The sequence below is a fragment of the Natator depressus genome, chromosome 17 (assembly GCF_965152275.1).
Source record: "Natator depressus isolate rNatDep1 chromosome 17, rNatDep2.hap1, whole genome shotgun sequence".
In the NCBI taxonomy this organism is placed as follows: Eukaryota; Metazoa; Chordata; order Testudines; family Cheloniidae; genus Natator; species Natator depressus.
In genome coordinates, this window is record NC_134250.1 from 4,475,821 (window position 1) to 5,554,583 (window position 1,078,763).

Below are 1,078,763 nucleotides of genomic sequence, written 5' to 3' on the forward strand. Positions count from 1 at the left end.
CCACTTTCTTGGGGATCTTTTCTTCTGGAGTGCCCAGGAGGATACAGTTAATAAAAGGAGCAGTAATTATCATTCAGGGCGGGAAATAGTGAAATGGAAAATATAGCAAACATTTCTGTTAATCTCACCAAACCCTTTGCTTATTTTCAGCTTTATTGCCAACAGAGCTCACAGTTTCCTGCCTGCTGGTAACGCTTAGCACGTACAGAGCGCTTTACAAATGTTAACTGAGCTTCCCAAGCACCTCTTTGAGGTAGGTGAATGTTGTGTCAATTTTACAGAGGGGGAAGGAGAGGTAGGTACCAAAATCTTGTGACCTGTTCAAGACCACCCAGTGAGTCAGTATAACACAGAGGAGTTTGTGGCTCCTGGCTCCGTGCTGAGATGTCACTAGACCACAGTGCTTTCTTCATGTTGGTTAAAAAGGGGCCATATTAGGCAGCAAACAGAAGTGAACCTGTTGGGTGCCGTGAGGAACTAGATCCAATTGCTAAGGGGAAGAGTGAGCCACCTGCCAGAATCCCAGCTGCTACCAGCAACTGAGAGTGGAAGAGGAGTGCATCCTCCAACACTGGGTTTAACGTGTTTGGAAAGGTGCTCCACCCCAGCATGACACAGCAATGATTCTGTGCTGTGCAGCAGAGGGAACTGCTGGAAACTGATCAGGACTTCTAATAACCAGAATTACATGCAGTCGATGTTCATGAATTTAGTCTGCATCCCAGTGAAACAAACATTTATAGAGCACATGTTAAATCACCTGCCTTGAAGTTTAACTGAGTGTGATTCAAGCACCTTATGTTTTCACAGACCATGCTGGGGTGAGAAGCCTGGAATTTCCCATTGTTTGGAAATGATTTTTCCATCATTATCAAATAACTCAGATTGCTCCTGTTGTGTTTTCTCTCTCATTGATTTCTCCTCTGGACCAACATCAGTGTAGCTATTGTGTGATGACTGATTAAGCTCAGAAAGCTGGGCCTGTGTGGAAAGTCCCCTGTGGAACAAGGGTCCTGATAAATTACTTGTATCCTGGATGCATGCAGGCATCAGTGGAGACAAATGAGATGGGCAAACAAGCTGTTACTTACACACACTGGCAAAGATTTTCAAAAGACTAGTGATTTTGGGTGCCCACCTTGAGATGCCTTAAAGGGGCCAGGCTTTCAGGAGGGGCTGAGAGTGTGGGCTCCTTTAAGGGATCTCACAATGGGCATCTAAAATCACTAGTCACTTTTGAAAATAATTTCCCTCCCATCTTACATGGAGCGACAGGAGCATTTGTGACCCACACTGGAATTGCACACTGCACCCACGGTCTCACAAACCTCTTCCTCTTTGGTTGAAGTTGAGCAGTAACTTGGTGCTGTGTCCCATCAGCTCTCAGTGCTGGGCTGGGTCAGCCCTTGGATGGGAAACGTTCAAAGACAACCAAGGCACTTGATGAAGGAGGGGATAGTGATTCAGGAGATGTGCTCTGAGTCAGTCCTGAAGCCAGACCCCCCATATAGCACTTTGGTGTCTTTCAGATGAGGGGTAAAACCTAGAACCTGGTGACTTGTAGTTATTAAAGTTCCCATGACACTTTTCATAAGAGAGGGTTCTTTAACTTGCATTATCAGTTGGGTTTGATGTTCTTTACCGTCCGTTCTAAGTTAGAACGTAACATTGCTGTGCACTGTCTAACAGTTGCCACATTGCAGTGGTAGGTGAATGGTCCCCGAATGCAGCTTGTAGAAGTGCTTTGGGATTCTTCAGGGTAAAAGGTGCAATATGAACATGAGAGACTCTTGCTCCAGGCTGTCAAATCAGGTTTAGCATTTGATTTAGTGGACTTCAGTAAAGAGAAGGCAATAAACACAGGACACTGAACTCTTTGGCTTTCTGCAAGGAGTGAAGGCTCTTGGGACCATGACACTGGTGCTTTTACTACAGCTGTACAGAAAGGAGCAATCTAGTGTGTTCCTGCCTCATCTCCAGTTTAGCTCTTTATGGAAGTGTTGGCCTCTACTGAATGGACCAAAGTTCTAAATGAAATAAATCCATCATCTCTCGGCAGTTTTAGCATGTTGTAAATTCAGACTTCTTGATAGTGGAAATCTAGCTTCCCCCCACTCCACCCCTATTACATTTCTCTAACTGCATTATCGGCTGAGTGGCCTCTGATCTGAGGAGCTTGGTGGCAACTCTGAAATAATAATCGTGTTAGCTTGGACATGGCTCCTTGAGCCTTTCGGGGCCTCTCATTTCATAAAGGGTTTTTGATGGGAGATTTGGAAGTTAAAGGTGATCTGCTTTCCCAGTGTTAGAGAGACCAAAATGTCCGGCCTTGGGTGTATTTAAAACAAAAGCAACAAACCACCTGTCCAGCACTTTTGCTCTGACTCTGCTGATTTGATTCAGGTTTTTAATGTACTTTTTTTTAAATCCACATTTTTCAGTGAAGACAAACAACCTAATAGCATTTCTTCAAAGGAATGTAAATTCCTTTAGGAATAAGTATCCGGAGTTCCCAGCAGTACATAGCTGCAAACCACAGACGCCTCTGGCTGAAGGCTCTGTTCTGGTTTTAATTTGGGGGTAGCAGAGGAATTCTTTTGAAGGGTTTGGGTTCACTTGTGCTGGGCCCATCAGGCTAGATTGTGTGTTACTGTACAGCAATATGTTTGCTTTGGCTGCCAGCAAAGCTTTTCTTTCCCCTAGAGGAGTCTTCCCCATCAAATCTGATGATGCTGCATGATTATTTAATTAGGATTTTCCAAAAGCCATTCCATTAGCCTTCCTAGTACTACAGGAATCTGGAGACCTTTCCCTCCGATCCTCTGCACCCCCATCAACTCTGCCTCAGTAGCAGTGGCCGTTCAGAAATTCAATTAACCAGAAAAGTGCTATTTATATGGGGCAAAATCATAAGTGGAAGTTTGCCTTGGAAAGGACTGTGGCCTATACACAAAGTTGCATCGCTTTAATAAAAAGTGTGCCTTTAAACTGAATTAGTGCAACTTTGGTGTGGACTCATTCATATCAGTTTAAACCTGGTTTATAGTGGTGTAGCTTGCCCTTGTAAATTTACAAGGGCAGGCTAAGCTGCTAGACAAAATGTATTTAAGACAATATAAGTGTGCCCACAAAGGGGTTTGCACCAGATTAACTAAATCATTTTTAAATAGCATCTTTAAGGCCTGGCCTACACCTAAAACTTTAGGTCGACCTAGTTGCATCACTCGGCTTGTAAAATTTTCACACCCTGAGCTCCATAGTTAGGTCGACCTAACACCCTGCTGTACATGGAAGGATTCCATCGACCTAGCTACCTTCTCCCAGAGAGGTAAATTAACTAAACTGAGAGAAAAAACCTTCTGTCAGTGTAGGAAGCGTCTACACCATTGCGCTGGTGCAACTTCTGTGTGCAGGCAAAGCCCTACTGGGCCTTGGTCCCACAAACCCTTAACACAAGTGCCTAACATCATGTGTGTGACTCCAGTGGGACTACTCCCAGGAGTAAAGTTAAGCATGTTCAGAAGAGTTTGCAGGACAGAAACCTGAATAAGGAGCTCAGGTTTTAGGCTCTGGGAATGCGCACTGCTGGCTGCTCTGAATAAACACAGGGACATTGCCAGAGGATCTCGGAGGTTGCTGAAATTAAAGGAAATCATATCCACTTGACTCCTTATAAATAAACACCCACCCACCCACCCCCTGGGCTCTGATTGAATTATGTAGCCAGACCTTTTCCCCGGCAATTCTAGATGGAGTAACAGCACAGCCATATTTTCCCCCTCCCTCCCAAGCAGTGACAATCAGGTGCTCAGAAAGCTCTGACTTCGACCATGGCTTCTTAGAACTCCTCCCGTGTGTGCTAGGGCAGGGGAAATGTAAATCTAGCTCAGGGTTTGCTGCTCTGAACTACCTTGGCAGGGTGGTTTCATGTTCCATGTGGCTGCGTTTTTCATGGTTCTTCTGTGGTCGTTGAGATTTTTCTCCAGGGTGAATATAAACAGTTTAAAGCTGGAAGGAGGGTCTAGGGCAGCAGCCTGTCTTCAGACCACCTCTGGAGTACAGTACACACATGCCCTAGCTAGGTACCAAGCCTCTGTTTTACGATCTGCCTTTATGAGTTTAAAAAATGCAGTGACACCAAAGATAAATAATCCCTCAGCAGTTATATTTCACACTTGCACATGGTTTCAGTAAATAAGCTGCTCCCCTGGAGTCACAAGATCTGAAATATATAGCTAAATGAGTGCTCGGCTGTTTGCGTTAATAACTAAACCTACTTCCAAGCTGATAAAATCAGGGGAGTGACTTTGTACAGGGACAATGCAGAAGGGTGTCACTCCTGGGTTCAAAACTGTGACTCAGCCCTCTCTTGGGGTGTGCAGGCTGTAGTCATGCACCGTGGGACTGGACAGGAGTGAATTTGAGTTAAATGAGGGGATGTGAAGATGTTTACACCATAAATTATGCAGGTTGCATTTGGCCCAATTTGAAACCGTTGGAGGCAGGGAGTGCTGGCTGCTGGAATGTGACTACAGTGAAGTAGGGGCCACTAGCCCTTTGGATCCCCAGTAGGCCAGTGTAGGAAAATCCATTTGTTTCCTCCTCTGAGGGAGACCGCAGGCAGATAAATAACGCCCTGGATTAACAGTACCTTCATTCAGGCAGGCAGAAGGGTTAGTGTCCAGCTCTGGAAGGGCGGGCAGGGCTGTGACCCTGATGGCTGCCTGGCTTGTGTAGACAGGAACAGCACTAGATCTTACTCCTCTTCATAACAAAAGCCAGGACAGACTCATGGAGTGGTACTGACAGGCAGCTGCATCAGCACAGGATCTCCACTTCCACTACTGTACGGATTTGCTGTCTCTCTCAGCTCAGCTCTCTAGAAGTACTGACCCAGTGACTGGTGGGTGGAGATGCTCTGGGTGAAATTCCGGCTCCGTTGAAGTCACTGGGAGCTTTGCCATTGACTTCGGTGGGGCCAGGGTTTCACCCCTTATTCCTAAAGTCCAGTCAAGCAGAATTCCTTGCAAATTTAATAACATATAACAATCTGAGAGTCACAGAGCAGAGTGGTGTCTTAGCTCAGCTGGAGTGGGACAGAGGAGAGCTGGGTGCTACAGAGTAGTACGCATGAGTCTCGACCACTGGTCTGCTGGGTAACCTAGGGCAAGTGACTCTGCCGGTCCGTGCCTCCGTTTCCCTACCTGTGAAAGGTGGTAATGCTACGTCCCTGCTGTTGTGAGGCTTAAAGTAGGTTTGTGACCTGCTCTGAGAACCTTACCTGCAAGGCGCTAGAGAAGGGAGAGCGCTGTTTAGCCCATAATAGGGCCCCCTCAATAACTGGCATTTTTGTCTCCATGTGCTGCCCCGGAGACACGTAAAGCAGAGGCGAAGCAGGCTCGCTGTAGGACCGAAACAACCAGAACCTCAGGGCTGGGTGAGAACCCCCCCGCCCCAGTGCTGGCGTGTTCTGGAGGCTGCGTGCGGCGCCTGGGGATTTCAGAGGGGCAGCGTCCCCCGCCCCCTTCCCAGGCTGGTGCCCCAGCCCTCTCCTTACAGCGGGACGGGGCGGAGGGGTGGGACTCCCGGGCCCCGCCCGCTCCAATCCCCGCGCCCGGGGGCGGGCCCTGCTGCCCAGGAGCCGGCGGGCCGGGAGCGCGGCCAGTGCTGCCGGGCCGGGCCATGGTGGGGACGCTGGCGCTGCCCGAGGGGCCCGAGCCGCTGGACAGGAAGCGGCGCGGCGAGCGGGTGCTGGACAGCCCCGACTCCGGCCTGCCGCCCAGCCCCAGCCACTGGCTGCTGGCCGCCGGCCCCGAGCGCGCTGCGCCCCCCGGGCTGCCCGAGCCGGACGCCGCGGGCCAGGCGCCGCCGGTGAGTATTGCACGGTCCGGGGCAGTGCCGCTCGGGGCGCTGGGCGTGCACTGAGTTGGGGGTGCATGGCTGCATGCACAGGGCAGCGGGACTCGGGGCTGCCCGGGCAGGCATCTTTGCTGGGGGTCGCCGAGGCGTATCGGTGCATGCCCGGGGTTGTGCTGGGGGTGCTAGTTTCGGGCTGTGAAGTTTCCCTTCCGGATGATCGTGCATCCCCAGCAGGGCTCGTCCCTGCTTCACCCTTCGCAGTGGCTGCACCTCCCGGTGTGACCGAATGTGGGTGAGGGCAGCACAAAAAGTGGCTGGCTCTGGGGATCCCTGTGCGCACACCTTCCCCCTCCGCCTGTCCCCTCTCCGCAAAGATGCGGGTCCTACCTGCGGAGCGATGCAATTCTTTGGCTCTCCTGCTCGGCAGAGTAGACAGAAACACAGGCGAGCTCACAAATCCTCTTGTGTCTCGTCTGCTTGTGGTGTGCAGAGATGCCCTCGGCCAGTTCTCTCCCCTCTGGCTGGCGGCGCAGCAGCTGCTGGAAAGCGTGATCCCTTTGCTGACAGTCAGCGCCTCTCCGCGGATCGGTTTGCGCATCTTTTGGTAACGTCTCCCGAAGCCAGAGGGCAGGGGGCAGGTGTCTGCCATGAATAAATTGTAAAGGGAAGGCTGGGTTGTTTAGCTGGCTGTAGATTGTTTTTATTTAGATTTTCGTCTCAAATCACACAAGACGGCATCCATCCAAACCCTGAGCGTACATTTAAAAACCCAGTCGCATCAGCGTTACAGTTAGAACTGGTACAGATTTTCACCTGGAAGAATGCACCTGGACAAGAGAGAGGTCGAAAACAACTGACCTGACTTCCCCTCCCCTTCACCCAGAACTGCTGCTGCTTTACTGTTTAATTTATCTGTGCAGGGGCTGTACCCACAAAGTGCCCAGCACACTCTTGGCATGATGGAAGTACAGACATCAATAACAGTGGCTGGTGGCGGAACTGTAGAATCATGAAACTGAGTTATTCATTTACAACACCTCCCAGCTTTCTGCCTGTGACAGGAATTCCATACGGCCTGTCACTCTTGCACTCAGACTGTCTGGAGTTGTTTTCCACCAGGCCTTTTTAAAGGCCTGTCACACGCTCGGGTCTTGCCGGAGTGAAAGCCGCAAAGTGGCATCAGCAGGATAGTGCCCTTAGAATACCAGCCTGGACTCTGGGGGCTGAATTCTGGGGGCTGATTTTTTTTCAAAGGTGCTGAGTACCCGCATCTCACTAATTTCACTTGGAGTTCGGGGTGCTCAGTACCTCTGAAAATCAGGCCTTTTATTCTAGATAACGGATACCTCACTGGCTTACCTAGATCAAAGATGTGTTTGTTAAGATGGGAAAAGGGAGAACAGCTTAGACATGCCAAAGATCAAACAATAAGATTCTTGTAACGTCCAGGGGTCTTAAAGGAGCATTTCCAAAGCTGTATTAAAGAAAAGCAGAATTTGCCTGCTTGGAGGTGCTGTGCTAGCCTCAGCATGTGACCGTTCTCCTCCTTCCCAGCTGGGGGGCCTTGGCAGAAGGGAAAGCGTCTCACAGTTCATATGGTCCCATAAGGGACCAGACGTGGGACTTCTTCATTCCTGAGAAACCCCAAGCTAGAAAGAGTTCCCCCTTTCCTGCAGTGCACGTACATACTGGATGCAGCTGAGCTTGGGAAATAGGAAGCTGGGAAGGCTCTTCGGAAGTTCATGCAATTTAATAACCCATGAAGGTTTCCGTTGCAATTTATGTACAGAATTGACGGATGAATCCAGTGCTGAGAGGTTTCATACACACTTTTCAAAATATTAATGATAAAAAAAACCCAAACATAAATCCCCGAAGCAGTGACATCATACTATCCATGGAGGATGTACTGACTCCAGCCCCTCATGGTGGGGAAGGACTTTCTCTGTATGAATGCCCCAGAAGTACCAGGCAAACCTATTGTGTAAATCTGTGGGTCTCCATGGAAGTCCATGGAACTGTCAGTCATTTACAGATATGTCTGTTTTGGGTAATGTTAACCTTGTCCTTGACTTAGGGGGTGACTAAATAAACATCCCCTCTTGGGATTGTACCGAATTGCTATATTAAAGGCGCTCTCTTTGCACTTTTGCAGAATGCTGTGTTCTCCCCCAACCCTCTGCTCTCCAGCTGCCCTGCGAGGTTATGCCCTTTATCCTTTGGCGAAGGAGTTGAGTTTGACCCTCTGCCACCAAAGGAAATAAGGTAAATACAGTGTTACAATCAGTTAGTGTTTAAACTTCCCCTTCCCAGGGGCATAGGAAGCAGTAAAGGTTTAACAGAGGTACTGTGCAAAGGAGCAATAGGATTTATCAATTTGTGCCCGAGATTCAAGCTCAGTTCCACCCTGCCAGTACATTCCTCCACTTCTGCCTTCAACCAGCCCTTTGCAAAGGAATGTTCTGTTTCCTTTAACCACCTCCTAGAAGAATTTTCAAGGGAAGGCTTCCCGTGTCTCTTTATTATGCTTCTTAGTTCATTGTACAGCTGCTAAATCGTGGGTTCTGTTTAATCACTTGAAAGGTAATCAGGAGCAAAGATCTTCAAAGGGAGTAGCTTTCTAAAGGGTTGTTTTATTAGCAGAAAGGAATTCCACTTTCTTAAGCTGATGGTTTTATAGCAGAAGGTTCTAACTTATCAGCAAGAGGTAATCCTGTGAACTGGAGGGAAAAACTAATATTTTGAGATGTGGAATTTTTTTAATACACTGCCTTAGTTCATAGCATGTGAATTGTTCCTTTGGACATAATTTTGCAGTAAAAAGGAACAAAGTTTCCCTTTCTATAGGCATAAGTAGAACAATTGTATCGCTCAAACAGCATGCTGATAGATAGAGGATTTAAAAAATTTTCACTAGTGTTGACAAAGGACCCAATCCTGAGGTTGGAATGGATGCTTGGTACCATGCAGGATCAGGCCTGGTGTGTAGCAGAGGGAAAAATCTTTTTCGGTACACACAGGCTTCAAGTTCCATCTCATATGACAAACCCAGACATTCCTGATATTAATTTCCATATCAGAAATGCTCAATACACTAATTGTATTATTTTCTGCCAGTCGAGTCCATGGTGGGTTTTCTCATGGAGACAAGTGGGTATAATTGCATTTGCCTTGGCTGATGACCCCAAGGATGGGGAAGGATAAAGAACTCCCACAAGACCCGTGATGGATAAGAATACAGAAAACAGCATCTGCTTCCATGGAAGCTCCAAGGGGTCGACAATTATGAAAATCAGGCCACAGGGAGTCTAAATATGGATCTAGGTGCCTGGCTGTGCTGCCAGAGTCTGAAAATGGTTGTCTAGGCCCCACCAGGCTAAGAAGATGGTTAAACTGATGGCATTTCTGGAAATTCCAATAGAAAAGGAGATCCTGCCTAGAGATTGTGCTTGGACAAACAATGAAAACGCCAGGCGTGCTACAAACAGAAGGTGGTTTTCCTCTTCCCCTAAATGGAAAGAGATATCAGTGGGAAGATGTGTATATTTTAAATAAAAAAGCCTTTGGACTAGGAATCCTAGTGTTTATCCGGCACTTTTCATCCATGGATCTCAAAGCACTTGACAAAGGAGATCAGGATTGTCAGCCCCATTTTACAGATGAGGAAACTGAGGCCCGGAGAGAGGAAGTGGCTAGCCTGAGGTCATATTGCAGAGCTGGGAATGGAACCCATCGAGTTCTAGTCCAGTGCCCTAGCTAGGAGATCACCCTGCCTCCCGTAGTGTCTTTGGCTAGCTACATCTCCCAGTGAGCACTGGCTGCTGGAGCAAAGTGAGATTCACACTAGGGTCTCTCTTCTGTGTTTCAGGTACACCTCCTCAGTGAAGTATGACTCAGACAAGCACTTCATCGATGATGTCTATATGCCGGTGGGGTTAGGCGTTTCCTCGTGCAGCCAAACGGTCGTCTGCATCCCTGATTGCACATGGCGCAGTTACAAAGTCGAGGTCCACTTTGAGCCTCGGAACAAGCCTCTGCGTTTCACCAGCACCACCATTGTCTACCCAAAGCACACCAAAACTGTGTACACCACCACTCTGGATTACAACTGCAGGAAGTCCATGCGGCGGTTCTTGTCCAGCATAGAGCTGGAGTCTGCAGAATACCGTGGGAACGATTACCTCCTGGATGGCTGCTGACTGACATCTGTCTCTCTTGCTATGATCCATCCTAGTCCCTTTCTACTGTACTGTACTAACTCTCCACTAGCTAAAGTGGGTAAAAAAAAACCCTAATTGCCCAGTCACTCTAAGGGAAACTTACCTGTCGCTACCTCTGTCCTAGCTCATAAATTCAAAATGGCCTGCATTTAATTTTCTATGGGAATTTAGCTTTTCAAGATATCAGTTTATCCTCCTTTAGAGCTGCTGACTTCCTTCCCTGCTCCCACATTGCAGTATTCAGGTGAAAATAAGGGAAATGTTTCCAAAGAGGAAAAGTTAATTGCTCTTTCACAGATAAGGGAGAGTCTGGGACAGTGGAAAAATGTAAGATTCTTCATGCTGATGTGTAAAACCAATGACAATTCTCTTGCTGCAGAAAATTTAGCAGATAATTCAGCGACTTGTAAACAGAGAGCCATAATTAATGTCAGCTTTGGTCACAGGACCTTGGTAAAGCAGAAAGTGCTGACATCCTTTGGCATAGGCTAGCTGATGGGAAATCCAGAATTTTATATTTAAACAGATGTTTTTTAATCTAATTCATGCCTGTTTTTAAAGATGTTCCTTTAAGGCGGGGGGCGGGGAGGAGTTTTGATTAGAGCAAGAGTTAAATTGCATTTGGTTAGGCATAGAAGGAACTGGGTTATCTTTCTTCAGGCTCCCCTAATCTTACAGAAGATCTTGTATACTTTTCAGTTAGTTAACCCAGCCTCAAACTTGTGCAACTATTTGTCAGTGCAGCAGATACTAGAATTTGCCCGCACTGTACTGTAACTTGTGAAGACTATTACGCAGAAAATTATCTCTGAGGGGTAATTAATTTTGGAAATCCAAGTGTAGACATCCGCTAGTTTCAAACCACTAGTATCTGGTATGTGCTAATGCTGGCACTGTTTCTCACTCAAGGGGAGCTGCAACAGTGGAAAAATGTTAGGAAATCCACAGGGTGGAAGTCATAAGGTGGAAGCAGAAACCTGGGAATCCAGCAGCATCACCTAGGGGTATGTGGGAGTGACTTGCCAAGGAAGGCATTGCGACAAAGGGAATGCAAAACTGTCAACTGGCTAGATCCACAGCTATGCCTGTTTTTTCCCTGTTGGACTTCACAAAGATCATTATTCTGTCTAAGTTTTCGATCTGATGGTGTTGATGATTCCACTGGGGCAAGGGAGGTCTTCCATACCCGGAGCTTCCTGAGTAGCCCTGCAGTAACAAATCAGAGTGCATTTCAACTGAAGATCACTGGGGGTTGGGGAGTGGGCAGGAGAGAGGTGGTGAAAATAATCACTTCAGAATAACCTGCACCTTAACATTGTCTTTGTCTATCATGCACTTTGACCAACCAGAACGTGTGGCTTTCTAAATCTCCAGAATTGTTGTTTCTTTGTTGAAAGAGAGGAGATCAGCATGGAAAGTGGGTGCTTTTGAAGATGTGGCTTATACTCTTTGTTGGTGTAGTACTGGTATTGTGGATGTTCCATAGAAGCTGGCTCTTGTCTTTTTTTATATATATCTCCCCAAACTCACATGGGACAAAATTCATCCCCTGTAGAGCAACAGCCCAAGACCACTTCTCAAAAGGGGACTTATGCAGGGCATAGGGACAAGGGAAAATGTCATCAGTGGAGAGCAAGGAATGTAGAATGTGTTCTAGCTGGAGATTATTATTGGGACTGCAGTAAAATAGATCCGGCAGGTGTTACAAATGGCCTGTGTAGAGGTATATTCTGCAATGTGGTACTAGTGTGAGCTGAAATGATTCAAGAGACTGAAAGTGTAATGGAAGAGGGGATTTTTTGGGTTTTTTTGTACCTGTTTATTCCCTTGAATCAGTAGTTTCTTTGTTTCCTGCCCACAAACCCAGATGTGCTAAAACATTTCCAAGGGAGACTTGGAATGCTGAGTTTAAATAGCCAACCCCGTACGAGACTATGGGTCCTGGAATTCTGACAAGACCTTTGACCCCACTGAAGCTATTGGAACTGCCTGGGATGTGAATCAGGGCCAGAACTACCAACATGAGTAGCATAGCCTAGTACCAATGCATTGAATCTAGTCTGTACTATTTAAGAAATGCTCATTACATTCCCACTAAGACCATTCCTTAACGTTTGCCAAAAGTGCACTTATGACAGGGCATAAGCCACCCTCTGTGTGTAGGGGTTTCAAACATAACTTCTCTGTTGGATAGGTTATTCCATTATTGCTAGTTTGTACTTTCCTCCTGCCACTGTAGGAGACACAATACTGGACTAGAATGGATGCCTGGTTTACTCCACTATCACTTTTCCCCTGAGTTCATGACAAGATTTTGGAGAGAAGTTTTATTTTAAAATTGTAACCATGACCTGTTCCGAGTTAACTCTTACACTATGGTCTAGGACACAACACATGCTTTAAAAATACAGATTTATTGATGTTCCTCTTTAAAAAGATGGTAACTGATAGAAGATGCTTTTTAAAAAATTCAGGTCACTATATTGCAACACCTTGGTTCTCACTGTGCAAGATCCAATATGTTCTGCTCTCTGTGACATGATTCCTCCCCCAAAAAAACAAAGTTTCAATTTGCTTTTTCTCATTTAACTAGTAATAAATTATATGAAAACCATAATTGTAGGGAAGTCTCTTTTTAATTCAAGCCTTATTGGTGGTTGTTTGGTCTTGAATGCAAACTAGAGTCACAAATGGCTGGTTCATCTCTACTGCATTAACTCTGGCTGGCTGGGAGTTATTACTGAAATTAGTGGGTAAGTACTATGTGGAAGAGTTAGATATCATTTATTACATGATTTACTGAGAACTAAAGACTTAATATATTCAACTGATCTTAGATCTTCTGTTTCTTTTATCAGACTTGATTGTTGCTAAATTCTCTAATAAGCCATATCAAGTATAAAATTCCCTATAAAAATATAATACAAATGCTATGGCTTCATTAGTTTAGTAAGACACTTGAAGAAGTGCTTTTAAGACCATTGGAAATCCTCTCCACGGCATGTATTTCACATCTGGTACCATTTTATTCCTAATGAGCTAGTTCTGGTTTCTGATATGTATTTTGGCACATACTGCAAACAAAGCAGTTGTTGTTTTCAAATGAACTGAGTATTTAAACAGACAAAACTCTCTTTTGATTGTGGATTTAAAAGTGGGGGGGAGAGTTCAGGTGCTCAGATGCCACAGTGATGGGCACGGTATATAAAAAGTTATTAGAATTTATTATATATTAAAAAAAATTTTTTGATTTGTGACAAGCTGTTCTTGTCAGAGAACTTATGTGTCTGGATGCCTACTGTCTTGTTAAATACTTCTGAATTTCCAGGCTTATAGATTTTATTTTTAATATCAATAGAAGGGTAGGAACTGATGCAACAAAATACCAATTCTTTAATTCCTAATAGAGTTTTTTGTTTACTTTTTTTGCTGCTCATTTGTCCACCCCTTTGCAAAAGCGCTTGGTTTTCAAATAATGACGTTGGAATCTAGTCTTGAAACGGAATATATTTATAAAGAACCAACCTGCCATTGCAAAAGTGCCAGTGGCATGCAGCCAATTAAAGGCAATAGGATTAGAAGATCATTCAGTGATAAAATATTACAGAAAACAGAGGAGTCCTATGCATATAAGACAATAGTTGTTAGAAAAGACCAATGCATTCAAACAGGGTTTAAGAAGTGTTTTAAAATCAAAGGAACATATTTCTGAGCAGGTGGAGGGAAGTTACGAGAACTTCTTGTCTCTCTCCTTTCAGATGCTTGGTCTTTTTTTCCCCAGAACATCTCCTTTTGTCTGCCCTTGGCTATTTTAAAATATTCTAATATTGTAAAAGTATTCTGAGGGAGTTTGTATGAAAGACATTACTGTGTGTGATGAAAAGCAAGGGCATCTGAGAGGCTGATGGATTGGGCAGGGAAGCCTATTAAGTGAAAGACTAATTTTTTTTTTTTTTAGTTCATTTTTGTCACCGATGCACGTTGCTGCAGCAATCATGATACTGACAAGGACAATCCTGTCACTTGAGAAAAGGGCACTTTTCAATTTAGTACACTTTGCTTCTGATTTAAATCTCCAAGTTCACGGAACAATACAATACGTTTTTGTAACAGAAGAAAGTAGTATTGTCTAGCAGTTAGAGAGCAAACCAGGCACTGAGACCTGGATTTTAATCCTGATTCTGCACTGTATGTGACCTTAGGTAAGCCTATCTGCATGTCGCTTACCCTCTATGCACAGTATCAAATCACTTAGCTACTTACTGCCTCAGTTTCCCCATCTGCAACATGGGCTAACACCTGCCCACTTCACTGAGGTACTGTGAGGTTTAATGCATTCATGTTTGAAAAGCAATGAGATAATCCAGTAGGACACTACTATTTATGAATAACATATAAGCAGTAAGAGGGTACTTGAGGGCAGAGTTGTAGGATGTAGAGAACCTTTAATAAAACCATCAAAATAATTGTTTTATTGTCCACTTTCTATGTAGTGTTTTATAAAAGGTCTGGCAGAAGTAAACAGAATACCCTGTTAGTATGGGGAATTAATCCCACTAACAACGTGGCCGTGAACAAAGGTATATACAAAGTTTAAAAGTAATGGTTTTGTTGCCGTTACTGTTTTAAATACAGATATAAAATAGAGAACAATACTGGTTTACACAACTTCCTGAGAAATATTTGGTAATGCTGCTGGTTGCAGTTCTGACACTTTTGTAGCTAGCTCAGCATTCATGACCTCTTCATCTTTATTTTCCTGAAAATAAGGACTGGAGCGATCCTTTTGACATGCTGTCTGACCACTATTTGTGTATGGATCTTTGTTTTGAAGTAATGGGAAATGCTTGACAGTCAGACGTGGCTCTGTGGGTAGCTGTTGCTGGACATATAACCCATAGCGTTTCCTTCTGTTCAGTTTATAGATACGCAGTCTTTCTTCCTCAGCGGCAGGATCTTCAAGAATCCCATCCCATCGAAGGCTCTCATTGATCTGATCAGAAATGTCCTGCTCTGTTTGGGTAGAGCCTGAAGTAGTGGAAGCTGATAATAAAAGCTTATTAATTTCTGCATCAATGTGAATCCCCTTTACAGCACCTTGTGCTGGGTCACGATCGTTCCTGAGGCTTAGTATTTCAAGTAACTGAGCAGAGAGGGTCTGATGCTTCTTGCTTTTGCTGTGATGTTTATCTGTTGCAATGATAAATATTATATTAGCAGAGAGCTTATATGGCATCACTGTCACCTCTGGCTTTACTGTTCACATGGTAATGAGAAAGTTACAGATAAAAAAATCCTTAAACATAGCACAGACTCACTGTCAAGAAACCAGATTTGTTAACAAAATATCTATCACATAAAAGCTCATTGTTGAGGGGAAATATGTATTTAGCTCAATGACTGATGCCATTTATAGAACAACTGTACTCATATAAAATGTACTTAGGAATACGTACTCATAACACTTTGATACAAGCATCATGTCCATTAGACCAGTATGACTATTGCGTTTTTGTAAAGTAGTTGTGTGCACTTTAGTGTTGTGTTTTTTCCAATGTGAATGTTAAACATTTGAGTTAAAAGAATGGCAGAAATTGAAATGAGAAATTCTGGCCATTATTTGAACACCACCTCAGGCTTTTAATGCTCTGCCAACCAGGGAAATGAGATGGTCCCTGTACCAAAAAGTTTACAGTCCTAAACGAGAGAAAGTTTTCATAAATCCTCCCTCAAAAAATCAGATTGAGAGTTTGTTACCTGCTACAACTAGGATTAATTTCAGTTTTAATTTGTCTCTCCAGTTAAAGAGCTAGTGAAATGATACCACTGAGAAAAATTTTCTCTTGCAATCTGTGCTGGAGCTATTTTTTAAAGTCTTGCTCCATTTAGGCCTCAGCTTCCACCAATGGTTATACTAACTAACTTTTGTCATTGTAATAAATTAATCCTGCTCCCTTCTAAAGTTTAACTTCACAAAACAGTCAGATTTTTTTTAAATCCCTGATGTTTTAATAGTGTGAGTAATGTTATTTTAATAAGATGCCTGACATAATTTTAACAGGCGTTCTACAATTGTACTGAACTGAATAGTTCTGTTTCTTTACATGATTGAAGAAAACCTCCCCAGTTAAGAAGTTTTGAAATTAACCTCCACTCTGTTGATGTACCAGCAAGCCAAATACTGTTCGTTAGAGGTCAGATAAATTTTGACTTGCATCAATTAAATGTTGAACATTCAACCAACTGCAGTTCAGCTCTGTGAAAGAAAATCTAAAATATATCCAGCTACCTCAAATCTTGCTACAGTTTTGTGAAACTACCTACTCTCAGACAGATGTCCTACACCTCCTACAGTCCACATGAGGGAGCTACGTGTACTTCCAATAAACCAAAAAGAAAAGGAGTACTTGTGGCACCTTAGAGACTAACAAATTGATTTGAGCTCAAATAAATTTGTTAGTCTCTAAGGTGCCACAAGTCCTCCTTTTCTTTTTGCAAATACAGACTAACACGGCTGCTACTCTGAAACCTTCCAATAAACCATTTGTTTAAAAAAATAAAAGCAAAGGTTACAGCAAGAAGTACTAACAGACTATAATTCTAGGTGGAGGTTCTAAAATGCACAAGATTCCTTCTCACCAAAAGCCCAGATTTATTTCCTGGGATCTACAGCAGCCAATCTCTTCTTTTTTTCCTATGATTGCACTGTAGTGAAAAAGGATGTCTAATTATCCCAGTATAATAGTAGTTTTCTACACTATGAACAGGTACGTAAATAGAGCCAATCTCAGCTCAAGACTGTGTGTGCTTCTATATTTATAGCTACCCATTCCAAAAAGTACGCACCAAAAGTGGTGTTATCTGGACTGATGATCTGCTGGGTCACTCCAATCCTCGACTCTGGGAGCCAGCGTTACCCTACTCTGCTGTGAGAACCCCCACTCCTGGGCTGTTCACGCACAGCCTCTGGCACATAAACTGCTTGGATTGTGCAACTGAATGACACTAGCCAATATCTCCGGTCCCAGACACAACCCTAGGAATCTCCGTCTTGCAGTGTCCAGTTATGCCTGCTGGACGCTGCAAACTTATATGAGTTCATCAATTTAACAAAGAAATTGATATGTACCAGGCTTGTTATCCCAAGGGGAGTTTCTGACATGCTTCAAACCAAACACACACTTTCAGGTAGAATAAACAAACACATTTATTAACTACAAAGAGAGATTTTCAGTGATTATAAGTTAAAGTACAAGAAGTCAGATTTGATCAAATGAAATAAAAGCAGAATGCATTCTAAGCAGATCTTAACACTTTCAGTGCCCTTACAAACTTAGATGCTTCTCAGCACAGGCTGCCTGGTTGCTCTTCAGCCAGGCTTTCCACTTTGATCAGTGCTTCAGCGCTTGGTGGTGATGTCTGTAGATGGAGGAGGAAGAGCATGGCAAACATCTCCCTTTTATCATGTTCTTTCTTCCCTCTTGGCTTTGCCCCCTCCCTTCAGGGTCAGGTGAGCATTACCTCATTGTAGTCCCAAACTGACCAAGGGAAGCGGGGTTACGCACTCAAGAGTCCAACAGGTCCTTTGTTGTTTCTTAGGCCAGTGTCCTTTGTTCCTGTGAGGCTAGGCTGGGTTTCTCCCTTACATGCCATGATGAGGTGTGAACTGCCTCTCTGTTCCTGGAGAGTTTTGCCTGGGCTTGTTTTAAGCCATGAGGACACATTTTCAACCTCATAGCTATATACATGAAATTACAACCTATAACATTACTATAACAACAATGCTCAGTGCATCATAAGCCTTCCGAAGACACCCGACATGACAAACTTTGCGTTGGATACCACACAATCATATTATAAGGATGAACATGGGGGTGTAGGGTGTTTCCCCGAGATTCAGAGCCTCACACCCTCCAACATACGCACATGGGTATAGCAGGCAATCTGTACGTATGCTGGCTGATAGGTAAGCACAGTCAGTAACTATACCCATAACTTCTAAAGGTGATAGTGCACTTCCCTCACAAACAGCAGGGACAGCGAAGTGGAGACAGACTCGATTCTCCACTACCTTACCCTTTGTGTGGTCACGTGCACCGGGCAAAGAGGGCATAAATCTGCCATTCTCATTTGGTAGCATGTTCCGTTCACTGTGCTGGTGTAAGTGATGGTCCAAGGCACTGGAGCACTAGGCCCACTGGAGCACTGGGCCCACTGGAGCTAGCAATATGTTATGCAAAAGCCAACCTGGCCATAGCCAGAAGCAGTGTGGCCTTTGAGCAGTGACAGCTGCTTTCCACCATGCACACCTGCATCCCATCCACTTCTTGCAGGCTGTGCCCCCATCCCTCAGGTGCTGTGCCCACTGGCACCCATTGCTATAACACAGCTTTGCTAACCTGTCTCCTCAGAGGTGGAGGGGCTGCTGCCATGCCCGCTGCTCCTGGAGTTACTGTCATCCTGGTCTGCTTTCTTTTTCTTCTTCTTTGGCTTCTTCTTGCATGTGGCCTGTGGTGGGGATGAGGATAGCATAGGGGTTAGGAACCCCTTAGCCAGCTTCTTGCTGCTGGCCTTGCCTCTCTTCTTGTCAGGCAGCAATTTCTGCACCCCTTTGCATCCTGGGCTCTTCTGCATGGGGCACACCCTGGCTGTCACACCGAGCTACTGCTGAGCCTGCAAATAGGGGGAAAGACTTGTTGAAGGGCCTTTCGGTGCCCCCTTCATCTGCTGCACAGTCCACCATCTTCCTAGCAGAGGGCCCACACAGCCCCCCTCAGAGGCTCCCCCCCCCGCACCTAGTCCACTCAGTTCATCTCCTCCCGCATCACCCTTCCCCCAAGTCTGTCCTCCTGCATCTTACTCCCCAGAGCCCCCAGGACCTGATGCCAGAGGCCCCCCTGCAGAGTCCTCAGTCCCTGCCCTGTGGACCCTACGCCCCAGAGCCCTCAGTCCCCCCAATCCCTGCCCCCTTGATCCTACTCTCTAGTGATCTCTCCTATATCTCTACCCCCCAGGCATCTGCCCCCAGAGACCCCTGTTCTCCCCAGGCCCTACCCCCTGGATTCAACTCCCCAGAGAGCCCCCAGCCCCCCACTCCCCAGAGTCCCTCCCCCCGACCCCTATTCTCCAGAGAGCCCCAGAGACCCTGCCCTCGACCCTACTCCCCCATAGCCCCCCCGTCCCTGCTGGCCCCTGCTCCCCAGACCCCTAGTCCGGCCCTCACAGCGCTCCCCCCCCCCCGGGGTGCCGGAGATCACCTTCCCCCCCAGAACCACCGCCTCTCCCCAGGGCCCGGTCCGCGCCGCCGGCTCCCCCCCCTCCCCTCCGGACGCGTCTCCATGGCAGCGACTCAGCGCCAGCGCCCGCGCCCTCCGCGAGAACAAATAGTCCGTGTGTCCCCGACCCCCGCCTCGAGCGCCGGGCCCCGCCCCGAGCCGGGCGCTGACCCCGCGCAGCAGGCGGGGGCGGGCGGCAGCGGCTGGTCAAGGGGCTGTTCCGTCTCCAAGGCGACGGACCTGCCGCCCTGCCCACCACAGCCCCCAGGGGCCCGGGTCGGGGCCCGCCACCCCGCCAGCCCTGACGGGTGTGTCCCGCGCCCTACCTCAGCGCCAGAGCCCATTGCACGGCCCAGGGCGAGCCTGGCCTTTGTTACCGAGCTTGTCCGAGCTGGCTGGTGACCGCTTCGTGTCACAGGCCACTTGCCATCCTTCTCTGTGGGCGCGGCGCCTGCTCCGAAGGCACGTAAGGGGCTCTCCAGTAATGCCCTGCTTTTGCTCGGGTCCCTGGTTAGCCCTCGGCAGAGCAGACGGGGCCTGCGCTCTGCTGGCTAGTGTCCGTGTCTCCTGTACAAACGGTAAATGGGAGCAGTCGTGACATTGCTACAATTAGTCTCCCCTGGCTCCAAGGCAGAATCCTGGTTTTTCTTTCCTTTTAACAGATTTAATAATTGTATTGAGATGACGTTGAAGTGGAAAGAAAACGGGACAGAGTTTAAGCATAGAAGTTTCTGGTTATCAGGGAATAAGGTACAGATTATCAAGGGGTGCGAAATTCGGTTTAGGAACGGGTGGCCTACGGAATACATAATCTGCAATATCCCCGATTGGGGGTAAAAGGTTAACGGGTCAAAGTACGGACACTGAGATATGGGGGTATGTTGTTCATATAATGGCTATGTTCAGGTGTGGAGTATAATGAGTGGATACGATGATGAGGATGGATTTACCCCCATTTGGTGGGATTTAATGTTCAGGGAGTTTATGGTCAGTACTCCATAGGGATGACGCTCAAACACTGTAATTCCTCGTGTTAACTGGAGTTCATAGACTTTGGTGATGGGTGTGGTAGAAGAACCTGAATAGAGTCTCTGTTGGTGGCCCTGATCCTGCAGAGATTTGCACGTGGGCTTAATTTTATGCTCTGTGAGTGTGGAAAGGTCACCACATGCTCATACCGGGTGTAAATTGAAGCCTGTGCCTAAGTCTTTGTAGGATCAGGGACTAACTAACTCTGTTATTATAGTTTGCTGCCTGTCACCCTGCAGCTACCTGTCCCATTTGCAAAGATCTCCTGCAGCCTTTGCCCAATCGCCTGGTGTTTTCAACCTTTTATGCCTGTTACAAAATCATGATTCTATTTTCATATACCCGAGTTAGTTAAACCTCAGCCTCTCTTAACCACTGCCACACCCCCTTGCCCTGTAGTGACCCTGTAGCTCTGCTTCTCTATGCCCCATCATTCCCTTCACCTACTTGGACTTTTGCTACACAAATTCCCCTCCCGTCCAGGGCTCTTGGGCCAAGGTCCTCCTGGTCCATGTAGTCACAGTGTCCAAACGCGAATGCTGGAGGCAATCCTAGCAGATGTATAGTGACCAGGGGCAAGCTTGGCAGGCTTTCAGGCACTCACTCTCTCCTACGTGTGGCCTGCCTGCTCCTCTGCTGCTAACAGGCGCTTTGAGAAGGCTGTTTTGTCTCCCCTCTGCTGAGTAATTGGTTGGATGGGAGGGAGGAGAAGAGCCTGTTTGCAGCAGCCTGTCAGCAAGAGGGATGATTTATGCAATGTGGAGAAGTCGGGAGGTGACACAAGTTGCCATGTGAGCCAGAAATTCATCTCCATAAAGGTCTGTAAATGATGCATGATTCCTGATGTCCTAAGAGAGTAAATGATCCTCCTCTCTATAACTCATTACCTAACATGGGTTTTCTCCCTGAGAATCTCGGGCTAAGCCACATGAATTTAGGTCTTACTCAGTTTTTTCTTCCCTTGCAAATACGAGTAGAATTGGACCAATAATCATGTGTTGCAATGATGTGTTTAGTGCACCGTGTTACTGTAGAGTATTATTTTGAACTAGTCTCTGTGCCTCAGTTTCTTCACCTGTCAAAAGAAGAGAATAAAGCCTTGCCTTCTGGGGGAAAGGAGAGTGATGAAGAGGCTTGTGGGGGGCTTAGTTAACTAGTGTGTATGCTGGCAGGCACTGAGTGTTGGTCCCTAGCATTTGGAAAGTGACAGAAGTGTTTACCAGTCACTCTTGGAGCTCTCAGCAGGAAGGGCTGAAGCATTGTTAGTGTTACAAGAGAGAGGTATTGTCAGTACTAAACAGAAGTGTGTTAGTAGGGTATTGTAGCCAGAGACAGAGGCCACTCAATGAGTCAGTGGCAGAGGTGGAAAGAGAAGTGCTGATGGCCAGACAGCCCTGTGCTCAGTCCACTACTCCAACCTCACAGGAGTTAGCTGGAGAAAGGAAGTGGGGCCTGTTAGGGAATGACCCCTATGCAGTATTGCCAGTTTTCACCAGGTTATCAAAAATCTTGCGACGTGGGTTTTTTTGGTCTTACCTGTCTCCTGAAAACCTGCTGAAAAGTGCCAGCCTACGAATGTTTGCTTTCTCCTGTTACTGTCAAGGGGGCTGACACCAGCAACATGGCCGCTGTTTTCCTGCAGTCGAGCCACGTGTGGAAGTCAGGCTGCCCTTAGTAAAGCTGGCTGCTGCCTCCCCCTGTTTTCAGTGAGACTAAAGCCAGCCTACAGGCGAAATGGGTGCCGCTCCATCATCCGTGGCTCAGGGGACTGGATGCAGGAGCTGGGAGGAGCAACAGGGACACTGTGAGAAGGGGCAGGGAGAGAGAGGGGGGAGCAGGAGACAGATTTATGGGGTGTGGAAGAATGGAGGGCAGGAGGGAGACTAAGGAGGGTGCTGAGTGTTCAGATGGCAGCTCTGCCAGCCAAGGGGGAGAAGCAGCCATTGTTGCTGTGTTGCCAACTCTCCTGGGCTGGCTGTGGGCCATGGGATTTTGTCGCCAGCAGGAGGAGCTGTTGTGATGAGTTTTTCCCTTCCTGCAGATTGCAAGGCTGGGTAGGGGTGGGCAGAGCTCTTTGTGAGAGCCTGGGGGCCTAAGGTCGTAGACCAGCCCTGCCACTGATCACTCCCTTTATGTATGATCCTAGAGCAGAGAGGAGATCTGGGGCAATGGGAGCTGGGGACTTGGTGCTGCTGGGACCCAGGGATAGGTGAATTCCCAGGTGGGAGAGTCAGGGAAGTGCTGCTTTTGACTCCTAGGTAGAGATGTCCCCGGGCAGCAGGACGCAGAGACGTGTTGCTGCTCGGGCAAGAGAGTCACAGGGAATGGCTGGCAGTTCCCCTGCCTTAGAGCTGAGAAGGGTCAGTGGAGACTGTCTGAGCAGCCAGGGATAGGCAGGCATTTCTGTGCGCATTAAATGTTGACTTTTCAACAAGAAATTCTCATACACCCATTGGCAGGGGAGTTCAAGGTAAAAGACAGACTGAAAAACATGATTGAAAAAAAATCATATTTTGTGTTGAATGTTATTGTTTTGGGTGTCAGACTCACCCAATACTGCCTATTTCTCTTCTCCCCCCCATCTCAAAGCAAAGGGTTTCAGTGATGGTTTGTGGAGTGAGGGAAGAAATGTGTAGCACACCTAAGCAAATAAATATGAGATGTTTTTGTGATGTGAATGCTTGTGCCTTAGGAACAGGACTGAGACCACGTTCCAGCCATCCGCCAGTGATGGTCAAAACTCCGTCTGGTTCAGGGACTGCCAGCAGGCTCTGCATCCCTCCTTATTACTGAGCAAGCAGCAGCACCAATGCCATTGCATGGGGCTGGCAGAGCTGGGCTGAGTCTCCTTTGCAAGGAGATCCCTTCAGCGGCACTGGCATGTGAGGAGTGGGGGAAACAGGCAACACTGGTCCCAGTCTGACTCCTTGGGAAGGACTTAAAAGCAGATTTCCAGCAGATGAAGCACTTTGCAAAAGGTTCGAATTATCATGCAAAGTCTCCCATGTCCCTTCTTTTCAAGTGTCCCAACTTGAGAAAACCAAGCAAGTAAGGCAGACTATGACCAACTCAGCCAGCACTGGCGTTTCTCTGCAAGCGAGCCATGGCTCAGCTCCGCATGCAATTTCCAGTGCTGACACTGCTGCATGCACCTTGCAAGCAGGTGAGGCTTTGCCCAGGGCTGCAATCTGCACCTCGTAATGCTCTTGCAGCAGTGTGTGACGCCTGGGCCCAACTCTGCACGCACGGTGACAGTTAACGCCTGGGCTCGTGCTTCCAGCTCCGCACAGCCCTTGGGCTGCCTCCTGCTGGGATGCTCTGATTGGCTGGGCAGGAGCCGGGGCTGGCGTGATCTCGCTGCTTCCCGACTCCCGCTTCCTTGCAGTTGTCGCTAGAGGGCAACGAGGGTGCATGGAAAGGGAGCAGCAACCAACGTGTATGCACGGTAAGAGGGTCGGGGGACGTGGTTACTTGCAGCCTCCAATTAAGCAATCAGTGAGCGCCAAACACAACAGAGAGCGTGCCTGGTTGTGAGGATTAGCAGCATCTCCTGTTAGATGTGGTCACGGGGTGCGGGCATTTTTCAAACAACCCCCTCTCCCCCACAAAAGAGGAGCTTGCTGAGGAGGGGGAATGTGGTTGTATTTAAATCTACCAGTGCAAAGTGCTCGTTGTTATGGGGTGACTGTGAGCGGCTCGGGCTCAAGCCGCTTTTGCAGGAAGTTTTTGTACTTCGCAATTCAGAAAAGAAAACAAAATAACCCTGGGCAATAATCGCTGAGGGTGTGCCAGCCTCCTGGGACAGTGTCACTCTCTGCAGCAAGCAGGGTGGGTGGGGTGGGACAGCGGTTTAGTTTAGGACGGTGGAGCAAAACCAGAGACAGGCTGCGGGGCGATTTTTATTTTTTTTTCATGGTCTGTGTGTATAAAAACATCTGTATTTTCCACAGTATGCATCCGATGAAGTGAGCTGTAACTCACGAAAGCTCATGCTCAAATAAATTGGTTAGTCTCTAAGGTGCCACAAGTACTCCTTTTCTTTTTATGCACTATGTTAACGTGGATATAAGCAAAAGGGTGAATCGACCTTTCCCACCCTCCTCCCAAAAAGGAATCAACAAGCAGTTCAGGATTAGAGGTGATGAGGATCCGTCTGTTAAAAGGCTTCTAACCCTGGCGATAAATCACTACATATACTCTGGAGTTGGTTCAATGCTAGATCTCTCTGCATTTGGTTTTATGGCATATGAACTGTTTGCAGGGAGAGCGGGGGGTGGGTTTTTTTTGTGTTTTTTTTTTTTTTGGTTGTTTTTTTTTTAAAGCTGAACTGCTTGTGTCTCTAATCCAGAGGTGAACCTGGGTGAAAAGCATTTACAATGTAGTTACTGAAGCAAAAGCAAAATGTTCTCTCACTTCCTTGACATGAAGGGGGATTGAGTTGCATTCTGCTGACTTCTCTCTCTTTCCCCCACTTCCGGAGATTGAGAGGCTTCAATGCAGAGCTGATGCTAGCCCATTTGGGGGCCTTAAACAGGAATATTTTGCCCCCCCATACTAATAGTTAATAGGGGGCCCCCCTGAGCTGCTCAGGGCTCTAAGCAATTATGCCTATTCCCAGCTCTGTTTAGATGCAAAGTTTGGCAACAAGCGTTGTGCTCAGGCAAGTTGTTATGAAATCAGACTCCCAGGAGCTTTCTCCTAAAACAGACCTCGAGCTACAGGCAGCTGTTCTCTGACAACAGTTAATAGTTTTGTTCTAGTTTCAAAATGTCAGTAGCAGGGATTTCTTGATGATGGGTATTCCTGATGCTGCACAATAGCTAATAGTTCCCTGTGGGATGGGGGGGGGGGGAGAAGGGGAATGGAAAACAGGAGCAACTGCAGTGATCTGATATAAAATAACTGAGAATATAAGAGTTTTGTGGACTGTGTGGCCTACAGAGAACTGGCTATTGCTGTTATGCTTGATGTGCATTACAATAAGGTCTGGGGACTCCAACTAGGAGCAGGGCTCTGTTGTGCTTGGTGCTGTAGGCACACACAGCAAGATTACGGTTCATCTTTCTGACAACTTTCATTTATTATGAGACTGATGAAGCCGCAGGCAGAGTACATAAGAACACAAGAACGGCCACACTGGGACAGACCAAAGGTCCATCTAGCCCAGTATTCTGTCTTCCTGTCAGTCCATCTGTTCCCTGCCATCTTAGGGCTGGTCTATGTTAGAAAGTTAGGTCAACTGAGCTACATCACTCAGAGGTGTGAAAAATTTAAACCCCTGAGAGACATGGTTAAGCCGACCTAAGCCCTAGTGTAGACAGCAGTAGGTTGACAGCAGAATTCTTCCATTGACCTAGCTACTGCCAGTCGGAGAGGTGGATTTACTACCGTGATGGAAGAAGCCCTTCCATTGCTGTAGGGAGTGTCTAAGCGACAGTAGTGCTGCTGCAGCTGTCCCATTGTAGCGTTTCTAGTATAGACAAACCCTTGGTATGTATTTGCACTGTGCTATCAATATACACTCCTAAGCAGTGTGTGGGGGGGGAAATGGTTAAAATGTTTATTATTTTGGTTAAAGTTTGGGGGAGAAGCTTTCAGAGCTTATAATGATGATAAAGATTGTGGGGCGAATGGACTGTGGGAGATACAGAATGCACTATAAGGTGGGTAGAAAGCTGGCTAGATTGTCAGGCTCAACGGGTAGTGATAAATGGCTCCATGTCTAGTTGGCAGCCGGTGTCAAGTGGAGTGCCCCAGGGGTCGGTCCTGGGGCCGGTTTTGTTCAATATCTTCATAAATGATCTGGAGGATGGTGTGGATTGCACTCTCAGCAAATTTGCAGATGATACTAAACTGGGAGGAGTGGTAGATACGCTGGAGGGGAGGGATAGGATACAGAAGGACCTAGACAAATTGGAGGATTGGGCCAAAAGAAATCTGATGAGGTTCAATAAGGATAAGTGCAGGGTCCTGCACTTAGGATGGAAGAATCCAATGCACCGCTACAGACTAGGGACCGAATGGCTAGGCAGCAGTTCTGCGGAAAAGGACCTAGGGGTGACAGTGGACGAGAAGCTGGATATGAGTCAACAGTGTGCCCTTGTTGCCAAGAAGGCCAATGGCATTTTGGGATGTATAAGTAGGGGCATAGCGAGCAGATCGAGGGACGTGATCGTTCCCCTCTATTCGACACTGGTGAGGCCTCATCTGGAGTACTGTGTCCAGTTTTGGGCCCCCCACTACAAGAAGGATGTGGATAAATTGGAGAGAGTCCAGCGAAGGGCAACAAAAATGATTAGGGGTCTAGAGCACATGACTTATGAGGAGAGGCTGAGGGAGCTGGGATTGTTTAGTCTGCAGAAGAGAAGAATGAGGGGGGATTTGATAGCTGCTTTCAACTACCTGAAAGGGGGTTCCAAAGAGGATGGCTCTAGACTGTTCTCAATGGTAGCAGATGACAGAACGAGGAGTAATGGTCTCAAGTTGCAATGGGGGAGGTTTAGATTGGATATTAGGAAAAACTTTTTCACTAAGAGGGTGGTGAAACACTGGAATGCGTTACCTAGGGAGGTGGTAGAATCTCCTTCCTTAGAGGTTTTTAAGGTCAGGCTTGACAAAGCCCTGGCTGGGATGATTTAACTGGGAATTGGTCCTGCTTCGAGCAGGGGGTTGGACTAGATGACCTTCTGGGGTCCCTTCCAACCCTGATATTCTATGATTCTATGATTCTATGAAAGTTGGGGAGGCTGCTTTCAGTCATTTTGGGGGAAATGACTACTGTATTATTATACTGTACTTCTAGACTTGCTAGGAATTACTTAAGCAAAGCAAGCAGTCATGGGATAAGAGTGAAGGTCCTCTCTTGGATTGGTAACTGGTTAAAAGATAGGAAACAAAGGTTTGGAATAAATGGTCAGTTTTCAGAATGGAGAGGTAAATAGTGGTGTTCCCCAGGGGTCTGTATGGGGACCAGTCCTGTTCAGCATATTCATAAATGATCTGGAAAAAGGGGTAAACAGTGAGGTGGCTAAATTTGCAAATGACACAAAATTAGTCAACATAGTTAAGTCCCAAGCAGACTGCGAAGAGCTACAAAAGGATCTTTCAAAACTAGGTGACTGGGCAACAAAATGGCAGATGAAATTCAATGTTGAATAATGCAGAGAAATGCACATTGGAAAACATCATCCCAACTATACATATAAAATGATTGGCTAAATTAGCTGTTACCAATCAAGAAAGAGATCTTGGAGTCGTGGATAGTTCTTTGAAAACATCCACTCAATGTGGAGTCGCAGTCCAAAAAAGTGAAGAAAATGTTGGGCATCATTAAGAAAGGGATAGATAATAAGACCGAAAATATCATATTGCCTCTATATAAATCCATGGTACGCCCACATCTTGAAAACTGCATGCAGATGTGGTCGCCCCATCTCAAAAGAGAGACATTGGAATTGGAAAAGGTTCAGAAAAGGGCAACAAAAATGATTAGGGGTATGGAACAGCTTCCATATGAGGAGAGATTAATAAAACGGACTTTTCAGCTTGGAAAAGAGACGATATTAAGGGGGGATGTGTTTGAGGTCTGTAAAATCATGACTGGTGTGGAGAAAGTAAATAAGGAAGTGTTATTTACTATTTCTCATAACACAAGAACTAGGGGTCACCAAATGAAATTAATAGGCACCAGGTTTAAAACAAACAAAAGAAAGTATTTCTTCACACAGTGAACCTGTGGAGCTCTGCCTGAGGATGTTGTGAAGGCCAAAACTATAACAGGGTTCAAAAAAAGAGTTAGATAAATTCATGGAGGATAGGTCCATGAATGGCTGTTAGCCAGGATGGGCAGGGGTAGTATCCCTAGCCTCTCTTTGCCAGAAGCTGGGAATGAGCAACAGGGAAAGGGATCACTTGATGGTTACCTGTTCTGTTCATTCCCTCTGGGGCACCTGGCATTGGCCACTGTTGGAAGACAGGATACTGGGCTAGATGGACCTTTGGTCTGACCCAGTGTGGCCATTCTTGTGTTCTTATGTACTCTGCCTGCGGTTTCATCAGTCTCATAATAAATGTAAATGTCATAGGATTGACTCATGAGTAAGGTAGTGGATTTTGACTCTGGAGAAATGGGCTCAGTTCCCATGCTGCCTTTGATACTTCTGTTGAATTTCTGCTTGTAAATGGGAATAATGGTACCCCTTTCCCCCATCTGTTGTCTGTCTTGTGTACTTCAGGCCCTGTTCCATTCAGTAGGGCTTCATGCAGGTGCAGTGATCGGCTTCAGCCTGGATGCTGGAATCATTCAGAATCAGGTCCTTTGATTGTAAACTGTGAGAGGCTCTGCCACTGAATTGCTGGGTGACCTTGGACAAGTCCTTTCTTCTCTCTGTACCTCTGTTTCCCTCCCGCTCACTCTGAATCTTCCTTGCCTGTTTAAACTGTAAGCTTTTTGATGCAGGCAATGTCTCTTAGTATGAGTATATACAGCACCCTGCCCAGTGGGGCTCGATCTCAGTGGGCCTCTATGCACTGCAATAATACAGATAATAAATGTTCCTTAATCCTCGGAGGGTTTCAGCATGTATGGGTCCTCTTGAATACTCATTTCCCAGGGTAGATCTATAAAATGTTGCTGAGTACAGAAAGAATGCACTGCTGTAATATTTTTTTGATCACTCGGTATCCAAGACAGATATGAAGATGGTCTGGCAGATACAGTGTAAAACCCAGATTAATTAACCAGCTGCTCATCCCATGTTTTCCATGTATTCATTGAGTGTTGGGTTGTTTAGCTAAAAGACAAACTAACATTTCTATAAATGGATGTTGATTATATTAATCAAAATGAAATATGAAAATAAAAAAAATACCAGTGATAGAAAAATAAAGTTGGTTCTATAAGAGAGTTTGCAGGGTTTAAGTGAATGCATTTAACAAAGAGTGTTAAAATTTACCAAGGTGTTATGAATCAAATCCCAGTAAATCCAAGTTTTATTGTAAACTCATTCTAATCTTCTGTTCTGGAGCAGTGCCAATATGGAATTATGGATCCTTAATACTGGTCCACTCCTTTATCAATATAAGGGTAATTTCACTGTAACTAATCTATCAGTACTATTTGTAATATGCTTATCGGTATATGTGTATGTAATAAATATTCAGGTTGTGTATATTTTACATGGAGGCATAAACGTTTTTAATAATATAAGATTTTAAAATACTACAATTTAAGATAAAGGCCCATTCCTTAAACCTTGCTCTCATGAGTAGAATCACTCAAATCAGCTGGAGGACTAATGGGAGTAAGCATTACTAGATCAAGCCTTAAATTTGCTTAACTGTTCCCACTGTCTCCTTTAATCTTAGCTGCCTGCATTATTAATGTAAAATGAAGTAAAGGTAGCAATGTACTTGTCCTCTTTGAAATAGGGTTGTCATGACGACCTACAGTTCAGTATGAAATCTGATGAATGCAACAGGCCGGCACCTCTGACTGTGGAGGTTTGTGATTAATTCCCATATCCTGATCGTTTGTAAAATTAGTAGTTTTTCTGCCCACTAGAATTGTTGCTGCTAGGGAGAAAAAATTGCAGGCCCTTCATCCACAGCAGAGTGGAAGTACAATTTGGCTTTGAAAAGTGACTCCTCACAGAGACCATGTATGTGTGTGTGGATGTTTTATTAGTCCATCGAATCAGTGACTTGGGCGAAGGCCCAACTATTTTAAGCAAGTTTCAGAGTAAGTGTGTAGAATATTTAATGTAAACTGGTGCGTGGATGGTGATGTTTGCTGAGATCTAAGTATAGTAGTATTTCTGCGACCAGTAAGGAAAAACCATTCCAATTACTCGGCAACAACAGCACAGTCTCTCATTGCCTTAGTTAGATTTGCTGCATTAGGGTTCCTGTGGTAGCTGAAGTCAGTGGCAAAATTCCCAGTGGCTTTAATGGGATGGGGATCAGCCCTTTAATATATTGTAGTAGCCAAATCAGACTTCATGGTTGTTGCTATGACCATTTGGTCCTTCACAGGAGCTGCAGGTCTTACTGCTCTAAAAACAAGGGTTCTGAACAAATGAGATCCAAGAGAATCTCTGCTCACAGTACAGGGCATATGACACATTTGAGCAGTTCTTGTATCTGTCCAGTAGACGACGGTTGGTAGGGCAGTGAAATGCAGCCTTGCAGAACTGGATGCTTGCTAAATGGCATCCCAGTTGATGTCCTGGTATTGAATTGTGGTGGTGATGTTGCGTTGTTGTGATCTGATGTATTAGTGTGTTTACTGAGCATCGCAATGCAGTGGGCCAAAGTGTGATCCAATGGGCAGAATTTCACCCTTTCTTAATGCAGGAAGTCAATGTACTTCTCAGCTTTAGATACACCCATGCAGAGAAGTCACTTTTGGATTTCTCCTAAGGGTCCAATTCAAACCAAAATAGGTCTGACTTCTGTACTGCAAAAGTGTGGGAGCTGGACTTAGTGTTATCAAAATGAGCCCATAGAAAATCACCCTATGAAATGTTTAAAATGCCACTAGAGACCAATCCAGATTATGGAGGGGAACATGAAGACTGCGATAGCTGGAACTGAAACACATGTAACGAAAACAGTGGATCAGAGTGGAGAGTTGGTTTTTTCAGGTGGTGAAAAGGGAGATTTGTTGGCCAGGAAACCTAATTGCTTTTTTAAAAATTGTTTTGGTGTTATTACATTTTCCGGTGGGCAGGATGAGTTTCTTTCAGGTTAGCGACTGAACTATCTATCTCTTTATGAAAAAAAAAACAAAACACAGTTCTCGGGAAGAGTAAAAACTGACTGGCTGACAGCTGAAAGGATCAGAGTAACATTTTTGTAAAAGGGCTGTTTATGTGCTATAAAGCAATTAGCTTAGAAGGGATGGATCACATTAGGAAGGGGAATGGAAGTTCAGAATGACTGTGGCTTATAGCAGCATTCACCAGTTCTGACCCTCACGCTTTGTAGAAAGTTCCCAGTTTGTCCTTTGGTCGATGATCAGTGTAAATTGGGGAGAATTAATTGTCTCCCGTTATTATTTGTGTTATAGCAGTTCCTTCTGAGTTCTCTGGTGCCACTGACTCCCTGTGTGACCTTGGGCAAGTCACTGCACCCTTCTGAGCACTAATTCATGTTTGTCTGGCACTTTTGAATTGTAAAGCGAAGTGTGTGTATTGCAATGACCTGCTAGGGAGTGGAGACAAAGCAACAGAAATAGATAGTATAAAAGGAACCATTCTCAGCTTTTGCAGACCTGTGAAACAGACCAGCTGAGTTAATATTGGCCTGTCATGTACACGTACTTTGGGCATGAAACTTTACCTGGTTTACAGCCCTTCACACAAACAAGGGCTCCTATTGACGTGCAAAAGCTGTAGGCCAGGCCTTTTATAGCATCAGTAGGATCCAAATATTCTTTTACTCTGTTGCCAACAATCCAGGACAGGAGGCAAATCTCCCCTGTGCTTTCATCTGTGTAGTAACTGCACTTTGAAAACTCCAACTGCTCCTGCATGGGAAGAATTCTGTTTTTTAGAATGGGGCCCTCTGTTGTTCAGTGGCTAATTTGCTGGTTGAAATATTTTTTTCTTGTTATCCAAGGATTTCCAAGTATTTTACAAATGTAACTGAGTTCTCACAGCCTACAAGTGGCTATTTGACAGAGATACAAAAATGACCTGTGCAGAGTCATGCAGGACGGCAGCAACTGAGTTGGAAATAGAACCCAGGAGTCCTGAGTAGCAGTCCCCTGCTTTAAAATCTAGATCTCCCAGAGCTGGAACTAGAACTTACAGGTCATCCTGACTCCTCATGCTTTATTTAACTTCTAGATCAGGGCTTCTCAACCTTTTTCTTTCTGAGGCCCCCCTCAACATGCTGTAAAAACTCCAGGGTCCAATGGTGGGCGGGGACTCAGGACCCAGGCCCGGTGGTGGGCCCTCGGGCATAGAGATAGTTTGACTTCTATTTTCGGGGGGGGGCAGGGGCCAGTGCGTTTTGGACCAGCTCTTCACAGCAGTGTCCAGGAAGGCAGCGCCACCTCCACCCCCTGAATCACCTCAGCAGACCACCCAGTCTGTCTGGGTTGTGTGTGGTGGGGGTTCAGCTCAAAAAGTTTGAAAACTGCCCAGGATGTAGGGAGGGTTTAGCTAGGGGCTGTGTGGGGGCAGGGTGCAGCTAGGGGCTGTGTGTGAGCAGGGGGTAGCTTAGGGTGCAGGGAGAAGGTAGCTGGGGCTGTGTGCGAGCAGGGGGATAGATCTGCATTGTCTGCCTGCCAAAAATTATACTATGGATCCAAAGTATAGTCCTGTGCCACCTGTTGCTGCTGTTCCATAGAACGGTCATCTCTGACGTACTGTCTGAGGGTCTTAGCTATTTCAGAAAAGGGGCGTCTTGACTGTAGCCCTCATTTTTTTATGTGGCCTTAAGATGAAATCATGAAGTAAGCTGTACTGATGGTTGCCTGCATGCAGGAATGCAGCCAGGGCCCTGGCTTCACACCTAATCGCCTGGGGAGCAATGCCCGCTGGGACCGAAAGGTTGGAGGCTGGCATTGTTCAGGTCGCACCGGTGATGATACGAAGGGCGGAGTCCGTCACTGAGTCCAGCTTGCCACATTGATGGCTGGGTCCTATGCTGCCGCAAGGCATTTAGCAGGTGCAGGAATTAGGGCATTGGTAGATGTCCATAGAGTTGTGTGCTGGTGCCCCGTGAGTGGCCAGCAGTCTTGGAGAGGAGTCCAACTCTCGACTGGATTTTAGCATGGGTCTTCTTGATGTGTTGTCAGAAGGACAGAGTGCTCTCTGTCAAGTTTTATCCGCAAGTATGTAGGGGGCACAGTTAAAAAATGATTGGCTGTTATAGTAACTTAATGTTATTAAAGGGTGGTTTTTGCTTTCGTTTCATTCTGTTGTTGTATTACAGTGGTGCCATGGGATCCCAACTAAGATCAGGGCCCCACTGTGCTAGGTGCTGTGTACACAGGTAATAAGAGACGGTCCCTGCCCTAAAGAGCTTAGCGTTGAAATAGACAAGACAGACAAAGGGGGGGTCTTTCTTTCTCTCTGTAACCTTCTCCCCATTAAAGCAGAGTGTACGTAAACCAAGCCAGCTCACTCGCTCTCTGTATCGGAGCGGTCTCTTGCCTTGCGTGTTTGTTTGACCACTGCCTTCTGTTCGTGGTTGATTCGTTAATATCAGTATCTGATGTTATGGAAAAATCTTTAAAATGACCAATCGAAAATGTCTGTGCTGTGTGTGTTTTTTCTGGTCACCTGGAAACCTGGGCTGCAGCGTATTAAATCTTCAGCTGTGTGCTTGGACCTTTTACCCTGCGTGGTTGCTGGCTGGCCTTGGGTGATTGGCGGGACGACACAGAGCTGCAAAGTAATGGGATGCAGGGACTGCTAATAAAGGGCTGACGAGACCAACAGAATACATAGGATCCGGTCAGTCAGTACTGGGTACAGTGGGCCATTAGACCATGGGGGTGAGGGGGAGAGTAATTTTGGTCCCATCAGTGCCTCTTAGAGAATTGTCAGGTGTGACTGCCTGCCTTCTGATGAATGAAATCATCAGAGGAGAGGGGGTTCCCTCCGAGGGAGGGAGGGTCTCCCCGTGCCGAGCACTGGAGAGAAATGCCCCTCCGCTTTCTGCTCGACACGCAGTTCTTGTACCAGTATAACCATTTCAGTGAGGAGTGGGGTGGGGTTTTTTTTAATGGATATCATTATACCAGTGCAGATGCGGTTATACCAGTGTAAAGGTGCTTTAGCGGGGTAAAGCGATTCCTTTACTAGCTTTGAGATCAGCACCTTGATAGCAGTGCACTTGCGCCTATGCTTGGGGTTGGGGAGGAGGGGTTTGTACTGGTTTCACTGTACTGGTATAGTTAAAAGAAAAGGAGTACTTGTGGCACCTTAGAGACTAGCCAGTTTATTTGAGCATAAGCTTTCGTGAGCTACAGCTCACTGCATCCGATGAAGTGAGCTGTAGCTCACGAAAGCTTATGCTCAAATAAATTGGTTAGTCTCTAAGGTGCCACAAGTACTCCTTTTCTTTTAGCCAATACAGACTAACACGGCTGTTACTCTGAAACCTGGTATAGTTAAGGCGGTACAACTGCTGTATGTAGACAAGACCTTAATGACTCCTGATTAGTATCCGTAGTCCAGCTCCACCGTAGCTGCAAATCCAGGCCTTTGTTTAGCTCCAGCTGTACAGTTCACTGATTGCTGCCACATATTTATTTAAGGGCTGAGTAATGCAAGTTGTCTAGAATGCACCTCATGTTGCCCGGGAGTACACAACAGCTGCCTCCTCCGACAGATGAGGACGCTGTCCCTGCCTGCGGGAGCTGGCAGCTAAGGAGCCGTGTGACCATCTCGGTGGGCATGGTGAGTCTCACCGTGGGTCTTCTCATTCTGAGTTGGCCACTCTTTACTTGTGTGTGCAGAAAGAAGATTTTAGTTAGAAATCCAAACAGCCTGCTTTGCTCTTTGTTGTTTCCCCGTGGGCTCTCCCGAAAGGCCTGTTGTTTCCTGTTGGCTCCCCTGAATATCTGAGCATGTTCTTCTACACAGAAAACCACACAGTGTAGCCCTGTTACTAGTGCTACTGTTAATGGGAAGCATACTGCTGTGCACAGTGAAATAGCACGGACGCTTTCAAAGCCCTGCTGACAGTGGGATAGAGCTGCACACTGGAGTAGCTCATTTCCTGGTGGGTTTTGATCCCTTGGCCATGCCTCCCATGTGAGCGTGAGAGTTTGTAATGGAGCAAAACAAGCAGAGATGGTCTGCAAAGTGTGTGGTAGGAAATGCAGTAGCAGAGGGAGAAGTCTGGAGCTGCTCACAACTTCCATGTTGCTCCACGGATTTTCCCGAGTGATTTATTATTCTTTGTCCCATATTTGTTCAAAATGTAAAGAAGCAAAGATCTGTCACCAACAATAAAATCCAAAGCAGTGCAGCAGAGCTTGGTGCTGCAGGGAGCTGAGCACTCTGGACCTGATCCAGCAGAGCCCTTGAGCATGTTCTTAACTTTAAACGCGTCATTAACTCCATTGGGTCTCGTGCTCAAGTCTTCTTGCTGAACTGGAGACGTAGGATCGACCCCTGAAAGAAGGAAAAATGGAACTTCTGATGGATCTTGTATATGTTGTTTTGTGTGTGTTCATATGGCTCAGGCCTGGAGCCTGCAGCCACTAGAGTGGCTTTGTTGAAGTTGCCTGTGTGAGTAAGATCTTCTCCCAGGAGCATGACTTACAGGATTGGGTCCTTGATCAGCGGCATCATCCAGGCTTCTTCTGCCAGCTTCTCTTGACATGAAGAGTAGAATTTCTTGGCTCTGTAGTTCACCAAAGCAGGCGACCGGAGCTTGAAAGGTCATGTTACCTATTGTCGAATGAAAAGCTCTAGCCAAAGCTGGGAATTTCAATATCAGCTACAGACTTTGAATGTTTAAAACTAACTAGTTATCTTAGGCTGTCCACTTCCCTCCATCCTCAGGGCTGCTCATAGTATAGCATTTCAGTGAGAGCATAGTAGGGAAATCCTAGAGCAGAAGCAGAGCCCGCTGCATGTACATTACACTGTAAGGTCCTGACTTCCAAAACTCAGCCAGGCAGGTCCCTCAGCTGTCGTAGGCTGTCGTTGCTCCATAATGGAGCAATGATGATTTACACTAGTTGTGGATCTGGCCTGGGAGGCTAAGATCCCATGTAAAATGTGTGTAGTTAATTTGCACTGACAGCTATCATGGTTGAACACGAATTGGATATTTGCAGGCCCAAAGAACAATTTAATTATTTGTTTCACTGTGTGCAAACACCTCATCTGCATGCGCGGTCATAGCAACTGCAGTTGCATGCACATTTTTGACTTCTGCCTTGGACTCCTGGAGTTTAAATGTTTATTAATTAGACTTTTACCATTCACATCACATGCTCTAGGCTTGTAAACTGCGAGTCACACCAAAGCCAAGCAGATTGGTTACTTAGCAAAGCTCTTTTACCGTGTCTAGGTGAACTTGGCAGTTTGGGCGTAATGATCACCAAGTGTGGAACTGGCCTGTAGTGAGATTTCCAGATCCTTGTGTTAAAGAAACAAATAGTCCTCAGTTCCAAAAGGAAGAAACAGGACCCGAAAAGCAGATCAGCCTGTGATCAACTTGGCTGTGATCACTTCATCAGTCCTACAGCTATTTTCCTCCATAGCTTATTCAGAATTAATTTAAAGTAGGCCAGGTGTGATGGCTGATCCCCATTAATGGGTTTGTATATTTGCTATATAAAGCTTCAACTCCTTTCCGTATGAATTCATCCTCTGCCCCCAGCAGTATTTCATGCAACCCTTTTGTGTCTTTGAGAGATACTTGTTTCCATTCCTGGTCCCATTCAGCTGACACGCTTTGCATGGGGGCAGAGCATGCTGACTTTCTAAAATTCAGAGGACTCTTACTTGGTTTTGGAGTCTGATGTGTTCCCCGCTGGTTACTTAAGGGGGGCTGCAGTATACAGCATGATGCTCAAGTGACCAAGACCTGTGACTAATTAAAACATTACTGAAAATGTTCCAGTAATGCTGCAAGGTGAATTGCATCAGGCTGAGCTTGTTTTCTGGCTGCTTAGATGGATCTTAGCTTAATTAAATTAACTGAACACAAATGAGAGGATTTGGAACAACTGCATGAAAAATAATAAGTAAGGGGTCAAAAATGGCACAAGTAATCTGAATGTTGGCGAATGTGGCATGTTCCCCAGGGCTCTTGTACCCAGTCATTCTGAGCCGTTTTGACACTGTATGGATGAGTGTGTATCATGGAGGAGCCATTTAGGGCACATCTGCACTGCACACTAAGCCCGAACTCTGACTCGGGTCTAAGGCCCACTTCTGTCCACACACAAATTGGTCTGAGTCGGGTCAGCAAGTATCCAGGTTCTAGGACCCTGTGGGGGCCTGGGTCAGAGCCTGAGTCTTGTGGTTACTCAGGTCCAAGCCGTGTCATTTTGCAGTGTGGATGCAACTCAAGCCACAGACCCAAATCAGAAGGTCTGCATAGGGCAGTATGGCTGTGAGACCCAGGTCTAGCAATTGTAAACCCAGATTTATGATGCAGTGTGGATGCTCAAACATGGGGTTGGAAACACTGGGGGTACATCTGCACTGCAATAAAAATCTCCCCGCGAGAGGGGTGGGTCTTAAAGCCTGGGCTCCATCCTGATCCCAAACATCTACTCTCCAATTTTATAGCCCCACAGCCTGAGCCCCGCGAGACTGAGTCAGCTAACCTAGGCCAGCCGCAACTGTGCTGTGGGACTTTTATTGCAGCCTAGACATACCCTGAGTCCACAAGCCTGGGTCCCACAGACCCAGGTTTACAGTGAAGTGTAGAGATAGCCTTAGAGCCAGTGGAGCCTTGCTAAGGGTTCCCAGAAACTGTAGTGATGGGCAGCTTTTAAATGTGTGGAGCAATAGCTTGCACTGCACTCAGCCACAGACTTTAGTCCAGGATAGCCCAGGTTTCTCCATCAGCGCATGCTGCAAAGCTCTTGACCATAAAGAGGTGGGTGATGGGTGATGTGTAGCCATGTGTGTGAGAATTAAACGTTGTTGCTGGGGTCTCAGGGTAGCTGATGGATCTGTTGGTTTAGTGCATGTTTGAAAGATCACCAAGGGAGCCCCAAGGTTCTCATGTAGAGTAGAAATAATCCAAATCAGTAATTCATTCCCCAGATTGCCCATGTCTCATCAAAGACCTAACAGCCAAGTGGTGTTGTGAGGTCTAATTACAAACCCTAGGGTTCTGAAAGGTGCTGGAGATGGTTCATCCTTGGCTGGGCTTGAAGTTAAACTACTAGGTGCTGGTTCATGCGGGCCTGCTGTCAGTAATGGACGTGCTCTTCCTGGTTTAGACAAGGCTCCAGGTGAAATAAAGACCCCGTGAGCGCTCCCAGCCAGCAGATTTCTGGACAAGGCCAGCCTATTGTGCACACTCCTGCACTGGTCCAACTCTTTCTCAGAAACTCGAAGCTAGTCTGCAGCCTGGTCAGTGGGTTCTGCTGATCTCCCACAACCCAAGGGCCCCTTGGATTCATTAACATATCAAAACAGGGACAGGTATCTAACTGGAAGTTTATAGGCTAATTGGCATCTCCTGAGCCTTCCCCAGAGAAGCCTGTTCACCGGACATGTGACTGGGAAGAGCAGAGCGTGATGCATTTGTGAATGATTTACTTAGCACGAATACACCTGGCCACAGTGAAGCAGGGCCAAAGTCTGAGAGGTGAGCTTAGTAGGGACAAGTCCTGGGTAGGGTGGAACATCGCAGCACCTCTCCTTCTCCTTGAACCCCAGGGATGTCCTGTAAGGACCCTTCTGTTTGGCTAATGGAATGTTCTTTACAGCGTGACCTTGTTGGTACTAACAGAAAAGCTGTACGGACGTGTCTACTGCTTTCCCAGTGGAGCTCATTGCTCCTTGGCTCCGATGAGATCCTTGTGTGTGATTTTGCCCCTCTCCTTGGAAAGTCATGCTCAGTATGAGGACATCAATCAATGGCTTTGACCCTGTTGGCATGCTGTAGAGAGTGAAACCCCTGACACTCTCAAAGAGAGTGACCCTGGGCTCCATTTGACATCAGGGGCGTTTCTGCTTCCGGTTGGACATGTGAAACTCTTTATTTTGAAGTGTGAATCAGCCCCAGGGTAACAGACGCTGCAGGGATCATGTGGAAAAACGAACACCAATGCCGTGTAGCCAGAGAGTAGCATGAATTGTGTGTCTGTTAGGTGGCGCCTCGCATCATCAGATTGAATCCATTTTAGGCATTTGGTTCTGAGCAGTTAGATTACTAAAGAACAATCCAGGCTCCATTAATGTTCAGATAATCTGGGTATCAATAGGGGACTAGATACCTTGGAATTCTTGGTACTTCTCTGTGTGTGGAAGTCCAGTAGTAAATCATTTGATAATGAAAATAGAATCCCACCCACCTAGCAATGGGTGATCCAGGTGGCTCCCTGTGGCAGCTCTGGTAAAGGGACATGCTAGAATTGAACCCGCTCATGATATGTGATGTGTCCCAGGTGCTGCACTGCAGCCCTTTATCCTCCAGCTGGGACAGAGGATGCTGGGTTGTCAAATCCAGTCTTCAGTGTGGAGTGGTACCAACCTTTTTCCATCCAACTCACCTGGGTCTGGCAAATCCCAGTGCATTTAGCTCAGTTTTGTTTGATGTTCTTGGGTTCATTTTGAGCTTGGAACTAGAGCTGGACCCAACTCAGCCCCTGGATTCAAAGATCCTCTGAACTTTGCATGTATTTGCACGTTACCTAGGGAGGTGGTAGAATCTCCTTCCTTAGAAGTTTTTAAGGTCAGGCCTGACAAAGCCCTGGGTGGGATGATTTAATTGGGGATTGGTCCTGCTTTGAGCAGGGGGTTGGACTAGATGACCTCCTGAGGTCCCTTCCAACCCTGATATTCTATGATTCTGTTTGCTGTAGACCCAAACGTCATAGCTGACCAGTAACTGCAGTGGGGCAAACCAACCCACATGCGCCCCTCTCCTCTCCCAGATCCAAACTTGTCCAAAGTTTAGGGAAGTTTGCATCTGATCTCTGCAGTCTGGACCCATCTCAACTCAGAGCTGAAGGTCAAGCTCAGCTCTTGTGACCCCAAACCCATGGGCTCTGTGTATTTCTTAGGTGGTGCCCTGCACAACGCAGATCCTTTGATTTAAAACCCTCTTGAATGTCCTAGTGGGAAAATATCTCTGACCAGGAATGAAGTGTCGTGTAAGCTAGCAGATGATGATTGTCGGAATTTCCTCTGTGCACCTCCTGTGCCACTTATCTTCAGCCTGATATGCTTGGCCACCCACTTGGGTATTGCCTATATAAATGCACCGCCTCTACCGACGCAGCAGATCTGAGGGAACCGAGACATAGTACGGTTTCCTGGCACTGTGGGTTTGTTTTCACAGCCTGGGGTTGGGAGTTCTTTGCAAAGCTGCTAGCTCGGAGATGAGTGATGGCAAAGAGGCCTGCTTTTATCATGCTGTGTCAGGTTCATTTAATATCTCTACTGTGTTCAGTGTACAGTTGGGGCCAGTTGTACAAACCGGCTCTTGGTGTTCAGACCATGGTGGCTGGCAAATTTTTGAGCCAGCTCTAGCTGTACATTTTGACTCTGGATTCCCATCCCCCCTTCTTTGTGGAAGTATTTGTAAAACTGCATTTAAAATAAAATAATTCTTGTTCATGTTGCACAGCTTCCATACAAGGGATGGAGGAGCCAGAACAATCATATACTGTTCTTCATATTTAGTGCTTACCATCCATAGATCTCAAAGCAATGTGCAGAGGAAGGTGAGTATCATTATCTCTGTTTTACAGGTGGGGAAACAGAGGTACAGAGCAAGGCAGTAACTTAACCAAGGTTGCCCGGCAGTCCAGTGGCAGAAGCAGAAATAAACACAGGCCCCCAGTCTGGTGTACATTTGTCTGGCCCATGCTGCCTCAGCTTGTTTTGCCGTTAAGACCAGGATCTTGTTTCCTGTGGAAGTGCTGCGGTTCTGAGTCAGGCCTGTAGAGTTAATTAGGTGAGTGCTTGGTTTATGGAGTTAATCGTGCATGGAAGTAGAGGTCTGTAAAGCCTTCTTGTTATTAGGTTTTACAGATCTTGGCAGTGTGGGTTACTCCAAGCGTGTAACTTCCAAAGGGCACCAGCACCGCAGCCTCCTAGCTACATTTGAAACTTCTCAGAACCAGCGTGACACGTGAGGAGTTAGGGTAGCTGCGTGCTCGTATCTGGTTCTAAGTGTAACCCAAATGACAGCCGGTGCTAGGATGCAGTAGTATCGCACAGGGCTGTGAGTTACATTGAAGCAGCTGAGCTGTGGCACGTGCTGTGCCCTGCTGACGTGCAGGAGGGATTGCTCTGGAGATGTGAGGGCACAATGGTTATCTGGTTTGATTGCTTTGGAGACAGCTGCTAGCTGTGTTCTGTAAACCAACTTTTGCCTGCCAAGTAAGGTAGTGGGAGGTGGGGTTTGGCATGTGGGAGGGGCTGTGGGGCCTGCCCTTTTAATACGATGATTGTCTCACAGCAGGCAAGGCATGGAAGAGTTGTTATGAGGCTCAGAGGAGCGATAATGAAAAATCAGCCCACTGCTGGAATAGCTGCAGCTGATGTTCAGAGAGATCCTGGTCATGTCATTCTGTATGGATGCAAAGAGTGGGGTGACTTGTTGTCTGATGAAGGTTCAAAACCATGTACACACACCCTGTGAGTGCAGGGAGGGGGCACAGGGGCTCAGCTTATAACGGGAGGGTTTGCAAGTAAATGAAAGAAAAACCTTAACTGGGGCTGCTTAAATCAAGTCATCATTGTGGGAGGGGCTTTGAGGAGTTTAATTTGACAGTGGTTTTCTAATGGGATTGACTCAAACTTGGTGAGGCTTCCATGGAGGTTCATTGGTCCGGCGTCTGGCTGCACAGCTCTCATTCTCTGCTGACTGAAAAATGGAGTGTGAGTGTGTCCTAACCCAAAAGCACCTGCATAATGTTAGGGAAATGGTCACGGCTTGCACTAGCACTGGGGATATTGTTGATAGGTACTTACCGTCATGGAGGCCAGCTGCGTGGCCAAACAGAAGAGAGACGGGCCCATTTAAGCCAATCCTGCCTGCCCCGCTGCCCCTCACAATGGTGCATTCTGACATTATGGAACTTCATCTAATCTGACTGCTTGATTGGCTTGAATGTCCCTGGCTCTCCTGCGAGCTAAGAGGGCACTTCCTGCTGTTGTTGGGCTGTTCCGAACTCCTGTCAGCTTGTCGTGCGACTGCTTGCAAGCTGCTTAACCCCAGGCTGGCTTATTTGTAAAATATGGACACTTGCCTGTTTCCCTGGGGGTTGGGCTGAGATTGTGTGTGTGTGTGTCAAGTGAGATCCTGGGGTGTGAGTTGTTGTATTAGACCCTGGCTCAGTCAGGTACTTATGCACCTTGGGGCCTGGGATTTAAGCACGTCCTTAAAGATCAGCTTTGGTGGAGTGCACTGTCATTAGGCACACTTGCAGTTTTAAGAATTTGGGATTAATCTATTGTTGCAAAGGCCCTGAATTTGGAAATACTGCTGCGACGCTAGGAGGGGAGAGACCCCGGTCTGCAATACACGCTGTCAGTGCTGGGAGAGAACAGGAGGCAAGGATGTGGTTTAACCTTTTCTTTCTTTACTAGTCATTTACTTTCTGTTATAGCAACTTAATGAATGTTTGTTCTTGTTGCTAAGGTTTCCTCGGGATAATGGGTGCTGGTGTGTGGCCTCAGAGACTAATTACACAGCATCATTGAGCGAGTAGCAGCTAAAGGAAAACCAGGGTAGAACTGCACATGAGCTGAGCTGGTGGTCCTGGGGGAAGCAGGGCATCCCCCATAGGTAGCTTGCTGAGCAGGAGGCCTGTTAATTGCATTAGCAGGGCAGATGCTGCAGACCAAGAACTTGGCTCAGGCTGGCCCCTCGTGTCTTTTAAAAAAATAAATTATGAATTGCCTAACTAATTCACAAATTTGATATAGGTGTGAGACTGGTTAGCTAAGCTGATTAGCAAATCAAAGCCCATCAGAGATCTCCTGCAGCTCGCTTGTATGGCCATATAGGACATTTCTATATGAATTGGCCTGCTAGGATTCATGCTGTGTTGGCCAAACTACATGTGAATTAGTTCCCCCTGAAGGCCGGCTCAGGCTATGTCTTCACTGCAAAGGACGGTCTGTTTCTACATTAAGGTAGCTATCTCAATGTAAAGTCCTAGTGGAAAGAAGGCCCAGGTAGGTTGGACCTCCATGTGCTTAACTGAGGTCAACCTCAGATGTGGAGCGGTATGGGACTGACCTGGACCAGAGACTGAAAACTACAGTGTCTTGTCTCCGGTTGGGTTTACATTGAGCCAGCTGCCACCTTGTAAAAACACACCTTTCTTTGCAGTGAAGACACAGCCTTCGCCCTTCTGTGAAGGGCCCGGTGTCCAAGGCTATATCATTGTACATTGCCTATAGCTGCATCCCGCACCATGAGGTATGAAGGTGGTGACACATGCCCCCTGCATTCCCAGCTGTCATTGGTAAGTAACACGTTGGTTCGTCAGAACACATTTCAGGAGCTGTCTCCAAGTGCCTAACCCACGTAAGTGATTCCAAAGCCACAGCGTTATGCTGAATGGGGGACATATGTAATGCTTTAGAACAGCCTGGACTAATTGCCTGCATTTAGGAATAAAGAGGGCAAAAATCTCTCTCTGTAGAATAAACAGGCCGTGACAGAGGAGTGAAGTACTAAGCTGATTCCTCTTGAAGGCTAGAGGCCTGTGACACTTAACATGATCACTATTAGTTGTAAACTGAGAGATGGCTTCGTTCTCTACCAGCACTGCCAGGAACAGAGAGAACTATTCTCTCCCCCCACATCCCGTCACAATATCTATCTGCAGCGGTGGCCTGAAATCGCGGTCGTAGAGCTTCCATCTGCCCTTTGTATTCTGGGCCAGCCTCTTTGCGTTTTGCAGGTGAATTGCTTGGAGTAGAGGGGAAGCAACAGGCCAGTGTGTGCTTAACGCCCAGAGGTTCACTGGCCAAGCTGATCGGAGTGGAGGGCGTCTGCGCACTGAGTCCTTTGTGACCATTAGCCCTATCCACTAGCGATAGGACCTGCTTCTAACAGATGCTGCAGTGTTAGCGAGGATCATTAGCTCAAAGAAAGATTCCAAGCCAAACCCCTTGAATACAACATTCTCCTCCTTTGTTTCCTGAGCCTTGTGATTCTGCTTTTTCTCTAGTAGCATAGGCCCACATCCTTAAAGGTATTTAGGTGTCTAATTCCACACTGAAACCATTGGGAGTTAGGCACCTAAATACCTTTGTGGATCTGGGCCATAGTCCTTGCCAGGCTGGATCCAAGCCAAAGCCAATTTGGTTCGGTCTCCAGTCTTTCACAGTGGCCTCGGAGGAAAAGCGTATGAACCCCACGGTAGGCAGGTGTGGGTGTCATGGTTCCAGGGCTGACTGCACCATCCATTGTGGTCTCTTTGAATGCACCCCCTCTGGTGTCAGGCCTCATGCCTTCACCTCTTCTGGGGCAGAATGCCACCATTTTGCCACTCCTACACCAGGCCTTGGGTTCAGTGCCCTGGGTGCGTATCAGTTGTGCTTACGCAGCAGGTCTGCCTGGATGCAACACCTGGCATTGCTCTCTTTGGCAGTCTGTGATCAGAAGATACAGCGACCGGGCAGCCTCCTTAAACCAAAGGATGGATTTATTCAACAGCAGGGGTGGAACATAGACAGAAAAAGGGTTTTAAACCCCTGCCCATCTCTCTTACCCAAAGGTTTACCATCCCCTGATGAGAGCCTTGGCCAGGCCTGGCTTTTCCAGATGTCCTACCAGGTCCTGGGGGGTCAGCCGTGTCCCTACAAACATGTCCTTTCCCTCTTGAGAGAGGGATCCCTTTGAATGTCAGTTTTTGGGCTTTTGCCATGCACAGCCAAACCAATTTGGTAAATTGGCTGGATCCAGGAGCTAGAATCTGCAGAGCTTATTGCTGGGGCAGGGTCTCTTAACAACCCTGAAGTGTTTACCAAGGCATGGCTTATTCTGAGCTATTGCTTTCCTTCTTGCTTACAGCCCCCTAATACTAAGCCAATATGTTCATGCAGTAAACATCCCAGCAACCCGATCAACATACCGTATCCATATGACACTAGAGAGCAATTCCAGTTTTGTCGCGGGGATAATCTGCCCTCTGCGCAGGTTTCTTCCCATTGCTCAGAGATTGGTCTGTGCCCTAAAGGCGGCCACTCTCTTCACAGACACAGCCGCTGCCCCACAGAGCTTACAGTTGAAACTAACAAGACACCCACAGGGTGGGAGACAGGTGATATTCCTGCTAGTTTCCTATTGAGGTTCTGCATAGGTAACTTCTCTTAATAGGTTTACATTGAGAGGGCCCAGGAGACATTTAATAGCCTCCCCCTAGCCACCTTTCTCTAGTTGCTCCCCGCTTCCCGACAAGCAGCATGTTTTATGTTTACCTACAAAACCGAAAACCTTTTCCTCCCTGCCTGAGTGAGATCCTACCTTCTGCCATGTCACATCTAGCTGCTCAGCGTGGCCCTGTGGTTTGTCTTGTCATACGCAGGCTTTCCCCAGGCTCTGCCTGCTCCTGCAGAGATGCATGTCACCTGCACAGCACCTCACCATGGTGCGTGAGATTTGTTTGCACCGTGACAGTCATCGGAAGGGTCTATGTGTTGCCGGGGATCCCTTCCTGTCGAAGGTCTGCTCCCTTCCCCTGTTTCCGATGGAGGCTTCTGTGGCTCATCTTTGGAGAGGCATGTGCAGAGTTACATAGAAGTCTCTTCTAATCTAGACTTGGTTGATTGAAGCGCCCTGTGCAGTCTCTCGCATGAGTGACTGCCTTAGCAGGGTGTTGTCTTCACGTGGCCTCCTGTATCTCTCTGCTTTGGGCTGTCCTTGAGAGGCTTGGCTAATTGAAAAGAATCTTTGGCTCTTTGCCATCTGATGGGTGTTCTGCAGGGAGTTCATCTGAAGTACAGATTTTTAGCACTGTGCGGTGTTGCTCACTGATGCATGTGACTCATCTGGAGCTGTTCCCCACTCCTACACACACGCACATGCACGCGCACCCTGGGTCCAGCCCGATTTGTGCTCTCTAGGCATCTTATCCTGTTGCCAGCTGCGCCGGCCATGCCTGCTCACCGAGGAGCAGCATCTCGCTGGTGGCTCTGTAGGTGGAAAAGGGCTTGGATCATACATACATAGTGCATTCCCAAGAGATTCACAGAGAGGAACCAGATTTAAGGAAGTGAAATTGTACTATAGGCAGAATGAAGTTTCACCATGTAAGGAGCAGGGCCCATTTACACAATGCATGAGTTCTCTCCTGGCTCTCAGTGTGGTCTTACCTGACCGTGTTCCTGATGAGCAGGCTCTGTTGTACACCCTTTTGTGCTGAGATACTTGGGACACTACTCAGATCTAACACCTCATGGCTTCCCAGAGCTAATCCTGTCTCTATGGCAGCGTACAAACCTGAGGATGTGTAAGATACCAGACTAAGTTCTCTCCATGCTCCCTTGCTTCGCTGCTGGAAATAGCTGTGTCAAACCATGTGAGGTCCGTCGTGGATCTGATTTCTCAGAGGGAGAGATGTTGAGCCACCCACAACTCCAGGTGAAGTTAGTGGGAGGACTAGATTCTTGGTACCAGTGAAAAGCCAGCAGAAATAATGAATCCACTGCAACTAGTGTATAGAATAATCCATCTAAAGACTAGTCCTGGGTCTTGGTGAGTCCCCTGAGCCATGTCCCTACTCCCCCCCCCCCCCCCCCCGCAGGCAGTGTTCAGAGAACTGTGGGGAGCCAGACGAGCGTTCCGGGTAATGAGAAGCAAAAGAGCGTGATGCTATGTGTTTTGATCAGTCATGCTGGGAGAACATTCCTTATTTTCTCTGGTGTGTCTAGAGAACATGCTCAGATCTGTCCTGATGAAAGCCTTGATCGAATGCTGCTTTATTCCAGCCCGTCATCATCAATACCAAAGGAGCTAAAGCTCCAAAGATAAGGGGCTTATGGGCCTCTCCACCCTATGGAAAATACAACTGCCAGCAAAGCAGGCTTCTCTGTCCCACCAGGAAGGACTGAATCCCAGGTCTGAAGGGCATTATGCTCTTATGGGCTCAAGAGTTGGTCACTGCATATCAGTGTTTCGTGAAATCAGTGGAATTACACCGGGGTGAAGTTGGTCCCCTGTGTCTAACAAAACTTGCCCCCTTAGATCTCTTATTCTGAGTGTGAGTATAAAAGGCCTGGGAAGCGAGATCCAATAGGCAGCTGCTGCGTGTATCCTCAATCTGCACCTCCGTGGTTGACCCAGCAGCCGGCATAGGGGAAATGTGGGTGAACTCCACCAGACGCCAGCGCTCTGCCTTTAAACCTGTCACAGCCCGAGGGTTGGCTCTAAAACAGGATGTTTTTCTGCTGAGAACAATTGTCATGTGAGCTGCAAAAGGACGTGGCCAGCTTTTAGAAGCAAGGGAGCAGCAGCTCTAGTCTCTGCAGCAGTGTCAAGTTCAGTAGGTTAATGCAACAGTGATGCAAGTTGCCCTGGTCTGTGTATTTACACAGAACTCCTGTGAATGCAGAAAGGGAGGTGACACTGGTTTGGATTTTAGAAGAAACCAGCTAAGGTGGTTTTCTCCCGTTGCTGCAATGTGCATGCTTGTTACTTCACTTGGTCTGCACAAGACCTGATGGTGGGAGTGAAGTTGCTTTTAAACTTCCCCGAATGTACGACAAACCCTTACGGAGTAATCACATTACTGACTTCTTCAGGCATCCCTGTCTGAAATCAATTGGCCAGCACAAAGTGGAATAATAAATCTCAGATTTAGTTTCTAATTCTTATCCCACAATACTTTAAATGTTCACTTCAAATTCTTAAATTTTATTGCACCGTCGGTTGCACACGTGGGAATAAAGAGGCAGGCTGAGGTTTTCAAAGCTGTCTAGGGAATTTGGACACCCCATTCCCACTTGTGTCTAAATCCCCTAGGCAGCTGCAGAAAACTCATGCTGGATTTGGAAGACTCAGTCGCTGCAGTTGGCTGGCCTGCGTTTGGATGATCTCTAGGGCAGCAGATCAGATAGTTATAAGAATGTAGCAGGGGAGGAGGAGTTGACGCATTTCCTTACTTTCTGCTCCCTTTCACCATGCAGGGAACATTTGACAGAGATAAGTTGCGTCACTGACCCAGTGCATATGCGGCATCTGATTTATGATCCAGCTAAGGGGCTGTAAGTTCCCTGAATGAGCCAAATCCAAGCTCTAGAGTCTAGTGTGTTGAATGGTATATTAATGAAGCCTCCTCTCACTCATCACGCTACTCATGATGCTGCTGGCTCTGATATTTTTTTTTCATGTGTTTCATGTAAGTGTAGCATATCAGGATACTGCGAGCAAATGGAAGAGCATCTAGCTGTCGTTGCTGGGAGTTCAGGGACTAAGTCTGATCTCTGTTATGCTGGTGTTAATCTACCGTCTCCAGATTTGCACCAGCGTAGCCCTGGTTCAAAGCTGGCATGCAGGCCCTGATTGAGCAAAGCATTCAGCAAAGCACGGAAGCAGGTGACTTCAGTGGGACTTAAGCGTGTGCTCTAAGTGTTTTGCTGAATTTGGACCGGAACGATTAGATTTGGAGCCAGTGATCTACAACAAAGCAATTCCTGGGGAGTTCTATGGCTTGTCTGAGAGGGCTTCTTGGCTTTAGTTACCACCTTTTGGCTACGTGGGCACCCGTTTGTTCAGGGCCCCTCCTGCAGCTGTGGCCAGATGGATCAGCCCAGGGTCTGATACCCTTGATCTGAATAGAATAAGACAATGGTTTTGTCCCAGGCTCAATAGCATTGTTTTGGACCAGAGCATGCATACAAAATAACATCAGCCAATAAACATCTGCTGCAGCATCTGCCGACAAGGGCATGTGATGCCCTTCATAACATCACCGTGGGACTGTCGCAAAACAGCTGGTTCTCAGACTGATTCCAGCCGTGACGTGCTGAAGTGGCATTGGGGTTATTTTCTGGTAAATGTAGATGCAAATCAGTCTTGACTATTCTAGACTTCTGCCTGGCTTGGGTGGCTTTGCAGTACGTTGGGGCTATGGGAGCCGAATCCATGTATCTCGCATGTTGGGGTCAGTCTGGAGCCCTCAGTATTAGCCTAAAAATATTTGCATGTTTCTGTAGCACCTTGAACTGATCAGACTTACACCAGTGGGAATCGGATGTCTGGGCTGTGTTATCTTTCAGGTGTGTAGAAATGTAGGGAGTACATGTGGTGTGTCTGGAAAGCTGTTTAAAGTGTGTGCCTAAGGGAGACAAAGCATGCACACGATACCTCTCGGTGTATGTAATCCTTTAAAGATGTGTCCTAATCTTGGAAAACATCTCCACTCTTCAAAGCCAGGGGTTCTGTAACCCTGATTTAAAATTGCAGCTTCTGTTTGCTTCCCCACTCCAGGGATTCTAGGTGTAGAAGGTTTGACCGCCCCCTTTGCGTGAGCAGGCCAAGTATTAAAAGTATACAAGGCCCTGCTCACCAGGCCCTCCAGGGTCATTAAGAGCTGTAAAAGAAATGCAAGTGTTACCCTGATTGTTTTGTAAGTGACCATGCAGGGAAAGTGCCCAGTGATATGAACTTTAAGATTAGAGCGCTCATCTTTGTCCTATCATCTCAGATACCAGGATTTCATCTAGTAAATATCACCTGTTTGTTTTTTTTAACTGGGTCATCTTTTTGATTAGTGTAATGTAATGAATAAAATCGCACAGCATTTTTCTCTGTCTTCCCTTCCTGGCTCGACTTCCTGAGGTCCAATCTCGCAGCTGAATAATTGTTGCAGTACCTCTCCCACTGCTGGCTGTGCCGTGGGATCAGACGCAGCTGATGAGCGTTATGCTGTGTTGGTATAGCCTTCACCCTGCTGTCCCACTCACTGAGCTTTTCCTAAACATCTCCTTTCTCCGGCACCAGCAAAAATCCATTCTTTTCATCCCTTCTTGTTCCTACACTTGTACTGTTGGGTAACGAGTCCCAGCTCAGCTCTGGCAAGGAGGAGAGAATCCACTGGTTGACTTGAGTCCTTATTGTTTAGGTTCGCAAAGCTCAAGGAGAGTTTGGAACAAAATAAGTGTTCTGTCGCGTGGCTGGTATTCCTGTGCCTCGAGGTGGGAGTGCTGTGAAGTGCATGAAATACTCAGCCAGTGCTGCACTGGTGAGCTCAGTGCAGGGGAGCGATCTGTTTGCTCAAACTGTGTGCTTTTCTGTGGAAAAGGGCCAAGGCCATGCTGCTTGTGGCGCATCTGTGCCTTGCATGGAGACAGCAAGCTGTGTGTATCAGCAGCAGAAAGGGAGCGTAGGCTCAGCCAACTGAACAGCAGCGTGTCAGGGTAAGTGCGCTGTCTATGGAGACTGGAACATGTGTTTTCTTGGGTTTGCTGCACTTTTTGTCGGTGATGTGACTTGTTTGGTATTAACAAATGGCAGATGAGTATTTGCCCATTGTTCATACATTTAAATAGCCAGGTTATCTCTGCCCAGCAGGTACAGTTTTAATGCTAGGAAATGTCGCCACCAGGGCAGGTAAATATTGATATGTGTGAATCTATATACTTAATATTAGTGCTTATGCAACAGCTGCTTTGCTGGAGAGACCTGACCACAGGCAGCTCAGTACAGCAGGTCTGACTTTGTGTCCGCCAAAGCTTTTTCTGCTGTTCAGTCCCTCTGTGCTTTCGGCTGAAGAGGCACAAGGTTGCTTAGCTGCAAAGAGGCCTCCAGAAGTGCGATGAAGTGGAGACCTTCTCTTCCTGTTGTGGTGGTGGCACATTGTGATCTGCGTACAATCTTATTGTAACTGAACAGCAGGAGCCCCTGGCGTGGTCATACTGGTACAGGACAGGGGCACTAGAAGTTCTGTTGACAGATGCTATGGCATCAAACATCAGACATTGTAAACAAGATGATTTCCCTTGGTTGGGGGTGGTTAATATCATCTTAGATAATTAACATGGAGAGCGTTTTGCAGAACCAATAGTCTTGGTCCTGTTTATGCTGACGGTTTTAATTTTTGCATCTCAGGACTGTGAAAACCATCAATGTCTGTTTTATTTTTCTTTGTAGACAGTCAGCTTGGCAGGGCTGCAATGCTAGCATTGCAAACACGATAGGGCATTTTTGTTCAAAACGAACTGGATTAGAAGAAAAAGTCATGGTAAAAATTACTAGCATCTGTGGGGTTTTCTTAGTTTTTATAAAATCAAAACTTCAAGCCACATCTTAAAATGGAGGGTGTTTATTGAAGGGTTGGGTTTTGAAGTGGAGACCTGTAACGTTTTTATTGCCAGGTGCAACTGGAAATCTCACAGTGACACACACAATTTGTGGTATGTTTATTGTTGTGGAGATTAGCACACAGCGGGTGAAATCTGGGCCCCATTTCAGCCAGAGGTAAAACTCCCAGTGTGCTTTTCACGTCTCATCCCTATGTAGCTGAGGTAACTGGTGTGTTGGCAATGTGATTGCTCGTTAATGCAATTATTCCCCAAAGGGGAAGCAACCTGTAATACAGCTAGCAGTTGCTTGAAGTGCTACCGCATTTTGTATCGTATTGAAGGTCATGTGCTTTGCACCATATCCTGTATTAATCCAGGCAATAAAGTGTTAACTTGCACGCACATGAGTTCAACTGGAGTGAATCTGACTCCTGAGTTGCTGTCTGTTTAGAAGCCTGTGGCATTATTGCAAAGTGTAAGTGGTTTGATGCTCTTTGAGCCCTGCCCAGATTGTACAGGCAGCCTGGCTACAAAGCTGCTAGTTTCTAGGCTGGTCAGACCACAGAGCAGTAAGGTAATCCACTGGGGTGCTTTGCAGTTCTTCAGTGTGAAGCATAAGTTGTGCTTTGTCCCATTGCTTACCTACACAACAGAGTAGGAATTCTGCAATTGATACAAAGAAGAAAAGGTCTACTGGATATGGATACTTACTTGTGATCTCTCAAACAGCTGGTGATTTGGGTGGATTTTTACTGTAGCCAACCTGGCTTGGTTCTCCTAGCCCTGGTCCTTCCTTGCTAGCATCTAGCTGGGGATAGGCAAGTCTGACTATTCCGCTGGAGACGTGTGTGGGGGAATGGAGATGGAGAGGGGTCACAGCTTCTTGCTCAGACATTTTTTGACTATAGAAAGGGCATATGTTCCTGGCTGGGTGAGATGAACTATGAGACAAGTGACGATGCAGTAATGACATGAAACACCTGACAGTGCTCCAGCTCGTTACCTTTGGGGTCTCTGTTTCCCATGCCATTCTACAGGGTGATGTGCAGCCTTCTGAGCTTGCTCTGAGTCACCCTGTGAATTATCTAGGTAGGTTGAGCAAGTGTGATTCCGTGCTTCTTCCTGTCCTTCCGCAGCCATTATGCTGCCTCTCATGTGGCATTGCTCTGTAGGAGCAGAAGACGACATACTCCCAGCTGCTGAACCAGGGACAATAAACTTGAAAGCTGTAGGTTTTGGCCAGTGGAAATGAGCGTGACTGCCCTACTTACGTGCATCATTGTGAGTCTTCCCAGGTGATGAGGGTAGATGTACCCTCTGTGCCCACCTCTGAAAATGCAGGCTACAGACCCTGCAGACTACATTGGCTTCTCTATAGGCCTAGATGTCTGTCTTTCCATCCCTCTCATATGGGGCCTATCTAGGTTAGACGTGAGAAGCGGGCTGATTCCAATGCAGAGGGAAATATTCTCTCCCCACTTAAGCAACGGACATTCCACAAACTCTAGTGAAAGTTCCCACATGTAGCCTCCCTGCTTCCCTGGTGCGGGGTGCCTTCGGCTGTGCTGTGCACGGGGCATCGCTAGGCACACATGTCATGTTTACTTTGATTTACCACTTAGAGCAGTCTGTGGCTTTTCTGCCAGCCCTACTGGGATGCGAAGGTGAATTCCCTGTCAGTCACTGACACCCAAAGCCGAGCATAAATGCTGAACCCAGAACTTGCTGCTATCAAGCAGCTAGCACAAGGAGCCTGCGCAGGTACTACTGCTTTGCAGTTCAACCTCAACTGTTAATATGCATAGCAGTGGAGACCCTGCCTTCCAGAGTGCTGGTGCGCTCTGCAGCATGCTTGGTCTGTGAGCAGATTCCACACCTGCTGTGCAGTAGTTCTTCCAAGGATCGCACCCCGGAATGCACTCACCCCAAGATTTATATCTCGCTTTAAAACTCGTTTTAGGGTTTAGAAGTTTACAGCAAATGATTGCAAACTCTCTTCCCATAGTCCATATTTCCAGTGAGAACGTGGACCCATGAGACAGGACTCCTGATTGTTCAGTTCCCCTCTCTCTACCTCAGCTTATGTGTCAGTAAAATGGGGTGATGATATTCACCTCCTTCACCAGGTGGGGGGAGTTGTGAAGCCTAACTAATATTTGCACAGAGCTTTGAGCTCACCTGATGGGAAGTGCCACTGTATGTACACTATATACTGTCCAAATAACACCTCCCTCCCCCCTTGGGTCTCTGCAGCAGCTGGGATCAAGCTAACCGTCCCCAGATGCAAACATCTGCACACACATTCTCAGGGGAAGCCCCTTGACTCTGCTGGTCTGATAGAGCAGGAGTATATTGCATTGAAGGTGTAGTGCAAAGTTGGGACGATCCAGATGGAGTCAGAGAGTGGGTTTTTTTGTTTGAACACTGTTTATAAAATCCAGTGCATTAAATGAAGCATGCACTCACTGAGCTACTGGCATCAGGCATATTTTGTAAATTAAAAAATAAATGGACCCGATAACTCTTAAGTGCCAAGCGGTTTTCGCTTCAGCAGGAACTGCAAAAACCTACCGGCACTTTTACAGCATTTTGCTGGGGATCCAGGAGAGCAAACAGCTACGCGCTCTTGCTCTGAAACTGCTGCTTGGGGAATGTCTCGTGTCGTCTGGCTGAGAGCACTTGGATGATAGACAAGCTTGGTGAAAAGACTTGGGAGCTTTTATTGACTGTAGACAATGTACTTTGATCAAGAGTCTTTCAATGTTTTTCTTTCTTGTCCCAGCTGGAATCAAAACTATATAGATCAAGCCAGGAGGGACATAGAGCCAGCAGCTGTTCACATTTCCTCCCCTCTCATTGATTACCCTGGTGTTCCTGAAATGTTAGAAAACCAGTTCAAGCTTAAATCACTTCTTATGAAAGAGTTTGTCTGTATGCTTCCCTGGCCAAAGCAACAAAGTTTTGCAATATGATAAGCGAGCCCCTGTGTATAAAATCCTCAGCATCCACAAAGCACAGGCTTCTGATGAGAGCTGTAGGTGAAAGCAAGTAAATTACAGCTGGAGAAAGCTGTTCAGTGCAGCATGTTCACCTGTTAGCCAACCTGCCATCTTGATTAAATACATTTCCTTATGTAGATCAGCTTAAAGCCTCAATTGTTTTTTTGCCCAGAACATCTACAGGCCTATAGCAGCTGTTGAAGACAAATAATTTCCTCCCCTGGAGCAGCAGATAGAGACTAGAGTTAACTAGTATTGTCTCTGTGTGGATGCATTGGTCTGGAATTAAACAGTGATCACTGATTATGGAATGATCTGCAGTTCATCGCTGGCTATTCCATTGGAAGGCTGTAATGGGTACACAGAGATGGTCTGGCATGTACAGGGTTTGTGTCTAAAGCGATCACATGCTGGTGTTTTGAGCGGCAGCCAGCGTTCATTTTGTGGAAGGACAAAGAGGCCACGATTCTTGCAGCACAGATCAGTGTGGCAAGAAAGTTTGGTGTAGATGGTTTTCCTGGCTTCATGCTTTTAGGACCATCAAAATGCAACTTACTCAGTCGTGCAGAATCTGTCACCAGCCCTTTGCTGGCCTTGGGCAATAAGAGTCCAGGCACAAAAACAGAACGCATGTCTCCTGCATGGCGGGGCAGAGCACTAGCCTCCTGGGCCTGCCCATTCCCAGGTTCAGGTCCCAGCTCTCCAATGCGCTGCTCTGAGGAGTGAGTTTCTCCTGAGACCTTGAGTCTTGCTGTGCAAAGGTACATGAGCGCTGCCCTTGGTTAGTGCCCTGATGTGTTCAGACCACGAGCCAAGCTCTGCCCTTGGATCTGAATGCTGAAGCTCTGCTCCCATGTTCTGTCGTCTGCTGCTGAGAGTAGCACATGGAGCTGGGCTCTGAGCAGAGCCCTGGGCTGTGCTCACTCTAGGCAGGTGTTGGTTAATGACTGACTTAGTGTTTGGTGCTGTTTTCTTTTCTTACAGGTGTGATTCCTGCGGCCTTCTCTCCAGTTTCCTGCCATGGCTGATACTATCTTTGGCAACGGCAGTGATCAGTGGGTGTGTCCCAATGACCGGCAGCTGGCGCTGAGAGCCAAGTGAGTGCTTCCTGCTGTTCCCCCTCTCTCTGTTAACAGCAGTGGCCACAGAGCGTGATCTCTTACAGCGTTTACTCTAGCCCCCAGGCTGATTCTCAGGCTGTGGGTCTGGGGCAGAAGGGGCGGTGCTAGTTGCCTGTGAGGCAAGGCCCCTGGATCTCAGAGCATCCAAACTGCAAAGACAAAGCCTGTAAGTGGGGAGGAAGGATTTCCCAGTGGTTAGAGCAGTGGTCTGGGGCTTGGGAGCCCTGGGTTCAATTCCTGGCTCTCCCACAAGCTTCCTGTGTATTCTGAGGCAAGCGAGAGGGATGTTGTAAGGATACATACATTAAAGGCTATCCGGCACTCAGATGCTACGGTGCATATAAGTACCCACATAGATAGGCCAAAACCCAGTTTATTATTGGCCATGCGAGAGGAAACCAATGGAAACCCCCCCCCCCCCCAAATCCATCCCTCCAAACTGGCTTCCCTTGCCAGGCCTGGGAGGTTTTTCCTTCACCAGACTGACTTCCACCCTGCCCAGGGCTGGTCCACACACAAACTGGAACCGTTTTATGTTCTCCCCATGCAAGTCTGAGTGTGGGATTAGCACATGAAAACCAGAGCCATTCAGTGGACATAGGACGCTTCCATTCTGAACAGCTGCTGCCCACGGACACACTTGCAGCCAAGTAGGTAATGGGGCGGATCAAAACCCAGTTAGTTACTTTCTTTCTGGTTTGTGGGTAGTCCAAGCCCTAGCTCTCATTCCAGACCTTGGAGAGGGTTCCCAGCCTGCCCTGCTCATGATAGGGTCATGCCCTGTCTCTTTGCCTGATCTAAAGACTAGGGGAGAGCTGGGTCTCTCCACACCCACGGCTGTGGCTGCTTTTCAGACCCAGCTTGGGCAGGAGTAGGAGGGGAGAGGTCTCTCCTGCTCCCCGTGAGACCTGAGCTTCCTCGGAGTTGGTGGCTTTGCTCCTGTGCTGAGGAGGGCAGGTGCGTAATAACATCCTGCATCGCTGCTATCGCTCCTCCCTGCCTAAAGGGATTGAACGTGCTCTAAAATCTGAAACTGATACACAAGCTGTGCAATGATCAGTGTGTCACTGCAGTGCAGCCCCCCCCCCTTGGGCCAAATGTGGACCAGCTAGTGGCTTGCCCGCCCCACTGAGAGCAGTACCTACCTGCCCCAGCCAGTCTCCCATCCAAGTAATGACCTGACCTTGCTTAGCTTGTGAAATCTGCCAGGACCCCTAGTGCTGCCCTGCTCCAGGTGTTTATAGTGTCAATGCAGCTGCCTTGTGGAGGCCGACTATGTCATTTGGCTTCCCTGAGGGCAGCCACAGGAATCGCTGCTCGGATGCCTCTTGAGGCACAGCCCTGTGCTTGGGTGCTGTGTGGAGTTTCCTTCCTGCGCAATAGCTTGCAACCCTCACCCTCCTTTGAGTTCCCACCACCGACCCTATATTTAATAAGCAAAGTTGGTGGATGCAAAAGCCAGTCCTAGCTGCGCCCCATCTATAATTCATGGCCTCCCCCAGCTGGTGCCTGCTCTTTTGTTTGGAGGCACATGTCATTTGATCTTGTTTTGTCCCTCAAGTCAGATTGCTGGTGGGGAGGGGACTGGGATAAGTCAGTGGCTTGAATTGTATTTGTTCTAGCTGCTTTCCTCTGGCAGCAGCCTGCGCCCTGTTGCCCCCAGTCTTGCTCCCAGCTGAACCTCCTGAGGGTCAGCTTCAAATGGCTTAAAAATGTAACAGTGCCCAGCTGGACAGGACTGTGGCTGTAAGCGTTGTATGGGCGGGACAGAGCCTCCTGCAGTCTCTGCTGTGGAGCTCCCCTTAGGGTCGGCTATCTGGCACTGAGGCGCATGTTATCATGGGACTCTGTGCTGCTCGAGCATATCTAAGGTCATTTAGTGGTCTCAGAATCCTTTACTGAGATGCTAGTGAGTTAGGCCTGTAAGCCTGTGAGGGGTAGGAGAATTAAATCATTGGACAGAGAGGAGGGACAGTGACATTCCGCAGGTCAGTGGCTGAGCTGGGGATGAACTCCCAGGCCTGTGGTTCCAAAAGTGCCTAATAATGTTGGATGCCCAGCATGAGATGCCTTAAAGGGGCCTGTCAGTGTGTGTGTGTGTGTGGCAGGGGCACTCAGCGCTTCTGGAAATCAGGATCCTCTAAGACAGTGGCTCTCAACCTTTCCAGACTACTGTACCCCTTTCAGGAGCCTGATTTGTCTTGCGTACCCCCAAGTTTCACCTCACGTAAAAACCACTTGCTTACAAAATCAGACATAAAAATACAAAAGTGTCACAGCACGCTATTACTGAACAATTGCTGACTTTCTGATTTTTACCCTATAGTTATAAAATAAATCAATTGGAATATAAATATTGTACTTACATTTCAGTGCATAGTACAGGTTGAACCTCTCTAATCCGGCACTCCCTGCTACAGCATCCCCCACTCCTTCTTCCTGCGCCTCTAGAGACCCGCTGGCACTCTGCATTGACCTCCTGTGGGTCGGCAAATTCTCTGGTTTGACACCAGTCAGGTCCCAAGGGTGCCAGACTAGAGAGATTCAACCTGTATATAGAGCAGTGTAAACAATCATTGTCTGTATGAAATTTTAGTTTGTACTGACTTCGCTAGGGCTTTTTCTGTAGCCTGTTGTAAAACTAGGCAAATATCTAGATGAGTTGATGTGCCCCCAGGAGACCTCTGTGTACCCCTAAGGTTACGCATACCCCTGGTTGAGAACCACTGCTCTAAGGTGTCTTGGGGCAGTGGAAAATGGAGGTATTTAAAATCACTGGTCATCTTGGAAAGTTCAGGCCCAGACCCCTGCTTTAACCACTAGACAATGCTTCCTTCTCCTGCTGACACCCCACCTGGGGTAATGACACTCAGGTGTAAAATAAAAACTAGACCTGCTCAAAAGAAGGGGAATCCAAGGGCGGGAGGAATTAGGTTAGTGGCAGGAGATCGGTTCTCAGCCCTATGGGGAGGGTGAAGTGCAGGACGTGAAACAGTCATGTCGATAGATTCCTGCTTGGGACCCAGCATCTCTGCAGGCAAGTCGATGGCTGTGGTTTTCTAGGCTCCCAGACTCAGCACCTGGGCGTGGCAGAGGCTTTCTGTGCTGTTCCAGCCTTCAGTGTGACACTGCCCACCCTGCAGGCTCCAAACTGGCTGGTCGGTGCACACAAACCAGACTGACAAGCAGAGGAAAACGCAGGTGCTGAACCCGAAGGAGCTGGAGGTCATCCTGGAGGTCATCCGCAGGGCAGAGAAGCTGGACCTTGTTGAGCAGCAGCGAATCGGGTACGGTCGCCCCTCCCAGCTAAGGACTTGCTGTTTATTTCTCCCTGGAGGAGGGCATAGGATCCATCCTAGGAGGGTGGCTCTCCGGTCCTGCTGTGGTCCAATCACCACACAGGCTGAGCATCAGTTCGGTCAGTGGCTCCCTCACCCAGTCTGTCTAGCTCTGGTTTGGGCTGGGCGAAAGGCAGGACAGGGGCTCTCTTCTCACTCCCATACTTGGGTATTGTCTAGACCAGGGGTTTGCTCTGACTACAGCCACTGGGGCAACACCTCGTGTAGCTGGGGGTGAGCTTGGCCTGGCTGCGTTAGCCACATGCATGGCTCTGGCCAAGGCCTTAGGAACCAGACTGAGCTGCACAGCTGCCGTTGGGGCTGCAGTCAGAACTCCCGGGTGACCGTCTCTGGCTGCCCAGGAATTCTCTGGGGTTGTTTGCTCGGAGCAGTGAGTGTGGAGTGTTCTGGCTGGCTGACTCCTTGGGAACGGTTTGTTAGCCGGAGTCATTAATTCACTGGCACCATCCTTGTCTGTTGGTATCTTCGCCGCGCCACGTTTCATTTGACTTTTGGCTAAGCTGAAGGACTGGCCTGGCAGACGGGACAGTGTTAACCCTGCACCTGACTGTATCAAAGCATGCGAGTCGCCCAGCAGGAAGCCACTGGGGGCTTGTTGTTAAAGGGTGAGGAGAAAGGAAGACCCCTGGATTAGGCACAGCTTGTGCAAAATTCCCCCAACGCGTCAGAACCTTTCCCTGGAAACTGACGTGCCCGGACCTCGGGGAGGGTGCTATTTAGTGCTAGCCACGGTGGTGTTTTGTGAGAGTGTGGTGTAAGCCCCATCATATGTGAAAGCTACTGTGCAAGCATCAGATGGTAACCGCTCCCACTTGGCTGGTGAGCTAAGGGTGGAAAGCCCTAGGTCCCTCTAAGCACCAGCCCCTTGCTTGTTAAAGCCCTCGCTGAAGTTCTTCTACTAACTCTTTAAAGTTCTGTTATGTGGAGGCCACGGGTCACAAAATCAGCAGCGATGGCTCCTTATGGCTCTGCTGTCTGGCCCAACCTCCTCACTATAAGGTGTGCACCCCTTCCAAACAGACCTTGCTTTCCCATCAGTGCCTGGCTTGCTTTATGAGGCTCTGGTCCTAGTGAGAACGTAGGTGGGTAAAAAATGGCCTCGCCTTTTCTCCCTTAGTGCACCCACATGCGCGGCTGCTGCTGGTTTCTGCCTTTGATAAACTGCATTATTATTGTTTTGCTCCATGTATAAATAGAAGCAGTGCTGGTGAGCTAGCGCCATAATCCTAGCTCTGTACGCCATGCACGTTCTGTAGTCAAGTTGACAGCCCCTGCATTCCCACTCCAGCTGCTGTGGAACCCTCACAAGCAGACTTTTGCTTTTTTTGCATGGAAAGCAGCCTATTTATTAATGCAAAGGCTCGCTGGTGTTCCCCATCCCGCTTGGGGTCCTGTGGCCTCAGAGTTTGGGCTTCCTACCTCAGAGCCAGGCATAGGGTGGTGTCTCCATAGCTTGCACCCTGCACTGGCAGCCCATGGTAATGTCCTAGAACCTGAGCTGTTGCCAGTGGGGATTACCCAGCTTCCTCTGTGCCCTTCATTTTGGGCTGGGTTGTTTTCCTGTAGGAGCCCTGCTTTCTGACATACGCATTTAAAGCCCATCTGGGTCCCAAAGGCGCGAAGCCTTTGCTCCGTGCTGCAAGCTGAAGGCCATACAACTCGTGTGAAGCTACCCTATTAGCCACCCTTCGTTAGAATGCTGAAACATCCCCTGCATGCACTGTGAACATAACTTCTCTGCTCTGCACTCACGGGTCGAGCCAGGGATATAACATGGCTGTCCCCGGTTTGATTATATTATGTTAGCTGGGTGTTGTTATTCCCATTTTGCAGGTGGGTAAACCGAGTCACGAGGATTAAGTGATTTGCTCAAAGCCTCACGAAGAGGGATGGGGGGCCAGGAACAGAACCCAGGTGTCCAGATCTAACCACTAGCCCATGCTCCTCCCTACAGAGTCTGCCTCACTGCAGTAATTCCAAAGTCGTCATCTCTAATCTCTGCTCCCCTACAGGCGCCTGGTGGAGCGGCTGGAAAACATGAGGAAGAACGTGATGGGGAATGGGCTGTCTCAGTGCTTACTCTGTGGTGAGCTGCTGGGGCTGCTGGGGACCACATCAGTCTTCTGTCAGGACTGCAAAAAGGTGAGCTTCCTGGCATCTTGTTTTCCGATAAATACACAGGAGGCTAATCCAGCTCGGGTTCATCTTGCGGGGGTGAGGGTGGTAGTTGATTGAATAGCGTTTAACTGTGGGGTGCTTTGTCATAAAAACCCAAAGTATCTGGTCCCTGTCCAGTCCTTAATATCTCTCATTTCCGTCAAGATCCCAAAAGAGCTTTACAAGCCCTGTGTCTAGAACCTCAATGAACTGCAGCTAGATCTCGGGTGGAAGACATCAGTTAGGTAAACAGTGAGGGGAAGGGGCAGCAATTATGCTCAATGGGGAACTCTCACAGCAAACTCCATGCGCCTCATTATCGAGGTCTCATCCGAACGTCCGCCCTGTAACTGCAAGGTGCTCAGTTTGTCTACTTCAAATCCATCCATTTTGGAACTACAGCTATTTCAGGGCTAATATGTAGTCCCCTGAGCCATCCCCCTGGCTGGTACATGGTTAAACCTTTGCTGCAAGCTTACAGCATGTTGCTCTCCCAGTGACATCCGTGGTGTTGAAATAGATGGTGGGCTTCAGTTTGCAGGGTTTTTGCTGCAGTGCAATACTTGGATGGGAGACCACTGCTTGTCCGGACTCCAGCAACCAAGGGGTTAAGCCGGAGAGCTGCGGAGATGACGATCTCCAAGGCAACCACCACATCGTCTGAGAGCCTCTGCTGGGATGTTGCTTTTTTCATACACTTGAAACCCATCTTGCCCTGGGAGAAATCTGCCTTTTCCATAGTTCTGCCTCAGTGACATGCACAGGGAAGCATGAGCATAGGTACCTGGCTTGGAGCAGCTGTCTATTCAAGGCCCAGCTCAGCCTTGCAAGCAGGCTGAAGGGAGCCACCCATATTGGCAATATCCCCTCTAGGTAGCAGTGGCTAAAGTGAGGCCTGTGTGGCAGCTGGAGCTGCCCCATGGACCCCAGTCCCACCACCACAGGGGAGGTGGCCACATGGAGCCCACAGCATGCAACCCATCCAGCGGTCCTCTCGGTCTTCCTTTGGCCTGGGTAGGTTCCAGCGCTGTCTCTCTGGTCCCACTGGCGCACCCCTGGGCACAGACTCTGTTACCCCTTCATGGAAGTGGGACCTCACAGTCCAGCTGCCCGAGGCCCCAGGACCAGTGCAGACCCCCTAAGACATCCCAATAGCTTAAGCAGATCCTGCTGCAGAGCTCCAGCCTTGTGGGTGCCCTGGGTTACTGTTCCTCTCTCCAGGAACATGTGATAATTGAAGCACAGGACACACAGGCTTTGCAAAGGCTTCCAGAACAGTTACTCTTTTCTTTAGACTGCAAACAGGCTATGCCAAGTTATACCGCAAGCCCTTCCCTGCCTCAGTTTCCTCACCACTCCTAAGCATCCTTTGGGATTCGATCCCCCTCCCACACATGCCTTCTCCTCCAAAAGTGCACCCGACAAAGTCCCCTGCTAGGCAAGCTGTTGCTTAGTTACCAGCCCAACTGGACAGAACTCCTTTTCCTATTTTGGCCATCTTCTTTAACATATCCATTGTATTGCACTGTTAGATCTAGGCCGAATGTCAATAGTCCACTCACCCAACCCAGGTGCCACTGCTCTGCCTCCTTAGCACAAGAACTCAGTGAAGTTCTAAGACATAAGGAAGGATACAGACAGTTAATAAAATCAAACTGGAATTCAGAAGGTGTATGTAGATTGATTTCCCAACTGTTCGCAGCAGTGCTGGGGTGAGTGTGTGCCAATATGTGAACCACAAGGCCCAGATTATTTCAGAGAGATCCTCAACTCAGAAGACAGGCGGAAGGAAGGAGATAATCCCCCTAGAAGATGTAACGAAGGAGGCACCTGCACGGTGGAGGTGGTCCTTGAGCTGAGAAGGCCTGGTCACATAGATCCTGGGCACAGAGATGGGGCAAACTGGGTCATCTGAGCAACTGTCCTTGGTGGAGCAGAGGGCAAAGGTCACTCGGGTAGCTTGGGCACAAATCCTGCAACTCTCTGTTGCTCATAGGGAGATAAGGGCCAGTGGACGGGAGACTGCTATTTATTTCCTTCATTTCAAGTGAGGAGAATAACAGGACATGCCGGGCTCCCCACCCTCTTCCCCTGGAAAATCCTGCTTTCAGCACATCCACAACCAGCTAGCTTAGAACTGCAGGGAAACATCTATTTACTGGGGCATTTTCTGGTCCACCTTCCAGTGAGTCCCACGTGCTGAGGATGGGGCAGAGGGTTGCATGAACTGTCCCTCAGCTACCCCCTCTGTGAAACAGGGATAATAACTTTACCTTCACTGCAGGGCACATGGGTGTGTTGGGAACCCTAAAGCACCTTGAGAACCTTGCATGGTAGGCCTGTCCAAGGGCAAAGTTATTTGTTTTTTCCAGACGATTCCCCTTTAGTCAGGAATTCACGGGACACCGATCAGAAAAGGTCAGCTGGAATTCAGGGAAGAACTCTAGTGAATTTCACAGCAACTGTATGGTGATAGGAACCTCTTGCTGTGAGGATTCCTGAGGCTTTGAGCGCACTCGATGCCACTTGTTTGAGGGCTTATGGTTGGTTTCTTTTACTTCATTTTCAGCAGCGTGGTGGGGGTGGGTAGTGACCAGGCATAATGTACTGCAGACTCTTAAGCCTCAGCAGGTAGAAAGATGTAACATAACTTCATGCTCCCTCCCCTAAGGAGAGCTCTGTCACTTGTTCCATGTTTTGTGCAGTAAGCAGTGACTTGTCAGGAGATTATGGATTTCTGAAGTTCATAAATTTCTGGCTAATGCTGCCATCTCATTGGAATCCCAACACCCTCCACATGTAGATCAATAACAGGAATTTTGGTAATGAATGCAACATAATGCATACGAAACAGAGCAATGAATACATCTTAAGTGAGTTGCCGCTGCAAAATATAGAGGCTTCCAGCCCTTTGAATCCTGTGGGTTTTCTCAGTCCTACCTTCTGGTTTAGAATTTGTTTCTTTTCAATATTAAAGAGTTTTTATTATTTCAGAAATAAATACAACACAACAAGTGTGAAATCAGCATAGCATTTAAATGCATAGTCTACATGCAGCAATAACAGCAATGACACCCAGTCTGATATTCCACGTACTGAGGATGTGTCAATAATGACTATCGTAAACATATCATAAATATAAACCTGTAATAGGTGAAGAAGAGGAGTCTGGCATTTCAGCTAATGAATGACAGGGTTTATTTTTAAGTATCTGCAAATCCACATACCTATTTATTTGAGGCTTCTTCAGAACCTGACAGTGAGGTTTTTGGGTTAAGATTCCAGTTTTCCAGCAAGTCTGAGAAAAACAAAACACAAAAACAAAAACCCCAAACTCCCAGTGTGTTAAAATATGGAGTTAAAATTGAATAAAAGTTCTGCAAATCTCCACTAGGGGGAGCATTTGAATGCATTATGCCATGTGGCATTTTAAATTTGCCAGTGTATTAAAGGCTGAGTTTCTGAGTCAGTCTTCAGAGAGAGGAGGAGGTTGGGGTGCAGTGAAATGGGCGACGGGTAATGACTGCACCCTCTGCTGCTTAAATCTACTGTCCCTGTCAGTTTGTGCGGCAAGACATTGAGTCCTGACAGCCCCATTCCAAGTGGGGACAGCCAGTTGCTAGTTATTTCACAGCAGAGGGGAGGAATGAGAATTGGGGAGAAACAAAGAACAGTATCTCTGTGGAATTGTTTAGTGCTTCCTCCAGTTAATCTCCCCCCACCACCACCCCCAGCCGCCGCCATGTCGGCTGGCTGGCCAGCCATGCAGAGCACAGTGTACAGGGCACAGTTGTTTGTTCCCTCCATTGTGGGCGGCTCCGGTACCTTGTTCTGGAACCGTGGAGTGGAGTTTGGTCTCTCGGGCCCGTTTGTCCTCAGCTGACTCTGCCCACAAGGGGCTGCATTTGCATGCTGGTTGGGTGATGCTGCTGGAGTGATGCCGGCAGAGCTGCCTCCAGCCTGTATTATGAGCCATATAGTGAACGGAAGGGGGCTCAGAGAAGAGGGGGACGTGGCCATGCTGTTTTCATCCACCTGAAGTGTCAGAGATGCCCTGTCCCAAACTAGGTGGGAGCGAGATCGGAGTCCTGGGCCAAGGGTAAGATAGGACTGTCAGCAATGTTCCCATCACCTGATGCACTGCAGGGCTCTTCGTCAGCCTCTTGGATTATTTTTTACCACTCTGGTATCAATCGTGGAGTTGGGCCCCTTAGCTCCAGTGGCAGAGGCTCATGTTCAAGCCCCACTTGTGGCTGGAATAAGGGTAAGTTACATTACCGGCTCATTGCCAATTTAGACCCTGTCAAGGTTCCTTCCCACTCTGGACTCTAGGGTACAGATGTGGGGACCTGCATGAAAACCCCCTAAGCTTATTTTTACCAGCTTAGGTTAAAACTTCCCCAAGGTACAAACTATTTTACCTTTTGCCCTTGGACTTTATTGCTGCCACCACCAAGTGTCTAACAGATATATAACCAGGAAAGAGCCCGCTTGGAAACGTCTTTCCCCCCAAAATCCTCCCCAAACCCTACACCCCCTTTCCTGGGGAAGGCTTGATAAAAATCCTCACCAATTTGCATAGGTGAACACAGACCCAAACCCTTGGATCTTAAGAACAATGAAAAAGCAATCAGGTTCTTAAAAGAAGAATTTTAATTGAAGAAAAAAAGTAAAAGAATCACGTCTGTAAAATCAGGATGGTAAATACCTTACAGGGTCATCAGATTCAAAACATAGAGAGTCCCTCTAGGCAAAACCTTAAGTTACAAAAAGACACAAAAACAGGAATATACATTCCATTCAGCACAGCTATTTTATCACCCATTTAAACAAAACAGAATCGAACGCATATCTAGCTAGATTACTTACTAAGTTCTAAGACTCCATTCCTTTTCTGTTCCTGGCAAAAGCATCACACAGATGGAGAGAACCTTTGTTTCTCCCCCCCCTCCACCTTTAAAAGTATTTTGTCTCCTCATTGGTCATTTTGGTCAGGTGCCAGGGAGGTTATCCTAGCTTCTTAACCCTTTACAGGTGAAAGGGTTTTTCCTCTGGCCAGGAGGGATTTTAAAGGTGTTTACCCTTCCCTTTATATTTATGACAGACCCCAAGGTAAAAGATTCCATATCCCCATCCCCGGCCAGGCTATCTGCTCTCCCCGTCAGTGGCTCGCACCTATGGCAGAAAGCTGTGGCTCTGCATGTTCTCCTTGAAATCCCAACTCGGGAAGGAAGAACCAGTTGGGGTTGTTTTGTGTAAACTAATAGAGTGGATTTATTATCTCTATTACAGTAGCTGGGTCCCATTGTGTCAGGTGCTGTGCAGACACATAGAGTGCCTGCCCCAAAGAGCTTACGGGTATATGGACAACAGATGGGAAGGAAAACCAAGCCGCAGACCAGGGCTTGAGGCAGAGCAGAGGAATATGTAAAATCCCAACTGGGGGTTTAATTTGCATTGCTGTAAACAAGATTTTGCTCTCCTAGGCCCTTGGGTGAGTGGCTTTTGCTGTGATGTCCAAAGAGGCTCAAAGGCTCCGTCCCATTCCTCATTTAAACTGTAGACCAAGATTGAGGTGCATCAGCTTTGTTAGAGAATATTAGATGATTCATGCTATAAATGACTTGTTATGCCAGTGGAGACATGCAAGTTCCCTTGTGCAGAAACAGATTCCATAAAATGCTATTCAGGTGTTGTCTCCAGGAAATACACCTGTTTGTATGGTCTACTCCATTTCCAAATCAGCAGAGAATCAATAACTGCCCAGCCACTTTCTGAAAGGGAGACTGTCAGGTTAAAAATCACATAGAGAGGGTGGGGTTCTTTTACCTGACTTACTCAAATTGAAAGAATTTTAAAACTCTAACAGTTTTTCCCTGTTTAACTTTTATATTGCAGTGAAAATGGATGAGATCATTTCATTTGTGTTTCTTGTCAGTTTCAGTGCTGCTATGTTTGGGTCTTAGAGTTTGTAGGGAAATGATTACTTCATTTGGGGATCATTTAAAAAAAAGCCCAACTTGGGAAATATTTCTGAGGGTCTCAGGTTTTGTTTAAATCAGGAGTAACACAACTGGAGGCAGTGGGGCAGATTCTCCTCTCACTGATTCCAGTGTAGATCAGGAGTGACTCCTCTGGGATCACTAGTTACGCTGGTGTAAATGAAGGGAGAATCAAAATAATTGTTTAGGCAGAACCTAAATTCTGGGGGGAAACTTGCCTTCAGAGTGGCATTGTGAGGAGTTGGAGCTATTGACTTTGTTTTGTGTCCTTCTCTTTCTCTCTCCTTATTTTCAGAAAGTCTGCACCAAATGTGGAATTGAAAGTCTTGGGACCCAGAAACGCCCTCTGTGGCTGTGCAAAATCTGCAGTGAACAAAGAGAGGTAAAGAGCCACAAGGGAGAGCGGTGCCTTTCCCCAACATAAATCTGCGTAAGAAATAAATGCCTGGTGCCAGAACCTCATGTGCTGTGTCTCCGAGAGAGGGGGAGGGAGTGTGGGGTGGACTTGCGATACTAAGCTCATGGTCAGGTTAGCCTGACAGAGGCACACTGAGGCAAGAGGTCTAGCTTCTGAGGGAGACGGGAGGAGTAGTGGTGGTGGATCTCTTAATGCTTCCTTTCTGGTGAGTCATTGGCCATAGGGGACACCTAGCACGGTCTGGTGGGTAGGGCACCGGACTGGGAGTCCTGTGATGTGGGTTCTGTTCCCTGCCCTTCCGCTGGTTTTCCGTAGGCAGTGTAAACAAGACTACCACTTTGCACAGTGCTGGCCCTTACATAGTGGTAGAGAAAACCTATCACATAGCTGCAGTGGTATTTGTCCTACTTGTTCCAGAGCAAAAGCACTGTATTTCCACCTTGGGGCTTTGTGTTGCAGAGTCCTAGATTGCTTCCACGATTATTTAATGTCTGACATCCCCCAACCATGGACCTCACCCAGAGCCCATTGAAGTTTATGGGACTCTTTCCATTGGCTTCAGATCTGACTCTCTGTCTGTCAAGTGCCTTTCACTGTGGTATCTAAGCGTCTACACCTATGAAACCCACACACTGTCCCAGTCCCATTTGAACTCTAAAGCCCAGCCAGTGCTTCCCTTCTTGTCATCTGCTTAGCACTCCGGGGTGTCTACACTGCAGTCAGAGGTGTGGTTGCAGAATGTGTAGACATACCCAAGCTAAGCTATGATCTAGCTAGTTCCAGTAATAGCAGTGAAGCTGCAGCAGGGTAGGATAGTCGCTCAAATACATACCCAGGGTCCCAGGTGGGCATGTACAGCTAACCCTGCCGCCCCTTGGCTGCTATGATTATTTGTGCTAGCTGGATTGAAGCTAACTCAGCTGTGTCTATTCATGCTCCAGTCACCTCTCTGCAGTGTAGATATCCCCTTAGTTGTATGGCAGTTTCAGAAGAATCAAACTGCATCTAGTTCTTGGGGGATCTTTGCCCCAGCCATCTCTAGAATCTGTTTGGCTCTGAGTGAGGCGTTTGGGGTGCAAAGTCTCTGCAGACAGCTCTTCCAGAGGTTGCTTTGGTTGCATAGATCAGAATAGGGCCTCTTAAACTGCAAAAACTAACCCCAAAAAGTGTAGATGAAATTTTGAAACATGGAACTGTGTCCGATAGGTGAAGATGCCCCCGTGTGGCAAATTGCAGAACTAACTTGGCCCAAGAAAACTCTTCTTGCAGTCATTTGGCAGCTGCGTAACTCCGTGTACCTAGATTTTAAATGGAAAAGTTGTTTCTGTGCGGGTGTAATTGGCAAGCTCACATTTAGCTCTAGCTCAGTGTCCGTGGACGCCTTGTGTGTATAATTCTGGGTTCACAACAGGAAGGCCGTGCTGGGTGATGAGGCTCTAGTGATCTCCAGGGAGGTAATTCTCAAGCTAGTGAGCCATCCACATGTTCTGTTCCCCAGACTCAGGTCCAGGTTTGTAACGTAAGTCAAGGCATGCTTTGTGCTCTACAGAGAGCTGGGTGCTGGAGCTGAACTGAAATCAGTCTCTGGCTTTACTCTCTCTCTTTCCCATGCATTATCTTTTCCCATCTTGGTTTAACTGCCTTTTTAAAAAGTCTTTATATAAAAATAATAAAAGCCATGATCACTAGACAGAAAAGAACATTAAAATGTCCAGTAATAAGTGTTATATGTGCCCAGCATGCCAGGTGACGATAACCTTCAGAGCTTTCTCTGTAGCTGAAACCACAGCTCCAACCAAAGTGCTTCTCTGTCTAATGAAAACTGATGGAACCTTTCTTCTTTAGACAAACAGTAAAATGGCCTTATTTCCTCCTCTCTCCCCCTCCCCCCCCCATTCTGTCTCTTCGGTTTCTTTTCGTGTTGCTCTCCAGTGAAAAGTAATGGCTTGGGCAACCTTGGACAGCAAAGTGCCAGAACAGATAGTGACACAGCAAAGAGCACTGGAGGGGGACTCGGGAGCTCTGGGTTCTATTCCCAATGCTGCTGCTGAGTGATCTCGGGCAAATCACATCACTGTTCTCTGCCTCAGTTTCCCTGTCTGTAAAATGGGGACGATGATACTGACCTTTGTAAAAGCGCTTTGAGATCTACTGATGAAAAGTGCTATGTAAGAGCTGGTGTTCTGTATTATACGATTCCTCTGCCCCTGGTGACATGCCTTGGGCTACCAACCCATTTTGCGATGTTCCTCCCCTGCCTCAAAAAGCAAAGGAATTAGGGAAAAATCTAATGCCCAGAAAACAAGTCTTTCTTCCCTGCTTTATTGGTACTGCAGTGAGAGTGGCGCTGTGGCAAGCAGGCTCCTGCAGTTGGCAGTGCTGGGGTTGTGCCTAGTATGTGCCATGCTGGAGCCAGTCCTAGAAGGTGGCTCAGGGGCTGTGATATCATGGAGCTGAGAGCTACTGTAGCCTTTTGCAAACAACAGTGAATTTCTACAGTCCCCTGGTGTGGGAGGGAACTATAGATCCCTGTTTGACAAGTTGGGAGCAGGCAAAGAACTTAAGGCAGCTTCAGCAATGTACTTAAGCATGTGCTTATCTCACTGAGTCAGCTGGAATTAAGCACGTGTTTAACTTTAATGTCACGCTTAAGTGTTTGCTGCATTGGGACTTAGGTGACTTGCCGAAGGCCCTGGAGAGTTGGTCTCAGAACTGCAATCAAAACTCCTGGCTTCCAGTCCTGTGCTCAGACCACTCCCCATTCAATCCCTGTCTTAGCAGACCCAAGGGTGGGTGGCCTGTAATTATTACACCACTCTGTGGCATTCAGGAGACGTGCCCCCAGCAGACACACTCCATATGTGATGCCTCCATCTGGCCAGCTCTCGGCACCTCATCAACACTCTGGTGTCAGCCAGAGCCATGGCTCAGAAAATTACTGGCTATCTGTGCATGATATTTATGGAGTTCTTAACCTCATTGTGCTATGCTGACAAGTGAGAGGGGGAAAGAATTTGGATCCACTGTGGGGAACCTTTATGGACTAAATAGCACAGAAGCCGATTTACTAAATCTTATAAACCTGGGCTCTCTTCCCTGCCAAACAAAATTTTCCCTTCAGCAGCCTCTGCGTGCAGAGTGAGGGATTCTCCGTTAATTGCCATGTGCTTCCATGCTCAGGATGCTGCCTGTGTCATCGTTGATGTTGCGCAGGTGTCCATCACAACAGCACCTGAGTATGCCCTCCCCAGCCTCAGACAGAGCCACAGCCCAGCACTGGCCACATAGGGAGAGATCTTGCACACACCCAGTGACTGGTAGGGCTGCAACTCAGCTGAGTCCTTCCGCAGGCTTGGGCATCTGCTCCCTCCTTTCCAGTTCCCAGGAGTTCCTCGCTGGGGGCTGCTGGTTTCCACTTCCATGGCGGAGAGCCTATAGAGAGCCCATCTCTGAGATAGCTGGGGCCCTGCCAGGCAGCACCTTCAAGGTCAGCCCCGGGATTTAGAGCTGGGCCAGCTCTTAGACTGGCATGCAGAGCTCTGGTGCAGCATCTTATCTATCTGGATGCCTGGCCTGACTGGTGCTTACCCAGCAGGGGTGTCACTGTGGCCTCCATGGAGGAATGCAAATTGAGTGAATTGCAGTACTCTGTCTGTCTGACTAGTGTAACGAGGAACAAGAGAGATACTGGACAGCGAGCTGTGTGTGTTGTTGAAAGGGCTCCATGGAGCTCATTTTGCTGCCTTTTGTTTTGTTTTGCTGACTCCCTGCTCCTTTGCTGGATTCTCTACGTATCCTTGCCCTCGTGTACTGATGAGCTCTGATGGGGCCCTGCCCTACCACCTCTACTGAACACTGGCCCCCGTTTAGGCGTGGTGGGAGCATTAGCTCTGGTCTACACTCAGCATAGCCCCCAGACAGCTGTTGGTGTAGCAGCACCAGCACTGGCCCCGTGTGTAGACCATGGCAAGCCGGGGTTTGCATTAACTCAGTCAGTGCATGTCTTCGTCTACGCTGAAGGGACAGCTCCAGAATAGCTGCACTGATTGCTCATCTGGAGGTGTAGCATAACCTTGGCATAGACAAGGTGCCTTTGGCTGCCTGTGTTTTAGCACTGTGTTGTCTGGTGCTGCTATCAAAGCAGGACCAATCCCAACTAAATCATCCCAGCCAGGGCTTTAAGTTGGGCCTTAAAAACCTCTAAGGATGGAGATTCTACCACCTCCCTAGGTAACCCATCCAGCACTTCACCACCCTCCTAGTGAATAGTGTTTCCTAATATCCAACCTACACCTCCCCCACTACAACTTGAGACCATTGCTCCTTGTCCTGTCATCTGCCACCACTGAGAACAGCCGAGCTCCATCCTCTTTGGAACCCCCCTTCAGGTAGTTGAAGGCTGCTATCAAATTCCCAGTCACTCTTCTCTTCTGCAGACTAGATAACCCCAGTTCCCTCAGCCTCTCCTTATACGTCATGTGCCCTAGCCCCCTAATCATTTTTGTTGACCTCCGCTGGACTCTCCCCAATTTGTCCACATCCTTTTTGTAGTGGGGGCCCCAAAACCGGATGCAGTACTTCAGATGTGGCCTCACCACTGCCGAATAGAGGGGAATAATCACTTCCCTCGATCTGCTGGCAGTGCTCCTAGTAATGCAGCCCAATGTGCCATTAGCTTTCTTGGCAACAAGGGCACACTGTTGACTCATATCCAGCTTCTCGTCCACTGTAATCCCCAGGTCCCTTTCTGCAGTACTGCCGCTTAGCCAGTAGGTCCCCAGCCTGTAGCAGTGCATGGGATTTTTCCGTCCTAAGTGCAGGACTCTGCACTTGTCCTTGTAGAACCTCATCAGATTTCTTTTAGCCCAATCCTCCAGTTTGTGTCAGTCACTCTGGACCCTATCCCTACTCTCCAGCATATCTACCTCCCCCCCGCCCCCGCCCGCCCCAGCTAAGTGTCATCTGCAAACTTGCTGAGGGTGCAATCCATCCCATCATCCAGATCATTAATGAAGTGTTGAACAAAACTGGCCCCACGACAGACCCCTCGGGCACTCCGCTTGATACCGGCTGCCAGCTAGACATCGAGCCGTCGATCGCTATCCGTTGAGCCTGACGATCTAGCCAGCTTTCTATCCACCTTATAGTCCATTCATCCAATCCATACTTTTTAAACTTGCTGGCAAGAATACTATGGGAGACCATATCAAAAGCTTTGCTAAAGTCAAGATATATCACATCCACCGCTTTCCCCATATCCACAGAGCCAGTTATCTCATCATAGAAGGCAATCAGGGTGGTCATGCATGACTTGCCCTTGGTGAATCCATGCTGACTGTTCCTCATCACCACCTTCTCCTCCAAGTGTTTCAAAATGCATTCCTTGAGGACCTGCTCCATGATTTTTCCAGGGACTGACATGAGGCTATAGTTCCCTGGATTCTCCTTCTTCCCTTTTTTAAAGATGGGCACTATATTTGCCTTTTCCAATCTTCTGGGACTTCCCCCGATTGCCTTGACTTTTCAGAGATAATGGCCAATGGCTCTGCAGTCACATCAGCCAACTCCCTCAGCACCCTTGGATGCATTAGATCCGGCCCCATGGACTTGTGCATGTCCAACTTTTCTAAATAGTCCTTAAGCTGTTCTTTTACTATTGAGGGCTGTCACCTCCTCCCCATACTGTGCTGCCCAATGCAGCAGTCTGGGAGCTGATCTTGTCTGTGAAGACAGAGGCAAAAAAAGTATTGAGTACTTCAGCTTTTTCCACATTGTCTCTCACTAGGTTGCCTCCCCCATTCAGTAAAATGTCCTGGTCGTAAAAACAGTGACGCCCTCTTGACGCTAGCTCTTCCACTGGTGGAGCTACTTTGATGCTAGTACAGTGGTGGGAAAATGCTGGCACAAGCAAAGCCTGTGGTTCAAACCAGGGCCGTTTTGAATCACGTGCTTAACTTGCAGCATGCCCAGAAATCCCAGTTTAATTACTTCCCCAAAGTGGGCGTGCTTTCCTGACTTGGGGCTGAGTTTGGGAGTAACCACATAGCCTTTTTATGTCGGTCTGACCCAGAAGCTGCATAAATCACCTTGATCTTGTATAAAGCACTCTACCCCCTCTTGCCCAGTCATGTGTTCTAAGTGACAGCAGGACAAAACCATAACTCCAGGCATCCCAAATGTTCCCCTTCCTGCTTTTCTCCCTCCACTGCCTTACCATTTAAAAGCCCGCTAGTGCATTAGGCTGGAGTGGTGGGTTGCAGAGAAAATGAATTATTTTACCATTGTTCTCTTTTAGAAATGCACAATGATTGCTGTGTGTATCTGTGCAGAGGAGGGGACTTTCAGTCATTCCTTGCTTAGCAGAGTTCTGTTCTTAAGGCGTTTTTGTGTGTTTTGCAGCTTGAGAGACGCACACCGTTTACCCCGAGTTCTGTTCTCTGAGCAATCGGTTATTTGTGTAGGTGGGATTGGGAGGTGCAATGGCATGTGCCTCTCTGCCGCTATGCTTGGGAGGACGGTGTCTATCAGCCTGTGGTGACTGAAAATGTCTTTGTTTTAAATCCCTTGTGAAACGTCTTGGAGCATGAGATGTACAGAATGAACTGCAGCACAGCCCTCAAGGAATATGCTTCCTTGAGAAAACAACGAGCCTCTGTACTTTTATGCCAGTCTCTTCAGCCAAGCTCTTTCCCAGCATCGATCAGTGTCCACTCTGAACCCCCCACCGCCTGGCAAAGTGGGCAGGTTCTGTCACCCCATTTTACAGACTGATGTCCTCGGGAGACTAAACTGTTGTGTGTGCCACCGGCAGAGAACAAGAGAGACTGAGATGGCACGGATGCCCCTGCAATGGCAGGAAATCGATTAGGTGGGCTATGCCCGGTCGATGACCCACGCCCCATTCTGCAGCGGAAAGGGCGCACACACACAAACTCACACACCATGTCTATGCCAATCTGATCTAGGGGAATATTCCTTCCGAAGGGATCGGTAGCAAGGCTGGGACAGGAGCGTGCTGCTGGGCAAGTGATGACACAGTGTTCTTAGCCATCTGCCTAATAATTGAACAGCGAGAGATTGGAGGGCTCGGGGGACAAAGGGAGGTTTTTGCTTCCAGGTCATTCTAAAGCTGCTTCCTTTTCCTAATGGCTAGTGCTCAACACAGCACATCTTCACACCTCCCTCCCTGCTTAGCCCATTGAGAATCCTACAGATTTTTTGACGTGTGCTTGGAAACGGGTTGCTTTTAAACAAAAGTCACTGGCCCAGTAAGGATATGAAGCTTAGTTTTGTTTATTAGCAGCATGTGGTGCTGTCATGTCAGCTGAGTGCTTGTTTTGGGGGTGTGGTGGTGTGTTAATTTAACGCATGTGGCATAGCAGTGCATTGCTTCCTATATGTACAACATCGGTGCTTTCACGCCCATTGCCTGTGTCACGGTTCACCAAGGCAGGTCTCGGTTCACCAAGGCAGGTCTGTAAATCCCCCCTTAAGATTCAGTGGTTGAAGGAGAGCCAGGGGTCTGCACATTCAGCCCCACGTTTTGATCCGCCTTTGAACAGTGGCTCTGGAATAAGAGCATTAACGTGGCCTTTCATGTACCCATGCTGGTTGAAGGCCAGAGCTATGGAATTAGCAGTGGGTCCAAAGCTGAATTCCAAATGGATGCTTGCCATGCACAGAGGTGGGTTCCACAGAAGGCTTTTTGCTGTAACTGAGCAGCAGGCATTGAGAAGCTAATGGGAATGGAAGCTTTGCTCTCTGCTGCTGATTGCTTCCAAGGTAATACACGGAAGTGTCCAAATTATCCATCCAGAAAGCCAACAGTGCCGCCTTGGGTGCATGTCCTCACTACACGTGTGGCATAACGCAGGCAAATAGTTTCCCGTAAACCATCACCTGGTCCCAGACATGCCATAGTAACACACAGGAGAATGGCTCTTGTGGCCCAGTGGTGGGCACGGTATTTCGGCAGTGGCGCAGCACTGCTTGCTCAGGGCAGGAGCATGACTGTGCAGCTCTGCACTTTGAGTCTGCCTCAGACTCGCGAGAAGTAGTACCGGGGCTTGTGTGCGCCCACGATGGTTTGCCTCACTGCATGCTAGTACTGGATACCTGCCCTTGCGTTAGCAGCCAGGTGATATGGTGAGCCACTGGGAATGCCCTTGCAGAAGGGCGTGGAGGCTGGGGAGGAGGGGGACACTGTCAGTCGGGACATCTGGGACGGACAGCAGCAGACTGGGAGTCGGTGCCCCTGGTTCTGTTCCTCGCCCTGCCACTGACTTGCTGGGTCACGTCACTTTGTCCTGGGCATTACTGGAATCACACTCAGAGGACAGGTTACCTCAAGTCAGATCTCCTGTACTAAGAAGACCGAGCTCCCCTGGCTGCCTGGAAAACGTCCCTTTTCTATCAGAACGAGCCTGCTCTGGCTGGCTGCTGGAATGGAGAAGCAGAACAGGTTAATTCGGTCTCTGACTCTGATGATTTGGCCTAGAGAGCATCCTCCTGCTGCACTGAGGAGGCCGTGTAGTTCTGCAATGGTACCTGTTCTGTCTCACTATCTCCTTCCTTTCCTTCACGCACTGGAGCCATTCACAATGCAGGGGAGATGGTATCTGCACTGCCACGACTGCAGTTAGCTCCCCAATGGGCCTGGGCCAAAAACAAGGCCCAAATAACAAAGGCTGGTATTTACATTGACTTTTAATGGGAGTTAAGTGCCCAACTCCCCTAGGCCCCTTTGGAAATCTCAGACACAGTCATTCAGAGTCCTCATTGCTCTGTTTCCTTGAAGCATCTGCTGAGCAGGCTGCTTTGAATAGCAATAAGGAACAAGTTCCTCTGACACAGTGTCTTATTTCTGGAGAGCTGCGGTGATTAATGGTTTCTGCCTGCGGCTGGTGCCCCAGCTATCCAGAAGCAAAACACCATGTTCAGCAGTGCTTATTTTACTAAGTGTTGTGTGCAGACATAGCACGCATGCACGCACCCACCCATGAGCGAAAGTGGTGCTGAGCAATAACACGGGCAGGTAAACTGGATGGAGCCTGGATACAGTTCCTGATCAAAGATCAGCTGTGCAATCCGCATTCCCGCCCTGCCATGGAAGGAGAGGGTTTGTGTCTCTTGCCGTGAAATGCGTTGATCTGATCTGCATTAGGCTACGACTGTTCTCTTGGTGACACACAAGCAGCCCCAGCTGTGCCACTGCCCCCCTCCCCGGTGTTGTTTACTGTAGCTTAGCACTTGTGATAAAGGCACTGTTCTTTCTGGGCAAGTTTTCCTAACAGATGCATCCAAGGCTACAGATGGATTTTAAATGGGACCTGGATGATGTGTACAGCCCACAGTGCCATCTGTAGCAATGCGGGCTCAGAGAAAGGCAGGCCAATCTCATGTTCCAGAGGCCGAGCTCATCACTGTGGGGATCTGAAAGCAAGTCTTACCCTTCACCCCTGCACCATGTGCAGCATCACAGAACTGGCAAGGAGCATTAGCCGGAGTTACATCTAACCTGCTTCTGAGGAGTCCCCAGACAGGAGACTGGACAGGACAGGCCCATGGACTGATCCAGTCTAGCAAATTTCTCTCCGTAAACAAGCATGTAATCTAGCTATCTCCATCGCCTGGCTTGATAGGGCAGCTCTCCCTCTTCCATCCAGACTGGTGTCTGCAAGGGGGTTGTAACAAGCCAATTGCTAACCTGGCTGAGGTTGGTAAAGCGGTAAGCCACTCTCAAGGATGCCGGGGTAGTGCAGATGCACAGCTGGCACTGTTGGTTCACTGGCAGAGGCACAAGTGGAACTTGTGACAGCTATCAGTGGAATAAGGCCCAGGTCTTGAGGGCTCTAATCAGGGCATTTGTGGCAGCAGGTGTGGTTCCCAGAAGCCTGTGCTGTGACAACTCAAGTTGCCTGGAGGCCATCCTCCATTGCTGGAAGACAGTTTGGTGTGAGAATGAGAATCTTCACCTTGTGATTCCTTGTACCCACAGTTCTGTGGGTCTCACGATTTCCCACCCAGGGCAGGGCCAGGGGCTGTCTATCAACTGGCATGAAATGTCCATCTTGATGTGTGGGGGAGAGGCTGCCCCAACTCAGCACGGTGCCTTTCCATGCCTGTGCTGGTGGGCAAACGGCCTTCCTTCCTGTTATTTTTCTGAGTCCTGCATGGCCCATTAGCGCTGTACTTTGGCTGGCTTTGACTGATCCTGCCAGGTTCTACCAAGCGCCTTCCTGAATTACCACTTACTTTATATCTCTCTATATTTATATATCAATAATTAGTGATGCTATCATCATAATTAAAATCCTCTTGGAAGCGTTCATGCACATTTACATCTGAATTGACACAGCCATATTCTCAGTGATAACGAAAACAACTTAAGTGGGGGCAAAGGGGGAAATCTTTTAAAAAAAAAAAAAAAAAAAAGCCCAGCCATTCAATCTCAAGGAGAATGAAACGCCATCAGGAACCTACCAAAAGCTCCATCCTGCCTTCATCAACCCCCTCTGTTTTTTTACCTCTCTTTGCTAAATGACGTTTTCAAGGCTGGCTGCATCTCTTGGTTTATCACAGTAAAACCACACATAGGTGGAATTTTGCTGCTCTGGAAGAACATATTTCATCTCCTCCCAGGCTCATTATAAATGGCCATAGCTAAGGGTTATGCCTTTCCCGGGGTGGTTTCTGGCAAAATACCCCGCTAACAGAGGATCATTTATTTTGGGTTACTCTGGATCCAGTCCAAGGGCCACGCACCTGTTTGCTATTGGTGAACTCCTTTGAAATACAGAGATACTATTTTGGGGGCTGAGAGTGAATGTATAGAATTAAAATAACATCCTCCATCACAGACCCATGACATAATGGAGACCTGGTTGAGGGTGCAATGCAGAATAATTGAAGCCCAGCAGCCACTGCATTGTAGCAAATGCTTGGGTCAGAGATGCGATTGATTTTGCTATTCAATAAGTGATGGCAGAATGGCGGTTTCGCTGCCCTTCAGTTTGCTTGTCCTCCAATGCCTAAAGGTAGGAGTAAAGACAGCTGGGTGTAAATAATGGAATTGGAAATCTCCGCGTTACGGAAGAGCAGATGAAGGCAAACAATGAAACTAAAGAGTGCTCGCTTGTGTAGCTTATCCTCCTGGTGCCGGGCCGTAGGGTTGGATTGAAATGAGTGTTCAGGCACATCCCACACATGGGCATCAATAATAAATGTTATCCCAGTGCAGTGTAATACAAGAGCTCGCATTTACATAAGGCTTTGCAACTTCCGAGAGTACCACAGATGCTAATTAAGAAACCACTGCCATCTTTGTTTTACGCATAGGCAAATTGAAGCCAGGAGGCCCAGAGATGCTCAAGGCCAGCAAAGGAATCTGCATAAGAGCTGGGACTAAAACGCAGGTGTTGCTGCCATCCTTAGAGCAGAAGAATGTGTGCATTAGGTACAGATACACCCTCTTCTATTGCAGCTTGGTCCCTCCTCTCTGTCCCCAGGGTAATTGTGCTCTACCAGGCAGTGCACTCTAACGAGAGATGGCCTGTCTAGAAACCTGGCTCTTTCTCTTCACCTCCTAACAAACCCCGGCACTGGCACTGGCGGGTAGGTGGCCTCTGGAAGGCTGCATCAGTGGGCTGCATCAGTGGGTTGCAGCTTGGCTGCCCCAGCAACTCTGTGCTCCTTGGTTGGAGCAGCTGCTGAGACCAGGAGCCAAGGATTCCTCCTTGTCCCTTCCCCACCCCATAGGAATCTAGTGCCAGTTGTTCTGTTCCAGAAGAGGAAGGGGGTGGTGCTGGCCTTGGGATACCAGGGTGGAGAGTCATTGCCCCCAGCTTTGAGTGGATCCCCACCACATGGTCCTGCTGTCGCAGCAGTCTAGGCAATCACACTCCATCTCTGGACAGTTCTGTGTAATGTGCCCAGGCTGGGTACACCTTAAGCATACCACATGGCTTCCCTTCTGCAGGCACAGCCTGACCCAATCACACCCTTCTCCCTCCTCTTGCTCTCTGGAAGCCCTTTGCAGGTCCAGGTGTAGCACCCCAGCCCCCTTGAATTGGCTGGGTTGGGATTGCTTCTCCACCTCGAGTCGCTTCCAAGTTTCCCAGCTGAAGCTAAATTGACTTGGATAAAATAGACATTTGTCTCCAACTACCTGGTTGCAACTCTCCTCCTTGTAACGTGAACAAGTACTTGATGCAACTGCAATGGGAATAGCAGCAGAGCTATAAAATCACAGTGAATGTTCTGGGCTCGTTGCAGACATGGCTGTTTAAATCGTTTTCCATAATGAACAGCTGAATCTGCTGTCCAGTATTTTAACTTGGTTAGGGTGAACAAAATCTCCCCAGAGGCAGGTCTACCTGAGCCCAAATAGGGCCAGTGTCATTGTTCAACATCAGCTTCATCCTTCGTGCGTCTGCCCACAGAAACACAAAGCCATTTCTCTTACAATACTGTGGCCCACAAGCAAAGCCTGAGAGTTCAGGGGCAGGGAGGTAGAGCAACCCACAGGATAGTGAACTGGACTGTGGGAGGCAGGCAGCCTGGGTTCTCTTCCTGCTGGCTGGGTGATCTTGGGAAGTCCCATCCCATCTCTGTGCCTCTGTTTCCTTAGCTTTACAATGGTGATGAGATTTACCCTCCTTTTTAAGCGCTTTGAGAGCTGTGGATAAAAATAGCAATGTACGAGCTCAGTGCTATTATATATTGAACAGTTTCGCTATCTATCTCTCCTGATAAGCAGTCCTATGGTGAAATCCAGATCCCACTGAAACGCTCATTGACGTCAGTGGGGCTAGGAGTTCCCTCCGAATGTTTGTGTAACCAGCGAGAGTAAACACTGCTTTCCTTGGAAAGCATAAAGCTCAGTATTAAAAGACCCAAACTGAAGGATTATATGCTGTCTTTTATTTTTGAAGCATCACTGCAGGTGTGTTTTATTTAAAGTTAATCAAGAGTCATGCTCTTTCATCTTCATCGATTGCACTGCTGGCCTGTTTGCTGTGTCCATGATTTTGATTCATGGCCACTAGAGCTAAACGTCATGTGTCCTGGCTCGAAAAGAATATAAAGCATAGACTATTTCAGACATTGTGCCTGCCAGTAACACAGCTGAATGTATGGAATTAATAGTGGATAAACTCTCTTGTCTTCATTCTGTGTTGGGATTGGTCTAAACACAGGTTTTTGTACTGCTATAACTAGGTTTGTGTGTGTGTGTGTAATCCATGGCGTGTTGTACCTATTCAGTTTCTAAGCCAGTCTAGTTATAACAGGACAAAAACCTATGCGTAGATCCACCTTTACTTACTATGATCCTTTCAGTGTGTACTTCAGTGGGGGTGCACTTGGGACTGTACGTTGCTTGAAGGTATTGGCTCCCCTTGCTATTGGGTATTTTACAGAGACCTGGCATATTCAGAGCTGAATGAATAAAGAGGAAAGCGGAGTACTTCTGTCTCCCACAACAGATACATGGAAGCACTCTGTATCATCAGTCCCAGCTGTTTGAAAATCATGAGATTGGCTTAGGAACCATCAGGTTTTTTTATTTAAAAGAAAATTGGGGCTCTGTATATTTGATCTCTGAGCCTGTAGGAGACACCCTAGAGTGAGCGCAGGTTCCATTTTCATACTTTTTTTTTTTTTTTTTACAGCTATGAGAACTAGAAACTTCTTTTAAAAAAAAGAAAGAGAGAAAGCTGGGGTTGTTGCATAATCACCTGACTCCAGGAGCTGGGGCTTTAACTTAAACATCAGATGAAACTTGCGATAAAATCATGAGAGTTTAGGCTATGTCCACACTGCAATCAGAGTGTGGGATCGCAGTATGTGTAGACATAATTGAGCTAGCTTTGATAACAATATCAGTGACCTCTTCAGCACGGACTGGAGTGTGGGCTAGCCACCAGAATAGTTATCCAGGGTCCCTGGCTTCCCCTGAATCCCTTGCTGCCACGGCTTTGCTGCTCCTGGTGGTCTTGCTAGCTAGATTAAAGCTAGCTAGCTGTGGGTATGCCTGCACTTGTAGTGTAGAGGCACCATGGAAAGAGAGTGTGGGCTGTTGCTTTATGTTAGGTCATAGCCCCTAATACAGGTGAGGGGCACATTCTTCGTAGGCTGGACCTCAGAGGCAGCTCCGCCCTTTTGCAGCCAGCTGGGGAGGCTTTCCGCAGACTCGGCTTCCGCTGCGTGAAACTGTATCCACTCTGACTTTAGGCCCATGTCTGAGGCCAGGTCTACACCACAGACTTGCATCGCTATAACTGTGTCCCTTAGGGGTGTGAAAAATCCATACCCTTGAGCGACATAGTTCTATCAGCCTAACCTCCGGTGTGCACAGCACTATGTCAGCGGGAGAGCGTGCTCTCGATGCTGGCAGCCCAAATGCTAGCTCCCTCAAAAAGTCTCCACTCCCTCTTATATTTATCAGCAGAGACAATGTTGTAGGAGCAATGTGAAATGACAAACATGTTCTTTATTAGCTAGCAAGTGAGGGGCGGGTGTCAGAGATTTGGCTGTCTGGAGCATAACTCTGCTTAATTGCTATTGTTTTTGTCGCTATGCTGGGGAAGGAATTGGGAACCACAGTTCTTTAGCCCCTGCCCTCTCAGAATCCACCTCTTCTTATGGAGGTGCACAGTGGCTCAGCTCACGACTCAACCCAGGGTCAGTCACGCTTCAGAAGGGGGTTTCTGGTCCAGTCACTGGCGGCTGTTTGCTCTTGTGGTTCATGTTCAGCCCTCAAATCTTTTCACATTCAAGCATGTTAGAGGCCTATGCAGCTGGCTTACTAAAAATAATCAGCGCTACGCCGGGGCTGACCTGGTGCAGCAGCATGGATCAGCGCAGAGGACACTGGATTGAGAATCAATAAACTTGGGATTTGTTCCCCACTTGGCCTCTAACCTACCATCAGACCGTGGGTAAATCACTTCACTTCTGTGCCTCAGTTTCCCCATCTGTGAAACAGGGATGATGCTGATTCTTCCCTGCATGTAAAAAGTCCTCTAGCAATGCTAAACACTGTTATCATCATCGAGCATTTCAAGCACCCCTTGATTATGCCCTGTTGTAAAAATGCAAGTTGCAGAATCCCTGGTGAAATTAAGTGTGCCCACTATTGCATCTCTGTTTGTATTGAGACCCACATTTGCAAAGTGTTTTGAGAACGCCGGACGAAAAGTTCAGTTAGAACCACCAAGCATGTCTATTTCCTCTGTCAGCTGCACCAGCTCCAAGCAGAACTGCAAGATTCACATTCTGCATGAAATATTTAAGTATTTGATCTGTACTTGATTTGAACAAGTACTTGATGCAACTGCAGTGGGAATATATCTGTAATATATTCACATTTTCTTGGACAGCGTGTCTCGTTAGTTCATTATTCTGTGTGCTGGGAGGCACAAATGAAATTGCATTTTCCGGTATTTATTCTTCTTCTCTGCTGCGTATCTCCTCTGAATCCCCACACTTTATGTTAAATATGTTTAACATGGTTGCTTCATCACAATGTTGGTATTAAAAACTAAGTTGGAGAGAGATTACAGGTTACTGCCCTTTCCATGCCAGCAGCACATTTGAATTGTCTGAGCTTTCTCCTCTTTTAACACTGCTGAGCCTGCAGTAAACCGATGCCAACGAGTGACCCCCACAACTCAAGTCTGAAGTGTGTATGGAGGAGGCACACCAGACAGAAAGGTGCAAGATCTACACGGCTTTCCGCCCCAGGACAAAAAAGATTTCCGACGTAAGCAATTGCTCGTGGAATCTGCTCTTTGTCCCCAGTCTGCTGAGGACCACCAGGGCCCGGCACCGAGCGCGTCCATACGGATTGCCCCGGCATCGGTACTTGACACGGTGCCGAGGAAGGACTCTGGTATAAGAGACCCTCGGCACTAATGCGCTCTGGCACCGCACACTGAGGAGACAACCCGGCACCACTTGCACTCACTGATGCCATACAAGCAGCATAGAAAAGCCAAGAGGGGGCGCTCCCCGGTGCCGAAAACAGCGGGACCAGCAAGCACCACACTAGTGCGTCCCTTGAAGGAGCACCCAAGCAGCAAGAGTTGGCACTGTCGACTTCGGTTCCCCCAAGAGGACCGTCGAGTCTGGTGCCCAGCAACTCACTGGAGGGGCGGTGCCAGGTGGAGGAGTTAGAGCTACCCTCCACCCCAGACACTTTTGAAGCTGCCAGAGATTTGATTGCCATGATGGCTCCTCAGCCCCCGGCGGTCAAAGATAAGCCTCGGCACCGTCGCAACTGGCACCATCTAGAAGCAAGCCGAGCATGATGCAGCAGTCACCCTCCCCTGCCCGGCACCATTTGCCTGGGCACTGCTCCAGATCACCATCACCAAGACACCAGGCTCCGGCACCGGATTCCATGCTGGGTTCCCGACACCAGTGGGACGTTGCTTCTCTTCCCTGGCACAGAGGACGGAGCGGCACCAATCCCTGGCTCTGAGAGAGAACCGGCACGGGCCCCTCGACACCAGTCCTCTGCATCATCAGCTCAGCACCGGTGCCTGGCACAGTACCCTTCGAGTACCAGTTGAGATCTGTCTCATCAGACTTGGATGGTGACTCCTTCTATTCCCATAGCAGCCGACACAGATCTGACAGGCGATTGGAGGGAAGAACCAATGGCTTGGCACTTCCAGTGGCAGCCTCCGGCACAATGGCCCTTTTGGACCCCCTGGGCTTACCATCAGGCCCAGAGCTCCTTTTCCAGGGGCTCCCACTCGGTGGCCTCTGAGCACCAACCACCCCAGCCAGCCAAGGACTGACCTATGCCCTGGGGATCCGAGGTGACTTTGGCACAAGCCCCACCGCTGACCCACGTCGCCACTGAAGTGACTCCAAGGCAAGACCCATTGCAAGGCTGGGCTACTGCCACCATGGCTACGGTCGCCACAGAGACCGCAGACTCTGTCCACGGGAAGGTCAGGGAGCCCAAGGGCCAGGAGAACCCCGTTCCACCTCTGGCCTCCTCATCTTTGTCCCCAGACAAGGCGGTGGCAGGAGCTTCAATCTCCAGTTGATCATAGGGCCCACCAGGACCTTCTCCAGAGGATTGCCCACAACATGGGGTTACAGGCAGAGGACCCGAGGACCCCATGGTCGACATCCTCGTGTCAGAGGGTCCATCCCATGTAGCTCTGCCACTAATAAAGACGATCCAGAACAATATTAAGACTTTGTGGCAGATCCCTGCTTCAATCCCACCTATAGCCGGGGGTGTTGAGTGCAAGTACTTTGTCCCCTCTAAGGGGTACGAGTATCTGTTCTCTCACATGCAACTATGCTCTTTGGTAGTGTTGGCAGTTAATGAGAAAGAGAGATGGGGGCAGCAGGGGCCAGCCCCTAAATCCAGAGAGTCGAAAACGATGGACCTTTTTGGCAGGAAGGTGCACACAATTGGTGGCCTGCAGCTGAGGATCGCTAACCTGCAAGCTAGCCTCAGTAGATATAACTTCAACTTCTGGGACTTCATGTTGAAGTGTAAGGAACTAATTCCACCAGACTCCAGAGCCGAATTCTCCGCTGTTGTTGATGAGGGGAAGGCAGTGGCGTGGACCTCTTTGCAGGCTTTGTTAGACGCAGCAGACTCGGCCACCCACGCTCTTTCCTCAGGAATAGCCATGAGGAGGAGCTCATGCCTACAGGTGTCTGGGTTGCCCCGGAGCTGCAGCAAACTCTGCAGGAACTACCATTTGACGGCATAGGGTTATTTTGGAGCAAACAGACTCCAAGCTGCACAGCTTAAAGGACTCCCGGGCAACTATGAGATTGTTGGGCATGCACACGCCGGCAACCCAACGAAAACATTTCAAGCTCCAACTGCAGCAGCAGCACCCATATCCTCCTCAGCCGAGGCAGGATTTTTATAGACAAAGGGGCAGAAACGGCAGACGTAAATCTTCCAATCCCCCTTCTGGGCAGGGCCGAGGTCCGACCAACCTTCATTGGGCTCTAAGCAGGCCTTTTGAAGGGGTGCCTGAAGACAGCACACCTGCCACGACACCGGATCCTTTCCCCTTGTTTTATGAATCGTCTATTCCATTTCTTCTGTGCTTGATTCCAAATAACATTGGCCCGCTGGGTCCTTCACGTGATAGAAGTGGGATATTCTCTCCAATTCTGCTCCTCCACTCCCTCCCACTCCCCCTTTCCGTCCCTCTTCAGGGACCCTTCTCACGAGCAACTCCTTATTCAGGAGGTGCAGGTGCTCTTTGCCATAGGAGCAGTGGAGGAGGTTCCTTAGGAGCTCAGGGGCGAGGGATTCTACTCCCATTATTTCCTAATCCCCAAGGCAAAGGGGGGTCTCAGTCCCATCCTAGACCTGCGAGGACTCAACGAATTCATGGTGAAGTTATCCCTTCCCTGGTTCCGGGAGACTGGTATGCCGCCCTTGACATGAAATACGCATACTTTCACATATCCATTCAGCCTGCGCACAGATGATTCCTACGGTTTGTGGTCAACCACAAACATTATCAGTTCACGGTCCTCCCATTCGGTCTATCAACGGCTCCCAGAGTGTTCACCAAGTGCATGTCAGTTGTAGCAGCCTTCCTCCAGAGGAGGCAGGTGCAGGTATACCCTTGCTAAATGGTCTCAGCTGGAATCCCTCTTTAAGATGAACGTTAAGCCCCCACAATGCAGCACCAAAAGCCAGTTGTTACTACTGCAGAAATATTGTTGCTTGCATCCATTTTATATTGGGGTTTGTTAGCATTGTCCCTTAGGACTCAAAAGCAAAGTGGTCCTGATGCAGCAACACTCTTTGGCCATTTATTACTTTAAGCGCATGAGTAGCTGTGTTGGAAGCTAATGGAACTTGCCCGTTTGAGCCGAGCATGCTCTTTCAGATCTATTTGTTGCAGGAGGTTTGTGTCTTGTCATAGATTTTTGAGGCCACAAGGGACCAGTAGACTATCTAGTGAGAGCATGTGTACAGATAGGGGATATCCCAGACTAGGTACTGGTAGGGGCTTCCATTTGTTGTACTCAGCAGCAAGAAAGAGCGAGTGGAGGTGGGGCAAAGGGATGGGAGGTTCGTTGGAAAGAAACGTGGCCCCACCTGACAGATAGCAGTTTGTCCTCCTCCTGGCCTGGTGGGAAGAGAGCTTGGGGTATAAATTTTGGGCATAGGATTTCATCCTGTTAATCCTGGAGTTTATTTGACTAAAGCACGTCCCAGGAAGGCATCCACCATGATTTGAAGACCTCAAGAGACAGAGTATCCACGGCTTCCCCTGCTAGCTGGTTGCAGTAGCTAATCAGCTAACCTGACCTCACTGTTATAAAGTTGTGCCCTATTTCTAATGTGAATTTATTTGGTTTATTGAAATCTCTGATAATCTGTTGCTGCCATGTGGGGGAGGTTGTTCATTGCAGGGGGCACCCCGGGGGTCACCAAGTTCTTGCAGTGGGTCTGACTGGCAATCCTTGCAAAGCTTGCTGAGTCTGCTCCAGATGAGCCTTTTGAACTCTCCTTCCTTTGGTGTTTGTCTTGGGAGGAGAGAGATGGAGCTTCAGAGGAGGCCTGGGGAGAGGAATGTTGTTCTGGCAGTGATAAGCGTTATCCCCACAGGGATGTCCTGATGGTCACACAATAACTTGCTCGAGGGAACTGGTGTTACTCTGTCACTACAGGTCTCAGTTGGGCGGGGGCTAGCCAGCCAAAGCCTGCTGGCCTAGCACAGTCGATGGGGCAGTCTCTGAGCCCACATGCTCCCGCTATGAACGCACACTGGCTGATGGGTAAACACGTCTCTGTCTCTGAACAGGTTTGGAAGAGGTCCGGTGCATGGTTCTACAAAGGGCTGCCTAAGTACATCTTGCCTTTGAAAACCACCAAAGCCAACGAACTGCACCTGCGGCCTCGACAAGCCGAGCCAGATGTGCAAGAAGTGAAGGGCGTCGGGACCAACCGCTCCTACACCTGGGCCAGAGGGAGAGGTCAGTCGTTAATTTCTTCCCTGTGTTTTCCTGTCTCGGGAGGACGGGGAGCGAGTCAGTGGTGCAGTAGTGCGTGTTTCCTAGTGATTAGCATATGGAACTGGGAGCTCTTGGTTTCTGCCACTCGCGCAATGTGTGACCCAAATCCTTTCCCCAAACTCCGTGCCTCAGTTTCCCCCCTGTAGCTAGGGGATAATGATACTGCCCCACCTCCCACAAGGGGTTATTAGTGTGTGCAAGGCAAAGCACTGCTCATCTCAGCCGCCCCCTGCCCCCCCACCCCCGCAATCCTTGCTAATAATGATTGATTACAGGACTGAGAGAGAGGCCAGACGGGGCGTGGCTGCTCTGTACATGTGGTGTGCACATTGCATTTATTACAGGCAGGAGAGCTCGCTGTCGGAGGCAGATGAGTGGGATCATTCACTGATAAGAGATGCCTGCTTTTCCAAACGGGAGAGGCTGGCTTCTGTTTTTTGAGACCCTGTATCCTTCTCTCTTCCATGCCGAAGTGATCTAGATGAAGTTAAGGGCTGTTCTGCTAGGGTTAGAGGGGTGTTCAAACCTCTGTGGTCTCTCCCAGCGTTTTTCACCCTTTCTGATAACCAGGGACCGGCTTGCTGCCTTCATAAACTGCATCAGGAAAGTCTCAGGGACCGGCGCCTGAGAACCGCTGGGCTATTCCATCCTTGAGCCCTCTGCCGAGGCTGCAAATAGAAGGATTGGTTGTGATGTAGCACCTATCTGCTGAGACCTAGCCTGCGGCATCCCATCCGTTCCACCAGCTCATTTAACTTTTCCCACTGATTAGCTGGTAGACGGTGACCATGTTCAGTGTCTGCTAATTTAGCCCCATGTCCAGAGGCAGAAGGCTCTGCGGATCCTCCCAAGCCATCTGCACCTGCTCGTGTTTGGGCAGGATAGTAACTGCTGCTGGAGTGTGGCACGGGTTGACAAAGGTTTCCAGCAGACGGCTCAGAGAGGAGTTGAACGAACTGTCTCAGGCTGGGTGAAATGAAGCTGTTGGCCTTCATTCCCCTGGACCTCGTGTGCGTCGGTGGAGTGCAGAAGGGGTTCACAGCACAAACGGATAGGTATGAAAGTACACTCCTCCCCAGCCCTGGGATAGCAACCGACAAAGAGCTTGGGATTTCTGCCGTCCTCTGAAGCATTGGTCATTGCAGAAGCAGATAAAGTAGACGGATCAATGTTCTTATCTGGCCTGGAGGCTCCTATGCTTTAGTGTGGGTGGCTCTAGCAAGGCCCACACAACAAAGAAAATAACAGAATGCCATTAGCTATCACCTTCAGCCCCCAACTAAAACCTCTCCAACGCATCATCAAGGATCTACAACCTATCCTGAAGGACGACCCATCACTCTCACAGATCTTGGGACAGGCCAGTCCTTGCTTACAGACAGCCCCCCAACCTGAAGCAAATACTCACCAGCAACCAGAACCACTAACCCAGGAACCTATCCTTGCAACAAAGCCTGTTGCCAACTGTGTCCACATATCTATTCAGGGGACACCATCATAGGGCCTAATCACATCAGCCACACTATCAGAGGCTCGTTCATCTGCACATCTACCAATGTGATATATGCCATCTTGTGCCAGCAATGCCCCCCCGCCATGTATGTTGGTCAAACTGGACAGTCTCTACGTAAAAGAATCAGTGGACACAAATCAGATGTCAAGAATTATAATATTCAAAAACCAGTCGGAGAACACTTCAATCTCTTTGGCCACTCGATTACAGACCTAAAAGTTGCAATTCTTCAACAAAAAAAATTTCAAAAACAGACTCCAACGAGAGACTGCTGAATTGGAATTAATTTGCAAACTGGATACATTAACTTAGGCTTGAATAGAGACTGGGAGTGGATGGGTCATTACACAAAGTAAAACTATTTCTCCATGTTTATTCCCCCCCCCCCCCCACCCGCCACTGTTCCTCAGACGTTCTTGTCAACTGCTGGAAATGGCCCACCTTGATTATCACTACAAAAGGTTCCCCCCCCGTCCCCTGCTCTCCTGCTGGTAATAGCTCACCTTAAGTGATCACTCTCGTTACAATGTGTATGATAATACCCATTGTTTCATGTTCTCTATGTATATAAATCTTCCCACTGTATTTTCCACATCGCATCCGATGAAGTGAGCTGTAGCTCATGAAAGCTTATGTTCAAATAAATTTGTTAGTCTCTAAGGTGCCACAAGTACTCCTTTTCTTTTTAGGTAAAATGAAAGACTCACTTTCTCTCTCCAGCAAAACTTAACAGGTACTGAATAAGGCCTTGTCCACATTGGGGAATTACTGATATAATTATACTACTATAGTTATACAGGAATACCTTCCCTTGTGGAAGCTCATATTCCAGCAGAAGGGAGCATTTTTCCAAGTTTACCTTATATTGCCTTGGAAGTGGTATAAAACCCTCTTCTGAGGGAATAGGAGAGGAGCTGGAGTCACCGGTAGTCAAGGGGAATCCAGGTCCAGGCTGCCTATGCCAAGCTAATGACAGGGCAATAAGCCCCTGTGGGTAGTTCATTGAATAACAAGCACCTGGGCCTGCTAAAAAGCCATCAGGGCTCAGTTTCAGGGTAGTCCTCAGAGAGAGAAGCTCTTCTAAGGGAGAGAAGCTCCCACAGACCTCAGGTCTCAAAGAGGAGGGCTGGGCATCTCATCAGCCCAAGGGGTCAGACTTTATTTCATGTTTAGTTGGCTTTAATAAAGTGGAACCCCAACAGGGGGATAGTCTTACACCTCTTCGGATTGTGTGGAATTCTCAAAGGGCCCTGAGAGAAGAGAAACTGAGGCAGGAAGGGGCGTGCCTGCCCTGTCGCGGCCCCCCAGCACTGCCATCCCAGCATATTGGGGGCAGTGGGCCTTCTCATCTGGTGAGTGGCAAGGAGGTGTCAGGGCCTCAAGCGGTAGTCCTGCCCAGAAATGGGCCCCAGGCATGTCTCAGTCTGGCCCTGAGGCCATCAGCAAATAGGATGTGTGCTGTGCTGTTCCCCTCTGAACGAGTGTCTGGATGTGGTAGCTGTGGGGCAGAAGCGCCTCTCTCAAGGCTGCAGAGCACACATTCCAGCACTATAACGCTTCCCCTGTCCCCCTCGCATCCTCCACGTACGCAGACGATCCCCAGTCGCTGCCTTTGCTGTGTCGAGCCGCCGCTTTTGCTTGGTCACACCCAGCTCTGCTGTTAATCACAGCCGCAGCGGAACTTGGTTTCCCTAGTGTCATCGGGGTGACAAACAATTGGGCGGCTTTGGAGAGCCAAGCTGCCGGGTTCGTTTGTGGACCGGCTGATCAATGCTGCAGAACTAAAGCACCACCATGTTGTGTTGGTTCCTCTCTGTTTCTTTCCAGTGCAGATTAGCAGAATTGCCTGCTCTCACTGTCCCTCTGTCTCTTACCATTAAGCCTTCCAAATCAGGGGAACTTTGAAGTGTTCTTAGTACTCTTTCTCTCATGCTTGGGGCTAAATCTCATCAGTGTTGATGCAGGAAATAGCGTTTTTAATAATGAGTCTTGGGAGTTTGATATTGCTAACATCATATTAAGGCCCAGGCTAAGGTAGCGCTCCCAGCCCCTACTGAAATTTTCCTAATTAAAGACAAAATTGATCAAGAGCGGCCGGTTGTGTTTTCACCCAGGAGAGGGTTAGAGGAGGTTGTCTTGGCAAATGGACCAAGTGATGTATTTAAGGACGCCGAGTACCTCAACTAAAATGTTCTTCCTTTAAGAGGTTGGCTGATCCAAAGCTTATTGAATTTGGTGGGAGTCTTACCATTGACTTTAGCAGGTTTTGGATTGAGCCCAGGGTGCCTAAAACCAGTACCCTGGAAGCTTATTCTTGTACCAGGTGTCTTGTCCTGGATTGTAGCAGATAGGATACGGGAACTAAAAAGGTTATATTTGTCCTAATGAAATAGTAAGCAGGCAGGGTTCTACCCTATTACACTAGTGTAAATCTGGAGGGGCTCTGTTGCTGCTAATGGGGCTACCATGGAATTATGCCAGAGTAACTGAGAGCAAAATTTGGCCCAGTGACTTTTCAAATGATCCCTTTGGGTACATCTACACTACACAACAAAACCAAACCCATGGCCACAAGTCTCTGGGTCAGCTGACTGGGACTCATGAGTCTTGTGCTACGGGACTAAAAATAGCTGTGTGGACATTCCTGCTGGAGCTGGAGCCCAGGCTCCAAAATCCTCTCCATGTTTCAGAGCTTGGGCTCCAGCCCTCGCAGGAATTTCTACACTGTTCTCTTTGGTCCCATAGCACAAGCCCTGTGAGCCTGAGTCTGTTGACTCAGGTGGACAGGGGTCCCACCCCCCCACCCCCCTTGCAGTATAGACATACCTATAGGCTCTGGTCCTTCTCCCATTGGAGTCAGTGACAAAATCTCTCCTTGGTTTCAGTGCAAGGGAGATCAGACCTCTAATGAATTTAGGCTTCCCTCTTCTGAATGTTGTTCACAGTGAAGATATAGATGGCTTCCTTGGGGGTACCCATCCTGTCCATCTCTGTGCCAAAGCCTTTGGCACGATCAGCATTTCTCTCTTTTTGAGGTGCGTAGAAGGTGCATGTGAAACGAGAGGTGGAAAGCCACACATTGGTGAAGTAGAGGAATCAGCCCAAATGAGCTACTCATCATTTATTTCTTTAAAGAGAGCTGTGATCTGAGCACAGAACTGTGAGTCAGTGGCACTGACTCTGTCTGCGAGCCAGTGGCTTAGTCATGATGCCTCAGTTTCCCCATCTGTTAAATGGAGGCAAAATGGTGTTGGGAGTCATTTTTCGCAAGGATGCTGGGTACAGTTATTGGCCTTTCTCCAGAAAAAATAATTGCAAGTGTAAACAAAATTACTAATATGTATTTGCTTACCGCTGTCATCGTCCGTGCATATTGTGCAGAAACCATTACAAAGACCCTACCCCAAAGAGTTTTCAGTCTAAGAGATGCAACCAGTGTAATAAAATCCTACCCAAACATACTCCATCCTTCCTACATTCAGACTGATTCTACAGGCTGATACTTATTAGTACATTTCTGAAGCCCACTGCTGTCAGCGAAGGCCTTTCTGTTTCAAATGCTGGTAGAAACGTCAGAAGAGAGGCAGGGATGCTCAAGTTGGACGTTGCTCTCAGAGTAGGCTGGCTAGTTTGTTTTGAATAAGGAGCTCCAATAAATACCATACAGGCACCAGCAGCAGTGAAGAAGCAGCCCAGGAATAACAAAGCCACTTTGATAAACCGGGTCCCTTCACTGATCCAAGCGGGGCTGTTCCTTTCTTGTGTGCTTACAGATCTATGGTTTGTTGTGATTTATGGGAGAAATAATCTCAAACTGGTCCTTACCGCATTTAATATCCTGTCACTTTCTTCCCTTGTTCTTCTCTGACATGCCTCTAGTGTTGTGGTTGCCACAAAATCACCATCTCCAGTGTGGGTACAACCTTCCTTTCCCTGATGCAGGCTGGATCTTGCTGGGGATCTGCTTCCCCTGGCCCCCTTCCCATGTGTCGTATGGTAGCTGCCCTCCCCAGCTGTAACAGACAGTCCCCCCACCCCTAGGATGCTGGCCGCTGTACAAGCACACAGGGAGAGGGAGTCCCTGCCCCTAAAAGCTGCTAGTCTAATTAGACTAGGCAGACAAAGGGGATGAGCAAGGAAGGGTCATTACTCCTGTTTTACAGGTGAGGAGCTGAGGCCCAGGTAGAGGAAGTTCTCCAGGTCAATGAGTTGAGCCATAAATCATTTGCACTCTGATTTCCCGCCCCTCTGGTGCCCACACGTTAGCACTCTGTCCCTCTCTTCTCCTGTCGCCAGGCCCCTCTTGCTCAGATGTTTAACCCGCTCCCTTCGGCTCTGCCTGCCTCTTTCAGTGCAGCCTTTTCAGATAATCAGGCTGCTAGGCCCTGTGCTGAGCTGGCATCCGCTAGGCACCCAGCCATGAGCTGCAGTTATGTCTCCAGCATGCATTGAAAGCCACACCTCGTCTGGGCTAGGGTATGGAAGGTGCTAGGTAACACATGTTAACAGCCTGCTTTAGACAAGACAATGCCATTGGCACATGTTCAGCTGGCAAACTCGACCAGTTTAACACGTTAGTGGCACATGTCTTACCGCTACCAGGTGGTTAACGTGTGTTAACCAACACCTTCCAAAGCTTGGGCACACAAGACCAGTACGGCCGCCATATAAAATCCCACCTCTATTGAGCAGATGTGCTCAGAAAGGAATCGTGGCATTAATGTACCTGCCTCTCTAGCAAAACCAGAGAGGTTAACTTCTGAGGCTGCTCCTAATGGGCTTTTTGTTCCCTTGGGCGACAGTAAGGGGAAGATCTTTGGTTTAAGGCAGACAAATGCCTCTTGTGAGGCTTTGCAGTGACCTCAGTCGTCCAGGCTTTTGAAGAGCTGAAGCAAAGTACAGGAGACATGGGATCAAGCCTTGGCATCAAGGTGAATTAAAAGAAAAACCTGCTTGGCAGCAGGAGCATAATTAACCTGCTCCCGTAGCTGGGTAGTTTGACAGCTCAGGTGTATGCAGCAGCAAGTCCGGAAGCTGAAATCTCTGTCATATCCCAGCAGAAGGGGCTCCTCATCCTGGCTGTCAGACTGAGGTGAACATTTGTCACATCATATTTTACATACCACAGAGGAAGGTTTCTATTGGTGATTCTAGCTGTGTATGTTCCAATACTCGGGTAAAGGCCCCTGCAGCAGAACACACCAGGCAGTTGCTGTGGCTGCTGAATAACATCACATGGGGATTAGGTCGGCTGGCTGATTTTTGAGTCCCATGCGCTGATCCAAGGGGAAGGATGATCCAGTGGGTCTCTGGAAACCTGGGTTCAATTCCAGGCTCTTCCACAGACTTGTTCCACAGTGTTATGTGGAGCAAGTCACTCGGTCTCTCTGCATCTCAGCTCTCCATCTGTAAAAGAGGGATAATAGCCTTGCCCTACCTCACAGGGGCGTTGAGGGAGATGCAGTAGAGGCCGAGCTGCTCAGATACTACAGCAGTGGGGCCACAGAAGGACCTAGGTAGAGCAAGCTCCCGCCTGTCAATGTGATCAATCCCCAAGCAATGACTTGTTCTTGCACTGTGACTGCTGAGGGGTGAGGGGATGGCTCAATGGTTTAAGTATCACGAGTGAATCCTTAGGCTTGGTGGAACCACTCATGTGAATTCCAGCAACGTGGACCTGTTAGCTGTGCATGTGGCTTTTCAAGGAAGAGTTTAAAACCCCATGTCCAGCCTGCTCTACATGGGCATTATAGGCATGTTTCAGAAGATCAGGGGTTTGTCCACGTATCCTTGGCCAACATCTGCATTCAGTGCCAGTCGGCTGCTGAGCCTCGGCCCAGAGCAGGCTGCATTTTGGCAGTGCTGGGTGTATGAACCTTGGGATAAAGGGCACTGTGTAAATGTGAAATATTGCAACATGTGACCCATGTTTACCAGCTCTGACGGCCCAGCTGAATTGTGAACAAGTCCGTCCAACACCCCAGGACTTGAAATGTTCCTTTTAACACAAAAATAATTCTAGCCTTCCTGGCTATGAAGAAACTTTCCCTGCGTGTGACCCTTTGTCCTGCCCTCTGAAACAGTAGCTCAGACAGGAGCAAGCTACCCCCGTGCTCACACTTCAGGGACTCTGAAGCCACGTTAAAGCCTTTGCTTCCCCTAACAGACGCATGCAGCTGTTTTGGGACAGTGAGTGAAGCTTACTTCAGTGTGTGGAGTTCGGGATCATGGGCGGAGCATAACTAAAATGCCATTCCTCATTTCCCCCCCCCCCCCCCCAACTCCATAAGGGATCTGTGTAGGATCCTGGTAACTGTATATTGTGTCCTGTGCCCATCTATGAAGACCTGGGGTGGGAAGGAGAGAGCCAACCAGAAATGGACCTCTGTTTGGGGCATTAAGCTGAAGGGGGTGGTGGGGTGAGGGAGGTACAAAGCCATTGAAACTGGCTTGGTCACTGCTCACGGCCTGACACCTGCGAATATGCTTAGTGGAAGAAAAGCAAGAGTTTGTGCACACCCATTCTCCCTCGCTGACACCAGGATTTGTCGTTGTTTTGTGCACACCCATTCTCCCTCGCTGACACCAGGATTTGCTGTTGCCTTTAGTCTTTCTGTAATAAACAAGCAGTTGGCGTGAGAACTCTGCTATTATTTAAGTCACAAATATGTATAGTCACCATGAGAATGGCAGGCACGTTTCCTGTCCTCGAGGACAGCTCTGCTAGCTATGATGGAGTGTTTGGGTGTTTGCAATGGGAAAGGAGGGGCCTGGGCAGTTAGGGGAGAGGTGCCAAATTAATAGCAGACGCTTTCTTCAGGCACCTTTGAAGCCTGCAGGAGAAAAATTAAAGGAGTCCAAAATAAGGGTCTGGTCCCTAAGCAGTGGCATCGTGTGTGGTATCAGAATTTCACACAGCCATGTTCTCCAGCTCTTGTCTCTTCTAACAATGGGCACAAGTCCTGTTGCCATGGGCCGTGCTGATGTGTCAGTCACTCTGCAGGCAGCACAGAGCAGCTGTGGGCCCAGACAATGCAGCTTAGTGTCCTGCAGCGTCTTTGCGCAGGAATTATATCCCCAGGTTGTGGCGCTCAATTAATGCGTGTTATGCTCAATTAAAGAGTGAAAAATCATTTATTATCAACAGGACTTAACTCCCCCAGAACATCCCTTTTCCCCTCAGTCACCACACCACTCTTTTGCCATCCCCCCCGTCAAACCCTCTACCTGTCCCCTCCTTTCATTCCACCTCTTCCTGTCCCCTCTCCATCCAGGTACTGATATGGCCTCCATCACTGTAGTACCCACTGCCTGTGGCACACAGATCAAATGGCTTCCTAAGGCCCCATGGGGGAGTTGAGAGTTGAACAACAATCTCCAGAGGCCTGATTTGGTGATTAGGGCACTAGCCTGGGATGCTGGAGACCCAGGGTCAGTTCCCTGCTCTGGCACAGATACGCTGTGTGACCTTGGGGAAGTCGCTTAGCCTCTCCGTGCCTAACAGCCCTGCCCTGCCTCACAGAGAAGCTGTGAGGAGAAATACATTAAAGATTGGGAGGGCCATGGAAGTGCCTTAGATTGACTTACCCCAAGATCAGCTTCCCTGCCTCCCTCTCCAGTGCCTGCCACCTTTGCCTCTTTCCAAAGAAAACATCCCTCCTGTCCTTTGCAGTCACAGCACCATAACTGCACTGTGCACAAAGGAACCTGGGGTCTAACAATGGCACAGGGCACCTTGCATGGCCCTGCACCCCTGAACGTGTCACTCGTCAGGGTTGCCCCCAGTGGCACTTGCAGTTTGTAGTTGGTCTTTTCCTGTGAGTGTGAGCTGAGCAGGTGTTTTCTCTGCGCCTTTCCCCTGATATTTTATGGAGATTTGTTGTTGTTAGACACTTCTCCTCCCCCACAGTACCTGGAGCTGATTGCTCCAGGAGAAAGAGCTCAGAAAGTGCTCTTTAAAAACATGATGTCAACACTCAGCTGTACTCGACTGGTAAACACAGCTCGAATGCGTGGGACTTGGTGCCCACCTCCGCTGTGAAGGATTTGCTTGGTAAGACCATCCTGTTGCAGGCAAGAGGGTACAAAAGCAGTCAGGGATTTGTCTGATTTATCTCTCTGAGACTACAAAACCTTGTGCTGTCCTCCCAGGCCAAGCAGGGTCTGCTGGGTCAGCACTTGTTTGAGAAAGCATCCGGGAATGGTGTGGTACTGGTGAATCAGCAGGAGGCATTCTGCTCTTCCCACTCAGTCAGATTTCACAGTGGGCTCAGAGGGCGCTGTGCCTCTGACAGCAGCCAGGAGACAGAAGGCCAAGCTCCTGATCACCTGTTGTCTGCTGCTTTTTCTTAAGAGTAATGGTGTTGACTCTGCTGTCTTTGTCAAATTTCAACTGGCTTCTGGTCTGTCTACTAAAATCCTCCTGCAGTTTTAATTAGAGTATAGTATTCTTCTTCATTTCCTGACCTGTTGTGTAGTGTTGCTGTAAGCTGTTAAAAGAGCCATTGTGTTCTGCTCCAGATGTGGCTGCAGGAGAAGTAATCCCTATATTTATCCCTTTTTAACAGTATGTTGTCTTAGTTACTTAATGTTTGTAAAGCTCTTTAAGACCTTTCGGTGACAGGTGTTATCCAAGTGTCAGGTATTATCTTTAATAAGAGCTTATTCACAGGGCTATCGAAGGGAAGGGGCATGTTGACTTTTCATAAATGTCTATCTGGGTTCTCCAACCTCCCCAAAATCCCTCCTGATTTCTCTTTCTTCACCCCAGATTCAGATGTCCTGGTGCCCAGGAGAGTGTGGATAGGAGTCAGTCTTTCAGATCAGTAGACAGCAACAGAAACTGTTGGTTTATTATGTTGGCACCTAGAGACCCCACACAGCTGAGATCCGGGCCCCATTCTGATAGGCTCACAGTCTAAACAAGACAAACACGGGGTTGGAGGGGAAACGGAACCAGAGAGAGCTCACCCAGGTAACTTGCCCAAGGTCACACAGCAGAGCTGGGAGTGGAACCAGAGTCCCTCTTCATTGCCTTATATGCTGGGCTGGGCTGCTGCTCCCTTTTAATTTGACTTCCAGATGCTGAGCATCTGTGCCTTGTGACGCCTCTTCGCTGTCTTGCTTGGCCCCAGCCCTCGCTCTTTACAGGCAATCTTGGAGTTCTAGCCCAGGGATTACCTCGGATGATTTATTGCTGTTTGCAGCATTTCTGAAGCCAGCAGTGACTCTCCTCTCCTGTCGTGCTGGGAAGGCTTCATTCAGGCCTTTTACATTTTGTCACGTTACAGCCAGATAGCTTAGCCTGCACTCATCTGTTTTCATGCATCAACATGAGCCACAACCAATTATCAAAGGAAAACCAGCTAGCAGCCCTCTGCATCTGCCAGGGCTCTACCCAGCACTCACGGGGAAGGCTCTCGGCTTCCTTGGGGGGGGGGTGTTTGTCATGGATCCCCACACAAGTACTTTTGGAAAATGGGACATGAAAAGCACTTAGTACAGGCCTTTGGTGGACCATAAATAGAAAGAATTGCTTTTGCCTCATTGAGACATAAAGCTAGTTTTGGCTTTGTGTTCAGTTACAAGTAAATCCTAGGGAAGGACGGATTTCAAACTCTCGTTCTCCTAAGTTTTCAAAATTCTGTCTCTCCGGGCAGACATGTACGTGTACTCACCGGACCCTGCACCTACTTTAGAACTGTGCAGAAAGAGCGAGGGCTAGTGTACGCTTGAAACTCTACAGTGCATCAGTGTAGACACTCACTACAGCGACAGGAGGGGTTCTTCCATAAGTGCAGGTAATCCATCTTCCATCAACCTTCCGCCCTGGGTGTAGACCAGTGGTTCTCAAAGTGTGGGTTGGGACCCCGTTTTAAAGGGGTTGCCAGGGCTGGCATTAGACTTGCTGGGGTCCGGGGCTGAAGCCAAAGTCTGAGCCCCACCCCCAGGGCAGCGGAGCTTTGGTCCCCCTTCCTGGGGTCATGTAGTATTTTTTATTGTCAGAAGGATGTCATGGTTCAATGAAGTTCGAGAAACCCCTTGGTGTAGACAGCGCTAGGTCAGCTTAACTACGTTACTCAGGGTGTGGATTTTTCAGACCCTTGAGCAACGTAGCTGGGTCAACTTAACTTTTGAGCATAGACTTGGCCTAAGATGTAATCTGGTCCTGAACTATTGGAATCCCTGCTACACCCTCAATACCTAAAACCAGCTTGGATGCTCTTGATAATGTAAAGACCGTCTGCTGGGATCAGGAGCAGCATCTGAACTCAGGACTATAAAACACCACAGCACACATCTCTATCACAGGAGTTAAAGGAGTAACTCCATGAGCTGGCAGCAGTAGTAGGCTATTATCCTCCATGTAGACAACTCACTAGGAATGTATGGAACATCACACACTTCACAAGCGTGTTGAAGCAACAGTTCCTAGCTGTGGGGTATTATGTATTCTCTTCTGTATAGGTTCTTATATTGCTTTCCAGTGTCTGAGCGCTTCCAGTCGGGCATTCAGCAATGTAACCAACATCTGTCATGTGTTCGTTCTCTCATCCTCTCTCTGGGTGTCCAGTGCAGTAGGGTTTTAGGTTTTGTTTTCTGAAATATACATGTGTTAATGTTAGAGACGGCAGGTCAAAGAATTGTGCCTGGCAATTGGAGTGGGAGGTGGAGAGGTTTGGGATGGTCTTTAGTTCCCAGAGGAGTTAATTGCTCCATCCCAGGCTACCCCCTGAGAATGCCATGTCTCCCACGCAGATGAGCTTCACCCTTTTTTGTAGAGAGTTCCATTGTGCCAGAGGAGTGAAGTTGTTTACTACGGCCTTCATCCCCAGAGCTTTTGGCATGGAGCACCTGCAAGATTTTACTGACTCTTAGAACTTGATTGTCAGCGGAGGCGGCTCTGCTCTGCAGTACGGTTCTCCTGTTTGGGTGGCGAAGCCAGGATTTGTTGAGTTTCAGAGTAACAGCCGTGTTAGTCTGTATTCGCAAAAAGAAAAGGAGGACTTGCAGCACCTTAGAGACTAACCAATTTATTTGAGCATGAGCTTTCGTGAAAGCTTATGCTCAAATAAATTGGTTAGTCTCTAAGGTGCCACAAGTACTCCTTTTCTTTTTGAGGATTTGTTGAGTTTCAGTACATGCTACAAGGCCCTTCTGGGCTCTCTACTCAGGCTTCTGCATGGGAGGCATTTAGTGAAGAGGGAAAAATTGGAGGTCCCAGAGTCTTTTTATTGCCAAAACTTTCCCTGCCAGCCAGAAGACAGCACCTGCCGATCAGAGGGCAGTAGGGGAGATGCTAGTTCTGGGGGCTACAGCTCTAGTGTTCACAGATTTCCTAAGCATCTGAAATGCATGCGGCTCTTGTTGGTTTCATGATTGGTCACAGGGTTTGAACAGGCTCTGTAAAACTGACCCAGGTCTGCTCAGGGGGGAGGCTACGAACCCGAAGATCCTGGAAGTGGAGCAGAGGGATAGAGGAGAGTGGAAGATGGCAGAGGCTGCTAGATGGGACACTGATGGAGATCTTTAATTACCAAAAGCAGATTAGGAGCTGGGTGTCCATTCTCATTCGAAAGGCAGCAGAGGCCAAATCTAAAGGATTGCTTAAAAACACAATCTCAGTCTGAACGAGATGATGAAGGACAAAGATAGCTATCACATGCTCTGAAAATACAGCCACCCCGAAGACTCCTAATGATATATCAGCATCTGCTTGAGCGCCAGATTTATGTTGTCTGGGCACTGCAATGCTCCAGCAACAAGCCAAGCAGCCTTGGGAGAAAAATTACTTCTAAAAAGAAACATCAGCACTATGGGTAATATCTACACTAACAGCAGCAGTGGAAACTAGAGCAGAGTGGGCTGCTCCTGCCATCAGTGGTGTCTTGCAATCATTAATATCTGTCTCATCCCAAGCAATCCCTCTCTGGAGCATTTAAAGCCAAACAGGGTGGCAAGATAAAACCATCTCCCCTTGATTCATCAGTGGGCCCTCCTTAACAGTCACCTCTTCATCGTGCAAGACATAAAGGAGACCTCTCCCAAATAACCCCCCACCCGCTTTTCTTTTTAAGTGGCTGTAGGAGGCAGGAGCAGAGATGGAAGAATTTGTTAATCTAAACACCTTGTTAATAGACCTCAAAGGGTCCGCTTACTTTTCAGCATGGGGGAGGGGATTTAAGCTACGTATTAGGATAAGCTTCCTGACTTGAAGGGTATTTAAGCTCTGGAACAGGCTTCCAGGAGAGGTTGAAGAATCCTGTCATTGGAAGTTTTAAAGAACAGGTTAGACTAACACCTGTCACAGGGATGCTGTTGGTTTATTTGGTTCTGCCTCAGTGCGGATGGCTGGACTAGGTGACCTCTCAAGGTCCCTTCCAGCCTGACATTTCTGTGATTATAAAAACCAAGCAGTAGAATCTGGAGAGTGGGGTGCCTGAGGGAGTTAGGTGACTGTCAGTGGGAACTGCATGCCTAAATCCCATGGGCTTCTGTGAAACTCCCCACCGGAGGCAATAGAATAGGAATGGACAATTAGCTGAGGCCCGTGGTTTATAGTGACTGACCTGCGATTTTTCATTCCTGGTTGATTCTTGGTAATGACTTTTCTTAACAAAATAAGCCCCCTTGTTTTAAGGCTCTTGGACAGAAGATCCATGCCTGCTGGTACATTCCCATTTGTAATGCAGTTGTGGTCTCTGCTATGCATGGCTCTTTTCTCAGCAGAATTTATTAAAGCAGATGAGAGGTGCGACTGACTTCTGACAGCACGGTTAGACAGCTGAAGTCTGGGCCAGTCCGGGAGGGTGAATCGTAAACACAATAAGAGTTGCTGCAATTGAGGAACAAGCTGATTGGAGTGAGAAAATTGGCTGGCGGGCTGCACTCGCTCTTCAGCTCCACAGAGACATTCCGATCAAGATTGCCCTGTGAAGATAGCTGGCAGCGAGGTCAATTTCTATAGCCTTCCAATAATGCCAGCAGCCAGGTTTAATATACTCAGAGATGATAACTCAAGAAATGCTTTATTTTAGATATTAAAATTTTTGTAGTAAAAAAAAAATTCATGTCCTACAGCGAGCTGCCTGTACGCGATAATGCTCGCAGAGGACCTTGGTGGAACAGTTCAACAGCCTGCCTGCATGCGGGGAAATATACTAGCCCTTGTCCTGCCTCTGTCCCATACAATGTAAATCAGTGTGTAACTTTGCAAAGCACGTGTGTTAATCTGAGTGCTGGTGAAAGGTGACAACCCTGTTTTAGGTACTTTATATCATCCATTGCCATAATATCTGAGCATCTCACAGTCTCTGAAGCACTTATCTTTCCAATATCCCAGTGAGGCAGGGTATTTCCACTGTCTCCATTGTACAGGTGGGGAACTGTGGCCACGGACCAAGTGACTTGCCCAGGGTTATAGAGAGACTCAGTGGCAGAGTAGGGAATTGAATCCCAGACTAGCACCCTGACCACTGGGCTCTTCTTCCTCTCTGCAATGGGCAAAAATGTCCTTTCCTGATCTGGAGAATAACTACAGTGCACAGTTTGGCAGCAAGGCAAGCTTCTTCCCCCAAAGACCTGGGGGAGGGGGAAGCTCCATTTACCCTCCATTATATATTTAGTCCTTTCTGTACCCTCCAGACAGCTGAACTTTTCCTTGTGCTGGGACAGGGCTTGGGGTGAAATTCCCCCCTGCGCAGAGGGTCAGGCCGTGGACCCATCCGTGGGATTGAACTGCTGCATAGATGTAGTGCTGGTTCTCGGCACAGGGCTGAAAGCCACCCACTGTATGCTTTGTTTTCTGGGCTCACTTGGGTTTCTGGTGAGGGGCAGGAGGCTCTGGAGGAACTTGCCCCCGCGAGGACCTGTCTGGGTGTTGCTCTTTCTCGCCCACGCTGTCCGAGCGTAGCTAGCTTACCAAGAGCCTGATCCAGCAAAGCACAGAGCACCCTTACCTCCCTTTGATTTCAAAGGCGCTTGGCCCGTTGTGAGGCCCCAGGCCCAAAACCTGTGGCTCATTAATATTCTTCCTTAGGCTGGACACATAACTTGTGTCCAGTTCCTTGTGCTGGAGTTCTGTAGTCACCTTGCTGGTACCGGGATTGAGGGACTGGGATCCAGCAGCCCTGGATTCTGCCACCAACTTCTTGGGTGATCGTGGGCCAGTTACTTAATCTGCGTGCCTCTGTTTTCCTGCCTCTCGCTGGGGATAATGATAATTTCTTACCTCGCAGGGGTGACTCCCTGCATGTTTGGCAAGATGATCAGATATTATGGTGATAGAAAAGCTTATCAGAGAGTGTTTGTTTTCTTTATGGGGATGTTTCAGCTTGTCACTTTGACTCTCTTAAGGCTGAGATGAGCTAACTTCACACTTGCCACAAGGAATTTTGAACCATATTTGAGAATGAGACAATGGTTATTGGGCTGCAGATATACCTGCCTGAATCAAATGAGCAAAAGCCACCCAACCAGTCCAGGAGACAAATCCATCCCAAAGTCTCTGGGCTGGGGTGAGCCAGGAAGGCTGTCCTTTGCAACAGCTCCTTTCTCACTTGACATAAAGCAGCTGGCAGCTACAATGGATTTTCTTATGGGACTGAAGGAGCAGAAGTGCTTGCGTATTCCAGCTGGAAAGTGGGAACGCTTTACCCCTTCAAGGAGCGCCCTTTACAAATAGAGGCTTTCTCAATGGAGCTTGCGAAACACTGGGGAATGAAAGCAGCCTTGAATGGAGCCACGTTTCGCTCTGTCCCTCGGGTCAGGGATGCCCTTGCTGTCCAGCCATGGATTAGCCTCTCACGGAAAGTACGAGGAACCCCATTGGGTAGATATCTAGAGGCAGGATAGGCAGAGTGCCAGAACAGACATTGCAGGGAGCACTCCTGCCCTGGGCAGGGGATGGGCAAACAGGTCTCGTCCAGCGACAATTTCTGTGAACCTGTCAGTAAGTTGAACCTGAGCAAGCATGACTGAGGTGACGCTGGCAGGCAGAGGGAAGCGTTCTGAAGAGCGTGCTGCCATGGTTCAGTCTCCACTGGTTGAAGATACACACGCACAATTGATCCGTGCAGGCTGTAGTCTAGGAGTGCTCTTGGATTCCTCCCTGATGCTGAGCTCTCACATGATGGCATCCGTGAGCAATGCTTTGTAACATCTCTGCTTGCCTCAGAAATGCCATCCCATCCCGGTGACCCAGACCTGGCCTCAGTGATTCACGTTGTTGTCACTACTTGGCTGGAGTACAGCCATGTGATATACCTGGCACAAAGGCAGCCGCACTTAGAAAACCCCAACTAGTGCAGAAAGCTGCGGCGTGTTTCCCCAGCAGCACGGGCTACTAGGAACGTGCCAGTCTGTCGTTCGCTCTCTACACTGGCTTTCCACAGACTCAAATTAAGGTCAGGGTCTTGTGCCTTCTCTTCAAGGAGCTCCCTGGAGCGCTCAGGGCATCTAAAAGGTCATTAAAGCTCTGTGATGAAAACCACGGGCAACTGCTGTGGTCCTCTGGCCCAATGGAACTCTGAACAATAAGGGTGAAGCTCACCGGTGCAGGAGACAGAACCTGCTTTGTGGGTGGGCTGAGCCGATGGAACGAACTCCCCCGGGAACGAAGGACCATCCCAAACCTCCCCACTTTCCATTCCAAGTCGCGTTTCTTTGATGTTGCCTTCTCTGATATAAATACACAGCAACAGGTTCAACCAACCAACCACACCTGCCAAAACAAGACACTCCTCTGCACACAATTTTTCTTCTGGGGAGAGGATGAGAGAATAGACGGCATGTGATAGATTAAGGTGGCTGAATGCATGACTGGAATGTGCTCGGATCAGATACTACCATGATGAGCATGGGAAACCCTGTATAGAATAGAAGCAAATGTGATTGACATTGTAATACTGAGGATTTAACTGGCACTTTTCATCATAGATTCACAAAGGAGAGTTAGGGCTCGTCTACATGTGGAAGCTAACTCGAATGGAGGTAGGGTGTGAATTGAAAGCATTGCAGCTGTTCCAGAATAGTTCCCTATGTGGACACTCCTATTCTGGAATAAGAGTGTCCACACTCAGAGTCATTCAGGAACAACTCCATGTGAAGACAAGTTCTTGGTATCATCGTCCCCACTTCACGCATGGGGAACTGGAGAACAGAGAGAGGAAGATTCTCACAGGAGCAAGTCAAATGGGACTAGAACCAGCTCTCCTGGCTCCCTAGCCTGGTCACCACTCTGCCTGCTAGACTGTGCCGCCTCCTCGGGTGCTTATGCAGCACTTCCATCGCTGTTCATGAGCAAAGCACTCCATAAATAGTAACCGTGGCCCACACTATGATCCGCCGAGTGGCACGTCACTCCATTGAAACCAGGGCGGCTGCTTGTGTTGTCAGTGCGGGTCAGCATGAGGACAGGCTGTGGCCGCGTGGCCCTGTATGTAATCTGTGCAGCCGTGCTGCAAACCAGTGGCAGGGGGCGGGAGGAGTGCTAAGTGACTGGGCCAGTACTTGAACTGAGTCTGTAAAACCCCTACACTGCCCTGAATCGTAAAACCCCTATAGAAAGGAAAGCCCAACCGAGTGTGAATAGCTGCGTGGGAGCTACAGGTGAATCGCACCTTGGAGAAGGACGCAGCTACTACTGCAGCTATGCCAGTGTAAGGTCTCCTGTGTAGCCGCCCTACGCCAGGAGGAGAGAGCTCTCCCGCCAGCACAATTAAACCACCCCTAACGAGCGGCAGTAGCTGTGGCAGCAGGAGAGCATCTCCCACTGACATACCACTGTCCACACCGGCGCTTTTGTGTTGTTGTCACACCCCTGACCAACAAAAATGTTATTGACAGACGTGCTAGTGTAGACAAAGCCTTCAAGTCATTATGTTCCTGTGTTGTCTTTTGGCTCCATCTGGCCCTCTGCGGTAAGGACTGTGAACGCTGGGAATGGCTCTGACTCCCCTCCCTCTCTGTCTCTTGCAGTGGTTTCTAGTGACAGCGAGAGTGACTCAGAATTCAGCTCCTCTAGTCTGGATGACAAGTCCTTGCCTGGGGGGTCCAAGGGCTTGAAGATCAGGAAGCATCAGGCGGAATCAGGTGAGGAATCGGCTGTTACCCCTGAATGTGGGCACGGAAATGGGTGATGGAAATGTAGCGTAGGGTGACAGTTGTTACTGTGCACCCTGGACCAACTCCTCAGCTGCTGTAAATTGGCATCATTCTGCTGGCTTCACTTTACATCAGTTGAGGGTCTGGCTACCCCAGAAATTACGGGCTAGTGCTGAAGTTGAGAGCCTGCTTGGGGAAGGACAGAGTCTCCATCATGTGTGTTTGCAGAGTGTATGGCACAGCCGTACCCTGAGCCCAGCTGGGGACCTTGAGTGTGACTGGACTAGAGTGGTTAATTAATAATAATGGGAGACAGGATGGCTCGGCAGGACTGGCGATGGGAAGGGTCGTCCCACCGTGGTGAGGTTGCTGGTTTGCTAAAGGGACCAGCCTCCTGCCACTCCAATCCCTGCAGCCACGAAGCCTTTCAGCTCTCACTCCCCACCCATATGTGGGAGTGTGTTGCAAACCTGTGGTGTATGGTCTCACATCAAAACAGTGGCACTGCTTTGGTGTTGGCCTCTCCACCCCTGAAGCTGGGTGCGTGGCTGCCTGTTGGGTGGTGAGCTCCGTGGGGTAGCATATCACGCCAGACTAGGGCAGGCCTGGCGCCAGCAAATATGAAAGAGCGATTTGACCCAGGAGTCCCTCCCGCCCGGGCTGGCAGTGAGGGAATGTGAGTGGTTCCCATCTGAGGGTGGGTTGGGCACCTGCAGAGCTCAGTCTGGTTGCTCGTGCACATGACTCCACAGTAATCAGAATTACCACTGGAGCAGGGTGGCCAGGGAGACTGAGCTCCTGGCGATGGGCCCTGCCCGGGTCAGGAGGAGGCATGCTGGCAGGGTGGGTGTGGGAAGCTGGCCTCGTGTCTGCTCTGTGGATGTCTAGGGCCAGCAACACAGCCCCTTGCACACCCATAAACCCCAGCAGCTCCCCCAGATTGAGACAGCCCTGCAGCAAACCTCTCCCCTGTGTCTCTGCAGTGGCTGGCAGCGACTCCCCCAGGACTCCCAGCGGGAGCACCCACTCCAACGCCTTCTCGGAAAGCCGCAGCAGCCTGGGCAGCGAGCGCAGGGGAGGCCCAAGTGCTACCGAGAGCTGCCAGAATGACCTGCTGGCAGAGGAGTACGACAGCGATGCCAGCAGAAGTGCCCGCGGTGAGTGAAAGGCATCAGTGCCCCCAGGCTGGCTTTCTCTCTAGAAGCACATGGCACAGCACCCCTCCTGAACCCCCCAGGCAGGCAGCCCAGCCCACTGAGCTGAGAGAAGGCTGCTGAGAAAACCCCCATGCGCTTCTAATTGGAGTCCATGCCCAGCATTGTCAGAGAGGCGCGTGTGGCCATTGCGTGAGGTCAGAGAAGCCCGGGGTTTAGTGGCCAGATGCTGGGTGGTGGTGGTGGCCTGTGATATAGAGGAAGTCAGACCGGATTATCCGGTGGTCACTTCTGGCCTTGAACTCTATGATTCTAAGCATCTTGTCCAAGGTCATGGCTGACTTTCAGGCTCTGTTCGTCACACTAGACTTTCCCCCAGTGATGGGACTTCCCCAAAGACTCCTACATTTGCACATTAAATCCCAGCGTTTGCACCTAACCTGCAGCAGCATGGATCTGAACTTTGTTGAAGCAAAGTGCAAATGCAGGTGTTTTCTGGGGGAATAAAATGCTTCGTATATGTCCGGCTGGCTCGTAAATTAAAACATGTCACTTCCCAACCCTCTGCAGTGTAAACTCGACCTCCCCACTCCATCCCCAGCAAGCTCAGCGGAATTAGCTGAGTGTGACAGCAGATCTCCACGCTGCTTTCACTTCTGATCTGGAGCAGCTGGAAGCAACGCATATATTTTCTCTCTGCAGTTCACATTTATATACACAGTAACCCCGGAGGTTGTCATTTAACACCTTTCCCTCCCAGCTGTTCCTGTCACCCTTCTGGCAACCGTTCCTTTTGGTTCTTGAGTCAGTTTCATGGCTTGTGTGTCAAGGTATAAATTAGATTTGAGAGAATAGTGAAGAGGTTGATCACTCAGTGAAACAATAATTCCTGTGCCACCTCCTTCCCACACTTGGCCTGCTGGGGGTCATCAGCTTAAAAATCCTCCCTCCCTGCTGTATAAAATCGGACCCCGAAATGCGGGGGTTAACCTCTCGCAGTCAGGTCCTGCACTGCCTGGCAAATGAATGTTCAGGGTGACATATGGCATGTATCTAGGACTGCGACTTTCTCTGGGCTACTAAAGCGTGTGCCCCGCTAAAATAGCCGCCTAAGGTGTAGGTGGGATCCTGGCTCAGAGGAGGGGCAGTCAGGCTTGCATGGCCAACTAGAAAACGTTTTCAAAGTACCTTCTTTTTGGCCTGGGGTCGTTCACCTCCGATTCCTGCCGCAGAACCGTGCGTACTGGAATTCTTTCATTCAGACGCTGGTTCTTTTGGTGGATGAGTTCTTTGCTGTGACTTGCATAACCCTGGCGATGGCAGGGCGGGGGAGGAGCAGTAGCCGTTTCTGCCCAAGTATGTTTGATTTTTGTGCCTGATTTGGTTGTGGACAGCTGACCTCAGGCTGGTGGCCCTGTTGGGAGCAGAATGCAGCATCTCACGCCAGTGTGGGAGCCTTGTGAGCCACAAAGCATCCACCTCGTCCCGTGCACTGGATTGTAGGGGTTAAATTAGACAGGCCATCTAAGCAGTGACCTGTGCCCCTCGGCATGGCATTTGGAGGACTACTTCCACCATCAGGGCTAATTATACCAGGGATCCCTGCTCACCCTGGCTCCACTGCCGTGTGTAGGGGCACAGCAGAGGCGCTGCCAGGTGTGCCCAAAGCAAGCCTAATCCAAACGGTATGTGCCCTTGGCAGCACTTGGGTGTGTAGACACATATAGTGTTACAGGCATGCTGGGGGATCCTGCCCCAACGAGCACATCAGCTGTGTCTAGAGCGAACGGGCTCGGGCTCCGGCTCCATTTCTGTCCTGCACTCATGCAGATACCTCAGCGATCCCAGCCATGTACTAAACTATTCAGCTGCTTCTGTTGATTGCAAGAGACAGTCGGTCTGGCATGTGTATGGTCTGTTTCCTTGGCTGAGTACTTTATCCTCACACCCCCTGCCGGGCCTCTCTCATTTGAAGGCATTATATAAAGCACAATCTGCAGGTTTGGGAAAGGGTTTTTGCTTTAATTTTTAAAGCTCTGTTTTCCTTCCAAAACAATTCTGGGCTCCAACCCTCCAAAAACAATTTTCTCCACTGTGCACAGATGACATGATCCTAAAATGAATGGCTCTGCAAGCCATTAACATGACGGTAGCATTCCCAAAACTAGGGAGATGCTGCAGCAATGTGGTGTGTGCAGAGTTTAATGGCAATCATGGTACATTATGCATGAACACAGCTGTCAGTAATATACTGTCGTACACATATGATGTCCTTGTGTTCTGTACAACACCTTCATGAGTAGTTTAAATCGTACATTCCATAGTCCACAATAATAAATGCACAAGCCCCACCACCTCGCCAACCATGTGGTGTAAGTCAGTGGTTCTCAACCTTTCCTGACTACTGTGGCCCTTTCAGGAGTCTAAAGCCCAAGCCTCACCTCCCAGGGCTGAAGCATGTAACTTACCTTCATGGGACCCCCTGTGGCATGGTTCCCTGGGCAGTTGCCCTGCTTGCCACCTCCTAATGTTGGCCCTGCACTTCTGACCCACAACCCATCCTGTGACACCCCTGCCCCTGAGGGTCACGACCTGCAAGTTGAGAAACAACACTGATCTAGATGAGTTGACCTACCCCCGAAAGACCTCGGCATACCCCCAGGGGTACATGTAAGAGAATCACCGGTACCTGGTAAACAAAGAGAAAAGGAGAGAGACACCAATACAATGCTCTATAACACTCTAACGGTACCAACTTGTGTCTCATAGCAGTAGCTTAAGTGTTGTTCTTTTTTTATTTTATTTTTAATGCAGATCTCATTCTCGCCTCTTCTCTAATTCTGTACCAAAGTGCAACTCTCAGCTGCCTTTCGCATCCTAAGAACAAATCCTGAGTCGCTATCTTGCTGAAGAGTTCCTGTGATGATTCCAAAGCAATTTTACCCTGACAGTCTGTAGCTCTCCCACTCCGGCTCTGGGAAGGGGGAGGCGAGAGGGCTGGGAAGGGGGCATGGCCAAGGGTCTGGTTGTAGGGGAAGACAAGGGACTGGTGAAAAAGGCCAGGAACTTCCAGTGTATTTGTAACATTTGTGGCTGAACTTTTTCAAGCCACATCATTTGACTGCCTGATTCCCATTAAAATGACTGAGTGTCCAGATCCCCTCCGCAGCTTTGAGAATCTGTGCCTAGGTCTCTAAACACAGGGGTCTACATCTTCAGAAGCGATGAGTGAATTTGGACACTGCGGTTTTGGGGCATCCAATTTGAGATGCCATAAAGACGCCTGGACTTCAGAGAATGGGTGCTCAGCACTTTGTGAAAATCAGGCTCCTTTGAGGCATCTCCAGTTGGGCACCCCAAAACTTACAAGCGGCTCTTGAAAAGTGTGGCCATTACCTGTATTTCTCTCTACTCTATGGAGTGAGCGTGGTGACATCTGTGGAGGCTGCTGTTAACAGAACGAGGAGGGGATGGGCGCGTAAGACAAGTGTCGAAGAACTGCATGTAGGGGAGAAAGGAGGTGTTCTGTCTCTGTGGCCAATCCAGTCCTCGATTTCTCTGCTGGGAGTGGCAGCAAAGGGTACATCTTAGCTGGGATTGTGAGCTGGACGCTAGCCCAGCAGGATGTGATCTTGGACCTTAGGCTGCCTGGTGCCTGCTGGGTGGGCCCTGCTGCCATTCCCAAAGGTCTCGCAGAGCCGCCTAAATCAGTGGGCTTTTGCTGCTGCAAGTGCATCTTGAAGCGATTTATTCCAACAGGTTTGTTTAGCTAGCAGGAGGCTGAGCGAGCAACTGGCTCCACCAGCAGTCCTCCTGCGACAACCATGGCAGACACTTCAGCGGGGCGGTGCTTGCTGCCAAAGCTTCACAGAGAGAGTGCCCCACTCTATTAGCCAGAGGCAGTTCTGTGCAATTCACGGCCAGCCAGTGGGAATGCATTACACCAGCCAATGCACGGGCTTCCTTAGTGCACCGGCTGCTGACCTTGGGAAGCGCAAGCTAAAGAGGAGGGGCAGCTGTGAGGTAGTGCTCACAAGCCCCAGGAGAGGAAGGGCAGCTGCCCTCTGCTTCTAGCAGGATGTGTGCTGCACTTTGCCCTGCTGCCCCTTCTTGCAGGGCTTCGGTTCTGGCTAGCAGGGTCAGTCTGTCTATCCCTCTGCGTGATTTGCCATTCCAGTCAAGGTCACTGAGACAGTGGGCGGTAATGGAGTCTGATCCTGAGAACCGCCGAGACCCACAATCCCTTTGGGAGCTACAGGTGCTTTTCAGCCCATCTGGAAATCTGGCCCCTAGTGTCCTCTGGGGCTAGGGCTGGGTGTGGTCTGTGCTCAGAGGTTCGGGCGAGGGGAGCCCCATAAGTACATGGGGACAGAGGAGGCTCCAGTTCCCACTGCCCTGGCACAGTAGGTTGTGGAGGCTTGGGGCTCCTTTTCTCTAGGAAGTGTAACGGTGGTTTAACAATCAGGTTAGCTGGCCCCAGGCTGCCCACGGCTGTGGGGGCAGGGCAGACAGGACATGCCATGTTCAGCATCACCCAGCTCAGTGGGCTTGGGATAACTTTCCCCCAGGGATGGCTTCCTTCTAAAACTGCCTGCTGCGGGGTTCATCTGGTGCAGGCTGCAGTCAGAGACAGGTTGCTGGGCTATAGGGATCTTGGTCCGACCCAGGCTGGCATTTCCTCTGCTTCTAGTCCTGAGTGAACGCTGGCTGGCCAACGACTTGACGCTGAGTGTAACTTGTTTGCACTGACCAGTCAGCGGCGTGCTGCCTGGCTCAGGTTGCAAATGGTCAAGTTTAGATGTGATTAAATCTCGTGAGGATGCTGCCTGTTAGGGCCCAGTGCTAGGCCCTTTGTCTTCCCAGAGGAGGATCAGGGTGGCCTGAGTTCTGGGGAGTGATGACTGGGGTGGGGGGGTTAGGTTCTGCAGATGCACCCTGAGCCGTGGCATGTATTTTATAAATGAAGGGGAGGAAAAAAGCCGCAGTCCAAGCGCGACCCATAGGGAATCTGGCTGTTCTGTGCCAGCCCTGGCTCTGTGGTGCCCTGGGGTTTGCTGATCACCAGAAGGAGGTTCCCCCTGCAGAGAGTGGGTTGTGCAGGGCTCCACTGGGTTTGTTTCGTGATTCCCATTTTGTCCCCAGCCCTCCAGGAGGGCTAAATTCTATCTTGGCAGGATCCAATACATGGACGGCTCATATCATAGGGTGGGGGAGGCTGGGCCTCCCCAAGCAGCCCGGCGTGGCCCCACGCACGCTCCACCCTGAGGCAACTCCTGCTTGCCCTTGGCCCCAGTCCAGGTGGGCTGCTCATCTTCCATGAAGCCGGCTTGGGGCTGGGGCTAGGGCTAGGGCAGCCACCACTGGCCTGCGGCTGGGACTTGCAGTGGCTGGGGCCACCCACCGATGGGGGGCCCCCGGGTGCTGGGGCCATGCCACCTGGCACTTGGCCGTGGGGGGCTGCCCACCCTGATATCTGCTGGGAGAACAATACAGCGGTGCACAGACAATCCAGGAAGTTTTTTGGAAAGTGTAGGGGACAATTTCCTGGTGCAAGTGCTAGAGGAACCAACTAGGGGCAGAGCTCTTCTTGACCTGCTGCTCACAAACTGGGAAGAATTAGCAGGGGAAGCAAAAGTGGATGGGAACCTGGGAGGCGGTGACCATGAGATGGTCGAGTTCAGGATCCTGATACAAGGAAGAAAGGAGAGCAGCAGAATACAGACCCTGGACTTCAGAAAAGCAGACTTTGATTCCCTCAGGGAACTGATGGGCAGGATCCCCTGGGAGAATAACATGAGGGGGAAAGGAGTCCAGGAGAGCTGGCTGTATTATAAAGAATCCTTATTGAGGTTACAGGGACAAATCATCCCGATGTGTAGAAAGAATAGTAAATATGGCAGGCAACCAGCTTGGCTTAACAATGAAATCCTTACTGATCTTAAACTCAAAAAAGAAGCTTACAGGAAGTGGAAGATTGGACAGATGGCCAGGGAAGAGTATAAAAATACTGCTCAGGCATGCAGGAGTGAAATCAGGAAGGCCAAATCACATTTGGAGTTGCAGCTAGCAAGAGATGTTAAGAGTAACAAGAAGGGTTTCTTCAGGTATGTTAGCAACAAGAAGAAAGTCAAGAAAGTGTCGGCCCCCATACTGAATGAGGGAGGCAACCTAGTGACAGAGGATGTGGAAAAAGCTAATGTACTCAATGCTTTTTTTGCCTCTGTCTTCGTGAATAAGGTCAGCTCCCAGACTGCTGCACTGGGCAGCACAGCATGGGGAGGAGGTGACCAGCCCTCTGTGGAGAAAGAAGTGGTTCAGGACTATTTAGAAAAGCTGGACGAGCACAAGTCCATGGGGCCGGATGCGCTCCACCCAAGAGTGCTAAAGGAGTTGGCGGATGTGATTGCAGAGCCATTGGCCATTATCTTTGAAAACTCATGGCAATTGGGGGAGGACACGGACGACTGGAAAAAGGCTAATGTAGTGCCCATCTTTAAAAAAGGGAAGAAGGAGGATCCGGGGAACTACAGGCCAGTCAGCCTCACACCTCAGTCCCTGGAAAAATCATGGAGCAGGTCCTCAAGGAATCAATTCTGAAGCACTTAGAGGAGAGGAAAGTGATCAGGAACAGTCAGCATGGATTCACCAAGGGCAAGTCATGTCTGACTAATCTAATTGCCTTCTATGACGAGATAACTGGCTCTGTGGATGAGGGGAAAGCAGTGGACGTGTTATTCCTTGACTTTAGCAAAACTTTTGACATGGTCTCCCACAGTATTCTTGCCAACAAGTTAAAGAAGTATGGGCTGGATGAATGGACTGTAAGGTGGATAGAAAGCTGGCTATATTGTCGGGCTCAACAGGTAGTGATCAATGGCTCCATGGCTAGTTGGCAGCCGGTATCAAGTGGAGTGCCCCAAGGGTCGGTCCTGGGGCTGGTTTTGTTCAATATCTTCATTAATGATCTGGAGGATGGCGAGGATTGCACCCTCAGCAAGTTTGCAGGTGACACTAAACTGGGAGGAGAGGTAGATACGCTGGAGGGTAGGGATAGGATACAGAGGGACCTAGACAAATTAGAGGATTGGGCCAAAAGAAATTTGATGAGGTTCAACAAGGACAAGTGCAGAGTCCTGCATTTAGGATGAAAGAATCCTATGCACCACTACAGACTAGGGACTGAATGGCTCGGCAGCAGTTCTGCAGAAAAGGACCTAGGGGTGACAGTGGATGAGAAGCTGGACATGAGTCAACAGTGTGCCCTTGTTGCCAAGAAGGCCAATGGCATTTTGGGATGTATATGTAGGGGCATTGCCAGCAGATTGAGGGACATGATTGTTCCCCTCTATTCGACATTGGTGAGGCCTCATCTGGAGTACTGTGTCCACTTTTGAGCCCCACACTACAAGAAGGATGTGAAAAAATTGGAAAGAGTCCAGCGGAGATCAAGAAAAATGATTAGGGGACTGGAACACATGACTTATGAGGAGAGGCTGAGGGAACTGGGATTGTTTAGTCTGCGGCAGAGAAGAATGAGGGGGGATTTGATAGCTGCTTTCAACTACCTGAAAGGGGGTTCCAAAGAGGATGGATCTAGACTGTTCTCAGTGGTAGCAGATGACAGAACAAGGAGTAATGGTCTCAAGTTGCAGTGGGGGAGGTTTAGGTTGGATATTAGGAAAAACTTTTTCACTAGGAGGGTGGTGAAGCACTGGAATGCATTACCTAGGGAGGTGGTGGAATCTCCTTCCTTAGAAGTTTTTAAGGTCAGGCTTGACAAAGCCCTGGCTGGGATGATTTAGTTGGGGATTGGTCCTGCTTTGACAGGGGGTTGGACTAGATGACCTCCTGAGGTCCCTTCCAACCTTGATATTCTATGATTCTATGCTCGGGAGGGACTGGGGGGGCCACACCTCTCACGCAGAGCTCGGGGATTAGGGGGGCCATGTGCCGGCGGGGGGGGCTTGGGCTTTGGGGTCCAGCAGGGGAAGGGGAAGCGCTCTCAGTGCTGTGGCTAACAGGGGTATTGTGGTCCTTGGATGTGTAAAAGGGACTATCAAGCAGAGGCAGGAAGTGATCTCCTTACACAGCATTGGTTAGGCCACTACTGGGATACTGTTCCCAGTCTGGGGTCTTGAAGTAGGATGTGGAAATACTGGAGAGAGTTCAGAGGAGTGCCACAAAGATGATCTGAGGGCTGGAAATCAAGCCGTACGACATGAAGCTTAAGGAGCTCAATTTATTCAGTTTATCAAAGAGAAGGGTGAGAGGTGGTTTGCTCACCCTGTGTAGGTGCTTGCGCATGGAGAAGAGATCTGATCATTGGGGTTTTTCAGCCTTGCTGACAAAGGCATAACAAGATTCAGTGGCTGGAAGCTGAAGTCAGAGGCATTCAACCTTGAAATAAGATGCAGTCTCCTAGCTGTGAGGATAATTAAACATTGGAACAGCTTACCAGGGGAGGGGGCGGACTCCCTGTGGCTTGGAGTCTTTAAGATGGAGCTCTTTAATCCAACTTCTAGGAGAAGGTCCAAGGCAGGGGATGGTCGGGCTGGGTGGTTGCAGTGGTCCCTTCTGGCTGTGGAGTCTGTGAATCCCTCTGTTCATTCCCTTCATCCCTGAGCCTTAGAGAGAACCAAATTGACTGATTAAGACAGTAACTATAATCAAAGCTCATGCTTCAGGGCTTGAGCCAGTTGCCTGTAAGGGTCAGGAAGGATTTTTTCCCCAGTGCACAATTAGCTAGATGTAATCTGCTGGAGGTATGGGTGGGTCGCTTTCCTTTGATGCGTCAGGGTGCAGCCACAGCTGGAGATGGGACACTGCTGGCATGGGCCAATGTGAGGTGGTACAGAACGTCCTCTTTCTTAGATGTCAGGCTGATGTCTCTTGCTTACGTCCTCAGGGTCAAAATGATCACCAGATGTGGGGCCGGGAAGGAATCTCCCCTGCCCCCCCCCATCAGATTGGCAGGGATCTTGGCGTGGGGGTTCAACTTCCTCTGCAGTGTGGGGCAAGTCGCCTGCTAGCATCCTCTGGGTACATCTCATCTAATCAATTTCATGCCATCACAGGGGCCTGAGGGAACCTCAGTTTCTCCTGTGGCACACACAGTAGCTTACTCTCCTGAGGACTGAAATGCTTTAGTCTTAACTGAAGTCACATGGCTCAATGTAATGGTATGTGGGTAAAATTTAATGGCCTGTGATATGCTGGAAATCAGACTACATGAGGTAATGATCCCTTCTGGCCATAAACGCTGTGAATGTATGAAAGTGCTGGTCATCGTAAATTCCTTTTGAAACCCTGGGAGTTGAGGCTCGGCACCTCCCAGGAGTTCAGTGAAGAAGGCAGCTCAACCAATTCTCCTGTTCCATGAGCAACCCTTCTGTTTTCTTTCTTTCTCACCCATTCTCTCCTTCCTCAGCTCTGCTTCCGTTAATAAAGTTTAATGGGGCTAGACTGCTGATGCAGCCCCCCATAATGATCCACAGTCATTCTCATCACTGCTATTCCTAGCGAGCTTTTCAAATGACGCCGAGGAGGTGAAAGCAACACAAAATAATTGTGTCAAGCTGCTCCTCCTCCCACAGCCTACCAAATCTTTGTCTTTATTTATTTCAAAGGCAAACGACGCATCCACCCGAGTCCCTGGTGTTGATGGGAGTCGATGTCTCACTGCTTCACCTGGATCCAGCACGCTTGTCTGACACATCCAGTCTTGTACTCTTCACACGGATGGAGCGAACCCCAGCATTCTGTGGCTTCTGAGTCGCCATGATTCCACGCAGACCTTAATTTACTTGCCGTTGGCTGGAAAGAGACATTGCTGTCCACTCAGCGTAGTTTGTCCTGCTTTTGTTTTTGCCTCCTGCAGGCTGCAGGAGAATGGGAAACGTTTGTGTTGGAGGGATGCTCTTCTGAATGAGGAAGGGAGCAGGTGACACCATGGTAACCAGCCAGCTGTGTATTAGTATTTCTGCTGAGATTCATTTCTCCAAACCCCACCCCGTACAATGGAGAGCCCAACACTTACCCACCTTGGTAAGGACATCTCAGTGCAGCGTGGTGAGAGCACTGAACTAGGGTCAAGATGCTTGTGTTGTATTCCTGGGCCACTGAGTGACCTTGAGCAAATCACGTTGTGCATCTCTGTGCCTGAGATTCCTCGCCTGTAAATGGTTTCTGCAAAAGAGTTCTGCCTGCTTTTTGTGAAGTGCTTTGAGATCCACAGGTGAACAGCACTACGTGAGATTCACGCACCCCCCCCACAGGCCTGCATGTCACTGACCCCCCAGGAAAGTCCTTGAAATAGAGCGTGTGAGTGATACGTAGCTTTGTGCTGCTTCTCTGCACGGGGTGAACTTCCCTAAGAGGGGAGGGTGAAATCCTGGCTCTCTTGAAGTCAATGAGAATTTTGCTACCAACTTCCGTGGGGCCAGGTTTCCATCCCGAATATTATCATCACAGTCATTGCTGGGTTTATTACTGTTTTAATTGGGGATCCCCATTAGCTGGTGTGATGACACTCCATCCTCCTCCCTTCCAAGGGACCTTCTTAACATGGCTGCCTGCTGGGGATGGTTGTTTATTTAGAGAGGAAGGGAGCTGTGGAAGAGGATGGCTGGTGCGATTCCTTTAATCTCTGGTAGGATGTTTCCTCTCCTTTCCGGTCTCTGGTGTGTTGTGTTGTGAGCAGCCTCTCTCTGTGCTGCCAACTGTGTGTGTTTTACCTTTTAGTGGGAGACTCCTACTCATGCCCTGCTGGCACCTGGATGGCACTGGGCAGTCAGCTCAGCCATGTGTTCTAAAAAGAAAGCTACTTTCCCTTGTGAAGGTGGAAGGAGCCAGGTCTGTGTTTTCTCCTTGCTGTCCCCAGATCTCATACATCTGTCTGGCTGCAATTTCTTACACGGTAATATTTGGGTCTTTGGCATTGATCTAACCTGGAGAGAGCTGCTAGTCTGGTGCCATCCCCACCTCTTCTCTGAGCTATACACTCTTCCCCAATGTCTGGCAGATGCCTAGAGGCCAAGCCCATGACTCCTATAAAGTGATCAAGCATTTTAAGGCCTGAGCCAAAGCCCAGAGATGAATGGGAGTCCTTCAGTTGACTTCAGAGGGCTTTGTATGAGGCACATATTCTGCGAAGGGACCCAGAGACTCCAAAGAGTGCTGTCCAGGGACGACTGATCACTTCAAAAGCAATTCACTGCCACTAGTGAGTCACCTTCCCCTTTGTAAACTGGCCACTCTGATCAGTTTAAACAATTTCTCCCCCCCCTTCCCAGCTCACTAATTGATTGTAGAGTTATTAGAAAAAAAAAATATATATATATCAGTTTGTTTTTGTAGGGTTGCTCCTGAGGAGCAGACTTGCAGAAATTGGGGTATTTATATGAGGTTGGGGTGGTGGGGGAATATTTGTTTTTAATAGGAAAATACCCTGCAATGTACATATACACGCATTGGATTTTACAAATGACTATAGTATAAAGATAAATGAGATCAGGTACTGGGGCTCCCAACCCCAAGTGGTTTTGCATCCAACCAAGCACCCTGCTGTTGCTGTTTGTGCTGCCTGTTGGGGTGATGTGCTACAGGACGGGCATTTTAACTTTTGGTCTGGGTTATGAGACTAAGACATGTAGGGCCAGATTTTCAAAGGTATTTAGGTACCTAAAGATGTAGATAGATGCCTAGGTGCCAAATGGGATTTTCAAAAGCGCCTATCTCCATCTTCTTGTGCCTAAATACCTTTGAAAATCTGGCCTTACGTGCCTACGTTACTTCTGAAAATGGGACTTAAGCATCTAAGTCTCTTGGGCACTTTTGAAACTATTACCCCAGATTTTTAGAACCCAGTTTCCTTCTCTGTCTTATTTACCACCACTTTGCCTTAGTAAGGCAGAAACAAATTTTCCTTTTCACCATCCATCCTGTTTGTTTCCTTGTTATACTTCACTCAGCTTGGACAATGAAAACGGCTGAGTCACTTTTGTTGTGTTTCACAGCCACTTTTGCTCTTTGGTTCTTGTTCACCAGCACATATAAATTGCCAGCACTACAGGGTGGATGTTTTACTCCTGACATACTCCTCACTGGTTTGTTGGGTTGCTTTAAATCCTGAAAATGCTTCAGTTAACATTGTTTTGTGAAACACTCTTGCTTAAGCACAGACGTGGGGCTGATACTGTCCCAAAACCCTATTCACCCCCCTTGCTCACACCTGTGTAATTCTGTTGACTTCAACAGAGTTGTCCCTGATTCAGAGTCGGATCTGGAACCTGTTGAAGTGGATACTGGATCCAGGCCCCAAGTGAGAGAAGACCCAGGCCCAATCCATGTCGATTGTCGATATGTCTACACTTGGAGCTGGAAAGTGTAAATTTCAGCTCAAGGAGATATACCTGCACTAACTCTCATCAAGCTAGCATGCTAAAAGTAGAGGATAGCTGCTGCAGCGCCAGTCTGCGATCCCACATACATGCTCAGGGCAACTGTCCCACAACTGTGAGTATGCTCTATTTTTAGCATGCTCCTTGAACTGGAATTTACACCTTCAGCTTGAAGTGTAGACATCCACCCATGCAAATGCGGTATGCAGACATGCACAACTCCGTGCTAATACTTTTCACGATCGAGATTTTTCATCTCAAAGGTGTACTTCACCCTAATGTGTGTTTACATGTCTTCAACCAGGTCTTTATCTTCTTTGTAACCTGTAACAGATGCCTGTGTTTTTAGTTGGGGGGTGGGGAGGGAAGGAAAGGGAATGTGAATGGGTCTCCATTTAATAGGATGTTGTGTGTGTCCCTCCCTTCCCTCATCGTGTTGTGTAACATTTCAGAATTGGAAATAATAAAGCTTTGACGCTGCACCAACTGCCTGGCCTTCCTGAAATAATACAAAATTTCTCTTTTCCCAAGTTGCAAATATTCTTCAAATCTTCAGGCTGCTTCCAGCAGGGAGCTAATTCCACCACCGGGCTCGTGAATCACAGGTAATTAACAAGAATGCTGAACCTCAAGGTCCTGTTTTCTGTATTCCCACCTCTTAGATATCTAAATGTGGCAATGGAAGCTGATCCACAGGTACATTTTTAGCCTTTTTGTAGAGTTTCTTTCTCTGCTGAAAGCACTAAGCATAATACAGCAGTAATTGCCAGTCTGCAAAGAGTCGTCATTCTTGGCCTTGTGAAGCTTGTCACTCGTCTGGCAATTAGGGTCTATTTAATATTCTCCACCAAGAAACATCTACAGTATTGTTGAATAAAGCTATATAGCTAGATATACACATGTGTGTTTTTTGTCCCACCGTGCATTTAATTTCAAGGTTTCAAATGGCTTTTTAATACCTGTTTTGCTTTTCCGTTTTAAACTCATCTTGCAAATTGCTGTTGCAATTGTTCTGACGATGGTGCCTGGGCGCTGTCGTTGGCTTGAGGATGCAGCTTGTCAAGTACTATGCAGCTCCTACAATTCTCCCCTCCTCCCTCACCCTCCTCTCACCATGAGGTCAAGTATAGAGGGGTGTCAGTTCTGCCATCTTTGAGGTGGGAAAATGCTGGCCGTGAACTACCAAACTTAAGTGTTTCCCTCGTTGTTCATTTTAAAGCAGTGAAGCTTCAGGATCTAATCTGGTTGAAAAAAATCCCCACGTATATATTATAGTTACTTAACATGCTGAAGCAAATGGGCTGCCAACTAGGATTGCTAATTTTGGTTGAATGTCTTTCTAGAGGTTTCATCACATGACATAATCTTTAATGAACGATTAATCTTTAATTCCTGGAGACACCAGGATAATCCTGGAGGGTTGGCAACCCTAAAGCTTATTTTGTGAGTGCTCATTAATAAAGACGACAGGCTGACAATCAGAGCTTTTTGACTATTCCATTTTAACACATACAGGTGGTGGTGATTACCATTATTGCCTTAAAATGGCAGATAGTCTCTGGGTAGCTTTTATAGTTCATTTGTAAATTGAAGTCCCAGTATTAACTCTGCAAATGAGATCATTTCTCAATCACAGTAGCAGAGTGTGAAGTGTCGGTCACCATCCCAGGCCCTGGCATTTCTTGTAAGGTTCCTCTTCTCTTCCTTTACATGCAGCCTTTCCTTTCAGTTTCTATCCAATGCTTCCATCAGTTGCTTCGATTCCAGTATGGAAAACGTTCTTCTGATGACACTCCTCGTCTCCATAGGTATGTGCGGTAGAAAGCGTGCTAGGCAGTGGGTTTGACTGACTGGCTGCTGAGGACATTACTTACATTGCAGTTAGAGGCAAGGTGGGTGAAATAATATCTTTTATGGGACCAACTTCTACAGTTGAAAGAGAGTCTCGAGCTTACACAGAGCTCGTCTTCAGAGTGTTACAGCTAAATACAAGGTGGGACCAATAAGAAGTTAACACAAGAGCCCAGTCAAAGTGAAGTGGGCAGTTAACAGCTGTGACACTGAGTACCTTCCCCAGACCTGAAGACGAGCTCTGTGTAGCTAAGCTTGTCTCTTTCTCCAACAGAATTTGATCCACTGAAAGATGTTACTCCACCTACCTGTGTGTCTAATATCCTGGGACCAAAGTGGCTACGCCAGCGCTGCAAACAAGAATTGCAGTTAAATGCAGGTAAAACAGCAGGGGCTGGCTGGCACGTGGTGTTAGTAATGGCTTATGTGGAACTCCTTGCTAGAGGATGTTGTGAAGGCCAAGACTATAACAGGGTTCAAAAAAGAACTAGATAAATTCATGGAGGATAGGTCTATTAATGGCTATTAGCCAGGATGGGCAGGGATGGTGTCCCTCGCCTCTGCCAGAAGCTGGGAATGGGCGACAGGGGATGGATCACTTGATTATCTGTGGTGGTCATTCCCTCTGAAGCACCTGGCATTGGCCGCTGTTGGAAAACAGGATACTGGGCTAGATGGACCTTTGGTCTGACCCAGTGTGGCCGTTCTTACGTTATCTGCACTTGGTCACAGATTCAAAGGCAGCCCAGATCATCATCATTGTTAGTAGCATTTAAAATTTAAATCACACCATAAATGTTCATGGTACTTTTTGAGGAAAAAGATGCAGCCTTTACTCTGAAGATTGACTAACAAAGGGAATCTCCTACAGATTTCTGTGGCCCCCATCATTACAGTATCTGAGCACCTCACAACCTTTTAATGTATTTATCAGGGCACTGCTATTATCCCCATTGCACAGATGAGGAACTGAGGGACAGGGAAACCAAGGCCCAAATCCTCAGTGGGAGTTAGGCACCTAAATACCTTTGATTACAGTGGAACTCAGGGGCTTAAATGCCTTTGAGAAATTGAGCTGAAGTGACGTGCTTGGGCCAGCCAGCCCTGTGCAATTAACCCTAGGTCAGTGCACCTATGCACTGTGTGAGACTTAAAAGGAGGAAGAGGAAGCTTGGAGGCAGGGTCCCGGGCAGGGAAACCCTGTCAGAATCCCCAGCAGGGAAGAGGCAGGCTAGACTAGCTGGGGAAGAGCAGGAGATTTCTTGTGGCTGCAGCTAGTCTGAGGAGAGAGGGCAGCCAGAGAAGAAAAAAGGATGAACAGCTGGGGGTGGACTAAGAGGAGGGAAGCCCAGGGGTTGGGGGTGAGCGCACAGGATCTTCTGAGGTGAGGCAAGAAGCCAGGTTGGAGCTCAGAAGTGGTTGAGAGCTATGCCCTGACAGATGCCCTGAGGGGAAGGGTAGACCGGGCTCCATCCCAAATGGTTGGAACCCAGGCACCAGTGGTTAGGCTGTTGCCGCTGGGAGCCTGCCTGTAAAGAAGGGTCTGAAAGCTGAGTCCTGCAGGGCTCAAGGTTTGCTCTGATGTTTGTAACAGATCACTGGCCTTCAGAGCAAGAGGCCCTTTAGCTGGCTCCATGGTTCCAGGGAGGCAGATTAAGGCTGGGAAATAACTGAAGCAGTTGTTGGAGCAGTCGGCCTCTGGGAGAGGGAAGCCATGGGGCTACCCCTTTCCCCCCATTGTTGCTTTATGGGCCTGGGGCCTTGTAGAGTGGATGGGGCCCAGCCAGTGCACATAAGTGTAGGGGGGTAATTAGGCCCACCTGGGAAGGATTAAGAGACTGATTAGCTGACAGGGCAAGTGAATCAAAAGGAGGCTCCCCGCCCAGAGTTTCTGAGGGAGCCATCTTGCCAGCCTGGGAGGAAGAACTCAGCTGGGACACAGCCCCCAGGAGCAGGGCTGTGAAACTCTGAACTGAAGAGGGGCCAAAGGGCCTCTCTTGGGAGGCGGCTCCTGTTTAGAGTCCAGGAAAAGGGGGATGATATTTTAAAGACTGCAGCTGTGAGTTATTTTTGGAAATTGAGGCAAGGTGCCTGCAGGGCCACCCAAGCCCATGAGTGGGCACCCTGGGCCACACCTTTCCACAATACTGTGTTTGACTTGGACTAAGGGACTCTGTTACCCTGGAAGGGGTTGGATGCTTTAAAGTGATTTGACTGGCAGAGGCTGAAGATCAGAGTGGGGACACAGAGGCAGAAGTGCTGCAACACTGGGTCTGACCAGAAGGGGGTGCTCCAGAATGGTGAGTCATGTAACATGCTGGTATAAGTTCAGGTGTGAATTTAAACCGCTGTAGCCAAACTGATGCTAAAGGCAGTATGGACAGAGTTGTTCCAGTATGAGAGTGGCTTATTTTGGTTTTGCTGAAGCTGATTAGGAACAGGCTTAACTGAACCAAAACAAGCCATTCTTATACTGCAACAAGAGGGTCCACGTAACCCTTTGGCAACGGTTTAACTTCATAAAGTGTAAATTTAATCCCAAGTTCTGCCAGTCCCCCTGCCTTGTGTAGACACAGTCTGGTGCTAGACTGTGTGAAATCTCCTCCTCCCTGTGCGTCTTAACTCTAATTTATCCAAGTAAGTCTTCTCCTAGTTTAGCACGCAGATCATTTCCAGCTGCCATTGGACTCTGCACTGTGTGAATAACCCAGTTGTCCTTGATTTGACCCAAAACTCATGGCTTTGAGGGGGAATCTGGGGTTGATAATAGGGGAACTGATTGTCACTTGGCTCAAGTTTCCCAGTTTGGACTTGTCCTCAACATGAGGCTCCACCTTTTGATTACATGGAGGGGCTATTAGGAATGTCATGGGGGAAACAGGAGGAGAACTTAGATCTTTCTGTTCCAAAAGCGCAGGCTCCTCCTGCTTCAGCTAAAGGAGACTCTCCAGTATTAACTGCAGAGGCCATATGACACACAGTTGAGCAATTCCATCCATTAGAAGGCAGGTGGGACTCTAGGACACACAGTGAGTTCCTTAGGGTGAATTTTCAGGAGGGTGACAGTTTTTTGGTTTTTTTTTTTTTTTTTTTTTTAAAGGGTGAGTCTTGAATGATGCAGTCGCATAAACCCGAAATCCTGATTCCCATGGAGCCATGCTGCAGTTTAAGGATTAGAACACCAAGATGTGTGTCTGCCAGTGAAGCTTAGCATCAGAGACATGCGCACAAATATTTATACACATCCCACTCCGCCTCTTTCATGGGAGAAATATTTCTTCTTATCTTAATGGTAAAAATCCAAAGCTAATGTACTGTAATGCTGCTTTTTTAACATTTCCATCTCCTGAGCTGCTTTTCCATGTGTCCCTTGGAGAATATTATGTAGCATGAAAAGTTGGCGCTCTGCTCCAGTTTGACTGCAAGTTGCATCTTGGAGTAAATTAATTCAAATCCCCTGGAGAAGGAGGTTAGGTGCTCATGTGTTGGAGCTTTGCAGAGGTTCTGTGGATTTATTTGCATTCATCAATAGCATTTTTTTCTTTGCCCTCTTTCTGTGTGACATATAAAGCTGTTCAGATAATCATGGATGGATAATGGTGCTTGCTTTTTACTCAGGAGTGGGTGGCGTTTTGTATTTATGTGGGGGGTTGGAAGAAGCAAGTTGCATTTGAAAGACATTTTGATTGTCGTTACGTTTATCTTGTGCACAATGAACAGCCTTCATTAATTCCACTTCTCTCTTCCCACACACCCTGCACCTGTAAGCATTTTGTGGCATTCTCTGTAGTCCCTTTAATCAATAGATCAATTTCTTTCTGATTAAAAATAGAAAGGCTAAGTTCACTTGGTTTCCATCTTTGTGGCTCATCCTACCAGGTGCTGGGCATTGTGACCCCAGTCCAACAGAGCACTTAATACACATGCTTGTCTTTTGGCACTGATTTCGGTGGGGCTAGTCATGTTGTGCTTAAGTGTTCTGCTGGTTTGGGGCTGGAGGGCTCAGCTCCTTGCAGTATGCAGAAAGAAACTCTTGCTGAAAAACGACTAGCATCAGCACTATACACTACCAGGTCTGAAGGGCCAAATTCTACTATTACAGCCGTGTAAATCTGAAGCAATTTACCCGAAATTAACAGACTCCAGTGAAATGGAGATGGGAATCTGGCCCTCTGGTACTTTATTGCTGGAAATATTTGTATTTTCGAATTCCTGAAGCTGTCTTAGTTCAGCAGGGCAGAGTTGATCCTGAACTAGCCAAGCCTAATATGCAAGTCACTCCTTGTATGCTCTGATTTTAGGCTAAATAATTAAGTTAATCTGGTCACATTCTCCGTTGATAATGTAAAGGGATGAATAAATAAAGGCCTTAGTTGCTAAGTGTGGGGTTTGTACCCAGGGCCCAAATTCTGTTCTCTCAGATACTGGTGGAAATGCACTGGATTATTCTGCATTGAAGAAGTGGGGTTTTTACCACTTCTTAGATTATGCTCAAATAAATCTGTTAGTCTTTAAGGTGCCACCGGACTCCTTGTTGTTTTTGTGGAAACAGACTAACACGGCTACCCCCGATACTCAATAATGCCTTTGACTCCTATGGAGTCACGCCAGATCTACAGCAACCAAGAGCAGCAGGTGGCCCCTCTGTGTGCAAACCATTCTTAGCCGGTTTGTAACTTATTCTTGGAAATTGATTAAGCCTAATGTAAATGGTCTATTTAATACCATTTTATGACAGAACAGAATTTTGCTCTGTCTACATCTGCTGCAGCCCCTGATAACTTCAGTGGACTTTGTATCCTCTGTAACTGACAGCAGACTTCTTACTAAATCCATTTAAGTTCCAGAGAGGATGGATGTGTCTAGCATCCTTTTGCATCACAGGGCATTATGGACCTCTTACTAACAGGCGCATATGGGGTGGATGCATAAGAGGAACTATTAACCCTTTAAGTAAAGGTTAGATTGTAAGTTAGTATGTGTTGTAGTAGTGGAAAGAGCAGGGGTCTGGGAGTTTGGACTCCTGGGTTCTATTCCCTGATCTGCCCCCAATTTACAGTGTAATCTAGGTGCAGCCAATAAACCTCACTTGCCCAGTCTGGTAATGCCTAAGGCTAAGATTTTGTCATGGATATTTTTAGTAAAAGTCACGGACAGGTCAAGGGCAATAAAGAAAATATCCGTGACAAAACAGGGAGCTCAGCTCTGGGGTCTTTTCCCCCCACCTGCCTGCTCAGAGCTCCAGGGGATCCTGCAGCTCCCAGCTGCTGCAGGCTGAAGTTACGGAGGTCTCAGGAGTCACGGATCCGTGCCTTCCGTGACCTCTGTGATAAGATCGTAGCCTTACTAATACCGTTTGTCTGGGTCTATTCCTTAATACGGTGGTTCTCAGCCTTTAACAGATCTGGATCTCCCTCCTATATAGCAGGGCTCCAACTGGGGAGGAGGGTTTAGCAACACAGGATGGTCTAGCTGCTGGTCGAGACAGTCTGACTTAATGACTGTTTGCTCTCAAGGTATCCTCATTAGAATACCCTGTGCCTCTGCCCTGGAATAAAGCTGTGGAGGCAGATTAGCTTTTAGAAACACTGGCTGTGACTTGTTCGGGGGGCAGAGGGGAACCTGTTTTCCCTTTGCTGGTTCCTTTGCTCCCCTGATATCTCTCTCCCATCTAGCCTGTGATGCTTCTCTCCTTCCCTTCCAGGGTTCCCCTGCCCCCCTTGTTCCCACCCCCCACACACACACACATTTCCGCTGCTGCAGAGTTGAGTGTAGCACACTGCAGCAGTTCAGCACACCTCTAGCAAACACCTGCGGCCTGGACCACGCAGTCCCCAAGCTGCTGGCGTCTGTGCCGAGGCTCCAGGGCGAAGAAGTGACAGTACGGGGGAGAAGTGGCGGCATCAAGTAGCAGGAAAGGGCTCTAGTTTATTGTCAGTGATAGCACAACATAAACGGGGGCTGGATTTGCTGCTGGTGGAATGAAGCCAGTGGCGTTACCTGAGTAACTGGACAGCAGCTCCATTAACCCTCCCAGCCATGGGGCAGATTCTGTTCAACTGCCTTCAAAACGCAGAACTTAGGTTTGTGGCTGTGGAGAGTGTGGTTGGTGCTAGCTGGTGATGTCAGCTGAGCAGAGGCTCTTGCATCCAGCCCATGCGTGGAGGCAGCCTGTCGCCCTACATCTTCCCTCAAGGCGTTTTACAGTTTTATAAGTGAGCGCTTCGATACTATGATGGGTGTGGCAGGCAGAAGGATGGTCCAGGGCTTAGGGCACTAGCCTGGGACCCAGGTTTTATTCCCTGCTCTGCAACAGACTTCCTGTGTGACCTTGGGTGAGTTACTTACTCTCTGTGCCCCGTTCTGTAAATGGGGGTAATGCAGTGCTTCTGTTCCTTACAGGGATGTTGTGAGAATAAGTACAAAGACGGTGAAGTGCTCAGATATTACAGTGGTTGGGGGAGGGGCACGATAAGCACCTGTGATAGCTAGGTCTGCAGAGATCTAATTGTAGAGGTCCCTACAGAGTCCCAAACTAGCCTGAACCCTCTGGCTCACAGGCTCATGTCCTCAGGGAAGTGGGGGGTTCTACGCTCAGTTGGGTGGATATCCAGGGCTCCAGACCACGATCCCTTTTCATGACAATATTTTCTAACTCCCTTCCTCCCACATGATGCACTGTACAGCTTTGTCAAGGTGCCAACACACTGCTCACCTCCGAAAGGCCTGCATCAGAGCTGTACAAACTGTACAGGGCTCTAGCCTGAGGCTCTGATCAGACTGATTCCCTGTGGGCTGAATGGCAGCGATGTTTTCTTTTGTATTCCTACTAGTCTCTTGCACATCGAGAGAACCATTATTGCAGATCCCTTCAGAAAGCAGCCTGCCCCTTCCATACACTCAAGCAAATCAGAGGGGCTGTCATTGCCCAGCCTGCCCTTCTCTGCTCCTGCCTTTTATTCTCAGTGGTGTGGCCAATGGTAAAAATCCCACCCATAACTGAGATGGAAGAAGCTGATGCCATAGCAGCCATTTTACATTGCAGAATTTGTTTGCCATTTGACTTTGCCATTAAAGCGAAGCCTTTCATTCCAGACCCTAAAAGAAGAAAACCTGTCAACAGGGAGCTTCCTAGACCTGCTGAAAGATTTTGCTCAGACTTCCTGATCTTGAATCTCTGAAGCCCCCTACAAACATAGATTTAAGAGAGCATGTTTGTCTCAGGGTTACAGCGTAGGACTGACAGGCAGGACTCCTGCATACTGTTCCTCGTTCTGCCACTGACTTGCTGTTTGACCTGGGGAGAGTCACTTGATTTCTCTGTGCTGCAGCTTCTCCATATGTGAAATGTTGGTACCCATCTTGCCAGAGTGTTTGAGACTTAATCAGTGTTTGTAAAGAGCAGGGAGATCAAGATCATTGGACAGTGCATAATATTAATTAGCTACCCCCAACAATAGCCCAGTACCATTGGACTATAGGATGTGACCTTTTCTTGGCTTCAGGATTCCTAGAGCTGACTTCTGCCTTCACCTATAAAAGTCCAACTCCTGTTGGGAGCGGTGGTGTAGTTTAAAACTCCCTTCAGTTGTATCTCAGCTGGTCCACTAGCTGCATCTCCAGCTGCCACAAACTATAGAGAGTTGTGGATGCTCAAGTTGTGCAGTCAGGCAGCCAGCAAAACACCGAGCTTGTTCCCCTGCATGCGCAAATAACTGCATGGGTAGAAATGGGCTGTACAAAATCAGAAGCTGCTTGGGAAGGGAATTCTTTCACCCTGACCTTGAGAGGCTGGAAAATCTGTGCATGTGGGTCTGATCTTTCTACCTCTTGCAAAAAATATAACCAAGCCTGTACTTTAAGCTTGCCTACTAAATAGCAATGGCCCACGAAGAATGGCGAGTCACCTGGGGAAATGGGCTGCAAAGAGCTGTCATTCTCCTCTGCCTTTCAGACACTTTAACTAGCTTTAACATCTGGTTTGGGAAAATAAAATATTGATGCTCTTATGGAAACAGTTCTGCATCTGCAAGTCTTGGGTGCTGGGCGGAGGCCTAACCATTGCTAAGCTCGGTGCAGATTCTCCTAGTTGCCCATGTATGCAGAGGACTGATCTCTGCTTTTAGCACCTGCTAACCCTGACAGTCAGATGCCCCCGCCCCAGCTCTCCAGCTCCATCATTTTTGCTGGAGTCTAGTTGCCCCAGGGGAGGAATGTGTTGTAAATATTCTAATACTAAAAGCCTTATAGCCAGAATGTTCCCTGAGACACAGAGACAGCCGAAGATCAGGATGGCTGCTTAATATTAGCCGCAAGGTTTAAAGACAAAAATCTGTGTCTGTGGTTTGTAGGGTAGAATGATAATGAGTCATCAGTTTGCATCAGCCTGGGCTGGAGAGTCTGCCTAGGAATTGCAGGCTAAAGCGCCATGGTCCACTCAAGTCAAATCTCTAGCATCACATGTTACCAGGCCGGCCTGCCAGTTTCCTACCTTCACCCGTGATCCCCTCCTTTCATGACGGCTGAACGCCATCTCACGCTGGTGAAAGGTGCCAGATTGATGGTCCTGGAGAAGGAAGCCCATGCTTGATGCCTGATTCTCTGCTCACGCTGGTTTAATACCGCTGCCATTCTGACTCCAGAGAGAAGGTTCAGGATCTTTCCCCAGAAAAGGACAGGCACCAGTGGTGCAAGCTGCTCCTGCTGCTGCCCAAGTGCTGCAGCCCCTCACCTGGAGGGATCACTGCTAAGGGCCATGGGTGGGGAGGAAGGAGAATCCATTGGCCTCCCTAATGAGACTTCCAAAAGGCATCTAGCTGGTGCCACTTGTAGCAGTGGATCTGGGACGTGGCTACATGTGATGACCAGGAACTGGAATGAGAGCTGCCAGGCTTGTCTTGTAGGCCACAAAACAGCCCTCTGTGATAACACGGTTCAGTCACTGCTGGCCTGGGCTCCCTTTGAACCGGTGGCCTGCAGGTGAGAGGCTGCGCTAACTCAGTGTGCTTTCATGTTGCCCTGTAGCTTTTGCTCTACTGGGGTGTGGGGTGTCTTTCCTGTCAGGGCTCCAAGCTGTTTATTAAGGTTAATCAGTGTAAATAGCTATTATGTTGTGTTTGAGACTTTTTTCTATTAATTACATCCTCATTAGAGCTGTTTTTAGTGAAGGGGATGGGGAGGAGGGGAGAGATGAGGTTTTGTGCTCTCAAGGCTCCGTTGCCTGCTACTTATTGGGATAGTTCAGTGTAATTAGCCCAGTACTGCTGCCAGATGAAATTCCTTTTAATCATCAGTGGCCTCCCACTTCCCATCAGAGCAGCCTCGTTTCCCAGCAGGGGCTGCTCTCGGAACTGCCTTCTAGACGCTGAGATTCTTGCTGATTAAACTGGAAGCCGGGGAGGAAGGATGAGAATTAGCTGCTTTGTGGCTGGTGCCCGCCCCAAGGTGCTGCCTTGCTTTGTAATGACTTCGCTTGCTTGTGCAATGCTCATAGTGGCACTCTTGAGTAGTCCCTGTGCCACGTCTCTAAACACACTTGTCTTTACCCTCCAGAATCCAGACTAATATACAGGATACCCCCCTGATTTAAGCAGCTGTCGGACCATAGAGAGAGTCGAATCCCACCATTTACTTTGTGTTCTCCTGGTCAAGGAGCCAAGCTCATGAAGCCCAGCAGGGCCTATCTGAGCTTTAGTGAGGGGGAATTGAAACCACCTTTCCCAATGGGACGTCTGTGCCCCATAGACGGGTAGCTGCATCCTGGAGCCCAGCAGAGCCTGAGTGTGCATTTAAACACCATGGGTGGGTGGCCCTGCAGAACCTTTGAACCTTGGCACAATCTGCCATCTCACTTCGGCGTTTCGAGGGGATGGAGCTAATATTGTGGGTGAAGCATGGAAGAGTACCACCACCTTTCCACCCCCACCCCCAGTGCGAGATAGCAAGGCAAAGGGACACTAGCTGCATACGCTAATGGACAAGCCCATTGCTTTGCCATCTCTGCATTCTCTGTCTCATCCACAAGATGGAATCTTCTCAGGGGCAGGTTCTGGAAAGTCCGCTTGCATTCGGGCCCTGGTTTAAATGCTCCCGAGGGCAGCAAGGGGACCTAGTGTCATTTCTAGATCGCTTTCAGGCAGCCAGTCTCGCCCAGAATGATGTGCTGCCAAGCAGTCATGAAACAGCCATTATGGCAGTGCCTTGGGGGAAGGAAAATAAGCTTAAAAAGTGCAAATGAAGAGTATCCATCTTTCTAACTCCACCTGTGAGGGATCTGCATGATTCACATCACTGGGGAGCCTTGGCGTAAAAGGTACTAAATAGGAAACTTGGTTAAGCCTAGATTTTGACCCCAAATGGCTCCTATTTCAATTGGCTCCCCACCACCTTGGCATTTTCCCTTATTCCTCACTATTGCAGGATTGCCTGGTCGTGGGTGGCGTGAAGAGTAAGCTGCTGAAGCTTGAGCTTGTTCGATGTTACTTCTTTATGTGGGAGCAGCCGGCTGGCTCAGGCTAGTCTGGGGTGGTGATTGCTCCTGCTGCAGTTTTCAGAATCTGGGATCCTGGGCCATCAGGAAGGGACTATTTGCTCTCCACAGCACGTTATAAGGTTGCCACCCATCCGGGATTTGACTTCTGTGTCTGCGTACCATTTAGGGTTGCCAGGTGCCTGGTTTTTGACCAGAAAGTCCGGTTTAAAAGGGGACCAGGCAGTGTCCTGTCAGATGTACTGGCCGGATACCAAAAGTCTGGTTATTGTGGGAGGCAGGAGGTGCCTGGTCATTAACCCATGCCAGCCCCTGCTCAGCAGGCTCTTTGTCAGGCTGCAGCAGCTCCCATCCCAGCCCCAGAGCAGAGGGAGCCTAGCTAGGGTGGGTGGGAGATGGACACTATCCAGCGTGGGGGGAGGAGTGAGCAATGGAGGCGGGGCCTTGGGGAAAGAGGCAGGGCAGGGGCAGGGTCTTGGGGGTCCAGTTACCAGCAAGCAGAGAGGTGGCAACCCTACCCAAAGACAGCCTGGGCAATGACACACACTGCTCCACCTATGGTATTACTGCTGAACCGAGCATCCCCAGTCATGGACCAACACTGGGCTAGGCACTGTACAAACACAGAACACAGTGCCTCAGCCCTGTTCTGATGGCATCTCTTCTAAGACTAGGAGGGGTGTTTAGTCTGCCTTGTCCTCTTGGACAATTATAGTGGTGTGGGTCTACCTGTTTTTGGTTTTTTTTGATGAGGGCATTCCTTCCTTAGGAAGCGAGCTGAGAATTACCCAAGTCATTAGATGAGGCAGGGATGGTCCTGTACTGTTTTGTACAGCACCTAGCGCTATGTGGGCACTGGCTGAGGCTTTCAAGCACTACTACAATATAAATATGTTAAATAATACATGTGGGTCACCAAACAATTGGCCAAAGCTGGATTTGAACTAGTAAGCTCGAGGCTCGGTCTCACTTACCAATTGTTGTACCGTCGCAATGGTTTATAGGCTGTTTTATTATTCTGCAGGCAGTTGCACAATGATATTCATCTGATCGCTACTCCCAATCTGTCCCTGCTTGAGGCTGCGGGGTTGGAATGATGAGTGTTTTATAAAGAGAAACAACAACAACTGTGCTACACTGGTACAGCCTGAATGATGCCTTTTTTTGTTGGCTTGCCATTGAAGTGTAATAAGACCAGTGAAGATAATTTGTGTGTTCTCACAAACAGTCTCCCCCCCCCCCCCCCCATGTTTTACCAGCTGCGGAGCAATTGAGAAGGCAGAGTTGCACACTCTCTTGCATGGCTATGAACCCCGGCAGCTGTTTTGCTAAGATGGGAAGTGAGAGCAAAAGGGTTGGAGGACGAGAAATCCTGCAATCTTGACTCCCACCCATTCAGCTTTAACTGCTAAATATTGCATCATTTCCTTCCACGTGCTCCCATGCAGAACCGTCATGCTGTTTAACCCACACAGACCAGGTAACTTACACACAATATAGTTTAATACATCAGAGGGAGCCATTCAACAAATGAGCCAAGGAGTCCATGCAACAACATCCCATTCCATCCCTTCCCTCTGATCCCGAGGTTCTGTTCGTGGCTCTGCCATTGATTTCCCTGTGTGACCTAGAGGTTAAGTCACTTTCTTCTCTCTGTGTGTGCCTCAGTTTCTCCATGTGAAAAATGGCAGTTTCCAATGTGAAAAATGGGTTTGATAACAAACTTGCCTACCTCCCAGAAGGAGCAAAGTGATTAGCACTCTTGGCTAAATGCAGTGTGCTGTTATAAACTCATCTCATGCTGTACCCTCTTTGATCCATTTACAGATCCCTCCTCAACACTGCCACAAGACACCCATCATGGCTACTTTACTCCCCCCGCAAATCTATCCACCAAACTCTGCTGCAGTTTGCACTGCTGGAAATAAAAATCCCCATCTGGGCTTGGCCTCCATTTCTAATGTGCATTACTGACCTTGGCCCATCCACATCCTGGGGTATTAATAGCCATAGGCTTTAATGACTTTCAGCTTCACTTTCAACCAGCAGCCCTGCCAGCTGGTCATTAAACCCCAGAAAATGCCTTGGGCCTTCATTATTCAACCTTAATTACAGTAGATTCTGCTTAATAGCAACCGAGATATTGACAACTTCAGGTTAATAGCAACATTTTGCCAGGAACCAATCCCGTCCCATCCACTTTAATTTGAATGGAATTTGGATACTGGCATGCCCCTTCTTAACACCACTTTTTGGAAGGAAGGGCCTAGCTGCAGGCAGGTTTGTGAGGCTGCAGCCAAGGAAGGACGTGCTGGGACATCCTTCCCTAGATGCAGATCTGCAAACCTCCCTGAGCCCAGGGACAGCACAGCAGGTCAGGGGCTGCGGGCTGGGCAGAGTGGGGCTGCAACCCAGAGGCCAGAGCTGCCCTCTCCAGGCTGCACCCAGGGGAGGAAGCACTGGGATGTGCTGAGGGAGAGGTCCTGTGCAATCCTACCGGGCCCCTGCTCCCCATAGAAAGCCCTGGCATCTGGGCTCCAGAGCCTTTCCCTGCTGCTGCCGTGCCTGCAGGCAAACGTGGGACTGCAGCCAGGGAAGGCACATCCCAAAGATTCCTTCCCTGACTGCAGCCCCACAAACCTGCCTTCCACTTTTTAGCAACTGCTGGATAATGGCAACTTTTTGCTGGCATCTGAGGCATTATTAATAAGCAAAATCTACTGTATATGTTTATTTAACACTTAATCAAGGCTCCAACTGGCTGGCTTAGTGCTGAATGCTCCCCAGGTGGCATGCTGCCAGAATCAGATGCTCTATCTGTATGGCTGTCAGGCTTACGAGTAATGCTGCTGATCAGTTCCTCTGTGCGCAATGAAAGACTGATGCGTTTACGAGGCTTGCTTTTTATTTGGGTGTGTTCTGCCTTTGAAAGCTGCAGTGCAGGACGAAAAGGAAAACAAACCCCGAGTGTGGGTGCTGCCTGTGGGAGACTGAAAGCCAGTGAGCGGGGTGGGGGTGAGGGTGGGGGAAGGATGTGATCTCTTGGAAGAGATTCATGACTTACACGAAGGGTCTGCCCGCCCAAGGCTGGACTGGGAAGACACAACAGCCAGTGTTGAATGAGAGCACCAGAAAGGCCTGGGACTGGCAGACAGAGCTGCTCTGTTCAGACTAACCCATGCAACCCAGCAGATGCACCTAAAATGACAGAAGGGGGCAGCGGAGAGAGAGAGAGGCTACATGCACCCTCTGAAGGTCACTGGGGTTACTTGCACTGCGGGTGAAGCTGCTGTATTTCAATAATCTCTAGTGTGGAATAAACTGAGTGGGTCTCAGGTCCAATTCCCAATGGACGAGTGTTGCCTTGTTTCCAACGGCACTGCCTTGGCTCCGTTACTGTCTCCATGGGACCTGCGTACTGAGCTGCCTTTCTCTCACCCTCACAAACGGGACTGGGCAGCCAGTGTGGGGGAAGATTGCATAACCACACAAGGAGAGGATGGGCTCTTTGTCCTCGTAAGAGATCGAAGAGCACTGCAGTGGCTAGGGACTGAATCTTTCAGCGCCAGAGGCTCCTGCAGAGAGCACTGTGGGTCCCGAGTTCAAACCCTGCTGTTAGAAAGTCTGGGACCCTTCTGCTATTGCTGCCCTGTAGATAGATGGAGAGGTCAGAGGAAAGGGCTGGGGTGGCAGAGAAGAGCTGGCACAGGGGAATCCGGAGCTGCATCTGAATGGTAAGCGCAGGGGCTGGAGTCTCCAGGGAGGCAGGTTCTCCTGGTGTTAGCTAGTCACAAAGGCTGTTGTAGAAATCTGCATAAGGTTAATTACTTTGGCAGAGATGCTTGTATTTCGCCAGCCACGCTGTGTGCACTTTAATCTGCAAATGTATTTTGTCAATGCTTTCATTTCCCTTTTCTTGTTTGTAAAATAATTCAGCAAAATGGGATCAGCGTCTTCTGTCCTCCAGATAGTGCAGGGCGTTTGTCCCCATTCCTCACACTCCAGTTTGTTCTGAATGGCAAATGCAGCTTGTGTTTGAGTAGTAGAGCAGGCATTCAGAAGAACAGAGGCCAGTTGTTCGTCCAAGCGGCAGTCTAGTCGCTATGTGTGAAACATTTCCTAGCTTAAAAACCAAAAGCTGGCTGGCTTCCTACACCACAGGGCTTCACAGAGCCTTCTGTAGCCTGGACCACATCTTCACAGAGAGACCATCTCATGAACACTTCCCCTCCTATACACAATTCTGGGCACTAGCGCCCTCTTGAGGTTGGGTTTCTCTGACTTATCCTGTGCTTATATTTTTTTTTGTTTCTTTTGATTTGAAGGTCTGAAATGCAGCTAATGCATGTATTACACAATAGTTTTATACTTTGTTACATTAAATATAAATATGTGAACCAATAAGTCACTGATGATCCATGGTGCTTCTCAGTCACTCTCTGTCCAAGGACCTCACCATGCTTTCCAACCACTACCATGCTATCCGCCTATGGGGTAAGTAAATATTCTTCCCCATTTAACTGACTGGGAACAGGATAAGTGAATGGCTCTAAAGTCACTCAGGGAGTCAGTGACCGAGATGGGAAAAGAACACGGCTCTCCTAACTCCTATGTTTGTGCCTTTACTATAAGACTCTGTTCCCTGTCCCTCTGCTGATACTTCGTGCTGTGAGGTTTTGGGGGAGGGGGATGTTGATGTTGATCTTGCACATCCAACTGCTTGCATCTGTAAAATTGGGTACGTGGTCACTGGACTGGCTTGAGATTGGCTAGCTGAACGTGTGGGTTCTTTGTGTCCATTATGAAGAATAATCTCTCTGCTTTTCCTAGATCTAAGAGGTGGGAAAGGACCCAGTCAGCCACTCTGATCCTTGCCTAGGCAGACTTGGTCTCTACAGCATGCTTTGTGGTGGTTTGGGTTTGTTTTTGTTTTTAACTTCCCTAAACTTCGTAATGTGCAGGAAACAGATGCTGGTGGAGGGGTGGGGATGGAGAGGAATCAAGGACATGTCGGTTTAATTGGATGGACAGATGCTCAGGTGTCAGACTATCTGGTTTGAGCTCTGGCTTGCTTTCAATGGAAAAATCTTTTGTTTGCACTGATGAAGAGGCACATTCTGACAAACTTCCCTTTATGAGTCTCTTCTCCCTCTGCTGCTCCTGCTTATCTTGGGCATCTCTAAAGCATAGGGATAGTGCAGCATGGACAAAGCAGAGTAGCCATCTGGGTCACGCAGGCCAAGAGCTAGCAACAAGTCTCTACAATTTGCAGCAAAGCTTTCAGTGGCTTAAAAGATTTTCCTGGTGTGAATCTCTGGAGATAGTTGGGACTTCGGCATGATCCTTTGTCCGTCTTTTATGTCTGCATTTGCGAATAACGTGTTAAGAAAATATGGGCCATTTATATAAGTGGAGATGTCTGGAGAATGAGTACAAACCTGGGCACACCTGACACGATCGTTAGGGCCTGGCCTGCCAAAGGGCTCTGCAAATGGTCTGTGCAGTGTTCTATTAAAAAGCACTTAGGGACATTTAGTCAATCAGACAGCTGCTCTGTGGCTGGTTAAATGCTCCTAGCCGTGTAATTTTGCAGGTGGGCTGTAGGACTTTCTACTCTATTACCGTTGTTCCATTTTAATAGTGGAATGGCTTTATCTGAAGGTTACACTGTGAGTCAGGGGGAGAAGGAGCCCACTTAATTTTTATGGTAGCATAAATCTGATGCTGCCGCTGTATTACTGCAGTGTGATTTCAGGGCTTTATTGTGCCCAATCCTGGTCCCATGTCAGGGATCCCGTCCGTGGGATGATGTCCTCAGTCAGGGGCTGCGGAGCATCATTTAAAATGGGGGGGGGGGGATAGATTTGCCTTCTGACCCCAGACCCATGAGTTCCCTTCCCCATCCCCTCCAAATCTGAGTGCATGGCACTGCAATTCAGCACACAAGGTTGCGGTGCCTCTCAGGTTTGGCCTGGCCAAAAATTAGTTGGGCCATGGCCTGGCTGATCCCCCTGGCTCCACAGCCTGTGACCTCAGTATTGCCAAACCCACGTGTGAGGAATCAGGCCCCCCAAATCATGAGATTGGGATGAAAACTATGAGATTTAAAAAAAAAATCCATGTTGGGTTCTCTTTGCTTGCTGGCTTCTGAGCCTTTGGGGAGCTCTTGAGTCCCATTTTCCAGCTTTTCTCCTCAACCACGCATCCTTAATAATTGAGGAGATGGAGCTAGAAAGCTGATACCTGACTGAAGGGGAGGCTTGCTCACTGCCTCAGGACCTGCGGAACCCAGCTTTAAACCGTGCTGGGAAGTGCCAGCCGGGAGTTTTGTCTCACCAAAAGGGCCTGACGAGCTTGACAGGATGAAAACAGCATCCCAGCCCGAGTTCTTCGCCCTCCCCGTCTGATATGCTCTTCTCATTTCTCTGCCTTCCTGCTTCCCCTCAGTGCGCTCTGCCTTCCAGACCACCCTCTGAGACGTTGAGTCTGGGAATAGGTTTTCATCTCTGCTTAAACTGGTGTGAATCTGGAGTCACTCCTTGTCTGCAGAGCAGCGGCTGGATTCCTTGGACTCCTCAGCATGTCAGGTGTTGTCTGGGGTTCTGTGTTGGGTGTCCCGTCACTAACCCTATGGCCTGCACCCCATCCCTTTTTTGTTCATTTATTTTTGTCCCCCATACATATTTCCTGTAGCCCCTCCCTCCTCCTAAGGCATGACCTTCCTTTGCTTACTTTGGGCTCCACCTATCAGCCCCAGGACTTAATAGGCTGTGTTCATACAGCTGTGGCTAAGATCCAGGATCTGCCCTCTGCCCTTTCCCACTTGGCATGTGCTGACTGGTATCTTCCTGCAGCTGGAAAGCAGCAGAACCTGTCCCAGGCTGCTTTATGCGTGTCTTCACTTGGGTGGCTGGGAGAGTTGCTGAGAACACGCACAGCTCTGGGAGCTCTGCTTGTGTAGGAACTGCTTCATCTGGGGTAGTGATTTTTCAGTCTGGTCCGCAGACCCTGGGGGTCATGTCTAAGATTTCCAAAGGGGTCTGCATGGCCATTTGAGATTTTGTAGGGGTCCTCAAAGGTGGAAAGGCTGAGAACCACTGGAGCATGCCCATTGCTTCCCGTGAGCTGAACCCACCTGGTAGCTGTTGTGTACCTTAATATACTTAGTGGTGAGAATGGTAAGCAATCTGGGGAGATTTTGAAGGGATTTAGTAGCCCCGCCCTCAGGCGTTCACTAGGACCTGTGCTCCCAAGGCCACTCAGTCAATGGAAAATGTCCCTGTGAAGTGTGCGTGGATGCAGAGGAAGTTAGAGCAGTAGGCTGGGACTCAGCAGACCTTGGTTCAATTCCCTGCTCCACCCCAGGCTTCTTTGGTGACCTTAGCTGAATCTCTTAGTCTCTCTGGGCCTCAGCTCCCCATCTGTAAAACGGAGAAACTAGCCCTTGCCAGGGCAGTGGAGGATAAATGTATTAGAGCTGGAGGTGCTCAGATGTGATGTGATAGGGGTCATGTAGGTACAGGGAGATGTGTATCTACCTCCCTCGGTTGGGGGATTAGGGCAGGAGGCTTCCATTCCCCAGCAACCTCCTGTTGTACAAGCCCCCTCCAAAGCATACCCCACATTCTGTGCCACCGTCGTCTGACCGCTTCTGTCCAGTTCCTGGGCTTTTGTCAGTTCCCTGAGTGCTCCCTTGAGCTAGGATTCGCAGATGATGATTTACATAGCATTGTACATTGAGCGTAACACGTGGAGGAATGTGCTGAACCCTCCAGTCCAGCTTTTCTTTATGGCTTGATAGAATGTGTCTTTCTGCGGTACCGGGAGGTTAGCACTGCATAGACGGGTTGAACGCTCAGTGGTTGGTTCGGATTTATCCTATGGGAGGGCCTAGGAACCCCTCTCTGTGCTGGGCACTGTGTACGTGAATAATGGAGGAGACAGTCCCTGGCCCAGAGAACAGACGCTCGGCAGGCAGGAGGCACCAGAGAATCAAAGCAGGCAAATGGAGAGGGGAGTAGCAGGATATGGTAACTAGCAGAGTTTAGCAGGAGTCCAGCTGGCCGCTTGCCTAGATGCTGCCACGCTGTCGTGATTTGTGTCCTTATTAGCTCTCAGTGCCACTGTGCACAGAACAGATAGGAAGAGGGAGGGTTCTTCCTACCCTGCACAAACACCCAAGCAGGGTTGCTCCAGCTCTGGGAGCATGTCTATTCCCTCTGCCTAGCCGTGACTGTGTTTGCATAGGGAGTGGACATCACCGCTGGAGCTTCGATACCCAGTAGCCCATGGGCAGCACTCTGATTGGAGCTGCATTGTGTGACAATGTGTCATGTGTCCCTGGTAGCAAAAGGTCTCTGAGTTCAGCAGTTTCCATAGAGTGGGGTTGGGAGGGTCTGTGCAGCACCATTTGGAAGAGAGAGGTGCCTTGTTTTGTGGAAACTCCTGGAGCTGCCGCGTCACTCCTGATACCCACTTGAGCCCTTCAGTGCATGGCAGGTAGCTGGATTGATTTTCAGTTGTGAAGCAAGTGCCGACCTGCGGTGGGTGTCGTTGTGAGCCAGGCCTCCGGCTGGGAGGAGGGTAAAGCTCCACCAGGGACAGCTGGAGGCAATATGCCGGCAGAGGTCAGGACTGGGCATAATGTCTCCAGGAATGCACCTCTCCTCCAGCCCGCCATGCCCCCCACAACCCGACTGCTGCCCCATGGCTGCTACGCAGTGGAGGATGCTAGGGTTAGCCACAGCCCGCACCTAGTCAGCCATGGACCAGGTCCCCACTGGAGCCTACAGCATTGCTGGCTTTGCTAGCCTGTCTCCTCCAGTAGCCAGACACAGTGGAGGGGAGGGGTACCCAGGCACTGTTTCCCCTCTTATGTACCCCAGCCAGGATTGGGGCCTCTGTCTGTACCATGCACAGCAGGACACTGTTGGACTCGACAGGGGCTGGATATAGGTGTGTTGGTGGCTTTCCATACATGTGAGTAAGGGAAATGGGTGCATGTGCGGGCAATCTGATCTCGTGCTTCAGGGCAGTAACCTTCTCAGTGGGCTGGATTCTGCTCAGTCTCACAGGAGTCACTGGGGATCTACACCATTGACGTGCCTGGAGCAGTGGTTGCTACAGCAGCACTGCATTTCGCTTATGCTTAAGGATGCTGTCGTTCTGCCTGATGCCCACCCTGGACATAGAGTACCAGTCTCCAGCAGTTAAGCAGAGCAGGACAATGGTAACCAGCTGAAAAAGACAAGAGCCCTTGTTTATTCCACCCTTATTGTGTCCTGATGCGAGCTATTGCATCAGTGGGCATGGGCAAGGCGAGAAGTAGGAAGGGGTAGCGGTCCGAGGGCTTGATCAGTCTTGGCAGACGCTCCGTCACATCCTGAATTCTAGCTCCAGGCAAGCAGCACACTTGGGAGTGGTAGTCGTGGAACCCCTATCCCTAGTACTAGGCATCCCATGCCTTCTGGTCAATGGTGTCTCCTTCTGATCCCTTCCCTCAGATGACTCTTCCAAACCATTCTCCACCGTAGTACCTGTGCTGAGAGCCTGAAAACAGTTTCTTACCTCTATCTGCATTGGGGATACATGGGTTCTCCTCTTTCTTCCTTTTGGAGATCATATGCTGCCAATTTTCTTCCCCGTTCTGCACTGCCTTCTCTGATTCTTCAGCATGCTGTGCCTGCAGTACCAAACACTAACTTCTATCCAGAAAGTCTATAAGGTGGATAGAAAGCTGGCTAGATTGTCTGGCTCAACGGGTAGTGATCAACGGCTCAATGTCTAGTTGGCAGCCGGTATCAAGCGGAGTGCCCCAGGGGTCTGTTGTGGGGCCAGTTTTGTTCAACACTTCATTAATGATCTGGATGATGGGATGGATTGCACCCTGAGCAAATTCGTGTATGACACTAAGCTGGGGGGAGAGGTGGATACACTGGAGGGTACGGATAGGGTCCAGAGTGACCTAGACAAGTAGGAGGATTAGGCTAAAATAAATCTGATGAGGCTCAACGAAGACAAGTGCAGAGTCTTGCAGTTAGGACGGAAGAATCCCATGCACTGCTACAGGCTAGGGACCGACTGGCTAAGCGATAGTTCTGCAGAAAAGGACCTAGGGATTACAGTGGATGAGAAGCTGGATATGGTCAACAGTGTGTCTGTTGCCAAGAAGGCTAACTGCATATTGGGCTGCATTAGTAGGCGCATTGCCAGCAGATCGAGGGAAGTGATTATTCCCCTCTATTTGGCACTGGTGAGGCCACATCTGGAGTATTGCATCCAGTTTTGGGCCCTCCACTACAGAAAGGATGTGGACAAATTGGAGAGAGTCCAGCGGAGGGCAATGAAAACTATTAGGGAGCTGGGGCTCATGACTTATGAGGAGAGGCTGAAGGAACTGGGCTCGTTTAGTCTGCAGAAGAGAAGAGTGAGGGGGGATTTGATAGCAGCCTTCAACTACCTGAAGGGGGGGTTCCAAAGAGGATGGAGCTCAGCTGTTCTCAGTGGTGGCAGATGATAGAACAAGAAGCAATGGTCTCAAGTTGCAGTGGGGGAGGTCTAGGTTGGATTTGGGGCGGGGGAAAACTATTTCACTAGGAGGATGGTGAAGCGCTGGAATGGGTTACCCAGGGAGGTGGTGGAATCTCCATCCTTAGAGGTTTTTAAGGCCCGGCTTGACAAAGCCCTGGCTGGGATGATTTAGTTGGTGTTGGTCCTGCTTTGAGCGGGGGTTTGGATCAGATGACCTCCTGACATCTCTTCCAAACCTAATCTTCTATGATTCTAAGGCTAGCTCTTCTGGAGTCCATGCACTATGAGGTCCTGGGGTTGATTGTCTATCTGTAAAAGAGAACTGTCTGAGTGGGGACAAAGCTCTCTTTGTTGAGACTGAGAGCTGCTCTGTGCTGGGAACTTACATTGTCATAGCTGCATCTCTCGGGGTGTGACAAATCCTCACTCCTGGGGGATGTGGCTATGCCAACCTAACCCCTGGCATAGACAGCACTAAGGCAACAGAAGAATTCTTCTGTAAACCTAGCTACCGCCTCCTGGGCTTAGGTGATCCACCTCCCCCTGTCAGCGTAGGTCGTCTCTACACTGACGTGCTGTAGCATCACAGCTGTGCCACTGTAATGGCTTAAGTGAAGCCATAGCTTGAGGTTTGGTCTTTCATTAGTGACTCACACCAACTAGCCATTAGCGTTTTGTTTTGTTTAAAATAAAACATTTATTGTAGATTCTTAGGGTTATTTGAGTTGTGCATGTTGGATTTTTTTTTTCCTCCTTGAGTGAACACTAGCACCAAACCAAGCAGTGAAGGAAACCAAGCCCACAGCTCTGTTGCAATGCTGCCTGCCAATGCCAGTAATAAATAGCCAGATGAATGTTCAGGGTTGCCCTGTGGTGAGGGGTGCCCCTACCTACCAAGGGCATCCGTATTCCAGAGGTGGGTGCTCACATCTGCATGGACTTGTCTGAACACCCTCTCAATATCCGTGTAACCTCCAGGCTTGACAACTCGGTGGGAGTTTGCATTGCTGCTTTTGGTGCTGCATGTGTTCTGTAGGATTTTGTGCCCACCCCGAGCTCATTCCACCAGCTTTCAGGTCGACTAAGGTACTAGCCACCTGTGAGGACGGGATCTGGATCAGAACTTACCCCAGCTCGAGGTGGGTTTGGGCCTGCTCTGGCTCATGAATAATAAAGGAGAAGAACTTGCTACTTTTTTTTCTTTTTTTGAATAGAAAATGCATCATGGTGGTTGTTACGCTAAGCCCCATTGCTTAGCAGAGCAGCAGCCACAGTCTCTGGAAATAGCGTATTCCCTAATATCTCCACCTGCCGCTTGTTCTAAGAGCGTGTTTAGACGCAGCCACCAGGTGACTTGCATTCTCATTCACCTCCTCTTGAACTCGCTGGCCAACTGAATTCCTTGTTCTGCCCCTGAGCTATCTGGTTCACTGGCAGCAAGGCAGGTGTGACCTGTTGTGTTAATAGCAGCCAGGTGGCAGCTGGAGCACTGGTTTACTTTGCCAGCCCAGTTCCGTTCCCCTGTAAATCTCTGTTCTGACAGTGGGTGCAGGGGATGGAGGGCTGCACATGCGGACACCAACGGGAGCAAAGAGCAATGACCCTCACCCTCCTGTGTCACCTTTGCCATCTGCCTGAGCTCGGTTACAATAACACTGTACAGCTTAGCCCACCCTAGCCCACAGTGTGAGCGAGACCCACAAGCAGCTATCAAGGTTAACCCTTTCATGTCCAGGGGTTCCCTGAATGCAGGAAGGATGGTCCAGTGGTTAGGGTCCTGACCTGGGACTTGAGGCCTGGGTTAAATTCCCTGATGTACCACAAAATGTTTGTGTCCTTGGGCAAGTCATTTAATCTCTCTGTGCTTCCATTCCCTATTGGAACAGTGAGGGGCTTGGCTGCTACAATAGTGACTTATACCCAAGACAGACGTAGTGTGCCTTTAGCACTAACAGCTAGTGCACTAGCTCACAAAGCCCAGGAGTGAAATGATCGAACAGCATAAGGCTTTATGGACCCTCCAGTCCCTAGCACCTTAAGGTGCCACGCAGTGCTAAAGCCCACCAATTTAGGGCACAAAGCACTGTCCTGCAATTGGGATTGCCTTAAATTGCTTACTTCTGTTCTACTCCTAACAAAGGTTTGTTCTTTGGCCCTCCCAGTGTAACGGCTCCTCTTGGGACCATCAGATCCAGCAGGTAACTGCTCCTTAGTTGAGTATTATCTTGCACACAGCAGAGTAACAAGCTGTTTTTCTGGGCCATCATCCCCATGCAAAGAAACCACTCTTAGATTAACTCTGTCCACCCTGGAGTAATTGTTCCTAACTGAGTCATCCCTTCCCACTCCCGCCCCCTGCGTAATTGTTCCTAGTAAAGTTCTATCCACTCCTACTTGAGCCATCTCTTTCCCACCCCACTGCATCATTGCTACAAATGAGCCATGTCCCTCCATCTCCGCTACATCCACAGCTTTCCTTGCAGCCCTGGCTGAATCAGGGCCTGTGACCTTGCCTGGCTTTGAAGAAGCACAAGGGTCCCTGCAGAATGCCTGTTTGGATTCCCGGTGGAAAAACTGTGATAGAGATCATGACCCTCCAGCTTAACAGTAGTGGCCCAGGCAGTGGCATTTACAAGTGCTTGCGAAAAGCACATTCACCATTACTAGCCATGCCCTAATAGGAGAGCAGCTTTACCTAGTTAGTCCTGCTATGGCTGAGCTGGAATTAAAACCACTCAGGACTTTGCAGCCTGTAAAAAGGGATGGTAAGTGTGCAATGACAGGGAGATTAATCAGCCCTAGCTCAGCCTGTATTTCCGTAGCAATAATTCCTGATGAGGAAATGCAGGAATCATTGGGGAAATTTCCAAGCGCTCAGCAGAGGAGGCGGGGAAAAGGAGAATGAAAATGTCCCTGGATTTGGCTGCCTCCACGTGAGTGCTGCTCAGTCTTGGAACAGATGCTGTAGTGCTGTGTAAGTGGGGAGGGGAGAAAGCAATCAGGGCCTCCCCTGCTTAGCAATCGGGGCCTTCCCCACTAGCCTATATATGCCCACGTCATTCCCACAGAAGTTGGTGGGCGTTTTGCTTGCTTAAACCTGCCAGATTGGGCGCTTTGGATGGTGTCTCATCCAGTGGCTGCCCTCACTGGTGAGCGAAATTCACCCCTGCACAGAGGCCTATGCACCACCTAAGTACTTGTGTTGAGAATGAAGGGGTGCTTGAGCCTTGCGCGGCTCCCCTGCATGGTGGGTTTCATTCTACACATAGCTATGCTGCATGTGGGGACTGGCACCTCCAGGAGCGTCCGCACTGGTTTTGCTGGGTGAACTGACAGAATGGAACATCTCGGAGCCACGCTGAGCTAGCCTGAGCTGGGCAATCAGAGACCTGCCAACCTTGCGTGTTCCTTGTGTATCCCATCAAGGGAAACAAGGGGAAGGCGCTTCCGAGACTACTGATTAGGTTCTGCCCTTACTCAGGCCGAGTAGTGATGGATAGGTCTGAGCTAACCCCAAGTGAAATCCCTGGGGGAGGCTCTGCCTTGGAGTAGTTTGACTTGAATGGTGGTAATGTAGGTGGGCAAGGCAGGCAGGTTTGTGCCCCCAACAATTAAATGACTGAAGGGGAGTAAAGAGATGTGTAATGTCCCTTTTATCCTGACACGCAGAGGGCTGGTCTGGGGCAATTTAGGATACTGACACTAGATGTCTACTCAGGCCTAATTTTGAAGCCTAGCCCAGACCCGAACGCAAGCCGAGCCTAGCTGACCGAACCCAACCCACGAGTGTCAAGTCATCTTCAGACCCAACCTGAACCGGACACGTCCCCTGGAACCTGTCAGTGCTGCTGTCTCATCCTTAGGGCTCAGCCTGGTGGGGGCTTCTCGCTCCCCATGTCCATTGCCCATCTCTGTCGGCCTTCTCCTTTTTTTGTTTTGAGAGAGTGCAGCAAAGGGGGGATGGCCAACAGAAGCAATACATGCAGCTGCTGCCACTGAGTCGACCCCCTGGGTAGGAGGTGCTCAGAGACCATCTCGGCCTGCGTGGCTCAGGCTCTTTTCAGATCCACCCTGGCCTGAATGTGACACTTATAGTTGGGTCCCGTCCAGTTCAGGATGGGTCTCGAGGCTGTAACTGACAGCATCCCACTCTGTCTGCTTAATGGCCCATATGTTGGCCTGGCTGGGCATAAGTACAAGCTTCTAAAATTGCACCCAGCCAGCCCAACATACAGGCCAGTCGCCATCCAGCTGGAGAAAACAGGGAAGGAGCTGCTGGATCCGCACTGGAGAGGCGATATGCTGCTGGGGCTGATGGTTTGTAGCAGACCATCCTGGCCGGTGACACAACAAGACCTGAGCTGCCTTCTCCGCTCCCAAACAAATGGTTCTGGCTGGGTGCGTAGTCCTAGAGGCTGGCATGTGCCACGCTGGGCTAGTCACATTGACAACAGGACTGTGTGGAAAAACTGCAGGGCTGTAGTTCTGCAGACAGCATGTCACCAGGCGGCTGTCAGAGGGCCAGGGATATGTGCAGCTTCTGCTCTCTCCTCTCAGCTCAGACACTGAGAAATGAACTCTTCTTCCTTGCAGGCTCCTGATGGCCCCCACGCCATGTGCGGGAATTGCACAATCTTCAGACTAAGGATGATGCATGTGATTGGCACGTCGACCCCCAGGCTAGTCATGAAAACACTGGTCTCTGCTAACCATGTGGCAAACAGCTGTGGCTCGTTCTCCTTGCTGCCCCTGGAGAGGTGCCACTGGTGGATGATCTTATCGGCCAACACACCCCTGCAAGTGAGCCCATACATCCGTGACTGGTACCCAGGCTACAAAACGCCCCAATTTCAGCTCTCCCTGGGTAACAGGTATGGAAAATTCTTGGGGGTGGGGTGCAGCTCCTGACTCTGAGTGGATATTGTGCCATGTTGACTCACTGTGGTTGACACAAGATAACAGATCTAAATATATTGTAGATCTAATCGGAAATGGAATGGGCTCAGTGCCCAGCCAGCATCGCTTCTGAGGGTGACTCACTGAACCTGGGAGGTAGGATAACTGGAGCATGACTTTAGGGCCGGGTAGAGAATTTCTCACCACTGGCTAAAATCCTCCAGCTTAGAGGTTCTCAAGCCCTGGTCTGTGGAGCAGGCAAGTCACATGGTGCTGGCTCATCATCTTTTCTAGCTGCTAAACTGCATTAAAAGAAACTACAAAGCCATTAGCCATTTTCCCATGGAAGCAATCCTGTGGCTGCTGCGTGATGATGGCCAATGGGAGGGGAGGTGGCTCAGAGCTTTTGTGAATGGGAGGGGGAGGTAGGTATGAGATGACCTCTCTGATGAGATGTGATCTATGCTCTGAGTTAGTCAGAGACCCCTCCTCTGGCTCACCCCCCTTCTGGGATAGAAACAGCAGAGCTAGAAAAAATGGAGTTTGTCATTTAAACTTAGGGTGACCAGATGTCCTGATTTTATAGGGACAGGCCCGATATTCAGGGCTTTGTCTTAAATAGGTGGCTATTACCCCCATCCCGATTTTTCTCACTTGCCATCTGGTCACCCTATTTAAAGTTACCCTTCCAGGTGGCTTGTCAATGACTGACTATGCAAGGCTGTGCTCTGAGGCAGGGGCTGGATTTGCAGTGCGGGAGGAGGTGGGCTTCTCCAGGGAGGGGAGCTGCCTATATTTTGGATGGAATTAAAGCTCTTAGTGTTGGCCTAACTGTTCTCCCATTGAAGTCCGTGATCAAATGCACATTCACTACACCAGGAGCAGAGTTAGACGCATGGTGAAAACCCTGCTCTTTGGGCAAGAGGGAGGTAAGATTGCTCCAGACACGGAGCATGTTCAATGGCAGCACTTACAGCTGCTCTAGTCCACGTGGACTGGGAGAGTGGGGGCATAGAGATGCCCCTCCCTGCCCAGCTGTACCCTCACAGGACCTGGAACTCTGCCAGTAACACAGGCCAGCCTCCCTAGCCCATGCTTCAGGGGCTGTGCTGCGGGTAGGGCTCACTCCAGTCTCCAGCTCCCTTGCCCAGGGCAGCTATAATAGTTGATGTAACAGAGTCAGGTAGTGAAACAGGTTTGGTAGTGAAACCCACTCCGTCCCTCCTCTTTAACCCCCTTGTGATATGAAAAAAAGGGGACCATGAGCTTGTCCCAAGTTAATTTACATGTATGTTCATCCTGTGAAACTCATGGCCACATGATACTAACAGATCAAACGGTTTTAAACAGGGAGATGAGATTTTAAGCTACTAATATGGCCTGTTCTTCTGCAAGGTGTAAGTGTAATCTTGGAGGCAGAAGGTGATAGTGTGCCGGGGTCGGGAAGGATTTGAGCTAAGTGTCTAAGGTGAGGGTTTCACTTTATACTGAAGCATGCGGTACAGGCTACCACCAGAGTCAAGACCCCAGATGTGAGGGGCTAAGGATCCTATCCTGAAAGGCAAACCCTATGAAGGAAACCTCAGTCTGAATAATAATGTTTTGTCCTTATCCATTGATCTCAAAGCACTTTAGCAAGGAAGCCAGTTATCTTTTTACACATGGGGAAACTGAGGCACAGAGCACATGCACACAGCAGGTAAGTGGGAGAGCCTGCACTGGAACTCTGCTCTCCTGACTCCTAGCCTGGATCCCTAGCCAGGGGCCTATACTGCCTCCCTTTTACAGTGCTTTGAAAAAAGCCAACTCACAGTGGGATTATTCCCAGCCACGTGCTAACTTCATGTCCGGGGCAGGTTACGATGTCAACTCTCAAGCGCAGCCGCAGCTTGGTGTCTTTGCCATAGAATGCGATGAAGAATCGCTCTAACTCCCTTTCCTCATTAAGTCTAGGATGGCTGCTCCTGCTCGTAGTCTTTCCTCTTTCCGTGCTGTCGGGCTCCGCTCACCTTGGGCAAGGTCACTTCTTCAGGGCTTGCCTGTCTGCCTCTGACAGAAGCCATTTATCAGCGGGGTGTATTGGCAGCCTCATGCCGGTAGATAGCAGTGAAGAGTGCAGAGCTGTTGGCCAAAGAAGGCAGGGAGGGGAAAAAGCCGAGGGCCAGCTCCCTGTGGTACATTTCCTATTCCTAGTGTTTATTTTCAGCTAAGCAATGGGTCTTCCTCCTCCTGCTCCTTGGGGAGGACTCCCTCATCTATGGCCTAATGTAGTAGAGCTTGCTGCCAGGAAGTTTCTGTTGTACATTTTCTCTCCTTCTACTTACCGTCTCCAAAACCTACAACAGAGGGAGAAGTGTATCTCTGTCCTGCCATTCTCTCTAATCACGAGGGGCCAGATCCAAAGCTGGTATCAAGCAATTTACACCAGCTGAGGAGCCAGATTAGTGTATGAAAAGCATTCCAGATTTACACCACTGGATCTGGGAGCAGAATTTGGTCCCTTCTTCTTAGCAGCTCACAGGTTTTTAATATGGAGATACACCTATCTCATAGAGCTGGAAGGAGCCTTAAAAGGTCATCAAGTCCAGTCTCCTGCCTTCACAGGAGGACCAAGTACCGTCCCTTATTTTTGCCCCAGATCCCTAAATGGCCCTCTCAAGGATTGAACTCACAACCCTGGGTTTAGCAGGCCAGTGTTCAAACCACTGACCTATCCCTCCCCCCTGACAGTTGCTTGTGTCATGTCACTCCTCCCAATAGGTGACATGGGGCATGAAAACGGTATTTTCAGAGTGGTTTTGCATGAAAAAATCCAGTGTGAGGCGTTCCCTTGCCACGCACCCCAGCAGCTTCCACATGGGAAGGGCTCACTCAAGCACAGCCAGGATTTGCCACCACTCAGCTAGTCGATGTGTGTTTACAGCTTCCTTGTGACGAAGGCAGCAGGACAATTACCCTCCTGCCTGGCAGGGCCTGGGGAGAAGTGGGTAGGGAAGCACTAAGGTTGGAGGTGTGCAAACGTTTTCAAGGCAGTGACAAGCACATCTACAGTAATAAGTAGCAGTTAGCATGTAAGCAAAGTTTTGCTTGGATTGCTTTTGACAGGACGTCATTAGTCTGATGTATATGTGGCTGAGGAGTATTTATAACGTGCTCTCAATGCAGCCAAATTGCTCTTTAATTTGGTGAAACCAATAAGTTGTTTTTATGAATCCCCATAGCTCAGCATGTGCATTTTCGTACTACAGGAGCATTGATGGTCTTTTCTCTGCAGCTGTGTCTATGCCCTGACAACTCAGTGAGGCGTGTGCGGGACAGGCGTTTGTCTCCCTTGTAGTGTGTGTATTCTTAGTGCTTGTGTCTGCTAAGGGGGCTGATCCAAATCAGGGAAAAGATTCCCTTTGACTTCAATGGGCTTTGGATCAAGCCTGGAATTGGTGCTAATGTGGCTTGGCTCAGCTCGGGTTTTTACTCTGGGTTTCCATATGTCCTACTAGCAAGCTGTACCACAATCACGGACACAGAAGGGTCTGATGGAAGCTGTGTCCCCTGCCAGGACTTTCTGGTGGCACCAACAGATTCTGCACACTTTAAACATATGTTTAAAAATGAAAATTGGACCAACACCTTCCAGAGTAGTCACTAGTTTGGGGTGCATCAGTTTTGGGGTGTCCAGCTTGAAACCAAGGGGCTGTGTTTTTTTTTTTGTTTTGTTTTGTTTTTTTTTTTTTGGTTTTTTTAGAAAGTGCTGAGCACCTGCAGCTGCCATGGATGGAGTTGTGGGTGTTCAGCATCTCGGCAAATCGGAGCCAAGAGACAGACTTTTCAATTGCTGAAACCTCCCAGCTGGGGCCAGATTTTGCAAGGAGCTCTTCTGAAAATCTGGTCTAGTGGCTCGAGTGCTGATTGGCACCCAGGATACATTGGTTCTGTTCCTGGCTCTGCCATGGATCTGCTGAGTGATCTTGGGCAAGGCGCTGCCCCTCTCTGTGCCTCAGTTTCCCTATCTGTAAAATGGGGATAATGACCTCTTTTGTAAAACACTTTGAAAAGTACTGATGAAAAGTGCAATATAAGAGCATGATGGTAGTGTTGATTATTCTGGGGGAGGAGGCTCAATCCAGTAAAGCATTTAAACATACATTTACGTTCCATTAAAGCCAATGATGCTTGAAGTTAAGCATACGGTTAAGCGCTGTGGTGAATGGAGGGGCATGATGCCTTCATGGGAACTGGGCTTTTGGGGGAATCTGGTCCCAATTTGTGGAGCCAAGCACTTGAAAATGTGGCCCAAGAGTCTAATGTTCAGATCTCCCAAAACGTCAGGTTTCTAAAATCTGAGGCCATTATGGAAAATTTCAGCTTTCCTTTCCAGCCCTGCCAGAAGTGGTGGACACCCTTCTCAATGTGACCCAGTGCTGGTCAATTTGAGTCTGGAAACAAACAGAAAGAATTGATCTCAGAGGGATAAATTGACTTCATGCCCCCATTCAGCTCAATGGGTGTTGACTCTTGAAATCTAATGATAATCACATAAGGCCCTGGTCTTCCATGGCTGCAGGGCCAAGCCCTAAATGTCATTGTTAACTCTTTGGTTGCTGGACATCCAGCAATTCTGGACATTTGGCCGTACCCACAATGCTATGCTATGTTTTATGGTACTACTGTATCACTTCCCAATCTGACCTCTGGGCCCTATGCACCTGTATAAAGACCCTGCTCCTTCCAGAGTGCTGCTATTTATCTGACCCACACCCTGTGGGTGGTATTGATTCCAGAGTAAATGTGGGGTTTCTATCCCTCCTGCCAGCAAAAAAATGAAAAATGGTGCTGTCATCCTCCTGGAGTGAGAGCGAGAGGGGAAGGCTGGAGGATAAGAGGGAAATACAGGAAAAAACCTGCTCAGGGAAGTCAGCTGGATAATCTCACTGAATGCTGACTCGGGCTGGCTGATGCACTCAGAGCAGATGAAATTAGCCTAGCAGGAATTGATGCTATGCAGTACTCTCACCCCACCCTTGGACACACCAGGTTTACTCTGCAGTTTAGTTTACAGTTCCATAAGGAAAGGAGACACAACAACTAAAAAGAGTGAAGCAGACAGACTCTGACAGCAGTTCTGGCCAGCAAAGCCATTGCTAAGGATCTAGGGTCAGGGTAGGGTATAACTGAGGGGGACACAATGAATTGAAATGGGAACAAGAGGATGGCTATTAGGAAAATATTCCTACCACTGAAGATCAATTATTAGACATGGAACAGTCTTCAATGGAAGACATTTCTTGGGCCATTTAAAATTGGGCTGGACAAAGGGAACCATTGTGCATTGACTGAGAGCTGGATTAGCTGATGAGAGGCAGTGTGGTCCAGTGGGTAGCCACTGGAGTGGGAGCTGCCAGGAATCCGAGTTCTATGCTTGGCTTTGACACTGACCTGCTGAGTGACCTAAGACTTCCCTCTCTGTGCTTCTGTTTCCCATTTCATCTGTCTTGTGCGTTTGGATTGTAAGCTGTGGGGCAGAGACTCTTCTACCTAGCGCAATGAACCTTTTGGATACAAATAATAAGGTGGGGAGGAATGCTCTCTCTCATTCTTTTTAGAGATACACCTGAACAAAATCCCTGATCTGATCAGTCTCTTCTGGTCTCTAAACTGATTTAGCTACCATCAGTGTTGTAGTGGATAGGAATAGGGTAATGTCCCTTTAAATAGTTAGTGAGGCTTGTAGAAGACAGTGAGAGCTACTCCGTGTTAGAAACCTCCAGAATCCTGCCAGAGCAGCAGTGTGTACGTAACCAGCCTGGCATGTTTGTGTATAGATAGGTAACATGGGTACTTGGGACCTGGTTGTGCCGTTGGGGTTCCTTCATGTTGTTTTTGTTGTGTAAAGAGCAAAAAATCCAACAGCTGCTCTCAGCAAACTTGGAGCCTTCCCAGACAGTTCCCTGGGCATCTTGGTATGAAACTACTTTGAAGGTACCATCTTGATGTCCTCTTTGCCATGAGCTTCCTCCAGCCTGCCCTCATGATCGATTTCTCTTGGCTTTAACCTTCTCTGTGACGAGCAATGCATGCAAGCCCGTAAGAATCAAGGGCCAGCACACACACTCCCCTCCTCTGTACTGCAAACCAGTGAGGCAGTGTTTAATTAAGACTTCATTGCCATTTCTCCTGAGCTCTTCAGCACTGATAATTTGCATGTCATAATCCAGCCTGTCTCAGACTGAAATGGCTGGGCAACTAAAATCTTAACAAGGAAACTTCTTCCTGAAACACTCTCTCAGACCTTCAGCTGCAGCAAAGCTTCCAGATCTTGTCGTCCACACACATGTAATAGTGCCACTGATGTCAGTAACACACGCACACAGGCTGGAGCCTGTCCTCTGAGAACCTTCCTTCCGCCTCCCGGCCCTGTATACATGATAACCTGAGGCACCTTCTGACTATTGACAAATAAGCACTAAAATTCAATACATCCATCTCTTTGAAGCTCCCTGGCTGCATGCCTCCAGTCCAGAAAAGCAAGATAAGGATGTTTGTTGGCTTGTGGGAAAGGAACTCATTGAGAGCTGAGATGGTATCTAGCTGGGAGGTGATGGAGCACCCACTGTCACTAGGGGAGCTAGGGCATACGTGGTTGCCTATTCACATACTAACTAAACCCACCCCACTTAGTTTTTGAGCAACGCTGTGATCATATGCTCGGAGGGGGGACTTGAGTCAGGAGTTGGGTTTCATTGCAGAAGGATTCCTACATGAAGGAGGCGGTATTAAACTGGCAGAACGTGTGCTGAGTATTGCCAGCTCTGAGCATTCAAAAATCAGGAGTGGCTTAAAAATTATTAGGTTTTACAGAATCTTTGGGTTCTTTATCATTGTCTTTTGGTTTTTGAGCCATGAGGGTAAAATTGGGTCACAGTTTCAAGCTTCTCTCTGTAATCAGGAGGGCTAAAAACTTAATTTTTAAATGGAGAGCTGAGATTCTCATGTAATCACTGGATTCCAGATGCTCCCACTTTAAGAAAAGTACCAAATATTGCGAGATTCGCAATAAAACTGCGAGAGTTGGCAACACTGCCATTAACCATATGGTCATAGTGAGTCACAGGCTAATCTGGGATCATCCCAAATTGCACTGAAAATGCAGAAACCAGCATGTCCTCATGCTTTTTCCCATGTCCTTGCTGATGGATCTGGTGGTAGGAAAGCAGAAAAAAATCCTCCATCCATTCCCATGTTTATGAATCTTAAGCAGTGATAAAGAGAGCAAAGAGGGCTCTTTCTTGCAGCAGTTTGCATTGTGACTGGCTTTTCAAAAGGGTTTTGTTTGTGTCTGTTTTGCAAAGGCGTGTGGGCTGTATTTTACCACAGTGTTCACAGCCAGTAATTACTGGTTAAATCTGGTCAAATGATGGTGTTTAGCTGGACTTGCTTGAGAATGGATAACCTTGTGTATTACTTGCACAGAATAACAGCGGAGGCCAGGATGTGCCATGTATACAATGTTGCTGAGGAGCCTGAATCTGCCCAGCCTGTAGTAAGCCTCTTGGGATGATTTAACCAAGTTTCCTACTTGCTCTTACTGCTTTATTTAGCAAATGCAATGAGTGTTTAACCAGGTAGGATATGTGCCGTGCATGTAAGGGGCTCCGTCAAGATACCATTGTAGTGGATGGCCGAACTCTCATTGACTTCAGTGGAAGTAGGTTCATTCCCAACAGCTGAGCATCCACTAGGAAGTAGTGCACCATAGTCAGTCATGGAGGAAGGTGCACACTGGCTTTCAGCTCACCGCACCCCCCACCCCCACACACTGTAGTGAAGCTCACTAGAAGGAAAAAACAAATTATGCTCATGTCTAACAGCAGGGCTGGATTAAGGCAGGATTAAGGCACCTAGTCACACCACAGCACCCAGGGTCTCACCCCACCTTCCCCCAGGAGTGGCAGGGGTCCCCTCCCCCACACAGGGCTAGTGGGGTGCCTTCCCCAAACCCTGCAATGGCAGGAGGGGTCCCCCTCCCCTGGAGAGTAGTGGGGCAGCAGCTAGGGTGGATCTGATTGGGAGGGTGGGTCAGGCTCACTGCACTCTTCTCTTCTGTCCAATTGAATCCTCTTTTGGGTTGGCATCTCCAGAGCAGTGGATCTTGGTGTTAGTGCCCTCTGCAATACGCTGTGAAGTTCACACATTTCAGAGATATTATTTCAGGGGCTCTGCGGACTCAGGCAGACAATATTGCAGCAGGTGTGCTTGGATCACGTTTTCAAGATTTTTCTTTGCAACCACAAGAGCTAGACACTCTTTTAAGGAAAGATGAAATTCTAATGTTACCACCTGGCTCCAGGAGCCACTGGCCTAAAGTGCCTATGCCTTAATCCAGCCCTGGAAGTGGTTAGAGCAGGGGAGTGGGATATAGGACTTGCTAGGTTCTGTTCTCAAGTTCTGACACTGACTCACTGCATGATCTTGGGCAAGTCATGTCACCAGTCTGTGCATCAGTTTTCCCAGCTGTAAAATGAGGCGAATGCTACTTCCTTGTCTCACAAGTGTGCAGTGAGCTCTCCTTGACAATTATGTTTCAATGTGCTTTTGAGATCCTTGGATGGAACGTAAATTATTATTTGTAGTGATGTCTTATGGTAAACTTTAACATGGGATCAGTTTTGAGCAAATCATTCTAACCATGTGTGACCTTGACTAGCCCTGTCAAGCACAGCAAGAAGGTGGTTTCTTGGTGTGTATGGTTTTGTTCTTCACCAGAGAAGCTGATACCCAGAGCTTATGTCTAATGCAACCATAAATAAAGATCCCTTAGAAATGCTACTACCTCTCATCTCCACTGTAAGTGGTAGGATCATTTGTAAATGCCATAACAAAGAAATTAGTGGACTAGATTCCACAATCAGTTTCACTGGTGTAAATCTGGAGTAACCGAGCAGAAATTGGCCCTACTTTTTGACTGAGAAGATTAGTTTGAAATTTGCCACAGAGATATTCTTCATTTAGGAAGCAGGCTTCAAATGAAGTTTGTTCCCTCTTTGGAGCAGGGATGGTCTTGGCTCTGTGTTTGTATAGAGCCTAGCACAGTACGGTCCCAGTCAATCACTGGGGCTCCCGTGTGCTACAGCAATACCTTACAAGGCTGCTGTTGTTCTTATTTGTATTTCCAATACTTTTCAGATGAGGAAACTCAGCCCTGGTCTACACCAGGAGTTGAGGTCCGATTTAACCCTGCACCCGTCCACACGACAAAGCCTTTTTTTTTCGACTTAAAGGGCTCTTAAAATTGATTTCCTTACTCCACCCCCAACAAGGGGATTAGCGCTGAAATCGGCCTTGCTGGGTCGAATTTGGGGTACTGTGGACGCAATTAGATGGTATTGGCCTCTGGGAGCTATCCCAGAGTGCTCCATTGTGACCGCTCTGGACAGCACTCTCAACTTGGATGCACTGGCCAGGTAGACAGGAAAAGGCCTGCGAACTTTTGAATTTCAATTTCCTGTTTGGCCAGCGTGGCAAGCTGCAGGTGACCATGCAGAGCTCATCAGCAGAGTGATGGAGTCCCATGATGGAGTCCCAGAATCACAAAAGAGCTCCAGCATGGACTGAACGGGAGGTACGGGATCTGATCGCTGTATGGGGAGAGGAATCCGTGCTATCAGAACTCCGTTCCAGTTTTCAAAATGCCAAAACCTTTGTCAAAATCTCCCAGGGCATGAAGGACAGAGGCCATAACAGGGACCCGAAGCAATGCCGCGTGAAACTTAAGGAGCTGAGGCAAGCCTACCAGAAAACCAGAGAGGCGAACGACCGCTCTGGGTCAGAGCCCCAAACATGCCGCTTCTATGATGAGCTGCATGCCATTTTAGGGGGTTCAGCCACCACTACCCCAGCCATGTTGTTTGACTCCTTCAGTGGAGATGGAGGCAACACGGAGGCAGGTTTTGGGGACGAGGAAGATGATAGCTCACAGCAAGCAAGCGGAGAAACCGATTTTCCCGGCAGCCAGGAACTGTTTCTCACCCTGGACCTGAAGCCAGTACCCCCCGAACCCACCCAAGGCTTTCTCCTGGACCCGCCAGGTGGAGAAGGGACCTCCGGTGAGTGTACCTTTTTAAAATACTATACATGGTTTAAAAGCAAGCATGTTTAATGATTAATTTGCCCTGGCATTCGTGGCTGTCCTGGATATACTCCCAAAGCCTTTGCAAAAGGTTTCTGGGGAGGGCAGCCTTATTGCGTCCTCCATGATAGGACTCTTTACCACTCCAGGCCAGTAACACGTACTCAGGAATCATTGTACAACAAAGCATTGCAGTGTATGTTTCCTGGCGTTCAAACAACATCTGTTCTTTATCTCTCTGTGATATCACTCTCCTGAGGATAACATTCATGGTCGCCTGGTTGAAATAGGCTGCTTTTCTTAAGGGGACATTCAGAGGTGCCCATTCCTGCTGGGCTGTTTGCCTGTGGCTGAACAGAAATGTTCCCCGCTGTTAGCCACGGGGAGGGGCTAGCCACGCACTGTGGGGAGGCAAAATGCAACCTTGGAACGAAAGCACATGTGCTATGTATGTAATGTTAACAGCAAGGTTTACCGTGAAAGAGTGTACCCATTGTTCTATAAAATGTGTCTTTTTAAATACCACTGTCCCTTTCTTTTTCTCCACCAGCTGCATGTGTTTCAAGGATCACAGGATCTTCTCCTTCCCAGAGGCTAGTGAAGATTAGAAGGCGAAAAAAATGCACTCGCGATGAAATGTTCTCTAAGCTCATGCTGTCCTCCCACACTGACAGAGCACAGACGAATGCGTGGAGGCAGACAATGTCAGAGTGCAGGAAAGCACAAAATGACCAGGAGGAGAGGTGGCGGGCTGAAGAGAGTAAGTGGCGGGCTGAAGAGGGGGCTGAAGCTCAAATGTGGCGGCAGTGTGATGAGAGGAGGCAGGATTCAATGCTGAGGCTGCTGAAGGATCAAACTAATATGCTCCAGAGTATGGTTGAGCTGCAGGAAAGGCAGCAGGAGCACAGACTGCCGCTACAGCCCCTGTGTAACCAACCACCCTCCTCCCCAAGTTCCATAGCCTAGACGCCCAAGAACGATTGCCCAAGCAACAGAAGGCTGGCATTCAGTAAGTTTTAAAGTGCTGTGTGGCCTTGTCCTTCCCTCCTCCACCACCCCTCCTGGTGCTTCTCTCCTCCACCACCCCTCCTGGGCTACCTTGGTAGTTATCCCCCTATTTGTGTGATGAATTAATAAAGGATGCATGAATGTGAAGCAACAATGACTTTATTGCCTCTGCAAGCGGTGATCGAAGGGAGGAGGGGAGGGCGGTTAGCTTACAGGGAAGTAGAATGAACCAAGGGGCAGGGGGTTTCATCAAGGAGAAACAAACAGAACTTTCACACCGTAGCCTGGCCAGGCATGAAACTGGTTTTCAGAGCTTCTCTGATGCACACCGCGCCCTCCTGTGCTCTTCTAACCGCCCTGGTGTCTGGCTGTCCATAACCAGCAGCCAGGCGATTTGCCTCAACCTCCCACCCCGCCATAAACGTCTCCCCCTTGCTCTCACAGATATTGTGGAGCGCACAGCAAGCAGTAATAACAGTGGGAATATTGATTTCACTGAGGTCTAACCGAGTCAGTAAACTGTGCCAGCGTGCTTTTAAACGTCCAAATGCACATTCTACCACCATTCTGCACTTGCTCAGCCTGTAGTTGAACAGCTCCTGACTACTGTCCAGGCTGCCTGTGCACGGCTTCATGAGCCATGGCATTAAGGGGTAGGCTGGGTCCCCAAGGATAACTGTAGGCATTTCAACATCCCCAACAGTTATTTTCTGGTCTGGGAATAAAGTCCCTTTTTGAAGCTTTTGAAACAGACCAGAGTTCCTGAAGATGCGAGCGTCATGTACCTTTCCCGGCCATCCCACGTTGATGTTGGTGAAATGTCCCTTGTGATCCACCAGAGCTTGCAGCACTATTGAAAAGTACCCCTTGCGGTTTATGTACTCGCCGGCTTGGTGCTCCGGTGCCAAGATAGGGATATGGGTTCCGTCTATGGCCCCACCACGGTTAGGGAATCCCATTGCAGCAAAGCCATCCACTAGGACCTGCATATTTCCCAGGGTCACTACCCTTGATATCAGCAGCTCTTTGATTGCGTTGGCTACTTGCATCACAGCAGCCCCCACAGTAGATTTGCCCACTCCAAATTGATTCCCGACTGACCGGTAGCTGTCTGGTGTTGCAAGCTTCCACAGGGCTATTGCCACTCGCTTCTCAACTGTGAGGGCTGCTCTCATCTTGGTATTCTTGTGCGTCAGGGCAGGGGAAAGCAAGTCACAAAGTTCCATGAAAGTTTCGCAGCTACTGGGAATCGTCCCAGACCCACAATACTATGCGGTCCCACCAATCTGCTTGTTTCCTGGGCCCAGAATCGGTGTTCCACCGCATGAACCTGGCCCAATAGCACCATGATGCCCGCATTGCCAGGGCCCCTGCTTTGAGAGAAGTCTGTGTCCATGTCCTCATCACCACGCTGACATCGCCTACTCGCCCGGTTTCGCTTTGCCAGGTTCTGGTGCTGCATATACTGCTGGATAATGCGTGTGGTGTTTAATGTGCTCCTAATTGCCAAAGTGATCTGAGCGGACTCCATGCTTGCCGTGGTATGGCGTCTGCACAGAAAAAAGGCGCGGAACGATTGTCTGCCGTTGCCCTGACGGAGGGAGGGGCAACTGACGACATGGCTTACAGGGAATTAAAATCAACAAAGGGGGTGGCTTTGCGAGAAAATGAATGGCCCCCTCAAGGATAGAACTCAAAACTGGGTTTAGCAGGCTGTTGATTTCACAGAGGGAGGGAGGGAGGAGAAAATGAATACAAAAGAAATCTGGTCTATTTCTTGTTTTGAGCCACTTCATCTATCTTTATACATCTTGCTGGCAGCAGACTGTGCAGTACGACCACTAGCCGTCATCATCTCCTGGGTGCTCGGCAGAAGACGGTGCAGTATGATGACTGGCCATTGTCTTCTGCTAGCTGCAGATTAAAAGACAGTGCTCTGCCGGTAGGACTCAATCGCCACAAGATGAAACAAGGGAAATGACCTGGCTCAGTCACTCCCATGTTTGCCCAGGCGCCCGGTTAAAAGAGCACCCAGGACTACGTCAACGATGGCTACCAGTCATACTGCACTGTCTGCTGCCAAAAGGCAATTAACTGCTGCTGTGTAGCAATGCAGTACCGCGTCTGCCAGCACCCAGGAGACATACGGTGACGGTTAGCTGAGTGGGCTCCATGCTTGCCGTGGTATGGCGTCTGCACAGGTAACTTAAGAAAAAAGGCGCAAAACAATTGTCTGCCATTGCTTTCACGGAGGGAGGGAGGGAAGGGGGGCCTGACGATATGTACCCAGAACCACCCGCGACAATGTTTTAGCCCCATCAGACATTGGGATTTCTACCCAGAATTCAGATGGGCGGTGGAGACTGCAGGAACTGTGGGATAGCTCTGGAAGTCGACGGTTGCCTCGGTACTGTGGACACACTCCGCCAACTACATGCACTTAGAGCATTTGTGTGGGGACACAAACAATCGAGTGTACAAAAACGCTTTCTACAAAACTGACTTCTATAAGTTCGACCTAATTTCGTAGTGTAGACATACCCTAAGGTACAGAGATGTTAAGAGACTTGTCCAAGATCACAGACTGAGCTAGTGGCAGAGGCTTTGATTTGGGATTTAAGCACATGTGCTTTCCATCTCCGTTCAGGATAACACTTCACTTTAACGTTAAGCATATGCTGAATTGCTTTCCTGAATCGGTGCCAGAGTTGGAGAGATGACTGACTCCCAGTCCTCTGCTTACTAGAGGACCTCTTTGCTTTGGATGTCAGCACATCGATCAATGCCTTGATCTGAAATTAGTTGCTGAACCTTGCTTTTGCTTAGTGTCACTCTGAGGAGCAACACAAGTTGCTGACCTGCAAGACTGTGTGTAGTGAGCTGGTGCTGTAATTGCCAACAATATACAGCTGTACATTAGGGTTGATGTACTTACTTGGCCATCATGGGGTTACAGCTTTGATGTCAATTTAGCTTTAGTCAATTTCACCTTCTCAAAGGGATAAAGGTCCCCCTCCCCCACTCTTCCCAGGATAGGATCTCTCAGTGCAATAGCAGCAGGGAGGGTCTGTGCTGAGAGTCTCTTCCTTTCACTGTAGAGTTGTCAGGCTGCTGAAGACCGCTCTGTAATATTTAAATGATCACGTATCTTTCTCCCTTTCATTAGGAAGGGAACATTCACCCCTCTCAGTAAAGAGGGAACGTCCGTGCAGTACGGTAGCAGTGAATCATGCTGCTGGAGCTAGGGGTCAAATAATGTTACTTTCCAGGCATTAGACAGATGGTGGGAATTAAAAGCTTTACCTGGAAACTGGTTCTCTATCCCAAAGCCTGCTTTTGTCTCCTGGCCCAATTAATACCTCTCACTATTTTTGTGTCTCTACCTACTGTATTGTTGGCTTGTCAGCATGTGTGTAGGTCAGGTCTGCTACCTGATTATGTAGCAAGCCTAATCCACACTCAAAGAAGCACATGGCAAATCTGGTTGAGTACAGTATTCCAGTATAATCCTGTACGTTGTGGCCTGGAGATTCCAGCCTGCGTAAGTGTGGGCAAGGGAGTGAAATGCTAGGGGATGAGTTGGTTGGTAGGAAGAGTTTATTGTAAATAATCCTATACTTTAGTTTCCAGGTCATAAGGTCTGATCCTAAGCACATTAAGATCAATGAAAAGACTCCCATTGACTTCAACAGGCTTTGGATCAGTCCCATAGACTATAAAGCTATTAGGTTATCTAGGCAGTTTCCAGTAAGAGATTTTTCTAATACTTTGTCCAGCCCAGTTCTAAAGGCCCCCAGGACAGGGCTCCCATCTCTTCCTTCTGGAAGATAATCCCATAATTTAGTAGAGCTGGGACTAGTTAACCTAAACTTCCCTTTTCTAAATTTGATCCCACTCCTACTTCCACCCTCTTTGTAGAACCCTATCCTGACCTTGGTGCTGTTCATACCCTTCCAATCATGGTGGGTAGTGACAGTCCTATCATGCCTTAGGGCCTGATGCTGACAACCTCCTCTGAGTTTCTGAGCACCTGCTGCTGCACCTGGGAGCCCCCCATTTAGCCCCTGATCCTGGCTTTGCCAAGTTGGTTAGATTTCCAAGAATCATAAATTTAGTACTCTAGGTTACATGGAGATACAGGATGGCCTCCTGGTTAAGGTTAAACCAGGTTGGGCTAGTCATTCACCTCTGTGTGTCTGTTCCCCATTTGTAAAATCCTCCCTTTCTTGTCTATTTGGAAGGTAACCTCTGTGACGAATCACTGAGAATAAGGGGGCATTAGTAATACAAATAATGATTATTTGGGCTATATATATAATGAATGAGAGAATAGCTGCATTTTCTGGACATCAGGCCTAATTCTGTCTGAAGTCCAAAAGCAGCCCCTATGCTGCACCCAGAAATGGGCACTGGATAAATGAATACATACTGCCAGAACCAAGCCTAGGAGCAACTCCCCTCCCTTCCTGCTGTTTGTAATGTTCCTGTCATTTGACCTTGTCTGTTTGGCCCCTAACCATAGGGGGTCTCAGTCTAAATCCCCTAAACATGAAGTATATATCTGAGGCTTCCATGTGGACAGTGACCAAAATGAAAATGTTCTGAGTCTCATAGCAGTGCAGAAACAGCAGTTGCAGCCCAGGCTGTTGGGTAGGGCCCAAAGGGCAGCACGAATTTCTTTACGCTGAAACCACAAACCATCTCTGTGCAGCAAGCCAGAACAGCCTTGAAGAGGACCCCCCCCCCCGAGCAGGAGATGGGGGTAAGGAGAGGATCGCCTGTTTTCATGTTCTGATATTCATCCCCAAAGCATCAGCTAGGTGGGAACAAGGGCAAGTTTGGTTGTTGCAGGCGAGGAATATGCTCAAACGTGTAGCAGGTCAATTCGGCTTCGTGGGCGTGGTGTTTGCCCTGTGACTCCAGGACACTCATGAACGCTTCTCAACAGCTGCCTGAAAGCTGAATTGTTCATTAGGCAAAAAGGTCGAGTCGTTTCACTAGGTTTCCAGGGCACTTGCCCTGCAAAGCTTCTCCGAAGGCGCGTATAGGAGCCCAAAAGGCCATTAGTGATCCCAGCCCAGGACCGGGAACTGAGTGCTAGGCCTGCCTGGACCACACTCCCTCTGGGGCTTTGGGGGCAAAAAAGGGCTTCTCTGTCTCAGCTTCCCTGGCTGGACCCTTGGGCTGATCTGCGGTTTCTCTGCAAGGAAACCTAGTTTCCCTTCGGGCCTCCCTACCTTGCCCAGGTGCTGGGGGGACGCTCAGGGCAGGCTGGGGGCAAGAGGAGCGCGAAGGGTCCTTGCTCCCTTGCTGCGGTGCGCTGCCCAAGACCCGCTCCGGAGCGGGGCTCCGTGTGAACGCTCCCCCCAGTGCGGGGCGAACGCTCCCCCCGTTGGGCGCTGCAGCCCACCTGGGCCGAAGTCCCCCTGCGTCTTCTCAGCCCCGCTCCCCCAGGCTGCAGGGGAAGGCGAGGCAGGACTGCTCCAGCCCGGGCACCAGCGGGCGGGCGGCCCCACCCCCCACCGGAGGAAGCCGCGAGCTCCGCGCCACGCGGGAAGGGGCGATCCTCGCCGCCGCGCTAAGGCTGGCCGTGTGGGGCAGGGGAGCGGGAGCCGGTGCCCTGCCCCTGGGGGGCGGGGCGCGGGGCGGGAGCGGCCCCGCCCGGGCACGGCGATGGGGGGGCCCCAAGCCGCACACCTGCCCCGGCCGCATTCCGGTGCAGCGCTTGGCGGCGAGCCGGTGACATCACCCGCGTGCCGCCCCCCCCCTTCGCCGCCCCCCCAGCCGCCTCGGAGCCGGCCCCCTCTCCCCCCGCGCGCGCACTGTCTGCCAGGGCGGCCGGCGGCAGCGGCGGTGCGCGGCGAGGCTGGCAGGGGCGAGAGCGCCCGTCCGAGCTGCCCCCGGGAGCCCGCCCGCCTCGCCTCTCCTCAGCCGCCGCCGCCGCCGCCGGGGGGGCGCGTCCCGCCCGCAGCCGCCTGCATGACACTCCGCAAGGGGGAGAGAGCGACCATCAGCATCCAGGAGCACATGGCCATCGACGTCTGCCCCGGCCCCATCAAGCCCATCAAGCAGATCTCCGACTACTTCCCCCGCTTCCCGCGCGGCCTGCCCGCCGCCGCCAGCCGCCCCGCCAGCCGCCCGCCCCTCAGCCCCGCCGAGCCGCCCCGCGAGGAGGACGAGGACGTGGACCGGCTCTTCGGGGCGTACGGCGCCAGCGGCCCCGCCGAGCAGCCGGCCCCGCGCCCGGCCGAGGAGGAGGCGGCGGACGCTGAGGGCTACGAGTCCGACGACTGCAGTAAGTTGCCAAGTCCCCCCGTCCCCCCCCCGGTCCCTGGCCGGAGCTCCCCGCCCCACGGCCCGGGTCTCCGAGCCCGCCCGCGGCGCTCCCCGGCCGGCCGGGCCCTGGGCTCGAAGCTCGCCTGGAGAGCCCCCCCCCAGCAGCGCACGTAGGGCTGGAGGGGGGCCCGCGCCTCCGGTGCCCTGGTCCCCGGCTGCGAAGAGCCACCAGTTGCCGCGGCTCTGCCTGGTCGGGGCGGGGGCTCCGCGGCTCAGCTCGCTGGGGGGTGTCGGGCTCTCCAGGCTCGCGGACCGGGGCTCTTTAAGGGGCCGCTGCCCAGCAAGTCTCCAACCAACCCCCCTCGGGCAACTCCGGAGCGGGAGCCGCACGGGCTGAGCATGTTAAGTGTTTCCCTTGCAGAAGGCACCGTTTTGTTACATGCGGGTGTTTGCGACTAGATTTAACCCCTCCCCACCCGCAATGTCCTTCCCGCCCGGTGTTAGAGCCTTGGATGTCTGGCTGCGTTGAACAGGGTGGCTGGATCAGCAGCTGCCTGTAGTTAATGAAGAGGGGCCCGATCCTGTCAGGCGTTGATGCCTATGGGAGTTGAGGGTGCTTGGCTCCTTTCAGACTCAAAGTTTGAAACAAAGAGATGACTAGGGAAGGAGACCAGTTAAGAGCCGACATTGCCCGGAGGTGCTGAGCCTCACTTGGAGGAAAAGAGGACCCCCCAGGAAGCTACAGATGCTCTTTAGGGTCCTGCATTGAGAAGGGTGTAGTCTTCTCTTTGAGAAATGTCATAGCCGTCTATTGTTGCTTCTATGCTTCCTTGCCAGTAGCCGGCTAAACTCAGGCTGCAGACGTGAGCCAGATCCTGATCACCCTGGAGTAACTCCCTTAAAGTCACTGTAGTTACCCTGGAAATTGTACAGCGATCTCTGAGATCAGAATCTGCCTAGTATGAATCAAGTGGTCCAAACTGCTGGCAAAGTGGCAGAATTTGGCCTTTGGTGACTCTGAGCAAGTGTGAACCCCAAACTACTCTTTTCTGTGTTCATGGCCTTGTAACCCGGGTTTGGTGGCACATGCCTTCTGCTTGGGAGCTGTCTTGCTGAACCATTCCGGTCTGCAAGTGATGAAAGTGCAATGTTAAGCTGAACTCCCAGCCAAACTGTTAATAACAACTTTAGCCGGATTTGAGTTATTTGCTACTCTAATTATTGGATCATCTTTGTTCATCCTGACAATAGAAATTGGAGCATTTAGTGGTGGGGGCAGAGATGCATGCAGAAGCAAAGTGCTAAGGGGCTCTGCATCTCTTTTCTTGGCTACTGGAAGATCAGCTGCTAGGATTTCAGGATGTTCGGCTTTGGGCTCTAAAACCCACTTCCCACCCCCCACTAAGTAGTCATTTGGAAGGACTAAGGGCGTCCTGGTCCTTCTCATTGACACCATGGAATCAATTAAACTGGTTTCCAGTGGGCCAGCTGGTGTTTGTCTCGTTGCAGCTAAAGTTAAAAATATGTTTCTTACAGTATAACAGGTGGCAGCAAAACTGCTGATGCTGGTTTGCCAGATGTGGTTATTTTTCCACTAGTAAAGATGCAAGAACTAATAAGCTCTTCCTGCTGGTGACAGAGCAGTTAATGCTTGGTGGTTATTTGTATGACAGCAGCACCTAACCGTCCCAACCGAGTTCGGGGCCGCATTGTGCTAGGCACTCTACATACACATAGTAAGGAACAGCTCCTCCTCCTCAGAGTTTACAATCTAAATAGAAAAGACAGGTGAAGGAAGGATTATTATCCCTATTTTAGGGATTGGAAACTGAGGTACAGTGAGGTTGAGGGACTGGCCCAAGGTCCCACAGGAAGTCAGTGTCAGAGCTGGGATTTGGACACAGATCTCCTAGGTCTAAGTCCAGTACCTTAACCTCACATCTTCACTGACTGATGCATGAATCTGGAATGCCCTTGAACACCTAGATTAATGTCTTGGCATAGAAATAACAGTGATGATTTAGAAGTGTTGGTGCCTTTACTCCTGGAGCAGTAAGTGCTGTGAGCAAAGTGTCTGTGCAAGATACAATACAGGGACCTTCTGGGGTTCCAAAGGTCAGAACACTTCCTAGCTGATTGGACTCTCTACACGCTTTTCCAGGGAAATAACATTACCACTGAGACAGCATCTCGCCAAGCCCTGGATGATCTGAGTGAAGAGACGTCAGGCATCATCTGCTCAGCCCAGAGGAGCAAGGTCACTGCCCCACATGGGCCTCAGTGTCAAAAGCTTCCCTCCTGGCTTGTGAGATTCCTTGCTGACCATGACAAAGCAATGCTAGTGATGCATCAGGTAGATACAGGCTGCTGATCACATCTTGCACTCAGCCTCTCTTGTTGAAATGCAAGTCTTGCCCTGCAGGAATGCTGCAGGAACTCAGGGAAACGTCTATTACTAGATATTATCTCCCACAGAGAGGATTCACAGAGCTCTCCCTATGGCTGCACTTCTCACCTAGCTCCAAGGAGATGCTCCCAGTGATGGGTAACAGCATTCAGCCTTCGCTGGGGATGAACTGTGGGTATTGGCACAGCCTGGAGGGGAAGGATGATGCTGTGGATAAAGTCTGGTCAGGTGATGTGGCTCCAATTCTTGGCTTGGCCAGTGATTCACTGAGTGATTTTAGGCAAGTTACTTCACCAATCCATGCCTCAGTTTCCCTACCTGTAAAATGGGAATAATGAAATTTACCCACCCTTCAGGGGGTAGTAACTTCTGTTCGGAAGGCCCTTTGGGATTATCAGGCAGCCTTGTTCTGGAGTAGCCCAGAGTCTCCTTTCCAGCTCGGTTTACTTCTCTAGCCTGATGTTATTTCATCACCACCTTTCTTTTTTGCTCTTCTCAGTTTGACCGTTCCCCTTTGACACTGGGGTGTTTCCCAACCCTGCTCCCCAATAGTTCCAGAGGTAGCAGGAGGGGGATTGGAGATGGCAGGAGGTGGCCAAGTGGACCAGCAAGCTGCGGCCCCCCACTGAGATCTCTGTTGAAGAATCAGTTCAGACAGAAGAGAGAAATGGAACAGACCTGTTCAGCCTTCTGGCCTGCCCCCCAACCCTGCCACCCATATAGGAATGTCTCCAGTGTAATCATAGAAAGAGACATTCTAGAAGGACCTGCCAGGTCCCCTCTGGTCCATTCTCTGGACAGTATGGGTTTGCTCCTTACAGTGGAGGTTCCAGCCCTCAGTCCAATCCCATTTTAAAACGCCATCAGTAATCTACTCTAACCTATCTCCTAGACACCCCCTTCAAACCATCTGCTTCTCTAGCAAGCAACTCCCCTCCTTCCAGAGGAGTGCAGCCCACAGGCAAACTCTTACTGAGGTTGGGGGGAGTTTTTTGCCTGAGCAAGAAGGGAAGAAAGACTGAGTAAGGACTCCACCGGGGTTTCACCCCAGGAGGCAGAAGCCTTCAGTTACATCTTGTCTCCTTCCTAGAGATTCTTCTAAATTTCCAAAGGCTTAGAGAATGCAGGGAGAAAACCCGCTGTCTGCATCATTGCTTTTAAGAGCAGAACTGTGTGTTTAATTCTGGTGCTTTGCTAAATCAAAATCGTAAGGAGCAAAGAGGAACGAGGATTCCTTCAAGGGAGTGATGCGGACACAAGGCTTAGGGGTGCAGAGAGAAACCACTGGGACTGGAATTTCCAGCTGCCGGAGATGGTGCATACCGGACAGGACCTGCTGCACTGGGTCTTCTCCACCAGGAGAGAGGGGCCCAAGGCTCAGCCTGGGCTTTGCCCTGACTGGCAGAGAGCAAGGAGGAATAGACCAGGGAGAGAGCCCCCAGAGGAGGGAGCAGACGCAGATTGCAGTGAAGGGGAATAGAACAGTGGCCTGGTTACAGCAGCTCTTCAGGGAGCTGTGGAAGATTTCGGAGGAGCTGAGGAAAACAACTCCAGTCCCCACAGACCAACGAAGGAGAGGCAATAATCAGCCTGTTGAATGCCGGCTGCGAGAGCTGCAGTGAGCGAGCAGGCCTGGAGGGGCCCAGTGGAGCGGATAATGAGGGGGAAATGTCAGGAAGGCTCCGGGAGAGATGGGAGTAGCATGGAGCGAGCCCTTACCATCACATACACAATGGACATGCTGGTCAGGGCAGGGGGCACTTGCAAGGTCCTTTATCATACTATAATGACACTTGGTCCTTCTGCAATACCGGTTATCCCTGGATCACCAAGTACTTTGCGAACTGGGGTGAAAGAAGCCTCACAAACCACTGACAGGCAAGTGGGCATGATCCCTGGCTTACAGGTGGGGATGCTGAGAAACAGAAGAAGGGAACAGCAAAGCCCAGACCATGTCTCCTGGCCCCTTGCCCTGTACTCTGGCCACAGGGAAAGGTTGATGCAAAGGCAGGAGAAGCCAGTGAAGTAGCTGTGACTGAGGAATAAAGTCCCTGATGGATCAAAGGGGTGAAGCTAGAAAGTTAAGGCCAAAGGAGAAATCTCTCCCAATGGGGTAGTTTGTGGCACACCAGGCAAGCTGGAGGGAGGAATAGCACTAGACAATTATACTCTGAGGGCCACAGAATTATTATTATTTATTATTAATTGCGTTATTATAGCCTGTAGGAGCCCCAGTCATGGATGGACCATGACCCCATTTTGCAATGCAAGGGGCTGTACAAACACAGAACACACAGACGGTCTCTGCCCCAGACAGCTTACAATCTAAGTATAAGACAAGAGTTGGAAACAGACAGGGAAGCAATTGAAAACATTGAGACAACGTTGGTCAGCATGCTCAGCAGTGGTCTCAGCACACCAACAGCCTAACATTGTCAAGAAGTGGGCTTTAAGCCTCAAGTGAAAATGCTGATTGTCATCAGTGGCCCTTGCAATCAATGTCTGTCAGCCTAGGGGTGGAAGGGAGCCCTGAACTAGGACTCAGACAAGATTCTTTGGTTTTATCACTGCTCTGAATTTCCCTGAGACCTTGGATAAGTCACTCCCCCTCCTTGTGCCTAAAGTGTTTTGTAGAGATAATGACACTTCCCAGATGAGCTTGTGCATGTTTAGGAGGTGCTGTGTCCCTCTCTCTCTGTGGGGTCTCGGTGCCAATGGAACATGCCGGATTTTTATTCCTGTACTCAGGTTGCTTGCTATACATGATTCAAAATCTGGCTGAGACTTTGAGACGTACTACCCTTTGTTCCATTGAGTTTATTTTCATCAGATGGTTTTCATTGTTCATAATTGAGCTGCTAATGAGGTGTCAAAGCACTTATACCAACTGAGGAGAAGAGAGTGTTAGGGGGTGGTGACTGGAGGGGAGAAAAAAAAGCAAACACCCAAAAAATCACAGTTTGGGGCATTTTATCAGATCAGAAGTAATTGTAACATAATGTCTTTTTGACAGTGGGGAAGGAACTCACTATAGATTTATTGGAACATCATAGTTCTCTCATCTACTTCCCAGTAGCCTGCAACCTTCCAGTGAAACAAGTCTGTGTATTGCACCCATTACCATGGTGTCTGGGCACCAACATAAGTACAGAAAGCAAAACAGATTGAAAAACTGTCTTCTATGGTGTTTCCTTTATAATACACTGCAAAGAGTGCATGTGCATGGATTTTATTATCAGTTATTAATTATTGCTATAGTATTTGCTGTTCTTAGGGAAATTATGCCAGATCATCTTTCAGGGCTGCATTCACATTGTTACAGCTGTTGCTCATGTTTCCTTTTGCTGCACAATCAGCTCGCTAGTCCAGAGTAATTGGTTATTCCCAGACGGTCTGTCAAACACTAATGATATCTTTGTTTACATATAAAGTAAGCCAATCTTAGCAGCATGGCGTCGTGTTTGGGGCATAGGGCTGGGAGCCAGGGAAACTGGGTTCTGTTTGTGACACCATCACTGACTGACTGTGAATTTTGGCAAGTCCCTTATCCTCTGCTGCAGTTCCCTACCTGTAAAACAAACATGATAATATCTAGCTACCTTAGTAAAGTGCTTTGGGATCCTCTGATGAAAAGTGCCATATGAATGCAGTATAGGTAGGCATTATAGGAACACTGTAACTCTCAGAATTGTTAAGGCAGGAGTCACCGGAGGGCACTGTTACACATACTTTAATAATTCTTTTTCACTGTGTGTGAGTGAGCTTTTAGTTTTTGAAGAAGGGCTGCGTTGTTGTTCGTGATACGCTGGTCTTTGCCAGAGAGAAGCTGTGGCAGATACCGCAGAGTTTGCTCAGTACTTTATTTTTGAAGGCAGTTCTTGCGACGAGGTAGTTTCTTGGGAACATGGGCATTGGCAGGTGGGTTGAGATTTCTGAAAGAGGAGACTGCTGATGCTACTTGTGCCTGCCTCTGTCTCATGGTGGGTGTGTATGTGTAATCGAAGGAAATTACATTTAGAATATACCCAAACTCCTCCGACAGGAAGCTGACCTGCAAGGCCCTGCAGAAGAATTTTGCTTCCACGCAGCTCAGCCATGATAGTGTTATAAATATCAGCTGTAGAAAATATTATTTCTAGCCCAGATCGCAGGCCTATCCTGATGTATTGCATCTTGTGACATCTGCTACAAGTGATTCACTGAGAGAGGTTTCTTAGGAAGACACTTATTTTGGGTGAAGAAAATCATTAAGCAGCCAAGTCATAATGAAGATATTAACTACCAGCTGTTTAAAGGTGGTGATAAGAACAAAAGTAGCAAGGGATGCAGAATCTACAGATGACATGGCAATGTTAGCAGACAACACAGAGTTGCTAACAAAGATGCTGAGAATAAGCAAGGGGGAGAGAAAACAGTTTGGAAATTATCAGGATATTTACATCCTCAAAGCAGCTCCTTAGCATATGTTGCTGCTGCTATTAATAACCTTTCATTTGTCTCTGCGATCCAGATTATGCAAAAAGAATATTTTTACTACACAAATTGCCATTGATTTCAACAGGTGTCTGGATAATATTATAGTAATTTTATTGACACTGTATCAAGTCCAACTTGCCAGCAGCCCATAAAGGCAATGGAAGTGTTTTATACACACAAGTGAGATGTTAAATCCAAGGTTTAAGTGCATTAAAGAGCTTGTGACCCTTTTTGCAAGTAGAGAGGTGTTAAACCTAGGGGGTTGGCCAGCTTCCAGCTTGAGTAATGAACCAATCAGACCTGGAAGTCCTCTTGCAGTTTCACTTGAGATATTTTACTGATTGAAAGGCATTTATATGGGATAAATATATATCTTCTTTACTACATACCCTGAGACATAGTGCAGTGTTGCTGCATATTGTTGAAAAGCTGCCATGTTCCACACTAAGTGGTGGCTGCATTTCAGTGGTGGGGAATGTGATCTGTGTACATGTATAATGACAGGTTTCAGAGTAGCAGCCGTGTTAGTCTGTATTCGCAAAAAGAAGAGGAGGACTTGTGGCACCTTAGAGACTAACACATCTATTTGAGCATAAGCTTTCGTGAGCTACAGCTAACTTCATCGGATGCCTTGTGGCACCTTAGAGACTAACAAATAGCTCACGAAAGCTTATGCTCAAATAAATGTGTTAGTCTCTAAGGTGCCACAAGTACTCCTTTTCTTTTTGTGTACATGTAGTTCACCAAGAGCTCCGGTACCCTTTGGGCTCAGAGCTTTTCTTTGGGAGTAGGGCATCGTTCCTTTCTGAGGTGTTTTTGCTGCAGTTTTCAGGGGGCACTTGTTGGTACTGTAGCTACTGTGAGAAGCATTCAACAAAACAGCTCAGAGGTGAATGGATTTTGTCTAAGCTAATCAGACTCTTTCCTGGTAGAGAACTGTTAGGCTGGGACCAGGCTGGAATTCCCATCTATCTGAGGTGCTTATTTGGCCCCCATTATCTTTGTGTCTGAGCACCTCACAATCTTTAATTCATTTCTCCTCACAACACCCCATAAGGTAGGACAGTATTATTATCTCCAGTGTATAGAAGGGAACTGAGGCAGAGAGAGACTTGAGCCTGGTCCACACCTAAAACTTAGGTCGACCTAGCAATATCAGTCAGGGCTGTGGAAAAATTTACACCCTTTGTGATGTAGTTAAGTCAACCTAAACTGCACTGTAGATGCAGGTAGGTTGTTGAAAGAATTATTCCGTCAGCCTAGTTACCCCCTCTCAGAGGAGAAAAACCCCTTCCGTCGACATAGACATACCCTTGCCAAAGGTCGCTCAGGAAGTTTGTGGTGGGCAAGGACTTGAACCTGGGTCTCCTAAGTCATAGGCTAGTGCTTTAATCAGTAGACTGTTCTTCCTCTCTACATACCAGCTACGTCTTCTGTCCTGACATGTCCCCAGCTGTTTTACAGTCCGTGAGCCAAACTCAGCCCCCAGAGAAACCAGGTGCTATTACCATGTAAGACTGTGGGAGTTGCCTCCACTTACACCAGGGTTGAATTTGCCCCAGGACATCTTCTGTGTGAGCTAAGGGTGGCATATAGGAAAGCTTGATGTTATCTGCCTCCACAAAGCGGCAGGGGTCGGGGATCAATCTAGCTTGTGTTCTGTCTCCTCAATCCTCCTCCTGGGACCCCAGGAGGGGAGACTCAGGTAGGATCTCCGGGGGCAGTCTGCACACAGTGCTCATGTCTGTCCAGGTGTCCATCTTCGTCCTCCTGTCTGCAGTGAAGATCTGAGCACAGGCCTGCCACAGAAAGGAACCATTTTGCCAGTAGCCTCAAGCAGTTCAGGCTAATGAGTGGACCATGTGGAATCATCTTAATAATAGGCCTAATTTTGAGTGGGCTGGCTCTTCCCACCCCCTGCAGTGTGCCATTTGTTAACCTTTTCATCCCATCTCCTTCAGAGCAGGCTGTGTAGGAGATCAACACTCCAAACAAGCTCCTTTCCAAGGCAATTGTTAGTAGCAAAATAGGCAGCCATGGATCAGAAGGGATTCTGTAACCAAACTTGCTGACTGGAGATAATCATCTCCCAAGCCATGGATTTTACTCCCATTGGCCATGAGCCAAAGCAGAGTGGATAAAAATCAATGATTTTAAAAAAAATCAAATTTTTTTTATTTAAATCGGATTTTTTTGGTTAAAATGCTTTTTGAGGAAAAAACCTATGTAAAGATAGTTTTAATTAAGGTAATTTGTAGCTCAAAGATGTCTCATCATGGAATAGGGATTATAAATTCTAATTCTATAGTATGAGACAATATATTCATGTAATATTTAAGAAAAGCTTTGTAAATGCGTTCCAATAGTTCATGGATTAGGGACCCAATCTTATGGGGTTCCAGGGGCTTCTGTATAGTTTATTTAGGTTAATCTTTCTATCTACCCAATGGAACTCAGTGCTAAGTCTAGAAGATACCATCAGAGATGCTTAGTTTTGCAGTTCTCAAACTGTGGGGTTGTGTCTCCAGAGATAACATGCTTGTTAACAGCAAAAATGTTTTAAAATAAATAAATGTATAGCGGTGAGAAATAACAGACCACAACCTCAAATTGTCCCTCTGCAAATTTGTGTACACAGAGTCCATCCCTTACCTCGCTCTAAAAGTGCAAAGTTTCAAAAAGTTCAATGAATAGAAGATTGTTGGGGGTGGAATAGATCTGGACAAGGAGAAGAAGTCTGGAGATAAATGTGAGACGGGAGGGACAGGCAGTAGAAACAAAAGTGAAACTGTTTGAGCAGCATATTCCAGAAGTCTTGAGGTCTTTCTGAGTGTAGCCTTCATTGATTTGAGATGATCTACCATACCATTCTCTCACTAGACACCAGTTTGGGTCTCATCTATCTCTGAGTTGTGAAGAATATGAATTAAGGTTATAACAATCAACGAGAATGCACTTTTATGTAGAAATCCATAATTAAATAGTCTTCCTGACTAGTGATTTAAATCATGATTTAAATCAAATCCACCCTGAGCCAAAGCCTACTGGAGTCAATGGAAGATTCTTGCCAACTTCAAGAAGCTTTCAGGCAGGCCCAGGTAATGCAGCTTCCTCCTTTCCCCCTTCTCAGCTTTTTGCACGTGCTCCTGGGCACAGCATCTTCGTTAAGCATGTCTGCAGCGATGGCATGGGTGATCATCAAGGATAGTGCTGTATTTTATTAGTCCACCAAAAATAGCTATTAAATTGCATCTGTGTACAGTGAGACCACTACTGCGCTGCCAGCAAGAGACTTCCCAAGGATATGGTCTTCCAAAATGTGCCATAGGTCCAGTGCTGAAAAGCAAAATGCCCAGGGTAGCAGGATGTGCGCACAGGAAGGAGAGTCACAGTTGTGACTGCAGCTGCCTGATGACCCTGAAGAGAGATGGAGTTAATGGGAGTTGAGGGCATTGCAGGAACAGGCCCTGTGGGCTGCCAGGTGCTGAGTGCCCTCAACTCTCATTTGGCTTGTAGAGACTGAATTTCCACAGGCAGCTCCTGGAAGACCAGTCACTTGGTTTTGGTTTGTATGAGCTTGTAGCTATCAAAGATTTCCTCCTCCCTACATTTCTGCAGGATAATTTTCTGTCCTTTGCAGTTATTCTCTTGTTGCTCAGCAGTCAAACGCCATGGAAGGTAGGGCTTTAAAAGCATCTCCTCTCAGTGTGGCTCTTAATGCTGAGAAGAGGTCAGTGACCCCTGTGCATGGTGGTGAGCCTCTCCTCTGGCCCCTTAGTACAACAGCAGTGCTGCTGCTGTGTTGGTGAGTCACATTGCATGTGTGCAGGGACCTCCTCTTACCAGCCGCTCCATGACTGATCTGTTCACTCATCGCTCAGATATTCCAAAGCCCAAGTGCTTGCTAAGTTCTTCATCTTTATATTTAACACTAAAGGCAATATTTTTGGTTGTTAATTGCAATGCTGAATTTCATTAAAAAAAGAGAGCGAGAGAGAGAGATTTGAAGGCCATTTCTAAATTGAAATTGCTGAAAGTGTAATTGCTCATGACATCAGGGACCATTTAGTACTGTAAAACATAATTGCATCTCTGAACTGTTCTGAGGAGATAAGTGAACGCTCCTAGTTTGAGAAGATAGAAGACCTATGAGCACTCCATCATCTGGCTACACAAAGAATGGGCTCAGCAGGCGGGAGCCTGTCAGAGGTTCGACACTATCTTGGTCCGTAACCTCTGGAAAATGGAGAAGTAGTCATTAAGCCTGTAGGCTTAAGCTTTTTTTGGGGAAAACAAACAAACAAAAATCTTCTGAGAAGGTGGAAGCTTGAAGAGTTTTGTTACTTTCTCACTCCTGATTCCACTGAAGTCAACAGAAAAAATGTCCTTTGTGGCTGAAAGGAGTAGAATCCGTTCCCACAGGCAGGAAAGGACCCCTGCCTTGTGCAGTAAATGCTGCTCTCTCCTGTTTGCTTGAAGGCATGCACTGTCTGAATTGAAATGTTTTCTCCTGTGTCCCAGAGAGCCTGTAGCCAGCCCACCTTGGGCTCTGACCTTACCAGAGCTCACCAGCTCAGTGGAGTAAACCAGGGGCAATCCAGGGATGGGAGACTTGCATGGAAAAATCAGGTGTTGCAGCAAAGGGAGGTTGGTAATCCAGTGGAGGGTCCTGTCCTCTGAATCTGTGCTGAACCCATTCCCAAGGATAGTGCTAGCATGCCTCTTGGATAGTCTGAAGGGCAGGATTTTCAAAAGCACTCAGTTTCAGCCTAACTTTTCCCCCCCCCGCCCCCCATTTGGAGTCAATGCTAAAACTCACATTGACTTCAACAGGAGCAGTTAGACCAATGATAAGTCCCACCTTAAAGCCCTGACTGCTTATGGTCATTGAGGTCTAGAGGTGTTGTGGGCACACTCCACACCTTGCAGGATCTGTCCCCAGAAGTCCTTTGAAACTTTTCACCAAGGTAGACATGTTAGTTGCAGTGTCATATGCAAACTGTTCTCGCTCCCTAGTAGCTTCAGCTCCCTTACCCACCACGGACCCACAGCGAGTGCTGTGAGACCATGCAGCGGTCACTTTTGGGCTGGAGAGATCTCCCTGTATACTTTAGTCTGGAAAGGGCCTGGGGTTCCTGTCTGGATGAGAAGCTCTATAGATGTAGAGGGTGTTACTGTTCTGACTGTAATCACAGCTGCTGTGGAGAAAGCAGTCAGCTCTTCCGTCATCCCTAGTAAACTGCTGGGCTGGATTACACAGTGTAACTCCATTAACTCCCATGGATTTGTTCCTGATTTACACCAGTGCAAGCCAGGGCGAATCAGGCTTTGCAGCTTTAAAAAAAACCCTGTGGATGTGCAACAGATACACGAATGCACCTACATGTCAGCTCGCAGCATGCAGTTGATTCAGAATGTAGCATTATCTCACCCCCCAAAAGCCCTTGACGAGCTGTAATTAGATTACAAACAGAGGCAAGAGCGCCTGAGCCTCTACCTGCTGAAGAGATCTTGGGTAATACTTGGCTGAAATTGCAGTAAATTATCTCCATTCCTTCTGAGGAGTCATGTACTGACATTTGCATGGGGCTCTAAATTCACAGCTTTACTTGTTGCTTTTTGGGGCCTTAAAAATTAGTTCCAATGCGGGGAGGAATTAAAGCAGCAGCAGAACAGGGACCTATCTTTTATAGTGCATTTTAAAAACCCAGTTTCTGAAGAAGGTTACTGAACCTGTGCTTTCTCTGAGGGCGAGCTAATCCAGCCAATCCCCTGGCAGTCTTTTCATGGCTCCTCTGATCTGCCTGGCACAAAATCCATGAGCAGATTATTTTGGGAGCAGTATTGCTGATAAGTATAGGGACTTAAAGCTTACAGACTCCCTTGTAATTAGTTCTATAGCATTTTTTGGTACACACCTCCCTTCTCTCCACCACACAACCTTGTGGGTTTTTTCCCCAATAATCGTTAGTCCCTGAAATGTAAAACTTAATAGGAATGGCAGGGGGGAACCCCTCTCAAGTCATAAATTCCTTCCCCTTTAGTTGGAGTAAGACTGTTCCTACAATTACTTTGCTAAGTTTGGTCCAGTTATCCAAACAATAGGGCTTCGTCCGCATCCCACCAGGGAACTATTCCACAGCTGAATAGATCTCACCATCAGGAACATTTCACCTTTGCTGAATAGCCTCCCATTTGGGGGGAGGGATAGCTCAGTGGTTTGAGCATTGGCCTGCTAAACCCAGGGTTGTGAGTTCAATCCTTGAGGGGGCCATTTGGGGCAAAAAAATTGGGGATTGGTCCTGCTTTGAGCAGGGGGTTGGACTAGATGACCTCCTGAGGTCCCTTCCAACCCTGATATTCTATGACATAATGTCAGCACCTTGCACTGGGCTAAATAATTCTTCTTCCTTTGTGTCATGGACACCCTGCAGATAGTCTGAGATGGTTCTAATATCCTCCTGCTGGTTGCTGCTTAAGCCAGGTAACACCTATGCAAGTTCTTTCCATCTTTCCTAGGCAGTCAAGCCCTGTAGCCCTTTAATTGTTTCATTTGCTCTTCTCTGAATTCCCTTGTCTCTCTGGTAATGAGATGCCCAGAACCAAACCCAGTATGATGCCTATCCATGTCCAGCTGGATGGCCAAGGTTAGACAGTCAGTTCTGCCCTACGCGGTCCTGGTTAGCTGCTGTTTATCCTTGAGAAGGTTGAACCACGATGCCGCCAGTTGAGCATGTAAAACATTTTGTTTGCATTGTTGTTGTTGTGTTGGTCCGAGGGTATCGGAGACACAAGGTGGTGGGTGAAGTAATACCTTTTATTGGACCAACTTCTGTTGGTGAAAGAGACAAGCTTTTGTGCTGCACTGAGTTCTTCTTTGGCATTATACAGCAAGAGGGCACCTACTTATATTGCAAGGGAAGCATTTTGGTCCCAAGATGATAGAGGGCCTGTTTTATGTCTAGACTGAGGTGGATCAGAATCGTTGTCCCTTTCCCTTGGGATGCTCAAGATCCAAATCTCAATTCTGTGGCAATCTCTAGCTTTAATTGATTCTGGCAATATTCCAGCGCCCTTGCACCTTTCTGACCTGTTGGTCAGTGAAAGCTGTCTGAAAGAGCCCATGCATTCTATCATCCCTTATAAACTGAGGCCCTAATAGTTTAGGAGACAAATAGAGATTTATCGTACTTGCCTGTTATTCAGAGGGTATAAATAGAAGCCGCCTGCCTCAGCCTCTCAGTCACCCAGCGTGTTGATAGGAAATGCCAGCAGTAAACAGTTTATCTGGACTTTGCCAGTAATAGCCATACAAACTGCCACTCCTTGACACCTCATTGGCTGGTAGGTTCCAAAACAGATGAGAGGTATCTCAAGGCCAGGTTCTGAGATGTATCAGCATTTTATTCCACCCTGTAAATTATTTTGTGGCCTGTTGAATTAATCCTAATGTCCAAGGACTGGCAATAAAAGAGACCACGTTCCTGTACACATCAGATTTATCTCCCTTTTAAATCCTGTGTTAAATGCCAAACTTGGCTAGCACCTTCCCATCAATCTTTCATAGTTTATAGATGGAAAAAGGATCAAAACCTGCTAATGAGTTCAGGTCTCCTAATGGTTATTTTATCATAGGAGCAGAATTATAATGTAATAATGTATCCTGGCTATTGTCTTGAGATTTCTATGTGGCAGTTTTATAATTCCTTATGGAGGCCTGTTTTATTTTATTTTATTTTTTTTTTTATTTGCAATCTGTATGATTAAAGGTCAGTGCCAGGAATAGCCCAGAACTTTCTAAAATATGTCTAGTAAGCAGTGTTTCCGGTCTAATTGCTGTCCTTTCATCTTTGAGAAACTTGCTTCTCAAAAGCACCATCCTAGTTTTCAACTCAAATGTGACGTTTGGTAAGAATCGGGGGGCGGAAAATAACAAAGCAAGCAAGAATTCTGCTTAGCTTCATTAACGGCCCCATTCAAAGCCTACATAGCCATTGGGAGTCTTTCCATTAGAGTTGATAAGCTTTGGACTCTAATTCTGTCCTCTAATAGAGGAATCCTGCTGCAGGTCCTGATATATGAAGGCCCATCACTTAAAGGTGACTTGAAAAAAAGGGGTGGAAGTACTGAGGTTGAGTGCACGTTGTGGATTACCTGCTGCTTGTCTGTGGTATACGTATTTTGGCTGTGAATGTTTGCACCATCTGCTTCCATTGCTGGGTTGGGGATATTATATTCCCTCAAGTGCATTTGCTGTCTCTTGGCTTTGAATAGTTTGAATGCAGAGGCATCTCAATTGCATTCTCTCGCGTGAGATCTAAATTTGATGGCATCTTCTAAGTCCTTATCAGAAATGCCAGCTATGATTTTGTCCCAAATGTGCTCACTTTTACTGGCCTCAAATTCCCAGTGTTCCTCTTACTCCTAATAGACTTCTAACACGTGCTTTGACTGGTTCTCCGGGCTCTGTACTGCACTGGTGAAAGTCCTTTCCTGGATGACTGTATGTTTCGGCTGACAAAGCAACCATCAGACTTCCTAAGGACTGTGTCTCAGTCCCTCAGATGTGTTTGTTCCTCCAGCACATAAGTGCTGAAAACATACTCAGCTTCTCTACACAATGTATAAATGAGAGAGCTCACCTGGAAGCCACCTTTCTCTCTTCTGAGCTTGATGGTCACCTGAAAGCATGTGTCACGCTGCTTCCATTCTGGCCATTCTGCGAGTCTGGTAAAGTTTAGATGCTCCAGCTCAATAAATTTAGGCATCTTGTTTACAGTCATGAACACTCAGTCTTTCACAGGTTTACTTCTGGCACCAGGTCATGATATATGGAATCCACATGTTTTCTGAAACAGTAGGTATTTATTTAAAAAAAAACAGCTACAGACACAATCAAACAGATACCCCCGTAGCTTGAGTTCCAGCTTTTTCTCCTTTGTTTACCACACCCTGCTTGGAACTCTGTACAGCACACAGAGACCTCTAGTGGCTGAATAATATACTGCAAGTAAACATATAATTACAGGAACTGTCATCCTATCCACTATAAAGCCCTTTTCTCAGAGATTGCCATTATAATTTTCTGCCAGGTGGGTTGCTGAGGGTGGAGGCATTAAGGAGTCTTTCACAGAGTCCTTCTCATGTGCACCTTTTAGAGCTGCACAGTCAAACCCTTTCATGGGAATGGTCTGCATACAGGGGGTAGGGTCTGGATCCTCAGCGTCACGTTCTGACCTAGAGAGGGGAGTTTGACTTTTACCCCTCTGCACTCCCAAAATGTGGGGGCTGTGCTCCAGTCTGAGCCCCTCTCTAGATGAAGACTGATGTGTTATTCCAGACTTTGTGCTATGTTACCCTCATAGAAACCCCAGTAAAAAGGGGAAAATAGCCATCCAAAGACTAAACACATGCCTCATGGAGGGTCCTTTAAATTAATTACTCCAAAATGCTTTGGGGTCAGGCATATAAAATTCAGTAATTTCCTGTGGGTATACTAGCTCTTTGTGTCTTGACATGTGAGACAAGATGATAATGCATTTGTGCTCCTCTGTTAAGAGCCCAAAACAAATACAGCTGGATGTCACCCGATAGACCTATTGCCACAGCCAGTGAAAAAGGATAACTATCTTTAATCTTCCAGGAACTTCTTTATGGTGGGTCCTTTTTTTTTCTCCCCTTCCAACAAAGAGGATGCTGTATACATGAGAGTTCTGGAAAGTGAGGCTGGCTCTGTGGACTGCTCCAGACCTTTAACTTTGAGTCGCTGGGTAAAGGAGGCTTTGCAGTGAGTGGAAAGGGCTGTGGGAACCCCAGAGGAAACAACTGATTCAGCACCTGATATCAGGGAAGCTGAGCTAGACAAATTGGGTATGGATGGGGAAGGAACACACAGACAGCTGATGCTAATAAGGTGAGCGGTATCTTGTGAATGCTTAAATACATTAGGTGGAGCAGGTGAGCTGGATCTGTCGGGATGAATGATTCTCACAGAAGGCAGAGAACTAGTGTAGTCCAGTGGGTCGCGTATTGGGTTGGCAGAGGGGAGACGTGGGTTCTATTCCCAGCTCCACCACTTACCTGCTGCATCCTGGGGCATGTCATTTCAACTCCCTTTGCCGCTGTTTCCCCTTCCACTCTTAGCCTGGCTTGTCTGTGTACGCTGTAAGTTATTCCTGGGTGTCTGGGCAGCTCAATGGGATGCAGCTCTCAGCTGAGGCCTCTAATAGCTGTTCAATCTGAATGATAACATTTGTAGAGCAAAAGCTGTTTCTAGATTGGCATCTGTGCTCTGACATGGTGATTGTTAACAATGGGGGAGTCTTAAAGCCACTAAAGTCAATGGAAGGACTCCCAGTGACTCCAGTGAGAGCTAGATCAGGCCCTAAAAGGTTCAGAGTCTGAGGATGATCTGCAGGCCTGTTTGACGTGTAACAGAGGTGCCAATATGGACAGCTGCCTGCCAAGAACTGTGCTGAGACCTCTGACCAGCCTTGAGATAAAAGGTTCCCTATCCCATTGTCAATCACCACATAAGAGTTTGACTTTTAAGGCCAGTCGCTTAGCTTGAGGTTCCGCTCAAGCACATTAGTAAGGTGATAATACCTATCTCTCATCTTCACCCAGCTTTTCATCTGTAGCTCTCAGAGCCCTTTACAAAAGAGGCTAGTATTATTAGCCCCATTTTACAGATGGGGAAACAGAGGTGAAGTGACTTGCCCAAGGTCTCGCAGCAGCAGAGCAGAATAGAACCCAAGTCTCTGATTCCCAGTCCAGTGCTCTGTCCACTAGGTCATGCTGCCGCCTCGTAGAACTAACTGTATGGTGCAAAGGTGCTATAGGATGTAGACTGCAACTTGTCTGCAGACAACCTTTATGGAACAGTAGTGCTGAATGGATACAAACAAAAGTTTCAGGCCCTCTCGGCAGAAAGTGCTGATCTCAGTAGTCGTGATAAAGAGGAGGCCAGATTCTTCCACCAAGGAGGTATGCTGCAGTTCTCGGCATGCTTCACTTGTTCATTAAAAGAAACGCAAAAACATATGAGCATCTGCTTCAGTGTTTTGGTTCCTTTAAATTTTGTCTGCCTTGCTTGAACTAGGATTTCTGTGCTCCAGCAGCACCTGAGGGTGAAGAGTCGTTTCTGGGAGGATGATTGGTTTGTTCATTTCCTGGCCAAATTCCGGTTTCAAGCCAAGCCTGTAATTTGTTTTTTAGATTACAGAATCCATCAGGCTAAAAGTTCCCTTCATGAGATTAAACTATTCTAGCTGAACTCAGGACAATTAGAATTCAGGGATCTCAGCAAATGAATGATTAAGGGGCCTTCTCAGCAAACACATGGAAATAAGCAAACTCCAATTCTGGGAGATTTCTTCAACACCTAAGGTGACCTGAAGACTTGTGAAGTTCGGCTGACTCAGCTTTAGCAGATGGGATAGTTGGCATTGGAAAATGGGAGCTATGTGTCTCAATCTGCTGCTGGGACGCATGTTTGTCATGGAGGATTCAACTAATTATAGCCACAGCTTGGAGGGCTGTGCAAGACTTGGATGGAGCCCACCGTTTTCTGGCGTCTGAATAATAATGATCTTATGTCTCTATAACTCCTCATCTCCAGGATCCCAACATGCTTTACAAACTATAAGTAGAGATCGCTTACCTGCTCCTGAAGTGCAGCCACCAGTAGTTGGCAGCGTCGCAATGTATGATATAGGAAGTTAAACGCTCTAGATAATAACTAGACTCTGTGGGCCAAATTCAGAAATAATGTGCAAGGTGATGTAATCTAGCCCTCCTCCTGCTTTAATTTACATCTTCGAGCTCTCTGTTGTATGTTATACTGATTTAGGGCTCTTCTGCAGTAACAGTTCCAGACTAACTCCCTGCATGGATACAGTATTCTGGAATAAAAGTGGATTTGGAAGCACACTAATTATTCTGCAATAAGTTGTGGCTATAATTAGCTGAATCCTTCATGGTAAACGGGCACCCATGCAGCAAACTGAGACATAGCTCCCATATTCCACTGCAAACTAGCCCAGTCGCTAATGCTGAGTCAGCAGAACTTGACAAGTTTTCATTTTAATGTAGGGGTCTGTCGTGGGCATGCTACTGTTCTATATGTTCATTAGGGACTGGGATAAAAGCATGGAGAGTATGCTTATAAAACTTGCAGATGACACCAACCTGGGAGTGGTTGCTAGCATTTCGGAGGACAGGATTAGAACTCAAAATGACCGTAATAAATTGGAGAATTGGCCTGAAAGCAACAAGATTAAATTCAGTAAAGACAAGTACAAAGTACTACACTTAGGAAGGAAAAAATCAAACACACAGCTACAAAATGGGAAATAACTGTCTAGATGAAAAAGATCTGGGGGTTATAGTGGGTCACAGATTAAATGAGAGTCAGCAGTGTGATGCAGTTCCGAAAAAGGCTAATATCATTCCAGGGTGTATTATTATGAATGTCATATGTAAGACACAGGAAGTAATTGTCCCATTCTACTCAGCACAGGTAAGGCCTCAGTTGGAGAACTGTGTCTGGGCACTACTCTTTAAAAAAGATGTGGACAAATTAGAGAGAGTCCAGAGCAGAGCAGCAAAAATGGTAAAAGGTTTAGAAAACTTGACCTATGAGGAAAGATTTAAAAACCTGGGCATGTTTAGTCTACAGAAAAGAAGACTGAGGAGGGGGACCTGTTAAGTCTTCAAGTATGTTAAGGGCTGTTATAAAGAGGACTGTGGTCAATTGGTCTCCATGTCCATTAAAGTAAGTAACGGATAAGAAGTAATGGTATTAATCCCCAGCAAGGGAGTTTTAGGTTAGATATTAGGGAAAACTTTCTAACTATAAGGATCATTAAGCTCTGGTATAGGCTTTCGGGGACGTGTGGAATCCCTGTCATTGAAGGTTTTTAAAAACAGGTTATATAAACACCTGTCAGGATGGTTTAGGTATACTTGGTCCTGCCTCACTGCAAGGGGCTGGACGAGATGACCCCTTGAGGTCCCTTCTAGCTCAGTATTTATATGGTTAGAATCATGTAACTGATTCTCTGAATAAAGTCACTTTTATTGCAGAATGGAGTGTCCACATAAAGAGCTATTCTGGAATCACTGTTGTGGAATATCTCATTTTGCAATAGCTATTCTGCTTGATTTCCTTGTGTAGACAAGCCCTCAGATTCCTTTGGATATCACTCGAATGGGTACAAGTAGGCCCGATTAAACTCCCTAAATTACACTGCTTTACTCACCACCTCTAAATTTGTGTGTATGTGAAAGTATACGCATGTGGAATATACGTGATGGTTGGGCCTGGATGACTGCTCGTGCCCTCAGTGGTCTGTGAGTGACAGAAGCATCCTAATTCGAGAGAGGGATACTGTGAGTTCTTTCCTCAGCGGTCAGGTCCTCTCAGCACCTGTAATGTGCGTATTGCTTAATTATCATTGTTTTAGCTATTCAGAATTCATAGATTTTAAAGCAGAAGGGATCATCTAGTCTGACCTCCTGACTAACACAGGCCACATAATTTCACCAAGTAAATCCTGCTTCGAGCCCATATCTTGTGGTTGAGCTAGAACACATCTTTTAGAAAGACATCTGATCTTGGTTTAAAGATTTCAAGTGATAGAGAATCCACCACCTCCCTAATTTAATTGCTCTCCAATGGTTAATTACTCTCACTTAATAATGTGTGCCTTATTTCTAGCATGAACTTGTCTAAATTCATCTTCTAGTCACTGAATCTTGTAATTTTATTGAAAATGCTTTGCATGTTGGTTTTGATTCTTTCCATTATCTGAATCCTGTATGTGATGTCGAGGAGAGTGCTGTTACTTAGGAAACAGTCGTGGGATTCCATTTTTTGATTGGGTGTGGTGTTAGATCAGAGGGTGGAGTTCGAAAGGGTAGATGTGCCTGTACAATGCACAAACAGAAAACATGCCTGCTGGTGAGTTCATGTCCCTTTGAGCTTGTGACCTGAAAGAAACTTTGTTGAACTTGAGGGACTGCTGGCAGGCTCTGCTGTACTTTGGAAAATATTGTTAGGGGATGAGTGAAAGTGCTAGAATCCAGGGCTTCATTTGGCTGGAGTAGGGGAGATGGTTCTGAGTGCTCTGAAGAAGGACTATTTTAAAGGGACACCTTAGGATAACCATAGAATCCTAGAATCCAATCGTAGGATTGGAAGGCACCGTCACCTAGTCCAGCCTCCGCCCTGGGGCAAGACCAAGTAAACCTAGACCATTCCTGACAGATGTATAACCTGTTCATAAAAGCCTCCAATAACAGGGATTCCGCAACCTCCCTTGGAAGCCTGTTCCCGTGCGTCTATCCTTAGAGTTAGATATTAGGAAAAAAGCTTTCTAATTTAAATTTCCCCTGCTGCAGATTAAGCCAATTACTTCATATTATATAAGCATTGTAAAGGACAGACGTCCAGCTCTGGGTTAGTGACAATCCATCTGATCATCCGAAGAGAAAGGAATTTAAAAATCCAGTTTGCTTTTCACCAGTCATGCTGTTTGTTTGCTGTATTTTGCATTCCACTCATCTGGGACCATGAAACTGGGCCACTCATTGTCACTTTGGTTTCCTGTCAGCTTTACTTTCTTATTCTTATGCACTTTACTGGTGCTGCAGTGTCTTGGTTGCATGTACTACAGGTGGATGTTGATTTGTTTAAAATATATTGTGTTTTTATTTATTTAACCCCAAAATATTTATATCTTTTTCAAGTTAGTTTTACATTTGGGGTCCAGCAAAATGTGAGAATAGTGCCCACTGGTGGATCATTTGGCTAGAGGGGTTAATATACAAATGTGCATTCTATTTATGCCAAGAATGGTGGAAATTACAGCAGGTGTGTGGAGCAGTTATTTCAGCCTACTGTGGAGTCGTTTCCAGCATGTGTATGTGGGAACAGATCTGATCCTACCTCCATGGACAGGCATGTGATCAGTGCATGGACAGGATCATATTTCAAGGCATGGTCTCTGGTGCAGAGCATTCTTTAACTCTTACCAAGATGGAAAATAATCAGTTTGGTTCTCTTAACAGAGCGGCTCAGCGGAATTTTGAGTCCATCTTAATATAGTGCTTTCCTCTCATGTAGGGAAATGCCAGACTCCTCCTGACTGAAAATTACTTATTGGAGCTCTGTTTGCTTGGAGCCTTGTGGTGTTTGCAAAGACTCCTGGCAGCAGGTGCGCGTTTAAGACCGGGAGCGGCACATTTCAGCTTGAGGCGATGGACGCTGCTGCCCATAGTGCACCTGCCTCTGTCCGATTAAGAACAAGCACCGCACGGAATGGCATTCACAGCAGTGCTAATTATTCTGCACCTGGGGCCATTAAAATCTGCAATAGCAAACGACACGACGGCAGGGCCACGCGCTGTTTGCTTCCTTCAGGGCAAAAGGTATAATACTAAGAGCAGGAATGAATTCCTCTCTCCAGGCTCAGCAGCCATCTCTCTCTGTTTCTAATCTCTTGTCCGTGTTGTATCCCTCTGACGATTCAGGAGCAGTGTTGATGGTAATTTCCACTCCATTTACCCAAGGGAACGGTGCTTATAGCTGCAGTGTGGGTCACCTGCTCCTCCAGAGGATGTAAATCAGGGGGTAACGGGGTTGGGGCAGGGTATTCGGGGCTCCAACATGGGAGGCAGAACATCCTTGGAAAGGGAAAAGGTATTAGTTATCGTACAGTGCAGGTTCTGTTTTAAAATAACAGCCAGGGATGTATTGTTACCTGGTGCGTGGCAGGGATGGGGCAGGCCAGTGAGCCAAGTCTGTGGCAGTCTTCTCTAGCTTAAGGGGTAGAGACTTGTGTGTTTGGAGCAGAAGAAGCTGGGTTGTAATCCTGGCTCCCCAGGAGAGTGCATGGCTTATTCAGTAGCTGCATCTGTTGCATGCAGCAGATGGATGCACTGTGTGAAATTCTTTAGCTTACGTTCTGCAGTCTAGACAGTCGTAAAGATACTTGTGGCTTTGAAATCGATGAGGCTATCAGGTTAGCTGGAATTCTGTGGAGACACAAGCTCCGATTCCAGCAGCGGCTCAGCCCTTCATCCTTCCACAAGAGATGAAGTGAGCACGCTGCAAACAGTGTGTTTGGCCTTTGGAGGGGACCTTGCAGAGTGAGGTCCTTTCATTCGAGATCCCCCTCTTCACCCCAGAGGTGGCTGCATTTCAATGTTAGTGACTCTGGGATGCCTTTGTGGGCACAGTAAGCTGTAATTACTATTACACCTGAACAGTTCTTAGGCTCAGTGGCCAGGCAGTGAACTGTACCAAGGGGATGGTGGTTGTGCAGTGGGCATGCACAATTACTTTGTTGCGCTAATTGCTCTCAGTTCTTGCTGTTTCGGCAAGCCGAACGACACACAAGCCCCCACTTCACCTTGCCCCAGTTGCATCAGGAAGGAGTAAAAGATACTGGTGTCCAGGAAGGATGTACATGAAACTTAGCAGCAGTTGTGAGGGAAAAGCCTCCATGTAGGAGACTCGTACTTAGCACACAAGGTACAGAGAGAAGTAGACTTTCCGTCTTAGCATGAGAGTCAGAAGTATGGGGAACAAGGAGGATCTTGGGGGTGACAGTGGATAGACTTTTTTTAAAGAATTTGGGACCAAATTCTTTGCTGGTGTAAACTGAAATCAGTGGAGCTACATCAGCCAGCAGAGAGCTTGACCCATGAACTGTTAATTTGCTGATGAAGTTGGCTTAACAATCAAGTAAAGAAGCAGAGAGGGGGACGGGTCAGCGTTCATGCTGGTAGCTGGAGGGTACAAAGCCTACAACCTGCCTGAAAAAGGGCATGAGAATGCAACTGTTTCCAAAGAGAATGAACAAGAGCCAGACAAAATTGCTGGCCCTCCATAAACAACCATCTGGGTGACCCTGTGTAAACAAAACACGGGTGTTCTCTCAAGGATTACAGGCTCAGCTCCCCTGAAAAGCAGGCTGTGAGCAACCAGCTTGGGGGATCAAACCTGCATCTCCCATGTGGCACTACAGAGCAGTGCAGCTAAGCCAGGCCATCTGGCTCTGACTTGTTTTAAAGAAGCCGCGGTGTAAATAATACCAAGGCAAACACCCTCTACAATTTTCACAGGTGCTGAAATCCGGATGGCATCCTCCTGCTCATCCGGCTGGAGCTCTGAATGGAACGCAGATTTCCTTTGTGCCCTCAGACCCGCCTAGACTCCAAACCAAGGCACCACACAGAGTCAGAGTTTAAAAAGCAACAACAACACAGGATGTTATTCTGTTCCCATTAAAGCCTATTCACCATTTTCCCCATCTCATCATTATTATTGCTGGTGTTCAAATTATGCTAAAACCAGTTAAATTTAGCAAGTCAGTTCCCCCTTGTTTTTAATCTTTTCCCTGCATTCAGCTATGGCCCAATCCAAAGCTGCTTGAAGTCAATTAAGGTCTTTTCACTGATATCACAGAGAGAGCGCAACCCCTGTCGCAGAACATACTTGGTGCTGTGTCTGGAAAACCCACTCCTTAGCTAGTAAGGCAGTCACAAGCTCTTTAACACGAGTTCTCTAAACTCCTGGGTGATCCCAGGCTAAGCTGATGGGACGGATAGTTAGGAAAAACATCTTGTAAACTGATTGAGTCTGATCTGAGAGGCACTGAATATGGGACCTCATGGTGCTGTTTATTTGGTGATACTGTGCTCTGAACGTCTGTTTCCTCTTGGTGAGACGAGTCGATGGGTGGTGCTGTTAGGCTGAGTAGTAGAAGGTGGCAATGTGGTCTAGTGTTTACAGCCTGAGCCTGGGAGTCAGAACTGGGAGACTTGAGTTGTAATCCCAGCTCTGACACAGGCTCAATGTGCGACCTGGGACAAGTCATTTAACTTCTCGGTGCCTGTTCTGTAAAATGTGGATCGTAAGGTGTGAATTTTAATGTGCCTCTGTTTAAACCATCTGCGATGGCTTGATAGGTCAAAGGTAAGTACACAGCACAGTGTTTAAAACATACCTGTTCTTAGCCCCACATTGTGTAGCTCCTCCTCAGTGCTTACCTTGCTTGGAAGGGGACTGTCATGGGGCGCCTGCCCCTCTAAGGGCCAGGGTACCTGGGGCGAGCCAGCCCGGTTCAATTATCAGACCCAGAACTGGGAAGGGGTTAGGTCAGGCCAACGGGAGCTGCGGGGGCGGTTCTTGTGGTGGTCGCGGGCAGTGTATGGAGACTTGCTGCCCTCCTCCCCACAAGGGGTGTGCAGAGACGTGCCAGCAGCAACTGACCGCAGACGCTTCTGGGAGCGGCATGGGGCCACGGCATGCAGGCAGCCTGCCTGAGCCCTGCTACGCTGCTGGCCGGGAGCCGCCTGTGGTAAGCTCCTCCCAGCCAGAGCCTGCACTTCGCACCCCGTCCCGCACCCCAAGCTCCTGCCCCGGCCCAGAGCCCCCTCCTGCACCCAAACTCCCTCCCAGACCTCGTACCCCCCCATTAATATAGTAGAAATGTGTGGCCCGTGACGACTTACCAGAATTTGTGGAGTGGCTCCCCCTGCAAAAATTCTTGCCCACCCCTGGCTTAGGTGATCCCTATAAAGGGCTGAGAGAACTCAGTTGAAGGGGGAGATGCTGGAGGTTTGCTTCTGTGGCTGGCCCTGGAGCAGATAGGGGTGCACAGGGCAAGGTCTCTGAGCCCCTGTAGCTTGTGGGGGTATGGGGATAGCTGTGTGGAGTGTTTTTAATTTATAGACCATGGTCTGAGGGGAGGGCCTGAAAGAGACTTGGGTTGAGGGAGGCAGGCCAGGAGAAGCTTTACAGGAACTAGAAGGGTACAGAGATTCAAGTGCATCTTATGCTATGCCTAGGAGGTTTGTATGGCAGGAGCGCTCTGAAAACTCACCCTGGGGTAGTTATTTATTCTAGTGATGGGCCAAAATCAGAACGGTTCATCCAAACCCTCACAGCTTGGAGATGTGGATAAATGACATCCAGATCCCAGGAACTCCAGTCTGGGTTTTGTGGAACAAAACTTGCTCTGAACAGATTTGGGGAGAAAATTACCCCCCAGTCACTGTACCATAATTATCCATTTGCTGCCCAGAAAGCTGTGGGACACTTTTTTCCCCATGACAAACCTCAGAAAGTGAGAGAAACTAGACTCGGGTGATGGGCGCACGAGGGGTTCATAGATAGCTAGACTGATGGAGGAGATTAGATTAGACTGGATGAAATAGAGCACAGAGCGTTTGGGAAACCTTGGAGAGCTTTGGCTGTTCTGAGCTCTCAGACTCTTGGATGCTTACCCAGGCCTCTTGGCTCTGCAGAATTAAACTGGAAACCGTGGTGTTTGGGTTGGAACCTGGGAGCTCGGCGGCACAGAAATGCTGAGCAATGTTACCCCTGATCTTGCTGTGTTCAGGGAAGCTTTCCCAGGTGCCTGGCTTCATTCAGACCTGGGCCCTCGTCTGCACACTAGGACTACACTGGGGCTGGTGTGCCTGAGCAGCCTTAACCCCAGAGGATTGGCTACAGGTCGCCTCAGCCTCTGGGAATCCTCGAGTGGTGTGAAGCCACCATAGTTACTCTTAGGGCCCTCCCTCCCTTCCATTGGCACAGGGTGGCTGGGAAACGGGGGTGAGACCAGGGCATCCTTATCCTCTGGCTGTCAGAACAGCTCCTTAGGGCTGTAAGCAACGTGGTTACCCATTGGCTGCTCTAATTTATGTTGGAAACTGGCCCAGCTCTCAGGTGGCTTCAGGACTGGGGGTAGGGGGATGTGCAAAGTGGGGTTTAGCTTACATGCACATATGTACACAGGTGCACAGGCATACATGGACTTGTGCTGAGAGCTGCTTGGCTGCATTAAGGGGCCTTACTGAAGTCCCTGGAGCTGCAGCTGCTCATGCCTGTTCTGGATTTTACCTATCACCTGCAGTTATCGTTGCCCTTGGGAGCCAGTAATCGATGATACAAGAGCCACACCCTGCAAACCTCAACACATGAAAGCTGCACGATATATGCTGTCCAGAGACAGGCCTGGAACAGAACCTCTCCCTAAAGACTGGGAGATCTCGGACCTGCTGTGCCCCACTAGTACTTTAGAGAAGGAGAAGGCTTTGGATTGCATGACTGAGAAGCCAGGAGATTTTCCGTTTATCAGCACCGCTGGGCATTTGCTGCCCTTGCTGGTTCCTAATGCCACTTGTGGTTGATAAAATGGGGATCAGTGGTCAAACAGCACCCTTAATGCAGCTAAGGCCTCTTGTGCAGGCCTGATCCCTGAGGGTATGTCTACGCTGCGTCTGGAGGTGAGCTTCTTGGCTCAGATCTACAGGCTTGTGCTGGCAGAGTTTGCATTAGCGTGCTAAAAATGGCTGTGTAAATGTTGCGGCTTGGGCTGGAGCCAAGCCTGGGGAGATGAGCCACAATGTCTACATAGCTATTTTTAGTATGCTAGCGCGAGCCCTGCTAGCACAAGGCTATGGCCCCGGGCTGGGCGGCTTGCTCCCAGATGCAGTGTAGACAAACCCTTCGTGATTTTCTTTTCATGGGCCCCAGTGATGGCAAACCCAGCTGGAAAAAGAGCAGCATTAGGAGGTGGCTGGCAAGAATGAGTTTGTTGGAGTAGATGAGGCCAGTGAGGTTGCAAGGGGAGGGGGAAGTGAGAGTAGGATCGGGCCCCCCTCAAAGGCAGCCGCTGTCATGGGTGTTAGTTTGCACCCATCTGCTACACCGACTGTTGAAGCTGCTGTGCAGCCAAGGTTATTCTGGGTTTCACTCGTTATTCTGGGTGATCGCAGATGGCAGCTCTGCGGTTCTATCAGCTGGTCTCCCATTTTCTCAGCTGCAAGGAATGCTTGGGGCCAAACAAGGCAAGCAAATTCCCATAGCTGTGGGTCAGTTGCAAACTGCCAGCCCTCGCGATGCAATGGTAAAGCACATCTTTCTTTCCCTGAGGGTGGAAGGGTGTGCTTGCTAGCCCACCGACTCCCAAAGGTCGGGAACGATTGTTTGTTGTTGTATTGTGTGTTCACTACCGGCCCCGCACTGTAATATTCAGGCACCTTGACCTAAATTGAAAGTGCATCCAGTGTCCCGTCAAGGGCTGGAGCCAGTTCCCACAGCACTTGCTCAACGCTCGCGGGAACAGCAAGAGTGTCATGGTCTGGGAGGGGCCTGGCAATCAGCGGACAGGGGGATTTTGTCTGCAGTTCCCGCTTTGGCCACTAAAGTCTGCTTGTCGAGCAGGGGGCTGTGGTAGCTGCTGCCCGCAGTCTCTGTTTGCTCTGAGCAGGGCACCCTCCAGTAGTGAGAGCACAGCGGAGCTGCCCCCTGACACTGAGCTCAGCAGCAGCTGCCCTTTCTCTCCGTTACACTGCAGTAAGTTGGGGGGATCCCAGCAGGGTGCCTCCCCTGTTTGCCTCCTGCACAGAAGCCTCCCCTTGGTGGGAGTGGGGCTGGGGTAAATCTGGAACATGGGATTGGGGGGGGCAGTGGAGCTGGCTCTTTGTTGGAACCTGGGAGGAAGGCAGGGTGGGGGGTACAGCTGAAGCCTGCCAAGGAGTGGGATTGTAGGGTGGCTGGACCCTGCCAAGGTTGGGTGTGAAGGAGGTGGGGGCTGTTGGGGCGGGGGAGTGAGGAGTAGGATCGGGGTGGCAGGAGCTGAAGGCTGCCAGGGGTGGGCGGAATCAAATGGGTGGAGAATTAGCAGTTACATTATGTTAGCCAAATTCAGCCATGGCACAGGTGGGCAGAGCTCCCATTACGATGGAGGGGTGCTATGCCCGCTTGGTGTGGGTTGAACTTGTGCCATAATACGCAGTGTTACAGGAAAGAAGGATTGGGACTTATTCCCAGTCCAGCAGGGGTGACCAGCCATCCTGCAAGGGAGACGGCTTTATGAGAGTGGGAGCTCAGTTTCCTAGACCCAGCTGAGGATGTCCATGGCCTTGGGCGTGGGTGGCTGAAAGCATCAGTGTCTTAAGTGTGATTGTATGTGCTAGTGTCCGATCTGGTTCCAATGGGAGTTTCGTGAATTGCTCCTTGGAGTTGTACGTGTCTGGTCCGATTGTCAAAAGTGCTGAGCACCCACCGTGAGTTCAGCGGCACCTGGGATTGGTCAGCACCTCTGACAATCAGGCCCTGAGTTTGCAGGCTATTTTACACCAGGCTTGTAGCGAAATCTTTTGCATCTCCCTGGTCCCTTTCCCCAGCAGTCCTCCACTTTATTCCCCTTTAGTGAGAGTAAAAACAGCATTTGCTGGGCAGCTCACATTAACAAGGCTCTTTTGTCTTTTTCAGCTACGCTGGGAACACTAGATTTCAGTTTGCTGTACGACCAAGAAAACAATGCTCTCCACTGCACAATCAATAAAGCCAAGGTATGTCTCAATGCTAGTCTACAAGCAGCAAGAATTAAATATGCATAGATCTAATGACCTCTACTCTGGCTCCTATCTGTTACGGAGACAGTGACTCGTAGATCTGTAATAAGCAATAGGCTGTGATGCTCTGTGAATTTCCATTGCACGGGCTGCAGCTAAATCCCTGGAGTTCTAGGTTCTCTCTTTTGAAGTATTTGCTAAAATTAAAATGCAATGTGGGAGTGGTGCAGGGGCTGAACATGCTGTGGCATTCATGGGAGAGTGGGTGGTTAGATGGCTGGTCTCCCTCCAATCTCCAGGGCAGCACTGAGGGGTTTCAGATCCGAGTTGAAGGGAGAAAGGAGCGGGGAGGATGAGTAGCTATCCCTCGCCTTGATCTATCACTGTCTCTCTATCTTGCTTTCCTTTACCCTCATCTCCCTCTCTTTTTTCTTCTGGCCTCATCTCAACTCGTTCCTTTTCCTGCTTCCCTCCTCCTCTTTCTGTTTGTGTTTTTGATGCTCCTGTATATCTTTTCTTTCCTTTGCCCCCTGGTCTATGAAAGATTTCTATGGGTTTGACTCTCATCCCATAGCATTTTCTGATGTTAATCACCCCACTGGCCAATGGCCCTCTGCTGATTCAGCCCTTCAGGAGGTAGGACTCATTGACAAGCAGTGATATGTCCAATGGTGCTGACTTGGCAGAGAAAAAGATCAGTGGACTCGCAAAAGCTGATACTTAGGTTGTTCCTGCTGGGACATGTGATGCCTTTGGCAGGTATCCCATAGAATCCAGTTCATGGGTAGGTGCTCATTGACCCTTCCTGTACTGTACAGCACCTCAGTTGAGTTGAGATGCATTGAGCTGCCACGATCCCACCGTGGCAGAGACAAGCTATGCTACTGGCAAGCCCAGGGAATGTACAATTTAGAAGTAGGGGGGAGTAGGTGGAGATCTCAAAGTAGATGGGATCTAGTGTATCCTATGCGAACAACAAATCCGGTTGCTTAAACTTTTGATTTGTCTGTTTTCAGAGGTAGGAAGTGCTGTTGGCATAGTCACTGGGCCTGTTCTTAGTCTGAATTTGCCTTCACAACCCTATCTAACCCCTGGCCTCTTTCAAAAGATTCCTCATATGATGGAGTGGCTTGAGTTAAAACCTCTTAGCTCAAATCTTGAGACAGTTCATGGCCAACTGGAGTAGCTAGGCCATCGGTATTGACAGCAACATTGCCCTGCTTAGCATCATGCAAGCAGGCCCAGATTCTCAGCTGGTGTAAATTGACATCCATGGAGAGAGACCCATTTAGGCCATCTGGTCCCTAGGTGCCTGGATTTTCCTGTGGTGTGTGAAGAAGCTGTGAAATGGCAGTGTACAGATATGAGCAAGAGCAGGGATGGTTCAGTGATTAGGCCACTAGATGGGTTCAGTTCCATTGCAGTGAAACCCCTACCGTTCTCATGTGCAAGTAACTGGAGGAGGAGGGTAGGTGTCTTTGCAGGTTCAGAATTCCCACCCAAGGATCCTAACAGTGGCTCTGCTATTCCAGTCACCACTTGCGCCAGCCCATGCAGCCCTTCCCCAGCTCCCCGCCCTCTGGCTTTGTTGTTCTCGTTGTGGCATTTTCAGAGAGAGATTGATGGCCATGTGCTTTTAATGGTTTTTAAACTAGCGCATCGAGGAGATGGTTAGAGCTATTTATACCAAAAAAAAAAAAAAAAAGAGAGAGAGAGAGAGAGCTAGAGAGAGACCAATCCAACATTATGATTATTTACTTGACGCTGTGACCGGCTGTCAGTTTATAAACGGCTCTGTTAAATGCTGCTAATCATTGCCACAAAGCACTCTGCCTCAGTGCCTTTGCTGTCAGGGTAATTGAAGCGATTAGGTTTTTATGCTCATTTTGGAGCAGAAACTGCCTACTTAGGGCCTGATTCTGTTCCTGCCGAAGTCGATGAGAAAGGCGATCAGTAGGTTTTGTGAGAGGACTATGATAGCCAAGCCTAGAGCAGTGCAATAAATAATCCAGTAAAGACGACGGTGACAAGCTGGCTAGGGGTATGCCACCAAAGATGGTGGCTGGGATAAGTGAAATTGTTGCCTTCTCTCTACCGTTCCATTTAACTCCTGGGGGTCAGTGTCTGCAGGCAAACTAGGGCTCAGTTGTGATCACAGTAGGGATGAATTTGGCCTCCTACTGGGTGCCATTGGTCAGTACATTGTCAGCATATTAGTTAAACTGCCTGCGCCCGAGCAGGGGGCCATTTCAAACAGCTGGCAGCCTAGAAAGAGCATCTCGAGAGAGGATAGATTTTCTCCGTATTGCAGCTGATTGCTGCTCTGTAGAGTGGAGGAGAATGTTGTTTATGATTTCCTGCCTGCCTCCTTTGATTGAAGGTGATGAGATTTTCACAGATGGAGGGAGTTAATCCCTGCTGTGAGGAGCACAGGGTCTGAAAGGGGACAGTGCCAGAGTGCTAACTTCCTAGTACAAGCAGCTCTTGGGCATCCATTGCAAGTTGAATCTGCCTCGTGGTTGCCAAAAGGAATGAGTTAGTCTCCCAGGAGTAAGTGGCGAAGTGGGAATGAAAATAATGGGAATTGTTTTATAATATTCTCCCCACTCAAGCCTGATAAGGTTATTTATTTGTACTTTATGGTCATGGGCCAGAACCTCATTGTTCTTGGAGCTGTACAGATGGAACAAAAAGATGGTCTCTGCCCGAAAGAGCTTACAGTCTTAAGCAGGATGTCTTCTGGCTGACAAGGATCTAGGATAGCAGGACCTCATTTAAGGTGTGAATCTGGCAGGATTGTCCCTTGTAATCTGGGCTATCCAGAGAACAGCCACCCTGCTATCTACCTATGGTATGCGTCCCATCCTTTGCTAGTCACCCAGCCTTACCTCTCAAACAGCTGCAGTGAAATCAAGTAACTCCCGGTATTCCTAACAAGTTGCCTCCCAAATTTTGCTTGATCCATTGTATGTGGTGCAGTGCTACATTTGTTCTGTCAGCTTTAAGTCAAAATGACAAGAAAATACAGCTTCCTGAAGCACTGAGGAGGTAGATTTTGACCCTAAGAAAAACACTGGGAAGGAAAAGGTCTTAATTTCATCCTGCAGGTGGATATTCTATGAACGTGTCAGATGATACGTGTTGCTTCAGCACTGTGCATAGTGGAGCAGTGCTGTGTCTTTCTGGACAAAGGCGACGATCCGCCCTGTGCACAGAACATGCCCAGATATTGTACCCGCTATGCCATCTCCAGCTCTAAAATCAGTTTTCCCCTCAACGTGATAGGCATCAGAATTACTGCCTCCCTCCTTAAAGAAACCTCCTCTTAAACTCTGGGTCGGAAGATGTCCTGTTGTCTAATCAATATCCCGTTTTTGATCCTCCAACACCTTTTTTTTAATATGAATGTGTAACATACAAGATGTTATTTGTCCCCCCTCCCCCCACAGCGTAAATGCTTGAGGCAGGGAAAAAAGAGAATGCGGTTGAATGAATCTCTGTGCTGTGTGAGTCAGGTGGCTGAATGGAAAGCATGGAGCTGCATTCCTGTAGCTGTAGAGGCAGAGTTCGGGGTGGTATTATAGATCAATAAGAGAAATGAATGGTGGGATTTCTTTTCCTGTCCTCCTAGCCATAGTGAGTGAATTTAAAATGCTGACGCTCAAGCAGTCCTCATTGTCAGGCTGCTCCGTTGGTTTATTTAGAGAGCTGTGCTGAGGAGGATATTTATAATTGGGTTTGTAGTGGGAGGAAGACAAGGAGGAAGGAGACCTCAAGGCAGAGAGTGATATATACTGATGGTGAGACTGAAGGAGAAGTTGACACAATTTGCAGGTATGGGAGAGGGGAACCCATTCGTGTTCCAGAACAAAGCCATCTGGTAAGGACAGAACTTATTACCTGCCTGCTCAGTCTCTTTCAGCTCGTTCTGACAGCAGCCATTGCACTCTTTTACTGTTTCCTTTAGTGGCCATGGTTGGGTTTTTTTAGTTTTTCCTCTTCTTGATGCTGCTGCCCAGGCCTTATTCACCTGATCAGTGCAAAATGAGGCAGACCCAGCACACAGCTGGGCGTTGAAGGGGTAAAGACAGACACACGTGAAGCCCGAAGTTACCAGCTATGAGGACTGATTTGTCTATAGAGCTCATCCCATATCCCCTGCTCGTGTCAATTGGCACAGGTTCATTGGAATCAGTGGGCTCAGATCCCCAACTTGTGTAAGTCAGCACTGCTCCATTGGAGCCAGTGAGCCAGATTCGCAGCTGGTGTGAACTGATGTCGCTCCCATGTGGCGTTTCAGCACAACCATAATACAGACAAAGAAGAATAAACCCTCAGGTGCGTCTGTGAAACCAGCCCAAACTCCAGGCCATTTGAGGTGCCCCCATTGTTAGGAAGTGCCACAGCCATCCTGCCTGGCGAGGCAGCTGGAAGGGACCCACCTGCAAACTGCAAAAGGCAGGCCTTGTCTACAGGTGGAAATTGACTGGAATAGCCACTGCAGAGTCATGTCCTGTGTGAACACTCTCCTTCCTGAATAGCTGTAGCTATTTAGATTCACCCCCTGCCTTATTCTGGAATCAGTTCTCCATGTGGACAAAACCACAGCGAAAACAAAAGGTTTCATTGTCATTGGCCGCGGAGAAGAGCAGTTGTGCCTGTGACCAGCCAAGAGTGGCACAGCATAGGCCATTCCCCGCCTGCTGTCAAGTTGCCATGACCTTAGATGGGCTCTTTGATAACTGAACAGGGCCTGTTAAGTCTGGAAAGTGCTTTTGATCTTACCATCATCTCTCCACAGGACTCAACTCCCTGTACCAAATTAAGCCCATCCCAAATCACAGAGGGTTTGTTTTTCCTAGCCTGTCTTGGATCTGAAACAGAGGGGTTTGCTTCCCCCCAACTGATCTTGTGGAACCGTTAGCTGGGCAAAAAAGGATTCAGAGCCATTTTAATTTATGCTGAAGGCTGTATAAAAATATGGGCCCCATGGAATTTTTCCTATTTCTCTGGCTCTTGGCAGCTCTTGAGTACCAGCAATGACCCTTGTTTACACACAAAGGGAGACGCGCACAAAGCTGCCCTTCCATTTTCCCTGCATTGACCACTCTTCGGTTTGTGAGCTCATTGTACAATAATAAAGGAGAGTGAAACATGAGTGAATCTATTAAAATATGCTTCAGGAAAGGGGCAGTGTGCAGTGGGGCAAGACATAATGCACCCAACCAATCTCCTGTGGCTGGAACTTTCCTATCAAATGCATCAAATTACCTGCAGTCAGGGGCTCCCGGGAAGCCAAGTTTCAATAACTCTACTGGTCTGGAGCTGCTGCAGCTGCTCTTGGCATCCCACCTGAGGAAGCTCCCTTCGAGAGATGAAGCCTTGAAGCTGCCATTTTGCCCCTCTGGTTGATCCTGTGTGTTTGGGCTAGTGAGGGGCAAGAGGTTCACTCTGAATAAGCACCCCAATATCCGAATGCTGATTGACAGCTGATCCAAACTGCACAGAGTACCGTGGTCTGGGCTGACATTTTCTTGAGAACCAGTTGTCCAGGGACTTTGAAAAGCCCCAAGTGTCTGGGTGGGTTGGTCAGTGATCTCCTGGGAGGAGCCTTTCCTATGTAGCCTGATGCTTCTGTTTCCAGCCCCTTACTCCTGTGGCTGGGTCAGAAATAGCTTTGACTCATTTCCAGATAACTAGCCGTATCCTCCTGCTCCCTTAGAGTGGATTCATGCTTCCCCCTTCCACACCCTCCTTTGCTCTCTGCATGCACGACACTAGGTCCTTAGGAAGTGAGATTGAAGCAGTAGTCAGAACACCAGGATTAACAGGAGGGTTGAGGGAGGTGCCATCCTTTGGCCCCTGTGCAGGGAAGGCGTCCTGCTGTGGGTTGCCTGAAAGGATTCAGGTGTTGTGGGTGACGTGTAAGCTCTGTGGGGCAGGGATTGTCTCTTTATTCTGTCCCCTTTAATACAGGAGGCCTAGTGCCATCCTGTGAAATTCAGGCTTGGGGCGGGAGGGGGGGTGCGTTGGCAGGGAAGGCCCAGTAACTATACAGGCAGTGAAAGAGGCCAGATCCCCAGCCGTAGAAGGGCTCCCAGTGCCTCCATTCATGGACCCAGGGAGGAATGATGGTCTTCCCCAATGGCTATAGCTGGGGAGATGTCCCAGCTGCCTGCTCAATGAATTGCAGATACCCTGCTGGGCATCCTGGGACGACTCCCAGACATAAGCACTGCTCCACCAGAGTAAGGGTTGCAGATTCTCCTCTCCTATTATTCTCCTCCCTCCCTTGCTATGCTGTGGGGAGCTCCTGTTCTGATTAACATGAGGGATGCCCGTGCATCCGTATTTGTACTGCAGTCGCTGCTGGCAGCCTCAGTCAAGATTGGGGCCCTGTTGCGTTTGGTGCTGTACAGCACTGTGAATGGTGGGAATAGGCCTCTTGATCCTGGAAAATCACTTTAAAACTCAGCCTGTTTGTGCCATGACATTCAAACGTTACTGTTCTGTTTATTTCTATCCTTCTCTCACTCTCTCCACTTTTCTGTTTTATTTGTTGTGCGATCCATCCACTCTCATTTCATCTCTTGGCTGGGGAAAGCTGCCAAAACTCACTCACAGAAAGGTAAGGGTCAGGACCCCCATCTCCTAGATGTAGCTTTTATGTAGATGCAGAGATGTAAAACTAGATGTAGACTTAGAGCTGTAATCTAGTTGAGCTGCACCCAGAGCCTTGCTAATCGAGTTGAAAGGTGTGAGTGGTATTCGGTAATTAATTGCTCTGATAGCATTACAAATGCAGTTTGCTGGATTGACCCAGTGTGACTGTGTGTAGATATTGGGAGAACCTTCACGTTAAAGCTTGGCTTGGATAAAGCTAATGGAAAGGAGCATTCTCTTGACTGCCAAAGCTGCTGAAGCCTATTACAGGCTCCTGTCTGTGGCACTAATACGTATACGCTAGTCTTCCTGCACAGAGAGAGAGGGAGGCTGAGTATTAGCTGTGCTGAGATGTACAGGGTTAACAAACACATGCTGCACTTGGTAACAATTAAGGCTTCAGCAGGACACACCCCATTCTTCCCAAGCCTTTAAGTCCTGGAAATAAGTGGCTACATGGCAAGACTCTTGCATTCTTGGCACCTTCCAAGAGCCTGCAGTGCTGTCAAGTATGAATTCCAGCATGCCCTCAGGCTTCCATTTCCATCTCCAGTGCATATCCAAAAGCAGTGTGTACCCCCAGCATCATTCAACTCACATCCCAGTGAACTCACTGCTTTTACATCTGCTATCTCTCAATACATCATCAGCACAGCTGACTGTCACATACTCCATGCATTTGGGAGGTGCTGAGGTCACTGTTAAAGGTTTTGCCTTCGAGTGTGATCAAATCTAGACAGATTGTGAGAGAATTGGGGGCAGGGGAGGAACGGGTAAGTCGATAAGGAGGGAACCATTCGGATGATTTGTGTTTGTACAGCGCCTGGCATCTGGGCACTACCGCAATACAAATGAATAGTAATACCACCTTTGGCCAGGGCGATTGTTGGGACAACTCCGTGTATGTCCATTGGCATCAATGGGGGCTCCACCAGGGACGAGTCTAGTTTGTTGTCTCTCCAGCACGACACATCCTTGAGGCTACATCTCCGCTTTTACAGTCAGCATTTAGAAGCCTTCAGTATTTCATCTGCTCTTGGAACATGTCCCACCCCCTCTTAGATAAAAACTCCTTCCCCTTTGATCTGCTCCTGCTATTGTCTATTTATTTTGATCTTCTGCTGTTTTATATCTGTTTATGAGTATCTCCTGAGTCCTGATAACCGCTCCTCGCTGGGGCTAGGAGGTCCTGGCCTGCATTTACTGCAGGTTGAATCAAATAACGTGAGATGTATTGAACCCTATTGCTGGCAGTTCTTTCCTCTGCAGCCTTTGTCCATTGAACTCATTGGAAGGTTAGGCCATTCAGCCAGCACGGTGCATGTGTTCTGTGGTACATTTCCTGGTACAGGTTAGGGGGTTTGCTTTGTTATTATTTATTGACAGCGGGACCATCAGGATGCTCGGTGCTTTCCAGGGATTCAAGAAAAGGCACTACTGATTTCCAGGGGTTCCCAATGTAAACGTGCCGTGAGTTAGATAAATGGGAGGTTTGGGCAAGTGGAGAGGTGGAGGAAGGGTTTTCTGGGAGTTAGGCAGGACTAGGGCATGCTTAGATGCTAAGAGTCCTGAAGCTGCTTAATTTACAGTGGAAGCTCGGCAGGGTCCTTCATGGGTCCTGAATTGTGGGAGTGCGCAGATGGCTTAAAGTCCTCCCATTCCATCCCTTCCACCAGCTCAGGACGCGAGTAACTGTGAATCAGGCCTGTTGTGTTCTCAGTCATACAGAATGTGCCTCTCGGGAGGCAGCTCTGGCTGGACTAAGAGTCTCTCTTCCTCCATGTTCCACCCCTGCCTTCTGGCCTGTGTCTTGGGCAAGTCACTTCTTCTGCGGGCGGCTCAGTTTCTCCATCTGCAAAGTGAGATTCATAACGATACCAACTGGTCTTTGCAAAAGCGACTTGAGACGGATGGCTGAAAAGTGCCGCTTGGTGGCCAAGCGTCATTGTTATTGGCAATTAGATGGTAAAAACGCTCAACTCTTCCACAGAGCCTTCCAACTCGAGAGCTCCGCTTGTTTTGCATAGAACAGCCAAGTGTCACTGTCTCCATTATACAGGCAGGAGAAGTAAAGGACAGAGGGGGAAGTGACTCATCTGTAGGAGCTAGTGGAAATGTGAATAGATAGATAGATACCCGGGCACTGCTTGAGCATTTTAAAAAACAAAATAAATAAAAAGCGCTTTTGAGTGGTATCGTTTCCCAAAATGGCCTGTGGGCTAGATGGAATTTACTAGAGCGTGGGGCGGGGGGGTTGGGCAGAAAGTGAAATGAAAACCGGATAAACACTGCCGTTCCATCTGGCATTGCTCTCCCTGATGCCCCAATCCTGCAGGAAGCGCCACGCTGCCGCATGCAACCCCCACTGACTGAAGCGGGCCTCACGGGACCATACAAGCTTTCGCCAAGCTCTTTTCCTCCAGAAGTTCCAGCTCAGTGAGCTGGCCTCTGCACAGACCAGTCTCTCCTTAGTGTCTATAAATAAGACAAATGTTTAGAATGCGCCAGGTAACGAAGCCCCCTCCTTTCCCCGCACTCTGCAGACGGTTGTTTTTACTGTTGGAACTCAATTTGTGCCCACGTGGCAGGTGGAGAGGGATGGAGAGCAGTGTCCTGCAGACTCTTCTGGGCAAGTCAGGACACACAGCAACTTCTGGGCTCTGCTTGGCAAGAATTGAGTCACTATGGTTTCATCAGCAGGTGGTTTTTTTTTTCTTTTTTTCCTCTATTAGATTAAAAAGTTGCCAGAATGAATTAGAGAGTTGACTTCAGCAGGTTGTGCTTTGTATTGAGAGCACAGTTATGAATAGTTTATAAAGGATTAATAAATGATTAATAGCTGTTTAATTAAATAGTTAATCAGCTGACATAGAATCCAAGAGTCTAAACATCTAGAATACTTTCTACAGATGTCTTCCAGCCAGCTGGAATACAGACTGTTCAGGTCTGTAAGATGCTTGTAATGTCTAGCAATTGTTTATTAACACTTTCTCAGCTCTTTATAGATGTAACCTCAATATAAATTGTGAGCATTAAAGGAATTAGGCCATGATCCTGCAATTCTACTTAGATTGTTAGCTCTTTGAGCCAGTGTGTCTTTTTGTTCTGTGTGTGTCACCACCTAGCACAATGGGGTCCCTGTGTGGATCCCATTGCACGATTGGGGCCCTAGAAAATTATTGTTTTTAAAAGGAGATAGAAAAATAAAATGAGCAGAAACCTGAAGGTCCTATTCTCAGACAACAGTGGGTAGGAGTTGTCTGTCAGTCTGGAATATGGTCTTGGGACACAGTCATGATAAAAATCATAATTCCATTACCTTTGTCCTTGGTCGAGATGCATTGCTCATGGCTGTTCCATTCTAAGTGTGTGCATGCCCACGTGCACAGTCGTTGGTGTTTGCCTTAGCAGTATCCATTGGGTCAGCAGTGGCACCCTCTGGACTGCCACGATCATGCATTGGTGGTATATTAGGAGCTGCCGGCCCTATGCGCTCTCCGTTCCTTCTTATCCCCTCCCATGACAGTTGGTCAGAGAGTCTTGTCTTGCATTGCAAGAACATTAGCAGTTCTTAACAGCCCATTGTTATTCTCTTTGTATATAGTTCTTAGGTACTTAGTTAGCCATTTAGTTCAATGTTTGTTGTTAGTTTAATTGTTACAGTCGGGGCTGGACTTTGCCCTGGAGGGGGCATGCCCCGTTCCGGGCTTCAAACCATGTTGTTCATGCAACAGGCTGATGGCTGTTAGAGACCGCCTCTAACAGCAGCTGTTTGAAGTGCTTGGGGGAATCCCAAATAAAGGACAAGTACAGAATTTGCAAGAACTGTCCCAGAACTCAGAAGGAGCGGGATATCATCTTGAAGGCCCTCTTCATGGAGGCTGCACTCCACCCAGCGTCAGAGCCCTCTTGATTAGACTTCACTCCTAGCACCTTGGCGTTGGTGCAGCGCTCCCTGCCGGCACCAGGCTCTGTCTGGCACCATTCCCCCTCACCAGTGCCCAAAAAGCTAGAAAAGAAGAGGCTCCCCAGTGGTGTTTTAGGAGGGGAAGGGGGCTCAAGGGCAAAGGACCTAGCTCAGGGCACCCACCTGCCCCGGAGCTACAAGGCGGTACTGCTACAGTCGGACCCCCTAGCCCAATGAGGGATCCGACTCCTGGGAGTGGCAGGGGACCCTGGCTGCTATTGGGACCTTCAACACCCAAAGCTGCCCAGGCAGCCAACAACCTCATGGGCTTGCTGGTACCGCCAGCCATGGGACCCCTCCCCCAGAGAGCGGTGAAGCACCATCAGTTCCCGGATCACAGACATATATCCCCATCCCCACAACCTTGGTCTCTGGCCAGAAGACCCAGGTCTCCGGCACCACGCTCTCCTTCCACGAGGCATGGAACACCGGAATTGAGGCACCAGTCTCCATATTCTCGGTACCAGCCAGCATCTTGACAGAGATCCCCCCGGTGTAGGTCCCTATCGTCTAGACAATCTCCCAGGTGTCGGTCTTGCTGTTGCGGCACTGGTCTCCACTGCTCCGGTACCACTTGTTGGGCAGACGCCGCTCTCTGCCCCCTAGGCATTGGTCTCTGACAAAGGTCCTCCTGCAGACTCAGTCTTCCACAGCCCCGCCTTGGTCACCGGAAGGGGAATGGTCCGAGTCGGAGCCAGAGTTCAGCCCCTCGCTGAGAAGAGGATCCCCATTGGCCCCAGAAACTGGCCCAGCATCCACCACGGCATCGGTGTGGAAGCAGGGCCAGTGGCCTGCTCAATGGCCTTTTGGAACCCTTGAGGTGTGCCCATGATGCCTGTTCCATATTCCCACTACTCCTCCCTGGCCACCTCAGACAAACCATCTCCAGCATTTTGAGGTTACACTCCCATCACATTCCAGGATCCATCCTCCTGTTTTTTCCTCAATCAACTGCTCCCCTTTTGGTCGGCATATTCACAAGTAACTTTGGACCGTTGGGTGCTTGACATAATATCTTCGAGTTGCACTCTACAGTTCTGGCCAGACCTGCTGTCTCAGAACCAGGGCAGCCTTCTGCACTCAAATCTGGCAGTGTTGCACCTGATGGCTTGGCTGCTGCATGGTTGAATGCGGAGGAACAGGAATGCTCGGCCCATGCCCAACAAGTCCTGTTGGGGAGCAAAAAGCCCTCCTCCAGGGCGACCTACATGGCCAAATGGAAGCAGTTTATGTGCCGGACCTTGGACCAAGATATTCAGCCTGTGCGGGCCTCACTGCAGTCAATCCTGGACTACCTTCTGCATTTCAAGCTCCAGGATCTGTCTCTTTCATCTATTAAGGTCCACTTGGCCACCATTTTGGCCTTCCAGCTTCTGCTTCGGGGGAGGGGGGGGTTGACTTTCACTCAGGACATGGCAGTCAGGTTTCTCAAGGATCTGGCGCATCTTTACTCCCACGGCCAGGACACCATCCCTAAGGCAAAAATCTTCGACGACTGTGCATGTGGGCGCGCACGCACCTAGAAGGGAATGGACATGAGCAATGCATCTCGAAGAACAGCAGTTACGAAAGGTAGGTCACCATTTTTTACTGCAGATGTTTTAGATTATTAGAACTGAAATGCGTTTTGCAGATTTGAATATTGAAGAAGCTCAAATAGCGCAGTGGTGCCATTAGGGTTACATGCGTTATGGTAGCTGTTGGGGCCCAGCTCAGATCTTGGCCCCATTGTGCTGGATGCAGCATACACACATAGTATGAGACAGTTCCTGCCCCAAACTGCTAACAGGCTAAACAGACAAGAAGGGTGGGAGAAGGGAACCTATGGCAGTGGTGAATTAGGCCCTTTGATGCCACCTGGACAGCCTTGGTAGATGGATTTCCCCTTCTCTCCTGCGTCGGGTCTGCCCCTTTGGCTCTCTGCAAGGATCCAAACTCCAGCACTTCCAGGCGGCGAAGAATGGGTGTCTAGTCAGGAGAAGCAGCACGTCTTGGATTCAGGAACTCCTCTCTTCCACTCCTGCTCTTGTAGCTGATTTGCAGTGTCACTTTAGGTGCCTAAAGTTGGGTTCCTAAATCCATAATGGGTGGCTTGATTTTTCAGAGCTGCTGTGAACTATGGGAAGCTGGGGGTCCTCAGTTCCTTTGGAAATTAGGCCTGTTCTTTACATGCCTAATTGTGGATTTGGGTGCCAAACAGTTGAGCCTTCCCATCTCCATGCCTCAGTTTCCCCAGCTGTTGAATGGGGAGAACAGCACACACCCACCTCGCACGGATTTTGTGCAAAGGAATTCCAGTTTGTAAAAGAGCTTTGAAAATGCAAAGCACTTTCTGAGAGCTGAGCATGATTCCAAATGTATTAGCAGAGGGCGTTGGAGGATGGAGGTAGTAAAAGATCTGGGTCGAGAGAGCAAGGAATGCTCTCAGTCCAGATCTGTCTGTCTGATTTTAGAGGATGAGTCACTCACCAGCACTCCAGGGGGCTCTGCATTCTAATTTAATTTTAAATGAAGCTGCTTAAACATTTTAAAAACCTTATTTACTTTACATACAACAATAGTTTAGTTATATAGTGTAGACTTATAGAAAGAGACCTTCTAAAAATGTTAAAATGTATTACTGGCACGCGAAACCTTAAATTAGAGTGAATAAATGAAGACCCGGCACACCACTTCTGAAAGGTTGCCAACCCCTGCTGTAGAATATAACAGAGAGTTATACCCCTGCTATAGAAATTCTTTTGGGTGGCTCAGTAGAAAGGATATAGTTCTATGTTAAATTCTATACAACCCTATTGGTTTCATTGCTATTAAATGCCATAGAATTTTTTCCTAAGTGTTGGCCTTTCTAGTCTTGTTTCTCCTCCAGGACAGTGGTCACTGTCTTGATGCTTCAGAGGGAGACCCATTCATCCCTATTGTGAACCTTGTTATTTCTGCCATGCTGGAGAAGAGATTGAATTCCTTTCTGATCTTTGCAGCCCAGCAGCTCACACCCTGAAGCACGAGCTCTGATGATGAGCCTTATCTTAGCATGCATAGCCACAGATGTTCTTGATGGTTATAAAAATTATCCAGCTTTTTCTCAATGCTCAGTAGGGTTACTGTTGTTTGCTTAAGCCGATGGGACTGTTCCATTTGATGAGGCACCAAATGCTGTTCCTATATTTTCAGATAAGTTTATTTATGAAACACGTACATCAGCAGAAAAAGCGGATCCAAACAGCTGCACTTGCCTTAAATAGATGCCAAGCTTTGTGCCAGCAAAGGGTTTTTCATTCATTCACTTTTATCTCATTAGGATCCATCTTCTCATGGCTGCCTCCTCATCGGTTCCACCTTCAATTACCCCACAGTAAATTCAGTGAGAGTCACTCTGAATTCACACTGGGTAAATGAGAGCAGAATGTGCTCCCCTGTGTATAGACTCCAGTCAGTGTTTGATGAGGAGAGGGTTAACACACTCTCTCCTTGAACAGAGGAAAGACCATATGAGCCCAGCTGTAGTGAATCAGGCAATTGCCTTAGCACTAGGTTGTAGGGAAGAGGCAATGTTAGCTGGAAAAATCCTTTTTTCAGCCAGCTCAGACTTTGGCTGTATAAAGTTGGCTCATTTCATTGAGCAAGAGGCTGCAGGGAGCCTTTTGAACTCAGAAGTGCAGAGACCTGAATTGTGAAATTCTGAGTCATTTTGAGCAGACCTGTAAAAGTCTGGTAATATCATTTGGTTGGACGTCAAACTCCTGGGATATTGAAACTGCCCCCAGCCAAGGCTTGCCTAACTTGTCACATTATGGTGACTTCCCATCTTTGGAAGCTGCAGGCTCAGCATGCTCACTCCAGAGTGACATGCAAGGGGCAACACTCACTACAAATGAAGAGAAATAGCCAGGAAAACCATTAGGGATGATTTCACCCCAAGGTAAGACTCTGGGGCTGGATGTTTCCTTTATTAAAATGCACAGTGCATCCTTGTGCAAAACTACATTTGGAACTGGGGTTGGTAGCACTGTAGAGCCCACGCTGGCTGTACAGAGGGAGTATGGTCTAATGATTAGAGCCTGGCAGCCTCTCATTTTCATGTTGTCAGGCAGTGGGGGTCCATGCAGGGGAAGCCCTATTATCTAGCAGCCAAAGCAGGGGACTAGGAATTGGGAGCGCTGTGTCCCATTCTCAGCTCTGACACTGGGCTTGCCCAGTGACCTTGGGCAAGCCCCCGAAGGCCTCCTCTGCGGAGCGGCTGGTCACCTCTAGCATCCATTGAATTATGTGGGAGGCCAGGACTTCTGGAAACCAGGCTCTTAATCCCTCTGAGCCTCCATTGTTAGTATGTCTTCCCTACCTATAGGGGTGATAATTCATACCCCCGCCTTACACTGCTGTAAAATCCTCTGACGGGAAGGGCCAGGAGTATGGTTAGATCTCTAAGGCAGTCTAGGGAACTGTTGTGGTAACTTGACTAATGGCAGGAGCCCTCAGGCTCTGAGAGAGTGGTTGCTGGGCTGCCTCTTAACTGCCCAGAGTGCTCACCGGAAACCACCTTGTGTGCATGTCAAGGGTGGTGGAATCGATCTGTCTCCTGTGATTTCTATACAGTTCTAACGTGTAGTTAATAGACAGGCTGATTAGCGCTGCTTGTAATTAAATGCTATTGATCTGCCGTGAGCTACGTGTTGCGGGTGCAGGGAGAAATTGGCAATGGCTAGAATGCAGCAAGGCCGTTGATCTCTGGAGAGTTGTGGTGCGTTTTTTTGCAGTTGGAAAATGAATCTTTTTCAGGAGAATTCCTCGTGGCCTGGCAAGTAGCATGGTAGATCGCATTGTTATATTCATCTGGGCTTGAATGGATTTGAGTTCTCATGAAAGTGGGGGTGGATCCAACTTCTGTTGAAGTCAATGGGAAACTACATTAAAGCCCATAGGAGTTTGTTCACTGATGTGTAAAAAGGAGATGGATCAGGGTGTAATGGGATCACCTAGATCCATGCAGAGTGTGATCAGCCAGCTTTGTCTATGCAGCTAAACTCTTCTGTCCTAGTATACTTTGGTCCTAGGCTCCCTCTACACAGCTCTGCTGATGCTGCTCAATTTCAACTCACAGCTCCCCACACGCAGCTCTGTTGATGGACATCCACCCGGACTTGAAGCCCCCAACCTCTGCCATTCCTGTCCTACGTCTTTTTCCTGAGTAGTCACGATAGTCACATCAAATAGTGCATTGACCTTGTGATGCATGACAAAGGGGCCTGGGAGGAGGTCAAACATGTTTTCACGTGTTGACCTTCTAAACCAGCATGGAGACTCAGATTCCAAGACATGAAAGCTGCCTCGGTGACCCACTCTCCCAGTGAGGGCAGTCAGTATCCTTACCATCTAACTTTTTCTCAGCCTGTTTTGATACTGCAAACCCAAGTGACGTCACCCACCGTTTGCATTGGAAGGTGTTATGCTGATCGGATTGTATCGCTTAAACACTGATCCGGCTGCAGCTGAGTCTGCACTTCACTGTGGGGATGCAGGGCTGGGCAAGGCACATTCGTGTTGGAGCGAAGGCACCTCTAGGGTATGCTTCACGTTAATTACTTTGGGGAACTGAGCAGCCCAGATTGCAAGCTCCATTTCAGCAGGAACTGACCCCAGATCTGCCGATCCCTGTCCAGAGCCCTAAGCTCCAGACTCAACTTCTACCTTGAGTTTTTCTAAGGCCTTGTTGCTCCAGAGGTGGGGCAGCGGGAGCTGGGATGCTATCCGAGAGCTTTTGTTGTGGCACTGCTTTGGGTGTCTCTGAGGGCAAGATTCTGCCGTGAGGATGTGGATGGGCTGGGTTCTCACCTAGCAAGCAGCCGGCCCTGCTGGGTGGTGTGTGCGCGATGGACACACCTCCACACAGGCCACTGGAGCATTTGCTGGGAGCAGGGCCTGTGCTCCCCAGTGAGGTTCTGGCCAGCCCTTGTGCCAGGCACAGGAAGGTGGGGGAACTCCTTGTGCTTTCTCCCCTGCCCCATGCATAGAGGCTGCCCAGAATCATCTAGCCTTGAATGGGGATGGAGCTAAGGCCTCTGGTGGGTGCTGCCTGATCCTAGTGCTGGATGCACATTGGCCCAAGCTTCGGAGCTGGGGGTGTTTGAGGCCAGCTGGAAGAGGACTCACAGCAGACATGAACTGCAGCTACTGGGCTGTAGCAAGGGCTTGTCTATTTCATGCTAAAATTAGCCATACCATGTGCCTAAATCACATCAAGCAGTTTGGGAGGGAGAGAGGAATGACATCAGGAGCTTCTGACCATTTTCCAAACCTCTGTCACTCAGCTTTCCTGGCTGCATCTGTTTAAAAAGCCCTTAATAGCCTACTCTGAAGGTAATTTAATTGAAATGAATCAGTGGGTGAATTACAGAGTGGCTTGTCTTCCTCCATCTATCTTCATGAGGGACTCGTTCATTTACTTCTTTATTTGCAGCCTGGCATGACGGGCAAGTGCAGAGCACCTTAGAGAGGGAGCTATGAGCAAGGCTGGCCCCCAGGGCTGGGACTGTCCGCACTGGGGATCCCCCTGGAGAGCAGGAAGGGCGTGTTGTCTAGTGAGAAAAGGCAAGCAGCAGGAATCAAGGCTCCTGAACTTTAGGCTTGTCCAAAACCTAGTAATGTCTCTAGAAAAACTCTGACTGAATTCAGCAGGCTACAGCTCAGGTTCTCTGTTCTTGGCAATGCCTTCTTCCCTCTGTGCCTGCTGTTGGGGTTTCCCTAAGATCTCTTTCACTCGGTTCCCCAAGAGTTTGGTCCGACTTGAGTCTCGTCGCTCAGGTTCCTTTATTTGGCATACAACAAGGTAGGTGGAGTTGATCAGTGGGTATAGGGCATACCACACATTCAAAGTTACACAGCAGACCTCTTCCTTTATATACATTGACACATTATATTGCATTTCCCATACAGTGCATCACACGTTTTGGGATTGGCTTGATCACTTTGTAGGAACCAATCCTTGTACAGTATGCTCTGTCCATGCACGACTTACTCTTTACCTCATCTTTGCATTCCTGACTTCTCTTGTCCATTGTGAACAGTTCCCTGGGGGTTCCTCCCTTATCTTCACTAGTACAGACATTCTGTTTCCAGCTTGCTGCTCCATTTACCTCCTTAATCCCGTCTCCCAAGAAATGAGCCTCAGCCATGTGTCAAGCTAGGCCTACCCCTGCATTAGCCAGTCTGTGAAATAGGGATAATACCGTGCCCAGTCTCACAGGGGCTTTTAGTGTTTGGGAAAGGCTTTAGGATCCTTGGTTGATGGGAACAATTTGTGCAAGGAGGGTGCTTTCCCCTGTGTATTTTATTAGCTAGTGTAAATAGGGGAGCAGCTGCTGTCAGGTGATGAACACCAATGTTGCCTCCATCCCCAAGTTAACTCCATTGTCTTCTGCAGAGCAACTCCCGATTGTCGGGGCAAGTGAGGGCAGAATCAGGCCATTCTCTTCATTAGCACAGTACTTCATGCATAAGTAGCGAACTTCTCTGGTTACGACATGGGGTTAAGGAGAAGAGATTATGGCTTTCATTACCTGTTTTGCAGTAGCACCGGGAGGCCCTGGGCCCACTGAGCTACACTCATGCCATTTTCTATTTCAATCACCTTCATTCAAGAGGATTAGGGATAAAGCCATCATTTCTCTCTCCTCCTGCAGCTGGATTCTCAGCAAATTACCAGGATCCAAGTTGAAACCAGCATGGGGTAGCTATGGTATGTTGTTGTAGGTTGGTCTTCCAAATTGGCCTAGAAACTCCTGAATTTGGATTCCCTTTTCTGTGCTCCTGAGCAGCTGCTTCTAGGCTTTATATTGCAAATCCTTCAGGACCGAGATTGTCTCACACCCGTGTTTGTGCGTGCCCTGTGCCCTGAGGCCCTGATCCCAACTGGAGTGTTCGGAAGCTCCCGCAAAATAAATATTTACTACTGCTGCTTCTATCTCCTGACAGAGGGCAACCGAGCTGGGCAGGAATTATGGGTTTGAGAAGGAGGATTTTTTAATTTGATGGGGAAGAGAATGGGAATTGATGGAGTTAACGGTGGGTTGGATTAATGCAAATGAGGTGATGCATATTCATAAAATATTCCTAAAATTGGATCATTGCATCATTTGCAAAAAGTATCTAGACCTGTGGCCTTTGGGTGTAACGGTAGCAGCTTTGTGGGTTTGAGCTCACATGCATCACAAGCACTACTGGTTGCTCTCTAGTTCCCCCCAAGCTTTACTCTCTGTCAGTGAATAAATACTGCAGAGAGAATGCTTCTGCACCCCCATCCCCAGCTCTGAATCTTGTCTGCTACAGTGTGTTGTCAATAAAGCTCAGTGCTGGCTCAAGGCTCTCTTGCAGCCATCTGCTTGGAATAAACAGTCTTATATACCTCCCTAATTATAACCCCATGAATTTGCTTGGTAATGAAATGTCAGAGGCTGAAGAAAACGGTGAGTTTGGTTTACGAGGTGGATTATGGCATCGTCTTGCTCTGCTGAGTTCACATTTGACAGGTGGAATGGTGACAAACTGGGAGAGGAAATACCTTTTATTGGACCAACTTCTGTAGGTGAAAGAGACAAGCTTCCGAGCTACACAGAGCTCTTCTTCAGGTGAACCAGTAACGCGTGCTGTCAGAGATTGGAGACTCCCCTATCTTATCCCACTCCAGCTTGGTCTCTCCCATCCTGTTCTTTATTATTATCAATGGAGATTGGGGCACCATGGTGCTAGGCGCTGCACACACACACACGGCTTGTCTACACAGGAAAGTTGTTGCAGTGGTATAAGCGAAGATGTGAATTTAAACTTATTTTAGTTAAATTGGTTCAACCTCTGTGTGGATGCTCTTATTTTGGTTTGAGTGGCTTTTCTCAGTTTAAAGGTTAAACCTGTTCCCAATTGACTTTTCCTTAAGTCGACAGAGAACAAGTTTAAACTAAATCAAAGTAGGCCACTCTTAAGCCAAAATTAAACTGATGCAAGTTTGTGTGTAGACAAAGCTATTCAAAGAGACATTCCTTTCCCCAAAGCACTTACACTCTCTAAAGAGATATGACAGACATAGGGTGGGAGAGGAAACAGGGGAAGAAGACCCAGCTCTTCTAATTCCTAAGCCAGTGCCCTACCAACTAGATTATGCTGCCGTCTGTTATTTTCTTCTTGAATCCATAGGGTCAGATCGTTGACTGGTATAAATTGGCATAGAGCCACTGATGCTAAGCCAGTTTGTACTAGCTGAAGATCTGGCCTCAGGTTTTACAATAGAGGAGATCTGCTGTTCTGTGGTGTATCATGAGCCTCGCTCCGGAGCTGGGAAGCCTATCAGGCAGTGGCTCCATAACTAATGTAATCGCCTTTCTCCAGTGGTTCTCTTTCCTTTTGTTCCTCACTTGCTGGGTTGAGGAGATTAATTGAAATGCAACATTGTTAAAGCAAATCCATTTAGCCTGTGTTCACCAATGATATTTTCATCCCTTCAACTGGCGGTTATATGGCTCTGATTTAGAAGCAAAATTCACTTTTCTGCAGACCAGAATGCTGTTTCGACTCATTCCCTGTAGGGTAGAGAGAGGTCTGCATGCACCAAGCCCGCAAGAAGCATCATACTCCTTGCAAGAACCCTCACACCAGAGACAGCCAGAACTCTTGCTCTGCAAATCCAGGATATGTGAGAATAAAGGACTCCTCCACCCCGAGGTCATGCACAATGTATGGAGCTAGGTGGATTATTCTATTGTATCCCAGTGATTTAACCTAATGTTTCCGCTTTGAGTTATCCACAAGCAGGCTTTGATCTCCACAAACCTATTCATTGTGTGCAATCACTGGACCAGTAGTTGATGTGAATATGTTTCTGCCGGTGATTTGCTCTGATTAAACTTGGACAGTACATACTTTGTCATGCAGGGGGTTTGGTGGGTTACTGGGTCACATGGTATGGTTGCTGCTGGATGATGGGAGGAGAGTGACCTGTTGAATACCCTGAGCTGTGTGCAGGTATAAAATAATTCCTCCGAAGCTGTTAGTGTGTGGGCAGAAGCCATGCACTTCAATGTTCGTGAAAAGTAACAAAGAAGGACTCACCATGCTCAAATGGTCCCTGGAGCTGTGGGCAGCATCCGCCTGGCTCCAGCCCCCACCCACATATTCAGCTTTCCAGCAAATGCCTGTTACAGGGTCCATGGGGTTTGCACTATAGGAGGTGGTCAGGGGTTTTGCCCCGTGTACATGATCTGCTTGCTCTGCACTTCCAAAGGTCACTGCTGACCTTTGCTGTTCTGTAGTTGTTTGGATGGCCAGGTGGCTTTTGGGAATACAGGACCATCTGGACTGCACAGCCTAGCAAGGAGCCTGACTGGGGCAAGTGAGCAGAGTGGGGAAACCACATAAGAGAGTAATCTGAGAGAGTGGTGCTTCCATGGGGCCATTCCATCTCAGGAGGGGAAGCTCCCTGGAATGTACGGGGATGGTTTATAAGGCCTGGAAGGGGACATGGTATCAGGGAAGCACCTAGGTAACCTGCGTGGGTAGCTGCATTGCTGATGTCAGGACTAGTGAGGCTTCCAGGGTGGGAGAATGCACCCATGCTCTCTCCTGGTCAGAGATAATGGGCTTTGTTCATCCCTCTGTTGGCACAGGGGCTGAAGGGAGGCCGATTGGTGCCTGTGCTCTTCGGCGGCTGCAGTGCCTGGTGTGACCATGAGCAAAGGGCCTGAAGGGTGGACATTGCAAACAGCCAGAAGAAGGAGAGAGCGGACAGGAGGAAGTCCCGGCAGGAAAAGGAGAGGGAGATGCACCAGGACATAATAGGGCTTCTCCAGCAGCAAACACAGATGCTGCAGACTCTTGTGGTCCTGCAGGTTCAGCTATTGCAGGCTCGCCTCCCTTTGCAGTCCATGGAGAACTCCATTGTAGCACCTCTCAACTCCCCCTTCCACATGGCATCAGGGGCCACAATTCCTGCCCATCCCACTCCACCCGAGGGGACATTAAGGGGAACCACTGCTTCACATACACTGACCTGTGAGACCCACGGTTGCTAGATGTGTAGGTAAAATGGACAGGAATGTTCTTTCCCCTTGTTAAATTCTCTTCCATTAATTTACTAAGTTTTTAATGTATTTGCCTTTAAATAGCACAGATTTTTCTTTGTGCTGGTTTTGTTACTGAATAAAATTCTATTATTTGGAAAATAAGTCTTCTTTATTAGCTCCCAACGTATGCTGCGGAGTGCCTGGCAGTTCTGAAAGCACCCACTTATTTGTTACTGTACAGTGTGACACAACTCACAGGATCAGTAACAAACACAGTGTAATCGTCATCAATGCACAGTAAGCACCGCAAAATTAACAAGAGCACTGACAGTGTTATATTCACAGATGTACACCAAGCACCACAAAATCCCTAACAGGCTCCAGAACAGCAGGGCCAGGTAGAGCACAGTGCACCACAGCGCATTACTGTGGCTCACTGCCCAAGTGTTCTTTCAAAGCCTCCCAGAGCTCTATAGCTCCGTGCTGAGTTCTTCTAATAGGCCTTGTGTCTAGCCGTTCAAGTTCAGCAGACAGTAGCTTGCCCTCCACCCCAGTGGCAGCTTCTCCCCACTTTGCTTCACAGGTGTTATGCAGGACACGGCAGGCAGCTAGAACCACTGGGATGTTTTTTCAGTGAGATCCAGCCTTGTGAGTGATAATGCCAGCGTCCCTTCAGTCTTCCAAAAGTGCATCCAACTGTCATTCCTCACCTGCTGAGTACATAGTTGAATCTTTCCTCCACGCTGTCAAGGTGGCCTGAGCAATTTGTTTGTTCCCCACCATACATTGCCAGACTTCCCAAAAGACAGTGCACTGGATGGCGGTGGGTTACACAGTGGGACACTTACCCATAGTGCACAGGACTGTACATTGACACGAGCTCTCCTCGTGAGTCCTTGCATCGGTGCTGTGTAGCCGAGCATGCATGCGCAGACGCGATGTGCTAACTGGCGGCTTCATGCCAACATCACTTGTGTCAACCCAGATTTGTAGTGTAGACCTGGCTTTTCTGATCACAGTGGTCCCCTCTAGCCTTATAATCAGTGTAAGGGCTGTGAGAGGTTCATTACTTACATACTCTCTTGCCTCCGGGGTCTCACTGCAAATAAAGCATTAGGCAGTTGAAAGTAGCTTCCTGCTTGTTTGAAGGCTGTTCTTTCCTCACACGGTGCCTTAATAATGGGGATTAGATAGGTGCCATCAGCCCCTCATCGTGTGCACTGAAGTACCGCCACAACAGCAGAGGTGGGTTTGCACATAAGCAATTATGGAACGGCAGAACCCTGTTATGTTATCTCCAAAATTGCTGAGCTGAGTTACCGAACTCTTGAATTAATTGTGATTTGGGTGCCAGGATTGGCTACTAAAATAACAGCAGAGATGTGATACAACCAATGCTAAGTACTGGGAGTGAAGTCTTCCAGAGGCTCTTTCTTGCTCAGAATTGCACCCTGCATTTGACTTCCGAATGTCTGGCTTTTTGCTGCACAGCTTGGGTTCCCTGGCATTGATACATTTCTATCAACCAGTTCCGGGGAAATGAGATAATTGTTAGGTGGGTATATTTCTTGATGTAGAAAATGGATTAGTAAAGAGCTGGCCCCTGTTGTAATTTTTGTAACCTTTCTTGCGTTTTTTTTGTCTCCTCTTCAGGGCCTAAAGCCAATGGATCATAATGGTTTGGCTGATCCATATGTCAAATTGCACTTACTCCCGGGCGCTAGTAAGGTGAGTTGTCTTTTAAATTCCATCTGAAGTCTGTGTCGTATGCACAGTTCAGCTATGCAATTCTGCCTGCCTTGTGAAATTATACCATATACTGACTAGGTATAGCAATATATAATGCTGCTGTTGTGGGTTGGGATTTATTTTCCAGTGCAAGTTGGCTATGTAAAATAATGTGCTGTATTTTAGGGGGGAGATTTTCAGCAAGCCTCCTTTGAATATGCATGCACAATTTGCAAGTACATCCATGTTCTAGCATTGTCAACGTGCTTGGAGCTGTACCGTACAACAAAAGAGAGAGTCCCCAAAGAGTCTCTCTCCTTAAAGAGAGAGGGGCTGAGCTAGCACACTGATGAATGACCGTGTAAGCAATGGTATCAGTAGAGAGACATAGGTGAAAGGGTGCACGGATTAAATTGCATACACTCAAAATGTACATTGACCTTTTTCATTTACTATCTTAGTAAGCATCTCTGTCAGAAGCACATAGGGTGATATCCTGGAACCATTGAAGTCAAAGCTACCCAATCAAATGCGTCCTCCTTTCCAAAAACCAGAGAGGCCTAGCAGACTGAGCATGGGATTTTTTGCCATTGACTTTAATGGAACCAGGATTTTCACCTTTGGGGCCTAGTACAGCATCCAGCAAAAACTACAGAGCTCGGATTTGAGTTTAGGGTATCCCTCCTAAATGTCTACTGGGCCTAAACTCTCCAATCAAAGAAAGAACCAGGCACAAGCAACAAGGTACAGTCAGGGCAAAAGTCTGCACAAAAATGTAGCGTGATCTGGAGTTCATGGGCAATCTGAGTAGCGAGTGGAGCTGGTCGAAACAGTTTTCTGTCTTAAAATGTCATTTTGACAAAACCAGTTTTTTTTGCAAAATTCTATAGATTTCAACAAAATCTTGTTTAGAGGAAAAAATTGGAAAAATTTCAGAAATGTCAGTGTCCCATGTTGATGTTTTCAGAACGAAGCTTTTTTATTTTTCATTTTGAAATTTACTGTATTTATGTATATCTATATGTCTGTTTTAAAGGGTCAGAATCAAAACAATGTGTGTGAGTTGACCCCAAAAACAAACAAACAAAATTGCAAATTTGTTTTGTGAAAAAAATGGATGTGACTGTTTATTTAGAAAGTATTAACAGGTTTACAAATCCTTGCCATGTAAATATCTGAAAGAAAACAATAATCCTTACACCAGTGAGCTTTTGTTTAGAGAGATACTACACAGGAATATAGTCATCAGATCTGGTTTTCTTTTTCTAATGAGAGGTTATTATTAGTCTAAAGTAACTAGAAATTTTGTCTTTTCATCTTGATCCAGGATGAATTTTGTTTTCAAAATCTCTAAATTTGTCACAGAGAAAGAAAATCCAGTTTTTGACCAACTCTAGTAGCAAGTGCTAACAGGAGAGGGAGGCCTTTAAATGAGACTGTGCCACTACCACCATCGAAAAGCTCTTGGCTGTTGCAACAGATGCAGACACGCTCTTTAATAACAGGGCCCCAGACATGCTGGGCTTTAAAGATGATCCCTAGTACATTGAATTTCACCCAGGTCTGGGATGGTCACCAGTGAGATGCATAGATGTTATACCTGCATAGTGACCCACTCCATGGAATCGTTGTCCATGACTGACTTATCTTGAGTGATGGAAGTGCTCACAAGCTTCCTGAGCCCAGTAAGAAGCCTGTTGAAAGCGAGCTGCTGAGTGACAGTAGAGCAGGCTGCCAGGGAAGTCACTAATACAGATGCTTATGTCTGTCATAGTTCACAACTCTGCAGAGACTCCCTTCCCTCAGCACGGAAAATCCTTCCCACAGTGAGCCTAGAGTTGCATGTTCACTCATGCAGTGCTGGCATGACCAGCAGAGCTCCTCTAGCTCACTACTGGGGCTGAGTGGATTGAGTTCAGGAGCTCGCTGGAAAGCAGCTGGGTGTGGAAGTATTGTAAAGCCTATGCAAGCCAGGCAGAAGGGCGTTTCTGGAAAAACAGCTCCTTTCTCTTCTTCTTTTGCATTTTAAGCTCTGCAGTCCATAATAAAACAGATTACAGACTGGAAGGAAAATATTTTCATATATGTATGGTTTGAATTTGCTGGCGAGCGATGTAATTAATGATGCTGCAATGTAGTGAGAAGTTAGTGTAACTGATGAGGTAGGTGAATTTAAATACTGTATGCATATATATAATGAATATTAATCTCGCTCTCCTTTTCCACCAAAATAGCCAGGTCTTTTTGGGGAGTTATATTTTTGTTGCAGTTCAGTTGAATTAATTCATAATTCCCAGGGCATTAGAGGGAGTTTTTACCATGGCGCATTTCCAGTTTCATTAAAGATAAGGAAAGCCATGAGCACTTTCATTAGTATATATTATCTGTCCCTTTTATTTTTGCAAACCCACTGATGGAATTTCTGCTGTAGGTACTGAAGAGCAAATGGAAGTCTCCATACTTTCCTATCCCATTTCCTACTCTTCAGTAGCAGGGGCAAAGTAGGAGCCATGGAGCGGTCTTGAGAATGGCTGAATTTAAAAACGATGCAGCTGCACCTAGAATAACTTGCATTCTGAGTGTCCCGTTTGCTGCAAAAAATTCATGTGCCAAAAATTTCTAGTTTTTATAAGGTGCAGTAGTACTGTGCGCTTACTGTATGTAGGGCCTTTCATCTACACAGCTCAAAGTGCTTTGCAAAGATGATTAAGCCTCATTATGGCTATTTACACATTGTGTAGCTGAAGCACACAGATGTTTTAGAAAGTTCAGCCCTAAAGCTCTAAGTGTTAGGCCTCTAAACTTCATTACCTATCAATAGGACGTAGGCACTTAACTTCCTCCAGTGTCTTTTAAAACCCACCCCTAGTGACTGGCTCAAGGTCACCCAAGAAGTCAGCGGCAGAGCCGAGATAGAACCAGGAGTCTAGGCTTCCAGTTCAGTCCTCAAAGCACTGGGTCATATTAGGAACAGGTCGGAGGCTCTTCTCAAAGAGAGGGAGCTCATTATAGCACAGATGTGAACAACCCCTTCTCCCTTACAAGCTGTCGGGGTGCAGACAGTTTAAGGAAGAGCCAGCATGAGTTTGAAAAGGAGGATGCATTCATTGCCTCGCCCTTCAGCAACAGAGTGGTTCTTAACCTTCTGCTTAGAAGGTAGCAGAATAATCTTCCTAGTGCACCTCCTCCTGGGGGACAAGATTCTGCTGGGGTGCGGAGGGGAAGGGGTCCATCAGGCCTTTTCTGTGTCTGGAAACTGGGATCCTCTTGGGAAAACAACCTGAAAATAAGGGTCTGTATTAACCCTTTGTCTCCAAGGCACATTAAAATGGTGCATGGAGGGGAAAGCTGCTTTGATCAAAGGATTACAGCACATTGCTTGGGTAGCATCACTGGCTCTGCAGCTCCATTTACTTCTCCTCCTTTTCTGTCTTAGGCCCACCTCTTAATACCTCCCAACCACCTGCTTCTGTTCCACAAACTGCCCACCCAGGGTTGTGAGTTCAATCCTTGAGGGGGCCATCTAGAGATCTGGGGCAAACATTGGGGATTGGTCCTGCTTTTCGAGCAGGAGGTTGGTCTAGATGATCTCCTGAGGTCCCTTCCAAGCCTGATATTCTATGATTCATTGATGACAAAGGAAAGACTAATACTTAATTTTGGGGGAGGGATAGCTCAGTGGTTTGAGCATTAGCCTGCTAAACCCAAGGTTGTGAGTTCAATCCTTGGGGGGGCCATTTAGGGATCAGGGCAAAAATTGGGGATTGGTCTTGCTTTGAGCTGGGGGTTGGACTAGATGACCTCCTGAGGTCCCTTCCAACCCTGATATTCTATGATTCTAAGAGTTGAGACCCCCCCCCCACACACACACACATACACGGTCCCTCCACACCTTCAGCTAACACTTTAGCTCTTGTTTTCTTTAATTTGCTGGGCCTACTTTTCATATGGGGTGTAGTGCTCCCTCACTCTTCAGTGGGGAGGGAGGCCACTCTGCCTCTCTGTCTTAGGGTTTAGTCCTCAGCCTGAGGTCGCACCAGCAGGGCTGAGGGGTCAGAAGTCTAGAGCTCTGGGACAATCTGACAGAGGCAAACACAACAACAACAGTCTGGGCCCCTTGTCCCTGTCCCTGGGCTAGGCAGTGCCCTGTGTAGTCTCTAGTTCGCACGCAGCCCTGCAATAGGCAGGACTGGGCTAGTAGCAGGATGTAGCCTAAGCTTCCCAGCACAGGCAGCCAGCAGACATGCCAAGTCAATAAGCTCTAGCCCTTTGGGGCAGGGCAGAGCAAGGGGCAGGCTTTAGCCTCATCTGGGAGCTCAGGCAGCTGGCAAACACACACAGTCTTGGGGTTTAGGTAAGGGGGAGCGCCCACACAGTCTAGGGGCCCTGAAAGGGCTTTGTGCCCCCGGCAGACAGTCTAGGGTGCTAGCAGGGGGGTTCATGGAGCATAGGCCTCCTGGTCTAAGATGGGGAGTCGGCCACCCCGGGATGGGGATGGCAGGGGGACACGGCTCCATCCTACTCCACCGTGTCCCAGCCCAGCCTAACAGTGGCAGAGTGGTCCGCCACTGGGTTGGCGGGGATCCAGCCACAACACGCTGAGCCGACTGAGACGCGGTCAGCCCCTGTAGCTGGCCAGTCATCAGCTGCCCCTGGGTGACTTCCTGCCTCCCCAGGGTTTGGTACCTCTGGCCTCCGCAGGTCCTTGGGTGCCTCAGGGTATACAGCCAATGGTAGTCCTGGCAACTCCTCCTCTGCGTTAGCCTCCTCTGGGGGCAGAGCGCGGCAGAGTGCAGGTTCCGCTCCTGGGTGCCGCAGCAAGGCACAGGCATCCGTTGGCTCCAGCCCACCTGAGCTGCAGAGCCTTCCTTTTATACTTCCGGCCAGGGGGCGGGGTGGGTTTGGCTCCGCCCACCAAAGGGAGTGTAGTGCTCCCTCGCTCTCCGGTCCACAGGGAGGCCACTCTGTCTCGCTACATGTGGTCACCTAGGTCTGGCGTCTGGATGTAGGTTCTCCACTAGCAGTTGGCTGGGCATCACATTTAGGTGCTAAATTGGGCATCTACATGTAGGTGTTCCGATACCAGTAGGTTGCAAAGAGCATTTAGGTGTGTCAGTACCAGCCCTCAGTTCCCAGGGGCCTGCTTCAGTGCCCAGGTGTGAGGTTTGGGTGCCCAGGTATGCACCCTGCTCTGTAACTGTGTTTCTGCACTTGCGGGAGACTGAGTTGCTACGAAAGACACTGGGCAGAATTAAACTTGCTGTGTTTATATTTTGGAGGTGGGAGAAGCAAGTAGAAAAAGTGACCCAAATAGGAACTTGAAAGTGGGGGGAAAAGGGAAGTTGAGCCTCTTCCATTACCCTCACCCACCCACCCCTGGCATGTCTAAGTTAGATTCTACCTGTGCAGACAGGCAGGGTAACTGTCACGCTGCTAGGTGGGCTGGCTTGCCCCCTGAACCCCCCCTCTTCATAAAGCAAACCTCTTCCGAATCTTTTGTACAACCGCTGTGGGAAGAGAACCGGAAACCCCCGGCATGAACCAAACAAACCAGGATTAGTCATGGGCTAGGGCTTAACAGCGGGGCACCTTTTAGCCGCTGGGTGATGAGTGATGACTGGCAGATTTCCCCCGTCTCTTGCTGATCTTGGTTTCCTTGATGAATTAGTAATGTGTTGGCTCACAGCAGGTCAGGGGATGGTGGCGGCACCATGACAGCACTGGCTCTCCAGGACTGGTCTGATGCTTAGCACACCGCCCATGCTGTTGTCACCCTGCCGAAGCTCTCCTGGTTACGGTGTTCTCTGCAGCTTCTTCCAGGTCTGCAGGAGGAAACGCTGCCATCCGTTGTCTAAGTATCATTGTGCTTCAGGGGCTAGTGATGTGTCCGTCACTACCTGATATCCAAAAAGCATCTCCTTAGCACCTGAGCCTGGGAAGGGATCGCTGGAAACCCAGCTCATTACAAACAGATGCCCCCTCTAGCTGGTTCTGTCCCATCCTGTGTGCTTTTTCTTTTTCCCTTTCTCTTCTCTTCCTGCAGTTGGGAGGGTGCATGTAAATGCCTCCAGTGCAGCAGCTCTCAAAATGAGAGCCACAGGGCCACACTGGTGACGCACAGAGCTGGCTGGGCGTGAGGTGCTAGCTCCTCTTTGCCTCTGGCTGCTCCTTGCATTGAAAGAAGCTACACAAAGGCATGGGAAAGGTCTCCTGATGTTACTCTGCCATGCAAGCAGCTGCGCGGTGATGTGGGGTTGTAGCAGAGAGAGGCGTGGTCTGCGCAATGGAGAATGGGAGAAGAGGTGGAGCCAGGCCATTGTGGCTGGCACGCAAGAAAACTTCTCTGTTATGGTGTGCGGAGAGTCTGAGACAACTTGCTCTAGCAGATCAGACCTCCCAAGGCAAGCCAGCCAGCTAGCCGAGCGATCACTAACTAAGCGTCGGAGGTGCCCTAGCAGGAGCTTAACTATAACTGTGGATGGTATAGTCTTTAGTAAGTGCTTGGGAGAGAAGGCACAGCATGTATTCACTGCCTTGCATGGTGACAGGTTTCAGGGTGGCAGCCGTGTTAGTCTGTATCAGCAAAAAAAACTAGGATGACACTTTAGAGACTAACACATTTATTTGGGCATAAGCTTTCGTAGGCTAAAACCCACTTCATCGGACGCATGCAGTGGAAAATACAGAGAACATGAAAAAATGGGTGTTGCCATACCATAATTAGCATGGGGAAATAGTTTTTACTTTGTGTAATGACCCATCCACTCCCAGTCTTTATTCAAGCCTAATTTAATGGCGTCCAGTTCACAAATTAATTCCAATTTTGCAGTTTCTCGTTGGAGTCTGTTTTTGACGTTTTTTTGTGGAGAATTGCGACTTTTAGGTCTGAAATCGAGTGACCAGGGAGATTGAAGTGTTCTCTGACTGGTTTTTGCATGTTATAATTCTTCATGTCTGATTTGTGTCCATTTATTCTTTTGCGTAGAGACTGTCCGGTTTGGCCATGTACATGGCAGAGGGGCATTGCTGGCACATGATGGCATATTTTTTCCTGTACTGTTACTCACACCTTCTTGTCAACTGTTGGAAATGGGACATCCTGATTATCACTACAAAAGTTTTTTTCTCCTGCTGATAATAGCCCACCTTAATTGATTGTTCTCATTACAGTTGGTATGGCAACACCCATTTCTTCATGTTCTCTGTGTGTATATATATCTTCCTGCTGTGTTTTCCACTGCATGCATCCGATGAACTGGGTTTTAACCCACGAAAGCTTATGCCCAAATAAATGTGTTAGTCTCTAAGGTGCCACAAGTACTCCTCATTTATTCACTATATACTGACTGAGATCAGCTGGCTCTCCCCAGGTTTCTGGCAGTGCCCATTCCACTACGTGAAACAGCCAGCCTTTGATCACTGTCCGTCGGAAGATAGGCCCAAGTTTCAGGTTTATAATGAAACCCAAGCCTGGATGAGCATTGCCTGCTTTTGAATTTCCTCCTGTAAGCTTTACTCAGGTCCAGGATCACTGCCCTGACTGCCCAGGGAGAGCCTGGGTTTGTGAAGTATGTTGGAAGAGCCACAGTGCTACGGGATGGTGTGTGGGAGAAGGGTTCGCACCCTAGGACCTATTCCAACTCCCACCAAAGTCAATGCAAGGAGTCTCTTGGATTGCGGCTCTCATCACCAGGCACTAGTGTGGAGATGCTGTACAGTAAGTTACATACAAAGGCATCAGTTGCATTTCCCTCCCAGTCAGCTAATTGGTGCTGGAATATTGGCCCTAGCGGAGCTGCTGGTCAATCTGTGTGGCTAGAACATGTCACGTTATTGACAGGAGAGGGAGGAGGAACCCCCAGAATGATCCACAAGTTCAAGAAATAACCTTCTACCTCCCTCCCCCAGCCAGCAGGCATCCATGTGTTGGTGGGCCTGGTGAAGCACTAGGAGCCGCTTCTCTTGAACCCTCTGCCTGGAGGTTCAAGGGCCATTCAGGAACAGTGCCTCAGTCCCAGCCTAACTACATTTCAGGTGACGCTAGGAAAAACTGGCACAGCACCAGCAACCCCCTCCCCCCATGGGGCCCTCTGCAGGTTGCTAGTGAAATGCCAGCCCTTTCCTCCACTGATGGATAGAAGCCCATGCATGTTTTAATAACCCCTTCAGTTTGCCTCTGAGAAGTGAAATAAATACTGACATCTTCAGTGAGTGTGGCTGAGAGTGGGCCATCCCTCCCACTCCCGTCTTCCGCCCAGTGTTCCCACTGAATGGTGCTGCTCGTGCAAATAGGGGAGAGCAGGCTCAGGCAGGGGGATATCAAAAATCGGAACGATACAGAGAAGATTAGCATGGCCCCTGCACAAGGACGACACGCAAATTCGTGAAGCGTTCCATATTAAAACAAGAAAATTAACAAGCAGGCAGAGGAGTTTAAGTTTAATCCCAGGTGATCATTAACAGCCAGGAAAGCCCCAAACCGCAGGCCACTGTTGTTATTGTAAAGCAAATAAAATCTCCACAGCTGGTTTGTCTCCCTGTTGTGAGTGATGCAGTTTTCTTGAGTTGTCTGTTCTGTTCTCTTGCTAACGGTTAATGCTCTGTATGGGGAACCTTCGTGACCTCCTGTAGTGGGTTATTGCAATGCGCTTCTCCTGGGAGTCTGATGGGAAGCTTCAGTTAGTGTTGCCAACTTACTTGGCTGTTTCATGCTTGGGTCCCCAGTCAATTGCTGGGTACAATTTAGGATGTTATGTTTGATCTACCATATAAAACACTGTGCGTTTTAGCTCCTTGGAGGCCACCCCTCCAGCTGACAGTCCCTCGACTCACTCCTCTCTGGACATTGGGAGCTGAGCATGTCCTTGCTCCCCTCCCTTGCTCTGACTGAATCCTGACTTTCAGCGGGTGCTGTCAGGCCTGTTAACCCAGGGTTTTCCTGAGGAAGTGTGTAGTTCCTTGCCTTGTCCAGGAGATTTTCTGTATCATTAGCTGATGAATGATCAGAGAGTTACTTTTCTTGTATCCACACCTTGAGGACATGGTAGATGCATTTTCCTATATATTGAAAATGATAAATAACCCCCCAGGGGTTGGGGGAAGCAGAACTTCAGTATCACTGGCCTGGTAGGTGCATGATGCAAACTAGCAGCCAGAGATCAAAAATATTCCACACACACGAACTGTTTAGCATGCGTTTTTCTCCATGCTTGTTTGGCCATTCTGTCCTAATGCAATTCCTGCCTGCGACTGAGTTACTCCATCTTTCAAAACACGCTGGTAATCGGCCTTAATAAACAGCTTATCTTGTGCCAAGCGAGCCTGGAGACTTACAGCCAGTCCTCCCCCTGGCCTGTGGCTCCCAGACATGCCTGGTGCCGTTGATAATGATACTAATAAAATGAAAGAGAGACGGTCTGAACTCTGCCAGGAAGACAAATGGCTGTCAGTGCCTCCTTAAATCTCTCTTGAGAGAACCTGTCTAATTTTGAAACTATTGTACACAGTTGGGAAACATTTAAGGTGAACAAGGCATTACAATCGACCTCAGCTGAAGCTGGAAAAGATCATTCCTTTTTGCAGTCTTGTGGGGTTTCATTCCTCTCCTGCCCCCCATGGAAACATCTCCTGCAAGGCAGTGATTGTTTTCACTTGGGCTTCCTTTCGAAGAGCTAAGCTGCCTCCTGACCTGACAGCCATACTAGTTGATTCACTGATTTTATTTTATGCTGAAAGGGAGCTCTGCTTGAGTGACATGAAATACGATTGGTTTTGCAGGGTTCATATAAATCAGTGTTCAGATGTTCATATAAATCAGTTCCCTCCCTGTGTTCCAGGTGGAGCCGAAGGATCAAAAGAAGACCCTTGAAGGTGGGAGGGGATGGGAAGTGACTTAGCCAAAGTCACACAGCAAGTCCGTGGAAAAGGCAAGAACCAGAGCCCAGGTCTCTGGACTCCTCTCCTAGCCCCCTGCCTGTTGGATTTTGCTGCCTCTGGGTTCTGTCCGAATCATGGGTGAGGTTCTGTGCAGTATAGTCAGCAGTCTCATCCCACGATTGCTTAGGCCTGGTCTACGTAGAAAATTAGGTCATCTTAACAAGTGAGATATTTAAGTCCTCCTAACCCCCAGCATAGACAGCGCTTGGTGAAGGAAGAAGTCTTCCAGTGACCTAGCTACCATCTCTCAGGGAGGTGGGTTATCTGTGCCGGGAGAGAACCCCTCCTGTCAGTAATAGGTAGTGTTTACACTGCAGCGCTACAGCGGCGCCGCTGCGGCCGTGCCCCTGGAGTGTTTCAAGTGTAGACAAGCCGTTAGCGTGTGCTGAGATTTAGGGGCACCTTGTTAGTGACACCAGACAACGAAAGATTGTATTTGGTTTGTCAGGTTGCTAGGAACCAGAGGGAACCACAGGGTCTGTCTGTCTGTTCAGAGGTCTTGATAAAATATCCCTTTGTATATTAATTACAGTAGAGTCCTGTCTATTCTCTGCTGGGAGGGACATTCCAGTTTGGTTAGGAGACGATAAAGAGAGAATTTTGGTTGTTTTTAACCTATTCATCTACGCCAAGCTTAAAGCCAGATTACTTGATGAACATTGGGTGTTTCTGGTCAGGAGGCCTTCTTTTAACCCTTGGATAAGATAATTGAAGGGTGATTTTTTTCTGTAGTTTCTTTGAAGGGAATGAAAAACTGCTCCGGAATCTGGAATGCCTTTTGTAAAGGAGCAAGTCCATCTGAGTAGCAAGACTGGTTCTTAAAGCATGAGAGAGACCCTTTACTTCCTTGTGTGCTAAGTGCCCTGCTTACCTCTAGCGTGGAGCTTGCAAAACAAAGATGATGAATGTAACAATGCATCCAAAATACTCTGCAGACAACTTTTACGTATTGATTTAATCAGAGCTGATTACGCTGAGAAATGGCCAGAGTGAGGATTGAACTCTCCCACTTTACACCCAATTACAGTGGAAATTGTTGCTTGCTCAGCCTGTCCCTCTGCCAGGGAATTAATGGAAAAGCCCTACCTGAAATCAGCAGGCCTCTTCTACAGAGTGATGTGTCATTCTCCTCCCCAACAGGGGGAGGAAAAAATGGTCTAAGTTGTATTAAGCTCAATCCATCATTATCACTGTGGGGGGAGGAGGAGGAGGCAGACGGAGAGAGGGAACAGAGCCTGTCTTAAAATCGATCGTACTTTCAGCACGGGGATTCTGCTTTCTTCTTTCGCCCAGAAGGCATTCTGGGCTCCAAGATGAAAGCTGGTGATGGAATGAAACTGTTCAGGGAGCACTCATTCGGGCTACATGAACTCAGCACTGGTGAGAGATGTTGGATCGGCAGCCTGGAGATGAGGCCCCTTCTCTCTAGCTCCTGAAGATGATTAAAATGGTAGGGAGTGGTGCTGCAAGGTGCCCCACACTTTTGCTGCCCCACCAGTAGGAAGGAAGGTGGCTTGTTCTCCAGGGCCTGATCCAATGGCCAGTTAAATCAAAGGGAATCTTTCCATTGACCTCAGCAAGTTCTGTCTCAGGCCCTCATTGAGTACTTAGCCCCTCTCCAAGGAGACTGTCAGCTTGTGCAGGTTGGGATGTGCAGCATCTATGACGTGGCCACCTATCCCCATGGACGTAGCCTGAGACCCAACAGACTCGTTTCATGCAGGTCCCTGGCGGGAACATCTTTCAGCTCAAGTTTAAAGCAGGCTGTAGAAAGGACCATGAAGGGTGGGGATAGGTGGGACAATTTGCCATCCAGTATTCCTCTGAAAGAGCCTCTTTTGCTCCCAAATGGGCTGTGCGCAGAGGTAATAAATTTCCCCTAGAATAAGTGATGAAGCCGTCTTCCTCCCTCACTTGGAAAGCGCCGGCGTTTCTTTCATTTGTGGAAACAATGGGGCACAATTGTCACACCAGTTCTCTGCTGCTGTGGTTGCATGAGCCCAGCCTGGGAATGTATTAATAAACATCATCCCTCTGGATCCCCCTGCCAGCTGGAATTGCGGGGCTGCGACACCTCACTTTGTGCTGCCAGCAGAGGGGTACATCTGATGCCCAGTCAAGCAGGCTGTTCTATGCGGGAGATGTGGGTGATGAGGTGTGTGGCTTTCTTCCTAACCCTTGGGAGGTCATGAGTTTATGCCCCAATGCATGAGATTTGGTTAGTCCATCTTACACCCAGCAGCAGTATTTGTGTCTGTGATCCCCGCTGGCTGACTACACGCTGGGCAAGGAAGTATTGCCTTGTATTTGTTTGAATTTACATTCTGTTCGTTCGCTGACATCCCTCTTCCCCTGTACCTCCCCCAAAAAAGCCTCTTTAGCCGACAGACCCAAAAGCTATGTCTAGCTTTTTCTAGGGTCTCGCTATACTCACAGGCTTGGCTTTCTTGCTTTTGCCTCTCTCTCGGGGTTTGTCTGTTCTCAGTTTCTGTGTGTTCTGCCTTTCTTCACACCCACTTGGTCACCATACCCATGCGGTGCTGGTTTCTGGGCAGAATCTATTAGGCCTTGTTTTAGGTGTTGCACCCTAAGTGTTTCTTACAAACTATCTTAAGCGAAGGGTGAGTTCACACATCAGTTTGAAGAAGGTTTTACCTCAGCCCATAACAAGGTTTCACCCAGCTCTGAACATGTTTTCTCTGGTGTTGCGTCTTTCATTATTTGTTCCTGTTACTTTGTAAATTAAAAAATAGAAATAAAAAGCATGGCTTAATTTATGCCATCCTTCAGCTTGATAATGCCTCTGCTTTTCCTGTCATCTGCTTTTATTTGCTGCAGCAGCACTTCACATCAGCCTTTGCTTTGGCCATATGCAGCCTTGCCAGGAGTGTGAAAGGATATCCAAAATAAAGAACAACGGAAGTAACTAGTCCGTTAGTCTAGATGGCATTGTTTAAATCAGGCTTTGTTTGGCCTGTGCTGCCATTGCTGCATATTGTGGGCAGCTGAGGGCCTGCACCCAATTTATTCCTGCTCTGTATTTTCCTACCGTAGCTAGAAATTGTTTTAAGTGACATGGATTATGTATCCATTCCCTTAATGCTTTATAGTTTTATTGCCTGTCTTCATCGCATTTTTGTTTTATTCCGCTGGATATTCTTCCTAACCATTCCATCTACTGTTCCCAATGGTTATACAATGGCAGCATATGTATTTTCTTTTGGTTACCCTGGTATTGTCAATTCCAAGTGCTCAATAATTACAAGTCAGCTCCTCCTTTCCCGCCAATATCATGAGATTTTTTTTAAAAATGTTGGGTTTTGGGTGGGATTTTCCCTCCTACATTTTCAAGCTTTTCTATGCAACCAGAAGGGCTAGAAAGTTGCATGGAAAAAAAAAAAATCTGAGGTTCTAACATGATCACCTGACTCCAGGAGCTGGGACTTTGAGAAAAGCACCAACTATTGCAAGAGTTGTGAAACAATCATCTGAGTTTACAATAGTGCCCTGAAAGAGCAATTATAAGAGAGAATTGACAAGTCTCACTTTAAGATGATTTAAAAGGACTTCAGAGCTGGGGAAAGATGCAGGGTTGAGCGTCCTAGAGTGTGAAGTCCCCTCTCTGGTCGTGATTCTAAGCAAGTATGTTTGCTTTTAAAAAAATGCATCCTGTTACAGCATATGCACAAATCCCACTGAAGCCATTGGGGGTCAATCATTTGCTTGCAGTTAGGTATGGACTTAGGCCCTGATCCAGCATTCTCCTTTTCTCCACAGAGCAGGTACAGCATGGGCAGTGGCAGGCCAGACTGCCCTTCAGTTGCCCCCGGCTTGGTCTGAAAAGGACTGCCATAACTTAGCAAAGCCAATGGAAAGAGTCCCTATCCAGGATGATGCTGGCCCTTTAAGAGGGAGCAAGTCCAGTGTACCTGTGCCGCATCAGCTGACCCAAATTAGGCTTTAAAAGGGGGCGCCTGGGGTGTGTGGGGGGAGACCTATTAATGAGAGAGATCCAGTGAGTCAGAGTTAGGAAGCTATAGGCACAGGAGCAGCAGGACAGTGAGGGTCCTGGGAGGGGAGGCGGTGGGAGCCTGAAAGGTAAAGCCTAAGGGAACCATCCTTGGGTTTGTAGCCCACAGGAAACTGAGGATATGGCTTTGTTTTGTTTAGGTGGGACAGTAAAACTGCCTAAGAGAGCCTGTGGGTGTGGTAGTGGATCCTTTGCAAGCTGGGGAGAAGCCCTTTTTACTGTCCCGTCCACCCACTGCAATGGGCTTTGGATCAGACCCGTAGTTAGGAGATTGGTGTCGTCTCCATTGCCTTTCTGTCCTGGGCACCGCTACGGAAAGTGCCGGTATTCAAGCCAGCTGGGGAAGTGGTTCATGATGTGGCTTTTCTCTGTTCTGCAACTTACAACCTGTAAACGTCCCGCTGCTCAGCAGGATTGGCCAGAAGCCAGTGCAGGGAAAGAGACAGACTCTGGTTGTTTCACTGTAGTGGTGTGGGGGCTACTAAGTACAGATTTTCCACCATCTGGATTTGGACTCGGACACTTAATTTTGGCCTCTACATTGGCAACCACTGGGTTTATTCAAACTCTGGAGCAAACTGAATGATCTGGCAGCCTTTTCATCAAGTGGTTCAGCCAAGGGGTATGAAAATGAGATCCTAACAAGCCTGTTTTCTGGCAAGGCTCCATAGGACTTATATGCTGACGAGAGACCCTTAAACAAGCCAGGGTCTTGACTCATTTCATAGGCAGAAAGCAGCTGGGATGCTCTGGTGATCTCCACTGGGAGTGGAACACATTCCCAGTAAGCTTCCTAGTGCCTGTTCCAGGCTAACATTTAGGTATTGGGTAACTCTGTGCCCTAGGATGTGGCTAGTGCACGTAACAAGGTGGAGCAGACTTCCCACGAGGCCTTGCAAGGAATGAGCAATGATTTAATAATGTGCACTGAGAGAAGAACAAAAAAAGGAAAATAAATCCATCCAGACAATGGCTCTTGGAAGCATCTCAATAATGCATTAATAAAATATACTCATTGGGATGGTTACTTATTTTCAGAAATGGATCTGATGTACTGGTACAGCATTTTGCTTTTTAGTGACACTCAATTATGGTGCCAATGCTTTATGGAAAAGGCCCTGTGCTGTTTTAGAATTACATTCTAGTATCCTGCTGCACAAGGTGTTGTCCCTGGTTTGACGCTGTTCTGCAGGAGCTGGACTGAGGGTTTCTAGCTGTTATGACCTTTTCTGTGCTAGAAAATTGGACCACCAGCATTGAAACTGGTGGGTTAGCATCCCTGTCTGCATAGTCGTGCTGCTTTGGGTCCATTGTGTTTTTCCCCATGCCCACGTTAGTCCTGTGTGACATTTTAGCTGTCACAATGTCCCTTGGGTTCCTAGGCTGTGCTTTCCAGCGCAGTTTCTTGAAAGCAGTGTGCTAAGTGTAGTGAGTCGGTCAGGCCTGTGAGGAGTTGCTGTGAACCCTTCGCCAGCTGGTCCCAAAGGGGCTGTGTTACACTTGGGGACTCTGGAACTGAGTGTGGAACTTGGTAGAACACTATCACTGTCCCTCACAAGCTCCAACACCAAGCCTTGACATGTCTCTCTAGTTTCCTCTTGCCTTGTTAGGAAGGTAATTGCCCTCTGCTATGGCGCTGTGTCATGTCCCTCCAGTACAACCTAGCACTGTATTAACAGGCCACGTTGCAATTTGGAGTTAAAACAAGCTGCCACATCTAATAAAATGTGCATCCAGGAAACGGTTCTGGGTCTGACAGGAACTGTAGCTGCACTAAACACAGGGATGCACATAAACATCCAGACTAGCAAACTGTTGGTTTTTTTAAATAAGCCTGAGTTAATTCTTCCCCCGTCACCCCCCAAAAAATGAAGTCCCTGGTCCCTTACTGCTCTCTTCCAGGCTGCCCGTGATCTTTCTGCTTATCGTACAGGATGTTGGATGGATAGTTGGATTGCTCTATAAATGACCCACAAGGTCACTGCCTTTATGCACCTCCAGATACCTGCTGCACCAGCCTGGTTGAGGGGGATTTTCGCCATCCCGTGCAGGGGGGATCAGCAGGATGGTGCAAAGTGGCTAGATATGTATTGGAACTGAGGGCCAAAGGAGAGCTGCTCGGGTATGTTGTGTCATCATTTCACTGACTGTGTTTCATTTCCCAAGGGTTTATTCATTGCCTGCATCCTGAAACCAAAGCAGTTACCTGGGGCAGGCTAACTAACCAGGTGTATTATTTGCTTTTTCCAGGCAAATAAGCTAAGAACAAAAACTTTGCGGAACACACTGAATCCCACCTGGAATGAGACCCTCACTTACTATGGCATCACAGACGAGGATATGGTTCGCAAGACGCTAAGGTAGGCGTAACCCTGGGGACATCTCGTGGAGATGCAGGCGGAGTGGGTTGTATGTCTCATTATTTGGAAAGAAAGCTTTCTTTGTATTCACTTGAGCTATGTGTGGGAAGGGAAAGAATGCATATTGCAGTGATGCGTTGAGAGGGGAAGCCAGTAAAATCCCCACTCCATACTCCTGCTGTCACCAATCTGCACTGGTGTGAATGGCCAGCCAAGGTGCAGAGCACCAGAAAATCAGGCCCATTGTATTTCAGCTAAATCTGAGCACCTTCAGTCAGCCACATAGCGCATTGCACCCAGGTGCCCACCAACTGAGAATAGACGTGACATTCTTTGAGATTACCGGGCATCCAGCTTCAGAGGTCTAAAACTTTCACTGCTTGCAGCCGTGGCTGGGATGCTCAAAGGAGCTGAAGGGAGGTAAGTGCCCAGTTCTCACTGAAAATAATTGGAAGCTAGACATCTTATCTTCTTCAGACCTCTTTGAAAATGCCAGCCCATGTAGCTAGCAGATCTTTTAGGCTATGCCAGGCCTGGGATGTGTTTATAATGGAATATCAATAATTAGGGTACAACACAGAACTCTCCCTTTGGCCTGTGTCAAGCAGTCACCTGTGCACGTGCTGTTCAGACGAAATCCTGATAGGACATTTATAGCTCCTTCTCTCCAGCGGATCGAGAGATAATTATTATTTCCCAAGGCCCCGCATTTGCACACTCCTCCTGCAGGGATCAATCGCAGCCCTTTGGTGACAGACATTTGATTTATAAACTGCCTGGATTTGAATAGCTGGTGAAGAGCCCTGTAGCATTTCATCATTATAAGCTTCGTAATTGATCAACTTGGGGTCTGAGCTGCAATTTTTTTAACCTTATAATTCCCAAAGCTCCTAAACATACCTTATTTATTTATTGCTTCTTGCTGAGTTGCTGATCTCTATTTGAAGATGAGTTTTGGAGGAGGGCAGAAATGCATTTGTAAATTGCTGTAAAACTAAATGGAACTTGGTTTAACTTGGCAAAAATGAGGAATCTGATATCTTGCAAGCAAAGCAGCGTCCTGACTGGTCAAGGAGCGCAGGGAGTGGTGGCAGTGTGTTCAGTAGATGGTATTCCTTTTTCTGAACTTGGCATGGCACTGGCAGTGTGGAAATGCTGCCTTTACGATGGGATGCAACACTGAAGTCCCTTTAGCCACTCAGAGATGTTTGCCACAAAGTCTTGGCTAACTTCCAGTTTGGGATAACTCCCTGCTACCTAACTACATCCCCTCACTTCAACTGGCTCTGCTTAACTGGGCCCCACTCATTTAACCCTTGCTCTTGCTATTAGGACCTGATCCAAAGGCAGTTGAAATTAATGGAGAGACTTCTATTAACCTTTAGCTCTGGCCTTTTAAACCATTGCCGTGCTCAATCCCAGTGGTGGGTGTATTGACTCCTTATGTATATGATCTGTAAATCTCTTCATTCTAGCAAGCTCCTCCATGTAGAAGGAAATCAATGTAAGATATATTAAAATAAAGAATGATTTTGCATATCGCATCTAGGATTGACAGCTTTCTAGCTTTCTAGCTCCGTGGCTGAATTCTGAACGTCTTTACTTAAAGTATATGCTGTAAATTTATTTTTGCGTGGAAGCAATGAAAACATATCACTGTAACAAAGTTATTTACTAGTAGGTGAATTTGGATTCTGAGCTTGCCTGTCATCCATAACTCACTTACTGATGAGAAATTTATCTCCCTAGATTATTAGTTCACATGGAAAATTAGTCATGCTGAAAGTGCTGTGGGTTTCTCAGGCTGGAAAGCCTGTGTTTCGTTATTTTTTTTCCTCCATGCCTTTGAAGTTTTCAGCTAGTTCAAGTGTGAAAATTGGTTTATAGAAAGATGCCTGGCTGAGTTGTTTGTTGAAATGCACTGGGAAGAAAAAGTGTTTTGGATCCAGACTTCACCTTTCCATCAGCTCTCTTAATTGTTTCTTGCTGAGGAAATGCCATCTGGCCAGCCCCACTGGGGTGGCGTGATCATCTCTTGGGATCAGACAGGTGCAGTGTAGGAATGGAGCCTCCGTGTTTGAAAGTTTTTAATCTCTCCATTCTCCTCCTGGTGGAATTACAATTCCTAGCACATCCCTGATCTTGGGATCTGACACAGCTATCATCTTCCTCGTCAGCTGGTGATGTGTTCGCACGGCCTCTAGCACAAGGGAGTCCTGGTCCATGATGGGAGCTCCTATGCACTATGGCAACACAAATAATTATTAGTAATAATAACTGGCAGAGAGGATTATCTTCCTCTTTCCTCCATTCTCTGGCTTTCCTCAGCAGGGGTCGAGAGCCCCAACTTCCACGTGTGAGAACGGGCTTTGTTACAGCTTCCTGCTGCCTTAAGCTGTGTTCTCTGTTCCAGGAGTCTGGTAGCAGGGATGCTATAAAGAATTTGAACCACAGAGGTGGGATGCTTAGGGGGGAAGACGTTAATAAAACGTGGGGAGTGGCACCGTCTTGATCTGATGGCAGGCCCAGTGGCTAGAGCATTGGAGTGGAGCACTGGAGACCTGGGTTCTGCCGCTGGCTCACAGTTGGACCTTGGGCAAGTCACTTTCCCTCTCTCAGTTCCCCCATCTGTAATGAAGATAATGATATTTACTAAAGTACTTTTGAGATCTATAGATTACAAAGTGCTGTGTAAGAGCTATGTGTATATGTTGACGATTTTCCTACATCACATCTCAGCATGTAATTTACTGCCCCAGGTGATACCAGATGCTCTATCACCCCCAGATCCTGCATTCAGCAGTAGCCGCCCTCTGATGCTTTGGAGCACAGTTAGAATCACCGGAGAGTGCAGCTGGGTGTGCAAACCCCTCTGTGAATTCCTTCCCAGTCCCTAAGGTGGTCAGCTGAAAACCTTAATCATGAGGCTCTGTTGCCCTGCTTGAACACGTGCAACCTCACATGTTGTTGGTTATTAAATTATCCAGGGTTGGTGAGTCCAGATATAGGATCTAACTATAACTTCCAGCAGCAGTGAATTGCACAGGCTTCTGAGCATGCATTAAGCAATGGTCTCCAAACTGTGGGGCAGCGGGGGGTGTGGAGGAATGTCTGGGGGTCACGGTGGGGCCCGGGTCAGCCCCCATGGGGGGTGGGGAGGGTGCACCCTGGCCAGCCCTGTTCTGCCCCCTGCTCCGCTCCGGCCCTGGCAGCAGCTCCAGCCCCCGGCCCAGGGGGGCGCAGACACATTGCATTACTGGTAAGGGGGGGGGCATCCAAGGAAAAGTTTGGGCAGCACTGGCATAAAGGGCTGATGAGGGCTATCTTGATACTTACAACTAAGGCTGCGATTCTGTCACAGAGGTCGCAGAAGTGGCCGATGCGGCTGACCCCAGAGCTGCCTGAGCTGCGGCTGGCCCTGGAGGTCATCGGGAAAGCAGTCCCTGGGGGCCTTGGAGCAACAGGCTGCGGAGGGTAGTTAGCCCCCACCACTGGAGCAGGGGTCCCCAGAGCAGCGGAGCCCCAGGGTCAGAGATTTAGTCATCATGGGTTTTTATAATAAAAGTCATGGACAGGTCACAGACAAAAAATAAAAATTCATGGCCCCTGACCTGTCCATGGGTATTTTTAGTAAAAGTCACGACTAAATCTTAGCCTTACTTATAACCACACCAATGAAATGACAAAGAGAGACAAAAGGAAATGACATGAGGAAGCAGAGGAGTGTCAGTGACTGGTGAGATGAGATATCTGGACCCCATGTAACAGCCTGAGAGGAGCAGAGCTGGGGTCTTGTTCTGTCACCGTCTCTTTGCTTAGGAGATTCTGGACCACGTCTGGGTTGGAGTCCCAGTGTCTGGCTGATGAGATTCCAAAGGCGATCTTTGGTTTATTTTACCACCACTGGTAAACAGGAATCAGTCTTGGGCAACACACGCAGTGCAAAGATTTTTTGTTTTTCCTCTCTTTTCCTGGGCAAAGTTTGACATTACTCCCTCTACGTAACATCTCCGACTCTAGCCTATGGCGTAAAACTTCTAATGCTGCTTGATTGCACCCTGCTAACGTTATGTAATAACAACTACAGTCTTTGCTAGCTGACTGGGAGACCAGTAACACCTCTTAGACAGCAAACCAGACCCTGTGGGGATGTGGTCAAGCAGCTGAGACCCCTCTGAGTACCATCTGCGCTAGGAACCTAGATAGGAATCACACCCTGCAGTTGCATATGGAGAAGAGGAGTCTCATGTCCCCCAGCGCATCCATGCAACATAGCTCAGGATTTGGCCACAGAAATTTGAGCCTCCTGAGCCTGATTCTGATCCATGTATACTGGTACAAATTGGGAGTAACTCCGCAGAAGTCAGGGAGTGACATAGGTGTCAGTGAGAGGAGAATCAGTTGTCTTGTCCATGCATGTGCCAGAGAAGGATTGTGAACAGTAATGGCAGCAAGCACATCCGCGTCCTAGCCATTGTCACTGAGTGTTTTGTAGGTGTTACAGGAGAGGTGAATTTTCAGGGTTTTAGTGCTTTGTGGTGCACTTATGGCATTGCCCTCCACCAGGGCGAGGTTCCGGCTTTATCTGTGCATCAGTTTGCTTTCTAGGGATAGCTCATGAACAGTTTGGATGCCCAGATGGAGGAAAGCAAAGCAGATTAATCCTCACTTTTTGTCACTATGGTAAACGGGGACCCCCTAGAATTCAGGCAGATGGAATTTGAATGTGAAACACAGTTATTCTCCATTTGTGTTAATTAAGTTTCCCTTCCCCCTCACTGCTGCAGGCAGAGAATCTCTTGTAGCTTGAGTGTTGTCCCATTGTGCCAGGCCCCTTTTCTACTCCATAGGATGTGGGAGAAGATTGCTCCGCTACTGATACTTAACTGATCTAATTAGATATCACATCCCACAATTTGCTGCACTACTGGAGCTGTCCCTTTCCTATACCAGGTAGAGGCAACTCCTCTGGGAGCTTGAGTGGTGAGTCTGAATTCCGGTAGCCAATTATGGAAATCTCATGCGTGCCATTAATGGGCAATTACACAGGGTGCATTCACATTGAGGCTATGTAGCCATAACCTATGCAACTGGGTCAAAGAAAAGACCCAAGTTTTGGACAGGGTGTGAAATTCAACTGTGTGTGCATGCGCCCCTGCCTCTTGATAAGATATCCAGAGATGGATATAGTTGCTAACTATGCTAAGATGATGGTAAAGCTTTCTGAAAAGCTGCGGTGGATCCTCTAGTTAAAAGCAACCCTTCAGCTAGGAATAACATCTGCTTGGCTGAAAGCACTCTATACAATTCGGAATCTTAAGCCACTTGCTTATGTGACATTCTGAGCCGCCTCCTTTTAGGAAAAGTTAACAGCCAAACTTCTGAAAGTTTGTTCTTCTCTTCCCTGTTAGGTATTAAGATCACATCTTTGCAGCTGCAACTTCCTCAATTAATTAGGTGATAATTAAGGATTGAAATTGTGTCTCTTCTTAGCTCCACACTTCCTAGGAGCACCTGGAATACAGTTCTCACTTCTTGGTGTTTGCAGATAACTGACTGAAAACCTTTCTGGGCTCCTGCATCATGAGGAACCATACAATATGCTCGGGGTAACGAATTGCCTACCGTCACTACTGTAAGGGTATGCATTGAATGGTAAACTGGGCACACCATAATGGGGCCAAACTTCCCCCAACTTTCAGATTAGCTGCATGGCATACCATCCCTCTCGTTTTGGAGGGAGTGGAGTGTGCTTGGAGCATGGGGATTGGGAATCATGGATACCAGTCCCAGCTCTGCCACTAGTGCAACATGGTGAGACCTTGGGCAAGTTCCTTGCACTTCCGTATCTGTAAAATGGGAGTAGGACTTCCCTATGCTAGTGCAATGGTAGTGGAGAGACCCCCACATACGGGGCAGGGCTTCCTGAGTCCCCAGCACTGCTCCCAGGAGCACAGCTCATGCTGGGCTGTTTGGCTCAACACAGAGCCAGCAGGGAGAGTGCCCCACTGCTGAATCGCTTCTCTGGTGCTACAGAGTGTGACAAAGATTTTGGCTTTGGATGTTGTTGGTCCTGGAGAGCCTGGCTCCCTGCCAGAGAGTGATGGAAAATCCAGAGCAAGTGACCTTTATTCCACGTAGCCAGGCTGTCAGGAAACGGGGCCATTGCATTGGTGCCCAACCAAAGCTAACCAAAGGTTAGAAAATCTGCCTGTCTGTGGGGTGTGTCCAAATCGATTAATAGAGTTTAAGGTCAGACAGGACATTAGATCATCTGACCCCTCCATATAACACAGGATTTCACCCAGCTACCCCAGCACTTAGCACCCTAGCTGCTTGTGGACACAGAGAGCAGGGACAGCCACAAGAGAGTGGTCACTTTGGATGGGCTATTACCAGCAGGAGAGTGAGTTTGTGGGGGGGGGGGGGCGGAGGGTGAGAGAACCTGGATTTGTGCTGGAAATGGCCCAACTTGATGATCACTTTAGATAAGCTGTTACCAGCAGGAGAGTGGGGTGGGAGGAGGTATTGTTTCATGGTCTCTGTGTATATAATGTCTTCTGCAGTTTCCACAGTATGCATCCGATGAAGTGAGCTGTAGCTCACGAAAGCTCATGCTCAAATAAATTGGTTAGTCTCTAAGGTGCCACAAGTCCTCCTTTTCTTTTTGCGAATACAGACTAACACGGCTGCTACTCTGAAGCCTCTCCAAAGGGTGTTAGTGGACTTGTGCAAACCGATGCCCCGTGTTCCTGAAGGTCTAATGCCACTGCCCTTCTTGCCCTCAGACCTTCGAGGAAGCAGAGTTGCATCCTGACAGGCTGGAGAGGAGGAAACGTTACCCATACAAGCCAAAGAGCTTGGCAGGGGAAGCTAATGACAGCAGCTTCCAGCTGGGGGAGATCAGCTGCCAGCTGCAGCAAGCCCCATTCTGTAATTCTCTTTGATACTGGAGCACCACAGTATAGCAGTTGGGGAAGCCGGGCGGGCGTTGGGTTACAGCTGGCATTGGGAGCATTGAGTCCCTTCCGCCAGGGAGCAGTTCTGCTTATTTTAACTGTGGTTACATCTGCGCTTGGATTTGAGGGTGTAATTCCCAGCATGGGTAGGTGTAGATGTAGCTGCACTAGCTCCCATGCAGCTAGCAGGCTGACAACAGCCTAGCTGCGGTGACGCAAGTCGCAGGCCTGGCTAGCTGCCCCAAGTCCCTACCCATCGGAGATGCTAGGCAAGTGCATGGGGCAGCCAGCCTGTCCCTCCCCTGGCTGCACGCTAGCTCAATGAGAGCTAAGCGCAGGTACATCTCTCTGCAAGCTGGAAATTTCACCCCCAGATCCAAGTGAAGAGCAGCCTGTTATCTATTATGTAACCCCGCCCCCATCCTTTGCCCCTTTGGAGGTATTGTCTGTCCTTCCGCCTCCATTTACTGAGGGTGGAGTTGTATGCATAGGAATTACCAGGGGTCCCTTCCAGTGTCCCATCACCTTCAGCCACAAGCACCATATGCCACAAGGGGAAGATATAAGACGGCCCGCGGGAAGTTCCTTCCCTTCCACCTTAGTTAGAGGGTGACTTATATACCTGCAGCTGTGTGTGTGTGTGAATCCACACAGCTGAATTCACTGCAAATCTATCCCCACCCAAAGCTCATGTGACAGCCTGCGTTGAGAGACTACAAGCCCACTTGCCATCGCCTGCATGCCTGGCATGAAAAATGCTCCCAGCCAAGCAGCCATTTGGAAAGGAGCAGCTGGCTAAATGTTGCCCACCCTGAGTCACTGAGGTGCCCATCCTACCATTGTTATTCAAGGCTCAAAGTTTAGGAACCCTCGCCGGCATCCCCCTTCCTCCCCCCCTGCATGCACTTTAAGAGCTCTTTTCTGCATTGCTGCACCAGCAGTTGGGCTGATGGATTAGCATTTTATTGCATGGGATGGAAGGGGGAATTGCATTCTTGATATGTTACTATGGCGACTGGAGCCACAAAGATAACCTAAACCTCAGAATGAATGTACCATGGTTTAAACAGGCTTAGATTCTCCACCGTGTCTGCCTGAAGATTTTGTGAACAAAAACTGGGAAAGTTTGACTAGCGGCACTTTGTTTGTTTTCCGGAAGAGGCTCAAGGAAGGAATTAAAGAATTGCAGTCCCTGAAATCAGCAGGGCAGCACTGCTCTTTACAGCCACAGCTCTTCACACCTGCAGTGAGCAGTCTTGTTGTCTGGCCTGAGGTTTGTTCTGGTGCCCCACTCTTTCCATCCCTCCTACCATGACACTAGTCTACAAGTCGTGCCAACATTAATTTATTCATTCATCTAGGGTCCGTTCACGAAAGCACTCATCATTCAAGACAAGCACGTGCTTAACTTTAAGCGTAGGTTTAAATCCTATTGAAGTCAATGGGATTTATGCACCTGCCTAAAGTTAAGCATGTGCTGACATGCCTTGCTGAATTAATTTAGCAAAATTTCACATGGAAACGTTCACCGTTTTTGGTGGCCAACACATTAACGTGGCAGAGTGAAGTTTTCCATCACAGTGATCCTGTTTATCATGTCCATGGGGGAGCCAAAAAAAAAAAAATTCAAGTAGCCCTCATTTTCCTTAAGAATATTTCCCAACTTGCTCATTCCTTTCCTATTGCCTTGTGAGTGGGGAACTCAGTCAATACAGTTTTTATTTAGTGAATTATCTTATTGTCAACCTGCAGATGAGATCAGATTTCTCACAGATTTTCTACAACATGGAAATTTTCCTTTTTCCCCTCCACAGCTTGAGTTTTCATGGAGGATGTAAAATAAGGTGAATGGGTGTAAGGTTGTGAAATATTGCACCTCTGCATGCAGCAAAGGTGTAAACTGCATCCTCAGGCCATGTGCTTGAAAGATCATTTGCCTTTTCCGTGAAGAGGAAGGACAGCCGTGTGGTTAAGGCGCTGGATGGGGCCTCAGGAGAGCGGGATTCAATTTTGGGCCTTGCCATAGACTCCCTGCATGACTTTAGTTGTTACTTTTACCTCTCTGTGCCTCAGTATAACAGACATAAAGACACCTCCTTTGTCACGTCTACTTAGAAAGCACAGGCCAGGGAAGAGACTGCCTCTTACTATGTGTTCGTACAGCACCTAGTGCAATGGGATCCCAATAGGGCCTCTAGGCACTGCTATCATACAAATAAATAAGAGCAACTCAGCATGCAAAATAAGATGCTGGAGCTTACGCACAACCACACCACATATAGGGTGTGCGTGTGTGTGCAAATCTAATGTGAAAGTAGCACTTGCTGAATATTGCCTCTCTCCAGTTCTTTGTATGACCATAGTCTAATGAAGAATGCCTGGCGCTCTGTGGGTAACCGTGCGCTTCAAAGCAGCAGGGACGGCGGATGTGCTCATGCTAATCAGCCCAGCTTCGTTGAAAGGCAGCTGTAACAAGTTGAAAGCACCTGGGCGACGCCCCCTTGGTTTGAGAGGGGATCGCTTGCCAGATGCCTCTTTGGTGCTGAAATTCACTGCCTGGCAGGGAAATTGATGTTGGAGTCTCTTTAATGTAAAAAGAATGGACCCAATCAAAGCTGCCGCCAGTCCCCACCTCCCTGCCATTTGAGAAGCTGGGTGACTCAGCAGAGCAGGAATGAAACAGGAGCCAAAAATCTTCCTCCCCTCCCAAGGCAAGTCCTCCACGGGCTAGCGGACTCCACACTTGGCTTTAAAGGTTAATGGACTGGATCATGCTTTGGTCTAATGCAGCAGTGCAGGGGGTGAACATGCTTCCTTCATGGAGGCATTAATGCTGCCTGGATTGTCGCTCCAGACCCTCAGGGGGAGAGCAGGGGCTGTTTGCCTCATGCTTTCCCTCCCACATGCTCCCACCTCATGAGTGGGAGCATGTAGAGCCATGGCTAACCTGCCTCCTACACACCCCCAGATGATCAGAGTAGGGGCGCCTCTGCAAAGGGCTGTACCAGATTACTCTCCCCCACACTTCGCGCCCAATGCAGCAGAGACATTGTGTCTCCAGGGTGGCAGAGGAACATTGCCGCTTGCTGAAGGCTGGGCACCAGGAAAGTACAGGTCATTGTCAGCTCAGTGTGTCAAAATTCAGCAGCGCTTCTGGGGTGGCTCTGCTCTAACAAATTGAGTCACGGGAAGAGGCAACATTAAAAGAGAACGACGACGCTTTGAGGATGTGCTCTGGCTTCATCCAGCTCCGCAGGCCAGTGCAAGCCTCCACAAGAGAAATAAAATGAGGAAACAGCCTAGAAAATTCCCTTGGGAGGGAAGGTTTTATTAATGAATCAACCCCCTAAAATAACACTTCTACTTCATGGACTGCCTTAGCACTCAGGATTTTGAAGGGCCTGATCCAAAGCCTGTTCATTGAATTCAGTGGGCTTTGGATCAAGGCCAAAGTGCTTTGCTAATGGTTAACCCATCCACCAGCCTGGGATGATAGGGAAGTAAAATTCAGGCCTGTAACCAAAGGCACGGAGAGATTAGGTGACTCTTTCAAGGCTATGCAGAAAGTCAGTTGCAGAGCAAGAATAGAACCTAAGGAGTCCAGTTGTGTGCTCTAACCATTTGGACAGTGCCACAGACTGGTGCAGACAGTGTGCTGAAAGCTACCAGTCATGCAGTATCCAGCCCGGGCAGCTTTTTGCAAGACAGTGGGTTGTTTCATGACTTGCATAACTCTCGTAAATCAGGTGACCACCCCCGCTGTCCTGGTGATGCCTGGGGTTGATCACCGCTCTGGGCTGGCTGGCTGCTTGCTGTTTTTAAAGTGCTTTTGAATAGTGTGTTCAGGCCGGGGCCTTGCTCCTGAGAACCTGGCACTGAATGGAATTGCTGCATCTGTAGCGATGTCGCTGCAGAGAAACCTTCCTTAATCAGCCCTGTCCCCCCTCTCTCCTTCTGTCTCTTCCCAAAGGACAGTGACATTGGAGGGTGAGGAATGAGAGTGTCTCACTCACAGGGGGAATATCCCGTAATGAGCCAACTCTCGTCGCTTGCTCGTCAGTCTGATCACTTCCCATGGACCAAGGGAGGGGGGTCAGACTTGGAGGGGGGTGTAAGCACGAGGGGGGATTATAACCCTTTTTAAAGAACAACGCATGGGGCTAACAGGAGAAACTCACCACTTGCAGATGGGTCCAGTCCAGCTGACAGACCCATGGCAAGTATAGTAGGACAGGGATGTTCTTCGGCAGCCCAGTGGTGCATGGAGTGTGTACTTACTCTCCTAGAGATAAGGACACAGACACTAGTATTAAGGAATCAACCCTCCAAAATAAGACAGCCACTTTGGACTTCTCCTAACACCTTGGGTCTGAGGCTTTTGAAAGGCCCGATTCAAAGCCTCCTCACTGAAGGCGTGGACACTGGTTCCTGTACCATTCGCAGTAGTAGGAGGTTTCCCCTCCCCTTGAATAGGGTCAGGGTCAAGCCCCAAACTATTATTTCTAATTTTTTTAATTATATGTGTATTACCTGAGACTTCAGAGGTACTCACTTCAACAGGCACAATTATCCCTTGCCCTTACCCACCATTAAAAGTCAGCCGCCTCTGGGGTGTAATGCAGCAGCTTTTTACTGTTTTGAACAGTGTAAAGCAACACTACATGTCAGGAAGGACTACCAATGAAGAATACTATACTCTGTTGAAGCAACAGCATAAATGTAGATAGGCAGACCACATTGCCTAAATTAAATCTGATATGCAATAAAATAAATCCTATACCCAATACATATTAGAACTGGTCAGATATTGGGTAGTAAAATTAATCTTCTAAAAATATATTGAAGAAATAATTCATTATTAATTGAATGTAATATCCAGCCACCTATAGTGCTGGTCTACTATGCCAATAATCTTTGTTTAATAATAATTTTGACAAGCAGCATTACTCATCAAAAGCATAATTTTACAAATGGGAGCAGTTCATAAGAACATACATAAGAACGGCTATACTGGGTCAGACCAAAGGCCTATCTAGCCCAATATCCTGTCCTCTGACAGTGGACAATGCCAGGTGCCCCAGAGGTAATGAACAGAACAGGTAATCATCAAGTGATCCATCCCGTCACCCAGTCCCAGATTCTGGCAAACAGAGGCTAGTGGCACCATCCCTGCCCATCCTGGCTAATAGCCATTGATGGACCTATCCTCGATGAAGTTATCTAATTTTTTTTTAATCTTTTTATAGTTTTGGCCTTCACAACATCCTCTGGCAAAGAGTTCCACAGGTTGACTGTGTGTTGTGTGAAGAAATACTTCCTTTTGTTTGTTTTAAACCTGCTGCCTATTCATTTCATTTGGTGACCCCCCCCCAGTTCTTATATTATGAGAAGGAGTAAATAACACTTCCTTATTTACTTTCTCCACACCAGTCATGATTTTATAGACGTCTATCATATCCCACCTTAGTCATCTCTTTTCCAAGCTGAAAAGTTCCAGTTTTATTAATCTCGCCTCATATGGAAGCTGTTCCATACCCCCTAGTCATTTTTGTTGCCCCTTTCTGAACCTTTTCCAATTCCAGTATATCTTTTTTGAGATGGGGTGACCAGATCTGCAGGCAGTATTCAAGATGTGGATTTATGTAGAGGCAATATGATATTTTCTGTCATATTATCTATCCCTTTCCTAATGATTCCCAACATTCTGTTAGCTTTTTTGACTGCTGCTTCACGTTGAGTGATTGTTTTCAGAGCACTATCCACAATGACTCCAAGATCTCTTTCTTGAGTGGTAACAGCTAATTTGGACCCCATCATTTTATATGTATAGATAGGATTATGTTTTCCAAAATGCATTACTTTGCATTTATCAACAATGAATTTCACCTGCCATTTTATTGGCCAGTCGCCCAGTTTCGTGACATCCTTTTGTAACTCTTCGTAGTCTGCTTTGGACTTAACTATCTTGAGTACATCTAATAAATAACATACATTTTTAATGTTTTATTTGTTACTGTAGCATCCAGGAACCTTTGTTATGGCCCCTGACCCCACTGCTATTGTTAGGTGCTGCACATTACAATTGGTATTTATTAGGAGTATTACAGTAGTGCCCAGGAGCCCCAGTCATGGTCCAGGACTCCACTGTGCCAGGTGCTGTACAAATATCAGACAAAAATCAGACCCTGGCCCAAAGAACTTATAATCTAAATATAAGACGAGAAACAACGGATACAGATGGAGAGGGGGAGAAAGAGGGTATGTTTCTGGAGTATCTTTCACTTGAGGTTCCCAAAGTGCTTTACTGACTTTAATGGGGATATCCCTAAGCCTTGGTTAGTGGAGCCCTTGGTAGTGGCCCATGGAGTCACAACAACACCTTGCTGTTATATCACACACAGATCCCAAAGTGCTTCACAAGGCAAGTCCATATCATTGTCCGCAGTGTACTGGCTGGTCACCTGACACTGGCTCCTCCTCCTTGTTTCTGGCTGGCAGATGTCCTTAAAGGACAGCTAGGCATAACCTGAACACCTACTTCTCCATTTAAGCACCTGCTGAAATTGCCACAGAGACACAGAGGGACTGCAGCTAGGAAGGGATGTGTCCATGAGAGGCACTATCTATAAGATGTGAATCACACTATGAATAAGTTTGAGAACCCCCATGGGAATGCACTAAGTGCCCAAGCCTCTCCCTCTTTCCCAAGCTTACGTAGGTTGTTACATCCATTATACAGTTGTGCGTTCTGCTTTAGAGGTGGTGATGAGCCCGGGATCACATAGTAAGTCAGCGGTAGTCAGAAATAGAACCCAAAAGTCCTGATTCAGTGGGAGGGAGAATAAAGTTTAATGAGCAATGATTGTGCACTTGCTTCTTCGTTTTCTCCAGAGATACTTCTTACTGTTACTAAACCGAGGAGCCAAAGACAGGAACAAGTCCCTATTAAAAGCCATCAAACCAAAAGGGAGACTCGATGGAATATGATTAGGGTTAGGGGGCTGGAATTTTTTTTAAAGGACTCATAATGCCCAAGTCAAACTTTCTGACAGATGCTCTGCTACTGCGGTTTGTCATGGATCAGATTTTATAACCCACAGAATACAAAAATCCATTGCATTGATTTCTTGTAATAAAATTCAAACAAGTGTAATTGAATTACATCTGTTACCAAAGGGAAGGGCTAGGTGGGGAGCTGCAAACAGATCTGACACTCTCGCTGCAATGAAATACAAGACTCATACACTTCTAGCATAGCATGTTTAAAAAGCCCTGATAGGCAGAGAAGATGACATTAGCACACTTAACATCCACATCCCAACCTGCAAATAACTCGGGTGCACCGAGCAGGTCAAAGGGATGGTGGTTGCTGATGTGAATTAAAGAAAGATCCTGTTTCTACTGGCATTGGCGCTTTCTTGTAAACGTTAACATGTCTCCTGTGAAACCGTTAGCCTCTGTTCAAAGGCACAAACTCTCCTGATACTCCTTGATAGATGGCTGTATCCAAACGAGAATGTCGACGGGACCTCATCCTGTTACATCTGTGTCCATTTCCATGGCAGCCTCTGCTATCTTATTAACCCAGTTCTTACTGACGGGCTAATGACTGCATCCTTGGAGGGAATTGACTTTGCAGCACTTACGATGAATAGCTTTAATTCTCTTGGAACCCAGAGGGAATTCCCCACCCTGCCTCTGTTTTTTTTACAAAAGCCTAGGTTTTTCTAGCTGTCAGCCAACAGGATCCCTTCTGCTTGGGTGAAGAGCGTACCTGGTCGGTAGCAATGTGATATGGCTTGCTTGTGGGCGGGTTGACTCTCTCCACCCGTGTTTGCTGTCTTTGTCCATCCTGATGAGTTGCTCAGGGTGAGAATTCAGCTTTAGTGGGACTTGAGTTTGAATAGTTTTAATGGTTTGGCATCATTCAACATTCGCAACACAAGGAAAGAGGGCTTTCTGTCTGTCCAGTGCAGATTCAAGTGCTGCCCCCTGGTGCTCGATGCTATCTCATGTCCAGTGCTCCGATAATGGAGTAACTAATGAACAGGTGGTTGGTCCAGCTTTTCCCCTTTACTGGTTAATGGAGCGACTGGTTTTAACTTGGTTAATGGTAAATCTCTTAAGACGCTGTCCTCTTAATTTAAATAAATAGGTTACGTATTTTCAGCCTCTTGGGGATTGGTTGAAGGTTCCTAAACTCAAAAACTTGACATATAGAATTTCAGTTTTCTAAAGGGTTTTTTGCCTCACACTGTGACTGTCAGAGCCTGGATTTGCCAGCCTTCCTCAAAGTAAAGAGTTGGCTGCATTTTACTGGTGGATAAGGTGTTAACTGTCCTTGGGCATTTGAGAAAGGGACAGGCTGAGGACTGGATGGGGTTCTTGATTGGTCAGGGATAATTGGGTTTTGGCACTGAACGTGATGGCTGGATGGGCAGCGAATTTAAACAGGATTATGATTTGTTATATGCTTGCACTGTGCTTAGTGTTGGGAGCCTCCTGCCTCTGTCACAAGGGCAGCTTCTATTATCTAACATGTACTAAGAAAGCTGAAAGCACTCTCATCTGTTAAATGCTTCCTTCCCTGCACTTCTAGTTCCCTTTCCCATCCTGTCATACACATGGTAAGGGACAGTCTCTGCCCTGGCCTGTGCTTGCTAAGTAGACAGGACAAAGGAGGTGTCATTATGCCTGTTATACTAACGCACAGAGAGGTAAAGTAACTCAACTGCAGTCATGCAGGGAGTCCGGCAGAGCCCAAAATTGGTGTGTGTTAACATTGTGCAGCTTAAAAGGTGTTCCAACACAGCATCCTTTCACAGCGTTGACAGGCTCTGATGCTGCATAGGGGACACAATTGTATACAACCTAAGACTAGTTGTGGCACCCTGCCAGTAGCCCTTGCTCCCATCCTCTTGCCCAGTGTCTGTGGACACACAATAACAGAACAAAGCATCCCATGTTCAGCCTGAGACGCTTCCTTCCCTCCAATGGATCCGAAACCCTTTGTTCAAAGCCACTTTTGCTGAGAGCGCACAGTCTTGAGCTGTTTCTTTCCTACCCAAAGGGGCTCACATTCCTTCTTGTGTGCTTTGCCCTCTCCCTGCTCCTTGCCATTTTATCTCTGCACTCGCTCTCTTGCAAGGCTGCCTCTGTCACGCACTTCTGCAGGCTGCGGGCTCAACAGGGGGCTGAGACCATTGTAAAGCCTACTTCAGACCACGTGCCATCAGGCCAAGACATCCTGATATAAGCAAGCATGCACAGCCTTTGTCGGGAGCATTCAGCCCTCACAGCGTGAAGCATGGACCCTTGGCCTTAAGTTGATTCAAGTAAACATCCATCAGTTTTGAAAGCATCACAGTTTAAGATGCAGCAAGGGAACATGATGCTCCACATGCAGTGAGCATTTATCGTTCCACTGGTTTCTCTCCTGAAGCTCAGAGTGGTCTCTGCAAAGTAATGAAGACATGACTCATTAACTGCCAGTGCGGAAAAGGCATTTATAGATTTAGCATGGAGATGAAAATTCTCTGAGCACCACTGAAACTCTGTAAGCAAATTATTGCCATTATGTGCAATCAGCCAGCACCTCTGTTTGTTTGCTGTTAAGAGAGCCATGTAGCTGGAGATACCTAATTGGTGGAGGATCATCAGCAGGGTTGGAACATATTTGGGATGTGGTTGGCCATGTCCAACATTAAACTCACTCTGAACTCCAGACCCCGAGAGGAAACCCTCAGCTTGCTCCCCACAGAATTCTTGGAATACAAGAAGGTGGATTCATGGCTCAGCAGAAGGAAAAACTTAATCACTGTCAGTAAGGGCTTTTCCTGAAGGTCTGGTACAAAAGAGCAAAACCATAAGCAGAAAGAAAACTGATAGACTCCTCAGCTTGTGTGCAAGCTGGTCCTATGGGCCTGGCTGTGAAAGCCTGGTGTCCCAAAGACATTCCCCCTACCTTGTTTCTCGGGCAGCCCATGCCCTCTAAGGTGTGAGAGCCTGAGGCAGTGTGTATCATTGCTCCTGTCCCGGTGTCCTCCTGGACAGCACCCTTGGCACCTCTCCGCCTGCTTTACCTCTGTTTCATGACTTGTTAAACTGCTTTGCAAGTGTGAGTTGTAACTGCACTGTGATAATACTGGGGGCAAATCCTGTCCCCCTGCCCCAGGTTTGGAAAGCACTGATCACTGGGTGTTAAGCAGGGAGGCCTGTTGCTTCAGTGCCTGCAGTTTGAAATGAGCCATTTGTTAGTTAACTGGCTGGAGCCCTCTTAGGAGTTTATAGCTGGAAAGACATGCAGTCAGCAGACTCCTTGTATTAGCTGGATGAAAAGGAATTAATTTAAGGCAGTCTGCAGTCTCTGTTCAGCCGGGGTAACTTCATTAACGGCAGTGGGTTTACTCTGGATTAACACTGGTATAAGTGAGGTAGCCTGGGTGGCGAAGGTCTCTCCAAAGCAAGACATTAGGAGCTGCACTTGTGCAGACTTCATTAAAGTTTAATAAAATTCGATCTATTGCTGAATGAAATCATGGTTCTCCTGCCCCTGGCATTTGAAGGCAATTTAATAAGAGCCCTCTCTGGCAGCATGGTCAGGCAGGAGAGGAAGCAGCCAGCCTGGCTCTTGGCTCAGAATAATTTTATTTTAGTCACAAATGACTTGGGTATTCCAATAGAGGAAAGGTAACAAGGCGACCAGCCCGGAGTTGCATGACTGCTGCTCGCTGTGCCAGGCTGCAGGCTGCTGGAGTCAGTTTGCTCTTAAGATATCTTGGGGGGCTGCCTCAGCTCATAGTGAGTCTTATCAAGTGCGCTGTGTGTGTCAGGTGATTTGTCCCACTGACCACCCTGGTAGGTGTCCATTGCCAACTGCATTTTAGTGCTTTCCTGCTGCCTTGTCCGTTTTTCTTAATTAGAGCTCTTTTAATGAAGCCGCTTCTGCAAAGGTATTGTCGCTACTCAGTAAACTGCACCGTTGTCTGAGAAATCTCTCCACAGCTGAGGATTCTAGTGTCAGGAGCAGCTTAAACCTCTAACCAGCTAGGTACTAGTGTTTGATGTCACCTGGTAATAGCTGGGAAAGAAAGACCTTGCAGGCACTCGGGGCTCCCAAGTTGTGGTTTTTTTAGGGTTACCTTATAGAAGATGTTGGGGTAGAGGAGAAGCATCCTGTGGGTAGAAGTGGAGACTGGGAAGGAGGGTTTCTAGATTATTTTATTATTTAGTGTTTGCATTGCGGTCACACTCAGGGCCCCCATCCTGGCCTGGGACCCTGTTGAGCTAGGCACTGTATGAACACATGCAAAGAGATCATCCCAGCTCAGCTCAGTTACTGACTCGCTGTGTGACCTTGGGCAAGTCACTCAAAGATCCCAGGAGGAGGAGGTCCAGAGTTGTCATGATTAGTGGTGGTAACAATTCTGGAAGGGATATTAAACCTCATGCTTCAGGGGCTTAAGCCAATCTAGAACTATCAGAGACCAGGAAGAGACCTAATGGTGAGGGGGTAGATTATCCTACATCTATTATTGTGGGAGTCTTCCACTAGGGATGTAAATATCGTTTAAAAAGTTAACTGTTTAAACCATTAAAATTATATTGTTTAATTGGTTAACTGATGAAAGGGCGAGGGGCTGGGGTCGCGCCGGCTGCCTGGCCCAGGGCTCGGGTTGGTGGGTCGGCCCAGGGCTGGGGTTAACTGTTAGGGTGGGTTAACCAGTAAGACTCATGCTTACTGGTTAACCATTTAACTGTTTAATATTTTACATCCCTATCTTCCACCTCTCTCTGAAGCATCTGGTGCTGGCCCCTGTCAGAGACAGGGCACTGGACTAGATGGACCTGGGTTCTAATCCAGTCTGGCCATTCCTATGTTCTCTGTGGCTACATTGCCCATCTGTAATAAGCAGGCACTGAGTTATGGTTATCAACATATGTTGACCTGAGAGGTCGTTATTGACTGAGGCTTGGTCAATATTTTCTTCAAAGGGTGACAAACACTGATGTTCACTGAATCCTGAAGTCAGAGGATGGATTGTGACCTGCATTCTGCATGCCTGCAGCAGGAGTGTCTGAAAATCTCTCCAGTACAGCCATGAATTTCAGAGGCGTAACGGGGGGTTTTAATTTAGAAAAAAAACATAAAGAAGCGTTAGTGAAACTTCTGAATCAACATTGTCAAAGGCAGGTCAGGTCCAAGGACCAGAGGGAGCATTACCTCTTATGAACCAATTAGGAAGTTGAGATTTACGTAGACTATTTAGCTCGTCGGAGGTAAATACTAATGTTCACATAGATTCATGCGGTGGTGTTGTAACCGTGTTGGTCCCAGGATATGAGAGAGACAAGGTGGGTGAGGTAATATCTTTTATTGGACCAGCTTCTGTTGGTGAGAGACAAGCTTTCGAACCACACACACAGCTCTTCTTCAGGTCTGGGTAAGCTTGAAAGTTTGCCTCTCTCGTCAACAGAAGTTGGTCCAATAAAAGATATCACCTCACCCACCTTGTCTCTCTGGTTTTCACATAAACAGTCCTACTCTGAATCTCTCCTGAGAGGATCTGAGGTTGGAAATAGCTACATCTCTTCCTTTTGGTAGTGGCTGCTTGTGGATTTCTAGCACCGAAACTAGGTTGGCTCAGTTGTGTATTGAGTGTGGGTGTTGTGTCTTTCCTCATCCAAGCAATCTTTGATGCCTTGCGATTCAAGTGAATTGGCCTCGATGTCATTACCAGACAGGGCTGGCTAGGGGAGGGGGTTTCATTGGATTCTGTGGAGATGAAAGGCTTTTGGAAATGGTGCTAATGCAGCTCAATTGAGGTGGAAGGAGCTCTGCATTGATCTCCAGCATCCTCTGACAGCCACAGGCACCATGAAATAGAAAGGAGCCCGGTGATTACACTGCTAGAATTGCCTATAAAATATCCCACCCATCCCTGCTTGGGGATGGCTGGGTGGGGGCACCCCAGTTGGATGCACCTTTCCCTCCCCTTCGCCTTACCCCATCCACAGCTGTGATTAAAGTTAAGGAGAGTCGCCTACATAAACCCCTGTGCTTTTCATAACCAGGGGCTGGGCTCAGCACGTGAGCATTATGGGGGACAGCAGCGTGTGGGGTTGGATTTCTCTCCCCCTGGTGGAGTTTATCCCCTGTTCTGCACGTGTGTTCACACACAAGCCAATAGGGACTGACTTATAATGCTGCCTCCTGCGAGTCCTGGATGCATCAGTTGGGATGTATTGGGGAGGATGCCCCAGACCTTACCAACCCCCAGGTGTCAGTAGGGTGCAAAGTATCCAGGCTGGGATTTTCAGAGAGGCCTAAAGGAGCAAGGTACCCAAAGGCATGAGATTTGCATGCCCTAGCTGCCCTCTTCCCACTCCACACTGGCCCATGCTGGGTTCAGCTGTGGTGTAGCTGAGCCCTGTGTGGGTGTATCTGGAGGATTGGGGGAGGTGATTCGCAGGCCACCGCAGAGAATGCTCCGACAATTCCAGCTGGTGACAGATGGCCCAGCTGGGCTGTACCAGGGAACAGTCCTGTGCTGACGGCAAGAGGCTTAGGGAACCCAAATGGCTCTCTTCTGTCTTTCATATCTCTGGGTCCATGGTGGGAAGATAAACCCCTAGCTGGGAGGCTGCTGCGTTTGGAGCTTAGCGCTAACCTCTGGAGTGAGGACCAGCCTCACATGGATAGTAGTAACTGGTAAAAGGTTAGCATTTGTACAGGGCTTTGCAGCTCCAAAGCGCTCTGCAAACAGAAACTCATTACTGAAGTCTGCCACATTAATTCTTCAGAGGATGAAATAAGCAAACAAATAAGCCCACAGCAAGGTTAGATATGTAACAAATCCTGGCTTTCGTCTCAGGTATCGCTCCTCTGCACACCCGGACCACTCAGAATCCGAGGGCAGATTCTAGCGGGGCTAGAAGGCAGATCCAGAATTACAGTCCCCATCACTTGAGCGCAAGGAGATTCCTCGCTGGCAGTACAGGGCCTGTGACAGACAGCTGAGCAATTCTGTTTCCATCCAGTAGAGGGGGGTGATGCCCATACATGCTAGGCCAGTGGTTCTCAATCTGTGGGTTGGGACCCCAAAGCGGGTCAACCCAGAGCTGGCGTTACACTTGCTGGGGCCTGGGGCTGAACCCAAAAGTCCGAGCCCCACTGCCCAGGGCTGAGGGCTTCAAGCTTTGGCTTCCTGGTCCCCACCCACCCCCCCCAGGCTTGGGCTTTGGCCCCTTGCCCAGGGCAGAGGGGCTTGGTCTTCAGTTCCCCTTCCCAGAGTTGTGTAGTAATTTTTGTTGTCAGAAGGGGGTTGCGGTGCAATAAAGTTTGAGATACCCTGCGCTAGGCAGTTCAGACCCTTATTCTTTATGGGCACTTCTGGCTGCGCTTTCTGTTTTTACTCAGCAGCTGAGGGAAGTGACTTTTGCAAGAGGTCAGCTATAATAATTGCTTAAAGAAAGTACATGGTAATTAAGTTACTCTGTTAATTTGCTGCCGGGCAAAGCATGAGAGAGGTCTGGGAAGCTCACTGGGCTCCTGCTTAATGGCAGAAGCAGCCAATTACCACAGGAAGAAGGGGAGGGTTAAAAGAAGGACCGTAGAATCCCGTGGCCCATTAAAGTAGCCACAGACTGCCTGCATAGCCCCTAGTTAGATGTGACTTTTCATCTTGCAATTGAAATGACTCCCCCGGCTGTTGTAGGGGGAATAACATCATGGCAGGCTGTGATTCTGTATTGCATCAAGGAGGGCTGATTTTGTTCTACCTGCCTGCTGTCCCAGAAAGGAGCAAAGAGGGACTGAGACATGCACCTTGGTGGCTTACATTGTCTCTATGTACATGTCTAGGCTCAAGGGAAGGACGGACCAGTGGTTAGGGAACAGGCCTAGGACTTGGGAGAGCTGGGTTCAATTCCCTGCTCTGCCACACACTTCCTGTGTGGCCTTGGGCAAGTCACTTACCCTGTTTGTGCATTGGTTCCCATCTGTACAATGGGAGTAAGAGCCCTGCCTCACGGGGCATTGAGCGGATAAATCCATTAAACATTGTGAGGTGCCCGGATGTCAGGGACAGATAAGTACCTTAGATGGAAGCAGCAGGGGAAGAGAAGGTGCAAGGAGCCACATGCAGGCAAAGCCGACCAGAATGTCAGAGATTGAGCAATCCCAATGCAGAGCAGGAGTGGGAAGATAGAGGCTGGTGAGCTAGCCTGGCATGAGTCAGAGCAGGAGGGCTTGGGGCGTGGCTTCCTCCCCACCTGCTAGCACCCAGAGGCATGTTCTAGGACAGCATCCTTGTAGGTGCTGTTTCTGCACATGCAGCCCTTGGAGATGAGCCGTCCCCTGGACCCATTCTCACACCAGAAGTTCCCCATCTCCTCCCTCCCCAACCCCTAGCCCGGCGAGTTGCAATGTTTTGTAGCTGCATCTGCACTTGTGGGTGCTTTGCTTTAAGTCCATCTCTTCTAAGAGGGTTCTCCCTCCTTGGGAGCAAAGCGGCCCTTGTTAACATGGGGACTTTCTTCAGGGTTCCCTTGGGGTCCTTTCCTTGGCATTAACCTCAAAAAATTCTATCCAAATTCAAGTTTATTCTAATGGGAAACAATAGAGGGGGTGAGGTGGGGGGAATCTGTCCCCTGCTGGATTTGTGCTGGATTCTAATAGTAATTTGCTCCCCAGCACGGAATGGAGAATAGACTCCAGTATGATAAACCAGTCTCTGGTGATTTCATTAGCTGCTGATACAGGCTCTGGAATTGTTAGCATACACATTTATTAGCACTCTTGCTGCCTTGATCGTTTAGACTGGTCACATTTTTTTTAATTGTTCTTCCCTGTACAAAAAAAAAATTTATCCTGCATGCATGGAAGCACTCGTCGTAACATTTAAATTACTCCAATTATATTGGTTTTGGCCCCAGTTCCTCATGGAAAAGAACACTGAGCCACTGTAATTAAAATAAATGTGACAACCTTATCACATCAACTATCTCCGCGACTTGGAAACGCGGGAGTTTGTTCTCATCTTGATGCACAGGGAGGGCTCTCATCCCTCTTCGCCTACACACAGAGTGAGAGCGTGCTCTGAAACCAGAGGGAGAGGAGCAGCAAGGTCCACGTGCATTGGCAGCCCAGGTGGGATGCCTTGGGTAGAGCGAGAAACCCAGCCACGTTGTCAGGATTTTGTGCATGCGCTTTGCAGACAGTCTGCATGGACTGCAAGGCAGCCAAGCTATGGGGATGAAAGCCCGGTGTTAATGGCAGGTGTCTTGGAACCAAAGTGGGTTGGAAACATTGTTAAAGCAAACAGGTGCCTGAAGCACTCACCTCCAAAGGAAAGGGCCGACACCCAGAGCCATGTGACCTGGCCACGTGGCCCAGATGGGAGTGTACAGCTAATGGGGTTTACTGGATTTCAAACTAGGGGGCTGGGACCAAATTGGTGTGTGGGCAGTGAGCAACAGAGTGTGCGTGTTGCTGAGTGTCTGTTGCTTGATGATCTACACTTAAAAATTGCATTGCCTAGCCACATCAGTCGGGGATGTGGAAAAACCCGACTGACACGGCTATGCTGGCAAATCCCCCAGTGTAGACACAGCTGTGTTGGCTGGAGAGGGCTTCTGTCCACATGGTGATGCTCCTACACTGAGAGACAAAATCCTGTTGTCATAGGCTGCCTCTCTGTTGAGGGGCCATGCCTGTGTGGATCCTTGGAGAGTGAGAGGAACAAGGCAGAAAGGCACCTGGCCTGAGACTCCGGCACAAGGCAGCTGTCTGCAGGCAGGTCTGTTCCCAGTACCATTCCAGGAAACAGGAGCTTGTGTCAGCAGAGAATGTTCACAAATCACACAGAGGAGATACCCTGCCCCTGCTTCAGTGATTCCTCATCCAAACAGCAGTTGCCTTCCCAGGCCCTGAATTTCAGTCAGAGGCAGCGCTTCGGAGAGGCAGCGAGCCGCAGCAAAGGTGCCCGGCAGGTGCTGCAGCTCCACTGCCTGGGTGCCTGAAGCCTTGCACACACGACACTGCAACTTCTGCACCTCACTGGTCCAACGTTCCAGCCTAGCGCCAGCCACAGGAACCCAGAGCCTCATCCCCCTGTGCCAGTGACTCACTCGGACCTTGGGCAGGTCACGGAGGGTCCGATCCAAAGCCCGCTGAAGCCAATGGGAATTTTTCTGTTCACTTCAAAGGCGGCTGCATTGGGTCCTTGTCTCCTGACTTTCAAACCTGCAGCTGCCACTGATTTGCTGGGACTTGTGGATGCTCAGCATCTCTGACAGTGGGTCATTAACCTTGGCCTTTCGAAGTCTGCCGCTGTACAATGGGGGATCAGGCTCTGAGGCCGGCAGGCTAGGTGGTGGCTCATTGCCAAGGTCCCCAGGCCTCAATTGAACACTGACAGTTACAGAGCTGGAATCAGTCTGGCTCAGCTGTGTGCTGGTGTTGTTAAAATAGGTATTAGAACTATAAGAATGTGTTTAGCGTTTAGACTTCATTGAATGCTTGTGAGTTGCTGCCATCTATATCCCATATTGTAAGGCATAAGGCATATTTGAGCATCTGCATTGTAAGCCACCAGACAGGAGAGACACATTAACTCCTGTGAAATGCTGGTCCCCAACCAAAGGTGTTGTGTCCTGCCTGACAAGGAAGGCCTATCAATGCCAGACTGGCTAGACTGGAACATTAAAGAGGACAAAAGACTTTGTTGTTACTCCCCCCCTCCACCTTGCTCCCTCCTCCATACACACATGAAGATGTGTCTTGCCAGTTAATTCCTCCCATCAGCTGAGTTTTCCGCTCAGAGCAGAAGGGGGAACAAGGAGGAACTGGACCTCATTGCTGCTTGACTCTGGGGGCAAGGGGTTTCTAGGCTTATGCAAGGGATCCTCAGTTGCTTAGCCTGCGTTAGCCCTAAAGGACATCTAGAGCTTGCTTCTATTACCTTCTGAAACTTAAGACTTTAGCTCATTTGGGTGTGTACATTTACCTGCTTTAACCTTGTAAATAATTCTCTTATTTCCTTTTCCTACTAATAAATCAGTACATAGTTTATTATAGGATTGGCTACTAGCGTTGTTCTTGGTGTGAGATCTAAGGTGCAATTGACCTGGGGTGAGTGACTGGTCCTTTGGGAATGGATATAACCAGAATATTGCTGTGATTCGTGGGGTAAGGGCCCATCACTCATAAAGACAGTCTTGTCTAGATGAAGAGACAGATGGGGATGCCCAAGGGCGCTGTCTGTGACTCCATGGTTTGGATATTATACTGCCTGAGGAATATATACTGGATACTTGGTCGATGAAATCTAAATATAGAACTCAGCCCACTTGGGAGTTGTGCTCTGGGTCTTAGCAGTCTGCCCTGAGGTTGGTACTCACGCTCTTGAGTCTGCAGGACAGCTTGATCCGGGCTACCCTGTTTATTGTTAGTTACCTGAATTGTGGTAGCTCCTGGAAGACAGACAGACACACCTGTGCCAGCCCCAAGGAGCTTACACACACACACACACACAGCCCGAAGAAGCTTACAAACACCGAGTCGAAAGGGAAGTGAGGTTCCCAGCATCCATGATGGGCCTTGGGGATGATATGGGGACTGTGAGCTCTCCTGTCAGGAACTATTTTTTATTTCTATGCATTCAGCACAATGGGGCCCTGATCCAAATTGGGGCTGCTGAGCACTAGTGTGATGCAAATAATTATGAACAGTGTGTTTGTGTTTTTAAAGCACTTTGGAAATGTAGGACCCAATCCCCACTCAGGTGAGGAGTCCCATTCACTTCAGGGGGCCAGGCTGCAGGATTGGGCCCATAAATTGTTTGTTTGTTTCTATTACCATAGTGGCTAGAGACCCGCACAGAGGCTGGGGTCCCATTGTGCTAGGTGCTGTGCATACATATAGTAAGAGGCAATCCTGCAAAATTAAATAGTTTCCATAAGAAAAAATACCTGGAGATCAACGATTGGGAGCTGCACGTTGGCGGCTGGGAAAGTTTTTAATGTCAAATGTGAAACCTCTCTGAATGCATGAATTCTTTAATTAAAATTAATGTGGCCATTTCTGCTCCTGGGCTCTAAAATTCTAATAAAACCCACATGATAACTTCTCTCATACACAAAAATTAAAGTGTTCTGGATACAGATGGATTTTTCCCCTCAATATTTATTATTTCTTTCCACTCGGAGCCAAGGAAACCTTAAGAAATAGGAATTTATATGGCACCTTTTAAACTGCAGGATCTCTTCAAACACCAACTCAGATACAGGTACCACTGAGGTGCAGGACAGAACCAGTTTGCGACAGAAAGTGAAGCAGAATCCTTTACCCAAGTGAAACGGGCAGAGGATTTAGCTAGGCAGAATGTAATGTTCCAGAGTTGAAATGTGAGTAGACCTCACCAATGTTGTTGTTTTATTATTTGGTCGGTGGTCATGCCTAGGAGCCGCCAGGACACCATTGCACGAGGTGCTGTGCAAACAGAGGTGGTCTCTGTACTGAGGAGCAAACAATCTGTTAGGGCCTTATTTTTGCCAGTAGTGCTTTGCGATCTTTATGGATCAGCCTCTTCCCCAAGAGAAATCTTATCTGAAGGGGACCAAAATACCACTGGAAATAAAGCATACATTTTTTATAGTGAGGGTAATTAACCATTGGAACAACTTACCAAGGGTCATGGTGGATTCTCTATCGCTGACCATTGTTAAATCAAGATTGGACATTTTTCTAACAGATCTGCTCCAGGGATTTTCTTGGAATGCTGGTTCTCTGGCTTGTGCTAGACAGGGGGTCAGACTAGGTGATCACAGTGATCCCTTCTGGCCCAGGAATCTATGAGTCTGTGAAATGCTACTGCCAAAAATACAAACACAGCTACTTCTGGCTGAGTTGCTGGCTGGGATTCAGGCTGGCATGGCGCCATTCCAGCCCTGCCACCGACTCGCGATTCTGGGCGAGTCACTTAGGGCCAGAGTTTTCCAACGCATTCATAGTTAGACCTACTTGGAGTGCTTTTGGAAATCCCACTCAGTCTCTGTGCCTCAGCTCCCCACCTGTCACATGGGGATAGTAACACATCTCCTCCCCCTCCCCTCTGTTCTTGGCTGCCTTGTTTATTTAGAGTAGACTGGCAGCTCTTTGGGGCAGGGACTGTCTCTCCCTATAGGTTTGTGCAGCTCCCAGCCTAGTGAGGCCCCGATCTCAGTTGGGTCCCTCTAGGTGCTACTGTAATGCAAATTGGTAAATATTAATAGGAATAAATTGGCACTTGATGGTGCGTCTCACCTGTAGATCTCAGAGTACTCTATAAGCCTGGCCCCAAGCATTAGGTGAGCATGAAGTTAAAAGACTTGCCCAAGGTCATACAGCTAATCGGTAGCAGAGATGGGATTAGAATCCAGGAGCCCAAACTCCATTTTCCCTGCAGTGCTTCCTGCTGCTCTATGGCCTGACCCTGCAACTCCCGCTGACTTCAGTGGAAATGCTCAGGATCAGGCCAGTAATCTGCGAACGAGCATGCCTCCTGCAGTAGCCCATGTGCCAGTGCAGGAGTAGGTAGTTTTCACCTGTCTATCTCAGGCAATGGAAGAACCCCTCTGCTGTGCATCTCGCTCTGGGTATTGATAAGATGCCTCAGAATTGTAGGTGTGGATTTTCTGTCTCTCTGAGCCACCCATGACTGTGTCTGGCTTTGGCCTTGTAGGCTATATCAGAACAAGTTAATGTGTGTAATTTTAAACTTAGAGCAACCCTGACCAGAATGATGAATGCTCTGCAGCTGCCAGCAAATGAAAAGTGGATCGAATTGGCCAGGCATATTGAATGAGCCATCAAGGGGAGAGGCAGCGAGCCAGTGCCCTGTACCCTGAGGTAGGGCCATGCGAGTGTGTGTGTGTGTGTATGGGAGAGCTGGCCAGGCGGATTATATTGTTCTCTGCAAGCAGGAGAGTTGCATGCATTAGTGTTTCATTGCTCACAAGGGGGGCTGAGGATGGGAGAGCCTTATTCCAGTTCACGCTCTGGTGCCAACTGGCACACGCAAGAGCGAGCGTGAGTCCCACGCCTGCTTTGATCACCAGCCTGCCTCCGCCAGCACGTATTGTTTGAGAGCCGCAGGTGGTTCCCTTGACGCTGTGGTGGTGCTGTCACTCTCAGGAAATGAGCTATGAGCATAGTCTAACTCGGTCTGTCAGGTACAGGGCTTGGAGCTTTGAAGCCCCCACTTGGAGCTGTATCTGCAGCATCGCCCCTGGTCAGCCTGCTGAGTTATTCTAGCTACATTTTGGGTCTCGTTAGCTGTTTAAAAGCAGCGCCGCAGAGGAACAACATGCAAGGTGACATTTCCAGCTGCTTTAACTTTCCAGCATTGAGAGCATGTGGCGGCGGAGTGAGATTCCAGCCTGGAGATGCCTGTATTTGCTCCTTTTACTTGGCTGAGTTTAAAATTTGCAGTGAAAAGTTTGACTGGGCGGCAGTCGGCTAGTTCGGGCCTCGGCAGCAGGACTTGTGTTAAGCAGAGAAGAGGGGAAGGGAAGAGTTCATCACCGGAGGTTTTGTGTTCTGAACAGTGTTTAATGCAAACTGTGCTCTCATTCCCTGGCACTCCTGGGCCAGCTCCCCCACCCCAGCCCAGCCTGTGCTCCTGTTCTCTCAGCGCTCTGTCCCCAACACCCATTAGGTTTGTTCTAGGCCACAGGAGCCGGATAATGAAATTGACCAGCCTTGTTTCACCATCCAAGCAGAGTGAAATTCCAAAAGTCAAGAACTGGCACAAAGCTGTCAGGGGTGGCTTCGCAGTGTAACCATCAGGGTCAACATAGCTGCAGCCAGGGTCCAGCGCAGAAGCATTGACTGCAGCCTTCCAGCCAAAGTGCATACGCTCAGTTCGCTGTGTGCATGGAGGCTCATGTTTAAACCCTGAGGCCTTCCTGCTCTGTGAGGGAGTTACAGATCAGACGAGCTGTTGCAGGACTCAGTTTGCCCCAGGACTTCTGCTGACATTGTCTCACCCCTTCCATGGCTGTACATCAGCTGATGCCCCCCAAACCAGAGGTGGCTCCATTTTAATGGTGGTACATGTATTCACTCTTTGTAAAGTGGTCTGGGATCCTTCAAGGAATGCACTTCAGTGATCCTGGAATGTGCACCTATGGCTGCTCTGCTTCCCCTCTCTTTCTGATGGGGAGGAGTCGAGTATGGGCCCTCTTCTTTGGAGCACTGAAGATAGCTTCCCTCACTGCACTGAGAAATGCTAAACCTCTGAGACATCCCGTTTCTGACAGTGCCCGCGTAGCCCTTAGTGAAGGATCTGGCTCATGTTGGGGTGGCGAGTCGCTCATTTCAGTCTCTGTCTGGGCCGTGCTTTGAAGGCTTAGCCCTGGAGAACTCTTTGCCCATTGGGAGGGCATCATGGAGGAAGATTGCTCTGAAGCTGACCCATGCCATACCGGGTCTGGGAGGAGCAGAGGGTTTGAATGTGGCACTCAGTTCACCCCCCCAATTAGCAGGAAATACAGATTGGCCCCTCCTCTTTTGCCAGCCTGTCTCGGGACTGATTCCCCTGCCCCCGGTGTGTGTTTCAGAATTTCTGTCTGCGACGAAGACAAGTTCCGCCACAATGAGTTCATCGGGGAGACGAGAATCCCGCTGAAGAAGCTAAAGCCCAACCAAACCAAAACCTTCAGCATCTGCCTGGAAAAGCAGCTGCCGGTGAGTGAGGGCAAGGCTCTGGGATGGGTGACCGGGCAGTGGAGTAGAATGTAGCTTTGACTGATCAGCTCTGCTTTTGGCCTCGTCTCCTTTTTGCTGCTTCAGCCCTCCCTCAGCTGCTTAGGGGGCACTTTGGGGGCCCCTCTCCCCAAACGGGTGTGGAGGGAGTGCCCCCTCGCCAGCCTGGCCATTGTGAGTTCTGCCTCTAAAGGGTCGTGCTTGGCTGCATGCCAACAGCAGAGCTGCTGCTGAGCCTCAGGGCCAGCAGCAACAGCCTGGTGGAGGACACCCTCCTCTCCCCCATGGCAGCTGACAGGCTAAGGCAGCCTAGAAGGACTTGGGCCAGCCAGAGGGGAAAGATGCAAAGCCAGCAGCCCTCCACAGCACCAGGAGGAAAGAGATTCCAGCTCACGTGTTAGTGCAGCGCAGCCTGGTTTGATGGGATGGGCTCCAGAGCATAGCTTATTTAGCCTTGGAGGAGAACTTGTGTAAGTGTGGTCATGAGCAGGCTAGGGTGCGCCACCGCTGCCCCCTATTGAATAGAATCAGAACGACTTGACGATGTGCCATAAACCCCGCATTGCTAATGGAGATTCTCCTTTAGCTCACATGGCTGGGGTTTGTGTTTTTGGAGTGTGTGCATCTGAGGGAGGGTCTGTTCACCTGCAGTCCTGTGTTGCATGGTGTGCAATGGAAGTGAGGCTTGTTACAGTAGGATAAACAAACTGCTAAACTCTGATCACCTAGAAATGCTGGCTTTGCAGCTCATCCCACTCTTCACATTAGAAGAGTGTGGGGAGGAGAGGTCATCCTGCCCGGTGTCCTGGCTAATTGCTCACACTAGCACCTTTGGATAAGAGGAGCAGAGCTGCAGGATGTTTCCCTGGGCAGCGACTCCTTTATCAGTGCGGATCACTTCTTGGGGGTATTAAGCCATGTATTTGTGCAGGACACACAGATCACAGATGCTGTTGTCCTTTAAAACCATCCATCCTTTTCTTCCCCTTAAGCAGCCCTGACAGCCAGCCAATCTCTTTGTCCTGCCGATCAGCCCAGCAAGGCTTATTGGCTCCTGGGTCTCATGGCAGATGTCCTTTCTTGGGCCTGGGGGGCAGTTGCAGATGACTGCAGTCTCTAGTCCCGCTGGGGTGTCCAGGCAGGTGCACGGAGAGAGCTGTGTATTTCCTTGGCGTGTAGGCTCAGCAGCGAGTGGTCCGTGAAGGATGTTGATACTCTGAGGTGTGCAGCCACCTCGGTGTCCTACCCTCCCAATGGCAGCATTGGCTTCAACTGAGCGTCTCCTGCTACTCGCTGCAAGAGAGAGCGAGAGCCGTGTCAGACCCCTGGAGTGAAATCCAGGCCATTGAAGCCAGTTTGGTCATTGACTCTGATGGGGCCAGAGCAAGCAGGCTGCCTGCAGGCTGAGCCTTTCCAAACCACCCGCTTCTCATTAATTCTCCCAAGTCCTTAGGCAGCTGGAAACCTCAGCCTTCCGCCTCCCAATCCGTCTGCTGATTGGATCATTAAACTCCCTGGGTCCAGTTCCCCGCGTGCCCCTGTCACACCCATTTAAAATGGGAGATGCTGCATTGAAGCCACTAGCCTTATCCCAGGCTGAGCAAGAGCAAAGCCAGGCCCTGGTGCAGGGTTGCATTCAAACAGAGGGGTGGTGGCCCAGTTGCACCCGCCCCATCCTTGGTCATCACAGAGTACCAGGCACATCCCCTTTGTGCTCCAGCAGCCTCATCATGCCCAGTTCACACATTGCTTGCCTTGGGATGAGTCATCTCCAGATTCCCTACCCAGGAAATCCTTGCCCAAGAGTGCATGGGGGAGGCACCGTGACTGAATCTAAAACCTCCTTAGATGTGCCACTAGTTATCATTTGGGCTGCTTTTAATCCCGGCTTGCAAGCAGGGCCTGGCAATAACAAACAGGCCTGAACTGCCCTCATCGTAGCTAGGCAGTGATTTATCACCCCAGGCGAGCGCTGTCGGCCGAGTCTCATGCGCGTTGGCTCTGGGCCCAGGAGAGTTTCCCCTCCATGCAGCACTCCTGAGCAGCCCCTGACTCCAGCCCCTGGAGCTACAGCATTAGTAGCTTTCGGACCCCAGGCTGTAGGCAAGAGCCCCTGGGATGGCTCCTCGCCAGAGCAGGGAACGGGCCCAAGATGGGCCCGTCTGCAGCGGGTGTAATTGGTGTAGCCGCACTGCCCGGGGCCATCGGATGCAATGGGCAGCCCAGACAAGGTGGCTGAAGGCTAGAGCTGGGTTCCTGGTGAAAAACGCAGTTTTGGTGACCCCGAAACACTGTGTGAATCCGTGTCCATTTCGCCAGATTGCTTCAGTCGGAAAAAAATCTGAAAAAATCCAAGTGTTTCAATTGTCCCATTCAAAATGACTTTTTGTTTTGAAGTTTCCTTTCCTTTTAGTTTTTAAATATTAAAAAAACATTTTAAAAATACTCCAGGTGGCAACGGGATTTTCACTGTGGATGGAACAAACAGCTCACTGAGTTGTGCTTGTTTCTCTTCCCCCAACTCCCCCAGATAGATAAAACAGAAGACAAGTCCCTGGAGGAGCGCGGCCGGATCCTCATCTCCCTCAAGTACAGCTCCCAGAAGCAAGGTCTCTTGGTCGGCATCATCCGCTGCGCACACCTGGCTGCCATGGATGCCAACGGCTACTCTGACCCCTACGTGAAAACGTAAGTACGTGATGCGCGATTTGAAGATGGAGGTGGCCGATCCACCCCAGCGACCAGGCGGAAGGGCCAGAGCTTGCTTCTGGCTTTGTTTGTTGCAGGGGATTCCAGCCCTGGTCCTGTGCAGAGTTGGCGTGGAGAGAAGGGAGCCTTGAACTAGCCTGGCCATGGGCTTATGTGCTGGGACCAGAAGACGATGCCCCGTCTCCTGACTCGGTGCATGCCAACGAGGCTGGGGGAGTGGAGGGGGGTGTTAGCTGCCCCTAGCCTGGATAGATAGCACACGAAGACTGGGAGTGTCACAGGAGCCAGAGGTGCCCAGCGCCTAATGATTCCTCAATTCCAGAAGGAGCCATTACAATCAGCTGGTCAGACCCCCTGTGTAGCACAGGCCTGGGAGCCCGCCCAGTGAGGAGGTGACCGCTGGACGTGTGTCCTGGCTGCTGTATCGCAGGCAGGCGAAATCTTGACAACTGGACATGGTCCTGATTGTCCCTTCCATATCCCTGACCAGGACTTTGGAATAACCCGCTCCCCTCCCCCATCCTCAGCCGGAAAAGGCTTCCCATGTGTTACAGTGAGCCCAGCACCTGGGGGTGGGTGCTAAGTCTCCTAGGGTCAGATTTTTAAAGGTATTTAGGAGCCTAAATATGCCCACGGGCACTGTGGGGGGGGGTTCCGAAACTCTTGTGGAATCCCAGCTGCCTGGCTACAGCTACAAGACGATGGGGCAGCAGGGAAATAGCCACTTGAAAGGGCAGAGGCAGTTCGGTGCCGCCCGCAGCCGGCAACGTCCTCTGGTTCTGGTGAGCCGGAACCGCCTCACTCTTTGAGTTGTAAAGACGCAATAACAGATGGGGCGAGGCAGGTATCCCACATGTGATTTTAGTTGCCAGTGTGAGGACAGTGATCAGGCAATTGCTTCTGACATGATCCAGTGACTTTCCTTGCAAGCTAATGTAATGATTTAATTGTTCACAGTTAAGTCATTATTCAAGGCAATCAGGAAACATTATGCAGGGCTGGTGCCCATATCATGAGACAGGAAGATTTAACCCCTTGAGAGGAGCCTGAATAGCCTACAAGAGACTGTCCCCACCCATGCTCTGCCTTCTGATCCACCCACACTGATGAGCACTTGAGCGATCCAATGGCGCACGTGTGGTCAGATCAGGCAACTTGGCACATGCTCTGGAGGCCTAGAGGGTTAGATCAGGGGACTGGGAGTCAAACTTTCCCGGGTTCTGTTCCCAGCTCTGCCTTTGACTCACCTGTGTGGCCTTGAAAAACAGTGGTGGCTTTGTTTGCCTCCCTCAGAGAGACAGTGTGGGGCATAGCAGTGTAAAGCTCTTTGAGATCCATGGGTCAAAGTTGCTATGGCAGAGAAAAGTGTTCTTAGTGCTGCCAGGTTCCTCATCCGGGAGAAGAATAAGCAGGAGTATTCGTCTGTGCGCTACTTACCTGGCCAAGCACCTGCACTACGAGGGTGTGTTAGCAAAAACCTGCTAGGGCTGGTGCTTCCCAACCTACGGCATGGGCCATTAGCCACCAGTCTGCAGAGCAGAGTCCTTCCTGGTGGAACCTGGGAGACAGTATTTTGCGTACCAAGCACTGAGTGGGCGAGGGGAATTGGTGCAGGGATCTCGGAATGGGAATGCTGACCCACTGTGGTGCTGAAGCGTTTAGGGAGGCAGCAGAATCTTCTCAGTGAGTGGGATTGCGGGGGTCCATGCACTGTAAAAGCACCAGAGGAGCTGCTGGGTGCATGGAGCCTTGAACCATGGGGAGGTTGGTTAGCAGAACAGCGTGCATGGAGTCCCCCATCCGCACTCCCAAACAGCACGTGGTGTAATGCACCATGCCTGGGAAAGGTCGCGGTGGTTCTGGCTTTGCATCGCTCCAATCTGGCTCCCTCATTAATGCCCTGCAGATGAGTAATGAGTCGCAGCTTCCCTTTCATTTGTTCCTGTCCAATTCCTGGAGCAGCAGGGGGGGGGGGGGGGGCTGGGAGTCTGATTGGGAAGCTGTGTGAGACTGTCAGCAAAGCTGGGGGTAATTATCTCTGGGGCAACAGATCCCCCACCCCAGGAGTCTGCCCGGCACTGCCATTTGGCTTGGAGGCTTCCCATCATCACCCCATGGTGGCTGACAGCTACAAGCAGCTGCAGCCATCCAGTGGCAGTGGGGGGCGTGTGTGTGTTTGTGGAGCCCTAGCACGGCAATTTCCTCCCTCTCTTTCATATCAGGGGCCTCTGGCTGTTGGGAAGGGAGGGGAGAGTTTGGGGGAATAATTGAAATGTCTAATCTTGATTAGGGCCCTAATTAATTCAGCAAACCTGATAGTTTGCATAATACGAGCTCATTTCCCTGTGCTGGGGAAGCCTGGAAAGATTCAGTCCAAAGAATAACTCAGGCCAGTTCCCTCCCTTACATAGATTTTAAAGCATAGCACAGGGCTATGCAGCAGGCTGATTTTGAGTTGGGGGTGAAAGCCAGTGCCTGTGAAAGGGAGACAGCAGCCAATGGAGCAAGACACGATGCAGCAAACTTATCCCCCACATGTTCTCTGAAGGTTCTTCACTCCTGACCAGCAGCCCCCCTACTGTTCCAGCCCTTGGCTCCCCCCTGCACACGTAGTTTTTCCGATGCTGCTCAGTTGTGACCCACAGCCACTCCTGGGATCTCTGCCAAAGCACCTCCCTCCTAACCTCTACCCCATTGCTGTCTCAGCCCTGAGCTTCCCCTGAGGAGAAACTTCCCATGTGTCACGGGGGGGGGCTGTGTGATGTGCATAGGTATCTGCTAAGGACAAGGCTGAGGCCAGGACACAACCTGTTGTGGACTGGGAGCGAACTGGGCGTGATATTGAAGCCCTGATGTAAGAGTGAATCTTATCTCGGAGCCTGGGCAGGAGTTAGGGGGACTGGGAGCCGGACATGGAGCCATTCACCTGCTGGTTCCAGGTAAGAACTCGGCCGTCCGGGGTCCCGTCACAGACAGGTGCCTCCTTCCTGGTTTACGATTTTGGCTCCTGCTCAATTTCCCGCCTCCCTCCTCCAGGGCCCCAGGCCAGTGACCTGCAGGGCTAAGAGAGCAGCTGGTGATTGTAAGTAATCAGGACAGTGCTGGCTAAAGGGAAGCCAGAGGAGGACGTGGTGATTTCTTTGCTTGCGACTCGGCATCTGTGAACTGTCCACACGGCTGGTCTCTTCTACAGCCTCCGGTTCGTGCTGCTCCTTTGTCCTGTCTGCCCGCAGCCCGATCCTCTCACCCGTCTCTTCTGTCTTCTCGCTGCCTTGGACACCTCCCAGGGCAGGGATGTGTTTGTGCAGCACCTGGCACGGGGGAGGCCTCTGTAGAAACAGGCTGAGATTTTCCGAGCCATTGGTAGTGTGACATCCGGTTCCTGTTAGATCTGGATGGGCATTGGGCATCCCCAGCCCCTTTGAAAGTCTCACCCATAGCAAACCAGGGAGTCCTGCGTGTTTCAGGCTGCGCTGGCCGTGATGCAAGAAGCCCGCAGCCATTGGTGCGATAGTGTATGCTGAATTCCAGTTCAGGCTGGTTCATGTGCAGAGACGGGTGGGGGGTGAGAGGTGGCCTGAGATAATCAGCCAGGCTGAAAAAGCCAAAAGCCCTGTATCCCTATGGTCTCCCCCCACCCCTCCCTGCCATAGTGCATGGGCAGGTAGAGTGGAGTGGACCAGTTCTGAATGATCCTCCCTGCCCCCCATCCAGCTCTGTCCCACCACTTAAACAATTGGATCAGCTGACCTGTAAACAGCAGGCAGCTGCTGCCGCTGTTCCAGCCCAGGATCTGCAGACATCAGAATTGTGTCTTGGCAGGGGCATGTGGCTGGCCGAGGAGATGGGCTAACGGAGCCTGTTGGAGAAGGTAGGTTGCATTTGCTCATCTCAGAAATACAGCATTGCTGAGACATGAACTTCCTCCTAGCTTGCACTGTGCCTGTTGGATCCTTAATTCTACACCTGCCTGCGTTCCCCCCACTCCTGAGTCCTTGCCCTTTGGGGGTGCATGTATACCCAAGAGGGCCCCAGGCGCACTGTGCTGCTGAACAGGTGTTAGAGGCGTGGCCTAAAGAGCCTGTGGTATTTTTATTTTTGCAGAGCAGGTGTGCTCACGCCGGTATCTATGGCTCAGTCCCAAACTGGGTAATTACATTCTGCCTACCCGCCCGCCCCTTTCAGTTCAGTTAGACAGAGGCTTCCTGTCCTAATTGGAGGTGTTGCTGTGCACTACTTAGCAGCTGGTGTGTTTCACTCCAGAGGTGGCTGCAGTTCAGCCAGTGTATGAAGTGATTCCTGTGTATGCCAATGTTGAGGTTTGCAAAATGCTATATAAGGCATCCTTATTACTACTGCCTGACCCAGCCTGTGCCAATTGTATTGTTGATAGGCAGCTGGAGGGACTATTGGGAACTATTTCATGTGTGTGACTCTGTTGCAGAACTTACAAGCTCACCAGTTTCCTGAACAGAGAAGCAGGTGGTTGTAATCTATGGGAGGCCCCAGATGTACTTGCACCTCGCTCTTGGGCTGGCCTGTTGGCACATTTTCTTTTTGTCTTGCACCTTGAGAGCCTGTGATCGTTCACTGGGAAAGAATTGTTATTCAGCAAAGCCGGACCCAGCTTCTTGCCCTGTAAAAGACTGATGTCTAAAAGCTAGAATGTGGCCCCCGCCCCTGGAGAAATGGCCTGTTTGGGCAGAGCCCACATGAGCTCCTTGACCTCATTGCTATTCCACTCCATGCTTGTAGGGTGACAGAGCACCTGCAATAGCTTCTTATATGAATCCCCCAGTGATCATTATTCTCCTAGGGGAATAGCTTTCAAAAAATAGGGAAACTAAAGGCTCTTGCCCAGGGAAACCACGCCGGTAACGTCTGGAGAAGGTCCAAACCATTTGTGCACCATAAACTCGATGTGGCTAAATTACAGAGATGTGAATTGAGATGCTTCTTTCTCTCTCGCTGTGTCAGAGAGCAGGTGCAGCATGCAGCGTTAGCACAGGATTGGCTTTTATTTCCGTCCTGCCAAAGGGATTCTGCAAACCATAATCACAACAAAAAATAAAAAGGCCCAGGCCAGGGTCGGGGGGAAAGCGTGCTGGCCATGGAGTGCTGCCCTGGGGTGGATGGTTCTGTGACAGCCACCATCTTGTCCCACACCAGGGACTGAGCGAGGGGCCAGTGCTAAACCCATGAGACCACAGCTTGAGCTAAAGAACCGGGCTAGCACTAGAGCTGCGCAGACCCTATACTACAGTTAACGCTAACCGGGCGTTACATCTGTATAGGTCTATACAGTAAGCTGGGCAGGGCAGGGGCTGTCTCTAGCGTGTACGTGTGCAGTGCTCAGAACAACAGGGCCCTGATCTCTAATCATGACCTTTAGTGCTACCATCATATTACTAACGGGAGCTGGGTAGTGCTGTGCAACCTAACACTCTGTAGCTCTCACCATACGTGATCAGCCCCGTCCAATGCACGGTACTCAGGTGTTATGACATTTTGTGGTTCCATACTGAGAGACAATTATGTCAGTAGCAAAACCAATCTGCATAATGGTTCTGTACAAGCAGTGATGCCAACTGTGAGCAGCCTAACCACTTCTAATTACATGAGAATACCTCTTGGTCACCTCGCCATTTGTACTGCAAACACTTGCCCAGCGATCTCTCTCAGTGCGGCTACATCCTATCAATCCAGTGCCCCGGTTTATCCCTTAAGGAATGCATTCTGGGGCAGGTAAGCAGGATCGCTTTCTAGCAACGACTGATGTTTCCACTTTGAAAGGGAGACTTCTAAAATAGGGGATGATGCTTGTCTGTCTCACATGGAGCTGTGTGGGTTAATTACTGAGAGAGTTTGGAATCACTGGGTTAGGGTCTCTGGCCTGTGTGATGACCCTTTTGGCCTTAACATCTAAGGCTGAAATTTTTCAAATCCATCTGTCAGATTTGTGCAACCAGTTTTCATAGGAAATTAACAGGAACTGGGGGACCAAACGCTGTAGTTGTTTTGGAAATTTCAGTCTGAGTTTCTGCTCAGCACCTGGAGATCCCAGCCTCAGGGTGGAAGAGGCTAAAGGAATACAAAGAACATGTTGCCAGATTCTAAAGTTGTTTTAGAAATCTGCTACCCTATCACTATGATATTGGTGCGGGATACCCTATAGCTACGGTCTAACAAAAACAATAACTGTCTTAGGCTCTTCACTTCGGACAGTAGGTGGCGCCCCTGTTCACCAGGGCACGAATACTCCTTCAAGAGGAGGAAGAAGGTAAAGCCTGTCAGCCAGAGAGAAGCAGTAGCTCTACCTTTGCTGATGGCGTTTTGTGTGGGCTTGAGATGGACAATAACACCTATGGGTCTCCTTGACTACCTTTCTGTGGGATTGGTCGGCCTTGGCAGCTTTCATTCTGTGCGTGGTTCTGAGTGCTCTTGTGTCTAGCTGGAGACAACAGAAAGGGGAACTCTGTGCATAGGTTAGGTGCTGCTTGGACAAAGGCAACTGTGTCCAAGAGTGATGGGAAAACAGATGGAAAAGCAGGTACGAAGTGAGTGATTCATCCTAAGAGGGCATCGCAAGAGAATGGGAGCAGAGGGGGAGAAGGGTTTGTCAGATCACATGGAAGGCCTTGGACTGTGATGCAGGAGAGAGTTTATAAGTTTCATCTTTACACTCTGTAGATAGCCATTCACCTGGACAAGCACCGATACTCACATGGGAATTCCCAGACTGGATCAGACCAACGGTCCATGTATCCCAGCACCAAGAGAGGTCAGCACAAGCTGCTTCAGAGGAGGATGAAAGACACCCTGCAGTTCTGGGATAACCAGCCTCCAGGGAGTTTCTTCCTAGTGTTTGGATTTCCATTTCTCTGCCATTTGTTGCTTTTATTGCTGTTGATAATTCCCAAACCAGTGCTCACAAAGGTGAATCACAAATGGATCCCTGTCTGCTGAAAATCCTTGGCAAACAATGACAGCAAATGCAGAAATCAGGAAGGTTCAAAAGCTGTTATGACCAGACATAAAGGTTAAATTCACCGGGCTATTTATTTGCATCCCGATCTAGTTACCCTGTAAGATTTGTTCCCATACAACGTTCTGGATGATGATGTTTCCCCCAAGAAATATTTTTTTTCTCTTGGAGAATGTAATGACGAAATCAGCAAAGTGGAACAGCTGAAGGGTCATTTGTAGGTGGGGTTCATTTATGCTGGTGCCGGCCCATGACCGTCGTTGACGGGCATCCCAGTCTTATCTCCTTCTCCCATCACCAGCAGTGGAAAAGGTGAGCTAAGATAGCTCAACATGGCCAATTTAGGAAAATGTTCCACATTGTCTTTACTATACAAAAAGCCGCGTAGCCCAGCTGGTGTGTGTGAAGTCAGTGTGGAGAATCCTGCTCCACTTCCCAGTGCCAGCGGGACACAACCACTGTCACAAACTGCACTAATTGGCCCCATTGCACAGTTTCCTCTGAAGCCAAGGACTGAATGAGCCAAGGGAGACTGAGCTCTCCCTTCTGTCAGCCATAGAGGGAGCCCTCTTCTAGATGGGCCTTGGGGAATGGTGGCAGGGCAGGGTTGTGAGTGGCTCCCACTGCCTCCGGCTACAGTTACACTGTGGGGGCTGGAGCAGCATAGCTATGGCACCAGCTGCACTGGCATAATCCCGTGATGTAGATGCACCCTACGGTGACAGACGGGGCGTTTCCATTTCTGTAGTGACTCCACCTCTGTGAAAGCATTCTTCCGTCAACCTACCTGTGTCTACGCCAGGGGCTAGGTTGGCATAGCTTCAGTGCTCAAGAGTGTGACATTTAGTGAGTGATGTAGCTATGCTGATCTAGATCAGTGCTACTCAAAGTGGTGGTCCGCGGACCGGTGCCGGTCCGCGAGCCATCGGTTGCCGGTCTGCGCGCACATTGGAAAAAAAAAATTGCCAGTCCCCCACATCAGATAGCTTCAGAAGCACGGCTCTAGATTATAAGTGTAGGCCTCTGTCCTGTGACACAGTAAAATACTTTGGTTGCCAGGTCTGTCATTCCTTAAACTCACAGCAGAGCAATAAATGCTAATATGTTCTGGATGGGCTTTTTGTTTAAATGCAAAAGACAAAGGGGTTTGGAGAAGGAGACAAAGAAGTAAATGTTGGCAGAGCTGTTCAGATGTGACTGCACTTTGTTTTACCAGCACAGTTCCAGTGCCAGGTGTAAAGAGAACACACTCTCTGTGTCTGTGTCCCAGCCAGTGTTCCCATTATTCATGGCTTGGCTTTGCAGCAAACAGCCCTCAATGTTGTAGTGTTGTTTTTGGAAGTTTACGCAGCAGGAACATAGACATTTCTCATCTAGTCCAGCCCAGAGGAAGTGGGTGGATGAAGAGGGGTGAAATGTTTAGAGCAAAGTGGTGAAAAGCAGAGTTCTTTATAGAACAACTGAATGTGAGCCTTTATGTTGCGCTTGGATTCTAGCCACTACTGTGATAGGTGCATTAGAAATGCTTTGCCCTCTGTGCCCAAGCTGGGCACTTGTTCCCTCGATTCTTTCCCATTCACTCTGGGAATTCCATTGTCACTAGAGAGAACCTATCCAAAACTACCTGTGGTTGTTTCCCTGCTCTGTGGAACATCATCCACTTGAAGAAACAAATGCACTTTCTCTGCTCTCTTAACTGGTCACATATATTCTCAACCTCCTGTATTTCTTCTAGGTTTTGCATTTGTGATCCCAGCTGTTGCCTGGCTCCTTTCCTTCTAGCATAGCAAAAGGCAGGTCAGCTGCTACCTGTGAATCTTGTGCCACTCTAGGTCTTGCAGGCAAGGCTCACCATAGAATGATGCGTGTGCCTATGCTAACCTTGCAGACTGTGCCTTTACCCTATAGATCCTTTTCAACCTGCAGTATGTGGGCCCCAATTCAGATGCATGGCCTGCTAGGTCTGTACAAAATGCCAACTAAGTGCAGTCTGGCCAGCCTATGTTTGGAAACTCCACCCCCACATAATTGAAATTAACGGATCTCATTAAGATATGCAAATGAGGACATCATGGTGGCAGATTGCATTTCTTTACAAGCATGTTATTCCCCAGTGATTATTTTACAGCGCATCAAAATAATTTACATGGAAACCTGCCTTGTGTAATTTAAACCTCTGTTTCTTGCTCTTTTTACCCTTCACATTTCATGGATGCTAATTTATTTAAAAAGGGGAGAGGGGAAAAACAAAATTCACCAGATTCCCTGGTCTTGGAATTTTTATTACAGATGGGAATTTCTAAGTAGCTACATGATTTAGGAGTCAAGTGCCAATGAAAGTCCACTGGGATTTATGCTCCTAATCCCCTGTAGCAGGATGAGAAGTGTTATCAAAATTATGCCAGAATCTGAACACATGCTTCTCTCCTTCTCCCCTAGTGGCTAATGTAGAAGGAGCTGATCAGATGTGCCCATAGTGGGTAAGTTTGCAGTCCCAGTCTATGGCCTTGCCTACACTGGAGTTCGTCAGGGTTACATCAGCTAATTATTATTTATTGTTTTATTGCTGTAGCACCTAGGAAACCTAGTTATGGACCAGGACCCCGTTATGCTAGGGGCTGGATGAACTGGACAAAGAGGGGTTTCAGAGTAGCAGCCGTGTTAGTCTGTATCTGCAAAAAGAAAAGGAGTACTTGTGGCACTTTAGAGACTAACAAATTTATTTGAGCATCCAATGAAGTGAGCTGTAGCTCACGAAAGCTTATGCTCAAATAAATTTGTTAGTCTCTAAGGTGCCACAAGTACTCCTTTTCTTTTTGCGGACAAAGAGGCAGTCTCTGCCCCAGAAAGCTTTCAGTCTAAGTAGAGCTGTACCATCAAAACAGGCAAAGCTGTGTGTAGAGAAGCAAAGCTGCTATTGCACTGGTGAGTGGAATCAAGGGTCAACTGCCATGGTACTAGTTGTGGTTTAGGAAGGGTTTTCCTGTAACTGGGGCAAATTCCCAGCCTGGGCAAGGCCTGTCTAATCCAGGCGCCTGTGAGTCCAGCTGTCGCTTAGCTACAGACCCAGCAGTTCATTATGTCTCCCAAATAGAGCTGTTCCTCTCCAAGGCAGGCAGAGGAGGATGGGACGCCCACTAACTATCCGGAACTCTTCCTGCAGCACGATTCCATTAGCTCATTAAATGGCTTTATTCTCCAGGCCAGCTGTGTGCAGGTCTGACAGTCCAGATGAAGCCAATACCTGCTGTTCCCTCTTTTCCAAATGAGTGTCTTCTTGAGTGTGATTAATGCTGGACTTTAGTGAGGTGGGGTGGCTGTGTTTAGATAAGCAGAGCTTTGAGTATTGCTAATAAACGGGGTTGAGCATGTGCACTGTCTGCTTAATGCAATACTGCCTGCCCTGGTCCCTGGTGTGGCCAGGACTGTCTCTGTTGTTGTTGTTGTTATGTATTCTGGTGGTGTGTGTAGGCCCTCGTGAAGGTGGGGGACCCCCAAGGTGCCAGGCGCTTTACAAACATAGACTAGAATGGATGACAGTTCTAGTAAGACAAGGCTGACAGATGTGGACAAGCAACAAAATAAACAACCCGCCAACATTTTCTTCTGGGTTAGTTTCCCCCATGGAGCGTGCATGTGAGAATTTAGCCAGACAAATAGCAGGGTTGGCTGGCAATAATTAGTGCTGGACATTCGGTCAGTAAAAAGCAGTACAGCAGCCATCCCTCAGGACCTGGCAGGCGCGGTCCAGAAAAGTGCTGTAGGTTAGGCCAAGCCTGTGGAAGCTTTCTAAGCACAGGTCTGCACAGTGCTTTACCAGTCGAGATGTAGACTTTTCCTTCCCACCCCACCCCAGATCTCAGTGCTGCATGTGGAGGTGGGAGCTATGTTGTTATTTCTGACTTGTACTGCCCATCAGACTCCAGTCCCTGTTCCCAAGCAGGATCAGGGCCCCATTGTGCTAGGGGCAATACACACAGAAGGACAAGGCAGTCCCTGCCCCAATATAATTCCAGTTACCCCAATTCCCTTTATCTGAAAATCCTCGTAATCCGAATCCAGTGTGTCCCCCATGAAGCCCTATGTTACTTAATCACCTGCTAATAACTTCTCAATTAGCCTCTTAGCACCTGCTAGTGCTAATCAGTGGCTTTGTATTTGTACAGTAGATGTGAGCAGTCAGCTGCACTTACTGAGGCTTGGTCTACACTACCAGAGCAACTAGTTCTATCAGCCTAACTCCCAGTGTAGACAGCCCTATGTCCACTGCAGGGCTTCTCCTGTCAGCAGAGCTACCATCTCTCCGGGAGGTGGAGTACCTATGCCGACAGAAGATGCCCTCCCAGCGGTGTAGGTAATGTCTTCACTAAGTGCTACAGCAGTGCAACTGCAGCGCTACAAGTGCAGACCTATCCCATTTCAGCAACAACAGGACAACTGATAGGACAGCGTCAATAAAGTGAGTGTTTTACACTTTAATACAGTACAAAGTATTAAATAAATGTCAGCATTACTCCCTTTATTTCTCTGTCAGTGAAACTGCAGTTCAGCCTGTCCAGTTCTTTCAGATACCTGGGCGTGGGATAAACGGATCTCCCACGCCATTTGGATAAACGGGGATGTACCGTAAATCCACTGGCTGTCTGCTATCAAACCTCTTATCTCAGAGACATGGACCACACCACACCTTGATGGCACATTCTGTTGTTCTTTCTCATGGTCTGCAGTTCCCCACGGACAGAGACCTGTGGGCATCACCCTTCAGTTGCCACAGGGAGATCTCAGTGAAGATTTCAAACCCACCTCATTGGCGGAGGAGGCCACCCCATCCTTCAGGTGGTAGGGCTCACAGGGAACGGGGAGGTATTCAGATGCCTGTCACTCCTTGTGCCACTTCAGTGGGGCACAAGGATCCACACAGGGCCATCAACAGGCTCCACAATGGCTCCTAGGTTCCTGCCTTATCCCTTCTCCCTTTCCCTGTTCTGTTCTAGTGCGCCCCCCCCCCCCCCCGACACACTGTAATTGTAGCTCTAACCCCTCCCCTCCGCTCACCTGGTTTCCCCCCTCGCCAGACCATGTGCTCCTGACATTCACAGTTTGCTCTGTTTCAGGAGGCAGCTGCTGCTGGACCAGTCAGCCCAGCTGCCTATTGACAGATTGTGCAGTGGCCTCCGGGTCAAACATTTGAGCCAGGCTGGATCTTACCACAGTGGGTTGCCCGTCCCTGATGCAGATCTTGTGGACAAAGGAGCCCAATTCTATTGCACAAGCTGTTCAAACCATCTCTCACCCCAGCTCTTTAATGCACCATTAACCATCAAGCCTATAGTCCCAAACTGGTTTCAGCAGCAATGAGCTGAACGGGCTCCCCCGTCCTGTTTTCACCCTGGATCTGATCAGATATTTTTTCCCAGTGCTCTGTTGCAGCTAAGCTCAGTAACATATTGCAGCAGAGTGAGCAGGGCTTCAAGTGCCAGCTCTTTGCTGGAGATTTTGCCGCACTGTAACACACCGCATACCCTTTGCAGGAGCATGCAAGTGCTTTGCTTGCTGACAGATGCCATCTGAATAGGAATTTTTTCCCATTCCAGAGATGTTGCTGTCTGGCTTCTGGCCCTGATCCCGCCAGCATCAGACGGGGTACTTTGACATTGAATAAAAGCGACCGTGCCATGAACTAGCATGAATGAAATTTTTTTTTTTATTTGATCCCCTTAGCATGACTGTAGTTTATTGGAGGGTTGGGAGGATGGGGACAAAAAGCTCACCAGCTGTGAAGAGCAGAAAGCGAATGCAGTCTCCTCCAAACTCAGAGCCATTCCTCCAGGCCTACCATTGGAAGGACCACTGCATTAGCTGCCTTCAATAGGATATTCAGTTTGGTTTATAAGGTGAGTGGCTTTCAGGCACAGCAACAGCAGCATTCCTGTGACTCTCCTTGTCCTAAATGCACCAGTCCCTCTCCCTCTGAGACATCCACCGAATGTTCTCAACATGCTTCCTTGTGCCCCCTGCACAGTGATGTAATTGGGCCCCCAAAGACTGGGCAGCAGCAACAGCTGAACAAAGGTAGAAAAACTTCCACTATCAGACCAGTAGATACAGTGTATGGCATGTGCATGCGTCCAAGCACCCCTGCAAATAGCTGTGCCCACCAGTGGAGTCGTATTCAAGGACTGTTAGGAGATCTAGGAGTGGTTAGTAGGCAGAGGCCATTGGGGTGGACCTGGCAAACCTGTAAAGAGTAGTGAGAGGCCTAATGAGGTTTTGCTTCTATGTGATTTTTCCCATGTTGGAAGTATGTGGGACCAAGTTGTGGGTCTCCTGATGAGTACGGGCTGTGGCAGCTCTCAGGGGGCCTGCAAGAGGCTGTCAGAGACATAACCAACCAGGACATCAGGGATCTGGCCAAATGAATGCACTTCCAGGGTGATAATACATGGACTCTGAGAGACAGTAGGCTTGTCAGGAGCAGCAGCCTTTTCAGATGCAGTGCAATTTTTTCTCTGAGAGATAATAAAATCAGTGACTCCTTCATCTGCTGCAGGGGATGGTGGGTCGGGGTTAGCGATGCTCTTGGCTCCGTTAGGGAAGAGAACCAGGGCAGCATTTCAAGCAGACAGTTTTTAGTTTCAAGAGTTATGATTCTTCAGGACCAGACTTCTGGAAGAGTAAAGTGCTGGGTGTAGCCAGAGAAGTGCACATATAAAATGGCACCTCCTAACTGAGCAGATCCATGTTCCTTGTGGGGCTGAATCTATACCTGGCTCTGACAGGCTGCTGTGGAAACGTCTAGGAACATGGGAATTGCCAGACAGAGTCAGATCCAAGGCCCACCTAATACAGTGTCCTGTCGCAGCCAGTGGCCAACACCAGATGCATCAGAAGAAGGTATAAGAATGCTGCAGACAGTGGGCACATAGGGGAATGTTCTCCCATGTAAATCTGTTCCCTCATAGTTAGAGATTCCTATTCAGATGACACCACCTGCAACATCTGCCAGTGAGCCTATGGCCCAAGGATCAGACTCATCAGTCACCAAAGGATCCATAAAAAATAAACACCTGTGAAAGAGGGATTGCCGCCACTGATGATATATTAGCCATTTGCTATCTAATCTTAGCTATTCTTGAAACATTTAATTATCTATATAACATTAATAGTTAAAATATAAATCAATTGTTCATATTACACAATTTACAAACAAAATTTATCAAAATCTAATTATTAAGAGAAGATAGAAAATTAGATCTGGAATCTTTTGCGACGCAAACCAAGTCTTCTCTATGTTATAACTAAGAGAATTAAGACGTGTTGACTCAGCATTTATTTCAGCACTTTCTGGAGAGGAGGTAGGGTGGGTGTATTGTGTGTGTGCACCCACACCTCTCTCCTAACCCCCTGCAAAGAGCTTTCACATGTTTAGTGCATCATCAAGTCTACATCTCACTCCCTTCTGAGTGTGATCCCATCCAGGTAACAATGTGTCATTTCTTCACCAAAGGGAGATCAGTGCATTCCCTGCTCCCTACTTAACTGGTGTCTCACTGGCAGACTGTCTTGTTTTCCTTTGTAATAGCCATGCCATTCTCACGGTGGCTGTCCTTGCCAAGCCCTTTCCAGCTGTGACAACTACAAACAATTAAAGGAGAGCGTGTAGAGCAGAGATGCCAATTTCATAAGTCAGTGGCATGTGATTTAGCTGGCTTCCTCATTCCTCAGGACAGATTCCAGCAGGACAGAGTAGATTTATTTCCGTGAAGTTTTACCTTCCAGTCTCTAACTGATAAACACGGTAGGCTGCAGGATTTTGTTCCTCTGAAAATGTACTTTGATCCAGGATACCTGAAATGCCCTTTGGCTGACTTTTCACCTAGATGTATCAGCAGGAGTGTTGTAAGCAAGAATGAGAAGTGATTCTTCCGCTGTACTCTGTGCTGGTAAGGCCTCAGGTTATTGTGTCCAGTTCTGGGCACCACATTTCAGGAGAGACGTAGACAAATTGGTGAAAGTCCAGAGAAGAGCAAGAAAAATTATTAAAGGTCTAGAAAACATGACCTATGAGGAGAGGTTGAAAAAATTTGGTTTTAGTCTGGAGAAGACTAAGGGGGGACATGATAACAGTTTTCAAGTACATACAAGGTTGTTACAAGGAGGAGGGTGAAAAACTGTTCTTGTTAGCCTCTGAGAATAGCACAAGAAACAATGGGCTTAAATTGCAGCAAGGGACTTTTAAGTTGGACAATAGGAAAAACTTCCTAACTGTCAGGATGGTTAAACACTGGAATAAATTGCCTAGGGAGGTTGTGGAATCTCCATCATTGGAGATTTTAAAGAACAGGTTAGACACTCACCTGTCAGGAATGGTCTAGCTATTACATAGTTCTGCCTTGATTGCAGGGGACTGGACGAGATGATCTATTGAGGTCTCTTCCAGTCCTACATTTCGTTTTAGACAGGCCCTTACTTCTAAATAACATGTACTCTCTTGAAAACTCCCCGCCCCCGCCTTAGCACTGTCTCTTGAAGTTGCCAGTCTTAGGCCTGATCTACACTTAAAAGTTTTGCCAGCATAGCCATGTCAGCTGGGAGTGTGAAAAAATCACTTCCCTAGCCAACATAGCTGCACAGCAAAACCCCCTGTGTAGACTGTTATACCAGCAAAAATGGCCTTTTGCCAGCATATTTTATTTCATTTGGGGAACTGGTATAAGCGAAACCAGCAAAATAACTCTTTAGATGCTATAAGCTGTCTCTCCACTAGGAGAATTGGCCAATATAGCTGTATCGGTATATCTGTACTGTAAGCCCTTTCTTGTGTAGACCAGGCCTGAGAAAATGAGATTCCAAGGAGCTTCCTAAAATATAAACTATTATACGAAGACTCAGATCCAGCGTTTCTAGCATCCAGAGAACCAGAGCTCTTTCCCTGCATAGTAAATGGAGCAGTGGAAATATGTGCATGGTACAGAGCAATCCAATATTAAAATATTGTCTGGGTTCCATGCAATATTTGTGTGCTGCTGCTTACCCCTTTGGAATAGGAGTCAGGATACAAATACAGCACATGGGGAATACAGCCCTCAGCTTTGGTAGCCTTCCTAGTAAATCATGGGGGAAGTGGCAGCCTTTGCAGTCCAATCTGGGTTCTATTTGAGTTTTAAATCTGTCTTTCTGAATGTGATTTGACCTCCCCTTTCAAGTACAACTTGATTAGTGCCTGACTGATCTATTGCCCTGCTGGGGCTCTTCAGATTGTATGTTGTCTCTTATCAGTTAGGCACAGGCTGTAAGGGTGTAGGGACTGGGGACCACTGATAACTTGGCTTAACTTTAGATTCCACTGTGGAGTTCTGTCACTGAATTTCTACTGACAAGTGCTGGCATAGCCATGCGTGCTGGGATAGCCATGCATGCTGTGCTGGCTAGCACCCATGTGCCGATCCCCATCAGAGGGCGGGCTCTCCCTCCCCGAAACACACTTCTGTTATTGGAAGACCCAAAGAGCTGTTTTAAAGTGATGCGACACCCAAAACAAGGCTCCTGTTGATAGAATAGTATGGCCTGAATATAAGGGGTCTGACAAAAATGCCCACACCCCAGTGCTAAAGGTATATTTATGCCATTTCCTATCCTTGTTGGCTGCATACCTGTAGCAGCAAGCAGAGTGTGGACTGGAAACCAGATGAAGGCATTTGCACAGGAGGGGCCATACCCTGTTCCTTAGCTGGGACGCACACAACTCTTCTCTTGCTGTCTGCTGTGGGTCACCTGTGCCAGTCGTGGGTGTGACTCCTGCTCCACGCCCCTGTAAAAGGTGCCATGGCATTAAAGGGGGCTGCTATACTCCTGTGTATTTTACTATCCGATGCAAATCTGGTTGTGGGGAAGCACCTGCTTGTCTCCTTGGAGTTCTGGGAGATGGTCCCTTCGAAAATCAGACCTTGAAAATCACACTGTTAGCTCTTAGCTGATTGGAATCCAGAAAGAGCCACTCACCTTTTGGACTGTTTTCATACAAAATATTCAAAAGGCTGCTGGCTGCCAATGTCCATGGTGATGTGAGAACACGCTGCAGGTATGGCCAGGGTCCCAGGGCTATGTAATGACCCTCCTCCTTTTCAGCAGAGGATGATCATGGCATTAACCCTTTTTAGAGCAGGTTGGATATACTTAATTTCAAATGGCCTTTGGCTTCATTTAGGGTGATACTACTGGTCTAACTGTGTGAGCTGAGTCTATTCTACCAGCCTGTACGCATTTTGGGCACCTAGGGGTAACCCATCAGCTAGAAACATTTCATAGCTAACATGTTAGACACCTATCTGATGGTCATCCCCAATGTGGATGGAGATGCTGCAAGTGGTGAAGTTTTTCTGTACCACTGGATGTTTAAATGTTATTGGGCATCCAGTCAACCACAAAAAAATCATATAAAGGGCAATAGCTTGTAGAAACTTAGTCTAATTTTGACCAAAATTGGCAGAGAGCTAAATACAACTGATGATGCAACTATGTAATCAAAACAGTACTGCTTTGGACTTAACTATCTTGAGTAATTTTGTATCATCTGCAAATTTTGCAACCTCATCGTTTAGCCTTTTTATAGATAATTTATTAATATGTTTAATAGCACTGGTCCGAGTACTCACCCACCTCCCACACAACTTCAGAGTGGGACGTCCCTGTTCAAACAGTCTCACCTTCTCTGGGACAAACATCCTCCAAAGAAAGCCAGGAGATTCACACGGCGTTCCCACCTCACTGAGAAGTTCCCTGGAAGGCAGGGAATCCCACTGCAAATCCCTTTAACAGGCAGAACCAGGATTTGAACCAGAATCCCCTACCTCCTAAGCAAGTCCCCAGCTACTGGACTAGGGAGCGTTTCTAACTCTTTGGCTGGCCCAAACACTACTTAAGTAAAGTGGAACAGCTCCAACAGGCAAGAAGGGGGGCCCCCACCATCAGTCTCGCCCATCCTCCAATTAATTAATCAAAGCTTCAGCAAGAGAAGAGGAGCAACTCACACCACAACATCCCTTAGCTGATTAGGAAACCCACTTGAGAGATAGAAGTCTATTCAAATCCCACCTCAGGAAGCGAGCTGGGGAACTGAACCACATCCTAGGCAAGTATCCAAACCACTGGGGTAGTTTACGTAGAAGGCCTCTGGCTCCTTCCCCCTCTCTCCTCAGTTGGTTGAGGGTGTTAGGCAGCTGCCTAACTCTCTCACAAGAAACAGTTTAGACCCCAAAGTCCCCTGCCTCCAGGAGAGGGGATCCTGTGTGGCTCACAGGCACTAACCTCTGTGAAAGGCAGGACTTAGTACCCACCCCTCTCAGCATCTCCCAGTGGCTAGCTCAGGCAGTTCCCTGCCTAGAGCGCTGGCTTTTGTGGGTCCTGTTTTTAGGTCACTATCTCTCCCCCTTCAGTGAAGAGGGAGCCTAAGTGCCTAACTCAGTCTTTGGGGAGCCTGTTGTTGCTCTAGTGATTTTCTGGGCATCTAAAAGTTAGGTGTGGCAATATTCAGCGTAGCCATCCCTAAGTCCCTTTGTGGATCTGGGCCACAGTGCTGAGACCATGTCTACTTGGTCCATAGCACAGTGACTGTAAGGGAGCTGAGAATGGGCATGTCATAGGCATATAGCCCTGAGACCAGAGGAGAGGAGTTGCTGAGAGTGCGCATGCTCATTTCATACCACAAACAACTTACTAAGACCAAAAAATCTGAAAACGGGCATGCTTTGTGACTGCCACAAGCACTGAGACCAGGCCAGGGAACTGAGAACAAGCAGCCTCACTGCATGCCATAAACACAAAGCCCTGAGCCTGGGAGTTGGGGTATCCAAATGTGTGCATGTGAGAGGCATTCTGAAGCTCCCCTCCCCCCCCACACTTTTCCTGGTTGGGGGGTGGGAACGGAGAGGGCAGCAGGAGAAGAGCTTTAAACTCTGTCTCCAGACACTTCTCTGGGTGCTCAGCTGCTGTCTTCAACCATCTCTTTTTTTCCTATGCCACTGAAAGCTGAAATAGTCACATCCCCTGACAGCGTAAGAGCTGGCACCATCAGACACATGGCCAGTCCCAGCTCCAACGCCACTCTAGGCACTGGAATGAAGCTCTTCTTTTGGACAACCCCCGTTTTGAAATAGAATTAATCTACCATGAGAATAGAGCATCCTCAAGTGTTGCTTTGGTAATGGTGTTAACACAGCAATCAATCACATTTCTGTGCAATATGTTTTCTGCTTTTTACTTAATTGCTTTTTATGAATGGAGTGTTTTTCATAAAAATAAATCCTTGCATTTTTTTTTTTAAGTGCGCATCAGCTTTGGCTGCATATTCTCCAAAGTAACATAAGTCCCTGTTTATTACCACACAGTCATTTTGGCAGTTGCCTATTGTGCTAACACAAACAGTAGATTATGGCTTCAGGGCATGACTAAGAAGCAGGAGCCGTTAGAAAAGTATGCTGTTTTCATGCATAAATCCTAAATCTGAGTGAGATACAGAAAACATGAGAGGAAAACAGAACTGATTTTTAAAGGCGCAGTGTCAACTTTAACTACGTTTAACTCTTTGTGAATCTTAGAAGATTTCAGGCTCAACATCTTCTTCCCGTATGATTTTATTTTTCTTTGCTGTGTGAAACACGCATGTAAACAGCAGAGCAAATTGGCTACATGCAAAGTGCTGTCCAGTATATTTGTTCCTGCTGCCCTCTTTGAGTTGAGGGGATGCTTGTAACATTCGTAGGTAAAATATGGTTCAGGCATAAATGTGGGGTTTTTTAAAGTGAGTATTTCTTTAGAAGGCAACATGACCTTTAGAAGGCAGCAGGACAGAGCACTGAACTGGGACTCTGGGAACCCAACTCAAGATTTTTGAATGCTTGGGGATGGCAGTACTGATGTCTAATCTCTCTCATTCATAAATGTTCTTTGTATCTCAGCAAGGATCTAGATTTGTGCCACTGGACGTGGACTGGTACTCTACTTTAGAGTCTTTGATGCATGGCTACCTAGGATTTAAGCCAGCATTTCTGGAGGCAGGAATTATTCAGAGCACACTTGTGCTGTGCATGCAGTTCTAGTGGCCTCTAGGGACTGGAGTGTGGTATAACCATTGCACTATGAGAAGGTGTATAGTAGAATCTGAACAGCTGCTCAGCTGAGTTGAAGCAGTGCCTCTTTTTAACGCCAGAGGCCAATGTACTACTTTCCACTGCTGCACTGGCTACTTTCCACCGCTGCAATGACTTTCACTCAAGGATCTCAAAGAACGTTAACCACGGTAGGTAAAAAATAATACCACCGTTTTACAAAACAGGAAGCCATAGCTCAAGGCAGGCCAGTAGTTTACCTGTGGTCACACAGTGAGTCACCAGCAAAGCTGGGAATACAATTCAACTGATTGTGGGAACAACTTAGGTCAAACTTGTAAAAAAGAGATTCTGACTGTCAGCTAGATGGCTGTGTGTTCTGATCAAGGTCTTTATTATAATTACAGCTACTTGAAACCAGATGAGGACAAGAAATCAAAGCACAAGACTGCAGTGAAAAAGAAAACACTAAATCCTGAATTCAATGAGGTACTTTTGCACCACACTGTATTTGATAGCTGCTCTCTCTGATGAGCGCCTCACATATCAAGAGGATAGGTCTATAAATCACATCAGTTTCCCCTGCTGCGGGACATCCAATCATATTCTGCCTCTGCTTGCCTTACTAAATACTTCTATTGCAATCTGAGCAGTGAATAAACACCCTTCCTCTGGCACTCCTGGCTGGGATCCTTGCATCTGCCACCCCAGTGGGTCTGGTGTAGAGGCACCTTATCCCCATCTCAGTTATGGAAGTGGACACAAGTCTGGTTTATGCAGTTGTATTTTTCACAAGAGCTCAGTGAGGATGAGGGTGGTTATCTAGCCTGGCTCATTGTGGTGCAGCAGGGTGCACAGGATTTGCTTTATCTGCTTTGATACTTCTATGGCCCCACCTCCATCACCATCACCTCCGAGCACCTAACCATCTTTAATGGATTGATTCTCCTCACTTCTGTGAGGTAGAGAAGTGCTACTATCTTCATTTTACATGCTGGAAACTGAGCCCCAGATCCTGAGTGGTATTTAGGTGTTTAACAGCAGGGTCAGGGCCTAAGTGACTTGCCCATGATCATGCAGGAAGGCTATAGTAGAGCAGCAAATTGAACCCAGGTCTCCCAAGTCCCAGGCTTGTGCACTAACCACTGGATAATCCTTTCTCTCATTCACCTATTTCTGTTAATGCAGGTGAAAAAGAAACCTTGCAGTGCACCACTTGCTAGGTCTCTCCATGGTAGGACCACCTGGAATGGCCGATGAGCGTTAGTCATATACAATTAAAGCCCTCTCCTCCTCAATTGCCCGTGACACAGAGCATAAGCATTGGCTCATGATTCACCTCCCTTTGCATATGTTTAGTCATTGTTAAATGAGAATTTTCCTGGCCCAGAAAACAAATGACACCAAGGGACATATGCAGTGATCCCAGTAAGTAGATGCAATTCTTTATGCACTAGCTCCTCAGAGCCAACTGCTTCTATTCCTGGCCTACCGCTCCTCTGTTCCATCCAGCTGACATGCTCTGCAAGCCACTCAGTCAGTCCTATTAAATAGCACCTTCAAACCTTCCTTGTTGCTGTAGCTTACAAGCATTTCCTGTGAAACATTTTGATCCTGCATTGAGGATGCTCTGTAAAACCACACTGCACTGCGCTAGCATAGCTAGGGTTTTGGAGATGACATGTTGCCTCCTGAATTCGATCTCTTCTCCCCAACAGGAATTTTGTTATGAAATAAAGCATGGTGACCTAGCAAAGAAGACCTTAGAAGTCACTGTGTGGGATTATGACATTGGAAAATCAAATGATTTTATTGGTAAGTAAGATGCTCTTGAAGTAAGTTTAAAGCTGCTTTGGGCATGTGCCCTTTAACATAAATCAACTAAGGGCTTGTCTGTATGACCACTTAGCTTATGGCAAGCGGGGGTAGAAATCTGTCGCACACTAGCCTGCCCACATGCACCCTGCTGCCACACACATAAATTCTGTTGTGCACTTTGCTACCTTGCTTTGAAATGGGAGTAGATTAAAGTACCCCAGTGAACTTGTGTGGCAGGCGGGTGTAATTCCCATGCACTAAGCATTCATGTAGACAAGCCCTTACGCTCAGCTCTGGCTTCCCACTCTGCTGTAGGACGAGCCTGTCTCCATCCACCTTGATTTTCAAAGCCTTTTCTTCTGAAAGCCAGAGACGAGTGAAAGTGGAGGCTTAATATGTCTTTGTTGAATGCAAAGGCTTCAAACCACCTTTGCAGTATTTAGAGGTCATTTTGTTTGTGGCCATAATGATTTATGGCCAAGGAGAATTCATTACCTCCTTATGCCTTCGGAATGAGAGGGGCATTTGCAGTCCCGCTCTGGGCCATCCTTAAAAAAGGACAGGCTGTTCCAGCTTCCATGTTTGCTTCCCTGAGCATAGAATACTTTGGCATGTGATTTAACTGGCTTTCCATTTCTTGGTCAGATTCTAGCCCAACCCCTCCCCCCACGCTAAGAGACCTGTTAAATCAAGATGGATACTTCTAGGGCAACAAATTAGACAAACAAATCACTTGTAATTTGACATTGTCGAGAGTATTAAACTCAGAGGATGGGGGCAGCACCATAAAGGCAGTATGGGACAGAGCCAAGCCCGTTAGCCGTGCTTGAAAGATGTACTCCTTCCTCCACGCCCAGCTCCAAGTGAGTGGGGCCAGGATAATCTAGCCAGGAAGCTTTCATCTACCCAGTGATTGTGCCCGCTAGCAGCCGCCACCCATCCACCCACACTAAAAGGAAGAAAATGTACCTGTGTGTGAGAGTGAGGACTCCCTTGCCACTTGCCCTTCTAAACAACTGTTTCCAATAGTTACCAAGGAGCATGGAAAGCTTTGCAATGTCACACTGCATATATCTCACTGGATAGCTGAACAAATGTCAGTAACAGACTTCTCTGTCTGTCTTTACTGGCATAGCTTGGCTTACCTCTGTGGAATGAGCTGACTGTCTCTCTCTCTGTGCTAAGGTGGAGTAGTGTTAGGAATTAATGCCAAAGGTGAGCGGCTGAAGCACTGGTTTGATTGCCTGAAAAACAAGGACAAGAAAATAGAGCGCTGGCACACACTAACAAACGAGCTGCCAGGGGCCATCCTCAGCGATTGACCCTAAAGACAGGCCCGGGACCCTGAAGATAGCCCAGCTCTCTCTCTCTCACAACCAGAACCAGGAACAATTCATGCCTTTGGACTTCTAGTTTACTTACTACATTTAAAAGGATACTAAGTCAGCAAGAAAGAGTGGCTTGGTAAATTCCAACTGATGGTCAGACTGCAGGGAAATACCACTGAACAAGACACAATTGATTTTCTCTGTTCAGTGGGTGCGATCCCCTCGGGTTTTCTCCCAGGTGTCTCTGAGCACCCCCTCTCTCCAACACACACATACACACGGTCAATTGAGAGAAAAAATGGCCTGCATGCACTAGAATTGTGACTTATTTACTAACTATTTGATATACTGAATTATCTTCTTGCTGCCTTGCAAAATGAATGGATCACTTTTTGTTTGTGTAGCTACTATGGGCAAAAAGCATTATTAAATGGAACTGTTTTACTAAGGCGACTGTGCCACATTTCTGGTTGTCAGTTTCTGTGGTTTGGGCCCGAACAGTCGAAATGCACTTAAACATCACGGTTTGAAATGATCATCTTCTCCAATAATCGATGAGGACTGTTTGCTTTTCTTTCAGAAATGTAATGCTTGTCCTGTCTGATAATCTATATGAAGTATACCAGTATGCTAAAAGGGCTGTGCAGCTATATAAGGCTATATATATATATATATATATACACACACACATACTTCCTTATATACAGTAGGCACTTGCAGCCTCACCAGGAATAATATAAGGCTTCACATTTGTTAAGAGAAGTTTTGATATTTAAGAAAGATCAGAAAATCAACAGACCATTCCATTCCAGCACTTACTCTTGCTCTGTTACAGACAGTGGGACTTCACACTAGCACTTCCATGCAGCTGCTATTTTTAGGAAACCATGAATCTGCCTTTCTTCCTGTCAACTACACAGCTGGTTTGAACAGGACTATTTTTCAATGAAACTTACCTTCAGATTTTACTTTTAGTGCAGACATTTCATTCAGGTTAGTGAGAATGAGCAGAACCCCCAAAGACTTGCCACCAGCTAGAAGGGCAAGAGGAGGCAGATTTGATGCTACAGTAAGTGCCATGGGTCAAATTCTGCCTTTGATTACATGCACACAACCTTCATGGACTCCAGTGGGCATTGCACACGTGTTAGGGACAGAGAATTTGGCTTTGTCTCTTCCTTTATTCAGCCTTCTTAACAGTGTATATAACTCCCCAGGTAGGCCAATTATCCATTCCCCTCTACAAATCTGTTCTTTGCATCTGGGCTGGCTTCAGTCAGTGTCCAAAGACTTAGGCCCTGATTTTGCCCCACTGACATCATTGGTAGTTTTGTGGGAACATAATCAATCCCTGGTGGAATGTGCAAGGGACAACTGCAAGTCTGAGTTATTGAGAGTGATCCAATCTAATAAAAAGTTGGTTCTAGAATCTCTCCCGCTACCAAACACATAGCTCCCAAACCAAAATTCTCTACTCTGTCACAGTCACACCATACACTGGATCAAAGTTTCCTCTCTTCCTTTCATTAACCACACTGTTCTATTTTCCTAACCTTGTCCAAGACAGTTCACAGGTTTTTCTGCAAACACAAGAAGTCACAAATGAGCTAAACTAACTGCAAAATGCTGCATGTTGTCAGAATTTTCAGAAGCCTTTAACCCATGCGTTATTGAAAAGGTCCATAGTTACATTCAAGTCTTTACTCTCTACTACGTAGTAGTTCATAAACATGTATTTTGGGGCTGAAGGTCACTTTTTGGCAACAATCAGATCTGTTTAGACCTACATTTATTTTTCAAAGTTATAATAATAGTACACCTTGTTAGATATGGGAAAACCTTCTTAGGGTCTTTTTAACAATGTAATATTTGTAGTGAATTATGCAGATATGCATGAATTTTATTTGAATGCCAACAGTATGTCAAGTTAGATGATCTCACCAATTCCCTCTTGCCCATGTATGTTACTTTTCCAGCACTTTAAAATATAGCAGGATATTTAGGGCTTGATTTCAGAAGTGCTGAGCCCCCACAGCTCTCACTGGCGTCCATGGGAGCTGCATGTGTTCAAGGGCTCTGATAATGAGGCTCTTAGAATGGCCAGGAATAATAGGGACTCTCCCTTTTTGTCAGTTATTTTAAAAGTACCATTTGTTTAAGCATATATTTTGCCATAACACTGGTTTATGCCTAATGTGGAGTGGGACATAATGTGTGCATTTTTTCATTTTGTATTGAAGTCTTTTTTAACTGGGCTGTATATATAAATTGCATGCAAGATGGTGGTTGTCATGCAAGAACTTGTTAAATGTTTGATACCAATGTTTTGCTACAATGTGAAGGCTGCAGTAATTGTCCTTAACTGCATCCTACAACAATTTTGTATTTCAGTATTATCTATGTGTACTTTTTGTTGGATTTGTTAATATTTATAAATAGAACCCAAAATAAAAAGGAAAAAAAAGGTGAATTCTAAAGGTTCAGCTCTGAGTCTCCCCCTATTTGTACAGTTATCGCTCAGTCCACAATGCCGCATTTTAAACTCTCAGATGCTGGAATGACAATGAACATGACACAGACTTTCACCTCCTTTGAGGTTGTGTCAATTTTCACAGGCGCTAGACGAATCGTTTAGGATTTTATGCACTTTTTTTTATGATCTTAACTTTTCAGAGCACTTCAGGGGCAAAAATTGCTCAGCAGCAGCTGATTCTACCTGGAAAAAAATGTTTTTTGCCAGTTGTAAAAACAAAGGGCCAAATCCTGCTTGTTTTACTCATGTGGTAATCCTACTGAAGTCAGCTGAGTGAAGAGCAGGATCTGGCTTCCAATTTGTATTGGGACAATGTTGGAATGTTACAAGTGCATCACGAAAAAATGCTATTGTTTTGCTTCTTTAGGATTGTTTTACAAGGCATACTGACCCCTGACAGAAACTCAGAGTAGATATTCTCTGTGACATTACAAGTACCTGCTGGGTTCAAAAAGGGTTATGAATCCACATGGGGGATAAGCAGCAGAAGCAGATGAACTAAGCAACAAGAGGTATTTCCTAGTGGGGGAAATCAAAGGTGCAAAATTAAAACCCAGAGTAGAACTAGCTAGTGGATTTATTTCTGGAGTTGGAACATCTGCATTTTAATCTCAGCTCTGCCTGTGGCTTGCTGTGTGGCCTTGGGTAAAGTCACTCAGCCACTCTGCCTCTGCTTCCCCATCTGTAAAACGGGGATATTTATCTACCTCACTGGGGCCTTGTGAGGTTTGTACATCGCTTTGAAAATTTAAAGCACTACAATTGTGTGGAAAAACCCTGAGTGGGGTTCAGAGGTTTCCAGTAGTGTCACTAAAAGGAGTTATTTAGTAACATTACCAGGGAGGCATTTTAAAAGGAATATGGCTACTCTGGGAGTGCTTCAGTGCATGGGTTTTTTTTAGCCAAATGGTACAACACGCTCTGTGGCTCTTAAGATGATTGATAAATAATATTTCCAATATGCATCAAGGAATGCAGTGACAAATTTGTGAATTTGCTGTTCAAATAAAAGCTACATAAAGGAGCAAGGAAATATTTCTAAAGTCATTTTATCCAAAAGATGAGATTACAGCTACCTGTGGAATTCCACTTTCAGCTGAGTTCTGTAGATTTGGAAGATTTAACTTTATTTGCCAAGGGTTTATATTCAGAGTTCAAGACGGTGAGTAGCTAAATTGGTACCAGAGGTGAAGATCCTATTTAAAGGGTGGCATCTAGCTTAGGGAGCACTGGCTCTTTAACAATACTAGCCTTTTTTATTCAGCATCTCAAAATGAAGGCAGTAGCTTTGAATTTCAAACCTCCTACTGAATATTCCCAAGAGTCCCTTCTCATGAGTCCTTCTTTGTTACCAAATATCAAACTGCATGTGTTTTCCCATCAGTGTACATAGGACCAACTTATCAACTGCCTAGCCTAATACAGGATATGCAACTAAATGTATACTAGATTTGGACACTTATCTCATCTTGGCTAGCTGTCCTCCGTTTGTTGCAAAGTGCGTGATTGTGTTCTTACAAAAAACAGCTCCAGTTGCAAATCAGAAGTTTATGTGGTAATGCTCAGCACTGTTAACTGCTTCCTGTATTCATGCTCTCTATAGACAAAGAAATAACTGAGCATTAAGTTTTTCTTGATATTGTTTAAAATGAGCTAAATGACAACAAAAAAATTCAGTGTCTATGTTTACACAGCTGCCCCAAATGCATTGCAGTTTCTAACAGTTAGTGATTTTCCAGCCAACCACAGCAGATTCTCAGCTATTCAATAGTCAGCTCCATAATGCAGATATTTACTGGATTTTGCAGTAAGTATGTTTTTAAAAACTGACAGACTGAATGGCCATTAACACTGCTCCAAACCTTGTTTCCCCTCCCATCTGCCCCACCCAAAGTGTCTGCCTTTCAGCTTTTAATCCAAAACCTGTTTTGGTCTAAGGACAGCTTCATGTACTAGAATTCCCCAGCTAGTACCTTGGGACAAATTTACCACATACAGCAGGAGAAGGTTGTTTTTTGTAATTTTCTTACTTGTGTCTAATACTCCTGCACCCTTATTCTCTGTGACCTCCATGTTTCTCCTGAGAATAGGGGAGATGCTTAGGTCTTGACTTGCATAGTAAAACTGGTTGGCTGGCGTTTTTATTGCAATCCTCTGTGTTTGTATCAATATTTGGTTGTAACTTCAAAGGTTTTTGGACTGAATTTATGAAGTAGGGAAGAGCATGCATTGTATTTAATGTACTAGGTTTGACTTGTCTTTTTAACAAAGTTAAAATAAAGAATGCTTATGCATTGGCTTTGGCATATACTATTCAAATCAAGATCTCCCCTCCTACAGTCCATTTTGGGTAATGCTCCCATATACCAAAGTTCCCAAACCTATTCCTGTTTCGTATTTGCTCATTCACACACGAGAATTAATATTTCCAGTACAGAACGTGCGTGCCCAGAACCAGCACTACCTGCTGTATATCAGAGCCACTGAAAATATATTTCATATGTAAAAAATTACTGAGTGCCTGTTTCACAGTGTCATACCTGTCACACTGGTGAATAAGATGCTACATATTAAATGTCACAAATAATTTGATAAAGTCACCTTAAAATATCAGATTATATTTAATTCCATTGCACAATCACAACTCCATCTGCCAGATCCTCAGTTTGTGTAAATCAAAGTAGCTTCACTCAAGGTAATTGCACTGTACCTATTTACACCTGCTGGGGATCTGGCTCCTGGGTAGACAGAACTTAAAAGGCTTAATTAATAATATTAATGATATTGTGGTAGCACGTAGGAGCCCCAGTCCTGGATCCCACTGTGCTAAGCGCTATACAAGCACAGAACAAAAAGATGGTCCCCACCCCAAAGAGAAAACAATCTAAGTACACTGTACTGCATTCCCTGCCTACTCAACCCCACCAGAGACTTTGAGGGTGCAAGGCAGTCAGAAGCTGACCTTTCAGCTATGTAAAATGTTGATTTGTGAACATACAGAGACTCAAGAAATAGACTCTACCTACCTTCCATAGAGCTAACGCAGTTAGAGACACTGTTGCCTAGTGGATAAAGCACTGGAATGAGACTCAAGGGACCTAGGTTCTATTTCTGTCTCTGCTACCGACCTACAGGCTGATATTGGGAAAGTCACTTCCCCTATCTGTGCCTCAGGATCCCCAACTGTAAAGTAGGGACAATGATACTGACCTGTTGAGATCTATGGAGGTATTATTTATACAAAGCCATGTTTTCAAACCAGCCTTTGGCACTGAATAATTTGCAGGCATTTTACAAGCCTGTTTTGCAGAAGAAAGTCAATAGAAGCACCAAGTGTGCGTGTGTGGCGGGGGGGGTTGCAATTTCAAATACAAGGTTTGTGACTCCGTGCAACGACTGGTTTGCAATTCAGGGGGGGAATCACTAGAAGAGAACATTTAGGCTCAATAGCAGAAAAAATACCCTAACATCAAGATCTCATTGACTGTGCAAAACTCTCCAAGGGGAAGTGGGAGAAGCCCCATCACTTGAAATATTTAAAACTGTACTAGACAAGTAATAATAGCAGTGAACACTCCGTAATAGTGGGCGGGGAGCATTAATGTTGCAGATATCTTTTCACGTGCCCATTGACATTTTCACAGTACAGTAACAAACTCTAAGGAGGATGTTTTCAATAGTACCCAAGGGACTTAGGCGCACAAATCCCATTCAAAGTCAGTGAAGACGTTGCTCCTTTTGAAAACCTCCCCAACTAATGCTGCCACGTTGCATTTAGCTTGTATTCTGCTCTGTCTCTCTTTTCCTCCCCAGCGGGTTTAGACAATAAATCTCACTTTAATCAGATCATTAGAACAGCTCCCTAGATTTGTGGTATCCATGTCAGTCTAGGTAATGCATTTCATATATATTCTTTTCAATTCAGTTCTAACCTGTGACCTCTATTAAAAACATTGAAGGCCCAATTGTGCTGCAACCTTACCCACCTAAAATTCCCATTTACGTCATTTGGTAGCTTTGGGTGCAGAATTGGGCCCTCTGCTCTGTTCTTTCCTTGCTGTTTGTTAGGGCTTGTATACACTGGCAAGTAGCAGCGCTGCAACTTTCTCGCTCAGGGATGTGAAAAAACACCCCTCCGCCATGAGTGCAGCAAGTTGCAGCGCTGTAAAGCGCCAGTGTAAACAGTGCCCCAGCGCTGGGATCCGTGCTCCTTGTGGCAGCACTTTAGCATTGCCAGTGTAGACTAGCCCTTAATATACAGTCAGGAAGAAACTGAAGGGCTTCAAAGGAAACTATACATTGCACAGTTGTGAGATACAAAGGAGAAGATGGTCTAATTAAGGCACTGAACTGGGACTCAGCAAGGTGGATTGGCTGCCTGGTTCTGTCACAATCATTCCTGTGTGATCTTGGCCACATCACTTAAGCACAGTGTCTCAGTTACCCTCCCTGCCCTGTAAAATGGAGACAATTGTTCCTTTCTTCACAGGAATGCTGGGGGCTAAGATCAGTAACAGGTGTGAGATGCTCAGACACTACCGTGATGAGCATCAGAGAAACATCTAACAGTAAAGTTAGACATCTACAGTTGCAAACAGAGTGCTAGTGGCCATTTAGAAACCTAACTAGGCCCCAAGTTTGAGCACTGGGTCCACCGAGACCAAAGGGTTGGTTAGTGTGTGTTTCACTATCCATAGCTTCCTGAATAGCAAAACTGATTTACCCAACCTCATTTATCTCTCTCATTAATTTTACACCTACACTGGTATTAAAAGACAAATACACAGTCAGCAAGAGCATATTTCCTGGCAAGCACTTGCGGACTACAGTAACTCAGCCAGAAGTTAGAAGTCTATTACAGGGATGAGTGGGTGAGGTTCTGAGGCCTGCAATGTGCAGGAGGTCTAGCTTATTATGATGGTCCCCACTGACCTTAGCGTGAGCAGGCCTGCTTTGGGCTCTCGCGCGCTCTCTCTCTCTCTCAGGCTGGACTCTCACACACATACCTCTTATTAACACTCCTCTCACTAGAGTAGGAACACTCCAATCCAAAACACACCAAGGTTGTTTGCTTTAGCTGCAAACCCCTCAGCAGCTGAAGCAGGCTCTGTTCTCAAAAACCCTATTAAAAAAAAACACAAAAAGGAGTCTGCATAAGCAATGGCACAAACTAAAGCACAAACTATATGGGACAGCCTTGTGTGCCCAGCTAGTTTATTACCAAGCTATGAAGCCAGCCCTTCCCTGGTTTACAATTTTGGCCATATTTATGAGCCATAAACTGCTCTCTGTGCCTGACCTTTCAGCCAGAGAAGAGCTGAACGGCTTCTTTCCACGGTGGCCCCTTAAAAGAATTCACCCCAGTGTTAGTACATTTTGGGGCTTCCTGGCATCAATTCCCAAATGAGCCAAATGCAGTCATGGCCTCTGATTTTGGGATGGGGTGGCAAGTGGTAGGAAATGGAAAATCCAGGGCCTGTGTTAGAACATGATGCCCCCTTTAGAATCACAATTACCCTGTTGCAGTACAGGCAGGCCAGAGAGCCTCTCTGAGCCAAAACCACAGAAGCTCATTTGGGCCCACTGCAGGTCAATATATTGAAAGATGATGTGCTTTCATTTAGGAAACTCTGACCTTCTTGATGACCGTGTGTTCTGTGCGGTCATCAGGGTGCGCCAGCCTAACTTAACACCTAACAAAGAGCCACTGGTGCACAGTCAGCAAGACCATATTTCCTTGCGAGCACTTTAAGCAAAAAAACTCCACTGTCTTTCTCATTAGAGACCAAGTGTATTTATTCACAGCCTTACAACAGCCAGGACGATTCTGCTCCCTGCACCCTTAGAGGGACCCTTAATGCTGATTGGTATAATCTCACTGTTTCCTACTGCTTCATTCCCCACAACTGTTGTTTTAGCCACCTGTTGTCTACAGTTTTATACGTAGATTGCAGACTCTTTGGGGCTGGTCCGCTCTTTGTGATATGTCTGTATTGCACCCAGCTCAATGTGGCCCTGGCCTATTAGGTGCTACTGTCAATACAAATTAACAATAATAATATTACCAGAATTCATGTATTTCAATCCCTGCATTCAGAGCCCAACCCCTGATTGACATGCAAGTGAAATACAACACTGACCATAAGCACACAAGAGATTGTGATCATTTCTATTCCAGGAAACTCATATATGACATTGGTGGGGATTAGGCTCTAAAAAGGCTGTGTTTATAAAAATGTGTCTGCAGCCATTTAACTACATTACTAGAAAAAGCACAATCAGAATCTACTGATTTAAATGATGTAGCTTTCAGCCATCAGATTGTGAGTGACTCTCTATCCCCTTATGATTAAAGAGCTGATTATAAAAACTCTGTATTAAAACACCTTAAGCCTTTTTAATCTACAGATCCTCTTTGGGGTCCCTAAGCCCCTGGTTTTATAAAGAGAGTCCACTGTCCTTTCAGGTAGGTCACCTGCTTTGTCTTTGTGGGTGTAAGTTGTTCATCCCCTTGAAGAGAAATGTATGTTTCAAACACTTCTCAGGTTCCTCTGCAACATGGAACTCCCAGCGCCTTTGATGGTCCACAGTGGCCTCACCTAGCACCCAGAAGCATCTACACATCGGTGGCTGTGCTCATGGGCATCGTAGTGTTTTCTGCCTCCTTTGTGAATGGTTTGGTCATTGTGGTTTCCATCAAGTACAAGAAACTCAGATCCCCACTGAACTACATCCTGGTGAATCTGGCTGTGGCTGATCTGCTGGTGACTTTCTTTGGAAGCACTATCAGTTTCTCGAATAACATCAATGGCTTCTTTGTGCTCGGCAAAAGGGTGTGCAAGTTTGAAGGCTTCATGGTCTCTTTAACAGGTAAGGACGTTTACAGAAATCAGCTGGCTAGTCTCTTTCTCTGTCTTCTGCTCATGCAACTGCACTCGATCTAAAGCTGGTCTAAGAGTAGAGACTATGACATAGCAACTATGGCTCATTAGCTGTCCTTGGCATCAAATGTCTCCTTGCCTCTTCTCAAACCATAGAACAAAGACAGGGCATCATTCATGTTATCATTCCACACGCTCACAGGCATGGAATGGGAGAGCAAGTGCTTACTCACCTGGGGAGTTCAGAACACACTGGTTGAGCAGAGCCTCAGGTTTGGTCTTGCTTAAAACAGGAAAGGAAGAAATAGAACGTTTTTATATCACATGTAATTTATCATAATGCTATATGTCGTGATTGCATCACTTACTGCTGCCCAAGCTGCTAGGTTGGATGTTCATGGGCTAACAAGGCAGAATGGTCAGGTTTTTGGTGATGATACTGGTATAAAAATGAAGACACAAGCTCTCATACATTTTGCTGGGAACAATCAGTGGCCAGCAGAGGTGTGTCTGTGTGGGCAAGGGGCACTGAAACAGGATGCATGGCATTTGCCCTGATGCCATTCCACTCTGCAGCTCTTTTATATCAATTTTTAAAAATATTTTTATGAGCATCAGGAACATGATTCACCAATTCCAGTGTCATGATGGAAACACTCCAGTGGAGAAATTGCATTTCAGACACTCCTGCAGCTGGCGAATCAAACAGAGTACCATACATGGTATTGATATCTGTTAAGGCATCCTAGCTAAACTCCATTGAGAAATGTGAAAACAGCCTTTAAAAATGGAAACTGTAGGAAATACAGTGTATCCTTTCAGACACCCCCAGATTAATTAATAGAGAGTTAAATAAACAAGAAACGCTGGGGGTACTGGGTGCAATCATAAAATAAATAAGAATAAGACTATAGATAAAACTAGATAAATTCATGTAGGATAGGTCCATCAATGGCTATTAGCCAAGATGGGCATGGATGGTGCCACTAGCCTCTGTTTGCCAGAAGCTGGGAATGGGCGACAGGAGATGGATCACTAGATGATTACCTGTTTTGTTCATTCCCTCTGGGGCACCTGGCATTGGCCACTGTCGGAAGACCAGATACTGGGCTAGATGGACCTTTGGTCTGACCCAGTGTGGCCGTTCTTATGGTAATCAAAATACGATGTTATTGTGAAAGATTTTTTCCCTGCTGGTTTTGCCCGCTTGCTTGAAATCTCTATTTCAAGCACCTGCAAGACAGCTGCTTGGAATATAGCTCATTCTATGGAGCTGTCCTTACATGGACAAAGTAATATAGCTCAGGAAAACCTGGCACTTCAGATTTAGCAGTTAAGCACAGAAAGCTGCTAGATTATTTAATAGCACAGCAATTTGAAATTTATTCCACACATACTAACCATTAGTGATCTCTCTCAGGCATTGTGGGGCTTTGGTCCTTGGCGATCCTGGCCTTTGAAAGGTATATCGTCATCTGCAAACCCATGGGAGATTTCCGATTTCACCACAAACATGCAGTGATGGGCTGTGCGTTCACCTGGATTTGGTCACTTCTCTGGACAGCCCCACCAATGTTAGGCTGGAGCAGCTATGTGCCGGAAGGTATGAGTGTCACATTCTTCAAAGGAAGCATTCAAGTCTGTAGCTTCAGCAATGGCTGATGGGCACAGTTTTTTCTTCAGTCATTGGTGGAATTTTTTTTTTAAGTATGACATATTTGGGGAGAGACCACAATGATTTTACAGCTGTCTTTGACTGTGTGGCTGTCTTTGTTCTCCAAGTGCTAAGACTCCTTGTTTTCTCATTAATTACAGGGTTTCCTTTCACATGTCACTCTTTAAAAGTTAGCTGCTTATTACAATAAACTGCAGAACATCTATTTTCTTATTATGCATATGCTTAACACAACATCTGATGAACAGAGGAGCAGCAGAGTGCTGTCGCTGACTACAGTCACTGCACCCAGAGTAGCTCAGCAAAATGGCTAAAACACAGAACAAGCCTATTAAAAACCCGTTCATTTAGAAATTTACTTTAATTTTATTATTATGACTCATTGTGGTTTGTTTGTAAATTAATAATAATGGTACTGCCAGCCAGAAATCATCATGGCTGATGCCAGTGTTGTTCGTGTAATTTGGCTGGAATTTGGAGAGCTGCTCTCGGAAAACAGGCACAATTCAGCAAGAACAGTAGATGGTATTTGCTCTTTGTGCCTTTCCCACTGAAGTCCCTGATCATGCTTCAGGATTGTCCTAGCATTGTTTAAAATCTCATTGTTCTAGGTCTGAGAACCTCCTGTGGTCCCAACTGGTACACCGGAGGCAGCAACAACAGCAGCTACATCATGACTTTGTTTATTACCTGTTTCATTATTCCTCTCAGTCTGATCCTCTTCTCCTATACAAATCTGCTGATGACACTACGAGCTGTAAGTACAAAGACATTTCAGTCTGAACAGTCACATGTACTGCTGACACCATTGCAAGCGCAGGTTTTCAGTGTAATTTTTCATGGCTGTTTGTGTGATGTTAAGGTTGATCTCTACACTACAAACAGGCAACTAAACAGGAAGGGAGGATCATGTGGCTAACAAGTGTACCACATACCCATCTGTCCAGCAAATTTTCCCTCAGCCTATGCCATTTTATAGGACATCAGTATTTTCTATAGAATTAGGCAGTGGCATATTAAAGTGCAGGCTGTTTCCCTTACATTGCCTGTAGGTTGCAGCACAACAAAAAGAATCTGAGACAAGTCAGCGAGCCGAGAGGAAGGTGACACAAATGGTGATTGCTATGGTGATGGCCTTTCTTATCTGCTGGCTGCCCTATTCCACCTTTGCCATGGTGGTTGCCACAAACAAAGACATTCCCATCCAACCAACTCTAGCATCACTGCCTTCATACTTCTCCAAAACAGCCACAGTTTACAACCCAATTATCTACATCTTCATGAACAAACAGGTGAGAGCATGAAGATTGTCAGAGAGCAATTGAAAACGAGCCTTCACAGAGCTAGGGGCTTATAGGAATGAAGTGGAATAGCAGTAATGGGGCATTCTAATATAGCATAGCATATCTATCCTATTGGGATTCCTGTCAAATGCTAGATCCCACTGATTGCTTCTTTACAATAGGCAAGGCTAAGGTATAAAATTGAGATGGAGCTTGATTTTCAACCTGGCCTTAACCAGCGATCCTTTTGCATACCCATTATTTTGTAGGGGCGACTGACTAAATTTTGGATCATGAATTGCCTGATTGAGCTTGCACAACAAACAGACAGACGTTTATCAATCAGTTGCCAGTGCCTGCAAAGAGCAGGATCAGGCACTAACCAGTCTGACCCCAACATTATTATTTGCATTCCACGCTGGGCTAGGTATTGTCCACATAGCCCCTGCCTTGGAGGTTTACTATCTACAATGTAATGCAGATTATAAAATCAAGAATGGTGTGGAAAAAGTGAATAGAGAACTGTTATTTCCCCTTTCCCACAATTAAAAAACCAGGTGTCATCTGATGAAATTAAATTCAATACAAACAAGAGGAAGTATTTTTTCACACAATGCACAATTAACCTGTGGAACGCATTGCCATGGGATGTTGTGATGGCCAAAAATACAGCTGGGTTCAAAAAAGAACTAGATAAATTCATGGAAGGTAGATCCATCAATGGCTATTAGCCAGGATGGGCCGGGACACACAACCCCATGCTCAGGGCAACCCTGACTGCCTGAAGCCGGGTGAGGGGGAGACGAGGGTGGATCTCTCCAGCATTGCCCTGTTCTGTACATTCCCCCTGAAGCTCTGGTACTGGCCACCGTTGGACACAGAATACTGGGCTAAATGGGCCATTGGTCTGAGCCAATACAGCAGTTCTTATATGTGTGCCAAAAGCATCCAGGCTGCATCTCACAGGAGCACCACCAACTCACAGGTTACAGCATCTGGGTAAAGCAAAACCTGGTATAGTAGTTTGGCATAAAGGGACCCAGGAGAGGTGTGTTTAGCAGCCTGCCTTCTCTTATCTAGTGAATTTTCCTGTAACACATGTGCTTTCCCCAATTAGTTCCGGGACTGCCTGCTGAAAATGATGTGCTGCAATCGCAACCCGTCAGGGATACAGGAAACCTCTCCTGCTATGCCTGGTGCCCCCAAAGGCATCTCATCAGCCTTGGAGGGATGCGGAAATAAGGTGACTCCATCGTAAACAGTGCAGATGCTTCAATTCCTGCATGGAGGAATGGCAGCTGCCGGCTCCATACATTCGTCTCAGTTTCATTTGGCATAAACACAAAGAGGAGCAAAGAGGCTGGCTATTTTCTAACAGCCCAAATATACACCAGAAAGTAATAAAAAAATTTCTTCTTAGAGCTCCCAATAATATTCACTGTACCCTGCCCTGTCACTGCAAACTTAGATAGAAGGTAAAACACATTCCCTTCAATGGCAGGAAAGCAACCATATTAGAGAGTAAACATCAGAGAGAACAGTTTACACTCCCAATGGGAATAGCCCCCATTCCTAGTTCCTTACCCCCTGGGGGAAGTGCTAAAGCATGATAATGGGGGACCTTTTACTAGGCCAAGGAATAATTAAACTACCAGCTTTAAAGCCCAAAAGAGCACTTCTGCAGTAGTAATCCCATTAGGAAAAGCATAGGCTTCATTTCATTTAAATATATATTTCACTGCACAGAGCAAAACAGGAGAGAGCCCTACACATTTTCAATACACATTATTTTATAGACACAGTAGGATTTGTGTTGGTTGATCCTTTTGTGTAACTTCAAGACAGGCTGTGAACCAATGAAAATTTAACAGGTGTGTTCAAGTGGATTGGGTTAATAAACATCCAGACATTTAAATACCACTGTCTCCTTGTCATGGGCAGTCAATTAGCAAATAAGCAATTAGCAAAGGGCCCCAACAGACAGCAGGGTGTAACCTCCAGTGACCACAACTGGAGTTTTATTTCACATGAAAAATGCCACACTCACTGAGACAAAGGAGAAGATCAATAAGGCAAAAACAAGGGGCCTGAAGCCCAGCAGATTTGTATTTCATTTATAGCTGAGGCAATCAGGAAAGGCCTTAGAGTCATTGATTTTGCAATAAAGGTGAAACAAAGCCTGTAAAAGATTCTGTGTCATGTAACAAAAAAAACACAATAAAGCCACCGGGGCCATAAAGGCTGAGACAACAGCAGAAAGCAAAAGATGCACAACATGAATAGGGAGAAATTCAACAACATTAAACGGATGCGATTTTTCCTCCAATAACCATTACTTGACCTCCTTCATTACATCTAGTGGCTCGAGAACATTGCAAGCACTAGTGTAACATTTTCCAACGTGCTTAAGTGACTTAGGATCCTAAGTCCCACTGAATAAGGGTCTGATTTTTAAAGGTATTTAGGCATCTAAAATGCAAGTAGGAATTTTCAAAAGCACCCAGGTGCCTAGCTCCCAAATACCACTAGACACCTATCTGCATCTTTAGCCACCTAAAAATCTCTGAAAATCTGGCCCAAAGTGCCTAAGATCACTTCTGAAAATAGGCCTTAGGCTCCTCAGTCACATTTGAAAAATGTTACCCCTGCTCTCAAAGGAATTTCCTTTCTGTGTCATGTCATTATGGTTTTTCCTGACAAGAAGATCACTGACCTTCTCTTCCATGACCTTCTAACTGTGGCCTTTGATGTTAGAACACATAAATGAAGGAGTCAGAGGGTAACTGCATGTATAGGTTCACACAATTAAATGGCTCTTACCCCATTATTAGTAATTCCAAATCTGCTGATAATAAGCATCTACAATGGCAACTGCTAAGCCTCTCTCGAGGTGCACAGATTATTATGAAATGTGATTTTTTTTAACCTCTTTAAAAGCTTTAGGAAGGAAAAATTATTTCTATTGTCGTGACGTATTATAATGAATGCCAACTGCACCCAAAGCTGTGTTTCCCTTCTCCTTAGTGAATACAGGTAGGGAACAAAGAGCAATGAGGTAACAAGTGCAAGCGGTAGTTGGGTTCATACCCTCTTTGATGCCACCATTAGATCATTTGCTTTTTCTTGCTTTGCTTCATTCTGGGGGACTCTGGTTATCACATGCCTTTTGCTTAACTGGAGACCTTCTACAATATTATGGCCATGCTAGCTAACCCTTGCAACAAAGCAAAAATGATGCTACTCCATGCATATACTAGATATGTATTTGTGATATTATGCGCTTGCACACACACACACAAATATATATCTATATCCACACACATCCATATGCCCACATTTACCTATGCAGGTATGTCAAATTCAATCCAAATAACTCCTGAATGAAACACTGGGCCAGGTCCTCTGCTGGTGTAATTTATCATAGCTCCCGTGAAATCAAAGGACACTTTGAGTTACACCAAAGGTCTTAATGAAACACTTGACCCAGATGGAGCTATGCCAATTTACACCATCTGAGATCTGTCTCATTATAGTTCATCTTTCTTATGTTAATCTAATTGGGTGAGAGCTTGTGAACCCAGTTTAGTGCTGGCAAATATTTTATATGTTCTCAAACTGGTTCCAGAATCTGAAAAACATTGAGATAAATGCTGATCAGAATGTGCTAATTTAAACCATATCTCCTCTAGGAAATGGACTTTAGTCAGGGGGATTTTTCACAAAGGTTACATCCTTCATCCTTCTTCTGAAGATCCATCACAGTACATAACACATGGGTTCTAGATCCTCAGAGGTATTTAGGTCCCTAACTCCCATTGAAGTGAGGCACTCAGAAGGAAATTAGAATGCTTGGAGGGATAGTGTACAGGCAAATCCTTCTCTACACAGGGCTGGGCTTGGACTAGATGACCAAAGAGCTCTTTGTCAGTCCTGGCATACATAACACTAATGCTGTTCATACTGCACCATGAAAACAAAGGATCTTCTCAAAAAGGAATCCTGGAATTATTTTCCAGAAGCTGTGAACAATCCCACGGATGCTAAAGAGTGCAGAGCCAGACAAATATGCAGCTCTTAGAAAGACTGGTTAACAGTACACACCACAACCATTTGTACCATCTTACAATGGGGCCTATTCTCCCATTCACAGACCCAGGTCTTCCCATTGATGTTTATATGAATTACAGGCACCCAAACTTCATCCAGTCATGGGCCACATTGGCCATTTGCAAGAAGCCTGAGGGGGTGCAGCTTGTCTATGAGATGGAGCTACTCTCATCTATGAGATGAAGCTGCAGCCATGACAGATGACAGGACAGGTCCACACAGACAGTACTCCATCTGCCAGGCTTCTTGAATCATGATAGAGCACAGCACGCTCAGACCAGTAGGTTATCTGCAGATTGCACTTAGGCACTGAAGAAAAAGGCAACAGGGGAACATGCTCTGGAACTCCATGAGCCACACTGCATTAGAAGGGCATGTTCTCATGAGCAAGCTCTTACCACATGGAGAGGTTTGGCCATCATAATTGTGATGATTTAGATATACACCTCCAGCACACCAGGCCTCCATCTGTATAATGTCATTCATATATGCAGCACTGAAAAATAAATGGGTCAGATCACTAAATGGGGCCTGTCAGGTACTATGGACTTTCAGAAGCAAACAAGGAAGTTACTCATCACTGGGGCTACTTTATAAGTGCCCTCTCTGGAAGCAGAGTGAGAGATATTGTAAACTTAAAAAATCCTCAGGTCAAAGGAATAAAGAAGAATGGTTTAGAAACCTGCCATTTTCAGAAGAAAACACTTTTTTGCTTGTTAAAAGAGGCCATTATGCAACAAAATGCCTCTCTGATTCAGAATAACCACAGGATTGTACACTAATACCCTGCACCCCTTTAACCCTCTGATATCAAGTTCTGGACCATTGCTATAGAATATTGCAGTGCTGTTGGGAGAGGAAAGCATGCAGTATTTTTAAATGCTTTATAGACAAATGTATTCCTATTAAACTGTCTTAAGCCAAACAATTATTTAGACTGCAAATGCTTTGGGGCAAACGCTGTCTCTTAGTATGTGCTCAATCTCAGTAGGAGCCCGGAGATGCTACTGTAATACAAATCATAAATAAGAATATCATCATTTTGTTTTAGGTGGCAGTTGAGACACAAAAGGAGCCAGCTTTTCCCATTAAAGTCAGTTTATGTGTGCACCTGAACCCCTACTGCTTGATATTAAGTGACAAGAGAGAGCAAGTTACATTGACAAGATCATGCGGGACATAATCATGTAACAGGAGTTATCTTGAATCAATTAATTATTTTGCAATTCAGCTGTAATTCTATGCAGCTCTAACATTCAGAAATGCCACCAGTCACTTATTTTTCTCCCATCTGATACGTTACCCATTTTTATTTACAGCTGTTGAACTTTAATCAATCAAATTAATTACATGTGAAATCTCTCAATTAGCAATAAATTGAGAATGAAATTGGCAAAAGTTGCAAAGTTAAATGAGACCCGCTGGTTTAATAATTAAGTAAACTTCCGAACAGCACTGCAGGTAAAATGAAAGGCTGGAACTAAAAGTAACTTAGGGCTGGTCTACACTGAAAAATCCACACCCATGGATGACGTAGTTAAGCCCATGGTGTAGAAGGTGCTAGGCTGCCAGAAGAATTCTTCCATTGACCTAGCTACTGCCTCTTGGGGAGGTGGATTAACTACTGTGACGGAAGAATGCCTCCCATTGCTGTAGTGAATGTCTACACTGAAGCACTGCAGCTGTGCTGCTGTAGCATTTTAAGTATAGACACAGACTCAGTTACTCAGCATGCTGTTGTCTAGATATTGTAACCTACATGGTGATTTAAGATCAACCCACTGTTCTGATATTATCATCAGAGGGGATAGTATAAGCTGCTCTCTATAAACATGGCTCGTTTGAGTGGGCCACTGAGCAGTTAATATGAACTTAGACTATAACATCTTTGGAGCAAGGACTATCTTTTAGCTCTGTTTTGTACAGCCCCTAGCACAATGGGGGTCTTGGTTCATGACTAGGGGCTCCTAGGCATTATGGAAAATCAAATAATAAATAAGGCTGCAGTCTGTCACAGAGATCACGGAAGTCACGGATTCCATGACTTTCTGGCAGCAGCAGAAGTTTGGGTGAATCAATGGAACAGCCTACTCCCCCACATACTTGACCTAATTCATCTTTTCTGTATAGCACAGAACAAGGAGCTACAATATTCCATCAATAAAACTCATTCCACTGTGTTTGAGAAAGTTCAGATACTGTCAGCTCCTGTCCCCATCACAGGCATTCCAGCTCATCAAGGATTTCTCTTAAACTACTCACACTGATGTACAGACAATGGTAATGTTTCTCTCTTGTTTATTTACCTTTCTGCTGAGATGCTGTTGCCTGACTGGATTGCTCCTTCTTGTCTCAGAGTCCAGCTGCAGCTACTGCCCAGTTCTAGAGTCCGTCTCTGAGCATGAGCTCGGCATCCATTCCTGGGTAACTCCATGAAAAGGTTGTGAGCTGAGAATCAAAGAGGGGGTTACCTCCCAGGATTTCTGCCTGATTCTAACTCATTCAGGAAATGGTTTCATGTCTACAGGTCTGATATTCAGGAATGCTGAGCTCCCACGACTCTCCCTGACTCACTCAACCCATATGTCAGTACCAACCTACAGGTAAGTCAGTAAGTACTCAGCCACTATGTGTCTATTCACCAGCATGCCTTTGCCAAGTCGCCAGGTACCTGTTTCCATAGATTTTTAAGGCCAGCAGCACCATTATGATCACCTAGTCTGACCTGCTACATAACACAGGCCAAAGAGCCCAGTCAATAATTTCTGCAACAAGCCCATAATTTCAGTTTGAGCTAGAGCATCTCTTTTAAAAAGATATCAAAACGCATCTTAAAGACTGCCAGTGCATCTTACATTGTTAAAGAGTTGTGTGTTAACCAATCCTTCCCTCTCCCTAGTTAAGTCCACCTTTCCCCTCTTGCTTTTTTAATATTGTGACCAATAGCTGAGTAGGCAGTGGGCCAAAACAGGGAGTGGCAGTCACGTAACTGAGAGCAGATTTTGACTTAATTCCTTCTGAATTTGCCGATAAAGCTCCTGCTGTTGGTCAGTAGCCAGGGGATCTATAGAAACAATGGGGCTTCATGTCTCTTTAGTCTCTCAGACAGAGAAGAAGCAAATAGATGATGGTCATATGCAGACCCATTCCCAAATAGCTAAATCACCAGATATTATTTGCTTCATCAGGTGAAAACATAGGGAAAATAAGGAAATTCAGTACTTCACGCATTTTTAATATATACTGAAATAGAAGCCAGAAGCTATAATACTTGCCCTTCAAAGGTAAGATTATCCTGGATTTGCAATACTATGTCAGATAAGATAATGTTTATCTCTATAGTGTATGACCTACTCTTCAGAAAGGGAATGAAGCCTGAATAAAAAGGCTGGGAAGATGGAAAAATGCAGTCAAACATCAGCTCATGGGATGGAATGCTCAGCCCCAATACAGCACTCTGGGACCCAGGGGTATATACAGCGAGTCCAGCAAGGCTACTGCTCAGCATTGGAGGAGGGCAATGGACATAAACTGCTGGTTCCAGGGTATTTGGGGCCATTGGATTCCTGCTGCATACAGATCTAGTAGCCAATTCTGGTTCACGCCCCCATTTTTTATTATTATTATTATTTTTTTTTTTTGCCTTTCACAACTTCAGTTCAATTCAGTGAGGCTTTATTGGCATGGCAATTTATGCACGTGCTGTCAAAGAGTAAGAGAGACAAATACCCACTGATATCTGTCAGGAGTGGGTACAACCCACCAACGACAGGATTTCACACTGCATTTAGGGTAGGAGCCTTTGTGTCCATTTGTCACTACTGTCCATTCGTGATCCTGTGGCAGATTGCAACATATTATGATGCCTTCCACAGTCCCATGTAGACACATACCAAGTCTTGCACCAGCAACACTATCCCAAGTCCAGAGTCCCCCTGCCTGGGGCAAAGGCACAGAATGTAGACATAGAAAACTGCAGTGTTTGTAAAAAAGCTAATAAAATGAGCCTATCTGCAGAAAATAAAATCCTACCACAGAAAACTTTGATGAAAAAATAATTATGTAATGCACAAGAGTTCAAGTGAAATCTCCACCCCGCATGCAGTGCACTGAGCACCACCGAGTGAAACATGGAATTGTGCCTACAACAAACTTCAGGATGCAGATTTGGAAAAAATTAGCCAAATGTATGATCTAAAACAGAAATACATTTATATAAGGCAGTAAATAGTAGCAAGAAATACCACATTGCAGCATGCTAAACTCAGAAGACTTTTATTAGTATTGTTAACATTCAGATAAGTAAACCCATGTAACGGCTACAGGCATGCATAATATCTCACCATAAAAAATTAGAGAAGAGAGAGAGAGACAGACTCATGAAGTGCACAATAACAGCATGTGCAGCTAAAAACCCAACACAAAGTGGCACAATATGTATGCCGAAGTGACCAGCAGCAGCTCTAAACTTCACAGGGTTACTGAACCAACACAGTGCTGTAGAACAGATATTCAATTCTAAAGTACTTGTGCCCATTTAGGACCTGGTTGGAAGTCCAATTAAATCAATGGGACTCTTCTTTTGGATAGGCTTTGGATCAGGCCCATCAGAGGCATGGTTTGATTAAATAAGAGAGGTCTTGACACTATCAACCAGTTATTCACACATCGCTGCCTGAAGCTAGAAATGTATGTTATGCTGCCTTCATAGTACTCACTTTTTCTCATTCACTTTTGCACAAAGATAAATCCTCTAAATCATTTCAGTCAGTTCAATTTATGTCACAAGAATTCCACGAAATGAGAAAACAAGAAATTACCTTGTCACATCTAATGAGCAAACGAAGCAATGCACACGTGGGCTGTAACACCATGTTCCACTCCCTGGCACTGAAAAGCTAAGGAGAGCAAGAGCAGCAGCAGCAATTTAAAGAGACTCATTTTTGTCAATAACGAAAACTGCATAATGCAACAGAGCAAGAAATGCTTTAACTTATGAAAGTGAGTGTGCATGCTAGGGAGAAAACAAAGCTGTAGAAGGCTTAACAGGCACAGTTATATTTGGAAAACAATTCCATTTTACAGCATAATTCAGAGTGCTGCCTCTCATTTATAAGCGATTGCTAAATAAAAATGAACCAAAACTTAATATACCAGATGTACTTGGAGAGCAAACCATTCAGTCTCTTTGTATCGATTGTTACAATTAAAGGAAGTCTGAGAACCATAAGACTGCTTATTTGGTGAACAGCATTGCACATCACAGAAATAGGAAGATGTCAAACAACTTATTGAAGGTTTATATGCTATCGACTTTGATCACTTAGGTGCGCTGCTCTGATCCAGGACAATTACCCTGAAATAAAAAAATGAGATTAAACAAAAAATACATTTTTCTTGCATGAGCAATTCATAAGCAGTGATGGGAATGGGATTCTAAAGCATTATTTCTGGCTCCAGAGTGCTGGAACAAAAGGTATACCTAGCACATGCAGTAAAAGGAGAATGCGCAACTTCTCTCACTTCGACCTGAGTGACAATTTGGTTTGCATAGGCACTACCTCAGGCCCAGATCCTCAGAGGTATTTAGGCACCTAACTCCTCCCAATAGGAGTTGAAATCAATGAGTTAGGCACCTAAATACTGTTGAGATTCTCGGCCTTAGGGCAGAATTTAACATAAACCCCCAAACTGTGCTAGGTTTTGATCCCATTTATTTTGCTCACTAGGCCAAACATCAGGTTGAGAAACTTCTTTGTCTTTCAACTGTATTAGCTAAAGTACAGTGGAGCACATATTTGTGGTATCACCAGAACAACTGACTTTCACACATACAAATATCTAATAAAGGTTTACCTGAATGGAGAAGGCCAAGGCAGCCGCTGCCATAAGCTGGGTTTTGGATCCTCAGGATTTGTAGCTTGAAAGGAAGTACAGAAGCAATAAGAACACACGCATCCTACCACCACAATACTTCATTAGGAAAGCTTTGGGGTTTTTTGTCAGCATGTAAAAAAGCTGCAGAGATTGCTGCTAAAAATCCCTTCAATGGGCCCACTAAGCCGCAGTTATATTCAGAAACCAGTGGCTATCTGTTACTGTGCTTATAAAGGTAGATTGTACCATACCTTCTCTGCAGAACCTTTTGCTGGGGAAAACATTCCTGGCAGCACTGAACAAGTCAGGGGCTGATTCTGCCACCCTAACTCCTGCAGGAGTAGCCCCATTGAAATTGTCCTAGACTGTTAACACAGGTGTAAAGTTAGAATTTAACCCTTTCGTTTCCAGACTTGTGTGTTTAAATATATTGCCAACATTTTCAAAAGTGACTAGTAATTTGGGAACTGCAACTTTTGGGCCCCCAACTTGAAAGCTCAGCATCCACTCTCTAAACATCAGGCTCTTTTAAGTCTTCTCATGCTAGGCACTCAGAATGACAAGTCACTTTTGAAAGTCAAGGACTACAACCTTAAGACTGCATTAGCCTGTTTTTGCAGCGAGACCCTAGATTCTACCATGTTTGTTTATACAATAACAAATCCAAACCTACGAACTTCCCCCATTTTAAATGAAGTTCTCTTAACAGGTAAAGAATGAAAACAACAGGAAAGTGTTACTGTCTAATTTGACATTACTCACTAGCTGTAAAATTCCAGGACATCTTTTTTAACTGTTTCCAATGAAGATCTAGACTTAGGGAGGATTATACTCAAGTGCAATTGCCTAAGACAGCCAGAGTACAGGGATGCTCTCCTGTCACTACCATCCCTACCCACTTCTCTCATTTCTGCAGTTCCTTGTATCCGGGCTGGGGGTCAGCTGGCCTAATGATTATGTGGTTGCTTCTCAACAACCGAACTCAAGTCCAGGAACTTTGACTGGCTAAGGGAATATTATTAGTCACACTGTTTGACTAGGGGAAGCTCCACTGGAGTAAAACCCCATTGTTTGGGTTTTATATTTTCAAATCAGCTCTTGAATTTTAGAACCTAATACATTCTTCCCAGTTTGCCCCACTGGCAGGCTGTTGGTTACTAGGGAAGGGTAACACCAACAGCTAAGTGCCTCAGCTGCCATGCTATCACCACGTGGTAAAAGGTAGCTCCTTCCTCCTAATCTAAAGAGCCTGCGTAAGACAGTGTGGATGATACAAGTCAGTCAGCTGCAGCAAGGTGCCACAAGCACCACTCAACGGAAGGACACTACGCCTTTAAGAGGCATATAAAGCAAAGGAAGCTCCTTTGATCTGACTCCTTCGCCTGATGAAGAAAGTATGTCCTCCTCACCAACTCCTCTCCTCCGCCACCTCTAGCTAGTAGGAGAGGAGAAAGGGGAAGGATGACTTAGGGTATATCTACACTGTGATAAAACCCCATGGCACTGTGTCTTAGAGCATGGGTCAGCTGACTCAGGCTGCGGGGCTAAAAATGGCAGTGTAGATGTTGGGGTCTCGGAGCCAGGGCTCCAGCCCGAGTGTCTAGGCCAGAATTTTATAGCCCCTTGAGCCCGAGTCAGCTGACCTAGGCCAGCCAGAGGTGTTTTATTGCAGTGTAGTCAAACCCTCCGGGACGTGGTAGTGTTAGTGCGGAAGTCACGTGTTCAACCCCAACCCACACCAATAGTAGCTGAAAGCCTTTATAATGTGAAGGCCTTAATGTGCCTTAGCAGATTAAATGGGATATGGACACTGTGTGATCACAGTTCCTCCAAAGCGCGTTGATAGCTCAGTGTGGGAAGCTGCACTCTCACTACCCACATGTAAGCAGTTCTTTAACTCAAGAGAGCAATGGGCTGTCAGGCTAACACCTTTGATCAACACTGGTAAAAATCAAAGTTTAACAATAAAACAGAATTTTACCCCAAAGCAGCTTCCTCTGTTCTAAAAGCTTGGGACAGAACTGGTATCAGTGTGTTCCAAAGGGCAAAGGAATCAGTAAGAGAACAATAGCTAACAGCCTTGCTCAGTGCAAGATATTTATTACTAATAAACTCATCGCTGCCAGGATAATAAACAAGTCATTGCCAAGCACAGTATATTATATCTTTACAAATTAAGAAAGACCTTTGGTATTCCCTGCACAGCTTTCGGTCTCTCTGCTTTCTGCCCTGGTGCCACCTTCCTCTATTCCACTCTTCATTTCATCATCTCCTTGATCTTTAAGGTTTGTTGCCCTTCAATGACAGAGATTTGTGTGTCAAGTCACAATTTTATACTTTATTTGAGGGAAGTTTAATAGAGACCATTAATATATAAGTCCCTAAAACAGCTAAGCATCTGCTTTTTGCTCTTGTCCTCCGCTGTGTTGAGCCAGGAGATCAGTTTGCAGCTGTGCATTACATTTACAATCAGACTCCAGTGATCCTCCATCCCCCTCCGCTGAGGATCAGGAATTATCACTTAAGACAGATGTGTACTACAGCAGCAGGCAGCGGCAGGTAGACAACATACAGTATTTCACTTTGGTTTCTCTCAGCGGATGCCTGAAACCTTAGACATTATATGGGAGCAATCCAAAGCCCATGGGCTTTGGATCAGGCCCTCTATCTAACATGACTGTGCGTATCTGAAGCAACCCTACTTGCACCTCCATCAATTTCCTTCCTTTCCATCAGGATATTTGGGCTGCGTGAGCAGAGAAATTTTGATGCCAAACAAATTAATGTGTATCCACATGGGACTGTGTGCATTCCTTTGACTCCAAAATGGAGTTGTATTGTAGGAGTGACTATTACACTTGACAGTTGGTAAGGAAGGGGCAGAATCTTCTGAGAACTGCTCACAACTATCACAGCACGTGCTAGGCTCTGGTTGCTGGTGCTAACAAGGGGGAAAAGATTATTTGAGGCACACACAAAGTCTTTTTTAAACTATGTTTCTATGACATTTGCCATTTTCATAATTATTTCCCAAGTGTACTGACAAATGATTGCCCTCATCAGAACATTCTGTTTATAACATCCCTTAATCTAAAGAACGTTCATGGCTCTTCTCTTTTTATATATATTCTTCTTTTCTATTTTTTCAAACTCTAGTAATATGGCAGGTCACCTCCAGCTTTTAGAAAGATGATCCATGGCCTTTCACAGCTACTTTTACTTTCCAACTACCAGAGACTACCTTAATAACACAGTCACTTCTCTCTAGGTCTAGTAGTGAGAGTCCCAAATCCTGATGTCTCCTGCTAAGTTCTCTAGAGCATTGCTGCCACCAGAATGACAATCTGCTTTCTAGAGGGCCCAGCATAGTCTCATGCACAAAATAAACGTACAATATACTTATGAATGAAATATCCATTATCTCCTAACCTAACAAGGTGTCCCCAAGGTTCTCCTTGGACTTCGTCATCCTCTGGAATTGGTTGGAGAATTTTTTCTAAGAGATCATCAAGAGTAGAATGAGCTCTACTGAATGAGAGATTAAAAAGGAGTCTGTAAAGTTAAATACTTTATGTTTTGAACAAACAATTTCTTTACCTGAATTACCCAAGATTACTAAAACTGAAAGAACATCTAATTTATTTTTCACCATTCATGTTATTTACTTCTTGTTTCTCATATCTGGGGAAATAGGCCTGGCAGCTTTATTATCATTTATAGTCAGTTTCATTTGCAGGTTCTTATCCACCAGCACAGAGTTGCAGAGTTTCGGATGTTAAGCATTTATATCCCCCTTAAGGCCCAGTATAAAGGGCCCTTAATTTAAATGAGAATCAAGTCCTGAATGTTTGTTATCAAACATTACAATGGTGCAATCATACATGGAGCAGGAATTATCAGGTGTGTACTAGAGGAGTAAGCAGTGGTCAGAAGTAATGTTCAGGATAATGGAGGGGGACAACTTGCTATCTGCACGGAATCTCCTATAACCTAGTAGCATTCTCTGAAATACTTCTAGTTTCAGACGCAGGGCCAGAAAGACAGGTAGAACTGCAGGGTCTCAATGCATGGATGAAACAACAGTGTAGGGAGGAGGGTTTTAGGTTTATTAGGAACTGAGGAAACTTTTGGGAAAGGACGTGCCTATACACAAAGGATGGGTTCCACCTAAACCAAAACGGACCAGATTGCTGGCATGTAAAATGTAAAAGGCTATAGAGATTTTTTAAACTAAGGGCTAGGGGAAAGCCAACAAATACAGAGGAGCACAAAATTTGGGCAGAGACATCCATTAGGGATTAATTTATTAAAGGGGGAACTCTATACCCTCATAAAGGGGATAGGAAAGAAGTTGGTAAAATACAGGTAGGTGGAAGTGAGGAATAGTCAAATGTAAAACAGTCCCATTTAAATATAACACATGAAGGCAAGCAACAGAAGATTGACTCAACCCCATGTTCCAGGTATCCCTGAACCTCAGACTGCCAGAAGATGGGATTAGACGACAGCATTGGATGAGAGGATCACTCAAAATTAACCTTTTCTGTTCATTCCCTCTGAAGCATCTGGCACTGCCCACTTGTCAGAGATGGGATACTGGGCTAGATGGACCATTAGTCTGACCCAGTATGACCATTCTTATGTAACATATTGAACTCTACTTTAATACTTTGCCTCCTGAGATCTAAAGTGCTTTGGAAACAGCCTCCTTACTCTTCTCTTTTAGTACCTTTCTGTTTCTTCTGCTAGATTCAGTATCTCTTTAGTCCATACGTTGTGATCTCTCTCTCCCTTATTCTCAATTTCTTCCTCCTCCTCTTTGTCTTCTGGATTAATTTGAGTGAGAACTATTTGCATAAACAGAGTGACTTTTAATGTCAAAGATACAAGTGAAGTGGTTAAAGAAATTAAAATGCATTTGTACATCCTACTGTGCTTAAGAAACGTTCGCCTGCCCCAAATCATCTGATTTTCAATTAAACAAGTCCATTGTGGATCTACTTTTAGAAATGGCCAGTAGCAAGACCCAGATAAGTAGTGAAATCTACCACCTTTCTATATTCACCGAAGCAAACATATTGCTGCATGGTAAAATGGAAAATGCATGAGGAAATAAATCTTTAATCTTTCCCCCCTGCCCTTCTAGATATGGCAGAAAATCAAAAGGAAACCTGTAGATGTTGGCTTTGCTGCCCTATTTAGCAGAATCCAACACTATTTATTTTTCCCTAGACTTATCTTAGTAAATTTTGTTCCCTGTAGCATATGAATTAATTCACAGCAACCTTCTGCTAAGCTATGATAAGCAGGCAGCAGCAGGCTGTCACTAGAATGAAATCTGAAATAGCTATACTTTATGCAAATACAAAAACCCATGCTGACTGACCGGCAAGCAACACAGGATGCTGCATTCCTCATCATCTAAGAACAAGATAGGCCTGTGAATGAACACTCACAGTGGCTTCTTTATCCCAGGTAACTATTTTAAATGGGTAAAGATCTCTCACAACTTGTAGGGCAACACAAACGCCAGTATCATACTCAAGTATCTTTTTAGCCTCTATACAGAGTAACTCAGGTTTCTGACTTGCTTTCACCTGCTTTCCCCCTTTTCCTTCTGCCTTCCTAATAACAAATGCAGAGCTCATTCATTAAATTTTAGGTTTTCTATGCACCTGGTGACTTGAGCTGCGCATCTGAAACATGACTCCCATCTATTATCATTCTGGGTTTCAATGGCATGAGAAATTCAGTATTCTGTTCTTTGGTCTCTTAAAACAGAATGCGAACCACATGATATTGGAGCACTATGTGCTCTGTAATCTTGGCCAAACAGCTGCAATTTTCTTGGAGTATGAGATCAGAGAGTTATAAGAACTGTGAAAGGGTAATCTAAATACAAAATAAACTGCCACATCATTAGGATGCACCCTTGGAGAATGCAAGGAGCACTCTTTACTGATTTGCTCTCGGACTGACAACTTAAGCTCTCTTTTGCTGCAAAACCTGAGCCAGCTGTTCATTATCCCTCCTCTCTGGGTTATAGTGCCTATCTTAGATGAAAACTGTAGTTTCACGATACTAGTAAAGTTACACTAAAAGAGAACAATCCTGCAGCCTCTCTCCATGCAAGACTCTCTCAGACTTCAGTGAGAGCTCAGTGGACAGAAAGATTGCAACATTGGGAAAGAACCTCTGCTACTGATTTGAAGGGTTCTGATTTAGAAAGATGATACCCAAGTCCAGTCTGGAAATATTTTCAAGTTCTTCCAAACCTCTGTGTCAGGATGGCAACCACAGATCCAAAAAAGCCAGCAAATAAAAGTTTAGCACAACAGCTAAACATACCAGTAGTCATTATTTGTTATTCAATTTTAGAACAAGAACTGCTCTGCATCAACATAAAGTTTATTTGTATTTGCAATCTCAATCTCACTGCTCTCTATTATCGGCAACTAACCATTCATTGGCATGTTGTGGGTATGGGATCCTTTCTCCTCAAAGTCCTGATAGCGGGCATCTTGCCGCTTTAAATTTTCTGTTGAAAAAAAGTAGCACTTCTTTCTTTACTGCTTCAGATATTGTTTCAAAATCCATTCCATGTTATCTGGGGCAGTGTGTTACTTTTTCTATTTACATGCAAGATAAAGAATATGTAATCTGAAACTGATCCATAATTTAATCTTACAATTTGGCACAGGATCACAACCTACCTTCTCTGTGCCAACCTCCCATTTGCTTGCTTTAGGATATGAGGAAGCAAATGGACAAGGTATATATATAAAAATAAAATTCCAGCTTTTACTAAGAAATTTAGATGGAGACATGACCAGAAGCAATAGGTGACTTCAAATCTGTTTGTCACCTTCAGTATCACATGTAAAAGCAGTGATTTCTCCATGGTGCTGCTGAACCGTGGTAACAAACTGTAAATGAAGCTAACCTGGCAGAACCATTTTTTGCCAAACACTGTGACCTAAAAAATAGAGACTCCTTTGAGGATGTATTTGCCCTTTGTTTGGGAATACAAAAACATTCAATTATAATCCTCAATTATCTGAATGTAAGAGTGAGGTGGGGGAGATGAAGGAAGTAATTTTGTACAACCAAGGGAATATTTGTGGGAAACAATGGAAAATTTTCCACTGTATTTTCTGTCTGGCGGTATGTCCAAATAGGAGAAGAAACTTAAATAATTTAGGATGAGCTCTTCAATAATGCCTGAGGGATTTGGATGCCCAGCTTCCATTAATCTTAATGGAGAATGGGTATCCAAATCCCTTAGGCATCTTTGAAGATTTTAGCCTTACTTCACTTGTGGAAGTTGTTTCAATGTTAAATTACAACAATGCTCAGCAACTTGACTGCCATCACCTGGCAGGATTACTGGTCACAACTGTTCTGTGATGTTTGTGAATCTGCCAAGTCAGGAGCCCCAAGGCCCAATTCATTATGAAGTTTGGTGCCAATTATTTAAGTTGTTGACATCTAATTTGTTACTCATCTCCTGGCAACAGCTGGGTCGAGATCTCCCATATGGTCACCCATGCATTTTGTATTAGTGCATCATGCTGGGAAATCCTGATCATTCATAGGAGGAGGACCCTGGATATAAAATGTAACTGGCAAGCCCCAAAACATTTTGGTTTTAACGCTGCTTACCAATTTCATCTAGTAGCTCCTGGGCTGGTGGAGGCAGCTCATTAATAAAGTGGTCTGATGTCGGGGAGAAAGCTGGGCTCGAATCAGCTGGAAAAAAATGTCTAATCAACTAATAGTGATGACTATAATAACTATAATACAAGCTCTGATTACGACAACATCTAACAAACCTTCCCTGAGCTGGGCTCACTCACATTCTACCAAATACCCTTCAATAATTTCATAATTTAAAGCTAGACATAAAGCTAGACTTGCAGTTACAGGCCGCAATTTTGTGGATGCAATTTGGAGCCAACAATTATTTGCACCTATAATTTAGGTCTATCACAGTAGGTGTCCAAATTCTTAATCTGCAGGTGCGAACAGGAAATCTGGGATCTGAGTTACTTAATTCAATCATTTGCAAGTGAAAAACTGCCCACTGTTCTCTGCCCCTGCAAAAGTAGAGATCTGGTTAAGGCCAGGTTGGAAACGTGTTCCTTACAATAATGCAGCTGTGAGATTTCTTTAATAATCTGCTGTACCTTTCCGTAGGTCACTCTGCTGAGTGTCAGGAAATGGGTTACGAGATTCTTTCCTGGCCTTTCTCAAAAGTGAAGAAGCACTGAGTGCTGACAAACCACTCTGTAAAAGACCATGTATAAATGAAGCATAGGAGTATAAACTGTTTTTCTGTGTTCTTTTCCTCTGCTAAACCCAAGATGAGAGGAGGCAATAATCAATTAGCATAAAGTTCAACTGTTCTATTCTTAGTGCTGGCCCATAACCCCAGAGGCAGATCATGCACTCAGTGTGCAGCACAGAACACAATAGGAAGACAAGGAGCAAATGCAGCAGCCACCCTTCAGACAAACATTGTGATGGGTCTCCTTAGGGTATGTCTACACTACGAAATTAGGTTGAATTTATAGAAGTCGGTTTTGTAGAAAGCGGTTTTATACAGTTGATTGTGTGCGTCCCCACACAAGTGCTCTAAGTGCATGTAGTCGGCGGAGTGCGTCCACAGTACCGAGGCAACCGTCGACTTCCGGAGCGTCGCACTGTGGGTGGCTATCCCACAGTTCCCGCAGTCTCCGCTGCCCATCTGAATTCTGGGTAGAAATCCCAGTGCCTGATGGGGCTAAAACATTGTCGCGGGTGGTTCTGGATACATATCGTCAGGGCCCCGTTCCCTCCCTCCCTCCATGAAAGCAGGGGCAGACAATCGTTTTGCGCCTTTTTTCTTGAGTTACCAGTGCAGACGCCATACCATGGAAAGCATGGAGCCTGTTCAGCTAGCCGTCACCGTATGTCTCCTGGGTGCTGGCAGACGTGATACTGCATTGCTACACAGCAGCAGTTAATTGCCTTTTGGCAGCAGACAGTGCAGTATGACTGGTAGCCATCATCGACGTAGTCCTGGGTGCTCTTTTAATCGGGCGTCTGGGCAAACATGGGAGTGACTGAGTCAGGTCATTTCCCTTTTAAGTTTCGTCTCGTGGCGATTCAGTCCTACCGGCAGTGCTGTCTTTTAACCTCCAGCCAGCAGAAGATGATGGCTAGTCGTCATACTGCACCGTCTTCTGCCGAGCACCCAGGAGATGATGACGGCTAGCGGTCGTACTGCACAGTCTGCTGCCAGCAAGATGTATAAAGATAGATGAAGTGGCTCAAAACAAGAAATAGACCAGATTTGTTTTGCATTCATTTTCTCCTCCTTCCCCCTGTGAAATCAACGGCCTGCCAAACCCAGTTTTGAGTTCTATCCTTGAGGTTTTGAGTTCTATCCTTGAGGGGGCCATTCAGTTTCTTGCAAAGCCACCCCCTTTGTTGATTTTAATTCCCTGTAAGCCAACCCTGTAAGCCATGTCGTCAGTTGCCCTGACGGAGGGAGGGGCAACGGCAGACAATCGTTCCGCGCCTTTTTTCTGTGCAGACGCCATACCACAGCAAGCATGGAGTCCGCTCAGATCACTTTGGCAATTAGGAGCACATTAAACACCACACACATTATCCAGCAGTATATGCAGCACCGGAACCTGGCAAAGCGATACCGGGCGAGTAGGCGACGTCAGCGCAGTAACGTGAGTGATGAGGACATGGACACAGACTTCTCTCAAAGCAGGGGCCCTGGCAATGTGGGCATCATGGTGCTATTGGGCCAGGTTCATGCGGTGGAACGCCGATTCTGGGGTCGGGAAACAAGCACAGACTGGTGGGACCGCATAGTGTTGCAGGTTTGGGACGATTCCCAGTGGTTGTGAAACTTTCGCATGCGTAAGGGCACTTTCATGGAACTTTGTGACTTGCTTTCCCCTGCCCTGAAGCGCATGAATACCAAGATGAGAGCAGCCCTCACAGTTGAGAAGCGAGTGGCGATAGCCCTGTGGAAGCTTGCAACACCAGACAGCTACCGGTCAGTCGGGAATCAATCTGGAGTGGGCAAATCTACTGTGGGGGCTGCTGTGATGCAAGTAGCCAACGCAATCAAAGATCTGCTGATATCAAGGGTAGTGACCCTGGGAAATGTGCAATGGGATTCCCTAACTGTGGTGGGGCCATAGACGGAACCCATATCCCTATCTTGGCACTGGAGCACTAAGCCGGCGAGTACATAAACCGCAAAGGGTACTTTTCAATAGTGCTGCAAGCACTGGTGGATCACAAGAGACGTTTCACCAGCATCAACATGGGATGGCCAGGAAAGGTACATGACGCTCGCATCTTCAGGAACTCGGGTCTGTTTCAAAAGCTGCAAGAAGGGACTTTATTCCCAGACCAGAAAATAACCGTTGGGGACGTTGAAATGCCTATATGTATCTTTGGGGACCCAGCCTACCCCTTAATGCCATGGCTCATGAAGCCGTGCACAGGCAGCCTGGACAGTAGTCAGGAGCTGTTCAACTACAGGCTGAGCAAGTGCAGAATGGTGGTAGAATGTGCATTTGGACGTTTAAAAGTGCGCTGGCGCAGTTTACTAACTTGGTTAGACCTCAGTGAAACCAATATTCCCACTGTTATTACTGCTTGCTGTGCGCTCCATAATATCTGTGAGAGTAAGGGGGAAACGTTTATGGCGGGGTGGGAGGTTGAGGCAAATCGCCTGGCTGCTGGTTTTGCACAGCCAGACACCAGGGTGGTTAGAAGAGCACAGGAGGGCGCGATGCGCATCAGAGAAGCTTTGAAAACCAGTTTCATGCCTGGCCAGGCTACGATGTGAAAGTTCTGTTTGTTTCTCCATGATGAAACCCACCGCCCCTTGGTTCACTCTACTTCCCTGTAAGCTAACCACCCTCCGCTCCTCCCTTCGATCACCACTGTCAGAGGCAATAAAGTAATTGTTGCTTCACATTCATGCATTCTTTATTAATTCATCACACAAATAGGGGGATAACTACCAAGGTAGCCCAGGAGGGGTGGTGGAGGAGAGAAGCACCAGGAGGGGTGGTGGAGGAGGGAAGGACAAGGCCACACAGCACTTTAAAACTTACTGAATGCCAGCCTTCTGTTGCTTGGGCAATCCTCTGGGGTGGAGTGGCCAGGTGGCTGAAGGCCCCCCCACCGCGTTCTTGGGCATCTGGGTGAGGAGGCTATGGAACTTGGGGAGGAGGGCGGTTGGTTACACAGGGGCTGTAGCGGCGGTCTGTGCTCCTGCTGCCTTTCCTGCAGCTCAACCATACGCTGAAGCATATTGGTTTGATCCTCCAGCAGCCTCAGCATTGAATCCTGCCTCCTCTCATCACGCTGCCGCCACATTTGAGCTTCAGCCCTCTCTTCAGCCCGCCACTTACTCTCTTCAGCCCGCCACCTCTCCTCCCGGTCATATTGTGCTTTCCTGCACTCTGACATTGTCTGCCTCCATGCAGTCGTCTGTGCTATGTCAGTGTGGGAGGACACCATGAGCTCAGAGAACATTTCATCATGAGGGCGTTTTTTTCGCCTTCTAATCTTCACTAGCCTCTGGGAAGGAGAAGATCCTGTGATCCTTGAAACACATGCAGCTGGTGGAGAAAAAAAAAGAGGCAGTGGTATTTGAAAAGACACATTTTCTAGAACAATGGCTACACTCTTTCACGGTAAACTTTGCTGTTAACATTACATACACAGCACATGTGCTTTCGTTCCAAGGTCGCATTTTGCCTCCCCCCACCACGTGGCTAGCCCCTCCCCCTCCCCCGCCCCCAGCTAACAGTGGGGAACATTTCTGTTCAGCCACAGGCAAACAGCCCAGTAGGAACGGGCACCTCTGCATGTCCCCTTAAGAAAAGCACCCTATTGCAACCAGGTGACCATGAATGATATCACTCTCCTGAGGATAAACACAGAGAGATAAAGAACGGATGTTGTTTGAATGCCAGCAAACATACACTGCAATGCTTTGTTCTACAATGATTCCCGAGTACGTGCTACTGGCCTGGTGTGGTAAAGTGTCCTACCATGGTGGGTGGAATAAGGCTGCCCTCCCCAGAAACCTTTTGCAAAGGCTTTGGGAGTACTTCCAGGAGAGCTGAAAATGCCAGGGCAAATTAATCATTAAACATGCTTGCTTTTAAACCATGTATAGTATTTTAAAAGGTACGCTCACCAGAGGTCCCTTCTCCGCCTGGCGGGTCTGCGAGGCAGCCTTGGGTGGGTCCGGGGGGGACTGCCTCCAGGTCCAGGGTGAGAAACAGTTCCTGGCTGTCGGGAAAACCGGTTTCTCCGTTTGCTTGCTGTGAGCTATCTACAACTTCATCATCATCATCATCTTCCTCGTCCCCAAAACCTGCTTCTGTGTTGCCTCCATCTCCACTGAAGGAGTCAAACAACACGGCTGGGGTAGTGGTGGCTGAACCCCCTAAAATGGCATGCAGCTCATCATAGAAGCGGCATGTTTGGGGCTCTGACACGGAGCGACCGTTTGCCTCTCTGGTTTTCTGGTAGGCTTGCCTCAGCTCCTTAAGTTTCACGCGGCATTGCTTCGGGTCCCTGTTATGGCCTCTGTCCTTCATGCCCTGGGAGATTTTGTCAAATGTTTTGGCATTTCGAAAACTGGAACGGAGTTCTGATAGCACGGATTCCTCTCCCCATACAGCGATCAGATCCCGTACCTCCTGTTCGGTCCATGCTGGAGCTCTTTTGCGATTCTGGGACTCCATCATGGTCACCTCTGCTGATGAGCTCTGCATGGTCACCTGTGCTGATGAGCTCTGGCCAGCGTGGCAAGCTGCAGGTGACCATGCAAACAGGAAACTGAAATTCAAAAGTTCGCGGGCCTTTTCCTGTCTACCTGGCCAGTGCATCTAAGTTGAGAGTGCTGTCCAGAGCGGTCACAATAGAGCACTCTGGGATAGCTCCCGGAGGCCAATACCGTCTAATTATGTCCACAGTACCCCAAATTCGACCAGGCAAGGCCAATTTAAGTGCTAATCCACTTGTCAGAGGTGGATTAAGGAAATCGATTTTAAGAGCCCTTTAAGTCTAAAAAAAGGGCTTCATTGTGTGGACAGGTGCAGGTTTACATTGATTTAACGCTGCTAAATTCGACCTAAACTCCTAGTGTAGACCAGGGCTAAGTGTTCTACCAGTCCTTAATGATACTATCAGATTATCCCATTTTCATCTGTTTTAAGTCTTCATTGTAGCATGATCAACATCCTTCCAGCCACAGACAACTGGACAGGACTCCGTGGGGAGGCCAGTTTTGTCATCCTCTAGAGGAGATGAACCCATTAGTTTCGCCTAAAGGATTGTGTGTGTGTGTGTGTGTGTGTGTGTATGCGCATGCAAATCTATAATTATAAAAGCTAGTCGTGACTAGATACAAAAATGTCCCAGTAATATACACAACGAGGAAAGTGTGTAACCACAGACAAGACCACGTTTTCAAAATGGAAATAGAGGCTTAGTATCAAAACTTCATTCCAGAGCGATTTTTCAGGAGAGTAAGTGACAGCAATGTAAATTTCTCTGCAGTGCAAGTCAAGGCAGAATTGTGCTGTTAATGTATTTAATAAACTCCAGCTATCTGCCCTGCAAATCTAAAGATGCAGAGCTGACCTAAGGACAGTTAATGTGGCTGCCATTGTTCTGGATGAACAAACCGTAATTTAATCTTTAAATGACAACCTCCCCAATGAATAACAATAAGAAAGGCATTAAGGCAACTGTTTATATATAATCCTCTTGAATAGCAGTCAAACTAATGTTCTGGCACCAGAATATTTTCAGCTCCAAAAAGATCAGTGGAAAACGCTAAGGTTTCCTTGGAAATCTGGTGTCTCTATACAGTGAGGTTTTTTTGACACAACAGAACTGACAATGTAACGCCAATCCTGTGCATGTAGTAAAAGGACAAATTAAACCCCCAAACTACCCTTATGCCCAGGATGCTTCAATTTGTAACTTGATTATTAAGAAACCATTCTTCTTTGCCTGCGCATCCCTCCCCAACCCCATTTTAAGACACCCTTCCTAAGTGTAACTTGAAATTTACAAATTTGAAAACTGACACCTCTTTCTGAGCAGATGTAATTCTCACCCTCACCAAGACAAAAAGATCAAGGGGTTTATAAATCAGTTGCAAACACTACGGTACTGATATCTTCTGAGATGCCACCTTCTACATGCACACAAGTCTTTTGGATTGAGAGCAGGAAGGGACTGATCTTAGTACCAAGAGTTCCCAGTTTCATTCTTTATCAAACAAACTGATCAGTACACCCCAGATCAAGCAATATAACAGCTAACTTCTAGGAGAGCTCAGATTCAATGCAAGATTTTACTTTCCTCTTTGTATTTCTATATACTGAGCTGTGTGAGACATTGATGGGTGAGATGCACTGAGGAGTGCGAGATTTCCTGCCTACCAATAAGATGCCAAAAAATAAGACAGATGAAACAAATTACTTTCTCAATTTTATCATGTCCTTCATAGCATACCAAGCCTATCCTAGGTTCACAAATTGTTTGAAGATATTATCACACACAATTATACTCACAAAGCATATTCAAGTATCAGGGGGTAGCCGTGTTAGTTTGTATCCACCAAAACACCGAGGAGTCCGGTGGCACCTTAAAGACTAACAGATTTATGTGTTAAATAATAAATTAATTTGTTAACAAATAAATCTGTTAGTCTTCAAGGTACCACCGGACTCCACAAAGCATATTAACATTCTTATTAAAAACAGAAGTTGACATCCTGAGCCCACTGAAGTCAATAAGTTTTGTCATTGACTCCAACAGAGATAGGATTTAACCCAGAATCTTTACAAAACTATATGACTCCATATAAGTATCACTTCTTGCAGTTATATTAAGCCATTTTGAAAATATATGAGAGGGGACAGAGTTTAGGAATTTAGCTGGCATAAAGGAAGTACAATTTCCCACACTTACAGGCTCAGTCAATCCAGAGGAGTAGGTTTCTGAAGAAAGGAAGGGGGTTTTTGAGTTCTTTTCCTTTTCATGGGCTGTAAAGAAGCTACTAGACACTGTTAGGGAAGTCTCCTGAGTAGCCCAACAAGAGGTATCCAGGGGAATTTCATGGCAATCTCTGCATTTCTTGATGGTTGATGACATTTTTTTCCCTGTGAAGAAAAGGCGAGAGAAAAGCTAGCAAGTGGACTTTGCTTTTTATTTTGTTCTAACTACACTGCTGTTGCATTTTAATATACACAGAGTCAGATTTTTAAAGAAATCAGGCATGTAATTGCATGGTTAATTTACATATGTGGTTGCATACCAAACTTTGAAAAATCTTTGCCCACAATAGTTGCTCCCTACACAGAAATTCAGTGGTATTATTGCTGATTGTGACTGGGATCTCCAGTTCATCAATAACAAAGACGACACACATTCATGAATCTTTGACTACTCAACTGATAGAGATACTGAGTTAAGGAATATGGAGCACGGTAAAGCAACATGTGATTTTTTAAAATAATATTTAAGCTCAATAATCAAAATGTAGTGGAAATCTTGATTCCTAGCTCCAAAAGGTTGAGTAATTCTCTGATCATCTTCGCTCTGCAGTTACCTGGGCTGAGTGGAGTGCTGACACAAGTTGGTGCATGACTCACTCTGGGTGTTTTACAAGTTATATCCTTACAAGAATTCTCTCGCTCACATGAAATACTGGACAAATCCTGAATATCTGTCAATGATCTAGAGGATTGACAGTGAAAGAGAGTCAGATGGTTAGAAGATCTATTTTTAACTGTTACTTCCTTACACATTTTGTGTTACTACATCATGCTACTCTGAGGTTCTAGAAGGTTGTTTAGAATTGTTTAATCTTGTTTGGTTTTCTAGAGGAAAGTGAAAAATTCCTTATGACTGCATGCGGAGTTCTCAAAAGGCTACAGCAGGGGTCGGCAACCTTTGAGAAGTGGTGTGTCAAGTCTTCATTAATTTAAGGTTTCACGTGCCAGTAATAAATTTTACATTTACAGGGGCCCCCCGACGGAACCCCAGACTGGCAGCGGGCTGAGCAGTGTCAGCAGCCGGGACCCCAGTTGGCAGGGGCCGGCGGCCAGAACCCCAGACCGGCAACGCAGGCAGCAGACGGAACCCCAACCGGCAGTGGGCTGAGCGGCTCAGTGTGCTACCGGTCTGGGATTCTGTCTGCCGCCCGCGCTGCCAGTCTGGGGCCCCTGACGCCGGCCCCGCTCATCCCGCTGCTGGCCTGGATGGACGGAACCCCAGGCCGGCAGCAGGCTGAGCAGGGCCAGCAGCCGGGACCCCGGCTGGCAGGGGCCAGCGGACAGAACCCCAGACCGGCAGCGGTCTGGGGTTCCATCTGCCGCTGCCGGTCTGGGGTTCCATCTGCCACCTGCACTGCCGGTCTGGGGTCCCAGCCACCAGCCCCACTCATCCCACTGCTGGCCTGGATGGACAGACCCTGGGCTGGCAGCGGGCTGAGCCACTGAGCCCGCTGCCAGTCTGAGGTTCCATCCGCCGGTCCCTGCCAGCCCGGGTCCCAGCCGCCAGCCCTGCTCAGCCCACTGCCGGCCCGGGGTTCCGTCCATCCAGGCCAGCAGCAGGATGAGCGGGGCCAGCAGAGTGCCACTAAAAATCAGCTTGCGTGCCTTTGGCACGCGTGCCACAGGTTGCTGACTCCTGGGCTACAGAATACCTAGTCCAGAGATCCAGAAGAGCTTAGAAAGAGGAAGGATAACTGAGCTACCGACCTTGAGTTTCTTTTCAAAACCTCTTCCCTACAATAATTCTAATCCACAAGGTGCTCAGTGGTAGGTTACCCCTCTACAAGAGAATGCTAACAAAATGGTCTCCACAGCTCAGGAAAGGATCTCAAGACTGAACGAACAAAAGAGACTTCAGTGGAACACAGACTAGTTTAGCGTTCTTGGTTCTTACAGCTTTAGTTGTCCTCCAAGTGAATTACTTGGACTAAGTGGAACTTACACACATATACTCTAAAGAGACCTTGGTGTCTTCTTGAGGGCTTAAGAGCTTGCAGGACTGGGGCCAAACCGAGAAACCCAACGTCCCCACCAGCTATACTCTGAAGTTAAGACTGTGCTTTAATATGCTTTGTTGATCAGAAGGGAAATTTCAGCTGTGGACCATTGTCTCAGAAGTTTATATGTGACTTTCACCCATATTTTTTTTTTAAAGTTTGCTTTTCAATTTAAAATCACAGTCCACAAAGTCCATTCTGCCAAGTGCTCCTGTCCTACAAAATAATAGGTTAAAAACCTCCATCATGTTAGTTGGGATCTATATTTGTTTGCCGTGAAAGGTATTTAACTGGAAACTAATGATTTAAAGTTATTTTGTTTGTATCTTCAATTTAACATGTTCAGAGGGAACAGTGATTTCCTAATACTTTAACTTCGATGCACAACACCCAACTGACATTCTCTTTCATTAATTTAATTACTCACGGATATAAAAATACTGTGAAGTAAGCTAAGGTCAACTGTAGATGTTTGATTTTTTGTACCTACCCACCCTGCTGATCATGATGAAATAATATTTCTGCAATTTGCATGGCATCCTGTTTTTGAATTTCTGAATTTGAACATCACATTTTCTTACTTTATATAAACAGAAAACTCTTATAATGGTAATGATTGACTTGCTACAGTTTCACTATGAAACAGTGTGTGTCCTTACATATCTTTCTCTTTGATCTCTTTCAGTGTCTCCTTAGGTATCATTTCTTGTGATGCTTCAGCACTGGAAAGAGAAAAAATTAAGAGCTCACAGTCATCTATTCTCTTGAAAAATCATGAAAATAAACTTTTTTAAAGAGCATAAAGGAAACTGAAGAAACTTTAAAGACTAGCTCTGTTGGGATAGCGTGAAGCTCATCAAAATCAGAACTTGCTTAAAGTCTTGAAGCATAGGTATAGAGGAGTAGGAAAAAAGATTATGTATATAGTAGATATGAATCTGTACTGTATCTTACACAATCAATGTATGCATTATAAATGCCAGTCGTTTCTAACAAAACTATTTGAAAATTAAATCAAAACTTGTTTAAGACTTTTTGTTACTTCCTTTTCCCCACCTTTTGTCTGTCTTTTCTATATTCTAAGCTCTTTAGGACTCTTTCTTATTAGGTGTATGTACAAGACCTAGTGCAGTGGGGCCTTGATCTTGGCTGATGCCTCTATGTATTATTGTAATACAAACAAATGAGAATAATGGAAACATAAACACCCCATCTGACAGTTAAACATGGCTCCAAGTCTCCAAACACTGAACTATTAACTGCAGACAGGGGTCATGGACAAGTCTACTTCAAATTCTGCCTCCTCCCATCCAGAGGAGGAGAAGTGGAACTCCACAGAGGAGGCAGGGAAACCATCCCTGTGGCATCTGTGCACCTCTGCACTCTGCACCACACTCTTGATCTCCCTTCCCACGGAAGCTGTGCTGCCACTGGCTGTAACATTCACTAGCTACACCCCATTCCTCCAGGAAGGTGCAGAAGGGGGTAGAAAGCTTCTTGAGTCACCCTTGAATAAGGCCCCTACTCAGCTTGAATCACTCCAAGTAACAGCCCAGCTGTGAGAAACGGTGCATACAAATGGGATATTGCATATGGACTTACCTCCCTGCGCCCCACATACCCACACATTAACTCTCCCTTATTTTGCATAGCTTTGTGGATTTTATGGGGTGTACTATAGTACAATCCTTTTGATCAGTGTGTCCTGTACAAGGCATGCTCTCTACTATGCAGCAAACTTGCCCAGCCAGTTACTTAAACAGCAAACTGGTGCAAAATGCAGTACTAATTCAGGAGGACTGAGTCTCTGCCCACTCTCCTCCCATAACCAACTCCATCCAGGATGCAGATTAAAGCAAGGAATTGCCATCTGTGAATACGGTCTGATTTGTTCATGGCAAGTCCAGTAAGAGGTGAAGCCCAACAGGAGGCCCTCAGGCAGCAAAGCCTTGGGAGCCATTGCAATATTATTTGAAATGTAAATAAAAACACAGCAATACGGTTTCAATTAAAAGCCAAGCTCTGGCTGTGCCTCTGTTTGTAATGTATCAGGTGTTTACAGGTTGCAGAAGTTTCATATTTCAAATGTATTAAACCAAGCAAAAGAACATGAACCAACAAACCCCTGTCCATTGCGCTCATCTATTCCATCCTTCCCCTACCACACACACCTCCTTCTATTTCTTTTTTGTCTTTTTAAATGGTGATCTGTGGGTCAGGAGCCATGCCTCTCTTCAGGTTTCTACAGCATCTAGTATGACCACAATATAAACAACAACGAATAGTGCCACCTGAGCTGCAATACTAAGGCACAACACAAGGCAAGAGCTCTTGATCTTAATTACCTGGCATTAGTCTGTTTAAGATGGTGGCATTTCAGTATATGTACTACATCTAACACACATAAAATTATTTTTTCTCTTTTTATCATAACTCCCTCATTAAGCAAAGACAGGGATAGTAACACAGAAAAAGGTAAAACCTCATTCATCCAGCTTGTGAAAGCCCTTCCAATATTTCCTGGCTAGAAAATACATAGATCACCATTTAAAAAAAACACCATGGACAGTTTATTTGAGCATTAGGTATTTCAGCAGGATTAATAAAGAGAGAGCATGTTCTGTATAGCCTAATTTTTGTTTGAAGTGGCATAAGTCTTTCTACCTGGCTACAGGAGTATGGTTGACTTGATTCATTCCCACTTCGTTACTGCCAAGACCTTTTACTGCTGCGTTGCAGATAAATATTTTCTCTCCTGAATACAAATAGCAAATGTTCCCTGTTATTGGGTTTTCAAATAAAAAAGTGAGACATAACTTATTGAACAGGAAATTACAACTTTATTATATTTTCAGTTCTTGTGACCTCTGTCTTGGTTGTTCTAAGAGACAAATGCATTTTTAAAGATGCATTTTTATAAACATATTCCAGCTGCCAGCCATCCTGCCAATGGGGGATTGAGGATATTGAAACATTTACAAATCCTCATTGAATAAGGACTGACAAAAGAACAGATATACAATGCTGTTCTTTGCATTCCAGACATACTATTTCAGATCTAACAGGTCTCATACCCAAGAGAAGTCTGGCAATCAGAATATTAGCGTAGATATAAAACCTCTAATTCAATGTCCATGTCTCTTGCTAGTACATTATGCAAAGCTGCCAACTCAGCAATAGGTACAAAAGAAATTGGTCACAACAGATTTCTGGCTGCAGTACTACAAGTGTATGATCAAAACATCACAACTCCAATACTTCACTGATTACCATGTATGGGCCTGATCCTACAAGATACCATGCGCCCTCAATTCCCATTAAACTCACTGGGAATGGAGGCAACCAGGCCAAAATGAATCCAGTTTCAGCTTCTTACTAGGAAAGTTGCTGACTAAATATTAGGCCTGTCAACATTTTGCAGTCCTGCACCACAAAAGTAAGGGAGTATCCACTGCAAGGAGGAAACACAAATAACAAACATGTATTTAACAGTGTTGTTGTAGCTGTATTGGACCCAGGATATGAGAGAGACAAGGCAGGTGAGGTAGCATATTCTATTGGACCAACTTCTGTTGATGAAAGAGACAAGCTTTTGAGCTTCAGAGAGCTCTTCCTCAGGTCTGGAGAAGGTAATCAGAATGTCGAAGCTAAGTATTACCTGACCCTGTATCAGTAGAGGTTGGTTTCTGTACACAGGCTTCTTGGGTTACTTCTAACTTATCTTCAGAACTTGAGGTCTGAAGAGACACAATGCATCAAATTTAATTTCTCACAGGCAAGCTATAATAGGAGAACTCTTGTCTCTGTGCAATGTACACCCTAATCAGCGTGGAAAGAAGCAAATCTTTCACGAGTTTTTCATTTTTAGGTGCAATAATGAACAGCATGCATTATATCTGACATCCTTCACAAATCATTTCATCTTCTCTAGGAAATGAATAAAAACTGTCTCCCAAATATGCAACAGTAAATGAAGAGTGCTGGGAGGGAGAAACTTAGTGTAAGAGTGGCCAAAAAAATGTCTTAGCCTAACAGCAGAGTTTTTACTTTTAAGGTTACACAAAAGCCTTAATTTCCCTGTAAAAAATAAGCCAGGAGAACATGGGTTTTTTTTTGCTTTTTTTTTAGGAATAGGGATAATTGTTGAGAGATTTATCAGAGGGTATGGAAAAGGAGTGCTTGCCAATAAAGATGTCACAATAAAGATAGCTCTTTTCCACACCAACATAAACAGAACCACAGGTGTTTTTATTTTCCCTTAAGCTTGAGATACATTTTACTCCTGGGAAGACTTTGCTTTTACCTCTCGTTCTGAGTTTTCCTGAGCAGCTGGAGAGAAAAAATAATCCGGATCAGGAGTGAAAAACTCATCTGATATATCAGGAGAGGAATTGGGGGAACAAGTTAATTCACTTGAATGCTCCTGTGAAAGATGTTATAAAATGTCATAGTTATGATGCCTTCACAACAATGTCCATATTGTATAATATATTCTTAGTCAACAACGTTAAATAATAACATTTGTTATTTTATTGTAATTTCAGACTGAAACCAATGAGCTTCCTTCACTCAGAAGTATAACTTTTATTCTGCTTACATTTTCAATAAGTCCACCTTTAGGATAGCTATTACGTTTACATTATTACTCTGGCATTATCCCTTCAGCTATTATGGGACTATTGTGCCAGCAGCTAGTGTACCACCTGGTGCAGTGGGCCCATCAGATCCCAGGTAAGCAGAGCTGGAGCTATGTTAGAGGAGTGCTCCGAAAGACCTCCCACCAGGACATTAAGGCCTGGTCTACCCTACAGGATTAGGTCAACGTAAGGTGCCTTGTATCGACCTAGCTGTGGAAGTGTAGTCACTTAAATTTGGCTCCTGCCAATGTAAGTGCCCCGCTATACTGATTTAGTAACACTACATCCTTGAGTGGCGCAGAGTCATGGTCAAGGTAATTAGGTTGTCAAAGCGTCAGTGTAGAAACTGCTTTGCTTATGTTGACTGTTACTGGCTTTCAGGAGCCGTCCCACAGTGCCCCACACTGACAATACAATCAATATACGTGCTCCTGATGAGGATGCACACTGCTGACACAAGGAGCCAACAGTGCACACACGCAAGCAATTTAATAACTGCAGTGGCTGTATGCCAACGTAAGTTAGGTCAACATAATTCTGTAGTGTACACGTGGCCCTAGTACCATGAGAAGTGGAACTGTCAATTCAGTATGTTGTATTCTTCCCTCTGAATCAGTCCAGATGCCTGAAGCAGTGTCAGAGAGTGCTGTGTTGCCAGAGGGACTATTTTTCTGATCTCTTAAGGTCATTAAAATAGCCAATGGCATTTTTTGTTGGAATAAGTGTCTACCCTGGCAACAGTCCAACTTGGATAATTACATACTGTTGACGGTACCTAAATTGCCCTGGAGTTTTTATTCACTTCCTTTATTAAACTGTTCTAATGTGCTGTTAAATCTCCCAGATATGTTGTAAAACAGATCTTGTTGGCCTGCCAGATGTACAGTAAGGCCCATCTCTTTTCCTAAGAGTTTGGGGAGGAGGTGGGCTTAGGGGAGAAGTATTATTATTACCTGGGCAATTTAATCAATGAGGCCAGATTTTCAAAGGTATTTAGGCACCTGAAGTGACTAAGCATGTCAATCATCTAGCTCTCATTGATTTCAATGGGAGTTAGTCCCTAAACTGATAATCCCACTAATTATCTATCTGCATCTTTGGGTGCCTAAAGACATTGGGGTATATATAGACAGGTTTCAGAGTAGCAGCCGTGTTAGTCTGTATCCGCAAAAAGAAAAGGAGTACAAGTTAGTCTCTAAGGTGCCTCAAGTACTCCTTTTCTTTTTGGGGTATATATATATATATTGTAATAACTGTCTATACAGCAGAAACTATTTTTATTTTATAAAAAGCAGCTCTTGGTGTTTCATAGTATTAAAAAACCTGTAATTCTGCGATATAAAATGTACATCACATATTGACTGAGCCGTACAATAATCGTACATATCGCAAACTTGAGGGGGCAAAATCTCATCTCTCTATGGGCTTTGCATGCAAAAAGGATTTCTGTAGGTGTTTTGGGGTGCATTCCTGCCTAGTTTTTCTACATTGCAGAGGCATACATGTGCTTTGCCACCACTCTGAAAATCACTTTTAAAAGCACAAATCAATTTCAGATTTGGACATACCTTTTCTTCTCCTATTCCCAGTTTCTTTAGATTCTCGATGCTAGATATTTCATTTGATTGCTGTATATTTCAGCCTACCCTCCCACTGCTCACATTGCCTAAGTGGTTTTACAGACCCAAACAACAAATGGAGGACTCCTAGGGAACTCATAGCTAAAAGATCAGCAATATCTGGCTGCCTTCATTTTTCAGTATGCAACGCACACAAAACAAATATACAACTACCTGTCACAAAACTGATCTCACAGATTACTAATAGTAATTATATTTCTTGGATTACTGTACATACACAGCAGGGATTCTCAGCTTCTGTTGTACTGACTGAATTCTTAGGAAGGTTTGCTCCGCACTCTGCTTGCTCATCTTTTGCTAGAGACTGCCAACTTCTGCCTAACAAATTGAAGCATGTCAGAATGGAACACAATTATTATGTAAAGGATAATGTGGCTTGAATGGTTTGTGCAACTGATGGAATATAAATGTGAATAAATCTATGAACAGCCATAAAGCTACATGATCTATCGGGGAATGGAAAGATAATGTCAATTAAATGCCCAATTCATAAAGCCAAACGTGAATCTTCACTGAGGATTGTCCTGAAAATGTTCTTCTTCAAAATGGCATCCATGTGCATGTCACTAATGATTCATTTTTGAAAATCTCAATTAGCAATTTATTAGGATCTAAGCTAGCACCATGCAGCAACAATGCATTGTATAAGGAACAAATCTCAGGCTCCATGCACATAAAATGCAAACCATAGGACAAGTCAGTCAGAACTCTGTCCTATTGCTAGTGGCATTTGTCATTGTGTAGGGATCGGACCATTGGTCTCATGTGGGGTGTGACTATTTCACTGACAAAACACAGTTATTTTCATCTATGGTTCTGTGTACGTGTCTTTGCCGAGAGGCCTGTCCTTGGTCATTATCCAGTGTGGCTGTGAGGAACATGAGTTTACAGTGAGACATATAGCAGCTGGATTCCTCTTTTGCAAGCCATCAACCTGATTTCTTCATGAGATCTCAGGGACAGAGCCTCCAAGTGGGGGTCCACAGTCAATTAGATTGATTGCTAAAACTTCCTTTGTGAACTTAGCAGTGGCCTTTCTGTGTGTGTGTGTGGGGGGGGTGTTTTAATGTCTTCACACCATATTTAGCAGTAGCTAAATCCACTTAGGAAGTGAAGATATAGCCCTGATTGCTACAAATTTTAAAATGGAGAGTATATTAGCAGTGTCTTTGGACCAATTCACAAGCCCTTTGGAGATCTGTTGGGGCCAATTCAGGGGCCAATACAATGCAGGGGCTGGGGAAATCCATATTTGGAGCACCTGATGAAGCCACATTAAACTATTTTGGCTGTAACATGGCAATGCATCTACTGGATTACCTCAGATTACCCCAGACTTGTAGGAGACCACAGCTCAGGAAGAGATAAAGTGAGTGTCATGTGACTTTTTTACAGCAATCAGATTAACCGTCTGCCATGACAGCTACCATATCACTGTCCAGTAGACTTCTATAGACATACACAGACATTAAAACTGGGGAAATATAGGCATGTGACCCTCTCTATGGGCTCTAACATGACAAGGGCTTTGGTCCCTCAATTCCCATCAAAGCCCATGGGAGCTGAGGGAGCTCAGTACTCCCCTGGAGGGGACCCCTTATCTGCCCCTTAGCGTATACTTCTCAGTTCAGTGCATAGTCTATACTTGTAGCCAGACAGCCAGCCCCCCCCCCTCAGACCAGCATTGCTGGAAACACACGGGAGCCAAAACACCAGGGCACTCCAGCACAGCCTTTGAAGCTGAGAGAAGCACAGGTGTGCTGCGACAATGTGCCTCTGGGAACGTATACAACAATTGGGCTCACAGCAGGCAGAGGCGCTGTGACAGACATGGCTCTTAGCCCCTACTAAAACAGCATGATGCACACACACCAACATCCTAGGTGGGAAAATATTTACCCTGATAAAAGAAGTGTCCAGTAGTCGAAACTTATTGTTTCTCCCTTGCAAGTGTGAACTACTCTTGCGAGAGCTGGCGTCACCCCGACAGACCAGCCCCAATTTAGCATAGAAAGGAGAAAGAGAATAAAGGAGTACAGAGGTATAAGTAGGGGACCTACAGCACCATGATTTTTGAGTGCTTTTCACTATCTATCTGCTGGTCAGATAAGTGACAGCCTCCCAAGGCTTCTGCAGCTAAGAGGGTCCCTAAGCCTTGTCCCTTATTCGTCTTTCCGCGGAATTGAGTGACCGATCCTGGCTTGGCACCGCTGGAATCGAGAGATGCAAGGAGGGTAAGAAGCACCCACACCTGATCTCCTATCTTTAGTGTACACATATTTTGAAATAGAGCTCTATACTTTGTTTTCTTTCTTTGGGATTGTAGCTTCAGTTTTGTAACTTGTTTGTGTGTGTAACATCTCTACACTTAAATAAGTAGGCACTAGCAATTTTGTAACCACATGATCAGAATCTAGTTTAATAAATTTTGGTAACCATTTATGCATAAGCCTGACTTGTTTCTCTGATTTACTGTGAAGCAGCCAACACAATTAAAGAACCTCAGCCGTTTTGGCTGTAAAGCCTGGCCATTAGGTGAGAGTACTAAGAGCCTAGCGTTGAGTTGTGCCGCCTCCACGGGGCAAACTCTTGGGGCACCTGTCAGTCAATCCTGACTGCCCGCTGCGAAGGAGCTCTGAGCTCTAGCAGTTAAAGTCACGGGTGTGGAGAGGCTCTTAGTGCTGCCATTGGGGCACCTGTCAGTCAGTGTTGACTGCCCGCTGCGAAGGAGCTCTGAGCTCTAGCAGTTAAAGTCACGGGTGGTTAGGACCTTGGGGCATCCGTCAGCCTAGCCCGGGCTGCCCGCCGCGAAGGGACAGTGCGTCCTAGCGGTTAAAGTCACGGATGGTATAAACGGGCATAGCTGGCACCTCACCAAACATCCCTGGCCATCGGCTAACAATACTCTTCACTGACCTTCTTTAGGGGGCAACTTTAGAAGCAACAGTGGCCAATGATCACTCCAAAAGTCAAATAATCTCCAATCTCCCTGTGCCATGCCATCTGTGACCATAACAGTCTGACTGGAAAGGCAGGAAGACCAATTCCATCAGCATTACCTGCAAAACTTCTGAATACAGACTCCAAGTCACTCTCCTCTGACTCATCCATCTCCTTCCTGCCCAGATCCTGGGTTTCAGTGCCATCGCCTGTGTGCCACCTATCATCCTTTCTCTGCCGGCCAGTACATTCTTGGCCCCTGAAGGTGATATGTGGAAAGGCTTCCTTCACGCTTTCTGCCTCGCTTTCTGAGGTACATTCACTTGGCGGATACGGAGGGAGAAGTCCCAGCTGCCCAGACGCCACTCTTTTAGCCATTTGCTTCACTTCAGCTAGGCAAAAAGTATATACTCAAAGTTCACCTTCTCAGAACATTGGTCACAAACTAGGGTCTCTCGGTAACCTCCCGCAGAACTTGCCTGCAATTTGGATGTTCAGTCCTTCCCCTCTGTTGCTTCAGGCTGACTGCAGACTGCCCCAGAGCCACAGCCAAAAGGTTTTACTTTACAATCATACTGCCTAGAAACCTATTTCTGTTTTAATGAAAGCTTAAATCCTGCAGACACTGATGGGGAAACCTCTATACATACACATTCACCAAGGAATGTTTGAATGGGTCAATCCCTGGTAATAGGAACTTTCTATTACTCATGTTATACTGCCATCTAGCAGCTGTTGCAATGACTCACAAGGGAGAAATCCCATTCATATACTTCACTGGATTCGTTCCAGGCTGTTCTTGTTACTCCTTCAAGAACAGTGGGCTAATGTTTCCTACAGCATCTTAACATGGTTATACTGAACCCACACATGCTGGATGTACTGGGAACACAGGACTTCCCTTCAGAATGCACAGTGTTTCCTCAAGAGGAAGATGAATGATGCCCTACACTGAACATGCCCCTGTTGCATACACAGTATCTTTTTTTTTAAAAAAAAAAAACCACAGAAAAAACAGAAAGGAAGACACCAATGGCCTGACAATTAACCGCCTGGACTATGGGCTCTATCTCGAGTACCCTATTCCATTTTTATTCAAAACTCCCAGTGAAGTAGATTGGAGCTGCAGGTGCTCAGCACCTGTGAAAATCAGGCTGCCTTTATTTAGGTGCCTACAAAGACTTTACACTCAACTCAGTGGCACTTATAAGTCTGTCTGTCTTGCTGTAAAGTGATAATTTTTGAACACCACATGTGATCAATTCCAAAATTTCAGGGAATGTTTTAAGTATCAATGGCCAAACCCCACTTAATGTGGGGGGAAATTAGAAAACTGAGAGGGAGAAAATGGAGGGTGTGTGAACTGGTGGCTAGCTGAAGCACCTCGAGCAATTGTTTACAGATCAAACAACTTGTCCATGGCATCCATTAACACTTTCCAGCATAACAATACTTCTATTTCCTCTCTGCCTCTCCTCCCAACTGGGTTGAGTAGGTTGACACCCTGAATGATTTATCTCCACTCAGAAAGAAGAATTATTGGAGGGGTGGGGAGAGAGAACGGGAGACCCTGATATGGGAGGAGGAGGAATGGGGCACACAGAACCCCTGGCTGGGCGAAGTTGCAGGGAATACCTGTAACAGAAGGTGAGAGTGGCACAAAGGGAGCTTGTGGCGGTGGAGGGAATTAGGACTGTCTAAACACAGGACGATATGGGGGGATTCTAGGAGCCGCAACAGCAGCATAAAGCTCTTTCATGAGGGTCAAAACGTCATTGGAAGGTCTAATAATGTGTTTCCGACATGTTAGTTAACTCCAGTGTTTAATCAACATTGCTGTTTACTCACTCGTCCATTCTGACTGCACCATCCTTTGCTCCTCCCTTCTCCTTGTGTTATAAATTTCAGATGCTGATTTTGGAAAAAACCTACAGTAAATTGTTACGAGATGCATCAAACAAATCTCTGTTAATAAATACAGAAATGTATCATTAACCGTTCCCCATTTAGCAAAACACCAAGAGCTTTGGGATGCAAAGTCGACACTTTAAAATTATATCAGCATAGCTATGTTGGTTGGGGTGTGAAAAAATGATATAGCTATGCCAACAAAAACTCCAGAGTAGATGTTTCTGTCAACATAGGTAACATCATTTGGGGAGGTGGTGCTCCTATACTGTCAGAAAAACTTCTGTCGGGATAGGCTGCATCTAAACAAAGCAGTCATGCTAGTATAGGCTCCGCTGTGTAGACGTAGTCTAGGTCTCGCATCATACAGGTTCTAAAAGCCCCTCAGAACTAGCACATTGATTTCCCAATGGCCTAGATTGCAGTGGATGAGTTAAGCCCATTATGGATTAGCATGACACCATCAGTGTTTTAGAATCTGATCCCACAAGGCTCTGGGCATCTCCAAAGGACAAGCCAAAAAATCTTGGCATTATGCCTTCCTCATCACCATGTCCTGCCTTGAGCAGGGAGTTGGGCTAGGTTGGGCTAAGTTGGGCTAGGTTGACCTGAGCTCTCTTCCATCCCTAATCTTCTACGATTCTATATGATTCTAAGTGTCATACAGATATATACTCTGTAGGTCAATCAGCTGATCAGTGGAGAGCTGAAAACACTTGGCACCTCCATTTTGGATACCAATGGTCCCATTATTAATTCCTTGGCTACCCAACTATTAACCTGTCTCCATTCTAAAGTGCAGTGACTGTCATGACTATGTCACCTGTTTTTAACCCATGACAAATCTTTCCCATTTGTCGTTTGGTAATTTATTTCCTTAACAAGGGGATTTTAATCGATAGGGTTACCTTTACTTACTCTTTGATTAATTTTTTCCAAAAAAAACTAACAGGTTAGTGCAACATGATTTTTTCTAGCTGGTTTAACCTTATGAAGTCTTTCTAGGGTTAGAACATGTGTCTGGTTCTATTCCCATTCCCAGCTCTGCCATTGACTCAGTTTTGTCATTTACTTTGATGTCTGTATGGAAATATCAGGTACAGAGAGATAAGAAGAACAAAATACAGCTTATCTCACCAGGTCAGAGGAACTGCATATAATGGAGTATAATGCTGAGGTTTGCACTAGCTGTTACTGAAGGGCTGCACAGGTTCTCTGTTCTTTGCCACCGGGTTTAGAGGGAGGATTCAGTTTCCACCACCCACATCACAAGGATTGATCCAAGACCCATGGAAGTCAATAGAAGTCTTTACTTTAAGCTTTGGATCAAAATATGCACAAGGACCAGGATTTGGCCCTTACTATCTACACAAACAAAAATATGCACATACACCAAAAATACACTTATTCTGTTGTACTTTAAAGGGGACAAGAAATAAAAATAACAATTAGAAAATCAATTCCTTTAACTGTGGTGCTAATGGCACCTCAGAATATTACAAGGGAACTTTAAACATCCTGCTTAGTTGCTGACAGACAGGCTATTTGGAAATTTAAAAAAAAACCCTTCACTGAGCAGTGACAGTGAAACTAGACTGGTTTCCTTAGTCAGTTTCACAGTTTAAGACTAACTCACTTGGCACTCTCCCCTTCAGTATATTGATGTTTCCACATACACGTTATATATGCAAACAGATATTCGTGTATAAGTTACAGAAAAGAATTGAAAACTTCTAAAACCATTGTAAGATGCTGAGATATCATTTATCACATCAATTCCTACCTGTTTCACCTCTTGGCTGGTGAGCACAGATCCCAGAGGGATAGGTATTCTGCATTGACAGATTCTGACTCCGTATTAAGCTCTCTTGGTTGATATCTTGTCAGCTCTGTAGCTGACAATGAGTCTGTTTCATGGAAGGCTCTTAATTGGATGGATGGCTTTTTGCTTGCTGAGAAAAACGCAATGCCAGTTTTAATCCTAGCGGTGTCTCCTTTTGACAGAGGTTTTAGTGGGAGGAATCTACAGGAATTTATTTCTTTGTGACTAGAACTGAAGTAACAGACAGAACTCACCATTTCTCTTCCTCAATTCCACTTCCTCCAGAACTTGAATCAGTTCCTCTATGGTGTTGCAAGTTGACATTTTTTTTCCGTCTTACAGCCAACCGTGGATGCAATCGCTGAAAAATCAGGCCATCACACCATGACTCAGAGTTTGCCTGGCACTATGTGCTTATTATTAGCTTAGTTTTCTCCAAATGCATACAAAGCACTGGATCCTGCACTCTTTATTAACTGGGCTCCATTTCAGTGGCACTACTGACATGAGTAAAAGTGGCAGGTTCAGACCCTGGAGTAGGAAAAAGTACACTCTAAAGCTCGTAACAGGTTCTTTATATACTAAAGGGCCCAATTCTGCAAGTGCCTCCTGGGAATTACTGGTGCTAGACAATTTACGGAAATGTACATAAATCGTAGAATTAGAGGGCTGGAAGGGACCTCGAGAGATCTTCTAGTCCAGTCCCCTGCATTCAAGGCAGGACTAAGTATTATCTAGATCACCCCGGCAGGTGTTTGTCTAACCTGTTCTTAAAAATCTCCGATGACGGAGATTCCACAACTTCCCTAGGCAATTTATTCCAGTGTTTAACCACCCTGACAATTAGGAAGTTTTTCGTAACGGCCAACCAGAGATTAAGGAGAACAATTTGTCTCCCTCCTCCTTGTAACAACCTTTTATGTACCTGAAAACTGTTATTTCCCCTCTCGGTCTTCTCTTCTCCAGACTAAACAAACCCAAATTCTTCTATCTTCCCTCATAGGTAATGTTTTCTAGACTTTTAATCATATTTGTTGCTCTTCTCTGGACTCTCCAATTTGTCCACATCTTTCCTGAACTGTGGCCCCAGAACTGGACATAATACTCCAGTTGAGGCCTAATCAGCGTGGAGTAGAGCAGAAGAATTACTTCTCGTGTCTTGCTTACAACACCCCTGCTAAGACATCCCAGAATAATGTTTGCTTTTTTTGCAATAGTGTTACACTGTTGACTCATATCCATCCTTCAAACCCATTTTTTTTAACTAACAGTCCACCACTTTCATGCTAAACATGTTAAATCATTCTTTCAACATCCAAAAACACCTATAAGTCCCCATGACACAACATCTCACATGTCTGTAACCCAAAAAACACCTCTCCCTTTCTGCTTGCTCTGACTCACGATATTCCTCCCTCCACCTTATGACAAAATGTTTTCTCTACTGTGCCACTGGATTGGTCTCAATTAAACTAAGCTACAGGAACCTTGTCTGATTGCTGTATCTGTGAAGCATCATGCATACCAGAAGGTTACTCAAATAAATAAAAAAGCAAAACAATTGTATGTGCAAATATAACTAAGGCCTCCCTATGCTTTTACACATGGACATTTTCAGCCATCTTCAAAATCAGCCTTTAAAATTTGTATGTTGAAACAGATTTGCGCACACCAATGCAAAAATTATGAGCACAAAATTAGAGGCCAGTTTTTAAACATATGACCCAGATGATCTTGCTACATGTACTATCAATTACAAGACTCCATGGGATACAAGTTAGCAGAATGTGGCCATAAATAAAGATGAAATATATGTATGAAAAATTACTATTTTGATAAAGCAAAAAAAATCTGACATTACTGCACTCAGGACTAGACTGATCATTTTCTATTCAATGCACAACATGTATAGTACACAAACATTCAAATAAGCGATAACCAGTGTCGTCTTTTGAAAGAGCATCCAGACCTGTGCATCTTGTCAGTGCTACACTCCTGATATACAATACAGTTATATGATTAATAGCCATATGGCCAGTCATACGCCTCTCCCCTTTACCTGATAGTTTGGCACTATTTGAGCCTCAGTACTCTTCACCATGTTGGAGCTGAAATCATCCTGGCAGTCATTATCTTTATTCTTATGCCTTTGATCAAAGCACTCAATCTTCTCACTCTGAATTGCCCTTGGTTCCTTCACAGCTTTTGAGATAGCCTGGAAATGGTCAACCTCCAAAGCACTTTGCACCCCAGGCACTCGCAGCGGTGGTGGTATATAGTTCCTTGATGGAGGGCCTACTGCCTTCCACAAAAAAGCATCAGCTCCTGAAAAGGGGATCTTGATATTTTTGAGAATATCATCAATTTTATCTAAGTAGCTCTCTATGGACTTCTGCTTAGAAACTTGATCTGCTTGGATTTCCTTAAGCAGCTTGTGTTGGTTTTGGACAGTCTCTAATTTGTCTAATTTCACCTCCGTTCTGTAAAGGGAATCTGTTGCCTGCTGCAATAAAGTCTGAGAAATCTTGAGATTAAGGACACATTTGCTGATGTGCTGCTCAGTTTTGGATGGGCTACGCACACTTTCCTTGACATCTGCTCCCAACCAGGGCAGCATGCATGACTCAGATGCCTCACTTAGTCTCTCTACCTCCTCTATACTGTACTCTGTACCCATTTCTGAAGAGCTGACTTCCTCACTAGAATTTGGCTGCTCCACTAACTGTATTTTAGGAGGCGGAGGTAGGATTTGGGAGACAGCCCTGTTCTCGTCTACATTTTGCTGTTTTATTTGATCTTCCAAAGCACGATCTAATCCAGCTAGTTCTTCCAGAACATCTTCATGTAATTCTGGATAACATGCATAGATTTCATTGATTTCAAAACTACAGAGGCTGTCGTCCATATCACTAACACTGTAGGTCCTCTGGAGTTCAGAAGCTATATCTTGGCTCAGATCCTGTGTAACTGGCTGAATACAAGTTATACCCTCATGATCTATGATGGTTTCTTTTTCAGCAGGAGAAACTGAACATTTTGGTGCAGTAAAGCTGCCATCTGAAAAATCAGATGTTAATATTAAGCTACTCTTTTAGGCCTCCATTACACATACTGCTTAGACATTTTAAATCCCTTTTTGTTATTCAAGTAGCAGCATTCAACCCCTCTGTGTATAAACATTTCTATTATCATCACATACTGTCTTGAAAAGTAGACCCTGTTTAATGGGGTCTGTGAGGTAGGACACTAGGCTTATGCCTTATTCATTTCAAAATGCACCGCAAGATCTTTAGTGCTGACCTGGAAGAGTCACATTTTAACAATTAATGTCCATTTTCCTTCCTCTACATATGTAAATGACTTTAATCAGAGCTGACCAGAAAATGGAAATCATTTCCCACAAAAAAATTCACATTTTTGAAAATAATTTCCTCCCAGACCAGAACAAAAAAGTCAAGGGAAGGGATTTCCAGAAAGATTCCATTTTGGGAGAACCAAAAAGGACTTTTTCAGCTTGCTACCCATCTGGAATGCTCTTGTGAACTTCACTTGCCACCTCCCGGCTTCCCCCTCAACAAAGTTGCTGGACAGGCAGAAAGTCAGGGAGGCAGAGAACCATCATTTCGATTTTCCCAATGAAAACATCAAAAATTTTCAGCAAAACTGAAATGTTCCCATGGAAAATTTTGTACAAAAAAGGCACTTTCTGTCAGAAAATCATTCCGACAGAAAATTCCCAACCAGATCTAGCCTGGAACCTATGGTTCTACTACAGAAGCAAAAGGAGTATATGGGGACTTTGCATATGGGTCCATATTCCCTGCAGCCCATGGAGCTCTGAGAGCTGAGGTGGGTCCATAATTCTCTTCTGCAGAGAGAGTGTGGATACAGCAGGGATCTACTGCAGCCCTTCGCAACCCGTTTTGGAGTAAGGAAAGAAGGAGAAACATGTCTTGCCCCAAAGCCCTATGGCAATTCCTTCCAACAGCTGTGCTAGTTCCATGATTTGGCTCTAACTCAGTGGAATTACACCTTCCAAATGATAGGAAACACTTTACTAAATCTTCTACTGGCCTATGGCTACTGGCAGCACAAAACTGTTTGAGTACCGGTGGCCAAGTTGTTAAGATTGTTCCCCCCCATCCTGGGGGGATAAGAGAAAACACCAGAGTGAAGGCTCTTGACATGCCCTCCAGGAATAGAAACGTACCAGTCTTTATTATCTCCTCTCCTTGCAGCTCCAGCATTTCCCTCTTGTAATTAGATGAGGACCCCAAATAGATGTTTATATCTGGAAATATGTCATGCCTTTGTGCAGTTGAGCTTTCATCAGAGCGACCAATTCGAGACTCAATCAAATCCTGTAACATAAGGAAGGTTGTGAGGAGAAGTTTATTTAGTACTCCAATGTCTTCAACTTTTATTTTAAACTCATTTGCCCAAATAAACAAAAGAAAACTCAGACCCAGACTTAAACAGAACAACTTGTCCTCTAGGAGACAATTAACTCTGATTAACCAATTACAATTTTAAAAGCATAAAGGCTACAATCCTGAGAGTTACCTTTAAGTCATTCTTCAATATATAGCGAATATCCTGAAGACTCAGGGAGCGGTCCTTTTGTTTAGGCTCTAGACCTGTCTTTACAATGTCATAGTATGGGTTAGGAAGCCTGACATCAGTTTCCAAATGTTGCCCAGAAACTATGAGTTCTTTAATACCTGAGCTTTCAAGCCCATTCCAGGGAAGAGTTTCTGTAAAACATATAACAAATACTGTATGGTTTCCAGCATGGCCCTAACCAAAGAAGGGGAAGAATCACAGAAACAACTGCCACTGTAAATCAGACCAGCAGTCCGTCTAGTCCAGTATCCTGTCTCTGACAGTAGCCAACACTGGATGCTTCAGAGGAAGCTGCCACAAATTTCCTAGTGGACAATTATGGAATAACCTGCCCAGAGGAAATTTCTTCCTAAACCCTCTCAGTAGTGGTTGGTTTATCCCTAAGATAATTTTTTTTCATCCCATCTGCTATAACTGTGGATGTTCTCATTATCAATATAAAAGTCTAATCCTTTTTAGAATTTTAATAAACCTCTTTGCCTCTATGATACCTTGTGGCAATGAGTTCCATAAGTTAATTGTGTGCTATGTAAAGAAGGATTTTCTTTTATCTGGTTTCATTTGTTACCTGACATTTTCATTGACTGTCCTCTTGTTTTAGCATTACGAGAAAAGGTAAATAGGAAGAAGTGCCTCATTTACCTTCTGTAAACCATTGTTTGCTCACCTCCTCCTCTAACCTCCTCTTTAAACAAAGCAATCCCAAGTGTTTCAGTTTCTTTTCATATGAAAATCTTTCCAAGCTACTGTCATTTTTGTTACCTTTCTCTGAGCCCTTTTTATTTCTGATATATAATTTTTCAGATAGGATTATCAGAACTGAACATAGTATTCCAAGTGCGCGCACCACACATTTGTATCATAGCATATTTTTAGTATAATGTTCTATTCTGTTCTTTACAGAGCCTAATATTTTGTTTGCTTTGTGGACCAGCAGTGCATGTCGAGTTTTCATTAACTTCTCCACAATGATGCCTATGTCTTTATCCTGGGTTATTATAGTAAATTTAGATACCAGCAACATGTACCTTTAATTCCAATTATTCCTTCATTCAATGGTGATTGTCAGCCTGGAATTTTATCTGCCATGGTGCTGCCCATTCATTTAGCTAGGTAACAGCTTGAAAATTCCTCTCATTCTTCTCCAGTCTACACCAGCCTATCTAACTTTGTGCCATCTCCAATTTTGTCATTTCGCTTTCCCCCCATCATTGATTAATGGTACAAGTACAACCCCATAATGAAATTTTGATATATTGAAACAAACACTTCTAGGCAAATTATCTATTATTTCTTCACTGTCCCTCCAGAAACTTTGCTGAATCCAATGTTTATTTCACTAGTTAAAAAGGGTGCTCCTAGCTTCTCCCCAAAATATCAGCAGGTTATGCAGAAGGTTACAGGAGCACATATCACGCATGGAGGATTGGGCCAAAAGAAATCTGATGAGGTTCAACAAGGACAAGTGCAGAGTCCTGCACTTAGGACAGAAGAATCCCATGCACCGCTACAGACTAGGGACCGAATGGCTAGGCAGCAGTTCTGCAGAAAAGGACCTAGGGGTTACAGTGGACGAGAAGCTGGATATGAGTCAACAGTGTGCCCTTGTTGCCAAGAAGGCCAATGGCATTTTGGGATGTATAAGTAGGGGCACTGCCAGCAGATCAAGGGACGTGATCGTTCCCCTCTATTCGACACTGGTGAGGCCTCATCTGGAGTACTGTGTCCAGTTTTGGACCCCACACTACAAGAAGGATGTGGAAAAATTGGAAAGAGTCCAGCGGAGGGCAACAAAAATGATTAGGGGCCTGGAACACATGACTTATGAGGAGAGGCTGAGGGAACTGGGATTGTTTAGTCTGCGGAAGAGAAGAATGAGGGGGGATTTGATAGCTGCTTTCAATTACCTGAAAGGGGGTTCCAAAGAGGATGGCTCTAGACTGTTCTCAGTGGTAGAAGATGACAGGACAAGGAGTAATGGTCTCAAGTTGCAATGGGGGAGATTTAGGTTGGATATTAGGAAAAACTTTTTCACTAGGAGGGTGGTGAAACACTGGAATGCACTACCTAGGGAGGTGGTGGAATCTCCTTCCTTAGAAGTTTTTAAGGTCAGGCTTGACAAAGCCCTGGCTGGGATGATTTAGTTGGGGATCGGTCCTGCTTTGAGCAGGGGGTTGGACTAGATGACCTCCTGAGGTCCCTTCCAACCCTGATATTCTATGATTCTATGATCATACAAATAAGACATGTAATGTCTTCTTTTCTTTGCAACTTTCCTTCCCATAAAAAGAAAACTTTAATCACTAAAGGAGCTTTGCAGGGGGTATGCAATCACCTAAGGAGATTGCACTCACACTTCGTGTATTCAGGGTACTCCATGATAACTCAGGGTATGTCTACATTGCAATTAGACACCCACAGCTGGCCTATGCCAGCTGACTTGGCTCAGGCTGCTGAGCTGTTTAGTTGCTGTGTAGACATTTTGCCTCAGGCTGCAGGCTAAGCTCTGGGCAGCTGGGCTCCTCTCACCTCACAGGGTCCTAGAGCCCTGGCTCCAGCCCAAGCCTGGAAGTCTACGCTGCAATTAAACAGCTCCACAGCCCAAGCCCCACGACCCTGAGTCAGCCAGCATGGGCCAGCCGCAGGTGTCTAATTGCAGTGTAGACATACTCTCCGTGACAGAATTCTGAACGTCTTTAACTATACCTGTTAGGGCTTCCTGCATTACTATACAGAAGCTATAAATGTCTGATTTGACTGTGGTGGCCTTTTCGAGGATCACTTCAGGAGCACACCACATATACAGCTGAGCTGGGACAGGAACACGTGTGAGATCACTGTGGTCCCCTCCATCCTTGCTGCCAGAAGAGAACACAAAACAGGGTCAAATTTGGGAAACCATAACATGTGATGAGTAGTCAGAGACAAAAGGATTTGATAAATCATGTTAAAACTGGGAAACAAACCAACCAATGTCAACTGAGTTGAATGTTTGATTCATTCTGTCCAGGATGTTAAGTTAAAAATAGACCTACAACTGCAATGCCTCCTTTGGAAGCTCTGACAGTATGGGATCCAGCAATTCGTTTCTTTTTTTTCATATATGCATTTATTTTAAATGATCCATGCTATGCACAAAATTTACCAAAAAAGCTAAACTAGCTCAAAAACAGCTTGTATTGGCACATTATAGAAGAGACCTCTGTTGGTAAAAATGAGATATAGCAGTCTCTTTCAAACCTTTATCCTCAAATGACAAACCAGAGGTTAAAGATGTCCAAACTATGGAGTATTTTTACAACCATATCTTTCACTCCGGTCAGCATTCATAGCACAGGTGAAAGACTAGCGAGTTGTGCCATCTAGCTTGTTTATATTCATTTGGCAGTGTAATGCCAGTACTTCTAAATGACTAAAAGTTAACTTCCCTCTACTCACACAATAGTTAATCTAATTTTTCTTCACTTTAAACTGAGAATAAAAGTGTTCTTTAAAAATCATTGTCCAGGACAAAGGTTTTTTTCTCATTCTACAGATGCTTATTTTCCCTTAATTTAATATTGCTTAAGGGAACATGGTCAGATATTTTAGGTAGAGACCCCATGTTAGTGAAAAGCAGTGCTGCAGGCTACACTTCATATCATTAATACAAGTAAGACCTAAGACTTATTTATAACTGAAAGAAGTTAACAGGAGTGGAGAGGAAATTTCTCTATTTCTGTCAGTTAATTTGCTTTGTACATTGGGCAATTTTTTTGGCTTATACTCAATTTCACTCTTTTCCTTTATAATCTTATCAGCCAGTTTCTCCTTCTCTCAGCAAATACCTATAATCACCACTTGGGAAGTGGAAAAACCCGTCTGCACTTTTAAAAATTTTAAATGGAACTTTAAAAAAACAACTAAAGACATACTATTTAGTACTTAATTATTTTTTTAAAAGTTCAAATTAACAATATCCCTTCACATAGGAAATAAACGTGTAGAAAAGACAACAGGAAAGTGACAAAGCTAGGCAAGAGGCTGCTCTATCTCATTTTCACCAACAGAGGGCTCTGCTAATATATGGCAATAATAACTGGTTTCAGAGTAGCAGCCGTGTTAGTCTGTATCCGCAAAAAGAAAAGGAGGACTTGTGGCACCTTAGAGACTAACAAATTTATCTGAGCATAAGCTTTCGTGAGCTGTTTTCTTTTTGCCAATAATAACTGTATTTCTACAGAAGTTGAAATATGATGCTTTTTCAAAGATAATTTGAGGTGTGTCTGTGAGCACATGCATATATATATATATATATTAGAACCCTCTTTCTGGGTCTGATTCAATTCCCATTTAGCCAATGACAGTCCTTCTATTAACAGTAATGGGAGACGACTGGATCTCATAGTGAAATAATGTTATTCAGAGAGAAACTGCACCATGTGTGTATATATATGCAAGGGGCTGAGTATCCTTAATATCAGTGGGAGTTGTGGGGCTCCCAGGATCTTGTAGGATCAGATTTCATAAGCGGAGGTTTATTATAATCTGAATACATTGAAACTATTTACACTAGAGGAAGAGAATTAAAGTCTCCAATAGGATTTCTGTCTCTGTATGGTCACTAGATGCAGGTTCCATTTTCTGTTCTAAGTCTCTATTGCAGTGCCTTTACACTAGAGTGGAGCAAGACCTTTCTTCTATTGTTAACCACTATTTTCAGGTATTTATAGGGAAGCCATAAAAATTGAGATCACCTGAAACTTATGACACTGAATGAGCACTGACCATGTATCTGAGTAATGGAGATGTGAAAACCCCTCTCCCTACAGTCAAATCTGCAACGTTGTCAAAGAAAGATTAGGATGGATCTCTGTGCCCTTGCTCATGCACCGCAATCCACAAATAATCAGGAGAGCTGCAGGATCACCCTGACCACAGAATTCAGTCCTCAATTTGGCCTCACCCATCCACCTTTCCAAGTAACAATGTGATAATTCTTTACCTTTCTATCATGTACTCCAAGTTGGTTAACTTTGCCTCACCAGCAGAAACGATTTGTATAGCATAAGAGGTGAGTGAACGGTGGATAAATCCACGTGAGTGCAAAAACCTCAAAGCATCATTAACCTGAAGCAGTAGATGCACAATTGTCTCCATGTGCAATACTGGGAATTCTGAACGCTGCAAAAAACAAACAAACACACAACAGAAGAGTTAAGCATTCACATTGCTGATAACTGAAGATCAACGTAATGCAAAAGCTATGGTTAATGTAACATTAAAGGTGGAGAAATCAAAAAGTGAAGGTTTTGACTGTAAAGTTAACTCAATCTCGTTGCTCATGAAGAATATTATATGATCTATGTGAAATCAAACAGTAATACATTAAAAAGAACAGAAAATAATACATATGTGCAACATGCCAAAATTAACATTGTAAAAGAAAAACAGCTTTTGGAATTTCTCAACTTTGTGTTTATTTCTCTACCTCAGTGATAATATTTTGCATGTTTCCTCCTTTTGTTAAAGAAAAATAGGTAAGCAATCAGTCATGGGAAAGAGAGAGGGAAAACAATCAGCATCAATAACAGAATGTAAAACAGTTGATAAAACCTACTACTCAGTGTTGTAACTCAGCTCTAATCTGCCCTTTGATACATATAGAACCATAGAAATATAGGGTTGCGAGGGACCTCGAGAGGTCAGCTAGTCCAGCCCCCTAAGATGAGGCAGGACAAGTAAACCTAGACCATCCCTGACAGGCATTTGTCCAACCTATAGTTAAAATTTTCCAATCATGTGAATTCCAAAACCTTATCTGGAAACCTATTCTAAAGTTTAACTATATAGTTAGAAAGTTTTTCCTAATATCTAACCTAAATCTCCCATGACTGCCACGTACTTGGTGAATACTCGAGGCACCGCTGACAGACCAAATGGGAGGATGGTACACTGGTAGTGGTTGTTGCTCACCACAAACCTGAAGTATTTTCTTTGGGATGGAGTTATTGCTATATGAAAGTACGTGTTGTTCAAGTAGAGGGCAATAAAAGCCTCTGTCCCTGTAGCCCTGAGGAACCTCTTCCACTGCTCCTAGCAAGAGAAGCAATTGCACCTCCTGGATAAGGTGTTGCTCGTGAGAAGCGTCCCTGAAGAGGGACAGGGAAGGGGGGGTAGAAGGGTGGGAGGGACGAGAATTGGAGTGAATATCCCCTTTCTACCGTGAGGCGCACCCAACACCCTGATGTAATGCGGGCCCACACAGAGTAGAAAGGGGATAGACAGGACGAAAAGGTAAGGTGGGGAGGATCCAGTCTCTGCACTGGTGCATCGTCCCCTAGCGCACCTTCAAAAGGCCTGCCTCTGGCCTGAGGAAGGTTTAGACTGGCCAGAGCCCTGACCAAAGGAGGGGTGAGGTCTCTTTCTTGAGTTCCTGTTCCTCCTACGTGACCCTTCCTGTCTGCCCTAAGGCTGATAATTCTTTGGAGGTGGGGGAGGCCTGAAGTACCTCCTTTGGGTCTCAGGCATGTGGAGATCCAAGGACTCCAGGGTGGGCCAAGAGTCCTAGAGGCTGTGCAAATACGAGTCAGTCTTCTCTGAAAACAGTAATTGACCCTCAAAGGGGAGATCCTGAATCGTCTGCTGCACCTCAAATGGTAGGCCCAAAACCTGCAGCCAGGAACTCCTTCTAATGGCCACCCCAGTTGCCATCGTGCGGGAGGCCGCATCTGCTGTGTCCAAGGCCACCTGCACAGACGTACTGGAGATCAATTTGCCCTCCACTACTAGTGCGGAGAACTCTGCACGAGAGTCAGAAGGCAGAAGATCAGTGAAATTTTGCATAGCCCCACAGATATTATAATTGTATCTGCTAACCACCGCCTCATAGTTAGCGATACGGAGCTGCAACCCCCCAGTCAAGTACATTTTTCTCCCAAAAAAGGTCCAATTTCTTGGCCTCATGGTTCTTGGGAGAGGGCCCCTGGTAGCCCTGTCGCTCATGCTGGTTAGCAGCATCCACTACCAGGGAGACCAGCTGGGAGTGGGTGTACAAATGTTCATATCCACACGAGGGAACAAAGTACCTCTGCTCGTATCTCTTGGCGGTAGGTGGCAGCGAGGCAGCCACAGTGTCTTGGTGGCATCACTAATCGTTTTGATCAGTGGCAGGGCGATACAGGATGGCAGTCGGCGCCGAGCGTGGTGCCTCAGTTGGGGCAGGGATCAGTTCTGGGATCGGGGCCGTTAACCCCTCCGGGATTGGGGGCATGGACACTGCCACAATCGGTGTCGGGAGTGGTGCTGAGGACTGCAGGAGTCCTGTCGGAGTGCCCGAAACTGAGGCCACTGATGCCAATCTGGAACCCTGGCTTTGATGATAGTCCCAAGGTGTCCAGAAGGGCCACTGAGGAGATTGCCACTGGCCCTGCCAGGGCGCCAGGTAGGGATGACAATCATGGCAGGAGCAGGATCTTCTGCTCCTGCTAGAGCACAAGGACTCTGCCTCCAAGGTCTCTGACTGTGATGATCAAGGAGGAGTGGAGCCTCTTGGTGCCGGGGGTTGGTGCCAGGTTGGGAACTAGAGCATCTCCCCTGTAGAAACCCCCGGTGCTGGCAGTCAATGCAACAGGGATGGCCTCATGGCAGACATCATTGCCGGCTTGCCCACAGAATGTATGGGGCCTGGGATTGGTACCAGCGACCTCTCCTTCCTGGCAGACGAGGGCGGTGCTGAGTGTCAACAGGCCCGCTGCCGCCTTGACTGCCTCTGGCGTGGAGGGGAGCTGTATGTCCTCACGGCGATGGTCCAGTGAGCAGCGCAGGTCCGAACTCGAGGCTACAACAGGGACACACAGCAGTGCCGCGTGAAAGTCAAGGAGCTCAGTCAAGCCTACCAAAAGACAAAGGAGGCAAACAGTTGCTCTGGGTCAGAGCCCCATACATGCCGCTTCTATGATCAGCTGCATGGCATTCTAGGGTGGGACCCTACCACTACCCCACCACTGCCCGTGGACACGTGCAAAGGGGGAGTCTCACGCAACACGGAGGAGGATTTTGTGGATGAGGAAGAGGAGGAGGAGGAGGAGAATGTACAGCATGCACTCGGTGAATCCATTCTCCCCGGCAGCCAGGACCTTTTCATCACCCTGGAGCCAATACCCTCCCAAGGCGGGATCCCCAACCCTGAAGGCGAAGAAGGCACCTCTGGTGAGTGCACATTTGTAACTACAGTACAGGGTTTAAAAGCAATAGTGTTTAATGTTTTATTTGCCCTGAAGACGTGGGATGTATTCGCGGCCAGTACAGCTACTGGAAAAGTCTGTTAACGTGTCTGGGGATGGAGCGGGAATCCTCCAGGGACATCTCCATGAAGCTCTCCTGGAGGTACTCTGAAAGCCTTTCCAGAAGGTTTCTGGGGAGGGCTGCCTTATTTCATCCTCCACGGTAGGACACTTTACCACGGCAAGCCAGTAGCAAGTAGTCTGGAATCACTGAAGCACAAAGCATGGCAGCGAATGGTCCTGGGTTTTGGTCGCATTCAAGCAACATTTGGTCTATATCTTTCTGTGTTAGCCTCAGGAGAGTGATATCATTCATGGTCACCTCGTTAAAATAGGGGAATTTTTGTAAGGGAACACTAAAAGGACACCGTTCATGACGGGCTGCTAAAAGGAATCATCCCTGAAAATAGCCATGTGGCAGGGGGAGGGGTGAAGGGATCGTCCCAAATAGCCACGTGGAGGGGTGGGGTGAGATGTGTACTGCACATCCACCCAAAAACCGCAGCCCCTCCTTTTAAATGGCAACCCAACTGGCATTGCTTGCTATGGGAAAGGAGGGCACTGCAGTTTGAAAACATTCCCACATGTTATGAAGGCATTAGAAGCCAAACCCGCGTACCCTTTGGCTTAGCATGGGTGCCTGGAAACCGAATTCTGTTGCCCAGCTGTGTGTGATGTGTCACCATACCGGCAGGTGCTCAATATAAAAGGCAAAATGCAACCTTGTACCTAAAGCACATGTGCTGTCTGCTGTGAATTGCTTGATTCACTGTGAAAGAGTCTCCCTTTTGTTCTCAGAAATGTATCATCTTAAATTTTACTCTCCCTTTTTATCCCCCTGCAGGTGCAAATGTTTCTATGCTCCCCCTATCATCTGAGGTTATCGCAGATTAGAAGGTGAGAAAAAACACACTCGCAATGACATGTTTTCCAAGCTCAGGCAGTCCTCCCGCACTGATAGGACGCAGCTGAATTCATGGAGGCGTTCAGTGGCAGTTAGGAAAGCATTAAGTGAGCACGATGAGAAGAGGCAGGATGCAATGCTGAGGCTAATGGGGGAGCAAACGGACATGCTCAGGCGTCTGGTGGAGCTGCAGGAAAGCCAACAAGAGCACAGACCGCTGCTGCATCCACTGTACAACCGCCTGCCCTCCTCCACAAGTTCCATATCCTCCTCACCCAGACGCCCAAGAACACGGGGTGGGGAGGTTCCAGGCACCCAGCCACTCCACACCAGAGGATGGCCTAAGCAACGGAAGGCTGTCATTCAAACAGTTTTGATTTGTAGTGTGGCTACAATAAGCAATGTGGCCCTGTCCTCCCCTTTTCCCCTCCTCCCCCACCCCACCCTACCCTACCCACCCCACTCAGGCTACCTTATCAGTTATCTCCCTTTTTTAAAAACTAATAAAGAAAGAATGCATGGTTTCAAAACAATAGTGACTTTATCTCCTTTGCCAGCTGTGATTGAAGGAGGAAGGGTGGTTGGCTTACAGGGAATTAAAATCAACAAAGGGGACGGGTTTGCATCAAGGAGAAACACACACAACTGTCACACCATAGCCTGGCCAGTCATGAAACTGGTTTTCAAAGCCTCTCTGATGCGCAGCAAGCCTACCTGTGCTCTTCTAATCGCCCTGGTGTCTGGCTGTTCAAAACTGGCAATCTCCCCCCCCCCAACCATAAACGTCTCCCCCTTACTCTCACAGATATTATGGAGCACACAGCAAGCAGTAATAACAATGGGACTATTGGTTGCGCTGAGGTCTAACCTAGTCAGCAAACAGAGCTAGTGAGCTTTTAAATGTCCAAAGGCACATTCTACCACCATTCTGCACTTGCTCAGCCTATAGTTGAACTGCTCCTTACTACTGTCCAGGCTGCCTGTGTATGGCTTCATGAGCCATGAAAGCAAGGGGTAGGCTGGGTCTCCAAGGATAACTATTGGCATTCCAACATCCCCAACAGTAATTTTCTGGTCTGGAAAGTAAGTCCCTTCTTGCAGCTGCTCAAACAGTCCGGAATTCCTAAAGATGCAAGCATCATGCACCTTTGCCGGCCATCCCACGCTGATGTTGGTGAAACGTCCCTTGTGATCCACCAGTGCTTGCAGCACCATTGAGAAGTACCCCTTGCACTTTATGTACTGGTTGGCAAGGTGGTCCAGTGCCAAGATAGAGATATCCATTCCGCCTATCGCCCCACCACAGTTAGGGAAACCCTTTGCAGCAAAGCTATCCACTATGACCTGCACATTTCCCAGAGTCACTACCCTTGATAGCAGAACGTCAGTGATTGCGTTGGCTACTTGAATCACAGCAGTCCCCACAGTAGTTTTGCCCACTCCAATTGATTTCCGATTGACCGGAAGCAGTCAGGTGTTGCAAGCTTCCACAGGGCTATCGCCACTCGCTTCTCAACTGTCAGGGCAGCTCTCATCTTGGTATTCCTGTACTTCAGGGCGGGGGAAAGCAACTCACAGAGTTCCAGGAAAGTAGCCTTGCACATGCGTAAGTTTTGCAGCCACTGTGAATCATCCCATACCTGCAAGACTGTGCGGTCCCACCAGTCTGTGCTTGTTTGCCGGGCCCAGAATCGGCATTCCACTGTATCAACCAGCCCCACTGCTGTCATGATGTCCCAATTGCCACATCCCATGCTTTCAGGAATGTCTGTGTCCATGTCCTCCTCACAATCGTCCCTGTGCTACTGTCTCTTAGCCAGGTTCTGCACATACTGCAGTATAAGGCATAAGGTGTTTACAGTGCTCACAATAGCAGCGGTGAGCTGAGTGGGCCCCATGCTTGCCGTGCTATGGCATCTGCATGGGTAACCCAGGAAAAAAGGCGCAAAATGATTGTCTGCAGTTGCTTTCACGGAGGGAGGAAGGGAGGGGAAACTGACAACATGTACCCACAACCACCTGTGATAATGATTTTGCCCCATCAGGCATTGGGAGCTTACCCCAGAATTCCAATGGGCAGCGGAGACTGTGGGAACTGTGGGATAGCTTCCCACAGTGCACCACTCTGTGAGTCGATGCTAGCCACGGTAGTGAGGATGCACTCAACCGACTTAATGCGCTTAGTGGGGACATACACAATCGACTGTATAAAATGGATTTCTAAAAATTGACTTCTATAAAATCGACCTAATTTTGTAGTGTAGACATACCCATAGACTTAGTGAATTATACTGGGTATGTGCAAACCAAAAGACAAAAAGCTAATCCAGTCAACAGTCTTTGGCAAAGACCAATATTGTTAGTTCATGATACCAGAACCCCTGAAACTTTATTAAGCAGACTTGTCATGGTTACTTCCCAGTCTGGATTGATTTCAGAATTCTCCCTGCTAGGCAACCAGCCAGAAGTGGCAGGATTCTGTGATTCCAGGTAAACTGTTATTGATGTTTCCAAATACAGAAAACAAGCACTTTGCCAACACACATGCACATATCCAACATCCTTATTTTGAACAATAATACAGACCTTGTCATGCTTCTATTAAAAATCAAACAAAACCATGCTCCTCTGTTTTTTGAGGCAATAATTCAGTCTCCAAGTCAATTACCACAATGTGGGAATACGGTAAATGGTGAGCAAAACACAAGAATAATGGCTTTACCGCTGTGACACAGCCATACAAGCTTAATACCAAACTACTAAACCTTGAAACAGCCAATCCTGACATTTCCCTGGTATCTGCAATGGGGGACAAGTCACTGTGAATGTTCAGGAAACAGAAACGGATTCATACCCATCCTTGTATGTATCAAAGAACAGAATATACTCCCTGTTATGGGGAGTGGGAACAGGTGCCTATCCTAGCCTGCTCTCAAACAGTCCACCCACTCTGTAGAGTCAAAACTCAACCCTTCCTGGAGCTTGGCTTTATTAAAAGAAATTACCAAGAAGCTAACATAGCCTAAACTTTTTCTCCACAACTAAGACCCAAGAGACCCACTCCTTTATTAATTTTCTCCAGCTGGCTCAATAGCTGCAGGATGGGGTGTAACAGGCAAACACTGGCAGCCTGTTAGAGGGAGTGGCTATTGCTATGTGATGAGACAAGCCCCTAAGTACATAAAGCGAGTTAGGATTTCTCACATTTTGTTTCTAGGTAAAAGATACTTCTCTCAATGAGATGAATTTAGCTCAGAACACAGGGGATGCTGGTATCCAGTAAAATCTCTTAATTATGGGTAATTTTTATTTTAAAAATAAATAAAAAACAACCGTTCCATTTACCCTTTCATGAAGGATGCTGTATAGTGAACCAAAGTTAACTCTCTCATACACCAAACGGGTTTTTTCCAGATCATTGGACAGACAAACTGCCATCAATTGCAGCAAATGAGGATGATGAAGTTTACTGCAAAGGAGAAGAATCCCAATATTACCACACAAATAAGATATTATATTAAAAGAGAAATAAATGTCTGGCCTCTTGGATCTTTTCACCCACAATGTTTTTAACTTACTTTTAGAATAAGCAAAACAAGCTGGTAGGAAAACTGTTCATAGAGAGCCACTGATGTTTTTATTGTTGACACTATAAGAACCTGCAATTATGCTTTCCAGGATCTGTACAGCAAAGTACTTTTATGGGTCAGGAGGGGATCCTGCCTACTCCATATTACACCTCCCACTGCACATTTCCGAAAAGCTCAAAAGGGGAAAGAACAGTAGAACTGTAAATCCCATTTCCAGAGGAAGGAGTAACCCTGATTCGTTATTTTCTGAGTCAGTCATTAGCTAGGCTGAGGTGACCTGTACTTTCTCACAGGCCCCAGGGATGCCCAAAGACCTGACACATTGTAGGCATTTTGCATTTTCTCTTACCTGCTATATTCCTGTTCTGCTATTAGAAGATCAGCTAAACGTAGCTTACTACAATTCTGATGTGGTTTAAGGCTGAGCTCCTTCACTGTGACTCTGCTGCTGCCCCACATTAAACTACAGGATGAGAAGAGGAAACTCTAGTCACTCCATGTGTCCAATAGGTTCTTTGGTGACAGCATCTCTTACAAATAGCAGCAAAGTTTCCCAGGATTACAAATCTGTCTCCTGGTGTTAGCAACATGCCAGCGCTTCGATAACCCTGGCAATAGGATCATAGCTTCCTAGACAAGCAATAAACTCTCAGCTTGCCAAAGACTAGCTGCAGTGAGAAAGAGACGTGTTTTGGGGAGAGAAAGAGGAGTGCAGCTTGACAAACCATATCGCCACAGTCCTAGGCAAAAAGCCATGACTCTATGAAGCACTCCTCACGGAGGCAATATTAACTTACTGTGAGACAGGATAGATCCTCTGGGAAGGAATGGGTCACCAACCCAGCTGACCCATTGAATGCTCCTTTTCTGGCAGAATTACTTGCTTCAGCAGCAGAAAAGGCGAAGAAGGGCCTGATATGTACTTGCAGCTCTATAGTCAGCTCACTCTGGGTTTGAGCAATTGGGCTACACCCAGGTATACCCTGGAGCTTGAACTCATCCTACCTAAATACAGTCTATGAGCCCCATCCAGAGGCCAATATTAGCCAGAACATTTAATACTATTAAAACATTAATAGCCCTAATTATGTGTAGGCTGGTTTAACCATGAATGGGGAGGGGGTCATCATAATGGTCAATCAATATTAAAAAGGAGGCAAGACAACACATTAGTCAATGTATAACAGAGAACAAACCTCCCATGGTAGGGAGATGGACTGGGTGAACTTAGAACTTTTCCATCTCCAACTTCTATGATTACTGGGTCTTTATGGGTATATCTACACTGAATTGTAAACCCAAGTCTGTGGGAATCAGGCTTATGAACCTGGGGTTTCCAAGCATGCGCTTGAGTGTCCAAGTTGCATTTTAAACCTGTGTTTACAATTGCTGGACCCAGGTCTCACAAATCATGCTAACGTGTCCATACTGCACTATGCAGACCTTCTGACTCAGGCCTGTGGTTTGACCTGTGTCAAAATGACAAGGCTTGGACCTAAGTTATAGCAGGACTCGGGTTCTGACCCACACCCCTAGCAGTGTCCTAGGTCCTGAGTGATTACTGACACAAGCAGACTCTATTTGTGTGTGGAAAGAAGGGGAGCTTGGGCTCAAACTTGAGTCAGAGCCCAGGCTTAGGACTTGTCTACACTGCCACATACAGCGTTGAAACTTTCCTCACTCAGGGGTGTGAAAAAACACCCCCGAGTGATGCAAGTTTCAACGCTGTAAAGTGGCAGTGTAGACAGTGCTACAGCGCTGGGAGTGGGAGCTATTCCCCTCACAGAGGTGGGCTTTTTACAGCACTGGGAGAGCTCTCTCCCAGCGCTGGAGCTGCGACTACACAGCCACGTTAAAAGCTGCCGCAGCAGCACTTTACTGTTGGCTGTGTAGACATACCCGTGTGCTGTGTAAACATACCGTATAAACACATGGAAAAAAGTCCAGACAAGCCATCTGATCCAGTAGTTTGCTGATGATGCTGCATATTAAACAACACCTGAAAACTGTTAAAGTGTCCACTCACTTTGTCATGATCATGTACGGTCCAGTGTGGAAAGAGAATGTTGGCTCATCATCTGCCTGAACCACTTCTTTATCCCAAATGATAGGGAGAGATGCCAGGTACCCTAGCTGCCTACTGCCTGTTAGATAAAACTGAGACAAAACCATACACTGTATAACAAGGAGAAATATTCAACAATTCCTGGGCTCTATGCCCAGCTCTATCGCAGAGCAGCTATGTAATCTTAGGGTGTTGTGAGAATCAGGTAGTGTTTGTCAAAAATGTTGTGAAGCTGAAAAATGTTGCCTCAGTGCTATGTATACACACAAACGACAACTGACCACAAGTAAACATTAGCCAAAAACCATAAAAATTGGGATCATTCCAAAAGGCTTTCAGTGGCTAAGGGCTTTATGGAAAAGGACCTTTCTACTGAATCTTAACTGAACACAGCAGAATCAGCCACCTCAGAGTCACACAGGTGGGATCCTTCAACCTACTTCTTGAAGCATCTTTTCTTCGTTTCAAAATAAATCCCTCTGTCAAGGACTCACTAATGACTATAGGCCAGGATTTCCACAGTCATTTAGATCACTCCCCATTTATTTCCCACCATCCAGTGAATAGTAAGAAAAATCTAACAGTGCCTGAAAACAACACAGATGGGACCATCTTTGGATTTAAATAAAAACATTGTGATTCCAATTGTGTTCAACAAACAAAAAGAAGTTACGCAGTTTGGAGACCACTGTCTCTAGTGTCTTACCTTCCCAAAGCCAAAACTGTAGATGTTTCTTGATGAATTCGCTCCACCTTTTAGAAGTCTAGACAGAGGACTGCTGGCATTTCTAATGTCAAAACATACAAGCATAGCTACATGTAGATTAATAGTGAAGGCCAAGGTTTTGAGAAAGGTTACATTCCATCTCCCAAAGGAGATAATTTACAAAGACAGAGAGAGAGAGGAAGAAAGAAAGAAAATACAGAAGTCCTGCAGCAGCTGCCTTTCAAATACTTCATTTGATATTTGGCCTGGGTCAGAAATAGTGAGACTACTACTACTCTCACTTTCTTGGCTGCCACCACCCTCAACCCCTACTAGAGCTGAAAAGAAGTCTCGCAAGCACAGCAATGGTAACCCCATAGCCTGCTGAAACATGAAACATGGTTATTTTTAAAAAAAGGCAGGCATATTTTAACAACTTGATTTTAATGTGCAACTATTATCTTGTATATGCTTTTGTTTAAAATCACTTAGTGCATAGCAATGCAAATATGCAGACATCTTGAATTCACCTTGAATCTTTTCACTTAAGTATTTTTCTTAACAGAAAGATATTTCCCACTAGACACATCAGACTTATCAATAAAAAGTGTTAAACAGTTAGACACATCCTCTAAGGACTGGCAGTGACTTACAGATAAAGAAACTAGATTTATTTTATGGTACACAGTAACAGATATCTTAACACTAATAAAATACAGAATTGTATCTGGTTTATTCAGTGAAACATTTCCTTTTAAATAAAGAAGAATTTTGAAGTTACCACCAACCATTTGGCTCTACAGTAGCAAGAAAAATTTAGTACTAATGACCACATATAAAGGTGACCCATCCAAATACACTAGAATGTCTAAACAAGCAGCTTTGGTTTTAAAATAGATAGTCAAAAAGAAAGAGACAGACAACAAAAAGTAAAACACATGATAAGTTTCAGGATACTTAAGTATGGGATGGAACTTCCCTGAATCACTATGAAGTTAAGTTCTTACCCTTGAGTAATGCCACCAAATCTAGATGGGTTGCAGACCAGTACTTTTGATGAACCAACCTTTCTAAGTAAATCAGAGGGGAAATTCTGAATTGCAGCCTGCATGTGTGATGCACAACGCCGTATAAATTCTAACATCTGAAAAACATTAAGCATTCAAGAACTACTAGGTTATAAATGTTCCTATTTTAAATTAATAGAGCAGGATCATGAAGAAAAGTTGTCACTTACTTCTTGTTGGCAATATTTGGCACCAGCAAGAATATTTGAGATATTAAAAATTTTATTAGAGAGTCTTTACTGTCCATAAATGGTCTAAAATTATAAGCAGATATCAACCAAAATTCAGCACATTCAAAAAGAAACTGTATCCATTGTGTACATGTAAATTTAGAGAAAAATCAATGGTGTGAATATGTAAATAAAACCAAACCTCAAGCCTTCTATATGACAGAGGCAATGCCAATAACTGACAATTCCCAAGGTGAAAATGATAAAACTACTGGATTCCAACACAATTAATAATAAAGGAATAATCTATCTTGAATTATTCTGACTAGGTCTCTCTGTAAAATATGCATACTGAAAGACATCAAATTATCTCGTACCAAGACATGGGATAATTTTAAAACAACAGCTTTCTTGTAACATTTTGCTCCAGTATTAAATAAGCAATATTTATGCCAGAAATTTTATAGTTCTAGGCCTTGGTCTTGCAAACACTTACACACATGTATGCCATTACACACGTGAGTAACTGCAGCTCCAACAGAACTACTCATGAGTATGCAGGGGATTGCAGGATCAGGACCTATCACTGTAGTTCTCATCACTGCACATTTACACGTTATGGCTCTGATCCTGCAAGCTTGTAAGTACAGGCAGACCTCTTCCCCCAGGAAGAGTCCCAATGAAATCATTTTGAGTTTGCATGATCAGGACCTCAGAATATAATCTGAACTGGAAAGTAACACAAGGCAAATCACTTCACATTATCTTAAAAAGCATCTGTTTCCTGGGTATGGAGTTTTTGTTCCCAGACAATATTTCCAAGATAAAGTTGTGAAGTTCACATATGTGTACCTGAGCACTACTTTCCTTTCCAGCTGACATAGCCCAGCACTGCGGATTTCTTCCATTTTTATCATGTACTCGCAGATCACCTCCTGCATCCAACAATTTACTGAGAATCCACTGATTTCCTGAGAATGCTGCAGCATGTACTGGGGTGCTCCCATCATAACAGCGGCTGAGGAATATTAGAACAGAAACATTTCAGAGTACCTTCACTATGGTAAACTACAGATACCTCTTGAAAAAGAGCATACTTACAATTGCATTATATGCTAGAGCAAAAGAATCTACCCTGATTTTGCCAAAGAGGATTCCATGTATGGAGTGAGGACTGTGTGGCCTTTTATTGTCACCAGAGGCACTAGAAAACTGCAGGCATGAAAAACTCTCTTTTTCAACACGCTTATCTGCACTTTTTGCCTGTCTTCTGCAAAAACCAAGCTTTACCTTTTTACTCTCACTGGGGAGGTGCTTCTGAGGCTATGATTAATATTTTTAGTGTTTAAAAATTTCCAATTAGATTTTAAAGATTAATTCCTGACTGAAGTGAATGAGAGAAAGAAGTGGAGTTCACACCTTTGCTTGCCCTATTGTTTGGCTGGAGACAGCGCACTGATTATCTGTAAAGTGTGGTTATTGCTGGGACTAATGTAGTGACTCTCCTTGCAAAAATAATCTTCTCACTACAATCAGTGCACTGCTATCCTGTTGATCCAGCCTAGTGAAAAAACTGCCTCCTGAGGGACAAACAATTGCATTAGAAAAAGTTGTGAACAGTATTCCCTTCTGCCATTCACTTCAATCATGCATTCATATCAACACCTAGTTGGAAACACAGAGCTCTGGACTACACTTAAAATACAGACTGAACTAGCTATATCACCCTGGAGTTCTGTAGATAAGCATACCTAACCCTGCTCAGGGAGGTGGATTACCTACATTGACAGAAAAAAACCCTTCCATTGATGTAGGAAGCACCTGCATCTGAGAAGCACCTGCAGTATGGGACTATAGTGGCATACCTGCAGCTGTGCCACTGCAGCATCTGTACTGTAGACATGCCCTTAAATGTTAACATATTCAAGCTCAGAATTCACAACCTTCCCCAAAGAGTTTCGTAGGTGGGGCTCTTTGCCTGTTTTCTAAAACACTTTATTTGCCTAGGCTGGAAGGCACCAGGGCCCAAATTTGTATATGTATCTAGGCTTTGCTCTGCTCAGCATTGCAAGATCTAAATCAGTCTGACCATGTCTGCACTGCTGCAGTGCCATAGTGTAGATGCTTCCTACAAGGATGGAAGGTGTTTTTCTGTTGCTGTATTTAATCCACCTCTCTGACAGACAGAAGAATTCTTCTGTCAACCAGGCCACATCTACACCTCATGTTAGGTCAGTATAGTTATGGCACTATTTTTCACATCTCTGAGCATCATACATATGTTGACCTAACTTTTAAGTATAGAACAGGCTTAAGGCCATGCACCACTGAGCAGAGCAAAGCCTAAATACTTTTTAAAAGTCAGGGCCCTGGGCTTTTTCTTTCCCCAACTATCAGCTCTGTAACAATTACAGTTTGGATGAAGGCTATGTCTCTCTTTTATCTACACATTGACAACTAACTATTAAGGAAAATCTTGTGCATTACGATAAAGTTGATGCTATAACAAATTTAAGTTTGTTTCAATTTATTAAGGATGTAATTCTGACTCTTATACTTAACTGATTTGGGTCTGATCCATAATCCAAGAGCACACCTACTAGTTTACCAAGACCTAGCAATGCAGCAGTAAACAGAGCAGTCTGGCCCAAGGAGTTAATTGTGTCAACACAAATACCTGAAAAGTATAAATAAATAAGTAGTCATGCCTCTTATGACTATAAAATTTCAAACATCCCCCCCATTATCAGTCTTTAACTTTTTCAATTAAATGTTATATAAATAGGGCCCTACCAAATTCAGGGTCCATTTTGGTCAATTTCACGGTCATAGGATTTTAAAAATTGTAAATTTTATTATTTCAGCTATTTAAATCTGAAATTTCATGATGTTGTAATTGTAGGGATCCTGACCCAAAAAAGAACTGTCGGGGGCAGGTCGCAAGGCGATTGTAGGGGGAGTTGCGGTACTGCTACCCTTACTTGTGCGCTGCTGCTGGCAGTGGTGCTGCCTTCAGAACTGGGCAGCTGGAGAGTGGCGGCTGCTGGCCGGGAGCCCCACTCTGAAGGCAGAGCCGCCGCCACCAGCAGCAGCGTAGAAGTAAGGATGGCATGGTATGCTACCGCCTCCCTTATTTTTGTGCTGCTGCCTGCGGAGCTGGACCCTCAGTCCACAGCCACCACTTTCTGGCCACCCAGCTCTGAAGGCAGCAGCACAGAAGCAAGGGTGGCCTGGTATGATATTGCCACCCTTATTTCTGCACTGCTGCTGGTGGGATGCTGCCTTCAGACCTGAGCACCTGGCCAACAGCCAGCGTTCTCCAGCCGCCCAGCTCTGAAGGCAGCACAGAAGTAACGGTGGCAATACGGTGACCCCCCTAAAATAACCTTGCAACCCCCCTGCAACTCTCTTTTGGGTCAGGGCCCCCAGTTTGAGAAACACTGGTCTCCCCTGTGAAATCTGGTCTTTTGTGTGCTTTTACCCTATACGATACAGATTTCACAGGGGGAGACCAGATTCCATGGTCGGTGACAAGTCTTTCATGGCTGTGAATTTGGTAGGGCCCTATATATAAGTGTAACTAATACAGAAATAGTTAACCTAGATCTGTCTAATATGAACACAACACAACAAAACAAAAAGCTTTTTCCTAATTTAAAAGAATAAATAAGCTACTGTCTATGAAAAAGGAGCATTTGATACAAATGGTAAGCTATTTTAGCCTACTTGTTGAATTTAAACTTCTGATAGTCACACTCTGGACATGTCAGTACTTTCAGTTTCAAATGTATTATTTTAGAGAGACAAGGTGGATTAGGTAATATCTTTACTGGGTAAAGACATGTTTAAATCTTTCCTGAACTCCCTCTTCTTGCCTTCAAACCCCCCAACTTTGCCAAATTCATAATCAGAAGTAAACTCCCCACAGGCCAGGACCCATCCATTCAAAGTGGCACCAGACCATGCCATCACATGCAGACATATCTCACTGCTAAAATGATCAATACATACCTCTCACAACACACCTTTCAAGATCCATGGGTCCTACACATGCCTATCACAACATATGGTGTACCTCGTTAAGGGTGCCTGGCAGAGCCTGCCCAAATGTGGGTCACCCCTCCTCTTCCGCCCGAGGCCCTGCCCCCAGCCAAGGTGGAGTGGGCCGGGAGCTGCCTGAGGACCCTCCACCTGCTGGGAGTCAGTGGGTGAGGGGGTTGAAAGCAGACCCCGCCCCATGTCCCCACCCCACAGCCCCCCCGCCCCCGCTCAGGGCAGGTGGAGGGTCCATGGCGCGACTCCCCACAACTGCTCACACAGCTATTACCATAGCCACGCTGCAGCCCCCCAGCCAGAGCCGGGTCCAGGTAAAAGCTGTGCATGGCACGCAGGCAGCTGTGGGGAGCCGTGGACTCTCCTGCCCTGGATGGGGCAGTGGGGTGCAGGACAGGGACATGGGCCGAGGACTGCTCTCGACCCCCCACCCCAGGCAGGTGGAGGGTCCACAGCACCCCACAGCTGCCCGGGCTCCCTCCCTGGGCTCCAGGAGCCAGGCTGGCTGGGTGGGGGGGTTCGGGAGGATGAAGAGGGGCAGGGGAGGGGCGATGCCCCTTGAGCCCCCCCCATTCCCACATTCCAGTACCTCATCCAAAGTACTAAATTCCTCAGTAACAACTATGTGGGTGAAATGAGACAATCAATCACTATGCTCTCCAATTAACTCACAGAAAAATTATAAAAGACAAAAACACCATACCACCAGTAGCAAACCACTTTGCGAACAATGACCACTCGATATCTGACCTCTCAGTCCTCATGGTGAAAGAAAACTGACACACCACCAGTAACACTAATAACAATTTATAATCCACTAACCACCCTCTGTCCTATGATTGCAGAGGTGTTAGTTGAGCACTTCACCTTGAAAGGTCTCTTACAATGTGTGATAACTCCTTACCAAACAACTGTCCCACCTTGTATTTAGTTGTGACAGTCTGAAGAAGAGCTTTTTGTAAGCTTGTCTCTTTCACCAACTGAAGTTTGTCCAATAAGAGATTTAATAATTTTACTAAGATGATGTTGAAGTAAAAAGAAAAAAGGTACAGAGTTTAAGCACAGAAGTTTCTGGTTATCAGGGAATAAGGTACAGATTATGAAGGGGTGAGAAATTCGGTTTAGGAATGGGTGGCGTACGGAATACATAATCTGCAATATCCCTCATTGGGGGTAAAAAGTTAATGGGTCAAAGTACAGACATTGAGATATGGGGGTATGTTGTTCATATAATGGCTATGTTCAGGTGTGGAGTATAATGAGTGGATGGGGGGAGGGATAGTTCAGTGGTTTGAGCATTAGCCTGCTAAACCCAGGGTTGTGAGTTCAATCCTTGAGGGGGCCATTTAGGGATCTGGGACAACTATGGGGGATTAGTCCTGCTTTGAGCAGGGGGTTGGACTAGATGACCTCCTGAGGTTCCTTCCAACCGGATATTCTATGAGGATGGATTTACCCTCATTTGGCGAGATTTAATGTTCAGTGAGTTCATGGTTCCAGTTCATATGGTCCAATGGAAAAAGTCTCTCAGTCCCTTTCCCATAGTTGATGCACGATGTTGTTACATCACCCCCTTTGTCTCTCACATCCTGGGACCTATACAGCTACCACTATTGTTTTAGTAATTTTAATTAAAAATATAATATTTTTGTTACATTTAATTCTACATATTATATAGATACATCTTAAAGAGCACTCAAACATTAACAAAATTGTATATTTCACCACATTCCAACTGGGGTAGATTACAGATTTAAAAAAAAAAAAAGCTTTTTTTTTTTTCCAACAACATAAAAGAGCTAACCACTCAGTCTGTGTTCTCTCCCTCCCAGCTTCCCAAAAGGAAAGAAGGAACGGTCATCAATAACAAACAGCAGCTGCATTAAAGCAACACTGTCTGCTCGCTTCACGCTCAGAAGAGAACACTTTAACTCCTCCTCGTGGTTAGCGAGGTCAGACACTTTCGGCTACACTTCTCTAGTTACAAACTATAGAAATGATCCCTGAAAGTATAGTCTTAACAAAACACTCCTCAGCTACACACCCAGGCTAATAAGCACAAGCTTTCTTCCCATGGTGAATGTTTTCATACAACAGCTTTCACCCTTAGCAAACTACAGGACAAAACTCTGAAACCAAGTGCCCGTTTCATTAAAGCACAATTCAGACAGCTTTAGAACGCTGAACAGTAGAAGATTTTTATGTCGCTATTTACAGAAACACACCTCCTGATTAGCATGTGGAGCTCCTAGCACCCAATCAAACCCTCTTGCTTTTACTTCCTGAAACTGCGATACTTCTCACAGGCTCCTCTGTACCACATGACAGCTTGTCAGGCACAGACAATGCCAACAGGTCCGCCCTTTCTAGCATGCTCTACATCTGTTTCTCTCTGGCTTGCTCTCAAATTCATCTGCACTAAAAGCTTTTATATGGTTCCATGTTACCAGTACCGGGTGTACCATGGCGCCGGGCCCAGAGTAAGAAGGGCCCCGGCCACCCCAATCCCCCAGCCGGCTGTGCCGGCCAGGAAAGCTGCCCCCGCCCCTGCTCCACCCGAGCCCCGCCCCCACGCTGTCCCTTCCCCCCAAAACCTCCTCCCCTGAGCTGTGCGTCCTGGAGAATTGCAGCAGGGGTTGGGCCCGCCCCCGCCCCCGCCCCCGCCCCCCACTCACAGAGCAGCGGGAAATGTAGCAACTTGGCCCCAACCCGCTCCGCCGGCTCCCAGCCGCGCCGCTGGTGAGTGCCGGGGGGCAGTTCTCCCCTCCCCCAAAGTCCGGGAGCCAGGGAAGCAGAGCGGAGCGGGCTAGGGCCGGATCTCTCCACTCCCTGCCACCCCATGAGTGCGGCGTCAGGCTCGGGGTCGGGCTCGCCCTGCAATCACCGGCGGCAGGAAGTGGAACGACCCGGCCCCAACCCGCTCCACTCCACCGGCTCGTGTTGGGGGGGCAGTTTCCCCCCTGTCCCCGAAGCCTGGGGAGGAGATGGAGGGGTGTGGAAGGGGCATGGGATGGGGAAGCGAAGGGAGATCGGGAAGCGGCGGGGGGAGGGAAGCGGGGGCTGGGGGAAAGAGGCAATGGGAAGGAAGGGGGTGGGATGAGGAGGAGATGGAGCAGTGGGGAAGGGGCATGAGAGGGGGAAGGGAAGGGGACAGGGGAAGTGGGGGCAGGGGAAAGAGGCAGTGGGGAACAAAGGGGGTGGGATGAGGAGGAGATGGAGTGGTGGGGAAGGGGCATGGGATGGGGAAGAGAAGGGGATGGGGAAAGCTGGAGCCCAGCATGCAGCATCCCCTTGGCAGAAGTTGGGGCTCCCCTGTTAAGCAGGCCCATCGAACTGTCACCCTGACAAGCCCCACCTCCCCTGCATCTGTACTACCCTGATGCGCCCCCCCAGACACCCTCCCCACAGAGCCCCAACCACCTGCACCTGGACCCCCACCCAAATGAACCCCACCTCCCCTGCACCTAAACGCCCCTGCTGAGCCCCAAACACCTTCATCTGGATCCCCTGCAGAGTCTCACTGCCCCTGCACCTGGAACCCCCCAATGAGCTTCTGTGCATCCAGATCTCCCACTGAGCCACGTGCACCCAGACTGCCGCACAGAGAACTCTCTTATCCCCACCTGGATCCCCCCACACTAAGTCCTTCTGCACTTGGATCCTGCTGCCGGGCTGAGCCTGCTCACCCACATCTGGTGCGCCTGGCACAGGGGAGCAGGGCCCCAGGGTGTTTCTGTGGCAGGCCTGGTCCTTGCACTGTGGCAGGGTCAGGTGCAGCCTCACTGCCGAGTTCCTATCCTGAGGTGGCGTGGTGGGAGGCTGCAGGGTAATCTCCCACCTCCATGCAACCAGTGGCCTGTACTCCCCACTGCCATGTTGGAGCCTCCACCTTTATTTATTGATAAATAAAATTTGCAGAATTTTAAAATATTGTGCACAGAATTTTTAATTTTTTGGTGCAGAATCCCCTCAGGAATATGGGGTGCTATGCAGCTGTAATCGTGGGACTGTGTGGAAGGTGGTGGGCAGTGGCGAGGTCTATGGGCGGGGGGCGCTGAGTGAGCAGTGTGGTGTGCAGGGTGCTGTGCAGTTGTGGTGGGAAGCCAGTGGGGGAGGTCTCTGGGATGAGTGGCGGCTGGGCATAGAGATCTGTGGTGGAGGTCTCTGGGTGAGGGGGCGCTGGGCATAAGGGTGGGGGACTGGACAGGGGGGCGGTGTGGTGCAGGCCCGCCATCAAAGGGAAGGGGCATGCTGGCAGCACCAGGGTGGGAAGGCCAGTGTGTGTCTGGCAGCTGCAGGTTTGTAAACGGTGCCCTCCTGCTGGGCTGTGCAGAGCGGGGCTGCTCCCACCACACTGTGCATCATTGCCCCCAGCCCGCCCTTCACTCTGGAGACTGACTATCTCGCCCCCCTGCACCTTCCCCATGGGAGCCCACAAGTATGTTTGGCGCTGGGCCCACAAAAAGTTAATCCACCCCTGCATGTTACCGGTAGTACTGCACTAAATCAGTGGCTCTCAACCTTTACAGACAACCGTACCCCTTTCAGGAGTCTGATTTCTCTTGCATACTCCCAAGTTTCACCTCACTTAAAAACCTAGTTGCTTACAAAATAAAACATAGTACAAAAGTGTCACAACTCAGCACGAATAATAAAAATATAGCCGTAGGGATATATTACTGACCACCTGACCAGAATGATGATAATAACTGCAAAATGCTCAGGTAGCTTAGAGAGACTACTAAATTTAAAAACTCAATAATAATGGGGGATTTCAACTATCCACATATTGACTGGATACATATCACCTCAGGACAGAATGCAAAGATAAAGTTTCTTGATACCTTAAATGACTGCTTCTTGGAGCAGCTAGTCCTGGAACCCACAAGGGGAGAGGCAATTCTTGATTTAATCCTAAATGGAACACAGGATCAGGTCCAAGAGGTGAATATAGCTGGACCGTTTGGTAATAATGACCATAATATAATTAAATTTAACATCCCTGTAACGGGGAAAACACCACAGCGGCCCATACTGTACCATTTAATTTCAGAAAGGGTAACTACACAAAATCCTTTCATGGATTGAGAACTGGTTAAAAGACAGGGAACAAAGGGTAGGAATAAATGGTAAATTTTCAGAATGAAGAGGGGTAACTAGTGGTGTTCCCCAAGGGTCAGTCCTAGGACCAATCCTATTCAACTTATTCATAAATGATCTGGAGAAAGGGGTAAAAAGTGAGGTAGCAAAGTTTGCAGACAATACTAAACTGCTCAAGATAGTTAAGACCAAAGCAGACTGAAGAACTTCAAAAAGATCTCACCAAACTAAGTGATTGGGCATCAAAATGGCAAATGAAATTTAATGTGGATAAATGTAAAGTAATGCATAATGGAAAAAATAACCCCTACTATACATAAAATATGATGGGAGCTAATTTAGCTATAACTAATCAGGAGAAAGATCTTGGAGTCATTGTGGATAGTTCTCTGAAGACATCCACGCAGTGTGCAGGGGCAGTCAAAAAAGCAAACGGAATCATTAAAAAAGGGATAGAGAATAAGACGGAGAATATCTTATTGCCCTTATATAAATCCATGGTATGCCCACATCTTGAATACTGCGTACATAAGTGGTCTCCTCATCTCAAAAAACATATACTGGCATTAGAAAAGGTTCAGAAAAGGGCAACTAAAATGATTAGGGTTTGGAACACGTCTCATATGAGGAGAGGGAGGGAGTGAAGAAGAACTTCCTTTTATTTGTTTTAAACCTGCTACCCATTAATTTCATTTGGTGGCCCCTAGTTCTTATATTATGGGAACAAGTACATAACTTTTCCTTATTCACTTTCTCCACACCACTCATGATTTTATATACCTCTATCCTATCCCCCCTTAGTCTCCTCTTTTCCAAGCTGAAAAGACCTAGCCTCTTTACTCTCTCCTCATATGGGACCCGTTCCAAACCCCTAATCATTTTAGTTGCCCTTTTCTGAACCTTTTCTAATGCCAGTACATCTTTTTTGAGATGAGGAGACCACATCTGTACGCAGTATTCAAGATGTGGGCGTACCATGAATTTATACAAGGGCAGAAGATATTCTTCTCCATCTTATTCTCTGTCTCTTTTTTAATGATTCCTAATATCCCGTTTGCTTTTTTGACTGTCTGTACTGGGTCCAGTCCTATTCAACATATTCATAGATGATCTGGAAAAAGGGGTAAACAGTGAGGTGGCAAAATTTGCTGATGATACAAAACTACTCAAGATAGTTAAGTCTCAGGCAGACTGAAGAGCTACAAAAGGATGTCTCAAAACTGGGTGACTGGGCAACAAAATGGCAGATGAAATTAAATGTTGATAAATGCAAAGTAATGCATATTGGAAAACATAATCCCAACTATATGTATAAAATGATGGGGTCTAAATTAGCTGTTACCACTCAAGAAAGAGATCTTGGAGTCATTATGGATAGTTCTCTGAAAACATCCACTCAATGTGCAGTGGCAGTCAAAAAAGCGAATAGAATCTTGGGAATCATTAAGAAAGGGATAGATAAGACAGAAAATATCATATTGCCTCTATATAAATCCATGGTACGCCCACATCTTGAATACTGCGTGCAGATGTGGTCGCCCCATCTCAAAAAAGATATATTGGAATTGGAAAAGGTTCAGAAAAGGGTAACAAAAAATATTAGGGGTATGGAGCATCTGCCATATTAGGAGAGATTAATAAAATTGGGACCTTTGAGCTTGGAAAAAAGACAACTAAGGGGGGATATTTTAGAGGTCTAGAAAATCATGACTGCTGTGGAGAAAGTAAATAAGTGTTATTTATTCCTTCTCATAACACAAGAACTAAGGGGTCACCAAATAAATTAATAGGCAGCAGGTTTAAAACAAACAAAAGGAAGTATTTTTTCACACAATGCACAGTCAACCTGTGGAACTCCTTGCCAGAGGATGTTGTGAAGGCCAAGACTATACCAGGGTTCAAAAAACAACTAGATAAATTCATGGAGGATAAGTCTATCAATGGCTATTAGCCAGGGTGGGCAGGGATGGTGTCCGTAGCCTCTGTTTGCCAGAAGCTGGGAATGATCGACAGTGGATGGATCACTTGATGATTACCTGTTCTGTTCATTCCCCCTGTGGCACCTGGTATTGGCCACTGTCGGACGACAGGATAATGGGCTAGATGGATATTTGGTATGACCCAGTATGGCTGTTCTTATGTTCAGTATAAACAAGTCATTGTATGAAATTTAATTTGTTACAACTTCACTAGTGCTTTTGATGTACCAACCAACTGCCAGAGCAGTAGAAATGAAAATAGAGACTTGCAGAAGAAAAAAAAGGGGGGGGGGGAACAGAAGAGAAAAAAGTAGAAAAGGAAGAGAACTTGCAGAATCAGGCCCCTACCTAAATTCTGAAATAGATTACAACAAAAAAGAGATATAGCAGCATAAAAGAACTTTTGGAATTCTTTCAGTAACTACTGAATAAGAAAACCTTCTATAATAAAATTAAGACTTAAAAATACCCTAGGCCAGCATCATAAACACAAAACTAAAACCCACAAAACATCATATCACAAAAACTAAAAGTTCTAAAGATCTAATTTTAAACTTGTTTTATAAGAGCTAACCACTCAGTCTGTGTTCTCTCCCTCCCAGCTTCCCAAAAGGAAAGAAGGAACGGTCATCAATAACAGACAGCAGCTGCATTAAAGCAACACTGTCTGCTCGCTTCACGCTCAGAAGAGAACACTTTAACTCCTCCTCGTGGTTAGCGAGGTCAGACACTTTCGGCTACACTTCTCTAGTTACAAACTATAGAAATGATCCCTGAAAGTATAGTCTTAACAAAACACTCCTCAGCTACACACCCAGGCTAATAAGCACAAGCTTTCTTCTCATGGTGAATGTTTTCATACAACAGCTTTCACCCTTAGCAAACTACAGGACAAAACTCTGAAACCAAGTGCCCGTTTCATTAAAGCACAATTCAGACAGCTTTAGAACGCTGAACAGTAGAAGATTTTTATGTCGCTATTTACAGAAACACACCTCCTGATTAGCATGTAGAGCTCCTAGCACCCAATCAAACCCTCTTGCTTTTACTTCCTGAAACTGCGATACTTCTCACAGGCTCCTCTGTACCACATGACAGCTTGTCAGGCACAGACAATGCCAACAGGTCCGCCCTTTCTAGCATGCTCTACATCTGTTTCTCTCTGGCTTGCTCTCAAATTCATCTGCACTAAAAGCTTTTATATGGTTCCATGTTACTGGTAGTACTGCACTAAATCAGTGTCTCTCAACCTTTACAGACAACTGTACCCCTTTCAGGAGTCTGATTTCTCTTGCATACCCCCAAGTTTCACCTCACTTAAAAACTACTTGCTTACAAAATCAGACATAATACGAAAGTGTCACAACTCAGCACGTTATTACTGAAAAATTGTTTACGTTCTCATTTTTACCATGTAAAAATAAATCAATTGAAATATAAATATCGTACTTACATTTCAGTGTATAGCATAGAGAACAGTATAAACAAGTCACTGTATGAATTTTAATTTGTTACAAATTCACTAATGCTTTCTATGTAGCCTATTGTAAAACTAGGCAAGTATCTAGAAGAGATGATATACCCCCTGGAAGACCATTGCATACCCCTGGTTCAGAACAACTGCACTAAATCACCCTTACTCTTAGAACTGGGGCCACTTGAACCAAGGCATTCTGAACCATTTCAATGCTAATAGACAGAGACAACACAGCTGCACTAAGTCTGTTGTTCCTCCCTGCACAATCCCCGCTTGGAAAGAAGATATCTTCTGGGTCTCACCCTATTTACCATTATGGGCTTCATATGCAGCTTTCTCTGTTTTATGTGAGCCACATCCACAAAATATTTATACTACCTGTACGGCCCTGAGGATGGCACGTGAGCCACAGCTGTATGCTGATTGGGCCACAAGTTGAGAACCACTAGTCTATAATTTTGCAAAGTCTATTGCCACAGGGTTTTTTTCCCCATGTCTGCCGTGAGACAAGAGCACATGAAAGTCACTGCAATATAAATATGAGTGAAACTATGCAAATATATTTACATAAAAACTAGATAGTCTCATTTTAAAACAAAGAAAAACACAGGCCACACAGGGAGTGGCGCAAGAGTCTCAAATGATTTATACATCCCCCGCCCCCCATTCAGCATAAGGATTAACCTAAATGGATCATGACTATTTAAATAGAGTATCTTTCTACTACAAAGCAGAGTAAGAAAAAAGATTGAGGCTGTTCCCCTTCACATGGGGGACAGGGGGAGTAGAAGGATTTAGATCCTCAAGCCCCTTCAGATTATGAAAGAAACCAAGTAAACTAATGATTTACTCAACACCCACTCCAGCAAAAAGAAAACCAAACTACCAGCACCTAAACGTTATACAAGCTTCTAAATAAAGCTATTATAGCTAAGCTTCCCCATAACTAGATTTCAGGAACACTAAAGAACCTCCTTTTATTCAGTATACAAAGCTTAACCACTCAGTCTGTGCTCTCCCCTCCCGCTTCTCCAACTAGCACAGTCTACACCAGGTTTTAGGTCAGCTCAGCTACGTCACTCAGGGGTGTGGATTTTTCATTTACCTCAGACAGAAAAAAAGGGAGTAATAGCAAAGAGAAGAAATAAGGAAGGAAAACACCCAGAGGGTGAGGGAGATGTTGACATATGTAAATCCCTTCCCCCCATGCCCTTCATTGTCTCCTCCACCCATTCCAGGGTTCCCCAGTCTTTCTCCAGTGCAGGGGTTCTGTGTCCTTGCTATCCACCCACAGCAGGGTCCTCCATTCTCCCCAATGGCAGGGACTCTTTCTCCCCATTCCACGCTCTACCGACTCCACGGAGACCAAACCACGCACCAACCAACTGCCAGAGCAGTAGAAGTCAAAATAGGTGCTTTCAGAAAAAAAAAAAGGGGGGGGAAGAGAAGAAAGAAAAAAAGTGGAAAAGGAAGAGAACTTGCAGAATCAGGCCCCTACCTAAATTCTGAAATAGATTATAACAAAAAAGAGATATAGCAGCATAAAGAAATTTTAGAATTCTTTCAGTAACTACTGAATAAGAAACCTTTAAAACACAATTTCTCACACTCCATTTACTTCTGTTTCAAACCCTACCAGAAACCTTCCAAAATAACTCTTAAGATTTACTATTAAAAATATTCTAGGCGAGCATCATAAACAATGCCATATCACAAAAACTAAAAGTTCTAAAGATCTAATTTTAAACTTGTTTTATAAGAGCTAACCACTCAGTCTGTATTCTCTCCCTCCCAGCTTCCCAAAAGGAAAGAAGGAACGGTCATCAATAACAGACAGCAGCTGCATTAAAGCAACACTGTCTGCTCGCTTCACGCTCAGAAGAGAACACTTTAACTCCTCCTCATGGTTAGCGAGGTCAGACACTTTCGGCTACACTTCTCTAGTTACAAACTATAGAAATGATCCCTGAAAGTATAGTCTTAACAAAACACTCCTCAGCTACACACCCAGGCTAATAAGCACAAGCTTTCTTCCCATGGTGAATGTTTTCATACAACAGCTTTCACCCTTAGCAAACTACAGGACAAAACTCTGAAACCAAGTGCCCGTTTCATTAAAGCACAATTCAGACAGCTTTAGAACGCTGAACAGTAGAAAATTTTTATGTCGCTATTTACAGAAACACACCTCCTGATTAGCATGTGGAGCTCCTAGCACCCAATCAAACCCTCTTGCTTTTACTTCCTGAAACTGCGATACTTCTCACAGGCTCTTCGCTACCACGTGACGTTACAGTGAACGTTTGTCTGCCAGGCAGAGCCCGACACAGACAGAGCTCTATCTACCGTGCTCTGCAGCTGTTTCTCTTGAGTTCGTCTGCCCTAAAGACTTCATGTTTCACGTTACCGGTGGGAGTCGCCGACTCTGAGGGTGCTCCAAGGCTGGAGCATCCAGGGGGGAAAAAAGTGGCTAATTAGCACCCACCGGCAGCCCCCTCCCATCAACCCCTCTCCCTCCCACCAGCGCCTCCTGCCCGCTGGCTGGCCTCGCCAATCAGTGCTTTCCACCGCCCAGATCAGAGTCAGGAGGCGCTCGCGGGGGGTTAAGGCAGGGCGCAGCGCGCTCTGGGGAAGGCCAGAGGCGGGAGTGGGGCATTGGGGGCGGGGCCTCGGCGGACAGGGTGGGAGCACCCTACCAGCAGATTAGAAACTCGGCGCTGCTACGTCGTACTAGTGCAACCTCAGCCATTTAAGTGCTGCAAAGTGGAGACAGAGCGGCGGGATTTGGTTCAGTTGTTCCGCTCTGCACAATTCCTCAAGGTCGTGTACGGTATATCCAGAAGACAGCAAGTCTCTAGTTTTGCAAGTATATCGCCACAATTTTTCCTCTTGAAACAGCAGCACACATAATTCATAGCAATATAAATGTCAATAACTGTTAGCAAACCGATCCAAATGTTCTTAAATCAAATCTAGAGAGAGCTGACATCGGAGTCAAGTACTTTGTACGTTTGCCTCCCTGGAGAGTATTGTGTTAGAATTAATCTGTAGAGGGATCACAGGTATTTAACTGCAGTCTCTCTCCTGGAAAAAGGCAAAGACTTAAAGCTGCTTTGGGGAGAATTTTCAAAGCCATCCAAGTGATTTAGACACTCAATACCCACTAATTTCTAACTGGCTTTCAAAATGCCACACCACAAAAAAAAAAAAAAGCGAGGGGATAAACAAACCCCTCACAACAACGCACAGAAAACTAAGTATTGTATAGATTTAGAAACAAACCCAGCTATTATAAACTTCCCAAAGCATAATTTTAAAAGTAATATTTTAAAGCTTTTTCATTCATTCAGTTAATACAGACAAACCACCCAATCTGTGCTCTCTTCCTACCGCTTCTCCAGCGGGAAGAAGCAACGGGCATCAGCGACAGACAGCAGCTGTATTAAAGCAACCCCGCCTATTCACATCGCGCTTGGAAGAAAACAATTTAAAAGTCGTCCTCCTAGCAGTCCCTTTCGATAGCACTTCTCTAACTAAGAGCCGGCCCTTTCTCCTGCAAAGACATCCTCCCTACTTGCCAATCCCCTTCTACCCTGATTAACCTCTTAATTACTCATTTTTTTAAAACAAGTGGTCATGAAAGAAAATGAATAGTACCTTTTGCAAACAGAGCCTCTTTGTCAACAGATGTCCATATTCTTCACAGAAGTGGGGGGAACACACTTTATAATTTGTGCAGGTCGAGTTTACTGCCCACCCCAGGGGCTCCTAGCACCCCTCCATTCCCTCCAACAAGCTCCCTATGTGCCCTGTCCCATCCCACTGTTTTTAGGGACTCCCTGAAATTCCCCCAAATTCATACCTTACCAGAGAATCTCTGTACCCTCATTCCCCCCATACCAAGTTCCCCACATTTCTTCCCACACCAAGAGCTCTGTTCTCACCCCCATTCCCACTTCCCCATGGCAGGGGCTCTGTGTACCTTCCATTTCCCCCATGCCAGGTTCCTCCAATCTCCATACCACTACGGGTTCTGTGTACTTCCACTTATCCCTTCGCTCCATTCCAGGGCCCCCATTCTCTCCACTACTGTAGAGACTGTGTGCACCCCATTCGACTCTTCTTCCCCATTCCTCCCTCCTTCCCAAGTCAAGCTCTCCCAGTCCCCTTACCTGCCAGGGGTTTTGTAGGCCCCATTTTTCTCCTCCCTCACTTCCACCTGAGGGCCTGCACTAAGGGCTCCGAGAGGCTCCAAGAAAGTTGCATACCAACCAACTGGCAGAGCATTAGGAGTGGAAATAGGGGCTACTCCAAACGGGGAGAGGGTGGAGAAAAGAAGAAAAAGGGGAAAGGGGAGAGAATTTGCAGAATTAATATAATCCATGCGCCTATAACTTTGAAATAGAATGGGAGGGAGGACAAAAGAGAGAGACACTGCATAAAAAAGTGGAATAAGAGGTTCAAGAACTCTCAGCAATTACTAAATAAAAACTATTGTATTTTTACACTGCATTTTCTTCTCTCAGGCTATTAGAAAACTCACTGAAAAACACCCCCATCCTCCCCCACTACAGAAATAATAATATTAGTTACAATGCCTACATCCCTTATCTAAATATACACATCAAAAATAAAGCTAAACACCAACTTCACAAAAACTGTTTTTTTAATTTAGTTTATACAGACTAACCAGTCTGTGTTCTATCCATCCTACTTCCCCAGAGAGAAGGAAAGATCATCAATAATAGAGAACAACTATACCAAAGCAAATTAAAAAAAATATTAAGATGTTTAAAAAAAGTTAATGGTACAAAGTGGAAGCATAGAAGTTACTTGTTATCAGGAAATAATATGCAAGGGGTGTGAAGTTTGTTTTAGGATCGGATGGTGTAAGGAATACATAATCTGTAATATTCCTGATTGGGGGTAAAAAGCTGATAGGTCATAGTACAGATATTGAGATACGAGAGTATGTTATTCATAGAATAGCTATATTCGGGTGCACAAAGTACACTTTAATACATCCTTAAGGTTAGCAACATCCATCACTTTCAAGTACACTTATCTACTATAGAAATGACCCCGATAGTATAGTCTAAAAACAACCTCCCACGGCTACACACCCAGCCTTAAACGCCTATTTTTCGTGGTTACAGTGTGTAATTTAATACATCAAATCTCACTATGATCACAGACAGCGAGACTGACAAACAGTATAGTGTGTGCATGTCTCATTGTGGCACTTAACATCTGAAGAAACTTTTTAAAATGCCCTCTCTTTAGCTTCTATTACAAATAAACGTTTTCCCGAATTTCACCAATCACTTCTTCTAATTAACAGAAGAACGCCCCTTCAGGCAATCAGATATTTCTTCCATAGCTCGTACTCATAGAGGCGGGACTAACAAACTGGAACTGGCTACGCAGGAAGGACGCATTGGAACAGTTACGCACAAGAAGCACGCATTGCAAGAGCCAAAAGTGGTGACGCGCTTCAGAAGCGATGTAGGCAGTAAGCAATCCACTCTTAAAGCAATGACGTCTGTTCCCCAGAGATCCCTGTTAGTCTCTCCTCCCATTAGGTACTGTTTTCTTAACATTGGCCCAACTGCTTACCACCCCGCACTCCAAAGTCACTGGCAATAATGGACCATATATTATCAACTTGGTTGTTTGCTTTTCGAGCCTCTCTAGCTTTGCCGTTGAGGCGTACCTACACATGTCGCTCCCCTTGGTATCGATACAGTTATGTTTCTCAAGTTCACTGAAGCCACTAAAACTGGTTATGGGGTGAATAAACTCCCTGTTTTTCCCCTATGCATCTCTCTTTCTATTTCAATATCCGTACACTATTTGGATACGGTACGACTGTAAACATCCAGTATTAGGAACGTCAGATTTTGGATAGAAAATACAGAAGCAATGTTTTTTTTTAATAATAGCAAAATAAAGAGATATCAAGTATTAGACCATCTGCAAAATATTTACATTCGCATATAGGGTATCACCAGGCTGCCGAAAATTACAGAGAAATAAACTAGACATTAAATGCTTTTCAGTTTGAACCAATATGCTGTAAATTTATAGGCGTATACCTATATTTCCTCCTAAAATGTGACTTCCACAATTCTTCAAAATTACAGCCTCAGCATTTTAATTAACTGGTTCTATATTCAACTACATAACTTTCTATTCCACTTATCACTTTTCAGTTCATACCTGTTTTGTGGCTGCAATAAATAACTAATGCCATGTGCCATACAGCCAAATATGTACATCAATCACAAAAATGGAGTAAGCTTTTCATATGGCATCCTAATTTCCTAACACAAAGAAAGCATCATCCATTGTCAAAAATACAAAAGATCATGATATTTGCAACACTTGTCTAAATTCGGCTCTTACCTTTTTTCAGGATTTTTTTCACTTTAACATAGTTTCCTTGTTTAACATATTCGTGCAGTTGAGCTTCCAATGAATCATTTTTGATAGTACCAAGCTGGACTGGACAAGGTATGGGGAGAGGGACAGAATGAGCCATCCTGTTTCAGAGAAACAGACTAATAAATTATACTGAACCCAGGTCACAGCTAGAAAATGCAATGGTACAATCCACTTATTTTAGATTCAAATAGCTTAATAGCTATAATAATCACTACTAAGCGACTGCTTCTTCATCGCGAAATAGAGAAAGGGGGAAGGATAGAGCTCGGAAAGCTCACTCTAATGGGCTCATCTGCAGTTCAGCTGATAATAACAAACCCACATGAAAATATGGTCTACACAGAAGGTTCGAATGTACTCATTAGAGACTTTGCTTATTGGACCCCGTGGCATCATAATGGAAATAGACTGAACTGTGTGCGGGGGTAAACAATGGTAGTGAGACAGGATTTAAGAGGACCCCGCTGAAGCAATGGTCAGAGTCCATCTAAGGGAATGATCCTAGCCCTGAGAGGAGCACAGACCTACAGGATCACAGGGCTCTGGATAAGGACAGTACAGAGCGAGTAAAACAGGCTACAGTAACTGGGTGCCTTCTGCTCACAGCCAGAGCCCCCAAACGCTTCTAATCACAGGGCACTCAGCACCTTCCCTGCACCTGGTGCATCCCGTATTCAGCACTTCGTCCCCCTTTTATCCCCTACTCACCGCGGCCGCACGCAACAGACTCCCTTACACCCCACCATCCCGCGTGCCCTACCTTCACCACCGCCCTACACCCCACCACCTCGCGCGCCCCGCACTCAGCACTCCCGCCTTCATCCCCCACCCCGCGTGCCCCGCACCCTACACCCCCCCACCCCGACCTCAGCACCCCCGCCCTACACCCCACCACCTCGCGCGCCCCGCACTCAGCACTCCCGCCTTCATCCCCCACCCCGCGTGCCCCGCACCCTACACCCCCCCACGCCGCCCTCAGCACCCCCGCCCTACACCCCACCACCCCGCGTGCCCCGCACTCAGCACCCTCACCCTACACCCGCCGCACTCCCGCCCTACATCCCCTACCTCGCGTGCCCCGCATTCAGCACCCCCGCCCTATACCCCACCACCCCATGCACCCCGCACTCCCGCCTTACACCCCCACCACCCCGTGGGCCCGCACTAAGCACTCCCTCCCTCACCCCTATTACCCGGCTTCAAGCCAGCAAACACCCGGCACGCCGCCCCCTTACCCCCGCACAACCGTTGACCGCTACAGGCCCCTCTTCGCCTCACTCCTCCATCCCGACCCCCTCTCCAATCCGCCCCCCACAATACTTCGGTCCCCACCCGGCAGCTCGTGGCCGCGGAGCCCTGGCCAACCGTCGAGGGAGGCGACCGTTACTGGCGAGGGACGGAGGCCCCCACAGGACATAGCTCCTGAGGGGTGGAAGCTCCACGGGCCCAAGGAGCTGCCGGAGGGCGGGGTGTTGGGGGGAGGTATGGAGGCTCCCCTGGGCCACAACTCCCTGGCATGAAGTGCGAAGCGGGGGCAACACGGGCTTTCATCTGAGGTTTGTCCAGACCAGGCTTCTGCGGAGATTAACCTGCCCCATGGGCAGGGGAGCGGCCGGAGGGCTCGCTACAGGCTACGCCATCCACCCAAACTCCTGCCACGTGCACACCATGCCTACGACATGCTGCCCGGTCGGTGCACACCAGGCATTGAACGCCTGGCCAAGTGCCCCCTCCTGCATTTTACACGATGCCGGGTGTATAGTAAACATATAACACACACTGCTCTGTGCACAGAACGGGGGGCCAACTGAGGAAGGGGCGCAGCAGTACATTTTAGCCACATTTCTCTGGCAGCGTCATGATTTTCAAACTGGATCTTTCATTTTTAAAATATTAAGTGGAGCCACGCGAATCAGTTTGCAGAACCACAGCCTAAGTTCCCAGTCGTCCTTCTGGCAAATATAATTATATAAATGTACCCCCCACCATGCAGCACTGCTTGCATCAGACTGCAGAGACACAAAAATAACCAAGAAATATGAGCTGCGTTCATTAATCTCAGTGGGGCTGTTAACTTTGAAGCCTATGGGTAATTTACACGTCTACATTGTTGAGATTTCAGCACGAACAATGAGCTCAATTAGGGCTGTAGGTGGAGACTGGGATATTATTCTGAGCGGAGGTTTCTCACACCACTACTTTTATTTTCCATTGTGACCCCTGTTCCCTGCAGATATGTCACCTCAAGTCCCCACTGTGTAATTGGCTGCTCACAATAGTCATGGCAGGATTAAACTAACATTTCTGCCTGATCAAATGGACTTCCCAGCCTGTGGGGGCAACTGTAGCATTATACTCAAACACAACCAAATTAAAGTACCTGCTTGTCTGTAGTCTCATGTCTCAGACAAATCCTGCAATTCCTAGGCTGTCCTTGTCTCTCTCAGAAGATGAAGGAGAATGGAGAAATGGAAAAGTAATGTACCTGTCAACTCTTGTATTCTGATCACACTTCCTTGCCCTAAGGGCACAGAGATTATAAAGCGAGCTCTAAAGTCTGCTATACCAGCAAAATATGTCTCTCTTTCAGCTATATGTGCCCTGACTCACAATGGAGTTTGGACTAATATTACAAATGCCAGTCTCTCACTCACAGAAGCAGCTACAAATTTTGTTGCTGATTGAAACACACATCTGAGGTGGACAAGGGTGCTGTGCCAGGGCCCAACATGTAGGTTCGAGTAGGGTAGGTGACTATAACAATAATTCCAAGCATTGTGATACCATGAGTCCACCCACTCTAAGAATGGCTTAAAATCATGCTTTTTTCAAAATAGCATGTTTGGGGTTCTTTTTGTTGATCATTGCTTACACCAGAGCTGTGGAACTTTAAAATGTAGCTCTTCACCTCACCTCTTTTCTTCACTGCTGCACATCTAGCTACAAAAGATAGATGACAGGTTTCACAGTAGCCGCCCTGTTAGTCTGTATTCGCAAAAAGAAAAGGAGTACTTGTGGCACCTTAGCGACTAACCAATTTATTTGAGCATAAGCTTTCGTTACTATTTGCATTACAATGGTGCCCATGATTTGCTAGGTGCTGCAAAGACAGGCCTGGCTCCTAGAGATTATTATCTAAAAAGGACAGAGCAGAATACACAGGTTGTGGGGAAACGGATATGTCTCAAAAGCTGGGGGGCCGGAGGCAAGCAGCACCTAAGGCTGCCCCTCTTTCAGGGGTGCCCAACCTAATCTGTGACTAAGGCCACAGCCACCCACTGGCACCTGACCTGGGCCCCGCTATACGCACCCAGGCTGGGGGCCAGTATGAGTAGGCTGAGCGCCTCATGGCCCGCACCGTGCGCCCTCCCCCGGCAGTAGAGGCTCCCTGCTGCCCGGCCCGAGTCGCTAGCCGCGGGCCGAGCGCGGGAAAAGGATTTAGGGCCGCAGCTAAAACTAGACAGGGCAGCGCCAGCGGCATCCCGAGTCGGTGGGAGGGGACTGGCCGAGGCGGGAGCGGAGGCGGGGCGGGCCGGGCCGGGGCGGAGCCGAGCCCAGGCCTAGAGCTCTGGAGGCTTTGGGCGCAGCCTGGGGACCATGCAGCGGGATGTGGGCAGCTTTCCCCTAGCCCCCGGCCTCAGAGCTAAGCTCATCGGAGCCGGCTTCCAGACGGCCCAGGAGCTGCTGGAGATCGGGCCCTGCGAGCTCAGCAAAGGTACCGGACTGAGACCCATTGGGGGAGGGGTCTGGTTTCACCCCCGACCCCCAAGGGCGCCGACCCCACGTCTCTAGCTCCAGCTCAGCGGCGGTGCTTTCTCCCTTCGCACCCCTACTGCCCCTGCTCTTCCCCAGCCCAGGCCTGCACACGCCCTGACTGCCCCTTCCCAGCAGACCCGGACCGTCTACTCACTCTGTAGCTTCTTCTAAAGTCCCATCTGCGCCCCCAACGAGCCTCTCTCACCCCCAGGCCGGCGTTTTCTCCCCAAGACCTCTAAATCCTTACCAGGGGTGCTGGCTGGAACAGTTTTTATAGTGGGGGTGCTGAGAGCCAAATTGTAAACCCTGTATATAATGACAGGTTTCAGAGTAACAGCCGTGTTAGTCTGTATTCGCAAAAAGAAAAGGAGTACTTGTGGCACCTTAGAGACTAACCAATTTATTTGAGCATAAGCTTTCTTGAGCTACAGCTCACTTCATCTAATGGAAACCACTTCAATCCAGGGGTACAGCAGCACCTCTAGTGCCAGCACTTATGTTCCTTACCCTCTAGGCACATTTTCGTCCTCCCCAAGACCCTTCTCTACAGACCAGGTGTCACCCTGAGCCACCCCCAAGCACCCCTCCAGCCAAGGACCTCCCCACTTCTCTCGTCTTGGGAGCTTCCTCTCTTAGGGCCCACAGGCTGGGATTCCCCTCATTGTTCCATCCCCAGACACCACAGCCCAGGTTTCATCTTCAGTCACCCTATCCTAGGGCTTTTCTTGGGGCTCCTTTCAATGTCCTCCCCCAATTCCCCCAGTCTGTTCTGTGATTTTGAGAATTGATTATTAACAGAGCTCCCCTGCCTACATGGGAAACCAGGCTAACACCTTGCTGGTAAGAATGCGGTTTTAACAACTGGCTAGTTTAATTAATTGGTTCATGTGTATAAAGCACTTCACTTCAGCAGTGCTCAAGTATTGTGGTTGGACTCCCTGAGAGGATGGTCTTATCTCATCCAGTCTTCATACAAGTCTGAAGAAGTGAAAGCAAAACATTTTCCCATGTTTAATTTTTTTTACCTATATCTCAGTAAAAAGGATCTGACTCTGACAGAGGATCCTGCTTTTGCTGAGAACTAAATGGAAACGAGACACTGAGAAAGGAGAGCTGTAACAGGTTACCCCCACACATACACATCTCAGGTTCTAAACCAGGGGTTCTCAAACTGGGGGTCGGGACCCCTCAGGAAGTTGCAAGGTTATTATATGGGGGGTTGCAATCTGTCAGCCTCCACCCCAAACCCCGCTTTGCCTCCAGCATTTATAATGGTGTTAAATATATAAAAAAGTGTTTTTAATTTATTAGGGGGATCACATTCAGAGGCTTGCTATGTGAAAGGGGTCACCAGTACAGACGTTTGAGAACCACTGTTCTAAAGCAAGTAAAGGGGTGTGAAATTGGTTACAAAGGTAAAGATCACAAGAAACTAGAATAGATCTTCCAATCCACTAAGATAAATGTATGAAATATATTATCTCAGCTTTTATCTTTTCTCTGATCAAAGTGAAATAAATATATCTTTTAGTTGGTGGGCAGTTTATCAGAAATATTAATATATCTTGCATTGTTCCATTACTGTGTATAACTTCACTTGGATTTGAAATAGTCTTAGGCCCTTGAATATGCTTCTGTGTTATTTGCTGCTTATGACCACTAGGTGTCACTGTCATTTAGTTAAAACTACTTTATTACCTGTAAAAACAAAAGGAGGACTTGTGGCACCTTAGAGCATCCGATGAAGTGAGCTGTAGCTTACGAAAGCTTATGCTCAAATAAATTTGTTAGTCTTTAAGGTGCCACAAGTCCTCCTTTTCTTTTTGCGGATACAGACTAACACGGCTGCTACTCTGAAACCTGTCTTTATTACCTGTGATTCTGAACCCATTAACCAGAAGATGTGTTTTTTCAAGTGAGCAGTAACTTACTACATTAGTCCCTGATGATGTGACAACAGGAAATTTGTCCTCCCAGGTCCCATCGAAATCTATGACATAGGTCACTTCTCGTCTCTCATTTGGAGGTCCCTTCTTTGGCATGCACACTCCCACCTGAACTTGAACAAACCACATTAATTGCTGTTGGAGTCACTTCCTTTGTGTTTGGTTCAGCTCCTGCAGATCTTATTAGTGGGTGTCATGTTGGTATGATGAGCTTCTAGTGGGATAGAAACCAGTAGTCAGTCTCTTTTCTGGCCATGATATGAACATTTATCTTCTGAAAAAAAAAATCCTGTCATCACCAAAAGAGAATGAATATTAAAGAAAGCTGGTGTTAAGTGATTGGAAGAAGAAATTTGTGATCTGATTTTTCAGAGGGGCTGAGTGCCTGCAGCTTCCATTGACTTCAGTGGGATTTGTGAGTCTTTGGTACTTCTAAAAATCAGGCCACTAGTTTTTAATTCCAAAGAATGAAAATAGGTAAGCATGAGTAGTCTGTTTCTATCATTAATCCAAAAATATTAATGCTTTTTGGCAGGTCTTTTTAACTGGTCTAATTGCAGAGCCTATAAATCCAGCAGAAACTGTCTTCTCTATTTATACTGGGACCTGTTGTTTGTAAAAAATATACTGTCCCATGCTTTTATTTTTTCAGAAATTGGAATCTCTAAAGAGGAGGCACTAGAAACCTTGCAAATTGTAAGAAGAGAATGTCACAGTAATGCAACAAAGACTGCTGGTGAACCTGAAGCTGTTGGGAAGTGCACAGCACTAGAACTCTTGGAACAAGAACAATCACAGGGCTTCATAATCACCTTCTGTTCAGCGCTAGATGATATTCTGGGAGGTGGTGTGCAACTAACAAAAATCACAGAGATCTGTGGAGCACCAGGTGTTGGGAAAACCCAGTTATGGTATTTTTATATTACCTCTGTTCAACTAGGAATCTAATAATACTGAATGTAACTAGGATCAAAGTCCTTTTATTCTTGTTGTTTTTGCTGCAACCCCAGATTCCATGGTGTATTACAGAAATATCTTGGTATTGGTAATATCTCCTGCTCAGTTTACCCCTCACCAGAATTAACTGTCACTTTTGAGATAAATTGGGAGTGGGGGATTGTAGACAATAACATATTATTATTTAATTATCCTTCTATCTTTAACTCTTTTTGTTTCTTCTGACAGTATGCAGCTGGCAGTAGATGTGCAGATTCCAGAATGTTTTGGGGGGCTTGCTGGAGAAGCAGTTTTCATTGATACAGAGGGAAGCTTTATGGTAGACAGAGTGGTAGACATTGCAACTGCCTGTGTTCAGCACTGCCAGCTTATTGCTGAAACACATCAGGAAGAAGGTATATTACCAAGCTGTGTTCCTTTCAGTATGATAGGCTAACATTCTTATACTGGTGTATGTGCGAAACTAATTAAACGTAGGCAAGTTGTATTACATTTTAAAAGCTTTATTTTGCATATAGAAAGCTAGGAGGACAAGTTGTCAAGGTGTCAGGTCCAGCAGCCTTGGCATATGAATATTAGGACCACATTGAGCAAAGAACTTGGTGATGTTTAACAGATCTGAGGGAACACCTATATCACATGAATTAGTACCCACACATTAAATATTGTCTGGTTAATTTTGACTAGTGTCATTTTGGTCAGCTGGCTTGACAGTTACATTACTGAACAAATTTTTTTTTTTTTTAAACTTAGTTTTCATTTTTGCAGCAGTCTTCTCTGCAGGTTTCAGTGAATGTGTGTGCATATCCTGAGACCGCTTCTGATACAATTTCTAGAAGGTGATTGTGCTGCCCAGTTTCAAGCCAGATGGAAAGGAAATTTCCTTCCACTCTTAATTGTTGACCGATAACTTCCTTTTTCTGTTTTACAAATTTTCAAATGTTGTTTTTGTTGTTAGGTGCTGGAGACAGGAGTTGGAGGAATGATGAGAGTAATAATGTGTTGAGCACAGATTTTTTTTTCTCTCCCCCCCCCCCCCAGACTTTCAAAAATCCCTGGAGACTTTCTCCCTTGAAAGTATTCTTTCTCATATCTATTACTTCCGTTGTCATGACTACACAGAGCTGCTAGCACAGGTCTACCTGCTCCCAGACTTCCTTTCAGAGCATTCAAAGGTAAGGCTAACTGCAGACTTAGATGAAATATGCCTTACGTATTTGGAGATGTATTGAAGACATTGAGGGTTTGTTCATTGGCATGAGAAAAGGTCTATCCATCTGAGGTTCCAAGCAGACCATGAACCTGGGAACTGAGACTTGGCTGCTGCCAAACCTCAGATGTAAAAATTTGTGCTTCTTTTTTCTCTCTCAACTCTTGCTACCAATTTCCTCTTCCTAATAATTTCCTTCCTTTTAACCTGCTTAATCTCCATCCTAATGCTACAACTCTTGAGGCACCACACCACAAATACTACATATTCTTAGTGCAACAGATGCCCTTGGAAAATGTATCTCTAGGTCATGTTTGCACTTCATCAACATGATGTAACGATGCCAGGATGACATAGTGCCAGTTTTCTCCTCCAAGGACAGAATCCATCACCAAAAGAACCCATCAGCATCTTGGCAGCCAGAGGCTGACTCTTTTCTGTTGCTATGAGCAACTTGAGCATGCAGCTTAATTGTATAGTGGACAACTGCTGAATAGTTGCCTAGGTTCTGAGTGTAGCAGTATTGTAATGCAGATTTCCTCCACCTCCTTTCAAGATTTTTAGATTCTTCAGGGCAAATCTCTCCCCAACAAGCTGTTCTGTGACTCCGTGTAACAGAGTACAAATGACTATTGTTTAGGAATGTTATCCAGGATACAGGTTGTGTCTAATACTTCATTTTCCATTTTTGGATGATCTTTTTAGTTTTAGTTGTGCTCAGAGTGTACTTGCCTCTGGTATTGCCCTCTCTTTGCCAGGTACTAAAGCTGCCTTGTTGTGCTGGCCACCCAGGAGAGCGCACAGCCTCATTAGCACAGTAGCAAAGGGCTGCCATTCTGTTGTGCCATCTGTGCAGATTAGTGATGCTTGGCTTTGAATCTGATATTCTGATGGTTGGGAACTACAAGACACTCTGGTGATTCTTTCTGCAGCCTAATATGTGACCTAACAGACAGTGGCAGTGCCATTTTGTGTTAAAACTGGCCCAATCTCTCCATGCAGCCTCAGAGCTAAGAGACAGTCTGGGAACTCCAGAACAGCTCCTAACTTTATTTTGTATTATGAATGACATGGATCCTTTTTTCAGATAGCCGTGGTGGGCAGCAGTGTAATTTACCTCCATAGGTACTGTCTACACTAAAGAGAAGACTATGATTTATAGTCATAAAAACAACTTCAGCTTGAATGGGTTTGCCGTGGTGTGGACAGGGCAACTGTTATCAAGATTAGGTTATTGTCTATTTTGAGTGCCTTAAACCCACAGTGCTGCTAATTTTGTAACAAATGCAATAGAAATAAATCTGGTAAATTACCGTCATACCTCAGTATCAATCTGATAGGCATGTAAATGGGATAATACAATTCACCTTTCTAGTCTACTGGATTATTGTACTGTTAAACTGATTTGCTCATTCCTGTAAGGGCAGGAGTGAATTTTATAGCCAATATGAGGCACCAGACAGACACTTAGAATCTTGTGAAAGAGAATCCCTGGGGAAAAATGAGAGAAAGCAAGAGGGTCTTGTTTTAATTCTGATGATTTCAGCTCCACCTCCCATTTCAAATTCTTCTTTCCTGTCGGATTCCCAGTGCCATTTCCCAAAGTGACATTTGCTGCAGGCTTGTACGTTCCAGCCCTAAAGCTATTTTCCAGTGATGTGTTAAATCAATAGTGCAACAACAAGGTTTTCCCATTGTCATTTTCAAGCTTTTGCCTTGCCCAGTAATGCAAGAATTTGCAGAATCCCATGATTGTGCTGTTTTAGCAACCAGGCACTTGAACAATACAAGACTACCAGGTCTCCCTCCTATACTTGAAGCAATTTTGACCATAACAGCTATTGCAAATGAAACTGGAATAAATCAAAATCCTCATCTGCTATGGATGGTGATGAGCCTGTAGCAGTGTTTGTTTTCTAGTTTTAGCTAATGCACGCTCCAAAAGAAACTGTTCAGCAAAGCAAACATCTACAGGGGAGACAGACACTGAACTCCATAGCGTAGTGCCTAGTATATCTGTAAATTTCTGTTAAAATCCATGTTTCCAAGCTTGATCTCTGCTTACAGCATCAGTACCTTGATGAGTTACTTTAACAGTGAAGTTCATCCTGTTGTTTTGTGAGGGTGAAATTAAAATAATAGGAGTTCAAGTTGAGTAGGCTGAAAAGTAACAACTGATGCTTAACTTTCTCTTCTCAGTTTCCATTCTCAATCACTACTTTTGTCCAGCTTTTTATCTTAGTGTGTTATTGGGCACATATAGATAGCAAATGTAAGACTTTATTTATTTTATATGAAATAGATTCTGACGCACTTGAAATATTCTGTCAGATGTCATCACTAGTTTATAGGATACAAGCTTAACACCATTTTTTTTTTGCTTTCTATGTTTAGGTCCGATTGGTTATTGTGGATGGAATTGCCTTTCCTTTTCGCCATGACTTTGAGGACCTGTCACTGCGAACGCGGCTTCTGAATGGCTTAGCCCAACAGTTGATCAGCATAGCAAATGCCCATAAGTTAGCTGTGAGTTTGGGGGTGAGGTTGAGTCAAAGGAGATGCAGTTTTACAATATGCAAAGTACACAACAGGACACTACTAATGCGGTTATCTGCTGCCTGAAAACAGCAAAATAAAACTGCAGGCATGCAGCTAAAGCTTGTTTGCGCCTGTTAACAGATACAGTAGCTGGATATTAACAACCACCTGTTAATAGCAATATAGCTAACCTGTGGAGGGAAGGGGCAAAGACACACAAAGCTGACCATGCCCTCTCCATCTGAGAGGACCAAAGTGGTGCTTATACCTTGTAGAGATGGAGGGGGTGCAGAAGAGGGTCTACCACCATCAGTAAGGTCAAGAGGGAATGTTTTCCCATGGCAGCTGTTTTCTGTTACAGTGAAACATCACTTAAAGTGAAGTTCTTTTCACAGATGTTTAATTCTGCCCAGCTGAACTGGTCTTTTGTCACTGGTAGCTTCTCTTATTAAAAACACCTGGAAAAAGGAGAGCTAGAGCTTGTGCCTTCCTTCAGCTTCTCCCCACATGTGTGCGCACATTTAAATAAACTAGGAATCCTTAATTTGTCTTAGATTGGGCCTACTGGTTTGGCAATAACCACTGTTTTCATGAAAGGACCACATCGAGGGAGGAAAACCACTTTCTTTGCTGTGGTTTGGCTCATTGCTCTGGCATCCATGGAAACTCATAGTTTCCTGCCTGTAGATTGTTTCTGCATCATTTAGCTCAGTATGAAAGTCTGCAAATGTGCAGCCATCTAGCCAGCAGATGGCACTCAGGAGCTACAGCTAAATATAGGTGTGTTTTTTGAGACCTTACAACACAGGGAAGCATTGTTCAGGAATTAAAGCTTCCACAGTCTCAAAATGGTGCTTGTCCACACAATTTCCAGTTGACTTGATTCCTTGTCATCTAGAATGCTGTCATGCAATTGGCTTTTGTCTGTACTGCTAAAAATAAATCCTCCCCCTGTGTTTCCTTAGATAACCACAGGAAGGAAAAGAGCATAACTGCATTCTGCCAGTGTAACACATTTGTGCCTGCTGATGACAGTAAGCCACACACATGAATTATGAAGGGCTTTCCTTCATATGTACGCACCAGGGGATACATGTATTATGTGACTGTATTTTGTACAGTTTTCTCTCATATTCGCATCCAGCCCATACATTAGCTGTCTCGTGAACTTGAAAGAGAATAGCTTTAATCATATAGGTCTTTCCTTCACCCAAATGATACATATATATTTTGTTTTATTGAACAGGGAAGCGGTACAGCACAAACATCCCTTCCTAAAGAAATGATAAATCACAATGTATAGGAAGTCGTCTAATGAATTAACTAGTCAGGCAAGAATTGCACAGCAGTAATAAAACCAAACACTGAAAGACCTTGGGTTTGGGATAAGTGCTGGTTTTTTCAGTAAACTGAAATGAACATTACAATGAAGAATATCTGCAAAATTACCAAATCTAGTGTATCAAGTCAGCTGTTACCTCCCTTGCTCCTTTTTTATCTCTTTCCCCACCACTACCTCCATTCTACCAGGAATCTAATCTAGACTGTCTGTGAGCCGCCTACAAAGATTCATGCTGTAACAACACTCCCCCACTCTGTCTGTTCTCCTGCGTATTGCTTTGTATTGTACCTACTTGCGCATTTTTAGACTAGGAGCTGCAGGGATTCTGCTAATTGCTGAGCACATGCACACTTTGTGTACGTTTATGGTACACTGGGTGATGTCTGCCCCTGTGCCAAAGGGCCTATGCATGTGAATAATAGAATTTGTGCTAACTACTGTTTGGATGTCTGTGTAACGTAACAGCTTGTATGATGTTTGTGCATCTAGGATGACAAGAAGGTTTAGCTTTATAGTTGCAGTCCTGAATGAGAGCAATCCCCTCTCCCTAGGAGACTTAAAATATTTTTGCAGAGTTCTACTAATCTGCTTTGGATAGTGATACCGTAAATGTTCCCAGCCTCTCTTTACTTGTGCAAAAGTCCCATTGCAGTCAGTGGGAGTCTTGCTTGAGTAATAATGGCAGCATTAGATTATTAATATAGCTTTTCTTGATGCAGACTTGGAAAATCAGTTTTTTATTTTCTTACATGACAGTTTCCCTGTATTTTTCTTTTTTTCTTCTCTTTCCCCTGCTCCCCCCTCTCTTTTTTTTTTTTTAGGTAGTTTTGACAAATCAAATGACAACAAGGATTGGACAAAGTCAGTCAATGTTGGTACCTGCTTTAGGTAGGTGTTTAGCCAGCAAGTTGAAAATTACATTATCCTTTGAATGTTTGTTTTTCATGAACAAAAACCTGAAAATGTTGGCTGTAATTTCTGTGGCTGCAGGAAAATGCTGAGCATTGGCAGTAAAATTACCTGAACCTGAGATGATCTGCTGCTGCTGCTGGAGAGACCTGAAATACAACAAGCCATGTTGTTTTCACTACAGGCCTCAGTTGCTACTTTTAAAACAAATTATAAGATCAAATATGGCATCTGAGATCCCAGCCTAAAAAAGGATTTACTTTTTATTTGTTTACAATTTTGTTTTGAAAGCGATTTTTATAATATTTTAAGTTGCAGATTGTGAATGTTACCAGTTCGAGCCTTTTTCCCCTCTCCTTTTTTAACTCCAAGTAATGTTTTATACTAAAACCTGAAATTAGCTTTGTTAGGACTCCTGAATTTGACTGAATTGCTTCTTGAGGGGAGATAATAGAGCAGCAAATCTATACTAAATGGGTACAGTAGCTAGTTTGCAGAATCTGAAGCTAATATCTCGAAGCATGTCCCACAAAGACATAAGGGCTAATGGCCCCACCACGCTTTCATTTTCTTTCCCTACAATTGCCTGAGAACTTCCTATCCCCACCCCTAAATATATTCAAACACAGTGGCAAAGTAAACCTTTGAAACTGTACTCATTAATAGTTTCCAAAAGTGTTTCAGATTTGGTGCACACATTGGAACCATCAGATAACCTGTCCTTCACCCTGTGTAATCATGAAAAGGTGGTGAGATTTTGTATGGGACACACTACTTTGATTTATCCTATAAGCAGAGGAAAGATACCCATACAAATCACTCTATCCCATAAGCAGGATGATCTGTATGGGACTGTCTACTGTGCTTATAGGGCAGACTGGAACAGTTTGCTGGAAGGATGGAGATTTGGCCTAATTAAGCTTTAAATTTCCTGTCTTTCTTGGTTTATGTTGTAACTTAATATTATATTTAATGTTGCAGTTAGAAGGGGAAACATTCTCTGCATACAGCTTCACCTTCTGTGAATCAAGTAATGATTCTCTTGATTATTCAAGGGGGCAGGGGGAGGCGGGAGGGAAAGATGTTCCCAATGTATTTTCAGCCCTTGAACCGTTTGGGACAGAAGTAAGATAAAATGAACAAATACAAGGCATCTCCCTGGACAACATTGGATTTTGAACTGTGCATGCAGATAAAGACCTTGCTTTCAGTATCTGACCCTTTGTCATCTTTACCTCCTGCTCTCAGCTGTAGTCATTATTTTTGGCAGCCTTTCTGCCCACAAAATGAATTAAAGCTAATAGATTTAACCTTGTTTTACAGCCAGTGTTTGGAAAACTGGTCTGTTTACTGGATCATAGGGACAGTGAAGAATGTGGAAGGAGTCCATTTAGGTGATATTCCCAAGGTGTGTCAAACTGTCTCGTGCACAGTTTGAAATTAAGGATCTTCTGATGTGACATAGCCTCCCCACTGCAGAAGACATAAACTGTATGTCTGCCCTAAATATGTGTGCAGCCATATAGATTTGTTAAACTAAATTGCATCTTCTGCTACAGTGAAGGTTTGTCCTCAGCTGGTGAAATATTCAGGCTAAGAGGGCCTCTGCTCAGCCACATTTCAATTTTAAGCAAGTGTAGCTCAGAGGCTGAGGATTATGAAGTGGCACAAGGCTGTGTGCAATTTGATTTGTATTTACTCTGTAGATCCACCTATTTTAAGTGTTGCAGTAGAGAATTAGGAGAGTGATTTGAAGGCCCTCTAGATCAGTCGTTCTCAACCTTTCCAGAGTACTGTACCCCTTTCAGGAGTTTGACTTGACTTGTGTACCCCAAGTTTCACCTCACTTAAAAACTACTTGCTTACTGAAAAAGTGCTTACTTTCTAATTTTTACCATATAATTATAAATTGATTGGAATATAAACATTGTACTTATATTTCAGTGTATTAGAGCAGTATAAACAAGTCATTGTCTGTATGAAATTTTAGTTTGTACTGACTTTGCTAGTGCTTTTTATGTAGCCTGTTGTAAAACTAGGCAAATACCTAGATGAGTTGATGTACCCCCTGGAAGACATCTGTGTACCCCCAGGGGTAGTTGTACCCCTGGTTGAGAACCATTGTGTAGATGGTACATCTATGGCAATGGTCTCACAATGAGGCTAAAGTAAACTTGTTCCTCAAATGTTGGTTACAGCCAAAGAGTGATGGCTTGGTAGAATCTAATCTATTTGTATCTAAGTCAGTGATTTTCAGCCCTGCTGCCTCTGGTTGTCTGTCTTCTGTCTCCCACACTGAATGTTGTTTCATTGATTAGTAGGCCCTAGAAAATCTCAAGAGTTCACAAGAGCTTTAATCCCTAAAGTGTTGTTCAGTGTCCTAGTGGAAGGGAAGCCCTAAATTATGACTAAAACCCAGATGCTGCAAGATACTAGGTCAGGAGCATTCTGGGAAGGGGGCAGCTTTCTTTCCTACTGCTGAGAGCTAAGCTGGGTGTCCCTAGACATTTTTATGTGGTATACTTATCCTTTAGGTCCAATATTAATCTGCAGCCAGTTTAACTCAGAAGCATCTCATTTTGTCATTTTTTAATTAAATATGCATGGAAATGTTGTTAAAATGGAAATTGCACCCATTTGAAAAACTCCTGTTCTGACCTCCAGTTCAGACCATGTCCAAGAAACATAACCTTAAATCTTGCTTTGGCATAGAGATGACGGAGTGGGGTCCGGCAAGGTGCCTTGAGGGCCTAGATGTATTAAGCTATTTAATTTGAGGATCTTTTTTCAGAGTTATATTGCTTTCCCCATTCTGTGTGCAGTAATGAAGATGTGATGGGGTGGGACTGGTGACAGGTCAGAGACAGACAAATATACTAGCTCGACTCAGAAGTGATGGGGTTGCGTTGGGATGAATAGGGGATGCTTGCAGTACTTAACCAGATGACTGTTTTAAAATCCAATCCATCTTCTGACTAAGAATGTCTCCTGGAACATATAAAGAAAAACATCTGCTGGTGCTATCTGTAAATTGATTCACATTTCAGCTTGTGGTCGGATGTAAACAGAAATAATGGGATTACTTCCCTTGGAATAAGAAAAGGAGTACTTGTGGCACCTTAGAGACTAACCAATTTATTTGAGCATAAGCTTTGAGCTTTCACGAAAGCTTATGCTCAAATAAATTGGTTAGTCTCTAAGGTGCCACAAGTACTCCTTTTCTTTTTGCGAATACAGACTAACATGGCTGTTACTCTGAAACCTTCCCTTGAAATGGGGCAATTGCCCCAATTTCTCAAGTTTCTGAGCATTCTACTCTACTTCTTGAATAAGTCAGAAGAGGGGTCTCAGAAATGGAGGATTTAGCATAACAGTCTTAAGCACTTTAATGGTCATAATATTCCCTTCTTATGATCCAAGATTTTGGGAGGAAAATAGCAAAGTTTGTGTGTTTACAAATAGAATTGAGAGCCAGATTATAGCTGCCCTGAACTTAAATGCTGCCATATAACCACTATACTTTTTTCTCTAAAGATGGGAAAGCTCCTCTTAGTCATACTTTCATGCTATCACGAGTGTCTGTCTTCTTGCTAAATGTATATAAAACCTTTTTCTGAATATAAATGTGTTGCTTCAATCTTAAAATCACACACAAAAATCCAGGGGAGTAGATTTTATTCCTTGACCCTATAAACTGGTAAAATAATTAAGAGATCCTTATACACTTATTTCTGGGGGTATTAAGTCAGATCACTTTTTGTTTGTGTGTTTAATCATCTTTGTGGAGGAATGACTTTTTTTTATTTGCTGTTAAATTTATTGATGCTAATGCATTGTAGGAAACAATAAAGCAGCATGTGGGATTTTTTTTTTGTCTCAGGGGAAAGCTGGGGACATGCTGCTACCATCCGTTTAATCTTCCACTGGGAGAACAAACAGAGGTAAGTGAAAGTACAGGCTAGTAAATTTACCAAGTGTGCCTACTGCATCTTATATTTGAGAATCTATTTCAGGTTGAACCAAGTGGCCAAGTGGAATCTGAGTTTGGTAGGGCCCAGGAATACTACAACGGTTCTAGGTCAGCCGTCAGTAGGGTGGTCACCTTTCTGACAAACTCCTCCCTCCCCATGTGATCAGTATGCTGCAGCGCTACACTGTGTTTTTGACAGGATGTCATGTAGCATCAAAATGTCAGTCTGGTGACATCAGCCTCAAGAGCAATTTGGAGACTGATGGATAATAAAAGACTGTACTTGGCATTTACAGCTCTCTTCATCCATAGACCTCAAAAAGCTTCACTAAATAAGATAGTGGGGTGGGAACAGTGTTCTTGCACTTCTAAGCTCTTTTGACCTCACGCATGGTATGCCATATTCTATGAAATGCATAGCGGTGGTGTTTGATGCCAGCAGGGTGGGATCACACCAGGCTGGAGGGAGTAGAGTACCTGTATTTTAAAAAACAAAACAAAACACAGGTCAAACTTTGCAGGTGGGGAAACTGATGCATAAAGAAGTTTTGTGTGACTTTGGGCAAGCCAGTGTACAGCACTTAGCACAGGGGTTCTCAAACTTTATTGCACTGTGACCCCCTTCTGACAACAAAAATTACTCCATGACCCCAAGATGGGGGACTGAGGCCTGAGCCCACCTAAGCCCCACTGCCCCAGGTGAGGGGGCCAAAGCCAAAGCCTGGGCGGTGGGGCTTGGGCTTTGGCCCTGGGTGGTGGGGTTCAGGCTTTGGCCCTGGGCCCAAGCAAATCTAACAACGCCCTGGCGACCCTATTAAAACGGGTTCGTGACCCACTTTGGGGTCCCGACCCACAGTTTGACAACCATTGACTTAGCACAATGGCGTTCTGGTCCATGACTAGGCATTACAGTAATAAAACTAATTAAGAATAAGATCTTCTGCCTCCCACTCCCTGGCCCCATCCATTGGACCATTCTGCCTCCCAAAGCAGGATCTCCCTACTAAAAACTGAAGCACCCCTTTCCTTTCTGAAGATCTCCCTTTAGCTCTCCTCCTGACAGATGGTGGGAAATTGAAGGGGAACCTTCAGGGCTCAAAACAAAGAGGATGACTTCCACCACCCACCCCAGGGAGCAGTTCAACTTTATCTTTCTGTCTGCTGCAATGTGACTTCCACCACCACCACTTCTGTTATCTGCTCGCTTGACTTTGTCTTGCACATAATATCAGTGTGTAGATATAACTTTGGCAGCATGAAACCTCCCTTCTACTCCCTAATCCTCTGCAAACAATGAACAAACTAGACCAGCTGTTGGGATTTTGTTATTGATGTTTTTTTTAAACTGTGGAGAGAGAGCTGTGAATTTTTTTCCTGCATTTGTGAGAGACATGGAGTGATTACACCAGGCTGTTTGTTTTGGAGTTAACTTGACATCCCTGATCAGCCAAAAAGCCCTTAGGAAGAGGGAAGCTGCATCAGCATGTGGACTCCTGATGGAACAAAAGTTCTTAATCATAAATACTCACTGAAAATAAAGTTTGCAGTGACATTTTGACTGAGGCCTGCCTCCTTCATGAATCCACTGGAACGACTGTGATATATTTAGCAGATAAAGAAAGCAGAAGGGGTCAGTATGCATAGAACAACATTCTTCTTTGCCTTTATATGTGGCATGCATCTCCTTATGAGTGACCTGCAAAGCCATTACAGTTTTGAGTGCTGTTGACTATTTTAGACATGCAACAAACTGCAATAAACAAATTCTGCTGTATCTGTAAATGACCCAGATATAGCTAACAATCCATGTAGGCTTTGCTATCCTTGTTTCTGTAGCTGTTGTTGTAGAGCTCATGTGACTCCTGCCTTGTCCATTATGCTTTGGTTAAACATGATACCTGCCTCTCTTTCCACCCTGCCAGCACTGGAAATTTCAGTGCTTAATTACAGTGGGGCTTGTTGCTGTGAGAACAGACCCAGTTGATTCAGAGGCAGCTAGCAGAACTCCAACTGAGTGCCATAAAAACATGGCTTATGCTGCTTGAGATTTAGGCTATTTTGTAAAGTACAGCCTACACTTAAATATTCTGAGGAATTCCCTATATAGTTAATATGAAGTGGCACTCTTCCGTAGGCTGTAATTACGTGCTCTTTAATAGAATGGCACCTAAGGGAGAAAAAAAAACCTAAAAATAATTAACAGGATTCTTGGCAGGGTATCGCAGTGTGGAAGGTGACAAATTGTTGCAAGGGAGAACTTCTTCCTTATGTTTCTCAAGGGAGGGTGTAAGCTTTGGGGAGGTATGCATTCCCAGGGCTGGTGGGACAAAATCTCTTGCTGTTTAGATATTTTCTAGTTGTTATTTTTTTGGTATTACAGTACTATATAGTGGCCCCAGCCACGACTGGGGTTCCATTGTGCCAGGCACTGTACTAATACAGTACAGAGATAGTTGCTGTAGAGAGCTTACAGTCTAAATCGACAAGAATGACAAAGAGTGGGAGGGGGAAAAGGCACAGAAGGAGTAAGTGATATGCTCCAAGTTGCGTCGGTCAGTGGTATGGCTAGGAATAGAACAAATGACTCCTGTGTTCTAATCCAGTGTCCTAGCCTCTACATTATATGTATAAACCTGAGAAACATCTGGGATAAAACTCCTTGTTTATTTTCCAGCTTGTTGGAACATACTAGATACAGTTAAACCTGTCTTTCAGCTGTTTCGCAAAGCCAAATCTATTGCTTAATGGAGTGGAGCAGAATTGTACTCAATGTCTTTCCGAAGTGAAACACTTCCATTATTATCTGTATAGGGCCAACAGCACCTCACGTACATATAAGTAAGGAAGCAAGGTCTCCACCCTAAAGAGTTCACAGTCTAAACAGAAAATGTGCTTTGCACCCAGAATTCCCATTGAGAACAGTGGTGAAACTCTTGAAAATATAGCTGTTTTATTTAGATACCTAAATGGGAGCTGTTGAATGTGGTGCTCTTTTGAAAATCTGGCCCTAAAGGCCTAAAGTTTGCTTTATATTGCACTTTGAAACATTGCTAAATCTTTTAGCAGGGTATATTTGCTAATGCTAACAAAACCTGTTTTGTTTGACCAGGTTGGCAACATTGTACAAATCACCGAGTCAGAAGGAGTCGACTGTACCTTTCCACATTACAGTTAGTATTCATTTTGGGGTGGGGCTTCAGAGATGGGAGGAGGGGTTTATCCAAAAGGAAGCTTGCAGAAGGGGTGTATACAGCTCTGAGGGTGCAATTCGGTCCTTTAGAACATTGTGTTCAAGACAATACTGGAAGTAGCCACATTCATACAATGCTGAGTGACAAATTACATGTTGTAATACTCACCTTTTTGAAGTACTATAAGATGTACAGATCCAAAGCACTATATAGGTACAAAGTAATAATAATATCTAAGTTCTGTTCAGATTAAATGAATTCCAAACTCATCTCTTCAGTTGTCATTGAGGTAGCTACATGTAATAATTGTTTGTCACAGGTGCTCATGGTAACATGTTGCCATGGCATTTCTTGCAGATTTTTAATGGTGTCCATAATATCTGAGGTTTTTATAGTGAACAGAAATCAAAGTTTTTGTTCATTTCATTTACAAACCTTGGGAGAAAAAGTCATTTAAAACATATCTTAATCTTCTAGTCATTTTTCTAGGTGCCTTTTCATGTCAGATTTATTTTGTAAAATAGACCAATTCCACTCCATCCCTCCATACGCATCCATACAATCTGAAAATGTGGCTCTCTGGTGTGCACTGTTATCAAAGATTGTTTGAAATTTTAGATTATCCAGATGTTGTCCTTTAGAATTGTTGAACTTCTTCAGCATAGACTTCAAAGGATAGATAAATTGCATGAGTGATAAATTCTGTATCTATTTCTTCCATTAAATTCAGGTTTGGTGGTAGCCATCTTATGTACCTATTCTTAAATATCATCTTAGTAGTTAGACATTCAATGCTGCAAAATATGTGATCAAACATATCTGCACCAAGATACAAAAAGCTGGTCTTATAGGGCAATGTTTCTCAACCTTTTCGATACCAGGGACCAGCTTCCTTAAATTGCGTGAGCGAGATCTCAGAGATCGGTGCTGGTCCACAGACTAGTCGTTGAGAAACACTGTTATAGGCACTTCCATGCCTGTAAACAGACAGGCAAAAAGGTGAGGTCTGAGGCACTGGCTAGTAACTAGGCACTCCTGGTTCTGATCTGGACAACGACACCCCTCCAGGTTATTGGCAAGTCAGTTCACATCTCTGTCCCCCACTTTTTCCACTTGTAAAATGGGGATAATACTTAGCTGTCTCACAGGGGTTTTGTGGATTCATTATTTAATGCTGAACATGTAAAGCACGCTAAGTGTTATGAATTTCAGCATGAAATTTCACTTAACTTTCCCAGATTTTGTCACTTTGTAGCTTCGCAATGGGAGACTGACACACAACCTATAATTCTGAGTGGGCAATGAATGTTTAAGTTCTATGAACACAAGAGTTCCAGGTCTCCAGGACTGGTGATGACGACATTCCCTTTTAACTGGTTTATAAAGTTAACTGTCCTTAGTGATTCTCCTGCCTGTAGAATAGAGATAAATTAAAGAATAACTCACCAGGGCCACGTTATCCCTGTCTAAAAGTACTAGAACACTTCATGAAGCTATACAAGAATGATATCTCTTCTCTGATGACTGAAAAGCATGAGGCTGAAAGCCAAATACCTTCAACACATACACAAGGTATCCAAGAACTTCATACTTTGTCATGCCACTGCTTACATAACTAGTGGAATGCTTCACCTAGGAATCTAATGAATTCTTGGCTACAGGTCAATCTTTGGGCTGAGGGTAAATGGCGGAGATTAGATGCAAGCAGCAGTGAAACACTAAACTGTAAGTTTCCCCATTATACAGTTTAGAAGAACAGTTGAGACGCTAAAAATAGTAGATGGATGGTATAAGTTCTGCCCTTGTGGGATCTCTTATTATTTGTTCCTTTTTAATTTTTATTTTTTTTAAAATTTAAAAAGCCCCAGCAAACTGTATGTGATGAGACATTTAGAAATACACGAGAACTATAGAGATTGGAGTTCAGTGAAATCCTTTTCACTGGCTTTGTTTCATGGATTGAATTGGTCTTGTGCATAGGACCCACTGGGATTTTATAAAAGTCACATACTTGATAGTAATTCTACATGATTTTTCACACTGCACCAACCTGAAATGTCAACTCTTCAGAAATGCTCTCTGCCTCTCTGTGTCTCCCTGAACATTCAGGATCCAGGCAGCAATATTTCCTCCTGATTAAACCCTTTCCTTCTCCAAGGCCCTGCACTGTAGTCACAATCCTTCCAAAAGAGAACAACTGTGTGAGAGTCAGCACTGATCCTTAACTATCTGGAGAGGTCAGTGTGAGATGCTTCCTGCATAGCATTGTCCTGTCTGGAGACAGGAGGATAGAGCGCCAAATCAAGGGCTCCCACTTCATAGTGTATAATATCCTTTTTCCTCACATGCATGTGTTTGAAACGTCCTTTGATAGACACACAGTTAACATAACATTCATTTTCTGGACCTCTATTAGTTGTAAACTTTTTAAATCCAGAAATTCTGAACCATGAGCTAATCCTAAAGCAAATGCCATTGATGCTAAACAATTAATCCTCAATCTAAGATCTCTATTTTTTTTTCCTCTGTGTGTCTTTGGTCACTTCCACATTCTGACCCACATTTGGGCTTTGGCAGATGAGGTACATCCCATCATGCCCCATAAATCACAGTTGTTGGCCACGAGCGCTCTTGTTCCTGCAGTGATGATCAGAGCAATTTGATAAAACAGATTCAGACATGCTTTTCTATAACAATGCAGTGTCTTGTTGCAATTTTCAGATTTAAAAAAAACAAACCTTTTGTCCTGAGGTTTAAAAGTTCCCGTTTTTGAGTGCAAGTGTGATTCTAGCACTGAATCCTTCAGTGCTTGTGTCTCACTTCTGAGGGAGTTTTGCTTGAGTAAGAACCAAAGGATTTGGCATTCAATAGGCAGTGTAAGTTAATTTACAAAGTAGCAGTGCTCCATAGCTATAGTGGAGATAGGTGACAAAAGGAAAATTATGGCCTGATTGGGGCTAGGAAAATATCTTTAAGCTCTCTCTCCTCATTTTACTTTTAGTTGGCCTGTAGATGAAAGAACTTTCTTATAATTCTGATCTTAGCCTGGATTAGGAACACTTTAAACAACTTCTCTAAATTACATTTTTCTGACCTGATTCTGATGTTGGGTTGCACCGGTGTCACTCCATTAACTTTGAGTTACTCCTGATTCTCACCACTGTAATTGAGATCACAGTCAGGTCCACTGTTTTTGTTGGTTTTGTTTGTATCTTACAGCCTCATGGCTTCCGGGATGTGCATCCTCCACCTCCAAGCCAGACCCCAGCAGAAGTTGAAATTAACCCTCGAAAACGGCCACGGATAGAAGGGGACAAAGAGTGATACAAAGGATAAACTTCAACAAAGGTGTTACATGAAGATGTCTGCACTATAAACATGGGTCCAACATTCAAGGGAGCCTGAGAGACTGTTTTTAACCAAAACTGCTGTGTCCCAAATTACTTTATTATTAAACCCAGAATATCCAAGTTTGCACAATGGCAGTGCCATTAAAATGTTTATTTTTATGACCTAATTTGGCTTTACTAATAAATGTTTTCTACAATCACGGACTTCATCTTCTTTAGTTGAAGAATATTATAGCTGCTGTTACTTGTATGTCTGAGCACGAGAGAGAGACACTTGCTCCATGGAACAATGGGATCCAATTCAGTACATCAGATGACATAAGTCTTGATCATGCATTCGCTTCTGTGTGCAGCTGAACTTCAGTAGGGCTCCGTGTAGTGGTCTGTCCATATGGAACAAGCTGCAGGATAAGGGCCTCAGTCAATGGAACTGAATCACCTGCTTAAAGATAAGAATGTGTTTAAGTACTGTGCTAAATCAGGGCTTTAGCCCTTAACTACTGTGATGTCCCTGTTGGAGACCAATCAAAGCTTTCTAACAGCTGAAGCATTTGTTACTGGCCACGGTCAGAGCATACTGGAGCAGAAGGACATAGGAACTGCTGTACTGGATAAGACCCAATCTTGGTGAATGGGAAACATTTGAGGTCTAATCTACATGGCTGGATAGTCTTCAGCCTCTGTTCTACCTTTCTTCTAATAAAGGATTTAGTATGGTGATCCTAATCACTAGGGCATATTTTGTTTGTGGTCCTAATTTAATTTAGAGAAGAGAGATGGTTTTCTTAAAAGCCAGCAATGTACTAGCAACTCCAAAATCTAAACCAGAGGGAAGAACATAAATGTACCCACTGAAAATGCAGCGAAGATTTGGTCTCTCTCACAGAAAATAAACCTAGAATGACTGCATGGCAATTCAAAATATTAATCATTGCAAGAAAATGGGGGTGCTGGTTACCATAATATCTGGGTGCATTATATAAGGTTTAGATACTCTCCTTGTGGTAAATATTTGCTTTTGTATGTATGTATGTATGTATGTATGACCTGACCCCCTTGAAGCACAGAACTTGCTAACATGATTACTGGGGAAACCTAGCCAGCAGCCTAAATAGGAGATTCAAGTTGTGGGAGACAGTAGCTATAATGTTTAATTTAGTAATTCATCCTAAAATTGCCTTAGCTTTGAAACAAAATTCAGTGCTGAATGTGAGTCACAAAACCTCCTTTATTTAAAATGCTGAAAAAGAGAGTGACAGTGATTTCTGGATCATTATAGTGTTTAGATGTAATTTGCATAATAAAATACTGAGGGGAAAAATATTCAGGTGCCACCATGAGAATCAAGTATTGTCAAAATTAAAAATCCATGAATCAGGGAGAGCTACGTCGCAGAGGAAGAAAGACGGTGGGGCTTGTGATTCAGACAAACATTGCAATGCAGGAAACACAGGCAAACAAAAGGATTCTACCGCATCTGATGTCAGCAACCAAATGCTTCATTTGGGAATAATAGCTTCCTACGTCTTGCAGTGCTAGAGAAGGGGGAGTCTGACACAGTGCGCATGCCTGCTTAGCCACATGGAAAACTGTATTGATTAAAGGTCTTGTAGCAACACTTTAAAAAGTACTGTGGATTACTACTGATGTAGATACTGATGGTTGCTACTCTGTAAGGATACTTATGAAAAAGAAAACCCTCTGTTTCAGTTAATTTACCTTATTCTATCTTAAAGTGTGCAACAATTTCTCCATCTTCAAGGGGCGTATTTAAAGCTCTCTCATATTTCATGCTAAATTCAGCTTATTACTTATTTTTATTACAGTAGCACTTGGAGACCTCACCTGAGACCAGGGTTCAATTATGCTAGGCACTGTACATAGAATAGTCCTTCCTCTGAAGAGCTTACCATCTAAATAGACAAGACAGACAAAGCATGCCAGGGGAAACAGAAGCACAGAGAGGTAAAGTAACTTGCACAAGGTCATACTACAGATCAGTTGCAGAGTTGGGAATAGAATCCTAACTCCTAATGCAGTATGGTAGCCAATGGATCACATCATCCATAGCATTCCTCATCTAAAGATCTCAGTCATTTACAAATATTAATTAAGCCTTACAACTCCTAAACAACGTATTCCACCTTGTATTTAGGAGTGAAACTGAGTACATTTCCATGACTTAGAGAAGAGTTCTGTGTAAGCTTGAAAGCTAGTCTCTCTCACCAACTGAAGTTGGTCCAATACAAGATATTATCTCACCCACCTTGTCTCGCCAGACTCCTAGGTGAGTCATGGAAGTATTATCATCCCCATTTTCAGATGGGAAAGTTGAGATGTAGAAAGATTAAAGTGTCTAAGGTCTCACAGTTTAACTAGCATAGCTGGGAATAGAACTTAAGCCTCTTGACTCCCAATCTCTTCCTCTAATCATTAAATACACTCCCTCTGATTTTACAAGTCTATGTATTTGCACTAATATTTTGATATGGTTTTGTTGCCTAAATATCAAGGGAGACCTATTTGGTGTAGAAGGGTTCAGAACATTAGCTTTATGCAAGAAATTATAGCTTCTGGTGTCAATCAGATTAATTTTTTCGGAAAGTGCATATTACATAAGGATAGCTTAAAGGAATACATCTTTGTTTTCATAACTGATGGATTTTTGCATTGCTCTAGGTGTCAGATGTGATAATTTAGTGGCTAACAAATCAGAACATCCTCTCAAGGCAATGTGGTCTTGTGAGTAGCTTCCGCTGTTTTGGGTTGTTGCTTTTTTGGGGGCCCAGGGGAGGAAGGAGGCGGGTTCCTGGAGAAAACCACACCGGTGTATGACTTACGCTGTTGTAGCTACACTAGTGAAAATGCCCAATATAAGCTAGCCCTAGAGAGGATTTAATGGCTGAGATAAAACTAGACTTAGTGGGCCTGATTCAATACTCATCTGCATCAGAAACTTTGCTGGAGTCCATTGAGTTATTCCAGATATACACATGCGTAAGTGAGAAAAATTTGCCCAGTGTCTCTCCCATGAACTCTGTTTATGGCAAGGTGTTTTCTTGTGAGTGTGGCTGGAATCCTTTGTTGCACTTTGTATATTACTTCAAAGCAGCAGTGTGCTTTAAAAAAAGTGGCATGGGAGAATTTTATGATTGCACAAATTAAGATCCTAACTAGCCAAGTTTGCAGCATTGAATAAAACAAACATCAGCTTGTTTGGTTTGTTGCTTGAATGCTAGTCATCTCTAAATGCAGGAACTGTAAAGATGGGGCTGAGTTTACTATTATTCAGTTTGGCACTACCACATTAAACTTGCCTATGGGGTGAGGAGCTAGTGTGTTACCACAACAAAATTCCAATCTCTACCACAGGGTTTGGCAATAAGAAAATGGTGTCTGTGATGTGCCTCATCTAGCAGCAGAATGCTGCTTTGAAATTCTTTATTCTAAGAAGAGAAAATTAACAATTTATTTCCTCCTGACTCTCTATGTTCTCTGCTTTGAAAACCATTTTCTTCATTAAGAAGCATTGAGAAACCAATTAACTTACAAGAAGAATAAACTTAAAATGCATGGGGGTGGAATAGTTTTGACTATAAGTGTGGATGTGGAGTCAGGGTTCAAGTTATGAGATCAAAATGTGCCTCCATTTAAGTCAATGGCAAAACTCCTATTGGGGCTCATCCTGTCCCTCCTGAGGTCAAAATTTGAAATACAGTGCCCCGGGGTGGGGGGGGGGGGAGAAGAGGAATCTAAAATGTGAAACCAGCTCACTTACTGGTTAATTTAAAGTATTTTTTCCTTTGGCAGTGGATCCTGGAAGCTGGTTATGGTTGGAAAGCTTTATAAAAAGTTTGCAGCATGCCCTGCAGGTGGTCAGATTCTGGACGCTCATTCCTCAGCTGAATCCTCTCATCCCAAAATGTCCTTTTCTCTGGCTTTCATGCTATAAGAAAGTGATGCTGCTGGAAAGTGGGTTCTGCTGTGCTGACTCACCAAGTCAAGTGTCTTATTACCCCATACAGCTATGAGGAAAGTGGGAGTGGTGCTATAAAAACTGATGAGCTAGGGTGACGGCTGACCAATCAAGACAGAGGAACCCAATAGGCAGCCAGGCCAGGGGAGAAGGTTTGAGCTGAACTTTCTCTTTTTGCAAAAAGAAAAGGAGTACTTTTGGCACTTTAGAGACTAATTGGTTAGTCTCTAAGGTGCCATAAGTACTCCTTTTCTTTTTGCGAATACAGACTAACACGGCTGTTACTCTGAAACCTTTCTCTTTTTGGTGATCTCTCTGTTAACAAAGTCATCCCTAGGGAGATGTTAAAGTTTCTGACTCTAAACAGCATGTGGACATTTAGTGAGAGAGGTGCTGGGAAAAAAAAAAATCATGTCCAATGAGATTAGTCATTTATAATCGTGGTTAGTTGACTAGTTTTTAACTTTTGTCACTATCGACATTTACAAAATTTAATGTACTTTTTTAGGACTAGGTTTAGAATGGGATTGTAAAACATTTCACTGATAGATTGTCAGCGGGAAAATCCTTCCCCCTTTCCTCCTAAGCTCATCTTTTTTATTTGGTATGAAATGTGTAAATAGAAATGGGAAATCACTGAGACCAAGGTTTTAGTAGACTGTTTATACTGTGTTCAGAATCATAATTAGGTAAAAAGACACATTAAACAGTATTATTCTGCCCTAATTTACAGTGATTATATTTATAACTTTTTTATGAGGTAATGAGGGTTGGTATGATGTTTTTCCTAAGGCAGTGGGGCTTAAGTGAATTTTATCCATGAATATATTCACTATTAAGCACCAAACGACAAACTTGTCTTCTGCAAGCAAGAAATATTTTTATTAACATCTGTGCTACTGTATTATAGAAATACTAGTCTACATAGTCATGTAGAAATTATACAAATAGTGATCAGTGCTAAGAGCAAGAGATGAAAATTACTGTATAAGGAGTAGAAATGTTTTATCATGCTGGAAAGATTACTGTACTTTCAACAGGACAATATATTACGTCTTACCTGAGGGCGTTGTTTTCCAAGCAATATTTTATAGCTGATTCTTGCCTGCCGTTCATTTTATTAAGGCCCAGTTTCTATGTTCAGTGAAGTCCGTGAGAGTTTTGCCGTTGACTTCAATGGGAACTGGATAAGTGTCAGATTACAGAAATCACATAATTTGGTTTCAACCAGTCAGAAAGCAAGGACATGTTTAAAAAACAAAGTTTTAATATAATAGTTCATATAAGAAAGAAAGGAAACTATGCAGAGGTGATGAAATGGCTCTTATTAGGTCTTGGCACTTCCCATGCAGCTTCTTTGCAGTTATGCTGTTGAAATTCTAGTTTAGTATGGTATCTCACATTAATTTTAAACCCCCCAAATCAGTCAGTCACTGGAGTTTTACCAGCAAAAGTACCAAATACATTTGCTCAGTGTTTCTCAAAATAATTTTTAAAAAAATAGCTTCAAATCTTTCTGGATAAAAGAACAAGTTGGTTTTTTACATGCAAATGGTGCCTCTTATAAAATATTGCATGTCAATATGAGATAATAACAGTAAGTTACAACCTTTATACCACCACAGGCCTCATCTTACATTTGTATGGTAAAAGATTTGGAACACATTACACAGCAGGTTGTATTAATCTCTCCAACGCAGTCACTCATTTTATACATTTCTGTATTTAAAGATATGCTCCTATGTAGAGAGGTGCCCAGTGAAATTTTCAAAAGCATCTTGGCACCTCGCTCCCACAGAAATCACTCTTGAAAATCCCACCAGGCACCTATCTGCATCTTTAGGTGCCTAAACACCTTTAACAATCTGACCCTTAACCTCTCTCTTACCTTAGGATGAAACTGGATCCTCTGCACTGGGGTGAATTTCACTCTTAGTGATTAAAATACTATTACTTTATCCCTCAAATGACAGGTGCTATAGAAAGGAAAAGTATGAAGGCAGGGCCTAGCACAGCAATGCTGTCAGTAAGCCTTGTTGTTTGCTGATAGCCCAGAGCTCTGCTCCACTCATTCCATTTAGCAGAGGGGAGAAAACGGATACTCTTATGAGTGACTGATCAGTGAAGTGGATCAGCCTCAGAGGGAACTTATTGGATTCTAGTATACTTGTGTGTGTTGTATAATCGCAGGCCTTGACAGCATCCAGCACCCACAACCCATTGTGTGGTCATGAGTGTTTCCAAGAGACTGAAACCATCCCTTTGGCACTTATCTGCAACCACACTTCAATCACAGATGATTTTCTGGCATAAACATATTTGTCTTAGCTTAAAAGGAAACACCACAACACATTTGTCTCTGCTACTCTGGATTTTCTTGTTCTGTTAGCAACTAGTTTCCAGGGGGAAGCCTTTTGGGGTGCTGCTTTTCATTCATTCTCCCTCCTGTGCATCCCTCTCTATTTTTTCAAATCTAAGTAGGGCTATGTCTACACTTAAAATGTGTAAACTTACACCTCAGCATAGCCACTCATTACAGTAACGGGAGGAGTTCTCCCATTGCCCTAGTTAATTCACCTCCCCGAGGTGCAGTACCTTGACTGACACAAGGGTTCTTCTGTTAACCTAGTGCCATCTACATTGAGGGTTGGGTCATCTTAACTACATTGCTCATGGGTGTGGATTTTTCACACCCCTAGGCAACATAGCTGGTCAATTTAACTTTTGAGTGTAAACCTGGCCTCAATAACAAATGGACTTTTTCCCACTTCTGCTATTCAAAAATAAGCTGAATGTTTTGCGTAATGCCTCTATAGGATGAGAAGGAATGGGAGGTTAGAAACCCCTTGTTTTGGAATGCAGCTAGGTATTTGAGCATCATATATGGACCTGAATCCTTAAGAACAGACTTGGCCTGGGAGAAAAGGAACAAAGTTATAGACACAGATCCTTAGGAGTGTGCCAATACAATACTTACTGTAGTTATAAGGACAGTAGTGACTTAGATTACTGTGTCTTTAAGACCTAGAAAATTCTGGATTCAGCGTTCATAGACTTGTCACTTGAAAAGAGTTGTAGTTGTAGGTTATTGGAGACTGAACCTAAAAAATTAATTGGAGCTTGATGTTGCTTGTAAACAGAGTCCTTCTCACTGTATTAACTTGGTTCACTTTGTTGCTGCACTTGTTTGGATCCAATTACTCCTCAAACTATAATGATTTTAATTGGCTTATTGGATTTTGAGAGACATAAGAATATAGAACATTTATGTCTTATGTGTCACTCCTTTCAGAGACATTTATTATACCATAGTGGTATATTTTTGTGAAAAAGTGGAAGTCGGTTTTGAATCACTGTCTTTCATCTCATGCTTGCAAGATGCACAAATAATGCAGTACAAGGATAGTAGTATCTTTCAACAGTATATTACAGAGTGTAATGCAATATATTCTCATGATACAAATGTGTACACAGTGCTGTTGTAAACTTAAGCTGGTCAAACCCAACAGCAGTAGTCACTTAAAACTGAGAACATTACATTCTACGTGCAAAAGTTTTGGTAATGCCTGCTTTGACAGGCTCCATTTGATCATGGACACAAAAGTTATCTTCCAAAATGCCTTCTTGTTTGTAGCAAAGACCTTTTAAAAGATCATGTCAAAATAATTTGTTTTTAGGCTTTTCTGTGATGACACACGATTGGAGCACATCACAATAAGTATATTGAAACACCTCCAAATATTTCTTGATGTTCCCAAGTAGATTCTACATGCCAATATACTAAAGTTTCTTTCATGGTTAAAAAGAAGCATTTCATCATGCTCTTCCATACAATTCAGGTCACCTCCCTAAGGTCTGCTCAAATCCTGCTACACTGTTCACTTGTACTTCTGCTTTTTATTCAGGAAATCAATTGGGGATTTGACCATGAGATTAGGATGTGGGTACTATTAAAAGATGTTACCTATGACATGAAATTTCATTCTTGTTTTCGTGCTTTGAACATTTGGCTGCAAACTGATAAAGAGTTAATGAGGTGTGTGGCATATTTAAGTATCAGATTATAAATGTCAGTTTTACTAACACTGTTTTCCACATAGGCCGTAAAGAAAACTAATGTGTTATGTAAAGGAGGCCCTTGGGGTTAGATAGCATCTCTGCAGGAAGATATTAAAATAAGAATTTTTTTTTTAATAGGTACACTTTAAAGGTAACCGAGAGAGGATAAAAGTGTGTGCCATTTATTTATTGCTTCTATATGTTGAGTAAAGAAAGCTTGAAAAGTAGAGGGTTGATTTTTTGGGGGAGTGGGGTAGGCTGTATGTTTTTCCTTTCTCTATAGCTTTTTATATTTGTATTTCAGGTCTTGCCTACCCTGTTTTTCCTGGAAGACACTATGAACCATTGGACTCCTAGTAAGATTGTAATATCACATGTACAAAGAGTGAAACCCGAACAATTTAGAGGGTCAAGGAATTTGTAGTCAGACCATTTAAAACTTCTTGGGGTAGATTCTCTGATGAATTCTGGCCCCTTTGTGCTGCTCTGGAAGAAAAAAAAGCAAATGGATCTGGCCTGGTGAGAATACCCCCAGCATAGGGTAGCTCTCAGCTGGTGCTTGCCTGGCACATCCAGTTCCTGAGCAGTTGTCGACCCTCTCTACCCGAGCATAAGAGGTAGGAAGCTGTCAGGATAGGGTGAGGCTGGAGTGCACTGCGCTACTGCTATCCCTTCTTGGAATATAGTCCTTTGGGCACTCTTGACAACTCTTACCTACTCTGGGGCTGAGACAGATCCACAACAGGCTCCCTAGTACCTTTTCTCTCTTTGCTGTGCTGAGCAGAAATTTTTGTCCTTGTTTTTAATTTTGGTAATGTCACTTTAATACATTAGGAAAATTCTTCACAAACAGGTAGTAGAAAATATTTCTTTGTGGAAGTCTCAATACCCTTCCCTTCTTCACTCATGAGCTGAGAAAACTCCTACTCCTGTTCTCTAGTTGTCCAGCAAAACTAGGAAGGATAACATGACATTCTTTATATTTCTAAAGCTAAAATAAAGGAGAATAAAAAACATTTTTGGGAACAAAACCTTTCTAACCTTTCATATACCATGATGAAGTCAAAAATCACACAAGCATCTAACCGCTTTCATGTTCTCTCCACAGGTACCATTGCGGAGAGTGGACCAGACGATACGTCTGGGGGGAGAAAGCAGAAGGAGACTCCGCTGGTTGGAAGGCATGAGATGCGATGTCCTGAGGTTGGGGGTTCCACGACCACCACTCCCAAGAGAAGGAGGCAGGTGGTGGTGGTCGGGGACTCTCTCCTCCGGGGGACTGAGTCATCTATCTGCCGCCCTGACCGGGAAAACCGAGAAGTCTGCTGCTTGCCAGGGGCTAAGATTCGCGATGTGACAGAGACTGCCGAGACTCATCAAGCCTTCGGATCGCTACCCCTTCCTGCTTCTCCACGTGGGCACCAATGATACTGCCAAGAATGACCTTGAGCGGATCACTGCGGACTACGTGGCTCTGGGAAGAAGGATAAAAGGAGTTTGAGGCGCAAGTGGTGTTCTCGTCCATCCTCCCCGTGGAAGGAAAAGGCCAGGGCAGGGACCGTCGAATCGTGGAAGTCAACGAATGGCTACGCAGGTGGTGTCGGAGAGAAGGCTTTGGATTCTTTGACCATGGGATGGTGTTCCATGAAGGAGGAGTGCTGGGCAGAGACGGGCTCCATCTTACGAAGAGAGGGAAGAGCATCTTTGCGAGCAGGCTGGCTAACCTAGTAAGGAGGGCTTTAAACTAGGTTCACCGGGGGAAGGAGACCAAAGCCCTGAGGTAAGTGAGAAAACGGGATACCGGGAGGAAGCACAGGCAGGAACGTCTGTGATGGGAGGGCTCCTGCCTCATACTGAGAATGAGGGGCGATCAGCAGGTTCTCTCAAGTGCTTATATACGAATGCACAAAGCCTTGGAAACAAGCAGGGAGAACTGGAGGTCCTGGTGATGTCAGGGAATTATGACGTGATTGGAATAACAGAGACTTGGTGGGATAACTCACATGACTGGAGTACTGTCATGGATGGTTATAAACTGTTCAGGAAGGACAGGCAGGGCAGAAAAGGTGGGGGAGTAGCACTGTATGTAAGGGAGCAGTATGACGGCTCAGAGCTCCGGTACAAAACTGCAGAAAAACCTGAGTGTCTCTGGATTAAGTTTAGAAGTGTGAGTAATAAGAGTGATGTGGTGGTGGGAGTCTGCTATAGACCACCAGATCAGGGGGATGAGGCTTTCTTCCGGCAACTCGCAGAAGCTACTAGATCGCACGCCCTGGTTCTCATGGGTGACTTTAATTTTCCTGATATTTGCTGGGAGAGCAATACAGCGGTGCATAGACAATCCAGGAAGTTTTTGGAAAGCGTAGGGGACAATTTCCTGGTGCAAGTGCTAGATGAGCCAACTAGGGGGGGAGCTTTTCTTGACCTGCTGCTCACAAACAGGGAAGAATTAGTGGGGGAAGCAAAAGTGGATGGGAATCTGGGAGGCAGTGACCATGAGATGGTCGAGTTCAGGATCCTGACACAGGGAAGAAAGGTAAGCAGCAGGATACGGACCCTGGACTTCAGGAAAGCAGACTTCGACTCCCTCAGGGAGCGGATGGGTAGGATCCCCTGGGGGACTAACATGAAGGGGAAAGGAGTCCAGGAGAGCTGGCTGTATTTCAGGGAATCCCTGCTGAGGTTACAGGGACAAACCATCCCGATGAGTCGAAAGAATAGTAAATATGGCAGGCGACCAGCTTGGCTTAATGGTGAAATCCTAGCGGATCTTAAACATAAAAAAGAAGCTTACAAGAAGTGGAAGGTTGGACATATGACCAGGGAAGAGTATAAAAATATTGCTCGGGCATGTAGGAATGAAATCAGGAGGGCCAAATCGCACCTGGAGCTGCAGCTAGCAAGAGATGTCAAGAGTAACAAGAAGGGTTTCTTCAGGTATGTTGGCAACAAGAAGAAAGCCAAGGAAAGTGTGGGCCCCTTACTGAATGAGGGAGGCAACCTAGTGACAGAGGATGTGGAAAAAGCTAATGTGCTCAATGCTTTTTTTGCCTCTGTCTTCACTAACAAGGACAGCTCCCAGACTGCTGCGCTGGGCATCGCAACATGGGGAGTAGATGGCCAGCCCTCTGTGGAGAAAGAGGTGGTTAGGGACTATTTAGAAAAGCTGGACGAGCACAAGTCCATGGGGCCGGACGAGTTGCATCCGAGAGTGCTAAAGGAATTGGCGGATGTGATTGCAGAGCCATTGGCCATTATCTTTGAAAACTCGTGGCGAACGGGGGAAGTCCCGGATGACTGGAAAAAGGCTAATGTAGTGCCAATCTTTAAAAAAGGGAAGAAGGAGGATCCTGGGAACTACAGGCCAGTCAGCCTCACCTCAGTCCCTGGAAAAATCATGGAGCAGGTCCTCAAGGAATCAATCCTGAAGCACACGAGAGGAAAGTGATCGGGAACAGTCAGCATGGATTCACCAAGGGAAGGTCATGCCTGACTAATCTAATCGCCTTCTATGATGAGATTACTGATTCTGTGGATGAAGGGAAAGCAGTGGATGTATTGTTTCTTGACTTTAGCAAAGCTTTTGACACGGTCTCCCACAGTATTCTTGTCAGCAAGTTAAAGAAGTATGGGCTGGATGAATGTACTATAAGGTGGGTAGAAGGTTGGCTAGATTGTCGGGCTCAACGGGTAGTGATCAATGGCTCCATGTCTAGTTGGCAGCCGGTGTCAAGTGGAGTGCCCCAGGGGTCGGTCCTGGGGCCGGTTTTGTTCAATATCTTCATAAATGATCTGCAGGATGGTGTGGATTGCACTCTTAGCAAATTTGCGGATGATACTAAACTGGGAGGAGTGGTAGATACGTTGGAGGGCAGAGATAGGATACAGAGGGACCTAGACAAATTGGAGGATTGGGCCAAAAGAAACCTGATGAGGTTCAATAAGGATAAGTGCAGGGTCCTGCACTTAGGACGGAAGAACCCAATGCACAGCTACAGACTAGGGACCGAATGGCTAGGCAGCAGTTCTCCGGAAAAGGACCTAGGGGTTACAGTGGACGAGAAGCTGGATATGAGTCAGCAGTGTGCCCTTGTTGCCAAGAAGGCCAATGGCATTTTGGGATGTATAAGTAGGGGCATAGCGAGCAGATCGAGGGACGTGATCGTTCCCCTCTATTCGACATTGGTGAGGCCTCATCTGGAGTACTGTGTCCAGTTTTGGGCCCCACACTACAAGAAGGATGTGGATAAATTGGAGAGAGTCCAGCGAAGGGCAACAAAAATGATTAGGGGTCTGGAACACATGACTTATGAGGAGAGGCTGAGGGAACTGGGATTGTTTAGTCTGCAGAAGAGAAGAATGAGGGGGGATTTGATAGCTGCTTTCAACTACCTGAGAGGTGGTTCCAAAGAGGATGGTTCCAGACTATTCTCAGTGGTAGAAGATGACAGGACAAGGAGTAATGGTCTCAAGTTGCAGTGGGGGAGGTTTAGGTTGGATATTAGGAAAAACTTTTTCACTAGGAGGGTGGTGAAACACTGGAATGCGTTACCTAGGGAGGTGGTAGAATCTCCTTCCTTAGAAGTTTTTAAGGTCAGGCTTGACAAAGCCCTGGCTGGGATGATTTAATTGGGGATTGGTCCTGCTTTGAGCAGGGGGTTGGACTAGATGACCTCCTGAGGTCCCTTCCAACCCTGATATTCTATGATCTTTGATTTTCTTTTGGCGGTCACCTTTAAAACTCATCTTCTATTTGACAATATGCTGCAATCCAAAGTCGTCTGCCCCAAACTGCCTTGATTTGTGAATCCATTTGCTTCAGCTATGCTTGGGGCACAGGAACCATTCATGATACTGTTATTCAGCAGTCTGGAGTTCATCAAAGCACTCTAGAATTTAGCTCCCAGGGTTGCTGGAAAAAAAAAAAACCATATAATGTAGGAGCCAATCATGTGACTTAGATTAGTCCTATACAAGACAGAAAACTATTTGGATTCTCCTTTCGGGACAGAAGCAAGATAACAGTCAAGCTACTTTGTGTGGTAATTGCACACCCACAGTGTCTTATTGTGAATTAATGGCAGACTCTTGGCTGCCTAATGTAGCCACACTACCCACGATTACCATATGGTCTGTACTGTAGGTTAATGAGAATCGTTCTTCATTTTCCCCCCCAGAAACAAATGTCACCCTGTCTTAGATCCATAACCTCTTAATTTAATACTAGAAACAAAATAATGCTAACTTGATGTGTAGTACCAAAATCTAACCAAGTATCCCAAGTACAAAGTTATATGCTATTTAATTTAAATTAGTGTCCTTTGCAATTACACATATGATGGAAAATACATGGGGACTGCCAAGGTGATTCACAGACATCTGGCAACTTTAACATAATATGAAACAGAACTGCTATTCTCAAATATTTTCATATGCTGTTAACATAGACTAAGAAATGCATTTTTTTTAAGGAGTTAAGACAAAATGAAGCAAGAGTCAAAATAAATTTTTGTTTAAACCTTCCTTGGCAAGTCTTAATTGTTGTTTTGTAATGCCATATGAAGATGATCAGACAGCTTGTTGAAATATGAAGTGCTTTCTTAATAGTATTAGTGTAATGGTAATTTTTAGAATTGTGTATTTTGTATGTGACAGAAAATACATTAATATTTGCAGGAGCCTAACCCACTGGAAACCCTAATACCCCATGATTTACCAGTGGACAATAACCAATGATCAGTGGCTCACTTGCAGCCCATTTTTATATACTTATATTCTCTTCAGGCCTTTAACTCTTTCACTGATGTTGCAGTACTGTACACACATGGACTTAAAAAAAAAAAAATCAACTGCAGCTGTGGACTGTCATTAGCAAAAGCAGAACTATTATTTGGCTTTTCAAACCTTGCCTGACGGACCTATAGAAATGCATTATAAATTAGAAAGGATGTAAGTGATATATTGAAAATACATTCCTTTCCCCCCCCTCCAGTATCAGCTACATCTATGTATAATTCATATATCACTTTAGTAATTTTTGGCTGTGAAAAATGAAAAACACATTTTGCTTTTTTACATCTGTGGTTTTCACATACCAATTTGCCACATGATTAAGCAATAAGGTTGTCAGAAATATCATAAAATTAGTTTGGGCCCTGGAATAATATTCCCCAGAACAAGAGTCAGATTTACTGCAGCACCTGAAGTGAGCTGTAGCTCACGAAACCTTATGCTCAAATAAATTTGTTAGTCTCGAAGGTGCCACAAGTACTCCTTTTCTTTTTGAGATTCAATGATAATTGCTAGGGTACTGGTGCAGTAAGTTCTGCAAGCTATTGTCCTTATTATAACCAATTAAAATTTAGAATATTTTTTTAATATTAGGCCTGTAATTTGTAATTCTACAAGGTACATATGATGTTAGGGATATCTGTCCCTTCCTTTGGGAACAGGATATTTTTAATCTCTGTGACAATTATACCTGCACACTGTGGATGTTTAGAGACCGGATAGCTCTGGTTTGCTTAGCAGCAATGAACAAAACAAATCAACATGCTTTTCATAAATGAAGGATATTTATTAGACTGCAGTAATTTATCAGCTTTCACCAACTTTTAAGAAGTTATATTCTGTGTGGAGTCTGGTAGCACCTTAAAGACTAAACAATTTATTTGGGCATAAGCTTTCATGGGTAAAAAAACCCTACTTCTTCAGATCCTTGGAGTGAAAATTACAGATGCAGGCATGAATACACTGACACATGAAGAGAAGGCAGTTACCTTACAAGTGGAGAACCAGTGTTAACAAGGCCAATTCAGTCAGGGTGGACGTGGTCCACTCCCAATAATTGATGAGGGGGTGTCATCCATGCTGACTGAATTGGCCTTGTTAACACTGGTTCTCCACTTGTAAGGTAACTCCCTTCTCTTCATGTGTCAGTATATTCATGCCTGCATCTGTAATTTTCATTCCATGCATCTGAAGAAGTAGGGTTTTTTACCCACGAAAGCTTATGCCCAAATAAATCGGTTAGTCTTTAAGGTGCCACCGGACTCCTCGTTGTTTTTGTAGACTAACACGCCTACCTCTGTGATATATTCTATGTGACATCTTTGACCACTGTGAATTCCCATTATCCAAACCATCTAATGTGAAAGCATAATTCATATATCACTTCAATCTTGAAAATAGTATCAGAACTACAACAATGGTCAAATCATACTTCAGAAGATGAGAACCTGATTGCCTGAAATCACTCATTCCAATGTGAGGCCTGAAATTTGGTGACTGTTTCCATAAACTTCCACATTCCTTTATTCCACAGAAGGCTGGATCTAATTCTCATTTAAATTAATTGGTCTCTTTCCATTGACTTCAATGGGCTTTAGATCAGGCGCAGAAACTAGGCCCATAAATCAGACAACTTCTGACTCTGCAGTAGTCTGGCTCCACATGCAACAGTCGACTGATTCCAGATGAGTCATCTTCCTTTGTAATGCCTTTCCAATGGCTATTAATTTGATGTTTTCACCATGCTAATTAATTTTGACTTGAAAAACTTTGAGACTGAACACAGCAAAAAATATTGTATGCTCATGTGGGTAATTACACCTTTAATTACAGAAAAATTAAAGCTGGGTTGCGCTTTGCAGTTTACAGAATTTTGTTTACTGTCTTGATCTCCTAGAAGTGAAAGACTAGTGCAGTAACCTCTAAGATACTACAATATATGATGATGGACATATAAGAAATTCCAAAACCGATTACACAGTAGGAATTTATTCTCTAGTTTCTGTTGAAGTTATAATACAGACTACTGTGATAAATTTGCTTGTCTCTGTTATGTTCACAGCACACACACAGAGAAGTTAGGTTAAAAAACAGAAATACTCTTAATGGAAGGTTGCAACAGAACACTATTTTATTTCTCAGAATCATAACACACCAGGAACCCAAAAACAGAGAGAGAGAAAACAGGCTGCTCCCAACGACAGTGATGTATGAGTCACACACACACACCCCTGCTTTAAGCTGGTTCTTTTCAGGTGGGCTACTGCTGGGCCCCCATTGCCCACACGCAGGCCTGCAGCCAGGGCTAGGAAAAACCTCTGAGCACTTACCAGTTCAGTATACCAGCAGAGTCTGTCTCTCATCTATCTGTTTGCAGTGTTGGCCCCAGGGTCCTAGAGAGAGAAAGCGGGAGCTCCCCAGCCGGCCTGGCTGGCTGGCTGGCAGCATGGGCATGACTGAGCATCCACCCCTCTCTCTAGGGCTCTCTCAGCGCTTGTGGGGGGCTTGTCTGTCTGTCCGTCCGTCCGTCCATCTCTCTGCCTACTCCCCTTCCCTTTTTTCACTGGAGAGACCAGCTTCCGCTCTTCCCTCTCTGCTCCTCTTTCTACAGCCTCGCTCTCTCTACGTCCGTGCTCTCCCATGCCCTGTCTGGCTCTTTCCCCCCCCCCCCCCGGTGTAGCGCTTTCCCCGTCAGCTCCCTCGACGCCAGCAGCTTTTCCCGCGCGGCGCGCGAGCCTCGATTCCCCCTCCGCTGCCCACCCCGCCCCCGCAGCGTGCGCGGTCCCGCGGGGCCGGCTCAGGAGCGCGCGCGCAGGGAGGCTGGCCGGCCGGCGGGCGGGGAGCTCTCTGCGGGCTCAGTGCTGATCCGCCGGCAGGCAGCCGGGAATGCGAAGCGATGGCCGCTGGCGGCTCTGAGGAGAAGACCTACCGCCGCTTCCTGGAGCTCTTCCTGGGCGAGTTCCGAGGGCCCTTCGGGGCAGAGCCGGCCCCCTCGCCCCCCGCTGCCGGGGCAGAAGGGGAAGGGGCAGCCGCCGGGGAGACGGAGGAGAGCGACGCCGCGGACCCCCAGCCCCCCACCCCTCCGCTGCCGCCGCTGCCCCGGCCGCTCTCCGAGCACATCATCGAGGAGGAGGTGGAGGGCGAGTGCCTGGACCTCTGCCTGCAGCAGCTCTACAAGTAGTGAGTGCCGGGCCGGGGGGGGCAGACCGGGCTGAGGGGGTCTGGGGAGTTGCGGGGGGGGGCAGGGCAGACGGGGCAGGGGCTGAGGGGGACCTGGGCAGACCGGGTGGGGTCTGGAAGGGGCAGCGGGACCAGGGCAGAGTGGGCATGGCGTGGATTGGACACTTTTGGGGGTAACGAGAGTAGGAAAGGGGGACCAGGGAGGGCAGTGAGTGGCAGAGCTCCACAGGGGAAAGGGTTGGGGACAGGCCACTTTTGGTGTTGAGATGCCTAGGACAGGTCAGCAGTGAGAGACCCATGGCGGTTTCTTCCTGCCCTGTCTCTCCCCCCCATTCCTTGTGTCTCTTTCCTTCCATCATGCTGGGACAGGGAGCGAGTTGAAGCCGTGGGCATCAGTCTATAGAGCAGCTTGGGTAAGGGGATAATATCTTATGATCCGGTGCCAGAGCAGGAAGGGATTCTGCCATGGCGTCTTGTTTGAGGTTTGAAACTGAATGTTCCCAACAGAAGGTTTGTAAATGTGGAATCAGCTGCCAAGAAGTTAGTTTCTAATGCAAGGGGAAAAAAGAGGCAATGTATTTACAAACCAAGAGGCAAGCAACATCAGGAGAAATCCCCATGAGAAAGCTGTTAGTGATCTTGGGGCTATTTGTACTGTCAGCCAGAGAGCTAGGAAAGCCACCTACTGTATACTGCGTTCTATGCAGGGCAGAGGCAGTTTCCAGATCTGTGCTTTGTAAAAGACTAGACCATAAAGGGAAAGCACATGGGACCTATTCTCAGTGTGAAAAAGTCGGTGGACTGAAACCTAAAGATCAGTTACCAGTGCTGTGTATTGTGTTTGACTTTGTAGGGTTGAAATAGGCATGGTTGTTAATGGTATTTCTTTCAAAAAGAATCTTTTTAAAACTGATGCTATAGGAGGAGACAAAGGAACCTGTGAAAATATGCACAGCACGCTGGGGAGCTGTCTGACATTGAGCTGATAATTTTAATGAAAGGTGTTACTCCATTGCGCGCACACACAAAAGGAGAGAGAGAGAAAAGCAAGTTTTACAACTACATGATCCGCTTCTCTTAAATTCTGATCTGCCTTCTGCATTTGTGGATGACAGGGACAGCAGAATGAGGACCATAAAGGACAAAGCTTTTCCATTCACACACCTCGTAACTACCTCCCTGAGAGTCATTCCCTTCAGTACACTAGCAAATTCATAGGATGTGATAGAAAGGGTGTGAAAAGTCCTCTCGTCATTTTGGAAATATCTTTTTAAAAGCCAGACTTGTGTGTGGGGAAAAAAGGAAAAGTAAATCTCAATAGGATGTGAGAAATAGGAACAGGTGATTTATTTGCCTTTTGGTAGAAATAAACAGAGTTTAACAAAATTATTATGGGCCAAATTCTGTAAGCCCCTCTACACTTGAATTCCTCCGTTAAGTCAGTGCTTGAAGAATTGGGCTCTATAGCACAATTTGTATGTCTCTCTTTTCAGCCTCAGCAGACAAGAGTTTTAAGCAAAAACATTCTGAAAGGATCTCTCGATCCTGGACTGGTCTTCGGTTCATTTTTCACCTTTGTGTATCTCTTTATGGGCTTCAGAATGAACTGCTTTATAGGTGTAGTTTTGTTTCTGGTGATGGCAGCACAAAATCTCTTTCTAGCTACCTGTTTCATGAAGCAGAAGGCAGCATCTGCCTCAAAACCAAGGGAGTACAGGGACTATGTTATTGCAATAGTCCTATGTCTGAAGAGGTTTTACTCAGTTTTAATTGTTAAACCTCCAATTTTTGCAAATGGAATTTCTGTATTAGATTATGCAACCATAACTGTAGATTTATAGCTGTTGTATATCCGGCTATGTAAGACAGCATTTAAAATAAATAAAAAAGCAATTTCTCAAAGCGTTCACTCAAGCTAAATATGATTTACATTAAATATCGAGCACTAAAATAGCTTTTTCTTAAGTGATGATGGCATATGAAATAAGGGCAAGTAATACTAAATGATCTTCAGATGTAGGTGGCACATTTTTAGTTTCTTAGCAAAAAAAAAAACCCCAAAGATTCTTTTCAACAAGCACATGTATATAAAACAACAAACCAAAGTCGAATGATTTCCACTTGCAAGCTAAGGGCTGAATTCTGCAATTGCTTACAGAGATGAGTAGCTGTATTCATTTGAGTAAAGTTACTCACAGGCACAAATGGTTATGATGGTCTTAAATTGAATGTGAAAATAAAAATTAAGTGATGTTTTACTGCTGTCTCACTGGCAAGGAAGTATATTTTGTCAAGGCATATTTTCTGTGACTATAACTGTATAGTAGTTAAATGACTGGCTTGCATAATATGCAGTCAAGACCCACTACTGTGCAAAATTCAGCAGCTGTTTTTCAGTTATTTCAATCATCCTACTTTGCTCTTTTTTTAATTAGAGAGGGCATGGCTCAGAAATGAGATCATACCTCCAGTGATGACAAAGTCTAGCAATTTTACCTTACTATGTAGCTCAGCCTCAGAAGAGCTCCTGTTTCTTGATTTTCTGCTGTTTTTTACCTTTACATTTCTCCTTGAAATTTCCAGTTCACAGTTTCTTTCTAGACACACCATATATTTGGAAAATTAGATGTATGTAATCTTTATATGTGTACTGTTCACTTTCTGAATGATGCACATCAAATTGAGCAGTAGAAGATAAGGTACAAGAGGGAGAGAATCTAATAGGAGTCACTCTTTCGAAGCATGCATTGGAATGGTGGCTTTGAAAGCCTTCGTCCATTTTCATATTCTGTTATGTAACTGCTTGCTGATTGTGTAAAATGTGTATTTTGAAAAGTTTCTGCATAGGAACAAATCGTAAACTTTAAGGTCCCAATCCTCCTCTCATTCAAATCAATGGCAACAGTGCAGTTGATTTCAGTGGGAGCAGGATCAGGCCTTAAGTCTGACCTTTTCTGGAAGTTTTTAGTAGAAAGAGTGGTTAAAATTAGATGTAACAATAAGTTGTGTATAGGAAAAAAATTAGCATTCACTATCTTAATACTACTTATTAAAATATACAACACATATTTGTAAAGCCATTTCCTGTCAAAACCTGCACAAATCATTAAAACAACAGAAAGTTTTACTATAAAAGCAAATAAATGGATATTTGTAAAGTGGGTAGAGGGGTGGGGTGAGGAGAGAAAAATGAGAAACTCTAGGACCTAGGACCTGATCCTGATGGCAAAGGTCCCATTGACTTCTGTGGTCCAGGATCAGGCCTCTGAAAATGATCTCATGCCCTTCTAAAACTTCCTGTGTCAAACTTTAAATACAAAATACTAGTCTGATTCTTGAATAAGGAACTAGAAACAACAGTAAGTGAAGGATTGGTTTTCTAACAGACAAAGAGATGTTGTCTGTTTAAAAGTCATATGATGTCATTGGAAAGAACAAATGTTGCTGTTATGCCTTTCAAAGTCAAAGAATTTAAAAAATCCAGTTGACCTGTCACTATGTGCTTTTGCATTTCTCTCAGCTTGGACAATAATAATCTTGGTAGTCACTTTCACTCCTGTTTATATTTTGTTTCACTTTCAGGTTCTTAATGGTGTAATGCCCTGTTTCTAAATTTGTTTAAAAAACAGTGGTTTTATTGGAATTAAAAATATAGAAGCATTTATCTAGTCTTAACTTCTGTAAAAGCATGTTTTTACAAAATTAAATTTTAGGCCCCATTTAACTTGAAAGTGACAATGACCAAACAGTTATTCTGAGGAACGCAGAACGTTCCTTGCAATTTCTAGCTTGAAAAGGGAAACATGTAAGCATTATCTCTTTACTTTCCTTTGCAGAAGATAAAAGTATAAATGTGGCTAGTGAACATTAAAGGGATATTGTTGGGACAGTTTAGACCCCAAGTTTAGGATTGACAAAAACAAAGTTTTAGAAAACCTAAGATCAATAGAAACATTTAATTGAGTGCAATTTATTTGTCCAAAAGTAAATATTATGCAATATTTGCAACCAAGACACTGCAGCATGAGGTTAGTGCTCCAAGAACTACAAAGTCAGTTTGACTTAGCTGTTTTTAATTGTTCAAGTTGGACTGAGTGAACGTGAACTGTAAACAGCATAAACAGTGACCATTTTTACAGACATTTTAAAAATTTCAGTTTTAAAGATCTTGGGTCTTACTAAGTACACAGAAAAATACATTCTATAGTTTAATATTAGTTTACATCCAACTGTCTGTTTTGAAAATAAACTTCAAAGCAGCCATTTTGAAAATGTACCCCCATGGGAAGGGGTGATCTCCAGCTATCTCTTACCTCATAAATAAAGGTTCATCTCTCTTGCTGTAGAGGACAGATGTTGTTTTCTTTTCTGTCTGCTGTAATATTAACCAATATTGTATTATCCTTATATCTATTGTAGTCATCCTAGATAGTTACATGGCAAGCTTATAGATATTTCAGCATTTCACGTTGTTCAGATGTTTGTGGTAAACTAAGACATTTTCCTCTGTTTTATGGCTTCCTGTTCTATACTATAGGTTCTATTGATGATATAAAAAGCCTCCACGCATTTGCAATAAAGTGTTTGAATACAGGTAATGTAGTAGGAAATACAACTATAGTACTTACCCATCTTGTTCAACAAAAAGAAAGACACAAAAGGAACACTGTTCCTTTTTAAGGTGTGGTTTGTTTAATCCTTTGCCTGGTTTTAGAATAGAAATGATGATGATGTTGGCATGTGCTGACAGTAAATGGATTCTGTGGATATCAATTACGTCTGTGTTGTGAATTGTCTATTGATTGTAGAATGAGAGACTGAGTGTCAACACCATTTTGGATTCTGTTTCCAGCTCTGCCACCAATTTACTTTATAACCTTGGTTGTTACTTAACTTCCCTCAGTTTACTGCACTGTTGGATGAGTGTGAAACACCGGAGGTTTGTGGCTGTATCAACTCTTGATTAGAGCCCCTTTCAGGCTCAGGAATGGACTTTTAAGGAGAGTTGTGGGGGACAGCAGCTGCCAAGAAAAACCCTGTCAGAATGGTTGGATTTGGAACAATGACAGGGAGTCATGGGGAAGCAACAGTGAGGCCCCTGAACTGGTGTGGGGGACTAGAACCTCATGCACATACCTTTGGCCTCTACGGGATACCCTGAGATCTACATGATTTTAATACCAGAACTTCTGCTCTTTCTTGGAGCGAAATCACAATGTCTCAGACAGAAGAACTGGGAGGAAACTGAAACTTCAGTGTTCTCATTAATTGAGAACTGCTGCTTCTCTTTTATGAGAGGTTAATTTTATCTCCTAATGAAACTTTGTCCTTAGGTTTGACAGTAAGTGTTGTGGTTTCCCACAACCTTTTAGAAACGGACACAATTTATTAATTTATTTTGAAAATTATTATGATTTGCAAATAGCTTGTATTTACAGTGATGATTATAATTTTCAAAACAGAGCTAATGAAGCATGCATATAAGGATTGTAGAAAGTTATGTTTACTTTTTCAAAAAGAGGTTAGGAAGATTTCTGCTTAACATTTAGGCAATATTAGCGATTGCAACCTCAGTAGTTTTGGCATAGCTGTGTCAAATCATTTTCATACAGGGAGATACAACACAGAATATCCTTCTAATGGCCATATGACACAGAGGGTACAGTATTGTATTTCTTTGATCTTGAAATTTGGGCTGAGTTTCCTCATTAAAACCCCAAATGTCCACATTCCTTAAATTCGTACATGGGGAGGGGGTTTGCTCTGTAAAATGAGATATTTTCTAGGGGTTGCTACCAAAATATCTCCAGATCAAACCTTCCCTCTTTCCTTTTTATAAAAATGTGAGTTTTTTTGTAAGAAGACTTGTTCTAATTTAATCAAAATTAGATATATTTTAACAAAAAGGAACATCAGCTCAAAGTGAGTTAAGTATTGGAAAGATAAACTTCCATTTTGTAAGGACTTAGTGATATGGGATGGGATTTTCAAAAGTTCTAAAAGTGATTTAGGAGCAGAAGTCCTGTTTACTCTCAAAGGACTCAGGTGCTTTTGATAATATCACCCATAAAAAACAGAGCATGGTCACAAATTGATTATAAGCCAATTACTCTACTGAAGGCTTCTGATAATACAGCAAACCTAGGGAGTGAACCTTATGCATCTTGTGGTGGAAGAATCATGATATGAAGTATCTGGTAGGTGTCTAACTCCTGTTACTCCCATTAAAGTTAATGGGATTTTGAATGTGTACTGACAGAAGAATCAAGCCCTATAGCAAGCAATATATTCTCCTTTGAAGTCTCACATGAATATCATTAACTAAGAGGAGTTACCAAGAGGTAATGTGTGTGGATGTATCCTGTAGCTTATCAGTCACCCTTTGTCATATACAATTATAAACCACCTAAAAATCTTCAGCCAACTGAGTGCTCTCATTGCCTCAAAAATAATACTTCTTTGGACTCTATCTTTTGAATGAAGGAAGACTGAGCCTTATTCCTTGTGGTCTTTAAAGATTCCTTAGCAAGATTTTATAAGTTTGGCATTTTTAACTCAGATGTCCAGACCAAATCCCAAGTAATTGTATTCTTCCTACCTAAATTTACCCTGTAGTTTCACTTAGATATAGTACACTTCCTGTCTTGAACTGCTGTGTAGTGTTTCTCTGTACTGTTGAAAACAGATACTTCATATCAAACCACTAGTGGATTAATTGTTTATTTAGATAGCCATTTTCTTATGGAAGTTATGAGGATTAATTTAAGAATTTAGAGCCTTTCACCTGAGAAGCTCAATAAAAGTGCATTGTATTATTACTAATTACTATTACTGTTAATTAGAAATAACTCCTCCAAAGGATTTGTGTTTCCAACTTTGTGCATAAAACACTTGTTTGCCCAGAATATTTTTACTTTAAAAGTCCTGATTATATTTGCCCTCTTCAGTGCTGCAGGTACTTCCCCACATATGCATAGAAGTAATAGACCATTCAGTTGTAATTCTGAGGAGGGATTTTAGGTGATTTTTTCTTGACCCTCCAGCTAAACCTCCAGAGCGCTTTTAGTAAGTATTGTAATGACTGTCTGTTCTGAGTGTGCTTGTCTTCTTACTGTTTTTCTGCCAAACTGCTCACATGATTGCACTAAAGCAAAAGTGGCTGTAGTATGTAGGAAAATTGTATTACCAATGTCACTGAGAAATTATCCTTGCTTTTCTAGGTCACTTTTTCCTCTGTGTTTTACTTTGTGTTTTTCTCCTTTGTGATATTGTAGTTGTCCAGAAAAAAATGTTAAAAATTGGATGATATGGAATTAGGGTTCTAAAACATCTGATGCTCTTTGAGTCATGTTACAGACTGTCTTATGCAATACTATCATGATTATGTAATGTGAGAGGTTATAAAAATAACGTGTCCCAGGACAGTATAAGGTAGATGTCTGCTTACAAGTTAGTAATCCATGACACATTACTAAAATATACCTGATTGTTGTCATAAACTATAATGTAGTAGTCTGCCTCTTGTTGTTTAACTGAAATATTACTATCCAAATATTTTAGTGGCTTTAACATTACAAGATATTCAGTGATCCTATAAAATGAATGCAGATTGCAAGCTAATTGTACAAAAATATTTCAGTTATGCCTTTTGTACTTCGCTAGGAAGAAAAAATTACACCCGATTCTAATAAGGCATTTTGTAGAGAAGTAAACACCAGAATCATAAATTAGAAATGGCAAGGAAAATAGCTGCCCTTGGGTACTTCAATAATTAATATTGAAATTGAAGAAGTTAACTAGATTTTGGTATTAGCTCTGTTCATGTTTCTACTGAATGGAAAACATAGCTGCAGGCAACTAATGACTGAACAACCCAAGGTTTTCAAGCTCTGGCACTGCTCATCAGTCCTGAACTTTGCATGGAAAGCTTCTAGATATCCAGTGATCCAGCAGGATTGAAAAGCTGGCTGGTAAACTTTGCCTGCTGTTACCCTCTGATCATAGGAAAAGCTTGCTTGAGTCTACGCAAGTCTGAATTGGGAAGCACTTAGACTTGTCTTTTTTTAGCAGATTTTATTACAGGAAGAGAAGTGTGCTATAGATTGGATACATTAGTGGCCAGCCCTCCACAAATAAAATTAGGAATATTAAGATCCAGACCCCATATAGCAAAATCTTTACAGTATTTTTGTTGGCCTTTGTCCTTTAAGGAGGAATCCAATAAATTCATTACTTCAAATTTGATGCAAGTTCAACTTCTCTTGCTGTGTAATTTACAGTAAAGAATTGGAACTCTTCATCTCCTTTGAGAACACCAGCTTGTATAGGCTCTGTATTTCCAAAGTGATGTGTTAACTAAAAAGAAAAGCAACATATCAGAATAAGAGTTGGCATCTTAATTCCTTAGCCAAACTCTAGGGCTCTGCTGTCCCCTCAGGCTAAGAGTTTCTTACGGAGGTACAAATCAACCCCTTAAAAAAGAGAGTGGCAGGTGACCCTTAACTATAGTTTTATGAATATTGTACAGTATGCTTTATAAGTGCTCCTCTCCAGGATGGATTTTCTTTCCCTAGGGCCCCAACCTGAAGGGATAAATGGCCAGAAAGTGATCTAGTCTGGTATTTAATTAATAGTTACACTTTTCTTATTCCCAATTCCCTACAGAGGAAGTAGTAGGAGACTATAATTAACCTGTCCAAGTGTATCATATTGGCATGGAAGAAGTTCTTGTTACATTACTCATTGGTTTGGGATTGAAGATCTTTAGTCCTTACAGTTTTATAATTGGATAATAATGTTAATACAACCTCGTTAAAATACTTTAATTCTCATTTTCTTTTTTTTAAAAAAGAGAAATTTAAAAAATCTTTCAGGTGACCTGAAAATTAGGGAGAAAGTAGGAACTGATGTTCGTTCCATTCAAAATGATTTGGAAATGCAACAAATTTTATGTAACTTTCCTAATTCCAAACTTTTTATTCAATTCTCTCCCACTGAAATCTTTAGAAATATTGTCATTGTCTTTAATGGAAGCAGGAATGAGCACATTGTTTCTCTCTGTCTAAGAAGTAAAAGTTCAAACCCAAATCCTGTGCATAGGAAGCACAGTATATCATCAGAATATTAAATATTATTATTGAACTATAGCTACCGTTAACCTTTTGTTTTCTTATTGCAGTAGTGCCTAAGGGCCCTAATCAGGGATCAGGGCTTCATTGGGCTTGCAACTGAATGAATATATGCCAAAACATGATTCCACCCCCAAAGAGCTTACAATATAAGTAATCTTTGTACTACTGTTACTTTCTTCTGTTGAGCATGAGATATCTAAGAATTATAATAAATCCTGTACATTGACCAAAGTAGAGGAGTCGAGAGTTCTACTTATCTAAAGATTGATAGAGAAATACTGGTATGTTCTGAGTAGATATGGCTTCTGTTTATGGAGTAGTGGATTTTTCACTTGAGTTGTCCCATCCCACATTCCTGAACAGTTCAGCTAAATATTTTATTAAACTGTAATCCATTGCTGAGAGAGACAGAGAGAGAATAACTAAACAGACCTAGCCATTACAAGGTGAATTTAATGTTTTTCCAAAAGTATGTTGTTAAATCATAGAATTTGGGATGCTTAGAGTTATTTACAATAGATTTTACAAGGAGGGTTCATCATCTCAAGCTTAAGTTGGAACACAGGATGTTTGGTGGATACCGTTACAGTGCAGAAAGCCTATGAACTACTCTGGAAAACTATTATAAAGTTTCAGAAACAGAAGAAAGTTAAGCTGTGTTACCAATACATAAGAGGTATTTCAATGAGAGACAAAGGAGGAGTGGGGACAAATAGAAATAGTATTCACTTAAGATATGGTCTGCCAGAAAGGAGCTAAACTTGTGGTTTGGCCAGGTTCTGGAGGTCTAAAGTAAAGATGAGACCTACTGTCACATTGCAACCTCTCTTGGGCCAGAAGAGAGAAGGAGCAGCCTTATATTGTTCTGCCTGATCACATAATGAACATTGGCACCAAGAAAAGCCTGTCATTCTCTTATCTTCCCTTAAACTCCCCTCTTCCCGACCCCCTCCCCCAATCCTTTGGACTGTGTGTGCTCCATAAAGATAATTCTGTAACTCTTTTCCATCTGCACAGAAGTTCATATATTACCCAAAGTTACTGAACACCTGTGCAACTTCCATTGAAGTCTTTGGAGAAGAAAAGGTAATTTAGGAGAGAATTTGGCCCAGAGTATACCCCGGGCTGTTAGTTGAAAAGGAGAAGTGAACCTGCATTTACTAATCTGATCCTCTTCCCTGGTGCATTGTTCATTGGAGAATAAACTTGAAATGGTTTAAGCTTTTCTGATTGGTGTTAACCTTTCTTCAATTTCACTGATTACAAATGACCCAAATGATCACTTAAAATATTTAATATCTTGTTAATTAGTTGTATGTTAGTTTTAGAATAACAATTTTGGATATTGGTATGAACTGTATAGTCCCTCACAAAATGAAGTCATTTCAGATCACATGCATTGAATCTTAAATTCTGTAAAACAGGCATTCCACACTGATAGCTGTGCTGACATATGTTGCCTTTCTTAGTAAACAGAAATAGAAAACAGAGAGCAAACAACAAATTGAGTTCTAAATCTATCTCCTGGGATTAGAGAGAAAACTGTTTTCTCTGGATTAGGTATTGATCTCTAAAGGATTATTGAATGTCCTAAAATACTTTCCAACAACAAAACCCACCTCTGTGTTGTGGGGGAGGGGAGGAGTCCAAATAAGGAATTAAAAGACACTTTCTACATGATGGGATACCAGCATTATACAGTAGTATGCATAAACACAAAACACGTTTCTGATTTGTTTTTTTGCATGTGACCTAAATATTATTTAAAATTTAGCACAGAATTCATTTATTTTAATTATTGTCTGATTTATCTGTTAAATGTTTTCTTATTAATAATCAAAATGAGCAGACTCAATATCCTTTCAATATTTTTGTTGCCTTGTTGGTTTCAGGATCTGAGAGACACAAGGTAGGTGAGGTAATATCTTTTATCGGAGCAACATCTGGTGGATGCTACAAGCTTTTGCTATGCAGAGGTGGTCTTCTGGTCTCTCTCCACCTTGTCTCTCTCAAACTCAGTATGTAAGTTTTTGTACAGATTTTATTTTAGACCTGGTTTTGTATTTGAAACTATAACTTTAAATTAATATCTTCAGAAAACTGATGAAGCAACATACAGTAGAACCTCAGAGTTATGAGAATCTCGGGAATGGAGGTTGTTTGTAACTCTGAAATGTTCGTAACGCTGAACAAAATATGGTTGTTCTTTCAAAAGTTTACAACTGAACATTGACTTAATACAGCTTTGAAACTTTACTATGCATAAGAAAAATGCTGCTTTCTCTTTATTTTTTTAGTAGTTTACGTTTAACAGTACTGTACTGTATTTGTTTATATATATATTTTGTGTGTGTATGTCTCTCCTGCAGCCTGATTGTGTATTTCTGGTTCCAAAGGAGGTGTGTGGTTGACCAGAGTTTGTAACTCTGGTGTTTGTAACTCTGAGGTTCTACTGTAGTTCCCACCTCTACACTGCTGCTGTGGCACTGGACGGCATGTTAGTAGTTATGAATGTGCTCATAGCTGAAGATATGTTATAGAGAAGATATTAAATTCATCCCTTACCTTGACTTTAGAGTCTTTTTTTTATTTTTTTGTTTCGGATTCCAAGCTCTGATCTTTTCCTTACTTACAACATTTCCATTTCAAATTCTATTCTGTTTAGTAATTCAAAAGTTCTGAAGATGGTGTCATCCTATTTACTACATAATGGCACAAGAAATTAAATCTGGAGCGCACACTTGGAAAAAGCCATTAAGTAGCAAAATTTGCCAGGGGAAAAGTTAAATATTTATATATTTTTTTCAGTTCTATGGTTTTATTCATAAAGCCTGACGCTTACAATTGTTGGATCTCTTTCCTGCAAATACTTTAAGTACTGAGCATATATTTTGTGTGTTTTATTTAGGTTTTTAAAAAAATCCTTTTCTCTTTGTGTCATCCTTTTATTTATGACCTTGGAAAATAATGGGAAGTCAAGCATACATTAGTCAAAAAAGCACCCAGTGAAATGAAAAGCAGTGTCATCTGTCACCTAGAAACTCCATTATTTAAAATACTGCAGTTACTTTGGAGATGATATACCAGTGCATACATAGATTTGGGCGCAAGCAACAGCTTGTGTAGCCTTTTTTATTTATTTGTGGACCTGAAGGCTTGATCTAACAACCCCTTCATCACAAAATTTGTATACCGTTTTAAAAATGTGGTATTCCTTCAGAATGGAATACAGAGTTTAGAACATGCAGGTGACAAATGTTGTTGTTTTTTCCAGGAATAAACCTATTTTTCCTTGCCAGAGGAGGCAGGCTGGAATATGGGGCACTGGTAGCAACAATTCTGTTTAAAAAAAAAAAACAAAACGCCTCTCCCTCAGTTCATATCCCCTTCCTAGAATGTGTACTTTTTGTAACTAAATATTTACTCCATTGTGCACTTGAAATTATGCACGGGATAGTGCTGCTCCTTGTTTCTGTTATATATATTCTAACTTGAAGTTTGACAAATGCATTTGGAAATAAATCAGCCACTAGGATTCCCTAAACTTAAGAGTTTGGCTTTGCCTACCAAGTTTAAAATTGGACAGTTTGTTTAAAAATCAAGCAAATTCCTTTCAGAGGTAGATATCACAGAAAACATCTGTTGAGGCTGCACAGAAAGGAAGATGAATGCATTAAGGAAGCAGTGCTCAGCATTCAAAGCCACTGTTTTTAAATATAAAAATAAGCTACCAAGAAGAGTTAGGATTAAAAAAGTAGAAAGGGGAAGAAAGAATAGGCTAATGCGACAACTCTAGATAAACATATGGCACCCATAGTGTTCACAAATGTAGTAAAATCCCCAACGTACCAATAAATGATAGAGGTTCCAAACCTTTACGTTCCACAGAGCCCCAAAAAGGAGATTGCTTGTTTTCCTTCCCTCCTGCCTTCAAGGAGTGGTTGCCTGCCTGACAGTATAATGGACATAGGAAATGTGTAGAGACTTCTGGAAGCTAACCTTTTCTAATTCTTTCATAGTAGGCTCCCTCCACTCGGTCCAGGCATCAAATGTTGGTTCTGTCCTACTTTAGCTTCTTTTTCTTTGACCTGTTACTAGGCTGAGGCAAGATCTCTGGGTTTCCCCATCACCATATTACTTTTGGGTCACATGTGGCTCTGATATTTCCCTATCCCTTTTATCCCCCTACTGATGCACTCTAACCACTGTCAGGGCTGTCTTCAGAGGGGCTCTTTATGCTGCACTGCAAGCTACTGGGGAACGATGAGAAACAGATTACAACCATCATTCTTTTTTCCCACCCTACAAATGTGTTCTTTTGTTTCCCACTGGGAAAAGTTTTTGCCTGCTGCACTGCCCAGGTAACCAAAATCAAGAGTTGTTGAATGCTTTCTGGAAGGACTTTTCAACAGATTGATTAAACCAGAAATCAAGATCTTCAGTAGATTATTGTAGCACATAATTTAGAACTGTTCATTCAGATTCTTTTAGAACAGTGACTCTCAACCTTTCCAGACTACTCTGCCCCTTTCAGAAATCTGATTTGTCTTGTGTACCTACAACTTTCACCTCACTTAAAAACTATTTGCTTACAAAATCAGACATAAAAATACAAAAGGGTCACAGCAGACTATTACTGAAAAATTACTTATTTTCTTATCTTTACTATATAATTATAAAAAAATCAATTGGAATATAAATATTGTACTTACATTTCAGAGTATAGTATATAGAGCAGTATAAACAAATCATTGTATGAAATTTTAGTTTGTACTGACTTTGCTAGTGCTTTTTATGTAGCCTGTTGTAAAATTAGGGAAATATCTAGATTAGTTGATGTACCCCCTGGAAGACCTCTGAGTACCCCCAGGGCTACACGTACCCCTGATTGAGAACCACTGTTTTAGAACACTTATAGGCCTCAGTCAAAGTACACAGTCCTTAGACTTAGAGGAGAGCAACAGCTTTGGCAGATTACCCTCTGGCACAGATAACGTGAACAGTATGTCCCAAATTCTTGCCAGCAATAAGAGCAAACACAAAGCCTGTCAGTGGTGTACACAGGAGCAATGTCATTTTGTCATGTCCATTCCCAGATAGCACATAGAGAAGACATCGCCTAAAAGGGGCTAAATCAGTTATCTGGATGTGCAGAATGAAACCTATTTTCTGAAAGTTTCCTATTAAAATGGGAATACGAATCTGCATTTTTATAGGCTGAAGAGGATGGAAACCAAGGTTGTTAAAATTAGGTAATTAACAATAAGATCACTTATGGGAAATAATAATTAGAAGTATATGTACATGTAAATACATGCACCTTATGTACCCAGTAGCACAGATAAAACAATATGTGTTTCAGAGTAACAGCCGTGTTAGTCTGTATTCGCAAAAAGAAAAGGAGTACTTGTGGCACCTTAGAGACTAACCAATTTATTTGAGCATAAGCTTTCGTGAGCTACAGCTCACTTCATCGGATGCATACTGTGGAAACTGCAGAAGACATTATATACACAGAGACCATGAAACAATACCTCCTCCCACCCCACTCTCCTGCTGGTAATAGCTTATCCAAAGTGATCACTCTCCTTACAATGTGTATGATAATCAAGTTGGGCCATTTCCAGCACAAATCCAGGTTTTCTCACCCTCCGCCTCCCCCACACAAACTCACTCTCCTGCTGGTAATAGCCCATCCAAAGTGACCACTCTCCTTACAATGTGTATGATAATCAAGGTGGGCCATCTCCAGCACAAATCCAGGTTTTCCCCCCCCACACACAAACTCACTCTCCTGCTGGCAACAGCTCATCCAGACTGACCACTCTCCCCACAATGTGCACGACAATCAAGGTGGGCCATTTCCAGCATAAATCCAAGTTTAACCAGAACGTCTTGGGGGACGGGGTAGGAAAAAACAAGGGGAAATAGGCTACCTTGCATAATGACTTAGCCACTCCCAGTCTCTATTTAAGCCTAAATTAATAGTATCCAATTTGCAAATGAATTCCAATTCAGCAGTTTCTCGCTGGAGTCTGGATTTGAAGTTTTTTTGTTGTAAGATAGCGACCTTCATGTCTGTGATTGCATGACCAGAGAGATTGAAGTGTTCTCCGACTGGTTTATGAATGTTATAATTCATAAACCAGTGTCCATTTATTCTTTTACGTAGAGACTGCCCAGTTTGACCAATGTACATGGCAGAGGGGCATTGCTGGCACATGATGGCATATATCACATTGGTGGATGTGCAGGTGAACGAGCCTCTGATAGTGTGGCTGATGTTATTAGGCCCTGTGATGGTGTCCCCTGAATAGATATGTGGGCACAGTTGGCAACGGGCTTTGTTGCAAGGATAGGTTCCTGGGTTAGTGGTTCTGTTGTGTGGTATGTGGTTGTTGGTGAGTATTTGCTTCAGGTTGGGGGGCCGATGAAGTGAGCTGTAGCTCACGAAAGCTTATGCTCAAATAAATTGGTTAGTCTCTAAGGTGCCACAAGTACTCCTTTTCTTTTAACAATATGTGTGTGAGTTATCCTGATGGTTTCATGATGTGTTTTGTAGTTCAAGTCAGGGTCTTGCAGTATGTGAGAATTTAAGCATGGAAAGGTCTAGAATTGAGGAACTGATTAGCCACGAGGAAACTGTTAGGGAAATATAGTTCTTTAGAACTGTAAAATTGTTCTCATGAAAGTAGTCAAGAAGTCAGGAAAGGATAGCAAGACAGTAGGACATGTTGTTGTACCAGAAACAGTATCTTCATTTCGTACTTAGGAAAATATACCTACCTAAACTGACTATTAAAGTATGTAACTGGAGTATAACTCACAAGTTGAATCACTTATTTTTCTTTAAATTTCCCACAGTTCCACCAACGAAAACACTAATGTATGGCGGCTGTTAGTGTTTTAATCACTATATCATGTAATATGATTTAGAGCTGATATAGGCAACGTGATGAAACAGTAATTGCAGAGGTCTGTCTAAATTAGCTCTCCCATTATTGACGCCACCAGCATAACTACAACTCTGGGTAAGTTTAAGAAAAATGCTAATGTAGAGAAGGCCACATATGGATGTGTTCTGCATTCTTTGCACACCCAACCAAAGCCATAGTTTTGTGTGAGTAAGGAATGCAGGATCTAGACATTTAATATTATATGTAAATGTGCTATTTGCCAGTCAGGGAATAAACTAGCATGTTCTGTGACTCAAACTCTTGGGCTGCAGCAGTACATTAATTCATTGCCACTGGAGGAAGCAGAATAGCTGGCTTTACTTTTCTGTTCTGTGAATAAGGCAGGCCAAGTGCATAAAACAGGGCAGCAGGCCTGAGTAAATTTAACATCAAATAAAGAATGACTTAAGAAAATATCCAAAAGACACATTGAGGAAGAAAATGCATCAACATCAGTTTAAACAGCTGTATAGTTAGAGAAACTTACTTATCAGATAACAAGTACAGGGTCAGTTACTCCCTTGTTTCAAAGATCTTACTGAATCCTGAGGAAATGGAGAAAGGTGGTATAAGATGAGACCCCAGGCAAATTAGAAGTAGAGAAGGTTTAGAATATCAAGACATGAATAGTAATCCCCAACAGATGAAAAGCTGAGTGTTTATGTTGACTTTGTGATAATGAATGTTTTGGCTAATGATTGAAGAACTGATTAAGAAACTAGGAACAGTCAAATTCATTTCTGTTTTGTGGGAAGACAGAAAGAAATTAGCAGATTTTACTAAAGTCCTGGTAAGGATAATAGATGTGCAGGAATAGAATTCAAATGGTAACTCAGGTAAATTTTGTTTGGTTGGTTTTTTAATCGTCTTTTAATAATTTTACTACTCAGGTTATGTGACGTTTCAATAACAGATAAGCAGAGTGTTAATGTCTTTGTAGTGGCAATTTGCTTTGCGATTTTGTATTACAGAAATAACTTTTCCTGTGAAATATAAATACTTATGTAGTAACTTTGTGCTGTAGTCCAAAACTAAAAATCCAGAATTGGTAGCCTTGTTTGGTTTGTGGGTCTCTTATGACTTTGCTATTACATAATTTTCAGAGAGAGGGAAAACTTTGGAGAGAAATATGTAGAATAAAAAGTAAAGTCGTATTGCCAGCCTTGAATGTAAAAAACCATGTCAGCCCCCCAGAAATCATGAGATTGACTTAGAATTATGCAGTTTTAAAAAATATAACAAACTCTGGGTTCTTCTTATTTGTCTTCTAGTTTTTGAGCCAGCAGGGTGTACTGTGATCACATTTTCAAGCTTTACTCCTCAACGACGTGAACTAGAACCTTACTTTCTTTAAATGAAAACAGAGAATTTCAGGTAGTCACTTGTCTCCAAGAAAGGGGCTCTAAGTAAAACATCAAATATTGCTAGACTCATGACAAAATCATGAAAGCTGATGACAGACAAATCCTGGCCCCACTGAAGTCAATGGCAAAACTCCCACTGACTTCAGTGAGGACAGAATTTCTGCCTAGATTTCTGTTAAGTAAAGCCAGGTGTGACAGGCTTCACTTAAAAGTGGTTGATGCCCAAGACTGTGAGTCACCTTTGTTACCCTTGACCCTTGTAGCCCTTGACCTACTTCCCCTCTGCTTTAGAATTTAATCTCACAGGACTTTGGGGTAGAGAAGGAACTTAGCCCTGGTCTACACTAGGACTTCAGGTCGAATTTAGCAGCGTTAAATCGATGTAAACCTGCACCCGTCCACACGATGAAGCCCTTTATTTCGACTTAAAGGGCTCTTAAAATCGATTTCCTTACTCCACCCCTGACAAGTGGATTAGCACTTAAATCGGCCTTGCCGGGTCGAATTTGGGGTACTGTGGACACAATTCAACGGTATTGGCCTCTGGGAGCTATCCCAGAGTGCTCCATTGTGACCGCTCTGGACAGCACTCTCAACTCAGATGCACTGGCCAGGTAGACAGGAAAAGAACCGTGAACTTTTGAATCTCATTTCCTGTTTGGCCAGCATAGCAAGCTGCAGGTGACCATGCAGAGCTCATCAGCAGAGGTGACCATGATGGAGTCCCAGAATCACAAAAGAGCTCCAGCATGGACCGAACGGGAGGTATGGGATCTGATCGCTGTATGGGGAGAGGAATCCGTGGTATCAGAACTCTGTTCCAGTTTTCGAAATGCCAAAACCTTTGTCAAAATCTCCCAGGGCATGAAGGACAGAGGCCATAACAGGGACCCGAAGCAGTGCCACCTGAAACTTAAGGAGCTGAGGCAAGCCTACCAGAAAACCAGAGAGGCGAACGGCCGCTCCGGGTCAGAGCCCCAAACATGCCGCTTCTGTGATGAGCTGCATGCCATTTTAGGGGGTTCAGCCACCACTACCCCAGCCGTGTTGTTTGACTCCTTCAATGGAGATGGAGGCAACATGGAAGCAGGTTTTGGGGACGAAGAAGATGATGATGATGATGATGAGGTTGTAGATAGCTGACAGCAAGCAAGCGGAGAAACCGGTTTTCCCAACAGCTAGGAACTGTTTCTCACCCTGGACCTGGAGCCAGTACCCCCCAAACCCACCCAAGGCTGCCTCCTGGACCCGGCAGGCAGAGAAGGGACCTCCGGTGAGTGTACCTTTTTAAAATACTATACATGGTTTAAAAGCAAGCATGTTTAATGATTAATTTGCCCTGGCATTCGCGGCTCTCCTGGATGTACTCCCAAAGCCTTTGCTAAAGGTTTCTGGGGAGGGCAGCCTTATTGCGTCCTCCATGGTAGGACACTTTACCACTCCAGGCCAGTAACACGTACTCGGGAATCATTGTAGAACAAAGCATTGCAGTGTATGTTTGCTGGCGTTGAAACAACATCCGTTCTTTATCTCTCTGTGTTATCCTCAGGAGAGTGAGATATCATTCATGGTCACCTGGTTGAAATAGGGTGCTTTTCTTAAGGGGACACTCAGAGGTGCCCGTTCCTGCTGGGCTGTTTGCCTATGGCTGAACAGAAATGTTCCCCGCTGTTAGGCACGGGGAGGGGGGAGGGTTGAGGGGGTAGCCACGTGGTGGGGGGAGGCAAAATGTGACCTTGTAACGAAAGCACATGTGCTATGTAGGTAATGTTAACAGCAAGGTTTACCCTGAAAGAGTGTAGCCACTGTTTTATAAAATGTGTCTTTTTAAATACCGCTGTCCCTTTTTTTTTCTCCACCAGCTGCATGTGTTTCAATGATCACAGGATCTTCTCCTTCCCAGAGGCTAGTGAAGATTAGAAAGAAAAAAAAAACACACTCGTGATGAAATGTTCTCTGAGCTCATCCTGTCCTCCCACACTGACAGAGCATAGACGAATGCATGGAGGCAAATAATGTCAGAGTGCAGGAAAGCACAAAATGACCGGGAGGAGAGGTGGCGGGCTGAAGAGAGTAAGTGGCGGGCTGAAGACAGGGCTGAAGCTCAAATGTGGCGGCAGCGTGATGAGAGGAGGCAGGATTCAGTGCTGAGGCTGCTGGAGGATCAAACTAGTATGCTCCAGTGTATGGTTGAACTGCAGCAAAGGCAGCTGGAGCACAGACTGCCACTACTTGGTTGTGTAACCAACCACCCTCCTCCCCAAGTTCCATAGCCTCCACACCCAGACGCCCAAGAATGTGGTGGGGGGGCCTCCGGCCAACCAGCCACTCCACCACAGAGGATTGCCCAAAAAACAGAAGGCTGGCATTCAATAAATTTTAAAGTTGTAAACTTTTAAAGTGCTGTGTGGCATTTTCCTTCCCTCCTCCACCACCCCTCCTGGGCTACCTTGGTAGTCATCCCCCTATTTGTGTGATGAATGAATAAAGAATGCATGAATGTGAAGCAACAATGACTTTATTGCCTCTGCAAGCGGTGATCGAAGGGAGGAGGGGAGGGTGGTTAGCTTACAGGGAAGTAGAGTGAACCAAGGGGCCGGGGGTTTCATCAAGGAGAAACAAACAGAACTTTCACACCGTAGCCTGGCCAGTCATGAAACTGGTTTTCAAAGCTTCTCTGATGCGTACCGCGCCCTCCTGTGCTCTTCTAACCGCCCTGGTGTCTGGCTGCGCGTAACCAGCAGCCAGGCGATTTGCCTCAACCTCCCACCCCGCCATAAACGTCTCCCCCTTACTCTCACAGATATTGTGGAGCGCACAACAAGCAGTAATAACAGTGGGAATATTGGTTTTGCTGAGGTCTAAGCGAGTCAGTAAACTGCGCCAGCGCGCCTTTAAACGTCCAAATGCACATTCTACCACCATTCTGCACTTGCTCAGCCTGTAGTTGAACAGCTCCTGACTACTGTCCAGGCTGCCTGTGTACGGCTTCATGAGCCATGGCATTAAGGGGTAGGCTGGGTCCCCAAGGATAACTGTAGGCATTTCAACATCCCCAACAGTTATTTTTCTGGTCTGGGAATAAAGTCCCTTCCTGCAGCTTTTGAAACAGACCAGAGTTCCTGAAGATGCGAGCGTCATGTACCTTTCCCGGCCATCCCACGCTGATGTTGGTGAAACGTCCCTTGTGATCCACCAGGGCTTGCAGCACTATTGAAAAGTCCCCCTTGCAGTTTATGTACTCGCCGGCTTAGTGCTCCGGTGCCAAGATAGGGATATGGGTTCCGTCTATGGCCCCACCAGAGTTAGGGAATCCCATTGCAGCAAAGCCATCCACTATGACCTGCACATTTCCCAGGGTCACTACTCTTGATAGCAGCAGATCTTCGATTGCGTGGGCTACTTGCATCACAGCAGCCCCCACAGTAGATTTGCCCACTCCAAATTGATTCCCAACTGACCGGTAGCTGTCTGGCGTTGCAAGCTTCCACAGGGCTATCGCCACTTGCTTCTCAACTGTGAGGGCTGCTCTCATCTTGGTATTCATGTGCTTCAGGGCAGGGGAAAGCAAGTCACAAAGTTCCATGAAAGTACCCTTACGCATGCGAAAGTTTCGCAGCCACTGGGAATCGTCCCAGACCTGCAACACTATGCGGTCCCACCAGTCTGTGCTTGTTTCCCGAGCCCAGAATCGGCGTTCCACAGCATGAACCTGCCCCATTAGCACCATGATGCATGCATTGGCAGGGCCCATGCTTTCAGAGAAATCTGTGTCCATGTCCTGATCACTCACGTGACCGCGCTGACGTTGCCTCCTTGCCCGGTATCGCTCTGCCAGGTTCTGGTGCTGCATATACGGCATAAATGCGTGCGGCGTTTAATGTGCTCCTAATTGCCAAAGTGAGCTGAGCGGCCTCCATGCTTGCCTTGGTATGGCGTCCGCACAGAAAAAAGGCGCGAAACGATTGTCTGCCCTTGCTTTCACGGAGGGAGGGAGGGAACGGGGGCCTGACGATATGTACCCAGAATGACCCGTGACAATGTTTTAGCCCCATCAGAGTGCTCCATTGTGACTGCTCTGGACAGCACTCTCAACTCAGATGCACGATTGTTTGCCGTTGCTCTGACGCAGGGAGGGGCGACTGACGACACGGCTTACAGGGTTGGCTTCAGGGAGCTAAAATCAACAAAGGGGGTGGCTTTACATCAAGGAGTATTTCAGGCAGGACTTCACGGAGGGTTCCAATAAGAAATGGTGCACCTAAGTTATTGTTCTTATTGGAATAAGGAGGTTAGTCTGGCCTCTGATTGATACATGGCTAGATTTACCTCGCTGCACCTTCTCTGTGAGTGACTGCAGTGTGACCTAGAGAAATGAGTCCCCTGGATGGGGGTGGGGGGGAAGCAAATGAGTACAAAACAAATCTGGTCTATTTCTTGTTTTGATACACGCCATCTATCTTTTACATCTTTGGCTGGCAGCAGACGGTGCAGAAGGACTGCATGCCATCCACATCTCAGGGCTGCTCGGCGGAAGATGGTACAATACGACTGCTAGCCATCCTCATCTTTTGCCTGCCCGGCAGAAGATGATGCAATAGGACTGCTAGCAATCCATATCGCCTGCCTGCTCACCATAAGATGGTTCAATAGGACTGACTGCAGGACTAAAGAGAATGACTTGACCAAATTTAGTCCCTGCGCCCATGTCTGCCCAGGCGCTCCTGATCAACCTCACACAGGCGACCAGGAGCACCTCGGACATGACGATGACGGCTACCAGTCCTATTGCACCGTCTGCTGCCACAAGGCGATAGGTTGCTGCTACTGTGTAGCAATGCAGTACCATGTTTGCCAGCACCCAGGAGACATACGGTGACAGTGAGCTGAGCGGGCTCCATGCTTGCCGTGGTATGGCGTCTGCACGGGTAACTCAGGAAAAAAGGCGCAAAACGATTGTCTGCCCTTGCTTTCACGGAGGGAGGGAGGGAACAGGGGCCTGACGATATGTACCCAGAACCACCCGCGACAATGTTTTAGCCCCATCAGGCATTGGGATCTCAACCCAGTATTCCAATGGGCAGCGGAGACTGCGGGAACTGTGGGATAGCTACCCACAGTGCAACGCTCCGGAAGTCGACTCTAGCCTCGGTACTGTGGAAGCACTCCGCCGAGTTAATGCACTTCATGCACTTAGAGCATTTTTTGTGGGGACACACACACTCGAATATATAAAACCAATTTCTAAAAAACCGACTTCTATAAATTCGACCTAATTTCGGAGTGTAGACATACCCTCTGTGCAGTTTGCCCATGCAGCTCTATATATCCTTGGTACAGAGCAAGAGGATGTCTGGAATGCGTGTGTGGGGTGAACAGGCACTGCTACAGAAAATCTCAGATCAAAGGTGCATAAGGCACATGTGTATCTGATGTGGAGCGCTCATAGGGACATATGTCTCAGAACTCTAGTTACTACACCAGATGAGTAACCTCTTCTTTGATTCAAGCCTTATTTATCACAATTAAGTATGAAAATTACAAATTCATTTTCATTAGCTGGTGTCAAGTCAACCTCAAGAGACAGGTGCTGTGGACTGTGCTCGTATTCTGTTAGTGGACCTGATAGGCAGATTAGATCAGGATTCAAAACTGGAGCAGAGGGGCTGGGTCCCAAAATCTTAATCTGACAGCTGACAAGGGAATTATTTTTCAAAGCAGCTGTCTGCAAAAGAAGGGAAATTTGAAACAGTGAATATAGACAGTCATGACAGGATTGTAGGAATCTGAGATTCCTGACTACATAGGTCTTTAGAGACCACCCACTGAGCTTTGGCAGGTGGTAATGTAATAAGCTATAATAACATAGAGGTTCTTAGTGAAACTTGAGAGCTGTTTTACTGAGATCTTCATTACAAATACAATAATCCTTTTGCTTGTGTTCTATTACCAAATGATATCAGAAATGGGCAGAAGAGACCCCAGAGATGGGACCACTAACTATGCAGAACTCAACTAGTTGAGGCTGTGTAAATGATCAAGTCCAGCTGTAGAATTTGACCACATAGTTTTCTGGCCCAGAGGCATGACGTTGTCGTCTGAGCCCCTTTCATACTGAATGTGATCTCCCCATCCCATCTTCCCAATAACCACATTGTACAAATATAAACATGATGTGGGGTGTGGAAGGGACTCTGAGGCGGAGGATACTGGGGGAAACTGTTCCCATTAGAAAAAATGCCTTGTGATCTGTAATGGCCACATAGAAACTCATTTTCAAAGGACTGCTCTGAAATGCCCGCACACATAGTAAATTGTTTAGAACTCTGTTTTTCTACCTTGGAAGGATGAATGGCAGAATTGACTATGCTAGCATTTGAACTAGTACCTCCCGGGAGTCTGTTTTCTGAAATAAACACTAAGCCACCTGCTTAGTAAGCACACATAGGTCTCAAATACTGCTGCTTGAAATAGGTACAATAGGATGGGGGTTGAGTCACACGTTATATTCCCACACATAAGACTTCCTAACTCTTAATAAGTGTAATAAGAGCGCCTAACTACTTTTTGCCTTGATCAACACAATTTATAGCTGAGTGTTGTAAGGGGAAATCACTCTCAATTTTAAATGTATAATTCAATCTTCTAGTAGCAGTGGTTCCCTTTTTGTTGCAGTTTGTAGTTTAAGGAGACACAGCTCTTGTTTGGGGAGATATTTTAGGGATTACTGCTTAATTATAAACCAAGTTAACATGAAGAAAAAACTGTTTGCAGTGAACTGTATAACCTGATTCCCTTGGCACAAAGCCACCAGACAGATTTTCGTCTTAATGCTCACCAGATTAAGCATTCTAGAACGCAGAATGCTTTTATAACAACTTCCCACCCGCATTGCCCCATCACTTCTTTTGGATCTAGAGTATAATACATAGTGAGTATATTTCATCTGGGGGAGGCAGGAAAAGAGTTTTGTGTCTTTTGCTTTCATTGGGAGCATATGGCAATATATAATAGGAGGTCCATAGTATATGAGTAATAGTTGCATTGTAAAAGAATTCATGTCAGAGACTGTGGTTCTGATAATACTTATCAAGTAATACATACTACTTATCTTTCTCTGGCATAGGATTCCAGCCCCATTTAACTGTCAATGTATGCCTTTATCTATAATCCTTCCAAGTCTGGAATTCTTGATAGAGTGCCAACTGTCTTGGCTTACATATTGTCAGAAGGGAAAAAGCCTATGATAGTGGTACCAAACAGGGCCAGTGTAGTTATTCAACCACCTAGTGACCTGCTTCTGATAATGATAATTATATAAATCCTGGCTGTCTTCATATCTTTGATAATGTGAGATAACATAAACTGCTTTATGAGCATCTGAACTAGCTGCATGTGAAATACATTACTGTTTTATCAAAGATTGATCTTGAATCATTTTGATGACAAAATGTTAGTGCTTTATTAATGGTCAGAGTAATATACTGTTTTTCTTGAAAACTTTGTTGGTAGCTTTTACTGTCAGGCTCAGTGCAGTAATACGTTACCATGGTCATTCTATTTGCCAAATTTCCTCCCAAGCTCTTAAACAGTTTACTAACAAGCAATTTTTTCTTCCAAAATTTCAGTGGGACAGTATTTGGATTTGTAGAATAGGCACGTTTATACTTTATTTAAAACAAGCGTTACTGTTGTCCTAAGGTTTAGATTTGTCACTAACTGGAATTTGAGATTTATTATTGTGCCTGTGGCTAAATATTAATCTGCATAAAGGGGTAGCTTATTTTATTATTTTAAAACTTCTTTGAATACTTGCAGATCCTAATATATGAACGAATGGTTCTACTGGAGGGATCAGTGGAGCTGATTCATTGAATCAACAAATAATAACAGTTGAAGTGTATGTACAAGATTCCTATCTTTCTGATAAGCAGTCAAGCATTGCTCTGCTGTTAAGTTTCATTAAAAGAATGCATGTTTCTGAAAGGTTGAGCTGATCATTTGAATGCATTATTTGTCCTTGATCTTTATCATTCAAAGTGAAGGAGTATTGTGGCACCTTAGAGACAAATTTATTTGAGCATAAGCTTTCGTGAGCTACAGCTCACTTCATCGGATGCATTCAGTGGAAAATACAGTAGGGAGATTTATGTACACAGAGAACATGAAACAATGGGTGTTACCATACACACTATAACAAGAGTGATCAGGTAAGGTGAGCTATTACCAGCAGGAGAGCAGGGGGGAAAAACCTTTTATAGTGATAATCAAGGTGGGCCATTTCCAGCAGTTGACAAGAACGTCTGAGGAACAGTGTGTGTGTGTGTGGGGGGGGATATAAACATGGGGAAATAGTTTTACTTTGCGTAATGACACATCCACTCCCAGTCTTTATTCAAGCCTAAGTTAATTGTATCCAGTTTGCAAATTAATTCCAATTCAGCAGTCTCTCGTTGGAGTCTGTTTTTGAAGTTTTACTGTTGAAGAATTGCCACTTTTAGGTCTGTAATTGAGTGACCAGAGAGATTGAAGTGTTCTCCAACTGGTTTTTGAATGTTATAATTCTTGACGTCTGATTTGTGTCCATTTATTCTTTTACGTAGAGACTGCCCAGTTTGGCCAATGTACATGGCAGAGGGGCATTGCTGGCACATGATGGCATAGATCACATTGGTAGTACTAGTACATCAAATACTACTACAGGACCGGCTCAACAAAGAAAAGAACAGAACGCCACTAGCCATCCCCTTCAGCCCCCAACTAAAACCTCTCCAACGCATCATCAAGGATCTACATCCTATCCTGAAGTATGACCCATCACTCCCACAGATCTTGGGAGACAGGCCAGTCCTTGCTTACAAACAGCCCCCCAACCTGAAGCAAATACTCACCAGCAACCACACAACAGAACTACTAACCCGGGAACCCATCCTTGCAACAAAGCCCGTTGCCAACTGTGTCCACATATCTATTCAGGGGACACCATCACAGGGCCTGATCACATCAGCCACACTATCAGAGGCTCGTTCACCTGCACATCTACCAATGTGATATATGCCATCATGTGCCAGCAATGCCCCTCTGCCATGCACATTGGTCAAACTGGACAGTCTCTACGTAAAAGAATAAATGGACACAAACAGCGGTATACCCTGATTAATACTCCCATTTCTCTTCAGATGACTATCCTTGGGTCATGAAACCATGAATGAGATTACTTTTGTAGCCTTGTAGCGCTCCTGCTTTATTCATCTGTATATGTTATTGAGATAGCCTCTGTCCCGGGGGGGGGAGGGGAGTAATACACCGTCAATCCTCTGCTGACAGACTAAATATGACCTTGCAAGGCCTCCTCACAGAAGTTGGTGGTAGGATTTTGGGTAGAATTTTGGGAATCTGTTTGTCAGAGCACAGGGGGCCTGGAAGACCCTTTGAAGCCAGGGAGTCCTAATCATGTAAGCTGTTTCATCATGTCTTGATCCAACATTTCCTCTTTCTGTCCAGAAGCACAAAACTAAGACCAAATCTGGATTAAAACAGGTCATTTAGTGTCCAGAATGTTACTTTTTGCTTCTACCTACCATCATACATGTCCCAAGATTTTTAGCTGAATAAGCAAATGTTCTATTGCTTTCACTATCAAGTATTACTTACATGGAAAAGCTACACCAATGACAAATGATATTAACATTTACTTGCAAATATTGGACTTTACCATGATACATGTTTTGAATCAGTAAATTTTTTGTGATGTATTATAGCCTCTCACTATAATTTATAACATTTCAGTGGATAATGTTTTAACTTTATATTCTGTGGAAATTATCATGTTTATTTCAGTAACTTCACTAATTTTGTGATAATTCATCATAGTTTTTTAAATAGAAAAGTCACTTTTGAATTAATAATTTTTTATTCATAAGAATGGAAAGACTTGGTGTATTTACAGGGGTTGCAAAGGTCATTGTAGTGAAAAATGTCAGAATAATTTGTTCCTCTCATCGTGTACAGAAATTCTGAAGTCAGAGGTAAATGTTTTGACATGAAATTCTTCTGAATCTCTTTAATCACAGTAAATCTTCTCAGATCAGATTAGTGTCTGCAGGTTATCTGTCTGATTTTGGGCCTCTGTTGTAAGAATTTGACAATAACATTTATATTGCACAGTAGAGCAAGGAACAATGCGAGTGCAAATGACAGCCTCCTGACTTGCCAGAGATGGTTTTCTTGCTGTTCATCATCCACAGCCCAGTATTTAAATAATCACTCCTAATTCTTTCTGTGGGTGGTGACTCCTAACCCAAACATGGTACTATCAACTTGGTGCAATTTACAAACTCCAATTTATGGAGACTGACTCAGACAATGGGTGCTTGTCTGGATTAAGGGGTTTTTCAGTTTGGTGCAGATCATCTCTTGGGAATGGGTAAGGGTTAAAATGAGGTTGTAGACATTAAACATAGTTTTCACCTGTGATGTTGTAAGATATGATTGTATCAAATTGTGTTATCTTATTTGAATATCTGCCAATATTTCCCACAATGTGGCCACATTAATTTGGACTTGGCCAAGGGTAACCTGTTATGCTGCACTCCCAACACCTACCCTAATATGACACCTCATTTCAGGATCATCACTGAGAATCATTAAGGCTGCAGTCTGGTGCTATCAGCTTTGATTGACCTTGAATTACTGGCCCCCTGTCATAGAAAAGTGGTCATTCTACATTAGGGTCATATTTGATTAAAAATGTGATTTTAGTATTTTTTCATAAAATATCTGCTATGAACAAGGCATATTTTTCAGTTGTGAACAAATTCAGATGGTTTCAAAACTTTTCTGCAAAGATAGACATAATCTACAAGACAATCAACTAAGAATCCCTATCCTGAAGTACTTATGTTTTAGAATACAAAATATGGTACAATGCTTCACAAACAATTAGAATCAGCACACTTTACAGCACTTGGAGAAAAGGGGAATGGAGATGGAGTAGAGGAAAACTAGATGAAATGTGGAAGTTGTAAAAAGGTAACTGAATCCACTGGTGGGCTAAGTGCAATGACAGGAGAATGGAAGGAAAAGGTCAGTGGGGTTTTGTGTTACATATTTATACAAATTAAGATGAACAATATTTGAAGACACAATTGTTGAATAAGGTGCTGCAACATTTGAGCATCTTTCTTTCAATGCCCAGTAGTTGAGATACTTTGTAGGAATCTGTTATCACTTTGAAAATGCTAAACAAAATATATTACTGAAATTTCTTTTGATTTAATGAGCTTGTCAAGGTTCCTTCCCCACTCTGAACTCTAGGGTACAGATGTGGGGACCTGCATGAAAACCTCCTTAGCTTACTTTTACCAGCTCAGGTTAAAACTTCCCCAAGGTACAAACTATTTTACCTTTTACCCTTGTACTTTATCGCTGCCACCACCAAACATCTAACCGGTATATTACTGGGAAAGAGTCCGTTTGGAAACGTCTTTCCCCCCAAAATCCTCCCAACCGTTACACCCCCTTTCCTGGGGAAGGCTTGATAAAAATCCTCACCAATTTGCATAGGTGAACACGGACCCAAACCCTTGGATCTTAAGAACAATGAAAAAGCAATCAGGTTCTTAAAAGAAGAATTTTGATAGAAGAAAAAGTAAAAAGAATCACCTCTGTAAAATCAGGATGGTAAATACCTTACAGGGTAATTAGATTCAAAACATAGAGAATCCCTCTAGGCAAAACCTTAAGTTACAAAAAGACACAAAAACAGGAATCTACATTCCATTCAGCACAGCTTATTTTCTCAGCCATGTAAAGAAATCAGAATCTAATGCATATCTAGCTAGATTACTTACTAAGGTCTAAGACTCCATTCCTGTTCTGTCCCCGGCAAAAGCATCACACAGACAGAGAGAGGCTTTGTTTCTCCCTCCCTCCAGCCTTTGAAAGTATCTTGTCTCCTCATTGGTCATTTTGGTCAGGTGCCAGCGAGGTTATCCTAGCTTCTTAACCCCTTACAGGTGAAAGGGTTTTTCCTCTGGCCAGGAGGGATTTTAAAGGTGTTTACCCTTCCCTTTATATTTATGACAGAGCGCTTAAAATATCTCTGATCATTTATTATATCCACTCAATTTTCTGAAACCAGGTCACATGGTGACAGGTTCTGGATTGGACTCCAACTCCTGAACTCTAAACCTGGCCCCGACACATTCCTACTGTTGCCTTGTCAGGTAATTAATCTCTTTGTGTTTTAGTTTTCCTGTGTGTAAAATAGGGATAATACTTGCCAACTTCAGAGGAGTATTGTAAGGATTTATTAGTTCGTGTGTAAAGTGCTGTGGAAGTGGAAAAAGCAATACAGGTTGCTATGTAGTATTATTTTCAGAATGCAACTGCAACACAGCGCTATCTGTGGGGAGAGCTGCAAACTGCAGTTTAGAGAACTGAAACAGGCACTCCCACATAAAACCCCATTTGTCAACATGAACAGTTTAATTGTACAAGTGGGGAGAAGAGCCTTTGTTAGTAAAATATTGAAAAGAGGTTGAATTTTAGATTTATATTTTGAAGATGCATGAGCATAAAGCAGCCTATTCAATTTTTCTGTTTTATTGGCTCAATTTGACTTTTTGGTGGTACAAATTGGGAATCCTCTTTTGAGTATGAAGTGTTCATTACTAAATATCCAGGGAAGGATTTATCAAATCCTAAGCAAAACATAGGAAAAAACCTTCCGTTTTACATTTCCTTGGACTGGCTGATACCTTCCCTTTAAGAAATTGGATCTTCAGGGATAGGTTTAACCTCGCAGTTGAAGCACCGCTGCTTGCGAGGATGGAAATAGCATTTTTCTTTTTGCTAGTATTTTATTCCAGTTACCCCACCACTTTGCCAACAGCATTGGCCTTCATATCATTGTACTATGTATTTTCTCTCTCTCTTTTTTTTTTTTTTTTTTTTTTAAGAAAACATTGAGAATTTTTATTTAAACTTCTTATGAAGACAGTTGGGCCACTCCCTTTGCTACTGAGAACTGCATTTTCTTCAACTTTAAAAGAAGGTGTGTGCATATACAGCTGTGTTTAAGTTGCTTTTTCACAGATTGAAGTGAAAACAAATAGTTGTTTTTACGTATAAAAGAGTGCACATGAATTTTAAATAACTGGCCTGAATTATCCTTCCCACTGTGGAGCTTTCACAAAGATAAGCCTACAGCAATTTTCACTTGAACTAAAGCTGTCTGTATTCTGTGGTTTCTCCATGGAAACACAGTCATCAGCCATAGAAAACAATTCAATTCAGAAAGGCTGAGTTTTCTTTCCAAATAGCCCCTAAAATACCTCTTGGTAGATTTAGTTCAGATTCACATGTGCCGACCACTTGTTAACTATGAAAAGACTGCACGATATCTTAAGAACCATTTTCAGTAGAAAGTTAGAGACATTGTGAGCTGCTCACCCCTAGGTCCATGGGAAATTTTGAGATGATTGCCAAAGCAATTGTGCAAATGAATTGGCCACACTCTGACAGAAGTGGAGACAGAAACCGTGGGATTGTCTTCCTTTTATCCTTACTGCTGTGCAGAAATAGAAAATATTTGCCCATTGAAGTGTAATCATTTAATCAGTGCTTCAATATCTAACATTGTCTCAAAGAATGAGTCATTAGTTTGCCACTGCACGTCCATCCTGTTGCCATTTCAGAATGCTGAACAGAGTGTTTTTTTACTGGGCTAACAGTACTGGCACTGACTCCTGCCACTACTGAACTATTAGTATTCTTTTCTTCCATCCTCTTCTTCCATACCTTGGGCTCAGAAGGTGCTGTTAAGATTCACTTACAGCTAATATTATGGCTTCTCTGTAGCTGTTTCATTGGCTAGTGTTAGCACCCATACTCTTGCATGCTTCATGTTCTCTTTGCACTTCTGCATTTTAAGCCTTTCCTTCACATACTCATGTCACATGCTTCCTGAAATTGTTTTAACCTTTCTTTCACCCTCTGAGTGGACTTGAATCTTGCCATATGTTTACATCATATATAATGTAATTTGGGCCAAATTATGCTCTCAACTCAATGTACCCCTTCAGTCTTCTCTTCTCCAGACTAATCAAACCTTTTTTAAAATTCTTTCTTCATTTTTGTTGCTCTTCTCTGGACTTTCTCCAGTTTGTCTGCATCTTTCCTGAAGTGTGGTGACCAGAACTGGTCACACTACTCCAGCTGAGGCCTTATCAATGCTGAGTAGAGTGGAAGAATTACTTCTTGTGTCGTGCATACAATATGCCTGCTAATACATCCCAGAATGATATTCAGGTTTTTTTACAACAGTATTACATTGTTGACTCATATTTAGTTTGTGATCCAGTATAACCCTCAGATCCTTTTGTGCAGTACTCCTTCCTAGGCAGTAATTTCCCATTTTTTACTTGTGCAATTGATTATTCCTTCAGCAGAGTGCAAGGTGAACTTTCAGCCACCTTTATACATACTCCTTAGCTTGCACTGTTTATAGTTTAGCCTCACTGTAAGGATATATCTGCACTGGAACTGGAGATGTAATTTGCAGCTCAGGTAAACATACCCATGCTATCTCTGATCAAGCTAGCGTACTAAAAATAGAAGGGTGGACCCAGTGGTGTGAGCAGTGGGATGAGCTACCTGCTGTGAATATGATCCCATCTGAAACCCTAAGTGCATTACTCAGGTGGTTAGCTCTCTAGCTTCTGTGTACACATCCCCTAATATCTGTCCCTATTTGTACATATTAGCAAGACAAATTAAAAAAAATATTCAAGTTGTCCTGAATATAGAATATACTATGTCCAACACTAATCTGTTCAAGAACAATGGCAATCACCTTAAATATTTTCCACCTAATTTTCTGCATCTTGCTATAAGATTTGGAAGAAAGCCATGATTCTGCAGATTATTTTAAATGGACTTGCTACAATTTGCCTGAATATCAAACCCAACAATTAGTTTTAACAGACATTAGAATGGTATTTATGCTGCAAGTTTCTTCTGCATGAAATATTGGCTTATTTCATGACCTTTTCCCATCATCATTATAGTTCTTACATAGTAATTTCCCTTGAAAGTAGATCATACAAAAGAAAAGAACTCAAGCTGCTTTGACAGAATATACCTTACTTGTCCCAGATGTTTTATCAATATGGCATCTTGATCCAAGAGGCCTTAGCAAGGTTCCTCCTGTTTACAGTGATCTTAGTTGGTGATTACTACAATAAACAAATGAGATTCCTTCCTGTCAAACTAGAGAATCAGAATTAACAGGATTGGGAACTGGGACAAACAAAGTCAAGACTTTCCGAAATGAATGCCATGTGTTTTGTGACCACTTTCTGAAATGCCTTCAGCGTTATTAGTTTGTATTTAGAATTTTTCCTTATTTAGGGAAACGGCAGATTGCCAGTCTGTTGCTCTAGTCATGTCATCATTGCTGTTGAATCCCTGCACTGGTTTATGATCTCCTTTGTGGCCAAATTCACCACCTTATTCTCATTTTCAATGCTGTACCTACCTTCGTTTTTTGGTTTCTCCCCTGCTATCCCCTGTGCTCTGCCAACTTGTCACAGCTTGACATTCCTCTGTTCAACTCTGAGCCTGTTCAGCTGCTGCCTCCTCTGTTTGGAATATCCTTTCTGATCCTATGTGACAGGCAGTCTTGCTCTCCTCCTTCAATTCCCTCCTTGATTCATTTGTTTCCAGCAGCCTTCTGATGCGGCCTCATTCCTGCCCTGTCTTGACTGACTTTGCTCCTACAAACTATAAATTTTAGCCTATGAAAATAATTTCAATAACAATAAAAGTAACCAACAAGTTTTGCTCGTTCCTTTGGTGTGCTATGTCTTTTTTGTTTGTAAAGCACAATGCACTCTGATGTTGCTAAAGAAGTGGTAATTATAATTAATAATGAATATGTCAGATGCTGAGTTTTGCTGTGCCTTTAGATCTCACTGTACTTAGTGTAAGTGTTTCAGCCATTGTTTCTGAACTATTTCAATAATTATTCTTGGCATTCCTCTAGTGCCATTTGTCCAAGCATCTCCAAGCTTTTTTGATATCAGCCTTATTAACCAACTCTGTGGGGTACACAAGTTTTATTATTCCTATTTTCAGGTGGGGAAGCTGAGGCTTATATGTTAATTGATTAGCACAGAGTCAACCAGGAAGCCTGTACTAAATCCAGGAACAAAACTTAGATCTTCTGGTTCCCATTTCTGGCCCCTATCTACAAGACCATCCTTCTTTTAGGGTTTGTGTTTAGTAAGGTAAAGATATTTCATATACTTAGTTCTGCTAATCAGAAAATAATTTTTTCAGTTGTCCTGGAGATTTAGAAGCTAAAAAGGAGGTGGAGTCATGTGAGTATGTTCCTTGTCTCAACTCCTTCCATTTTTGTGTTAGTTTTGTAACTAGCTATTCAAAAAGAGATGCCCGGATAGTTCAGAAAATTGCCATATATCTAGGTTGCATGTTTTTGGATCTGGTCCAAAAGTCATTACTGTCTAATGGCTGGTTGTTTAGTGGGATAAGAGTTGACATTTTCAGTTTTGTTCCCAGTGTACAGATGTCTATATAACGAAATTACTGTGATGGGCCATGATCCTGCAATTGGATCCACTTGAGTGGATCTTTGCACACATTTATAGTACTTTTCTCTTCAGTGGGACTCTATGGAGGCAGAAGAGTCTGCTCATGGGGATCCAACTGCAGTATTAGGGGTATGATTATCATCAGTTAGACATCTCCCTTGCTGGTTAGCAGTCGAGAGGCAAAATAGACCAGTGAGTCTGAATTCCCATATCATTCCTCCTGATGCTACTTCCTGGGTGGCCCATTGGATGGCAATGTAGAGAGAACTTGAACTGCTGTTATTCATTCTGTAGATATCCTTTTGATCAAGTCGAATACTTCATTCTCCAGGTCTGTCAATCCAAGATCTATCACAAGCACTAAAATTAAGGAAGAAAAATTGAAATATTTTAGAAATGTGAGTGCACACATTCTAATTGGTATAATTGCTCTCTGACAATTTGAAATCAGTTTTTAATGTATGCTGTTCAGTAAAATAATAATTACCATAGCAACACATGCTGCCTCTGAAACATAGTTCATCCTTTCAAAAGGATAGAAACATAAAGGCTGAACTCTTGGCACAGCTCAGAGCAATTAGTGTTTCTTCACCTTCTTTCAAATCATTATCTTTGAAAGATGCAAACAGAAGTCATAAGGTAAACAGCAATCAAGTGTTGCTCTTGCAGTTCCTGTTTAGTTAGGGTTGGATCAGTGGTTTGTATATCTTGTGCTGAATTTAGCAAAGTAATAATACTAATATTATTAATATTTTATATATATATATATTATATATATACCAGAGTAAGAATTGCAGTTGATATAGGTGAGTATTATGGGAGTTTCCTTGGTGCTCCTTAACTCCTACCCTTATTATTTGTATTATCATAGTGCCTAGGAGCACTAGTCATGGATCAGGACCCCATTGTGTTATGTGCATCCGGGGTAGTGAGGCAGCTCACCACCACCTTCCCTTAGCATAAAGAAGTCTTGTCTGTGCCTGCTGTGGATCAGCACCCTGAAACTACCAGCCTCTGACAACACAAACACTGACTTCCAGGCCTCAACAGGCTTTGCTTTCTCAGTACAGGTTAAGAAAAGGTGTAAGCCAGTCCCTCAATCGTCTGAATGTTCCCTGTAATGTCCAGCCCCTTGTCTCCTGACCACTGACAGAATTACCAGGCCTGCTGTTCCCAAAGGAACAGTACACATCAGCTTGTCAGATTCAATTTAGGATCCCTACTTTGCCTAACACCACAGTGCTTAGATAAACTTTTTCTAGTTTTCATTATAAATGTATTAGCGAAGAGTAGATATTCAAGTGATAGTGAATAAGACTGTTGGAAACAAAATGGTTACATATAAAACAAAATCATAACACTGTTTCTAGAGACTAAACTTAACTAACAAGTTACTCTACTGTCTAAGTTTATCTCATCCAAAATTATCTCCAGAATTTTTAACCATGCCTGATCAAGACCACTCTCACTCTCCGGTTACTTCCTACGTGAAGGATGACAGGGTGTCGTCTTTGTCCCCCAAATATACCAAAGCAAACCTCTGATGCGCACTTCCAGATAGGTTTCCCCTGAGCACCTGAGTGTTCACTTCTTCCTGTTACTTGTGTCTGTCTGAAATTTTCTCAAACCTTCATTAGTAAGGCTGCAAGTTTGTGACGGAGGTCACAGAAGTCCCGGGTTCCGTGACTTTTCATGACTTCTGCAGCGACCAGCTGTACCGGCTGCTGCTGGAGCACTCTCGAGCCGCCGTCCCACCCTCCGCAGCAGCAGGAGTTTTGGTGAGGGGGTTCAGGGCTGGGTGTTGGGGTGCAGAAGGGGGTGAGGGCTCTGGGCAGTGCTTACCTTGGGGGGCTCCCTGGAAGTGGCGACATCCCTCGGCTCATAGGGCGAGGAATGGCCAGGGGGCTCTGCGTGCTCCCTCTGCCTGCAGGTACCGCCCCCACAGCTTCTGTTGGCTGCGGTTCCTGGCCAATGGGAGCTGTGGAGCCAGCACTCGGGGAGGAGGCAGCGCACAAAGCTGCGTGGCCATGCCTCTGCCTAGGGGCTAAGGGATGTCTCCGCCTCCGGGGAGGCGCAGAGCCGGGTAGGGAGCCTGCCAGACCCGCCAGTACCCCTCCCCCCAACCCCAGCGGGGGTTCCATGTCCCTGCCAGCACCTATGGTGCCCTCTGGGCCACCCCCCCAGCACCCACAGCACCCCCGGGCCACCCTATTCCCCAAGATTTAGTCAGGGGTATATAGTACAAGTCATGGACAAGTCACAGGCAGTGAATTTTTGTTTACTGCTCGTGACCTGTCCATAACTTTTAATAAAAATACCTGTGACTAAAACGTAGCCTTATTCATTAGCATTTGCTTTAGACTGGTGAGAGAAGACCTATTGTAAACTACACAATACATAATTTACATGTTAAGAGCGAGGTGACCAGTCCCTAAACACAAACTTTAAGAACATAATTTCAGTGTATATACATAACTCCTTACACGACATCCGTACCTGCATTTTGCGATGATATTGATGACCACTGTGATTCCGGCTTTTATTTGAAAGCTAATATGACACTGTTTGGTAAACTAGAATGTGCTTACCAGGCCTAGGAGATCACCGTAGCCCTCTACACCCTTTGCCAGTTTACATTAAGAGGTTCTTGGGTCTCAGTGCTGTACATACATGGAACAAGAAGACAGTCCCTGCCCCAAGAGCTTAAAACAGAGACAGCAGATGGAGACAGACAGATGGGGAAGGACGAGGAAACAATGAGACAGCATTGATCAGTATGACTGGCAGTGGCCTTAGCAGTCTAGCCATTGTCAAGGTTTTTTGTAGGCATCACAGAAAAAGAGAGTTTTTAAGGAGGTTCTGAAGAAGGATAATATGTTAATTTTGCAGAAGTTTATGGGGATTGAGCATGAGGGCTATGCTGGGTGAAAGCACAAAGGTGTTTGTATGAAAATTTAACAAGAGGACGATGGAGGCTGGCATCAAGGGCTTATTTGGAGGCAAGAGTCAATATCTCAATAGTAAATGAGAGATAAGTAGTTGGGGTTCAATGGATTGGAGATTTTAGGATGGAATTGGAGGAGTGGAACTGCAGTGATGATAAACAATCATATTCAATGAGCTTGGAGACGAAAGGCAAAAGGGAGATGGGGCAGTAATTGGAGAGTCGTGTGGGGTCAAAGGTGAGATTTTTAAATATGAGAGAGTCTAAATAAGCATGCTCACCCTTGCCGCAAAAAGGAAAATACACATTCTACTTCTACTGTCTTTAAGGCTCCACATTGTAATGATCTTACCTTCAGCTAAGAAGAACCAGCAATACTGCCCATCAGTCAGCTGCAGACACTTGCTAGAGTGACTCAGGAAGCTCCACTTGAGGCTGGGAAGCAAGGGACCAAACATGAGACCTGAATTTCATTTCTTGAATTATAATGAATAACATAGGTATATCACGATATATTGTTGCTTCAGTTTTGTGATCATATTTATTTTCTTTGAGAGAAAAGAAAAGCGAGTTGCTCCTAAATATTGGAAAGAACCACATTTGTTGTTGTAATTTTGCTTATGAGTACTGGACTGCTGGCAGGGACTTTCTTTTAAAGAAAAAGCAATAAAAAATGTTTGAAAAATAAGCATACAAAAATTACATGGATTTTGCAAAAAAGATATAAGGAAAATCAGGTAGTTGAAATGTTGTGACTTGCAGTTCTTGACAACATCCTTGTTACTTTCCAGAAGACTTACTTGTCCATGAATGGTTTCAGAGTAGCAGCCGTGTTAGTCTGTATTCGCAAAAAGAAAAGGAGTACTTGTGGCACCTTAGAGACTAACCAATTTATTTGAGCATGAGCTTTCGTGAGCTACAGCTCACTTCATCGGATGCATTCAGTGGAAAATACAGTGGGGAGATTTATATACATAGAGAACATGAAACAATGGGTGTTACCATGCACACTGTAAGGAGAATGATCACTTAAGATGAGCTATTACCAGCAGAAAAGCCGGGGAGGGGCGGCGGGGAGGGGGAGAGAGAAAACCTTTTGTAGTGATAATCAAGGTGGGCCATTTCCAGCAGTTGACAAGAATGTCTGAGGAACAGTGCGGGGTGTGGGGGAGAAATAAACATGGGGAAATAGTTTTACTTTGTGTAATGACCCATCCACTCCCAGTCTCTATTCAAGCCTAAGTTAATTGTATCTAGTTTGCAATTAATTCCAATTCAGCAGTCTCTTGTTGGAGTCTGTTTTTGAAGTTTTTTTGTTGAAGAACTGCCACTTTTAGGTCTGTAATCGAGTGACCAGAGAGATTGAAGTGTTCTCCAACTGGTTTTTGAATGTTATAATTCTTGACGTCTGATTTGTGTCCATTTATTCTTTTACATAGAGACTGTCCAGTTTGACCAGTGTGCATGGCAGAGGGGCATTGCTGGCACATGATGGCATATATCACGTTGGTAGATGTGCAGGTGAACGAGCCTCTGATAGTGTGGCTGATGTGATTAGGCCCTATGATGGTGTCCCCTGAATAGATAGTGGACACAGTTGGCAACGGGCTTTGTTGCAAGGATAGGTTCCTGGCTTAGTGGTTCTGTTGTGTGGTGTGTGGTTGCTGGTGAGTATTTGCTTCAGGTTGGGGGGCTGTCTGTAAGCAAGGACTGGCCTGTCTCCCAAGATCTGTGAGAGTGATGGGTCGTCCTTCAGGATAGGTTGTAGATCCTTGATGATGTATTGGAGAAGTTTTAGTTGGGGGCTGAAGGTGATGGCTAGTGGCATTCTGTTATTTTCTTTGTTGGGCCTGTCCTGTAGTAGGTGACTTGAGGAATTCCATCATGATTTCAACAATTTCCATCCCACCATCAACCTCAGCCCGGACCAGTCCACGCAAGAGATCCAGTTCCTGGACACTACGGTGCTAATAAGCGATGGTCACATAAACACCACCCTATACCGGAAATCTACTGACTGCTATTCCTACCTACATGCCTCCAGCTTTCACCCAGACCATACCACACGATCCATTGTCTACAGCCAAGCTCTACGATACAACCGCATTTGCTCCAACGCCTCAAACAGAGACAAACACCTACAAGATCTCTATCAAGCATTCTTACAACTACAATACCCACCTGCTGAAGTGAAGAAACAGATTGACAGAGCCAGGGGAGTACCCAGAAGTCACCTACTACAGGACAGGCCCAACAAAGAAAATAACAGAATGCCATTAGCCATCACCTTCAGCCCCCAACTAAAACCTCTCCAACGCATCATCAAGGATCTACAACCTATCCTGAAGGGCGACCCATCACACTCACAGATCTTGGGAGACAGTCCAGTCCTTGCCTACAGACAGCCCCCCAACCTGAAGCAAATACTCACCAGCAACCACACAACAGAACTACTAACCCAGGAACCCATCCTTGCAACAAAGCCCGTGGCCAACTGTGTCCACATATCTATTCAGGTGACACCATCATAGGGCCTAATCACATCAGCCACACTATCAGAGGCTCGTTCACCTGCACATCTACCAATGTGATATATGCCATCATGTCCCAGGCACGTACATTGGTCAAACTGGACAGTCTCTACGTAAAAGAATAAATGGACACAAATCAGACGTCAAGAATTATAACATTCAAAAACCAGTCGGAGAACACTTCAATCTGCTCTGGTCACTCGATTACAGACCTAAAAGTGGCAATTCTTCAACAAAAAAACTTCAAAAACAGACTCCAACGAGAGACTGCTGAATTGGAATTAATTTGCAAACTGGATACAATTAACTTAGGCTTGAATAGCGACTGGGAGTGGATGGGTCATTACACAAAGTAAAACTATTTCCCCATGTTTATTTCCCCCCCACACCCCGCACTGTTCCTCAGACGTTCTTGTCAACTGCTGGAAATGGCCCACCTTGATTATCACTACAAAAGGTTCCCCCACCTCCCGCCCCCGCTCTCCTGCTGGTAATAGCTCATCTTAAGTGATCACTCTCCTTACAGTGTGTATGGTAACACCCATTGTTTCATGTTCTCTATGTATATAAATCTCCCCACTGTATTTTCCACTGAATGCATCTGATGAAGTGAGCTGTAGCTCACGAAAGCTTACGCTCAAATAAATTTGTTAGTCTCTAAGGTGCCACAAGTACTCCTTTTCTTTTTGTCCATGAATAATAGCTAGGAGGGTTTCTGTATGACAGATTTCTTGTAGCTAAGACAGAACAGGTAGAGGGTGTGTGTGTGTGAGTTTATCATCATCAAGTTAGTGCATTTCTTTACCACTTTCTATAAAGGCAATGCTAACCTCCACATGAAGAAGTGCTTGACTATGTACATGGTTTTTTGTTCATATGCTGAGAACTTGGAGTTTTTCTTTGCATTTATTACTTAAGAATTACTGCCAGCAAAGTTCAGAGTGTTCAGTCTGAGAGTGATTTTTAAAAAATAAAACTTTTTGAAAAACCTGTTTCAGCCAATTTTAAAGTATGAGTACAAAAATATCAGTGGTCCCAGATGTTTCATTTGTGCTCTTCTCTAGCCTAAAATGACAGAAGTACAGTTGAAGAGGAATTTGCCCTGCAGGAGCTAGAGAGCTACTGAACTGGGTGAATGATGGATGGCTAAACTTAAAATGGCTTTCTTTGCAAAATGAAATTTTGCAGGTCACTAATCCATAATGTAGGGCCTTTGGTCTATTGCCCTTTTTTGTGAGGGGGAGAAACTATACCAGCTGATTCCTTTGTTTAGAGAAGTGGCTATTGCACATACACTGAATCTTTTCTTTCCAACAACAGTTTCATAAGGACTTTCTGTACATGCAGAGAGGACAGGTGTTTGAACCAAAAGAGGTGGTAAAACCTTTGAAGGTTTCACTTACTGTCTACCACTTTGGTTATGTAGGAATATTAAACCCTCCTTGCCCTAAACTCCCAATATTTATGTAATAGAGTATCATTGCTTCATTACCATAGTGGAAAGGCCAAGTCAGAGTTGAACTTTACATTTAGAAGTGAAGGTGCTTAAATTTGTGGGCCTAATCAACTCCTCTGGAAGGGAGTTAGAGCTCTGCAAAGAAAGTTCTATCCCAAGTTCTTAATAGTCTCACCATTGTCATAGATCCATAATACCTGATGAATGTAGCTGTCATAGTAAATTTTTAAGGGACAGTCTATCTTTGTTCTTAAAATGACTTTTAATGGATTTACACTATAGATTAAAACTGTTCATTACACTTAAAACCACAAGAGGCCACAAATTTGCAGTTGTGGCTGAAACCTCATCTTTAATTTCCTTTATTGTGCCTTGTTGCAGCTCATATAGTACTTTGAGCATGTCAGAAGAGTAATACATTGAAATAATTAGACTCAATTTTTTCATGCTTCAGAGTCGGAATGAAAGTTTCTGCTATGCTAGAGTATTGCGCAATAAGTGTCCAATGAGGGTTTATGCTTTCTGCTGAGCCATCCGGCTGTGACCACTGTCTGAGATAGGATACTGAATTAGATGGATACTGAATTAGTACCTATCTGTCAAGGTACTTATACCACATTTATGGCTAGGATGACTGATTAGTGTATTCCATTATGGCACCATTGGTCTATTCTGGTGTGGCAATGTGTATTCTAGGAGTAAGATAAAGATGGAGTGAGAACCTGAGGGCCAAATTCTGCCCTTAGTTACACCTGTATGACTTAATGTGCATAACTGAGAACAAAGTCCTCTGTACTAAATATCCTTGTCAAGGGGTTGCTGGCCCTCTTAAGGGGAGCTTGGGCCCAGATACCTGTAATGAGCTAATTTAAGGGGAAAAAGTTCACCTGGGTTAATTGAATGGTTGGTTAATTGAATAACAAACACCTGGGCCTGATAAAAGGCCATCAGGACTCACTTGCAGGGAGGTACTTACAGAGAGAGAAGCTCTTTTAAGGGAGAGGAGCTCCCAGAGACAACAGACCCCAGGAAGGCGAGCTGGGCAACCCCTCAATCCAAGGGAAAATACTAGGACACTGCAGGGCAAGCAAACCCTGCAACACCTGAATTACCTTAATTTTGTGTTTGTGTGGGTGATTTGATATTTGTTACATTCTATTCAGCAAGTTTGTAGCGGTATTAGAGAGAGTAATTAAATTTGTGTTTTAGTGTTTCAAGTAATTACTGTCCCAGTGACAGGTAACAGCTGCCGTGTTAGTCTGTATCCGCAAAAAGAAAAGGAGGACTTGTGGCACCTTAGAGACTAACAAATTTATTTGAGCAGAAGCTTTCGTGAGCTACAGCTCACTTCATCGGATGTCCCAGTGAGTGGAATGATGCTTTTATCTTGATAACTATTGGCACAGTATGTGCACAGTGCAAATACATAGGCAATGGGGAGAATAATAAGTCAAACACACACAACATTTTGCGTTTTTTCATCTGTTGATGCCCTGAATGGCTAAGGGCATGAAAGTATTGCTTTCTTTGCCGTGGTGACTTAGCCAGTTTTCTAATACTGCGCAATTTGTTCTTGATTTTTATGTTTAGGTTCTGTTGGCACAGTGAATTTCAAACTTTTTTCCTGGATGTTTCTAGGGGATAACATTTGTTATTTTCAGTGACTGATTTCAGCCCCAGAATTGATTACTGCAGCAGCAATGAAATCCTTATGCATGTGTCCATTACTGTGGATAGAAGCAAATTTGTTCATTTTCCTTTTTTCTTTGTCTTTGCTTTCAATGTTTCCATAACAACAGGAAGAACCATTATAAACTGCCTTGGTGTTTTTCAGTGAAATATTCAGTTTGGCTCCCCTATGTTTCCTCTTTGTTTTGTATTGATATTGAAAAGGGTACAAATTGGATCAAATAGTGTGAAGAATGGTGTTCCCTCTTTCCTCCATACGAAATGCTGATAAAGTATTGGTACATCAGGAATTATTTTTGACTTAATGAAATCAAATCAAAATTTTCTGGAGGCTCATCCATACTCTTCACATTTCTCAACTGTATTCCTCTCTTATTCTGTGCTGGCACATAACAGCCTTCAATCAGAGAACACTGGACAGAGCCTGCCAGCACTGCTCTGAGCTCTGGCCAGAGGTAATCAATTGGGAATGACATGATGTGCTCAGAGAGGACTTCCTGCACATTAAGCCACATTCTTAAGAATGAGATTGGCCAAGCACTGGAATACGTGACATGCTTTAGATGATGCACATTTCTAACAGTGTTTTCTGGTGAAAAGAGCTTTGTTTTATTTTTAACCAAAGTTGTCTGTCTGGAGGTGTACATTTTATCGTTTTTCTTTTCCCTGTTTATCTTTAGAGATAATTAATTGTTAGAGACATGGAGAAAGAAATGTCTACAGAGAAATTTAAGAGGTCTAACTGTTGTTCAAAGCTATCTTCTGCTGCAATTCCTCTTTTAATTTAATCCTTAGATGTGCTAAAAATAATTACTTTTATCTGATGGGCAGCTGTTTATTTCAGTTTTTAAGCTTTGAGCAGGGGGTTGGACTAGATGACCTCCTGAGGTCCCTTCCAACCCTGATATTCTATGATTGGGTAACTGAGTGAAGTTGACAATATCATCTTGAAGATCCCTGGGTTGAGAGTCTTTTTAATAATAAAAATGGAGAAATAAAGGTTAGAAGGAGAATCCATAATGTAGTGTTGTTAATTTGGTCTTTTATGGATCAGTTTTTGTCTTTTTAAAGTTTAGACTCAGGTGGACATTGTCACATGCGTATTTTGAAGTCTGATAGCCTTTAAGTGAGCAGGGTAGTATTCTGGTATGCTAGAAAACTCCTTTTCTGCAGCATGTGTTTATCATGCTGCATTTACATTCAGGGTCAGAAGGAAGCATGCTCTCTATTCAGTGTTGACATAAATACCATGTTTGCAGTCCCAAACCTTTTTATACAGCAACTACAAAAGCAGAAGAGAGTTGATAAATATCCCACTCAAAATATGAAAGTGATACTTAAACATTTATATTAGTTTGTCAAGAACAAATAATGTCAAACCAACTTAATTTCCTTCTCTAATGGGATTACTGACCTAGTGGATCTGGGGGGGAAACGGTAGATGTTATATACCTCGATTTTTTAGTAAGACTTTTGACAGTTCCACATGGCATTCTCATAAACAAACTAGAGAAATGTGGGCTAAATGAAATTACTATAAGGTGGGTGCACAACTGATTGAAAGACTGTACTCAAAGAGTAGTTATCAATGGTTTGCTGTCAAACTGGGAGGGCATATATAGTGTGGTCCTGCTAGGATCAGTCCTGGGTTCGGTACTATTCAATATTTTCATTAATGACTTGGATAATGGAGTAGAGAGTATGCTTATAAAATTTGCAGATAACACCAAGCTGGGAGGGGTTGCAAGCACTTTGGATGACAGGTTTACGATTCAAAATGACCTTGACAAATTGGAGAATTGGTCTGAATTCAACAAGAGTAAATTCAAAAAAGACAAATTCAAAGTACTTCACTTAGGAAGGAAAAATCAAATGCACAACTACAAAATGGGGAATAACTGACTAGGTGGTAATACTGCTGAAAAGGATCTAGGGGTTATAGTGGACTACAAACTGTATATGGGTTGTCAAGATGACGCATCTAAAAAAGACTGATATGATTCTGGGGTGTTTTACCAGGAGTGTTGTATGTAAAACACAGCAGGTAATTGTCTCACACTACTTGGCACTAGTGAGGCCCTAGTGGGATACTGTGTCCCATTTTCGTCACCATAATTTAGGAAAGAGTCCAGAGGAGAACAAAAAAATGATAAAAGGTTTAGAAAACCTGACCTATTAGGCAAGATTAAGAAAACTGGGCATGTTTAGTCTTGAGAACGGAAACTGAGGGGGGACCTGATAAGTCTTCCAATATTTTAAGGACTGTTATAGAGGACGGTGATCAATTGTTCTCCATGTTCACTGAAGGTAGGATAAGAAGTAATGGGCTTAATCTGCAGCAAGGGAGATTTAGGTTAGCTATTAGGAAAAAGCTTCTAACTGTAAAGATAGTGCAGCTCTGGAATAGATTTCCAAGGGAGGTCTTGGAGTCTCCATCATTGGAAGTTTTTTAAAAACAAGTTGCACAAACAGCTTTCAGGCATGGTCTAGGTTTACTTGGTCCTGCTACAGCACAGGGGGCTGGACTTGATGACTTTTTGAGGTCCTTTCCAGCCCTACATTTCTATGATTCTATATCTACCCCATATTGTCTGCAATGAGTGCCACATCTTTTTTAAAAATGTGTAAGTATAAGACTTTCAGTCAAAAAAAACAGTTGGAAAGTCTGTGCCAACATGGACTGGTATCAAAGGGCAAAATTTATCCTTGGTATTTGTGCATGGCCCCTGTTTCTTTATTTTTTAAATATATTTCTTTATGACATGACTAAAGTTAATGACAAGTTGAAATATTAAAGATTTTGCACTGGAAAAACCTGTTTCTGCCAGTGGGTGAAAAGTTTTGTGGATGAAAATTCAAGTGTTAGAATTGTTCAAGTATATGCACAGATACTTTCACCTGCAAAGTGCAGATGTATGTCTTTGAATGTATAATGTTATGCTCATAGCAGTGGAGGCTGGTGGTTGAAAATTTACTCTTGGAAAAAATTGTAGACAGTTGCCACAATAGTCTTTTCTGTTTATCACCTTACTTGAGTTTAGTCCTTTTGGAAAGTTAACTGCGTGGATAAGGAGGTGTTTTACAACCTCCATGAAGGTTTGCTCCAGAGCCTCCTTCATGTACACTCCTCATCCATTTTCTGACTCCTACCCATTTTGCTTATTGTAGCCATAAATCTCATTATTGAATTGCAAGAATATCAAAGGCTTCTTGTTGAATGAAATACTCTGGAAAATTGGCAGCGGCGGCAATCCCTCGAGGTCGAGGATGATCTCTTTCATGGGTCCTTTGGTGACTGAAGAATCCGATTCTTGAGCCACAGGCTTGTTGGCAGATATTACAGGTGGTGTTGGAAGACAGGGTTGGGTCATGATTGCTGCATGACTGTTGTCTTTCCTTTCTTTTCTGGCATTTTTCTGTGACCAGGGCAAGGCAATTTTCCTCAAAAGTGGAAGTTCCCTCTCTGACAAGTCTTCGCCAGTTATCCCTATCCTGGGCTGCCGTCTCCCATTGTGTAGTGTTGATGCCACATCTCTTGATGTTTATCTTGAGGGTGTCTTTCTTTTGGCCTCCTCCTAGTTTCCTTTCTCCTTTGGTGAGTTGGGCATACAACAGTTGTTTTGGTAAGCGTACATCAGGTATGCGCACACAGTGCCTGCTTCACCTTAGCTGGTGCTGGATAACAAGTGCCTCAACACAGAAGATGTTGGACTCTGTGAGGACACTGACATTAGGGTGGTGATCCTCCCACTTTATGTTGAGGATCTTCTGAAGAAAATGCCGGTGCTGGCATTCCAGGTATTTCATGTGTTTTCTGTGATTTACCCAAGTCTCACACCCATAGAGGAGAGTTGGGATTACCACTGCTTTATAAACTAAAAATTTAGTATGTGTTCTGATGTTGTGATTGTTGAACGCCCGGCGAGACAGTCTGCCAAAGGCAAGGCTGGTACAGTGAATTTTGTGCTAAATCTTGATGTCTATGTCTGCCCTCTGTGAGAGATGGCTGCCAAGATAGGCAAAGTATTCTACGCTTTCCAGGTTTTCTTTGTCAATATAGATCTTCCTTGCTGGGTCTGATGAGTGACTGGGAGCTGGAGGGTGGAGAACTTTTGTTTTGATGATGATCAGAGAAGCTATTAAGGGCTGTTTGTAGATCCTCCTTTGAGTGTGCAAATACATCGCAATCATCTGCATACTTGAGTTCGGGTTATTGTTGCCGATATTACTTTGGTTCTGGCAAGGAGATGAGAAAGGTTGAAGAGGTTGCCGTGAATCCGATATTGGATGCCAATGACCTGTGGTAGACGGTCTTGGGTTGGTGATTTCATAGCTGCTAAGAAAATGGAGAAAAGGGTGGGTGCCAGTACACAACCTTGTTTTACACCAGTTCAGATGACAAAGGGCTCAGAAATAGAGCCACTGCACAGGATGGAGCCAGTCATCTGGTCATGGAGGAGTATTGCAATGGAGATAAATTTGCTTGGGCAGCCAAACTTTGACATGATTTTCCACGGAGCCTCGTACTTAACAGAGTTGAAGGCTGTGGTCAGATTGATAAAGGCCATATACAGCTCCTGGTATTGTTCTTGACATTTTTCCTGGATCTGCCTGCCTTCAAAAATCATGTCGGTTGTGCCTCGTGATGGTCTGAAGCCGCACTGGGACTCTGGAAGTACTTCCTCTGCAAGAGGGAGCAGGCGATTCAGTGAGATTCTAGCAAGAATCTTCCTAGCAATGGAGAGGAGGGCAATGCCTCGATAGTTGCCAGAGTCGGCCCTGTCTCCCTTTTTGAAAATGGTGACGATGTTAGCATTATGTAAGTCGGCAGGGATTTCTTTGGTGTGCCAGATTTGAGGAGCAGCAAGTGAAGCTTGTTAGTCAGTGTTTCTCCCCCCACTTTCAGTACTTCAGCTGGTATGCCATCAGGACCTGGAGGTTTATTGTTCTTCGTTTCTCTAATTGCTTTGCAGACCTCCTCAGGTGTTGGTGGGTTGGCAAGAGTTTCCCAAATTGGGTGCTGAGGGATTGAGTCAATGGTGTCGTCAGTCAGTCAATTCTTGATTTAGAAGCTTTTGGTAGTGTTCCTTCCAGCACTCTTTGATGGATTCATTACCTTTAAGAAGGGTACTACCATCTTCGGATCTCAGAGGTGTGAGGCCACATGAGCTTGGTCCATACAGGGTCTTTGTCTCACCGAAAAAGCTCTGCATACCATGTCTGTCAGCGAATGTTATGATTTCTTTTGCTTTGTCCTCCCACCATTTATTTTTGATTTCTCGGATCCATCTTTGAACTTCAGCTTTGAGCTGATGGAAAGAGCTCAGCTTCTGACCGGATAATGGTTGGTTTTGCCAGTCGCAGAAAGCTTTTCTCTTCTAGTCCAAAAGGGCTGTAATCTCAATGTCTGCAAAGTATCACTGTATGTAGATGACTTTTTTAAAATTTCATTTGGTATAAAAATGCCTCCTTTCCTGCACTTCCTAAAATGTTGGAGTACAGCTGCTGCTTGAGTTACCAAATTAATCTTACTGAGGCTTCCCCAGTAGACCTTACCACTGATCATCTCTCCTCACCGCCATTTTATTTGTCACTTTTTCTCTAGCTTCATTAAGTATTACTAAAATGAGAATTAATACATGAGGTGGTGGTCACACCATCCTTCACCAGCTTGTGATTCTCAAACTTTTGTACTGGTAACCCCTTTTACATAGCAAGCCTCTGAGTGCGACCCCCCCCCCCATACATTAAAAACACTTTTTATAATATGTTTAACATCATTATAAATGCTGGAGGCAAAGTGGGGTTTGGGGTGGAGGCTGACAGCTCGCGACTCCCCATGTAATTACCTCACGACCCCCTGAGGGGTCCCGACCCCCAGTTTGAGAACCCCTCTTGTAATTACTCCCCCTATTATCTCTAAAGTCAAGACTGATCTTAGTAAGCAAGGTGATTTCCCTTCCAGCCTCTTGAGTATGTTAACCTGATTAGTATGGAAGTCATTCTCAAACTGTTTAATTTGCTTCAAGAGGTTGTATTTACCATACCACCCTAAAGTTTTCCCTCACCCTACTGAGTAGTTAAGTAGGTTCCCCAAATATGCCACAGCATAAGACCTGTATTCTTTGGCATCTACTCTGGATTCCCATAATGTCGCTCTCCATAATCCCTAGCTTTATTAGTAGCCTTTCAGTTTTGTCTTCATATGGGTGGACCAGAAGTGTTCTGCTTTGTCCTGGCTGCAGTCCAAGACAATTCTACTCTCCAAATGATTTGATTATTTACTAATTAATGTCAGCAATATAAACTATAGAACATTGTTAATCAGTCTTGCAAAATGGAGAGCTGCTTAGTTAACAAATAAAATCTCAGAGAGACATCCTGACATTCTTCTGAGGTTTGTGTCAGGACACTGGATCGTTACAGAGCTAAGACATCACAGTGCAATTTCAAGACATTTTGCTTTGATTATTTTGTACCTCTCTGCATCTCCATGAGAATCTGGCACATCTAGGTCATCCATCCATGTCCTCTTTTTTCTGGGAAGGAGAGGCTGTCTTCTCTTTTGGCTGCTTTGAAGACTCGAAGAGAGATTCTGATAGCTTTGGGCCATTTGGTAACTGCTGCCTCATGTGCGGTATATCAGGCGGTGTGGGGAGACACTCTTGTGATCAGTGCTTTGCTGATCTTGAAACTGATGACTTGTAGGGTGCGCTACAATTGGGAGGTGTGATTGCACCATGTGTACGCACACCCGAACTAGCTAGCTCGAGTAACAATAGCAGAGTAGCTGTAGCAATATGGATGGCAGCTTATGCTATTGCTAGCTAGATCAAAGCTAGCTTGGGCGTTCCTATACAAGCTGGCATCATGCCTCTGACTGCATTGTAGACATACCTTTAGCCGTGGACTCAGGTAGGATGGCATGCAAGTCTAGAACCAAAGTAAGGCTGCATTCAAGGTTATCTGACACATTCAAATTATAGGATTTCTCTCCCAAGAAAGGGTAGCAACACTGAACACTGTCTTTAAAAATTAATTAGGTAATAGAACATTTTTTCCTTCTGCTAGAGAGAGCTCTCCAGTAAATTCAGTCCAGAAGATACCACCAAACGTATAGCCTCAAAGTGGGTTATGAACTGCTGGTATGGGATCTGGAAATCCACCAGTAGCATGGTTGCAGAAAGAGTTATTAAACAAACCACCATAGGTTTAGATTAGTAGATTCTAAGGCCAGAAGAGACCCTAATGATCATCTAGTCTGACTTCCTGTATGACACAGAACACACAACTTCCCCAAAATAATTCCTAGCACATATTTTTCAGAAAAACATCTACTCTTGATTTTTAAATGGTCAGTGATGGAGAACCCACCATGACCCTTGGTAAATTGTTCCAATGGTTAATTACTCTTACTGTTAAAAATTATGCCTTATTTCCAGTCTGAATTTGTCTAGCTTCAGCTTCTAGTCATAGGATTGCATAATACTTTTCCCTACTAGATTGAAGAGCCCATTATTTAATATTTGTTCCCCATATAGATACTTACAGACTGTAATCAACTCACCTCTATACCTTCTCTTTGTTAAGCTAAATAGATTGAGCTCCCTGAAACTATCACTATTTAGCATGTTTTCTAATCCTTTAAGCGTTTTCATATGTCTGCTCTGAACCCTCTCCAATTTATCAAGATCTTCCTTAAATTGTGAGCACCAGAACTGGACCCGGTATTCCAGTAGCAGTCACACTGGTGCCAAATACAGAGGTAAAATAACCTCTCCACTTCTACTAGAGATTCCCATGTTTGTGTGTCCCAGGATTGCATTAGCTCTCTTGGCCACAGCATCACAATGGGACAGCTGATTATCCACCATGACCCTCAAAACTTTTTCAGAGTCACTGCTTCCTAGGATAGAGTCTCTCATCCTATAAGTATGGCCTACAGTCTTTGTTCCTAAATGTATATATTTACAGTTAGCTGTATTAAAACTCATATTATTTATTTGCACCCAGTTTACCAAGCAATCCAGATCGCTCTGAATCAGTGACCTATCCTCTTCATTATTTACCACTCCACTGATTTTTGTATCCTCTGCGCACTTTATCAGGGATGATTTTGTTTTCTCCCAGGTCATTGACAAAAAACATTAAATATCGTAGGCCCAAGAACTGATTCCTGGGCATCCCACCAGAAACAGACCTGCTCATTGACAATTCCCCGTTTGTAGTTACATTTTTGAGACCTATTAGTTAGCCAGTTTTTAATCCATTTAGTGTGTGCCATGTTAATTTTATATTTTAATTTTTTAATCAAAATGTGCAGTATCAAGTCAAACAATTTACAGAAGTCTGAGTATATTATGACAACATTATTACCTTTATCAACCAAACTTGATATAAATTTAGTTTTTCAGGATTTATTTTTCATAAACCCATGTTGATTTACATTAATTACATTACCCTCCTTTAATTCTATATTACTAAAGTCTTGTATCAGCTGCTCTCTTATCTTGCCCAGGATTATCATCAGGCTGACAGGTCTAAATTATCTGGATAATCTTGTTTACCCTTTTTTAAAATTGGCACATTAGCTTTCTTCCAGTCTTCTGGAACTTCCCCGGTGCTCCAAGACTTATTGAAAACCAACATTAACAGTCCAGCTTTTTTAAAACTCTTGGACCTGCTGATTTAAAAATGTCTGACTTTAGTAGTACTAGTGGAATGGAAAGAGTGTTATCACCATATGTTGAGACTATATAATCTGTTTTCACCACATACAGAACAGAAATATTTCTTGAACATTTCTGCATTTTTCTGCATCATTGATAATTCTACCATTTGCATCTAGTAATGTACCAAAATCATTTTCAAGATTTGTTTGTTCCTAATAGAGTTTTAAAAAAACTTATCTGCTCATAGATTTCTTCTTGCGTCCCTTGGCTTCCCTTATCAATTTTCTACAATTCCTAACTTTTGATTTATATTCATTACTATCAACTTTTGAAAGCATCTGTCATTTCCATCTACAGTGAAACATGCCTGCTTCCATTATTGCAATTACTGGATCTCAGATTCTTGGGCTGCAATGTGCCCATTACTTTTAGGGATGATGTCATGTAGGGAGACCACTTGATTCATGTTACCGTGTACAGTACAGCCTGAGCGCCATTAAAAGTTGAGCACAAACAACAAGATGAAAGGGTTGGCAAGCAACAGCATACCAGACTGTAGCGCACAGGCTCATTGATGAGGTGTGGGGAGAGGCCTAGGACAGCAGGTGTAAAAGTCTGATGCATCACTGTGGTACTAATTAGATAATGTTTATAAAGTATTGTGCACATGGAAAGGGATATAAATACCAAATACAATAGTAGCATCACAGCTGAATTCCTCCTGTGAATAATAGTTATTAATAAACCTAGAACAGGATGTACTCTTCCATTCTTATTTGAGTATATTTTCAGAACTAAATTCTCATATATTCATTTGTCATTTTTGGAACTTTGGGTAAAAATTAATATCTAGTTTTGTAAAGAAAAATAGATTAATTACGGAAAGAAAAGAAATATATAGCAAATGGACTCTATTTTTATGGAACTTCCCACAGTTATCCCTTACATTAATAATCAACAGGTGCAATTTTCTTGACATCTGAGTTGCATCCATTAAGGTTTCTCAGTGTATAATGTATAATTATTACATTTTAATGTGTTGTGGCATCAGAGCCAAATTATTGGGAAAAATAATCGAGACTGATTTTGCCTTTTGTATTGTTAGCTGTTGTCTTAAACTGTAGGCGTCTGTGTGACTATGAAATGTCCTATGTTAAAACACTGGCAATTTACCTGTCTCTGCACGACATTAGTAATTATTGATCACCAGACACAAAGTGAATGATTTTATGCTCTTTTAGAAGTGGTGTGGGCGTTGGATGCATTTACTGTAATTATGCCTAGACAATTAACACCAGAACCTGGAAAAGAAGACACTATTCTCAATGTTTTTTTCCCTCTTTGAACTTGAAAGATCAAATAATATCCTTTATGTAGTATAGTGGTTCTTAACCTTTTTTCATTTGCAGACCCCTAAAAAATTTCAAATGTGGGTGCGGATCCATTTGGAAATCTTAGACATAGTCTGCTGACCCCCAAGGGTCCATGGACCAGAGGTTGAAAATCACTGTGCTGTGGTAACGACAACCTTTCGCGGACCCCTTAGACATAGTCTGCAGCCAACGGACTGAGAACCACTGATGAAGTGAGCTGTAGCTCACGGAAGCTTATGCTCAAATAAATTTGTTAGTCTCTAAGGTGCCACAAGTACTCCTTTTCTTTTTACTAATTTAGTATGTTCATCTAGAATGTGTATAGTTACTACTTCTAAAGTCATGGTGGAGTTTTGTTCCCTGTCCCTGATTGTAGTTTATGATTTTAGTTGACATGTTACTGGTATTTTTAAAGGGAGGAAGGAATAGCCTTTCCTATGCTTTATCCCACCCATGACAGGGAGATGCCGGCTGCTCATGAGCATTGGCACTAAATCATTCCTCACAGTGGCTGAGTAGGCTGCCTCAGTAACTTTATAATAACTATATTTTATTTTAAATTAGTGTGCAATGTTTTAAGCACCTAGATGCAGAGTATGAGAATGAGTATGAAATAAAATTACTCCTGCTTTAGGTGCAAATACCTTTGTGTGGTCTAGTGGTTAGAGTACAGCACTACAGAATGTGGAGGTCTGTACTTCGAGCTCTATTCCCAGCTCTACAACAGACGTATGTGACCGTGGGCAAGTCACACATGCCCCAGTCCTGTAAGGTGCTTAGCTACTCATCTTCAGCCCCAAAGGAGGCGCCCCTTTCCCCTCACCCCAGCTCCACAGGGTTATAGCCCCAAGCTCTGAATGGGGGTGCGGGGAGGGAAGGTACTCCAGGAAATAATCTTTGAGAATTTAAGCCCTGATCCTATGCCTTAACTCAGCCCTGACTATGGATAGGTTATTCCATAGACGTCCACTGCATCTAGTGCTAGTCACTGTTGGAGGTAGGACAGTGGACTAAATGGACCACTGGTCTGATTATGGTGTGAAATTTCCAGGCACTTCTGAAGCCTTCTCAAACTTTATTTGGCTGTAGAAGTTCCCGAAATTTGTAACAGTAGCAGCTTTACCTGGTGCTTCAGCTCAAGTCACAGTCTTTGAAGGTGCCTATTAAATATGCAGCTCTTGGAATGAAACAAAAATGTAGCTCTCCTATAATTCTATGTCCTATTCAGATTGCAGTCCTGTTCTTGTTATTGAAAGTGATGTGTGTCAGTTACAAGGAGAACCACTAATAGAGGTGTCAGTATCCTGCCATGGCGAGTGTTAGCCAGCAAGCAAGATAGGAGAAGGTGGGGGTGGTCTTTTTCTGACTAATGGAAAAATGAAGACTTGATATGTGAACTTTTCCCCACAGAACGCCACTACGAATTAGTCATTAATTGGTTGTGTTGCTTCCCATGCTCCAGCATCCATGTTAGGTGAGAGAGATTTTGGGCTCTCCACAAACCATCATGCTATCGTGAGCTATTGCTATGTATGATTTAGTTGGGGATTGGCCCTGCTTTGAGCAGGGGGTTGGACTAGATCAGGGGTCTCAAACTCAAATGACCACGACGGCCACATGAGGATTAGTGCATTGGTCCGAGGGCCGCATCACTGACACCACCCCCTTTCTGCACCTGGCCCTGCCCCCACTCCACCCCTTCTATGAGACCCCACCCCTTCCCTGAAGTCCCCACCCCAACTCCACCCCCTCCCTGCCCCCAGGGGGTGCAGGAGGGGTGTGGGGTGTGGCGGGGGCTCAGGGCAGGTAGTTGAGGTACAGGGTATGGCAGGGGGCTCAGGGCAGGGAGTTAGGGTGTGGGGTGCAGCAGGGGGTTGGGGTGCAGGGTGGTGCAGGAGGGGTGAGGGGTGCCACAGGGGGTTGGGGTGCAGGGTGTGGCAGGGGACTCTAGGCAGGGGGTTGGGGTGTAGGAGGGGTGCGGGCTGCGGCAGGGGGCTCAGGGCAGGGTGTTGGGGTGGAGGAGGGGTTCAGGCTCCAGCCTGGCGCCGCTTACCTAGAGTGGCTCCGGGGTGGCAGCAGCGCGCACCAGGGCCAGGGCAGGCTCGCTGCCTGCCTGCCCTCCCTGGCCCCACTCTGCTCTGCTCCAGGAAGCAGCCGGAACCACGTCCCTGGGGGAGGGGTGGCACAGGGCTCTGGGTACTGCTCTTGCCGCTTCTCCAGGTACCTCCTCCGAAGCTCCCTTTGGCTGTGGTTCCCCGTTCCCGGCCAATGGGAGTTGTGAGGGGCAGTGCCTGGAAGCAAGAGCAACGGAGCCCCCCCCCATCGCAGGGGTATGGTTCCTGCCGCTTCAGGAGCGGCATGGGGTAAGCAAAGGGGTGGGGGGGCGCGGGGAGCTTGGTGGGCCGCACGAAAGAACCCCGCGGGCTGCGTGTTTGAGACCCCTGGACTAGATGACCTCCTGAGGTCCCTTCCAACCCTGATATTCTATGAACACTGGCCATGTTCTCAGAGCCTTTGCAGATCCATATTAGCTATCCAATGGGAAGCAGATGGAGTTTGGTATTTGGCATATTCAAAAATTACATCCTTATCCTTGTCTCTCTACTGACAGTATTATCTACTGGTGTGAGCAAAGTGCTGATAGTAGGGAACTCCTGAGTTCTAATCCCAGCTCCACTGATGACTGCTTTGGCTTTTGGTGAGTCTGCTTAAGCTCTCTCTGCCTCAGGGGAGATTTCTGCGGGAAATTGCCTTTCCTGATTTGGGTAACTTCTTTACCTGATGCTGTAAATTTGCCTATTAAGTAAGATCTATGTTAGTTTTGCCTAATCAGTTTCAGATGTAGTTCAAGTGTAGTCATCTTCTGTCTCCACCTTCTCTTCTATATTTGCTGCTCATGCTGTTAAGTGTGTAGTGTGGAGTACCAGCTGCTTCATGCTGACTGAAAGCTTTGTAGTTGTAAGCGGGGGAATGGTCCTGCTCTTGTGAAGAACTTTCCTGGCTTCTGCACTACCCTGGTGAGGTGGGCTAGCGAAAGGATCTGAGTCCTCCCTCCCACTTCCTTTACCCAGAGGTCTCTCTGCCCTTGAGGACTCCCCTTCCACCCTCCTGTCTGGCAGAGTCCTCATAACCCCGACAAGGCTGGGCCCAGGATTCCTGGGGGGTTCTACCCCCAACCCTGCTGTGGTCACCTAGGACAGGGGCTAGGGTGTCCCCACTCCGGGGTACTTTCTCTGCACCGGGCACTTCCCAGACCCACTGATCATTTCATACAATTTAAAGTAAATACAAGTTGTTTGTTTAACAATTAATTTTAAAAAAGAATAAGGAAAAATAGTAAAGGTTAAAGGAAAACACATCACCCTGCCCTGTCAGTCTCAAGGTCCTAATTTCCCATCGACCATTCCCCTTTTCGTACTGGGAGCTAGCCAACCAAAACACCCCCACTGAATGTTAGTAAGGGGGCAACAGGCTGCTTACATAGTGATACGCTGAGCTTCTGGGAATGAGAATATCGCCCCATTACCTTGTCCTAGTCTGAAGCACATTGCATATTTCTCCTGCTATGGAACAGGGTACCTTATCACTATTCCCCTAGCTCCCGCCACAAACATCACACAGTAGTTCAGGACATATTCCTTATTCTTTCAGACCCTGTGGGTCTGAACCCCTCCCTGCACGTTGGGCTGGCATAGCAGTTTCAGGCAAGCGAGGTGGAGGAGATCACTCATGTTGGGGCTTGCATACAGCCAATTGACTGGCTTGCCCGGGGTTTTCAGATTTACTTGAACTGGCCTTTGCTTTCAGGGTGAAAGGGGCTATGGATATGTAAAATACTGTGACCTTTTAATAAATGTCCATGTTGAAGTATCCTAACCTGTTGCAAAGTAAAATTAACAAAATAATCTTTAAGAAATACACTTTATCTTACAATAGGCACATCTTGTTTAGATTTAAAACTGTTTCAGCCAAATAAATTTCCTTTGTTTAAAATAATGTTCTAGAGAGAGATGTGGTGTGCAAATGTGTGATATTTAGAGAATACCAACAGTAGATGAGGGGGAAAGTATTTTGGGCAAGTTCTATGGCCTGTGTTCAGGAGATCAGACTATATGACGATGGTCATCCCTTCTGGCCTTAAAATTTATGAATCTACAAAAACCAAGAATAAATCATGATGGAATCCAGAACTGAATAAAAAGTATTTTAACAAATATGTTGCTTGAATTAGGAAATTCACTGTATCCTTGACCTGACTGACCCAGCAATTGCTTACTGTGACTCTTGGTATCAACAGCTGTGTAGGAGACATTAATCACACCTATAATCCTGCTAATCAAACACTAGAAACTGTTGTTCAATTTTTCTGTTATTTCTGAGAGCCCACTGTACTGTCAAATATAAGTTTGGACAGCCATGCAAGCTAAATATTTTTGACTGCTGTGGACCCTGTGTGGTCAGTAAAGTAGCTTTCCAAGTGAAGGGAAATGGGATCAGCTATAAAATTGTAAATGCATTTAGTCTTCTCTGTTGAATTCCAGTAACTTTAGCTGCTTGACAGATTTTGCTTTATAGAAACTCTCGGATGTCTGCTTCTTGATGTTGTTTTACATTAATTTTAGAGAGAAAATTTAAAACCTGGAGGTACTATCTGCTCAGATGAAAGATTTCACAATTTAAAAGGCTTGCAGTGCCATTGCAGTTTGGTGCAAAGCTGCGGAAGAAAATAATGTAAGATTTTCTCATCGCTCTCAGATTGCTCCTCATCATGCCAACCTGCGGCATCCTGCATGTTTTCAAACCAGAGATTATGGAGCTCTTTGAGTCTAATTGCCTCTGACATTTCTGTCATTATATTAAAAGCTTATTCAGAGGAAATTAAAAATACTTTGTCTTCTTTTATGAGTGAAATCCAGACACACATCCAGCTGTTGCATTTAAAAATAGCTACAGATGTCCTCAGCAATAAAGGGTTTTCACATGTTGTTATAGCAACTGAAATTCAGCAAAACTTCAAGATAAGCGATATTGTAATTTTTTATTGAATATACATTTGAACACATTATAACATTATAAAGAATGTGTTTTGATTAGAGAAGACGTACTTGCAGATACTGTAAAAGCAATTACTTAGTGCACAATTAGTGCTCTTTTTTACATTAAGGGAAATGCTACCATCTCCTCGTCTTTTTTTGTTTTGTTTTGTTTTTTAATTCACAGCCCAGTCCAGCTCTGCATGCTTGCTTTTCTACACATTTTTTTCAACAACCTGTGTATAGTGTATTTTTAGATTTTTGCAGGGAAGTGGTTGTGCTGATGCTGAACTTGTGGAGATGTGATGCAGGAACTAGTTGCTGCTGCTTTGTTTCTAATAGCTTAAAGTGTAATTTTAAAGCTGTAGTGTTCCTTCTCCTCTATGTAATTCCTTTATTAATCAATATGTATTTGATGGCTACCAAGGCAGCGCCATCTTTGTTTTGGAGCTGCTCCTAGATTGAGGATGCTTTGTGCTCTGTTCTGTGTATGGACCCTCAGAATGTTGCAGCTTGACAAATATAGCAGCAGTGTTAATATTTCACTAGAAAAAATGGTTTTAGTGTTCTCATTTTCATGATTGTCAGCTCAGTTGGTCATTGCTCATCTCTTGCAGGCAAAACCACCACTGAGTTTAAATAGAGGTTTTGTCTGCGTAACAACATCAAGATTTGGCACCAGATGATTTAACTCTGCACAAGTGGATTTTTGTTTATCACTAACAAATAAGTCCTAGTTGTTTAGTTTGCCTGTCTGGCATCCATTGTTAAACTGTCCAAAGTGCTCTGTCTTCCCCTATCATATCTTCCACAGCAGAGTGAGACCCTTATGCTTCATTAGGCCCAATGCGCTCCTGGAAGTGGGGAAGCAGCATTTGCTTTTTCCCTTTCTCTTCTTGCACAGGGGTGTGGTGTTCCATGGTATTTCCTGCTGGTACTGACATGGAAGTGTTAAAAACCTCGGGGAGCCTGTTCGCGTAAGATTTCCATTCTAGTTCTGGAGTTTAAAGAGATTTTGGTAGCTCAGATGGATAGCAACTTAATGTCTGGATGAATATCTAAACCAAATCCCAACTATATAGCAACTTTTATGTAAGTAATAAAAAATATTCACAAATGACCTTATACAGTAGTTTCCCCAGGTTAGTAATGAAGTAGACCCTCTGGGAGGCTGAAGGAATTCTTATGTAAATACTGGGCTTTAGTCATTTTGAGAGGAATAAAACCATAATGCAGAATTTTTCTTGTATAGAAGATGTCCACGCTTTCAGGTGATTTAGAATAGTTCTTTAGTTCAGTGCTAATGATTGCATTTTTATTTTGGGAAAGGGTGTATAGTATACAAGTTTCATTTTAAATTGATATCAAGTAGTAACCAAAATATTTGAATGAACAAAATAGTATGTGTTATCAGTTAATGATTTCGGATTATAAATTGTGTGCATGTATGACTTATGTGTACATGTGTATTTTTTTTATATTGTGGAACTAACATGATACTGGTAAGTCATCACTCCATCCAATATATTAGTGTTACATCCCTTTCCCCACCCTATGTCTTTCTAGTCCATTTAAATTGCTGTCTGTGGCAGGGTCCATCTTCTACTCTGTACAGTGCTTTCCACAACGGGGCTCTCGGGCCTGCAGGTGCTACTGGAATACAAATAATAATGATTAAATGCAGGATCCTTTAGTGCATTTCTGACTATTTATGCTGAGTGCATCCAAAGATGGCTAGAGCAAAAGTATCATGCAATTGAGTTTTAGGGTCATGCTTGGCAATCCCCAGGTTTTCCAGTTTGGCAGCTGCACTGTGGTTCCCATTGTCCTTCACATTGTGTTTTGCCTTTGCTGTCTTCTCTTCCCATCCAGTCTCTGTGTTGTGCTTCCCAGCTTTTCCTCTTGGTAGGCACTTGCCGTAGCGTTGAAGTGACTAGAATCCCAGCCTCTGAAGTGTTCTGTGATAGAGGTTACGTGATCAGGAGTCTAGTCAGTTTCACGAGGCAGCTAATACATACTGAGATGTAGAGAACAGTATAGGGACTGAAGAGGCATGGGAAGGGGCCGGCTGCAGAACACGGGGGAGAACAACATAGAGGGAAAGTGAAAAGACAACATAGTGGACAAGTATGGAGGTTTTTGGGTTTTTTTTTTATAAACTGTGCTTTGCCCTGTTTTTTATGATGTCCCCAACTATACAGAGCCCTTGTATAAACCTGCAGTAATAGGATATGCATTGGCATTGAACAAAAAGGATGGGATATATTTGCATATAGGCAGTTTCAGATATATTTAAATAATAGCACTACAGAGAATTAAAGCATTTGTAAGAAGGAAGTGTCTTACAAGTGAGAGTGTGTATTCTTCAAAATCTAAACCAGTATGCAAATTAAAAAAATAATAGAGGAATGGAGGCAGGCACCACAATATCTGTGATATGTTCTGTCTGTGGGAATGACCAAGACCTGTGGGAACCAAATAATAAAATTATACTAATGTGATATAAGCCATCATGTGCCAGCAGTGCCCCTCTGCCATGTACATTGGCCAAACTGGACAGTCTCTACGCAAAAGAATAAATGGATACAAATCTGACATCAGGAATCATAACATTCAAAAACCAATAAGAGAACACTTCAGTCTCTCTGGTCACTCAATAACAGGCCTAAAAGTGGCAATTCTTCAACAAAAAAACTTCAAAAACAGACTCCAACATGAAACTGCAGAACTGGAATTAATTTGCAAACTGGACACCATCAGATTAGGCCTGAATAAAGACTGGGAGTGGTTGGGTCATTAGTATTGGGGAAATTAAGTTTAGGTTTTGTAATTTCCCCCTACTGTTACTCATACCGTCTTGTTAACTGTCTGAAATGGGCCACTTTCATTACTACTTCAGAAGTTATTTTTTCCTCCCCTGGTATCCTGCTGTCAATTGAATAGTCTCGTTAGATTAACGTCACACTTGGTAAGGCAATTCACATGTTTTCATGTATTTATACCTGCTCCTGTATTTTCCACTCCATGCATCTGATGAAGTGGGTTCTAATCCACAAAAGTTTGTGCCCAAATAAATTTGTTAGTCTCTGAGGTGCCACAAGGACTCCTCGTTGCCTTTTCTTGAGGAATTTATTTTTATTCAGATAAAGAACTCAAAAATGAAACACAAAATCCTGCCCAAACATTCTTCCCAGGCCTGGCTGCTCCCACAGTTCCTCTCTGCTGACTGCTCAGCCCACATCCTAGATTCTCTGACAGCCAATCCCATCAATATCTAGAGCATTGTGTCAGCAGAACACACCTAGCAAGTGATGATGATGCTGGAAAATGCTAACTGGTGGGATGGGGGTTTCCAGGCAAACATGTCAGCCTGTTAATTGCTTATTCCAGTCTAGACTTCCATGTGTCCTACTTACTTTGTCTGTTTGCAATTTCTTTTAAATAAGTTCTTAAGAATCAGGTCATAAGTACAATACAGTAATATAAATATATATACATATATATATATATATATATTGTGTGTGTATTGGAAGGAGGCAGTGTTGTGTAGTGGTTAGGGCAGGGGAATGAGAACTAGGATTCCGGGGTTCCAGGTGCTTGGCATGCTACAATATGTGCTATACAAATGCATAAAATAAAATAGATTCTTGGCTATTCTACGTATTCAGTAGGTGTTATTGGGCAAGTAACTATGAAATGTATTTAAGCCTCCCAAAAGCTCCAGCAGCATAAAATGAAATGAGATTTTGAAAAATGTTTGTACCACTGTTTATAGTTGTCATGAACTGTGTGATAGTGGCATTATTAGGACTTCAAAAATTACCAGATACCCTAGCCAGAGACCAGCGCAAAAGATTGTAACAGAAGTCCAGTTGTATGGAATTTTTTTGCATCAGCTTCTAGCTAGGAGGCATGTGATAAATGTGAAGCTTCTTTGTCTCTGCCTCTCTCCTTACTTGAAGGGAGAGAACTTTCTCACATTTTACACTCTAGAACTTCCTGAGTGAGTGGGGACTATTCTGTGTGTCCACCAGCTTTTGTTTTTGGGATCCTCTTCCCCACTCAACAGCTGCAGTACTCTGACTGCTTATAGCTTTCCACAGCTACAGCATAGTGAAATCAACATGATTTTTCTCAGTTTCACTGCACTGCTGCCTAGAGAGTTTTGAACAGTAGCACTGAAAATTACCAATTTGGCATTGTTGATACTCAGGAAAGCTATGAGAAATGAGAGGTATTGGAGCTGTTTGTCTGTGGATGCAGGAGGACAGCACTGCATTGCTTTATATTGGAGTTCACGTCTGGAAAGTTTATTTTCAACTATAAGCAAGGTGGTCCAGTGGATAGGACACTGGTCTGGGAATTAAAAGACCTGGGAGGGTCCTATTCCTGGCTCTGTTGATGGCTTTCTGGATGATCTTGGCGGGTCATTTCAGTACTCAGTGCCTCGGTCTCCAATCTGTAAAATAGGAAGAATGATAACTTCTTTTGTAATGTGCTTTGGAAGCTGCAGATTAAAAATGCTATATAAATCTGCATGCAAATCTGCATGCCTGCAAACACATAAAACATGAAATCTTACATTCACAAGAAATTGAAGAACTTTATGCTTTTGTCTTCTCCCTTACTAGGGGAAGTTTACTATTCATCACTAGCAAGTAGGGTTTTTTTTAAGCCTGAATGATTATCTTCAGATGAAATGCTGTGTGTGTGTGTGTGTGTGTGTGTGTGTGTGTGTATGTATGTATGTATGTATGTATACACACACACACACACACACACACACACACACACACACACAAAATATCTTAACGGAAACAGGTTCAAGCTGTAAAATGTGGATTTGCAACATCCCAAAATTCAGAGGTGTTTGGATACAGGATTTTCAATTTCAGCCTCTTTTAGTATTATTGTTATACAGTATATATTTAAAAATGTAATAAACTAAAAAAGTGGGATTTGATAGCATCATTACTCAGGGTTAAAATATATATTTTGCAAATGAGAGTTCAGTTATTAAAAAGTTTGTACAAAACTTTTAGTAGATTCTGAGGTAGTTGTGGATACTTCATTTTTTCTGCCAGCACTGTAAAATTTTGGTTATTTCTGAAGAGTATTGTGGTAATTTTGTAATTGGATTTATGATAGAGAATATACTAATCATAAAAAGCATTAAGGTTGTTACGATGTAGTAAGACAGTCTTTCATCAACTCTCTCAGAAAACAATGCTGGCTGGCATCCCCTTGTCACAAGTCCATGAATCCTTTCAATTATGGAAGCACTAGAAGAGGAAGAAGACAATGGAAAAATGGCAAATGAATAATTGATTGTCCAGACCTAAAAATGTCAGCCTGGGAAAGGCAGATGATTTAAACAAAGCTCTGTCCTTCAAGTGAAGGGGAGAGAATTGGCTTTGCATGCAGAGTCCTTTTAGGTAAGAGTGATTAGGATAACCATTTTTGTCACAGCAATTTGGTTCCCTTCCAGGTGTCATGAGAAAGTAAAGATGGTGATGCACTGTCTGTGGTTCAAGTCACCAAAAACATTGACTTGCACAATGATGAAGTGCAAGAGATAATCAGTCCATTGAAGAGGAAAGATCCAACTGATTCCCTTGATGCTGTTTTACACATACAATAAATGGTTAAAAATAAAGATCCAATGGCAGAATGAAAGTTATTGGCATGACTTTTACTTACAAGAACAAGTTTCTCTATTATTAAACATTTTTGTTTCATGAGAATTGGGGGGGAGTGCATAATTTACACATCACTCTGGTCAAGTTTGATAGATATATATGAAATCATACTAAGCATAGCAATATTATGAAAATTAAAAAAGCAAAAGTTGGACATTGAAAAGAGTCAATTGAAATTATCTTAAAATCAAATGATACTGTGTATCATTCAGAATAATGTAGGTCAGAGATGGTGAAAGTTTGTAGGAGCCTAGTCCATCCCTGTTGCCACTGCAAGTATATTTTTTTCTATAGTACATTACCCAGTGTTTTCTCTTGCTTTAAGATTCTGCATTGAGTCATTTAAGCTTTATAAATAGTGTGGAATTTCCTCTTTGAAGTTCCAGAGCTTCTTGAAACTTTTTTTTTTTTTTAAGAAGAAAAAGCAGCTACTGTTTTTCCGTCTAGATCTCAAAGCATTATTAGTTATCGTTGGCATAACTAACTCCAGAGGTTTAGACGAATGTGTATGTTCCATCTCACATCAGGGTTACCCTTCCAAGTCTTTCTGTATAATGTTTAAGTGATTTGTCAAACTATCTCTCATCTGAAAAATAGACCTGAGCATGCAAGAGTCAAGGAGTCATTTTACCAGATCCTGGAGTTTCGTTTCACTTTTGAAAAGTAGCTCTGGCAGGTTGAGAGAGAGAATAATATAGTCACTGTGGTTTTCTTCTCCGTCTGCTTCATTGGCAGATAATTGTCTAGTTTCCAAATAATCGTAAATATACCCTTGAAAACACTATTAGGCCACTGTTAAAGCCCACATACTGTATGTTTAAATATTTGTGATGTAATTCTAGCTGATCTGACTCTAGTTACACTGTCATCTTCATGCATAAAGACCCTTCCTGAGTTCTAAGGGGAGAACTTCATTCTGGGATGGTTAACGACTGGTTATATTCATAATCAAGAAAATATTTTAAAATAACCTGATCTGTTTGTTGATGTAAATGCCCATGTGATAAAAGTCCCTGAGTATCATTAAAGTGAATTCTGTGTTTAAAGTGACCCTGTGATTCACCAGCATTTGTAGCGAAAAGAACAAAAATAAAATTAAAGCCTTACTTGAACGGTATAGTAATTAACTCTTCCAGTTGTAATTGTTACTAGCTGTGAAGAGAACACAGAAAAGGCAACAGGATGTTGCTCAGTTAAGAGGCTAGCAGAGTAATGACTCTAAGGTCCTGTCTATGTTGAGGAAACTTCCTCAAAAATTCTCCCCTGTTTTAAAACCCTGTTGGAGCCACACTCTGCCAAGTTTATGTGAATTGGTTACAGAACCACCTCATATACGCAGACTTGCATAAAGGATTGTAGAGTCCAGTTCTTCACTGCCTTGCATCTTTCATATATGTTCACCACACATGGGAAGTGAGTGTAAAATGCTACTACACTGCCAGTGTAAGTGACTGGTGAATTCTGATGTGGTAGTGTCTTACTTTCACTTTGCACAGGTGCGATTGCATTTTTCAATGCAAGGCAGTGGAGATTCATGCTCTAGGAATATGATGCAATGTCCAAAGATCCACATCATGTTACTTCAGGTTACCTTAATACGGTCATTAATAGGGGGACATGCTCTGGATATGTGACTTGAAATAGCCTTTCTCCTTTGAAGAAGAGCTGGGTTTAATTGCACATGCTTCTTTATATAGTGGATATGCTAATTTTTATAATGCCTACCTCAGATTGAAAGACCTGGTTTGTTTTTTGATTACATTAAATAAATATTATATAAAATATCTGCTCCTTTCATCTCAAACAAATACATGCAGCTATCACAGTAAAGGGCATATTAGAAATGCATAGATATATAGAATTCCCCTGTCAAGGTTGTTAAGTATAGTATTTTACAGATGGCATAGAGAATTTGTGACTTGATAGGAAGGATGGCCTAATGGATAGAGCACTGAAGTGGTACTCAGGAGACCTTGTTTCTATTTCCTGGCTGTACCGCTGGCCTGCTGGGTTGCCTTGGGCAAGTAATTTCACTTATCTGTGCCTCCGTTTCCCCACCTGTAAAATGGAGATTATTATACTTGCCTCCTTTGTAAAAGGTTTGAGATTTACTGGTAAAAAATGCTATATAAAAGCTAGGTATTATTATTATTTACTATTACTGTTTGAGGACACACACAAATAGACCTCTGGAGTTCTGACTTCCAGTTCCATGTTTAAACATAATACATCTTCCTTATAAATGTTAGCTTTTGTTTTCCGCTAGAATGGTGGTGTGTGGGTTATGCCTCAGGCAAGCATTCAATATGCTAATCAGTTCAGCAGTCAGGGTATTTCCAACTAGACTACTCTAACGCAGTACTGTTTACAAATTCAGTTTCCATACTGTTTATTCTAATCTTTCTTTGAAATAAGTTATTGTTACATTGTAAAAACATTCCTGTAGAATTCTCTCTTTTTTTTTTTTTTACCTAACCCCTTCACCCTCCACCGCTCTTTAAGTTGAATTTTAGTATGGTGAAATATGCCAGATAGACAGCTCTTGACACTGAAGTCTTCTGTTTATTCACAGAACAGATATAGCATGAACAATAGTCAGTCAAGCTTTATTTACACCATCCTATCAAGTTGCCATGACCCGGACTTACTGGCACCATGGCTAAAAGTTCAGTCTAGAGATTCACTCAATCCAATCCTTAGCCTCTTTAATGATGGTACTGCCAGTACACCAGTAGGTAGAGAATTCCATGACCTTCAAAATACTCTTAATTATGACACTTTGATGTACCTCCAGACTTCCCACATGCTGTAGCGTGACAGACTGGGGATCAGTCATTGCATAGCAAATCTAAGCTTCAGGTATTTTCTGTTTTTATTTGCCAGTTGAAGCATTAAGACTCTTTCCATCACAGAGGCACCCTAGAACTTCTCTTTGTGCTGGTCAATGGCAATTCCAGAGAGGTACCACAGCAGTCAGTGCAAACACTGAGTCACATTTCTTTTGGGAAGGCTCTTGGTTCTGGAAATGTAGAGGGATCTAGGAACTAAGAGTATGTCTACAGAGCATTTTGAAGACTAGGGAGGAGGGTGGGCTTCAGAGCCCAAGGTCCAGCCTGAGCCACAATATCAAAGTACTGTCTGTACAGCTATTTTTATATCACTAGCATGAGCCCCACTAGCCTGAATCTGTTAACCTGGGCTGGGAAGCTCGCTTCAGAATGCTGTGTAGACATATATTCTAGAAGGCCAGTGGAGGCAAGAGAGTGTCAGTCTACTGAGGAGGGAAGAAGGGAGCAAATAACTGCTCCAGAGAAAGGAGGCAGTAACAGACCTGCGTATACTTTTCATCTCTCAATAACTTGAATCAGAGCAGCCCAGTGTGGGTCAAACACAGCTCCATATGAATGGAAAGCCTGATGTTACTTACTTTGGTAATGTCATATGTTCACATGATTTTTGAAAAAGGTGGAGATATGCTTCAGTCTGGCAGAAATTGTGTGAGTAGCGTTTGTCTGACTACAGAAAATGCTGAAACAAGCCATTATTCTTGGAGCTGAGCTAGAATTAGAGGACATGCTGTATGCAGAATGGCTGCAGCTTGAGTGTAGTTTTGGTGTATAACAACTGCTGTTACAAGATATCTCATATTCATAATATATAGAATAATAAATGGCCATGGGAGTGTAAACAATGTTGTGTTTACCTGAGGGGCTCTGCTGACGTCATTGGTTTATGAATGGTAGCAGAGGCTCAAGAGGGAAATGAGCTGTGTATTTGCTCTTTGGCCATCTGTTATTATTTATCTCACAGACTTCAACTGTTTAATATGTTGCTCTTACATTTTTGTATTCAAACTTTTTAACATTTTTGTATAATTTAACTTTACTCTGAAGGGACTAAAGGAAATGCTGTATCCCTGTCTTGAATGGGACAGTATCTTTTGGTGATGGACAAATAGGCACTGTTAGAGTACTTTCTTTATAGACTCTGCCGGATCACTGAATGTAGCAGTGCTCTTGACATAAGCATTATAGAATATGTTTGGGATTTTATCTGCTCCTTACATCTGTCCATTTAGTGATCCAGTTTGAACAAGCTTTATATTGGAGATACCCCTTGTCCTGAATCTCTTTTGAGCATAACATATAAGAGCGGCCATATTGGGTCAGAGCAATGGTCCATCTAGCCCAGTGTTTTGTTGCTGACAATTGCCAGTGCTAGATGATTCAGAAGGAATGAACAGAACAGCAATTTCAAGCAATCCATCCCTTGTCATTGAAGGTTTAGGGACACCCGAAACAAGGGGTTGCATCCCTGACCATCTTGGCTAATAGCCATTGATGCACCTACCCTCCATGAACTTACCTAATTTTTTTTTAACCCGATTATACTTTTGGGCTTCACAACATCCCATGGCAACAAATTCCACAGGTTCTTATATTCGTAAGTCTTTTATAAAGGAATTGTTAATGTTTCATCTTATTGGTTTATAATGAAAAAATTAAGTAGTCATCATTACCTGGTTTACAGTGTGATAATGCATTATACCAAGTTAGCTCCAGCAGAGCTTTAAAATAAAATACTTTCTTTATGAATTTCTTTATTTTTTTATTTAGATGTATATTGAATTGCATTAGTGTTTAACATCATCGTGACATGTACTCTTGAACTGTTTCTTCTTGAGAAGAGGAAAAATATCCTTGTTTATCTATTCAGAAATATTTTATAGACAGACCTCTGAGTACTTTCAACTTTTATAGAGTGTACTTTCTGTGAATCAGTTTTATTCATTTAAACCAGTTTATTTTAATCATTCACAAGCAGTGTATATTTTATGAACTAATAACATCAAAATGTTTGCTGCTGCTGCAATCAAGGATAGGTCACTGGAAAGGTTTTAAGAATGTTATTTAGAAGATATATTATGGATCCTTCCCTGGGATCAGGTTTAGTATCATAACTGACACAACCTCTATTGGAGGTCTTTATCCTGACGTTGCAGGGTGATGAACTCAATCTATTAGGCAATTAGAATCATATTCATTTGAGATGGGAAAGGTCTGTGTCTCTGTGGATCCTCTTGCTTACTAAGGGATTAATCTAGAAATGAAATAGTAATAAATGTTTACTACCTAATGGGAAATCTGCATCTTCTTATATTCTTGTGAAAGTAGGCTGCTGCTCTGACTCTTAAAAAAATTACAGTCCCATCTGCCATTGCAAATAAAATGTCTGTTAAACTATGAAGGCGGAATAGAGTGAACTAGTGGAACATCCAGAAGGAGTGCCAAGATTTAATGCTCTCATTGCCTCCATTTCCTTTCCATTCACACACCCCGCCCCGCATTTCACCTCTCCCGGTATATTCTCTGCATCCTCATGTCACAGCAACTCCTGTTAGAGGAAGACAGAGGCTGTGTCAGTTATGATACATCCCAGCAGGGTGTCCTGAGATAATCCTGAAAGATCCTGTATATTAGTAATCAACATCACAGGGCTCTGGCAGCACAGACCTAAAATGCCCCTAGATTAGTTAATTTACTCTGTGGCTGGGTGTGTGGGTGGGTAGGGGAGATGTATGAGAGAGAGAGAGAATGTTTGTGTTACTCTTTGCCATGTTGTGGTTACCTCGTCTGTAAAAGAAATCCACCATATTTAATTAAGATGGATTTAGGTCCACACCTAAATTGCTCTGTGAAGAACTTGTGAAATTTTGATCATTCCTCACTCAAGAAACCAAAAAAGACTTAATCTGGTTTAAAACCCCTGGGTGGAGACCCTTGCGGTCCCTTCTAACCCTATGGTTCTATGATTCTATGAACCCCTTAGTGCCTGTGCTCCCTGAAGTCATCCAATTCAATGTCCAAAGATCTAAACTTCTTAGTCTAAAGCGGAGCCCCCTTTTCTTTGAGTTCCAGACTGACTGTCTGCTGTGATGCATCTAGCTTAATATTTATAGAATTTCTGCAGTTTTCTTTATTAAAAATGTGAAAAAAATCATGAGACAATTGCCAAAAACTGTATAGGCTCAGCCCCACTGGATCAAAGACTTGAAAGAAATATATAATATTGTTGCCCCTTTTTGACCCAAGCAGCTTATCAAAGTTTTGTGGCTCTTTGGTGTTCCAGCTGGGTATAGAAATTGGTGATATTCACGTATTTCTTTCATGAAGTTTTGTTTATTTACAAAGAATGTACAAAGTCCTGTGTCTCTGAATGCAGATGGAATAAAAAAGCAGGAAATAGTTTCTTTTCTCACAGCACCAAGAACAAGAGCATTTTTTCCAACTTGCTCCCCTGACACAAAAACTTCTTCCCAGGTTTCTTCCAGGGTCAAACACTTGCTTTCAGCTGCTCCTTTAGGCTGTGCCTTTCCCTCATATGTCTACACTAGAAGCACTACAGTGGTGTGCCTGCACTCTCCCATTGGCTTAATTACTCCACCTCCCATGAGAGGCGGTAGCTATGGTAGTGGGAGAAGCTCTCCTGCCGACATAGTGCTGTCTACACCAGGGCTTAGGTCGGTATAATTTACGTTACTCGGGTGTGGATTATTCACACCCCTGAGCAACATAAATTATATCGACGTAAATTCTAGCGTAGACAAAGTTTCAGTCTGTTCTTGTCTGATGTCAGTTTCTGTGTGATCTCTCTTCTCACACACCTACCCAGAACAATACTCAACCAAAAGCTCCTGGGCAGGTTCACATATACCTTTTGTCTTAGGTGGAATTTATGCTTTCAGTTATGTTAATTGAAGGGTGAGTTCACATTTTCCAGTCTCAGTGAGGCTTTAATTCAACAATAACAAGGTTTTGCCCAGCCCATAACAATATGCTCCTCTGAGTCTTGTTTTCTAAATTAAGCTTACATTTTACTAATATAATGAATCGATGGTGACTCATAGCTACATGGCAGAAGATATGCATAAAGTGAAGTATTGCACTGTACATGACAAGCGTATGCTAAATATCATGAAATTAATATCTAGCTATAAACAAGGGGCTTAGACAGTTTTTCTGGATGAGATTTTTCAGAATTCCATGTCACAGTCTGTCCTTCGGGTAAGAAACTGCATCCTGTCTTGAATTTTAACAGCAGAGGAGGTTGGCTGGCGGGGGGGATTTGTGTTCTTATCAAATGTACATTGTTTTCCATCTCTCTATTGCATTGAGCATGTGAATCTATTTCATTGTCATAGCCATCTTCCTTCCATTACCACCCAACCCATATGCAAGTATCTTGAGTGGGTTTCATACCCTGAAGCCCCAGCTTTATTTTTTGTTTAAGGACGAGCAGATCTTATAGCTGTTTTTGGCACTAAAAAAATGTAACACAAAAATGAGTCATTTGAGGAGCAGTCTGGCATGTCCTGATTATATAACCTAACCCTGATCAGAAGGAGCAGACTGATCATCAGAAAATGCAAACAGCTTTGCTAAAAGGGTAAAGTTTTATCATTAGTCTACTATTGTTTTATAGCAAAGCCCTAAAACGTTATACTTGTTTAACTTCTCTGGTCACTGAAGGAGTTCACATTGCTGCCTGTGCATTCCTCCTCATTTGACTTTGCTGTTGTTTATTAATCTAATTTAGGTTGCTTTTTTCTTCTTCATTGTTTGGTTTTGAAATTGAAAGTCAACAGCTATTGAATATATGTACGACGTCAAAGATGATAGTGGGACCAATTATACCTTGTTACACTGATGTAAATCTGGAACAACTCCATTTACAACGGTGGAGTTGCTCTGGATTTACTCTAGTGTAAAAGAGGGGAAAATCGAGTGTAGTGCTGCAAGGAGCTCAGTTCTCTTGCAAGGTTCTGAGCACCTTCAACTCTGCAAAATATTTTGCATGATCAAGCCCATGGTCTTTAATTTTCAGTGATCTAGATCCTGTTTTACTCTCCCATACCCCTTTGAGTTGCCATCTACTTTCCTCAAAACCTTCTAGAATAATCTATGGGCTGGTCTATACTAGAAAGTTAGGTTGACCCAGTACATCGCTTAGGTGTGTGAAAAATTCCAACCCCAGAGAGATGTGGTTAAGCTGATCTAAGCCCCAGTGTAGACTGTGCTAGATCAATAAAAGAGTTCTGTCAACCTAGCACAGGGGTGGGCAAATTACAGCCTGCGGGCCAGATCCCTGTGGCCCCTGGGAGAGGGAGGGGGCAGAGGGCTCTGCACGCTGCCCTCGCCTGCGGGTACCTCCCTCGAAGCTCCCATTGGCCGGAGTTCCCCGTTCCCAGCCACTGGGAGCTTCGGGGGAGGTACCCGCAGGCGAGGACAGCGTGCAGAGCCCTCTGCCCCCTCCCCCAGGGGCCACAGGGATGTGGTGCTGGCCACTTCCAGGAGCGGCACGGGGCAGGGCAGGCAGGGAGCCTGCCTTAGCCCCACTGAGTGCTGCTGCCACCCCGGAGCCACTCCAGGAAGGGTGGTGTGGGGTGCGGGAGGGGGCTCAGGGCAGAGCCCAAACTCCACCTGCCGCCCAACCCTCTGCCCTGAGCCCCCTCCCGCACCCCACACCCTTCCTGCACCCCAGCCTCCTGCCCTGAGCCGCCTCCTGCACCCCAGCCTCCTGCCCCAGCACTACATTCATGACGCTGCATGCAATTTCCACACACAGATGTGGCCCTCCGGGCAAAATGTTTGCCCACCCCTGACCTAGCAAGTACTGTCTCTCAGAAGTGGAATTACTACAGCGATGGAGGAACCCCTTCTGTTGCTGTAGGAAGTGTCTACACTGAAGCACTGCAGCTGTAGCTTATATCTTTGTCTCTCTGCCAGTGTATTCTACGCAGTGCCCACGCTATTGGAGCAATTGCCTTATTGTCTGTTCCACCTGGGGCTCAGATATTCCTGGTCCATGACAACAGCTGTCATTTACTGATGATATGAAACAAAGAAAAATGACACAGTCCTGAGGTACTGTGAAATACAGGAATTGGGGTAGGAGGGGGAGGCCCAAATAGCTTAGTAAAATAAAAAGAAGCCTGAACATTCTTCTTGTTCAGAAGTTTTATTAGAAAACAAGGGAGGAAAACAAAATAAGCAATTCCTAATCTATATTATGAAATATAATTTTAAGTGCTTTGGTTAGGCAGCATGTAATGCAAGATTTATGGCATGTAACCTGTAGCAATATGATGGTTAGTTTTTATAAGCAAAGAACTATTCTGATTTCTGTTTTGTATATTGTAGTATTGGACTACATTCGGGCTGGCATTCTGCATAAGCACTCCCAGAAAACCTGTCTACATTAGCAAAAAGAAAAGGAGGACTTGTGGCATCTTAGAGACTAACACATTTATTTGAGCATAAGCTTTCGTGAGCTACAGCTCACTTCATCAGATGCATTCACTGTATTTTCCACTGAATGCATCCAATGAAGTGAGCTGTAGCTCACGAAAGCTTATGCTCAAATAAATTTGTTAGTCTCTAAGGTGCCACAAGTCCTCCTTTTCTTTTTGCGAATACAGACTAACACGGCTGCTACTCTGAAACCTGTCTACATTAGGGGACCTTGGGACTGAATTCTTTGACCCTGTTCTGCCTCCGGTCACAAAACTTGCAGGAAGATCATTCTGTGGACCCTTTACAGAAGGAACTATGCGGGGTTTTTCACAGAAGTGGGTGTCCAGTTTTCTGGGATGTCTGTATTGTAAATAATACTACTACTAAACCCATTCTAGGAATGTCTGAGGATCTGAAAGTGCTTTGCAGACATTTAATGAATTAAGCTTCACGCACTCATTCAAAGCTTTTAACTATTATCACTATTTTACAGCTAGGCTGATTGAGGTACAGCGGTTAAATGACTTGACAAAAGATGAATAGTAGGTCAGTTGCAGAGCTGGGAACAGACCTAGATCTCCTATCAGGGTACATCTTTTGGTTTACTATTGCTGCAGTAGTATGATTCAAATCTTAGTTTGTGACAGAAACTTTTCCTCAGCTGTCTCTGAGCTCAGCATTTTATGTTTCCCAGCTTTCTTTTCTCGGTCCAGTAATATTTGCAGTTTAAACATTTACAACTGATCACTACTGTGTCCCTTTAGACTCTTGATTCCGTGCATCATCTGAATGCTCACATGTGCACTGTTGCACACCAGTATTTTCTTTTGAAAGCGCCTGTCCCCAAGGCACTCTCGGGGCTGTCTGACTATTCTTCTGATCGACACAGTTGGATGATAGCATTTTCTGCAACAGAATGTAGCAAAAACAACATTGTTTCCAGTGCATGTTTTTTCTACATAACCTTGTGACTCAGGGAGTCATGGTAGCCAAAGTCTTAGGAACCTCATGGCTGTTTTTAAGGCTAAAGTCTAAATTCTCTCATAAAATTCCTTTTTCCACCTGAGGAAATATATCTATTCTATACCTTTATCTGGTTTCCTCTGCCTTTGTGACTCTGGGATGTGCTCAGATGGATGATTTCATTGCATTGCTGGTTTATTGTCAGACTTCATGTCATCCAGAACTGTGTTCCCATAGACCTCACTTACATTATTTGACTTTTCTGGTGTCGTTGTCTTTGGTGGAGTTTGCATTGGCTGTGTGTTTTGGAGGCAGGATTGATTGTAAAATGCTGCTGTTGATTTTAAAAATATTTCATGGCACAATTCCTTCATGGTGTGTGTGTTTTGTGTTTTTTTTTTTTTAGATCAATCAATTTTTATTTGTCTATATGCCCTTCAGTCTGCTGTCTTTTTTTTTTTTTTTTAATAACCTTCCTCAGTCTCCCATTTTCCATGGTGTCTTTTGGTCATCGTTCTTTTTTGTGCACATTATGCACATGAAACTGACCAGTGGCAGTGCACAATGGGAAGGGAAAATTTTTTCAAATCATCATGCAGGCTGGAGATATACACAAACAGTTACTGAAACATAATGAAACTCAGGCATTATCTTGGGTATGTGCTGGGTCTCAGTGTAGCTCCAGATTCTACCACTCTCAGTACTGGCACCATGACTGAATCTGTCGTGTTGAGCTGGCACTAGTCCTAACCCTGATGGCTGTGTTTATCTGATTCTTCCGTTGGGGTCATAGATCAGGAACGGTGAATTTATTCTGCTCAGAAAAATATAAACACTGAGTTTAGATCAACACTACCATTCACAAACTTTACTGATTACATGTGACACAGGCTAGATATTTCCCTGATTTCTTCTTCTTCCTTTAAGCAGCACCTTATTTGAGTAGAACTTCATTTAGGGGTTATTTTGAAGAGGGGATGCTGGCATGGGTAATTCTTTATTGGTACATTCCCCCTCCATTAAGTGTTCCACCACTCCATCTATTCTCCCCTCCATGCTATATAAATAATGAGAGCGTATAGAGTGAGTTCTTTAGTTTGTGATGCTAGTTTTAATTAAATTGTTGAGTGGGATACTGTATTCAGGCAAAATATTCTTGGAACTATAGATTAGACTACAGTCTCTTCCGGGAAGTAACCATTTCTTCTTCTTTGTATAGTGAGGTGCCTAACACACTCTTGGGCACTGTATAATCAGTATAATGATGTGTGGAAGGTGTATGTCGGGAAACAGATTATAGAATTTCTGGATATCAATTTAATGTTTGGGTTTTTTAAATCATAAGAGAATAGGGAGATGCAAAGTCACATGCTTTCAAATAATTACAATAAAAAGAAAACTTGAGTTTTAATCAGTTAATGGATATTAGGGCGTAGATTACTTTTGTTCTTTAATTTAAATGAAAATGTTGGTAATGCCCTCATAAAAAGACAGAAAATTAAATTTATTTTCCAACTAATTTTGTTTTTTCAGTGATTTTTTTAATTCTCCTTCCTGTGTTACTAATAAAGCTTGATATTAACACCTCTCTTTGTTTACTTTCTTTATTGTTCACGAGATTGTCTGACTTTATTATTACTCTGAAAATAGCCAGAACAGAGAGTTCTCATCTTGGGTAGGTTTTCCTTGTGTATTTTGCCAAAATAGTGTCTTTTTTTTTTTTTTAATGGAATAAGTAAAAGATTTTTGTCAGAACCACTCAAATGTGTGCTTAAGTGAGGTAGGCCATATTAGGTAGCTGAAGACAGTAATAATAAATTCAACACAGAAACTGAGGCCTTAGTAGCTCTATTACATTCTGGTTGCTTAATCATGCATGTGCATTTCCTTTACACTGGCTTACATTCTTAATTTCAAGTTGGAAATGTTAGGGTTAAAAATGTTAGTATCCTTTGCTTGTTCTCCCCTCTTCATAAGTTATGCTTTATACGAAAATGATCATCAATAACATCTGTAGTTTGACTTGACTTCTTCAGGGTCCGTTATTTTTTAAATAAGATGTATATTTTCTTGCCTGCATCTGAGGTTTTTGCGCACCTGGATTTGTGTGTATGTGGTACTGTAGTATGTACTTATCAACCACAGCGACTCTTCATCAAAATTATCCATGGCACTTCTTGTGGTGCAGAAGTTGAAACATATCACAGGATCTCTTTCTCCATGCTTCTCTGGCATTTCCTTCTGAAATTTGCCCCATTTCTTTTCTTGCCTGGGTTGAGTCTCCTACCTGGGAGAAGAGAATTAGCTATTGCATGGAAACAGGAAATTTGGCATTTCCTCACTTTTAAGCGCTTGACTTTACAAGCTAAATAACATTATTTTAACCTAAGTTTTTTGGATGTAATTATTCATAAATGCCTTTTGATTCCTCATGCCACTGATAATTGTTTAGTAGGATAAAATTAGTAATAAGATTTAGTTGACCTTTGCAGACATAACCTGTAAAAGACAGATGTGCTAATTAAGTGCACCAATTTAGAATCCAGGTTTTGGATGCTTATAATAAATTGCCTAGTGTGGGGACTCAACTTTTACACCTATCAGAGAACTAAATGCAGAGGCCTTCTGGTGACCATGGCTAATTTAGTTGTTATTTCTGACTGATAAGAAGCCCGTCAACCAATTGTCTAATAAATGAAATCCCGGCATGATGGAATTTCTTAACTTGGTACCCAGTTTTGACTCTGGCACACGATCTTATGGAATGGTGCAAGTCTGGCCACTTGCATTGGTGGTTCCCAGTGCTCCAAAATGATCGGGGCTATCAGTGGATCTTTCTAGAGCAGGTTGAAAATTCATGTAAAAAGGAAAGGCATATTCTACTGAGTATAGTAAACAAATGTCCAATGCAAAGTATATCTGGAACTCCAAATGTCAGAACATGCAAGTTTGGGTCAGTATGTGGTGTGGGGGCCCTCCAAGGAACACTTTGCTTCAAGCAGGAAGTATTAAATGTTGATTTAATAGGTCATACTGAATCAATGCCTCAGCATGGTTCTAGAGAGTGCTGTGAAGTTGGAAGTTCTAGCTACATATGACCATTAAAAAGCCAGTGGTATTTGTGATTAGAGTCAGGGTGCTAGCCACAGTGTTCTCGCAATATTCTAGGTTGATGATTGGAATTTGGATAGGAAATATCACCCTCTAGCGTCAGCTGAATAATAGCATTCTTCACTTCCAGCCCAAAATCATGTAATATTGTTGTCCATTGTTAATCAGTTGTTGCATTTCATCCAGAGGTGGCTACATTTCACTGCTGGTTGAAATGACCCCTGTGTTTAAATTCTAAATAATTTTGGGATGTAAAGCACTATAGATATAAAAGATTATCATTAGTCCCCAAAGCCGCCTCCTTTAGCATTTTGATTTTGTGTTCCCTTTGTCTGCATATCAATTACTTCCTGCATAGGCATTACCCGTTGTAATTGATAGTGTGACTCCTAAATAACTCTTAAATGCTGATTATAACTGTGACATTACTCCATTTGAAGAAGCTTTGAACCTACTCATCAGTGTGGATGATTCAACCCCCAGTAGCATATTATTTTCAGCCCCCGTGCCTGAGGCTTCAGACAAATTCTGTTGTGTTTGCAGAAGAAGCCTTTTGATTTGAATATGTTGATTGTTCGAACCCAAATTAACCTCCTGATAATATTGTTTGTTTGTTTTCATTTATCCTACATACAAATCAAAAATAAAATTTTCACACATACACAATTGGATTCCCTTACCCAGGGAATGTTAAACTGTGGACTGGATGGACCCAAGGGAGAGAAGGGATAGATGCCTTTAATAATGTTTCCATTTTAATTTTTATTGACTTATAACCAGTTGCTTTCTCTCTGATCCTTGGGAGCATCAGGTTCAGTGGGCCCCACTGATTGCTGTCTGATCCCTTGAGACATTTTCTAATGCATTTTTGCTTATATTTGGAGTTTACCTGTTTTATATCTGTAGTATAAATAGTTTGTTTATAATCTTACAAGGTTTATTGCAGAGTAATATTACTGGCTATAAAAGGGTACAGCTCTTCCCGTCAGTTGACCTCAGAATAATCGATGGAGCACGTGTGTGTAGATTGCTCTTTAAAAAATGTGTTCCAAAACATTTGCAACGTTTCAAAATATTAGGTAATCCACTATAGCTTTAAACATAGAAGAGAAGCCACATTGTGTAACGCATACTGCAGACTTGTTTGAAATCCTCGGCTCATTCAGAATCAATCCATATAACCTTTGTGCGTAAAAGAGCTATATATAGATGCTCACTGCAGGCAAGCTAAATGGTGCTGTGGGTCTTGAAGGCTCAAACCATGCTTAATAAACAAAACAAATCTCATTTTTTTTCTTTCAAATTATGTCATTCAGTGGCTGACATCTTATTTAATATTCGAGGCAACTGTCTGGATAAAATCAAAATTCAAATTATAACTAACTGAACAGAGAGGGCGGGGGAAGAACTACAAAGAGAACTGTGTCATTTTAGCTTGCTTGGCAACCAGGTCTCTCTATTATTGCTTGTTTTTGCAATCAAACACCTGATGGATGGGAATTCAGACTCATCACACCTGGATTTAACTATCATAAAGTGATTTTTTTTAAACCTACTCCTTATCCTTGGCTTTTTAACCTCTTTCTTCTCCTCAAAAATGGAAAGTGCTTCTCCTTAAATAAATCATGGACAGGGAAGGTGAAATATAAAAGGAAAATGTTTGGTTTAGGTTTATTTTGTGATAAACCTATCATTCTACTCTGTTTGGCATTCAAGCATGAATGCTTTCTAATCATTGCTGGGCACTATTCCCTTCACATCATGTTTGACCCTGTGTAGCAAATTTCACATTTGTGTACTCCCACAAGACAATAGGGTGATGTGAAGTGCCCCCCACGTTTCTGTCCGTGGATAGACTGACAGGGGCATGCTTGCCCAACACTCAATCAAGTCCATCATCTCCATGATGCATCTGTTTTGAGGTCACAAAAAACATCACCTCAAGTACTGCCGCACTGCAACAGAGTTGTGCCTTGGATCATCACACTTCCTCTTTCAGCATTACATGAAGCATCCTTTTTAAAGGCAAAGGCACACACAAGTGCATAGTGATTAGAGAGGGAGTTTGGAAGTTGAGATTCCTGGGTTCTGTTCCCATCTCTGCCACTGAATGTGCGCTGGGGTGAGTTGTTAGTGCATACCAATAATTCCTCACAGGAAATGAGGGTGGTGTCAGAGGGGGGGAGAGCATTGCTGCTTAATACTATAAAGTGCTTTGAGATCTTTATCTAGAAGATGCTGTAGGCATGCAAAGTATTATCTCAGAGCAGGAACTGGAGTACAGCATTCTGAAAATGTGTTGGTTCCTTATATCAACTTTTGTTGTATTTTTTTTTTTTTACAGTTATTCCCTTTCAAGCCTCCCTTTCAAACTGTGAATGTGGTTATTAATGAGGGGAGACTTGTATTCATTTTTCACATCTTTTGCCCTTGTCCCTCTAGGAAATCCTTTAGACTGAGATTGGAAACTGAACACTTACAGCTTCTGCCTGGTGGAAAAATGTCTAAGAGCTGACATCGTGTCTTCCAAACGAGAACATCTGAAAGCTCTTATGCATATTACCTACCTTTCTGTTCCTCAGCACTATAAATAATTCAGTTCAGTTAGCTTAACTACTACTGGCAACTTATTTATTAAGAATGACTGAAATAACCGTGTAGCTCAGTAGAACAGAATACATATAGGACTTAAATATGAAGAGCAGCTAAAACATTTTGATTATTATTTGAGGTAAATAATAAAACCTTACTACCAATATTCACTGCAAGTCTGCAATAGACTCTGGGAGTTAGCATGTGATCACTTGGAGTTAGTCAGGGTCTTATCCCAGTGCAATAGCATATTCAATGAGTTTATACTCCCTCTACTGCCTTGTGTGTCATCAGTATTGCAATCAATAGACCACCCTAAATGTCAATCATTTGGGAAGTAAGACTGAGAAAATGCAACTTTAGTTCACCCTATTGAACAGTGTTAAAATTATTTGGATGGACTTATATGCTTGGTTGTAACATTTTGTGTAGATTGTAGAATTTTCAATTCCACTCCAAACTCTGCTATCTTCTATGTAATGCTTAGGAAAGTCAGTACAGTACAGAGAGGCAGTATTTTCTGGTGATTAGAGCAGGACACTGAGTTGCTGTTCTTTAAGTTTTATTCCTGTCTTTGTACGGAATCAATATATGACCTTTGGTGAGCATCACTTAACCTCTCTGTATCTCAGCACTACTGATCTGTAAAATGGGGATAATAATTACTTACCTTACGAGGGTGTTATGTGGCTAAAATAATATCTGTAAGGGGCTTTTAGATCTTTCAATATACATCATTAGAAAGAGCTGGTATTACTACAAAGCTGTAGTATGCCTTTGCTGCTGATGATGATTCAAACTTTACGTTAGTTGTACATTGCCTTTGAAAGGCCATTTATTGAAAACACAGATTGATTTCAAATAATCTATCAAACAGAATTTGGCATACTGGATCAGACTGCTGGTCATCTGGTCTACTATCCTACATCTGGCAATAGTCAATATGCAGTACTTAAGAGAGAGAACCCCACCCTGTAATTCACTCAGACATTTGAACGGTGAAATATATTTTATGGGGGTAAGGAAGGAGAAAATATTGCTTCCCAGTCAAATGTTGTAAGTTAGTACCATATAGCTGAGATGTCTTTCAATTGGAGTTGGTTTTTTAACTTCCTTAGCCCTTTGGAAAATGCCAGTCTACAGCTTTAAATTAGATTCCCCCCCCTCCCCCCTTACAACATTGTAAATATTATAATGCACAAAGAATTACTTGGAACAGTTCTGCAACCCTTGCTAATGTGTAACCCCTCTGAAGTCAGTGGACTACTCACTTGAGTGGGTGCTGCAGATTGGGGCTCTTAACCCTCTTTTAAATCCTTCTACAAGCATTTGTCTCGGTGACCTCCTAGAGCAGTGAATATCATGGTATGAACTCCACACCCTGTAAGAAAGCATTTAATTTTATTTGTTTGAAGTCAAGGTAGTTACATGATGTAGTACAATGCAGTTTTCTCTGTGCCTTTAGTAATCAGACAACTTGTGCTTGCTGATTAACCCTGAAATGTAATAAAGAAACTCAAATTAATGCTCCTTTTTAGTTAACTTTATTTGGATATTCTGAGTTTGTATAGTAGATCTCTCCAGATAGAAATATTAAGAAAAAATATAAAGGAAAACAGTTTTGAGCAGATGGAACAAAATGAGTCCATCAGCAGAATGAGTTATTCCCCACCACCACCCAAATGATCAGATAAAGCCTGCATGTGCTAATGAATTCTGCTGCAACATGAACTCTTCTAGAAAGTATTTCATTAGCACAATATGGTGAGAAGGGAAATCATCATATTCAGGAATCCTGAGCTGCTGTTTTTAAACTCTACCCCAGACATTATCTGGGTTGGTTGATTAGAACATTTGTAAATATCACCAGAACAGAAAGATGGTTTTCTCATCAGATTTAGAAGACATTTCAGGGTTCTGTATGGACAAAATCAATAATTTCAAAAGAAAACCTTATACACTGTAAATAAAATTTGTAGCTAGTGTTGGCTTCTATTCAGATTTAAAATTAAATTAGTTTTTTTCAATAAGGCAACAGAGACTGAAGGATGGATTCCTTTATTTGCTAATGGAACTATTATAAAGATATTGAATCATGCTGGGTTTCATATTGACAGAGAACCAAGTAAGAGGGAAATCAATAAGACACTCTTTAACTTCCTGGAGAGCTTTTAAGTAGTGCCCAGTCAAGTAGGGGAACTAGCCATGAGAAGATTGTTGTTGTTGGCATTAGTTTTCCATAGCGAAATATATCACTTGGGCAAGAGTGCATGAATATACATGGTTTTCATTATTCCTTTGGAATGGTGTGATACTAACTAGGGAAACATACATCCGATGAAGTGAGTTGTAGCTCACAAAAGCTTATGCTCAGATAAATTTGTTAGTCTCTAAGGTGCCACAAGTACTCCTTTTCTTTTTGCGGATACAGACTAACATGGCTGCTACTCTGAATCCTAACTAGGTAATGATAATTTTATATCTGCAATGTTGGTAAGAAGGTTTTTGTTACAGGACACAAAAATCATTCAGACATTAAAAAAATTGTGCAGAGAATGTGCTAGATACCAAGAGGGTAGGTGCCTTATGAAAAATAAAAATAGTGGTTTGTCAGACCTTTTGCCCTGTGGAATGAAAAAGAGGGGTGGTTTGGATCCAGGTCCCCTATTAACTGAACTTTCAACATTTGGAGTTATTGGTGATTCATGGATATGATTCCAGTTTTGTCTGTCTCTCTCTCTTCTTAATTACAGCGTAACTGAGCATTTAATTACATAGCAATTACCAATTCAGGAGTAGTGGATTTACAGGGTAAGCATCCCATAACTGCCAATCAAAGGAGTGGCTATTTCCGCATTCTGATACACATTGTACTTTGGGAACTGTTAGGTGTACTTAATAAGTTGAATGAGTAATTACTGTCATAATATGGTATTTGCCCAATAAAACCTATATAATTAGAATGTTATAGTTTTCTAATTTGTAATAATACTGAAGACTTATTTTACAGAGCTAATTATTTAATGCCCCACAAACCATCTTTCCTCTCCCTCCTCCACTGTCCAATGAGAGAGGGACGTGTGGGCCCAGTTTTACAAATGGGGAGACTGAGCTATAGTGAATTTGACATCCGCTGTAGCCTTTTAGAAATCTCGGTGTCAGACTCAAGAGTATTGGAACTCAGGAGTTTCTAGGTTCCATTCCTATGATCAGACAACTAGACTTCACCTTTCTCTGTATTGCAGAATTACCTTTGTTTTAATATGGGAATTTAAATTTGGATCCAAACAGTTCCAAACTTTGGTAAGTTTGGATTCAAATCTAAACTTTGCAGACAGGGCTTATTTATATAATGAAGGAAACTGTCATATAATTGGAGTTCATTCTGGGAATTTAACTTAACCCAGTGGTTCACTCTCAGCTCCTCAAAGGTGCATTTTGGGTTTTGAGACTTGTATCCTGCATGGTGGGCCTATTATGTAGCAGTTTATAAGCATGTATTAATGTAAATGGTATCATGTTTGGGAATCAGTAGAGATAAGTAATTTCATGTCTCTGAAATTATCCGACTCCCAGAATGATTTAGGGAGGATAAAGGAGAGAGAGGTTTCAGAGAAAATATACAGAAAACATTCTGTTGCATAAAACAGCCCTGGAGAAGCTGTTTTATGTACTTGTTTTCTTTGTGGTTCACATCCCTTTAGCATGAATCATTCATTAATGTCTGTAAAGGACTACAAATTGTGAAATTGAGATAAATGGTTTGTGATCACTAAAACAGCTTATTTTCATAATACACAAGAGTGTTTAGCAACCTTCCTCAATGTACTCCATGTTTCCACAACTTTACTAGGGAGCAGAGAAGTTGTTTTTCTGATTAAATCTGTTTGGATCTGCCTGTCTGTACAGCCATCTGCTCTTGCCCTTCCCCATGGGAAGGAGGGACTTCTGTGTAAAGGTACAATTTATCTCCATCTGGATAGTGGTCTCTGATACTTTTTACTCTAATCTCAGCCTACCTACTTCGGTGTCCCATGTATGTCAAAAGATGTTACTCATGGCATAAGATGTGAGTAAAGCTCCTGATCCAATAACAGGAAAAGGGATGGGTTTCAGAGACACTCAGGAGAATTTCTACAGTTTCAGGGAATAAGGGAATTTAGATAGCGTTGAACACAAATTGAGACTGTTTATGTACAGACATCATGATAATTTATCTTGAAACCATACACAGAGCATGGGGGATAGAACCCAGAACTGTCAACTGTGCACACAGGTCTTTGCCTCTTGACCTAAAGGTGAGTCTCTCCTAGCTGTACTTAGTAATAGGCCCATGGTATACACATACTAGCCAGTATGTTGCTGTTGTCTCCCTCGCTTAACTGAAAGGTTTGTGACTGTGATAACTCTGAGAACTCATTGGGACTTTTGGAGTTGATACTCAGCTGCCATAATTTTTATTTAGTCTGACCTTCCATAATGAGAAGTATCAGATGTTCTTCCTTGAATTTACTGGGGCTTATCCCTGGCAGCAGCTTGCATTATTTCAAGATCACTGAGGCCTCGTCCAAGACCTTCACTTGGGCAACTGTCTGAACACCCTGTGATAAGCACCCTAACTCAATCTGACAGAGAAACAGAAGTAACAGTCCTCTGGGTCTTGGAGAGAGCTTATATTTGCCTGCACTATTTCTGGTAAATGATTTTTTTGGATGGTTAGAGGTCATTAATGGTTTTTCTTTCCTGAATTTACCATACAAAGAACTTCATCAAACATACTTGAGGAGTAGATTTTTATACTGAGGCACACAGATGATTAGGCTCTATTCCCTTACACTGCTCCACCAGTCTCTGCTGTTAATAAACATCTCAAAACCAGTGAACTTGCTCGGGTTAACATGGAAAAAAATTTATTTTGAGCCACTGAAGCACTGCTAATGGTGTGGCTGAGCCTTTTGCCCCTTTATAAAGCAGTTCAGAAAAAAATATATAATCTGGCTCTTGGAATGTGTTTCTTATTTGGAACTTCATACATTTGGAGCAATTCTTCCCTAACCAACCCAACTATGATAAATCATGGTAGCAGGATTGTTTTTCACAGTATCTCAAAATCAACATTCTTTATGTAGTTTCTGTGCTGTGGTCTCTTTGTATTTTTGTTTTAAATCTATATAATTTTGCTTAATTATTACCAAATCACATTATTTAATCCCCTCTGTAATGCTTTTCTCCTAGTTCAAGTCTGTAATCCACCTCGTAGCATTTCTGTAGTATTTTCCGGGCTGTAAACTTTGGTTTGATCTGAAATTTATGCCCACCATTGTCCACTTAGTTCTTTTTGATTCAGGTTATGTACATTTTTTAGTTATGTTTTCTATTTCTCTTGTATTGTTACTTTGGCTTTCTATATTGTACATATGTTATGTATGCAAAATTTTCAGTCAATGTGGAGTGAAAAAAAATTATATAAACAGCTAAGTTATTAATAGAGCTGTCTGGAAATGCAGTTCCTTCAAAATCTAAACATTTTCTGTGTTGATTTCACTGAAATTTCATTTGGGGTGAAAAAAAGGGGGGAAAAGTTCAGATGATACTGAAATGTCCCATTTTGATATTTTTGGAACAAAATGTTTTGATTTTCCCCTTCAAAACAACTTTTCTTCTCAATTTTATATTATATAAAATAAAACAATCAAAATGAAATGTTTATATCGATCCAAAATGAAATCTCCTGGAATTTTATTTCACGGAGCATTCTGAAATTTTTGGGTCTGTTCTGAATCAGAAATCTTCTGTGAAATGGAATTTCTGATCTCCACAAAGCTCTAATTATCCACAATAAGAAAAGAATACAGGTGTATTTGTATCCTATTTCTGCATAAAGCAAAGGAGTACTTGTGGCACCTTAGAGACTAACCAATTTATTTGAGCATAAGCCATCCGATGAAGTGAGCTGTAAATTGGTTAGTCTCTAAGGTGCCACAAGTACTCCTTTTCTTTTTGCGAATACAGACTAACACGGCTGTTACTCTGAAACCTATTTCTGCATGTCACCTAAAGGACTGTGGATTAGTGTTAAATGCGTCAAAGGGAAATATTGCACACTTCAATGAGATAAAATTGTGTATTAGAATTTTGGGGTAATTATTAATTTAACTAAAATATTTTTAATAGATTCTAATATGTATATTTCTTCTCTGGACAGCCTTCCAAAATTTGATAGGAAGAGCAAAAATAAAATTTGGGGATTTCAGTTATTTACCAGAAAAATTAATTCATTTGGTCTCTCAAATATAAAGACCAGAGGAATAGGAAAAACTGCACATAAATATGGAACACAGTGTTGTTAGTAGTGTAATTATTTTACAGTAGCACTCGGAGGCCCAGTTGGGATTGGGACTCCACTGTGCTGGGTGTTCTACCAACACAGAAGAGAGACCATCTCTGCCCTCAATACCTTGACTTAGCCTAAAGACACAAACGGACAAAGAGCTGGGGACATGTATATAAGATAGAAGCAAACAAATATGGTGAAGAATGGGCTTAGTTACATGTACTGTAGAATTTTATTAATAATTGGGTTTCAAGTTGGGGAGGAAGGGAGTAGGAAATGGAAGAGCCACCGCTTGCTTTCTGTTCAGCCAGGATCTGGGCTGGGTTTTATAGCCATCGTAGCAGAGATGAGTCTTAGGGAGGATAAAGCAGTGGCCATTTGGATTTTATCAGGTAGTTTTTCTCATGTATAAGGGTGACATGGGAGACAGCATGAAGATGTGTAAAGGGGAGGCAGAACTGGTGATGGTACAGCCTGGAAATACTGGTAGGGTGACAGTGGGGTGAATGTCACTATCAGCATATAGCTTTTCCTCATTCATACAACCATATTGCCTGCAGCAATCCAGTTTGTCATGAGAGAGCATAGTCTAGTGGTTAAAGCACAGGACTGAGTGATGAGAAATTGTGTTCTGTTTCTGGCTTTGCCACATTCTTCTGTCTGTGTGACTTGCCCAAGATCACACAAAGACTACATTTGCAAAATGTCCACTAATTTTGGGTGTCTCCATTTTTAGGTGCCCAGTTTGACACGTCAGATGCTAAGTACCCACAACTGTTATACTGCAGTAATTTTAGGCTTCATCCTCTCTCTATAACACTTATCTACTTCACAAGGTGTTGTGAGGCTTAATGAGAGTCTGTAAAGCACTTTGCTATGGTTAGCTGGAAGGTGCTAACGTAGAAGGGAAAGTATTATTTCATATTGTTACCTTGGGTATCACTAGAAATGTGAATAGAACCTGTCACGTTTATATGAATTCTGCTGTATTAAACTCTTTCACAACTCTGAGAAGCCATGGCCCAGTCCCAGTTAAGTTTAGGAGCTGAGTCACATGTAGGTAAACGAGTCAGTATATCTGCATAAAATGAAGGCAGATAGCCATGAACATTTTTTGTCTCAGTTGAAGTTCTTTGTAGATAGTCTAGTGAGCCATATGCACACGCACGCAGCACCAACCTTTATCAAAGTTTGTCTAGTTTTTCGGACAGATTCTCGCCTCAGAAGCTCCCACTGACTTCAGGTATACTGTAGCACTGTAGCTGTGTTTGTACCTATGGAGAGAGTTTGGTTTTTTGTCTGGGTGTGGGCAGCTTTAGTATTTATTAGATGTTGTTTGGGTGTATGTGAATTGACCTGGGATTTGCTGCAAGTCTTAATTTGATAAAAACAGTTTGGCAAAGGCAGTCTGAGCTGGAAAGACAAGGAGCAGCTGGCTTGCTGATACAACGATATTAGACGTAGCTATAGCTAGATGTGAGAGACCTCACTAGAGGCAATGCATCATTTACTATAGAGTGTTTTATTCCCTTGAAGTTGAACAAAACAAAACTAAAGGGTTCTTCCCTCCAAGATAAAAGCTAACATAGGAGGTGACATGAAATTTCATCGTAACTACATAAGCAAAATGTGGTCCTTCCAGGGATGTAAGCATCAGTTATGGGTAGTACTTTAACACTGCAATCCTTCCATTCTTCTCTGAATTTTTCATTACCTTTGTACACTATTTGTTATAGAATTAAAACATAGGAGGTACAAACAGTGAATACAGTCACCACTGGGGGAATTCCATTAAGGTAAGGTCTGTTCACCAGGCAGCAAATGCAACAGACCAGGCAAAGGTCTTTATTACAATTTACAAGATAGTAACTTAATAAAACCCCAATTATTGCACTTTGCATGTTTTACAATGGAAATTATTCTCTCCTCTAAAATAGGCTATCAAGCTACATAAACATAATGGTCAGAGTGCCCTGTATTTTCTTCCATTTTATCCTAGTTTGACTTTATTAAATCTTAAACAAAATACATTTTCCAATATAACTTTTTTCTTTTATAAATAAAGATTTTTGTAGTTTATTTTACAGGTACAGGTGTTGTGACTATTGCTATATATGAAGATTACATTGAACTGCACATCGTAGAAACAGGTCATCTGTATTAAAAATTATTTCCTAGGTACAATTTTATTACCAGATAGTTTGCAAAATCCTTACTTAAAATCAAAGCTGCTATAATAGTATTCTAGACTGTGATGTACAATGTGTTCATGGCATCAAATACTTGTGTATAAAATCATTCCAATTTATCTGAATTAATAAACTAGATGACTGTATTTTACAGATACTATACTTACTTCATAGTTGAAGTAGCTTTGGGAATTGTGTGTTAAGTTGAAATTGTACTTTGTGAAGTTAAAGTCCTAGCTATTACAGCAGCTAAACCTCATATACCTCAGTTTCCCCAGCAGCTTTAAGCACTGCCAACTTGCTTCAATTGAAGACAAGTGCAGAAGGTGCCTGTAATATATTTATGGGTTTGAAAGCAAATCTCCAGATGACAAGTTTGTTGGTGTTTGCTTCTGTGTAATAGTAAGTCTATTGTTTTCTGGATTCTGGCAGCAGGAAAGCTTCTTACACAAGCAAACCCAAGGAATAGGAAAATGCCACTGGAGCCATTGTGCCTGCCACCTTTTCTTTGCTCCTTATTTTCTCTCTGTACTGCCTTAGTCAGGACTCCATTTATCATGGACTGATTGTCTGATTGGGTATGACCAATCTGTGTTCCTAGTGACTTAGTTCAAAACCTTTAGTCCTCTTGCCCAGTGAGGATGAGTCCTGCTGCTTCAGCATATGGAAGCATTTCCAGATACAGGTCCCAAAGCTCCATTGCAGCTGAGATGCACTTAGTGCAGGAATGGAGGAAAAGGGGCCCCAGGGCTGTTCTACCATAATCTTGAACTGTGCATGGCCCACTAGGGGTTATGAGCATCTTGACAATAGCCAGATCTCACTGATTATCCAACCCTGCTCCCTCCTCCGGCGTGCCTCATTTCACCAGCTCTTTGCTGATTGGGGAACAACTTCTTCGCAATTCCATTATCAGAATGATGTAGGCAAATTAAGGGAATTCAAAAAAGAGCAACACTAGTAACTGAGGGAATAGAGGCCTGTTCTTGTACCTGTTTAAGTCAATGGAAAAACTCCCATTGATTTAAATGGATAAAGCACTGGATACAAAGTAATTAAGCATTGGAAGGGTATAATCACTAAAGAGTGAGAGGGAGTATTGGGAGAAGTTGAGCAAATGAAAGTTTTAGTCTGAACTTCAAGTGAAATTTCTTAACAGCAATTCTGTTAGGCAGTGGAATAGTCTCTCAAAAGAACTGTTGGAAACTCCATTACCTGGGTTATTTAAAACAAAACAGGATTATTTAAAACTAGATTGGATAAAGCATTAGGAATTATACTGTAGAAAACAATTCTGTATTGCATAGTGCCAAGGGCAGTGCCATCAAGTGAAGGGCTTTGAAGGTCTGCAGGACTTTCCATCTCTAATTTTGATTATCCTTCTGGTGATAAGATGATTCTTACAGACTGGAGCATGCTAACTGAGAGATCTCATGTGAGCCTAATGCAGCAGGAGCTTCACACCATCACTTGTGATTTACATTATATTTCTTCAGCACCAGTAATTCAGTCTGCCTTCTGTTCCTCTCCATCTACATGCTGCTCTGAAGGCTTTAGAGATTTTTCCATGTTACTTTTTCCAGTCAGTAAGCTGCAGTGTTTTTTCATTCAGCAAATATTTCCTCCTGTTATATTCTATGTTGCAGGACAGAGGGCCATTCTTAAATCTGCTTCTGGCAGAGCTACTATAGATGAGACTGTTGAGGGCCCCAACCTGTCAGCCTAAAGCTGGGTGCAGAGGTTCAGTCCAAACACAATTTTTTTTAACCTGGGATGGAGGGAGTGTGTCTGCTAGAATAGTGGAAATCGTATTTTAGATGGGGTGGGGTGTATGTGTGATATTTTAGGTGGGCTTAGGGGTGTGTGTATGTGTTTGTAAAAGTGTGAGAGAGAAAGAAATCACACCTGGAAAATGGCTTGTTTTTAAATCGGATGGACTGAAGGTAAAAAATTCATTGCATTAGACATACTACACTGACTATGGTGAGAGATTGTGTCACACACACACAAAGAAACTGAGGAATCACCTGATCAGCATCCTGCACAGCAAACAGGAGAAGATCAAGAATGAGCTCTCAAAACTGGAGACTCTCATACAAAACCAACCTTCCACACAAATTTCCACATGGCTGGACTTTACAAAAACAAGACAAGCCATTTACAATGCACACTTTACTTCTCTAAGGAGGAAAAAGGACAGTAAACTATCTAAACTCCTACTGCCACAGGGGGCTACAACAGTGGTACCCTTAACTCACCCAACAATATTGTTAATCTGCCCAACCACATACTTAGGACAGACTCTTCTGCCGGGCTATCTCGGGGACTCTCTCTGCCCCACCACCCTCATGCACATGATACAGTTCTGCGGTGATCTGGAAGCCTACTTTCGCTGTCTCTGACTCAAGGAATATTTTCAACACACGGCTGAACAGAGCACTGACCTATAGGAACCCTCCTACCAACACTACAAGAAGAAGAATTCTGCGTGGACTCCTCCTGACGGTCAAAATGACAGACTGCACTTCTACATAGAGTGCTTCCGCAGACATGCACGAGCTGAAATTGTGAACAAACAGCATCACTTGCCCCATAACCTCAAACGTACAGGACGCAACACCATCCACAGCCTCAGAAACAACTCTGACATTATAATTAAAGGGGCTGACAAAGGAAGTGCTGTAGTCATCATGAACAGGTCAGATTATGAACAGGATGCTGCCAGGCAACTCTCCAACACCACATTCTACAGTCCACTATCCTCCGATCCCACTGAGGAGTACCAAAAGAAACGACACCATCTGCTCAAGAAACTCCCTGCTAAAGCATGGGAACTAATCTACACAGACACACCCCCAGAGCCCCAACCAGGGGTATTCTATCTGCTACCCAAGATCCATAAACCTGGATATCCTGGTCTCCCCATCATCTCAGGCATTGGCATTCTTACAGAAGGATTATCTGGCTATTAGTGTATGCTACCAGCACTCCTAGCTATCTTCGAGACACCACCTATTTCCTGAGGAAACTACAATGCATTGGTGATCTTCCTGAAAACACCATCCTGCCACCATGGGTGTAGAAGCTCTTTACACCAATTTTCCACACGAGGATGGACTACAAGCTGTCAAGAACAGTATCCCTGATGGGACCACGGTACACCTGGTGACTGAGCTTTGTCCTCACCTACAACCATTTCAGATTTTGGGACAACTTATACCTTCAAGTCAGCAGCACTGCTATGGATACCCGAATGGCCCCACAGTATGCCAACATTTTTATGGCTGACTTAGAACAACGCTTCCTCAGCTCTCATCTCCTAGCGCCCCTCCTCTACTTACGCGACACTGATGACATCTTCATCATATGACCCACAGGAAGGAGGGCCTTGAAGAATTCCTCCTGGATTTCAACAATTTCCACCCCACTATCAACCTCAGCCTGGACCAGTCCACATGAGGTCCACTTCCTGGATGCTACAGTGCAAATAAGTGATGGTCACATAAACACCACCCTATACTGGAAACCTACTGACCGCTATACTTACCTACATGCCTCTAGCTTCCATCCAGGACACATCACACGATCCATTGTCTATAGCCAAGCCCTATGATACAACCGCATTTGCTCTAATCCCTCAGAAAGAGACAAACACCTACAAGATCTCTATCAAGCATTCTTAAAACTTCAATACCCACCTCGGGAAGTGAGGAAACAGATTGACAGAGCGAGACGGGTACCCAGAAGTCACCTACTACAGGCAGGCCCAACAAGGAAAATAACAGAACACCACTGGCCATCACATACAGCCCCCAGCTAAAACCTCTCCAGTGTATCATCAATGATCTACAGCCTAGCCTGGAAAACGATCCCCCACTCTCACAGGCCTTGGTAAGTAGGCCAATCCTTACTTACACAGCCCCAACTTGAAGCAAATACTCACTAGCAACTACAAACCATGCCACAGAAACAGTAACCCAGGAACCAATCCCTGTAACAAACCCCGTTGCTTTCTCTGTCCCCATATCTACTCTAGCGACACCATCATAGGACCAGCCACACCATTAGGGGCTCATTCACCTGCACATCTACTAATGTGATATATGCCATCATGTGCCAGCAGTGCCCCTCTGCCATGTACATTGGCCAAACCAGACAGTCTGTACATAAAAGGATAAATGGACACAAATCAGACATCAGGAATGGTAATATACAAAAGCCAATAGGAGAACACTTCAATCTCCCTGGACATTCTATAACAGATTTTAAAGTAGCCATTCTTCAACAAAAAAAACTTCAAAAACAGACTTCAAAGAGAAACTGCAGAGCTACAATTCATTTGTAAACTTAACACCGTCAATTTGGGCTTGAATAGGGACTGGGAGTGGCTGGCTCACTACAAAAGCAATTTTCCTTCTCTTGGTATTGACATCTCCTCATCAATTATTGGGAGTGGACCACATCCACCCCGACTGAACTGGCCTTCAGCATTCGTTCTCCACTTGTAAAGTAACTCCCTTCTCTTCAAAAAGAAAAGGAGTACTTGTGGCACCTTAGAGACTAACCAATTTATTTGAGCATAAGCTTTCGTGAACTACAGCTCACTTCATCTGATGTGCCAATATATATATTATGCATCTGAAGAAGTGGGTTTTTTACCCATGAAAGCTTATGCCCAAATAAATCTGTTAGTCTTTAAGGTGCCACCAGACTCTTCGTTGTTTTTGCCGGCGATGTTGAAGCCTTGTATTATTTCCCACCACCCACCTCCAAAATTCCTAGAATCCAAAAGCAGCTTGCAAAGCTTGATTCCTGTGAAAGCAATTCTATTCTGATTTGCTACATTTAACTGACTCATTAGAATGTTTTCCTAGATCACAGCCCTTGTGGATGCTTTGTGAAGTAAGGGATGCAAAAGGTATCAATGTTACAAAACAAACAGGTTTCCTATGGTGAGCCTGATACACACACTGGTGCATCTTACTGCAGTTACTTAATACATTGTTATCTAATGAGACATTTGGTGGTGCACCTCTTCACTTTTTGAGGTTCTCATTGCTTCTTACAGCATTAAAATCCTCCCAATGTACAGGTAGCATTTTTTCTACTGCATTTACATTTGACAACTCAGCATCTTAAATGTTCTAACTAGAGTTTAAGGAATGAGACCAGACCATACAGAAGGGGAAAGCAAGTTATAACAGGATTTCATGCATTTTCAGACCTGAAAGAACTCTTCATAAACTACAATCAGTTTCCCTTAATATTGCTAGAATGTGATGGTGTGATCTGAAATGTTAGGAAATACTGTTAACAGATACTATTATGACATGTCTGCACATACGTTATGGGTATTAAAAAACTAATCAGAAGTGGTGCAGTGTTTTGTGATGGTTGTATATTTTAGCACTGTTTCCTACAACTGCCACTGCAAGGACAGATTCATCTTGAATTTTGAGTAGACAACTGTCTGTGAAGCCCACAGATAGCAGCTTCCTCATCTAGCATATTTTCAGCTCTCCCAAACAGATTTATCAAACATCTTTGCTATCTTAACACCGTCAGTTCAAATGACTTTGCACGGAGCTTTGGTTATGCAATCTTTCAAAAGATGCATTTGTTTTGCTTCTGCCTCACTGCGGTAGCTCAAATCTAGCTCAGCATTTCCTTGCATCAGAAAAATATACTCCATTTCTTCAGGAACCCTCAGCTTAAACTAAGCATCAGAGCTTTCACCTGCTGTGAAAAGCCACAAGCTGGCACAGATCAGATCAGTGTGCTAACAAGAGGAAGCTACTGCTTTGTGAGTAAAGAGAGGAGAATCTACAGTGACATGGAGGCTGGGAATTACATTCTATTATTATGCTTGCAGTACACCAATAATCCTTTCAGGTTCTACAGACTGCTTATCAGGATGCTCCTCCCTCTTCCCTTCTCTGAATGCTGTCTGAACCACTGAACCTTGGAGAGAAACAGAAAATCCTTGGCTGGTGCAGTGCGCCTATAGATGGCCTTTAAAACATATATTGAAAGGTTGACTTCTGCAGCAGAGAGATGTGTAAATAGCAGGGGCTGTTCCCACACAAAAGAATTCCCTCTGCTCTGTCATTACTGCCATTTGTGACAAAGGAGCCTATGATGATACTGGTTTACATACTTTTCCAAAGAGCTCCCAGACTCTGCAAGAGGCTCTGTCTGGGAGATACTGACTGGACATTGGAATGTTTCGCAAATATGCTTTGGGGACCTGTATGAATTTTGTACCTGTCATGCAAAAATACAGTTCCTGCAAATATCTTGCAACAGGCTACACTAATGCTAGAATTTTCACCAAATTGCATCCATGGTGTTGCATTATCTGTTGGTAAGGGCGCAGTTAGCTTGTCATTCCGATAAAACTTTTCACAAATATCATTTCTATAAAACTTTTCACAGATACAATAAATCATTATAGTCCTCACAGGAGTGCTCTGTATTTAGTCCATTTCAGCTCCTGTCCTTAGTCTTAGATTCCTGTACTTAATTACATGCAATACTTTACGTTGCTTGGCCTGTTGTTTTATGGGTTCATTCTGTACCGTAGCAGACAGAGACGTTTTCAGATAACTTATGGGAGAACTAAAGCACAGATGATATTTTCTAATATTTCTATTAGCTCTACAGTGTGTGGTGTGACTCACTGAACATTGTGATCTCTGAAGGCCACAAGAGTACCTTATCCCATTTTCTGCCTTATTTGCATCAATAATGCCTAAGTCAGTTACGCTGGAAGATGATAGTACAAGGAGCCTCCTGAGACTGGTGTCACTTAATCTACATATTTTGACTGGTGGTGAGGAAGGAGGAGGAGAGGACCCCCTTTGCTTGTAATGTTGTTATTCTTTCCTAGTCTTTTAATCAGCAATGCCATATCTGATGCTGTAGAAGCCACTTCCAGTTGGACTCAGCATTGCTGAGCTTAAAGTAAGAACTTGATCTTTTCTTACTCTCACATGTTTTTCTTTGAGAAGCTTAAGCTTTCAAAAAACCTATTTATTTCAAATGTGATGGAAGGATGCAATTGGTTATGCCCATATGTTGGCTGTGCACATCAAAAAGACAAAATGTGCCTTGTGTGGCTTGCCACTTAAGTGTTTCTGGCGTGATGTTCAAGAGCAGGGAAGATAGAATAAAAAAGAAAATATGAAAGGTCCATAAATCTTGGCTAGATCGAAAATATCTTCCATTAGAATAACAATACTTTGCCCTTCAATAGTGTCTTTATCTAGAAATCTCAAATTGCTTTACAAACATTTAATTAATCCTCCCACAATGCCAAAGAGATATATTATCATCCTCCTTTATGGATGAGGAAATTGAAGGAGTGAGAGTTGATGTGACTTGTCCAAGGTCACATGCTGAGTTATTGTCATGGCTAGGAATGAATAAACACAGGAATCCTAACTCCAGCCTCTGCTACACTGCTGGATCATATTCTCCCTGTTTCAATTTATTTGCCATAATTTGGTGATTGATAAAATTTGGCAAAACGTGTTTTTTGTTGCTGCTGCTGCTGTATTTTTTTCCAAACAGCCAGTGGATAATCCCCGGAGATGGAGGGAATCCTTTGGCACAGATGTGCAGTGCAAAGCAGCTGCACTGCAACCAAGAATCTAATGCATAATTTCTATTCCTGTTCTATGTACAGGGAGAGGTGAGGATAGCCTAGGAGTATCTAGTGTGACGGAATGTTGTAATTCAAATACTAGTCTTTGTGGATGATGATCTTCCTGAGTTAAGTGGTCCTGCAAGCTCTCTATTGAATGTTCATTGTTTGTGATTAAAAGCAAAGATACTGAACTTGATTTTGAACTCAGTTACACTGGGATAAATCCAGAGTAACACCACTGAAGTAAATGGTGTTATTCTGGACTTAACTGCAGTATAACTGAGTTCAAAATCTATTCCAAACAGGCATCCCCACCTCCGGTTTATTCTGTTATTCTCGACATTGTAGGGGAGAAGCAATCCAACTAGGGTCCATTGCCAGAAGCAGCAGAAATGAAATTTCTGTTGTACTAATCAAGAACACACACACCTCCAACTGGTCACTTCACTGTTTGCAGTGCATAGTCCTAGGGTATGTCTACACTACGAAATTAGGTGGAATGTGTAGAAGTCAGTTTTGTAGAAAGGGTTTTTATACAGTCGATTGTGTGTGTGTCCACACAAATGCTCTAAGTGCATGTAGTCTACGGAGTGTCCACAGTACCGAGGCAACCGTCAACTTCTGGAGCGTTGCACTGTGGGTAGCTGTCCCACAGTTCCCGCAGTCTCTGCCGCCCATTTGAATTCCGGGTAGAAATCCCAGTGCCTGATGGGGCTAAAACATTGTCGCGGGTGGTTCTGGGTACATATCGTCAGGCCCCCCTTCCCTCCCTCCCTCCGTGAAAGCAACGGCAGACAATCGTTTTGCGCCTTTTTTTTTTTAGTTACCTGTGCAGACGCCATACCACGGCAAGCATGGAGCCCGCTCAGCTAGCCGTCACCGTATGTCTCCTGGGTGCTGGCAGACGTGGTACTGCATTGCTACACAGCAGCAGTTTATTGCCTTTTGGCAGCAGACAGTGCAGTATGACTGGAGCTGTCGTTGACTTAGTCCTGGGTGCTCTTTTAAGCGGGCGCCTGGGAAACATGGGAGTGACTCAGCCAGGTCATTTCCCTTGTTTTGTCTCATGGCGATTGAGTCCTACCGGCAGTGCACTGTCTTTAAATCTGCAGCTAGCAGAAGACGATGGCCAGTAGTCATACTGCACCGTCTTCTGCCGAGCACCCAGGAGATGATGACGGCTAGCGGTCGTACTGCACAGTCTGCTGCCAGCAAGATGTATAAAAATAGATGAAGTGGCTCAAAACAAGAAATAGACCAGATTTGTTTTGTATTCATTTTCTCCTCCCTCCCTCCCTCTGTGAAATCAACGGCCTGCTGAACTCAGTTTTTGAGTTCTGTCCTTGAGGTTTTGAGTTCTATCCTTGAGGGGGCCATTCAGTTTCTCGCAAAGCCACCCCCTTTGTTGATTTTAATTCCCTGTAAGCCAACCCTGTAAGCCATGTGGTCAGTCGCCCCTCCCTCCGTCAGGGCAATGGCAGACAATCGTTCCGTGCCTTTTTTCTGTGCAGACGCCATACCACAGCAAGCATGGAGCCCGCTCAGATCACTTTGGCAATTAGGAGCACATTAAACACCACATGCATTATCCAGCAGTATATGCAGCACCAGAACCTGGCAAAGCGAAACCGGGCGAGTAGGCGACGTCAGCACGGTGACGAGAGTGATGAGGACATGGACACAGACTTCTCTCAAAGCACGGGCCCTGGCAATGAGGGCATCATGGTGCTAATGAGGCAGGCTCATGTGGTGGAACGCCGATTCTGGGCCCGGGAAACAAGCACAGATTGGTGGGACCGCATAGTGTTGCAGGTCTGGGACGATTCCCAGTGGCTGCACTTTCATGGAACTTTGTGACTTGCTTTCCCCTGCCCTGAGGCACAAGAATACCAAGATGAGAGCAGCCCTCACAGTTGAGAAGCGAGTGGCGATAGCCCTGTGGAAGCTTGCAACGCCAGACAGCTACTGGTCAGTCGGGAATCAATTTGGAGTGGGCAAATCTACTGTGGGGGCTGCTGTGATGCAAGTAGCCCACGCAATCAAAGATCTGCTGATATCAAGGGTAGTGACCCTGGGAAATGTGCAGGTCATAGTGGATGGCTTTGCTGCAATGGGATTCCATAACTGTGGTTGGGCCATAGACGGAACCCATATCCCTATCTTGGCACCGGAGCACCAAGCCGGCGAGTACATAAACCGCAAGGGGTACTTTTCAATAGTGCTGCAAGCACTGGTGGATCACAAGGGACGTTTCACCAACATCAACGTGGGATGGCTGGGAAAGGTACATGACGCTTGCATCTTCAGGAACTCGGGTCTGTTTCAAAAGCTGCAGGAAGGGACTTTATTCCCAGACCAGAAAATAACCGTTGGGGATGTTGAAATGTCTATAGTTATCCTTGGGGACCCAGCCTACCCCTTAATGCCATGGCTCATGAAGCCGTACACAGGCAGCCTGGACAGTAGTCAGGAGCTGTTCAACTACAGGCTGAGCAAGTGCAGAATGGTGGTAGAATGTGCATTTGGACATTTGAAAGCGCGCTGGTGCAGTTTACTGACTTGGTTAGACCTCAGCGAAACCAATATTCCCACTGTTGTTACTGCTTGTTGTGCGCTCCACAATATCTGTGAGAGTAAGGGGGAGACGTTTATGGCGGGGTGGGAGGTTGAGGCAAATCGCCTGGCTGCTGGTTATGCACAGCCAGACACCAGGGCGGTTAGAAGAGCACAGGAGGGCGCGATGCGCATCAGAGAAGCTTTGAAAACCAGTTTCATGACTGGCCAGGCTAAGGTGTGAAAGTTCTGTTTGTTTCTCCTTGATGAAACCCCCTACCCCTTGTTCATTCTACTTCCCTGTAAGCTAACTGCCCTCCCCTCCTCCCTTCGATCACCGCTTGCAGAGGCAGTAAAGTCATTGTTGCTTCACATTCATGCATTCTTTATTAATTCATCACACAAATAGGGGGATAACTATCAAGGTAGCCCAGGAGGGGTGGTGGAGGAGGAAAGGACAAGGCCACACAGCACTTTAAAAGTTTAAAACTTACTGAATGCCAGCCTTCTGTTGCTTGGGGAATTGTTCTTGGGCGTCTGGGTGAGGAGGCTATGGAACTTGGGGAGGAGGGCAGTTGGTTACACAGGGGCTGTAGCGGTGGTCTGTGCTTCTGCTGCCTTTCCTGCAGCTCAGCCATACCCTGGAGCATATTAATTTGATCCTCCAGCAGCCTCAGCATTGAATCCTGCCTCCTCTCATCACACTGCCTCCATCTTTCAGCTTCAGCCCGCCACCTCTCCTCCCGGTCATTTTGTGCTTTCCTGCACTCTGACATTGTCTGCCTCCACGCATTCATCTGTGCTCTGTCAGTGTGGGAGGACAGCATGAGCTCAGAGAACGTTTCATCACGAGTGCGTTTTTTTCGCCTTCTGATCTTCGCTAGCCTCTGGGAAGGAGAAGATCCTGTGATCCTTGAAACACATGCAGCTGGTGGAGAAAAAGAAAGGGACAGTGGTATTTAAAATGACACATTTTATAGAACAATGGGTACGCTCTTTCACGGTAAACCTTGCTGTTAACATTACATACATAGCATATGTGCTTTCGTTCCAAGGTCGCATTTTGCCTCCCCCCAGCGTGTGGCTAGCTCCTTCCGCCTCCCCGTGGCTAACAGCGGGGAACATTTCTGTTCAGCTGCAGGCAAACAACCAAGCAGGAACGGGCACCTCTGAATGTCCCCTTAAGAAAAGCACCCTATTTCAACCAGGTGACCATGAATGATATCACTCTCCTGAGGATAACACAAAGAGATAAAGAATGGATGTTGTTTGAATGCCAGCAAACATACACTGCAATGCTTTGTTGTACAATGATTCCCGAGTATGTGCTACTGGCCTGGAGTGGTAAAGTGTCCTACCATGGTGGATGGAATAAGGCTGCCCTCCCCAGAAACCTTTTGCAAAGGCTTTGGGAGTATATCCAGGACAGCCACGAATGCCAGGGAAAATTAATCATTAAACATGCTTGCTTTTAAACCATGTATAGTATTTTAAAAGGTACGCTCACCAGAGGTCCCTTCTCCGCCTGGCAGGTTTGGGAGGCAGCTTTGGGTGGGTTTGGGGGGTACTGGCTCCAGGTCCAGGGTGAGAAACAGTTCCTGGCTGTCGGGAAAATCGGTTTCTCTGCTTGCTTGCTGTGAGCTATCTACAACCTCATCATCATCTTCCTCGTCCCCAAAACCTGCTTCCGTGTTGCCTCCATCTCCACTGAAGGAGTCAAACAACACAGCTGGGGTAGTGGTGGCTGAACCCCCTAAAATGGCATGCAGCTCATCATAGAAGCAGCATGTTTTGGGTTCTGACCCGGAGCGGCCGTTCACCTCTCTGGTTTTCTGGTAGGCTTGCCTCAGCTCCTTAAGTTTCATGTGGCACTGCTTCGGGTCCCTGTTATGGCCTCTGTCCTTCATGCCCTGGGAGATTTTGACAAATGTTTTGGCATTTCGAAAACTGGAACGTAGTTCTGATAGCACGGATTCCTCTCCCCATACAGCGATCAGATCCCGTACCTCCCGTTCGGTCCACGCTGGAGCTCTTTTGTGATTCTGGGACTCCATCATGGTCACCTGCAGCTTGCCATGCTGGCCAAACAGGAAATTGAAATTCAAAAGTTCGCGGGCCTTTCCCTGTCTACCTGGCCAGTGCATCTGAGTTGAGAGTGCTGTCCAGAGCGATCACAATGGAGCACTCTGGGATAACTCCCGGAGGCCAATACCGTCTAATTGTGTCCATAGTACCCCAAATTGGACCCCGCAAGGCTGATTTCAGCACTAATCCCCTTGTCGGGGGTGGAGTAAGGAAATCGATTTTAAGAGCCCTTTAAGTGAAAAAAAAAAAAAAAAGGGGGCTTCGTCGTAGTGGACGGGTGCAAGGTTAAATGGATTTAACGCTGCTAAATTCGACCTCAACTCCTAGTGTAGACCAGGGCCTAGAAAGGCTCCATAGGAAGCTTTGTGATGTACAAATGTCAGTCAATTAATTCTGTGGCAGTCTGCTGTTACTTTTAGAACAGAGAATAACCAGCCGTACAAAGGAAAGCTGTTTTCAGATTGGTTTTCTCCATCTCGTCCATCAGAATTAATAAACAAGTCAGTCTAAGCTCTGTGATGCCTTTTATACAGTACAGTGTTAAATCTGCCTTACCCATTTTTAGGTGAGAATTTTATATTAGATTTAGAACACAGATAAATGAGGGGAAATCTTTGGAAATTCATCACTCCAGTGCTATCGGCAAGGAGCAGAGGTGTGTGGTAAGCAAGTATCATTATAGTATGTGGGCTGAGTTAAGTCTACTTCAGACTGTTTCTCTCAAACTTAATTGATGGAGGCTGCCCACATTCAAGCTTGCTTATTACCTTAGCAGAGTTATCCCAAGATTGTTGAAATGCAACTCTGGGTGTTGTACAGACACCCACGCTGCCAAAGAATCAGGAAGGATGTACTTAAAAAACCTCTAATTTGTCTAATAACACATTTAGTGGCTTTTGTGTAGGTTTGGCATTGTAAGGAATTGTATGCCTTGTTTAGATAAAGAGCTCCAGTTCGAGACTGCAGGTATCACATTTGTATTGTGCGGGGACATGTAGCTAGCTACTGGCAAGCTGGCTGGTAAAGGCTCTGACCAGCCACTTACCTATATGCATTCTAATACACCTCACTTCTTATAACATGCCATTGCAGAGTAAAATAATAAAACCAATTATTTATGTGTGAATGCTAATGACAGGGTATTTATTTTCCCCTTACATGGAGTCCCCATCGGAACAAGATTCCTACTGTATTTTTGCCCTAGCTTTTTATGTCCTTGAGGATCTTAATTGTACCTGCCATCTTCTTAGCAGGACTCTCCATCTGATATCCATCAGTGCTGCTCCTTAACTGTCCGGAGGAATTGTTTGTGAGTGATGGGAAGCACACTCCTTTTGCAAGAAGTGTGCTTTCTCCATAGCTCTCCCAAATTGGTACTGCAGGGAGGAAGTTGGGAAACCAACTCATATTCCATGCATAGTACCATAGATTATTATGTTCCTCTGTAAAGTGAGCTCTGTCTGAGAAATTTGTTGTGTTTAGAAACACATGTACAACATAAGCTTTCCTGCTTTTGCTGAGGTTTGTGTAGGCTCTGCCTAGGCAAAATTATGTTTGAACATTTCTGCTGCATACTGTCTTCAGATAGAGATTCTAACATTGTTGCTGGCTCTGATTACATAATTATTTGTAATTCTTTTAGTTCAGGAGTCGTCATATTCTTGTTTCTCTTGTAACATGAAAATTGCATAAAATATGACTGGTAACCTAAAATGCTTTTCAGATGTGTAGGAATTAATAATAGAAATGACAAAAACCATCCCTCATGATCTAAAGACAAGCAAGGCTATCTGGAGAATGAACTTCTACATGCACTGGAAATAAAGGAAGTTACAGAGCTTTTCCTTCTTGCTGATTACTGTACATTTCCAAAAGGTATTGCTGTATATAAATGGGATCGGAGTTCTTCTCTTGTGCTGGGAAGATCCAGCCCTAAGATAGTTAATGTTCCCATGTAGCCATGCTTCATTAGCGTACATATTGCTGAGGTTTGGACTAGAATATATGGGTAGAATGCTCAACTGCTAATTCAAGGAGTGAGTCTTATTGGTCTTGTAACTTCAGAATAGCTGGGGCTTTGAGTAACTTGGGAGACAGAACGTGCCTCATGACAAAGTATCTTTGGGAAAAACTGGTATTTATTTCTAATCCTATGTTTAAGTAACTTTATGTAAACATTAAATACTATTTATTAAAACAGATGGAAGATTTAGCTTTGTGCAAATCTCATATCTTATTCTAAATCTACCGTTTGTAATGGTGTTCATTGTCAAATATGGTATTGGAAAGCACTGTGCTAAAGTGGATTTTCAAAGAGACTGAGCAAAATGGGTTTGACTGAAGTCTTTTGTGGAATTCAGTCTACATTAATTAAGCTACCATTGTGTCAATTTAGAACAGCATTGGTTTTCTTCGGTTGGCAGCAGTCCAAATGTGAGTACATCGGAGTACTGCTTTATGCGTCTCAGATCTCAAGAGACACGTCTATCAAAATCCATATTTGGTGCATAGGATAGAAACGAGGTATGGCCAGCTCATCCCTGAGTCCATCTCGTCCAATTTCGTGTCTCCGACAGTGGTCAGTATCAGATGCTTCAGAGAAAGGAGTAAGAAACTCTGTAGTAGACAATGATGGGATAGTTTGCCCATAGGAGAAGTTTCTCTCTATCCCTTCTCAGTTAAGAGGTTAGTTTTCTAATTCTCTGTGGTTCTATTTAGGTAGTTTCAGGCAATGGGCAATTATGATTTTGAAAAAAATATGTTTGCAAATCTGAATTTTATTTTATTGAAACTAGGAGATTATGCTCAAAATTAGAACCATGAGGAACGCCTCATGCTTGGATTTCTCAGGTCTGGGTGGGTGACATTTCTGGATTGACATTGCCCATCTGTCTGATTACTAGTCAGATAATTCCCTCAACCCTTTGACTGAACATACAGAAAATGTTTTTGATGAAAAGAGAAAAATCTCCATAGACAGAGGTTAAGGCTTTGTCCACACAGGACAAGGATTAAGGAATTGTACTTAAACATATGATGCCAGCTAAAACTGCTTCTAACATAGTTCAGCCAGTCATTTTGGATGAGACAAACTGTGGTAGAATCAGATTCAATAGCTATATTTTAACCTAGCCTATGTAGTGAGGAATCTAGACAACAACTCATTTTTAAACAAGTGAGGCCTGGTCCCTGCTGACTATTAAAGATGTGTTTAAAAACTGATTTAGCTAGCAGTGCAAATGTTACCCCTACTGTTTAACAGGAGCAACTGGAGGTCTCCGTTTGCAGTTTCCAAACTCCCTGCCCTTTGAGAATTTGAATCAAGAGCAGAGACTGAGAAACTGGACAGCATGGGTTTCAGCTCAGGTTTGTAAATGCAAATAGAGTAAATTTAGTGTGTGATTTATAAGCTCTGCATGTGTGCACAGAGCCCCAGTTTTGAAGAGTAAATTAAAGGTGCCAAATGAGGCACAAAGGCTTTTAAGAAGGGCCCTTGGAAGTGAAATTTAAGCCTACTAAAATCCACAGAAGGGTCCTCAGCCTGCAGAAGTGTAATGCTACCTATCAAAAAAGAATCTGCTGTACGCTCACAAATCTTGGACAATCTTCAAATGTAGGTGTTACTTTACAAATGTAAGCGTTGTTCTGCATTATGCTGTTGCCAGTTACCTTGTGAAATCAGTTTGAAAATATCTCTCTCGTGTTTTTCTTTTTCAGTAATTGCCCTTCATTTTTGGCTGCTGCTTTAGCCAGAGCAACATCAGATGAAGTCCTTCAGAGTGATCTTTCAGTGCACTACTTACCAAAGCATGTGGATGGTACAGAAGGCATCATACGTAAGTGCATATATGTGTTTTAGCATACTTTATTTTGATACAATCTTTTATGCAAACTGTGTCCCAGCAAACTTTGCAGAGCAAAACAGTACAATTTCAGAGAGAATTTGTAGATTTTTTTAAGGCCAGAAGGCAGAGACTACCCATACCAGCCACTAGTTGCGGGACAGAGTGAGGGCAGTGGCTTCAGCAGATGTTACTGAGCATGCTCAATACAAGCCAAGCAGCAATTCTGGGGGAAGGGGGCATATGTCCTCAGTCAGAAGGGACCATTGTGATCCCCTGCATATTATAGGCCATAGGACTTTCCTGAATTAATTCCTACGTCAAGTCCAATAGCTGTGTTCACTAGAGCATATCTCATCTCACCAGAGAAACAACCAGTCTTGATGTAAAAATTTCCAGTAATGGAGAATCCACCACAGTCCCTTTCTAAGTTGTTCCAATGGTTAATTACCCTCACTGTTAAAAATTTGAACCTTATTTCCAGTCTGAATTTGTCTTGCTTCCAGCCACTATATCATCTTAGACCTTTGTCTGCTAGATTGAGGAACTCTCTGTTATAAAATGTCTGTTCTCCAAGTAGGTACAGTATATGTAGACTGTGATCAAGCTACTCCTTAATCTTCTCTTTGATAAGGAAATAAATTGAGCTCCTTGAGTCCCTTGCTATAAGGCATGTTTTCCAGTCCTTTAATGAGTCTTGTGGCTCTTCTCCGAATCCTCTCCGATTTTTCAACATCCTTCTTGAAGTGTGGATACCACAACTAGATACAATATTGCAGGAGCAGTCACACCAGTGCCGAACGCAGAGGTAATATAACCTCTCTACTCCTATTCAATATTCCCATAGCAGAGGGAGAAAACATTTAGGGGCATAAAAGGAGAAAAGAAATGTTTTTACATGAGATTTTAAGAGATGGAGTCCCTGAGACAGAGGAAAGTTGTCCCTGACACAAGGAGTTGTAGAAGAGAAGGCTCTCGCACCACCAGAGGTGAGATGATGGGAAGGGACAAAGGAGACCAATTCTATACAAACAGACATATGGAGGGCAGTAGAGGGGAAGAGGTACATATTTAGCAACAGAATGTTCCTTTTTCTGTTTTCATGTTACCACAATCACAATTCTAAAAACAAAATGTGAGCAAAGGGTATTAAAAAGTGAATTGCAAAGCTTTAAATCAAACACTTTAAGATTGCAAATGAGTATCAGGATCTAATTACAGACTTTACAAATAAATTTTTAAACAACCTATCTGAAAAATCTACTGCCATCAGAAACAGCTCCTCTCTGTATGCTTCTAGATGGGGGGGGGGGGAAGCTGAAATCAGGTGTTTGGCTGCTTTTCAAATACGTTGTTTTATAATATGAACTGTTAAGTCTTCACATATGCAAATAGACCCTACACATACTTAGACACATAATAGACACTGTATTATCTATATTGTGTTACCCCAGAAAATTTCACAGGCTGCTCAGACATTGGAGTGGCTACCACTGTATTTGCTTGAGGTGAAATTAGTTTGGATGCAGATCTCTCACACAGCATCTGTGTCACTACTTAAGTTCTGCAGTGAGAGGCTCTTGTCAGAAGAAGGAATTAGACTGAGTGGCCATGCAAGTGAGGGGTGTCTATACCCTCCTGTGTGCTTCAGAAAGGGTCTTCATTACAGCCTCTAGTAGCCTAGGATTGGATTCAGTGTCCCTGAATTTCTTGTCTGAGCACATATTAGCAGGGTGAAATCCATCTGCCTTAAGCCAGCTTTGTGTGGGAAGGAATGAATTTCACCCTGAATGATTTCAGCTGGTAATTATTTTTACAAAAGCTTTGCAATGTCTTGGGTTTCAGTGACTGTCATGTAAAAAATGCTTGATGTTAAAAACAAAAGGAATTTTCCTTTTCTCTGTTTGTACTTATTGTATAGCAAGACTTTCCCATCAGTCTGGTCAAGGCCACAAGTTCTAACTCGCTCAGGACTCTGCTGAGTACATTTCCTTGGAGAGCTCTCTGGGATGCTGATTAAGATGGATAACATTCCACAGAATGAGTTGACCGGAGTCCTTCATTTGGTGTGGAAACCATATATTTAGCAACCCTTATTATTCCTCTCTCCCTCCTACTTTTGATAAAAAGCTATAAATAGCACTGTGGGAAAATAAAAGCTTTAGCATTCTGGCCTCTAAAGGGGAAGTTTCTGGTCTGATTCTTAGAGGCCTTCACACACCTGAGGAGCCTGGGCAATGGGCTCTGGGCTTTGCTGTTTGTAGGTGTTGCTGCGTCTCACCCTGAGCAGGCGACTGGCATAGATTTGTCATTGTTCTGGCTGAGCAGCCCTCATTATTTCCAGATTGAAATCTCTTAGACTCTCATAAATGTTTGACAGTCTCCAAGGAAATTTTGACATTTTTCAAACTAAGCCTCCACACACAATATCTAAGGAAGCTGATGTTTTAAATGAAAACATCTGTAGGTGTGTGTTAAAATGTATTTAAACCTGTAATACAAAGAAGCAATCATACATTGCGATATGTACCTTGGTGTAGCAGTTAGCCAGATGAAACCAGGGACTCCACGCAGGACCATATCAGAATGATGTGGTCGTATGTAGATAGGTGAGGTTTAAATACATTTTAAATAATGCAAATTAAAGAATAAGAAATGTGAAGAAAGAGAAATATAAGCTGGTGTCCTGGACCACAGCAAAGTGATGAGTTGATTTATGGGTAATGTAAGATTAAGCAATTCCACCTCACATAATACACTAAAAATCATGGTTTTGCAAACACATGACTAAGTCAAGGAATGAGGGGTTGGTGTGTTGAATAAAAATATTAGTTGGAGCAATACACAGAACTGAAAGAGCTTTCATTGCAAAGGATCAGATACTAATTTGTGACTAATATTCTTATACTTAGGAAACCTGGGATAGTTACTTAGAAGAATTTAGTGACTGACTGCTTTCCTGTGCCTGGTCCTAACTAGTGTTCATGTGGGGAGGCCATTACACTTTGGGAGAAACAGAGGAAGCCCTGAACGATCTATGACACAGTTGTTTGAGAATGGATTCCTGTTGTAACCTAAAGTTTTGACCTGAGTTTATATCATACTGCTGACTTTAAAGCTGCTCAGATTAGTTCAGGACTAAAGAACAAGATGGATTGTAACCTTGTGCTTCTGATGTCTACCTCTGTATCAGTCTATACTGGGAAGGCTTTTGTTTTAGAGGTCCACCAAGCTTGCTGCTCTATATAATGCAAAAAGTAGAAGGACTTGATATTTGCCCGAATTTGTGTCCTCACCTCAGTTTCTCCTCAAGAGGCACATTTGGTTCTGCTGGGTGACAGTGGATGATGGAATCTGTGAAGTCCTCTACTATTCAGGTTTTGTAAAAGGAGTCAAAGGGGTGCATGTGGAAGGCAACCTTTTGATCAGAGGTTTGATGCAGGGAGGATCCTTACCTTAAAAGAAAAAGGGTATAATTGAACCCACTGATGTATGAAAGTAAGAGTGTGGAATTAGCATATTCAAAGTCAAGTATCGGGGTAGCCATGTTAGTCTGTATCCACAAAAACAACAAGGAGTCTGGTGGCACCTTAAAGACTAACGGATATATTTGAGCATAAGCTTTCGTGGGTAAAAACCTCTCTTCTTCAGATCACATCAGTGTTTTGAGGATTAGATAATGGTGGTTCAGCACTTTGAAAATGTTCAATATTATATAAGTACCGTTTGCAGTGTTGTTGTAGCCATGTTGGTCACAGGATATTAGAGAGACTAGGTGGGTGAGGTGAGGTGATATCTTTTATTGGACCAACTTCTGTTGGTGAAAGAGACAAGCTTTTGATTTTACACAGAGCTCTCCTTCAGTTCAGAAGAGCTCTGTGTAAAGTTAATCTCTCACCCAACAGATGTAGGTGCAATAAAAGATATTAACTTATATGTCTAATATAAGTGATGGGTATTACTAAAACTGCTGAACAAAGATAGAGACCTAGCTTAAAGCATTTATTAATAGAAGGACCTTTGAGACCTGTGGATGAAAAGTACTGTGGAAATGTAAATATCACTTCAGAAATTGTACTTTTCTTTCCATACACATTGATGAAGCACTGCCATTGATTATTTGGCTGTCACTAGAAATGATTTGTATGAAATAAATGGGAATCTCTCCTCCATCTGCTGCAGTGAGTCAGGCCTGATATCGACAATGAGAGAGAGACTGGAGAATTTAGAAATTGACACAAATTTGCCTTTCCAAGCCCCCAGTCTCCTTTGCAAAGATAACCAATCAACCAAGATTAGGGACAAAAATGTCTGACCTGGGTTTCCTCCAAGCAGTGGCGCAATTAAACTGTACTTCCGACACTGAAGATTCTTGGAGCAGCATTGAGGTAGCAGCAGGAGGGAGATGAAATTCCACATGATTCAGCCACGATGACAGCTGACGCAGCTCCAGCTCAGCACCACAACATTAACGATTGAGTAATTTACAGCTGTGAGGGGGTGGATCGGCCACTGTGGGCCTCTCTCCTTTTTTTAATCTCAAGCAGCAATTATTGATGCTGCTGCCACTGTGCACACACCTCATAGGGGGAGAGTATTTAATATCTCAGCACAGCGAATGGTTTCTCTCCATTCATCCTTCAGAAGCATTTCTGAATTGTAATGAACAGGTGACATTAAAATCAACAGGTTTTCTCTGTTAAACATGCCCATGGGAAAGAGTGGATGATGAAATCTGTGGAGGAAGTTCCCTGACTGAAGATATGATTTGGATGGTTCAGGCAGTATTTGTGTTCTTGTTTCACATGTTGCCCAGCAGTGACATTGCTGACAGCACTGAGGAGGATATTCCTTTCTCAGCCTTGCTATGAATTATTTAGCTGGACATGGGAGAACCAACTCTCATGGTCTAGTGGCTGGAGACTTGGAGGCATCCAGGGTCTTCCCTGATGCTCTGTCTTCTGTTTCTGCTTGAACGTACAACAATACTTACACAGAATAACAAAAATCTGAAAGATCTCTAAGTAATTAAACTTGGGGAAACTGAGGCTCAGTTTTCCATATATGAAATTAGAATAAATTACTTACCCATGGTGGCACAGTGAAAAATAAGCAGAGCTAGAAATAGATCCCAGGAGTCTTGCTTGCTACATTTTTCCTAACTCTACCAGTGACTGTTAATTAGGCCATCATTAGAAGGTGCTGCTTATTGATACTGACACTGTTTCTGTGAAATCAGATGTGGAATGGTTCCCATCCTTCCTTTTCCCCCTTTGGATATGGTACTTCTGCAGGGTGATTGGAACTAGACACAGACTTCTGCTGAAATTGGACCCTGGAGACTCAGACTGGTGAAACTGTAATATGAAAAGAGCCTTAGATGTGTTCAGTTCTCCCATGTTTACTTACTGCTTTTTCTTCCAGTAAAAGAAGCTAACTAGACTTTCATAACTGCCGAATAGTTTGCGAGTGCCTGACTCTGCACATATTAAGAATGATTTTACGAAGTGACAGCTCACCCACCCCTTAACTGAAGGCTGCTCTGGACTTTTCACCTGCTCACACAGATTTCTTTTGGGCTCAACCTACTTTGGGACCTGAAAACAAAATAACATTAAATTGTGAACATGTCTCAGTTAATATACCATTTGAATGAACACCCATGAACATGTGCTTAAAAGAAATGTTATAAACCCTACTACGCCTTATTAATCACTGCACTGCTCCAGTTCTATAGGGGTGTAACTCCACTGACCAAAACTGGAGCAAAAATGTGGAGAATCGTGCGCCTTGAGTTGCTTTTTAATGTTGTCGCTCATTTGCACCATGAAGTGTTTAAACCCAGACATTGTAGGAGCCATGGTTGCTGTTAGGGGGCTTATTCCTTCACCCACTTACTTCCCTGGTCCTTCTCGCATGAACAGAGAGCAACAATACCCGAAGTCCAAAGGTGCAAACAATTCGATGTTTATTGGGGTGAACTTCCAGCAAGCATGATTCCAGTTTCCTTCCTTAGTATCCTCCTTCCCAGCTCTGACACCACAGAGCCTTACACCTGTGTCCCTGTTCCCATTTCCCCCTTTAGCCAAACAGGATTCCAGTTTCCCCACTCCCATTCCCTGTTCCCATCTCTCCCACCCACCCCCACCCCCACCCCCACGCCCACTCACTTCCTCACTGACTATAGATTATATAGTAAAACTTGAGTTCTGCTTAGCTATACCTTAACCAATCATTTTCCTGAAATTTAACTAACCAATCCTAACATATTGTAACATGATTATGTAACCAATTATATCCCACCACCTTAATTAGTTTACACCCAGCAAAATTAATTATACAGCAGACAGGAACAATCACAGAACCAGACAGAGATTATACAGACAAACAATAGCAAAGTGGGAACTATAATGACAAAACAATACAGAAGTGAGGATTTCACATCCCAGTATTGATAAGTGAGTTCTTGCCAGTCAGGATGCTGTTTCCTTTTACATTTTCTAGGCACTTCCCTTTCTCTGGAGGTGATAGGCATTATCAGGACAGGATTGTATTCCTAACAGCCCAATAGCACCTTCTTTCAATGTGACTAGTTTGGAATGTGAGGATGTGACCGGTCGCTTCCTAGCTTATGGCTGCCTCTGCTGCTTAGCCAAAGGCCTTAGCCTAAGCACAGGGCCTCAGACTGTCACAGTAAGAGAAGGCCCTTACACCGGCAGACAGTGATTTTGATTCTTTCTTTCTTTTATACCTCTAGAACTAGCCAAGTGATAAGAATACACCTAAATTCTTAAAGTACAGGCCTTTGCCGACAGGCCTGAATATCTATATCCTAACAGTTGCATCATCTTGTCTGGAACTGCAAATGGGTCTTATCAGGGGAAGCATATAATCTCATTCATTGCTTGCTGCTGAGTCCAGTAAAGGCACAGGAGTAGGTAGGATACAATCAATCAGCTGTTACGTGGCGAATGCTAATTATACTGTAGGTGGCTCTCTCTTTTGCTTTTAGAACCGGAATCCAGGGTTTCCGAATTGGAGGTGTATCTCAGTTGCCTGGCCAGCATGATTTTATTTCATCTTTATAATGCACTTGAGTGACAAATTCTCATAGCATTTTTAGAAAGCCTTTTATTTCTTTTTGCCTCCTCAGAGATTGAGACAGTGAAGTTAGCCCGCTCAGTTTTCAGCAAACTCCATGAGATCTGCAGCAGCTGGGTGAAAGACTTTCCACTTCAAAGGAGGCCCTACCGCTATTATGAGACATCCATCCATGCCATCAAAAACATGCGCAGGAAGATGGAAGACAAGCATGTCTGCATTCCTGACTTCAACATGCTCTTCAACCTTGAGGTAAAGGGGGCTGATGTGGGTCAGTTAACATACTGAATATGGGTTTTGGGAAATTAGTAAGCATTTTACTGTGAAAACGAAAGACGTATATATGACCAGCCTTAGATAGTTGGGATCCAAGAGACACACGCCTCGTCTAAGTTAATTCAGGGAGTGTAGTGTAAATATTTATGGGTCTCACAGAACGCCCATGGCCTATATAGGATGAAGCAGAAGCTTTCATAGTACCTAGTGCCTATCCCATCCTACTGTAGCCACTTGTCCAGTTACTGGGTGGCTTCACCCCCATCCAACTGGAATCTGCATTTTATTGTAAGATTTTCACCCTTCATTTGGACTAGTTTTGTCCTGTTGTTTAGATGTTGTCATTTACAAGGCTGGTGGCCTTCTTATAATCTAGAAACTTGCATTCTGCTGGCAATAGAAGAGCAGAGAGAACAATATAGGATGCATTCACCTTCATGGAGATTGAGAGCAGTATGGGTTCTGCAATGCTCCTAGGATTTAGTGGCCTGAGGCTCAACAGTAACATAGAGTTCCCCTTGTGGCAGCCAGTGCATTGTGTTACTAAGGAGTAAGCTAAGGCAGGATCCTCTATTTGACTAAGGATTGCCCAGATAGCAGGGAATCACAAACCGAGAAAGAGGTAATGGTGCAACTCAGAGCTGTTTAGTTGCCTGCTGAGCCAGGCCTGTGCTGCTGAACTACCATGTTTCTTGGGAGAAACATCAAGAAGTCAAAAGCAGGAGAAGGAGAGGAGGTAAAAACCAGTCCTCCTGGGAGAACAGGTTCACAAAAAAGCGACCAGGACCAACTTTTTGGTAGATCCTGGCCCAGGGTTACTTTCATCCATCTCTTCATATCACTTATCCGCAAAACCCTAATGCAAGCTTTTCTTCAGATGTAAAATCTCAGACATTGTGAAATGGCAAGTATGTGAAGTAGCAAGAATTACATAACCTGGATCAGTATGATGGAAAAATTGATTTGTATTATGCTTTGTCAGTTTAATAAGCATTTTCTTGCACCCATAGTTCTTGCCTTTAAGATGTATTATGTTAATGCAAACTGAGGTAGGTTTGTTTCCTTTGCCTGTCAATTATCACCTTTCTTCAGTCAAATTTGTGTTGGAGCCCATCACTTAAAAATTACAATGTATAAATATTTTAGTTCTTTAGATGTTTGTCAAGGTTGAGTGGGCACTGACAGTGGGTTGGTGAGTTGTGTGTATAAATTGGATGCAGACGCTGATGTCTCTTGCTACTGGAGCATTGTTCCCTCTGTGAGCAGTTTGGGCAAGACAAGAAGCCTGAGTTGAAGATGAAGGATTCTGCCTCTCTTGAGCTGAGAATGTGATCACACTTAACTACCTGATGAGACAGTACATATTAATGTATTAATTACAGACACCTGAACTGTTGTGGATTGAATAAAAACCTTAGGGCTATGTGGCTTCATAGTTTAATGCCCTAGCATTTCACCTCTAAGAAACTGAGGTCAAATCTGGATTTATGCATTTTGCTTTCAGCACATGGTGGTCTCATCCAGCTGGCTGGCTGTTCAGCTCACAAAGTCTTGCCACACTTTGGTGTGAATGACAATTTTTATTCAAGAAAAGTTTAGGCATGAATAACTGAAGGTATAACAAAACAGATGTGAGGTGCATTAGCAGAGCTATGCAGATGATGCATGCATAATGCCTGCCCATGCTAAGCAAGTGCAATTGGTCAACTATATAATCTGACTGTGTATGCATATTCCCACATTATGATAAACAAAGAGTTTAGCTGAGTTCTCAAGTGGAGATTCTGCCTCTCTAACTGCATTATACCACTAATGTGAAAGCACAGTGGGGACACCAGTAATCTCAAGTTAAATGGTTTTAATGATAGTCCAGTTAAGCAACTGCACTGCTTATCTTCATCAGTTTTTGATTCAAGGTTGTCTCTTGGCAGGACCAAGAGGAGCAAGCGTATTTTGCAGTATTTGATGGTCATGGAGGGGTGGATGCTGCCATCTATGCCTCCATCCATCTCCATGTGAATTTGGTACACCAGGAGATGTTTCAACATGACCCAGCGGAGGCACTGTGTAGAGCATTCCGGGTGACAGATGAACGCTTTGTTCAGAAGGCAGCCAGAGAGGTGAGTTAGTATCATTTTGGGGGGGGGGGGGGGGGGGAGGGAATTTTTTTTGACTCTGAAGATTTTTTTTTTTAAATAACTTCTATTTAAAAATGAAAGTAAATTATGTGAATTTCAAGCTGGGGAGAGATGAAGAGCAAACATCCTACACATCTGAGTTCAGCTTCTCTCTCAACAACCACTGCGCGCCTGTTCCGGATGGGACTTGACAATCACTTTTCCCTTTCATTGCCATACAACCACATCCCTTGCTTCCTCAGATCTGGTAGGCAGCTTTTTTTTGCAGCGAATGCTTGACAGATAGCCTCATTGGCTCTTGTTCACTAGAGCTCATGCATGACACCTCTGTAATGAACCTGGAAAGCAGGAAACCCACCACTATCCTTGAACCCAAGTCTTTAGGGTGATAAATCACCAGATGGCCAGGGATTGCCATGAATCATTTCAGTGAGCCCTCACTGAAGGATTAGGAAATGACATTGATGGATTTGGAATGGGCAGTTGTCTAGCCTCTCTGAGTTGGAGTTAAAGTAGGGAGCAAAAGGCCTGGGGCTGTGCAAGAAATACACAATTTCACAAGGCCTCTTAGAGTCCATGGTACAGTGTATTTGCCAACTGATTATTAGTGAACCTGAAATCTTCACAAACATGGCCAGTAGGTACTGGGTTGAATCTATGCTGTCAAAGACACCCTTCTCCTTCTCTTGAAAATACTTTCCCTTACTACCTGTCCCCAGTACTTCAGTTCTGGCTCCAGGGGGAAGGCTTTGCACTAGCTCAGCTCACACACAGCCTTGAGTATACACATATTTTTAAATAGGACATCAGTATGGGAATGGGATAACAGATTCTTCCACTTATGGGGCACTGGTTCAAATCCAGCTCAGGCTGGCACTGGCCAGATACTCAATGACTGTGTTAAGTTGGGGAAAGGTGAGAGTCTATTGCCTAGTGGGTTTGTCTACAGCACAGAAACCACCATTACAATTGGCACTAATTGCCCCCTTGTTGGCATTCTCACTACAGAGGCCAATGAGTGAATGGGTCAGAGAGGTTTAACTATCACTCCAAGTCGGGTCAGCTGCCGTTCACAGCACAGTTGTCCACTGAATAAGCAGAGCTCTTCATTCTCCAGGACTGTCAATTCAGCACCTTTCACAACCACTAAAATACATTTATGAAGGGGGAGGAGGAGTTCTATTCTTTTGTTGTTACACTTATTGTGTTTGCTCTTTGATTACTTTTTTTAAAATTCTTTCATAGCGTCACAAAGACATCACATTCCTTAGCACTTTTCACGTAAGGTGGATCTCAAGATACTTTATAAGTGACTCACTCTCTGAGGTAGTTAAGTTAAACCAATTCATTTCACAGATGGGAAACTGGGTGCCCAAGAGGGTTACACGGTGAATCAGTGGCAAAGTGCAGGATTTGAACATTAGACTTTCACCAGACATACAGGACAGAATTGTGACTTCAATTACTCGCATTCAGCCACGTTGGCTTTGGGGGAGAGAATGGAACGGTAGCAAATGTAGAACGAATGCAGCCCCATTTCTCTGCCATTAGAACAGCCTTATTTGAATGCCAGCACCTTCTGCTTTGAGGGAAGCAGTGAAAGTTGTTCCAAGGCATTTCAATTCCAGTTCATCTTCATTGGCCCATTTAAAACTAGTAGATGGTATTTTTTCCAGAGCCTGCGGTGTGGCACCACTGGTGTGGTCACATTCATCCGAGGAAATATGCTGCATGTAGCTTGGCTTGGTGACTCCCAGGTGATGCTTGTGAGACAGGGCCAAGCTGTGGAACTAATGAAGCCTCATAAACCGGACAGAGAGGTAAGAATGGCCTGTTTTAACTGAAGATGGATAGCGTCTCACTTTTCATATTTATTTTCTGACTTCAAACAAAGATTTATGACTGCTGTCCGCATATAAAAGAGCTTTTGTACTATTGATCGCCTTGTCTATCTCCTTTGGAACAGCTGAGCAAGCACCTGTCCAGTTACTCCTATTGCTTTGGATAAGATTACTGACTTGTCAAAACCTTTTGTTCTGATCTGGTAGGGGGGCAGGATAAAACCCCTGCAGAAATTGAAGCGCTAAGCTTTGCAGTATGGGCTCAGGACTGCTGTGCATTTGAAAACACCAATACATTGCTGAAGGCACCCGGAGTCTGATGACGGCAACAGAGACCTGATCAACTCTTATATTGCCTTGCGGTTTAGGATGAGAAGAAGCGCATTGAGGCCCTCGGTGGCTGTGTAGTCTGGTTTGGGGCCTGGAGAGTGAATGGGAGTTTGTCCGTCTCCAGAGCTATTGGTAGGAAATGTACTTTAATTCTTGCATCCATTTCTCTTCCCTGTTTTAATTATCTTTTGATTTCTATTGATCACACTGTGTAATACAACAGATAAATAGAACTGGGAACAACTATCTCCATTTTTCTGGAAAACAGATGCTGGTCTAGCCTGTTATTCCAAGAGACTCCTCTAAATTTAGGGAAAAGAATAATTGGTTCCTTGTCTGAGAATAAATAAAAGGGTTCCAGGATGCCACCTATCGCTCAACATGCCAATCAAAAACCTGAGATTTGAAATATCTTTGCTTTCCATTTTCCACAGGGGATGCTGAGCACAAGCCATATATCTGTGGAGATGCAGACTCTGCCTCCACCGTACTGGATGGGTCTGAAGACTACCTCATTTTAGCCTGCGATGGCTTCTATGACACAGTAAATCCTGATGAGGCAGTGAAGGTGGTGGCTGACCACCTGAAGGAGAATAATGGAGATAGCAGCATGGTGGCACACAAATTAGTGGCATCAGCACGAGATGCTGGCTCCAGTGACAACATCACTGTCATTGTAGTATTTCTCAGGGACATGAACACAGCAGTAAATGTTAGTGAGGACTCAGACTGGACAGAGAACTCTTTTCAAGGAGGACAAGAAGATAGTGGGGAAGATAAAGAAAACCATGGAGATTGCAAACGGCCCTGGCCTCAACACCAGTGCTCAGCGCCTGCAGATCTAGGGTATGATGGGCGAGTGGATTCCTTCACCGATAGAACTAGCTTGAGCATAGGGTCCAAAATTAACCTGTTTGAAGACCAGCGCTATTTAGACCTGATGAAAACAGAAGCAAGCCAACCTCAGAATGCCAAACATTTGTTACCAGTTCAAGTGTTTAGTCCTAGCCTACCAAAGGGAGTCAATTTGGTTAATGGCTCAACAGTGAAGAATGAATCTCCAAAAAGCACAGCATCTTCAGTGTCTGAACTGACAGATCCAAGGGGATATTTTGCTTCTCTTAGTTTGAGGTCCATAGGGCAGCATATTTACAGAATGGGGGGTTTATCTCCACGCTTTTCTGGATTGGAAAAGGAACAATTCAGATCCTTGGGGAAAAGAGTCTCTGCTTTCTCTCGCTTCTACAATGCAAAGAGGGGACGTGGAGCCAGGCTCAAACCAAAGTTTCACACATATCTCTTTGCTCACAAACCTTCCCATATGGAAGGATTAGGTCCGTCCTTACCTGTCCAAAGTGGCAGTAAAATTAGGATGTTGGTAAGAAGTTCTCTGTGGTGGAGGATGAATAGTCACAAAGTTTATGGTGAGAATATGCTCTTGAGTCTAAGACAGAGTAATTATACACCAGATCCATACCTTTATCAGAGCTGCAAAATATAACCATCCTCCTTGTATCCCCCCTTCAGACAACTAGTTTAGTCAATCCCAGAATAAAAGGTGAGCATTTTAGATCTGTGTTAAGGTTCCCTGTAAAACTCAGCTCAGATGTAAATAGACGAAGGAATTAAAAAAAATAGTTTTGTCACAATAAAACTGCTGGTGATGCCACTCTATCTAAGTACACCCCCACAAACACATGCACGTAAGTATCTATATTCTCATTCACTAGACAAGCTGGTTAGTTGGCTCAGGTGAATAGACACAGTTAGAAACTGTTGAAAAAAAATGCAGCTGAAAATAAAGTTGAACCTGCCTGAGATAAGTCTATGGAGCACTATTTTTTTAACGCTACCCTGTTTTAGAATGCCAAATGTTGTAAAGGGTGGGGTTAGAGTTTCCACAGAAGTCCAGGTGATGTTTTTTTCCTTTGTTTATTTAGACTAATATTGAGAGAAATCTATAGAAAACCATCCACTTTGCAGGTAAAAGACTAAAAGCCATACAGGGTATTAACAGGTAATTTAGGAACGGAGAGATTCATGCTGTAAACTCTACTCTGTTCTCAGACTAAGGTACATACAATTGATTTAGCTATTATTTCCTGTAACATATAATGTGGAATATGAAAAAAAGTGTTTGTATTTTTTTAAAAAATTGTTCCCTATGGCTAGATACACAGTATGGGGGGATTTCATAACTTTTTGGTGCTTTTAGTGGCATTTTTATTAGTCAGTCAGTTTAGGAGGCTGTTGTCAACTGGCTTTAATCTAACAGGACTGTGGTTAATTGGTATGAGATCCTCATCACACCTTCATCTCAGGTGTTGAAAGAAACTCAGTCTGAGACGATGTCCGGGTACAATATGCTGTCACTAAACTGATCATGCTGTAGAACTGCTTGTTAAGAATAATAAACAATTTGATCAGGATTTTGTTTTAGGTTAGTTTCTAGGCTGCAAGGGCATAATTTAAAATAAACTGGAAGTTTTTAGGGCTGATAAAATGCTGGAGTGAGTGTGACATCACTACTACTGAATTCTTGTTGTTCCCGATAGAGTCAGAAAATGGATGTGAGACTGCTATAGTAACCCAAAGTGAATGGAAATGCTGGAGATGTAGATGAATGAGGGTGGTTGCTTTGTTTAGCTGAGATCGTAAAATGCACTGACAATCCAGAGCTCTGCTCCAACCAATTTAGATTTGCAGAGATGAAAAATGTGGGGTGCCCATTTGTTTATCCCAGTGAGCAATAGCATTATTTAAAAAACAACCACCACCCACTAACCTATCCTTGAGGTGATGTCTTACACACTTAAAGGAATAGTTAATTAGAACACAAAAGTAATTTAAAACTGTTCCAGCTGAATGCATCAGACAACATATTAGGCATCCTGCCACTATTATTTGCCACAATAACTAACGATGAGAATACTCATTTGGCACTGGTATGAATATAAAATGTAATTCTCCCACAGCATTTAATTTTAGCAGTGATTTAATATACCACTCAATCTTAGCAGTAACACTTTAAAAATCAGCCTGTTAGCTAGAATTTGTTAAAATATTTAAATGTTAAGTAGTTAGGAGAGTCTAAATTATTTGAAACCATAAGACTTGAACTTTGCTGATCTCAGCTTGCTCTTTAAGTCTGTCTTTTAAAAGACATTTGATGAAATAGTGAAAAGCTATAAGCAAACAGGAGTTGAAGTGTGGTTTTAGATTCCTGTAATTATTTTGCAGTTTTTTAAAACCATAAATATAATTGAGTCATTGACTTGTACATTTGTCATCTTAAAAAGCCTTAGATGTTAACATTCTCTTCAGATGTATTGTATGTTTCTAATCAGATTTACTAAGGAAATTTGAGAAGCCACACAATACTAAAGTATGCAATTTTGGGCATCTTGCTGTTGCCTTTTCATTGTTTAAACTTCTCACACTAGTATAGAAGATGCATTGAAAGTCTCTTCTGTTTGATAGTTGTACTTTTATTGGAAGGTGATGTAAGTGCAATTCCTTGTTTAAGTAAATATGTCAAGATAAAGTTATGGATGATAGAACTTCCCAATGTGAAAGACTGGTTGAAAAGTACTGGAGTGAGTGTATGCTCTCTTGTCAAGGGTGTAGTTCTTTAGGTGTGGATTCACAAATGATCATTCTGCTTCTCAGACCATTTAGGAGGGAAATTGCCATCATAGTTCCTGTGTGGTCCGGTGCAAAATATTGTATAAATAGCAAGTATTCATTTCTTCACTATATTCATTTAGAGTAGATAGATTCATTTGTAAGGTAAGTCTTTTAAAATTCTATAATACATATAAAAGTAGTGGTTATTGGTCTGATATATGCTGCTCTTGATTCTACACACTAGACAAAAAAGCAGTGCTTTGTGAAACGCAGTGTTTTCTCTTAATGCCACTGGTGATAGGAAGTAGTTCTCTTCAGTTCAAAATCTGGTGCCCTTATTTGCTGCTTGCTAACGTAAGCAATAAGTTCCCCTCTAACTAATGGTATTTAAATGTTCTGTATCTTGTATTTTGATCGTCTATCTGGTGATAATGTAAAAAAAAAATAGACAAATATAAAAGTATCTATATAAATGTATTTAACTGTTAATTCTAAGATTCAGTCTGTGACTTGTGTTTTGTAATTTTATTGTGCATCTTAGTAGTGATAAAATTTGTATAACCTTTCCAATAAAGAGCTGAAGTATCCCTTTTTCAAGTTAACACAATCTGCATCAGTTTCAGTTTACCTATTAAACATGCTTTGCAGGAATAAAAGGTAGGTAGTGAAAATTGTGTTGGTTTTGAGAAATGGACTTCAGGCTTTTTGTCTGAAGCTGTTCAGAACTCACTGGTATGCTATTCACTGTGAGTTTTAAAGGGATTAATTTAATCCCCCGCTCTAATAGTTTCCAGTGTACACTTTTTAAATGTACAACTCTTGAGGAATGTCTGCTGTTGCAGAGAGCAGTATAGCACCAGACCAGGGAGCTGTTAACCCATTTCAATTTGCACTAAAGGTGAGTGGAAACATGTAAATAACTTTTCTTTACCTAGAAGTGCCGTCAATTGTCCTTGCAAGTTAAAATAATTCACTATTTATTTAGTTTAGTCTGCAGTGTAACATTTAAGGACAATGTCAAAGCAGATTTTAACTTATACCACATTTATAGTGGTACATTGTCAAACTCTGCTCCATTTTTGGAACACAGTCAGTGAAAAATGCATTGTGTTATGGACAGATAAACATGAGGTACAAGAAATTCAGTGTTTACAGATGAGACTGCTGTAGTTCAAGTCCACAATGCTATCCTACCTGCCATAGAGTAAATCCTCTTGTAGCACTGAGAAAGATTGATCTAAATTAGTGGCTGTTTTAGCACAGTATATTCACTCATTCAACACTAGTCACATAGACAAAGCCATTAAAGGGGATACTACAGCTTTGTTCATGCCTACAATTTAGGGCAATCTTTCTTTGGATCATAACTCTGCAACAGCAAATAAAACTTTCTACCCTTATAGCATGCAATAAATAATAGTGAAACATAAATGCAACCTCTAACTTAAATGTTCATGTCCTTTTCCAGTCATTGTTAATCAGGCTTAAAAGACTAGCTGCCAGCATTAAAACATCAGAGAGAAAAAACCCTACAAAGATTTCGTTTAAGTATTTACACATTGACTGCATGTGTTTTCTTTTACTTACATCTTTCTTTGCTGCATTTCTTTACTTTCAAATTAGGAGAAACTGAAACGGACTAGGGCAGGTTGGCAGAGATTGAGCCTGTCTTCTTCTCAAAGTAGTAACTTGTTTTGAGAGCTCCAGGGGTGGTGCCAGCTCCTACACTAGGTGCTTCAGTTGAGAGATACTTGTGTTCTCTTGTTCATGAAAGTTCTGATATGTTCTTTATGAAGTGAGTAAATTAATCATTTTTATGCTACAGTGTTAGGATCTTTCCATTTGCAACCTTGTTCTACAGCTCATGAGGTCAGTTGTAATCCATGTAATAGTCATCCATATTTTATTTAATGTTTACGGATAAGGACTATGTTGAAATTTTATCAATATCGTAATAAAACAATTTAAAACATTTTTAAATGGTCTACTTATTTAAAGGCAAATATCAAACTCACATTCCTTGTGCTAAGCTGCTTCTGTACAGTAGTCTAATGGGATTTTACTGTTTAGAATTCAAATTGATGCTCTCAGTCTAGGGTTAAGCTGCTTTTACCTACTACTAAAAATGCATCTGAGTGTGACATGCAGACTAGCAAGCAGGGGCATCTGACCACTGTGCTTCAATTTAAGCAAATCTAGAATTTGGAGTAGGCTGTATAAATGCTTTAAGGTTGTAGCTCCCTAAACTGTACCTTAATTGGTATCTTATTACCTCTCTCTAGGGGAGCCACATATTGACTGTTCTCTTATCTATTTTATAACAAAGAAAGGGAGGTGCAGAATTTGAATGACCTTTAGTTGTAACAGCTGACTTTGTGCCATTTTCAGCAATAGCCCATTAGTGGAAGTGCAACAGTTGCATACTTCAAGCCTACATTTTTCTAGGTGCCCTGTATTTTTTAAACATTGCTGTTAGCATTAAATTTTCCACAGTGCTTCAAGGACTACAGATGATTCTGGGCTCTAATGACCTGCAGACCTGGCACTAGTTGCTGTATGATTGGTAAACTAGCTGCCTGAGCATTTTTCACAAGCTGTCTTAACACTTCAACTAAAATGCACCAGTCCCTCACACTCAGTTGTATTGAACAGTACATAAGCAAAAGCTTCTAGATGACAGTTTCACTATGAAACTGGAGTAAAGAATACTATCCACTCCTAGGAAACTATAAAAATCACAAGTGGAGAGGGAGTTATATAGCTGCTCAAATGGGTTAGTTTTTTTGCTGTTTAAGATTTTTCCAGGAAATAAGTGTAGATACCTAGCTTTCATTTTTAATCCAAGAACAGGCTCTCTCCCCAGGACCCTTTCCTAGTAAAGAGCTTCTAGTTGAAAGTGTAGCACCTAGGACAACCTTTTAAATAATCAGCTTCTCCCATGGCCCCAGTGGTGGCTGTTGGTCCTCATTTCTAAATTGTCAAGCAGGAGACATGGTTCTGGACTCGGCCAAAGTTCACAAAGGACTCAGCTCTTTGATACTTCGATGCATGAGAATACAGACCAGTGATTTGGATCCATAAAAGCGGCAGCATAATTGCTAGTGAATTTGGAGAAAGCTGGTATTAGCAAGACACATAGGGAACAAAGTATGGGTTTCTGGGGCCCTGTAACACTGGAATAACCAAAGACCTACATGAGACATGGAGTCAACTTATTTCCCCCAAGTCTCACATGCTTAGAATCAACTTGGACTGCTCCTGAATCAGGATGGGAGGCAATGCCCAGTTAGCAAAACCAGTGAAAGAGGGTTAAATCAAATACACCTTAACATGAATTCAAAAGCACTTAAGCCAAGGCTAAAATTCAACAGAATGGGAGAGCTCAAACTACTCAAAATGAATGCTTCTACCTACATCATCTTCACACAGCCTACTATCTGATGAGTACTGTATTTGAGAGAGCCTAGAACACTGATACACAAACTGATGATACAGTGAACAACACTGCAGTCAAGCTCAAGACAATGACTAAAGAAATCCACATTATAGTAGAGATTTGGTTCATGAGGGAGTGCCTAAGGACTACTGGTTGTGGAAGTCACACAGTGTTTCATTTGGAGCAGATTGTGGCCCGAACATACTGGTTCAGCACCACTAGAATGTAGATTTAAAAAAACCCAGACTGAACTCTAATGAGGTAGCAGCATATTTCTTTCCCATCAGCATCTGCAATCATACCTGTCCCTACAAAATAATTTCACACAGTATTTCAATGTTCATTTTATTAACAAAAAGTGCAAACAGTTTTAAACTAAACTATATGATTTGTACGCACTTAAACACTGGGAACATTACATACAAAACGAATGTTTCAGCAAGTACAGTCAGATGAGACAAGAACACAACTAACATTTATACACTTATTCATGCTTTTTCACTAGCCAGTTATTCAGCTTTCATTATAGCTTCACAAAACATTTTAGCTGCTCAAATGCAACACACAGTGGTAAAAAGTTTGGCAACAATGTTCTCAGTTGGTCCAAATTAGAGACTGAAGAAAAAACACAAACTCACTCTTGTGCAGGCCACTTTCTCCCTACCTTTAAAATAGCTTAAATCCCTATGAATACAACTACAATGTTTTCATACCATTAATAATAAAAACGGAAGGCTATTCCCCAACATTCTCTGCTTCAATCGTATGATAAAGAGACAAATGTGAACAAGGCTCTAGCACCTTTTGAACATTGTTCAGAATCTGCATTTGAACCTGCCAAAGCCATGAAGAATACAGTCTTGCTAAGTTTTTTCATAGGGCAACTTGCCCTATTAACAGGTTTAAAACAGCCATGGAAGAACTACATAATCTTTTATATTCAGCACAATGGAGTGTGTGCACACCCTACGAGAAAAATACAGATGGAATAAATAAGCATTATGAAGTGTGCCTCTTCTCAGGGACACAAGCAGGCTAGTGTTAATCCAACTCTTCAAAGTCTTCTGCAGTCAACAAGCCAATCCTCTACCTAGCCCAAAAGAGACAGTTCATATGCAATCTCAGTCATTAAAAAGAACCCATAGTAGTAGCGCTATTATAAATTTTATGGATTAGAAAGGATTTAGGGTACTTAAATCTAAAAATTCCCAAGATAAGTACATAAATACTAAATTAATGACCCCCTGGATCAGCCCTGCCTTGGTGCTATGTTACCTCTAGCAATTGCATTACGGACAAAGCAGATTAGTTAACAGGTCTTGACGTTTTAAGTAAATCAAGGAACTGAAGCAGGATCTCATCTACTTTCAGCAGCAATGGGAAAGTGGGATGTATTTACAAGTTGTAGGATATTAGTTATTACATAATGCCCTTCCATCTTTATATCCTTCATGTAAATGAGCACTGGCATCACACAGAGTATTTCAGATGGAGGTGTCAGTTTCTTGACACAGCAAAACTTTATCTGGATTTGACCTTTTTATATACTATCAAACCAAACTGCAATAAGACTTGGGTCAAGTTAACTGCCATTAAGTCAATGTTCTTATTTTAGCAATTACCTTGCATTGTCCTCTCCGGTACCAAAGCTGAGGTCTTCAGGACCTATTTGATCACCTTCAGAAAAAACTGAACACAGCTCTAATACTGAAAAACAATTATATGGCATCCTTAAAGACTGAGCTGCCAAACCAGTTAAATTTAAAAATCTGTAATTTAATGAGATCTATAATCAGCAATTCTTTGAGAGATTAAGATTTGATTCTTAACAGATGAAAGACAGATACAAAGTTGGAACCTTTATTCTGAATTAGTCTGCTCTACAATTTTAAAACTATGATGGTGGAGTACAAATTGGTGGTGGTTTCAGTTTTCTTGTGAGTCAGCAATGTAACATTCAGTGTTATGCTGTGGAGTTCTGTAGTAAACTACTAATTCAGAATAAGACACTGATCTTCTACTGATTATTAATATTGTTGTTGGCATTTATTCCAAACCATTAACCAAAATTTATTTAGAATTAGCAATCATGTAAAGGTTTTACAAGTACCCTTTAAGAGGTTTTTGAACATTTTCACAGCACAAGATGGTAGACACTTTCAGTCCTTTTAAAACTGAGCTAAAGTATTCAAAAGCAGTTTACTGTCAGTTCAGATGCAAACTCATCACTAGGGGACATTTCGGCTACCACCACTCATTTACTGTTATTTTCTGCAATGAAAATTGAGAATTTTCATAACTGGGGCCAAAATCCACTCTTCTGCCCCAAAGCCAGTCAGATTTTATGCAGAGGACAGAGTCAATCCTACAACCTACATGCTGGCTGCTACTGTAGCCCCCAAAGCAGCTGTATCCTTTACTCACAACTGGGATGGTGAATCTGAAGCCACAGGTTCCCATGCCTCTTCCCCAGCTCACCACTCTGATACCACAGCTTTGCAGTGACCGCAGGACCTGCTGTACTCAGCAGATGCTCTCTGCATCCTGCCCACAATGCCATAACATTACACCTGTTCTGTGGCTTTCAGCCTTGGGCAGGGGCAAGTAAGAGATGGAAGAAACCTGTTAGGTCATGTAGTCTACTCTCTGGTGCTTAATCAAGTCCACTTTGAAATAACTCAAGCAAGGGGACTTCTGCTGGGAGACTGGTCCTGTCTTAGATCTCAATGTTAGGAAAAATTCACTCCCGCTTTCTTTACCTCCATTTTAAAATGAGATCTCAAGCAACAACTGATATTTGGAAGCCTTCACTTGGCACTAAGACTTGTACAGTTTTGGGAATAACTTAGCCCCGAACAGTATCCTTTACCCACAAGAACCATGTCAGGAGTAGCATTTGGAAAGCTGCCCCTGATTGCACAATATAATTGTTCTACCTTCACTTGAGGGCTGGACATCAAAGGCATGATTAAACGCATCTGAGGTGGATGAGGCATCCTCCTGCTCTTCATTTTCTGTGTCACATTCAATGTCACTATCACTGCTCATGCCTGGCAGGAGGTGAAGGACGTGCTTCTGACATAGCCCAGCTGCAAAGAGCAAAGGAGAACCTGCTGCAATGAGATTCCTGTAGCCATAAAGTTCTCAGCTTCCTTTCTTTCCCAAGATGCACCAACGTGAAATTCTCGGGCTTGGCAGGAGAACAAGATAAAGTGAGCAGTGTGTAAACTTCTTTACAAAAGCACTAAGAGATCAATAGCAGAACATGTTCGGGGAACAGTTTTAAAGATGTTCTCAGTGTGGTTATCTTATTCAATGGAGACTTAATTCAAAGGAGCAACCCTATAAAAATCCAACTAAACGGTGTAAGTGTGAACTTGTATAACTGCATTTCCTTTCTGTTTTAGCTGCTTTCCTCATTCTTACCAATGCTTCAATAGACCACTGTGTACCTGAACCGAAGGCCGAATGTTTTTTAGTAGTTTTAAGACATGTCATGGCCTTTTAAGCAGACTTACAGGCCAACTCCTCCAAGCAGCAGCACACTGCAATCGGGTTAACTTTCCTATTCAGAGGTCAAAAACACACAACATGATTTTCCTACAAATATATCCCATCCTATTTTTCTCAAATGAAGACAGCCACTTGTCTTGCCACTACTTGAAACTAATGATTAGTAAGGCTCCGTGACCTCAGACTTCGGGCAGCCCCGGAGCCAGCCGCTGCAGAGCGGATCAGGCAGCTCCTAGGCCAGTCGCATCAGCTGCTGCTGGGGCAGTTTGGGTGTGGGACAGGGCTCAGGGTGCAGGGCAGCACTTACCTCGGGGGGGGGGGGGGGCTCCCCAGAAGTGGCAGCATGTCCCTGCAGCTCCTTGGCGGAGGGACCAGGGGGCTCTACACACTGCCCTTGCCTGGAGGCACCGCCCCCGCAGCTCCCATTGGCTGCGGTTCCCAGGCAATGGGAGCTGCGGAGCAGGAGCTCATCATGGGGGCAGTGCACAGGGCTGCCCTGGCCTTCTCTCCACCTAGGAGCTGCAGGGACATGCCAGCTGCTTTCAGGGAGCTATGCGGAGCCCAGTAGGGAGCCTGCTAGCCCCTCCAACCCTTCCGCCCCAGCACCAGCAGGGGTCCTGAGCCACATGCCACCGCCCAGCCTTCCTCCCCAGCCCCGCTCCCCTAGCGGGGATCCCGGGCCACATGCCAACACCACCCACACCATTTTTGTTTACTTCCCCTGACTTTTACTAAAAATACCTCTTACTAAAATGTAGCCTTAATGATTAGTGGTAGAAAGCTGCTGAGGACAGCTAATGGACTGAGTGGCACTGCTGACTAACAAGATGCCAATGGTTTTGCAGCGTAGTCCCCCAGACAAAGATGTTCCACTCCTTGCCCATACACCCCAGGTCAACTAAGTGAGTAGTAAGATTTCCGCAACTCTTCATATAACTTCACCCCCTGCCCAAACCCCTTCATTTCACAAGATCTTATCACAAGACTTAATGCAAATGGTTCTGAGAAAACAGCAATTCCAGGTGCTCTTCCAGCTGCCTTGCCCACAAGTTGACTGGGCTCTTAAAATAGCATAATAAAGCTTCATTCCCACATGGTCAAATTCTAGGCACGGTCATCTTTGAGCAGAGCCAACTAAGAAAAATGTAAACATGAACCCTTCAACCACCCTTTTCTCTGAAGACGTTCTGGAATTACATCAGTATAAACGCACAAGCACAACATGTTGACCTGAGATTGAAGTCAGATGGAGAAACTGGGTTTGCTTGTAGGTATGAAACATGCTCCCAAAGAAAGATCTAGTTCTCAAAATTCACAACTAATCATAGCTACCTGAAAACAAATGGTTATGCTTCTGCAATTTTTTCTCTCTGAAAGGAAATAAATTGTAATATTTGTTTCCTGGGGTTTTAACAATGAAATATTTTATTTAAAAAAAAACAAAAAAAACATTTTCCTCTTAATGCTTCCTCCTGTAACAGGAGAACTGCAGGAACACATCATGATCACGCTGCAGTGACTAAGAGAAGAAATTCAGTTTTATGTCACTGAGAGACCTTCTGTAAATGCCAACACCTACACAATATTGCACACTGCAGATAGAGATGGATGCTGGCACCTTAATATAGGCTTTGAGCTACAATTCATCAGTCATTGAAATTCAAATTAGTGCAGGGGTGGAAGGCAGCAGAGTTTTAGCAAGATATGAAAAACACTTCTGCATGGAATATCAATAAGAAAGTCAACAATATTTTCTCCAACATGGAAAGACAAGGTGAAAGAGACAGGAATGTGTTTTCAACAACTGTGTGATTTCTTCTGATTTTCAGAGGAAGTAGTGGACCTTGCATACCGCAAAACCCGATTTAAACTAGACTTAAGAGGGGTCCAGTGCAGACATGGTCCCAGTCACCACCAGACTTACCCCTGCAAACAGAAGCCTTATACCCAATAAGGTCTCTTACTGTATTTTAATAGGAACACAAGTGCAATCCATCTTTGAAATTAGTAATTTTCCAAACCTCATCTCTAAAGTTAAGTTTTAAGATGAAAACAGCCTCCAGAGGTAGAAAAATAAACCAGAAATGTAAACTAAAAAAAGTCCTTGAAAGTTTCTCTGTGCTCTCTGAATTCCATCATACCTCTCTGTCATACACGTGAGAAGTCATCCTTTTATTCATTAAAAATCTACCATATGTTGCAACATAAGTTCAGCCCTCCAAGTAAACAGATTTTCACGTAGTTTACAGAAACACTCTTGTTTTAAAGGGGTAGTCAATAGGCAGACCCTGGGCCAAATCCAGACCAGTAGATGCTTTTGAACTGACCCCGAAACCTTTTTATTTATCATCATTATTGTTATTATTTTCTTTGGAGTCTGGATCTTGACCATACCTTGACCAAGAAATTTGGACCTTGACAAAAAATAATCAACTACCCCGTTTTAAAAAGTGTCACTACAGTATTTGAGCATTTATTTTCTTTGATCTTGTCTTTACCTTCCTCTGGCTCTACTGAGGTGCCTTCAGAGAGAATGGCCTGTAGCTCCCCAGTTTCTGAGTTGTTCTCTAGATCAGTTGGTTGTGTTCCTTCTGTATGACATCCTTTAGCATTTGACCTTAAAATGGGGTTGGGGGAAAAACAGCATCAGCACCTAAAGCATTAAGTCCAACCATGGTGGCAGCTTCTCCTCCTAGTGTTACACGCAGTTTAGCATCAGGGGAGCCTCTCCTATGCTTCTGGGAACTTCCAACTTTCAAGTTATTTGGAATATTTACAGGGTTCCATTTTGAGATCTGAAAGTACATAACTGATGCTCTCCAAAGAATGTATCCTCCCCTGACCCACAATGCTATGTCACATTCAGCATCTGGAGTTTATACCTCTGTACAGCATGTACATTTAAGTTTTCTTAAACCTACCCTGTCATACTATTGCCTCACATAAATGACAGAAAGCAAGCACAGAATGCAACATAACTGTCTGTTTGCACAAAAAACCCAAGACACAGCCCAGCCCAGCCCACCATTCACTGGCCTGCTATTTAAAAAACCAGAACTACTACTACACATGTTGCGTAACTATAAACTGTATTTGGAGAAGCACAGAAAAATCAGAAGTGAGGAAAAGAAAGGACTGGTGGATTCTCAGTGAAATATCCTCTCCTATATAAGGAAACTAGATGTAAAATCCTGTTGGATAGAACATTAATGTAGGAAATATTAGAAAAACGGACAAAAGTCTGACTTGCAAGTCTAAATGGGCAAATCTAAATGGGCAGTCTACAGCTACTGATGCTTCAGCTTTAGTTAAAATGAGCTGTTACGACCCTCAAAAAGTTCTTTAAATAGAAAAATGAGGACATACAACTCACTTATGGGCCAAAGCTGAATGTCCAAAGGGAGCAGCAGAAAAATGTGAATGACTTCAAAGTAATTTACGTTCCTTGATATATAAGGCTTGATTTTGAATATTCCATTTATAATTCAGTGACAAAAGCACTTACCCCAAAGCGACAGCTTTTCTTGTCTTCTCCACAGTTGTTAAGCCGTTTAAAGCAGAAACACCCACATCAGAATCTGAGCCTTCGCACTCTTTTTCCTCTGGCTTAGGCAGTGCATCAGGAGCATTACCGTTAGTCAAGGACCTGGGAGAGCTATGCCTACTGCCAGACTTTGAGCTTCCTATTGAACCTAAGAAGAGAAAAGGTGAAGATAATTGGCACTTATGAAACATTTCAAAATTTTTCAAGTCACCATCTGAGCAGCATTTGCAATTAGGATCACTTAATGCGTGCTTTCCAAAAACATCTCTCACCTACAGCTTCCACTTCTGGTAGCACAGGTTCAGAAAAGCCACCTACAGCTTCCACTTCTGGTAGCACAGGTTCAAAAAAGCACTTACAAGATTTCCCAGTATAGATGAACCTTTTGGATTTGTGTGAACTATGAAAATTAGTTTCCCATATGTCAGCAATTCCACAGGTTCACTAATACAGAAAATTATCTGTTTTTTAATAGAGAGAGATGGATCTATGTGGCTGGTCTAAATAGGGAAAATATAGAGGTGTTTCTCTGCACTGGTGCAGCACCTCTGGGGATAGCAATGGTGAAAGCCACAGGGTACAGATGATTTAGCTCCCATGTGCATACACGAGAGCAGCAGTTCTCAATCTCTTTCCATTCTGGGACCTCTCCCTGGGATCCCATTAGCATGAACTGTAACACCCCACACATACACATCCATTTGCAATTCTCAATTTGAGAACTGCTGCATTACAGTTTTCACTGTTGCTACCACTGGTAGAGCTGCACTAAAAAGTGTAAGAGTTTTCCTGGTGGCCATAATGTCCAATTCTATTACCACATGGTGCAGGAGTAAGTCTCACAAGGACTTAAGCAGAATTTTCTTGTATTTCCTTTAGAGGAAACAGAACAAAGAATTTGAGCCCTGGCTGGTAAGTTTCAGCAGTAACTTGCTTGTAAATGTAGTAATTAAGTACAAGATATTACAAACACCAATTTAGGGTATTAAAACTATTTAAGATAGGCAGGTTACTGTTAGAAAATGGAAGTCCCAGGAACACTGAGCATGAACGCTAGACACAAAGGCTTAGTAAGATGGTGTAATGGGTGTAATGTTATTGGTGCAATAATGTTAATCATGTTTAGGGGAAATAGTATCTGGTTTATGTACAAAGTTTAATCAAAGACGGGAACTTTATGAGCAAGGATATGCTGTTAAAAAGCTTCTTCCCTGATGCATTCCAAAGCATATTTAAAGCACTTCCACATTTCAGATTTACCTTCAGAGGAAGTCTGGCAGTCTCCCTTTGAGCGAAGATTATTGTCCCCACAGTCCATTGCTCTTCGAAGAGACAGGCTTCCTGCTGCTCCAGAACGAGTAGCTTTGGGTGAATTACTTTTCTTACTCGTGACTGCAAAGATATTTAATCGAAAGGCGTGTGAATGTACTGCCTAGGCATCCAGTCAATTCTCTGCATCATCCCATCTTTATTTTGGCCTGAAGTGGAACTAACTGATGCAAAGGCGCTAGACATTCTCTTCCCCTTTATTCTTGGAGCCACCACATTGTCCCCCTCTCAATCTCTCAAACTCCTTCAAGATTTTCATTACATATTATTCCTGTTGTGAAGGTATGTGGAGAAGAAGCCACTAGCTTAATCAATAATAATCCTGAGTCCAGATCAGGAACGGTTACCTTAATTTTTTGAGATGGGATTGTTAGTGTGAACCCACTGTATGTGCGCACGAGATCAGAGTCTTTTCAACAGCAGTGTCTGTTGAGGCCACACATGCAGCCCAAATCTCCTTGTGTTCCAGGTGTGAGAGCGTAAAAGGCGGAGTAGTCCCCAACCCTCCCTCAGGTCCCTCACAATTTAAAGCAGATGCTAGCTGAGGAATCCAAAAGCAGAGACGGAGGGTAGGTCATGGGATTCACACTAACTACAGCATCTCAAAGAACCACAGTTACTACAGAGTGAGAAATTGTTCTCTCCAAGTATGTGTTAGTGCTGATCCCACTGTAGGTGACTGGCAAGCTGTACTCCCCTTCGACGGTGGGAGCAAGAAACATCAGCTGCATTAGTTAAAAGGATTGATGTACTGCTCTCCCAAACTTAGTACCAGACCTAGCTGCCATGTAAAGGGTGTAATCTTCATTGAAAGTCAGTGGGTTGGCTCCACATCACTACTTTACAAACTTCAGATTCAGGCACATTTCTGAAGCAGGCTGATGACACTGCCTGTGTCCTGGTGGAGCGCAACTTGACAACTGAAGGGAGAGGTGGACTAGTAGTTGATAATGGGTGGAGTTGCAGAGTGGGATCCACTCAAGAGAGCCTTTTGACAAGCCAGCTAGTCATGAAAAGGGGGAGAGAGCATCTGGAAAGCTTTAGTCTTATCAATGTAATAAAGTAATGCTCTGGAAAAATCCCAAAGTACCTGTCTTTCTCTCACCTGGTGCTGAATGATTTCAGGAAGAAAACTGGCGGGTTAATTGATTGATTTAGATGAAACTCCCCAACCACATTACAAATTTAGAATCACATTCTCTCTATAAAAGGATGCATAAGGAGGTCCAGGAGTAAGGGCTTGAAGTGCACTGACCCTCCATATTGAGATGATAGCTACCAAGAAAACCAGCTTAAAGGTAAAATGATGTATTGAACAATCTGACCGTGGCTCAAAGATAAAATCCCAATATAAATTAGATCTTCAACCAAGGAACCTGGATTGGGGTGGGCATAAAGAACTCAAAACCTGCTTAAGGAACCTAATACTGCTTCTCTATCTAGTACATGGGCCAGTGTCTGCCATAAGGCTTTAGCCAGGTCAAGCTGTCCCTCATTTATGGGAAGAGCAATTCTGAATGGACACTCAGTTGTCAAAAATATCAAATTTACGACATTTCTCCAATGCAGCCCTCCCTAGAGAGTCCGAAATTCTCAGAAGGAGCTTTTGGAAAACTTGAAGTTATGCTGAAGACACAACTTCAGCAGGCAACAAGGATGAGAAGTCTTTTGGTGGTAAAGCAGGACATTGGTGTTCCTCAGCCCCCAGATCTGCTTGTTCTTGATGGCCCTCCCTGTTGTCTGGCAGAAAGGTGATGGGGAAGCGAACACTTCTGCTCTCCAGTGTGCCCCTAGCACACTGACACGGCAAACCCCAGTGAGCCCAACAGGGTGGCATGTCATGGGGATATCACTGGCTAGCTTGATATTGGCTAGTCCAATGCCGTTCCTTTTGGGATAGTGGTTAGGTCCTGTAGGGAGCGCAGGTAGGCCTCTTTGGGATATTGATCACAGATTGTAGAGGAGAGGGTTCTCTGCTTAAGGATGTTGGGAACGTATGCACCAGTGATGGAGAGGAGGAACAGACCACCTCTATGGGTAGTACAGAGAAATATGGATGGCGCTTTCAGTACCAGGGTCTGTATCAGTACCAGCAGGTGCCTCAATACAGGTTACAGACCTAGCTCATCCAGAGGCTCATCTGCTATGGGCATAATTGCTGAGCGGTGCGACACCCAATCTTGAGTTGGTGCTGGAGGAGTTTTCCTTTGTGCCACGGGCTGCTCCTCAACATCAGCCCTCAGACCCATGCAAGGCTTTGTGGATTTGTCTCCAGAAACTTTACATGGTCTATTCTTGTAGGAAGGCTCTGAGCACTGTCTAAAGTGGCTCCTCTTGGTGCTGGACTTCAGTACCAGACTTCAGTATCACAGTGTGTGCTTTAGTGCCAACATCTGCAACATAGCTGGAGTCTGCTTCAGAGCTGGGGGCATTGGTGCTGATGCCAGGTCTTTTCTTGCACTGCCATCTTGCAATGCCATCTTCTCCGCACTGGTCTTTGGAGTTGTTTGTCTGCTAGACGGCTGCTTGATGAAGTCTGTTTTGTCCGCTGTCAGGACTCTGGTGCCATCTCCTCAGGATCTGAAAAGGCCTTCACAGATTGCTCCAGGAGATGAAGCTTCAACCCCAGGCCATGTGACTTACACATTCTTGTGATCAACGATATGCACACCGAACATCTACTTAGTATATATGACTCTCCTAAACAGAAGAGGCACCTGCTATGTCCATCTTTCAAAGTAATTAGTCCATCACAGAACATGCAAGCTTGAAGCCAACAAGTTTCAAATCCACCATGCTGAGAATCCCGGTACACCAAGGGAGCATACAGAAGTGTCTGGCAATCAATATTCCATCTAGATGGGTCAAAGGTGTTCACAGAGGTTGTATAACAGTAGATCAGAAGAGTTCTGAAGATTTGTGAAGAATTTTGAGAACTTTAGCCGGAGCTAAGAACTACCAGGTCAGACACTTGTTAGGTTCCATCTTGCTGCCATGAGCAATAAGAGGGGACTGAGGGAGAGTTGCGGCTGCCCTGGCCTTTAGGACTTTCGTATGGGAGCATAAAGAGGCACAGGGGACACGTGTGTGACACTGCTATTCAAAAGACTCCGATCTCTCACACAAGCACCTACTGTGGGATTCACACTGACACGCGAAGAAAAAGATTCTCATGCTATGAGAACAAATTACTCTCTGGAGCTCTATGAGATTTCTTGGATTTTTGCAAGGTCAGTCACATTTTAGTAACAAAATTGACAAAATGTAGAGGTGATCTGCATATAGTCTGCAGGTAACCTTTGCCACCAAAAATTGTCTTTACAGAAGATTAAACTTCATGCTACCTGTCCATAAGGTCAACGTGAAATTAGGTAAATATCATCTGCAGTGGGCTTCAAAGATTCTTATCACATTCTGGAATATTATTAATAACTACAATGCGCTTGCTGAAAACGTTAGAACCAGTTTCTAGAGAAGCCATTTAATTTCTATCAAACATAGAATCATAGAATATCAGGGTTGGAAGGGACCTCAGGAGATCATCTAGTCCAACCCCCTGCTCAGAGCAGGGCCAATCCCCAATTTTTGCCCCAGATCCCTATGAGTTTCATGTTTCTGCCTCTCAAAAGATATTTACTATAAACAAATTCAGCTATAAAGTTTAAACTATAAAAAGGCTGAATATTTCTATTCCCAGACACCTAGATACAGTATCCGTCTACACAATGGCCATCTAGAGAAGTGACAGCTTTAACCCTTCCCCTCCCGCACCCCACACTTACAACTCTTTATGTAACAGCTTGTAATTGATGATTTTGTCAGCAATTCCATTCCTATTTCTTGTAACTTGCTGCAGCTTTCTGTTCCACAGGCAGCCAAAGGCCCCTGATCACCAGGGAGGAAGCTGGGTTGCCCCTCACAAGAACCAGCATTGCTGCTTCTTACTTCTGACAGCTGGTTTTTTACATCAGACATTTTGCTTCGAACTTCAGCCATCTGAGTTTTGAGTCTCTTCAGCATCTTTAAGTCAGGTGGCACACGCCACATTGCCTGGTGCCTCCGCTGGTCTCGGTCTTTTAGAGAGTAGGATGATGCTTTACAAGGGAAAGGTTAAACGAACACGAAGGTTAAAAATGTTTGTAACCTCCATCAGTAGTTTCTTTTTCTTTAAACTCTTTCATTATTAAGACTGGAAGGATCTGTAGAGGATGTGTCAGTTTCACATCCAAGCTCCCATGCACTAGCAAACTGCTGCAAGGACTGGGTTGCAAATACTACAAGAAGATGTTTGTTAAACGGTTTCCATAAATATCTTTTAAAAATCTTGGAACATTTCTATTGGTTTCAGATTTTTAAATGCTTCATTTTTATTAGATTTGTCCCAAATTTCACCTGACAATCCCTTTAACATAGCACGAGACACAAGGCTGCCTATGTGATAAGAGCAAAGAGTCAGTGATAGTACTGTTTCCCTTGAGGGCAGGGAGAAATCCATGTTACTTTTTATTGCCAGTGCAGATGGAAAAACAGGACAGTGTTAGGGAACAATTTTAGTGTTAATCAAGACTGCCTAAAAAAATGGGAATAGCACCGTTTTTTCCTGTTCACACTGGCAAAAAGACAACATGCAACAACATGTATCAGGACCCTCACCCACTCCGTATAAGACTGCTAGCACCAATTTGTATAGTGAAGACACGCTCAAAGAAGTTTCAGACCAGTTGTGTACACAGTGCCCCCTGTAGTTATTCTAATGTGTGAAAGAGAAATGGGTGCCCAACACAGAATGATCCTATTTCATCTAACAATCAAACTCCATCCCCTTCCTCTGGGCTCTAGTGACATAGGTCATCTGCTCTCAGCAGCTCTCTCAATGGGAACAGTGGGCAGAGGTTCTTTCGTGCTGGGTGCTTTGCTTTCCCTTAGTGCGCCAGTCATGGCGACGGAGAGCCTTTCATATCTCTGGACAAGTTTGAGTTCACCTGCTCATCAGTTTGTTGGCAAGTGCATTTCTTGGATATAAGAATAAATTTTATAATCATTTCACATTAACTGACAATTCAGAGGAGAAATCTGAAGTAAAGGAAGTCCCTTAGGTCCCTTGCTGCCCCAGGTCAGCTCTAAGAGATACTATCTACATGAGTCTTTATGTTAATTAGCCAGAATTAGATCAACTTGGAAATCTTCTATATGTTACACTTTCAGAATTCTAAGTATCTCACTGCAAATTCAACTGGCTCAGAGTTATAACTCCAATGGCTTTTGAGTCCCTCAGAGGCAAAACTAAGGAAGCCCTGGAAATAAAAGAAGCCTTGTTCCAACATGGTGATTGAACAAGCTACAGGAACAAAGTCAGGTATTTAAGGATCTCAGCAAAACAGAAAGACCACACCAAATGCAGTAAGTGGCTGAAGGAAGCAGAGACCCTACCCACCACAACACTATCGTGGAGGCCTCAGTCTGGGTCATACTGCCAACAGTGAAAGTTCATCCCATCTCTTCGGTAACTTCACCTGGTCTCTCTACTTCAGTCAAGGCAGAGCCTAGACAGCACCTGCAGAGTCTTGACAGTACGCAACCTTGCATTACCTGTAGCTCATGCTCCGCTTCAAACTGCTTCTTTTGTCCAATCTTCAGGGTAGTGGGTTTTGTTTTGTTTTTTTAAAAGCTGACTACACTGCATAGGACTTATTTACCCCTACACTGTCTTTATATCCTTTGCAGTCTGGAAGCTAGATCAAGCTCTGCATCATTATGAAAATCTTGTTAATCTAAGAAGAGAGACTTTCTGCCACAAGAACAACTGACTGAACAACCCTGCTTGCCACTGCATGAATTTTACTACAAGACTAAATTTGAAAGTTATCAAAACTCAGACCATTCACTTCCTATCTTTAGATTGAACAGTGCAAATGCCATCACCATGTCAAGAGAAAGAGCATATATCTGTACCAGATGGACTATTATTTCTCTTCTGCTCTATTAAGCCAACAAATGGTCATTTCAAAGTGACCTGAAATAAGATATTCTAGCTGTGGGCCAATTAGCCCCAAACAAACGTTAACTCTGCTAAATCTATTTATGAGGTTTGATTCATTTACTGATTCTTCACTAACAAAGGAGAGGAACATCTGACCTTCAACAATAATTAGCTGTGACAGAATTACATTTACAGCTTGCTATCTATCTTTCCTTTGGTTCACACAAAATTAAGGTTAGGGCACATCAGCCTAACACTATAACTCAAATACATTTTATGCAAAATACTAACCAAGTTATTAAATAAGTATCAGCACAAAAACTGACCACTATTTTCTTCCTTTCTGACATTCTGTACATGTTTCTTCCTCCATGAGTTTCTGCATCAGCCTCTACTATTTTTCAAGTGCCTTCTCACTTTTCAAGCCTTCCATCATGATCACTGCCCTCAACTTCTCTTACACTTCCTTCTTGGCTTTACAATCCACCTGATCTTGCCACTTGTGTCCTGTGCCTGCTTTCTCGAGTGCTTTCTTCCATGCCTCCTCAAATGTCTGAAATAGCTTCCCCACTAACTTATGTAATCCTTCCAATCGCTCCATTTTCAGCCAACAGCTAAAAGTTTAGAAGATGAAATAGCCATTCCGTACTCTGTGTATATCGTATTTTGTTCTGTTTTTGTCTATAGCACCATAATCCTTTCCAGATGGAAATCCATTATTTATCTGGCACTGATCTACTACAGCAGAGTACTAAATAAGGATAAGGTATTACTCTCTTCATAGATACCAAGTTAGCTACACAAGATGTGCATGGAGTTGGAACTACTCTTCAGGCACCGCGCTCCCCCCCCCCGAGTTATCTTTAAACAGACACTGTCCCTGCCCCCACACAGAAATTTTTTTGACTCAATACTCATCTGCAGTTCTAAGTCTGAAAGCAGCTATTAAAGAGTACTTTGTGGTTTGGTGCACACAGTGACTACTATGAAATTATGAAAATACATCAAGAGCTAATGACAGAATCCAGTGGCCTTTCCCCATTCCCTCTTCATGATGGGCAATGCAGACAAAGCTAATGGAAACTCTCTGAGTCATTGTGGATAGTTCTGGGAAAACATCCACACAATGAGCAGCGGCTGTCAAAAAAGCTAACAATGTTGAGAATCATTAGGAAAGGGATAGATAAGAACACAGAAAATATCACGTTGCCTCTGTATAAATCCATGGTACGCTCACATCTTGAATATTGCATGCAGATCTGGTTGCCCCATCTCAAAGAAGATATATTGGAATTGGAAAAGGTACAGATTAATAAGACTGGGACTTTTCAGCTTGGAAAAGAAACGACTAAGGGGGGATATGATAGAGGTCTATAAAATCATGACCAATGTGGAGAACGTAAATAAGGAAGTGCTATTTACTCCTTCTCATAACACAAGAACTAGGGTCACCAAATGAAATTAATAGGCAGCAGATTTAAAACAAATAAAAGGAAGTATTTCTTCACACAACACATAGTCAATGTGTGGAACTCTTTGCCACAGGATGTTGTGAAGGCCAAGATTATAACATTGTTCAAAAAAGAACTAGATAAATTCATGGAGGATAGGTCCATCAATGGCTATTAGCCAGGATGGACAGGGATGCAAAATGACAGTCTGAAGTGTCCCAAGCCTCGGTTTGCTAGAAGTTGGGAATGGGCAACAGGGGATGATTACCTGTTCATTCCCTCTGAAGCAGCTGGCACTGGCTAGACACGATACTGGGCTAGATGGACCATTTTTCTGAGCCAGGATGGTCGTTCTTATGTTCTTAAATAAATCTCTAACAAATTACTTAGATTTGATGTGCATCTAACTTCTTGTCAAGGGAACATATGGAAGAATTGTATTTAAATGCACCATTTACCTCTGTTCTGCAGAAGTGAGGCAGGAGGGCGTGGCTGTAGACCCCACAGATTTTCCATCCCATTCCTGTCTTTTAGGTCCAATAAATGGATTAAAATTAAGGGATCTATGTCTAGTAAACTGCTGCTGGCTGCTGAGCCTAAAGTACTTCCTCCCCGCCTTGAAGATCTGCCACTTGCATTGGCATAGCCATGGCTACTACCTGAAAGAGAGAGCATCATGGGAAAAGTAAATATACACCATTATGTCTGCATGTACTGGGGTTCTGTATTTCACAACAGAGCAGCTGAAAATCCTTGACACAGTTCAAGGATAGAAAAAGCACTCCAAAAAATCTCAGGAAAAGCAATCTTGTTACAAGGAAGTACGGATTCTAAAAGCACTGAAGAAAAACAAAGTACACTGATAAACTAACAGCCCGAAAAATGGAAAAATCAACAGAATTTGACTTCATCAAATACAAAGAACATTAACTGTTCCTACAGATTTAAAAAACAAAACAAAACCCCACCAACATAAAAATGAGGAGTTTCTTTATCTGATCTAGGGAGATCTTCAATTGAGCCTTACTTTGAGCTATGAAATGTTCTTATTACATAGTGTTTAGCAATCCCATAAGAGATCTGAGACCCAGTCACTGTGTCTGGAGTCCAATCTGGGAGATTAGACTAGACAGCCCAATAGGCTTCCTTCCAAAGCAGGAGACCAAAAACAGCATTATCGGTACTCAAAGTGAAAAAGCACTATAAGCAATTGAAAGTGAGAGGCTCCTTTTAAAGTGAATGGGTTACACACATTCTTTGCATCAAGATTTACAAATACCACTAAAATGACAGGTGAAGAGAACCTTAGATAACACTGTATTCTAAAGACATTACACCCCCATTTCCACTCCTGTTCTTAACTGATTAATGCCATACTTAAATAAATTAGTCAGGCTCCTCAAATGCCTGACAAGAAATGTTTTGAAGAGAGGCATAATTTGCCTGTGTTATGACAGAGACTGGATCTAAGGCACAACAGGTTTATACTGAAAGGGGAAAAAGAGAGAGCAAGGATATGAAGATCAGCATTCCTTAAAGACTGCCAACAGACCTATGCTGCAGTATTGCGGTGTGATCTGTGGGCACTGGCATCATGAGTGCATTTAAAATGTAGATTCAGTCATTTTAGAAATCCTGGAAAAAACATATTGTTAGATTTTGAATTGCAGTCACCTTTATGCTGCAAGTGATCTTACGGAGTACCATTTCATTATTTTAATTTAATTCCGGTTCCACATTTAAAGATTCATACATTTCACGCCCCTCACTTAATTAAAACGTAGCTAACAACAGTGTAGCAAAATCTAAAGGAATGTGTCAAGCGGTCAGAAACCATGGTGACAGCAGTAGAGTAGAAGCAAAGACATTTGCTGGTCTACTTCTGACTTGAATGGAAACATCTTAAAATCCAGGTTCCCAGAGAAACTTCAAACTGACATTTTTTCTTAAGGATGTTCAGTAGAAGGCCCCTCCACTTTTTCTCTAACCAGTGGGAAGCTGGCACTTTACTGCAATAATTAGTGTACAGCACATGACGCAGCATTTTCAAAAATAGAAAAGCCTCTAGAATATGCGGCTCAATATTGCCGCTGATTTGGCACTGAAAAGAACAGGGGAGGAAACCTGACAAATTACTGTTAGTTCGATTGTGAATGTTTCTTTCTGTACCTGATGCTCCACCAGCAGCAGCAGCATCATCCTGGAGATCTCCTTCTTCTAGCTCCATATTACTATTATATTCCACATCATTTTCTCCAGACCTTGGTGCGAAGAAAAATCAGACCATCAGCTCCAATTAGGCATTGCAATGTTTGCCAACTCAATAGAAAAACGAAACATCCCACTACAATTTCGTAGCTTCCAAACTGCATGAACTAACAAGTCAAAATGCATCATCACTTGACTCTGAAACCGGAAACATGTCAGATTTGAAGATTTCTAAGAGGTGGAATTTTAGAACCTGATTCTGCAAGCCTTCCATATTCCTTACAAGAATATGTATCTTTAATAGTATGTTAAATATGCGGATCTAACAGTGTCCTTCAACTTTTCACTATTTAAATAGTCTAAAGTCTAAGTGTTCCACTTCTAAACAGCACTTCTATTTGTGTAGGGTATCACAGTGGTAAATTATTGTAGGATCAGAGTTAACTAATCTCTTGAAAAGAGCCTTACATGGCATTGCTGGTCAAGGACAACATGTTAAACTGAATAAGCCAACATACTGGAAATAAATCAATAAATAAACCAGTAAAAAATTGCTTGCAGACCTGGCATCTTGCATTTCTACCACATTACTACATGTGTAATTTCCGGGCCAGCTTTTGGCCTCTAATCTGTCACACATCAATCAAAGACACTGTGATATACAAAGTAAGTTGATTCTATTCTGATGGGAACTGACATTAGGCCAAGAGGACAACAATTTTGGGTAAGTTTTTGCAGTCACTCACATAGTCTCTTCATCAATATCATTCTCTTCAGTGTTACTAGTAGCTGTTGAACTAGCAGAGGAGCTGCTGCCATCTAGGTGGTTTACCTCATCTTCACCAGCAAGGTCTACATCCAGATCACCATCCGAGAGCTCATACTGGAGCAACAAAACATGAAAATTTCTGTACTGCAGAAATTTTATCTAAAGCATTTGGGTTTTTTATATTTTTATCTACAGTACATTCTAAACTGAGAAAGCAAAACCAGACGTCAGTAATATCACCCAGGAGCTGGGAAGGGTCTGAAAGTGCAATACAAGTAGATAAAATGCCTGCCTGACAGTACCATTTTAGGTAGCTAGATTCTCTGATTTGCTTACCAGATGGTCATGCCTTCGGAATCTCTCTCTCAAACAATTTTTTGCTGCTCCCTAAAAGTCTCTATCCTTACCCCTCATTATCCACTAGCTCTGAACTTGTGGAGACTAATTCATCTAACACAACACACACGCTTCTATAATTTTCCTGTAACAGTACAATGGATAGAAATAAAAACTGAAAATGGAACAGAAGAGAATTCCTACATTGAAATCTTCATGCTGGATTTTCTCCTCTTCATCATCCTTGGCATCTCTTGCTAATGCTGGAGTGGTGACACTCTCAAGTAGTACCTCAGGATTTGGTCCAGATTTCTTTGGTCTTGTTTCTGGACCATCATCATTCTGGGGGCTAAGATGAGTGTCTGGAGGTGACATGCCTCGTGATTTTTGGGTACGGGAAAGCTCAATTGCAAGTCTCTTAAATACATTTTAAAAAACAGACACATAAGTATATGCCGAAGAAAATTTGTTAAAAACAAATTACAAGAAGCAACAGCATTTCACAGATTTAAACAGATTAACATGAAAGACATTGAAACTAACTGGAAACAAAATCCAGCACCATCAGTGCTCTAAAAATAGCAACTGATATCCAAATAAACCTGACAGTGAAACAAACTTACTGGTCAGTGGCCACTATAATCAAAGATTTAAATCCATGTTTGAATTTGGCATTAAAATACACATCCAACCTCACACTTACCTCTTTAAGGTTGTTTATTTGTTGGATGTAGCTTGTCTGAGCAGCTTCCAACTGAGTAATGTACCAGTGTTGGTCCCGACACTTTTGGAAGAAGGTAGGTGAACGCACCTGGAACCTTGAGAATGCCACAAAAATGAAATTTTGTAAATGCTTGAGACGTCCCACCTAAAATAATGCAATGCTTAAAACCAGGTGATAAAATTAAGCTTAAGCCTGATGGGAAATTAATTTCCCGCACACTTTTCCAGATATACTTTAATACAGAATTCTGAAATAACAGAATAGACAAACCACAAGTGATATTTTAAAAACCCAACTTGAAGGATATCTATATTTAGCCATAATGCTGCAATTTCCACTAACAAAGTTAGCTTCAATTCCATTATAAACACCCTTCCACACCCTCCTCTCTCAAAGTTCCACTAATCTCAATGACAATACCCAAAGGGGGATGGAATGCATTATTAATCCCCTTTGAAAACACATGCAGAATTTTCCTGAAATAATTTTTAATTCTCTATCTATGCATGCCCAGTACAGGCATATTAGTGTCAAGTGTAGTTTTTGCAGATGACTGCTTCATCTCAAAGGAATTTATGCACTTAAATCTTTCCCACTTCCTCTCCTAAACACACACACTCCTTTAAAGCTCATGAGAACTAAAAATCCTTTCCTTTTATGACAAAGCATGCCATAATATTTTTTAAATTAATCTAATTATTTTAATTATTTCCTACTTTGGTAATAACTGTAGTACTTTTATTAAAAAAAGCCACAGAAAACAGGTTTGTATATGCGACCAATTATCTCTCTTACCTAAGAATTACAGTGTCATTTTGTCTGTTCAAATACCCTTCATTGGCAAGCAAGTCCAATCGAAAGAATCTGTTATAACCCCAGCATTCTCCAACTTCAAAGTCAGAGGCAAACTCTCTAATTATATTTTTAGCAGGATCATTGGTGGACTGGTGAACCATCTCCACACGGTACTCATATCTAAACATGGACAAAATGAAATTAGTTGGAACAGTAACAAACATCACCAGATTTCAGTGTAAGAAAAATGCATATGGTATGTTTGTTTCAGGTCAAGTTAAGTTACTACGAGCATCACATTTTAAAAAGAAATAGGATTTCCAATTAAGAAGGTGATTCAGCAAGAAAAGAATCTAGAGTGGAAAGTGAACAGCATGTTGATGGTTTTTGGGTAATATACAAATTTTAAGAGGTAAAGGTATAAGGCTGAGCTTACAGGCAAAAAATACTACATTTTAGGACAGGCTGAAGGACTGTGTATTTATAAACTACAACAGTTTAATGACACAGATCAGGATTTCTCTCAATGCTAGGCCCTAATGATTCTGCATTACCGCTTCACAGCTGTCACTCTAGGCTGCTGGTGCCAAGGGCTAACTGTGTCAGGGCTGATAAAATCTGAAGTCAAAGCTCTGTGCATTTGCCAGTCTACTCTACATGAGAAATAAGTGCAATATGATTGACAGTAGCTGGGCTGTAAGATGAAGACAGACTTCTCAAATAGAATTGAACAAGTGAATTAAAAAGGGACAATTTGAAATCTAAACAATTAAAAAAAAAACTAGCTCCAGGAGTCCCTGCCAGCTCTTAAATCCCTGTGTCGATTTTTAACGTTTTACAATCTTTTTCCTGTCTTTCAGACAGGAACAGAACAGAATTCTCCTATCCGCATGTGCACAGAGGAAACAGTCAAACCAACTACAGAAAATACTGTCAAATGCATAATCAAACTGAAAAGAGGAAAATATATATTTTCTCTCCTTAACTTTTCAATTATATGTAGCTTCAAGTTTGAAATATGATTTTCAAGTTCACTGTGTCCTTTAAACTTTCATTTAAGATTATTTTGGGGTCTGTTGAATACACTTTATAATGGTTGAAAGCGATTTTGGGACTATACGTGCACAAAATACATTTCTATCAAGTTCTTGCTATCCTTTGCAAGTATGTGAAAATGGCAGAAAGCAGTTGCACCTGAGCATTAGAAAATTACCATCATTACTTTCACAATTCTTAGAAAACGCTCTTTAGTAAGGTGGATATTGTATTACTTTCTATGGGTGCCCTTAAGGCGCATCCTTCTCAGCCTAGCTGCACAGGTGCCATGACAACACAATAGTAAAACACACCACTTAGGCCTGATCTACCCGTCAACCTTGGGTCAACCTAGTTATGTCACTCAGGGTTGTACAAATTCAGTTAAACCAACCTAAGTCCTGGTATAGACACCGTTAGGTGACAGAAGAATACTTCAGTGAACATAGCTAGTGCCTCTTGAGGGGGTAGATTAACTGCAGTGATGGAAAAACCCCTTCTGTCACTGTAGTAAGTGACTACAGAGCAGCGGTGTAGCCCCAGCACAGCAGCTGTGTCATTGTAATGCTTGTAGTGTAGCCATACCCTCAGACTGCCTCTGCAACAGTGCTGAAAGGGGAAGGCACATACAAATGATATGGTGCCAATGAAATACATATATGCAAAAAAGACATGCAGGTTCTCCGCCATCCCATGCAACGCTAATTGTGAAATGGCAAGAGCACTGCAGATGGTGGAGTGTCTCTAGTACTAAGTGTTATCAAGTGGTCTTAATGTGAAGAGGCAAGCCCCACCCCATAATGCATCTTATTGTTCTGGATGTGTGGAAGACAAGGTTTTAAAAAGCTTGCATTATGTTTTGCTTATTAAAGTCCGCTAACATCGGCCAGTATCTCTTGTTTCAGTCTCATGGTGCTAGCATGAATGCTCGGTCATTTTATGAAAAGCCTCTCTCCAAATAGGCCTAGAATCCCTCTCCTTAGAACTCTTGCAGACCTCAAATCCAAAATTATGCCTGAACTCCTCTTCCTCACCTGAAAGGCTCCCCACTCAGTTGTCAGTCCCTTCAACATCACTATTAACATATCCCTCCATAGCAGGCTCAGCACATTACTTAGTTTCAATTCTTTCCTCTTCTCAATCAGAGCATGTCACTCAGCTATCAAATTGTGCTTTCTAAGCCTGGCAAGTCAGTCTTTCATAGGAAAAGGAATTTTAAGCAGAGATTCAGTCCCACAAGTTCCTGCTCCTCCAGCAGCTAAACCAGCCTCTACACCTCCAGTCAGCAGTTGCATTCTAAGTTTTAAACAGAACCAGAAAATGTTCTGAGAAGTTAAAAGCTGCAGAAAGTGTCCTATTAAACTAAAGAGAGTCTTGAGACATTTAGACATATTTTGGAGACAGGCACGTAAAAAATGTTATTTTTTGGAGCAACTGTGGACTTTAAAGGGCAAGGTTATAATATTGGCAGTTATAACATGATTTTGATTTATCGGAGGGCTAAAGGACTGTACAATGGTCATTTTATAGCATCTCTCAGCTGAACTCTTCCTTTGGGTCAGAGTGGTCTAGCTGACCAAGCAAAGGACTGGAAGTTGAGATCCGAGTTCTGTTGACAGGTCTATTGCTGACTTGTTTGTCCTTCTGCAGGCCTACTTAACCTCTGCGCCTCATCTTATCTACTTGTAAAATGGGACGAGGGGCCTGATCCAAAGCCTGGTGAAGTCAACAGGAATCTTCATCTGCTTCAGTAAGCTTTGGATCAGGTCCTAGCAGAGACATGAGGCTGAATACACTTTTGTAAAGCTCTTTAAACTCCTTGGATGAGAGACATAAAAAGTGTAAATAGACATTTCCTTACTTGGATGTTTCTGGCAATCCAGCTGAGAGCTCTAGAAACACAGACAAGTAGTAACCACGCACAACTCCATTTCCATCCTTAAAAAGAAGTTAGGAGGTACAATTATTAAAATCATCTGTTATTGTAGAAAATAAATTCAGAATCTCAACACACAATTTCCTACAGCCTCAGTCAGAACAGTAACATATGAAATGGACTTAAACCGTGTCCTGACTAAAAACAGCTACCATAGCCTGAATGGAGGTAGAAATCAACAGACATCTAGAAAATGTGCATATGACTGTAGTATCTGGGTGGCAGGCTGTATCTCACGATAGAAAACTCGGAAGTTAAAATTCCTATTCTTCTTCTTGTATTTCAGTAGTTCAAACAAGTGTAAACAGAAATAGTTTGGCAAGTGCTTCTACATACTGTAGAATTGATTTTTCATATAAAATGTTGTATATGGAGGGCAATAAAAGTGACTGGCAGATTTTTAAGCTTGAGAGTATTACAACCCTTTTTCCTCTCACATCAAAATTTAATGAGGATTTAAATATCTAGTTATCTGAAATACTAGAGAGCAGAATTCCAAAACCCTTTTATTTTGGGGGCTGAAGCAAAATGAAGTTGTGTTTTCTAATCTGTATATTGAAAACTAACCAACCAAGATTCATTAAAGAGTTATGTTAAGCAGCACTCAGATTACAACAAAAATCAGCAAAGCCTTCTCCCTCACAATAGTGTAAGCCAAAGATTAAGTGTTAGTCTTGAATTTCCTGGGTTTTGACATGTGTCATAACATACCATTGTTTAAAAATAGCATTTTTATACCTTTTGACAATGGCACATACAGGGTTGATCCTGACTAAGATATAGCTGTTGCTGTATTCAAATCACTAAACTATAAGAACATTTTTACTCCATGCACAATTTAAACAGCACCCAGAACTGCCTTAAAAAATTGACCAAACGGGAGGATTGGGGAAAGGCAAAACTCAGAGCTTCATGTTCCAACATTCATGCAGAGCCAATGCCACAGTGGTCTGAATGTTGCACTTCAATGAGATTTCGTAAGAAATGTCATTCACACTGGATATTTCTTCTATTTCAGCGATGGATATCAGAAATGTACAAGAGAAATTCCTCTCAGAAAACAAAACCCTCTCCCCTCCTCCCAACTTCCCAAAACAGTTTCAGGCACACACAGACCCAACTATGTATGGGTATAAGTACAACAAGTGGTAAACTAGTTTAGGCCCCAATCCTGCAAACAAGTAAGCACATATATATTATAGGTGCAACAGGTAGCAACACCTATTAAGGCTGCACAATACTTGTCACTATAAAACCCTGTTTTCTGTTGCTTATTATAACTAACAATTTGGCTGAAGTTTTCCACTTGCCTCAGGCTGAATTTTACTAGAAAATTTCAGTCATTTCTGAGAATGAGGCTAAGGAAAAAACCCGTTTTGCCCACATTAAATTGTGGAGACCTTTTCTTTGAACAGCTCTAGTGAGCCATGCCGTGACCAGAGACTTGAAATTTGGCAGGCATGGCTTGTGTCAGGGATACGCCTTTTCCCATTCCTGTGAAAATCTGCCCCTTTGAAAAAGTGGTTTGCACACATTCAGTAGAGACTTCTTTACTAAGCATGCTTGAGCCTCTCAGAGCTCCTAGTGCTCAGACTGCACGTGTGCCATCCTCACAGAGCACCTGAGCATGCTCCACCTCAGGGCTACAGAGGCTCAGAAGCACTTTCCCTACAATTGCTGATCTTGGATACTTTGAGCCAGGGAGGAGCTAGGCTCTAAGTGAGAGCAGGGAGCCGGTCTCCTCTCCTCTAAAATGACCCCTCTGCTGGACCAAGGTAGAGCAGAGGCAGAAGGCACCTGACTTGAATACAGAGAAGACAAGAGATGAACTGAGGGGCAGGGAAAGCAGTAGACTGGGACAAGGAGCCTGGTGAGACTGGAAGGATGAGGAGGGAAGAGAGAAACTAACAGCTGGGGGGGGGGGGGGAGGCTGGAATAAGCTGGGCAAGGAAACTGCGAAAAGAGCTGGAGAGACACTCTGACATGAAGTTGGGTACAGAAGGAGACCTGGGACTCACTCAGCAAAGAGAGAACGGGAAGGAGCTGTGGATGGGAGACAGATTGGAAGAGGAGTCCAAGTATGGAGAATGAAGACACTGGGAAGAGACAGACTGGATGAAGAAGTGAGAGGGGGCAACTGGAACTGGTTAGGCAAGAAGACTGGCACTTAGATGAGAAGCCTGAGTAACAGAGAGTGGATTGGGTACGCAAAAGGAATGAGACAGAGCCAGGACTGGTACAGGGAAAGGTTAGAGGGGACAAGCTTGGGGGAGACTGGCAGAATTCTTTGCTCACTTCAGTACACTCCCCTTAGGAGCCTGGAATAGAACCCAAGATTCCTGAGTCTCCCCATTCCTCTTCTGTCAGCAAGCGTGTCTCATCCCCCTCTAGTGTAGTCCACATAACAGTATCTAGTTCTTATACAGTATTTTTCATGAGTAGAACTCAATTTGTTTTACAAAAGGAGGTCAATATCATTATCCCCATTTTACAGATGGGGAGACTGAGACACAGAGAAGGGAAGTCACTTCTCAAAGTCACCCAGCACGCCAGTGGCAGAGCTGGTAGCAGAATCCAGATTTCCTAAGTCCTAGTACTCTAGGCCACACTGCCTTCCATAGGGAATGGCAACTTACTATTATTATCAATCACTCCATTAGTGACCGCAGTCTACTGATAAGTCATATGGTATCTATATGACATCACTTGATGAAATTTGTTTTGTTTTTTAAACTAGGAAATCACACATGCACACACAAAACTACCTTAAAAGAATATTAAACTTGCAGTTAAATACTCAAAAACTAGGAAATGCCTGAAGGAAGGTTACCTGTCTACATGAGCAGCGATACGTATGTGCTTAAGAGTTTGCACGATTGGGGTCTAAGCTAGCTCGCTATCTAGTGTATTTATACCCGTGGATAAATTTTTGTTAGGAAAAATATTTTTAAGAGTATACAAACTCACTGGATAAACCTTTAGTCGCCAGCAAAGCCCTGACACTTGAAGAGGTGGACTGTACACAGGATCTGCCCGCTGGCGCAAAGTGCTGTTGGAAGAAGGGATGAATATTCAACAGTGAGATGGAGCAAAACCCTATCTGGGGAGGCGACAGAGAATAAATATCATTCCATTTACACGTTAGAACTATCCATTGTTGCACCACATAAAATGCAGTAGCATGTTTTGAAGCTATCACAGCAGTTAGAGATGGAAACGACCCATTACTTCATCTAATCTATTTCCATGCGACCAACTGTTCCCTATTATACTTAAAAAAAAAAAAAAAAAAAGTTTTATAATTTCCAAGCAGCCAGACTACCACAACATCCCTTGGGGCTATTCCACTGCCTAATATATCTCATTATTGGCAAAGTTCTTCTGATACTTTTCCCAATTTTCTCTACATATCATCCCACTACTTAGTGTTATCATATCATACCACACTAATAATTCCACTCCAAATATATAAAGAGCATAAGCAGCAGAGATGTAAACTTTTGTTCTTTCCCCACTACTCAGATATCTACTAACCAGGCTACATATAGTTAACTCTTAATCTTTCCTCTTAAGAAATCATCTCCTCCACCCATTCGCTTCCACCTCTTTATTTTGGTGCTTTTATCTGAACTCATTTGGCAATGCTGTTCTGGTGATGCAGTGCTCATAACCAGAACCCTAGTGCAGTCACACAGGAGCCATACAGAGAGGAATTTATCTCTCTGCTCCATGATGTGATGCCTCTGCATGTGCAGGACACAAATGCATGATTATTTTTCCTTCCTATGGTACAGATCCACTATCATCCTTATATCTTTCAGCCATTATTGCTTCCCATCTTTTTCCCCTGCATTTTCCCCAATGAACGTTTGTTTTAAGTTTGCCCTCCCACCCTACTTCCCCACAAATGTATTAGCAGCAACTGTCCTTAAATCTTCTACTAGCCATGTTTCCAACCAGTCTAGGTACCTTTGTATTATTTCTTTGTCCTCAATGGTTAATTATTTGTGTTACCGTAGCACCTAGGAACCCTAGTCAAAGATTAAGACCCCACTGTGCTAGGCACTGTAGCAACACAAAACAAAAAATGGTCCCTGCCACAAAGAGCTTATAATCTAAGTATAAGACAAGAGACGAACAGGTGGATACAGACAGACAGGGGAGAAGAAGGAAACAATGAGACAACACTGGTCAGCATGATCGGCAGTGATCTCAGCACATCAATAATCTAGCCATTGTCAAATTTCTTGTAGGCATCACGGAAAATGAGTTTTGAAGGAGGATAATGCATTAGTTTTACAGATGCTTATGGACAGCTTCTCCCAAGCATGAGGAGCAGGATGGGAGACAGCACAAACAGGCTTGTTTGAAAATATAAACAAGTTGAGCGATGGAAGCTGGCTTTGTGGGCCAATACAGAGGCAGGAGACAACCTTGATAGTGAATGAGAGATGACAGTAGGTAGGGATAAACTGGTATGAGAAGAGTCTAGGATGGAACTGGAGAAGAGGAACTGCAGACAGCAATTGTAAACAGAGCATACAGTGATCTTGGAGACAAAAGGGAGAGGCAAGTGGAGTAAGGGATGGGATTTTACAACAGGAGAGATTAAAGCATGCTTTTATTGTGAGGGGGGAAAAAGCCAGAGGAGAGTGAGAAGTTAAGTAGTATAACGGTGTTTGCAACTTTTCAATCTACTTTCAATTTTCACTACTCACTAAAATAAGTCATAATTCACAGGAAATTGCATTATAAAGTTCTAGCCTCAAATATTACTTCTAATTTAATCAAAAACAGAACATAAACTAAAATTAATTCTTTAATGGCTGCATTACCCAAAAAAAAAAAAAAAAATCAGATGATCTAGAAAGATGCAAAACTTGCAAGCTGAGCAGAATTTTAAGTGCCCATGTAGAGATCATGTAAACGTTTCTTGCAGATTTTTTTAAATTTGTGGGGTGACTAGAGAGAAGTAATTTTCCTTCAGCATGGAATTTTTTTTTAGCAGTCAGTTTACTGAACTGGTGGCTACTTTTTCTGTTCACTACTGGAGACAAAAGTCAAGAGATTTGATTCAGTTCCTCACACTTGCACACAGGTATCTTGTGGTTTTCAATATGTCTATTCAGAGGTTTAAAACCTAATACAGAACAAACGAGAAACACTCTCCTTGACATTCATGGTAATTTCTTAGGACACATTCCTACCTGAAGTTTTCCAAGACAAAGGTGGTTGAGTCATAGGCTGGTACTAATTCACTGGGGAGAAAACACAGTAGTAGAGTTGAAGAAAGTAGCATTAAATCAGAGAGTGAGATTTTCACAAGTGTTTAAGTAACTTAGAAGCAAGCACAAGTCCCATCAGGGCGTCAATAGGACTTGGACTCCTAATCACTAAAGCACTTTTGAAAATCCCACTCAAGATCTTTAAAAGGACATAAAGGTTATTAGGCTAATAGTCATACCACCACAACAGTGGTCATGTCTCTAGAAAACAGAACATAAGTACCACTGTCATTATTATTTTTTTTAATTGCAACTTCTGAAGACAGTAGTAGCTATACCAATGCATGTTAACATTCTACTATATTACATATGTCCTGGGTAGATATTACAATTTTAAGTATATCTTTGCAGCAGCAACTGATTTTGAAGGGTGTGAAAATGTTTTTATTTAAAATGAGTATCAGAATACATTAATGTATTATATGCATGTGCCATTAGTAACATCTGGGATTATTAACACTGACAAATTTTAAGACTCAATTTATTTTTCTCTTGTTAAATTGTATGTGGTTTGCATTTCCTTCAGCTTGGAAATGAAAACAGATTTGTACATTCCAGTTTACTCTAGGGTCCTGCTGAATTATATGACCTCTCACCTGGCAAGGAAGAAATACAGTTTACACAGTGGTAATAAGCTTTTAGAAAACACCAAGGAAATCAGCTACATTATGCGAACCACAAAGGCTTTCCACAAGTTTATATATAAACAAGAATTCAAATAAAAAAAAAAAAGATTGCTTTTGGAGGGTATTTTTAGAGCACACAGGACATCTGTGGGCTTCCAGTGTCAGATCCCCACCCACCCAGTGGCACTGCAATCATACATATCCCTCCTGTCCCCTAAGCAAAATGAAACGGGAACAACTCAACTGTGGTCGGGGGGGGAGGTGGACAAGAATGTCCGAAAATGATCAATTATTAACTTTAGAAAACCTAACATGATTTGCCTTGTGACAGCAAGGGATGACGATTACTTAACTAAGGCAAATCTAAAACTACAGATTTTTAGTATTTAAAGAGAAGGAACTGCTTTGTGGCTGGAGAAACAAAACAACCGAAATATATCATGTTTCAGCGCAGACCTGTAGTAAAAGAGACCATCAGTTGCTACCACCTCCTTTAAAATAAACACACTTCAGGCTATATTTTAAAAGCCTGCCAAACTGATGTTTGGTTGATATGGTTAGAAAGATTTGAGTAATTTTAAAATTACTCAAATGCAAAATTATCTCCAAATTTTATAGAAACCCTGCATGTTCGTTTTAAATGTAAAATGCTGCAGCCACCCATCTTAACAAGTGCACAGATTTCTGCATAAACCAGCACCAATGGCTCCTTTCTGAAAGTGAGTTGTGCCAGCAAATCATTTGGGCTTTATTATATACTAAAGGTGACTTGTACAGGCATCTCCTGAGACCCCTTCCACGTTTATTGTGCCACATGAGCATTTGCCAATAAGAGAGCCCTACAATTATAGGCTGACTGCCCCCAATAGCAAGGGTAAGAAGGGTCATCAGTATACAAATGATTCAAAACCTATTCCTTCACACCAACTGGATCCCACTTCTAATGCTAGGATGTAACATCAATTACAAGTGGAGTCCTCATGGAGGATAAAAACAAGACTCTGAAGGAGGTGAGCAGAATTGGGTAAGTGATCGATTATTTTTAGCACATGGAAATAAATACAGACCCAGCATTCAGCCTGAGAAGCCAAGCCAAATACTGGAGAGAAATCTTCCCCCACTGGCTACCACTGCAGTAGCCCTAATGGTTAAAGTAGCTTTCAGGATGGATTTGGGGAGCTCTCCAGCAGCAAATCCTCCAGTTACTCCCTATTTCCCATCCCTCCAAAGCCGCAGCAGAATTTGCTCTTACACTGCAGTTTTTGAATATTTTATACATTAGGAGAATTTTTCTCCACACTAACCATTCCACAATGCTCAAAACCATTCAGATGTTTGTGAAGTTAATTTTTTGTTGTGGGTTTTTTTTGTTTGTTTTGTAAGACTAAACCAAACTGCTTTAATGCTTTAGCTTTCAAGGTCAAACAAAAACTTGCAAAATAAAGCAAATGCCAGGCTGTACCTTGTGAAGTCTGGAGGGACAGGAGTAGTGACAAAGGATGCCATAGGCTTCCGGTGAACCTGCTGAAACATCATCAGAATCTCCGAGCTTTTAGATATCAACTCACTCTTACTGCATGATCGTAGCTGCAGAGAAGAAAGCAGATAAATTACAATATCATTAAAGAAAACCCACAGATTTTGGCTTAATTTTTTAAATGAAGACGTGTCAATACAGGAGGTAACATCTACTGCAGGTTCAGAGAGAAAGACAACAATAGTGCTTTCCATATTGACAGAGAGTTATGTTTGTTAGAGCTTCCTTTGAATTTGTCTGTTTTCAAGGTTGTAAAAAAAGTGGTGGTGGCAACAAATTTCCATATTGTTCCCATAATTGTTTTTACAAGAAATTAAATAAAATTAAGCCACTCTCTACTCACATGATTTTGAGGGCTCTTGAACCCTAATTGAGAATTATAGTGCTGTAGTATTTAAACAATTTTAAAGTGTTTTAAAAATTTCATTAGCAGCTACTGTGTACTAAGGTGACTTTTCAGTCTGAAGGTCATAATTATTTGTACTAGGTACAGGTGTGTTTGTTTTATCTTGTCACTGCCCCAGGCAAAGTACTATACCGGCTGTGACCTCTGTTATTATGCAATGTATAGGTGAAACTTGACTAGGCTTTGACATGATTAAAGTTTAATCTATTATATAACCCAGTACATTAAGGAGGGTGTTTTACACTTTCCCTCCTTAGTTTTCTGTGGCACTCTTACTCTTAAACAGTTTTATATTCATTTTTAATTCAAATGAGCTTTAAGCCAATACTCAAACCAACTAATCAAAAAGTACATTATCTCACAAAAGAACAATCTGGAATATAAATGTAACCTCCCTTCCTTCAATTCAGCACACAAAGCCAAAATGTTTTAAGTGTGTAATAAAGTGTACCTTTTCAACACTAGATGCTTCAAGTAATAACAACCACTTCTGAACAAAGAAAGAGGGGAAATAATCTAATCTTGTGTCCTTTGAACAGCTGGAAACAGACATTTTAAATAGTTAAGTAGTTGCAAAAATAACTAAATATACTCTACTTCTTCTGTATAATTGAAAGGTAGGAACAGTGTGCCTGAGCTGTAAATGTAAAACTTTCTACCACACTCAGACAAGAACAATTATATGCATTTTTGATATTACATCAATAAAAAGAATATAAAATTTAAAGCCTCTTGATAACTGGTGCACGTATAATGTAACTTTTTAAAGAGTTCTAGTAAACCTCAGAAATTTGGGAGATACAGAGACATCTGTCTACTGCTTAAGAATCATGGCTACAGTAAATATTTGAAATATGACTTAAGTTACCTATCTTTTTTTGGGGTATGGTCTTATAGTTCCAGTTCACTGTATTTTAATGAGTTCTATACAATACAAAACTGCTCTGCAAAGATGCAAATGGATTGAAATCCTTACCACATTAAAAGGGTGAAAAAAGTTAAAAAAAAAAAAAGTCCTCATCTACAGAGGTCACTCTATAGCAAAAAAGGGTTTTGGAATGTAGTGGAAACAGAAAGAAAATAAAAAAAACAGGCCCACACACAACATATAGCAGGATTTGCTGAAGAACACTAGCTGGTGCATGAAAATATGGTTCTGAAAAAAGCTGCCTCAAGTGCAGGGGGCGAAGGGCATTTCCAGAACAGGTGGTGAATTTGAGCTAATACCATTCACTGGAACACAGAAAAAAAGAATACAGAACGCTGTGCCATCTTCCCACAGCTGCTGTCTGAGAGCTCCAGAGCCTTTGCTGCATCTCATAACTTTCCATAACTGCAGAGTGAAAACTGGCCAGTTCTGCTTTTTTGTTTTAATTATTGCTATTCATAACCTGTGGGCAAAAATCAGTCTTGTGCTCCAAGCACTAAGCTATGCTAAATAAATGAATAAATAATAAATGTTGTCTTTTCATAACTGCTAATTACTTCTGTACTAGCTATTCAAAAGACAGAAGAGATTAAATCAAAGGTTGTTCCTGATTTAGAGATGGAAGCCACAGTTAGTTTTTTTTTTTTAAAAGGAATTTTGGGTGACTTATCTAAACCCAGTTCAACCTTACTGATTAATGCATAATTTAGAGTAACAAAAGAGGCAAGTTCATCAAGCGTCTTCATGTAGCTTCCAACATTTTAACTGTGGGGTGGTGGTGGTGGTTTTTGATTTTTTTTTTTTTTTAAATCACCTGGTGTTCTACTTCTTGCAGCAGGGACTCCAGAAGTTCAGTTTCTTGGGTGAGTGATGTCTTTTGACCTGTTTAAAAGAAATGAGATCATGTGTCTTGTGGTGATGGTGCTTTTTTGTTGTTGGTTTTTGTTTTGTTTTTAAAGAAATGAACCTCCCTTTTGGAGATTGCTCTAAATTTAAGGTAAAGGATTTCTAAATATATCAAGGTTGATAGAGAACACATTTTAAAGGAAGCCTGTCTTTTTAATTAGAGCTGCAGTGAATGATTCACTTGAGGTTTAAGACATTAATGAAGCGTTCTTGGTGTCCCAGAAATGACAGAAGCTTTTGAGAGAAGAGCAGATCTGGATTTCATTGAACTCACTCTGATCTGACCAAAACCTCCTTTTATAACATCTGAAATCTAATTCAAAAATCACTTTTGTAGGCCTTAAACCTTTTAAGGAAAATATTATTAAACATTGTAATATAGAAACACTATATTTAAACATCAACTACCATTAAGGCTGCGACAAGACAAAGAAGAAAGAAAAAGCAACTCTTATTTTGAGTCTATAACTAGATTTGCTTTTTCTCAGTCACACATTAATTGTTGTAAAGGAATCTGAGATCCTTGAAGAAAAGGTGCTATATAAGTGCAAAATATTATTCTGTGTTAACCATATAAAGAGGATTATCTTTACCTTGATTATCACTACAAAAGGCTTTTCCCCCTCACTCTCCTTCTGGAAATAGCTCACCTTAAGTGATCACTCTCATTACAATGTGTATGGTAACACCCATTGTTTCATGTTCTCTATGTATATAAATCTCCCCACTGTATTTTCCACTGAATGCATCCGATGAAGTGAGCTGTAGCTCACGAAAGCTTACGCTCAAATAAATTGGTTAGTCTCTAAGGTGCCACAAGTCCTCCTTTTCTTTTTGCGAATACAGACTAACACAGTTGCTACTCTGAAATCTGTCATATAAAGAGGGAATTTGTAAACAGTTTAATGACTGACCTTCAATCACTGAACCATTAAACAAATTTTGCAATTGATTACAGTATTCAGCATTAAGAGTAGCAACCGTGTTAGTCTGTATTCGCAAAAATAAAAGGAGTACTTGTGGCACCTTAGAGACTAACAAATTTATTTGAGCATAAGTATTCAGTATGATATGGTAAAGTGCACTCATTGCAGATTTTAACTTAGAAATAGTTTAATTAGAAGAATTTAAGAGGTTTTTTTGCTAAAAATTAAGTGATGATGTTAAAAATCTAGATAGGGTATTACACTTATCATGATTTAGTCTCTATACAATATAAAAAATATGGTAGCTTTGAAAAGATGTATTTAATATGGTCTATCCTTTTCCAGTATGTAAAGTTCTGATTTTATATTTTCTTCTGAACAAAATTTCAAATGTCAAGAGTAAGTTTTCAGCATAGTTTATTATTATTTATGGTTTGTATTATAGTTGGGCTCAGAGACAGTCCGTATCTCCATGAGTTTCCAGTCTACAGATTTAGTTTTGTATACTGCATGACTAAATCCCTAAAAAAAGTGTTCTCATCTCCCCTATTTTCAGAGGCCGATATTCCAATTTAGGATAATTATAATATTTAGCTCTTACACAGTGGTTAACAATGGAATGCAAGTATGATTGGAGAAGCTAAGGCAAAGTGATTTGCAAAAAAGTCACACAAAGTCAATGGCAGAGTTGGGAATATAATCCAGGTCTCCTGATTTCTAGTCCAATGTTCTAGCCATTGAACCATGTTGTCTCCAAGAATGAACCTAAGAGTCAATTGTAGAGATGTTTCCAATCTGGGACAAAATATATTTAAAATACAAGTTTTATTTAAAAAAAAATTATTTACAGGAGGGAAACCCAAAGACTGCACTACAAATTGCTTTACACATAAGTGGAGTCTTATATCCACGTGTCTCATGGTTTTGTTTTGTTTTTTTAATAAAAGTGTTATACAAGCATAAGTTCCCCTGGGTATACTCTACCTACTTCCCATTTGTAAAAGGCTAAATAGAGGGAGAGGTTAAATAGCTGGACCAAAGTCAGTGACAGAGTCAGGAACAAAACCTAGAAGTTCTGATTCCTCCCTGATACCCTGCTCTCACTACTGGACAATATTTATTTAATTACCAATCTGAAATGCTACTCAGCAGAAATATTCCATATACAAATAATATTTTTTAAAGTTAGGTTTGGATAGTAGATATCAGAGGTGACAAATTACAGCAATTGGGAAATAATACTTGGCACTTTACATCTTCAAAGGGCTGTATGATCATTTATCCTAGCAAAGTGGTACATGTAATCTGAGTTACTATACAGTAGCTTTTCATGGAATCAGAACATAGTTACATCTAACAAAATGCATTATATCACAGTAACCACACAATTAACTAATGACACTGCTATATTTAGAAGTCTTCTGTCTTCAACTTGAAGCCAGGAAACTGCTGGAGGTGCAGTTTTATGATTCTAGAAAAAAAAACAAACTTGCCAGAAGATTTTCAACTTCAGTCTGTTTCTTCCACTTACATCAGATAAGGTGAATACCTACCCATTAGTGTTATAAGCTTGTTCTTCAGTTGAGTGTCTAATCGGGCAATCATCATCTCCACTGCATTCCTAATTTCCCGAACTCGCTCATCCTTTGCGCTGCGCACTGCCTCTACATTCCTCTCCTAAAGGACAGTTCAGAGGTAACGTACAAAAAGGAATAATCTTCTGTTTTTGTCCATATCTCTGCCTCTCATCATACCCTGTCCATTTCAATAGAATGCTTTTCCCTTGACAAGGATTAGGAAATACAGAAGAGGGGGGAAATATATTTTAAGAAGAACAAAAATAGTTTATGTTTTATCTGTTTGGGAAAAGAGGCCTCTATGTAAACTTATGAGCAACTTAAAGGTCAGAAGAAGATTTCACTGTTGCCTATAATTCTCTTCCCCCTGAGGTTTGCTACTATGCAATTAGTGATATACATTTAGAAGTACTAATTAAAGTAGAGACATGTCGAAAGTGTTTTCTTTCTTTGGATAGCCTAGAAAAGTTAACAGACTATCAAAACGAAGACTATTGTGAACATCCAAAACTGAGTTCTTAAGGTATATAGTAAGCCATTTTTGAAACATTGTAAAAGCTACAGACGAACAGCGTAACTGGTAGTAAAATAGCAGAGAATGCAGTTGCCCTCTGGTGGTTGACGGAAGGTTAAACTAAAAGGAATATATTTTTCTCATCATAGACAAACACATAAGAGACTTGCTATGACAAATTAAACACTCTCTTGGAACTACTCGTTTCTTCTTCTGCACAGGGGTACTACATAGAACAAGTACTTTCTTGGGCATAGCATCCATAAGCAGAAAAGGAAAAACGAATGCACACACAGTTTACTTTTCATTAGTGCCTTTCATCCTGGAATCATCTCGACCATATACACATACCACAGCACCAAAAAACGTCAGACATCTCTGGGATGAAGAGTGGCTAACTAACCAGTATGTACACAGCACACCACAGCACAACAAAGAGAGAAAAGTGTGACCAAGAGCAATAGGCAAACTCTTTCTCTTACAGTAGTGCAAAAGGGATAGTATATGTCCATGCAGAGCAAATGGGACCCTATTTTACTTTGGTTTCTATCTTATTCAAAAGGTTTGCACACTAAACTGCACAGAGATCAGCAAAGTCTCCCCCAGAACTGAGGGGCTGAAACACCCCAACAGAATTTCAGACCTTCAGCTTACCCCACTAAGGCCTGGTACTTTTTGTACATGTAACACTATACCAGTTACAGGTGTGTGGGGGCGCTTTTTTACTGACACAATCTTTAGCGTGGGCAGAGTTATACTGGTATAAAAGGCGTCATATACCAGTATTCCAAGGCACCCTTATACTCATATGATTGCACTCATGCTATGGGAATCGTACTGCTTTAACTATATCACCATCTACTTCTTATGCTATAGATAACCTGAATATAATCAACACATTATACAGGTATAAGAGGGTATATATAAGGTATACATTTTGTTGGAACATTTTCTTACCACTTCTTGCACTAGACTGATTAGCTCCATGAGTCTCCTCCGAAGTTTTGCTACCTCCTCATTCACTTTTGTGACATGTTGCTCATAAATTTCAGCTAATGGCTTAAAAGTATGTCCTCCATGCTATTAAAAGAAAGGATCGACAAGACATCATATTTTAGCTGTACTCCATCCCTGTTAAATTAGGAGTTTTTTCCCCTTCTGTGGTACCATTCAATTTGGGAAAGATCCAGAGCAGATTGTCTGTAGGAAGTCTGCGTCTTTCACTTCCCTTAGTAACAAGTCTTGGATCTGGCTTCTGCACCAGAAATGCTTCCTGTAGAGAGCTATTTGGAGATGGAGCACTCATCCAAAATGAGCCCCAGCATTTACTGTGCAATACTTGGGCTAATTAAGTTGCAGGGGGGGGGGGGGGGGGGGGGAAATGGTTTTATATTCAAAGGGGTATACGTATTTTGAGCTAACACTCCAGCAAAAAACTGAATTAGTGACACTCAACCACTTACATTCCCAAATATGAGGTGTGTCTGTCTCACTTGGGAATATTTAACTGGTACAGCATTAGATAGTTGGAGATCTGAGATAATTTCCTATTCTCCACGTGGACATAACATGCTATAAGCCTACTCACCATTCCTCCCCAGAGAGCACACTGGTGGCAGATACATTTCTTACATGTCCAGCAGAATACACTGAGTTTTTCATGATGGTTTTCACACCTTAAAAAAAAACAAAACACACAACAGTGATAGGAAATTACATAGTGGTGCGTGGAGACTGCAAAAGGTTCAGCAGCTTGATTTGTTTTGTTGACATGATTTTGAGAGCAAAGCACAAAATCTAGGAGTTACAAATGGTGTCCCAACAGCAAAATTAATTAGTTGTATTCTTCTTGCACTGCAAAGCATGCCATCATTTTACTTAGTCTCCCATATATCATCTTCCCAGGAAGTTTCTCCTGTAGGTAAGAAAGCGTACTCTGGAAGCTGGTTTTAAGCACCATCTTATCTGCATGCTATACTTTGCTTTGGTATACAGACTTTAAATTCACTGATTCTAGAAGCTAAAAATTTCAAATGATTGAAACGCCAACAATCTAGTAACTCAGAAAGATTGTGTAAACCTAAAGTATTCTGAGGTGTGGATCAATGTGGCACCTAGGTACCAAAGTGATGAATCAATATTTTAACTAGAAGAACTAGAAGAATATTTTAACTTGTTCATATGTAACAAGACTACTCTCTCAAAGTAAATGGCAAATGACGAGTTTCTTTAAACACAGGTTTCTCAGCTCCACTTAGCAATCTGGGTCCAAGATACTTGAGCAACTTGATTTCCCTTTATGTTCCTTTCAAGTTATAAGAGGGCCATGGAGGCCTGGCTTTACTGTAAAATTTTTATCAGTGCCAGACCCAGATGACAAAACACACTGTTCAGGGACTCCCAAATAACAGTATGATACTTCCTGTCTATATGTGGCCACTGAATATAGAAAGCGGATTCATGTATCATAAGAAGTCCCAGCCTTCTTCTGCAGTAAAGGTGAAACTAGTCAGTTATAATACTGTCTCCAGGACTCTGTGCAAGATATACACATTCAGATGAATTCTTTGATGACTTTTTGTCAACCTAACTTTACTGGAAGAGTATAGAGAAACTAGAACATATAATTAAAGAAAAAAGACTACTTACACAGAATGCAACAAATTAAATACACACAAATTCAGTATTTCAATGTCTTAGTTTGCATACATTTGACTATCAGATAGTTAAACTGGGAAATGTGACATCTGAAGGGTTGCTTTATACTAAACTTTAATTGTGGCTTCAACTAATGCTATCTTTTTCACCAACTCAATTTTTTTCTTTTTCTGTACCTTTCTGCATGAAAATGGCTGATTTCTGAACCATTGGCAGTGGTTCTAAATATTGTTTTTTCACTAGTGTCCCAGATTCTTCATAGTCTGTGAGCAGGCTTATAAAGCACCATCACAGCAGATCTCTGAATGATGTCAATGAGAAGTCTGCACAAAGATCAAGGATGGAATAATGTCTTTATGCAGTTCAGAACAGTCACTTACCTTACAGTAACCGTGGTTCTTAAAGACAGTTTCTCAGTGTGGACTGCCCTCAAGGTACACACGAGGCACACATGTATCTTGAATGGGATCCACACGGACAAAAACTTGAAGAACTACTATACTTTGTTATAATTATGAATTATTTAATTGCCTTATTCACCACTGCTCAGTGGGAAAATATTCTCACTTTGGGGGGGAAAAAACCAAACTGCTATTCCTACCCTTCCTTTTTTCCCTATCCCCTTTTTCATCTTTGTACATCCTCCCTTATTTCCTGCTGTATTCCGACCATTCTTTGCAGCAACTCTCAATACTCTCTCAATGAGATTTACTCCAGCACCTCTCTCTATTCCATGAGCTATAATGATTAGCAATAAAACAAACTGCACAAATCAGCAATATTAAGAAATATTGCAATTTGCAGTTCTCCAAAGGGGGATGCCTTTTTGCTGTGATATTAGCACTGTATTCTTCATGTTATCCAAGTATCAGAGGATGCTGGTATCAGAAGATTTAAGAAGTTGGTTCACATAGTTCTTTCTCCACTGTAGGAAATCCAAGGAGAAATGGCATTTACAAGCAACAGTTGCACAATACATGACCAATAAGTCTTAGTTATCCACATCACTGCAAATCCTACATGGAGGATTTTAGACAGTGCATGCCTTAGACCAAATGTCACAGGGGAAGTAAATACATAAAGACTTGTCTAGGCTTATGTACTAGCACATCCAGGAGTCCCTTTAGGTTTCTGAATGCATCATCAGAGGAATCTGTATAATGTCCTCTTTGCTTTCATCATCTGGTGTCCATATGGTCACTGTGAATGGCTACGTGCAATATGAAAGAGGCAGCCCTCCTCAATCTTCCCATGCCCTTCACTCAAAGTACATTAGGCCAGGCTAATCCAACTGTAACTTTCAAGGTAATAAAAACAGAAAGACCTGTAAAGTCTTAGCTTTTAGTGCTACTTACAGAAACTGGTACCATTTCTAGAAATAAATAAATAAATAAAAAACCAACTGCCAACCTCTTACCACCTTTCAGCTGGACAGCGTAAAAGGAAGCATACTTACTGACTGCTTCTACAACATGGTAGCACATTTCAGTTTTCAGTACTTAGGAACTACAATCCATTCCCTAATTTTAAGAGAGTGCAATTAAAGATTTGCTGTTTTTGAGACAAACTACAAAATCCTCAAATTTTAGAAGAGTCTATTCTACATACTTGTCTTTTTCATTTTCTTCATGCTTAGTGAGATTGCATAGTTGAAGTGTGTCAAGCTGTTGTGTAACTTCTTCTGCCCAACGACAGTTTACAAGTTCCCGTAGCTGGAGTGGGGCGCTGAAAAAAAAAGAAAAGAAAAAGAAAAGAAAATGCTGAAGTTAGATTCATAGACTGTAAGGTTGGAAGGGACTATCGTGATCATCTAGTGTGACTCCTGCACATTGCAGGCCACAGAACCTCACTCACTCCAGAAACAGACTCCTAACCTCTGGCTGAGTTACTGAAGTCCTCAAATCATGGTTTAAAGACTTCAAGTTACAGAGAATTCACCATTTATATAGTTTAAACCTGCAAGTGACCCATGCCCCATGCTGCAGAGGAAGGCAAAAAAGCCCCAGATTCAAGAACTCAGTTTCAGGATTTCAAGGTTCTAAAGAACACTAATGAAACAGATTGGTTTTGTCAATTCCACTCTTTCGCTAGGAAACATATGAGTAGTAGCAGATACAATAAAGCTGTTTGTCTACAATGCATAAGTTCACATTTAAAAGGTTATTTTCAAAACCCATCAGGCTTAGAACTTTAAGGTTTTTGGTTTGTTTGCTTTTAATATAAAAGAGCTTACATTCTGAAGAAATTAGTTGCTCACCCACCTCACAAGAAAAAGTGCCTTACTTGCCATTAGAAAGTGGATTTTTTTCAAGCTCTGTACTTATGGACACAAATGTTAAGAATGTGCATGCCGCTTGCCTCTTTGGGCATGCTGCAATATGTTTATTCCTGGAAATGTCTGTCTCTCAGATCTATAGAAAGAGGGTAAATTTCAGTCAGTCTAAAAGCTAGAAGCGTTGTTTGGTCCCTATGCTGGCCATTCAAGGAGTGACACTGAATAGTTCTGAGAGGAGTCCTGTCCACTTCTTCTGGCTAGATGTGGTTATATCCCTTAAATGGGTGCAATAACATGGTATGGATCATCAAGATTTTACATAGGTCAGTCCTGGCCATACTAAAAAAAGATTAAAAATAATTACTTTGCCAGTTTAGATAAGGCTTCATATCACATTAAGTACAACCTTCAAAAGAGAAGCTTGTGATACACATGGTATACTTACCGAGACAAAAAAACCCAACAAAACCCCACACACCTAATAACCATAAGAAAGCTGACTACAGAGTTACAATGTATTTCTAATTTATTAAAAATATCTTACCGACAGTGAGGGCACTGAGCTCTTTGTTCAGTCAGCCAACGCTATAGAAAAAGAGAATGGGCACATTTTGAGACACACAAGAGAGTTAAAGATATGGAACATTCACACACACTGGTTTCACTTTTGTCTCAATTATACTAGAAGTCATTTTTTCTGTGCCAATCCTCCTGTATTTTTCCCTTATTTACACTCATGATTTAAATTCATGGGATTTAGCCAGTACAAGCAATCTCAGTTTAACATGTAACTATTTTAACCCCCACAAGAAACAGAAGGGGTTTTTTTCTGGGTGGGGAGTGTTGGTTTAACAACAGTTCTACTGTTACAGTAAAGGGAGTTTTGAGATGTCTGGCATATCACCAGAAGCCACAGAATCTATCACACAGTCATACACTAAGGGGTATATTCTAGTAAAAAGCCAAGATATTGCAGGTGTTTCGCTCTGCCTCTACACACTACTTTTCAAAGAACCACATATTCTGCTACTCAGCTAGTCATATAGCTTTCCTTCAGAAGATACTACAGTTAATTGATTTATTGACTAGCAATCCAATAGGCATTGAATGGCAGGGTCGGGAAGGCACATATCGCCCTGGTGAGAACTGGATCACCTTAATATAACCTGAAAATTCAAACTTTAGTGATAAAACTGCTTAACTTATTCAAACCACTACCATGTCTAAAGTCTCGGATTAAAAACTCCTCTCTGCCAGAGCAAGGTTTCTCAGCCCGTGGGCTACGACCCAAAATTGGGTCACCAGAAAGTGTCAAAGGGTCATGGGACTGGCTGAACTCAGCTCTGTGCTCTGGATGTTGTGATGTGTTGAACAGTGTAGCAGATTTGGCCAACCTTGGCCCTTTGACATGACAACAGAGGGACGGATGGACCAAATTTGAATGAGGGGCACTGTGACCCCATGCGCCAAGTAACAATTCCCAGAATGGGGACCTGAGCCCAGCTGGGCCCCCAGGACAGGAGCTGGGAGGGTGCAGTTGGTGTCACAGTCTCCCGTAGATACTTCCCCTCTCCAATATAATTCACCACCCCACTGCCACATGACACCCCATTTGCCATACCCCATCCTGCTCTCCATCTCTTCCAGAATGGACCTCCCAATGTATCCTTCCCCCACAGCTGGGTGACTCTTCCCCATCATACCGACCATCCTAGCCCTTATCCCCCCAGATCTTCCCTCACTGTACTCCCACCAGCCCTTTCTGCCTATCAACTTCTTCCCCCAGCCCACCCATTTTACCCCCAGACCTCAAATCCTCTTTACTCTCTGCCTCCCATGGGCCATGTGTGGGGGCTGTGTGTTTTCTGAGGAGGTGTTGGCTTGCTGTATCTCCCCCAGCTTCCTCCACTCCCACGTCCTTCCCCAGCCCCCCAACTACTTCCTCATTATACCCCTAGGCTCCCCTGACCTCCCTTTACCCCCAGGACTCCAAATCCCTGCTTTATCCTCTGTGCCCCATGCACCATGTGGGGGGACTGGTTTTTTGGGTGAGTGTCTCATCTTACCACCTTTCCCCCAAGTTGCCAGTGGCGGATGGATTGCCCAGCTGTTCACACCTGGCCAAAGCATCTGGAATCTGAACTCTAAGATCCCTCTCACCCAGGACAGACCACTGGGAGGAGAATTAGGTCTGGGGGCATCTCTCAAGGCCATGACAGTCCATCAAGGTTTACAAATGAGTCCTGAGCCCAAATCAGTTAAGAACCACTTCCATAGAGCAACAGTAACCCAACTAGCATCCTTAATGCATGGTTAGAGTCCTTAATATCTTGATCTATAATCATGTGCACAAGTCAAAAGACGGATTTTTTATTTGCCAGACCCATAAACACTACCCAAGATCTCAAAATTTTCCACCACCATAAGTCCTACACTCAAAACCACATTGTAAGTGCTATTGTCAAATACAACAGTAGCGATCGGCTTGGTACTCCAGTGCTCATGATTTTGTGGCAGGCAACCACACTAGCCAAAACCATGCCCAAGACTACCCAACTACCCACTCAACAGGCTTCTAGCATTGTTTCTGAACATGGTGCCAGACAAATAATTCAGCAGCCATGATTGAAGCCTGTTTTAGTATAGACAGGGCCTCACAAATGACAAAGGTATCATGGCCTAGCAGAACTCTGTACTGCAGATCTAGGTCTCATTTCCCAAACAGGCACCACTGAAAAGGCCCCTTATGAGATGTTAGAGGAAGGGACTGTTGTATGCTTAATGCTCAAAAGTGACTCTTCCAGCCAATTAAGCAGTGCTGAGTGATCTAAAAGGGTTGGTCATGGTACAAGTCTAACTTTTATAGGGAGAAACAAGGAGCACAGAGTAAGGAAAGGAAACTCTCAGTGCTCCAACAAGGACACAAGGTAAGTTTGCCCTGTAGGTCTTTAGTTAATAATCTATACATACACAGAAATTAGAAAATAAAATGTGAACTTACCCGAATGCAACTGAAACAACATAGCTTGGAGCAATGTGGACACAGACGTGCATCACGCAACTTTTCCATACAAATAAAACATCGGAACACCTCAGCAATGCTCTGAAAAAAGTTTAGATTCGCACCAGTGTTAAGATATACACTTGAAGCTGGTCAGATGTTCAGCAGTCAAACCATCAGATTTAATAACAATGAGTCCTACTCTGCAAGGCTACGGATGACATGTTGAACTTGAATCACGATGGTGGTCCCAAGACAAACAACCATGGATCACACTTTCCCCATTTTCTCTTTTTCCATGAACATGCTATTAGTTCACTTTGTTTTATCACTATTTGTTTCCATCTGTATATGTCCATAGCCAAAAGATACTATTCCCACTTGTATGTGTATGACACTGAATGGCCTGAATGAACAAGCACTCTACACATACAGAATCAGATTCTTAAGCCAGGAGGGCCGATGTGATCATTTAGTCTGACCTTTGTTAACATAGGCCATAGAACTTCTCCACAATAATTCCTATTTCAACTAGAGCATATTTTTAGAGAAACATCCAATTACCCTAATTAATTACCCTCACTGTTAAAAATGTACACCTTATTTCCAGTCTGAAGTTGCCTAACTACTTACTGTCATTGGATCTTGTTATAATAGCCTGCTGGACCAAAGAGCACATCATCAAATATTTGTTCCCCATGTAGGTACTTATAGACTGTGATCTCACCCTTTAACCTTCTCTTTAATAAGTTAGAAAGCTCAAGCTCCTTAAGTTTATCACTGTAAGACATGTTTTCCAATCCTTTAATCATACACACTGAACCATCTCCAATATATGGAAATTCAACTGAATATGAGTTGCCAAAATGTGATGTGACTGCAAAAAAGGCAAATATGATTCTGGGGAGTATTAACAGGAGTGTTGTATGTAAGACATGAGAGGTAATTGTCCTGCTCTACTCAGCACTGCTGAGGCCCCAGCTGGAGTACTGTGTCCAATTCTGGGCAGCACAGTTTAGAAAAGAGGTGGACAAATTGGAAAGAATCCAAAGGACAGCTCAAAAAATCGCTTATTCCAGAGTAACTATAGCTGAATAGTTAATTTGCTAGAGCTACGATGGTCAATTTCCCAGGGTACATAAGCCCTTATATCTCCTATCTAAACAGTCTCAGTCTTCTCATTCTCTCCTTTCATAAACCTTTCCATACCTTAAAAAACTTGTCTCCTATCTCTGAAATCCTACTGTTGCTATAATTTTTGAGAAAAGGTGACCACAACTGAATACAGTATTTCAGATGAGGGAAATATTTTATTTATTTATACAAGTGGCATAACAACATTTTCTGTATTTCCTATACTGTACCATAATATTGTTTGTTTCCTATCACTGCACACGAGCTGATGTTTTTTCACGAAAACCATCCACAATGGTGTTTGGATCTTTTTCTTGTGTGGTTACAACTAATATAGCAGCAGAGTGTATGATGGGTTCCAATTACTCCTTCCAATGTGCATTTTACCTTTCACATGTCAAAACTAAAATTAATCAGCCTCTCATGCTCTCCATTCCTCATGCTCATGTCATGCTCTCTATTCCTAGCTTTGTTATGTGTCTCTGAAGTTCTTCAAAAAACTTCTCTAACCTAGACTAACCTAAATAATTTTGTGTCACCTGCATTTTTTGTCTCTTTCACTGCTCACTCCCTTTTCCGGATCATTAATGCATATGTTAAACAACAGTCTCAGTGCAGAACCTTGGGGCACCCAGCCATTAACTTGTGACATGTTGAAAAACACCCACTTATACCTATACTTTGTTTTCTGCCTCTTGGGCAATATCTAACTTACAGCACTGTTTGACCTCTCGCCCACAACTACTCATGGTACATCTACATTACAAGCACGATGGTGACACAGCTGCAGTTACGCTGTAGTGTAGACACGTGCTACAGCAACAGAAGAGGTTTTTTCTGTTGCCGTAGCAAACCCATCTGCTCAAAAGACGGTAGCTGGGTCAATGAAAGAATTCTTCCGTCGAGCTAGCGGTGTTGACACCACAGCTTAGATCAGCCTCACTTCGCCTCGCAGGGGTACGAAAAGAGAGGACAACCCCCCCGAGCCCCACAGCTAGGTCAACTTAAGTTTTTGGCAGAGACCAGGTCCTTGTTTCCTTATTCCCTCGCGAGCGGCTCTGCCGGAGGCTTTCTGAAAGCCCAAACACCACCCACCTGTCCTCCCTTCCCCCAGACAGAGGCACAGGCCATCCGAGCGGGTGGGCCAGGCCCAACTTCCCTGGGCAGCCGGCCGAGGCGGCCAGCACCGTTTCAACCAGCGAGCCTGGCAGCAGAGCGACGCTCACCTCGACCTGCCACAACCGGGGCCCCGACGGCCGCAAGGAGCCGGGGCGAACCCAGGGGCTGGAACCCAGGCGTCCTGGCACCCCCAGCTCGAGCGCAGGCGGCCTCCCGCCAGTGCCCGGCAGGGAGGGGAGTCGGGCCCGGCCCGCCCCAGCAGGTGGAGGCTGCCCACCCCCTCACCTCCACGCTCTGCTCGTCCATGGCCTCGGCTCTCCCGGCGCCCGCCCGCAGCGGGGAGGCTCCCCAGCGCCCCGGGGAGCAGGTCCCGGCCGCAGCCCCTGCGGGAGAGAAAGGGGAGGAAAGAGCGTAAGGAGCCGCCGGGGGAGAGGCTGCTCCTCACCGGCCCGGCTCCCTCCGCAGCGCCCCGGCCCCGCTAGCTACCGGCCATGTTCGCCCCGGGGGGGTCAGGGGCGCCGGCGGCTCCTCCCTCAGCGCGGCCTCCCGCCGGCCCGCCCTGCGGCTGAGGGAGCCGGGCCGACCCCTCCCTCACGTGATCCTCCCAGCCCCAGTGCGCAGGCGCCGCCGTGTCCCCGCCTACCGCTGCTGCAGGGGCCTGCACACCGCCTTGGGGCGGAGCATCCGCAAAGGGGGCAGTCCCCGCCCCCTCCACCTGCAGCGTCCGCAGAGCGCACAGCCCTCCCCAATGCTGCTGCAGCATCTGCAGAGGATACAGCCTCCCACCACCTGCTGAGGCTGCAGCGTCAGTAGAGGATACGGGTTTCCCTCCCTCTCCCCGCCCGTTCTTCTCCCGCTGCTGCAGGTTGCAGCATCAGCAAAGGGTCCAGCCCGTGCTTAATGTTTGCCAGGGCGCGGTAGTTCATAGCCCCAGCACCTCCGGGCTTGCCGTAGGGCTTATTAATGTAAACGTTGCTTGACTCCGGCACCTCGTTCATTACAAATTAAGGACGGGATGCAGGCCCCTGCCGTTCTCCCAGGGCTGCAGGTTGCAGCATCCGCAGGGAGTGCAACCCCCCTCTCCCCACACTGCTGCAGCATGAGGTAGGAGGCTGTAACCGTGTCCCACTTTTGCAGGCTGGTAAATAAGCTTTAACTCTTCCCCCCTTATTCCGCAGGCAGCAGCGTCGGCAACATGCACCATCTTCAGCCCCAGCCTCCAATCTCACTGGAGCCAGGAAGAGGACACTGTCCTAGTTCGCAAGCGGTAGCATTAGCACTGGGGTGGCTGCCTCACATTTAGTCCATGCAAAAAGGGATTTTAAAAATGTTTCTCAGAAAGGCTTGAGTGCCTCACTACAGCGCCCATCAGGGAAAAAAAATATAAAAACCAAAGTAAAATTAGAGAGATCTCCCTGCAAGTCATTACTGGAGATTAATAGGTCAGAATCACTAGGCAGGATGACGTGGCCTCCATCATGTCTACTGTCCCCTGCATCATGCTATAGAAAAATAGAAACTGAGATGGAAAACAACATGCTCGTACTTATACAGCAGGTTTCATCTTCAAAGCACTGTGCTACCAGTAGGAAAGATTTGGCTTCTTTTTTCAAACCTCCTTCCCTCTATTGACCACTGCAAGATTGTTTGTTCCCTACAGTATTTGCAAATGCTCTATCCATTCCTGATTTTCAAAATGGCAACTGCAAGGGTTTCCTTAAGTACACTATTTTACATCCAGCACAATCTCACACTCTTACAAGAGTGTCTTCCACATTAGCCAGAAGTGACACAGGTGGGCTAGATAGGGATACTGAGTTTCAAACCTACAGTGTGAGAGTTGATGGTGTTACAGACTGGGCATCTTCCTACATTCTTTGAAAGCATCAGGGGTGAGAGCAGAGGCTCCTTTGCCCCATTTAAAATTTGTCAGTAAAATAAGTTTGAAGTATAGTTTGTGAAAACCAGGTGGTTCCTTTGAACATTTTACTGTTATTTAATGTAAGCAGATTTTTTTTTTTGTTTAAAGGGCTACCATAATAATCAGTAGGGTAGAAATAACATGCTACAAATTTCTCACTATTCTGGTCTATGGTAAAAGTAAAACATTTTAAAAACACATCAGGCCCCTTAAATGTATTAAACATTTATATTACTGTAGCCCTCAAAATGCCCTAACTGGAATTCCCTCCCGCTCCCGACAGTATGCACACAGATTAAAGGGCACAATTTTCAGAGGTATTGAGCACAAGCTGCTCCCATTGATTTCTATTAGAGTTAAGGGTGCTCAGATCCTCTGAAAAATCCAGCCCATGACATCATCTCTGCTCCAACTAGCTTAAAGTGTCAATATTGTCAACTCTTACAATAGTGGTGGTTTTTGTAAAATCCCCAAATCTTGCAATCATGTGATTAAAAAAACAAAAACATGTGATTGTTACCTAGTCTCTAAGGCTCAGGATTGCAAAGAAAAGCTTTAAAAGCTAATAACCCACAGAAGGTAAATAAAAAGAACTCAGTATTATTTATTGAAATCATGATAGGTATGCCAATTTCATGTTTTCAGCAGCTCTGAAAATGATTTTTTTTAAATGCCTCTCGTTGCCATTATCACCCCTCTCACCTACCTGCCAGATAGACAGCTCAGTGTTCTGTTGCCCTGCTACAGTTGATGACATCACTAACTCCTAAACAAGTTTAAATACAGTTCCCTGTAGCTGTTGCAAATCCACACACATTTCTGAACTTGATGATCACTTTAGATAAGCTATTACCAGCAGGAGAGTGGGGTGGGAGGATGTATTGTTTCATGGTCTCTGTGTATATAATGTCTTCTGCAGTTTCCACAGTATGCATCCGATGAAGTGAGCTGTAGCTCACAAAAGCTCATGCTCAAATAAATTGGTTAGTCTCTAAGGTGCCACAAGTACTCCTTTTATTTCTGAACATCTGTTTCTTCAAACTAGGGATTTGAGATTAGTTTTAGACCTTTACTACCTGTACTATGTGCCAGCAATCCTACTGAGTTTTTGTTATTGTTAGGCCTTAGTCCTTCTAGTGCTATGAATCCTAAACTCTGTTGTCTTAAACTTTGGATTTCAGCAACAGTTGAAACCAAATCCCTACTAAACACAATTTAGCTGCAAGGACAGAGACAGACTTTCAGTATTTAACCAATTTCTAAAGTGTCCCTGCAGATGGTTTATCTTTGGCTACATTTGCCTTCAAAATCACACTCAGCACCCTTTTCAGATACAGTGTTGCCCACCCCCAAATCACTCATGTCACTTCATCCAAGTGGCAGAACCAATTTAATCTTTACTATTCCAGAAGAAAGGGAAGAGCAAAGCAGCCTGACTCTAGAACAGAAAAGTGACTGACAGTTTTGATCTAACCAAGCATAATCTTTTATCAGTTTGTGAAGTGAGTTCAACTCAAATTAAAAAAAAAAAAGTGTGAAGTATTCTAATTGTTTGATTTCTGCCTGTAATCTAAACTAGGAAGGTTTATAAAAAGATAGCATAGCAACCACCAGACTGCTATGCCACAATAGCTTGAATCAGAAACCAAGTGATTGTTTTATTGAACAGTTTAACCATGTGGTTTGACTGTAATACAAAAAAACTGCATAGGTTAAAGGGAAATTTAGGAGTTGTGAACAGAAAAGCTTCCCCGCTGAGCAAACAGTTCATGTTCTGGTATTCTCTAAAAAAGAGATTTAATGCATCAGTAGCTTCCCCTTCTGATGTTTATAGTTGTTCCTCAGGATGTTTGTTGTTATGGTTGTCCAGGTGACATAATTAAAAAGTCAACTTGAAGCAGACTAGAATTTGGTACAAGATTATTTTTTTCTTTTTATGTTTTATGAAAAAGCACATTCAATTGTACATTATGCTATGGGGACAACGATAAATTTGAAATAATTAGAATAAGGACATTTACTTTGAAATTCACAAGAGTTGCTCTGATATCTACACATTGTTTCTTATGTTAATTATTTCAGAGTACAATAAATATTTATGGACTAACTGTAGTATACAATAACTAATATTTTATATAATACTATGTAAAATCTGCAGTACCTGTACTATGTGCCACTTAGTTTTCTGGATAGAGTTTAAGGAGCAAGTCCATAGACAGTCTTTTTAATTGCTTTCCAAGACACCTAGAGTACAGGAGAGGTTTTTTTATTTTGTATTTTTTCAGTGCATATACTGAAATAAAATAACTGATCACTACCACCCAGTGAAACTGGCCATTGAAATTACTAAAATGATTGCAAGCTTGTGAAACAGCAAAATTCCCTATAATTTTAAAATACTTTTTTCATTTATCACTATTTGAACTCCTAGTATGTTCATGCATTTCCCTTAAAAAAAAATAAAAATAAAATAAAAAGGGACCATATATGAAAACAGAACATATTGCAATGGAGAGAGTGTGTGAACATATCTAAAGAAACTATTATCTTAAAAAATCAAATCCTATTGAAAGTTTTTGTACATACTATTCCAGGATGTGTTTTACCTTATTACAGAAGAGTCATGTGGCAGTAGCCACTCCATCTCAGCTGATGCTTTTGTCTTAGTCTGTTTGTAATCTGGTTGTCCAGAGATACATGTGGCTGCCAGCAACAAAACTTTACTCAGCGTTTTATGCGTCTCTCAATACGTCAGGTTCGTGAGCTACACAAACACTAAAAAATGTTGTTACAGCTCGCTATTTATTCACAGTGCAAACTAAGATAAAACAGCTCCCCTCTGCCAGTTCAGTATGAAGACAAACATTTCATAGACCGTAATGTACAGTAACTTTATTGGAAAGTATTCATTTGTACTTAGATTATGTCAATCCACATTCCTTACAAAAAAGGAAATGTTAAGAAAATGAAAGTCGAAATCATTCCACTTTCTGCAATATCAGTTCACAAGCTCAAAGGAAGCACATACTCTAGCATTTTCCAAATACTTAATTCAATAGTTCTTATTACACTCACTGATAAGTTATTCAGTGTGTTGATCTATACAATACTCAAAACAAAGGTGAATTCCACAGTTGCCTTTGGAGAGCTTTCCCCAGCAGACCTAACTAAGATACTGGCCACCTACTGTACATAAATTGTTATTACAGTAGAACCTCAGAGTTATGAAAACCAGAGAGTTACGAACTGACCAGTCAACCACACACCTCGTTTTGAACCAGAAGTACAAAATCAGAGAGCAGCAGAGACCAAAGAAAAAAAAGCAAAAAGCAAATGCAATACAGTATTGTGTTAAATGTAAACTGCTAAACAATAAAGGGAAAGTAGAATTTTTCTTTTGCACAGCAAAGTTTCAAAGCTGTATTAAGTCAACGTTCAGTTGTAAACTTTTGAAAGAACCACAACGTTTTGTTCAGTTATGAATATTTCAGAGTTACGAACAACCTTTATTCATGGGGGTTCGTTACTCTGAGGTTCTACTGTAGTTTTAAACTGCACTGCATTTTTGCAAGATGCCTAAAAATACATTGGTGAACAATGTTCTTACAAAACAGACTAGCACTCCTCAGGAAGCTTTTTTTTAAAAAACAAAATCGACAAATTATGAACACTTGGTGTTCAAGTAATCCACTACATCTATTTAAAAACATTAAAATAAGTCTGAAGTTAAGACAGTAAAACTTGCCACAAGGACTTAGAGATGCAAATGCTCTAAATGCTTCTAGAAATTATGCCTTGGTCCTGTGACTTTGATATACCAAACAAAACATGCCAAGAATTAATCATCTTTTAATAGTGACTATGGGGCCTATGCAACTTCCATTAATGTCAACTGAAAGATTCCCATTGACTTAACTGGGAGTTACTTATAGTCCTATGTCAAAGAGGAAACAAAGGGCCCAATCTTGCAAGCCCTCCACATGCAGAACTCACTGAAATCAATGGGAGGTCTGTACAGGAAGGATTTGTGTGACTGGGTCCAGAGCAAGGATGTGGAGAAAAAAGCAAACAGAAGCATTAGTTTACAAAACAACCAGTACAAACATGAAAAAGTACAAATATGAGGGGAAAAGGTTTGATGGAAATTAATTACAAAAAAGATATGTACAGAGGACCGCAGTTCCAAGGTTGCCTTGGCCAGACAGAACAGTCCAGATATATATAAGCAAAAATACACACAAAGCAGCACATCTATCATCTTCCAATAGTATTCTTGTAATTTGTTTTCTATAGCATCATAGAATATGGACGTGGTATTATAATTTGGTCAGTGTTCAATCTCATTTCTTATTACTACATAAAACACTAGCCAGATAGCGTGCTGAGTAGACTATTCTTTGCTTGGTGTTGAAGTAGCAGCCTTATTTTGAGTGGAGCTGATGGGAACAAATTTTAGATATTTTCACATGCACAAACACCAAACAAACCCACACAACCCACCATCTATTTGTTCAGTGCAAAAAAACATGCAATATTCCAAAATAGTTGTGGATTTAGCATTTCAGCTCTTATATCATACCAGGTATCTGAAAAGGGTAAAACAATTCCTTGGGCAGTGTATTTTTGCAACAGATTCTGAAGTTGTGGAACTCTGGACAGTGGCTTTTACTGCAGCAGGAAGTGGTCCCTAGAGAATTTAATGGGCTCTGGATTTACTAAAACTGTCCCCAGTCCTCTGTTTAAAAATAAAACCTTAAGAAAAAACAAAAAAAATTACAGAATCTTGAGAAAGTCATGCTGCATTTCCTTGTCAATAGTTATGGAGCCAATAAGCCTAGATATCACCTGCAAAAGAGCAGCTTGAAGAGCTGGAATCAGTGGTTGGTGTACAAGAGATGTAGTTTGCATGATTGACTTGATACTATGGAGAGCTGCATGAGGTGGGCTGCAACACGCCTAGCAGTACCATGGCAGGCTTTACCTAGTTTTATCATCTTATTCGTATGAATGCTAAACGTTTCAAAAAGACATTCTGGAATGGTGACTAAGTCAGGCCATTGACTTATAAAATGGTTACGGAAATCAGTTATTGGGAGATTCAGAAGGTAAGCTGTGATAGATAGGAAGTTTCCTGCAATACCTGTACAAACTTTATTGAATTAAGTTTTAGTGATTTAGGAGTTCATTGTATTACAAATGTTTATATATTATTGTGAAATTGTATGTAATACTTCTAGGGAGGAGACCTGATTAATGTAAACCCTGGGAAATGCTATCAGCTTCAAAAGGGTGATTTGAAACAAAGTGAATTTATAAAAAGTTAAGTGGGTTTCCTTGAGAAACTTGTGGGGGAGTTGGAAAGAGAATGCAAATTCCCCACCTTTAGACCCAGCCTTTTGAAATTACACCTTGAGGAGAAACCCATCGTCTTACCGATTACCTATCCACTGTCTAAGATCGAAGAGCCAAGCAATATAAAGAAGAGACTCTCAGACTCATGTGCGTGCTTGTTCTGAACTACCATGGTTATGAACTTGTAACTAGAGGAAAACCCCATGGGGTGGGGTTTGAAGGACTAATCATCCGACAGAGCCATTGCTCGAGTAGGAGTATGCTCTGGTAAGCTTATTAGTATGTGTGTAGGTTCTTTTATTGTTTTAGTAAGTTCTCTCTGATGCTCTTACCTTAAGAAAAAATGTGCTTGCTTAGAAAGAGCTGTGTGGTAACTTAACTATGGGCAATCACACTGATTATAGTCTCTGAAAAGACAGCAAAGCAAACCTGCTTAGGCAGTCAGTCTTCTGGAGTAATTCATATAGTGTAGGCAGGGAACTGTGCAGCCTGGAAATATTCTGGTCAGGAGGAAGTGAGATGCGTGTCTCCGCCCAGGACAGGTAACAGCTGAGGAACCAGAAGCCTGAAAGTGCATGCCCTTGCTGGGCCACTGATGGACTACACGGCCAGTTGCCCTGAACTGTGACCTATAAAGTAGTAAAACTTTTATAGCCTACTTGGCTTTCATATCACTTACTCAGGAATCCAAGTACAAGTAAAAATGTTTGGTTGGAAGCCATTAATCCCCATGCAGGAAAACAAGTACTGAAACATGATGGAGTTAAAAATGTGATTCTGTCCACTATGTCCTACAAATCTTAAAAGCAAAGTAGTTTACAAAATTTGATATATGCTTTTTAATTCACAATTGGGTATTACAAAGAGAATCCTAATACAGTCACATTAACAACAAATTTTCACAATGTGTATCATTTTTATAAATAGAGAACTATTTGCCTACCAATACGCCAGGAGCTGCACCCAAATTCCTTCTATCAAAATATGATTAGTTCATTTAGGCTTAAATTTACACAATTAACTTAGCATTTCCTTGTTTGTCAATTTCTACAATGGAAAGTTCTTTCAGGATTTGTAGCCGGGAATTGGTGGCTTTCATATTCATCTTGTTCATCTGTGCAACATTCAATGCTGCTCTGCAAGACAAGAGCAAACTATTCAACAAAGTATTTACTGAAATCTGAAAAGACAGAGCCCAAGTTCTTCTCATAAATAATTTCTAAAAAATGTTGCTCAACCTCTTAAGCCAGGTCTACGCTAGAAACTTTCCCTGATATAGCAATGTCAGTTAGAGGTATGTATGTATGTATGTATGGAGTGGGGGTAGAAGGTTTGTAATAATTTTGTATGGGCAAAAGCCTTAATGTAGACAGTTATCCCAGTGTAAAAGTATTTTTACAGGTATAGCTCATTTAGCTTGTCAGACTGGAATAAGGCATACTGGCAAAAGTATTTTTAACCAATATAAGCTGCAACCACACTAAGAGGTTTTATTGGTATAGCTACACCTGCAAATCTCTTCTAGCATAGACATTTAAGTTTAATGTTGTAGACCTGGCCTAAGTTAAACAATTTATTTCTGTTGAACTTGTGTTTAATGTTGCTAAAATATGAGTAAAGATAATTGATACTTTAATTTAACCCAACCCTACTCAAAAAAGGAGTATGGGGGCGAGGGGGAAAAGAAGTGTGATGCCGCGTCATCTTGGGACATTTACCCTAACAGAAATCGACAACAGGAGCCTAGATCAATTTTTGAAACCAGTTAACTGCTTGCTGCAATATGACAACTCCAGATTTAGTTGCTGTTTGGTTTCAAAAAAGCCTACATTAAGTTATGATTTATCAGTCACACCAATGAACTATTAAAAATGAAAGGCCTGAAAACCAATAATCATATACTCTTTCAATGCTTACCTGTTCCCATTTAGAACAAAGTAGTTAAATAGTTCCCTGTAAAAGCTGTTCAGGTCCACTAATTTAACAGTACTTCTGATAATCTTTGGTACAGCCATCAACATCTCCTTAGTCACTGGTTTGAACTGTGGTTCTAGCAATTTTAAAATAAAAAATTACTCAAAAATTTACACAGATGAAGTTAGGGTTACTTTAATATTTAGAAGTGCTCATGTAATACTGCTTACATAGCATATTAAACTGCTGCAACACCTAATTTATATAAGTTTTGCTCAGCACTGACATTGGAAAACTGGAAGACTGGTGAAAGGCATATCTTCCCATGTACCAACTATAACAGTTACATGAATGCTGTTCTGAACATATTGTTGGAAGTAGTCATCCCTGCTGAAAAGTGATATTTATTTACTGGCATGTTCATCATGATGCATATGCAATATCAAACATATAGAATATAACAGGCAGCATCACTTTTCATTTGGTTGTAATCTCAGCAACACAATGCTTGCCAGCAGTAGCTTCAACAGTATCAATTCTTGTTAACCACCAACCCCTCCAGTACATCACAATTTCTACGCAGTAATGTACAGTTCTCACTATTACAGCTGTAGCATTCAGAGTGATGTGCTGAGCAAAACAGGTAATTTCTTTAATAAATCATGGAAGTGGGAGAATACAATTTTAAAAATACAAAATACAGATAAAATAAATAAATAAATAAATAAATCAGTGAACATATCTTTCTAGCCTGGCAAGTTCCTGTAGGAACTTCAAAGGAGTCCTGAAGATTATAGTTTTTCCCACTTTAGATACTTCTGGTGGCCAGGCACCAAACAGCCTTCTCCCAGCCAAGAAAGAGTGTTTCTCTCAGAACCCTTAAAGGACACTTTTAAATGGTCTTCCCTTCCCTCGGCTTGTGTAACACCTTCAGAGTGCTAAGGCTCTTACTGGCCTGGGGAGAAAGTACGTATGTATGGAAACCTAATATGGTTCTGTCAATTTGGTATAACAAGACACTACCAATCGATCACTGGGAAAAACCCTGTTATAAAGATTCATGTCCGGACAAAGCAATGATTATTTCCATATTAAGACTAACACTGTCTTTTTAAACTATAAAGACAATTTCAGATTTAGGACCAGTTTCAGTCCTGGCATAACTCCCAATGAAATAAATAGGAGTTGTACCTGAGGTTGAAGTTGGCCCTCAGTTTCTTACATTTAAGTATATACTCTCCAGTGAATGTCAAAAACTAGTTACTAACATCTGTGTTCATTTATTTTATAACTACAGTAAATTAACTGTTTACTTAAAGCACTAAGTTCTACAGACATCTCAGACCAAAAACTTCATGGCCTGATCCTGTTTCCCCCACAAGTGATTGGAAGTTTTGCCATCAGTGGCAGTAGGAGCCTTCATTTCTCAGCTAAAATTATTTGCAAGGCCTTACTTTCAGAAAGTGAAGCAGATTTATCCAACCACTCCTTGGCAATGATTATTATAATTAAGGATAAGAGTTTGTCATGGAGGTCATGGAAGTCAGAGATTCCATGACTTTCAGAGACCTCTGACATTTTCTGCTGCAGTTTCAGCCCTGGGGCGGTGAGGCCAGAGCTGTCAGGGGCCCTGGAGCTTTGAGCTGCCACAGGTGGTGGGGACCCCAGAGCTGTCAGCTGCCATAGTGGTGAGTACTGGAGCCCCCTTCGCAGCGGAGCTCGGGCTCTCATCCCCCCAGTGGGGCTTGGGCTTCAGTCATCCCCCATCAGTCCCCCTCCTCCACACCCATTATTTTTAGTTAAAAAAAGTCAGGTCACAGGTTTCCATGAGTTGTTGTTTATTGGTTGCAACCTGTCCGTGACTTTTACTAAAAATAACTGTGATAAAATCTTAACCTTAATTGTAATTGTAAGATATATTTGAAATATCAAGGTCAATATTTAGGACATCAATATGTATCTTAAGAGTATATTGACATTGTTAGTGTATTTCATTGTGGGCCTATATTATGAAATTTAAGGCTAGCATCCAAAAAACTCCAACTTTTTAAATATCTACACACACACACAAAATGAAATATATATACACACACACTTCATTGTGGGCATATTATATATCTATTAAAAAAGTTGATTTTTTTATGCTAACCTTGAATTTCACAATATATAGGTCCACAATGAAATACACTAACAATGTCAATATACTCTTAAGATACATATCCTAAATATTGAACTTGGTGTGTTTGAATATCTTACAATTAAGGTTATGTGGGTGTGGATCTACCTACCTATCTACACACACACACACACACACACACACCCCTCTGCAGAGGGGCATATATATATACACTTAGCAACTAGAAAAAAAATAAATGTTAATGCTCAGAAAAGGAAGCTGATTTCTGCGAAGCAGTAGAAGGGGGTTGTCAGCACTTACCCCCATCTGGAATAGGAACTGTAGACACTGAACAAAGTGGCTAAAAATAAACAGAATGTGATGTCAAGGTTTCATATATACTGTACTACAATTCTGAAGTAGTAGCTGTAGTTTTTAACATAGTTACCAATATAGAAATATGGCTGATTGTTGGCAATTAATTGCCAAGGAATTGATATGGTAGAATTCCTAAGCATTAAGTGAATGCTTCCTGGTGAGTTCCCACACTAGCTACTAGTCAGCATGCAAAAATCCTAGTGCCAAACAGATAAGATAGGTTTGGGAGGGGAGTGGGAGGGAAAATCAGCTGTCAAGTCAGGCCAGCCAGTTCTCCTATCTGGTAGTGGCTGAAAGCACTGCACACACAACACAAGGAAGGGAAAGAGATGCTCAAGAGCTTTATAAAGCTGTTCTTGCAGGCCAACAGTTCTGATGGGCTCTAGAGGAAGCTGCATCCAGCTTTCCTCAGCCAGAAGAGAGGGTTAACAAAACACAGAGCCTTTAAGATGGGGGTGATTTCTCTTCCTCTTTGAAAAACAACAAAAACATGCAATACCCATTTAGGGCCCAATCTTGATTTCCCTGACCTCAATTGGAGCAGGGCTAGGTCTAATTTTGTCTGGGGTATTTGAATACAAATTGTATCTTGACCACTCAAGATAAACAGGGGAAGGGAAAAGATGATGAGTTTTACTTAAACTGTAAACTCATTGGGTTAGGGATGGTCTTTGTTGCTTTTGTACATTGCCTGGCACAATAGGTCCTATTCCATGACTTGGGCTCCCACAGGCACTAAAGTAATACAAATGATATTATCATCATCGTGATTTAATTAGGATTATAATTATGTTAATGATGAAATTAGCAAAAATAGAGTTGAAGCAGAAAGATACTGGAAGACTGTCAAACAGTGGTGATGAAAGTGAGGTGGCATTGATAGATAAGCAGTGGAAAAAGGAGAGAGACAGACAAGGTCAAGAAGATACATTATAACAAATATGATTTAAGTCTAGGTTTTATGTAACAAAGATCCTGACTAAATTTTTGCTGATATTTGTTGTTTAATACCATGAAAAGTCTTTGTTATGATTGATTTTATGGCAGAAATCCTGAGTTTCTGCCTAAAAGTGTTAGACTTCTTTAGTTTCATATTATATTGCAGCAGCATTGTAATGTGGTTAAGTTATTCTTAGCCAGTTTTCAATTTAATATGTAACAGGAAATTATAAATATTGAAAATCAGTCTAGGCATTTGACTGAAGTAATTATGCTCTTCACCCCCACCCCAAAGATTTAGTAGCTATTCTACTAATAGCTGAATGATCTGATAGAGCACTTGTGACAAGAAACTGATCAACCAGAACAGAATGCTCTTCTGAATTCAAGGTACTGTTCATGTTTGTTTTGCATGCTATATGTGATCTAAAGCGGCATGATTTACCCATCCTCTTGTACTTTAAAATATATGCTACCATATAAATACAAAAATGTCACTGTTTTCTTAGTAAATGGTAAGAGATTAAAGTTGCTTTTTCAAAACAAAATTTTCTTAAACAAAACCATTCCCTGGGGGAGAAGAGGGAGAGGGGCACAACAAAACAAAACATTTGTGCAATAAACTGGAAAAGTAAAAAGTGAAACTATTTCAGGGCATGCTCCTGAAAACTGCTAGTCAAGGGAGCAGTCCTAATTCACACAAATAGTCCCACTGACTTCACAGAGATTACTTGGGAGTAAGGGGCTTGCAGAATCAAGTCATATAAAGCCACAGTTACCTCTTCCACTGGTGGATCTGTTCCTTTAACTGTTTTACATGCTAAGCGTTGTGCTGCAGTCTGTTCTTCTTCAGACAGAGGTGAAAGCTAGGGGGAAAAAGAAAGTGCTATTTTCACCATTTATGGTGAGATTTTCAGAAGCACTCAGTTTGCTTAAACCTTTTCCCATTTAAAACTATGGTAAACTCCCATTAACTTCAATGGGAGAAGAGTTAAGGCTGAGTGTTTCTGAAAATCCCACCATTAAACTCATGTTCAAACTCCAAATAAAAATCTACTCATTGTATTCTAATGTTAGAACTATAGATTAACATCTGAAAAATAAATGTTCCATTTTAAAAAAATTCTAATCCTGCTTTTTAAATTGTTTCATCAGTCTCCGCTATAGTAAGTATAGAGACGGCTACAAACAAATATACAAACTACTGGCTGAAAATTTGTTGCCTAATCCTACTTGGCACAAGTAAGTGGCTCAGGACTTTACCACTTCACCCCAGGACAGAAACCTATAAAATTATTCTCAACATGCTACTTGGCAGCATAACATTGGCACAAATGGAGAGGAAAGGTCATTGTATTTTCTCTTCTGAGCTGTGAAGGAAAGTGCCATTTTTTAAATAATGAGAAAGCATAACTTTATTTATATTATATCATATATAATATAAAAGTAGGAGTCACAATGTTTGGTTATGGACACGGTCAGATTAAGTATAATATTTTGAGAGAGGCAGTGCCATCCAGTCAGCGTACTGAACACAGGGCTGGGACCCAGGAATATTTTAGTTTAACATTCTGTTTGATGTTGGGCTGATCACTTAACTTCTCTAGGTCTAACCTTCCCTGTCTACAAAAGTAACTATAAGAGGTTTTTGAAGGATTAAGTAGTCAATGTTTGCACAACACTTAGAAACACAAGGAAACTTTTTAAAAATATGATAATGCTTACATAAAGCTTTAAATTTTCTATCATCTGAGATTATTCAAAATTAAAATAATTTTAGAATGTTCACAATTTTATATTTACCTCCACTCACACTGAAAATACATTGGTCATTTTGTTTTCTTTACAGTCAGTTTCACTTTCTACCTGGCAGCTTTCAAGATAATAGAGAACGCTTCAAAGATCAGTTTAAAAATTGGGATTTAATTCAGTGTCTGAAACATCAATTTCCATCAAACTATTCAGAGACATGGGGTACGATTCACCATTGTGTTACTTCATCTTGAAATCAATGGAATTCCACCAGAATTATCTTGGCTTACCACAATGGTGAATCAGACCTATGAGTTCAACAATGGGCCCAGTCCCAGAAACCTTAATTAACGTGAGTAGCCCCACTTCAATAGGGCTGCTCAAATGCAAAAGCATTTTTAGGATTGAGTACAATATATTGAGCTGTTACTTCAGTAATGTGATCTCTCAACAGAAAATGTAAGAAGATTTTCCACCCAAAAAAGAAAATCTAACCCCTGTTCCAGTAACATTTTTGTACATATGTGTTTAGTCTTGATTTCAAAGGAACTACTCCCGTCCATAAGGTTACATGTGTGCATTTACAGGACTGGGGCCCATATTAGTAAACTGAAAACATTACCTCAAGATCAGCATGTCGCTGTAGTGCCTGCACCATCTTCATAGTGTTTTCTAGAGTAGCATGAATACAGCTCATAGACTCTCTTTGCTCTATAGAAATTTCTTCCAGCTGCGTACATAACATTTTATAACGTGACTTCACCACTGAGAGTTCCTCTAAGAGAGTCACTGGATTTTCCTACATCAAGGGGAAAAGTACATTTAAACTATCAAGACATTAGAAAGATGATCAATTTGGCTACACAAGACTAAACAGATTAGATGTTCTCAAAGTATACGGCAACTAGAGCTGTTAAAAAGAGAATTGAAAGAGACACTTTATAGTGGAAGCGCTTAACTACAATCAGTAGCACATTACCCATAAAATGACATCTTTCATGTTTTGGAAACCTCTTGCTCCATCTACCCATGCCACATAACTTTTCATAGGCAAACAAATAGTAATAAGCCACTAACTCTCTGGTTCCACAGAAGATACAATAGAATGAAGATACTGTGTTTTTGTGCTTTCTTAAATTTTCCTGAGTTAGAACGTGTAAGCCACCTCTTGTAAAAAAAAAAAAAAAAAAAAAAAAAAAATTTATATATATATATATATATATATATATATATATATATATTCTTTTTCACTGCATCTGAACATGTGGGGTGGGTGAGGGAAGATTTACAAAAAATACTATAAATAATGTATTATACCCCCCTTACCCTTTTTGTTTCTCCCACAAGCCCTGAGTCTAGTCATCATTTGTTGGCTGATCTATTGCAAGTGTCACAACAGAGGTGTGTCTTGAAGAGGGTGTTGAAGTTGACAGTGCCTGGTAACACTCCAGCTGATTTCTCAAAACACAAAGTATGGAGCATTCCATTATACTAAGATGTGGCTATTCTGAAATAAATCTACATCAACTGTCTTGGTATGTTGCAAAAATAGAGTATAAAAACAAAAACATATAAAATGACCAGGAGTTTTTGATATATATCCAATAAAACATGTTTTATGATTAGAGAATTACCAATTTACAGTGAATTTGTGCAAGATACAACAAAATTTACAAATTTAATCTGAAAATAGTACCTCTGCTGATGGATTATCAGGAAGGTTTTTCATTATTTCAAACTCCAATTTGTGTTGAATGTAATCCAAATCAGATTCTGCCTTCTGGAACTAAAACATTGAAGATCAACCACAATATATTAAACAACAAAAACTCAGACAAAAAGCATAGTCATTTAATCACTCTTTCCTGCACTAACAAACAAAAAAAAACCCCAACCCCCACCCCCAGAAATCAAGATGTTTCAGTTTGAAAGACTGATGTACTATAAGCAAGGAGCTGTTCCCCCACTTACTAATGTTTGTGACTTATTCCAACCTTATATACCGAAGAGTAAACTTGCAAACTCTTGATAGTCAACGTAACTAAAGGTAAGTAGCCTTAAAGCAATTAGCTAGATAAGAACTTTGCAGGCAATGAGAAGTAGTGGCCAAGAAGGTCCTTGAAGAAAAACTTACAGGAGCAGACAGCAGCATTTTCTTGCATTATCTGACAGTTAAGCTCACTGCTCTTCACAGTGCAAGTGTTGCATATTATACAGTAAGTCCCTGTTGCCAGTATGCAGTTTTGACAAAGGAAAATAGTGATCCAGAATTGAGAGGGTAAATTAAAAAACTTTTATATCAGTCAAACCAGGGTAACATTCTAGGACCTGTCATAAGGACACACATTCATCTGTGGCACTCTCTCTTTGGGTGCACTCTACTACATGTATAATACACCATGTAGCATGCTGTACCATTTAGAACAGGGGTTCTCAAACTGGGGGTCGTGAGGTAATTACATGGGGGGGGGGTCAGCCTCCACCCCAAACCCCGCTTTGCCGCCAGCATTTATAATGGTGTTAAATATATTTTTTTAAAAAACTGTTTTTAATTTGGGGGGGGGGTGTCACACTCAGAGGCTTGCTATGTGAAAGGGGTCACCAGTACAAAAGTTTGAGAATCACTGATTTAGAACACATTGATTTAGAACAAGCTCAAAAACAGGTGATCCCAAACAGGCAGGAACGTTTCGTTATTCATCTATCAATAATACGTCTTCGGTTTTATTGTAATGCATGGAATTTAGAGCTAACTGAAAGGCTTTGCATTAAAAGAACTGAAAGCAGGGAAAGAACATCTCATAGTATTTGATCAACAAGAATACAGAGATCATCCTACTTATATCTTTCTGTTTACAAAGCCAGAGAACAGAATTTCCTTTCAGTTGCTCCTGATTAGGAAAATATGAAATCAGGAATGGTTAGATTTGTATTTAGTTTTGTTCAAAGTAGATTTTGAGAGTCCTGATTACAGCTGGTATAGGACGTTATTCCAACCTGTTTGAGGACTCTGGAATATATCAATCAATAAACAAACAAACAAACCAGAAGGTGGTTTGAAAATCACCTTGTCTGGAAGAAACTGCACGTAAAACCCTTTGATAAAGAGGGCTACCATATTAATATAACCCTCTTGGCAGACGCAATGGCCAGTGCGAAAGATTTGAGATTAAGAAAATATGGCAGTTTTTCCACTACAGGTTTAAAACATTCCTTTGTCAGAAATACCCCATTTAGGCTCCATGATATGACCTTAGATTTCTGAAAGGGGACTCCTGAGAAAATGCAAAGTGGATACAAGAGATAAGGATTCAAAAGAAAAAAGAAGGAACTGGGTGCACTGTACTTTATGCAGACCATTTGGGGTGAAATCCTGACACTACTGACTCAAAGGAGTTTTGCCATTAACTTCAATGGGGCCAGGATAACACTCTTGGACTTTCAGAAAATTCAGGCTCAGCTCTTATGAAAGACTTCTTACTGAATAATTCTCATAACACACTTCTGAGATCAGTGGATGTGGGCTGAATACCCAGAAGCAGTGACCAGAGTTCCAGATACTGAAACAAATGGTATATATACACACACACGCAGGTATTCAGTCATACACTAGGCCTACCGTAGTTTATTGTTGACTTTGTTTTTCTGATACAATAGGTTTTGAAGGGTCTAAGGAGGATTTTTCTCTTAGAGAACTTACTTTATCTGATATCATAACTACTGTCAAAGGAAAGAAGTTATCTTCCAAACAATGTCAGAGAAAAGAGTTTTCAATTCTGACTGAAGTCATTAAGATGTTGGTGTTTATTCCAGGAATTTAAAATTAAAATACAGTGGATGTTCATGGGTTGGTAACTTCTCCCACAATAGTATTGTTTGTAAAAGCACACTTCCCTAGTTTCTTAGATTATTTTGGTGAAGTTAGAGGTTTAGATGTTATGACAGAACAAGGGCTTTCTATACTCTTCTAAAAATTGATATTTAATAATGAAATATGAAAGTAAGGCTGTTATTCCCTATCGCTTCCACTGAACCTTTTAAAGCTCCAAGAATTTCTTATAACTAAAAACTCATTGCAATTCTCCCATTAATTCAAGGAAACTGTTAGAAATTTCAGCTGAAGTTAATACTTTAACGGTTTGCATTATGTACTGACAAAATGCATTGTAAACTTCTTTTGATTCTTTAAAACACATTTTGTATGTTATTGTCAGTTCAACAGCCTTTGTGGTGTTAGCATTCATTATATGTAGAAAGCAATCACAAGAGCTTTTCTGCAACCTTTCTATTCTTTAAAGGAAATATAATGTACAAAGTGATCCACCTTTGACTGGCATCTTATTATGCAGAGCTTTCTTTGAATGACTGAATGGTATGACAAATTTAATAAATATTTTAAGTGTATAAAGGATAGGTTTTCATAGTGATGACTTATTTCATAGACTTATGCACAGTTCCCACAGATATTAGTGAAACTTGACAGCAGCTAAGTCCCCACATCAAGCTTGAAATGTTACCATATATTGTCTACAATTTAAAATGAGTCCAAATATTGTAGAAAAAGAAAATGACAATCAAAATATTGTATTAGTAGAAATAGGCAGGTAACACATCCAACACCTGATGCTTGGATAATTGTGTTGCCACAGTTAGTAACCACACTAGAAAAATTTTCTAGGCTACCATCAGATACCCTGATGAGTTAGAAACATTCTATTCAAGTAGAATCCCCACTTCTCCTTATTCTCCCTTACTCCCTTTGTCTAACCCACTCCACACACCTACTCTTTCCTTCCTCCCGCTCTTGTCTTTGTACAGTCTTTCACCATTGCCTGCATTGCCCACTGTGTGGAACCATCAATTTCTTACTACACCAAACACACACACACACACCCCTACCTTTTCTTAATTCACACCTCAAGGTGAAGTTCTTCTGTGGAGCTTTTAAATTATAATCTAAAGTGTGAAATTATTTCAAAAAAGCAAAGAAAACATCTTTCAAAAACTGGACCTTGCCTGATCCATTCATGTATTAGGCACCTGAGTTTTATTGTGTTATGTAAATGGAAAACCCTTTGTGAGAGACACTGTCTTCTATGCATGATACAGCCTGTTATTTGCACTTGTAAATTTGACATTTTTAAAGAAGTGATATTTTAATATTAAATGTGTATGGGACAGAAATGCCACAAGAGAACTAGCACATCCATACCTAGAGCTTGTCTACACTTACAGTGCTGCAGCAGCACAGCTGTGTCACAGTTGCACTTAGTGAAGACACTATCTACGCCAATGGGAGAGTTTCTCCACCTCCTTGAGAGGGGGTAGCAATGTTGACAGGAGTAGCCCTCCCGTTGATGTAGCATGGTCTACACCAGGGGTTAGGTCGGTAAAACGTCGTCACTCAGGAGTAAGATTTTCCGCACCCCCGAGCGACGTAGTTTATACCATCAAAAATTTGTAGTGTAGACCAGGACTTAATGTAACTGTATTTAAGAGTCAGTCACTGCTGCTGCAATTTTAAATCTGCTCTTACATGAGTTTGTTACTAGGACATTAAGGGCTGAATCCAGCTCTTCTATTATACTTTTTTTTTTTGGAAGGATTGTTATTTGAGTATGCCAATACAAGAAGTATTTCATACAACAACATTGCTAGTTTTTATCATTTGCTTATAGACTAAATACTTGGTATCTGACATTCAAATGAAAGACTTTACTAATGAAACAAAAATACTCTCCCCCCTCCCCGACCTTTCTAGTTAAAGGTGTTAAATCTTCTCCATCAATTTCTACAGCTCTCTCAGCCTGATCACTGTCCTTTCTCAATATAAAAAAGAAACTCTATTAGCAATAATGTGTAAACACAGCTGTGAGTAGAGAATCAATGACAGTTCAGGATCTGGTTATATCCACAGATATTTTATTTAAGAATGTGTCCTCTTGTTTGATCAAAATACTCACAACAAATTTAATTGTTCCCTGATAAATCAGGCAGATAAGTGGACAAATCAAACTGATGACATCACCAACACGTTTCACTCAACTCTTTTCTTGGGATAAATGAGTCACTAGGGAATTGGATAATTGCCCTGTGAAATAGGGGATAAGATTATTGCTTAATTAACTTTCATCTGCCATTTTAATGTCTATTAGGGATTTCTGGTTTATAGAAAGGCAGTGTGCCCAGTTCACAAAACTAACACTGAATTTCTTCATGTAATCATTTGAAATTATAGTTGAGAGAGGGACTGTTTTGAACATAAGCTAAATATTTACAGAATTAGTTTAACTCAAAGTGGTTTTCACTGTTTCAACTGACTTCTCACTCTCTATAGCAATAATTACAGTTTAAGTTAAACTGTTTGAAATGACCAAAAAGAATTGTGATGCACTACAATTTAACTTCCTAAATATGGGCCTGATCCAAAACCCATTGAAGTCAATGGAAGTTAAGTATATCCAATTGTCTTTTCTTGTTAGAAGATTGCGTCACACAAAATAATGGAAATCACAATATCTTTGCCCATTAAGACTTATGTCTATCCACACACACACACACACACACACACAATGTCTTGAAAATTAGAAATCTTTTAATAATACTCTTCTTAAATAGTTTAAAACTAAACAAATCATAATGCGTGACAAAGCTTCTCCATCTATCGCAGATTTATGTCACTATAAAAAAGCCATTTTAACTTCTCTCTTCTGATTTACATCCATCAGACCCTTTTGGTGAATGATGCAGACTTGCAATGCAGAATTAGCCACCATGTGTAATAATACATAAGAACCACTCTCTCCTTTTGAGGCACTTCCTTTCCCCCGCACTCATTTATCCAAACATTTGCTGCTATTTAACATTTATCTTTATTTAGCTAATATTATTCCAGAAAGGACTATAGTATTGTACACATCACATGGAATATCATGATCTGTACCCATCAGGCTCAAATGTTTCCAAGGTCCTTTTCTACAAAAAGAATCAAAATTAATATTAAATATTTTCTAACCACCCAGCAACAGTAAGTGGGGGAAGACCATGGTGCGTGATCAGAGATCACTTAAGTTATTAAACTGTTTTGGGATTACTTTAATAAGAGAATCAAAAAGTCTGATATTTAAAACTCAATCACCAATAGAAAAAAAATCCTCATTATTAGATTTACTATTAAACTTATTTTAAAAGAAAATAGAACAGCCAATAAACAAAAATATTAGAGGCTTAAGAAACACTAGAAGTTATGTATTCAAATTAACTTTCTTGAAGTTTCTTGAAAGGTTCCTTTTGCTCCATAAGGGAGATTCTGAGAAGACACAAAAATAAAACACTGAAACAATTCTATGAACCCATAACTTCACACCAACCTCCTTAAAATACAGTTTTCAATTTCAAAGTACACAAATAAATTGCTATGTAGCATACAAGTGCTGAACCTATCTGACAACCACATCCTAAATTGATATGAGAAGGTGCTGGTTCGTACTAAGAAGAAACTTTAAAAAAAATATTCCAGTCTAACAATAAAACACCTGCTAAATATTTCAAAATATTAATGGGGGAAAAAACCCACAAGATTAAATTTTAAAAACCCACAATTTATTCTCCTGAGCAGAGTCAATTTTTAAAAAGTCAAATATACACAAATGGTAGGTCTAGGACAAAACTCACAATACTTAGCTCTTGTTTCCATAACAAATATTAAAATTCATACTGATAGTAAAATACACCAGCTGATTATTTAAGTAACTTAAAATTAAAATGCATTACAGTTTAAAGAAAAACATGAAACAAATGTTCAAAGATAACACACAGAACCGACTGAACTTTGATATTAGTTTTTCCAGTTGCTTCAACAAGCCAACACAGTTACATTATAATAATATTAGAACCTAGATTATTTGCAGTTGCATTCCTTGTCACTATTTTTGCAATATTAAATTATAGTTCAAATTTCAAAAGGTATTTCCTTATTGATGTTGTCCTGTGTTTCTAAAAGAACTCAAAGTTAACATAACTCACATTATTTCTTTACAGCTTTAAAAATTCCATTAAGGACAATGATATCTTTACAGTGATATCCTTTAATTACAAATTAGCAACAAAGATTGTGTAATCAGGAATTTATGTGCATGTAACCCTGAAAACACAGATTATACAAACATTAAATCATGAATAATATAGACTCATTTGTCATTTACAGTCAGTACTTTGGGTTTCTTAAATTGAACAAATGAAAATGACAGGAAAAATACAAACAAACACAGTGAATGGCTTTACTATCAGTAGATGCTGAAGTATTTTTGGTATGTGCTTTCAAAAGACTCCCATCAACATTAACGGGCTTTGGAGCAGGCGCCCCTAGCCCCCCGCTCTCCTGCTGGTAATAGCTTATCTTAAGTGATCACTCTCCTTACAGTGTGTATGATAACACCAACTTTTTCATGTTGTGTGTGTGTGTATATAAATCTTCTCACTGTATTTTCCACTGAATGCATCCGATGAAGTGAGCTGTAGCTCACGAAAGCTTATGCTCAAATAAATTGGTTAGTCTCTAAGGTGCCACAAGTACTCCTTTTCTTTTTGCGAAAACTTTTACTCTCTTCAACTGATTACAGTGACCAGATGTCCCGTTTTAAAAGGGACAGTCCTGTTTTGGGTGGCTTTTTCTTATATAGGCGCCTATTACCCCTCACCCCCTGTCCCGTTTTTTCACAGTTGCTATCTGGTAACCCCACAACTGATACTTCTTTTGGCAAACTTTAGCACAGTGGTTAAAACACAGGACAGATGTGGAAGAGTTTAACTAAGAAGTCCTCCAGTTTTAGGAAGAAGAAGAAAATGCTTCTTTAACCTACTAATCCAATAATTTACCATTTGACTTTGACAAAACTGCTCCTGAGGTCCAATCCTAAAAGTTACATTAATCATAAAGATATACAGTAAACTACTTCTTAATTACACTCTTTATTGTTTAAAAACCGTCATAAGGATTTAAAAAAAAAAAAAATCTGTCCTGATAATTGTGTCATCCTCTGTGGGAGAAAGTTTATATTCTTTGTTTCTAATGACAGCCCATCAAAATAGTGTGTTTTTTGTTTATAACTTTGTTGTTTGTTTATAACTTCTTTATCTGCAGCTACATAATCTCAGAATGAAGACATCAGAAATATGGATTACTGTGACTGATGTTAAAAAGCATCTAGGAAGACTTAGTTTCCAAGATAATACCAGTTTAAATATGTTTGAAGTAAGGAATAGATTACAATTATTCGTGCCTTTATAAAGTACGAAGCACAGCTCATAAGAATATAAAGCATGTTAAGCAAGGCAGAATCTGAGATTTATAGACTGATAGTGAACCATTAACTGCAGGTTACTTCTATAATTGAGGACATTTAATTTTGATGTGACTATTGCTTGCTATCATGTAACTAATATTTTAAGATTTGCCGTTAATGAAAATAATATAATTAAATATCACAGCTTGTTTTGTAGAAATATACCTACACACATTTAAGAAATTATGCCCATTATAAAAAACTTCCCAGAACAGCTTAGATGCATCTGAGATGCACCCCCCTTCTGCCACTTATTTCTTATTTTGTGAAAATGTAATAAGTGTCTGTTTCAGCAAATGCATCTCTTTTAAACTTTTACAGTGATTTGATCTTTAATCCCCATTCAAGTTTGTTTGTTTTTTTTAAATCTACAGATACACCATTTTCTAAATCTAAGAATAGTAAAATACAATTTAATTTCAGTGCTAAAAATCTCACCATATTGTTGTAGATTTGGAACCTTTGCACAATGAATATTTTACAACAATGAGAAAATGTAAAATTTATTAAATGCAGATTTACTCACAGGCTTTGAAGACTCTGTTAGAAGCTGTAGAGCAAGAATCAAGGTATTGCGGGGTAGTCTGCTTTCAGATGCTTTGACAATACTATTGCACTGCTAGCTGTAAAGTACAGTAGTGCAATAAAGTCAGAGCATTCGTTAGCAGCAAGACGTAGGAAAGGTAAGAATAACCTACGTCAGCTATATTTTGAACAGAAGTAATGTTTCTATTTCGTAGGTTGACACTTTTTGAAACAAGGGAAACCAGAATCCTGAACATTTAGTCAACACCATCTATATATATGCTTTAAGTAAAAATAAGCTGATATCAGATGCTGGCGTCTTGTGGGTTATGGAAATCAGGCTAAGGTTAATGCTCATCAGGCCTACTAGACACATGCAGGGACGTGGAAATTGTTAACACATTTTGGAATGTCTGGATTCTCTTGACCAAGAGAAAATGATAAAAAAAACACCAAAAATCTGTTGTGAATTCAGTTAAGAACATTTTGCTGCTGCTGCTCTTGCCTGACAATCACATTTCCAAATATATCTCTCTTTCATGTGTGTTATACAGCTGAACAGAATAATGAGATGCCATAGGTTCTCCAGCTGTGGTCCATGGACTACTGGTAATCCAGGGAACACTTTCTGGCCACATGAAATTTGTTGTTCTTATTTCCAGCTGCTAAATTACCTTAAGTTTATTTTAACAATTAGTTTTCTAATATTTTTCTAGCAAATGCTGTGGTTACCACAGCAATGATACATGGTCACAAATAGGAGCAGGGGCAACACGATTGTGAATTAGGGGAGAGGTGTCTAAAAGACAGTTTCTTTATTCAAATCTGGTCTGCAATATGAGAACCTCTAGGGCTAGATAATTCCAATGGCCATCTCCACCTGTACATTCTAAGATTGTTAACAGCAAGACTCAGACAAATGGAGGAACTGAATGAAGGTGTATTAAATCACTATGGCTGCAACCTGAGCCAACTCCACACCTATGACATCATCTACATTGTTTTCCTAGGGAAACCAGTACAATGTTCCCTTCCTTGCATGTGGAACATATTTCTTGGGCCATGATCCTAGTTTTGATAAAGACAGCATGTGTGAAAAATGTGTAAGAGGCAATCCTACTTTATGATTATTGTAGCATAGTCTTCCAGTCTGACTAAACACAAGTACTCTGACCCTTAAATTGTGATTCCATAAAAAAAAAAAAAAAAATTACTAACGCGGACAGTATCACTGGCCAATGCCCTTTTAACATTGCACTGCTTTTTGTGCATGATCACTAGTAGTACAACATAAAAAGGGCACTGGACAGACACCACTCACCAGGAAGTAAAAGGTAGGTCCAACATACTAAAAATACAATGAAATAAATGGAACAAGACTGCTCTCAAACAAGTATTTTAAGTTTAATGTAGCAATTGTGTTTTTACAGTAAGGAACACTGAAATGTTGCATACTTGAATGTATTTTCCTCAGACCTTTTTGCTACCTCCAATGTTTGAAGGTCTGACTTAAAAGTAAATAATACTTACTATAGAACAACCATTTCTTTAATCATAATCCACCACCATATATTGTGCAGTACTCTCATTAGAGCCTGATCCAATGCCCACTGAAGTTCGTAGAAAGACTCCCATTGATATCAATGGGCATTGGATCACAGCCTCGGCTTGGGTGCATATCTCCTTCCGAAATGCAACAAGTCTTAAAAAAAAACAAAACAAAACAAAACAAAAACTTAGGTTTATGCTCTTTTTACATAATGAATTTTACCACATTATGGATCCTCTGATTCACTCTTTTCTTATTGTAATTTGGTCGTTTGTCTTTCAAATGTACGCAGACTCACTTTTAAGCCACATGGCTATTCAATATTATCATTCACATTCCTATTAATAAAATTAGTTTTTTTAAATTTTCCTACAAAACAACTATAGTCTATCGTTGGTTCCTCTAGAGACCAAAAGCTTTTCATGAAGTACATACTGAAACTGGGGAAGTTAGAAGTACTATTTTAATCACACGTCTATGGAAAGAGCTGATGACTTCATAGAAAATACAGGAAGAACAAACAAGCCAAAAGGATAAACGAGACGCACAAAACTGCAATACCAGGGACAGTTAGCGAGACACAAATTCCCATTAATTTTAATAATTTAATGCTTTCAGAGAGAGATAAGACACACGCATTCTTTTGAAAAGCTGGCTAAACTTGCGTGCAACAAAGTAAAACGGTACAACTTTGTGTAACATCTCGTGTAAAAAAAAAAAAGAGAGAGAGAGAGAATATACAACTAAATATTCAAGATGGCTCTTCATTGTGTCACTCATGGTCCTTCCTAATGGCAGAAGGCAGCTGGACATGTCTCCCCTTGGAACAAGTCAACAGTACCCCTAAAATCAAACAAAAGAATGCAAGATGGCCCTTGCCAATATAGGAGAAAATGAATAAACTATAGTCAAACACTGGTTGCATAAGGTAGTAGTGACAGAGCGCAAATTTTTTATTATATAAATAAATGATTTGGTCCAAACCAATCCTAATGCAAAAATCAAGACGTCTACTTGGAAAGTAGGTCATAAAAACATTGGTTGATATCCTGGCTCCAATTAAGTCAGTGGCAAGACTCTAATTGACTTTAAAGGGGCTTTGATATCACTCACTATTCCTGAACAGTAATTTGCTTGATTATTTTTGTTGCAATTATTTTTGTGTCCTGAAGCAAAAATCATGACCCATCTGATTCTACAAAGCATGGCTAAAATGTGAGTATTTGAAATAGTGACAAAATTTGACATTCAGGATATTGATAATTTCTAGGCAGTTTTTCCACAAGAAAAATAGTCTTAAAGAAGTAAATTTAAAAATAGGACAAGGTTAAAAAGAAAAAAGCAACAGAAGAGACAGGTAGATTTCAAAACAAATTGACTGTATGGACATTACTACAAGTTCTACATTTAAAATCAAAATTGATCTTCTGAGATTTGAGAAGAATTTAAACATCATTCAAGTCAAACACAGTATAGTATTACCACTCCAAACATTATCTGAGTATGATGACACCACTTTAGTAGATACTGGATATGGGACGCTATAAAGGTATAATTTACCAGATTCCAAAGTATGGCTTGGGTTTTAAAAAACAAAAAACAAACAAACAAACCAACACAAAGCATGCATCTTTCAAATATACTGTGAAATTCAGATTTACATAGTGTACATATTTAATGCCATGACCTTTTAACTCTGGAGCATTAGATTCAGATATTTTCTAATAATGTGATACAAATAATGTTATTTTTTTCCAAATTGTAATCTAGTGTTCTCATAAAACCACTACATATGTTACAGTGCTACTCAGAAGAGCCATTGGACTGGAATAAGGAAGGTAATGCAGGTCACTCAATGAGATGACAGAGGCACATTAGAAGAACAAGCTTAGAAGGCATTCAGCCAAAAGTACAAGTTGTTTATTTTCAGACAACAAATGCTTCATTTGCTCATTGCTGTTAACGTATTAAAGAAATAATTACATTGGAAGTGGAAGTTCAAAAACATGAATGGGAGGGACAGTTAGGTAACTGAAAAAAGTTATTAAATGAAATAGAAGGGGCTAGGAAGTGCTTTAATTTGGTGGTTATGAAAGTGAAGGTCTTAAAAGCACAGACTAGATTCAAGGATAGCGTGGACATAAAACATGAACACTTTCCCACAAAGCTCTGCCATTTTACCTCCTAGTTCTGAGTTTCTCTTGAGAAGCTTGTTATAGTGATTTTAAAATGTATAAATAAGGACCAGGAGAACACCAAACTCATTTTCACTTTCCACCTAATTAAAGTTTCAATCCCATGTTTCCATATATTAAAAACCAGAGTACTAACCTACTGCAATAGCTAACTCCCTGTATTCAATAACCTAGTGTGTTCTCTGTGAGGCTATTGATGGTCTATTAGATGGGTTACCAAAACTAGTAGCATTATTGAGATAAATGGGTAATTGGAAGTTTGCTGCAAATACCACAAGGAAACAATATAGAGATATTTTGCAGAATCACATTTTAGTGTGTGTAATTCTCATATAAAAGCCTATAAAATCTATGTTTATGGCACAATGTAAGAATTAATATTCATAATAAATTAGAATGCACAGACCATTCCCAAACATCTCCAAGCATGTTAAACAAAATTATAAACAGACAAATATGTGCCTATAATAATCACAATAAGTACTGAAATAAATTAACATAAGAACTCCAGAAACAAAAAAAGTAGGTTAACACGAACTACCTCCTGAAGGATGCCACAGAAGGACTCTGGTGCATATGAAGGGGGAATCCTTTCTCCGTCCTAATTGCACTATGAAAGTGATGTGTGTTAAAGCACAGCTATTTAACATGACTGGAGGTAAGAAAAAAGGAAACTACTTACACAGCATGACTTGGTCCTGCCTGAGGGGGACTCGATCAAACAGTGCTAAAATTAAGTTAAGAGACCTATGGCCTGGAAGGGCTGAAGTGAGCATCTTCCTTCCCCCACTAAGCAGGGCACACAATACCAATCTAAGCAAGGAGCCTGACTTTTTGCCACACTGAAACGGCCCATGAAAGATCTCCATCAGCATGGTCAGTGGGGAATAGGCGAGCCAACAGGAGCTCTGCCTCCACAAGATTTTGGGGAAACAGAATGTCCCACACAAGTTTTGACCATTCATCCTTCAAAGTAAGTGGAAGCAGACCAGCCCAAGTGAGCTCTTCCCACCCTCAACCAGACGAGAGCATGGATCAGCTTCAGCACAGCTCTGCCCTCCTTCCCCCATACAAGAGGGGCCCTGTATGAGGGAAGAAATGGCCTTGATGAGCTCTGCTCCAGTTTCCTTCCCATTCCACTGCCAGATAAAGAGAAGAATGGATCAGTTCTGGTGAGCTCTGCTCCATCACCACCCCACTGGGATGAGAGGCAAATGGGACCACCCAGAAAACTTCTATGCCCACCCCACTGCCTCCAAGGAGGGAGAAAAATGGACAAGCCCAAATGAACTCTTTCTGCTCCGCCACACCCACCTCCGCATGATGGAACAGCCCAGAGTAGCCAAGCTCAGCTCCACATGTACTGGGCTGGAATTTCCATGCCCTCTCCCTCCCTAGAGAATGGGCCAGTCCAGGCAACCTCTACTCTACACTCCCCAGCCAAAGAGGAAAATGGACCAGTCCACGCCACCTCTAACTCCCCAGCCTGAGGGGAAAATGGACCGACCCAGGCGAGCGCCCTCCACACCCCCACCCCCCCCGGACGGGGAGAGGTGAATGGAGCGGCCCGCCAAGATCTACCTATTCCCCTCCCCAGGGCGAGGACAAAATGAACAGACCCAGACGAATCTGTCCTCCCCCTTGCCCCTCGAAAGAAGAATGGACCGGCCCGACAGGAGGGAGGAACAGTGCTGTGCCTCCCTCTCCAATCCCCAGCTGCCCCCACGAGTCTGGATAGGGACGGTCCCCTTGACCCCCCTAGCCCACAGCTTGCTCCAGCGCCCGCTTACCTCCAGCCTCGCCCCCACAACCGCTCACGCGCCGGCCCCGCTCTCGGCCTGGCCCCCGCCCCGTGAACTCACCATGGTCTCAAGCCTGGTAACCGCCGTCTCCATGTTGAATAGTTGACATTCCTCAGGCAGCGGCAGAGATATAGCCACCCCCTCTTTCTCAGGATGGGAAAGCCGGGAGTCGTCATTGGGCAGCTGTCACTCACTGCTTAATTGTGATTGGCCCGCTGCTGACACAGACCCGCGCCCATTGGGCGGGGAAGGACGTAAACCCTGCTTATGACACGGATGCGGCCGTTGGTTGGAAGAAAAACTGCACCATGTGATTGGTTAGGAAAGGAGAGCCGCGAATTATGACTGGCTGAGAGTGGACTCCAATTGTGATTGGCTGAGATTGGAGCTATACTAATAATTATGGATAATTGGATAGAAGGGTTACCACTGTTTTCTGATTGGTCTATTGCGGGGGGGGCGGGGAAACTATGCCTCTTTTTCGTTTATCTTGTCCACTTCTCTCTTATTGGCGTCTCCCCTTCCACTTTTTAATCTGATTGGTCTTTTGTAAAACAAACAAGCTGGCAAACTGATTGGTTGAGCTGACACCCTTCTAACCAATCGTGGGACAGCTTTCCTTCGTGTGGCGCAGGATGTGCTGATGGCAGATGAGAGCTATGCTGGGATTGGTTCTTCTCCCCTCCCCCTCCTGATGACGTACACTCTTGGCGTCGACTGGCTGGACCTGAATTCGCTGTAACCAATCAGAGCTTGCATAGCTCTGGCGGGTGTCGGGCTCCGTGGGCGGCAGAAGAGAGCGGGGCTGCGATTGGCTTTGGGTGGCTGGTGTAGCGATTTTGAATTGCAGGGAGGTTGCTCGGGCCGATGAGCAGGTAAGGGAAGGAGGGGGCGAGCCGAGTGGCTGGGGTGACTGGTGACTCCCCACCCGGGGAGCTCAGAGGGGCGGGTCGGCTGAGGCCAGGCCAGGTCACCCCACCCGAGGGGGGGGTGCAGAGAGAGAGAGGGCGAGGCGGGGCATCTCTCCTCTGGGTGAGGGTGCAAGGGTGAGTCGCGACGGGGGTCCGGGGTTCTGGGGAGGGGGCCTGCGGGGAAAGCGTGAGGGCTTTCGGGGGGCTCCCAGAGTGATGCATGCCCTGCTAGGCTGGGGGGTGTCCTGCCGCGGGGAGGCAGTGCAGTCTAGGGTCCTAGTCTCAGGGCCCTGCCCTGGGTGCTGGGCACGTACACAGGAGAACGGCAGAGTTATGAGCTGACCAGTCAACCACACACACCTCATTGTGGCACCTTAGAGACTAACCAGTTTATTTGAGCATGAGCTTTCGTGAGCTACAGCTCACTTCATCGGATGCATGCATCCGATGAAGTGAGCTGTAGCTCACGAAAGCTCATGCTCAAATAAACTGGTTAGTCTCTAAGGTGCCACAAGTACTCCTTTTCTTTTTTCTTTTTACGAATACAGACTAACACGGCTGTTACTCTGAAACACACCTCATTGGGAACCAGAAGTACACAACCAGGCAGCAGCAGAGACCCCTCCCCCTCCAAAAAAAAAAAAAGCAGCAGCAAATACAGTACTGTACTGTGCTAATCGTAAACTACTAAAAAGTAAAGGGAAAGCAGCATTTTTCTTCTGCATTGTAAAGTTTGAAAGCTGCATTAAGTCAACAGTCAGCTTTAAACATTTGAAAGAACCACCACAACGTTTTGTTCAGGGTTACGAACAAGCTCCATTCCCGAGGTGTTCGTCGCTCTGAGGTTCTACTGTACGTAGTAAGACACGGAGCTTGCCTCTAACTAGGCAAGACGGACAAAGGGTGGGAGAAAAGAAGGATTTTGTTCCCATTTTACAGGTGGAAAAATTGAACCCAGTGCAAGCACCAGTCTGGCATCTTAACCACAATAAAATTCTTCTCTAATGAATTTGAGAGGAGAATGGCTGCCACGTGAATAGAGTCAAACTAGCTGTAATAGTAGCCATGGTACTGTGGGACTTCTTGCTGCAAAGGGTCCCAAATTGCTTTGCGGATCCCCATGCATACACTAGACCCATGTCCATTTCACTCTAATGATGAGAATGCAAATTAGTGAATAGCAAATGAGTGAACAAACATTTTTTCAAATGAGAGACAATGCTTCACTGAATACCTACTGTTCATTTGAGATTGTGATTTAATTTTAACTCTGATACAACCTAAAAATGCATCCGATGAAGTGAGCTGTAGCTCACGTAAGCTTATGCTCAAATAAATTTGTTAGTGTCTAAGGTGCCACAAGTACTCCTTTTTGTGAATACAGACTAACACGGCTGCTACTTTGAAACCTAAAAATAATTACAGTGCATTTTGTAAAGGGAAGAGATTCTTTGTTATGAGGCCTGACTACAGCTGTCTACTCTTAAACTGATCAGTGTGGAGAGATGGCTGTTTGCATAGGGATTATTGGATATGCAAATTACTAAGGTTTTTCTTTGAGTGCTTGCTCATGTCCATTCCATATTAGGTGTGTGTGCTCAACACATGCATTGGTTCTGGAAGTTTTTCCCTCAGCAGTATCTGTAGGGGGCCAGCTCTGGTGCCCCCTGGAGTGGTGTCCACATGGTGCGGTATAAGGGGTGCCGCCAGCTCCCCCCACCCTCAGTTCCTTCTTGCTGCCAGTCACGGTGCTGGGACGTCTGCTGCTTCGGCGAGCGTTGTTTCGTTCTCTGTTCTTGCAAACTTTGAAAACCTGTAATATAGTTGTATATAGTTAGTAGTTTTCTTAGTTACCTTTAGTAGCAGTTCTCAAACTCTTCGTTAGTCCTGGACAGGATCAAGCCAGGGTTCGGGGCATGCCAACCCAGGCCCAATGCCTTCCTACTGTCATGGTCAGGGAGCCTGATGTACGTGTTCCCTCCGATTCCACTCATCACCAGGGTCCTGGCAAAGATCAAAAGAGACAAAGCGGAGCCTTGGAGCAAGCGGTACATTTTACATAGGTCCTGGATATATTATTTTTCCATATCTTGTGCAGAATTATATGATGATTTCCTCTACCAAATCTATGATTTTGTCTTCTCTTCCCAATATCCCTTATCAAAAATTCCACCATATTCACTCACATGGGGTGGTTTAAAATGGGAGAGTTTAAAATGTCAGTTTCAACGTCATTCTATCAGCTGTCTTAACATGTACAAACTCTGTCCAGGTGATCACAGGAATACTTTAAAGGAGGTATTAATTTTTTCATGCGTCTAAGCATTACTTCTATTCAAACAAGACAATTCCAAATATCTTGAAGTGGGATTATTCACATGCATCCCTTCTTTTTTTCACCTTTTTGCGGCAGCTCTGCTCTTTAATAAAAGCAGGATTATACACTCTTGTAGAGTGATTTAACTGCTCTTGAACGTGGCTCCCTAGAAATAATGGCAAAGAATAAGCAACGCCGGCGGAAGCTGCGGGCCCGTGCAAAACTTCTAATGAACAAGAAGGGAGATGTCAGTAAACTGCAGTGCTTGAATCCTCTCCCTCAAAGGTGAGCTCACATTACATTTAGTTTTCTCATTAACCCAATTCTCATAGGTCCATTGCTAGTTCCAAAAAGTACACTGAATCACAGAAATTGGAGATGGAGGAGACTTGTTGAGTCCCATCTACTTCATGGCCTGGCTGCTGCAGAATTGTTCCCTCTTGTACATCTTCCAGTGTCCTTCCTATCCAATCTAATTTTAAATGCCTCAGAAAATTGGGCTTGGAAAAGAGTTATCACAAAATCTCAGTAGTTGGAGCCTGAAAAAACCTGTTGAGAAGATCTTATTCTTTTGTCAGGACAGGAATGTTCCCTACAGTGTAACACAAATTTTCCTACCATCCCCTTCCCTTGCACTGATGTTTACTCCAAACTCATCTGTTACACTGACACTTCTAAATGACCAACAGGCTGACCACAGTTACATTTTTGTATGGCTAAAATGATTTACTTACTTGTAAAGATAAATTTGAAATTTTCTTCCACAGGTTATTGGATGGTTTTCCTCCAAATCCCCCCCACAGCCAAAGCAGCACTTTCTGGCCATTGGCCCTCCCAAGTGTAAAGGATGCAGTAAGGCCCTTGGCAATGACAGCATCGTCTTTGTACTGGTGGTGCCAGAACAGTGTTGCACAGGTATGTTTTCTAAATCTCTATTTCTGCCTGTCTGAGATCACATGCACAAAGTGCTATGGTATACTGCACCTAACTCCAAAATTAAGGTGAAAATTCAATTGTAGCTATTGGAGAATCTATGTCTAGTGAAAGGTTTGGAAGGAATTATTAAGGTTCAAATGGGAGGTATCTGCTAGGGGAATAGGTATGGTAAAAATGCCCAAAATTAAGGTGACATTGAGATTGTATGTGAAGTTGGAGACTTTATTGCAATATCTGGAGGATTTGCAATGACCTAGGACCCAGCTTGCAACTCTTAATAGCCTAGGAGATGTGAGTGCATGATCCTGATGGGTCGGACAAAAAACATACTGTAGAATTCAAAGTTAAAATGGGAAACTTTATTGAGAATCTGCAGGACCACACCTTTCCAAAGAAATGTGGTCCATCCTTCAGTTTCTCATGGTCTACCCGTTTGCAGCCACCTGCAACATTCAGAATTAGCAAATAATAAGATGAGATCTTCTGAATGTAGAAGGTCTGCTTTTCTGGTGTACTCTGTCCAAAGGATGGGAAAGGGAAAAAATTAGACCAGATTTGAAATGGCCTGTCCATGTTGTTTCATGCCACTGAATACAATCAGAAGAGTTTCCACTGACTTTCAGTGTGAGTTGTGCTCCCAAGTCCCTTAGGTGCTTTTGATATTTCACCCATTGTGTTTAACTCAGAAAATCGTCCTCTGGTTTCTTTGTGATGCTTAGAGTTTTGAAGTAATCAAAGACACCATATTTCCTTCACGACTCTACCTGCGGCAACTGAACATGCTGAAGCAACAGGTGGAAAAGCTGGAAATTGAATTTTCCAGACTACAAGGAGTGATCCAGGTCAGTCACGTGTTAGTCCCATTAGCAGTGTGATTTTTCTCGTATTTGCTAAGCTGGTGGTTTTCAATCTGGGGGTCCACAGACTATTTCTAAGATTTCCAAAGGGGTTCACATCTCCATTCAAAACTTCTTAGGGCTCCACAAAAAGGTTGAATAACACTGGCTTAAGCATTTAAAGATCTGTGGTCAGTGATGGAGACTAAAAGACCCGCTCAAACAGGTTGAATAAGGCCCTGATCTGGCAATGGGACTCTGTGTGCCAAATGATTATACACAGAGCCCACAAAGTGCCCAAACTGCAAAAAATAGAGTAATGTTTTGCTCCATCTCTCCATCTTCCAATGACTGAAGATGGTGTTTGCGACAATGGTAGGTAAAATATTTTTAGAAATAAATTTTTTTTGTTAAAGATCTTCACTGTTTTGGCTATAATGGTTGTTAGTAATTTTCCATAGTAAAAGATGCTGTTGAAATGAAAGCTGCAGCCTTGCAACTTGCTCCATTCAGAAACCACTATGTCTATATAGAGCCCCTCTCCCCCAAATTTAGGGGGCTTCAGGGAACTGCTGAAATGGAAGAAGTTGCAGGAGTGGGGTCTGAATCACTGGTCAAACTTTTCTGCCTTTTAAAAAATTCTCCAGCCCATAACATTCCCTAACGACAGAGGAACTGTTATTATTATGGTCTAAATATGTCCTCCGATGATGGTTAGTAGAATATAATGGGGTCAGACACTACATATAAACAAAAGTAGGGAATGCTCTCTAAGTTTTGATGATCAAATTAATTTAGACAATGAAGCTTGTGCCCACAAGTCACAGAGGTGCTCTTGAAAATCCCACCCCTAATATAGAATAGAATTGCTAGAGAAATGTATAAATTCAGATTTGGAAATTATAGGGCCCATCTTTTATTTCTTTAGCTCAGTGGATCTCAAACTTATTTGATCAGGCCCCCCTTTTTTTGTATTTGTAGTCATTTCCCCTTCCCTTCCCCCAAAGTACATATACTACCACCCAGCTCTGCAGGCAGAGCAGAGTGCAGTGGCTGGGTGCCCAGCTCTGAAGCACAATAGCAGCAGACTTAATGCCCCATTGCCACCCTTAGTTCTGCGCTGCTGCTGCTACCCTGGGGTTCCCCACCACCACTAGGTGAGGAACTGGGGGGGGGGGGGGGGGTTGAGCACGGGTTGCCTCCCGGTGAGATATTGAGCGGGGAGGGGGAAAAGACCCCGGGTGGCAGTGCTCTGGCTGTCGCCTTTATCCCCACCTCCTGGGTGTACACAGCCCCTCTGCATGAGCACCTGCCACCTGGGGCTGACACCAGAGCTCTTCAAAAAAAAGAAAAGCACGCTGGTTTGACAACCACTGCTTTAGCTCCTTTCATTGCAAATCACTTCACGTTCCCTACGCATACAGCATCCCTGAGGCTGGAAGGCAGGACTTAGCCGGCTGGATGATCACTCCAATAGCAAAAAGAAAAGGAGTACTTGTGGCACCTTAGAGATTAACCAATTTATTTGAGCATGAGCTTTCGTGAGCTACAGTATGCATCCGATGAAGTGAGCTGTAGCTCACGAAAGCTCATGCTCAAATAAATTGGTTAGTCTCTAAGGTGCCACAAGTACTCCTTTTCTTTTTGCGAATACAGACTAACACGGCTGTTACTCTGAAACTCCAATAGCAGGCACATCATGGACCTGGCATCCTGGATCACTAAAAGTTATGAATTCCATTCCCTAAACATTCCTATTCTTTAAACAGTTAATTTAATATTCTATATTTTGTCTTTTTTTTTCTTCTTCTCAGATGAGTGAGACTGTTGTTAGTTCCTCAGAAAACTCTCCTTGTCAAAGGTGTAATAAACCATTACTAGCTGTTCCTGTCTGTGCACAGATCGGCTTGGCAGACCCAGTATCCCTGCCTTCTGCAGGAGTGCTGCAACCTGCATCTGCCCCCCCCGCTCCACCTCCACCACCTCCGCTTCCTCCACCACCTCCACCACCTGCACCTATACTACTCAAAAGGGGCAATAGCACAAAAGCACTTCAGGTAGGGAGTAAAAGAATTATTGTATTTCTTCAGTTGGTCTTTGATGGATTTTGGTATATAGTGAGGGAAATGTGTCTTATGAGAACCATACAATTTGCTGATTTTACCCTTCGTTCCAACTTCCCCTTGTTTTCAGGCTACATCAGTAAAAGATGGGCCCATACAAATAACTCTCAAGGATCTCCTGAATGTGAAACTAAAGAACACACAGAATTACACAAAAACAAACCAGGTAAACCAAAGGACATGTATAACTGGATAGTGCTGTTCTGGGGCAAATCCTGCCAGCTATCAAACCAATGTCTTCCAATGTGTATTGGTGGGAGCCTCATGCAGCAGTTGTAGAAACCCTCTATGCTGGGTAGCCCAGCACCATAGGGGCTCTGTGCACACTGGGGATCTGAGTGCAGGATTAATGGTTCTGCAGAGCAGATACAGCAACTCCTTTGCTTTGGTGTGGAGAAAGATTGCTCTCAGTGCATAGTCCAATCGGTTGGACTGTGCACTATACCCAGGATTTGTGTCTTGAAGTTCTGTTCTAACAAAATAATTCCTGGTTTCCCAGGACCATATCAGAAATGCTTGCCACTAATGGCTAGGGCCCTACCAAATTCTCGGCCATGAAAAACACATCACGGACCGTGAAATCTGGTCTTTTGTGTGCTTTTACCCTGTACTATATAGATTTCATGGGGGAGACCAGTGTTGCTCAAATTTGAAGTCCTGACCCAAAAGGGTGTTGCAGGGGGGTCACAAGATTATTTTGGGGGGGTTGTGGTATTGCCACCCTTACTTCTGCACTGCCTTCAGAGCTAGGCAGCCAGAGAGCGGTGGCTGTTGCCCGGGTGCCCAGCTCTGAAGGCAGCGCCCCGCCAGCAAGAGCGCAGAGGTAAGGGTGGCAATACCACACCGTGTCACTCTTACTTCTGCGCTGCTGCTGGTGGCGGCTCTGCCTTCAGAGTGGGGCTCCCGGCCAGCAGCCGCCACTCTCCAGCTGCCCAGCTCTGAAGGCAGCGCTGCTGCCAGCAGCAACGTAGAAGTAAAGGTAGCAGTACGGCAACCCCCCCTACAATAACCTTACAGCCTCCCACACACTCCTTTTTGGATCAGGACCCCTACAATTACAACACTGTGTGAAATTTCAGATTTAAATAGCTGAAATGATGAAATTTATGATTTTTAAAATCCCATGACCATGAAATTGACCAAAATGGATTGTGAATTTGGTATGGCCCTACTAATGGCTTACTAAACAAACATTTGCTAAGTCAAGAAATCTGTATTGTTGTTCAGCCTCAGGTGGTGTACAGCTGTAGATCTAATGAAATCAGTGGCAGTTAGGTGCCTAAATACCTTTGAGAATCTGGGTTGTAGAGACCAGAATCATATTCCTGATCTTTCTTGACTTCTGCAAAACTTCTCTTATTCTCATTTAGAGCCATGCATTGAATTTTTCAGGCCACAGTTTTAACCAAGGCTAGTACCTGTACTCTGGTTAGCTGAAAAATTGCATTTGACAGTTAAACTCTCAAACATTCTCCTAAAAATAAACTTAAGCACCACCTATTATTCCTGCCTCAAGGAATATTCCATTGAAGTGCTGAATATATGCTATGCCCTTTGATCTTTTCCAGCTCATGTCTGTGATGTTTGTTTTAAATCATTTATGCATTCATATTCTTTGCGTATATAGTTTAGTTCTAGACAACACACTTTGGGGTAATGATGATAAATCCAATTCATAAAGTAGTTCAATGACTATATTACGAGAGATTTTAGATTTCAGCTAATAATCATAGTTATCCAATCTATATAAACCTTCAATGCTGTCTGCAAACATTGAAGGAAATCCATCCCTTATGTAGAGTTCATTCAGAAACTTCAGTGGGCTCACACCAAAGTTGAATTTGGGCTCATCAACTGATTAATCCTATCTCCAAATCCGCAGTAAGATCTATGAGTAAATATTGTTATCCTAACTTTGCAGAGGGGAATTTGAGGCAGAGTGGTTAAGTGATTTGCCCCATGGCCACAGAGAGAGCCACGGTCAATACATGTTGTGTTCCTTTTTAGTTTAGGGTAATAGCATCTAGCATTCCTGTAGCTTTATGAATTTTAACCATGTATGGATATTTTTGCTTGTACAATGTGTGCATAGGAGTCTTCTATAAAATGGCTATTTTTGTCCACGGTACGTTAAATCTTAATGACTCAAAACAGTTGATGAGCCACAGTGCACTAAAAACATGCAGGGTATAAATATTAAATAGATTGTATGTTCTGTGGGGTGTTTTAAAATGTATTTTTGATAATATTTTTATTTTTTAATTTTAGGCAGGATCACCAATGAAGAAGCACAGGGCATTAATTACAGTCTCAGATTTACAAAGCATTAATCTGAGACCTAAATCCAAGCTCCTACAAGCTCCCAGTACAAACCTCCTAATGTAAGGAACTTTCTACATTCTTTGATGTCAAACAGGGAAAAGATGGTATATGTTCAGAATAATCATCATCATTGATAGTACTTGAAAAATATGTTGGTTTTAACATTTTGTTGTTTTTTATCAGCACTCCCAGCAAAAATCAAATAGACCTTCGAAAACATCTTAAGAAAGTCAATATTCAGAGGTAACTTCGTTTCTGTTTTCTTTTGTTTTTTAACTAATCAGAAATCTAAGAATAATCCCCTTTCAATTTTTATGATCTCTTCAGGAGTCCTGGTGGAACTCCATTAACTAACAAAGAGAACATGGAAACTGGCACAGGATTGACTCCAATAATGACACAGGCACTGAGGCGCAAATTTCAGGTAAGACTTTGCGTTTAAGTCGGTTTCTTGTTGCATAAAGTTTGGTCGGAGTTTTAAAAGCCCAGGATAAGATATTGCTCCAAAATATTATTTATCTAGCTCTAGAGCTTGGCAGTGGGAGGTGAAAGCTCTTGGTGTGCCTCATGCAGCTGAGCCCATAATTACTACTACTTATAATAGTGACACTTATCTCTAATAAAACTTTCCCCCATAGATCTTAGTGGTTTATAAAGGAGGGTCATTATTCCCATTTTACAGATGAGAAAACAGCCATAGAAAGGTGATGTGACTTGACCAAAATCAACCAGCAGGTCATGGGCAGAGCTGGGAGTAGAAGCCAGCTGATACCCAGACCACAGAAGACTGATACCCAGTCTACTGCCTTGTGCTACCTACCACTTAGTTAATATATGTTCAGTACTTTGAGAATGTAAAGAATGCTAGAAGTGCTAAATATTATTTGTAGCGTACAAAACAAACTTGAATCTTGGAATTTAATTCAAAGCAAAACCTCGTGCTCAATTAGATGCACAGCAGCAGCATTACAGAATTCTTCATAAATATGGCCCCTGCATCCTCCTACATGTGGGGAAAACTCTTGCAGAGTCTCCCCCTGTGTTCCCTTCTCCCTTAGAGTTCTTTTCTCATAGGATTTTAAAATTTAGGAGGAGGAACTGAGGTGATAAGGGTTGGATGGCACTTCTATAACTTTATTCCAAACATTTGGGGCTCACGTGAAGTGGAGCTCATTTAAAGTGCTGCTTTCCAGATGTCTCTGAGGCTCAGTGGTTACAGGAGTACACCCCACAAGTGGGAATACGCAGAGGTTCTCAAAGACTATGACTATCATGGTGGTAAGCAGCTTTTTGGGCACCAAAAACCAATAAGCTAAAAATACGACTGCTGCTGACACTGGAAAAAAACCTGATTAAAAATGTTATACATGTTAGGAATCCTCTTAGGCTAGATGTTCATTTACACTTAGGATGCAATGAATAAGAATTACCCACTATGTAATTTGTTACTGAAATCTAAATTCTAACTTGGTTCTTATTTTAACAGATGGCTCACCCAAAGACTCCCTCTCCAGCTCGGTTACATACTGCAAGCAGCTTTGAAGAACAGAACTAGACCTGTGCTGCTATATTTTTATGTCAGTTGAGGGTCAGGTTGCTACTTGTCTAACCCCAATTTTATATCACTGGGGGGTAAAGAATTTGTTATTTTAAATAAGTTTAGCACACATAAAAAGTGCCATTTTGATGGTCCTCAAGAGGGAAGTCTTCTATCCACAGAAGGTATAGCCTTCCCCAGAATGTCCTACTGTGCCTCGGTCTTCACACTGGGGTACCTCTTCAAAGGATGAGAAGAGAATGAGGTCTTCTTGGTCCTTTTGAACATTGACTTCTGAAATTTCCAAAAAGTGTTGTCTTTTTGTGATAGAGATGCATATGTACTTGGAAGTAATTTAAATTTAATGTTGTTTGTCTTACATTTTTTTTAAAGATGATTTTGGCAATATTTGTAACGTTAGAGGGAAAAAATTCAAAAGAGGGAAGTGATTTAAGACTCCAATGTTCAAGTAACAAATAGGTTTGCAAAAGTTTTATAAACAATAGTTATGTGGCTCAATAAGACAGTATTATTACTGTTTTCCAGCATGTACCATTTTGGCTTGTCTTTACATTAACATACCCAATTTGAGACAACACTGTTTAGCGCCAGGGGACTGGAAGTGAGGAACTCCTAAGTTCCTGACTCTCCCACTGACTTGCTGTGTGACCTTGGGCATAGTCACTAAATGTTTCAATTTCCCCATGTGCAAAATTTGGCTTATGATACTGACCTCACAGGAAAGTTGTGATAATTAACTAATAATATTAATGAAATGCTTCAAAATGGAAAGCTCAGAGGTCCTAACTGGTGTTATAGGAATGGAATGAACATGCTTGGTTCCTAAACAAATACATAGTTACTATAAGTCACCTTAAACTCCTACTGCCAGTATCCAGTCTTGTTTGTTATAATTATTACATGTTTACACTGCATATTTTCCACCAGTGATTACACATTTCCTATTGTACTAACTTGAAACTACACCACTAAAATAGCCCTGATCATTCTTTTTATATATAAAAATAAACATGAATGTTGACAGGCTGGAGTTTATTTCCTGTTAATTGAATATGCAAACATAGGTGCTAGAACTAGGGGTGCTGCAGCACCCCCTGGCTTGAAGTGGTTTCCATTATATGCAGGGTTTACAGTTTGGTTTAATGGCTCTCAGTACTCTCACTATAAAAACTGTTCCAGCACCCTTGTATGCAAAGTTTCAAGGGGGAAGGAGCTGGAACAAGTGGAAATGCCCCTAGAATTCCACTTGATGTGGCTTCTGCAAGTTGCAGTAGAAAGATCCATCAGACCCCTTGCTCAGTTCCATAGCCTAGAAAGGTCACCCCACTTTTCCTTGGAAGGGCTTCAGTACTAATCAATTGTTTGCAGGATGGTTTTAGAAGTTGGGCTCCTGTGGGTACATATTTCCTCTCGGTTGTGGGTGATTTGAAGGAGAGTTGCTGGGTGCAAATCTCCTGGCATAGTCTCTCTCCTCGTGGTGTTGCTGTTTGATTGGGGATAACCAATCGGCTCCCTGAACGACGTCTTCCCTAGTTTCCCCCATCTTTTTCCCTTCCCTTGGCACCCACCCAACCTAGCAACCCACGTGGCTCAGGAAGCAGAGTCTGAGGGCAAGGGGAGGGCAGCTGCGCTGCGCCTGCTCAGCAGCGCCCAGAGTTGTGAGCATGCGCAGGAGCACCAGCGGCGTCTCGACTTACCGCGCATGCCCCGCTGTGGCGCATGCCCAGTAGCTCCGAAGGTAGTGTGGCCTGCTGCGGCGGCGATGACCGTGCCGGTGAGCCTGCGGGAGCTGCTGCTGGCTGGCGGCGGCGGCGGGGCGGGCGCCCCGGTCCCCGCCCCCGTGGAGGAGGAGGTGGTGTGCGTGGTGGGCATCTTCGGCAAGACGGCCCTGCAGCTGAGCTCCGAGAAGGCGGCGCTGGTGAGCACCGTGTGCGACCGGCAGGTCTTCCCCCTCTTCCAGCGAGAGGGCGCGGGGCCGGGCGGGGCCGAGCCCGAGGCCGGCGGGGAGCCCGGGGCCGGCGAGGAGGAGGCCGCCGCCCAGGACTACAACCTGCTGCAGGCCTATTACAGCCAGGAGAGCAAGGTGCTGTACCTGGTGCTCACCTCCATCTGCGACACCCCCCAGCTGCTGCAGGCCTGCAGGGACCTCAGCGCCGGGGACGCCAGGGTGCCGGGGCTCGGCCACCCCCCTGGCGCCCCGCTGCCCCACGCCGAGGCCCATGAGTTCTGGAAGCACCAGGAGAAGCTGCACTGCCTGAGCCTCCTCTACCTCTTCTCCGTCTGCCACATCCTGCTGATGGTGCACCCCACCTGCTCCTTCGACATCACCTATGACCGTGTCTTCAGGGCCCTGGATGGGCTGAGGCAGAAGGTACTGCCCTCCCTCAAGGCTGCCATCAAGGACTGCCCGGTTGGCAAGGAGTGGAAGCTCAACTGCAGACCGTGCCCACCCCGCCTCCTCTTCCTCTTCCAGCTTAATGGGGCTCTGAAGGTGGACCCCCCACCGGGCAGGGGGCAAGATCTCTGTGGCCAGCTGGAGAAGCCCCCACCCAAGAAGCATTCACCCAAGAGGAGGTTGCAGCATGCCCTAGAGGACCAGATCTACCGCATCTTCCGTAAGAGTCGGGTGCTGACCAACCAGAGCATCAACTGCCTTTTCACTGTGCCTGCTAACCAGGCCTTTGTCTACATTGTGGCTGGTGGGGCCCAGGATGGAGAGGACCCAGTGGCCATGCTGCTGGAGCAGCTCAGGGGCAACTGCACAATGAAAGAGACCGATTCCTTGCTGGCATCCACCTTGGCGGGGCCCAGGAGATATCAGATGATGAGACATGGCAGGCAGCAGCTGTCCTTCCATGTTGAGAGTAGCAGTAGCAGCTCCAGCTCCTCTGGGCAGTTGGTGGACTGCACCCTCAAGGAGTTCCTGTGGCAGCACGTGGAGCTGGTGCTAAGTAAGAAAGGCTTCGATGATAGTGTGGGGAGAAACCCTCAGCCCTCTCACTTTGAGCTTCCCACATATCAGAAGTGGGTTGCTGCAGCTCAGAAATTGTATGAAGTTGCCATTGAGGGGAAGGATGATGACCCAGCTTCCCCCACTGGGGAACTGACCTCCAAAATCATGGGAAGCATCAAAGTCTTGGAGGGGTACCTAGATATAGACACCAAGTTTTCTGAAAACCGTTGCCAAAAGGCTCTCCCCATGGCCCACAGTGCCTACCAGTCCAACCTGCCCCACAACTACACTATGACAGTTCATAAGAATCAGCTAGCCCAAGCCTTGCGTGTGTACAGCCAGCATGCCCGGGGACCAGCCTTTCACAAGTATGCCATGCAACTTCATGAAGACTGTTACAAGTTCTGGAGCAACGGGCATCAGCTGTGTGAGGAGCGAAGTTTAACTGATCAGCACTGTGTGCATAAATTTCACTTACTCCCCAAATCAGGTAACTAAGCTCAGTTATGTTAGGATCCTTTTGTAGTTTACAAGTTTTAAGCCATAGGAAAACATTTTATCTGACTGGCCACTGAATTTTAAAACTGGCTTTATTTTAAAATAAATACTATTAAGTACAGTAAATCATAGACTCTACAAATAGGTCTTGTGACTAATGTTAATGTTATGAAAAGTGAAGGAATGAGGGGTTTAGATTCCATTTTTCTGTTTATTGAAGGAATAGTTATAGCAAAGGCCATGTTGCCTAATCCTGATTGGGAGTTACCACTCCCAGGAATTGAAAATAGTTGAGTTTCCATGATCTGTTCAGTCCTTGCTGTCTGTGCAGAGACTGCCAGTTGTGGTGGTGGTGTATGCAATATGTATTCGTGGGATGGGACAACCAAACTCATTTCATAGAGGACAAAAAACAGTAATCAGATGGTGGTAACAGGTGTATTAGAACTAGTAATCTAGAGGTTAAAGGCTCCATACCCTATTCTCAGTCATCACTTTCCCCCCAAATGTAACTTTGATTTAGAACCTCCCCCCAAACTAATTGCTACGTGGTGTGAATAAGGGTTGCAGGATTGGACTCATTAATTACTTGGGTTCTCTCCATGCTAGTTGGACATATGTTTCCTGCTAGGAAGGATGTAAGAAAGATGGTTTCCTAGGGAGGTGCAAACACTATTTTAAAGTAGAGCCATACTGTGCAAGGAATAGAACTTTCAAGGAATATATATAAATAGCCAGAAGAACCATTTGTCCTTTCAAGCAAGATCTGGTAAGTGTCATAGTTAAGGCCTAGCTGCACCTTTGAACCTGTCTGAGTGCATCCCCTCATGTGTTAATTCTCTTGCCTTCACCTGGTGAAAGGACAACATAATTTTCACACTCTGAGATCTGGTCACTGGGCTACAGCATCCTGTGTGCCACCCAGGATTACTCTGCAGGCCTGACTGGTAAACACAGTGACCCAAAACAGCCATTCAAAACAATGTATTGTTTTATCTTAACAGTAGGACAAGGCATATCAAGAAAAAAGGATTTCAACACAATAAAAGGCCTATATGCATATTTGCCTTACCTAAAGGCTTAGGTAGTCCTAGTTTATTCCTGAGCCCTTTGCCTTTAGGGATTGGGGTTCAGTCTACTCCCCAGCAGTCTTTGCCTCATTTTTTCCTGTCCTTCAGAGACCATCTTCTTATCCATCCAAACTTAATTGTTGGAGTTTCCCCTGCTTGGATCTCTCTATGGGGACTCCCAAGCCAGATTGTTGAAATCAGCTTGGTCAGAGGTAAAATTTAAACTAAATGATAGTTGCATTGTCTTTTAAGTATTGATAAATGGGGGACTATCTATCCTCTGCTTGAATACCCCTTGCAGTCATATAGCAAACACAATATCAATCAAATGGGTGGGACATAAATTATTACATAGCAGCTCCACATCCTGCACAATAATCAATTGGCAAGAAAGGCAGCTCAGTGTGTACAAAGGGCCTTTGTAACTAGTTGTATAACAAACACAGGGAAGGGGAAGTTGCATGGTAAATTGGCAATTTTGGAAAGTAATCGGGGTGGGGAGGGAGTGTGAGGGATCATTGCAGAAGAGGGTTGAAGATAGCTAAATTATACAAGTAGCTCTCCAGATGGGGTGAAGCAAACTCCAATTAATCTTGTTACTTTTTCAGGGGAAAAACCAGAGCCAGATAGAAACCCACCAGTGTTGTATCACAACAGCCGGGCTCGCTCCACTGGTGCCTGTAACTGTGGGAGGAAACAAGCACCCCGGGATGATCCCTTTGATATCAAAGCAGCCAATTATGACTTCTATCAGGTAATCATTAGCTTTCCATTTTTGCTTCAAAAGGAAATATTATTTATTAAGCCATAGCTATGCTTGTGCTGTACAGACAAGGCACAGCTTATCCTAAAGAGTCCACAATCAAGTCACCTCTTAACTTTTTCTTTGGTCTATAAGTGTCTATGGGTGGGGAAGAGAAAAAGTGATTGAATGCGGAAGCTAGCCAAATTCAGACTAGAAATAAGGTGCACATTTTTAATAGCAAGGGTAATTAACCATTGGAGTAATTTGCCTGGAGATGTGGTGGATCCTCTGTCACTTGATGTTTGTAAATCAAGACTGGATATCTTTCTAAATACATGTTTTATAGTTTTAACAGAAAGTTATGGGCTTGATGCAGGAATTACTGGGTAAGATTCTGTGGCCTGTGTTATGCGGGAGATGATGCTAGATGATCATAACGGGTCCCTTCAAAATCGGAGCCTAGGTCTGAGACAGACAAAACAGTGCAGACACAACTAGTACTTAGTGTTCCAATAAGAGTTAAAGCTGGCATGGGAGTACTGCACTGCCTTTTTTAAAATGGTCTTTGCGTTAGTTTGTTTTAAGGAAGGATTTGATGGAAGAAAAGTGAGTCCTCTGACCCCAGGGAGAGAGAGACCTAAGTGAAAAGGGGGCATGGGAGAGAGCCTAAAACTCCCTTATATGTAAATATTACCTTTTTCTTATCCTGCTCCTGTAAGACCCAAACAGCTTACTCCTATTGCCTTAACAGCAGTTGAGTACTCAGTACCTTGCAGGATCAGACCCAAGCCATCTGAATAGCTTGATGAACAACCTATTCATTTTCCATGAAAGCAGTAAAGTATGGGCTTTTCTACAATTACAAATTTGTACCACTTTGACTATACTAGGATAGTTAAAGCAGTACAATTCCCTACCTTCTAGTTAGGGGTTCAGCAATAATAGTATTGGTTGTGTTTTTTTGCCAGAAGCTGGGAATGAGCGACAGGGGTTGGATCACTTAATGATTACCTGTTCTGTTCATTCCCTCTGGGGCACCTGGCACTGGCCACTGTTGGAAGACCAGATACTGGGTTAGATGGACCTTTGGTCTGACCCAGTAGGGCCATTGATATGTTCTTACAGTATCAAGGTGCTTATATTGGTGTAGCTTATAAGGGAAGGTGTAAGGCACCTTTATACCAATATAACTTTATCCTCACTAGGGAGTGCACTGATTTTTAACTGGTTGTGTAGAAAATCATACCCCTAACCAAAATAGTTATAGTAGCACAAAAACAGTGTGTGGACGAGGCCTAAGCATAACAGTTATGTGCATAGTGTCTGTAGTTCATTCAGAAGTGCGCTGGTTCCCACTTCACCAAAAGAGAGCCTCCAAATATTTGCTTGAGGCTAAGTTGCATTGATTTGTTAATACTATAGCTTATTATATTAAACTGCATTCAGTTAGTTTTGTGATTCAGAGCTATGTGAACATTGAGACTACAGATGACAAGTTAACTGTGTTCCATCTTTCACAGCTGCTGGAAGAGAAATGTTGTGGGAAACTGGATCACATCAACTTCCCAATATTTCAGCCGAGTACACCTGATCCAGCACCAGCCAAGAATGAGACCTCACCTGCCCCTCCAGAAGGAGAAGCTGAAAAACTTAAAGAAAAAGAGCCTCAAACCCAGGGAGAAAGCACCAGCCTGAGCTTAGCCCTTAGTTTGGGTCAATCGACGGATAGCCTGGGCACCTACCCAGCTGATCCTCAAGGTGGAGGAGACAATGCAGAGACTCACGGGCAAGCATCAGAGTCTAAAAGCGAGAAGAGGCCGAGCTTGGTAGATCGGCAGGCATCCACTGTTGAGTATCTTCCTGGCATGCTCCATTCTAATTGCCCTAAGGGGCTTCTTCCCAAATTCTCTAGCTGGTCACTGGTCAAACTTGGCCCTGCTAAGGCTTATAACTTTCACACAGGCTTAGACCAACAGGGCTTCATACCAGGAACAAACTACTTAATGCCTTGGGACATTGTCATCAGGACAAGAGCTGAAGATGAGGGAGATCTGGACACTAATTCCTGGCCTGCTCCTAATAAAGCTGTTCCTGGCAAACGAAGTGCAGTTGTAATGGGAAGAGGAAGGCGGAGAGATGACATAGCTCGAGCCTTCGTTGGATTTGAATATGAAGACGCCCGTGGTCGGAGGTTCATGTGTTCAGGGCCGGAGAAAGTCATGAAGGTGATGGGAAGTGGGCCAAAAGAATCAGCTATAAAAGCCCTTAATTCTGATATGCCCTTATACATCCTCTCATCAACTCAAGGACGAGGACTTAAACCATATTATGCTCAGTTTATAAGACTCTTTGTTGTGGTGCCAGATGCTCCACTGCAGATAATACTGACACCTCAGGTAAGAAATTAAAAATAGAATCTAGCTATTTGTAAGTGACTGTAGGAACTGCGAAATGTAACTCTAAAAAGTGTATTAAGAACACTTATTGTGGGACAAAAAGACACACAAAGGAATGTAGGATCGTTTATTGTTGCAGAGGGTAAGAGTAGATAATCCAAGAATTTCCTTTCAACCTGAACCAGGATTTAATTAATGTTTTTTAGGTCAATCCAAATTGGTACTGGCCAAAAGTTGTTGGATTGTTGCCACCAAACCCATTTCACATAGGCCAGTTTTAGTTCAGAAATTCTCAGCAGACAGACGACATATAAACCACCACCTCATTGGGAATGCTCCTTGATATGTTCAGCCAAGGACTGAATGGGGCACGCCGTGTCTCTTCTCATTCTTTAGGGAGAGTCCTCACAGATCAGGTTTGAGTACAGTGGTGGTGTGGGGAAGTTTGCTGTGTAGTTGCAAATGCTGTACATGTTCTGTAAACAAATATTTCTTGAGTCTCCAAGGCTGTTGTGACTTTAGTATTTGTCAGCCTAACTTTCTTCTTAATACACATTTTATCACAGATGACATAGTAGGGTTCCAATAGGTTGAAAAGACACTTTAAATAATATGCCACAGAAAATGCACCAGAATAATCTTTTTTTTAAAAAGAACTGCTGAGCATTGGGAACATAAGAATTAAATTAAAATGTCTTCAAAGAAAAATGGTAATTCATGGCTAAGATGGATTTTTATCTTCAATTCTTCTCTGAACTCGGGACAGAGAATCTGTAGAATGAAAAAGATGTAATTTTCATCTATTTCTAGATGCTGAGAAAAGGAGATTGATATTTGAAATTGATATGTGTGCCACTTACTTTTTTTTTAAAGTAATGAAATATGAACAAGATGTGTTTTCCAGTAGTACGCTGTCCTGGAATATTACCATTTATATAGCACTTTGTAAAATACGGCAAAAAATTTTCATTTGTTGGTACCTAAAGTAAATAATACAGCACCACTGAAATGCAGCCAGCACACAGTATGTTTATATCAGTTGTGGGGAGAAACCATCTACTTCCCTAAAGTGCTCTGGGATCATTCATATACCCATGTTGAAAAGAGATGAAATCAAACTGGAACAGAAAAGTGCTACCAGAATGCTCTTGGGAATGGGAAGCCTATCTTATATGAGGAGACGAAAAGGTGTCTTGTTCAGCCTAGCAAAATTAAAGCTGAGAGGAAATATGATTTCTCTCGAAAATGCATTGGGCGTGGGCATCAGGGATGGAGAAGAGCTATTTGAGGGCTGTAGTTTGGAAATTTACAAGGTGTCTGATCAGAGGAGTGAGGTCCTAGAACAGCCTTCCAATAGGAGTAATGGGGGCAAACAACCTATCTAATTTTAAGATGGAACTTGATAAGTTTAAGAATGGGATTGTGTGACTGATTTGCCTGTGATAGCAAGGGACTGGACTCAGTGTCTCCAGACGTCCCTTCCAGTGCTGTATTCCTACAAAGCAAATCTAACCTGTTTTAGAGAAGACCTTAAAGACCCACATACTAAATTGTTTTTTGATTTGCAAGTTCAAGCAGCAGGAGCAATGATTAAAGCTACACACAGCGGTGAAAAGGCACCAATTATATACACAAAATGCAGTAACTTCACTTCAGTGGTTAAGATACAGTTTTGAAGCCTAACCTTTCAGACTCGCATTTAACTTCCATGGGTTTTGCCTGTGTATGAACTGCACGATCAGGCCCTAATGGTGGTATTTCAAAATTCCCCTTTAGGGGCAAATGTGGATGAAATGGCAAGGAAAAAGCTAAATCAACTAGTGATACTGATACCCATAAGTGATATGATTTCTAAGGCCCTTGTCCACCATGTGAAAATCTAATATGCTGAAGGAAACAATTACACCACATCAGTTCTTGACCTGGTTAAGACACCGCTCAGTCTTCTAGTGCAGTTGATACCAAACAATATTGTAAGTGCTCTTGAATCGTGCTACAGTCCTGAAAAATCCAAGGTGGAAGAACAATTTGAGTCACAGTTGAAACAGTTTAATCTTGTCTGCACTACACAGATGCAACTGGATACCTAAATGTAGATTTTTTTTCAATTTTTTTTTTGTAGTGCGAGACAGGGCCTTAGTGATCTGATGCCAAATCTGCTATCTTAAATTCAGCATCTTGATCACACCGGGGTTTGAGACTTTTCCTTTCTGGAAAGAACAGCATTGAAATGCGCTAAAGAGGCTTCAAACCTCATTTTAGTAGAGGCTTATTAGACCGGTGTGGATTTAGTTATTTGAGAGGGTTTTATTCCAATAGTTTGATTTTATCTTTTAAAGCACTTAACATATTTCCTACTCTATTGTTTCTCAGGTTCAACCAGGACCTCCGCCTTGCCCTACATTTTACCCTGAGAAACAGGAAATAACCCTCCCGCCTGACGGACTGTGGGTGCTGCGATTCCCTTACGCTTATGTGACAGAACGTGGACCCTGTTTTCCTCCTAAAGAAAACCAGCAGTTAATGAGTTATAAGGTTGTTCGAGGAATACTAAAAGCAATTACACAATAAGAATTATTCTGGTACATTGGTCCTGGTTTAAGGTGACATGTTTTCTCAATCCAAATTATGGATTTTGATTCCTAACTGTTGATACTTAAACAGTAATCACTGCTTGGTATAGTGAAACCAGTGCATGTAAAGTGAATAGGGTCCACATTCAGAATAAAGATCTGAGAATCAAAGTGGAGAAAGGAACATGGCAACTTTCTCTGTTTACCTATTCAGTTTTCATATGTAGAAACCAGCGACTTTTAATTTATCTTTATGTCTGAGCCTGTGTCCCTACATGTTTTGATGAGTCAGCTGTGTGTCCCTAATTACATATTTAGGAATTTACATTAAAATTACCCCTGCTTGGAATCAAGCTGTTTACTTGTCAGATGAAGACAGTGAGAAGAGAACCTTTTTCTGACTCTATAACCTGGCTTTTTAAATCAAAAATACGGACTCTTATTGTGTTATCAGAAACTTTGTATTTGAGTTTTTAAAATGTAATTACAGATATCTTTTGTCATTTTTGGATTTGTCCTCTCAATTCCATCAGAGCCAGGAACCCTGTTCATTCAGGTCAGAAATATTTTTAATTTGCTTTTTTAAAAATATGTCTACATTCGTGGATCATACAACCAGATCTTGTTTTTGAAAATTATCTATCCAGTGCCATAGCTGTGGCTATAAGAAATCGGCTCCTACAACTAAGTCAAGGTTAGGTGTGCTTTAAAAAAACAAACAAAAAAAAAAGACAAAATACTGACAACTGAAACCCATTCTAAAACAAGTTTAAAAATTAAAAAACAAACAAAAAAGCCCTAGTAGCATATATCAAAGGGTTAGAATTTCTCTCAGTTTGCACTACTAGGGCAGTTAAAGCACAGTATTGGAACGGTGATAAGTGAGTTCTTTTCCCTTCCAAATATTTGTCATGTTAAGTAAATTACTCAAATGTCTGCCTCATTTTCTGAACTATAAGATGTGGATAATACCTCCCTCGCTCCTTGAGGGCTGCTGTGTGACTTAATGCATGAAAATTTAGAAAGTGCTTTGAGATCCTGGAGCAGAAGACTTAAGGAGGAGTCAGATTACTAAATTGTTCGTGCTTCTTCATATGGTGATTGAATAGAGAAACATCAGTGAGAGGAGAAGAATTTGCATACACAAACTGAAATGTTTAGACTGTTACTGGAAGAAGAGGAAAATTCAGCTGGAACTCAAAACAGCTGGAAACAATTGATGGTGTTTGTAAAATGCCTGCACAAATATCATATGTGAAAGGCACTTGTGGAGTATAACACTTAGGTACAAGAATACAGTTGTAGAGAGATTAGAGCAGCTGGCCCACTAGAAGGCTCTTCTGCCTCAAATAACTCTGAAATGAATGGCTTGGTTTTCAGAGTGTCAATCTCATATTCAGATTGTGTATATGCTGTCATTGATCATAAATTACTGAATGTTAAAGAAAGGTAATCTGTTTCATTTGAGGAAAAAAGTGGAGTGGAAATATCTTATCAAGGATAAAATGGTGCAGATTATGTTGTCTCTGTGGAATAACTGTTTACTGAGATTTTGACATAATTGATAAATTCATAAATGATCAGTATGGGAAGACTGGGTTTAATGCAGTTTTACGCACATTAAATGGCCAAATGCAGCTTGCTTCCAAGTCAAGCAAAAGAACAATAGATTTTTCCTTAATACTAAACTCTTAATTTCCTATCCCCTCTCCATTAATTTTAAATGTCTAATTGTCTGAAGTCTATCAGACTTTTGGATCTTTATCCCAGTTTTGGCCTCAATATGTGGGAAAGTTTGCCTCTAACCTCTTTTAGGTGGTGTGAGAGCTGGGGCACTTAAACTCCAGGCTCAATTGAAGATTATGATAATGTAATAGGCACTGTAGGTCTCCCTCTATAAAACAAGCAAAACATTACACACATTCCTGAGTTTATGGTGTTTATTGATCACACCTGAACTATCGGTCACATTGGTACTGTCCTTCAAAAAGGAAAGTTTGACAGATTATTTTTGTTGATCCCAGAAACCATTCTTGCAATAATCTTTTAAGTATGATTTTGTTTTAGATGGGGTTTTATAGTGCTGGTTACTAAACATCCCTAGTGCTTTCCATAAGAATAGGGGTTCTCAGGCACACTCAGTCAATTTACTTCAGTCACTTGTTTTACACCAGTTGAATCACAAGCAATTGGCTGTTTCCAGGCTAGCCACCCTCTGTTGAATTACCCGGTGTCCATATGAGGGCTGCATTAAACCCAGTGATGTGCAGGTGACTGGCATATTTATTCAAAATATTCTCAATCATCTACATTTCTGTGCAGGTGCTACCCCTTCCATCCCACGTAGGTGGAAAGGGTAGCACCTGTGGCTGCCTGTGACAGTGGGGTGGGGGTAGGAGTGTGGAATGTAGGGATGCCCCTAGGCAGAGGTTAAAGGGCTGGGGGGTGAAAAGTTATAAAGCTTGACACAAATGCTTGTATGCTGGGGGGGGGGGGGGGGGGAGAGTTGATAAAACTTGACAAATGCTTGTATGCTGGGTGGGGGAAAGAGTTGATTCAAAGCTATGCTCTTGCCTAAACCACTGGAGAAAGCAGGAGGGGGTTTGAGGTTCCCCTCAGATGCTGGGGGAGGAAGTCTAGAGGTGCACCCCCTGCTGAGGTAAAATGGGGGCAAGCCCCTCACCTGTGGGGGATGGGAGGGGGAATTCCTTCCATGGCATAAGGTTCCCTGATGTTGGGTGGCAGGGTTTAATCTCGTTATGGGAAAGAAAGAAGTCTAAATACTCTGATGAAGGGAGGAAGTAAAGGAGAAATTAATTTGTCCTTGGGGGAAGAGCCCTCCCAGGGAAGACAGAGCTTGGGGAGTTAACCCCATGTGCGTGATAGAGGGATACAATCTGTGGGAAGGTGTTTAATCCACCTCCTGGGATTGTGCGGGGGGGGGGAGGGGGTCCACGCAGGTGTGTGGTTAATTTCCCTCCTCTGTGAGTATGGCAGGGAATGATCTCAGGGAAGGTGAGACCCTGCCGGGGAACCCTTCCCGGGTGTATATGGCAGGGGGAGGGGTTAATCCCCCCTCGGAGTGGGGGGGGACATTAGTCCCCTGGGGCCTAGAAGTGGGGGGGAATGAGCCCTCAGGTGTTAGAACTGAGTCAGTTTCCCTCAAGGGAGGGCCGAGCCCCCTTCTCGCGCGTGCGGCTGCGCGCCTGCGCTCTCCGTTCCCTCGCTCGGGTTGACCGGCGGGAGAGGCTGCGGTTGCGCGGGGTGGGGCGGGCTTGTGCGCGGCTGCCGGAGGCCGGCCGGCTCGGGGGGAGCGGGCAGGATGGCCGGCGTCGCCCTGTGTCTGGTCTCTACGCTGGGCGGTTACCTCCTCACCTCGGCGCTGCTGCTCAAGTGCCCGGGACTGCTGCACCGGCCCAAGCGGCAGCGCTTCCGCTGCCGGCACATCTCCCACCGCGGCGGTGAGACCCGGCACCGGGGCCCGCGCGACTCCTGCGGGAGCGGGGTCGTTTCCCGCCGTAACCGTGAGGGGTCTGGGGTCACCTCTCGTCTTAAGGCTTGGGGGAGGGGGCACCGTGAAGGGCAGGGAGGCGAGGGGTTACCCCTCTCCCCGGCTTTCCCCCATTCCTCCCCGGCAAGATGGTGGGGGATTCACCTCAAACCCCTTTCGCCAGGGCCCGGTCCTTGTTCTTGCGGGAGTCGGGGGCAGCAGCCCCCAGCCGCGCTGCGCCGCAAAGGGCTGGTCATTCCCGACGCGGCCGCGGTATGTGTGTGACGCTGATCTGCCTGTTACCTGGGCGGCTTGGCTCTGCTGGGCTGGTAATAGCCGACACTGGGTGTTCTGGCTGCCTGCAACGCAGCGATTTCCGTTCGCACTGAGTGTGTCTCTCCCCCCATCTTCTCCCCGGCACCCCATTTTTATCCCCCCCCCGCCCAACTGTCCTTGGTTTCAGGGCTGAACAAATTCTCCAACTCCAAACAAATCTCACATGGAGCCCCCTGGCTTTCCGTGGAATCCACATTTTGGTGGTTTCTACCCCATATTCAAAGTGGGCCCAGATTCACTATAATTTTTTTCTCACACACACAAACAAAAGTGTGCTCTAGTGGTGAGAGCAGGGTATTGGGAGTCAGACTTCTGGGTCCTATTAAAATAACGAAAACATTTTCTAAAACCTAACTTTTACAAAATCTACGTTTCTGATTAGTGATTGACCTAAGTAATTTTGCACATAGTGTGTTTTCTAGGGTATGTTAGCATATAACCAGCCTATTGATTTACCTTCTCCATAGTTGCACCAATCAGCAGCTTTAAAAGTTAATTCTTATTCAATAGGATGGTTATCTGTTAGGCACTTCTATGCAAACAATCTTGAACCGAATGAAGGACAGTGTATATGCTGTGTAGTACAACTAGGGCAGCAATACTAACCTCAGGGTACTGAAACAGCTAGTTCACCATGTAAGACTGATACTGTGAGAAGTGTGTTGGATGTATATATAACATAGTAAAAAAGAAAAGGAGTACTTGTGGCACCTTAGAGACTAACATTTATTTGAGCATAAGCTTTCGTGAGCTACAGCTCACTTCATCGGATGCATACAGTGGAATGCATTCAGCTTATGCTCAAATAAATTCGTTAGTCTTTAAGGTGCCACAAGTACTCCTTTTCTTTTTGCGGATACAGACTAACACGGCTGCTACTCTGAAACCTCTATAACATAGTGTTTGCTAAATAAAACTTCTTCAATCTACTGCTTTGGATATATTGTCAGGACCTTGCTGTGTTACCCCTATGAAATTCAGAAATCAAGATATCTCTTAACCTGTCTGAGTTTCTCTTTGTACTGAGATGGCGGATCAAACTCTAACCCTTCTATCTCAGTTTACAGCACCTGCATAGAAGTCCTCATCCATTATTTGTAGATAATCTTCCATTGGTCTAAATTTTGAAATGGTAAATCTGAAAGATCAGTAACCTGAGCCCTGATATTCTATGCTAGAATCCATGCAGGCTGTGCAGATTGAGTTGCAGCCTGTTTTGAAAGCATTGCGTACCAGTCACACTCATTGCAAATAGGCTTCCACTTCGTATGTTTTTAATTGATAATGAATTACATTTTCTTGTGGTCATTGGGGGTTTGTACCGAGACTATTATATGTACAAAGTTGAGGGAGGAGAGCCTTCTTATTTCATATGTGTTTTTGTAGAGTTCTGTCCTCTTATAACTCATCTGCTGCTCTGTCCATGGCTCTCGTCTGCCCCACATTGATGTTCTCTGAAGTAGAATGTGAAATGAAACTCTCTAGATGTGGCCACGTTGGCTCAGTGCCAAGTATGCCAGGGAAGGAGGTCTGCAATTGTTTGTACCTTTGGCTATATATCTGACATACCAAGTAAGAAATAAATCACTGTGGAGAGGTACCTAAACATATAATATGTCAGAACACACGTTGTAAACCCAGCCTTTGCGTTTCGAAGGAAGGAAGATGATTCATTGCAGTAGTTAATTTTCTTATTTCAGTTCCTCTGTCACAAGTTAGTTCGTGGAAATTGTGTTGCAGAACTAGGGCTCCTTTTTCAAAACATTACAACAGACATTTCCAGGGAATCTGACAGGGTGGATTTGATTTAAATCACTAGTAAGAAAGACTCGATTTAGTCATGGATTTCTACATAAAAGTGCATTCTTTTTGGTTGCTATAACCTTGATACATATTCTTCACAACTCAGAGATAGATGTAGGTTTCATTTTTAGAAGGTACACACTATACATTTTTTAAGTGATTTATTTTGAAAACTTTTCAGATTAGTTTTACAGCTATATCAGAAAATGAATATTATTTGGTTATTTCATTTACCAAAGTCATTGAGAGGTGAACTATCTCCAGTTCAACAGGTTAATCATCAATATTTGGAGGATTTTCTTGCCATGCTGCATTAGGAGGAGAACATCACCAGACAGATATTTAAATTGTTTTATTTAACTAAAACAACAATGTTATGTATTCCGCATTTTTTTTCTTCAACAGCAAACATATAATATTTTAACAAAATAAGCATATGAATTTTTGATTTTAAACATTCAAGTTTTTTAAAATCAGGTTTGTTTTTGTTAATTGTTTTTAACTAAAATAGTTACATGAAATATTTAAAAAAAAAACACCACAAAAATTAAATCGACTATGGCAGCCAAGTCAACATAAGAAATTTAAAATATTGGCTTCTGCAGCTAACTCAGTCATCTTCATCTTCATTTTCCTGTTTGTTCATAATCTGGAAAAGAAGAACAAGCTTTCTTGCTTTTTCAGGTCCCAAACGATTTCTCAGTTTCGAATGAATTAGTCCAAAGGAAGAAAATATTCTTTCTACACTGACAGAAGCAGCTGCTGTTATTAAAAGTGAGATTATCACTTAAACAGTTTTTGAATCCAAGTACTTAAGTGACTTCCAGCAGTTCACTGGTGTGACTTTCTTTAAAATATCATCAGCAAACGTATGTTTCTCGAATGGCTCTTATTCCCAAACTGCGTCTCTTTTACGGCCTGCTGCCATTATAGGCTTTCCCTTCTAGTGAGAGAATGGTATGGTAGATCTCAAATCAATGAAGGCTACACTCAGAAAGACCTCAAGACTTCTGGAATATGCTGCTCAAACAGTTTCACTTTTGTTTCTACTGCCTGTCCCTCCCTTCTCACAGTTATCTCCAGACTTTTTCTCCTTGTCCAGATTTATTCCACCCCCAACAATCTTCTATTCCAGGGGTTGAGGTCTGTTATTTCTCACCTCTATATATTATTTATTTTAAAGCATTTTTGCTGTTAACAAGCGTGTTATCTCTGGAGACACAAATCCACAGTTTGAGAACTGCAAAACTAAGTATCTCTAATGATATATTCTAGACTGAGCATTGAGTCCCATTGGGTAGATAGAAAGCTTATGCTCAAATAAATTGGTTAGTCTCTAAGGTGCCACAAGTACTCCTTTTCTTTTTGCGAATACAGACTAACACGGCTGCTACTCTGAAACCTAAATAATCTATACAGAAACCACTAGAACCCCATAAGATTGGGTCCCTAATCCATGAACCATTGGAACTCATTTACAAAACTTTTCATAAACATATGAATATATTGTCTCATACTATAGAATTAGAATTTATAATCCCTGTTCCATGATAAGATGTCTTTGAGCTATAATGTATCTTAATTAAAACTATTTTTAGATAGGTTTTTTCCTCAAAAAGCATTTTATCCAAAAAATCTGATTTAAATAAAAAAAAATAGTTTAAAAAAAAATCATTGATTTTTATCCACCCTGGAATCTGAAAGATGACATGGTAATTCTATAGAAAGGACTTAATTAGTCCTCTGGTACTCTCCCAGATTTTCTCCCTACAAATTCAAAAAGCTTTGTCTCAACCATTAACTGTAGCCTTTTATATTTCTGAGATTGGGCACTTAGCACAAGAGAAAATTGTTGATCTGATGAGGAACATAAAAATACAGCAGGTAGGTTTTAAACATTTTCCCTGGTGTTAGCTGTGTAATTTATCATTAGTCCTAAATTTCTTAGGTAATATTGAAAAACAAAATGGTTAAATGAGTACTTGAACAATTACCCGTATTAGTTAATGAGTGAGATGAATCCTTTAGTTGAAAGACTGCAGGACAAATATTTTGTAAGGGTAAAATTTCTTTTGACTCTGCTAAAGGTAACTTTTAAAAAAAAAAAAAAAACAGTGATTTTTGTTAGGGTGTTTAGTGGCTGGAGTCAGTGATTAAGCTTATTTTTTTTCTGAGAACTACTGGTACAGACCACTTGGTAACTATGTGTGTCCTAGATGTCACACAGGACTTTCTTCTCATTAAACTGTACATGCTTGCACTGGGTAATATAACCTGTCAGCGTGGTCTTAAATTTCATTCTTACATTCATGAGATGCACACATTTTTTAATCTTCCTTCTGCTGTCTAAGTTCTTGCACCATGTCCTTTACTTTGGCCTTTGAGTACCTTTGTCTTGCTTGCTTACCATATTATAAGGCTTGGAGTATAAATGTATCTTAAAAAGAAATTCAAACAAAATAGATAATACCAGGAGGGTCTAGGCAACAGTTTGAATTTTCTATCCATCATGACTTTTCTGTGTAGCCTGCTTCCATGCTTGAAACTTTAGGAGGAATCGTCTCCTGAGCTGACATCTGACTCCTGTTTCTGCTGTGGAAAATTCCTGGTCACTTCATATATTCATAGATACTAAGATCAGAAGGGACCATTATGATCTTCTAGTCTAACCTCCTGCACAATGCAGGCCACAGAATTTCACACACCCATTCCGGCGAAAAACCTCTCACCTTCAGATATGTTGCCAGAGTGCAACTCCCGTTTTTCTTGCTGATTTTGTTCGTTGCTAATGGGTTTGTTTAATCCCATTTAGACTGTTTGTAATATTCTCTTTTCTCACTGCATAACCAGCTGAAGTCAGCTGGTAAAAACCCCTATTCTAGGAATCTGGCTAGCAGCAGGCCAGGCAATAAAACTCCAGTTCTAGCTCAGCTACCTCCTTTGGCTGTCGGATTCTGTGTTCACTCCACTGCCTTTGGAATCTTCAACCAACTTTCTGTTCTGGCTGCTCTTTAAACTATTCTTTCTGCTCCCCCAAAACACCCACAAGCATGACTGTCTTGCCGATCTATTTGTCTCACTGCTACCTGTGCCATGTGGCCGGCCACACCCATCATTTAAATCCTGATTTGTGGACTTCCATGCTGCTACTGAAGATTAACTTGATTTTTGCGTTTGTTTTTTCTTCACATTTTGGACTTATGGACTGTGTTACTACAATGAAGTCAAAGTTTAAGATAGTTTAAGCTTCTTGTCCTCATCACTAAGGCGCTATGTGGCTTTGCCTTATCTAAGGAATTGAGTTAAGCTACATTGATATAAGCCATGTTTCAATTAAATTAAATGTGTTCACACACAGTCTTGCTGTAGTATAACTAAATCAGTTTAAAATCGTACATTTAAATTAAACTGGTGCAACTTTGAATGTAGGCAAGACTTTAGATTCTAAACCCCCTTTTATTACTTCTCTTCTGAGTCTCTTGAATTAGCTCTGTGTACATTTTCTGAACAACTCTGCTATAAAAGGTTTAGAAAACCTAACCTGTGAGGAAAGGTTAAAAACCTGGGCATGTTATGTTCTTGAGAAAAGAAGACTGATGGGGAACTTGACAACAGTCTTCAAATATGTTAAGGGCTATTTTAAAGAGGACTATGATAAATTGTTCTCCCTGTCCACTGAAGGTAGGAAAAGACATAATTGGCTTTGTCTTTAGCAAGGGAGATTTAGATTAGGTATTAGGAGAAACTTTCCAACTGTAAGGTTAGTTACGCTCTGGAATAGGTTTCCAAGACAGGTGGAATTCCCATCCCTGGAGATTTTTCAGAACAGACGGATAGAGAGACAGCTAAGAAATAAAATAAAAAAAATAAAGCAGTTTGTATCATGCCATCAGTCTCTCATGTTCTATCAGTCTAACCATAGTACACTTTTCAGAGTAGCAGCCGTGTTAGTCTGTATTCGCAAAAAGAAAAGGAGTACTTGTGGCACGTTAGAGACTAACAAATTTATTTGAGCATAAGCTTTCATGAGCTACAGCTCACTTCATCAGATGCATTCAGTGGAAAATACAGTGGGGAGATTTATATACATAGAGAACATGAAACAATGGGTGTTACCATACACACTGTAACCAGAGTGATCACTTAAGGTGAGCTATTACCAGCGGGGGGGGACGACACACCTTTTGTAGTGATAATCAAGGTGGGCCATTTCCAGCAGCTGACAAGAACGTCTGAGGAACAGTGCGGGGTGGGGGGATGAACATGGGGAAATACTTTTACTTTGTGTAATGACCGCTCCACTCCCAGTCTCTATTCAAGCCTAAGTTAATTGTATCCAGTTTGCAAATTAATTCCAATTCAGCAGTCTCTTTGGAGTCTGTTTCTGAAGTTTTTTTGTTGAAGTATTGCCACTTTTAGGTCTGTAATCGAGTGACCAAAGAGATTGAAGTGTTCTCCAACTGGTTTTTGAATGTTATAATTCTTGACGTCTGATTTGTGTCCATGTATTCTTTTACGTAGAGACTGTCCAGTTTGACCAGTGTACATGGCAGAGGGGCATTGCTGGCACCTGCTGGCATATATCACATTGGTAGATGTGCAGGTGAACGAGCCTCTGATATTGTGGCTGATGTCATTAGGCCCTCTGATGGTGTCCCCTGAATAGATATGTGGACACAGTTGGCAATGGGCTTTGTTGCAAGGATAGGTTCCTGGGTAAGTGGTTCTGTTGTGTGGTGTGTGGTTGCTGGTGAGTATTTGTTTCAGGTTGGGGGGCTGTCTGTAAGCAAGGACTGGCCTGTCTCCCAAGATCTGTGAGAGTGATGGGTCGTCCTTCAGGATAGGTTATAGATCCTTGATGATGCGTTGGAGAGGTTTTAGTTGGGGGCTGAAGGGGATGGCTAGTGGCGTTCTGTTCTTTTCTTTGTTGGGCCTGTCCTGTAGTAGGTGACTTCTGGGTACTCTTCTGGCTCTGTCAGTCTGTTTCTTCACTTCAGCAGGTGGGTATTGTAGTTGTAAGAATGCTTGATAGAGATCTTGTAGGTGTTTGTCTCTGTCTGAGGGGTTGGAGCAAATTCAGTTGTATCGTAGAGCTTGGCTGTAGACAATGGATCGTGTGGTGTGATCTGGATGAAAGCTAGAGGCATGTAGGTAAGTATAGCGGTCAGTAGGTTTCCAGTATAGGGTGGTGTTTATGTGGCCATCGCTTATTAGCACCGTAGTGTCCAGGAAGTGGATCTCTTGTGTGGACTGGTCCAGGCTGAGGTTGATGGTGGGATGGAAATTGTTAAAATCATTGTGGAATTCCTCAAGGGCTTCTTTTCCATGGGTCCAGATGATGAAGATGTCATCAATGTAGCGCAAGTAGAGTAGGGGCATTAGGGGACGAGAGCTGAGGAAGCATTGTTCTAAGTCGGCCATAAAAATGTTGGCGTACTGTGGGGCCATGCTGGTACCCATAGCAGTGCCGCTGATTTGAAGGTATACGTTGTCCCCAAATGTGAAATAGTTATGGGTGAGGACAAAGTCACAAAGTTCAGCCACCAGGTTTGCCGTGACATTATTGGGGATACTGTTCCTGACGGCTTGTAGTCCATCTTTGTGTGGAATGTTGGTGTAGAAGGCTTCTACATCCATAGTGGCCAGGATGAAGTTGCCATTCAACCTGTCAGTCTGAGAGTCCCACAGCCAGTGACCTCTGCAGTTAAATTCTATGAACTAGTGGAAATGAGTGGGGCCTTGTCTAAACACAGAAGCTGCACCAGTTAACTTAAAATGGTGTCATGCAGTTTTTGTATCTGGAATCTCACATCAGTTTAAAAGTATTTCAGTTTAACTTGCACCTGTAAATTTACCAAGCTAAATAGATGTAAGCAGAGTCAGGATGAGCTCCACCCTGACATCTGGTGGTGAAGTGTGGCAAGTTGTGGAAAAGAACTTCAGGGGCTGATCTCATTTGCATAGGCACACCCACCCCGCCTAGAATGAGGCCATAGCTGCCCAAATGGTCACTTTGGCTGCTGTGGGATCCCCAGTGTCTCTGTTATTGGGGCAGGAAGAATAAATTGTTATTACCCTGATTATGGGAATCAAGGACAGTGGAACTGTACTTGGCCTTTTGTTATGATGGAGGGAGTCGCCATCAACTAAGTAGCACTCGCTAGGCAAGGGACATGGGTTCCAAAACTCTGTGAATTGAGAGAGGCTGGGGGATAGGTATTGAGAGGCTGGGGACAGGTATTCATACTTGGTGGCATGGGCCCCCTGGTGAGGGCCTTACAGGCTAATTGCACTTCCTCCTCTCTCCACTGTGGAATATCAGAGCTAATTTTGATTCCATTAGGAGTCTAGTTATAGGCTGCTGAGCTGAATTCACTTTGGGCTAATGGTGCACCAGTACTGAGGCTCCCCTACTACAAGCTGAAATCACAAAAGAGCTAAACTTACTAAGAGCTGAAATCACTGAGTGTTGTGTTAAGTAGTGGGGGAGCCTGAAGATATATGGCGGAGCAGTTTGCGGGACGGCGAGCAGAGCGGCTTGTGGAGCGGAGCAGTTTGCGGGACGGCGAGCAGAGCGGCTTGTGGAGTGGAGCAGTTTGTCAGATGCCTAGAGCAGCTCATGGGGCGGCTGGCAGAGCAGAGCCCCATGGAGAGGTGGGGCCATCAGCTTTGGACCATGTAAGGTGCTCCTTAACTCCCCCCCCCAATCTCCACCCAGGTTGGGAGGTAAACCTCTGCAGATAAACTTTCAAACTCTGGGGCTGCCCTGACCAGGGACAGAGACTTTTGGGTCGTTGGACTTTTGGGACTTTGGGTGATTTTGGGTTGCTGGACTCAAGAACCAAAGGGAAAGGACATGCCCCAATTTGCTTGGGGTGGGTTTTTTTGCTCATGGGTTGTGTTATGAATCCTGTTGGTGGTGTTTCCCCAACATAATGCCACATTGTTCCTCTCTGTTATTAAAAGGCTTTTTGCTACACTCAGTCTATGTGCTTGCGAAAGGGGAAGTATTGCCTCTTGGAGGCGCCCAGCGGGGGTGGTATATATTTGTCCCAGGTCACTGGGTGGGGGTCGAGCCGGTTTTGCATTGTGTTATTGGAATGGAACCCCTCGATACTGAACCCGGCCCTTGTTGCTGCCAACTCTGACAGGCAGAAGGGTTACACATATATAAGTTTAAATTGACATGAGTATCCACACGTACGATTGTATGGGTTTATTTTATTCTGATTTAGTTAATCTCTAGTTAAACCATTACAGCTTTGTGGACCAGATTTCGTTACCATTTTGTACCATATTCTTTATGAAGTCTCTTCCACCTCCCCCACCCCTTTGTCACAGCTAAGGGGTAGCAAATATTTGCATAGGTGCCTTCTCCAACAGACATTACTTCCACATACTGACAGGTTTCAGAGTAGCAGCCGTGTTAGTCTGTATTCGCAGAAAGAAAAGGAGTGCTTGTGGCACCTTAGAGACTAACAAATTTATTTGAGCATAAGCTTTCGTGAGCTACAGCTCACTTCATCGGATGCAATGCATCCGATGAAGTGAGCTGTAGCTCACGAAAGCTTATGCTCAATACAGCTCACTTCATCAGATGCAATGCATCCGATGAAGTGAGCTATAGCCCACGAAAGCTTATACTCAAATAAATTTGTTAGTCTCTAAGGTGCAACAAGTACTCCTTTTCTTCTTCCAGATATTGTAGCTCTTGTATGTTTCCAGTTTTTTTTGTATTTTATGGACTATGATCCTTGTTTAAAAACAAGTGTATCTACATGCTAGGCTAATTTCAAAGGCTTGTTCAGCATTAGGGAAGGGTCATCTTAATCTTGCAAATCTCTTTTTAGCTTACTCCTGGCTCAGAGTAAAATAGTTTTGTATATGTGCCCTCTTCCCAGCTGAAACTAATGTCCTTTTCACTACCCCCATGCCAGGCCCCTCTATCTTGGCAAAAATCCTTTTGGATGCTAATTAGGCTTCTATTTATTTTACTCAAATTGATTCAGGGAGTATCCTAAATGTAAAGGTACAGGCTTCTGTTTTCTAATAATTCCAACTTTGTATCAAATATAAATTTTTGGCAGGTAGAATTAAATTTGTCATAATTCTACAGTAACCTTACTCTGGTCATTCAGGGCATTTTGTGGCTGTTTCCTGTCTATTTAGGTCATAAACTGCATGGGGCAGGAATGTAATCTTCCTGTGTTTTGTACAGTCCTAAACATGCTGCACTTAACAAATAATAGCATGAAAGTGGCCAGGCCCTCTTTAAAATTTATAATATTTTAATCTCATCTACAGTATTGCAGAAAATGGAACGTGTCACACAGATGATATAAGACATAAACCACAAGTAGTTAAAAAATTATCATGTCCTGTAGACAAGGAGTTTTCTAACTTTTTCACAGCATGGACCACTTCTTTAGAGAGTGTCACATGGACTATCTTCCGTCCTGTTTACAATAACATAATATCACAGTGTGGCAACTACAGCAACTAGTTAAATGAGAAAGTAATAAGAATTTTTTTTCTGTTTTTAATTTACCTTCTTTTAGTGCGATGATGTATTCTGAAACAAGTAGAATCCAAGACTATGTAACCAAATAGGCCTGTGGACCACCAAGTGCTTTGCTGACTGCAGTTTGCGAACCTCTGATGTGGAGTCATTGCCGAAATTTGTTCATAAAAATAAATAAGTCTTGACTTCTCATTCTGAAGCCATATTCGGTTTTTTTGTGTCTTCCCCATGCAATATCAACATGGAACACATTTAGAGCAAAATTTTTAGTGTCTCTAGTGGAAGCTATAGTAGTGAAGAGGAGTATTTTGAACACTGGCTGGGCTGTATTGTTAGGGAGAGTAGGCTTCAAGAGCATGGTCAGTACACTCTTTCTTTCACAGTGTTCATTCTCCCCCTGTCCCTGAAATAGATCTCCTGTGTGTTCTACTGCTATATCATGGAACCCATTCTCATGAACGAAGATACTCGAGACAAACTTCTCCAGTAGTGGGGTGTTACTATTGGCCTGCCATCTCTTGGGATGATGTTTGTTCAACTCAGTTTCTAAAGGATGCAGTTTGCACCATCTCTGGCTGGAAGCTGAAATTATCTTCTCCACAGCACATACTGCCCTCATTTGAAAGGGCCTTAGGCTAATCTTAAATCCCGCAGCTGGCTTTGTGTTCACATGTTCAATAAGTTTAGCAATGTTTTAGTTAATCTGCAGAATTTGTCAAGAAGTCATACAGGATTCATTATTCTTAGTACTAGCAGTGGGAGTCAACCCAAGTCTCTTGACTGATACCAATCAAAGTTCTCTTGTCTGAAGCAGACTTGTTTTGTGGCAAGTGTCTTATTATAGATAATTGTTTAGTGTCTGGTTCATTTTACCTGTGCTATTGACCTAGCACTTTAATGCAAATTGAAAAATAGTCTGAAGTATGTAGTATTCTAAATGTCTTGTTGGTGATTTGCAGATGGTATATAATGAGGATAAAATGCAGTTTAGGGAGTTCTACAAAACAGCCGTCAGTTGCTTTTTTTGATATAGAGGTTCAGGGCGGGGCACTATGTCTTGGGAGTAGTAGTCTTTGTGGACCACACATCTGTATTCTGTACTCTGTATATTGAGTAGTCTGCTCTACTTTATGCCAGTTATGTGGGGACCTCTGGCAAGTTCCCCGTATGGCCCTTTGGGGAAAGTCTGAGACTCTAATTTATATAATACTCAAGAATAACTTCAGTGCTTTCTGTGTTCAAAGTGCTATACTAACACTAAAGCTTAAAACACTTCTATGAGATTAAGTATTAGCCCCATTTTACAGAATGGAAAGCTGAGGCACAAAGAGGTGACGTGACTTGTTTAAAATGATACGGTCAGTCAGTGTCAGGTAGGATTAGAACTCAGGATTCCTGGCTCTAGATCTGAACTCAGGATTCCTGGCTCATTCCTCCAGACCACATTCCCTCATAAACTGACATTTTTACCCACTGAATTATTTACGTTCAGTGGTATATTTTCCCTCAGGGTATCATAAAAAGATGTCTCTTATGAAATTTGTTCTTGATGTTTTCACAGGTGCTGGAGAGAACCTGGAAAACACAATGGCAGCTTTTCGCCAGTAAGTATAAAAGGAACAAATACCTAAAATAGTTTTATTTAATAATTTTGTCTGTATGCGACTCATTAAAGAATTGTATTTTGCACATAGCAACTGTTTAAGATACAGTATTTCATTTCTATAATAATACTTTACGTTTCTATAACTAACATCTGTCATCCAGGTGCTTTACACACAATAAGTATCATCCTCATTTACAGATGGGGAAACTGAGGCACAGATGTTGCGACTTCCCCATGATCATATGTTAAGACAGTGGCAGTTGGGAACAGAACCCAGGCGAGCTGATTACTATCTCCCTGCTCGAACTATGAAAACATACAGCATGTTTCTTTAATGCTGCCTTTGAAAAGCTACATATTTAGATGCATGAGACTTGTGTTATAAAGATGGCAGTTAGTACTGACGTCAGTGTATTTGAAAATCAGAGTAGCCTGGTGTCAGTTCTTTGCACTGCATTTGGGCCACTATATGGAGATTCATTTTGTTCTTTCAATAAATTACAAAGCTTTTTGCATAGTTTATGTGTTGCACAGATGTCTCTTGAAGAGGTTTACCACAGAGGACAAAGAGGGGAGACCAAAGTGGGCTAGGGGATTCTACTCATGGCATTGTCTGGTGACTTCTGTATTTAAATGAATAGTGTATGGGAGAAAAAGGAAATGTTAAACCTGGTGGTTTTTTCCCTTGGCTTCAGAAATTAAACACAGCAAGTTAGTAAAGTTCTGCATGCATGTCTCTGTGAAAAGCATTCCTGGAACTGAGTGTCTCTCTCTTTTTGGATTAGATCTCTTATTTTAAGACTTCCATTTATTTTCAAATCTCTTCTTAAAACTCTTCTCTCTCTTCCTCTCGTAACTACAGTATCTTTACACCGTTGCTTTCTGTAATTTTTATCATTTGCTGTTACGAGTGGGATATAATTCGAAAGACTCTAGTGTATTTCAAATAACAGTGCACATTCATATGCTAATTAAGACCCTGGACTGGGATTCAGGAGACTTGGGTTCTTTGTTCAATTCCTTGGTGTGGAAGCCTGAGGCAAGTCACTCCTTTTGCTGTACCTCGGTTTCCTCATTGTAAAAGGGGATAATAATCCCTTCTTCACACGATTGTTGAGGCTTAAATTGTTAATGTGTGCAGACTGCTTTGAGATAATTGATGGAAGGTTCATTAGAAGTGCATATTATGGTTTTTTTCATACCTGCTGTGTACCTGGCTTGTATGAAAGTCTCTTACCTGTGGGTTTTTAAACTGAGTTGATATTGGGAAGTCTTTTCTAAAGCCTCTCAAACTACAGCCTTCGAAAATAGTGAATTACAACAAAGTACTCAGCAGTATTCCAGAAAAAAACAAATCCAACATTCCTCACAGTCACCTAAGAGTAGAGAGGCGGAAATGTCTTTTTTTTTTTTAAACTTTATTTGTATTTAACAGCTTCATCACAGTTAGTACATTTTCTTCCAGAGTATGCAGCAGTGCCAATGTTCCTAACCAAACAGCGCTATTGAAAAGCGCCACAGGGCTTCTAATCTCCTTAGCATAGCGGGTGTTTTTTGTTGTTGTTTTTTTAAACTGCCTCTTTTTTTTTTTTCTTCAACTCTGCTAACACACACTCCTCAAAGCAAGCTGTTACCAATTCTCAGCTTTCTCTTAAAACCTATGTAGTAGGTTGTCTTAAATCTGTCATTTTGACTATTTGTTTTAACTTTAGATAAAGTTTTCTTAACTTAAATACAACTAGCTGGGGCAAAATTTTGCATGTTTCCTCATCTGCATTTAAGTGTATTTATATATCAATAATGTGTGTTGCATAATTCTTACCTGGTTAACTTGATTTTACCATTTTAAGTTCCTACAATGCTCAGAGGTGTACAGGGTCGTGGTTCCTGCCCTAAGGAATACAGTAAGAGTAAAATAGTACTTTGAGGTATTGTTTGAATTCATTACTATCAGTCCCTGTCAGATTCACAGTTAATATCAGTTAGATTGTAAGCTCTTCAGACCAAGGACCACATTTTTCTTATTTGTAATTCAAAGCACCCAACATATTTGTGGACGCTGTAAAATATATATATATATATAATATAAATCATATAAAAACATATATATATAAGCACGCACACTGATTTTAGGTTTAAAATTATTTCTAAACACAGCGTGATTTAAAAAAAAATCTTTCAAATTATGTTGGGACGTTGCATGCAAGGTGCTATAAGAATCACAATAGAAGTCTTAATTGCATCTAGAATACAAAATTAACCTTAGCATCATGTCCCTGGGATTTTGGCAGGAGTCAGATAAAGAAGCTATCAAGAGATTGCCACGTCTTTTCACTGGGTTTTAGTTTCTTCTTCTAAAACTATATTGTTGATGTGAGATAGTTCATTAGCGAGTTCGCTGGGCTTCAGGAAATAAAAGAGAGCTTTGTCAGTCTGGTGTTTATAAACTACAGGCATTGCCAAATGGGAATGCATCTTTAAGCCTTCTGTTCTGATATCTTTCACTACTTGGAACAAGTGGGGGCTTTACGAAAACAAACAGCTGTATTTTTGTGAGTTTATCCCTAAACCTAAAAAAGTCTTGCTTGGTCGGGGTTTTATCGTTAGGTTGTGAATGAGTCTGTTTGACATCTCAGGTACTGAAGTGGATGTCCAGCAATACCAAGAATACTTTGTATTTTTGAGTCAGGGAATGTCTTGTCTTTTTTAGGGCAATGTGAGTTTGAGAAGTTCTGACTGTGCTGTAGAGCAGACTGCCATTTCCAGCTGAAACCACTAAGTAGTAAGAAGAGCCACAAGTACTCCTGTTCTTTTTGCGGATACAGACTAACACGGCTGATACTCTGAAACCCTTCTAGCTGTAGCTACTAGTTAGAGGCTGGCAAACACTTAGGATCATTGACAATAGGAGCCATTGTTTTCCTGCTTCCATTCAACAATAGCTCTGTGTTTTTAAGCAATAGTATCATTTGATAAAAAGTTTGGGTATTTAATGGTAGTATATGATACTGGACTGTCACTCATGAACTTGGCCACTGTCCTGTAGTATAGCTAGAAATGCTGTTTTTTCCAGAGACCCAGTCAACTGAAACCAGGCTGAATATCAGAATATTCTTGATATTGTATTTTCTTCTCTTCTCGCACTCAATTATTGAGACTGAATGGTAGCTAACAGCAGGCAGGTTTTAACCTGACAGATTCCTGATTCTTGATCATCATCACAGCTAGGTCAGAAGTTATGTTAAGCAGCCTTATGGTAATATGCTACAATGTTTGTTTTGTAGTGTTGCGTGTATGTTATGCTTAAATCATAAAATGCCAAATTGAAATCAATGAAAAGTCTCCCATTGACTTGAATGAACATTGGATCCGGCCGAAATGCTGAAATCAAACCACACTGGTAAAATGTTTAAGATTCATTGTCAAACAGCTAAGAAAAATATTTAATGGTTTTAACCGAAAGGCTTTCAGACTTTGGCTTGTATTTCTTAACTGTCTGGTGTAACTTAATCTCCTGGGTCTCTATTATGTTGATAGATGATAAATTCAGTTTTCATTGGAGACTGGAGCCCAGTTTGAGTTTAATATTTTTAATTTATTTATATCCAGCAGTTTTTAAAAAAGAATACTTCTCTGCCTTACCTGCACTGTATTGAGAGTTCATAGAAGTTTTGATACTAGGGTTGTGATAATCTAAATAATAGAATGGAAAATATGTGGCAAAGTCCTCTGCACTGCTCTGAAAATCTAAACCTGGATTTTTGTTAGTGATCATTTTCAATTATTTAATGAGCTGGAGAATGCTTAGATAGGAGGTTTGAATGCTTACTTTTAAAAAAGACATATGGGGTCAATAAAGTAATATTTTAGTGTGTATGTGTAATATGCCAAGCAATGTACTATCCTTGTCAGTCTTAGGGTATGTCTACACTACGGAATTAGGTCAAATTTATAGAAGTCGGTTTTTTAGAAATCGGTTTTATATATTCGAGTGTGTGTGTCCCCACAGAAAATGCTCTAAGTGCATTAACTCGGCGGAGTGCTTCTACAGTACCGAGGCAAGCGTCGAATTCCGGAGCGTTGCACTGTGGATAGCTATCCCACAGTTCCCGCAATCTCTGCTGCCCATTGGAATTCTGGGTTGAGATCCCAATGCCTGATGGGGCTAAAACATTGTCGCGGGTGGTTCTGAGTACATATCGTCAGGCCCCCGTTCCCTCCCTCCCTCCGTGAAAGCAAGGGCAGACAATCGTTTCGCGCCTTTTTTCCTGAGTTACCTGTGCAGACGCCATACCACGGCAAGCCTGGAGCCCGCTCAGCTAACCGTCACCGTATGTCTCCTGGGTGCTGGCAGACGCGGTACTGCATTGCTACACAGTAGCAGCAACCCATTGCCTTGTGGCAGCAGACGGTGCAATACGACTGGTAGCCGTCATCGTCATGTACGAGGTGCTCCTGGCCATGTCGGCCGGGAGCGCCTGGGCAGACATGGGCGCAGGGACTAAATTTGGAGTGACTCGACCAGGTCATTTTCTTTAGTCCTGCAGTCAGTCCTATTGAACCGTCTTATGGTGAGCAGGCAGGCGATACGGATTGCTAGCAGTCGTACTGTACCATCTTCTGCCGGGCAGGCAAGAGATGAGGATGGCTAGCAGTCCTTCTGCACCGTCTGCTGCCAGCCAAAGATGTAGAAGATAGATGGAGTGTATCAAAACAAGAAATAGACCAGATTTGTTTTGTACTCATTTGCTTCCCCCCCCTCCTCTGTCTAGGGGACTCATTCCTCTAGGTCACACTGCAGTCACTCACAGAGAAGGTGCAGCGAGGTAAATCTAGCCATGTATCAATCAGAGGCCAGACTAACCTCCTTGTTCCAATAAGAACAATAACTTAGGTGCACCATTTCTTATTGGAACCCTCCGTGAAGTCCTGCCTGAAATACTCCTTGATGTAAAGCCACCCCCTTTGTTGATTTTAGCTCCCTGAAGCCAACCCTGTAAGCCGTGTCGTCAGTCGCCCCTCCCTCTGTCAGAGCAACGGCAGACAATCGTTCCGCGCCTTTTTTCTGTGCGGATGCCATACCAAGGCAAGCATGGAGGCCGCTCAGCTCACTTTGGCAATTAGGAGCACATTAAACACCACACGCATTATCCAGCAGTATATGCAGCACCGGAACCGGCAGAGCGATACTGGGCGAGGAGGCGACGTCAGTGCGGTCACGTGAGTGATCAGGACATGGACACAGATTTCTCTGAAAGCATGGGCCCTGCCAATGCATGCATCATGGTGCTAATGGGGCAGGTTCATGCTGTGGAACGCCAATTCTGGGCTCGGGAAACAAGCACAGACTGGTGGGACCGCATAGTGTTGCAGGTCTGGGACAATTCCCAGTGGCTGCGAAACTTTCGCATGCGTAAGGGCACTTTCATGGAACTTTGTGACTTGCTTTCCCCTGCCCTGAAGCGCATGAATACCAAGATGAGAGCAGCCCTCACAGTTGAGAAGCGAGTGGCGATAGCCCTGTGGAAGCTTGCAACGCCAGACAGCTACTGGTCAGTTGGGAATCAATTTGGAGTGGGCAAATCTACTGTGGGGGCTGCTGTGATGCAAGTAGCCCACGCAATCAAAGATCTGCTGATATCAAGGGTAGTGACCCTGGGAAATGTGCAGGTCATAGTGGATGGCTTTGCTGCAATGGGATTCCCTATCTGTGGTGGGGCCATAGACCGAACCCATATCCCTATCTTGGCACCGGAGCACCAAGCCGGCGAGTACATAAACCACAAAGGGTACTTTTCAATAGTGCTGCAAGCGCTGGTGGATCACAAGGGATGTTTCACCAACATCAGCGTGGGATGGCCGGGAAAGGTACATGATGCTCGCATCTTCAGGAACTCTGGTCTGTTTCAAAAGCTGCAGGAAGGGACTTTATTCCCAGACCAGAAAATAACTGTTGGGGACGTTGAAATGCCTATATATATCCTTGGGGACCCAGCCTACCCCTTAATGCCATGGCTCATGAAGCCGTACACAGGCAGCCTGGATAGTAGTCAGGAGCTGTTCAACTACAGGCTGAGCAAGTGCAGAATGGTGGTAGAATGTGCATTTGGACGTTTAAAGGCGCACTGGCGCAGTTTACTGACTCGCTTAGACCTCAGCGAAACCAATATTCCCACTGTTATTACTGCTTGCTGTGTGCTCCACAATATCTGTGAGAGTAAGGGGGAGACGTTTATGGCGGGGTGGGAGGTTGAGGCAAATCGCCTGGCTGCTGATTACGCGCAGCCAGACACCAGGGCGGTTAGAAGAGCACAGGAGGGCACAGTACTCATCAGAGAAGCTTTGAAAACCAGTTTCATGACTGACCAGACTACGGTGTGAAAGTTCTCTTTGTTTCTCCTTGATGAAACCCCCCGCCCCTTAGTTCACTCTACTTGCCTGTAAGCTAACCACCCTCCCCTCCTCCCTTCAATCATTGCTTGCAGAGGCAATAAAGTCATTGTTGCTTCACATTCATGCATTCTTTATTCATTCATCACACAGATAGGGGGATGACTACCAAGGTAGCCCAGGAGGGGTGGTGGAGGAGGGAAGGAAAATGCCACACAGCACTTTAAAAGTTTACAACTTTAAAATTTATTGAATGCCAGCCTTCTTTTTTTTTGGGTAATCCTCTGTGGCGGAGTGGCTGGTTGGCCGGTGGCCCCCCCACCGCATTCTTGGGCGTCTGGGTGAGGAGGCTATGGAACTTGGGGAGGAGGGCGGTTGATTACACAGGGGCTGTAGTGGCAGTCTGTGCTCCAGCTGCCTTTGCTGCAGCTCAGCCATACACTGGAGCATACTGGTTTGGTCCTCCAGCAGCCTCAGCATTGAATCCTGCCTCCTCTCATCACGCTGCCGCCACATTTGAGCTTCAGCCCTGTCTTCAGCCCGCCACTTACTCTTTTCAGCCTGCCACTTACTCTCTTCAGCCCGCCACCTCTCCTCCCGGTCATTTTGTGCTTTCCTGCACTCTGACTTTATTTGCCTCCACGCATTCGTCTATGCTCTGTCAGTGTGGGAGGACAGCATGAGCTCAGAGAACATTTCATCACGAGTGCATTTCTTTTTCTTTCTAATCTTCGCTAGCCTCTGGGAAGGAGAAGATCCTGTGATCATTGAAACACATGCAGCTGGTGGAGAGAAAAAAAGGGACAGCGGTATTTAAAAAGACACATTTTATAAAACAGTGGCTACAGTCTTTCAGGGTAAATCTTGCTGTTAACATTACACACATAGCACATGTGCTTTCGTTCCAAGGTTGCATTTTGCCTCCCCCCACCGCGTGGCTACCCCCTCAACCCTCCCCCCTCCCCGTGGCTAACAGCGGGGAACATTTCTGTTCAGCCACAGGCAAACAGCCTAGCAGGAACGGGCTCCTCTGAGTGTCCCCTGAAGAAAAGCACCCTATTTCAACCAGGTGACCATGAATGATATCTCACTCTCCTGAGGATAACACAGAGAGATAAAGAACGGATGTTGTTTGAACGCCAGCAAACATACACTGCAATGCTTTGTTGTACAATGATTCCCAAGTACGTGTTACTGGCCTGGAGTGGTAAAGTGTCCTACCATGAAGGATGCAATAAGGCTGCCCTCCCCAGAAACCTTTTGCAAAGGTTTTGGGAGTACATCCAGGAGAGCCGCGAATGCCAGGGCAAAGTAATCCTTTCACATGCTTGCTTTTAAACCATGTATAGTATTTTAAAAGGTACACTCACTGGAGGTCCCTTCTCCGCCTGCCGGGTCCAGGAAGCAGCCTTGGGTGGGTTCGGGGGATACTGGCTCCAGGTCCAGGGTGAGAAACAGTTCCTGGCTGTTGGGAAAACCGGTTTCTCCCCTTGCTTGCTGTGAGCTATCTACAACCTCCTCATCATCATCATCACCTTCTTCATCCCCAAAACCTGCTTCCGTGTTGCCTCATCTCCATTGAAGGAGTCAAACAATACGGCTAGGGTAGTGGTGGCTGAACCCCCTAAAATGGCATGCAGCTAATCATAGAAGCGGCATGTTTGGGGCTCTGACCCGGAGCGGCTGTTCGCCTCTCTGGTTTTCTGGTAGGCTTGCCTCAGCTCCTTAAGCTTCACGCGGCACTGCTTCGGGTCCCTGTTATGGCCTCTGTCCTTCATGCCCTGGGAGATTTTGACAAAGATTTTGGCATTTCGAAAACTGGATCGTGGTTCTGATAGCACGGATTCCTCTCCCCATACAGCGATCAGATCCCGTACCTCCCGTTCAGTCCATGCTGGAGCTCTTTTGTGATTCTGGGACTCCATCATGGTCACCTCTGCTGATGAGCTCTGTATGGTCACCTGCAGCTTACCACGCTGGCCAAACAGGAAATGAGATTCAAAAGTTCGCGGTTCTTTTTCTGTCTACCTGGCCAGTGCATCTGAGTTGAGAGTGCTGTCCAGAGCGGTCACAATGGAGCACTCTGGGATAGCTCCCGGAGGCCAATACCGTCGAATTGTGTCCACAGTACCCCAAATTCGACCCGGCAAGGCCGATTTAAGCGCTAATCCACTTGTCAGGGGTGGAGTAAGGAAATCGATTTTAAGAGCCCTTTAAGTCGAAATAAAGGGCTTCATCGTGTGGATGGGTGCAGGTTTACATCGATTTAACGCTGCTAAATTCGACCTAAAGTCCTAGTGTAGACCAGGGCTTACTCACAAAGCAGGAAACAAACAGATTAGAGTCCTTACTGTATCCACATCCCTAGTAATTTTAGATCCTTGAAGAGGCATTACATAATGTGTGTACTTGTCACTACTTAACATTTGACTTCTTGTTGATGGTGGTAAAATGAGGTCATATCTTCCCAGGAAGTGATATTCACAGCTTTAAAAGTTAGTGATTGACCTTTTTTACAAACTGGTTTCAGAGGCTTAATTTATAAATCTTAATAATATATTGCAAATTATTCCTGACCAATCTGCTCTAATTGATTTTACATGTAGAATTTAGACTCTCGAATCTAATTCTGGATTTTTTTTCAATTTAAGTGAAATAAAACTGTAAACATAAACGGATGTATCAAGTTAAACTAACTTAAATTTTGTGGTTTTTTGTTTTAAATTACTCATCAGGCTTCTCCATTCTTCCACCTTTCCCTTCACAAAGAAAATGTCCATCAACCATTTCCTACAGGCACCCACTATAGGCATACAGGGGGAATTTAATCTCTTGGGTTTGTTTAGTCCTTTGCCTCTCAACTGAGACTATCAAATGTCCGTTATGGAATTGGTTTCTGTGGTGTGGGCTCCTGTGCACTAGTGACTTGATTGTGGAGTTTGGTGATCTCATAGGTCACCTGGGACTTCTCAGATGGTAACAGCTTTTGTTCAGTACTAACCTGAGCTGCATTTGGGCCAGTATCCAAAAGGTGCAAGGCTGTATGTCCCTTTGCTAATTCCCTGAGCCATCCAGTCCCTGCTAACTTAAATCAGACAAGCTTTTTAAAAAGAAAAGAATCACAGTACTGAAGTGTTCAATATTTTTTTAGCTGTCTCTTGTATGTCATTTAAAGACATTTTTTAACACTTTAAAAAAATCTTTAATTTAAAAGAAAATTGTATGCCGTTCAAATAATTTTCATTAAAGAGAGTTTAAATTTATAATTTTCCTAACAGTAAATATGCTGAGGCTAGAAGGTATCAAATGCCAAAATTATTAAACTGTGACCATGGAGAATGAAGTACCCTATCACCCTTATAATTGGTACCTCTGGGTTGAGAGAGATTAGCAAGCCTGTGTGTTGAGGCTTAGACAGTACAGGGGGGAAAAATACGTGATCTGCACAGAGGCCAGGGAGTCAGGCGCTTCCAAGTTCAAATCCCAGCTTTGTCACTGATTTTGACACTGTTCTTATGCCAGTTGTTAACTTTGCTGTTCCCCAGCTTCAAATTGTATATATGTAAATAATTTAAAGTCTCTTGGTTTCACCAGGACCAAGTTCACTGAATAAAAATTTGTGTGTTTATAAATTAGTTGTGTATGCCACACAACTATGTGGTATGTGGTTCAAGACTGTTTTCTGGCTTGCTGCAGTGCAGTTAATGTGGGGACAGATATGTTGGAGCTAGATTGCCATCTGACGAAAGACGAACAAGTAGTGGTATCACATGATGAGAATCTGAAGAGAGCAACTGGAGTTGACGTCAGTATATCTGACCTCAAGTACGCGGTAAGTTTAAGAAATTTTAAAAAAACTAATGGTTAAAAAATAGGCAACAGATATATATTGCTTTAAGACATCAGGCTAGGGAAGGAAGCAAAGGACACTGCACTTGTGATTTCCAAAGTGTGTGTCTTAGATTTGTAGTGTGTCCTTCAATATCTAAATACTGAGCCATTGTTTTAAAAACACATCTCTTGCAAAACGCATTTTTCAATAACATTTTAATTGAATTACCAAAGTCTTAGATAAAAATTTCAAAATCATGCTTTGGTTTAGTCAGTCTCTGCTAGGGTAGCTCTAAGAATATTCGTTCTGCTTTGTGTCATTGTGCAAACAACTCGCAAAACCATTTTTAATACAGCGGCAAAGAGACCTTATAAATATGTACAAAATGTTAGTTATCTTTTCAAGATAATCAATGTTTATATGATTTATGCCTTGAAATTTGTTATGCACCATGTGTTTCAAGAAAAACAGTGACTGTATTTGTGTATTTATGCTAATGTTCATTTTTGTTTTTTTTAAAGGAACTCCCACCATATCTCTGCAAATTGGATGTCACCTTTCAGAAAGGTAATCTTTTTGTTTCTTTGTAGGTAAACCTATCATTTTAAATTGCAACAGCATTTATAATATTTTTCCATGAATTAACAATAGCATAGTTCTTATTCTGGAAAATGGAATGGAAGATTGTTTGTTTTAATCATCTGCCTTGATTAAAAAAAATTGTTTTTTAAAGCTCTTTTGGTTACTAAGGTCAGATTGATATGTTACACATCAGTGGGTAGTGGTTTAATTTAAGATGTTTACTCGGGAGGAGAGATTTTCCTGTTCAGTTACTTGCATGCAGTAAGTACATCCACTTTCCAATTCCCCTGTGATTTCTTTTAAGATTGTTGATTCATGATCCCTGATATGGTGGGGGGGATAGTTTTTCTCTTTCCAACTCATGGCATTTGGCTAGTGTGCTATCTGCTTGTGACTTCAAGAGACTTTTTGGATGTACTACGCTGTTCTGGTAGAGACTTCTGCAATATTCTGGCTGACACAAATGCATTTTTAGCAGAAGGAATGGAGAGAGTGAGTTGTTCTGTTAATGGGTTTAAAAGAAGCACCAATATAGCTGTGAGAGGAGGAAAGCATATAAAATGGTGAACGTATTCCTCATGAAAACAAGCTGCTCGTTCTCAGGCTGCTACTTAAATAGATCATGTTCACCATGTTGACAGATTCAAATTAAAAGTAATTACCCCACCTCAAAGCCTCTGAAGACTTTATCAAATGGGCTAAATTGAAGGACTTAGTAGTATCTGTATTTAGTATTAATGGTCCTCAACGTTGTTTTGAATAACCTTGGGCATATTTGAAACTTCCATCAAGAATCTTAAAGCATTTAAAAAACACTAAGTGAAACTTCACAATTATCCTATTTTACAAATGAGGAAATAAGGGTACAAAGGTCAACTGACTTGCCCAAGGTAACACAGCATCTGTGGGACTGAAACCTGGATTTCCTGGCTCCTGTTCCCTTCTCCAACCACTAGATAATGCTTCCCCAGTAAATAAAAGTTTAAGAAGAGAATACACTTTCTTAACTAGATGATACCTGTCTATTCTTCTTTCTATCAGTCCCAACTTCTGTTTAACATTATCTATTAACCATTAAATTTAGCAGGTTGGAGCAGGAAGTTGAGGGTATGTTGGCCATGACCATTAACTTAAGATTTGAACAGGGTGGGCATTGAAATTTTGATGATGATGACCATTATTTTTTGTTCTAAGTTATTTTGAATTTCATGTGTTGGAGGTCTGCTAATTGACAACCAATTCATAATAGCTTTTGGGATAGGATGTGTCATCCAAACCACACTCTGGCATCATGGCAGAGTTGGTGTGAACTGTATGTAAACCATTCTTGATAGAGGAGGAGACTGGAGGTAGAAGTTTTATTCTAATTTTTAATATCTTGGATCAAAGAAAGCATTGCAGTGGAAGGGATTCCACATTGCCCCTCCTACAAGAACAGTGTGCCAGGGTGCCTGCTGGGGAAGTCTCCCCCATTCCCGTGCACATAGGTAGTTTGAGGAACAACTTCCAGAGGTAAGACATAGGTATAGTAGACACTGATTCTAGCAATGAGAACTGATGTCATAGTCACTATCATGATACTACACAGTTGGACAGCAAAATACAAAAATGCATTCTAGTTCCACTTAATAAAAATATTTCTCATTCAGTGACCTTAAATGTGAAATTTAAAATGGCCTCTTACCATTACTGGGCAGAATAGCACTACAAATTATCATCCTGTGATACAAAACTGCTACACCATTTTCATGGGATGGATTTTTATACTTGCCATGTGCCACCTGACATATCTAGATTAAAAATTAGAACTAAATTTGTATATGCTTGCCAGATTCCTATACAAGTATGCTGGTCCAAGAGGGTTTACTTTAGTTCCCCCAAGTATGAGCATCCAAGGGTAGCATATTGTACTGTAAGCTGGACCATAGGATTCACCTTGATAATGATTTTGATTCACCTAGATAGTTTGCAGGGTTTTTTTCCCCTCAGTACAAGGAGTATGCTAGCTTTTCAGAACTATTTTTCTTTTAGGTCCTTGATCAAAATGTTGAGTGCTCTATAGATTTGCTTTTAACTGCAGAATATTGAGAGGCAAATCACAGCACTGACACAACTCCATTTGCTTTCCCAGAATGCCACTGTGAGGGTGAAGACAATCGCATTCCACTGCTGAAGGAGGTGTTTGAGGCATTTCCAAATACTCCAGTCAACATTGACATCAAAGTGAACAACAATGTGCTGATTAAAAAGGTGCACGACACAGTACCTACTGCCCAAAACTAGCACCTTGAGTTGTAATTGAATCAAATTGCGCAAAGGTCACATCTTATCTGTACTTGGATAAGAGACTACAGGGAGTAGAACTGATGATTCAGTAGAAGGTGGTGTTCTTCAAGTACTTGTTCATGTCAGTTCCAATTAGGTGTGTGCGTAGTTGTCGGAAAGTTATCCCGGAGCAGCTCCTGTCGGGTTGGCTGTGGAGCCCCCTGGAGTGGCGCGTTCATGGCGCTCAATATATGACCCTGCTGACCCGGCCCCTCCTCAGTTCCTTCTTACTTCCAGTGATGGTCGTTGGAACTGCGATCTCTTGCCTTGCAAGTGCTTCCCTTACCGTTCTTTCATATAGTTAGTTTAGCTTAGTTTATTTGTGGTTAGTTTTAGTTGTCAGTATATATAGTGAGGTTTGGGAGCGGGGTTCCCCAATCCCAAATCCCACCCTCCCTTGGGCTCGGGGACATGCCGTGAGCCTAAGGCTTTTAAACCCTGCGGAGCCTGCAGCCAAGCCTATGCCAATGAGCGACCCCCACAACTCATGTCTGTGGGAGGCGCACCAGATAGAAAGATACAAGATCTGCAGGGCTCTCTACACCAGAACTAAAGGAGCAAGATTTCTGATTGAAGCAGTTGCTTGTGGAATCTGCCCTTCATTCACAGTCTGCTGCGGACCACCAGGACCCCGTCCCTCTTCAGGGACCCTTCTCACGAGCAACTTTTTATCCAGGAGGTGCAGGCGCTCCTCGCAGCAGGGTCAGTGGAGGATGTTCTTCAGGAGTTATGGGGCAAGGGATTCTATTCCATTATTTCCTAATCCCCAAAGCCAAGGTGGGGTCTCAGACCCATCCTAGACTTGCAAGGGCTCAACAAATTCATGATAAAGTTGAAGTTCTGCATAGTCTCCCTAAGTACAATTATCCCTTCTCTGGATCCAGGCAACTGGTAAGCCGCTCTCGACATGAAAGATGCATACTTTCACATAGCTATTCTACCTGCACACAGGTAATTTCTACGGTTTGTGGTCGACCAAAAACATTATCAGTTCATGGTCCTCCCCTTCGGCTGGTCAACAGCTCCCCAAGTGTTCACCAAGTGCATGTCTGTCGTAGGAGCCTTCCGCCGGAGGATTAATTCCTACCTCGACAACTGGCTACTACGGGGGGTACTCCAGGGAGCAGGTAGTCTCAAGTCCGATTAGTCAGATCCATTTTCAAGAGACTGGGACTCCTCCTTAATTTGAACAAGTCAACCTTATCACCGACCCAAAGAATAGAATTCATCGGGGAGGTGCTGGACTCGGTACAGGCAAGGGTGTTCCTTCCAGAGACCCGATCCCAAGCCATAACGGACATTATTCAAAACCTCAGGCGATACCTGACCACTACAGCAAGGGGATGCCTGAGTCTCCTTGGCCATGTGGCAGCCTGCACTTATGTGGTCCACTGTGCCAGACTGAAGCTCGGGCCACTCCAGGCCTGGTTCGATTGGGCCTACTGCCTGGGGCACGACAGCCTGGACTCAGTGGTCACGGTACCAGAGCAAGTACTTGAGTCCCTCCAATGGTGGCTCGACCCTCGGACAGTGTGCGAAGGAGTCCCATTCAACAGCCCCAGCCCTCCTTGTCCCTGGTAACGGATGCGTCAGCTCTGGGTTGTGGTGCGCATTTGGGAGATCTCCAAATATAGGGCCTATGGTCACAGGACGAGCTCCCCCTTCATATCAATATCAAGGAGCCCAGGGTAGTACAGTTAGCATGCCAAACCTTTCAGGCCTGACTACGAGGTCAGTGCGTGGCAGTGATGATGGACAATGCCGCTGCCATGTTTTATATCAGCAAGCAGGGTGGAGCCTGTTCCTCCCCCCTAAGCCGAGAAGCCAACCAGCTGTGGGAGTTCTGCATAGCCCATTCCTTTCACCTGGAGGTGTCCTATCTCTCAGGAGCTCAGAATGAACTAGCAGTCCACCTCAGCAGGTCATTCTGCAATCACAAGTGGTCCATCCGTCATACACTCCATCTTCCAAAGGTGGGGGTTTTCCCAGGTCGACCTGTTCGTCACCAGGAGCAACAGGAAGTGTCCAGTACTCTGCTCCTTCCAGAAGCACAGCCCGGGCTTGATCACAGATGCGTTTCTGCTACCCTGGGGAGGCCGCCTGCTGTATGCCTTTCCCCTGATCCCTCTCATGCACAAGGTACTTCTCAAGGTCCGCAGGGTCAGAGTGGAAGTAAATCTGGTGGCCCTAGCGTGGCCCCGACAACACTGGTACACGCTCCTGGAACTGTCAGTGGACACTCCAGTCGAGTTACCACTGCCCTCCGATCTGATCACTCAGGATCATGGTCTCCTTTACCCCCCCGACCTCTAGTCCCTCCATCTCATGGCCTGGAAGCTTCATGGTTAAACCCCATGGAGCTTCTGTGCTCAGAACCAGGAAGGGAGGTCCTACTTGGCAGTAGGAAACCATCCACTAGGATCACATATCTAGCTAAGTGGAAAAGGTTCACTTGCTGGTGTGCCCAGCAACATATACCTCCACTACAGGGGTCTATACCACTCATTCTAGAGTACCTTCTGTACCTGAAACAACACAGATTGGCAGCGTCATCCATCAAGTTACATCTTGCTGCTATCTCAGCCTTCCAGCCGGGAGCATCTGGCAGATCTGTATTTTCTAACCCCACGGTAGGCCATTTCTTCATGGGTCTGGAACGCCTACATCCTCAGACTAGACAGCCTGTCCCACCATGGGACCTCAGTCTGGTCCTCTTCAAATTAATGGAGCCCACTTTTGAACCATTAGCGGCTTGCTCCCTTCTCTGTCGTGGAAGGTAGCCTTCCCAGTCACCATCACGTCAGCTAGGACAGCATCAGAGCTAACGGCCCTTACCTCCAATCCACCCTTCGCAGTCTTCCACAAAGATAAGGTGCGACTCGGGCCTCACGCAGCTTTTCTTCCCAAGGTAGTGTGTCACTTCCATACTAGCAAAGACATTTTTCTACGTGTCTTCTATCCTAATCCTCATGCCAGTAATCGAGAACAGAGGCTACGTTCATTGGCTGTTCAGCGGGCACTAGCATTCTACATCGAGCGCACTAAGCCATTCAGGCAGTCAAACCAGGTGTTTGTAGCAGTAGCAGACCGGATGAAAGGACTCCTGGTCTCATCTCAAAAATATCTTCATGGATCACGTCCTGCATCCGCACGTGCTATAAGCTGGCCAAGATCCCAGCCCTGGCACTTACGGCACATTCCACAAGGACACAGGCCTCGTCAATGGAGTTCCTGGCCCAAGTCCCGATGCAAGAAATTTGCAGGGCGGCAACGTGGTCCTTGGGGCATACGTTCACCTCTCATTATGCTATTATCCAGCACGCCAGAGATGATGCAGCATTCCACAGAGCAGTGCTCCAATCAGGGGTTCCTTAACTCCAGCCCCACCTCCGGGGTGGAGCTTGGGAGTCACCTAATTGGAATTGATGTGAACAAGCACTCGAAGAAGAAAAAATAGTTGCTCACCTTCTTGTAACTGTTGTTCAAGATGTGGTGTTCGTGTCCATTCCTATACCCACCCCCCTATCCCTCTGTCAGAGTAGCCGGCGAGAAGCAACTGAGCAGGGGCCGGCTCATATATTTAGCTCCATGAAGGTGCCCCTCCGGGGAACTCCGCAGCTGACCTGACGGGAGCTGCTAAGGGAAAACTTTCTGACAACTGTGCACGCGGCGCGCACACACCTAATTGGAATGGATGTGAACAACACATCTTGAAGAACAACAGTTAGGAGTAATCGGTTTTTCCCCTGAGTCAGGACTGAACCTGTGCCTCATCATGGCAATAGGAAGGGGTTGCTATGTTGCTAGAGGCATCTCTAAGATGAGATGCAAGATGGAGGTCCTGACTGTTGTGGACACTGGCATCTAGATATTGTGTACTATATGTTTTTTAGGTAAAGATAACAGCACTTCATAGAAGAGAGAAACCCCTAATATGGCTGGCTGGTAAAGCCCTCCTGGTTTTTAAACAGCATATGTACTCCACCAGGGTACCTTCACCAAGAGTTTTTATTGTTATTTCTTGCTTATGCTCCAGGTACAACACAATGTAGCAGCAGATAGAAGGGGCTTCCCTCCTGCTCCCTGGCTCAGCCTTTTCTACTGCTTGCTTCCTTCTCTGAGCTGTCCAGCTCATGAGCTAATTACTTCATTAGTTCATCAGACTCCCTACAGGGGCAAGTGATCTCCATTAAGTTTCCAAACACAATCAAACTACCTAACTCCCTCTTACTCTAACTACACCCAGTGCCCTTGCATGTCCTAAGTGACCAGGATGCTGGTTCCCAGGAGGGGCTCTATTTATAGTCACTAACAACAACACCATGTCTCAGTATTCTTTATCTCTTGTCCTGAAATGCTGTGCTGAACAGCTGCTGTATCCCATCCTAGAAGTGACTGTGTTAAAGTGGTGGGAGAGAATATGAAGAGTTGTTTTTTTCTGAAGGAACTCTTTGTTATAATAAATTGTAGTATATTGAGCTCCTGATGAATAATTCTTCAAGTGATGAAGAATAAACATATCTCAAATGGGTAGTATCAGTGAATAAATGTCAGGATTCTGCTTTTTGATCACTGATTACAGGTTTCAGAGTTGGTGAGCCAGTACAAACGAGAACGTTTGACAGTGTGGGGCAATGTCAATTATGAGATTGTGGAGAAGTGTCATAAAGAGGTAAGCACCAAGAAATAACTATGACCTAGTAAAGGATCAGTGTCTTTACACTCTCCTGTCTGTTACTGTGTGGTGATTGAGTGATTTAGCATTTACAGAAAAATACTGTGTATTTAGCCATTTACCCAGGTTTTTCACCTGTGGTCAGAACTGTGGTAGCAATATGGTATTAACTCTTCCACACATTAAAATATAAATTAAATTATATATTGACACTTCCTTTTTTGTCCTAACTTTTTAAAATAACAACTTATGTTAATTTTCATACACATGAATGTATTTAATTGATGCTTGAGAGTAAGACCCACACATTCTTCTTCCACATCTTTCTCTGACCTCTTTCCTGGCTTCGGCTGTCTTTCCCCATCAAGTTGAATATTCTCCTCCTCGCTTTCAAGTCTCTTTACTGCTACATCTCTTCCCACTCCCCATCCTATTCTTACAATCTTACTGAAGTTCTCTCCTGACTCCATGCTGTCCTATTACACTCTTTAATTTGTGCTGCTAGTCTCAACAATGGCCTTCCAGCTGAGGTGTACCAAGGGCACTCACTCTCCTTCAAAGGTTTTGTGAAGACTCACTTGCTCTGTGAAAAAACATTCAAGTAATAAAGCCTACCCACAACTGTCTCTGCGCTATTCGGTCTTTACTGTAATGTCCTGGGTATTATGCCTTTAGGCTGTAAGCTGTTTGTGGGAGGAACTCTTAGGCTTGATCTACACAGTCTTTACACCAATTTAACTACTTTGTTGGCAGTATAATTTTTCTACTGAAAGTAGCTCAAGTTGAACAACACCCCTAGTGTGGGTCCAATTAGGGTTTGTGTGTACAAACAGTGCCTGGCAAGCTGGGGTGTTAATCTACATTGCGCTAGCCTGCTGTGCACTGACTGTCCATGTGAACCCTAATGATGTGCCCTAAAAGTTCTCTAGTGTGCTTTAATCTACTCCTGTTTCAAAGTGGGGTAACTTATAGTGCACTACAGAACACGGCAACAGGGTCCACAGTGACACTTAGTGTGCAGCAGGCTACTGCGAGTTTGATTTACACCCCAGCTTGCCAAGCACTAAGTTTTCATATAGACAGTCACTTATACTGGTGTAAAGGTGCCTTATACCAATAGGGCTTATTCCTTTCCCTGTACAGTAATAAGCTATACCAGTTACAAGCACCTTTACTACTGGTATGATTGTGTCTGCAATAGGAGAGTTGTACCACTTTATAGTTAAAGCAGTATAACTTTTGAGTGTAGATAGCCCCTGGCTTGCTTGCTTGTTTTTTAGCAAGATTTACCCACTGCACAGTACTATTGCATACATCTGTGATACAGGATCAATAATACTGGAGGAAAACAAAATGGGGGGGCAAAATGGAGGTGGGGCGGGCAGAGAAATCAATCTACGGAGTAGATTGTGGGGAAGGAGTAAGGACTATTACCTTTCTCACTTCTGTCCTCTGAATCCTGCTGTCTCTTGTTCCTCAGTGTCTTTTATTTTCTGATTGTCTTTGTTTCCCAGTCACAGCTGAGCTGGATATTGCTAAAATGGCAGCTGGTTTCTCTTGTCCAAAGCCTTCTTCCCTAGGCTGGTGACTGCTTTGGAGTCCGTCAAAACCACACTCAGTAGGCAGCCAGTGGTGCCTGGATTCTGCCCTTTTGGTTTTCTGGAAGGGTGCTCAGCTCATCTGAAGCTCAACAGCGCCCCTTTGTGCATGAACAGCTTCTGTGGTAATGGAAATATGAGACACAGGAAGTGCTTAGTGCCAGAATGTAGTCGTAGTTTTCACCAGAATTTTACCAGATTACAGAAGCAGGGGATGGAGATCACAGGCAATGGCTGGCTCTCTTGAAACCCTCCCCTTGACCCAGCTTGATCTTCCGGCAGCTACTGCCTCTTCCAATTGCTTGCAACTTTAGCTGGGACTACACAAATCAAGGGCAGACCCAGCGAACTTGGACAGTTGGCAACTCTGCTGGATGTTTTATGTCTTTAAGCACAAATGCTAAACTTTATAACACATTCATTCACTGAAGATTGTTTTGATACAAAAGTTTCAGCAACCTGATAAATAACTTTCATTATTTTCCTACATGTTTTTTACAGAATGCTGATATTCCTATCCTTTTCTGTTTGAAACGTGTCCTGCTTCTTGTTGGCTTGTTTTACACTGGTCTGCTGCCATTCATTCCCATCAGGGAGGAATTCTTAGAAATTCCTATGCCCTCAATCATCCTGAAGTAAGTGATTTACACACTCATCAGGCTGTCATTCCAGTGAAATAACAGCAAGGCAATAAAATGTCCGTGCAGTCTTGGACACTGATCTAGTTACATTTCTCCAGCTATATAGGGTCAATATGGGGGCATTATTTGTATGGGAAACTTCCAAGGAAGTCTGAATGCTGAAATAAGTGGTGTTAGTGATCTGGTATGTGGCACTGTTCCCTTTAGTCTGTATTTAATCAGTGCATTTAAACATCTAAAGATTCCAGCCCATGTCTAGCAAGAGTAGAGGGGATTGACTACAGTGTCCAGGCCTGTTTGGGTAATTGTTTTCAGGTGTGCTTTTCCCCTGTTGTCCTAAATGTTTGTGTAGTGTTGCTCTGTGCTATTAAAACTGAGAGGTATCTGCCTTTCAGAGGTGAGAGAAATAATTACTGTATATAATTATTGGGTAAAGTGCTTTTGGTAAAAGGCACCATATAAATGTAAGATAATATCTTTATTTAGAGGGAGTATTTCTACCAGAACAGGTGAAGATTCATGTATTCTCTGATGTGGGTTTTTTTTGTGTATGTCTAAGCAAAAATCTTGCTAAATTTCTATTCTTTAGTTAAGAAACGTGTACGTGACATCCTTGAATTTTTTTTAGTGGTTAGCGGTGGGATGTGTTTATGTTCAACTATGTGCACCCAGCACATTTCCTGTTTACAGCAGTGTCCCTAATCTGTCATCCCACAGAGAAAAGCAGCTGTCTTTCAGACACCACTTATACTGAGGTTAGCTAAAGAGTAATATCTAGCATTTATATAGTAATACATTCTTCAGTGCTGCAAAAAGAAATTATTCTGACACCATCTACCTACCTTTTATCAGATGTGGAAACTGACACGGGGATGAAGTGAGCCAATGAAGGCCAGAAAGCATGATGATATCAGAGCTTGTGTTATATCTCAGGATCTCTTGATTTCTCATTCCTTTGCCCAAACCATTAGTTGAAATTACCTCTAGGTCTCCATCTCTCCTGCCTTCCACCTAAAGTAACACATTTCTCCTATGTGGCACAATCCAAATAATTGGTCTCAGAGCCAGAGGAAGATTCTTCTTCCCATACTCTTGTGCAGAGAAACTGCTTCTGAAGTCACAAGACTGATCCAGCACACTTCCTTTGCTTGAACATAGTTTGAAATGGCACTTTTCTGTGCTGAGGTAAATTTAAGGTCCTTTTTCTTTTCTTAGGCTGAAAGAACCAGAGAAGATGACGAGAAGCCAAAAATTTGTTATCTGGCTTGCTGATGTGTAAGACTTTAATATTTTCCTGGCACACTTCATTTTCTATATACATTGTGATTATTGCCTCAAGTGACTAGGACAGAGTTACTATTATGAAATTAACCATATTTTGTATATTGCCAAATTTGGGTATTTTGTATGTTTGAGGCGGTGCCAGTATGCATCTCCTGCAGCACATGGGGAATATCTTTTGTAGGTTTATACAGTGAAATATGCATGAAGGAGCACTGCCACTTGGCAGATTCTTATCTCACTTATACCCATAAGATAATCTTGAATTACTCTATTTACTTTAGTGGAGTTACTCTCAATTTACATGGGTGTGAGTGGGTTCAAAATCTGGCCTCTTACTTCATGTGGCCATTTCATGGTATCCACAAGATATCCTATACAGCTTTGCTGGACCTTGAAAGATACTGTTTAATGTGTGTCTTCTGCAGGGTCACTAAATCCAAAAGTTGCAGAAGTTGGACTTGATCTAATAAGTCTTTTTTGTCTCTCACTTCTTCTGTAACCCAAATAAAGATCTCTGATAGGCAATCAGGTCTAATGGGAGGTCACTTCAGAAAAGTTTCATGTTTATTAGCATCAAGGATGAAGTTCTTCTTGAGGCTAAAGAGGGTTATTCTATGGGTATAAATCAGATAAGAATCCTGCCTAATGGTGGTGCTCCTTAATTCATATTTCACTGACATTGATGTAGAGTGGTGCTGCTATAAAGGAAAAAAAGACCCTTTTTTAAAAAGAGGATGTCTACCTGGAGTTGAGCTTGTTTGTGGAGAGAAGAGTTAATGAATCACAAAAATACACTGCTAATGCAAATAGTTTGGAATGCTGTTTTCTGTGCTTCCTAGCTGTAGCTAGGCTGGAAGTTTTTTCATTACTTGGGCTTTTAAGCAGAGTTCCTCATTGCAGGGCCATGAAACTGTGTGACATGGAGCAGTTGCCACAGAACATACAGATGTTGAGAATTCGCCATGGTCTAAGATGCCTAGCATGCTTTGGGTCCTGTAAAAAATAATAGTTTTTTCTCCCTGCTGCAGATTGTTAATGAGGAAAGCATTGTTTGATCACCTTACTGCTCGAGGCATTCAGGTACAGTGTGATAAAACGAGAAGTCAAGCTGGTTTATAGTTACATGGTATTTTGTTAATATTCTTAAAAGTTTGACTCCATCTTCTCACTACCACTCCCCTTGTTCCTAAAATTAGACCTGAAGATAGGAACTGAAGGCAGTTAGAATTTATATCAGCCAGATCTTCCTAATAACTGAAGGGGTTCTCAGTGTGTACAGTTTTAAAGTAGGCATCCTCTTTAGTCCAGTCCTTATGGTATTTATAAAAGTTGCAGTGGATTAAGTGAAGCCTTGCATCTGATTACTAATTAATATTTGTAGTTTACTTTTCTCTGTCTACTTGTTTGATGTTTTAATATGAAAAGGCTTTTAACAGATTTCCAGATGAAATGACATTTTAATAAGGGAGTGCAGGGAGTGGAAGTGGGGAAAAGATACTCTTGCCCCCCAAAGTATTTATTTAAAGGGACTTTATCAGAATAAAAGCATTTTAAATAAATTCCTTACCTTTGTTACTAATAACACTAGAGATTATCCAAATTGAACAGATTTTTAAAGTCTAACTAGTTTTTCACCACTGATGTGCACTTTTTGTACCTTGTTTATCACAGGCAGTCAAGATAGATTATAAAATACTATTCTGTTCATAGTCAGGTTTATAGGTTTCACATTCAATTCTGTAGTCGCTTTCTGTTACTCAGACACTAACACATGCACTTTAAAGAAATATTTAGATGCTTGGGAAAAGCCCTTTTAACTGAAAACCCTTTTTTGATTTTATTAAAACATTTCTTTTCATATTTGATTTTTTAAAAATCTCTACAAAACCCGTTAAGCGACTTGTCCCTTATCAGCTTTGCATTAGCTAATACTAGTTTTACTAATTGGGAATGTCTGAACAGAGAGACTCACATTCTTCCATAGCCAGTTAGAGGTTGAAGTTTGTATCATTTGTCATTAGAGAACTTATTTTCCTAGATTTGCAGTCAGGTACCTGTTTTTATGTATGATGTTGATGTCGTGATGATGTGAGCATCTTGGATATACCTGGCTTCCCCTTTCACTAATATGAAACTATTTAGATCATAATTTTCCTTATTTAATTTTTGTGTACATTTTCTTTTAATTTTGATGACTTCCTAGATGATCTGTCCATTCTGTACTTTTGTCTTTAGGTGTATATTTGGGTACTGAATGAAGAACAAGAATATAAGAGAGCATTTGATTTGGGAGCAACTGGAGTGATGACAGACTATCCAACAAAGCTTAAGGAGTTTTTACACAATTATTCAGCATAAAGGGGGGAAAAAAAATCAAGCAAGACCCTACAAAGTGGACAGAGTGAGCCAAGGATTTCATTCCTTCATCAGAATTTTTTAGCACTACATGGATAAATCACTTGCCCAATGGTGAAAGATATAATCAGCTGGGTTATATTACCTCACTCTTAAATCATTACATGATGTAGAGATTGTATACAGTTTTATTTATTTAAAATTTTAATACCATAGTTTACATTTGTAAATAGATTGTTTAGCAAGCGTACACTGTACTGATGGTGATGTATAGAAAGAAGGCTGTGGATAAGGGTACTTGTAAGTAATATGCAGTATTTTACCTATTACAAGTTCCCATACCGAGACATCAAGAAATAGCATTTGGAAACTATTCCTGTCAAATGCTGTTGGATAGAGATTAATAACTGGCACTGCGTCATTGTATTTACATCTCATTTATTGAACTGGCTGTTGATTTCCAGGTGATCTGCATTGAGGAAAAGAAACTAGCACATACGAAAAGTAAGAAGTTGGATCTGTGGATATCTGGACAGATTACCCTGCAAAGTGTAGTCAGTAAAGGTAGTAACTTACAGTAATGTATTTTGACTAAAACTAAATCCTTAGACCAACATAGCTTTACTTAATTGCTTTTATTAATGAGAATGTTGGGGTTAGTCTCCAGCTATAATTTGGACCCCTTTTTGGTGTAATAATATCCAGTTTAGTCAATAAATCATAGTACAGTATTTTTAGAATCTAGCCCTGCCTTCTGGAATTATCATATTGTTATGTTACTCTTTTTTTTAATTATTATTGACAAGGGATGACTTTTTTTTGCCTAAATCTGAATTTATAAACCAATTTTACTGCTATAATATTGAAAAAGGTAGTTGTTTCCAGACTTGTAGTATAAATTGCATATATTCGTATATCTTCATTAATTAGTTTAGGTTAAACTTGAAAGGTGCTAAAGATGAAAAATCCACAAAAGGATTCATTTCTCAGTTTTCTTTCAGATATTTTTTTAATAATCTTTACCACAATCAGACCCCTGTAGTTCTGGCTTGAGGTACAGTAGGGCTAATCTGGAATGAGTAACAGAGCAAGTGTAGCTCATTTGGTAGATAATGCCCACAATGCTACCTGGGCAATTCATTAGCCAATTTTCCAGAAAAGGAGGGTTGCACTTACCATTGACTGAGGAAAACAGAATTCAGTACTGTGTTTAAAATCTTTACAAAAGGAAAATAAATGTTTTTTAGATTCCCGCCCCCCCCCCCCCCCACTGTAGTTCCAAAAGGATTTGGAGATATTTTTAAAACTGAATTCTGGCATTCTGTTGATGCCTAATTTGAGGGCCTCTTGGGGAGTAATATTGATAGCAGAGGAATTCTGAGATATGTTAATCTCACTCTCTGCACCAATTTTGTTGAATATATCTGCATAAAGATTTAGCACAGGAATTAATTGCTTGACTGAGATGTTAACACACAATCTCCATTGGGTTGATGGATTGGAAATCATATTTAATGTGAGGAACCAAAGATGAGACCTTTGGGAACAACGAAGGAAACTGCCATTAAAATAATTCACTAAGACAAATATACGTTTAATGTGTATTATGAACCACTGGTCAGTACTTGTTGTGTAAAAGTACCTTAAACAGATTTACTTAATTATCCTGCCTCTTCAAAAACAAAAGAACCCTCCACTGCCACCACTTTGCAATACATATCTTGACAATCAGAGTGGCAGTGGTTTGTATTAGCTCTGTCTCATCTTTAAGGGAATTTTTTTTCCTAACCAAAAATAATAAATTCAACATGCATGAAATTTAGATATGCACACCGATGAAGTAATGTTACTAAGAAAAGCCAGGAAATCCAGAGTATCGAGGGAAGAAGGTTGCCCTAGAAATGCACACTCTCTGTTCCCGTTATCACCAGCAGGAGTTGCATGTGCATGTCAAATAAAGAATGGAGCTGGTGATTTCTTCTTGTGTGTTTTGGCATTACTACTTTAACACTGTTGTTTTCATGTATATTTGGATGTTGTTGTCTGTATGTATGGAATGAGCTGTAAAAGGCTCAGTAACTTAGTCCTTAGACATGACTGGAACTAAACTACAATAATATCTGCTCCTGACCTCTTTTGAGGGACTTCAGCTTTGAGAATGTGACCTCACTCAATAATAAAACCTAGTCAGATGTAGGAATAATATACGTACAAATATTTTAATTAAGGAATGACTTAAAATAAGAATTTTCTCTCTGCCTCCTTAAACTTTTAAGGGATATCTTGATTCCCTCCTTAGCTTCCCACCCCACATCTTGTGCCCCAGAGCAGCAATCGTGCAGCCTGTTAGCTGTTCTAGGGCGCAAGCAGGCCTGCTTTCTAAAGTAAAGTGTTTGAATGTTAAGCTTGTCTGGATGGATGAACATTCACAGGTGCACTATAATCACCCTGTGTAACAGCTACTAAATGTCATCTGTATTCTGAGGAATATTTTCCCTGAGTAGATTATATGGAAGAAACCTCTTCTGAAGAAGTTTTAAGTGAACCCACATTAGGGATTTTGGCAAATATGTAGCTAGGTTTAAATAGATGTGGATCTAATTTTGTCTTAATACAATCAATGTTCTGGCATCTCAGTGAAAGAGAACAAAATAGAAGTAATGTTCTAACAATTCAGATGAAAAATATGCTTTTTCAAGTAACTTGTTATATGCTAAGCTTCTAGATCTTTTGTCCAGACCAGTTAAGCTTCAGCCAGATAATTGCATGTAACCAGTATAGTTACTAGCTGCCTTGCTTTTTAGCAGAAATGGAGAGCTGTAGAATACTGTTTTGTTGCATATGGGAAATGAGCAACACTCCCCCTCCTTCTTCTGAGCCTATGCACCTGCTGCCTGCTACAGTTTAATTTCTGGCCACGCTTGTATTCACAGGAAAGTTGCCCCATCATTATTTTGCTAGATCAGCCCAGTGTTTGGACCTGAATGATTTATTTTTCCTTCTCTGGATGCATTGCTTCCATGTTTCAAACATGCATGCTGTATTTTAAAAAAAAATCTCAGTTGTTGGAGAATAATGACATTTATCACCTTCACTTTAAAGCCAAAAGTTGTTTGAAATTGGGGAAAGCTCTAAGCTTTGTAAATGTAGTATTCATGGCTTTTAGACTTCTCAGCTATTTTTTCATACCATGAGACTCAGATTTCCCAAATCCCAACATGGAAGAACAGTTCTGCTTTATTATTCTATATTGAATTCAGAAGTGTTGTAATTAAAGTGAAATGATAGGAAATTTCATTTGTTAACAAAATGTAGGTTCTGTCATTTCAGGTCATCTTCAGCACTCTTGTGACAATGGAGCTCTTTTCAGGGGCTCAGCACACACTATGACCACTAAACGTCCCACATTTAAATGCCACTTGTGACTGCAATGTTTGTAAATGGCCTGTGTCTTGATAATCCATAAATCTGTTATTGGGTATCTGAAAGTTGTTGGAGATGAGGATTAATGGAGGTCAGTTCTGGAAAATATATGTAATTCATTCACTTCCACTTACCTCTGCTAAGAGCCAAAGTTTGATTACTCTTAGCACACAGAGGACACCGGAAGACATTGGCTGAATGAGATTTTGAACTGCTGTTGCACAGTACTTGTAAGGCTGTGATATCCTGTTTATGGATATAACAAATCAGTTACTGATCTAGCTAACTATACAAGAATACAGAAATGTTTGTTCTATTAAACCATTGTTTTGAATACCCCAGAAATCAGTGTAGCAGTTTAAATGCCAGATACTTGTACAGAAGAACATGTGGTCAAGCCTTGCACTGTTGTCCAAGAGAATGTGCTGCGTATCAGTCCCTCTGTCGAGGCAGAGGGAGGGGATATTTTCAGGTACTTGTCATTCTAAACATTTGTTCAGTGCATTCTCTTTCTTCTGACAGAGGTATCTTATGTATGAAGGATGTGGCAAAATACTCCATACACTTTTAATTTGAAAACATTGTCACATGCTTCTCCTGCTGCTGGTGCAGAACTATGAAGCAATGTCTTCAGTTCTTTTTAAAGATAGGTTAAGACTTATGAAATGACACATTAAAACACGTTTGCTCAAAAAGATCTAATCTGAATAATCATTCATTTTAACTTCCTTGCCTTTAATAAAGACTGATTTCTGGGATCATGTTACTATACTCTTGAAATGCAATGAACATTAGTGATCTAGTGCTGCTCCTTGTCTGTTGTAGGGTTGTTCAGACTGGGAGATGATTCCTGTTGTGAACTTTGTAGAAATCCGTGGGGAAACTGCATCGGTTCCTTTGTATAGCGGTGATAGGTCTTGGAATAGGTCCAGCAATGCACTGTGTGCTCCTAATTGAAGGACCTGGGTTTGAACATATTCTCTGAAGTGGCCACTGCATGCTTGCATTCAGACAGATGAAGATGCAGTATAGCAGGTCACTGATGCTAACCAAACTGGGGAAAGTCCATCTGCAAATATTGAACGTGGCTGAGTAGTAATGTTTCACCCACTAAGCGCTGCCTTATATGCTCATCTCACTGCCTGTGTTTGTTCTCTTGGGACTGACTGTGCTTGACAGTGACTTCAAAACTCTGCTTCAGAATCGAGTTAGTGGTGCTTCACGAGTGTTTAAAGAAGGCTCTTCTGCAGAAGAGGCAGCAGATGCTCCTAAAATGACAGACTGGTTTGAATCTTGGGGTTATTTAAAATTCTTCAGACACACATTGGCAGAAGGAGAGAGATGAATCTACAAATACGTAATAAACTCTTAAAATGTTACTACAGATATTAAACTTAATGTAGATGTGGTTGTGTGAAAGTGTTAAGGCAAGAGAGGCCAAGTGTGAAGATCCCTAGCATCTAACCACAAGTAGCAGACATTCCAAAACTTAAGGATTGCAAATATGGCCCAGTTGGAGTGCCTTTTTTAATCATTATTTTTCCGTGATGGAGGAACTGTTTGTGTGAGAATTCTTTCTGCTGGACTTGAATTGTAATATTTGTTAACATCATCCATCCAAGGGTATTCAGCACCTTGCACAATTAGGGCTAAAACATGCACACTCCCTGACTCTAGGTTTGAAGAGTAGGGAGTTAGAATTATCATAGTCTGCTACAGTGAAGGCTGCTGGCCTAATGCAGGAAGACATTAGATCAAAGTTTGAGTCTTCATCATAAACTCATTCAGATTTTGTAACCACACAGAACTGGCACATGATTTGCAAGCAGAAAAAGTACCAAGGAAACAAACCATGTAACTGGGGAGGTGATAAGTTGAAGGTAGTGAGAGGATTTTGGGTAGGGGAGGGAGAAGTAGTGAAGGGAAGTAGTGAAAACTATATTGGTCAGTTCTTAAGGTGGTCATAATCTGGGAGCAGCAGCTTTGGTAAAACAGTGCTTAAAGTGTACTCCTCAGCAACAGAGCTAGATGTAATAAATAAATTGCTAGGTCTGTGACCCTCTCCCCTCCCCCCCGCCTCTTTAAGCACTGGTTTTGCTTTTGAGTATGTATCTAACAATTCAAGTGCAAGTTGGGATGTCATGAGGAATGCATCAGTGGCTACATAGATTCTAAAATGTTCCTAGTCTGTCCATCTCAAATTGGCCAAGTATAGCTTCTCTGACCTCCACTGTGCTTCAGGTACACATGGAAGCAAAACAAATGGATTCAGGACATGTTACAGCACTTCGTAAAGTGACATGTTACAGAGGAACATAAGAATATCCATATTGGCTTAGACCTATGGTCCACCTAGTTCAGTATTCTGTCTCCAACAGCAGCCGTATCAAATTGAGTTAGGCATCAAGAGGCATTGGCATTTCCATTTGCCAAACTAGATTATGCCCTTTCATATAGAAGACCTCCCGCACATGCTAACTCAGACTATTCTGATGTAGTGTTGCACTGTGTTTAAGGTAGGTAAAACTGTTCTTTGGAATGTCATTGAGCATGAGGAATAAGAGTGATAGTCTGAGACAGTCACTGCTCCTAGATAAGAATCTAACCTGTTAGCCCAGTGGAATATGCCTGGCAAGGGGCTATTTATCCAAGACACTGAAATACATGGAGTATTAACTATGGATTAAGCATTTTAATGTTAACCATAGTGGTAGTGCATATTAAGTGGGCTTAGTAAATGGCTACATCTGTGAACATATTGGACCTGAATCTGAGATGCACTAGGCAACTCCCATTTAAGTTTGGCTGGTGCTCAGCACTTCAGCGTGAGACCTATTGTTTGTATAACAGCCCCTTAAAAGCTCTTAGTAAATACATTGTTGTAGAAATTATGGGTTTTAGTTTTTAAACGACAGTAACACACCAATTTGCCTCCCTAGTGGCTATAAGAAGTATTTGTTCCTTTTTTGTATAAATGTGTCACACTATGGCTGGTGATTGATCTGGAGCAGTGATTGATAGGTTTATCAGAAGTAGGCCATAATTAAGGTCACACATTTGTAAAGTGACATGCAGTAATATAATAGGTCAGGCTTTCAAAACAGCAACAGGATGCTCTCGTGTGTCATGGCCGTTTGAGCATCTGCTCTGACCTATTTATATATATTAGGCTCATTAATATAAATCATAGAATGTAGCAGTTTTGCAGATGTGGAGGATTTTGTATGCAACCTTCTGGGGAAAAAAATGCAGTTTTCCCATCCTCTGTGCACATAAACTGCTGTCTCTGAGGATTTGGGTCCAACAGGCTGAAAACTAGAGCAGCTATTTGTAAAAGTGACATGACTGCCTTTAAAAAAAAATTGGTTTCATCTTAACTTTCTTCATTTACCATTTTCCATTTGACTTGCACTTAAATGAGAAGTTGAAGGTAACTTGATAGTCTGAAACATGATCTTACAATGTAGCTTCTGTAAACTGCTTTTAATGTATCCTCTGCAGAGATTCCTTTTTGTAACCTCTTTAGGATACTTGGTCCATTGCAACAGATTTCCCTACAGGTGATGAATACTTCTCACTCTAGTAATAAAGAACTGTCCCAAACTTATGATAAACAATGTATTGATACTCTCAAAGATCTGCACTTAAAGTGTGAACCTACCAAGTAATATGTTGAAATGATGCTCCTGATGACAGCTAACCAATTTGCAGGCATAATTTAAATAGAGATTCTATATATTTTGAGCATAGCTCTAAATTTGACTGAAGAAGGTCTTCATTGGAGCATGCTCATGACCATGCACTTTTACCCACCTGGGGCAGCAAGTTGATAGTTCTATAGGCCTGGAGCATCACAATTCCACCTGTTCTGCAGGGTGAAATCCTTTGAATAACACTTGAGCTGTGGATTTTAAGTTTTAAATCTTCTTTCACTTCAGCTGAAATCTTAAAAGTTTCAGGGCAGTGTGGGTGGCTATTTGAGGGATCAAAGCATTCAGTAGCTTTTATGTGGCAGGCTGATGGGAAGGATATTTACCCACATGCTTTGGGGCAGCACTTTTTTTTTTTCAATTTGATTTCTTGCTGGAAAATCTAACTCTGAAATTGCTGGGGTATGAGAGACGGATGCAAGACATATCTGGAGTGGAGGTGGAGTGTATGGTCTTCCTAATATGGAAACCTTGAGGTTGAATTTACCATTTACCATTTACCCCTTTTAGAAGGGGTAACAAATCCCAGATTTGTAACATAAACCTGCTTCTGAAAAGGCTAAAGAGTATTCTAAGATGTTTAGGGTATAGTGCACACTTCCTTTTGTGTAATGCAATACAGCTTGGCCTGCAGCTATTTTTTTTGCATTCCCACACTATTCCCTTCTGTCAGCACCACTGTTGATTACAACCTATGGTACACGAAAAACTTTTTGAAGCCATTTCAGATGAATGGTATTGAGTAATGGAAAATGTTGTTACAAATGTATATTTGTGTGCTTAAAGGTAGCATTTACTAAGATAGATATTGTGCTGCAGTGTTGTATCTGCTTATTTTCATGTAATGTCATGAGTTAATTTTTATAAAGTAATGATTTTGGTAGGCCAATAAACATATAGGCCATTTTTAAAGCAGGTTGGTGGTGTTTTTGTTTAAATTCCCATGGAAAAGATGATTGCTCAATCTCTGGCTAGCAGGAAAAGCTGTCTGACACTTTAATTTGGTAAAGTATAATTTCTTCTAAAAAGCTGGTTTTGGGGAATAGCCAGGTTGTATATTGAAATTTAAGAAGCTATAGTTTCTATGGGTCCTATATTTAAAATATTTGCTCTGTTTTACTTTCCAGTTGAAGTAGTTCTTAAACTGCCAGGAAAAAGAGTGTCAGATGAAGTCTTACTAAAATATGAATAAACGTTTCCGTTTTATACTGAGTTGTGATGCTTTCCATTCCCAAGAACACCTACTTACTGCTCCACTACTTGTGTTTGGGATAGAAATATCTTAATTCCCAGGTATAAAGCTAATATAACTTCTAACATATGGCTTTCTTTGCTTCTGTATCAGTCAAATGTTCAGGGACACCAGACGCAGCAGTACTGGAGATATCTGTTGTAAATAATTTGCAATAGGTTAATGTTCAAGGCTACTACAGATAAGTTGAAGCAATAAAATGGTTGCATGTAGCATTTTGTAATGAGCAACTTAAATAATTTGGTTACTTTTTACTCTATTATTATTTTACAGTACCCAAGGGTGTGCTGGATACCTGACAATAGAAAGCAAACTGATTCTTGACCCGAAGAACTTTCAGGTTAGTTTGGACAAAATACAATAAAAGGGCATTTAAAATAACAAGGTACAGAGGAGTTGAGGGAGGAAGGACAGAACTGCATTCGTAATATTATATGTTGAACAAAGTGTAGTGCTATAATTGGTAAAGTGACCCTATAACAATGGCACCTTCTTAGGGTATGTCTGCACTTTGAGTGGGACATGTAATTCCCAGCTTGAAGGAACATACTTGTGCTAGCTCTGATCAAGATCGCATGCTAAAAATAGTGTAGCCACAAGGGCATGAGCAACAGGATGTGCTAGCTGCCCCAAGTATGTACTCATCCAAGACACTAGGCACATACTTGGTTGTGTTAGGCAGTGTTACTCTATTGATTTTGCCCTCTAAGGTCTTGTATATGTAACAAAATTGTACCAGTTTAATTAAATGATTTTAGAAACCAATTTAATTAAAATAGTCCAACCCCTAGTCTACTCAAGCTAAATGGATATGACACTCTTCCACTGAAATAAGTGTGTCAACACAAAGGGATTGCACTAATTGAACTACATTAATTTCTAAACAGATGTAGTTAAATTGGACAATAGTCTCGTAGACAAGGAAGCCTGTAGCCAGACAGCCAGCCTCCCCCCCTCTCAGACCAGCATTGCTGGAAACACACGGGAGCCAAAAACCACAGGGCACTTAACATGAATTCCAGCACAGCCTTTGAAGCTGTGAGAAGCACAGGTGTGCTGCTACAATGTGCCACTGGGAACATATACAACAACTGGGCTCACAGCAGGCAGAGGCGCTGTGACAGACATGGCTCTTAGCCCCTACTAAAACAGCATGATGCACACACACCAACATCCTAGGTGGGAAAATATTTACCCTAATAAAAGGAATGTCCAGTAGTTGACACTTATTGTTTCTCTCCCTTGCAAGTGTAAACTACTCTTGCGAGAGCTGGCGTCACCCAGATAGACCAGCCCCAATTTGGCACAAGAAAGGAGAAAGAGAATAAAGGAGTACAGAGGTATAAGTAGGGGACCTACAGCACCATGATTTTTGAGTGCTTTTCACTATCTATCTGCTGGTCAGATAAGTGACAGCCTCCCAAGGCTTCTGCAGCTAAGAGGGTCCCTAAGCCTTGTCCCTTATTCGTCTTTCCGCGGAATTGAGTGACCGATCCTGGCTTGGCACCGCTGGAATCGAGAGATGCAAGGAGGGTAAGAAGCATCCACACCTGATCTCCTATCTTTAGTGTACACATATTTTGAAATAGAGCTCTATACTTTTTCTTCTTTCTTTGGGATTGTAGCTTCAGTTTTGTAACTTGTTTGTGTGTGTAACATCTCTACATTTAAATAAGTAGGCACTAGCAATTTTGTAACCACATGATTAGAATCTAGTTTAATAAATTTTGGTAACCATTTGTGCATAAGCCTGACTTGTTTCTCTGGTTTACTGTAAAGCAGCCAACACAATTAAAGAACCTCAGCCGTTTTGGCTATAAAGCCTGGCCATTAGGTGAGAGTACTAAGAGCCTAGCGTTGAGTTGTGCCGCCTCCACGGGGCAAACTCTTGGGGCACCTGTCAGTCAATCCTGACTGCCCGCTGCGAAGGAGCTCTGAGCTCTAGCAGTTAAAGTCACGGGTGTGGAGAGGCTCTTAGTGCTGCCATTGGGGCACCTGTCAGTCAGTGTTGACTGCCCGCTGCGAAGGAGCTCTGAGCTCTAGCAGTTAAAGTCACGGGTGGTTAGGACCTTGGGGCATCCGTCAGCCTAGCCCGGGCTGCCCGCCGCGAAGGGACAGTGCGTCCTAGCGGTTAAAGTCACGGATGGTATAAAACGGGCATAGCTGGCACCTCACCAAACATCCCTGGCCATCGGCTAACAAAGCCTCATAACCCTCCTTTGAGAGAGGTTTTCTCTTTTTGCAAATAGGAAAACTGAGACTAGAAAAGTTAAGCAACTGCCTAAAACCACCCAGCAAACTGGTGTCAGAGCCAGAATTAATCCTTGGGGTTTCAGTGCTCAGTCCACTGTGCCACATTGTTTTGAGACATGGTTCTCTATATAGTTGTGGAAAAGTGAACTGGTTTGTATTCTACAGAATGGAAAAGGTAGCAGGACAAAGTCTTCGAACAGCCTACCCTTCCAAAAAAGTCAATACTCTTTGTTCTGTACTTGCAAAATCAACCTGTTTGCAAATCTTCAATGAAACTCACTCTTTCACTGATCTTTAAGGAACTGGTCCTCAGAACCAGTTTAAGGCATCCGCATACTCAAGTGCTGATATGGTGAATGGCATACAAGACTCTCCATTTCATCCTCCCCAGCAGGGTTCTGCAACATGACTGTAGCCTGCTTTAAAAGCCGCAAGCAGTACTATTGTGTACGCTTGGATTCTTTACAAAAGGAGTTAATATTATATTAAAAACAAATATGGGTATGGAATAAAATGTTGCATTCTATTAACATTCCAAGGGTCACAGAACTCTAGGTAAGTGGAGAATGAATTTGTACATAGGCCACATTTTAATGTTAACTATAGGGTACAAAATACTTGATATTGTTAATACAACTTACTAAGATGGGGGAAAGGAGAAGGAGAATATAGCCCCTTAATTGGCCAGCGGTGTTCAAATTAAAAAAAAACTGATAGATGAAAAAATCTTGCAATTTTTTTTAAATGTGGGAAGACAGAGACTAACATTTCAAGGAGGGATAATTAGCCATCCTTGGGGCCCCTCATAATAAAGTAGAAAATTGCCTATTGCCTACCAACCTAAGACATGACACTGACATCTGACAAAAGGTGGTTGATACATGAGCATAGATGAAATTTGATGAACAGACACCTCTAATAGAACAGGGGCCTACACTATAGAGGGCTTTAACAACCAGCAAATAACTGTGTAACATCAACCCACCACTTTATTGACAGAAAAGAGCAAAAGGCAGGTATGCAATCTCAGTTGCTCAAATCCGTTAGCAAATATACTGCATTCCAAACAAGTGAGTGGTTGAGAAGCCCTGTAAAGAGGGAATTACAATGACCCAGCTTTGTGGTCCCAAGGGGATGTTTTACTGCTACAGGGTCCCCAAAGGATCACTAAGGGAGCAATTTGTGTGACTTGTGCACCTGAAAAAATGTATGAACAACCTCCAACACATAGAGACTTTTTACCTCTAGTGCAATTGAAACTGTATAGTGATAAGCAGTCGTCTTTTTTTTTTTTTTTTTTTTTTTACTAGAAACTCCACACTGGGTGGATTTTAGCCACTACATGCATTAATGGGTGGGAAGGAGACAGACTGTAAGTAACTAAATCATATTCCATTGACTTGACTCACATACAGTCCCTTCTTTAAGAGGCTGTACATCTTATTTGTAGTCATGTAGGCTCAATATTTGTGTTACTTTTCTGTACATCCAAAGGCAGCAAACTGCAGATGGAAAATGTGTGCAGTACAGCCTGCATTAACTGTTGCCCTGTCTGACCATTTTACAGATGGAGAAAGTGAGTGCCTTGCCCAGGGTGTTAGTGAATCAGTAGCACAGCTGAACTTGAATATATATTACCTGAGTATTTTATAGTAAAATTATATTAAAATTACAATCCCAAATCACTGAGTGTAACACATTTAGGATTTTGGACCATTACTGTAGCATTATTTTTAAGGTTAAAAGCCAGGAGTCCTGACTGCCACCTCTAACCTTTGGACCCAGCATCCTAGTTGATCTTGTAAGAAGAATGTGCTCTGTTAGAGACATCGTAAGTTAATTTAAATGCATTTATCTCCAATATGCAAACTTAAACACCTCAGTAATTTATTTTACTTTTTAAAAAGCTGGTACACAGGCGCATTTGATTGGCTGTGTGTGAATAATTTTTCTGAACTGCTTTAAGGCTGATCTACAAACAGGTTTTTTGCACAACTCTAGATTTTGTTTCACTGATGCAACCAAAATAGATCTAGCTACACTGGTGAGCACTCCTAACATAAATGCACTTAAACTATTTTAACTTAATTTGGTAATTTACTGAGTTAAACTACATCAGTGTAAACTCTTATTAAATCTGTCTAAGGCCTTGTCTACACTACGAAAATCGGTTTTGTAGAAAGCGTTTTTATACAGTTGATTGTGTGTGTCCCCACACAATGCTCTAAGTGCGTGTAGTCGGCGGAGTGTGTCCACAGTACCGAGGCAACCGTCGACTTCCAGAGCATTGCACTGTGGGTAGCTATTCCACAGTTCCTGCAGTCTCTGCCGCCCATTTGAATTCCGGGTAGAAATCCCAGTGCCTGATGGGGCTAAAACATTGTCGCAGGTGGTTCTGGGTACATATCGTCAGGCCCCCCTTCCCTCCCTCCCTCCCTCCGTGAAAGCAACGGCAGACAATCGTTTTGCACCTTTTTTCTTGAGTTACCTGTGCAGACGCCATACCATGGCAAGCATGGAGCCCGCTCAGCTAACCATCACCGTGTCTCTCCTGGGTGCTGGCAGATGTGGTATTGCATTGCTACACAGCAGCAGTTTATTGCCTTTTGGCAGCAGACAGTGCAGTATGACTGGTAGCCGTCGTTGACATAGTCCAGGGTGCTCTTTTAACTGACCTCGATGAGGTCAGGGGTGCCTGGGCAAACATGGGAGTGACTCAGCCAGGTCATTTCCCTTTTAAGTTTCGTCTCATGGTGATTCAGTCCTACCGGCAGTGCACTGTCTTTTAATCTGCAGCCAGCAGAAGATGATGGCCAGCTGTCATACTGCACCATCTTCTGCCGAGCACCCAGGAGATGACTATGGCTAGTGGTCGTGCTGCACAGTCTGCTGCCAGCAAGATGTATAAAGATAGATGAAGTGGCTCAAAACAAGAAATAAACCAGATTTGTTTTGTATTCATTTTCTCCTCCCTCCCTCCGTGAATTCAATGGCCTGCTAAACCCAGTTTTGAGTTCTATCCTTGAGGTTTTGAGTTCTGTCCTTGAGGGGGCCATTCAGTTTCTGGCAAAGCCACCCCCTTTGTTGACTTTAATTCCCTGTAAGCCAATCCTGTGAGCCATGTTGTAAGTCGCCCCTCCCTCCGCCAGAGCAACGGCAAACAATCATTTCGCGCCCTTTTCCCTGGATTGCCCGAGCAGGAAAAGACGTCATAGCACAGCAAGCATGGAGCCCGTTCAGCTCACCACAGCAGTTATGACCATTGTAAACACCTCGTGCATTATTGTGCAGTGTATGCAGAACCAGCACCTGAAAAACCAGGCGAGGAGGCGACAGCAGCGCGGTGATGAGGACATGAACACACTTTTCTCTAAAACCACGTTCCCCCACAGTTTGGAGATCATGGTGTTAATGGGGCAGGCTCATGCTGGGGAGTGCTGATTCTGGGCCCGGGAAACAAGCACAGAGTGGTGGGACCGCATAGTGTGGCAGGTCTGGGATGATTCCCAGTGGCTCCGAAACTTTCGCATGCGTAAGGGCACTTTCATGGAACTTTGTGACTTGCTTTCCCCTGCCCTGAAGCGCAAGAATACCAAGATGAGAGCAGCCCTCACAGTTCACAAGCGAGTGGCAATAGCCCTGTGGAAGCTTGCAACGCCAGACAGCTACTGGTCAGTCGGTAATCAATTTGGAGTGGGCAAATCTACCGTGGGGGTTGCTGTGATGCAAGTAGCCAACACAATCACTGAGCTGCTGCTATCAAAGGTAGTGACTCTGGGAAATGTGCAGGTCATACTAGATGGCTTTGCTGCAACGGGATTCACTAACTGTGGTGGGGCTATAGACGGAATGCATATCCCTATCTTGGGACCGGACCACCAGGGCAGCCAGTACATAAACCTCAAGGGTACTTTTCAATGGTGCTGCAAGCACTGGTGGATCACAAGGGACGTTTCACCAACATCAACATGGGATGGCCGGGAAAGGTTCATGAGGCTCGCGTCTTCAGGAACTCTGGTCTGTTTAAACGGCTGCAGGAAGGGATTTACTTCCCAGACCAGAAAATAACTGTTGGGGATGTTGAAATGCCTATAGTTATCCTTGGGGACCCAGCCTACCCCTTAATGCCCTGGCTCATGAGGCACCCTGGACAGTAGTTAAGAACTGTTCAACTATAGGCTGAGCAAGTACAGACTGGTGGTACATTGTGCATTTGGACGTTTAAAGGGTCGCTGACGCAGTTTACTGACTCACTCAGACCTCAGCGAAACCAATATTCCCATTGTTATTGCTGCTTGTTGTGTGCTCCACAATCTCTGTGAGAGTAAGTGGGAGACGTTTATGGCGGGGTGGGAGGTTGATGCAAATCGCCTGGCCGCTGAATATGCGCAGCCAGACACCAAGGCAGTTAGAAGAGCACAGCAGGAAGCGGTGAGCATCAGAGAAGCTTTGAAAACCAGTTTCATGACTGGCCAGGGTACTGTGTGACACTTCTGTTTGTTTCTCCTTGATGAAAACCCGCCCCCCTGGTTGACGCTAATTCCCTGTAGCCTCCCGCCTTTGATCACAGCTTGCTTGCAAAGGAAATAAAATCACTATCATTTAAAAAACATGTATTCTTTACTAATTTATTATAAAAATAGGGAGATAACTCACAAGGTAGCCCAGGTGGCATGTGGGAGGAGGGTAGGAGGAAAGGAAAAGGCCACTTTAAAACTTGTTGAATGCCAGCCTTCTGTTGCTTGAGCTGTCCACTGGGGTGGAGTGGTTGGGTGCCCAGAGACTTCCCGCCCCTGTGTTCTTGGGCATCTGGGTGAGGAGGCTATGGAACTTGGGGAGGATGGAGAGCGGTTAAGCAGGGGCTGCAGTGGCAGTCTGTGATCCTGCTGCCGTTCATGAACCTCCAGCAGACGCCGGAGCATGTCAGTTTGATCCCGCAGTAGCCCCAGCATTTCCTCATGCCTCCTCTGATCTTCCTGCCACCACCTCTCCTCACATTCATCGGCCACCGTCCTGTACTCTGCTATTGTGTCCCTCCACACAGCTCTGTCAGTGCCGGACGACTGCATGAGCTCAGAACATTTCATCGCGCGTGCGTTTTTTTCGCCGCCTTATCTGAGATAGCCTTTGGGATGGAGGAGGGAGGCTTGAAACATTTGCAGCTGCTGGAGGGAAAAAAAGGGAGTGAAGTACTTAAAAAGATACATGTTACAGAACAATGTCTATACTCTTTCGTGGTGAAAAACACTATTCACATTACATAACGTGATTTTGGTACAAGGTCACATTTTGCATCTTATATTGAGTGCCTGTGGCTTTGGTGTTAGAGATCACACATGCAGGGCCAGGCAACAGAATTTGGCTTGCAGGCAGCCATGGTAAGCCATAGTCTTTCGGCTTCTGCAACCTTCATAACAGCAGCCCCCTCCTTTCCCATACTGAGCAAAGCCCGTTGAGTTGGCCATTTAGTGCTGCAGTTTTCCTGTTAACATGCAGCAGCAGAAACCAAACTGACCCCCTCCCCTCATCCAATTCTTTGGGATGATCGCTTTTCCCCTCCCCCCACCGCCTGGCTGGTATCAGGGAAGATCCCTGCTGGCCAAATGCGAACAGCTCAGCGCCAATGGCCTCCCCTCCCACCATGTGGCTAACTGCTGGGAGGATTTCTTTTCAGCCACAGGCAAACAGACCAGTAGGAACGGGCACCTCTGAATATCCCGTTAATCAAATTCCCCTATTTCAACCAGGTTACCATGAACAATATCACTCTCCTGAGGATAACAGAGAGATAAAGAATGGATGTTGCTTGAATGCCAGCAAACACCAGGACCATACGCTGTCAGGCTTTGTCATGCAATGATACCAGATTACTTGCTACTAGCATGGCGTGGTAAAGTGTCCTACCATGGAGGACAGAATAAGGCTGCTCTCCCCAGAAACCTTCTGCAAAGGCTTTTAGAGTACCTCCAGGAGAGCTTCATGGAGATGTCCCTGGAGGATTTCCGCTCCATCCCCAGGCACGTTAACAGACTTTTCCAGTAGCAGTTCTGGCCACGAATGCATCCCAAGTCCTCAGGGCTACTTAATCATTAAAAAATTCTTGCTTTTATAACACATATTATATTTAAAAAGGTACACTCACCAGAGGTCTCTTCTCTGGCTTCGTTGAGTTGGGAGGGTATTTCAGTCAGGGTGATAAAAAGATCCTGGCTGTCAGGGAGAACGGTGTGCTGTGTGCTCTCCCCAAGCTCGTCGTCGTCGTCCTCCTCATCTTCCCCATCTGCAAAATCCTCAGCCATGGTGGAGAGTACTCCATCATCGGAGTCCACAGACAGGGGTGGGGTAGTGGTGGCGGGCCCCCCCAGAATTGCATGCAGCTCCGTGTAGAAGCGGCATGTCTGGGGCTCTGTCCCGGAGTGTCCGTTTGATTCTTTGGTTTTCTGGTACGCTTGTCTGAGCTCCTTAAGTTTCACGCGGCACTGTGTTGCGTCCCTGATGTAGCCTCTGTCCCTCATGACCTCTGAGATTTTTTTGAAATGTTTTGGCATTTTGTCTTTTGGAACGTAGTTCTGATAGCACGGATTCCTCTCCCCATACAGCGATCGGATCCCGTACCTCCCGTTCTGTCCATGCTGGAGCTCTTTTTCGATTCTGGGACTGCACGGTCACCTGTGCTGATGAGCTCGCCTGGCCAAACAGGAAATGAGATTCAAAAGTTCCCGGGGCTTTTCCTGTACACGTGGCCAGTGCATCCGAGTTCAGAGTGCTGTCCAGAGCGGTCACAATGGTGCACCGTGGGATAGCTCTCGGAGGCCAATACCTTCGAATTGCGTCCACACTAACCCCAATTCGAAACGGTGATGTCGATTTCAGCGCTAGTCCCCTCGTTGGGGAGGAGTACAGAAATCGGTTTTAAGAGCCCTTTATGTCGAAAAAATGGCTTCGTTGTGTGGATGGGTGCAGGGTTAATTCAGATTTAACGCTGCTAAATCCAACATAAACTTGTAGTGTAGATCAGGCCTAAGTACATTTACATTATCACCTTAGATAAGCTATTACCAACAGGAGAGTGGGTTTGTTGTGGGGGTGGGCGGAGAAAACCTGGATTTGTGCTGGAAATGGCCCACCTTGTTTATCATACACATTGTAAGGAGAGTGATCACTTTAGATAAGCTATTACCAGCAGGAGAGTAGGGTAGGGGGAGAGAAAACCTTTTGTAGTGATAAACACCCATTTTTTCATGGTTTGTGCATATAAAAACATCTTCTGTATTTTCCACAGTATGCATCCAATGAAGTGAACTGTAGCTCACGAAAGCTTATGCTCAAATAAATTGGTTAGTCTCTAAGGTGCCACAAGTACTCCTTTTCTTTTTACATTAAGTTATAACTAAACTCTTTAAATAGATTTAAGTGAAAGATGTAAGTTTTCTAATTTAGATAAGCTTTACTTTTGGATATTGGTGGCTATCAGTTTGTAGCCTAGAACTAAATAAGCATCACCAGCCTGTACGATCTGCTAATAAGAGAAAAAACATGTTGTCCTAACCAAACACCTGCAGACTTCCCTGGCTTTATTCTCATCTTATTAAGATAAAGAAACTTGAGATCCATTGAAGGAATGGATGACTTTTAAACTACAACATGTTCCATTAAGAAACATATGAATGGCATTTTGATTAGATATAGCTCAGTAATGCATGTCACTGCATTATACCAGAAATGCATTCTGCTAGCAGTCTGTCCACAAGTGGAGCCTGGGTTTTTATCTACGTGTCCTTGCCCAACTTGCCACAAGAGGTCACCAGAGCTCTTTTATTGTTTTCATGCATCTTTAAGTATAGCTCCAGGCTTCCCCAGCATGTGAGCTGATTCTGGGGAGATGATACAGAAACTGCAATGCAGGGATAGAAGATGTTCCTCCAGGTTTCAGATCCTGAGCTCTATGCTTTGCCAACTTTCTATGGCCACTTAGGCTGGATGATGGTTTTAATGTGATTGACTGCAGTTCTTCTAGTTCTTAATTGTAAAAGGCAGAATACTGCTACACAAAATAAGAAGCAAAACACTTAAAGGGGAAACCATTGAGGTTCTTAGTATCAAACAATCAAATAATTTAAAACCTTTAGAAGAATGGGAAGTTATGTTGTGGAACCAAAAATGGTGATGCTATGACTGGGAAGAAGGAGGGGAGGGGGGACTAAATCATTATTAACTTATAAAGCACCTTTCATTTGATTATCTTAATGTGATTTTAAAAGGGTTGTGCCTTACAATGCCTCTGAGAAAGATAGTATCATCCATACTTTTTACAGATGAGAAAACTGAGGCAAAGGCCAGTTAAATGACTTGCCTCCATTGTCACATTACAAATCAGTTACAAATACAATCCAGGAGTCCTGAGAAACTGGGATGTTAAGGAGTTCTCTAGGCAAAGTCCTCCAGAATTTAAATCTGCTTTTCATTCTAATACATCATTAAGAAATTCAGAAACAATAAGGTTTCCTACAATAGTTTCCTTTTCCCTTCTCTCTGCAGCAACAGTGAAGTGGGAAATATTATCCCCAGAATCGCCTTTGCTGACATCGGTAAGTGATGCTTTGTCAACAAGGAAAGCTTTTTATTTTACATTGAAATTGACATTAGACACTGGCTATATCAATTTAAGATCCACTCAGAACAGAGAGGAAAAGAAAACTGATGTTTGCCACATTTTCAGGCTCCTAAGAGAGAATCTGCAAAGAATAGGCTGTCTCAAACTGAAAGAGACACTGTCAGGTAGGTCGGACCCAAAATTCTGGTTTTCTTTAAAGAAAATAAATTTCCTACAACCTAATATCAGTGGAAATGCATTCATGACATTTAAAAATCAGTAAAAATGTTATTTTGCCTGGTTTCCAATCCAAATTTTGTAGTAGAGACCCAAGAATCTGAAAGTGACTAAAACAAAATGAACCTGACTGGTCAATTTTCATTGTCCAAGATGGGTGAAATTCCAAAAGTAAAACAGCATTAATGATAAAAATTAAATGACATTTTACAAATTTTTTAGTTTTAATAATCACAGCTGGTGGTAGGTCACCCAGAGAAGCAATTTGTGTTTTGAATATATGGGGACCAGCTTTTCCTTGACTTTAAACCCTATGCATTAAACCCATTGATTTTCATGGCACTGTTCTAAATTCACACTAGTGTAACTCATATTAACCTCTGTTCCAGCCCCACCTTTGTTACAACAGTGAGCTTCTCAAGATACACCTTTCTTACTCTTTTTGCCCTACTGACAAACCCATATTTTCTGATGAGCAGACTCCATAAATTCTGATGTGCAACTTGCTGACACCTTAAATTAAAAAAAATGTTTAACATGAGGTCCTCCGTTACAAACCAGCCTCTCTTCATGATGTGTCTATTTAAATTCTCTTCGGCAATTTCAACTCTGGATGTTTTGTAGTTACTCATTTAGGAGACATTGGTGATTTGAAATTCAGACAGATGCTCTTACTACTTCCTGCACATTAGCACTGGCTAGCTCTGTTGTCACTTGTGGTACACTTAACACTAATCTGTTTACAGTAAATTGCACTGAAAGTCAGATATTTTGGTTTTTTATCTCCTGCTGATGAATTTTAAGAAGTCAAAAATCACTTTTTTTTTTTGGTTGCATGGTTGTATTTTTTTTGTTGTTGTTAAAGTCAGCTTTTCCCCAAAGAGAGTCACACTCATGGCAGACCAGCCACAGGCCTGCCTTGGGACCTAACATGACTATGTCCCTTTTAATCTGCAACATGTGGTTTTGATGCAAGTGTGTCAGAATAAGTCACTGTTAACTAGTGTAAGATTTGCATCTTTTTATTAATTTATTTAACAAACAGGATATTTAAATCATACTTTGTAGCAATAGCCACAACCTAGAAAAATGCCTTCTTGAGAAATTCATGTTACAGAATCCCTCTGTTAGCTAGCACAATAATCCTTCTCCAGTGGTGTTATTGCGGGGGGTTATATTTCACTGTTGTGAAATGAGACTGTCTGAGAACAACCCACGGTAACTTTAATAACTCTAACCAAGAGGAGTACAGTATGCAAAATAACTTAGTTTATTTCCTTTAAAGTTTCTGTTATTTAACCTGTATTATCCTCTGTGTAGATAATGCATGGCATAAAGGATCATATATTTTAAGGCTAAGATCAGATGGTTGTTTCAATGCTACTGGGAGTCCAAGCCATGGAATCACCTGAAATATTTTTATGAACTGTCTAAGACAGTAGCACAGAATATATTTGTAAAGTGATAAGCACTAACTTCAATAAAACCTAAACAAAAATACGTTCCAATTTAATACATCTACTGTGTAACTTGATCCATTCGCTGTAGAAGAAAAGGGCTCATACTACATTGAGTCAGTGTTGTATCCAGTGCTGCATCTTCCTCTATCAGCATTCCAAAAGTGTCCTATCTATAAGCTTTCTTTAACTGAAGTTACATGAAAAATATGTAGTGCAGGAAGCATTATTCTGATCACACAACTTGTTTTTAAGTTATGGATAGGTCCTACTTTTTTAACTCATAACAGTGCTTTGTGTGGATTTTATTTAATTTTTGCCCTGGCACTTTTTTCTGGTTTAGACACTCGTGTACTTTTATAAAAAAATAAAAAAAAAACCCACCCCCCCACCCTCCCCCAGGGACACGCCACCTTGTGCTGTGATCTTGCAAGATCTCAAGCAAAACCAGATCGGGCCTGGTCAGTACCTGGGAGCAAGATTGCCAAGGAACACCTTCAGGAAATGAGACTGGTGGTAAGTAGGAGCAATGTGCTACTGGAGATTGTCTTTCAGATTAAATGTAAACCCAAAATCCTGACTGTAGATGGTAATTTACAATCCAGTAGGACTTTTCATAGAAGTTGAGTTGTTAACTGGTGTCCTTGCCAAACTTCACCTTAGATAAATATATTCTGTCTACCCAAATTCCCTCTGTAATTTTAAATGTCGTCCCTTTCACTTCCTGCCTTAAATTATGTTGTTTTGCTATGTGGTTATTTAGGCAGCTGCTCCATTTAACCTCAGAGGTGAAGGTTAAAGTGAACTTAGTGTAAAGTACTTCTATAAATGTAAGATCATTATTACTGATGTTGACTAATTGCTTCAGTATTTAAAAACTCAATATTGTATACTAAAAAGTGACTCTTTATAACCATCCATTGCTGTAATTCTTCAGGGTTTGTCTGTAAATCCTTGGCAGAGCCCTAGATTTTCAAAAGTAATTAGTGATTCTGGGTGCCTCAATTTTGGGAGATCCAAATTGAGAGACCTTAAAGGGGCCTGATTTTCAGAAAGTGCCGATTTCCTGCTTTTTGGAAAATCAGACCCCTTTTAAGTTGTTTCAAGTTAGGCAGTCAAAAATTGTGGCAGACAAAATCCCTTTTGAAATCCTGGCCATAAATTTTTGGGGGTGGGTTTTTCAAAGGAGCCTGAGATAGTTGAGTGCCCAAATCCCATTGAAATTCAAGGGAAAACACTGAATGCCACATCCTAGCCAGCATTGGTGTGTATATACTGTGTACCTATGCTGTCGTCTTCTGCATATACACAACATATTTAATCCTTTGTCACTGCTACCAGTTATTGTTGCCAAAATATTATGGAGACGATGAACAATAGACAGTGTAGTTACTGTGTATATAATGTCTTCTGCAGTTTCCACAATATGCTATGCATCCGATGAAGTGAGCTGTAGCTCACGAAAGCTCATGCTCAAATAAACTGGTTAGTCTCTAAGGTGCCACAAGTACTCCTTTTCTTTTTTCTTTTTACGAATACAGACTAACACGGCTGTTACTCTGAAACCAGTGTAGTTACTAAGGTACTCTGTAGTTATCAGTCTTTCCTGTAATAATACACTAACTCTTTGCTAGTCTTACCTGTAATAATACACAGGAAAGTGTCACCCCTTAACTTTCCCAACCTTTAGTACTTTCAGAAAATAAATCTCATAAAATCTTTGGTGAGACCAGGCACCCAGGACTAGGGACTTGCTTCTCCAGCTTGGAAAGAGAAGCACTAGAGTAAAGATGTCCCAAAAAGCAAGCACATTGGATATCAAGAGAGATTTTAATAGAAATTCAGGTGGACTTTTTACAGAAATTATAATGATCATACATTTAACATTTCACTGACTAGCATCATTTTGCAGTGTAACTGCTACCCCTATTTTCCTATTTAAGTTGAAAAGCTGGAGGAAACTTTCTAACCACAAGGGAGATTAGCTGGTGGAATAGTTTCTCCCAGGGAATTGCTGGATGCCTTATCCCTTGGGTTAGGAGAGTATGACTTTATGGCTAAAATGTTTAGGTATGGGAACATCGCTTCCTGGCTCTGCAATAAATTTGCTGTGTGACTTGCATTCTCAGTGCTTCCATGTCCCCATCTATGTAATGGGGATAATTGTGTGTACCCATCTTTGGAAAGTGCTTTGCAATTTGTGGATGGAAAGTGCCATATAAATGATGATGGTTATTGTGGCTGTTGCAGTGTCACTGGTAAAGTCTCTTTTGAGAAGCTCTGATGGAAGGTGCTATAGCAATGCAAAGTATGGTGATTAAAACTAGTCTGAATAATAATCTATTGCATACATTTTGGAGAACAGACTGATGGTGATGCACTGAATCTTCCAGTTTGCAGTGTGGCATAACCCTAGGTGAAAGGAGATTGCTCCATACAGCCTTGGCATCAATCTACCACCCACTTGAAAATTAGACCATAGTGCCAAATAGACATGGACGATTACACAGTACGAAGCTTAGTCCTTGGCAGGTTCTTCATGTCATCTCTACCAGAGTGAGGTCCCCTCTGTCCCTTATGTTCTGTTGTTCCTCTCATGGGCCTACCTTCCCAATGTCCCCAAGGAACCCTGGTACTGAGCCGCCTTCTCTTCTAAACCTGCTGGCAGATCCTTTCTTGTCCCTAGTCCTATAGCTTTGGTTGGGAGGAAGAGGGGCAGTGCGTTATTTCCTTGTCTCAGAGGTGATTACCTCTGCTGTCCTTTGGGTGCCCTGATGCACCGGGCAAGCAGGTGCCCCTTGCAAGATGACGATGCTGCTCCTGTAGCTTTAAGAGAAAACGCCACTGTTTATCTTCCCTCCCAGCTCCCATGCTGGCAGGGCCAGCGTCTTTCCCATTGGCTGTCTGCTCCCCAGCTGTTGTCTGCTCCCTGCAACCTACTACTCCAGGACAGTACAGGGGAGGGGAAATGGGCCTGGCCCTGCTGCTTCATTGGTCTCCCCCAAAAGGGTCGGGCTTAGCCCCAACCAACCGTCTGGATGTTGCTATGTGCTTGCTGGTGAGTATAGGCACAGCCAGATGGCAGTCAGGGCTAGCAGGCTCCACTGAGCCGCTATAAGTGGGAGGGAGCTGCAGAGCTGCCTGGAGAGGAGGATCCTGGTTCTCTCCAGCCGCCCCGCTTCGCCTGCACTGGAGACGCTCGGCTGCTGCGCTGGGGCTGGTGAGTGACCGGGGAGCGCAGGAGGGTTTGCGTCAGAGACACGGGGGAGTCGGAAGGCTGGGGGAGGGGACGGAGGCGGCGCAGGGGCACTGAGGCAGCGAGCTGCTGAGGACGCTCTGAAAATCTGTCACCTAACCACAGGAACCTGCGCAACGAAAAGATCGGCTCCCCGGACGGTCTGTATGGGGGTGTGTCGGGGCAAGGGGCGCTCTCTGCCAGGGGCTGGATCTGTGCCCAGAGGCCGAGGCAGTCTGGGCGTGGGGAGGGAGGGTCGTGACAAACCCAGCTGCTGCGACTGGAGAATGTAGCATTGGGATAGATGTGTTTAGTTCTCTCCCTTCACTTTAATCGGATGCTCTTTGTCCCCTGGAATGAGGGGCTCCAGGTAAAAGCATCTCTGTAGGAGGCTGTTGCACTGATTTTCGGGGGATGGTGGTGGATTAGGGAGACGTCTTGCATCCGTTCAGCATTCATCCCCTCTTCATAATTTGGAGGAGAGGTAGCTCTCTATGTCCTTTTTTCTCAAGGGATCCCAGATTTGGAAACTGCACCTTCCCCATTCTGAGCCACTCTCTCACAAGTGCTCCTACCAAACACCCTGTGCCTGCTGCATTTCACTGGTGGGGTTGATGGCAGGCAATCCAGGCTCTGCAAAGCAGGGACTGTTCCTAGGGGGCCATTGGAAGGATTGGGGATGTGAAGACAACAGGTATGAGAGCTTGAAAGGGGCAGAAAGTGCACAAATTAGCTTGCCTTTTTAAAACACAGTTAAGGTGGGGGTGTCTTCACCTTTTCCCTATTCTAATGGTTTAATTTTGGGAAAACCCACTTGTCTGAATCTGATGCGGTTACAGGCGTTGCTGTTGTGTATATGCGGAGGTCAGACACTGATGATACGTTGATATAAATACTTAGGTAGAGAAGAGTAGTTCTGAATTCAGCTGATGGCTGTAGCAATTGAATGCATAGCAGAAGGCTGAGGAATCTGAAATCCTGAGACTCATTAGAGCTAAGCCTGAAATAGAGAAATGATTTTTTTTGCGGGGGGACGTAAGAAGCATGATTCCAGGAGCAGACACAGCAGCTCCTCTGGGGAGGGTTCTAGACTAGGGCTATTCACCCTGCGTGGCTGCTAGGACAGCCAAGAGGGTGAGCTGCTGACCAGCTCTAAATGCCATGTGACTGGGTCTATTTACTAACACTGCCAGTGGGCCCCTGGAGACTGGGCCTTTCCCAGCTCAGGCTGGAGGCTGCGGTTCTGTCTGCTTTGGAGGAGATGAAATCACTGCCTTGTTTGTGGTGCAAAGGAGAAATCACAAGGCGGGAGGGGGCGACTGTCATCTCCACACATGCAGTTTTGTGCACAGGGGAGGTAGTTCTCTATGGCTTGTGGCACAATAGCACTTAAAACCAACCCCCTCAGGTAACTTGGATCAATGGTACAGTCCTTGCAACAGCTGTCAACCCTGTTTAGGTGTGGAGCAGATCTTCCCCGCCACCCCCAAGTGTGTTGATGGGGGGTCCTGGGACATGATGCATCGGAGCTAGGGCTCCCCTGCTGTGTGGTGCTCTGGACAAGCTTCAGTTTTTGATCCAGCAAGACAGAGCAGTTTGAGATGATAGGAGAAGCTGTGGACCAAGCTGGGCATCCGTAATACAGTACAGGATTGTAACCATTGCATTTATGTTTGTTTGGAGCCACAAAGGATTTCAAATGTTCTGGTTTAAAAGATGGTATTGCAGGACAGAGGTGAGCAAAGCAGATTGGAGCAAAAACCAGAAATCTGCTACTTGTGTTTGTGTGTTTGCCCTTTGTCCTCAAGTACAGAAAGCAAATTTAGTGTTCCCAACCAGTGGAGAGTAGGTAAATGGGGAATGGTGGTGGTAATATCACTAGTCCCCTGCTTTTGCACTCTTCAGTCACCTGGCAGTTTCTCCAAATGGTAGCTTTCTGCCAGTGCATTTTCATGGTTATTGTATATAACATTTATATTGCAGTAATGCCTAGAGGCCTCAAACAGGTTGCAGCCTGACTGTGCTAGACACCCTGAAAACAGTAGATACCAAAGAACTAATGATCTGAAAGAGGCTTCCACTTACAAGGGGCATCCTAATTTCCCCTGCACAGCAGAAGACCCCTATTTACTTGGCGTAGGGTTTTGCTGGGATTGGCAGGGCCAAGATCTCTGATTTCCTTAATATAAGGGCCTAGCAACCAAGATATTTGGAGGTAAGTTCAGAGGAGAGCTAAGGCTCCTTTTCCATTCCCATTGGATTAGCTAAAGCATTTCTGTCCCAACAACACAGACCAATAAAGCAGACCTCTAAGTAGTTTGGAAGACCAGACTAAGCTCTGGGGAAACCAGGCATAAAATAAAAGTGAAGTGTTCCACTCCTATCCCTCAATGAAGATGTCTTGGACACTAGAGTGTGATTCTGTACTATTTTTGGTTTATCTGTTAGGGCTCACTTCCAGGGGCTAGACTTCAACTACAGGGTGTCAAAGTCTGAGTAGCAGTGGCATAATTAGATGTGTAGTTGTATTGCGTCTTGGATCTTTTGGGTCTACAGTTTTGTATCATTGGGTTTCTGCGTGTGTGTGTGTGAGAGAGAGAGAGAGGTGGGAATAATGGGTGGGACAGGGAACTGAGATGGTGGGTCTCTTATTGACAAAAGCAGCATCACTACCTGTAAACCTACATTGTTTCAAAGGTGTTACATCTCACTGAATAACTGAGTACGTGGTACTAAAAGTGTTTCATAAGTTAATTCGTCACATGGATGAAGACCCTGGCAAGCGTTTCGGAAAGTGGCCTCTTCTGGTTCTCTACAAAGGTTGGGGAAGAAGAAAAAGGCATTTCTCCCTTGCTGTCGCCCTGGGCACTGCCTTCCATCATACTCATGGATGCTTCTCTATTAACAAAGGAAGCGGTAGAAAATCCATCTGCAATGAAGAGATGGCTGCATTGGACATCAGTCACCATCTAAACCACCCATGTGGCATGGAAGATGAATACCAGGCCTTGATGACTTGAGCTTAAGCGAGATCTCCATTAGCTGTCAGCAGTGAGGCTCTACAGGCTTTATCTAGGCCAATGAAGTTTTGGCTAGGGTTGAGGGCTCACCCATTGCCCAAAAGCAGTATCCAGATATTCTTTAAATTATTTTCTTCCTCATTTTGGAGCCCTGCAGATTTGTCCCCTCAGATTTCCCCTTTTTCCCCCCTTATCTTTTTTTCTGAGATCCCACAATCTTAAAGGCTCAGGGTAAAAGTTACCTCTTCCTTCCAAAATCCTCTCTTCTGCCAAGGCTATTCCTTAGCACAGTTGAAGAAACTGGAGCACAAAGATGAGATTCTTCTGGCTCTCTTGCATTCATAAGGCCTTTTCACCTCTTTGGGCCAGAGCCTCAGCTGATGTAAATCAGCATAGCTCCATTGACTTCAGTGGAGCTACGACTTTTTCACCGGTTGAGGGTCTGGCGCCTTCTCTGTCTTACTAATGGAATTAAAACTGTAGTCTGCTCTCCTGGGGGATTAGAGATGTTTCCCTGGTGAACTGCTAGATATGACATCTGGGTCTGAAAACAGCTGATGTCTTGGTCCTAAGTCATGCTTACCATTGCACTCCTCAGCCCCTGCCCTTGTTCATTGTGGGATGAGTGAGTCTGGCAACTTTCTTCTCTTCTCTCTGTGGTGTCTTGCTTGCCTTTGTGTTCCACGCTTGCTGGAGTATGGATCATAGCCCAAGATATCTGCCTCACAATATATCCAGGCGTTTGCTTTGAGACGTCACCCAATGTCAACATCAGTCAGTCTAGTTTGAGAGCTTTTTCACTTGTTGGCGCTATATGTAGGCCTCTTCCTGAAACTGGGGGTGACTTCACTTCAGGAAGTTCAAGTGTCACCAGACTGGCGCTGCCACTTACAGCTGCAGGAAATACCATAATTAATAATACTTAGCCCTCCCACATCTTCCACACACCAATCCTGAGGCACTTCGCAAACATTAATTATGTCTTATTGTACTACTGTGATGTAGATAAATAATATCATCCCCATTGACTCATGAATAAACTAGTGCACAGAGCAATTATTTGTCCAAAGCCGTGCTGCACAAGTCACTGGCATATATAGGTGTGGAATCCAGGAGTCCTGACTTCCAATCTCCTTTCGTAACTGGACTACACTCTGCACCAGTGGTGGTCTTTTTATAAAATGTCCAGTTTTGTGATAGCAGCACTTGGAGAGGTAGAGGCAGGTCAGCAAAGCTTCCCAAAAATATGTGCAGTTTTTCGATTCTCTTGTGCTGCAATATTAATAATTTCTATAGGTCCAGCTAGTCTGGTCAAACCAAAGACAGATTATTGAAAATACAGAAGCTACGGATGTCTGCTTTTGCCCTTCAAGAAGTTTTGACCAGCTGTATACAACGGGGATAATAATTCTTATGTCAGAGGAGTGTTTGTGAGACTTAATCTATTAATGCTCTTCAGTTAAAGGATTTCGAGAGAAGTGGCAAAGTATACATGCTATTGGATTTATTATGCTGGTATCCAAACAGTTCTTTAATGTGAACACTCCCTTTGACTTAATGAAAAGTTTTTTTTTCTCTCAGCAATCGCCTGAGAGTACAATTTTCGGCAAACATTTTATCTTATTAAAGGTGTAGCTTACAAAACATTAACAGATATGAGATCAGTTCAGTAAGTTTTTAATAAATGTAAGATTGACTAGTTTGTCCTGGTAATCTCCAAACATTCCAATTTAGGAGGCAGATGACTTACTAGGTAGGATAATGCAGTTTCTTGAAGTGCTATAGCAGGGGTCAACAACCTTTCAGAAGTGGTGTGCTGAGTCTTCATTTATTCACTCTAATTTAAGGTTTCGCGTGCCGGTAATACATTTTAACATTTTTAGAAGGTCTCTCTCTATAAGTCTATATTATATAACTAAACTATTGTATGTAAAATAAGCAAGGTATTTAAAATGTTTAAGAAGCATCATTTAAAATTAAATTAAAATGCAGATCTTATCAGTTTAGTGCAGTGGTTCTTAACCTGGGGAGCATGCACACCCTGGGAGTGCGAGATGCCCTTTCTGGGGGTGCGAGACATGCAAGATTTTTTTAGAAGGTAAATCATCAAAAACACAAATTAAGCACAGGCACAGAAGTACAACTACTTAGTTTCATCAAACCTATGTATTTATTAACATTATACATTTTTTAACAATTACAATTTTTAACAACTTTGTAATATACAAAGTTTTCAAGTTTTTTAGCTAATTGTAGTGTAATTTTTGATAAGGGCTGCAGAGCACTGGGACCAGGCCAGAAGCAGAGCCCTGGGCTGGCTGCCGGTACCCCAAGCTAGCAGGAGGGCTGAGCAGGGCTGGAGGCCTGACCCTGGCTGGCAGGGGGCTGGGCAGCTGGAACCCCAGACCAGCAGCGAGGTGAGGAGGGCCGGCGGCTGGTATACCAGGCCAGCTGCAGGCTGAGTGGGGCCAATGGCCGGGACCCTGGCTGGGAAGGGGCCGGCAGCCAGAACCCCGGGCTGGCAGTGGCCTGAGCTGGGTGGCATACAGAATCCCAGTCCAGCAGTGGCTCAGCCCGCTGCCGGTCTGGGGTTCCGTCTGCCGGCTCTTGCCAGCCAGGGTCCTGGCTGCCGGCCCTGCTCAGCCGCTGCTGGCCTGGGGTTCCATTCACTCAGGCCGGCAGTGGGCTGAGCGGGGCCGGCGGCTGAGACCCTGGCTGGCAAGGGGCCAGCGGCCGGAACTCCAGACCGGCAGCAGATGGAGCGGGGCCAGCGGCCAGGACCCCAGACCGACAGCAGGCTGCGTGGCTCAGCCCGCCGCTGGTCTGGGGTTCCGTCCGCTGGCTCCTGACAGCCGGGGTCTTGGCCACCGGCCCTGCTCAGCTGACTGCTGGCCTGGGGTTCGTTCTGGCCTGGGGTTCCATTCACCCAGGCCGGCAGCGGGCTGAGCAGGGCTGGCAGCCGGGACCCTGGCTGGCAGTAGTATGCCAGTAAAAATCGGCTTGCGTACCACAGGTTGCCGACCCCTGTGCTATAGTATGCCAACATAAGCAAGGCTCTATATTAATGTGCAAATTGCTCTGTTAAAATAAATGCAGACTTGAGTGAATGGTTTAACATAGACACTAGTATGAAGTAAGGATGCATTCTCACCTCTCCTGTTTGATATTGCCATTAATTCATGATGAGAAAAAGTGTAGATGGATACAAAATGGGCATTGCATGACTTAACAACAGTACTCCTACAAGATGTAGATTTTGTTATGTAGCTCTTCTAAGCAACAGCTCAACAAACATGCAAGCAAAGACCAAAGGACTGTCCGCCATTGTTTAAAAGTAAAGACAGGGTTAATAATTAGTTATGAAAAAAAACTAATCTAATGAGAACTCCAGCAACTCCCAACTCAGGCATTACCTAAGAAGGCAAAGGCATACAAGAGTTGAGTCAATTCACATACCTTGGCAGCAAGATGCGAGCCAATGGGGATATTCAGAAGGAAATAATCTCAAGAATTGGCAAAGTGGCAGTTTAAACAAGATTTGATCATCAAAAATCTACAATTTAAAGACCAAACTACCAATCTTCAACTCAAATGTTATTTCTACCATAATCTATGGATGTGAAAGCTGGAAATCCACCAAAGGTACAGATGGACATCTAAATGTCTTTGAAAGCAAATGCCTCAGGAAAATACTAGATATTCAGTGGAATGAATTTATAATAAATGCTGAGATTCATCAATGTTTTCAACAACTCCTTATCTCTAAAGTTACCGAGAAAAGAAGATGGAACTATCTGGGACGTGTGTTAAGAATGAAGCCACAGTATCTGCCATGGCAGGAAAGCCATTGGGTAGTTGGAGGAACATGCAAAAGGGGATGATCAAAAGAATCCCTCCATCAGACAATACTTAGAGAGGAAAAACAGGACTGGAAAGAGTGGTCCAGGATAGACCGGGATGGTGGAGCTGCATTTATGCCCTAAACAAAATTTGATGGCATGAGAAGGATTCACATTCAGATAACAGAGTAATGTAAGGAACACAGAAGAAGCATAATAGGGTAAGACCATTTGAAAAGTGAGGATATTTCACTATTAAAAGGGAAAGAGGAATGGGGACTACAAATAGAAAAAAAATTTGTGTCTGCAGCAAATGGTCAGTTGTATTGGATGGGAAGAACTCTTCCTTGGTGTCCTTATTTCAAGTCATAACCTAGATTGTAAGATCATTCAGGGAGGGCCTGTGTCTTTGTTCACTGTTTTGAATGCCATTTACACCCTATGATGCTACATAACTTTAAATAATAACTTGAGAATGTTACCATGTCCTGATACTGTGACTCCTGTTTAATTACAGGTTTGACTTGTAGTTTACCTGGGATAGGAATATAGCTGAGGGATGAAGAATTGCATCTTATTACTATACCTTTTGAGTGATTGCTTATTATCTCACTTTAGTCTACTGAAGTTTTGTCAAGTTTAGCCAATTCAGGGTAAGGGCTAATATCACATTACACAAACTGTTCGGTTGTAAGTAAGTGTGTGTGTATTAGTTCTTCCTGCAGTTCTTATTTATTTATAGCCCAAGCAGGTTTTGCTGGTAGGAGCAAAAGCAAATGCTGATTTGTTTCAAATCCCTTCTCCCAGCCAGCCATGCACCTTCTCTGCATGTTCAGTTTTCTCCTGTAGTTTGGCAGTCCACACTGTTGTCTGTCTTAACTGGTTATTGAATTCTAGGCTCAGCTGTAATGATACTGACATGAAAAGCAAAGGTGGGTACCCTGCAGCTATAATGCTTGCTCTCCCTGCCATGCGTTAGCAGTAGCACTGACTTCTCTGCATTGCAAGGATGCTGCTGTCTGACAGCTCCTCAAAGACTGAAAAGAAGAGATTTAGCTGTTCATTGGCCTTTTGGTAAAGGGATGGGTCTTGCAATCTTTACTTGCATGAGTAAGGCTGCAGAATCAGGCACCAGGAAGGCAACTAGGTTCTAGGCAGTCCTGTAAGATGACTTCTGTTTTCAATGTCATGTGTCCTTTGTATTGAGCTCAACTTGCGAAAGGGGAATTGAACATAACCAAAGTAACATTTTGTTTGTTTGTTTTTGTTCTTTCAATTCAGTGGCCATGTGAAAATCAAACTGGATATTTTTTAAACAGTGCATGAGTTGTAGAATACAGAGAGGCAGGGAAGGATGGGCTTGTGATTAAGGCACTGGACTGGGACATGGGGGTTCAGCTGCTGCTCCTCTCCAAGCTTCCTGTGTGATGGAGGGTAAGTCACTTTCTCTCTCTGTGCCTTAGGTTCCCCATATATAAAATGGGGGATAACACTGTCACATAAAAATGTTTTGAGGATAAAATAATGTCTGTGAGGCATTCAAGTGCTACATTGATCAGAGGCCATATAAGCACCTAGTTTTTAAAATGAAGATGTTCCATCAATCAGCAGTCAGATTTTGAGGTAACACTGTTAAGTAGGTCAGGCCTAAAATATAGATCTTGTTAAATATCTGTATAAAGTGTGTATATGTATATACACACACACACACATGCATAGTGTGAATAATAAAGTGTAAATCCATAGAGAGATAATTAATAATTTACTAAAACAACTGTTTCTCATTTTATCAATTGTTATAAAATCCAAAGGTTTGTTATAACCATCGTAACACCTGCTCAAGGGGTTTTAAAATTTAACCAAAAATTACACCTGCTTCTCATGTCTGTTAACATGCATATAATGTATACTAATTCTTTATAACTACTTACAAATGTTCCCTCAATATAAATTATGAATTGAATTGAAAGTGTTTTTTTATGTAGAGAATGCCTAAACCCAACCCAAACATTGTGCTAATGCTTGAGAACCTGAAAGTGAAATGGAGTGGAAATTGTCTATAAACAAAAGTGACACTGACTAATCCATTTTAATCTTCCAAGCTGGTTGAAATGTAGAAAGTAAAGCAAGTACATAAATTGATGGAAAAATAAATTAGATTTGTATCAATTATTTGTTTTAACAATCTAAGGAGTTAATAACTGAAGTAACAACTATAACAAAACAATATTTCTAATATGTCAGTATCCCTTTAAATTCCCATCTCAGTTTTTAAATACAACTTCTGAACTGTCTTCACAGAAGTCTCCTCCTTAGAGAGGATCTGAATGGTTGTAGCATGCACCTAGTCTTGTTTTGATGGGAAGACTTGTAATACCTCACAGACTGGCATACTTCCCTGTGAAAGATACTTTAAAATATGATTAATATCATTGCAATGACTGATTTAGTATTGATGGCTCTTCAGCAGAACAATAAACTCTGCTGCTTTTCTGGATAAGCTGGCTATGGTATGTGGAGTGTGGCAGGTGCAGCACACTTGGCATTTTGCCTTTCCCTGATTCACTAGTCTTTAATTGTTGCTTTCCAAAGCCTTTTATAGTACCATCTAGTAGTTGCTGAGCAAAGCTGGTAATTGCTGTAAATAATCTTGTGCATTTGTACAGCACCTTTGCTCAGGGGATCTTGAAGAAGTTTACAAATGGGGATGGTAATATCCCCATTATACAGATGGGAGAACTGAGGCCCAGAGAAGTGAAATGGCTTCGTAAGGTGAATCCAGAGAACTAAAGCGGATGCAGTTTGTCTCACAGCAGAAGAGGGGCTGATGCTTATCTGCTGCATGTTTTGATTTTATCATTTGTGTTGAGGCTGTGACCTTGGAGCTGAGGAGAGAGAAATGAACAGAAGAAAATGAAAACTACCCTTGCTGCCATTCTGTCATGATTTCCATTGTTAGTGTTTCGCTGTCTCTTTGGGTCAGAAGGCCCAGGAGTGCCATATAGAGCTTATACGTAAGGAAGTACATGTCCACCTCACATAGCAGAGATTACTCTGTTTGATTAAGAAACAGTATTGACAGACTGCATGGAACATCCATCCCATCATCTAGTGTTTAACTGGAATCTTGGTGGAATTAAAGGGTTTGTTGTCTCTGCCTCGATCCTCATTAAACCCCTTTTCTGGATTACCCTGATTGTTTGTGTCCAAATTTGGGTTAATTACGCTTGATTTCAGGGCCTCCCACAACTTAGCTCTTATCCTCATCTCTCTGAGCATGAGAGAGGCCATTCTAGTTCTGTCTGACACTGCAGAATCTGCTCTCCCCCAGGATTTCTGGTTGCCAGTGCTACATCAATAGGATAGTCTATCCTTGCCTGACTGTTTCTAGCAAGTGGTCAGACTGAAAAGGGTGGGGGGAAACACCAGCAGATGGTGATATTCTAAGGTTCCACCCAAAAACTATGAGATGCCAGAATTAAACACCATTCGCAGCAGATTGTGCAGACCTTCATAGGAGCATCCCTCCTGTTTCCTGCATTTTTGGATCAGCAGTGAAATAAAAAGGTTGACGTTTAACTGATCATTATTAGAATTCATACTAAGGGCAGTTCACCTCTCTTAGAACTGTTGTGTCAGTCATCTGCAGACTTAGGCAGATACTGCTGTGTCCAGTTTAAATCTGGTTTGTATTTTGAAGGTTTTCTTTGCATCCATAAGACTTAAACCTTAATTTTTTTAAATAAAGATTCAGATTCTTGAGCACAAGATGGCAGCCTCCAGATAAAACTACCCGTTCATAGAGATGCGGAGATTCAGTCCCATGATTCAGGCAGAATCGAAAATTACAACTTTCACAGGAATACCGTAAAATGTGACTGTCTGGCATTGTTACAGGTTGGTGTTAAATCAGAAGGGTATAGTATTGCTGTGCATGGGGTGGGTGGTGGTGGCTTACACTAACTAATGTGAAAGAGCTTTGAAATAGAAAGTGCCAGATAATTAAGTTTTATTACAAGAATAGCCTTAAAATTGACCAATTACTGCAGCACGTTCCCAAAAAGAATACAGATCTAGGTAGGGGCCCATCCTTGACTAAACTGCATGCCTGCAAAAAAAAAACACCCCACCTGATTTAGATGCTGGAGATAACAAGTCTTCTAACTATCCACCCTCAGACTAAAATGAGACCACAATGCTGTACAGTTTCATGTACATCCTGCTTTGTCAGTGACAGAACTGTCACTGCACAATCTTTCCATCAGGTGGGCACTGGAGAAATATGAATTACAAGCCTCTTGCTGGCTGGATTCTCATCATGCTACATTGCCTTGATGGGTGAAATAAACCCAAATATTAGAATCAAGTGGGGGGAAAACACTCAAGTTGTATGCACAGTGCAGACAATTTGATGACTGATAGTCATGTACAAGACACCGTCTTTCCAAAACAATCATTTGCTACCAAATGTTCTTTGAAGTTCTTTATATTACAGTGGTCTTGACATTGGGACCCTTTGGGTTAGGTGCTGTACATACACATGGTGAGACATGATCCAAGCTCCAAAGAGCATCTGACTAGACAAGATATGAAAAAAATAGTATTTTTATCCCTGTTTGCCCAGCCCAGGCAGATCTATGGCCTGATTCTTTGAACCTGGGTACTGAACATCTCTTGTTCCCACTGCCTTTTTTTTTTTTTTTTTTTTTTTTTTTCGGTTACAGTGCTGGGTGCTAAGAGCCTTTGATAATCTGTGTGTTAAGTGACTCGCCCAAGGTCACAAAGAAGGACAATGGCACAACTGGAAATTAAACCTAGATTTTCTGAGTCCCAGACCAGTGCATTCACGAGAAGACATCCTTCCTTTTTTAAGCAGCAGTGCTCAAATCAGCACCCAAAATAGCTTCCATCCTGTGGCTACCCAACCTAAAGATCTATCCATGACAAGTGAATGAATGACGTCAAGGAGTTGAATAGAACCATAAGTGAGAGCCTGGTGGCTACAGTCCATGACCTTGATGAAACAAAGAGCTCTTCAAAGTTGGATTCCCTGCACTGGAATTACACCCTGGGAGCAGGTACATCAGTATCTCCTTGATATATTCATGACTGGAGATACCCAAGAAGGGAGTCTCTGGTTTCCAAACAGACAGTTTTTTTTAAATACTTTGTATTTAAGCGTTCCCTGTCCTATACTGTATTTAACTGATTAGCATGTCTCATCATCTTCATCCTCTCAAAAAAGTTTCCATGCTGTGTTTTCTTTCTGAAAATGAAATGAAAAAGGCCAGACCCCTTAACTGCAATGTGTGAGAGGAAAACTAGACTTACTTATGTTTTCAGCCATTGTGTGTGGACTGCTGCAGGCAGCAGCATTATCTGGCATGCATCTATAAGGATGCCAGTGCTTGGGATGGACTAAATGTTGCTTATTTTCCTGTCCCAGCCATGACTGTATTTCCTTCATGGTGAGCATCCTCATGAGAAAAGCTGCCATGGGGTCTGGGTGTGTGAATGGAGGCGTGAGTGAATACTTGCCCAAGAAGCTCTTGGATAAACATCAAAGTCTGCTCAGCAAAACACCTGTCATGTTTTAGTTCCTATAGAGAGATGTCATTAACCGATTATTCCTGGAATATTATACAGTATGCCCTTTAAAAAAGGGACACATGCCTGTAAAACACACACACACACCCCACCCCCCCACCCCCATGTTCTAGCAATTATCTCATTGATGGTTAGCTGTGAGAAAGGGGTGCTGCAGGATTACATTCCAGGACACCGCCCGCCCTAGTTTTTTTTAACATGTTTTTTCCCTGATTATTTAAATGCCAGGCTCAAACTCCAGCTCCACTAACTTCAATAGGCCTATCCTAGAAATGAATTTGGCTCGAAGTGTTGACTTATTGGAAGGATGTAGACTCTTGTTGCTATGGTCTCAGTCTGGTAGAGTGGACAGTGAGTTGGCTGGTGGTGACCATCGTGTGTGCACCTCTCTGCCTGTATTTGTGTTTTTGTTGTTAAAATAATAAAGGCTTTTTCTTACAAAAAAGTGTTAATGTAATGGAGATCAGCCAATAGCAGAGAGAGCAAATGCCACCAGCACAGAAGATGAGTAATGCTAGATTGTGTGGCTACCAGCATGGCCTAGGATCATACCTTTGTTGTTGTCCATATTTGACTGAGTGAGATTGCCATGATGCACTGTTAACTGTATTTGACTCATTACCACCCAGCTGTGCTTGTGTCTACTGCAGAAGAAAAGAATGTGAACCATTGGTGATGGTGGGAGTGGTATATTGAGAACATGATCTACCATTCCACACATTTTTGAGGTGACATTTTAGCAGGACTTAGAGTATGTATATGTTGCAAAGAAAAACCTGCAGTACTGAGTCTCAAGAGCTCGGCCAATTGACTTGGGCTCACGGGGTTTGGGCTGTGGGGCTAGATATAGCGGTGTAGATAGTCCAACTCTGGTTGGAGCCCAGTCTGCAAGACCCTCCACTCCCTCACTAGATTTCAGAGCCCAGGCTCCAGCCTGAATGGAACATCTACACTGATATTTTTAGCCTCACAAACCCAAAATCAATTGAGCTGGGGTCTGAGATGCAGCACCAGGCGTTTTTATTGGCAGTGTAGATGTACCCGCAGGCTCCTAGAACTTTGTGACAGTGCTCTCCTGTGCTGAAAAGACACAGACTCTGTTGATTGCACGCTCCTCCGTTGTAATGATGATAGCACAGGGACATTGCTTGGTAGCAGTGTTGTATTCTGAGCCTGTGTGTGTGTGTGAAAATAAATAACATATAAAATATACATTTAAAGTTAGCCACACTTACTGGCATATTCAGGGTCAACTGAGGCTTTTTAAAGCCATTTTACAATCCTTGCAGATGACCAGGATCTTTGCTCACAAATAGTAAATTTTCTCTTTCATATTCAGCAAAGATAGTGATCTAGTCATGAGAGCATAAGTGGAACCAGGAATTTCTGTCCCTTGCTCAGATATAATCTCACTTAAACTCTTTGTTCCTATTTCCCCATCTGTGAAATGGAGACTGTACTTACCCACCTCAGGCATGTTGTGAAAGCTGATAAGTTATAAACATTAACATGCTTTGACGGTGGAAAGGGCTGTATAAGTGCGAAGTATTTTTATTCCTTTCCCTCCCCAATTAGACTAACTCCATTTCAGTGTCTCCTCCTCTCATAGGTCTTGGCTGCTGATAGCACCCCTAGCTGGTCAACCTGGCACTGTTGGCGCTCCCTGCCTCAGTTTCCTTCCCTGAGGTGGGTCCCCTCAGCTCTCCACATACTGGTCTATGCTGGAGATGTGGTTTAGCCTTCTGGCCAATTGATTAAAAAAACAAAACAAAACGTAATCCCTTTTGGAGTAGCAGGAGTCAAAGCTCTTGTTTTGTTTTTTGTTCTGCCTGGGGGCTTCTCTTCAGCCCACCCTCTGGGTCTTGTTCCCAGGGCCTCTTTCTGGGATAGAGCGCTTAGCTCCCAGGCTGGTTCTCCTAGAGTACCATCCTCAGGGCCTTTCCTGGGAACCTACTGCTCCCCATGGCTCCGTTCTCCAAACTGAGCTTTCTCAGCCCTCTTGTAAGGCCCAGGTGTACATTAACTATCACCTGACCCTCTTTAATCCAGCCCCTCTCAGGGTAGGAAGCAACTAATTAATTATGGCACAGGTGTGTCTGGGCCAATCTTCCCCTTAAAGGTGCCTGTGATATCTCCCCATTCTAATTGTGGTTCCTATGTGCCACTGCTCAATGACCCTGGGTAGGAAGAGTAAGCAACTAACAGAGGAGATCATCGTGACTGTTTCCTCTAGATTTTGTCTAGACATCGTTTATGCATCCCTTTTGGTTGAGACACTCCACTGGCTGATTTTTTTCTGACTAATGGTGCAGTACAGAGCCAGTGCTGCTGTCTTAGGGGTCAGTCAGAAATGAGATCTGAATTGGCTTTATGGTATGGGAGGGAGAGGGACAAAACAGCCTATTAGTATATTCTCCACCATTCCTGCAGAAGGGAAGTAAGAGATAAAGTTACACTGTCTCTTTTACATACATGATTTTAAAAGCAATCAGGATGAGAAGCCAGACGGCTGCTGTATAAACCTTGGAAATAAGGTAAAGCACTTGCCAGTCTTTTACTCTGTTGCTTTCCTCCAGCTGGTCTTTTTACTAATGTTTCTTTCTGACAGGGTTTGGTTCTTTGCCTTGGAATCCAACTGCATTTGGCCCAAGTAAGAGCACATTTCGTCTCCTACTTTCTTGCTCTTGGATGGCAAAGTGCATGGCTCACGCATTCTGGGCTCCAAGATCTGTTAGTTAGGATTTAGTATCAAATACTGAATCAGAAGTTTGGAATTTTGGGGTGGTTCTGTTGTCTTATGACAATGCTGTTGTCTTATGACAATGCTGGTGCTCAGTTAATTCAGGACAGTTGGGAACTTGTTGCACTTGCCTACATCAAAGGAATAGGGAGCAAAGAACAGATTTCCCTATATGTTTACCTGTCTTGCTCCTGTCATCATGTAATCTTAATCCTGAATTCAGGTCTGAGCATATAACCCCCTAAGCACTTTTCACCATAGAGGGAAACCAGTGCTCTCTAATCCAACAGAGCTGACTCTGCTTATAGCACTGCGAAAGCCCGCTGAGAAAGCACTGAGGAAGTATATAGTTTGCAGAGTCACTATCGCTAGAGCCCTGTGCGGATATAAAATGTGGACCCACATCCATCCATGATCCGCAAACATGCCCCATGGATATGATGTGGATGCCCTGCAGATATGATGTAGATATCCATGGATTTGCAGGGCTCTAGCTATCGCCTGATCCCACTCCCAATGTAGCCAAAGGAAAGACTCCCATTGAATTCAGTGAGAGCTGGATCAGATCTTACGGGATATCAAAGCTGCGTCTCTGGGTTAGAACAATTCTCACCAGGTTCCCTTTATTTTTAATGTGAAAGGACTAATCTGATTAGTCTGTTTTTGCTGAGTAGTATGATGATGATAGATCTGCCTCATCGGCAGTTTTCAGAGTGAATAAAAGAATCCTGTCACGCCTGCACTCACTCAGGGCCGCTCTGGGTGAGAGGCCTGGCAGGGAAGAGAAAAAATGTTTCAGGGAGCATAAGAGGAAGTGACACTATCCAAAGAGACCACATTTCTGGTTAATTTTCTAACTGATTTCTTGTCAATAAATATCTACCTCTGGGCACTCCCCAGTCCTATAAAATTATCATTCTTAGGCCCTGCCATGTGTTGCATTTAGCATACATTGGTGAGCTTCTTAGAACTTTCCTTGCATAGTTATTAGATGCAGGTGGTATTTATTTACTATAAGGGTTGCAAGTAAAATGCTTTGCTTTTAGGTGTTGGCAATGGCAGGGAAGATATGGTGGATACATTTTTCAGACAAGCCTAAGTGACTTAGGTACTTAAGGTCTGTTTTCAGCAGTTACTTAGGAGCCTAAGTACTTTGAAAATAGATGTCTAAATCGTGTAGGCACTTTTGCAGATTTTACCCATTGTCCTGAATGTTGGCCCGGGCAGGGCTCTCTAGCAATCAGTGGTTATGGTGATTGGGTTTGTGGGTTGTAAACATTTAACTGGCTTCTCCGTTCCCCCTCTAAGGGAATTGCCCCATTGCATTGACCTGCTTTAACTTATTATCAGCAGTAAGCAGAGCTATAGGGAGCATAAGGGACCTCCCACGCTGGATGCCCCCATCTGTTTTATATCATTCCTACTGAAGCCTCTATCTCTGCTTTCTGAATAGCTTCATGATTTCTCTACGTGCTGTTCAGACAATTCAGCGTTTTTGCAAGTGAGAGAGAAAGATGCAGTTGCCTAGAATAGTCCAGATCCAGCAGCTCTCTATCCCTCTCACCCCTGCCGTGTTTTTGGTCATTGATGTAGTACAGCACATCCATCTGAGCAGGAGCAAAACTGGCTTAGTATATGGCAGTACTGAGCCATTTTAAATAAATAAATCCAGCCTAGGTCACCCAGCTGACCTGGAAGATAATCAGTTATCCTTCAGGCAAGTTACTGTTGCCAGTGTAGAGACCATCTCTTGTGCTGCTTTGTTTGGTTCACTCAGGAATTTCCATTATAAATCAGCTTATTGTGAGAAATAAATAAATAAACCTTGCTGTATTTGTCTGACCCATAAAGTGCAAATTCAGGAGCACAACAACAAAATCACATGTTTTATGAAAAGGAAAAATCCTGTTGGGAGGAGCAGTCCGAGTTCACAATTAATTTCTAGAACACACACGTCTCTTTGGGGCGGGGGGGGGGGTGTGTGTGGAGAGGGCTGCTCCCTTCGTACCCTATGTTCTTTCCACCATCTGAAGATGCAAAGAAACCATTTTTATATACTGTATAACATAGTGATGTAGGAGTTGCTGAAAGATCTTGTGCTCTGAGCTGGCTACATTAAATAGATTGGATAGTAAAAAGTGTTTTCACAGTGATTGGTGACATGCCTAACAATTCCCCTTTCACCGAGGCGTAGCCACTACTTGATGTTATGGGGCAAGGCACTAGAATGGTATCTTGCACTTATATAGTGGCTTCCCTCTTTGGAACTTACAATATGTACAAGGTAGGTACATTTTGTTAATTCTCCATTTATACATGGGGAAACTGGGGTAGGAAGAGAAGAAAGATGATCTAGTGCATAGAGCACTTGCCTGGGACTTGGGAAACTTAGGTTTAATTCCGCACTCTCCCACAGGCTTCTGTGTGACTTTAAGCAAGTCATTTGGTCTCTTGGTGTCTCAGTACCCCATCTATAAAACATGTATAATAGCACTTCCATGCCTCAGAGAGGTGTTAAACACATAAGAACGGCCATACTGGGTCAGACCAAAGGTCAGTGGCCAGGAATAGAACTGAGTCCCTCTTACTGTATCCTTCTTCTAACTCCTCCATGGACCCTATGCTCTAACAATAGACGATTATCCAAACTCTACCATTGTTGGAAGTCATCATCCCTGGTAGTGCATGCGTGTCAAATCTGTTTGTCTGGTGTGAATTTGAAGCTATTAGCTATATTATTTATTCTTTTGTTTCTAAATTTAGGTCCATGTGAATCCACCCTTTGCCTCTACCAGAATCTCTTCCTCTGAAGCCATCACCAGTGTGTGGAGCCTGCCGCACACCCATCACCTACCAAACCACGGCCTTTACCTGTGTCTTCCGTTGTTTCCCGTGTGACCCTTCTTGTGGGAGCGCCTCCTGGGCTACCCCAGAGTTCACGCAGCATTCAGTGGCTCCAATGGTGAAGATGACGAGGTCCAAGACTTTCCAGGCATATCTGCCTTCATGCCACAGAACCTATAGCTGCATTCACTGCAGGGCTCATCTTGCCAATCATGATGAACTCATTTCCAAGGTACGTGCAAGAACCTCACCCTGCAGATAGTCAGGTTGAATCTCCCCAGGGAGGAGACATCCCTAATGTAATCTGAGATGTGTACTAGGATTGCAGCCTGATTAAACTCCTTTCTCGTTGTTTGTGGAGATGTCTGGATTATTGGCATTGCAATTTGGGCTTTGAAAATGGATATCACTCTGATGGCTCTTGCAACTTGATCAGTCTTTTTGTTTTCATTTGATCAATAAACTAGCTTCAGGGCGCAGGTTCCTAAACTCTGGCCTGTGGAGCACTTGCTGGTGATCTGTGGAGAGCTCATATCTCATCCCGTGACACTGGCTCTCTTCCCCTTTGTTTCTTGTTGCAAAACTGGAGTAATAGATGGCTAGAAATAGATCAAAACTCTTATTGATATTGCTTTTCCCTGTAAGCACTTGCTAAAGTAGCCACAGGGATGTTGTGAATTGACAGGGAGGTATCCACAGGACACTCTATTAAAATGTGGTCCACACCGTGGAAATTTTGGGTGGCCCCTGCTTTAAGGGAATTCCACTCTAGCTTGTTTTGAAATATAAGGTAGCATCTCAAAGACTTGCTGAATTTGTGCTCAAATTGCTGTAGCTTTGTAGGCCTGTTAGCAAGACACCAAGGGAGTGTGGCCATTAGAAGCAGAAGTGGAAAAGCAATGGGATGACAGGGTGGCTCTAAGCCACTGTTTCTCATACTCTGGTCTGTGAATCACCCTGGGGAAGGGTCCTGATGGTCAGCCGAATTTAAAAATAAATATCTTAAGAGCCAAGCAATAGGAAATCCGAATGATGGGGTGGTGGAAATGGGCCCATGAGAGATCTCTTTCTAAAGTGTAGAAACTGCTGATAGCCCTTCACAGAGTGGCTGTCAGCTCATTGTGCATTGCTGGGGTCAAGCATCAAGTTTCCAGGTCTTGGCTGCCTTGGCAGCCAGGCATTCCATAAAGTTTATTCAGCTCGTAAAGTTTGGGTTCAGAAAAAGCAGACACGCCACAAGATTTATTAGCTGAGACAAGAGAGGAAATTGCAGCATGGGTTCTTGACAGGACCTTAAACGAGTTCTCAGCCACTTGGAACAGTGCAGCCTTGAGATGGGCAAACTTAATCTCATGGTATGTGGGTGCTTTGCATACAGTGTTTAGAGTGCCGGAAAGTGCATGGTGCCCTCTTTTTGCCCATGTGCACAGAAAGGCTTAGGATGCATTACCTTGTACGGTGGGAGTCGGTCCCTGGCTTGTTAAAATGCTTGATAGCTGGGGGGGTCTGTCTGGGTTCTTGTTGATGCTCAAATAGGGCATGGCGGTGAAAAATGCCTCCTTCCACCTGAGACTGGCTAGATGAGAGTTCCCCTCCCGCATCCTGCTGGATGCTCAGTGGGCCATGGTGCTCCATGCCTTTGTGACATGACCTCCCTGCTTGACAACTGTAACGCAAAGGACATGTGAGCACTCCAGCACTAACAAAAAGTCTTCCTAATCCAGAACAGCCAATCTCACCTGCAGCACCAGCCAGCACATGACCCCTGTGCTCTGCTTATTGTACAGGCTCCCTGTAGAATACCAGCTCTAATTCAAACGCTCTGTCCTAATTCTCAAGGCCTTCCCTGGGTAGTTCGGAGGGTTTCTCTCACTCCATGACCATAATGACCTTCCTCAGCAGTGATAAAGCTGTCAGCCTCCAGTGCAGGAGACTGGGCTTCACAGCCAGCCCCGCTAGAGCATCTCAGCAGAGGGAATTAGAATGGCCACAAACCTGTTGGCCCACAGAGAAAAGTCTAAAACTTACTTCATTGCCTTAGCCTTCCCAAAGGCACACACAAACACAGCAAGGAGGAGGAAAGGTGGGTGAAGGCTAGATGCAAAAGTGAAGGGGTAAAATACAAAGCCCCCGTAGCTGCAGGGGAAATGGGGAGGAAACTGTAGGCCCGGCAGCCTGTTGTGATCTGTTTAATCTTGAGGAGAATATTGGATGCTGCAGCAGTGGGCACTGTTATAAAGTAAAAGGATAGACCCTGGGTGTCCATGGGGAACCCTGACAACTCACTTCTGAGAGCCATCTTCAAGGCTTTTGAAATAGAAATACGTGCAACTTTCTCTAATGGTTAGAGCACAGGACTTGGAATCAGGAATTCTAGGTTCAAACCCTGGCTCTATTGCTGTGTGACCTGAGGCAAGTCACTTATTTTCTTTGTGCTTCAGTTTCTGTAAGATGGGGTTGGTAACTTCATACGACATACGGCTGCTGTGAGGATAAATCAGTGTGTAAAGCTCATTAGAAATGCTAAGTATTGTGAATAAACTTGCTGCTATAAATGTAACTCTGGATTAGCTTTCTTTTTCATGTAAATCGCACCCCACACGCCTGTCCAACATGTGCTTTTTTTTTTTTCTTAAAGTAGTGCAGGGTCTCTGTCCTCCCCATTTACACTTTCTCTCTCTCTCTCTTTCTCTGCCCAACTACTTGAGTTTATCTTCACTTCTTAAGGCAGCATTTTAAGGCTGTTTGGAAGATGTAAAATGCATCTCTCAGGAGCCCATCTCTGGACTCATCCTTTTGAAACAAAGAGAGGAAACCCATTGTACGTGAATTACCTATTCCCAGAATCAAAGACCCAAGGCACTCACTCTTTCATGAGGGTGCTTGTTCTGAGCGAACAGCTGTTACTGACTTGTGACCACAGGAAAAAAACAACCCTTGGTAGAGTTTGAAGGACTGCTCACCTGACACGGTCCTTTTGGAGTTGGAGTGACCTCTGGTAGTAAGCTTATTGGCAAGTCTGTTTAAGGGTTTTTCATTGTATTTAATGTTTCCTGTGTAATGCTTTTACCTTAAGAATAAATAAGCTTGCTTAGAAAGAGCTGTGTTGTAACTTAACTGTAGGTAACCGTGCTGCTTATCGCCTCTGAGGAAGGAAAGCAAATCAGGCCTGCTGAGGCAATCTGCATTGCTGGGGATATCACAGTGTAGACAGGGAACTGTGCAGCCTGAAAAAACTCAAGAAGGGGAGAGATGCATGTCTCCACCCAAGAGAGATGGTGGCTGGGGAACTGGAAGCCTGAGAATTGGTGCCCTTACTGAACCATGGAGGGGGAATACATATGTAGTTGCCCTGAATAGTGACATAAATCAACTTTTTTTGTTTGTTTGGATTTAAACATACTTCTTTGCAGCCCTACCATCATTGCATGTGAGAAGCTGATTGTGAAAATGTCCTGCTTGTCTTCCTCATGCAAACTCAGTATAGTGTAAGAAAGAAGCAGCAAAATGAAAAATAAGTGTCACTTATATACCCTTTCAGTTCTAAATAATCTGCAACGTTAGGGTCATGGAAGATATGTTTCAGAGTGGTAGCCGTGTTAGTCTGTATCAGCAAAAAAAACGAGGAGTACTTGTGGCACCTTAGAGACTAACAAATTTATTTGGGCATAAACTTTTGTGGGCTAAAACCCATTTCATCGGATGCATGCAGTGGAAAATACAGTAGGAAGATATAGATATATATATATACACATACCATACCAACTGTAAGACTAATTAATTAAGGTGGGCTGTTATCAGTAGGAGGAAAAAAAAGCCTTTTGTAGTGATAATCAGGATGGCCCATTTCAAACAGTTGACAAGAAGGTGTGAGTAAGAGTAGGGTGGAAAAATTAGTATGGGGAAATAGTTTTTACTTTGTGTAATGACCCATCCACTCCCAGTCGTTATTCTAGCCTAATTTAATGGTGTCCAGTTTGCAAATTAATTCCAATTCTGCAGTTTCTCGTTGGAGTCTGTTTTTGAAGATTTTTTTATTGGAGAATTGTGACTTTTAGGTCTGAAATTGAGTGACCAGGGAGGTTGAAGTGTTCTTTGACTGGTTTTTGAATGTTATAATTCTTGATGTCTGATTTGTGTCCATTTATTCTTTTGCGTAGAGATTGTCCGGTTTGGCCAATGTACATGGCAGAGGGGCATTGTTGGCACATGCTGGCATATATCACATTGGTAGATGTGCAGGTGAACGAGCCTCTTATGGTGTGGCTGATGTGATTAGGTCCTATGATGGTGTCCCTTGAATAGATATGTGGACAGAGTTGGCAACAGGCTTTGTTGCAAGGATAGGTTCCTGGGTTAGTGTTTTTGTTGTGTCGTGTGTGGTTGCTGGGGAGTATTTGCTTCAGGTTGGGGGTGCTGTTTGTAAGCGAGGACTGGCCTGTCTCCCAAGATCTGTGAGAGTGAGGGATCGTCCTTCAGGATAGGTTGTAGATCATTGGTGATGCTCTGGAGAGGTTTAAGTTGGGGGGTGAAGGTGACGGCTAGTGGAATTCTGTTACTTTCTTTGTTGGATCTGTCCTGGAGTAGGTGACTTCTGGGTATTCTTCTGGCTCTGTCAATCTGTTTCTTCACTTCAGCAGGTGGGTATTGTCGTTTTAAGAACGCTTGATAGAGATCTTGTAGGTGTTTGTCTTTGTCTGAGGGATTGGAGCAAATGCGGTTGTATCGTAGAGCTTGGCTGTAGACAATGGATCGTGTGATGTGGTCTGGATGAAAGCTGGGGGCATGTAGGTAAGTATAGCGGTCAGTCAGTTTCTGGTATAGGGTGGTGTTTATGTGGCCATCGCTTATTAGCACTGTAGTGTCCAAAAAGTTGATCTCTTGTGTGGATTGGTCCAGGCTGAGGGTTGATGGTGGGATGGAAATTGTTGAAATCGTGGTGGAATTCCTCAAGGGCTTCTTTTCCATGGGTCCAGACGATGAAGATGTCATCAATGTAGCGTAGGTAGAGGAGGGGCGCTAGGGGATGAGAGCTGAGGAAGCGTTGTTCTAAGTCAGCCATAAAAATGTTGGCATACTGTGGGGCCATGCAGGTACCCATAGCAGTGCCTCTGACTTGAAGGTATACATTGTCCCCAAATGTGAAATACTTGTGGGTGAGGACAGAGTCACAAAGTTCAGCCACCAGGTTTGCCGTGACGTTATCGGGGATACTGTTCTTGACGGCTTGTAGTCCATCTTTGTGTGGAATGTTGGTGTAGAGGGGTTCTACATCCATAGTGGCCAGGATTGTGTTTTCTGGAAGATCACCAATTGACTGTAGTTTTCCTCAGGAAGTCAGTGGTGTCTCGTAGATAGCTAGGAGTGCTGGTAGCGTAGGGCCTGAGGAGGGAGTCTACATAGCTAGACAATCCTGCTGACAGGGTGCCAATGCCTGAGATGATGGGGCGTCCAGGATTTCTAGGTTTATGGATCTTGGATAGCAGATAGAATACCCCTGGTCATGGTTCTAGGGGTGAGTCTGTGCAGATTTGTTCCTGTGCTTTTTCAGGGAGTTTCTTGAGCAAATGGTGTAGTTTCTTTTGGTAACCCTCAGTGGGATCAGAGAGTAATGGCCTGCAGAATGTGTTGTTAGAGAGCTGCCTAGCAGCCTCTTGTTCATATTCCAACCTATTCATGACGACGACAGCACCTCCTTTGTCAGCCTTTTTGATTATGATGTCAGAATTGTTCCTGAGGCTGTGGATGGCATTGTGTTCTACACGGCTGAGGTTATGGGGCAAGTGATGCTGCTTTTCCACAATTGGAAAAGATATGGGTGATTTTGAACCTGATTGTACCACTTTAACCAAAATGACCCAAATGCTCCATCACTGGTAACCTTCCTTACAAAAAGGGGTTTTATGTACTGTCTGGGTGCCATTTTTTTGGCTCAGTGGAATTAGTTCTTCCGTTCCTCTTTCCCCAAATTACACAGAGATCACATGAGAGCTGTGCTGCTTTGAATGCCACAGGCTTTCAGCTCTTTTGGATATATAAAATTGCAGCATTGGCTGATGCTTTTTGACTGAAGCTCAAAGTGGAATTGAATCTCAGTATTTTTTGTTTCAGTCCCCAGTTTCCCCTCTTACTCCTGCATCACCAGTGTTGACTTAATCTGGTTTTACAGGGTTTTGCCAAAACTGGGGATTGCAAGCACTTTGACAAGTAGGTTTTGGCATGGCTGATTATAAAAAGGGAAACCTTGTAAGCTTCAGATGGGCTGACGGCTTCTTAATCACAGTTGTTATTTAAAGAAAAAGAATCAATGCAGATGCTTTAACAAACTCCAGAGCTGTTCCATGAACTAAGTTACCAAAATGTTGCCTGCTTACTTGGCCTTTTCTTTCATAGTCAGATGGAGAAAGTGGTTTAATAAAATATCTGTTTTATAACAACATCCAAAAAGTGGATTTGAATGTCTGGCCAAGAAAGTTCTTGGTGACTAAGGAAATATAAGGTAATCAGATGGGTTGGGTGGAGGGAGTAACTAGTTTCCTTTGCATGTTCTTTGGGTGCCTCAGTTAACATGAATGGAGGTTCTGCATGTCTAATTTTTCTCATTTTCTCATAGCAATGCTTCATTTAAAAACAAACCACATTAGCACATGCTTTAGTTTCATTGCCCTTTCCAATGCGAAGAGTGTGGTTAAGGCAATGGACTGGGACTCAGGAGAGCTGGGCCCAACGCCTGGCTCTGCAACAGATTCCATGTGTGACTGTGGGGAAGTCCATTGATCTCTGTACGTGGTTTCCCCACCTCTAAAGGGAGATCATAATACTTCCTTTGTCTGTCTTGTCTGCTTAGATTCTAAGCTTTCTCAGGGCCGGGATTTGTACAGTGGGGTCTCAATCTCAGCTGAGGCCTCTGAGTGCAATTGTAATACAGTACAAATAATAATTGTGGCATAGAACTGCAGTTTAGCAACTGCCAGACATTCAACTAGACTTTCTAAAGAGTGAGAAAAATGTATATGGTATTACCCAGAGGTTTCTTAATTTTTTTTCCTTCTCCCAAGACACACAATCTTTATAAAGTTTTCAGATCTTTTTATGGAAAATATGATCTGTAATTGACAACCAGACATTAGGGAAATCTCTCTAGTCTCATTGATTGAGGGGAAATTCATTGAAGAGGGTGGCTTCTGCATCATACTTGAGTGAGCTGTGGTTTACAAGCTATGGAATGGACTTTAACAGTGTAAAAATAATATAACTTTTTCTGCTTCTCCAGCGTGCAGCAGTGGTGCTGCTTTCTATTTTGTTTTCAGCACCACCAGTGACATGGGTGAAATCCCAGTGTATCTTGTGTGCCTTTTCTATTGGAATTAATTTGTACCTGTTGTCCGGTGTAGTGCCAATCAAAACCAAGAGCCGAAAAATCTCAGCCAAGCATAGCAATTCTTGTGTCTGCTATCACTACCTTTTTTTTTTTTTTTTTGGTTGTTGTAGAGACATAATCCAACAGAAATGTGCTTGATTATGGAAGTATTTAGGGAATGTCTTATGGGCTTCCTACAGCTTCCTTTTCATGGAGTTTTGTGATCCAAGTGCTAAATACTATACATAGAAATATTCTTTGAAATTGGCTTTAGGATTGCTTAAGAAGTTTAGTTTCCTCCTTGATATTTACACTGGACTCCTCATGAAGGATTCCTTTTTGGTATAGGCAGCTGCATCTGGAGCAGTGAATTACCCCAAGTAAAGGACTTCGGAAAAAGTAGAGAGGTGCAATATGTGCTGCCTGTTTTTCACATGTGATTGGGCTGCAGAAGGGAGCCTTAGTACCAGAATGTACTTGGGACTCTGTATCTCGTTCATCTGTGCACATGCCTGACTGCTGTCATCGCTGTAAGGAAGAAGTTTTGGCCTCGACCACTGATGGCTGCAGCCCTGAGATTGCTGATTGAATGGCCCCTTTAATGACCACTCTCACATGCTATAGAGGTCAGAGTTTGTTCCATGTTGCACCTGAAGGATCACAGACATTTGAAACGTGGTGCCTGTTTCCAGACAAGACTTGGATAAATTCAAACATCTCAGAGATGCCAGATTTGTGTATGAATCAAATACAAATAACATTCAGCCAGTCCCTGTCTTCACAGGACTGTCCACTCCCAAGTAGGATTGAGGGAAACCTAAATACACAAGTCTGAAGTACAAGTAGCATTCTCTGTACCAGTGGTTGGAATGTATTGCTTCAGGGTTAGGACCTCTGCTGTTTACCAGTGGGCCCCATGTTCCCATACATTTCCTGTCATGGGTACAGGCAGGACATCTGCAAATCAGAAGAGCTGGGCAGGAAACCGTTTTCCCATCTTGTTTCCTAGATTTCCACCCCCCATCCCAAATCAGGATGAAATAGTCAAAATGTTGCGGGAGGGCAGTGGAATTCAGTTCCGATTAATCAGACCATTTTGTTTCAATTTTAACCATTTAAATTTTAATCTTTTTTTAGTATAAATTAACTGAAATTTTGAATCAGAAATCAAAACTTTTTTGTTTCAAAAATGTCAAAATGAAATGTTTCAACAATTTCAGAACTTTTTTCAAAACATTTTCAAATACCTGCAAACAGTTTCAGTTTTGACAAATCTGCATTTTTCAGATTGAAGAAATATTTCCTTAGAAAATTCCTGACCAGCTGTAGATTGCCATCTTCTTGCTGGATCCCCTTTTTGCTCAACCAACCAGGATATTTTTCTCACTACTACAGGAAAATCAAGATGTGGGGTGGGGATACCTGACCAGGCAACAAATGATTTCTCTTCCAAATCTGTTGTGCAATATCTTTAATGATGGAGGTGGAGCTCTCAGTGGACCGAAAACATGGGTTTAAAATTACTCACCTCGTTCTCTTGTTTTGGGATGGGGAGACCAGTTTCAGAACATCACATAGAAATCCACAAATATCAGTTACAAAATTCAGACACACAAAGAAAGGCAGATACTGTTAAGGCCGAGTGCACTGTACTAATGCTGCTTAGTGCTACGTATGAAATAATAAAGTTGGTGTGTACTCTCAAAAGCTTGAGAGGGAAGTGGGTGTATAAGAGCATGAGGGAAGGTTATGAACATGCTGTGCTGTTCAATGTATATTGCAGCCTGCAAGATGGAGTTAGCAGCCCCTTGTGCACTGGAAGAAGTTTATAATGTTGTGTGTAAGTGCTGGAGTGCGTGAGTTCTGGTCCCAAGTGCAGTGATTTGCATGAGAAGCTCTGTTACTGATTTTTATTTTTTTTCCTTTGGTGGGTTTTTATACTCTGTATCTCTTGAGTTCTGTCTTTCCTTTTTAAATATTCAGTAACGTGTCGGAGAGTGCTCTGCATCTTAGTAGTAGCGTAAGTGCTATATGTGACAGGTGTTATGTTAAATGAGTATGTGTTTATTTTGTCATTGCATACCTGACTCAGCATGCATGTAACACTCCAACTACTTTGCCTCCCTGGAAATTAGCAGCACCTGCCAAACGTGTGTATCAGTGTGAGAAATATTGTAGTGGAGGATTGACAGTCCTGGTGAATCAAGTCCTCCATTTATCCCCAGAATGGGTGCCTCACAAGCTGCACTAAGGCATGCTTCCGCACCCTGCAAACATCCCTAGAGGTGACTTACTCCTGATCAGGCAAGTTTAGCCTTCAAGATCCAATCAGTCCTTGGTATCTCTAAGATTACCATGGATGCAATTAATGCCAGCTGTGGCTTTTGTGATACAATGACACCAGTGAGCTGGAATCTGCTTTGAGATCAAGGGCTACCCAAATGGCCATCAACATTCTTCTGGTTAACTTCTGACACTGGCTGGGTGAGAGCTGGTGTCCTCGAGCCATCCAGTCCAACAGCACAGAGAGAACTTATTTTACCAAAAATGCAGAGCTTACCTAGAGGAGAGCATTACACAGGAATTGCCACACTGGATCAGACACAAGGTATATCTAGTCTAATACCCTGTCTCTGACCATGGCCGGCACCAGATGATTCAGAGGGAGGTGCAAGAAACCCCAGTGTTTACTTTGTGGATAAAGTAACCAATGTTTCACCTTTATTATAATGGGACCTGTTCCAATGGCCATTGAAGTGAGTGGGAGTCTTTCTATTGGTTTCAGTGGGCTTTGGTTCAAGCCCATAATGTCTGTATCATCTTAGTTTAAAACAACAATCAATCCTAAAAGCATTAGGGAATTAAAATGGCATCTTTGATAGTAACAAAAGGTTTAATCTGAACCACTCTGTCTTCCCTTTCGGTCTGTGGGAATGGAGCCTGCACTTCTGATCTCGCTGTACTTGACCATAAGAACATAAGAATGCCCATACTGGGTCAGATCAAAAGTCCATCCAGCCCAGTGTCCTGTCTACCAACAGTGGCCAATGCCAGGTGTCCCAGAGAGAGTGAACCTAACAGGTAATGATCAAGTGATCTCTCTCCCGCCATCCATCTCCACCCTCTGACAAACAGAGGCTAGGGACACCATTCCTTACCTATCCTGGCTAATAGCCATTAATGGACTTAACCTCCATGAATTTATCCAGTTCTCTTTTAAACCCTGCTATAGTCCTAGCCTTCACAACCTCCTCAGGCAAGGAGTTCCATAGGTTGACTGTGCGTTGAGTGAAGAATAACATCCTTCTATTTGTTTTAAACCTGCTGCCCATTAATTTCATTTGTTGGCCCCTAGTTCTTATATTATGGGAACAAGTAAATAACTTTTCTTTATTCACTTTCTCCACACTGCTCATGATTTTATATATCTCTATCATATCCCCCCTTAGTCTCCTCTTTTCCAAGCTGAAAAGTCCTAGCTTCTTTACTTTACATTTATCCACATTAAATTGGACTCTTCCCTTCATGATGTAGCCCCCTGCATCAAAACAGTTTTGATCCAGGTAGCAGAGGGCATCTAGGAAGTGCCTATGGGTTGCCATGGTATGAGGAAACTGAAAAAATATATTCTTCCTTTTTACCAGGGAAATTCAGATTGTTCAATTGTCATTTTTTTATTTTTTATTTCGAAGAAAGAAGAAAACTAGTTATTTCTTCGTGGACTCCAGCTTTTATAGATACCTGGTGCAATGTTAGTATCTGAACAGCCGTATTCGTGTAAGGATGTCAACGCGTGTAGCAGGTGCTTAGCACCTGGAAGATCCGACAACCTAATTTAGGTGTCTAATGAATTCAAGTACTCTTGTTTTAGAGCCATAGATTTTAAAGCCAGAAGAGGCCATCAGGTTATCTAGTCCGACCACCTGTAGGGCCGGAGAATTTCATCATAACTAAAATATGTCTTCCAGAAAGGCATCCGGTCTTGATTCGAAGACTTCTGGAGATGGAGAAGTCTCCATTTCCCTTGGTAGTTTGTTGCAGTGGTTAATAACCTGCAGTGCTTACAAATGTTTCCGTTTGTATCATAGACTTTGAATTTGTCAGGCTTTAATTCCAGTCACTGGTATTTGTTATGCCTCTTCTGCCAGATTTAAAGAGCCCTTTAATACCTTCTATTTTTTTCTCCAAAACAGTACTCCGACTGTAATCAAGTCACCTCTTGATCTTTTTTGATAAGTTAAAACAGTGTGAGTCTTCTGAGTCTCTCACTGTGATGAATTATTTTCCATACTACAAATCATATTTGTAGCTCCTCTTTGTTCCCTCTCCAGTTGTTTAACATCCTTTTCATAATGTGCATGCAGAACTGCACACAGAATTCCAGGATCTGTCTCACCACCAGTAAAATTACCTCCCTGTTCCTCCTCACTGTTCCCCTCTTTATACATCCAGAGATTGCATTTGCCACAGCATCACTCTGGGAACTCATGTTCACTTATTTTTCCACTTTGACCCTGTTAGACACCCACGTGTGACAATTTTGGTAGCAGTTCTCAGTTGCCCGCCAGTTAATGTTGTCTTCTTAATTTCATTCAGTTCCTAGCCGTTATTTTCATCATGTGTCTAGCGCTTTGCACTTATTTGGTAGTCTTACAAGAGCCCAGACTATGTAAGCAACGAACAAGGAAACAGTTCTCTAGAAAGTAATCCTTTTTGGAGCCTACATTTGCAGTGAAATTAACTAAAAGCTTGTATATTTAAATACACAGTATTTAGTATTTCTTTACTTGATTTTATATGAAATGCGATTGGTGGATCTCACTTGGATTCCTAGCAGAACAGATGTCCCCATCACAGCTGCCATTAATTTGGACGCCCTTTATTCATCATCTTGACAGAGAGCCCAAAGACTGAATGGGCCACAGAGATGGATGTTACCCTCTTAACTCCTTCCCCAAGGCATCCCTCTAGGGCAGAGTGGAGTTGTGCTGTTGCGTGATGCCTGTGCTGTAGTTGTTCTGCACCTCAGCAGAGGACATCGGTCTCCAGGGCTGTCATTCTGGCATCTCTTGCCTGCACAAAGAATTCTTTATTTAAAAAATGAAGAAAACAAAATGCCTATTCCTGGAAGAGTCAGAATGTGAAATCTGAGCAGTGTAATAAATGTGAGTAATAAGACATATAACCATGTCAGGGTTCCGTCCCCACTCTGAACTCTAGGGTACAGACATGGGGACCCACATGAGAGACGCCCTACGCTTATTTCTACCAGCTTAGGTTGAAAACTCCCCAAGGCACAAATTCTCCCTTGTACCTTGGATTAAGTGTTTATGCTGCACAGCCCCCTAAATTAGATGTTCAGGTCCCATGGTGTGCTGTGCTGTAATTGCTGCTTTGGGGGCTGATCCTGCATGTTGCTGAGCTCCTTCAACTTTCAAGGACCTTACTGGATGTTGATGATGCTCAGGCCTGTTATTTACTCAGCTCTTGGATGTTTAATAGGAAGATCCAAGCATCGTTCATATCTCCCTGTGTAATTCTGTTTATATAGCAATTCTTGGTGATTTAAAACGTTTTGTGCTATTCTTAAAAAAAGTAATAAATAAAAATCAACATAGTTTAAAATTCTCTGGATGGGGACGGGGTGAGCATGGACTTTCTGACCGGTCGCTTTCTTTGCAGAAATAACTCTTCCATGATCTGCAGCTTCCTCCACCTTAGTATTAATGATTTGGGCATAAATACAATATCATTCCCATTTATTATCCAGGGAGCCTCCAGGGCTGCAGGATGGTGAATCATCTCTATGGTTTTTTTGCTGCAAACTCCTGAAGACTGAAGTTCCTCAGCTCTGAGCCTCTCTGGTGTTTTTTGCTTCATCTAATACCAAGAGGAGGAATTGCTGACTGGTTTGAGGAGTGTGCTAGCAGGGAGAACTGTCCTCCAAATTGATCATGCAGAGTTTTTAAAAATCACATAGCTTTTAGACCTCAGCTAGAACGTGGAGACACTTCTCCTGGCCTCATAAGGAGGCACTGATAGTAGATTGTTGTTGTGTTAAGGAAGTGCAATGAAGGGCCAGTCCTCCCTCTACCATAAATGTGCCCTCAAGTGGAGATGATCCTGACCCACCAGGAGGAGACTTTTCCACTGCATTCTCCTTTTCGAGAACAGGAAATGCTATAAGGAGAGGGAGTTGCATCTGCTTAGGACTGCTCGTTACTTCTGGCCTGGAGTGTGCAAATCTGCTCAGCAGCCTGGCTTCTGTTGTCCTGCATATTGTTGATTGGGCATGGGAATGAGTCCATCTGCTGCAGGCTAGGTGAGGACCATCAACTGCTACAGCTCTGAACTAGAAGATTATGTCAAACCCCTTAGCCCAAGGAGTTGAAACAGACAGAATTGAAACACAACCACAGGGGGAAACCCATTCTGTGTCTCCACTCTTAAAATGAGCTGTGGCTTTGCTGCTAAAGCACAACTGGTAGGCTAGAATACTCAGTTATAGAGGGAGGTTGAGGCAGAGTCCATCTTTCCCTGAAAACTGGAATTTCAGATGATCAGTGAGCTCTCCACATAACTAACTGGCATGAAAGAAGGCATAATAAACCAATTAACAGAGATCTGTTGGATATTAGGAAAAACTTTTTCACTAGGAGGGTGGTGAAACACTGGAATGCGTTACCTAGGGAGGTGGTGGAATCTCCTTCCTTAGAAGTTTTTAAGGTCAGGCTTGACAAAGCCCTGGCTGGGATGATTTAATTGGGGATTGGCCCTGCTTTGAGCAGGGGGTTGAACTAGATGACCTCCTGAGGTCCCTTCCAACCCTGATATTCTATGATTCTATGAAGTCAGGATTCCTGGGTTCCAATCCCAGTTATAGAGTGCTGTTTAGGGGTTAGAGTGTGAGGACTCCTCTACACAAAAAAGTTACTCCAGAATAAGGTAGGGTGTAAATTCGTAAGTAGAAAAACTGTTCTGTAATAACTCCATGTGTGGACACTCTCATTTTGGAAGAGCCATTCAGCTCTAAATTCTCACTCTGCCTTATTCTGGAATAATTTTCATGTATTGACAAAGTCAGAGTCAAGACTCCTCCATTTTAATCCTAGCTCTACTGCTGTCATGCTGTGGTACCTTGGAGAAGCCTCGTGACTTCAGGGTCTCAGTTTACCCATCTATACGATGGGGATATTGCTTCCCTTCTTTATAGGGCTGCCGAGTTTCATTTAATCTGTGCAGCATGCTCTTTGAGCCTCATGCAAGAGTGTAATAGTGATATTAAAATGAGGTCCAATACCCTACCCCCTGCTTTTAAAAGGGCAGGAACACACAAATCTAGGCATCATGACAGATTGAGTAGGGGGAAATGCATTTTGTTTTTCTTCTTCCCTGCATTAGGATGAGGTTTCTAATGCCTTAGTTTACTGTCGTGATTCTTGTCAGAGGGTCAATCCCCTACTTTACTCCATCCGTTGAACAGCTCATTTTTTTGCAGAAGACTGTCTCTGCACTTTATATACTAGATACTGCCACGCTGTTGCTGTTATGAACCTCCTGGCTGCCTTAACAGAATGCAATGTTCCACTAATACCATATGGACAGTTACTGTTAAGGCAGTAATTATATAACTGTGTTGCATTAGTAGGTTCCATCTATCATTCCAGCTCTGTTCTGTGTTTATCTTTAAAATCTATAATGGAGCAGTAATTAAAATGGAGAGAAGAAAAAAGGGCCCTGCCCTCACTACCAGTCCCTTTTCAAGAGACTCAGTTGCTGAACACGATAAGCTAGCACTAACCTACAGGAAAACAGCATTCAAAATGGGAGGGGGGGAAGGAGAATCAGCAGCTGCTGCAGCAATTGCAGACTTGCCAGAACAAAAGGCATTTTTCATTACTTTTTGTGTCCAGCTAGAAACTGCTGGGCCTTCTGTTGTATTTTATTTTTCCAGATCCTTCACAATAAATAGTAGTAAAGTGGAAGTGGATCTTTTCAAAGTGCCCTTATGTCCTGAGGCTTCTGTCATTGCATTTTAGTTCTGACATTGATGGCTTGATTGTCAGAGGTCCCGAGCAACTGCAGCTCTCATCAACTGCACGGAGAGGTGAGGATACTCAGCGCCTGTAGAACCTCAGGTCATGGAGGGGGAGGATTAAATGGCTGAATTCTGCCATCTGACTTAATGGAGGAGGCATTGGGAGATACGGGTTCTGTTCCTAGCTGTCACCTTGTGGGGAGATCACTTCACCCCTCTGTCTCTTTCCCCTCTCACCCTTTGTTTGTCTTGTCTGTTCAAACTGTAAGCTCTTTGGGGCAGGGACTGTCTCTCACTGTACTTATACAGCACCCACCACATCCAGGCCTAATAATAATGCTTCTCAACTGTTCGTAATGAGGCAGAGGATTAACATAGACCTTGTACTGTAACTTTAAGAAGTGAAGCTAGGCAGTAATAAAATCCCTTTTCAATACAGCGCTTCCTATGTGAGTATCCCAATGTGCTTTACAAACATGAAGGGATTGTCTCATAACAGTTGTTCCCATTTCATTGATGGATAAATTGAAGCACAGGACAGTCAACTCATTTGGCCAACTCATTACAGAGTTGGGTAAAGAGCTGAGTACTAGGTTACACTCCGTCCCATTATCTGTGCTTTGAAACAGATTAACCTTCAGCCTTCCCAGCAGAGCCATGCAGCCTGATCTGAACCAAACAAGATGCAAGGCTACAAATGGCTGGGATGGGTCAGGTCTGAAAACAACCTGATCCTCTACGGCTCTGCTCTGGTTGTCTCTGCCCACCACCTACTGCCCATGGAGTTGACACAGCATGGCTGCATGCCCCGCTCCTGCCGACTGCTGCCACTCTGCTGAACTCTCTATGCTATGGAGGGAGTGTGCCCATAAGTTGCAGCGCCTTTCACTCTGGAGCATGCAAGTGGGGCATGCAATTGCTGCCACACTGAGCCCATGGGCAGGAGGTGGTCAGAGCCAGAGCACAGGCATGAGACATGGGTAGGAAGAAGCCCAAGAACAAGGCAGGGGCATTGACACAGTTTGGGAGGAAGTTTTGGGTCAAGTTGGAAAATGACTTGACGCTCTTGTGCTCAGGTAGGGTTTGGGTGGGTTGTGGGCTAATTGTGTTTAGGTCAGGCTTTAAAAGCAGGCCTCTACTTCCCAGTGTACAAGGGTATGTGGTGCCCGCACGAAACACAGAGCTGCTGGTGTGGCATCGCTTGGCTAATATAACTTAGAACATTGGTATGGAAAGTGAAGCAAGGATTCTAAGCCACATGTCAACTGCCCTGCTCTCACATGATCATAAATAGCCTTTGTGCTGCTCTTTTATTTGTTGTTTAACTGATTTGTGCCTACACATGAATACTGCCCAGATGATTGATGGAGCTTGTTAGAAAAACCTGGATTTCCTTTGACTTGCCAAAAAGGATAATTACTATTGAGACAGCAGTAACCATACAACACTCTGTTCTCCCCCCAGCAGAAGTGAAGGGAAAAGGTGCATCTGTCTGCATAATAAGAACATATTCAACAGGAATAGAATTGAATCCATTGATAGGTCTCAGGTGACTTAGTGCTAAATTCCCATCCTACCTACAAAGCCTGAGTATGTATAGCAAGCACAGCTAACATCTTCAAAGGCAGCTCTCTCCTCTGTTTGTGTGTGAGCCATGTGTGAATTGTTATCTCAAAGCAGCTCTGGTGTCATGCCTCTAAGCAACTTGGCTGTATCATTTTTAAAAATTGCATCTGCTTAATTTCCTTGAGTATTTTCATCCCTTTGGCAGATAAAACCAGGTTTTGATTACAGTAGTGCCAGCTCCAAGCATTCAAACCTCATGAGTCAGGCTGAGAAAAATCAGGAAAGTTTTATAGAATAATAAATCTGGGGTGTTTTTTTATCTGCTTGCTGTTTTTGAGCCTATATAATTTGTGTTTTCAAGCTTTTCTCTGCAAGTGTGAGGGCTAGAATCTTACTTTTCTGTTAAAAAACAAAACAAAAACACCCCCCTGAGTTTTTAACACATCACATGACTCCAGGAGTTTGAGCTTTAATAACAACATGAGGTAGCCAAGTCTCATGATAAAATCATGAGAGTTAGCAACACTGCATTTGAGTTAACTTTAAGGCTTCTGGGGGGTGGGGAGGTTGGGAACAGGTTGATTTGTATCTACTTTTGTGTTTTGAAACATTGCACTGAGACTTCCCCAGCCTTCAGCTCTGCAGAGTAGTGTTAAATGGCTATTAGGAATGTGTATGCATGGAAAACTGACTGACCTTTGGTATTTCCCCAATTACTGACATTCACTAATCCCATCGACTCTGAAGTGCTCTCCCCTTACCTCTCTAAAAATTGCTTGGACACTATTTAAAAAAAACCTTTGAAAAAGTCACGCCTCTCCTGACATGAAGGGGTGATCAGACTGACATATGAACTGATTTGGTAATGGTGAAATTGTTTCTGGACACTGACCTATTTAAATCCATTGTATAGCCTGGCTGCCTGAAAGCAAAGCAGCCCAAGTGTGGCATCGGTGTCACCTCCTCGTTATGCTGATATGTCTTTCAGACTCTACCATCCCAATAAACAGCATAGGGCAGCATTTCATGGCTCCTTTCTGATCTGATCAGTACCTGCATGAACCCATTTATTTTCCATCTTTCTTGGAAACAACTGTATACCTCTGGTATGGAAGTTGCACTGAGTATGGTGTCCAAGGCTATTTTCTCTTCGTTAAGGCTACATTTCCCTTGGTGCTCCTGAATATGTATTTCCAGCCATTGTTGCCAGCTCCCATTATTTAATTATGAGTCTTGCGATATTTGGTGTGTTGTGGTTTTTTTGTTGTTGTTTTTTTTTTTTTTTGAAGGCCCAGCTCCTTGAAAGAGTGGAATACAAAAAAAAAAATCTCGATTTCCTTTTTTTTAAAGTATGTTTCTAGCCTTCATAATTGCCAATTCAAGGTGGAAAACATTAACGCTGAAAGCTGAAATACCAGGAGGCAAGTTTAAAAAAAAAAATCAAAATTTAGGGGTTCTGGTTTTTTGTTTTTTTTAATGCCATGATTTTTAAAGCCAGTCTGATGTTTTTTGAGGCCAGAACCAGGATTCTTGAATGCTTGGGTTTGGCATAAGTGCAAAGCCTGAAGACAAAGGCTGGCCGAGTCCTAGTAGGCCCTTAGACTGTGATTTACAAAGCGGCCTAAAATGGTTAGGAGCCTGACTTTGATTGCCTTTCAGGGTGAACTGAGGAACTAATGCCCTTAGACCCTTTGGGAATCCCACTCTTAAGCTTTTAGGTTTCTTCCATTATGTGACAGAATGAGACGAGGAGTAGAGAGCCAGCTGGTGCAAAATTATTCCTCCAATGAAAGAGAGGTTGTGGATGTGAAGTTATCAATACGTTGTTAATGAAGTGGCTACTCTATGTGTGTGCACTGGTGCCCCCTATTGCACAGTATCAGATGCAGCATAGTGACTACCACAAAGTTTTTAGGGGGCCATTGATTTGTTATGATGTGCTGGGTAGTATGCTGTAGCAGTCTCCATTTCAGCATACCTGGCTGAGAGACCTGTCTAAATATTCCACTTGCTGGTAGTGAACTTTTTCTCTGTCAAAAGTGACATCCCATGAGGCTTTGGCTGACATAGGAGAATTTAGCTCCCTCGGGATGGTGGTAGTGGCACTAATATAGCCTGGTGGTAGTTTAGTATGTGTGTGGATAGACCTTTTGTACCGTTGTTGCCCTCAGTCTCTCCCCACCTATCCTGTGCAGGGAAAGTGCTGAGATGTTTCCTGTTTGGACAAAAGGTGTTTATCAACAGCATGACTCTAGCCAGCTGAGCTTCTAAAGGAAGCCCAGTGCCATTTGGGTGTGGATGGAACTGAGGGGTTTAACGGGCACTTGCAGCTGCTGGCTAATGGAATAATAACCAAATAAAGTCTCAATTTCTCTACTGCCTATTGCCTTTCATTACAAAGAATAACAGAGCAGCACATTGCAAACTGAGATACCAGCACCACATAAGGATCACTTACTCCATACGTGAAATGCGGCTCTTTCTGAGGTGAAAGCTGTTTAATGTTGCACAGTAGCAATAAGAGAGGAAACTGAAGAGAATATTGCATCCAATTGAGACTGACAGAGGAACAATTTACATAGGTCAAACTGAAGTAATTTAATTAACCCAGAGATGAGTTTGGCCAACTCACTGTAATTCCACTTCTACTTTGGGGCTCAAATATCATTAAGGACCAATGCTAAATCTCAGAAACACAGTTAAAATTGAGTTAGGTCACATCTACACTACAAGGTGGAATAGTAGTGTAACCATTTCCCCTGATCTGGTTTTGTATGTAACGTAGAATAGAATTGGCTCAAAGTTTCATTTGACCATTCATGATCCCTAGTGTGCTGGAGGACAGGTGGAATTAATGGAATCTGGAGAAGATTCTGCAGTCAGTCATGATTTAGGGACTAGCTCATTAAACTTTACTTACTTGAGAGCAGCTAGCACAGATTGGAGAAAGGCAAGCCATTTAATTCCACAGCACAGAATTCCAGAGCCCACAGCACATTTTAGAATTACATTTTCCCATCTTTCTTTCCATTAAAGTTCAAGTTGTTAACTCACAAATAAACTTGTAAATCGTAACGAACCTAGCACTATGGCCGAGCATACTGGTTGCTATAGATGTATGGAAAGATTGTTTCTTGCCCTCAGACCATTTTTGCCTATTCAGTCAATGGGCCTGAAAGATGCCCTTCAAGCTGAGCTTTCTGGTGATGTTGCTTAGTAAGTGCGTTACCAGCAGATAAGAGTTGGGGCTTGAAGAAGAGGGAGGGGGTAAGGAAAGTAAATAAATCCTTCTGACAGATAGGACTACATTGCTGATGGAGTGTCTCTTTGCTGCATACACTAGCGTTGTAATGACAGGAACAAGCCAGAGCTCTGTCCTGCTGCTGATCAGCGAGTTGGCTCTGTTTGTTTCTTCAGTACAGGAATCCAATTTGGAACAGGTGCACATAAAATGGCTAATGCTTCTGCTTTAGGATAGAAGTGGGGAAATGGAAATACTAATGTTTAGAAACAAGGAGCTACTGTGTTGTGGGAGACCGGGGGGCGGGGGAAATAGGGAATACCAGCAGGACTGGAGTCAGTCTGTATTCCCTTCTGTTCTAATCCAGCAAGCTAGGCCTGGCCATAGGTTAAACTGCATGAAGATTTTACTCAGTAACTCTTTATCAACTCCAGCACTAGATCGGAGTCAAATCTAGGAATGATCACTATTGTTTGCTCACTGAAAATAAGGTGGCCAAAGGTGTTTTTAAAGCCCACATTTGCAAACAATCTGTGCCTAATATAAAGATTAAAGGTCCTTTGCATGTGCCTCTTCGATCTTGGTCTTTATTTAACCAGGATATTGCCACAGATCCTTGTTTAGACTGGTGACTTGGCCAAGGTTGTTACCAAACTGCAGCCCAGATTCGTAAAAATACACCTTTAGTTGCCTCTGAATCATATATTGTTAGGCCCCGGTGGCCTTGTGTTCAGGGCATAGAACTGAGACACAGGAGCTCTGGGTTCATTTCCTTGCTCAGCTAAAGACTTCTCTTGTGACTTTGGACAAATCGCTTAGGGCCAAATTGTTATAAGTGTTTAGGCACTTAATTCCCACTGAAATCAGTGTGAGTTCGGCATCTAAATACCTTTAAAAATCTGGTCCTTAGGCTGAACTGAAATAATTAGAAAGACTTCCATTGAATTCAAGATGATCGGGCCTCTCTCTTAACCATCTGCAAAATGGGGATGTTAATACTTTCTTTCTCCTTGTTGTACTATGTGTCCATCAGCACTCAGCACAATGGGGCCCTGATCTTAGTTATGGCTTCTAGGTGTTACCATTAAGAGTGTTGCCAATTCTTGCAAAACTCATGATGTTTGGTGTTTTTCCTTAATGCCCTAAACCAGGGGTGAGCAAACTTTTTGGCCCGAGGGTCACATCGGGGTGTGAAACTGTATGGAGGGCCAGGTAGGGAAGGCTGTGCACATGTCCTCAAACAGCCTGGCCCCTGCCCCCTATCCAACCCCTCCCACTTCCTGCCCCCTGACTGCCCCCCTCACAACCTCCCACCTATCCAAACCCCCCCCCCCCCGCTGCTCCTTGTCCCCTGACCATCCCCTCCCATCCCAGAACCTCTGCCCTATTCAACTGCTCCCTGTCCCCTGACCATCCCCTCCCATCCCAGAACCTCTGCCCTATTCAACTGCTCCCTGTCCCCTGACCACCACCCCCCGAACCGCCACCCCATCCAACCACCCTCTGTCCCCTGACTGCCCCCCAGCCCCACCTGCCCCTTATCCAACCCCCCGGCCCCAGCCCCCTTACCAGGCCGCTCAGAGCAGCATGTCTGGCAGCCGTGCCACCCGGCCAGAGCTAGACATGCTGCCGCACTGCCCTGCATGAGTGCGCAGCCCCGCCCCCCAGTGTGCTGCCCACATGTGGCGTGGCTGTGGGGGAGGGGGAACAGTGAGGGAGTGGCTGGGACTAGCCTCCCTGCCCGGGAGCTCGGGGGCCGAGCAAGACAGTTCCGCGGGCCGTAGTATGCCCACCTCTGCCCTAAACTGCTAGGATCAAAAGACTGAGGGAGATCCTAGCTTAAAAATAAATAAAATAGTAAGTGTTAGCCCTGATGGTTGGAGAGAGAAGCTCCAACACATGAAGCGAATGTAGCACCCTGAAAGCAAGGACACTGGAAGGCAAATATAAAGTAGCCCAAATTTTGTTGTTTTAAAAAATCTCATGGTTTTAAAGCCAATCTTATTGTTTGATGTGTTCCCCCTCTCCCCCCACGACTCACGATTTTTGAACACTTTGGCTTGACAGTAGTGTAAATAAAAATATTAGAGCTCATTAAAGCCTATCAGTGGTCCAAATTTGGCTCTGATAGACCACCCCTGGCAACCCATTGGCCATGGTGAGTGAGATTGCATATAGTCCATGCTTGCATGTCAGTCAGGATGATAAAACTTATCAGACAGGTGTAAGAGAACTGAACTGAGCTGTATAGCATTTACAAAACAGGTTGTGTAAAGAAAACTGATGTGATCAACAGTATTAGAAAAGCAATCTCTGAATGCCTATTGGGAGTCAGAATTGGGGGCTCTGACTAAAAATAGATCTGAATCATTCTCTGTGCCCTGACGGGATCAAATCCTTCAGCTGAGTTGTCCTTTCCTATCTGAATTCAGCTAAATGTTTCGATGGTAATTGAGTTCCTCTCTGGGGCTAATCAAAGGCTTTGTCAGCTGCAAACACCCATTGCTGCCAGGGTTAACAGGGTAATGTGAAAAGCACTGGGAATGAATTTACATTGGAACTCACATTTAGACCCATCTTCTGTGCAGCTAATAACTGGAAACACTCAGGCTCGTCTAACAGCTTCAGTCAGGTTTGCGGCAAAGAGAACTGGCTGGAGTTCTCCATTAAAGAGCCTTCAGCTGGGATAGATATTAAGGTCATGTGGATGTGGAAAAGAAAATGTCTCTGCAGTGATATAGATATGTGTGTGTGGGGGGGGAAACAAATTCTGCTCCCCGTTTATATAACAGAGTCCCCAAAATCAAATATTAACATTGGAAACCAAAGCATGCTGTTTGCTATCGAGTTTGTTCAGCCTTTGACTGTGATGGGAATAGTTTTACTTTGTTTTTTAACAAGTCCACGTCTTCGCCGAAGAAACCCCCAAATACAATGTTTCAAGAACAAGCTGGTGCCTGGTGGGAAACTTGGAACCACACTGTGGTCAGAAAGTTTAAATCAGCAAAGCTGTATTTGTAAAAGCCCCTTGAAGAAGGAAAGTATCACCTAAATGCTGAGTATTAGCCTAGTTTATTGTGTGGGTATGGATGATGAGTGCAATATATAAACCTAAATAGATTCTTCCTTCATGGGGGGGCGGGTGTTGAACGAGTGGATAGAGCATTGGAATAAGCCTCAGAAAACCTGGATTCTCTACCTGGCCCCCCTGCTGGCTTGCTGGTTGACCTAGTGCAAGCCACTTCATCTCTCTCTCTTTCTCCATCTGTAATGGGGGTAATACTTACCCCTTTGGTAGATTGCTTTCAGATCTGTGGGAGAAAAGAGCTAGGTGTTATTAGCTACTTGCACCTGGAAACTATAATCCAGATAGGGACTCCATTGTAAGGCACTATACATACACATAGTAACAAACAGTCCCTGCCCCAAAGAGCTTATAGTCTCAATAAACAAGACAGACAAAGGGAGGGGGAAAGGAAGTAATAAAAGCACAGAAAGATTGTGACTTGCCCCAGGTCACAGAGGATGTCTCTGGCATTGAGTCCAGTGACTTCTAGTGACCATTTTTTCTACTCCTCCTCTTCTTTATCACTGGCAGGGCATATAGTGCTCTTACAGAGATGATGGGTCAGTCACTCTCAAAAATACCACAGTGGTGAGCACAGCCTAAGAGCCTCAGTAGAACGGAATAAGACAGCAGTGTTCATTAGTTCAAAAGGAAATGTTACTACTCAGATGGCTTAACATGTAACAACGCCCCCCTCATCTGCAAGGACTCGCATGCAACCCAGTTGGTTCCGCATTAAGCCTCGATCACACTTTTGCCCCCTTGAGGGACATTACCATGAAAACAGACTCTCTGCTTAAGAGTTTAAATGCAGAGTCAGCAGCAGGAGCAGAGACAGTCTTCATGCAAATGTCCTTAGTAATTTAAAAAAATAAAAGGAGTGTGCATAGGGCCGAGGGGGAGAGATAACGAAGCTCTCTCTGAATAGAATAATTGGATGATTTTTTCACCATTGAATATAAGGGACCCTTTAAATCCAGGAGCTCCCAATATTCCTTTTCCTCTCTGTTCTTTTCATCAGTCTGTCTTGACAGGAAAATAACAGGGCACAATAAAACTGTCCTCCATATAAGTATCTGATCAGCTGGCGCTTCCCTTCACTTTCCCCTCCCATCACACTCAGACCATGTGGACTTTCCTAGAGCTCCAGCACAAACATTGGTCCTTCTACTCCTGAACTTGTTCTTGCAATGAGAATTAACTGTAGCTTTCACAGAGTTAACCAACTGGATCAGGCTGCATATTCGTCTCTCCTCTTGGATTTCAGTGGAACCAGTTACCTTTTTATCTTTGTTTCATTGAGTTGTATAGAGGTTGCCTGCTTCGTGTAGGTACATGTGTTCTTTTCCTGATCTGGTCTGCAGGGATCATGGTGCCGTGTCTGGTAGCTGCTTTTTGGTCTTCCAGCGGGTGCTAGTCACATTTTGCGCTATTGTCTAACTCCATCACAAAGACTTTGGGAAATTAATCCTGTCATCTGTTCAATGCATGGGACTGCTGAGTGAGTATAAGGGAAATCCTTGCTACTAGGAAAGGGGGTGTGTGTTTGGTTCACGTTCAGATTTCATAGGTTTCTGCTGCAGTGCTGACTACAAATGAAAGATTCCCCCCATGCATTCAGTGTTCATTGACAGTAAAGGACTGGGTAGGTACAAGCAGGTGATTGAGGTGGTAAGCAAGTGGAGCTTTGGACAAGATGGTAGGAAAAGGAAATGAATAGCCTTGTCCCTATATTAAGCTATACTTCTCCCATGCACTATTGCTCCGCTCAGGAAAATCCTGGAAGAGCAGCACCTGTTTTTCAGAGGGTAGAACATAAGTTTAATCAGAATGGCAGAAATTCAGACATTTTAAATCCAGATCAGAATTTAGCCAATGGACCAGAACCAAACTAAATCACTGACTGAAATACTCCCAAGCTTGTGGCTGTTTGAAATGTGGATTCAGCTGTTGACTCCATTTCTTGTGGCAGGATGATGAGGAATTGAGCACTTCTTAGTGAGAGAAGGGCTGCAGGATAGAGTATTTTGGCATGATCGGAACTTTGCTCTTGATAGTGCCTGAATGCCTATCTCATTGGCTCATGCTTCTCCACTGGATATTCAAATTTAAGGCATTGCCTGGATACACATTTTAGATGTCTTCATGCTGAATGGAACTCCCAGATACAGAAGGGGATTTGAATACTGATAGTCAAGATGAAGATCATGTATATTTTTTCATCTTTCCCTCCTAACCAAAAAGTCTAGACATTGAGGGGGCGGGAAGTGGGGAAAGAAGGGAGGGAGAATTCTGTTGCAAGCGTGGCGGGTTGTGTTTCTAGCCAAACTTCCTAAATTAGCAACGGAGAGAAAAAATGGCTTGGCCTTTTAATGGGAAACAAAAAATCCTTTCCATTTCTTTGAGTTGGATTGGAAAGTATGTCCCGGGAGCTGTTATTTTAGAGGGGAAGAAGTCTGGATTTTGTGTGTGTGTATATAATATAAATAAATGTTTTTAATTTTAATTCACATCACAAAATCTGCTTTGAAAAAATGCATGACATGGAAACTAGCCACATTACTGGCTGTCATTACTTGATGCAAAGCAAGTGTATTTGCAAAACAGTTCAGAGGGGACTGTGCAGGGAATGCCTGCTTAGGTTAGGATATGATAGTTTTCCTGTGACTTCATCATGATCACTGCAGCACATCAGTCCTTCTAGAGATGGAACAGAAAGAGGAGGTTCTGGCCACCCCACTAGGTTTTATTTAATTGTAAACTAAAGGGAATATGTTGAGGATACAAGCCCAAAATATGACATACCTGTTCCCTTTCCATCACTTCCCCTTTATCTGCATTTGCTAAATCCCCCTGGGGTGGGAGGATGTTTCTTGAAACACCGCATCAGCAGCACCAAATGCTGAGCGCTGGGATGTGGGAAAGCATCAGCCTGGCATCCCTGAAGGTGACAGGATTGTGCAGTGGCCACAGACTGATGGTAAAGAGAGTGCTCTTCGGTGACAGCAACATCCTTAGGCAACAGCTACTGACTAATATTAGTGTCTGTAGGTGGGCAATAAAGGCAGCACACTCAGGTATGAGTTGCAAGCTTGTGGCTGGAAATGAAGTAGGAAAACCACGGCTGATAGTTGGTGAAGTTGATCATCCTTTGGTGACCTCTTCAAACTGGTGGAGACCCTTTGTATAGGTGCACTATGGTGACCATCTGGAGCATTATTGGCTATACTTCAAACCAGGGGATGAGTGCTTCGTTTGGGGCACTCCTTAAGGTAGAGTTGCCATTGAGAGAAAATAGTGGTTCTCCAGAACAAAAAGCCCAGAGATCTTCAGGATCCTATCTAGATCATGCCTTGACCTAAAGTGGAAGGAGGACGCCCACCAGGAGTACACCACAATCCTCTAGCAATTGGCTGGAGTAATGTTCAGGAAGCCTCTGATGCAAAGCTTAAGGGCTTGGTTTTGTTCTTTATTAAAGACTGACTGATAGCCAGCAATAATGGAAACTGCTATTTCTGTTCCAGTAAAGCTCTGCTCCCATAACTGCTGTTATTGGCAAACTAAGTCACTTCGGTGTTTATGGAAAACTGTTTACTGGGAGGGAGTGGAAGGTTAGTGCCTTTTAGCTGCTCTCATCCTGCTTTGATTAGTGGCAAGGGCCTGTGTCCCTTGAGGATCCCTCCTGCTTGATACACCTCACCCACCCAGGATCCATGCATCCAAACTCATAGAACCTCTATGCAGCCTTTGCAGCCTGGAGAATAAATGCCTTTTGCACATGTCATTGTAGAGCACAACACAGAGCCAGCCCCAGTTTATTCCTTCCAAAGGGGAGAGACAGCCTTGGCATGAAGGCCATTAGCTTACAGAATCCCATCTTTATTTACCCTACAGAGGCATAGAGTTCAGTGCACCAAGTATTCTGTCGCAGTCAGCTCAGATACAGTTAGATTGTGCCGTATCATACAGATGAGAATAACAATAATACACGACTTCAGTGCTGAGGAGAGATTTAAGGAAGCTGCTCTAATAAATACAATTTCACAAACATGCTTGAGCCACCTGTCCTAGTTAATTTGCTTCCTGGGGAACAAGGCATTTCTCACTGCACAGGATCCAGGGCTTATGCCAAGAGAGTGCAGAGGTGCCTCAGGCATCTCCTCCGAGCCCACAAACTTCTTTTCCCCAACATTGGCAGCTAATCTTGGGCTTCTGTCTGAATCATCTTGGCAGGCAGCTCTTCCGTAGCTGGCAGAGCCATCACTGCCATCTGAGCCTCTCAGGCAGCTCTAGTGCTGGATATGGTGTTGGGTAGCTTGCCCCACAGCATTGGTTTTACCCACATGCTCTCCTTCAGTCAGTGACTGGGAGGCTCTTGCTGCATGCATGGAGGCACAGATCTTTCCGCAGGCTCCATGGTGCTGTGACTTAAAAGTAGCTCAGTGCCAAGAAATACACTGAGTTGCAGCCAGAGGGGGTGGAATGTGTTCTCTTGTCGAGGGGGGTTTAAACCCAGACTTTAATGAATTTTAATCTTGGACATTGTTCAGTAAATTTCTCCTTCATGTATTTGAAATGAATAGAATGTGTGATGCAGGGGTTCTCTCTGGATAAGATCATTAAAGAGCTGTGTGCCACCAACACTTACAGCTACACTTGTGCAGAGAAGAAATACCTTTTGGATTAATCTGACATTTCCAATCACTCTGTATTTTCAAACATTATACCATGTGCTACATTCTCTATGGGAAGGTGGATCCTTCACTAAACTGAGCATAGTGACCTTCGTTGTTGGGGGTCATCTGTAGGGATTGAATTTGGTAACCCTGGATCTGAAAGCATCTGCTGCTAGTGCCTAAGCTAAAGGACTGGGACTATTAGCTTGGATGCATCAACACTTGTAAACCTTTATATGTGGTTTATCCACTAGAAGGAGAGAGAGAGATGCATTGTGTTAGCCTAAATTACATGGCATGAAGAGTACAGTGTGGAACAAGGCACTGCAGCTGGATTGTGGCCTTGCTGTCTGGGGAACGATGGGCACTTCGGCATTTGCCATGCCCTGTCGCAAATCTCACTGAGTGAATTCCTGGGAACAGCTTCACGGAAGAACAGGACCTTGTGTATGGAAGTCTCTCCATAGAGACTTCCCAAGTGATCCCTTCTGTGTCAGTAGGAGCCAGCCCCTCTGCTGCCAGCTGTTCACATCCCCCCGAATGAAACAAACTGCCAAGGGGATAAAATTCATTTAAACCTTGAAAGCTGCCCTCCTGGTAAAGTAGCCTTTACCCATTCTGACCCAATAGCTCTCTCTTTGTATTGGCTCCACTCACCTGAGCCTGCCTTTTCTCTTTGACCTGCAAATAGAGCAGTCATAACCAAAAAACATACTAATGCCTCTAGAGGGCACGGTTATGGATGCCACACCTTTATCACTGGGTGTGCATGTCATCTATAAACAGCGTAATTTTACCTTGTCATTACCTAGTCCACACCACCTCCCTCACATTAACAATTGTGAGGAGGGAGAACTATGGGTAAGTTCAAAATCTTTAATTCAATGGGCATTTGTCAAAGCACATTAAAAACGCAGGTTGTATTGCTCCACTATTAGCTGCTCCTGTCAGCAAGGCATTGTTGCAGGTAATATTACAGGCCAGATACAAATGGAGCTTATAGGTGCTTGGAAGCAGTATTATTGAAAAAAGAAAAGGAGTACTTGTGGCACCTTAGAGACTAACCAATTTATTTGAGCATAAGCTTTTGTGAGCTACAGCTCACTTCATCGGATGAAGTGAGCTGTAGCTCACGAAAGCTTATGCTCAAATAAATTGGTTAGTCTCTAAGGTGCCACAAGTACTCCTTTTCTTTTTGCGAATACAGACTAACACGGCTGTTACTCTGAAAAGTGTTATTGAAGTGTCCCAGTCAGAGGTCGCTGGTGCTGCCCAACCTTTCATTGCAAAATACTGTTTTATCATTGTGAATGTTATATGGCCAGGCACTGGGAATGCCACGATTGTTGCTAATGCTACAAAATGTGACAGTTTCACTGTTCCCTTATCCTTCCCTTTCCTTGTTTGTTTATCTCTACTCAGCTGTCTCTTGTCATATGTTTAGGCCCTGATCCTGAAAAGACTCAGGGCAGGTTTACACTTCAAAAGCTGCAGCGGCACAGCTGCACCACTGTAACGCTTTAGTGAAGATGTTACTACACCAACGGGAGAGTTTCTCCTGTCAGTATAGTTAATCCACCTCCGCAAGAGGTGGTAGCTAAATCAGTGGGAGAATCTCGGGGGTTAGACTGGTATAACTGCATTGCTTGGGGCTGTGGATTTTTCACACCCCTGAGCAATGTAATTTTACTGATGTAAATTTGTAGTGTAAACCTGGCCTTACAAAGGCGCTTAACTATGCATTATAAGTAATCCCACTGGCATCTATGGGGCTGCTTAGAGTGCATACATTTAAGTATCTGCATAAAGCTTTGCAAGACTGGGGTCTTAGATGGTCAGCAAATTGGGCCAGAGATTGTCTTTTTCAATATATATGTGTACAGCACATAGCACAATGTGGCCCTGATGGGGATACAAATATATAATAACGTGTATTTCTGCACCTCCTTCATGGATGGAGACACTTCAGACTGTCAGAGCCGTGTTCGAAATATTGAAGCAATGCTGTCAGGTAGCTTAGGTCCAAATTTTACTTTTTTTTTTTTTTTTAAGAAACAGAATTTAAAATAATAATTTGGGGTTAAGGTTTGTTTGAGATTGTAAATCCATGAGCGATGGCATTGAACTAGTGCACGAGAACCAGGAAGTGAAATTGACCAACTTTTAGTTTTTACCGGAATGCAGAAACCAAACAAGCATAGAGTTTAATTTGTGAAAAGTACACTGGATTTTCACAGTGCTGTGAGGGCTGATAATAATTAAGAAGGTAAGGTTCCAAGTCGGCTGCCAGTGTCCCTTTTAAAATGTGCATGCATCAGAATTTGAGACAGGCTGGTTCACTTTCCATTTCCATCTCCAGGACAGACCTTTATTAATCAACTCTCATCTTCCATGAATGTTTCAATCTCTGCCTTCTCCATCTTGCATACTGTAATAATGTGCATTTCTCAGAACTCCACTATCAGTTGCTCTAACTACCCTTTGAAGTCAATAACGTTGGTATCTGGGTACTGTTCATGCACAGGATGGCTTCCTATCAACCGACTGATTTCTGTTTTCTTGCCTTTTAGTCCTTTCAAGGAAGCCAAGGGCGAGCATACCTCTTCAATTCAGTGTGAGTGTTACTTCATAAATGTCATTGCTCCACCTTTTGCGAGACAAATATATATCACCCTGAGGTTAAAATAAGGAGAAAGAGTTGCCTTTTTTGTGACAGAAAAGCACTTACTTACGAGCTTGCATCATTGCTTTAGAGTGACTGAAAGGAAACAGCACTAATTCAGACTTGACTTTGCCTTTAGGTTTCAGAAAAGGGGCTGGAATAAGAGTATTTTTGTCATGGGATTGAGAAATAACACCTAACAGAAGTAGTTTTGAGTCACTCACTTCTCAGGGGATGTAGTGAGGACCAATAAGTCAAAGCTTTGTAAATATAAAGAAGTATATTAGTGGCTATTTTTAGAGCTGGGCTATAATTTTAACTGAAAAGAATTTCGTTTAGACAAATATGGTTTTCTGGAAATCAGCATTTGCCTTGGGAATACATGGATTTCAACAAGAATGTCCCGTTCTCCATTCGTGAAAATCAAAATGAAAATTTTCATTTCAAATTCAAAGTGAAAATTTCACTCTGAAATGTCAAATTATTTCATTTCAGTAGAAAACATTGAAATTCTCCTCAGTGTTTTTAGGAATTTTTCATTGAATGAAAATATTCACTATTTCATCTCTTTATTCTGATATGGAACAGAACATAATTTTGAAGTATCAACATTTCTTACGAAAGGAAAGTTCTATTTTTAGAATAGCGGTAGTATTTATTATTAGAGATTCCAGTTTATATTTTCCAGTACTGCAATAAAATTGCTGCAAAGGTTCTTGCAGTGTGCAAAAAGGAAGCAATACTTTGATAGGAACCATATCTTTCTCTTCCCTTCCCTCCCAGAGTTAATGTGGGTTGCGGCCCTGCAGAGGAGCGGGTGTTACTAACAGGATTACACGCAGTTGCAGACATTTATTGTGAAAACTGCAAAACCACACTGGGCTGGAAATATGTGAGTATCGTTTATTGTTCCTGTGGATGCATTTGTCTCTATCCCTTTTTGAAGGTGTGTGTATAATGAGGCAGAGCGCTGAAGTGGGAGTCAGAAACCTGAGTTCTATTCCTGGCTCTTAAACTGATCTACTGGGTCCCCTCTCTGTGCCTCTGTTTTTCCTGACACCTTTTGTGTGTCTTGAATATTTAGACAGTAAGCTCTTTGTGGCAGAGGCCATATGTTACTATCCATAGTCACTGCTCGTGTCACAATGTCCACACTGTTGTTTTTAACACTCTAGCTGAAGTGGAGCTAGTACATGTCTGTCTGTTTGGGCTGGGAGGTACACTCCCAATTGCAGTGAAGCTATACTCTAGTTGCCTAACTTAGTGGTTCCCAAACTGTGATCCGTGGAGCACTTGCTGGTGGCCTGCAGAGAGGTGGCTGGTCACATGATCCTGATTTCTTCTCCTTGTTTCCACTGGTAAATCACATTAAAGACAGCTGAAAATGAATTAGATGCATTCCTAATGTTACTTTTTCTTATAAGCAATTATTAGAGCTGCTCTAGGGATGTTATGCATTTGGGACGAGAGGTGTCCACAAGGTAATCTCTTTATAAAGATGTAGTACAGACTATGGAAATAGTTTGAGAGCCCTGGTCTAACAGGAGGCAGTGAGAGGTTAAGGGACTTACTGAAGTACAGACACCAGTGAGCCAGTGGTATGAGTGGGACCAGAGTCTAGGATTCCTGAAAACAAAAAGTTTCCTGAAAGTCAACAGGGTCCCATATTCCTGCCCCTCTGTGCCCCAGAGCTGAGAGTGGAATGCATGACTCCTGTCTCCCAGACCTCTGCTCTAATCACTAGATTGCATTTTCTTTTCCGTACCTCTCGAGTCTCCCGCTAACTCCACCTTCTCTGTGGTTTTTTATTTTTTTAGGAACACGCTTTCGAGAGCAGTCAGAAGTATAAAGAAGGCAAATACATCATCGAACTAGCTCACATGATCAAGGATAATGGCTGGGATTGAATGGGAAGAGCCCAGCTAAACCAGCGTGTAAGAGAATGCCATCCAACAGAACATTATATCCAAGAGTGAGAGAGTGACCGAACGCTTGGTTCCATGCATTTAGAGGCTCTGCCATTTGGGAGCATCTTCACACCCTTCTCCATCTTTATTGGTGACTGGCCTCTAAATTTCTGTCTCTCCGTCTCTTTGCTTTTTATCTGTTTGTGAGTTGACCCTGGCTGCTTCTCTCTGTGTTCTGGTGTTGGCTAAGAGAATGCACCAAATGCCTGACAGCATTCCATGTTTATGAATGTCTAAGTACAAACTGAAGTTGGCTCTTTGGTGGCATTTTATCAGAAGGTATCAGTGCGGGAGGGAGACCAGAGTTTTGGGCAGGAGGAGAGAAAAAGGGGACAGGGGCAGGAGGGGAAGTAAGCAGGAATGAAAGTGCTTTCCCTTTAAGTCCTGGTAACCGAGGCTTGAAACTATGGACAGAAATATACCTCATGACTGCGTTATCTCTGAATCTCGAAACTGCTGTTCCAGAGGCAGAGCTCCAGATTAAGCTGGCTGAGCACAAGTCATAACCAAAAGCCCCTTGCTAGCTAATTCCTGAAACTGATGTGCAGTTCCATCTTTTGATAGGTTGTTTCATACTATTCACACAGTCGCCTTTTGTGAACTTCTTGTTGTGGAGCTTGATTGCTAGAGAGATTCCCCAAGCTCTTTCCTTCTGCTTCTCCCTCCTCCTGTTTCATAGCAGATGGGCAAACCATCCCATCAGAACATGGCTACAACCTCAGCACTGCTGGGGAAACAAAATTCTGATTCTGGGCAACTGAGAGAAGAGGAGTCAAATCATGTAATGTAGAGGGAGGGGCTGGTGCTGCAGTTTTTTTAGAAGATATGACAGATATGCAAGAACACGGGCATGTGCTAGGAAAATATGTAGGGGGAGAGGGCTGTAGATAAACTCAAAACATATGATGCCATCTTTAATTTTCCAGTCCTTACCGTGTGCCGTTAGGACAAATCTCTTTACCATTGGCAATGTAATAGCTTGGGATCCAGTCATCCTAATGTGTAATGGGAAAATGGCTTTAATAGGATCTCTGAAATTTCAGACTCCAGCCATCAGGTCCACTCTTTGAATCCATCAGAGATGTGATGGAACAGTAAGTGGCTCTGGTGGCTGTTAATATCATGTTTCACAGACGGCTATTTCAAGCCCTGAGGTATCCCCCAAACCTTGACTCCTGGTGTTTTAAAAAAAACCTGTTTCATATTCTGGAAGACTGAAACTTAGCATCCCCCAAATGGCATAGGCCTTGGAGTTGTAGGGGTAGAAGAGGTTTCGACACCTAACTGCAACGGACAAGTCCTACTTTAATTTTTGTAAATTAATTTTTATGGACCATCTTTATGTTGTTGGTGTGGGAGAGGGGGAGAATGTGTATGAAAGAAGATAGTGTAGACCTAAATGACCGTGTGAAGCTTCCTCTACAACAGTCCAGTCAGTATCTCGTGCAGAACACAAGACAAGAATTAGTATTCTCCAACCGAGTGAATTCTTTTTGTTTGTGGAGTTATTTCAAAGTAGGTTAATTCTCTGGGGGAAATCCCTCTCAATCCAGAGAGTGAAAAAAAATGTGCAGGGATTCGTAGCTCCTTATGAAATTGAACCTTCTGATGACTAGAGCCTAATGCCGCCTTTTTTTTTCCAATATTCAGGTTAGCAGAGTTGAGAGGATTTCAAAATCACATTTGCTGGTAAGTGGGGGTGGGGATGTGTGTGCAGAGAGAGAGGCTTTAGAAGTGGGATTAGACTTCTATGTTGAGTACCAGTGAGTAAAACCTGAATAGCTCATGTGAAAAGTGGGTGTTTTCTCTCCTCACTAGATGAGTGTTGTGTCCATGGCATCACTGATAACATATGGTTATTACCCAGAAGTAGGTGACAAGATGGAGACTGAGTGTTACTTCTGGAAAGGATGTATTGAATGCCTTCTTTGGCCATTGTGTTAGGAGGTGGCTTCTGCCTTCACCCTATCTGATGTGAATTACAAGACCACTTCATCTTTGACTTCTGCTAGACTCTACTTCCATCATCCTCATTCCCCTCCATCACCGCTACCTTCAACAAAAAGAATTCCTCAGTACCCATTAGCTTGTTGACTCTGGCATTGGCCTTCTCTTCATTGCCCTTTCCACTCAATGTTTTGTTGGTTTTGGCCAGTAAGGAGTCATTTGCTTTCTTTGAAAAGCTCTTCTCCTTCCCTGAAAACAGTCTTTAAAGGGATCTGATCTGAAATGGGAGAAATAAGGGATAACCCGCAACAGTTTGTGTGCAGATGGGATGGGATACAGAGCCATGCCTAGACTCTGGTAATCTTCCCTGAATGAGTATAATTTTATGCACTACAGTGATCGCCAATAAAAAGCCAACATGCCTGTAATAATCCCCCAGTATTCAGTCTCAAATACTGCAGCATTACCCCTGTAAATTGTAATTTTTGCACCATTAGTGTAGGATATGCTGTACCTCTTAAAAATAAGGGCAGTTACCACAGAGTGGTGTCAGATGCAACAGTTTTTATTCTTTGTGTACTAAGAACAAGAAGTAATATCTCAGATGGCAACACGCAATAAGAATTTACATAAATTGCATTTTTTATGGCGACCACTGTAAATTTGAATATTTGTGGCCAGATCCTCAGTTAATGTAAATTGGCTTAGTTTCCTTGACTTCCATGGTGCTACACCGGTTTAAATCAGTTGAGGATCTGGGCCCAGATCCTCAAATCCTGGTATGGAAAATGCGCGAGCACACACACACACAGAGGCACTTGATTGTACGTTGATTTTTATACACTGTATAGAGAGATAAGTAAAAATGGCCTGCTAGGCTCATTTAATATTTGTTCTCCCTTATGTGTCGGCTAAACCTAAAGTGCTTCTTATGATGTAAGGTCCGCTGTTAACTCATCTGTGACTTGCTGTATTAAGACATATGATAGTATTGGGAGTTGAAAACAAAACAGAGTGATGAAATTTATAGGCTAGTGGATGGGTACAACTATCTATCCGGGCATTCTCAGTTAATTAGTTGCAAAAGAATATATTCGGAACATAGCCAAAGAACTGCACCACTTGCATCTCATTGGCTGAGTCAGTTAACTGTAGCCAGTTAGTTACATCGAAGGGTGGGTAATGCCTGGACTTCATTTCCAAGATGGAGGTGCAGTCCAGAGAGCCAGCATATCCCGGTCTCCATGGGCGGCAGCCTCAGCGAAGATGAAAACTGCAAGTTTTGCTCCATTTTCTGTCCCCCCCCCCTCCAGTTTCTAGCAAGCTGCCACCAAGGGCCTTGAGCAATGCAAATTCTGGGCACCCCTGAGTTTACATCACAGTGTACCCCAAAGCTAAACTTTGGTAGATTTGAAATGTTTTGCTCAGGCGGATTATCTTGTGTGGCATCGTGACCCTGTAATAAATATTCAGATGATAATATATACAGAACATAATAAGCATTATCTTATGAAATATACTTTTGTAAATAATATTTTAATTTTTTTTAAAAAATAATATATTTGGTGCTGTTTTCTCAGAATCCACCTCTGAGAGCACTTTTATTGTTTTGTTTTTAAATTATACTGTTTCCTCTGTCTTAGTTGGAAAATATGCTTAAAGGGAAACAACAATCATAAATATATGCTGTTTTCTTAAGTTGCTACACTTTTCACCTGGACAAGGCAGAAAAAGGGCAAATAACCTCTAATTCCATCCAGCAGAAATTACCTCTTATACAGGTCATTGCCAGGTTACAAACAGAGACCCCCAATTCAGGAAGGTACTGAAGCATGTGTGTAACTTTAAGCACATGGGAATGCACGCGTGTTTAAAGGTATGCACATGCTTCAGTACCTTCCTCAGTGCCTGAGGCCCCTGACTTGCAATTAGATCCAGATAGGAAGATCTTAATTCCTACATGGAGTCTCTTTAACATCAGTGGGGCTCCATGTAAGTGCATAGATCTGCCTAAGTAGATCTGATTGCAGGATCAGGGCCTGAAATATTCTCTTGTACCAGTATTGGCTAGAATAAAATAAATAATGAAGATTTAGAATGTGGAAGTGAATTTAAGTTGCAACCTCAGAATCTTTATTTCCCGTTGCTTGGGGCAATAGGGCCAGGGGATGGAGAATTCTAACTAATCAGGAATTCTTATTCGCTTTGCAAATATTTTTGGATGTGGATCCTGGTTTTAATTTTGCTTTTAATATAAATAAACCAGGCTGCTACATAGTGAATTAAAGTAAAAGTTTACATCTCTGGCAGTAAAGTTCTTTCCCCTCTCCTCTTTGTCTTTTTTCCCCTCCCCTCTCCCCCTTAGTTTTTATTTCATTGGTCTTCTTGTTTATCTCAAAGTGGACCAACAGCACAAATCATTAGACTGTGTTTTGCTGAGTAAGGAGCTATTTGCAGTGCTGAGTAACTGTTGCACATTCTTTTATTTTCTCTTTTTGGTGCACACGTTTTAAAGGCAACAAAACCTGCACATGGAATCTGTGGTTCTTGTGAGGATCAGCTAAGAATTTTCTCTTTATGCGTTTTCCTAATTGATATGTGAGTGTATTAATCATGCATTTCATTGCACTTCCTCACTTCAGAAGAAGCATCACGTTTTTATATGAACCAGTTCTTGGACAAGCATCCTGTTGGGTAAACAGATTTGAAATGCAGAGCTCAGCTAGGTAGTAAGAGCTCTCCTTGCCAGATGAGAGGCCTGAGAAATGGAACGTTCAGAAACAAAAATGTTACGCATTGAGTTGGAAGAATCCTGTTTGTTCTTTTAAAACAGGAAGGGAAAATAAAATCACACTTAATATAAAAAAAAAAGTTGACATTTAAATGCAAGCAGAATGATGTTGTGTAAGGTACAATCACAAATAAGCTATTCTCGTAGTTACAAACTGTACACATCCTTTGTTTTGTTTTTCATAAGGAAATGGGAATGCTTTCTCACTGACAAAATGAAGAGACAATATTTCCAGTACCAGCCTGTCTATTGATGCTCTTGTGTTTACAAACTGTGTATACTTTTATTTCTTTGATTTGATTTAACTATATTTTTGGCATATTCTTTCAGGTCATATTGCTTTGGTAATAAATGCAATTGTTTGTTTTTAGATAATTTGTCTTCACCTCTTTGTCTCTTTGTACATTGTACATAGTTCTTCAGTATTAGAGGGAGGCATACTGTTTGTCAGATTTACAATATGTGTTGGTGCTCATTTGAGAAAATAAAGTTTTCAAATATTAAAAGCGTGGATCTACTTTTCTGTTTTCATCCCTAGGACCACGAACAAAGTGGAAACTGACCAAAGGGGATGGAATTCAGTTGACCTGTAAGTTTGAAAATACCCAAATCACATTGTTGTTGTTTGTATTAAAATCGGACCAGTTAAGGTCAGGGCCCTATTGTCCCAGGGGCTGGACAAACATAGTCCCTGCCCCAAAGAGTTTACAATCCGATGTGATGTGACAGACAAAGGGTGGGAGGTTTAAAAGGCACAGATGAAGTGATTTACCCAGGGTCACACAGCTGGTTACTGGCAGAGCCAGGATTAGAACCTAGGTCTCCTGACTCCCACTGCCTGTCCACTACACCACTCTGCCTCCCATCATCATTATTAATTATTATTTTTATTCTGTTGTGGTGATGGAAATTTACAGGCCCTAAACAGGATCAAGGCCTCTCTACTTGGATTGTACAAACACAGAGGTAGATATAATCCCTGTCTCAAAGAGTGTAGGCTGCAGAGCCAGAGGGTGGTCTCTCAGGCCATGGCCAAACCACTTTTTGGCTGGGCCAAACCTGAGCAGCACTGCAACCCTAAGAGCCAGGTCACAATGCCACTCACTCAGATATGGGGGGTTGGGTGAAGGGGCTCATGGGTCAGTGGGATCAATCTGCTTCTGGGTCGGGGGGAACACCTGAGAGGGGAAGAGGAAGGTGAAGGGGGCAAAACTGTGGCCCCTTCACTTTAAACAGTGCTCCACAGCCCCTGCTGAATAGTTTACATTTTAAGGCCCTGATCCTGGAATCAACACAGACTTCCATGGGGCTCTATACAGGTTGAGAGGTTTGCTTCTGTGAATCCAATTCCAGGGTCAAGGCCCAAGATTGAAGCTCTCCTTAATTTTTTCTTATTTTGTCTCCCACATGCTGTGAGGGAAGGGTTTTAACATCCTCCTCTTATGCTTTCCAGTTCAGGGTGTCTTTCCCTCTCAGGAGGCCTGATCCTCCAGTTCTTCCTCACCCCAAACTCCCCTTGAGAGCTGGTCACTTTTCAAATCTGGCTGGTGACACCAAGCTGGCCAGCCTCATTTGGTGATTCTCAGTTGCTCGTGGATGGCTGTTTTCTTTGTTCCTTTCGTTGAAATTAAAAGGAAAAAAAATACTCTTGAAAGGTTTCTGCTCACACGAGGTTTGTAAAATCCCTCCCTACCCTTCATTTTGAATAAAAAATACCTGCATTTCAAGCCTGAACAACTTGGTTGTGTCCCTATCATATACTCAGGTGCAGCCGATTTTAAGTTGTAAGAGCAAATATTTAACAGGTACACAAAGTACACTTAATTGCAGCGTGTCCTGCCTTTCCCTTTCCACACAGTTAAATGTCAGAAGTTTGTCATAGTCGTTTCTCCTGTCACTCATCCAGCATTAGTGTAGTTAATGGGATTTGGTCAAACAAATGCTGAGCTTTCAAACAAATGCTGAGCTTTCAAACACCAGGAGGCAAATTCACTTGGGCAGATGCTTAGCCAGTGGTTCTCAACTAGAGGTACATGTCCCCCTGGGGTACACAGAGTTCTTCCAGCGGGTTTATCAACTCATCTAGATACTTGCATAGTTTTACAATGGGCTACATAAAAAGCACTAGCAGGAAGTCAGTACAAACTAAAAATTCATACAGACGACTTGTTTATACTGTTTTATATACTATACACTGAAATGTAAGTACAATATTTATATTCCAATTGATTTATTATATAATTATATGTTAAAAATGAGAAAGGAAACGATTTTTCAGTAATAGTGTGCTGTGATACTTTTGTATTTTTATGTCTGATTTTGTAAGCAAGTAGTTTTTAAGTGAGGTGTAACATGGGGGTACTCAAGACAATTCAGACTCCTGAAAGGGGTACAGTAGTCTGGAAAGGTTGAGAGCCCACTGGCTTAGAGTGTCACAAATCTCTCTCTTTTTAAACAAAAGTATTTTGGCTGAATTGTACGTGAAGGAGGCCCCAATCTGACTTAAATGGGAATTTTGCCTGAGTAAGACTGCAGAATTGGCATTTCAGAATGATCTGTAATTGGAATTAATTAATTTGATGTCCCCCTACTCCCCCCCCCCCGAAGTGTAGTGTCTTATAGATTAATTCCTCAGTCTGTGTAAACTCTTGTAGTTCCATTGAAGTCAATAGAGCGATGACAGTTCACCCCAGCTGCGGCTCTGGCCCCTCGAGATGACGTTCCTGGCTCCTGGAACTACAGACAGTCCTCAGACAGTCCTTCCCCAGTTCTGCACTGTGCTACAGAGTTTAGGGACAGATATTTGAAAGAGCTCAAGGGTGAATTTTCTAATGCTCAGCACCCACAACTAGTGGCCAGATTTTCTGCATCCAGCAGCAAACTAGTTGTGGGTCCTGAGCCCTTCAGAAAATTCCAGACAGTGTGGCTGTCAGTGCAGTGCTGACATGGTTAAAAAAGCTCTTATGGGACCAATTCTACTGTTTCTAAGGGCAAAAGCTTCGGTTATAAAGTCACTGATTAATTCCCAAATCATTTATTTCCTTAGGAGTTAGGTGCTTAGGTACTTTGGAAAATCTCACCAGGTGGCTGCATCTTTAGGCCCTTAGGTGACTTGCCCAGTGTCACACAGGAAGCTTGTGGCAAGGTGGGCACTTGAACCCAGGTTTCCTGAGTCCTAAGGCTGGTGCCCTAACCACTGGACAATCCTTCCTCTCCTAAAGCGATTTCATATGGAGCATATTTACTCATCTGTAGGATCTGCGATGCTCTGTAACTGCAAAATATGCTGGTGCTGCTCCTTAGAGCAGGATTCAAGAAACGCAGTTCTCCTTTGAATGCATGACCAAAAGGAGGCTGACAGTTTGGTAAGTTGCATTCACCATTAGTGAGATCATGAGTCACTAAATTATATTTATCCTAAATGCACTTTTTGCAAATTAATCTTGTTATATGAATTCTTTAATGGGGGGCCCAGATCCCATTGCCTCCAGGTTCTGGTGAAACTCAGATCTGGAGCCAATCTTTGCAGCTTGGACCCGTTTCTAATGTTCTCATCTAGGTCAGGATTGTGACCACATCCTTACCACAATGTGCACAGAAGTAAGAGGACTAGTTGTACTGCAGATCACAGCAAGGGGAAAGAGCAGCCTCCACGGTGCTGCTGCTACTCAGCCCGGGCTGGGAGACAAGATACGAGCTGGCAGCATGGTCTCTGAGCTTGTCTACACATTTAAAGCATGCTAAGGAACTTTTAGTGCACAGCAGCGGAGTTGACATGGACCAAATAATGCACCACACATTAGTATGCTTTAGAAATCACACCCCCATGGTGTGCATTGCTGCATCATGTAGCCCTACACTTGGAATAAGGGGGGAACCAGGGAGGGAATTGTGATGTGCTCTTGAAGTGGTGCAGCTAAGTGCCTGGCTCAGGACAGATTATAATGTGTCAGTCTAGCCCTAAGTAAATATTTGATCATGTTAGAGCTAGGTCTTGTGAGGTGCTGCGTTCCCTCAGCTCATAATGATTTCAGCAGGTGCAATTCAATGGGAACAGCAGCCCTTGGAGGCAGAGGCCTTTGGAGGGGCCAGGCTGAAGGGCCTGGTTTGCCCGACTTGTGTCTCTTTCAATGCATCTCTCAGAAGAGAGAGAGACATGCTGGCGCTAGTGGGAACTTAATTGACACTCTGGCTGGTGAGTTTGCTTGCTGGCTTACAGGATGGTGGGTGAACTGAGGCAGGATTTGGGGAGACCCTGTTACAAGCAGGTTCTCAGATACTATAATATATATCTCTTGTGTGTCCCACTAAACACTTTTTTCCCCCAGTTGCACTGATTGTCTTTTTTTCCATAAAAAATGACCTTGTGCAATGCTTTGTGTATTAGCCCTCCAGAGACAGAAAGCTGTGGGGAAAACTGCCAACTAGCAAAAATCATCTAGCACAAGAATGAGAAAGGAATAGCCCTAGGTTTTGGGGCTGTTGTTTTCTTCCCAGATGCACTTAAGCTATTAAACTGAAGGGCAGTTCCCTAATGGATATAACTGGTTAGAGAGCTTGTCATTCCTATCTGGCTCTGAGAGCAGAAGCAGCTATAAAAACTATTCCAAACACTGTACCATTCTCACACCTTATAGGCAGGGAGGGGATAGGATATCTGCTGCTTGTAACAGCTCATTAATTTTCAAGTGTTATTTTAACGGCTCCATAATAACTGTACACAAACACACAGAGTTAAAATAAAATTAATGGCTTATCTTAAATTGACAAGAGCCAGGAAATTCAGAGTTGAGGCTGATGTTACCCTTAAATTGCTGTGTTTTGTAAGATCACCTGTTGCAGTGGGAGGAGAGCATCTGTATTTCTGCCTTGGTACGTTTGCAGCAGAGGCTGAATTACAGAAGGGGTTACATGCCTACATCCTTTCCAAAATACTTGTGCTCTGTATAAGGTTTTTTTCACCAGTGAAGCCACAGTGATGCAAGTTCCTACTGCAGACATGTTGTACCGCAGTGTACCAGACTTAACCCAGGCTAAGTTAAAAAATCCAAGTCCTATTTTGCACAGGGGCTGTGTCTAAGTTAGGGGTTTGCACTGATACAACTACATCAATGTTTTTACATCATGGCAAATTTCTGTAGTCTACCACATGCCCAGATGCAGCACCTTTGCACTCACTCTCTCCTTCCATCTGCAAAGAACCTATATTTTTACTAGGCTGCTTGTAGCTTTGCATTTCCCTGGCACCAGGGTGAAAAAACCCTCCCCAGGCACCCAGGCTTAAAGCTGTTTCCATGGAGACAGAAGACACCTGTGCGCTGGTTCTGGTCTCCTGCCAGCCAGAGAACGTAGGATACTGAGACCCTATGTCATCCCCCGTGGCTGAAAAACGAAAGGGTGGGAACATTAGACCTCACACCATCTCCTAACAGGCCCTTCCAGTGGCAACTACGATCAGGCAGGGAGTAAACAGTCCCCTCAGCCTGATGAGAATGAGGTCATGTGTCTGGCTTAACCATTCTCTGCTTCAGCTGGTACAGGGATGCTCTGAGGAGGTCACAGTGGAGATGGGAGAAGCACAGTGGCAACAAGGAAGGAGGTGGGCTAGTCTGGAGGGTTGCCGGGGAAGGGAGGCTGCTGAGGGGGTTCAAGGAATCATAAAGGAAGGAAAAGATGGAATGGGTGGGGGAGGGATACTGGGCTAGGTCAGGATGTGGTTTATATATCGTGGGGTAGAGGGGATTGGGACACCCAAAGGAGCCATGGAGGAAGCCACAGAGTTGTCCAGGGAGGCAGGTAGGAAAGACTGTTCTAACATGTTGGGGAGACATTGGCAAAAGGAGAGGGGAGGGCACTGGAATACCAGTGGGGAAGGGAGAAGGGAGTCAATCCTTTGAACACAGCAGGAAGCCCTCAGCAAAGGAAGAGAAGCTGTAGGAAGGCTGGGGAAAGGGAAGAAGGTGATGGGGTACCTCATAGAACCATCAGGTTGCAGAGGGATTGGGGAGGATGAAAGGCACCGAGGACAAAGGGAAGTAAAGGAGGACCCATTCTCTGTGTGTCTTACACAGTTACCATTGTTGGTATTATCGTAGCGCCTAGGAGCCCAGTAGTGCACCAAGACCCCATGGTATTAGGCACTGTAAAAATACAGAACAAAAAGACAGTCCCTTCCCCGAAGAGCTTAGTGCAGGGATGTGACTGCAGTCAAGAAAGCTTGGGTTAGGAGAAATGTCTCTTGTCCAGCTTGATAACCAACATCCATCTTAAGCAGAAGTGGATTAAAGTCCAAACACCATCAAACTCTGGGAAGGCTCAGATAATGTCTGGCCTTTGTAGTTCAGACCCCATCCCTCCCTAACCTTAAGCAGAGCCCCTTGTACCTGTGAATTCCACCTCCTGGAAGAGCTAGACTGGAAGTCAAATGGCACTCTTTACAAGCCGACCCCATTCCACTTCTCCCCATGAGTTCCTTGGGGGCAGACTTTCCTCAAGGCCGCTTGTGTTCCTGATTAACATAACTGGGACCAGACCAGCTGTGAGAATGAACTATCAGAGTAGCAGAATAAAGAGATGTCCACCAGGAAAGTTGAGGTCAGATGATGAGAGAGAGAGAAATGAAAAGAGAGGGAGTTCCCTGCTGTCAGCTCACATGGACGAGAAGCAGAGGTGACAGTGGAAGGAAACTGGCTGAGATCAGCACCCGGGGCTGAATACACCAGGCTTGTAATTTAGAGAAAAAATAGGCACACTGTGAGTTTTTAAAATATTATAAAATATAATTTAGAGCAATTACTTTGAAGGACCATGTTCATCTCAAACACACATAGCATTTTTATGAGTCATCCGTCTCACTAGGTGATACCACAACCTGCCAACTTTCTCAGCTGATTTAGTGCTGCTAACTTAAAGGCCAAAATTGCTTCTGTGGCTCTAGATGAGCATTATAAAATGTATCTGATTCTTGCTGACCTCAGTACTAAAATCCATTTGAAACTGTATCTGATTAGATTTAGACCAGCACTTTATTTTAGCTTGTTTTGAAAGTGCTGATGCAACTGTTCCACCCCCACCACTGAACATGACCTGGGATTCTCTCTTGCCCTCTATACAGAGGTCTTACTGGGCCAATAGACGGCCCTAGATGTGCTATGCTGTCACTTTAACTGGACTCTCCATCTGAATGCGTAGGGGCCCCCCTCTAAGTCCTTAGACTTTAGCATGAGATCAAGGGGCCCTCTACACAGTGAGGGCCTAATCCTGCAATGTGCTGAATGTCGTGAACTCACAATGAGCTCCAGGAACAGGGGGGCCTGCAGGCTGTGGTGTGCAAAGCGACATCTGAAAGCTCACCTGAGCTCAGCCAGCCAAAGAGGATTTGTCTGATACTTGGGAGAGCAGGGTTCAGTGGAGGAGGGCTGAAGAATCTGCTCTGAAAGGCCTGGCCTAGATTGGAAATTCTGCTGCAGCAGGAGGGAGCTGGTGTAGAGACAGCCACACACACCCAGCAGTTATTGTTCAGCCTCGGCAAATGGGCTTATCTAGCAGAGAGGTCAATATGACGTGTCTGCCCAACAAACCCAATGTCATCCAAGTTCTGATTCTGACCAAGCCATGCATTTGACTCAATAGGACCATCATGAGGGATGCAGTGTAGGTATAAATCCCTGAAACCAGATCCATGAGAACAAAGTGTTTGTGACCTCAGTGTACCTCTTAGTCCTTTGCCATACGGACTGAGGCCTGCAAAGCCTTCAAAAACGTGATATCTTCAGTTAATATAATGTTAATCCTTTGGGTGTCAAGCAGTAACCTGTGAACCAACACTGAACGTGTATTAGAAGCTCTATTTCTCAGCCCTGATCTACAGTGAAAGTTTAGGTTGACAAAGCTACAGCACTCAGGGCAGGGGTGTAAAAAAAACAAACATGCTGTTGCTACGTTGACCTAACCCCTGGTGTAGACACAGCTAAGTTGACAGAAGAATGATTCTATCAACCTAGCTACCACTGCTTTGGAAGATGGTGTTCCTAGAGCAACAGAAAAACCCCTTTTGGGGTTTTGCTGCCATAGTCATGGCACCATAGTTATGCCACTGTCATCCCCATAGCATAGACCTGGCCTCTGCCTCCATTTTGTAATTAGATTTGTTGCTACAAACTGCTAAAGCTGACTTGTACGCACGGCTGCTGCTGAGTTACTCCAGAAGCTGAAAAACTCTGTTTGCTTTATCTGTGTTTCCATCTCCTGTTGTCAAGGCAAGTAATTACTGCATCAGAAGGCCAACTTGACAACAGTGCCTCTCTCCCATTGATAGTGAGAGTGTATATGTATTTATATCTATATATATATATATATGGGGGGAAGACAGACTGGGTTTCCCCTATACAATCAGCTGGTACTATTCGGTTATGGTTAGCAGGCAATGAATTAGGGTTACAAATGAAAGGCTGATGCATCCCACCACACTTGGCAGAAGCCATCTGGTCACATGTCCCTAAAACACCCAATATGATAGAAGACTATAAAGCCTGGAGCGTCACAAGGAGTCTGATCAGGAATGTTCAGCCTGTAAAATTTATGGGATATTATTAACCCAGCTCTGCCACTGACCTGCAGTGTGACCTTGGGAAAATCACTTCACTTCTCTATGCCTGTCTCCCACTGTCTACTTGTCTCATCTATCTAGATTATAATCTCGTTGGAGCAGGGACCATCTTGTATGTTTCTGTACAGTTCCTAGCACAATGGGGCCTTGACCTCATTTGGGGCCTCTGGCATTACCACAGAATTAATTAATTAATTAAAGGGGACCTTGTTTAAGTGTGAGAGCTAGCAGGATTTTATGTGTTGCTGCTAATACTGAACATACCACAGTCAAAGAACATAGAAGAGAGACACCAGCAGCAGCCTAGATGGTGACTTAACTTTCATAGTGAAAAGCTACATTCCCATAATCCCTGGTTTCAAAAAGGTCCAGTCTCATTTCACTCACTTCAATTTTAAAGAAGCTGTAAGAGGGAACAAAAATATCAAGTTTATTATCCAAAAAGCTTTCTTTTTGAAGTTCCCAGAAGCCCAAAATAACCTGTTATAAATGTACAAACACTATCACACCACCAAGAAAGCCTTCGGGGGGGAAGGGGGGAGACACTGCGCTAAACAGCACCCCACACGCAAACACTCCAGATCCCATGTTCTCACTGCATTAATATATCTGCCTGCAGTATACAAAGGGGCAGAGACTTGGGGTCTGTCGTCACTGCAGAATTAACTCAGGCTCTTATGCAGACACTATCCCAACCCTGCTACCCTCTACACATGGCACAAATCCTCCCACCTGATGGGTGGTGTTTTAAACCCAGAATGGCTGGCTCTGCCAGGGGTAGGGGTAGGGGTAGGGGTTGGGGGGGGGGCTGCTTTCACTCAAGCTGGAACCCACCTCCTTTGCAGTGAGGATGTAAGCTAATCCCCTCCAGTGCTGATAGTCCTCCACTGCCTTCCCACAATTCCCCCTATGCACCCAGAAGGACAGACAATTTTTCCTACAATCCTCAGGAATGAATCATAGAGCAGCTCAGCACAAAGACCCCTGCGATATCCCCACTCCACCCCAGCAGCACACACACACGGAGTAGCGCAGCAGTGAGGATATGATAATTCGGGTAGGGGTTTGAGTTAGGCTAACCCAGGTGCCAGTCACCCAAGTTAACTCTCCAGTGAAGACGTACCCTTGGTCATCTTTGCTTCTACAGAGTCAAAAGGAGCTGATTCACCTCAGAGAGAATCCATGTTTCAGGTGAGTTCAGAGTTTGTTTTCACTCTGTCCCTCCTGGTAGCGTTTTCCTTCTTCCAGTAGTTCCTCTGAAGGGGTTTCCCTTCCTGTTTTTCACTAACAGAGCTGTCAGACTTTCCATGCCTTATGTGCTGGTTTCAGACCATGTCCCAAGTATTCTCATGTTATTAATGCAGACCTTTCTTCTTAGCCCCTCAGGTATCTGAAAAGTAGGGTAAGGTTCCTAGTAGCAAATAAGGGTAGAGCAACAAATGTTCATTTATATCAAGGGGGAAATGAAGTATTTCTTCCTCTCTGTGGCAGCATTTTACAGAGAGAAGGATTTACCAAAACTATTCCCCTCCCCCCTCCAGTTTCTCTATCATAAAAGCCTTTGTTTTTAGCATTCCCAAAAGCTATCAGTAAAATCAGATCAGAATGTGTATCTGTGCTTCCAAAATGCCTCTAAGCCTCTTCTGGGTGGTTTAAAGCAATGGGGTATCCACTGCAAACTTTGCTTCATCCCTGAAATGAAGGCATGAGGTCTTAGTTTCTGCAAATCTCCCTGTTGTAGTTCTCTGTCTATTAAATTGAGAGGTCAGAGGGAAGGGATTTCAATTCACTCCTTTTCAGAGATTCCCCTCCCCCTTCATTCTTATTTATGTATATAATAATAGCACCCAGAGGCCCCAACTGAGATTGTGCTAGGCATAATCACATAGGAAGAGACAGTCCCTGCCCCAAGGAGCTTGCAATCTAAATAGACAAGACAGACAAAGGAAGGATTATTGTCATAGGCGTCGACTCTGTGGGTGCTCTAGGGCTGGAGAACCCATGGGAAAAAAATGGTGGATGCTCAACACCTCTATCAATTCCTCTCCCTCCCCCCAGTGCCTCCTGCCCACCAACAGGCCCTGCCAATCAGCGCAGTTTTGCGGCATCAGGAGGCGCTTGGGGCGGGTGGAGGGCAAAGCAAGGGCACAGTGCACTCAGGGGAGGGGGCGGAGCAGGGGTGGGAAGAAGCAGGGCGATGGAGTTGGGGGAAGGGGTGGAGTGGGGGCGGGGCCTGGGGAGAGCCGGCTCCCCCTCCCAGCAGATTAGAAACTCAGCGCCTAAGAGGCTACAATTATATCACGGAAGTCACAGAATCGGTGACTTTCATTGACCTCTGTGACATTTTCTGCCCTGGGGCTGGAGCTCCCAGCCAGCCCCGCCCTTGCAGCTGCCCAGCCCGGCAGGGGGACCTTGCGTAGCTGCCCAGCTGTGGCGGGCAGCAGGGACCCCCCGCAGCTGCTCAGCTGCAGCCACGGCCAGTGGTTGCGGCGGGCGGGGACTCTGCAGCTACCAGCTGCCCAGGGGTAGAGGGACTCTGCAGCAGCCCAGCCCCAGGGTTAGGGGGAACCCAGAGCTCCCGTGCACTGCAGCGGAGCGGGGCCTGGAGCCCCAGCAGCAGTGGGTGCTGAACGCACCTTCCCCTTTTGTTAGGGATATTTTTAGTGAAATTCAGGGACAGGTCATGGGCTGCTGTGAACTTTTGTTTATTTCCCATGACCTGTCCCTGACTTTTACTAAAAATATTGGTGACAAAAACTTAGCCTCACCTGTGATTACTGCCTCTATTTTACAGGGAGCTGAGGCACAGAAAGGTTAAGTGACAACCCCAAGGTCACACAGGGACCTGTGGCAGAGCCAGAAATTAAACCCAGATCTCTTCAATCTCCCCATCTGTAAAATGGGGATAACTCTTCTCTTCTTCATAAGAGGGTTGTGAGGATAAATCTGTTTGTGTTTCTGAGGTGCTCAGATACTACAATGATGGATGCCACAGGAAAGCCCATAAATAATTGGGCTTTTTAAATGCCTATAAATAAAATAGAAATGGGCAATGAAATTATTAATTTTTTTTTGCTTTGGTTGAGTCTGTCTTATAAGCACACTCTAAATCAACCTGCTCTTAAGTGCTACACCAAAACTTGGATTCTCAGCTGGAGAACAAAGGGCCTGAGGTCTGGGAGCCCTGGCAGATCTTCCCTGGCTTTGCCATGGTTACGGTGCCACAGACAGGATTTACCAAAACACACCAGTGTTAAACCCACTGATACACATTCACCCCAGGAGTCAGGCTAGACGGAAAGCCCCACTGTGGGAGGCAGATGAATGCATGAATGTTTGTTCAGCAAATAAGAATAAACTGCTTAATGAACTTCTGACACTCATGGAATGTTCATCATGCAGTCTTGTTATGGTGCACAATGGAGCACAAGCTACTCCCTGGGACTGCAAATTTACAGGCCATGGTTTTCAGAAGTGATTAGTGATTTTTTGGGGAGCACAACTTGAGACACATTATAGGGCCCTGATTTTCAGACAGCGATGTAGTATGATGAGTGGGAGTGAAGAAAGAACGGAGGTTTCTGGAGGGACCTACTCCAGTGTAAAACCTAGAACACAGACCTGCTTCTTTCATTAGCAATAAGTGATGCAGTGGCCCGGCTCTTACTGGACAAACACAGGCCTCTTAGCATGTAACACTGGCTTCTGTGCGTGTTCAATAATGATCTTTCTTACAACTCTGCCTGCCTGCCACATCACTTACTGCTAATGAAGCAGTCGGGTCTTAGCACTTCCTGAAAATCAAGCCTCTTTTCAAGTTGGGCATTGTAACAGGGTAACTGGCTCCATAAATGAAGTCAGGCCGAGCACTCCTGTTCCAGTCTGGGTGCACCCTAATTTGGTGTAGTGAGGAGGGTGGGGCTGCCCTCAGGAGTGATAAATGAGAGACAGTCCAAAGGCAAGAGGTCAGAACCCAGAGCTGAGAGAGCTCAGAAGAAAAGCAGAGCTTCAGGGAGGGTATGTCCCTGAAGGAGGGAGAGGTAAGAGTTCCCTAGCAGAGCCAGATCAGGTTGGTGAAACAAAAAGGAGAAAGGCCATCATGGGGTCACCTACAGACTTCCCTAAGCCATAGAGCCAGGGCTAAAGGCTCGGAAATTCAGGGTGGGGGAGCCCAGTGATGGCTTCAGGCAAGAGTGGACCTATACCTGGGAAGGAAACAGGCTGCAGAATCACCCCAACTAGAGGGGCTCGGATAGAGGGGGGTGAGAGATGCCAGAGCTATACCAGGCAGCTGAGACATGGTGAGATGCTGGAGCCATTCCAGGCAGCTGGTGTGCAGTGAGAGATGCTGGGCTCTACTTCATGTGTTGATAGACTATTGGGACTTGAATGTATGGTTTGGATTGTGCTGGGGGCATCCGATTTATGGCTGTGAGGCTTTTTGTAATAAATTAACCTTGAGCAAAAGGCTATTTACTCTTGGAAAGCTTTCCTGGAATTTCTGGGGACTCTACCAAGACAGGGGGAAATAATGCAGGTGCACTGGTCAGCTGCAGGAGGGTGCCGCAGGAAGGAGCTGCCCTATCACAGGCACCCAAAATAACTTGTGGAAAATCTTGGCCAGAGTGTTTTGCACAGTACTGATCTCGGGGTGGGGGCTGGGGGAGCCTTGCTGGCTGTCGTTGTCTTGTGCCTCTGACAGCCTGAGAGGAACACCAGATTCCAGCATAGCTAGCACACAGCTAGTCTCCCCACCCCCGACCTACTGCTGCTTTAGCATTTGATGTTGGAAAGGAATGATAGCCTAAACAGGAGACTGGACATCAGGAGATCTGGGTTCTGTTCCCAACTCATTTCTAAACATAATATCTGACCACAGGAATGTAAGTTAAAGTCTCTGCCTTAGTTTCCCCCAGTGATACTGACTTTCCAGGAGACTGGTGCGTAATTCATTTATGTTTGCAGAGCACACCGAGATCTTCCAGTGAAAGCTGCCAAGGAAGTGCAAATTATTATGGCTGTGCAGGCAAAACATTTTATGGCAAAGAATGTGGGCTCTGCTAACCTCCAGTAACTGCGGCAGACTGTGTTGCTCGTTGCTTTGGCTTTTCCCTAAGACTTAGATACTGGCCAGTGGTGCAGATGTTCACAGTGGAAATGTAGCTTCTGGAATGTCCCAAAGTCCAACCCCAGGGTGGCTAATCTCATCGTCTGTAGAGTTCTCAGGATGGCTTGTGACTATGCTTGTCCTTCATATGGCCAGTGAAGAGCAGGCTGCTCAGATGCTGGGAGGGTGCTGGGTTACGATAGGGATGGGTGGCAGTACAGAACCCCAAGACAGAGAGGCACCTCTGTGTTCAAGATAGGAGCAGCTGTTGTCTGCAAAGTAAATGCTGTACCTTGGCTATGGGCAAGTTGCCAGTGCAGCCCCTGGCTAGGCAAAGCCTAGACATGCTTTCTTTCGTCCTTTCTATTTTCCTATAGTGAGAGTGTGAGCTGCTCAGTATTAGCCCTCATGTGCAATGAAGTTGGCAATCTGGCATCTGGATCTAATTCTCATCGCAGCCTGGCTGTGTGCAGAAAAGCAGGAGAGGTTTCTAAGGATGCAGCTTACAAACTAGTCCCAGACGGGAGGTGGGAGAACCAGAAATCCTGTGTCAGCCTTTTGATTCCATTTAGGTGAGAGTGGAAAAGCCCCGGAGCCAAGAAATAGCCTTGAGATACAGTTGATGCTAAATGAAAAGTGAACCCTTTAGCTTGTAATGCCTTTTGTGTTACCTGTCTGCAGCTCCGAAGGCCTGGAGCTTAAGAGCAAGAGCTCCTTGAAACCTACATCAGACTCTGTCTGCTCCTGGTTCCTCAGGGTGGGAGATCAGGGAGGGAGATGTGCTGTACACTGCAGGGAATATTGTACTGTATTTGCAGTACAGTGGGGTTATCTCTCTCTCTCACATTAGATATATTATTAAACTGCAATTATACTGGGAGTGCAGCAGGCTGAAGCAGTCTATTAATAGTGAAATGCAGATAAGCTGACTCAAACAGAGACAGATCAGGCTTTGGAGAGAGGCTGCAGCCCTTGCCAAGTTGGTCTAGAGTCCAGGAACAGGAGATGAGAGGTGGGGGCTGGTGAGTGGAGACTGAGGTGGTGGGGGAGAAGCTTCTACCCCCCCCCCTTTGAGGAGGATGTAGTTGGGTTGGTTTCTTGATAGCCTTGGTGTAACACCTGTGTGGCGATGAGCATGCTCAACAGAAATCCCTTCCTCTGATGCCTTTGGAATGAGGGAACCTTTTATCAGTAACCAAGGGGCTGGTAACAGAGAGGAACAGGGCTCAGCAGCAAGGCAGCTCTTCTCTCTGAGCCACAAATGACAATTTTGTTTAAAAAAAAAAAAAAAGGCAATCCCAGGCTATAAATATAGCAGTGCCTGTGGCCTTTAATCCTAGTTTGGTAAGAAGCTCATCAACCACAGGCCCCTAGTGAGGACTGGCTCTTGCCCTGAGGTTGGGATGTCTTCTTTTGCATCGACATGTGTGTTTAAAATAGAGAGGGATCCAAGCTGCTTTGCTGAGACCCAGATTGGACCTTTCCTGGAGCTGGGTGATATTCACATCTGACTCTTTGATCCCGTCTCCGGTTTTGAGACTTCAGGAGTTTGATTCTTCCCTCTCCAACACTGCTTCTCAGTTATTAATAATCATAATCCTGTGTCATCCTCTAGCTCCTTCCATCCATGATCTGGTGCTTTATAAACATTCAGGAACTAAGCCTGACAACCCCACCCCCACAGCAGGCATTATTGGTTTTGCCCCCATTTTACAGCTGGATAAGCCGAGGCACAGGGTGGTTGTAATGTACCCGATGTGTCACCAACTGATAGCAGAGCTAGAAACAGAACCCAAGAGGCCTGGCTCTCAACCCTCTGTTCATACCACTAGGCAACAGTTCCTGCCCATTTTCTATAGTCCTTTGTTCTATAGTGTTTATTAACAAAGCAGGTGGGATTTCTTCTTTTCTCCTTCAACAGTCTCTGTGGGGCTGGATATCTGGGGTAGGGGATGGTGGGAATATCTATGTGGGTTGGGCATCAGCCTTCAGCTGAACCATTTCACAAATGGAATCGGCTTGTAAAGATTCAGAGGGCAGGGGAGTAGCTGCAGAGGTCCAGGTACCTTAAGGCAGAGAAAGAAATCTGCTTTGTGAAAGGCCCATTTGGAGGGCTGCAATTTGGGTGAGAGAGTCTATTTATTTGCAATTGATCTTACTGCCCCTTCTTGTTAATCACTTTTTTTTTTTTTACACTATCTTGGAAAACAAAGAGTGTAATAGCATTAACTTCCGAGGAGATTTCCGAGCCATGCAGCAAGCTGACATCTGTCCCCTTTGTCAGAGTTCATTAACTCTCACTGGACTTTTAATCAGGTCATGCAAAGAGCACGGAGGGGTTGGGGTGGGCTTGACGCTGGTTTTGTGGCTATGGGAACTTGGCTGTCTCAGCTCACCTCCACTTGTGTTTCTCATCTCCTCTACAGGGAAGGAAGAATATGTTTAGGCAGAGATGGGAGATTTTCTTACAAAAGGTTTTACAATGGAATTTTAAGACTGAAAAAATGCCAGAGCTATTTTTACCCAGGTTTCAGCTCAGGGTATAAATAGCAGGCAGGGCTGTTCTTCCCACAGCTGACTGGCATAGTTAGATAAACATCCTGTAGAAAGAGGCTTGTGCATAGAAGATATATAACTTACAGGGCAGTTTGCCATGCAGCTCATGGGGGGATAATTCCCATGTCCACTAGGTCAGCAGGCAACTTTGATGATGTCTTTACAGATCAGGGTATCTTGGCCACCTTGGCAAATGCTGGTCGCAGGAGAGGGACTCAGGAGTGGAGATGGCTTTTAATAAAGGAGATTTAAAAAAAAAAAAGTGTCTGTAAACATCTCGTTGAAGCGCCTAAGAAAATCCTTCCTTACAGACCGTAAAACTAGATCCCCAGTGATGGAATCTCCTTTCAAAAGGCTGAGGGCTGACACAGGGCTGACGCGATTGCCAGGCAGTTTCCTGCACCTGTTCTGGTCACATGGAAATAGTTCTCCTGTCATTATACAGTTTCCATGCTCACCCAGCCTGGCACAGTTCAAGCCATGCATGTATTTCCCAGAGCAAAGCTCCAGATTCAATTGCATCCTGTCCCCACATGGGACTTCTGTGACATTCCCATATGGCTCTACGCTTCTTGACCCGTCTCATGGATCTGTATCCAAACTCAGCAGTTCTGGCCCATCCCTAATTTTACATATTGGATTTAAAACCATCCCTCATGGCCACACCCTAGAGATGATTTAGCTTGTCGGGACCAATGCACTCAGGGGAAGCTAGGCCTGTCCTGTGAGTACATGCGGCATGTGGCTGCAGCCGAGGCTGGAAGGAATTTGAAACCCAAAACCCAACCAAACATCCTTCAGCTTTGTTACCATCCCAAGATTGTGGTCAGAGTGTTGGAAAAGCTTGCACAGGGATTTTACACAAAGCAAGATCAAGCTTCAGAGGTTCATTTGTATTATAGTAGCACCTGGAGGCCCCAGCTGGCATCACTCAGGGCCCCACTGTGCTCTGAACTGTGTATACCATAAGACATAGTCCTTGCCCAAAGAGCTTATGATCTAAGTAGACAAGATAGAGGAAGGGTGAGAGATGAAGTGACCTCCCCAAGATCCATGCCCCCGGTCATTGGAATAGAATCCAGATCTTCTGATTGCCAGTTCAGTGGCCCTAGCCATGAGACTGTGTTGCAACATGCTTCCAGAAAGGGAGAGGATAAATACACCCACAGAAGTGTTTTGCTGAGACTCCTGTGGGTTCAATCACAAAACCAAGCCCCAAGAGGTTGGGGGAGGGAAAAAATTGTATGACCCCTTCCCAAGTGAATTGAAACCACAGAGAATCCTAGTGAGCCAACCGGGCTGCAGCAGGAATCTGGTAGAGTTGTGGGCTCTCCCGGGTGAAGGAGACAGCTGATCAGCCTTGGGAAGGAGGGATGGAGCTTTGGGGATGGGGAGGGAGAGAAACAGATGGAAATGATTCCTGACACTTTCTGCTGAGCAGATGCTGTTTGTCAGGGGGAGGCGAGGTGATGGAAGAGACCTGGAGGATATTTATGGCATGTGTCCCCTCTGAACAGCTCTCTGGGTTATTGGTGCATAAAATAACACTTGCGAGGTTAATGGCAAAAGTAGGAGAAGGCAATGAAAAGGAGAATGGCTTTGTACTTGGCAGGGTAAAACAAGTAGAACCCCATCTTTAGTCTTCTGAGTCCCAGCCCTAAAATATCAGCTGCCCATGAGCAGCAGTCCCCAATCGGAAGCCAACCAACTGCTCCCAACTCCTGCAGCAAGAACTAGTCTGCTCATGTGCTAAACACACACCAGTGAAACTCTGTGTTTAACTGTCTAGCCATCAGGGCAGGCAGATGAATGCAACACATAAGGCAGCTGCCTCGCTCGCCTTAGGCACGTTAATGAAACATTCAGTATTTACAAAAAGAGACATTAGTGAAGAGGCGTCTCCCCATGTCTCTTACATTCAGTGGATTGGAGCTGTCTGGGATGGGGACTGTTTACATACACTGCATTGGCTCATAGCTCTCCTTTAAACATCATGTCAACATCGGTTTCCCCCCACATGCCCCCAAAGCGGGGAACTGTGTGTGGTAGTTTCTCAGTGAAAGGTAGTGTTTGGACCCTGGCAGTCTGCCAGCAACCTCCCTCACGTTTCAGCCATCTCTTTCATTTGGTGGGGGGTAGGTGGCACCTAAGGATTTTGTGACCACAGGAGAATGCTTTTAAAATGCAACATGAAAGGGACACAACTTAATTTAACCATGGGTGTGAAACTGCATGATAGATGCAAATATTTTACTGATGTTTATAACCATATCTTCTCATCCCCTCACCCCAACTTGCAGTTAATGTTGCTTGTTGTCTCTATATGGGTAGGGTGACCAGATGTCCCGATTTTATAGGGACAGTCCTGATTTTTTGGTCTTTTTCTTATATAGGCTCCAATTCCTGTCCCGATTTTTCACATTTGCTGTCTGGTCACACTATATATGGGGGAAAGTATGGTCTAGTTCTTGGAGAACAGGAGGTGGGAGTTTGGGTTCCATTGTCGACTCCCACTGTGAGTCTTTCAGTCATTGAGGAAGTTGCTTAATATTTTTCTGCCTCAGTTTCCCAAGCTGTAAAATGAGGGCGCTAATATGTCCCTCTAGGGGCATTGTTGAGATGTTGGCTGAAAAGTGCTCTAGAAATGTCATGTATTTATCACCTTTATCTATTAGAGCTGGTTGGAAAATGGGTTGGGGCAGTGTTTTCATTTTTTCCTGTTCTCTGTAGAAAATTGTGACTTTTTATCAAAAAACTGAAAACGAAAATGAAAAATTTTCCGATGAAAACTACCAAAAACTGAATTTTGTTTGTTTTGTGTTTTAGCCCCTCTACACCCCCCCCCCCCAAAAAAAAAGTTTAGAGGAAAGTGGACACTTTCTGTGAAAACTTTCAGTTAGTCTAAAATCCAATTTTCCACTGGAAAACTTTCCATCAACACTTTTTTCCAATCTGCCCTATTATTTATGATTAAACATCACTGAAATAAGCTATTGTGTTCTGACTGCAGCAGCCTATTGCAGGGCAAATGGTTTTTCATGGATGCTTTATTCTCCCTGTAAAGGAATCGCTGATTGTGGGAAGTAAAATGCTTGTCAAAATAAAATTGTTAGAAATCTTGGCCACATTACAGAAATAACAAAAAGTATAGGAGTGCTCCTTTATATAACTCTGTGTTTGCTTGTTAAACTCAAATGGGTGTTTTCTTGTCCATATGAAAGGCGATTTTCCCATAATTGTGCTGGTTTTATGAGGCTTTAAGAAGTAGAAGGCAAAATGTATCCACCAGTGAGGGCACTGTCTAGACACTAAAGTATACAACTTGGTATTGGAAGATCTGAATTCTGTTCTAGCCTCTGCTAAAGATTTATTGTGGGACCTGGGCAAGTTACTTCACCTTTCAGTTTTCCCTGTCTCTTAAAATGGGGATAGTGATACTGCCTCACCACAAAGGGTCTTTGTGAAGGTTAATTCCTTGATGTGTGAAGCATGTAGGGAGCCTTTGATGGAAGCACTTTGAAATCATTAGATGGAAGATACCAGCTGGTTTGTAATGCCTGGTTATCTAATACTTGGGAAGGAGAGTCATTATACAGAAAGAATAATACCAAGGCCCAACTAAAGGTACATTTATTCCTGATGTACAGAATTAATGTAATTAGAATTCATGCTTGGAAGGCAAGATAATGAATGCTTCATTAAGTAAATGTACGTTTTAACTGAAGGCTAAGGTGCTTTTATGTATGACTATTCAACTTATTAATATACACCAAATTGTCACTGTTGGGAAAGTCATAGTGCTATATAACTGTTGGTAACACGGGTACAGATGAGAATTACTAAAGCCTCTGGCTGCTGAAGACTAGAAATTATTGACTTTCCAGGGGAAGCATCGATAGTGCTCATCAAACTTGTACTGTTTTATTTTTTTTCACAATCGCCTTCCTCTGAAGCCTTCATCAGAACAATGGTGCCAGATATTCTTTTCATGGACTAGACTAGTAATTCTCAAGGCAACTTTTCAATGTTATTTTACTCTTGGAAGGAGCCTTTTCCAGAATGATACTGCTGCTCAGATGGTGCCTTCACTTCACTTTTTTAAGAAAATCTATGGAGGAGCTGCCACCTTCCTAATAACGGCCTAACGTAGCTGAGCTTTGATACTGAAGTCTGTGTAACTCAACACGGGCCCAGGAGTGCATGCCAGGAGATCCTGATGCAGGATTTGGAAACTAGAAGGCATAAATCTTTATCAGGAAAGGTAATCAACTACTGGAACAGCTTACCAAGGGATGCAGTGAATTCTTCATCACATGGTATCTTTACATTGAGATTGGATGTCTGACTAAGAGAGATGCTTTAGTTCATCCACAAGTTACTGAGTAAAAGTCTATGGCCTGTGTTATTCAGGAAGTCAGACTAGACACTCCCAATAGTCCCTTCTATCTGTAAAATGTATTCATATAGATTATATGCTCCTTCAGTTCACATCTTGGGGGCTCCAGGGTAAATCTCATTGAGGTACTCTTGGATTTACACTGGCGACCCTGATGTCAGAATCTGAGCTTGTGCCTCATTTTCTCTGTAAAGCACCTTGTAATATGTACAATACTCTGATTTATGCACATATTAGTAAGATGATCTGATCTGGAAGCCAGTATTCCTCCTCCATAACTTATGAACATGTAATTTAAGTTTGGATTGTGCATTTTTAAGCCCTGATGGTTAGGCTTTTCAAGCTGTGAATTCCTATCTAGACAGTATGTTAACATATGCTAGTAAATGGCACTGTCATGCTGTGCAAATGCATGATAGAAATCTCTCTCTCTCAGTTGTAGGGTGCATGGGTTTGCCACTTCTGTGTTTTACTTCACTGGAGTTTAGGATTTTGTTTTGAGAAGTTGGGATGTTGAAATCATTGACCTAGAAACCAAAGAGTCAGGATTGTTATTCTTTTCAATGTTCATAGGCCAGAATAGACTATCTAATCTGACCTCCAGCATAACACAGGCCGTAGAATTTCACCCAGTGACTTTAGCAGTGCAGGGAGTTATTCCTCAGCATGCAACCTGTTTAAAAAATTGTCTATGGATTTATCTTACTCTTCTTTGTCTCCTTTTGCTAAGGAGCTTCGCTTCCCTTGGCTTCCAAAAACTCCTGACCCACTTCCCCTATACATAATGTACTTGGTACATTGAAGCTAATAGGGGTTGGAAAAGCTTTCCAAGTGGGCGGTGCGTGAGAACAAGCGGTTAGCAGCTCCAGCAGAGGAGAGATTTTAGTTATACTTGCTGCTGTTTTGATGGTTGCAGGGTCTGTAAAAAGCTTTGATTCCCAGATCCCTAGATTGCATGGCCAATTAATTTTCTCTTGTATCAGTGACTGCTCCTGTGCTACAAATGACTTTTATATTGTGTTACTTCAAATGATTCTCTTTCTAATGTACTGGGGACATGGATAATATTACATAATGGGGCTATTAAGAAAAGAATCTCATATGTTAAGCATTGCAGAAACGAACATCTATAGCTTTAAGTGATAGGCTATGTCCATTCTGGCTCAGCTCCCATGATCTGTGAAATAAGCAGCAGGGATGTCCTCTTCTTAACATTTGTTTATATTTATTGGTGACCAGTAGTATATACAGAGATGAGATATCTCGCTATTTTAATCTGAAATTATAGACGTCCACTCTCAAGTAGTTTAGGGCCAAAATTGCAACTATTTTGTTTTGATGGAGAACATACCTTTGTGGATTTGGGCCATAGGTTTATGGGGGTTTTCATACACAATCACTTCGGTGATTTTTAAAAACATCAACAGTAGCTATTGTTTACGTAGGACCTACAATTCTTTTCCTCAGTGGATCATCATGACATCAAATCCACCAGCCTTCAACGTATGGGGACACACCAGCTGCACTGCATTTATGGTTCTAGAGAATGGGGGCCTGTGTGTGTGTGTGTGTGTGTATTATGGAGTCACCGGTTGAGACTCCATAGTTAAGTTTGAGTTCTGTTTTTCACTTAAGGGATTCAGCCTCTTTTGTTGTTGCCATATCCTCTCTAAATTTACAGCATTTACTCTGTGGGCACAAAATTATTTTCTGAAAACTTACAAGTAAATTGATTAATTAGTTTCACTTAAAATTAATTATAACCTGGATCCTTTAAGTTATTTTCTGTCTGTGTGTGAGCGTGCACGTTTATACACACACACTTTCCCACAAATGTTGCTAGCCTTCAGGATTGATTGAGTCCACTGCTTGTTCCTCCATTAGCCTTTGGCAAGAATACAGGAGCGGAGACATTTATTATATTTTTCATTCTACCCATCAGCAATCAAGTAGATGGCCCATTGAAAGTATGTCTACGCAGTCAGGCTCAAGTAACAAGTTTACATAGTGTCTGCTTAATCCTAATGCATCTAAAGAAGGAGCACTTGGAGTGATAGAACCAGCATCTGTCACCAAGAGACAAGGCTCCGCTAATTAACTGTGAATCAGAGCTTCCCTTTTTGTTTTGTTATTTCAGCATGAGAGATGTCTGAAAGGGGAGATTGAACAAGGCCTATTAGGTCTGGGTACACTAGGCTCAAGCAGCACTGGGGTCAGTTGACCATTATGCTAAGATTTATATTATCTTCAGTGATGATTAGAGTACAGTGTCACCAGAGTGCTGCCCTAGCATGATGGTCTCCCACTGACAGACAGTGAGGCAGAGACCAGCACTGAGGTGGAGCTGTCTTAGAGACGTTTCTCCAATGACCGTACACTCTTCCAGTGGCTTTATTGCTATTGAACGAGTGTGATTAACACTGACAAACAGTGCAAGAGTTTCCTGGTCCAGACCCACTGAACTCAATGCGAGTCCTTTCACTGACTTCACTGGGCTGTGGATCAAATGAATACTCACATCCATTACACTTATTTAATAGCACAGAAACCTTATGATGCCCCCAAATTCAGAACAAAACTGACACACAGGAAGACACGGGAGGTAAACGTGTGAAATTTTAGAAATGGTGGTTATTAAGCATCTCCAGGACTGGATGCTCTGTACCTCTTGTAGTAGGATTACAAGAGTTACATTTTGATGGCAAAAAGAAAAGGAGTACTAGTGGCACCTTAGAGACTAACCAATTTATTTGAGCATGAGCTTTCTGAAACTTGTCATTTTGATGGTATTATCATGTAACACAATCAAAAGAGTGAGAATGTGCCTAGATTCCTGGTGGTAACTTTTAAAAAATTTTCTTGGTGTGTGTTTGCTCCTCCTGTGCAGCGTACAATGTCTTGAATTAAGAAATCCATGTAGCTGCCACGGATGGGATGGGTGAAATCAAGCAATTTGAATCATGTTTGATCTTTTATGTGCATCACCTTGCAGGAAAATTTATTTGACCTTTTAAAAATGTATAATTGCGAGTCTCTGCGTGGCGTTGGGAAGACTCATAGACATGGACTTTGGTAGTCAGATAAGCTAGTTCTGTCTTCAGTGTAACGTCTTTGTTGTCAATAGAATTACCACTGCAGAAGGCTTCAGAACTGTTACTGAGCCAGCAGTGATCTAGTTACTGATTTCATCATAACTATCTCACACATAGCAGGTTTCAGAGTAGCAGCCATGTTAGTCTGTATTCGCAAAAAGAAAAGGAGTACTTGTGGCACCTTAGAGACTAACAAATTTATTTGAGCATAAGCTTTTGTGAGCTACAGCTCACTTCATCGGATGCATTCAGTGGAAAATACAGTGGGGAGATTTATATACATAGAGAACATGAAACAATGGGTGTTACCATACACACTGTAACCAGAGTGATCACTTAAGGTGAGCTATTACCAGCAGGAGAGCGGGGGCGGGCTTTTGTAGTGATAATCAAAGTGGGTCATTTCCAGCAGTTGACTCATGACTAAAACACCCTATGAATCTGACTTCGCCTTTTGGCCTTTATTTCAGTGTTTAACTAATAAGAGTTGGCTGAATTAACTCACCCCACACAGGCAGAATTCAGTTCTATGATCCTAAGACTCCAAGGGTCCTGCTGTAAAGCCATGGTGCTGGAGCTAGGGCTGCTGGGGGTGCTGCCGAAACCCCTGGCTTGAAGTGGTTTCTTTCACATGCAGGGTTTACAGTTTGGTTCGATGACTCTCAGCACTCCCCCTATCCAACTTGTTCCAGCACCCCTGGTACAGCCTCTCCATGTAGCATCCTTATAGGCTGTGCTCTGTTCTCTCACTGATGTACTGGAGTTTCATCTCAGTAATGTACACTGATGCTAATGACGGTTACACATGTAATGAATCCCCCTGTGTGACAAAGGAAGAATGGGATCCCACTGTCCAAGCCTCCTACACAGAGTGTACGTGTCGGTTTCACAGTTTATTTGTGTTAAGTCAGAATGAATAGCTTGAGGATCTGGCCTAATGATCTTCTAGTTTTCTCAGGCAGCTTACATGCTAATTCTATAGTCTGCTGCTCTTCAGAAACAAAGTGTTGTTTCCCTATTTTGATCCAGCCCTTACTTCCTCTCTTACACTTATGAACTGGGGTGTGAGCTAATAGTTAACCTTTCATTTCACTTACAGTATCTTATCACACAGTAATGATCCCCTGCTGATAGCTACACAACAAAGCAAAGCCAGAGACATTAAGGAGCCAGATTCTCATTTCACTTATGCTGGTTTTACACCACTGTCTTAATTGGCATTACTCCTCATTCTCACTAGAATAAGTAAGAGGAGACTCAAGCCCAATGATCCTGTAACACCACCCTGTCCTATTGATCTAATTTCATTTATAACAAATGATTAATATGGACTGAATCCTTTTGTCTGGTGGATAGAGGAGAAACTGCTGTTCACTGTACCATTACTGAATGGCTGCCTTTGAATTGGCTCAGTGATCATTTTTTGTAATGTACCTAAATCAGCAGCTTGTCTTCTATACCAATACCTAGATCTAATGGACGTCCCTTAATTGTTGCTGGCATGCTCCATTGTGCCTAGGTACTGAAGGGCAAGTGGCTCACTGGTTCCACTAATTATGCATTTTGTTGCTCTTGATGATGTGTTATAGACTTAAACTCCCATTGAAAAAGGTTCCTAACTCACTTAAGCACATTTGAAAATCCCTCTTTAGTCACTTTTTGAAAATAGGACTTAGGGGCTTTTGAAAATTTCAGCTTCAGAGCCTGAATTTGAAAGAAGCTGAGCCCCCTTAGCTCACACTAACTTCAGTGGAAGCACAGACAGCCCAGTATGTCATGGGCAGAACTCAGTGTCTGACAGGACTGGGCCCATCAAATGCCTTCAGGGCAGTTATTTCCTAGGTGTCTGTGCAGTAGACACATCTCTAATCTCATTTCTTGAGATGAGACTCAATTGTAAAGTATGACTCTAGATCCCAGTTTCCTCCAAGTCAGGAATGTTCAGCTGCAGGGTTTTGGTCAGATCTTGTTGTGAAGTTTGGATCTGAATTTCCCCCAAAGCTGAGGGATGGTTCTGATCCCAGAGCTTTAGTTAGGACCCATCTATTGAATCTTTGATATCAGGCCCTCAGAATCCCCTCCCCTCTCTCTGGGAAAGACGCCCTTAAGAACTTGCCGTATGTGCAATCAGTTAACATTAATTTTCACTTTTGGCCAATTACTGCATGTGTTCCACATCCTGCTTTCTTAATGTAAAATAAATCCAGGAACTATATCAGGTTAAATTCTTTAGAAAAACCCTTGCTGGAAGATATTGGCTGGTGGAACATTTAAAGCATTTATGTTAATATATTACTTGTCTTTTAGCAAGAAAAGCTATTTTGAATCAGAGGCTGAAAATGTATTTGAGCTAATCATGTGAAATCTGATTAACAGATTTATGATGGAGATTTGGACCAATGTTACTGCAGGAAATGGAATCTGGCAACCTCGGGGGATATGATTGAAAGGGATTCCTACCTGCCCAGATGACTCAGACAGATTAGTAAATGGGCCTTGAAAAATAGTAACATCTTTTGACTATAGCTGCGGGCTTTGGAGGGGTCAGGACTAGTCATTCCTTCAGCCTATATGTGGAGGAATAGCTATGAGGATGATAAAAGTCACCCACAGGAGTTGTGCTGTTTTAATGTCAGCTCCGTGTGACTCCACAGTGAGGCCATTGGTGGTTGTACTGGGGCCAAGGTGATCTCCAGCTTGGCAAGGCCCTTGCTAAGGCCACACATGCATTGTATTTGCTAAACTACCCCCCATTCAGTAGTTTCAGCAGCCCTGTCCTCTTAAGTTATTTCACTGCCCATTATGAGTTAGCATTCAGGGCTATATTTCTCAGATTGCGCCATATGGGCCTAATTGCTTAACCCAGTGTGTTGTGTATTTGCTTTCCTCCTGTGAGTTAGCACTGTCCTGTTGGAGAGAGAAGTTTAAATGCTCCTTAAAAGGAAATAATGCATAAGCAAAAGCAAAATTGTTAACACTTAGTTGACCCTCTAATCCCTGATCAACTGCCTGATCGTATTAAAAGGGAACTCTCAAGGCAAATTTAGGCTGTGTGTGAAGAAGCCTGATTCTACAGATTCTTACTCCCACGTGCAGTCCTTATGCAGCTGAGGTGACCAATAAGAAAAAGACCTACAACAAACCATCTTCCACTTAGGAGAATTAGGCCCTGAATTTTACAAAACCCAAAGACAGGCAGACAACAAAAACTTTCCATGTTTTTTTTTTAAAATGTCCTGAGAAAATAAACGTTCCCCCTCCCTCCTTTCAAGGTGCTTGCACTCCAAACTTTACAGCATTGTGCATAGAGTCTGAAAATTATAGGAGGGAAATGATTGCTGAGATCAAAGAAGTCAAGCAGCCCCAGCACGAGGCTCAGTAGAGTCCATGCTGTTATATTCGCTGTGGTAACCTGCAGATTAATGTTGTTTCACTGTGTCCTTGACAAGTATTATATCTGAGGAAAAAATGAAAAAGATAACATTTAAAACAAAGTTTTCATAATTGTTTGCAAGGGATTTTGGTCCCAGGATGGGGCTTTGCGGTGAGTGTAGGGCATGGTGACTGTAGAGCTGATTCTCCATTGCCCTGCACCTTGTCTGCTCAGTTACACCTGTACAAAAGGAGTATAAAATGCTACCAGATCAGAAAGATCGTGTCTTACACTCACTGTGCACTGGCGTAAATGACTGCAGCGGGGCAAAGGAGAACCAGGCCCTCTGTAGATTCATGCAAGGGAAGCAGATGACGTTAATAATTGAGGCAGCATAGTGTGGTGGTTAGAGCATGGGCATGCAAGTCAGCAGACTTCTGTTCTAATCCTAGCTTTGCTACAGTATCACTCTATGACCTTGGGCAAGTCACTTCACCACTCTGTGCCTCGGTTTCCCTATGGGGACAATACATCTCTGCCTCACAGGCACAGAAGGTGTTTTAGAAGAGCAAAGTATTAATATAACCATAGAGGATTTTAATGAAAGTTTGCATTCTAAACTCAAGACAAGGCTTTGTCTGTTGCAAGGGAAACCAGATGCAGTAAACCCTTCTAAACTGTCCTTTCTGACAAAAGAATTGGGCCTGATTCTCACTTACACTAAAGCCCTTCACACTCTTTGGCAGAGTAAAAGGGGCCTTAATGTAGATGTAAATGTAATGTATTCATTTTAAGACCCCATTTTTGCTCCCAAAGAAGTGTAAAGGGGCTATACTGTAAATGAGAATCAGGCCCATCATTATCAAAGTGCAATGCACAGAAACATCTGTCAAACTAAATGTTTACATTCCTAATAAACAAATATTCTGTGCCATGTGGCTGCTTCTTCCTTAGAGTTTAATTGTGGAAGGAAGTTTCCAACTGGGAGCTAATGTTTTCTCAGGTTAGGATTGGGAATACTGGGCTAGATTGGTTCTCCTTTCATTAATGAACGGGTGGAACCCAAGTATCTGTTCTGCTGTTGAAAGTCTCTCTCCATAGCTCCTACTCAGAGCTCCGACAGCTGAGCCAGCTTCAGAAAAAGGGATTTTCAAGACCAAGATGACTATCCCTTCCTTAGGCAAAATCAATTTGGTACAGGAAATAGTAGCAGTCACAGTGACTACCTTTTAATGATCTGGCTGCAGGATGAAGAAGCGTTTTAATGTTTTTCCTTAAAGGAAACCTCTTACATGAGTTCATAATCTAGGAAGGTATTCTTGAGCTTTTTTCTCTCCAGATGCAAATGGATGCAAGTGGCCTAAGAATTGCCATAGTCTGATATAAAGCTATACTCTGATTCAGTTGAGGAAACTGCTCTTCATCTTGATGTGTATTCTTTCCTCAAACAGAGCAGCTAATACAATACCTGATATCTCACCCAGCTCAGTTCTCATGCCAGGATGTTGCAACATTGCTGTGACCTTGTGGACATCAGATTTTTTTCTTAGCTGGACTCTTCTGGTCATTCAGAATTTCATGGCAAGAGCAGGGATAGAGCACAGATCATCATGCTCCAAAAGGACTGGCTCTTACCACTTGTGCTGCAGGAGACTCTCCTTTACCTGTCAGTAGTAGAGGGGCTATGACATTCAATTGAACTGTTCTGATTCCATCGAGTGGAGGGCAGTGCTACATAACACAGGCCAGTTCATTACAGTATTACTCTTCAGCTAGTCGTTCTACTGATTTGTCAGTGCTTTTATATTCTCCAGTGTTTAGAGGAGGTGTATTATAACTCAGTTACCTTGATAATGATACCTTGTGTCTATGGGATCTGTTTCATAAAAGTGCTTAATGGGTGTTAAAATTAAGTCCTTTGAAAGAAGGTAGTTTCCAAAGGTCTTAATAAATAAGGCACGAAGAGGAGAAGTGACCAGCTCAAGGGCAGTTGCAGACTGAGGAATAGAACCTAGGAGCACTAGCTCCTAGTCTCTTGTTCTGACAAGTAGACGATATTCCCATTCTGTGATTAAACTAGGTACATACAACTTGGAATTAAATCAATTCGTTCCTTTCTGATATGGAGTAAGAGGGGGATGTGCCCACTGCATTGTGTGGTGGTGGGGAGTTGATATTATCTTTGCTAGTTTCACAGCAGAACTAGCTGCATTTTGAACCATAAAAATGCTCCTTCCCAAGATTTCAGGTAATCTTTTTCCTGTGCAATGCATAGTAATATCAGTGTACAAAACCCGGACTAAAGGTCTGTAGTCTTTATGCGGCCTTGGGGAGCCGAAATGGTTCCACTCAGATCACATCAAGATTGAGGAACTTAGTTTTCACATGAAGCAGAAACTCAGCTTGAGAAAAACCACAGAAGAAAATTCAAGTGGAAGCAAGAAGTGTAGCTAGCAATTTAAAATTGCTATACACACCTGCCAGCTGACCTATTGCCTCCCCTCCCTGTTCACAGTGCAGCATACGCCTGGTCTCCTGAGGCATTGTGCACAACCTGACTGCTAACACAGCAGGGGCAGCTAGAGATCTAGCAGCTAGCTGCCATAAGAAATGTCATCCCTCTACCACTACACGCACATCAGAAGGCTACATGCTACTTCAGGGTCATGCATTAAAACTTCTGACAGCTGAGCAGAGGAGAGAAGTGTGAGCAGGCTCCAAATCTGAGCTGGCTACATTAGGGAGCAGGATGGTGGGTGGTTTTCAAGGAGCCAACAGCTACTTTACCTGTAGCCACGGCGGCATATTGAGTGGCGCTCTGCCCCTTCTTTGCCCTGACCACCACAGGACTGGTCTGTCTGTCCCACCCCTCTCCCAGTTGGGAAATACTGGATTATAGTGTGACAATTAATTAGGTATCTGGACATCTTCTGTTGCTTAAGTGTCAATTTCAGACCATGTATTATATACACTTGTGGTTGTGTGAAACATATCAATGTCATCCCTGCTCTTTCTCCTCTTTGATTCAGTCTGTGTTGGTAAAGGGCTCAGAATTGCTGTACATGTTGATTTTTTTTTTTTTAAGCTTTTCTGACTCCACTTGCTCTAGAGCCTGAATTTAAGTGAGGGTGGGAGGGGAACCTTGTGGCACCATTTTAAATAATGTGTAATGATGCAATTAATGCCTTATAAGGAATGAATGCTGCAGGGATCAGAAGGCTCCAGCTGCGCTGTCTGTTACCCCTCTAAAATTGATGGACTGTATCATTGTAACAAGCCTGTTGCAATAAAGCCACAAATAACATCTGAGAAAATCAAAGATGCTTTCAACAAACTTCAACCTTCTGAGCTTTTAATGAGGGGATGGGGGGAATATTTTCAAAGCATGCAGTTTGCACAAAGAGCTAGAAACATTTTTCTGGGTGGTAGGTTTATAAATTGTTAGGATAGGAAACCAGCAGCATGGTGTCTGTACAAAGGGTGGACTTCTACTGGTGCTATTAAATTGTGGGATTTGGAGCTGGTGGCTCCAAGATTGCAGAGTTAAATAAGTTGGGCATCAATATCTTGTTTCCGTTAGAATGGACTCTGTTAAAATTAAAGTGCATTGGTAAAGATGTTGATGCCCAGTGACATCCTTGAACAAATTAATAACAAACATTACTTATTCCTAAATTTTTGAAGATTTTGCAGAGGATTTTGCTGCACAAACCCCCTTAGTCAATGGAAGTTATAACTTAATTCCATGAATCTCTGAAAATTTAGGAGCCAAGATAAGCAAAACATCGGGCCTATTCCCAGACTGAAGAGCAGAGACATTACATGACTCCACTAATACTAATAGGAACTGCCCACCGAAATCTGCTGTGCAACAGTACATGGATTTGACTCATCTGTGTCAACAGTCCAAGAAAATTATTTAGATTAAGGACACTCTTTTCCTGGTTCACCAAAGGAAATTGAGCCAGTATCTGATTTTAAAAAGAAAAAAGAAAAGGAGGACTTGTGGCACCTTAGAGACTAACCAGTTTATTTGAGCATGAGCTTTCGTGAGCTACAGCTCACTTCATCGGATGCAATATGCTATGCATCCGATGAAGTGAGCTGTAGCTCACGAAAGCTCATGCTCAAATAAACTGGTTAGTCTCTAAGGTGCCACAAGTCCTCCTTTTCTTTTTTCTTTTTACGAATACAGACTAACACGGCTGTTACTCTGAGATCTGATTTTAGTTGCTCTTTGTGATGCAAATATCCGATCTGAATGGTGACCTTTCTCCATATAGTATAATTGCTCCATTGCATTGACATCTGTGATTAAAGAGACTGTACCTAACGTTAAGTTAACAGAGCCCCCAGGGCATTCCTTCATATTCACCTGTGCATGCTACTTGGCTGAAAAAATGGAAAATGATCCTGAGACTATTTAATATACATTCCTTCTGGGATCCTAAGTATCCAATCCATGAATAATTAAACCTACTGTAAATATGCACCATCTCCCATAAGAGGGCTTTTTGTAGCATAGTCTTACTGGTCCCCTTCCTATGCTTTACAGAAGCTGAATGTAACAAACAGTAGAGGTGTTCATTGGGAGCTTCTACACCAAAAACACAAACCTCTTCCTCTTGAACTAAAGGAGAACTTTTTAGCTGTAAGAAGCAGACTGTTTATAGATGCTGAAGCCAAAAACTGGAGGAGAACAAGGCTACATGTGGGAATCCAATGTACTACTGCTGTGTGTTATGAAGGGGTGATCAGCAAGAGGCTTATTGGGCCAGTAGTCTGCAAACATTTGGACCGGTGGGTGTCCGTGAAAGCTTGCATTTTGTTACCCAGGAAAGCCTGCATCATGCTTCAAGGTGATGTTTTGTTATAAGAGACACAACCTGACCAGCTTTATTGCTTATACAATGCATGGAGATGTTTTATGGCATTGTAAAGCTTAGGAGTGTATACATTGTCTGGCTGTGATTTTTTTTTTCCCCCCTCAGGCTTCTGTCTTCTCTCTCAGGGTTTATCTACGTCACTAGAATCCCTAAGTAAAGCTGCAGGCTGGTCATGTACTGTCAGTAGGCAGCAGTGAGCAATATATTAGCATGTACCCCTTGGTAAACAACTTGATTAAGTTCACTTGGTGGGAACATTTAGACTTTGTTCCGAACACAGATATGGAGCATATTGAGCACTGTGTATTAAATGTGTATAATCTGAACTGACAGTGGTGGGGTGAAGACCCTGTCAGAGGGGTCAGGTGCAATAGTATTTTGAAAATGTTTGACGATGACGCATTCTCAAGGCAAAGCTGTTCTCTTCAGAGCAGTGACTGGCACAAATGACTCGGCAGAATCAAGAGGGAATAGGGGGTGATGCCACCAGAGGTAGGAACATTATCCCAAATCTCCCTTTGGTTTGGGCCAAGAACTTTTTAACAAGGTGCTCCTGTGAGTTGCCTCTCCAGCCAGTCACTGGTAGGCAGCCTGGATGGCAGAGAGGCCTGGCAATAGGGCCTTTCACAGTTAGATATGCAAATCTAGCCCAGTTCTGAAGTGACCAAAAGTTATTACAAGCTGTTGTGTGATTGATGTGAAGTGAGTGAATCAGCTCAAGTCTGGTTCTCATGGACAGAATTGTCACCATCACAAATGACACTAATGCGGAGTAGCAGCAGAGAAGTGAGAGGCATCGAGGACTGAAGGATAGCAGACTGAACAGCCCTAGATGTGATCCCTTCCAGATCAGGGTGATGCAAAGTCTTTTGGTGACACAACACTGGGGAAACTTGCACTGCTGCTGCCTATGTTGCAGCTGAAGAGTTGACTTCAATCTCCAGGGCTCTCAATCTGTTCAGACTTTAATTGGGACTCACTTTACATGAAAAATATATAAAGGTTTTTTGAGGTGTCTATTTGATGTGGTTTCTTTTGTGTTTTAATTCACACATCTGCTAGACTTTGGGCAACACAATACAATGTATTCACTCTGAGCTGCACCAGACTACATGCTAGAAATAGAAAGATAGACGACCTAATGGAAAGCATCGCTCATCTGGTGCAGGATTGTTTCCCTGCAGAATATTTTCTAGTGCCTTGTCCAGTCCAGTTTTAAATGTCTGACATAAATAAACTATCTCACACACATGATTTGCAAGAATGTGTTCGCTCATTAAATCCTAAGTCTGTCATCACAGTGTAATGATTCTGGGTTTTTTTCCCCCCATCCCATCGCTCCATTTTTAATTTGTGTTACCTATGTACTGTGGCAGCTCTGTGGCAATCCTAGAAAGAGCAAGTTTAGACAATGTAGTTTCTCCATTTGACTCTTCCTGTTTGCTCAGAAACTGCAACAGAAATCTTGAATTATCAGTCAGAATACCCTGGAATAAACTATTGAATGGGTAACAGAATAAACCCTAGCAATGGGTGACAGGGTCCCAACACAGGGCAATAGCCTCTTTCGCTCACATCAGTGATAGCATTCAATACTTTCCCTGTGTTGTTTCTGCACTGCATTTTGACCCTAATGCAGCAGTCCATGCCTATTCAGAAAAATGCTTGAGTGCATGCTCAACTCTAGGCAAGTGCTTAAAGTTAAATATGTGGCTGAGGACTTTGCAGAACATTATTAGTATGGTGATTTATTGTTTGTATTGTAGTAGCGCCTAGGAGCCCCAGTCATAGACCAGGACCCCATTGTGCTAGGTGCTGTACAAACACAGACCAAAAAGACAATATCGGCTCCAAGAAAATGGATTTAAGCACTTTGGGTCTGATCCTGCTTCTGTTCAACTAACAGGAGCTCTTCCACTGAGTCCAGTGGCAGCTTGAGCAGGCCCTTGATTAAATGCTTTGCTGAATTTGGGCTCTTATGCCTTATTAGGCAGGATTACATACTGTCACAGAGAGTAAAAAGCTTCTTTTTCTCTACGTTTTCCTTTTTTATGAGGTTTCTGAGCCAAGATGAACCATTGAATCCTAGAAGGCCCATCAGGGAAGTCTGCAAAGAAAAAAAAAGATCATACTACTAAAGATGTCGGCAACAAAATAATTATTTTATAAAGAGACATTTCAGTTTAAGCATAATTGGAAGGGCAGTTTTCTCCTCCTTCTGTCACTGGTTCAGATCTGAATATTGCTTGACCTGTATTTTAGACAAGTCATTTTTGGGAGGGGATTTCACAGCTGGGAGAAGGAAAGAAGGAATTCTTTCTCCTCGGTATTAGTTTAAAAATAAAATGCATGGTAGCTGGGTTGACTATGTCCCAGTGGAGACAAACTAGTAAGCAGAGTGCAGGTGAAGTGGTCAAAAATGAAGTATAAATTCAATTTATTATAGGGGTATCACCATGTGGTGTGTAGGTATGGGGGTGTGTCTATTATGGTGGCAGTGTGGATCAGTTTGATTAAAGTGATGCACACCGCTACCCTAATGCAATAACTAACTCTCTCTCTCTCAAGATCCAGCTGATCCACACTGTTACCATAGTACGATAATAGGCACACCCCACTCTGAAGAGTTTGCAGCTTAATGAAAACAATAAATAAATGTCTAACTCCTAGGCCCCACTTCTGCCTTCTCACAGAGGAATTATTGCGAGCTCCAAGTGTTCAAAAATCATGAGTTTGGACCACTTAAATGATACTGACTTTAAAAAATACTGTTTGTTCTTTGTATTTGCCTTCTGGGTGTACTTGGGTCATGTTTTCAAGCTTTCTTCCACAACAATGAGAACTAGAGACTTATTTTTGTTCTTTAGGTGAGAAACTCCGGTTTCATTTAATCACATGACTCTAGGAGCTGCACCATTAAGCAAAATGCTAAATGTGGGGGGAGACTCAGTAAAGTCACGAGAGCTGGGAACTCTACAAAGGTGCAACTTCCATTGATTTCATCTGCATAAGTGAGGGTACCAGTATGTTTCTGGAATATAGATATTTTGAGTAAAATTCAAAAGTGAGTCGATTGTAAAAGGAGTTTGTTCTGGTGTAACTTACATCCTCTTCCAGCCCCTACCTTGCCCATTTCTGCCCTCACTTACACATGTATGGTCTCACGTATGTGAGGGCAGAATTGAGCCCAGTTACATGAGAATATTATAATACCTGGCTCGCATGTAGTGCTTTTTCATCTGTAGATCTCCAAACATTTCATAAAAGAGGTTAGTTATACCCATTTTATAGATGGAGAAACTAAGGCACAAAGCAACATGTCTTATCCAAGGTCACCAGGCATTCCAGTGGCAGAGACAGAAATAGAACCCAGGTCTCATGAGTCACACTCACATGATTTATTCACTGGGCCACCCTATTTTTTTGAGCTACAACTTAATCATGCATTGATAAACACCACTGAACCTTGTTCCCCAGCTGGGTAAATATTAGGTAGGGTGGAACTGGATTCCAGTCTGTTACTTAGCAAATGGCATTAGATGTAAACACAATATATCTGTCGTCTTATAAAAATATTTGCTTACCTCTCTGGTCACTCTTGGTATTAAAAGCACATTTAAAGCAGATTGGTTCAAAAATTGGTAGTACTTTTTTTTTAGGGTAGAACTCTAACGAGGGAGATGCATGTTGGATTGATATATAACCATTATAGTTCCACAGAAGCAGCATTGTAGTGAAGGCAGATTTGACTTGGCTAAGGGGTATAAATAGCTGAGCAGCAAGACCAAGAGAAGTGGCAATAGATGTGATTGCAATCCATACAGTTATTACAATCTCACCCTAACAGGAATTAGGCTCTCTACATTTTATATATAGAGAGAGTTCCTATTAAGGTGAGATTGTAATCACATCTATTGCCACTTCTCTTGGTCTCGCTGCTCAGTTGTTTATGCCCTTTTAACCAAGTCAGATCTGCACTCCATCCTTTTCCTTACTGGGAATTGCAAATTAACTTCAGCTTTATATACAGTATTTCTTTAGCAAACTAACATAAACCTGGGTACAATTTACTGTGTTACTATTTTCATGCTTTAGGGGAGGAAAAAAGCCTCAGCTTTCAGGGCAAATTGTTGTAAAAATGTTACCCAGTGCTTTTTTAACATTTATTTTTATGAAAGAACCTGGGTTGTTGGTTGTTGGGTTTTTTTTTTTGTAGTCTTCAATAAATGCCTTTAAGTTCCTGGGGCAGGTAAGGAGTCACTGTTGCTTTAACAAGGGCTTCTTTGCCCTGGCTGAAGACCGAAATCTAAATTTAGAAAACAGAATGTTGCTGCAGATCTCCTTATTAAGACCCCTACTGTTTCAGCAAAGCCTGAACCCAGCAACCCTGGATAATATGAAACAGGAGTCACTTATATGGAAGCAGGCAACAGGAAAAGGGAAATGACTTACCTGTGACTAGGGTTCTCTGAAGATGGCATCCTTTGTAGGTCCCTTGGGCCTCACGCTTTCATGTGTGAGATTGCGGAGCATGTTGAGATGGCAATTTTTTGAATCCTCCCACTGTGGAGGTTGGTGCACGTTCCTCTATCATAGAGTTGGGGCAAATATCTGAAAAGCAACTTTGGGCAAATATCCACACAGATTCATTTCTGCAGCATTCACTCCCTTTTTGTGTTGGCTTTCTCAGGTGTTCTGCCCAGCAAGTAGGAAGAAGGAGAGACAATGCATCAAGTGGACTGGATTGGGAATCGGAAGATGTGGATTGTATTCCTGGCTCTGTGACTGTCCTGGTGTGTGAGTAAGTCACTTCTCTCTGTGCCTCTGATTTCCCCTCCCATTGTTTGTCTGTCTTGTCTATTTAGACTGTTAGTGCTTCGGGTGGGGAGTGGAGGCTGTCTCTTACTGTATGTCTGTGCACAGTTGGGGGGCCGTGATCTCAGTTGTGGCCTCTAGGTCCTACGGTAATAAAAATAACCATTGACTATAGAGTAAATGCTTAGTCATCTTAGTATGATGGAGGCTACCTTCACTAAACTCGTAAGAAGATACTGTGTAGGTAACAACATGGACAAAATGAAATAGTGTGGGGACTGGTGGTTTTAATGGTAGCGTTTATGCCTAACCTCATAACCTTGGTCCTCTAGAGCTCAGGGAGAATGATCTCTGTATAGGGAGTAAACACTGAAAGGGGAGGAAAATACCTTTTGGTTGCAACCTCCTCTATGCAATGAAGGAACAGCATTCTCTAAGCGAAAACGCTCCATCCAGTCCTCCTTGGGTGTTAGGATGCTGCTGCTGAGGTCCCTTGTGAGTGAGTTGAAGGGGCAATCAGCAGGGCTTCGGCAAAAGCTCTGAGAATAATTTAGGAATAAAAAATAAAAGAATGAGTTTAGATGCAAAATGTGCCCCTTCTATAGCCTGGGGACAGGGATGTAGGAAGAAGTGGAGAAAAGATACATAACTTTGACCTCAGTCTTGTTTCATGGACTTCAGGTCAGGCCTAATGCAGCAAAATCCTAGATGTCTGGTGTGCTATCCAGTATCCCAAAGAAATGCCACAAGGTTTAAGAATTCTACTGAATAAAACAAAATCACAAAGCAGAACTGTGTAATTGGTGCTTCTATCAACTTTCATGCAAAGGGCCTGATCCCAAGCCCATTGAAGTCCGTGGAAGGACTCCCATTGATTACATTGGGCTTTAGATCAGGGCTGAAATACAAATGCCAAAAATGGTGTGCCCAATTCTCCTCTCATTGCTGTAAATCATCGGCTTCAGTGGAGTTGCACTGGCTTAGGGAAAGGAGAATCAGGGAATGTGACTCTCCTAAAAGCTAAGGATTCTCAATAGATTTTTCTCTCACTTCTGATATTTGTTTTTGCTGTGACTCTCAAGCATCACATATGGTCACCAAACACACATAGTCTCCTAAGGACTGTTGCACCAGCCAGAGTGACCATGGTTGATGGCATTGCATCGAGCATTGTGTAACGAAGTTCACAGATCTGGTTCAATCCTGCAAATCCATGAATCTTGGTGGGTGGGGCCCATGGGTGGTGGCAGGTAGGGTCTCGAAGGAGAGTTTGAGAGCACAGTGTGCTGGACTATTTATGTCCATCCTGGTGACATGGCCAAAGAGAATGCAACACTGCTTTTGAATGTAATTATAACATTTTGCACAAAGTCAAACCACTTTGTGCTCAGGATTTGGCACTGACCACATATGGAATACCTCTAGCTTCTTCAAGTCTGCGTGTAAGAGGGTCCAGGTTTCTGACCCATACAGAAAATACAGGTAGTACACAGGTGTGATAGATGCCGAACTTTGTCTTAGCACAGAGATATTTTTGCATCCATAAGCAAATGCATTCATGCAGGAGGCAACGAGACCTATTCATCAAAGAACATCTGGTTTGCTGCAACCATTTGAACTCTGCTTGCAGTGTAGGTCGATGAACTCATCAGTGCTCTCCAGGGTACTCGACCCCACCTGCACCAGGGGTTCTGGTGGCCCAGCTCCAAGGTTCTGGACCTTAGTCTTCTGCCATGAGATGTTCAACCCCATAGTGAGGACACAGTTTTGGAGACCTTGGAGGGTGGGGCTGAAATTCTCTGACTTTTCCATATACATAAGGTAAAAGCAGCAAGGAGACTGCTATAGCACTGGGAACTAGCTAGGTCAGGTAGATGGGTGTTTCACTGGTGAGAGAACTAATTGGCTAGCTCTGCAATCTGCTATTATATGTTCTGGTTCTTTCCCAAAGATGGCAGGCAACTAGTCAATGCCTGTATTAAGATGTTTAGGACCATAAATTTATATTGACCCTATGGGAACAAAGCAGTAGGAGAATAGGTGTACTTACAGAACCCTTCTAAAGTCTGGCTTAGGAAAACATAGCATTATACTACATGACCCCTGTTGCTTTTTCTTTGAACAACAGGATTTCCCCAGAGGTTAATGGTGGCTATGCTGTACTGGATGGATGAAGATATAAAGACTACAATATCATCAATGCCCTGAGATACTGATGCCTCTCCCTAAGAGGTCATCAGTAGGACTTGAACTCAGGCCTTTTAGCACCAAAACATATATCTCTCCTACTTCGGCTAATAGAGTTAGTGTCAGTGGGTAGTAGTAGTGGGCTGTTATACACTATGTGAACCAGTCACTATACAGGGGCATACTTCAGAATAGTGCTCCCATTAGTAGGGCCCTACCAAATTCACAGCCGTGAAAAACACACCATGGACTGTGAAATCTGGTCTCCCCCGTGAAATGTGGTCTTTGTGTACTTTTACCCTATACTATACGGATTTCACAGGGGAGACCAGTGTTTCTCAAACTGGGGGTTCTGACCCAAAAGGGGGATGGAGGGGGGGTTGCAAGGTTATTATAAGGGGGTTGTGATATTGCCACCTTTACTTCTGTGCTGCTACCATCAGAGCTGGTGGCTGGAGAGTGGTGGCTGCTGGCCGAGGGCCCAGCTCTGAAGGCAGCAGCACAGAAGTAAGGATGGCAATGCCATACCGTGCATTCCTTACTTCTGCGCTGCTGCTGGCAGCATAGAAGTAAGGGTGGCAATACCACAACCCCCCTACAATAACCTTGCAACACCCCCCCCACACACACACAGTTACAACACTGAAAAATTTCAGATTTAAATATCTGAAATCATGAAATTTCCTATTTTTAAAATCCAATGACCGTGAAATTTGCCAAAATGGACTGTGAATTTGGTAGGGCCCTACACAGAAAATAGGTTCATTACAGTTTACTGGATCTCAGAAGTACACAGTTGCATATGACTGATGATTATGAACACATAGAAGTAATTGTTGGGTTTTTTTATACTGCCCAATACAGTACACCTAGAGAACATCTTCTGCACCAAAAAAAAAAAAAAGTGTGGGCAGAGGGGAGGAAGTGATATTGTCACTGAGGGCTTGGGTTTTTAATCTCTGTTCCTCTCTCCTTAATGTTTCTCCATGCTCTCAACATAAAGAGGAAAAACAGGACTAGAAATATTTGTTTCCCTGTGATCATTTCCAGAAGCACTTCTGTAGATCTTATTACTGCTATGTATGTGACAGGTACAGACAGCAATAACTGAGCTGTATCATGCATCATGTGGGCTTTAGACACTGGTAACTTCTTTGCATTCACCACTAGGTCCCCACTTTGTGTTCTGATGCCTTTTGAGTGATGGGTCTGAGCTGAGCATTGTCATCCTAGTGAGTGCACCAGAACATTATCCTTAATGCGCCAAACAACAGTAAGAGAATTGCCAAATTATTCATTAGAAATTAGATTTCCCCCCCCTCCCCCGGATCATTCTTTTGCACAGTAGCATGTTATTGCAACATCAGTTACATAAAGCAACTAGTGACTGTCAGTGTCAGTTACTCTGTCCCCATGATCTCCTCTGCATGTGAGATTTCTGTGCCACATACTATATGAACTCCAGCTCCAGGCAAATAACATAGTTTATTCCTTTAAATAAATTTGCAGGGATTCGTTTTAACTCTTAGATTATTGTAAACTAAGAGTAATTCATTCTAATCAGGTTTCAGAGTAGCAGCCGTGTTAGTCTGTATTCGCAAAAAGAAAAGGAGTACTTGTGGCACCTTAGAGACTAACCAATTGGTTAGTCTCTAAGGTGCCACAAGTACTCCTTTTCATTCTAATCAGTTGTTTTCTTCCCTGTAAAGATAAAGGGTAATGTTGTTAAGTCTTATTAAAAAATGTCCAACTCATAATCCCAGAGACATCTGGTCACCTTTTCCATCCCCAACCTGAGGATGTTGTATGCAACAAGATAGTAGCCTCTCTAGGCTGGAAACATCATGATGCAGAACAGGGGCCTGATGACACAACTCTTACTCACAAATAATCGTGTCAAAATCAAAGGAAATATTGCAGTAAGAATTACTATCAAGACACCTGTTATGGGTTTCGAGGCTTGATCCTGTGAGGTACTCCAACGGGACTACTCATGCTTAAAATTAAGCATGTGTTTAACCGTTCTGCTGGATGGGGGCAGGTTGCTTGACAGCTTGCAGGAACAAGTCCCTCATGGCTGTTTATATGAGTGTTCCAATCACCTGGATTGTACTTGTACATGGAACATAATAGTAAATTATGACGATCATAAGCTGTAGCTTTGCTCTTATTTTTAAGTGAATTCAGTTCCTATGGAAATACTGGACAGAGACCCCTGGGAATTGCAGTCCCTGATTTATCGCATCAGGTACAGTGAAGGTAGAAACAATGCAAGCTTTCCCCCAGGCCAACATGCCTTGACCTGGATAATGGAATTACACCAATGATATATTTGGTCCAATAACTGGAAGTATGGAGTTGGAGGCTATTGTGCTGCAAAAATCTTTTTTTTTTTTTTTCCTGTGCTAAGTGGTGAAATTCAAACCTTTGTAGAGGAGCAAGCCAGAATCCTATACACCTCTTAAATCCCAATTAATGCCATCGTGCTTTAGTAGGACATAACTAGTGCGTAGGCCTTGTGGGCTTAAATTGCACTTCAGTGATGTATTTCACCCATGCTGAATCAGATTATGGAATACAGATCAGCAGTGCCACCCCCAATCATTGAAAATCATCAGACCCCAAAAAATCATGGGGCTGGCTTAAAAATCATTAAATTAAAAAAACTCATACCTTTGGAGTTCTTCTTTGCTTTCTGGTTTCTGAGACTTTTGGGCTCACTTGCATCGTGTTTTCAAGCTTTTCTCTGCAACCACGGAGGTTAGGAACGTACATTTTAAAAATGAAAGCTGATATTCTCAGGAATTCACATGGCTCCAGGAGTTGGGGCTTTAAGAAAAACACATATAACATGAAACTTTCACTTAGATCAAAGGAGTTGGCAACACAGAAAAGCTGACTGCAGCAGCAAACTTTAGATTCCATTCCAGTACAGCTTGGTAACAGAACATTGGTCCTTGGGCATGTGCATGTGTCCCAGTGCCCAGGCCACAGCTGAGGTTTGGATTTGGGCCCATCTCGAGTACCAACTGGGCTCTTTTACATATATTGACAGAGGATTCACTGATCACTTCGATGCAGGATTGTGCCAGATAGTCTCCATGGAGCTCATGATTCAACTGCTATATCAGAGGAATTATCTGACCAAAGAGAGATGCACCATTCTTCTGTCAGTCTTTAGTCTTGAACATACCCAAGAAGCTTATTGCTCTGCCTCTGAAAACCCACATGGGGAGGGGGGTGCAAGTCTGTGTGAAAGGGGTCTGTAGGGGATGTTTGTCACCCTGTGTAGGGAAGCAGAACTATTATCTCTATTCGTAAAGCCCAGCTACACCTTTTGGCAACGAGAAGGCTATTTTTGTCTGGATTAAAGTGAGATGAAAGCTAATCCTCAGGATTTCAGGAAGATCCCTGAGATTTAGCATTTTACGATCATACTTTATTTTTAGCTGTAGCTTATTTTTAGCTGCTCCTTGTAAAAATTCAGCACCTACCCAAAGTCTCCACCCCCTTCAGCTCCTCTTACCCTTTGTAGGCTGCATAAAGAAATGGTGGATGCTTGCTTGGTGTCTAGTAACATACCCAGATGCAGCATACATGTGAAGAACAGGAGGACAGACTGTAAGGTGCTATGTTGCACTGGCTGAAAGATGGTCAAAATGAATTCTGCTTTGGCAGATGGGGAGGTAATAGGGCTTTCCCATCTCTAATGTCTAGGGTTCTTTCATTTGGTGGCTCTCTCCATTAGCACGGGGAGGTCCCAGTTGTGATGTGAGCCCCATTGTGCTGTGTACTATTGTCATAAATATAAAGGGAAGGGTAACCATCTTTTTGTATACAGTGCTATAAAATCCCTCCTGGCCAAAGGCAAAACCCTTTCACCTGTAAAGAGCTAAGGTAACCTCGCTGGCACCTGACCCAAAATGACCAATGCGGGGACAAATCTGGAGGGTGGGAGGGGGACAAAGGGTTCTGTCTGTCTGTGTGATGCTTTTTCTGGGAACAGATCAGAAAAGCAAGCCTTGCAACTCCTGTTAAGTTAGTAAGTAATCTAGCTAGAAAATGCGTTAGATTTTCTCTTGTTTAATGGCTGGTAAAATAAGCTGTGCTGGAGGGAATGTATATTCTTATTTTGTGTCTTTTTGTAACTTAAGGTTTTGCCTAGAGGGATTCTCTATGTTTTGAATCTGATTACCCTGTAAAGTATTTACCATCCTGATTTTACAGAGGTGATTCTTTTACTTTTTCTTTAATTAAAATTCTTCTTTTAAGAACCTGATTGATTTTTCATTGTTTTTAAGATCCAAGGGTTTGGGTCTGTGTTCACCCATACCAATTGGTGAGGATTATTTTCAAGCCTTCCCCAGGAAAGGGGGTGTAGGGCTTGGGGGGATATTTTGGGGAAAGACGTCTCCAAGTGGTCTCTTTCCCTGTTCTTTGTTTAAAACGCTTGGTGGTAGCAGCATGCTGTTCAAGGACAAGGCAGAGTTTGTACCTTGGGGAAGTTTTTTTTAACCTAAGCTGGTAAAAATAAGCTTAGGGGGTCTTTCATGCAGGTCCCCACATCTGTACCCTACAGTTCAGAGTTGGGACGCAACCTTCACAACTATATAAACACAAAGTAAGAGACTGTCCCTAACCCAAAGCACTTACAATCTAAACAGACAAAAGATGGGAGAAAGGAAGTGGTATTATCCCTGTGTTACAGGTGGGGAACTGAGGCACAGAGAAATGAAGTAACTGACTTACAGTCAAGTGGGACATGTATGGCAGAGCTGGGAATTTAACCCAGATGTGCTGAACTGCAAACCAGTGCCATAATCCTAAAACTGTCCTCCCTCTCTAGCCTCAAATGTCTATGTGCGGTATCTGTATAACTCCAAAAGGTAAGAGAGCTTAGCGTTTATTTTCAATCACCCCTAAGAGCATCCTCTTTCAATCGCTGTGGAATGCAAAGAAGAGATATGGACCAAATTCTGTTCTCTGGTACCCCAGTTTAAAGCCAGAGTAATTCCACTGAATTCAGTTGTCATTTTGCATTTACACTGGTATAACGGAGATCCGAGGCTGGCCCATTGTTCTTTCTTTCTGGTGTTGGAATGCATAAGCCTAGTGGTTCTATAAGTTACATCTTTAAAAGAAATAATTTTGCTGTATCACGTCTTTGCCTCCCTTATTTGCATTTAATTAGAGAAAAGCTTTCTATAAACACAAAGGGCTTAATTCTCTCCCCATTGCTGGTTTTGCTTTATTGAACTTAATGAGAGTTGAACTGATGTAAAGAGAATTAGACTCAAGAGAGTCATAGGTTTGTTGGCCAAACAAACCTATACATGTAGCTGAAATAGTAACTTGCTTTGAAGAATTAGCACCTGGTCCCTTGAAGCTACCCACTAAAAGGTTCACACTGATATCATGGAAAGTCAAGTTCACATCTACCATATGGATCAGCTGTAGAGCACACACAAATTGGAGAAATTAATTGAATAAACTGAGAATTGTCCACAAACAAAATGGGGAGGGGGGGGAGTCAAATGTGTTTATGGCTCAACATTATTTGTGAATTTCCTCACTGAATACTTCATACCCTGCAGATCAGTGCAGATATTCAGAGTTCACACTGGTCCCACAAGAAGTCTGTGGCAGAGATAATGCTAGAACCAGGCATTCTGTGTGGTAGCCACTACATACAATTCCTTTAGTTATGTTGTAGTTTGGGGATAATAGCATTTAGGAGCCCAGAGGTTAAGTTGAAAAATAACATCTTATTCAAACTACACAAGCAGGATAAAGTTTAATTCAAGGTCTCAGTGAGTTCCCTTTTTTCATTGCATTTCACCAGCAGGATATTGAGTGACAGCTCAGCCAATGAAACACAAGGCAGAAGTATTGCATCATGGGCTGATCATACCCCCCTGAGGGCAGCACAGCGTTCACTGGACCTCTGCTCAGGAACTCAGCCATGTTTGTTGCAAATAGCCCCTGTTGGTAAGTATCGCTCTTGCTGCTGACTATCACCATCTTGCTGTCTGCATTTTATCATCCTGCCTCCTTAAAGACATTCCATTTCATCACTGAAAACACAGTACTCCCTTACCACTGTCAGGTTTGTGCTACCCACAGTATTACCTTTATATTTGTTGTTTAATACTATACTGCAACAGCATCTAGAGGCCCCAGCCAAGACTGGGACCTCAAAATCCCACAGAAGGTCGGTAGCAGAACAAGGAATAAAACCCAGGTCTCCTGATTCAGTGCAGTGGCATGCCCACTAGATCATGCTACAGTCCCATGGCAAATCTATAAAGCAGAGTCAAACAAACAGTTTCTGGTATCCAAAGCTCTGAGTTATTGATAAGCAATATACCCTACTATACGCCTGGGTTTTATATATTCAATTAATTATAAAATAATAATAAGAAAAAAGAAAAGGAGTACTTGTGGCACCTTAGAGACTAACCAGTTTATTTGAGCATAAGCTTTCGTGAGCTACAGCTCACTTCATCGGATGCATAGCATATCGTGGAAACTGCAGAAGACATTATATACACACAGAGACCATGAAACAAAACTTCCTCCCACCCCACTGTCCTGCTGGTAACAGCTTATCTAAACAGATCATCAAGGAGGGCCATTTCCAGCACAAATCCAGGTTTTCTCACCCTTCCCCCCCCCCACAGACACACATACAAACTCACTCTCCTGCTGGTAATAGCCCATCCCTCTTTGAAACCTCTCTTTATAATGCGCATGATAATCAAGGTGGGTCATTTCCAGCACTAATCCAGGTTTTCTCACCACCACCACCCCCCACACACACACCCCCCCCTCCAAAAACCACACACACAAACTCACTCTCCTGCTGGCAATAGCTCATCTTACAATGTGCACAGCAATAATCCAAGTTTAACCAGAACGTCTTGGGGGGGGGGGGGGTGGTGAGAAAACCTGGATTAGTGCTGGAAATGACCCACCTTGATTATCATGCGCATTATAAAGAGAGGTTTCAAAGAGGGATGGGCTATTACCAGCAGGAGAGTGAGTTTGTATGTGTGTCTGTGGGGGGGGGGAAGGGTGAGAAAACCTGGATTTGTGCTGGAAATGGCCCTCCTTGATGATCACTTTAGATAAGCTGTTACCAGCAGGACAGTGGGGTGGGAGGAAGTTTTGTTTCATGGTCTCTGTGTGTGTATAATGTTTTCTGCAGTTTCCACGATATGCTATGCATCCGATGAAGTGAGCTGTAGCTCACGAAAGCTCATGCTCAAATAAACTGGTTAGTCTCTAAGGTGCCACAAGTACTCCTTTTCTTTTTTCTTTTTACGAATACAGACTAACACGGCTGTTACTCTGAAACCTATAAAATAATAACTTAGCATAGGGTTAAGATACATGAAGCCTGAGTCTTGGTGCTCTGTTTAATTTTTGGATAACAAGTCAATGTTTAAATTCTATGGGCCAGAGTCTGTTTTCAGCTACACCAGTGTGAATGGTGGCAACTCCACTGATTTCAGTGGATTTACTTTGATTTTTTCCCCCAATGTAACTGAGAGCAGACTCTGTCCCTGCTGCCTCACACACACTCTGTTTGGAAATGAAGAGTAAGAAAAACAAAAGGGAAAACATGTTTTTCTTTTTAAAAGTCAATAGTCAATCAAGGCAACACGGGCTTATTCATCAAAATAACCCGAGCCAGGAGGTGAGGTCTTCTAGCTGAAATCATTCTCGCTAGCTCATTAACATTGCTGTCACTACCGCATTCATGTCAGTTTCAGAATTCTGTAGCTGTTTCAGGCAGTAGTGGTTGGTATGATACTGTCTCCTGCCTTTTCCTGCTTTAACCAGGTGGTTAAATGGTTTTATGTAGTTATGTTCAGAATATCCTTTCCCTTCTTTCTAACCCTCCTTTGATCCCCATACCAAAGCTTAGAAGGGCCTACGAGCACGGATACAACACCCTGATCTGAGTGTTCCGACCCTCTGTTTGCCAGAAGCTGGGAATGGATGACAGGAGATGGATCATTCCATGATTGCCTGTTCCGTTCACTCCCTCTGAAGTATCTGGTATTGGCCACTTTTGGAAGACGGGATACTGGGCTAGATGGACCATTGGTCTGACCCAGTGTGGCCGTTCTTAGGTCCGAGTGACACCAGCTGGTCCTTTTGCACCTTCTTTTCAGGAGTTCCGCTGCACTTTCTAAATCACTAGTGAGATAAACCTCACTTCCTGCCATGAGTCAGGGAAATAATAATATCCCCATTGGACAGTTGGGGAAACATTGGACAGTTGAGGAGCAGAGAGGTGAAGCACTTTCCAAGTCCAAAGAACAGCGTGCAGAGCTTCTGCCTCTCACTCCTGTCCTTAAGCCCAAGACTGCTCTTCCTCCCTGGTCTGGTTGCACACAGGGTCTAAGGACATGATAAAGGGATTCTCCTTCCTTCAATCCACGAGCATGGCGGGACTGAATTCCCACCCATTCTTCCTAGTTTGCCCTGACCACCATAGTATCCAAGCTCCTCTCAATCCCCCTGTGAAATAGGAGAGCACTATCCCATTTTGCAGATGGGGAATTGAGGTACAGGGTAGATTAACTGAGATATCCAAGGTCACACAGGAAATCTTTGGCAGCGCCAGGAGTAGAACACAGGTCTCTTGAGTCCCAGTCCAGTGCTTCTGTTAGATAATCCTTCCTACCCCTGCCCTATTAAGGTCTTTAGGTGGTAGTAGCAGCTAACCCTCCACACTCTCTATGTTGGGAAAGTTAGGCCTATGGCACTAATTTAGCAACAGATCCAGTGGCTGCTCCCCTAACTCTTCCCTAGCCCATGGAGCTCTGGGGAAAGGCACCATGAAGCAGAGCTCTGGTGCTCAGGAGGGGTAGTGTCTCCCCTGCATGGTGTAGCCCCTTTGCTATGTTCCTCTGAACAGCGGAAGTGCAATTAGGGACTTTCACACCTCCAGTAGTGGGGTAAAAAAGCCAGCATAGGGTCCATAGGAAATAGGGGCTAAAACCGAGTTAACACCAGGACACATGATGAAGCCCAACCACAAAATGCCAGCGGAAGGAAGGAATGGCCATTAGTTTCCATGAAACTAGATTCTTGGGGTTGGATTTTCATTTACTCTAAGGCCCCTTTTACACTGTTCTGGGTTTTATGTCCACTTTAAGGCCCCTTTACACAGCCAGAGCAGCCTAAATGGGCTTTGATATGAACGAGAACCAGGCCCTTGTTCTTAAACTCAGTTTTTGTTTCAGGGTGTAAAGTAGGGGGTGCAGATAAGGCACCCTCCCTTTATCTTTACTCTTCAAACACTCCATTCACTGTGGCCCAGAGGAAATGTGACCTTGTCCATCTTGCATGTACTTAGTAGAACATGGATTATGTGAACTCTGCAAACAGATGGTGGTGATCAGCAGGAGAGTTCTGTGCCAGGAATGAATTTTTCACACAAAGAGGGCATTAGCAGTGTAATAATAACTCCTAGATACAGTTTCTATTAAATTACTTTATATGGAAACTCTATATGTCCCTGGCACAGAAATTAATAGGTGCTCAGGCATACCCTGTTGACTTGTTAATTGAAACCCTGTTTATTTTACAGGTAATATATAGGAGTTAAATCAAATTTTAAGTCTAAGGATTTATGACTGGAACAATTTAATGCTGAATTAGCCCCTGTTGAATATACCTTCCTAAAATAATAGCGTTGGTTCCAAGAACCCACATTTTTAGCCTATGCTGATCGCCCCTTGAATGAAAGGAATAGTCTGGCAGTAGCGTAAAACACCCCAGGCCAATTCAGCCCTGGTGTAATGCCGCAGAGTTAAGTGATGATCTTGGCTGAGTATTTTATGTCCTGTGGCTGGGCTGTGCCATGCGGTCAGTGCAGCGCAGCCATAAAGCTGGTGTGTTCGGACACAGGAGGATAAGCCCTGTGCAATGAGATCTCTCAGCAGCATAGAACTGACACTGTGGTTCTTGTATCACCACGGCCGCTGCTGCTCTAATAGGAGACATGGCCAGGAGGAAAGGAGCATGTGTGTTGCTTCCTTATGCCCTCAGCAATCAGCAGCACAGGAGAGCTGGGTTCTATTCTCAGCTCTTCTGCCTTGCAGCATGGCCTTGGTCAGTCACTTCCCCTGTTTGTGCCTCTGATTCTGTTCCTGCCTTGTGTTTGCATTGCTTATTTCAATCATTAGCTCTCTGGGACAGAGACTCTCTCTCTATGTGCTTGTGTATTGCCCAGCACATTAGACCCTAGTGTGGATCAGGAGCTATTGGAATACCACTACTGAGGTCAGCCCTTTAGGGCTGTAGACAGCTGGCAAAAGAGACACGAGGGGACTGACACAGCTGGCCTCGAATTAGGGGAGCACAAATGCTGCTTTTGTGCCCCCATCCTACGCTGCATTGTATTCTCCTTAACAGACACCAAGGATCTGGGCCAAAGTATCGATACTATTTTTGTCCTGAATACCAGTCAAGCAGGAAATGCATCACCGCTTCTACCTCTTCTCGCACATAGGAGTGGGTTGCTATAAAATACACATTATTTACATACAAAAACACAAGTCAGCTTAGCCCTTTAAGTTGTTGGTATAGCTCTGTTTTCCAGTTATTGCATTTATTCCCCTGTTAAGTCTTTCTGTGGTTCTGTGTGATTTTGACAATGGACCTAAACTTTAATAAGATTCCTGAGCACGGGTAGCTTATTAAATTAAACCAGTAAATGCAATGACAGTTACAAAAAATATTAATACAGAAGGGAAAATCTATTCAAGACAACTCTCCCAGAGATCAGAACATGATTCCAGCTTTGGAAGATCAAAAGAATGGGTAATAAAATGTGAATTTCACACTCTGAGATGGAAGAATTGAGAACGTTTAGCCTATTTACCTTTTTAATTACAACACATGCAGTCACATAAATAGCAATGTGCTTGTGTGACCTACGTGCATCCTGTCCATGACAGGGCCTCATCCAGAGCTCACTGACGTTGATTGAAAGGCTCTCTATTGACTTCAGCAGGCTTTGTATCAGTCCCACAGGTAGCATCCGCCTATACTGTAAGTTTAAAGATGTTATGCAGTAGGAGAGTTTACGCAGATGGAGGTTAAAGGGTATTCACCTGAATTCTAGTCCCAAATCTGTCACTGACTGTTGTGTGACTGGGCAAGTCATTATATCTGTCCCTGAGTTTCTCCACCTGTAAAATGGGGGTGATGATACTCACCCACCTTCTGTAAAGCACTCAAGCCCTGATTTTTAATGGTATTTAGGTATTGCTGTGAAACACCTAAGTGATTGGGGATTTAGGCTCCCAAGTGCCTAAATCACTCTTAAAAAATGAGATTTAGGCTCCCAAGCAATGCTGAGCACAGCAATGACTAAATACCTTCAAAAATCTGGGCCCCAGAGACTTCCAGAGGAGAATCACTATTTAGTGCTAAGTACTGTAAGAAGTGGAGGAGGGATTATGGATGTTGCAGAGGTTCCTTTTCTAAAATCTGGGACAAAATGTATATCTACCCCCATCTGGGCGCAAACTGTAGAGCTGGCAAATTCAGAGACCATCATGTGCACTCACTGGAGGTACCGATCAGAGAACATCCTCTGAGCCCATTGCACATAGTGGGGTAGAGTCTTGTAGTGTCATCTACATCCATTTAAAGTGGGGCCCAATGTTACCAGATGTCCAGTCGTAAACTTCTTTGCGCTCCCTTTGCACTGAGGTAAATGATGCACAAGGTAATGGTGAACCAGGCCTAGGTCTTGGAGTTGAGAGCACCCAATGGACCTACTGAGCACTGCATCCCAGGATTCACAGTGAAACATACAGCAGTGATCATGCAGATGTCTGTTACAGCAGTACCTTTAATTTCTGAAAACAGTAGCTTCTTGAAGGAGTCTCTCCTGATCAAGAAAAGAAAGAAAGGTTTCTTTTCTGATACGGAGGAAGCAGGGAACATTACTGGATGGCTCTTCACAAACACAAGCAGACTGGTTAAAGCATCAAGAAATGTTTACATGAGCCAGCACCCATAGTCAAGGTTCAGTCCCTCCACCTTTTAATATTTTTAAACAGCTGATACTGCATCTCGGTCAGTCTTTCTAATACAGAGGGAGAATTTCATGCTAGACACGTGCAATTCCCGCCTGTCTTGCAATGTTTGGCCATGGAGCAGTGATATTTCTCTGGGAGCAGGAAGGGCTGTGTACAAACACAAGCAACAGGATTTGTTTGTTGGGTTTTCTTCTTTGTAAAAATGCTGCAGATCAGCAGTGAGCTGACATCTCCTTTCATCCGCCTTTGGTGTAATGGTTGTTATAGCTCTCCATAAACTGGGAACAAACAAGAAAGGTTAATATTTCATTAGATATTTTATTCTCACTCTGCTCTTTCTTTTGGTTGACAGAAACCTTGCAAGGTGCTTGTTCTAAAAGCAAATGACAGGAAACCAGTGATTTATATTTATATAATATATATATATACACACACACACACAAGAGAAATGCAGGTTTGAGTAATGAAATGTACACAGAGCTGCTTTTGTCTATACACAACATTGTCAGTAGGTGAAGTCTCTATAAGGCTTTGTTGTAGCTGCAACAGCTAGCCTGCAAATGCAAATACTTTCCTTGCATCATAAGATTCTACACAAAGGAATTAAGATTACATATGAGCACTGAATGTTGCCTGGTGTAATAGATCAGACAAGTAACAAAATTAAGATGTAAGTGCTCAATTGGCTTGGAGCACAGGCACAGAGTTGTAGAGAGATCTTAATTAAATCACAGACTAGATTCAGTAATGAGCTCTGCATAGGTATTTATAGTTTCCAAATTCCATTTAATTAATTCAGTATTGCTCCTTTTTTTTTTTAAAAAAAGAAACAAACAAACAAACACGGCCTAGTCAATGTCAACCACAGCCCAGATTCTGTCCTAAATTATATTGATTCCATGGAGTTGCACAGATGCCAGTGAAGGCAGAATTTCGCCCTAGGTATGTTTTGTGCTGCAGTATAAATCCAAAGAGCCGTGCTTAAAAGAATATTCTTCGGGGCCTAAATTAAACAGGATTCCATTTACACACGGGATTAATATCAATCTTCAGTTCAAGAATAAGGAAGAGACCAATCCATTTTTTTGAGTATTTGAGTAAATGCCAAATACTGTCTATCAGTGTTTGTTGAATGCAGAGATTTAAGGTGGAGGGATAGGGGTGAGGAGAGATTTTGCAAAATGTTGCCCGATTTATTTTAGCTGTGCTCTACAATCAGTTTTGTGTTAAAACAATACTTCATAGTATCCCTTTGGCAACTATTAGTTGTCTAGGTAGAGATCTGTTTTAGAGAAATAAACTCTTAGGTTTAAGCAGAGTTTAAATAGTTGCAGCCAACTAAATGGGCCCCATTTCAGTGGAATCCACAGAAGCGTGGGTGGATTCGTACATCTCCATTTATACATGCCTTTTCCAGGTTTGCTCATGTACCTGCCACATGTGTAAATGTGTATCCTGGTACAAAAAGCCCTCCTCCAGCAAAGCACTTAAGCATGTGCCGAACTTGAAATATGTGAGTTGTCCCATTGACTTCTCAACCTTCAGTTGCTCTCTGCCCCAAATGGGAATAGGAGCTAGATCTAATAAGAAAGACTTTTCTATCTCTAACATCAATCTATGATTTTAGGTACATGGTTCACTTTTTCAACCCCCGCTATCCATACAAATTCGAATACCTGAACACTGGACCTATCCATAACCAATTAAAATACTTCTCCAGTTCAGATATTTGCTGCACTGTGGCTTACGGTTCGACTGTCACTTCACATATCTACGCCACTAAGAGAGGCATGATGGAATAAGGTCCCAGTTCAGCAAAGCACTTAAGCATGTGCTTAAACTCCACTGACGTCAAGGGGGACTTAAAGTTAAGCACACGCTTAAATTCTTTGCCGAATCAGAGCCACAGGGGTTAAATTCCAGCCAGCATTGTATTTTTTTCTGCCAAAGTAAGAAAGACTCCTTTGATGTATCAATGTGTGTATGTTAAATATAAATCTTCTTTCATTTGTATTATTGAGAGGGCAAAGTGGGAGGAGATGCAATGGGATAAGAGGAAGGGACAGCCCCCAGGGATGAAAGGCTGGGCAGCCATCCCACTCTGCCACCTGTTCTTTCTCTTCCCTTTTTCAGGTTTTTGCTCTGGGGTAGGCTATAAAGGGAAGGAAGGTTACTCTTAGTACAAGGGTCTGAGGTTGGCAAGACCAATACATTCTCCTGCCACCTCCCACACTTTAAATCCCACAAATTATTAGAACTTCTCAGGATCCATGTCTGTTCACTCCCAGCTGTGGAGTCACGTTGTGGCTCCAGTCCTCACTGCTGCTACCACTAAATACTAATCCTCTGCACTTCATTAATGCCTTCTGTGTAAGGATCCCAAAGTGTCCTGAGAACAAAAGCTCATGACAACCCTGTGCAATAAATAAGCATGATCTCCATTTCACAGAAGGAAGAATTAAAATAGAAATTGAATGACTTGTGCAAGTTTGCACAGCTAGTCGGTGGGAGAGGTAGAACCCAGGTAGAAATTATCTGCTGCACTAACCACATGACCGCACACCCTTCTTCTGGTGTAACTTCCTGCCCACATCCATGACCACTTTACCAAGTTCTCATACAGCTCATGTGTACACACCAAGTGCAGAACTTGCTGTAACTCTGGAGAGACTAAAGTGGAGAAGTGTCTCTCTGTATAGTTTGTCACGTGGCCCTAGTCCCCTCTCCTTGGGGAAGGACTAGCAAGGTTAGTTCAGCTGTTGGAGGCAGGCTCTGCAGGGAAATCAGAACACATAATTCACAAACCATAATACCGATTGTCTTGTCTGCGATGTCCTTTGTCTCATGACCATTGCATAACACAGGAACAACGCTGTCGTCAATATTCGAGATGAGTGGATGCATATTGATCTTTAAACCCAAACAAATCTAGTTCAGCTGATTAATGTAGCAATATATTTGGCACAAATGGAACTTCCCCTACTTGCACACAGTGTGAAAATGTCTCCCCCCATGCCCATGTAAAAGACTGTGGTGAGGCTTACCAACGAGCCTCTATAGACTGAAGGGAACAGGGCAAAGATGTGCAGTTGAATTGACAGCAATTGATCATTGATTGGCGTCATGCATGCAAGTCATTTAACCTTTCAGGGGTGCGGCTCACTCACTTTTTGGAATCCACATATGTTCAACTGATATAAATCAAAATTCATTTTCCAGCCTTTGCCATGTGCAGCTCTCACCTGAACCATAAGGTGCCCCCTGAGCCAGCCCTTTTTGTACAGACTGCTCACAGTGCAGCCTTTGCAGTGAATTTTTAACATGAGACCAGGTGCGTGTTGCTAAATGCAACATGGGTGAAACATGTTGAATGCCTGAAGCAAAATCTAAAGAACAAGAGGAGGGTAGGGCAACAGGTTCTGGACATGTGAGCAGTGGGAATGATGGGCATGGTAGGTTAGGCTAGAAGAGGGTACAGACTTTTTTCTGTACTGAAGGGGGAGAAGGCAATACTGCAGGGGGAGAAGGGAGAAGTGGATTCTGTACTGAAGGGGAAGAAGGAGGAAGTAGATTCCATCTTGAAGATACTTTGGGGGAATGAGGGGAGTTGATGGGATTAAGCAAAGGCATGACTCTGGCTTCCACAGAAGAAATGGTAATAATATTTTGCCCCTTAATAGAACCTTCCAGGATCTGAAAGCGCCTTTCAAACAGTAATTAGTGAAAGCCTGGAACCCATACTTTGATGAGATAGCAAAGAACTATCAACATTTTGCAGGTATCTCCAATTTGGCTTATCTCTATTTTGTATTGTTTTCAAATACCTAATTATGATGGATCTGGTTCAAGGGTGAAATCTCCACACTTTTGAACTTGCAGTTTTTAATTTATATGGCAGTTGTTGGAGCTGCCTTCAGAGACATATAAGTGGGTTAGTAAGCCCACTAACCACCACCCAATTAATCTCTCAGTTGCTCTGTGTGGATTGTTAGTTTGCTTCCTGTGCATCCTGGTAAATGTGTATTTCTCCCCCTACGTAACAAGGGGTTGAGACCTGCCTTTGGGCCCTAACCCAATAATGTTATAGTGTTCCAACTAACAGGGCTGCCAGAGCAGGGCGCAGTCTCTGGAAATAAATAGGAGTCATGTGCTGAGAAGGTTTAGAATGTACAACCACTTCCGTGGCAGTTATTTCTTCTGTTCTCTATAGGTACCGGGGGAGGGGGGGGCGCGGCAGGAGATGAGAAGCATTGAGGTGTGTGTGTGTGTGGAATGGCAGGACTGCTGAGTTAAAAGAATTGGATAATCCTGAAAAAGCAGTGATGCAATGGACATTGCTGGGTCGTTCAATCAATTCTCTATGTGAGTGTAATGAAAGAGAAAGAGCTTGAGTCTCAAAATCAGGCAAGGCCTTTTATACTGGGAATCTGTGAGTTAAGAAGGAGGTTTCGTAATGCGTTTGTGAGGAACCTACAACACTAGCATGCCGTACCTTAATAAAACCAGTACACTTTAGGGTACTGTCTGGTTGGATTGGTAGTAGGTTATAGAGTCATTTTTGGATCACCAATTTGATCCAGGGCAAGTTAGCAATAACTAAAAGTTGTTACCATCTGAAGGCTATTTGATAGCCTACCTGAAATGAGTTGCTGGTTTAAGTTAAGTTATGTCACTAGTGGGCAAGTGTCTGCGTCATAAAGACCATCACTATAATTGCTACCTTTGTTGGCAGTCTCAGCAGAAGTGCAGACTAGATTCCCCTTTCTCCCCTGTGGATGGTCCTGAGACACACTGAGAAGGTGATCTATTGAGAAGCTTGAACTGCTACTGCTCATGTTATACTATGGGCAGGGGCCTCCAATCATCAGGGCTGTCAATCCATCACCTCTCACCAGCATGGATTTCACTGTAAACGAAGGGATGAGGACAATACAATAACTAATTCTTATTTTGAACTTTTAATTTATAGATCTCCATCTGTTTTCCAGAGCTCATTAAATATCAAAATTGGAGAGGGTTCAGAGAACAGCTCTGTGAATGATTAAAGGATTGGAAAACATCCTTTCTAGTGATAGACTCAAGGAGCTCAGTCAATTTCGTTTATCAAAGAGAAGGTTAAGGGGTGACTTGATCACAGCCTATAAGTAACTACGTGGGGAAAAGAAGTCTGTTAACTGAGGTTTTTCATCTAGCAGACAAAATTATAACAAGATCCGGTGCTAGAAGATGAAGCTAGACAAATTCAAAGTAGAAATAAGATACAAATTTTTAACAGTGAGGGTAGTTAACCAGAAAAACAACGTACCAAGGGTTGTGGTGGCTTTCTCCATCACTAGAATTTCTTAAATCAAGGTTGGCTGCTTTTCTAAAAGACACACACTCTAGATCAGGGGTTCTCAAACTGGGGGTCGGGACCCCTCAGGAGGTCATGAGGTTATTACGTGGGGGGTCGCAAGCTGTCAGCCTCCACCCCAAACCCCGCTTTGCAGCCAGCATTTATAATGGTGTTAAATATATAAAAAAGTGTTTTTAATTTATGAAGGGGAGTCGCACTAGAGGCTTACTATGTGAAAGGGGTCACCAGTGCAAAAGTGAGAAACACTGCTCTAGTTCAACCACAGCTTTTGGACTTGAAGCAGGAATTAATTCAGGGATGTCCTATGGCCTGTGTTATGGAGGAGGCTGGACTAGCTGATCATAACAGTCCCTTCTGACCACGTTCTACAGGTGGAAAACTGAGGCATGGAGTGATGCAGTGACTCGGCTAAAGCCACATAGTGTGTTTGTAATGGTACTGGGAATAGAGTATTGAGCCCCAGAGGGTATGTCTACACCGTACACTATGCTCAGGCTTTCACTCAGGTTTGAGCCCAAGCCCTTCTTCCATCCACGCACAAATCAGTCTGACTTGGGTCAGCAAGCACTCATGACCCAGGTCCTAGAACCCTGCTAGGGGGGTGGGTCAGAGCCTGAGCCCCACTGTAATTCGGACCCAAGCTCTGTCGTTTTGCAGTGTGGATGCAGCTCAGACCACAGACCTGAGTCAGAAAGGCTGCGAGACCCGGGTCCAGCATTGTAAGCCAAGCTTACACAAAGCAGTGCTGCTTCAATAGAAAAAGTCCCTTTGTGTTGTTTTTGCTTCCCTTCCATGAGACGTTCCACTTGTCTGCAGTATTCCACTGGCATCTCAATGTCATGTAGAGTTTAATATTTTTATTTAAAAGCCCCCAATAACTTTTCCCTTGATCAAACGAATTGTTCCATTATTCTTACAAGCTTACAATGCAACGTGTACGTTAAAGTGCAGGCTTGGAAACACCAGATCCACGTGCCCCGGTCCCACTGACCCAGGATTACAATGCAGTGTAGGTATATCCAAGGCAACCCAGAACACAAACAGCTTTAAAACAGAGTGAATCATGTTCTGCAGCCTTGTTAGATGGATGCTCAGCACCCTTGGGTTTGTAGTGGTATAAAGATTGATTTCTTGATTAAACTGTAACTTGTGGTATAATTAAGGAAATCGTTCAAGTTCAGAAAGTCATTTAGATACTCTTAATTGGATTGGGGGAGGGCGCTTTCTCACAGTGAGAAACGAGCACAGTGGCTGTTGCATTGAATTAGGAACCTTCTTTCGCTCTCAGACCACACATGCAGTTGCTGCTGATGTCAGAGAGAGATGCAGGTGCAGATCACCACCAGCATATGGCCCCTTGAGCACATTGCAGTTCACACTGTAGGCATCTCATTCTTAACCTCACTGCAGGCCTAAACAGATCTGACTCCATTGATGCCGATGGAATTTATTATTATTTGTATTACGATAGCGCCTAGAAACTCCAACTGAGATCAAAACTGTGTTATAGTAGGTGTTGTACTAACACACCGTGAGAGACAGTCCATGCCCCACAGAGAGTCCAGTCTTTAGACAAGACTGACAAAGGCCAGGAGGGGAAACAGAGGTATAGAGAAGTGAAGGGGCTAGCCCAAGGTCATTGGCAGTGCCAGGAACAAAACCAAGGTCCCCTGAGTCCCAGTCCAGTATCCTTCTTCTTTAACCATTTACTAGCTCTTTTCGTAATGAAAGATTTTCAGTTTAAAGCATTTCCATTACACAAAGCAGTGCTGCTTCAATAGAAAAAGGCCCTTTGTTGTGTTGTTTTTTGCTTCCCTTCCATGAGATGTTCCAGTTGTCTGCAGTATTCCACTGGCGTCTCAATGTCATGTAGAGTTTAATATTTTTATTTAAAAGCCCCCAACAACTTTTCCCTTGATCAAACGAATTGTTCCTTTATTCTTGTTCTCGGCAAAAAGCTCCATTTTCTGCATTTGTTTTGTTGTTTGTGACATTAAAAGACAAGATGCCAGGCTGCCTAGAGGATTTTCTTTTGTTTGGCAAGGAAATGTCAGAGTGAATATGGAAATCTGAAGTTCACTCCTGGAATTAGTGTCTGCATCGCAAACTGTTTTTATTCAAGAAACGTTAATTACACAGTAAATTGTAGGGCTGTCAAATAAGATTTGGTGAAAAGATCAATTCACATTAGATAGAGGAAATCACATTTCTAGACAGAAGGAATTAATTTCGGGAAAATCAGTAAGTCAGGCCGAGGCTGTGCTAGTTTGAATCATTAACAAGTTTATCTGAGCTGCATGGTGGTAGTGTTTCTTTAAAGGTTAAGCCAGGTAGATGAAATTGCTGCTGCATAGGTACTTCAGTGCATGTATTTTTAAAGGGACATTGCCCCATATTTAGGTTTTGAGAGGGGGAAAATTTTTACAAAACCTAATAATTTTGTATGTAAAGAGTAAGTGTTGTAATTTTGGGGAAGATACACTATATTCATCCTTGGTGTTACAAAACCATGAGTCAGTCCTGCCCATAAATGAGATTTTAAACAATAATTATGTTTTAGTTCTTTTTATTTGCCTTCTGGTTTTGAGCTTTTAGGTTTACATTTTCAAGCTTTCCTCTGAAACATGAGGGTTAGAAACTGTTTCTAAAATAAAAGCTGAGATTTTCATGTAATCACATGACTCTGGGAGCTGGAGCTTTAAGAAATACACCAAATATAGTATGACTCATGATCAAATTGGGAGTTGGCAACCTTTTTTGTTATGTTTGAAAAATCACTGAATCCCTGCTTTAATTGCAAAACTGAACTCAACCTTAACTATGTAACAGCGACTGGTTGCTTACATTATAGAAATGTTTCCATGATATTAAAAAAAATTAAAAACAGATGCTTTTTTGTTGCTGTGGGATTCCAACCCAAATATTGAAATATTTTCCTACGATGGATTCACCTCTTTGCAGAGCAGCCAGCTCATGGCCTATGCACACTTAGGTCGCACTTAAGCCCTCAAAAAAAGGCTTACGTGCAAGTTAAATAGCGTGTGGGACTTGTGCAGACCTTTTGCTTTATGTGGAATTCACCTCAATGCATTAAAACCAGAAAATGAAACTGACCAGTTTGTTTTTGAGTGAAGTTCAAACACTAAACTAACAGCATAAATGGCAAAGAGCTGTTTAGTTTTATAATCAAAGGTGGTATTAGTGAAGGAAGTAAAGAATGTTTTTCTTTGAAGTGCATGAGTGTTTTAAGCTTACAGCATTTGTGTAACTGCAAAACAATCTCGGCTCAGGCCTCCTAAATTTACAGTGCAAAGCAACAATTCCTTCCCTTGAAGTCCCCTGGTTAGATCTCTATAGTCTTCCACTGGACCTCCTAGGTCATTGTTAATTTGCTACCTTTCTAAAGGGTTGTGTTGAGCAAAACTTTAAACTTCCATGGATTTGGCCACAGCTTGGTTGTCTGTCTAGTCTTGATTCATGAACCAAAATTATCCCATTGCGTCACCTGTAGGGTGCAAGATACAGATACCAGCTAAATTTCCCGGGCTGCTGCACAATGTAGACAAACTTGTCTTCACTGTTTGGCTAAGATCAAATGTCACTTTAACATCTAATATGCTCTCTGTTGGGGGACTGTATCCTGTCCATGCAGCAGAGAGATTGCAACTCATGGCTTAACAGGTCTCCTCCTTATCTAGCCACTATGATCTTTTAATTCTCTCTTTCACAGTCATAATCACCTCCATTTATATAGCACTTTCCATCCAGAAGGATCCCAGAGTGTAGGACAAATCCTGCTAAGATTTATATCCTGTACAAGCTGAATGATTTTAACAGTTGCTTTAACAGGATTAGGAACAGAGATAATTTATGCCACCATTGAAATGCCACTGCCTCTTGAGCGCAGCACGGAAGCCATGGCTATGCACTTTTCACAACGTGCGTGTGTTTGTTTGTTTTTTTAAAGCAGAAATGGAGACTAATTTAGCCAACTGAACCTGGAGGGCTAACTTTTACATAGAGTTCATGGGAAAGTGGCATTGAAGTTGCATCTAGTTCGGTCAGGCTTAATTTGGTTTTTTTTTTTTTTTTTTTAGATCAGTATGGAATGATAGGCCTTGTCAGTGGCCCATCAAATGAAAGGCTGTTACTGCCTGTAATGGGGGACACTCACCTCTTGAGCGCCTCCTGCTGTTGTATTTGATACTGAAGGATTTTTCCTGCTCCTGGTGCCCCCTGCAGGTTGTTGACGTTGCTTGGCAGGTCTTCAATGGCTTAGCCCTCTGGCCAAGTCACACTGTCAAAAATGGATTGACCCCTTCCGGGATCACAAAAGTCCAGCAAACTATCTGCCCTCACCAGGGTCTTCAGCCCTGTCTCTAGACCCTTTAAATCCAGCCCTTTGCTCAGGCATCTTGTCCCCTTCTTGAGGCTTAGGCCACTCGGCCAGTGAAGGAACCTGGACCTGCCCACTACTCTGGGTTCCAACCCAAGAACTCTATAAACAGCAGCCACATACTGCTTCCTTCAGTTAGTTGCTGCTTCATTCCCTGGGACTCTTCCCACATGATCCTTTTCCTTTCACTTAGGGTTAAAGTTCTCAGGTCCTTTAACCTTAGGGTTAAAGTTCTCAGGTCCTCTTGTTCCCAGGTCCAGTAAATGCAGCCTGTGGATTGTCTGTGGGCAGAGAGGAGCACCCTTCCTCACCCATCTGGTCCCAGCAAAGAACTGACCTGCCCAGGCCCTGCAGCTCCTTTACTTCTAAATGAATTAATCTTAGGTGGGCAGGATGTAAGTATCAGAACCGGGGTTTTAGTGGGAAACTGGATGTCACAGGGTAACTGGCCCTTTAACAGAAGTTGATCCCAGCCCTGCCTGTAGCTAATCAGCTGCCTTCCAGCTGATCTTGTGAGGCCAGGGATCCTGTGATAGCTTGAAGATCACCTGGTCCTCATAAAAGCCAGCAGGTAGCTCGCTTGAGGGTTAGACTGGCAGGAAAAAGAACCCAGTTTATATGTGACTCTTGGAGGGATGGCTGATCAAGTGTAATCCTGGATGGAGAAGGGAACAGAGAGGTTCACTTTGACTCCCAGGCAGAGGGCCTGTGGAGTGTAATCCTATAGGTAGTAGCTAGGCCCCTGCAGAGGACCCGAGTTAGGAGGAAAAAGGCTTGAGTTACCTGTTCGACTTGTGGTAAACAGTTTTGTTTTAAAGAAATTAAACTGAGTCAAATGGAGACTGGAATTGCATGGCTGGAGGGTGGTCTTTGGTGAGTTCAATCACAGGCTCACACTGGGATTGACTTAACAGCCTGAGTCTTGCAGAAGTTCTTTAATAAACTCAAATGGTTGGTTTAATGGACGTCACAGCGTACACCCAAGATCTCTGCCAATAGACCCTCTTTCCTTCCACTGACACAAATAGCATCCTAATGACAGACCTGTGGAAGTCCTCTGCAGCCAATATACCTTAAAGGGAAGGATACAAGCTGACTGTAAGTGCTAATATCCCCAGAGTGATGGTTGCATCTTGCTCTGTTGATTTACCTCTCCTCACTGTCTGACTGGCTTGGAGCAAGGTGACCAGTCTTCTAGGCCCTTTTCCTTGCTTCTGATGATGATGATAATTCTTTAGTGTCAGTGAGGAGGAAGAAAGCATTTAATTGTTTAAAGTGCCCCAGAGTAAAATTTAACCTACCATGCTAATGCTTTAGTGGCTAACAAACTGTAATTGCAATGAGGTCCTTAGGTTTGTTCTATCCAAAGGCCAATAAATTCCAGAAGCTGCTGGCTAAGCCAGTTTATATACTCATTGGGAGTTAGGCACCTAAATGCTTTGAGGATCTGGGCCTAAATGCCTATTAATGGATCAAACTCTTCCCTCAGTGACACCTGAATACCCCAACTAGGCAGAATCTGACTGGAATATAGAGAAGAGGGAAAAACTGATCGTGTGGGGCTTCTTTCTATTCTACATAATTTTTTATAATGCGCTCCTCCCTGTTGTATCTGAGCGCCTTCCAGCGGTGCATTCAGCAACGTGACTATACATCTGGCCCGTGTTGTTTGTTCATCCTATCCCCAGAGGGGGGGAAGTGAGTGCATTGGAGTATCGTGTTTTGGTAGTTTGTTATTTAGTATACCTGTTGCTATGTGTTTATATTATGAAAGGCAAGGTCAAAGAAAGGTGTTTTGCACTTGGAGTGGAAAGTGGTGGTGAGGTTTGTGGGCAGTTCATTCCACAGTCTTGGTCCTCCCGCAGAGGAGCTTCTTCAGAGCAGGGGCTCAATTCCAAACTCCTTATTCAGGTCCTGATTCTGATCTTATTTACACTGATGTAAATCAGGAGTAGCTCCACTAATGTCAGAGGAGTTGCACTGGTGTAAAAGTGGTGTGAGTCAAGAATTGAGCCCTTGGTGTTTTTCATTACTATTTAAGTTAGGATTCTGTGCGTAGAGACAATAGTCATGAGTGCTGAACAAGGTGAATGCTGAGCACCAAGGCCCTGATATAAGTAAAGCACTCAAGTAAATGCCTACCTTTTAAATTGGAACGACTTGTGTGCTTAAAGTTAAGCTAGTGCTTAAGTGCTGTACTCGTGGGGCTGGAACAATTTGTATAGTGGGGGTACTGAGAGCCATTGAACCAAACTGTAAACCTTGTATATGATGGAAACCACTTCAAGACGGGGTGCAGCAGCACCCCTAGTTCCAGCACCTAGGGCCGTACTGGATCAGAGTCTTGGTGCTCAACCCCTTGCAAGACTGGGCTTTAAACACCGAATATAAATAGGCAGATCCTTGCTTAACCATCCTGACTTCTCTTCTCACATCCTAGCAAATTAAGGTTCAAGTCATTCATTATTAAAAGATATCGCCCTGAGCCTAAATAAAGAGGGTTAAAATGGTTGTGAATAAGGGCAGGAAGAATTAGCAGTGAATGGAGTTTTAAAAGTTGGAAGGGTTAACGATTCAGAGTGGTGCTGGGAAGGCCTGGGCACAGATCCCATCCTTTGTTAGTGAGATCTGTGTGTGTGCAACACCCACATATTGCTTTTGGAAAATTTACCCCCAAGAGCGCTGGGTTTTACAACTTAGCAAAAAAATGTGCCTGAAGAAACATCTGTTTCCCAGATCAAACCTAAGGTACACAGAGCTATGTCTGAGCCTTGGCACAGTGACCCTCACGCTCTTTGGGATGCAGTCTTATTACCTGACGTGTATAATTGCAATGGATTCTCAGGGTTCTGCTTGGAGGATTTTTCGTCCCCCCCAGCAGGATCTAATTGATTGATTGATTGCGTGTGTGTTGGACTCAGCATGTAAAAATATCCATTTATAAAATAAAACCGTCCTTGCATTCCCGAATGTTGAGAACATGTTTTAAGTCATGTGTTGAGGCTTTATCCCTCAGCCATGCAACCACCATGGCAGACTGACTTTAGACAATACAATGGTAGAGGGCGTAATGATGGAACATGCTTAGAGAGGAACATGCACATTCTAGATCTTGTACCCAATGAGTGAAAATGAGTCTTGTATAGCGGGACTAGCTAAACTGTGTCTGCAGATGGAAGGGACCCCATTAAAATGCATACTGCAGCATATGGCACGTTGCCTACTGAACCGGGCTACATAGAGTCTCAGAAGTTCTTTGATTATCTACTTAAGTCCAGTGTGCTTTGAGCTTTGTAAAGTGAGAGCTAATACACTGTATGTGGGTGACTGACAAATGGGTTAATCCTAAAACATGATGGGACAGATTCTGTGGGAAAGCTCCACTTGATTCAGTGGAGTTCCCCCAATTTTCACACCCACAGAGAACTGGGTCCATTGTTTCTGGAGACACAGGGATGCAGGATGGGGAAAGGAGGGGAGGAAAAGAGGGGATTTGGAGAACTGCAGTGAAATTGCCTTAAAGCAGTGAATAAAGATTACCTGGAATTCCTTTTCTTTATTAGAGCAGCTTCTCTAAATTGTGAATGCCACAAGCATTCAAATTAACGGTGCATATCCTCTCACATGATGCTAGCAGCCAAATTGCTGGGTCCCAAGAAAGGAAATCATCCTGTACATATATATATGAAACTAACGTACTGCAAATAAAGACTGGGGTAAATTATGCTCTACTTTCATATGAGTGCGAAGGCAGAGTGACTTCTTTGGCTTCACTGGAGTTAGTGTGGATTTACGCTGGTATAACTGTCAGCAGAATTTGACCCATTGGGCCTGATTCTCCTCTCACACCAGGTAGAACTCAATGGACTTTGATGAAATTACTCCTGATTTGCACCTGTATAAGTGAGAAGAGTTTTGGACCCATTGTCTTTGCAACAGACGAAATACATTAGGAGATCATGGATCAGATAGTGGGCTTGATTCTGATCTCACTTATACTGGTGTAAATCAGGAGAAACTTCATTTAAGTTGATGGAGTTACACTGGTTTTATTCCAGTGGAAGTGGGATCAGAATCAGACCCACTGGTTTTGTGCCTGTAATTACATATTATGCATTGGGAACGAAATACTGAATACGTGCTTCTCCTTCCTTCCACTTCTCTCCATTCTAACACCCTGTCTCTGTCTGATATCGTATTACTGTATCTAAGATCTGAACTGTGTATGGGAACGTAGTCAGGGGCCCGATCCTTCAACCTTTACTCATGGAGAAGGATTAGGCCTTATCATTTTTAGTACATCAAATTAATGTCATCTCAAGATCAGTGTTCTAGGCCCTCCCCTGCTCCCAACTAAATCTCCCATTGATTGCAGTGGTGCAGCATTAAGCCCCAAGGTCTTGATCCAAAGTGCATTGAAGTCAATGGGAATCTTTCCATTGTTTTCAATGGGCTTTGGATCAGGCTGCTAATAAGGCAGGAATGCACTTTGATCAGACTGATCACAGCGATGAGAGAAGGGGGAGAGGGCACTTTTGAAAGATCTCTGATGTGTAAAGAGTAAAAGGAAAAGTACATAGATCAGGTAGAGGAATTGAATTATTGCATCTGATTGTTTCCATCAACAAGAATTTATAGACTTTTAGTGGCTGTAAAGATATAATTATGCCTTTCCAAATTGGAATGAGAAGTATTTTATTGTTTGAGACACGTTGTTTTGTTTGTTTGAGACACACTGTTTTATTTGTTTTTAGAAAGCCATAGGCCAAAAAGCTCCTAACACAGTGCTCAGACACTGCTGACATTTATTATTGGCAGCACTGCTTCACTGAGTCTGCAAACAGCCTGAAACAACAGTTTTGAGAGGCCTGAATTGCCCCCACCTTATCTCAGCAGAGTGTTTAACTCTGAAGACTAACGATGGCAATAGAATATTATTTGCTCCTTCACGTTAGAAACATCCAGACCTCCAAAACCTTCAATAGTGGATTTCAATAGATATTTATTTTAGAGAAGAAGGGTTAAATGGATACTTTACATCAATATCACTTAACTAGAAGCCAGTTAGAGAAGTGAAACCAGTGAAGGGTCTTCCCATACTGCCTGCCATTAGAGTGTAACAGGGACAGATGGCGAACGATACATATGGCCATTGGTGATCGACGGGATTATGAAGGGGAAATATTCTCATATTGATGAAAGTGGCGGCAAGTGGGCAGAGATATATAGGAGGTCAGACTAAGCAATTATAATAGTCCCTTCCAGCCTTTTGTTGTTTGCAGTGTTTATTTTAGCCGTGTTGGTCATAGGATAGGAGAGAGACAAGGTGGGTGAGGTAATATCTTTTATTGGACCAACTTCTGTTGGTGGAAGCACAAACGCTTGTCCTTTCCATCAGCAGAATTTGGCCCAATAAATGATATTACCTCACCCACTTTGTCTCCTTTTAGCCTTTACACCTATTAATCTGAATGGTTACAAACGCGGGAAAAAATTGTAGTGTAGACAGGCCTAGCTCCAATGGCCCTGAATTCAGGGGAAATTGGGATCTTTGCAGCTTGGCGCCTTCTCTAGTCTCTTCACAGTTACCAGATGCAGAGCTATGTGGGCTTGGTGAGATGCAGTGTAATCCTTCCAGCAGTTCTTTCTATGAGCCTTTTTTTTGTAGGAGCCAAGGAGTCTGCATGCTATCTCCAATTATAAAGGAACCATTTAGGTTAATGTGTAATGGACTTGAAAGGATCTGAGTGGAAACCAGAGTGAAATCAGCTTGGAACAGCAGCAAAATCATAACACGGGGGAGAAAGCCCTGCACTTTCCCAGTCTCTCATCATAATGTATGCAGACTTGTTGGCTCCTACTGTACAAGGTTTGTAAACTACTCAACTCTGCTAGTGAAACGTACAAGAGTGACAGGCTCCTCATTTGATTCACACACAAGATACAGCACAGGCAAGTGCAATGCAAGCTTCTCCTATGACACACCTCTAGCACTGATCCCTTGGTGTGATCTGGAGGGACTAGGTCTAGTGGAGAGAGGGGAGTTAATTCCTTGGCCTTTTTCCTGAGCCTGCTAGTGAAGGTGACAATTACAATGGAGGTTTTAGTGATGAGGACACTTATCCACTGGGAACGTAACTGACATCCTTCATCATTCCTCCCTCCCTCCCCCAAACCTCTACTCATTTCACATTTGCTATTGAACAGCTGTGAGATGGTAACAACTGCCATTCCCACCAACTAGGGCCCCAATCAAACCAGTGTCTGAGAAGCGAAAGGCTCTGTATCCTGTTAGCAACAATCCCCTCAACCATCCAACTTCCTCCCCTTGCCCTCCCAAGCTGCTATGCCTAAAGCATTTCAGATCGTCTGTGGCAAGCATCTACTACTCAAGTCCTTGGTATGTCAGAGAGAAATGTGAAAAACACATTAAAAGTGTCATGCTTTATCAATCGCTAAATTGTATGGGCGTTGCATTATACATTTCAAGGGTCATTGTAGAAAACAAGAGATTAAATTAATTTAGTACTCTGGCTTCAATCATCTGGATTTAAAATATAAAAGAGAGTCAAATCTGTTTGTAAATAAATATGCTGCCTGCCTGGTTATAAACTACCAGTACCACAGATTGGATACCTGTCACAGAGACGTGGGTTGAAACCCAGAGGTTTTTTGCTCCTGTTACTAGGATCATCCTGCTGTCATATGGATGTTGTAGCTCACTACTCCCACATTGTATTTCATCACTGAGTACAAAACTTCATGGACAATATGATCTGCAGTGCCAAACTAGTTATAGAAACAAAGAACATTATCAGTAAGGCCTCGATTCTGCAAGGAGGTGAGCACCATCACTTGGAGACACTCCTGATTTATATTGCTTTAAGTGAGAACCTAGTAGGACTTTCTGGCTACTGTGCTTCTCAGCCTAATTAAGAAAGGGATGAAATCCTGATAATCACAGGTCAGTATTTTCAGACACAAAGTAGGCATGCAAATTCCTTGAGGGGAGGGACCGTCACTTTTTATTATCTGTGTATGTGTGTATTGTGACCAGCACAACAGGGCCCTGATCTCTGATGGGAGCCTGTGGTCGCTATCACAGTCCAAAAAGTAATCCGCAAAATAGCACTCAAGTGTAATAAATGTGATGGATGGATTTGTATGATGACCTGTGATGGAAAGATAAAAGTAACTGGCTGCGGGATAGGACTAGCTGGCTCAAGGGGTTGCTAATTGTTGTGATTTATACTGCAGTAGCACCAAGGGGCCCCTATCATAGATCAGGGTTCTGGTGTGCTAGGTGCTGCAGAAATGCAGAACAATAAGAAAGTCCCTGCCTCGAGGAGCTTACAATCTAAGTATTTAGATATGAAGTCCCTCACTTATGGATCATTCTTCAATTCCTAATGGACAAACATCTGCACCCCAAAAACCACCATTACAAGTGACATCCACATGGTAGTGTTGGCAGAGAGCCATGGAAACTGAACTCCTGTCTCAATAGCTAGCTGTGGACCCTTTAGCTCAGGGTTGAGCGTTCCTTGGCAAGGCACCGTGGAGGGACGCTGGCACTGCTCTTGGCTGTGCTCTCTCTGTTCTGAGGACTTCACGTTAAACTTACTTTTTAACTAATAAAGTCTAATCCAAATTGAAATGGGATACCTTTTTTCTTTGGTCAGACGAGGACCCAAGAAGCTGCATTTTGACCTAGTATTGTGACTAAAGTATAGGTTGGAAGGAGAGACCGGAAAGTAATTAGAGTAATCACTGTGAGAAATGATGAAAGGAGGGCTCTGCTGCAAAAAGCCTGGTTAAAAATCCCATGAATTGTCCACAGGCCAGTGGTAGCTGAAGAAAAGAAAATCTGATGATAAATGTTTTGTTATGCTTTTGAACAGACTATAAAACAGAATGCTATTGAATCCCTAGTGTGTGGGCTAGTGTTTTAAAAAACTCTGCACACCCTGTACTGAACAAAAGGAAAAGTACCTCTCCAAGAGGGATGGAATACCAGCAATCAATAACTTAATTTTAAGACATTATGAATCAATTTACTGGAGCGTATCCACTACTTCATCTAAATTAAACATTCCCCTCAAAGTGCAGGGAAAGTGGGGGGAAAGGTTTCAGACAATTGTCAACAAAGCAATTCATCTTGGTGTTGTCTCTATATCAGAGATATTTAAAGCCCATATTGAGTGATATCATTAGGCAAAGATAGAAAACACCCAAATACCCAGTCTTGGAGGATATCTGCTATACCAGAGGAGGAGGACTTGAAGGAGAATTTCTTATAGTAAATGGCATTGTCACAGTTGGGAGAAAATATGATTTGAACCTATGCATTTCAAAGAGACCTACATCAGGGGCATTTGATCTTTGTCTGAAGGAGGGCTTTATCTCCCTTGGGAGCCATTGCAAAACATGCAAGACACAAAGCCTCAAGACAATGATAATTGATAAGGAAATAATAATTACTTATTATTATGGGATATGTGTACATGGAGCTGTGCAATAGCTCACTTGTGCCACATACCAGGATTCTGACCTGAAAGAGCCTCCAATCTAAGGGCTCAATCCATGATGTGAAAAGCACCTCCCAGCTCCTATACACTTGAGAGTGAGATAGGCAGAGTACCATGTGAGAGTGGATGCTATACAGTCCAAACACAATGTGACAGATGGTCCTTATAGTGGGAATAATGAAATCTGTGGCTAAGCTAAAGAGTTGGAGCTGAGTGAATAATGTGTTTTTAATATAGTCAGGAGATTATCCACACTGAAAGACCATAAGAGCCCTTAAGAATGAATGGAAGGCAACTCCTCTCTAAACAAAGGCAGCACATTAACTAAATGCAGTTGTAACAGGTTCCATTAAAAAAAATCATTAGCTTATGTGGGATCTGGGGAAACATTGTAAACTTACTTTTTAACATAAAGGCTTTGGGTGGGGACCTTTACAGTTCCCCACTTAATTTTCTATTCCACATTGCACAAAATGTATTAAATAGTTAATGGGTATGTTCTGTGTTAAGGGGAACTGTCCTGCCAAATCCCAGTCACACTAAGTGGAAGAGAATAGATCTGCCTCTACCCTCTTTATGTTCTTTCAAGTTAAAGGATAGGTACAACGTTTTTCTGATAACACCAACTTTTGTTTCCCAGGGAAGTTTAAAAATCTGCTCAGTTTACCGTTGCGATATTTTGTTTTACTTGGAATTCCGATTCTTCCAAAACCCTCCCCTGGAGTAAGATCGGTGGCTTTGTATAATTGTTTGCATATAAGGATATTTCAGACTTATGTGTAGTTCCTTGCATTGGAGGATCTTAAAATGCTTCCCAAACATTAGTTAACCTTTCGTTCTTGGCATGCATTCTCAGTAAACATCCACAAAGCTAATTCATTAGCCACCTTCAAAACCCTCCTCAAACCTCCTTTGCCATGCTGCTCACTAAAAACTTGACCACAGCTAGGCTGCTTGGGAGCTGCCTCTCATGCTGACCAATATTCTCTCATTGTTTACTTATATTCCCCCACCTGTCTCTATCCATCTATTACCTCTTCTTTTTATCCTAAGATTGTAAACTCCTTGGGACAGGGACCATCTTTTTGGTTCTGTGTTTGTGCAGCACCTAACACAATGGGGTCTTGGTCCATGACAAGGGCTCCTAGGTATACAGTAATACAAATAGTAAATAATAATGAAACTCAAATCATCCTTGTGTATTGTATCCATTTTATTGATGGGCAAACTGAGGTATAAAGCAGTGGATTGATTTGTCTAGGGCAGGGGTAGCTAATTATTTTTTTGTCAAGGTACAAATGTCTTGATCAATGTATAATCAAGGATAGACTCCAGAGAACATAATAATAACAAAACAACAATAATAATAAGTAAAAAGATTGTGGGGTCTGTTCAAAAGTGTCTGGCCTGCGGTCCACTTATTAACTACCCTGGTCTAGGGTCTCACAGTGAGTGGCAGAGCTGGGAATAGAACCCAGGAGTCTTCCTTGCTCTAGTCATTAGACAACTAGCACTATGTGTCCTATTAATTGAGCATTGTACTATAAATCTCAGGATTCATCATGTATAAGGCTGGCATCTTAAGAAACAAGGGTGTGTTGGTCTGAATTCTCTAGCAGAATGGCTTTGGTAGAGATGGGCCTCAGGGTAGAGATGGGTGATTAACCACTGTAATAAACTACCAAGGGAAGTGGTGGATTGTCCATCTCTTGATATTTGCAAATCAAGTCTGGATGCCTTTTGGGGACATATGCTCTCGTCAAACAAAAGTTATTGGCTCAGTACAGGGTAACTGGGCGACATTCTCTGGCCTGTGATATTCAGGAGGTCAGACTAGATGACAGAATAATCCTTCTGGCCTTAAACTTTAAGAATGTATCATATAAAATATTTGGCCGTAGAGCACCGAGCACACCTATGTAACTGTACAAATAACAGCAGTACTTTGTTTGCATACAGAACTTCTCATTTATTAAATAATAGTAGTAATAATAATGTGGAAAATTCCACAAGCTCAGTCTAAGGGGAATTATTTGAACGGCTTCTGCCTCTGTGACAAGACCTAATCTTTTCTGTGGATCCCTTTAAATGGTAAACGAAACTTGTAAAGCTATAGGATTATATTACAGACCCACTGGCACGTACCGTACCAAACATTATGCTGCTTATCCCCAGGGATGCTGAAGGGGTCATGCACAAGGAAAAGAAGGAATGAGATACAACTGTTTGTTTGGCAAATCATGGACAAAATGAATGAGCGGCTATTCAGAGGGGACCCACTAGACAGGCCTGCTTCTTTTTACAAGGATGCACAAAGCCACCAGTCTCTAGTGACAAAGTCCCTTAAAGCACTTTAATCTCAACTGTCTAGCTGCCAGACCAGCTTTGAACACAGAGGACAACATCTCAAAACACAGTAGCTTGAGGGACAGCAGCTAAGATGCTGAAGGAAAGAAAGAGCTTAAGAGGGTAATCAGTATGTGAAGGTTCCCAGCGTAATGCAGGATTAGTAGAAAGAAAATGGACTGCCCATTAAAATTCATGAAGACACACAATTTAAGCCTCATGAATAACAGGACTGCAATTATGTAGGGTCAGGGTTTTTTTCAGGGCCACAGAGAGAAATTAAGTCATTAACATGATGTGTGTGTGGCTGCCATGTGCTCCCCTGTTGTTGCTGGATGCTCAGACAGACCTGTTAAGTGTTCTGGGTAACCCTGGGGAATTGGTCATAATGGCAGTAAAGGGGAAGGGGCTTTGTGACCTGACTACACAGTGTGTCTGATGGAAAGTTGAAAATTAAGAGCAAAAATGTTGCTGCGAGTGAGGATTTATTTTAAATGTATTTTATTGGGAGAAAAAGCCAAGTCCATAATATTATTGTCAGTCACTGACAATACTGGCTGTCCAGAGTACAGTGTACTACTGATACCTTCCTCTTAAGAGGCTGCAGGTATGACTTGTGATTAAGACCCTGGACTGGGACTCAGGAAATCTTGGTTCAGTTCCCCACTCTGCCAAAATTTTTCTCTGTGACCTTAGGAAAGTCACTTAATTGCTCTGTGCCTCAGTTCCCCATCTGTAAAATGTAGGTAACAACTAAATATTTCACAAGGGTGATGAGGATGCAATAATTAATGGCCTTGAGGTGCTCACACATTATGGTGATAGGTGACACATGTATTCTTATATTAGATTAACAGATCCCATATTAGCTCTCTTCTTAATTAAGATACATCTAACAGTCCCTTCAAAATGAAGGCAAGGGAGGGAGGTGGTGGAAAAGAGGTAAGTGATCCTTTAATCACAATGTGCAACGAGGGCTGTGGGATCCGCAGAATTTTGAGCACCCATTCAGGTCTGTTGAAAAAAAGTTGCAATGTCTGTCATGCTGTCCTTTCCCAAAGTGATTCTGAATCTCCTCTTGCATCTGTTGAATGAAAGGATGCCAGGGTTCTGACTTGTACTTTTTGCTGCCAAAAAGGTTACTGTGTGAAGTGGATAGCCTACTTTATAGGCTGCAGAGATGCTCACATCAAAATGTCCAGCGCAGGGAATTGGACAGTCCATTTCTAGTTTGGCTGTCACAGGGGTATATCTCAGGGAGAATCACTGATTTTTTTCATCTCAGACTGACTGTCATTTAGAAGAGATCATGTACTAAAGGCAGACTATCAACCTTATTATAAAATATGAATGGGTCAGTACAGATTTTTGTCCAAAACTTGGCAACATCTAGACTGTTCTAAACACAATGATAGAGTACGTGTCAGGCAGTTTTGAAGCATTTGCGGGGAGTTCTATTTAGCAATATGTAGTGGGTCTGATAAGATGGGAAGACAGGGACCAAGGAACTCAGATACCATAGTGACAAGGGAGGTATAAATGTCTAATGAGAAATGCTGCTGTCATTTACACTGGTGTGAATCTACAATGATTCCACAGACTTCAATGGACTTTCATCAGATTTACATCAATGTAACTGAAAGTAGAATGTACCCCACTTTTCATGAGGCAAGTGTGTCCTGCTGGTTTTCTACAGAGATTTCTTTACCAGTGTCTTGCTGCCAGATACTCTTAAGTTCTTCCCACTGTGGGGTGGTAGGTGTAGCAGAAAGGGGCCCAATTTATGCCACTCAGGCAAACTAAATAAGCCTAAAAGGGGCATAAGTAGCCTCTTGAATAAATCCATGCTCAGGCAGTCTCCCTGGCTCATGTGTAGCCAACATAAAGGCTCATGCCAACCCTGCTCCATGTGCCCAGCTAACTGTGTGTGGCCAGACCACTCTGCTCTACAAATGTTCATTGTTTTTCAGAGTCCACAGGGGGCAGTGGGAAATACCATGTAAGTTTTATAAGAGACCTGAGGATCCTCTGATTTGCACCAGTGACCAAGCAGGCCTCTGGCTCCCCAGAATATTGGCATCACAAAGATTGATTAGGGCCACTTTTTTGCCTCCCCTTGTCCCTGCAGCAACTGCAGGACTGGAGTAACTGAGACTTGGGCCCAAGGATTTTGTATAGGCCAAAAATAAGAGCTCTTTTGTGAGGAGCATTTCTTATCTAGTTATTTTCCTGTTAGCGGTATATGGTTAAGTCACAGCTCTGGTGCAGTCTATTGGGAATTGGAAGCCTAGGTAAATTATTGATTCTTTTGCTCATTTGATAAGGAAATCAGAAAAGGGATAAGATCTGATATGCAAGGATATCTTCAAAGCTTATGACTAGTTGAGGTGCAGGCCTGAAAAGTACCTAATACCTTTCATTACTGCAGGTATAGAAAAACTAGGATTTGAAGAGAACATAACATGCAGTGCTTACGGCGGACTTCCTGAAGGATGGTATAGTTCTGAAATTATGTAGCTAGGGTCTCTGTGGCTGGGCAAGCACTGTAGTGGAGAGAAAGGAACAGTCTATCTCGCTCCTCTTTCCAGGAAAACTATAGAGGAGCTGTGGCTACTGATATTAAGAAAGGCTTTAGGTTTTGAATGAACTGTACAAAATGTGTCCCTAATCTAAATATATGCAAGTTATGAGGGTTTAAAAAAACAGTAGACCCTATTAAATGGCTTTTCAGCATCTAAAAAGGCTAATACTTTGCATTTTTCTGCCCAGACAGCCTCCAGTACTCTGTGTACATTTATATACCAAGCACCCATTTCTAATTAACCCTGCCTAATCTTTTGAGAGGAGACTGGGAAGGTAATGTTTTAATCTTAAGGACAGAATCTTTGGTAAGATTTTAAGATCTAGACTGTTCTAAAGTCTACACTGCTGTAAGAACACTGCTTTGGACCCTGGCCTTATGTAGCTGTATATAAAATATTAGAGAACAAGAATGTTTTAAGGGTTGCCGGAAACTTTTTTTTTTTGGCCACGAAGACTGCATGATACATCTTAGGCAGTGGCTTCAAAAGAGTGTCGTAGAGTTGTTTATAATACTTAGCACCCAAACCATCTGTGCATTACTAGATTTCTGCAATTGAGAGATTGCAAACAGCTGAGTCCAAGTATTAACCCCAGTGATCTTTTTATTCATAACTTGCACCTGACATCTCCAACAAGCACAGTAATCGTTTGTGTATGCTGTGTGTCTGAGTCTGTAGTTAAAATTAAAAAGGGTGATCTGGCTAGGCATGTAAGGGTGGTATAGTACCATAGTGAAATGATAACCTGGGCAGAAATGTCACAGCCAAGGTTTAATATGCAAAGGAATAACTTACAGTTTGATTAAAAACAACTTAGCCCTATCATTATTGATATATATGGGACTATGCAATTGCATAAAGTTAAAGACGTGCATAAGTCTTTGCAGGATTGGGACAGGAGGGCCTGGTTCTATAACCATTACTCATTGTGAGAAGCACTCATAGATTCTAAGGCCAGAAGGAACCATTGTGATCATCTTGTCTGACCTCTTGACTACTGACTCAGTCTCTGCCTTCCATGGGTCTCAACACATGAACACAGTCTACTCAATGCGAAGACTGAAGAAAAAGCCCCATGTCCCCATCTGTAAAAGGAGACAATATTCAGTAACTTCATAATGGGGTTTGGAGGCAAAAATTGTCTGTTTGTAAAGCACTTTGAGTTCCTCATTTGAAAGTGCTATAGAACTGCAAAGTATTATAAGATAAACTCAGTGAAAAATTAGAGTATAGGAGGCATCTTCTTCCAACTGTGATGCTCTACAAATAATATTGTGTCTGGAGCAACCATCCTCCATTAGGGATACAGATCTTTTTGGGTAATGTTGCTGACTCATAGCTAGTGACACAAAGGATGGGCATTAACATAATAGACTTGAAATTAGACGAAGGTTTCTAATCATCAGAGGAGTGAAGTTTTGGAATAGCCTTCCAAGGGAAGCAGTGGGGGCAAAAGATCTATCTGGCTTTAAGATTAAACTTGATAAGTTTATGGAGGAGATAGTGTGATGGGATACCATGGTTTTGGTAATTAAATATTCATAGTAAATAGGCCTAATGGCCTGTGATGGGATGTTAGATGGGGTGGGATCTGAGTTACCCAGGAAAGAATTTTCTGTAGTACCTGGCTGGTGAATCTTGCCCATATGCTCAGGGTTTAGCTGATCGCCATATTTGGGATTGGGAAGGAATTTTCCTCCAGGGCAGATTGGAAGAGGCCCTGGAGGTTTTTCGCCTTCCTCTGTAGCATGGAGCACGGGTCACTTGCTGGTGGATTCTCTGCTACTTGAAGTCTTTAAACCACGATTTGAGGACTTCAGTAGCTCAGACATAGGTGAGAGGTTTTTCGCAGGAGTGGGTGGGTGAAATTCTGTGGCCTGCGTTGTGCAGGAGGTCAGACTAGATGATCATAATGGTCCCTTCTGACCTTAGTAGCTATGAATCAGAAAAAGGAAAACTATTGACTTTCTGAAATGAGGTTGGGTTATGTAAAACATGGGCTTATGTTACGTTTGTCTGCAACCAAATTAAAGCTCAGGGATCTCTCTTCTTGTCAGCTCCCATATATGTAGATTCCAGGCTCATGATTATCCGTCTCTACTTGTTCAGTGTAATTAATAGATGTGGTTTTCTCTCCAGCCATTAGGGGATGCTATGTTCATCATGGAACAGACCATCTCTTCCAGAAGAGGGACAGAGAAATTCCCCAGAGAGTTCACCTCTTGGAAGGTTGGTGATAAAACAGGTTTGTCCAACTAAGGACTGAAATGTTTCCTGTATTCAGCTATGTCTCTTCTCAGCAGAAAGCAAAACACATTCACTGCTGTGTGTCCAGCACAATTCAGCTAGGGTAAGTGGCAGAGTAGCATTGTCCTCTTTCAGTGAGCAAATGTGCAGTGGTGTCTAAACCTAATCCTAGGCCAAGAGCATTTTTTTCTAGCAAACCTGAAAACAAAAGTGCAACCCCACATAGCACATTTATTAGCATAGCAGCTATAAGGATGCGGATGCCATGTTATTAGTGGTTGGGGCAGGGAATTGTAGCTAGGATTCCTGGATTTTTTTCCCCAGCTCTGCCAAATTACTGTTAGTACAGACCTCTTAATCTGTGTCTGTTTTCCCCATCTGCAAAACTGAAATAATATCTCAAGGCGTGTAATTCATTAATGTTTAAGCAGCATGAGATTCTTGGTTGAAAGGCACGATATACTGCAAGGACATAGTTCAAGACTGCCAAAGAGCTTGATTAAAACCAAACATGCCATCCCTAAGAGGGGGGGGAAAATCACCTCACCTGGTTCCATAAACTGTTACAGTGTAAAACTGCCTACACACTCAGTGCGAGTTATGTGTGATTAAAATAAAACCTGGAAGAAAAAACATATACAGATGAATATCACTTAATAAATTACCATCTCTAAAAATGTGCCAAGAAAATGCAATGATGGGATATTTGCAGTCCTCACTGGGGGACAGTAAAACAGTTCATTTGAATGCTATTAGCAGAGTGAGTTACTAGTAGCAACATAACACTACCACATTAAGGTAATAAATTAGGTACATATGCATAAAATGAAGTCATAGCATTATTGTGAATTGTCACATCCCGCACTGTATCCTGAGTGAAGAGAACTATATATTGATTATACTAATTTAGATGTAAAACTGAATGTTTTTCATGCTCCCAGATGAACATTAAAGTCATTTTGGGTAATTTCTGTAGAAGGTTTCAGGTAGATATGGAAGATTTATGGCTACTGAGTGTCTGAATATCTTGTAATCAAACATGGGAATATGAAAGCTGCAAGACAGAATGGTATGTGAACAATTTGTCAAAAGGTGATGAGCAATTTGTGTGCTACTGACTAATAGATGAGTTTTTGTCATTGGATACAAATGGTTCACTGCACTGATGAACTGATCATAACAAGTGTGTATATGTTTGGAGGTGTCTAATGATGATGATATTTGGCAGCGATATAGCTTCAAAGTGCTTTGCAAACATTAACTAATCAGTCTTTGAAACTTTCTGTGAGCTACGTAGGTAATCTATGTAAATATTATCCTGATTTTTTCAGTTGGAGATACTGAAGTATAGAGGTTAAATGCCTTGCCCATGATGGCAAGGGGAGTCATTGGTGAGTGTAGGATTAGAACCTAGGAGTTCCTTTCTCCTAGTTCTGTGCTTATGCAATAAGAGACATTTACAATGTGGTACTCATCACTTATTTATCCCTGTGAGAGGTGAAACATTCTTAATGCACATAAACAGGGTTCTTAAAGACAGACTAAATCTTAGGATGTACATATAATTTCTGCATATCCTTTCTAACAATAGTGGATATATTGATGACTACCTTGATGAACGGAAGTGCCGTCCAAACCCTTCTCTTCACCATGTTTAATCTTTTGATTACTGATTTTACTGTTTAAATAACATAGAAATCTTACTTTCAGTGGAAGCAATAATACTGCATTTACCTTTTACTTGGGGATTTGTGTTTTTTCCCTATAATCTTTAAATATAACTAGCTTGCCACCTTCTGGGCATATTGGGATTTACACACCAGAGTATCAAAACCAGAAAACATTCAGAAGAGGTTCTTCAATCAAAATGAAAACATCACAGGTGTGTATTAAATTGTATTAAGCTGAAGGACGCTTTTGATTTTGTTCAAATGGTCTTTGTTTCATCATATATTTAATGACAGGTTCAGAGTAGCAGCCATGTTAGTCTGTATTCGCAAAAAGAAAAGGAGTACTTGTGGCACCTTAGAGACTAACCAATTTATTTGAGCATAAGCTTTCATGAGCTACAGCTTATGCTCAAATAAATTGGTTAGTCTCTAAGGTGCCACAAGTACTCCTCTTCTTTTTGCATATATTTAATGTCACTTTACAATATAGTTAAGTTTGGAACTGTATTGTAATATTTCCAATTATGTTGTGACAATTTATTTGTTTTTAGGGAAAGATTTTCAAATTAATGGGTCACTTGCAGGTAGTTTAAACACTCCCTGAACCTTTTTTATTTAATCAACAAGTGTTTCTTGTTATGATTTCAATTGTTCCATATTGGATTTACAGCAAACATTGCAGCCTTTGGGCTAGTGGATGAGAACCAGAAAATGAAACCAGTTAGGAAGCATGTATAAACAAACTAAAACAGGTTGCTGTATTCACATTCTCCAAGCTAAGTGAAATGCAAAAACCAGCGTCAACAGTGACAATGACAGTCTTTTGGTTTGAATAACCAACTCTGTTGTTATTTAGGGACAGAGGTAAGGGTTTAAGCAAAAGGGGGGACCTTATTCCCCCCGACCTTGCACCCTCCTTTTCACTTGTGACAAGTAGGGGTAAAGTGTTACTCTCTCAGCCCAGTGGGGTCTCACATTCACTTGGCCTTGGGGTGGACGACTGGGGCAGGGCCCGGGTGGGGCAGGGCCCTACTACATTTAATGGGGCAGCCTCGCGGCCTGTGCCCCTCTCCATGCTTTATGGCACCTATTCCCATACTGCGAGAGTGAGCGGGGGGGGGGGGTGCTGAGCCGAAGCCGCCCCACTAGGCTGCGAGAGAGCAGAGCCCTGGGGCGGCAGAGCCCCCCAGGGCAGGGACTGTGTCCCCCAGCTCGTAGGGAGTGGAGACACTGGTGGGGGAAGAACGGGGCTCAGGGCAGGCCTGGGGCACCGAGCTGACCCTCAGCAGGGCGCAGGGGTTGTGTGGAGACCAGCGCAGGGGGAGGGGTGGGGCTAGGAGATGAGGATGGGCACGGCCTGGGTAGGAGGGGGTGGGGTCACAACTTCCGCGAGCCTGCCCCATCTCCCCGGCGGCTGCGGCGCCCCCAAGTACGCACGAAACGTCATCAGAGCGCGCCGGGTTCCTACCCCGGAGGCGGGAGCGGCTGGAGTCAGGTGGTAGGTACCTGTGGCCAGGGTAGAGGGAGCCTCGCCCACTGCGGGCGGGGGGACCCACTCCTCATGGATACGGCAGCGTCGGGTGGCCCCTCCTAGCTCTGCTGTGGGGAGTAATGGGGCCCCGCCCCGCGTTACTGGGGCTTGGAGGAGGTGTGTGTGTGTCATGGTTTCTGTCCGCCCCGCTTCTCTCCCCGGGGGGGGGGGCGGTTGGTGGTGTGTGCGTCATGGCTGCTGCCCGGCCCCCTCCCTCCCTCCCTCTCTCTGAGTGGTGGTGGTGGTGGTGGTGGGGGGTTTAAATGGTTCCTGCCCGGCCCCCTCCCTCCCTTCCCTGGTTACTGGGGGGGGGGCGTCATGGCTCCTGCCCCGACCCCTTCCCCTGCCTAGTTACTGGGGCTGGAGGGGGTGTCATGGATCCTGCCCAGCTCGCTCCTTTCCCGGGTTACTGTCTGTGTTTTGGGGATGAGTGAAATGGCACCTGCCCACCCCCACCCCTCCCCTGGTTAATGGGGAATGTGGGATGGTGGGTTACATGTAGGCAGTGTACAAGCGTAGCTGTGTTCTCCAGTACACCGCTAGGTTTGGGCAGGGGCCATTTCATCCCCACAAACCCAGTGTTGTGGAGTTCAGTATTTGCACTAGTCATCCTAACTGAAGAGTTGTGTTGCCTCTCATGTGAGACTCCAAGGTTTGTGCTTTAGTGGGGTTGAATTCTGCTGTTAGGAAGCTGTCTGGAAAATGTCTTGAGTTGATTCCATCTTCTGCTAGCTCCCAAATTTCATCTCATTAGGCTTAGTCTGAAAGAGGGCCTGTTTTTCTCTGTTTAATGTAATGTGAAATACAGAACACTTACTGTACACTGTGATACAAATATCAAACATGCATATAATTATAACATTGGGAGGTGTATTTATCTATCTGCACCACAGGAGAGCTCTCAAATTGTCGCCCCAATGGAGAGAAAATGCAGTTGCCGAAAGGAAAAAGACAAAGGAAACTCAGACTTCAGAGCCCTGCCTATTCACAGATACAGGCAGAAACTAGTTGACGCTGTCAGAGACAATTCATTTCTTATTGTGACTGGGGAGACGGGGAGTGGCAAAACTACCCAGCTCCCTAAGTATCTATTTGAAGAAGGTAACTATTTATTTTCTCCTTAATATGCTGTTGGTGAAGTGTAAAACCCTTCAGTTAGACGATACTCTTAATATACTCTTTAAAATTTAAGTAATTTTCTTGTTTCTTGCTCTCCTTTTTCCAGGAGGCCCACAAATGCTAGTCACTCTCCTCTCCAAAAATTGTTAGCAAAATAGATCAGGGAAAATATTTTAAAAATCTTTGAACAAAGATGATGTGTGTTGAACTTCACTGGTGAGTGAGAGGAGAGGGAGGTACTAGTCAGTGAAGACTTTAAAAATATATTAGCAACAGTTAACCTACCACGAAGGTAATTCATTGATGAAGCAATTTCTTTGCATTTTGTAGGCTTTCTAAAGCATGGAGTGATTGGTGTGACTCAGCCACGCCGAGTAGCTACCATGTCTGTGGCTCAGAGAGTGGCTGAGGAGATGAACTCTTCACTGGGAAGCATAGTGGGATATCAGGTTCGCTTTGATGACTGCACCTCTGAGGTACGAGTTGAAAATTATTTTTTTAAAATAACATTAATAAATAATCTCTCTTAATGGAACAAGATAAATCATTGCATTCTGGGCCCTATAGTCTCTGTGAGGCACATCTCCATTTTAAAAGAGGTGACTGCAAGTGGTTCCATTTAATACAAATCAGATGCAGCCCTTGAGTTCCTGGCAAGTTGTCAATATGACCTATGTAAAATAAAGCTGTGTGTCAATACCTTTCAGTTAGGTTGTCCTTGAGCTACAAGCACATTTACATAAAGGTGCTTGGACAAAGTTTGGACGCTCATCATGATCTGTTTTGTGGGTTAGTTTAAATCTAAAATTGCTTTCTGCCATCCAGGATGTCTGTTTTAATTGCATTCTGTATGTGCATCTGTATCTGTGGTGGAGATGCAACCTTAGCAGTCTGAAATATGGCTCAAATCGATTTTATATGCTGTTCATGATTTCATAGCATATTACAACTAAAGGATAGCCACAGAACCCACAAATTCTCATCAAGAAGGTTGTTTTTTAAACAGTCTGAATGTGCGTGGGGTAGGTGAATACTTAACTGTGATTTTGTAATTAGAATTATTGGATTGTCATTAGGAGGTGATGATGAGATCCCTCAATTTAGAAAAGAAGAAAAGGACAGCACAGATTAGAAATATAGCACATTACAAATACAGAGTCCAGTGTTTAAAACATTTCTTAAGTATTTCAGAAAACCTAGTAAGTGTCTTTTGTGGCTGTGGCTTAGTACATTAATTATAGCATGTAAAGTCTAAATCATCAACTTCAGTCTGTAGTCGTTCCTGATATGTGACTGTATGTAATGAAATCCATATCCAGGGCAATAACTGAATGGATGATTAAACTATTCAGGGTACTGCAATCAAGTATATGACTGATGGCTGCTTACTGAGACAGATACTGGCAGACCTCCATCTTACCAAATACAGCGTCATTATACTGGATGAAGCCCATGAGCGGAGCTTAAGCACAGTGAGTGTTTCTTTATTTGACACACGTCATTCAGTATAACTAAAAAGAAACTTGCAGATCTGTTCTCTATAGGTTCTTATGCTGCACTCATCCCCTTAGCGTGTGAAGTGATGTGACTAACATCTGTCATTAATTTGCTCTCCCATTCCTTCTCCAAGGGAAGAAGTGTTTGCAGTGGAGTGTCTTGTTTTGGTCGGCTGGCTTTTTTTTATGAAAGTACATGTTGCTATGTATTTGTGAGAGAAGGCCAGGTCAAAGAAACACACCTCAGAATGGAAAGTGGTGAGGGCTGTGATGGTCCTTAGTTCCTGGAGGAGTTAATTCTGTTTAGTTCAGTTATAAGAGACTAAAAAGCTGGTCCTCTGCCCCTTGATAGCATCTTTCATTTAAGGATCTCAAAGTGCTTTACATGCTAACTAAACCTCCTGACCTTCCTGTGTGACTTACCATCATTTTACAGAAGTAATTGAAAGCTTTTAACTGAGTCATAGAATGATTAAGTGATTTATCTAGAATCTCGTACAGTGAATTCTTGTCAGAGGTTAGACTAGAACCCAGGGGTCCTGACTCCTTTGCCCACTCTTCTAATAATTAAACGTGTTGTCCCCCTTATCTGCACCATCCAGATAGAGAAGGTCCATGTAGCATAGGCTGTTTTTTTTCCTTCTCTTTGAATGCCTTGAGGTTTACAGTTTATATATGGGAGGTTGTAGTGCTTCTGTGTTTGCCTGTTCAGTTGGGGGGGGACTGTCTCCACTGCTGTAATCTACTTATTCCTTCCTTTGGCTGTTGGACAATCCCCAAGGCCTTCTGGCTGGGAGTGAGGCTCTTCTCTGAAACCAATGGTCTTCTCTACTTCTGGTGTATTCTTATGACTTCACTACAGCATGAACTGGCTTCTTATTTACTGAATTTGCAACATCTGACAGTTTAAAGTCCCGTCAACACTCTTCCTGACACTGTTAGCTGTTCTGTTCAAAAACAGCAGTCAAGCTGTCAGTTTTTCCAGCATGAAAGTTACTAGCAAGGTTCCACTGCACAAATTGGATGGGAATTTTTTTTTAGACAAACATGCTAGGTGAAACCATGAGAGTGGCTACTACCCACTGTAGCTTGTAGCACACATGGTTTTGACATTTTTCTGTAATCATGTTACAAGCATATTTTCATTGATACAGCTGCGGTTATCAATGTTGCAAAAAATATAACTATGTTCTGTCACTGTAAGTCCCAGTATTCTATTAAACTTTGGCATTAAATCAAAGGGATTAAACCAAAGCACATTTACACTTTACAAGTCTCTCCTGAGATGGGAGTGTGAGGGGGAAAGGGTTGCACTCTTCTGACAGTTGGCCTGTGGATCTGATTTTTTCCCACACCTCTCCCTACTTCAGTTTTTTGCATTTTTTTATTTTTTGCATAATAACTGAGGAAAGAGACCACCTCTGAGTGCAGCACAAACACAAGGAAATGCCATTTTCCTGTGGGGGAACTACTAACAAAAAGTATTGGCACTGCTTTAAAAACAGTTGTCTTTTTGCAACTGAGGGGAGAATTAGGAATGAGAAGCAAGGTATTTTAGCTGTGTTGATTCAGCTTGCTGTTACAGAGCTGTGGAAAAAAACTTGGGTTTCTTTAAGCCTACTAAGCATTTTGTTGCTAAGCTTTAGAGAGCAACCAGAATATTTACAAGAAGGAAAAAACCTTTTAAAGCACCTGTGCCCCCAAAGCACATTGCTTAATTTTGTCCCATTTACCAGTAGCTCTGGGATAAAATCAACCCCTCCCCATGTATTTCAGTGGGCATTTGTATTCCAAAGAGTTGACTTGCGAAGGTAAGGTGACTCTTTCTTTCAGGACATTTTATTTGGCTTGCTGAAGAAACTATTCCAACAAAAGAAGCCTCCCAAGAGAAGGAAAGCCTTGAAGGTGGTGGTGATGTCAGCCACCCTGGAGGTAGACAAGCTCTCAGAGTTCTTTGGAGGCTGCACAGTGGTGGACATTCCAGGAAGGAATTATCCCATCAAGGAGATATTCTGCAGCCTGCTTGGCCCAAAGGATGCAGAAAGCTCTGCTTATGTTACAGAGGTATTGCTTATTTTCCTTTGCCTGTTTGCCATGTTCTCTCTGTTCGCTGTATGATGATGAGCTCTTAAAGAGCATTGGAGCTCATCTCTGCATGAAGAATTAAACACTTCATGCAAGGCTGGTTTCTCAAGCTTCCTAGTTTTTGTGGTGGAAAGTGGGAGGAGGGAGTTGATTTACACTGTCAGTTACAACCAGTGATGAGAAAAGCTCTAATTCCAGCAGATAATCCTGTTATTGGTGCTTGTTTCAGGCTGTAAAAGTGACCCTGGATATCCACTTGAATGAGTCAGCGGGAGACATCTTGGTTTTTCTGACTGGTGAGAATTCCTTTTTACTTGAAAAACTCTATCCTGTGCCAAATGGTGGCCTTGCCAACAGAAAGAATTGTCTTACTGCTGAATGCCCAGATCATTCTAGAACAGTGGGCACTGGGGGCATTAGAGCTGTGTCTAGATGCATCATTGCAGCAATGCACAACTGAGCTAGGGCAGGGAAGGCAAATGTAGAGAAAGTGGCTGTGGCAAACAGGTAATGATTTTAAAGATTGTGAGTGGGATTTTCAAAAGGCTTAGGACCACAAGTCCCATTGAAAGATAATAGAACTTTGTTTCTAAGTCACTTAGGCACTTCCAAAATTCCTACCCTAAAGCTGTTCAGATAGCTTTTCCAACTGTGGTTATTATATACCTCTAACATTGCCTCTAGTCCTGATGTTTCTGTCCTATCCTAATGTGTCAGGAGAAAGATGCCCTAACTACCTCCCTATTTCTTTATAAATCCAGCCAAGAGTCTTTCAGGATTTGGATTGTGTGATGGCAGTAGTTACTAGTGGTTATAAAAGTACAGAACAACAAGATCAGAGTCCAGCCCCCTACCAGGGCAGGATATAGTCCCTTGAGAGAGGTGTTATTAGATAATAAAGACTAAGCCAAAAAGTTGAAAATAAACCACATCTAGTTATATATCCACTCTTCTGCCCTTTGGAAAAGAAAGATTCTATACAGAAAGTTACACAGCTTGCCTCACTAGGAAGCAGGAGCATGAAATCTTGTTTTATGGGATGTGAAAAGAGGAAAGAAAATGACTGGTGTGTCACTTTTCTTCTATGGACCTGTTCTTACATTCCTTGCACACCAGAACTTCTCCCTGATTTCATAGGGGGCTTTAAACAAACAAAATAATCAAGTTGATCAACTCTTTCCAATATGGGAGAGAAGATAAACTCCAGATTGGTTTTTCTATGTTCATGTAGAAGAATGAAGCAATGCATTGTATATTTGTACAGTATAAGTTTTCCCTGCTGTCTTCTGGAAAAGAGAAGCTCCTTAAATAATCCTCCTGGCAAAAACTCAGTTAATTTATAATTCAGGTTGCTGAAATAGTTAATAAAACCTGATACAAAATACATATCTAAACCATCACTGTTGCACAGAAACCCTAAGCATAAATCCCAGTTTGAAAAGACTGCAAGTGACCAGTTAATTTTCCTTTACCCTCACAGTTGTACTGACATCTCCATAGTATGTATAAAAGACTAGATTGTGTAGAGTTGTTGCAAACTAACAAGGTAAAGTCCTCACTAAATAGTTTATATTTTAAGTGCTTCTGTATTTTGCTTTAGGACAATCTGAGATAGAAAGAACATGCGACTTACTTTTCCAAAAAGCGGAATCTATTGATTACCGCTATGATGTGCAAGATGGTTCTGTTGAAGGTTTGCTTATCTTACCATTGTATGGGTCAATGCCAACAGGTAAGGCTTACTGAATTAAACATAATGTTATGTTTAGTTCATGCAGATTTTAGCTGCAGTTAATGGTCATATGGGACATCGTGGACAAATACTTTTATTTTCAATGGAAACAACCCAGATATTTGCTTACCTGTTTGAGAGATTAATAAAGCAGTATTGTCACAAGCTAATCATAATCTGGCCAAGTCAATTCTTGCTCGGGAACCATGAATTAAAATCCATATGCTGCTGGAAGTGGCAGTGTTGGCTTAGAAGGCAGTGCCCTTCTCTCCAGATCAGTCCTGAGTGACCGTCCTAGCATGGAAAAAGTGAATGCCGTGTTGTTGGAAGTTCAGTCTTTCAGTTTGTACCAGACCCCAAAGTTCTGACTACTTGTGGTTATTAAAAATGTCATAGTGGTGTTCACAAGAATTTGCTGGCTCTGATGTCCTGGCCAAACTTCAGCACTGATGATGACATTCTGCCTCTCTGAAATTCCCCTTGCAGCCTCAGTAGGAAAAGGTATTATCTTCTGTAACAAAAAAGAATTGTATTGTGTGCTGGTTCATAATGGCAGTTGGCAAAAATCCATTTAGTCAGATCCTGTCAATACCTTTTCATAATGACATGTTGTCTTTCCTGTACTGAAAACGCACATAACTTTTCTTGTAAAGCTGTTGCATTCTTCTGCTTCTATCAAGGAAAATTCTTGTATCGTAACGAGAAGCCTGAGGATTCCCTAGCTATGAGTGGATCGTCATACTTGCCCTCGGGATTCCTGTTATAGCTACTGTCCTTCCACCTGAGGAATGGATGGAATTATTATTGTTAAAGCTCATTAACTTTGCTCTTTAACTGGCTAATGGGGGTGTTGAGTGCCAGGAAGTCTTTCTCCTTTTCAGTCCAGGGTTTGCTTTTAAAATATAGTTTCAAAAGCTTCACATTCAATTTGTGGATAATGTCTGTTATGGGGAGATATGATACCCATTTTCAATTAAAATATGTTTGGTAGCTGTTACCAAAGGGATTTGACATAATTGCTCCGTTGTGTTGCTCCAATTAATCTTCATCAACAGTTACCTTTAAAAAAAAAAAAAAAAAAAAAGATAAAAGTATTGCCAATAAGATATGTGGCAATAGGATTATACATACAAGAGAAGAAACAAAGAATGTGGTGTTACACCTATATAGAAGGTGTAAATTACTGAACGAAGTCAGTCTGCGGTGTCACTGCCTAATTTTGAAGGGTTCAGAAACGCAGGCTTCATGATCCTTATAAAAACAGGTGTGTTTTCACTTCAGATGATCTTGAATGTGGTATTTAATTGTGTGGGTGCAATGTGTAGAATGCCGAAAGGCAGAATAAATATACATGAGAAGAATAGGTCAGCAATTTTAGAGCCTGGAAACCTTTGTAGGGAGTATATTGGTTGATGACGTGGGGAGGGTGCAGACCTTGTTCCCTCCCAAAAGGATTTGCTGAGGGTTGAATGAGAGAGGAGTTACTTATTTTTACAACACCAAAGGTACCAGGATAGTGCTTGAAAGCCATCATTATTTAATTATTGTGCTAGTGCCTAGGACCCCCCCCCCCCTTGAACGTGGCAGTATATAAACACACAACAAAAAGATGGGCCATGCCCCAAAGAGCTTGCAATCTAAGTATAAACATATGACTTTAGGGGGGGATTTTCAAAGGCACAGAGGAAAGTTAGATGCCCAATTCTCATCTGTGCCTTAGGAGACTTTCAAAATAAGACCGAGGGAAATGTGGTGTTACCCAAAAAATCCATCTTATCTTAACCTACAGTAAGGTATGTTAAGGTTTTAACTGATTTTGATGGGAAACTTATTCTATTGATCTCCAGTTGCTTTGGTTTCTTAGACCTCAGGTTGTTTCTTAACATGCTTTAAATCCTTCTTAAATATTCCATTTTTTGAGCTGGCATTTTGCTTGGTTCCCTACGTCTGTATTTCTCTTGCACAAGAGCTATTCAAAAGCACTTAAGCTAGAGACTTTCTTAAGGAACAACAGAGAAGAGGTGATGTTGTTCCCGACAAGTATATTAAAAACTATTGTAAAGCAGTTCTTGTTTTGAAATTCATCTCCTGGCTCACTTTTAGTTTCAACCCAGGGACCTCCATTAATTTTCTGTCTTTAGTGGGTAATCTTGTCCTTTTCTAGAGTAGGAATTTGACTTTTGTGCATCCTGACGTAAAGGAGTAATTGATGGACTCTTTCTCTTTAGATCAGCAGAGAAGAATATTTTTGCCACCTCCTCCAGGCATTAGAAAATGTGTTGTATCCACAAACGTTGCTGCAACTTCTCTGACAGTTGATGGAATCAGGTATCTATTTCCTATCCTTGGTAAAAGCTGTAACCAAGGGTCTGACTCAAAGTTGCATTAGAATTGGAAAAACCTCATCCAGTTCTCCCCTTCCTGTTTCTGTTGTTCTGATCCTGCTGAGTAATTACATGCCCTTTTGCAGTAAGTGACTCTTCTCTTTATGTAGACCAGAAATGTTTCTTAATCAGTTTAATAAATTGATGCATCGCTTTTGCTCTGGCACTCTTAAATAGGCTTAAAGAGTTCTTAATATCAGTTTATCTTATTTTGAAACCAAACCCAGTACTTTGATTCCACTAAATCACGAAAGCTTATGCTCTAATAAATTTGTTAGTCTCTAAGGTGCCACAAATACTCCTGTTCTTTTTGCGGATACAGACTAACACGGCTGCTACTCTGAAACTAAATCAGTGTAATTTCTGTGTAGACAAGCCCTACATGAAGAATTTCCTCAAGGTCCATCCCATTGTAGTTCAGTAATTGGCCAGCAGAGTGAAACTATCTTCTTCCACATTTACAGACCAACTGTGTTCCATCTGACATGTTACTAATTGACTAAGGATAAGGAACCTAAGCCACTGCCTGATCTAGGTCCTTTTTCCTGTATCTTATGATATTTTAAATTTTTTTTAGGTATGTAGTTGATAGTGGATTTGTGAAGCAGTTAAATCATAACCCCAGGGTTGGCTTGGACATACTGGAGGTGGTTCCCATTTCAAAGTAAGTTAGAAGAAAGGTAGTTTACTTTCTGGTTTGAGAAAAGTTCTCAGATTGCCTTTGAAAGTTGCTCTGAATGTACTGTGTGACTGCCAATTTTCCCAATATAAAGAAGAGCAGAGAGATCTTGGAGACACTGCAGCACATTTAGCTTTAATTTGCAGCTCTATCAGGTCAATATTTAGAAAACATCAGGGATAGTAAATAAAACATTTTAGTAGAGCATGGTACTTTAATTTTAATCATGAACAGTGAGGAAGAACTCACCATGTATTATCTGTAATCTGAAAATGATTTACACATCATCTTTCCGGTACTGAGCACAACTAATTGAAAGAAGTTCAGGAAGTTTTGCCCAATATCACTTCTTCATGCTGTTACATTTTGTATAGCAGGGTTCCTGTACAATATATTAAATCCTTCATCCAGAGACACACAAATTGCTATCGTTGATCATAATTATAGGGTGCTTGGCTACTTTGACATGCACAGCATTATTTTTCTTTGCTTATTTTTGGAGGAGTGAAGCAATGCAACGAGCTGGCCGAGCTGGCAGGACATCACCTGGAAAATGCTACAGGGTGTATAGCAAGGAATTCTGGGATCAGTGTATGCCTGATCACATGATCCCAGAGATAAAGAGAACTAGTCTTACATCTGTGATCTTGACCTTGAAGTGCCTTGCTGTACATGATGTCATAAGGTAACCCATGGTGGAGGCAATTGTAATCTCCCTCCTGAGTCTTGGCAATGCGTATTAGAGGGGGTTGGCACACTATGTCGTGTTGGTACCAAGAACACAGTTAGGTATCAGGGCAAATGGGACAATTCCACAACATCAACTCTTCTGTTGTTCTCCTAAAAATCTCCAGTGTTAGGCTGTGTCTTAGGCTTTAGATCTCTTTGGGGATCTGTCAAAACTAGCTCCTGAAATAGCAGTAATCTTTGTTAGTGTTTTAAAGGAACATTGCTGAGGTTTGTATGCCTAAAACTCGACCCTGGTGGAATAATTAACTTGAGGGTCCCATGTGCAGGGTGTGTGTGTAAATATAGATATATTTGTGTGTGCAGACAGAGCTCTTTTGGGATATGGAAGCTATTTCCTTCATTAAAGAGAAATGTGTAACTATTATATATACACGTGCACACACACTTTCCCCTTGGTTGTTGACCTGTATTGAATGATTACAGGAGTATTGTAATATATAAAACACTTACAGCTTTAACCAACTACCTTGAGCCCAAGCTGTGGAATTTATCCAGCCTTTCTGTTTGTAGGTTCCCCTATTTGGACCGCCCTGAAGAGAGGCATATTTTAGAGGCTCTTAAGCAACTTTACCAGTGTGATGCTATTGACAGGTAAAAAGGGCAAAAACAAACTTTTTACCTTTTCAACCTTAGTACTTACAAAAAGTTTTTTGTGACTTAATTTTGTACTATTGTTAACGAGTTGCAACATAAAGTAGATTACTTTCCTCAGCAGTAGAGCACATATATTAGTTTGCGCATGAACTTAAATATTTTTCAGTCTGAAAAGAATGTTCTGATCCAAGAGGAAGGATGGGCCACTGGTTGGGGCACTAACCTGGGACTCAGGAGACCTAGATTCAGTTCCTTGCTCTGTTCCGGATTTTCCTGTGTGAGGTTGGGCAAGTCACTTAGTCTTTCTGTGCTTTATTTCCCCATCTGTAAAATGGGGAAAATAGCACCTCACAGGGCTGTTGTGAGGCTAAATATGCTAAAGTGGGTGAGATACCCAGACATAACAGTAATGGGGCCTATATGATACTTAAGAGAGTAGCACACACACATCTGATCCTAAGCTTCTAAGAATTCTTCACAATAAAGAATTCTTTACACTAATCCTGCACTCAAAACCCCCACTGACAGTGCAGATGGGGCAGGATGTGGGCAAGCTGTGGGAGAGTTTAGGCTAGAGGATCATCTGCTGTCTGGATTTGCTAGGCCTCTGTCTCTCCTGGGCCTCTGGAGAGTGTGTGTTTATATAAGAGCCAATGAAGGTTCTGTTGGAGATGTCCTGGCTACTTGGGTCTTGTACCTATGTTCTGGCCTTACAGATTGAGTCTGTTCAATCTGATGTTTGAATCTTTTCCTCCCAATAAGGAGAGGTCACGTGACAAGACTGGGAGAGTTTTTGGTGCAATTTCCTCTCCCTCCAAACCTGACCTGTGCTGTCATAAAGGCAGCTTCTCTTGACTGCGAAGATCTGTTGCTTCCCATAGCTGCGATGTTGTCTGTGGAAAATGTCTTCATACGGCCTGGTAAGAAGCCCCATTCTCCAGAAGCAGGTCCTCTTAGGTTATGAATTGTATCCTGAGCAGAATGTGTGCTGGGAGGTGGTTGGTCAACACCCAGTGCTCAGTCTGGAGAACTTTGTCCTTTTGCATTTTGTCTTTCACTTCTTCACTAGTTTTCCATTCCTAATGTCATTAGTTATGTAAAGCCACAGCTCATTACATACACACACTTCAGTCATCAGTAGGAATCATCATCTGGGAATCTCCAGCAAAAGAAACACAAGCTCCTATCACTTGAGCTAAAAGAATGACTCCCATGAGCTGTCAGTAAGGAGCAAGCTTGTATTCTCAACTAGCCCAGTCACTAGAGGGAGACATGGCTGCATACCCTAAGCCAGTGTATTTCATAAACGCTGTCTGTAGCAGCTTGGGGAGCGTCACTGTTGAAAGATGCCATTGCAATTGGCAGACGCAGATCTAGTATTGTAACAAAAAATAACACCTCATCAGGTACTACCTGGATCCACTTTTGGTCAATCTGCAGTGAGAGACCAAGAGCTGACTAGATTAAAAGAATGAACTCACCCTAGAAGTGTTCCCTCTGGGGCAGGATTATTAGTCCGTGTGGGGGGAGCATGAACTGCTGCTGCTGGTCCTATGCCAATTCTGCGACTAACCAGAAGATTTAATTCTGCTGGACTTTCAGGTCAGAACCTTTCACTAGCACTGAGCTCGCTTGCTTTTTAAAAAAGTGTGTGTAGCAAAGTCTTGGGGAGAACTTTGTCCTTTCTGCTCATTTTCATTGTCAGTGTCTGGTTATCTCTGTAATGTATTAACTCGTTTTTGTTGATACAGCGGCAAAAGCCAGTTCAGACATTCAGCACCTTGAAAGTGAGCTATCAGAGGATTTTTGCTGTTGGATGGTACTCTGCAGTTCCTCACACTCCCATAGACTTGATTTTTGCTTTCCCATTCTCCCTCTGCTCCTTTTGCAGCTTGTTCACATTTCCTTTTCAGCCAGCTAACAAACTAGTGCAGGGACTCCAGTCCCTGTTAAACAGTGTACCTGTCAATCTGGAAACAAGGGATCATGGCATAGGCTCACATCCTGCAAATACTTACTCATGTGCTTAAAGCTAAGTGCTTGAGTACTCTTGTTGACTTCAGTGGAGCCACATGTGTTTGAAATTAAATACCTGAATGTATGTGTGGTCAGGGCCTGGGGAAGTGCAGCAGCATACTGCATTGGCCTAAAGTAGCCCATATCTATCTATACTTGGGGTTGGGTAGTCTTTTGGAGCTCAAAATTTGAGGTCAAAGTTCTGAGATATTATTTCTTTGGCATGACACATTCTTTGCAGTTACATGAAGGTTTCTGTAGACTCATGGGTTGAGTTTTATGTCAAAGTATTGATTTATTTTATCTATCCATTGCCATGTTATCTGGACTTCATGACATAAGTTAGGTTCAACAGGGTAAATGAAACTGCCCACAAATAGCAGCAGCAGGCCCTGTTTTTTTGGTCTCATCTGAAATGTGAGGGCCTGCTGCTCAGATGATGAAATCTTCCACTCGCTTGATTTCTAGAAACTCTTTAAACTCTGGTTTCAGAGTAGCAGCCGTGTTAGTCTGTATTCGCAAAAAGAACAGGAGTACTTGTGGCACCTTAGAGATTAACCAATTTATTTGAGCATGAGCTTTCATGAGCTACAGCTCACTTCATCGGATGCATTCAGTGGAAAATACAGTGGGGAGATTTATATACATAGAGAACATGAAACAATGGGTGTTACCATACACACTGTAACCAGAGTGATCACTTAAGGTGCGCTATTACCAGCAGGAGAGCGGGGGGGCGGGGTGGGGACCTTTTGTAGTGATAATCAAGGTGGGCCATTTCCAGCAGTTGACAAGAACGTCTGAGGAACAGTGGGGGGTGGGGGATAAACGTGGGGAGGTAGTTTTACTTTGTGTAATGACCCATCCACTCCCAGTCTTTATTCAAGCCTAAGTTAATTGTATCCAGTTTGCAAATTAATTCCAATTCAGCAGTCTCTCGTTGGAGTCTGTTTTTGAAGTTTTTTATTGAAGAATTGCAACTTTTAGGTCTGTAATTGAGTGACCAGAGAGATTGAAGCGTTCTCCAACTGGTTTGTGTCCATTTATTCTGTTACATACATTGGTCAAACTGGACAGTCTCTACGTAAAAGAATAAATGGACACAAATCAGACGTCAAGAATTATAACATTCAAAAACCAGTCGGAGAACACTTCAGTCTCTCTGGTCACTTGATTACAGACCTAAAAGTGGCAATTCTTCAACAAAAAAAACTTCAAAAACAGACTCCAACGAGAGACTGCTGAATTGGAATTAATTTGCAAACTGGATACAATTAACTTAAGCTTGAATAGAGACTGGGAGTGGATGGGTCATTACACAAAGTAAAACTACCTCCCCACGTTTATCCCCCACCCCCCACTGTTCCTCAGACGTTCTTGTCAACTGCTGGAAATGGCCCACCTTGATTATCACTACAAAAGGTCGGTGTCGTCCCCCCCCCCCCCCCCCCACGCCGCCTCCTGGTAATAGCTCACCTTAAGTGATCCCTCTGGTTACAGTGTGTATGGTAACACCCATTGTTTCATGTTCTCTATGTATATAAATCTCCCCACTGTATTTTCCGCTGAATGCATCCGATGAAGTGAGCTGTAGCTCACGAAAGCTTATGCTCAAATAAATTTGTTAGTCTCTAAGGTACCACAAGTACTCCTTTTCTTTCTTTTAAACTCTGTTGCTTCTGTATATTTTCGTGTCGTCATTCTACATGACAACTCAGAATTGATCATGAGAGAGAACAATACTCACTCACCTTTCCCAAGGAGAGAGTTTAGCACTTGCATCAAAGCTACATCTCTAGTGCTGGCTGACAGTTTTAATCACAGCCTTATTAGCAGCTTCATGTTCTCAGAAGTGGGAGAGACAAAACTGAGGCCGGGGGTGGGAGGGAAAGAAATGAGTCTTAAAATAATCTAAATAAAGAGCCAAGACTTTCAGCTGCACCTTAGAGAGATTATAGAAAACTAAGGTAGGAGTGACAAATGAAAATTGAATTTGTTAAAGTGAAATATAACTTAATATTTCCTCAGGTGACCTTCTGAAACAAAAGGAAGCAGAACTCCGCCACCAGGAGCTGTCATTAGAGGCAGGAGGATGCAATGATTTTGCAACCCTTTTAAACATCTTTGAACAGTGCAAATCAAGGTACTTATGAATAGGTATTTATTCAATACACAGAAGATATCAACTGGGAGTTCTATTGTACATTTATTGTCTAAAGCCCATCTATATGTACATGTGCTCATACCCAGATGTGGATTTTTGCATACTGTAATATATGTACAGTACAAGGAATCTGCTGTCTGAATTTACAAAATATCTGAATGTTTGTCGTCTTTGTACAACCATAATAAAAAATAGCAGCAACTTTCTGCCTTCCACTTACGAAAGGCCTCATTATAACACCAGTATCTCTATTCCTAGCAAGTCTCCTGCAGCTTGGTGCCAGAAACACTGGGTCCACTTCAGAGCTTTAAAATCTGCTTTTAGTGTGGAAGCACAACTTCAGGAAATAACCAGTAAGCTTAAACAGGTGAACAAACTTCCTTCTAATGTAAATTAATGGTATTTGTCTTTGCACAAGTGCGTATGTTAGATGTGTACTGCAGTATGGAGTCTTCACTAGATGGCCACCATCTTTGTCCTAATCTAAACTAATTTTCTTAGGTGTTTTTTTTTTTTTTTTTAATAAGTACACACCTCATTGTAGCCTAATCCTAAATTTGTGGTGTAATGGTAGGAACGGACAAAAGGAAGGTCATATAAAATAGCTGACTATGAAGTGTGAAACACAAGGTTTAAGCTCCTGAGTGGGGAAAAGTGTGACCAATTTTCCTTTAACAAAGACACTAATCCATTTTGTGCTGCTCTTTATACAGCTGTCAGACTTCCCAAGAGAGCGTTTTGATGGCTCCAAAAATGAGATACTCCAAAGATGTCTGTGCATGGGGTACTTCACCAATGTAGCCAGAAGGTAAGGAGTGGAGTTTTGGGAATTGCATGGAAAAGATTTGCCACATTCGTTAGTATGTGATTATAAATCAAAACAAATAGTCGCAAGACTGTACCACAGCTTATTAAAAGGGTCAACTTCACTTGTTACAGCAGGAGAGGAGCTGTCGGAGTGCAGGACTGGGAGCCAGGAGTCTTAATTTCCAGGGCCAGCTCTGCCACTGACTCTCATTGTAATTTTGGACAAATTATTTAACTTCTTGGTATCTCAATCTCCATATCTGTGAAATGTGGGGGGGATAATACTTAATTACTCACCTTGCAGGGGGCTTTGGGACGCCTAGATAATATTTGTAAAGGGCTTTGTGGATGTCAGCATGATCATCTGTCAGCAAGATGGAAATCTAAAACCATATTTGTCACAGAATCAAAAGTTTGGACTGAAAAGAGAGTTAATATGATGTATAAAGAGATGTTTTAATCCGTATCTAGTTTTTACACTTATTTCTGGAAAATTTTTTCTATGCTAAACCATTTTCTCCCATCCTGCTGCTGCTCTTTTTAGATTATGTTGCTGTCTAAGCACAGCTAAGCATGTCACTGGATATAAAAATATTCCCCATGCTTTTAGGTCGGCAGGCAGGACATTCTGCACGATGGACGGACATGGTAGCATAGTCCATCTTCATCCTTCATCAGCAGTAAGTTACTTACTTCTGCCAATAGTTGTCTGAGTGTTTTTTTCAGGTAAATGGGAAAACAAAGCAGGCTATGCAAATTGTTTCCCTGATCTTTGGCTTGCTTGTTCCTGGTGTAAGATTGAAGCTAGCTTCTGGCCATATGGAATATTGTACACAGCCTCCATACTGTAAGACACTAGCCTATACCACATCTTTCCTTAGGGAGTCGCACAGAATCAGAATCCATACAAATGTTTGGTTTGTGAAGGGAATGTAATCTAGTGGCTATAACCCAGAACTGGAAAAGTTAGTAGATCTGAATTCTGGCTCTGACTCTCACTGACTTTCTGTGCAATTTTGGGCAAGTCACTAACTTCTATACCTCAGTTTTCCCATCTGCAACAAGGAGATAATTATTAACTTACCTCACAGGCTTTTTTAAGAGGATTAATCCATTCATGTGTCTGAAGTACTTGGAGATCTTCCTCTGGAAGATGCTCTAGAAATGAAAACCATTATTGATAAATGTTACTGAAGGCAACTCTAGGTTCTGAATTAGTCTGGTTAAAAATTGGATGTTTCAGCTTTCCAAAGTAAAAGCCATAGGAAGGCATGAAGGATTAAATATAACTTCTCAAAAGGGAATGTGGAGGAGAGCAAGACAAAAGGGTTTAGCTGTTAACCAGTTTGTGGCAAGAATCTGAATTAGGACCCGTGTTTTTTCTGCTGTCAATCTGCAGAGCACATTTATTGAAAGAAAATCAAGATAGTAATCTGAAAAAATGTGAATAACTTTACCTTTAGCTCCATGACCAGGAACTTCAACCTGAATGGATCATCTTCCATGATGTCCTGGTCACATCTAAAATTTATGTGCGGATGGTGTGTCCTATTCGCTATGAGTGGGTCAAAGACTTGTTGCCCAAGTTACATGAAATTGATGTGTATGAACTGAGCAGTGTGGCACGGGAAGAGGTGACCGAGGAGGAAATAACCAAGTGGAAAAACAAGGAAGACCTCAAACGACAGTATGGTGAGCAAACTGGACTTAGCTTCCCATAAACCTGAATCAGAAATTGACGACTGGCTATTTTAGCCATATTAGGGGGCTGTGAATGAGAGAGATGGCATAATGCATACTGAGTATTGCAGCATCTAGGCTAGTGACTTCACACTTGTTAACCTGGCCACACCTCTTTTGATTTTTGTCTTCTGTCAGTAACATTAGCTGTGCACACTCCTGTAACTGGAAGAAAAGCATTTTGAACATGAACACCTATTTTCACAAGTTACTTGAGGTTTGGAAAGGGTATTTCCCCTACTGTAGAGAGTATAATTATTTGTTAACCTGATATTGTCAGAGAAAAATTCCAATAGCTATAATATTACAGATGGGAAAGAAAAAGGGGTAGGGTGAGGGGGGAGAGCATCAGAAATTCATTGTCAGCAAAATAACGTCCACAAAGTTTAACACCTGATTTAAAAATAATGGTCTGTGTTTAATTAAACTGGTGCATATTAACTGATTCAGCAGCTTGACATTCTCTGAATTCTTTTGTCAGCGGGTTCAGTAGAGAAGCCAAGTACTGAAAGGGCCCTTTCACCCCTGAGCTGCCTTTTCCAGACACGGATTTGAGAGACGCTGGCAGGGTCTTGTGAGGGAATCATGAACTGTCACAGCCTGTGCTGTACCTGACCTGTGGATAAATAGGGAACTTCAGGCTTCAAGATAGCATGTTTTACCATCAGTACTTCCCTTAATTAAAAGAGTAATTGTGTAAAAAAAAATATATATATATATATATATATATAAATCAAAATTATTTTAATGTTATGACAAATAATTCATGTTTCTCCAATACAATCAGGCAGGTGAAGTCATCCACTGCCATGATCTGAGACGGCTCAGTGGGAGCAGGAGAGAGTTTTCATTTCTAAGAGAGAAGTCCTGGAAGAGGGATCTACCTCTATTTTTATTTTCTTCTCCTTTCAAGAAAATCCAGAAAGGCATTTTTCCCAAGCCTTTTGTATTTTTTTTCAAAATGGAAGAGGTAGCAGAGAAAAGTAACAAATGCGTAAACTTGAGACCCAAAGGCTCAGTTACAGTAAAACCAACATGGTCCAGATATATACTGGGGTGATCGCATGTGCAAATATTGACAAGAGGGTTGAGGGTATGATTTTTCTATAACTTAAGTGTAGCTGGATATACAGTATATTTGTCTTTGAGACTTTAGTTTTTCCATAGAAAGGACGTCCTAGTTACTTTGCCGTTTGTCTCTTCTGGAGGTCGTTGGATCATCCATTGGCATGACTGAGAGCAGCACTTGAAAAATTTGAGCTTCTGTTGGTTTTAGTTGATCAGCTAACCCTATGAGTGCGAAGTCGGGGGGTGGAAGTGGCATTTATGACACACAATTGTACTGTTTTGTTTTTCTGTAGAAAAAATAAAAGATCCATCTGCAAAGAAGATGGAGAAAAGGAATGATGATAAATCAATACAGGATGCCCGAGTGCGCTACCTCCAGAGAAAACAGCAAAGGGCACAGTGTATAAATGCCATGCTAAAGGAGAGAGGCTAGTACAGCAATGAGTGCTCTTGCAAAGGCACTCCGTGCAATTGCTTGTTGATAAGCTTGCCGCATAAACACACCAAAAAAAAAAAAAAAAACAGGTGAGAACTGAAGGAAGTTGCCAGTTCACATGGAGTCTGCTCAGGGGCACAAACCTGATACTCCTTGCTGTTTTTGTGACAGACAGTGAGGAAAGGTTAATGAGCTGAACTTTCATTGCCATGTGTCCTAGGCAGTAACTTATTCACCGCAAATGTGGCTGAAGAAGCAGTATTTACAGCCTGTTCTGTGTCACTCAGTTGGAATTGGAGTTGGCCTCTAAAAACGGGCATTGTGTCAATGCAATTTTTGTCACATTTTCTTGAAAACCTTGTGAAATAGAGTATAACTGTCCAGTGTTACATTTTAAAAAATATATATATTTATTTTATTTCCTTCTGTAAATTGTTGGCTTATAGGACCTGTGTGGTGTGATTGTTTCACTAAATTATGTATAATAACCATTTTTAAGTTGTATAGTACTTCATGTGCTCTTTTAACGAGGGAATAATAAGAATCCAAATTAGAAAGGTTTATGTCATTTACCTATGTTCTGCCTCATGCAGGATTATTACTTGCTCTGTATTTAGCTGTATCATACACAGTGATTGCTTTGGCATTAAAATGTCTCATTTGGATGAAATTTTTTTGGTAAATGGATGTTTGCGTTCTTGCCATCAAGGCATGGCCTGTTTGTCATAGGGAAGTTGCCCCGCATTGCTATCATCTAGTTGGCAAAGAAGCAGCAGTCTGTCCACTTCTCCTCTCCAGATGGTTACATCCCACAATCCACCAACAGGCCACCACCTCTTCAGAGCTGTCTGATTTAATGTTAGAATGTTTATTAAATGATGGTTTCTGAGAAGCATTTATGGGGTAAAAAAGATGGTGTCTACATCCTTGTATTAAGGGTAACTGTGGAAAGATGCTTCTTTTCTCGATGTTTGTTTACTTTCTAATATTTGTCATGAGTCTGTGGTTAGGCTTGGTGTAGGGCATTAGGAAGGGGTGTAATGTTTTCCTGCTGCTGATAAAGTTGCTTAGAGAAGAAAGCTATTGTGTGTGGATGCCCCCTTTCTTCAAGAGCACTCTGGGGCTGGACTAAAAATCAAAACAGTCATTTGAAAATATATGCAGATTGGTTAGATATTGAGAAGCATGCATCTGGCTGCCATCTTTTTGCACCAGTTCATAATATGACCAAACCACACTGCCTGAGGTCAGGACCGAGTGAATGTCACTAGCAGCCATCTCTTTATAGACGATGAAAAAAATGTGGTGGACAAGTTTTCACAAAACAGATGGCTTCCTCCTCTTACGATAATCCTATAACGTATCATTAAGGTGAAGTCGTTTAGATAGTAAGCGCCAGAAGGAAGGGACCATGTCTTCCTTTCTGTTATAGGAGCTGAGCTTATATTTGATTCTCAGTAAAATAATGAACTTTGTATAAAACTACTATTGCAGGTAATCAGCTCCAAAAAGGATAGTGTAACATTCCTACGTCTGAGCTCACGTTTCTTGTGGCTTTCATTTGTGGGTAGTGTCCAGCTGTGCTCTCTTCTGTCCACCCTCTTTGCTAATTGGTTGAGACATTTTTCATTATTATTTATTTCTATTATTGTAGTGCCTGGAAGCCTCGTCTGCTAGGTGCTGTACTGCCAGAGAATAAAAAGACAGCCCCTTTACCAAAGAGCTTACATGAAACCCAGGCTGCTTCTTCACAAAGAGTCTCCATTCTACTCCGATAGAAATCAACAGCAAAACTCCTGTTGGCTTCGCAGGGTGGTACTGAGCACCTACATTTCCGGCTCCCTTTAATGGGAGATGCAGCTGCTTAGCTCCTCTCGCAGGTGTTTCTATTTGTGTCAATACAGCACCACTCAGTTACAAGACAGTGACACTGTTGGAACAGTGCAGCATGCAAAGCCTTAGAACAAAGAGGCTTCCCTGGTGCTATATTCTGAAGGGGTAGACTTGATGGCGTTTGTGGAAATGAATGCTTACATGTGAGTTGTGTAATATTTTTAGGCCTCTAGACTAACATTAGGAAGTAAGGTCTCAAAAGCCTGCAGGATACTAATTTGGATGAGACTGCAGGAAAACACTGTCTTGCATAAAAAGCAGTGTATCTAGTATACATTGTACTGCAATTTGTGATCAGTATTAAAATTCTGTATTTCTGGCAGGGCCCATCATGTCTGGTGTGTTTTCCAAACAGAGAAGGAAGCATGATCCCTTCATCAAGGAGCTTACAAGCTATAGAGGCTACAGAGTACTCCCTATGCTGCTCTGCAAAGGACAATGTTAACTCTCTGGATTGTAAGAGGCTTAGCTAAGGCTATATTACAGGTATTAACAGTAATAACAGGAGCAAGAGCTAATGCCTACAGATTGTGTAAGTTGCAGCCATATTGCCCTTAACAATGTGAAATTCAGTGCTGCCCACGACTTCTCTAATTCCCTTTGTGTATACCAAATGCAGAGGTAGCTGCAAAATGAATGCCTTTCTAGTTCCTACGGGGATGAGTGATCAATATATTCTTGGGTGAGATCAGTGTAAGTAGTAGTATGTCTAAGGCTCTTGCTTTGTTGTGTTTTACAGTGTATTCAAATGGAAGAGCTTTTTGTTCTTTCACAGTCATTACTTCAGTGTGTGCTCTTTAGCAGCCAGCACTCTGTTCCTCGCTAATTTGATATGTTCCTCCTTGCTTTTGCAAGGGGCCTGCAACCCAGTATCCTACTGTTTGAAAGTTAATGCACTTGCAGTGTCCTTTCAGATGATGTCTGTACCACGTACTGAGTCTGACATTTGTAGGTATAACACACACACACACCTACTCAGGGCCCATGTCCCTCCTGACATAGTTATGCAGAGATTTCCTTTGACTTCCTTAGTAGCAATGAAGCATCCTTTTTTTTAACTTGAAAAATGACATCAGTATCCCTGATTTTGCAGGCACAAAGTCCTAAACAAATAGGAACCAATTGGTTTCTTGCTATCGCAGAAGTGTTTGCTTAAAAAATAAAGTTACTGAGGAGCTATATTACATTTAATTTTTTATCTTTCTAACTGAACACATCTGAGCCTCATCTCTTGCTTGTTAAGCCTTTTTAATCTATTAAATTGTTTTGCAGTTCTGGCAAACAGGCTTGAAAATGTGAATTTAAGATCCAACTATACAAGAAAGTAGCACTGCAACATAAGCCCACAGCATAAGGAAAATATGAATTTAGTTTGACGTGGTGTCCTTAACTTACCCTCTTGAATTTACTCTATTTGTTTGGCTACAGCAGTACATATGGTATGTGAGATCCTCTGATAAAGGACCACATGTGTTGTAATGCATTGGTTAAAGAGCCTATAACAGCTTTAACTCAACATATCTTATGTTTTTATGGGGTTAGGTTACAAGAGGCTTTTTTTCTTATTTTTTTTTTAAAAGTTACTGTACGGGTAAAGTTTGAAAATTTTCATTATTGCCACTGCACACAGCAATAATGTTTTATTAAAAATCCCTCTGACAAGACCTGGAATTGTAGGGGACACCTGAAACCTTGGAATACTTTTCATTTTTGTATAATTTTGTATAATTTAAAAAAGATCCTGGCATGTGTTTCTGTGGAGGAAAGAGATGAATGTTGATTTGCTATATGGTCAAAATTGTATTTTGACCCTTTTCCTGCTTGTTATGAGGAACTGCTAATCCATGCACTGTAAATTAAAACTTTATATTCCATGAAGTGCAACAGGTTTATTTCCTAATCCAAAGTGGAAAGCAGAACGTGGTCAGACTCAAGCAAGCAAATCTGGATGGCGCACACAGTGGTGAACTTGGAGAAATCTCTCTCTCAGAAGGGAAAATATTGATTGGGCTCTGACATCTTTAGCAGCTTGTGGATGGGGATGCAATTTATTGAATAAGCTTCTGAAACACATTAGAAATTGCTGGTTTGTGTTCTCATGCAATGACCAGGGGAGACACTTGATTTATAAAGAAAATGGGCTAGAAAACATGTATGCCCTACAGGGGTTGAGATCGGCTTATGGAAGCAAATCTTCAGATTGCTGGCAGGCAAGCTAATGTCATTAAAAGGTCTTGAGAAGTTAAATAGCAGCCACGTCCTGCTTGAAGTAGAAAAGAAAAATGCCATAGACGAAGAATCCTCTTTAGGGTAGGGAGTGCCCCTCATGGGACTTTCTTCTGTGGGTTTTTTTTGTTTTGTTTTTTAAATAAGGACTTTTTTATCCAAACACATTGCAGGAGGTGAGTAGAGCAAAAGTCAAATGGAAGCCGGTGCTGGCCTGTCAAACTGTTACTGTATCATAGCAGCTGTGGAGAGAATAAAATCTGGCCATTTATTTTGTGCAGAATTACAATATGCGGAACAGGTCCCATGATGAGTGTTGGAGGGCTGTGTGTGATCTGTGTGACACACTGTGGCTATCCCTGAACTAGACAATGTGGACACTTTTTTTTCTTCTTCTTTACATTCTGTCTCATAGGTTCATAGACAGAAAAGGCCAAAGACGTAATTGAGGCCATCTCTTGCAAGTATAATGGTCTGGTTCCCTGATAGAGCATGTAACAATTTTCTTTTTAATGTTTACATTTTCCTCTGTAGCAGACACAGAAGTGGCCTTTAAGGGGCTACTCCTCGTTGTCTTCTTCAGAGACTGACCTTTGCATTCAGTCTCTCCTGAATGTGGACACCAGTCGCCTAGTGTAGTTTCAGAGTGACAAAAGCCAGTGTGCTCAGTCTGTGTACAGCTGTCATCCACTCTTTGGCATGAAGATGTTGATCAGTGATGTCAGCCTGAGAGCTTTTAAGCATTCCAATAAAGCTGATGTTGTTCATTCTGTCTGTTACACACAGTAGAGCAGGGTAGCATTGCCCCTTTTCAGCCTGCAGGACTAGTCAAAGTTCAGAGCAGGGGCGATGTTCCAGTTGGATGTAGAAATTGATGGAGTCTGGTATTTTATTTGATGCCATCTTGTTCATTTACAAGGAATGCAACCTCCTACTTCTCTGCAGGAGGAACTAAGACCACGAAGACCAGTTTCTTAGCTTACAGCCCTAGTCTCTTTACCAAACAGCCTCAAACATGCTCTGATATTTTTTTTTTTTCCCCCTCTCTCCTCTTCAGGGACACATTGCTCAGAGACTACTGCTTGGCTTCCTTGCATTTTGCTTCGGCCCCTGGTTCTCAGTTTCTATGAGTTTTACCTTCCATACCTCCCTATAGCCATACTCAGGAAAAGCCCTCCAGGCTTGCCCAGCCAGTCCTAGCCAACTCCCTTTTGTCTGAGGTGGGGGGCTTCTGATTAACTCAGCTTGACAGATTTATTGAATGTTGTATTCTCACCCAATTTCAATCAGCTTTTAACTCAACCTCTAACAATGTTTCATGCAGCTCATAACAGTAGTGTTCTGTACCTATTTCTGTAAGGTGCTCAGTACTTCCTGGGGCTTGATGAGTGCTGTCAATCTCTATTGACCTTACAGGGAGCTGATGACATGCTCAACAACTTGTAATTTTTTAGACTAAGATATTACATATTGATGGCCGTAGGCTTGTGCCACCTATGCAGTCCCATAGGGCCAGATTCATGAAGGTATTGAAGTCCAACATTTAGGCACCACTTTAGATTCTTAAAACCACTGTACAACTGCTGTCTAACCCCCTAGGTACTAAAGTCTCTACTGGTGGGCAGTTATAAAGCTGGCTGAGTCCTGACACTGCTCCATAACTACCTAGTTGCTTGGAGCCTAGCACAAGCTAAAGATCCTGTGGCCACAAAGTAGGATTCTCAAACTGATTGTTCCCCTACCTCTCTTGGCAGCAGGTCCCAAACTCATAGGCATGCTCAGAGCACAGCTACAGGGTTGGGTCTTGCACAAAAGGCAGTTGGTGTGAGAGTGTTCAGGAAATACCCAAAAGCCTGTTAGGGCACTCACCTGGCATGTGGCATATGTAGGTTTGAATGCCTACTCTGCCTGCGTAGGCACGGGGCTTTGATCTTCGGTCTTCCACATCCCTCGTGGGGCTTGGCCACTGGGTAACAGTATCAGTCTCTTTTCCTGGCCGAGTGGATATTTAATTATTTATTCAAAGTGGAACAACTTTAAGCACAGAAAAAAAGAGTACTTGTGGCACCTTAGAGACTAACCAATTTATTTGAGCATAAGCTTTCGAGAGCTACAGCTCACTTCATCTGATGAAGTGAGCTGTAGCTCTCGAAAGCTTATGCTCAGATAAATTGGTTAGTCTCTAAGGTGCCACAAGTACTCCTTTTCTTTTTGCGAATACAGACTAACACAGCTATTACTCTGAGACCTGTCTTTAAGCACAGAGTTGCCATAGTCCAGGGGTTCTCAAACTGGGACCCTCAGGGGCTCATGAGGTTGTTATGTGGGGGGTCACGAGCTGTCAGCCTCCACCCCAAACCCTGCTTTGCCTCCAGCATTTATAATGGTGTTAAATATATAAAAAAGTGTTTTTAATTTATAAGGGGGGGTTGCAGTCAGAGGCGTGCTATGTGAAAGGGGTCACCAGTACAAAAGTTTGAGCATCACTGCCATAGTCTGAGGAGTTTGCAGGAGATAGAAAAAAGTGGTTGTGAATTACCATGTGTACATGGTAAATAGTGGTGTCCCTTAGGGGTCTGTACTGGGACCAGTCCTATTCAACATATTCATAAATTATCTAGAAAAATGGGTAAACAGTGAGGTGGCAAAATTGCAGATGATACAAAACTACTCAAGATAGTTAAGGCCCAGGCAGACTGTGAAGAGCTACACAAGGATCTCACAAAACTGGATGACTGGCCAATAAAATGATAGATGACATTCAATGTTGATAAAGGCAAAGTAATGCATATTAGAAAACATAATCCTAACTGTATGTATAAAATGATGGGGTCTAAATTAGCTGTTACCCCTCAAGAAAGATCTTGGAGTCATTGTGAATAGTTCTCTGAAAACATCCACTGAATGTGCAGTGGCAGTCAAAAAAACAAACAGAATGTTGGGAATCATTAGGAAAGGGATAGATAATAAGACAGAAAACATCATACTGCCTCTATATAAATCTATGGTACACCCACATCTTGAATACTGTGTGCAGATGTGGTTGCCCCATCTTAATAAAAGATATATTGGAATTGGACAAGGTTCAGAAAAGGGCAACAAAAATGATTAGGGGTATGGAATGGCTTCTATATGAGGAGCGATTAATAAGATTGGGACTTTTCAGCTTGGAAAAGAGATGACTAAGGGGGGATATGATGGAGGTCTATAAAATCATCACTCGTGTGGAGAAAGTAAATAAGGAAGTGTTATTCACTCCTCATGACACAAGAACTAGAGGTCACCAAATGAAATGAATAGGCAGCAGGTTTAAAACAAAAAAGTATTTTTTCACACAACACAGTCAACCTGTGGAACTCCTTGCTAGAGGATGTTGTGAAGGCCAAGACTGTAACAGGGTTGAAAAAAGAACTAGATAAGTTCACAGAGGATAGGTCCATCAATGAATGGGTGACAGGGGATGGATCACTTGATGATTACCTGTTCTATTCATTCCCTCTGGGGCACCTGGCATTGGCCACTGTTGGAAGACAGGATACTGGGCTAGATGGACCTTTGGTCTGACCCAGTATGGCCGTTCTTATGAAGGGTGCTAGTTGGTACCTGACATGTTTTCTTTCGTGTAGGGCTGCACAAGGGCTAGAGCTAACTCTGATTTTTGGACAAGGAAGCTGCTATTGGGTCAGTACAACGTACCCAGTGTCCAATTATTCATATTGGTAAGGCTTTCAGGAAACAAATAATACTAACACTTTGTGTATGTGTAGCACTGGCAATCGCCCAAGGATCTTAAAGTGCTTTACACTCATTCATTAGCTAAAGCTCATAACAATGCAGGGTTCATTATTACCAACTCCAAATGTTCAAAAATTATGAGCCAGCCCTCCTTAAAAAACAGGAGATTGATTTAAAATAAGATTTTAAAAAGTATTTTTCTTTTAAATTTGCCTTCTGGATTTGAGCCTCAAGATTCTTTTCTGCAACTATGAGGTCTGGAAATTTAAATTAAAAAAGAAAAAGAAAACCCTGAGATTCTCATGTAATTACATGACTCCATGAGCTGTAACTTTAGTAAAAATATTTAATATGGCAAGTCTCATGATAAAATCACAATAGTTGGTTACATTGAAGGGTCTGGCCGCCTAACTATCTGGGCCTAGTTCCTCCTTGCTATCACCACTGGCTGCATTAGAGTTACATCAGGAATGCATTTGCTCTTTTATGTTTCCTAATATTTTTAAAGGACGCCAAACTCAGGCAGTTTGTTGACCTGAAGAACGTGATGTATAATCTCACTTTTAAATCCTGATTGACGTTTGCCTGAAGAGTCAGGATGGGAAGGGTTGAATTCTGGACTGATATGGGAAAAACTACAGAGGAAAGGCAACAAAGATGATCAAGGGTATAGAACGGTTTCTACATTAGGAGAGACTAAAAAGAGTAGGGCTATTCATCTTAGAAAAAAGATGACTGGGGGATATGATAAAGTCTATAAAATCATGAATGATGTGGACAAAATGAACAGGGAAGTCTTTGTTCATCCTTTCTCACAATACAAAAAGCAGAGGATTGCCCAATGAAATTAATAGGCAGCAGGTTTAATACAAACAAGAGGAAGTACTTTTTCACATAATTAACCTCTGGAACTCATTGCCATGTGATGTGCAAAAGAATAATTGGATTCAAAGAAGAACTAGGTAAGTTCATGGAGCATAGATTCACCAATGACTATTAGCCAAGATGGTCAGGTATGGATCGCCATGCCTAGGGTGACCTTAAACCTCTGACTGTGAGAAGTCGGGAAGGGCAAACCGGTGGATCTCTCAAAAATTGCACTGTTTTGTACACTCCCTGGAAGTTCTGCTACTTGTCACTGTTTGAGACAGGATACGGGGCTAGCCAGTATGGTAACTCTTCCGTCACTGTTGCCAATTTGTGTGACATTTGGTGTTTTTTATGGAGATGTATGATTATATGAGAATCTGTTTCCATTCTTTAAAAAAGGTGAATTACTAACTCTCATGACCGATAAAAAGCTTTAAAAATATGAATCCCAAATGTTAAAAATCAGCAAATAAAAAGAATCCCAATTGGATTATTTTTTTAAAAAAATAATTCAGCCTCTCATGATTTGGGCCTGACTCAGGAGTTTCGAATAATAGTTGCAACAAGAAAAGGAGGACTTGTGGCACCTTAGAAACTAACAAATTTAGTTGAGCATAAGCTTTGGTGAGCTACAGCTCACTTCATCGGATTCAAGGCCGCTTATGCTCAAATAAAGTGGTTAGTCTCTAAGGTGCCACAAGTCCTCCTCTTCTTTTTGCGGATACAGACCAACATGGCTGCTACTCTGAAACCTGAATAATAGATGACAATAGTTCAGGGTTCTGCACCATGTTTTGGGGACCCTCGTACAGGCTTTTAAGGGTAGCTTTGCCAAAGAACAGAGACCCGACTCATCAAAGCCCCCTTCTAGGGCATTGTCCAAGGTCACCAACGTAGCAGAACTGGGATTCGAACCCCGCTCTCTAAGTCCCCGGCCCACTACGCTAACCCCTGGACCACGGCGTTTCCAACAAGTAGCTGCTCATGGGGAAGGGTGCCGTGTGGCGGAGCTACGGTCCCTGAGGGCTGAGATGTGACGGCGGCACCCCAGGAGAATGGTCACCTTGCCCAGCGGATCCCCCACCATGTGACCACGGAACCCGCCTTGGAGCGCGGAACGGAAATGACGTAGCCGCACCCCAGTCGCATGATGTGGCAGAAAAAAAAAAGGCCGAGGGAGGGAAGTGTGATAAGTCCTAAAATAGTCCCTTCCGGTCGGGGGATCCCTCCGCCGTTCCAATTGGATACTCCGAGTTGTGTTCACCACCATCCTCAGGATTCTTCCGCCCGGCCGGCGCTGTTAATGCGGGGTCCCGGCAGGTGAGGAGGTGGCTGCTTCTTCAGAGCGTGTATCGCTCCGCCAGCAGGGGCCGTTTCCGGATCGAACGGCTCTCTCTCCCTTCCCGGCCCATTCCGCCATTGCGGTTCTGTGCCCCGGAGCCCCTGAGGAGACTCCCCGGTCCGGTCTCGGGCTGGAGCCCCCACCAGCCGCCGCCGCCGCCGCCATGGCCCAAATTCTGCCCATCCGTTTCCAGGAGCATCTCCAGGTACGGGGAAGGGGTTTGGGGCGCTGAGGAGCCGCTCGAGGGGAGCCCGCCTGTGGGGGTTACGGGCACCCCCGTGGCTCAGATCTCAGCTGGGGGTGCCGGGAGCTGCCCTAGGGAGCTTAGCCTTCCGCTCCGCTCCTGTCAGGGGAGGGGTGCGCCGCAGGGCTGCGGCCCCCGCCTGCTGGCTCCGGCGCACCTGCAGCGGGAGGAGCGTGGGCGGGCTGCCGCTGCCCAGGGCCACTGCTCGGCCAGCCGCCGAATGGCAGAGCCTGCCTCTCTCCACCCTCCTTCTGCACCAGCGACCCTGGTGCCCCAGCGGGCGCCTTTCCCTGGAGCGGGTGCGGGGTGCCTCACGACTACACCGCTGCCTTGGCCCGGGGACTGGCTTTATGGGCACACAGGGATGCTGCGTCTTCCTTAGGACGTCGTTAGTTTGTTCCTTCCTCGAAACAGTCTGTTAGCTGCCGGTGGTCAAACCTCCCTCTCAAATAGGGTGTTTCTCTCGGGCCCTTATTGCCTTTTATTTTCTTAAATGTGGCACATGTTTTAGTGCCATAAAAATATAAATGCCCGATTAGAGTCCAAGGTCCAGCATGTGCTTAAAGACCCCATGGAAACAGAGCAGTTGGTTTTCTCCTTACTGTGATTCTGTTCTAGTGTCTCATTTTCTCTGTGTGAAGTAGTGCACTTCAACCTGTTGTGTGGGCGAGGCTGGGCCTGGGCCTAGGCCTACAGCAGCACCTACTGGGCGGTGCAGTGTCGTGGGAGGGGTAAACTGAGAAGATCCCTCTGTGCCTTAGTTCCTCTTTCCATATTAAGAGCAAGTCTCTCTCTGGGTTAAAACCAAGTGAAACTGCTAAACTTCGTTTTGAAGGAGCTTTACAAAATGGATGACCTAATAGGAATTAACTTTAGCATCCATGTCTCACATCTAAATAGACAGTACCACAAAGTTATCTTTATGTAGTGGTGATGTTAATGTTTTTGTAAGGTGTAGATCTCACTCATTGCAGTAGTGCGTTAATCTCTCTTCCTACCAGAGAACTAGCTTCTAACCTTGTGCCAGGAGGAACCATGCAATTAGCAGTAACATGGAAGTTACAGCAGTGTATAGCTGTGGCAGTGTAGGCCAATAAATGCATAAGCTCCAGGGTTTTTCTTCCCTGTTAGTGTCAAATGGTCTCTAATCAAAGTAACTTTACCTGTAGATTTCTGTCAATAAGCAATTACTTTATTAGTACACTTGGAAGTTACCTCTCTAGGTTAAACGGTCTCTTAAAGAACAGAATAATCTCTGAAGAATATTAAGGCTGTGTGCTACAGATAGCACATTATGTATCCTAATGAACTGAAGTCTAGCATGTGGCCTAGTACTGAAACACTAAGATTTAACAATTAAAAAACAAAACACCACTCCAAAAAACACGTTTTGGAGTAACAAATGTAGGGAGGGGCCTAGGGGGAATCCTGTTATGTAAGGCTGACTGCACCCCCAACCTTTGTCATGCAGTGATTTGTCTTCATGCCAAAACTTGTGAAGGAGACTGCACAAAATTATACTATTCAACAAAATATTTCTCGGAGATTTGCCTTGTATGGTGGTCTTTGCAATGACTGACCTGGCACTACTACTAGCTTTCTGAAGCCTTGTGAATTTTTTTTTTGTGTGTGTGTGTGGGGGGGTCTTTCTCATAATTTGGCTGTTCCTTAAATGGAAGGAAACGTCTTCTATGTGTTGGCTTAGTAGGGGATATGGAGAAATCCATACTATTTCTTTTTAAGCAACTGACTCAGTCAAAACTAGAATTTACTACGTTTGTTTCATTTCTGGTTACCTTTTCAAAAGAACACTGGTAACTGAAGCCCTATCAGTTTAAGAATTGTCCCCAGGTCCCTCTAATCTGAGGTTTTACAGTCAGTTTCATGATCTGAAAGTGATTTCTTACACAGCAGGAAACACAGTGAAGAAACAAAGTGCACTCAAATTCCAAGTGAACCAGCTGGGAACTACTTTTTCTGATTTTTTTTTTTTAATAGTCTATGGAAAAAAAGCTATGCCCTGTGCAACCTCATGGACTAAGTCAGATTAGCACTTAAATCCTTGAGTGTGCAAGTTAGTTTTACACTATAATTTTAAAATACTCTTTGACCAGTGGAATTGCCTTTCTAATTAAAGGCAAAAATGTAACTGTAAATGACTGGATTGGTGCAAACTTGATATGTAGGAAAGACTGTGAAAAAACAAGTTGGAGTAACTTCTCTTATGTGCCAGGTAGATCAGCCTGTATTAGGCTTTTGTGGAAAATGGATCTATAATATATTATTTAAGATGCAAACTATGCACGTGACCCACTGTCACACTTTCGTGACAAATGAAACCTACCTGCTCATGTTAAGAACTCTTAACTGGGTTTCATGCCAGTATGTTACTCTTGAGCTGAACTGTTCAGTCCAAAAATTTATCCCCACCCTTAAATATATTACCTCTGGTCTGACAGATTGCAAGTACAAGTGTAGAAGCTAACTGCATTTGTGCACTTAGTTGAATAGCTAACCATAGTATCTGGGTACACAAGGCTTCTTGTGTATCTGTCCTCGGAGATATTATTAAATGGTTGCCTGTAGCTGTTTAACTTCCTCATTCCCAAACTTCAAATGTTATTGATCAGTCTAAAAATCCTTCCCAAAATTTACAGTTGAGTTGCTCTGTATTGTGCTTATATTGGGGGGGGTTTCTTATTCTACACTTAACCCATAAACTTCGCAACAGGAGCCAAAACATCAGAGGGAGCTCCTGAAACCTGTCTATTTTTTTTAGTGTTGAATTGTTTGCAAATAGTGTTAGCAAACTCTAGAAACAAAACTTCTTGAATTAAGTAAAGTTGCTCCACACATTCCCAGGTATGACCTTCAAGCAATTTTGGTGGGATACAGTTTCTAAGCATCATATTTCACATACTAAAATACTTTGAAAAATCAACTTGATGAATCCAAAACATTATATTCAAAAGCCACTTGATCTAAAAATATTTGGGGGAGGGGAGGAGGGAGAGAGAGATCTGTCTGGTTAGGATACAGTAGGAAAGCATTTACCTGGCAACAACCTTTGGTAATGTGGCTCTGGTAACAGACCTGCAAAATGCAATTGTAAAGCTTTAAAGTGTATAGCATGCTTGCCTTTATGGTGGCTGGCACCATGGATCTGGATAGAACAACCACCACCCAATTCAGAAGTAGCAAAGTAGTTTCAGACATGTATAAAGATCAGTATGATAAACTTTCAGATGCAACCTAATCACCTTTTAGTCATATCTAGTATCCCCATACACTGAGATTTTGATTCTCATTAGAGAATGGGCATTTTCTGAAAATTAAGATGGCTGCCTCAGCTAGCATATCGGACTAGCTGGTGTGGATGGGACAAGGCCATTGATTCCTTCTGAGGCAGTCCATTGTGAAAGGAGTAAATATTTATTTTTTCTTACACAAGCCAAAAGCCACTTGGAGGACACTACGCAAATTGTGATTAATGCATTATAACTTTGACTTTCTGGGAGTACATATTATAGTTCAAACTGAAGCCTTCATTATGGATGCAAAAATTGATTGGCTTAACATTCTTCCTTGAGAGAGTGGATGTACAGATAGCAAGCATTAACTTAATGTCATGGGTCTCATAATGCATAGGAGTTCTTTTACTAGCCTATATCTTAGATGCAGAAAATGTTCAAGTGTAGAAACCAACAAAGTGAAACCTTCTGAGTTCTGTATTGCATCAGGACTCCTCTTAGCTGTTCGTGAGCGCCCCAGGAACACGGCTATCAAATGGCCCCCCACAATAGTGGATGTAAAGAACATACTATAAATTTCTTTACAATGAACTAATGCACTGTGTATATAGGTTATATCTTATGGTATACTCATTGACTCTCTTCAGATGTGTAATACTAAAGTCAGTAGAAATCCTAAAGGCTTTCAATTGAACAGGTTAAAATCCTGTATTCCTGCCCTGTTGAAGCTATTCAAATCCTCTTTCCTCCCCATCAAGCTGTCTGTTACTGATTTTTAGATGATTAAAATCTTTTAGAGAAGATTTTTAAAATTGCATTTGCTGTTAGAACTTTTGTGAATGATTGAATGAACAATCTGATGGACATCTAGGCTCAAATCTTTCAAAAGAGCTCAGCACTCAAAATACTGAGTGCTCCTGAAAATCTGGGTGCTAGTACTTTCCTAATGTGGAATGAATAATATTAATGCCTCCCTTCCCTAGCCTGGCTATGTAGTAGTAATCTCGTGAACTCCACAGTGGTAGGTGTACTCAAAGCATTGCTTTAATACTTCTTATAAAGGCTTGTGGTATTTGGGGGGGGGGGGGGGGTGTCATTTCCTCCCAGAGAAGACGGTCAGAATAACAGCTCATTGTGAATTAACAAATGTTCACATCAGTGGTTACTTATATTACCAGGAGCGATTTTTGTTGCAGTCTTCTTTAGGGCTACAGTGCTGTGACATAAGAGCTGAAATAAATGGCTTCATGAGCATTTGAAGTGCACAGCCTAATATCTTATGTGCTCTTTACAGTATTTTAGATAAAAATAGTTTTCAGAAATACTTCTGTGCAAGGGACTTAAACCTTTGTCTTCTGGTAGAACTTTATTATCTGACAACACTTGACTCCTGAACTCTCGGGGGGGGGGGGGGGAGAACGACGATGACAAAAATTAAGTAACAGAATGCTGAGGTCATTAGTCTAGACACTTCTATACTGTCAAACACCTGCACACTGGCAGTGTCTGGCGATTCATTGAAGCATGTTCTGAAAGTGTAATTTTGTTTTCTAGCTATGCCAATGGATTAGCAACCAGTGACAATTAAATAGGAGTTGGTCTTTAAATGTCCCTGAGATTTATCCATAATAAAACCAATGATCAAATTGCAGTATGATTTAAGTGTAAATTATTTGTACACAATATTAAAATAAGCTTCTTGCAGTATTATTTCTGACTGTTAGTGATTATGTAGATGAGCATGACTCTACTATATGCAAACAGGCTGCCTCTCCCAGTGTCTCAAGATGAATAGCTGTAAGAGCAAGGCTCTATTTCTAAGACTTTATTACAGAATATACTGTGCACCTCATTCAATAGTTAATCTAAAATTTAACTGTCACCTAATCTCATTTGTAGACTAAAAACAAGTGAAGTGTAGTGGGCCTCCAGTGAGGTTTGTAACTGATTTAGCAGAAATTAGAAAATTGGGAGGGGGGGACACAAATATGTAACTGTGAATCTATCAAAGCTTGCTTAAATGACATGTGCCCTTGTTACCATTTATAGAGGAACTGTGATTGGTTTCAGTTACTGACTAATGTGCTGTCTACAAAGGAAGTGAAATAATTAGACCTTTCTTAATGAATGTTCTCCTACTAGATATTGGGTTAGTAATGTAAAGGACATGCTGGGATAATAGTACTCAACACTTTAACCTTAATACTAGTATTAATAACAGTCAAATGTCTTGAAGGATGATTGACATCTTTATATATTTAAATGAATCATTCGGAACTACTGGCCCCAAGAGAATTAGTTAATAAACATACTATTTTAACAAGTTTACTTTTCATCTTTATTTACTGAGTCTTTAAGCTAATTGATCCAACTATATAGCATTATTTTCAGGTAATGCAACTGACTAGTTAAATGAAGACACTATATTGTATATTACTGCTGTCAGGTGGTTTGCAACAAAACTGAAGATTGAGGCTAAAACTCTAAGGTTGTGGGGTTTATTTTTAATTTAAGCATAATTAGAACTCATAAAGGTCTCTCCCCAGATGTGAACTTGCTCTTCACTTTTAAGCACCATAATACTTTGGTCTCAATCACTCCAAAGCTTTGTAGGCCACCTCTAAGTAACACTGGACCAGTATGAATATTGAATTATTTGGGAAAAGCATTTTAAACCACTACATATTGAACATGGGTGTGATTTTTCTCCCCCCCCCCCCCATGCTTTCATTACTGTAGCAGGTGGATTTATAAGTAGATGTACTAAGTACCGAAAACTAGAGCCTAAATGCTTGCATGTTTCTGATGTAGTGCAATAGCTTTACCCATTAATGTCAATTGAATAGACATTTTGAAAGTTGCCGAAACTTTTGTATAACTTAGTCTCCAAAATATTGTAAACTGCCTTATAATAATGTAGCAAAACTGTGCCTGATCTAAATGGGTGAATGTCTAGGAGTGCAGCTGGGAAGGAAGTCTACAGTTCAGTGTGGAGTTATTCAGATGGAAAGTTGAGCAATAGAGGCAGAGGACTAAACTTGTTCTGTCTGTGTGCTTATGTGAATTTCAAATGACCCACACCTGCTGTATGTACTAAAACAAGCTGGATGAGTTCTGGTTGAAATGCCTCTTCTGTTCTCACTGTTTGTTGCCTTGCATGCTGCAGATACGGTGCTTTAGGAGTGGAGCAATAACAATTGCTATAGTAGCATGAGCTAGATCCTGACTTTGAATTTCCTGTTTTGCCATCTTATTTGGGATCTCAAGATTGTACTGTAGCTGTATGAACTTAGGGGAGCCTTGAAAGTGACAAGGATAGAGCTGAGCCATGTAAATGGTTTTCACAGCTGTCTCTACACTGTTGGAATCTAGGAAATAACACTTGAAAAATTTAGCTTTTTAGCTAATACAGCTTACCAACATATTAACTTAGAATTTGGATGAGTTACTTGAGTCCTGATACATAATTAAATTAGTTTTGCAGTCTAAGTCCTTTCTGACTTGCTGAGGCAGCTAATAGATATCCTAGCACAAGGAAGCTTCAGCTGTTAGCAAGTTTTCTGTGAGTGCTCTTAAGACTTCTAAAATTCTGTGACTTTTTTTTTTTCTAATTGACTTGCCCAAATGCGGTTTCTAGGGGAGAAGCAGCAAATGCAACACAAGAATGTGGATTCTGTATGAGTAAAACTTAGTGTGTAAGTCACACTGGTGTGTTTGAAAAATGACATGCTTTATGCAACTCCAAAACAGTTTCTAACTGTACTGGTAACAGACAACAGTGTAGCACCTAACTCTCAAATCAAGAATTGCTCCAAAGCTACATTCTGGCAAATACCACCACAGACAGTTAAACATTCTGTAACATAAGGGAGTAAAGACAAAACTCTCAATTCAAGCTGCACAAGATAAAAGTAGTGCCAGCAAGGCTTCCTTAAGCCTGTCCTATGTGTTTTCAGTGCACTGGTCTAATCTACAGTGTGAATTGGCTATATGAAATTTACATTAATTAGTTAGGGTAACACTGTTTCCTTAAAGAAAAGGAGTACTTGTGGCACCTTAGAGACTAAGTGCCACAAGTACTCTTCTTTTTGCAGATACAGACTAACACGGCTGCTACTCTGAACTTTTTCCTTAGAAAATTTAAATTAACCTCTAAAACAAAAATTGTTACAAATCTTTCAGTTCCCAGGATTGTTTAGCTTCCTAGTCCTGTAGATAAATCAGTTTTTTGGGAGGTGAGGGGGCTTTCTCTCAGCTGTAAGAACAATGGCTTATATCCTGTTGTTCAGTGTTGAAGCTAGGAAATGCTGCATTCTCAGCATTTTTATGCCCTAGGGGAGTGGGGAAAGCTTGATAAAAGCTCAGCAGATTCTGTCAAAAGAAAGCAGACTTTTCAGGAAGGATGCAACAGTTACTGCTGTCAACATATTTTCATCAGGTTTCATACATTTGTTATACTAACAAAAATGAGGGGTACTTTTTTGTGGCAAACTATTCAAGATACTTGTTTTGTACATCACAGTAAAGGCTGTCATACTTATTACTACTGAATACTTTTCTCTTACCATGGCTGTTGCTCTTACAATAGTGCATTCAGATGAAGCCATAATCTAAAGGTACATCATGCAGTTTAGCTGAACTGTCCAACCTTCAGTTCTGTTTTTAAAACTTGAACTCTGCTTCAGACTGGATGCAGAACAGCAGTTGCTCTTGCCAGAACTTTATGAAGCAGCATTATGATAACTTTGTGATGTTTTGTTTTTATAACTACTTTATGAAATACTCATTTTTTGGTTATACTTTCAGAGTTGGCAAGATGTCCTGTAAAACTTAAGCTGTGATGTAATTTTTCACATCCTATATTTAGTTTCTGAAGTGAATATCTAATGACTAAATTAGGCTAACCTTCATTCTTTTCCTAATTCTTCCCCTGGAAGCCACAAAACAAATGCAACAGATTTGAGTTTTCCAGTGTAGTGTAATAGCACTTAAAAATTCTCCTTCCCTCTGGTGGGATATTACCTTCACATTAAGGTTATTATTTTTCAAGGTAACTTCAAATACTGTCTCAGCCTCTAGATTTACCTGCTTACAAATGGGAAATGACCCTGAATCTGCACAAAGTAAACTTTATTTGATAACAGTAATATCCAGAGTTGATTATAACAATAGTGGGTTAAGTTTAGTGTAGATTGACAGGTATTTTTAAAAACCAAGAAAATTACTTCTAGGTAACTCTTTTATATAATTGAACAAGCATATCTTGTTGCAGGTTATAGTTTAATGTTCGTCATCAGCAGGGGTCTAACTTCATGGAAAGTAGGACTGAAATGTACTTTCCCTACTGAAAGCATAGCGATAAACACCATGTGTATACCTGAAGAAGAGCTCTAGACAAGCTTAAAAGCTTGTCTTTCACCAGCAGAGGCTGGTCCCATAAAAGATATTACCCCAACCATCTTGTCTCGTGTATACCTTAGCACCCACAAGCATGGACATCCATTTTAAGTTCCAAGGTAGACTGAGTTGGAAACTTCCTTGAAGTAAGACAAGTTCTGACTTCTGTCACTTTAATAGTGAAGTTGATACTCATAATCCTACTCTGCATTTTCACTAATAAGATAACTTTGAAGATGCTTGTGACTGGTCTGTAGTGTTATACTCTGTCCTGGAGGTACCTTTTAAAATGGGGACTAGAGGAGTCTCTCGGGTGTCTTACTGCAAACTAAGGCCAGGGCTACACTACAGACCTATATCAGTATAACTGACACTTTCTATTCCTTCTCCTCCCCTCCCCCGGTGTAGAGATTCTTCTGTCAACATGGCTACCACCTCTTGGATGGATTAACTATGATGGCGGGAGAAGCTCTCTCATTGGTGGTGTAGCATCCTCATCTACAGCAACCCAGCTGCAGTGCTGTATGTGAAGACAGAACCAGGGAGCCATTAACTCTTTGTCTACCTCCTTTTCACATTGTGTTAATAACTTGCATTGTGCTGAACTAAAGTGTGAAGAAAAGGTTCCTGATCTGCCCCTAAATTAAATTTAAAATCAACCACCAGACCCAGGCTGGTGTAATCATTTTTGCATTATAGTTCCTTTTTAAAATAGGATTTTTCTCTTGGGTCATCCTGTAGTGGTGATTAAAACTTGTCCCAGTGCACATAAGATAAAAAGCTGCTGGACAAGTCATAGTATACGCTAATCTGAGGGGGTGTGAATGTGTAGTGTTTTTAAATCTTAATGACTCCATGTAGGCAGTAACATGGTCTGTGTGTATGAGAAATTGTGTGTCCATGTTTGAAGAGGTCTAGCAGATTAGAGGCAAGGTGGGTGAAGTGTAATCTTATTGGACCAACTTCTGTTGGTGAGAGACAAGCTTTTGAGTGTCTCAGAGCTCTTCAGGTCTGTGAAGAGCTCTGTGTGCCTTGAAAGCTTCTCTCATCCACTTTGTCTCTGAGCTTAGAGAGCAGAAGTTGGAGGAAGTTTCAGACTGGCACTGCCAAGCAATGTATTGGTCTGTTGTGCTAACTGGGATCAGCTTATGAAGGCTTTTAATGTGGTGAGCTCACTTGGTGCCTGATTAGCCTAAAAAATCTTTTAAATCTAGAAAGCAGGCCTACCTCTATGGGTTGATAGGTGTGTTGGTCCAGCTAAGAATAGTCTGCCCACACACAATGTACTAGGGAAGCTTGTAGTCTGCTTAATCAGTCCATTTCCTCAGCTTGCTAGGTGTCATGAACTTCTGGCTCTTCCTGTTCACTGCTTGCAAGCTGGTCTCTCTCTCGCCCCCATTACTAAGGGCTTGTCTCCACTTACTGGGGGATCAGTGCCTTGTGATTGATCCACTGGGGGTTGATTTAGCAGGTCTTGTGAAGACCCACTAAATAGATTGCGGATCACTCTCCTGTCAACTCCAGTACTCCATTGGAATGAGAAGCATAAGGTAAGTTGACAGGAGAGAGACTCTCTCGTCGACCCAGTGCAGTGTAGACACACAGAAGATCAACCCTTAAGCTACGTTATTCACATAGCCAGAGTTGCATAATTTGAGATGCTAGAAAACAGTTCTGCAGCAAATTTCACCATTGCAGAATAAAGGGGGCCCTGCTTAAAGGTGATATAGAGCAAGGGTGGAAGAGAAAAATAGTTTGTGTATCTTTCTGTCCTCTCTGCTTCATAAAGGCTGAAAGGCAAAAGCACTGGTTTTGTTTAAAACTTTACACTTTTTATTTATGAATAAAAAGGCCTGCTTTGCCAGAGATCTCTTTACTTAGTTGAATTTCCTGGGATGTTAGGAACATGGGTTTAATTTTTCTTAATAAAACAAGAACCTCCTTTAAGATAACACAACTTACTTTCCCTCTCAGGTTTCACTTGCAGGTATGTTTATGGTCCTTGCTCCCCAGTTTTTATCGTCTCTTAGGAAAAAATGTAGATGACCTGAATTCCCCATATAAAACCAGGGAGGAGAATCCTTAGGAAAGGAGCAGAGCCAAGCAAATCTAACTTCTTCCCATCTTCAAATTCATCCTGCCTCACTGTTTTTAATTGTAGAATAGTTGTCTTCTGCCTAGACAAGTACACTGGTGCTTAGTAAATTTAAGGGAGGTTGTTGGGTGTAGACTGTCACAATAGCATGCAGTTAGCAGATTTCAATTTTTAGTTTGTACTTAAAGCATTTGAAAGGGTGCTTTTGGCTTTGCCATCTACCAATAGGTTCTACTGCCAAGTAGCAATATAAAGATCTCTAACATTTACTATTCCACTACAATTCTTATGAGAATAAGTGGCCTATCTGGCCTACATGAGTTTGTTGATACTAGGACATATAGGAATGTTCTGAAGGCTATAGAGTTAGTCCCTAACTACTATTGGTTAGGTAGACCTAGGGGGGAGGGATAGCTCAGTGGTTTGAGCATTGGCCTGCTAAACCCAGGATTGTGAGTTCAATCCTTGAGGGGGCCATTTAGGGATTGGGGGCAAAAATTGAGGATTGGTCTTGCTTTGAGCAGGGGGTTGGACAAGATGATCTCCTGAGGTCCCTTCCAACCCTGATATTCTATGATGGCACCCAGTCTATGATCATGGCAAAGCTGGCTTTTCTTCCTCTCATATTCCATCACTTCTAGAATTAGACTAGCTGGAACTCCATGTTGACTGTACAGAAGTATGGCATAGGCTGAAAGCTGGCTAGGGATGAACCTAACACACACTAGTCTGTCAATGAACTTTCATTGTTTAGATGCGTTCACCATCAGAGCTTGGAAGGTAATGTTCCTTGTCATGATCTATAGGCAAATGCCAATAAAACCAAACTAGTTACTCTCTGAACTGCCACAGTGAACTTCTAAAGCTTGAACAAGTTTTGTGTAATAGCTGAACTTCAAAGATTCCAGTTCTAAATCAATGTAATTAGGATTCAGCTTGACAAAGTTAAATTGCTACTTATGCCTGCTGTTAACCAAACTAAATGCAATCTGATAACACTCATATCTTGTGGCACCAGCATCGAAAACACGAGTACATGAAGCACTCCTTCTGGCAGATGGTACAGTTTGGCCATGATTATTTGAGGTAAATCTGCCTCAGTGGAAGTTGCCTGGATATTATGGTGCTATAGCCCTGACTTCATTGGGATGACTATCTGTAATGGTTAAGTCTTGACAGATGGTAGAGTAACTCAGAATTTAAAAACAAGTAAACTTTTGAGTTTATGGCCATAGTTTATCCAGATATGAGTAACCTTAAGACCAGTTCAGAAAAGGACAGATCTGACTTTAATTGATTTAAATGCAGTGAAGCTTAAAATCTACATTTGGTAGATGTGAACAGCTGTGCATTTGTCTAATACCAGATTTCAATTAACCTGAAAATATTCCTGTTCATCTTCTCTTTTCAATCCTATTGAAGTAAAGGTGCATCTCTTCAGGCAGAGGTGAAATACAGGTCAGGTTCCCAAAATAATAGCTCATCTTTAGTGATCACTCCTTACAGTGTGCATGATAAACACCCATTTTTTCATGTTGTGTGTATATAAATCTCCTTACTGATTTTCCGCTGAATGCATCCAATGAAGTGAGCTGTAGCTCACAAAAGCTTATGCTCGAATAAATAGGTTAGTCTCTAAGGTGCCACAAGTCCTCCTTTTCTTTTTGCGAATACAGACTAACACAGTTGCTACTCTGGAAAAAAGTAATCCTGTTCACTACAGGGAAGTGCTCTAGGCAAGTATCAGTAACAAAGTTCTTGTTCAAGTTGCAAGCAATTGCAGTGCTTAATTAGAGTGTGAGTGCTGCTGTTCTACTGATCATAATGCCATAGTTGTGGTAGCCTAGCTCAGGAGTAGTGTGGAGTGCATGGGAGGAAACATCCTGTAATCTTCACTTAAGAGAAGACTTTTTTTCAAATAAAAGCTCTGCAGACAATTGAAGATGATAAATGAATTGCAACTTTAGCACATACCTGTAGTAAGGGAGTGGTATCTTAGTGTGTGGGATGTGTAAATGTGAATGGCTACTTAAGAAGGTGTGGCTTTTACAGTACTATCTGTGCTTGGTCATGTGTCTAAAGTAAATCGGGTAGGGAGTATGACACTCCCTCTTCAGGTGGAGTGTTTCAACTTGAGCAAGGAGTATATGATTATGTAGACCACTTCAGGTCCAAGACACTATATCATGCCCTAATGTAGGGAGGAGGGGGAAGCCTTGGGAATGAACTCTTGTGTGTTAGCCCAAAAGCAAACATCCTTGGTGATCTGAAAAGCTTGACTAGTTGACTTGCAGCACCTGGATAGGAAAAAGTGATATAACTCTGTAAACGCGTTTATATAGACAACTCCGGCTGTCTAACAGTTCTTGCTTCTGTTGCCAAAGAAGAATATTGACTTGGAAAATCAATCGATATAAGCAATTAAAGTTGTGTGTGCAGTCTCCTATGGAATGTACACTCTCTCCCACTGAAGGACAAAAGGTTATGAAACTAAAATGCTGGAAAAATATTCAGAAGGAACTGTTATACTTTGAGTTAAATACACAGACACAAACTTGCTTAAGCTTTCATTTTAACCCTCCAGTTACTCTAGATAAAAATAACTACTGAATTTCCTTATGCAGGCTTATTTCATCTGCCAGGTTGTTCAGACTACTGTAACTCAAATAGATTGTCCTTTCCAAGAAAGTCAAGGGAAAAGTTCAATTTCTAACAATCTGAAATTGAACAGAAAAAGTTACTCAGTGCATAGATTCAGGCAATTCCTAGTTTGGATCCCACAGCAATGTAACCACCATACTAGGGTGGAATTGTACATCTGCTTGAGGTCTGCCTTATAGTTCCTACAGTAAATTTAACTTTGACACTTTTGCACACAGTTCAGTTCATACAGCCATTTTGAACCTTGCTATATAATTTAGCAGCAAGGAGGGCTGGACTCTTGAGGAAATCATGCAACTAAAAAAAAGTGGGATTCTAAATAAGCCTCTACTTTTAGTGCCTTTGCCAGACTATGAGAAACGTTTGCTCAAGGTTTTAAAATGATCAGGTCGTGATCTGCTATCTCAGTTCTTGGGCAGGACTTTCTCTTTGCAGAGTAAATGGGGAGAAAAGTGATTGAGCAGACCCAAACTTCTATGGGAGCATGATTTGGGGTCAGGAATTGTACCAATTTTTGCCTCCATGTCAGAGCTGAGAAGATAAATGACACGTTACACAGTTCAGGGAAACTGCACCTGTGTTCCTCCTCATTGGTCCACTAAGGGTGCACACTCTAGGCTCCAGGCTCCTTAATCATCGCCTTTCTCTTGGGCAGAGACCTGCATCTCTCTTGGCCAGGAGTTTTTTTTCCAAGCTGCAGTTTCATGTCCACAGTGGTATCCCCAGCAAGCTAGACTGCCAAAACAGGCCAGTGCCTGCACTTTGCTTTCTCTTTGAAGGCTATGAATAATGTAATTGCCAATAGTGTTAAGTTACCACACAGCTCTTGATAAGCATGCACACTTAAAGTGAAAACACTTTAAAACCAAAAGAAAATACATGCATGCTAATAAGCTTATCAGAGGTCAGTCCCCAGCTCTAGCATGGGCTCTGGTAGGAGTGAGCCCTTCAAACCTCAGAGAGGTTTTCCTGTGGTAACAAGTTGATAGGTGTGCTAGATCTGAGTTAAAGCTGTTATGAAGAGGTTAGTCACTCTCCTTTATGTAGCCTGAGCCTTTGATCTTGAGACTCCAGGAAGAGGTAATCGACACAGTGGTGCTCTCCTCAGGCCATGGGGTCAAAAGGTTCATGGGTTTTTTGTTGTGTAACTGGAGGTCCAGAATTTGCGTTCACCTCCCCCTAGAGATTCTCCAGGCAACCACCTGACATTGTCCCAGAAGTGTATTCTTGTTTGCCACACTTTTTTTCAATGAAATCCTTTAAAGTTCATTGTACTTCCCAGGGTTCACTTCCCATCTCCCCCTCCCTGAGAAGTTACATGCAATTCCAGCCCACAATAAGACTTGAACTTTGCACTTAATCTAAAAATACTTAAACTAAATACAAGAGAATTTTTCAAGGATATTGCAGGAAATTTCCATATTTGTCATAACATTCCCAATTTACCATCCTATAAAGTGGGTATTGATATCTTAGCTAAGTATTGAAAAACATGAAGTGTCCAACATGTTCTGTCCCAAATGTTGCTTGGTTTTGTGGCCTGCATGCATAAACAGAAGTCTCTAATGACTGTAGTAAGCCAAATTGCAATGTGGTCTCTCTCATGCTGAGTACAACGTGGCTTGCAATGTGAAATACAGCAATAACTTCATTTACTGTTACCAGCTCAAGCATTCAGGAGAAGTTTATGGGATGCTTAAGCAGAGGAGTAGGGTTCACTGAGCTACAGTATTGTAGTAAGAAAAGGAGTACTTGTGGCACCTTAGGCTAACCAATTTATTTGAGCATAAGCTTTCGTGATGCATCGGATAAAGTGAGCTGTAGCTCACGAAAGCTTATGCTCAAATAAATTGGTTAGTCTCTAAGGTGCCACAAGTACTCCTTTTCTTTTTGCGAATACAGACTAACACGGCTGTTACTCTGAAACCTGTCAGTATTGTAGTAGTGGCTAGTCTCCTGTTCCTTGGATTAGCTGTGGCTGCCTAGTGTAAACATAAGGCACTTAACTCTTTGGAGAGGAAGAGTGGCTTGCATTGTCAACACTGACTGGAAAGATAATGGGTGGAACTTAAATAGAATTAAAATGAGTTTAAATGGATTAAATGACTTACTAACATTAAGTTGTACAGAGGAACACCATTTCTGTCCCCAAGGAGCCCAGTTTAAACTAGACATGGCACAGTCAACACAAGTGAAAGTTTGCTTAACCTGCCAGTTGGTGCCTTTTTGGTAATATTTTTTATAAATAGACCTAGACTTTCAAATGGTATACAAACCCTGATGCAGGTGTGACTACATGCATATGGGAAAGCTGACTTGCACATTTTTGCTTCTGTAAGTTTGAAAATCTGGGCCATAGCAGATGGATCATCCATTGAAGAGCTTCACGGGAGAATCTGACTCTTGTGGGGGAAAAAACCTGTTCAACATGGAACATCTGTCTTTTAGATCAGAAGATTAAACCTACTTCTGCCACAGAGTGAACAGATATATCTAAATATTAATAATTTGGGACAGGCTAAGCTAGACAGAATAAAACTAATATTTAAAGTGCTGTGAAAACCATGAAGCTCACAATGCCTCTGTGAGCTAAGAAGGAAATTTCCTCATTTGGGAAATATGGAGGCAGTAGTAAGCCTTTGTGACTCTGCCTTGAGTAAATCATTAGTGGTTTGGGGTAAGCCTTAGGTTTCTGACTCCAATCATGATCCACTAGATTAGTGGCTCTCCACCTTTCCAGACTACTGGATCCCTTGCAGGAGTCTGATTTTGTCTTTCATACCCCCCCCCAAGTTTCACCTCATTTAAACTATTTGCTTACAAAATAGAAATCAAAAGACAAGTGTCACAGCACACTATGATTGAAAAATTGCTTACATTCTCATTTGTACAAGATAATATCAATTGGAATATAAATATTGTACTTTTCAGTGTATAGTACATAGAGCAGTTTAAACCAGTCATTGTCTGTATGAAATTAGTTTGTACTGACTTCACTAGTGATTTTTATGTAGCCTGTTGTAAAACTAGGCAAATCTAGCTGAGTTGATGTACCCCTGGGGGTACACAGAGGTCTTCCGGGGGTACATTACCCCTGGTTGAGAACCACTGCACTAGATCATACAGATTCTTTCTAAAAGTAGCTTTTTAAGGCATCCTCCATTCTAATCTGGCACCCTATAGGTTGGTTGCTTCTATAAACTCCTTTCACAGTGCTGTGGGAAAACGAAGGTTGAGTAGAATAGCACAGTATGACACACACCCTCTTTATCAGAGCATGCAAGTGAAGACTCATGGAATTGCTAAGGTGGAGCCTTTCATAAGGCCTGCACCATGTAAACTGATAAGAGACTGTTAGAACACCAACATTTTACTCAAAGGTAACGTGGTTTCCAGAACACTGTTCAAAAGTAGCTTTGTTTAAAGACCAAACTCTTTCAAGGAGCAGTGTGTTTGACCTCTTCACTTTCTCATTCACTTTAGAACTAAATATGCTTTGGTTACTAAGCATTGTCTAATCTTAAATGAACACAAAGTTTTGAACTTAAGTGGTAGAATAAGACCACTCATCTTGCCACAACTTTATTGTGATACTAATGTAAATTAATTGCAATCCTATAGTTTCATCCAAAGATCTAAGTTTTACAAAAATAAGTCTCATCCCTGTTAGGTAGCTACTTCTATTCCACTCTACCAGTGAAGAAACTGAAGCACAAAAGTTGTCACTTGTCCTAAAAGTCAGTGTGTTAGAAACGGGAGCTGAACTTGGGTTTCAATACCATTATTCCAATACCTTGACCTCTAGAAAAATATTTGTACTACCAAGCTTCACTGGCTAAACTTTTACTTTAATTATAAACGTGAAGCATTTAAAATTAAACAAAGCATACTCCCTTCAAACACTTGAACTGAACTTGTTTTTCCTCTCTGCTCCTACTTCTAAAGTAAGCTTTTAATCGACAAATTTCTCGAGAGGCAGATCAGGCCTAAGCAGGAAGGGGTGGCTGCCTGGCTCAGTAAATTCTTCATGCAGTAGTAGGCAGTGCTATGTGCTCCACCCTTGCACTTCTGGGAAGTGTTATCTGCACTACTTGATCCACTATCCTAATGGGGTTTTTAATGCAGCCCTTGTTCACTTAATATTGTAAGAATTGCTAAGTGTACACTTCTAATCTAACCAGTACAGAAGTAGTTAAGACAAATGAGAGAACTGCATCTAACATAAGTTTATAGTTGATGGTCTAAAATTCAAAGTGTTGTTGAGGTAGCTAAGTGCAGAAATTTAAGTCCTTAGCCTGTTATCTAGAAACTAGATTGGTAAGGCTTGAATAATAAATCTTAATCCATTTCAGTCAAAACTGCACTCTAATATCGGAACAAAAATGGCTCAGATGCAGTCGAGTTGTCCAACGCACTGCTCTCAATTCCTAAATTAAGCCATTCACTCTGGCTTCAGTGTATACCTTTTTGGAAGGAGAGAATGACCAGAAACTTACATGGAAGACCCAAATTCCAGTTTGAGGGGAGATATCAGAGCACAGTGTATTTGAGCTAGTGCACTAAAAATAGAAGTGTAGCCATGGCAACATGAACAACCAGAGGGGCTGACCACTCTAAGTACCTACCTATAATCTCAGATGGAATTGTACTTGAGCAGCTAGCGCCTCCTAACACCATGGCTAAGCCACTCCTATTTTTAGTGCACTCTCTCTCAAAGAGTGCAGGTATGTCTCCTCAACCTGGAATCTGCACCTTCCAGCTCTTGTGTGGACCTACCATAAGTTACTTTGTTCTTCTAGAACAGCAGTTCTCAAACTGTGGGTCAGGACCCCGTTTTAATGGGGTTACCAGGGCTAGCTTAGACTTGCTGGGGCCTGGGGCAGGGCTGAAGTCTAAGGACTTCAGCCCTGGGAGGTGGGGCTCAGGCTTTGGCTTCAGCCCTAGGTGGCAGGGCCTAGGTTACAGGCCCCTGGCCTAGGGCTGAAGCTCTTGAGCTTTGGCCCCTCCACCAGGGGTGGTGGGCTCAGCTTCAGTCCCCACTGCTGGGGTCATGTAGTAATTTTTGTTCTCAGAAAGGGGTCGTGGTGCAACAAAGTTTGAGAACTCCTGTTCGAGAGCTATCATACCACACATACTCAAAATCAGACTAAAATTTTGAACCTTTTAAATGTTAGAAGAATGCTCTTGAACCCATCTTGGACTAAAGTGCACCAGGCTTTCCTCCAGTTGTGCTCAAACACACCTTCCAGGTGGTGTACCTCTGTATCTCATGCCTTTCTTAGCAATAAAAGATACATCCTAGGGAAAAGCTTGCAAAAGAATACTTTCTGACAAGGCTTCATGATTGTTTACTTTATAGAGTAAATTTCATGAACCAGACTTCAGCTGATAATCCTCCTGTGTAATACCACTTAGTGTGCCCAACTTTTTATTGTTTTTTGTCTTCTAGCTCCAAAATCTGGGGATCAACCCAGCTAACATTGGCTTCAGTACTCTGACTATGGAGTCAGACAAATTCATCTGCATAAGAGAGAAGGTAGGAGAACAAGCACAGGTGGTGATCATTGACATGAATGACCCCAGCAATCCCATTCGCAGACCAATTTCAGCTGACAGTGCTATCATGAATCCTGCTAGCAAAGTCATTGCACTAAAAGGTATGAAAAGAACATCTTGTGTTTAAGATCTGACTATATATTGTGTAACTTTCTGTATAAACTACCAGTTCAGGGCAAATCCATTGTTTTTGAAGACTGAAGAATTCATATTCAAAGGTTAAACCAGATGTTGGGCGGACATTCTAAAAGAGCATGCTGGTTGTTGCTCTTAAGATGTTCAAGTCTCCCTTTCCCAAAATTCACCATGGAAAATCTGTATCCTTGTAGCTATCCTCAGTTAAACTGTCATCCTAGACTTGTTGAATGGAATGCTGCTGATTTGCAGCAAGTTCCGATAATGACTTGCTGCCTGCTCTTTTATATTCTAGTATTGGTCCGCCTACAGCTGAGATCAGGCTTTTGCTTGGTCAAACATGCACTAACTCTTTGACAGTTATGCTTAAAAGAGTATTGCATATTTGCCCCCCCCCTTTTTAAGGGAGGATAAACTATTTGGAAATTCAAATGATTAGCTTAACTTTTGAAGTTAAGTAGAATATGCAACTTTTGTTTTAGATCAAGCTAATCTATTAGATCTGATTAAAATAAGAGCTTTCTCTTAATTTCTCATCTGTTGTCCTGTATTGCTTTGAACTCAAACATTAAATAGTTACATTAACTTAATCTTTCTGATGGTTTTAATATTGTACTACTATTTTTTGTTGCATCTCTAATGCTTTCTTGTGTATGCAGATGGTGAGTTCTCAATTTAGATTGTATTAGTTTTTGTCCTGTTCTATGAAAAGAGAATACCGAAGTCCAAAGGCTTACAGGCTTAAAGGCTTACAGTGCACATTACTGAATAATTCAGGTGTAAGAGCAGACAAAGGCCTACATGCTGATCCCTAGGTATTCTTTAGAGTAGCACTGAAGAGGCTAAGGAAACAGGGTACTCCAAATTGAGGAAATTACTTTGAAAAATACCAGTTTGACAGCTCTACAGTTGCACTTGGCCTAAAGCGGTAAACTTAGGACCCTTCAGACTTTTTATAAACAGGATTATGACTCTTACAACTCAAGTTTGGTGGTTTTCCCCTGGTGTGCGTTGCATATTGTGCAGGATGGAAATAAAACTGGACTGTACTCTCGTTCCCTTACATTATCCCGTGTGTTAACTTTAATGCCCCATACTTGAAAAATAGCATTATGAAATGGTGCAAAACAAGAGACATTGAGACTAGATGAACTGTAGTATTTTTAGCACATAACACCAAACTTCTCATTTGCAGTTTAGATGCAGCATTCCTTAACGTCTATTTCCATCCTTATGCCTTGGAACATGGCTATCTCCTTAGCAGAGTGTCAACCAAACCAAAATCTGTAGTAGACTGACATCCTGACCCATATGGGACTCCTTTCTTAACGTTTAACTCTGAGACCTAGTTTTAAAAATACGCAACATAAACTTTTGACAGCTAGCTTTTAATAGCAAGCAGTGCAAATAGAATAGCCTGGTTTTTTGCATCTCTTGCGTAAAGATAATATAAATGTGACTCTAGCTATTCCTTTACTGATGCATGTGTGTCTTAACAGGAATAGCTTGAACTTTCTGCTCTCTACATTCCCCTAATACTAGCAACTAGCTGAGCCAGAATTTGTTTTTTGACATGCCACTCCAAACTTTTGTTTCCCCTTTAAAAGTAGCAGTGATTCCTCAGCATATGCTAATATAACGTAGAATGAATCTAAGCATTATTCTGGTGGCAGAAGGAATACAATGGGTGGCAGCATCGTTATTTTGGACATGTATATGTCAAAACATTTGCCTTTCCCTATCTGGAGCTTGCATTAGTCCCTTGTTCTGGTTCTCCCCCTCTACCCTCCCTGTCTATGTATTTTTATATTCGTCTCTGGTCTGTTGCAGCCAAAGATACTTTGTTTGTTAACCTGTTAGCTTATCTACATATAAGCATTTTAGTTAATGAAACAGAATTGCAAACAAACCTGACAAAGAGCCCACTTTGACCCTTCCATCCTTGTGGTTTGTACTTGAAACAGATGTGGACAGGTTTTTTGACAGCTAACAAGTTTAGTGTACCTTTATATTTTCAAGAGAAATTCAACTGAATTGTTCTTAAATACATTTAAAAATTTGGTTACCTGTAACAGATAAAACTGAAATTCTTCAGATGCTTTGTCACTTAATTAAAGCTGTTTCCATCATCTGTTCAAAATTGGTTAAGCAACAGACAAGTGAGAGGTCAAGATTTTTTTTTTTGTACAGCCATGTGCAGTAATAACATAGCTTTAGAAATGTCTGGCTAAGAGTTTAGCTGATCACTATGAATGTCATAGGCAAGTGCAGTGCATAATGGGCATCCTCCTATGAGGAAAGCTAGATGCTAAGTCTAACTTCACAGTGCAGCTTTCATGGTACTTGAAGGAGAGACAACTGATAACGCAGCTTATTGAGTTGAACTTGTGTTTTTTAGCTGGGAAAACGCTTCAAATCTTTAACATTGAAATGAAGAGTAAAATGAAGGCTCATACTATGACTGATGATGTTACCTTCTGGAAATGGATTTCTCTGAACACTGTTGCTCTTGTAACGGACAACGCAGTCTACCACTGGAGCATGGAGGGAGAATCTCAGCCTGTGAAAATGTTTGACCGACACTCTAGTCTTGCAGGCTGCCAGATCATCAACTATCGTACAGATGCTAAGCAGAAATGGTTACTTCTGACTGGCATATCTGCACAGGTACCTAATAGTACTTGACACCAGTCTGGAAGGCCAAAACTTGACTAACACCCTTTTTTTTGTAATCTACATAACTTCCCTCAGTGTGTAAATCGTATTCTGATTCCTCTTACTTGTTACAAAGACAATTAATACTTGATTCTAGATGCAACAAATTCTATGCTAAGGCCCAAAACAGTCTTAAGGTACCCCCAAGTCTCTCAGTTTAACTCTGAACAAACTTTATTTGGAGACGCTGTCTTTCCTCTACATCCAGTGTTTTTAGCTGGCCATTTAAGCTTTTTTGTCACTTTATCATTCTGATACAGTGGATTTACCATACAACTCAAAACCGGTTAGCAAAAAAAATATTAACCAGTTTACAGAATCAAGATGCTGACTTAAGAACTCAAGCTAAGCAAGAACTGTTTTTCACACAACAATCTGCCAGTACTTAAGGTAGTATTGTGGGGGAGGGAAATACCTTCTGTCACTAACTTCTCTCTACAAATTTTGTTTAGCAAAATCGTGTTGTGGGAGCCATGCAGCTTTATTCTGTAGATAGAAAAGTGTCCCAGCCTATCGAGGGGCATGCAGCTAGTTTTGCTCAGTTCAAGATGGAAGGTAATGCTGAGGAATCGACTCTCTTCTGTTTTGCAGTAAGAGGTCAAGCTGGAGGCAAGGTAAGCTCTGATTCTGAATGCTATCTACCTGATTTTGTTTTAAAATATTTAGCCTGGGAGTAAACAGAGGGGATTACAAAAAGCAACCCTAGAGAGGAAAGGCTGTATAGTGCATACATCTACGTATGCTTTCACGGAGCGTGTTAGTGTTTTGCCTTTTCCCCTCTGTTTTGGAAGAAAGTACTTGATTGATGTAGGAATCTTGTGGCTTTAAATGATCACTACCCTCAAATGGCTTTTTATATGCATGTGTGTAAATCTTAAAACACTGCTCCTAGCAGAATCACTACCAGAACCCTTAGGTAATTGCAAATTCTCCAAATGAGTTATTAATGTATAATGAATAAACCTATATATTAGGGACATGGAAAACTTTAGTGATATGACTTGTTCAGATGTCCAAGCACCCAAAATTCAAACCTGAAATAAGTAAAAGCTCTAGTCATTGACTTTGAAAATGGACCTCAAACTTTTTTAGGTGACAGAGCTCTTCCTACTTATCCTCCTGATACTAGAAAGGTGTGCACTTTAATTCTTAAATTCAGAGGATTCCATTAGGAGCCAAATTTGGGTTCTTAAAACTATTTGGAACAGCAAATGAGTTCATGACTGGAACAGACTAAAGTGGAAAAGAAAACATTGTCTGAATGTTTGGCTTCTGGCTAACAAGTATATAATCTGCATGGTTTGTTTTATTAACTACTTTGTAAGTGATCATTGAACTTGAATTTCTCTGTGGAATGCTGTCAGATTGGAGGTATGTGTAGAAATACACTAACAGTTAAGTGGCAGCAAAACTCAGTAGCCAATAATGGCTTTTCATAACAATATTGGGGAAGACTGTTACACCCAGAGTGATAGAGGAACTTCTGATGGCCTTGTGTATGGGAAGACCTGTAGCTTAATGTGGTCTGTGACTTAACTAGATCACAGAAGCTTTTCCTTCTAGTAAGATCAGATGACTCAACATAGCATTCTTGCTCACATTGCAGCAAACAAAGCACTTATGTCTGTTACCACTTTCTAATCTGACTACAGTGCCCAGAACATTTGAGCAACCATGTAGCTATGCAATATTTCAGGGAATATATATGGGATTAATCAACCAATCTCATCTGTTGTTCAGTTACATATCATTGAAGTTGGCACACCACCAACAGGGAACCAACCATTTCCCAAGAAAGCAGTGGATGTCTTCTTTCCTCCTGAAGCGCAGAATGACTTTCCTGTAGCAATGCAGGTATGGTAGATGGACTGACTGTCTCGGGGATATGGTAATATAGCAGGATGGTAAATATATACACGCTCCTGTGCTGCTACAGAACCTGAGGCTTTGCAAAGAAAAATGTCCTAAAATCCAATAAATTGTTTGTTCAGCACAGTTTATACTTTAAGTATAATATTCCCCCTTCAAGTCTTAAACTTAACTTTGTAAGCTGTTTTTTAATTGTTGATCATCCTTCCCCCTTATAGAACAAGTATCCAGCTATTTTGGTATATGTATGCCCAAAGTATGATAGAAGTAGATATTCTGCTGCTGTGCTGTCAAGTGCATGCACACTCTTTCTCAAGCACAATTCAGTAAGAAACACAATCACTTTGTGCAATCAAACAATTGTGCCCCTTCATGCTAACCATTGTAACATTACAACAAATTTGACTTTAAAGCAAGGTTTTAAGTACACTGATTATTCAACCTTACTCTTGTCTTGCAGATTAGTGAAAAACATGATGTGGTGTTTCTGATAACAAAATACGGTTACATCCATTTGTATGACCTTGAAACTGGCACCTGCATCTACATGAATAGAATCAGTGGAGAAACCATATTTGTCACTGCACCGCATGAAGCAACCGCTGGAATTATAGGCGTTAACAGAAAGGGACAAGTAAGGAAATGCTGTTTCTAGAGCACTTGGCTAGGCTGTCCCAGCAAGATTAGAATGGGAACAAGTGTCAAGCATCATGACTGTCAAGTATCCTCTTCATGTTTCTGTTCAAACACTCAGTCTTCTAGGAGAAACTTGCAATGTGTATATTGACTTAGTCATTTGAAGTGAAAGTGCCCATTTCCTTCACGGAACAGTTTACAGGCCGGCTTCTAAATGAGATACTAGGTGATAACTGATCAGAGTCCATAGATGTTTGACTAGAATCGGTGTGTCCAAAAAAACCCAATGTTTGACATTACTGATATTCAAGTGCTCTACTTCTCACTATCATGTCTAGATCTGCCTCTAACTCTTGTCCACCCTCACCTACCCAAAGGTATGTTGCTGAAGTTCATAGTGGTGTTGCAGCGCAGAAATCAGCTTTCATTTTTTTTGAATGGAAAGCAGTGGAAATAGATGCCTGAACAGTGATCATGGGTGGCTCAAATCTTGAGTTCTGGTGCATAAAACAGGAAAGGCAGAAAATAGTTGCAATGTCTTAATTGGGAAGAATTGTCTAAAATAAACTTGAGTTTACCTGTATAGAAATTTGTCTAACTTGCACATAAAACTTGTGGAAGGGCTACTTGCTGGTGTAAGAATCCCTTTATTCCACCTAGCTGAACTCTTAAATATTCTACTTTTTTTTTAAAGTAGAAAGGTGACCTATATCAATAGTTAACATGAGCGGCTGCCAGTGCTGTCCTTGAGAGTCCAGATCTTCTATAAGGGTGGTAAAAATCTTACTACAAAACAAGGAAGTTCTCTGAGATAGATCAGGCTCTTTAGGAAAAACTTGTATAAATGCTTTCAGTTCAAAAGGTTAGTGCTGCATTCCTGCTATATGGTGCTAAAATGCAGAAACTCTTAAGAACGCACTGTTTAAACAAAAACCATCAACATGGTAGAATAGGATCTCATCCTAGAATTCCTCAAACTTGATACCAGTGTTTGTAGAATTACTTTAGGAGAATCTGTTTAATCCCACAATCATATTTGGTATTCATAACTTCTCCCTCAGATTGTCTAATGTTCCTGTAAGATACTACAAGAATTCTCCTGGCAACAATGAGTGGGGAACTTTAGTCATTACAACATCTGAATCACAAATTGCTTTTTGTCCTTGTACATACTAGCACACGATCTGCAGTGCTAATGAAGCTGAGTGCATTCTAGTGAGTGGGAGTAGCTTGTATCTCTGTAACTAGCAAAATCTAGTCTCTGTTCATCTGTAAATATTCAATATTGGCCCTATTTCCAATTAGGAGTAGGTATAGAATGGAGATGGTGAACACTGTTGCATGTAGGAAGTGAAATTGATACTGATTTTGGTTTTGTGCCATAGCGGTGGTCTGTGCAACCTTAGATATAGGTTCAACTCTTTTTTTTCAGGCTTTTGTGTTAAGAATACTGTTTTTAGGTGGCTTTCTGAACCCTTGAAAGGAACAGACAGTATGTCAGGTCAGTGACTCTTGCAGATGAATGGAAGCAGTTGAGTCTCTGAAAAGAGAAATGTGTGATGGAGAATTTGAAGTCTCCTGCAAATATAAAAGTGCAGAGGAGAAGAACTATCTTAATCAGAGAAATATGTGGGGTGGGCTGGCTTCTAAACTCTCATGGATAAAGACTGAGGATGTTCCCTTCAGGGTTTCTTATAGCAGCTAATATCCAATAGAATTTTGGAAGGAGAGACTTGCTAACTAAGCAGTAATTCCGCAATTTTTCAATGCTATTCAATATTCCAGTGCTGTGCATAAAGTAAACTACTGGTTCTGAAACGTAGGCTCTGTCTGGAAACCTGAGATCTTAATGTTTGGATAGGGAAACATCTTGTGAACTTGACATAGCAGGCAGCCAATATATTCAACTTTGCAATTTCAGGAGAAAACTCAGTTCAACATTTGAAAAGTTATTAAACCCTAATTCATGTGGTGTTTACTCTATAATTCTTCTGGGAATAAAAATTAATGAAAAGAGATGGTAGGGACTTAATGTGTAACTTAGTGTCCAACCCTTTTGTCAGTGAAGGAATTGTTCCGTGGTGGTGAATTCAACTGTAAGACCAAGCTTCAGAGCTTGTCCTGCAGAAATAGCTTACCACAGTGGCAAATACTTCCTGATATTCAGCCTAAATATTCCTCTGCTTAATCTAACCTGTTACTCCTACCTTCACCCTAAACACTTAATTTTTTTTTTTTTTGTTGTGGCACTATTGAAAATGTTTGCGGAATGCATCTACTCTGAGCACCTGGTATGCCTTATCTATCTTGCAGCCTGAAGATGCACAGATTGTAAATGTCCCTTTTTTTTTTCTCTCCTCCTTTAAATCCAATTCAGGTGCTCTCAGTATGTGTAGAGGAAGAGAACATAATTCCTTACATCACTAACGTGCTGCAAAATCCTGACCTGGCTTTGCGAATGGCTGTCCGCAACAATCTGGCAGGAGCGGAGGAACTCTTTGCCCGAAAATTCAACGCACTGTTTGCCCAGGGAAACTACTCAGAGGCAGCAAAAGTGGCAGCAAATGCACCAAAGGTATAAAGCGTTGCTAAACAGTGTTTATCAAAGCTAGAAATAAACAGTTAATCACATTCTTAACCTTTGTAAGGTTAGGTCCTCATCTGAGATGTGCACTCAAGTGTTAGCAGGATCAGTATTTTACTCTTGGAAGTAGCACTACTGAAATGGCTTGAACAGGTGTGTTCACCAAAGCAATGTGCTAGGATAGAACTCTTTTTAATGGAACTGTTCTTACTGCAGCAGTGCACACAAATAAGGTCAGGCCTTCAGACAGACAAAATTGAAGGAACAAAGATAGGTGGGGAGAATAGTTCAAGATGCAAGCATAATAATTCAGATGAAAGTTGATATTGTAACTACGTGGGGTTTTTATTAAACAATCTTGCAGGATGAGAGGGGCACTAGTGGGGCTTAAAGAAAAGGATTATGGGAGTAAAAGCCTGGGTGTAAAATGAGATTGAGCTTGGGCATCTGAACCTTTACGGTGGTAAGAGATGGGATAAGGGAGAAAACCAGCAGCAGAAGAGAATATCCAGAGTCCACGTGAAATCTGAAAAGTCAAAGGATGTGAAGGCTAGGACTATAACAGGGTTTAAAAGAGAACTGGATAAATTCATGGAGGTTAAGTCTGTTAATGGCTATTAGCCAGGGTGGGTAAGGAATGGTGTCCCTAGTCTCTGTTAGAGGGTGGAGATGGATGGCAGGAAAGAAATCACTTGATCATTACCTGTTTAGGTTCACTCCCTCTGGGGCACCTGGCATTGGCCACTGTCAGCAGACAGGATACTGAGCTGGATGGACTTTTGGTCTGACCCAGTATGGCCATTCTTATGTTCCCCTCATGGCAGTAGCTGTTTGAACTACCTCTCCCATGGTGTTAATCATTCCTTTGAAGCCCAGTTGTGCCTGCCCTGCATACAGAACAGCTGCATTGCTTCTAGAATTTGGGTTTCTTACTGTCCGTTATCAGGACAATAAAGGGATGTGTACAAAACTGTCGCAAACTAAGGTTGAAACTTTAACGCTAACGTATTTTATACCAGTGCTGGGCTGGTACCAGAGCATACACAGGGTCACAACTGAAGAGTTAAGTGGCACTCGTTAGTGTAGCTGCTAACCAGAGTAGGTGAAGAAATAGTTCCTACATATGCAAAGAATTGTCTGATCAGACAACATACAGTCCTGAGTGACTTTTTTAAAATTAGTTTTCAGTAATGGAGCTGGTGAATAAAATGCATCCTCTAACCTTTTTTTAAGGGAATCCTGCGTACTCCAGACACCATACGCCGGTTCCAGAGTGTTCAAGCACAGCCAGGTCAGACTTCTCCCTTACTCCAGTACTTTGGAATTCTACTAGACCAAGGTCAGCTGAACAAATATGAATCCTTGGAACTCTGCAGGCCAGTGCTTCAGCAGGGACGCAAACAGCTTCTGGAGAAATGGTTAAAAGAGGATAAGGTAAAGCTGCAATGCATGTCGTTTTTTTAATATAATTTTGGGTAATCTCTACTAGTAGCAGCCATGTCATGGGCACTGCAAGGACTAAGACCTATATCCTGTACAAAAATCAGTAATGTGACTTATGTGCATTGTCATCTTTGTGGGATAGATGTCTTGTAGTGGAATCAAGTGGGTTTTTTTGTTTTCCCCTTGAATATAGACCTAGCAAGTGCTTCAGTGTAACATACATCTCCATGATGCTTTTACATTAATCTACTACCCACTGACTGATGCACTGACAACTGTGTTAACTTCCCAAGACACTGTGCTAAGTCAAGGCAGGAGTGTGTGTTAGGAGTGTCCCTTCAGAGATTTCAGTCTTCCCTATTTCTGAAGAAACCTTTTTTATTCAAGTCCCTTGTCATGCTTACTGTGACTCATCCCATGCTGTGGGCAGGGACACTTTTTTTTTTGAGCCACTCCTTAATTAGCTGGAGGGAGATGACATTACAAATGATGTAAGCCAGTCCTTCTCACAATGCTGAACAAGTATACTCTTGCCCCAATTTAGAAGAATCAGAACAAGAATTTTAATGCAGACATAGTGGATCATTGCCAGTTGGTCTCTAGTCTGACTCTATCAACTGGGATTTTTATGTAAATCTCACAAGGTGCTGTTAACCAAACCTGGAGGATAGAGGGAATAAAATCCAAACAAAGGCAAACTGAAAAATGATCCAATTTACACTGAAGAAATAAAACAAGGATACGCAAGTGTCCCTTAATCTTATCATAGTTTGAGATTTAAGGAATGTAGCCCTTTGTATTGCTGCCACCACAGATGTAGGGTACAACCTGAAATATTTTTGTAAAGCTAAATCTCGTAATAACTTTGGCCCATGAACAATGACAAGCTAGGATGCATCTTTCATAAAGCGATTTAGACTGTTAAGTCCACAGTTACTGGAAAATACTTTGACATCTTCTCAACCTGGTGTGTGTATGTAATCCCAGCACTGTACCATGAATACTCTTTAAACCTAGAATATGTAATCTACCTTCATCCAGTCTATATTTATTAAAATGAGTTGTTCTTAACTATATTCTTTCTAAACAGTTGGAGTGTTCAGAGGAATTAGGAGATCTAGTGAAGTCTGTGGACCCTACCCTGGCACTTAGTGTCTATCTAAGAGCTAATGTTCCTAACAAGGTCATTCAATGTTTTGCTGAAACAGGACAAGTCCAGAAGATTGTTCTGTATGCTAAGAAGGTGAGGCTGTGCTAACTACATATAGATAACATTTGCATTTGAAATTGTAAACCTTACTGAATTCAGGAGCATAAATTAAGGGGAAGTACTTTGGATTTAAGAGACTACTTTTAGCATATTTTAGAACTTTTTTGTTTTGTTAGTCACATAGCTTTTTTTTTTTTTTACAATTGTATCATAGTGGCACAAATGTGTTAATCTCATAGGATACCTATTTTTCTAGAACATTTAGCTAAATATGAATATTGCATTCAAGACCATCCTTTTAATTAATTTAAAAACTTGCACTTTGGCATACTACTTAAAGGGGGTGTGTGATACTCCTGAGTTAAAATCTTGACTGAGCCACTGACTCATCTTGGGCAACAGCTCTATGCTTGTCTACCCATTTACCCACACAGATACCCAAATGAGCGCAGATTCTTCATGTACAAGAACTGATTCCTGATGCTTTCATGTAGCTGCTCCTTGGCTCTGTATCTGTTGAGACTTATTTAGCTTCTCTTGAAGCACTAACACTTTTTATTATGGCTACTCTTACAGGTTGGGTATACTCCAGATTGGATTTTCCTGCTGAGGAATGTAATGCGAATCAGCCCTGACCAAGGACAGCAGTTTGCTCAAATGCTAGTTCAGGATGAAGAACCTCTTGCAGATATCACACAAGTAATAACTTTAAATATCTTGCAAATCTTAAGACTGTTAAGCAAATGAGTTGGGATTCATGCCTACCACTTAAAGCTGCCAGTGGAGAAAGGGTATTAAATTGTCTCCTGAAGATGTGGCTTTTCAAAATTAATTTTTTCTAACACTGAAAAGCAATTTAAATTGGTAAGCTAAGCTTGTTTCAGCAGTGTTTCCAAGGAAGTGATAGCTCAGGTACTTGGCTCTGCCTTGTGAGGTTTCAAGCATAACCTGTTAATTGAACTTCCTCATCCTCATGAGGAGGCAATCCTACTATTACAAGAACACGAAACAAGTGCTCTCATTGACGGACTGGGATAATGCTAGTAAAATCAAACTAGATCTTGTGACTGCATCTAAACTTTCATATTTAAAAGTAAACTTGTTAACGTCTCGAAATGGAACCTTTTCACTGAAACTAGTACTGCAGTTCCAAAATAGTACACTTCTTTTTTTTGCAGATAGTGGATGTGTTTATGGAGTACAACCTAATTCAGCAGTGTACTGCCTTCTTGCTGGATGCATTGAAGAATAACCGCCCTTCTGAGGGTCCCCTGCAAACACGTTTACTTGAGATGAATCTCATGCATGCACCTCAGGTATGTCTTATAGATGTCCTCAAACTGACAGTTGATCAGGTTTTTGTATCTTGTAACCAAACTTCCATCAGCATAGGTATGAAAAATTTTAGAAGATATTATAGTAGTTTAGCTTAATATCTGACTAGATACACCTTAAAGTCAATAAAAATGAGTATAACTTTGCCAAGAACTAATTATTTCAAAAGCGGTTTTTGTTCCCAGTCAGATATTAAGCTAGGATCTACATATTTCAGGTCTAACAACTTCCTTGTTTATACTGTGCCATAATATTAAATATAAAGTTAAGCCAACAACCCTTTGTCCTCTCCACCCCATTTCCCCCTCCCCCCCCCCCCCCAAAAAAAAAATCTGGGTCTGGCTCCAAAGTTCATGCCTAGGAACCTACCATTAACCCTGGCTCTAATTCTAGTATCTTAAGTGACCTCTTTAAAATAGTCATGGGATCTTCTGTAGTTCAAGATTTCATTCTGATTTGGGTTAGTAATAATTTATTGTAGTTCTCCTGATGAGTCGTATGCAGAATCTAATGTACAAACTCCAGAACTAGAATAAACCCAGTCTTGTTCCAACTGTCCCTTTATAGGTTGCAGATGCTATCTTGGGAAACCAGATGTTTACTCACTATGACCGGGCTCACATTGCACAGCTGTGTGAGAAAGCTGGCCTGCTGCAGAGAGCATTAGAACACTTCACTGACTTGTATGATATCAAGCGTGCAGTAGTTCACACTCATCTTCTCAACCCTGAGGTACAGAATCCAAAATCTTGTAGAGGTTTGGCTAGCTTACCTTCCAGGATCTTAAAATTATCACACTTCAAGCAGTGTATCTTTCAAATTACAATATTTATGCAGCTTTAAAATTGGTGCTTAACATTTTTATATGGAGAATCTTTTGTAATGATCTTCCTATCTCTCTAGTGGCTGGTGAATTATTTTGGCTCCCTATCAGTAGAAGACTCTCTGGAGTGTCTGCGTGCCATGCTTTCTGCTAACATTCGTCAAAACCTGCAGATTTGTGTTCAGGTAGCTTCAAAATATCATGAACAGCTGTCAACACAGTCACTTATTGAGCTGTTTGAGTCTTTTAAGAGCTTTGAAGGTAAGATGCAATAGGAATACTTTGTTTAGCATTACTTCACTTTCTTAAACATAATCTATTGCAGATGTAATAGTCTGTATGCTAGTGTGCATAGGAGTGCTGAGTCCATTTGACAACCTGATAGATATTAGGAAGTTTCACTTTATAGGGCTTGTCTGACCCTCCAAAAGCAACAGTTTGAGAAGTTGGTCTAAATCCTACCATTTTGACTACTTCACTGTCCAATTGCACTCCTGCCAGGAAACTCTTGGGTAAACTATTAAGTGTTTAGTAGATTCTTGGTGGAGGCCTTTTAGAACAGACTGATAAAAGGATCTCCATGGGGGAAAAGGGCAACGTGTGTCTGCATCAGAAACTTGTATACTTAAGAAAGCTGGCAGCTACTTCTCACTTTTTTTATGCTTTTCTAAACTCTGCTGGTGGCTACTCATATTTAGAGCTTAGTTCTGTATACTTGTATCTCCTCTACACCCACCCTCTTGTTGGCTAGTTCAGCCATTCCCCATTCATTTGTCAGTCCTTTCTTACTGAACTCTATCTACTTTCAGCATCTGTACAGGAAAAAAGATAGCCTAAATTGCTTAAGTGGTACTGCAGATTTTGAACAGGCCAACATGCCAATGGACAATGGGATCTGGAGTTCGGATAGGAATAGATGGAGACAATAGCCCTTGGAAAGCTTTTCTTTCCAACTTTTTGTATAAGGGAACATCTTGCCTTTGTTATAGGTGAACAGGGTCCCCTTTCAAAGCTGCTTTCTGTATAAAAAGCCTGTAGCTAAACAGCATTGTCAAAAACTCACTATCAAGCATTAGCCTTTTGGCCATTTATTTCAGTGAGACTTCAGGAAAGTGATTGTTCAGGAATGCTTCTCTGACATGGCAGTTGCTTTACACATGTAATTACTTGACCTTAATCCTATTTTTGTGTGGCCTGTAGCAAGCTATCACCGCTCTGCATTTGTGGGCAGTGAAGTAAGGAGTGTTAACAGTTGGCATAGCAGGATCAAACTTTGTGCAAGAGAGATTAGATACATGGAAAACTGAGCTAGCTGAATGCTGCACACTTATTTATGTGTACCTACCAGGGAGCATCTTAGAAGCAGAGCTGCTGAATACTTTTCCAAAGTGTGCCATGTATTCTATCCTCTCAACCATATGGGGAAATTAGAAATGGAAGTGAATGGCAGTTTCAGTTGGCCTGCTTGCACCATGATTCAGCTACAGCTTGATTGTACAGGACCACTGACTGCCCAAAATGAAGGAAGGAGTGAGTTTACCTAGCCAGACTGGACTATAAATCTTCAGTTACTTGCCCAGAGCAGATGGACTTGTATAACATATGCAGAGGGAGAGGGATGATTTGTGACTTTGCTATTGCTTGCATTGCTCCAAAGACATGGAGCTTAAACTATCTTCTGTGCATGCTTTCTCTGTCACTGAAGAGATTACAGTACTGCACGTCAGCTACAATTCCACTTCTGTGTGGTGTTCCCCTGTTTAGTTTCTCCAGTTCAAATATGTCTTAGGCATCCTATGGCTACTTTGCTGCAGTCTGAGACTTATGAGAAGTCCTTTGTGCAAGCTGTCACATAATCAACTTGATTTTTTATTTGGTATGAAGACTATTCATATTGAGTCTTTGTTTCCCTTAAGGTCTATTTTATTTCTTGGGCTCAATTGTAAACTTCAGCCAGGACCCAGATGTGCACTTCAAATATATCCAAGCTGCATGCAAGACAGGGCAAATTAAAGAAGTGGAAAGAATCTGCAGAGAAAGCAATTGCTATGATCCAGAACGTGTTAAAAACTTCCTCAAGGTAAAGAGTTGACTAGCATTGCAGTATTTTCTATTTTGCAGCAGGATTGCTTGTTACTTATCACTACTTAGTGGTGTACCCTAGTGGGAGTGGATGTCTTGAGAACAGGCGGTCTGGATTGCACATAGACCTATGAAAGTCCAAAACAGTTCTTAATCTCTTTAAGCAGTTTCTAATATGGAGACTGTCTGGAATATAGGAAAGATGAATGCCGTTCCTCAGGCCACATGTGCATCCGTAAGTCAGCAGAAATTACCTGTATTGGAGGATACTGCTGAGCCAATCTGTTCCCTAGCATCTTAGAGTTGGACACCATTGAATAAACAAACAGTCATAACTGGAACATATGATGCCAGTTGGATTTAATTACGTGAGCTATGAATGGAAAAAGTTCTAGAAGTCACCTGTTAAGTCTTTTTTTTTTTTTTCTTTTTCCCACACTAATAAATGCTGTAATCTCAAACCCCACTTCAGTTTTACTACTACAGGATAGCTGTTCTGTGAAAATAACTATTAGAGAATTAGTGGTATCCATAACATGCTCTACTGATGTCAGATCTTCAGGTTTGAGGCTGGAAAGATACCATGTATGAAGTTGAAAATCAGTAGCCAGTTGGCATTGTTACACTGTCTATGGCCATGTCAGTCAATACAACTACTAAGGTTGTTTCTAAACACACTTGCCAGAGAATCAGCCTTTATCTGGGAACATTTCCTGCCTTCATGCTTTGTCCTGGTTGTATAGCCATTTCATGGTGTGTGACAGCAAAATCTGTTAAATAGCATAATACACCTATTGCTGTTTAACACTTCTCTCATCTGTCACGTAGAAAACTTTGTTTTAATGTCCCAGAAAATAAACTCTAAGGAAAAAAGTTGCTGCTATTGGGGGAAGATTTTTTGTGTGTATAACTCAGCAGGTCTTTCTGTTTACAACAAATTATCCTCAATGAATGGTTACTGTCAACAAATTCCTGATGGAAGCTGTTGTTTTTTGTGCTGTTCCTTGTGTCTGTGGAATGTGCAGGACATGTACCAGGTAAATCCCCCGGATTAGGTCTCCCAGTCTAACTCCTTCAGTGTCAATTTGTATGTAGAATTACATTCTGGGATGTGCATGTTAAACAGCTTTCAGTAGCTGGGTCTGACAAGGTTGATTCTTCAGGGTACTCTAAATGTACAGTATTTGGCTGCACTTTAGCTTATTTAGACATGTTGCCTTTTGCCAGATTTTGGGGCATTCATTCCCAAAGGTCTTTGGACATGCAGACTACTGATGCACGCTCTGATTTTTTTGACCTCTGCAGTCACAAGTCAGTGATTCAACAGTGCAGTAGTTTGGTAGGTTCTTAAGATAGATGTGACCCTGCATGGGTATCCTAGTTAAATTCAGAAACAGTGGGTTCCTTGGGGATACTAGAAATGCTTCAGATTAAGGTGTGAGGTGAGAAACTAGCTCAAATCATGCATATCTGGTCATCTCACACATGACTGAGACCACATCATCCTTAAAATGGTTTTGTTAGATTCCTGTTGCGATCCCAGAGTGTTAATCCTGCACACTGAACACCAGTGGCAGTTCACAAATGCTGAAGTATAGCTTAGGTTTGTAATACTCGTTGTCCTGTGTTGTAAAATTGTTTTTTGTAGATGTGGGTGTGCCAAAGACCAGTGACTGACATTTCAGATGGTTTTTTGCTCTAGGTATTATAAACAGGTGTAAACCTTGACAATTCACTGTGTGTATGGCTTCAAAGAAGTGGGAACAGTAACATGCTGTCAGGTAAATTAGTTTAGGAAACCAAAACAGCTGAGATTTAAAAACAGTAAACTATCTCTGATCAGACTGGTCTCCTCAAACTTGCCTCATTTATCAACTTTCTCCAGTTTTTAAGTAGTAATTCATATTTCTGCTTTTTTTTTTCCTTTGCAGGAAGCAAAACTGACTGACCAGTTACCACTGATCATTGTATGTGATCGCTTTGACTTTGTCCATGACCTTGTGCTGTACCTGTATAGAAATAACCTCCAAAAATATATTGAGATTTACGTACAGAAGGTGAGAGTCAGATGTCCAGGGGGACTTAAAAGCCTTCTGTCCAAATGGCTTAATATGGTCTCATCCACTTTCTTTTCACAAGGATGGTCATGGCTACCAATGCATGCGATACCAATACCACACAATTCATAATCTAAATCACTTCAAACAAATCAACTTGGAAGCTTGCTATCCATCTTGGAGAGGATGTTAACCATGTAACTTTCTTTGTGCTCTCAACAAATAGCTATATAATTTTCAGAACACAAGTGGTCCTTCTCCTAAGTGATTGGTTCTGCTTCTGGCCACCTTATTAGTGAAAACAGACCCTTTTCTGGGAAGGAGGGTTCAACCTCCAAAACATTTTTACTTGATTCTTCATTATTTATTCCTTCTGTTTGTACAACAAACGATTCCCTCTCCATGAAAGCTAGTACAGCTGCTGCGTTTGAGGGGAATGCCACAATGGCCTAAAACACCTTTTCTTTCCCCATAAGAATGAGAATAGCACATTATAGTTCACCTATTTATCCTTGTTGCTGAAGTCTGAGGAAGGTGTAAGTTCTTGTCAATCTTCACATGATTGAGAAATCCATAGTATCTGCCTCAACCAGTCATGGTCTTCAGGAGCTTGTGTGAGCCCAGGTAGGGAAAAGAAGCAGGCCCACTTGAAGTTGAACAATATTCTAGCAATTCTCATACATGCAAATGGATTCTCAGGGAAGGAACATACAATCACTCCATGGTTGGTACTCCAATTTGTCACTTTAGTAAAGTGTTCTTGTTGCCCTAGGTGAATCCAAGCCGTCTGCCTGTTGTCATTGGGGGACTGCTTGATGTGGATTGTTCTGAAGATGTGATAAAGAACTTGATCCTTGTTGTGAGAGGTCAATTCTCCACTGATGAGCTTGTTGCAGAAGTAGAAAAAAGAAACAGGTATCCCACTCCACAAATAACCATCTCTGTACATGCTTCTGATTAGAGCTAATGTTTCTAACTTTAGTAATTTCTGATTGTTAGTTTGTGGTTAAAGCTTAGGGTCTGTCTGTAAAGGAAAAAGGGTGTAGACCTTCATTAGGCTATGGTTTTATTACAGTGATTTAAATGATAAAAGACAAATTTATAGCCTTGTGACAAGTTTCTCCCTTAGTTTCCAGTAGTGTCCTGTATGGAACACTGGGGGGGGGGGCGCTAATGGAAAAGAATAGAGCTTTAATTGTAGACTCTTGAGGTGCATCTGGATGCTTTGATGGCATTGCAACTAAGACTTAATGGAGGTGGCTTTTGGTTTTTGGCATTCAACTAACTTGATAGCTTTCAATAAAGAAATTTTGAGAGAGAAATACACACAATGGTAGGAGGATGAGTAATGCCTTCAGGAAGAAACTGGGGAGGTCTCCGGGTTGGGTAGATCCTGCAGGCTTGTTAATAAAACTAATATATTTGTTCTAGGCTAAAACTGCTCCTTCCATGGTTAGAAGCAAGAATTCATGAGGGTTGTGAGGAACCTGCTACTCATAATGCACTGGCCAAAATCTACATAGACAGCAACAACAACCCAGAAAGATTTCTGCGTGAGAATCCCTACTATGACAGTCGTGTTGTGGGGAAGTACTGTGAGAAGAGAGACCCTCATTTGGCATGTGTGGCTTATGAGCGTGGGCAGTGTGACTTGGAGCTTATTAATGTGCGTATATCCAGTGAGTTCAGGGAAAATGGGGTGGAATCACCCACAAATTAAAAAAAAAAAAAAACTATTTGATCTTGGGGAAGAGATTTATGCAGTACTGCAACAAACAGCTGCTTTTGCAGCAGAAGTTAAAAGTGGGAATTAACTGGCATAAGTATAGCACCATGACTTTTTTTTAAAAGGCATGTCCCTGTTAGATTACTCTTTCTTCTAAATGAAACTCCTCTTCCAAGGATCTGGTCCAAATTTGAAAGCAGTGAGATTACTTTGAATTTCCACAGTGACTGTGTTGTGGAAAGTCCTCCTCCAATTTCTGATATAAATCTTGAAATGAGCTTTACTTACTGTCAAATTCACACCACATAATTAGAAGTTAACTTGTTTGTCTTCCCAGTCCCAAGATTTGGAGATTTAGAAAAATCAGTGTCTCCTTGGTATGTTTCACCCTGGCTTAGCACAGGGGGCTGGACTAGATGATCTCTTGAGGTCCCTTCCATCCTCACATTTCTGTGAATCTGTACAGATTTGCTTTAAGTAATTTCAGATGACTTCACTTATCTACCTTTTTGTCACTTAGGTATGCAATGAAAACTCCCTCTTCAAGAGCCTCTCACGTTACTTAGTTCGCCGTAAGGATCCTGAATTGTGGGGGAGTGTACTGCTGGAAAGCAATCCTTACAGAAGACCACTTATTGACCAGGTATAGTCTCCCTCAAACTTCCTATTACTTTTAACATAATGACAGAACTAGCTATAATTGAAGGTGAAGTATTTGCAACTTGCTGACTATAGCTTATCCATGGCTTGACTCTTCTGTCTCTAGGTTGTGCAGACTGCACTGTCTGAGACGCAGGACCCTGAAGAAGTGTCCGTTACTGTAAAAGCTTTCATGACTGCTGATCTTCCCAATGAGCTCATTGAACTGCTGGAGAAAATAGTTCTTGATAACTCTGTGTTCAGTGAACACAGGTGGGTAAAAAGTTCTAAACCATATATAGGCAGCTACAACAGACTTCACTGAAGCGGTCTAGCTCTGGGCTAAGGCTTGCTGCAGTAAAAATTCCAGCTGCTTTGGGGAGTAAACATAATTTTGGGTAGCTGCTAAAGTTCACTCTTTGGTTTGGGGATGAGAGTTTAGGATGAGGGCCTTGGATTTGAGTTTCATACAGTATTCACCTCTAACAATAGCCAGTGATTTTTAATCTGAAGTAACTGACTCAGCACTCACTAATTGCTTTGTCTGTTTCTTACTAGGAACCTGCAAAACCTCCTTATTCTCACAGCTATTAAAGCTGACCGTACTCGTGTCATGGAATATATCAACCGTCTGGATAATTATGATGCTCCAGATATTGCTAACATTGCTATCAGTAATGAGCTTTTTGAGGAGGCTTTTGCCATCTTCAGGAAATTTGATGTCAACACCTCAGCTGTGCAGGTATCATAAATTCTAGTCTGATTCTACAATTAGGAAATCTTTAAGCTTTTGAGACAGCATAAAAGCCTGAATAGCAGAGTGTGCTCCTGGCTCTGCTGATGTGTGCTTTTTTTTTTTTTTTTAAAGTGGACTACCAGCAGTAGCATCTCCTTCCAAAGATGACAGGACAGTCTGCTTCCTGGCTTATCTAGTTTCTCTCTCAACTGCTGAAATTTTGCCTCTATTTTGATTATACAAACCTTGAGTGTTTGAAGTAAAAGCTACACAGCTGAGTTTAGACTTTAACCATATTCTACTTAAGCATTCTTAGGCTTGCCCCTTCAGACTTTCTTGCAGAAAGTGGAAGAGAAGTAAGCAGTTCTTGGAAGAGTCATGCTGAGCATTAGCAAGACTGGCTCTCAAAGAACCAAAAACAAATCTTGATTACTTCCTGGTCTAAAGAAGAAAACAGAACTAATGGGTTGAGTGCAACTCATTAGTTCTCTGGAAACTTAAGACTAATGTGTGTTTTTTTCTGTACTGATGGTGACTGACATGCTACCATTTCCTCAGGTATTGATTGAACACATTGGAAACCTGGATCGTGCCTATGAATTTGCTGAACGCTGCAATGAGCCTGCTGTGTGGAGTCAGCTTGCTAAAGCCCAGCTTCAGAAAGGGATGGTAAAAGAAGCAATTGACTCCTACATTAAAGCAGATGATCCTTCCTCCTACATGGAAGTTGTTCAAGCTGCCAATGCTAGCGGTAGGATTTTCAGTTTTTGTTTAACTGAATCTTCTGTGCTGTTCTGGTACGTTCGGATATCTGAAGTTTAACCAAAGCATGTCATTTAAATGACTACAACAGCTGATGCTACAATCTGAAACTCTTACCTGCTAGTGTTACGGGTAGCACTAAATTCTGCTGAACTAGAAAATGTTCGATCTTGTATCTCATAATACTAAAATGATCAAAGGTCAAAACTCAGGTTGACAGCATTCCTCAAATATGGTTGATCAAATGAATATATATCACTGCTAGCTCCTCTGTAGTTCTTGCTGCCCTCTCTTGGTCAGCTGTTCTAGCTGCAGAGTTAAATTTTCACTAGGCTTCTGAATTCCACGTAGTGAGAACGCTTTTTAACAACTCTAATGACAGTAAAGTAAAATGCAAGTTAACTGATAGAGCTTTAAATGTTTCCTGTAGTAAAGGGGCAACAATTAACTCAGATCATTATAGTCTCTAGCATGAGAGGCTGGCCACTCATAATGGCAAACTCTCTTGCCTTGGTCCTGGCTAAAGTAATGTTTGCTACCTACAGAAATTATCATTGTAAAACTAACTTAACAGAGCAAACTTCTAGTCCTGTTCACTCTCAAACTATAGGTGATTCAATCATGAAAAGTTACCATTGTTAATGTGAAGTTGCTTCACCTAGGGAACTGGGAAGAGCTGGTGAAATACCTACAGATGGCACGCAAAAAAGCACGAGAGTCCTATGTGGAGACTGAACTCATTTTTGCTCTTGCTAAAACAAATCGTCTAGCTGAGCTGGAAGAATTCATAAATGGACCTAATAATGCTCATATACAGCAAGTGAGTTTCTGCTCTTGGTTCCCTAGCTGTCATAGTAATAGGATTTTGGGGTTCAGCCAGTAAGAATGCCAAGCTTTGGCCTGCCAAGAATTTATTGGGTTTAATGTAATGTAGTTCTTCAAGAAGTCTAATAAAATACAAAAAACTTGAGGCAGAGTTCACTTTTGTCTAATAGCTTTAGACATACTAGCTAGTGGCTAGAGCTTCCTGAGACTTCAGAATGGATCTAATTTTAGAAATCCTTTAAAATCAGTTTCACTATAAAATTCTATTAAGTTCTTGTGGCTAGTCTTGAAGACTAATGTTCCAACTTAATCTTAGGTTGGTGATCGCTGCTATGATGAGAAGATGTATGATGCTGCTAAGCTATTGTATAACAACGTGTCAAATTTTGGCCGTTTGGCATCCACATTGGTTCACCTAGGTGAATACCAAGCAGCTGTTGACGGTGCTCGGAAAGCAAACAGCACTCGAACATGGAAAGAGGTAAATTACCCTGTCTTACGAGTTCAGCTCAGTAAAATATCAAAAGAGGTTGCCTCGGAGATTATATTTAATCTTACCAACAGTGTTTCTTAAATCCTAATATACCTATGTTGACAGGATTCTTCGGTATACAATTGGATAGAGCTGTGCTTTTTCATAAACTGGACAAAACTTAATTGTTATCACCTGAATTTCAGGTTTGCTTTGCATGTGTTGATGGGAAAGAGTTCCGTCTAGCCCAGATGTGTGGACTTCATATCGTAGTGCATGCAGATGAATTGGAAGAGCTCATCAACTATTACCAGGTAATGATGAGGACATGTACTAGATACTCCTAATTCTGAGGCTACTGAAAGCATCAACCAAAATATGCCTGCACAGATGCTACTGTAACTCGGTGTTACAGGATCACCTTTGCTTCAAACTTGGCATGCTGTCTCTTATCCATTTAGTACCTGACTTCTTGGTACAGCTGGTCTTTAACTGTACCTGTCTCTTAAGGATCGTGGATACTTTGAAGAGCTGATAACTATGTTGGAAGCAGCACTGGGACTTGAGCGTGCCCACATGGGAATGTTTACAGAGCTAGCAATTCTCTACTCCAAATTCAAACCCCAGAAGATGAGGGAGCACTTGGAACTATTCTGGTCCAGAGTCAACATTCCCAAGGTAACAGTCTCAACCTATGTGAGGTGTATTTTTAAACCGTTCTGGATAGCATGTAGAACAGTTTGTTGCATAAACTAAATTTTAATGAAATTACAAGATTTTTCACACTTAATAAAACCACCTGATCTATTAAGCTTCAACACTAACAAAATACCAAGATAAAAGTAAATCAGTGCTCTGGAGTTAACTGATGGATTTCAAAGCTGAAAGAGTGCTGAAAGCTATTGATGACCAACCACTGGTTGAAAACCACTAACCTGTGTTATGCAGGAGGTCAGATTAGATTAGATTATCATAATGGCCCCTTATGGCCTTAATTTTTTTTTGCTCTATTAAACTTGTATTTAAACACTTACATTCTGTGTATAGGTGCTAAGAGCTGCAGAACAAGCCCATCTTTGGGCAGAGCTGGTGTTCTTGTATGATAAATATGAAGAGTATGATAATGCCATCATCACAATGATGAATCACCCAACAGATGCATGGAAAGAAGGACAGTTCAAAGATATCATCACTAAGGTACTGCCTGATCTGATGTGAGAAATGCCTCTTTAAAGGCAACACTGTTCTGCATGTTTGATTTGTATTCTAGCAAATGGCCTCCTGATTAGAAGCTATCCTAGCTTAAACTGGTACTAGTTTCAGCATAATGTTTTTCTCCTCTACGTCACTATCTTAAGCTTATGGCAGGGATCCTGGATATATGGTAAAATACCAAGTAGACTTACAATGCCACAAATGATTGGATTATCCTTTGAAGGTTTATATTTAATCAAATACCACAAAATAAACTGAGCAAATCTGAAATCTCTAAAGCAAAATTTCTTAATGCTGGCAGACATGCTTCAGGTAACTTAAGGGTCTTATTTTCATTAGAGGTAATGAACCAGAAAAATCCATGCAGAAATACATAAACACCATGAAACAAGTATGTAAAAGATCTATTAAATGATCGTCTGTGCTGTCTCTAGGTGGCCAATGTGGAGCTGTATTATAAAGCAATCCAGTTTTATTTGGAATTTAAACCCCTGTTGCTCAATGATCTGTTGATGGTGCTGTCTCCCCGGCTGGATCATACTCGTGCTGTAAACTTCTTCAGTAAGGTAACTGGTTTTTATTTTCCTATAATTATGAAAGACTTTACAAGTGGAGATGAAGCATTTGGCTACATCTAAAGGTTTACAACTCCAGTTGAGTAAATGACAGTGAATGTATCTGCAACGGACATCTGTAAGCTTATGGTGTACTATATTGTTATATTCAGGATTCTCATGTCAAAACTTCTTCTCTTAAAGGCTAAACAGCTTCCACTTGTTAAACCCTACTTGCGCTCAGTTCAAAACCACAACAACAAATCAGTGAATGAGTCTCTGAATAATCTCTTCATTATAGAAGAAGACTATCAGGTAGGCTTTTAAAAAAAAAAAAAAAAAAAAAAAAAAAATTGCCCTTGTTTAAAACACCTTTCTTTTGTGCATGCTAATTGGTAGAGATAGCTAATTGGTATAACTATGCATCCATTATCTGCAGTAACAAACTGCAGGATTACTTAAGATCTGAAAATAGACTCAAAAGTTTGAACAAAGGAACTCTGCAAACAGCTCAAGTGGTATCTAAAATGTATACTGGTTGACCCTTTCTGGAACAGGAGCACTGAGGTTTGACTCCATTCTATTCCAATTCAGGCTCTTAGGACATCTATAGATGCCTATGACAACTTTGACAACATCTCCCTTGCTCAGCGTTTGGAGAAGCACGAGCTGATTGAGTTCAGAAGAATTGCTGCATATCTCTTTAAAGGCAACAATCGCTGGAAACAGAGTGTAGAACTTTGCAAGAAAGACAGACTATACAAGGTAACAGACTGGAATATAGAACATTAAAGCTATGCAGACCTAGGTTCACATGGCTTTAATACTAGTATCCGTGATCCTACCCCCTTTGATAGTATTGCTATAATGTACTTGAAAAGCTGTTTTTATGCATCTTGGAAGCCTAAATCCCCAAGATAGCTTTTTTGGAATGGCTCATTACTGCTTTGACCAAACTTGGTATGCCTAGCACAGTTCCTGCTCCATGTGGCTCTTTTAATGAGAGGTTTTGTTCTTTGTTCTTCTGTAGGATGCAATGCAATATGCTTCAGAATCCAAAGATACAGAGTTAGCAGAAGAATTGCTGCAGTGGTTCTTGCAGGAAGAAAAGAGAGAATGTTTTGGAGCTTGTCTGTTCACCTGTTATGACCTTCTAAGGCCAGATGTTGTCTTGGAAACTGCATGGAGGCACAACATCATGGACTTTGCCATGCCCTATTTTATTCAGGTCATGAAGGAGTACTTGACCAAGGTAAAAGCTATTTCTGTTGGTTGAGACTTTCACCTGCCACTAATCTTGATATTGGCTTTGTCAAATGTCTGCCTTGACTTTTATGTTCGCTCTTATTTTCAGTTCATCGGGGGAGAAAGGCTTCACTTTTAAGTGATACCTGCTAGGAAAAAATGAAACACCCACAGATTTAGTTCCCTAGCTACTAGTTAGAAGAACCTGCATCTGTAATAGTTCTCTGCTGAACCCATAGATAATGTGATTCTAGTGCCAAAATTTTCTCCTTGTCAAAGAACTGTCCCCCCCCCCCCCCCCCCAATAGAGAAGTCTGGAAACTACCCATGCATTATGGGTTAGCACTCCCAGATAACCTTTTGTTTAGTGGACAGGAATATTGGAACAGATGTTTTATAAATACTCTTAAATCTACATGTCTGCCATGCTCTTAAGTGGAAAAACTTAGTGTTTGGCATAGCTCAGTAATTATTTGAATAGTCAACGGATACAGTGAATTGAAATATGACTAATTGTAATCCTCTCAATCTAGATTCATTTTGGGGTGGAATCTCTGAAATGTAAGTGTTATGAAGCAGACTACTTGAACATATGTTCAAGGACATAAGACACACAACTCTAGTTTTAACTAGCCTCTTTTCACTCTTGCTTGCTCTTTTTGTTTGAAGAAACTCCTTTATTTTTAGGATGCTTTCCTTCTAGCAAGACTGTCCAGATAAATCTGACAGACTATAGAGGAATTTTTTTCCTCTGGCGCTTTAAACTTTCCGTTGTGGGTATGCTTTATGTATGTGTAAACCTCCAGGAAAAAGCCACAAGCTATTTAACTGTAGCACCTGTTGGTTTTTAATAGTGTTTTCAATTCCAGTGTCACCAGACTTTTTTTCTTGGACAACTTCAGCTACACTGACTTTGAGCATTTTCTGTCAATCACTTTCGATACAACTTATTCTTTGGATTCTCTAATTTTTATGATAAAGCTTCTACAGCTAGGGGCTACTAGGTAACCTTATTTTGAGTGATAAAACAAGTAATGCACATTTGGTTGCACAGAGGGAGGATTTGCCTGTTGATGTTCAAAGGGTGTGTGGTGGTTTTTTTGTTTTGTTTTTTTTTATGGCAGTTTTAGAGCCACTTGTTGCAGAGTCAAACTAGTGCAGAGAAATTTTTGGTTGAAAGCAACTGGTGTTAGTGCTTTAGAAAACTTTCAAGTGTGTATCCTATTGGTGATCATGGGATACTTTGACATCAGTCCCAACTAATATAACGTTACCTTTGAGTGTGTGCACTCTAGTCTTGAATTAGAACTTTAGTGCATATATATTAAACCTCGAGTATAAATGCTGCAAAAGGATTTACCTTATTGTATTCATAGTTTGACTTATTAGTCAATAAAATCTAATGACCAATACAAACTACAGCTGGCTTTCTGAAGCAGATACTTCTGGTGTTTCCTTTGTGTTTACTCTTTTTTTCTTGTATCTTATCAATTGTTTCTTCCCTGATTCTTATGTTGCTAATTCTACCATTATATGCTACATATGGAATTTGATTTTTTTTTCTAAGCTGCACTTCTGAATTCCTTTGCAGGTTGATGCAATAAAGGAAAAGGTGAAAGTTGATTCTTTTCCATCTTTAAGTCTGGAGGACTAAGTCTAAAGAAACTGCATGAGTTTTTTCTTTCCTACCTTTACTACACTGCTGCTACTGCTTTTTTCCCAACAATATCTCACTAAAGCCTCTGCAAATTGTTTAAAACTACAATAGTTAGAACTGTAGGACAAAAGTAGATACACTTGCTACTAATCGGCTAATAGACTCTTCAGGAAGGGCAGAAGGCTGATCAGTTGGATCACAGTCCAAGTACTAATTTAAAGATACTAATGTTGACCAATACTGTACAAACAGCAGGAATTGACAATAACCACTTTCTCTGCAAGAAGCAGTAATTAAAGCAATTCCAGCTCCAGCCAGAGACTCTAGTTTAACAAGGAAGTTGTTATATGTACCTTCTTTAGCAGCAATTTTTGCAAATTTATAAGGACTGTGATCCAGTCTGATTTATTGATTCTTACTAATGTGTGTGCTGACAGTAGGCAGAATAGATACTAGCTGCTTCAGAAGAGACTTTTCCTCATGTTTCTTCAGGTTTCCAGTTCTTATGGTGCTAGTCTGTTTCGATGCAGTAACTTAAAACTTAAGCTATTATATCAAGTCTTGTGTTTTACCCTCCCCCTCCTCATGACATCCCTCATAGCTGAGCAAAAGAGAAGACTGCCTTCAGGGCTCTTCAGCTTCTTAAACAAAACAAAAAACCAACCTCTTGCTACCTTTCCAAAAAACGCTTGTAACATGTGGTAATGCTAAAACTTGAACTCTTTTGATGCCTGTCTGGCACTTGGCTATTGTTGGTCAATTATGCCCAGACTGCGGGCAGATTCCAAAGCTTCTGTCCATCTGTTTTCTGTACCCTATACCCGCTCCCAATTTTCCTTGGAACATGAGCCATGCTGGCATAATTTGTGTAACATTTGTGTGTTAAATGTGGTTGGGCAAAGGGCAGGCAAGCTTATGTAAAGGGCTTGAAGACTAAATCAGTGCAAACTACCATCTGCTGTTTATACATCCATCTTGGTCACCACTGGAACTCAAGGCTAACCTGAGTAAAACGCATCACGTAAGGTCCTTCAGCAGCTAGTAAGTGAGGCAGTAAGAAAGCGTGTGTGTGGAAAAAAGGTAATTGAACTGCAGTGTCTGCATTATTAAACTGAGCATGTACAACAGTCATTGCAATTACATCCCACTATTCCTGAAGCTACGAAGCATTGCTGTGGGCTGCGTGTGGTTTTTGGGGGGAGCCTGTATGGCAATCATCTTCAGATCTCACTACTTGCTTCAGTACTCTTGCCTCTTTTTCATGCACACATAACACCAAAATAACATTGAACGCATGTTACTACTTTTCCTCTGCAGCTTATTGCAGTCTTTGTGGAAAAGCCTTTTTAATGCAGTTTACTTTACTAAAGCAGTGTAAGAGGGCACTGAACCCAGTGATGCTTAATCAAGTGGTGTATAAGGATCACTGTCTTCAGACTTTTAACAAGCTTGTGTTCATAATTAAGTTCCATATGTGTGGTGTTTTTTTAAGAGGCCTCTAAACCAGGTCAGATAAAAAAGGCAGACATTAGAGACTTCAAACAGAATATTCTGGGCTAGGGGTTAGCCAAATATATGGAAACCTGAAACTTTCTGCTTAGCTGTTGCTGCTACTCCAATATTCCACTATCCTATGCAGAGCCTATCTGGATCTATGCTTCAGCATTTCAATACTCCCAGCTAGTCTAGTTAATCCCATTTTATTTTTGAAACAGACTTTAATGTTGAATGCAATTTTTTTTGAGTAAGATTTTTAATGGCATTCTTTCTCTTGTGACTCTAACTTGACAATTGACTTTCTTCAGTGCGGTGTCTAACTTCTCAGAAACAAGATTCTGCTACTCATCCCTGATTGAGCGAAAGATACGACAACTCTCAAATGCCAATACTTGTATTTCGTGCATGAACTGTGGCCTGGTAACTGGGGTCACAAGTGAATATATGGATTCATAAAACCATTAGACTCCATAATGTAGTTCATTTTCTGACTGAAGGACGGCTTGCTTCAGAATGTTTACGACCAATGCTAGTTCTTGTGTCCTCAGTTTGGCAATCCTTTTTTTTTTAAATGCTCTTATGGACATCTGGCATAGTTCAAACAAAGATACATCAAAGTTCTGGGGTACCAACTAGGGAAGGGACCTCAGAGCTCTGTTTAGTATCTGTGGATTGTGTTCCTTTTGAGTTGTCAGTACTTAAGGAGGAAACTGCTGGCACAATGACACTACCTTAGTGCAACTCCAAATAGAGAACATCTTCGGTATCATAAGATGTAGAACACTGGAGTCTGTCTCTGTGGTAGCTATGACTATAACTGTGTATAGCAGCTAGATGAATCCTCTAAGTGGTGTGGAATAGTCAAATAAGCAACTTCCCAAAACAAAGCTATAGTTTCTATTCGGGGGTGGGGGGAAGAGAAAGAAGACTAGCCAACTAATAGCAAAAATACACTAAGATCTAACATGCACCTAACCAGTTTTCAATAGCCCTAATGTGATTAGGGTGAAAACACTGATAGGTGTCGTCGTCCCCCATGTATCTCTGATCCACATAGCTGACTTACTCTGGCCTCCTGTGTAAATACAGTGGGAGCTGGGCATTTATGCACCTATGCTCTGATACTGCTCTCTGTGCAGTGTGGCTCTGAAGAACTTGCCCCATAGTTTGACTTTGCTTTTTAAGTCTATGCATTCCCTATACAAAGTTAGAAACTGCATGAGTGAACAGACTGACTTTTCCCCCTAGGGCTGTTAGTTTCACTAACTTCTTGATGCTCAAGTGAAATGTCAGATGCTGTTGACTGATACTGTTAAGTATTCATAACTATTCTGTGCCCTTGTAAGAATTTTCTCTTAAATAGAAGTTCTAGACTGGAGACATTTTGTCTAGTTCAAGGGTTTCTTATTTATTGTGAATGAGAACGGATAATCTTCCAGTTGCTGCACACTTGTTGAAGTGTGGTGCCAAGCGTGTGTACACCAACTTGGTACAATCTTATGTTGTCTTCACACTAGATTGACAAACTTTCTCTCTGTATTCTAAAGCTGCTGGAGTACTAAAATGACTCCAGTGAACTTTCCTTACAGTATTTTAAATATGGTCAAGGATTTTAAAAAAAACACAATTGGTTGCCCCTGGCTGGGACCTTGCATGCCAAATTTCAGCCTGGTGTGAGCTTTTTACAGCTGTCCTGTAAATCCTTCCAGGGGGCTTTCTCATGGAAAAATGCTGAGACAAACTTGACTGCAGCAATATCAATGTTGCTACTTGAATTTGTAAGCAGTGGTCTTCTCTTGAGGGTGGTTAATGTACACGAAGGCTTTTCCACGTCTCTGCCAGAAAAATAAGTAACATGTTTCTATAGAGAGGGGTGGTGGTTTAATTATTGGGCCTTCGTATTTCCAGGTGGATAAACTGGATGCCTCAGAGTCGCTGAGAAAGGAAGAGGAACAAGCTACAGAAACACAACCTATTGTTTATGGTAACCTTTCTTTTGATTCACTTATCACTAATCAGTGCATTAATGTCCAGATACACAATTATGCACTAAATATTGGTATTGATATTGCTTCCAAAGTTCAATGCATAACACTGACAAGCCACATCTCCCTACCCATATCCAAAGCAATAGCCCTGAAAGTGGGAAGTTTCTGCTAATTAAGCAGGGTGGTGTTGGTTTGAGACTAGTCTGACAAGCAGTATCTAAATTCTACATTAACTCTGCCAAGTCTGCTTTGAAAGTAATCCATACAGTCTGTGGTGCTTCACTGCCCTTGTAGGAGGCTGGCTGACGATTGCACAGCCCTCTTAAATCGCACATACCCCAACATGTTCAAGGAACTCTTACCAAAGGTAAATATTAACCATACTTCAGAGGGCTAGAAATCTGGAGAAATACATGCTGCTTCAGCTTCATTCCTCACCTCTCTTCCCCCTTTAGTCCCGCACCCCACTCTTCCACACTTCAGCTAATCCCCTCCTAACTGAATCCACCCAAACTAACCATTGCTGTCATAACTTTGTTCACTTTGTATTCTAGCATAGCATCCTCCCACATAAGTATTTTTAATTGTAAGCCCTTTGGGCAAGGGAATGTTTGCTCCTCTGTACAATTCCTTGCACAACAGGATCCTATTTTTGCTTGGTCCTTGGGCACACCATACAATTAAACTTTTGTGAAGCAAAATAGAACACAAGTATCAAGAAAAACACGTTCTGCTATGGGAAGGTTGGCGATTCAGACTGATCTGTGGCAATACCTATAGACACACATACCATTCATACCTAAACTTGCAATAAAATGCAGAAAGCCATGGAGGTAGGTGAAGGGCAAATGTGCAAAATCACTGGAATGGTGCATAAATTATGTAACTCTCTTTGTGATGGAACATGACTGTTCCAAGTAAATTTCTCAAAAGTGTGTGAAAATGAGAAAGGGATAAACAGAATAGCTTTAATATACTTCCCTCGTAGTAGAAAATCATGTTGCATAAATTTAAATGTTTGCCAATTTATTCCAATTGGCATAATTTTTTTAAATTGGAACATAAATGACTTTGAGCAAAATCTGGGCAGGAACAGTTCTGTGACCAGAATACTGAGCTACTATGAGTATCTAGAAAATACCTCAAAGTCCCTATACAGTATTGCCTTCCTCACTGTTTAGTTGGTTTTGCAGTAAAATTACACTAGGGTGTGGCAGCTGGTCCAATAAATACAAGAAAGCAGTGACAAAGTGGGAGTAAACAGAAGGTGGTTACAGCACTTGGGTATTGGATGTAAAATTGAGGGTGGGGCCTGATTGTGGTGAGCCACTATATTAAACTGTCCATGACCTAAAATGCATAATCAAGACTAACTCAAACTGATCGGGGATTAGAGGGACTGGGCTAGGGCGTTGTATAGGTTAAGGTGGATAAACATCTCACTGCATCATAGGGAAGTGAACTTATTTGCCATTCCATCTTCTACAATATATGCTACAAGTAGCTTCTAGAAACTAAAGCAAAGCATCTAAATCCATGTACTTCCTTAGATCTCTTGAGGAAAGATACTTTAAACATGGCTGCTTCTAGAAAAGATGCTGATAGCTCCTTTCTATAAGCTAGGCAGAACAGAAAACTCAAAGGCAGTGGAAGGTAGATTACCAAGGACTCAGTAAAATGTTTGAGGTGGTCACAAATAGCCTGATCTCCATAGGTAATCTCATTCCCTAAATGTTTGTTTTTTATCAGCATTATTGTAAAAACTAGTTATTGTACATCTTTTCTACAGTTCCTGGGAAAGAAAGTAGAAGTAGGCAAACTGCAGGAGCTAGAAGAGACTGAAATAATCATTTCACTCTTCCCATTGTCAGGTCAGCCACAGCTAATGTTGACAGCAGGACCCAGTGTTGCAGTTCCCCCACAAGCACCTTTTGGCTATGGCTACACCGCACCTCCGTATGGGCAACCTCAGCCTGGCTTCGGGTACACCATGTAATAAGGTGCAGTGCAAGTCAATCCGGAGCTAGCAAATTTTCTTACTGAAACTCCACCGTCCCTCCCAGCTTCAACTCAAACAGGGAAAAGCAAGCATTTTGCCTTGTGTTCTTGTAACCTTTATTTCATGAAGGACTATGGTTTTCTAGCGCAAACTGTTTGGATCACACCTATGTTCAATCTTTTTTCACATTCCATGTCGTCATTTAGATTTTACTTTGAAAGGGGAATAGCTTAAATGTTTTTGTTCAAGTGGGCTCTTTTTTGCAGGACTGCTTCTTAACATTAAAACAGGCTGTTGTGGAGATTCCAATTTGCACTCTGTAGTGTTAAGAAACTCTAATATTGAATCTTGCGTTCAGTGTATGTGAGCAGCTGACAATATGTACTGTCTATCTAAATGCATTTAAGTCTCATTGTATATTCAAAGAAAATGCTAAAGCAAAGATATTTCTATTTGAACTTGCAAGACGGCCGATGACAGACAACACTAATCAGCATATCCTACTCTGGATTGCATAGCTCTTAAAATGATTTAAAAATGCGTATGGACAACCTTGCCTGATTTTTAAAAATGAGTAAAATTTCCCTTAACCTATGCAGGTTTTGCTTATAGAAAATGCTAGTGTTTTGCTCATTCCATATGTAACAGATGACCTTATGTTTTTGTGCTGTATCCTGTGATTTTTTTGTGGGATCATTCCATTTGGGAACAGAGCACCATGATTCCAATCTGTGTATTTACTAACCCTGCCCTGAGGTTTGTGTATGTTGGATATTGTGGTGTTTTAGATCACTGTTTTGAGTGTACAGAAGAGAGAATTCAAACAATATTGCTGTTCAGTTTTGTCTGTGCAATTTGAAATTACTCAAATTTAAAAATAAATTACTGGACTGTGGACATCCTGTATAGTGGTAGTTTCACTTATGTATCTTTCTCTTCAAAACTAACCTAACCATTGAGACCAACTATTCCTGTAGCTTCACTTGGTGTCGGGGGCCCAAGTTCAGACAGCATTCCTAGGTTAAGGGAGGGGCCATCATCTTAGCAAAACAAATTGAGAATGGAGACTATTGGAAAGTGTCTTGCACTGATGGATTATGCAGTAAATATGTATTAATGCTTTTCCTATAGCGAGGACTATACCAGACAGTTGAAAATAGCACTTTTCAAAAGTTGGCTATATGTGGTCAGCTACAGCATCTTAACTGGGAGATACTTTAAGGTTGTAGTCTGTTTCAGTTAAATTGACAAAGATCATGTTTTAGGTATGTTAAGTTGCCTTAATATATTTAGCTTCAAATAAAATTGACTTAAATGTTTGACAATGCTGAATACTGTCATATTTGAGTATGCAGTTTTAATGCATCTGTTGCTAGAGGCACTGATACCCATACCAAATCAATTCATGAAAACTTAGCGTTTCTGTTTCAGCCATATCACAATCTTAATATCATAGTGGCTGGTTATGAATTTTGTTAAAACCAGCTTCTGCTGAAATGAACTTTAAGTGTGCTCCACTCCCTGGGTTTTTCCTGATCACTTTCAGTTTGATGAATCAGGTCTGTCACCTTACAAGGAAGTTGTTATACTCTACAGGGGGCTGCCTCTTGAGTCCAGATGAAAACTTAAGCTGCTGCATTTTGTACCAGTTTATCTATTAAGGAGTGGTTCAGTGGTGGCACATGTCAGCAGTACTCCAAAATCTGCATCTACTACTTTGGTTTCTAAATTGCATTTAAGGTGGTTGTGATGTATAAGCACTGCATGCATTGGGTCTTGCTGCTTGAGACAACTTCTTTCCAATGCCATACTACCACAGTTCCGTCTGCTTATCATGGATGAGCACCCTCTGTTTGGAGTAGAGGAGCTGGCAGTACAGCATTCTCTGAAAGCGATCCTCTGCTCTGGAATTGGCTTTTCTTGTCCCAAATGGCTCAAATCTTGACCTGTGGAGTGCTGAGACATTTACACGGGCTGATGTGGAGGCAGGGGCACCAAGAGGCTTGTTTGGGTCCCCTTTATCTAAAATGTACAGATGAGCTAATTTGCCAAAGCTGGAAACTTGCCCAACTAATGTACATCTGTGCTCAAATACATAACCCTAAATGATCAGACTTCATTACTGGAGCCATAAAGCTAGACTGCTTCAAATTGTCATGATAAATCAGACCATGTCTCAAGGGTTTGGGTAGCCCTTAACTCTCCAGGTGATCATGGAAAAGAGTCATGAAAGAGTAAACTTATTTCCATTTTTTGGTGTAGATAGGCTTATCCTAAAACCTAGTGAAGTAAACAAAAATCTGACTGGGAGGGGAACTAACACTCTTCCTGTTTCAGGCCTTGTGGTGAGGGCATGATATTAAAGCTTGGTTCTGCTACTTTAATCTGATTGAAACTCTACCTTACTATGTAAATCTAAGGCTAGATAAACTTACTCTTGAGCTACCAACAGGGGATACTTTTTTATTTTTAAAACAATTTCTCATGTGCTTCAGCCTGGGGGTTTCCAGGAAGAGGAAAACCACCACCCAGAACACAGTTTATAAACTTAGTTGTAATCTTGAAGTGGAAGGAAAAACTGTTAGGGAATTAGTTTAAGATTACTAATGCATGTTAAAACTAGCCACTCGTAACTGGGGAACATAAGTATGGTACTTCATAACCATGGCCCACATTCCAGCATTGGGAACTACAGGCTCTTCCCTAAACTGTCCCACTGTTATACATGTATTTACAGATTCTGCTTTGTTCCATTGGTTTGTATCTCTTGTAGATGTCCTATGGGAGTAGTTACCAGATAGCAACTGTGGGAGGGAGGGGAGAACAGGACAGGGGGTGGGAGTGGTAATAGGCACCTAAGAGTCCCAAAAAAGGACTGTCCCTTTAAAAACAGGTCACAGAATATCAGGGTTGGAAGAGACCTCAGGAGGTCATCTAGTCCAATCCCCAATTTTTGTCCCAGATCCCTAAATAACCCCCTCAAGGATTGAACTCACAACCCTGAGTTTAGCAGGCCAATGCTCAAACCACTGAGCTATCTCTGAGCCCCCCAATCTGGTGGCATCTAGTCACCCTATATGGGAGTCCACTCCACCAGGTACCTTATTACTGTTGTGGTAATACCACTAAGCCAGGTGCTTGTACACTCTGCTGTGAACAAGGTTACATCTGAACACCACAACTAACACCTCCCTTCTACTGGTCTCTAATGCACTGCTGCAGAACCATACAGTAAGTCTATCCAGCTTAACCTTGTCAAATGGACATGGCAACTATGAAAATCATGATTAAACTAGCTGATCTAGTTCCTATTCACTAGCAATAGGTATGTAGAGCTTTCAGAGGAAAGCTTCAGTTTCTAAACTGCTGTTAACATCAACTCACTCAAATGTAGCTAAAAATCACCACCACAATCTTTTGTGCCAAGCCAGGTTCAGGGATAAAGCACAGGTGCCTGTAAACCATGAACTGAAAAGACAATTATGCCATGGGCGAGGGAGTGGAGAGACCACCCTCTAACAAGAATGGATGTGCCTGTACAAGAGAAACTTACCTTAGTACCTTCCATGGAAGGTACAGCTCAATCTCCAACTGAACAGTTTAAAAAATGTTTAACTTTATTGGTAAGCAAACTAAAACCTGCACATCACAAGATTAAAATCAACTTACTTGCAGTTCTCATGTTTTTCTGGTTTCCGGCCTCTTAACAGCTACTGAAACTCTACTTAAATTAGACAATTGGAAGAATTCAGATGGTCTCATAGCTCTCTCAAAACTGTGCAAGTTCTTTACCAGCTGTAGGGTCAGTTACACTTGAGGGGCTGGGTGTCTTTCTGCTTTGATGTTTGAAATAAGCATTTATTGGCTCTGAAGTACTGATGATCAAAGAATATGTAACCATTCCTGCCTCTGGGAGTAGGCACATCTACATAGCTTTAACTGTCACTTCTGAACCAGACTTGAGCTTTACCTGAACAAGGCAGTCTACTAGTGTCTTTTTAAACTTTGTATCCACACCAGGTGCTCTTCAGCCATAACTTAGTTGCAGATTTAGAGTTGAAATGACAGACGAGCAGCTGATATTGGTCAAAATATACACACCCCTTCCTGTTAAGTGCATCTTCCAACAGCTTGTTTTGGGGGGCTTCTTTAAAGTGTCCCCTTTCTACATTTTTAGCAGGGATGATTGGTTATAAAACTAGCAATCATAACAGCAGGCTAGACAGACTATATTCAATAAGGGGATCCAGGCCCCCTTTAGAGCTGAAATTTATTCACAAGCTGACTCAAACAGGTAGTTAGCTAGAGAGAGGAAGAAAAATACCTATAATGAATGAATACTGCTTCAACCAAATTAACTCAGGGTAAAAGGATGCTGTAACTTCTTGGCTCCTACAATGCTTTAATAAAACTATTAGCTCTATGAACTACAAAGCAAATCATTAGGCACTGCTGCTCTGTGAAAGAGCACATGCGAACTTATGTTCTGGCCCTTTGGGTTCAACATAAAGGGACATTCCAGCAAGGGGTTATGCTAATCTAACTAGGGAAGGCTTCTGTGACCACACCAGGGAGTCTCCCTGTGGCACAAAGCAGTGGCTTCCAAGTAATAACTAGTTCTTATAGTACTTTTTAGATCTCAAAGCACTTTACACAGGTCAGTATTGCTTTCCCCATTTTACAAATAGGAAACAACTTCAGCAGAAGTGACTTACCTGAGCTGGGACTAGAACCCAGGTCTCCTGAGGTCCAGTGGTCTATTCAGTATGCCATACTGCTCTGACTGGTTAACTCCTCCCAGCTATTCTAGCTACTTGTGACCCCTGTTGTAATAGTTGAGCATCTCAAATAATTCTCACCATCCCTATAAGTTAAGTAAATAGCTCTGAGGCTTAGATCAGTGTCTTAACCACAAGTTTATCTACCTTTGCAATATAGCCTTGTGTTCAATGCCTCCTTAAGTTTTGTGCTTACCGAATAGTAGCCTTATCTTCTGAATATCAGGACCCTAACATCCACCTGTAAGTCACTTAATGTTTTCCTTAAACCTACACAAATTACCTTTTGTGGTGGCTAGGTTGAGTTTAAGCCATGCGTTTCCCCATCCAGAGCAACCTTCTAAGAGCCCCTTTGTGACATACTGCAGGGGATATGATGATGGGTACTCAGAAGACAGCACCTATTCTCACCTCTGCCACTAATTTAGAAAGATGAAGTGATTGGCCTAAACTCACCCACTGTGTCTCATTTCCCCCTCATACTCTTTTGTTTAGATTACTTTTAGAAAGCACTGCTGTGCTTCCCCCAAGAGGCTTTTAAACAATGAGCAATTACCTTAGCTCTCCCCCAAGACCTCACTTTCAAGAATTAATTTAACCACTAAAGGGCAGTTTTCCCAGTGACTACAGCCTTGTCATCAAAACTATGATCAATTACAACACAGGCTGCTGCTCAAGTACTAGCAGCATGGACACCTCACCAAAAATTCAATCTACACTAGAGAAAAGGTTCAGCAGAACACCTTTTGCTCCATTTTGCATCTGTGTTCTACCCTATGCTACAACTTGACCAGCTAAAATTGAGCTAAAGGTGTTACCCTTAACCTACACCAGGAAAAAGTCAAATGGATTGATTTTAGTTAGCTAAATCCAGCCTACACATGACCACTTTTCCTAGTAAAAACAAACCCAAAGGAATGAAACCAGTCAAAAAATAATCCTTAAAGAGGAAAATGGGGTGCAAGATACATCCACCCCCCCACCCAATTATTTTCATGTTAATTACTGGTTAGCACTGATACATGATACAAGGAATGGTGGAGAGAGGCTTATCCTAGTTGGCATTGTTCCAATTTCTTTTCAATCACAGTACTGTTACACAAGCCAACCAGCAGGGGGTAGTGCAATAACATAGCTTGCACCCTACATCAAGGGCCACCTGTTGCTTTTCACTACTGTTTCTTAAAGGCAAGGCTAGAACACTGCAGTTGGAGTTGAGCTTCAGTCTCATTTGATTACATGATGTTGCATCAGCTGATTTATTGCATAAATGTTTCATGTAGACTTGCTAATGTGGTAACAGTTATGGTTTCAGAGCTCTGCTGTTATTTCATCTCCCCAAGTGCATGCCTCAAACTATTAAGGGAGCTATTTTTTTTCCCTACTTACAGACTTTCCAGATATTTTTTCCAAAACATTTAATTTGCAGTTAGCCCTGGTGACACAGGGCAAGCTAAAACACAACACAGATATTGGATTGAAAAAAAATGACATCCTACCTGTACTAACATGCTAGTCTACAAGGAAATTAGAAAAGGAGTACTTGTGGCACATTAGAGACTAACCAATTTATTTGAGCATAAGCTTTCGTGAGCTACAGCTCACTTCATCGGATGCATACTGTGGAAAGTGTAGAAGATCTTTTTATATACATACAAAGCATGAAAAAATACCTCCTCCCACCCCACTTTCCTGCTGGTAATAGCTTATCTAAAGTGACTACTCTCCTTACAATGTGTATGATAATCAAGGTGGGCCATTTCCAGCACAAATCCAGGGTTTAACAAGAACATCTGGGGGGGGGGGGGGGTAGGAAAAAACAAGGGGAAATAGGTTACCTTGCATAATGACTTAGCCACTCCCAGTCTCTCTTCAAGCCTAAGTTAATTGTATCCAATTTGCAAATGAATTCCAATTCAACAGTTTCTCACTGGAGTCTGGATTTGAAGTTTTTTGTTGTTGTAATATAGCAACTTTCATGTCTGTAATCGTGTGACCAGAGAGATTGAAGTGTTCTCCGACTGGTTTATGAATGTTATAATTCTTGACATCTGATTTATGTCCATTTATTCTTTTACATAGAGACTGTCCAGTTTGACCAATGGACATGGCAAAGGGGCATTGCTGGCACATGATGGTATATATCACATTGGTGGATGTGCAGGTGAACGAGCCCACCTTGATTATCATACACATTGTAAGGAGAGTGGTCACTTTAGATAAGCTATTACCAGCAGGAGAGTGGGTTTGTGTGTGTGTGGGGGGGGGGGGGTGAGAAAACCTGGATTTGTGCTGGAAATGGCCCAACTTGATCATCATACACATTGTAAGGAGAGTGGTCACTTTAGATAAGCTATTACCAGCAGGAGAGTGGGGTAGGAGGAGGTATTTTTTCATGCTTTGTGTGTATATAAAAAGATTTTCTACACTTTCCACAGTATGCATCTGATAAAGTGAGCTGTAGCTCACGAAAGCTTATGCTCAAATAAATTGGTTAGTCTCTAAGGTGCCACAAGTACTCCTTTTCTTTTTGTGAATACAGACTAACACGGCTGTTACTCTGAAAGGAAATTAGAACCTCTCCTTTTTTCAGCTGCCTTGTATGTGGAACTGGGAAGAGAACCTGACTGTTTAAGTACCATAGTAGCATAGGAAACAAACTCTGCTGAATTGGTCTCAGAACCTTTGTTCATTCTGTTTTACTGAGCTTAAAGTCAAGCTCCTGATGCGTTACCACCACCCAACATTGCTTGGCCCACTTCCAAAGAAAAGTGGGGTTAGGCTTGCTCTTTCAGCTTGGGTAGTGACATCTTATCCACCTACCATTTCCCCTGCAAATTCTGTTGGATACTGGATTCTTCCCTTCCTGTCTTAAAGTTGGTGAAGCTATTTAACAGTTGCTATATTTCAAACTAGAGATGGTTGAAATGGTTGCTGTACATAGGTGGTATTTTAGGTTGCAAAAGTAAGCTAACAGTGTTACATATGTTACAGTTCCAGGGTTTACTGCACTTCTGCAGTCTCCTCAAGTCTTTTAAGTCTCAGGCCTTTAGCTGCCATCTGTCTGGTTCAGGACTTGTGTTCCTCTCCCTCCAAAAGGAGAATTTTAGGGTTGCTCTTCCTTTGCAATTCATTGTGCTTATCCCAGCAGCTAAATATTTTTTTAAAAAGTGACCACACTAGGCAAGGAAAGGTCTAATGAAGATAGACATGCTTTTTATTTATACTAAAGCAGAACCATGGAAATGAAAACATAGCTTGGATTTTATCCCCATTACTACTTTGGTGCTGAAGTATACAATTGCTCCAATAAAACTCAGGCTTGTTCTCCATCTTAGAAGAGTTTGAGATGGCCAGAAACTTTATCCACTATATCAGCTGGTCCTGGTCCAATACCTAGTACAGTCCGGGAGCCTGGTGCTATCTGAGTACGACCTGCATCTTGGATTATACTCACAGTCAGTCCCAGCTGTTGAGCATCAACAAGGAGTTGAACTAGCGACTCTTCATTAGGGGCTTTGAGAACCACTTTTGGCTGTCCACAATACTCCCACTGTTTAAGCAGCTCAGGATTTCTTCGTTGAACTTGCTTGTAGGCAGAAACTGCAGCATGAGAACACTGTGCTGCTACTTTACCCTTTCCCATCTTTAAGTCATTACGGACTATCAGCACCATCTTGTATTCTCCAGACTCTCCCATGATACTGGCTTCATTCCCCAGCTCATTTACAAACACAGGCATTTTGGCTTTGGATGGTCTAAAGAATCGCCCACGAATGCCCCAGCCCAGGCACACTCCACATGCGACTCCTGCAATTATGCTGAGGACACCCGGTTTAGAGAGAGAATCCATAGTAGCAGATTGGAAGATTGACTAAAACGAGAGATGTTAAGATTATCTTAATAAAACATATCCTTTAACATTATATTATGCCTTTCATTGGAGCACCACCATACAGCATGGGACAGTGTAGTTATCAGAACGCAGGACACCTGAATCCCAGTCCCCATTGCTTCCTATTAGAGAGTACTCATCTAGGTGAGAAAGTGTAACTCACGTTAACATTTTATAATATCTTAAGGGGTTTTTTGGCTTTCTGGAATCATGATCAATTCTTTATCATTGAGAAACAAAGGGACATTCATAAAATGGAGAAACTGTTTTATTTTCATGTACTATGAGACAGGGAGAACAAAAGTTCCCAATCTGCCTTCTCTAGTGCATCAGATTATTCTTACACATCAACAAAAGTGTTGAGTTCTGATTGCAAAATCTTCATTGCTGATGAGGCACAAGCCAGAAGGAACTCAGATCAACTTCTGGATTCCATCTGGCATTTATAGAGCTCGGAGTTAAAAAAAAAAAAAAAGTTTACTTGCATATATTCAGTAAATATTTACAGAACAGATTGGAGCTGGCGCTAGTGAGATAAACATGAAACCATCTTATGCCTCTTTTCTGATCTCTGGAGATGCCCAGCACCCACAACCATAATTTAAATTAACAAGAGCTGCCATGCTCAGCACCTCTGAAAGTTAGGTCATTGTGGGCCGGCTCTTGGGAGCGTAGGGAAGCCTCAGAGTAGTATTTTTCTATTGCATGCATCCGATGAAGTGAGCTGTAGCTCACGAAAGCTTATGCTCAAATAAATTTGTTAGTCTCAAAGGTGCCACAAGTACTCCTCTTCTTTTTTCACAGTAGTATGATGCTACATGGTTCATATACAGCAAATTCTAGTGTCTCAGTTCAGTGGACAACAGACATGAACTATGTTTTGCTTTTTTCTCAGAATTTGCTTTGTGGCAACAATGATGGGTGGAGCAGTACTCCCCAGGAAATGCATTATTAGAAAGAAATTCTGCAGCCAGAATCTTGCTCTACTTGAGCAAATGTAAAAAAACCACCCAAATCAATGGTATCTGAGGCTTCGTGGCCAGAAAGCATTATTTGCTTTAGTAGCCAGTGGGGAAAAGCTGCTATAAAGATCTGGTAAGTAGGAACAACAAGTGCTAACTGTAGTACAGAAAATTTTATAATGAGGTCATGTTTCTTGCTCCATGGAGCATTCAATATAAGCGGAATCGCTCTCAGCACTTTATGATCCAGTGTTACAATTTGAGATTTTTTGTTCCCCTTCAATATAAGGAAAGTTTCTCTCTATCCAAGTTCCAGTGCGTTATGTGCTTTACATGTATAGTTTCCCCACAGTCCACACCATGCTATATAACCAGATCTAGTGATTAGAGGAAGAACAGCTAGCTAGTCCCTACCTGTCCTGGGGCACCGCACTGCACCCCAGAAGCGGCCAGCAGGTCCGGCTCCAAGGCAGGGGGCCACAGGGGTCCACGTGCTGCCCGAGCACCAGCTCCGTGGCAAATGTGAGCTGGGGTGGTCAGTACCTGTGGGCGAGAGCAGAGCATGCTGCAAAGCCTGCTGGACCTGTCTGGAGCCCCCTCTTGCACCCCAAATCTCTCATCCTCCCAGAGCCTGCATTCCCACCAGAGCCCTCACCCCCACCTGCACCCCAACTCCCTGCCCCAGCCAGGAACCCCCTTCCTGCACCTTGATACCCTCATTTCTGGCTCCACCCCAGAACCTACAGCCCCATTTGGGGTTCTCACCCCCTCCAGCACTCCAAGCCCCTGCCCCAGCCTCAGCCCAGTGAAAATGAGTGAGGGTGGGGAAGAGCGAGGCAGGGGGAATGCAGTAAGCGGGGGTCGGGGCCTCAGCAAAGGGGCGTGGCTAGGGTTTTCGGTTTTGTTTGTACCAACAGAAGTTGGCAACCCTACTCCCATCTCTCGGCGTCTCCCAGGCCCCTGCGTACCAGGGTCCCCAGCCTACACGGCCCCCCGGGCACAGCCTGTCAGTGTCTCATGCCCCCCGGCTGGGGAGATCCCAGGGCTGCCCCCCCAGAAACGGGCCTTACCTGGAGGGGAGGCGGCTCTGCTCCACTTCCCGCCCAGCGCCCCGGGGCGAGGGAACAGGAAGCCGAGTCACCTCACCTGAGACTCGCCTCCCGTTCGTACCAAAGAGGCCGCTGCTACCGACCCACCACGCGCGAGCTTCAGCCGCTTCCGGCCACTTTTCCTCAGCAATCGTCGCCCGCCTATGACGTCACGCCCTCACGTATCAATCGCAAATTATTTAGTCCGGGACGTGGCCCATCTTAGAAACGTCATCGACGGCCAACGGGAAAGCAAATGAAAAAGAAAAGGAAAAAAAAAAACCGAACACGAATTTTCTGGCTTGAGCGGAAGTGACGTGAACGGCAACGTCCGGGAGGCGTGCAGGAAGTAATGGAATCAGCGGTCACTTCCGGTAGGTGGAGTGGGCGAGATTTGCCCGCCCCCCCCCACCCCCCAGTTTTGGGTTGGCTCGCGCCCAGCGGCAGCAGGAGCCGGAGACGCCGGGTGGAGAAGCCGCAGCTGGGTGAGTGCAGCTCCCGGGTCGATCCGGGTCCCCCGCCCGCTGCGCTGTGGGGCCCCTGGAGCAGAGACCCCCGCGTGTCCTGCCTCAGCCCCCCGTCAGCTGCGGGCCTCCCTGGCGCGGCGTCCCCCAGCTCTGAGCCTGCAGCGGGGACCCCTCAAGCCCTACCCCGTTCCCTGAGGCAGGAGGATCCGCCCCCTCTTCTCAGGGCCAGCTCTTCTTCCTACGGGGGTCACCCTGAGGCAGGGAGCCTTCCTCGGCTCCTCTCCTTCCTCCCCCATCACTGAGCATCTCCGGGAGGGAGCCTTAGGGGCGGGAAGCGGGGGGGCAGGGAACCCTGCCAGGCGAGCCCATGTGCTGTTTTCCCAGCAGAATCCCATGTGATCCTGTGACACTTTATCTGCAAGCCAAGCCAAGTCCTGTCAGCCCGGCAGGAGGCTACGGTGAGGACTGGAAACTGGCTCATAGCCCGTGAACAGAGAGTGATGCTCAACGGCAGTCTGTGGAGCCAGGGCAGGTGTCCGGGTGTATATGTGTGTGTGTGTGTGTGTGCTGTATTAGCTCTGTCCTTCACTAACGTCTTCATTGATAACTTGGCAGGAGTGAAGGGTCCACTAATGAAATTTGTAGCTAATACTACGTTGAGAGGATAGAAAAGTGTTAAAGAGGCTCTGGATACATAGGCAAGAAATAACAGCAAAATAGGCTTCCTCTTGGAGTTGAGGGGAAGGAAAGTAACTGTCAGCGTGCACGTTCAATGGGAGGCAGAAACCTGAAGAGAGACTAAGGGGGAGAGTGACCTGCAAATTAGACATCCGTTTGGAGTGACATATGGCAGTCAAAACAGGACATCATAGTACTAGGCTGCATGGGCGTAATATCATAGTGCAGTCAGCAGGGAGGCTCCATATGGCTCTTGCATGATGGCTGCTGTGGTAATGGCTGGTTACATTACCAGAGAGAGTGAAAAATTTCAGGGAGCTCTAAGAAGAGGAACAAAAATGATTGAGGCTGTAGGGATTGACTCATAAGGAAAAAATTAAGAGCTAATTGTTCATAGCTTGACTAAGAGATGACTAAGGTTAGGGATGTAGCCCATGAATATTTAAAGCTTGCCACATTGGGCATATGACTAGAAGCAATGGGAGAAAAAAATAGGCTGAATTATGGTGAAAACTCCGTGCTAGTGAGCTGTGTTGCTGCAGAACAGTCCCCCAACAGACACACGAGTCCCATTGCTTGTGACATTTCAAACCAGATTGAACAGAACTCTGGAAATTGTAGAAAAAGGAATCCTTGTACTGGCCCCAGGGGGAATGACTGATGACACAATAAGTAATTTCTCTTTCTCGCTGTTAAAATTCTCTATTCCCTAATTACCCCATCACTGGGGATTTGCGTTCCTCACCCTCCAGCAGCAGGATTACCCATAACGCCATCTTCAGCAGTAAATGCCACCCTATCTATTATACCCAGGTAATAGTCTATTCCCTTTGGCTTGTGATCGGTGTTGGGCTTGTATTGTGGACCCAGAATCTTAGCTCTTATTCTCTCTCACCAGAGCCAGTGTCATTTCGTGATTATGGCAGGTACTGGGCATTAGGACTCCTGCATTATCTTCCAGCTCTGCCGCTGACAGTTTGTGTGACTTTAGACAAGTTGCCTGATCTTGACAAAAAGTTATCTGTATGATTACTTTGGCAGCGACTACTGTTTGCACATGAAACGGAGTAATTCTGAGCACAGACTGCCAGTTATCTGATTTGTACTATCCTTGATTTACAGGCAGGGGAAACTGAGCTTCAGTAAGAGGTGTCACAGTGGGAGAACTGGAAATACCACTGACATATATATTGTACATGCAGTTCTTTTTCAGAATCTAGTTCTCTTCCGTGCCTCAGTAGGCTAATCTATAATCTAGGAAAATAACACTTGCCTATCAATTGGGTTTGCTGGTTTAATTAACTTTAGTAATGTGCTCTGAGCACCTTGGAGGGAAGGTAGTGCAGACGAACAAAATAATGTTGCTTAAATTGTATTAAGCCCATCTAGGCATTTGCTCTTTGCCTTTACTTTCTCCTTTGGGCTTTTGATCATCTAAAATTGTTACAGTCTTGATGGTATGATTCCACACTCTGCAAGACTGTGAAATGTTAATAAGTCCTATTAGGGGTTGCAAACCTTCGTCCTGTCACAATGCTCACAAAGTAAATGTCAGATCTTTCTGATGCATGAATGTGCCCCACTGGAAAAATTCACATTAATGGCAACCCTCTCCGTCTCAACATCATATTGCATTTGCGGTTTGGGAGTATTTTTTTTTATTCCATGATAATCATTGTAACTGTTGGTTATGTGATTACTTCAGCTAACTTTTATAGGATACAAAGTTTGGAAAAACATGTGCAATAGGAAATGTCATCTTTTCTCAGCACCATCTCTTAATTTGGACTGAGCTTTGTATCTTCCTTTTAGCAGTTGAAGTTGGCAGTTCTGTGCATTGTCTATGAGCAGGGTTAGGAGCAGGAGAGTCAGTCTCTAGTTCTTAAATGGGGAATGGCAGTGGGAAAGGAGAGCAGATGGAAAGAAAGTGCTGACCTCTTAACTTCTGACACGTCCATGTTTAAATCCTGTACTGAGAAACTTTTTTTCTACTTCCTTTATTTTAGTCCATCTTAATCACAGTTTTTAATCAGATCTCCCAAACACTTAATACTGCTGAAAAAGAGTAACATCTAATTATTGAATATTTATGTCTCAGTTTACATGGCTTAATGTGTACAGGAAAAATAGCACATTGTGGAAAGTGCTTGTACAATATATATACTGGCGTGTTTTAGAGACTTACATCTGTTTACTAGGTGCAGCAAGATATTTATTTTGCTTTCTGGGTTAACCCATTATCTACTTCAATTCTGACCAAACCTGCCATTTGGCTTTATTTCAGACCTGTGGTAATAGCAGTGCTGGACTGGAAGAAGCCAACCTTGGTGTTACTGCCCCTGTTGACCTGGAAAATGGTTGCCATTTGTCTTCTGTCATTCAGGGAACTGAGATTTAGAATTGGCTTCTCAGTTCTTGTCCCCAGGTTGTCAGTCTCCCAGTGAGTGTGGTATGAGTGACCATACCTTTTGGTATATGGATGTGACAGGAGACAACTTGTTACCTGGGAGGTAAAATTCTATTTTTTTTCTGCAACCTGAGGATAAATACTTCTGCTCAGCCAGATCCCAGTGTTAGCTGGCTAGACTTTGGGTGTTTCAGGGATGTGAAAGGCATGCCCTTCAAGTTGGCTGACTCATTCTTCAGTAGCAGCAGTTCTAGTATAACTATAATTTTTTTTCCTAATTAAATTAATTTCTTAGCATTCCCTGCTGAAGAACCCTCTTCAAAGGAACCTGTTCCGCTTCTAGGAGGTCCAGAATTCACCTGTGTGACACAACTGGTGTTGCTGGGGTGCTGCTGTCCAGTCAAGTATGTCCTAGTTGCAGAGTCTCATGTTTTGAAAGATGTAGTTTGGGGTGTGGGAATCATGCAGAGCAGGTGAATGGGGAGACAAAGTCCCCAGTGGCAGCTGTAGAGTATTGCAGTGAGTGTTTCCCATTAAGTCCACTAGGAACCTCTCTTTTCTCCCTTTCAGATTTGAATAACCAGGGTATGTGGTTCCACATACAGAAGAGGCACTTCCTAATTTTAATGACCAGGCAGGCTTGGGCATCTGCTTCCTGGGACCAAGTGTCATCCTCTGATTAGAAAACAGGGTAGAGTCAAATCAACTATAAAACCCTTCTGCTCCACCAGCCAGTGGTTGGGGGTAAGAGGTTGTGAAGCTACAGGCTGCTATTATGCCAGGACTACAGTGTTGCCCATTCATTCTAACTGTAGCCTTGCTGTCTCTTTGCTCACCCACAGTTAATTCCTACTGACATTACCTTTCGGCACTAAACTTATTTCTACCTTGTGACCATGTCATTTCCTGCCTCTGTTTGTATTATAAGTCTGTGGAAGCTGGTGATAGTCTAAACTTTTCTAATGCATTGTTGAGTACTGTGTTAGAGCGGTATTAAAAGCACTAACGTTTGCAGGTGGCCCTGCATGAACTGCTTTGTGCTTCTTGACATTGGGTTTAGGTAAAGCTATGTACCTGTCTAACCACTTAAAAATGTGGTTATGTTCTTTTTTGAAGATTTCTCTCTAATCTGTCATGTCTTGCTCAGAATCCATTATTTGTCCTCATATCAGGCTTTTCAAACCATTAATTCTGCCAAAGGGACTGTTCAAACCTTGCCCCAGTTGCTCTGTATGGATGGGCAAAATTGTGACCCTTAGTCCCGTCTGTCCTCCCGAGCCACAGAGCATTGATTGGGTGTTGTGTGTAATACTTACCACTTAGTCTCTGTTTATAAGGTACAGTAGTATCTCACAATGCTTTCCAGACACCAGCTTAATGTGGTAGAGGAAGAGCTTGTTGTCTTAGTGTGTTCTGGTTCAAAATAAGCTAGGGGGTAACAGTTTTTCCAGTGATGATTTGATATGTAACAGGCTTAATGTCTTATGTCACACTGTTAAAGTACAGGGTACTGGAGTTTTACAGTAACTTGGCTGCAATACTTATTATGAGGTCTTTGAGGAGCCCCTCACATCTCCCTTCCTAGGGGCATGCATCATCCTCTCTCTTTGGAGAGTTAGAAGTGGTTTCGTCTGCAACCTATCAATGCCATTCAGAGCACTGTCTGTTTCAGCCCAGAGGAGTTCATTAAAAAGCAATTCAGGGAACTGGCACCCTGCTTCATGATCCACCCCTAGGTTAGGCATGTTGTCTCCTGTCAGCTTACAGAGTGAGGACTCTGACCTGTGATCCCTGTCGTGGCAGCTCTAGACTGCTGGGCCAGCCAATTCACTGCTGTGTGGAAAAAACATGAATGGCAAAAACTCAACCTGAAACACTTTGAAAGGGAGTAAGAATTCATTCTTTTGTGAGGAGGAAGTGAGCCTGGCTATAAAAATGCAACTTTTAAAATCTCTACTAAAAAAGGTGAATAAAATGGGATTATTTTCTGAATGTGTTGAGTTCCTGTCTGCTCCTTAACATGGAGTAAAGCCAAATTGTTGCTTTTCTAATGGAAGAATTAAATTAAGCCTCCTTATTTACATTTTTTCCATTCTAAAATTCACTAGGAAAATGTGAAATTACAGAACTGTGGGGATACTGGTTCTGAAGTGATGTCCGTCCTCAGTTTGGAAAATGGTACAGAATACTAACATTCCCTATAATTATTCTAAATAGATTACTTCTTAAGTTGTTTTTAAAGGAAATAACTTTTAAAAATGACTTCTGGGTATTTTAGAGGAGGACAGGCAGAGTTTGCACAAATAAGCACCACTGAAGATAACTTGTACAGCCTCAGTGGCTTGCGTTTTGGCTATTAATATTTATACAATATAGATAAAAAGGACTAATGCAAATATGCATCACTCAGGTACTCGGATTGTTCCTGATCCTCCAATTGGAGCTGCACAGGTAGACCATTTTAAACTATGCAGAGCCCTTGTTGAAGTCAGTGAGGCTCCTCACAGGCACAAATGTTCAGTTCATGTGGATCTGATTGTAGGATCCGAGCTTTTAATAACTGAAGTGGCATCACTAAAATTGGAGGGCTATGAGCACTATGGATTAATTCTTTTTAAAAGGCATCCCAAAGTCTTGTTGAAAAGATGAAAAAGTTAGCCATCGGGGGTTTTTTCAGATGACTTTTCTCAAGCTATATTTGACTAAAAATTGGAAAGTAGGTCTGGTGAACAGAGGCATGACCCATTAAATGGAAGCCTGTGGTCTTTAAATTACTTGTCCTTTCCTTTGTGGGATTAAACAGTTTTAGCTAGAAGAGCGTTTTAGTACTGGAATATATGCACTCATATCAAAGTAACCCATTATAGATAGATCTATGGAGATTTTGAATGCCTTTAAGATGTGTCCTAATTTTTTAATTGAATGCTCCCCTTGAGTTTTCAAAGTATTAAAACATCTCAAGATGTTACTTTTTATATTTTCTATGGGCTTTTGGGGGAGTTATTAACTGTCAAATTATGAATTGTCAGTTTTATATCATGTGATGAGCAGGCAATATCTTCCTCTATAGGGGGCAGAAGATCTGGGAGAAGAGCACTTACTTTGGTCTTGAATGTCTACAGAGCTGACAAGAGAGTAGACTGTCCTGTTGGCTTAATACACAGAAGAGGAGAAAAAGATCTGAAATACTGAACAGGAAGCTAAAAGGTATATTAATGTTTCATTTGCAGGCTGGTTTTTGTTCTTTACTGGCAGAAATTCATTCGTGAACAGATAATCCATGACTATCTAGTGGAGGAAAGTGTTTTTATTTTGATAAGAACAAGGCATTGTCAATCTAGCCTTCATTAAGGGCTTGTCCACACCCACAATGGGGCAGCAGTGCATCTGCCCTGCTCAGTGAAGACACTACCTACACTGATAGGAGAGTTCTCTTGTCAGTGTAGGCCCTCCATCTCCCCGAGAGGTGGTAGCTGTGTGTATGGGAGAAGCCCTCCTGTTGACACAGCGCTGTATATACCAGGATTTAGGTCGGTAAAACGATGTTGCTCCGGGGTGTGGATTTTCTCCACCCCAGAGCGACATGGTTATACGGACCTGAGTTGGTAGTGTAGACCAAGCCAACATTGTTGCCTTTGGATTAGTAATGAGTGTGGGTGTGGTAGAGGGAGGCAATTAAATCTAAAGTAAAAAGAAACCTTTGTTTTAGATCACTGTCTCTGCTCTCTGCGTGTCTCTGCATCCTGGGCCCTGTTGTATTTACTGTGGAAAGAATGGACTTTCATGTTTAATTGGTCATTTGGTGTTGTAAAAAGGGAAATGTTAGCTCTCAGTGGACAGAGAAACTCACAACTGGTCATTTGTTCAGTGCCTTCCTACTATTTTGTGTTCTGTGATCAGGGTTTTAGTGGCCTGTCATGCTTGAGAACTGCAGCGAGTTATGTTAGGCAGTGTTATGAATGTGAGTCAGAACTGGATGGCTACCTTTTAGTGAAGATGTTTCTTTCAAGGGGCCTTGTCATGTTGATGCTAATAGCATTTTCCATTAGGGTTGAACATCTGTTCCAAAACAGTGTTAAATATCTGTAGACTTCTAGTGACTACAGTCTAGTTCACTTGTGATAAATCACATGGTTCATGTTTAAGGCTGCGATTCTTTCACAGAGATCGCAGAACTCACAGATTTTGTGACCTCCGTGACTTCCGCAGTGGCTTGTGCGGCTGACTTCAGGGCTGCCAGAGCAGCTGGGCAGTCTGCTCAGGTGCCCCATGGCTAGCCACACTGGCTGCTGCTGGAGCAACCCCAGGGCCAGCTGCTCTAGCAGTCCCCGGGACCAGCTGCACCAGCCGCTGCTTGGGAGGCCCCAGGCAGCTGGTCCCAGGGACCGCGGAAACAGTGTCTGGTGTGGCTGGCTCTGGGGAGTGCCTGAACAGCATCCTGGGGGTGCCCTGGGGACTGCCTGAGCAACAACAGTCCCAGGGCGGCTGGAGCAGCGGCCCCAGGGTGCTTGGAGGCTGTCCGGAAAGTGATCCCTAGGAGCAGCAGCTGGGGAGCAGTCAACCCCCAGCACTTGCGCAGAGCCCCCCAGAGCAGCGGGGCACCAGAAATAGAGATTTAATCGCCAGTATTTTTGGTAAAAGTCACGGACAGGTCATGGGTGGTGAATTTTTATTTATTGCCCGTGACCTGTCCATGACTTTTACCAAAAATACCCATGACTAAATCTTAGCCTTATTCATGTTTTGTCACTTCTGTAGAGTTGTTGTTTCTATTAGAAGTGGAAGAGCAGGGGGCTTTTTGTGTCTTGTAAAAACGTGTCTAAAATTGTAGTTTTACATCATGTAGCTTTTCTCACATTGGTCTGTAGTTACTTGCAGTTTAAATTTAAATGGTAACGCCCTCTGTACATACATCCTACAGTGACAGAAGGGGTTTTTCCATTGCTGTAGTAAATTCATCTCCTCGAGAGGCAGCAGCTAAGTCAACAAAGAATTCTTTACAGGGGTTAGGTCGACTTAACTAACCCTGAGTGAGGTAGCTAGGTTGACCTAAGTTTTAGGTGTAGACCAGGCCTAAGAATAGCACTTTTAAAGACCTGTATGCTGCCCAGCACTGGGATAAGGATTCATGTGCTAACTTTGAGTTATTTGTCCTAATGAGGTCTTGGCCTTGGACTTACCCTGTATTGTCTTTGAAAACCATGAAGTTGTTAAAACCATTTACTTGTTTCCCTGATGTTTAAATATAACGGGGAAGGTCTCCTCCAAAAATCTTAGGTGCAGTGATTAAGGGGAAATAAGGGATTCTCAAGAAGCACTTGTTTACCTCTTGCAGACTGGAGTGCACTGTTCGCTCCTCAGACTGGAGTGCAAAGTACGTCTCCTGCATGACTTTCAGTCACTGTGAGTTGGAAGATGAAGATACCTTAGTGAGTTCCTGAGTGAATGGAACGTCTCCAGGCTGGTGTTTTTGGAGATTAGCTTTGGGTAAGCTCCAGAGTAGGGCATTCCAGCAGGCCCCTCACAATACTGAAAGGAAAGATTTTATACACCAGGCTGACTATGCTTTAAGTACAGTTGACTGGAATTCTAAATCAGGAGTTTTAATTTGGTTTTATTTTGACACTACAATAGTTTGTTGTTATGAATTGTTTGTAATTTTACTCCATAGTAACAGCCACAGTTTTTATGAGCCTTTTGTTGTTGTTGACAAAGTAACACTTTGACTACCAGTAATTGTCTTTGTGATGAAAAATGTTATGAATCACACTACAGCTGAATAGAGTATTGTGGGGCTGGTGGGCAGTTCGCCAAGAACCTTTTGTGAGTGAATCCTGGGATCGCTCTAACACACAAACAGTGTAAATAGCTCAGATGCAAAATGAAGGGAAAGTTGCCTTCTTTAACCCCCTATTTTGAATGATTTATTCCGCTGTTTGCCGGTCACTGCATTATATTAGGCTGCTTTCTGTCTAGATACGGAATGCATTTCCTTTTCAGTGCTCATAAGAGGTGAGGGTCTGATTCAGTGCTGGGGCTTAACTTGCTCATCGCGCACGCACCTGCACCCCTTTTATAGATAGATTTGAGCAGACTGTCCTCAGGTATCTTTTTCTCTTTGATCTGGGTGAGGCATCTCGGCATTATTCATTAAATACTTGGCAAAAGATCATAGAGGATGGTCAGCAACATATGAAGGGTCTTACGTGGACACCAGTAAATCAGGAGCTACTGTCCCTCTTTGGCCCCAATCATATAGGTAATACAGTAATCAATTTCCTTGACAGGATCAGTGTGTCTGTTAGGCCTCAAACAGATTAAAATGTCTAAAAGCTAAACTTGCTTTACTTTCTGCATGTGCATCCTTCCACTTTTTAATCGCAGCGAGATGTTTGTATATTTGAGTGTGTTTGAATTAAGTAAAACAAAAATAACTTTTGAATTAAACAAAAACCTGGGCAAAGTTTGTCAACTGCACCACACTCAGACCTGCAGTGTGAAAAGCACTAAATGCCCTACTTCTGAACCCAAGTGCTTAAACTTGCTGCATAGGCCCTTACAGTTTTGCCATAGAGTAAATGTACTTGGGACCTTCTTAATGATTATGTAACTTACAGAAGTTTGCTAGGAGATTATATACGTGCTTTACTGTAAACACTAATTTGTGTATTTGATGTAACATTACACAAAGCTAAGCCCTTTCCAAGCAGACAAGGTAAGATTTGCTCTCTGTTAGCTGGATTTGTATAGTACAGAGCCTCTATGCTCCTGGGAGCTGTAGATTTTTCCTGCCTTTAAAGTGTTTAATGGACAGCGGTGGAATTCAGCTCATTAAGCATTGGAGAATTGCATGAAAACTAGATTGTAGCATCAAACCATCAGAGCACTTTGAATTATATTGCACTAGCTCCATTTTATTGAAACATAATTAAGCAGAGTGTACAGACACAATCTTTCCCCACTGCTTAAAACTCTCCTAGCTTGGAGGCTAAAACTGTGCAAAAAAAAGAATTAAACTAAAATAAAGAATAAATAGATCTTATTTATGCAGTTTTGAAATGCATGTTGGCTACATTTGTCATGCATAATGCCTGTTGTATTTTGCTGACTTCAGAGATGAGCAGTCTTTCAACTTGGCTCTCAAAAACCACCTCCCTAAGAAAATGGTACCTGTATAATCATCAGTAAATGCAACTATGGTCTTCCAATTTCACTATTTCCCTTTGCAGCCCCAAGCCTAGTAAACCTCTCTTGCATAGCCAGTTAATAAATGTGGTCACTAGAAGTGATACAGTCTGCCACTTCGTGGAATTGCTGCCCTGCTGAAATCAAGAGATGGTCAAACATTTGTCCCTGTGTCACATAGCCACACCCATGCTATGTTCTGATTTGTACTGGTGCAATTCCACTGCAGACAATGGGGTTATGCTAGTGTAAAACTGGTGTGGGTGACAAATCGGGAGAGTTTCTGTCTGCCCTGGTAGCAGTTCTGAGAACATCCTTGAACTAAGGATTCTCATGTGACAGCATAGCTATGTTGTAAAGCTGCTGTTGTCCCATTTCAGCACTGTGTGATCCTTAAGGCATGGCAGGTTTTTGCAGCCTCTCAGGTATCTATCATTCTACAAAAGGAAGCTTTTGCAAGGTCACATTGCTTTGTCTGCTATTGGTTTAGTCCTTTTGGAACCCTTTAGCATTTGACTAAACAGTTTCTATTTGCAAAATAACTAGTTTAAACACTAATTTGTTTAAACACTATGTTGCTCTTGCTCATTTGTTAATTATGGGGAAATATTTCTTGGCGGAAAGACTGCATGAGTGATTACTGACGTTTGGCTGATTTTGTTCATAAAGCTTACATCTTTGGGCAGAGAAATAGGGTATTTAGTTAAAGGGATAATAACTTAAAATCACACTTCCACCTGAAAATGTTTTGCCAGCTAGTGTTACAAGTAACACATGAGACTCCTACAACTGAAAGAGATTAAACTATAGTATTGATAAAAAGGGAAAAAAGAATAACTTGGTGCATTTGCCATAGTCAGTTTCTTCTGTTTATGTGGGATTTCTTACACAGCAACAGTGTTGTGAAAAACATTTGTTAAAATAGTAAACTGAGATATGTAACCCAATAAAAGTCAGGAAGGGACATTTGGGGCAAGTCCTTGTATCTGAAACATATTTCAACTTATTTTTTAAATTGACTAGATTTAAAGTTTCCGCTTCCCCTTAAACTGAAGAGCGAGCCTCTCATTCCTGCACAGCTGAGTGTCCACTTGGTTCTTTTTTCATATTTGTCTTGAAAACTATTTTCATTTCCTACCAATGTGCAGTTTATATAACTATCATTTTAATAGGCTTCTCATGTCAGAAGGAAAAGGAGACTATCAAAAACTGTAAATCTTATTTTGTAAACCAAGAGAAACTTAACACAAAGAAGATGTTTTAGCTTCCTAGAGTATTTCTCCCAAAACAATTTTTGAGAGGCTATTTTAAGATGCAAGAGTTAAATTTTAAAGTAGGGAACCTCACTGGGTTGTGGAGGGAGTTTGTTTGTTTTATTGCATAAGAACTGTCAGCTGGTCAGTAGAAAATATCTGTTGCAACATTCTATTTCAGGCTGTCCTCCCACATGTTGCAGCACTTATACTCATGAATAAGGAAGAACGTAGTTGGTTGTTAAAATTCTTTAAGGATGAAAAGATGTAGACAGAAGAAAAGAGCAAATAATGGGGGAAATGTATAATTTTCAGATCACTTTAGAAGGAGGCAGATTTAGAGCATGTTTTTACTGTTTTTTTTTTTTTTTTAATTTTAGATTGTGCTTTAGCAAACAAGGGACAAATCTATATCCTAGTTCTTGAACTAGGTTATTTTTATTAAGGATGTGAACTATTTGGTGGATTGTTGCATGCATGATTAGCTGGTGGGCATGTGCCATCGTGCAGTCTGATCTAGTTTCTAGTGTGAAGAACATCGAGAATATGGAAATATGGTTTCAGTAAGTATTTCAGAATTAATTTAGGTAGGGTTTTTCGATTTACAACTTGGCTTTGTAATTTGGTCAACTGCAAAGCCAGCTGGTAGCATACTATTATTTGTCCAGTGGCTGTAGTGGTGTGTGTTCTTTCTGTGTTCACCACACTTCAGTTTTGAACTCTCATGTGTCACATTAAAGGTACCTAGTGCTTAAATTAACTGAAACTTGTCTTCAGTGGCAACTCATGGAACCAGGAAAAATGGGTTGCCTAGTAGAAGTGATAGTTAAAAGTTGAGCAGAGTTGTACTTTGTGGAATGTTGTAAATAATGCAGGGATCACATCAGAGTTCGGTTCTGCAGTTTAGGTTTCTGTGTATGTGAGATATGTGGTTTAAGATTGCCTTTGCCATATTGGCAGTTCATTCACTTCCAACATTTCTATAATGTTGTATTGCAAGAAAGGTAAGCATGCTACGTGGGTGGCTTGGACGTCGGCATACTGATGCAGGATCTCTCCTTTTCATCCTCAGAATAAGTAATAAATGGAATCTTATCTGTTATGGGTAATCATTATACTTACACTTTTTTTTTTGGTTGCTATTAGATCCTCATAAGTGACTGATCTATGAAATGGCAGAGAATGGAACAGATTGTGACCAGAGACGCATAGGAATGATCAAAGAACAGCACAATGGGAACTTTACAGGTAGGCTGAAAATGGCTGTTCCCCCTCTAGTCTAGTCAATCTGGTACCTGCAATTACCCTCAACAGACTCTGAGGGAATATGTGGGTTGGGAAACTTAGCCCAAGTAGAACTGAGGGGGAGACTGACATAGAAATATACTGCCTAAACCAATTCCGTATCCTTACCATGCACAAATCCTATTGACTTGAATGAGTGTATGCTTAAGAGCTGCAGCATCAGGTGCTACATGAAAAAAAAAAAAAAAATCTTTTGGCAGGTATTTAGGTTTAGAAAGCATTCCATGCAACTCAGCCCTTTGACACCAGAGATTGTACTCGGACAATGAAAAATCTACCCTACTTTGGGAGAAACCCAAATTTTAATTTCTGAATTAGCCCTTCTGTAAACTATAGTTTGCCATTTGCTAAAGAAGAATTACTGACAAAACAATTAGCTTCTCTTGGTTACTCTTTGCCGGTGTGTTTCTGTCAGTGGGCCATTTCTTTGAACTAAGATAGAACTAATGCTTAGAGCATGGGATCTTATTTATGGAAAGATAACCAGTTAGCTGCTTTATGCTGTATTTCATAACAATGATCATAATCTTACCTTGTTTCCTGTCAGCTTCATATGGTTTGTCTGTGCCAGTGCATGCCCCTATGCAGTTTAGCATTCTGGATCTTTCTCTTTCCTTACCTACTTCGTCTCTAGTCACTGGTTGCCATATATATATACTCTGGACTTCACCATTCTGAAACCAGTGGGTGCCAGTGCCATCTCTGTTTCCTTTGCTTCCCTTCTTTCTGTTTTTCTTTGGTGGAATAATCTCCCTCTATGTTTATACCATTAGGTTTTGTTTTGTTTTTTTTCCAGATTTCTTCAAACCACTCATTTATTGCTCTTTAACCAATTGTTCTATTCCTCCTCACACTGTTTTGCTAAGTTTGTGGTCTTTTTCAACCCCTCATTTCTTGTATTGGTATTTGTTCATAGTCCATCTTGTAGCACTTTTAATAACTGTGAAGTGTCTTTGTTAAAGATGTTCTGTGAAATGGCAGAGAATGGAACAGATTCTGAAACCAAAAATATAGCACTATTCAAAGAGGGGGTGGATATCTATATGGATAACAAGAATATACAAGCTTTTTATATTAAAGTTATAGAAGGGACACACAACCTCATGCTTCAGCGGCTTAAATCAGTCTTTAACTAGTAGGGGTTGGAAAGAGACTCCCCTGGAAGGCAAGTGATTCTGCATATGCCTACTATGGGGTTTCTTGCACATCCCTCTGAAGCATCTGGTGCTGGCTACTGTCAGAGACAAGATACGGGACTAGAGAGAACCAATGTCTGATCCAATATGCAATTCATGTGTGAAATAAACTGTATCAGAGGTTATCTTATAAGGCAACATGGACCAGTGTCTAAAACACAGGCCTGGAAGTCAAGTGACCTTAAATTCTAGTCCTGATTATACTGTATGGCCATGCGCTGGCCTCTATATCTACCTCACAGGGGTGTGAGGTTTACTAGTTAATGTGTGTAAAATGCTCTGAACTTGTAAAGCACTATATAAATATTTGACTTTATTAGATGCACAAAACAATAGAAAAATCACTGTTAGTTGGAATATGAGGGTAACCAATCTATATCTTGGTTTGCTTCGTAATCTGTCTGTTTACATCAGTGCACACATGCTCTTCTGAGTGAACAAAATTCCAGTTCTTCTGAAAAGCTTGGCAAAATCCTTGATTTACATGATCCTGGACAAGTCATCCTGATCCAAATTAGTTAGTTTTTATTCGTGTTTATGGTACTCTCAAAAACTGCACTAAATACTGCCCATAAAAATCCTTCCATTCTTGTTCTCTAACTTTTAATGTGTAACACCAGGGATTTTTAAACCATGTGCAGTGTTTAGTCTTATAACTGAATTACTGGAATGAAACGTCTCTTCACATTTATAATGTCTAAGTTGGTTAAAGACAGCAGGTCAAACAAAAAAGTGCGCTCTCTAGATGGGATCCCTATTTTTCGGTGGATTCACTTTGTCTGGGTGATAGAGTGGATGGGCCTTTATAAGTAACCGTTCATGCATGGCCTGAGGTTCTGTGCACAGTGAATGATGTTCTTCTCCAGTTACACAGTGGCCAGCAGACAAAACTGTGTAAAGAGCACATGCAATTCAATCCAATTTGATTGGAAATAGTTTTGGAAGGGCACCAAATTAAAAAGTTCAAGATAAAATTTGGCTCCTGCAATGGGGAGTGGATATTGGCTGAATATAGCCGTTTATGGAGGCAAGTAGTGTAGCCTCTTGCATAAAGACTTACAAATCCTAAGTTCCTTGCAGCCCAGGTCAGCACATTTCTTGTTTAAATACTTTGATGGCCATCAGTCTCTGGAGCAATTGGTCAGCTGAGTGGGGGAACCATGAGCCTTCCTTTGCTGTAGGTCACTTCACATGCATAGAGCCCCTGGAGGAACTCTCTACAAGGGGAGGAGGAGACACTGCTGTGAGCACAAGTGTTAATTTCCCAGAGAAGTTAAAAATATCATGGAACTTTTGGTTGGGGTGGAATGTGAACTGTCAGCTTGTCGATGTATTAACTCTTCCATCCATCTTCATTTCCAGACCCCTCTTTGCCATGTGAACGGAAGCGAAGGGACCGAGAAGAGAGGCAAAATATTGTGCTCTGGAGACAACCACTCATTACCTTGCAGTATTTTTTCCTGGAAACCCTAATAAACTTGAAGGAATGGACCATAAAGTAAAGATCACCTTTAATTTCCATCTCTAAGCTCTGTGGGGTGCTTTGATTCAGTAGATCATTGTGGCATCTCACATTCCGTGATGGTTCACGGTTATAAATCTGGTTCAAAGAAAAATACTCTTTTTTTTAAAATTTATTTTAAACAAACCATGTTCTCAACTGCTCACCAAAACTTGTGTGTAAATTGCATTGATATCAAACTCCAAATTGCCTTGATAAATAGAAAAGAATCAGAGTCTTTATTTCTGAATAATTGAATATCCTTCTTTGAAATGACAAGATAGTGCTTAGGGAGCCTGACAGCATGAACTATTGTATTAATGACTGCATCTAGACGGGAGCTCAGATTTTATTATTATATGCCTTTGAAACTCATTAAGGGATATTAGTAACTCCCTATCAGGGCAAAGTTCAAGATTGCCTGGCACTTGTATTGATGTTTATGAAATATAGAGAGGACTTTGCTTTTAACCGACGTGTTCCCTTCCACAGTAGGAAATAATCTATGGTGGTGCTGTCTCTAAACCATTATTTGCAAATGGTATATTGAATAGGCTCTCACTATGATTAGGATTGTGACCCCCAACCTGCCTAACATTCCTTCCTAATGGGGAAGGGTAGAGTTAAGTTTTTACTGTACTAAACATGAAAAGCTTTGTATTGGAGAAGGATAAATATGAATAAAATTATCAAGGGAGAACAGCATTAATAACAAGCCATCCTAGCATGTTGATAATTAATGGACTTGTGTTCAGAATGAGCCTATGATCAAATGATCAATTTCCAACCAAGTAGGTATGGTCTGATGTGGTCTTGGGTAATGTTAGCAGTGCCGTTGTTAGAATGCCCCTTACTGAGGGCTTGTCTATATGGAGACTTAGTGCATGGCAGGCTTGGATGTGAATCTGCTGTGTACGTCAAAGCACGCTGAACTTCTAGTGCACAGCTGCAGGGTCTACAGCCCTGGCCACAGCACGGCAGGCTGGTGTGGATAGATTCACATCCGACTTGCCATGCATCAAGTCTCTGAATAGACAAGCCCTTTAGTCAGTTGAGAATGCTGATGATAAGCTGCATTCACCCACTTTCCAGGCCAGAAGGAGAGTGCTGATATATGGGGCCCATTCAGAGGAGTGAGTAACTTAAACGCTGATCTTCTGAAATGACCCATGTGAAAAATAATTTGTGGCTTATGTAGTGTATTCCTAAAAAATATCCTCTTGCACTTTTTGCTTTCTTTCAGTGTTCTTGGGCTTGTTTCTTTTGAGAACTGTTTTTCCATGTCCCATATACATTTGTGACACTGTTTATTTAAAATTCTCTAACAATTTACTAAAGTACACCCTAGAAAATAACATTGGAGTTGATATTTTATCCAATTTGATTGGTACCTGGCTTTCTATATTTTAAACTTGTGTATCTGTCTTACATCTTATATTGTAACACAGCAATATTTTGGACACTAACATTATGCAGTATTCACAGAAAATAATTTAACTGATTCTGTTTTAACATATTAACAGACACAAATTCAGATTGTCCTATGCTGGGTTATACTATATTGTTATTAAATGGTGCTTTAAAGGGTAACTGTCAATCTAAGAATTGCACTTCCTGTCTGAATTCTTAGCCTACTGTTACAAGTAACACCAAATATTTCTATAATTGAAAGAGATTAGGGAGTTTTCACCTTGTTTAATCATGCATTTGAGTGATTTGTGTTTAGTCAGTTTCACTGTTTCCCCTATATGGCAATTCCTCCCTGTTGATTATGTGGGATTTGCACAGCGCAGCAGGGGAGAAAAACCCCATATAAGGGCAGATGTGGTTGTAAAAAGACAAAAATTGGCAGGGGACTAGTGTGGTACCTGAAACTTTAACTATTTTACAATTTACTTAATTGCAGTTGATAGTGTTGTTTTAAAAACACGATTAAACAGCAAATTAAAATTTCTGTAATATGGCATTAGGTGAGAGTGTAATTGTGTTAGATTGCCAAGAAAAGGATAAAATAAATGATCTAGCCTAAACCAGCTGTGCACAACTAAGCAAAAGGAACAGTTGTATTGCAGCCTTGTAAAGCTAGATAGACACAAAATCCAAAGTAGCTGGATCTCAAATTACATAAAGAAATACTTCTCCCCTTCCGCCCCCACTGATAATTTCCTTACACTTGATAATTAACTGGAAGGTTTTCACATTACATTTTTCTGAGCTGAAACCAGAGACCTTTTCAAGGTTTAATTTCAACAGATTAAGAGAGAACCCAAATAGTTATAAGACTACCCTTTCTAATGCCACTTTGCCCTACTGGTCAGAGCATATGACTCAGAGTTAGGAGTTTTAGGTTCTATTCCCAGCTCTCCCACTGACTTACTGTGACCTTGGCTAAGTTACTTAACTACTTTGTACCTTGCTTTACCCCTCAGTAAAATTGATAATATGGCAGTACCAGTTATCTTGGGTGTCAAGGCTTAATGTTTGTAGAACATGGAGTTAATTGGATGAAAAATACTTTCAGTTTGTATAACAGAACTCTCTTATTCCAGTTCCAAGTGAAATCAGATTCCCATTAAACAATCAAGACTCCTCAGTCTCTTTTAAGAGAGCTTTGACCTATATCTTAAAATAACAAATTTGTCAGGCTGTCTTTTTACCCTTTTGATGCACCCCAATAAAGCTGTTCTACAGTGACACAGAGGTGGCCTTGCAACGAATGGAAAAATATGAATGACCCTAACTGTAATTTGTCTTTTAAGATTGTGGCATCGCCGAAGTATCGTGGTGTCTTTTTTGCTGCTGCTTGCAGTGCTTACAGCTGCGTATTATATAGAAGGAACACATCAACAGGTATGCAGTTCATCCAAGTTATTTTCTTTTATGGCTGGCACTTCCTATCCTTGTCCTATCAAAACGTACACTGAGGGGATTGAATAATGTCATACAGGAATGGTAATGCATCTACCTGAGCGTTCATTTTATGCAGCTGTTAATTCCCCCTGTCGTGCACTCCCTTCTGCTGCATAGCAAATGAATCATAGATGGTAAAGATAGGGAAGACCTATCCGATCATTCAGTCCACCTCTGTGCAGCCGCATGTATTCTACTTGTCATCCATCTCTGAATAAGTGCCACTCCACATCTGCTTTTCAGAGTGTTCAGCACTGGGCTCTGCTGTCAGGAAAACTAAGGCTAAATGGGACCATAATCTACCAAAATGTCAGGGCTCCCAGGTAGATTGTTTCTTCCTCCTTGCAGAGGATTCTTCAAACCATCTGGGATGGTCTTTCTCTCCGGACATAGAATAGTCTAATGGACTGAGCATGGGGGTGGGAATCAGGAGCTCCTGAGTTCAAATCCTAGTACTGTTACTCCCAATTCCTTTAAAATTGATTTTATACCTACCTCCTTCTCAGGTGATATGAAGATTGATTGATACTTTTTGCATTGGTGCAAAAATGTAAACCATTATAGAAATGTAAGTCAGGGAGGAAGGCAATACCAAGTCTCTGATCTTGTCCTGTGGGAGACAGCCCTGTCAGCCCAGCCCTGCAAAGGAGATGGCTGGCTGGAAGCCATCAGCTATCCTTTCTTGTTGCTCTGACTCTCTCTTCCATGCAGCCCTTTCAGATTCCAAAAATCTTGCCTAAATCCAACTCCACCTGCTTCCCCATTCAGAGATTTGACTGCCCACCTGCGGTGCTTGCAACATGTGCAGCAAGAGTCTTAACTCCCACACCAGATCTTTTATGTAGTAACCTAGCACAATAACTTTTCTGATTGTAATTGAATCCCTTGGTATAATTTTGTGAGACCTAAGAATAGGTCAGCCCAATGAGTCATGTACCTGGGGAAGAATCTTATGCAGTTTTGAAGCATTAAAGTACATTTCATTCTGCCAAACTGTTAGGCTAACTGCCTTTTAGGTGCTTTTACAGGCATAGCAAGAGCCTCCCTGTTGCTATGCAAATGTTTGTTGGTGCTAGAGAAATGACCCTTTGCATTTCAGTGGGGCTTTGATTCCCAACCTCAGCCAGGAGATCTAGGTGCTGCCATTTTCGGATTGGTGTTGGTCCCTTTCACTGACTAGCATTCAATATTGAAAATGGCCTCTAGTGCTCGTTTTCTCCATCCTCTGATGTGACTCATCTTGTTCTTATCCTTGACCTGGAAAATCAAGAGCCTGTAACATTGCAGAACTCCTACACTTGCTGTTCTGTTTTTAACACAGGCACACCTTTATTTAAATCCAGAGGCTAATAATCACTTAGAATTCCCCTTCCAAGTGTTCTCTTACCATTGCTTTTATTAAGAAAATATAGAAACACTCAAACTCACTCCACGTAGATAGTGACTAAGTCCACTAAGTGTAGATAGTGACTAACTGACTACCATCTGGCTGTTTGGCCTCTGAAATGAGTTGGTGGCTCAGTCCTGTTCTCGGTGGATAAATATCTGCTTCACAAGAACTGCCCTCACATTTGGTAGTAGCTGGCAATTTTGTCAGTTTAGAGTTCAACTGAACTCCCATTTGACCACTAGGTGGCTCTGACAGATTAGGATTGAGATAGTTTGGCAGATCATGGTGAGGAAGTTTACACTACTTCCGTACCTGTTGTGTGGATAACTATGGAAGCTTAGTCTCCTGGTTATCCATCCCATAACCTTTCACAGGCACTGTGTTCCCGACAGGTCTTTTGCTTTATCATGCAGACATTAATGGTGGCTAGAATTGAATTACAACTATACCATTTCAGAGTAGCCGCCGTGTTAGTCTGTATTCGCAAAAAGAAAAGGAGTACTAGTGACACCTTAGAGACTAACCAATTTACCATTGAGTACACTCATTAGTATCCTCTTTGGATCATTGCCGTTTACATATAATATCTTTAACACTAGCTATACCTTACATAGATCAGCCTGTTTTGAGAACTGTCTAGAATTCAAGTTCGGTCATTTTGACACTAATAAATTATCTTAAGCACTTCGGAAGAGCAACTGCACCTTTCTTTCCTCCTCCATGAGAATTCACTCATCCTGTTTTTCTTTTGTGATTTTTTCTTGTTTTTCAGTATGTGCAGTATATGGAGAAAAAATTCTTGTGGTGTGCCTACTGGGTAGGCTTAGGCATTCTGTCCTCTGTTGGACTCGGAACAGGTCTTCATACTTTTCTACTCTATTTGGTAAGAAACCTACAACTACATTTCCTTTCCAATCACATTATTCCTTTTTATAAGGTGCTTTGAGATCTGTGGATGAAAAGTGCTATATATGAGCTCGGTGTTATATACTTGTGGACTTTAAAAAAAAAAAAAAAAAATCATCCATGCTGTTGGGTCTTTGTGATGTCATCTTTGCTAAATGGTATTTTGTAACCTTGTTTTGTTGTCTCTATGCTATATATCATATTGAATTCTTGGTGAGATCCTGCAGTTGGAGATCGTCTTTACCTTGCAGAATTGGATCCATAATTTGTAATGATAATTTTCAGTGCTATCTGCACTAGTTAATGCACTTAAATAAGCAAGGAAGTTTTCTAGTATGAAGTAGCTGTAACAGATGGAAAATGGGGTCTGGACTAGGTTTTTTAGGATGCTTGGGTTTTTTTGGTAGATCAAAATGTTAATTTTCCTAGCTGAAGCTTCTGAAACATGTAGTAAATTATTCTTATAGCTCAGTCCACAGTAATTCTGTTTTATAAATAATAACAAGATACAGGAAAAATATGTCTAGATACCACACTAAATTAACCTCTAAATCTCTCTGAAGACAACCACATTGTGTTGTTTATCTCAACTTCAAATTACCTCGAAAAGTCAGGAAAATTTTGTTTTCCATTGGGCCAGTTCTTTGATTACAAAACAACTATCGTGGTTTTAAAAAAGGCTTCATGGCTGCAAAAAATAATTAAAACCGTTTTGTGCAACCAACCCCATGTTGTATTTGGAACAGTTACTGATGGTTTAATTTTAGGATTGCTTTAATCATGACCAATAACACATAAAGCATTTCGGGGGAAAAAGGAGAACTCTTGTTGTTTTCCATGCAATAGAGCAATGCTGCTCAGACTCAATGACAACTGTGAAGGATGCATTCACTTGAGCATTAGGAATGTGTATGCACCATAACTGCTTTCTTAAAGTCTTTGTCGGGAGCAGAAAAGGGGAGACGTAACTATCATCTTCACTCTGAATTAAGGTGAAAAAAGGTTGTGAAGGTTACTCAGTTGTTAATTTGAGTTATATGGAATGTTTTAATACACTCTGGCTTTGGTTTCCTTTATTTTTCCCCTCTGTAAAATGGAGAGATTAGTAAAGGGGAATGTGTGTGCAAATGTAAATAAAAAAGAGGTTATATTTTTATCAGCAGGTGCAGGATAATTGTCCATCCCACACTTAAAAACCAACACACATTTCCATTGTTTGCAGGGGGAAGTTTAAAGCATAGGCTTACATGTGCAGTCTGTTGTTGACAGTAGAAGAGAGTGCATGGAAAATGGCAAAGCTCTCAGGATTCCTGTTGAGAACCCTGCCTAGATTTTTCTACTGTCAAAATCCTTTGCTCTAACTAGAAAATAGTAGCTTCTTTCTGCTTGGAGACTGGAAGAGACTGGAATGTCTTTTGTATTGTGATAGCACCCAAAAGCCCTATGCAGTATCAGGGCTGCATTGGAAGACATGGCTCTTTGCTCCAGTGAGCTGACAGCATATTGGTAAAACTGTAACTGAATAGGACAGTTGGGAAAACTGGACATTGTGGACATTTAACCCACTGCGCATCAGAGCATTAATCCTAGGCTATATATATTGTTAGTTCAGTGAAGTGTGAAAAGTCACATAGCAGCCAAGCATGCCTGAAATCTGAGAGATTCATTTCATCAACTTGTTGTAACACAGTGGAGAGTTTATAGGCACTGGAAAGAAACATTGGAGATGCAGCATCACTGAAGAACTCCACCATAAGGTACAGTGAATAGCCTTTTTAGATCTATAGTAAAGGAGAGTTCAAATGTTAAGTATTTTAAATCCTTTAAAATAGAAAAGCAAATGAAACAGGGCAGTGTTCTACTTACATTTGGCTGTTTGTAGCAGGATACATGAACTGACAGATGTGTAGTTCACTTAATTTTTGTCTAGTCATTAACCTGGCTTAACTGTGTCTGCAGAGTGAATGAGTGAACAGCTATTGTAACACAACATAAAATAGCATCATGTAGGCAGAGAAGCTTGGATTAGTGAAAGTACTTATTGTGGGACTTGTAAAATCCTTCTGCCAATAAAGCTGCCTTCAAGGGCACATCATCTGCCTGCCGAAGTTAAATCAGACATTCATACTAAGCGGGCACAAATCTATGGTTGTCAAACTCTCAACTCCATTGGCAATTGATAAAGAAAAATAGGCTTTATCTTTTGTCTGAAGCATCTTACTGTGGAGGCAAACGTAGAAATGGCAAATGAGGGGCTATTTGCTATGTGAACTTCAAGATACAGTGTGGGCAGATGTTAAGTTTTTCCTATGAAGTTCTCACCATGTTTCATTTGTGATTCTCTTCCTCTTGTCTCAGCCTTGCGTTTCTCTTGAGCAGATAATGCCAAATGTGGTGGATTTTGTATTGCAAATGTGAATGCTAGGATGAGACCCACCAAACATTTACATTTGTGCCCCTAATTCAAAATCTTAACCCCTGTCTTTATTATCTGCACCTCCTAGTTGCCATTCAAACTCTGGCCAGCTTCTGATCATCTGTCTACGATAGTGAGTCCATTTAGCACAGGAATTCTCAAACTGGCGGTCGGGACCCCTTAGGGGGCCGCGAGGTTATTACATGGGGGGTTGTGAGCTGTCAGCCTCTACCCCAAACCCCGCTTTGCCTCCAGCATTTATAATGACATTAAATATATAATAAAGTGTTTTTAATTTATAAGGGGGAGATTGCACTCTGCGGCTTGCTATGTGAAAGGGGTCACCAGTACAAAAGTTTGAGAACCACTGATTTAACGTAACTCAAAGCACTGACTTGTTGAAAATTTACACATTAGTATGGAATTAAATAACTGAGATGTTGACTCCAGTTTGAGACATTACTTGAGAGAAGCAGAAAGTTGGACTAGCATAGTGGAAGACTCCATGATTGGGGACTAAAGTTCTCTCTGAAAATGCATTTCCACAGTACAGTTAAACACTTGGGAGAACTGGAGACATCCACATACTGGGGTTGTGTGCCAACATATGAACCTGTGTGGATTGAGAGTCAGATGACCTTAACGTAAATTCAATAGTCATTCCAGAAAACAGCAACATCTAAACACTGATCTTTCAATGTAAAAGAACAGACAAAATAGACTTCTCTGAATAACTAGAGGGAATTTATTATAGGCCTTAAAATTCAATAGGTGTGTAACACAATTAACGTAAGTGCATTAATACAGGAAAAATGTGTGTGCTGTTTACATACTATTTGGATAAATTGAGCAGAGAATCAATTTCCCACTATATGCAGGGCTGGCTCTAGGTTTTTTGCTGCCCGAAGCCAAAAAAAACAAAACAAAACCCCACCCAGAATGCTGCCCCAAGCATGTGCTTGGTTTGCTGGTGCCTAGAGCTGGTCCTGATTATATGGAGAGAATGCTACAAGTTGTCCTAGGCCCGGTCTACGCTGCTGCTTAAGTCGATGTAAATTACATCACTCAGGAGTATGAAAAATATCCCCTCCCTCCGAGCAACATAGCTTTCATTGGCTTAACATGGTGTCTACACTGCGCTATGTTTGGAGGAGACGCTGTTCTGCCGACTTACCTTCTGTCTCTTGGGGAGATGAAGTACTGAAGTTGACAGGAAAGCACTTTGCCATCGACTTAACGCATCTTCACCAGACTCACTAAATCAATGTCATTGCGTCGATCACAGCAGTGCTGATTTTGTGTGCCGGTGTAAACAAGCCCCTAGTGGTAAATAGGTAGAGCAGTGGTCCCCTGTGCGGTGCCCACGGGCGCCATGGCACCCGCCGGCACCAAGCAACGAAGAGGAGAGGAGCGCATCTGCCAGAGAACATGCCGCCAATGAGTGCTTCCGGCGGAGACGCTGCCGCCGAAATGCCGCCGAGGAGTGCAGCCACCAGAGAAGCGTTGCCACCGAAATGCCGCCGAGAAGCGTCATTGCCCGCCACACTCTTCTGAAGGCATCAGTGTGCTCTTGGCCACAGAAAGGTTGGAGACCACTGAGGTAGAGGAACATAGATGCTGTTTCTTTCCTCCTTCCATATACACTTATAGAAAATATTGTGCAAACACAAGCGGTCCAAATGATGACTGTTCTGTGGACGTTAACTTGAGATTTTCTCAATTCTCAGTGTTCTCAACCATGGTGTCACTTAGCTGCGTTAACTCAGTTATGTGCAGTAGTGCAGGTCCTGCAGTCACTAGGTGGCACTACAAATGTAAAAACACAAATCTGCAACGTATCTAGGCTTGGCAGAAATTGATTTTTAGTTTTATAATTTTGACAGATAATATTGATGTCAATTTAAATGTTCACAGTTGCACACAATTATGGTGGGTGGTGAGACCATAATTATTTAATGACAGTAAATGTTGAGATTCAAAAAGTTTAAAGCTTTATACCATTAAAACACTGTCAACATCACATGTCAAAAAATACTAATTAAATATCCTTAAATCAAACTCTAATAAATTCTCAAGCAGCATTTTTCTTTTTTGGCTATCTGTACATTTCTGATATAAAATCTATGGAAATATTTGTCATCTCTTTGTGTGTATGGTGAAATGGACATTTACAGACATTTACCAATAAAAATATAATCCTTCTAAACGTAAATATATGGAGCTCTTACTGACTTTCCAGAATGCTACCGATTTAAGGATCAAAGGTTTTATTTTAAAAAAATTTTTTTTCATCTCTATTGCTGAGTTAAGTGTATGTGTGTAGTATAATATCAGTTCTGTATCTGATAGCTCCTGAATCTGAGAATTTATACCCTGCATCAAAGGAAACACAAAATACTAACTTGTGACTGCTAGGTGCAACTGCAGAGTGTAATTGAAGTCTTTCAGAAGAGCAGTATAAATGATTAGTCCGGGTGGAAATAGGTGTATTCAGAAGTTCTCCAACTTATCATACAGGTATATTAGGTGTCTAAACTGGTTCATTTAGCTGTCCAATATATCAGATTTTTAAAAATAATTCACAAGCTCTCTAGGTAAAAGATTTTGTGTTCATTGCACATTATACATGCTCCTTGTTGTTAATATATATTCACCTCCCATTTTTAACATACTCATTTAAACCAGATCTAACAATAAATTACTTGTGTACACTTCATTAGCAGGTAAAAAGATTTCTGCTTTGATACTGTTGATGAAAACACTTCAAAATGATGTAAAAATCAAATCAGGCCTCAGCGACTTGATCTGTTGGGAGTAGAGCAGCAGTAAAGTGTTTTTAAATTACTCATAATTAATTGCTCATACCAAATCTGAATGCACAGTGAGATTGTTGAAAATGCAATTACATGATTAGACAACAGTGCTGTCAGGCTGACCCATGTGCTTCTGAGCGTTTGTTGCTGCTTGCAATAACGTCTTTGCTATTCTGGGAAGTGCTAGCATATATCATATATGATACAGGTGCATCTTTTAAAAATACATAGCCCTATATTTGACATGTACAACTATAGTAATATCAGAACAACTATGCACAAGCAAGCTGTTAGCTTGGCAAATAATTCAGTAGAATTATGTGTGCAGTAGATCCAATATGTGAATGACCCTGGATGTTTGCTCTCTCTAGCCTAGTTGGTTATTTTCCAAGTGTTAAAACAATGATTTGTCTGGATCCTTCAGAGGATCTCAATCCAGCTACTTGTCCTGCCATCCACAGAGAGGTAGATCATAATATCAGAAGGTAAAAGAGCATTGGAGGGTGGCATGAAGGGGTAGGTATTAAAATCTAAAGCAATCTCTACTTTAGGGGAGGTTTACTGTCAGTAAGGGACTGTGATTAGTATCAGTTCAAATCTGATTGCTTGTATTTAGGTTTTGTTGCTCTTTGACTACTAGAGGGATCTTCTTGAGTGTGCCTGAGTGTCAGTGTGTGATATTTAATGGTTATTCTTACTCTTAATTGCCATTTACTAGTTATCTTGAGGAACTTCCTTGATGTTAGACTGTATCTAAAATTGCTGTTCTGGATTGGTTTCTAGTTTCATGCTGCTTCTCTGTTTTTTATCCAGTGAAAAATGCAACATTTTAACTGGACTTTTGGGAAACAATGCTCACCATTGCCTCTAAGTGTCACTCTGAACACAAGGCTGGAATGTAATATGGCTTTAAAATATAGTGTGGAAGAAGACTACATGATTCTTCCGATAAATCTTCATTCTGACACCTTTCAAAACATGTCTGCTGGCTTAATTTCCTTAAGACATTGTTTTTCTTACATCTCTTTTGAAAATAACGTTTTAAAAATAGAAATTGACATGTAGCTCTGTAGGGATACAAAATCTGTTTGGCCACTAATTCAGACATTTTTTCCATCGGCCCACTGCTTCTTTCTACTGTCAAAAATAACTTCTCACATATTGCTGGCATTTTCAAACAGAAACAGCATGAATCACCTAGTTACCAGAAGAGCAGATGACCAAAGGTAGCTAGTCATATGCAAGGAATTCATATCACTAAAGGAGGTCTCTTTGCTGTTACAAAAAGTAATGAATGAGCTGCCAGTTGAACTTGTGATCATATGATTGGTTTGCAGTGCATACTTTAATAATGATTGACACTAGATGGAGCACTTGTTTGAAGTATTGCTTGCAAATGCTGTGTAGTGTTCATCAAATCCCCTTGCCTCGTGACTTAATTTCAGTTCATCTCTGGCACAGAAATTGCAAAAGTAGATGAAACTGAGACAAACAGAAAACAATTTCAGAATTATTGCTCATTTAAAAAAAAAAAAAAAAAAACACCTTTGCAGAAGCAAAAGGTCAGTGGCCTCGTGGAGCTGATAATTTGTTTTCTGTCCTAACATTGATGGCTAAGTGGAAGTGAATCCCTTATGGATCAGATATGTGAGGGGGAAAACCAGTTTCAGCTGTTGGAGTTGCGTGATATTTTTAAAAATGAATTTGTATGTCTAATTACCACTAGAGGCAAGTGGAGCAACTGTTGAATATGTTTTCATTGATAGTCCTGGTATGAAATAGAACAAACAGGAAATGTAAGAGTGTAACAAGAACCTCCAGGCCTCACCCACAGTGGCAGAATACAGGAATGCATTGTGTGTGGATGATGGAAGGGACGTTAAAGTCTTCAAAGCTTTCATATGTGGGGTTAGTCTCTGTAACGAAACCTCAGTGAAAAATCTTGTAATAAAAGAAAGGAAGTGACATTGCAGTAACTGCCGTCCACTATAAGTGATAAAAACAGTCTTATGAAGACAGAAGATGAATTAAATATCTTGCATCCTCCTTACAACTAAGTGGGCACAGAAGGAGTGTGTTTGGATTCCTTCTAGGTTGGAGATTAGTGTGCTTTGGGCTTGAATCAGTTCTGGGGTTTGTTTGATTGATTGGGCCAGGAGCTCACAAGCTGGTCTTCCATGAGTTCAGCAGCTTGGAACTGAAAAAAGACCCACTTGGTCTGACCTAAATGTCAGGTAATTCAGTTTGGGATCTGCTGACTTAAAATCCAAACATCTTGTGCAATAATCACTGGTTAATTAACTTGTACAAATACTGTTGCGAACCCCAATCATTCAAAAACCACGTCAGGCCCTCTGAAATCATGAGATTGCCTTTAAATCATGAAATTTTAAACAAACAAATATGCGGGGGGGGGGGGGTTTCTTTTGCCTCTGGGTTTTGAGCCTTTAGAGTACAGTCAGATCGTGGGTTTTTTTAGTCTACATGGCAGGAAAATCTTATTTTTCTTAAATGAAATCTGCAATTCCTATGTAATCATCTGACTCCAGGAGCTGGGCTTTTAAGAACACCGAATATCCCAAGACTCATGGTAAAATTGCAAGAGTTGGTAACACTGGAGATGGGTTTTGTCCAGTTGTGTGGTAATTTTGTGAAGTGGTCATACTATTTCTGAGAATCAGCAAACTTGTTTTCATTTCCACCCTGTGCTGGGATTGGAACAAAGTTACCATTTGGGTAATTTTGCAAACCCCATGCACTCACCTGCCTTTCCAGCTTTTGATTGCAAGAACCATTTTTAAAAGTTGCCAGAATGGCAGCCTCCATTTTGTTGTTCATGTATAAAATGTTGCTGTTAAATTATTGGCTGGAAGACTCTGCCTTTTACTGATTCTCCACTACTTTGCAAGGAGTCTTACCCTTCTCATGTGGATCCTTCAAAATTAATGTTAGTAATTGGAAGATTGATGGGTTCCATGTGTGTAGAAAAATGTGAGAAACAAACAAAGAACTTGCTTCTTTAGCAAGATGGGAAATGTTTTCTCTTTCCCCCCTGCATGCAATTCTTCCACTTGAAGAAAGTGTCCATATCCAGTTTGCATCATTCTTCAGTTTGCATGTCAGCTTACAAGCCTAGGACAAACTAAACAAGTGTCAGTTCTGTCCTGTCCAATAGCTGGGATCAGATTACTGTTGTTGACCAGGAAAGGTAGTTGAAAGAAAAATGTGTTGAACACAGAACGTGATTCAAAAATATTTTGAAATGGAGCCTGTTTGTATGAGGATTGTTCATGACTCTGTTTCTGTCTGATTTGTTTCCTTCATGCCAACTTCCTTTAGCTGTCCTAAGCTATTTACAGTGAACTGAAACATCCTGGAACACATGGATCAACATGGAGCTTAGAAAATTAATTCTGTCTATCACTGTTTGATGGGAACACCTCATTAGTTCTCACATGAGCTCTATTCTGCTTGATGCTGGAAGCATTTAGACTAAATACGCAACTATGCATTGCAAGAGTCCTAGTAGATTAAACTGTGCAGAGCTACCAATTTAGTTGGGTAAATTTCTTATGCTAATTTTCTTAAGTCTTCTCTCCATGTGAAATCTTATTTATTTTTAAGGGTGCCTATCATAACATGTGAGTCCTGTGGGACAAACCATGCTAATGTTTATCTGTCCATATCAATCGTAAATATATACAGAGCAGGGAACTGAATTCTGAGATCACAGAAGTGTTGTGTGTGTCTTCCCAATGGTATTTAAAGTGGTCAGACATCAGAATCTAGACATCTTTTCTGAAGCCTGAATCATTATAATAAACCTCTTGCATGAGGTGAATCAGTACGCTAGGGGATGGCTTCCTGGCACTTAGTCTTTAAATGTCTATAAGATGTTAGTGTAGTGGTGGCACTTAAACAATATTGAACGTTTTAGCCAGCAGCGGTGACTTGGAGTTATATCCATCAAGGGAGTAGAGTAGATGCTTGGCATGATATTTTGATCTTTCAAAGATTTACAAGCTGAATATTTCAAACTCTCTTATGAAAACAAATTTTGTTTTTATTTACTCAGTTCTCTTCTGCATTGTGCCTGCAATTCAAGCTGCTTTGCTGGGAGACCCTACAATACCCTTGTGTATTGTGTTTTCCCAGTCATGCACACATCCTGTTATTTCCTCTGTTCTGTTCCCATATGCAGATCTCAATTTTGTATGTTTCATGTTGCTCTTTGCTCACAAGAACAGGGCAGAGATAACGCACAACATAACCCAGCAAACCAAGATACAGCTGGAAAGGCTAAGAGTAGGCTTTACCACCATGTCCGTTTGAATTGATATTATAATGTGCTCTTCACTGATCATAAAAATATATCACTGGTTAAAGGAGGAAAGTGGGAGAATGCAGACCTCGGGACAGATGGGTGTTGAGGGAGGACAGGAGCAGCGTATAAACCCTCACACTTCCTACCTTGCCTCGCATTCCAGTTCTGCCCATAGGCAACCAGAAATCTGCTTGTAACTGCTACTGAGGAGGGGAGGGGGGGTGTTCTGGGTGGCATCTTTCATTTACCGTAAGTATTCTTGTAAAATAGCTGTATTTTGTTTTAATATCATGCCAAAGCCCGAGTTTCTCCTGGAAGTAACACCATGGCTATGCTGCACATTTAACAGCACCACGTGCATCATCCCCTGGTGACTCTTGTTCGGTTGTATTTGGAGCTGCTTGTTCATCATTTGGTATTTCCATTAGCCATGCTCTGAGAGGAAAGACTTAACTGAGGTGGGAATAGAAAAGAGCTAAATTAAATGTATAGGTTCCTGATGTAAAATTAGTGCAAATATGGGAATACAAAATTAGTACATCAAAGCTAGCCCAAATGATTTGGAAAGCTAAAGAAGCTCCAAGCTGAGAAAACGTCTTTGTTCTTAACTCCCGCTTTACAGCTTTCATTGCAACTCAGATAATATGTGAAATCATTCGGCCTTCTTGGGCCCTCGTGATATGTGGACAGACTGGGTTGATTTCAGAAGAGGGAGGAAAAACAACTTCCCAGAGTCAGAAATCTACACATGCTCATAGTCTGTACTTAGATGAATATGGACTAGCAACCTCTCTGATTCCAAGCTGTTGCAGTTGGGGTGAAAATGCTTTGGCTTATTAGCCAACTATCTCCATGCCAATTTTCCCTTTTAGTCACATCTGAAATGAACAGTTTTCTGTGTGTTTAGCTGCCCGCCAGTCCTGAAGATAAAAGGTGCTGTAACTTAGTCTTGCTTTCCTGAGAGGTGTAATGACTTAGTAGATAAGTATGAGATGAGTCGCAGGCTGTGGCAAAGCTAGCAGGCTGTTTCCCATGAGAAACTAGCTCTTGTTTTTCTTATTTATCTTAAATCAAATATAGAATGACACATTTTCCCCTTTTAGTGTAAGGGGTGAGTCTTGTACCAAGTACTAAAAATTCCATCTGCAAGGAAGAAAACAAGTTTATAGCCCACCAGAATACGTTCAAGATAATCCCCCATCTCTGTGGAAGTTGTATCATTTTTCCTTGTCATAAAATGTTTTTAAATTAGAGCTAGTCTAAAATTATATCTTCCTAAATATAAAATGTTAAAATTAGATCTAGATGTACTTGTGGGGCTAGCATCATTTCAACAATGTGCATGATCTGTAAAGGGAAAGCTGAGAACCACATTTGATATACAGTTTGATGCTCCATAATTTTGTTCATTGCATAGATACCAAAGTAATAAGTAACATAGAAATACCATAGATATTTCTTTTGATACTTACTTCCCCTTATCTTAAAGACTTTCTAATATAGTTTACATGCTGACATTTTTGAGGATGTGATTTGACTTTTTTATCTTGAAATACATATCCTTAATTTTTATCCCCCCCCCCTTTCTTTTTTTTCTTTGAGTGAGAAGGTAGTAAAAAATCTGTACTAATTGCTTCTACTTAAATGTGTTGTACCTGTTTGGAAATCTGTGCTTTCTGGAGACTTTAAATGCTGCCTTCCAGAATAACTTCCTACCCCAGAATAACAATGGGTAGATTCTAACTTTGGTGATTGATCAAAGCATTGAATGAAAAATAAATCTAGGGCTCCAAATGTATCCAAATGTATCATAGTTAGTGATTCCCCTAAATTACTTTTGCCAAAAATAGATTTGCATCAAGTCCTTACTGGTGACCACCCCTTGTCTCATTTGATTTATAAATTGCACAAATATTTCTAACAAATCACATTCCAGTCTAACCACAGGCTCCTGTTGGTCATTGTAAGAGTGTGGAGAGCAAATGTTTCTCCCCCGAATCAGCAGAAGATTACTGACTCCAGTATTTTTTGCCCCTGTCAGTGCTTGCCCCTGCAATTAAAAAGAAGAAAATAGGGTTGGGGGGAAGAGGAGAAAATTGGTGATTAGATATTACTTAACTTGACATTTTAATGATTCTTCTGGCTTCTTTGACAAACCATACCTCTACTAAGCCTACCAGTTTTGCTGCCGTTTATTTAGTGTAACGGGGATTGGAGTGATTTTAAAATGTATGTCCATTTAAAGATGGACCTAAAGTTAGACTTAAGCAGCAGGTATTTCTTAACAGGTTACGTAAATTGACCCACCATAAAAATTAACTCAAACTTTGGAAAAGCCATTAATGCCTTTTTTTAAAAAAAGAAAATTTGGTAAGCAAACATGGGTACATGGGTGAGACAAAGGTCAAAAACTGTGACTGAGGATTAATATTTAGACTCAAAGAGCAAAAAGAAAATACTTGAAGAAAATAGGCAGGTATTTTCAAAGGGCCTGGAGGGGCTGGGCATTCTAATTGCATTGAAAGCCAATGAGAATTGGGTACCAACGCCCATTTGTGTCTTTGAAAATCACCCCACCCACATAGTTTGACTATCATTATTGCTAGATATAAAATAAAATGGCACCTGTCTTTGTTGCAACATTTATGATATGACCTTACAACAGCTCTTGCCCTGTCAGGACCACATTTCTAGTTGAGTGGATTGCCCTCCCGGGCCGCAGATTGCCCACCACTGAGTTAGACCAACCCCAGTCTTTTGAGATTCAAGGGGAAATTATGGACTTGTGGACCAAAGCATTGTACATTCATAATGGAGGCTCGGTTCTTGAGACTAGATACTGTATGTGGGCTTTGCAGGTCTGAACTGGAACAAAAACACATATCCGAAATATCACATGCAGTCTGCCAAACCATGGTATGTTGTCCAGTTGACTTTACTCAAAGCAGCAGAGCTCAGCTGCTTTAAGTAAGGGGCACAAGATTGTTTTGCCTCTCTTACATGGCTAGTTCTGAATTTGAGTACTCCACACTTGATCATCATTCTAAATGAACCTTTTACATTTTATTTCTTATTCCAGTTAAAATGTGGTTTCTGTGGGATCCATAATTTCAACTTTTTTCCATGATAGAATTGTTTGCATTTCAGTAGAAGAGTTGTGCCAAATTGATTTAGTCGTCAGGTGGCTGGAGGGATGTTTTCAGCTCTATTCTGAAATGTATTTTTCCATTTACTGCTTCTTGCTTTAGGATTTTTCCTTTTGCAGACTTCAGTTGTTGAAACAGTTAGAGCTGGGTTAATAGGAAGATGTGTATTTGAGACAATTAAGGCATTCAAGAGATGGCAACACTTGTTAGAAGATCTGAGGGAACCTAGGCTATTAATTGTGGCAAGTTGTTAAACAGTGAATAGGGGTTGTGTGTGTGTGGTTTGCTTTTATAACAATTATCCTTAGCAGACCCCCTATTACATTTTCTTTGTCTTCACTTGCTGTGCTCAAAGTTAAAATGTCGGCTTCTCCAGGCAGGGACCTATCGTAAATTGTCCGCAAGCCTTCATTTCAAAATCTTGGCCTTCAAGAAAGTGGTAATTTCACTTATTGAAGTAAAGCAGAGGGCATTACTGTGCTGCCAATTGTACTTTTTTTCTTACGCTGCTATAAGATTGAAACTAACCGGTTCTGCACTTGCAGTCTTTCATCACAGCTGGCCACAGTTACATTATACTGTGGTATGTCTTCCAAATTTTGTGGAACTGAAAATCATACTTCTTGATTCACACCCCATGTCTCTGACAACCTTGGCAATGAACTTGCCCTTACCCTCAAGAGACCATGAGCAATGGCACTTGACTTTGGGGTTTTCCTCAATGCAAATTTTCAGCTGAGGAGAATTATGTTGCAGATTTGAATAGTTTACAGCTTGAGGCACAAGGCCTTAAAAGATCTTTTAATGCATGAAGCTATCTGGGTATAGGAGGGAAAAAAATCAAGATTCCTTGAAATTTTAGGGCCTATCAAGGAAGGGATGATCTTATGATCTGGTTTCAGTTCCCAGCTCTGCAACTGACTTGCTGTTTGACCTTGGACAAGTCACTTAATCTTTTCTGGTGTTGGTTCTCCATGTATAAAAAGGGGGTACTTTCTTTGTCGTGCCCTTTGTCTGTTTAGATTGTAAACTCTTTGGGGCAGGGACTGCCTCTTACTATGGATACATACAGGGTCCAGCCTCTAGACAGTACTGCAGTACAGATAATTAGTAATTTTTCACCCGTCTGCAGTGTCTTTGCCCTACAGAATCAGAACAATTATTTGGTATTTAACAGGTCTGAATCTGCTCTCATATTGTCTTTACTTCAGTGCAGTTCCTTTGACGGAATTGCTCCTAATTTACCATGAGATCAGAACTATAACTTTATTTAAATAATTACGGAAAGTAGTTCAAGTTAATGCCTATTGAGCATCAGATCAGTCTCCCAACAAAAGAACAAGGAGAGAGGTACAGGTAAAAGAATTGGCTTGACAGCAAAGTGGAAATTTTCTTACTTGTTTCAGTGGTCTAGAATTGAATAGCCTATAACTGATAGCCAAAGTTACCATGTGAAAATTAAAATAGACTAGGTATTTTCTCAGTAGGACTTTTCCACTATTTTGTATACCTAAAATAACTTGCTACATATACTAAATTTTGTAATTCTATTGTTCCAGTCGGTTCAGAGAAACTGCTAATATTGACAAGAGTGAACCCAATGAAAAACCACCTCCCAATGTCTAGATAAGAACTCAGTAAGCTGTTCATTCTCATAGATATTTAAGGTCAGAGTGATTTTCTACTCTGACTTCTGTGGGCCTAACACAGCCCATGAAATTTCACCCAGTATTTCCTGCAACAAGCCCATAAACTCTCCCAAATAGTCCCTGGTCTCTGTATTAAAATATTTTTTTAAAATACCGTATAAAGGGAAATAGAGCTGTCCAAGCAATAGGTGTTGTGCATCAAGTGCACTCTCTTCCCATTATCATTACATTCACAGATTTATTCGCTGTATAATAAATATAATTTCGATTTGCTTTTTGTACTGTGATTCCCTGCTGATCTAATAGACTGAGAGTCACTTAAGAAAAAAAACACAGAGGAAAATTGTTGACAGAATATCTCCCAAAATGATGACAAAAACCCACCATGTAATTAATAGCAGAAGCTAAAGACTGAGCAATACTTGCTGTGTATGTAAACACAATTGATTATTAATTTATTCTGCTAAGGCTAAGACTGTGGGTGAAATTAAGTTTGCAAAAAATCTGTTTTAATAAAAATTTCTAAACAATTTATACAGTTTGAGCATGTTGCTGAAACACAGATGTTGGAAGGTGATTTTTAAGCCGATTCTTTGTTTTTGAAACTCTTGATGTCCAGCATAAGGATAAATCTGAACTATTTGCACAGATTTATAGTAGTTTTACTATTTTATAGTCCTACAATGGCAGTTTGTTCCATTATTTAACTGTATTGCATTTTGGTTCTTGTACACATTTGAAGCCATCTGTACCTAAGATCTGGCCTCAATAAAATGCGTTGGTAACCTTTAATAGAAGGCAGAGTCCGTGACTCAACTTAATTTCATTAATAATGATACTTGGCACTTGCACAAAAGTTGAGCTTTAAAGCGCTTTACAAACAATTTTCTGAGCACCTTACACATTGGAAACTGAAGCAGAAAGACTGTGATTTGCACAAGAGATTGCTGACATACTAACTGATGTTTTAAGAAAAGAGTGGAGAGAAGGGGAGGAACACTTCAAAATACTGTCAGGTCCAACTAGGCTCAAAACCTAGGTTTTGTAAAACCTGTTTTTGCAAAACTGAAATCAGTAGAAATACTTTTATGGGATCTTTTTTAAAAATATTTGAAATAATTGCATTTTGTTGTTGTTAAGATGTAAAGATTCCTTTGCAGTATTTGCATCTCAGACATTGCTGTTCTGTGCCAATGCATGAGAAACTGAAAGACTATTCAGCTTCTTTATTAATTGCTTGTGTGGAATATTATGGGAAAAAACCATTGGTTAAAAGTATACTTTGATTTTTTTTTAAAGTTCTTCAAGTTTTAAGTCTACAGTGTTACTACTAATACAGGCAAGGAAACATGTATTTTAACGTCATAGTCCCTTAAAACTGAAACAGGAGCACTTTAGATTTTCTTATGTTTGGAGTTGGATGTTTATTTACTTACATGCATCGGAAGGCTAAGACCATTGTATATAACATTATATACTATATCTAATGTAAAGTGTGGAAGTACATTTTCTGGATGCATTTTGTGTCCTGATAGGTTTCCTATTAGCAATATTATTTAAGGTAAAGCTAACTCTTGTTTAATGCACACACAATGTACTGAAAAGTTCTTGTCTGATATATTTTTCAGGGTCCACACATAGCATCAGTTACACTTGCTGCGTATGAATGTAACTCAGTTAATTTTCCTGAACCACCGTACCCTGATCAAATTATCTGTCCTGATGAGGAGGGGATTGAAGGATCCATCTCTTTATGGACCATAATCTCAAAAGTCAGGCTAGAGGCCTGCATGTGGGTAAGGTTTAACTTACACAATTTTACCTAAAATAAACAAAGCAATGCTGGCTTTTGCTGACAGCAGTAACATATAACTCTTCATGTTGGAGGCATGATTTGCTGATTCACTTTAGATGTCTGTATTAGATCTGAACATCTTCAAAATGTATTAAACAGAAGCAGTTGAAAATGGTTGGGTCAATTTTTATCAGCTCCAGGATTGGAGTAAGGTTGGGGAAAAAAAGAAATCTTCTACTTTGTTATAGGAATTTCTTCTGTAGAGTCCTATAAAAATCACCTCTGTTTCCAAAGCGTAACTGTTTTTTCTAGGCACTTTAGCAGAAAATGCATGACATGTACGAGCAACTAAGTGCAAGAGACAAGTTTTTGAAAGGAGATTCTTTGCCCCAGCTGCGCTTGCAGATTAAGGGCTGAATCCTGCAAGCAGTGAGGCAAGTGAGTGACTTCACTCTCATGAATACTCCCTTCGAAGTCCATGGGCATATTCAAGTGAATGAAGTTATTCATGTGTTGAAAGGATCAGGTCCTAATGTTGTAGCAGGTGCCCTGATCTTGGGGCTGCGTCCGTTTTCTGTTGTGTTGCATGTAGCCTGAAATTAAAAATCCATGTTTTCCTGATGAAAACATTCACTTATACAGCAAAAAAAGAAAAAAAAAAAGTTATCTGCTAAACACTGAAGCACACTCTTAGGGCAGGTATTTAGTGAGGTGGATGTGGGTGCTTGTCCCTGGAAATGCACTCTAATTTTAGTTTAGTGTTCACTTCTTTGGCTTTTTAAAATTTGTTTATTGAAGAATATTGGTCAGCTAAGATGTCTTTTTCCCATAAAATGTAAACTATTTTGAACTGAAACTTACACAGACATATCTGTTTTGAACTGCTTTTATGCCGAAAGGTTACCACTGATGACTTCCTGTTCTGACCATTGGTTTAATTTATTAAATACTTGGTTCTCCAATTCAGATGTTGGGGATGGAATGGGATCACTATAGTATATCTTTTCTAACTTGTTTCTGGAAGCCTTAAAGGTTTGAAAATAACCCATAATAGACTTTATATTTTGGTTATTACAGTTTTAAAATTTGTCAGTGACCCTATCTCCAACAAAGAAGTTAAATGTAGATCATACACGTTACAGGTTTATAAGTACAGTGTACAAATACTTACCAAAAAAAAAAATCTTCAAGGATAGAAGTGCAAACCCCGAGCCCTCTCAAAAACAAACACAATATACGTTTTTAATGTTTCCTTTTGCTAACTAGAGAGCAAAATTGCATAAATGTTTCCATATTTGAAAAATAAGTAGAGTTAACTGAAAATCTCCCACAAACAAGCGTCTATAAGACAGTAAGTTCGGGATCTCTTTCACTCTTTCTTTCTTTTTTCCTACTGCTCCACATCATAGTCTTCATGAAGTTGGAGCAATAAGAATATCATTTAAAATTAAGTTCTAGGGTTGCAAGGAAAATGTAGCTCAGGATGAATGTGCTTGCTGCACATCTTTGTTAATGTATAAAATTACTGACCTAAACTGAAAATTAAGTAGCTTAGACCGAAATGAACACACAGTTGCATGCCTTGCAACTGATTGTACCCTATCTTGAGAGGAGAGAGAGAACAAGAGGTACCTTCTAAGGCCTTCCTTTGTGCTGCTTGCTGGTTCAGACCAGGGGAATTACAAGACTATCTGAGCAAGCCAAAATGTTTTGTGTAATCTCCTCTTTCTTCCTACCCTCCTCCAAATATATTGTCAGCTACCTTTTTTTTGAACTTTGGCTGTGGTAGATTTCCCCATGGGCACATCTTCAGTTTGCCACTGGTGTCTACTATAAAGTTTTATGCTTTCTTGGACTCTTTCATGAGTACCTAAACATTTCTTAAAAAGAAAAGGTGTACTTGTGGCACCTTAGAGACTAACAAATTTATTTGAGCATAAGCTTTCGTGAGCTACAGCTCACTTCATCAGATGCATCCAATGAAGTGAGCTGTAGCTCACGAAAGCTTATGCTCAAATAAATTTGTTAGTCTCTAAGGTGCCACAAGTCCTCCTTTTCTTTTTGCGAATACAGACTAACACGGCTGCTACTCTGAAACCTAAACATTTCTTGTTAACTTCCTGTAGGTCAAATCAAATTGGCAGCTGCACTGCTGCTTCCATTGTTTTTCTTTTGTCTTTACTCCAGTTTGCTTTTATAGAAACCACTGAAGAATTCTTGGTCCTATCACTGTTAAATCCAAAATCCTTTTATGTGGAACACAATACTAAATTCCTGAAAAGGAAGTAAATGGACCAACAGTTTTAGTAACTCAAAATCTGACAAATAAATAGCAATATTAATTTTTCTCCTTGCAAACTGAAACCAAGAACAGTAGGTTGAATTTTTTATTAGTGTCTGATTATGGGAAACTAACTCATGAAAACTAAAAAGTTATGAACTATCAATTTCTAGTAATCTCTACAATCTGAAACAGTCAATACAGCTGTTTAAAATTCAGACACAAAGGGGTATTAGAGGGAGCCTTTTGCATTGTCTAATTCTCCAGTTCCCTGGCTCATTGGGTCAGCAGGGACCGGAAGTGTTGCTGACAGCATCCTGGTGCCCAGTGAGGGAGTGAAGCAACATTACTAAACACTAATTGCTGTTAGACAATTAGTGTGTAACCATGTGGAGTGGCTCCAAAGTGGATCCTGGCCCTTTCTCCTTGATCAAAAGGTGACAGTCAGTATAAAACGGGCCTCAACAGACCTGGCTTGCAGAAGGTGTTTTTAAACGGCTTTCAGCCTGCTGGGGGTAGGCCAGTTTTCAGAGCCTTCCACCCCACAGAAGCTATGAATTGAATAGCACCCTAAATGTGTTGCAGCTCTTTTGTGTTTTTATTAGAAATTATCTGAAAAGGTAAAAATGTATAATCTCTCAGGATTGGCAGGACAGGCAGTCTGTGTCTTGACCAGGATAAAGTTTAAAAGAAGCTTTCTAGATGAGTAGTTTCCCATTTTAACTGTATGCATTTGTGCAAAAGAATGTTGATTAGCACTTGCCTTTCTAATTCCTTGTTGATGTAGGGAAACTCTAAGCAAATATCAGATGGAAATTTTAACAGTAAGAGTAAACAGCAATGTTTGCAAAAGATAGTATATAGTTGTTGGTTTGGATCACTTAAATGCTTCCTTTTTTACATATTAAGGCAATCTGTCTTGAGTAGACATGGAATCATATGATCTCGTTGTACTTTCGAGATGTTTTGTAACAAAGACCTTGTGATTTAACCAGTTTAAGGAAAGTTCACTTCTAGTACACACATGGGAACCTTTCTCTTCATGAATAAAATGAAGCCAAGCAAATTGGCACATTGTTGTGAAGCAAACATTACTTCTGTTCTTGCATCACCTTGAGAACATAATCCCAAATTATTTTTTCTGAAAAATAGCTATAACTGTTCCCAAGCTTAACTTTCCATGTATCAGAAATAGACAGGCTAATGATGTTTTGGTGGTGGTGTATTCATGCAAATTTGTTACACATGTGGACAATAGGAAGACAAACATATCAGGGGGGTGTATTTATACAGTACACAAACAGGGAGTTTGGGTAATAGTACAACTGATGTATTTTTATAGTGTTTAAAATCAACCTGTTGATTTAGAATATACAAAGCAGCTGGGATTCTCCCCTACATACAGCTGCATACAGAATATGAACAAAGGAAACTGAAGGGCTTTATGCTGCTTTAAAGGAATATAAAAGCATTTGTCATTTGCTAATGGTTCTTAGTAAGAAGGGACATCTGCGTGTGGCTAAGGGTTAGCACTTTTCCAACAAAGCGCCCACCTATTGTGCTATTACGTATCCTATATTTAAACCATTTGCATTTAATCCAAGTTCCTGTTTCATTAACCTCTGTTTATCCGTATGTCTAATACTGATTTAAAAAAAAAACAAAAAAAAAAAAACTAAAGCTGTATCTACCCACAAGGCTGAAATGAGTCATTTGATGTCCCAAGAAAACCAATCATTTTCCTGCAGTGAAAAGGCAACCCTACTCTGATTCTTATTTCTCTTGGCTTTCTTGACCCCATTTTGTGGACAGATAAAATACTAGATAAGTTACAGCCTGCTCAACATATTTTCATTTGCTCAAACTGTAGTAGAACTTGAGGCAATGTTTTCCGATAAACAAGTGTGCCAAGTCTCAGGACAGACAATTCAACTGTATTACAACTCTACAGACTTATAGTTTGGGCTGGGGGGAGAATGCATGTGGCTAAACTAAGAGAGGGGAAAAATATAGTTTCTCAGGGTAACTTGGATAACATTTGAAGCTGGGAGAACTTTGTGTAGCTGGTAACAATAATTAGCCTCCATTGGAAACAAGTGACCCCTGCAGTTCTGGTGGGATAAACCTTATATGTATTTGTGACTCTTCTTATGAGTATTTTTTTTTAAAAGGAAAATTGTGAACATCAGTTGAGCTTTTTTTAAAGAGCTCTAATCAAGAAAAATAAAATTAAAATAATTATTCTCTTCCCAGGGTGCTGGCACAGCTATTGGAGAGCTGCCTCCTTATTTCATGGCCAGAGCAGCCCGACTCTCTGGTGCTGAACCTGATGATGAAGAGTATCAGGAATTTGAGGAGATGCTGGAACACGCAGAGGCTGCACAAGTAAGAACACTGCAAAATATTAGAATGCGTTTAATTATCACAAAACACAGCAAGATTAAGATGCAGCAGACAACAGTTCCACTGAAACAAACATGCGAGAAAGCAGCCAATGTGACTTTGTGAGGGGCTGCTCATAGGTTAGAAAAGAACCTGCACTGGATACAGAGATGTAGAGAAAACCAAACAATTATTTATAGTCCGTTAAGGCAGGGATATGTTAATGTAGACAAAAAAATTAAGGCAAACAATACTTTTACAAATACAAAAAAGTTCTACAAATATGGCAAAAGAAGTATTAGAGGGAAGGTGAGGCCCACTAATAAATGATGTAGGAGTCATTAAACTAACTGTGATTATTAAATAGCTGAACTGCTAAACTGTTTCTTAAAACTCTCTTAACGAGGAGATAATCGCCAGCCAACTTATTTTCACTGGATAATACTCACCTGCCTTGCCACTAGCTGTTTGTGCTGCCAATGTCTTGGCCGATTTAACAACCTGAGGAAACGTATTCTTCCTGATGTTGAAAAGCAACCAAGCTGCTTTGAATCTTTTTATTCTTAGCCTTTTTCAATTCAGTTTTATTGATAGATATAATACAACTTGCGTTGCCCCATATTAGATCTTAATCGAGTATGTGACTGTTAATAGCTTTCTGTTCAGGTCAGCAGTCTGTGTGCACCTTGGTTCAGAAATTATTTAGTTTCTAAATGTACAATTCTGGGGGGAAAGGGAGGGGCGGAATTTTCAGAAATGTCTTGCTGCTGAATTCCTACTCTGTATTCTGCTTCCTTTTTATTCCTGTTTGTTTGTCTACTAAACCACTAGGTGGAAGTGGGTCACGATAGCATCAGCTTGATTCCTTCGTATAAAAATCTATCTACTATGCACAGCAAAAGAGTTTACATTGTTTTCTCTTTGACCAGCCCTTCACTGTAGCAAAGAAACTACTGAGTCTTGACTTTTAAGAAGTATAAATGTTTCTTACCCTCTCTTTTGAGAAGTTATTGCATGCAGGAAAAAATAATCCGAAGAGAGAGAGCATTTGGATAAACCCAAGAATCCCTGAAAATATTCTTCCAAAAACAGCCTTAGGTTTCCTTGGACTTGTCTGCAAACATTCATTCTAGTCTAATAATGTTAATCATAGTATTTAATGCTGTCTAGCTTGCCAGCACTTCAGGACAAGAAGCTCATCTTAATACCTATTCAGGAAAATGCCTAACACATTGGCACTAGATAAATAATAATAGTAAATTAAGGGATCCATCTTTTTAAAGGCATACGACCAAAAATTCACCTACTTTGACTTTTGCTCCATTGCCAGATATTTATTTTACAAACCAATCCTTGATCCATATACATATTTTAAAAATCCCAGCAAACCACAAAACCAATCAAAAACATGACTCAGAATTGAACTACTATCCATATCTATTTACGGTGACTCTCCCAGTAAGTTATGAGAGATTTTTAAAGTTCTAGGTGCAGCCAAGATTGGTTTCTAAAATGCATGGTAGGATTCTTGGATATAAAACCTTTGCTAGTGAGGAATCTTGTCAAGATAGACCAAAAATACCCTTAACTACAATGATTGTGTGATTGGTGAACAAATGAAATAGTGTCGTTTGTTGAGGAAAAAATAACATTGTATTTATCAGCGCTTTGATTTCATTTTCTCAGCAGTTGAGTTTGGATTGAAGCACATTGTTTTGAGGATGGATGACCAGATGAAATTTCTTAAAACTTTACTTGCAGTTTGATTCCTATAAGACACTCCAGCGTGAGGCTATGGCAATCTGATTAAATTGTAGTACCGTTACAAAACTAATAGTTCAGTATTGAAGATTGGACGGTATTTTCCACACGCTAATATGACTTCCTTTGTGCTTTTGGCTTTCTGTTGTGTTTTTGCTAGATGTCTGTGAGAGGCACGCATGAATGTCTCTTCCTATGGCCTTGAGCAAATCCTGGCATCGTTCACAAAAGTGAAGCTTTGTCGCTGTTTGCACTGCATAATCACTACTGTGTGTGCAGTTTAAAGTTTCCTTATAATTGCTGAATAGCAAAGTTTCTGTTACCTAAATCAGCTTGCCTCACTGTCAGATTCTGATCCTCAGTGCCCAATAGTATAGAGAATTTGGCAATCTGATGCCAATGGAAAACTACAAATGTTTGACGCCATTTAACAGGGAAAGGAATCCTTTCAATATAAAGGCCTCTCTCCTCCCCATTCATTTGGGAGGTGTGAAAATAGGTGTGTTAGTATTTGAAAATAGCTTCCTCCTTTAGTTCTAATGAGCTGTTATAGCTGCCTACAAAGCAGAGCCAAATTGCTTGGCATTTTGCATGTTTTGTATGTTTTTTAATTAAGAAAACTTGTCAATATTATTTCTGAGAAATACTATCGTTTTTGCAAAACAGATGAGGATACTTGTGGCATTCTGTCAAGTAATATCCAGTCTGTGTGATTGACAGAAGAGAAAAATGTTCTCTGTGGATTTTTTAAAAGGACTAAAGAGAAATAAAATGGGTTATACAGTATGATGGGTTAGACCAATCATTCTGTTAAAATTTGCATGGGGAAGAATATTGTCTCCCTAAAGTTAAAGAACGTATTTGAGCAGGTTTTCTTTCATAAACTGTCAATCCAAGTGACCTGGGTTCTGGAGTCACTTTTTGAGAGAAACCATGAGCTGGCTGATGTGTAACTTTCTGTTTTTGTATTTTTCCATTAATATATTTAGAAAAAGCCCCATATCTTAATGGAACACCACTTCTTCTTTTTTTTTTGTTTGTCAGTTACAGTTACTGTAAGTTAACTAAAGAGAGCTTCACATCTTCTATTGCTTCATATATCACCTTTTATTCTGCTTGGTTGTCCTGCTGGCAGTACTGTAATTCTGCCTTGCTTAGTCAGGATTGCTTTTTCACGAACACTACAGTAAATGCAAAGCACGGCTGGCTGTATCACTACACTAAACTAACTTGGCCTGTGATATGGGAAATATTTCCTCTATATATTATGAATTTTATTTTTTATAGAATTTTAATAGTGATTTTTCCAATGGCTGTCACTTCGGTTCTGTCCAGTTAAGTGCCAGTGTCCTGAAATTTTCTATCAGAGCTCCCCACTCTAAATAAGAGGAATATCATTGGTGAAACCTTTCAAACCAACCTCTCAATTAGGGGAAGTTGAATCTACTACTCAGTGCTGGAGCAGCGCATCGGCAATAACCGTGCAAATGTAACTGTGCAGTTTCCTATATATGCTTTTTGTCTCTGTTTTTGCCAGTATGATAGTTACTGATTGTAGAGTATTTTCTGACGTCTAAATCTTTTTCTGTATCATACTGAACAACTTAAAAGCTGATGAAGTTTGTGGTGAAAACAAAGCTTAATTCAACTTAATACAACTCTATGAAAGTACCGAATGCGTGGGCCCCTGCTGTATCATGCTGCTCTCTACTAAGAGGAGAACGTAACTAAAGGGGCCCTGATAACTAATTAAATCTTCTTTGTACATCTGAGTGTTAGTGACTTTCTGTGTTTTGGATTCATATTTAAGTGGCTTATTCTTTAAGGACTAATGATTTACACTTTGAGTGCTTGGGCTTTGCTTCTGTGCACTGCTGTGGGAGCCAAGTTTCCCTGTAAAAAAATATTTGCTAGTTGCCTGTGTTACTATCGGTTACTTGCTGTTTGTTTACTTTCCAAATTATGTTCTGGCTTCCTTTAAAGAATACAAACTTGAAAAAGGGTTAATACCATATAAACCCTGAGATAAAACAGGACTCGTTGTAAATGATTGAGTGCCATCTGTGCACTGAGCATCAGCCGTTGCTGGGACCTGTTTTTGACTCCACTGAACCTTTACTGGTTGTGGTTTGTCTGGCCATCACATGACTTCTCTGAAAATTCCCCCTCCCCTCCATTTCCAGTAAACTGTTTGAACAGGAGTGACTCAGAGTGAAACCAGCTTCCCTGTAACCACAGGGCCTGTTAAAGAATTTGTCAACGTGGACTCTAGAGGGTTTGTATTAAACTTCACTGTAACTGCTTTGGTTTGTATTGCGTCAGGAGTTCCATAGAACAACTTCCTGCCTGAAGAGTATGTTGCTTGTCGGCAATGAGTTAAACTGATGAACTCTGAGCTTAAACCTATCTTTCTAGCATTTCTTAAAGGCTTTGTGCCTTGAGTAGGATTGCTTTTCCACACCTTAATGTAGAGTTTCTCGTTTCAGAAATAAGAGTGCAAAGTACACCACCACACCCAACCATGGTTGCTTTGAGGACTGGAGCACTGTATGTTCTGACAGGGCACTGTGACTTCACGCACCTGGCATGAATAAGTCGAAATGTTATGTAATTACCAAAGTAGAGCCGGTCTGTGGTTTAAATTAAATATTGATCTGTTTCTTGGTTAAAACAATGTTAACCATCGTGTTCAGGTATGACTTCTCTAAAAGGCTTCCTTGGTTGCCAGCTTGTTGGATCGAAAGGTTATTTTGTTGCCTTGGTTTTTTACAAGAAAATTTTGTGCTTAAAATAGTGCATGGGGAGTTGTCAAGATTTCCACTGTACTGTTCTTGCTGCACTTCCATTTTCTTTACATTTTTCCTTCCCAGAAAGTATTTGTTTGGATCCAATTCCAGATGCCATTCTTCATGTTTCCTTTAGTCTTCCATTCGCCCCCTTCCCTCATCAGCGTCCTCTCTTTATTAATTGTGCTGTACAAGAAAGAGATTCTTTCTCAGCGTTTGGTCTAGGCTGCCTAATGGGTGGCCACCAGGAGGCTTGTCTGCACATTGTGCATTCCTGAAGTTTGATGCATGCATTTGTTAATACATGTATGGGAGTTCTTTTTTAACCCTTTCACCAGAGCCAGAATTAAAAATATAAGTTCACACTGGTCTAACTCTGGTGAAGCTTCCCCTTGAAAATAGAACTTTCTGTGAAATACAGGGCTGTATAGTGAGCTAAGAATGAAATTATTTTTCACTGGAGAAAGAACCTACTAAATAGCAGTATCATCTTTAGTATCAGTATAGTCTTTGAGATGAATGGTAGATTGTTCTGGGCTTTGTAAAGGATCAGTGAAAACTTTCCTGAGTTCAGAAACCATATTAAAGAGGACTTCCCAAGAAAAGGGGGCAATGAAGGGTTAATATAGCCAGACTGTTGACAATAGAAGCTATGAGTAATAACATAAGCCTTTTTTCTTGCTTGAATTTCTTTGGTTATAGGCAATAAATACAGCAGTCTTGTGCCTGCATTGTTCTATTCATTTGCACACCTGTTTACAGATAAGGAAAAAATAACCAGTAGGAATCATTAGGTTACCTTTGTTTAAACTAATTTAAAGATGTCTTTTCAGTTTTCTCTTTGAAATGCCCTTTGCAAAATGCAGTAGAGGCTTTATTCACTAAAACTTCTTTACATGCTTCCATGTTTTTTAAATCTGGAACGTGCAAATGAATAACTTCCTAATACAAAGTCACCAAGTTAGAAGTCTTGATCACACTGAAATGGCCTGGCCCACTATCAGCACTGAAAGCAGAAATTAGTCCAGTTACAAATCTTATGTTGTTTTGCAATAAAAGCCCATCATGCCAAAAAGAGTACAATGTGAGTTTCTGATCTCGCAAGCTGCTATTGTATAGCAGTTGTGAACGAGCAGTTAGTTTGAACTCGCCCTTGGATGTTCATGGGGAATTCATGTTGCTGTCACTGAGCGTTCCATGTACATATCTAAGGACACAATTTGTCCTTAACACTTGATGTATAGTACCGCAGTCTCAGATGAGATTAATTCTCTTTATGTTCTCTGCAGAATAATCAGTAACTTCTGTATAAATTTCCAAATCTTTGTTTGCATTTTCTGGGAAGCTGGTATCCAGTCAGAAATTTCTAATCATGATCTCTGTTCCTTAAATTCAGATGTATAAGCTCCCTTACCCTGTCTCCCTTACCCAGGATTTTGTTAGCTCCCGTACTTCATCCCTTATCTTATCTTCCTTTAGGACTCCCTTCTAATTTCAATCAGGTTCATCCCAAAGCTTTCTTACCATTTCGTATGTGGATTGTATTTGAGTTTTTGGCCTTATGTGATTTGGAGGAGACAAGTCACTGGGAAAACATGCTGCATGTCAGAAAAGGAGCTTCTAAAAGATAGTTTGGAATATAAAGCTTCAAGCAAGTTCATTTTTCTACTCCTCTCCATACTAGGGTCTGTTCTGTCAAACAAAAGAACACCCCAATGTTCAGTGTATAGGATAGAGATCAAAAGGAGATGCTTGAAGTACCACCCACCCCTTCCCCCCAATAGGAGCCTGCAATAAATAATAGAGATTAATTCTTGTGTCATCAAGAAAATGGCTACATTTTTTCTTGTTCCAAACACTGTTTAAATCCTTACCCTTGTAGGAGAGTGGTATGCAGACCACTTCTCTTTAAGTCATCTGGCAGCCCTGTCTGCTTCCCATGAATAATAAGTGGCAAGATATGCTGAGCTCTGTACATCATCTGCCGATTAGGTTTATTAGGGGCGCCCTTGCATGTAGGGAGGCTGGTCAGCTGTGTAATAGGTTATTTGCCTGTTTTTAATAATTTAAGTATCTTTGTTGCTTGTGTTTTTGTTTTGAGTTTTTTGTTTGTTTGTTTGTTTGGTTTTTTTCCTGATTTCAAGTTCCTTGTGAAGGGACAAAATATATATATTTAATGCTGGTGACTTTTTTTTATTTGGATTTGTCTGGGGACGAAATAGCATTGCATACTATGCTCATCCGGTTATCCAAAATTGCTTCCTTCCTTATTGTGGGCCTACAGGGGTAGGTAATCAATCTCACTGCATTCCAGACACAAAGAGCCTTTGTTACAATAACTAGATCTTGCTCAAATCCTAGATTTAAAATATATATTTTTTAAATGTGGATAGGCCAGGACTTTCAGGATGTCCTGCTGCTGCTGGTTACACCAGCTTGCTAGATCAGCTGCCTGTGGCCATGGGAATCTGATTGTAGCCTCAGTATGGATGAACCCTTGATTTGATGCTATATAATGGTGGTTGAGCAGCCACCCCTTGTCAGATGCAGTATCGATAGACCATATTGATGTTAGACCATTCAGAGAGGATGGGGACAGAATGGGGTTTGGGGGTCACTGCCTAATGTATGGGAATGAGTCTGGCAGGTTTTCTATACTTCCTTGTTCTTCACTAGTAGAGCAGTGGTGACTAACTTAACACTGGTCTGACTCCTCCTTGTCCAGAACAGTGGCCTGGCTGCCTTCTCTACCATGTGACAAATATAGAAAAAATGCTTAGTTGTCTTCCATGGAACAAATAGCAGGATCTACACACTGCCAGATCTCTTGCAAGAAGTGAACCTCTGGAATAACTGGGTATAGACCCCATGTACCCTTAATTCCGTGATGAGTGAAATAATATTAATTTGTATGTAATGTCTGTATAGCCCTTTGAAAATATAAAGTGCTAGGTGCTCATGTAATGCTCCAGCGCCGGTCTGAGATGAGGAGCAGAGCACAGTGGGGGCTGGGGATGTGGTAGAACATTGCTAGTGTACTAGAGGACAGATCTGATAAGACTCTGAAACGACATGCTTCTTCCTCTTCCCTCAAACTGTTTCCTTTAATTGTGTTTCATTCTTTGCATAATTTCTTTCTGGTTAAAATGAAACAGTAGAACTTTACTTTTTTTTTTTTTTTTTTTTTTTTAATTCACAAGTGAGAGAGCTTCAGATCCAGCTGGAGAGAAGTGCCAGAGCTCAGTTTGTGGGAGTTCCCACTCGCTTTGAGCTCTGACCTAAACGCATTCAGCCCCGTGGATCATTGCCATAGAACTGGTGCTGGATTGCTGTTATCTTGAGACTTGTAAGGCAGGCTTTGGAGATACTGTGGATTTTGGTGTTGTAAGAATTTGTTCTGGCTGTTCACAAGTACATTTTCTAGTCCTTATCCCAAGATGCTTGGTGGATGGGGGAAATTATTCCAAGCCTTTCCTACTCCAGGATGGACAGAGTAATGAAGAAAATTAGATAGCCTCTTATTTAGTCCAAAGAGTCTAATTAAAACAGAACTCTTTATTCTCTTGTTACAATGCTCAGGCAGTTAGCAGTAAATTGTGTACTGTGCATTTCACTGATCAACCTAGATCCGCAGATTTTAGTGAGAGCTCTTATTTTTCACACAAGGGGTTACTGTTGGCAAGGGTCCTATTTCTGCTCAAATGCAGGTTTAAAGTATCAAATATATTGTCATGGCCATTACAAGGAAAACCTCATTTCATTATGTTCTGGCCTTTTCTACCTAGGTACCTATCTATCTAGTTATATATGGCCTTCATCACTAGAGTGTCTTGAGAGCCTGCACCGGAACAGCATTAGTATCCTATGCGGTACTCTCCGCCCCTTTTCTTTTTAATAGTCCCCTTCAAAACTCCTGTGCTGTAAGGGCAATAAGGTTAATTGTGTTTCTCATCAGAGAACTCCCCCCCTCCTTTTTCCGCCCTTTCTTTTTTTTTTTTTAAGGGGTGGGAACTGAGTTTAGTTACTTTCTCTCTTAATATGTGACGCACCAAAATTAGGCCTTGTTCCACCATCCTGAGTGAATTGGCAGTGTCTTCAGATAATGTGGAAGCTGCATGAAAGGCATTAATGTGAGCAGATTTGGTGGTGGAAATGCATTGATATATTTCTTAAGACACACAGCCAGTTCATGTGTTCCTCCAAACCTTTGTTGCATTTTGACATAGATAATTTTATATGTTAGCCATTTATTACTGTTTTATTACTTAATTGTTTCTTTCGTCACCTTCAACATCATGTAGTGAGTGTCCTTTTCCTGATCAGTAGGCTGATAGTGTAATTTAGTTGCCATATGTATATTCTTATTAGTTGGGATTTGCATCGATATCAGGGGTGGGCAAACTTTTTGGCCCAAGGGCCACATCTGGGTGGGGAAATTGCATGCAGGGCCATGAATGTAGGGCTGGGGCAGGGGGTTGGGGTGCAGGAGGGAGTGCGGAGGGGATACGATGTGCAGGAAGGGGCTCAGGGCAAGGGGTTGGGGCAGAGGAGGGGTGCAGGGTGTACGAGAGGGCTCAGGGGGTTGGGGTTCAGGAGGGGGTGCAGAATGTGGGAGAAGGCTCAGGGCTGGGGGGTTGAGGTGCAGGAGGGGTGCAGTTGGGGGCTCAGGGCAGGGGGTTGGGGTGAAGGAGGGGTTTGGGGTGCAGCGGGGGCTCAGGGCAGGGGGTTGGGGTGAAGGAGGGGTTTGGGGTGCAGCGGGGGCTCAGGGCAGGGGGTTGGGGTGAAGGAGGGGTTCGGGGTGCAGGCTCCGGGAAGAGGAGGCAGAGGGCTCTGCACGCTGCCCTCGCCTGCGGGTACCTCCCCCAAAGCTCCCATTGGCCAGGAACAGGGAACCGTGGCCACTGGGAGCTCTGGGGGAAGTACCCGCAGGTGAGGGCAGCGCATGTAGCCCTCTGCCTCCCCCTCTCCAAGGGGCCGCAGGGACGTGGTGCCGGCCACTTCCGGGAGAGGTGCGGGGCCCGTGGCACCATGTGGGTGGCAATCCTGCGGGCCAGATCTGGGCCGTAGTTTGCCCACCCCTGTTCTATACAGTATCTACTGCATGGTCACCCTCTTCTAAAAAATATTCTCAGTAAATTCTGTGAAATCTTTTAGGTATTGTGTAACTACCCACTTCCACGACCAAATCCGTCCTTTCATTATCGCTTGTAATCAAGGGTTGTGGTATGCCTATTTCAGTTAGGCCAAAGTCATTACCAGTCATTCTAGTTTACCTAGTAGCTTCTTACATTGGTGTATAAAAATTGATCATTTTTATTTTGTCTTTATGCCCATTTTTATTTGGGCTCGTTAATATGATTACTCTGTTATTTTTCTAGAATTTACCTCTGATCTAAACCTGTACTCTTCTCTAGGTACTTATACGGCTTTCATCACCTTAGTACCTGAGAGACTCCAGTTCAGCCAGCAGTTCTGTTCTCTCCACGGTACCATTGTATTAGGGCATCCCTGGCAGGTGTCTTTGTCCAGCTTCAGTGCTTTTTGCACCCGTCAGCTTTCCCTTAATTTATAGTTTAAATAATCGTCCAAAACCTTGTTAATTTTCTGTTCCATCAGTCTGGCTCCATGTCCGTTAAATGGATCCCATCCCTCTGTACAGGTTCCCCCTTTCCGTAAAGAGTTCCTTTTGTGATAATTAAGTTTTAGCCTCCTCTTTTCACCATCTTCTCACCCAGATTCTGAACGTTCCCCCCTCTCGTTGGCCCTTTGCACAGAACTGGAAGTATTTCAGAGAAGCCTACAATAGAGGACCTGGACAAAAGCTGTCTTCCTAGTAATGTAAATGTAGCTTCCAGGATCATTCTCTTGTGCTTTACTGCATCATTGGTACCATGTGTATAAGGACTAGAATTCTCTTTCCTCTGCCCTGCCCCCCCCCCCAAGCACTTACTGGAATTTTTTTTTAAATGGGTCATGAGATCTGCCACCTTCACACCTGGCAAGTGAGTCACAAACTGTTTTTATGGTCACCAGAAAACCAGCTTTTGATATTTCTGATGATAGGTCGTTCATTCACTGGGGCCTGTGCATCTCACAACAGAATTCTGAAATCCTGGAGTCAAGTCCTTGGCGTGTGAGGAAGAATCAGCTGCCTCTACCTCTATTGGAAGCTGAGTCCCAGATGAGGACTTTGACCTTCCATTCCATTTTAGCTCTCTCCCACTGTGAGACTGGCATCCTCACTTGGAGGATTGGGGCAAGCAGCTTGGAGTTGGTCCCACTCCACAGTGTGCCTATTTGCTGTCTTTTTAATAAATCTCTCCCTCTCTTACTCCAGTTTAGCAACTCTGGCTTCAAGCAGCTGCTCATGGGGTCTGGAAACTATGAACACTCTTCATCAGATGCATTACATACCCAATTTGGCCATGAGATGAGTAGTTCTATATCAGGGATCGGCAACCTTTCAGAAGTGGTGTGCCGAGTCTTCATTTAGTCACTCTAATTTAAGGTTTCACATGCCAGTAATACATTTTAACGTTTTTTAGAAGATCTCTTTCTATAAGTCTATAATATATAACTAACCTATTGTTGTATGTGAAGTAAATTAAGGTTTTTAAAATGTTTAAGAAGCTTCATTTAAAATTTAAATTGAAATGCAGAGCCCCCCCCCCCCCCCCAGACCGGTGGCCAGGACCTGGGCAGTGTGAGTGCCACTGAAAATCGGCACGTGTGTCGCAGGTTGCCTACCCCTGTTCTATATTCTTCAGTCAGTACAGTACATGGGGCAGGCAGCCTGTACACTGATATACTCTGCTGCTGATCTTCTATTTTTCCATAGTTCAGTGGGGTTTTCAGTTTGCCACCATGTATTGGGTTGAACAGAATCTTTATTAGAAGCTCCGTATCTTGGTTAATTTAACAGATTTCCTTTGCAATAGTCCATTAACTAATTAAGCTGCCTGTTCCCACTCAATCTAAACTCCCTACTCCTCATCGGTGCCTCTCCTCTCTCTTTGGCCCTCTTAGGAAGTCCATAGTGTGTACACATGAATTGCCAATGCGGCAGTTTGATACCATGTGGGATAGATCTATTTTTGTCACTTTAAATCACCTTTATAACTTCCCTCCCAAAATGCAAAAGAATGGTGCAAGTGTTACATAGATTATTTACCTGCTACTGGCTGAATTCTGTAATCATTACACAAGCAAAATTTCCATTGAAGGTAGTGAGACTCTTGCCTGCCTCAGAACTGTAATACTAGACTCTAGTTTACATAGGTCATTGTAAAGGAGCAGACTCACCCCTGCGGCGCCTCCTGCTGGTCATTGGGAATTAGCTCTTTTCCAGAGTGGAGCGCCCTCTGCAGGCCAGTGAGCTGCCACAGCTCTGGCCCCCGTGTCCTTCACAGACCCCGGTGCCCCTTTCTCTGGGGTTCTGCCCCCTGGCAGCACCCCCACACTCTGCCTCTGGGTCTCCCCTTCCTGGGGAACCCACTATCCCCACCTTGCCTCAGTCTGGGCTATTGCCAGTCATCACCAACCCCCCGCTCCCTGTAGCAGACTGCAGTGTAAAAGCCACTCATCATAGGCAAGGGGGTTCGGACCTGTTGCCTTCCTGTGCTCCCAATGCCTCTATGGGCCTTACAGCCTGGGGAGTTGCCAGCCTGGAGCGCCCCCACTCAGCCTGCTCCTTCCCCAGCACTGCACCACCCTCAGTACCCTGTCAGGCAGGCAGCTAGGCCCTGCTCTCTCCTAGCCTGGAGAGAGACTCCTTGGGCCTTTGGCTCACAGCCTTTTTATACAGGCCAGCTGGGGCCTGATTGGGGCGTGGTCCCGCTGTGGCTGATTCCCCAGTTAGCCAGCCACAGCCCTCTCCAGGGCTGCTTTTAACCCCTTCTATTTTAGGAGTGGGGTAGCCACCCTGCTACAGTCATCCTTTTATTCTTATAAATTTCCAATATTAATATTCTACTCTGTGTTCCCTAATACCTGGTGTTCTTGTGTGTATTTGCACACTTATCTTTTTAATTTTGGGTTTGTAATGTGCACCATTGGCTGCCTTTGGGAGTTCATCACTTTGCAGATAAAAACAGCGACCAGTTTCAACATTTTGGGTCTAGATTATGATGTACTAATCAGTAGACATGGTAGCTGCTGTGCTGCATTCTTGGCTTGTATATGCTGTAATATATGAACCTATAACTAGCACTTTGAATGCTCTTGCATTTAGGAACATCTTATTCCGATGAGTTGTTAATCCCTCCCTGTCCACTGAAATTTTAGAATTCACTGCCTAACCACAAATGGTCTTTATTCCATAAATTCTGTTTGATTCCATTGTGTTAGAATAGAAAGCCTGAAGAAACACAATATTGTGAAGCTAATTTTTAACATACCTCAGATTTTTAAATGAAAAAGGAGCTCTCTCTTTGTAGGCAGCACTTAAGACGTCAAGAATTTTTAATTTTAATAATCCATAACTAATTTAATATGTTGTCTTTTTAGGAAGAATGTACTCCTTCTTTAGATGATTTTTATCCTATCTTGCACAATGTAAATTAATTTTAAACTTCTGGCAAGTAATGAACATTACAACCCAATTAGAAATCAAACTTTGGAGCTCTATGCACTCCTGCGTAGAACTGCCCTTTATGTGAGTTACATACTCATACTGAGAGGTGAGGCAGCTGGGTCAACACTAGGATGTCTTTATCACGAGATGGGAATGCCAAAGGTCCTGATCTTAGAAGAGGCTGGGTGCCCTCAACAGTTACTGAATTCAGACACCAAATTACTCCTGTTTTAATATCAGCCGTTAAACTTCCACCAACAATCCCAGCTTTCGTTGTTAAATACAGTAAAGCCTGCACTTAATAAAATACCCCAAGTATTTTTGTTTGAACTTTAAAGACCCTCTTTTGCTAAGCTGCTCTGCTGGGCGGTTGCTTAAGGCAAACCTTCTGTCACTGACTTCCTCCCAAGCCTTCATTCCAGGCACTGTTTCCAAAATCACCTAATGACTTAGGCATGATGGCAAAACCCCTAAGTGCTGGTGGAATGCGAATGCAAAAATCCATCAGGTGGAAGCTCCAGGAGGAAGTCTTGAGTATAATCAGGGCCAGTCCATTCAGATCTTTATAAAGCAGTAATGCTAATTGAGACCGAATTGGTTGCACAATGGTTCCCTTTGCCTTAAAACTGCTGAATAAATCTACAAATGAACCTACAAACAAACCATTTTAAAAACCATTATATTTAAAATATGTAGATCCTCATAATTTGGTATTTTCTGTGTTGTAGCAAGGCTCATAAACGTCACAAGCCTAAGGAAAACTGTACATATATTTCCCACTTGATAAAACTTCTTTATGCTTGTGCCCCTGGATATCACAATGATGGGCGTATTAGGGGGTGTCTACAAAGTGCAGCAGTGCACACTAATGTGTTGCGCATTAATTGGTCTGTGTAAACACTTCAGAAATCACACCCCTGTAGTGCACCTGGCCGCACCATGTGGACATGTGCTTAGAATGCTTAGATGGGCAAATAGATGCACTTGTGCTTGGTCAAAATGGGAGCGCCAACTTAAGTAATTGTTTCAAAAAGCAGTCTTCCTTATAGATGTCTATGGATCTCTTGTGTATGTATTAGATACTATATTCAAATATTAATGAACCAACCTCTGGTCCTGCTATTCTTTCCGGCTCTCTTTAATTGACTTGTCTTGTGGAAGCCATAACTCCAAAACAGAGCCTACAGTGACTGACTGCTAGCACCACAGTGGCAGTTTTTCTGCTGGACACAAGTGAATGGCAAGTAGCGCACAAATTTGTGAAAGGGAGACATATTCACCTTATCTCAATACTCTGCACAACTCATTGCAACTCTCAGTATGTTGGAAGATCTAATTCTCTGCAGTGTTACACGATTACCATAGGCCCAGTCTTGTAGTCCCTTGAGGGACTATGCCTTATTCCCATGAATAGTCCCATTGAAGCTTTAGGGACTGCCCATGTAAGGGTTACCGGCTGCAGCCCCATATTGTTAATGTTCAGAGCTCTTTAGTAACTTTCAGTTAGCTATGTGCTATGACCCACTGACCACATGCCTCCAGCTTTCATCCAAACCACACCACATAATCCATTGTCTACAGCCAAGCTCTAAGATACAACCGCATTTTCTCCAACCCCTCAGACAGAGACAAACACCTACAAGATCTCTATCGAGCATTCTTACAATTACAGTACCCACCTGCTGAAGTGAAGAAACAGATTGACAGAGCCAGAAGAGTACCCAGAAGTCACCTACTCCAGCACAGGCCCAACAAAGAAAGTAACAGAACGCCACTAGCCGTCACCTTCAGCCCCCAACTAAAACCTCTCCAGCGCATCATCAAGGATCTACAACCTATCCTGAAGGATGATCCCTCACTCTCACAGATCTTGGGGGACGGGCCAGTCCTTGCTTACAGACAGCCCCCCAACGTGAAGCAAATACTCACTAGCAACCACACAACAAAAACACTAAGCCAGGAACCTATCCTTGCAACAGAGCTCATTGGCAACTCTGCCCACATATCTATTCAGGGGACACCATCATAGGACCTAATCACGTCAGCCACATTATCAGAGGCTCGTTGACCTGCACATCTACCAATGTGATATATGTAAGCAGTGACCCTCTGCTAAGGACATTGGCCAAACCAGACAGTCTGTACGTAAAAGAATAAATGGACACAAATCAGACGTCAAGAATTATAACATTCAAAAACCAGTTGGAGAACACTTCAGTCTCCCTGGTCACTTGATTACAGACCTAAAAGTCGCAATATTACAACAAAAAACTTCAAAAACAGACTCCAATGAGAGACTGCTGAATTGGAATTAATTTGCAAACTGGGCACCATTAAATTAGGCTTGAATAAAGACCGGGAGTGGATGGGTCATTACACAAAGTAAAACTATTTCCCCATGCTTATTTTCCCCCCTACTGTTACTCTGACCTTCTTGTCAACTGTTGGAAATGAACCATCCTGATTATCACTACAAAAGGTTTTTTTCTCCTGCTGATAACTCACCTTAATTGGTCACTCTCGTTATAGTGTGTATGGCAACACCCATTTTTTCATGTACTCTGTGTGTGTGTGTGTGTGTATATCTTCCTACTGTATTTTCCACTGCATGCATCTGATGAAGTGGGTTTTAACCCACAGAAAGCTTGTGCTCAAATAAATTTGTTACTCTAAGGTGCCACAAGTACTCCTCGTTGATATAGACTAACACGGCTACCACTCTGAAACCTGAACTAGATGAGTCTCACTCTGTTTTAAAGATTAAGAAAGCATAGAGTTGCCTGAATTTTGGCCATTTCACATTCTGAAACCCAAACCAATCTGTCCTTTAAGATTCACCAATTACTATTTTGTGTACACATTTGTATATTCAAAATCTGAATCAATAACAGGAAGTGATTTATGCTGCTGGAAATGCATCTACTTAGCTAATACATTGAAGAGAATCCTTTAAAGTCCAGTATAATTTTGTCCTTCTCGTAAAAGCAAGGAAACACTCATATTTTAAAATGAAGGAAGGAAGAGAGGAAATGTGACTACAAATTTTGTAAAAATGGAAACAAAACAAGCCATGGGAATGAAGAGAGGCCTTGCAGATGAGGCACAGAATTATTTTATGTACAATTTGATGAACAGTGATTTTTATAGTGGCAAATGGTCTATGTTAAGATATACACAAAGCAGTGCCATAGGGTTGTGAGCTGGATCCTCTTGGTAAAGCTTGCTGAGAAGCAAAAGGTTTGGTTGTTTTTTAATTTCCCCTTGATTTTGTTTGCCTGCAACTTGTAATAACAAAATGTTAGCATCAATAAATTATACTTTAGGAAGTCACTTTTTCACAAAAGGCAGATCTGAAGCAGAACTTCTAAAACCGCCAGTTGAGACCTGTGATTCAGTATTTCAACATTGCCTATTTTTTGATGATGCTTATTTCCATTCCAGTTCTTGTGATCTGATGATTAACCCAGTGAAGTAATATATAATCTTTTAACCTTCCCTGGCCTGTCTTGCAGTAGTCACAGGAAATCTATTCCCAAACCAAAAACAAATCTTCTTTGATAGCAACATAGTGAGTAAAAAACAGTACTGTAATGTTAGGGTGAATGAATCATAGTAGCGGAGAGGAGAGGAGAGGAAAGTCTAGATTCTTTAATTTTGGGGGAATATGTTTTGCCTGTAAGTAGTTGAACTTTATGCATTTCTTTATTTTAAAGTAAGAAATAGATTAATTATGTGAGAGTTAATTGTTTTATTAAACACTGAAGAATGTATTGGAAAAGAAACTGTTCCCAACATCAGTCTTTTCTCTTGTGCGCTTGTATTGTGAAATAGGTAAAAGTTGTGAAACTGATGATTGTAGTGTCTGAGAAATGAAACTTATGAGGGTTTTTTTTATTATTGCAGATGTTCTAAAGAATTGACGAATTAAATGTGAGGAAGCAATAAAGTTTTCTGCATTTGTTTTCATTAAAATAAACTGCTAAACCCTGCAACTGCATAACTTTATAGTGATTCTAACCTGTATATTGCTATCCAGTATACTTACGTAGCTGTGATTTTATTTTAGTTTGGAGTAAAGCATAAAATGTACAGACCATAGGCACAGATAAAATTCGTTTAATTTTTTTCAACTTAAAATAGTGCTGTATTTTTAGGGTTTATTTTAAACATAATGAAAAAAACAGGAGAAAGAGAGAATCTTAAACTGAAAATAGTTGACATGAAAAGTAAATAAAGTTGTCTATAACATGGAATATTTTACAGTTACTACTGAAAAAAGGCTTTAAAAGAAGAATAAAATGAGCTTTTTACAATTGTCCTTAATTTTTGTAAATCACGCTTTCTGAAATGGAAAATGTTTGTTCCTCTCTGGAAGAAAATATTTTAATTTAAGTCAGACTGTTCACTTTTTGATTGTAGGTGATTGTATCAGATTACAAACGTCATTAAAGCATAAGCATTTACTTTTTAAAAGAAAAATTAAAGTAAAATGTTAATTTATGTTTATGCTACTTAACAGAGACTCAAAATCTATCTGTAATTCAGTCGTATTATAATTATGTTCTTTAAATGTTTTGCTAAATGTTACCTCATAGCTTTTTTGCGAGAGGGTTTGTTTCAAATTCTAACTCATAAACATATAATAGTAAAAATTACATGCAATCTACTTATGTTGTAATATAGCACATACCTGTTTGAGTAACTGGATTTTAATGTCTTATAAAATTATTTTAAAGAGATATTAAATCTAGTTTAATACAATACTTTGTAAAAACTTTAATAGGTTTAAAGTGCAAATGTCACTTTAATTCCATGAACATTGTGAAACAGTTGGCAAAATAGGAACTGAAAGTGTCATGATCATATCCAATATTGTTAAAAAATACCTAGAGCAGCATCTTATGAAATTCCTATGCAGAAGGCAGCATTTTCTTTAGTTTATCCTTTCAACAAAGATGTAAATTCTGCTTTTGAAATAAAATTGCCTTTTTTAACAATACTTTAATAAGCTTTTTCCAACATAAATAAAATTGACAGCAGGTACGCTTTTAAAACAGTATTTCCACGTTGTTCATTAGGCCACTGGAGTGGCTGTTTTTTCCTTAATTTGTGTTGCACTTAATAACTTTTATTGGTGGCTGTGTGATCATAGTGAAATTTTAAAAGGGTCTCACTTCCTCTCTGCTCACGCCTAACTCACATTAACCTTAGTGGAAATTGTGTGTGTACTGAGCAGATGAGATCCTTACATGTGTCACTTCTCTTACAAGTGCTTATACATTAAACTGTTTCATACTTGTTTTCAATTCAGAAATAATTTTGAAGAAGTTTTAGTATGAGAAGCAGCCACCCAGACTAATCAAGAGCAACGTGTTTGACATATGAAAAGTTTTGGTCTATCCTACTCCATAGATCAGTTGTTATTTACAGCCACAACTTTTAACTGGTGACTAAAATGTAGGTATATTTTTGTAATTATTTCATAACAAGCTGCTTTCTTTAATGCCTAGAATTTCCCTGGTTGCTTTATCCAGAAAGTCTGGCAACACAAAACCCCTTAACATAATTTCTTATAAATGCAAAAATAGAAGATAAAATGGTGGAAAGCATTGATAATCCTGCAGTAGTTTCTCTACTTATCTAAAAGGCAAGATGGTACCATGAAATGTTTCAAATATGCATTTCCATATCATTTAGTATAATAAACTGCTTCTTCTCAGACTCTTTTTTTCTTGGGAAGAGAGTTCAAAGCATAAGGATGAGAAAGTAAAAATATGCAATATTTATAGATACTTTCCCAAATTTAAATTTTTAGTCCCAGTGAAGTCACTGGGAGTCTTAAGATTTAAACAGGAGCAGGAACGGGCACTTGTTTGTAACCTACTTGTGGTTTCAATAGCCTGTAAACTTAAAGTAGAAAACAAATTGGAAGGAGTTTTAAATCTAACTATTTTATCGTATTTTATTTGTCAATAGACTCTGTAGATAGTGGGTTATGAGATGCTATATAAGAGATGTTATTACTATTGATATAGCAAAATTTCCCACTAAAGTATCATAAAATAGAGTATCGGGTGGGCACATTTAAAAAAAAAATCCACATAAACACTAAATGCCCCATTATGAGAGGTATAAAAATCCCACTTCTTTGTTTTTCTATTTTCTTTAATTTATAGTATTTATTTTAATTTTTGCTAGTCCTAATTTGGAAGTGTTCTAAAAACAGTAGTTTAAAACAGAAAATTTCAATGATCGCTCTTTTGACAAGAATAGAATTTATAAATGGAGAACTTTTCTCAAAGTATAAAACCCACATTAAGTACAGTTGTTTTACGGATTTTAAAGGTGACATAATTGTGTTTAAACAGAAAAACACTTATGTTAGAACAATAAGCTTTTCACAGTCAGGCAGGTATCTTTAAACCTAAAATTACCATTCCAACCCAAAGAATTCAGTAAATTACTAAGGATCCTCCAAATTTGTTGGTTAAAAAGTGCCATAATGAATGGGTTTTATTTTACTGTAATTTGGAGTAAAGACGCAAAGTTATAGAAAAGGCCTTTATAACAAAGGTGACCAATACGTGGAATAAATATTAAGTTGCTTAAATATTTAATTTTTTTACTTCAAAAATGTGCGCACACGTGAATCGCATCCATTTGCTTGCTATTATTCATGAAAAATATTTTCTGTTCATATGTGTTAGCTTGCCGTTCCGAAGGTTCTGTTATAATAATGAGAATAAGGTTGAATTATATTAGCATATCTAGCCATGAAAAGGGGCAAGGGGTATGTTTAATAATCAGATCGTTAGGCAAGATGCTTGCTATGAAAGGAGGTTGTGTCTAACAATCTTTGTAACAGAATACAAAAACATATGTAATATCTTACTTTTGACAGAATCAAATTATTTTATTAATGAGAACTCCCCCAATTTTAAGCACCCTAATATCAAAGTATTCCCATTTTATATTGTACAGTTTGTTCTAAGCCTGAATAGATGTCTTTGAACATGGATCCACTTAAACAGACCCATTTTAATTTGAACAACAATTGTATATTCCAGCAGGTTTCTGTTTTACTTCCTAAATTTAAATGAAATTAATTTACCTCTGTGGGATTACATTTTATAGTACCTTTGATTTTAAAATAGCCATTTTATTGTCTATTTGATAAAGCGACAGACACTCTAAGGTTTTTTATGTCAAATGTTTCTCTGACTTTAAAAATCAGAAAGTAAACAGCACATTAAATAACAAAGCTATTGTGTTTTAAGTGACTGAAATCAGTATTTTACAGTCTTATTAGTGATAATTGTAGCCATGTTGGTCCCAGGATATTAGAGAGAGGATGGGTGAGGTAGCGTAGCTCAAAAGCTTGTCTCTTTCACCAACAGAAGTTGGTCTGATAAGATATTACCTCACCCACCTTGTCTTTTTATTAATGATAAAGCATTTAGATTAAGGCATTTGTGGGAGACAGAACAGAACTGTTCATCACTGTCATTTTTATAGACTTTAGTCATTTAAATGCATTATGGCACTGTTCACAGAAATACATTTTGGGTGTAGGCTACATGCAGTTAGAATGGCTCTGATGCAGAGGGAATATAGGCTTAACATTGACATGATCACCTTCTTCATTGCTTTTTAAATCTCAGGGGTGAAATCCTAGCTCCAGTAACATCAGTAAGAGTGTTGCCATTAACTTTGATGGAGCCCCAGAATCTCAATTGTTGTAGCAACCAGGAGCATATGTTGTTGGAGAGCCTGGTTTGAGAGTGTCTTTCCACAGTGGTAGAGATGTGAGGTATTATGGAAATACTGTGTGCTAACCTCACCTTCTAAAAGTACCCCCTACCATTTGTGAGAGATTGATGATAAGCCTTGCAGGGATTAACCTCTTCTGCGTGTCTGAGGAGTAGTGCAGGAGTGGCAGCAGCAACTCAAGGGTGTGGAAGGGAAAATATACTAGGAGGGATTATTCTGTAATGGAGTAATCTTTACCCATGTTACATAGTTTGGAAGAGTCATGTCTGCAGGAAAAGCTAAAAACAGGTAACTGTAAATGTTCAGAATTTCAACTTGGCTAAACATGATGAATGTTTGGTTCACTGACATGTCAAATTTGCTTTCTTGTCTTAACAGCTCTCTAATTACTCATTTGTAAAATACAAACCCTAGAGGACAGGTTTGCGAATATGAAATTATATGCTGTATGGTGCTTAGAGATGCTTCCATTTAATTTCCATCCTTATTAATGCCCTGCTTCCTTGTTTACAGGACTTTGCCTCCCGAGCTAAACTGGCCGTCCAGAACCTGGTGCAGAAGGTTGGATTCTTTGGCATTTTGGCCTGTGCTTCAGTAAGTTCATTCCAATAACAAAGTTTGTGGGCGGGGAAGTGTCACAGAAATGTGAATAATGTGTCTGGAATTTATTACTTACCTGAAGTGAAATAATACTAAATTGTCCGTGGCTTGGTCTGGTTTTTAGAAACCCAATTTTAATCTTCACGTTCATCAAACGAGCTATTCTCCATGGTGGGGGAATGGAGTGTTGGCGGTGGTAATTATTATTTGTGGTAGCACATAGGAGCCGCAGTCATGGACCAGAACCCATTGTCCTAGGCAGTGTATAAACACAGAACAAAGATGGCCCCTGCCCCAAAGAGCTTAATGTTTTGTTTCCTTGATGTCTCAGCTCTCATCAAAAACTAAAAACTGAGCTGGATTAATGAGGCAGTGAGAACAAAACAAGGGAGATGCATTCTTTCAAGGAAGATTTTTAATAAATTTAAGAAAGCCCAAACAACCCACAACTCAGGGCTTTCCTATGAGTTTCAGGATAGCTTGTTGCTATCCACAAGATGCAGTGATTAGTTATATGGTAAAGCTTGTTACAGTGAAACCTGATGCATATTGTGATGATGCTGCTTCCTAAGAATTGGAAAGATTTATGGTCTAGTGTGCCTCATATTGAAGTTTTCAGCAGACCAAACACAGGTGTTCTTAAAAGCAAGTTAAATGCCCATAAACTTCTACTTCATAACAAGCAGCAGACTCTGTATTAATCTGTATAGGTCTTGTCTAATGCAAGCATGTGCCATGTTGCCCACTATCCTGTGATTAGGGAGTTAGCAGGCCTGCTGCTCCTATCCTGGTTCCCTAGAGTGAACCAGTTCTGATTTCTGGGGGTTTAGCCATAAAGAGCCTGTATCCTGGTTTGTTGTGGCTGGTTCAGGCACTACCCACAGGTCCTGTTAAAGGTTACTTGTTTTCATTTCTGAAGATGTCCCTGTGCTAATAGTTCTCTGCACTTCTACATGATGTACAAGAAGCAGGAATAGAAACATCCCCCAAATACATAAAACTGCCTATGCAAAACACAACCCGATTAAAATAGTCACCCACAGTGATTCCCCAGAACGTGTCCACAAGACATTCCTTCAGCTCACCCTATCCTAAGGAGCCTGAGAGAGCAAAAGAACTAAGGAATGGGAGTGAATTGTAAAGTCACAGCCCTCTAGCAGCCTCCTGTTTTCTAAACCAGGGGGCTGTTGGTTCAAGCATCTCCGCTAATGTTTCTGGTGGTGCCCTTACACAGGGGAAGCAAAAGTAGCAATGTCTCACACCTTGTAGGGTTTTAATCCAGCACCTTAAAATTCACTCTGAAAGCAAACTAGAAGCTGGATTTTTTTTTTCTCCCTGCTATTGCTGACAGATGTGATTATTGTTGGGGGTGCATTGCATATTCCAGTTGAGACCTGTTGCCATCCTTCTGCATCCCCTGTGATCCTAGCTTCTTTATTAGCTTCCAGAACTTTAGAGGTGGTGAATAATAATAATAATTTGTAAAAGTTAGGGCCCTTACGTTTACTTGCAAAGATCAATCTGATTACAGTTCCTGGCATGACCCTTATTACCTTGTAGCTGGCAAACTCCTTCCCATTTGTTAAGCTTTTGAACTCTATAGTGTTCAGAGTGTAGGTCAGGGGAGTCAATTATTTTTTGTCAAGGTCCACATTTCTTCATCCAGGTATAGTCAAGGGCCAGACTCCAGAGAAAATAATACAAAAAAAAAAATAAATAACAATCATAAGTAAATAGAAAGATTTAGGGGTCCATTCAAGGGGATCTGGCTGTCCAGATTTTTCGTGCAGTCCACCTATTTACTATCCCTGGTGTAGCTCTAGATCACCGAGCTGAATTATACTCTTCAAATCTCTCAAATTAGTACGCCTTTAGACTGCACCATTGTCAGGTCTGACTCATCATTCTGCAGTCACTATCTCGTAAGACGTTACTGAATAGACTAATTAATTTGTCTGTTTTTCTCATTAAACAAAGCAATTTCAAAATGGTAGAGATGACTTATCAGAGCAGTTGGACTGGGTGAAATGTGGATATCTGGAAAGCAGGAGAATATGTAAACATGGGGGGAGAATGTTACTTAGTAATGCTTTTGCTTAATGTTCAGTCATTTTCTTAGTGTAATGCAGTAATACCAACTCAGGTGCATTGTATCTTAAATGTGAGTTAGCCTACCAGCTCAGTCTGCTTCTGCTGAATAGTATGCAATTTGTTTTCATGCATGTGGACGTTCTGGATGACTCTAGTGTACACTAAGGGACGAATTCCTTTTTAAAATGTAATTTTTGAATTTTGCTTATGAAAACATTACGAAGACAGCATGCTATAAACTTCTCATGGGCAATGCTTCAAGGAAGACATTGGACAGTTCAAGGGAGGCATGCTTTGTTGACCAAATCATTGTGCACAGCAGAGACTCCTTGCATTCTTTCATTCCCTCCACAGGCTCCCTGAGTGCCCTCTTCTCAACCTTCTCTATTTCAGGGACTCCCTGAATCTCCCCATGCCAGGGGCTCTGTCTCTCCTCCCTCGCCTCACCTTGCCACATGCAAGGGGCTCTGTGTGCATCTCCTTTTCTCCTCATCATTCTTACTACTTTTGTTTTCTGGCTGGGAGATAAGTCATTCAGGGTCTCGACATTGTAATCTGTATTGGGAAGATATGCAGAGTTGAGATGGGGGTGGGGGGCATTGTGCAGGATTCCAAAATTATCACATTAGAGAGACACTCAACTCCATATTTGTGTGAAAAGCCTCACAAGCTCAGCCAACAGGGCTCATTGGCCCCAGTTTTATTCAATGGCAATTTGAGATGAATCATTGCTACTATCCTGAAGATAATTCCTGCAGCTCTTATTTTGAGGAAGCTGCTGCCACTTGGCCATAAATAGTATTTGCCCAGTGTTCCCAAGTTATTCTGTTGTTGGACAGGACTGTGCTCACAGTTGGGCAAACCCTGGGGAGTCTGACAGTCTTCACTAGGGGAAAAAAACATGTTTTTAACTTGTTTGTTAACTTGTAACCCTAGTATGGACAATGCAATCTGTAGCTTTAACCCATAGAATAAACCTCAACCAGCTAACACGTGTTAAAACTATAAATTACCTTGTCTGTATTAGAATGTTAACACGTTAGTTAACACATGTTAAAAACACACACATTTTCCTAGTGAAGACAAGGCTATATAGCAGGATTAACCTAGCTTGTGATATCCGCTATCCCTACCTAACCTCCAAGGACTACCCACCATTGGATTCCGTTAATAGCAATTTATTTGGCATCCTATCAACTAACTAGCCCTTTACCACTACTTTGAGCCCAGATAGCTTGTCTAGATCTTCGAGGGCTCTCCAGTTTATGAACTGAATAGCAAAAGCAGCCCTAAGAGATCCCTACATTAGGCCAGTGAGAATTTCACATCCTGTGGTTTGCTTTTTCTGGCGTCCCGTGTTAAGACAGCACATGTTAGCTAACACATTTTAACTAACCTGTTTGAACACCCTAACGTAGACAGGTCAACTTGTATTTTAACAGTTGTTAGCTGGTTGAGAGGAACCCTAGGTTCCCCCTAGCTAACGCATGTTCAGATACAACTTGCCCCATCTATGCTATGGTTTTCATGTAGGGCTGTCAAACAATTAAAAGAAATAATCGCAATTAATTGCAGTTCTAATCTACAAATGTAAAATTTGTTTTTGTTACATAACTGCATGCAAAAACAAAACCATGTAAAACTTTAGAGCTGACAAGTCCACTCAGTCCTCCTCCTTGTTCAGCCAATCACTAAGGTCTGGTCTACGCTGGGGGGGGAATCGATCTAAGGTACGCAACTTCAGCTATGAGAATAGCAGTACTTGTGACACCTTAGATTTGAAAATGTAGAAAAACATCCAAAAATATTTATTATAAATTTAAATTGGTATTCTGTTATTAACAGTGTGATTAAAACTGCAATTAATTGTGACTTTTTTAATCTAGTTAATTTGTTTTGCGTTAATCGCTTGTGTTAACTGCGATTGACAGCCCTGTTTTCATGTAATAGTTACAATGTATTAGCTAATGTAATTTAAAAAAAAAAAACCACCTTATAAACTAGCGTAGACTTGTTTTGTGAGAGCAATACATCTCTAGACTAGGTAAATCCAGTTAGTAGCCTTCTATAAGTAAGATGGTCATTAGTGTGGTCAAGATGCAGCTTAAGCAAAGATGGGCATGAGTGGATACCATTTGATGTGTCTTGCCTTCCTAGGAAAGTGGTGGGTGCTCATAGAAACTTCTAATTAAACTTGGAATTACTAGTCTGTAACAACCTGTTAAATGTTAACCATATAAATTAAAACTTGAAATCTTAAATGTCACTTTTATAGCTCTCTCAGTATCTACTTTGCCTATATTTATTTGTTCTCGTAACAAAACAGGGAAAGCGCAAATACTGTGGGGAAAATAGCAGTGTGATTCACTGCTACTGTAAGCAAAACATCCTTGTGTGTTTACTCGTATCTGACAGATGCAGTATGGTGTGCACTGTATGTTAAGTATCAAGTCTGGGAATCGGTTGGTCTTTTCTTGGTATTATGATCCCTTCTCTAAAATGTTCTTGAAAGTAAATAAAAATTCAAGAAATCCTTTAATTTTTAATGAAATGCTTTTGTTCTTTAAAGAAATATCTTTGCTTTTTAACAGAGTACATATGACTATAAATACCAGGGTTTTTATGCCTTTCAGATAGAAATCATTGCAGATCATTTTGAGCACTGACTCACATGAGCAACGTGCTTGTCAGGGAGAGAATTTGATATATCACTCAAGCTTCTCACTGTGTTTTCTATGCTTTTCATATGGAAAACGTCTGTTACTCTTTTATCTTCAGATTAAAAGAATAGCTATCAGGGTGGAATTGTCTGGGACATTGTCTAGCTGAAGCTTAACGATTTAAGTTATGGGCTATAATATTAACATTTTTGTGTGTATTAAGGCACGATTTGGGGATGGTTTTGAGAGAGGGGGAGGAGTTCATTTTTCAAAGTTTGAGATATTATTAATTAAAGTGAATTTAATGTTGAGTTCTGGTTCTTTTTTCTTTCCCTTATACTTCATAGATTCCAAATCCTCTGTTTGACCTGGCAGGGATAACATGTGGCCACTTTCTGGTTCCCTTTTGGACCTTCTTTGGTGCAACCCTAATTGGGAAAGCAATCATTAAAATGCACATCCAGGCAAGTACATATTACACCTCTTATAAAACACCGGGGAGGATTTGTTTTAAGTAAGAATTGCACCATTATCTCTGCAGTATTTCAGTGAGCTGTGATTGGAAATTCGTTTGGTGCAACAGATTTAAAATAAAGGTTCTGTTAGGGTTACTGAACTCAAAACTTGGGCAACTAAATAATCTATGGCTATAAACTAATAAACTCACCGCCTACACCACTCAGGAAATTGGTGGTTAGCCAAATTATTTACCTAGGGTTTTTATCAGACGGAAAAGGCTTCATACTCATAATGAACTTGCCTTTTTGGTAACACACACACGTTCATTTTCAGAGAGCGCTGGAATGAGCGTTTATCAGTCAGGAAGTATTTTTAAATGTTCACTTTCACTTGAGTTAAAGTTTTAAAGAAAATCCCAATCCTTTCATCCCATTGATGCCTGGTCTCTGCTGAAGCCAACCTGGGGGCATGTGTTGGGACACACTGGCCATGATTTTCAAAAGTCACTGGTTATTGGGACACTTCAAAGAGGTCTGATTTTCAGTGAACAGGTACTTAATATTTTCTGAAAATGAAGTCCTTTCATTGTGCATTAAATTGAGCACCCAAAATCACTAGTCGCTTCTGAAAATTTTGAAGTAACTGGAGGAGCTACTCACCATTCTGTTCAATGCAAGATAAATTGGTATGGTATTCAGTTACATTGTAGTTATTGATGATGCTACAGTTGAATATATGATGTGTCCCTAACTATGTCATCTGCTTTGTAATCACTAGAACAAATGTCTTTTGATTCAGCATCCCCAGTAATAATGCAGTGGCCACAGTTGTATAGCTTGAAAATCTTTACTGTCACTTCATTAAAGTAGTGATAGTGGGTGGCTGCATGAGATTACTTCTTCAATACACCCAACCAAAAGGATCTCATCCCAGACCAGAACTCTGTTAAAGGGGTGTTCCTTCCACCTTATTTTTTTCTGCCTTTTTTTATCCTACTTTGCATAGTCTTAAAATGGAGGCCTATTCATGGGTCAGAAATCATGATGTTGAGTTTATTGTGAAAAGACTTGCATTGGTCAATGCCATTTTTACTTGCTCAATGCCGTTTTTGCCTTCCCTGGAATTTTTTTATTTAACTAAGATTTAAGATTTATTTATGCTGACTTGGAAAAAACTAAAAATAAAATAGTATCTGTGTGAAGTAATTCCCAAGATTTTTTTTTAATCTGTACAGTGAAATTAATTTGGAGAGAGTTGGCTATTCTCCATTGCTTTGCAGTGTTATTTCCAGTGATCTGTTCTGGATAGTGAAAGCAACAAATATTCCCAGTGCCTTGTGCACTTACTCGGTAAACCCTTTTACATCATAAATGTGTTTGGCTATTAGAACTACATTTTGTGTACTGTTTTCTTTCAAGCAAGTTGTTGTGCAATAATCTGGACTTTATAGTGATCTTGCTGTAAATTGGAATTTTAGGAAATGCAGTGGTTATGGAAAAGAGTTATAATAAAATTGGAGAGAAAGCCAATGGGTCCATAAGCATTGCCATTTTATAGTTGCAATTAATTGGCCCTTTTAATCTGGACCATCGAATCAATTCACACAGTTCTATTAATTTCCTTATTCAGAGTCCAGTTAATTCACTTCTCATTAGATCATACATACAGTGATTTAGTGGAGACTGTATAAACACTATATATCATCTCACCTACACTCTGTAAAAGGGCAAGCTATCAAATCTGACAAAAATGGGATTAACAATGGCTACATTAACAGAACTTTAACTGTAGCAAGTAGAGTGATACAGTTATCATTAGGCTTTGGGTTTATCGTGTAGGGCATTTTATCTACTTAAGGTCACCTTTCTGTCACTGAAATACGTTCTTATTTTAAATTTTTAACTTTCAATATCTAGGACAATTGTCTCAACCAGGTCACTGCCTCTAAAGGGAGAAATAGTCTAATTTTCAAAGGCAAATTTGGATACCCATGGTCTTTTATTTTGTCCCTAAATTGGTAGGTCTTTGTTCCTTACACTGCCCTTCTAGGGGATAAGGACTTGGGACCAAAAAGATTTACTATCTTTCACTTCCATGCAATTTTGAAATTTTATCTACCCAAATGTGTGTTTGTAATGGGGACATAAATTTGTCTTTCTGTACAGAGATGAGTGGTTTTTTTCCATGAAAACACTGATGGAGTTGAGTGACTTTGAGCTTCTGGGAATATAGGTTTAGGGAGGATGTGAAATGGTTAGCACACAGGCTGGAAAAACGTTGCAAGAAATTAAATGTATGAGGAAATAGAATAACAGTCTAAAAGTAACTAGCACTTCTCTGTTCTGCCTCTTTTATTGAAAAGGGTGATATTGAAAAACAATGACACTGAAAGAAAAGTTAAGGGAAAATTATCTGTAAGTGCAGAAGAAGTCATTTAATTGGAAAGGAACATAAATTGTTGTACTCCATTGTCCTTGCTTCCCTTCTGATTAAACATTTCTCTAACTGATGTTTTCCTTCCTACAGAAACTTTTCGTTATTATAACATTCAGCAAACATATAGTGGAGCAGATGGTGTCCCTAATTGGGTGAGTAATTCTATAACTGACTAATACCTTCAGAGTTTGAGTGGAAAAATACTAAGGAGTCCAGTCTAGTATGCTGAAAGTCAACTTTCTGCTAAAGGAGGCAGTGCTTTACTCTCAAGAAGTGCAAATTTTGGCCTGCAAAGCTGTTTTAGATTTTATCTGAGCTGTCATTTCTTATCCCAAAGGTTTCAACTACCTCAAGCAATACCATAACAGTTTGGATAGATGTAGTATGTACATACCACGTTCTTATTATGAATTAGTGACACTGCTAGCTGAAATTCTGCAGCATAATCTGGTGGCTTTCTGTGATGATATATTGTGACTCCCTATCAGAAAATGAATGAACTGTCACTACTTACAATACATAGTGTTCACATGTAGCTAAAGGTGGAGGCCCTTAGAAGAGACATTCCATATATTTTATTATATGAAATACCTTCTAAAATGTTAGGATGAAAACCTGGGCATAGCATTGTAATCTTCTCTATTACAAACATATTTTTTTCATTAGAGAAAGTTGTAAGCTGTTCAGGGATAAACTGTTCCTATTTTGAGAAAATACCTGTCTTTTTCCAGACTAGTGTGTTTCTTAGGAAATGATTCAGACTTGTTTTAAGCTAAGATTTCATTTAAATGTCAGGGGAAGTAGAGCAAGAACACATGTAATACCCAGATTAAAAAAAAAAAAAAAGATAATTTAAAATACAGTGTAAGAATGTATTGGCATGATGGGATTTAATACTGATTGAAAAGTATATTTAATCAAGCATTGAATTTCACCATGTCACTTGGGAGATTTACCCATTCAGACAAAAATGCTGTATGATTTCAAGAGCCCAAGTCAATCTGAACATCCCTTATCGGCAATCTAACAAATACGTTCCCAACAGAGCCTCTCCCAATACACAGCATTAAGCAGTGTATAAAACTACTTGAATACAAACAAAATATGCAGTTCATTTGTTTCGGTATACATGACTTAGTGCAAATCATCCAGTATTGAATCACTAAATTGTGCTTAACTGTTCACAAGAAACATTTGTGTGCTCAAAGACAAATGTTGCAGACTTTTTTTAATAAATTGTTCAGACTGCTCTGACATTAGAAGAGGTGGTTTTCATTTTTATCAAACAGTGGTTTAAATACAGTATTTCATCTGATGTCTGATATACATTAGGTGTTAACAATCTGATTTCAAAATCAATTCTAAAGATGTGTTTTTACTTGCTCCTTAAGGACTTTCACTCATTTTTGAGGACACATGATGATAGCCAGGACTCTTTTTGCTGTCTTATAGTTGAATACTTTTTTGGTGTGTTAAAAAAAAAAGTCTCAAGAAGAGTTTCTGGATAGGAGTGTCTGGAAATAATTGCTATTTAAATATGTAAACTTGAAGTAGTAATGTTATACAAAGAAATAGGAGTGTCTGATGCAACATTCTTGGGCACTTCACTGATGGAACAGATCTGATTTTATTGCTTCCTGAGTTTTTCATTGGGAGTCTGGATTGTAACAAACTTCAAAATGAATGTTTTGTTTTTAATATTCCTTTAAAAAAATGCTACTGGTTAGAAATCATTGTCTTTTTGACATTAGCCACTCCAAGCTGATTTGCTTTTTATCTTTGATCAACACTACTGCTGAGTAAGGTATATTTCCAAAGACTTCCTCAAATGCAATCTTTGGGCCAAAGCTAGTTTTTTCCTACTTCATCTGTCTTGGAGATAGTTTTTCATCAAATTACTTTTGAACATATTCACAAGATTTCTGCTGGATTCAGATTTTTATTAGACAGTTGATGTCAGAATTCAAAAATGTTCTTGGGAGACAGTAAGTTTTTTGGAATGTCCCAGTATCCTTGACTTTTCTCAAACACAGTCTGCTAGCATTACCTCATCAATTTCTCTCTAGAGTAGTATATAAAACACTTAAGCAACAGCTTGCATTAGACGTTCTTAATCATTATTAAGTACAAAGAGAATACTCAATGATGAGTAACATTAACCTTTTAAAACACATTTATTCCATTAGTTTGACTTGAGATAGTGTGAAGTTCGGAGATGTTGCCTTTTGCAAAACAGTGTCTAACCAGAAAGATTTTTTTAAAATAAAATTTATGTACAGGATTATCAACGCCTAGATGGAAGATTAAGTTGAATTGTAAGGAGAGAATTATTAACGTCCTTGAAATTGTTGTGATTTTATGCACTAGACCATATTCTCTCTGATAAATAGATGAGTCTTAATCTTTAATGAAAAACAGAGCTGCGTGCAACTCTTTTTTCCTTAGGATTGCAATTGTTTACTGATATTACCAGAGTCTGTGTTCATTGTATCCTGAACTTGCAAAACCATCCCTTTAATACAGTTCAGGGTGCTTTGGTTTCACAATTTTATTATGTAGAAAGTTTTTCTACAACCCACCCAAACACTTCAGGATTAAAAACAATTACATAAATCAAAAGCTGAAAGCTACGGAGAGATTTAGCAAGGGAAAATGTTGTCAACCAAGTTTTGAAATAAAATGGAGAAGTCTGAGGCACGAAGACCTAAGGGCTAGTCTACACTTAAGGGTTATTTTGGATTAAGATAGGGTGTGAATTCAAAGTGCAATAGCTATTCCCCATGTGGACACTTGTATTTTGGAAGAAGAATGTGTTTTTCCAGTTTAGCTTAATCTACTTCCAAAGTGATATTAATTTAAATCAGAAAAAGATGCTCTTATTCTGAAATAAGAGCATCCACATGGAGAGCTGTTCTGGAATAGCTCTTGTGGAACAGCTGTTCTGCTCAGCGTCCCCATATAGGCAAGTCTAACTGGCAGCAACAACAGAGAAAATGGCTGTCACACCAACTGAGCCCCAGGTTGTGTGGAGGAGCACCCAGGAAAGGAGAATGGTGCTAGCTGAAGAGGATAGAGCACAGAGAATAAGAGAGAGCCCTAAAAAGTTGGAGCAAGATCACAGAGGATTTTAAGCACATGGAGGCTAGTTTTCAACAAAATCAATGAGTTAGATTATTTATTTGTATTATTGTAGAAGCCCCAGTCATGGCCTAGGACCTCATTGTGCTAGGTGCTGTACAAAGAAAATGGCAGTCATTTCCCCAGAAAGATTCCAGTCTAAATGAATGGAGAGCCAGTGAAGTTGTTTTAGAATGGGGAATAGTGTACTTGTACTTGGTTGTATGTGCACGAAGATGGGCACCAGTATTCTGCACATGCTGGAGTCTGGGTTGCTGCTGAAATTCAAAGTGAGGTCTGAGGTGTGAGAAACGCAGAAGGCTGTTGAAAGATTGACAGGGGGAGCCTCAGATCGCTCAACTACCAATGCTATCAGCTAATGATCTGGAGGTTGCAATGTTGCTGTTTAGAGAGGGCATGTTTTTTGCTGGGGTCTTACAGATACAAAGTGAGGAATGGAGGATGCTGTCAAGGGGGCAAGATGATGCATTAACTATTACTTTTGTATTCTCTGACTTAAAGGGGAGGTTAGCTTACTAAGCAGCCATGTTACATACTTTTTGAACTAGTTTTAGGCCACAATTAACCAATTTTAAAATTGTTTAATTAGTAGCTATATTGTGGGTTTTCTTTTGGTGTTTTTAATCTTTAGATTTAATTGTTTTACCTACAGCTGCATGAATGTTTACGAAGTCACCGAGCATATTGCTTTTAAACATGATCACATTTGACTTTGAAGTGGTGATTTCAAATGGGCACTAGGAATTCCCAGAAAGCTATTAAAGAAATATTACTCAAAACCAACCATATAAAGAACTTTGGCAAGCTGTAACATTGCTGAACGATTTATCAGAAAGAAAAGTCCACCCTTTGGTTTTATCCGGCTGTTAAGGAGTTGCCATTTCTTAGTGATCAAAAGAGAGGACAGAAGGAAAAACTTTATATGTGTTCTAGGTTCCTGCTGGGAGTTCTGAGCTCTAGCATAGTGCTGTGTAATGTTAAATGCCTGCCAAGGTTCACCCCAGAAGTAGCTGCACTTTCATAATAAGTGAAGTTTTTATTACATATATAGATCGTAAAACCTGTTGTTAAAACACTTCAGCATCCTTCAGGAACCCTACGCAAATGATCCTCATTGGATCTTGCCAGTAGGAAGCTCATTCTAAACTCAAGCAGCAAATGCTGTCCTCATAGTCCGATTGCCTAAACAGTACGAGAGACGTGGCCTGTCTTCTTTTCACAGGAAAAGGGTTTTTTGTATGTATAGTATATGTTCCTATGATGATCAGGATAAGGTATGGACAACATTTGAGCTGGGGAAATCCGTACACCTGCTCCATTTGACAGTCACATCTAAAAATAGTGCCAGAGGAAAGTAACTGTTAATTAGTTGCAAAAGACAAACACAAAGTGAGGTCTGTTCAGTCGGTGATATTTATGCAAAAATGTAGCCTGTAGCACCCCTTAGCAGTTTAAGGGCTAAACTGTCAATGCCCTGTCCTGCAGATTAGACTTGTGACTCCCATTAATGCAACAGCGAAGTCTGAATCTGAAGGTATAGGTCTGAAAATCTAACCCGAAGTATCAAATACTTCTTCTGAGCAATTTCTCAATCTAGGGTTTCACCTGGGCCAATTTTTGATGCTTTAAAGCCACATAGGCCAGTTGGAATTTGACTAGTTTGCGCTAGTAATTAAACAGCTTACATGAAACCAGCCTCTATTCATACTTGGATCACTGACTTTGTGAACTAATGGTGTGCTGCTCCTTGTTACGTTACAATTCACAACGCAACCCACTGACTCAGTAGCAAATTAGTCGTAATTGACTCTTCTGACTTTATCTGTAAAGGGCATTGTGTTTTCCTCTAGACACAATTTTTTCTCAAAAAATGTGTCAGAAAACTTCAGCCACCCAAAAGGTTTTAATTTTTTCCTTTTAAGTTTTCCCAAAAAACAATCTTTTTTTTTTTTTTTTTTTTTTTTAAAGATTAGCAATGGGGACAATGATAGAAAAGGCCACACTATAGATTAACTATCTTTTCATGCAGAATAGTTTAGAATAGTGGTTTATTCTCCTTAATGTGCAAAGCAAAGCTCTTTAGCAGCTTGGGGACCCCAACAGTATAACTTGGAACAGTGAGCATCAAACTGGCAGAATCCACATCACTTTGATTTTAACAGAACACCATCCGAAGAGCAAGATCTGATTTACAAATCAAAGGTCCTGTCTTTATATGGACCTTTGTTTTACATAAATACCTCAGCACTAATATGGTGCAAGAAGTCCTGTTGAATTGGCACCAGAATTAAAGTATATATTAAAAAAATGGCTTCTAATTTGTGTTTAGACTAAGACTTTTTATTAAAATTCTGTTGAAAATAATCCAAAATGGCTGAGAATGTAGATAATTTAGCAGTGACTTTATTTAAAGTCTCCTGAGGTAGAATTGCTTTTGGACGCTTATGCTCAAATAAATTTGTTAGCCTCTAAGGTGCCACAAGTACTCCTCGTTCTTTTTGCTGATACAGACTAACACGGCTATCACCCTGAAACATTACACCTGACATTTCTTGGTGCAGTAAATCAATGGCTCTCCTCCCACAAGTATATCAGAAACCTGTGGGATTGTGCCTTTATAATACGGTTGTGTACACAATGGGGAAACTGGCGCACAAAAGATTTTAATAGCTTGAAAGGGACACAGTTGTGAATGAAATTTGAGATGTTTTGATGTTAAGACCTTTAGATGGATCACAATAGAATTAAGAGTTTATTTGAAAAGGGCTTGTAGGATTTAAATGTGAACTAGCAAGTGAATGTTTGAAAGCTGTAGTTTTGCTTTTTAAAGATATAACACTGATTTTTCTTGCCCTCACATAGAAGAAATATTTCTTTACAAATAACGATATCCAACAGATTTGAAGTCTAATACAAACTGCAATTACAACTCTGTTAACGTTAGTGTTTAACATACCAAAAATAAAAATCTCTCAAGATGAAGTATTGTTCATGACATTTAGATCACTTGTGTATTTGAGGACATCCCAGATAAATCAGATCACATTTAAGGCAACTTTAATTTCATGGTGTCACAAGTATTTTATTTGAAGATTATTCCGAATAATGTTTCAGATGAAATCAAAATGAAAACACAAAACAGCTTCTTAACCCCAGCTTTGCTCCCCTTGACCTTGAGCATAAACCCGATTTATTTAATTAAATATCATCAGTTTCATTTTCCAATTTTAAAATAATACAGATGACTTATCTTTGTTTCCCCAAATGTTTTAAAAACCAAGGCGGCATTGATATAAATTAAAGCCAGTGGCTCTGCCCTCAGTTTTAGAAGTCAGGTCTCTTTAAGCTGTAGGCACCTTGGGAGTAAGTCCAGATTTGCTGCAGTGTAATCTATCATGGTTGAGTCAGGCAAGAAGTCTGAGGTCCATTCTGACTCACCATGAATTGTGTCCTGGTATTGGTTGAGCCTCAGGGAAATGGATGGTTTAAATACTGTGAGAATCTTTATCAGCACAGGAAATGACAGCTCATTAAAATACTAACCGTTAAGCCTGTTTAGATCACTGTCTGGAAAAAAAAATTAACCATTTGAAGGTTCAGATAACTTGCCAGAAGAAGGTGTACTTTTTGGATGGTGAGGGAAGCATGCAAATCAGTCAGCTTTACTTACTAGTCCAGCGGCACTCAAAATATATCCTTTCAAACCTGTTTGTTGGGGGTTTACAACCAAGGCATAAAACTCTTGTTGAGAAAATTTAGGCCATACAAAACCATAACATCTTGAGCCCTTTTAAAGAAGGGACAACATAAAATGTCTAATTGTGGCTATTTTAGTGAGTGCCTCATTCCTCTTGTGCAGCAATATGAAGAGTAAAACATACAGCTTCCTACATATCTCTTGTGTCCTTTGGGGAAAAACTAAAAAGAAATGTGAAAATTAGAACAGAGCAACTCTAAGCTTGGTATATTAGGAGTTGTACTTGATATACAGTAAAACTTTTCTCTAGCTTTCCACAATTGTGTGGAAGTTGAAGGCCATTGCTCTGTCTGCCATTGCAAGTTTGATCAACAAGCAGAACCAGTCTTCCTCAGAGCCACAGATAATGGAGGAGAGCCCAGAGCTGTGAATTCCCTTCATTACATTAAATTTTTGACTCTTCTTCACCACTGAACACTTTATTTTTTGTAGATCCAGAGAATCAATCTGGTCTTCGACTAAGTTTACTTTATTAGTGAAATCAGAATATGTTCATGGCTCATGCTGACAAAAAGCAAACAGATTTTTTTTCCCCTTTCGGCACAAAAAATAATTTTTAAAAAGCCCCCCGATGTGATTAGGACATGATCTTCTATCTCTTTAGTGTTTCAGGTAGCCCAAAAGGGTAGGGAGAGAGTGGCCAGTTGAAAAACTCTTCCCACAGCTATGGTGAACGTATGCTTCCTGACTCAGAATTGGGCTCTGCAGGTGATAATCTGGTCTCTACAGTTTATCACCCACAAAGGCAACATATGGTTGAATAGAGCCAAAGGGCCAGGTTAGTAAGACGTGTTCACAAACTTGCACGCAGACATTCTCTCTCCCTGGTAAACCCTGTAGAAAACTGATTTGAAGGAGAGTCTCACATGGGCAATCCATTGTGATGAAGCTGGGCAGGTATTTACTTGACTCTGGCTCTAGATTTATTTAAAACAGTACTTTACTATAGCTGTGCTACTTCTGGCCTCTGACATGTTAACCAGAATGTGATGTAGGGTCCTTTTTCCTACGAACTGTTACTTCTTATGAACACTGTCTCTTGAACAAGCACAGTGCCTGTGTGTTCAGTAGCCATGTAGTCTGGACAAGCCCAGTCCTTATATTACCAGTGAGTCTTTCCAGCTTAATGGAAAGGATGTATTTTTAAAGAGAACATTCACAAAATGTGACTTCTGACTCGAGCTTACATCACTTTTAAAATAGAGGTTTTGATCTGTTTAAGTCTGGAGGCCTGGCTGATAGTTTGTATAGTGTATTTAGCATTCTGGTTTACACTATTTTTTCCCCGTCAAACTATTTCCATGATAAAACTGACCTGCGTATATTCAGACTTTGAGTGCGTGTCATTTCTTACTGAGCACAGCCCAGAATTTAATTCGTGTTCTTCAGTTCATTTCTCCAATGGGGTATGAAATTTAATGTACGTTGCTAATGTCCTGATTCAGCAAAGCATGTAAGTACATGCTTAAAGTTAAGCAATTTCTTCTTAAGTGATTTGCTTTTGAGTTCTGTTGAAAATTGGTTATCATTAATTCTTCCAGTGCTACATAATGTAACAGGTGTGGTGTGCTAAAATTACACCTTCAGTGCTACCCAGTGTACCTATTTACATTGAGACTCCTATTCTGCTGAAACTTATAAATTTGAGTAAATTTACACGTGTGCCTAAGTGTTAGTAGAATTAAGCCCATAGATTCTAAACTCTCTGGTGGCCTTTTCTGTAAAGCACTAGTACAATGTTAGCACAACAGAAGTACAGAAAAGGATTACCCAGTTACTGCAAACACTGACCAAATTAAATAGTTATTTTTGATGTTCAAAGACTATTTTTAAAGAAAATTTTAATGAAATTTCAGTAAATACAATCATAAAACAGTAAAGGGTACCTACAGTACAAGAGGTATAATCAGAAAAAGCTAGTAAAATTAAAGTATACAATGAATAATGAAGCTTATCTTAAAAAAACCCTGAATTTTAATATTGCTGAAAGTTCTGATGAAGTGGGTTTTAGCCCACGAAAGCTTATGCCCAAATAAATGTATTAGTCTCTAAGGTGCCACAAGGACTCCTTATTGTTTTTGCTGATACAGACTAACAGGGTTACCACTCTGAAACCTTTAATTATGTTGTAACTTTGGGGGTGGCAAGATTTTATATTGTGTGTGTGTTCTTAAATACCTGCGAAAAAGTACTGTTAACACTTTTCAAATGGTATTCATAGATTCTAAGGCAAGAGGGAGCATGGTGGCCATCTAGTTTGGCCTTCTGCAGAACTGAGGCCACAGAACTTCCCCAAAACAATTCCTGTTTGAACTACAGTGTATCTTTTTAGAAAAACATTGTCTTGATTTAAAAATTCCCAGTGATGGAGAATCCATCACAACCCTTGATAAATTGTTCCAATCATTAATTTTTTTGGTGCATCTCTTCCAGGCAGTTAATTTTTTGTGAGAAAAATCTACTGCTAACCCAAAGAGATTCAGGCTAAGATTTCTGCTGAAATCATAAGCACCATTTCATTATCACCATCATACATTTGAAATGTGGAGTTTTGTAGAGACAGTCAGTGATTTTTGTTTTAAGCAAAATAAATAAATATATAGATACGTACATAGAAAGTTGCAGTGTGTAGTGACTGACACATCGGTTTTGATTACTATGATGTGCAAATAAATTATCAGTGAATCCAGGTGTGTTGGTAACTAGAGCAGAAATGTGTGTTCCAAACTGTTCAACCAAAGTAACCAATTTTTCACAATTCTTTGAGAAATTTTAACTCCATTCAGCTGCTACTGACAAATTCTCTTCAATCAGTAATATTTTTCTAAAAAAAGGCTAAGCTCTTTAATGTAGGATCACCCAAAGTGTATCATGAAGCTTCCAAGATTTGTAAAGTTTTGTTCCATTGAAAAATTTGCAAATCAGTTTTTCAGATGAATAGCTGAAAACATGATATTTAACACAGGTAAATGAAAATAAGAAATCTTTTAAAGCTAATTGTAGCTTCCAGTTAAACAGAAGTGATTCAAAGTTCCTCAAGAAACAGTCAGATTTAGTATAAGATGGTTGCAAAGTAAAATAAAAAGTACAATTTCAGGTTATGCAAATGGTACATATTTTATTCTGAAATCTTTCATTCTGAATCCAAATTGAGAGAGATTATTTTTGCAAGCAAGATAAAATCTAAAAATATTTTCTAAAGCTTAATATAAAAATAAAGCCAACCTCACTGACTTGCATCAGTATCAGGGATGCAATGCAAATTAATGAATTCTGCAAATTCATGAATAAATATAATAAAGGAGAATACTTCATGGAATGTCCTTTGTTCACTTATTATGACAGTTATCACTGTTTTTGATGTTTCATAATGTCTTTGTGAATGATCTTTCTATTTAAACAAAAATTGAGGTCATACATCAGTTCACTACCTGTGTTGCTAAACCTTTGAAAGGTAGGGAGCTTTTTGTATGTGTGCAGATTGTAAAGTATATTGATGAACAAAGTTCTATTGTACATTTAGGGCCTTGATTTCTTATCTCACTGACTTTTATTATTATTATTACTCTTATTTCTTTTAAAAGACCACAGGCTTTCCTCTGTTAACAATGGAAGCTGAGAGAATCTGAACAGAATGGTAGATAGGAGGGATAGAAGCCATTTTACTGTTGGAGGGGATATCTTCCACCACCTTCCTTTATTCAGCCAGTTGTGCAGTGATGTGTGCGGTTTGCATTTAGAAAGCTGGAACCACAGTACTCTTCTGAAGCTACATCTTAAACCCATTGCTGAGCGGCGCAGAACTATGATGCAAAATGCTGTCGCTTCTGCAGTCGCAACTGTACCCAGCAAATGGGTAGAATTCTTGAAACTGATGCTGAAATCCAGGCTGTGGCTGTTGAGTTAGTGGGTTGACATACGTTCCTAAAGAGCCATTAGGAATGGGAGAGCTGTGGCTTGTAATTAAAATGCATTTGATCAATTGCTAGCCTTAAAAATGTATATACCCTGTAACTTGAATTGGGCTCAGTACATTGAGTGAAATGTTAGCTCTTCAGAATAGTGTGTGAGGAAATGGTCAGAGAATTAGTAGTATTGCTTAAATGGCTGCATTTTACTGGAAGATTATAGAAATGATCAAAACTAGAAGTTTTAACTACTAACGTTAAGAAGAATTTTATTTCTAGTATTGCGAATCTACGTGTATAAGCTTGCTACTTTCTAAATTTTACTCTAGCAAAAATGTAGACAACGCACATTTCTTTGGCAACTGAGTGTATAAGTATAAATATGCCATAAAATATAGTCAATTGTTCAATTATGCAGGACCTGATATAGGGTTCCCACAGTCCTTGTATGGATGGCCCAAAGGTCCATAAAATAGCTTAATGAAATTCTGTCATAAAGCGAACTTCAGTCATCATTCACCATTATAAAAAGTTGTGCAGAATGCTTTAAATGAAAGAATTGTTTTAAAATATACTCTTGGTGTATCAGGAGGAAATGCCCTAATCTCAACCCTGTGAACTTCTTCATTTTCATTTCATTGCTGCGATAATCATTATAATTTGGAGACTGAGTAGATGAGGGGGTTTTTTAAACAAAGGGCTTGGACAACTACTTAGTTCAACTCTCATCATTTAAACATTTCTATTTTAAAATTCATATAAAGTTTTAAAAGTAAAATATTACCTTTCAGTAGCTTTTTCCTTTTGTCATGTGTCATTTATTTAAAAAAAAAAAAAAGTACCCAAGAGATAGTTTTAAAACAGTGACTCGTACTGACCAACGAGTCATTCGGGAGAACTTCTGCCGCAAACTAACAGCTGGGCCCTTACTGGGGTTTTCTGAAGAATTGGAAATAGCTTGTAAAAGCTGCTATACCATTACATAAAATACATGGATATATATTTACAGTCGCCTTGCAAAAATTTTAGGAAAATTTACCAGCCCAGCCACAAAATATATTCACCAGTTTATCCACGCTGATGAGGAAATATCTCACTGCAGATATTTTTTTAAACTTGGCATTCAGTAAAATTGCTTGCCCCAAGCTAGTAGAGCAAATCTAATTAACAAGGCCGATAGTGAGCTATTTGCAAAAAGAAAAGGAGGACTTGCGGCACCATAGAGACTAACAAAAAGTGAGCTATTTGTACTTCTGGGATTCTGTGGATTTACTAAAATTTTAAATGTTAGAAAGCCATTGTCCTCCATTTTAACTTGTTTTATTTACCCAGGAAAATGTAATCTGTCTAGTGAAAAGGAGTGAATTGTAATGCAGTGTGATAAATACATGTAATTTAATATGGGAAGTACTTCTCCCCCTTTTTAAAGCACACTAAATGATTTTGAAAATCAGATGGGGCATGTCTTCATTGGGGAAATTTTATGGAAAAAACAAAAAAAACCTACTGGTTTTCACAGAGATCCCTAGTGTAGAGAAGGGACCAGCCATAGGAACTTTTTCAGCACTGATGAGAAGTTGCCATAGTGTAACAAAGGCTTAAAGCATCTCTCATGGGTAATTCTAAAGCACCCAGAACCATGTATTTAGGAGCAAGTAGGTCCCAATGGGAGAGAGGATACAGCTCCTGAGTTATATTACTGTTGACTGGTATGGTCTGCAACGCGTAGATAGTGGATACAAAAAATGATACTGATTCATTTGAGTAGCCTCAAGTTACAATTTTAAAAATGCTCTGGCATCTGCAGAATGGAATTTGGTAGCTACTTTGCTAAGCCTGTCCAGCTTAGTATTTCCAGCTCTTTATAGATGGGAGAAGGCACTGAGTACATAAACTTATCAGTGATCCTTATTACAGTCATCTGAGAACAAGGTGTTTAGTAACATACTGTAGTTTCTATGCAAGTCATCTGCCATAAAACATGGAGTGAATCAGAACAAGGTTCATAGTTCCTTCTTTGTTCCTTTGTTAATCATTGGCTAGTGGGAGGCGTCTTTAGAATTTGCTAATGCATTCTTTTTGGATAAGGATGACGCACAGATTGTCCTAATAAGGACTTAGTTTGAGAAAGGAGCCGCCTTCTTTGAGAAGATAGGAGCAAGTCATAGGGCGGGCAGTTTCTTTTTTAACTGAGGGATGACACAAGCACAAGTCATTTCCTTATTAATCGGTTCAAACCAGTTCTTACAGGAACTGCTGATGATAAATGTGGGACTTCTGAGAAGTCATTCATTTTATTCTCAGCCGTGCATCATTGCACAGGCTTAGCTGAGCTTCTCCCTGGCTTTGAGGAAGTAGTGGAGCATATAGCTCTCTGTGTTACCTCTGAGTTCATTATCAATCTGCTGTGAAATCCTTTTCTTTTCTTTTTTTTTTACTCTTTTTTTTTTTTCTTTTTGAGAGTCTGGGGGACCCACTTGTCCCTCTTCTTCAGATGAACTGATAACACACACTGTATTGTTTGGCTCTCCCAGTTATCCCATGCGGGGGTGATGCCTTCTGTTCTATGGCTCTGATCTGAACTTAGTTCCTTTTGAGCCCAAGTGGTAAGTTTAAAAAATAAATAAATTGTTTTCTTGTTTTTTCTCCCCAAATTTTGTCTTGTTCTCTGGAATGAAATTTGCACCAGTGCTGTCCCAAGTATAGGTCCCTCTCTTCAGAAGCCGTTCCAAGAGTACTTGGAAGCTCAGCGAATTAAACTTCACCACAAGTCTGACAATGGAGTGCCACAGGTAAGAATTCCACCCACTACCTCCTTTCCTTTCTTCTTCTTTGCTACTCCTTGTCTCCTTACCCATTGTTTCTGATTAAGTTTTGATTCTAGTTTTTAAAGACCTGCAAATCTCAAAGGAGATAAGGCTTTGAATCGATTTTAAAAACAAGCTGAGAAGTTCAGAGGAAAAACTGTATTTGTACTACATACAACTGGGTTAGACATTCTATCCATTTGGGAGTAAGCTTGGCAGCTAAGCAAAGCTGGTGGTTTGTCCTGACTTTCTATTCATTTCTTTTGGTACAAGAGGCAAGCTATTAAAGACAGGGAAAAGTTCACTTTACATGTACAATTATGTGTAAAGAATTCCCCACACCATCAAATATTACTAAAGTATATAGGATTTGAATTTCCTTTTCTTGTTAGCTCCTTAACCCTACTCTCCCTCCACCCCACCCCACCCCCAAAAAAATAACCAACCAACCAAAACACATCTTGATGGGCAAACAGAAAATATTAAGAAAATACAGTGTTTAAGTAGGGGCCTTTTCATGCAAAAATCTTTAAATATATGTCCCACGGGTTTAGATATAAAAGGATTAATTAACACCTAAATTTTAGACGTGATATTTTTAGGACAACTAAGATATTGATATACACAAATTATTAACCTTATATTTTAAGTCCTAAACCCTTTGTTTCTATAAACATTTGCTTTCCTAGTTCTTAACAGAAAAAGGGGGGTAATTAAGGGAAGATCAGTCTGGAATAACTAGGCGGAAGCATGTTCTGCCCTTTGAAGTAATCTCTGTGCAGTGCATTGCTGCCCTCCTTTGACTGAAATAGAAAGTAGAAAAAAGCACAGGACTGGAGAACACTGCAGAAGCATGATTTTTTAGTCCATCACATTAACTTCCAGCTACACAACTTGAAATTGATATTCATTGGAAGCTAACATGCTGTAGGCAGTTCAGTAAAAACTGACTGTTAACCAGCGACCGTATTGTACCTTCTGGAAATGACGAGGAATCACATCAGGCTTTCCTAATCCTGAACTTTGAGATACCAACAAAAAGAAACAAAATCATGGATAATAAATCACTTATCAACTCACCCACCTGAAATGATAAGTTGCCCTGCAGTGATTTGGCAGCACCTTTCATGCTGGCTTTAAAAGACCAAAGTTAGCTTTACACAGAAGCCTGCAGGGATCCTGTTAGTTTGTGCTTGTTTCTGGTGTAGTTTGATAAATTATACAGACTCCTGAGATGATTAGATTCTTTCCCTTCAGCTAGGAGGAGGAGGAGAATTCTTTTGTATTCTGCTAATCTGAATTTTTTCCCTTGATCTGTTGTTTTTTGTTTTTGCAGGGGGAGAACTGGTTATCATGGATGTTTGAAAAACTTGTGATCGTCATGGTTTGCTATTTCATCTTGTCTATAATAAACTCCATGGCCCAGAGCTATGCCAAACGAGTGCAGCAGAAGACGTACTCTGAGGAAAAGACAAAATAAGATGGGTAAAACCCATTGAAATGGGCTTTAGCAGACATGCAAGTGACAGGTCTTATTATACGTTAAAAATCGGCATTATTCAAAACAGGGAAACGCTTTTTAAAATCATCAGTTTTCCAGCTGTAACAAGTTTTTAATTATTTTCTTTTGAAAGTAATTCACTATTAGAGAATAACTTTCATTTACAAACGTATGTATGTTAAGGTAATGTATATACTCTTTAATTCAGTCTGAGTTGTACTTTCTCGGGTGGCACGTGGGATGCTAAACTAATGCTGAACATAAATGCTTTCCATTCAAGTTAATTCCAAACTTGATGATTTAATACTTAGCACAACTCCAGATTTCCTGATTAACTTGCAGCCTGGCCTAAACGTAACAATTTTCTTTGGAAGGATGGCTGTCATGCCTCATAATTTCAAGGTCATTGAAATGTGTGTAAATGATAGTAGACTGGGTAACATTCTTGCATGTCCCTCATGGTAATACGAGTCCATCTGAGTTCTCAGAAATGCCGTCACATCGCACATGCTCTCAGTTGGAAAAGCCGCCCTTGCCAACTTCATAATGGTGTAAGCAGAGACGGCTGATGTCAAACTGGTGCAGTTCACTTTTTTTATTCTGTATATTTAGAATGAAGTCAAGATAAAACTTTATAAAGTCATCTTTGATCATTCCAGAATTTCTTGTCAGTCTTTTTAAGCTGTTTCTTCCTCTCAATACCTTTGGTATACTCAGTTTCTCTTTAGTTTCTTTATTAAGCCTATGTCCATTTTATTGCATGCTTACTAATCCTTCCTGTACAGTAAGCACGGAAACCTTTTGTCAATTTTTCTTGAACTTCTTGCTCAGCAGAAGGAAGTAGAAAGCATGTATTTGGCACCTTGCAGTATGGTATGATTTATTCATTTAAGGAGGCTCGTTGAACGACGTTACTAATTTTTTTTTTATCGTATCACTCTAGGTGTTTGCTTAATGTCAGGAATACAGATTTATAGCACTTTGAGTGCTGCAGGAAAAAAGTTGGGGAAGCATAGAAATCAGAAATTAAGACAGGTTTGATGTAAAACACAGGAATGGTAATTAATAACCATAATAAAGAACATTAAAGTATACTTTAAAAATATCCCAATATTTATTCTCTTTTAAATACTGTTACAAATCAGTGTGTGTGAAATTAATTTGCATTGAAGGGGCAGACTTTTTCTTTTCTTAGTAAATAGGTGACCATTCCAATGCTACTGTGTATATACAACGCTTCTCTAATAGTCCCTGAACTAGTAGGAATGTAGTTTTGTTTTATCCATCAGAATATTAAAATAAGTTGACTTTTTAATCAGACATTCTTAAATGGCGGTACATGGATCCTATTTAGGATAGAACTGGCTCAACACCTATTAAATTAGATGTCTGCCCATTAGAGTAGGGCAGCTCTCGAGCAAGGCGCAATAAATGTGCATTTTGTTCTGCCTGAATGTTCACTTGTGTTGCCTACCGTCGTGACATCTCCATGGCTGTACCATCCTGTCGGATAGCTTATCAGACTGATGTTGACTGTTGGATCTCATGGCAACAACAGTCGGTAGGCTGTCTGACATTTTGGTATCTTTCATCTGACCGTTTGCTCATCCATCTCAAATTCTGTTTTTCATTGAACATCAACAGGCATTTAAGTGTTTAAAGTTTAGAACACAAATGATTTTAAATGTAAATGTGTCATAACTATTTTTCTTAAAATATAGCACTCTGCATAAGAAACACCTTAAATTACATTGCAAGGTGTATGAAATTTGTAATGTTTTTGCTTTTGTGTGCATCATACATAACTTTAAACAAACTGTAACAGTGTTACTTGAATGCATGAAGAGAATTTTATATAGACTTCTCTAAACATTGCTTCTGATCTAAAAATCTCAGTGGGACATTTTCAAAGGCACAAAAAGGGCAGTTAGTTGCCCAGCTCTCATTGAAATCCAATGGGTGTTGGAGGCCCCACTCCTGTTTGTGCCTGGAGATTTAACGAAGAACAAAATGTAGCAACAAATTCATATGACTAATTATACATGTATAAAATCATGACTATTTGCTATTTCACAGCAATGGTTTAAATCAGCCAAAACTTAAATTATGCAATTTTTGGTTAGTCATGTGTTATATTTAACAGCTTTGAGGCATTTATTTTATTTTTCCCACAACATGTTTTGACTTAGGAAAACACTGTGGTTTGCCATTTGTCCCACTTTATTTAATAGCAGCTTTGTTTTGTTCAGATCTAACATCTGTCAAATATATGGGGCACTATTCTCATTTACACCAAAGCCGTTTTACACCACTCTGGCAGTGGAAAGGGCCCAAAAGAGTACATTTAATTTAGGCCTACTTTAAGGTCCCTTCATGCTACCAGAGTGAGATGAAAGGATCTTGTGTAACTAAGATTCTGGCCCTAGATCTTTCTGTCTCACAGCATGTCTTCAGATAATTTCTCAAATACGCTTTTAGTTGCATCTTTTATCCAAAGTCTTTACAGTGACTCTGCCTAACAACCAAACAAATTGCAAGCTTTCCCCCACTATATATAGATGATTCTGCAAGCCACATTTATATGTGTCCATTCTGGTGAACTGTGCTGTAATTCTGAAAACTTTCTAAAGTTCATCTTTTATCTGATATTTAGAGAATGGACTGAACAGTATACCTGCTTCTTTCTTATCAGACACTGGATGGTGATCCTTTAATACTTAATACAAGGTAAAAAATAAAGATTTCCAAATTGATGTCTTCATGTTTGCTTAAATAAAAATAATATATCTAAGTGGTATAGTGTTTCCTTTTGTTTCATTTCAGCTGAATAGAGTCCATTGTTTTATATTTAGCCTTTTCATGTTATCCTGTAAGTATGTGCTGTCCCAACACAGACATTCAGTGATAAACATGATTCAAGAAGATACTTCTCAACTGCATTTGACAAATTCAAAGGAAATTCCAAAGCCTTTAACACTGTACGTGGAAATGGGGTTTGGTTTTCCAAAAAGCAAAAGATTCCCATTGTTTCTATGGTTTTCAAATGACACGGATGGAGAAAATTATCCATTTAGAGCTTATCTGAATTACATTTAATGAAGAAATACTGATAGGTATTGTCAGACACGTATGTGCTTTGTTACAGTACTAACGGTGTACTGTGTGCATATACTGTTATCCTTCTTGCAGTGACCAGTGAAGTTTCCTTATTTTCCCTGCACTCTCATTGTTCTTATGTGCCTTGATACTTATTTTTAATGCACATATTTTCCTTGTACCTTTGAGGAACATACAGAAATGAGCTATTAGCAGCCTTAGCAGTGGCAATTAATGTTTTGGTTTAACTGGGCTTTGAAAGGGAAAACTGCAAGATGAAACAATTACCAATCACAAGTGTAAAACGTGGCTAAATCACTAAATAACAAAGCAATTAGTCGACCTAATTATTAAGTCAGGTAGATCAGAGCTGAAATCACAGAAAGGATTTCAACAGATCCTCTTCTTTGATCCTCAAGGCCATGCCAAATGTCTAGACTGGCCGAGAGGATCTCAAAGAAAACCATCTGTGGTAGGAATTTTCCCCATGATAGGTAGAGTGACCATCTGTCCCGTTTTTAAAGGGACAGTCCCATTTTTGGGGACTTGTTCTTATATAGGCGCCTATGACCTCCCCACCCCTCTGCCCCATTTTTTCACAGTTGCTATCTGGTAACCCTAATTATAGGCAAGTTCTGTACTTCCCCCTTCACCCATAAAAATAGCTGTGGAAATGCCTGTTCCCTGTCTCACTGACTGTAGCTCTGAACCACCTGTCTTGATACGTTGCACTGTTCCTTGTTGGAATTATCATTAAAATGGCTGCCCTAGGGATTATGCAGCTGCCTATTTCATATTAATGGCCATTTTTAACCAACATCAGACGTTCCTGAATATTATTCTATAATATCATTTCTTAATGTCCATATTGGACCTAATTTTTAAATTGGTCTCAGTCCACCCTGAGTCTCTTTGCAAGTACAATTCATTGCAGGCACAAATAGCAGTTAGACATCTCCCTGATTAACAGGCACAATTGAAAGTATAAATACTTGTGTCCATAATTGACTACAGGTGCAAAAATAAAGGACGGTGATTATGTGTATTCCTCAGAGGCAAACAATAAAAATGGCAGGTTTCCTTGAAGCACAGAGTTAAAACTACCTTTTAATAGCAGCAATATGCTAAAAGGTTGAAATTATTCATATGCATGAGAGTAACTACTCCCAGCTCCCACAGGGATGCAGTAATAAGCAGTGTGTGAAAAGTGAAAGAGAACAATAACCAGTGTTACCTGGTAGGCTCTGATCTTCCTCACTGACAACAGACTAGCCTAGGTGGTAAGGGTTTTAATTGCCCGGACTTTGGTGGGGGGGTTCCTGATAGCTTCTTCAGTAAGTTTTGAATGGGATAAACACTTTCCCTGTGATAAGACATGCTAGGACGTTCAGAACCATATAACAGGCAAAGTTTGCATATGTTCTTGCAGGCTCATTTTAAATGCGATTATGCAAAATGTATTTGAGCTTGTTGCAGCACTCTCTTCTAATGGAAGAGCTGGAGGGCACAGCATTCCAACAACGCATTCCTTCCTCTTTCACCCACTTCACTTTTTACTGTACCACACGGTTGGTGAAAATGCCCATGAAAAAAAGCTTTATTAAAGGCAACAAAACAATGCGTTTTGCTAGACTTGTTTTGGGGGACGAAGGAAGAGGATGTAATGTAGGCTGGAGTTTTCAAAGGAGCCTAAGGGAGTTAGCTGCCCAACTGCCGACCTAATGTTTAGGATGCTGCCCAAACACACACACTGCTTAAAAGCTACAGTCATAAAGTGGGTCTAGCTTCATCCTGCTGCTTGTATTGTATTTCAGGTACCAATGTATGTAGTATGAAGTCAAGAGTCTGGAATAGTCTTATTGCTACATAGTCAGCAAAATGCTATTGTGTGCATTTATCTGTGTTCATTCAGACTAAACAGGCTTTTCAGCTGTGAAGTCATTCAGCCCGCTCACTGTTCCTGCTGTGCAGCTGGAGAACTGTTGAAAAAAGAAAGCGCTCCGAAGTTTTAATGCTCTAAAATGAATCTAAACATGTAAATAGATTTTTTTTTATAGGGAGTTAATTGGGCTGAACTTTATTTTAGTCTGTTTTAAGCTAACGTTGGTCTTTACTACGCATGATTCTTATCATTTACTGAATGACTAAGAGAACCTTGAACATGTTAACGTGAAAACCAAAGGTCAGTGTTCTCTAAACATCACTTAACAAGTTGTTTATATTTAATATCTTGTGTATTACAAATGAATCAGCATTTCATGGGAGTGACACTCTGGTTTAATTGGTTTCAGAGTAGCAGCCGTGTTAGTCTGTATCTGCAAAAAGAAAAGGAGGACTTGTGGCACCTTAGAGACTAACCAATTTATTTGAGCATAAGCTTTCGTGAGCTACAACTCACTTCATCAGATGCATCAGAGCTGTAGCTCACGAAAGCTCATGCTCAAATAAATTGGTTAGTCTCTAAGGTGCCACAAGTACTCCTTTTCTTTTTTCTGGTTTAATTGTTGTTCCTGTAACTTCCTGAGAAATCTGAATTAGGTTGCCCAAGCAGTTCTTAACGAGCATGTTACCTGCCATTTCCAACTGAAAGGAAAGAGGCAGGTCTTGTCATTTCAGTGTATTGTTCCCTGTTTTGATAAACTCGCCTACAGCTGCGCCCTTCTCATAATGGCCCCAAAACCTGCCCTCAGTGTATGCAGGCCATGTTAGTTCCGATCTTTGGGCCAGTGGTATTGAGGTGTTTCACCTAGATAGTCATACTAAAAATCCCCGTTAGTTAAACCATTTGTCCCCTTCCCTTTGCCTTGACAAAGTGTGTTGCTTTTAGACATTGTTACTGCCTGGAGCTTTATACCAGTCTGTAAACTGCCTTATTTAGAAAGAGGAAGTAACTGTGGATCTAAGCAAAGTTTTTTGAGATCCCAGTTATATAAACACTTTTTGGTGGCGATTTGTCTGTTAGATTGGTTTTAAGACAGCCTAGAAGCCTGTGCTGTAAGCAGCACTATACTGTAGATGACCATCTGTCAAATTGCCAGGGGCCTTGCTGCTCTACAGAGATAGGGACTTAAGTGCTTTTCCCAAGCTCTGGCCCTGGGCTGTCCCAGGACTCCTTGCCATGTTCTGTGTAGGCCCCTGCCTCCACTGTAGAATGGGGTAACTACTAATTATGCTATTGCCTCTTCAGGTGTCTTCCCTGAGCAGTTAATTGGGCTTCAACAATTGCTCTAGAGAATGTGACAATAGTCAAATTCTTGCAAATGTGGACAACGTAATAGGTGTATCTGAGCAGCCCTGATCCTATGGAGGTGTCTGTACAGAATTAGCATTTCCCACAGTCAGTAATCAAAACCTGCCCACTCACATGGTATTACAAACAAAGCAACTAGGGCTGGAAAAAGGCTACTAGATGACCTACTACATTTCCCCTATTAATGCGGCATTGCCCAAATAACCTCCCCCCAGTGAAATGCTCCCCTAGAACTAACCAGTACAGCTATGGCGCCGTGCTGGGAACCTGGGTCATATTCCCATCTCTGCCACTGACTCTGCCCTGAGTTAAGTTGCTCTCTCTGTGCCAAAAACCATTCCGTCTGTCATTCTCAGCCTTCCCCTTCCTCTGGGTCCTATTACTGAAGATATTTGCATAAAAACAGCCTCTTGGTTTCAGAGGCTTGTTTCCTGCTGCTTATTCCTCATCTAAGTCCTACTGACCTCTGCTTGCGACATCACCACTGGTTGCTATGGAACTTATTTTATATGTTGCATAAGAGGGACTCCAGGTGGGGAAATGAGCAACAGGAAGAGATGAATTCTAAAGAAATCCAGAGCCAGTTTATTACTCGGAGCTTCACCTAAAAAGGTCAATGGGGGTGGGGTGGGGGAGCAAGGGGGGGCGCTTATCTAAACAGCCTTGCTTAGAATCAGCATTTGTTGGCACAGCAGGTGATCTTTAATCTGGTACCTCCCTTAAGCATTTTATATAGGGCTGAACTGCCTGTGTAATTACCGTATATACACACACTACATTGACTATTGACCAACAGAGTTGCTGTGCTCGGGAGTTAGAAGACGGCGACTATTGCCCACAAATGGCTGCAGCATTTTTAAGGGAAACCATAGTGTGAAAATTTCCCAGGCCCTTTTATGGAGGCCTACTTTAGTTCTGGTTCTGGGAAGGGTGAAGCTTCAAGAGCGGCTACATGAAAACTGGAATTGCTTAGCTTTCAGTCATTGTTCAATGGGCCAAATCCCTGCAGTTCATACTTGAGCAAAACTCTCAGTGACCTACAGTGGCAGTTTTGCCTGGAGTAAGGACTTCAGGATTTGACTCAAGATTGATAAAAGCCCCTGGCTTTCTTGGTGGAGGGAGATCTTACAATCTGTATCTCAGCACTTATTTTTGTTGTGCAGAAGTCCATAATGCTTTGCACTTGCCAGGTGTTTGCTCAGTAATGACCAAGTGCTCTGCAAAGGTGAGTATTACTCCCTGCTTTACAAATGGGGAAATTAAGACACAATGAGGGTCGGTGAGTTGTCCAACTTTATACACCAGTAACAGGTCTACAACCCGGGCCTCTCAAGTCACAGTCTTGTGCTGCTTCTCTTCTTTCCCGCTCTCCCCCAATCATTTCTTTCGGTAAGATGGTGATAGAGATACTGACCTCCTTTGTAAAGTGCTTGGAGATCTACAGATGAGAAGAGCTAGGTATTATGTTACATGAACCATAATTTCAGTTTTTTCCCTGGGATTATAACTCTTTTTTTCTTTAGTTTTCCTGGCATTATTATTTTCTGTTGTGTACTTCGCTCTCCTAGGCCCCAATCCTGTCTGAGCAGACCCTTGGCTCAGTGACCTCTGCCTGGATGGAGCCCTTTTGATCTCAGCATGGCTCAGCTCAGGCCCAGGAGTCTACCTGTGTGGAAGTAAGATTGGGGCCATCATTTGTAATGTCATCAGAATATCACCAGACCATTCAAAATACAGCAGTAGACCTTGGATCAAATTCTTTTTATCTACAACAATGCTCTGAAATGAAAATACTGGATTGGTGGAGGGAAATACCAGGCATTGTATGTGACAGAACTCAGTGGAAATATTCAGACTTAGCAGGTGCAGAAGAATCAGATATTTCCTCTTAGGATAAGGGTGTTTAGTTGAATTTACATTCATCAATTGCATATATTAGCATTCTGGTTTTTCACCTAAAATCCAGTAAAGAAACGAGAAGTTGTTACCTTACGCTGTTGAACTAATGAGTAATATAGTCACTTTCTAGATAATGTAGCAGTTACAACATAGGCAGAACTACAAACTTGAACTCCTCAGAGAGTGGGAAAAACCCACTGGTTTTTCCCTTGCAAGTTGCAAGATACAAATGACAATGACAGTCCAGCAATGAGTGATGTTACGTGTAACTTGGCTGTGTATTCTTGAGCTCAGATACTGTACTGACCGGTTTGGAGAGCAGTGGCTCTGAACTATTGCCCAAGTCTCACCATGCTTACTGAGAGTGTTATAACAATTCTGCAGCTGCCTTTGCCAAACACAAAATACAAAGAGTCAGTATTTTATTACACCTTTTGTGGTGTGTGGGAGAAGGGCTGCTTTCCACTTGGCTCCTCTGGCGGTGTTCTGCTTACATGCTCCACAAAACGATCTATTACGTATTGAAATTTACTGGGCAAAAGATCAAATTAAATCATGCCATCTAACCACAATTACACCATTCTCAAGCAGATGAAGTGTGTTTTTCTGAATCTGTGTATAAACACTAAGCTGTGCATGTAATCTAATATGTATAAAGAAATATTCAGAGGAGACCACAAAATAGAATTTACACCTTTAAATGCACAAATAATACACCAATAAAATAGAGTTTGTGTTTCCTGTTGCATGTAAATATGGAACAAAAACTCTGAAGAGTAAGTGAGGTTTAAACAAGAAACTGTCAGTGTCTGGTGTGTGATGATTTAAAACAGCTTTCTGCTGTATTTTGTATTTTTGAATCATTAACTTGTTTGTTCTTCTAGATAATTCTACCACTCATCCAAGTCAGTATCTTATACATAACAAATTTTAGGTTAGAGGAGGGCCAAGAAACTTTATCACTTTCTTTCCTGCTGTCTGTTTATATCTTGTGATACAACTTAACTTTCTTTTTTTTTTTTTTTTGAACAGACCTATTCCTGCAACCCCAACTCACATGAATGGTCCCGTTGACTTAAATGGAACTCCTCCTGTGAGTAAGCCCCACTTGAATAAGGTTTAGAAGATCAAGCAGCATTCTGAACTAGCTGTACATACAACCGCCTGTGGTTTTGTTTTACGTTAATTACTCTCTCTGAGGGAGGAATCGCTGTCTAGTATCCCTCAGCTTTGACAGGACTATGGAGTTAAGTTCAGGCTACCTCTTCCATTTGTTCTACGTGACACTGGGGTCACGCTGGAGCATCTGCGATACCTATTGCCATCACAAGGTTGCCTGTGTCTCCTGTTTCATTAAACTGGGTCAGAGTTTCTGTAAACTCTGACTATCTCAGATCCTATTTTCATCATTTACCCTTTCCTCCATGTAACAGGCTGACAGTGCTTGCTTGAAACACCACACCCTTTTGCAGCTATTTAGCCTGCTGGGGAAGGGTTAAATGGGCTGTGCTGACTCACTAAACGGGGTGACTCATTACCCCGCCCAGATATAGAGGAAATGGCTGTCTAGAGAGAGAAGATTATAAAACCACAAGGGGCTATTGTGATAATCTAATCTGATCTACAGCTGCAGTGCTGGACTGAGCCATGGGGGGCATGTAGGCAGAGCGAACCTGGAATAGGAATCTAAGGAGCAGCCAAATCCGGAAAGGAGCCTTACATTGAACTTTGTTGTATGGCTAAGGCTGGGTGTGGACTGTGCTTTGAGAGCAGTTTGGGAAAGGCACCAGCTCATGCTCAATTTCTTTAATATATTTATATGTCAAAAATCAGTTCCATGTATTATTTCAAATCTGGCTTTTATGCTGTATTGCAATAACTAGCTGATTTTTACATCCAGACCTTGACTTACGGATTCCAGATGATTTGTTGTTAACTTTGGACAGAAAGTTTTTAAAGTGGTATCCAAAACTCACGGACCTCTCTAGAACACAGACTTGTGAGTGCGCTTTCTTTCATGGATTTGATGCCTGGTTTCATAAGACTTCTTCCATCTACACTGGATTTTATAAAAACGAATACTCAAGCGCCTTGTATCAGAGTTTCATTAGCTGATTGTAGCACATCACTTCCTTCTTCCTGGTTAACTAATTGCTATCCTTAATCCTGAACTGCTTTCACTAAATTATCCTCTGCATTCAAGACCCAACACAATCAAGTAGTGCAGACTACACCTTCTGCAATACTCAACTATGTAGGTTCTCTTGTGGATGAATGTATACCAATATCCAGCTAGATTACATCCATAGGCTTCAATGGTTTGTCACTCCCTCAAACAATTTCATTCTTTCATCTCTGCTTTTAACAGGTGAACTTTTGGTGCTGCTGAAAAGCACCAGACTGGTGGGACCAAAGTAAAGTTCCCTTATTCACCAAACAGGTCAGCAACATTCAACCTCAGCAGAAGCTACCTTCTGCCAACCAATCAGTCTGCCTTAACATTCATGTGGAGGGACACTGGGCAAATGAGTAGTGCAGGCATTATGCTCCATTCCTTGGCCTCTTTCCATCAGACTGTTGGATCATATTAAAGAAGTTCTGTATTAAAATCACAAATGAGTTTGATTCCCCATAGTTTAAATTCCAGGGTATTACTAATTAAGAGGTCTCTTGGGTTTTGGTACTGTTTCTCTCCCTCTATGTGTGAAACTTGCAAGCTGCTAATTGTGTTAGTACATTCTAAGACAGAATCTGTTCTCAAAGCAATTCACAGAGACTCAAAGCAATACTCTAACAACAGAAACAGCACCCAGAGACTCCCCGCCCTTTTGTTGTATTAACAATTGTGATTAAAATAGAGATAGAGGATGTATGTGGACGGATGCTTGGTGTGGATAACAACTGAATGATCAGGGAGGTGCCAGCCTAAGAATCCAGTGTCCATCGGCTGAAGAAGGCGTCAAGTGGAAATAACCAGAGGACCCCCGGAGGGCAGACTGGAATCCACCCAACAGCCTCAAGAATGGGAGAACCAAAGAACAAGATAACTTCTTGGAGCCGTCAGGAATGTGCTATCTGCTGATTGATTCAGCAACAGCATGATGAAGCAATTCCCATAGACTGGCATAGGAAGAAATTCCTATAAAAATAGACTCTTAAAAAGTGAGAACTTTGGGGTCTGATTCTGCAAACCAACTTCCAGGAGCATCAGATGAGCATCTGACAAGGCCCTGCTCCCTCCTCATGTCCAGGCCACCTGGCCAGTGGCTTGGCATGAGCAACTCTAAGGCTGGTAACTATGATGACAACCTTGCAGAACCTCTGTGTGTGTGTGTGTGTGTGAATGTGTGAATAAATATGAGATTGAATGGAATGTTATAGCTATAACTAACTGCTTACTATGATAACAACCTTGCAGAACCTGTGTGTGTGTGTGTGTGTGTGTGTGTGTTTGTATGAATGAATGAGTGAATAAAGATGAGATTGAATGGAATGTTACAGCTATAACTAACTGCTTACTATGATAACAACCTTGCAGAACCTGTGTGTGTGTGTATGAATGAATGAGTGAATAAAGATGAGATTGAATGGAATGTTACAGCTGTAGACTATGATTCTTTCTGTATTCACAATAAATGTGGTATTTTGCCTTTTTCCCTTTAATAAGATCCTGCTGGTTTTTAATTTATTGGTACAACAAGACCTATAGTAACAGTGTTATCTCTGGTAGTTTCTGCATTGTGGATATTTGTCCATGACTCCTAGAGTGAGGCCTTCAGTTAATCAGCTTGTGGGGACTGCTGAATCAAGCCACTTATTTTATTTTATTACGTTAAGGTTAAAGGCCCCCATCCAAGACGCTGGCTTACCCTACATAATTTTCACAGTAAAATAAAAAAGGGGACTGCTGAGGCTGCTTGACTAATATAATTTCAAACAATAAACAAATCACAAGTCATCCAGCTCCTCTAACTCTCAGCCCACCCTTCCCCAAGGCCCTGGGAAAATAGAGGGACCATGAAGCATGCCAGGAAAGTAGGTCCACTTTGGAATGGGACGAGGCACCATCCCTGCTAAAGAACAGCCTGAGAGGAAGTAGCCTAGAGATGAAACAGGATCCCAACCAATTAATCTCTTGTGCTAAGCAATGAAAATAATCGTGACTGCTGGTGCAAAAGCTGACACTTCCATTCTCCCCTCAAATTTTTCTCACGGCCTCAAGGCCATTTTTGCTGGCATGAAACTTGTTTTCTGAACATTCATTATTTTGGTCACTGGGTGCCATCCCATCATGTTACTGCAAAGAGCTGGGTTCCTTACCGGAACTGGCAATATTTTGCCATGAATCCTATTTGTGAGCAAGTTTTTGCAGGCATCCTCATAAAGCAAAGATTAATAGGTGGGTTCTGCTCTGCCTTTGAGCTTCTGAATCTGTCCTCTTTGTTTTTCAATCATCGCTGATTCGCTGTAATGGCAGCTCTACCTTTCTACCTCTATTTGGAATTGCCTGCTTTTTTCCCAGCACTGAAATCAGACCTTAGATGGCTGTTACACTTCCTGATTCTAGCAACAATCTCTTAATTTTGAAACTGAAAAATGGTCATGTCAAATACACCATTCCACAGACAAAATGGATCAGTGATGTCCAGGCTCGGAATAATAAGCATGCAGAAGAGACACAAAGGGAGGACAGTCATGCCGTAAGGAATATCTGCTTACTTGTTGATGTAGCAGTAATAGACCTCTCTCCGATTCCAAGGAGGTTTATCTGGTAAAGTTTTTATCTTGTTTCGCCATGTTCTCTAGAACTGTAGGTTGGTTCATGTGTTCCTGGAGCTTTCAGTCTTCAGACATCAAATTTCTTGGTTACCTATTGTCAGCTCTGACAGGGGAACTGCTACTTTTCCTGATACTTCAGCAGTGCTCTTTTAAAATACTGAGGCAAAAGAATTTCTACTATGTTGCTAACAACAAGAGGGGAAAAAATTCCCCTCTCTGTATTGTCTTTTCCTGACCCTTTGTTCCTTGAATAGTTTGTGGTGTTTATCTTAACCTCTTGTGCAATCTTGCCTTCTGAAAAAGTTCCAGTCTCTTGAGTAAAAATAAGCAAGTGAGACTTTCAAGAAGGGTTTAAAAACAAAACAAACCCACCAAACAAACCTTCTTATTCAAGTTATTAACCCAGCAGCTAGGAAAGAACAAAGTCATTTTTACACAGAAGTATTTTTCTTTATCAAGAAATTCTAATTTAAAAATCCCCAAAACAACTTAGAAAAAATCAGTGTAAAACAAATATTGGCCTCTAAGCTTGTTTCAAGAACATGCTTGGCTATTAGAATGATTGGTGTCTTTTCACTGACGTCAGGGGGAGTTGAATGGGCCTTAATGCAGGAACCAGAGTGGCTGAAGACTGGCTAAGAAAAGGCACGTGAGAGAGGATGAGTGGATTCCTTGCTAGGTCTCTGGAGGAAAGATGCTATGATGCAATGTTGTGACATCTCTTGGACAGAAAAAAATGTAAGTGCATTAGTGTGAGAACAGGAGCAGTAGGTTTACTATGCAACAATAAATCCCTGGGCTGCCATCCCATGAAATTAGCTATAAAATTCTCTAAATCCAGATATGAAACTCTAGCATGAATATTGTTTTCAGAGCTAGTTTTAGTGCATAACAGAAAGGTATTAAGATCAGTCTCCGAATTCTCTCCTAGTTCACACAAAATAAGGGGTGAGCCTCATAGGCGTTATGTTGTCAACAGTCAGCAGAATTTTCTCCTTTACTGGGAAGGGGCCCGGGAAAGACGTGACTGTCTTCCCATGTTTGCCAGAATCATTTGGAGCTTGCCCTGAAACTGCTAACATTGGTTCAACAATTAGCTGTCGTGATACACTCAAACAGTAGTGAATTTAGCCCCAGTACTGGTTCAATCTCATAACAATCAGTTACACTTATTCAATCCTCAGCAAGAAGACTCATGAGCTCTACCAGCTCCTCCTTCCTGACAGGCCAGAACTACCAGAACAGCTGCTCCCAGGGGACCTCAGTGCTACTGTTCCCAGCCTAAACTGAAGAATGCAGCGGTGTAAACCAGCGAAGGCAGTAAGGGGAAATAGGATGACAGCAGGCACTTTGCAAGTTAATCTATGGCCCAGGTGAGTCACAAGATCACGTCTGCATCTGGGACTGCCCTTAAATTAGACTTCATTTGAAAGATGTTTTCTGGACCTAAAATAACTTTGTAACTATGCTGACAAACCAAAAACTCTCCCTAGGGAGTGAGGGAAGAGAGTTCAAGGGTGTGTCTAAAACAGGTCAACCTTTCTATATTTAAACTCAATAGTCAGCTAGTTAGTCACTGTGTGTGTGTGTGTGTGTGTGTGTGTGTGTGTGTGTGTGTGTGTGTGTGTGTGTGTGTGTGTGTAAAAATGAGCTGTAACACATTTACCACCCCAGTATGTTCTTGCTCGCATTTTAATTGGACTACATGGCAATCCGGACCTAAGGGAAAGTTTACTGTATGTATCTACTGAACTAACTTAAGGGAAGAGTCCTCGAGATTGAATTTTATGGTGTGACCATTGAAAGGGGGGCTATTTGTAATGAAGAACTTGGTATATGTAGGTAGAAAAACAAAAACTAGAGGATAAGAAATACAAAGGAAACAACAAAATGAAACTGGCTCCAGTCAGCAAAGGAGGAGGACGTCTATGTGATTTAGTATAAAATAAATACATTTATCTTTCCCAGTGTATTATTTTACCATATGAAAACCTTCCACATCCTATCTTGTGCAACAAGGAAAACAAAAAACAAAACAAGGAACAACCAGGGCTGAAAGGTCATAAATCTGCCTATTTCCAGTGTGTGTGCTGATGCTGTACCCTGCACGCGATTGCAGCAGCTTTCCTATTGAATTAGTTCACAGGGTGAACATTTGGAGTCTATAGCTTGACAATGGCACCACCTTGTGGTTGTGGAAAAATCAGTCTAAAGTCCAACACATTTCTAAGGTTTCAGAGTAGCAGCCGTGTTAGTCTGTATCCGCAAAAAGAACAGGAGTTCTTGTGGCACCTTTGAGACTAAGGTGAACAGGAGTACTTGTGGCTTTTTACATTTCTAAGGGGGATTTTTGACGTTACCCAACATTCAGGGAGGGCCCTGCGTCTGTGGAACCTGCAGTCGGATCTTGCTCTAGAAACTTTCATTTATCAAAGCTGCTACTTCCCTCAGTGTGGGCGGGAAAAAAAAACAACCCCTTATAAACACAGCCCAAATATAAATGGCTGCAGTGAATCCCTGAATCTGCAGGACAATCTGCAACAGTAGTTGAGATAGCTGAACTGCTCGGTTCTTCTCAAGGGATTGTTAATTCTGAACCATAAAGACCGACAATCTAAATGTGGCACATTGGACAATATAGAGACAGCAGAAACTAAACTGAATTTATCATCAGCAAAGTCTCCTTAGTGTAACTTTATCATTCACTTTCATATGAATTAAGAACCTCAATTTTTAAAAAAAAAAATTAAATTAAGATGCTGCAGAATCTCCAATCTGTCATACTGGAGTGCCACAGAGATCAGGGGTCTTGCCACAGAATTTAACACCAGCTTGCTGCACAGCAAATGGGGCCTTAGTGAATATTAGCAAATAAGTTAATGGAAAATTATGTTTATCTATTTTTATTAGTACTACTTTGATAACGGGTATTTTGGTGGCTATTGGTAAAACACTTTCAGGCTAATAGAGTTTAAAGTGAAAGATCAAATTGTATCAGTACTGTAACTAACAGCATTGTTCAGTCCTCCTATACCATGACAGTTAATATTAGTTCAGACGCTAGATTTCAACCTGAAAAAAACTTCAGGCTATGGAAATTCTTCAGGAAAAATATGCACATCCAGGGGGAGGAGGAGTAGAAGTTAGGGGGCTTCAAATTAGAGTAAATTAAGGAGAATGTACTGAAAAATAAAACTTTTATTAAATATTCAATGTATAAATTCATATACAAAATACACTTGTCTGTGTGGGAGACAAGGAATATATTCAGTCCTGATGTAGATTACTATTCCATTAACAACAACAAAGCATTTACACTCCAGTACCTCCCTTAGCCACTTTAACTTGGGGAAGCTGACACAGAAAGCCTTTCAGTGTGTACTCCCTCTGACGAAGCCCTGTTTGTAAGTAGTTGAAAATCAAAGGCTAGCATAACTAGAAATAACCTGTTCCAGAGTTGTGAAGCAGTCCAGAAAGTCCTCTTCTTCGATCCCAAACTTAGTGTACTGGTGAACATAGGCTCTGAGGGGGCAAAGAGTTTGGGTAAACAACCGAGAACTAGACAGCAAAACATTACAAATCATCGGTCCCTAAAAATCTGACACCTGGTACAGCATCAGCCTGAGCTGGTTGTAATGAGCATTTTCCACCCCTGTAAACCAGAACTGAATTTGTAGTACATTGTTTGGACTCTTATTGTGTAATTCATACTGGATAGTACAACATAATCCAGTTCTAATAGTGTTTATAGGCTCAGGTATGCTGCTTTAAAGGAACAATACAATTTCAGGGTCAGTGGCTGGCTTTTGGGGAATTGCAAAGGGCATTTTCTGGCTTGCTTCTCAATCTCAGCAGAGCCACTAAAAGCAATTATTGTACTTAGAGGCAGCAATTTACTCATTTATGGTGGGCAAAATGTCAAGTAGTCTTTGTGGGACAAACTTAAAACTGCTGTTTGTTGCATGATTTTAACAGATGATAAATTTAAGAACAAAACTATTCAGCTCTTATTCCCACAGATCGTGTGGCTAATTCCCACGTTTACTGGACACATGCCCTCTGGCGCCCAATAATCTTGGCCTCATGGGATGGAAGAAAAGAGGCAATTATTCTTTGAGTTAAAGTCTGGTTTTAAGGAAAAGTAAACCTCAGGGGTCAGAGCCTTTATAAACAGCAACTCCCAAAATGTTTCTGAATGAAGCCACTTACTGTTTCCTGGAATGAGCAGCAAGTTTGTGTACAACCTAGAAACTGTGTGATCAGTAAAAGAGTTTGTATGTATTCTTTTTAGAATGGATATTCTGCAATGGACAAGTAACTTTGGGGGTTTTTTAGTGCTGGTGAAAGTGCCAATTTGACTGCACGGGAAACTGGTCCTATTTACCGAACAGATATAACATCGGTAGTGCAAGCTGCCCCACACTGCTCTGCCACGGTCCTTAACCCTAGAGTTGGTTCCTCCAGAATCAAGGTTACAGCCTCCATGATCATTCAAGTTCCTCTGCAGTGACTGCTGGGGGGGAAAAAAGCAATTGTGCCATGGAAAAATGGTTCAAGGCCACCCACGATTTGATAAAGGTAAGGGAATAGCAACTGGCCTGACTTAGTTTTACTGTCTTTGAGTGCTCTGCAAAAAAAATTTTGTTCTGGCAAGTTTTCTCTGAAATGAATTTGGTTCAATGTTCTAGGAAATCAGCCACGCAGCACCAGTTCCTCTTAAGTCATTTTGATCTGTGGGAACTTTGTTCCTCCTCTTTGCAGGAATGGATGTACTCCTATATGTATGTATTGTGCTCATATTTCACAGCAGGGCTGATCAGCAACTTGCACTCACTACAGCCTGGCTTGAATTTGAACCTGTGACACAGAGGCTTCTATACCCAAATCCCCCGAGAACATTATTTGGAAAACTACCACCATATTCACACACATTCTGTAACGAAGTTGGTATCACTGTTTCTTTTACTGTTAAGGGACACCTTTGTATCCCAAATCAGAATGATCTGTGAAGCATTTTAAACTGGGGTGTGTGTTTGCAACTATTTACTTCCGATGAAAATACTGAAAAGTCTAAATGAAAAACTAAGAGTCTTATTTTCACTTACTTGGAAGCAAACATATTCCAAGCTTTCCCCACAATGTTGTCCATAAGTTTCAGCAAGAACTGGCTGTTGCTGACCAAAGAAGCAGATTTTTCATACTTGTTAAAGGCTCTTGGTGTTTTCCATATATGAAAAGCCTCTTGAGGGTTTAGCCAGGATGTATACAATGCTGGATCTCGGAAACCTCCTGCAATGGGAATAAGGCAGTTTTTTCTGACTAATGAAGTTTTACCAAGTGATTTTCTTTATATGTTCAACTAGAATTTTCCAATCAGCATGTTACACTGAGTACTGTACGCCAGAACTCAACCTCTACTGCATGAATACAGACTAAAAAAGTGACCCTGGAAAAGGATAGTTTATGACTGGTTCTGTGCCTGTCAAGGCAACAAGGAGCTGCTGCAGACACTGCCCATTCAGCTTCACAAACCAACATAAGTGGAAAGGAAAACTAATTTGTTCTCATGGCCGCTGTGTCCCAGCTAATAATTAGAAGCTGGGGCATTGGGAGTGGTGTAGAATGAGGTGGGTGATCTCACAAGACCCTGCTGTGAAAGAAAAAACAGCTGCAGTAAGTCATCCATGTATCTCTGTTCCACCAGTTCTCTAAAGCCTCAGCTGCTGCTTGGCAGATCAAGTCAGACTTCCAAACAATATTTCCACCTGATGGGCCTAGTAAAGGTGTAACTGTACAAACTGGTTCTTTCCCACACAGTGTGGTGAGGGCAGGATATAAAAGTACCCTAGCACTGCTTCAGTGCTGTGTGATGATAAGCAAGCTCTGATATCGCCCACTCCTGCAGCAGCTCTATATCTTTCCAGGTAGCAGTATACTATCACAACAAATCCTATCACACAAATAGAATTTAGTTTTACAGTATGATGATACCTCTCCTTTCCCCCAAGTTGCTTTAGGAAGCCCTGATAGATACTGCCAGTGTAGCGTCTACGTATGTAAATACAGCAGTCCTTCATAACTGCATAACACGGCCTTGGACTTTAGAATGTGTTTGCAGAGAGAATGCTGACCTTATTCTTTAAAGTCTGTAGCCTTCAGGTTTTTTCACTTTCACTAGTGACTGCCACAATGAAAACACTGGGAGACGGAAGAAGGAATAACTAATGTGCTGTGTATTTTTTCCTCACCTAGATCAACGCTTTGCACATCTTTTCCTCGCAGGACAACCAGGTTGGCAACGGAGGTGTTAAAATGTAGTGCCTGATTTGGAGAGGCTTTTGGGGGGACAGGATGCCCTGGCAATGGTGGTCGCACCTGCCAATCGATACCTAGAAACAGAAGTTTTTGGAACAAACTAAAATCCATATTTCAATCATATGATGTGCTTAATTAATTTATGTTTTTCAGTTCCTATCTTCCTGATGTGAAATATGGCTGCATTCAGAAAGAGGTCTACTTGGAGACCGTCTAGTGCTAGTGATGTTCAGTACCTGGCACTGGCTGTCTGGCCGAGGGTGTGCCACGGCACGTAGGCTCCACTCACTGATCAAGCGGCAGTTGCATGACTCTTAGATAATGCAGCTCAACCTGCTGTTCGTAGGGAGGGAAATCTCCCACTGCAGTTGCTATTCCTACCGCATAGGAAATGTCCACACTAAACAGTTCGCCATCCTTGTGCTTTGCTGGTACCTAAACTGTGTAATTGGAAGCCATATTACAGTTCACCACCAGTCTAGGTAAAAGTGGAAGGATTAAAGTGTAAAAAACAAAGCAGCCCTGGGAATCCAAGAGCTGTTCCAAGTGAATCATGGAAGTAAATCCCAAAATGTTTTGTTTTACATATGCTTAATATTTATAGTTAGTTGAGAGGTCTGGGCGCTAAACCAGGATAAAGCAGGGATGAACTGGAAGGTCTTATGGCAGCAGTGTTATTAGTGGAAGGAGCTGCTGGGTATGTGGAAAAAAAATCCCTGCTGTCAGAGGAAGGGGGCTACTTCTTTCTGAATTGGTTAAAGCTATCCAGTGCGTTCCCAAAGGCAATAAACCTTATTCCATGTGTAGAAACTTATGTTGAAAGAGTAACTGATTTCCAGGGTGTGCGCACACCTCTTACCTTCTTCCATCTTAGCATGAGCAATAAGCATCTGTCTTAGATGTTTGATGAGCCCAGGCCAAGTAAATGTGCTGTATGCCAGGGAGTTCTCTGACATCTGCGGTATGTTACGAAGACCCAACATCTTGAGTTCAGGATGGGGAACTAACGACTCCATTAAGTCTCCTGAGAATCAAAAAAACAGCTGCCATGACTGCCCAAATAATATTTAGGCTAGTCTATGAGAGAAGACAGTGAGGAATTTCATGGAACCTAATGACACAAGATGAAGGGGCAACATACAGAGTTGACAAGTGCAAGTCATACACATCACAGTGAACAATATGAACAACTCATACGCTTTGCTGGGGTCTATATTGGCACGTTAGCTCTCTCCGGAGGTCACAGATAACTCACTGGAAAAAAATCTGCTCCTTGTTTAGTGGTGGTCAAAAAAAGCAAATATGCTGGAATATATAAAGAATGGGATGGAAAACAGTGATAGTATCATAATGCTCTTGTTAGGTCAAAGTATAAATCAGTTCCAGTGAATGTATCTCAGCGAGAGAGCTAAAATCAAAGGAGTTTAAAGAAAAACAATGAGACTGATTAGAGGCAGAAAGCCCATTCTGTATGCAATTGGGACTATTTAGAGAGGAGACATGGTAGAACTATACAAAATAACAAACAGCATAGACAAGGTAAACTAAATGCTCCTATTTACTCTCTCATAATACAAGACCATGAGGATATGACATGACACTGAAATGGACAAAACTGAAACTAAAAAGGCAGTGCTTATATATGACATTTCTTAATAAGATTTTTAAAAATTGAAAATATATATATATATATATATATATACACACATACCCACACACACACAAAATAAGTAACTCAGTTACATCAAATAGGATAATTATTCAGAGGGAATATAAATGTTCATGAGTCAGGGCAAAAACCTGCTACTAACTGAGGTGGGTTAGGAAGAAATTTCCCCGAGGGGCAGGTTATTCCATAGTTGTCCACTAGAACAGCGGTTCTCAAACTGTGAGTCGGGACTCCAAAGTGGGTCATGACCCCATTTTAATGGGATCGCCAAGACTGTTGGCCCTGGGCACCAGCAAGTCTGAAGTCCAAGCCCCACCGCCAGAGGCTGAAGCCGAAGGCAGAGCCCCACCACCCAGGGCTAAGGTTACATGCTCCCCTGCCCAGGCTGAAGCCCATGGGCTTCAGCTTTGGTCCCCCGGCCCGGGCCAGTGGGGCTGAGGCAGACTCGGTCTTCGGTTCCCCACTCCTGGGGTCGTGTAGTAATTTTTGTTGTCACGGTGCAATGAAGTTTGAGAACCGCTGCACTAGGGTGTTTCTTACTCCTCCCTCTAAAAGCATCTGGTAATGACCACTGGTTGTGAAAAAATACTGGATAAGGCAGACCACTATGGTGAACCAATATGGCAATTCTAATGGTCTTATGACATTTAATAGCTTTAATCATGTTTCATTAGACCACTGAAATTTGCTTTCCCCTTCCTCATGGTAAAAGTTGTATAGCAAAAGAGTAAAACAATGAAGACGCACCATAAATACACAGAAACAGGAACAAAAGAGGGAATGACCCTGTGTTCCTGATCACCCATAAGGATGTAGAAACAAACAGCCCGCTCCCCCCACCCTGCATTTCCATCTGACATGGGAGTACAGAAAATAATAAATCCTTTTCTGCATTTGTCTGGCTGTACTCTGAGTCTATTGTTGCAGGGATCAATGGGCAAATGCCAAAGTGGAAATTCTGGGTAGCAACCACAAATCTTGGCACTATAGATAAATTAATTCTCTCATTCCAGGATGACACACACCACAGACCTGTCTTATCACTAACAAGAGCGACATAATACTCTAATTTTGGTTTCCAGCTTTTTATGCAAGCCTTTTTATCTGGTTTCAGTTTGCATATAGTTCTAAACTAACTCCAAAACTTGAAACAAAACCACTGACTTGCACATGGTTTCACCTAAAATGTACATTAGTCCCAGGCTGACACCAGCCACTTGGAAAGAGGCAGCATCACTTTGTGGTGAAGCATGAGACTGGGTGTCAGAAGCTCTACTCTTAACTCTGCTGCAAAACTGACGTATGACCAATGGCAAGCCACTTAATCTCTTTCTGCCTCAGTTTCATCCTCTTTAAAAGAGGAGATAATACCCAACTCACAGGGGGGGCTGATGTTTAGCTCGCTGTTTTAAGAGTGCTCTGAGATCCTTGAAATGAAAGCATTACATGGCAGAAAGTGTTATTATAATTAAATACCTAGTGGGCTTCTGCTATACTGTGAGGCCCCTTCTGAGGAATAAGTGGGCTGGAACACACTTCCCAGCTGATGTGCAATTACTTGATTTACATCCCTGAAGGAGATCTTTTTAATATTCATTAGCTGAGCACAGATCTTGTGGATGGCATCATTTTCGTGAACAAGGAGAGCATCTGATGACTGGTACAGGTGTGAGAGTGTCAGAAGTGAGTTGTAGTTTTGAACAATAACCTGGAAGCAGAAACACACATCAACAAGGATGAATTAACAAATTAAGAATTTTTGTCTATGTAACGTATGTCACCTCTTTTGATATTCTTCATGGAGTGACTGATTCCCCCCTTTACCAAGATCTTGCACCCAATTCAGCAACCACTTTAGCTTCCACTTGGATAGCGAACAAGGCCTGCCTTGATCTTAGCATCCATAGCTGCATTCATAGCAAGACGCTGAGAATGAATCTGTAGGATCATTCTGTATTTATTATACTTGCCATGTAATAAACTGGAGCCTTGTTTCAATTCCCTGCTCTACCACAGACTCCCTGTGTGACCTTGGGCAAGGCACTTAAGCCAGATCTACACTGCAAAGTTTTGCTGGCATAGCTATGTCAGTACAGGATGTGGGGAAAAATTCACACCCCTGTCCAACATAGCTATACCAGCAAATCTGCCTCCCTGCCCCCAGGTCCTTTTGTCTGCATAGCTCATGTTGCTTGGGGGAGGTGGTTTAACTATACTGGCAAAAGATCTCCTTATGCTGGTTATAAATTGTGTCTCTTACAGCTGTATGGACAAAGCCTTTCTTGTGTACACTAGCCCACAATCTCTCTGTGCCTCAGTTGTCATCTGTAAAATAGGGATAACGGTACTTCTGTGTTGTAACGATAAATACATGGAGAAAAATTGTGATGTACTCACCTACTCTGGCAACGGGGGCCTAAAACATACTAAGATAGCCTCAGGCACAAGTGAAATAAGTCTCATAGTTGGGACTTGCAGTTTTACAATCACATTTTAAAAACTGTTTTGTTTTCACTTTTGAAAGACCCACAGCAACTGACTACAAGCAAACAACGAAATTGACTGTACATAAGGTGATATCAAATACACAAAGTAAATAAACTGTAAAAGAGACAATTCTCTCCCTTTCTCCAATATCTTTCAGTTATAGGCATTTTAGGTGTTGTTTACACTAGAAGGTAAAGCAAGTGGAGGGTTTTTTTTTTTTTTTTGTTATCAGTAGACTGGCCTTTTAATACCGATTAAAAATTCTGCAGAACCTTCATGGAGCTTTAAGATTCACCTCACCGGTTCCATAGGGCCAGATAACCTGGTTGAGTATAAATGAGGTCGGAAAAGCATCCCTTAAGCACTGTGTCACATAGGCTCCCATGCCTGATCCTGTGCCACCAGCCATGCTCATTACTGTGAAAAATCCACTGAGTCGATCACATTTCTCTGCTTCCTTCTGTACCAGGTTCATGATAACGTCTCTGTACCTGGGCCCATGAACAGAGTAACTGCAGTATAAGAGAGAAAGTGAAAAGAGCAAGAACTCTTATAGCAAAACAAAAGCAATAAAGTCAACCAAGCAAACATATGAAGTAGCTTTTCCTTCTTTTAAAAACGCTGATCCATTTATCTAACTCTTTGTTATCACCAATGCTGCCTGCAGTGAACGATCCTCAATTCTTCAGTTGTGCCATTTACTTTGCATTAAAAGCCTGATCTTTAAAATTGGCCTCCCATTCTGCACCCGCAAATCAAGTAGTTAGATGTCTAAGTGACATTTCGTTCACTTTTCTGTAACTGAGTAGTAGGTCTTCACTGTAAATACCAATCTCAGTTCCTTGCAAAAAGAGCACAAGCAGTCTACAGTAGCAATAAAATCAGGGTAATGTTATGCATGCAGTATATTACTTCACAGCAGCAACAGTTCTGCTTCTAAGAGAGGATGTCTGTGAATCTAGGCAGTTGCTTAGTATTCACATGCTGTATTATTATTAGCAAAGCTTGCGGTGATCATTTATACCCATTTGCCCAGTTGTTTCCAGACCCTTGTTTCTGACAGAAGTGTGACTGGTGGTCATATTTCCAGTGGCCAGACCTAGCAGCCATTGAGAGGGTCTGACTGATTACTTTAGGTTCCATGTCAACAAGTACAGCCCGGGCAACAGGTACTGGAGAGAGAGAGAAAAAATGCAAAATCAAAAAGACTGCATCATACTTAAACCTTTTAACAAGAGAACAATGTTCACATAATGGGCATAACAACATACTAAAGGCCGGATCATACTTCTCTTATTCATGCAAGTCATCCCATTAACTTCAGGGGGACAGTACAAGAAACTAAGGTGAGCGGGATTTGACCCTCAAAGTTTTACATTTACATAGAACCTTTCATTATCCCAAAGTGTTTTGCAAATTCTACAGAGACAGGAGTCCGTCTCAGTAGGGAAACCATTCATGTCAGCTAGCATTTGAAATGGACAGCTTCATGCCCCAGTACTTAATCTGATCTACCTAACGTGTAATAAACAGAAACCTGGAAAGAAAAAAAAACATGTTTCTCATCTAGAAAAGCTCTTTGTTAGTTCTCATGAATGTATGATGGCAATCAAAGGCACAAAACAAGAAAAACAAAGCTTACTGCAATAGTTCTATTACTGTAAGAAAAAGAAAGGTGGTCTTGGGACTAAGGCACAGATTCAGGGTTCAGGACAGCAGGGGTCTGTTCCAGCTCTGCCACTGACTTGGTATGTGACCTTGGGCAAGTCCCTTCACCTCTCAGTGTCTGCTTTGCCATTTGTTAAATGCTGATGATAACGCACAGAAGGTACAGAGCTGAGATGGTAAATTCATGAATATACCTAAAGCACATCCTTAAATAGAAATGCAAAGTATTATTTATTACTACACATATTTCTAACAGGCAAAGTATGCTATGAAAAAAAAAATCCTTAAAAATTGTACCTCCAGTTTTCTCCTCACTGAAGAAACGTTCCTTGCAAGCTTCCTGATAGGATTCATTCTCCTTCTTGGAGCACAGTCCATGTGTGCTGTGGAAGTCACTGCAGATAGCATTAAATACCTCGTAACCAATCTGGTTACCACACTGACCAAGCTGTACTGTGACTATTGACATGCTCCTTCACTTTGTATTTAATCCTAAAAAGAAAAATATAGAATTGTGCTTTTTACTGTAGTTGATTAAGCTCTAGAGTGGAAGACTTTGGACCAGTTTCGTAACCCATGAAAAGCAGAGTTGGGCAGTGAAATTTCTCTTGTACAGAGGGCAGCTGTGCGGTTTTCCAGACTTCTTAAACCCTGAAGCTATGTGGATTTAGTGGCTGAAACTCCTCTGAAGGGGCTGCGGCCATCATCCAGTGTTGACAGCGGCCACAGTGGGGCTGTGATGTGTTTGAGTGGCGGTCAGGGTGTTGAATTTTGTCTCCACCAGTTGCTGCTCAGGACAACCAGAAAAAAATAGAACAATTGGGTTTTCCATGGTACTTATATCTCTCTCTTATGTCACTAAAAGCATGCCTATATTTAACTGCCTCAAACACTGCAGGTTTAAGGCTAAGGTGCCTAATATGGACCACAATGACTAATGCTCAAGCACAACTGTGCTACCCCATCTGTCCATATGTGCAAGTCTCTGCTGACACATGAAGACTCTATTGTCATTTCTTAGACATTACTGACATTCAGTGTTGTTGCAGGCTCATCTACTTCTTTTTCTGAAGCTTCAGTGGTTCAGATCTACTGTTGTTAGCCATGGTAGAAGCTCTAATATAGACCAGACCCTGGTATTTTAAAGGTTTCAGCGTAGCAGCCGTGTTAGTCTGTATTCGCAAAAAGAAAAGGAGGACTTGTGGCACCTTTGAGTCTAACAAATTTATTTGAGCATAAGCTTTCGTGAGCAACAGTTCACTTCATTGGTGCACCTGGCGCCCCCCGGTCCCGGGCCCCCCTCATCCAGCCACGTACCTGGCGCCCCCCGATCCCGGCCCCCCCTCATCCAACCACGTACCTGGCGCCCCCCGGTCCCGGGCCCCCCTCATCCAGCCACGTACCTGGCGCCCCCCGGTCCCGGGCCCCCCTCATCCAGCCACGTACCTGGCGCCCCCCGGTCCCGGGCCCTCCTCATCCAGCCACGTACCTGGCGCCCCCCGATCCCGGGCCCCCCTCATCCAACCACGTACCTGGCGCCCCCCGATCCCGGCCCCCCCTCATCCAGCCACGTACCTGGCGCCCCCCGGTCCCGGGCCCCCCTCATCCAACCACGTACCTGGCGCCCCCCGGTCCCGGCCCCCCCTCATCCAGCCACGTACCTGGCGCCCCCCGGTCCGGGGCCCCCATTCCGCTCCCACGTGGAGAGCGATGCCTCTCTGTCCCGCTCCTGCACCCCCGCCTTCCCATGTCGCTCTCATACCCCCCCGGCACAGGGCGCGCACCTCAGCCCCAAGCGCCTCCCCGCCAGGCCCAGCTCGGTACCTGAGTCTCGCCCCTCACGGTCTCACCTCAGGATTCTGCCCCAGCAGCTCAAGACTCCTTCCCTCGGGGAGCGGGCGCAGCGTTACCATCACAACAAGCCCTCCGGGCCCCTCCGCCTTTCAACAGACCGTTTGCGCATGCTCTGAGCCAGCAGGAGGCGGTGTAGGGAGCTTCGGAGTGGGCAGGTACAGTACAGTATCAGTGTTGGGGGCTTCAGTGAACCTCATACGCATGCACCGAGCCGAGAAGCTTCAGTCTGCAGTCTGCGCATGCTCAGTGCCAGTACATCTCGCGGCCGGGTGAATTCTGCGTATGCTCAGCACGAGCCCCAACTGAGGTCGCACGCCGTGGTGCGTTCTGCGCATGTTCAGTGTGGTCCCTTGCGGTCACCAGGTTGGGTCAGGCGCCTGCGCCGTAGACGGAGTCAGGGCGGGGGCGCAGCCGCGCTGAAGCCTGGCAGCCGGCGATGGCGGCCGTGGCGGCGTTAGGGGCTGCGGGCCCATGAGGCGGCCCAGGCCCCGCGGACTCAGCACAGCGAGGAAGGGGCGGCGGAGGCGCTGCTCGCATCCAGGCCATGGCGGGCGTGTTCGACATTGACCTGGACCAGCCCGAAGACGCGGGTTCGGACGAGGAGTTGGAGGAGGGGGTGAGCGGGGGGAGCCTGAGCCGGCGAGGGGCTGAGAGGGAGCGGGCCTCGCCAGGGGCAGGGCGGGGGGACCCGGCCCAGTCCGGTGCGCGGCCCGACCTGGGATCCGAGGGGGATCCGGTCGGGCGACGGGCTTGGAGGAGGGGTCCGCTCCGGTGAGGGGCCCGATGCGCGGAGGTGGGTGACGGGGGCCGGCCTAGCGAGCGGGAGAGGAGGGGCGGCCTGTTGAGGGAGCGAGGTGTCCTGCCCGGGTGAAATGCTGCCTGCTTCTCTGGCAGTTGCTGCGCCACCCATGGCGGGTGGCACCGCTCTGGGGGTGCAGTCGGAGGGGCTGGTAGGTGACGCGTCCCCCGACCTTAGCCCTAGGCAGCTGCTGCCCGGGTGGCGCCTTGTTTTAACGCCGATGTGCCCCACTCAGGTGACACGTTCCGTTCCCCCTTCATATTTGGTGGCTTCCTCCCCGCCCGGCTTTTGAGGTGACGGCTGAGACCTGCACACTGCTGCTGCGGGACGTTTATGTCAGGAGGCATGTCTGCACCGTGCCTGGCATTTGTAGTTATAACACTTTCCCATAGTGGAGAACTCAATCTTGTACTCAAGATAATACGTTTGAATGGGATCAAATCTTAAGTAACCGTGACTTCTTTTTCTAAGAATAGATTTCTTGATCTAAGAATTGTCAGTGATTGCATACTAGCTGGCTTACCGTAATATGCCAGGCTAAATCTGAGGATGCTTTTATGTGTGAATGTGTGGGTGGTTTTACCTTTTCTAGTATATAATTTAAAAAAAACAAACCCAGGACTACTTATTTTCAGATCAAAATAGTTTGATGTAAGTGTCCCACACATTAAATCAGCCCAGAAATGCTAATCTATATTGGAAAACTTGTAATCATCACTTCTGTGCTAACATCTAAAGTCAGAGATGGCATGGTATTTACCAGAGGTGGTTTTTACTACCCTGGGAAAAACTAATTAGTCCCAGTTTAAGGCATTTTCTGCTTTAAGAACTATTTTGTTAATGCATACCATATTACACTTATTGTTAGGTATTCAAATTGTGGTTATATAAGGCAGTATATTCATAGATTAATTTAGAGTTTTACAAATAAAAAATAGAACTGCAGTGGTTGTAATAGTAAATATGTAATTATAACACTGAACATCTGAATGTCTGTATACATTTTGGTTCAGTATTTTCTCAAGGAAGTCATACATGTCATGACTTATTTCAGTTTTCAATATTGTATAGACAAAAGTCAAAGACATTTGGTTGTATGAAAACTGCAATAGTGCAGAGTTGTAGGCTTGAAGCATTAAGTAGTCAGAAGCATTCAGCATTTCAGACTACCCATCCAGGTCCATTTGGCAATTTAGCATTCTGTAGCAGAAGACCAACTTTGATATAGTGGATAGACTGAGACTATTCCTCTGCTGTGAATGGATGTATCCAGAGTTTGACAAGATTTGTTCCTGTCCTTGCTGGACACTTATGCAATTAGTTTTACCAGTTTTCTGGTTTAAACTAGGTTTAAGATGGTATTTATCAGTGCTGTGGCCAAACTACTTTTTTCCCCAGGGAATTGTCAATCCTGTCTAAAGTGTACAGGCATTGAACTGCAAGAAGTTTATAGTGAGTACCAGGTACAGAAGAGTGAACGCTACAGCATCTCCAAAATAGACTGAGCGCCTCACCTTATGTCAAGCTCCTATTACCTTGTCAATCTGATGTTGCTCTTGATCTTGTGTCTTTAGGGTTGTACCATTACAGTCTGAAACCAGCCATTGCTTTCAGTATTTTTACACGGATTATTTGGTGTCGGTCAGTGTCAATAGTTTAAAAACAGTAAAGGCATTATTTTGCTGGCGCACTGTAGCCACTATAATTTCTCAACTTTAAAGAAAAGACCCTGGGAGCAACATCAGTAACCAACAAAATAAAATGCCTGGCTAAAAATGCCCCTCACATTGCATCTTGAAGACTGCCAACAGTCTCAGATGGTCCATGGAAGTGAGCATATTGCGGTTCTAGAGTTCCCCAGAGTTTAACCATAAGGACTGAGAGTCCGAGAATCCTAGTTCATCAGTTATGATTGTCCTTTCCCATAAATGTGGGTAATATTTGCAGCACAGTTTCCATTAGAGTTAATGCCCATTCACAAGCAAACTTGGCTCTCAGGCAGGATGAACAAACTAGTAGTGCTGTGGGACAATCAAATTCAGTTCGTGACTACTCTCGCTTTCAGTGTTAGTAACACTGGAAGGGGGAAAAACAATAAAATAAGGCTTTTGAAAAACAAATAAGAGTAGAGTTACTGTAGACTTAGTATAGTTAAAGCAAAACATAGAACCAAAGAGACGAACACAAAAGCAAATAATTTGATGGGGGAGGATCAACGGGACAGCATGCGCTTTACTGAAAGCTACCTCCAGGTGGCATAGTGCGTAACTTTGAGGAACAGAAAGACATCTCTGAACTGAGAGTTTGAAATCATCAAACGGAATGTGAGCTAGGGTGACCAGATGTCCCTTTTTTATAGGGACAGTCCTGTTTTTTGGGACTTTTTCTTATATAGGTGCCTATTACCCCCCACCCACTGTCCTGTTTTTTCACAGTTGCTATCTGGTCACCCTAATGTGAGCTGGATGTGAAGCTACATTAGACTAGGTACTCCTGCAGCTGGAAAGTTTTCACTCCAAAAAGCTATCATAGCAGCAACAAGAACAAGTGCTGTTACAGGTGTGCCTACAGATATGGCTAACCTAGGAAATGAAATTGCCACAAGGCTTCTTCTGACTAGGGAGATTGCACTTAAGTCATAGTTCGTGGTTGCCACAGAGTTTTATTGAATGTAACAACAGCTTTAACATTTCTCTCATCTGTAAGAAAGTCAAATGACAGTAAATGCAAACCAAAGTGAGATTGTCCAGCTAGAACAACACTAGTCTTCAAATGCTTGGTTGTCTGAGATGACAAGAAGGAAGACCCATGGCTTCTTGAATGAAAAGCAGATTTAAAAAAAAAAACTTTTAAAAAACAAATTTAATGCTGATGAAAATGAGACTTGGAAAATGAAAGCCTCTGTTTACATAACAAGACCAATGTGACTGGCAGTAGTGCAAGCTGTAACATGCTTTCCTAACCAGTATAAGTTAAGCCTACTTGAATCACGGTATGATTGTCAAATAATTGTGGCTGAGTTGCCGACAAGACATGGAAAATCATGGAAAAGTAATAATGGACCATTATTATTTGCGGTAATTTGGAAAAGCCAGAGAAGACCTATTTGTTTAAGAAAAATTTGCTGGTACAATATAAACACTTAAGTATTATGTTATGCTTGCTAATTTTTTTGATAACCAGACATTTTGCTGCCACTGTATTACAGTAATTAATGCATGGGGCTGACAGCGGGAGCCCCGCTGCCGTCAGCTTGGATAAATGGGGTTGTACTGTACTAATGGGGAAAAAAGTGTGTTGCAAACCTCAAAATGTATGCAAAATTGTGGACTGTGCAAAGTAAGCTAATTAAAATCAGAATTGCAGTGGAAGCCTAACATTGCGGGATCCACAATATCGTGAATATTATTGAATATTTTACAATGTAAAAATGAAAACTGCAGCTTTCAGACCTTTGTATGGCTTCCCTCCCCTAATTTTTTAGGAATTTCACAGTTAATTCACTATATCTGTTTCCAGTTCCCTTATCCACATATCCATTGGAACAGAAACAACGAGGAGTCCGGTGGCACCTTAAAGACTAACAGCTTTATTTGGGCATAAGCTTTCATTGGTAAAAACCCTTTACATCTGAAGAAGTGGGTTTTTTACCCACGAGAGCTTATGCCCAAATAAATCTGTTAGTCTTTAAGGTGCCACCGGACTTCTCGTTGTTTTTGTTTTTGGTTCCACATATCCTCAGATCCTTTAGAGGAAACCTTTGTACAGGATAGCCATTATATGTATGAGTCCTGTTCACCAAAATTCTTACATGAACACAGGTGTAAAAATACAAATTACAACACCATTGCATTTTTACAAGGTTTATCTGGAGTTGGATTCATTGCTGCATGTACAAACATAATCAGATAACTGCAGTTAGCTAAAAAAGTAATGGGTCCCCCTGCTGTAATTGTGGGATCCTTGGAAATTTTGCAACTTTTCTGCAGAACTCTTTAAATGTTTTGTGAAAGCCTATCATACAAAGTGCTTTCTTCTGATAATTTATTGCATATTACTTCTTGGCCAGTTTAACAAATTTTAGAGCAAAATCAGTCAGACCGTGACATGTTTTTGTTTTTTTTAAACAAAGCTTACTGTTTGTACTCACTGTTTTTGTTTACAGGTATGGTATTATTGTAGTAACTTTTTAAAACATTCTCTCCCTCCATCCCAGGGTCAGTTAAGTGAAAGCATGGACCATGGAGGAGTTGGCCAATATGAAATGTAAGTTCCTATTAGAAAACATTTCTATAATATTCATGATATCTACAGTTTTTCTCGACTTTAATAGAAAAATTCAAGTTTTATAGGTATATCTTGTAACAAAAAAATTCTATGGAGAAATTGGTAACAATCTGCAGTGTCTTACATTTTGTATCTTACTTGTCCCTACACTTTTACTTTATATGAATGCTATTTGTAATCAGGCTCATTCTGATATATTAAATATTCATAATATAGTGCACTTTTATAAAACCCAATTTATCAAGAGATCGCAGAGGACTTTACGCTCCTTAAGCTCCTGAATACTCATTCATTAAAACTATTTTGGTTGCTTCAGGGCTAAGTCTGAAAATGCGTCATGTTGGAAGACTCAGTGAGAACATGGTAGCGACAGCTAAAACACAATTCAGTCTTGTCAGCATAGACAAGACCAAACTGTGTTACTGACTTATATTTTGCAGGGCTTAGCATAATTTAGAAACATTATTAAGTTTTGGGGTAATCCTCTACTTTGGCAACATTGAACCATATTTTAGTTTAACATTACTGTTTTTGCAAGGTAGTAAGACTTTCATTGTGTAAATATGACCCTACAAATCACACCTGGGAGTCCCATAACTTTTAATGGAATTTATAAACCTAATTTTTTTTTTCAGGGTAACAGCAATGCTCCTCGATTAATTAAATTGCCAAGAATGCCTGTTTCAGTCTTCAGAACATGTACGCTTATATAAAATGTCATTTCAGGAAATGCATGACTCTGTGAATCCTAGGAACTTTCCAAATTTCTGCATTATGCAAGCTGCCACTCATTGCTATACATACACATTAATAGAATTCCTGGTGTTACAATTCTGGACATCTCCTAAGCAGACAGTCAGTTGTGCCAGTGAATATAATGTGCTTTCTGCAGAGAAATTTGCATGATTATTGTTTCTTTAACTTGATTTAATTTTGTAATACACTGTTTTGTCTTTATTCAGTGGCATGGAACATTGTGAAAAATTTGAGATTTCGGAAACTAGTGTAAACAGAGGTCCAGAAAAGATCCGACCAGAATGCTTTGAGTTACTACGTGTACTTGGCAAAGGAGGTTATGGAAAGGTACAAAATCTTCACCTTGGAAAGTCCATTATCCATCACAGTGGAGGCAGTCAAAGAATTTTCTTGTTGGCTGCCTGATATATGTCCCACCACTTACATTCTGTTTCCAGAAAAATTCTGCCTTTCCAGAGGCAGTAATGAGCTGATGCAGACCAGTCTCCAGTATGAAGTCACCATTCTTTTTTATTGGCAATGCATTTGATCAAAATTGACTTTAGTGATTGTACAACTTTACCACCAATTGGGAATAAAAGAATTTAAAGTATATATTTGAATTCTAACTGCCACTGTGACTTATAAGGAATTTATTTACTTTTTGTTCCATAGGTTTTTCAAGTACGAAAAGTAACAGGAGCAAATACTGGAAAAATTTTTGCCATGAAAGTTCTTAAAAAGGTAACTTGAGCTTCACTTTTGGCTGCTTTCCAATCCAAAAAAGGGTTTTTTGTCCCTTTTAGAATGTAATTACTATATAATAATTGTTCTAATGTGCCAAGATTGAACATTAGTCATTCATGTATTAAAATTAATCTTTACATCCATTTAAAATTGAAATATGTATTTTTATCACATTTTCTATTACATCTGTTGTGTGGTTCTAGGCAGTCGGTCTCTCTATTTTTAATTAATTTAAAAACATGAGTGTGATTTCATATTTAACAATAACGCAAGAAACTAAGCAGTTTTTTATTATGTTGCTGACTCAGAATGTTATTGTGACAATTATGTGGAGAATGTGGAGACTTCTGTAAATTGGGAATAGAACCCTATGTAGAATTCTGCCTCATTTAGGAATCCCGTGTTCTTTGCGCTCATGTAATTTTTCTTTGTTCTGTAGGCGATGATTGTAAGGAATGCAAAAGATACAGCACACACAAAAGCTGAGCGTAATATCCTGGAGGAAGTGAAGCATCCCTTCATTGTAGATTTAATTTATGCCTTTCAGACTGGTGGAAAACTCTACCTCATCCTTGAGTATCTCAGTGGTCAGTATATTTAATTCTGCTACACAGGAGCTTTTCAGTATCCCTTATTTAATCTGAAAAGTTCTTATTTTTTCCCTTTATAAAATCCCAGCTAAGTGCTCATAGTTGACTTAAATTATTCTGCACACTTTCATAATTAATGTGAAACCCATAACTCAATCTATATAAACTGCATAACAAAACTGATGTTAAGAATATCTTACAGGGAAGTAAAGGAGGGGGAATTTCTAATTATCAGATACCAGGAATTCTGTCTCCAGGGTCTTGCTCTGATTCCTGATTGACACTTCCTGTATTAAGTGAATATTCACCCACTTTTCACACATTAAGAACCCTGGATTAAAATAGTCTTCTGCAGAGCATAATTCCATCATCTATCCTTTGATAAGGGAATGTGTAGTAGTTTAATTATGATTAAAAATGAAAAATGTACAGAAATATGGATTCTTGCTTCTAACATCTTATTTTCCTCTTGTAGGAGGAGAACTATTTATGCAGTTAGAGAGAGAGGGGATTTTTATGGAAGACACAGCCTGGTACGTGATACAACATTGGCACTTTCGTGGCTTAGTAGAATTCAAGAGAGAAACATACAACTGTATTTTAATAACCTAATTTAATGAGCTACACAGTTCAATGAGCCTTTTGTGGAGGTGGCGGCTGTTCTGTATATCTTACTCTGCTGCATCTCTGACCAGCTAGTGTTGGAATGGCATTACAGTCTGTGAGAAGATTCACTGCCCACCCAATTGAAGGTTGTCACTATGTTGTACTGGAACTTAGGCATGTGCTTGCAGAGGGGGTACACTTGAGTTGGTGGGGAATGGCAGCCTACACCAGAATTTCTAGGAATCTTCTGCATGAAAGAAATGTTCAAAACCTTGCTTTGGGTACATTGTGTAAAAGTTTGTAGCTTCTAGTGGCTGCAGTTCACTTTTAGAAGTGGTATAATTACTGTATTCATCCTACTCTTTCTGAGCACATACGTGAAGAAAGAACTGAACTTCTGTGTAAATGATCATTTTGCTTAGAGAGCCTTTTCTGTAGCTACATTTCACCTAGGTCAATGAAGTACAACTTCTTGATTAGGCTTTACACGGCACACAAGAGGGGATGATAGCTCCATCTTCCCACAACAAACGCTGTGAGTGTTTTGGAACAGCTCAGATGTACATATAGGATTGCAGCTTTATGCTACAGAGAGCACTGCAGTGCAGAGCTTTCCTCTTCCTTTCCCAGAACAGGGAATCAGTTTAGAGCCAGACTTAATGACTAGCAAATTCAGATCGCAACAAAACTATTCAAGACAGAGTAACTACTAAGCAAATTAACCTAATGCTGATGGTGTAATTTTGCTGTTCCATTGTGTCCCTATGCCCTTTGGCAAATAAACCTCAATAACATAATTATTCTACTAATTTATTCTATGATGCACATTTAACCATGCTTTCAAGGAATCATTGCTATGTACTAGGAAGTATAATTGTTTTAGTGTTTAAGATGCTTTGTGTGGCTGAAAGAGTTTAATTGTATCAAATCCCTTTTGTTTCAGCTTTTACTTGGCAGAGATCTCAATGGCTTTGGGGCACTTACATCAAAAAGGAATCATCTATCGAGATCTGAAGCCGGAAAATATCATGCTTAATCATCAAGGTGGAAATCATAGTAAACAATTGTGTAGCCAATAATCCTCTCAAAATCCTTTCTCACAGGTCACAGCATAATATAAAATTACCTCAGAAAACTGTTACTACTGTTATCTTTCTTTTTTCCTGATACACCCATACAAGTAGCTGCCATTTGCTAACCTCTAGTCATGGCATGGAGTTCATTGTAGTAGTTACAGTACTTTATTACTGGAAGTGGCAGAAATAATTGGTCAGGAAGGGGCAAGAGACTTTTAGGGTAAACCCACTGAAGACTTTTCTATTCACTAGTGGGATATTCTCATGCTGCTGAGTCATCTATGCATGATATCTGAATTCAAACCTGCTCTGTAATTTTCATGTTTACAAATAACTATGCTAATACTGATGTTCTAGCTTTTTAAAAAGAAACAATTAAAAAAAACCTGTCACTTTACTTGATCGTAGCAGCAAGTTCAAAGCTCTGTGTGTGTTGAGCACTAATGCCTGCAGCACTATTGATTAGTGCCAGCAAACCCTAGCATTAAAGAGCTAAAAGACTACTTTTAAGCAAGGTGTTCACTGAGTGTGAATGTTTACTAGTGCTAGTGGTTCTGGAGAGTGAAAGTTATAAATTAGAAATGAATTGTGACACTGATTTTGGTTTCTAAATTATGGAGTAAGCATAAGACTAGGTGACTTGATTGTACTGCTGCCCAGATGAAGTCTTTTATAGATATGTTTGCATATATTTAAAAAATGTTTAATTAAAAATACCTTACTGCATTGTGCAAATCAACAACTTGATTCTATATGAAGGAGAATAAGCTCATATAAAAACACAGGCAGCTAATTAGATCTATCTGTTTTTTTGTGCCTAACTAGTAGAAGGGTTACAATGAGTAATGAGAACAGAATATGAAGAAACAATTTTTTTCATGGCTTTGAGAGTCTCTTGGTGGCTTTGCTGTGTTTTTGTTCCTCTTCACTGAGTGACAACCCTTTTTCATGCAAAAATAAGCCTGTATCTTCATTGAGTGTAGTTCTAAGATTCATTTTTAAAATGACTAAAGTCATTTTTCACTCTGATGCCTGCTGGGAAGAGTCCTGTTTTGTTACTGTAGACAGGAGTAGGCATATTTGTACTGTCCATTTTATAAATTACATTTATGTTGACTTGCAGATATGTATGTAATCCTGTTGTCAGAATTCTGAGTGATTTTAGAATTAGATGTTTTCTTTTATTTCAGGTCATGTAAAACTAACAGACTTCGGACTGTGTAAAGAATCTATTCATGATGGAACAGTCACACACACTTTCTGTGGAACAATAGAATACATGTGAGCTGCATGATGAAACAGAAAAGTATTACTCTGGTCTGGGGGTAATGGCTAAATTTTACCTTTTTTAACTGATGGTTCAATACGTTCAGTTATTTATGGAACTTTCAGATTATAAATGTGGTTTATGTTTAAAAACTTGAAACCTGAGCCGTAATTGAGTGTTTAATAAAATACTTCTAATTTTTTTCATTCTAGGGCCCCTGAAATCTTGATGAGAAGTGGGCATAATCGTGCTGTGGACTGGTGGAGTTTGGGGGCATTGATGTATGACATGCTGACTGGAGCAGTAGGTGCACAGTTAAAAACTGCATGCATTTTATTCTACATCACTAGTCACTGAAGTTTATTGGATCATTCAGGTGTAGGAATAGATAGATATGTATGTACTTATTTCAGCTGCTGGTAGGAAACCTAACTAAAAAATGGCTAAACATTTTTAACCATGGTCTTGTGCTGTTCTGTAATAGCCCAAGCAAATATTTGGAAGTCACATTTGAAGCAATTATATGCCTGTTTCACTGAAACTAGCCCTGTTCCATGTATGCAAATGAAGAGAGCTGAACAGGTATCAGTTAGTTCCAGTGGTTCTCAAACTGTGGGTCACAAGTTAATTTCAGTGGGGTTGCCTAGGGCTGGCATTAGACTCGCAGGGGCCGAGGGCAGAAAGCTGAAGCCCGAACCCCGCTATGCAGGGCTGAAACCAAAGCCTGAGCAACTTAGTTTCACAGAGCCCCCTATGGCATGGGGCCCAATGCAATTGCCCTGCTTGCAAAGCATTTTTTATTTAAAATATTAACTATTCTGGAGTAACACAGGGCACTGGGGTCATGTGGTAATTTTTGTTGTCACGAGTGGGGTTGCAGTGCCATAAAGTTTGAGAATGACTGTGCTAGAGTTTTTCACGTGTGTTGTTCTTCACACTGCAATGATGTTTTTCAGCCCCCATTCACTGGGGAGAACCGAAAGAAAACCATTGACAAGATTCTCAAATGTAAACTCAACTTGCCTCCCTACCTCACGCAAGAAGCCAGAGACCTGCTTAAAAAGGTAAAGTTTTAATTAATGTTAAACCTATATGTATATGCAGATATTAGAAACCTACTGATCAATATTGCTGTGCTGCTTTTTCCCAGGTGAATCATAGTGCTACTATATTTCAATCAACTTAATCTTTTAATGGAGCTCAGTTCAGTCTTCAAGTTGCATGAGGCAGAAAATAATGCTTTGTTTGAAAACACAATTCTGAAGTTTGTTAACAGAGACAATGTGGATGAGATAATATCTTTTATTGGACCAACTTTTGTTGAAGAGAGAGACAAACTTTCGAGCTTACACAGAGCTCTTCTGTGTAAGCTCAAAAGCTTCTCTCTCTCTCTCTCTCTCCAACAGAAGTGGTCCAATAAGAGAGATTATCTCACCCACCTTGTCTCTAGTATTCTGGGACAAGCATGGCTACAACAGCACACATACAATAATGGAAGATATTAAAATTGTTTGTAATTTCATTGTATGGTAACTACTACGTGGTTAGTCCAAATAATATTTAACACAGATGTAAAGTATTTCTCTTAATGACCCTTAATATAAATACTCTTTAAAAATTGTTTAACCATTTCAATAAATTGTTTCCTTTTCTCCTCTAAGCTGCTAAAAAGAAATGCTGCCTCACGTCTAGGAGCTGGTTCTGGAGATGCTGGAGAAGTTCAGGTAGATCAAGAGAAATTAAACAAGATTATCATATTGAGAAACAAGATTCAAGGATAGTCCAAGAAGAATAGATATGGGAGAACATGTCATTCTCTGAAGCATAGTGAGAGCAGAGGCAGGGATTTAGACAAATAGTCAATTGTTTCCTCTGAGGAATTTAAGGAAGGATTAGATAGATATCTAAGTAATAAAGGGCTCAAGGAAACAGTTAGTGGGGTAAAGGATGGGGTCCTGAGGATTTATTTGCTCTCCTCCCCCTGAAATTTTTTTAGCTTTCCTATATCCCATTTCCCCCTTTCTTTATTAGTTACTCCGTGAACAAATTGATACATTGTGGTATTCTAGTGGGTTGGTGAATAACGCACACATTATCGCATTTGGGGTTGAGAGTCTTTCAGGAAAGATGTTGTTACACTTTGCACTCATAATGCGAAATAGATCTAACTCAATTATTCCGTCTACTACAAAATTATTTAAACTTGTCCCCAGCCTGCACAGTTTGGGTTTTGTGGCTATATGTAAACCTCTCCTGTACAACTCGCATCATTCCATATTTTAATAGTTTTATGGTTAATTGTGTCAGTTTTTATGACATTGCTAGTAGAAATTCATCTGAAATATCTTCAAGAGATGTAGATGTGCGTGGCACATCACCTAGATTGGTAACATGGAGTTAATTTCTTTTGTAACTTGAACAGATCAGAAACTAAAAGAAAAATAAGCAGAACAAAAGCTTACCTATGCATAAAAGTGACAATAAGCATAATGTGCAGAATGGCAATATTTCACTATTCGCAGCAAGTTTATAGCAGAAGATAAGATATTAGGTACTGAGAAGCTCTCACAAATCATTGTCAGTCATCCTTATGTTCTAGAGGATGGCAAATTTCCCCAAATTTCTCTATTTAGAAAGTGTCACGTTCTAAAAAGCCAATACATCTGCCATACATACAGACCAGTCTTTGAGTGGTGGTGGTGGTAGATTTTTGCATCTATGAAGTTAAATACATTTGGCATGTAATATCCCTAAGAAGCTCGTATGTACTATCACACTGAAATCATAAACAATCAAGTGACTGTGGTATTACGGCATCTCATACATTTTCAGCCAGTATCAGATTCGATGTGTAGGCAAATGAAATTCCCAGTCTACATTTCATTAAACCTCCAACTGTCATTTTCTTTTAATCCACTATTTCACTGCTGGTGACAAATATACATAGTGAAGAACTGTGAATTTAGAACTTAATTTTGCTAGCTTGAGGCAGTCTCATGAGGAAATCCTGATACAATCACACATTTTTCTGAAAGTTTATATTTAAGAATTTTTTAATGACAATTTTAAGCTATTTGTGACTATTCTAATAGAGCACTGTAGGACAAATAATAGATGCTGCACTTGAAGTACACACAGTTTTGGAAGGAAAGGAGCCCAAAGTTGAGGTCTAAAGAGACCTAGCTTATTATTCCTCAGACATTCTCATCTTAGCTAGCTTTATGAACATTAGAAAATATAGTTCATTTTCCTATGTACAAGGTCAACAAGTATCCATTCTTAATTTATTCCAGGAAGACCAATTATGCTTTTCATTCTTCTGAATTTTCTTAGGCTCACCCTTTCTTCAGACACATTAACTGGGAAGAGCTGCTAGCTCGGAAGGTGGAACCTCCCTTTAAACCATTATTGGTACGTACCGGGAGTACAGTAAATTGTTTGTTCCTTGTATGTCTTTTAGCAGCAGTTCTCAAACTTTGACTTACTATATTGGATCTAAAACTCAAAAGTACTTGTCATGCTACCCTTGTAACTACTCAGTTATAATGGATTTATACTCTGATAAACTGACCCATATATTACAGTTTGAGAACCACTGTTCATAGTACTGTAAAAGCTGCACACTTAATTGAAATAACTTCAGTTACTGGTACTCAGATGTAGCATTGCTATCAGAGCTAGGTTAGAAGAAACCACCCATCTCAGAACTTTCCATAGGGCCCTTTTGAGAACTGATGCCAGTAAAAACACTCAAGAATTAAAAGGCCTTGTCATAACTGCTCGTCCACAGACACTTGCCATTGTACTAAGGACACTGGAAAGCATTACTGTGTTCCTCCCACTTCAACTACTGTATCCTGTCCACAGGGGGGGAAATTGCTTTTTTTTTTTTTTTTTTGAGTGGATGGGGTCGGGAAACCCAGTACAGAGCCAGTGGAGACTCTTCCTTCTTAGTTTTACTGATTATTTTCCTTTAATCCCAGATTGTGGAAGAAGTGGAGCAGTTCCATTTCAATTTTACATTCTCTTATTTGTAACCTTCTGGCTATACAGGCTCAGAAGTGCGATTCTTACATCTGAATTTGTTTCCAAGCATCAAACATGCAGCCAATATTTGGGTGAAACTAAAATTTTAAATAGTCACTCAGTAAAATGTGAATCAAGTCACTTTATTCAACATCTTGAGTGTTACCTCACTAATATTTATCCTGCACATAGTTGTACAGGCATCATTTAACTTCAATCTTAAAATGGCAATATTGTTAATAAGGCCCAAGCCCCTAATCTATTGGACTGCAGTTCAAAAAAGAGGCTAATATTTATGAAAATGTCACCGGTACAAGATGACTGAACTTGCATTTTATAACTTCAGCAAATTCTGTAGTTTGCTAATCAGTTGTACAAACCAGATTGTTAGAAATTTTAGCTTCACAATTGTACAGAGATCTTGCCTTACTTTAGCAATGATTCAGGGATCTATGAGAAGACATAAATTGGGAGAACTGCCATTGGCAAAATCTGTTCAATTCCTCAGCTGAACAATAGACAGTTATTTGGTAGTCATTTATTCAATTAATGCTTTCTGTGCTTAGCAAGACAAGCATTTTGCTTCTATGAAAATGTGCTGGATTATTTAGTGTGTGAAATTCCAGTAGACTAACTGGTGTAACTTCCATACTGGGAGTGACTCAGTATTTAGCTCTCACAAGAAACTGGCATTTGTTTCTATTGTAATTTGAGATTATTTTAAAGGCATCTTTTTAATTTGTGTTCCTTTTTGATCCATAATTCTCGCCCCTCCCCCTTGCCTTTATTTCTCAGTGTCAGTGCCCATAGTGACCTCCCACTGGCAACGGCAGGATTCCGACTCCTCTCCAAGGTTTTACTACAGCAGAGCTCTGCCAAAAACCTATGGAATGAACTCCATCCAGAGGCTTCACTGATCACCGCTAAGCCATTTGGTTGATATCTGTATTATAAACCCTTAATCATTTTGTTTTTGCAAAGCAATCCGAAGAGGATGTGAGCCAGTTTGATTCAAAGTTTACACGTCAGACACCTGTTGATAGTCCAGATGACTCAACTCTCAGTGAAAGTGCCAACCGGGTCTTCCTGGTAAGTGAGCCAGGGATCTGTGCGCGTTGACTTTGGAGAGGTACATTGTGTTCTTGTTTGGAAATGGTATAGTGCATTTCAGGTGAATTCCTTCCATCTCTGGAAAGAAAAGGTTGAATCTTACCACTGGTAAGAGTGACAACTATTTGTGTCAGACAAGTTCTAATAAATCAAAATTTTAAATTATATTACTCCTTGCAGAAGGGTAGCTTCTTTTGGCCATTTTGGCTTGTAGCCTTTGATATTTACTTAGGCTGGGTTACACCCTCATTTTTACACAGGACAATAAGATTCTAGATTTTAAAGGGAATCTTGTTCACATTTTATAGTAAAATGGACACTAATTCTAAATTGCGGTAGGAGCGGAATTGCTTATTACTTCAATAGGAACGCAGAGAGAACTATGTCCAAAGTGGTTACCTTGTAGATCAAAATGATGTTGTCTTTGAGCATTGCTTATATGGATCTATAATCTGAACAGCAATGTCTGGGCTGCCCAAGCACCCTGCCTATATCCGTGGAGGGGAATTACACTTGCATTCCTCACCTAAGGAATTAAGGAGTCATAGTACCAGCCATCCCTTAGGTCGTTCTGCTAGCACTTTAGAGGACAGGATTAGAATTCAAAATGACTTTGACAAATTGGAGAATTGGTCTGAATTCAACAAGTTGAAATTCAGTAAAGACAAGTCCAAAGTATTACATTTAGGAAGGAAAAATCAAATGCACAACTACAAAATGCGAAATAACTGGCTAGGCAGAAGACAGCTGGAAAAGATCTGGGGGTTCTAGTGGATTGCAAATTCAGTATGAATGATGCAGTTCTGAAAAAGGCTAATAGCATTCTTGTGTATATTAACAGGAGTGTTGTATGTAAGACTCTGGAGGTTATTGTCCCGGTTCATTGCTCAGCACTGGTGAGGCCTCAGGTGGAGTAGTGTGTCCAGATCTGGGTGCCACACTTTAAGAAAGATGTGGACAAATTGGAGCGAGTCAGGAAGAAAGTAACAAAAATGATAGGTCAGGTTTTCTAAACCTTTTATGAGGCAAGGTTGTAACTGGCCACATTTGGTCTTCAGAAAAGAAGACTGAGGGGAAATGTGATAAGACTTCAAATATGTCAAGAGCTGTTACAAAGAGGATAGTGATCAATTGTTCTTCATGTCTATGTTCTTAATCTGCAGCAAAGGACACTTAGGTTAGGACGTCAGGGTTAGGAAAATTTTTCTAGCTATAAGGATAGTTAAGCCTGGGAATAGGATTCCAAGGGAGGTTGTGACATCCCCATTACTGGAGGTTTTTAAGAAGAGGTTGGAGAAACATCTGTCAGGGGTGGTCTGGGTGTACTTGGTCTACCTCAGCACAGAGGGCTGGACTAGCAGACTTCTTGAGGTCCCTTCTGGCCCTACATTTCTGTGATTGTGTGGTCATAAAAATAAACCTTCCCTATCAATCACAATGAAGTTATTCTTGTCTTTCAGGGGTTTACGTATGTGGCTCCATCTGTACTTGAAAGTGTAAAAGAGAAGTTTTCTTTTGAACCAAAAATTCGATCACCTCGCAGATTCATTGGCAGTCCTAGGACACCAGTCAGGTATTTTTTTAACAATTTACTTTTCAGTGAGCAATTGTAAATTATCTCCATTAAAAACATTAATAATTTGACCTTTTTTTCTGGAAGAACTAGGGTGCTCATTTTTAAACACAACATGCTTTCTGCACATTTTACAAGCATCTTCCCTGCAGGCAAGCTTATGTTTGGCAGCACAGGAAACTCTGATCTGCCTGATACACGTTATTGGTACATCCTGCCATTTTGGTGACTTCAATACACCATCCTCTAAAACTGCTGCTGGATCCTCTATATGTTTCTGTGCTGCTCATGATGAGAGTAATGTTAGCACAAAATTTCCACACACCTACAAGCATGTTACATGGTGAATGCCAAATGAGAGAAGTCTAGTATCTGTGTGTCTAGTTTATAGTGAGTTTTGGTAGGAACTAGCCCAGATACATGCTTCTCTCAAACCAAGGAAGTGGAAGCAAAAATTAAAAACTTCAGAGAACAGGCATTTATGCTCCACTTCTTGCAGTGTGAAGGAAATGTCTTAGCTTCGCATGTATCCTCAATGCTAAGTGATTTATATTTTTTGTCTTAAAGCCCTGTAAAGTTCTCCCCTGGGGATTTCTGGGGAAGAGGTGCTTCAGCCAGTGCACCAAATACGCAGACACCTGTGGAATATCCAATGGAGACAAGTGGAATAGAACAAATGGATGTGACAGTTTGTGGAGAGGCCTCAGCACCACTTCCAATACGACAACCAAACTCTGGGCCATATAAAAAACAAGCCTTTCCCATGATTTCCAAACGGCCAGAGCACTTGCGCATGAATCTATGACAACACAACCTTTTTTTTTTCCTTTTTTAAACACATAAAGGTGGAAAAACAAAGAATGGACATAAGCCCCCTGCCAGTTTAAATGTGAGGGCTCATATGGTTTACTTTTTAAAAGTGACAGTATCAGAGTCATTGCACAGAACGACTTGGAAAGAAAAAAACAAACACATGGATTTTTTTTCTATTAATCAATGGTGCATAAAAAAACTTAAGCAAAATGGTATTGCAGAACTTTAGGCACATCAGCTAACTGATTCCCAGTGACATCATCTCGCCTTATCAAGGATTTTTCAGGTTGATAGCTTGAAACTGACAGTATTAAGGGTAGGATGTTGCTCCAGAATCACTGTCTAGTCATGATTGTGTCAAGAAGGGTTAGCCCTTTCACTAGGCAGAGTGTGAAATGCCTATAATTCTTGCGTCTGAGGATTAATTAGCATGCAAGCTTGATCCAACTGTTTCCTACAATGGTGTGGAATCAAAGATGAAAGATAAACTTAACAATTGATGTTTCACGTGCAAACAACTTAATGAATTTTTTTTATATAAATATATATTTTTCAAATAGATTTTTTGATTCAGCTCATTATGGAAAGTATCCCAAAATTTAAAACAATTATTTGTTGGTGTGAAGAAAAGGTAGACTGACTGACTTTTTCTTCTCCTGGTGAAACAGTACATTAGTAAAGGAATAATTGTTAATTACGTACATGGCTATTGGGGGTAAGAGGAGGGAGAGAATTGTCTTATTTGCTTACCCAGCTAAAATATCTATATCTGTATCGCTAAGAAAAACAAATCCTAATCAAATGGCAATGCTGCTATGTTCTAGGCTTAACTGGAAGCCATGGGCTGCCCACACATCCTGCATATTTCATCATGGTCTTTGGCAGACATTTCACTGGAAAAAATTGCCTTTCATTTGTATGCCAGTCATTTGGTTCAAGACAGCTGAACATGTTCAGATTCTTATCCATCTAAACAGGTCAGGATAAAATCCATCAGAAGGCAAGGGTCAGGGAATGCATTGCCACAGTGAACATTTACAAGTTCAACAAGTCATAAGTGACTAAAAGCTTTTCAACTAATGGGTAAGAATTAGAGGGATTTTTGTATGGTTTTTATCTCGCAGTTCCACAAAAATTAAAGTAACTTTTCTCCTGTGCTGGGGCAACAAGTTTGCTGATTGTATTTTAAAAAAAAAGAAAAAAGAGAGAGAGAGAGAAAAGTATTAGATGGCCTTTCAATGAATGTCTTCCACAGTGGGTCAGAACTTTAGCAACTTAATTTAGGAAACATGTTCTAAAGATACTATTTATGTTCTTGAAATTGTCATTAAATCTGTACAAATGATTTACAGGTACAAAGAATAAAATAAAGGTCACTGTACCTTACTTAAATACTTCCTGCCTTAAAGAAAGCATTTCCATGAACATAGCTGGTGAAAGGGTTAATATCTGCAGAGCTTTACCCTAGTTAGAGTGAGTGTGTGATGTGCATGTGCGTGTAAATGATCATGCAACTGCATACAAGTCCTGTCACTTTTCGCTTGTCTCACGTTGCATTATCTTCAGTCTGACTGTGCAAAGTCTAGTTCTGGTGTTCATAACAGTAGGGATCTCTATAAATTCTGCTTGCTCTGTGTATAGTGAATCTTCTTGAGCCATAGGATCCAAGCCATAAAACTCTCTAAGCACGTTGAATCCAGTCAGCGAGGCACCACCTTCTACAACTTGCAAGTCAGTAGGGTTGAATGAAATCTTATTTATCCCCCTATAAAATACAAATATCAGTACTTGACTTTTTAATTTTCTTATGATTAACAAAATTACTATTAGCATTTTTCTTTCTGAGGAGCCTTTGTGGTGGTCTGTTTTTCATTTTTGTAAGGAAAATCAAGTTATGGTACATTAAAGCTCCACGAGTTTGCCAGCACCATTGGCACAAAAATTGTACTGGAAGAGAGTGCCATTTTTCATTCTTTTACGGGGCCATTGGTGACGTGTTGTGGAACTGAGATCATAACCCTCATACTCCATACATCTAAAGCACATTTGCAACAGGCATCACTTCAAGCAGTATCTGCTTTGTGCCACTTGTTATAGAGTTTCCAAACATGTTTACTAAATATAGCAGAAGTGATATGAAAGACCAAAATCCAATGATTTTTTTTTTTAAAGCCAACCAATTATCTCTTGCTCCTATTTACAAGTAACAGTTGTACTCTGGGTGGCTGGATATAATCATCCAATAGAGTTGATTAGTATGGCTGGCAAGAATGGCAAGAGTTGTTTGTCAGAGTTCATTGCTTAATTACATATCCAGTTTATTATTTTAAAAGTAAATTTCATGTACTATTAAAAATGTTTTGTTGCCTGGACATAATACCCTACCATAACTGTGAAACTTTTGGAGTGTGACTCAGACAGCAAGCACACACTATGCAATATGGTTTATCCTGTATTTATTTGTAAAAATATCAGACATAGATCTTCTTTATATATATATACATATATATATATTAGTGTCAATATTAATAGTCATGAACTTTTAAGGGGAGTGGAGTTCAAACTCCTGTATAGCTACTTCAGACAAATGCTAGTATACAGAGTGCATTGAATATTGGAGAGCTTAACAAGTGCTTTTTTTGTTCATTTCAAAAATTGTCTTAAATTTTTCTTTAGAGTATAGAATCTTATTTTTATTTTTTACAAACTGTGCTTTTTTAATTATAATCACTGAACATTTTGCTATCATTTGACTTTTATAGGATTTTTGTAGCATTACAAAAAATATAGTAAAACTGAGGTTAATATCTGCTGTGGGTAACCATGTAAAAGTATTAAATCTTAAACTTGAACCAGATTCAATTTTTTTTACTAGCTGTTAAATTAGAGGGCTATTTTGTTCTGCAGTTCATTCTAGAAACTCTAAAGACTTATAGGTTGGCTGTATTACCAGCATTTTTTTCTTTCCCATTTGATGTGGAACACTTTCAACACTTTCTCTATAGAAGGAGTGATACATACATACATTTGATTCCATTGATGTACTGAACTTTGTAATTTTGGGAATGCTGGAATAATTCCTACCGAGACTGTCTTAATTGTGCCATCTGACATTTGAATGTCATCCTGGTATTAGCTGGTAATAAAAGATAAAAATGCGTCACTTGTTCTCTTGAATATCCCCCCCCCCCCTTTTTTTTTTTTTAAGTGTGTATTCCTATAAGAAAAGCTAAACTTCTGGAGAACAGATATTAATGTTTGTGTCCACTCTAATTCTAGAGATATTGGTTTACTTGGGTTTATTGTCTCCTTAATAAATGAGTAACTCCTGGTCTGTTAACAGTCATGGAAGAGTGCATATTCAGATCAAGAAGGAGACTGCAACTCTTTAATATCAGAAAACCCAAGCATTTGTTGCCCTGTCTCTACAGCAATAGTCTCAAGTAATCTGTGTTCACAAAGCAAGATACTGTGTGTTCCATTGTTCCAGGTACTGCTACACTTAATCTACTGGGGGGGAAATTCCTGTTAATCAAGAGTCTGTCCTTATCATGAACAGCACAAGTATTGTCTCAAGGAAATAAGACATTTCTATGCTACATGTGTAGATTCTTGGGGGTTGGGGGTGTGTGGTTCATTGTGTATTTTTACAAACTGTTCTTTTCTGCTATATCAAATTGACTTTGTATCTATCTGTAAAACTCTTCAGCTGCCTTATTAGGAGTGGTATGAGGGTAATCCCCGTTCTGCTTTTCATTTTGTATTTAGTTTACTGTAATAAAATATACTTGATTTCTGAATGGATGTAAATAGCAATTAAATGCAAATTTGAATGAACATATGCTAGTAGAAGTGACTTATTTTTTTTCTTCTCTTAAATAGGGTAACCCCTAAATTTGACAGTTTGGACCTTCATCCATAATTTATACTTCATGAAATGGAGAAAAACCTTAGCGAGTTTTAAGAAGTGGCCCGACTGAAGCTAGATACAACCAAGTAACCTGGTTTATGAAGTGTGGTACTTCAGCTAGGTCCTCAAGCCTTTGAAAGGTGGCTGTGAATTGCAATTAGTTATCCAGTCATCAGTGGTCTGCCTCCTGCAGGGTGAGACATGGAGCTCTTTGTGTATGTCTAGTTGAAGGCAGAGATTTGGGGGTTGACAGGGAAGCTTCTCTCCCTAGACAGCAGCATGATGTTGACAGGCAGATGGGAGGGAGGATGGCATTCAAGTTATGTAAGTTACTCACTTTTTTTCTTCGACATCTAAGCTGAAATGCATTCTCACTTCTGAGAAGTGTCAAGCTTTTGTTTTAGTTCCTTATTTTGTAATCAACTTATTTTTATTAAGATTACTGGGTTTGGATAACTTCAATCAGTTCTCCCCAAATAAAAGAGAACCCCAGGGAGAGGTGGTGAGGTGGTATAGAGTTTCTGGAACCTACTGTCTGACGTGTCCTCTCCCTGTGTTGCGTAAACACCAAAGGACCAAGCTAGAGAGGAGTTGGCAGCCAAGTTAGGCATGCTATTATTTTTTTTCCAATTCAAGTTGAGCATAGTCCACTGGTTGTCTCACAGGAAAATTCTTAAGTAATCTCTGTGGGTCAGAGGACATTATCAGGTAAACTTGCTGGATTTTCTTAACCAAATGTCTAATACCTTAAATATTTTAAAATACAATTTGTCTACTTTTATTATTTGCAAATAAACTAAGCAGGAAGGTTTAACTTTCTGGTTCTCATGCACTAACGTGTTGCTGGGTTATATATGCTGTGATGTAACAAACTCCTCTTCACTGAATTTTATTAATCTTGAAGCGTTTATCTTGTTGAAAACCTTTTTTTTAAATGCTGTTGCCTACATTACTTAACTTTTTCCTTACTAAACTTTCCAAAGACACATTTTTGTGCTTTATTTGACTAGCAAGAAGTCTGTTCTCTTAGTGTCATCACTCCCAACCTCCCTATGGGTAAATCTCAAAGCAGCGTGATTGTTTAGATCTGCACACACTCGTTGAATCTTATTGATTCCAATTTCTTTAAAATGCTATTTGATAGGTGGTCTCCCCCAAAAGATTTAAATTCTTCCATGTTGGCTGATACCCTTTGTGTGGATGTGAATGGACTGCTGAGGGACAATGTAAGCAGTCTGTACCCTGCCTATCTGAATGACTAACGGGGCTAGTTCACCATAATTCATATTCTACAGCATCAACAAATAGAAGTTGCAGGTTTGTGGTCCCACAGACACTAAATGCACCTGTTTTCAGTTAATCTTCATGGGGCTCTGCTATTGTGAAACCAGTTGCTTTGGAGAACCTATTCTTTTTATCTTATGCATCTGCGACTGTTCAGAATACAAGATTCTAATTAGAAATGCTAGCTTCCAAATTATTCTCCCATTGTGTTCTCCATGAACAGGTGAAAAAGTAGTTCACACCCAAAAAATGAAGGTTTGGTTAAAATCTTTTCAAACCATATCAATTAAAATATGCCTCTGCAGCGTAAACACCATGGGACTGAGGGAAGCCAGCAAGAAACAAGATGAACTGAGTGAAGAATGGTGTTTAAAAAATATTTTGGCATTGTCTCTAAAACTCCACTTTTTCCTCTGTCCTCATTAAGGATCTAGGTTTAATTTTTAATGGTACCTTCATACAGGAGTGTGAATAGCTCATTTTAAGTGTCTACCAGTAGGCACTTTGTGCTGCTATCAGAATACCTAGCCTAAACTGCAAGTAGTGTGTACTGTGGTTCACTAGAACATAATAGGAGGTGGATAGAGAAACATCATTGTTACGCAGCTCCTTGCCTCTATGCCAGAACTTGAGTTGGTGGGGTGGCTGGGTACTAATAGAGGAAGTGAACACTTACTGTAAAACTTTTCCTGTGGTTCAACAACTTACCACTTAGCATTTGTTCTAATAAGCGACTTACAGTTCAAATGATATCTCCCACCAAACCTTGACTAAACAATTATGTTTTTCATCAGCAAGCAGCTACTTGCTCTGGTTCTACTCTGACAATATTTGTGTGTGCTTGCTGTATCAACTGTACTCAGTTTTGATTAACTGCCACACTTACACCCTTCAGTAGTCTTTCCTCCAATAAAAGGTTGCATAGGCTAAATTAGACCCATTGCCACTTTTGCAACCCTATCTTTTTAAATAAGTTTGCACAAATAAAATTAACCAACTTAATTCTGAAGCACCAAAAAAAAAAAAAATTTAAAACTCTCTCCCTTAGATTAGTTACTAAGTAGAGCTAACAGAAGTAAAACACTTGTCAAAGAAGGCAAACAAAAATACAGGGAATTGAGGTACTAAGTACAATTTTACATGCATTTCTCAGTAAAATTACTTTCTGCTGAAAGCTACCTTTTAAAAAAAAAAAAAAAAAAAAAAGTGTTCCACTTAATTATCGTGTAAGGAATTCCCAAACAAATGTTTGTATGTAGTGGCCCTTCACTCTGATATTGCAGGCATAGCTAACTTGTAACTCAACTGCTGTTCCATCTATATTACCAAACATCCTTACCTAAAACCCACACTCCAGTCAGAATAACAGTCCAGAAGTGTGCCTAGATATTTCATCTGTGGTGTTGTCAGAGAGTCTCTTAGCAGCTCCAGGTTTTTATTGCACAGTGTCTGATTTCTCAGGCATTATGTTGGATAGTAGAGTTTGTCAGGACACTGTTTCAAATAAATATTGATGCTGGAACTTTAGGAGACATAGTCAGCTACTCTACCCCAATGACCAAAACATGACTCTCAGACTACAGGAGAAACATTACAGTCCTTAATTAACTTCATATTTTTCTGGGGACTGCGGGGGGAGCATGTGTGCCATGAATTCAGTTCAAAATGAATTTGTCACTTAGCGTCAGTGCTTTGAGAAAGATAAATAACCCTAGAGTAAGTTGTATTTTCCCATCCAATGTTCTAGAAAAAGTACAGTAATTATTTTTAGCTGGCCATTGCAACTCAAACAAGTAACTAATTTGCCCTTCAATTGCTTCATGATGTATGCCTTATCCACATGTATTTCACTTAATCGTAAAATAAAGCTTTGCTGCTGGGCTCTTGCTTGTTGATAGATTGACTCTCCGCTATAGTTAGCCCAAATTAAACATCTTTTACATGATTGCATACCGCTCTTCTCAAGATATGACTTTCAGTAGAAAGAAAACTGGACCACTTTTAAAATAATTAATCCATCCCAATCGTAACGGGGGGAAATGAAATTATAATATGTTACAGTCAGCATACAAGGCTGAAAACTCATCTCATTGCTTCAGGGTGTGTCTTTACAGCAGTTAGGTCAAGGTTTGCCCCTATTCCCATCCCCAGCCTGATTCCCTGGACGCCGCTAACCAGCAGGAGAGACAAGGATGGACAGGATGGACGCCGCTAACCAGCAGGAGAGACGAGGATTTCAAGGCCCTTTGCCCAAGAATAGGGATGCCAAAAAATTAGGCCTTTTCAGATGAAAGGTTTACTCCACAGGGGGACTGCAACTCTATATATCCAATCAACAGGCTATCATCAGCAGATACTCCTATAATGCCTGCTCAGCGATGGCCAAATTTATGGAGTTGCTCCCCTTGGACTCCTGTGCCAAATTTTTGGCTTTGGTTGAGGAAGGGAGACTGATCTCCAGAGCCTCCCTTCAGGCAGCACTGGATGGGGCAGATGTGGCAACCAGGGTCATGGCTACAGGTGTGGCCATGAGAAGGGGCTCATGGCTCCAGGTTCTGGCCTCCCCTATGAAGTACAGCAAATGATTCAAGACCTGCTGTTTGAGGGTGAGACTCTTCTGAGGTGGAAAAAAAAAAGAAAAGATGGACAAAAGGCTGAACAGCCTTAAAGATTCCAGAGCCACCCTTAGGTCCTTGGGCCTCTGTATTCCCTCAACGCAGCAGAGACGTTTCCGCCCACAGCCCCAGCAGCAGTTCGGTCAGCAAAACCGCCAAGACGGATCCAGAAGGAGGAATTGTAACAGCAGGAGGAGGCGGCTCCAATCTTCTGGACAGGGCTCAGGACGACCCAAGCCATCCTCAGGGCCCAAGCCGGCCTTTTGAAGGCACAGTTGAGGACTGTGTACCACAACGGATCCACCCTGCCTTACTTTCTCATCCTGACTATCCCCTTTCTACCAGGCATGGTCCAATATCACCTTGGACCGATGGGTGCTCCGCATGGTAGAGAGGGGGATACTCCATCCAACTCTGTGCCTGCCCTCCCTCCCACACTTCCACCCCCCTTCCCCGTCCCTCTTCAGGGACCCTTCTCACAAGCAGCTCCTTATCCAGGAGGTGCAGTTGCTCCTATCTTTAGGGGCAGTGGAGGAGGTTCCTCAGGAGCACAGGGGCGAGGACTTCTATTCCCGGTATTTCCTAATAGCGAAAGCCAAAGGCAGCCTCAGACACATCCTGGACCTGTGAGACCGAAAAAAGTTTGTAAAGAAACTCACGGTCCACATGATCTCCGTCATTCCCTCATTGGATCCAGTGGACTGGTATGCCACCCTCTACTTGAAGGACGCATACTTTCATATCGCGATCGCCCAACCCCACACGAAGCACCTCAAGGTTGTGGTGAACAATATCCACTACCAATTTACAGTCCTGTTCGGTCTGTCAGCAGCACCTCGTGTCTTCACCAAGTGCATGGCAGTCGTCGCTGCGTTCCTGCGCAGGCACCGGGTACAGGTGTATCCTTACCTCGACAACTGGCTGATCTAGGGCCACTCCATGACCCAAGTGGAAACTCAGGTCAGACTCATTAGAACCACCTTTGACAGCCTGGGTCGTCTTCTAAACTAATCAAAATCCACTCTGTCCCCAGTCCAGAGGATAGAATTTATAGGGGCAATATTGGACTCGACCCAGGCCAGGGCATACCTACCGCAAGTGAGGTTTCAGGCCCTGACCGATATCATTCGAGGCCTCAGACAGTTTCCCACTACCACAGCCTGTACCTATGTGGTGCAGCATGCCAGGCTCAGGCTTCGACCTCTTCAGTCATGGCTTGCGTCAGTGTACCGCCCGGCCAGGGGCAGCATGGACAGGATATTGACCCTGCCTCACCTAATCCTTGACTCCCTCCTGTGGTGGCTCAACCCTCAGGAGGTATGTTCAGGCATCCTCTTCTCCAGTCCACATCCATCTCTGACGCTAGTGACAGATGCATCAGACTTGGGCTGGGGAGCACATCTGGGAGACTTCAGGACTCAAGACATCTGGTCTCAGGCAGATCTAGCTCTCCATATTAACATCATAGAGCTGAGAGCGGTGCACCTGGCGTGCTAGACCTTCCGAGCACACTTAATGGGACAATGTGTTAGTCACAACTGACAACACCCAGCAGTGTTCTATATCAAGAAACGGGGATGCACATTCCCCTCCCCTGTGCCAGGAAGCCCTCAGGCTGTGGGACTTCTGTGTAGAACATTCAATACATGTGCATGCGTTGTATCTCCCTGGGGTACAGAATGAGCTGGCGGACCACCACAGCAGGTCATTTCACTGCCACGAGTGGTCCCTTCGCCCGGATGTTGTGATTTCGATCTTCCAGATGTGGGGCTCTCTCCAGATAGATGTATTCGCCACGCAGTGCAACCGGAAGTGTCAGCAATTCTGCTCCTTCCAAAATCACAACCCGGGCTTCAGCGTGGACGCGTTCCTCCTCCAATGGGGAGGTTCTCTCCTATATGCCTTTCCGCCCATACCGCTGGTTCACAAGGCGCTTCTCGAGATCCGGAGGGAATGAGCTCAGGTTATATTGATAGCTCCAGCATGGCTCCAACATCACTGGTACACATCTCTCCTAGACACATCTGTAGAAGCCCCGATCACCCTGCCACTCTGCCTGGACCTTCTGTCACAAGATCACGGCCGTCTTCAACATCTGAACCTCGAGTTGCTTCACCTCACAGTGTGGAAGCTCCCCATTGAACCCGATGGAGCTTTTCTGTTCAGGTCAGGTTAGACAAGTCCTCCTTGGCAGCAGATAACCTTCTACGAAAGCCACATACCTTGCCAAGTGGAAGAGATTTTCAGTCTGGTCAGCTCAGCACCATTCACCCACGACGCTAGCCTCATTGCCACTTATTCAGGACTACCTCCTACATCTGAAGCAGCAGCAGTTTTTGTTATTGTCTAAGGGTGCACTTAGCTGCCATCTTGGCCTTCCACCCAGGCAAGGAGGGCCGCTCTGTGTTTGCTAACCCGATGGTAAGCCAGTTCTTAAAAGGGCTCGACAGGCTATACCCTAATGTCCATCAGCTTGTCCCTGCCTGGGACCTCAGCCTGGTCCTCCCCCATTTGAACCGTTAGTGACTTGCTCCCTGCTCTACCTCTCTTACAAGGTGGCGTTCCTGGTAGCAATAACCTCAGCCAGCAGGGTGTTTGAGCTCAGGGCTCTAACATCGGAGCCCCCTTATACCGTGTTCTGTAAGGAAAAGGTTCAGCTCAGGCCCCATCCTGCTTTCCTCACGAAGGTCGTGTCACAGTTCCACATCAACTAGGACATCTTTCTCCCCGTATTCTACCCTAAACTGCATTCTAGCAGCAGGGAGCAGAGACTCCACTCACTAGATGTTTGCAGGGCGCTAGCTTTCTACATCGAAAGAACAAAGCCGTTGAGAAAATCAGTCCAGCTGTTCGTAGGGGTGGCAGACAGAATGAAGGGCCTACCTGTGTCCTCACAACACATCTCATCATGGATCATGTCTTGCATATGTGAGTGCTACAGCCTGGTGGGGGTTCCTGCATGCCTGATCACTGCACACTCCACGAGGGTGCAGGCCTCGTCAACAGCACTCCTGACTCAGATCCCTACTCAGGAAATCTACAGGGCGGCGACGTGGTCCTCCATTCATGGTTTTACCACGCATTATGCGATTACGCAACAGGTCAGAGACAATTCGGCCTTCAGATGAACAGTGCTCCAATCAGTGGACGACTCCACCCCCACCTCCTGAACTTGGGCTTGTGAGTCACCTGATTGGAATTGACGTGAACAAGCCCTCGAAGAAGAAAAAACGGTTACTCACCTTCTCATAACTAGAAAAGGAGTACTTGTGGCACCTTAGAGACTAACATTTATTTGAGCATAAGCTTTCGTGAGCTACAGCTCACTTCATCGGATGCATTCAGTGGAAAATACAGTGGGGAGATTCTTTTTGCGAATACAGACTAACACGGCTGCTACTCTGTCATTATGCAAGGCACTGAATTTAGCCGTATGGAGTGGAAATCTATCAACTTCATGAAAAAACGCATACAACTACAGACAGACATCATCTTCCTTTCCAAATGCAAACAGATGGACATCATACCAAAAGGACTGAAGGTAAAAAAATCCATTACAATCTACATACCACACAGACAATGCTGACAGCTTGTGCCACACGCTCCCAAAGAAACTGTGGAACCACCTGATCAACATCCTCTACAGCAAACAGGGAAAGATTAAGAATGAGCTCTCAAAACTGGACACTCTCATAAAAAAACAACCTTCCACACAAACTTCCTTGTGGCTGGACTTTTCAAAAACTAGCCAAGGCATTTACAACACACACTTTGCTTCTCTACAAAAGAGAAAGAACACTAAACTGTCTAAACTACTACATGCCACAAGAGGCCACAACAGTGGTTCTGTTAACCCACCCAGCAATATTGTTAATCTATCCAACTATACTCTTAGCCCAGCAGAAGAATCTGTCCTATCTTGGGGCCTCTCCTTCTGCCTCTCCACCCCCACGAACATGATAGTTCTGTGGTCTGCCTCTCCACCCCCACGAACATGATAGTTCTGTGGTGTCCGAGAATCCTATTTTCGACGTCTCCGACTCAAGGAATATTTCCAACACACCTCTGAACAATCTACTAACCCACAGAGATCTTCCTACTAAGACTACAAAAAGAAGGATTCTGGGTGGACTCCTCCTGAAGGTCGAAACAACAGACTGGACTTCTACATAGAGTGCTTCCGCCGACGTGCACGGGCTGAAATTGTGGAAAAGCAGCATCGCTTGCCCCAGAACCTCAGTCGTGCAGAACACAATGCCATCCACAGCCTCAGAAACAACTCTGACAACATAATCAAAAAGGCTGACAAAGGAGGTGCTGTCATCATCATGAATAGATCGGAATATGAACAAGCTCTCCAACACCGCTTTCTACAAGCCATTACCCTCTGATCCCACTGAGGGTTACCAAAAGAAACTACACCATTTGCTCAAGAAACTCCCTGAAAAAGCACAAGAACAAATCCGCACAGACACATCCCTGGAACCCCGACCTGGGGTATTCTATCTGCTACCCAAGATCCATAAACCTGGAAATCCTGGACGCCTCATCATCTCAGGCATTGGCACCCTGACAGCAGGATTGTCTGGCTATGTAGACTCCCTCCTCAGGCCCTACGCTACCAGCACTCCCAGCTATCTTCGAGACACCACTGACTTCCTGAGGAAACTACAATCCATCGGTGATCTTCCTGAAAACACCATCCTGGCCACTATGGATGTAGAAGCCTTCTACACCAACATTCCACACAAAGGTGGACTACGAGCCGTCAGGAACAGTATCCCCGATTAATGTCACGGCAAACCTGGTGGCTGAACTTTGTGACTTTGTCCTCACCCATAACTATTTCACATTTGGGGACAACGTATACCTTCAAATCAGTGGCACTGCTATGGGTACCCGCATGGCCCTACAGTATGCCAACATTTTTATGGCCGACTTAGAACAACGCTTCCTCAGCTCTTGTCCCCTAATGCCCCTACTCTACTTGCGCTACATTAATCATAGAATCATAAAATATCAGGGTTGGAAGGGACCTCAGGAGGTCATCTAGTCCAACCCCCTGCTCAAAGCAGGACCAATCCCCAATTTTTGCCCCAGATCCCTAAATGGCCCCCTCAAGGATTGAACTCACAACCCTGGGTTTAGCAGGCCAATGCTCAAACCACTGAGCTATCGCTCCCTCCCCCGCCCCCCCCGCCCGCATATTGATGACATCTTCAACATCTTGACCCATGGAAAGGAAGCCCTTGAGGAATTCCACCATGATTTCAACAATTTCCATCCCACCATCAACCTCAGCCTGGTCCAGTCCACACAAGAGATCCACTTCCTGGACACTATGATGCTAATAAGCGATGGTCACATAAACACCACCCTATACCGGAAACCTACTGACCGCTATTCCTACCTACATGCCTCCAGCTTTCATCCAGACCACACAACATGATCCATCATCTACAGCCAAGCTCTACGATAAAACCGCATTTGCTCCAACCCCTCAGACAGAGACAAACACCTACAAGAGCTCTATCAAGCACTCTTACAACTAAAATACCCACCTGCTGAAGTGAAGAAACAGATTGACAGAGCCAGAAGAGTACCCAGAAGTCACCTACTACAGGACAGGCCCAACAAAGAAAATAACAGAACGCCACTAGCCTTCACCTTCAGCCCCCAACTAAAACCTCTCCAACGCATCATCAAGGATCTACAACCTATCCTGAAGGACGACCCATCACTCTCACAGATCTTGGGAGACAGGCCAGTCCTTGCTTACAGACAGCCCCCCAACCTGAAGCACATACTCACCAGCAACCACCCACCACACAACAGAACCACTAACCCAGGAACCTATCCTTGCAACAAAGCCCATTGCCAACTGTGTCCACATATCTATTCAGGGGACACCATCATAGGGCCTAATCACATCAGCCACACTATCAGAGGCTCGTTCACCTGCACATCTGCCAATGTGATATATGCCATCATGTGCCAGCAATGCCCCTCTGCCATGTACATTGGTCAAACAGGACAGTCTCTACGTAAAAGAATAAATGGACACAAATCAGACGTCAAGAATTATAACATTCAAAAACCAGTTGGAGAACACTTCAATCTCTTTGGTCACTCGATTACAGACCTAAAAGTGGCAATTCTTCAACAAGAAAACTTCAAAAACAGACTCCAACAAGAGACTGCTGAATGGGAATTAATTTGCAAACTGGGTACAATTAACTTAGGCTTGACTAGAGACTGGGAGTGGATGGGTCATTACACAAAGTAAAACCATTTCCTCATGTTTATTCCCGCCCTCCACCCCCACTGTTCCTCAGACGTTCTTGTCAACTGCTGGAAATGGCCCACCTTGATTATCACTACAAAAGTTTTTTTTTCCCACTCTCCTGCTGGTAATAGTTCACCTTAAGTGATAACTCTCTTGTTACAATGTGTATGGTAACACCCATTGTTTCATGTTCTCTATGTATATAAATCTCCCCACTGTATTTTCCACTGAATGCATCCGATGGAGTGAGCTGTAGCTCATGAAAGCTTATGCTCAAATAAATTTGTTAGTCTCTAAGGTGCCACAAGTACTCCTTTTCTTTTTGCGAATACAGACTAACACGGCTGCTACTCTGAAACTTCTCATAACTGTTCTTTGACATGTTGTTCATGTCCAATACCCACCCTCCTACCCCTCTGTCGGAGTAGCTGGCAAGAAGGAACTGAGGGGGTATAGGGTCGGCAGGGCTCTATATTGGACACCATGAAGGTGTCACTCCAGGGGGTGCCCTGGCTGACCCTACGGTTGCTGCTAGGGGGAAAAACCTTCCGACTACTGTGCACGCGCACACACCTGATTGAAATGGACATGAACAACACATCTCGAAGAACAACAGTTACGAGAAGGTGAGTCACCATTTTTTCTATGTGGTGGCTCCTGCTTTGGCTGAGCAAATACTGCAGAATAAGGCGTGAGGAGTTTGCAATTCTCACAACAACAGTGTGCAGCTGAGCGGGGTCCCTGCTTGCCGTGCTATGGCATCTGGATGGGTAACCCAGGCTTAGGAAAAAAGGCACGAAAAAGGCTTGGTTTCTTTGCCGTTGATTTCAGGGAGGGAGGGAAGTGTATCAGGAGAGGCAAATGCCATGTTTCCATAACCACCTGTGCAAATGTTTTGGTCCCATGAGGCATTGCAAGCCTCACCCAGCGTTCCCTTTGGCTCCATACACTGTGGGATAGCTACCCAGAGTGCACTGCTGTGAGTGACGATGCAAGCCCTGCTAGTGAGGCTATGCATAGTGGGGACATGCAGAATCAAG

At 43.2% G+C, this 1,078,763-nt stretch overlaps 21 protein-coding genes, 1 long non-coding RNA gene, 3 other non-coding genes and 2 pseudogenes across 61 annotated transcripts; 15 read left to right on the forward strand and 12 right to left on the reverse strand.

The window, feature by feature from the left end:
- Window positions 1-5,682: 5,682 nt before the first annotated feature.
- Window positions 5,683-12,855, forward strand: RFLNB (refilin B). Its single transcript, XM_074974796.1, has 3 exons — window positions 5,683-5,871; window positions 8,015-8,124; window positions 9,728-12,855. Exons 1-3 carry the CDS (start codon window positions 5,683-5,685, stop codon window positions 10,056-10,058), a joined length of 630 nt encoding a protein of 209 aa, XP_074830897.1. The 3' UTR covers window positions 10,059-12,855.
- Window positions 12,856-14,593: 1,738 nt separating this feature from the next.
- LIAT1 (ligand of ATE1) lies at window positions 14,594-19,921 on the reverse strand. 2 transcript variants are annotated; one of them, XM_074974794.1, is made up of 3 exons: window positions 19,681-19,921; window positions 18,479-18,752; window positions 14,594-15,269 (listed from the first exon to the last, which is right to left on the reverse strand). In XM_074974794.1, the coding sequence occupies exons 2-3, from the start codon at window positions 18,711-18,713 to the stop codon at window positions 14,740-14,742; spliced, it is 765 nt and encodes a 254-aa protein (XP_074830895.1). In that variant the 5' UTR covers window positions 18,714-18,752; window positions 19,681-19,921; the 3' UTR covers window positions 14,594-14,739. The 2 variants fall into 2 exon arrangements, with proteins under 2 accessions (XP_074830895.1, XP_074830896.1); XM_074974795.1 differs by lacking the exon at window positions 19,681-19,921 and adding an exon at window positions 19,337-19,439.
- A 3,840-nt stretch (window positions 19,922-23,761) lies between these two features.
- On the forward strand, window positions 23,762-120,146 carry RPH3AL (rabphilin 3A like (without C2 domains)). Of its 5 annotated transcripts, none has more exons than XM_074974552.1 (9): window positions 23,762-23,828; window positions 55,296-55,408; window positions 58,576-58,719; window positions 60,804-60,933; window positions 67,246-67,332; window positions 87,180-87,351; window positions 105,881-105,994; window positions 106,990-107,163; window positions 116,787-120,141. In XM_074974552.1, exons 2-9 carry the CDS (start codon window positions 55,332-55,334, stop codon window positions 116,819-116,821), a joined length of 933 nt encoding a protein of 310 aa, XP_074830653.1. In that variant the 5' UTR covers window positions 23,762-23,828; window positions 55,296-55,331; the 3' UTR covers window positions 116,822-120,141. The 5 variants fall into 5 exon arrangements, with proteins under 5 accessions (XP_074830653.1, XP_074830656.1, XP_074830651.1 ...); XM_074974550.1 differs by lacking the exon at window positions 23,762-23,828 and adding an exon at window positions 34,618-34,797 and having other exon boundaries at window positions 116,787-120,140; XM_074974553.1 differs by lacking the exon at window positions 23,762-23,828 and adding an exon at window positions 50,306-50,427.
- A 44,273-nt stretch (window positions 120,147-164,419) lies between these two features.
- DOC2B (double C2 domain beta) lies at window positions 164,420-294,175 on the forward strand. The gene is made up of 9 exons (XM_074974548.1): window positions 164,420-164,750; window positions 193,909-193,988; window positions 217,323-217,397; window positions 233,614-233,723; window positions 263,285-263,411; window positions 265,960-266,117; window positions 286,637-286,718; window positions 287,948-288,044; window positions 289,233-294,175. The coding sequence occupies exons 1-9, from the start codon at window positions 164,435-164,437 to the stop codon at window positions 289,367-289,369; spliced, it is 1,182 nt and encodes a 393-aa protein (XP_074830649.1). The 5' UTR covers window positions 164,420-164,434; the 3' UTR covers window positions 289,370-294,175.
- Window positions 225,701-225,800, forward strand: LOC142000632 (U6 spliceosomal RNA; annotated as a pseudogene).
- A 4,207-nt stretch (window positions 294,176-298,382) lies between the features above and the next one.
- LOC142000343 (pinopsin-like) lies at window positions 298,383-304,027 on the forward strand. The gene is made up of 5 exons (XM_074974549.1): window positions 298,383-298,778; window positions 300,210-300,392; window positions 301,076-301,221; window positions 301,517-301,756; window positions 302,865-304,027. Exons 1-5 carry the CDS (start codon window positions 298,430-298,432, stop codon window positions 303,003-303,005), a joined length of 1,059 nt encoding a protein of 352 aa, XP_074830650.1. The 5' UTR covers window positions 298,383-298,429; the 3' UTR covers window positions 303,006-304,027.
- A 7,075-nt stretch (window positions 304,028-311,102) lies between these two features.
- On the reverse strand, window positions 311,103-382,322 carry TEX14 (testis expressed 14, intercellular bridge forming factor). The gene is made up of 31 exons (XM_074974499.1): window positions 382,186-382,322; window positions 365,734-365,848; window positions 364,024-364,189; window positions 362,942-363,078; window positions 361,935-362,016; window positions 361,190-361,320; window positions 359,513-359,626; window positions 358,919-359,042; window positions 351,390-351,568; window positions 349,112-349,263; window positions 346,346-346,536; window positions 345,993-346,143; window positions 343,842-344,839; window positions 342,037-342,143; window positions 339,901-339,980; window positions 338,172-338,444; window positions 335,330-335,430; window positions 333,139-333,258; window positions 332,494-332,572; window positions 331,500-331,590; window positions 329,495-329,557; window positions 327,393-327,520; window positions 326,753-326,943; window positions 319,918-320,017; window positions 319,394-319,480; window positions 318,192-318,269; window positions 316,461-316,578; window positions 315,161-315,256; window positions 313,917-314,026; window positions 311,711-311,774; window positions 311,103-311,210 (listed from the first exon to the last, which is right to left on the reverse strand). Exons 1-31 carry the CDS (start codon window positions 382,319-382,321, stop codon window positions 311,174-311,176), a joined length of 4,599 nt encoding a protein of 1,532 aa, XP_074830600.1. The 5' UTR covers window position 382,322; the 3' UTR covers window positions 311,103-311,173.
- On the reverse strand, window positions 369,027-369,243 carry LOC142000641 (small nucleolar RNA U3). Its single transcript, XR_012642295.1, has one exon. It is a non-coding gene; the product is annotated as a small nucleolar RNA U3 (small nucleolar RNA).
- On the reverse strand, window positions 374,876-375,092 carry LOC142000645 (small nucleolar RNA U3). Its single transcript, XR_012642300.1, has one exon. It is a non-coding gene; the product is annotated as a small nucleolar RNA U3 (small nucleolar RNA).
- On the reverse strand, window positions 377,546-377,762 carry LOC142000646 (small nucleolar RNA U3). Its single transcript, XR_012642301.1, has one exon. It is a non-coding gene; the product is annotated as a small nucleolar RNA U3 (small nucleolar RNA).
- Window positions 379,144-379,329, reverse strand: LOC142000647 (small nucleolar RNA U3; annotated as a pseudogene).
- Window positions 382,323-385,748: 3,426 nt separating the features above from the next.
- Window positions 385,749-406,269, forward strand: RAD51C (RAD51 paralog C). 3 transcript variants are annotated; one of them, XM_074974623.1, is made up of 9 exons: window positions 385,749-385,939; window positions 388,579-388,837; window positions 389,112-389,278; window positions 389,925-390,058; window positions 392,488-392,631; window positions 394,795-394,861; window positions 398,763-398,823; window positions 401,962-402,022; window positions 405,263-406,269. In XM_074974623.1, exons 1-9 carry the CDS (start codon window positions 385,822-385,824, stop codon window positions 405,365-405,367), a joined length of 1,116 nt encoding a protein of 371 aa, XP_074830724.1. In that variant the 5' UTR covers window positions 385,749-385,821; the 3' UTR covers window positions 405,368-406,269. The 3 variants fall into 3 exon arrangements, 2 of the variants coding, with proteins under 2 accessions (XP_074830724.1, XP_074830725.1); XM_074974624.1 differs by having other exon boundaries at window positions 392,488-392,619; window positions 405,263-406,264; XR_012642228.1 differs by lacking the exon at window positions 405,263-406,269 and having other exon boundaries at window positions 392,488-392,619; window positions 394,799-394,861; window positions 401,962-401,973.
- On the reverse strand, window positions 405,567-421,869 carry LOC142000391 (uncharacterized). The gene is made up of 3 exons (XR_012642229.1): window positions 421,549-421,869; window positions 410,430-410,552; window positions 405,567-405,832 (listed from the first exon to the last, which is right to left on the reverse strand). It is a non-coding gene; the product is annotated as an uncharacterized LOC142000391 (long non-coding RNA).
- A 153-nt stretch (window positions 421,870-422,022) lies between these two features.
- Window positions 422,023-543,702, forward strand: PPM1E (protein phosphatase, Mg2+/Mn2+ dependent 1E). The gene is made up of 7 exons (XM_074974963.1): window positions 422,023-422,398; window positions 526,348-526,466; window positions 533,626-533,825; window positions 535,781-535,969; window positions 537,664-537,807; window positions 538,197-538,290; window positions 538,593-543,702. The coding sequence occupies exons 1-7, from the start codon at window positions 422,115-422,117 to the stop codon at window positions 539,657-539,659; spliced, it is 2,097 nt and encodes a 698-aa protein (XP_074831064.1). The 5' UTR covers window positions 422,023-422,114; the 3' UTR covers window positions 539,660-543,702.
- Window positions 520,916-532,572, reverse strand: LOC142000582 (uncharacterized). 5 transcript variants are annotated; one of them, XM_074974964.1, is made up of 5 exons: window positions 531,996-532,572; window positions 531,693-531,829; window positions 529,769-529,927; window positions 522,053-522,455; window positions 520,916-521,473 (listed from the first exon to the last, which is right to left on the reverse strand). In XM_074974964.1, the coding sequence occupies exons 4-5, from the start codon at window positions 522,450-522,452 to the stop codon at window positions 520,935-520,937; spliced, it is 939 nt and encodes a 312-aa protein (XP_074831065.1). In that variant the 5' UTR covers window positions 522,453-522,455; window positions 529,769-529,927; window positions 531,693-531,829; window positions 531,996-532,572; the 3' UTR covers window positions 520,916-520,934. The 5 variants fall into 5 exon arrangements, 1 of the variants encoding a protein (XP_074831065.1); XR_012642277.1 differs by lacking the exons at window positions 522,053-522,455; window positions 531,693-531,829; window positions 531,996-532,572 and adding an exon at window positions 521,576-521,777 and having other exon boundaries at window positions 529,769-531,528; XR_012642276.1 differs by lacking the exons at window positions 522,053-522,455; window positions 531,693-531,829; window positions 531,996-532,572 and having other exon boundaries at window positions 529,769-531,528.
- A 1,982-nt stretch (window positions 543,703-545,684) lies between the features above and the next one.
- Window positions 545,685-592,289, reverse strand: TRIM37 (tripartite motif containing 37). 2 transcript variants are annotated; one of them, XM_074974980.1, is made up of 25 exons: window positions 592,019-592,289; window positions 589,481-589,582; window positions 587,024-587,064; window positions 585,813-585,929; window positions 583,135-583,222; window positions 582,504-582,626; window positions 581,009-581,132; window positions 578,438-578,505; window positions 576,215-576,339; window positions 574,049-574,099; window positions 571,809-571,890; window positions 568,767-568,843; window positions 565,871-566,050; window positions 565,055-565,169; window positions 564,556-564,768; window positions 563,993-564,129; window positions 563,208-563,299; window positions 561,497-561,697; window positions 557,390-557,701; window positions 553,539-553,670; window positions 552,240-552,426; window positions 551,233-551,351; window positions 548,158-548,331; window positions 546,844-546,928; window positions 545,685-546,311 (listed from the first exon to the last, which is right to left on the reverse strand). In XM_074974980.1, exons 1-25 carry the CDS (start codon window positions 592,037-592,039, stop codon window positions 546,308-546,310), a joined length of 2,970 nt encoding a protein of 989 aa, XP_074831081.1. In that variant the 5' UTR covers window positions 592,040-592,289; the 3' UTR covers window positions 545,685-546,307. The 2 variants fall into 2 exon arrangements, with proteins under 2 accessions (XP_074831081.1, XP_074831082.1); XM_074974981.1 differs by having other exon boundaries at window positions 545,691-546,311; window positions 548,158-548,310; window positions 592,019-592,287.
- A 4,113-nt stretch (window positions 592,290-596,402) lies between these two features.
- On the reverse strand, window positions 596,403-621,734 carry SKA2 (spindle and kinetochore associated complex subunit 2). Its single transcript, XM_074974671.1, has 7 exons — window positions 621,581-621,734; window positions 607,802-607,891; window positions 606,728-606,904; window positions 605,133-605,219; window positions 603,358-603,397; window positions 600,924-601,056; window positions 596,403-600,142 (listed from the first exon to the last, which is right to left on the reverse strand). The coding sequence occupies exons 1-7, from the start codon at window positions 621,611-621,613 to the stop codon at window positions 600,016-600,018; spliced, it is 687 nt and encodes a 228-aa protein (XP_074830772.1). The 5' UTR covers window positions 621,614-621,734; the 3' UTR covers window positions 596,403-600,015.
- A 534-nt stretch (window positions 621,735-622,268) lies between these two features.
- PRR11 (proline rich 11) lies at window positions 622,269-633,497 on the forward strand. 4 transcript variants are annotated; one of them, XM_074974495.1, is made up of 11 exons: window positions 622,348-622,395; window positions 624,317-624,479; window positions 624,919-625,033; window positions 625,516-625,663; window positions 626,404-626,526; window positions 628,335-628,577; window positions 628,714-628,809; window positions 630,912-631,024; window positions 631,149-631,208; window positions 631,293-631,389; window positions 632,452-633,497. In XM_074974495.1, exons 3-11 carry the CDS (start codon window positions 624,924-624,926, stop codon window positions 632,518-632,520), a joined length of 1,059 nt encoding a protein of 352 aa, XP_074830596.1. In that variant the 5' UTR covers window positions 622,348-622,395; window positions 624,317-624,479; window positions 624,919-624,923; the 3' UTR covers window positions 632,521-633,497. The 4 variants fall into 4 exon arrangements, with proteins under 4 accessions (XP_074830597.1, XP_074830595.1, XP_074830599.1 ...); XM_074974496.1 differs by lacking the exon at window positions 624,317-624,479 and having other exon boundaries at window positions 622,269-622,395; XM_074974494.1 differs by lacking the exon at window positions 624,317-624,479 and having other exon boundaries at window positions 622,341-622,395; window positions 624,845-625,033.
- A 745-nt stretch (window positions 633,498-634,242) lies between these two features.
- On the forward strand, window positions 634,243-644,654 carry SMG8 (SMG8 nonsense mediated mRNA decay factor). Its single transcript, XM_074974493.1, is given in 5 exon segments — window positions 634,243-634,271; window positions 634,273-635,966; window positions 637,653-637,798; window positions 639,310-640,185; window positions 642,559-644,654. Coding segments are annotated over 5 exon segments (2,943 nt in total). The 3' UTR covers window positions 642,757-644,654.
- Window positions 644,655-646,009: 1,355 nt separating this feature from the next.
- GDPD1 (glycerophosphodiester phosphodiesterase domain containing 1) lies at window positions 646,010-692,278 on the forward strand. Of its 5 annotated transcripts, XM_074974369.1 has the most exons (12): window positions 646,010-646,219; window positions 658,470-658,512; window positions 668,601-668,736; window positions 669,258-669,303; window positions 671,450-671,568; window positions 676,226-676,315; window positions 678,418-678,551; window positions 679,773-679,832; window positions 680,870-680,921; window positions 682,661-682,760; window positions 690,855-690,921; window positions 691,831-692,278. In XM_074974369.1, the coding sequence occupies exons 1-11, from the start codon at window positions 646,081-646,083 to the stop codon at window positions 690,878-690,880; spliced, it is 945 nt and encodes a 314-aa protein (XP_074830470.1). In that variant the 5' UTR covers window positions 646,010-646,080; the 3' UTR covers window positions 690,881-690,921; window positions 691,831-692,278. The 5 variants fall into 5 exon arrangements, 4 of the variants coding, with proteins under 4 accessions (XP_074830470.1, XP_074830469.1, XP_074830471.1 ...); XR_012642199.1 differs by lacking the exon at window positions 691,831-692,278 and having other exon boundaries at window positions 682,077-682,760; window positions 690,855-690,917; XM_074974368.1 differs by having other exon boundaries at window positions 690,855-692,278.
- A 13,940-nt stretch (window positions 692,279-706,218) lies between these two features.
- On the forward strand, window positions 706,219-762,177 carry YPEL2 (yippee like 2). 3 transcript variants are annotated; one of them, XM_074974881.1, is made up of 7 exons: window positions 706,229-706,341; window positions 714,497-714,649; window positions 716,964-717,112; window positions 724,326-724,638; window positions 754,925-754,968; window positions 755,800-755,908; window positions 756,834-762,177. In XM_074974881.1, exons 4-7 carry the CDS (start codon window positions 724,522-724,524, stop codon window positions 756,921-756,923), a joined length of 360 nt encoding a protein of 119 aa, XP_074830982.1. In that variant the 5' UTR covers window positions 706,229-706,341; window positions 714,497-714,649; window positions 716,964-717,112; window positions 724,326-724,521; the 3' UTR covers window positions 756,924-762,177. The 3 variants fall into 3 exon arrangements, with proteins under 3 accessions (XP_074830981.1, XP_074830982.1, XP_074830983.1); XM_074974880.1 differs by lacking the exons at window positions 714,497-714,649; window positions 716,964-717,112 and having other exon boundaries at window positions 706,219-706,341; XM_074974882.1 differs by lacking the exons at window positions 706,229-706,341; window positions 714,497-714,649; window positions 716,964-717,112 and adding an exon at window positions 706,409-706,517.
- Window positions 762,178-806,583: 44,406 nt separating this feature from the next.
- DHX40 (DEAH-box helicase 40) lies at window positions 806,584-862,273 on the forward strand. Of its 4 annotated transcripts, XM_074974876.1 has the most exons (20): window positions 806,584-806,729; window positions 838,157-838,246; window positions 840,050-840,146; window positions 842,359-842,566; window positions 842,915-843,060; window positions 843,937-844,056; window positions 845,914-846,144; window positions 846,395-846,461; window positions 847,766-847,897; window positions 850,126-850,225; window positions 850,859-850,945; window positions 851,463-851,645; window positions 852,221-852,301; window positions 853,067-853,224; window positions 856,349-856,463; window positions 856,743-856,851; window positions 857,198-857,292; window positions 857,902-857,971; window positions 858,755-858,983; window positions 860,393-862,273. In XM_074974876.1, exons 2-20 carry the CDS (start codon window positions 838,167-838,169, stop codon window positions 860,530-860,532), a joined length of 2,448 nt encoding a protein of 815 aa, XP_074830977.1. In that variant the 5' UTR covers window positions 806,584-806,729; window positions 838,157-838,166; the 3' UTR covers window positions 860,533-862,273. The 4 variants fall into 4 exon arrangements, with proteins under 4 accessions (XP_074830977.1, XP_074830978.1, XP_074830979.1 ...); XM_074974877.1 differs by lacking the exons at window positions 806,584-806,729; window positions 838,157-838,246; window positions 840,050-840,146 and adding an exon at window positions 841,372-841,432; XM_074974878.1 differs by lacking the exons at window positions 806,584-806,729; window positions 838,157-838,246; window positions 840,050-840,146 and adding an exon at window positions 841,443-841,582.
- Window positions 862,274-870,533: 8,260 nt separating this feature from the next.
- Window positions 870,534-923,286, forward strand: CLTC (clathrin heavy chain). Of its 2 annotated transcripts, XM_074974701.1 has the most exons (33): window positions 870,534-870,806; window positions 889,699-889,906; window positions 892,339-892,607; window positions 893,108-893,269; window positions 894,396-894,509; window positions 894,985-895,158; window positions 897,538-897,735; window positions 898,978-899,178; window positions 900,278-900,430; window positions 900,974-901,096; window positions 901,576-901,713; window positions 902,300-902,464; window positions 902,636-902,816; window positions 904,472-904,635; window positions 906,569-906,694; window positions 907,467-907,609; window positions 908,126-908,360; window positions 908,941-909,063; window positions 909,187-909,332; window positions 909,618-909,801; window positions 910,354-910,546; window positions 911,220-911,377; window positions 911,699-911,863; window positions 912,061-912,168; window positions 912,365-912,532; window positions 912,902-913,051; window positions 913,504-913,635; window positions 913,828-913,938; window positions 914,218-914,388; window positions 914,654-914,875; window positions 916,460-916,480; window positions 919,931-920,006; window positions 921,882-923,286. In XM_074974701.1, exons 1-33 carry the CDS (start codon window positions 870,765-870,767, stop codon window positions 922,004-922,006), a joined length of 5,049 nt encoding a protein of 1,682 aa, XP_074830802.1. In that variant the 5' UTR covers window positions 870,534-870,764; the 3' UTR covers window positions 922,007-923,286. The 2 variants fall into 2 exon arrangements, with proteins under 2 accessions (XP_074830802.1, XP_074830803.1); XM_074974702.1 differs by lacking the exon at window positions 916,460-916,480 and having other exon boundaries at window positions 870,536-870,806.
- A 6,352-nt stretch (window positions 923,287-929,638) lies between these two features.
- Window positions 929,639-933,040, reverse strand: PTRH2 (peptidyl-tRNA hydrolase 2). Of its 2 annotated transcripts, none has more exons than XM_074975039.1 (3): window positions 932,791-933,040; window positions 932,059-932,187; window positions 929,639-930,661 (listed from the first exon to the last, which is right to left on the reverse strand). In XM_074975039.1, exon 3 carries the CDS (start codon window positions 930,638-930,640, stop codon window positions 930,122-930,124), a length of 519 nt encoding a protein of 172 aa, XP_074831140.1. In that variant the 5' UTR covers window positions 930,641-930,661; window positions 932,059-932,187; window positions 932,791-933,040; the 3' UTR covers window positions 929,639-930,121. The 2 variants fall into 2 exon arrangements, with proteins under 2 accessions (XP_074831140.1, XP_074831139.1); XM_074975038.1 differs by having other exon boundaries at window positions 932,715-933,040.
- VMP1 (vacuole membrane protein 1) lies at window positions 932,697-1,021,714 on the forward strand. 8 transcript variants are annotated; one of them, XM_074975034.1, is made up of 14 exons: window positions 933,087-933,217; window positions 939,355-939,491; window positions 941,620-941,771; window positions 945,869-945,970; window positions 948,586-948,721; window positions 951,484-951,574; window positions 953,797-953,907; window positions 969,907-970,074; window positions 974,608-974,739; window positions 996,139-996,219; window positions 1,001,324-1,001,440; window positions 1,003,962-1,004,023; window positions 1,017,364-1,017,466; window positions 1,018,818-1,021,714. In XM_074975034.1, exons 4-14 carry the CDS (start codon window positions 945,895-945,897, stop codon window positions 1,018,959-1,018,961), a joined length of 1,221 nt encoding a protein of 406 aa, XP_074831135.1. In that variant the 5' UTR covers window positions 933,087-933,217; window positions 939,355-939,491; window positions 941,620-941,771; window positions 945,869-945,894; the 3' UTR covers window positions 1,018,962-1,021,714. The 8 variants fall into 8 exon arrangements, with proteins under 8 accessions (XP_074831130.1, XP_074831135.1, XP_074831129.1 ...); XM_074975029.1 differs by lacking the exon at window positions 941,620-941,771 and having other exon boundaries at window positions 932,697-933,106; XM_074975028.1 differs by lacking the exon at window positions 941,620-941,771.
- A 13,536-nt stretch (window positions 1,021,715-1,035,250) lies between these two features.
- TUBD1 (tubulin delta 1) lies at window positions 1,035,251-1,046,128 on the reverse strand. 2 transcript variants are annotated; one of them, XM_074974698.1, is made up of 9 exons: window positions 1,045,996-1,046,128; window positions 1,044,443-1,044,637; window positions 1,043,502-1,043,649; window positions 1,042,773-1,042,989; window positions 1,041,467-1,041,698; window positions 1,039,181-1,039,345; window positions 1,038,255-1,038,395; window positions 1,037,112-1,037,295; window positions 1,035,251-1,035,528 (listed from the first exon to the last, which is right to left on the reverse strand). In XM_074974698.1, the coding sequence occupies exons 2-9, from the start codon at window positions 1,044,612-1,044,614 to the stop codon at window positions 1,035,426-1,035,428; spliced, it is 1,362 nt and encodes a 453-aa protein (XP_074830799.1). In that variant the 5' UTR covers window positions 1,044,615-1,044,637; window positions 1,045,996-1,046,128; the 3' UTR covers window positions 1,035,251-1,035,425. The 2 variants fall into 2 exon arrangements, with proteins under 2 accessions (XP_074830799.1, XP_074830801.1); XM_074974700.1 differs by lacking the exons at window positions 1,043,502-1,043,649; window positions 1,044,443-1,044,637; window positions 1,045,996-1,046,128 and having other exon boundaries at window positions 1,042,778-1,043,495.
- Window positions 1,046,129-1,046,414: 286 nt separating this feature from the next.
- RPS6KB1 (ribosomal protein S6 kinase B1) lies at window positions 1,046,415-1,067,352 on the forward strand. Of its 3 annotated transcripts, none has more exons than XM_074974571.1 (15): window positions 1,046,415-1,046,615; window positions 1,051,015-1,051,064; window positions 1,052,048-1,052,168; window positions 1,052,496-1,052,564; window positions 1,053,007-1,053,154; window positions 1,053,633-1,053,690; window positions 1,054,707-1,054,807; window positions 1,056,030-1,056,120; window positions 1,056,319-1,056,409; window positions 1,057,063-1,057,170; window positions 1,057,768-1,057,830; window positions 1,059,440-1,059,517; window positions 1,061,114-1,061,221; window positions 1,062,703-1,062,815; window positions 1,066,972-1,067,352. In XM_074974571.1, the coding sequence occupies exons 1-15, from the start codon at window positions 1,046,544-1,046,546 to the stop codon at window positions 1,067,018-1,067,020; spliced, it is 1,320 nt and encodes a 439-aa protein (XP_074830672.1). In that variant the 5' UTR covers window positions 1,046,415-1,046,543; the 3' UTR covers window positions 1,067,021-1,067,352. The 3 variants fall into 3 exon arrangements, with proteins under 3 accessions (XP_074830672.1, XP_074830670.1, XP_074830673.1); XM_074974569.1 differs by lacking the exon at window positions 1,066,972-1,067,352 and adding an exon at window positions 1,063,383-1,066,812; XM_074974572.1 differs by lacking the exons at window positions 1,061,114-1,061,221; window positions 1,062,703-1,062,815; window positions 1,066,972-1,067,352 and adding an exon at window positions 1,060,928-1,061,065.
- The last annotated feature ends 11,411 nt before the right edge of the window (window positions 1,067,353-1,078,763 follow it).

What these genes read in the sequence shown, in the direction of transcription:
- RPH3AL (XM_074974552.1), top strand. Translation starts at nt 55,332, where the DNA reads ATGGCTGATACTATCTTTGGCAACGGCAGTGATCAGTGGGTGTGTCCC. An exon ending in GAAGCATCAGGCGGAATCAG is followed by an intron (nt 105,995 to 106,989) that starts GTGAGGAATCGG and finishes GTGTCTCTGCAG; the next exon opens with TGGCTGGCAGCGACTCCCCC. An exon ending in TGCCAGCAGAAGTGCCCGCG is followed by an intron (nt 107,164 to 116,786) that starts GTGAGTGAAAGG and finishes TTTATTTCAAAG; the next exon opens with GCAAACGACGCATCCACCCG.
- LOC142000343 (XM_074974549.1), top strand. Translation starts at nt 298,430, where the DNA reads ATGTATGTTTCAAACACTTCTCAGGTTCCTCTGCAACATGGAACTCCC. An exon ending in GAGCAGCTATGTGCCGGAAG is followed by an intron (nt 300,393 to 301,075) that starts GTATGAGTGTCA and finishes TCATTGTTCTAG; the next exon opens with GTCTGAGAACCTCCTGTGGT. An exon ending in ACATCTTCATGAACAAACAG is followed by an intron (nt 301,757 to 302,864) that starts GTGAGAGCATGA and finishes TTCCCCAATTAG; the next exon opens with TTCCGGGACTGCCTGCTGAA.
- DHX40 (XM_074974876.1), top strand. Translation starts at nt 838,167, where the DNA reads ATGCTATGTTCATCATGGAACAGACCATCTCTTCCAGAAGAGGGACAG. An exon ending in GAGAGTTCACCTCTTGGAAG is followed by an intron (nt 838,247 to 840,049) that starts GTTGGTGATAAA and finishes AAATATAACTAG; the next exon opens with CTTGCCACCTTCTGGGCATA. An exon ending in TCAAAATGAAAACATCACAG is followed by an intron (nt 840,147 to 842,358) that starts GTGTGTATTAAA and finishes TCTGCACCACAG; the next exon opens with GAGAGCTCTCAAATTGTCGC.
- TUBD1 (XM_074974698.1), bottom strand. Translation starts at nt 1,044,614, where the DNA reads ATGTCAATAGTCACAGTACAGCTTGGTCAGTGTGGTAACCAGATTGGT. An exon ending in GGAAACAACTGGGCAAATGG is followed by an intron (nt 1,042,990 to 1,043,501) that starts GTATAAATGATC and finishes CTTATACTGCAG; the next exon opens with TTACTCTGTTCATGGGCCCA. An exon ending in GTATAGCAGAAGCCCACTAG is followed by an intron (nt 1,039,346 to 1,041,466) that starts GTATTTAATTAT and finishes TTTGATTCTCAG; the next exon opens with GAGACTTAATGGAGTCGTTA.
- LIAT1 (XM_074974794.1), bottom strand. Translation starts at nt 18,713, where the DNA reads ATGCAGAAGAGCCCAGGATGCAAAGGGGTGCAGAAATTGCTGCCTGAC. An exon ending in CTCCACCTCTGAGGAGACAG is followed by an intron (nt 15,270 to 18,478) that starts GTTAGCAAAGCT and finishes TCATTGCAACAG; the next exon opens with ATAAACATCACAGCAAAAGC.
- DOC2B (XM_074974548.1), top strand. Translation starts at nt 164,435, where the DNA reads ATGACACTCCGCAAGGGGGAGAGAGCGACCATCAGCATCCAGGAGCAC. An exon ending in GCACAATCAATAAAGCCAAG is followed by an intron (nt 193,989 to 217,322) that starts GTATGTCTCAAT and finishes TCTCCTCTTCAG; the next exon opens with GGCCTAAAGCCAATGGATCA. An exon ending in TCTGACCCCTACGTGAAAAC is followed by an intron (nt 266,118 to 286,636) that starts GTAAGTACGTGA and finishes TTATAATTACAG; the next exon opens with CTACTTGAAACCAGATGAGG.
- VMP1 (XM_074975029.1), top strand. Translation starts at nt 945,895, where the DNA reads ATGGCAGAGAATGGAACAGATTGTGACCAGAGACGCATAGGAATGATC. An exon ending in TAGAAGGAACACATCAACAG is followed by an intron (nt 951,575 to 953,796) that starts GTATGCAGTTCA and finishes CTTGTTTTTCAG; the next exon opens with TATGTGCAGTATATGGAGAA. An exon ending in GCATTTTGGCCTGTGCTTCA is followed by an intron (nt 996,220 to 1,001,323) that starts GTAAGTTCATTC and finishes TATACTTCATAG; the next exon opens with ATTCCAAATCCTCTGTTTGA.
- RPS6KB1 (XM_074974569.1), top strand. Translation starts at nt 1,046,544, where the DNA reads ATGGCGGGCGTGTTCGACATTGACCTGGACCAGCCCGAAGACGCGGGT. An exon ending in TTTATGGAAGACACAGCCTG is followed by an intron (nt 1,053,691 to 1,054,706) that starts GTACGTGATACA and finishes CTTTTGTTTCAG; the next exon opens with CTTTTACTTGGCAGAGATCT. An exon ending in CCAGAGACCTGCTTAAAAAG is followed by an intron (nt 1,057,171 to 1,057,767) that starts GTAAAGTTTTAA and finishes TTCTCCTCTAAG; the next exon opens with CTGCTAAAAAGAAATGCTGC.
- TEX14 (XM_074974499.1), bottom strand. Translation starts at nt 382,321, where the DNA reads ATGGCTCATTCTGTCCCTCTCCCCATACCTTGTCCAGTCCAGCTTGGT. An exon ending in TTGGAGTACATGATAGAAAG is followed by an intron (nt 349,264 to 351,389) that starts GTAAAGAATTAT and finishes CTCTTCTGGCAG; the next exon opens with CAAGGATGGAGGGGACCACA. An exon ending in CCTCTGGATTGACTGAGCCT is followed by an intron (nt 320,018 to 326,752) that starts GTAAGTGTGGGA and finishes GGTCTTTTACAG; the next exon opens with AGTGGTTTGTCAGCACTCAG.
- SKA2 (XM_074974671.1), bottom strand. Translation starts at nt 621,613, where the DNA reads ATGGAGACGGCGGTTACCAGGCTTGAGACCATG. An exon ending in CAGATCCACCAGTGGAAGAG is followed by an intron (nt 603,398 to 605,132) that starts GTAACTGTGGCT and finishes GTTTATTTTTAG; the next exon opens with CCACTTTGTTCAGTGTCTAC. An exon ending in AGTTCCTATTCCAGATGGGG is followed by an intron (nt 601,057 to 603,357) that starts GTAAGTGCTGAC and finishes TAAAATTGCTAG; the next exon opens with AACCACAGTTCAAACCAGTG.
- GDPD1 (XM_074974368.1), top strand. Translation starts at nt 646,081, where the DNA reads ATGGCCGGCGTCGCCCTGTGTCTGGTCTCTACGCTGGGCGGTTACCTC. An exon ending in ACAATGTGCTGATTAAAAAG is followed by an intron (nt 671,569 to 676,225) that starts GTGCACGACACA and finishes CACTGATTACAG; the next exon opens with GTTTCAGAGTTGGTGAGCCA. An exon ending in TGGAGAAGTGTCATAAAGAG is followed by an intron (nt 676,316 to 678,417) that starts GTAAGCACCAAG and finishes TGTTTTTTACAG; the next exon opens with AATGCTGATATTCCTATCCT.
- RAD51C (XM_074974623.1), top strand. Translation starts at nt 385,822, where the DNA reads ATGCAGCGGGATGTGGGCAGCTTTCCCCTAGCCCCCGGCCTCAGAGCT. An exon ending in TCCTTTCAGAGCATTCAAAG is followed by an intron (nt 390,059 to 392,487) that starts GTAAGGCTAACT and finishes TTCTATGTTTAG; the next exon opens with GTCCGATTGGTTATTGTGGA. An exon ending in AGTTAGCTGTGAGTTTGGGG is followed by an intron (nt 392,632 to 394,794) that starts GTGAGGTTGAGT and finishes TTTTTTTTTTAG; the next exon opens with GTAGTTTTGACAAATCAAAT.
- CLTC (XM_074974701.1), top strand. Translation starts at nt 870,765, where the DNA reads ATGGCCCAAATTCTGCCCATCCGTTTCCAGGAGCATCTCCAG. An exon ending in CTCTTGCAGATATCACACAA is followed by an intron (nt 901,097 to 901,575) that starts GTAATAACTTTA and finishes TTTTTTTTGCAG; the next exon opens with ATAGTGGATGTGTTTATGGA. An exon ending in GAAGTAGAAAAAAGAAACAG is followed by an intron (nt 907,610 to 908,125) that starts GTATCCCACTCC and finishes TATTTGTTCTAG; the next exon opens with GCTAAAACTGCTCCTTCCAT.
- LOC142000582 (XM_074974964.1), bottom strand. Translation starts at nt 522,452, where the DNA reads ATGAAGGACAGAGGCCATAACAGGGACCCGAAGCAGTGCCACATGAAA. An exon ending in AGGCGGAGAAGGGACCTCTG is followed by an intron (nt 521,474 to 522,052) that starts GTGAGCGTACCT and finishes TTTCTCCACCAG; the next exon opens with CTGCATGTGTTTCAAGGATC.
- YPEL2 (XM_074974880.1), top strand. Translation starts at nt 724,522, where the DNA reads ATGGTGAAGATGACGAGGTCCAAGACTTTCCAGGCATATCTGCCTTCA. An exon ending in ATGATGAACTCATTTCCAAG is followed by an intron (nt 724,639 to 754,924) that starts GTACGTGCAAGA and finishes CTTGCCTTTTAG; the next exon opens with TCCTTTCAAGGAAGCCAAGG. An exon ending in GCATACCTCTTCAATTCAGT is followed by an intron (nt 754,969 to 755,799) that starts GTGAGTGTTACT and finishes CTTCCCTCCCAG; the next exon opens with AGTTAATGTGGGTTGCGGCC.
- RFLNB (XM_074974796.1), top strand. Translation starts at nt 5,683, where the DNA reads ATGGTGGGGACGCTGGCGCTGCCCGAGGGGCCCGAGCCGCTGGACAGG. An exon ending in CCGCGGGCCAGGCGCCGCCG is followed by an intron (nt 5,872 to 8,014) that starts GTGAGTATTGCA and finishes GCACTTTTGCAG; the next exon opens with AATGCTGTGTTCTCCCCCAA. An exon ending in CTGCCACCAAAGGAAATAAG is followed by an intron (nt 8,125 to 9,727) that starts GTAAATACAGTG and finishes TCTGTGTTTCAG; the next exon opens with GTACACCTCCTCAGTGAAGT.
- PPM1E (XM_074974963.1), top strand. Translation starts at nt 422,115, where the DNA reads ATGGCCGCTGGCGGCTCTGAGGAGAAGACCTACCGCCGCTTCCTGGAG. An exon ending in CTGCAGCAGCTCTACAAGTA is followed by an intron (nt 422,399 to 526,347) that starts GTGAGTGCCGGG and finishes TTTCTTTTTCAG; the next exon opens with TAATTGCCCTTCATTTTTGG. An exon ending in GTCCGTCTCCAGAGCTATTG is followed by an intron (nt 538,291 to 538,592) that starts GTAGGAAATGTA and finishes CATTTTCCACAG; the next exon opens with GGGATGCTGAGCACAAGCCA.
- PRR11 (XM_074974496.1), top strand. Translation starts at nt 624,924, where the DNA reads ATGGCAAAGAATAAGCAACGCCGGCGGAAGCTGCGGGCCCGTGCAAAA. An exon ending in CCCAGTACAAACCTCCTAAT is followed by an intron (nt 631,025 to 631,148) that starts GTAAGGAACTTT and finishes GTTTTTTATCAG; the next exon opens with CACTCCCAGCAAAAATCAAA. An exon ending in CACTGAGGCGCAAATTTCAG is followed by an intron (nt 631,390 to 632,451) that starts GTAAGACTTTGC and finishes TTATTTTAACAG; the next exon opens with ATGGCTCACCCAAAGACTCC.
- TRIM37 (XM_074974980.1), bottom strand. Translation starts at nt 592,039, where the DNA reads ATGGACGAGCAGAGCGTGGAG. An exon ending in GCTCAGTGCCCTCACTGTCG is followed by an intron (nt 585,930 to 587,023) that starts GTAAGATATTTT and finishes TTTTTTTTTCAG; the next exon opens with CGCCCCACTCCAGCTACGGG. An exon ending in GTGCTCTCTGGGGAGGAATG is followed by an intron (nt 582,627 to 583,134) that starts GTGAGTAGGCTT and finishes TTCTTTTAATAG; the next exon opens with CATGGAGGACATACTTTTAA.
- PTRH2 (XM_074975039.1), bottom strand. Translation starts at nt 930,640, where the DNA reads ATGGATTCTCTCTCTAAACCGGGTGTCCTCAGCATAATTGCAGGAGTC.